At 44.8% G+C, this 1,143,602-nt stretch overlaps 64 protein-coding genes, 4 long non-coding RNA genes and 1 other non-coding gene across 178 annotated transcripts in view; 34 read left to right on the top strand and 35 right to left on the bottom strand.

The window, feature by feature from the left end:
* Positions 1-139,752, top strand: part of LOC117212306 (dachshund homolog 2) — a 143,866-nt gene extending 4,114 nt beyond the window's left edge. The window contains exons 2-12 of one of the 7 annotated variants that reach the window (XM_033456996.1): positions 51,378-51,526; positions 62,427-62,655; positions 64,667-64,729; positions 85,543-85,619; positions 86,717-86,887; positions 89,928-90,152; positions 104,558-104,641; positions 129,440-129,586; positions 130,345-130,599; positions 136,304-136,390; positions 137,673-139,752. In XM_033456996.1, coding sequence (XP_033312887.1) covers positions 51,378-51,526; positions 62,427-62,655; positions 64,667-64,729; positions 85,543-85,619; positions 86,717-86,887; positions 89,928-90,152; positions 104,558-104,641; positions 129,440-129,586; positions 130,345-130,599; positions 136,304-136,390; positions 137,673-137,725 — 1,540 coding nt within the window. In that variant the 3' untranslated portion in view covers positions 137,726-139,752. Of the gene's footprint in view, positions 1-51,377; positions 51,527-62,426; positions 62,656-64,666; positions 64,730-85,542; positions 85,620-86,716; positions 86,888-89,927; positions 90,153-104,557; positions 104,642-129,439; positions 129,587-130,344; positions 130,673-136,303; positions 136,391-137,672 lie in introns of all 7 variants that reach the window. The other 6 variants (XM_033456997.1, XM_033457001.1, XM_033456998.1 and 3 more) reach the window with 6 other exon arrangements.
* A 55,663-nt stretch (positions 139,753-195,415) lies between these two features.
* Positions 195,416-196,665, top strand: LOC117212320 (juvenile hormone acid O-methyltransferase). The gene is made up of 5 exons (XM_033457049.1): positions 195,416-195,602; positions 195,664-195,835; positions 195,909-196,041; positions 196,114-196,261; positions 196,440-196,665. Exons 1-5 carry the CDS (start codon positions 195,416-195,418, stop codon positions 196,640-196,642), a joined length of 843 nt encoding a protein of 280 aa, XP_033312940.1. The 3' UTR covers positions 196,643-196,665.
* Positions 196,666-199,383: 2,718 nt separating this feature from the next.
* Positions 199,384-210,603, bottom strand: LOC117212317 (1-phosphatidylinositol 4,5-bisphosphate phosphodiesterase classes I and II). 4 transcript variants are annotated; one of them, XR_004488437.1, is made up of 20 exons: positions 210,493-210,567; positions 209,537-209,650; positions 209,276-209,422; positions 208,408-208,679; positions 208,207-208,291; positions 207,713-208,130; positions 207,487-207,607; positions 207,214-207,409; positions 206,820-207,144; positions 206,538-206,720; positions 206,236-206,445; positions 205,839-206,158; positions 205,459-205,773; positions 205,337-205,381; positions 205,055-205,256; positions 204,770-204,992; positions 204,379-204,694; positions 204,074-204,265; positions 203,540-203,982; positions 199,384-202,912 (listed from the first exon to the last, which is right to left on the bottom strand). XR_004488437.1 is itself a non-coding variant. In XM_033457041.1 (19 exons), exons 1-19 carry the CDS (start codon positions 210,565-210,567, stop codon positions 203,860-203,862), a joined length of 3,882 nt encoding a protein of 1,293 aa, XP_033312932.1. In that variant the 5' UTR covers positions 210,568-210,603; the 3' UTR covers positions 199,384-203,859. The 4 variants fall into 4 exon arrangements, 3 of the variants coding, with proteins under 3 accessions (XP_033312932.1, XP_033312935.1, XP_033312934.1); XM_033457041.1 differs by having other exon boundaries at positions 199,384-203,982; positions 210,493-210,603; XM_033457044.1 differs by having other exon boundaries at positions 199,384-203,982; positions 209,537-209,640; positions 210,493-210,588.
* Positions 210,604-211,274: 671 nt separating this feature from the next.
* LOC117212321 (protein cornichon homolog 4) lies at positions 211,275-212,680 on the bottom strand. Its single transcript, XM_033457050.1, has 4 exons — positions 212,324-212,680; positions 211,994-212,062; positions 211,584-211,837; positions 211,275-211,502 (listed from the first exon to the last, which is right to left on the bottom strand). The coding sequence occupies exons 1-4, from the start codon at positions 212,402-212,404 to the stop codon at positions 211,433-211,435; spliced, it is 474 nt and encodes a 157-aa protein (XP_033312941.1). The 5' UTR covers positions 212,405-212,680; the 3' UTR covers positions 211,275-211,432.
* A 333-nt stretch (positions 212,681-213,013) lies between these two features.
* LOC117212319 (intraflagellar transport protein 57 homolog) lies at positions 213,014-215,113 on the top strand. 2 transcript variants are annotated; one of them, XM_033457047.1, is made up of 7 exons: positions 213,014-213,206; positions 213,305-213,464; positions 213,541-213,822; positions 213,896-214,070; positions 214,135-214,243; positions 214,303-214,644; positions 214,713-215,113. In XM_033457047.1, exons 2-7 carry the CDS (start codon positions 213,307-213,309, stop codon positions 214,877-214,879), a joined length of 1,233 nt encoding a protein of 410 aa, XP_033312938.1. In that variant the 5' UTR covers positions 213,014-213,206; positions 213,305-213,306; the 3' UTR covers positions 214,880-215,113. The 2 variants fall into 2 exon arrangements, with proteins under 2 accessions (XP_033312938.1, XP_033312939.1); XM_033457048.1 differs by having other exon boundaries at positions 213,015-213,206; positions 213,896-214,061.
* Positions 215,114-215,827: 714 nt separating this feature from the next.
* On the top strand, positions 215,828-220,617 carry LOC117212318 (protein croquemort-like). Of its 2 annotated transcripts, none has more exons than XM_033457045.1 (9): positions 215,828-215,901; positions 217,957-218,092; positions 218,158-218,327; positions 218,403-218,544; positions 218,625-218,828; positions 218,904-219,115; positions 219,203-219,494; positions 219,572-219,645; positions 219,749-220,617. In XM_033457045.1, exons 1-9 carry the CDS (start codon positions 215,843-215,845, stop codon positions 220,020-220,022), a joined length of 1,563 nt encoding a protein of 520 aa, XP_033312936.1. In that variant the 5' UTR covers positions 215,828-215,842; the 3' UTR covers positions 220,023-220,617. The 2 variants fall into 2 exon arrangements, with proteins under 2 accessions (XP_033312936.1, XP_033312937.1); XM_033457046.1 differs by lacking the exon at positions 215,828-215,901 and adding an exon at positions 217,417-217,559 and having other exon boundaries at positions 219,749-220,166.
* A 5,061-nt stretch (positions 220,618-225,678) lies between these two features.
* LOC117212303 (orexin receptor type 2-like) lies at positions 225,679-239,755 on the top strand. Of its 3 annotated transcripts, none has more exons than XM_033456993.1 (7): positions 225,679-226,382; positions 234,958-235,105; positions 235,289-235,510; positions 236,809-236,968; positions 237,153-237,265; positions 238,167-238,449; positions 238,989-239,118. In XM_033456993.1, exons 1-6 carry the CDS (start codon positions 225,927-225,929, stop codon positions 238,313-238,315), a joined length of 1,248 nt encoding a protein of 415 aa, XP_033312884.1. In that variant the 5' UTR covers positions 225,679-225,926; the 3' UTR covers positions 238,316-238,449; positions 238,989-239,118. The 3 variants fall into 3 exon arrangements, with proteins under 3 accessions (XP_033312884.1, XP_033312885.1, XP_033312883.1); XM_033456994.1 differs by having other exon boundaries at positions 238,167-238,406; positions 238,989-239,113; XM_033456992.1 differs by lacking the exon at positions 238,167-238,449 and having other exon boundaries at positions 225,690-226,382; positions 238,989-239,755.
* Positions 227,696-227,835, top strand: LOC117212378. Its single transcript, XR_004488446.1, has one exon. It is a non-coding gene; the product is annotated as a U11 spliceosomal RNA (small nuclear RNA).
* Positions 239,756-240,002: 247 nt separating the features above from the next.
* On the bottom strand, positions 240,003-244,644 carry LOC117212301 (protein CASC3). 2 transcript variants are annotated; one of them, XM_033456988.1, is made up of 8 exons: positions 244,207-244,643; positions 243,353-243,777; positions 243,001-243,285; positions 242,511-242,920; positions 242,149-242,445; positions 241,992-242,024; positions 241,579-241,835; positions 240,003-241,486 (listed from the first exon to the last, which is right to left on the bottom strand). In XM_033456988.1, exons 1-8 carry the CDS (start codon positions 244,303-244,305, stop codon positions 240,881-240,883), a joined length of 2,412 nt encoding a protein of 803 aa, XP_033312879.1. In that variant the 5' UTR covers positions 244,306-244,643; the 3' UTR covers positions 240,003-240,880. The 2 variants fall into 2 exon arrangements, with proteins under 2 accessions (XP_033312879.1, XP_033312880.1); XM_033456989.1 differs by lacking the exon at positions 241,992-242,024 and having other exon boundaries at positions 244,207-244,644.
* Positions 244,645-244,876: 232 nt separating this feature from the next.
* LOC117212302 (endoplasmic reticulum lectin 1) lies at positions 244,877-248,559 on the top strand. Of its 2 annotated transcripts, XM_033456990.1 has the most exons (8): positions 244,880-245,168; positions 245,306-245,527; positions 245,616-245,789; positions 245,855-246,373; positions 246,808-246,861; positions 247,404-247,565; positions 247,643-247,882; positions 247,983-248,557. In XM_033456990.1, exons 2-8 carry the CDS (start codon positions 245,390-245,392, stop codon positions 248,226-248,228), a joined length of 1,533 nt encoding a protein of 510 aa, XP_033312881.1. In that variant the 5' UTR covers positions 244,880-245,168; positions 245,306-245,389; the 3' UTR covers positions 248,229-248,557. The 2 variants fall into 2 exon arrangements, with proteins under 2 accessions (XP_033312882.1, XP_033312881.1); XM_033456991.1 differs by lacking the exon at positions 246,808-246,861 and having other exon boundaries at positions 244,877-245,168; positions 247,983-248,559.
* Positions 248,362-249,746, bottom strand: LOC117212304 (mitochondrial import receptor subunit TOM40 homolog 1-like). Its single transcript, XM_033456995.1, has one exon. The coding sequence runs from the start codon at positions 249,624-249,626 to the stop codon at positions 248,658-248,660; it is 969 nt and encodes a 322-aa protein (XP_033312886.1). The 5' UTR covers positions 249,627-249,746; the 3' UTR covers positions 248,362-248,657.
* Positions 249,747-251,046: 1,300 nt separating this feature from the next.
* Positions 251,047-252,219, bottom strand: LOC117212351 (intraflagellar transport protein 43 homolog). Of its 2 annotated transcripts, none has more exons than XM_033457115.1 (6): positions 252,066-252,219; positions 251,787-251,962; positions 251,673-251,702; positions 251,569-251,609; positions 251,430-251,502; positions 251,047-251,368 (listed from the first exon to the last, which is right to left on the bottom strand). In XM_033457115.1, the coding sequence occupies exons 1-6, from the start codon at positions 252,102-252,104 to the stop codon at positions 251,146-251,148; spliced, it is 582 nt and encodes a 193-aa protein (XP_033313006.1). In that variant the 5' UTR covers positions 252,105-252,219; the 3' UTR covers positions 251,047-251,145. The 2 variants fall into 2 exon arrangements, with proteins under 2 accessions (XP_033313006.1, XP_033313005.1); XM_033457114.1 differs by having other exon boundaries at positions 251,569-251,621; positions 252,066-252,207.
* On the top strand, positions 251,583-252,730 carry LOC117212355. Its single transcript, XR_004488441.1, has 3 exons — positions 251,583-251,724; positions 251,801-252,409; positions 252,534-252,730. It is a non-coding gene; the product is annotated as an uncharacterized LOC117212355 (long non-coding RNA).
* Positions 252,430-256,801, bottom strand: LOC117212342 (isthmin-2-like). Of its 5 annotated transcripts, none has more exons than XM_033457095.1 (5): positions 256,680-256,801; positions 254,014-254,358; positions 253,486-253,930; positions 253,070-253,421; positions 252,430-252,674 (listed from the first exon to the last, which is right to left on the bottom strand). In XM_033457095.1, exons 1-5 carry the CDS (start codon positions 256,779-256,781, stop codon positions 252,575-252,577), a joined length of 1,344 nt encoding a protein of 447 aa, XP_033312986.1. In that variant the 5' UTR covers positions 256,782-256,801; the 3' UTR covers positions 252,430-252,574. The 5 variants fall into 5 exon arrangements, with proteins under 5 accessions (XP_033312986.1, XP_033312989.1, XP_033312988.1 ...); XM_033457098.1 differs by having other exon boundaries at positions 253,083-253,421; XM_033457097.1 differs by lacking the exon at positions 256,680-256,801 and adding an exon at positions 255,915-256,606.
* Positions 256,802-257,212: 411 nt separating this feature from the next.
* LOC117212354 lies at positions 257,213-265,845 on the bottom strand. The gene is made up of 12 exons (XM_033457118.1): positions 265,597-265,845; positions 264,895-264,999; positions 263,636-263,739; positions 261,771-261,984; positions 261,643-261,696; positions 261,421-261,563; positions 261,174-261,340; positions 259,400-259,604; positions 259,070-259,226; positions 258,841-258,986; positions 258,671-258,772; positions 257,213-258,593 (listed from the first exon to the last, which is right to left on the bottom strand). The coding sequence occupies exons 1-12, from the start codon at positions 265,772-265,774 to the stop codon at positions 257,631-257,633; spliced, it is 2,538 nt and encodes an 845-aa protein (XP_033313009.1). The 5' UTR covers positions 265,775-265,845; the 3' UTR covers positions 257,213-257,630.
* On the top strand, positions 260,121-269,685 carry LOC117212339 (ATPase family protein 2 homolog). 5 transcript variants are annotated; one of them, XM_033457088.1, is made up of 6 exons: positions 260,121-260,567; positions 266,991-267,187; positions 267,251-267,436; positions 267,503-268,899; positions 268,978-269,241; positions 269,313-269,642. In XM_033457088.1, the coding sequence occupies exons 2-6, from the start codon at positions 266,992-266,994 to the stop codon at positions 269,640-269,642; spliced, it is 2,373 nt and encodes a 790-aa protein (XP_033312979.1). In that variant the 5' UTR covers positions 260,121-260,567; position 266,991. The 5 variants fall into 5 exon arrangements, with proteins under 5 accessions (XP_033312979.1, XP_033312980.1, XP_033312978.1 ...); XM_033457089.1 differs by lacking the exon at positions 260,121-260,567 and adding an exon at positions 266,563-266,716 and having other exon boundaries at positions 266,991-267,145; positions 269,313-269,685; XM_033457087.1 differs by lacking the exon at positions 260,121-260,567 and adding an exon at positions 266,697-266,716 and having other exon boundaries at positions 269,313-269,685.
* A 135-nt stretch (positions 269,686-269,820) lies between these two features.
* On the top strand, positions 269,821-270,301 carry LOC117212373 (sperm mitochondrial-associated cysteine-rich protein-like). The gene is made up of 2 exons (XM_033457160.1): positions 269,821-269,876; positions 269,935-270,301. The coding sequence occupies exons 1-2, from the start codon at positions 269,821-269,823 to the stop codon at positions 270,299-270,301; spliced, it is 423 nt and encodes a 140-aa protein (XP_033313051.1).
* A 209-nt stretch (positions 270,302-270,510) lies between these two features.
* On the top strand, positions 270,511-271,063 carry LOC117212352. The gene is made up of 2 exons (XM_033457116.1): positions 270,511-270,724; positions 270,836-271,063. Exons 1-2 carry the CDS (start codon positions 270,570-270,572, stop codon positions 271,038-271,040), a joined length of 360 nt encoding a protein of 119 aa, XP_033313007.1. The 5' UTR covers positions 270,511-270,569; the 3' UTR covers positions 271,041-271,063.
* A 137-nt stretch (positions 271,064-271,200) lies between these two features.
* On the top strand, positions 271,201-273,023 carry LOC117212343. 2 transcript variants are annotated; one of them, XM_033457100.1, is made up of 5 exons: positions 271,201-271,343; positions 271,472-271,895; positions 271,969-272,139; positions 272,213-272,427; positions 272,510-273,023. In XM_033457100.1, the coding sequence occupies exons 1-5, from the start codon at positions 271,268-271,270 to the stop codon at positions 272,947-272,949; spliced, it is 1,326 nt and encodes a 441-aa protein (XP_033312991.1). In that variant the 5' UTR covers positions 271,201-271,267; the 3' UTR covers positions 272,950-273,023. The 2 variants fall into 2 exon arrangements, with proteins under 2 accessions (XP_033312991.1, XP_033312992.1); XM_033457101.1 differs by having other exon boundaries at positions 271,220-271,343; positions 271,438-271,895.
* Positions 273,024-273,103: 80 nt separating this feature from the next.
* Positions 273,104-274,515, bottom strand: LOC117212353 (trissin). The gene is made up of 3 exons (XM_033457117.1): positions 274,354-274,515; positions 274,101-274,153; positions 273,104-273,506 (listed from the first exon to the last, which is right to left on the bottom strand). The coding sequence occupies exons 2-3, from the start codon at positions 274,132-274,134 to the stop codon at positions 273,307-273,309; spliced, it is 234 nt and encodes a 77-aa protein (XP_033313008.1). The 5' UTR covers positions 274,135-274,153; positions 274,354-274,515; the 3' UTR covers positions 273,104-273,306.
* A 135-nt stretch (positions 274,516-274,650) lies between these two features.
* On the bottom strand, positions 274,651-275,922 carry LOC117212349. Its single transcript, XM_033457109.1, has 5 exons — positions 275,747-275,922; positions 275,482-275,646; positions 275,209-275,394; positions 274,843-275,133; positions 274,651-274,763 (listed from the first exon to the last, which is right to left on the bottom strand). The coding sequence occupies exons 1-5, from the start codon at positions 275,808-275,810 to the stop codon at positions 274,672-274,674; spliced, it is 798 nt and encodes a 265-aa protein (XP_033313000.1). The 5' UTR covers positions 275,811-275,922; the 3' UTR covers positions 274,651-274,671.
* Positions 275,923-276,312: 390 nt separating this feature from the next.
* On the top strand, positions 276,313-277,893 carry LOC117212348. Of its 2 annotated transcripts, none has more exons than XM_033457108.1 (4): positions 276,313-276,604; positions 276,727-277,347; positions 277,454-277,595; positions 277,718-277,893. In XM_033457108.1, the coding sequence occupies exons 1-4, from the start codon at positions 276,514-276,516 to the stop codon at positions 277,752-277,754; spliced, it is 891 nt and encodes a 296-aa protein (XP_033312999.1). In that variant the 5' UTR covers positions 276,313-276,513; the 3' UTR covers positions 277,755-277,893. The 2 variants fall into 2 exon arrangements, with proteins under 2 accessions (XP_033312999.1, XP_033312998.1); XM_033457107.1 differs by having other exon boundaries at positions 276,318-276,604; positions 277,454-277,641.
* LOC117212347 (39S ribosomal protein L4, mitochondrial) lies at positions 277,751-279,078 on the bottom strand. The gene is made up of 3 exons (XM_033457106.1): positions 278,635-279,078; positions 278,145-278,553; positions 277,751-278,074 (listed from the first exon to the last, which is right to left on the bottom strand). The coding sequence occupies exons 1-3, from the start codon at positions 279,061-279,063 to the stop codon at positions 277,929-277,931; spliced, it is 984 nt and encodes a 327-aa protein (XP_033312997.1). The 5' UTR covers positions 279,064-279,078; the 3' UTR covers positions 277,751-277,928.
* Positions 279,079-279,207: 129 nt separating this feature from the next.
* Positions 279,208-280,551, top strand: LOC117212350 (DNA replication complex GINS protein PSF1-like). Of its 3 annotated transcripts, none has more exons than XM_033457110.1 (6): positions 279,208-279,313; positions 279,393-279,457; positions 279,526-279,832; positions 279,904-280,039; positions 280,263-280,360; positions 280,425-280,551. In XM_033457110.1, the coding sequence occupies exons 1-6, from the start codon at positions 279,245-279,247 to the stop codon at positions 280,485-280,487; spliced, it is 738 nt and encodes a 245-aa protein (XP_033313001.1). In that variant the 5' UTR covers positions 279,208-279,244; the 3' UTR covers positions 280,488-280,551. The 3 variants fall into 3 exon arrangements, with proteins under 3 accessions (XP_033313001.1, XP_033313002.1, XP_033313003.1); XM_033457111.1 differs by having other exon boundaries at positions 280,445-280,474; XM_033457112.1 differs by lacking the exon at positions 280,425-280,551 and having other exon boundaries at positions 280,298-280,323.
* Positions 280,552-282,200: 1,649 nt separating this feature from the next.
* On the top strand, positions 282,201-290,276 carry LOC117212345 (NF-kappa-B inhibitor cactus). 2 transcript variants are annotated; one of them, XR_004488439.1, is made up of 4 exons: positions 282,201-283,697; positions 284,910-285,262; positions 287,709-289,416; positions 289,578-290,276. XR_004488439.1 is itself a non-coding variant. In XM_033457102.1 (3 exons), the coding sequence occupies exons 1-3, from the start codon at positions 283,246-283,248 to the stop codon at positions 288,104-288,106; spliced, it is 1,203 nt and encodes a 400-aa protein (XP_033312993.1). In that variant the 5' UTR covers positions 282,201-283,245; the 3' UTR covers positions 288,107-290,276. The 2 variants fall into 2 exon arrangements, 1 of the variants encoding a protein (XP_033312993.1); XM_033457102.1 differs by having other exon boundaries at positions 287,709-290,276.
* Positions 284,548-284,911, bottom strand: LOC117212356. Its single transcript, XR_004488442.1, has 2 exons — positions 284,762-284,911; positions 284,548-284,696 (listed from the first exon to the last, which is right to left on the bottom strand). It is a non-coding gene; the product is annotated as an uncharacterized LOC117212356 (long non-coding RNA).
* LOC117212357 lies at positions 287,151-287,711 on the bottom strand. Its single transcript, XR_004488443.1, has 2 exons — positions 287,411-287,711; positions 287,151-287,315 (listed from the first exon to the last, which is right to left on the bottom strand). It is a non-coding gene; the product is annotated as an uncharacterized LOC117212357 (long non-coding RNA).
* Positions 290,277-290,851: 575 nt separating the features above from the next.
* LOC117212341 (stress-induced-phosphoprotein 1) lies at positions 290,852-293,919 on the top strand. The gene is made up of 3 exons (XM_033457094.1): positions 290,852-291,092; positions 291,491-293,028; positions 293,113-293,919. Exons 1-3 carry the CDS (start codon positions 291,084-291,086, stop codon positions 293,183-293,185), a joined length of 1,620 nt encoding a protein of 539 aa, XP_033312985.1. The 5' UTR covers positions 290,852-291,083; the 3' UTR covers positions 293,186-293,919.
* A 547-nt stretch (positions 293,920-294,466) lies between these two features.
* Positions 294,467-318,016, top strand: LOC117212346 (guanine nucleotide-binding protein G(s) subunit alpha). 2 transcript variants are annotated; one of them, XR_004488440.1, is made up of 11 exons: positions 294,467-296,523; positions 297,446-297,521; positions 299,479-299,533; positions 300,533-300,652; positions 303,750-303,847; positions 308,861-308,915; positions 308,999-309,072; positions 309,561-309,740; positions 309,833-310,037; positions 310,113-311,817; positions 311,895-318,016. XR_004488440.1 is itself a non-coding variant. In XM_033457103.1 (10 exons), exons 1-10 carry the CDS (start codon positions 296,385-296,387, stop codon positions 310,257-310,259), a joined length of 1,149 nt encoding a protein of 382 aa, XP_033312994.1. In that variant the 5' UTR covers positions 294,467-296,384; the 3' UTR covers positions 310,260-318,016. The 2 variants fall into 2 exon arrangements, 1 of the variants encoding a protein (XP_033312994.1); XM_033457103.1 differs by having other exon boundaries at positions 310,113-318,016.
* A 156-nt stretch (positions 318,017-318,172) lies between these two features.
* LOC117212340 (ATP-dependent RNA helicase Ddx1) lies at positions 318,173-321,512 on the bottom strand. The gene is made up of 12 exons (XM_033457093.1): positions 321,388-321,512; positions 321,218-321,269; positions 320,952-321,148; positions 320,683-320,882; positions 320,135-320,602; positions 319,886-320,055; positions 319,657-319,819; positions 319,389-319,575; positions 319,017-319,310; positions 318,729-318,946; positions 318,538-318,658; positions 318,173-318,476 (listed from the first exon to the last, which is right to left on the bottom strand). The coding sequence occupies exons 1-12, from the start codon at positions 321,401-321,403 to the stop codon at positions 318,361-318,363; spliced, it is 2,202 nt and encodes a 733-aa protein (XP_033312984.1). The 5' UTR covers positions 321,404-321,512; the 3' UTR covers positions 318,173-318,360.
* Positions 321,513-321,760: 248 nt separating this feature from the next.
* Positions 321,761-344,237, top strand: LOC117212337 (histone acetyltransferase KAT7). Of its 3 annotated transcripts, none has more exons than XM_033457085.1 (13): positions 321,761-321,962; positions 322,062-322,530; positions 322,612-322,857; positions 322,941-323,204; positions 323,285-323,464; positions 324,147-324,504; positions 324,589-324,883; positions 324,955-325,199; positions 325,301-325,487; positions 336,994-337,087; positions 341,713-341,859; positions 342,026-342,132; positions 342,725-344,237. In XM_033457085.1, exons 1-13 carry the CDS (start codon positions 321,945-321,947, stop codon positions 342,845-342,847), a joined length of 2,733 nt encoding a protein of 910 aa, XP_033312976.1. In that variant the 5' UTR covers positions 321,761-321,944; the 3' UTR covers positions 342,848-344,237. The 3 variants fall into 3 exon arrangements, with proteins under 3 accessions (XP_033312976.1, XP_033312975.1, XP_033312977.1); XM_033457084.1 differs by having other exon boundaries at positions 324,135-324,504; XM_033457086.1 differs by having other exon boundaries at positions 321,762-321,962; positions 324,216-324,504.
* Positions 344,238-366,469: 22,232 nt separating this feature from the next.
* Positions 366,470-373,408, bottom strand: LOC117212325 (transportin-3). Its single transcript, XM_033457064.1, has 18 exons — positions 373,287-373,408; positions 372,895-373,122; positions 372,390-372,593; positions 372,150-372,307; positions 371,966-372,038; positions 371,778-371,909; positions 371,487-371,704; positions 371,103-371,397; positions 370,800-371,035; positions 370,562-370,701; positions 370,300-370,491; positions 369,990-370,228; positions 368,585-368,725; positions 368,313-368,524; positions 368,081-368,237; positions 367,836-368,003; positions 367,639-367,751; positions 366,470-367,570 (listed from the first exon to the last, which is right to left on the bottom strand). The coding sequence occupies exons 2-18, from the start codon at positions 373,009-373,011 to the stop codon at positions 367,510-367,512; spliced, it is 2,856 nt and encodes a 951-aa protein (XP_033312955.1). The 5' UTR covers positions 373,012-373,122; positions 373,287-373,408; the 3' UTR covers positions 366,470-367,509.
* Positions 373,409-373,561: 153 nt separating this feature from the next.
* LOC117212331 (WASH complex subunit 3) lies at positions 373,562-374,821 on the top strand. Its single transcript, XM_033457077.1, has 4 exons — positions 373,562-373,800; positions 373,898-374,062; positions 374,164-374,432; positions 374,672-374,821. Exons 1-4 carry the CDS (start codon positions 373,750-373,752, stop codon positions 374,733-374,735), a joined length of 549 nt encoding a protein of 182 aa, XP_033312968.1. The 5' UTR covers positions 373,562-373,749; the 3' UTR covers positions 374,736-374,821.
* Positions 374,813-375,869, bottom strand: LOC117212335 (60S ribosomal protein L44). The gene is made up of 4 exons (XM_033457083.1): positions 375,734-375,869; positions 375,193-375,366; positions 374,993-375,109; positions 374,813-374,910 (listed from the first exon to the last, which is right to left on the bottom strand). Exons 1-4 carry the CDS (start codon positions 375,734-375,736, stop codon positions 374,890-374,892), a joined length of 315 nt encoding a protein of 104 aa, XP_033312974.1. The 5' UTR covers positions 375,737-375,869; the 3' UTR covers positions 374,813-374,889.
* A 1,058-nt stretch (positions 375,870-376,927) lies between these two features.
* On the top strand, positions 376,928-384,622 carry LOC117212334 (acidic leucine-rich nuclear phosphoprotein 32 family member B-like). The gene is made up of 3 exons (XM_033457082.1): positions 376,928-377,341; positions 381,328-381,502; positions 381,629-384,622. The coding sequence occupies exons 1-3, from the start codon at positions 377,234-377,236 to the stop codon at positions 381,694-381,696; spliced, it is 351 nt and encodes a 116-aa protein (XP_033312973.1). The 5' UTR covers positions 376,928-377,233; the 3' UTR covers positions 381,697-384,622.
* A 337-nt stretch (positions 384,623-384,959) lies between these two features.
* Positions 384,960-393,091, bottom strand: LOC117212326 (embryonic polarity protein dorsal). Of its 4 annotated transcripts, XM_033457068.1 has the most exons (11): positions 391,854-391,905; positions 391,549-391,772; positions 391,232-391,475; positions 391,024-391,167; positions 390,746-390,936; positions 390,522-390,660; positions 388,234-388,326; positions 386,424-386,583; positions 386,081-386,334; positions 385,839-386,005; positions 384,960-385,763 (listed from the first exon to the last, which is right to left on the bottom strand). In XM_033457068.1, exons 1-11 carry the CDS (start codon positions 391,903-391,905, stop codon positions 385,611-385,613), a joined length of 1,821 nt encoding a protein of 606 aa, XP_033312959.1. In that variant the 3' UTR covers positions 384,960-385,610. The 4 variants fall into 4 exon arrangements, with proteins under 4 accessions (XP_033312959.1, XP_033312958.1, XP_033312956.1 ...); XM_033457065.1 differs by lacking the exons at positions 384,960-385,763; positions 385,839-386,005; positions 386,081-386,334; positions 386,424-386,583; positions 388,234-388,326 and adding an exon at positions 392,698-393,091 and having other exon boundaries at positions 389,062-390,660; positions 391,854-391,940; XM_033457066.1 differs by lacking the exons at positions 384,960-385,763; positions 385,839-386,005; positions 386,081-386,334; positions 386,424-386,583; positions 388,234-388,326 and adding an exon at positions 392,253-392,472 and having other exon boundaries at positions 389,062-390,660; positions 391,854-391,940.
* On the top strand, positions 392,496-397,793 carry LOC117212328. Of its 3 annotated transcripts, none has more exons than XM_033457073.1 (8): positions 392,496-392,634; positions 394,190-394,585; positions 394,651-395,071; positions 395,782-395,973; positions 396,705-396,847; positions 396,914-397,078; positions 397,147-397,307; positions 397,375-397,793. In XM_033457073.1, exons 2-7 carry the CDS (start codon positions 394,203-394,205, stop codon positions 397,295-397,297), a joined length of 1,455 nt encoding a protein of 484 aa, XP_033312964.1. In that variant the 5' UTR covers positions 392,496-392,634; positions 394,190-394,202; the 3' UTR covers positions 397,298-397,307; positions 397,375-397,793. The 3 variants fall into 3 exon arrangements, with proteins under 3 accessions (XP_033312964.1, XP_033312963.1, XP_033312965.1); XM_033457072.1 differs by lacking the exon at positions 392,496-392,634 and adding an exon at positions 393,481-393,747 and having other exon boundaries at positions 393,835-394,585; XM_033457074.1 differs by lacking the exons at positions 392,496-392,634; positions 395,782-395,973 and having other exon boundaries at positions 393,817-394,585.
* On the bottom strand, positions 397,792-414,099 carry LOC117212323 (apoptosis-resistant E3 ubiquitin protein ligase 1). Of its 3 annotated transcripts, none has more exons than XM_033457062.1 (16): positions 414,002-414,099; positions 413,629-413,822; positions 402,992-403,148; positions 402,659-402,864; positions 402,353-402,552; positions 401,971-402,208; positions 401,717-401,886; positions 401,459-401,639; positions 401,172-401,383; positions 400,823-401,089; positions 400,679-400,754; positions 400,321-400,610; positions 400,118-400,243; positions 399,863-400,051; positions 399,525-399,787; positions 397,792-399,453 (listed from the first exon to the last, which is right to left on the bottom strand). In XM_033457062.1, the coding sequence occupies exons 2-16, from the start codon at positions 413,804-413,806 to the stop codon at positions 399,351-399,353; spliced, it is 2,856 nt and encodes a 951-aa protein (XP_033312953.1). In that variant the 5' UTR covers positions 413,807-413,822; positions 414,002-414,099; the 3' UTR covers positions 397,792-399,350. The 3 variants fall into 3 exon arrangements, with proteins under 3 accessions (XP_033312953.1, XP_033312951.1, XP_033312954.1); XM_033457060.1 differs by lacking the exon at positions 414,002-414,099 and adding an exon at positions 413,882-413,907; XM_033457063.1 differs by lacking the exons at positions 413,629-413,822; positions 414,002-414,099 and adding exons at positions 405,265-405,469; positions 410,492-411,293.
* On the top strand, positions 403,379-405,093 carry LOC117212330 (leucine-rich repeat transmembrane neuronal protein 1-like). Its single transcript, XM_033457076.1, has 3 exons — positions 403,379-403,538; positions 403,730-404,205; positions 404,689-405,093. Exons 1-3 carry the CDS (start codon positions 403,448-403,450, stop codon positions 405,010-405,012), a joined length of 891 nt encoding a protein of 296 aa, XP_033312967.1. The 5' UTR covers positions 403,379-403,447; the 3' UTR covers positions 405,013-405,093.
* Positions 414,100-415,530: 1,431 nt separating the features above from the next.
* Positions 415,531-417,145, bottom strand: LOC117212336. Its single transcript, XR_004488438.1, has 2 exons — positions 416,891-417,145; positions 415,531-416,240 (listed from the first exon to the last, which is right to left on the bottom strand). It is a non-coding gene; the product is annotated as an uncharacterized LOC117212336 (long non-coding RNA).
* Positions 417,146-419,120: 1,975 nt separating this feature from the next.
* LOC117212327 (agrin) lies at positions 419,121-437,019 on the top strand. 2 transcript variants are annotated; one of them, XM_033457069.1, is made up of 9 exons: positions 419,121-419,570; positions 433,375-433,491; positions 433,793-434,102; positions 434,226-434,369; positions 434,502-434,672; positions 434,763-434,927; positions 435,117-435,239; positions 435,574-435,750; positions 435,892-437,019. In XM_033457069.1, the coding sequence occupies exons 1-9, from the start codon at positions 419,516-419,518 to the stop codon at positions 436,121-436,123; spliced, it is 1,494 nt and encodes a 497-aa protein (XP_033312960.1). In that variant the 5' UTR covers positions 419,121-419,515; the 3' UTR covers positions 436,124-437,019. The 2 variants fall into 2 exon arrangements, with proteins under 2 accessions (XP_033312960.1, XP_033312961.1); XM_033457070.1 differs by lacking the exon at positions 419,121-419,570 and adding an exon at positions 433,068-433,089.
* Positions 437,020-437,337: 318 nt separating this feature from the next.
* On the top strand, positions 437,338-474,481 carry LOC117212322 (focal adhesion kinase 1). 8 transcript variants are annotated; one of them, XM_033457055.1, is made up of 24 exons: positions 437,338-437,649; positions 457,443-458,074; positions 465,801-465,943; positions 466,123-466,298; positions 466,376-466,507; positions 466,589-466,738; positions 466,815-467,003; positions 467,085-467,165; positions 467,242-467,464; positions 467,834-467,869; positions 467,985-468,116; positions 468,206-468,388; positions 468,465-468,681; positions 468,754-468,944; positions 469,024-469,228; positions 469,333-469,412; positions 469,502-471,324; positions 471,840-471,980; positions 472,063-472,212; positions 472,280-472,379; positions 472,450-472,681; positions 472,768-473,059; positions 473,145-473,490; positions 473,571-474,481. In XM_033457055.1, the coding sequence occupies exons 2-23, from the start codon at positions 457,992-457,994 to the stop codon at positions 473,466-473,468; spliced, it is 5,283 nt and encodes a 1,760-aa protein (XP_033312946.1). In that variant the 5' UTR covers positions 437,338-437,649; positions 457,443-457,991; the 3' UTR covers positions 473,469-473,490; positions 473,571-474,481. The 8 variants fall into 8 exon arrangements, with proteins under 8 accessions (XP_033312946.1, XP_033312948.1, XP_033312945.1 ...); XM_033457054.1 differs by lacking the exon at positions 437,338-437,649 and adding an exon at positions 446,532-446,854; XM_033457056.1 differs by lacking the exon at positions 437,338-437,649 and adding an exon at positions 455,373-455,866.
* Positions 474,482-475,502: 1,021 nt separating this feature from the next.
* On the bottom strand, positions 475,503-477,553 carry LOC117212329 (sister chromatid cohesion protein DCC1). Its single transcript, XM_033457075.1, has 8 exons — positions 477,413-477,553; positions 477,122-477,298; positions 476,870-477,065; positions 476,597-476,789; positions 476,263-476,479; positions 476,067-476,176; positions 475,785-475,965; positions 475,503-475,711 (listed from the first exon to the last, which is right to left on the bottom strand). Exons 1-8 carry the CDS (start codon positions 477,430-477,432, stop codon positions 475,606-475,608), a joined length of 1,200 nt encoding a protein of 399 aa, XP_033312966.1. The 5' UTR covers positions 477,433-477,553; the 3' UTR covers positions 475,503-475,605.
* A 47-nt stretch (positions 477,554-477,600) lies between these two features.
* On the top strand, positions 477,601-479,285 carry LOC117212333 (elongin-C). 2 transcript variants are annotated; one of them, XM_033457080.1, is made up of 5 exons: positions 477,632-477,769; positions 478,209-478,269; positions 478,466-478,534; positions 478,707-478,900; positions 478,968-479,285. In XM_033457080.1, exons 2-5 carry the CDS (start codon positions 478,237-478,239, stop codon positions 479,107-479,109), a joined length of 438 nt encoding a protein of 145 aa, XP_033312971.1. In that variant the 5' UTR covers positions 477,632-477,769; positions 478,209-478,236; the 3' UTR covers positions 479,110-479,285. The 2 variants fall into 2 exon arrangements, with proteins under 2 accessions (XP_033312972.1, XP_033312971.1); XM_033457081.1 differs by lacking the exon at positions 478,466-478,534 and having other exon boundaries at positions 477,601-477,769.
* Positions 479,286-479,402: 117 nt separating this feature from the next.
* LOC117212332 (biogenesis of lysosome-related organelles complex 1 subunit 2) lies at positions 479,403-480,665 on the bottom strand. Its single transcript, XM_033457078.1, has one exon. The coding sequence runs from the start codon at positions 480,544-480,546 to the stop codon at positions 480,052-480,054; it is 495 nt and encodes a 164-aa protein (XP_033312969.1). The 5' UTR covers positions 480,547-480,665; the 3' UTR covers positions 479,403-480,051.
* A 308-nt stretch (positions 480,666-480,973) lies between these two features.
* On the bottom strand, positions 480,974-484,566 carry LOC117212366 (UDP-glucose 4-epimerase). Of its 3 annotated transcripts, none has more exons than XM_033457148.1 (7): positions 484,454-484,566; positions 482,671-482,817; positions 482,200-482,318; positions 481,840-482,130; positions 481,586-481,766; positions 481,199-481,483; positions 480,974-481,078 (listed from the first exon to the last, which is right to left on the bottom strand). In XM_033457148.1, the coding sequence occupies exons 2-7, from the start codon at positions 482,798-482,800 to the stop codon at positions 481,026-481,028; spliced, it is 1,059 nt and encodes a 352-aa protein (XP_033313039.1). In that variant the 5' UTR covers positions 482,801-482,817; positions 484,454-484,566; the 3' UTR covers positions 480,974-481,025. The 3 variants fall into 3 exon arrangements, with proteins under 3 accessions (XP_033313039.1, XP_033313037.1, XP_033313038.1); XM_033457146.1 differs by having other exon boundaries at positions 482,671-482,839; positions 484,454-484,558; XM_033457147.1 differs by lacking the exon at positions 484,454-484,566 and adding an exon at positions 483,221-483,616.
* A 476-nt stretch (positions 484,567-485,042) lies between these two features.
* On the top strand, positions 485,043-488,011 carry LOC117212365 (coiled-coil domain-containing protein 85C). 3 transcript variants are annotated; one of them, XM_033457144.1, is made up of 5 exons: positions 485,043-485,657; positions 485,730-486,430; positions 486,919-487,291; positions 487,383-487,648; positions 487,731-488,011. In XM_033457144.1, the coding sequence occupies exons 2-5, from the start codon at positions 485,870-485,872 to the stop codon at positions 487,773-487,775; spliced, it is 1,245 nt and encodes a 414-aa protein (XP_033313035.1). In that variant the 5' UTR covers positions 485,043-485,657; positions 485,730-485,869; the 3' UTR covers positions 487,776-488,011. The 3 variants fall into 3 exon arrangements, with proteins under 3 accessions (XP_033313035.1, XP_033313033.1, XP_033313036.1); XM_033457142.1 differs by having other exon boundaries at positions 485,043-485,662; XM_033457145.1 differs by having other exon boundaries at positions 485,043-485,882; positions 486,018-486,430.
* Positions 488,012-488,707: 696 nt separating this feature from the next.
* On the top strand, positions 488,708-490,811 carry LOC117212364 (potassium channel subfamily K member 13-like). The gene is made up of 5 exons (XM_033457141.1): positions 488,708-488,837; positions 488,996-489,188; positions 489,691-489,765; positions 489,836-490,238; positions 490,307-490,811. Exons 1-5 carry the CDS (start codon positions 488,709-488,711, stop codon positions 490,779-490,781), a joined length of 1,275 nt encoding a protein of 424 aa, XP_033313032.1. The 5' UTR covers position 488,708; the 3' UTR covers positions 490,782-490,811.
* A 166-nt stretch (positions 490,812-490,977) lies between these two features.
* LOC117212362 (PR domain zinc finger protein 10-like) lies at positions 490,978-496,488 on the bottom strand. The gene is made up of 12 exons (XM_033457139.1): positions 496,327-496,488; positions 495,914-496,127; positions 495,437-495,839; positions 495,020-495,352; positions 494,624-494,950; positions 494,337-494,546; positions 493,766-494,269; positions 493,417-493,681; positions 493,194-493,335; positions 492,934-493,122; positions 492,667-492,858; positions 490,978-492,591 (listed from the first exon to the last, which is right to left on the bottom strand). The coding sequence occupies exons 2-12, from the start codon at positions 496,079-496,081 to the stop codon at positions 492,316-492,318; spliced, it is 3,009 nt and encodes a 1,002-aa protein (XP_033313030.1). The 5' UTR covers positions 496,082-496,127; positions 496,327-496,488; the 3' UTR covers positions 490,978-492,315.
* On the top strand, positions 496,107-499,682 carry LOC117212372 (calponin homology domain-containing protein DDB_G0272472-like). Its single transcript, XM_033457158.1, has 6 exons — positions 496,107-496,248; positions 496,933-497,301; positions 497,370-497,568; positions 497,637-498,448; positions 498,602-498,800; positions 498,968-499,682. Exons 2-6 carry the CDS (start codon positions 497,078-497,080, stop codon positions 499,610-499,612), a joined length of 2,079 nt encoding a protein of 692 aa, XP_033313049.1. The 5' UTR covers positions 496,107-496,248; positions 496,933-497,077; the 3' UTR covers positions 499,613-499,682.
* Positions 499,683-499,779: 97 nt separating this feature from the next.
* LOC117212367 (palmitoyltransferase ZDHHC23) lies at positions 499,780-502,150 on the bottom strand. Of its 3 annotated transcripts, none has more exons than XM_033457150.1 (4): positions 502,014-502,150; positions 500,968-501,670; positions 500,709-500,885; positions 499,780-500,371 (listed from the first exon to the last, which is right to left on the bottom strand). In XM_033457150.1, the coding sequence occupies exons 2-4, from the start codon at positions 501,495-501,497 to the stop codon at positions 500,179-500,181; spliced, it is 900 nt and encodes a 299-aa protein (XP_033313041.1). In that variant the 5' UTR covers positions 501,498-501,670; positions 502,014-502,150; the 3' UTR covers positions 499,780-500,178. The 3 variants fall into 3 exon arrangements, with proteins under 3 accessions (XP_033313041.1, XP_033313040.1, XP_033313042.1); XM_033457149.1 differs by having other exon boundaries at positions 501,789-502,038; XM_033457151.1 differs by lacking the exon at positions 499,780-500,371 and adding an exon at positions 500,436-500,608 and having other exon boundaries at positions 501,789-502,038.
* On the top strand, positions 502,018-519,747 carry LOC117212359 (lysosomal-trafficking regulator). Of its 6 annotated transcripts, none has more exons than XM_033457124.1 (35): positions 502,018-502,142; positions 504,258-504,769; positions 505,030-505,268; positions 506,350-506,435; positions 507,052-509,750; positions 509,833-509,898; positions 510,173-510,327; positions 510,404-510,645; positions 510,720-510,889; positions 510,969-511,490; positions 511,704-511,808; positions 511,880-512,189; positions 512,267-512,421; positions 512,508-512,729; positions 512,821-513,017; positions 513,093-513,542; positions 513,626-513,943; positions 514,017-514,133; positions 514,201-514,401; positions 514,473-514,733; positions 514,796-515,186; positions 515,260-515,693; positions 515,772-516,007; positions 516,079-516,413; positions 516,492-516,715; positions 516,791-516,952; positions 517,017-517,261; positions 517,333-517,399; positions 517,474-517,624; positions 517,710-517,850; positions 517,922-518,139; positions 518,211-518,562; positions 518,640-518,776; positions 518,846-519,081; positions 519,154-519,747. In XM_033457124.1, exons 2-35 carry the CDS (start codon positions 504,763-504,765, stop codon positions 519,626-519,628), a joined length of 10,326 nt encoding a protein of 3,441 aa, XP_033313015.1. In that variant the 5' UTR covers positions 502,018-502,142; positions 504,258-504,762; the 3' UTR covers positions 519,629-519,747. The 6 variants fall into 6 exon arrangements, 5 of the variants coding, with proteins under 5 accessions (XP_033313015.1, XP_033313014.1, XP_033313013.1 ...); XM_033457123.1 differs by having other exon boundaries at positions 511,668-511,808; positions 517,474-517,581; positions 517,691-517,850; XM_033457122.1 differs by having other exon boundaries at positions 511,668-511,808.
* On the bottom strand, positions 519,688-521,608 carry LOC117212369 (ankyrin repeat domain-containing protein 49-like). Of its 2 annotated transcripts, XM_033457155.1 has the most exons (4): positions 521,473-521,608; positions 520,759-520,995; positions 520,524-520,684; positions 519,688-520,438 (listed from the first exon to the last, which is right to left on the bottom strand). In XM_033457155.1, the coding sequence occupies exons 2-4, from the start codon at positions 520,904-520,906 to the stop codon at positions 520,103-520,105; spliced, it is 645 nt and encodes a 214-aa protein (XP_033313046.1). In that variant the 5' UTR covers positions 520,907-520,995; positions 521,473-521,608; the 3' UTR covers positions 519,688-520,102. The 2 variants fall into 2 exon arrangements, with proteins under 2 accessions (XP_033313046.1, XP_033313045.1); XM_033457154.1 differs by lacking the exon at positions 521,473-521,608 and having other exon boundaries at positions 520,759-521,178.
* On the top strand, positions 521,112-522,451 carry LOC117212368 (radial spoke head protein 9 homolog). The gene is made up of 4 exons (XM_033457153.1): positions 521,112-521,338; positions 521,404-521,569; positions 521,654-521,942; positions 522,013-522,451. The coding sequence occupies exons 1-4, from the start codon at positions 521,112-521,114 to the stop codon at positions 522,171-522,173; spliced, it is 843 nt and encodes a 280-aa protein (XP_033313044.1). The 3' UTR covers positions 522,174-522,451.
* A 240-nt stretch (positions 522,452-522,691) lies between these two features.
* On the top strand, positions 522,692-584,268 carry LOC117212360 (A-kinase anchor protein 200-like). 11 transcript variants are annotated; one of them, XM_033457129.1, is made up of 9 exons: positions 522,695-522,818; positions 546,454-546,626; positions 553,025-553,361; positions 558,970-559,122; positions 559,379-559,495; positions 578,009-580,465; positions 581,867-582,031; positions 582,317-582,382; positions 582,468-584,268. In XM_033457129.1, the coding sequence occupies exons 3-9, from the start codon at positions 553,125-553,127 to the stop codon at positions 582,510-582,512; spliced, it is 3,240 nt and encodes a 1,079-aa protein (XP_033313020.1). In that variant the 5' UTR covers positions 522,695-522,818; positions 546,454-546,626; positions 553,025-553,124; the 3' UTR covers positions 582,513-584,268. The 11 variants fall into 11 exon arrangements, with proteins under 11 accessions (XP_033313023.1, XP_033313020.1, XP_033313021.1 ...); XM_033457130.1 differs by having other exon boundaries at positions 522,703-522,818; positions 546,550-546,626; XM_033457128.1 differs by lacking the exon at positions 522,695-522,818 and adding an exon at positions 545,297-545,788.
* Positions 559,441-561,208, bottom strand: LOC117212371. Of its 2 annotated transcripts, XR_004488445.1 has the most exons (3): positions 560,646-561,196; positions 560,233-560,570; positions 559,441-559,546 (listed from the first exon to the last, which is right to left on the bottom strand). XR_004488445.1 is itself a non-coding variant. In XM_033457157.1 (2 exons), exons 1-2 carry the CDS (start codon positions 560,886-560,888, stop codon positions 560,454-560,456), a joined length of 360 nt encoding a protein of 119 aa, XP_033313048.1. In that variant the 5' UTR covers positions 560,889-561,208; the 3' UTR covers positions 559,771-560,453. The 2 variants fall into 2 exon arrangements, 1 of the variants encoding a protein (XP_033313048.1); XM_033457157.1 differs by lacking the exon at positions 559,441-559,546 and having other exon boundaries at positions 559,771-560,570; positions 560,646-561,208.
* Positions 584,269-584,571: 303 nt separating the features above from the next.
* Positions 584,572-585,677, bottom strand: LOC117212370 (COMM domain-containing protein 8-like). Its single transcript, XM_033457156.1, has 4 exons — positions 585,285-585,677; positions 585,055-585,216; positions 584,839-584,991; positions 584,572-584,779 (listed from the first exon to the last, which is right to left on the bottom strand). Exons 1-4 carry the CDS (start codon positions 585,348-585,350, stop codon positions 584,621-584,623), a joined length of 540 nt encoding a protein of 179 aa, XP_033313047.1. The 5' UTR covers positions 585,351-585,677; the 3' UTR covers positions 584,572-584,620.
* A 380-nt stretch (positions 585,678-586,057) lies between these two features.
* LOC117212363 lies at positions 586,058-645,843 on the bottom strand. Its single transcript, XM_033457140.1, has 6 exons — positions 643,669-645,843; positions 619,836-620,145; positions 616,444-616,676; positions 588,241-588,425; positions 587,965-588,096; positions 586,058-587,894 (listed from the first exon to the last, which is right to left on the bottom strand). The coding sequence occupies exons 1-6, from the start codon at positions 645,073-645,075 to the stop codon at positions 587,750-587,752; spliced, it is 2,412 nt and encodes an 803-aa protein (XP_033313031.1). The 5' UTR covers positions 645,076-645,843; the 3' UTR covers positions 586,058-587,749.
* Positions 645,844-649,428: 3,585 nt separating this feature from the next.
* On the bottom strand, positions 649,429-662,892 carry LOC117212358 (protein FAM151B). Of its 2 annotated transcripts, none has more exons than XM_033457121.1 (5): positions 662,741-662,892; positions 653,068-653,202; positions 651,257-651,495; positions 650,881-651,020; positions 649,429-650,807 (listed from the first exon to the last, which is right to left on the bottom strand). In XM_033457121.1, exons 2-5 carry the CDS (start codon positions 653,192-653,194, stop codon positions 650,411-650,413), a joined length of 903 nt encoding a protein of 300 aa, XP_033313012.1. In that variant the 5' UTR covers positions 653,195-653,202; positions 662,741-662,892; the 3' UTR covers positions 649,429-650,410. The 2 variants fall into 2 exon arrangements, with proteins under 2 accessions (XP_033313012.1, XP_033313011.1); XM_033457120.1 differs by lacking the exon at positions 662,741-662,892 and adding an exon at positions 658,876-659,243.
* A 515-nt stretch (positions 662,893-663,407) lies between these two features.
* LOC117212316 (protein peste-like) lies at positions 663,408-673,248 on the bottom strand. Its single transcript, XM_033457040.1, has 10 exons — positions 672,863-673,248; positions 670,218-670,478; positions 669,220-669,386; positions 667,478-667,622; positions 667,200-667,406; positions 666,428-666,639; positions 665,719-666,124; positions 665,240-665,313; positions 664,872-665,097; positions 663,408-664,796 (listed from the first exon to the last, which is right to left on the bottom strand). Exons 2-10 carry the CDS (start codon positions 670,332-670,334, stop codon positions 664,626-664,628), a joined length of 1,725 nt encoding a protein of 574 aa, XP_033312931.1. The 5' UTR covers positions 670,335-670,478; positions 672,863-673,248; the 3' UTR covers positions 663,408-664,625.
* A 2,179-nt stretch (positions 673,249-675,427) lies between these two features.
* LOC117212314 (protein borderless) lies at positions 675,428-682,582 on the bottom strand. Of its 2 annotated transcripts, none has more exons than XM_033457038.1 (12): positions 681,923-682,582; positions 681,546-681,682; positions 679,593-679,821; positions 678,524-678,690; positions 678,310-678,454; positions 677,682-677,956; positions 677,254-677,388; positions 676,932-677,194; positions 676,684-676,859; positions 676,564-676,608; positions 676,310-676,489; positions 675,428-676,231 (listed from the first exon to the last, which is right to left on the bottom strand). In XM_033457038.1, the coding sequence occupies exons 1-12, from the start codon at positions 681,975-681,977 to the stop codon at positions 676,008-676,010; spliced, it is 2,031 nt and encodes a 676-aa protein (XP_033312929.1). In that variant the 5' UTR covers positions 681,978-682,582; the 3' UTR covers positions 675,428-676,007. The 2 variants fall into 2 exon arrangements, with proteins under 2 accessions (XP_033312929.1, XP_033312930.1); XM_033457039.1 differs by having other exon boundaries at positions 678,524-678,660.
* A 6,745-nt stretch (positions 682,583-689,327) lies between these two features.
* Positions 689,328-845,030, bottom strand: LOC117212313 (protein turtle-like). Of its 25 annotated transcripts, none has more exons than XM_033457034.1 (20): positions 844,512-845,030; positions 815,542-815,594; positions 750,423-750,466; positions 730,898-731,025; positions 729,572-729,739; positions 729,035-729,333; positions 723,592-723,725; positions 711,026-711,257; positions 708,462-708,785; positions 704,554-704,841; positions 704,069-704,478; positions 703,492-703,763; positions 703,041-703,213; positions 701,367-701,447; positions 699,381-699,566; positions 699,049-699,276; positions 698,710-698,803; positions 695,091-695,344; positions 692,300-692,310; positions 691,505-691,639 (listed from the first exon to the last, which is right to left on the bottom strand). In XM_033457034.1, exons 5-20 carry the CDS (start codon positions 729,718-729,720, stop codon positions 691,634-691,636), a joined length of 3,141 nt encoding a protein of 1,046 aa, XP_033312925.1. In that variant the 5' UTR covers positions 729,721-729,739; positions 730,898-731,025; positions 750,423-750,466; positions 815,542-815,594; positions 844,512-845,030; the 3' UTR covers positions 691,505-691,633. The 25 variants fall into 25 exon arrangements, 23 of the variants coding, with proteins under 23 accessions (XP_033312911.1, XP_033312904.1, XP_033312913.1 ...); XR_004488435.1 differs by lacking the exon at positions 692,300-692,310 and adding an exon at positions 694,159-694,278 and having other exon boundaries at positions 691,511-691,639; XM_033457032.1 differs by lacking the exon at positions 692,300-692,310 and having other exon boundaries at positions 691,467-691,639.
* A 15,525-nt stretch (positions 845,031-860,555) lies between these two features.
* Positions 860,556-861,638, top strand: LOC117212310 (ubiquitin-60S ribosomal protein L40). 2 transcript variants are annotated; one of them, XM_033457007.1, is made up of 3 exons: positions 860,556-860,670; positions 861,076-861,275; positions 861,357-861,638. In XM_033457007.1, exons 2-3 carry the CDS (start codon positions 861,086-861,088, stop codon positions 861,551-861,553), a joined length of 387 nt encoding a protein of 128 aa, XP_033312898.1. In that variant the 5' UTR covers positions 860,556-860,670; positions 861,076-861,085; the 3' UTR covers positions 861,554-861,638. The 2 variants fall into 2 exon arrangements, with proteins under 2 accessions (XP_033312898.1, XP_033312900.1); XM_033457009.1 differs by having other exon boundaries at positions 860,597-860,670; positions 861,073-861,275.
* LOC117212309 (polyphosphoinositide phosphatase) lies at positions 861,631-867,015 on the bottom strand. Of its 2 annotated transcripts, XM_033457005.1 has the most exons (14): positions 866,374-867,015; positions 866,076-866,301; positions 865,522-865,686; positions 864,660-865,044; positions 864,335-864,581; positions 864,064-864,259; positions 863,793-863,991; positions 863,148-863,720; positions 862,971-863,083; positions 862,649-862,889; positions 862,371-862,586; positions 862,102-862,284; positions 861,878-862,046; positions 861,631-861,809 (listed from the first exon to the last, which is right to left on the bottom strand). In XM_033457005.1, exons 1-14 carry the CDS (start codon positions 866,455-866,457, stop codon positions 861,717-861,719), a joined length of 3,090 nt encoding a protein of 1,029 aa, XP_033312896.1. In that variant the 5' UTR covers positions 866,458-867,015; the 3' UTR covers positions 861,631-861,716. The 2 variants fall into 2 exon arrangements, with proteins under 2 accessions (XP_033312896.1, XP_033312897.1); XM_033457006.1 differs by lacking the exon at positions 865,522-865,686 and having other exon boundaries at positions 866,374-867,013.
* A 180-nt stretch (positions 867,016-867,195) lies between these two features.
* LOC117212311 lies at positions 867,196-868,231 on the bottom strand. Its single transcript, XM_033457010.1, has 3 exons — positions 868,061-868,231; positions 867,528-867,671; positions 867,196-867,449 (listed from the first exon to the last, which is right to left on the bottom strand). The coding sequence occupies exons 1-3, from the start codon at positions 868,133-868,135 to the stop codon at positions 867,315-867,317; spliced, it is 354 nt and encodes a 117-aa protein (XP_033312901.1). The 5' UTR covers positions 868,136-868,231; the 3' UTR covers positions 867,196-867,314.
* A 1,292-nt stretch (positions 868,232-869,523) lies between these two features.
* On the top strand, positions 869,524-875,330 carry LOC117212376. Of its 4 annotated transcripts, none has more exons than XM_033457163.1 (4): positions 869,524-869,756; positions 869,975-870,230; positions 870,390-875,124; positions 875,195-875,330. In XM_033457163.1, exons 2-4 carry the CDS (start codon positions 870,046-870,048, stop codon positions 875,204-875,206), a joined length of 4,932 nt encoding a protein of 1,643 aa, XP_033313054.1. In that variant the 5' UTR covers positions 869,524-869,756; positions 869,975-870,045; the 3' UTR covers positions 875,207-875,330. The 4 variants fall into 4 exon arrangements, with proteins under 4 accessions (XP_033313054.1, XP_033313053.1, XP_033313056.1 ...); XM_033457162.1 differs by having other exon boundaries at positions 869,524-869,861; XM_033457165.1 differs by having other exon boundaries at positions 869,524-870,230; positions 870,390-871,567; positions 871,715-875,124.
* A 735-nt stretch (positions 875,331-876,065) lies between these two features.
* On the bottom strand, positions 876,066-908,873 carry LOC117212377 (gamma-aminobutyric acid type B receptor subunit 1). 6 transcript variants are annotated; one of them, XM_033457168.1, is made up of 19 exons: positions 908,730-908,873; positions 902,598-904,198; positions 894,710-895,027; positions 894,279-894,383; positions 893,713-893,778; positions 889,465-889,668; positions 887,543-887,767; positions 887,101-887,161; positions 883,129-883,252; positions 882,171-882,287; positions 881,954-882,092; positions 881,691-881,807; positions 881,468-881,629; positions 881,226-881,329; positions 880,553-880,846; positions 879,714-879,958; positions 878,238-878,438; positions 877,915-878,142; positions 876,066-877,758 (listed from the first exon to the last, which is right to left on the bottom strand). In XM_033457168.1, exons 2-19 carry the CDS (start codon positions 904,140-904,142, stop codon positions 877,088-877,090), a joined length of 4,926 nt encoding a protein of 1,641 aa, XP_033313059.1. In that variant the 5' UTR covers positions 904,143-904,198; positions 908,730-908,873; the 3' UTR covers positions 876,066-877,087. The 6 variants fall into 6 exon arrangements, with proteins under 6 accessions (XP_033313059.1, XP_033313057.1, XP_033313061.1 ...); XM_033457166.1 differs by having other exon boundaries at positions 907,835-908,825; XM_033457170.1 differs by having other exon boundaries at positions 881,468-881,620; positions 907,835-908,825.
* Positions 908,874-918,763: 9,890 nt separating this feature from the next.
* LOC117212307 (excitatory amino acid transporter) lies at positions 918,764-928,845 on the top strand. Of its 3 annotated transcripts, none has more exons than XR_004488433.1 (12): positions 918,764-919,156; positions 919,251-919,799; positions 921,501-921,626; positions 921,737-921,944; positions 922,615-922,657; positions 922,729-922,982; positions 923,050-923,283; positions 925,365-925,559; positions 925,648-925,782; positions 925,855-925,963; positions 926,040-926,311; positions 927,085-928,845. XR_004488433.1 is itself a non-coding variant. In XM_033457003.1 (12 exons), coding segments are annotated over exons 1-12 (2,022 nt in total). In that variant the 5' UTR covers positions 918,764-919,155; the 3' UTR covers positions 927,134-928,845. The 3 variants fall into 3 exon arrangements, 2 of the variants coding, with proteins under 2 accessions (XP_033312894.1, XP_033312895.1); XM_033457003.1 differs by having other exon boundaries at positions 926,040-926,158; XM_033457004.1 differs by having other exon boundaries at positions 926,040-926,174.
* Positions 928,846-928,934: 89 nt separating this feature from the next.
* On the bottom strand, positions 928,935-1,142,159 carry LOC117212312 (protein dachsous). Its single transcript, XM_033457011.1, has 17 exons — positions 1,140,349-1,142,159; positions 972,194-972,374; positions 967,581-968,060; positions 953,864-954,027; positions 953,349-953,753; positions 950,630-951,038; positions 947,789-948,067; positions 947,190-947,413; positions 946,224-946,890; positions 945,710-946,060; positions 942,937-943,263; positions 942,365-942,851; positions 938,658-939,603; positions 938,279-938,564; positions 934,876-935,172; positions 932,415-932,871; positions 928,935-932,341 (listed from the first exon to the last, which is right to left on the bottom strand). Exons 1-17 carry the CDS (start codon positions 1,142,041-1,142,043, stop codon positions 930,013-930,015), a joined length of 9,984 nt encoding a protein of 3,327 aa, XP_033312902.1. The 5' UTR covers positions 1,142,044-1,142,159; the 3' UTR covers positions 928,935-930,012.
* Between the last annotated feature and the right edge of the window lie 1,443 nt (positions 1,142,160-1,143,602).

The raw sequence follows: 1,143,602 nt of genomic DNA, 5'->3' as shown, positions 1-1,143,602 counted from the left end.
GGCCGGGGGTTGGGAGGGAAAGGAACGAGAGTCTGGTTGCACCGGGGGAAGAAATGCGCGAGTGGGAGGTTGAGAGGAGGAGAGATCGAAAGAATATGCGCGCGAAGGAGAAAGAGAGGACAGGGGGAGGGTCACGGGGAGAGGAAGCATCGTTATTAATATTTATTTCCTTGGCTCGTTCCTCTCAACTCCTCTTTCGTTGTTGCCGTGTGCTTATGCACAATCGCGTCTCGAGTCTAGCTGCGCGATTAAAAGAGTACGCGCTTTCGAGTTAAGCGCGCGTACATGCGTGAGCTATGCTCGCGGAACGCCTCGTATGGAAAGTAGTACGATTTCCAAATCGAAGCAGAATGGAAAGGAGGTAGACACAGCAGTACCAACGATAGGCGAACAACAAGCAGAAGCAGAGAAAAGATCGTTCGTGAAATCGTGTTTTCCCAGCGAGCAATTATTCCCTGGCTCGAGTACCAAGTTCTCGTGGTTGTTCGCGACGATCGAACCCCGATGCTTCCATTTATCTTCCGCAGAGAACTTATCCGCTCGGCGATTGTATCGAATACGGCAGCTGGCTCGGCCGCTGTGCGTTTTTTTCCTTTTTTCTTTTTCGGTTTCATAACCCACGCGCGCCCAACCAGCCCGCTAGGCAGCTTTACGTTTTTAAGGGCTTCTATTATTGTCCAGGGGCCGCTTTTGACACAGATACGCGTACATTTTGTTGCAACGACGTGGCCGCGCTCATCACGGCTTTCGTCTATCAGCGTTCTCTACCGATGTTTTTCTGTTTTCACGTTGCATCCTGCACCCGGTTACAGCACGTTTTTATCACATGCATCACTCCATTGTTGTCGACTAGAATTTCGTGCACGCGTTCGCGTTTCCCGTTAACGAAGACGCACGATTCTCCTCCTCTACCGGTTTACGTCGGACCGAAAACACGTCATTCCTTCGAAATGAAATCGATCCGATGCCTTTGCTATAAATCTCATACCGAGCTTTCCTTCGAACGCTCCCGCTACCCTCCACGAAGTCGAACCCCAGCCGAGCACCGAGACGGTAATTCTCGGTAATTAATAATCTGCAATAAGTAATAATCGAGCCAGTAATCCGCCGGCCGGTGCGCCGCGACAAGCAGCGTTCTTAATTCTAGATAATTAACGTAAAGACAAACAAGAAGGATTAACCGAACCTTCTGCGTCTTTCTTTATTTTTCTACCATTCCTCATTATCGTCTTCTTCTTCCGTCTTTCCGACAATTTCCCTCGCTTTTAATCCAACTTTTCTTCTTCTGTTTCTCTGTCTCTCTCTCTCTCTCTTTCTCTCTGCTTTCTTCGTTTTCTCCCTTGGTTTGCACTTGTTACGAGAGTTGCTTGATCTTCCAATAATTACTTAATTTTTTCTCAAGAAAGCGATCCTCCGTGAAAAGTATTCGATTTCGCCTCTCCCCGTGGAAAAATTCTCGCAAGCTGCGAACTCGGTAGCGCCGAGTACGGAATCTAATAATAAACGCGGTAGACGATGAAATCGTTGCTCGCGAACTACGTGAATTCATAGAAGACAGGCAAGAGGGGAGGGAAGGGAAAAGTAAGGAGGAAGTCGAACGAAAGCGCCTGTGGCTAGGATCGCCGATTCCTCTCCTCGTGCAGCTCGATATGGATGCAAGTCATCTCGGGGTCGGCATTGTATCGTAACGGCGCCAGGCTCCCGTTCCCTGACTCCTTGTCTTTCTTCTGTTCGTGCCACCGATTATCCACGATATTTCCATTTATCGGTTCCTACACTTTTATCCATCCAGTTGTAAGATCACGGGATCTTGGCCGACTTGCTTTTTGGAACGCCATTGATGACGCTGAACGATTCCTTATCTGAAATATGCGCGTACGATCTGGAAATTCCGCTCGTTACAAATGCGCGTGTAACATCGCTTCAAGCGAAACAATACGAATTCTTTCGTCGCATCTAAATGCAATATACGCGTCATGTGAAATATTATTACGTATCGACTTTGTGGCACTATATATAGAACGGAGTCGTTTATACATACAATAAAATAGCGACCATAGAAGAGAAATCAAAGAGATGGTAAATGGGCGTGACGCGGTATTAATTGCTGTTACGAAGGCAAGTAACGAAAGAAATGTTTCATTTAACTTAAAATAGCTTAATTAAAAATAGGTTTAATGGGAAGGGAAAAGAAAAATGAATGGCTGGAGGGCGAGAGGGAAAGAATCAGTGGAACTAGTTCGAAGGAAGCGAACGAGGAATCGCGTATCGGCTGGTGTCGAATCGAGGCGATAGCAGCAAGTTCGATGTTTGGTAATACGATGAGAATTAAATTGTCTTCAACGGACTCCAGTGGTAAATATAGAGGAATTTCAGGAGCGACACGACTATGCGTCTATACGTTTGTGAAAGCGATGTTTATAATTACACGGATGCCGGAAAGACGTAGCAAATTAATTGCATAAAACGACTGAAAGAGCCATTTCGTCTCCCTTCCGTTGGATTAAATCGTTCGCTTTAAACCGTGGACACGAGAATTCCATAAATGGAAGGTATAACTCCTGTTCTACTCTCGACTTTTTTATCGGGTCAGTGAGTTTGTTGGAACTTGGTGTTCTTAGAGCGATGCGAGTTACGCCTCCTACATAAATATGTATTTGCCATGTGCGCGTAGCCGAGCTTATATCTTGCAGCAGTGTGTGCACAGTAGGGTTGTTCAGTTCGAGTAAACAACCACGAGGCGTCTTTTTCTCGGTGAAACTAGGCAAACCTTTGGCCCCGCGACTTTTCGCTCCACCATCTTCTCTCCAACCGGGGCATAAAGGGGGTTCGAGTACCGTCCAAATCGCAACATCGACACCGACCATCTGTTTCGCGCGACCCGTTACTTTTCCACATTGTTCGCGCCAGCATAAATCATAGCGCAACACGGGCCGATGGAATATTTAGCGCCAGATCGCCGGCTTCTATCAACGTTTCCCGATGTTATCGCGATTACGTAGATCGTATCGGTGGTAGCTCGACGAAAAGTGGACGAACGTACGGGTGATCGATCGAGGGTGCGATCCTGCGGACGCCTCGATCGCAAAGGACGATGTTCGCCGAACCAGCTGGCCTGGAACGTTACGGCAGCTTGTCGGTAATGTCTCGAAGTTTCGGCGAGTGGAAGAAGAGACGAAGAGCGTAGAATTCGCAGTTAGACGGAAATCGATCGTTTTGTAGGAACTGGTGACCCACATTAAAACAGCTGACTACAGGCAGACCCTTGGGTATCTCGCTGTTTCCCCTGATCCTCCACCCTCGTCGTATCAACGAGGCCTACCCTTCTAGTCGACCCTTTCCTAAAAGACAACCTTCCACTGTCGCGACGTTCCTCTCGACATTTTTGTCGTACTTAACACTCGACCCTCTGCTTCTTCAGTGCCAAGATTTATCTAGCTTGAAACCTTCTACCTTCGTACGCTACGACTCTTCGGAGCGGAGAAAAAATAATCCAGGCAACAACGTGGCCTGCGACTGCTACTGCGTACATTTGTACGGGGGATACCTCCCCTTTGGTCGGTTTTGTAATTGCACCGATTATCTGGCGGATTGAAACGGTGCTGCGTACGAGTAGAAAAGGTGGCCGGTTGGATAAGGCGGAGCGAGGGGTGGCGTTGCTGGCCGAGACAGGAGGAAGGCTGCCAAGGGGTGGTATAGAAAGAGGGAATGGGTGTGAGTCGCAACGGTACTCGGTAATTTCGAGTGATTCGTGGACGACGTCAGCGAGCATATCGCACCCCTTTCTCGAGAGGGGTTTCGTGCGCACGGCAGGCCACTCGAACTTGTTACACACGGTAATTAAACGACGCACGAGACCTCCCTGGTAGACGTTCGTTCGGTATTTTAAGCTACTGTTACAACGAACCATACAAGAATTCCCCGTTATCGTCGACCATGAAATATATTCTCGTATAGAGGGATTCGCGCGATACTACCACCGATATCCGATCAGCCAACGAACCAGGATCCTCGTTCATCGTGAGACAGAAATTCCATTTCCAATCGAAAAACAGGAGTGAATCCGCGTATACGAGCAGAGATGCCTTCGAGACTGGAATCGAAGGGTCGAGAAATTGTCGAGAAGCAATCGGAATTTCCATAGCGCACGGCGGTTTCTCGGCCGTCTAGCTCGAAGCTACTCATTCGGAGCAACGTTCGAGCCGGTAACATCTCGACGGACAACTGTAATCTAGTAATCTGGTAGCAGGCAGAGGATAGTCGGCCCTATAATCGGCACGGTTTCGCGTAGTACGTACCGCACGCTGGGATTCGCGACTCGCGGATGGAAGGATCATGTCCGTGCGGATCAGTCCCTGCCCCTTCGGGTCTCTATCTCCATTCGTAGTCGGCGGGTTTGTTTGCCAGTTACCGAGGCGAAATCGCTACCAATCGAGGCCGTTTGCTTGGCTCGCGTGCCGTCGAGTTTGGCGTAACGTCGCGCGTCAATCAACGCTAGCCCTCTCACGGACTCCCACGAGTAACGATCCCTGTACTCGACGTCGGCCCGATCTTCCGTACATGGACGCCCGTCGTGATAGGCCCCGACATACGTACAGCTTTTGAAGGGAAGCCTCGTTTCGAGTCGACACACAGTCTGCGAGTGCAAGTCGAACTCGAAGTCGGAGTCGTAGTTAGAGTCGAAGTCGGCGTTTGCCGGCTCGTCAGACACCGTCTGGAGGAACCATCTTTACACGCGTGCGGTCAGCTCGCGTGTTGCACGCACGCCTTCGTTTCTCGTTCCGCCTCCTCTTCTTCTCTATTCTCGATGCTTTCTTCGCGCAAATCTAACTTCGTTCCATCTATGTCTGCTCGGTTTTTCGTCGCACAAATCGATCACGATTTCGATATTCGAACGCGTAAGATATCGATCGACGTTGAATCACTGCGAATCGCACGAATTTCGAGCAATCTACTTTTTCGCAAGGGGTTACGAAGCTCGCGCGGAACGGAGATCCCGACACGGCTATTCTATGATACGAGCAATCGAGATAATCGCCAGTGATGTGTAATTATATCATTGTGCCAAATTACCCGGCGGCGTTCACGGTCGTCGTTACGGTTGCGGACCCCCGAAGAACGAGACTACGAGGTGTTATTAAGTGCCGACGTTGATACATCTAGTGCCGGTTCGCAACGGCACGGGATACGTCTCGTATCGACGGCAACGTCCTTCTTTTCTTACTCGAGCCGAGAGGAAAATGCGTCTGAGAGAATCGTCCGACTATGCGAAACTTCAGTAAAACAGTATAACATCGATCTGTAATGACAAAAACCTTGTACAAAATATTCGTTCGGCATTCAAGCTAAAGAATAGCGCATTTAATAAAAAATAAAAGTTCGATGGTTGCAGTTATTGGATTATTTACCGATCGCCAGGCGTCTGTTACGAGAGGTGCGATCGGCAGTGGGCATAGACGTGTAATTACGAAGGGTTCGAGTTCTCGATGCGGTCCGCTATTTATCAACGTCGCTCATTACCGCGTCCCCGAGCTCTCTTCCGTTTAACCGAAAGAAATTGCGGCCGATCTACGTTCGAGGCCGGCCGAATTTCGCATCGCGAAATATCACGTCCAATTCGAGATTTCACAGTGCTCCGTTCCCGAGCCTGGAATTCGTCTCCATAAAAGTTTCGTACGATCGACGTTTCGAGCGAAATCTCGGTGATGTACGCGTACACGTAGGTGCGTACCGCGATCCTTGAATTATGGATGAACGGCGTTTGGTACGTAAAGAATATCGTTGTTTCGACCGCATGTATATAACAACTCGGGGACAGGTGAGAAGAAGAAAGAGAGCGATGGAATGAGAGAGATCCTTACGGCGATCGCTATCGGCTGACACGAGCCATAAAGTACATTTTAATTCGAGCGCAGTGCGATAGATAAAGCACGAACGGGCTAGGTGAACCGCGTATGTAAGCCCACGGATCGCACGTACGGACAATCAGACTTGCAAAAGCGGAACTTAATTGGCCTCTTAACCGCGCGGGACGATGATTAATTGGCGCGGAACCGGCCACGAGACTCTAGGCACGAACTCTCCTTATCCGATTCTCGCGACGACTTGGCCGAATCTTCGCGAGATAACCAGGTCGATGCGAGTCGTTGGAAACGAGCGCGAACGCCTGTTCGTAATCGTGCATTAAATCGCCGTGAACTATCCGCAGGAGAGAGCGATCAAGTAAAATACCAAGGCGCGCGACTCGTATGCTCTCTATACAGTCTCCGAGTCTCGGTCCATTCTCTGTTCTCCGTTTGCTCGAACGATTTCCACCAGGCTGTGGACAAAGGGGCAAGGCAGTGCCGTCTCGGTCGATCGTTTTCTACCACGATAATTCCTGAAAATTTCTACCTTTAGACGCGGCCGGCAAACCGAACCTTCGATACTTACGATGTTACGCGAGAAGGAAAAAGCAGTCCTCGAGCGGTTTCATCGGCGTCCTTGGCTTTATTCGTATTCGCGCCGACGATTCCTCTCCGGTCGTCCGTTGTGAAACTACCTCGTGGAAAAAAGCTCGTAACCAGACCGAACGAGAACGACGCCTTCCTTCGTCTCGAGATACTCGCTCTCTCGTTTCTCGACGTTCTTTCGCATTTTCGTCCACTGTCGCGTCGAAAAACCCTCGTTTCGGTTAATCGTCGGCTATACTAGGAGAAACCGAACAACGGAACATGAAAACAAGCGGCGGCAACGAAACGACGGAAACCACGTCGAGGGCTAAGACGACGACGGGGGCACGCGTATTCTTGCTTCCTTAGAGAGTTCGCAAACGAGCTGCCGTTAATGAGGCGATATTTCAGTTTTTGAATAACTGACCTAGCCTGGACCAGACACACGTCGAACCGGTTTCAACAAGAGTCTCAGCTCTGTCTACCAGTAGAAACATATGTCCTGGCAACCTTCTTTCCTCTTTTGCCCATTCATTTTGCGCCGCTTCTTCCCAATTTTATCGGCCAAGAGAGAACCATTTACGGTTCCTACACCCTCGTTTCCGTTTCCATCGTCGTCGTGTTCGAATATTTCACGTTCTCGATCAACGTGTCGACGTCTATCTCTCAATTAGTTGCTTCGTTGTGTCATCGGAATGGGAATCGATGGACCGGGGATGAAAGTCGCGATCCAGCGATGAAAGATGGGAGAATTGTGGGCATAAGAGGAGGAGTAGAAACGGAGAGCTGGGGATGGGGAAGAGATACAACAAGAGGATCGAATACATCGACGAATCGAAATGAAAACCAAACAAGTCCCCTCCTCCCTTGGCTCGCGTCTATTCGTTTCTCGCTAATAATTGATAGAATAAATTAAATCATTTGTCTTGGCGGGAAATTAAAAAGGTAATTTATATACGGCGAGGGTCGGGGCGTACCTGGCCGAGTCCGAGGACTGAGAGCGCGAGAGAGAATGTGGCGAGACGAGAGACAGAGAGACGGCTGCGTACACCTACACGCGCTGACTTGTTTTCTACCGAGGAATTGGACACGAAGAACGTGTGGAAACGGGTCCCAGGATGCATCGGAACATCGTGCACGGGATTACCACCGTGTGGACGACGGAAGGGACGAAACGAACGATGAACCTTTCCACGGAGGAAAGACCCGAGGATGGAAGGGATTGAGAACAGAGACGCGAGAGGGTGAGACGCGAAGAAGAAACGAAATGTACGCGCGGCGCGGTGGCTCGTTTTGTTTTTGGTCCGTCTTTCGATTTATTCCACGCTGATGAATCAGGTGTGGCGCTCGCCTTCTCCGTCTCTCTTTTACCTTCAACGTGGAGCGCGGGGTCGAGATTACTTTTGTGGGCGGGACGCTTTCTGTCAGTGCCTCCGAGGGTATATTCAGGTATAGAAACTCTTCTCGTACGTTCCACTCGGCCGTGCATACCTTCTGCTCCCGTGACTCGTTCAGGGACCCGGAGCGCACACGTTCCCTCTTTCGTTCTTCTCGGACGTTCCGCCCGTTTAAATTGGAACACGAAACGCAAACGTCTGGCGACAAGCAGCGGCGGTACGCCGTCGAGCGTCTCCGTCGTTCACGGCGCCGGCAAACCTCGATGCGCGGCTCTCCCACGTGTTTGAAATCGCGATAAATATCAGGCAGGACGATCGAAAACGATGTTTTGACAGATGAAGCGGCGCGTCGCGTGACGGGGACCCACAGCTTCTCCCGGACCACTCGTAATCGCGGCCATACTTTCGCCATGACGGGAACCGACCAGTGCCCGATCGACTTGCACCAACATCCCAGGCGCCACTAACGATATTGGCTTAACCGTTTCGTTCCTCGGATCATAACCGATAAATAACGCCGTGTTCTAGATACGCGTTCATTCCGTTCGCATCGCCCAGACGGTGAGGAACTCGGTAGCTTTGGCAACTTAACGTGAAACGAGCGAAGAATAGATGGCAAAGGAGGGAGTGACATGGAGGGAGGTCGGTCTGACGGGCTGGCTATTCTCTTGTAGTTGCTTGAGAAAACATAGAACGCACCGATGGAATCCTAGTTTCTCGAATTTCTCGGTCGTGCTTCTTTTCTTTTAAATCGAAATTGAAACGGGGAATCGAATTGGAAAACCTGGCGCTTCGATGATTCTTCGAGAAAAGGCCGCGTCCATGGTCGGTGGTTGAAACAAACAGCGGAGAGCGAGAGGAATCGGAAAGCGGAGAAGAGAAAGAAGAAACAAAGCTCGGTCTCTCGGCGGCAGCGACGGACGATTTGTTCGCGCCGCGGGAGTTCGACTTAACGAAAATAAGCGAACTTCTCACATAACTCACTGGGGACTTGGCTCCGGGGCCTGGTATACCCTCCGTCTTCGCGTTAAACGAACCAACAAACGAATACAAATAGAAATCATTAATGGTTTTGTTTCATGGGCCTAGGCTCTCCGAGAAGAGCACGATAATGATTCGTTAATGATTCCTCGGGTTTGCTGGTCTCGGATGGAAGTTCGGTTTCTCCTTGGTATGGGAACGTTCTTTTTATTCGTTCAGCCCATATCGGTGCAACGCGTTTCGATGGAACGAACGAGATTTCACGCGAGACTGGTAAACGATTCGTTGAAACAGTGGAACAGCGGGAGCGATTTAGAAAGGAAATCGACAGGTAGCCGATTCATCGTGCGGTGATTTCCACGTTTGCTCGATCGTGGCTCCGTTCGAATCTCTGAACACAATCAGTCAGAAAAAAAGGAACGTGGAAAGGGAAGAAGGTCGATATTTAACGCGTGACATCGAACGAACGTGGTCGGTTTTAGATACGGCGGGGTTTTCCCACTGGAAGGCTAAAGCGGGAAAGCGGCATCGTATCGATCAATGACACGAGCGTTTCGAACAATGCAACCCCGTTTCTCTATTACGGTCATCAGTCATTCGGTATAAATATTAAATTCGCTAAAAAACTGGTCGGCGTTGGGGTCGAAGTTGCATCGTCAGGCGAGTATACAATAGGCGGGGCCAGCTGATCGACATAGTCGATCGAAGGGTCCCGATCACGGGAGGATCTCTGCGTTCCTAGAATCGATTCCGTGCGATTCTCTGCCGGTCGCGTCGCCTCGATACGCTGGACTTCTTCGACGGCGTATGGGCGCGTATAGGCCTCTGCCGATTTCGTTCTTCCATTCAACATTGCGTCGTGGCAACAGCTTTTTTGTTTCTGTTCCATCTTAAACATCTGCCTCTCCCCATGGATCTCCCCAACGAAAAGCAGATTCTTCTGGCTGCTTCGTTCTGCGCCGCGCGTTCCTTCGCTCTTGATCGACAATGAGCGAGGAATCGTGGCTGCGTTTTTCCTTCGACGAGCAGCCGATGACCAAAGACGGGCCTCATTGTCGCCGTAACGGGCAACAAAACTAATTTCGCCAAAGAGGTCTTTGCCAAAGGGAGGTATTGTGGGTCCGGAGAAACGGCCGTTTAGCGCTCGATAATGAAGCGTATCTCGGCTCGGACAGGAAGATCGAGCACGTCCGCGCTGTGCACACCGAGCACTCTTCTCGAGTGCAGGTTCGAGGGCACTCGAGTCGGAGAATCGAACCGAGGACCAGTCGAGAAGAAACGCACCGGTCCCCTTCTATCCATGGACAATGCGTTTGATCATTGTAACGCGTCGCAATTACGTGGTCGCGAGCACGGATCAAAAGCGAAGAATTTATCGGCACTCGAGAGAGAGAGAGAGAGAGAGAGAGAGATCGCGTACTTCTTTTCGTTTCTTCTCTCACGGCCTCTACGGCTCTTTCTTTTCCCTTTGATCCTCTCTTGTACTCGGTAGAGGATGGTTCCTCCCGTGACGGAAAGGAAAACAGGAAGCCAGATGGAGGATCGAAGCGCGTTAGCGTCTAACACGTTGGCGGTAGTCGGCGAATAATCGCTTTTGCAGGTATACGCGAGCACAATGAGACTCGGCATTAATTAACGAGGAAATTAGCATTGCCGGGGTTAGCGAACGGCAGTGATTACGTTTTAATGATACTAACCATCAGTGCGGTAGTAACAGTAGCAGGCGGCAGACACCAGATAACTACGCGACTACGATTCCTCGGGTTGTTGGCTCCATGTCGAGCAACTCGGATCTATCTAACATCTACTCCTATTTTTCGCGCTCTACCTTCTTGCTTCGCTTTGCCTCTCGTCTTACCTCTACCTCTCTGAATCGTGCGATTCCTGCAATTACCACTTGCTCCTTTTTTCTTTCTTTCTTTTTACCTTTCGTTGTTTGCCTAGTTTCTTTCTTCGATGGCACAGAGAACTTGGTGAAACGTTAATATTCGTACATTAGAAATTTTCCAGGCTATTTATTACGTTGGCAAGTAGGGTCGGTCGTGTCTTTTCGAAAATTCCTTTCGTAACGTTTAGAAGATCAGGAACGTTGCGAAAGATCAGGAGGGCAGTCTGGCACGTGCGCGTCAGAAAAATGCGACACGAGAAGGCAGCGTCGAAAGGGATCGAATGGGATGAGTGGGGACGATACCGGACGAGAAAAATCACGCGCTATCAGCTGGATGGTCGAACAGAGAAATCTCGCGGTGTTCTTAATTAGCTTCCTCGGCTAAAGGGGAACGTAGTAGCGCGTCTCGCTTCGTGTTGCCTCGTGCGCTCATTAATATACGAGAACGCCAGCCGGGAATACGTTAACACCGCGTTAACGCGTACGCGGTTACACACTCGAGTCTGTTCCCGTCTACCGAAAAATCGAGCCTCTTTCTTATACTTGGAACTTTTTTGCAATTTGCATGCCGGGTAATCGTTGATCGCTCGTCAGAACTATGATTGCACGTTGTTAGGCTTTTTATTTCCTGATTTGTAACGAGCCGAATGAAATGTTGAAGGAAATTGAAGCGCCACATAATTAACGGACACGTCACTCCGGCGTGGGTATACCTAGCCATTTCAGCTAAAATAGTCGGCAATCAGTGGAGATTGCCTATTGCTTCGTCGACTATTTAATTAAACCAGGTCATGGTGACTCGCGTTTTGTCCGCGTTCCTCCTCGACTCACCGTAATTCGGCAAATAAGTACAGAACGACCTTTTCCCCCGCGTTAACCTGTCTTGTATTTCCCCGATGTGATCGATGTTGGAATTGGTAAGGCGCCGTTTTTCCTCGATATCTATCTCGATTGCTTCGATTGTCATGGCACGAGAACAAACTGAAACGATCGTAAAACGGAGAAGGAACGGCAAACAAATTAAACAATGGACGTCGTGTTCGGATCTCACGGCAGAATAGTGTCGCTGAGGACCGTTACGCATGGTGTGCTCCCGATCGAGACTCCGATCCTGTTATTTCTCTGTTTCCCTCGCGCCTTCGTACACGTACAATTCGTTCCGCGTGTTTTTCAGCCCGCGAGATAATCGTTACCCGGTAATTAGCGATTACGCTGTCCCGCTCCCGTACACTTTGTCTCGGTTAGGCCGAGTACGGCACGGTCGAAGATTTTCCGCTCAAGCCGCAAGACGGAACGCGCAAGGAGTCATGCGTAACGAATCGCATGCTGGAAACCTGTTTGTCACCGTGTCGTAGAAGGATGCGTCCGCGGAGAAGGCCGGAACCGCGTGTCACGGATACACCACGCTTCGCATACATTATGTATGAGCGTCCTCTGCCTTCTCCTCTTCCTCCTCCTCCTCTCTCTCTCTCTCTCTCTCTCTCTCTCTCCCCCTCTTTCTCTCTCTCTCTCTCTTTATTTCTGCCCCGCCTTTTACCGGTCGTTGTCTATATCGCCAGCTCGTCTGCCAGCTTACGCGTCGACCAATTTTCCATCGTCTTTCCGTGCGGACGCCTGTGTTCGATATTCCCGAAGCGGCTCGCGTACGCCCGCTTTAATCCGATAGTTGTTCCGCTCTTGTGTCCCCGGCACACGGAACTTCTCTTTTTTTTTTTACGGCTCATACCACGCTCCAGCGTACCTGAAAGATCGCGTCGCATAATCGCGCCGCGGGTGCCGTTCCGCATCCCTCTTGAACGAGAGGTGCCCAATTTCTCGCCCCCGTCGATCGCGCGACGGGTGGTAGATTCTTTGCTTCGCAACAAACGTTACCGCCACCGGCAAATGGTGGACAAAATGCACCCTAAATGTCCCATGAGCGTCTCTCATTCTCTCCCCGCTCTTCTTTTCCTCGCTCTCCACCCCTAAGGTCTCTCGCCCTGTGAAATCGCTTACGCCCCGATTATCGTGGCAAATAGAGCCAGCCTGGATTTCACGCATCCCCGAATTATTTCAGACACGTTTGCACGACTAAAAGAGACGCGTCGAGCGTCGTTGGCCTTCTCCCCTTGTTTCCCTGTTTCCCGAGGAGAGCTCGTCGCGAAAACGATACGAACCCCCTTTTACGCGTCACCCCGCCATGCCTCGCCCCGTCTCTCTACCGATTCTAATAATCACGGTGCTCACAATTTTCAGGCTCTCGAGCTTTCTCGCGAGAGTCCGCATACCGTTCTTTTCTTTGTTCGCTTCGGGAAACGAAATGGAAATGCAATAAAAAGTTGTAATCGAGCCGGGTCGCAGGCCGACGAAACGATATCCGTTTCACGGTGAAACGGGGAACGTACTAAGTCGTCGTCGCTTTCCATCGCGAATTCTCATTACTCGAACCCGAGAAACGCTTCGCTCGCTTAAAAAAGATGGAATTTAAAGCGAGTTAAGCACCGTGGAGCGACGCTCGTTTCGTTTCCTAGTTTCCCGATTTCTTCCGCGTTACGTAACACGTTTCGAATTCCAGTATACGCTCGCACATGAAACTGGTCGAGTCGAATCGGGTCCGCCGATTATTTAACGCTCTCGAATTAGAGGCTATATAGGAGAGACAGGCGTGAAATACTCGAAACGTTTGCCGCGTTTCATCGCGTCGACAATTGGAACGATAGGTTCGAAATACGTGGGGAACGCGTGATCGAACGTGGCCCGGTTCGCTCCCCGGATCGACACGTTCCTCGGCCTAGTAAGGACGTCGTTACGTTATAATGCGACGTTACACCAACGAGCTGGCGTTTTCGTCGGGTTGTAATTTATTCGAGGCCACCCTGTAATTAGCGGGTAGCCCCAGAGCGTAATATCCCCACTCTGGTCGCGTTCTCTGGATTCCATTTATCACAAATCAGCAGCTGCCTCTGCAAACTCGTGGTTCGGCCTCTGCGTGGTAACCTCTGCTCCGCATCTCCCGTTGGTATTTACGCTTCCAAGTTGGAGACCACGGGACAGGATGACGCGTTCCGTTTTCATACCCGTTTTAATATTCCCCTCGTTCGCCTAAGATAGTTTCGCGTCAACTTTTCGGTTTTGAGGTCGTGGAAAATATGTCGCCCAGACCTCTCTGCTCGACGCTGGCTGAAATCAAACGGGAGTAAATCGTCCGACGAATTCGGACGACGCTAGTCGGGCGCGCGACGATCGTCAGCGAAAGCAATCGAGCGAATGCCTCCAATTTCCTCTCCGTTCTTTTGTCCCCATTCGTTTCTCTGTTTCTCTTTTTGACGTGGTTGCAGAGGGCGCAACGCAGCAACAGGTGTCCGCGGGGACATTCGCAGAAACGCAGAGGGTGCGAGAGACGGTGGAACGGCGTAGAGGGTGAAGGCCAAAGGGTGGTTCGAGAGCAGGGCGAGAGAATTCCTCCTCTTTATTTATGAGCTTTTTTATTCGACTTGTTGAACGCCTTCCTGCTCTCTTTTTCCCTTTATCTCGCTTCATTTCCTGCTTTTCCCCGTTCTGTCTCCGTTTTATTCGCGTCCCTCGGTTCGCCTGCTAATTCCACGAAAGTCACAGCTCCGACTCAGTGTCATGGCAGGGAAAATATCCTCCTCGTCGCTGGCTCCGGACATACAAGTACTTTGTAACAGTAACCAGGGATATTTCAGGCTAGCTTCAGGTAGACGCTGCTCTAAAGAGACGTAAGGAGCGGATAGATACGATTTGGGCGTAATCCGTCAAAGAGTTCTTTCAACGTCCGTCGGAGCGATTTATCTACGATCTCCATTAAAGTTCAGTTAACGCCCTCTTGCTTCTCTTCTTTCGCCTTTTCTTTCCTTTCTTCTCCTGCTCCCGTTGCTTTTTTTCTCTCGCGCGCGACCACTCGGCCGATCTGCTTCCGCGGCATTGGAGAAACCTCTCGCACCGTCTTCAGTCAGCGATCCGAATCCGACACTGAAACGGATCTCCCCTTTCTTTTTCGGCTTTTCGGATTTGTCCGCAGCCTCCGAGACCAGACCTTTGGAGGAGAAGTGTCAATTATCTTTGCGCTTCCGTTACTTCGGTCAAAGATCAACGGATCGCGGTTCCAAGTTTCTCGACTGTTTCGTCGCGTTTCACGCAACGAAGAGCCTCATTTTCCGCGGGCGATGGACCGTTTTAACACCGACTAACCTCCGGACGCTATTCTTTTCCTCTCTTTTTCATTTTGGTCGTTTCGATCGATCCCACTACAAGTTTTTCGACACTTCGAAGCGCAGCCACTAGCGCAATTGGCGCAACGTCCGAGCGATCCTTTTCGAGATAGCAAAGAAGCGCGCGTTCGCGCATATCGTGTAATGTTACGTTCATTAAAGATGGACGAGGCTGCGTATATGTACGTAGCCGTGAGTTGGGGATACGTTTCTCACAACCCTTCGGTCTTACGTTAGACGTAAGCCCCCTCGAAAGCCCCATCGTCTCCCCTTTCTCTTCACCGCCGTACTCGTTCTGCGTCACCCTTTCTACCCGCCTACTCGGAAAGGTATCGAGTTACTCCCAACATAATTCCGTTAATTATGATTTCGTAGGACGATTTTCCCTCGCAGCTCGAACTCGCGTTCCTACGAGTTTCACGTCTGTTCCGCGAAATTCTCGTTTCACGCTGCCATGGAGATCAGGGACGGCCGATCTCGAACGTGATCGCGTCTATGGACCTTCTATGGTCGAACGTTCCATCGTCTACGTTCTTCGTAACGAAATGAACCGCCCCTTCCGTCATTCTCGTCGAAAGAACCGATTCTCGTACTCCGAAGGGTGGAACGCGAGGCACAAAGTCTGCCCGACGCGAGGTGATACCAATAAGACGGTAGGTGGTAGCAATTTAAACCTCATAAATGCAAAATCGCGCGATGATTGCATTCATAAAGGTCGGGGCGCGTAGGCAGAGGCGAACGTTTTCTCGGTCTCCTTCGCTGCTGGCATCTAGCGCGTGGAGGTAATTTACATTGATATTTATGCCGTGTCATAACTGGGGCTTCGCCGCTCGCCACGGAACGGATTGGTATCGCTAATCCCCCGTCGTGCCGGGGGGTTGTTTTAATTGAAATCTTACTCGCTACCTCGACTCGCCTCGACGATTCGCGTCGGGGATAAGAAGGGAAGGACGCATGTTGCTCGTATTCGCGGTACACCAAGGGGTTAACGAGGGAACGTTACACGTGTCTCGGGGTTCTTCGCGGTACTTCTTTAGCTGAAATATCCGTGAACTTACGAAACATCCCATTTCGTCCGTTAATGGAAATCAAAGAAAGGGGACAAATCTTATTGTCGCGGTGTCGAGAGGAATCCCTCGGGTGGCGCTAAGAATCGACGTACGATGAATCTCGGATAGGTGTACGCAGGCGCGTACATACGTAATTCACGATGCTCCCGGCTAATATTATTCTGCTTGGGGTTGCTCCGGCCCGCTGCGCGTTTTTCGGAACGACGAAAGTTGCGTAATTTCGCGAGATCGTCGCGCGAGCCGAAATGTCAACCGCGAGACCACTAAAACGAGAGAAACTTTTAATTTGTTCATTTCGCCGGGCTCAAAGGGTCGGCGAATGAGGCTTATTAAAATTTATACGAGCCCTCAGCCTCTTTCTGCCACCTTATCTCATTCCCCTTTCTCTTCGTCCTTTTCTACCCTTTCTCGCCGGTACGGAACAACGCGAGATTTTTTTTTCCTTTTACGATACCACCGTTAAACGTTTTCATTTCGCTTGTTAGGCTGTACGAGCGTACGAAACCAACCGTAACATCGGAGAATCCGAGCTTTACCTTCAAGAAACATTTTGATTGTTAATCCACTGTCTCCGTGGATATTACACGGCAAGAGAAAAAAGATTGCGAAGGGGAAGTACAAGACCGCGGTTTGTTCTCGAAACGAGAGGCGTTCGCCCTTTAATCCTTGAGACAATAGCCAGACGGGCAACAAGAAAGAGAGAGAGCAAGCTTTTCCCTTGGCAAAGGGTTGCAAGTTCGCTTCGACCCCCGAGGTCCGCCTCATCCGTCGTTCTCTTCTTTCTCTCCCGCCACTCTTCCCGGGCGTGCTAATATTTTTCGAAGGGTTGAAATCTAATTTTTTTCAACCCCCGACAAAATTCTCGGCCGCGGTTCACGTTCGTTTTCCTCCTGCTTGATGCGCCGTCTCGTCTTACCCCGTTCCGCACCAGCAGGGAAGATGAGTCGACGAAGGAGGGAGTAGCTTCGCTCCCAATAGACATAATAAAAACGCCATCTGAAATATGCATCCCTTAATAAAACTGTCCAATTAGGCGAAAATGGAATTAAGTATTTAGGGGGTGTCGGAGAAGACTTTTCCGCTGGGTTCTCAGGTGCTCCCGGAAACCCTTTTACGAAAAGATTAGGTTCTTAGACCTTCCCTTTGACCGCTTGACGAAGAAACGAACCGTCGGAGAGGGTTGGGAGGAGAGTCGGAGAATGGTGGGCAAGAAAAAGAAGGAAAGAAGAAGGTCGACTAACCGAAAGGAGCAAGGAGGAGGACGCGGTGGAAGGAGATCGCGCCAGGTTCGCCGTCGGACGAGACTTGAATTATTTATGGAAATGAAATTCTTTCGTCGCTTTTCCTCGTGGTTCTGTCCACGACTTCGATTTATCGTCGCAGTTTCCTTCGCTTTATTCGCTGCAGGTACGTCGACTAATTTGTCCGGTGATGCGGCGGTGTTCGCGGTGAGACGCTTCGCAACTGCGAAACGACCGGGTTCCGGCCGACTTTCGGGAAGGATCTCGAGGTTGATCGTACGTCCGGGATTCGGCGTGTATTCGTTTCGATCCATCTGCGAAAGCGAGAGCCGCGCGAAAGTACAAGGGGCAAGATCGATGGAGTGGCGGGTCCGAGGGCTCGTGGCAGGGACAGCTTGGTCATTTATAAAATTAAATCCCTCGAATATTTCAGTCGTACAAATCCCTGGGCTGGCAACGGCGGAAGGGCTGGCAGTCAGGCAATCGTAAAAATTCCACGAGGTCTGGACGCATTGGAAATCCGCGTAATTAACCGAAGGAATTCCAGGGTATACGCCGGGGGGTCGATTAAAAACGCGAGCAACGCCTACAATGAAACGGGAGGGAAGTTCTTTCTCGCTCGTGCCGCCACGTGTACTTCCTCCGTGCGCCCCACTCTTTCCTCGGCTTCTTCATTTTTTTCGCGTTTCCACCTTTCGTTCAAATGGTTCCGCAACGATGCGCGTTCCCCGATGCTGGATCCCCGATTGGAAAATATTTTCAATCCCGGTTTGTAGTCGAGTGGTCGATCGACCAAAATCCTGCCTAACGTTTCCCTCGTTTCTCCGCGCTTTGCCTTCGTTTCATTGCGATCGTGTCGGATCGTTGCGATCGACACGGTCCTGCTGCCGCGATTTTCCAGCCCAATAGTCGAAGTTTACTAGTATACGTAGACTGGAAGGACACGTTTGTAATATATACGACAGAACACGATTTCGATGGAACGTTGCCCATTAATTTCAGGCTATAGGATAGTTCTGGAGGTGAGCGTAATTAATACTAATCATTGGCATACCGTCTGCGTGTCCGTGGAACCGCGAAGAAAACGCACCAGCGACGAAGAAGAGCAACGACGCGACGAAGGAAAGAGGGTTCGGAAACGGTGTTGTGTCCGTGGCGTGGCGTGGCGAGAACGAATCTAACGTCGTTGCCGGGTAAATTTATACGACTAATACACGGGACTCGGGGGTCTTAATATCCAACGGGCGTACGATGAAAGCAGGCGAGTTTAAAAAGTGCAATATCACGGAATACATAAATGCGAGATGAGGCGATTTGAATGAAAACCAAATAAATTTCGCCAGCGACTCGTTCTCTGCCCGTCCGTGTATCCAATTTCGCTTTCGCGCTGGTTTTATTTATTTTATCCCGGCCGTCACGCGTCTTCTTTTTCCACCAAGATTTCCTCCGTCTTAATTGCCGCGTACAAGCGCGCTAACCCATATCTCCGCGAGCTGAGCTAGCGGACTTCGATAGCGGCCACGAGCCGGAAACGAAACGACGTTCCGATCCTCGCGGCGGAGGTCGTTAACGCGATTCTTCCTCTCTTCTTTTTCTTCTTCTTTCCCCTTTTCTGTCTTTCTCTGCAGCGCGAGTCATCTCCATGTGCTGGCCGCGTACGCCAGACGTGTGCGCGGACCGAGGCTGACGTCTCAAAGGTAGGAAAGAGGGAGGAGGGCCAGAGAGCATTTCGTTGGATTCGCAAGATTCCGAGTTACGTTCGTCGAACCCCTCTGGGATCGCGCGAGCGTGCTACTTTCGATGGATGCTCACTCGATACGACGAGATACGAGTATTGCGGGGATCGAGATAAAAGAACCGAGTGGGTAGAACGTGACGAGACAATGGATCACCGGTCCACTAGCCATAATACAATCGCATCAGCATCTAGCCGTATTGTTTGCCTTGCTTTGATATCAGCCCGGAGCTCTCGATTCCTTTCCCGACGCTCGTGCTCTCCTTCTTTCTCCTCGACGCCTCTCCCTCCTTCCTTCGTTCGATTGTCGACAGCCGACAGCTAAGAGAGCCGATATCCGACAGCTAGACTTCGTTCCCGTTCCTCTTTCGCGTTCTCACCTACTCTAGTCCCCGCGATACTCTTTCAATCGACGCGACGTTGGGACGTTTTCGAAATTTCACCCTGGCCTTGTTCGCGCCCTCGGTTCGTCAGCGATTTTTTTTCCTCCGATTCGATCACACGACCGAGAAGGCGGGAGAAACGAACAGCGAGCAGCGAGCAGATAGCGATAATAACGGAACAGAGGTGTCGCGGCGGAAATTCGCAAGAAAGAAGCGCAACGAAATGGAAAGGGAGAAGCAGTTAGTTAACTCGAGTTCTCGCCGAGTTCGTATAGATAATAAACCATGATAAATTCGTAACGTAACCGTGCAAGTATCCGCGATGTGGGCGGGCCGGCTTCGGGACTGCCGCGGAAGGAGTACGGACCGTGGTTCGATTTAAAAAGACTGTCTATCGTAAATAGTCTTAGTCGCATTTACCTTCGATTCGCGTATACTTTCGTTTTTCTTCCACCGACGGGAAGCGAGTCGATGAAGGTCAATCTCTCGAGACACTCGATACTCGCCAGAACGAGTTTATCGAACCCATTTGTGCGAGACAAGGATCGGTGATCGATATCGCGCACTCCATTTTTCATATTTCATCGGACGATCGATCGATCGATTCGGCGGCGAATTTGATTTGCCCTGGAGCGACCAAATTTTCAAGAAAATTAGGGGAGTTGGAAGAGATCAAACGACCGAAGAAAGGTTCGTTTCTCACGGTAGGCTGCTTCCTATCGCGGTTACCTTGCGACTTCGCGATCGACTCTCTTTCTCCTTCTCTGCCCGTCTCTCTACGTACGTTCCACTCCCTTTGGATCGAAAAGGAACAGCTCCGTCAGAGATTAAACGATAGAATTCCGTGGCTCCCTTCCAGCGACGTTTTCGCGAGATCGCTGGTGGCTCTCGACAAATTAGTACAATTAGAATCCCTCAAAGAAAATTGATAAATTCCTTCGGAACAATTTCTCGACTCATTTCACCCGGTGCACCCTTCGACGTTCCACGGATATCCTCCGTATCGTCGAAGTTACTCGCGCGAAAACTTCTCTTCGTCGAGCCAGCTGCGCCGAACGAAGGTCGATCTCGAGTAGGAAGAAGTTGTGTTCTATCCTGTGTTTTCGTATTTACGTACACGAAATCTGAATTCTCGGGAACCACGCGACGCAGAACGCGTCGAACGTTCGGGTGATTAATAAGAAACGATGCGACTATTAATTTGATTTACGATCTGGCCTGGGTCTGGAGTGGCGAGAGGAAAGGCTTTAATTTGTTGCTCGCCAGACAGAAGTCAGTCGTGTTCCACGCTTGACACGCCGCGTTTCGAGGCTACGTCGCGTCGCGTCGACGCTTCGCTTTGTTTTGTTTCGTTTCGTTGGCCAGTTCCTTTCCACCAGTATTGCGAGCGTGTATTCTTTCAAATCCATGTTACCACGGACATCGGTGCTAGTATCTGCGACGCACGACCGCGTTCTCGATAGGCGTACACGGCTGTCTATTCACGATATTCTATTCGTGCAGCCGTCGAAGATTCAAGGTAAGAGAAGGAAACGCATTCTCCCGTCATATTTTCGTCGATCCTTTGAATAAAAGCGTCAGATTCCTCTTAATTACAAGTACGATTGTACTCTTCTGGTTGCATACGAGTCGGGAAACAAAGGTCTTTGTTCCACCCAGCGAGAAAGTTTCTTTATCGCGGTATCGCGATTTACACGGCTCGACGAGTATCACGGCGAAGCATTCGGTAGCAAATTCGCGAGTTTCTCGATAATCGATGGGAGCAGCCTGAAAAAACCGTGCCTCGTTTCCTCCACTCGTCTACGAAGAATGTATATGTATCCACCGGTGAAGATTCGCAGGTTCGCACCCGCGGGATTCACGGCGATTAATTGTAATACCGTTTCCGAGAGCGTGCGAAGTAACGAGTTCTTTGCCTACCGTGCGAATGCACCGTAATGCAGCAGACTCTTATCCAAACGAGATCGTCGGCCACGAGAGCGGGGGAAATGGGAATTAAAAGAAACATCCGACGCACAATCGTCCTCGTTTGCGAGTGTGCACGCATTCGTATCTCTTTTCTCGCGGAATACGACGGAGAACGCCACTCCTTAAAACTAGTCTCGTTAACACCGTAGTAAATCGTCTGCATTCGTAGAAAAGTTTCGGGGCGTTTCTTTCAATGAGCGACCGTTTTCTCGGCGGCGTGGGAACGTCTTTGCGAAACTGGTCCAAATTGCCAGGCAAACGAAGGAAAGCCTGCCACGCGTTCTGCCCTCGGCCCCTTCGGGAACCCTACTCTCCTTCTGTCGGGTTTCTCCCGTTGCTCCTCCACACTTCCGTGGCTTTCTTCGCTCCGCTTTTACCCCTTTCTCTCTCTCTCTCTTTCTCTCTCCCTCCCTCTCTCGGTCGCTCGCGCGCGCTCTCTCTCCTTCTTCTTCGCTCTGACTCGTCTCGCTGTTCGCCCAACCTCGCTTCCGCGAGCCACCAGCAAGCATTAAGAGCTCCTAGATTTATTTATAACTACATTTACGCGCATGCCACGCTCGCGCAACCCTTTCGAGCACTGCGAATTATTACGTTTATGCGAACGGGATAGGGAGGCCCGCCCTCGTATTCTCAACTCGTTTCCCCTTCCCCTTGTAAAGAACTCATCGAAGAAGCCCGTCGAGAATAACTCTGACGAACTTTCTGCATTTCCTCGACGTTCTCTTTTTCGACTCCGCTTATCGCCTTACTCGTGGTTTCTCGTCGAATCGTATATCGAACGGGTTCGTTCACATACGGGCAAATAGCAAAGGAAAAACGCGTTCCCCGCTGGCGCTGTTCTCTCAAAGCGTGGTCGCGTTTTAACGCTCGAACACCGAGCGGTGGTTACCGGTACAAGGCGAACGCCGTGTGTACGCTGTCTCGCGGAGCGGATGAACGTTAAACAACGTTACCTTTACCGCGTCACGTATATTTGCTCGAATAAACTTTCCACTTGACAAACTGTGGCTCACCGTTGATATATACGTACGCGTACGTGCGTTCCTCGTTCGTGGAATCAGCCTGCCCTCGGCTGCGTCTCGCGCACCCACGGCATACCATCCTTTCGTCGAGAATTATTCGGGCTTTACGTCAAGCCTTACGACGTCCCTCGAGCTAAGGAATCTAATTTGAGCGATGTACGACTATACCAGCGCGATACGAACCTAACGCACCTTCCTAAGCTCTTTCTCTCCCTCGTATCCCACCTTTCTCCTCCTCTTTCGGGATGTGCATGCTTGTATCTCGAATGTCGTGCGAGGTATTTCGGTCGAAGACATCGTTTTCACGAAACTTGATTAAGGGAATGGACGGGGGTGTTTGTGAATTGCGTTTAATATCGCGAACAATACCATTTTGGCTTTGTGAATCGTACCATGTTCTCTGCAATATGCGATCTTATTTCTTCGATGATCTTTCTAATACCAATTTCGTATGGGTTAAATAGAAAATATTTTACAATTGATTTTCATCGAATATCGCGTATTCCAAGCTATGCACACACTTCGAAGCACCGCGATTTCCAATCGAGAATCGAATATTCTGCGTACAAGGAAACGTCAGAGGGAATTCCGTATCGCGAAAACTAGCAAAGATTCGCGTACTTCGGTCGACGCTCGTGAACAGCGGAAGGTAGCGGCGCTCTTCTCGCAAGACGGCTGAATCGAATTTGCAAACTTGCAGATTGGATTCCAACTTGCCTATTATAGGGTGCGTCTGTTCCGGTTAAAAGCAGGGGGCAAGGGAATTAATGTCGATACGCCAAGGAAGGCCGGAGGATTACTCCAAAGGCCCGTATCTCATTGTCTTAGATGTTGCTCCCTGCTCTCTAACCTTCGCTCTACTATCTCCACCCCCGGGAACTCCCCTTCCATATCGCTGTTCCAGCTTCGCTTTACGTCCCGTTACAGCCACGTTTCTCGTCCATCGTCATAGTTGGACGAGTTTGGTTTCGATCTCGGAAACGAAGCTTCGAAACATTACCACGTCAGCGGTATTAATTCCTTCCCTGTGCTTGCTTCCAGCTCGATTGCCTGTTTTACAAGCGACATATTATACTACTAGGGCGAGATTTTATTCCAACGAATCGTAACGAAATCGCCGCTATTCAAACATCCTCCGACCATTGTCGACGATTCGATTACGACGATCGTATTCGCGGGACACGCGCTCGGTCTCCTCTCTTAGCAGAATAGAATTCCACCCTTGCAAGAGATCGCGGAAACTTTGCCTTTCCCGGCTCTTTTTCTCCTCTGTTTCGAGTGCTCTCGGGGCTGATGCGCTTGCAAGCGTAGCCACCGTCTGGATGCTCCTTCCCGGTCGAGCGTCTCTCTCTTCGAGGCTCGGCAACTTTGTAATGCATTTTATTTATTCACAAAGGCAAATACTCATTTACCGTAGCGGCACGGGTAAATGTCCGCGAGAGCGAAGCACAGTGGCGCGGTCGTCCCCTTTTTCCAGCTTTCCGGCTATGTTCCTCGTGCGACTGGTGCGTACAACCCGGAAAGAGAGACGGCCACCCTCTTGCCCGTCGTCGCCACAGCGTCATTAGCTTTCGTCGCCACTTCACCCTTGGCCGCGGCAGAGTCGCGGCGCCTCCGGAGTTCCAGCTGGTGAACTTTGAAGAGCGCAACGCCACGCGAGATCCCTTTGATGGAGTTTCTGTAAATGGAGCGGCGACGAGATCGGTTCGCGAAACCCAAGGGTGAGCTGGAGTCCCGACTCACCCTCTCCGACCCTTCTTCCCCTCGTCGACTTTGAAACGCCACGGAACCTTTCAAAACCGCGGGCATTTTTAATTTCCGAGGATTACCGTGGAGGATAGAGAAGCAGCGGCGATTCCAGCCGTGTGTCCACTGGATGGTTCTCGTCCTTTCTTCCTAGTCTATTTGCGACTCGACTTTTCTGCCTCTCAATACTCCTACGCTCCCTCCCCACTGACTTCTCATCTCTCCGCCAAATTTCTTTCTTTCGGGACAGTCCGTGCATCGCGTTTGACAAGAACGGACAAGGGTATGCGTTTCGCTGAGAACCAAAACCATCGTGTTTAACTAATAGACCTTTCGACGAATAGATAGATCAGTGGCAGTTGAGAGACACTGGCGTGGTCTCGGCGGTAGCCTTTCATCGGGTCTTCGTTAGGCCGTGGTAAATGTATTATGACTTCTGATTGAGTGCCGCCACAGCGTTACGCGCGTCGGTATGGGCTCGCACATGCTCCATCTCGTCCATGGGGGCGTACGAGCGATACCATTTGCGCGCCACCGTCGAAACGGACTGTGTACTCTCTGCAACGAGAAAGTATTCGTTCTCTCTTTTGACAGGAATCGTCGCGCGATACGATTCCGTGAGCGCTTTTCGTGGCTAGTCTGGCGTACTGCGATCGATCGTAAATGAAATAAAGCGGAAGCGTAGGTGGCCGAGCTTTTGCGGCTGGATTCACCACGGAAAGGGAAACCGTTCGGCTTGGGGATAGCCGAATTTTTCTCGACGGCGCGGAAATCGTGGTTTTGCGATATTTTTTGGTCGGGAAATCCGCCAGCGTGGAAGGGGGGGCAATCGTAGTGGCGAAATTCATGGAGGGGGAGAGTATCATTGACACACGCTATACGAACGTATATAATAATTAATGGTGCTCTCGCGTAGGTGTGGGAGCGGCATATGCCGGCATCGAGAGAGAGAACGCGACGTATATCTGCACGGGCAAAGATGCGTAATTGCGTTACCCATCGAATTCAGTTATACCGGCATGGCGAGTCTGATGCATAAAATGACGGGGCCAAATTCAGTTATAGTTCGCTTCACAAAGCGAATACGGTCGCGTCGTTAATATCGCGCCGTTCTGAACCAGTGTGATATCGTTACGACGGAATTTCCGTCATCGACGACCGGGACAGGGAGCGGAAAAGTCATTAAGAGAAACATCGCGTGCCAACGCATTCGGTTCCTTCCGACCGCCAGGGCGGTAGCGTAGATGGAACGTCGCGGAGGCTCCGTGGAAATCGCTCGCTGAGAACAAGTTGCTCCGGTCTCCGGCATCCCTCGAGCAGATACGTCTCGAGGTGATTTTTTTCTTGGCTCGCTGGAATACGGCTTCCTTTTTTTTCGTTCATATCCAAGTTATAGAGGATAGAGAGAGCGAGCGAAGAACGAGCAGGCAGGGAGACGTAGGAGAGAGCGTGGTAACGGCGGGAGGGTGAGACACAGGTCGAGAGAGAGAGAGAGAGAGAGAGAGAGAGAGAAGGATCGATTCGCTTTTACTCTTATTTTTCCCGGAGCTCGCGACTTAATTAATCGCATAACACCGGGCCTAATGAAATCAGAACTCCCACCCCATCTCCGAGTCTATTCTCGCCCCCTCGTTGGCCGCCATAGCTGCCGCGCTACCAGCGAAAAAACGGAAATATTTGCCGGGAATACTTTTCCGCCTCCTCCACTTCTTGCCGCTTATTTTAGCCATCGGCGAGCCTCGAGGGTTCGCGATGCTTCCGAGAAACTGCCGCGCGCCACGCCGCTTCGAAAATCGATCCTTCGTTTCCAGGAATATTTCCCTTCGACGACCGGGAAACGAACTTCCATCACCCGATCGTCGAAGATGGTCTACTGCTGCTGCAGATTCGTCTCGCGTTCGATCGCGGTTCCGCGATGGAACTTAATCACGGAGGCAACCCTTGGTTTTCGGATCGCGAGAGATCCACGTAGAAGTCGAGGAATGCCGGGTACTCGCTGAAGCGTGCACGAGGAGCGAAAGCAGCAGCGGCAGCCAGGATGTCTCGAGTTCCTTCGGGAATCGAGGGGGTTCCCGATTCGTTTGCCGATTGCCTCGCTGCTTCGCGGCTTCTCCATATCGAGGGCAAAGTAATTTCTTCGACGAGAAAGTCCGGATTGCTGAGCGGGATACTTGCCTTCCCCCTCCACCTCTTTCCCTCTCTTTCCCTCTCTTTCTCTCTCGAGGATTAATTAAAATCTCGAGCGTGCCGCCGATTAATCAACGCTGCTCGATGCGCCGAACAGCTTCGTAACAGCGATTAATAATGTATACCACACCGCGTGGCTTGCTCGTGCGAAAGATCGATTTCTTCTCCTGGAGCTCTTTGTCGCTGAAACCGTCGTTCCTTCTGCCGATCGATTCTAAACTTGCCGCGAACATATCATAGAAACGTTTACGCGACAAACACGTGGAAAAGAAATACGACGACGAACGCCACGACTTTGGAATCGATCGATCTACCAGTCCCATCAGTGCGCGTCCGTGTCGTTCCCAATGAAACCGCCTAATCACGAAATTCATTAAGGGCTCGAGACGATCGGGAGCCGGTTAGGAAAGGCGAGGTTGCCGATTGGCTGTTCGTAATTCGGAACGACACGGTTTCCGACCACCTGACCGATTCACACGACGCGTTTAACACTCGGTATTCATTTAACACCTACCGACTGCCTATTCTACTCGTGGTTCCCGCGTAAAATAATAAATGTGCCGGCAGCAGGCGTCGGTGAAACGTACCGATAGCCTTCGGGAACTATCGAACCGGTGCAGCGTTGCACCGTGCGATCTATGTCTCCGACCCTTCCTGGATTTAGGGCTTTACCCAACTCGCGACCTTCGGCTAGGATACGATCCTCGTGGCTATTTCCGATCGATCGATCCGCCTACCGTATCGCTGACGATTCACGATCGGTTTGTACCCAGAGATCCTACGGGCTCGACGGATTTGAACGCTTCGATTCACAAAGATGAAATGGTCGCGTGCGGAAATAGAAGCGCGGTAAAGTGAACGCTTTATCGATCGAGCGATTCGGCCAGTGGCACATTGCATTACCGATGGTCATTACATCGGCGATAATTCGACTTATCTGCAGATTTGTTAACGCGATATATCCCGTGCATAGTTGTGGCTGGTTACAGGTGTCGCGGAAGATCGACAACAGGTGATAGGGGCTGTATTGCGATGCAACTGCGAGCAAAAGCTATATATCTTGTCGTAAATATATTCTGACTCGTTTCTCGTGTTCGCCGGTTTCAAACTCGGTCGATTAGCGACCGATAAAACACGCTTTCAAGTGTTTGCATTCGTCCTGGTCGAGCCACGTCGATTGATTTCAGTCGAATAATAACCGACGATAAGGAGCCCCCTCGTTACCCGTTCTACCAGGTCCGTTGTTCACACCTGGACGTTCGCATTGACTTTTTTCGCCGATTGCTCGAAACAGCGTTCTTGCAACAGTGACAATATTGCGTTTGCCGCTTATATCTAGCTCATTATTAATTTCGCTGAACGCCACAGGCTCGCGATTGCCGGCAAAATTGCCCGTTGTAATGCCCCTATTATTTATTGAAAATGGTACGTCGCTTGGGCGAATGAGTTGGAAATGGAGGAGGGTAGGAAATTTGTTTGGTCGAATCTATCTAAAAACTGTATCCGAGTGAATGAGGTAATCTATAGAATTTCAAAGTTCTATCGTGTAATGGGAGAATCGCGTGAGCTAGTACTTAATAATTCTTTAAAAAACTTTGCAAATGAACAGAGGAGTAGGAAATACTTGATGAATTCCATTCAAGTTTTTCTCTCCTATTTTCTGCATTACTTCGAGGTACACGTATGTCTTTCAAAACACTTTCAGATAATTTATCGTCGCTATTCGTTGATAGTTGCTAGAGTTTTGATATTTGGCTCTTCTAAAAAAATTCTTCCTAATAAATGGAACTCTCTATCTCCTGTTTTCCATCTCCTGCATCATTTCATAATCTATATACATGTTTGACATCAAACAAATAACACGCTTTTGTGCTCTTTCGGGACTATCTGTGACCTTGATGCGTAGCACAATTACCGTCCACTGTTCCTTTAACGATCGCTATTTGCATGTTGTTGCAACAGCGAATAAGGTTCTAGGCTTTGTCCTTAGATTTAGTAAACAGTCGAAGAATCCTTACGCTCTCCTAAAGCTTTACGCGTCTCATTGGTGTTGCCCTGCCTGGAATATGTCACGATTATCTGGTAGTAGTAAGGTAGTTAACAAATTTGGTAATCTTTTAGAGAGAGTCCAACATCGTTCCTTGAGAACCCTTGCCTACGATACTGGCTGTCCTGTTGCAAATGATCGTCATAGATCATGTCTTATCTCTCAATTATGACTACTTTTAGTACAAAACCTTTAGAGCAGCGATGGACTATTATCACAATATTATAAATAACAAAATCAATAGCTGACGTTCATTAGGCTGGTCAACTTTAACATCCCGCTCTATCAGACACGTGCCCTTACTTTATTTGCCTGGTTTTAAGTCAAGATGCGGTCACACTGATACGTTTGCCAGAATATCTAGCACGCGAATAAGTAACGGATCAAGTAAACTTATTCTCGGATTCTCTGCTGTAATAAGAAAAACTCATCGAATATAGTATAAACTTATGTAGGTATATGCTCTTAAATTATACCTATATGTCGATGTTCGTAACGAGGCTTAGTATTATTCTCGCCTCAACACCAATGTTATTTCGTATTGTGTGTGTGTGAATTCATCGTTTTCGTCATCTGTTCTTTCCTAGCATCATCGATCGATCATTTTGATCGTTTAGTCATAGAAAGAAGGAGCGAACTCGGTTCGAAGTCCTTGCGGAGCGAAACGATGTGAATCAAAGACGAGAATGGGACTTAAGGACGCGCGGGTTCTAATAGTCGTCTATTTAAAAGTGTCTACATGCGCTCGTTCGTCGTGCACGCGTCCCGACTATGCGCGCGAGTGCGTACGTGCGTGTCTGGCCGTTAAGGCTGGTTGACTCCTGCTTCTCCGTTCGCACCGAACTCGCGCGCACCGGGAATGACATTTCGCCGCTCGTTGCATGCGCACGCTTTCGCGTAATCGCACCTGCCTTACCCGCTTTTCTTCGGTTTCAAGCGTGCTCGATGCCACGCGGCGTTCCTCCTCCTCGCTCGGCCTCACCGTGCAAGGTCAACGCTGCTACAAAGCAGGGCCGGAAGGACGCTCGGAGGACGAGACGTTCACGAGGAGAGCGAGGTCGGGAAATCAATAACTCGCGAACTTCGATACTCGGTGGAACTTGTTAATTTATAAGAGACACGCGTTTCAATTAAAATACATTATACAGAGATTGATATTTCGAACTCCCTGCGGTCCTGCGGAATGAGGACTACTTATTTCTTTCTTTGTCTCGAGAGCAACGGTCTCTTTCTACGCAAGCTTGTTTCGTCGACTGGTTAACTCGTATAGACATTTCATTTTGCAATGCATCACTGGTTTGGTATAAGTTAAGTCGACATTCGAGCGTGTAGATTTTATTTAAGGAACACCTTCGGCATTTGACGAGGGCACCATAGGAACGATCGAACCGCGAGTAATTTCGTCACTTAACAACCCAGGAAATACATTCGATCGGTCTATTTTCATCGCGCGCCGCCAGAGTATTACGAGGGCGCGTTAATCCGGTATTCTGACAGGACTCGCGCGGCCGCGGACGCGGAGCCTTTTCCAATCCCGACACACTGATTGTTCGGATTCAATGCGCAGTGGCATTTGGCAGTTGGCAGTTCAGGAGGTGGGCAGACCGGTGGAATAAGCTGTCAGAGTGTTGCACACCCGATGAAAACTCTCTGCCAGCGAGAAAACGCTCCGCCGATTCCCTCTCTCGATTCTACCCTCGACTCTTTCTCCCTCGCATTCGCTGTCTCGGGACTCGTGCTTTCTCCTTTCCTCTTCGTTCGTCCCCACCACGCTGCTCATTGCTTGTTCGTCGCTTTTTTTTTGTTTTATTTTCATCTGGATTCGTTTTGACGCACTTTTATTGGGTGACACGTCAGCGGTAGAGGGAATAATAAGCGCGAGTTCGACGAGAACACGGCTGTCAGGTGCGACACGCGGCAAGGCAATTTTTCATCGAGCCCTCAAACTCCAAGATCTTCGGTGCGAATACACGTGAATGCGACGCCGCGCCGCGCCGCGCCGCGCCACCTAATATGTACGTGATCTCGAAGCGACGCCACGGTTCTCGAATATCCTGTAAATAGGACGGAGCCGGTCTAACGTAGCTACCCATGTAACGAGCTTCCACTTTTCCCATGGTGGAGAAAGAAAAGCAATCGAGCCTAGGATTATCGGGCTAACGGTCAGAGGAGACACAGGGACGGGGGGTCGTCAGACACACGAGCTACCGGAGAAGTTTAATTACCGCACTTGAGTAAAGTAATTACAATCAGACACCCTTGTACGGGGTCGAAGCAGCGCGCGGGCTTGGCGCGGGTGGATAGCAACGCGCGAGAGGAAAGAGGAGTCGAGTGCCAAGGGAACCGGGATTCGTGGTCTATGATTAGCCAGAGGTGACCAACGGAAACGAGCAACGCCGCGTCCGTTCTCTGTTGTACGGTAACGCGGACACTATCCAAGAGGAGGGCTCTTTCGATTAATTACCTGTCGTCGCGTTAGTTAACTCGAGATTCATCGAGAGCCCCGCGCGAAGAACCCGATAGTTAAGCGGAATTCGGAGAAGGGACGCGATTACATAGCGTTACGCTGTAACGTTGTTACCAAGGCTTGCGGCCATGTCCCGACCGATACTCGGGTCGATCGATAACGATTCACGCTCTCAACGAAAGCGGCAACGCGAAACTGCCGCCGAGTCGAGAATCACGGAGCTTCTTCGTGCACGTTTCTCAGAATTTCAACGTAGACGAGCAACGTACATCTACCGCTTGTTCCGGGTCTACATAGCGTCTTAGTTTATATAAGAAAATACAATAACGTTGCGTTGTACAAACGATATTACTAAAATAAGCGACGAAGGAAAGTGGCGGGAAAAGATAGAACGGGACGATGCGTTAATTACGCCAATTTCGATCGTGGCAACCGCGAATTTTCGCAATTACCGGCGTTCCGCCGACACCCAGCAGCCGGCTTCGTTCGGAACGAGTCCCGTCGGAAATCATAAAAAATGAAACTAATGGATGCGCTGGCTTTTTGTTGCGGCTTTCCGCGTCGCGCGTTCCCTCAAGTACCCAGGCGTAATTATTATCGTGGCCCGGCGTTCGGCACGAGCGCGAACACGACCGCAGATCGGATAGATACAGCGTTCCTCCTGCCCGTCCTCCTCCCAACCCCATTCTACCCCACCTTCCGCACCCTTTATCTCTCTTTTTCGCTCCACGCTTTTACGTCTTTTTTCCCCTCGCTCTCGTCCTTCCCGTTGGACGCGAGACTGCGCGCACACTTTCGCTTTTATTACCAAGTAGCCGGAGTATTCGCAGTCCGCAATTCCAAGGGGTATATCGCTCGTCGTAAACGACGCAGCCAACGCTGCTGGCTATTCCACGCCGAGGAAACTTTGCAAAGACCCGGGACTTTATCGCGGACGCCCGGTGTCGTCGTTTATAGGACTAATTGCGCGCGCGATTTTCCGCGATCAGCCACATTTTCTGTGTCCTTTCAACGAAATCTCGAAGATAGTTTCGCGTTATGGTACTTGACACTGACGATTCGATCGATCGACGCCGCGGTACAGCGTGGCAATAAAGTCGTCGGCGTTATATTATTATTAGCGTAAAACGACTCGGCTTACAGGTAATTTAAATCCCATCGAGAAATAAAGGCTCGCCACGTACGTAGGTACGTATGTACGTACGATCAGATTACCGAGCGAAGCGAGGCTGTATTTGCATAAGTCAGCTTGTCAGTCAGACTGCGTGGCAACTGCACGACCCTCTTGCCCTCTCTTGCCCCCGAAACAACCCCGTGCGCCAGCCGCGCTCCGCGTGGACAGGAAACCGCTCGAACACGCTCCGTTGTGCTTTCCAACGAATCCCTCGAATTTATTCGCTTTCTGCTCGCCTGTAAGGCTAATCGAAATCTCGGTGAATAAACAACGTTACAATCGGAGGAACATGCGCCAGAAGATTTCCAAAACAGCTCGTTACTCATCGCGAAGATATAATTTCATTGATATATCGAACGCGTCAATTCCGACAAATTATCTCGAAATACATCGGACAGATATCGAAGGGCCAATTTATTCGTCTGAACGAAGAGAGTGACGAGTCTGGCGTACTAGAAGAGAAGAGGGGTAGAGAAGTCCGTGAAAACGAGAGGCAAGCACGGTCGATTAATCATACTTTCGTAGGAATTACCCTTGTATATGCGGCGGCGTCCGCGAGGTCGAAGGGCAGTTTCGGTTCCCTTTCCCCTCCGTGTGAGTCGGCCGATCCTCAGCTTGCCCCCGTGTAACTCTTATAGTCGAGCCTTGGTTCTCGTACACGCGAACACGCTCTCGCCAGACATGTGAATTACGTAAGGGGGCCCGCGAACGTGTACAGTCCGGAGATTACGATATTCTCCGATTGGAGTGGCTTGACACGAGTTCAAGAGGCACCGCTGACGGCAGGCACGCACGCATGCACGCACCTGAGCCCGCGCGATTCTACTCGCCTCGCGGCTATCTGACTTCGCGCCGTACCGCGTTCTCCTTTACTCTCTCACCTCGCCGACGTCCAGCCGTAGCTATGCTCCAGTCACGCGGTTGCTCGCAGGTTAAACTTGGTTCCAAGGTTTCCGTGGTTTAGTAGAAAAGAACGAGTCGATCGGGAATAGTTGCAGTTTCTGCTTTTCGTCTATTTTAGACATTGTTCCAATCAGAATCTTAGTCACGTATACTTAACGTTTGATTGATACACGGAGCGCGCGACTAAGAGCGAGGACGACGAAGGAAGAAAGTCCGGCGTTGCGAACCGGAATCGTCGAGGCCGTTTCTGCGGTAAACGTTTCCTCGTTCCCGCCGGTTTCCACACTGTTTGAACACGAAATGGACAACATATGTAACAGCCGTGTGCGCGGCTGACCGATCGCCACAGGGGCTTCTCTCTCCCTCTCTCACCCTCTCTCGCCCTCCCCCTTTCTCTCGATGGAGAGAAAATAAAACGCGGCCGAGAAGGGACGTGGAGATGTTTGCCGAGCCATCCGCGTGATTGCACGCTCGACGAGCTTCGATCGACTCTCTGCCTTCTCCTCGCGCTGGCTCGATTCGTTCCATTCTTTCCTCTCGATTTCCCTTCCTCGTCTCTTGTTCCTATCCGACCTGGCCGCGGTGCAACGTTCGAGGAAGCTTCTCGCGAATGGAATTCGTGCAGTTCAACGAAGAAGAGACTCGATCAACGACAGCGGTTTTGCGGTCAAAACCTCGGAATCGCTCTAGTGTACACGAGCGAATGGTTTTACGCGGTCCTCGGCCGTCCTTCGAACGATCGAAGCTTCGCGTACACAGTTTCGTTTCTCGGAGTAAATTCCGGCTCGCCCTAAATTTCAAGCTTTATCCAAGTCGGGCAGTTACGCCAAGTGGTCGGTGATTCGATGGCGGAAACGGTACGAATATAGGTATAGCGTGACGGTGGAAAAAGGATGCGAGGAGATTGAGAAAGGGAGAAACGAGCAGACACCCATGGTAGGGTGAGTGAAGACGAAGGGTGCGCGAAATCCGGCAAAGCTACCCCGAGATACGACACCAATAACAAAAATCATAAACACTCGGACCGTTGATTAAGTCCTTCCGCGAGGATCTTCGAAGCTCTTTCCTCCGTCGAGATGAGGATCGTATCGTAGCGAGGCCAGCGGCGGACCATCTTCCCGGCTTCATTTCGCGTAATACTCCCGGGACACGAGTGGCATGGGTATATAGGAACGGTTGTCGAGTCTCGCGCGTATCGCCGTGCGAACGTCCATCGCGGCTTTACGTCGCTTCGATTGCCTGTCTGTAATTCCAGCGTTACGAGCTCGATCGCGTTAATACACCTACTCTTCTTTCTCTTATCTCCTGTATCTCGCGCCCGCACACCATTTCCTACGCTTGTTGCCGGTGGACGAGCGACGAGTCGAGTCAGGCGTATAGCCGTCTAGTCGGTATCGATCCGTGAACAAGCTAGCGATGAGAGAGCGAGCTTTCGAAATCTTGCTTAGTCCGGCCGCAAGTCCCTCGGCGATTCTCTCGGCGAGCGAGTGACGATGGTGTACGAGTCTCCCGGGGCCAGGCTACACGCCAGAAACACTCGAGCTTCTGTCGAGAGGGAGACTCTTCGGAGTAGGTAGGCTACAACGCGGAAACAACGGAGTACATTGTCGCGTGTACCGGCCTGTGCGTAACAACGACGCGCTGCCAAGAGGACTCTCGTCCAGGCTTTTCCGTATTCGGTTCTCATGTCGCGGCGGCTTTGCCGACCGTGACGAGATAGATAGGACGGGGACGATGGACAAACTTGGAAATATTTGCGACAGGGAGCTGTCTCTTTCTTCGTTGATAGTGTGTGTGTGTTGTAGGTTCGTCGAGTTAGGCCGCAGCTCGAGCTACGATACACTGCGGCCGAGCGCAACGACGCGTTCCGCTGGCCGAGCCTCGTAGACGCGTATATGCGAACGCACGCGCATAACGAATGCAACGTACGGTACCGCGTGTCGAGGATAATTACATCGGTCGAAAGAATGATACGGAATTGCGCGGCGCCCCGATCCCACCGGCCAGATAACCACCGCGATGAATTTGTTACCGTGGAAAAATGCTGAGCCATGGCATCTTGTTTTTTTTTCGTACAAAGAGTTCGCGCTTCTGTATCGCGTGAAATCGTTCTCATACGCGGTAGCCGGAGAGAGGAACAAAGAGAGCGGGGCTTGATAGCTTTCCGCTTTGAAGCTTCTGTCTCTCGCTAGCTAGGTTATTCAAACGCAAGTTCTGCGTGAACACGTCCCTGGCCCCGAGAAGTCTGGCCCCTCTGTAAAGGATATTCTTATCGCGAAGGGCCTGCATCATTTTCGAACGAGTGACAGCCTCGAATCTCCAGACTGGGGGCTCGAGTGGCGCCGACCTCTTTCGACCAGAAGTCCTCTCGTTGCGCTGTCTTTCGAGGACGAAAAGCAGATACCAAGGGAACCGGCGGTCGGTTTCGGAATGGTTCTACGACTGCGAGGCGGCATAGATAGAAAATAACTTTTACTTCTCCCTTCTTTTCTTTCTAATTCATCGAAAGTCTAGACGCCGTCTTATTTTGAAACGGCGTGGCCGCCACTCGAGATCGATCGGTACGAGCTGAAACGCGATTTGGAATCGGGAGCCTGTGAGAAGGCGAGCGATATTCCATTTTTAAAAGCGGCACGATGGCTTTTCCGGTAGACGGAGCAACGGGGCCCGCCGCGCGTCTCTGCTTGCTACTCGTTTGCATAGCCATCGCCGCGAATAATAAATAACAAGCGAAGCAGGATAAAAATAAAGAGAGAAATAAAGGCAGGCAGAGGGAAAAGCGGAGGGAAAGAGAGGATCCTTGTTGAGTGTATGCGTGCGATTTAACCGCGTGTGAGTGTGCCAGACTACAAAGCCATCTCACAATGGTGGGAGCACCGTGCGATATCCCGACTGTGTTTCCGTTCAAATAGACCTCCGCGTGGCTCGAGTTGGTTCTCAAGGCGCAGGTGTCAACCCTGCCGTGTTTCCGGACCAGATTTGTGCCATTCCTTTCGAGAACGAATGTCAGCTAGCACAGGTAGGTGGGGCAGGTGCGTCCGTTTCCTCGAAACTTCTTCGCGAAACAGATAAAAGGCTGGTTCTCCAGAAAGACACGATAAAGGAATCGTTCGATTCCGACGATCGAGATATTCGCGTGTTATGAAACTTGTTCGTTGATTAAATCGTAGGTAATTGTGGAAGTAACCGCGGAGCGTAAGAGGACCATAATGGACCACCAGGAACGCAATCGAAAAAAAAAGAGAAAGAAAAAATATAGATAACCGACGGTGGGGTGTTCACGTGAAGAGGAGCTCACGTAATTCTGGAAATTGAGTGAAGGACCTGGATTCTGGAAACGCACGGGAAAAAAATGGAAGAAGAACATCCTCTTCTATGCTCGTCCTTGCGACCGCTGTTCCTCGAGGAAGCGGTAGTTCTCGAGAAGCCACGATTCCCCTGCTCGACTCGAGTGGTTGGATCCGAGGTATATACATACGAGTAGCAGGCAGAGAGCACAGTGTCAATACTATCCTCCGGAGAGCGAGTTAACACCGTGGCTTTTAACCTTCCCTGAAGTGAGTCCGGCTCGATTGCCGATCTAGCTTTTACGATTCATAACTCAAATATAGCTAGGCGAGCGAAGAGAGGAATCGAGGAGAGGAAGGATCGCCCAGACCCCGAGTATAAACCGTTTATTTATATGTTCTACATAATGTTCGTTCGTTCGTTCGCCACCCTACGGAATTTATTTATTACGGCTGTTCGGTAGCGATGGGCTCGAGCGATCTCAAATGTGATCAACACGGTACGGGTCGTTTAACGTCGCCGAAATACTTTGCTGTTGGCCTTCTATGTCCGCTAAAATTAGAAATTTTACAGTACGCACGAAAGGCGAAAGACGGTCAGGTACATCACGAGGAACGACAATTTGCGCGATGGACAGGAGAGGAACTGATCGATCGGACTAAGCATTGTCCTCGGGACGAGCAACTCGAACGAGGACGTCGAGGTGATTGGGAACGAGGCGCGCGCGGGTTCGCTAGGTAGCATTACGCAATGAAATCTAGTTGTCCAGCCAATGGATCCGCATCCTCTGCCGGAGCAGAGCGCAGATTCACGCATCGAAGCTGGTTGCTAGCGTGATTCGACCTAACCACTCTAACGTCTGTCACCGACGGCTAACCGTCTCCTCTCTGTTAACGACGTCCACTTAACGCTAATAATTATTTTCATTGGGGGCCTCGTGTACACGGGACTCCCCCATCCTACGGGGCCAACTTCCTGTATGAACGGATATAAAAATAGAGCTCGTACCGCTCGGACATTCTGTAACCGGGCAGACACTTCAAACGATTTGTTTTGCCGAGCGCTGGTACGCTTTTGTCTTCGAGATCAGCGTCGATCTCGAGGAATTCATCGCGCTAACGTTGATCAACCGTGTTACGATCACGGTTAATCGTGGAAAGGCAGTAGACGCGCGAGTGGATTTCTTCGAATTCGTGGAAATGGCACGAAACGATGACGCGGCGTAGACGAAGCTGGACGTGGGGGAGGAAAAGAGAAGGCGAGATAGGATCGTAAATTATTTAGTAGCTCGGGCCAAGGTGTCGACGCTCGTCGCCTCGATTGGTCCACGCTGCCCAATCCGGGAGAAAATTAAATAACAACAAAACGATAAAAGACAATTGTTTCTAAGTTTTATGACCCTGGTTCTCGCGGCCTCTCCGACAGCTCGACGAGACGAAGGGCGTTTTATTGCCGCTCGGGGTCTTTCGGTCCAGGCACCGGCCACCCCTGATCCATGGTCACTTTATTTAGGAGGAAAACGATGGGGTGACTTGGCTAGGCTTTTCCCCCCCTTTTTTTTTGTCGTTTTTCTTCACACGCGCGTCGGTTGCGCGCTGGCTATCACGATTCAACGATCGACGAAATCGACGTCACGATGGCGATCCGCAAGAAATCTCGATTACCAGATGCATAAAAGTTTTAGAAAGATATACGCGAACGATCGATCTTTCGTTCGATGAAAAACGACAGAGCGAAACGAAAGAAGCGGGGGGACCAGTTTTTCGCCTCTTCCCCTCGCTTCGTTTTTCCACGTTTTTTCCTACATGCTGGTTCGTGTGCGAGCACGGAATACGCGGCCGAGTCTCTCTATCATCGCAGCCGTGGCAATAAGAGAGGGCTTACGGTTCTCGCCATATATTGCGGCCACATTTTTATTTTGACACTAATAGCCACGTGGTATCGACCGCGAGCATGACTTGAGTCCGTCCGATCGTGCTAATCCCGACTCGATATTGCCCGTATAAATCCCCGAGACTCGCAGGACGTACACACATACACACACGTACTCGCTTCACCTTGGTGAAGAAGAAGGGCCCAGGGGGAGGCGGCAGAAAAGAGATCGCGGGTCCAATACGAAGTGGCGCCTAATGCTATCCTGATTTATCGATCCAACCACGCTACCATCGCGCGCTTCTCGAGCTGAGAGGCGAGGAAGAGTTGGAATTAGAAGAACCTGTTCCACAAATCAACGCCCTTTCTTCTTCCCTCGTCCCATTGTTTCTTTTCTTCCGAGCTATCCTCGCGCGTGCTGCTCCCTTTTGCGCTCGACCACGACGACGACGACGACGACCGGTCGGGCCTTCTTTTCCATTCCATTTCCGATCGTAAGTCTTACGGACGACTGATAACTATAATATCGCTTCATAAACTATCTTACGTCACACGTTTAACCATCGTTCTCGTTTTTCTGTTGCAGGTATGTATCGGATTGGATTCGACGGTGTTCTCAGTCGGAAGGCGACGTTTCGAGAACGCATGGTTCTCGTCCTCCTCCACTACACGGAGACCGGCAAACGTTTGTCAGTCACGCGATTGCACGGCAAGTGGTTTTCTCGAATTCCACGTTTCGATGCTTCCGTACGATCGTTTGATTTTGTAACGAACATCGAATTGAACAAGAGGGCAGACTCGATATCGTTGAGTGCATCGCGAGTTCGAAAAGTTGAAACGATACACAACGAACAGAGAAACGGGAGAACGTCCGGCGGGAGAAATAGATAGATTGGCTAGGAACGATCGATTGGACGCGAAAGTAAAGCGCGTCCCTCGCATCCAATCATCGAAATTATTTCATAAGATGAAAGCCGGGTCTCAGATTGCTCGTGTACGAGGGACAAACGGTAGAGAATCGAAGACAAGTAGAGTGGAACGGAAGGAGACGGAGTTTACTGCTTCATAACTCGAGCCGAGCACGGACAATCGTCCGTTGTGATTTCGGTTGCTATTTTGACTGCTCCGATCGTGGTGGGTGGCCCACCGACAACAGAACACTACCAGAAATATGCTACCTCGTAAACGAACGACCCTGCGTCGTGGCCGCGTTGCTAGCACGCGGTGTCTTTCTTCTCTTCGGTGTTTCCCCGTGTCCCTGCGTGCCAACGTTCCACGCGATTTCGACGAAATGGATCCTATGGTTGTCCTATCGTGGCACGAGTGCTTCCTCCAGGAAAAATCGTCGTCCGTATACATGTATACACGGAGCGTTGTCTCGATTAGTTTCGTAGCCTGTGCGCTACGTCGATCGATGGACACGTTCCCCGGAGAATACCACACTTTTCTCCCTCCGGCTCCGTAATAAATTTGTTCGAAGCAGTCTCGAAATCGTTGCGTAATAGCTATCGATCTTTCGTGCGGCGAATGTCGTTGTCACCGGACACTGGACAGGGTTGCCTTTTGTCTCGACAGCAATCAGACCGATGGACGAAGAAGCTCGTGCCACGAAAGAATGCCGGTCCCTTAACTAGCGAATACTTTCTGCTCGATACAAGAGTGCTATGCTAAGCGAACGCCGATTTTGCTTCGTTAACTGACCGTTGATATCCCTATAGTTTCTTAAAATTAAATGCAATCAACGTGCATGGATCGTGTTAGGATAACTTTGTTTTAATTTTCCGCGAACATTGCTTAAGTCGATTTAACGGATGGGGGAAACATTTTGCATGAAGAATATCGAGACTATAATTCTCGTAACTATGTGAGACGCCCTTTATCGTCGACCCACGCGACGCCAATCCGAAATGGACGAACTGCTGGTCAGCACGGAGGTTCAACCTCGCTTGTCAATTTTCCAACGTAACGTGTGCGCGTTTAAGCGCGTTAAGTCGTAGCGGCGGGGCAACGACGCGACGCTGGGATCCGCGCGTACACCACGCGCCGTTAAATCATCGGTTAACGCTCGCGCGTAATGCCGCCGCGAGAACCAGTGACACGCCTCGACCATAAAGGGCGACCCACGACCTGGACCAACAGCCTGCTAACGCCTCGCGATCACCAGCTTCGCGAGAATCCATTTTTACAACGATTCAGACGTTCATTTCGCTTCCTCTGATCGATGGAAGCGGTTAAAGAAATACGTTCTTAAAGGGTGTGTTTTTAAAAGGATCTTTCAAAGAATTCGATCGCTAAGGGTTAAGAAGTCAAGAAGCGAAACGAGAGTAGGCTCGTAGCGTGACATATTTGTATATCGTATCGCGAAAGAAACTTTGGTTCTCTCTCGAGAAAGTCAAGAAAGTCCTCTCGCGCGACGACGTTAAGCGAAATTGCACGCTGGAGACGCTGTGCCGGAGGAACGGCCTGCAGCGTTCGAGTTTGCTCGCGTCTAGATAGCTGATACGTGGCCGGAGGTGGAACGCGGGGGCTCGTAAAATGTGGAAAGAAGCAGGAAAAGGGTGTGTCGCGAGCTACTCGACGAACGTGGGAAGGGGTACCAAGTTCGACCGATACCCGGAGGAGGAAGCGGGAAATAATATTAACATAAGCTTTATCTAAATGTTAATACGAGGCGTTCGTAACGTCGAGCGTCACGCACGGAATTCCCAGAGTGTCGCGAGAGAATAGGACCGCGTCGTTGACTGTTCCTCGCTTTCTCTCTCTCTCTCTCTCTCTCTCAGCCCTCTTCACCCCATGGTTGTTCGTTTGTCGTTGGCCAGGGGATGGTTGGTGCCGCGGGCTCGAAAACGAACGCTTAAAAATGTAATAGCGAGGAGCCCCAGAATCGTCGGACGCGAAAACGACGACGCCGAGCCTCTTTATTTTCTCCATTATTCAAATATAAATGTAAATGTTGATACAAACGGATAGGTAAATGGAAAGAGAGAATTCAATTGTTCGACACTGAACACGCCGACAGCAGGGAGGCGCTCGACACGAAATTAGTTTATAAGGAAGCGAGCGGCGAGACGGGGGTAAAAAATATACGGTCAAAGAGAAAGAGGGATAGAGAGGTAGAGAGGGGTGGGGGCAGAGCGGAGGGAAAGAGGAAGGCGGGCAGACAGAGGGAACGGACGGGAGGTCGACGGGGATGCCGTCGTCGAGGTCCTCGCGAGAGGATTCCCCCGGGCGCCACTCCGGTCCTCTCGGCTATTCGAATTTCCGTTTTTTCCAGCGTTTATAACGCGACCGAGTATAATCGTTCATCGCGCTAGTTGGTCGGAACGGTGGTAGGAGAGTAATGTCCATCGGCGTCTGTTTCGTCGCGTCGGGAAAAAACTGGATGGAGAGTGATGGATATTTCTATTCATTCGCCGTCGTATCTGTACAGTCCCCGTGCTAATTGAGGAACGACGGTTAAAACAACAGGGTTTACAGGACGAGATAGGGTGTGTATCGGAAGAAAACAAGGCGCAATGCTATCGGTAGCTCGTCGACGCATTCCACGAGATTCTTGGCAGGAAAGAGGGTCCTGGTAATATCATCGGGTGTACACGGGGTTCTCCTGTTTCCCCCGACGTACATTGTTCTCGCCCCTCGACCCGGCATTGTGCCACGACGGTAGCGTAGTTCGTGGAACAGACCGAGTCGGGGTTGCAGTGATGCAGGGTGCATATGCGCTGATAGCTCGTAATGCCATCTCTAATTCCATGCAAGAGCCGATTTGATTTTGGTATTAAGATAAAGCGAGTCTCTTTTGCTCACTGCCGCCCCATCGCTGTCCCTCTGCCTCCGCCGACTCATTCCGGCTCCCCCGATTTACTCTCCGTTTCTATACCGACGATCACTTTCGGAACTCGAAATAATACGGGGGATGAATCCGAAACTTGAAACGCGATATCGATGGCTGCAATAACCACGTTACCGCTTAACCCCATCGGGACTAGAGAGAGTGCCGTTTCGCGATACACGCGCGTTTCGATACGAGCCAAAGATAAACGCGACCCGACTCGTCGCTCTAGCACTCGACGAAAGGAAACAAACAAACGCTCCAAGGACCGTCAGGCGGGGTTTCGTCGACGATGAGGGAATAAAGATGGATCGAGGGTATCAACAAAGGGAGAACATGGAAGATAGCGCGAAATCTTGCCGAGCGATCGAAGAAAAAGAACAAGCGTACAAGTCGGTGTTTCGTCGTGTGGAACGGCGATCGTGTCGACGACTCGTCTCGAACGATGACGAAGTGTTCGGCTAATCCTGTTCGATCGCGTGCCATAAGAGGGCGCGAAAATCCTCCGTGCGATCGCGTTTCGAACGACCCTCTCTTCCGCTTGGTCTGCGCCGGACGCAGCGCTGCTCCTCGCGCGATCAACCGCGAACGAATCTCGCGCGCAACAACCTGTCCGATTCTTTCGTTGATCGAACGCCTCTGCGTCCTCGCGACTGAACCCGATCTCGCCCTGTGTTTCGTTGCCGCATCGCGACGAGACTGCTCGATCGTTGCGATCTTTTCAGAAACCGTCCGACTTTACCGTGAATTCTAGGGATCCTTGTCCGATCAGTTCGTAGAGGATTGGAGGAGGAAGGGAATAAGAAAACGCCGGATTCTTAGAGGTCGCGTCGACATCGTTATTGGCGATGTGGTAGCCCGGGTGTGCCGGCGTGGCCGCGACCGCAGAGGTATCGGAGTGCGGCATGGCACGGGTCAACCGCAAACCGACAACGTCCACGCGCTCTCTCAGTCCTCTCTCTTGGTCGTCCGCGTTCTGCGGCTCCTTCGATAGAGGCCCGAGGCCGCACACCCTCACGCACACGATGCCCTCGACACGATGCGCCCGATGCACGCGCGTACTTACTTGCCGCTGCTCGCGGCTGTCTGACCCGAGTACCCTACTGTACTACTCGATAATTAGGGAATCTCGCGAATCAAAGGATACCCGAGTAAGACGAGGCACGTGCATAGCTTGGTAATTCGGTTTCGGTGGCGAGTTGTGAACACGGATCTATAGGAACGGGGCTGAACCGGTTTACGTAGGCCGAAATTCGTTGACCAGCACGGCGTTCAGGGCGGAAACGGGCGCGGCAGGTGCAACCCAGTAATTGCAAACGTTTGATATTTAATTATAATTTAACCGTGCGGCGCGGTGCGACGGGGTCTGTCCTCGGCGAATAACCCTCGTCGCAGCGTCGGTTCGATGGGATCTCCAGATCCTCTTGGAAACAAAATAATTCCCTAATTATTCTTGCCGCGGCTGGGCCACCGCGCAGCGTTCGCGTTGAGTTACGGCCTCGGCTTAATTACGTTATTAATTAGTCCTTGTCGCGGAACGACAACGGTGTGTCCAAAGTTTCCTCGTTCTTCGTCGCGGCTTGTCTCTCGACCCGATTTCGATACGAAGAAATAAGAAGACACGACAATCGACTTTCTCGATCGTTCATGACGACATCCGGCGCATGCGGCAAACTCCTTTTTCCTTTCCTTTTTTTAACCGCTCGACAAGACGATCGCGAACAAAGTGATTCCCGAGACGAGTGTCCGTGACAAAACTCTCACGGGAGAGGCCTCGAGTCGTATGTCGGCGTGAGTTTATGTATCGCGCGCGGGGATATCCCGAGCGAGCTGCTGTCCTGCTTATTATTTCGATCTGGACATGGTTTCGTTCGGACGCGTTAGGACTGCAGCGCGCTCGTAAAAGCCGCACTAGCCGCTCCGGACAGCCGAGAGTAAAAGAAACCGTTCGCGAGAGATACGCACGGCTGCTTTGTTATTTATTCCGTCGTAAGTCGTAAACGGGCCCGGGTGCGGATTTATCGTAGAAATATTAAAATGAGAGACACTGCTTTCGGCGTTTTCTCGGACACAGTCGGAGCCCTGTTGTTCGCCTTCATCGACAAAAAATTGACCACCGCCGACGCTTTACGAGTTGACGTATTTTATTCGAACCAAGCGGCGGTTAAGATTCCTTGTCTTTTGCTAGCTTTTGCCAAAGGAGATAGAAACGATAGATAGGAGATAGAGACGAACGCGTCAACGCCGAAACGTCCGTCTTTGGTTGGAAGAAATTCGCGAGAACGTCGTCGACTTGAAGTTTCGCGATCGAGCGCGTTCAGAATGTTACAATCCTCTCTCCCTCTTCTTGTTGGATAATCCGCGGTCCAAATTGGCAGGATTACTCGTTGCGAAGACTGGGCCACGTCCTCGAGATTGCCGGGATTACGCGGCTGTAACGCACGTCGAGCGTGCTCTGCGTTTCGCCTGCCACGCGCAAATACAGGTATTATCGGGTATTACAGCGAGTACGTATCGCGTGCGTGAAGGAATGTCGCGCCGTCTCGGCAGGATCTTTGTCACGCCATCTGAGAACCGTCTTTCGTTCGGCGCCACCGAGATCCGTCCCAGGTGAAACCCGTTAAAGCTCGTGCCTGCCGTTCATTCGTATTTATCTAACTCCTAAAACGAGAAGATCGCGAGTTGGTATTTGATTGGTATCGCGTGCTCGAGCTAGAGCAGAACGCCACCGGTAATAAACTCGCTCGGTACCTTTACGAGGGTCCCGAAATTGAAACTGGCGCACGAGCCAAGCGCGAACAGCTTCGGAAAAAATATTGCCCATCCTGGACAAGCCCTCGAGACATCTGCCTCGCGCGCTTACACGCTTCGTATTCGGATTAATCGCGCATCTGCACGGTCGAGTTCTCCTCGCCTTTGTCTTTCCGTTCGTCGATCCGATGAGACGATAATCATCGAGCAGTCGGACAAGGTTGCCGGAAGTCTGAGTCTCTTGGCGCGAGTCAGGTGTCGCGACGATTTCGGTAATTTTCTTAGCACCCCCGGTGCGACGCCTCCGACGAACTAGCAAGCTAATAAGCGGCCTACCTAGCCTCGCAACATAAATAAACGAGCCAAGCTGAAATCGTAATGTTCCCCAACGCGGCGTGGCATCGAAATTAAAATTAGCCTGGAAGATGGGTCGGCAGGGCGTGAAGGAGGAACCGGAAGGAGGAACGAGGAGAATGATCGCGAACAAGGGGGAGCAACAGAGAGGTCCGCCCCCGAGACGAATATTATGCAAAGCCGCGAGCAATAAAAATAACGTATTGCGACCGAGAGAAGCATAAGTTTTAATCCAATATTACTAAGATAAGTCTACCGAAGCCCACCCTCAGGTCGGAAGAGAAAGATTTCTTTTGTGTGTAACGCACCCCAACTTTACATCGTGGTTATTAGAAAATGCTCTCTCTCGATGCTGGCTCATCGCGTGAGGGGAGTTTTTCTTTCTCCTATCTCTCTCTCCTCCTCTTAATAGCCGCTCGTAAAGATCGCGGGATACGCGCTGTTACTCGGGAAATTTGCTCGGGCGCCACAGCGAGAAAAACTTTTTGAAATTTTTTCGCGTTGTTCGTTCGATGAAAGTCGATTCGGAGGAAACAACCGCGATGCGTGTTTGTCTACGGCACCTTTCTCTTCCCTTACTTTCCTACAAATTGCTAACATTTTTCAAACGGGTTCGTACGCTTTCTCGACCGGTGTTCGATGCCACCGCGTTCCTACGATTTCCTCCTACTATTTCCTTCTCGGGAAAACGCGACGAATACCGGGGAACGAACGTCAGTGCAAAGTTATGATCCATGGCGGCGCTTTGACATTCTTATTACTCTATTTCACGCAACTTTCTCGATGGACTGTATTACTCCCGTTCGACCCGGCCCGAGGAAGGAAGCACTAAACCGGCTGATGCTTTGTTTCTCGCTCGAGGAACGAGAACGAGCGTGAAAAGGAATAATATCTAGGGTGGTTGTGAGATACAGAGAGCGAGTGTGAGAGCGAGGGGACGTGCGGTGAAGAGAGAGGGAAACGGCCGCGCGCATCCAGACCCTCGCACGTTCTTTTCCACTCCGGGCGCGAAATCGGACAAATCCAATCTGACTGACGGGATTGCCGCGATCTATGGAGGAAGGGAGAATGAAGCGCGGGGTTCGTCCCGGCGGAAAGGAAATAATAGAGAGAAAGAGAGAAACTCTCGCGTCGGGCTCTGGTTGTGTCGACTCGACGCCCGTACGAGCCCTCGTAAAAATTTATAATTTGGAAAATACCATTCGCCGTTCTCGGATTTCAGCCAGGCAATCGAGTTTATAAAGCGAGAAATCGAAGGAACCCGGTCGATCTCGAAGCAGAGACGAAAAAAGAAAAAAAAAAAAGAGAAAATCGAGGGAAGGGGCGTCGACGACGTCGACGATAACGTCGAAAGACTTTTGACGAAAATTGAAGTCGTTGTTATGACGGGAATTGCCCGCGACGACGCTTTACGAGAGGGACGCACCCGTCGACGCTCGCAACTTTTCGAAAAAGATTCGGGGGATGAGAATCACGCTTTGTGTGCCCGCGCTTGTATACCCGCGTATGTGTGCGTACATGCGTCGTGAGGGAGAGAGACGCAGGAGAAAGAGGAGGAACGGTCGGACGATTACGGTCGCCAATGGCCAGAAAACCAGGGAAACGCGTAAAGGCGAAACTGACAATTAGAAGCCGAGCCACGAACGCTCGTATTATTCGTTATATCGTTTTACGACTTCGCGTTCGCTGCAAGCCGCGCCGCGTTAAGCGGTTTATAGTTTTTTTAATTGCCGAAGGGTGTTCCGTGTTACAAGTATGTAGAATCTCTCGCGACCATACAAGAAATCTGGATTATTCCGCTGGCTTGGCGACGTTCACATATATAAATCGGCTACGGATGCGTCGGACATTGGATCAAATTAGCGCGTGTAACGACGCCGTTGATGCTACTCGTGCGAGCAATCGTAAAAGCCTCGTTACAGTCGTAGACGTAATATATTTTGTTTCGACCATGAAATCTTTCCCACACGATTCGGTGTCAGGCCTAAGCCCGTTATAACGGCGTTGCTTAAAATTCTTCGAGTAGGCATTGTCCGGTAGGGGAAGTACTTGATATCGAAGCAGCGTGCGGGGCGATTGATGCAGATGTTGCGGGTATCAGTTAAACGCACGTCCGCGTAACGAGAGCTCATCTAGGGACATCCTTTAGTGGTTCGCAGAAAGACAATAGGAGAAACGTGAGTAACGCTGTACACAACGCGCACGCTCTGCGCTGACTGTGGAACACAGAAACCATGTAAAAAGATCTCACGGCAAAGAATGCAGCGTTTAAAGTATGGTACGAGTCGCTAGCACGGTTCGTTCTCGTTTCTCCTCGGCTGTGGCCTCAGGTTCCCGCGTTTTCGGGGAGAGTGTTTGAACGGCGCAGAACGGTAGCAGGATGCGATAACGCTCGAGCATCGTAATTCAAAGATAGCGCGTTGTTTAACAAGCAACAGTGGCTCCTTTGTCGAGTCGAGCGGTGCTGAGATCGGTGAAACGACCTGGCCTACGAATTCCACGCTACGATACAGCGAACGCGAGGAAAATCCGGAAGTGAAATAGCCGGGGCGGGAATGGAAGGGGGTAGAGGGGGAGTAGGAGGGAGAGAGGGGAAGAGGGTGGAAGGGAGGAGGAGGGAGCGAGAGCCGGTGGCCGTTTGGCCTGGAATCGTGTTCCGGTCGCGGTCGAGGCTCGATCCTCGCGAGCTTAACCCACATGCGACCGCGTGTATACACGCGTCGACAACTGCTGGCTGCAGCGCAACATCAGAGACCGTTTAATCCCGGAATGCCGAATACGAGAGAGCAGATCGTCGGCCCCGAGCGATAGATTTGGCCAGTATGCGAAAACGGGGTTGCAACCCTCCGCTCGAGAGTGCACCCTATCCCTCGCCGGGCCATTAATAATATACCCATATTGGACACAATTCACCTTGAAATTAACCGGCAGCCGATTGGTAAGCCCGAGCAAATTGACTTCGAAATTGACAATTTATAGTCGCTCGATTCCGGCCTCGCCTCTCCTCCTGCTCCTGCTGCTGCTCCTCCTCCTCCTTCCTTGTTTGTAATTCTCTCTCGTTTCTAGCACATCTTATTTTCCTTTCTCGCGAAGATCGATCGTGATAGCCGCCAGGGATGACGTACTCTCGAATTTCAACCATTACGAGTGATCGAGAGTCGTGTCGATGATTCGACGAGTCGCGGCAATTTACTCTCGTTTTTTCCTTTTCCTCTTGCGAGACGCCAGATGGATAAGTTTGTAACGAATGCGAAACGAATTTCGAACACACGTTTATCGGCGAGATCGAGAAACACGAAAGGCGAGAGTCTAGCTTTGCCTCTGTGATCCAAGGGACCAGGTCGTTCGATCCTTAAACGGCCCATCACGTAAGAATGGGTTGCAACTGTTCCTCGCGGATTGGGATTGGCTTTCTTTGTATATCTCCGTGCTTTTTCAGCCTCGTCGGATTCTTTTCTGTGCGTTCTCGTTTCTCGTCTCACCGAACGGTCGAACGAGGAGCCGCTTTTGCGGTGCAGCGATCATTAAGGCGGGGAATGATCGGATCAAAGCATAGCACCTGGCGCGATCATCGCGAATCCCACACGCGATACACGACCGGACGCGAATCGAGCGCAACGCGAACGTAACTTCTATCTAATCGATCGATCTGGATCGATTATCTGGCAGGTTCCAGAGGAGGATCGAGGAGGATCCCGAAGTAAGTCGTAGGTGTATTTATTTCGATCAGTAACCGATATAGTGCATTGCAAGTATACGCATAAGAACTCTTAAGAATCAGACACGTTACTTGTTCAGGATGCTTACGTGCCTATTCAGCTGCCGAATCGCCCAACGATAAAGATAGATTCCGTCAATTTCATCTACCGACAAGTACCGATAATCTTACAGTAGCCGTTCCACTCTGCTGGCCGTTGATTAGAATTTCCACGAATTCAAATTAACCGGAGAGTGGTTCTTGACGCAATCGCTACGACGATTATGCATCTCGAGGAATTTCTACGTTTCCAGTAGTTTTTATCGCGTGTGAGGCAGTTGAATGCTTGCTTGCAGTCTGTCAGCGATCTCTATCTAGATTTTTCAACCGCACGCAGGAAAAAGTTGGCGCCAAGAGGCGTGATCAATGCGTTAAGGTATCCTGCGCTTCGTATCCCGATAGGGGAATTAATTCCGCCGAGCCGAAACGAAATCTAGTAGCTACGGGGCTCCGTGGTTGTCGCAATAAGGCCGATTACTATCGATCCCCTTTTCTTCCTCGATCTCTTAGCCAACGATAGGTCACGATCACCTTATCCCTGCGAAATCATGCAACATCGGTTTCGCAAACACCTTTCCTCGATATCCGGTCGATTGTTTCAGACGAACCGTTTCTTCGATGTCCTCTACTTTCATCGTACGATCACACCTGGCTTCTTATCAAGGCGTATTTAATTAATTGCGTGTTTATTAAATCAGCCGAATTTGGGCCACGTATATCGAATCTTTTACAGATAAATCAGAGTCGTTACGCGAAGAAAGGACGGAACACGATTGCCCGTTCATTGCGACGCGACATTTTTCTTATTTCGCCGGTAGATTCGTACGCAAACAAGTACGCATTATACGGGTCTAAGCGTTCGAGAGTGCGTTCTTGTTTTCGGTGTAACCCGAAGCTAAGCGGTTTAAGAGATCAACGCCGTATAAACCGGCCGTCTGAGAATCGTCTGGAGATCTCGTGCGTGAGAGCTGGCAGAGAGACAGAGAGGGGCCAAACGGCGAGAAGAAGAGAGCACGATAAACGAGAACGAACTACGAAGAATGGAGAACGAAAGAGGACGAGTCGGAGAGTGGGAGGGCGCCAGGGAGGCGAAGAACGAAGATCGAGAGATCGAGTGCCTCTGGAGGAAGAGAGCGGAAAAAACACCCCGTAGGAGCGATAGAGGAGGGGGTGCAGAGTCGAACGCAGAACGAGGACGAGGAAGACCGTGGGCAACGCGAAGAGGTAAAGCGAGAGGGCAGGCAGAAAGACGGGATGAAAAATTAGATTTACAAATCTGTCCTGACTACTATGAGATTGCTCGCTTACCAAGCAGAGATTCTCAACCCGGCCGGGCTTTTCGTAGCGTCTCTGTCACCGGGTATAAATATCGAGAGGACTGGTCCTCTTCCTCCTCCGCCGTGCTTCAATTTTCGTTCCTTCTCTTTGCTTCATTTTCGTCGCCACGTTGCTACCCGTCCTCCACTTGTCAACGACGCGACGCTCTCGTCGAACGAAATCGTTTACGCTCCGCTGCCAATGGCTGCATCCTACAAAGGGTGCCGTCGGCCCAGCAAGTTTATCGGTTAAATTTGAAACGGATTCCGAAATGAAACTGACGCGAGTCGTCCGTACGAACAAAGTCGGTCGGAGTCGCGGTTGAGTACCACTGGAAGAATATAGCCGCTATATCGGGAACGGAGGAAAGGATCCTGCCACGGTAACAACGAGTCGCAGTCTCAGTCTCAGACCCGGCGAAAGCAAAAGCTCGAATCACGCGTGTACGCGTATGTACACTTTGCGCGGCATGTGTCCGTGGCTGGTGTGTATATGGAAGCGCCTCTCCGGCGCCTGCCGCCTATGAAAAATGAACGTTTCTGCCAGCCGCGGTATCTACTCCGAACCATCCTGTGAGATCGTTCCGCGTCAGATACTTTTGCGCGCAATTCGCGACACGCTGCTTGCGGCTAGTCGCTTCTATTCTTCCCGACCGTCGCCGATTTTCCGATCGTTGGCGAGAATCGGTGTATATAGGTGCGGAATATTCCCGCGACCCCTCTTTGAAACCGCGTCCAAGGAGAATAATCGAGTCTTCGAGACACGATAAGTTACGCAAATGCAGGCTGTTTGGCCCGTTCCATCGCCTCTCGCGCACCTTTATCTTCCCCTCTGCTAGATTTATCGCGGCAACGTCACTACGTATTAGCCGCTGGTATCTCGTGACTCGTAGCCACGCTCGCTCGCGACCACGCGCGGCCCCGCACAGATCGCGAGAAGGTGAACTTCATTCGGCTGCAGTCGGCCGAGAACCAGTTCTCGAAACGTGGCAGCATTCTAGATACAGTCTAATCGACACTTGTAGCGACCAGAGCTTGGTCATCGAGTTTCATTCGAGCGTTTCCTCTCTTCCTTCGAGATCGATGAATCTCGAGATCGGAGCCGGGGGACCGGCCGAAGAGTCATCGTTTCGCGAGAAAAGACGCTCATTTTGTTCGCATGAAAAGCGTTCGCGTTATTTCTTCGTACTAATATTCGTCATATTCATGATCCAGTATCGGATATATTATACTGGAAACGTCTTTTCTCGTGACGTAATCGAACAACTTACGACGAGAGTCGTAAGCTCGACGATCGGGGTAAGACATTACCTCGATGACAGGTGTCTCTAACCACAGTAACTCTCTACCACTGTACAGCTCCAGGCCAGGAAGACCACCGAAGAGAGCTTCCGTCGGTCTGAGTCTCGCAGCCAGCCACCTGGCCGCCGCGACCGGTCACCACCCCCAGCATTCTCTCAAGAAGCACCGAATGGACAACGGCGATTACTACGAGAACGGGCATTTGGGTAAGTCTCGTTACACTTCCTTTTGTTCAAACAGCCGCTCGTAAGCGTCACCGACGCTCGATCGATAGGCCCGCTCGACGGCTGCTTACGATTCTGGTTACGACCGTGCGAACGACTTTTTAGCCATTCGAGGCCTGTCCCGTGTCTCGGGTCTTCGAGACGTTCGTATTTCACGCCGCGTGTCGTGTCCTTTCTCTCGATAACGCCACGTTTTATGGAGACGCCGCGGATTTAGCGACAACATTGTGCCACGATGTTGTCGGCTGGCTAGTCGTCCATTCGAACGTTGTTCAACGACCGTGAACAACGAGACGCGTTGAAAGGCCGCGAATGATCGAAGAGGAAACTTTTACAACGTGAAAAATGCGCATTTTTTGGATTAATCGAGTACGTTAGTGCGCGAGAGTCATATCGAAGATGACATCGTCGCAACGATCAACGTCGAAAGCGCGGAGAAAAGGGACGAAATCGTGGAATAGGTAAAGCGATACAATCGCGTAGATACGTAGCCCTGGTACCAGGGGCACGCACTTGATTACTGCCATCCGTATACGCGCCGGGCCACGGTGACCCTACCGATCAATTAATTAGGGGAATCAAACACACTTGGAGTGAGCAAATTAACTGCAACTGCACCGTCGTGTTGCGGCCTGTGGTGGCGGTTGCCGATGTCGATATTGCATCGATGTACTCGTACCTTCAACAGCTTCTCCTCGCCGTTCCTAAATCTTCTTATTGTTTAGATGCATCACCTCTCCGCCCGATCCTTGTCCTCTGCCTTTTCCACGATAATGGCAAAAGGTTGTAGCGCATGACGCTAATTAACGTTCTTAAATTATCGTAACGTTTCGCAAGAGCGGTTATTCGGTCTTCGAAAGCGGTAAACTCTAGGCAAAGTCGGATCGTAAAATCGCGTCGAGCCGCGTTCGGAAATTGGTTAAGCAAATAATCGCGAATACGCCGGCCGTTCAATTTTACGGGCAAATACGTTTGACGGTGCAACGTTAATGAATTAATGCCACGCGGACGAGCGCAAGCACGAACGCAGTTGCAGAACTGTACGATCGCAGCCGGGGTAAACGTTGAAACGGCGAGCAATTAATTACGAGCCCGCGGTAATTGTATAATTGTTTTACGATTGGATCCCCTTTCTGGGTACGATTGATCGCCGCAGCTGCCGCGACCCGTTTCCTTTTAACTTTGTCGCCGCGCTCGTACCAAGGATGCGGCCCCCGCTTCGGACCGACACAACGTCGGACGATTCGCTTGTTACACAGCAGCCTCGTAAAATGGGAATCGTAAACATCCGTGTGCCGCGTATTCGTCGCGAGTCTTTAATCTCCGCGTGTTGTAAAAAGTTACGTAGTTTTTCTGCCGTTCAAGGAACTTCGATCCTTTCATTCCTGAATGTTCCAATCAACCACGGTTCGTTTTTTTTCCTTGTAGAAACGCGGGTAAAAAGCGCCAGGAACGTAGATACAGTTACATGATATAGTAAAAGTTACAAAAGTGTACGCGTTTAATCGTCGAACAAATGGAAAGTTATCGGAGACGCGATCGCACACCCAGAAGCACGCGTTCGTGCGACTTTTGAGCCGAGGATTATCTTCCGCGAACCATCCCTTATAATATCAATTTACCGCGAGAGGAGCGAGGATCCAGCGTGACGGGCTCTACGGTATCGGCGCTCCTTCGGCTCATCGGGAAGAACGAAGGCCGCGAGTAAAGCTGAAAAAACAAAGAGACGAGAAGAGGAGAGAGCGTAAAAAAAGGTGGAAGCAAAGAGTATGGAGAAGAACGCAGGAAGAGAGAGTGCGAGGCGAAAGCAACACGTACCGGGAGAGCGGCGTGGCTCGCGTACAGCGGATTTTTTTCAATTTGGACCGGTAGGCGAGCGCCACTTGCCATAACGCAATTAATAAACTCAACGAGCGAGATCCGATCCCGATAGCGGCGGCGTAACATCCATTCGGGACGTAGCGGGCACAATGGCCGGCACAATGGCCGTGTATACGTGCACCCAACGCTCGGTACAGCCAGGACGGCCGATACGCATCTATGTTGTCTCTACAAAATTAAAACCCATGAGAAAAATAAATAGCCGGAAGGGAAGAGCAGGGTAGGAAGCGAGGAGTTCGAGATGCAGAGAGAGAGAGAGGGAGGGAGGGAGAGAGAGAGATGGGAAGAGAAAGAGAGCAAAGCGGTAACGCGAGCGGGGGTTGCTTGGCTTAGGTTAACGACGTGTGCGCGCCGTGTGTGCAGGAGAGAGCCTCTCTTTCTCCCTTCGGATGGATGGGAAGCCGCGTAGCTCGCGCCTTCTGGCCGGATTCGCGGCTTACGGTAGCTCGCTCTCTCCATTTGCCACGATCGTTTTTCGATGAAACTATTCCCGGAGCTGGAACTATTAGGCTAGGCTGCGTAATAAACTAATGACTATCGGCTAACGTCGAGCCGTTCGTGTGCGTTTCTGCCCTCGGTAATTATTTAATGCATCGATTACCGAAATAGCATTAATCAAATTGGCCGGCCGCTATTTATATTATATGACCTAATGCACGGCGAATCGTATATTAATGCGCAAACTAAGTAAATTATCCAAGCATCCGCGTTTACGCGGGGAACGTGAATTTCCCTTCTTCCACCTCGAGAGACCCTGAGTGATTCTGGTCGCGTGTATGCGAACGACCGGCACGGATCGGCGTTGCGCGGATCGACCGATTTCAGAGCGGGAATATATCGGTGGCACTTGGAAGCGGCGAATCGTCGATAGTCGGTGGCGAAACACCGCGAGCAGACGAGTCGCGAATGGGTGCGAATCGGTGGAGGCGAGGGCGAACAGAGAGGAAGAGCGGTGGGTGTCCGGGCGGATACAAGAGAGGGGCGACGCCGAGTGGGTGGCGGGGTTGGTTCGGCCGGTCGCGGCTGCAACGACGCTGTACTGGCGAGCGAATGCTCATAAAAGCATTGATTAACTGTTGCCGGTCGTAGGTCAGCCAACGCGGCTGGCTCGTGTACCAATAAAACCCGGTTAATAGGGGGTCGACGTCGCTTCGATATCGCGCCATCGACCGTTCTATTCCGTTCCATTCCGTTCGCAGGTCTCCTTTCGCAGCGACGATTTTCACACTCCGAAAATCGAGCCCAGTCGAAGGTTAGTCTCGGAAAGCCACGAATTTGCGGTCGAAATACCGAGTCGGATCGCGTATCGGCGCAAAGTAATTAACGAGTCAGAGCAAGGGAATCTCTGGCGGAAAGGCGGACGATGGCTAGCGTCGCCTGATCAGAGGTTCTCGCCGGGCAACGATTCGGCTTTAAAGATACAAATGGTCGGGGGTGGATGTTGCCGTACCAGCGACGAGAACCACTGGCTTAGGTGGAATTTTCAGGCTGCGGTTAGAAATTACGCGCGGGGCAGAGGGTCGTGGCTACGAGGGACGCGAAACCGAAGCCAAAACCGAGCGGTCCGGAGATTCGACACGAAAGTGAAATAATCCTCGCGATTAAAGCGATAATAACGCTCCGCGAGATTATTACACGGTCCGAGTTTCAACGATACGAGGGGAGACGCGATACGATATTTTCGTTTCACAGGCCGTTATGATTTTCTGCCCCCGCGATATTTTATGCCGTGTATTTTCTCGTCCATCGAGGACGATTATTCTCGCGCGAAGCGGAGGTGAGATTCGGGACGGAGACAAGGACGAAATGGTGGGAGAAGCGAGTTCCGCGCGAGACAGAGTAACAAAACGCCGGTGAATTAAACCCGTTCGTTGCTGCAACATCGTTCTGCGTGGCACGACGCCGTAAATCAGTCGGGCCAGGAATTTTCGCGTTTCGCTGGTTTTTGCCTCGTAACGAAACACTTGCATGCTCCAGCCAAATGAAGACGTTAAGCGGCGACGCAGGAGAAAAAGTAGGCACGGCCTCGCTGCAGGGAGTTCGCCGGATGAACCGTGTTTGCTTTAACGCTCGGAATGTGGAACGAACCCGGTCATGTTCTGTCTTTGCGACTTGAAAAACTCGAAATTGTCGTGCGACCGAGCGGTACCATTCTCTCCCCCTTTTATATTCGACTGCGTTATGGGTCGTGCAATTGCGATAACCCGCCAGTTGCTCGTGCGTAAAAGATCGTCGCATTCGACCCTCGCTGCGAACAAGCTGACGCGCATCCTACACTGTCGCGCCATAAATCGCTCGCGAGACAACGTGGCCGGTTTTAGTACGACTTAATTACCGTGCTCCACGCGTCGTTTAATCGGCCGTTTCATCTCGCGGAGGCCGCGCGTCGCCCGATTCAGCGTGAATCGAACGAGTTTCGGTACGTATGTATATACGTTCGCGTGCCACGGTAGTCAACGGACGAACAAAGTCCGGAGAAGGTGGATTCACGCGGGTTGCGACTGTCCTACGAGCGTACGCGGGCTTTTTAGGAGAGTGATGGCAATTTCCTGCGGTTAAAACCGAGGCTAATTGCTTCAAAAATCTGTACTAATTTGCCGGCCATTCCGGCACGGCGATTCGGGGGAGGGGGGGGCGGCAGGTTGGCTGGTTGGCCGTCGGTGTTCGCCCGGCACCGGGGTGATGGTGGTAGTCAACAATTTACTCGTTAGCGGCCGGCGAGTGCCGCGCCGCTCAATTAACTCGCGAATCAACGAGCGGGCCGCTTTGTCCTCGAGCGAACGAGCATAGCGCGCGCTCTAGCTCGCTCGTTCGTGTATTTTTATAATTTGCGCGGCCCTCGTGACCAACAAACCGGCGGAAATGCGTGAAACAACGGGCTAGGCCAACTGTGGGGGGTGGAGAAAAAAAAAACAGCCACGCACACGTATGCGCGAGCATATACACGCGCGCGCATCTACAAACGAGCGGAGGGAGAACAACGCGAAAAAAAGCGCGGGGGAAATGAAAACCGACACCACGGATCGTGGCTTGTTTTCTGCCGGCGGAACCTCCCCCTCGACACGGGGTAAATGTCTACTTTCGAGGGCGGTCGACCGGGCCGGTTGCTCGTTTACACGGGCACATGTCAAAGGTCCTGGTTACGCGTGTACCCACGCAAACGAGCCGCGGTTTTTTGCCGCGCTATTTATTTTCTTTTCATTTCCGTTCTCGTTCGGGCTGAAAGCGCTGGTAACGAGCGTTAGCGCCACTCGTTCGACTACAACCGGGACACGGCTGCCTTTAAATCGCTCAACACTCGATATTCGTGAGGCGCATGCAACACGCACAAACCTAACTCTGCTTACGATACAAACTTCGAAACGCTTAACCGCGTGGAGAAATCGAAGCGTACGAGGAAGGAGGACTGACAGAGACAGAGACAGACAGAGAGAGAGAGAGAGAGAGAGAGAGAAAGAGAGGGAGAAAGAGAGAGAGAGAGAGAGGGATTGTAATGCCGAACTGTGGCAAAACTCGGAGTAGAACGATCTGGATTCAAGCGGAAACGCTTAGGGTCGTACGAAATCGACGTTGCGCTTCTAGTTCGGGATCGTGGATAATACAAATCCCGGTAGGCATTGCGCGATAAAGGAAACCGGTATCGAGCGCCGCCTCCGTCTCTTTCGCTCTCTTCCCACTCTTTTTTCCACGAACCTCTCTTTCTCTCTCTGCCTCAACGCCTCTCTTCGTCGCTCTACAACTCTCGATTCGCTCGATCCCCGGCACTACAGGCAACTGGGCAGGTTTACCTTCAGCGAGTGCACAAAAGTGCCCCGATCCAGCTTCTGGGCCCAGCCAGTCGGAAGATATTAATAACAAAATATGATATAATGGGAGCATCCCCGGCGAAATACAATACAATGTTTATGCAGAGGATTAACCGATGTTACGAGCACGTGAAAAAGTATCGACCGGCGAGCAGCGAGAGAGATACGGGGCCGTTGGTCCGAGCGGACTATTGCAACGCTGTCCAAGTTCACGGGCCGAGCCAACGGGCAGATGTGCCTCCGAGAACGCACGGGTCCCGGGCTCGATCCTTGGTTTTGATTACCCCGCGGGAAAGATTTACCTTCCAGATTAGCTCCGGCATCGATTTTTCGAAGACCCGATTGCCAAACGTAAACGGTTCGCTTCTCGCTCTCCTTTTTGACGCGTCCACGATCCATTTCGTTCGCTTCAGAAATAACAACTGCGTTGATCGATTCGAATGCGTTCGTTGGAATTACAGTTTATCGCAGAGTTCAGCGACTGGTAAATGAAGTTGATCGATTTCGCAAGAGCTTCGAGCAACTGCGGCAAAAGATGTAAGCGTTACGGGAATCATATGGATATGGAACAGCGTTTCGCAACAAAGTCGCAACGTGGAAGATTTTAGAGAATATCGGCGCCACTGTTCGTGACCGGGACGAAAGGGATTCCCAAAAAGGTCTGAAAAAGGAGTCCACCGGCGGCGAATCGGGCGCGATAAAACCAAAGGTTTCGTGCGTATCATCATCATTTCCGAAATAAAATATGCGTCCCTCTTTCTTCGGGTGGAGTTGCGTGCCGAAGCCGTGGTCGCGCGGTGAAATCCAAAATCCGCGCCGGCGGCTATGCGATCGCGTATGCCTGCTCGGAATAGATAATTTCGCGAACGATGCAGCCCGCGCGATCGTATCTAATTTTATAAATTCGCGGTACCTCGACTGGTTGGTGAAGACAACGCGGGATATAGAGAATCTAGCGCTGAACCGAACCTGTCGAAGAATAGCTGGCAGGAAATGAAAAACGGAGATGGCGTTTGCGACAGCGTCGAAGCGGATCACGATGACGTTGCCGAAGAGGCAACGACGGGCGACGAAGCAAGAAGAGCGCGCGAAAGGAGTAAAAAAGGCGGGTGGTGGAGGTGGTGGAGGAGCAGCGGGAACGAAGATGCGAGACAACCGACTACAAACCACGAGGAGTGTAAATAATACTAAGGCTGATTGTGGGCGTGGCTGACAGAACTCTAAAAACCTTCGACTATATATCAAAAGGTTTACTGCCCTCGGATGATGCTCGTATCCGAGGAGACCCTGGAAGAACAAATACTGGACTGCTCTTTCGCGAGGAGACGCGTGGTAGGCAGCCAGTCGAAAAAGGCCCAGGAACGAAAGGGACGAGAGATAGGGTTAGGGTCGGGAAGGAAGCTGGACGTCCGACTAGCCGGATCTTATCGTCGTTAGGACGCTTCGCGAGAATGATCAAACGTATCTTATGCCTCTTCATCCTTCTTTCGTTACTCGTAAGGTAGCTTACGTCTCAATATCGCAAAATATCTTCCGTCCTATCTTCCCGGTCGTCCAGTGTTTTCGTTTCAATACCAACCCCTCTACTTTGCTACCGATCAACGGAAAGGCGATCGATGCGTCCCGATGACATCGTGAAAACGTCCCGCGAAGGAACGAAATATCAGCGGAACGGTGTTCGCGGCTGTCTCGTGCGAGGCAGCGAGCTACGTCTCAATACGGGCAAGCGATTAAGAAGAATGGGTGTGGTGAAAGAGGAAAGCGAGGAAAGAAGAGCAGGGAAGGAAGGAGGAGCGAGGAGGAGGTATACATAGTCATGGCATCCACTCTCTCCTCGGTTGTTTCCAGACTGGACGCAGGGAGCTACCTCGATGGCTGCCCGCCTGCCTGCCTGTCTGCCTGCCTGTGCTCGCCTGCTCGCCTGTTCGCCTGGCTGGCTGGCTGCTTGCCTGCCCGCTTGCCTGCTAGCCCGGCTTCGAGTCTCTCGATTACTTGAAAAACCGGATTCCTCCTGCGCGAAACTGTGTTTCCCGTCTCGTGTTTATGTAGCAATACACGTCGATGGAACAATGTTGGATGGGATGCACGTGCATGCAGCGGGCTAACGGGGTAAGCGCGTACGCGAGAATCCAGCTCCCGATCGGGATCACGAATCGATGACACTGTCGGAGAATGCCCGAGGAATGGGTGACGGTCCGGTGGCACGCTGTTCAAGGAACAAAAGATGCGCGGCACAGCGAAGAAGAGGCGAAGAAGACGCGGAGAAGATGCGAGGAAGAAGCGAAGGAGGGATGGTGTGGAAAGTACTTAAAGGGCCACGATGTCATCGGCCGTAGCCGGAGGGTCGGTGTTCGAGGGTTAAATCCAAGGGTTTTGAGGGAGTCGGTGTCGAGGGTAAACATATACATACCTAAGCGCAAATAACGCGCGTTGTCGGAGTTCGTGGCCGAGCATCGAGATATGAAGACAGGGAGAAAGGGAGTCGGTGGATTTCTTCGTCGTTTGGTAGGAACAATGGCGGTAAGCAGAGGATCCGCGGACAAAGGGCAAATTTTCCGAATAATTTCACGATGCCTCGTCTCGGTGGTCATTCGAGCAGAGGGAGAGCGGACGGTTTTTTGGCCCGTACGACTACTGTTGGCCGAAGAAAGGAAAAGTACAAAGGAAAATGAAAGTTGAAACTATGCACTGGAAGACAGAGATGGTCATAGGGTGTATCGATGGCGTCGAACGTTTCTTTGATTGTAGTAGGTTCGCGGTCGAAAACACCGGCGTACTCGGTAAATTTTCGTTAAGCCTAGCGGAAGATCGAGACGATAGCGATGGGAGGAAAGACTGGCCGTGATCGCGACGCATAACAAATTCCACCTGTGCAGACGGCTCGCCTTCCATTCATCTGTCCATCGCGGAGGGCCGCGCTGGAAGAAGGAACAGACGTGACGAGGTCGCGGTGAAGAGGGATACCAGGCACTCGTTTAGCTCGGCAATTTATTCTCGCGTTTTGTAATTAACACCAGAAAAGAAGTAGCGCAGTCGTCCTTCTCTTACGGGCACGAGACGCGCGGCACGAGGGTGGTGGTGACTACCACCTCCCGCAGTCCTCCCTTTGCCTTCGCCTCCTTCTTTCTCTGGCCGCCACGCCGAGTCCGACTGCTGATTTCGCATCTTCGCCTCCGCCTCCGCGCCGAGAGCGTTACACATGCAAAGAAAACACGCGTATCGTTATTAAGCGGCGTGGAAGTCAAAGTCCGCTCTCTCGGTGGATCTCTCGGTTCGTGGATGAGAAACGCCGTGTGTGGATGAAAGGAGCAAAGAGGGAGGATAAAGGGTAATGAGAGAAAAAGCGAGATCCGCAGATACGGAGGAGAATACGGTCGAAGGAGAAAGAAAGGAAGAAAGCGAAGGAAGGACAAGAGGGAGAGAATGCGCACGGTCAGAAAGGCCAAGGGAGTACCAGGGAGAAGTTGAACGAAGAGGAAGACACAGGGAGGACGGTGAAGAAAGGGAGACGAAAAGGTGGAGGATGATGGAGGCCTCTCCTCCGCATGCCACTGCAGTCAGGCCAGACAGAAAGCGGTCTGTATAATTATGGGTTGTCACCTCATCAGCCACGAGAGGGGCAAAGAGGTGCCGGTATACGTCCGCGCGCGGACCCAGGGGTGGGAAGTTAGAGGAGCGCGGTCTTTAGCTCAAATTGTGTTTTATCGTCCCTCGCGTTTCGCTTCGGCCGGTCGTCGCGACGATCGCGATCAAGTTGGCCGATTCCTTTTTTCTTCTTCGCTGCCAAGGAAAGGGAAGATTTTCGGAAATTCGTTTGCTCTTCGACCACGCGGAGGAACGCTGGTATCCTGAGTATCCTTCGTCGAAAGGATACGCCAGGTTTCGGTAAGGTCGGACGAAACGTCTTCATCGGTCGTCGCGTTACAACGCCGAACGTACCGCGACCGACAAATAGCCGTTGTCGGGGTTATAAAATCGGGGAACGTGCGTTTTAAGTATCTTCGGTGATCGGAACGTGCCACGGCGTTCTTACTCCCTCCAACCGTTCCCTTCGTTCACGACCCTTCAGCCCCTCTCTGCCGCGCGCATCCCCTCGCCAGCCAGCCCCCGACCCTTTTTCTCTCTCCTCCCTCTCGTTCTCCCTTTCGATCGTTCTCTCGCTTTCTGCCCGCTCATATCCACGCAGCTACCTCTCCGTCTTTCTTATCCCGTGACGTCGCTCGGTTTCTTTCGCTCTCTATTGGTACACACGTAGCAATCTACGAGAGAGCGCGTACACACGGAGGAGGGAAAATAAAAAGAAGGGTACTGCGCGAGAAGGTACTGAGGCTAAGTGGAGAGTTTAGAGGGATTTCATTAAATCATATGGATTGGGGATAATGTATGTTATTGAGCGGAGCGTTCAAATCGCGCTCTATAAGTTGTAATAAGTCCAATTTTAGGGCCGGTCATGGGCCGGGTCCCACAGTGGTTGTCAAACGATCCGTGGCGTTGTTTCGCTGGCAGTCGCGAACCGGCCGGCCGTTCGCGGGATCGACAGTCACTGTCTAGCGAACCCGCCACTTACTCGTCAAACGGCCAGCCGGTCCGCCGAAATCACTGCCATTTAGATAATTTGTAATGAATAGGCACCGCTCATTTTCTACCCCTTCCACCGAGGTCACCTCCTTCTCCCCTTTCTGCCTGGCCGCCGCTCCGTCTCCTTCTTTCCCTCTCGGTTTCGCCTTGCGTTGCACCGTATACCTCGCTGTTGTGCCCTCCTTCCGCCTCCCCCTTCTCCACCGGCCATCACGATCTCGGTCTCGCAATAGCATCATCTTCGACGTCATCTTTGCACGACTGGAATCCCGAAAGTGGGCCTCTCGATAATCGTCGGGTCTCGAATGTTCGTACAAAGTCGCCGTTGCTTCACGCCCCGTGAATCGACCGGCTCTATCAACGGCAGAAATTTGCTCACGATACGTTACGATGTGGTTGACGCGATCGTCCCCTAAGCGAGATCGTGACGCGTGCCGGTTGACGAAGATATACGGTCCGTTTGGAAATCCTGAAACGCATCCCCTAGATCCTTTGGCAAATATACACACGGTATTTGCGGGAATATCGGCGGACATCACCCGTCCCTTGTTTCGTATGCTCCTCTCCTGCCACCTATAGTCCTCTGACTAACGGGGTTTGCTCGCTTCTTCTTCCAGACGTGCCGAGGATGGAAAAGTCGCCGCTGCTGGCGAACGGCTACAATCACCCACCCACGCATCTCAGTCACATGCAATTCATGCAACTGGGTGGACATCCAGGTGCAGGACACACCGCCATTCTGTCGCCGGCTAGTCTGCCGCATCACCTGCAGGCACAGGCTCAGGCGCGCGCCGAGCAGGGCCTCAAAGTCAACCCCAACATGTCGAACATGGAGGCGCTCGCGAGGTAAGCCTTTATAAGACGTATCCTTAAAATCCGTGGGGTCCAAATTGTGGGACCATACGGTCGAACGGTTCAACGCGTCTGGGAACGAAGATACAGAGACGATGGTACCAAGTTAGAAAAATGATCGAAAACGAAGTACATAGCTGGGATCTCGTACGAAGCGATAGGCTACTTTTTCGGAGGTTCGACAAGCGTTCGTACGGATCGGCGCGTTCATCTTGTCTCGGTGTAGTTGTAACGAAGGGCCAGCGAGGCCAAAAGAATACAACTTTAAGAGGATTTGAAGAGACGGCGAAGCCGTGGAAATCCGAGGGGTCTCGACACTGCTTGATCTTTCCTTCCCTCTTTCACCTCCTCCGTCTCTCGGTGGCGAAGTCCGTTTCCTTGGGTGCGTCGCGTTCCTTCTAGGTCGTTTACTCGGCTCGCGTTACGCTCGCGACCTCAACCGAGTCACCCTTCTATCATTCCCGCCTAACCTAACTCGATCTCGTCGTACCCGTCGATGACCAACGGTTGTAGCCAAAATTTCGCCAGTTCATGTGGAATTCCATAAACTCGTTCGTTGCGTCGTATTTCGTTCAGGAGCACGAGGTCGACCGGTTGCCCTGATCGAGGAGAGGGAACCGGTAAATCCTCGAGGCGTTGCGGTCTCGAGACGTATATCACGGATTACGCGTGCCCGTTTAGTCGTTCTCGCGCGGGAGCCACGGATAGGGAGAAACGAAGGCGCGTTGAGACGCAGTCTATCGAAGGAAGATCTTCCTTGCAGAGGGAGCGTAGTCTCTGAGCTAATCTAAGCATTTGTTAACGTGTTTCTAATAGATGCGGCTGGTGGTGTTCCCTGTTCTCTGGTCTTCTCACGAAACCCCGTCCCAGCCAGTTTTGAGGATACGGAGACTCGCCTTAATTTTCGATTACACCCGCCAGCCGTAATTAGCTTCGTCCTATTCGCCATTAGTCGGTCGGTTCAGTCTGCTTCTTCGTCTTTCATCCGGGTTCCTTGGTTAGATTCACGGTGACTCGAGATGTACTTTCAGCCCGATAGAACGAAAAGGTTCGAAGCGTGGAAGGAAAGGAATCGCGTGGATTCGTCTTGAGTGGAGGGGCGGCCAGTGTCGGCTAGAGTAAAGCGTGTCCTTCCGACGCTACGCGCCTACGTGTATAATGACGCGACGAAGGCGGCGCCGCACGTTTCGCATTATGATTTCAGCGCTTTGCTTTTAATTAAAATGCAAATCTATCGTGGCAGAAGAGCGAGAGAGATCGGGAGGTAAGACGGATTACGTCTGGGGGCGGCACGACAAACACCGGAATATGATTAATTCAACGCAACCCCATCCTGGCGTACCGCGCCGTCAGCGCACCGTTGCCCTCTATCGCCACCCTCTAATTCAGCCCCGAGCCCTTCCTGCTCGCCACGACGACCTACTCGACCGGTTTACGCGAGCCCTAGGCCGCCTTCTGCGACGGCAACTTACTTCCGACTCAGACGACCGCGCCACGGTTTCCACGTCTTTCCTTCAACAGTTCGATCTTACTTTGCCACCGGTTCGTTCTTCGATTTCCTTCTCTTTTTCTTCGCTCAGTTCCGCCGGGATCCTCGGCGATCCTTGAAAGTATTTTCAGTGGTCGATACACCGGGTAAATTAGGAGAACCTCGGGACCGAGTTCTAGGGACGATGCGACGTCTTTTTTAATCAACGACTTCAAAGCGTCTTCGTTTCGAGCGTAGGACAGGCACGATCGAATCAAAGGACAAACGAAAGACGAGACGGCACAAGGAGGACTCTTAATCAACTCCGCGGATCCACTTTCCTCGAGGATATCCCGTGGCAAGCTTATAATTAACCGATTCGTTTATCAACTCGCGCCCCTTCGTTTCCCCATCGTTCGTGAAACGCCGGTGACGCGCGTTTCCACGTTATTTTTCTTTCTCGCGACGCTTCGGTCTTTCTCCTGTTTTGCGTTCCACCGTCGTATCTCAAGTGTCGCTTTTTTTTGTGATCCACAGGTCCGGAACGGTTTGGGAAAACTGCCGAGCTGCCTACGAAGATATTGTCAAACATCTCGAAAGGTAGGAGAATTTTGAATCCGCACCTAAAAAAAAGAGAGAAAAAAAGAAACAGAAAAGTAAAGAATGAAAGAAAGAGGATAAAAAACGTGGACAATGTATGGAAGACTCGATTACGTTTCGCGCCATGGGTAATTCGGCCAGTCATCCGTGTCTCGATACCCTGCGTCGGTTTCGCAACGAGTCGAGAAAAATGAGCCGCGAGACGCGGGAAACGTAGGCCGGTGCAACACGCGACCGTTTCGCGTCCGATAAATCAGCATTACCGTCGGCATCGAGTTTCCGGTCGCGCGACAGGTTGAGTCCAGGCGTGACGCTGTAATGCCCGCATGATTTGTACGGTGCGAGCGTCCGCACCCTCCTTCCCACCGTCCTCAAATCCATCCGCCGGCAGCCCGGTCCCGTCACCGATACGACACCAACGTCGACCACCGGCGACCACCCTCGGTATCCGCCACACCGCACCGCGCGCATCGACCATCGCGCGCCATCAGCCACCGTCATCCGCCACCGAGGTTTCCCCGTGATCCTAACCACTTGTCACTTCACGGCACGCAGATCATCGTCGCGACGTGCCCGTCCATCATTCGGGGATTAAATCATTCGACTGGCTGTGCGAAATACTTGCGCGTCCCGCGTCGCCCAACAGCCTCGTTCCTTTTACACCACCGAGGGAGCTTTAGCCGCGTGAAAGCGGCTCTCTCCCGTTCCGCGGGTTACAAACTGAAACTTTCATCCCCTGCGTGTGGTGGTTGGCTGCCTTCGCGAGACACCCAAGTTCCTTTGTCTGTTTGCTGGTCTACTATGTCGTCGGCTGATCCAGGCGGAGAGAAAGGAAGGCAGGAGAAGGAAGGTGCGAACTCCAGGGTCGAACTGTTAATACGGGGGTGAAAATCGACACTTGACCGGCCAAAACGTAATTTCCAATTCAAAGGCAATGACCATTGGCTCGCTTCTCTCCGCGGCTCCCTTTGCACCCCTCGGCCCCTCGCACGCGTCACCTCCGCGATCAAACCCCTCTCGCTTTTCCCTCTTTTGCTGTTTCTCTATCCAGCCAGCCGTCTCGTTCTATTTGCTTTAGCGGCTCCCGGTCCAGTCGACTTCGTCAACCGGACAAACGCGTATTGTGATTTCAGCCTTTGACTGCTAGCCGTTCGATGGATATCGTAGGGGGTGGCAAATGGTCGCGGACCCGTGCGGAGCGATACAGAACGGTACGGAGGGAGGAGGAGGAGGAGGAGGAGGAGGATGAGGTAGAAGAGGGTGGCGCAGAGGACGGGAAATAGGGGGTCGAATTGGCGGGTACGGAGACTGGAAGGGACGGACGAGCGAGCACCGTGAATATTCATGCCGAGAACCCTAGACGAATTCGGACTTGTTGCGACTGACACTGATGTAAACCTTTGTTTATCCTGCGTGCACCATACCCTCGGCCGTATCCCTTCCGAGCATGGCTGGCTACGCACTCCGATCGCCTCGTCTCGCCTCCACCCCCGATGCCAACCGAGTATTTAACTGAGAGTTAAATTCTGATTAATCGTCGGTACCGGGGTTATTAATTGTTTGTCCTTTTGATTTTACAAGCACACGGAGCTCACGCCTACCGAAATCTGGTACTCCCTGTCGGATTCCCTCTCGTCTTCTCCATCTCTCTTTTGCCTTTGTTTCCAAGTTACCGTAGTTTCTCTCTTTCCGTCTTCTTTTCCACCGCACCCTGTTTCCATTTTAATCTCGATGATTTGTTGTCGCTAATCCGGCCGAGGCCCGTGACATCGGAAACCCGAATTCCGCCACTGAAGTTGGCCAGCTCGTTTGTCTTTCCGCCAGTTCGAGCAATTAAATCTCATAAGCCAGAAATCGCAGCCCTCGAAAAAGTCGGATAGCTCTCGCAGATCCGCTGGTTTTTCCAGTCTCCGTTACGGACGATGTTTCGTGCCTTCGAAACGTTAAAACTTGGAGAGGGTGAGAACGGAACCAAATGGAATCGCGGAAACGAGCGAAACGACGGATCCATTCACCCCGCTGCGAACTCTGTCCGTAAACTAAGTAATATTAATGGTCCGGCCGATGGCAGAAGGCGCGGTATCAATGCGCTAATGTCGGCTTCCTGCCTTTAAAACTACCTCGTCATTCCGGGATAATTCTCGCGTATTGTCGTTCGCCATCCAGCTACGCCGGTTTTGCCCGCTTCCTTATCGTCGACCCGCCCGGCCAAACTTACCTCTGATATTCTCTGCCTCCTTCGGTCTTTCTCCTCTTTCGGCGAATTCGCCAACGACGCCCTCGGAGATGTCATTAATTACGACGACGACAACGACGACAACGTCGACGAGCTTCTATCGTCGGGGACATCTGCTGGAAAATAATATTCATAAAGTTGAGCCCCGTCGTTACGAGCGTCGTTTTCGATCCATCTTCGCGCGTATTTCACTCCTACCTCCTATCACGAGAAACTTGGAATCCTATTCGATTATTCCTACCTCTCCATGATTGAGAAAAAATGTAGCGAAGAACGATTCGAGAGGAAAACACGAATGTTCTACATACTGAGAGACGTTATTAATGACTAGACTGCGGATGTTTGTGCACTTGTGAGATCTTTAATTATGCAAGAATGTATAGAACGCACATAATACGCAAGAACGTACAAATATTCAAAGTATTTGGAGCATGAAACAAATTCCTTTAGTTGTATTCGTAGGAATCTGAATTTGCATAAGTATCCGCAGTCTAATAACGAATAAGGTAGCAATTTCTTTCCATTGTAATATTAGATTGTCCGAAAAGTGTCTATCTTTTACAGGCACGTCTTTTACAACGACGCATCTTTATACAAACATGAAACCTAATCTGTCGAACGTTGTGATCTTCAATTTGATAGAACAAAGTGGATCATACGTAATTCTATAAAATAATATAAAACGGAATATGTTGTGCATCCATTATTTTCTTATAAAACGAGAGAAACGTTTCGGACGACCTAATATGTCTAATCTCAGGGTAAAGAGAAACTTTGCGCGAAAACGCGTCGACATCTCCGCTTTAAGTCGAAGAGGATCGCGTTCCCTTTGCCGTCCTTCCCGTGATGCACCCCTCGTTCGCGAAATGCGACGACGCAAAGGGGGCAAGAGAGGATTAAAAAGAAGCGTGAAGAACTCTCGAGTGCCAGGCTTCCCTCCCGAACCGTGGCGCAGTGGACCGTTTCGCGAGAGCGGAGCGGCGCGACGAAACGGTTAATTCGATTCGACGATCGTTCGCCGCGATAGCGAGCTCGGAGCCGACAACTATCAAGCGGCGCGTTAATTGCGTTCAAACGAACTGTCAGCGCGTCGACACGCACGCGCGCGCATCTGAGCGGCGTCCCGCGTGCAAATACGCGCATTATGATTAATACCGTCACAAGCGGCTCTAGGCGTCGGCTTGTCAGCGGCTTGCAATCAGGGGATAGGCTAATTACGCTCTCTCTCTCTCGTCCGAACGTTCACCTTCCTTCGTTCCCTCTCGAGATCCTCCTTTTTTGGCTACGTAGCTTTCGATTCGACCGAATGCTACGACGAAATTAATAATAACGGGTTAGCCGTCGATCGCTCCGAGTATTAGTTACGGCGTTTCTTTTGTCTTTCATCTCCACTGGTATCAACGCGATCGTTAAACCTATCTTCTCCGTGTTCGCGAATGTTTCCACGGCTCGTCTCCGCAGGCAGTCCAATAATAGCACCCACGTGATTTACAGATCCAGTTTAGCGTGGGTGGGGATCCAACAAATCGAATCGGTTACTCGTTCGCGTGTTCGAGGAATGTCGGATCTCTTTCACGTTCGCGTGATAGTCCCGCGAGGTAAAAGAGGACGATCGTCTACAGTCTAGGCGGATAATCGTATGTGGAACGCGACAGCCGGCTCGACAAGCGCGTCGATTCGTTCCTCGAATCGGCCGCTCGTGCCAAACATCCTGACCCGAAAATGGACCCTTCTAACGACCCTCTTACGAAACGATACGGCCACGATCTCGGCGGTCGGCTCTTGGCTCTGGTCCGGTGTCCGACCACCGAATAAATTGGTCCTTGCCTGTCGCGCGCCGATCCGGATGAATCATTCTCTCGGGTATATCTGTTCTCCTCTGTCTCCCGCGACGAAAGGGGACGTCGAGGTGGATCGAAAGAAGGACGACAACGGGCGAGGAGACCTCGTAAAGTCTCTCGACTCATAAAGCTCGCACGGGCGAGAACGCGACTCGTCGACTCGCGACAGGGTGCCGTCTGCAGATCGCAGAAAAGAGTCGTCACCTCGTGAACGAGCGTCTTTGAGACATTCATTTTATTAACTCGACAACGAATTACTTACGGCCGGCGGCGCGGCTCCACCGGGCGCAATTTCATCAGAAGCCGCGATAATTATCGTTTGAACGATAATTAATGCCGCGCCATTAACGACGTCGCGCTCTTTATGCTCGCCTCGAAATTTTCGCTGCCGTATTTTTAGGAGCGACGTCGCTCCCCGACCGTTTCCGGGTCATTTACTCCGCGAACCACCCCCTTTGCCAGGATTATTTCGATAGCCGTCGTCGAGTCGACGGAAGATAACGAGGAAGAAGGCGGTCGACCATATCGACTTGCAGGGGGCGTGAACTTCGTCGCGATGACTCCTAGAAGCGACGCGTTACATATTAGGCCGCCGTGCGGTAACGAGCGTAGCCGAGTAAACTTTGGCTGCGACGAAACGCGATGATTAATTAAAAACATAATTAGTCGCGACGACCGGGATCCACCCACAGCCCGCCAATGTACCGTGAAATTGTCAACCATCTTGTTTCCCTTTCCTGCTTTTCGCTTCGTTCGGTCGTCGTCGTCCGATCTTTTTCTGGCCCCGGCGATCTCGTTAAAGGCGGGCCCGTTCGCTCATTTTCTCGGGTCTTCGTTCGGGAACGCGCGCGATCTTCGTGGAAGTATCGAACGTCGTGACTAACGAGCTGCTCGCGAGTCTCTTCGTCTAATTTGTCTCATCGATCGGAGACCGAGTCGCCTCGTTACGTCCGCTTCGACGTCATTTTTTCGTGTATTTTTTCGCGCATTACGATGAACACGACATGGCTCGTCGTAGACAAAGAGCAGGCCGAAAGCGCAGAGCGAAAGGCAGCGTTGATTCGGGGGAATACCGATTCTAATGATAAAATATCTTTCCTCCCACGTTCGCTCCCTTCTTTGTCCTTATTTCCGCGCGATTCTCGTGTACCTTCGCGACGACCAAGATATATTGTTATTAAATGGTCTCCCTTCGGCTGTGCGCGCACGCTAGTATATTACGTCGCGGGGCTTCTCCGTTGCCTTCACACACGCACGCACAACAGACAGCCCGCACGCAGTGCTTAGCCTTCCGCGTGTGGAACTGCTCTCTTATTTACGGTCGACTGGCATGCGAGTTTGCCACCAACTTCCGCTCAAAATTCGTCGCGAGAGAGAGACAGAGAGAGGGAGAGAGAGAGAGAGATCGGAAAATCGAAAACCCCGAGGCGAAAGGGCTAGTGGCTCTTGAAAGTTGGAAGTTGGGAAGAAGTAAGCGAACCACAGGGAAAGAGTTGCTCGATGGGTGGGGGAAGCGAGGAGAAAAGGCGGTGGGGAGGTTAATTGAAAAGCAGTGGAAGGGTGTCATTAAATAAACCGCGGACGAACGTTCCTGCGGTTCCGCGGCACTACCGTTCGCAGGCACGGTTTCGCCGCCACTTTTGGTAATGAACTAATATTTGCAGTGTGCGTTCGGACGGCGGTTTCCACGCGTATACGCGGCTAGTGGCTTACCTTTTGCCTTGTCCAGACGCGCAGTAGCGCGCGGTGCGCGCGTCGAAGGGTGCGCTTGCCCTGGCAAGGTTAGCCTTGGACAAATACGCGACCCTCGCGGTGATAGCCATGTACCAGCGGGGTTTTAAAGGTTAGGGAACGATCGAAAATTCAATCATGTCGCGGCAAGGAAGCTTCTACGCTGCGGACGATTATTCGTAACGGTCGTTGGACGCATCGACGAATCGGCTACCAAATTCGATAATACTCGGACGAGGAACGACGAGGAAAAGAGGCGCGGAAACGTCGGTGACAAACGAGCCGAAAACGGTCACTCGAGGAGGGTAATCGTTTCCCAATTGAAATCCAATAGCAAACGACATACAGGCGGTGGCCCTCGTCCCTCGAGAAGGACCGAACGTCCATTGCTGTGTGCGTCCATTGATCATCGGTCTAAACTGTTTCTGACGCGAATTATGCGGAAGTAGGTGGAAAAAGTGTGGGCTGGCGAAAACAATCGCGAGTCAGCCGCTCGGTCCGTGATCGTCGGTGGCGCGAACACTCGTGGAATTTTCAAGAATTTAAATAATATCCTTTTATATTATCGAGGATGCGCTGAAAGTAGCAGCGGGCAGGGTCGTAGGTTTTCGCGGCGGCTATCATAAATCCAGCGGTTGCGCTGCCAGCGGAGAGAGAGAAAATCTACAATTCTAAAGCTTTCCATAAAACACTCGACAAAACGCTTCGCCCGCGGTTTTCGAGTGGCTACCGGGTCCCTTCTCCATCACCTCCCTCTCCACTTTTCCCGCGTCTTCCCTGCCGCGTCGGCCGCCTGCCTCCGCGCCGCCGCGAATCTGTTGAAATATGTAAAACCGTGTAACCTCTTCAATTTACATAGGAACGCGTGGGCGCGCTGTTCCCCCGGATGAAAAGTGGCCGATCCTCCTCTTATTAATTGATCGCCCGAAATCCGCCGATCCACTTTCTACCCCTCCGTGAAAAACCCTTCCGTTCACCCTTCTTCCACCGACCAGTTTCGTGGTTTTCCGATTTTCTCCCGGCTAGACAAAGAGGAAGAGAAACACGACTGCTATTTGGTCGTACGGCCACGAGGAATTTCATGGGTGGACAAAAACAGCAGCAAGACTAAAAGGGGAACCGTGACGAACGATGCGGCGGCGGGGAAACGTTGTCTCACGTGATAGACGTCCATCATCGCGCACGACGAAAGCCTTAACGTCGCGGACGCGACACGTAAATACACGTGTGTATCGCCGTTGATACAACGATCATTTTTTTCTTCTGGCCGTCGACGATAATCGCAGTCGCTCGCTTCGTTTTCCTTCCACCTTCGCCTCTTTCCATACCGTCTACGGTTCTCTTTCTCTTTTTCTCCAGCCGGTTTCTATATAGGTTTCTCTGGTGGCGCGTTCTCTCGCCGCTATCCGTGATCCAGGGCGACGGCACGCCGCTGCCACTGGTATTTCGAAACTCGCTGAACAAACAAGCGCCGATAAAAGTACCGCGGTATATAGTACATCTGGAAGTAGGGACCATCAGTCACGGCGCATCTGCGAACCACTTTCCTTCCCTCCCCCCGCCGCCACCTCCACCGCCGCCGCCACTGACTCCTCCGCCCGCTCGTTTTCCCTCGCGCTCCGACGACCCCTCCGGGAGTGCAGCGGGTGTCCCGAACTTCTCCTATCCACCCACCGCGCCGCTAAAAACCATTTGTCATCGGCCGCGTAAATATGTTCTCGAGCGAAACGTGCGTTCGACTTTTTTCTCTCGCCCACGGTGTTACGCTCCGCTCACGGAAATTCGAGTCCACGCCAAACGATGATGGTCGATCGCGACGCGACCATCCATTTCCTGAACGCCTCCTACCTTTTTCCATCGAAAGGCGACCGGAATCGCTCGCGTTTCCATACGTTTCTTTGATCGTGCAAGGATTTATAGACTCGTGTCGCAACAACTATCCGACTATTCCGATCTTTGCTTCATTGGCTGAAGTAGAATGTTCCAATGGCGTGTATATTTTCGCAAGCTTCCGCAACCAAATGAACCCGCGCGATAGTTCGCTGGCATTGTACCAGAATCTCTAGTATCGTTTAACGCGAAACCGAGTAAATAAGCAAGCACGTAGGAGATCGACGCCGGAATGGCAAGTAACGAGCTACGGCTACGCGGGCAAAGTTTATCTTTATTTCGGCGAGCTCCGCGTCTTCGCCAGGGGAGTAGCTTAAAAAGTTGGTCTAATAAAACCCCGGCCCATTTGTCAAGGGGTGTTGTAGTCGGTTCCCGGAGGCTGTTGCGAAATGTATGTAAAACACATCTCGGTCGGCTTGCGGAGTCGTAACACGAAGCGCGGGCGTCTCTGATGGGCCGACATCTAAAATAATAAAAGTTGCCTCCGTCATTTGTCAACGGTTCCTCTAAGGAGCGACTACTTCCAACGCCACCTCGTAATTTCGCGATGTCGCAGCTGCTACCCCCACCCTTGTATCCCTTGCTTTTTCCACCCCGGAGATGTTACGCGATTCCCGACCTTAATTTTCCTGACACCCGTCACACGGCCGCTTCTTTTCCCCGAGAGCGCGATTTATTCCAAACTCTACGCGGCCAATGTGTAAATTCCAATCTTCTTCCACTTGTTTCATGTTTGACCTTAATATATTCGACACGCGTATATACTTTGAGAAAACAATTCTCAATGACCGAGTAATTTCTGCGATCGTAATTTCTATTTCGAGAAGTCGATGGTCCCGACAATTGTGGAATATTCCAGGCTGCGTCACCGATCTCGCGCGAGTTAAGATGCAACGATGTTCAGCGTAGATTGAAAAATATTTCTTTTCAATTTGGAACATCGGTTGAACTTTGAGAGGATGCAAACAGTCGGCTGTGCTGCTAGACGGTTAGACAAGCCGCGTTCCGCTGAAAGTTTAATTAAAAGCGAGCGTGTGGGAGCGGCGCGGCTCGAAGGGAAATAAACCGATACTATACTGACCGGTTGTATGGTGGCGCTCGGAGGTGACGCGAAACGAGGCTTCCCGGTTCTTTATGCGAGCCCGCTTTAATCCTTGGACGAAGGAAGACGCGTCTTAAAGTGAAATAATAAATAAAATAATACGTCCGGGGCGTCGATGTCGGCTCGCGGTCTCGGCAATAATCTACGGCAACGAATGTGCCAGACGACTTTTATGAAACGTGGGCCCCTTCTCCTTCAGCCCTTTTACGCGGTTGAAAAATAAAATCCTAACCCTTTCCCGGCGTTCACCGAGCGAGAAATAGGGGGCGCGCGAGAGACGAAACGGAGGCGGCGGGATAAAACCTTAAATACGACCGCTGAACACCGGGGGCCTACAATAAAATTCTCGTAAACCATTCGCTCGAATAATACACCTGCTTTGACCATTACTTGACCGAGCCAGCTCTCCGCCTGTTTCGGTGCAACCTTTTCCCGCGATTTTCTCCTGTGATTTACAGTTCGTACGAACCGTATTTCCAACTCGTCCATGAATTTAATTGGAAAAAGTTGATCGTTCGATCATCATCGTTTCTACCATCGAATTATCAGGTTGCCAGGCAAACGAGTGATTTTCTATGCCTTTTCGACGAGTTTGAAACGAGAAATTTCGTTTTCTCGATAGGAACGACGTTCGCGCACTGAAAGAATGATCGAGCACCCGGTGCTCGGGATAAGCGGTCCCGGTTGCTTCGTTCCTCCAGTTTATTTTTCAAGTAACCCTTCACATTGCGCTAATGTATTTCTTTGAAACCGCTATTCACCGCGTCGACGTTTCAATCCGGTCCATTCAACGTCCTCCAGCCGTTTCCCGGCTGAAACACTCACCCGATCGATCTAACTACCGCCGTCTATCGTGAATTTTCACACGACTTAATCCGCATGCTTTCACCCCCCCCCCCCTCGGTGACTCGTACTTTTCTGCTCGCTGTTTCTTTTCCTTCCTCTCACGCTCCGTCTCCGCTTCCTGCCGTCGTCTTGCCACATGCTATCGATCGAAATTGTAACCAGGGAAAACTCGATCGACCAGGTGATGCGTGTGTATACACGATCGTCGTCGTCGAGAGGAAGAGGAAGGACGAGGAAAGGCACGAGGAGACGCGTGTCGCGCGGCGACAAGGGGTTAGCGCATTCCAACTCGATTCGATGGCTAACAGGTCGCCGACAAAGGGAAACAGGCGTTTCGAGGGGGTGGTGGGCCCCGTTTGAACCCCCAGGATCGCTAAATATTTCATTTCGTATCCCTCGAAACGTTTAATCTCGGGTCAGGTGCGCGCACGTTCGCGATCGCGTTGCACGCGCGTTTGTGCGCCGTCGATGACAACCATCCGGCGGATGCGCGAGCTATCTCTCTCTCTCTCTCTCTCTCTTCTCTCCACTATCTTCTCTAGCGATGCTTCGAGCGATCGGATCGATCCTCATCCCCTTCGTGCAGCGTTCAAATCTCTCGTTTGATTTCTTGGAACTTTCGTTCTTTCTGTTTTTCCGGAAAGGTTCGCGCGCGGAAAAATGTAGGCGCCGGCAGTCAGCTGGAAAATCATTCCATAACCGAGAGATGTTCGATAAATGGCAGGCGTAAAACCGTGCCATCGGTTATATCGCTTAGGTATAGCTTTGTGCCTCAGCTCGAGGATCGGAAACTTTCATTATCGGACTGTTCGCCAGCTTTCACCCTCCCCGTTACCCATCTTCGTTTACATTTATGATTTAATATGATCGTCCATTGTTGGGTCCCCTTTGATTCCGCCCGCTCCTTTCCCCTCGCCCTCGACAAATATCTCTTTCTCTCGGTTCCCGTTACGTGTGTAATTCGAACGCCGACCTCTTTACCCGCTTTTCTCTTTTGTCGTTTCCTTCGTGCTATTGGGATCCGCAACAAGCACCCTATCTCGGGAAATCGAGAGTCTGGATGGCGGCAAAGAACCGAACGACACGCGGGGGAGAAAAAAATCCCAATTTTCTGGAATCGCGGCTTCGGCGACGCTTCCGAGAGCCGAGCTTCTCCTACCCGCGGGGGAACAAACGTGCAGGTTCACCTGGAATATCGGCGACACGGAAACGCAAACCCGAGACGAAACGATAGATAGGTAGAAAGATAGATAGAGAGAGAGGGAGAGGGGGGAGAGAGAGGGGCCGAGAGAGAGAGAGAGAGAGAGAGGACAAAGGACGACGCGCGCGGAATATTAAATTCGCGCAGAATTCGAGCAACTTTTCAACGAAGCATTATGGGTCGGCTATCTGGATGATGTAGCACCGAACTTGGGAAGACTCGACCGAGTGAAACCCCGACTCTTCTGCCGTTCCACCTTCCCCATGCTCGTTTTCGTCGTTTCTTCGCTCGCACGCGCGTCTTTCCTCCCTTCTTCTCCATCCGTTTTTCTCTTCCTCCGCCCGTTGTCTCTCGTTCCATCTTTTTTCCCCTTTCCCAGCGGTCGCTTTCCCTCTCTAGGCGTAGCTTCCAGGGTAGCAATCTTTTATTATTAGCGCAGGCTTTACCAGACAATGAAACGAAAGGAACGGAATATGATATTGTAGTACAGAGGCTCGGCGGAAAGGGAAGCTATTGTCGGTCTCTTTGAATTTTAAAGTCAACGATCGATACGGCTCGGGGGATGCGCCTTTAGCCATATAAACCGCTCCGCTCGCCCCCACAACCCTAGCCCAGCCCTCTTTTCTCCGCGGTACGTTCGCCCCTTGCGGTCCCTTCCATCCTGTTCTCGCGACTCTCGCTCCCCCTCCCCCCTCCACAGCCCCTGTATCACGTTTGTTTCGAATCGCCAAACGAACTCCGGTTTCGATTCGAAACGAACCATCGTCGGGAGACACGTGGGTTGATACGTGTAGCCTCTGACTTCTCGCCTCTGGTTCCCGCGAGCGAAGGATCAGCAGCCCCGAGCGGAATCGGAATCGGAGGGCCGTCAGCGAAATTGTCGTCGGTAATGATAAATTGCGCCCCCGGCCCCGACGAAACAGCCCGTCCGCACGAGTGCCGACCGACCGTGCGGGAATCAAATTGCAATTTGTTATTTGTAATTCCGAGTGTCGTTTAATATACTCTCCCGCGTTCCTGGCCACCCTTTCAGACACACTGGGACGAAGGGGTTAGAAATTAAGCGGAGCTTGATGAGAAAGCGTAAAGGTGAATACGCGTCTCACCACCTTTTGCCGCGACGCACTTCTCGTCGCCACGAATCTGCCGCGTAATTAAGCGCGACAACCTTTATTTTTACGCCAACGTGTAATTGTTTCCCGTAGCGTCTCGAGCAGCTATTTGCTTCGGTTCCGGTCCGATTCGTTCCGGTATCGTGCTTCACTTTTCTCATTACCGTCTCGACAGGCGATTTAGACGTAAGTAGTATTTACGTTGGCCGATTTATTACAGTGATCGATCTCATGTACATCTCGAACCGACCGATCGTAACCACGAAGATTTATCTAATCGCGATGGAAAGAACGAAGCAGTAAGCAGAGATAGGGGGCATAGAGGGATGCGGTGGCTGAGTAGGCAAATATTCGATTTTGTCTATTCAATTTTCCAGAAAAATAGTGCGTCGTTTCCCTCGCGTGTTCTTCTTCAGCCTCATCCCCCGATCCAGGCATTATCGACGCGAGGTAGCGACAGAAGGAGGCGATGGCTGGCTGAACGAAAGAAAGGAATAAGTTCGATCAGTCAGAGGGTGGCAGTTACCGTTTCGGTTATGGTTTTCGGAAGCGTCGTCGAATCCAATTCTTGCGCAAACCAGATAAGCGGCCTTTTACGCGTGTATTTTCGCACACGCGTCGCGCGGCCAGAAATAGGGGTGCGCGTTTCGTTCTATCGCGGACAAGCAGATTTCCACGCGACAGATATCGGTCTCTTTTTGTCGATAAACGATCGCCCCGCGTGCCCCGTTATTTTCTTCTTCTTCCATCGTTTTTCATCCTTCTCTCCCGAAGTAACTCCCATTCGCCAGAATATTCTGGCATATCTGTGCTCTTTGGCTTAAGGCTTCGAAGCGATCCTACGTATCCTTCCGTGTGTACACCCCCGATCGTTCTTTATTTTTCTCGTTCGGCATATTTTTCTTCGATCTACTTCGCAGGCTGGCTCAGGGCGGCAAAGGGGACGATGGGTCGAGGGTGTACGAAAGGGGATTCGTCAGTTTATTTGCGTATTGCCTAGCGGCTGAGCATCGAGCCGTTCACGGAGCGGAGAACTCGAACGCTACGCTTATCGCCACCGAACCTTGCGTTAAATCTCCATCCCTCGAACCTTTTCTTCTCTGCGAAGATCGACCAGAGTTTCTCCGTTCGAGTGAAACGTTCATTAGATATCACACGCTATCAGATATCAAACGAGAGATGGTAGAGCGTAACTCTAACACTTAGAATTTGCGACATTACGTTCGGAAACACCGTCGAAGTTAATATAATTTCGCTTTAGAAAATAAGAGGAGAAAGAAAACGAGAGTATATAAAATAGACGAGGGGATGGATTTGGGATAAAAACACGCGAACGATTCGGTGCCGCACCCCCGGTGGAAATCGGTCCATTCGAAACCGCGATAAGCCATGTCGCGTTCTTTCTCCACTTCCTCCTTTCTCGTTGTAGGGACGGAGATTCGTGGGCTGAGCTCCCAGAGCGACCATCGATGGCCCTTAATCGAGCGATCCGCCGCCAAAGTGATTTTTATTTTCCACGAATCTTGATTTATACGGGAAGGCTTTTCGCCTCGACCCTGTGCGACACAACGGAAGAGTGGGCTGGCTGAAAAGGGAGAGAAAGAGAGATCGAAGACTGCAGTTTCACGCGCATACGCCGCCGTGCGGTTGCCTTCACGAGGGGTTACCCTACGCGTTATCTCTCCGTTACGCGTTGGCAGGCATATGGCTGGTCGGCTGCAGGGGGCGCAGAGGCGGCAAGCGACCGGGGGACCGGCTCATAATTTTCAGATTTATGTACAAATGTTTCTGGCGAAGCGGCCGAGCGGTCGCTTCCTTCTTCCTCTCTCTCTCTCTTTCTCGTGGGGAAGATATCTATCGTAAAGTTTCGCGGAATTGAAAAATGCTTTCGAGGCTTTCTCGCCTCCGAGTACACAGCCGAAGGGGCGAATGTCAGCCGACGACGGGGATGACGTATCGTCCACGAACGCGATCCACACAGCCGCCTATCTTTCCGGAATAAATGATTCCTCTCGCTAACACGCGTCTGTTTCTCCACGCTCCCCCAACTGCGACGGATTTATCTTGGGATTTCGCGACATTGACCTCGTTTGTAACTTTCGGAAAGCAGACCTCTGGTACAATTAAATTCCGTGTCATATTTTACTGTAGCTCGATCGAAATTGAAACGTAGATTAAGAAACACCGAGAGAATCGTGTTTTAGAAGAGCGAGCAAGGATTAAGGGTTAAAGAAGCATCAAAAGCGAACCACTCGCGCTATTTCTATTCGAGTCCCTTCTAAAATCGTGGCCACATGTTACGCCACACGCTACGCGTCTAACCTTGAGCTAACGAGCGGAGGGGCCGAGGCGAGTGGTGGTAGAAAAAGAGTCGCAAGAAGGAGATCATTCCCATTCGCAGTCAGCCATCCGACCAGCCCGACCAGTCGGTCCAAGTGGCGTGGAACGAGAATAAAAAGCGCTTAGAGCCGTATAAACAAACAATTATTCGTCGCAGCCAGTCGTTCGCACCTCGTTCCCCGACTCACGAGTCTGTCGGACAAACTCCAACAGGCATCGAGCGTGAAGTCATCGAGATTGTGAGTTCCTCCAGGCGACTGACAGCTTCTCTGTCCATCATGCAGTTTACTTTCTTCTCGCTTTTCGATTTTCACACTAAACCACGTGGTTCCTTTTTCGTAACGTGGTAGTGAATCGCTCGTCAGGCTCGCGTTTGCGAGGCGCTCCAAGGATCGAGTCGGGGCAGTCGTTCGTCTAAACGGTCGGTTATCTAGCCGGTCGATCGGCATTGTCTTCCCTCGGCAGCCCCGGAAGCCATTCGGAAGCGAAATAGAGTAGGAGAGAGAGAGAGAGAGGGAGAGAGAGAGAGAAAGACGGGGTTTCGAAGCGAGTGATCGCTGCGCGGTGCGGACCAGAGCACGATCGAGCAGAAGCGAGAGGCTGAGGAAACAATTTAGCTCGATCAACGTTTCTAGCCGGAATCTCAGGCGTCGTCGTCTAATTAAACCGCTGTCCTGCGCGGATATAAAGTCGGAGGTTATCACCGGCGCGCGGTATCTGATCCCCGGCCCCGGCTTAATCCGACTGTATTTCCAGCCGGAGCGTTTTAAGCGGCCGTCCAATACACACGCAGCCATGGACTCGCGTGTACGTATTTACGCGGACACGGGTGAGTATATGAAACGAATAGAAACTCGGGTAGTCTCATTTCCTGTCTGCGGGGGTCCCGCAGGGGATACATAATTAGCTGGTTCGCCCGTTCGTCGGAACGCCGACAAGACGGGGAAATGTAAGAAGACCTTTCGTCGAAGAGCGCTCGCCTTTTCCTCCTGCCCGAACACGCCGTTGCTCGTGTCGCTTATCGATTGCTCTCGGAAATTATCGTAAAACGGAAGCAAAAACCAGAGGGCGGCAAAGGCGAAGGAGGGGATGGTTGGCGACCGTCGAGCGTCTCGCGCATTGTTTATCGAATTTTCACCGGACGTCCCTCGAAATTGAAATTATTTTTCAAGGAGAGCGCGCGTAAATCCAGGCGTCGACACGGTTCGGTTCGTTTTCTTCCCTCCCGTAATTCCCCGGGCTGACAGCACCTCTCTCTCTCTCTCTCTCTCGCTCTCCCTTTGCTTCGTCGGTTAGGCCAGTTTGGCTTAGGATGAACTCGACCGCGAGAGTATTAAAGCCAGCTACAAGAAGACGTACAACGAGAAATTAATCTCAATCGTCGCTGGGCCTCGGCCCCGTCATTTATCACGACTCGTTACCGGGAACGAGCGGCCGGAATCCACGGATTGATATGAAGTTAGCAACGGTAGTCTGCGCCCGATTGTGTCGTGACTGCCGCTGAGATCTATTAGTCAAGCGGGGCCGAGTGGCGAAACGGAAAATGGAAGAAGAAACCTGCTGGCTGGAAGCGGAGCAGCGTGCGCCCCCCTGAGCATCCGACTCGAACAGACACGGAGAGAAAGCGAGAGAAACGTGTAGAGAGAAGGAAGAGCGAAATAGAAAGGGAAGGGAGGTGAAGGGGAATTGGAAACGGAGATAAAAGAGGCTGGAGCGTAAGGTCGATTTAGTGGGGGCGCCATGGGTGGGCTTTGTCGCGGCGAGGATTCGCGCACGGTATCGTTGTCATAAGTATGTACCCGGAAAGATCTTGTCCCGATGACAATGAACTGGCGTAAACGTCGCAATTAACGCGCTACCGACTGGGAAAGCTCCCTTTTTGTCGACGCAACGTGTCCCGCCCGACTTCATTCACTTTCGAAGGGCGCAGATCAAATCTGCATAAGTATGAGACTTGCCGTTTAACGAGTTTCCAAGGAGCGGATCCAGGCTCGTTTTTAATCGTAGCTGTGTCGAACATGTTAATTCGCTCGAGTCGACGAATACAGATAGAGATATCGGATGAGCGGGAAAAAAAGACTTTCATGTTTCGAAGGTTTATCTTTAGCACGATACAATCTTTCACTTCAATTCGAAACAAACGAGAATTTCAATTTTCAAACGTTAACGAATGTCGCAAGGGCGCGATTTTGTGACTCGCCGCGAGCCGGACGCCTTATTCGCCGCCAGCGATTTGATCGATGAGCAGAAGAAAAGCTGGAATCTTAGGAATTCGGTGATTGAATCAGTCTGAAGGCCCCCCGAATCCGAGTGGTCGCGCGCGGTTTGATAAATGCTGTCCGTCTGCCGATACGTCGGATAATATTTGCGAGCAGATCCGGTAGAAATCGAAAGGCAGGGGCGACTGGATCGAGTGTAATTCGATTCCTTCCCGGCCCTTTATACCGTTCGTCCGGAGAAGCAACGTTCTGACACTCGTCCCACAACTCGACCGATGCCTTCTCTCCATCTTCGAGCCAATCTCTGCCTTCGTCCCTCGTCACCGACCTCTATCTTGAATTATATTTCTCATATTTTCTCCTTCCACTATCTCCGGGGCCTGTAGCCACGTGAAAATACAAGAAAAAACGCGTTCCTGGAACGATTCTTTCTTCCTTCGCCAAAGAAAGTGCCATTGATTGTGAGGCGAAATTCGCGATATCCTTTCGGTAACACGATCGGCCAGCGACCTGGTTCCTTGGTAATTACCGAGCTAACACGAGGAAGGAGGAAAGGACGTAGAGAACCGAGATGAAATAAGGAATATCCTCGAAGGATGAAGGCTCGCCTTCGCAACACTCGTTACGAGAACGAACCCCTTTCGCCTCGGATGTCACGCCAGCGAGGGTGGCGTTTTCGAGATCGCGTACTTTGGATCTCGTTACCAAAATCCCCTCTTCTTCCTTGTTTATTATTTCGACTCGTGGAATTTTCAGAGACGAGTTTCGCGACAAACGACGAACGTTGAAGTAGAGGAGCCCGAGGCAACCGCCAGCATGGTTCATCCCCTTTCGGGCTACGATCGACGAGGCTGTAACACAATCGCGCCTCGGATTCCAGAGACGTAATTAAAATTACGACGGCATGGGTCAATCGTCGCGCGTTCCACTCGCAACGACGAAAAGCGAGCCGCTGGCGGAAAGGAACGAGAGGACGGGCGAATATCGACGTTCGCGTGCATCGTTTATCGAAAAAGCCGTGGCAGCAGGGTCGCCAGCATACTTTCGCCAATTAGCCTGGCTCTTTGTCCTCTTAAAATTACAACTGTTCGCTGTCATTATCGGAACGCGCGTCACGCGTACACGATGCTTTTGATTTTTCGCCAAAGTAACAAAACGCGGACAAACAGCCCGACCGCGCGTTCAACGATTCCCGGCGAACGAGCCGAAAAAGCGTTGATTAAAAACGCCACCGGAATGCATGGAACACCGTTTTCAATCGCGGCAATGTGTACGAGCACCGGTGTCGCGAAAATGGTACGTCGAAATCGCGAACCAGCTCGATTCCAACATAACGATCCCGAATCGCAGGTCGCTTTCTTCGCGTTCGAAATACGCCTCTTAATGAACTCCAGCTGGGCAGGCAGCCCGTTCCTCGGCATTGGGGCAGGAATCCCCGCGGAGTTCGTCATTACCGAATCAAAATTAAAGGCAAAGATCTGGAGAAGGGTATCGTTCGTTCAGCTTATTAGTCGCATACGTACTGTACCACGCTAATGGATACGACGGGGATTGATACGGTTCAATCATCGGTAGAGGATATGGATGCGTCTAAAATAGCTGCTTCCGAAGCGAGGGGAGAGCTCGTATCGCCTTTGTAGCTCGTCTTCTCTATTATAGACCGAAGAGCTTTCGATCGATTTATCCGTTCCGTGTTTCAATAAGATTTACAATCTTCTGCCACAAAGTCTCATTGTCTGTGAATCTCGTAGGATCTCGTTAAAATTCACACTCGTACTCGATCTAACTGACACGATAGCAACGCCAACAAAAACATCTCGGATCATCTCGCGAGGTACGAAGACGCGGCGCAACTCTTCGCTTTCTGCGAAGTTCATGGAACACGAAATTCAATAGGGCTGAAGCTATTGGTCCCGAGGAAAGGAAGACAGCGTTCGCTAATTATTCGCGACTAGAAGCAGAGATTGGCCGCGCTCCGAAAGCCGTAGGCGCGCCTAATGAAATCCATGATCTATTAAGGTGGCTGTGAGAGCGTCTAGGTGTCTACTCATGCGAAGCTAGATAAACGCGCGGCTAAACGCACATTTGCGTGCGTAAACGCGCATACAAACGCTCCATGGCCGGAACGTGAAGACGCCGAGGCGACTGACGATGTACCTGCAATATTCGACTAATTAGAAATTTAATAACCCCGCTGCTCGGCTGTTGCAGCTTACGACGACGTCCCGGCAAATCAACTTCACCCTCTCTCCCACTCTCTCTCTCTCTCTCTCCCCTCCCACCCTTAATTTCAATGTTTTTTCTTTTCTTCGCCAACTCGTTCCTTTCCCTCGACCCTTTTCTCTCGACCGTAGTCGCTCGAACAAGGCTCCGCTATTCTTGTTCCCATCTGAATTTGCCGGACCGACGAGTAAACGGGGGCCAGGTCCAAACGGAGGCGGACCGAGATATCCATCGGTCGTCTTAATCGACTCGTATTACCAATTAAAATTTAATTATCCCCGAAATTAAGTCGTTACGATATCGAAGGCGCGCGAGCGCGATCCGTCTATAATTCTGACGTTACTGTCGGCGATGATAGCGAAGGGATGATGGCTGGTTCTTGCGTGCTTCGCAACTCGTATCTCGTCGGGAAATCGACTTCTCCGCAAAATTTCGAAGTCTCGCAAAATTGGTCGTCGAACGAACCGCGACGGGCGCGCCGTCGAGCGACGAGGTACCGCCGCGTATTTCGTAGTCGTCTTCTCGAAAGCATCTCCCGTGGAAAGGGAAACGATGGCTCGTCGACGGAAGAAGAAGAAAAGAGAAGGGAGAAAAAAGAAGGATATGGAGGGAGAACGAGGGGAGAAGGTGGGGATCCTCTCCTTCATTCCGCTTAACGCGGCCGTAACTTATCGCTCGTAGACGCACGGTATTTCTCTCCGGCTCTTTGAAAGCATTTTCTCATTAAAAAATTAAGGTTCGAGGGGTCGTGGAGGGAGGCGGCGGTCGGGGAACTGAGCGGGAGGATGTCGGGGGTGGATGGAGGTCTCGCGGGTTCGCGCGCGGAGCGGCAGCCGCCAGTGAAGAGGGCGGTTTGCTGCGGGGGACGGTCGGTGGTGGGTCGGTAAGTGCTCTGCGGCTCCCAGATGCGCCCAATATTATGTTTAATGATATTAACTTCTTACTTAATGGTCCGCGGTTCGATTCGAGGTGCGAAGAGACGCCCTCGGACCGCGCGGCCTACCCCGACCCATAAAAAGAACTATACCCGGGAGAATAATTTGCAAGACGAGGAAAGGAACGTCGGGATTCGGAGGAGGGGTAACGAAGAGGTGCGGCAGGAGGATCTAATCGTCCGGAAAACACCAATTTTCGACTACTTCGCGTGGCTCTTGGAAAATAAATTCGTAAATACACCCTCGATCTACACCCTTGGAAATAATTTCTTTCGGCGACCCGTTACCGCCCTCCCTTCTGTCGTCGCTGTCTCCGAGGACTCGCCTCCGTCTCGAGGTTCGGGGACGAAAGAAAATTTCGTTTGAAAATGTGCGCGCGGAGTGTTAAAGAGCGTATGGCCGGTTAATGTCAGTCACGGCATCCGGCCGCGAATCTTAACGATTCTCTCCCTACATACCGCGCGGCTCGATCCACGAGGGTCGAACAATATAGAACCAAGATTAAAAGATTCGCGGTACCGAGGCGTAAAGACCGGCTGGTGTAGCTTAACGAGCCTGGCGCTCGTAAAGACGAAAAAAACATTCGAGGAAACTGAAAAAAAGAAAATAAAAGAGGGACACTTGGCACGGAAGTTTCGCGAGGCAGGAGTAACATCATCGCCCGCGTTAGTGACGCGATCGTTTCGCCATAGATTCGACAAGACGATTCGCTTTTGAATCGACGACGTAATACGAGAAACTCTCGACTCATCGGTCACGGCGTCCAAACGAAACGTGGAAAGAGGATACGCGCGGTTCGTTCTCCGTTACTACCTGCCACTCGGGCTCTGATGGAAATAAAAGGTCGGAGGGAAGCCGGTTTTACGCGAGAGCGTGCGATCCCTCGAGGCGATGTGCGACAGCTCCGCATAGAAAAAAAAGAAGCGAATCGATTAACAGCGATAATCGGATGGAACGCGCGGCCGACAGAGAGACCGGCACTTATCTTCCTACGCGGTCGATTCCAACCAAGACTAGAATAATTATTTAATTAATGGCCAGCGCACAGGCCGAGAGTCCACCTCCGCTTTGGCCGATTCGTCGTCATCCGCCGGAATCGATACTAAAACTTTTCCCTGTCTGTTTTGTTGTTTGCAGGCTCCGCGAGGAAAGAGGAGACGCCGAGAGAGCACTCGCGTTGGACCAAAAACCCAGGGATCTGAGCTCGCACAATGGTAAGATAAATACGCGCACGCTCGTTTACCGTAATTATAGTAATCGGCCGATAATACGGCGAATAACGCCGAGTCGTATTATGGGCCGAGCACCATTACGCGGACGATGAATCCTCCTTCTCCTGGCGACCGGCGATCCTCGTGATTCGAGGCCGTCGTTCCTTCGCCGTTCCGTCCAGTGGAGGAGGATGCTTTTGTACTTTCCTCTTCGATAAACAGCTTCGAATCGAACGTTTCTCTCGTGGAACGAAACGTTCGCGCGATTTCCACTTTGACTATGACGCGTACGAGATTCTTCTAATGGCAGAGAGCCTCGAAACGGAACATCCCTCGGCAACGGGGGTACTGGCCATCGCTCGAGGCCAGGACACGAGTTAACCGAGCGTGTCCGGATCGCGGAGGACCAGTCCCTTTTTCGATTTCTTTATTTCTCATCGCTGGCCCGGTCGAGCGTTTAGGCGGCCTGGAGAGATTAAGTCCGATATCGGGTTACGGGGCACCTCTCGGCTCCGCCTTTCTTCTGATTCTCCGTAATATTTTAATCCGTTCGATCGGACCTTTTATCCTGATGGCGAGTGTGCGCGGCCCTAGGCCCGGCCAGCGACAAACTGGACGTTTCGAGTTCGAATCCGATCGTGTTCAACCCGCGGACCCCACGGAACCTGCGGGCCTCGTTTCTTCGGGGATTTCGACGCGGACGTCGATCGTGCTTAATCGAGCGCGGCCTACCGCTGGCCGCGATCCTCGCCTCGAATCGAGACTTATTCGCTCGTCGACGAACCACACGGTTGTTCCACGATGCAGCCACGGTCGAACTACGAGCTGGCCCCGAGCGATGCGTCATTCAGCTTGGCGTCGCTGGCCAAACAGTATCTATCCACGTCAGGATTAAAATGCCGGGATATCAAATACAAGGGGAGCGGGTCAACCGTGGAAATTGGACGGTCTGTTTCTTCTCGTATAAGCGGAGGCAAATAATATCCATCAATCATTGTCGATCGAAGCATTCTATTCTTCGAAGAATCGTATAAGCGCCTACGAGATCGTTATCCAACGCGTAGACAGACGATAGATTCACGGAACGATCGTGTTAACAGGTTCCTCGAATGGTCACAGTCCCGTGCTGAACCTGTCGAAGACGGCGGGAAGCGGAAGCGTGGGCGAGCACTCCGGAAGCGAGGCAGAGGCGTCGCACCGTTCGCAAGACGACGAGGAGGAGGACGACAATCTGTCCGAGGACCTGGACGACGACAACGAGAAGGACGAAGGTGAGAGAGCGTGGCGTGGTCGAATTCGTCTCGTGGAAAATGCCGCGCGACCAACCGATCTCCTAAGCGTCGATCGATACGTCGACCAAGCCGATCGGTCGATCAATTAAAGCCAGGTAGAGCGTGACGGTGAATTTGACGTGTGCCGAAAGTCGAAACGATGTTGCCCGTTCCGCGCGGCACGCATACGTAAAATAATTATATCGAATGGACCGGACAGACCGCGTTTAAAGATGAGTTCCCTGGGACGACTGGTAGGTCAGACCCTCTCATCGATCATCTCGGGCCCGCCGCGGAACGACGTTCTCTGGGATTCGTCTTTCATCCGGCGTTCCGAACGAACCGAGGTCTCTCCTCAGCGGTTGTCAAAACTTGTCAGCCGTGCACGATGAAATTTTCACCGAGAGGCGTTTGGAATTTTACGCGCTGCACGTGTCTCGACTGCCACCTTTTTTCCTCCGTCTGTTTCCTTTGCCCTTTCTGCTTGTCATGCGTTCACGTCGAATCAGATTGCACTAGAGAGATGCATCTCGCGAAATTTTTCTTTTAGACGATAGTTGTATTTCTTGCAAGTCATTTACGAGCGTGATCAATGGCGAATAATTAAGCCTTCTGGATTGAATTATTATCTTCGTTCTATGGTTTGAAAACTCACCGGATCTCGATATTACGGGAAAGAAATTTGAAAAAGTTTTAAGAAAAAATTGTACGGTTCCTTTACGATTCGAAGCTCTCCGAAAAACTGATATAAACGAGATTCACACTGGAACAGCATGAAAGAAGCACCACTGGTGGAGGGGCCCGTTGGTCGTTAGACTCGCATCTTCGGTATTTAGTTTCATTTTAATAATGAAAGATGGGTCCAGATAAAAATCTCGGTCCGTAGCTCGCGGTGCTATCTCGACTGTCCCGGCGCTTCGATGCACCGAAGCGTCATAATCGCGATGATTTCTAATCGATTTGCCGATTGTCTGCACGCCACGCGTTAATTGGATATTCCAATTAGAGCCCGCGAGTCTTCACCTCGGTTGACACAAACGGCAAAGAACGTCTTTCTTCCTTCCAATCTCTCGTCGTACCACCAATAAAAATACTACTGAGAAAAACTGGTAATAAAAAAGGGAATCGTGGAATCTTCCGCCCCCACCCACTCCGACAGGATATACATATGTCAAATTCCGAAAGAATATAAAACTAGCGGGACGCGATTAAAAGCGAGGCCAAGGACCCGGACCCAGAGACGAGAAACAGTAAATGTTCGGTTAGGCGGGTGGATTAGAGGGGAAAGGCTACAGAGTTGAATTAGCGGGCCCCTAAATTTCAGGAAAGACACGAGTTAGACGTATAAATTCTGGTGGTCGTGTACCGGAGGGGGCAGAAATCCGTGTCTCGCAGCGTGTCGTATACATCGGCTACATCCTACCTATGGTGCTCGCGGTGATCGAAGTAGAACCCCATCGAACGTCCGTGGGAGTGTACACGCCCGTGGAATGCAGTTCTGATTTAATGAGACGCGCCGCTATCTCGCTCTCGTTCCTGGAATCCGATCTACCGCGATTCGTTCGTTTCTTGCCCGACTTCCTGGAGATTTCGTCCGATTCCTTTTAACCCCTTCTTCCCGGCGAGATTCTCGCTAAGCGAGAAGAGCTCGCGAGTGCCGCGAGTCTCGCGAAATTTCTCGTCCTCCTCGCGTCGCGTCGGGCAATTCGATGGGGAAGACGTTGGCCCTTGGCCTTCGACGCAGATAATTGTAATGGGTTTCGAGAGAAGGAGACCGGAGCGCGGCGATGGAGCGACCATCGAGAAGAAATCGAGAGGAAAAAGGGTGAAGGAAGAAAGAAGGAGGGGGTGGAGGAGTGCGACGAAGGAGTGGAAGGTTTGTGCTATCAAAAGGTGCCGGCGGATCGGCACCGAAGGCAGCCGCGCGAGCATTAAATCGGCCAATGGCAATAAGTAACCGAATGCCGTGGCGTTGTAGGTGCGCGCTGATAATTAAAAGACGATACAATAAAGCACGTATCATTGGCCATAAAGCAGCCGGGGCTAAAGCCCACGGTGTGGGCCGTTGGAGCGCGCGGACCGGTCACTTAAGCTCGGAAGAACCCACGCAGACGTCTTGTCTCGCCACTCTCCGGACCTCTTCGGCAATAACCATAAGGCATCCTTTATTCCGGCGATCCCCGAGCCCCGGATCCTTCCACGGTGTCCAGAGCCACGGTTCCTTTCGTTCCAACGACGAAAACCATGCTTCCAGGCTAATCGTCGATAGAGAGAGAATAACGAGGCTACTCCCGCCTCTTAGCCGGAGAACGACGAGTCGCGATCTCGAGTAGAAAGCAGAAAAAGAGTAGCAGAAAGAAAGAAGTGCGTTCGAGCAGGAACTTTATTCCAGGGACCGCGCGTCCTTCGTGGAATCTCGAGAGTTTTCCATCGAAATTCCCTTACCCGCGGCGCGATACCGGAGGATAAATCGCGCGGCTGGAAACGAACGACAATTCGGTGTGTTCGTCCTGGTTCCCCCACGGTGCCGTACACATCGGATCGGCTAATCGGTCGGCCAAGTGCCGTTTTAATTCGCGAATTTAATTCGTCCGCGATGACGTTAAATCAGAGACGTGGCGAAGGGTAACAAGTAGTCGTCGCGGGATTACGGCTTTGGAACACGCACGCGTTGTAAGTCTCCTCGAGAGAGCGGCCGGCGCGAGACCTCCCTCGAACGTTGTTCCACGATCCTTCGGCGAAATTTATCGGCGACGCGTCTCGTATACGCGCGCTCACGCCGAACAAAAAGTCGCGAAGAGACGGGCTAATAGGCGAGTTCTCGTTGCCGCTCGTTCGCGTGTCCGATTATTATATGCGCATTTCCTCTACACTGATCGCGTTTTCTACGTTCTTCGCAGCGGATCGGCTCGTAAACGATCGAGGGCGATTTAAGTGCTTTGAAAGCGCGATGCAAGTGCTTGGTAAGAAAATCCTATGCGAATCGGCACAATGTTGATCGAATCGAAGAATCTTACACGTATGTGGGTAATTTTTTCAGATCTGTCGGACGTGCCGGAGAACCTGCCGCTTCCCGCGCCGGGATCCGAGAGTCCTCAGGCTCTGAATTATTCCCAGATCGCCTCCGCGGCGGTGGCCGTTTCACAGGGAGGCCAGGATCCCTCGGTCTCGAGTACGGAGACCCTGCTCAGGAATATCCAGGGCCTGCTCAAGGTCGCGGCCGACAACGCGAGGCAGCAGGAGAGGCAAATCAACTACGAGAAAGGTCAGTGGCATGGCTTTCTTAACGCGTCTCTAGCCGAGGCCGCAATTTCATTATCTGCCAGCTCTCGCGAAGCCGCATTAAGAGACATTAGTCTCTTCACCGACCCTTCCAGCCCATTTTCCTTTCTTTCTTCCTCCCCTCCTTTCTTCCCTTCTTTGCCCATCGCTCACTCCTTCTACTTCTGTTGACTCCTCTACTTCTGTAATTTGTTCGGCGTTCGACTGTCACGGCACAGTATCGCCCGTGACATCCGGCGCTGAAACTCCACGAGATGGATCCGAACACCAGCTTCGCGGTGTCGACGACTAATTTCAGGGTAATAACGCGTTACTCTCGCCAGCCATTAAGGTTTAAGGATCCACGGAAAGAGTAGCAATTTAGGCGCCGTTCGAGTGCTGTAATTTCGCCTAGCTCTGTCTCGAGTATGTCGTTACCGTTTGGTTCTCGTACCATTTCCGATGGAACGTGTTATTTTAAGGTAATCCGAATACCTGCTTATCGCAATTTTTATTGAAAACCTCGCCGAGAATTTAGTCGCCGTTTAGCGTTTGTATATCTCGTGGAAAAAATCTCCAATCTTCGCAAAGACGATCTATCTCGAACGCGAAATAAGGCTGACTCGCAAAAATCAGTCCGCGTAAAGAAACGTTTACTCGTTGAGATATCGTCGTTGTATCCGTGGCGGATAAGCGACGCGTGTCTTAAGTAGATAACGGCCGAACCGAGGTAACGCGATTAACAAGGCCCTGCGAACCGTGGACTCGCGTCGTGTACCTCGCCTTCGTTCTCATTAAGCGCGTGATAGATCGACTCGTGTTATTATTATTAGCGTCCGACATGCAGCGTCTTGAGACCTGGAAACATCCGAGGAAGAGGTGTAAAGAGAAGAGAGAGATCACACGATCGGATGAAGACGACGAAGTGTTTAAGTCACTCGTCGACGACGAGCGTTTCTGTGAAGATCGTCCGGCACTTTGTTAAAGATCGATCGATCGATCGATCGATCGGACTTTCTTCTCCAGGCGGCATAATCGCGTGCCTAAGAGGATTCGTGTTTCGACGTCCCGGCGGCGATGCTCGCCATTTGCTAATCGCAATCAAAGACGCGTAATCGTTGTACGATCGCCATAGAATAAGAAGGAAAGTGGAACATCCTGTCGAACGAGTTCTTTGTACGCGAGTATTCTATATACTACGAGTACGTAGCGTAAGAAAATTCTAATAGAAATACACGGTGGTGTCGAACGCGTAGTATAATCCTTTCTTGGCCCAGTTCTCGAGGACCACGTGTTCGCTCGCATTCTCGACTCTGCGTCGACCTCTTCCTCGCCGAAGCAAGGACACGCGACTCTTAATATATTCCAGCCGAAACGTAAAGCCGGCCTTTAATTGCCCATTAACGGCGGTATAAAGTGTCGTTTCCACGGTCGTCGAGTAACGCGTGTTCACAGCGCTTAACGACGTCGAAGCCGGACGCGGCGAGTCCCGGACCGCGCTCTCGTACCCTACGTTTTTCCTCGCAGCGAAGAAGAAAAGTGGCATTCTTTCGGGTACGGTAGGTTCCCTGAGCGCGGTATCTCTCAGCGGCGATCGCCACGAGGAGACCGTCCTTTGTTTCGCGACCGGTCCAGCGGCCGATTAAGCCGGGAGTTTAACGCGAGAGGACGTTCCGCGTCTCGAAGCCGACGCGTGTCCAGCGACGAGTTCATCTTCCATGCCGCGCGACGTCCAAGTCGGCTTAGCGCGGATTCCTCGTGTCCACGAATGTTCGCCGAGAGACGAGCAGCAAACGAAGGGGCGAACGTAGAGGAGCTTTCGTTCGCGAGTCGATCAAGTCGATAAAGAATCGAGGAGAGAAAGAAGAAGATCGCTGGATAAAAGGACCGACTCGAGACGCGGATACGCGTCAAGAGAATGAAGACGAGATCGTAGGAGGAAGAGAGGAGGGCATGAATTGAGAGCAGATCGACGAAAATGCGTAGCCTGGAGGACGAGGGCCAAGAAGAGGGTGTAAGAGGGCCGATTTAATACTCGAACGAGCCAGCAGCTCGTTTTACACCAGATGGTTTTACATACGGCCGCTATCGTGTTACCGAGCTTCTCCGTATGGCTGCATTGGCCGCTTCGACCGGGTCCCCTAATACGCGCGGACGCGCAAACACGAGCGAAATCCTCGGAGCGGCGCAGTGATCGACGCTCTCCTTTGGAGAACCGGACTCGATCTTGCGTTTCTTTGGAGAACGAGCACGGAACGACCAGGGAAACCGAGCGGATTTTCGAGAAGGAACGCGGGGTGGTATCCTAAACTTCGTTAAGTCCACCACGAACGCACGAGTAGGTTCCCTCGATGAAAAAGGAAAGATTAATGTAAAAGTGGCTGAAAGATAGAAAGAGAGAACTCACGGTCTCGTTCGGTCGGTAAGTTACACGATGCACGGGAGAACAATATGAGCTCGCCGGATGCTGGCGAGCAACGTAGGTGCTCGCTATCTTCGATGCTCACCGAGATAAGGGTACGAGGGGAAGCCACGGCGGGAGCGCAAAGATTGTGCGCGCCTCTTCTTCGTGTCCACCGCACGGGTCCGCACACACAAAGGTATACGTGGACGTGCACGTGGATAAAGAAAGGAGAGAGAGTCCGTGGCGGGCCGGTTGCTTAAGGCCCGCCGAGAGAGCGGAATAGAAAGAGGGGATTGAGTTGTAGCCGCGAGTGGAGGATCTTATGTAGATTCCTTGTAGATCGTGCACCCGATTCGATCGCGATCGGCTACCCGGTACCGGGTTAATTAAAATTGTACGGGCCGGACGTCTTTCTTTCTCGCTGCCTCTCCTTTCTGCCTCGCGTTCGCGGCCTTTCCATCCTCTCTCCCCTGTTCTCTCCTCCTTTGTGTCTCTCCCCGTGCCACCGTCTTCTTTGCTCACTGCCTCCCTGTTCTCCAGTGTCGCGTCGCCTCCCCTCGCCCCCGACCGCCTTTTCATCTTCCTTTTTCCTTGGCCGTTTCGTTCGAACCAGCACGCTGGCTGCACCGGCCGGCGGCGCATCCTACCTACCGTAAGCTCCTTCGATTTTTGGCCGCCGCCTGGGAGGCTGCTTACGTGAAATCCTATTACCGCGAGCCACGCCGCGCGACAGCGCAACGACTCTCTCTGTCTATCGTCTTCTTATTTTGCTTTTGCTTCTTTTCCCTCTCATGACCTCTGTGCACGAGCCTGGTGCAAGCGGACCAGGATGCAAAGAATCTGTGTACCGAGCTACATTCTTGTAATAAAGGATGTGTTTTAATGCTGCTTCTGGCGTTACGTTGACGTTACGAATAATAATACGTACGTTACGATAGATCGTACACTTAGAAGTGGTCAGGTTAGTTCGCTGCTACCCTAAATTCGAATACGCTGGTCGAGACCGAGATCGACAATTTGTACTATATCTTCCAGCGTGGTCGCGGTCTAAACACAGATGTAATGCCGCAGGAGGGTGAACTGGACCCGAGCACGGGATACCCGAAAAACGTGTAGGACTGCGAGCTATCGAGTCCCGTACCACTGGTCCCGTTCCTTTACCTACTATAAATAGGGAAAGAGAGAAGGGGACGCGAACAGGGAACAGCAAAACGAAGAAGAGCTGGAAGGAATTACGATTCCGTTGGTTTCCTTAGCTCTTGTTCTATCGTCCCGTTCCCCGTTCGATTCGTTGCTCCCATTCGCGAGAGCCGAATCGGCGCAGTCCCGAGCATCATTAAACGTCCGCAACCACTTGCAGGCTACCTTAAAGATCGTTTCAGGGTCGAAGGTCGCGGGACTGCGAGCGCGCGAACAACCGGCCGCGTCGATTATTATGCTTATTAAGGTGGAAAGTAATAAATTACAGCTGGCTAATAGCGGGTATCGTGAGAAGCGACGGGAGATGGGGGGAGGAAACGGTCGAAGAAGCTTCTCGATCCCCGTGTACCGTTCAGATCGATTCGTCGAGGAACTTCTTCGGCCACTGAAAATAAAACCGATCGGCCGTTGTCTGTTGGTCGGTGTCTGGACCGCGCGACCAGTCGCCGGGGGAGGACGTTTCCAAGGCAATAAAGCTGTTCCATTCTTAATTAAATCCGAGACCACGCGAACGAGCTAATTAAAGCAAACATCCGACGCGATAAAGTTCGAACGTTGGCCCGAGGTCTCGAACGACATCCTGGAATAGGGAGAATCAACGAATCGTAAAAAGAGCTAGTTGACAAGTTTAACCACTCTTGTTTCACGTAGGTTTCCGATACGCTTTTCCTGCTAGTATCGGTGTCTAATTTGAAGCCTGGCAGGCGAACGAGATGGGAAAAGGCAGAAAACCGTTGCTGGTATCGATCTGCGGCGATGCCTACACGGCCACGGAAATATCCGTGCTCTTGGGGGCAGAAAAGCGAGGGGTGGGCAGCCGATTGCTTCGCGAACGACGTATACACAGAAACGAGTGGGAAAAAAACGAGCGTGCCATCGATACACGTGTGCGTACATAGTTTGCGCGATAATGGCCGCTCCGCCAGCCGATAGAGAGATAGCGTTGCTTTGGCTCGCGCGCGCGACCCAAGGGGGCGGAGGGTCGTTCGCTGCCAGGGCTAAACGTAAATCAATCAGACTGCGTTCAAACGAGAAGCAACTGGTCGAAGGTCTCGAATGTTTGCAACGAAAGGTACGACTGCACGTTGCTTGCGTGTGCCATGCTGATTTATCGCGAAATCAATGTGACTGTGAAGGAAAATGTACAAGGTAAATTGAATGCATATTTCGCGTCGTATAGAAACAAACGACTAAAAGTACTGTAGTTGCCATAAAAAATGGTTGGATAAACTTCAGGATATGCATATCGTAATAATTTTTCTTCGCTCGCTTCTGAGAAACAAAGGCGAAATAGCGTACATGCCTCTTCGTCGTGGAAGTACCAAATCGCAGCAGCGGTCTCGATAATGTGTCCCGGTATCGAACTCGAGGAATTTTCATAACGAGCAGCAGCAGCAGCAACAGCAGCAAGCCGGCTGGAAGAAAAAGGGCGCCTTTAATGGGACACGTTGGCGCCCGGGTCAGGGTGGCCCCGTTGTTACTCGTTAATTCGAGCCGCGACCGAGAGAGCACGCACACCAGCGATCCGGTGGCCAGGTCCGGCTATTCTCGCGCGAATCCGTGGAAAGCGCAAACGAGCGTGATCCCGAGGTATGCGCTTCGTGCCGAGGAACCGACGAAGAGCTCCACCCTTTTGTCCTTCTCCCTCCACCGTGGTTCCCTACCAAACCGGGCAGAAAAGTAGGAATAAAAACGCGAAACAATACGATGTCGCAGCAGCGTGGTCGTTGTCGGTTCCCACCTCGAGCTCCGGAGGTTCGCCTGGTCTGGAGAACGCGGCCGATTGTCAATTAGAGAAACCACAAGGGCTCGGTTTTAGCATAAGCCACCGGCCAAAAGGGGCTAGGATAAGGTGGGCTATAGACGCACGCATCGTGAGCGCGTTTCTTTCCTCGACTTTCTTCTCCTTTCGGGGGCAAGGCATCGGTGCATCGATAAAAAGAGACAATAAGATACGGAGAATCGGAAGAAAAAAGGATGCTGGTGAACGGTGCGAGCGAAACAAGGGGGAAAGAATTTAAGAGAGAGGGTCCGCTGGTGTTAAGGAAGCTAATAAATTATCCTTAACGCGGCGACAACTGGTTGATTATATATTTAACAATAAAAGGAGTCACGAACTTGAGATAGAGTCCAGCTCGCTGGCCTCGTAGAATACGTCGAACGTTGATTCGGACTGATTCGATATTTGGTATCGATCTGGAGAACCTTCACAGATTACAAAATCTAGAACTTTCTAAAGAACATACGCTATACCGATTGTAATGGACGACGTTGTTCAAACGCAAACGAACGAGGATGAATCGACAGAGAGATATCCGAAGGCGTATGTATCATTTCCTAGAAAAAGCCTCGACAAGAGTAGGAGGAAAACTACGGTACGCGACGATAAACCGTGGTGCGCACGTCGCTTAAATCTTGGATTTAACGATCCCTGGGCATCGATCCTGCCGCTCGATCGTCACCGATCGTTGTCGCTTTGGAATTAAGCGACAAAACGGACATTGGCGACTAACGATCCCGCGCGCGATTTCCCGGCTGGAGAGGAGGTGAGACACTCGCATCCAGCACGATTATAAAAGCGGAAATTTACGAGCCTCTCGAAGCCCACGGGAGGAGATCTCGCGGATTCTTTTCCGTCTCTATCTCTTCTCACAGACTCTGTCCGGGACTTTGTTGCGTCGCAGATTTTATCGTCGCCGCCGTTTTAAGTGTCTCCCGTGAGACTTTGTTGCCGAGGTCTTTCCTCTCGCGACCTTCGGCCGATTACCGATCGCCGGCTCGATCGTTCGTCCGTCTTCTTTACGCGTACCTGCAGTACCGGATTGTACGCTTCACTCGATGTTAAACACGATATTTTTACGGTTAGAGGAAGACCCAAGCGGTAATTTTGAATTAGAAGATGTTTGAAAATGAAACCTTATAAATAACTGTTAATTTGACGGTTGATGATTGGAATTGAAAGTCGAATTCAATTTTGATCGGATTTCTCATCGAACGCGTCAGAGCGAGGCGAACGAAGCGACAGAAACAAAGGAGAGAAACGGCCTCACTCGAAAGAAAGGTGGAAAGAAACTTGACCTACCGCAGTTTTAACTACCGTTCAATTATACAGTTTGCTTTCGGTTGGGTCGTCGCACGGGTCGAATAAAGCGTGTAATTTACCGGCAATAAAAGAGCAGTGGTAACGGCCACGCGAGAGAGTTGGTCGCGACGCGCATGAACGAAAGAGGGAGAAGTCGCGTCGTTAACGACGCCGTTTACTGCCGCGAGCAACGAATATTTTGTTGCGTCTCTCTGGTCCGCCAACGTGGAATCGACGACGGCACGCGGCTTCGTGGCTCTCTCGCGGAGCCTTCTCTCCTTTTCCCTCTCCTCGCGACTCCCCTTGACTCATGACCGGGCCCATCCGCGACAAAGAGGAAAAGGAGGAACGAACGAGTCGGTACGCGACAGAATCCCGTTCCGAAAGTGTCATCGTGCCCCGGCGAGAGATTCTCGCCAACGGCGTAAAAGCACCGCGATAATTGGCCCTTAAAGCACGCCCCTCGCGGCTTAATGCATATAATCGCGCGCATTATGCGCCTGCGACTCCATCCTCTCGACCCGCGAGACGAGTCTGGCTAATTTTCTCGCGTGACGTAACCGCCCGATTAGACCGTAGAGGAGGCGCGAACCTGCGCGTTGGGTAAATAAGGAAAGCGTGACGACAAGAGTTGTCGTTTCTTTCGTTCTCCAAGAATCGCCGCGAGACGCGAACATCGCGGTGGGCAGGTGTTCCAGGTGTCTTCCACCGTACTCCTAAACCCTGAGGCGACAACGCAATCCCACTTGCATATATATACGTACGTCGTGTTCAGCGATTGTCACGATCGAGAAGATAACGTCGATAATACGTAATCGATGATGTCCAGTACTTGCTTACTCGCGTTTTATTTACGACTACATATATAGCGAGTAAAAGTTTCAAAGAAAACGATGAACATTTATCGATATCGGGATTTGTCTGCGCGATGCGACGGCGGTAGTTGAAGACATAAAATCGGCAGGCGGTTATTAGCGCAACGCGATAACGACGGGATGGTGAACGTACGACAAGATGAAGATACCGAGTTACGTCGCATTCGTTAGAGCGATTCTTAATTACGGTTGTCTCGAGTGACATACAGGACGGAGAAAGAGAGGCAGCTGGCTCGGTAGCGCGATTTTACAACTCGTGCTGTTTCCGGTGCACGCGATACGCTTTGCCTTCGCATAAATTGCCGGCTATGGAGCACCGGGTACAGTGTCGCGAGTCGACAAGCCTCTAGGAATCGCGAGACAGCGGATACCAATTCTTCTACCTGTGGGATCGACACAGAGAACGATGGTACCGAGCAGAGGGATAAGAAACGGAAGAAGAAGGATCGACCGTTAAGAAGCTAGCCACAGGTCGGCAGAGGTTATTCGATAAATGCCGCGGGATTCTCGGCCGGTGAACGTTTTACGATCGGCAACCATTAATGTCTCGTGCTGTGCACGGGCGGTCTAGCATGCACGCACGTACAGTCGGACAGACACTCGTAATAACGATAAAGATCCAGCGGCACGTCGCGTCAGTCTCGCTAGAACGAGGGGAAAAAGGGGGGCTCCGCGGTGGATTACGTATGCGGTTCGGTTCAACGACTGAGCGAGATCGATTCGTGCTCGTGACCGGCAAAATTTGGCGACCGTTGGATACCGAAGCAAAAACCTTTCGCGATGTTACATGATTCGTCCTTAGATTCGTTGACGATTTTGCTTGAAAGACCTTTTCGCCTCTTTCGATTACGAAGAGATTGATTTCGCACATGTATTTCAACAATGACACGAGTGAAACAGCTGTTCAAGGCAATTATGTACCAAACACATAATCTTGGCGAACAGAATGGAACCGAAGAGACAGCGATCGCATATGATTTTTGTAATTATTCGTTCTTAGTCGATGAAATTTCCATTTCATTTTTATCTTCCAACGAAGAACCGAATTATTTCGATTCGTGACACTTTTGAAACACACGTGCGATTTGATTTCCTGTGTTCTTCGAAATTGAAATCCGTTCACGGGGGAAAAGTAAAGACCGACGAAGATGGAAAAAGTCGAAGGCCGCGATATCGTAGCAGCGGCGGTTTCTAAGCGACGGCTGTGCAATAACTCGGCAAGATATACCGGAGAGTCTGTTCCCGAAGGAAGGAAGGATTATCTTGAAACGCGAAAACGCTCTTCGCCGTATCTCCGGCCGAGTTCGTGCGACGAACACGGCCACCGTAGTCCCGCGTCCTCGATTGCCGACCAAGATATCGAAACTATTCACCTACGATCGACCGCGACTTAGGACCGCGTTCCTTCTGCCCTGGTATCCTCGTTCGATTGTCTTGGTGGTTATCAGGCTGAGAAAAGGACAGGGAACGTGGCTAGATTAGAGATTCCTTCGGAATTGACTGGCTCGTTGTTGGCGCGAAAAGTATTAGTTAAGGAAACGAGGAGAGTTCGCTTTTGCTTCGGATCGATAATAGGAACACGATCGTATGTTTACGTGGGTCATTGTGTACTCTAAAACGACGATGCTCGCGAATGTTTGATACCATAATTATACCAACAGAAAGGGGAGTTGCCTTGGAATGGGAAAGCATCGGGAAGAACACATGCAACAATATTTGCTATGACTGGAAGATAAGTCATTTCGATCGATCGCGCAAACTGTACCTATGGCGCCACGAATACTGTCACATCTGTAAACTCGCCGATACAATTACGCGTTACTCCCGTTGTTATTCCTTCACTTAAGTTACGGCTAGAATGGATACGTATTCGCACGAAGTGGCGTTTTAACGGAACATCCGAAGATCGAAATGCATATAAGAATCTAGAGATACGTATTTGATTGCCTTGACGTATCGAGTTTGTCGAAACACGCTTCCACTGTAACTAGATGATCCTGCTACCACGTAGCAGCAGTTACAAGTTGGATATTTGGCGAATCTTTGTAGAACATTTTCGAAGTTCGAATAGATTACAAACGTAAAAAAGAAAAGATTGTCGGAATTTGAGAATGTCGAGAGCGCCGATCAACGATGGAGAAGAAGTTGGATAATCCGTTGAACACGGCTTTTCGGCGAAGAAACCCGACTCCCGGCGCAAACGGCAGTAGTTTTAGTGCGCGAGCACGACTAGCTGCGATTTAATCCTATTTTCGTTAGATCCGTTAATGGTTAATGGGAGGCAAAGTGGTCAGCGGCCGGAACAAGGCCTAAGTCCGTCTTAAATCCTGTAGGAGGGAAACCCTTGTAGCCCTTAGCCGAGGATCGTAATCCGTGCAGGATAACTATTGGCCTCTCGTCGTCTTACGATCTAGCAAAGTCGCGAAACGCCTCGCGTTACCCTCCTATTCTATCTTGATCGATCCGAGGATCGTGGTTCCGCGATTCGATAATAACGGGGTAACTTTTTAACTTCATCGTCGCGGTGGGAGTCTCGGGGAAGAACGTGTTTCCGCTCGTGAACGTCACAGACAATTGAAGTGCCGCGCGGAGACGTTATGCCCGCGGGAAAGGACAAACTTGCGAATATATACGGCAGAACGATCGTTACGCGTTTATAATATGCAAGGGTGGAAACAATAATATCGGTGTTTCGGCAGGGCCTTCTTTCCAGGAGGGGAGACCATTGCGCGTGCAAATAAAGCAAATCGCGGGATTAATCGACATTCGAGTTAAGAAATTTGTGAAATTCGGAAACGACGAAAATCCGATTTCTCCGTGTAATAATCGAGAAAGATATCTTCTCCGAAGAAAGAACAAGAACGCGTTCGCGGAGTTTTCGGAAAATTGGGCAGAAAGGGAATAAGAGAATACCAGAGTCGAGCTTCCGATCCTCGGATTTGCAAATTAGCAAAACAATCTACAGGTTTAATCTACGATTCCCAACGGCGGCTTATTATCATCAGGTCCGTGATCCGTCGAAATGAAATTCGTAAACGCCTGTCAATCTCGCACTGGTGATAGCAGAAGAAGACGAAGATGAGCGGCGGTTAGGCGAATCCGCGAGACGATCAAGTACGTTGCGTGGGCGTAGGCGTAGGTCGAAGGCGGCGATATATCGATGGACGCGTGTCGGAGGGCGGCAGGGCGTAACACGAAAGCTACATTATACTATTCAAACGATTGCAGGGCACGGCGCACGGCTAAGTTGACATTGTTGTTTCTGAGGGTGGCCTGAGGCCCTGCGAATATCTTAGCGTCGTGCAGAAGCTATACCGTGCGTACACGTCGTCGTACAAGCCCTCGGGGGATGTGAACGCTACACCACCACCGCCACCGCCACCGCCGCCTCCCGTCTTCCCGCCAACCATATACTAATCAATAACCATGAATCGCTCCGGGAACAGTGGCATGCACGTTCCGTTGCACCGTTATTGTTGCCGAGCCAGAGTGCTCGAGCTACCGTGAATATTATTATCGCCGATGATCCTTCGTCTAAACTCGATTTCGCGAAGCGATAGTCCGCGGTGATACTCGCCCCTCCGACGATTCGTCCGGGTCTTAACGAGGCGAGTCGCGCGACAGCTGCGCCGACTCGCGGCTCGAAACATCGCCGACTCGAATCTGAAACGATCCACGATAACGAAACTCATTCGAGCCTCTTCGAGACACCCTGAACGATCGCAGATAGCGAGAAGGAAAACCGATATGGAAGGAGAGAAGGTGAACGGTTTGGCGAAGGCAGAGTTTCGATCGGCGAGGTACGACGAAGGCAAGCAAGACCGCATTCGTCCGTTCGAGTAACAAGCAGCGCGTAATTCACAGTTTATGGAACGACTCGCGATTAGGGAACGTCTAATTGACGCGGGAACGACGACTGAGAAGCGCACCCCTCTTGCAAAGGGCGACTTTTCTTACGTGGCAGTTGTTCATCGCGGCCAACGTTAATCCCTGAAATTTTAATGGCCACGAGTTCGCGGTCGAATTTCAATAAGCTCGAACCCCATGCCGCGTACCCTCCGCGCCGCCTTCGAGGAATTGATTTTCCTGACTTCCGACTTGATCGCGATTCTCTCTAAAATGTATACATATATATATGTCGGAGATGAAAGGAAAACCGGAGCCTTCCCTTTGCAATTTTGAGGAAGCCTTCTAATGCTTTAGCCTAGATTTTATCATAACTGTAATTAAGCAATTGTCATTTGTAATTGTTTGATATTTGTGAAAGCGAAAGTGGGTTCGAGGTGACAACTGGTCGCCGAACGTAGCCACGGTCACGGGATAAACGTTTTGCCTGACGAAGGTGTGGGTCGGTTGTATTGTTCTCCCTAGAAATCACATAGAATTGTACTTTAGAGATGTCGATATAATGGGACACACGTTGTATTAGGAATCAATCTCCAGACAGAAACTGCCTAGCAACGGCGTTTGGATCTTTCTCGATGTTTCCAAAGAGTATACAACAAACTTTTGACAGAAATTGCCTAGCAACAACGATTGGAACCTTCTCGATGCCTCCAGCGAGCATATAACAAACAAATGCAGTCGTATAGCGAAAAAGATTTTCATCAGATAATCATTCGTGTGATCGCCTTGGAAAGTGATACATCGAGCAATTTACCGAGTGTCTCAGCAATCGTATTTTTGCGTTTAAAATTATTCTACGCATAGTAAAGAGTTATCCCGTTGACCGTGGATTCGTTTGAACCCCGGAACATTGTTAATAGCGTTAATTAAATTCATTATTCGTAAAACCTATCAATCGTTAATCTCATTATTCGTTAAATTTATTATTCGTAAGACATATTATTCGTTCCTCTTATTGTTCGTTAAACTTATTATTCTTTAATCTAATTATTAGTTAAACTTATCGTTTGTTAATCTTATCATTTATTAAACTCATTATTCATAATATTTTGTAAAATCTTGTTTATTCGCGTAAATATATTCTCTGTTTCGTAAAACAATGGCTAATTCAAACGAAGAATCATTACGCGCCTTAAATCCTAATGATAACCCGACATATACATAGGATCGAAAAGTTATACTTAAAAAGGGATGGTGAAAGGGGCAGAGAGGCAACGAGAGTAGAAACAGGGTGATCGTTAAACCGAGTCGATTCGAATCGGGCCGAGGCGGCAGGGTTGACGTTCGCATCAGCTACGATCTCTAATAAAGTTCAATTATCTCCGGAAACGTTAGGTACTGAGGAAAAGGTAGACGAGGCAGAGAGGAGCATAGAGGTTCGGGGGTGTAAGGGGGGGGGAGGAAAGAGAAGAGAGTCGAACGAGACCCTAACGTCGGGACGAGAGAAAGAGAAACCGGGAGAGATGATAATCTAAACGATCGCAAAGTGGGCTGCAGAAACGCGCCGAAATTGGCAATAACAGGGTGGAAAGGGGTGGGGCGAGGGGTGGTGGACAGGCGGGAGCACGGCAGGAAGGGGCAGCCGCGTAACGTATACACATAGCGGCGGGGCTCCGGCGCGAACTTCCTATTCTGGTTAGCATTCAAATTGAATCTTCGTGGCGGCCGGTCGTGAAGAGTTACCGCCGTTAATGGACCTCGCAAACGCTCTCAAATTGCCGGCAGACTGCTGAGACGCGCGCCCCTACCTAATCTACCGGCTTGATTCTCCGCGTGGCTCGTCACCCTGCCCCCGTGCATCTCCGCGGATATCGCGCGATTCTGCCCTTTTCGATGCCGTTGCCGGACCGATTCGCTTTTCGCAAGTTATGTTTCCAACAAAATCCTCCTTACAGTATTTATATGTTACATATTCCAACGCGATATCTTTTCCGGTATTCGCTTCGCTTCGTATAGGACGGTACAAAGGAGAAGAGGAATTACAACGATATTGAAGTTGGAATAATCGGGTATATTTCACGAGGGATGGAACGTAGATTAGCTTCCCCCGAGCGGATTAGGTCGTTTCACCCAGTCGTTACCATATCGAGCAGGTTTTATTGCGTTCGAAGAATCGCGAGAAAAACGACCCTGCGAAATGTCCGCAAATTGGTAGTGATCTAACGAGCGGCTTATCGGTCGATGAGCCGCGAGACGCGTTACGAACTGCGCGGCTCATTGGCTACCAACGTAATTCGAGAAGCAGACAACCAGAAAGAGGGTGGCTCGTTTTTTCCCCTCTCCTGCTTTCTTTTCTTCCGTTAAACCGAATTAGCCCGCTTGATTTAGACCCTGGGAACGTTTCACCGGCTAAAAACCGACTTCTTTCCTTTTCATCGATACCTGACTCGCTCTCCCAGGGGCTTCGAGCCCGATCTACTCGCTTCCAGAATGTCGATAATCCAACGTCAGGCACGTTTCTTCAACCACTTCGCAGCGTTTCGTAAACCGAATCAAGAATCAAGGGGGCTCGCAGTCAGAAATGCGAATTTCCGTACGACGACGATCCTACCACCCTCTTGCCGAGATTCGAAATGGCTAATTTAGCGTGGCGAGTCCCAAGGGTGACGGGGGTTGTTCGCAAAGACGGAGAAAGGGCGAACGTCTTAGAGACAAGCTAGGATGAACGCGGTCGGTATCGTCGAGCGTCTCGATGTAATTCTATTAAAGGTAACTACGCGAGCTCTGGTCCGGTCGTCGTCTGTTGGATTTAATCACGAACCCGCCAGACCGTACGATATTCTGCCGCGCTATCTTTTGGCTAAAGCAACGACGAAGAAGGTCGTCGGCGAATAACTCGACTCGATCTTTAACTTCCAGAATAATTCCAAATACAAGATCATTTCGATCCCGAAAGTCGAACGACGACCGAAATGAAATATTTTCTCTTTTTCTGATTACAGCCGAACTGAAGATGGACGTTCTTCGAGAAAGGGAGGTTAAAGACAGCCTCGAGCGACAGCTCCAGGACGAGCAAAAGGTTCGAGGTGAGTATCCAATCTCCTAACGTTTGCTTCGAACGATGACTAGACATCGTGTCAGTTTACTGGCCATATCGTCACGCAAAATTCCATCGACCGCGTCTACGGATGCCTGTCCCTGACTAAACGGATACTCTTTACGACGAATCTAGCGGCCACGTAAACGAGCTTTTCGTGCATAGTACGCCCGCGACGTACGATCATCCGCGAGAAGAGGAGGTTTCAGAGGGCGTTCCCGCGTCGAGCCGTTTAACTCCGCGATAAATCAAAGCAGCCACGCAGAGACACGCCGCTATAAAGCGTTCGCTACGCTCGTAGGTCCCAGCGTATCCTATTATTCCAGTCTCGAAGGACTCTCGCTCCAGCCTGCTGCAGACTCACGACTACTCTTGGCCGTGCTTCTCCTCCTTCGGACCAGCCTTCGTCCCGGCTGTTTCGCGACTTTAATGGAACGAAGGGTGGAAACAGGGTCGGAGGTAGGAAGGAAGGAAACGTGGAAGGACCGCGGCAAAGGCCGTGATCGCTCGACCAAGTTTGTATCGAATGTCAGTCGGTAATAGAATAGTCGTCTCGCGTTTACGGGCTCCGCTTCTCTTTGACCACCTACTCGATCCTGCACCGACACCCACTCTCCCCTTTGTCCGTCCGTGCCTTCTTCCTCTCTCCTTTCTTCGGCTCGCGTGGAAAAAGCGAGCACCAGGAGCGATCTGTGCATTGTGTCGCGCCTGCCGGATCGAGATCTCGCCCGAGAGATTCGAGACTTCTGTTACGTGGAGCGACTGAGTCGCGAGTCGCCGCGTGGTCGATGAATCACTCGACAAATTCTTTTTGCTTGCAAACGTCGGCCGCGTGACTCGATCGTCTATTTGAGAAGTAAGACACACGTAACGAGACTGCAGGAAAGCATCGTTCACGAGTGAAAGCGTTTCGATGCCAGCGAATCGATTCGCTGCTGGACGAAGGAAAGAGGGAGATGGTGGAACGTTAGCGGCAGAAGGGTGGCAGGTAAATTCAATATCGCGGATTTTCCTGGCAAAAGATGTCGGCGTCCCGGCTGACGCGAGCACAATGCGAGACGCGATAAATATGTAAAAGTCGAGAAGACCGACAGGAATATCCGCGTGCTTCGGGGCGGACGCGCGCACGATCGCTATATTGCGCTTCGTACCAAAAAGAGTGGCTCTCCGGGGGCAGGGAGAAGCGGCGCGCGCGTTTTCGTTCGCGTCGATCATCCACTCGCTCGATCGAGCCGATATTTTATTTTTTCCCTTTCGTTTCTTTTGGTACGTCGATTCGGCTGGCATCAGAGGCGGCCGTCGACGCCGACGTCGACGTCGTCGTCGTGGTATAGCCGTGGACGCGTTTCGGTCGATTCGCAGGAAAAACGAGTTGCAGGGGCCGGGCCCTCGCGGTAACACGAGCCTCTGACAACAGCAGTCCATTAGTCAACCAGCTCAGTGTCAATACATGAATATGACAGCCGGTCTCACGGAATAGCCCATCTATCCCTTGGCTCAACCCCGACGCCACCCATAATGTCAAGCAAGTTCTATGATATCGCAAATATAGGAAATAGTCCACCGTCCCCCCCCCCTCCCCAAACCAGTATAGAAACCTTTATCTTTCTGTGCAAAACTTTTGCTTTCGCCTCTCTGCTCCTCTCTCGTCTCCCTCCTTTGGTTCCTCTCACCCATCGACGCGATGATCGATGCTGCTACGAATTCCGTGTTTCTCGTCCGTTCGCCACTTTCGTTCGCCTCTCTCGTATTTTCGAGAATTCTTAAAGGCGGCGGCCAGCGTAAGACGATACTTAATTTGCGCGAGGCCTCCTGTGGTTCCGGTCGGATGATCGATCATCGGAGAATATTGACGCAACCGTTCGCTAAGACCATCGTCTTTCATTCGGCTAATGACCGGCGCGCAAATGAAAAGCATCGCGAACTGCTTTCTTCCTATAATACCCCAGCCTATTACCCTTCATAGGGAGTATAATCATACAAACGATCCCGTATCGACGACCAACGAAACAGAAGAAACATTGACATTGGCTTGCTTCTCCGAAGGAAAGATACTCACGTTTCTCCACGTCACGGATAGGTTGGTTCGTCACGTTACCCGGAAGTCGGTGGCAAGCCTGATGTCTTTATCAATTTGATGGCGTATCGCGTTATTCGTGCCTGCAAAGGCAATTTGCGCAATAAGGAGGGAATCGGAGGGTAGACAGGGGATGGAAGGGGGCGCGGCGTTATTAGCCCGTTTAAAGCCCCGCTTGGCATTTCGGTAAAGGTTGAAATCTCCGACCCCCCGCGGACCGACAGGCCGTATTATCTTAGCAGGGGTTGCAAGGAGACGGTACCTTCTCGTTGTTCTTCCGCGCCGGTCGAGGGATTTGTAATGGGACACGCGTTGCTCTCGTCGAACAATGAGATGACCTTTGCACGGGCCGATACACCGAACAATCCGCCGCTGCCACGTCTTCCCTACAAACGAGAAAGAATCTTTACGTGGTTACTTCCTCGTTCGAGTTCTCTTCGAAACGCACGCTTTGTTTGGAAAAGGTTGAAAAAGCGACGTTTGTTTGTCCACGCCGCGTGTGCACGAGGAAAAGGAGGTTTTTTTCCCGCGGAAGGAACGCGAACAACGTTTCCCACGTTGTCTTCAGAATTTACGTGAACCGGATTTCAAAAGTCGTTAATCGCGCTCGCGGTTTTTCGACGACCACGACGACGATGCTACGCCGTCATCGAGGGAATAGAAGAGCAAGATCGAGCCAAAGGCTGCGATTGGTGGACGGCGGCTAGGATAACAAATAGAACGCGGAACAAGAGCGACGCTGTTCTGGATTGGATCCGCGGCCGGAAATTCTGGCCGACGTCACGCGTCAACCAACAGAACGACGACCTACGCGCGTTTTCTCCGGAGCAAAAAGCCCTCGACGCGCGTAAACCTCCGTAAACCCGTGGGTCGCCTTGGGAGCCGACAGCTGCCTTTGCCACGGCTTTACGAGAACTTGCGGCCTTCCTGTAATTAACCGAACCTTTTGTCGCCGAAGAGAAACAGCCCTTTCGCGCGGCCTGCGCTCTTCTTCCTCTTCCGCGTCCTTTCGGTTTCGTTCGTTTAGCGCGAGTCTCTCGCATCGTTCGTACACCATCGTCGTTCTTCCCCGAGACAGCGAAAGGAAAAGAACCAAAAGAAAAAAAAAAGATGATCGACGGGAAGAGGAATGACAACCGGGTGAAAGAGAATAATCGTTTCGCAGCTACCCCGATGCAACGACGCCTCGTTTCGACACGGCACGGTGGCGACAAACAGAATTGAAACTGTACAATCAACCGGACGAGATTTATACGCGCGACACTCCTCGTCCCTTGAATTAGCCCGCCTGTAATGCCTGGATCGGGTGTCGGTGTAATTGGGACCCAAGGGACTTTGCCGCGTTTCAACCCCAGTTCGACCAGCGTCACGCTATCCTCGAGTTTACGCAGCTATATATTTACCATCGCGGGTAATACGGATTTTAAAACTCGAACGACGCTGCGGCGATTCAAACTCGAACAAGTCCCGTTGGTATATGTCAAAGTTGAAGCTGAAATAAGCCTAAATCGAATAGCTCGGATCGACGGAGGAATGATAACCGTTCATTAGTTGCACGTTCACGGTTGACGATCCCCTCAAAGATTTCTGACGCGATGCTCGTCAACGATACACCGGCATCCTATAATTACTCGTATTAGATTCATCCCCTGGATCAATAGTCCGTGACTAACATATCCACCCAAGTATCTGTCGCGACGCAAAGCAACCCGCTGCTGTGTCATCTTCGAACGAGCTTCGAAGAGCTAATTCTCAAAAGAGCTTGCAACCACGACAACGACGTCGATGACGACGAGGAGGACAATAACAACAACAACAACAACACCGGCAACGGGTATGGACATCGATGACGTCGGTGCTCCCGTGCGTAACGATAGCTGATTTGCTTTGAAGTGAACGTTTACACACACCGAACGCCGGAACCCTCCCCGGCATTGTTACTGCTCTCGAGGCAACCGGTGGACGGGGGAATGCGTGCAACAACGTTGTCCTCCCTTGTGTCTCCGTCTGACCATCCACGCAGTCGACGTCCTTCTGCTCCTCGACGACGATGCTACTGCGTGGAAACGTGTCGATTACCACCCTTCCTCTGGCTTCGCCTGGCCTACGAATCCTTTGCTCGACCATTCTGATTCATTGAATCCCGCAACCGGAAACCCGGCGTGATCGTTGCGCCAGAACAAAGTCACCGCGGTGGACAAACATTAGGAGACTCGCTATGACAGAGACGATGGGGCGAATATCTTCTGCCCGGAAATATTCGTAGTCGCGTAGTTAGCGTTTCTACGGTTTATGATGGAAATCGGATGCGTGTTGGAAGTAAACGAAAGACATGTGTTAATATAGGGTTACGTCACCATGTCGGTTTAGAGAACGTATATACAACAACTCGGTCTAATTTAAACATAAGTAAAAAGAAGATCGGCTATGCAAACGGTTTACACGAGCACACGAATTTGGAAGTTTTTACTCGAGACGAACTAGTTCGTTCGAACGAACCGTCGAGATCGAGTCCGGATTCCTCCTTCTTCTCTGGTACCAACTTTGTCGATGACTCATCACGGCCGAGGAAAATCGTCGACTAGAACGATCGACGCGAAGGAAGGAGACCGTCATCGACTTAACGATCTCCGCGAGTCTTCGCCCAGTAATGGCTGGCGAATTCGTTCCGAATAATGACAGGAACAGAAGCGAATCTAATGCGGTGTGACAAAGAATCGAACGGGAGAAAGGGCGGGAAGAGAGGTAGAGCGAGGGGGACGAGGTTCCACCTCGATCAGCGCTGCGAGGAGAGAGCAGATCGGGCAAAGGGTTCGACCGGTGAGAGCGGCTTACCCCCTTTGTGGCAGTTTAGCGTTTCATGTCGTATTCCGACTCATTGGAAATTGAGGAATACAGAAGAGGCGCAAAAGGGATACGGCTTTGAGATAAAAAGAACGTCGGTTGGCGACGCTGACACCGGCGACTACTCTGTCACGCTTTCGCCACCGCCCCGCGAAAATAAACTCTTCTTTCCCCTTCGTGGCGGGGATGCGAGAGCGCCACGACAAAGGTGTCGCCACCGAACAGCAGCCCTTTTTGGCCTCTGGACCGTCCCCGTACCAGGGCACCGTGCACGGCTTCGATTTTTCCGCGAATTTTTTGCCGGTCTCTGCTTTGTGCTTCGGGGAAAAGAGCCGAGAGTAGAGCAGAGCAAAGTCGCCGTCGCGGGGCTGAGATTCGAACGTTCTTTGGAGCGGAGCTGGATAGTGCCAAGAATATCGTGTGCTCGGAAGGGAAAGAGTCGATAGAAAGGGGATTAAAAATCTTGGAAAAGTCGGGGTACGCGCGATAAAACCTGGTTCGATGGGTCGATCGGAGGTAAAGCGACGTGGACGTTGGCGGCGGCGGTCGTTCGCCGTTGGAAGCCGATACGTGGGCTAGTATATCCCCAGAAGGTAGCTATATCGGCGAAGAGCCGATGCTGGTGGCTACAAGGGGGTAGGTGCCGCGGTCACTTTGTGAACTAACCTGGCTTTGCCCGCTGTTTAATTAAGTCTCGCCGAGACTACTCGTCCTCGTCCCCGTTCTCACTCTCTCTCTCTCTCTCTTCCTCTCCGCCTTCGTCGCACCCTTTGTCCTTCTCGCTTCGTCCCTGTCCGTTTCTCTGGCTCTCCGGCTGGCACCGGCACGAACCCCCGCTTGATTTCGCTCTGCCGGTGTGGCCCTTCAATGGCCGAGGGCCAGCTGTCTCTCTTGCTTTTGCGCCATCCATCGGCCCGTGTCGTGAATATGACACTCTGCCTACCCCTCCCCTCCCGGTCGCTTTCTCTGTCGGACAGCGAGAAAAAATTAAATCACAGCCACTGTTACGACGCGACCAAAGGGTAACCGAAGCTGTCGAGGGTCTACGCTCGCTCCTTCAACCCTTTCTACCAAGCGCGAGAACAAAGCTGACCGAAGGGCCAGAGAAAACCACCAGCCCCTTCTCCTCTTCAAATAGGTCCCAGACTCGTTTCCTTTCGGCGGCGACATTTTCCGCGAACGATCGATGCCACGGAGTCTCTCGACACAAACGCGGCAACTTTGTCACGAGAATCGTTCGTAGATTCCAAGTAAATAGAATCGCCCAGAGCTTCTACAGATCGTAGATCCCAATGGACCAGCTCAACTTGCTGGCCACTGCTCTCCGGATCTCCTTTACCGGAGTATTTTTTCCCTCGACGGTTGCTTTCACCCCACGGAGCCCCGAAGGCACGCGTATGAATTCGCTCGCGCGTAACAGTGAGCTTCCGTAATATAATTGTTAATGCGCTGATAAACGCCTCGGGCTGCGGCGTTTACGCGTCGTACGCGCCGATACGCGCCGCGTCCATGCCGGCCAACCCCTTACGTAAAAATAGATCGGCTGTTACCTTAACGCAAGTGGCCGCTTTCAGCCGAGGAACCAGCAGAGATTCGCGAGATACGGCCGCGAAAAGATCGATTCCTCCCAAGTATTAAATTCGAAATCTCGGAGAAGTACGGGGAAAGAATAATCGGTACGAGGAGATTGATCCACGAATCAGCGGACAAGAGGAAATTGCGTAATCGCCATTATGCGATAGCACTTTGGCGGCGGGTGAGTCGCGAAAAGAGAAGGAACGAGAGTCGAGGACAATAGCGGAGGATTAAATACGGACACGCGGCTCGAAGAAAAGTTAGCGTCGATGAAAGCCCGGCATAGCCAGAGGGGTGAATTTCTCGGCTACCTGGCCAAGCGTGCAACCGGTTGCTCGCAATATTCTCGGCAAGCGGGTGGAATATTCCACGAGACGGCGAGAGAAAGGGAGAGGAAAGAAATAAAACGCGACAGCTTATTTACGCAGCCGAGCAGGCACGAGCGATTCCACCGGGAAATAGGCGGTGGTTCTGCTCCGCTGTCTAGTTACATCTTGCTGTCAGGGCGGAGCGTAAGCACGTCTTTCCACGATTTATTACCGGAGAAATTCGCACGATTATCGTAAACGTTGCTTGCTCAAAGAACACGCTGACGCGATCGTGTATTCTAAAAACCGCGTGAAAAAAAAAGAGGAGGAGAACGAATTCTCGAGTAGAGAGTTCGCGTGTAACGTTTAAGCAATCGCGCGAAACTTTGTATCTGCTGAGTGTTCTAAAAAGACAGTTTCGTTGAGATGCCAGTTGGAGAGGCCGTAACGTAAAAAGACCGGCCATTATCGCGGTGAACGAAAGGCGCGAAACAGAGTCGTTCGATGCACGAAACGGTATTTCGAGCATTGGCATCGTTCGAACGCGCGAATATTCGAAATAGCCGAAGGCTCGGCAACCGGAAGGAGGGTGGAGACGAGAAACGAAAGAGAGTACCGTGGTGTACCGACCTAATCGTATTTCGTAATAACGTCGAGAGCGGGTATGTTCGCGTACGCTCGCTCGCGCGTCGGCCTACCCCGTGATAAATAAGGAGCGTAAGAAATACCATTAGGGAGGCTGGTGTTTCGCTCTACCTAGGAGAGCACGCGTACATGCTTAACCCTTCGGCTGGTTTGTGTACGAGTCGTGCAGGCACAGAGACGACGACGCGAGAAATTTTGTTGCTGCGGAATTTAGATGAAATTGCGCGAATTACTTGAGCGCTCGGCGCGCGCGTGTGTGCATACGTGGTCGGCTTCCTCGTCTTTCTCTTCCTGTTCCTCTTCCTCTCCCTCTTCTTCCTTCGCCAGTCCGCGCGAACGCAAACTCGGATCGTTTCCGTTACGCGCGGAGAGACGCTTGCGAAAATTCTGCGCGTACCGAAGCATAGCCATCCTCGCGAGCAGACCGTCGTGGAACGCGTGCAGCTTTGTACCTCGTGAGCTGCCGATCCTTTAAGGTAAACCATCGTGCTGGATCGTTCGATAAGAGCGAAAAGAATCCCTGATTCTTTCCATTCGAAAATTCCAAATTTTCTTATATCTCTTTGCGCGTAATTTGTATTTGCAGTCGATTCAGGATCGATGCGACTGCCCTCGCTGAAACGTAACATAATCTGGAACAGAAACGAGTTTTCCTCGGTTAACCGCTCTGTATTTAAACCTCGAATCACGCGAAATTCTCGCGGAAGGCGTAAATAAATAAATGTCCATACGTAACTGGTAACCCGTTATTAGGGCCGGTGTCACCCTACTCCGGGCAAACCCGACACCCCGAGCACCTCTGTCTCTTTCCCTTCCCCGTTGGTCACGGCTCGTCTCCCCCTAACTCTGCCAAGCTTCTCTCATTCGTATCGCGGTGTATGGTAAACCAGCGTGACGTCAATGCGGAGGTTCGCTAAACCGAATTCCGCGGCGTGACCATTTTTGTGCACGACGGTGCGGTCGATGTTGCGGCATTCGCGAATCTCCTTCGTCTCTCCGATGAAAATATTCAACCGGCTACAGTCGCCGGTTAGCGCCATCCTCCTCGATGTACGCAAGAAATTCGTATATCGCGAGGTATTTCGCGTGTGGTGCGGCAAATTTGGGATTCGAGCGACGAAATAATTCCCCGTTTCCTGTTATATGAAAGAAGGAGAGAACGGAAAGAGGACGGCTGGCTGTTAGCTCTGGTTGGTCCGGAGGATGCGGATTCGATATCGTAGCGGTGCGGGCCGCTCGTATGAAAGACGACGAATCCGCAACCCTCGTAATACGAGTCGTCGTAAAGTAGCATTCCCGTGTAAGTCCTTCTGTCGGCCGGTCGGCTACCATCTACGGCTTTCTATTATGCATGCGTCCCTTATTGGCAGTAAACGTGCTCACCCTCCTTTCGAACCACCCCAACCCACTGCACCCGTTCTGTTCCGCTTCGTCCGGAATTACGGCCGTAAGCATATTTCTAATTATAACGTCGCGAGGAAAGGCCTCACGGACAGACGGAGAATCTCATAAATTATGGAGGAACGAAGCGATTTGGCGGGACAGGGAGAAACGCAGAGGAGGGTAGAGACAGAGAAAGCCAGTAGCTCCCGGCAAGACACGCGTTTCCTTCACAGCGGAGTACGCAAAAGTTCCCGCGCGTAACGCCAGCGGAAAGATCGGTGGAGGAGAAAGAGAGAGAAAATGGAAGTGCGGGGTTGAGTCGTCAGGCGGTAACGCGGGGCATGTTGGCGTTTACATTTTGATTCGTCGTAACGGGGATTAACGGGCGGCGCAAATACGTTCATCATCGACCGCGTGAAGCGTCCGCGTTTACGCGGTTACACGCATACCGCGCGTATGCAGGCGTATATGGAGTGCGCGCGATCCGCTCTCTCGCGAGCCCATTCGCCGCCACCAATTTGGCATCGAGAATGGTCCATAGTCATTAATGGGTCGTACGCGTTAACGATTATGTTTCGGCTGTAATCATTGGACCGATTGTTCCGATCGTCGCGCTAATAAAGCGTGATGGCCTGGTCCGGTGTACCGTCCGGACATCGATGACGATGACGATCACGTTAGCGATGGCGCTCGCCCGTAATTGCTCGATCGCCGTGCCCTGTAACTTTTCCAGTCATCGAATGGCGCTACGCGCGATTACTCCAAATTGCGCGACGATCATTCGTTTAACGCAAAAACACGTTTTAGTATCCGATGACTCCTACTCGGTGAAACGACCGGTGAATGCGAGTTAAAGCGTTACGTACGAACGTAGCGTTGGAACGAACAATTCGAAAAGGTCTCAGGGGCGAAGCGTTTAATCCGGAAAATTCGATCAGCGTTTGATGCAAGACGATGGGAGCGAGGGAAACGTTGTTGATTTGGAACGCGTTGCGGTGCAGATCCGCCGATTAGCAGACACTGGCGCTCCGGCATCTCGTTTTCTGCGGAACGTTGGAAGGTCGACGAGGGGCTGAAGACGGTGGGTGAAAGCGGCCGAGGACGGAGGCCGAGACGCGGAGCTAAGACGTTCGCGGTTTCGCGCGAGGGGCCGCATAGGTCCTTCGGCGTAATTACGTTAACCGCAACCGCCAAAAGCCGATACCGCTCTGCCAGGGACTCGGAAAATGCCGTAATCCGTTGCCAACCTACCTCTTCATCCACCCTTGTGAAGGAACGACCAGCTTCCGGCTGCTGGATACGCGCGTTACCTATTCGGCGATGAGCGGCGCAACCTCGAGATCTCGTGGTTCTCTCATTCTACGGCACAAATCGGTCTCGACGAAGGTCGAGGGAAAGCAGGAAGGGAAGGAAGAGAGTACTAATACGGGAGAGAAGGTTGGAAGGCGATCGAGCGGCGGGACGAAGGCCGAAGCCTCGCCGGAAACACATCTACGCGCTCGATGAATTAGTAATACTGGAGGTCTTAGAGCCGAAGGGACTTGTAAGCTGTAATTGCATTAATCGCGGTGATATTTTGGGCTCAGGTGTCTTCACGCCCGATACGGCTCGTTAATAGCCGCCATTATCGTTCTAGCCGCTTGTCGCGGACGAACTACCATCTCACCGTGCCCCGAAACTCCACTCGTCTCCAAGTTTCCAGAGTGGCAGGGTCTAGCTTTGACGTTTATCGGATCAGACGACGACAGACGCGTCGATGCCAACATTTTCCTTTTGGCACGAAACGAATTGCTTTATAGAAAAGGAAAGAGCGACTCTACGATTTCGATTACCCTCGACTCGTTTGCACGAACATCACGATCGTAGCGAACGATTTGACGATAGGGTTCGCGATGATTACGAGAAGTCTGAGTAGGACACGCGCCCAACATAGGCAAGTGTCGTTAAAGAACTGTCGACAGCCATCAGGAGAAAGGGATACACGCAGAAAAGAACGGAGCAGCAAAGAGCGATGCAGAGCGGGAGGGAGGAGGGGATGGGTTAGGACGAAACATTAATCTCTCGCGGTGGCAATATCGGGCCGATGATATTCGAGGCACGAGTATTATAGAGGAGCCGATGTCATTAGTCGGCCGCGTGTGCGTGTGTGGCCAGGGTAGCGGAGAGCGGCGCTAAGCGGACACCCTTGCACCCTGTCTAGCGTGTGGCGTCCCCCAATGCTTTCTCTTTCTCCTCCTCCTCCTCCTCCTCCTCTCTCTCTCTCTCTTCCTCTCTCTCTCTCTCTCTCTCTCTCTCTCTTCGCTGCTGTCTCCGGCTCGACGCGCGCGGTTCTGCGCCGCGCGGCTCTGTGTCCGACGGTAGTATCGATATGCAGGACCGTGATAATCGATTGCCGCATTCCTCGAGATGGAGCGACGCTGCGCGCTTTGAATACGCCAGAGGGCCCTGATCGTGCACGATGCATACGAACGTTCATCCCTTGCCGCCTCTCTATCTCTCTCGATCCCTCTATACATTCACCCTACCTCTTTGTTTCCCTTTCCCTCGCGATAGCACGCACTTATGGATATGCATGTATGGATGAAGAGGCGTACCGGCACGCATACGCGAGCAGATTCACGCGTACATTCGGTCTTCTGGATATTGCTTTTTCGTCGCTTCGCCGAATTCGTTATCAGCCCGCGCGGCTAACGAACGCACGGAATGTCTGTGTTCTTCGGTCGACTCGCAGACGCCTCGGGTCGAACGCTGAAAGGCTCGGAGGCTCCTAGGGAAAAAAAGCTAACGATTAGACCGTGCGCGGAGAAGTTTCTACAGATCGTGTAGAACACGGGTCGAACGTGGTTGGCGATCGGTAGCGAGTAGAGCGGCCATCGGTTGCGAGCGTAGTCGCTGCGGAGGTGCAGAAAGGGCCCTGAACGTTGGAGCTCGCGCCATCTACCCTTCCCGTCACCCCTGGCGCGGCTCGGTTATTGTTCACGTTAATTGATGCGTTATGTTTGATGCCGTTGTGATAGCCATTGTACGCGGGGTGTCCACTGATAACTGAGTTACCGACTGCGGCGGCCAGAGTGCACTCAAACCTAATTATCTCGGCCCAACTGCGACTGCCGCATTGCGTTGCCGGCGAAATCGTGCGCCACATGGCTCGCCGATACACATATCGTTCGTTCAACCAGTCCGACGAAATCCCCGCGTTTTCTCGTTCTTCTTCCTGTTCCAAAATCAGATTACACCGAAGGGAAATGTTTCGTTAATATTTTCTACCGTTCACTCGAGCCACGAAGGCCAGCTAGAGTTTGGAGAAGAGAAGGCAGTGGTCCGGGAACGACGAAGAGCCAAGCGAGCGGATGACTCTTTTGTACCGGAAGTTAAACTACAAAGAGTATAAAAGAGGAAAGGTTGACGCGAAAGGATGGAATGAGTGTGGTAAGGGATGGGAAAGGAGAGAGAAAGAGCGAAGGCGTTCGCCCGGAACAAAGAACAAAGCCTCTTTCGTGGCGGTGGCCCGCGGCGCGATTAGACCGGCCTTCCAATTAACCGGTCGAAGGTGCTTTCGGGTGCAACCCTGTCGTAAACTCGACTTGTTTACGCGCCGATTGCGAAGCGAGCCGCGGCGAACGGAAGCTCGCCACGATAAATTCCAAAAATCAATTCCGTTGCCGAACGAACCGAGGCTTTTTCGGCTTGCGCCACCGAAGACGAGGTCGTTGTCGCGCAGAAACACGGCTCTCCACTGGCGTCATACGGTGTTCGAATGTGGAAAAAATGAATGGCGTGGATGGTCTCCCGTTCGGTGGTCGCGGCACCGAGTCGACCAAGAGGAGAAAGCGCTCGTCGCTGGCTCTGCTTTTTTTTCGGCGGTCCTCCCTTTTGGACGAAGAATTCCCATCCGGCGCGGTTCTTTATTGTCCGGCGAAATTTACGGTCGACACCGAGTCGCGGATCCTTCGCAATAATTCGATCGCCGCGACGCCACGACGTCCCGCGTAGCCGCTTAAAATTATTTGCCAACCAAGGTGAACGCGACCGAGAATGCCCCCGCCCCGCTATTATAAACGTCGTATTTGAAAACGTATTTGAAAATTCCTCAAATTTTATAGCTACGGTAAATCGAACGATACGATCCTCCTTCGTTATAATAACCTTCGATTCCTTCCCGAGGGATACTCGCGAGCGAAGGAGCGCGCTCTCTTGACCGAGGGTCGCCGCAGAACCTTTCGACCAAAGCGACCGGCTATTTCCGCGACCATCGTCTCTTCTCTCTCTCTCTCTCTCTCACTCTCTCTCTCTCTCTTTCTCTCTCCTACATCTTCCGCGATTCTTCCCCCTGCCATTCTCGACTCTGCCGCTCGCGTCGCGTCGTTCCGTCTCCTCCGGCTTTCCGTCGTGGCTTCGACCCCCACGGTGTCCGCACACATATCGCAGAAAATTACATTTTGTCGGTTGTAAAGGGAGCGTCGTAAAAATCGTAACGCCGGCGACGCTGACTGCGCCGCTGCACGCCGAGCGAAATTGCACCGGCCCTCCGCTTATCTGTTGCCCATCAACATTGCTCCACGCTTGATAGACCCTTTGTAAAACGTCATTCTACGGGCTTTTATGCGCTCGCTCCTAGCCAAGCCTGACCACGCTCCATGGATCCTCGTTTTCGCCATTCCTTCGTGCTTTTCCTTTCAACAAATTCCTCTCCTTACCCATCGAATTCTATTATTCAATTTTCCTTCGACTACCAGTCCCTTACCCGGTAAGAAGCTACTGGCCGGACCAACGAACGGCGTTTATCGCGAAACAAGACGTCTCGATGGAAATTCCCTCGATAGCTTCCTCGTGTCTTCCCGATCAAAGAATCCAACTGGAGGTGGAGCTGACCATACGGGCGAGAACACCTCGTTGTCCCGGCGCGTCTGTGTCGCCGGTACCGCAAAGCCCCGTAATTAAACTCGGTGAGCGTCTTAGATGCAAAACGTACTTAGTAAGCGGAGCTTACTCGGTCTCCCCCTCTCACGGACGGTCTCTTCCGGGGCTCCTGCACGGCTCCGGGATCCTAACAGAGCTTTGCGAGAGAACCAAGGGGTTCTCTGGACCGTCCAGCGAGAAAGGTAGTCGGAGAGGGTTGGGACGAGCCTGACGCCAAACTATCTTTCTCTCCCTTTCCTCTCCACTGCGCGGGCGTTGATGGGTTTTCCAATCCCCAAAGTAGAAGCTGGCACGTTCCGACGGCCAGCTTCGACTCGAAACTATGGATCTAGTTTCCACGAGGGCAAAGCAGCTCTTCGAGAAACCGGACAAGAGGGAGACGAACGGATGCCTTGCAAACACAAACTCCGACTCGCTTTACTAAGATTCGCGAATACGAGGAATCGCGTTGGGCAAGAACTGCTCCGACCGATCAAAGCGCTTGGGAAATTCGCCGAACGATATAATCGTTAGAAGACTATGTGCAACGATATTGGTGGACGCGAATAGGAAACGGCAGGCAGTTAGTCTAACAAGGATTTAGAAGAGCAACTGCCGCTTCCTCGAAGCTCTGCCAACTAATGCACACATATATCACGGAATAAAGCGACCGGTTTTCGTCGAACCGCCTGGAGTCCCTGCCCTCTGTGCGTGTTTCTCGTAGGCATTTTCGGTATTGATACGTGGCCCGATGCCATGGATCGTTCGGTCGCGATCGAGCAACCCCTCGGCTGTCCAACGTAATAAAGTAATGGCCAGCACCTTCTTTCCATTCTTGACGCGGCCGCAAATACAGCGATCTCGTGTCGAAACGGTGTCCGTAATGAGAAAGAGTTGAGAAAAAAGGCAGGTTCATCGAGGTGGAAGAACGAGGAAGGAACAAGGTCGTTCCGAATCGATCTCTCGAACGTGTCTTGGTCGTGGAGAAGCGGAATTAAAGGGGTCGCCGGTTCGGTAATTGTCGGCAAATATTAATAACCGCGACGGGGGCGACAGCTCGCGCGAATTCAACGAGAGAGCGAGCGAGGCAGAACAAGAGGCAGACGGAGAGAAAGCCGAGCCAAGCTTCGGGCGGCGACTTCGCGAGGGTGAACCCACCGAACCGGTTATACTCGAGAGCAAATACATAATGCCTGGATGATTTTCCGACGACGAGGGAGGAGCCGGGCGTGATTGAAATTCGTCGACTGGCTTTGACGCAATTACCGCATCTCCGTTCTTCTATCCGCGCCGTCACGGCAACGCGTCGCGAGCTTGTTCCTCGTAATTTCGCGGTAAAAGGCCAAACTTCCTTGCACCTACGTAATCAGAACGACTTAAGGAACGTAAGATAACTCTTGGGTGATTTTACACGAACTTATATATAGAGAAGTCTAGCGAGGTAGTCTCGATCGAAAATGGATCGCAGAAAAATCAGTCCGGATACCTGACTGAAGGTGAAAGGGGGTTGCGGACGGTCAAGTTTCTCGAAAAAGTTTCAGGGAATTCGTTGCGAAAGGAAGCCCCGAAGGTGCGCGCCATAAGAAGCCCTTGTTCTCGATATCCTTCGAGAAACGCGGCCCGGACTTATTCATCGGCGATCGTTCCCATACCGTTCACGATTACGTTAGTCCGCGCATAATCGTTCGGTCCTAGTCATATCCGGCTCGGAGTGTTCGCGGTGCTTCGCACGTATTACGTGACCGATCGTTTCGTCAACGTTTTCTCCGGCTTTCTACGAATACGCTGCTCCGAACCGTAGCTACGCTCCCTTCCAGAGGATCGGATTGGTCGACTTGGTTGAGTCGAGAAGACGTCGCGGATCTAGGAATCTGAGAAACCTCTCGCAGGCCTCCGCGAAACACGGATTAGTCCTTCAGTGGTAGAACCTGTACGCGTAAACAATGTGCCCGGCTGTTGAATGTAGCAATCCTATATCCAGGACGATGGAACGCGACCGTTCCAGCGCGAGTACGGGCGTGTACACGCGAAGCCGGGCCTTCTCTCGGTCGATAGCGTTAGCCACGCGTGTAACGCGACACCGTATATCTGCTGGTAGATTGGAGACGACGATCGCCGTCCAGGGAGGTCGGCTGTCTTCCACCTGCCATAATTCCATAGAGTCTCCTACTTCTCGTCCCTTTTCCCTTTTGCCCTCTTGAATTACTAAACGCGTCATCGATCGACAAAGACGCCAGAGACGGAGCGACGTGAGCGCGATGAAGGTACCTGGTTCAAAAAGAGACGGCTGATTAAAGCGAAAGAGGAGAGGGGTACGTCAAAGGTGTCGAGAGAGAAAGAGAGAGACGGAAATTTCTTCGTTTGGAGAAAGCAACGAAGTAGCGAATCGGAGAAAAAGGTAATCGCGGCGAACTCGGACGGCAATCTCGATGAAAACGCAGGGGACGCGTGACGCTAGTGAAGAGCGGCGGGGGACACGGCTAGGGTCGAAATTCCCTTTGCTGGATGTTTAATGCGGCAATCTAGGGGCGTGATAAAGTGCCAAACGAATGCCGAAAGGGAATCGCGAAACGGCGGCGTGCACGGTGAGTGGCTGGACCGCCCAGCACAATGCTGGCACAAGCCATTACATTGTATAAACACGGCCGAGAGTCGGTCGGTAGAGTTTTGCGGCGGAGAGAAGAGCCACTTGAACGGAACTGAAACGAAAGGAAAAGAAAAGCGACCGCGGCTGTGGTCTCCGATTGAAACGCATCCACCCTTCCGGTACTTCTGTGTCGTTCCTTGCCCTCTCTTTTCTCTGCGCGCGCCACTCAATCTGTTCCCTGCTTTTCTCCTTTTTCCATTCCAGCCGGCGAGAACGCCGCAAACATTCCCTTTGCGGGTGCCGCCTCAAAGAACAACTCGAATGGATCTCGTTTTCCGCGTGCCGTGCGTCCCGACATTCTACGATACGGCTCTGAATCAGCCTCCCCCGCGGTTAGCCGCTGTCGCGCGGAAAAACAACGTCTTCGATCGGAGGAGGATCGCGGTGACCGCTCCGCCGTGCTGCGCCGCGACGTTCCACTTGCCTCCAGTTACCAACGGGTTATCCCTGCCACTCTGTCTAAGGCGTCTCTCGACCTGCAGCTCTTATTCTGGTCGCACCACTGAAACAAACTCTACTCTCGACTAGATCGTAATTACGATCAAATTGCGCGGGAACTTCCAGTCGAATCCTTAGGAGTCTGTTATGCAGCTTCGAGATACCATCGTAATATAACCTACTCCGTTTTGTGCATTCGCAATCCGACTATTACCGTCAATTCCTCGGCTCTTTCGCCGAAGCAGTTTAAGGCGCCACTTCGCGAGTAAAGCAGCCGTTCCGATAGGCCGAACGAGTTCGTTTTTAAAGACGCCAGGCGTAACGGTGCGTTCCTTTCGGATTTCGCCAGCTTTCATCGCGTCGTTAAATATTGCAAGAGCTCGTCGTAAGCTGCTGGTGCCTCGACTCCGCCGCACCCATCCACCGTCCCTTTCTTCTGTATGCCGTTTTGTCGACGGAAAAGAAGAATAACGTTCTTTGCATACTCGGATTAAAAGGCAAACAGTCCTTTGCGTTTGAAGGGGCGAGACTGGGGGTGGCGGCGGGAGGATTCATGCACGTTTGAAAGGAAATTTATGGGAATTAATATCGGTTCCCCCGAGCGGTACGGAGACGGAAGCAGCCTAGAGGTAACTCGATTCTAGATGTCTCGGGGACTCGCGGAATGCGACATGTACGGGAGGGAACTTTAAGAATTTAATTCGTACACTGCCGCGTGGAGATGGTCGTTTTTTTTTTTTTTTTTTTCTTGTTCCGCTTTCGTGGGAGTTAGAAAAGTTTCTCCGTTTCTTTATCCTCGGTACGCTCCACCGAGAAGGGAAGATATACTCATTGTCGCCTTCGTGACGACGATGTCGCCATCGAGGAGAAATCTATCAGAAAATCCGTGTCGTTACGGAGCAACCTGGGTAAGACGTGCTGACACGTCCGGCATGGTCCGCGTGGCAAACGAAAACGAGGTGAAAACGGTCGTATAACGACAAAAAATCACCATTAAGCTGCCGTATGTTTCCCAGGGGATGCTTCCTCGACTCTTCGTGACGCAAAGGGATGGCATTAAACGCGATAAGCTAAAACATTTCTCGCTGTAGTGCGCTGCGGGAACTCGATGCCAGTCCCCTGATCGGTGTTTTGGATATTCGGGGAAAAATGAAACGTCATCGAGCAATCTGTGGACGCGTGGATCGCGTATCGATAGGGGAGGCGAAAAAACAGCGGGGATTCGTTCGCGGGGGACGCTATGAGCTGCCGGCAGAAAAAAGCGGAACAATGCTCTGCTTTTAGTAGAGAAAACATCGCGCGCTTTCTTCGCCGTATGAATATTTAACGAAATTCTTCTACATCGAGGTCCAGATGGTACCGAGTTTGAAACACCGGTTTCTTCTCTGCGAGATACGAGGTTTATAGGGGGTAATAATATCGGGCAGGGCAAGGGTGGCGCTTACGCGACTGCAAATCCAAATTATCCGGTTCGATGCGAGGTCTACGCGCGAAAAAGGTCAAAATAGTTTCACCCCGAGAGAGCCGTCCGGCAAAGAGCGAGCAGGCGCACACGGATGAAGAATACCGGCCGATCGAGAGAACCATTTAAAAAAATAACCCGGCATTAGAAAGGCTCTGATCTTATTTTATCGGTTCGGCCCGCGATTACCACGATAACCATCTAGCTAACGTTTTTCGGACTCTGCATCGCCACCACCGCCTTTGCCATCGGCACTCGTTCGCATTATATTTAACGCGATTCGTTCCGTTTCGTAGATCCTCTATCCTACCTTTTCTCTTTCTCTTCTTATTCGACTTTTATTTTCCGACCAACGAAGCCGAGACAGTTTCCCCGAGTTCGAGTTTCCACGCGAAAACGGACGCCGCGAATTCGCGTCAACGTCCGTTCGAGCAGAAGAGAATGTCTGCGCTTCTTTCGTTCCCTCGATTCGTCGTTAGAGATCCGTAGACGGCGTATCGCGTCGAATGGGTGGCGCACACGAGCGTCAACGTCGATGGAACACATAATCCTGATATCTGTCGGTTTTCGGGCAATAAAACACGCGTCCCATAGCGCCGAAGCCCCCGAAAACTGCCGCTGCTCGCTACCGATAAAGCAACGACTCGCAGATACGGATCCCCCGGCGTCCCATTCGACTCGAGAAACTTCTGTCGATCGTATTATTTTTTTGCCTTTCTTTGGTGGATTCCTTTCTGTCTTTCTTGCGCTATAGCAGCCTGATTGGCGCGTAATTGCCAGTCCTTGGACGTAACGAGCTTCGAGGTCAATCGGCTCCCGTTAACCGACGAACGTGCGCGCGAAATGCGTTATCACGGCGCAGCCCTATCATCCCGCTCCATCGACGATCATACTTACCGATAATATAATATAAATCGGGCTAAATTAATGTATGCCGGTCGTAACCCGACAGCGATTGCTACCTTTAAAACAATTATCCGGGAATAGACGTGTTACCAACGACGCGACGCGATCCTCCCCTTTCGAATCCACCGAACTGGATCGACTCCTCCTTCTTCTCCAGATTCGCGTCTTTTTCTTCGTTTTCGCGTCGATCGATTCGTCAGGGACGAACACATCGAGCGTACGCTCGGTTTTTTCGATCTCTCTCTTCGATCTCGCCAAAGGGTTCGAGTCGAAGGTAAAGAAGTCGAGCAAAACGCTACTACGGCTATTACGTTTCCGCGCGCTGGACCGAGTAACCAGATCGGTCGGTTTCGAATGACCCACGCTCACCCGCGAAGTAAACATTTTCATATTGGTAGCGTAATTCAAGCGCCGCACTGGTCGCAAGTTTCGTCTCTTCCGGTACGCTTCCACCATGTCCGACCACACCTGAACGCTTAGACGAAACGTGGACGAAAACGTTGAAGAAGCGAAGCTAGGAGGAAGTTCCGTATTTGTTTCTGCGGTCGTTGGAGTTTCTTCCGCCTGTTGGCCTGAATCTCGTTCGAAACACGATCGTTGCCCCGGCAGGCAGTTTCGCGAGGCGTGTTTCGTTTTCGTTCGCGTTACGCTAGTCTAGCCTCTCGATTTCTTTCCTTCAACGCGAATCTAAAGCTCGTCTGTCCGATAAACAGAATCGCCGAGCCCGACGATAACGTATACAACGGATGTTAATAGGATAAATTAGTTTGTCCTATGAAAACAAGCGGCGAGACGAAACAGACGCTACTCGAGCGAATGGTCGCGAGAATATTTCGTGGCCCGGAAAACCGAAGGGACGAGCACGAAAGAGGATTTTCCCTGGTATACCTCGCCGCCGGATACCGGCTATCCCGATATCGGATAAAAGAATAATACGTAAAAGCGAAAAGCTTTCGACTTTACGACGTTCCGTGGCATGGAAACCAGTCCAAGGGTAGCTACCCTTCGCAGGCAAGGGAGCCGAACGCGTTTGACCCTCTCGGGGATGTTACCACTGGCAAACTGGATTCCGATGACCGATCTCCATTTCCATATGGGTCATGGAGTAGAGAGGAGGGTGGCGAAAAGTTGTCGCCGCAAAATTGATATTTGAACGAGAAGCGACCCTAGCTGGCGCGTAAGAGAGAAGGGTGAGAAGGCACGATTGTCACGGTGAATCTCTGGCAGTCGTCCCGAAGAATCGATCCTCCGCGCTTCGTGAGGCGACAAAAAACGGCCTCTCCCCTCGTGAAACGTGAGCGTACGTGCATGCGTGGAGAAAAGAAACGAGCGTTGAGAGAGGAGCAGAGAACCGGAAGACATCGGTTCGCGGTTTCGTCGATTAGCCCGAAGGACGGACTCGGTCGAGCATCGGTTCCAGCCGTCCGAAATTAGCATTCGCACAGGATACACGGTCTAACTACTATCGACGTTCGTTGGACTATAATCGTCCGCGGCGAGCGGCGTGGCTCGAGCGTAATGTTATTCAACGGACGGCTTTTGTATGGATATCGAGAGAGCCGTAGAGCACAGATGCTGTCCGTCGGAGGAGATCGAACTGCTGCTGCGTCTCGAGTAGGTGCGTAAGAACCCCTTTAAACACCGGGTAACGGCTGTTTCGACCGCTCCTCGGCCCTCGAGGACGTATTCGGGCAAGATTACGCGCGCTCATCCACACGCCGCAGTTCATCCGCCTTCATGAATCGTAATTACGCATTAAGTGTACGCGGCCAGCTTCCACGACCCTAATCTTGGCTCCTCGTTATCCCTTTCCGAGGATAGATCTCGTTCAACGTTCCACCTTAAGAGTCGTTGCAGCTTCTCGAATACCAGACGATTGGATTTCGCGGAGAGACTGGCACGAGGCGAATCAAAATGTATAGGGAAAGATACAGCGGAATCGCGAATCGACCAAAGAGCGGTACAGAGGGAAAGCAGAGATCGTTTGGGCAGGGTATTATTAATTTTTCCTAAGCAGATCCCGGTCATCGACGAAGAAGGCCGCGGGCTAGGAAGGAGCGAGCGCTGCAGGTGCCGGGAATGGTCAATATAACCTCAAAATGTAAATCATATTGCTATTCCCGGAGGGACTGTTCTCTCGTTCCGGCAGGAAAACGTGTATTAAACGCGAGCCGGGTAAGACGACCGGGCCTGTATATTAGTTTCTGCGGGTTTCCCTATTGGATTTGCCCCGTCGCGTTTCCCCTGATTGTTTACGCGGCCGGCCGCTAATTCCCGGAGATAGGCGACGACTTCGAAACAGCCCGAAGCGATACCTAGCGCAAAATCTCTCGACGTTGCCGACACAACGTGGCCGTTCTTTGTCGTTTTCCGTCCAGTTTCTCGCACGTACGTTTCACCCGCGTTCTCTCTCATCGAGATCTGCACGATTCCGGTCGTGACAGCAGCCAGATCGATATCGGCCCACGAGATCTCGGTCCAGCGTTAAACGTAGGCGGACGCGACGAGAGAGTTCGCGAGTCTTCGACGTGGGTAGTCCGCGCGGACAGCGGCCAGAAAATTTCTGATCGAACGCACAGCGGTAGCTGATGCATTTTGACGTATCTAAAGAGAGAGAGAGAGAGAGAGAGAAAGCCCGCTTTCCCTTCTCCCTCTTCCCGTTTCTCGTTCCTTTTTTCTCTCCCTACTTTTCTTCTCCGGTGCATTATCTAATGGAGCATTCTCCCCCCACTCGCGGTATCCCTCGACCCGGTACCTCGATCGCGCAACCCCTGTGCCCTGTGAACGAATCTGGAGATAATTCCCTGCGCGGGCTTCCCGATCGACGGGCGACTCATCGGTGTTCGGCGTATCCAGGCGATATCCGTTCGGTCGAATAGCCGTGCTCTACTCCCGGCTCTGATTTCATAACCATGACCGCGGATTTCTTTTTCTCGGACGCGCGATCGACGGCGTCGCTTGCCAATCGCTGTAACAGGCAATACCGGAGAGATCGACCTTCGCGCAATTTGCAGCTGTATCGCGTAGAAACGCAGCGTGACTTATCGATATCGATCGAAGGAGAAATAAGGGTCGTGGAGACGATAGTAAGTCTCGCTTACCCTTCCAAAACGCAAAATGCCGCGAACAGGAACAACGAAGAAGGAATGCTCGCGTAGCGATTCTTCGCTTCGCGCTAAGCTGTTACACGGCTGTTGCGCTGGAACCGAGGCGGAACAAAGTCGCAACGAAGACCGTAGGAGAGACAGTTCGCGGGAAGGCCATCCACCGCCGTCACCGAACAACTATTGACTCGCAACGATCGGTACCGTGTGCAACGTACAGCGTGGACGTCAAAATTGCTGGACGATCGTGGACGAACCACTTCTCGCAAGACCAGAACCAACGAACACCTTCCTGCTTGTGCCTCGCTCACGATCGTCGAAGCGGTTCTCGATCGCGGAGTGGGACGCGCGCGGAGGAAAAGTCGCGACGCGAGAAACTCGGGCGGCTTTCGGAATCGTAGGTGGAAGTCGGGCCAGGGCAGCCCTGGTTCGGGGCAATTCTTTGCCGGGCTCGCGTGTATCCTTAGTATGCAACGTATGCAGTCGGTTGTTACCGAAGGAGTGGTTTGCCGAGCGGCCAATGGCGAGTGCTCGAGCTAATTCTAGGGTGCCGCAGCCGCGCCATCTTTGCATCATAATGCTGCGCCCCCCGCTTCTCCCTCGTACCCCACAGGCCGCTCCTACCACCGGAGAGAAGTCTGTCCCCTTCCCACCTTGTCCCACCCCACCCACCCGCCACCGGCGTACTTTGCTTCGTGTCCCTCCTCGCCCTCGCCAACCCTCTCCTCCGCCTCCCTTCTCGGCCTCCTCCTTTTCCTTCTCCACCTCCTCCTCCTCCTCCTCCTCCTCCTCCTCCTCTCCGCACCCTCACGCGAGCTTTCTCCTTACCCTGCTATCGTTGCACACCTATTCGACAGCGAGGAGAAGACAGCATCTGGACGGGAACTTGGCGAGACGAAGAAACGGAGCACGCGAGAGAGAGTATCGAGGAGGGACGAGAAAGGAAAAAAGAGAGAGGAACGCCGCAACGTCTCGAAACCGCGTCGTTCCTCGAAAGTCGGCGAGAGCAAGATCGTAACGGAGAAAGACAAAGGTGTGCGCGCGGGGAAAGGGGACACAGGTATACCGGCATCGTGATCAGGTAGAGGGGGCAAAGGGGTTGTCTGCGCCTTGTCTGCTGGGAATCAATCATGTATCAGTGACGCTCAACCGGTGTCCACCTGCCGATCGCGTGGAAAATATCGGTGAATCGGGTCCGATCGTAATTGTCGAGACCGTCTTCCCGTTTCGGCTGCTCCTTTAACCTTAGTTCGGAGCTTTCTAATTTTACGCGCGTCATCCTGGTTATACAGGAAACGGCGTGCGAACGAAACGATACTCCGACGGTGTGTAAACTATCTTTTACAATTTCCACGACGCCTCCTCGTCTAATAGCACCCTTCGGCGTGGGTCGGACAAAAATGACGATGCACTTGCGCGTCCGTGGCCGAGTCGCACTCGTTTCCTCGGTGACGAGATTAATTGGACGCTAACTGCCGACTTCCACGTTAAACACAGGGTAGTCCCAGGAAAGGGAGCTCTCGCGTTGTTTCCCTGCGTTCCGCGAAATCCGGCCACCGTAGAAGCGGCAACGCCGTCGATGTCGATCTGAACGATGATCGCGCGATCGAGGCGTCGACAACAAAGCCCAGGTTCGCGAGAGATCGGGGCCCGAAAGTGCCGGGAGCGGGTGATCCCGAGCAAGACACAATGGCCGGACGCGGCGGTTCGCAATAATGGAAAATAATTAAAGCGGACAAGAGGAGGAGGGACGGTTCAAACGCGCCGACCCGAGAGCCTCAGCCGATCGCTCGATCGGCTTGTCTGCAAGAACGCGTCTGACCATGTCGAATGTTCTTCCTGCGCGCCTCCGCTTTCGCCAGAATTCTACAATCCGAGAATCGAACGGATTTCTTATCGGCTCGGGATAGTTTCGAAGATAGCGAAAATACACGAGAGAAAGCGATCGCCAGCCTAATCGGTGTAGCGAGTCGCTGCAAAGCGTAGTACGCGATACAGTCGAGCAACCGGAGGGCCACGTTCTATCGAGATAAAGTAATCAAGAAACACGGCCGAGCTGACAGCTGCGAGGCAGTCGCGAAAAAAAATTGTTCCCGTTTGCAAATGGTGAGAGGCGTCGAGAAGGGGAACCGGTTTAACCGGGCACCCAATTCGTAGATCGATCGATAACTAGATCGAACGATCGATCGACGTCGATCCTCGGTTAGACATCGTTGACAGGCGCGCACGGTAGCCGACGGGACGATCAGACCCCCGCTTAGACGCGTGTTCGAGGTCCGAAGCCCCCTGTGCTGGCCGTGAAACCCCCCGCGGTACAATGATACGCCGAGATAATTTCGTTGGACTTTGACCGCGCCGGGGTTCCACCACCTGGGGAACCGTGAACACCGCCTACCGTTAAGTCGTTTTGACAGGTGTCCGTCGAAGTCGTTCGGAAGAGTCGCACGCGACATCCCCGGTAGAAATTATGCTAAAGGCTTTCGATGTTTCTGCTTTCAGTGATGTACCAGAAGCGGCTAAAGAAAGAACGAAGGGCAAGGAAACGCCTACAGGAACAACTGGAACTGGAGATCAAGAGGCGCACGCAGCTCGAGGAGGCGTTGAAAGCAACGGGGGCTTCTTCCGAGCAAGTCAGAGCGATTACCGGTAAGTATCAGTTTCGAGTGAAAATGGAGCGGGAAAAGAGGCGAGTTCGCGCGCGCTTGCTCAAGGATTATCGTGATACCAGAGAAAGAAAGAAAGAAAGGGAAGAGCACGAAGACGTAGTAGAAACGGGAGAGTTTCCATCGAGTTCTGTTAACTGTTTCCCGGACGATTTCTCTCGCAGAGCCTTCGGGCTACCGGTGATCTCGGAATAAATTAATTAATTCGCCGAGGCAAAGCAAACAGCCTGACACCCGACAGAATACGATTCCTTACTTATCCCCTGCCGGCGGGAAGATCCTTGCCCCCTTCCCGTTTCAAACACGGCAGTCCCGATGCTCGCCTCTTTCTCGATTCTCCGGTTAAACTGTTAAACGATAAACGGCATGATTCTTCGGTGGTAGGGGTTCGGAGGCAGCGAGAGGCACACCGCGGTGGCACCCTTCTTCCTGTCACTAGCAAAACTCGAGCACGAGCTTGAAACCCTTTAAGTGAAATCTCTTATTCCGATATACAACGCGGGTCAGGAATCCCGTTCGCGTCGCAACAACGTTGCTACTCCCGCTGCCGCCACTGATTAACCCTGTCAAAAGCAGAGAGTAGCGATACTAATTTCGAACAGAGCACGCGAATTCGCCGCTTCGAGACGGCTGTTGGAGGGATCGTTACCTGCTCTCGTAGCAGGACAAACTATTACGAACACCGTGACGGAGCAAAACGCTCGGCCAATTTGATTTTGTTCCTTTTTTTGTGTGGTTTAGAAAACGTGACGGTGGAGGCTCGTACGAGTTCAGAGCCGCCGGAAGCTAGTCCGGTGCACTCGCAGTCACAGCAGCAACCTTCGCAGCAACAGTCATCCCAGCAACCCCTTCAGCAACAGCAACAGGCCCAACAGTACAGGGAGGCCCAGGTACCGCGTCCCTCCCAACAACCCTCTACCCCTGAGAAACCGGCATGGGGATACGGTTTGGACCTGATCGGCAGCCAAGCCTCCGCCTTCTGGCAAAACTACCAAGGTCAGTTTGTTGCACCATCCTGTGACTAACCATCTAACTCTCGAGAAGTACAACAACGTCGAGACGCTGAGTGATACGATAACTTTCTGCCTCTTTGTACCGAGTCAATCTGCGCACACGGACGACAGAAAATAAGCTGGCGGACTAACAATGGCGATCGAGCGAAATTTAAGAAAAGCGGCGAGCCTCGCGGGCATCCGTTTCATAGCTACGAGAAGAGGGAGCGGCGCGACTGCGATGAAAAGAGGGCGAGGACCCGTGGCAAGCCGCTAATTCGGATAATCGCATTCCCGTATTAGGATCCACTCAATTTTTCTGATCTTCCGGCCGGGTGACTTCGATTCTCGATTACCCAAACAAAAAAGTGGAAGCCTCGGTTTTTCGGTGGGAGGGGGAAGAGGCTGCGGATATCGTAGCGAATGGAAAGAAAGGAGAGAAGAAGGAAACAACGGAGGGCAAAGAGACGCGCGTCGCGCCGGTATCGCGCAAAGTAAATTATTCGAAAGATCTGGGGAGAGGGAGAGAGAGAGAGAGAAAGAGAGAACGACAGAGATAGAGAACAATCACGCCGGGGGCAATAACAACCCCGTACACGGGATGAGGGTAGACGAGTCGGGGGCGGGCGACGGGGGGCCAGAGTCGGTTCCGACGAGGAAACACGAGGTATTTGAATAGGGTCCCACAGCCACCCGGGCATCATGATGCGGAATCCATTTGCAATAAACAACGGAGATTTAGATGGGGCGGCGGGGGAGAGGGACCGCCGGGTCGAGCAACAAGGAGGAACATAGGTCGACGTAACGTTGTCGTCTGAGGTGGATACTTACGCCACTGAGGGGACTTCGGGGCCGCCTTGTCTTCGAGTCATGCATTCTATACGAACAGCGCCTCTCATTCTCCTCGGAGCGCGGGAAACGCGTCGAGGAATCGCCCGACGAACGACAAACGGCTATAGACATATCGAGTTTCGAACAAGTAGAAAGGAATGGTAATTAGCAATATCGGTGCATCGATCGTTTTAAACTCTCGATGCTGCTCCTTCCTTGCCAATACTTTCAAAAGGACAGATAGTGTGAGAACGAGCTTGAAAGTATGGAGGCGCGGATCGAACGAGAAGCAGAGAAAAGCCGGTCGCAGTTGAAGCGAATCGCAGTAGCGTTTAATAAGCTCGCAACGACCCACTTTTGCCTGTGCGGTAAGCATCCGTGGACGATGGTCGCGCTCACGGTAGCGGAATACACGTATGAGTGCCACTGAGTGTAATGCAGAGTTTATGCACATCTCTGGCAAGTAAGGAAGGAGCCGTAATTTCCCCGGCGGCCACCGTGGCTCTCGGTGGCGTTACCTGTCTTCCCTCTCCTTTCTTCCTTCGCTCGCTCTCCCTTCGTTTCCCTTAAACCCTCTACCTTTCTCTCTCATCCCCTTCCGTTCTGTGTGTCTACTTCTCCCTTTCGCTCGCTTTGTCCCTTGTACTCCCGCTCCTTTCTCCTCTCTCGCGTCCCGTTTCCCCCCTCGAGTACGTATATACGTGTACGCGCACAAGCGCACACGACGATTCCTTCGCGTCCATCATCCAGCATCCACCACCCGACGAGTACGACCGAGCACTCTGCCACGCTTTAATATTCAGACTATATGCAATAATTTCGCAGCAACCATAACGTCTCCCCTACTCCGCGTGTCGGCCGCTGTCTGGCGACAGACCGTACATGCCGCACCTCGTCTTCGCGTTCCTCTCCACCTTCCTCCTCTGTCGTTTATTTCCTCTCCTGTCTACACCGTCCGTCCGTCCTTTTTCCGATCTCCGAATCCACCTACTCAACCGCGACAATGCTGCGTCGTCCTATGATCAACCGTACGTCGTAATCGTTCGTAATCGACAGATTGGGAAATAGATGTCCTGGTTAAACGCTCGTGTTGGAAGCGTGCCCGTTCGCGTCGCGCCGGTCCACCGAGAAATATGCGTGCACGAGTATCCGCGGTGAATCTGTTACAGCGCGGAAACTCCGAACCGTAAAGCCGGAACGAACCAAGCAACGATACAATATACCGCGATTGGTCGTAGGTTGTAAGTTGGTCGACGCATCTGGACGGGAAATCTTGTTTCTTGACGTCGCATGTGCGGGAGGCGAGAAAATAGTACACGACACGCGGCCTGGTTCCAGCCGGAAAACGCCGTGATGAGATATTCTGCCATGGTGTTCCTCGCTCGATCCGGGTGCTGGTCGACGATCCTATGTACACACCTGTACGCGGCGCACACGTGCGTGTACCATTAGACGAAAGACAATAACCCCGCGAGAGTGATAAACCGTGACGCGTGTATACGAGCAATATAGAAGCGAAAGGAAGCTAACGCGTCGACACGGGAAGCCTGAAAATGGTAGGGGGCTTGAAAGCGTCCCTCGCCGCGAATATATCCACAAGACACGACGTGGTTTTCCGGCGAACAAGCCAGGACTAGAGAAATCGGGAGGGTAAACTGGAAGGGGAACGAAGCATCGCTCCTGTGTATGCTTGGCGCTAGTTTGCGCGAGGGTAACTAGATGTTAGCGGATGCTGTCGAGAATATCGTCGGTCTCTCCTCTTCCTTTCCACGTGACGATTACGAGACGCGATTCAGTTCGAGCGACTTTTTTCCCATCTTGCTCGCTCCTTCTCGACCTCGTTCAACCATACGCTTGAATTTATCGCCGAGAAACGGTCGCACACCCTCTCGAAAGGACGGAAGGAGCGCGACTCTCGTCGGAAATCGCGAACGGTGGATTAAATTCGCTTCTGTCGCGCAGCCGAGCGAGAGATTCGTGGAGACAGGAGGTGAACAGGAGGTCGCAGTTCGTTCGGAAAAGCGTCAGGATAGTGGTGGTGTTTCTATTGGAAATCGAGGCGGACGCGAGCATCGTGGCTCGAGCATTCCTCTTCGTTCTCGCCATCTTCGCTTTTTGTTCCGCTCGTATCGCCGCTTTTTGTGTCTCCGCGCTTCTCCATGCACCTCCTTGATTCATACAATTTCACGGTCGGCTTGGTACTCGAGCGCCTATCTCCACGCATCCTCCGTCTCCGAGCTCTCCTCGCCCTCACCCACCGCCTTCCCTCGGCCCCCGTGCCAGCGCCCCTGTTCCTCCCTCGTTCACCGTCCGTCTTCTGTTTTACATAAAGATCAGAGCATTAAAAACGCGGCGCTACACGAAATCAACCCCGTGGCCGTCCCGCCGCCGCCTTCGCCTTTTCGTTCTTTCCTTCGAGTCCTTCTTGCATCGTGCCTCCCCTTTTCCCACCTCCTCCTTCTCTTCCTACTCCTACTCCTCTTCTCGTATATCGGCGGTCTTTTTCTCCTCGACTTTGCTAACTCTCGACTCGAGCCTTCTGCACGAGAAAGAGAAAGAGAAAAAGAGAGGAAGAGAGAGAGAGAAAGAGAGAGAGAGAGAGAGAGAGAGATCGACAGCATTCGAGCAATTACCGCGGCCGGGACACGATCCTCTGGCGGAGTCGCTCCGTTGGATGCTCGCGCGAGAAGATCGTCGAACCCGCTACGACGTTTGTTTTTCAGCGCACGAGGTCACGAAGCGTTCGCCGCCTCGGAAATTACTTATTACACGCCGGTGTAATAACCTGGGATTCTTCGATGCCTCTACGGATACGTTTGCCCGCTCCCGATCGAGACATTCCATCTGTATGTTGCGCGATTAAACTTTTCTTCATGCGGGCCCGTAACGTTCGCCCCATGTAAAACCAAAATTATCCAGAAAGAGAGAGAGAGAGAGAGAGAGAGCGAGAGAGGAGTTTGACGGTTGGTCGATTCCGAGGGGCGAACCACGATCAAAAGAAGGAACCTCGAAACGAAAGACGCGTGGACGTGGAATTCGAGCGTTCGCCGACTAAAAGACTGATCGATCCAAGCACCGGCGTTTCCAATGACGTTGCCACGTCGTCCGGCACGATACCTCGATTTTTCGAGGAACGGTCGAGCATATATATATACCGTGTATTCCTTTTTTCCTCCCTTCCCGAGCCACCGCATCGCTACCGCCGCCTTCCACTTCTTTTCTTCGTCTCCTCTCTCCAGAGACGAGTTGGCCTTCTCCTGCGATGCATTGTGCGCCAGTTAATTACGTGCGGATAAACGCAGAGTCATACCGGATACAGTTCGAGAGGTTCTTCTTTCACCGATCTCGCTCGGAGGCCCTCTCCGCCGCAGTCGACAGCCGAAAAAATCGGCGGCCGGGACGAGGGTACAATACCAACCGTTTAGAGGTGAGAAAGAGGGGTAGCAGACTCGTTCGGTACGGCTTGAAATTGTTTTCATTGTTCCCGCGATTTGTCAGGGTGTGTAATACGGTAGCAAAACTATTAGTCGCCTGATATCCACGGATGTACGTGAGGCTCCAAGTGCACCGATGCGTTTCGCGGCTACGATCTGTCTCGATCGAATCGACCCGTTCCTCGACGACCGTCTCTCTTCTCCTCGGGGCAAGAAAAACTCTGTCGAACAACGAACTTATCCCCGGCCTACGGTATCGTCCTGCGACGTTCAGGACGAGAGAGGCGCGCAAACGACACAACGCGACACCCTTCGCAATCACAGCCAACCCGGCCGTATCTTGAGCAGTTAAATTGTCATTTGGATATCAAAGGGACGAGAAACACCCCGCGCGCGGATAAGGGCGCCAGAGGTAATTTGGCTCAGTGGAACGCAAACACTCGCGCTCGGCTCCGCAGTCCCGTCGAATATAACGGCTCTGACGAACGCACGAATTCACACCCACCTACCACGAAACAGCCCTCAGCTATTGTTGCACAAAGCATAATAGAATCTCGGCCCCGACGTCTCTAGCCCGCGCGGTCGCGCGACTCGTGCTACGCGGTACATCGCCACGGCTCCGACTTCTCTCCACTCTTCGTCCGTGTGCCAGGCCGCGCCTGTTAACTCGGATTTAATAGCCTCCCAATTCGATTTTACCATTGCCCAAGGAGGCACCATTTCACGCTTGCCGATTATATTCGCATCCCCTTCCTTCTCTCGCGATTAATCCTTTCTATCGACGGATAAATCTCTCGCTCGGGGCTGTTTGACGACCTACGTTAGAAATCTCATCGGAATGCTCTACTTTTGTTCGCATTTGTCGTCGAGCTTTCTTTCCAATTCACGATTTCACCGGCACGCAGGATTTTCAATTTTCAGCAAGAGAGGGACACGAGTCGTAGCACGCTCTCCTTCTTCCGATCCACGGGCAGGGATACGATCGTGAGGCTGGTCGAAGGGACGTTACGTCGTCCCGTGGACGCTTAACGAAGTAGACCGAAACGAAGAGTCCGCCGGCGGTTAATTCGGCGCGATATCATTAAAGGGACATTTTCCAGTTTTCACCCTAATCCTTGCGGAATTCAGTGAGCAAACCTGCGGCCCTTTCACGCCTGCCTTCGTCCGTTATCCCTGTCCCGTCCCTTTTCCTTTCCCCTTTCTCGCAGTTCGCGCTCGCTGGTTTTCCACTAATTACCGCTCCGTTTCATCCTTCGCGCCGCGTTTCGGTTTACGCCTCGACGAAATCGACGCCAAGACATGCATTTGGTGGCAACCGTGTCGTCCCTCTGGCCCTTCCTCGACGCTTTATCAAATACGTAATCGCTCAACCGAATTGTTCCCAAGATCCGCGACATGACAGAGATAACCAACGAATTTTTTGTGTTTTCTTCCCTGTCGCAGAGTCTCTGGTGCAGGAACTCGAGCTGGAGAGAAAATCGCGGCAGCATCAGGCGGCCGAGAGAGACCAAGTGAAGTCTCCTCTTCAAGGTGGGTTCAACGACGCTTCCACGCCATTGAATCTCGAGCAAACACGGGCACCGGTGACTTAGTACAAGAGACGTCGGCGTCAAGATCGACCGGTAAAAGTTACGCGGAGCCATCGCGACTAGCCGCCTCCGGACACGAAGGGAGGCGAAGAAAATTCGACGTTCGACCGGAACGTAACTTGATTCGTGGCCGGATCAGCGAGCAGGAATTTCTTGCGACAAGAAACAAAGTTCCGGATCTTTAATTAGAAAGTCTCGGGGATGGCAGTCGCGTTTCGACGGGGTTGTTTCTTGCTGCGGCGTCACCGGCACACGCCACTGCCGGATTCGAAACTTGCCGTCGCCTCTTGCTTCGCGGAAACTTGTCGAAAGTTCCAGGCTCCGCGACAAAAACCGTCTAACCGATGGCGCGCGATTTCGACGCTCTTTCTTCGTGCCTTTCTCTCTCTCTCTCTCTCTCTTTCTCTCTCTTTTCGTCTCTGTTTCTCTCGGTTTCGAAGACCCCCAACGTGACGCTGCACGTAAATAATCGTTTTTCTGCCCGCGAACCAAAGTCCACCACGGCTTGGCAGCCGCTTAACGAGTGGTCCGCTTAATTGGCCGCGGCTTCGTAAAGTCAACTCTTCATCGGCGGAATGATCGTTCTCCGTTTACGCTTTTCTCTCTTTTCGAAATTAACCGCGCCGCCGAATGTTTTCGGGGATCGTGGAGCGCCGAAACCGTGACAAGGTCCGTCCGTGCAATTTGCGTATCCTCTTTCTCGAGTGTAACGCAGCGATGTTAGGGATAGCGTAGGAGGAAGGTAACACACGGGTGGAGAAACGAAGTAAATCGAGTCCGGTGGACTATTAAAGCGCGTGGTGATTTTCAATCATAAGCGACAGTTCGATAAAAAGTCGAGCGGCGGCTCGATCACAAAGGCGCCCTAAGGGCCGATGAGTCGACCCGTCTCGTATTTACGAACGCGCCCGATAGGACCCATCCTCGGTCTCTCTTTCTCCCGAATATCCGCGTCTCGTCCCTTTCGCGTTCATCTACGTCTCAAGAGGCAAGGATAATTAGTGAGCGGCGCCGCTTCCAGCTGAACGATCATCGAATCATTCGCTCGGTCTTCTCTCTTATTCTCAAATCGGTCGATCGCTTCATCCGCCGAACCGCGTGTACTCGATCGACGATAGGAGCACGGGGGACAAGAAGCACGTTTGCGTTATCAGGCTACGCGATTCTTCTCTCAAGCGACACACACCAGGACACCGAACTCTTGACCGCCGCTTCTGTTTCAGAATCCCGAACGGGTTACTACAAGAACTCGGTTTTGTTCACGAGTGCGACCTAGAAGAGGCTGGAGGAAAGCAGAAGAGGGGCGGAGCGTGTACCAGCGAGCAGCCAAAACGAGTGATCGCGATCGATCGAGGCAAGGAGCAAGAGAAACGAGGGAAACGGCGTCGAAAGTGGCGCGTACCGAGCCATCGGACTCGTGCACAGACTCTTCGTCGTAGTTTCGTGTGATTCGCGCGGCTGAGGCGACTGAATCGGCCGGCCATGCAAAGTGATATCGATCGCCAACGGACGAGATCACGTAGCTTCGAACACACGGAGAAGAGAGTGCGCGTCCAACTGCGCGAGTTTAACGCTCGTGCGAACCAAGCTTACTCGCTCGTCGATCGAGCGTGGCACAGATGACAAAGAACGTTAAACCCGAAACGTCGATCGAATCCACGATGAATGCTTGTTGTCGGTCGCCCCCTCGGGGCAGGGACTGCTTTCGGATGTAGCGACAGTCGCAATCGACGACGAGCAAGGATGGAAACACATATCAATGAAACGACAGTAATGGTTATTCGTTTTCCAATGTTTCTGGAACGCGAAAACGCAGCCATTTTAATCGAATCACGCGGTGGTTTCCGGCGAGAAACGACACGCGAATGTATACCACGTCCAAGGATATACCGATTTACCCAGGGACAATCGAAACCGCGCGTGACTTTCGTATTTCGCGGAGAACACGGCCGAAAGTAAGCGAAATGATGATGAGACAAGCACGAACTTGCAAGGAAATTTATCGAGAGAAAAATAAAGAGACGGAAGATATTTCTAAAGACTGCTTGAGAGTGCGTGCGCGCGTGCATGCGTTCCTAGAGGTACCTATCTCCTAATTACAGATCGACTTCAATTAGTTAATCGTGTTAAGCTGTACGAACGATCGGGCGCACCGCCTCGGTTTCGAGTATTATTATCATTATTATTAATATTATTTCCCCGACGACGGTGTACCATGAGAAGCCCGATCGTTGACGGGCGTGGGAAGAAAAAGAAAAGCGCGCGCGTCTCGAGATTCGTCGGCTCGTCGCTTAGCCATCGATCGGAAATTCTTGTACGGCCAACTGCATTTCCGATCTTCTTTCGAACAGCATAATATCGTGCAACAAAGCACAGTTCGCGCGTGGTACCGTAATACCGGACACAAAAGCCGAGAAGCTTCGCGACGAGCCGCGACTCGATTACTCTGTATCATATAGAGCGTGAGAAGCTGTGCGAATGTGAGTGTGATATCGATAGACAGTTAAGTGGACGGAGACTGTGAGAGAACGTGATACACAGATCGACGAGAATTTAAGATGGTGACGAGAACGAAACTGAATTAGCGCTAGAACGATAGAATACGCTTCGATCGAGATTAGCAGAGTGAGGAGAGTACTAAGTGCGCGTGCGAGAGAGAGAGAGAGAGAGAGAGAGAGCGGAATAAAAAGAAAGGGGAGAAACAACGGATAAATTCTCCCATGCGTTTTAAATCGTAACACCTTATTTATATAAATAAACTTAGTTACTACCGTCGACAAGTAAGGCTAATGCATATTGCGTGTGTCCTTCGTTTGCGTTGATCGGCCGCAGCTCGGCGAAATATTTCCGGTGAAACACGTTGGACGCGACCAAGAGGGAGATAGAGGGCGCCCGAGCCGAACCGCGACGAATATTTCCCCGAGGCCGATCCCCGTATTTAAGATCCATGTACAAAGTCTTTTGCCCGTAAGGTTCTTGTGTTGTAAAGTTCACATAATCATAGTGTCTAGATCGTACGTACCGGCTAAAGCCCGTTAAGACGATGCTACACGTAGTGAAACGAGAATTTAACCACCGATAGCTCATCTGTATTTGCCATCGCCACTACCAATCGAACGGGGTCAATCTCGCGATCGAGAATCGCCGGCACGAGACAGAGAGCAGTCGACTGACTCGACTCGAGTGCAATCGCGAATCCGGCGTACGATTCGCGAGGACGAGCTCCGATCGATCGGTTCGCGACTATGAAGAACGAATCGAACTTGGATTCCACTGACACAGGCGAATAATCGATTATGGTGGGAAAAGGAAACGGGTACCGGCGATTCTCGATCGACGAGTCGGGTAAATTCGCGTTAACGCGATTGAAGAAAAAAAATTCCGCAGGAAACGGGGTGGGTAAACGGGGCGGGTTGCGTACAGGGGAAAGAAACTCGTGGGTCGGGGGGGGGTCGGGTGGGGAAAACCAGTATCGCCACACTACTGATTAACGATGACGACGAGCGGTGACGATTTCGCGATCGGACTTATACAATCTAGTATCGAGGCAAAAAAGTGTATTCATTGTAATTCAGCATTATTACCTATAAATAAATAGTTGTTATTGTAAAGTCTTTGTGTGTATCTCTCGTTAACCAATTCCTGTCGCCGTCCTGATCCCCTTGACCGCGCTGAGAAACACGGTGAGAGGAAAAAGGACGAAAAGGAGGCAGAAAAGAAGGAAGAACGAAGCACCGAACGAGCCCACGGTAAGTGATCGTTCGCGCGATGGAAAAGTGGAGAAGGGTAGTGGACGGAGAGAAGGAGGCAAGGCGTTCGCGTTACAATTACCGGATTCCAGGCGATAGATTCGTTGGGTGTCGGCGAAGGAACGCGTGGTCTCGCCGCCTTCAGATTAAAGGCTGCACCTGGAGGTCGCAGCGTGCGACGATGTATTCTTATCAATTTTCAAGCACCCTAACGACTCGAGGCACGCGACGGGTGCCCATTGGTCGAACCATGCTCCACCCTTTCGACAGGGAATATATTTTAATAATAAATAACGACGATCCTGCTTGCGATTCCGTGGTCTGCCAGGGTCGAGTCGTAGTCACTTAATTAAATCGCCGCGCGAACGTCTTAATAGGCAGTGGCCACGATTCGGCTCGATCTATGCACGCGCCTGGCCTAACGCGTAGTCACGTAACCCGTAGCTCGATCGAAGCTCGATCACGCGCCTCCTGTCGGACGGCTCTTTTCTTCTGGATCGCGATCAAAAATTTCATCGACAGACGCTGTTTCATCGATGCAGCGACGAAACGAGAAACGAAGACTCCACTATTAAGCAGGAAAAGAAGGAATCACGCGTTTCCATGCAAATTAAGCGTCTCTCTTTTTGTGAGCGTTGCGTTCGGAAGGCGAGGACCTGCTGCGTGCCGCGTTTCGGGTGCCCTTTCTTTTTCCTGTCATCCCCCTCCGGCTTTTCACCCCACGCTCGGTCCGTTTCGCGTTTCAGAATCATAAAGATAACCGAATTGCTCTGACTCGACTTTTATTCCAAGGACATATTGCCCGACAATCATTCCGGCATTTGCATAATTATCGAATAAAACGAGAGAGAAGAAGCACGAACGCGGAGCCCTCGAGGCACTTCTAATACTCTGGGCCGCGAGTACGACTAATTTCATGCTCTCGACTTTTTCCTCGGCTGCGAGGGTCGTTTGCCACTCGCCCCACACCCCTGCCGCTCCTCCGTCTTCGTCTCGATTTTTCTCTTTTCTTTTCTCGTTGACGTTCGTCAGAACGCTTCCTCTCCGCTCGATCTCCGTTTCCGCGTCTCGCCGCACGCGCGTTCCCAGCCGAGACGAGACCCTCGTTCGTCGCGGCCGATTAGCTTAATTCGGCCCCGGAACGACCAAATTCCTCCTAATTAGAATCGCAACGACCGCCGTTCATGCCGCTCTCTTTACGATCCGCGTTCCGTCCTTCGATCTCCTTCTCACGAAAGAAACGACTTCTCTCGAAATTAGCCAAGAAAATTCCCTTTTCCTCGCTTCGTATCAATCCCCTAGCTTCTCTCCTCATTCGGACCAAACATATTCTTACCGATGCTAAATTGTCTGTCGCTGTTACGTAACGATCGATGAAGTCTAACGAACTTCGTAGCTTCGTCTTCGTACATCGGCAGAGATTTTCCAAAACAAGGAGAATGGAAGGATCCCTAAGGGCGTTTGCTCGAGGACCTGCCCTTTCGTCGACATGTCACCGCGGTTAACGAGAACAGTCGAGCCGAGCAAAACAAGCGATTTTTAACGGGAAGAAAGGGTCCCCATCGCCTCTCGAATTATGCTAAACGATTTTACTCCGAACTGCGGCGCAGACGGGACTGTTCCCGCGAGCCAACGGAGACACGCCACAAAAGCGGCCACAGAATCCCGCAATGGAAACTTTCGTCGCAACGAAGAAACGCCACGTCGAGTAACAGCCGCGAAAAATTTGCAATTATAATTGACGCGCGGCCTCGGAAACCGCGCCTGCGCCTTTTTCCAACACGCGCCAGTTCGAACGACCGCCGACGCCACTTTTGCTCGCGCAAATTCCGCGCGATTTAACGACCGAATTCTCCGCGCGGACTAGAAACGCCGACAAAAAATCTAACAAACTCGCCGAGGGAAAGGCGGCGTGGTTAGAAAATCAACGCCGCTATTCCGCGGCCCGTTTTCTCTACGTTCTTAGATCTTCAAACTCGCGTGCTAAAGAGAAATAATTACAAATACATGAAAGATTCTCGGAAGCTTAACGGCGAGGAAAGTGGAGTATTCGAATCGTTTTCAAAATGAAAAGTCGCGATGGAAGGTCGTTTAGCAACTACCTCGTTATCTCTGAATTCGAGTGCAAACGAGCGGAAGGGAATCGTTCGTTTTTCCCTATTTCGGTCACGGTTCGACTCGATACGCACGGCGAGAGAGAAGGACGGACAAGGAAGGAAGAAACCACCGAGGAAGGAAACGGGAGAGGGAGAGAGAGAGTGAGAGAGAGAGAGAGAGGGTTTGGAGAATGGAACGAAAGAGGGAGAGGAACGGAAAACGAGAGAAGGAGGCCCGCGGTCGGTTCGGGGCCCCGGGGACGCATAATTACACCCTTGCGCATGGAGAGTCGGCGAAGAGAAGTCGGAGGAGAGAGGCGAAGCTCAACACTTTCCAGAGCGCCCCGTCGTCGTGGTCCGCAGACACCGCGAGGACCAGACACGAGGAATTTCGTAGTTTGATTTACAGCTGCTCGGATCCCGAGTGTTCGTCTATCGGGTCCACGGCACCGTTTTGATTGCGCTTCCCTCTAATAGAGGGTAAACGGCTGGCCCGTTCATGAATTTGTATTAGAGAATCGGTTCCAGGAGTCGAGTCGACTCGTCGTTCGCCAAAAACGATCTCCCCCTCCTCTCGTTTCACTCCAGAAAGAGAGTTTCCCCGTTCCACCGTCGTTTTCGGTCGGGGCTCTGCACGGCCAATTGGCCAGAGAGACCTTGGCCAAAGAATTCCGAGATCGCTGCCCCGTTTTCGAAAGGGCGCCTTTAATCGCGATCCGTTTGTTCGAAAATCGAGGCGATACTCGCAAGGAGAACGCGATTAGGAGACGCGTGGTGCTCTGAAAGGCGAGCCTGCAAGAAGGATTAATTTTCTCGGCGTTCTACGCATTGGAAACACATAAGACGGTTCCCCCGGGGCTGCCGTATCGCTAATCTGTTTAAATAACGAAACATCCCTCGAGGGTGGACGGGGGACGAAAGGAGGCCGCTGAAAGTGGGAAGCTGCGCTGCCGAAGGGATGGGTAAACGAAAATCAATGCATCCGACACCGAACGAACAACGTCCCTTCGTCTACTTAATGAAATGTACAGAACGACGAAGCTTCCTCCGAGTCTCAAGCGTCGTCGTTCCATCCTACGCTCCAGGGGGAGTTCTCTCTCCGTTTTCAGCTGTCGAACGCGAGTCTTCGTTCAGTGAGGCTCTTCAAATTTCCCTCGCGCTCTTCGGCTACTTTTCACCCAGCGACTCGGTTAGCTGGGAATTAATTTTCGCAAATCGCCGAATGGTTGATTCCTTCTATTTCCCCTCTCGCGACGAGCGAGCAAAATGTCGCGACTAACTCGCCCAGTCGTTACTCTCGCTCTCGATGCTCTTTCACGCGGGTCATTACGTGACTCGTAAACGCGGTCCAGAACGGCGAAGAAAAGAAGGAGCCGGTGGATGACCGCGAGGTACTCGAAACTTCGAAAATTCGTTCCGACTGCGCATCAAGATTTCGTTGCGCCGAATGAATTTCTTCTTGGGTGAACAGAAGCAGGGCCGAGCCGGACCCCGCGGTTCCGTAAGGGAAAATTTAATAACGAAGCGACGACTCGACTCGCTTGGAGCGCGCGGTCGCGTTATCGCCGCGGAATATCAAAACGCTTGGCCGGGAGCTGCGCCGAGCGTAATTTCGGCGGACGGCAGTGCGCGCCGATACTTATCGTCGGTAATCCGAGTAGTACGAAGGGATGGAAAAAAGACGAGAGAGACCATCACCGGAGGGAGAAGATCGTGACCGAATAAAGGAGGCGCAGCATACCGGGGACCGATACCTCCGATGCAACAGTTGGAAACTCCACTTCGTTTCCACGTTTGAGGTTCCTGCTTTCAGGGAAATTTACCGTTTGGCGCCAGACAACGACCGAATCGAAAGATGTAGCTGCATCGCGCGAGGGAAGAATTCGTTTCGAGTCGACCAAGTGGAAAGACGAAGAAAGCCGAATCGTATGTACGTTCGAGGAGGAGCTAGGAGAAGGTAGATTCTCACGGAAGAGATTTTTCCGTCTGTACCGATTAAACACTGGCTGACCACATCCGGCGATCGTTACGAAGCGAGATGTAACGCGCCGGTCTGGCTCTCGCTGCTGATCACGCGGTATTCTTGCGTGTAACTCTCTCGAAACACGAGCCGAGCAAGTAGAAGAAGAAGCACAAGAAAGTACGCGCGCCTTGTCAAGGCCTTCAGGGCGCCACAACTGGAAAAAACGATCGACACCTCGGCGAATAGTTGGCCGACGTTTAAGTCCTCGATCGCGGCTACAGGAGAAAGAAGAGGAGGAAAAGAAGACGAGACAGAGCGCACCGGACGCTCTTATCCATGAGAGTACACGCGTTATTGGTAAACGAGGAAACTATAATCGTTAGTTACCTCGTGCTTTCCACGATCGTGGCGCGCCGCTTTATCTTTTGGGAAATCCGTACTCGCGAATTTCGACGAAATGGGTTCTGAATGAGAAAACCGCGTGTCGAAACGCGGGAAAAAGAAAAGGTGGAAGAAGTCGCGATCCGGCGAACAGGAGGGAAAATAGATCGAGAGATCGAACGAATGAAGACAAATGGCGTCGCGCTGCGGAAGATCGGAACACGACGGTAGGTAGTTCGTTGCTTCCTTTGATCTCTCCGTAATTGAAAACACAGTTCATTCACACCATTAACGCAACGAGCATTACACTACAATTAAGACGTCAGACGAGTCTCACGATCCGGCACTGACTTTGTAGGCTAGATTAGATCGCCACGGTACATTTACGTGCGCACCCGGTTACGTTTCTCTCTGTACTTAATTATTTTTTTTTCAGGAATTAATTCCATTTAGCGAGGAATATTCAAAAAAGCGTTGAAATAATAATAGACGGGTATATACGGCCGCGGGCTGTGCGGCCGCAATTGCGACACGGCTCGGTGCGCTTGATCTTTTCCTGTTTTTCAATAAAACTGGAAATCACGCTGGCTTCTTTCGCCGAAGCATCAAGGTTACTACGACTCATTAATGTTACATTTATTACCGTGTTGCTGGCAGTTGAGTCTAATTAACTATTCGCGGGGCCTTCTTTCCCGTCTTCGTTAACCGCTTTCAAAGAGCAAAACCATCGCAAGGATCGCGAACACGCCTCGATACGAGAAGAAAACTTCTCTCTCATCCTGAACTTTGCGAGGAGCACGCGTGCCAGACCCGCGAAGTTCGTCGATCGACCGACGAGTAAAGATACGACGACGCGCGACCAATGGGTCGGGTCGATCAGGCCGTACGGCCGACTCTATAGGACGAACCGCGAGAGAACATTGATAAAGGGAAAAGTACATACAGGTCAAATCGATGAAGGATGTCGTTTGTTGACCGCTTGGTCAGTCTTCTGAACGAATGGCCGAGCTACGGGGGGGAGGAGGGAAGTCCAGGTGATCTACGAGAGTTATACGGTAATGGAATAACCACAGGGACGACGAGTAATTGTAAGAATTAACTAATAACACGGCAGCGAAGTAGGGTCGTGCGAACAGCCCGTATCCTGGCCCGTAACCTGTCATTCCTCGATCCCTCCTCCGCCATCGAGGGATCTATCAATTACTTGGCCTAAGTGGATCCTAGATCGGACAATAGAATTGGCCCTGCCGTCCGGATTTTCTACGTCGTCCGTAGACCACGTCGATCTCGGCCGTCCGCCGAGATTTGCATGCGCAATTAAAATCTCAAAGCACGACGATACGAGGTAGACTCGTAGAAGACTTCCCGGGAATTAATAATTTTCGCGAAATCGTCGAACCGTGTCTTCTTCTCTTCCTTCTTTTTCCTTCTTTTCGCGGTTACTTTCACGGACGAGAATAGAAACGCGAGAGAGGACACGAGGAGGAGTATCGGAAATGGCCAAAGCAGACGGTATCGATTGCATCGATCTACCCATGAAACGATCGTGCGTCGCGCGACGTCACGTATAACCGGTAAAAATGACGTTCTCCTGTCGACCGGTGTTTCCTACCGTTACATTTTTAAGCCGACAATTCAAACCCCTTCTTGGCGGGGTGCGCACCATGTGTCATTTAATTTCCGCAATAACGCTTTTGTTTCCGATTAAAAAACGGCGCGAGCTACGAGCCGATGAGAATGCGGACTATCGCGTATAGAGACGCACGAGTGAAATTCAGAGAGAGAGAATGGGTGGCGAGTGGCGTGAGGTTCGTGGGGTGGCTGGCGAGAAGGAAAGAGAGAGAAAAACGAGCGGTAACCCGTTGGTCCGCGAGCACGGCATTGTTTCGCGCGTACACGAGCCCTGTCGCGGCTAAATGCCGTGAAATTGTCATCCTACAGTCACAAAGGGAATTCACTCTCGCAGCCGGTGAAATATAAACGCGTTTTTCCAACCGCCCGCTTTTCCAGCCCGATTGTTATTTGGGCTGAATCGTTGTTTTCCATCGGCGTGCCGTTCCATGGCGTTCGCTTCTGCGATTTTACTACTTTTCCCTCTACTTCAACGCCTCCGGTTCTCGCGTGTGCATCACACGCAACGAATATTACGCGCGTTTCCCCGCGTTCCTATCGACAGATTCGCGCGCTCGCGAGCACGATGAAACTTTAACGAGAATCGAGAACACGGTCCAACTTATTGCGGAGCGGATGTACACGCGCGCGTACTCGCGCTATATAAACGCAATTTTCCATCGGCGATCGCGTTTTATCGTTTCCCGTTCTCTTTTCCTTTGCTTCTCTCCGCGCATATTTTTCCCCTTTTTCTCTTCCTTTTTCCATATTTTTTCTTGCCCCTATCCTTTTTTATTCACCGTGCAGGGGAATCGGATTCAGGCCAGGACCGGATTTCGGTCCGAACTAACGCGAAAATTACTTTCCATCTCGCCAGCCACGAAGAATTCATCGGCACGAACATCGGCCCGGCTTTCGACCAATAGTTCCTCGAAGCGAATTAAAAGATTATCCTTCGGTCGCGGACAAACGTTTTAAATTGCTTCTTTATTTCTGCAGCAATGCACGCGAACCTTTCAATCTCGATTCGAGTCGAGAGTGCACGATCGATTAGGGAATTTCGAAGCCCGAGACGACGTGTCCCTCGGGACCGTTTAGACTCCACCTCCCGGACCCATTTCCCCCAACTCGGAAATTCAACCGTGCGTGATCCGATGGAGTACCTTTCTGCCTTTCTCCCTTTCTCCCTTTCTCTCAACCTCCCGTCTCTCCCTTCCGTCTTGCCTGTAGTTCACGTAATATTGGAAAATAATGCACCGGTGTATATGGCGTGCGGGTCAGCCACGGCTTAAGAAAACTCCAGAGCCGAGCGCGTGACTCGTAGTTTATCCAACGTCGTTCGTTTCCATTTGGAAACGCTCTGCTCGACAAACACCTACGTGTATACGCGAACTAGTGGTTCGTGCCGGTCGCCCAACGTTCCAACGTCCACGAAAACACGAACCTATCGATTTCCGTCGAATTTCTGACATCGAAAAGATACGAGAGGAGAAAAATGTAGTAGGAAAAGGAGACGAAAGAAGGGAAGCGACTCGATGAAAAATTGTCCCCTTCGCGACGCTAACCCGATGACGAGCGATACGTCAGCAACATCAGCGAGTCTACACGCGCGTCAAGACGATATATCGCGGCGTGTATATGCACGAACGATGAAAACCCGAAGGCAATTAAAGGAGGAGCTAACAAGCTGGAATCACTATCGTTTCCTCTGCATCTACCCGCAGAAAGGATCCACCGTCGCGTAATAAGGTACGCGATACATTCAACGTCCGCCATTGCGTATCTTAAGTGCATACTTAGGCGGTGTAATGCGTGTACTGTATGACCGACAATTAGGTCTCCTCCTTTGAGCAGCACGTTTTCAAGGCCGATTTCTTCGTGCCGCGAAAGATCGCCGTCGCCACAGCCAACGATCAACGATCCACGAACAACAGGAAACACACCGATCGATCGTCGATACGCACCGGCAGCCTCTTCGATCGTGGTTCAACGCTACCGGACGACAATTCGAATAAATCGGAGGTCGTCGTGGCAATTGGAATGTTCGGTGGATAGGAGCGATCTCGACTCTCGACTGCCAGCTAGTTACCTGACGAGAAAAACTTTTATCTGGCATCTTTCCCACTGGCGTCGTTAGCGCCTTCTCTCTGTCTGCTTGGCATCGAAGACCCGGCGAGCCGGTCGTAACCCGCGGACACGGAAAAATTTACAACCTTCGCGGTGTATATACGAGAGAAAACGATAGAAAGAGAAAGAGAGAGAGAGAGAGAGAGAGAGGCGCACCCGAGGAAGCAGCAGTTGCTGCAGTTTCGAGATGAAACAACAGCCTTACGACGACTCGCGTCGTACCATGCTGCGCGAATGGACCCAGCGATTCCTCTTTTGGATTCACCAGGCTACCGACTCGATTTCGTCGTTCGGTATTCATGGCCAAGTACGTTTCGCGGTACACGATGAACTACGAGGCAAAGGAAGAAAGCTGGAGACTGGAGAAATCGAGCGCAGAAAGGAAATGAAGGAGGAAAGGAGGAGTAGAAATCGATCGAATCCGAGGGTGAAGGAGAAGAGGAACGATCAACGAGGCGCTGGGCAGCTGTCGACAGATTAAGATAACCCTGAAGTTAAGTGAACACGGGGTGTGTCTGGACTGTGGATTTAAGGTGATTAAAGGCACCTGATATCGAGAATTATTATACCATATATTTCATAGTAGCGAAGCCATATTCTCACTGCTGCATACATTTCAGGGCTACGCGAAATAGTTAGCATTAAGGGTAGAGCTAGCTGTCCGCGTCCTCGCGTTAGAAAGTCTCCGCGGGCAACCCCGAAAACGCGACGCGTTCTGCCCTCGATCCAGTATGCTAATACCAAGAGTTCGATTCTGCTGCATCAGCGACGCGACCGGTCTGCACGATTCCACCGGCGAAACTGGCGGAAACGATTTCTCGCGTGGAAAGCTAAGGTTCGAAAAGAGGTTTGCGAACGTTTTGAACTAGCGGCGTTGTAAGAGCGATCGTTAATTGGGTGAGATCGCATCGAACGATGCATCGAGAATACGCCGAAGGTTTTTGTCACGAGGCACCTTCCTCTTCTCCTGGAACGACGTCGTTGTCGTCGTGGTCTATGGGGGGCATATACGGGCAGCTTGGCGAGGACGGTCGAGCTCATGGAAGGAACGTGACTCTGAGACGAAGGAATTGGTGAACCCGTGATCCCCACTCGATCAGATGATCCCGGACGACTTCGTGACTTCGTATTTGCTCAGCCATTTCCAGCCCGAGCTCTATCCGTTCCACCATCGATACATCCCTTCCAGGATACATAATTATATTATAATAAACTGTAACGATACGATGGTTGCCTTGTTGCCCTTCTGGCTGCTCGTTCGATCCCCTTGACTCCGCCTGGACGTTCTCCGGTGTGCTTCTTCTCTGCTCTCTTGATGCGAACCCCGTCGCCAGGGAAGACGAACGTTGCGCGCAGGAAAGGTCGATGAAGGAAAAAGAACGGGAAAAAAAGGAAAAGGAGAAAGAAAGAAGAGAGGCAAAGACGAAGGGAAAGGGAGAAAGAGGGGACGAGGCATGGACACTGGCGCGAAAGCAAGAGGCCAGAAGGAAGGAGGCACGGAGAGAAGAGACGCTAATTCTTCCTAGAGGTAGGCCGCGTGCGGGAACAAGAGAGAAAGAGGGACCGCCGTGTCAGAGGGTCGAGTTTATCACTGTCATCTCTTGACGCCGGAGCTATGCCGTCTTAATAGGTTTAATGCCCGTCGTTGTAGGCCCAGGGCCTGACTCTCGATCCCTCTAACCACTCACGCGTACGCGCACTTTCAGCTTCATACTCCTGACATCCTTTTGCCCCGTTAGTCGTCCGCAAACGCAAGTGGATTCTCGACAAATTTCGCGCGATCAACAACTTGCTGTGGTAAACGTTCTTGTGGTTGAAACGCTCGCGTGCCCCAATAACATTCGCGAATTTTTAATAAACGATGAGAGTGAAATAAAAGAAAGAGAGAGGCTAATGAGGTAAGAAGCAGTCCGGGAGCCGTTGACAAAACGGATTACCCTAAGACGACGACGTCGAGGAACAACTCGTAAAGAAGAAGGAGAACGGGCGTCGAAGAATGAAATGGCCCGGGATTCGAGGCGCTGTCCAAACAACCCTTTTCCTTAATCATTTAAGTGATTCGGTAAGCACTCGCCTAGCGTCGAATCGTTGGTAACTCTTGTGTAAACTCAACCCTTTCTTGCACCACCGTTTCACAGTCCCTTCGTCCGATAATGATAATACCCGTCCGCTTCGACTACCGGGGTGAATAAAGCTTCACCGTTTCGCGTCCGATCGACCCTCCGCGTCGAGCAAAAGCTCCTCAACTTCGTGATTCTGTCCGAGCAATATCGTTACTCGTCGAAAACACGAGCTTCCTCGCCAAGAATATTTTCTTGTCGCCGATTTATTTCGTTCGACGCTCCATATCGATCAAGCTCTGTACTTTGTGTACCGGTGACTCGACGTTCGATCAAACTTTTACGAGGACAAGCAGGCGAATTTTATTCCGGCTCGCCGCTACGATATATTCCACAATGAAATCGGTGCAGTGGGGCATAGTTCACGAGGCGCTGGAATCCGAGGCGACAGGTTGACGTCGAATTCGATTAATTTTCCGGTCATTATTTTTTACGACTTCTTATCGCCGGATCAGCCCTCGTCCGTGAAGCGTAGGCGGTTCTTTCTCGAGGGACGACCAGAGGACGGTCGTCGTAGGATTTTCCTTTGGTTCGAGGCTTATTCCACGTGGTGCGATTATCGGGACCGTGCTCTACATAAACGTCTCCACGGATCGGCTGGCCTCCTAAAGATGCCAGGGGGATAAGACGAAATCGCGACCGAATATGGAATTTATTTTAAGCCAATCAAAGAAGAGGAAGAAGAAGCGGTAGAGTAGTAGTGGAAGGAGAAAAAGAAGAAGAAGGAAAAAAGGAAGGAGCAGGGAAAAACTCGTGTGCGAACGCGTGAGACGATGCGTTAAGAAGTAGAAGAAAGGTACGGATCGAGGTGTTGGCGATATTAAGTACGAAAGATTCTTTGGCGTTTCGGTGGACCGAGCGCGGGCACGGTGCGGTGCGCAGAAAAGTCAAGGAGCGAGCGGCCGTAATTTATACCGGTAACACAGTCATTATCGAGGGTAATAAGCGGCCGAGAGATCGGCCGGTGGAAATTGAAATTTCGCGAGGCCGAACGACGCATCGGTGCATCGGTCGCGGCGCGTCGTCGGCCGATAATCACGATAATAGTTAATTACAAGAACGTGGTAATTCCGCGTAAATTACACAGCCAAATAAACCGCGCGGTGGTAAGCGGGTCTCGCGCGCGAGTAAGCGAGCGGTTGTCTGTGAAAAGGCGGTGTACGTACACGCGAGAAGAGAAAGGAAAAGGAACGAAGAGGAAAGGAATGGAAAGGAAAGGAAAGGAAAGGAAAGGAAAGGAAAGGTGGGCTTAACGAGGTGTATCTCTACGGTCGTGATAATCGTAAATCTTGGCAGCGCGACACCGACGAACGCAGAATGAATTCTCGTTCGCGGAGTCGTCTTCTCGGTTTGGTTTGACGGTAAGTCGGGTCTCTTTGGCAAGTTGCACGGGCACAGGGAGGAGCTCCGGAGTCGAGCTGGGCGGAGCCTGCGAACCACAAAACAGCCGTCGACTCACTTCGCGGCTCTCTGGCTACTATTAATTATTTATGCTGCGAGTGTTGCGCCGCTACCAACCCCGGTACGACGAACCTGCACGTTGCACCGTCCAAGGAACCCGGTGCACCATGCCGCTCTGCTACCATCGCCTATATATCGTTATATACCTGGTACCGATCCGGGACCGACCAAACCGAGCCAATCCTATCGAGAGCCACAATCGATTCGCCGGGAATAATAATTATGATTGGATTCCCCGTGGTTCTGGGGGCAGGACTCGTTGCTTTTTTCCCTCTTTCTTCCCTTCTCTACTGCCTCCCTTTCCTCGCAGAACTCCGCTTGCCCTTCGCTCAATCGAACCTTCGAGTCTTTGCTCGTTCTGGCCATCTTTGCGTCCTTTCCCCGTCTAATACCGAACGATCGAGGCACACGATTCCATCGAAAGTTCCAGGATAGTTGCGTTTTCACTGGCCGGAGAATCGATGGCAGAGTACAGATGGAAAGTCTCGAGCGGACCTTTGAAGCAACCTCTGGTAGCGCGATCTTTGCCAAGACAAAAGGAGAAACGCAAGTTGCCGTGCTCGTCGCCGAATCCTCGTAGGAAAGTTTTCGAAAATTCGCGACACGTTCGAGCTCGCGGGAACTCTACGAAGGAAAAAAGAAAGGACAGGAAGAAAGAGTCCGGGAAGAGAGGGAGCGCGGGCGAGAGAGAGCAAAAGGAAATAAAGGAGCGTCGGCGAAGCATTTTTCTTTGGACCGTGGAGCAGCCACCGTGTGATTACCCAGGACGAGGGGCATATATGAGTAATTTGTATTCAGCCCGATCATCCGTATCGAAATTCGAATCTACTTAGTTCTGAGAAGCCATGGTACCTCGGCCATCCTCCAGGTTCGATCTCTTCTCCCCTCTCCGTCTTTCGATCGGTTTCTCGCTCTTTCTCTCCCGCGGCTCTCGATCCACTATTCCACCCTCTCGGGTTCCCTCCCGACTACAGCTTAATATAATATTATTCCCGGTTTAGTTTAATGGTGCTGGGCGATTATTACGCGGCCAGAGTCCGACCAACTGCTTCTTCGGCCCCGGGTACTCGGTCTCTCCCTCCATCGTTCTTTTTCTTGCTCTCCCGCTCCGGCTTCGAGTCTTCTTCGCTTTCGCGGCATTCCGAGTGTCAGTGTGCGTGTGCATACACAGGACACAGACGCTCCTGCATAGGTACGCCGCCGCCCTGACGGGGGCTCGGAGTGATCCTTCGGACAAAAAGCCCCAAAACAAAACGCCATTATGATTAGTCTGGAGGATGGGTGGTCCAAATACCGCGGCTTGCATTCTTGCACCGAGAGATCGATATACTTTCCGAAAGCGGCCCTCTTCTTTGCCGAGTTTCTTTCTTCGTGCAGCTTACGACGATCGGGTCGTCGGTGCGATGGTTCGCGAGACGCTTTCCAAACGATTCCGAAGCGAAGAACCGACCAAGCACCACGAATCGAAAGACGGCGAATTTAATAAGGGTTTCGAGAGCGGCACTCGCTCGATGGAACGTGCCGGCGCGCTTATGAGACCGCGTTTCAAACTCGTTATACCGCGTAAGAGTCATTAAGAGTCGAATAATTACTCGTATCGTTCCTGACTTGATAGATCGTTCGATCGTGGCCGGGATGACCCACGGGCGAAGCGTAAGGCGAGAAACGCTCTCCGCGAAGGAGATTCCGGAGAGCGCGATCGTGCGAACCGCCTCTAATGGCGTACACGCGTAGGATCGTAATTGCTCGCGAGCAAAAGCGTCCTGCGGGTTTACGCGTCCGCTCGACTGGCATCGATCAAGTCGACAGAGAAATCGCCGGATCGCTAGGCGTACACACGAACCGCGGTTGACGAGAGGAGGAGAGATGCAAAGCATCAAGCCTAGGGTAGGACTCTGAACGTATGGCCTAGGGACGCGACGAGCTGTTCCGGCGCGATGCGTCCAACGCTTTTCCCTCTCGGTCTGATCGAGTCGCCGAGGGGTGAACGACGCGATTCGATGACCCGCCCGATTCCATCCATGACCGAATGACAAGCCGCGAGGCGACAAATCGTCCGTGGCTCCGTAATTTACGGGGAGAGATCGATTAAATGGTGGCAAGAAGTCGAGTAATGCATGCGGTCTGGCGTCCGCGGCGGTGCAGCGGGTGGGGCTGTGCGGATATTAATGAAGATATTCAAATGAGACAAAAATGAGGGGGAACTGGCCTTTGTCGGGCGCAAGGTTCGACCGGTGACTCGGCCTATGTAGATTACCCTTCGTCTCCTCCTCCTCCTCCTCCTTCTTCTTCTTCTTCTTCTTCTCCTTCTCCTTCTGCTTCTCAAACTCTTCGTTCTGGATCCGCCTCGACCTCCTTCTCCTTCCTCTCTTCACCGACCGATTTCGAGCGCTCCTGCAGCTCGTAAGTTCCCTCTTTCTTCAAAAGCTGTACGAGGTACCGGTAAGTAGGTAATCGCGAGTTACGAGGTCGGTACGTACCTACGTTTCCAACGTGGAAATTGATCTGACACGATATGCGCGACGATGGAGGATAGTGACGACTGGTTGGTTGGACGAGTCGGGTGGTGAACGTTTGCTTCTTTTAATTGATAACGCGAGTCGAGTCGAGTAGTCCGCAAAGTGGATTAGCGGGACACGGAAAAACGCAAATTGGGAGAATGTCGTTAGGTAGGAGGAGAGCTCGGCGGAGGCAGCTCGGCGCGAACCCGATCTGTCATTAGCGGGTTGCTTAATTCACTTGTTTCTTCAGTTTCCACTCGGATGAAATTAGAGCCGCGGCAAGGAGGCAAGACAGACCAGCCAGGCGAACAGACAGCCAGCCAACCCAGCCAGCCCAGTGGATGTCATTAAGAGCCTTTTAAATCGCCCTTAAGACCCGCCGGGCCATTAGAGGATCGCGGGAGGAAAGGGCAACCCTTGTACGTATCTTTTTTCCCTTCCGCGGCACCGACGATGACGGCGCGAACGATGGCATCGTCGTGTCGCTACCGTGGCGTCGACGTCTCGCCAAGAACCACGCGGTTCCCCGTTAACGGCATTTCCTTCTCGACAATACTCGGCTTAGGGCTCTCCACTTCGCTCTAGAAGGTATCTACTTTACGCTTTATCCAGTTAGTCGCAACTAATATCGTTACCCGTCTTCGAGCTCGCTTTTCCGGCTCTACTGCGCGAAACGAGTCGCTTCCGTCGTAGCTTTCGTCTCGTACGCGTCCTACGACTTCTATTCAGGCCACGAAATTGGGTATCAGCCACGGTGATGTTTCACCGTGATACGGATCGTTCAGGCTCCGTTTGAATCATAGACGCACGAGGGAGATGATCTCTCCTCGGTCGGCTACCGTTTTCGAAAACGAACCGGCGGAATTCACTTCGGTGGCGCCACACGCTATTAAGGCGTAAGGTGATAGCCCCGTTTCGTTCTTTCTTCCGTTTGTTCCATCTCGCCTTTTCTCCCTTTCCTCTTGCCCTGCTGCCTCTGCTCCTCGTATTCATCTTCCAGTTATACGGGACAAACAATAAGAACGATCGACCTCCTCCTTCGACTCCTCTTCGTCTCAGTTTTAATTGATATTTCGTCGGTGGTGAGGCCCATTGTTTCCTTCGTTTCCATTATCGACACCTTTGTGCTCCGCCGATACGAAACGTCATTTTCGCAGACACTCCCCATCCGTATGGTCGGCGATCTTATTTGTCGAGTCATTACCGAAAGATATACCTGCTCCAAAGAGAGCACCGGCCACGTCGGTGATTACCGCGAACTAGTCGATCAAAGAAACAAAAGAGAACCGTCGAGATGCAGACCGCACGGCAGATGGACTTTCCTAACCTAGCCCAACAATCGGAGCGATATTCGAAAACAGAACGTTTGCACGCGGCGATAAGTTCCATGGAAATTCCACCAGCGTGTTTTTCTGACGAAGGAACGTTACGGCGACGATGAGATCACGGTGCTGTAAAACTCGTGGCCCCTGGAAAATCAGGAAGACGAGAAAAGGGTACGCGCACGGAGTTCGGATAGGCCGGTGGTGATTAGCGCCTAAGTAAATACGCGGGATTCGCGATAACGCGAGCCAGTTGCGAGAGGTTAAGCAGCGATATAGCCGATAACCCTATCTGGCGGAGTACGGTAAATCATAACCTTAGGTTATGGTTAGCGAACTCGGTATTTACCGTCCACGGTTGCAGCGTAAAAAATTGCACCGAAACCGGCACTCTCCGTCGGGAACAATATTTTTAGCCGGCGACACTCGACTGTTCCACCATGTTTTCCCACGATAATTTCACCCAGCCTGGAAAGGTGGTAATGGAACGTCGAGTGTCGGCACAGACGGAAATACCAAGGCGTGTTCCACCTCGAACCCGTCTTTTTTTATCGGGGATATCGATTCGTAGGTGAAAATCCCCTCGGTGCGTATAACCGGTTCGATTTATTCGTCGTAGAGCGTGCATAACATCGCGCGTTACACGCACAGACGTACGGATGGACGGACAGGACGGAGAAGTTTCCACATCGCATAAGATTGCGCCCGAGGGCCGGTTGTGTCTCGCGTGGAAGCGTTCCCTGGCCGACATCTGGAGGGCACCGACGACAAACCGAGTCGCCATTAGTCACAAGAAGAAGGAACGGTGGCCCGCAATTACCGCGAGCATTAATCTACCCGGTGTGCTGATTATTAAGGCGACGACAATAAGAGTAAAGCCGAATTAAACGCGAGGACCGCGCGGTCGGCCGGTCGTTTGCTCGCTCGCGCCTCTGCATATCGCCGCGGGAACTCTCCAGTTAATTGTTGCACTCTATATGCTAAACGCGGTGGCCGCGTGTGCGATATCGCGAGCGAGTCTCGAGCGAGTTATGGCACGGTCGCCGCCTCCGTCATGCGAAACATCGAATCGCTTATCTGCTCTCCCGAGCACCGGCCACCGGGCATCGGCCATCGTTCCACCGAACCGGCAACTGGCTACTCGCCGAATTAATTAATCCCTCGAATTTCGTTTCGTCGAGAATGGGCACCTCTTCTCTCGCAACGACTGCTGCTTCCGTCTGTCTGGACATCGAGCACGCCCCGCACGAAATTAAGATCGCGAACTACCCTCTAGCTACGAAGTGACGCGATACTCGAGCCACGTGATTCGCATTGTATCGCACCGTGTTTTCGATTATCCCGTCTTGATATAATATGCGACTCACGATTGGGATATACTCGTAGATCAAGCGGTCGATCCATTTTTATTAAAAAACTGAATCGACGCGATGATCGTTTTGGCGGACAGATGCTTGTAACCGTTGTGATAAACTCTTGTATTTTGTGTACATGTTTACCATCTCTCGTACAAGACACGCATTGACGTATCCCTCGAACGATTTTCATCGGACCTATAGCTCGATCCTCGGACTCTTTTCTTTGCAACTCGTCAGCTCAATGCAACGATCTAGAAAATAACCTTAATTCAAATAAAACGCAACACGGGAAACTCGTCTGATCGGAATGGATATCTATGCCGAGTGGTTCGTGCGGCGGTGTGCATGCGAGAACGCGAAGGTTGCCTCGAGTGTCAGCAGGCAAGGAAACTAAATTCCATTTGGCGTCACTCAATATTCCGTCGAAACGAAGAGCCACGCCACGCTACGACACACCACCACGGTCTTTTGTTTCACGATGCGGGCAGCACAGGTGGCACTGCCAGCACAACCCGGGAGGTAGATGCTTACGCAACAAAGAGATCCACCACGGGAGCAATAACGTTCGGGGACGGTCCCCCGCGATCGTTACTCCCCATAAGGGTAGTATCGTGTATCGCATTGTTCGATCGATAAATCATCCTGCGACGAAATCGAGATTTTCTTATGCCCCCTTCTTTCCTTTCTAGAACGGATTTCTTCGGCAGAACGTTTGTCCCTGACGAGTCGGGCTCGTCGCGAAGGAAAGAAACGAGAGAGTACTCCTCCGTTAAACGTGATTACACGGTTGCGGCAACCAATAATTTCTTATTCCGATAAGGAAGTACGATCGAACGAATCGCGATTAAAGCACCGGCGAGTTCGCGAGCCAAACGTCGCGTCGTCTTCGTTGCGAATAATTCAACGGAGAATCTTCGAAGGCATCGCACCTGCGCCGAGAATCCGATCTTTTTATATCCTCTGATACGCATCCCCGACCCTTTCTTCTAGTTTTTTTTTCCTTTATGCTCCCATACAGGCGAGCACTTCCCGTTCCTTAGCTGGTTCCGAGAGACGAGGAACGCGTTCGCGAGGGATCGTATGCGAGAGTTTAAGCGGAAACGTAAACGCGTGCTGGTGGCACAGTATCGCGTGTAACGCGATATCGGCCGAGTCGGAGATCCTCTTTAGCGGACTAAAGCCACGAACGCTGAGAACGATGGAGATTGGTAAACGCGAAATCGCGGTGGCACGCACCAACGTAACCCAATAGCGCACGTGCGTGCACCGTATGGGAGCCGCTCGAATTAACCGCTTTTAGATCGGTTTACGTTAAACATCGCACCAAAGTAATCGGCTCGACCCCGCCGCCGGACCGAGAGCAACGCAACAGCCGCAAAAAATACCGAGGCGAGGTCTCCGTGTGGTGAACGATGAAACGGAGCGCGCTTACCTTTGCCCGCAGCCAGGACCGAGCGCGCGACCGAGAGAGAATCGAAGAAACGGGAGAACTAGTTGGTCGGTGGCGCGAGAGGCTGACAACGACGAGGGGTAACGAACCACGAGCAACGAAAAAAACGATATTCTCGTTACTAACTTAATCAACGCGGTCCACGATGTAATCGGAGCAACAAAAGAGACAACAGAGCGAGAGTGGGAGCGAGAGAGAAAGAGAGGGTATCGAGCGAAGAACAGAGGGATAGAGGGTGGGTGGTATGGCACGGTGGCGATGGCGACGACGTCGAAGAGCGGGGACAGCGGGAACGGCGAGGATGACGAGGCAACGATAATTGCGATCGGAGCCGATCGGTGAAATCCTAATATAACGGCACGGAAATGCATCGAATATAAGCGCGGCTAGGTAAGCCGTAAGCCACTAGTTCTGACGGAGAACGACGGAGAAGGGAGAGCAAATCAGCGAGGCAGGGGTGACGGCGAAGCGGTCGCGGGGTGACGGGTCGAGAGGAAGAGGCGACTGGGGGGGCGGAGGACCGGGTGAGTCAAGGGGGCCGGGGGATAGTGGGGGCATGGGGAGCGGGACGCGGCCGAGCAGGTATAACCTATTGTAATCAATATTAATTACTCCAGACAATGGAATCTCATTGGACTCGATCGTTCAAGCGGGTTCGCAACGAGATGGCTGCGGGGAAGCGACGATAGGGAGGAGACGGCGGGCGGGAGGGTGTCCAGGTTATGTTTGGCTCTAACGGAGGGCGGTAATGTAACGCGCGCTTACCGCGAGTGTGAGCGCGCAATACGTACGTGATTCTCGAGAGCGAGCCTGCTCTATGTTGCAGCATAATCTATTGTTGTTGACGTTATGCGTTGTGCACGCGCAACCCGCCGCCGCTGCTAGCCTACCTCCGCAACAGCAGCCTTCGCGTCGCTCTCTGCCTCTGTTACCGCTCTGCCTCGATGGCTTCACCGCCATCCAACAGCTCTACCACCCCGTGTCCCTCTTCTCCTAGCCGGGGACACCCTCGACCACGACTCTATCCCACTTTCTCCTCCGCCTTTTACCCTTTCCCTTTCTCTCTACCCTTCCCTCCCTCCTCCCTCATTCGTTCTCTTTCGCTCTCTCTAGCCCACCACGCTCGGGCAATGGACGCTCGAGAAACGACAACAACGAGCACGCTGACAACGCCAACGACAATGCCATCCGATGCGAACCATCCTCCTCTGCTGCGCCGCTCTACCGATCCAAACTCGACGGCCAACCGCCAACGCACACCAACACTTATCTTCCCGTTACGCGAGCCTACCTTCCGACTACAGCCTCGTCATTACCGCGATGCGTTGTCGCTAGAAATTAGATATTATATAGGCGACCGCGTATCGTATTCCTGGCGCGCACCCTCGCACCGGACAACCGTCTATTCTACCGATAATCGAGCAGAAAAATCACCGTGTTTTCTCCCGCTGTGGAGCAGAAAGAACGCAAAGTCGTCTCTCGATCGGCAAGTACGATGGAAAAAAAAAGCAGAAAGATAGGTCGCCGCGCGAACGAATCTATTACGTGATTGGCGCGATAACGGAGCACGATTACCGGGAGGTTCGCGAGAATCGAGGAAAGTCACGATAACGCGGGTGCAAACGGGATAATCGTTAATTATCAGGCATTAATTAATTAACCGGAGGGTTGTTCGGAACTCGAACATTCGATGCCTTCCGTAGTTCGGGTCGGTGCGTTGCGAGGAGTACGAAAGTGGCAGGCACGTCGCAACGACGACGATCGCTTTTTGCGTACACCGGCTACCGGTTGAACGAGCGACGCGGGTGGAAATTACTTCCCAGAAGGGATCGGTTTCGCGTGTCCACCGCTCATCAGCTCGCGGTGCGTGTTACAACGTTATTTCTGCCACGCTCTGCCACCGTTAGGAACCTCGAGGGTTTCCGTTATTCCGAGGTGGTGTTTTCCGCCAAAGATTCGTCCAATCGACCGGTGATCGAATCAGAATCTCGGGTCTGCTGGTCGTATCTTTGCGATCAGAAAAGTACTGCACGGGCTTGTAAATATTCGTTCTAAGTATGCAGATGAAATTAATTCGCAATAACACCCTTCGAAATATCGATCGTTTAGAGGGGAATCGATTAATCGTAGTTTCCGAAACGCAGAAAAACCAAGGAACGAGAGGAACGTAGCCGGCCCAGACTGGTCACGTAACGGTAGACTCAGTTATTTTCTGCTCGTAGGTGTTTGCAAAGTAGAGCCCACCGGTTCGAGTTCTGGCGAGGTGCTTGAGACTCGTGCAACCCCCTGCCGGCCGGGCTCGAAGGAAAGGCTTTCCTTGTAGCCGGACACCTTCCGGCGCGGTATCGTTTCCGTTTTGAAAGCGAGTTTTCAGCACGTATTATACCGCGTCATATACTGCGGACACGTGGCAATTACCGTGTGGCGATAATCACGAAGAGGTCGTTGAAAAACCGGTAACCGAGGTGGTATCGTCGATGCGGCTCATTAGGCCTCGCTGATCGTAAGAGGGAGCGAGAAAACGAGCAAGCAGGAAAGGGATGAAAAAAGAAAAGGAAACGGTTCCTTCGACTTAATTTTTACATAGGTCGCGCACCAAAACTGCAACGTTATCACCGAAATCGTGCCAAATCGGCAATTCAAGGGGTACGGCCGAATCGAAGCGCGTAATAAGCTGTTTTGTCTTGACTTCAATTCGTGTTCGGCTATTCGGGCGAATCAAATCCCAGTTTTCAAGAAATAACGATAATTCTGTAATTTAATGGATATGCTTGTTCGCGCCTGCGAATGAACTCTTCATAAAATAATCGTAATTTCGGTTCGATCCGCGACGGAGATAGACCAGCGAAAGAGCTGATCGCTTGTGTCCGGGCAAAGTGGCAGGTGCCAAAGGCTTTCGATTATTCCGGCTTTGATCGGAGGAGGAGAGTTACGTGTAATGGGGTTTCGCTACCTCCACGGTTGCCATATGCCCTCCGCCTAATTTTTACGGTGTCGATCGGCTCTCCCGGTGTAAGAGAGAGTAGAAGGGACAAAGAGAGAGCGCGTACGCGTATATACCTCGGGCGACTTCGCTCGAATTTATAGGTTTTCAGCGCTATTCTCTGCGAACCTCTCCACCTCAGGAAATTTCAAGAGCCGCCAAATTTGCGTTGAAATCCATACCCTCGGATAGTTTATTATCGCTTCGCAACGATCGTCCGCCAAACGACTGCCTTAACTCGACCGTCTATGGGCAGGGAGACGCGAAACAAGAAAAAGACCGCGACGAAAGCGAGCCAAAGAGAAAGAGTTTATCGACCAGCCTACGTTTTCTACGCGCCTCCATCTTTTAGGAGGTACTCTGCCGCGTGCCACAAGGGGTAACACGTCCTCTTACATACTTTCTGTTACGTACGAACATCGATAGATGGAGAATATAAATCGATAAAATCGATTAGTAGCTCGTAAATCGATTCCTAGCATTTCGCATAAGATAGGCTGCCAAAATGAAAAATCGACCAACGAACGTCACTTTCTCACCGAGAAACTAACGTCATAAGCTAACCCCATACTATAATAAATCAGAGGTATCGAGTTCCTTCGAGAATCACACAGGGGATTACTGGAAGGGAAGGCGACTTTTCGTCGGAACACGGAAACGGCACACACCACCGAACGCAACGAATCGACACCAGCCGCTTCTTCCTAATTGGCTAACTACAGGATCTGATTTCGGATGTAATCGCATTTGCCCCCGACATGCCATCGGATCGTTTTGCCGTGCGAGTTCTCGCACTTAATTTCCCCGCGCTCTGCCACCGCGTTCGCCAACCAATTTCTCGCACCTCTCGCCTTTCACCCTCCCTCCCGTAGCACGCGCGCGCAACCTTTCGTTCAACTACCCGCATTTTCATAGATTGCAATCTTTACGAAGGGAAAGACGCGTTATACTACACGGAGCCCGTAATTAAAAGAAATTGTCGTAGCTCGGCGACAACCGGCAAGAACGTTCGAACCGACCGATCAGGTAATTCGTTCGCCCGGAAAAAAGAAACAGGAAAGGAACGAAACGACGAGATAGCGGACGACCGCGCGAAACGAAATTCAACGGACGAATAGATCGAAATCGTGAGAGTCGCCACGATTCTCTCCGTGCAGACGTGCATGCGAAGACAAACGCGTCTCACCCCCTTTATCGCGCGTAGCTGACGTAGGAGAGAGTCCGTGAGCCCTCGATAGCATCGGGCATCGTTGCTCGTGCGCACGGCGAGATTCGACCGCGACAAGACTTTCCCGGCGTGTCTGAAAACTATTAGAGAAGATACGAGTTGTTAATGCACTTATCGCCGGGCGAGATAACGCGGCGGGCTTGTCGGCGAAGAGAGAAAGGGAGGAAAGATAGGCAGGCGCAGACGATGTGCAAGCAAGCGCGCTGCTAATCCTTCGGTCTCGTGCTAATTCCAATCGATACCTGGACGAATATCGAATTAACCAGCGACGATAGCGTGACGATGAGTTCTTGCGAATCGGAGCAAACGGAAATCCGTGTTCGTCGAACGTCGAGGAAGGTTTTCTCGTAACCGGTTTCGCAAATTTCCGCTGGCGACACCTCTCGGGTTTCCGCAGCCCTGCTCGTCGCAATAACGAACGATTCACCCTGTTGGCTCGTTGTCGATCTTTGTGAAAGCATCAGATAGCATAGGATAGATAGATCGACCACAACGCCAGTTTCCTAGTGATCTATGGGATCGAACCGTCGGATCGAATCCAGCCGTGGATCACGGATTTCAGTGTGTACGCAGAGGCAACGGGTTTCGCTCGTCGCCAACAAGCCTTCCGGGCTTGGACGACGGGGCAATAATTAGAAAATCGTCCCGCCACCGAATAACCGGACCCTGCCCCTTGTCGAGCTACACGAGCGACACGATGCGCGCATCTACGCGCACGCCCGTGACGAGAAGAGGCATATTTTTGCAGGCTTGTTAATCCACGAAAATACTCTGGCCCGATTAATCGCTCCCTCGTTTCATGGCGAAGCTAACTAACCGCGTGTCTGTGAGAGTAAAAACGAATTTCTGACGTGTCGATGCACTATGATCGATTCTATGTCAAATACGATCTTCTTTTCCTCGCTTCTTTTTCTCGTGTCTCTCGTTGAAAAAGACAATGGGGATGAATCGTAGGTTTTTGCCGGTGTTGCCACAAAACGCGAATGGAGAACGAGAACAGGGACGGTTGAGGATTAGACAAATTCTGAGCTCGAGCTCGTTGATAATAAGGTTCGGTTTTGATTAGCACGGAGACTGTTTAACGGTTTGATACCTCGCCGGTAATCGAATCCGGACCTAATCTCTCAAGTTATAACCAGATTATTGCCTCCTCCATGCACTTGCTCTGCAACGTTCTCTACGCTCCGTTCCGTACTGTCGGCTCGTACCGTCACTCGCCACCTACCCACCCTCCTTCATCCCTGGATTCACGGTTCCGAGCGTCTTACGTGCCTTTTAGACGAACCTAAGCTATATCTGGCTACACTTGCTAAGAATCTCCAGCTCAACGATTCGAGAGCCGTTGGTCAGCAACTTGTACCGATCGGATAACGTGATCGAACAATGATCAAAGAACGATTATTTCGAAATTACGTACAGAATTCAAACGAAAGGACGAAGAAGACGAAGAAGGAGACGATGGTCGATTAGTCGGATGAAATATGAAAAGGGCAGGCAAATAAGTGAGAGGATCGAATTGGGGGAGGTGGACCGATCGCGCGTTCAACGTTCGCGCAGCAAGATCGGCGATGCTCTTTCATCGAAGGCGCAACGTCTCGCAGGCATTACCAGCCGCGTCGTCCAATTTATATGGCTGCCATCTTGGATCGATAGTAGTCGTACAACGTTACGCGTTATACACGCGGATCGTTGCAGGTAGTCGTGTTAGGTTACAGTTTTAAACGCGGCCAAATTACACGTTTGTGCTTGCGCGCGGGGGCACGTTTAAAATATTCCAGCGTCGGATGGCGCGGGAAAGGGCAAAATAAATGTTACGGCATTACGATGGACAACGTGCACTCGCTCACCTATACCTCTCGGCCCCTTAAGAAGACTACCACCACACAACCAACGCCGCTACCACCTCGTAGCGATACCACCTTGCCCCCGATCCCTGTTGCCCCCCTCTCCACCCTTTACGCTCGCCTTTTCTCTCTCTTTTTTATCCCTTGCCCCGATTCATCACTCTCTTTCCTACGTTCTTCTTCGTTCTCGCGCATTCGTCGTCGTTGTCGTGATCGTCGTCGTTGTCATCGTCGTCGTCGTAGTGGTTGTCGTCTATCTTCGCTCTTTCGATTTTCTACACTCGGTAGCCACGCGGCGTGTACACACGGCAGCGTGCGCGTACAGTTTGGTTCACGGATTTGCACGTATACGCGTCCGGCCATTGGTATCTATATATCGGCAACGACGTCGTTCGCCACCGGACAAGGAGAGGAAGGGCGCGGAAAAAAAGCAAAACCGCGAAAGGAAGGAGAAAGAGACGCGAGAATGCCGGCAGAAAGAAGAGGAGGATGTGGAGAAGCAGAGGAAGAGCAATAGCTGCGGCACAACACGAATACGAGGAGGTGGTGCTGAAGAAGGAGGATGAGAAGGAGGAGGAGGAGGAGGAGGAGGAGGAACAGGAGGAAGAAGAGAAGGAAAAAAATAAGTGGAAAAAGTAGCGAGCTTGATTGGTGGAAATGAATTCAAAATGGCCGAGCCTCGAACCCTGGTAAAATGGCGTCGCAACTTTAATAGCCAGCTATTGCGCGGAAATTTGACGTATCTATTTGTAGTATTCGTACGCGGCACTTCCACGGCTAGCCAGCGCTGTGCTCCACCGATCCACGGAAAGTGGATCGAATCCCTCGGTAGCTGGTATCGATAAATCATCCTCGGGCTAAAGTACAGCAACAACTGCTCGTAATTAGCTGCTCGTATTTTACGAGCAAAGTTCCTCTCTGTTGATATGGCTACTCGGTACACGGATACCGAGCAATCGGCTCGAAATTCATCGCGGCTAGATCGAATCGGCCGAACTGACGAACGTGCAAGGAGATGCTCGAGAGTCTCGACACGCTCGAATCCGCGATGCGAAAGGGTGCAGCTCGAGCAGAAAGCGAGTTTTGTAAAACAAAGACGAAAGGGAGTCAACCCTCTTCGCCCTCGAGGCAGATTCTTTTACCTTCTCTCGATCTCCCACCGGCAGGGGGGACCCACTATCAAACCATTCTCTCCTTCTCTCTCTCCCCTCTCTCCCTCTCTCTCTCTCTCTCGCTTTTTACCTTTTGCTCGTCGCGTCTCCTCTCTTTGTCCTTCAAGAGATCGGCCACGATTCGTTCTCTTTTCTCTTCTTTTTTCCTCCACCCGCCCTTTCTCTTCGTTTCGTTCGAGCCAGCACGGATTCTTAATCGGGACCATTATCTCCGTGCGATCATCATCCCGAAAACTAATTCGTATTTTTTACTACGAAACCGAAAACTCATAAATCAAAGCTCGCTGCTCTCTCTCGCCAGTGCTTTTGGTTCCTTTAAGAGTTGCGCGGTCCCGGCCGGCTTGTAGACAATGGACGCGCGTCCATTTAAGGGATTCGAATGGACGCAATTTTCTATGGGAGTTTGTAATTATGGGTAGTTTGTTGGCGCAGTCCAGGGCCTAGCACCACTCTGCTCTCTTTTTGTCCGTGTGACCATAAAAATTCTCGAATTAAATTGAAAACCAGACGCGAAATTCACCCTCGACGCGCGGCCGCTCCTCCAAGACCCTCGACGATACTCGGACGATATACCTCGACGATACCTCGACGGATAACCGCGATGTTTCTACCACGACCGACCCCGTCGACGTTTAGGAATTTCGCCGGATTAAGCGACGTTCAAGCGTTTTGCGTAACGATGATTGTAAATCTGTCGAAATTCGCGGACATTGTTTTCACTGTTACCGATTTTAATGAAATAATGAAAAAAAACTTCCAGGGAGCGGATACGATACTCGGCGTAATTGACAAAAATGCCCGTGTAGCTCACGGCCTCGTGTCCATATATTCGCGTTACAGACGCGAAGAGTCATAGAGATACCCGGTATTTAATTTCAAGCCATGTTTGACGTGCTTGGAAAATAATCTTCATCGTATATGTGATGTCAGCGGCTCTTTCAATCTCAGCGAACGAGAGTTTTTTCGCGAAACAAAACAGCGAGGTCTACGAGGACCAAAAAAAAAAAGGAAGGAAGAAAAAAGGACAGATCCTTTGTATCCCTCCCGTTAGGATTTAAGAAACACGGAAACCCCTTCGCTCTCGGCGCAGTAGCGACAGTTTTTAATTATCGCCAAAGTAGCGAATAATCGATAGTAACCCTGCGGCGTTATCACGGTGCACGCCTTTGTCCTGGTAATAACTGAAGCAAATGTAATTATCCGAGCAGGGAAACGGGCGAGAATCAGAGACGAAGACTCGTTTAAAAAGCACCGCGAGGAGTCTTACTCTCTTGTACTCGGCTTATTTTTGACGCGGTTTGCGCAACTCACGACGCGAATCACGACATTTCTGGAAGTAGTACCATCGATACGCGTGTCAATTATTGCGTAGCGTGACGATTACGCGTGGACGGCGTGCGATGGATTCGATCCGACAACGTTTATTTATATACCGTGAAGTCCGCGAAAGTAATCAGACCCTAGGTCTGGTTCAAACTACGCGAACAACGTCTGTTAAGATTTATACCTTGTAATGAGAAATCATTAGCCGCGAGGTGTATTAGATAATTTCGGTAATTGGCAAAAATTGGCCAGTCGTCGTGAAGGATTCGCGAGAACCGAATGGTCGTAACAGGGTCCGGAGAGCTCGGGCTCGACCTATACCGAGTTAAGAGAAGAGAATAGCCCGAGGCGCGCCGATTTTACCGGGCCCTGCTCTTGATTGCTTAGAAAAAAGATATTCAAAATTAAACGAGAGCGGGAGTAGAATCCATCGAGGCCGTTTCACGATATTAAAATACAATGGAAATGTGCTGTGCGATTCTACGGAATCGCCGACTCGTTCTCTCGATTAATCGAGAATCTGCACGAACCGACCCTTGCCGACGACCGACCATCGACCTATTTTTTTATCGTCCAAAGTATATACCGAGCAGGGAAAAATACCAAGGCCTGACGCGTTACAGGCAACAATTATAGATCGATGGACCACTCGGAGTCGTAGGGATTGGACAGATATTAAAAAAAAAGGAACGAAAAAAAAAAGGAATCGAAGACAGATACGGATACGACGAGAAAGATGGGCACCCTCGTGCAAACCGAACAACATGTGCAGCCGGCTACGTTCCCTGGGGTCCGAGCACGGTATAAAAATCAATCACAACGAATGACGGCCAGCCTAAGCGAAAAAACAGAGAGTGCAACGTAAAAAGAAGGAAGGTTGAAAGCTACGTTCGAGACGCGGCCGATCGTTTCCTCTCTTTCCTGTACCAGTGACACGAAACAATCTGTTCTCCCTGATATATTAGTTCTTTCCCAAAAAGAATGGAGAGAAGTCGACAAAGAAAGAAAAAAGGAAAAATCAATAAGATCGAAAGTAATAAAAGAATTAGAGGGATATTCGAGGGGAACGGAATGAAATCGGTGAAATCAAGGTAACGCTATCGAGAGGCAACGTTCGAAATTAAAGCCATGGTTCAACGTATCTCGCCAAGAATCTGCATATCATACTAGGCGTTCCCAATCAACTAATTAACAAAAAACCATAGAACGAGCCATTAATCATCGTCGAGCCACTCGGAATACGGGCGCGTACGATGTATCAGATTGGCGAACCCTTTCGGATCCGCGCAATCGCCAAAGACGAAGAACCCTCGGTACCACTAATTTCCGAGTGACCCCACAGCCCTCTTCGCTTAATATCGATTATCCAGAGATATCGAGTTTCGCACGCTGACGTATAAATTGCAAAGCGCGAAAACGGGGCCACGAAACTTCCTCTCGTACTCTGCACCGCCGATGCTACCTGGGGATCGAGAACGATCATAGTCTCCTTCTAACTTTCGTTTTTGAAATCTCGTTTCTCTTTGTTCGCTCCGGTTCATATATGCGAGTGCATGGATGCCAAGCGGTCGTTGGATTAAAACAAAGTATGTTGGATTCTCGCGACAACCGCATGTGCCAGAATAAATCTCTTGTTTCGAGATGTCTGCCGCATGCCGGTGCATAAGTTTCGCGGCAAATTGCACTCTGTCGAACGGTACAACGGTACTTGTCGACCGCAGTGAGCACACGGACGAGTACTTCGCCTCGGAGTAGTACTCTCTTTCTCTTCCTCTTTCCTTCGTCGACCCTCGACCTCTTCCTTCGACTCGTCACAATTTTCCATTCTCCCCGACCCAACCGTCGCTCCCATTTCCGCTCGTATTCCAACTTCGGCCATAGTTACATATACATATATATACGCATCGTCGAGACCGTCCACCCACTCGCGGCGCCGAATCGTCGCGCTGCATCGCAATTATTCCGATGCAGACAGAGTTCAAAGAGGTTAATTCCAGGACTAATGTATTCACCCCTTTTTACCCCGAACCCCGGAGATTTCGTATGTATTGGCAATTTCGCATTTATACACCGCCTTCCATCCAATGAATAAATTCGCCTCTCGCTTTCGTTTCGCGCCGCATTCCTCGCCTTTCTTATTCCCATTCTCCTTTCGCGATTCGACCGCCTTATCCTCCTCGAACAATTTTGACGTCAAGACTCTGCGAGCTTCGACTCCTTGAGCTCTTAATTACTTCGTGCGGTGAAAGAAAAAACGACAAAGTGAAAAGAAAGCAACGTAAGCGGACGAAAGAGAAACGAGAGAACGAGGCTCGAGGAAAGAGAAGGAAGGGGAGGATGTGTATCAATCAGAGCAGTGTCTTGCCCACGCAACGCTCTTCTCCCCGGAAACATCCCCCGATAACCCTCGAGCAGGACTCTCACGCTCCTTGTCAACCGCCCTCCCATCCGATTCGGATACGGCCTTGCTAGAGGCTGAGCGAGGGACGCGGCAGTGTGAGCCGTGAAGGGGGTAGGGTAGGTACGTGCCATTTATCACCGCAGGGGAAAAAGTGCGCGTCATCGGCCGTACCAAAATCCGGATGACTTCGTGAGACGCCTGTCAACAATATCGTTCCCTTCCGCCAGCACGAGAACAGAAAGGATCCGCGCGCGCAAAACGCGTCAACGGTTCGTTTCGTTCTCGTCGCGCGTCTACGTGCTCTTAAATTCGCCAGCTGCCAACGTTTCCACCCGTTTCGATTAAACGATCATACCGGTAGTACGAAGGAAGAAATCGAAGAACCGAGAGATTAAAATTAAGACGTCGAGTAGGGGTTGGGTTTTAAGGCCGATCGAATTGCCAAAGTCAAGTTGATGGGGTGGCAGGAGGGAGGGGGATTACCGGGGAGACCCGCTTTTCCTTCGTTCGCCGTGGACAAATAGTTCGGAAGCTGTTGGAAGAAGCTCCACGGTATCTACAACCAGATTTCAACCTGTCGAAACTCCACCCGAGAAACTTAGTCAATCTGCTGTTGCTAACTCATCCCGCGTTACCGCCCCCTCCCTCAACCCCTAAAGCCTTGCAACGAACTTGCCAGTCGATATCTCGAAGGTAGCAGATCGTATTTCGACCCTCTCCCCCTTCCACAGCTCTTCTCTTGTCAAAGGAATGACTTGAGGAACAAAGGGTGGGGGGAGGAGGAGGGGATTCGTTCTACGGGAGGTGTGGGCATTCCAGTTTCCTGTGAAGCGCCAAAACGACGGACGCGGGGAAGAATTTAAAAAAAAACGGGAGTAAGCTTCGAATTTTTGGCGATGGCGATGCTCGGTAGAGATTCTAGTTTCTGTAAATCATGGGATTGCACAACGGGGAGAGAGGATGCATCTCGGAGATGCGAACTTCTGATGGCGAAGTAGCAGGGAGTCGAGTAGTGGGCGATGCGACGAAAGGCGTAGGGGGGAAGAAGAGGGAGAGTGTTGGCATACCAGGGTATACCCAAGCTGGCATAGTTCGTAAGAGACGCATTTTTCTCGGGCGTAACCCCACGGCACTCGAGCTGAAGGGTCGTTGGTAGGGACAAGAGAGTAGTAGCTGCTCGCGGCGGGCTAGAGGACTCCGTGCGAACCCCTCCGGGAGGACAGAATGCCTTCCGGGACTCAAAGACATTCTCGTCTTGCAGACTGTGAAGTTTCAACCATCCTCGATGACGGAGCTACGAAGGAATCTCTGACCACACGATATCCCCGGGGCACGTTTGCTCGACTTAACGTCCCACGCATCAGCATCGTACTCGAAACCGACCGAGCAGCGGAGAAAGGATACGGAGAGAAGGATAGGCGGTTTCAGCATCGTCTCCGGTTCTCCCGGTTCTCGCGTCGTTCCTCCTCGTCTCGCGTATCGTCTCGCGTCGCGGCTTGACCCGTCGTCGTGCGATCCCACCGAAAAGTCTTCGGGCGAACGTTTTATTGGGTGGACAGGAGGGGAGAGAGAGATGAGATCGTTGGTTACGGCGCAAGGAGCAACAAAACCTTGCGTATGCCGGTTGCGAACGAGATGCTCGCCAGTTTCGCTGGTTTAATAATTGATTTGCATAATTACGTATGTGCATATTTATGAATTTAAAGCGTAGCCGCGGTACATCGCGCGGACCTGATACGTTTTACTGGTAATAGTAATAAGTTTCTACCGGACTTGCCGCCATCCATGACGCTCTGCCTGTACATCGTTTATCGATCGGATAACGTATTAACGGCGTATCGAAATATAAAACCCGCGCGCGATTCGTCGACGACTCGAAACATTCGCCGAACCCGGCGAGTAACTCTTGCCCACGGACTCGATCGTACACGACCAAAGTTGTCTCGCGTGGCTAACTTCGAACCTACCTCGTCCCTCTCGATTTACGAACCGAAACTACCGCTCTGCACGCTCCGTCGTTCATCCACACGAACCTCTGCAAGTTGACGACGAACTCGTTCGTTCGGTTATTTCGAGAAAATCCTGTCTCACGAATCCCTTCGTGTCGCGTAGACGTCGTTCCGAGCGTATCGGCTATTTCCCGTGGAAGGAACCGCGAGCACGAGAGAGGAGCAAATCAATGGTAAGTATAGAAGCGCGAGATAACGGAGGGAAGAAAATGGAAGGTGGAAGGGAGAGAGAGAGAGAGAGAAAGAGGAGCCGTAAAGGCGAAGTTATGGGTTTTCACGAGATTCGCTCGCCTCCGCCCCTAATAATGGATAAAACGATCATAAATTCGACGAGGGAGGGGAAGCTTTTCGGCCTCTTAGGAAATATTAATTAAAATGTAATTGTTCCGTACGAAGAGCCGGGAAAGGGTTACGCCTTCCCCGTCCCATCCCCGTCCCTTTTAGATCTTACATCGCGAGGAACCTCTTTGTTTTCGCATTCGATAACTCACTGGCGCGCGCGCTCGCTCCTTTTATCCTATCCCCGCAGCCCCGCAGCTAAATTCTCCTTGAACACTCTTTAAACGCGAATATAATTCTTCCGAGGGACTGTAATTTATTCGCGCGAGGTTCACAACTCGATCTCCCAATTACGAAAGCTGGATCGCGGCAGGAATACCAACCTGTCAGATATTACCGTCGCACCGCGAGAACGAGAAAACCGCTACCGTGCGAGCTTAACACGCGGTCTCGTCGTCGCGTTCGACGGGTTTGACGATCGAGCGGCCGACGATCGAGACGCGAACCGTTGCCGAAAACAAAAATTTTTGGCACATCGGTTCGGCGTTTCTAGCGGCTGGGTTTTCGGGCGAGGCGGACTCGTCCGGCTCTCTGAAGTCCGTCGGGTCGAGGTGGACATCAAAGAGAGAACAAACAAACGGGGCGGTAAGGGTCCTACGATGCGATGCAATTCGGACACGGGACACAAAGTGATGACGTCACCAACCGGCCAGAAGCCCTGTCGTTGTCGGCCATTGTGTGTTCAGTCGCTGGTTTACAAGTTCATTGCACACTACCACTTTATACGGCAACGTTACAGCCTCCGAGTCGGCAGCTTGCTCCAATCTCCCTTCTCCTCCTCCTCCTCCACCTCTTCCTCCTCTTCCTACACCCCCTCCCGTTCTCGCCCCCTCTCGCAGCGCGTTAAATTCTGACGATCGGGACGCGATTTAACGTCCATTGATTTCCGGTTACAGCTTCCGGTTACGCGATCGAAAACGAGAAATTTTCCGTCCACGAGTTCCAGAGTCGAAGCTGAAGTGCCAAAAACAACGAGCTCCGTGCACGAACGCCATTTTGAAAGTTAAGTCGTTGGTTCGGTCGGAAGTCTAGCACGGTGCACCGCAGCTGCCACGGAACTCATATCCGACGATCGATCTCGATGCGTGCACCACTCGCCATTTTGAAGGGGTTCGTTCCTCGTCGCCATTTTTTCTCTTTACGCATGGATATCGGTCTATGTCACGAATAGTCGCGAGCCAAACCAGCGTTTGATCGCTAGGAAGATCATGCTCCGACCGCGAATACCAGTCACCCGCGTATGCGGTTGCTTCCGAAACGACCCATGGCGTTACGTCTTGATCAGCGACCCATCGAATTCTGCTCTGCGTCTTTACCCGTAACCAGTTCCCGGATGACTTCTCCAATGTCGAAGAGGTGAAAGACGACTTCAAACAGTTGGAAGCGGCTCGGCAGGCGTTCCAGGACATCGTTGCGAGCACACAACACGAGGAGTAAGAGAATCGGAGGATGAAACGGGGGCGAAAGGGCAGAGACGGCGGCAAAGAGGAAACGGGCAGAGGAGGAGGGAAAGCGACGGCGAAGAGGGAGAGAGGATGGACAACGTCGAGCCGAGCGTACCACCCAATTACACTGCAGTTCAAACACATGCAAATCCGGAGAATAAGCTTTATTTGTTGTGCAAATTAGCCGCATATTGGCGCACCGAACGAACGGTTTTGTTACCACGAGAATGAGAGGCCGAAAGTGAGGGGGGTAGGCGGGGGTGCAACAGAGGGAGAGACAGCAGGAGCGAGACAGAGTACCATGGGTCAATTGCTTATTTTGAGTTGGGCCGGTGTGCCCACCGGCCTGTAAATATCACACTCCCAGCAACCACCCGCGTCCCCTCTCAAACCCACCTCAACCCACCCTCCGGTGCAAGCGATATCGCGTGACGAAACCATCGAAAAATATTGATAACGATAACGGTGACTAATTTTCGTTCCCAAATTACTCCGTTCCGAAGGGAGAATCGAAAGGAAGTGATTTATGGAAAAAGCGAACCAAGCATACGTATATGTACATACGTCAGAGAGGCGCGACACGCGCGTCCTGATCACTACGATGTAGCAACCGATGAAAGACAAAAGCATGCCGATGAAATTCTAGCCGACTCTCCTCGAGCCGTGGACCAAGACCCTTCCTTCCGCCGTGCACTCTGCCCCGGCTCACCCCCCTCGCCGACCAGCCGAACAATCGATCCCATAAAAATGCATACGAGTGGTTGCTCATCGAATAATCCAGAGAAGAAGGTAAAAGACTAAGGGCGAACTCGGTTAGCCCTCACAGACCAGGAATTGGATTGTAATCGAAATCAATAAATAGACTCTTCCGCCTCCGAAGAGAACAGCCTCGAGGCGGTGTTCCCGTCGTGACGAACGAGCCAGTCTCGAGGGTTCGATCTATTCTCCGTAAGAGGAGGAAACCAGGACAAGAATGAGCAACTTCGCGATAGCCCCTGACCCACGGCTATCCTTCACGGACATCGAACTCGCGCATCCCGCGGGATCTCTTAGTCAAGACGCGAGCAACCTCTTCCCGCTTGTGTATCGAGAGATGACGCGGCTATTTCGGCCGCGTTGCTAACATTCGTCTTAAGGAGACGCTATTCACCGAGCGATGCCGCTTTATCGCGCATCCCGAGAAATCGGCGAGTTCAAAAACTCGTTTACGTGGTCTTTGGCTCCACGACAGGATCGGCGTTGACGGAAAACGTTGTCTATGCTGCGTAATCGATCATAAGAAACAGTCTGTATAGAAAAATACAGAGGCGCAATTACACTGTTATTCTGCTGCAGAACGAGTCGATTCTAAGGTTCCCGAATAATTATTTCGCAAATGGCAATTAAAAAAGGAACGGTAAGCGGAGGGAGCTCAGCGCGGGACCGCGACCGTGTGTACGTTTCAAGGTCGTCTCGTAATTATGATCGCATCTGTCCATTGAGCATCCCAAATTATACGCTACAAATCTTAAGAATTTGTGCCGAAGTCTCTCGACCGGTAATTGATACCCGATTGGCAAAATGACTAAATTAAGAAGCCTACTCCAGATTGTATCTGTCCAACGTAAAGTATAATAATTCGAGGAGTACACAGGCTTTTGCAATCGGACGATCACCGTATCCGAAGTACGAGTATTTTCACAGCAAATTCCGGTAGCAACGAAGCTGTGCGGGTAGACCAAGGAATCTCGGCGGTCACCAAGAGTTGCCCGTACGAGTTGGCGAAAAATGTCGAGAGTCACCGTTCGAATTACAATCCTCCCAGCTTTTGTCCTTTATCGTTTCGGCGTATCTACTCGATACACGGTAGAAAATCAAAATAGAGTCACGATCCCGTCGCGTTTTAACGATTCCCGGTCGTTTATCCAGTGACTTGCAAGCTATTGTTAACCCCGCTCCACCTCCTATCCCGCTGTCGACTCTTTGTCTCTCTCTCCCACCGGAATCCCCGGCTCTCTGTCGTTCACCCTCCCTCGTTTCTCTTCGGTCGCTTCCTCGAGCACCGACGCGCGGCCACCCTCAGCTTCGCGTTTTTTAAATCCGCACCGATTTCGCCCGTACCCGCTTGAATTTGAATCGACGCTGCAAAATCGTGGAGTCACCAAACGTTCATATGTTAGCCTGCTGCCACACGGAGCAACGAAGAGCTTCGCGTTCTCGCTCTTTCTCTGTCGTATTAACCACCCGGCAAACCGTTCGACGCAAGAACGCGCGAGCCGCGAGACCGAGCAGATTTTCCGAGCCACTTCTCAAGACAAGACGTTCCAATCGCTCTCGCGCGTTACGTTCCTCCCCCTTATTCCGTCAACTATGCCCCTCTCTGGTCGTTTAATGAAAGCGATTTGCTTACAAAGTCGAGTCGAATGTATTTGTAAATAACGATTGCTCGATCGACCGAAAGCTGACGAAAGTAATTGACGATGTTGTAAAATATAATGCAAATCAAAACCTGTCTAATGGAAGTGAGGACACGTATCGCATATTAACACGATACGCGTTTGACCGAATTCTCGGGTCAACAAAAGCGTGGAAGAACGTGAAAAACATAAACATAGAAGTTCCAAGGTCACAAGATTCCAAGATTTTAGACATCGTTATCCTTTATAGTTATAGTAACTGTTTTAGTCGCCTCTGTACAAATACTAATCATTCTTTCAAACGTGCTGTTTACTCTGCTATATGTAACAAAGGTTACCAGTGATGATCCGTTTATATGAAATCAATAAATATCATAAATGATAATTATTATTCCCGGAACTTGGAAACAGAGTAAAGTTTGAGAGGCACCAAAGTATTTAACCGGCTGTACGAAAGAAAATTTCACTGTACAGTCTTAGTTCACGGATCCGAGTCGACAAAGTGGAATCGAAGTTCCAAGGACATCGGAGGTTCGCCCAACGCGTTTCCCGACCGTCGAATTTCCCTCGAATCCTGGACGTCAGGGTATCACGACGAAAAGAGGGCAGTGAGTCGAGCGTCGCGGCGACACGTTCGCTTCAATCAATATGCAAATACGACTGACACTAATTATACGGAAGCTCTGCGTCCTCTTTGATGTCGCTTGGATGACTGCACCACTCGTCGTCTCTCTACGGCCGACAAGAGAGAGTCGAGTAGGCGAGTCCTTGGTCGTTTCGTGGTTCTATCAGGACCGGGGAAAGTGAACTCGTAACGAGTTACTCCCGTCGAGGAATAAATCAACGCGCATCAAGTTCGCTTTCGTTACATTCACCGGCAGAATCCGGCTAATCGATGCACCGTCCCCGAATTAGCCGCCAGCGGCGATGTTGTCTCGAGCACGCCAATTAGGATGCACTCGATTAAAAGTTTCGAAAATTCTCGACGACATTAACCTCGAAGAGAGAGGGAGAGCTCGTTAAAACTTCCGAGTACCGATAACGCGACGCGTGTGCCGATGCTCAAGATTTCGTCCTGTCGTTCAACTTCGTTTTTCCAATCGTTTCGTCCAGATTAACGTCAAATCATCGGCTAGATACGATTTTCACGACGATAAACGAGGAAACCGGGAATGCCTGTTTACCGCGTCGTCAATGGCGATGGCGAATAAATATAGTCGAGGCCATAATACGGTAGTGGAGCGCGTTAGATGTGTATCGGTTAGGTAGCTAGGTACACTCGGCGATGCGTCAACGCGCGAAATAATGCCGCTTTATATGCATACGTGATTTGACGCGTAAAGCCATGATTTTTCCTACGGGGGTTCCCTTCCCCATGTGGCCGCACATGGGCGAACTGGCTCGAGAGCAAAGAAGAAAGCAAAAAAAAAAGCAGAGAGTAGAGAAAAGAGAAGATGGCGAGAAAGGCAGAAGGGAGAACTAAAGAGAAAGGAAATAAAGGTGGCAAGGGGTTAGAAGAATGGAGGGCAAGAATAGTGGTTGGTGGGTGCGTTACTACTTTACGGTTATTACACCGAAGGGCTAAAGCGTTCCGCGAAAGCTACAATTCTTCGAGTCGGCCCGAGTATCTAATCGTATCGCTTGGCAAAGAATAAAAAGTTCGCAGCAACCAAGATCGACGTCCGACGTTGGGAAAAAAGTATAATTCTCTTGGTCCGTGATCCGACCAGTAATACGCTTATCGCGATGGAATCTGCGAGCGGCGTGCTAGTCGATGCCCGAGCTACACCTACAGAATCGGAAGTTCGTAAATCAACGCGGTTCGGTAACCACCGCGACATCGGCTGTCCGTGTATTTGCATAATCTCTATAACCATAAAATAATGGATTAAATGAGACGGGAATTCGCGATCGTTTGATAAATGCGATTCTCGAAATATGTACAACGATGGTACAGGAAGCGATGGTGGACGGGGGCGGGTGGGGAGATGGAAGAAGTCGTTAGGAAGTGTCCAAACACTTTCCGAGGAAGTTCTCCAAACTCGGCGAAACACGGACCCACGTCAAGGCATCGGGGTCGTCGGGACCCGGGACCTTAATCTTGCCAGCCTTAGACAAGGAAACGCGCGTATACGGAGTATACGGGAACGGGCGCACGTGCAAGGAACTCCTAGAACGACAGACCGCCCCTAACTCCGGCCGCCGCCTCCTCCTTATCTCGGGAGGCCGAGTTTCCTCGGACAGTTTACCGGCGCTAATGAGCTGGCAAGATAATTAGCATTATGTTAATGTGTGACGCGCGGTGGTGCCGCCGCTAGCCTCCTTCCAACCTAGAACTAGCTACCGGTGTAACCTAACCTGAGCTTCGTGCCGAGAAAGCCTCCGGTTCATCCCCTTTTCTCCGCTCACAACCTTCCGTCCGTTATACCTGCCATCCACCTACGAATTTCCATCCCGTGTTTCGATTATCTCTCGCACGAGTTTCGTATCGTACGGTCACTCGACCATATCCTTCCACGATCTCGCGCATCGTTGACAAAAGTTTCACCGTTGAAGTCGAAGGATTCGAACCCCTTCCGAGGAACCTCTAATTCCATTTGGTAAATCGTAAAATCGTTTGCGCGAGAGAACCCTCGTTCGTATTCCGGAACCACTCGGTTCCCCCGCTGAAGTCGCAGCGAGCATTAAAAACGAGAAACTAAGTGTCCTCTCCGAGGACTCTCGCCGGTATCTAAAGTAAACGTACGGGATCTCTGGAATCGCGGGAGACCAGCGTACGTGCACGCACGACTTCGCGAAAGTTAATATCCAAAGGGTGGTCATTCAGGGTTATATTTGCAAACCGATAGGATCGGGGAGATAGGATTGTGCGTTGGTCCGTGTCTCGTCCTGCGCACTTGTATATTCGCGATAACGCCGTCCGTTCTCTCCCACCTCCGCTTCAACCCTCTCTCTTTCTGCCCTTCTCTCTCTTACTATAGTCCAGTTTACCCGATGTATATTTCACGCGACTACTTGCCGCGTTTCGATCTTTATTCGACTTTTCAAAGATCTGGCCGCGAGTGCTCCTAGATCTTCGGACAGATAACGGGCGAAACAAAGCAACCCAGACTGCCTTTCCCTTTCGGATTTGATTTTTTTCTTTTGCGTGCGCCCTTCGTTCATAAATTACAACTGCGCCGCGATAAGAGGACTCGATCTCTCCGCGAGTGCTTCCGTAACGGTGAAAGAACGTCCGAGCGTTATCGCGTTCTTTGGAGAAGATTCGTAGAAAAACGCGAGTAATCGAAAGAGATGTTTCTAAATAAAAATCGAAATCAACGAGATATCAATAGGTTCGCGACGGTCATCGATCCGTCTACGGTTTGGCAAACGGGAAGCGAAGCGGACACACCTACACACGTTCGATCCTCCGCCGTCCTAACTAGCCCGGGCTAATTAATTAATCATGCGCCTCCTTCCGCGCTCAAGTCGGGCTGCTTATCCGGAAGCCTCGCCGAGCTAAGTTTACCGTCAAGTTGCGTATCTTCGGTATTGTCGGCAACGGTTTGGTCGAGGTGTCGAATGTCTCGTACAGACGCTGCTCCGTCCTTCCTTCCGTCCTTCCTTCCCTCTACCCTTTAACCCCATCCTGCTTCAACACCCTCGACCTCCTCGACTCAGCTCGCTCCACCCTTTTCGTCTTTGCCTACTAGTTCTCCGTACCTCGACTTGCCTCTCATTATCTTGATTAATTGACCGATGGACTCTCGCGCTTTCCTTATCCCGCTTGCTCTTCCTTCACCGCGTTTCTTCTCTTTAACGCCTCTTTCTCTTACCCCTTTTTCTTACGGCCATCTATCGTCCGACTCTCAACCATACTCTTGTCATCTACCGTGTTTTCGCCAGGCAATTATAACGCCAAGTTCTAAGACGCTGCGCTTTTTCCTCGTTAACTACACACACGCGCGCACGTGAAGGAGTCCGCCACGAAAACATCTTCCTCGTCATCGTGAAGAAGAAGCGGCGCTTAACCTCGGATCGGTTAAGATTTCGTGCGAAAAAATTGATCGACCGAGCGAAGCCGCCTGCGATAACTACTTGCCCGCCACGGGGTCGTTATTTTATTATGAACGTCCTCGCGAGAACGATAGACAAAAGCGCGGGAAAACTTGCAGCAGCCCTTCCTTCCTCTCGCTGCTTCGGATCGCTTCTTTCTAGGGATGATTCAACCTCGGCGCCACCACTTGAAGCTCAACAAAGAGGCAAGCAAGTATCGGACGAGTCTTAATTTAAAGTTAAAATTAATTTCTCGCAGCTTGGCTGGCTGCCGCGCTCTCCGTACACTCACGCTGCTACTTCGTATTTTGGCGACCGTAATCACCAACATCTTTAGCTTTCCAATAACTTTTGCTTTGTCACGTTTCGTAGAGGAAGTACAACGATTCGAAGGATCGAACGGAGGAATTGATTAGCGCCGAAACGGGACTGATTAAAAGGAATCCCTGATTAGTCGAGACGAGTCGTCTAAAAAATATTTACAGGCGGAATCCGAGGCTACAGGGGGCGAGGAGGCAGCGTCGACGGTTAAATTAAGAGAGTCAAAGGAACTCGACATAATTAAATCGCGATAATGATGCAAAGAATATCGTCGGGCTTTTGCTTGGTGCGCGCGCGCCGCGCCAGCAAACCCTTCGACCAACCGCTCGCCTCGACTTTGGTTCGCTGATTATTTTGTCGAGCGCTTTGATATTCAAGAAACAAGCCGCCCCCGCGAGCTTCCCGTAATTATCGGCCGTCTTTAAGACGTCTTTTGGGTTGCCGGCTACGCGAACGGAACGCCGCGATTTCTTTCAACTCCCGACCTCGAATCTTACACGAACTCGCCCACTATTTAGGCCCAAGGGAAATCGTTCATCTTTCGCGCTTTGTACCATCTAATGAATTTAATCCCCTTCGCTTACGTTTCCGAATTCGTTCATTTCGCTATTTCGTTGCTCCAACGGCGGCGAGATTTGCCTTGAAAGAACACGATGCTTATCGTACAAGCAGTCGACCACTGCGTCAGTGGAAACCACACCCGAAAAGCGAGAAGAGAGAGAAGGGATGTTCGTGGAGGTCGATCGAGTCGATCAAACAAGCGAAAAACGATTTCCATTCGATTTGCCGAAGAAGTTAGGCGCTAAATGTCCGTACGTAAGGGACGTAACCGAGCTGAGTGAACGCGAGGGCGCAACAGAAAGAGGGGGCAGAGAGAGAGAGAGAGAGAGAAAACGCACAAAAGCCCATGCATACAAATGGTATGCTAACAAGATACATTTGTCTATGGTGGTGTGTGGCCCGGCGTTAGTAGCTGCGCTCAATGTTGTCGTGCAAGGTAACGGTGTTAGTGTGGAACCACCCCCGCCAGTGACGTGCCCCTGTACTCTAGCCCGGAACCTTTCTTCCTCGTAAGCAGATTTATAGATCGATTATAGACTTCGCTTATGATTGGAACCATTTGCATGATGTAGGTATATACAGTCGGCAGCCTCTTTCTTCTACGACCGCCCTTCGCCCATTTTACTATGCATTTCTCCGTTTCACCCCGCTGTCAGGTTTCTTTTTCTCTCTCATTCATCCGCTCCGCGACCATCATGAATCATCCGCGCCAACTGCTCTCTTATGGTTTCATGCGATAAACGTTTGATGCGCGGTGAGCGATGCGTGTAACGCGGTTCTTTGCATATTCCATGCTTCTCGGCCGAGCTCACGGTATTTGACAACGTGCCACCCCTTTCGATATACCCTTATTCTCTCCCTCTCTTTCCCACTCTCCTCTGCTATCCGGAGATTCTTTTAAGAACATCGGGAGAAATAGAACGAAATTCCAACGAACGTTAAATAATCAAAACAAAGAGAAATTTGTAAGTTTTCGTTAGACTCGTCGAATATAGGATATCGAGTCTTTGTCGAAGGATTAATCGATCGATTCTAAATCCTACGAATGCTAAACAGAATCCGATAGATGAGAAAGTCAGAAGGACTGACACTCGAGAGGGTGCTCCGCTCGAGGAAAGACAAACCCAGTATCCAAGTTACCCTCGTTCGCACTCGTGATTGATTAACTTCTTTTTTTTTCCTGAAGAGAACGAGGACGAGAAACGTAATTATAATTTTTATTCATTACCGAGAGCTGGGGATCGTTTCGTTTGATTCCCCATTTAGAGTCACTCGCTTGCGGTCTCGAGATACGATTCTTTTCAACGCACGGACCTTCACCGTCGCTGGGTAATCAATATTCATTTACATCGCGGAGAGCGCTCTCAGGGATTAACCGTCTACGAGACACGCTAATCAGCGATATCGCGTGTCCTTTCCTCCGAGATCGATCCCTTTTGAGAACAGACGCGGCCGATCAAACTCGCGACGATTCACTCTTCCTCGCGATAATTAAAATGTAATTTGTATTCCAGCGACAATTGATATTCCAATAAGATTATTCGATTTCAACATTTATAGCTAATCGATACGAGAGTCTTGCCTCGTCTCTATATACCATTGTCATTAACGTAATCACCGATGAACGATTAAAAATGTTAAAAACCACGTCGGACCGGTCTCGTCCCGTTCTCCAATCTTTCCATCTCAGCGCACCTCGATCGCCATTCAACCACCAACAGCCAACCTCTCGCGTTACTTTCTTCCCGCCTATTTTTCTTTCTCATCCTCTTATCTCCCTGCTCGACTCCTTAGCCCGTCGCGAGATTCATTTATCTTGTAATTAGTTCCTAGTCTTTGTGATCGCTAGCATGGGAACACGCCACGGAAAGAAAGCGAAAAAACGAAAAGACAAAACGACGCGAGGGATCTGTGGAGAGAGAGCAAGCGAACCGGAAGCAAAGAGAATCGAATGGTGGTTCGTTTGACCGACAGCTCGCGCCCGTGCCAAACGGTTCGTCGAGGACGATGATTCCACTCGACGCGAGCAATAACTTTAAACCGAATCGAACCCCCGAGACATCCGGGAGTGGCTTATTTGCATACCGACCTGAAAATCCCGCACCCTCTGTCATTCCAAGTCACCCACTCGACATAAGGTGGCCTCGTGCCGTTCTTTCCTTCCCGATTTTCTCCCCCCCCCCCCCAAGCCCCTCTCATCCCACTTCACCGCTCACCCACACGCGCGTATCGCATAAAAATACAAACCCTCACCCCGCTGCCTCGCTTGTTCGCGATCGTTTAGCACTTTGGCGTAATTTTTTTCCACCCCCGGTATTTGCATAGCTACGCCGTCCCCTCGAAGACAATCTACCGATAAAAATCGATGCCGCCTAATCGAACGAAAACACTCGACGCTCGTTATTTGTCGATTCGAACATGACTTTTCTCCGTTCTCGATTCTTGCAAATGCGGACGAGTCGGTCGGTTGTCGAAAACGATAACGGATTTTGATTCACGAGAGATTCGTTGGGATAGCGGTTGCGCCTATTAATTCTTGAACGTGGAAAGTTCGGCTAACAACGCAATTATAACATAGGAAAGAAGACTACTACGTGTAAAGAATTTCAAACATTCCGAATCATAGATGTTGTATCGTATCATCCATTGAATAAGAAGGATAAACATTTACGCGAATAAATTTGCAAGACTCTGTCGGTATGTACTAAATTACAAATCCGCAATCGTCGAAGAAATTTCTAAATCGTCTAGCGTTAAATATCAATGTATCATTTAGTTAGTACATATGCGTCAATTACGTTATAAATATAGGTTAATTAATTTTCGCTATAGTTGCCTCGAGTTCGCCTCGCTTTTATATTTATTGCTATAACAAAGCCCACGAAATTCCAAATTCATGTACACTACGGCGAGTATAAGTACATATCCGTAAAATAGCTATCTTCCAAGGCACGCAATGATACTGCGAACAAGGCCGTCTCTCGCGGATTGAAAAATGACCTTGACAAATGAAGGAAAGATAAAATCGAAATACTGTCGGACGTTTCACTAGGAATACAACGTGAATCGAACGGCGCTATTTCTCGTTAATGGGGTGAGATCGCGAAAATGTATCCTCCCGGAAGAGAGTGCGTGCAAAGGAACGCCGTGAGTACCTGTAAGTCAACGTAATGCGAGACTTCCATACCTCCACCATAGCGAAGTATAAGAGGCGTCTAACGCGAGGAGGTTCGCCACTATCGATGACCTATCCTCGAGCTTCCGTGGTTTACTGCTACCATTACTTCATGGATAATACCCCGGAATAAAAATCTTTATAACCTTACTCTGCTCTCTCTCCGTTTCATTGCAACAGCGTGGCGTCCATCTTCAATGTGCTTGTTCCAGATTGGATATTGTCTCATCTACGACACTTCCACGCTTCTACGCTTCGATACGGTGTCCCGGGAAGATTCACTGACACCCGTAATTGCTAATCAACACCTAAAAGCAGTACCGAGTCTCACCGATACGCTCCTCGCTTAACGTATATTAGTTTGGGCTAAAATTTCAAGGTTAACGACGAACGAGTTTATATATTTTCATGAACGACACGAACCGCGTGTCGAAGGGACTAATATGGTGCCACCAGGCACTAATATGGTGAACGTCGCTGGCATTACTTAACAACTCGTCGCGATTACATCTAATTAGACGACAAAGGTGCAACAAAACTAACACCATGCAAATTCGAGCGACCTACACATCGAATAAATTACGAACAATGGCACGCCGCGGATTAACGCTCGCAACTATCCTCGAGTCCTTTCGAAGAAACAACGCTCAATATTTACAAAGTTGTTAAATATATTCGACTGTTGGAATGTTGACAAACAGTTTGCGGGTCGCGCGGTTGAAAATTGTTCACTAGCGGTCGCTCATATACCGCCATCTGTGGGCACGTCGGGCGAAACACAATGCAGCAGAGTTACCCAGCTGGTAGAGAAACTCGTGAACGGCGCGCAACATGCACGCGAAATTACTAAAACTTTAGGAGACAGTAAATTAAACGGAATTCCGGCTGCACCGTCGACATCGCGTCGACAAGGTTGTTCACGAAAAACCGATCGACATTGTTTCCCGTCGCGTATAAAGCGCATTCCTATCGCTCGCGTATCCCATAAAGAGTAGAGCCACGAAAATCTATCGCTCGAAACGAACATCTCGTTTACGTGTATTTCCCTTTTCCACGTCGATTTTTATTTAATCACATTGAGATCTTACTGGCAACAGGGGGGGGAAGGGGAGCGTTCAAAGATAAGGAAAGGCTAGTGTTAAGTAGCAACCAAGAGATAAAACCTTTTCTCCTGAGAATCGATTCAAGAGTATGAAGAATGAAAAGAAAGGAGATCCGTAGAGTAAGAGCTGGTCGTCTGGCCACATTTACCCCTGTATGCGGTAGCTCATTCACGCTTGCACACGCTCTTTTGAAAAAATAAAGCGAAGTAGACCGAGTTCGCGCCCGCGTTGACTTTGTTTACTCCGTGGAAAACGGTAGTAGAACCGCGGGCAGCTAGGGCTGGCGACGGTTCGTGCTCTCGACGAATATGGAAAGGGTGAAGAGGACGGGAAGAAAAATGACGAACCCGCTGGAGGATGAAGAGAAAGAGACCGCGAGAAGAGTACGGCGGAGGTGTGCTAGCCAAGACTTCGACGAACGTGTGGAGATAGCGGAGGGTGTTGAGGATATTGGAGTGTGAGAAGGGGGCGGAAGGCGGGTGGTGGCGGTCGGTGGTGCAAAGGCAGACGCCTTCCCTGGTTTCATTAACCCCACGCATTCATAATCTCGAGTGTGTTGGACGTGCGAATATAGATTGAGATGGGAATGAGACCGTTTTGTCTGGCGAATACTTGAGGCGCGAAGCGTCAGGAGAACGCCGCTCAAAGGGGTGAATTTGAAAGAGGAACTCGCTTGCCGCGCTCTGTTTGGCGGGTAAATAGGCAGTCGATTGGTCCCCCGAAGACGACTGACTCTTTCCGTGTCTCGAGTAGCGAACCTCGACCCACCAGAGGATCGTACTCGACGCTTATCCGGTGATCTAAGCGAATTTTCCAGATCGGATATGCGCCTAATCTACGGGAGGACGAATCACCGAGTGCCCTCGAACGATAGATCCAAGGATAACGCCGTCGTTCGTTGCTTCTCTCTCCTCCATCGACTAACCCTACTAGCCAATTTACCATCTCGAGTTTTCGTATGATCAGCTATTGGCCAATTGAAACAGCATCGAAATATCAGAAAGAGACGACATTCTTTAATGATAGATTTCTGAGTTTCAAATGATGAATTTCATCGATCCATTCGTTTATCTATGCTGTCGATTTTTCAATGACTTACCTTTTCTTGAAGACGTTAGTTACAATTGCTATTGGCCTCGAAAGTTGGTTTTACCTCGCAAAAACAAGGAATCAAATGATAAAAGAGGATAACAGGATGTAGAGGGAAATAGTTAAGGGCAGGTAATTACGGAAGAATATGGTTAACGACAAAATCAAAAAGAAGTAACATGTACGGGAATGAAGCAGAAGAGGAACACGATGAAACAGCAGAACGGCCGTGAACTCGTATCTAAAATTCTCGTTGGGAAGGGAAAAACTAGACGAACTATAACTGGAGAAGAGAAGAGAAGAGAAGAGAAGCAAAGAGAAGAGATGACGGTTAGAAAGGGAATGAGTGGAAAGGGGTAGCGCGGGTGGGTGTCGGCAGGTGGGCAGGAGGGTGAGTCGAAGAGACGGTAGAGGAAGAACGTAGGGTAGGGGGAGTGAGCGAGCGAATGCACGAGTAAGAGAGGGACTGGCTTGGGGTGTGCTGTATGTAGCCGGGTCGATTCAGCCCCGGGCACTCGACTCCAAGCTACCTCTATCTGCTGTATTCCCTCTATTCTCTCTCTCCCCGCAAGCATCGCCACGGTGTTACCTACCGATCGTACCTCCCTCGCGCTCTTTCCCTCAGCCTCGCTTCGCTACCTCCTACACCACCCCCTCCTCCTCCTCCGTATCCGCCGCCTCGGCCGCCTCTGCCTCCTCCAGCCGTCCACCCTGCTGCGGTTCTGCCACTAGGTCTCGATACAACTTCCCCAACGACTACTACTCGCGTGTTCCTCCTATCGGTGCTACCAGTTCTGCACAAGTGCCAGGAGAGTCGAGGAACTCGGGGAGTTGGGGAGTTCGGGGATACCGGTGGAATGAGTTAAGAATTCACTTTCCGAAACCTGTCACGTCGGAAGCGCAAATTTCCCGCTTGTCCTCGAGAAACGCGACTAAGGACCTCTAGCTTCGTGCTTCCATATTTTTGATATGCAATTACGCGACCTTGAGCTTTCACCCCCCCCCACCCACCCACCCTGCCACCATACTCCACGTTTGATGATACATAGTAGCTTCATTCCGGACGACTTACGAAAAGACGAAAGCAAATCGCGTTACTTTTCTTCTGAGAGAACAGCGTATCGTGTCCGAGACGAAGGGGGACCAAACTAGAAATCTCGTCGGCTGTATAATGTCGAGCGTGGTAAATCGAGCCGATGACGAGCGGAGATTAAACGGGACGAATAATCGGTGCCTTTGAAGCTCTTTTATGAAACGAAGAGCCAAAAAGAGGCCTGGTACCCCCGAAGGCCATCGAGTTCGCTCGGAGGCATCGACACCGTCGAATCCATAAGTAGTCCTCGATGGATCCTCGACCCCTTGGCTGGAGGGTCGAAGTTCCTTGGTTGTATTTCGCAAAACGGAAATGGCAAGCAATGGCAGCGAAAGCAGTCAGGCGGGACCAAAGTCGAAGCCGGGGCGCCTAGGAAACAAGAGAATCGTTGGTACAGTAGGGGCGGTTCTCCAAGCGGGTCCGTTCAGGGGTGGCCGAAGTACTCGGTTATTTGTACGCAGACGTAAGCCACCTGGCCTTTCGCGCATTGGTTTCTACGTCTGTGCCGTTTGTCTGTACGTCTGATGACGTCAGTTACGAGGCTCCACCCAAGGTGGTGGTGGATATGTCGGGGTACTCGTTGCCTACCTCCGCTTCCGCCAGGGTGGCAGAACGAAGAGGGGGTGGTAGCCGTGTCGGTAGTGGTGGCGATGGCGGTGGTGGAGAGAACGGTAGAAGCTAGATTCTGGAAAGGCGCTTGCGCGAAACCGCTGGATCGTTTATTTGTATCTGTCATTGCCAGCTAAGGGGAAGAGGAGGGAGAGACCACTTTCAAGATCCCCTTCCTTTTATTCCTCTTATTCCGCTTCTCCGTCTTTTCCGCCGTCTCCCTTGGTTCGCCGCGACGCCATCGTGCCACCGAGTGGCCGTGTCTACCGGCAAACTAATTTATTTCTACGTATTACCATTTTTGTTTACCATATCCGTACTGTATTCCTGCGTCTGGTATCCTGATCGACTGACTACTCGATTGCCCGTCCAACGAAGGTACATACTACTTGACGACGAAAATCTACGGTCCGACCAACCGACCTTTCTGTTTTCTACCGAGACGACGTTTTTTATTTTTGATAGTCGATAAAACCAAGCTGCTTCTCGTGGAAAGCTCACGGGGAGAAGTTCTTTTCTCGGGCTTTGCTGTTAAGTGGTGCCGAACAGAAAACTCCCCGGCAGCCAGCCGACCGATCCTGTGGTCTAGACTAAAGGGTTTTAACCCACGCTTGCCCTCGCGCCTCGCTTCTTTCTCCGCCGTTAGTTAGAGGAACGTCGAGGCGAGAAAGATTAAAGGAAAAAAGGAGGAAAGAAAAAGAGTGAAAAACAAAAAGGGGATCGGTCTCGATAGACGAGCAGAGAAAGAGGGAGAGAGAGAGGCAGGAGCATCGATGGGTGGAAAGTGTGCTCCGAAGTTCGTGTCCCGGGCTTCGGAAGAAAAATACCGGCGGGAACCGCGTAATTTGAAATTCGATTAAGCTGAATTGGCTTTACGGAATATGCGGGTAAATAGCGCGAAAGAATGAAAGGACGTTTGACGCTTTAGCAGAGGCGAGCTCGGAGCTGGAACGCGGCTCATGCGCTTGTGCTCACGCTCGCGCTCACGGTCGCGATTTTATAAAGACGTTTCAACGAAGATTACCGGTATACGGGGCGAAAAATCAACCGGCACTCAACGGCATGGTACTCGTTTCCCCGGCGACACCAAGAGCGCTTTGATGAAACCAATTAGCTCGTTTTTAACGACACGCCGTACGAGCCCTCCGGTTATAGGAGCGCGAGTAAAATGTCAACCCCAAACTGCTCTCGATTCCCATGGCTGGAGGCGCGTACAGGTGTTACGGTAACCTTGACTTATAAAAATAAACGGCTCACGCGATTAACCGTAACGAACGCTTTAATCGCGCCGCTGCTATTCCCGCCGCTTCTAAAATCCACGAGAAACGTTGTCGCGTACCATCACCGAATGACGTCATTTCAGATACAACAGCTTACATGTGGAATAAACGAATTAGCTGGAAGGGGTCGTTAATTTAAAAAAAAAAAAGGAAGCTCGTATAAAGCCTGATCAGATACGTCTTTGCCAATGCAAAGTCCTCCAAATTTCTTAATCCTCATAATACGATAGTAATTTCCAAAACCACGACATTCGTCGCCAAAGGATATGAAAAAGAAGAAGAAGGAGAAGGAGAAGGGAGGAAGAAGAAAGCAAGAAATTAAAGAAAGGAGAAACAACGCAAGAGAAGAGTGCAGTAAACAGCAGGAGAAGATAGTGCCGCGACCAAGAGGGATGGAACGGATAAAGTAGTGGAGAGGGTAGTGGAAGGCAGATTGTAGGGTGGAGGGAAAAGAGCGGAGGTAAGCAGAGGGAGGAGAGTTTAAGTGCTACCGAGTGTCTACCTCCTTGTGGGATCGAAGCCAGGACTCACTCCGGGTCTCTATCTGTGTCTCTTTCTCGGATCGAAGCAAGGCGGCCCTCGCCCTCTCTTCGTCCTCGTCCTCATCCTCATCTTCGTCCACATCGCCATTTCCCTCCCCCGCCATCCTCTGCCGCCTGTCCCCGTCTTCGTTTTCCTCCCAGTTCCCTCTCGACCTCTTCACAGCGCACAGACGTCCGTACACATTCACGTGCACACGGACAAAGACTCCGAGAGGGAGAAACTCCCTCTTTCCCTCGCAAATACAGAGATAGTCCAACGGGAATGGAAGAGGGAACGCAAGAGGAAAGGAGATGCACTGGAAAGGAAATCTCGCTCGTTCCTTTGCCCGTCTCTGTCGGTTTCGTAGGAAGCGGCAGCCTCTCCTGCTTTCTCCGTTCCTCCGTTCCTCTCTCTGGCTGTTTCATTCGGTGTATAGGTAGAGCGTGGGGCGTAACCAACCCCTCTAGAATCCGCATCGCGGCACCGACAGTCGGCATTCGTCGTGCCATTGGCCCCGACGACACTCGGAAACCCAATGGAAAGCGCAAATACGATGCCGACTTCCGGTCCATGAAACGAATTCGGGAAACTCCCGATCGCGCAGGGCCGTTCCTGGTTTCGCCTGCTCATCTCCACGCGCTTTATATCCACCCCCGTTGCATGGAAAACGAGTCTCCTCTCTTTCTCTCTTTCTACCGTCTCTCTTCCATTACTCCCGCAGCCTCTTTTGCCACACCTGTTCGCAGTCACATCCGAATGCTGGAAACTCGACGATTGGTCGCGGGACTGTCGCCTCGGTCTCATTGGGCGATCTCAGTTTTCCTTCTTCCACTAGAAAGGAAAACGTTCTTTCACGATTGCCTGCCTTCTCTCGCGACGAGTCGCGAACATCCGCGGGAAAGGTGGAGCGTCAACGCACTGGCATTTGTGTCCGTTTTCGAGGTGCGCCGCTACGGAAGGAGGCAATGGAGTTCGCCAAAGTAGTATGGCCGTGATATAATTCGGACGGAACGCGAGAAACCTTTCGTTTGAGAGGAGAGCCTATAACTACGAAACATTAGGGCTCGGTTTAACGGTCGGCCGTGATCCAGTAGAACTGCCATAGGGTCGGTGGCCATTAATAGCAACTCGTAAAAGCCATAAATTTCGTCGAACTCCTAGAAAATCCATTTCGAAGAATTTCTAGTTTTGGTTGTTTCTAATGGAATAACTTGCTTGAAAAAGACTGATAGTCGAGGGTAGTTCCGCGGTCATTGGTACCGCGGACGATTTTTTAACGCGAAAATAGGTAGACCGAAAGATGTCGGAGGTGTTGAATGCGATTGCGTTCTCTATCGATCCTGAAACACAGTCTTCTTAAAGAGATGTAGCACTATCTTCGTGCGAAATACAAAGCTGTGTACGGCAACACGGATCGGTCTTTAAAGACAAGAAACAAGCACTGGTATTTTTATTCCCGACCGCGATATCTGCCCTGCTCGTTACGAACCGAAAGATAATCTTACATCGATGATACTCCGAAGTAGAAGCCCGGTATCATGGCACGTCTCACTCTGCGTTTTTCCGACCCCTTCTCGCTTTAACGTCGCGAGTTTTCATGAAACTTTCTCTCGAGAACTTTACTTTCCGTAGAAAAGCTGCCGGCTAAGAGGACCGGCTCTTTTACGCAAAGGAAAATTCGTGGATAAAGAGCCGCACGAGGTGGCGACAGAAATAATGTCAGAGCATAATTCTTTCGCAGTTCTTCCGTTCGTTCGGATGCTCGCGAATTCTTGCGAAGAGACACGGGGCCGCGAGACGAGCCACGGTATTGGATAATACCAGGGGCAGCCGGCTTCTGCGAGAGAACCATCCATTTAAAATGTCTCCCTTAAATCTCCAACACCACCGGCAACCACTACCATCACCGCTCTGCCGCCGCTGCCACCGCCACCATCTCCGTCTCCACCTCCACCGCCACCGGCGCTACCGACTTTCAGTAGTCGCCTCCAAGCTCACCCAACCTCCGGTGCCGAGGGCCTCCCTTGCACAGCCACCGGTTTCTTCCACCCCTCACTTTTATATCCACCTAAATCCATCCATTTTAAATGACGGATATTTTCTCCGAGCGACTGTATGGATTTTCATACTTTCCTCCGAAGAAGAGAAGGCGTGCATAGAACACGCGCTCACCGTTTGTCCGTTAATATTTTCGCACACGGCGAAGGGATGCTACTCCGACCCTTTTAACCGAAACCAACCTTTTCGTTTCGGCGCTTGAAACTTTGACATCCAGTTACTCGTACACCCATTCTTCTACTTTCTGAAAATATTCTCTTATTCCTGCCGTTGTCGCTTCTTGTCTCGCAATGCATAGGTCTTTTGTTATCGCGTGGCAACGATTCGACGCCGATAATCGAGGTAAAATTTCGAAGGAGAGGTGTCCACGAAGAATCGAGAGGTCTGGGTCGTGAACAATACGCTACCGTTTATGGTTAGATCTCTGAACAATAGTAAAGTCATGGAAGAAGAGAGGTCACTTGTGTCACGCGCAAATGTAAGCGTCGAATTTGCGTAGAGAAGTTGCGGGGGCAGAAGACGTTATAGATATCGAGCGACATGTATTATTGATGCGAAGATGCCATCGAGTAGCTTGTTTCCTTTTCTTCTTGTTTCTTCTCTTTTCTTCCATTCTACCAGCGAAGGAAACCTAAACAATGCGGCATCCAATGTATTACAGATTCGGTACGAACGAAAGTTCATCGTGTCGAATACGATTCTATCGGTGGTTCGTGTTTGCAAAATTAGCAGAGACGAGAAGCTGGTTCGCAGCACGGATAGCAAAGGTCAGCGTGTAACCCGCAATAATTACAAGTCTGGTACATTATGCACGGTCGGCCGAATGCGGAAGGAACGTCAGGTCTCCGGCGTCGAGGCTTCGAGAACCGAGTATATGTATACTAGAAGGGGACGCCGCCTTCTTCCATTAATCTCGCGGCAATCGAAATTAGCATAATTGACGGAGCGGAGAATAGCGGCCTGTTCGACTCTGAAACGCCATCTCGTATAATCTCTCCATATATCTCACTCAGTGTTTTCCGATAAAGCACGCATCCGCGAAAGGACCATCGACCTGACAATCGTCCACGCCATCAAGAACCCAATCCGAAAAGTCACGGAGTATCGTTTGAAATTGATTCGAAAGTTTCTTATAAGGTTCGCCGAATTATTCCCATGTTTCTGTCAAGTCTTAAACGCAACGATGCTGTTTTTAATTGTAAAAATTAAACGCAAAATAGAAATGTACTTTGACTTAAAAATTCTACTTTTTCCGGATGTGCCTCTCGCGTTCCCTGTCTCTTTCTCTCTGCCTATTCACGAGCGCTCATCTTCTCGAGCAAGACGTATCGACACGGATTTTTTTCCGCGTCAGTCATTTATCAAAGCCCTTCGTTCTCTCCGCCGTCTCCTTCATTCGATACACGCGAACCTAGAGACGAGGATTTAGGCAAAGAGACGAGACGAACGCGGGAAGAGAAGGATACGGAAAAAAAGAGCAACGTTTTTCCTTCTTCGTCCTTCCTCCTATTCGTTCTCCGAAAGGAAAAACGTTGCTTTCGTGGAAGATGAGAAAATCCTCGAATCTTGTGTAACGGAGTAGTAGTAGTACGGTACCGATAGAACACTTTGAAAGAAAAGGTGAGAGAGGTCGCGAGCAAGAGGCGGTCTCTATCTATCATTGCCTCGCGGGTTTCGCATCCATCTTCCTTTTCCACCACGATCCGCCTTGTTCTACTCCCCTCGAGCCTCTCGCGCATCTTCTTCCGCCATACTGCGCCATTATTCTCTCCCTTTTCCGTCTCTCTGTCTGCCTATCCGTCGATCCTTCTATTCCAACGTGGTTTTATCTCGAGCAACGTTCGAGTCGAGTAAAATCTCGAAGAACCGACGATTCTCTCGGTTGAATTCTTACTCCACAACTGCAAAGCTCGCATAGTCTCCGGAAGGTAGATACGCGTCATGAGCTTTTGTTGGCGCTTAACGAAATAAAGGTGGCTACATATTGCGTTAGTTTGTGCGTTATGTGGAGACAAAAGGAAATTCGAGGATAGGGAAACAACCGCAGAGGTCGCAACAAAGCGGGTCAAACGGTTTTTATACCGTGGCGTCAAGTTGACATCTGTTCCCAAAATCTGACTGCTATAGTCCTATTGTACGACTGAAATTATTCCAGTTAACCTGTTTAACGAAGAAACGCCCTTCGCCCTACGTATATAGGCCTGAGCTACGGTTATATTTAGGGTTCACGCGTATGCAAATACCAGGCTACAGCGTCCGAGAATGCAAATCCATGGCAAACGAAAGATAAGCGCTGAATCCCTGTGATCGATCGGAAGAAACGTCGCTCCAGTTTAATTTATTAATTACGCTCCGTGGAGAGAAAGGGCGCAGGATCGCAGCAGCCGGACTATAAAAATAACGACGACATGCGCGCGATAAATACAGCATGCCGTAGCGAAACAAGAATACACGCTGAGAACCATCATCTGTATAACGAGGGCGGCTTTTAATCGAGCGAAAAATACAATGTTTGCGCTGCGAATAGACCTCCATGCTAGGTTCAATTTCCTAACGACACCTTTCGCTAGGTGGGAATGGTGGTCAGAAAACAGTATATCCGAGAAATGCAGCGATTTTAACGTAAACTTTAAATTCAGAAAAATCTACACCATCCTTTATCAATAAATTTTACAATATTCCTATCTAAAAATATTCATAAACCGATCTCTGTTCGTCGTATAATGTATCTGCCAGATGGATCGAGACTTCTTTCCGGTTAATGATCCCTGTTACGAAGTTAAAACGGCTACAAAACGGCAGTGCAACCAGGCCTACCTGGCAATCGGGCAAAATATTATTTGTACGAACGAATGCAGCCGAACTAGAATGCATATCAAACTGCAGTTCAAGTTTAGCCATTCGTGAATGTTCGGTAAAAATCGGACGGTACCGAATCTACACGGCCCATAAACCGGCCGCGACTACTTTCCCCCTTTCGTCTTAGCACCACCTCATCCCTCGTACGAAGTAGGTCCAGACCTATCCTATCAAATTTCGATGTTCTAAACGCACGGTGGACCTTCCGCTATACATTTCGTTATCGATGTCATGGGCACGGTGTAACTAATATACGCGAGTCCAACAGTTCCGATTCCATCTTCTTTCGATCGTACAAAGTCGATAATCGACAAATATTCATACGCGAGGATCAGGTTGGCGAAATATTGACGACGTTCAAGGAGTTTAAGGAGCTGACGCTTAAGTAGAATCACACTGGGTACGACCGTCGTAGTCGAAGATCCGGGAAAGACGCGCGATCACGATAGATCTACGGCACAAAGGATGGAATAAGAAATAACAGATCTTCAAAATTATTAAACGGACAAGCAGCCGATTCTAAAACATTCCAGACGTAATCATAGAAGAGGTCATTCAACTTTCAAACGTGACCATCTTCCACGCGTGACAAGAAAGGAAAAAAGAAAAAGTGAAGGCAGTGACGGAAGCAAAGAAAAAAAGAGGAGGAAAATAATAAAGTAAGAATATGGGAGAAGTATGTTTGTATGGCAGGAAGGTTATTTGTACGACTCACCGAATATAAATACCAAAGTTGGGTCGAAAAGTCACCAGTAGAAGATCTGACGGTGTATTGAGTCAATACATATTTTTCTTCCCCACCCCCGGAACACCGAAGCCATTGTCACCGATCGACATAAATCTTGAAAATTTCACGAATTGTCGCGGTCGCTCGAAGATCCATAACCGCGAGACACGTAGGAATCGTTCGACCGTTCGCTTCGAACTAAGTTTCGTTAGAAATTCATACATCGTTAGAAAGATAAACAGTCGAATAGAGATGAACATGGTAGAAGAATACGTGAACGCGAGCAAGTCTCAGTACCGCGACGCGTTCGACATTATCGAGGAATTCAAGAAAGAGATGTCCGAGATGAGGGGGAAGTGCATCGACATCGGTTGCGGACCAGGGGACGTTACGAAGAAGCTGATCCTACCTAAGTTGTCACTGGAAGCGGAGCTAGTAGGTAAAGGAACAAGAACAAAAGGATGGTTGAAGTATGGTCCAGACATTGTAAATGTTTGCAGGGGCGGACATATCGAAGGCGATGACCGATTACGCAAGGCAGAAGTACCAGGGCGAGAAACGCTTATCGTTCTTGCAATTGGACATCGAAACCTTGGCTTTACCTAACGAGGAATTAGCCCAATATAGCAACGTACTCTCCTTTTATTGCCTCCATTGGTGTCACAACTCTTGGTACTGTTCGTCCCTAACTCTCTTACTTAATTATTCTATCGTGCAATTTAACGTTCATCGTTGTTGAATTTAGGAGAGCCTTCGACAATATTTACAAGTTACTGCGACCAGGAGGAAAAGCTCTGGTTATGTTCCTGGCTTGGAACGACGGTTTCGATGCCTACATGAGGATTCACGAGAACCCACGATACAAACCATATATGGAGGTAACGCGTCTAATAATATTTTTCCAATAATTCAAATTTTCTGAATAACTCAGCCAATCGCTCTCGCTTTAGGACGCAAATCGCTTCGTGCCATTTTTCCATCGGTGCAAAGATTCCCGAGCGGCATTAAGGAAGATGCTGGAGGACGTAGGCTTCGAGATTCTACACTGTAGCAGGAGAGAAAAAAGCTTCGTTTACCAGAACATGCAAATATTAAAACGTACAGAATCGTAGTGTATTGGTCAAGTATCGTAACTATATAATTAAATCGCGTTTCCTAGCTGGCGATAATAAAAGGAGCAAAGGAGCTTGAATATCTGGGATCAAGAGCAAAGTAACGGAAATATAGGTTGAAAAGGAGGTTACACGTTGTAAAAGCGGATCGATCATTGTTGCAGGTCATATGATTGCGGTTAATCCCTTCATCTCGCGGATCCCTGATCACCTCAAAGAGGAGTTCGAGAATGTGGTAGTGCGCGAAGTAGCGAGCCAGAAGATCCTATTCCCGAACAAAAACGACAACGGTCAACAAGAATATAGTATTTTGGATAGATATCACATTCTTGTGGCGTATGTAAAGAAGCCTTCCGACACATGCTGAAAAATTCATTAGGAATTTTGTTTTGATCACAGGGATGAGAGTTTATCATTGTATCCGTCGTTATTAATAAAACAGGTAAAATGGCATTATTGATTTTGTAATTTCATTGATTCTGTGACTGTCGTCGACGACAATGGTAGTAGAACAAGGGAACATCAAAAGGAGAAGCGAGTCAAGACACAAGTAACAACACGTATTGTTTCTATCACGCTAATCTTTATTGTACGCTATATTCTTTGATTTTACAATACGGTACAGCCATTTATAGAATATCGTTAAAATTCATATATCGTCATACGGATATAAGTGGGTTTGTTATTATTTTTGTTTTTTTTTTTTTTTTGTTTTACAGTGCTTACGATATCCATACAGGGAATAACAATTTTACTAACACTTCTTCCTAAAAAATACACCCAAGTTTATAAGTCAGTTGACATCGATTGTTTCGGTATTACGACGCTTCCTCCAAGTCCGAACAAATTTAATCACCATACTAGAAACAAGAAGAATATCGATGTGGCGTAAATCGCCAGGATTTCGTTTCACGCGATTCGGCAAAGAGTTCAACTCGTCACGTGGATGTTCTACTCGTTTACTCGAGAGAACAACGGTCGCGGATCACTCGACGAGAACGGTACCGAAACTCTATATGGAAACAACTCGAGATTGACTATCACGGACTGAAACTGACCGTCGTGAATCAGAGATCGATGTCGGTTAAAAGTTTCAACGTGCAGCATGTCTACGAAGTTGTCTCTATCGCGTTTACATCTATAACACGGACCTATGCTTAAGCGAGAAACAATGTAAATGCGTCGAAATCGAAAAATATCCCAAAATATAGGAAAACAGTCCAAAGGGGGAACGATAACCGATAAGCCGCGATGGCGATAACACGCGACTCGACAGAAAGGTGGAAGTAGTATACATATATGTAAAAAACGATTCAAAAAAGTCTTATCGTTACGGAAGATCTGGTGTGAATTTTTCACCGCGACGAAAGGGTTGATCGTCGCGTGAACAACTAGCGGAAACGGAGGGCCAGTTTGAGGAGTACGCGACAAGTGTCGAATGAAGCTTTCGACAAACCCATAGATCGCGGGGACACGTCGATATCGTGGCAAATCAACCAGAGAATAGAACACAGACAACGGTATAAGGAAACAAAAAGAATGAAACACGTCCGTGCGACACGTAGCTCGCGTTCCGCGGATTGAAAGAGATGTGCGTTGCAACGAGATTCTACGGCATCGCGGCTAACCATCGATTACAAATAGTTTTCGACTCGCGGATCGATACTGTTCAATCTTGCTTAACATACCTATCGAGTCTACGTTTATAGGATATTACGCGTAGTATTAAAGGAAATTAAGCACGCATTTAGTTGAGTCTATAAACATCGTAGAATTTAAGCCTGATCGCTTATCGTTATTTCAACCGTAAAGGGAACATAGTACGACGAATACTGAAGTATACGAGACGAAGGCGCGCGAATAAATCAAAGTCGATGCCCAGAATCGACGCGGCTCTAGTGGTTTTCGTATTTGCGATTGATTATCGAATAATCGAATGCTTTCGTATTCAAAGATCTTAGAAATGAGATTCTACGTTGAAATGGAAAATCGAACCGAAAACGCCGACCCAAAACTTCTTCTCGAAACTCCCACCTTTTTCCGGAAGTTAGGGAGGCGAAATTATTGTCTGTAACAGCTGCGTGTTTGTACGCGTAACACGCGTACCACGAAAAAGTAACTTTTTGCAGAAAATTAAATTACCGCGTTAAATCAATTGGCGCGCGGCGACGGTATAAAGTAGTTTAAAATATGTATCAGGACAAGATCTTGAGAACGTTACAACGAATAATTCTCCCCTGGCCGGTCTAATGTGGAAGCGACTCGTAATTTACGGTTAATAGGTACGCACGGTTTTGTACGGGCAATTAACAATAACCAGGGACGAGACGAGGGAGCCGAGTGGTAGCTCGTGGACGCGACCAAACGGCGAAACCCTTCATTTTCTCGGTGTGTTGCGTGACGGCCGACGAAAGAAATCGACCGTACCCGTTGCGGCGTGGAAGTAACCCCGAGAGAAAACAAACTACGCGCGACACACGACCTGTCGTTCTAATTTGCGGAAGAAAAACGCGGTTATATTACGCGTCTCCACATCGCAAACGGATCGAGCGTTACTAATCGTCCGTAAATATTCCGCGACGATCGATACCACTGTTTCTTACGCGATACATAGGGAACAATAAATTTAGCTCAAATAGCTTTCCAAAGGATACCGATTAATGAGAAGAAAATATCGCCGAACCAACCAGCCTGTTTCAAAGAAAGAAAGACACAAACGCTTATGATACGATGCCGTGGAAATTACGTTGCTTCGTGTCCCCGCATCGAACTATGGAGAGTCGCTTAAAGTGGAAGGCAAGAATAATCATGACGATACATGTTCGACAAGGCTAAAGAACTACATGTATAACAATAAGAACACTCTGCTCGATAATCGAGAAACAATGCGAGAAAAACAACTATTTAGAAGATCGCAAGAAGAACGAACCAGTCGATAGAATGAAAAATCACACCGAACATCGAAGAACATTCGAAGCATCGAAGAATTGACAGACTTGACGATCGGAAAACAACGGCTTGTTTGCAGAGCTTGGCATTTGAATGCGATAAGAAAGCGTGTCCCGTTCTCGCGTGCTTGTTTCTCTGCTCGCTTTTTATCGCGCTTCGCGGTTCTGTAGAATAAGCTCACGGAAAACGTTGGACCGATAGACGAATCGAGTCAGGTACGAAGAATCGTTGTTTCACAAGAGATCCTTGTTATACGGGAGCCGGATAATTGTACGGTATCATAGAAAAAGATTGCGCGAGGTGGAAATTGTAACGCGAGACCATATAATAAACACGATCGAATTTTGGTTGACGCTTGTTCGCGCGAGACACTCTCCTGGGCACACGTGATTAACGAAACTCCTGGAAGAAAAGACTAAACGTCCTTTCAAAAATCTCACGCATGGTATTTCAAAAAGAACGTGAACGACATTCCAAACCGTCATGATCGTCGATAGGCCGTTTCAAAATTCCTTACAACATACAATCGCAATGTGTACGTACAATCTGTACACCCTTTGTCGCGTCTCTTTTAATCGATACGCCGATAAAATGTGCGCGCAATTCGCACGAATCGCCGCCGTTCGATCAGCCGCGATCGTTCGTTCCGTCGGGAAAACATATTTCAATTTTGGCAAGCTTCGCGATACGACAGCTGATACGATATAGCGAGTGTCCCGATTTGTCTTCGTATGGATTACGCGACGATGTATCGTATACAAGTAACACAAAACTAGCCTCGCATTAACTTTATATGAACAACGACTATACTAGTACTGCCACCTTTTCGCTACTCTACTATTAACAACATCAACAGCAACAACACATAATATATCAACATGAATATAATATCTGTCCTCGTAGCCTAGTTCTTTCTTATACTTATACATTAGGTACGTGTGTAATATACATAATATACGAGCGCGTATACGCTGGCACAGATAGCAAATACATTCAGACGACCTGTCTCTCGAAGACGTTCTAATGGCGCTCGCGTACGCATTATGCATATTACAGGAATATAGGAAAAGGACGAAACGATGATCGTCCCGATTGAATTGTGCGATATCTTTAAGATATAGCGCGCGGAGAAAAAAAAACATTCAAAGGAAATGCATTGCGCGAGCCGAACCTGACTCGATTTTCTCGGAGGACTTTTGCACACCGGCTCGCGAGACCAAAATGTTTGCGGCAAAACTATAGATACGAACAATCGAAACGTATTCGACGCGGTTCGATATCGCCGCAACACACGTAACCTGGTTAATCGAGGAACTGATTCTCTTCGCAGTTCGATTATTCGTAAAACGTTCCGCTCTTGTCTATACAAGCGTTTGGAGAAATTTACGCCCACGCATCGCCGCGATACCTGTACGGTTCTTGGAAATCTATCGAACATTGTGCTTTGCATCGAATCGTGAAAATCTTCTGGTACCCCAACTTCCTTCCTCACCCCGTTGAACCCGTTTGGTATCGCAAGGATCAGCGATGCGAGAGGCGTGCATCGTTGCGACTAAACGATCAGAAAGACATCGACACACGTATAATGTGTATACGAACATTACATATATATGTATACATATTATAATATATATATAAACTTCCGATAATCTTGTACGACTTAGCATAATATACTATTGATTTCTCTCGCGTTAGAACGCTACAGGTAGTCCAATGACTACCGCTACTTAAATTATACCCGCTTACATTTACATTATCTCATCTTTTAATAGATTATCACTGATTTCCTCTCGACTTAAATATTCTCACCAATCGAGTCCACCGCAACGTATAACATTTTTCTTTTCCTTCTCCTCTTGTGGAAGATGGTAACTCGTTGAGAAATGCAATCACGATAAATCGACATAAACTTAAGGAAATGGTAACTCGACGTGTACGACCGTTTCATCCGGATGGAAATCTACAGCTACGTTTAAGCGGACACGCTAAACTACCTAACGCTAAACTGATCTCTTTCTGCCGGATACGCAACATACGATAATACCCATCTTATAATAACAAAAATACAGTGTTTTGCACATGAATTAAACAGCCAGTTACTATAACATTGCTAGAGGTTTAGGATACCTTCTCACTATGTTTCTCATAGGACTTGCAATTTTCGCTATCGTCAGTATCTTTCCGTTATCGAGCGCATATTCTACTTCAGTCGACCAACTAAACCGTACGAGTCGCTCGCATACCTACTACCAGAAAAATTCTATGCCTCGAGAAAACAGTGTATACCCAATTCATACATCGTTGGTTGCATTGACTCATTGTAAAATCGTCCAAATTATAAATACGATAAAAGAAAATTTCATAAAAATTGTTGCGTCAAATGATCTTTAGAAAAACGAAGTAACCCTAAAGATATAAATTTACACAAAACTAACATGTACAATTGGAGCGTAGAACTGCGCAACACGGAGAACGTTGACTCCCTTTTCGCGATATCTCGCAAAAATGGTCAAAATGAAACGAGCCTAAACACTAACAAGTTACGCAAACGTTCATTGTGCAGATTGAAATTTTCGCAAGACACACGAAACTTTGTACATCGTAATATAAAAGAGGCCCCGTTAAATAAATAAATCGACGGTGGCAAAATAATCAAGAACAGACAATAGTTTACCAACGATTCAGGATCAAGTTCAGTCTCCAAATCGAAGGGATTGATCCGCTCGTAACCCGTCGGCGCAACATAAACGACGACAGTATTATAATTGCAAAGGTACTCCTTTCCTTTCTATTCGCATTGATCACGATTACGCTTTGTTTGTGCACGTGAATGTATACGAATGTTTGTGTGCGTGCGTGTATGTGTGTGTGTATATATATACACACATGTTGCATATTATAAGATGTAATGGTATATCGGTCATGAGCACGAATCATCAATAAAACGACATTTTGTAAAAGCTCGCGATTCTCGATACTTCCGACGTACCGAAATGACGATTACCAAATAAATTAATGCGATGGATCACACGAAAAAGATTTACAATGCATAGGTGTGTGGCGTTTAACCCCAAATTTGTAATAACTGTTAAGAATATACATATATATGTACATATGTATGCACATATGTATGTATGTATAATATACATATATATATTAAGATATATGTGTATATATATATATATAATACGTATGTGTAATATCGAATTACTTAAATTATCGTATAATTAGAAACAACAAGGACAATGTTACAGCGTAACATTTTTGATTGTCTTCCTAAAAGAGGCTCGCCCCAATCGTTTCGCTCCGGCCTCAAAATGGCTGCAGCATGAAATCGCGCGGTACAAAAACGCTAGAAACGTTTCCATTAATATTTAGTTTCTTTTTTCTTCTTTGTTTTTTTTTTGTTTTTTCTAGATTTGCTTTCTTTATACAATACGGTCTCTTTATCATTCACAATACGGACTATTCAAAAAATGTCTTTATACGGAGTACTTTCAGTCAAAAATATATCAAATCACGCACACGCCCATCCGAATCGTAAACTTTATCGCGTTCCTTACCTCTAGGCCAAAGAGATTTCACTCTCACTAACGTACTTCCTTTATCGTCGCATTTTGAATTCGGCAAAGTCCGACCAACACACCGATCAGTAATGTTTTTTCGTATTATAAACAACCCGAGTATCCTGGAACGCGATTTAACATCGACTTGTTAATTAAATAACATCTTATACATATAATAACAAGTTAAATAGTAGCACTTAGAAATATTATTCTTATTTAGAATCGTGTACCTCTCTCACATAGTCATACTCTTCGCTCTTACCTTCCGAAATTTCATTGGCTTTTAAAATGGAACAAAATCTCGGCACTGACAACGATGATCTTTTATGTAAAGAGAATAGTGCGTTTAATACTATGCGTAAGTAACATCGAATAAAAAAAGAAAACAAAAGAAAAGAAAAGATAAACTTCCTATCCTTGCGAACGCAATGGTCAATGCTACTTTCCGTGTTGAGATCAAAATGGCGTTCCCGCATGCGCAGAGAATCAATCGATTAAACAATCGATCGATATATATTACTAATCTTTCAAAGAACTTTGAGTAAATAGAAAATAGTCTTAACGCGTTATTCAACGCCGAACCTTTCATAATAACTCATATGCGACGAGATTCACGTGTTTGAATGCATTTATCCGTAGCAATCAGTTAAAATGTTGCTTATCAGATCATTAAATCTTTTCAAAAGACATTCCTCGTACGTAAGACGTTTATAAAATGCTTTGTGGACAAAACATTATATAACAATTACCTTCTAATCTGATGGCGTTCTGCTCATCGAAATCATATATCACCTTATAAATGCTGCACGTTTTGCAAAGGAGATTTTTGGAAGTAAATAAAATTATTTTAGCAAAATACAGGTAACTGCGTAGACTTCACGAATTTTCTATCATTACACCGCCGCTGCGATCCCTTTTTGTTTGGGATGCGCAACGCACAATCTGTTACTATCAACTTCCCAAATAGATACACGCTTTCAGCAAAAGCAGTTTACTGCCATGAATTTGAGAATATTCCAACCATGTCATTACGAGACATCGATATTAAATTATCGATCATTTTAGTCAATCAATACGTATTCCCACTAAGAGATTCCGGCATACTAGTTCCGCCGGATGGCGACAAAGGTAGCTCCCCACTCTCGAATTTACTACATCGACTGCTGTACTCTGCCATTAGAGATGCTTTGATCTGAATATAAGGAAACATACATCTTATATCGTTACCATCATATTACACAAATTGATAATCCTAAACTAAACACAATGTCATAAATTTGTACCTTTGTCCTTTCTGCTTCTAGCCTTTGTCGAACTTGTTCGTGCTGTCGTTCCAGCTCTGCCTTCTTTTTCTCATAAATTTTCGTTAACCGTGTACATTCATTCACGCCCTTTTCAACCGTGGACTTTGCAACTTCCCTCTTCATACGATCTAGCTCGGCTTTATCTTTATGTACTTTTGCTAGCTGTTTCACCTACGATTAAATACAAACGGCTGCTACAATATCTGATACGTAATTTAGGAAATACATTTTATGCATTATATTTTATATATCATATATATTATAGGACAATATAAGAAACACACTTCTCCATGCCTCGTGGCTTGAAGCTTTCTCATAACATCGGCGGTTTCTCGTTCCAAAAGTACTCTCAATGTTTTTAATTGGTTAGATTGAGAGGTTTTCATTACTTTCTCTACTGTTGAAAACAAGCTTTCATAATACTTTTCTTGAAGTTCTCGTTCTTGTTGCACATGAGCTTTGCATACAGCCAGCAAACGTTCGCTCTGACTTCTGGGAAGTCCCTTTGGAGCTCCACCATTTCCTTCGCGATTTTCTATGTCTGGGCATTCTGATGTTTCTGCTAAAGCTAACGTGCTCAACCCTACTTCGCTTGAAAAACTATAAAAAAATATAAAAATATATAATCATGTTTATACATGAACGGGGTTGCTTGAATAAAAATCATTAACTCACATATTCCTACTCGACAACCGTTTCACTAATTTATGGCTGACATAAAATTTCGATTTGTGCTTTTCACCATCAATAGATCCTTTTTGCGTTTGCATCCTTAATTTTTCTTTCTCATGCTTTTTCCGTAATGATTCGAGTTTTTTCTCAAGCTCCATTTTTTTCTCTCGGACGAGTTTGTTCTCCATTAATTTTTCTAATGATTCAGCCACTATTTCATCATTCACTGTATCATAAAACAATTGTTTATATCTTCTAAATAGAACGTGATCGGTAATCGATACTTACTGCCGCTGACATTGACTGGACTTTTATTTGTAGAAGCATCAACGGCTTGAACCGTAGGTGTCGACGTTCCATGCTCATTATCTTGTGAATCAGACGTGTTTATACCAGCAACAGATGGTCTACCATGAACATTCGTCGATGTCGGAGTAAGTGTTGGTAATTCACCGACAGATTGTAATCTTTTTGTCTTGACGATTTCCTCCTAAAACAAAACATTAGAACGGACATAATAATAAATTGATTTATATATATTGATCGAAATTTTTTGACCGACGAACTTACAGTTGGTTTAGAAGAAGTTGCTCCTTCACCAACTTTAGGCTTATCCTAGAAAATGTTAGTATGCATTTGTTAGTATATTAGTAAATTAGTAATAAATAAATTCTTAACGTTTCAAACCTTACATCAATTTCCTCCGGATCTTCTGCACAATCTGTAAGAACTGATAATTGCTTTTCCCTTTTTTCTGTTTCACTCTGATATTTAATTGGATTTGCCAAAGCTTCGGCAAGCTCACTCAGCCCATCTGGTACGTAATCCTTCACAATTACGTGTAAAAATAAATTTGCTAATGGTAATGGTTGACCACATTCTGTTCTAAGAGCAACATGTCGGTAGCCCGGACATAACCCAACCACAGGTAATACTCTGTGACCAATTAAACGACCTGATTCCTCGTACGCAGCTATTCTAATTGAAGCAAGTTCAGGCAGGACAACCTAATAAACAGATAAATCAAATCTTGTATTTATAACATCAGTTACATAGAAATATTAATTTTTACCTTTTTAAATATGAAAGGTTCCTCGTCGTACACAGGGTTAATTCCATTGTTTGGAACAATTTTCGTACGAAATCTCTTTCTCACTGTGTCTGCTGGTAAACCATACATATCTACTTCCACGTAAGTACCCACTCTTTTGTCTGTTAAGAACTGAGCCGATATTACGTGTATATGAACTGTTCCCGCTATAATACCATCTACAGTTGATTCCGCGAAAGGATCCAATCGTTGATCTTTTCGTCTCATAAATTCTGGCTTCAGAAGATACCCGCAACGTTGATTATATTCGAAAATTCCCAAGTTTAATTGCATAGCAAGATCTAACACACGAAATAGTGCAAATTAGTCTACACGCAATCCGTGATTAATATTAAGTTTATTCAAAATACAAACATACCAAGTGTCTGATAATTTAATGCGACCAGTTGACAACCCGCATTCCAAAACACTTGAGGCATAAAATTACTAGAGTCGAAACGCGTGCCTGCCGGGTACACTCTAGATAGTTGATGTTTATTATAATTTACAAACTCTAATGGTCTTTCTTTTAAAAGCGTCGTAGCTTGTTTTTCGTCGAATGATGACATCTCGTACATACGATTTTTCTCTGTGAATATTGATCAAATAATGGAATCATAATATCAAATATAAAAAAGTTAATTTAATAATTGTTACTGTAATACACACATATGAACGTACTTTCAGCCGATTCGAAACTGTTGAAATGAACAGGTTGCACATAATTAACTAAAGCTGAAATTTCCGCTCCAGCTTCCGTTTCTTTCGCGCTAGATGCTACTTTGTCAGGTGCAGGCACTTTATCACATTTAATGTCCTCCACATTTGATTCATCCTCTTCTGTGCTTGATTCCTCTTCTTCATCTAAAAAACAAAAAAGGAAAGAAAAATGTAATTTTTTCTATGTTTTATAATAGTTAAAGTTATGATTTTACAACTATAATTTTTTTAATGAATACTAACCTTCATCATCCTGAGTGCTATCCTTACTACTTTGCCTCTGCTGCAGCATAGGGGGATGTGAAATGTCTCCATTTCCAATTTGCTGATCTTTGTCGGTCGTTTCAACTTGAGGAACAATATCTGGTGACGTACCATTCTCTCCCTCCGCTACTTGATTCGTTACTCCGTTATCTTCGTTTTCTTGAGTTCCTTCTTCAGATTCTGTTATTGGTGTCGGTTCCTTCTTCTTATGCTCCTTTTTCTTATGATGATGTTTCTTTTTGTTCTTGATTATAATCTTACGTTTTAATAAAGATGGAGGTGGTAACTCTTGTCCTGGTTCCAACTAAATAATACACATTACAAAACTGAGATTAGAGATAAAATGTTATGACTGTAAATATACTAAAAATACCTTATGAGATTCAAGAGGTGCGTCTAGCAGCATTTCTCCAAATAATTCTCTACAATACTGAGCTATTTTAGCTTGCTGTCTTGGATTACAATGATTTTCAAAGCTAAGAATAACAGGATATTCTGATGTTTTGAAAGCACTTTCAGCAATTGCTTCAATTACATCTCGTGCACTTATTTCAGGTACAAATGTATATCTACAAAATATTTCTAAAGGAGCGTTTCATACTTAATTTCAAATACAATAAATTATCTTGCTATAAAATAAAAATACCCATGCACAATGACAGGTTCATCAAATTTTCCGTTCCAAAAGTCCAATTCTACACATCTACAACCAGCAAGCAGACACTGACGATATATTTCAACGGAACTTTTTCCGGTAAGTTGATGTCCTAAAAATATTAAAAAAAATATAAGAACTAATATATTTAAATCGATATTTAAGGCGTTATTCAAAGCCTGATCGATTATGAATAAAAGTAACAAACGTGACGTACCTGTTAAGTATGTATTGTGACTAGAATTTATAAAGTAATGCGCAAGCGGCTGGTCCATATCGTCCGATAATTCAAGTTTCGACAAAGCTACGATTGGGTTATCTTCGCTCATTAAATACCTCAAAAATCCATCGAAACTTAGTTGACCCCGGTTGGCATTACATTTATTTGGTTCATATTGACTTATAATGTCCTTTGCTCTCGCCTCATTTGCATAAGGATACAATATCTCGTTTAAACGCGGATCTCTTTGAGTTTTATTCAAAAAATCAACAAATTGGGTGATGGACATTAGCCTACGCTTATTATTGCCTACGATGCGTTCAAAAACTTTTTCAACATCCGATCGTTGAGTAAGAGATTTATAAAAGTTGAAAAAATCTTCAAATTGAAATTTTTGTAATGATATTACGTCATTCTAAGAACAAACGGAATACAATTTTTAATGTCAGGGAAACCATATTCATATTAAATGTATAAAATATTATACTCACTTTCCCAGATGGAAAACCGGAAATATCAAGCGCTTTCTCGACGCGTTTACGATCTTCTTTGTTTTGCGTAAACATTCTTATTATGCTGAAATAACAATATATAAAATATATATATATGTATCTTATAACATTTATACGTATTATATATTTATTATATGTACTATATATCAAATTTAATACACATGTGAAAATTGTGCTCACTTCTTTACAGGAATCTTTTCTGACTTATCAGCTCCAAGTGTAAGTTTAGTGTGTGCTTTTTGTAAAAACATAGTTGTGCTGATATTTAATAGAGATAAATTATACGCGAGCTGAAAAATTTGCTCTGTCCAATGTTGTGCAACTTCTGCTCGTGTTGTACAGAAGTTAATAAAATTCATATTGACAAAGTCAGATCCATAGCAAATTGTTACTGTCTTTTCCTCTAAAGAATCTTGAGAACCCATTGTCACAAGATGCTTTAATTTGGCATCCTGAAAATCATTTGCTTGTCTAAGCATGTTGATAAAATACATATCTAAGATTTCAATGCAATGGTCCTAACAAGATTTATTCTGATGGAATTAGCTTATGCACATTATAATAATAATAGCAGTTTCCATTACAATAAGCTACTAACATTAACTGAAACTACGAACAATATCACTTTAGAAAATGTTTATTGATTTATAGGAAAATGAAACAGATAAGAACGGCTCTGTTTCCTATATAACTAAGAATATGTCCATTGTGTACAAAGATAGGTGTGACTGAAAAAAATGAACTACATTGAGGACATAAAGTAGGTAACATTCTATTTATAGATTTGTCAATAATTATCATGTGGTGGTGCTGTGCGTCATTAGCAACCACGCAAAAACATGATATAATTATAGAAAGTCAAGACAGCTTCATTTCCAAATATTTATACCTAATGCATACTAATATATAGATCTAATGAAACATTTAACTAATTTTACTCTTGTCCGTTACGTAATCAACCATAAATTGACTTATCTAAATTAAAGGATAAGGAACTAAAATACATAAATTACCAAAGAAAAAGAATAAAGAAAGAACAATGTAATACCTTCGGTACTTTTGCGTGTTTCCCAGTTCTTGTATCTCTTATTACAGCAATATCCAACATATCCATCTCATTATGTTGATCCACCCAATGCAAATAGAATCCAAACTTGTCTACCTTCAATGTTACTGGAGTTACTATACCAGAATCCTATATAAAAATATAAATAAAATTAATATCATACATATAATAACATAGCTTGAATATTACAATTTAATTATACAATCTACAATATTGTACTATGATTTGTTTTGCAACTCATACCTCATCCCATTTGATGAATTTTTCTCCGTCTTGTAGTTGTTGAGACACCTCAATCGGTCTAAATTGCAAGACACTACCTGTTGTTTTGTTACCCGCCATCCTGCCTGAAGGATACTGCGAGTAGTTTGGTATAGAAGCAATATTACTTCTTAGCACATATGCATTAATAAAGGAGCAAGCGATGCAGGCTAATTATGCCAGTAGCAATGATAACAAGCACAAAGACCTTGATAACCACAATGACAATGACGATGATGTCAATGGCTGTAACCAAAATGTTGATGACAGCGGTAATACAGAAAAAAACGATGAGAACGATGACGGCGTCGACAACAATAATGGCACCAGCGACGAGAACGACGATGACGGCAACAACGGCGGCAACGACGATGATGACTGCGACGATGACGACGACGACGACGACGATGACGACGATGACGACGACGACGACGACGACGACGACGACGACGACGACAACGACGACGACGGCGACGACGACGACGACGACAACGACAACGATGACGACGGCGACGGCGACGGCGACGACGACGGCGAGGGTGACGGTGAGGGCGACGTAAGCCTCATCGAGAATTTCTTATGCATTAGACGCACCTCGTGAACCACCTTATCTTGACAGGTGCCGTTGTCTGATCATCTGTAATGAAAGATGAAATCGTATTTTGACAATGACGCCGTCGCCGTCGTCTCAAAATTCTGGCGGGTACCGTCTTATGAATATCGATAACAGATACGTGGAGATTTTGGTCAACATCGACGTCAGTCTCGATTGATTAAACGTTTTGAAGAAACAACAAATCACGAGAATGTGAAATCACTGTCTAGTACCACGATGGAAATGAAAAGAATAATTTAATACATATGCCCCGCAATAAAAGGAACTTCCAATTGATGTGCACCGAGAAAGTTTTTATACTTCTGAGCACTCGCGCACTCACTTGGTCCAGAAGAACATTCTTCCGCGCGTCGTACCGAAGGTGTTCCGAGCAAGTCCAAGCACCGCCACCCGTCATCCGTCACCCGTTACCCTCGTCGCCAGGAGGCGCTCAGTTTCACAAACCACCAGATTAACGAGGACGCACTACACGTGCGCCTATCGCGCTTAAATTGATTTTAATGCAAACCGTACTACTTATAGTTTTTCTAACGCTATTATGATCTTGCTATTTCCACGTTCTTTTACTTTTAATTATAAAATTATTATATACTGTCTACAATCGTGACCTTCTCCTTTCTATATCGTATATGTATATGTTTTGTTCGAACGCAATTCAAAGATTTCGGCAAACTATGATACTAATTCTGGTCTTAGCTAAAAATAAGCATATGCCCTCCACATAGAAAAAGAACTAATCAGCTGCACCGAGTTCATTAAATCGATCTAATCTTATACCGCAACCAGTAAAGCCGATTCAATTTGATTTAACGAGCCAATGGATAAACAAATTATTCAGTATTTTACAACATTTTAATAGAAGTAGAATATTTACATTATTAATTAGAATTTCTTAATCGTTTTTTCTTTCCAATATATGTAACGTTACGGTTAAGCAAATTTAATGTTTTTTGTATTAACAATTACAAAATTAAAGTGTTTTGTCCGCATTTGATATATATATATATGTATAAAATATAGATATAATTACAATTAAATTGTTACTGTTAGTTCCTATAAAATTATGGAAGTTTTATATTCAAGGAATTTCAATTGTTAAAGATATAATATAAATGATGGGTAAATGTAATGAGGTACAGGGTTTTTATATATGTTAACAAAATTTCATTTGGTATTTATAGCATAGAAATAAATAAATAGTCAAATATGACTGAAATAAAGAACAAAGAAGATGTATAAAAGTTTAAATATTATCATCGCTCTCAATTCGTATGTAACAATCCTTCATCATTTCTGTTAATTGGATCTCCTTTTAATAATGCAATGATCATGCTGAAACATATAAGTTAAAAATAGTAATAAGTAGTAATTTAATTTTAGTAATAATTAATGAAATATCCAAAATGTATATACCAGTAAAGATAAATAAAAAAGAAAATTAGGTAATATCCAAGATGGATCATACAGTCTCTTGCATGCCTTTTTAATTGTCCACGATTATGGATTTCTGTAGGATCATAAACTCCCATATTACCACTAGGTACTCCAAAGTATTCATAGAGTAACCATAGTGTCATAGGCAAGTTCACTAAGCACAATATTAATTGTCCATGTGTTAAGAGTAAAAATTCTAAGACTGAATGTGCTACAAGCTTTGGTACCACCCACTGTAAGATATAATTACAATTTAATTAGTACATTAATAATTAATTAAATAAACAATAATTAATCAGAACAATAAGTAAATAATAATTATAATTTAGAATAAGTTTTATTATATTTAAATTAATTAATAATTGTAACAAAAGTGTATGTATAATTACCTTGTTTAACTTTGAACAACACTGTTGAGCATTCAAATAATCACATTCTAAATCTGATAGAGTTATGACCTATATATACTTTTAAGATAAGGAACCTCATTGTGCGTCTTTTACTAATAAAAGACATAAATTACCTTAAAAACGTCGAAAATTAGATATGGCGCCATTAGATTTACTGCAATATCATTAAAAAAAATTTACCACAAAAATCCCTAGACATATTTTCAATAAATTATATATAGAATTTAATAGTCGAATTATAAAGTTAAATACATAATAAAATATAAACACTGCAATTTTTCGTCAAATTATAAAATATAAAAAGGATACAAAATATACCAAAAGGAAAAGTACTGAACCGGTATCGATTAAAGCAAGTACAAACAACAACGGCTCAGATATTAGACCCATTCTAATGATCTATTAGTTCAAACAAATAGATATTAGATAACATTAGGATCGAATCTGATGATTCATGAGTGTCTTTCTTCGAGATAAAACCACTTAAAATGCTTCCCACGTGCAAAGTTCAATAAACCTAAGAGAAAACTGAAGTGACCGATTGTCAAAATCGACAAAATGAACAACTCACAGTGTTGCCAACTATCGAGAATGTTTTCTAAGTTACAAAATAGTAAAATAATAGTCGTTTCAAACTAATATCCCTAGTTGTCGATAGCAATGAAATGGAATTTTCTACACCAGAGAGGAAGTTCTATACTAAATACTCACATTTTATACCACAGATAAGATATAGCATAGATCTAATAACTCAAACATTTCGTCTCACTGGACTGAAATACCGACTTAGGATAAGATCGGAAATATCGGAGATATCGTTGAGATTCCTATAATATTTGGCGATATATTTAGAAATTGTATTCAATTTAATCAGCAAAGCCAATAGGGAAACATATATAAAAATTACCATTTTCATATTTTTATTACTTTAATAATTATATACTGATATTATATGCGAAAATTGTAAAAGAGCTTTAGAGTTTTCAGTTTGCGTAATTTGTAGGTGTTCACTCTATATATTAAATCTCATCTATGTTCATGTTATCAAATTAGTCAATAGAGCATGAAACGTAAATAATTACATACGAATTATTTATTTAATAAATTAAACTGTATATTTTTTACATGTAAATATAAATATTATTTATAAATTATTTGTATGAAACTTCTAAAAAGCATTACAGAATAAGAGGTAAACCTGTCCTATTCTGTGAACAAATTTCATCTCATACAAATATTTGTTACTTGTAAAAACATATTTATAAGTATGATATAAAATAATAATTATAGGAATGTTTCGAGACACTCCAAAGATTATTATAGAAGATGGATCTTCTCCATCTGCTTCTTATATTATGTATGTTAGAATGGAAGACTTATTAGAAAAATTAAAATTGTTACATTATGATATTCAATTTTTACCAGAATTTAAAATAAAGGCCATAAATAGGTAATATTCATTGTATACAAATGTTGTAATCTTATATTATATGAATTGGTAAAAAAAATATTGATTTGAAATATAGGAATTATTTTGTAACACAAACAAATCCAGGAGAGCAATTTTATACATTCACATCATTAGCTGCATGGTTAATTAGGAAAGCAGGTGGGAATTTTAAAGCTCCGCAAGAATCAGATGATCCTAATGCTACAATAGCTATAATCTTGGACTATTTAAGAGATATTCATGTACCAATAGAATTTCCACCCAATAAGCTCAAACAAGGAAGTGGTGAACATGCCATTTATGTCTTAGATAACTTAGCAGATGAAGCATTGAAAGCACAAAAGTTTCAATGGAAGAAGTAAATTAAAATAAATATACTTAATAAAGACAATATAAGTATGATCATATATTACGCAGGTAAACATTTCTAGAGTAGAAATATCACCTGACGAACCAAGTAACGAACCAGAGATAGAAGATGATGATGCAGAATTAATTTTAGAGAAAGTAGAAGAGGAAATGATGGCTGAGTATGATGATGAGGATGAAGATATTTTACATGTTGATGATATTACAAAATTATATGGACAGAACTTTGTAAACATAGTGATAAATGTATTTATAAAATGTAGAAATCATATACTTTAACTTCTTGTAATTTTTTTTGTAGAATGAAATGCAAAAACCTGATGATATTTTAGAATCTAAAACAAACAGAGAAGAGTGGCAACTAGAATTGGAAAGAGTTTTACCTCAACTGAAAGTAACTGTAAAGACAGGTATAAAATATCCAACAAAATATTAAAGAAGTAAAATTAATGGGAAAGATCTATTTCAGATTCAAGAGACTGGAGATCACATATAGAGCAAATGAAGCAATTACGTACAAATATAGCAACAAATTTAACTGGAACCAAAAATCAACTAGATAAACTACATATTGATATATCTAATACTCTAGATAAAGTAAAAACAAGAGAGTCCTATTTAAATAGGCAACTTGAACCTAGTTTGAAGGAATATCAAATGCTTCAAGATGAATTGTCGAAAATTAAGGAACAATATCGAGATACTAGTGGAGGTGTTACAGAAAGAACAAGAATTTTTAATAAATTATCAGAAGAATTAGAGCATGTAAAGAAAGAAATGGATGAACGAGGATCAAGTATGACAGATGGAAGTAAGTAATTTCTAAGCAATTTTATAATGTTATATAAAATATGTCTTAAATATCGATATTGTTTATAGCGCCGCTTGTAAATATAAAAAAGACAATTACTAAAATGAAAAATGAAATTTCCGAAATGAATATTCGAATTGGCGTATTAGAATATAGTTTAATGTGTGCAAGAATACGTGATCGCACGCAGTTGCAAGAAGATATGAATAATCCAAATGCCACCACAATAACTTAATAGATAATATTGATTATATGAACCTTTTTTAGCAAAACTTAGCAGTATTATCTTCTTTTCATGTACTTAAACGTAAGTTATGTGCTATTTGTTTAGTTTCTCACTAATAATAATCTTTAATAAGGGTCCAATAAAGCATTTATCTCATCATAGTCATCATGTTTGTAAAATTTGTATGCACCAATGTATCATATAATATTTTTATGATAAAATCATATTAAATAAAATTGTGCAGTAGTTAAAAATACTTTTTTGTTCCTATACTTGCTTTCGAAAGATAGTTATTTATAAAGCGTAATCAAAATTCGCGGTCTCTTTTAGTATTTGATCAGTTGAATCATTCGAACTGATAAACCGGGATAAAAATGAAGGAACGTGCCAAAGATGAGCTGCTTACTACAAAACGATCCCTTTCCTTTCGGTAATCTCTCAGTTGGCGTCGGCCTTGCGAAGTGTTCGCTCGAAAACATGCGCAAGCCAGTTGTGTTATAATATTTCGTTATCATTGGATGTGATATCCCGTATACATTTTAATCAGAGTGCATTTTAAAAACGTGGCGGCCTTTGATCACTAGTAGTATCTTATAACGCTACTAGGTCTATCTTCTAATAAAATTCATTCAATAGTCGAACAGGTTTGTAAATAAAGTCATACGATTTGTTTCACATCCACCAACTTCGATCAATCAGCTTTTTACTTGCATTTGTAGTTCGTAGTAGTACACGCGTTCTAAATTTTTTTTAACGTAATTAACTGGTCATCGACGTGTATCCGCTGTACCTTGTTGCAACAAAAGCTGTTCATAATTAAAATAATAAACTAAATAGTATAAAATTGCATGCGTTATTTTACACGAATCAAAATATAATAATCGAAAATATGCATAAACGTAAAGTGTTATTAGAAAGTCATTGACTCTTCCATCTCTCCAGCAGGATGCACTTTCTTCTCAGTTTTAAATAATGCTTTACACATTTACAGTACTTATCGATCTTTCTTCAACTTTCACCGATATTTCTCCGTATGTATTTAAACAAATTTACTTGCTTTTAGTGACATTCCAACGAAACATTACTAATATCAGAGAGAAAATTTCTTCTCTACTAATATGCTTACTCTTAAATAGATTAGTTAAAGTAATCGATCAAATAGTTTCACTCATTTACTGAAGTAGAGAAAATCGCTATTTTTAGTTACTTTTTATGAATATTTAATTCGTCACAAATTTCGTATTGCTGATTAGTCTGATTATTAGATATGTAAAAATATGATGAAATCATCATGGTTCATAAGTTCGGTATAATTTATTCTCGTTATACATAATTATGCAGCATAATGTGCGTAAAGCGCTACAAGTTTTCTGAAGATAGAATAGTTAAGTTTAAATGGGTAACACTTGACTCATTAGAATATACAAATGCTACAAAAAGTAATACATCGATTTACTCGAATAATAATGTCACATAAACTCATCGATGCAAATGCGATGACGATCGCGTTTTATAGATAAATTTCACCGCCTACTTTACAATCAATTTTGAATATTAATCAATATCGAACTTTGTTCAGTACATAATAACAGATAATCTTTTAATCTAATGGAACAAATTGCTGATTTTTAATTTATTTTGATAATATAGATTACATTTTAACTGATAATTTAATAAAAAATATTTTTATTTTAGATGGATAGATCTTGTTATTTATCATTCCTTGAATGTATAATATGTAGAAAATAATAAAATACTCAGTCGGTGAAAATATTCTGTTTCGAACTTATTAATCATTGCTTTTTTCATTTCCGAGGAATCTTCAGAACTGCGTGACAGTTTCGTTAAACTTTGTATGACCGATGCAGAATTTCGATTTGCCCCTAATAGAAAACGATTAAGATAGCTGAATATATTTATGATAATTATATTTATGATAATTATATTTATAAACAAAGTTGATTATCTTTCATAATGTACGATTTAAAGGCATGATTATAATGGTATCTGAGTAAAGTACTATCAGAGTAAATTTTTTTATAACTAATTCAACATAAGAATAAAAAGTACACATAACAGATAAGATAAATAGTGCAAGGAATAATATGAATAATGGTATTATTATACTTAAAAAATAAACATATTTTTCTCTATGAATAATCATGGAACAGTAATTGTCGACATAACAGGAGGTCACGGAAGACTTTTACAAAATATTGCTAATTGAAAAAACTCATAAACAGAATTTTTAACGAGATTGATTTTCACTTTATGCTGTGTAATGATCTTATAAAAACAATTTTTAACAAAAAGAAATATTTCCGTATGTACGTTTCACTACTGCTTATGATGCCGCTGTAAATTAATAAGTGAAATCACTGGAATTTCGTAAATACAGAATTATGAAATTTTGTGCTTATAGGAAATAAAAATGTATTTATTTGCAGTACGTGGTTCTTAAACTTATAAAGGAAAGGAAACACAGTGGAACATTGAGAGATAATAAGTTTTCAAATATTAGCGCTTATATTCTGAAATACATTATGCGCAGATATTACCATATTTATTGTCTGAACAAACCATCTTTGTTTTGCATAAGTGAATTTTTCTCGCTAACTATATATTACAACAAATATATTCAAAATGTTTCTTAATGCAATCTCAGCGCTATCAGTCTTTTATATATTTGGTATTACATTTTTAATATTTATTCATTTGAAAGACACCTATAAAATGCTACCTTCATCTTGTTTTGGTTGTGTTACATACTAACCATAACATTTATTTGTGAATGTGCATACTGATTTATATTACCAAAAGTGTTTAAAATATGGATTGTATATTCAAACTTGAGCGTACAAAAAACGCCGCAAGTACAAACGTTAATAAATATTCAATATTTAATCGTAATTGTATTCTTAATACAACAGAATGTGCCCAACCAAGATTAATAGACAATTAAAAAGCATGTGACATTATAACATTATACATTATACATTATATATTAATAACCAGCATCCTTCACTATATAATCATATTTAACAATTTTGATAAAATATTTTGATAAGAAGTATTATCTTTTTCAGGCCAAAGAAACCAGATAAAATGATGACGATTCGTAAAAAACTTCTTATCATTTTTTCAATAGGTTTAGTATTAACAATTATTGGATTAACTACTGGAATTCTTTGGTTTATGATTTATTCATCGATCTTAAACACGGTAGATATAAAAAAATTGTACCTACAGCTATGATCATTAGTTAAGTTTTACATATTATTTTATAGCAATTATCTTTAACACCAACGTCTACAAGCTACAAGCTGTGGGAAATAACGCCAATTCCTATGTATCTGAAAATATACATGTTCAATTTAACTAACTATGAAGATTTCATTTCAAATAATGAATCTAAAACAAAACCAAATTTTGTGGAAATGGGTCCTTATGTATTTAGGTATTAAATTTGTGTCAAATATTATAGTTTTTATTAATTAGAAGTCAAACAACATCGTACAAATTTTATTAACAGGGAAGTTGACTATAAGGTAGAACAAAAATGGCATGACAATGATACCATAACATATCAAAGGAAAAGGGTATGGCATTTTGATAAATCTCTATCAAAAGGAGATTTAAATGATAAAGTAACTAATATAAATCCTGTAACTGCTGTATGTATCTTTTAATAGTACACTATATAGTAAGTGCTACTCTATCTTATTACAATATGTCCCTTTTCTAACATTCTCAGAGTGTCGGATATGCATTAAGACATAAAAAACCTATTCTCCGTGATATAGTAGATAGAGTAATGAAATCAGTAGGACAACAGTTAATAATTACCAAGTCTGTTAATGAATTACTTTTTGAAGGCTATGAAGATACTATGTTAAAAATAGCACAAAAAATTAATTTCACAGAAATTCCATTTACCAGATTTGCTTGGTTTTATGGGGTAAATTTCATGTTAATATTATTAAAGCAAAGACATAACTGAAGAAGCATACTTATAATATTGTCTTGTTCACAGCGAAATGGTTCTGCATCCTATGATGGAACATTCAATATGTTAACTGGTAAATCTAATTTACTCGATGTAGGAATAGTCAAAGAATGGAATTTTAATAACAGAGTAAGTTATTATCCTGGAGAATGTGGAGAAATAAGAGGAACAAATGGTGATTTGTGGCCACCATTACCTGATAATAAAACTGTATCTTTCTTTGTACCTGATATTTGCACGTAAGTTTAGTAATGAGTTTAACTTTCTATTAGGAATGCTGAAAATCAAATAAATACATACTATTTTTTGGGTAATTATGTTAATAGGAGTATGTCAGTAACATATGATAATACAACTATTCACGAAGGATTAATAGGAGCTAAATATATTAGTGACGATACAATATTTGACAATGGTTCAATAGTACCATCGCGTTCGTGTTATTGCGAAGGAGAATGCGTTCCCTCTGGAGCATTAAATATTTCATTATGCAAATGGGGTGCTCCAGCATTCATCAGTTTACCACACTTTTATTTGGCCGATCCAAGTTACAGGGAAAATATCAATGGAATGAAACCTAGTAAAGAAAAACACGAACTTTCAATATCCATAGAACCGGTAATTATCGCAAAACAATAGGTATCAATTAACAATGACCATGTCATACTATATTATACAAAGAAAAATTTTTGTAGAAAACGGGCGTTCCACTGTACGTGCATGCACAACTACAATTAAATTTGTTGATGCAACCTGACCATGAGATGTCGTAAGTTCTTATTTTATCTTTTTACTATGGAATATAAATATAATATAACAAATAATATATATGTAAGTGAAACTTAAGCATATCTATAAAATATCATTTTCAGCATGTTTAAGAATATTAAAAAAACATTTATACCAATGTTATGGTTTACTCAGGAAGCTTATCTGACAAGTAATTATGCTCATATAATTAAATTTATCATTATTTTGGAATCTCTGGGCAGCATAACTTGTTATGGTATTGCCTGTATTGGCATTTTAATTATTTCTACCGGCATTTTTTTGTACATTAAGCATGGTTTGGGTGAAGAAGAAAATCAAGTTTTATTGTCAAACAAATCTAATGAAAATGATGATATTAGTACTGTTAATGAATGATTGATTATATTTGCAAGCATATGATTAGATTATATGGAAAGATATAATCAATGTCAACGAAATAAGAAACAAAAACCATCTTCGAAATCTTAGAGTGTATAATAATTATGTATGTAGATTACAAATCTTACTGTATATCTTTTGATTGAAATTGATATAACAAAATTGAAGATAACATAAAGTTGATCGTAAACAAAATTATATTCATACAAAGTTAGTGCATTGTTCAAACTGTTTATAAATATGCTTTAAAATGTAACTATAACAGCAATCAAGTGCCTGAGTGCTTTAATGATAACAATCGTTAGAAATAGCGTAAAATACAATAGATACCTCGAATACTTAAAAGTGAGATGCATATAATAGCAAATCAATATTAATATGTTTCCTTTCGTAAGCGAGGGATAAAAATATATTCCCAATCTCTTGTATAATATTTTCTTAGTACCTATTCAAAATATGTATTATATTGTAGGTATGTATATATTTTTATCTATGAAATCTGAAGAAATAATGAGTATTAGAATCACATTCATTAAATTCAGTTTATATTAATGTTCATCATATAATTAAAGTTATAGCAATTACAATATTATTACAGCTGTGATAACTACAGTCTTGTTTTATTAGAATAAGAATTCTTAGAAAATAAAAGACATTACTTTTATACAATACATTGTTGAAAGTAAATTACATATATGTATGTATATATTTTCTTCGTATCATGCCCTTATTATCCCTTTGGTCTATCTTCTTGAGAAATCACTCGTGTAACTTCTAGATGTCACTACTGTTTAGTTTTTTAAATGAAAAAATACATTTTCTACCGTATTGCGGTCTGATAAAATTCTTGTATAAAAAAAATAGAAAAGAACGATGAAAAAATAAAATTAGCAAATTTTATTTTTTGCATCAAATAGTCTGGCTTTTACTAAACAAAATAGGTATGATGATACGGTTGAAATTGGCTGGTAAAATGACACGCCACGGCAATAGTAGTCAAACATGAGAATTGTAGAAACCTCGTAAATTCATTATTCATCAAAATTCTTGTAAAAAAAAAAAAAACTTCGGAAGGTCTTTTAAAAAGGGAACCATTCTAATTACGCTCTAAACTATTTTTACATTTAGTACCTGCAGTAATATTACTGACACAATGTATAAACTACCAAAATAGTTCTTTCTTCGTACCTAGACCACCAATTAAATATGAAAAAATATTTTGGCCGAGTACATGCAGATCTACAAAGCAGAATGTTTTATCGATCGGCTGTAAAGTGATTTCATTATTCACGTGTAAAAATAAAAGAATCCTTCGTTCGAGAATAGCCGCTTTCCGCTGTTGATTCCCTTTTTTCCACTGCCATGCAATGTACATATTATTCTTTCAAAAGATGGCGATACAGACGTAAATTTTTCAAGCGCGGTAGAAAATACGGAACGAACGAAAGGACATGAAGCAAATTAGAAAAAAGTACTGAACACCTTGGAAGTATGTAGTTTCAATTTGTCATGCACAAGCTCGCAACTCGTCGCATATTTATACAAACTGAGTATACGCTAAGCAACGATAGTTTACTTTGATCCTATCAATCATAACGCACACAACTTTTTTGTATGTCACGTGCGTAGAACGATCTAATCGTCATTGTCATTTCTCTAGCGTAGAGAAACAACGATCGATCGTTCGTATTTACGTACTCTATCTTCAAACGTATAATCGCAATAACGATGGGGCATTATTTTCAAATAAATCAGACTGTTCGATCGATACTCCTTTCGAGGAAATTAACATTCGCTGAATGTATTTTATCAAAGAGAAGAGTGCCTTTACGTTTCTCGCTTGCTGTGTAAAATTCAACAGACAAGGAAGAACCAGCACCCTGAAAACATCGTAAGACGAGCAGTCAAGGTAAACTGAAAACCTTTGCTCATTCTAGTGTTAAACGATATTAACGTTTGCTCGCGATTTATGCGAAACAGTTCATAAACATTATAGAGAACACAGAAAATGTTATAAAATGAAGAATATCTTTTAGATCTTTGAAGTATGTTAAAAACGAAAAACAGAGGTAACGAACAGATCTGAATAATGTCAGAAAAAAACACACATAGCAGAATATTTTGTAAGTTTCGCATGAACCATCAATGTCAAGATAAACGTGACAGCAAGATAGGAAAAGGCTGACTCTAAAAGGTTTATTGGGTGCAGAAATGATAAATGAGCGTGCGATCAAACGAGTTGGCGGACTAACGAGGGATTGTATAGTGCGTACACTGCCGAAACCTTTGCACCCCTAAATTTTCAGTATCACGCGGGAACACAAGGTTAATCCGAACGGTCAGTGAAAGGAATCCTCCACTGGAATGTAATACTCTCTCAAGCTACTTTTTATTTTCCCAAGGATTTCGAAGGATATTGACGCTAAGGACAGTTAACTGGCACGGGACGAACTTAGAATTTTCTATTGATCGGAGCACACATAAAATGCCGCACAAAATATTACGTTAACGCATTAACGTATTTCCTTTGTCCGTGTGGCTATCACGAGCACAGGCTATTTACGATTCAATGACTATATTTGAGCGATGTTTTATTGACTTTTATTTGACGGAGCTTATACTTCTGCATGAAATACAGTCGAATCTTTTCGAAGACCATTTCCGATCAAAGTCGTCGTAAAGTTGTATTTGGCCGTAAAATCAAGATTGCAATTTAATTTTACCTGGTAGAATTTATTGACAAAAATAGATACACACGTAACGCTGCTGCAGAGCGATTAAACAGTAGAAAAAGGATTGAAATACCCAGAAATTCCAGCACATCCAACGACTATACGTTGTTTGTTTAACGAAAAGAAAACATGAACGTTGCAAACGTTTACCACTTAACGTAACTGGAGGCAGCGATATAGGATTGCTCATTTCAGCTATACTTTTATAATTGTCTTCCTTTAATAACAGGCCACTCTGTCTTTTAATAGAAAAAAAAAAAAAACAAAAATTGGCGAAAGAGTAAGAATCACCAGGTACTCATCAGGCTCGACATGGGAAAATTTCAGGACAAAATGTGACATCGACTAGTACTAGCGCACCTACGCGCGCTCGTTAAAACGACGTACATACCTCAGTTTCGCAGAATCCGTCGTCGCGTTCACATCCCTTTCCCGAACTGGGACCTTTTCTAACAAGTCGACGTGACACACATCACGCAACATCTTCGACAAACCCTGTGATACATTCCCTTTATCAAACAGTGGTTTTACATTGTTATTAATGTAACGTAAAACTTTGAACATGCGGTGTTTTACCATCTTATGCAGACAGTTGCAAAATTCTGTGAAAATTAGTCACTCGAATACGTAGAATATTTACTACCAGAAATTTTCATTAAACAACGATGAATACTAATTTTCGTATGAAAAACAATAGTCCCATAAACGAATGCGGTGTGTAAAAGCAAGTGACTGTGATATGATTTTGAATAAAATTGCGGATATAGTGAGGATGACGCATATGTTTCAATGCCAAGTAATAAGTAAGAAATAGGCGATCGCGAATTAAAAGGAATCATAAAAATTGAATAACAAATACGCGAAGTACCGTTGCATGCGCCGCATTTAGAAGTTTACAGAAAATATTCGGGTCTTGCAAACTTCGTTGAACACCGTGAAATGAATAGTTGGTTGGACTAATATGAGAACAAAGGGAAAATTTTGATGATCGTAGAATTCTTTTTCTCTTTTTAGGCTTTCGACGAAGCTTGTGCACGCGATATTATCTGTGAACTGACTCCTTTAGTTTCGTCCGACGACTACAGAGAAAAGTAAGAACAAAGCGACAAAAGCTTTCGCGTACTCAAACGCGAAATCTCTCGGAATTTGTGCGAAATCCAATCGATTAATCTTCGGAAATTTCACTTGCCGCTTTGTCGCACCATAAACAATGCGGAAGTGACGAGCGAAAAAAAGAAACGCACCGAAGCTTCCATCGAATAAATCGAAATCCTCCACAATTGATGCAAATCCGACAGATTTATGACAATTTATATTTCCGTTGCAGAACATGTTGGAACGAAATCGGAAACATCGTGTCGAATGCCGTGTTAAAAATATTTCGAACGTCTATCATTTTTCCACAAGTCCATACTGCGATAACATTCGAATCTTGTAGAAAACAAACATAGTAATACCGTATATCCTGAGAATTTGAAATTAAAAGAAATCGATGGAAAAGTGAACCGTAATTAGTGGATTATAATAAGTGGACAATTCGCATAATTTTTGTCCCACGAACATCACAAAATTGAATTCTATTAATGCCAAACCATGAACCGCATAATAAACGGTGCTAGAATGGTTTTGACACCTTTCTGATTAATCGGCACGTTGGTTGTCATTGTCGATTCCGACACGTCAGAAAAACGTGGTAGAAAAACCCGTAAGATTAGTAGCATAATCGAGTGGTTCTTTTTCTCTCAAACGTCGTGCGTCTCGGAGGGAAATCAGAAATCCAAAAAATTCTTGTTGGAAAGTTTTCACAGCGAAGCAACGGAATTTCGAGTTTGTATGAAGAATCTGAAACGCGAATACGATGCTTTTAGCGTTTTTAACCGAAATTTATTAGCGGAGGCTAATGATTTTTCGAGCGGAACGACGATACGATCAATTAATAGACACCGTGCAATTGCGTTACGATCTCCGTACTATAAACTGCACCATGGTGTCGTAACGCCACAGTAACTTCTACTCAAGTACAATTAAAATTTCGATTAAATTATAGTTTCCGAGCGATGCTTCGTTAAACTTAACAGCAATGTTCATTTTACTTGCGGAGAACACGATCCAGAAGATTTTTTCTATTTAATCGCCGATCGATATCGTCTACCGTTTCGCGAATAGCCACGATAAATCGCTATGCTGATCGAAAATCAACATGATCGATTCGTCGTTGGCTTCTGTATTAACTTCTACGAGAAAAATTCCTTTCGCTACTTTCGAACAATTTCACCGCTATCCTGTAATTAAATTTAATCTCGAACTTTCCCTCTAGAGCTCGGTCAGACGTTAGAAGTAAAATCGAAAAAAGGAGGGAAACCGTGGGACAATACTTTCGTTCGAACGAGATAAAACGCATCCCACCGAGGTACTTCTCGGTTTTCCAATTCTTGTGGACACTGCTTTCTTTTTTTACGAAAGAGTAGGCAAAAACTTACCATGGTATCGACTCGACAGCAAATTTATTGTCTATCCGCAGACTGGAAAATCTGGTAGAAGAGGAGGAAAAGGAAAGGACCGAAGCAGGGTGAACTTAAGAATCATTTTCTATTTGTCGAGCCATTAGTCGGAAGAAATTCATTAGACAATTCAACGCTTGGGAAATCGGAACACGTGACGGCCAAAACTTTCTTTGTTAGTCCTGGTTTTCATTTTGGTGCCAAAGAAGTTTCCTACGGTAGAAACAGGGAAAGAAGAACGATCCATTCTATCTAAACCATTCTACCAAGAATCAAGTGTTCTGGTGGTTTGCGATATTAATTGCATGGAAGCAGGTGTATCTCAGTGATCAATGTTAGAAGATGACGCTGATAAAGAAATAGAACAAGGAGAGTCGTCTTTAATATCATGGAAATCGGAGACAAGTAAATGTCACTCGGCCACAACAGAGGAAACGAGGCGAATCGGATCGAAGCGACAACTTTTCCGCCGTGTATTTCTCCCTTTTCTTCATCCCTGAACGCTAAACGTTTATTGAACGAACGTCGAACTTGAGAACGTTCGAAATGGAGACTGAAAGCAGCAGTAATCTATAAAAAAGGGAGTTGTTTGCTAAACTCTCCCTAAGAGGGTTCGTGCTTTTCGATATCAATAACGTATGAGGGATCCTTAACAGAGAAAAAGAAAGATGCATCCTCTTGAGTTAGTGATCGCGGGATGGCTGGCATTGGTGATATCCACGTTGGTCGATGCCATCGATTATTTGGACGACTACTCAGCGATGGATTACACCGACGAATCGGACATCGATTACAATACCACGAATTGCACCAATAGTTATTGTATCTCAAACGAAGAGTACGTGGATCGTATGATAAATTATATATTCCCCAAGTTTTGGGACTGGGTGTTGATCGCGTCGCATAGCGTTGTTTTCGTGGTCGGCCTAGTCGGGAATGCGCTAGTTTGTATCGCGGTTTACAGGAACCATTCTATGAGAACGGTGACAAATTATTTTATTGTCAATTTAGCTGTGGCCGATTTCCTAGTTTTATTGCTTTGTCTTCCGTTCACCGTACTGTGGGACATCACCGAAACCTGGTTTCTAGGTTTGACCTTGTGCAAAGCCGTGCCATATCTCCAGGTATGACAATCACACTTCATTTATTAGATTAACATTTATCTTTCGTGCGATTTTAATTGAAAAAGTCACGAAGCAAGCCTAAAAAGAGAAGCAGCTTTTAAACATCCTAAAATGTTGCATTCACGCTTCTCGATATTTTCTTTCTGGAGAGCATCCAGGGATTAGAGATTTCGTGCACGTTCGTTGGATGCGCCAGCGAACTCTTCTCCCACGTTATCGTTCGTTACCTGCTGGATTCCTACTCGTACCACCGGTTGAACTTTTCTTCGATATTTATTTCGAGAGTGCGGAAGCTTGCAGTGAAGCTACCGTTCGAATTCGAGCCAACAAGAGATTGGAGATGTTCGAGGCAGTAAAGAGCAGCTACCTTAATTGCAAAATTGAATGTAGTTCCGATGCGATTCGATCGACGACATCACATCACATGAAAATTCGCGATCTTCTCTATTCAATAATTCATGGCATCTTCTATTCTCCGAGTTTATACGACGCATAAATTTTTTGCAACTCGCAATGTAATGGATAAAGGCTTTCTCTGCTAAACCAGACGGAGGCCTGAGTTTATAATAAATTCATAAGTCAGCCGTGTTATTCTTAATTTCATATTCTAGTCGCTTTCATATTCGTCGGACATGTTTTGTTTATGCCTAGATACCTGATTGACTCAACATTGAGACACGAAACACGGCGATGAATTAAACATGATCACTTTAATTTTCAACGAAGATTAGAGCACTTTTTTTAATTCCTCTTCAATATTGAATCGTTCGCGTCGTTAGTATATTCGTGTTGGTTTATCGACGAGTTCGGGCTAGTTTCGAATAATAGAACCCGCCTCACGAACACAAATATCTTTATTCAAGTTTTAATTAACTCAATTACAATATCCTTCTTCGCGTGGCTAATAACGAACGGTATCAACCCGGTGAAAAGCCGATATCGCATTCGCCCCTAAATTTTCCCGACTCAACGACATGATTGGGAAGCCTTAATCGTAAATCAAATTATGTACTGAAATTATGCAATTAACGTCTTATGGAATGCAACCGGAGGTAGATTCTTAAATATCTCGAACAATATCGAGGTCGAAACTATCATATTTCTTTCCGTCCATCCTGCCTTTAATTTCAATCGCAGTTTGCATGTTTGTTATCTAATTATCTGTTTCCAAATTGTGTTTCTTTGGAGGCGACGTGAATCAGCATTTTTAGTTCGTCGACGGTTCGACAGATGGCTCGATGCAAGTAGCGATTCTCGCATTTGGTATATCACTTTAAATGTAACATAAAGCCGGCACAAGTTGTCACAAGTTTAAAAAGGGTATTCGCTACTTTAATAGCGCGTCGATACGGTCAAGTGCCGTGTTGGCGGGGTATGGCCAATCAAGACATACCCAATACGTAATTTTTGTATATGCGAGGCTGTTGGCTGCCAATTTTGCACCGGCGCCTCCATCTGCTCAACCTAATAATAATTTAATAGCTGAACTTAATAGCAACTTAATATAATAATAAATAGTAATAAAGATTCTAATAATGAATCTACTGTTCAGTGTCATTAAAAGTTGTTAGAAATTGATTTGCATCATTAGTAAGGGTAATATGCAAATCGAAAATTAAAGCGAATGATGATCAATGGTTGTGATCGTGCTGTACATCACCGAACAGATTTAAACGTCACGCGTGGCTGACGGCGACCACGTTCCCGCCGCTATAACAAATTTCAGTTTGAGTTTGTATTTGATATTGTTACCGGTGTTGAAGCATAAATGATTAGACAAAAAAGTTGGGAACTATGGCATTTGCATGTAAAGGAATTAACACGTCCACAGGCAAAGCTTCAAAAATTCATTATCGTTTTAAACCTCCATCCCTCGTTCTTTCATCCAATTTTCGAAGAAGAATGACCTGTTCGGGGTCTACCATTTTTCACGCCCGATCCACGATACCGTCCGAAACTTGACATTCGGATGAGACATATTCTGGAGGTTTCGACATTGACCGCAAAAAAATTTATGTAATCGCTAACAAAAGAAATATGCTGCTTGATTGATAGCTAACCGAGGATCCGACTATTACAGCGGACACTCGTAAATTCCATCTGTTATGCAATCCACTTGCCGCTTCGTAATATTTATCTTACGCAATGTGTAACGTAACACACGAAGATGCGACGCCGCCGCATTCTTTCTCATTTTCCTCGCGTATCATCACATGTTAGCAGACCAAGTAGACACGAATGACCGTATCGTGTATCACAAAAGAATGGAAAAAAGAGAATGGCGCGCTTATAATTCAAAATGAGATACAAGCGATTTCGCATCGTGTAGCATCTGGCAACCGAGCGGAATAAACATCGTGAGGACGCGTCAGCGGAACAAACGAACTTTCTGATCGCCGTTATTTCGCTCGATAAAACGGAATACGCGAATTACACGGTGCGCAATGAATTTTACGAATTTTCGATTCGTTGCGAAGCAAACGGACACAGAAATAACATACTCGACTAGTCGAACGGGACACTGTTGCACATATCGCGTAACTCGAAATAAGTTTTGAATAATAATTAATTAATTCTGCAGAAGGTTCGAGCGTTTTACGCGATGGAATTTAATAAAATGAAATAAGCAACAGGAGAAAACGAGTTTAGCACGTTATTGCGATACTACAAAGAGGTGATAGACTACAAAGGGCGTATCTCGTATCGGGAGCCAAGACAACGTTACACAAACTTGCTTTATAGCCTATTGTTGGTGTATTGTTTCAGACTTTGGTGTTCGCTATATGGTAAGATACGCGTGAGAACGCGAGGAACGATCCATAGTTGGTCATAATTATCGTCGCTTTTGCAACAATGTTAACGACGGAGTCATACTCAGGTTTGCTAAAACGAAGCTATGGAGAAGAAAGGTTACGCTGTTGACGTCCCATTAATATTGCATTAATGGCTATGGAAACAGTGGTATTCGTGTAACGCGTCTCAAGCAACATATTTGCAAACGATACACCGTAGTGTTTCGTCCAAGGGATAATTAACGTAGAATGCACGATTTGGTTTGCAGTTTGCCACGATCGACCTGTGCGGTCAAGAGCGCGTGTAATCCTACATTTAATTAAAACTCGATCGGCCAATATTACGATAGGGCTACGCTTATATATACCGAAATACAGTTGTGTGGAAATATCGTTCGGCTCGTTTATCATAGTCCCATGCATGTGACCACGGATATCCACGCCGATGTGCAAACTTGCATCCTGCGTCTGTGCCTTCGTTAGGATGTACCAACATGCTCGCACAACCAAGGCAGCCTCAGCTGGCGACCAAATCGCGTTATCTTACAACGTGTTACTGAATACCGTTCCTACTGCACGATAACTTATTTCTGCATTCTCAACTTGTTCAAGGAATTTAACTCACTAAGCTGAATTCGTCCCGCTTTCGAAATAATAATCGCTTCTCATCTGTGTTGGACCGGATAACTTTACTTCCGTCGTGAATGTCGGTGACAACCGGCGTTCGTTGCATCTAGTTCACCGCGTAGAAATTCATCAAGGACCGAAGTAACGTTACTTTCATGAAAAACAGCCGGGAGAGGCCGTCGCGAGTAAAAACGAATCGCTAGGCGAAATTCCAGCGTGAAGAAAGAAGAGATAGCCCGACGAATGTCGGAGAGATGGAAAAAGCGGGTGAAGCACGTGCCGAGTCGCAAGCACAGCAACGTCTCTACGTGTACATGAGTACTTTTTACCGGAAGTAAACGCGAAAAGCAAAGAGACCGAGCGTAACGTAGCTAGCTATAACGAGAATACCGGGTCTCGCTGAGCCGTCACTCTGCGAATGCGTGTTTATCGTCACGCTGTTTATACATTGCATAATTTCTTCGGCTATGGATAGCAGCCAAGAACTTTTTTTGAAGAAACTAAGACACGCTTAAAGCGGATATTTCTCGACAAAACGTCCGTTTAAATGAAATATTCAACCCTGTGGGATATTCGAGCCGATACTCCGTACAACAGCCTTCTAATTACTTACGCACTGTATCCGATGACAAAGACACCAGCTAGAAACCGGTGCTGTGGAATTAATCGTTTGTATAATCGTACCTCGCTGCTCCCTTTAATCAAGATTAAAATAAAGGTTTCCGCCGTAGAAGTAAGTAGCAAATAGCAGAACGACTGCAATAGGCTTGTAATATTGGTCAGCCCTCTTCGAACGAGAATTAAACCCCTCTTGTGTTACGAGCGCATTTCCTCGATAACGTAAAGTCTCCGTTATTCTGTATTCCCCAACTTGTTACCAGGTTCTATCGTATCTAAGATGTAAATATATGTTGTACAATTGCCGAAAGCCGACTTAAGTTGTATATTTTTTTCTTTTATTCGAGAGAAACATATTACCGTACCAAATGGCAATTTCCTATAGCGGTGGTAATTTGTCAGGAGATTCGTATATTTGCATTTCAGATAAGATCGCGGCTGGCTCGTGTAGAATGTTTAACGATTCCTGGCTTCTGACTACGCATACACGAGAACATAGCTGTTATACATAACGTAGACGTCAGCGATCTTCAGAAAGGAACGATTACATTCGCCAAAACGAAGGAATAAGTAACGAGCGTCGTTTCGCTTTTTTCAACGTTTGAGATTCCGCGGTGGTTCCACGGGGAAAAGAAGCTCTGCTCGTTTGGAATATTATCACGTACACCGACATTACGGGATAGGATTACAATAAAGAAAAGAAAAATTTTGTGAGTTGTCACATTACATAGAAAACCCGTAATGCTAAATATCTACTTTCAGAATAGTACAGTTGCGAGCAGTAGCAAACGATATAATTCCTCGTTACGACGATTAACTTTATCTATCGCGAGATTTGAATTCTTGCCAATGCCGTAAGACATAGAAGTTACAGTTATGTACAGTGCGCGACGTGTTTTCGTCGTGCAGTTTAAGAAATCTTTGAAATACTTCGGACATATGGAGTTTCCATATCTTTCTGAAAGTGAAGGAAGTCATAGTGAAGTAGGTCTGGTCATGGCCAGACCGTTGAATCGTAATCGCGCACGCAACTCTTGCCTTACGACAAACCAACGTTGGCACGAAGTTTAGAGTTCACGAGACGGACGTATGTGTTCCCAAGATACTTTACTTTTTCAACGTAGCAAAACGTTACCTGGCGTGACACGAAGTGAATTTCCCGTGGGTTTTTCGATACACCCGGCGAACGTAACGCAAAGTAATCCCAAGGGTCGTTCAAAAATATGTATCAGCAGCATCGGCACCTCATTGATTATTTAACTCTGAAGAAATGTAAGGATACATATTGCCGCTAGGTCCGTGCGTCATTTGGGAGTTTGAAACTTGAAAGACACGAAGGAGCTAATGATACAAAATTTGCGTGCCTTCGGGGTCGTTACGGCGACCAAGGGACTATTCGTAGCAGACGAGTCGTATGAGTCAGGTGATATTTCACTAGGGAACAGCTCTTTCTCGTGACCGAATCGATAACGTGAATTTTTCAGAACGTTACCCTAATATCTCCCTTTGTGATGCTTTGGCTTGAGGTTTCCACCAATAAAACTATAATTCCTCTGATTGAAAAGGTCGAAGATTCTTCGCGTGTGTGCCATTGATTGTACCTGTTGACCTTCCCAAAAAGTCAAGCATATACATATGTAAACAAACAAGTTAGAATAATAAAATTCTTCAATAAAAATTTCTTAGGGCGCGTAATAAATGTATTCTCGGTGATATACACAGTTTGGTTAGAAAGTGGCACGAGAATGACACGATTCGTGTTACTAGTTGATGATCAAAAAAAAAAAAAAAAGGAAACGATAAAGAGCTTGCACCGATACTCTCTCGTCTGGAAAAGCGATTTCGACGTTGATCCGTCAGTTATCATCGTCAAGCTAGCACTCGTTAATCGAGGCAGCTGGTGTTGGTTCAATCGCTCTGGTGACCGAAGGGCAAAGCCCCAAGTGGTATTGTCGTGATATCGGTAGTACGTTAGGCACGCACTGGCGTAACGAATGCAGTTGTGAGTGTGACCGGCAGATAGCCGAGATTTAATTAAAACGCGCTCTACGATCGCCTACGGTGACAAACAATTGTGAAATCGTCTCGCATTAGGTGGGGGTTGAAAAAACAATGGGTTCTGTTCAGGCTGACGAGCAACCTATCCGTTACCCCTCAGGACCAAGCGGAATTATTCGATTCGCGTTTGTATATATCCTTTCCGTCAAACATCTCACCTCTTTTCTTTTCCTTCCACGCCTATCTAACTTTTTCCATGTTATACTTTTACAGATCGATTAGAGAATTCTGTCTTGTTTAACTACTTATACCGTGAAATTCACCTTAATTACTTTTATGTGCACTTAGAAATTTCCTGCCTAAACGCGACGAATAAATTGGGATATCTCGCCTGGCGCAGGCCTCTCTGTTAATTGCGTGGAAACTATGCCGGATAGAATAACGACAAGCGAAAGCGTCCGGAACAATTTGCTCTATGTGTTAAACGTAACCGCTCTTTGCTTCTGCTATTCTAATGCCGATCGATTTACCCTACAGCTCGAATATCTCCTTGCCGGGATCCTTGACCGACTCTAATTATTACAACTGCAGTAAGGAACGATCGATCTTGTACCCAATATAAATACCCACGCATCGTATTTCTGAAAGAAAGTCGATCTTTAATCTCCATTTGTATATCACAAAGTAACGAGTTCTGCCCGAATTGCAAACGACAAAAATCACGTACAACTATTTCAATTATTCTACGAGCATCGTATATCACAGGGAAAACGGATAGTCACTTGGGATTAGTAGGATTTGTGTCCTTCGTCGGAAACAGTTTCAATTTCAAATGTCCCCTACCGACGACAAAACGGAGTTTCCTTTATCACATTGCTATAAATATACGAGAAAGACGAGCTTGAACTAATATCGATAATTGAGGTTGTCTGATAAATAATTTTGCAAGAAATCGGTCGCCGCACCTAGAAATCGAATCAAGGGTATTCGCTGCTTTTCTTACCAAGAAACAAATGAAAGAAACGACAAATTACTCGTGTTGAGATAGCTACGATTCCCTTTGGTAATTCCGCTGTATCAAAGCCGTATTTCCAAGTCGCGGCTAACGATGTTCGGGATTTTTCAATTGCTTAATCTTCTCCTATCACCATTGAAATTAAAGTATGCCCGGAGCTCGGAGCATCGTTATCTTCGAGTAAGATTCTAAGTACTCCGATTTATCTTCCACTCGCGCGCATAGATTCCATGATAGAAATGAAACGACTACATTTACATAGAAACTCTTCATTAAACAGATAGAACGTGGAAAGTACGTATCAATGTAAAAATGAATAACATCTACACGTTTCTTCTTGATCTTCGCAGGAGAAATTTAGTCGGATTATAATCGTAAATTGCTACTTGCCACAAAAAGGGGATGAAAAGTTACGACCACGCTGCAACAGTACGAAAGCTATGAGCGGTGGCCTAATCGGTGAAAGTCTAATGTCTGGAAAAGTAGGAACCTGTCGAGAGCACCTGAAGCTAGATGTTTGAACCTGCTACTGACCAATTCGACGATCAATTCGAATATACCCGACGTTGCCGCGTAGAAACTTCGCAACTAGCTCTTTGACGATAATTCGGAAATTCAATCGACAGCAAGCACTCGCAGTCGGACCTCTAAACGCATTAGCATAACGTATGGAAAGACGTCACACGGGAAATGCCCGATAAACAGAACGTGAATGTGCATATGTCGTTTCTCGGTAAACGTCGGAAAGGGTTTCACGGCTGAAATGCTTTATTTTAAATGCGATTTGCTTAACGATTTGTTAGTTTTTAATCAGTGCCGACTTTCGGTCAATTTTTCACTTGGTCGTCAAATGTATCAAACACGCTACCAATGGTATTTGGGAAAAGAAATTTAGGTCGAACTGACCAGTGCGATTCATTTTATTAATTCCACGAGTTGTTCGCGAACAAAAAGAAAAACAACTCGAAGCTGAGGTACGAAGCCAATAAATTTTCCGGCAGGAAAAAGCTGGGGCGCACCAACGGAGCCAGCAGTTTTATCATTTTCCGAGGAGCAAAACTCCTACCAAGTCCTCGGCCGTATTTTCTAACCGTTCGTTTTATATTCATAACATGTCAATACGAATAAATCATGTTACCGGGTAAAAAGCCAAAATGTAAGATATGTCAATGTCTATAATAACATGATCTATTATGATTCTATAACATGAACGAGTATTTATATTCGTATTCCCGTGTATACCAAAGAATGTCAACTACCTGTAAATAGTTCTAACTGTATCGTCGATCGATCTCTGATGCAACACGTAAGTTCTATAGCGAACGGAAGTTATGGAAATTTCATGAATGAACAAATTAAAATTCATAATGAACGCGGTTAATTTCTTTCTTCTAAATAACGCTGGATGATACTCGAAAGAGCAAGGAATGAACTCTTGAGCTCTTGTTTTTACAGCATTTATCTCTACCGACGATCATATAAATATTTGAAAAATAAATCTGCTTCTGCTTGGTCTTTGTTGCAGACAGTGTCCGTGACCGTGAGCATATTGACCCTAACTTTTATATCGATAGATCGATGGTACGCTATATGCTTTCCTCTGAGATTTAAGTCTACCACTGGACGAGCAAAAAGTGCGATCATCGGAATTTGGGCGATAGCCCTTCTATTTGGTAGTTAAATATTAATTTAATATCTTTCCTTAAATAGCAATTCAGTGAAACAAGCATATAATTCATGTTTAGAGTACGCTTTTATGGAATAGTTTATTCGAAAATTAAGGCACTCGACATATTATATTTAGTTACTGACAAACTATGAGAAAAACTATGCATCAACGCTCAACTTTTGTACAGATATTCCAGATCTCGTGGTGTTGCATACCGTCCCACCTACGCACATCAAAATAAAGACCGTTTTATTCACGCAATGCGACATATCCTGGAGTCAAAGGAGCCAGGTCGCCTTTACTATCGTCAAACTAATTTTCCTTTATACCGGACCTTTGATCTTCATGAGCGTAGCCTATTGGCAGATTGTAAAAGTCCTTTGGAGGAGCAACATTCCAGGACATAATTGTAAGCAAACGATCGATCTACGTTTCCTTTGTATTTTTTATTCTACAAAGAAAATTATACGTAATCGATGACCGCGCGTTTATACGCGTAACGGAGCTATTATAAAATATTTCTAGAACATGCTCGTACAGGTCATTGTACGTTTCTCTTCGTTAGTCAACAACATTTCGTTATCATTAATTATACTATTACTAGTTTGTGTCATATTTAGACACATTCCAGTAGATGCATTGGAATTATTTAGTTTACAATCTCTATTTGTTTTGTTTACATCAGAAAAATAATCTCTATTTGATAATAATGTCGACTTTCCTTTACAGCAATTTTTCATTTCATTCGTTACTTCAGCTATATATATGTAAAGTTTACAATTGCTCTCCATTATGTCATTTCTCTTTCGATTTAAAAAATTATTGAAAGCTTCAGAATGAGCATATACAGGATCCAACTGTTCATAACGTCTTTTTAATTTATTAACAATCTTTTTCATATCATCAGAACGATCTTTCTGTAAACATAAACTAATAAACATAGAGAATATATCCTGTTCCATGGAAGAAATAGTTTTCTTCTCCTTTACAACCAACTGTGGTTTCAATAATATTTTATTTTCCTCTTTTCCTTTTTCTGTTTCTTCCTCCTCCTTCGCATTACATGCTTTAACATTAGCTTCTTGAGAATTAACTTGAGAATTTTTGTCAATACAAGAACTATCAACATTTTCTATTTCAGATGCTTTTCTTTTACGTCTTTTCACTGCTTCATTGTCACACAAGGAAGCTTCTACTCTTATAGTAGTTATTAAGAAGTTAGAATGACTGATAACTGACCTTTGTGTGTCATCAGTTTTATTCTGAAACAATAACATTTTGAACTCTAAATGTCTTTCAACATGTTCATAACTTATTAAGCATAGATACATCACATTATAATTGCTAAGAATTTACAGTTGACATAATTATATATATTTTAATGTAAGAAGATATACGAACCTGTCTTGCATCTTCATCATCATCTGATGAGATACAAATAATGTCATTCTTCTTACTTCTCCTTACTCCTACAGGATATTCGTATCATCACGATCATCTTTTCTTATCGACAGTATCATTAGTATTCAACGTTCGAAATTCCAAACTGCGAATAACTGCGAATGTATTTAACGCGACATTTAACCTTTTCGTGGACGTTTATTTTACAGTTAAACGTTTAAGCTGTGTCCAATCAGTAATATCACGGTCGTAGCAAAAACTAACCGATAACTCTACGACATAAGTAATAATACCAAGCATTTGCAGTACCGTCACGAGCATCCCAGATGAGCCAGATCCCATCGACCGGTGGCGGAAATCCGGAAGTGCAGCTGAGATCTCGACGAAAGGCGGCAAAAATGTTAGTCACGGTGGTCATCACATTTGCGATTTGCTATTTCCCTGTGCACTTACTCTCCGTTTTAAGGTATCTTCCACTAATCGATATGTTACACAAGTTCAATTTACCCTAATGTCCGACATAACGTAATGTAACAAACAAAAACACTCAAATACTTCGGTTATGGACGAACACGTGTGTTACAACAGTTGGGATGGAAACGACATTATTGTTCAAAGCAAATTGATGTCCGTATTATTTAACGTTTCAGGTATACCACCACATTACCATCCAATAAATGGATAAACGCCATCAGCTTAATCGCGCATGGCCTATGCTATTTCAATAGTGCAGTTAATCCTCTGATCTACAACTTCATGAGCGGTAAACGACTTTTGACTTTCATTAATTTTAAACAAACAATAGTTTATCGATCGTGCTTCAATTGCGCGTGTCAGATAATTTTATTGGACAATTGGATTATTTTTTCGCGATTTGGTCGACCAACAGCTTATACTGCTTCTAAATTTTATCGCCGCATACTGTCAGGTGACTTTCTATGGATTTTATGGATTGCACGGTGCTACTTCTTGTGTTAATGGAATAAGGTGATTCGTTCCTATGTGTGAATAGAATATTTAAGATAATTGACTTTTGGTAAAATTCTTCCTTTCCTCCCTTCTCTTCTGCTGTCTCTCGCTTCCTTTTCTTTTCACCCTTCTAATGATTCTGAAGTGATTTCTAGATATATGTACGACTATGTATAGATTCAAAATGAATCACCCTATTCATTACGAAATCTATCTTCTTAATTCATTACGAAATTCAAAACTTATCGGAGAGCTCTCCTCACGGCTGTTATTAACATGCACCTCCCCAGATATTTCTATCTCGTTTACTTAAAGAACTTGGTAATTAAATGAAGCGATGTTTCACTGTTTAACTGATAACGACTTTGGTGTTTCTAACTTTCAGTTTGCATTTTAAAATGTACAAGAGTTCGAAAAGAACAATGGCACGATTCTTTTACAGAGTTGATCGTTATATTATGCCACTTGATTCAACAAAGTTTTGCTGTAACTTCTTTTCAAAATGCTTTTCGGGCAGCAAAGGTGTACATATCGTTTAAATACATTTCCAAATTTCGAAAGATACTTTAGTTCGTAAGAAAAAGACTACACATACCTGTATTTCCACTTTAATAATTCCGACTCGTAATGAAACCGGAAATAGAAACGATGGCAACGGTGAAAGCAAAAGGAGATATTCAGCGTATGGTTTGCAGGTAAGTTCCGGCAGGAGTTTGGTCGTACATTCCGAGAATGCACGCCTTTGAACCCCACGAACGATCGCAGGCCAAACCAGCAACCCAGCTACGCTTACATGGCAAACGAATGTCGATCTGCATCGCAAAGTCGTCGTGAACAATTCTGACATGCGGAAATACGAGTCTCTTGGGTGAAAAAAGTCCCTAATACAGTCTTGGAAGGAACTCAGGCCGAAAACGAATTTGTCCAGGATCGATGTAGTCTTGGGTTTTGTCCTCCGCAATCTCAATTACGCTTAGGGTGAGCTGTATTATATTCCACAGTTATTGGCCACCTTACAAAACCAATTTCTCTTTTACCGATAATCTTTATTAACCTTTTCGTTTTAATTTAACCACTTCACTGTACACATAACCGACGATACAAGAGAAGTAAACTTTAAAATCTAGTTTCGAGAATCGGAATTTTTCATTAGAAATAAACAATCGATCGATGATCACTTAATTGTCTTAAGATGCAGACGTAGAAGGCGTTTTGATAGGCATATCTGAGACTTAAATGATCTATTAAGAATTAAAAAGTATGCTTAAAATAAAGGTCGATAACGAAATATTATATGGCTTACCCTTTTCGTTAAAGTTATAATGAAAATTGAAGTCAAACGACAATAATGATGTTAATCTTAATTATAGTATTATACCTCGATTTAAGCTTTACAACGATCCATTCTTTCAAAGTAATACAAACTTAAAACAACGCAAATTATCTAGTTTGTATATAATGTACCTGTAAAATATTACAGAAAGTATTCAACAATTAATCAAGGACTTTTATTACAGGGAAATTTCGGAAGGCGTTTAGGCGTACATTTCGCTGTGCTCGAGAGAATGGTTCTCGAATACAGCGTGGATATCTTGCGAGCACATCTAATTTTCCTCGAATAAAATCTCGGACCACGACGATACGAACGACGTTTAAGAATAACAATAACCTTCAACGAAATACCGAAATTATACCTCTCAGTGCTATAACCACTATTCAGCAGAATGAAAAACACGATTGATTGGATGCATATACACCAATAATATGACTATCAGATGCGCAGTAAGATTCACAAGTAATTTATTTACATGTAATTTGAATTTTAATACTAATGTAGAGTATAAAATATTACATAAATATAACAAAAACACTATGTTCCACTCGGTAGTATTTTAAATAATAAAAAATACTTGTGAAAACGATTATATTTAATTCCCAAATTCATAAAAATTGGTAGACACTATAAGTTCCATTGAAAAATGGAATCATCTGATATAACGAAACATTGAATATTGTTGAATTAATATGTAAAATGTACTTACAATATTAAAAATTACCACATAGAAGCTCGATGTTTATTCTCGCAGAGCGTAAACTATAACATAGGCACATATGAATTTGTAAATCATTCTTCATAATAGAATGATTGTATTTAGAACTATTATATTGTATGTAATCTTCAGACGATACGTAAAGTTCGCTGACAAAATTGTATGTAAAAACTTTAATAAGATATAAATAATATATACTATCGCTATGTCATAAATATATGATGTAAATCTTATATTCTGTACAATTCTACTAGCACTTCATATAGTCTTGACCGAATTTATCTTCAGTCCACAAAAATTACATTTTTACCGCATATGAGAATCATTTAACTGAAAGATCAATCCCACTGTTTATATGATGTCAACACTGTTAATGAAACTTTTATACAAGTTAAAATTAATTGATAGGATCCGTACAATTAAAGTTTATGCAAAACTTAATAAGTTAAAAAGAGGAAAATAAATTTAGTCATTTATGGAAAAAACTTCTTATCAATATATTATCTTTCCATTCCACCTTGCCAGTAACAAAGCATATCTTCATAAGCGTATTTAAAAAAAAAAGAATAATCGCGGTTTGGACTTCTCATAGCTATTACGAAAAGCCGATTAACATTTATTAACGACAAATTTAATAGTTAGTATTACCTTTGACTTAACTAGACTTTAAGATACAGTAAATTATGTAACGATTATTTCTTTACGATGCAGATTAAAGATTTCTTTTGTTCTAGTGTAATATAAGTAAAATTAAAGCATTAAGTAGTGGTTCTTTATCTAATAAATGTACTTAATTCATCCACCGTTTACTTGAATCGCAGTACAAATTTGTTTATACACGAAAAACAATACATACTGAGGTTACTGACCTGACTATATCCTATTTACAATAGCCGTTGGTATTAAAAAGATATATCGATTTATTAGTCATTTTACCAGCTGATGCTGCATGCGTTAATACTCGATATACAATAATAAGTTTAACACTAGTTGCCTCTACTAATAATTAATTATTAGTAGACTTCGTATATGAAAGGAGTTTAACAATATAGAAGGGTGACGTTTAATGACAGCAGCAGATCGATGGAATTCGTAGTGAAACATTGATACAAATGTTACCTACGAAATATACAACAATATGCTGAAATTAGATAGTCATTCAAAATATATTTTAGACACGCACACATCCAATTCCTAAAGTATCTCACAAATAATTTGTGAAAATCATTTTCCTATACAAATTGCATGGTAACGTCAATAAAATTACACAGTATCTTTATGATATATGTGTACTCATACTCACGAAATGTCACAATTATGTCTTTCGCAAGGAACGTTACACGCTGTACGATGTTTTTTCAAGCTACTGCTTCTTCAACAACTGTACTTTCAGTCGTTGTATTTTCTACTTTGTTTGAATCATTTTCAGCCTTTTCAATGACTGGTTCCATAGCTTTAAGCGAAATAATATTTTCCTCCTTCATAGTGACTTTTGATGAATCATTAGCACTTATATCGTCTAATTGATTGGCAGTAGTATCTCCCAAATTCAGTGGTGTTCCGATATCAAGAATTTTAATATCTTTTTCGGTATTCTCAACCACAGGATTCGCTATTGCACTCGAACCGTCGATTTTCTCTGTTTCTTGAATTTCTGCTTGTTCAATTTCTGTATTATCGAACTGTTCTGGCACAGTCTTCTGATCACTTTCTATTGAGTTAATTTTAACTTCTTGTTCAGTCTGTTGTGTATTACCAAGTTGATTTGTTTGTTGTGGCTGTGTGGTTTTACCTCTTCCTCGACTGGTCTGATGTTGATTCTCTGGTGGTGGAAGAATTGGAATAGCTGCTTTTGGTCGTCTCATTGGAGCTGATTGTTGTTGTTGCTGTTGCTGCTGCGCTGGGCTATAGTAAGTACAACCTTGCGGTTGAAACAATTCTTGTGGAGGTGGAGGACGTTGTGGCTATAAAATATCAAATAAAAAATATATGTGATAATTTTTAGATAATGTAACTTAAAAAAAAGAATAAAAGATTTTGTAGTAGAAAAATGTACCTGTACTGGTGAACTATAACCTTGATAACCTTGGAAATTTGGTTGAAATGCTGGTCCATTTGGACCAGGAACGTAATTAATTATACTAGGTGGAGCAGTTTGTGGAGAAATAAACTGAGGTGGTGGTACTAAAAATGGTGGTGGAGCATAACTGGCAGGTTGACCATTAGGTGGTATAGGAATTACAGGCTGACCAGTCATAGGTGCAGTTGCAGTAGCAACAGATGTGGTTTGCTCAAAATGTCCTTGTGGATATCCTATAAAATTGAAATATATGCTATGAGCATTCATTTAAGTGCGTAAATATAATAAAAAATAACACGCAAATATGCAGACATAAACAATTATGTTTAATTAACAAAAAAAAACAAATAAATAAAAAATTATACACACATAGTAACCTACATTCTTACCTTGTGAATCTAAAACACCTCTTGAATTTCCAGCTAAATACATATACATACAAGTTAAATATTAATACAGGATATTTGATGTACCATATCTATATTATTCACTCACCAACATATTTTATAGATAATAACATTTCTGAGTGAATTTGTATCTTATTACCTTGAGGAGGAAAATATCCATGTTGACCATGCTGGCCATGTTGATTGTGTTGATTGTGTTGATTGTGTTGATTGTGTTGTCCATGTTGCCCATGTTGTGGTGGATAATTTTGTGGTCCTGGATTATCCGAAACAGTAGATCGCTGTCGCAAACTTGAATAACGTTTTGGCCTATTAGCAGAACCATCTTGCTGCTGAATTGATTGTTGTTGTTGTTGCTGTTGTGGTTGTTGTTGCTGCATTCTTGGAGGTACCGTTCCTGATCTCTGCTGATTTGAGGACTGTCCATAGAAGCTTTCTAAAAGAACATCAAGAAACAAATTAGTATGAAGATGCAATATTACACATGATTCAAATACTCACTATTATGTCTTCCACTTTGATGATATTGAGTACCATCAGTAACGCTAATGTGTTTCATGTCATGAGTAATTTGCTGCTCATCATCATTCTGTATATTATTTCTCTTATTCTCAGTCGTAATCAATCCGGTTCCGCGTCCCTTTGGTTTGATTTCAACTGTTCTATTGGTGACCATATTGTTATTAGCATTTGTTCTGAATCCTCGTCCACGTGTTCTACTCGCTGCCAAGCTTACAGACTCTTGAACGTTCCTCTTGTTATTATCTCTTGAAGATATCTTTGTATTAATCAATTTATCTGCATCACCACCAGCTCCACTATTTCCATTACTGCTCTGAATGTGAGACGAATGTTTAGTATCCTTCTTCCAGGCTGGATTTGTAGGTTCATTAGGAGCCTTATTTTCATTCCTGTATATCAAAATATTGAAATAAATTTTATTAAATATATCTAAGTAAAAGAATCTAATGGTTTAAAAAATATTACATACGTATGAGTATTAGACGTATTGCTAGATTTTGATTTCAGACTATCACCTTGAGCTTGTAGAGGTGGAAAATTTTGTACTTTATTCTGTGACTTATTCTTACTACTGTACCAAGCTGATGAAATTACTGGTTCTTCTACATGTGTGGAAGCATTCTTATTTGTTCCTAAAGCAGGAAAATCTTCTCCACTTCTATTGAACTTTCTATTTTTATTTGAAACATTACTTCCAGGCTTTCCATATGCATCTTCATCTTCCCAATTACGCGTATATTTGTTAGGACCACGGCTAAAAAATATAAAGCACATGATATGGAATGTTACAAACACTCTAATATTTTCAGAGATGTACTTACCCATATCTTCTTCTTCTTCTAGCTCTAGGTGGACCTTCTTCATTTCTTATGTCATAGCCATAAACAGCTATTAATTCTTCATGGCTCTTTGGTGCCTGTTCTTCATCATTATATCGATCATGATCCCATCTATCTTCTTTATCTTTCCATACTTTTTTTTCTTTGGTTTCTCTCTCATTTTGTGACTCAACTGCACTATCTGTTACTTCATCAATGGTTCTATCATCATGTTCATAAAATGTTCCCCTTTTAGGGATATATTGTGGGTTACGTCTGTCTTCATCATCATCCAGCTTTTTCTGCGGTTTTTCTTCTTCTTGCCCATCTCCACTTTCTCGCAATGCACCATCTTGAGATTCAGCATCAGAATCAGAAGGATAGATATCACATTCTGAATCCTGATGACCATCAGTTTGCTCGCTGCTCTATAGAAAAAGTTTATAAAGAAACTACAGGAAAATAAAAATGGGATTATAATAAATTAGGTAATGTCAATGTTAAAAAATTATTATTGGAAGTTTCTCAGATATTATGAAAGTACATTTTATTTTGATAATACAAAATAATTTTATTTGGATTCTGATATGCACCGAAATTGAGAAATTCGCCGCAAAACCACTTGCCGGTACATCGAACACAAAGGAAAGTCTCCCTAGTTACGATTATATTCAAAAGTATTACAGCAGTCTACTTAATCCACTTAATCGGATCTTCCACCGAACTTTCAATCCAGTTCAATAAAAAGCAAAAAAATTCGATAAACGACAGGAGCTCAGAAATCGTGAAAGGATGGTAAAACTATTTGTTTAAAATCTTCGAAATGTTTAATCGAAAACACCTTTGTAGCAGCTAACCTGGGTTTCTTTCGTTGCGTTTAATTCTTCACAAGAGTCCGAGAGGTCATCAGAACCACAAGACTGATTAGATTTTCGTCGTCGTCTTGTATCCGACATGTTATTTCAGTTGGAAGTACACGTTTTCGAATTATCACAGATTTTCGTCTATAAAATGTGAATAAATGGTCAACGCCAAATGACTTTTAAGGTCGAACTAGTTTATGCCTCTTTCTACTTCGATTAGTTTCCGATCTCGATTCTCGGTCATGAATCACAGGTTAAACGTATCAGTATTGAGAAGGCACACCAAACTCTTGAAATTTTAACAATAGAAACGATTTCGTCGAGTCGTCAGATTACTCAGTAGCAATGGCGGTTCTATAAACTTTCGAACAAGAGATCCCTTCTCCTGGTCTGTGCCAAATCGCTAGTAATTTGAATAAGAAGTATTTTACTAGACCCACTTGTATGGCGTCAGAGTTTCTCTCTCTCTCTCTCTCTCTCTCTCTCTTTCTAAATTAATTAATCTGTTGAAAAAGAAATTATCCAATTTACATATAGAATCCATAAAATAGAATTTAATTGATTGCCGCGGGAATTCGAATTTTTATGCGTTGTAAACGCCATCTGCAAACTGTTTGATTGGCTATTGCTATGTGTTCATACGTGAGTTGTACTCGATTTTTTCTAGATAGGTGTATACAGATGTTTTCTCAAACTTTGAGCTTCGAATCTAATATAAGTTCTATTACGGATTTATGAAACAAATTCTACTTGAAATAAAGAAATCATTATAAGCAATTATATATTTTTAAGCATACTCCTTTATGTATACTCATTGTATTTTATGAAACTAGATAGAATTGAATAGAAATATGACCACGTATACAGTTCACGTGGTATAAAATTACTGGAATTTGGACATAATTATAAGTGGTGTCAACTTCTCAAGAAAATTATTTCAACAAGAACAGTGAAACGTTTGTTTTTCATAAAAAATAGAATTTAAATTATTAAAAATTAAACGTACAAATATATTATATTTTTGCCTAATGAAATCGGACAAATACTTTTTAACCATCAAAGAGTGATATAAACTAATTTTTCTGTTTTGCAGATATATTGCTGTTATCATAAACCCGAAGATATCTTACATACACTTCGATTAAAAATATGATGAAATAATTGCAATTTTATAAAAATGTGGAAATACTGTAATGTCTATATTATTATAGTATTGTGTACTATAATTATAGTATATGGACACGATTTCAGAAGTTTCGACGATACGGTTCTTTTTAAAATTAATTGGCCGGGCAAAGCTAGCTCGGATTTACTAGTAAGTATTATTAGAATTGAAACGTAAATCAATATCTATTAAATATTTTGTTATGTCTATATTACATCATATTTATTATACCTAATAGGAATCTAGAACAAATGTAGAACCTTATATTATAACAACTGCAAATAAGGAGCAATATCAATGCTTAATAGTTGATAATTCAGAACAAGAGCAAGGTTATAATGAACCGTACAATGGACCAAATCCAATAGAAATTTTATCAGCATTATTTAAACAAAATACTTGTTCTTATAGAGTATGCATTATAAATGCCATAAATGTATCATGTATGAGTTTAACATAAATAAGTATCTTTTATAGGTTGAATCTTATTGGTCATATGAATTATGCCATGGACGATATGCACGTCAATATCATGAAGATAGAGATGGGAAGAAAGTGAAGACACAAGAATATTATTTGGGTACTTTTGATAAGTTGCAAGAGTTAAAGCTTTTAGCTGAGTATGCAGAAAGAGAAAATATTAGGAAAGCAGATATACCAGTTAAAAAAGTTGATGGAATCAATATGCCATATATTGAAGTTGAAATGGCTGATGGTACAGTTTGTGACTTAACTAATAAGCCACGAAAGATAAAAGTTCTTTATGTTTGTTATCAGCATGGAAAACACGAGCTGTTTTCGTTAGAAGAGCCTTCTAGCTGTGAATATGAAGTTATAGTTCTTTCACCTTGGCTATGTAATCATCCTGATTACAAGCCCCAAGCTACAGGGGAAAATGAAATTAACTGTCATCCAGTTGAAAATGCACCAAAGAAGCCAAGATCTCTTGTTGCAATGGAGATGGAAAGTCTGAAACTTCGATATCAAAAAGTAACGGTAAATCCATTTGACATTCTGTGTATTCAGTTATTTATTTTTGACTATGCCTGTGTCGTATGTATATATTGTTATTTAAAATAAAATATATTTACTTATATATTTTCTGTGTATGATAGTGATAATTTTTGATATTGATTTATGTGAAACACATGCAAAATATTTTCAAATAACAGTAGATTTTAAATAAATTCCATTATGCTATGCACTTTGTCAGTATAAAATATTATATTTTACCTAATCTTAGAAAACTGCATTGATCATAATTATATATCTTATTTATCTATCTGAAACACTCCAATTTTACTAAATTTCAAGATTTTTTAAGTAATTTTGGCTTATACTCTTAAGTCATAAATAATCTTTTTAGTGTTAAACAATTTTCGTTTGCATTATTTGTTATCTATACATTGAATTAATTATTTGTTGCACAGGATGACAAGCTGCAGGAAGTCTATGCAATCTTCCATGTAGATAAGGAGGGCCAGGTCAGAATATTTTGTATTTTTGGGATCAGGCCAAAGTGCTTGGTGGTTCTTGTCATTTGTCGCCATTAATTTGTATCTCATTCTGTCCCTTCCTTTTCTACATACAATTATTCCCTTTAAATCTACGTTTTTTTTCCAAAAGAATGTTACAATAACATTATGAATACTATTTATGCACCGTTGTGTCTTTAGCATCACAAAATCTATTGCTTTACTTGTACACAGCCATTTTTATTATATTTACACATTGCTTTTAAGTAAATACCAATAATCACATCACAAAACACTATATAATGTATATATTTTCAGAATAGATATAAAATGTTATAATATTAAAATGTTGTAAAGTCACGATTTAACTGTAAATAACGTCGATCTTTTATCTATTAATATCATAAATTAAAAGAAGGAATGATGTGTAACACATGTTTCGTGTTTTTAACAAATTCATACAATTGATATTAATTGATACTCATTCTCGTTATGATGTTCGCTATGTGTGTATATTAATTGAAGATTTAATTGACTTGCATTTATTTCAGGATGGTGAAGCACGTGTTAGAGTTGAAATACATCCTGTCGGTGTTACCGATAAACATAATAATATCGAAGAGTCCATAAATTCGTTAGCAGATCAAGGTATTAGTCCTGCGGAAGCGAGTCCCGTAAAAAACTTTCTAAGCGGAAAGAATTGCTTACACGGGGTAGGTATTGCACTTCTACATTCTGACCGTATTCTGTAATTATATTTTACTCAATAATACATAATTGATGAAAATAGGGCAATGGATGGTGGAAGTATGAATTTTGTTATGGACGCTCTGTAGTTCAATATCATATAGAACGCGATGGTAAAAAGACCATAGTAAATCTCGGTAAATTCGATAAGCAAAAGCATTTGGACTGGATTGCTGCACATCCACATAAAAGACCAAAGTCTCCAGAATTGCGGAAACAGCTTTCCCATTTTTATAGCGATGGTACTATTTGCGATAAAACTGGGAATCCAAGACAAACAGAAGTATTATATATATATATATATACAAACATTTTATAGAGTAGATTTATTTATTCTTATACGAAAGAGTTTATATAGCTACCACAATTTTTGTAATTTCCAGGTGAAATTAAAATGTGTTGAAAGTCATACCGCCAGTCCATCGAGTGTTTCTCTTTTTCTAGTCGAACCGAAAACATGTGAGTACGTTTTAGGTGTGGAATCGCCATTGATCTGTGATATTTTAGAATACGCCGATGAAAATGGACTTCTCAGTGAAAAATTTGATGTGAATTTTGACAAATTAAAAACAACCGCTTTTCACGAATACGACGATTTGGATGAGAGGATAGCAAACGGAGATGATTAGAATGATATTCAATTAATAGATATTAAACAAAATTGTTAAATAAAATTTTTAATGATAAAAATAACAGTTTCGATGTATCAGGCACATTGCATTTAGTTTCACTAAATTAGATAAAAAGATTGTAGGCTTTTTTTACTCAGTGTATATCAATATATAGGTCTTATGCTTCAAAGTTTTCGGATATTTTATAATACATATATAAACATAACAATTATTTAATACATATAATGCTGTTAAAACGTTATCGCGAACTATTAAGTCACAGAGATTGTAACGTTCACAAAATGTTTTTCACTCTGTAAGATTTCGAAAGGAATAATTACAATTCTCTCCTACGTTAATTTCTATACCATTGAATTATTTCCTACCATTCTTATAAATGATCTAAGAAAAAAGGATAGAATGACAAGCCACATTATATGTTGATTATCATTGTCCAATATTGAGACCAACACCCACTCGAAATTGCTGCTTCTTGTGGTTTAAAAGTATACTAGTAACCAGCGAAGATTCTGGAATTGGGTATAGTTTCTTCTCAAACACGCCACCGACTGTAGTCTCAGAATTCACGATACCTCGAAAGACAAGATCCGCGTATGGCACGTTTACTTGGTAAACTATAGTAGCGATTGACTGATGAGTCCTCGTGTTTGTTTCTAACTCGACCCCGAGTTCCAGTTGCGAGCTAGATTTGCGGTGATAACAAAGATGAAGGCCCGCTTCACCTATCGTTCCGGATAATGTTGCAAGTCCTGTACTATGTCTAAAAGCCAGACACATGACTGTCTGTTGACCTCCTGGAACTTTCGAGCCACGAAGACATGCAATTTCGGCTCCTAACGCAATTCTCGATGTGATCGATTGTAAAAAGTGTATTACCATTGTTGCTTGCTTCTTTTTAAATTTTGGGTTGGCTAAGGTCACCGCTACAGTAAAATCGTTCGACCGATATTCTAAGCTGGAACTGAACGCTTTCCATTTTTCATTGGCAATTTGCGCTGATAATTTAAATCTAAATCTACATGCAAGGGTATGCACAAAAGACGCGGACAAATTTGCAGTTGGTGTAATATCTCCCACGATTACGGGATATCTTTCTTTTAAACTGACTACTTTTGTACCAACATACTTTGCACCAAATTTGTATCCAGACGGTGTAACGGAACTAAGAGTTATCGTATGGGTCACGTTAAAATGGTCACTAAGTATTTTATTGATGACGAGCCGCGCACCATCAAAGTTCTGCGGGTAAAGATCTTTAACTTTCTTGTGTATATCTTCGAAACTTCCTGGATTTCCTGGTACTCTGTCTTGCGGTTCCACGCACGGTATACAGTCTTCATGGGTTACTACGCTTGGTTCTTCTTGTTTTTTCCTTGAAGCATGTACTGTACCCATTCTAATACATTAGGCTCTTTTAGAGTACAGTCAACAAATTTTCTTCGAACGCTTCTTAATTTTATACTTGATGACAACATACGAATAAAATTAATCCTAATGCAAACGGGTTATCATATGACCTCTGCCAATTTCAAACTCAAAAAGATCGATATATTTTTTGCGATATATATCGATATATCAATTCGATAAATTTGATTGGTTTGTCAAGCTAATGTGTATATCGACTGTAGGCGTTCGATACATCGATTCATATTCGTATGACGACGCGATTCTAGTATGTAATTTTATTTCCAGATGGCTTTTATCTCGAACATCCATATGCGGTATCAATGTTAATAATAATATAAGAATTGCTTTAATTAACTTTTGTTAATGTAATTTTACTTTAAATATTATATTCTATTACAATATCAATTACGACTTGATGTACAAATATTTCCTCTTGTAATTTAATAATATATAATATACTACAATACGGTCTGCTTTCTCGCTAGTGATCAGATTATGTTCAGTTCGTATATATAGAGGAACCAAAGCCTTGTTTGCGGAAGTGCGTGTGCTAGTGATGGCACAACTGAACATTGATCGCTAACGTTAGAAATAAGCAGATCTGCTCAGTGGGTGTTGTCACGTGGTCGCTTCAAGTAGCTTGTGTCGGCTCCCGATTGCGCGTGTAGGTTCGTGGTGCGTTTTTTATAATTCACCTCGGATTTGCACGCCTGCACGGTTGAGTCTTTCACGTCGCTCCTCGAACTACCGCGATTTCCAAATTGGGGGGCAATCGAATAGGTCAGACGAGGTTAAATAAATTTATCGCTTCCATATACAGGCACTGCAGGATAAGCAGTATGCCATGTTTTTTTTCTTTCGTTGCTTTCATTTTTTTGTTATAAATTTTACAAAACATACAAACTGATTTCATACGGATAAAAATAAAAGGAGGAAGATAATGTTTTTGCATGTTTTTTAGCTTTATTTATACGATAAAACAGTGATAAGTGTTACGAATTCTCAACTAAGTGGTGATCAGTCAGGTGCAACTGATCGGTTGATATCGCAAACCTTGAATGAGATTAACGTTCAACGAGGAGGTAAATTAAAGATGCCAAGTATGTAGTATGTTTAGGTTATGTATTTGCAAGTTAAGATACAGAATACGGTATACTGTAACACGAAGAGTGTGACGCTTTGATGAAGACTGTTGTAAGATTCTGTTAATACTGTTTCCAGAAGCTTCGTTTGATCCTTATATACTAACTTTCCGTCCCCGGTTTTCCATGGTTTAATTGTGTACACTCACTGGCGCATATCTTCTAGTATTGCTGCTTGATACAAGATGTTTACTTTAGACCTGATCCATCGGGCATTTATGTGTTTATTAACCTTTTAATGAGGTCCGCATCGTAAAGTTTATAACTTGGGAGATAGGAAATTCGGACTTTCCCAAAGAAGGCAGAGGTGCTGTCCAAGTCATAAACAGACGGCTACTCCAAATCCCGAACAATAAGTATAAAATCTAAGTAACAAGATTTTTTCGCGTTTCGCTATTTACTTCAGATGCAACCTGAGTGAAAAGAAGATTCCAATTCCATACTTCATCCGGCTCTTTTGTTAGATTTTCATTGTATAATTTCTCTGCTAGAAGAGAAAGATTAACGCCATTTAGAGACATGAATGCGGCATTTTTTACCAAATCCGTATCAAGTTCTTTATACGCAGCGACTCTGTTCACGTTCACCCTACGGAATACCGAATTGAAAGTAACTGAATTTTTGCAACAAACTTCACAATGATACCTACGTTGGTGTATTTACTAAATCGGACAAAGTATTATCCTCCTGAATTTCATCCAAATCCGGTATAACAGGAATATCTAGAAAGTATAACCCTGTTAACAGCAGAACTTTTACATTTTAAACGATTTCAAATTAATTTTCACCGTCAATCACGTCGTCCTTCTCCGTCCCCCGAGAGCGTTCCCTAAGAAACAGTCTATCAGCGACTACGGATGCCCGATTCTTTAACTTTATTCGTTATACTCACTGTTCGATGATGCTCGACGATCCACGTATCCTAAAGTCATAACCAAAAGAGGGTAAGTGAAAACTACATGAAACATTTCTCGCTGAAACCACAGATTACCGCAAGACAACTTACTTCCCGCTTTTCAGTTCGTCACCCCATCCTGTTTTTCTGGTACGTGGGGGCGCTACAGGTGGTTGCGCCGATTTCACAGAGGATGACGATACAGGGCTTTCCAAAAGATCATCGTCTAGTTTCGAATCTTCTTGTACGATGTTATGCGTCGATCTCCTACCAAGACGAGGCAAAAGCTGAAAATCAATATTTTTCTTTTAACTTAACCGCTCTGTTGTTACCAGCAATCGAATACAAGAAATGTGTACAATGGACAAGGGTGAATATTTAAAAACTTACTTTTTTCGAGGTAATTTCTAAATCCGCGGCCCAATCCATAATTGTTCATTGACTTTGAATATTAAGCTTAACTTATTATTAGAGGCAAATAAAACCCGTGTTTGCGAGCAGTAACCATAACAACTGAACGGCCTGCTGACTCGAGCGGTGAATCGACTTTGTTCGTTCCTGCATTCGCCTTGCTCCCCTCTTTCGTTCGGGAAGTAGCGCGAGAAACGTGACTGGAAACGCGCCAGTGGAACGGTCAAAACCGGTTCCAAGTACCCTTTGATTAGAGCGCGTCTTTTTAAACGACATATTAAAAGGATACTGTTTAGAAATAAGCTCAAATCGTAATACGAAAGGTAAAATTAACAACGCTACGTTGTATTCACTATATTCACTATACGTGTATTTCACTATAGATACATTCTTTACGCGCATTAAAGCAACTCAACGGAAATACAATCTCATTGGAACTTGTTTCAGGTATCTTGTATCATAGATATTGCATCCTAAAGGATAGCAGTTTAATAATGCTTGGTGTCATCGATTTGTCGTTGATATTCCTCGTCATCAGGATTCGCCTCACACGCGTTGTCATTGTTTGGTGGTCTTACTCCGTTGTATCTATAATTTCAATCATATTGTAAGTTGCACAAATAAAAAGTACAGTATTATCTTAACACTTTGAGGACCGGCTGCTCTGACAACCATATAGCTTGAATTTCCGCATGTTTTTGGAGCAATTGAAAAGAACTTTCCGGCAAGCAATATTATATCTAATATATTGACAACGGTTTCGTATTATTCAAACATGTAATGTAAAAGTGCATATATAGCATCCACTTATAGCATCCATTGCTTTTTTTACTGTTTTATTTCACAGTAGTTAATATTTTTATAGGATACCGCATGAAGTATGAAAGACGGGAATTCGCGTCTCCGGTCCCCAATCGTTGGAAAATGAAAAATGCGAATTCGCCGAGCGTTAATCGTAGATAATATGCTTGTAAGTGAAAGACCTGGAAAAGTCACCCTTGCAAAGCCTCCAAGGCAACACGTCAATTCTCTCGTGCAGTATAGGCGATATCTCAGGACTGACAAAGTATGGAGTACCAGCACCGGAACCACGGGTCAAGAGCTTCCTCTGATGGTCATAGCAACAGTGTTGAGCTGCGGCGCTTCCGCTTCCTTGCGTCAAAAACGAGCGCACGCAGTAAGTGGCTCCAGGTTTATAGACATCGAGTCTTTGAGAGCTACCACTAACGTCTCTCCACCTGAAATACTTCATTCGCTTCTGATCCCAAATTTTGTCTTCGTAAAAGATATTGTTCGGGTATAGGCACGGACAGGCGGGTAACGACGCTAGACCACCTGTAACGGCGAGTTCGAGAAACCAGGCACCGTGTTTACAACACTATGAATGTCGAGTTCATACCTAAGAAGATTTGCTCGAGCTTATCCTTGCTGTCTAGCCACTTCTGACAAGGATCTTCGTTCGTGCCGTTCACAAAATCCAGCTCCTTGAAAATTTTCTGTCCGTCCGCTGCACTAACGTTTCGCAGATTTTGAAATAATTTGCTCACGATAACGCTTAGGCTATCATGGAACATAACTTGATCGTCGATGGCCGGGTAAGTGGAGGAAGAATTCATTTCGTCCGTGTAATCTATATTCTCGAAGAATTCATCATTTTTGGTTCGATCTTTTTTTTCGAAAGATTGGTTTTGACTTTCTAACTGAATTTCAGTAGAAATAGATCGTTCGTTAAGATCGTTTCTCTCTGTCATGATAAAACTTTTTTCCGCTGAATCGATTCTACCTTTCTCCTCGTCGATATCGGTTACATCGTAATCCTCCCCTTTGGTTCTATTGTACGATTCCTGCGTGCCGGGAAAAAAATGTAATCCAGTTTATTTTTACTTCCCTCGAAGATCTACGCAACTCCAATATTACAAATCATTACCTGCACACCATCGTTGCGTGATTCTTCGTCGACCTCTATAAGCGTGTTGTTTTCATCAGGATCTTCTTTTGTCTCTTTAGATGTTTGGTCTATTGGCGCCGTGCCATTGTCCCACAGAAAAGACAGCCTGATCGCAGATGTGTTTCGAAGACACGTCGATCGATTCCTACAGCGACGTCGCTTCCGATGTTTCGCGTGTCTCGTAGGAATCGTCTCTTCTTCGAGCTGCTCGTTTCGTTTGCTTCGAATCAACTGACCGTTCATCCAAGATGGGTGAAATAGACCCGAAATCGGTTTTTGATACACGGCGACTTCCAAATCTCCAGTGATTTCATGATCATCAATCTATGAGAAGAAAAGGAGCAAATTTATCGATTATTCGCGGGAAAAGAAACGTCTAAACAGCCGATCTAGCGCAATTCAAATAGAGTGGATTCGAGGTACAGGGGTTATTTGAACGTTCCTGACAGAGGAGGGTAACGGTGGTCGGCACAACATCAAAAGAAGCCGTGTTTGGCTCGTCGATGAGATACGAGGCTCTCGCATGGAAAAGGGACACGGCAATACACGCTGGAACGAAACGGAGCGAAATGGAATACTCTCGCCGATCCGTGAGACACAAAACATTTCTACTTCTTGGAAGCGTTCGTTGTGAGACCGTTTCCCATTCAATGGCGTAGCAGCCAATCGGCGTGTGGATAAAATATCAGTTTCCCGCGTTTTCGTTCACCGCGAAAATCACTCGATAAAAAAATGAATCTGTCCTCTCGTTAACGAAAGTATGATTCAAATAGGTATTTATAATAATATTCGCGTGAAACTTAATGCGCTAATATGTTACTTACTTGACGACTGCCCGTGTGCACGATCGAAACAATTAACGTCAATTGGAGAACGAGAATGCAGTATACAAAGGCCGAGACTGTCATGTTCGTCATCAACGATTCCTCATAATGTCTTCTCGACGAATATTTAATTGTAGAAAATTACTTTTGTTTTTGTTTTGTTTTGTTCAGCGCGCATCCAATATACCCAGCGAAGGTTTCCACGAAATTGATGTATTCGTGGGACGTTTCATCCCTCTCTATTTGATTCTTGAATGACTTATAGGCAGACAATGTAACGACGTTATTGTCGGTCTGTTTGTTTACAAACGTTCAGGAGCGATAGAAAACGATCGGTGGATTGATCGACCATCGCGTCTGCACTAGATGAAGCGTCACGCAAGTAAAGACTATAGGTAAGTAAAAAAGAGATATGTAAACGCGTGAACGAAAACGGGAGAAAAGCGATGAAAAAACGACAAAGAACAGGCGACGGAAAGGAAGAAACACAGCATACACGAGGCACGAGGCGCGCACCGTTCAAAGGCCTACCACTATATGTATAGTTGTGAACTCGTGAAGTTCTGTCCCACTATAATGGCCAAGCAGTGGTAGTGGAGAGGCTGGAGAGGTAGCGCTCCGGATGACAGAACACTACGTCATTGTACAGGCCGTGGTACAGTTCACGGCTTAGGGTTTCTTACTTAGCGGCAGTTCCCGCCCTATCGCTTTTTCTTTTCTTTTTACACCGGTTCCGTTTTACCTCGTTTTCTCCTCTCCATTTCCCTCGCTTGTTCTACGTTGCTCTAGCCTCCCCTCTTTACACCGATACTCTTCCAATCTCCAAGCATCATTAACCCTTTCAGCAACTACTAAGTAATTACCATGCGGTTCGTGTCTTTTGCCAGAGACCTGGTACTTATGTAAAAGCAGGGCAAATAAGTGGGTAAGATTCTGCTCGACTGTCACGAACATGGATGACACGTATTACGATATCAAGGATCTAAATACAGTGTTGGAATGCAATGGAACGCGTTTTGGCTATTTTTAGGCGGGCGAATTCGAAAATACACCCACCATGGATTAAATATAACTGGAGATGCACGCACACGGAATGCAGTACGATGGCACGCGAACGATCGGTCGCTCGCAAATATGTAAATTCCCGCATCACGTCGAAAGCGCTGCTTCTTTTCATCGTCGATCAGCTTATTTATCGTTTCAGTATTTTCGTTTGAATATCTCTATTTCTTCTTTGATTCTTGCCATGACAAACTATCGCGTGTGGAACCGGAGGCAGTTAGAAAGGAGTTGGAAGAGAAACCTAAAATTATTCCTCGGACAAATTGGTCAACTCGGTGGGAGGCGTGGGTGGAAATTTATGCGCGTGCAACGATTTCAAAGGGAACTAACAAGAAAGCAGGAAGACAGGTAGAGAGGATGGTAGCCGGCAATCGAGATCGCCTAATAGCCTAATCGTCCATAATTTCATCCGATTCTTCACTGTTTGTTTCACGCAGCGTTCCACGTGGATTCTGCCTGTCCTAGAAAGCGCAGAGATACGTACATATATTATATTCTAAACCGATCCGCGATTGCATCGTGGATTCCAAAGGGGTCGTTAAACTAATCTGTTTACGTTCCTGGCCATGCTATGAATTCCAGCGACGAAATAAAATGGGAACCGCATCGTTACGAATGAAGAGAGAAAGAAAAAGCGAAAGGCCGTATCGTAAAAGTATCAACGACAGAAATTCGGAACCGTACAGGAACTGCCATTAGCGCGAGATTTCTCGATGGGTCGACATGCAACCCGATTTCGATTCAACATCGTTTACTTACTCGTAGATCGTTGAGCGCCACCGATACCGGATTGCAAAAGAAGGTAAAAGGGGCAACGTTTAACACCGGTAGCGCTGACATTCCACGACTGTTTTTCTGCATCCAGTGGCGCCAAAGTCATCGTCTCGAGCACTGTTACCGTCACGTTTATTTTATTGGCCCGCTCATAAAATTTACGCCTCGATTTCGTCGCTCAGCCAACGAAACTTCTTCTTCTAAGAAAATTGCTTCGTTATGTCCGAGCCGCTCGATTTGATTCGCTCGCTCGTCCGTTCGACCGGCTTCGTTTATTTGGGGGAGGGATGACACGCGATTTATTAAAATAAGTAATTTCAAATGTATCACGATGGAAGCAATACATACCATCCTTCCAAATATAGAACCTACGGTTCGTAGAGCGAATCTCGTTCGATCGTGATAGTGTGAGAAGGAGCGAGTTACATATTAAGCGTAAAGACGGCTCGATAGCTTAAATACTCGTTTTATTTGTCATAATTAAAATATAAATAACTCTAACTCATTTTACGACACAGTAGTATATACAATGATCGAGACGATAAATTCCCTACGTGTGGTTATAATAATAATTTAATGAAGATATAGGCTATGATATAGACACATTCTAATCATTGATACGCTTAGTTCTACGCGAATTTAGGAATGTTCTTATGTACAATGTTGGGACGTCAATTAAACGGCGATCTTCAGACGAATCTTTAGGAATGACTCTCGTGCTAATGCGTAAAAATCATTTTTACCTGATTCAGATATTCTGCCACTCTTACATTCGCTCTCTTTCTTTCTCTCTTTCTCGCGCGCACTCCCACTTTTTCTTTCTCTTTCCTCACATACATATTCACGCATTCTTCTTCTTTTCAATACCATTAACACATACTTTGACGCTTCGGCTGCTTCTTCCTTCACAAGGGGAATAAAAAAACCATGAGATCCTTAACGACATCCACAACGATCCGCTATCATGTCTTGATAAACTTTCAGGACCACGTTTTCATTGTCATCAAAGAATAGAATGGTTGTGCCCAATAGTTTCGTGGGTACGCAGCAAGGTCTCTCAACCCCCTTCACCAGTCCCATTTTGTGAACGATTCCCTGAATAGTCGCGTGATTTGTCGGCTGTTGATCTTGACTCAATGGCGATTCGCAGATGCCTTTGCAATGATAGGCGGAATAACCGAGCGGAGCGATGATAGAGGAGGAAAGACCGATTTCTTTAAAGTCGACGTAGAGCTCGTGCCTCGTACATTCGGTGACATTTTGTCGAACGGAAGCGTGACTTTTAATTGACCGTTTCTCACGGAAATTTTCATTCGACAAAGACATTGGCCTTTGACGAACTCTTTCTCCCATTCTTTCGCGGCGTATCGCTCGTTGATATATGTCCATCGAGGTCAAGCCGTGCGAATAAACGTTTTTCTTTAATTTTCTTGAAGAGGAAATGGTTTCCCTTCGACGTCGTTTGGGCGTCTCTTCTGCAAAATCTCGGGTTACCCGAGCAGTCTGTGTCACTATATCGTGTTCTCCTATTTGCGTTCTCTTCTGCCTTTGAAAGTATTCGGATTTATTCTCGTTTTCCCATCGAGTCTCTTCCGGTTGACCTTTTCCTCGATCGCGTTTCTCGGCGTTCTTTTCACCGTACTCGTTCTTCAAATCGTTCTTCTCGTCTTCGTCCTCGTAGGATGTTTCTTCGCTCTCGTTGTTGCCACGTTCGCCTCGGTGTCCTTTCCCGTCGTCATCAAAGAGTACCAAGATCGGTTGTTTGCTATGATGGTACTCGTTTCGCCGGGAAAACTCTACAGTCACTTGATCCTCGAACAAAGTGGAAGCCGTTACCAAGAGACCAAGATTTGGTTCTCCAGTTAACCAGGCAAGAACCGCTTGTTTTACATTGAATATCTGATGAAAAATGTCGAATGCTTAGTACAGCGAGAAAATATAGTATTTTCTAAAAATTCCATTATCTTGAAACTTGCCTGCCAACCGGACGCGTGTGCCCCGACGTATCTAACGTTCAACAGCCTGTGAAGATCGGGCACGTCTAAACTTTTCTCATCCAAGACTTGATATACTCTTATCTAAAGGAAGATATATTCGTTATCCGAATCCTTAAAAAGTCGACAAATTGCGATTGACGTATACTTACCAAATAATAGGGTGAAGCTAAAGTGGATGGATGCATAATTTTCAAAGGTGTTCTCTTCCGATAAAGATGAAGCTCTGCCTCCAAAACAGATTCGTCCATCTCTAAACCCGTGATGTTGAAGAAGTAGAATCGCGATAAGGTGGTATCTGCGTAAAAGTTTTTGTTTTAGTGAAAATTTCGATCGCAGACGAAACGATGACCTACGCTATGGAAGTGGTTAGAGGTTTACCTCTTTCGATGAAGCTGCGGACAACCTTGGCATTGTATGGATTTTTGCCACGCGTGACACCACTGGGATCTGCTACGTTATTATACAGTTCCACCATAAATTGCGGTGGCACCTTGCGACGTCCTGTTTTCTCGCTGTGACTCCGGATACCAAGAACCTGTAACGATTTCATCGACTGGTTAACGCGGTCGTTCGAAACACGCGACTTCCGTAAATGGGATTTACTTAGTCGTTTCACTCATATTTTTGACCCTTCGAAAACAAAAGTTCTGTTTTCACCAAGTCTCACACAAACAGCAAGGCATACGACACAATTATCTGGAGACGGACCTGTTGTAGTTTTTCTAGAGCCTCGTCCCGACGAGCATCGTGCTCGCTTCCTTCGTTTAAGTCATCCAAAGACCAGGAGTTGACAAGTTCTTCCTCGTTGGGATTATCATCTTCGGAGAAGCGATTCGGGTGTGCGTGTACGTTGAAAGTACACGATAGGAAGAGTATCGCCAAAAGAAAAAACCGAACGTCACTCGATATCATTCTCGTATATGGATCGTTGGTCAGAATGGAGAACAGGTCCGAAAGTGGGCTCGAAACACACGACGACGACGACGACTACTACCAACGATGCTGATCTCTCCGGGTTCGTTTGAAGAATCGAAAGCTCGATGACAGTGTGTAACATCGACCGAATCTACGTTAAGTCAGTGACAAACGCTTCTTAGCGGAGGAAGGAGCGGACACCTTCTCTGCTAGCGGACAGGAGGTTTGCCGAACCGAACGGAACGCTAAGTAGCATATGGGAGGTCTTGGCTGCGAGGAGTCACCTTTATGCTATGCCGGGAGTTGCCTCCCCCGCGTTGCTCCCCGCAGCGACATCGGCTTCTCTCACGGGACACCGACGCGACGCTACGCGACTCGACGCGACTCAACACGACTCGAAAATGTGACTTTTCTTTTCCCCCATTTGCTTCTTATTAACCCATCCTAGATCATCTTCGATCAAGCTGGACCATCGAGTGCGCATTCCGTTTCTTTTAGCTGTCGAGAAGTTATTGCTTTTTGAAATTTTTTACGCTTGAAACATTTGTATTTTTAGGTAAGAAATTTTGCGTTTCTCTGGAAACAAAATAGTTGTGCGATTAAAAAATAGATACGAGGAAAGGACAAAAACCGATAAAGGTCGATTATACACGATAGCATTGCGAAGCGTACGAAACCCACCAGGAACGAGATGATGACATCGCGGGGCTATTAAAAAAAGCTCACGCTTCCTAAATTCCGTAGATTCGTGAGTGGCGAGTCATGTGGCCACGCAGCGATATTTAGATGTCGCGAATAATCGGTTGTTTTCCTACGAGGACGATGACGGATCTCGCGAGGGTGTCAGCGTGTATTTTCGCCTCCGCGTTCGAACATCGAGCACCGGCTTCGACCTCGTTCTTTTTGTTGCATTATTCGTATGTGAGCGCAAGACGAAACGGGAACGAGCTAGGGAATAGTCGTAAGTACAAAGTTGGCTAGTGCCAGTTGGCGTGTCTTTCGTAGAAATGCGCGTCAAATTCGCGAAAGCAACTTGCTGAACGTCTTATTGCGTCTTGCCAAATGTAATCCCGCTTTTATCATCTTACGTCGTAAGACGAATTAACGATACCAATAGCTGGAACTAATTCTAAACTTGTCAGACGTTTCTCAAAGAATTGACTCGATTACCGTGAAACTTGCAGAATCATTTAATATGACGATAGACAACGGCGAACGAATCGGATGGAACACGACGAGCGTGGACTAGTTTTAGGTAGCCAGTTGACGTTTTCTAGAAAGTCATTGTACGTTTATTTATCATACCAATACACGGTGCATGTAGGAACATCGAAATGGTACTTTGTATTTACGCGACGCATAAAGTAGCTTGAATGTTTCTACAAGTCTGTTCCATTGGCCCGTTGGATCGAACAGACTTCTCTCGGTCCTCTCTATTTTATTCAGACACAGGCACATTGGGTAATTTGAATAATTTCTCTCTTCGATCCACGACGTGTCCTGAAATAAACGAAAAACCACACCGATGTATGTTTAATTGTATTTGCATCGTCGATGATTAACCTGCATCCCCGAATACCTGTATTCGTGAACTTTGAATCTGGCGGGTGTACAAGTATGTTGCTTCGAGTACAGACCCGCCAAGCATCTCGATGGCTCTTTTTTGTCTCTCAAAAGACACATTTCCGTCTCGTTCCCTGGACACGTCCCAACGCATTGTCCGACATTAATTTGCTATTTGCACAAATACAAAGTCAACGATAAATTATAATACGATCATAGTGGTATCTGAGATCGCGTGGTAGAAAATTTACCCGAACGACTGGCCTAACATCCGTCGTGTTTGTACCATCCTTAATTTCCACTTCGCTGAAATCTAAAACGGTCTCCATGTGGTCCATTTTGTGGCATGTTCCAGCGCAGCCACATTTCTCAATCACTTGGTACACTTCGTCCCCTAAAATGTAACGTAATAAGTACACCTATTCTCGAGTGAAATTACGTTATCTACTACGAACGTAGGAAATTTGACGTACCATTCGGTCCTTTGATGCTAACCGTACTGTTCCTCACCGGTTTGCATCCAAGATCTTTCAAAAGACACATCGACGATTATCGATAACGATTACGGGCGAATGGTATCGAACGAAAGAAAATGATATACCTTTAGCACAGTGACCCATACATACTCCGACATCGATCACGGCTTGGTGAGGAGTGCCAGAATGTACGAGATGCGTGAAGGATTCTCGCCTACAGGACGAATCAGGCGTGCATTCGCAAGCTTCTGTGACTTCGATCACACGAACACCTTGAATCGTTGACACCCTCTCCAATTTTGCCGCCCTTGGACGACAATGCGATTCCGGGAAACATCTCTGAAAGAACAAAATGTGCAAATGAGTTACGTTGAACATGAGCGAAACGGAAACTCGGATATTTTAATCGGATCGGATGAAATGTTGCCGCTGGTAAGGAAGAAGAACACGCTTCTAGAATGGTTGGTCATGTATCACACGGGGGAACATTTTATCGATACAGATGTTGAATGAGCAAAGCGAGCACGCGACTTCACAGAATTCGTACTTTATTCCGTCGTACGTTTGCCAAGCGAGAAAGTATCGATGGTGTCCACGAAGGAATTTATAATATTCGCGCGCCTCGTTATCTCTCGTTCGGACGTTTTCTTTAGTACTCGAGTTCTTTCGCGACACGCGGGCCATTTAATTATTCTCGCTGCGGGATAACATCGACCGTTATCTTTGTTCGTGCAAAGGCATCGGTGCCTCTACCCATTTTCTTCTCTCGTTTGTACCCCCGGTGATATTTCTGGCTAAGAATATTTTCTAATAAATTCTGTTCTCAGGTACATCCATCCTCAAGATCCCAGGAACACGATTCGGGATTTAGTAGCTGGCCAAGCTGGCGCCGGAGCGGTGACCCGGCTCGATGCGACCTTCCAAGGACGCAAAACACATCCTCTTCTTTCTGCATATCGCGTGCAACATTTCTTCTTCTCAAGCCTGTTTCTCTCCTGCAGCGTGGGTGCTGCAAGATCGTAAACCACCGATCGGGTTGCATCACGTGACGAAAATAGCTTTCTCCCCAAGAAGGGTCGTTCTCGAATTATTCGCGAATTATTACGACACGTTCGTTTACCATGCTAATTAGAGTCCACTGCCGTTTTAACACTGTCGGACTCGAGGCAACAGTTGCGATTCGTATGGAAACGAAGTAGAAACACGCGATGATCGTTTAGTCGCGATACGATTGTCGATGAATTTTGGAGAATAGAATGTGTAAGGTATGTACATATGTATAAAAGGTGTATGATGATCATCGACGAAGATACGCGGTTCTCGATACAGTGTGGGGTGCACACGCCGTAAAAGTCGCGTAGATCGTACGATCGCGCGGTGCTGGCGTGGCCGCATTCCAGCTGGCGGATTGGTCGATCCCATGCGTCATAAATCTACATGATGTTCCTGCCTTTTTCGCCCTTCGTATAGCCCTTGGCATACGTAACCTGCCGTGGCAACGTATATCGCGATATTTTTTTTTTTTATTTGCGAATTCGGTCTTTTCGCTTCGTCCTTTCTTTTTTCTTCGACACACCGCTCGACTACCCGAACAGAATTCCACGACGTCCGATCTCGGTTTTTCGAACTTAGATCGGTTCCTTCGCTATATACGCGTTCCTGACTTTTCAAAGATGTCGCGAGTTCGCCAATCCTTTCCTTCTCTTTTTAATCGTAAAATAAGCGTGACCATGACGTTGAATTTTAAAGGATTCCGGGTCGAGGAATTCGACAGTTTCACGACCGGTTCGATAAACTCCGCAATGGCGACGCGTTTTTTGTCGCAAACCCGTTGCGCCAAGGCAGGGATCACCTAAAAAGATTTTTGTACCAGGTGCATCCTGCGGCTGTGCATGAGTCATCGATTACATACATCCATGTACCTCTGTAACCCTGCATTCTTTTCTGAACCGAAACTCTGATAAGTAAAACTGTATGAAAAAATATTTACCTGTACAGTGGGCCGACTCGCATCTCCTGGATCATCCAACACGTGTCGTGGACACAGTTTACGACAGTGGCCTGCATCAATTTGGATAATTTCGCCCGATATTCCTGAGAAAATAAAAATCAAAGATACTGTCGAAAAAGGGGATTAGCCTTAGCAATAAAGTGTGGCCAGGGAGGTTCAATGAAATTTCAGTAGACCGGTAGGATGATGTTGTTGACTGCGTGCCGTGGAGTTCGCTCGCGAAAAATAAGACGCGAGTAAATCCGATGGCGCCGCTCTGTAATGCTCGCGATCATCGTACAAAATTTACGACTTGTATCACATTAAACAAGTTGACAAGATATAAGAAGAAGGTAGAACCGTCTATAGTGTAACCGTGCTATTTTTGGCGCGAACGCGTGGGACACGGAATGCGCTGATTCTTCGGTGATTCACATTACCGTGAACCTTCGGCTACTTCACTGCCACCTTTCCGTGTTTGTTCCTATAAATGGTATTATTTCCAGATCTACTTGAAATACCAGACTACCGCGTGAACGCCCGATCAATCAGTCGAATAATCGTTGCCGGTCTGGTCTTTTCAGGTAATCGAAGGTAGAAAGATGGTGCGTCGTTGGACATAGCGATGATTTAAGCGTCAGCCGAGGATACCAGACATCAACAAAATCATTTAATTGTCAATTGATGGCGTCTCGAAGGGTGGTTGTTCCTTCGATCGTTTCGCGGAACCGGCCGCTTCGGCGAAACCTTAATTATTCGTCCGTGAGGGGCATTAACATTCCACGAATCACAGACTCGTTCCTTTGATCGCCTCCGATCTACAAGCGGCAATTGATCTCTCTGTGACAAAATCAAGTAATGAGATCGAATCGCGATCGGTTCGACGATTCCCGCGCTATTTTAATGCGATAGCTCGCAATGATAAATCGGTCAAATCTTTTGATCATGGGCACACGACAACACCGTCACCGGATGCTTCATCCTCTCGATCGGCGTCAATTGATTGAACACCCGATATTAATTTACCGGATCGGATCTAGCGACAAGGCCACCAGCATTTACCACTCATGAATATGGGGCGGCAAGAGTGAAACGAGGGAACGTAACTTACATTTAGCCGGTTGCTAAAATTACGCAACTTCTCGCCGAATCTCTTTTCAACGTTATACCGCTCCGCAATCTTCTGTGCATCTCTGTCCGTATGCTCCGTCCTGACATTAGCCAGAATTTAATACATACTTTTTCTTAAATTCGCTTACCGTATCCAACATCGATCATTTTCTCATGTCTGGCGCAGCATACATGTTGTCGAACCTCTTCCCTGTGTGTCCTACCTTCGTTGCCTTCATTCTGGTCACCGATGGCTGAAACAGAAACAACCCCGATATGCAGATATCAAACAGAATCATGCTTCTTCGAAAACGTTACTATTTTGTATGCTAACAAACGTAACTTGTAAGAGTCGGTTGAAATATAAAAGCATTGAATACATCGCGGAAAACTTGATAAAAAGAGAAAGGAGCAGAGAGGAGGAATCAGAATGAAAAAGTGCGATGCGGTGCCTACCTAATCGTAAATTGGCGAGGCAAACTAACGTGAAGCCACCGAATACGGCCCACTGACCCCTCGTGATTTGTATTCGCATCGGTACGAATAACGATGGACGTAAATCGGTCGAATAAGATTTACCGAGACGGGATGGCGAGATTCGGAAACGAGTTTGTGTATCGAGGATGCACGAGTTGTTTGCCGTTTGAAAAATGCGTACAGAATTTAATGATATTCTCTAGACGTAGGTGTGAACGCCGCGTGGACGAAATTGTGCTAATTTGTCACAGTGGTTGTTATCTCATTACTCTATATATACCCGCGCGCGGATGACTAGAAGATTCGTGGTACACGGAATACTCTTGGACTCGCACGCACACGACATGCAAAGCGGTAGTCCAGAGAGGACGCACCGTGCGATCGATCACGATCGGTTGTTGCCCACGCAGGTTGCGATCTGCGAGAAGACTGGCCGTCTGGAAGCCACTGGATCTCGCTCAGACGGAGAGGCGTCCGGCTGACAGGCGGATCTCTATTAATCTCGTTTGGTACGGGAACGTCGGCCCGCTTCGTGACGGCTGGCCCGTCCATCCATCGGTCTTTTGCCTCTTGCCTGCCACGAACCCTGATGCGCCTGATGCTGCTGATTTTATGCTCCACCGAACCTGATTCATCTCGTCTGCATCTGAACCTCTACATTCCACACGACCAATTTCCCTCTATCAATAAAAGTTTCATCGGCAAATTTTCAAACGAACATACAATTTGCAGAATAACATTAATAAAATGGATTACCTGTTTTATAAAACGCAATCAATTTTAAATTATTCGGTAATGTAACGGTTAGATTGAACCAATAAGCCATAAGCCTCCTCAGCTCCCCCAAACCTGTGATCGCGATATCCCATCCCTGTCTTATCTCTTATATTCATCCACGAGAATTTTACGAGCTCGATATATTGGGACGATGATATTCGAAACTAAAAAAGGAGAGGAAGCTAAGAGAAGGAAGAATCGTACATCCTTTACCCCGCATATTTTTTTACCATAGGATAGAATTTATTACATTCGATAGAAGAATAAATTTTTACTGATCATGTTTGAAGGTCCTCGTGAACACTTTGTGCAATTTTTTCGAAATTTCTTGTTATTATTTGTCGATTACTAACTTTATCCTTAAGATTACACTATACCAGCTCCTTTAAGTAGGATATTTTTATTTATTTACGGGTTAATTCATGGAATTAAAAAGTATGACCTAACTTTATTTAGCTGCGCTGAAAAAATAATTAAAATCTCTAATGTTAAAGTAATATCTTTCCACTTATAAATGAAATGAATATTTTACATTATATATATCGGAATAATGTCTGTGACGTCATTCAAAATGAATATGTTGTTCGTGTATCATCATTGAATACTTTATTTGTTAACCATTGCTATCATCCACTTATTAGAATTTATGTATATGTATATAGTCTAGGTGTTGCATGCCGAGCAAGGACATGTTATCATGGCGGACGGCATTTCTCTGTAAATATTTCTATGGATTTTTATATTTTTATATTGATTTTGATACTAAAAATTGCAGGTTGAGAATAATCGTGTAAATTTGTACGCATTTTACAAAAACTGCTTTTACTGCATTTGATACAAAGCATTTGTATGTGATTTAGAGGTTATGTTCTCCCACCTGAATACTTATTTAGTACTTTCAATAAAACATGTTTCAAAAGGCTTTGTCAAAAGATAGTAGAGTGGAAACGTTTTATGAATTATGTCCAGCCAATTATTTCTATCGTTTCAGAATGATACCAAAAGGAAAAGAAAGTGGGAGGAAAAGTCTTTCTCCTTGGATGACATGTGAAACATGTCAGAGCATCTTGACACTAAAGGATCTAGAAGTACATAACACTAATTGTCCACCTAATCTTGTAACATGGAATCATAATTTCATTTACGGTGGTATATTGTATAGTACCGTAGAAACATATAATCTATCAGGTATATATGCTCTTATATTTACTATTGTTTGAACTACTTTTATATAAGTGTTTCTTTGCATAGAACAGCCAAAAAATATTCATGTAAGAGCATTGGATGATATGGTATTTATATCACAATCTGCTTTGCAATTATGTGAAATTGCAATAGGGGATTGTGTTCTTGTAATTGCTGGAGAAAGTAAAGTTGTTAAAACTGCTTGGCCAACTAAGGATAAAAGTTTAACAAGTGTTTCGTTAACAAAACATGGTAAAATCTTTTATTGAATCTTCCAAAATCTATATAAAAATTTTTCTACCCATACATTTTTTACAGCAATAGAATTAAATAACCTCCGAGGTTATGTTAAAATCGAAAAATTAAATTCTTCTGTCGATATTGCCAAGGAATTTGTAATCTGTAGTGTTGGGAAACATATATTGCCAGAAGCAACCATGGAACTTAACATAATACTTAAGAATCATAATGAGCAAAAAGTATTTACTATAGGTAATAAATTCAGTGTGCCTTTTTATGGCAAGAAATTAATTTATAAGATTGTCAAAGTTATATCAGATGACTGTGAAAATGTTAAATTATCTGAACGGTTTAAACAATTGAGCATAACAGATGAAACACGTAATACCAAATTGTATAAAGCACTGTACAACACAAAATGGACGATTTTAAATGAAGAGCAAGAAAAAAAAAAAGAAGAAAATAAAAAATCTAAATTTAAAATACAAGATATTGGAGGATATGATAACGTAATAGAAGATATCAAAGATGTTCTTGATATTGGTCTTGGTCTGTACCAAAGTATTGGAAACTTTTACATTAGTAAAGGAATATTATTATATGGCACCTCTGGTGTTGGCAAATCTGCTATCGCCAATGCCTTGATATCGCAATATGATGTTAATTCTACCACTATTTACAGTTCAGATATTTATAGCAAATCTTCAGGCGAAACAGAAAAAAAATTGCAAGATATTTTCACGGAAGCTAAAGATAAAGCTCCAAGCATTATTCTAATAGAAGAAATTGATAGTTTATGCCCTAAAAGGAGTACTTCAAGTACAGATCATGAAAGAAGAATACTTTCACAATTGACTGCACTCTTTGATGGAATACAAAATGCAAATGATAATGTAGTAATACTTGCCACAACTTCGAAATTGGATCTTGTAGATAATTCTCTTAGAAGACCTGGTAGAATAGACAAAGAATTCGAAATTCATGTACCTACTACCAATATGCGCGCAGAAATATTTAAAAAAATGTTATCAAAAATACCGAACACTTTATCCTTAGAAGATATACAAAATATCGCTTTTGTTACTCATGGATTTGTCGGCGCCGATTTATATGGTTTATGTTCCCAAGCAGTTCTGAATGCTGTAAAATGTCAACAGAAAACTAACACTGATCTTTCGTTAAAAGTAACGATATCAAACTTTGAACATGCTTTAACTGTCACAAAGCCGTCAGCTATGAAAGAAGTTTTAATAGAAGTACCGAACATCCAATGGTCGGATATAGGAGGTCAAAAAGACCTAAAATTAAAATTAAAACAAGCTGTTGAGTGGCCACTGCGCCATCCCGAAGTGTTTCTCAGGATGGGTATAACTCCACCTAAAGGTGTTTTAATGTTTGGTCCACCAGGTTGTTCTAAAACAATGATTGCAAAAGCTCTTGCAACAGAAAGTAAAGTAAATTTTTTAAACATAAAGGTTAGGCATACTAAAGTTCAATTTAAAACTTTTCCAATCAAAAAAAAAAAAAAGAGATAAAAAATACAATGTTTTCAGGGACCAGAATTATTCTCAAAGTGGGTCGGTGAATCCGAAAAAGCCGTAAGAGAGATATTTCGAAAAGCAAGACAAGTATCACCTTCAATAGTATTTATTGATGAAATTGATGCACTAGGAAGTGAAAGAGGTTCTTCGTCAAGCGCCGGAAGCAACGTGCAAGAGCGAGTTCTAGCACAATTATTAACAGAACTGGATGGAGTTACTGCGTTAGGCAGCGTTACTTTAGTGGCAGCAACTAACCGACCCGATAAAATTGATAAAGTTAGTTACATTTTAGAAAACAGCTATATTTATCAAAGATGTTTATTAATTAAAATGTTGCTTTTTCACAGGCACTTCTTCGTCCTGGTCGTTTAGATAGGATAATATACGTGGCATTACCTGATTATGAAGCCAGACAAGAGATTTTCGATATAAAATTAAGAAATATGCCAATCGCCGAAGATGTACATATTCAAGATCTAGTTGATCTTACAGAAGGATATTCTGGAGCAGAAATCCAAGCAATTTGTCACGAAGCTGCTATGAAAGCACTTGAAGAAGATTTAAATGCTACTATAATCACTAAAGAGCATTTTAAAGCAGCATTGGCTATAATTACTCCACGAACACCAGCGTCGTTAATAAATTTATATAATGAATATATGAATAAAATACATTAACTATAAACAATTTACTTTCACGTAATAATTGAATTTGTCTATATTTACAAAGATTATTAATCGTCTATCAACACCTTTCTATTATTTTAATACCAAACTTCAGACTTTTATTTTAATAAGATTAATAAAATTTGTAGTCGTGTAATTGCAAATTACATTGCCGAGTCAAATGTCGGTAATGACAAAATGTGAACGACCTTATGGGAAAAACGATTTAAAACAGATGATCGAAAGGTATGATCGAAAGGGTGAAGCATTTTATCATTTGATGAATGCTTAAATATTGTTTTAGTTGCGGTTGCTGTCCACCAATGGATCCACAATGCCCACCTTGTTCTATATCGTACCCGCCTCAACCTGTTTGCTGCTATGCGTGTCCTACTCCACCATGCAAATTGGAATCAAAACCTAATTGTTGTCCACCTATGCCAGTCACCTGCATGCCATGTCCGCCTCGACCTTCACTCTTACCTTGCGTCCCACGCCCTTTCGTTTGTCCACCCTGCACAGGTCACCCGTGTATTACCTGTGCACCTATACCTAAACCAGTCCCAGCTCCTTATGAAGCCGGTCCTGTTTTCAGGGCACCTGTTATTACTGGTGGATTATTTTACGTTGGAACAATCAGGTGTTATCCGTGTTTATCATATGCTTGTTGAACCATATCTCGCCTATTTTACACCCCAATCCCAATCGGTCCTTCGAATATAATTACCTCACGAATAAAGTATTTATTGTTCAGTGTTAATGATGTTTGATCTGAACTTTGTATTGTATATAAATATTAGTATACATTTCATATATAAATAAATATAAAACAAATGTTATTATAACAATATTCAGCCCCTTCGCTCAAGATAATCGCGGTATTCAATTAGTTTTTAGAATTAATAAATCTTTACTAATTTTTAAATTTACAAGTGATTTATGATGGATAAAAAAATATGTGATCTCTGTCCACTAGATCATTTTAATAGAATCGGTTGCATAGTAACGACATGTAACTGGCCTTTATTAAATATTGTTCAACAAAGAACTAATCAACCATATTTACGAAAATTAGAACCAATAAAAGGTGTCAGGTAGGAATTTAATAGCAATTTATTGAATCTGAACATAATAGAGATTTCATACATAATGTAATGCATTCATTACTTGCGCCTTTATTAATGTATTTTAATTGTGTATTGGAGATTTAAACAACCTGCAAATTCGCCACAACGTCACGGGTCATGGACAAATTTAATGTACCGTCCTATTGTGCAAGGAGGTTTCAGATATCGTGGTGTATATAAATTACTTCCTCTTGATCTTCCACCAAGTTCTCCTGTATTGTCTCGACCTGCCCCTGTTCCACCTACAGATTTTCGAGGAATAACAGTATATTGTTGTCGATAGCATTGGCTACATGTGTATACATGTATTCGCACGAATATATATTACATTTATGTAAATTTGAGCGTATATGCTTCATTTCAATTTATACACTATAAATTATAAGGCATTAATAAAAATAAATAAAATGTATTAGCGCGTTCTTTGTATTACATGAGTAAGAAGTGAGGTTATGTTCTTATTTTATAATTAGTACTAAAAATCAATTATATTTAAAATAATTAATCAGCATGGAAGCAATATGGAATCGCATGCAATTAGAACGTCCTCCCAATGCAACTTGTCGTATCGAACGTCATAAATTTGGTAAGTTTAATTCTGCTTGTAAATAAAACAATAAAAAATGTTGTGATATAAATTTTTTATACGAAAGGCGAATAATCTTCCATTTAATAAATAAGTACATGATATTTTTTTATTTTTGTCACTATTAGATGCATCTGCATTTCTATTAACACTGGACAAAATTATAAAAGATATAACTTCTCAAGAATTATTGCACAAAGAAGCAGCAATTTTAAGCAGATTAATTTATCGTATGAAAAGAAAATTTCGAAATGACAAAGGTGTCAAATCAATGTCTAAAATAAATAAAGTTTTGCTCAAATATTTGTCATTATCGCTTGAAAAGGAATATGAAAATTTGAAGAGCTACGTTGGAATAGATGAAAAATATATTACATTATCTAGTAAACAAATGGTAGAATATGTTTTGGTTAAAACACAAGGTTTTGCAAAACTTATATTACGTTTGGAACAGGTCTCTAAACATGCTGCATATTTTCTTAAATGTAGAATAAATTTAGGTCATGCCTGGTCTACTGCTATCATTGCATTTGCTGTCGTTAGTAGAATATGGTATGTTATTTTTGTATTACATAGTGTAAATTTATAAACTATAGCTATGGAGTATTGGTATATTTTGCTACAGGATTTTGTCAAGGTATCTAGTTAAGAAAGCATGTACATGGTATAATGACTTATACCAATACCTATACTCTTTTGAATTTGTTGGATTACCTTGGCTACCCAAAGACTACGAACTTACAAATGATTTAAAATCATGGCTATCAGTACCATGGATAGATAACCCTATCTCAAGGCATGTAAAAGAAAATAAATATAATAAATTATTATATAAAACTGTTATAGTTAAAAAATTTGTATTTATATAGCATTCCCAGCAATTACGGATTAAAGAATACAATGTTTAAATTAATTACCCCACGTGAATATGATTCAGATGAAGATCTAGATTGTGATATACAAGATTACAACAAAGAAACAAAATCTGAAAATACATTTTCATGGGTTGAAAATAAAAATGCTATACATGTTTCAGTTCCAAGTGAGATAAAAAATGGTGTCTCTAATGATGATGATGCAGGAGGTATAAAAGCAAATTTACGAATCATATAATAAAAAGAAATATTATTTATATATAATATATTTATAAAATTTATTTCTTGTAGAAATTGTAGATCGTCATACTTTTAATTTAAAATATATTCAAAATACATCAATAGCTGATAGAAAGGAACATAAAATATTCACAAAAATCGGAGAAACAAAAGAAAATACGGCATATATTAAGGGCAGTAATCGAGAATCTTATTTCGATGATGTAAGAGACGAATTTGTAACCAAAAAGAAGAAGAAAAATTCCGAAAAAAATTTAATGGTAAAAAATACCTCAAAAGGATTAATTACTTTCGATGCTGTGAATAATATATCAGATTTAATGATACTTCTAAACAAAGAATCGTATCCTGGTTTGGATAAATTAAAATGGAATATGATTAGAAATAAAAGCAAAAGATTATTAGACAAGTTGGAAATTTGTTCTGATGGAAGTAAGCAGTCAATTCCATTAAAAAAAATAATGAAACGTATAAAAAATTGGATTGCTTAAATACAGTGTATGTGAATATATGTAAATATCGAATGTAAAAATAATATAAAAATAAATATTATATTTTTTATGAAGGGAGTTTTTCATTATCTTTTATTTTCCTAACATGCTTTAAAAATGGTCTAAAAAAAAAATAAAAAATAATAACGGTGTATTTAAAGTGTTCGATATATTTAATTTATTGCACTTGATAACGTAAGAAAATTATGGTACATTAAATATTCTTATTTAGAACAACGGCATTGCAAAATAAAAATATTTATAACAATAATTAAAGTAATTATCCCTGAGTACATAACGTTTTTCTTGTTTCGATGAAGCATACCGGCATAGAAGTACAAAATATATGACAAATAATCAGTACATGTCGATATTCGGATACAACCAATTCGTATACAACTGTGGTCTCATCCTCCATTTTAATCCAAGATCAAATTGTCTTTTCTTCATATTGTTGAAGCAACAAGCACGAAATTGTCGTGTTCCACATTTCTCGGCGCATTCTCTGCCACACTGTTCGCAAGATAAAGTTTCTCCAAAGACCCATAATGCGCATACTATATTGCAAAAAATATGTTTTTCTTATTTATATTTATATATACATTTTATTTTATTCTAACTAAAAGAATTTGCCGAAAACCGAGTTAGCAATATTTAAAGCACTATTAAAAAATTATTTGTTTAAAAAAGTATAAAGGAACGTATTTGATGCATTTATGTATGTTACGAAAAAGGTGTACGATCATCAATGAATGTTAAGCAAGTAATTACAAGTTATTGCATCTATATAGGGCATAAGCTAATGCATATTTCGACTAGAGTTCCTTCTTCTTCTTCTTCTCCTTTTTTCCGGTTTACATTATATAAAGAAAAAATATTAAAAAAATTGACTGTACTTATGTTTTATCTTCTTTAATGAGAAGTACAGCAATAAATGCAATAACATCGTAACAACTGCTTTAAGTGGTGCGCTGTATAATGACGTTATCAGCTTCAAGTGGAAATTATATTATAATCTCTAATCCGATTTATTTTAAATCTGTTTTAGGATATTCGAGCAAAGTAACTATTTCATCAATTTCAGAATACTTCCACTTATAATAAATATTAAAAAAATACATTTTCTATTATGAGAAGTAAATATGACTTACCTATGAAAAATAGTGCCACATAAGTGCAGTTCATTTTCTGGTTCGATAATTCACTGTCAAATAAAATAATAACTGTAGTTATTATATCGTCTATCATGTTATACACTTTCTGTTAAATTCAAATAAAAAAGAATTATAAAAAAAATGATAGAACAGTACACGTATAACACTGCAAATTTATGTCGAATCAATTTTTCTTATCTAAATTTAAACAACACGACTTGAAATGCCAATTTTGAAGATGCCAACTTACGAATCCTTTGTGGATGAGCGCTGAACGGCAAGTGATAATCTTTCCGAGGACCGCTGGTTGAAGATATATCTCCCCACCAACTCCTGTTTCCGCCTTAATCCTTAACGCACACGCAATTGCATTTTCTGTCTTGACATGATATTTAGAGAGATTTCTGATTTGAAATTTTGCTATAATAAGAATTCGCTTTGTACGAATATAGATCTATCAGAACTAATTACTTTATAATCCTAAAAAGATTGTGAAGAATTTGGTAATAACATAAATACATCAAGTTTCATACATAGAAGTCTTAAGCTCTTTGTCTTATACATTTATTTACTTTAATAATATGTAAACTATGTAGATGATGAGGATAACGTCACCAATTTTATAGCTTGACGCGTTACTAATCTGTGATAACATTTGAACTGAAAATAGAAAAAGGTAGTTAGATGCATATGTCCATTTTCTTTTTAGTTTATATGCCTATATTGGAACGAATCGAACTAGGATAATAAACGATTCTTTCTCTGCGTTTATAATCCGTGTGTGGTATAGAAATTTCACACTCTAATAGCAATGGTTCCAAAGGATTTTTTACGATTGCACTGCGTGTTGCAAAAAGGATGTTTTTATATTTTATTGCTTCTACAGTTTTATCATAATAATTATTGACTTCAGTTCCTTCTATGTAAATTTTTAGTATCGGTCGCGGCTGTGCTCCGTTTGCTACGCATGTTAGATTCAAATGACTTTTATTGAAAGAAGAAACATGAATGGACAGATTAGTTTCTGGCACTGTAATACAATATTAAGTAATAGTGTTATATGTCACATAAATTATTCGATTATTATTTACAATCACAGAGTTACCATAAATAATCATTTTTGTTCCTTTCGTGTCCTCTTCCTGAAAGGTGCTAATCATACAAGTATACTCTCCGCTCATTTCGATCATGGCCATTTTCAAATGTATTATAGATTGTGAATTAGAATGTCTTAAATTTTGTTCAGGATATTCAGCAAATCCATCTATCACTCCTATATCCTGAGGTGGCACTATAGTTGGGTTACAATAAAAAGAAAAAACATCATATATCGAACAGGGTCGCTCGGCTCAAAAAGTTCAATTATGTTTAGTATTACTTGGCGGTATCCATTGATAGATTTGGTCTTTGTTATGGTACCATTTTATTACAAGACCGTTCTCGTCTTTAGTGACATTGTAAATGCAGGAAAGATCGATTGGTCCAGTTCCATTACGCACTACGTGCGGAACGTTCAATGTGTAAATTTTTGAGGCGCATATATCTGGGAAGCAATCATAGTCATAATTGTTCTAATACACTTCGAATCTATTAATCATAGTGAAAAATAACTTTTAATGCATACGATTAAAGGAGAGGATTACCTGTAAAGCGGCTTTTTACCACTGCTGTGGCAAGCAGAAAAACGATATATGCTACCGACGACATTTTCTACGAAGATTAGTTTTCAGACTGATGAACAATTAAACATGCTCCGTTAATCTTAAATCAAGCGCAGGTGAAAGGTTCTGCGCAGTTACCGATTATATTGTTTATAGAATAAATATCTTTGGAATATTTTGTAGCGAAAGAAACAAATTTATATGTAAGAGAAACGCTTGATCATGTTATTTATTTCTTTCAATATTTACAATGATTAATATTTATCATTCTTTTTCTTATAAATTTGTTTGATTTCCTGATCTACCATAGTACACTCCAGCCACTCTTTAAATTTCTCCGGACGCTCCTCTTAGTTTATACTTCTCCCAAGAGATGGCGATTGAAATTCTGTTAAATTTCAATTGGAAGCCTCTAGCGCTTCTATAGAGTGCTCACTCACTTAGGATTTTGTGCTTATAAAATATTGTATGTAAATAATGACAGTGTGTTAAAAAATTAAATACATGAATTTTGTATTTCTCAATGAAAACATTAAAACGTTTAAATAGTAAAATGATTTTTCAATATTTTGAGTCAGTCTATCTTAAATAAACATTCGTATGACCCTCTAAACGATTATAGATAATATATGGTGAGTGAAATCACCGACTTCAACGTTTCTATTATTTGAATAGCGAGTATGAAAACAAACAGTCACAATTTTTATTGCTAACGTTTATTGTTAAAAATCAATATTATTTTATCAATTATGAATGATGACCCAAGAGAAGTACTTGTTCTTCTTAATTCTTTGGGCTTTGTTGGAATTACAGCACAACAACTTAAAGCATTTATGAAAGGTAATATTATTGATATCTTTTTTTTGTATTTTATAATAGTTAATATTTAAATATTTTATGCACATTGTAACTAGCATTGTTGCATACTGATTCTAATTCATATTCCTTTTTCTTGGTACAAGATTTAAAGTTGTATAGGAAAATAAAAGATCGTGAAAGACAGCAAAAAAGGGAAGAAATTAAGAGAAAAATAATAGATAAGCAAAAAAATATGATTCAAGAAATTCTTACAGAACAAAAGACAGAGTTTCATTCAGTTGAAAATACTATATCCACTAATTCTTCTAATTCTTATTTTGATGACACCATTGTAAAGGTAATAGTGACAAAGTTATCAAGTGACAAAGAAAATGAAAATCCTACAAATTTTGAAGAAAACTATACAAATGTAGGTCACAAAGTGAATATTATACAGTCAAAATCCAAATCCATGAGAACAGAAGATCATTGCAATGTTAAATCTATTGTTATGCCATGTAATAATATAGAGGTAGATAATAAATCTTGTTTAAAAAGTAAAAATAAATATGAGGGGTGTTTGAAAAAAGATTTCCATATAGAAACACAAAGTACAACAAAAATACAAGATGATAAAATACAGATTCAAGAAAAATCAACACCTTTGCAATCAGTACGTCCTATGAGTGCACCAAACATTTTAGACCATCAGCAAGGATATATTGGAAGCAGCCACACAAAAAGTACATCATCTACAAAAAATACTCATTCTGGAACAAAATCATGTAAGCTTCTAACATGTATCATATTGTAAATATGAACATAAATATAACATAAATACAATTAAATTACAACATATAAATACAATTTTACTTTTTTATTTCAATATAGTTATTAGACCATGGAGATTGCAACCAGACATCCAAAAAAGTAAAAATGTTAAAAAGACAGATCCAGTTTTACTTTATCAAAAATATCAACAGGAATGGAAACAAATGTCTTTTCCTGGGGAAGCTAAACATGCAAGCATAAGGTGGGCCATTCGTGAAAAAATGTTAGGTGAAGATCCTCATCCAGCAGTAAGGGTCTTTATTTTTATATAATTATAATTCGGTATTATATTTTTCTTAATATCATTGACATTTGTCCTTGCAGCCTCTTCCTAAAAAGTCAACTAGTATGCCAACATTAAGAAAGAAGTGACCTTTATTCAACTAGGGATGAAAATTTTGTTTTGATATAAATAAGCTTAAAACTGATATTGATAATAATATTGAATTGTTATAAGAAATTAATGACAGTTACAGAAAATAAATGCAATTTGAAAAGAAGTAGATTGATATTTCATGCTTTTATTTTTTAATTTCTATTGCTGACTAAGTCTAAACTTTGCCATTAATTTATGATAATCTGGCCTATGTAAATGGTACAATATTTTGTCTTCAATTAAACGTGCAGCTCTTTCAGTAAGAATTAAAGTATTATGTTTTAACATACTGTAGACATTCAGGCCTGGAAAATAAATTTATAATGAAGGTGATATAAATTAAATAACATCAAAATCTATTAATATATAACTTACCATATACAGGCATTAAATTTACATGCTTTATTGTGTCAGTTGCTTCTGAGATGTTTTCAGGCATAATATCATCAGTATCAACAAACAACACAGAAGGTCCCCAATGTCGCTCTTCTATTAGTTGTTCAATATATGATGGTTTATTGGATGGAATTTCCAAATCCTTAACAATATACAAATCATCTTGAGCTAATTTAACAGACAATGTAGATGTAAGTCCAGCAACTCGGGTATAAAAGGGAAGCATGTAAAAATGAGTTGTAGGAGATCTAGGTCCATGTACTACACCACCACCTCTCCATAATGGGGAACGTATACTTGAATGACGGGAACGACCTGATCCCTTTTGTGGCCATGGTTTCTTGCCACCACCTCTTACTTCTGAACGTACTTTTGTATGTGCATAACACTAAAATGAAAAATTAATTTACCCATCTTGTCATTCTTGATTTAAGACTAATAGGGGTAATTAATGAGATGTAATAATTACCACAAAGCGATACATTCTTTGCCAGCGTATGTTTTCATGAATTATATCTATCCTAGGAGATGCTCCATAAATGTCGGGATGTAGAAAAACAAGTCCTAACTTTTGTCTTTCAACGGTATCCAAATTTTCTAGCCATACCTCGCGCGGTCTTTGGTAAAAATAATTTTCATCTTCATAACTTCTTTTGGAAATGATTGGATGGATTTTTTCCGTGATAGCCTTTGTACAATATGTTACTTGTTGCGAATATGCTTGTAACTTTGTGATAACATTTCTAAGCGATAACATTTCAATAAAAGAGTTTTTTGTTATTGCATCTAAACACAGTTTATTATTATAAAAATAACCTAAATGTTTTCGATAATGTTTAATTTGACGTGAGATGTCGCTAGACTCAAAGATTTTGTAGATGTCACTACCATTTAACATGAATGGCTTAGTTTATGTAGGAACTGGTCATTTTTAAATGTAGTCATTATTAGAGTCAGTCGGTAGTACTGTACTCAACAGCTGATGTTCAAAAAATTTGGTACTTATTATTATCAGTAGTATATATATTTTTATAGTAGTATATAGTAGTTATATATATTTTTAACTATATTTTTAAAATATGTATGGAAGAAAAGGCTTTAAGCTTATTTCAGAACTAGATTTATATTCTGATATATTACCATTCAATGTAGGTTGTATGATAAAATAATGTTATGATGATATTAGAGATAATTAAGTAATGATCTAAAAAAATGATTTATTTATAGGAGGTACTTGTTAAAGAAGTTTTACAGGAGATGCAATGTCTCTATGATGCAAATGTAGCAGATAGGTTTGTATAAGGTATAACAATGTAAAAATTAAAACGTAGAAAAAGCTTATTATTGAATAAACTTTCAGCAATGCCATTAGGAATGATGATAATATGGCATTATTGCCATCAGTACAGTTGAGACATACAGCATTAAAAAGAAATAAAAGATGTGTCTTAGCATACATATATAACAGAATGAGAAAACTAAGAGAATTACGATGGGAATTAGGGAGCATTCTACCACCAGAAATAAATTCCAATTTATTAAATGCTGAAATTCAATGGTTTCAGTCATATAATAAGTCTTTAGCTAAATACATGAGATCTTTAGGAGAAGACCATGGGTTTAATCTAACAACAAATATGGTACCTCCAAAAACTCCTTATGTAGAGGTATATATAAAATAGATACTCAAACTCTGTTCTAATAACAGCTAAATGTACAAAATGAAATATTATTTCAGGTCAAATGCGTAGAGGATTTTGGAAGATTGGAATTAGATGATGGCCAAGTTATTTTGCTAAAAAAAAATACATATCATTTGCTACCAAGATCTGTTTGTGAACCATTGATACGACAAGGAATTCTTGAACATAAGAGTACATGATATTATTATTTTTATATTCTGTTAAAATAAAAATTATATTCATAAAAAAAATACTTTGTTTATCAGACCCAAATTTTATTGAAATATATATATTTATGAAGTATTTAAAACACTTAAATCTTAATTTTATATAGAAGAAAGTGCATGATTTATTTTTATTCAAAATTGCGTTTAAAAAATTTATGAGCCCGTATATTCATGTTTACTTTCATTAGGAATTTCCCGTGTAAACTTAAATTCCGTACAACAGCGCGCAGTTGATTCAAACAGTTGGAAGCTTGTCTGCATGCGCTGCATTGCGCCTTGTGCTCAAGTACGTTACTTTGTTTGTCTCTATCATAAGATTTAATCTATTTTTAACCTAATCTTATACATAGAATAATATATGTAACTACGGATTCTTCCCTATTGACAAAAGACGATGCAAGCAATTCATTTGAAATCGATCAAGTCTACTAACGTGATCTTCATTTGTTGCACTTGCGACTTGACATCTTCAAACGGGTAAGTGATCACTTAAGAAATATATAGTCACTTTTTCCGATAAATTATTTGTATTTTGTTTAAACCTGCTTATAATTTTTATTCGAAAATAATTTAAATATCTGACAAGCAGATTATTGTATAAATAATACTTTTCAATATAACATATAAAAAATTTACAGAGCTGATTCGTAAAAGATATAATATGTTTTATTTTTATTTCTATCGTAACAAGGATACAATAAAATGACCTAATACTTTATCCGCTTCAACTTTGAGTCATCGTATTTCTTTAGACTTTGAACACTTAAAACATCATTAATATGTTTAACCTTGTAGAATACAAGTAATTAAGTGATGCTATTGTTCTTTAAAAAACTTGTTTACCATTGAGGACTTTCCTAGACTTTATAGATGAAAATAAAATCGACATCAGAAAACAAATCGTGTGAACGCACTTGATACATATACAATGTACAAAAAGTGAATTCAAAGTGCGATAGCTAAGTTATTGATAATGAATGGTGTATCTATCGATGAATTTTTCAGATGAATTCGTGAACAATGCAGATATAATGTGTATGTATACGTACTGAGCTTATCACAGTTAGGTTTTTCCCAGATAGCTTTCGCACCGAATTCTCATTCATCGTTACTATAAAAAAGTTTGGTCACATCTTTTTTCACACAAGGTCAGTGACAAATTTTTATCAATAAATCACACATTATCAGGTCGATAAGGAAAAATTTATATAATTGCACAAACAGAAATAGTATTCATGAAAAATACTCTATTCATTATTAACCAACGATTACATAAAATTATATAATTCGTTGTCATTGGTCTACAGGTTAAGTCTATCATTTACAAATGCTTTAACAACCTTCATCAATCCACAGTGGCCTTTCACTCTCATTTATGTAGTACATTAATAGTAGCTATTGTTTCCGAAATAAGAAAGTACATATTATGACAGCAGTCTGGGATTATCGGTGTACTAGCGATTTGTGTAACGGACGATAAAAAATACGATTTCCCTTTGTTTTAAGGTCGAGTGTTAGTAACCATCTTTGGGGAAAACCGTATTTAAACTCCCATGAATAGGACCGAGATTCACTTTTAAAGCGCATCGTACCAACGTGTTTTCTAGCTATATTACTTTGTAATCCGTAGTATTTGAAATTATTTGTAAACATCGGTAAATCTTCTAAGTCGGAAATACCGATGGAATTTCCAGCGAGTGTGCATCATATGGATTGACAATTCAAAAAGAAAGTAGAACGGTGAAATCTGCATGTTCCTACAGAAACATATACATATACGTTTGACATGCTCGTTCACAATAACTTAACGCTTTCCCGTCACTCCTTAAGTACTTAATAAAATTTGGTTTGAATTTATCGATAATTCAAATGCGAAATAAAGATTTAAGCCATAGTTCATTAGATTCTTCATTCTCAGTTAGCAAACGGATACCTGTCTTTCTACTTCGTAAAAATTAATAAAGGTAAAGAAACGAATGTCAAGTAGATAAATTACGACCAGGTAAATGACTGTAAAAAGAGAAAATGCGCGTTCGTATGCAATGTTACACGATGTCGAAAAATTTGTTCTGCGCCCGATCAGATACTGTAGTAAACTTTAGCATTGAATCTGCTTTTCTTTTAGATCGTTTTGTACATTACATGAAAAGTAATTTCATAAATAATAATTGATAATTTATTTAGAAATACTCCTATGATATATGTTCGGATATATCGGAAGATAAAGATTTGCTTAATGGAATGAAATAATCCATCAAACTACTTCCGTGTAAAATTGCGAAATTATTTGCGGTAAATAAGGTGGGATTTCTTTTATGGAGTTTCCGACTCCGCTTTCTTTTTCTAAACTGGTTATCTAAAGAATGCCAAGTTAAATTGAGTACACAGTGTATACGCGTAGCTGGCCCTGCCAGAGGATGATGGGTTTTCCCACCCCTACCTTTCCCCTTTGAGAGCTCACAAACCGCTGATACCGCCAGAGGTTCCACTGTGTGAAGCGGCCATCGTGGAAGTTACTCAGCGCGTCACCTAACGTTACACGATTAGTTGGTTTCCAGACAGCGCGTTGAGTGGAGTTTCGATACAATTACAAATTTGCACGGTTATCAAGTATATATTATTTTGTTTTCTTTCTCTACAGTTCTCCGTCAGAAACATAAACTTTTATTCAACAGACCTAACCTTTCCTTTGAAACCGTCTTCCTCACTAATACGTGAAATTTTCTGATGAACGCGAAATTATCGTGGAACGACGTGCACTAGCCACCGTTATTTACGAACACACAGTCAAAACGAGAATGCGACGACAACGAGAAACCGAATACACGTAAAGAAGCCAGCTGTTCGAGGCGAACGACAATCGAATGATTGCTCGAATAAACGGAGCAGTGGCGTCGCTTGCGAACGAACGAAACAGAGACGAATGTATTCTTGTTCAGAGAAGGAAGGACAATCGAACGAAATCGTAATAGTCGATTAAAGCATCCGCACGGAAAGCTACATAAATTCGCCGTGTCAAGATTTTAGAGAAGTATACATAGTGGTGTATACACAGTGCGTCGCTCTGTGTGTCTGTGTATATGTGTATACAAGTCGCATGATAGTTTTCCTTCAGGCAAAGCGGGAAATAAGTAGATTTTCGGCCGCGGATTGAATATTGATATCGAAAAGATGTGGCATTCGCCGAGAACGACACCGATGGAGAACAATGTTCCAGAAAACGAACAACAACAAAAGTGCGAAGATCAACGTAATTCGAGCCACGCCGATTCCGGATTTCTCTCCAGTGGCAATCTCCAGATCAGTTCGGAGCTGTGCGACTACGAATTGAATGCTGCAACAACCGCACCCGTCGCCCCGGAACCAATGAGAGCAGATAGCGGCGTGGATCTTGGCTTAAGCGAAAGCTTGAGCCAGCTTACATTGAAACAAGTTACATTAAATCCTCTGGCAAGCGGCAAGGTTCAGGTTGAACCTACCGTCGAATTGACTCCGGTAATCTCCGAGAAACTCGAGCAAGAAGATGCTTCAACGTTGCGACACGATCTACCTCAATCTCTTGACAAACCGCTCAATAAGGAACCTTGGCAGCTCTACTATACTCAGGACGACGATGGTGACACGTAAGTAATCTAGATATTATGTATTTCTCCTTTTCAAAACAAGTTTGACCTAGTTTTAACAATATATAAATTCCGATTAAGTTGGCACGTGTCGTGTCATGTGCGTCACAAGTAGAATCGTAAGACGTCATGTTTCTGAAATTTCTGATATGACTAACGAGATCGTTAGCGAGCAAAATAAAGTGATAGTTAATTTCACGTATATATATGCAGATCGGCGCATGCTCCGTTTCGAAGCAACCTGTAGCCCGCGTTACTTTCAAGAGTTTTAAGTGACATTATTGTTTTCGAGCGTATCGGTCGATGTTACAATAATAATAACGTATTCCGTTCAATGGATGTTTTTCATTGTATGATGAAACAATGACTTGATTTACATATAACCTGTTTCCTTGTATCGATTAACACGTAGGAAGTGTTGTTTTATATAATACACGTAATACATATGTATAGTCCCATAAAGAAAGCATCGTAGATGTTAAGAATTTTAAACAAAACAAATAAAAAAGATAATTGTACCATCGTTCCGTTTAAATGATATGACAAATGGTATTTTAAGATAAATGCCTTTATCAAGTACAGCTGTTGTTTTTCTGATCATACGAGAAATATGTTAATCGAAGCAAATATTGTTACGCGTCATCGTATGCACGTAGATCGGCCGATCGTCTCATGCGCTTTTCGCAAGGCGAAGCACATTGATCAATTAAATTATTGCAATCGCGAGATACACGTCCAAGAGATCCTTTCAAATTGTGATACGTCAAGGAGAGTACAGGGCGACAGGGGACGATAGCACCAATGCCTTTCAGGGATAACTTCCGGGGAACTTCAAACAATTATATACAAATTTTTTTTTTACGCCATTTTCCTCTCTTCGTATTATAATGTGTAATACGAGTTATACAATTAGAAAATTCTATCAAAACGTTGCACGCGTCGTCATTGAATGACGAAACATTGACCTTTGCACAGAGAAAATAAACTGTGAAACAAACTCTGAAATGAGGAAAAGAAATTATAGTGGCGCTTCGAGGTCGAAGCCTACTCGCGTAAATACGTACATTATCTCCACCAATGACCGATGTAATATCGCGATTACCCATTGCAGAGCGAAAAATTGCAACACATTCTTTTTCATCTTTATGCAAACGTCTTTCCTTAAAGCCATTAGTAATCATTTATTTTTTTCTCTCTCTCTCTCTCACACAGGCTACTTCATATGGCCATAGTGCAAGGCTTTCTGGAAGCTGCGTTCAGCTTGATAAGAATGGCGCCACATGCCTGCCTTTTAAATATCCTGAACGATGACTGCCAGTCGCCCCTGCATCTGGCCGTATTGACACGACAACCGAGGATTGTTAGGCGGCTTATTTTGGCAGGTGCAAACCCGACATTGAGGAACTTTAGCGGAAACACAGCCCTTCATTTGGCGTGTGCTACCGGGGATCTTGCCTCCGCGAAAGCCCTTACCGATCCGTTAACACTTGTTGAAAGGAATTACCTACGCCAAGCAAAGGAAATACCTGCCCTGCCACAAAACCTAGAACAGAGGAATTACGATGGTAACTAGTAAATTCATATCCTTCATTTTTTCATATTCTCCATTTCACTTTGCTTACTCAAACATTTCTCAATGAATTAACATTTGTTTGTTTATTCTGCTTAAATCTCATCAGCGACAACATTTTATGAATAAATGAATAGAATAGCAACACAAAGTAGTTTTAGTACATTCGTTAAATCCTTGAACATTTGACGATGATGTATGACACAAAAAACACCGAGGATAAAGCCTGTTCTTATTAATGGACAATAAAAACCCATGGAATAAAGACCCATAATAAAAAGACCCCAATAAAGACCCATGGAATAAGATGTTTTGTCAAGGAGGCAGGAAACGCGCGTGACACGGGTTTAGTATCGCTCGCGGAAAGGACAAACGAAGCATCTCGGAAAATCCTAACAACTTTTACCGCATGAAACAACAGTCATTGGCATCGCACGCGCGCGCGCCGCACACGGGGAACAATTCTGTAACCACGATTATGCGCGGGTTTCCCATGATTTCATCGAGAATCGAGAATGATCCGTTATTCCGTTTATTTCGTTCGGAAATTCCATGAAGTTAAGTATAATCCCATTATTGACGATTCATGATATTTTTGAGAAAAGTGATCAATGCCACTCGTCACTTTCAAACAGATAATATTTTTCGAGACATTTCCAAGTAACAATCGCGTTATTCGTAATTCCAAAGTAGCTTCCTTTTCAGTGACTATTCAAACGAGAATTCGAGCCACAGCTAAATGTGCTACGGATGCTTCGAAGAAAAGTTTAGTCAGAAATCTTTTCCACTATGCCTTTTGTATCCGTTGTCTATGCATCTTTCACAGACTCCAGTGTAATTACATTTACAAGATTTCCTTTTGCTATGCTAATTTGATATATCCGTGGTTTTACGTTAAATATTTCAAATTGCGATGCCTGAATAATCGAACGTTGAACGTTAGCTCTTTTACAAAGCTCCGGAATTCCCACATAACGTCATCCATATACTCCATTCTAGGCTTATAAAATGGATGTACACATGGAATGGCAAGCTGTTGGCGTAACGGCTGATTTTGGACCATGACGAAATAAATTAAGCTACGCTTTTGCTATGGATTTTTGATCTAATCGCAAGCTCGCGTGTCTGTTACTTGATTCTTACGTTGCGTCGTACGTACATACCGGTGACGTACGACGTGCTTTACGTCTTATCGATTTGTCAAGAAAAACGTAAACATTCGCGTGTGTAATTTTATCGAAGCGAACGAAAAAGCACATGCTCGAATAACTAGGCTTAAATTAGAAAGACATACGGCCTTTCGTGATACGTATGATTCAATAGTGGAGCAGAAACGTTAGGGGTTCAAGTGTAGTCGCGGTGATTCGGTCGATGAGACGCGCCTAGAGAATTTCACGGATGAAGCAATTAGGTAGGGGAAGAAGAAAGTGAGGAGAAAAGAGTGTTGCGGTATTAAGCTCGGAATACACGCGACGGAATTTTGGCGCGTCGTCTGTGCGTGCGTGCACGCGCGTTACATCACGCGCGGCGCGCGATGAGACAGAAAGCTCGAAGCAGATGTTTTTGATATTTAAAAATACCTGCGCGACTATTTGCGTGTCGTGATATTCTTGCCTCGGTTCGACTCGATTCGACTTGGGAAACCCCACAATGGCGTGGAAATCGGTGGACACGTATATGCTTTCACCCTTGAACGTTTTCGTCGGAGAGAACGAAACGAGGAAGGAAAAAGAAATTTAACGATTCTTTCGTTGCTCTTGATTCTCTATTTTTAGGGAATAAAAACTGAAGAAATATCCGATGAAAATTTAATCTCCTTGCTTAAGAGGATCATCCATAATAAAGAGCAAATCGATAATTGCCAATACAATATCGTTTAAGTGTATCGAGAAATTTCGAAATACATAAATAATCTATTTCTTTATGTACTTCTAACGCAATTGCGTTTCGCGCATCGTGCATCGATACGTCTCGATAAGAATAGAAACATAAATATTTGCGCGGTAGAGATCAGCTCTCTGAAGCTCCCTGTTGCGAGGCGAGTTCAGCTGCAACAAAATTAGTAATTATATTCCGCCAATGTACATGCTGCCGATGGTAACAAGGGAGGTTAATTTTAGCAGTTACTTTGATCGGTACGAACCTAGTTTGGACCGCGGGACGCCAGCCAAACCTCCGACGACAATGATTCACCACGTCTTCCTAGTTCTATCTATATCTTGTAGAAGCATGTGACTCGGTCGCATCGTTATGAAAAGTACGCGTTTCCACCCTCGTTAAAGACGCACGAACGTGTATTGACATAAATGATCTTTTTTTAATCGTAGAACAATGCCTCAAACAAAGTATTCATTCATACGTTATCATACGTTAATAATTCATGTATAAATCATATGTTAATCGTTCAATATTTTATGTAGATGTTATACTTTGCGTTTCAGGAGAAATGTGTTTGCACATAGCCGCCTCATCGGGTCAAGTAGAGTTGGTACGGCTTCTGCTACGCCTCGGAGCGGATCTTGAAGCCAGAGAAGCATTGGCGGGGAGAACAGCTCTTCACCTCGCTGTGGAGAATGGGTGTCGGTCAGTGATCGCGTTCCTCCTTCAGGAGTGCAAGCCTTGCTTGGATACGCAAACCTACGCAGGGCTCACTGCATATCAGGTAGCTCTGTGCTACGATATTCAACTCGCAAGGGAATTAGTAAGACTGGGCGCAACACCGGAACCGCTTCCAGAGTCAGATTCCGACAACAATGATGAAGACGAAAGCTCTGCAGCTAATAATTATTTACCCGCGATCGTGCGACTTCGACAAAACGTGGTCGGTGTCAAAGTATAGAAATATTTACCGATACGTTGATCAGATCAACAATTCGGCTTGTTGTACGATGGATTATTTAATTGATTATAATATCATCGAGAAATCATTACCGACGATGTCTTGACAAATGGTCGTGACGATGCATCACGATACGGGTACATAGGGTAGACAGAGATAGTTTGAACTCCGACAAGTGCAAGTATTAATCACATCAAATCGAATATGTTTTATTTGCTTAAAGCTAATTAGCAAAATCAATGTGAAACGTATTGTAAAGACGATGAAAACGAAAGAATACACGAGGTAACGAAGGACGAGCAAATACATAAATATGTCTAATGCTAATGTCTAGTGCTTCAGTAAGAAGCAACTACTATACTTCGGTAACGAGAGAAACGATAAAGTTCGAAACAAATAGAATCGTTGCAATATAGATAATCGACTGCAAAGGATTTACATTTACGCTTAGGAGATCATAGGATCTCGTCCTGTAAATATAGAAGAAAGTATCAGACTTTTTTATTCGAATAGTGTGAGAATGTAGCAGTGACATCCGTACGTTTGGAAGCGACTTAAAATAAGAATCTACGCTGATATAAAAAAGTAGAAAAAGTAATATGTAACAGAACACTCGTAATTTCATTGCTCATTTTAAGGTGTACATACACATAATTTATATTAGATAAAGAGACCGAAATAACACTTATAAATAGGACTATTTATCAAAGAACGTATCAAAGCTCTACTGAGCTTTATTTCGCCAGAATACTTCGGTATTTTACTGTGAATGTTTAACGTGTATTAATTTCCTCGTTCCCCCTCTCCCTATTGTTGTATATAGTCAAGTTTTGTTAGTATCGTAAATATGTTGTTTTTACGGTATCAGCAGTAAAAGAAGGATAACATTAACGTTGTTACATAACGATGATAATTATTTTTTAGTAATAAAAAGTCTTAGAAAATGTATCATAGATTTTAGAATTTCTTTTGCCGATAAATACGAATAGCGAATGATTGTTAACAAGCATTAGCAAACATATAAGATTCGATTTTGATTATTAGGCAATAAATACAAAAAATACAATATGAAAGCTCAAAGAAGGATGAAATGTTATAGCTAATTTTGCAAAAGCCGGCGTAAAAATATGGAGCAAAGACCGGCTGTTGGTTATTTCGAGTTCGTAATGTGTAATGGTCTAGGCATTCTAAGAAGTCTGGAGACTTATTCCTTTTTGGGGGAGTTCGGTCTGCGAAGTGCACAGGTTCCGGGATATATTTGGCTCTTGGAAAAGAAAGGATTCTACTAATCGTCTACTAATTTTTTGGCTGTAAGTAGTAATTCATTTATATTATGTTCTATTTACATTAAAAATATAATAATCTGAATCTTCTATCTTTACAAAGTATGTATGTATTATGTTCCTTGTAATGTAACAAAAAATATTCTGAATTCTATGATAAAATATCCGAGTGCGAAATATAATTCTAGAGATAATTTTACGGTTATCGAACTGCTTACGAACGAAAAAATGCAACACGACAAATATCTGGGATTCCCCAGTTACTCCAGTTTGCTGATGGAAATACCAGGTTCTGTGGCAACGAAAGTAATGTCAGATCAAGCAACCTTGGACACTAAACATTTTACCACACAAAGTTGTTCGTACTAATCGTACTTAAAATGCACCTACGTTCGTGAATCATTATAATATATGCACATATATGTCCTTTTTTATTTAATACGCTTCCATGTTCGGATTCTACGATTAACTTGTATCGTAAATCTGAGCGTCCTTAGACTGTAATATTGGAACCATTTTTTAGTGAAATGTATATAATACATTTGTAATGTAATGTATGTAGTATCGGGCCTAAGAAACATCGAGTTAACTATAGACAATGTCGCGAGAGCCGAGGCGCTGTCGGCTCCATCAATTATCGGTCCTTCAAATAAATAGTTTCGCCGAAAAGGCCTACGTGACCCTGGCTACGAGCGTCCGCGGAACACGTGTGCGGTGGGCCTAGCAAAAGACAAAGAATGCTACAACGGCCAGAGAGTCAGTTGAGAAGCAGAGTGTGAGTTGAGCGGACACAAAGTGTGAATCGACGTGCGACGATATTATAGTCGGTCCTTTTGTTATTGAATATCGCTTATTAAACTAGAATAAACTCTATTTATATTCCTTTTGTTATTGAATATCACTTATTAAACTACACTAAACTTTGAATTTACCATCATTACTTGTCCTTACTCTAAGAATCCATACGTTACTACATGTATATACAAGTTCATACATAAAAATTATAATAATAAGCCATACGAAACATGAATTAAAGGCCAAAATTCTGTTAAAGAAAATCTAAATATCTAATTTAGAGACGTAGTTACAATTATGATTGTTTGTGTTTGAGTACATACACATATATATGTATTTATTTAACATATTTTCAAAGATTAAATTATAAATTAGGAAGAAATGTAAATACAGTAATAATGGTTATAGTAATAAAATATGATGAAATATAAATGAAGATATAATATTATGTAATTACACATAGAATATACATATGTGTATAGAGAGATCGCGATAGTAAGACATAATCATATATAAAATGTAATGTACCAACAGTCGACAAAATGTTAATAAATATAATTTATATATGTATACATTGCGAAGCAGAAAATACTTTACAAACGAATATAGTATAATTTGGATTAAATGTGAAACTAGGTTGGCAATCAAGTTGCATATAAAAGAAGGACAGAATGTTTTTCGAAGGTACTAGAAAATTCTAGAATATAATCACAAGAAGGCATTGCGTATAACTAGTTTCTCGACAATTGAGAAGAGGCGCTAGTTGTCCATTTCTGGAGCTTTCTGAAAATCTGCGCCGGCTCGAGTGTACTTCACGAGTCATCACGTATCTTCGTGAGCATAAAAGAACGAGTTCCGAAAAATAGAACGAAAGTATTACTGTTCTAAAGTCAAGCGTTATGGACCAGGTAAACATTCTTGCCACGTTGATTACTATCACGCATTCCTTAAGGTTAAAAAGTTGCTAATTTGAAAGGCACTGTATTTATCCATGATGCTGTTAATTGAACACGCTTTGTTTTAAGAATTGTCTTATTCCTTGCTTGTCGCGCTATTTTCTCGTACATTCTATTAGATTACTACAAAAGATATCAATTCTTGTTTCTTTTTATTTAATTTTTTGTTTTGATATGATCGTTTATATACAAAATTGAACATTTTTTATGCTCGTTAAATAAACGATATTTTTCGCTTCCAAGTTAACATTGTTATAACTCTCTAGAAAGGACGTTTCGATCTTTTGTTACTGCTTGTTTCCTTGAGATTCCAATTTAATGATACCAAATTATTAAATTTAAATTTGCAGGCATATGTACTAAAACAGAAAGGTAATGCTGCTTTACAACAAGGAAGATATGAAGCGGCTATTAAACATTATACAGAAGCAATTGCCTTAGATGAAAATAATCATGTTTTATATAGTAATAGATCTGCAGCACATGCTAAAGCAGGAATGTACTACCAAGCTGTGGAAGATGCTGAGAAAACTATAAGTTTAAAGCCTGACTGGGGAAAAGGATATTCACGTATGGGCACTGCATTGGCTTATTTAGGTAAATTAGATGCATCTATCAAAGCATATGAAACTGGCCTGCAACATGACCCTGACAATGCCCAACTACAAAGTGGTTTGGCTGATGTGAAAGCTCAACAATTAATGCTGTCAAATCCCTTCGATAAACCAGATGTATTTGAGAAGCTTGCAAACGATCCCAGAACCAAAGGCCTTTTATCAGATCCAGAATATTTAAAAATTCTAGATACTCTCAAAAATAATTCAGGGTCTGCTGTTGAGATGGTAACAGACAAACGGGTACTTCTGACTCTTGGTGTATTAATGAATTTGGATGTTGGCATAGAAATAGAAACTAACTCATCTCAGCAATCAGAACCTCCGAAACCTAAACAAGAATCGCCTAAGCCTCAGAAGAAAGAAGAAGAAGATTGTGATACACCTCAGAAGCTTGCACAGCGTGAAAAGCAATTAGGCAATGATGCTTACAAACAAAAGAAGTTTGAACCAGCTCTTCAACACTATAACAAAGCAGTCGAATTAGATCCTACAGAAATTATTTACTTACTAAACATAGCAGCAGTATATTTTGAACAAAAAGAGTATGATAAATGTATCGCTCAATGTGAAAAGGCCATTGAAGTTGGAAGAGAAAATAGAGCAGACTTCAAGTTAATAGCTAAAGCATTCACTAGAATTGGACATGCATACAAAAAGATGGAAAATTGGAAACAAGCTAAAGTGTATTATGAGAAATCTATGTCAGAACATAGAACACCCGAAATTAAAACTCTTCTTTCGGATATTGATAAAATCATCAAAGAGGAGGAAAGAAAAGCATATATTGACCCAGTAAAAGCAGAAGAAGAAAAGGAATTTGGAAATGAAAAATACAAAGAGGGTGATTATCCAACAGCTATAAAACATTACTCAGAGGCTATCAAAAGAAATCCAGATGACCCAAAATATTATAGCAACAGAGCTGCCTGTTATACGAAATTAGCAGCGTTCGATCTTGGGTTGAAGGATTGCGAGAAATGTGTTGAAATTGATCCCAAGTTTATCAAAGGATGGATAAGGAAAGGGAAGATATTACAGGGAATGCAACAACAAGGAAAAGCACTTACTGCTTACCAAAAAGCATTGGAATTAGATCCTTCGAATAGCGAGGCATTAGAAGGATATCGCTCATGTGCCGTTTCTGTTAGTTCCAATCCCGAGGAAGTAAGGAAGAGAGCAATGGCAGACCCAGAAGTCCAAAGTATATTACGGGATCCTGCGATGAGACTTATATTAGAGCAGATGCAAAGCGATCCTAGAGCTTTACAAGAGTAAGTATAATCAATCCATTAGATTTATTATATTAGAACAATTTTTTTCATTTTATATTAATATTATAATTTTTCTATTTATAGCCACCTGAAAAATAAAGACGTAGCAGCAAAATTGCAAAAACTTTTGGAGTCGGGTCTCATAGCTATTCACTGAAGATGAAAACATCCGCATTTGTGCATAGCCATGTGCGACATTTTACCGTCGTCCTTTGATATCGAGGAAACAACGCTGTTCATTATATTTTTGTGTATTAGAAATATGTTATTTAATCAAGCAGGTCGCTTAGTGGCGTATGCATTGAATATCTGTGTTCTGAAAAAGCCATTTTAAAGCATACATTTCGTTGCAAGATATTTTTGAGCGAATACAGTGGCCTTCAGCTCATAGACCATTTTTGAGTTGTAAATCTTGTTACAATAGCTGATGCTTTACTATGTCTTACAGAGTGTAACTATGAAAATTGATTTCTTACATAATTATAAGTTTTTACATCTTTTGCATAAAGTTACACTTTCACTCGTAAATCATTAATCTCATCAACCTCAAGTACGCAATATTTTAAATTTGTTACATGTGGTCTAAGTTAAAGGAAATTATTAAACCTAATTAAACTTAATTAGTGTCAATAAAACATTTCCATGCGTTGAACATGTATTTAGATAACATGTATCTATTCCATAAACCAATACAGTTTTGGTCTAAAGTACTAATACTGTAGCGATGATGGAGAATAATAATAGCTATAATTACAACTAATTATAATAATACTTGTATGATTTATTTAGAGTCAAATTCAGTACAATATAAAAGTAAGATAAACAATGTAATTTCAGAATCTGTTTATTACAATATCTTTTGCATCAAAATATACAGAGACTTTCCATATGCATATTTTAATAAAATCTTGTGTTCACATTAAGTTTGCTAAATTTCAACAGAAAACATTCATAAGTCGTAGATGTTTATTATTGTCTATACACCATTTTCTTACGCTCTAGTTTTTAAACGTTAAAAAATTATTTTCTATTGGTAACTATTGTATTGTTAATTGTATGTTGGCAGTAACGTCGGCAATGTTGGTAATAATTTAAATACCGAATAAGAGAGGAACTAATTACAACTGAAATAAATATCGCTAGATTAAAAAGAAATTTTTTATTACATTTATATTCAAACGTTTACGTTTCGGTATTAACTCAATGAGAAAAATAGCATGTCTATTTTAATGGTTACGGTGCCTGATGCGTCGCTATATTTGTCTATTTATTTGGTATGAATATTTATACATACATGCACACACATATGGATTGATCACAGCGCAACCTATCATATCTATGGAACGTATGGTTGAACGCGAAACTACAGCGAAACGTGTATGTGTTACGAACATATCGCATACATAACGATTTAGTTTCAATAGATGGCACAGATAGCGCTACGGTCAATGCATTAACACTTCACACGACAGATTGTTGGCAGTGAATCTACTGAAAAATTCTAGACAAGAGATCGAACGTGTGACGGTGTGTGCAATTAGAGAAGATTTTTCCAGGATAAAAAAGAAGATCGTGGAACCGTGGGCAGGGTACTTAGAAGTCAGGATACGAACCTGATCCATCTTAAGCGCGGTGAGCCGCCGCGCTGGTGGGCCTAGCAGACGACATGTTGGCTACAGGGAGTACTTCGTGTCGGATGTTTTGGTCACGAATTTCCTCGGGGATTGTTGAGTGAGGAGAGTGAGCGAACGCAGTGAAAGCGAGGTGGAAAGAGAGTAAGACCACTCGAGGGTGTGTGCGAGAGAGGGCACACGGTTGGATTCCTCGAGTGGTGGTTGTGCTGTGGTGGTCGACAAGAAGTCCGCGGAGAGGGGTAGAGGCTAACGAGAAGTCGAGGAGGGGGAACCCGGACGAGCCCTCGAAAAATTGAGGAGTCAACGAAACGAAAATCAGAGAAGGAAGAAAAGGTTGGATCGATTCTCGGTACGGGATCTCCTTGTGGATGAAAATCTGGAAGAACGGTGTAGAAAATCGCAGGGCAGAGAAGTAGGAGAAAAAAATTCGTGAGAACGTAAAAAGAAACGGTGGAAACTGCTCCAGTGAAATCATCCTCTTTATCTATGGGAGCTGTCGATTCCACGACTTTGTTCGATTTGCTCGAATAACGAGGTAGCAGCGTACCGGAGCCGATCTATTTTAACTTTTCGTTGTTCTGTCCGAAGGGTAGGGGCTGCGTAGTGAGGCGAGGCGAGGTCGAGCTGTCGTATGTCGTATACACGCGTCCGAGTCCCTTCCTCCTGAAACGATTTCGCGTGTCTCGTGTTCGCGGGCCATCACAGGAGGCGCATCGGACAGTGCACGTCAACCTATTATCCCAGTCCCGGTTTTGCTCCCACTCTCAAGCGCTGATCGTGCCTCGTGCTTACTCCCTCTATCACAACCTGCCGCGAGTGTCTCGCGGCCGGTTTTCGTCAGTGTTCCAACCGAAGATTCGGAAGTGATTTGATTCCTCTTATATCGTCGGTATTTTTTCATCGAATCTGCAACCAATTTAATCGTGCTCGGTATTGCACGATTCGCCTATATTCTTCTGAGTGGATCAATTTCTTATCGGGCCAGGTGTCACGACCCCGTAAACCCGTCGTCGTTTCAACACGACCGATTGCTGGTAGAAACTCCGGCATTCGGCGATCATTCCGATCCTATCTTTTCTGTATATTCGTACTTAAAATACGCACAAGAAGTCGATCGTCGTTCGAAACCAGCGTGTTGGACCAGCAGCACTGTCGTCAATCGTGTGTAGCTATGGTTTCGCGGGTAGTGCGAGATAGTGAAAGAGAAGCCGTGAAGTGAATCGAGTGTGAGTGCAACGGAGAGAAGACATCAAGAGATATACATACGCGTAGTTGTTGCTAGTGTACAAAACGGAGATAGTAAACGCACGACAGAGGCAGAAAAGGAGAAAGACCAGCGCACGAGAGAGGGAGTGCTACTCGAGGAAGAGGGAAGGACGAAACTCGAGTGTGGAGAAGCGCGATACGGTGATAGATAAGTATCGAGTGACAGACACGGCCGGAACGAAGGAACGAACTTGCAGTAGGTATATAGGTACTTGGAAAGGGAGTGAATCTGTAGGAACTGCGGTGCCAGAGGGTATACTTATCGAACGTCACATTTACGCGAGATAAACAACACGCGCCGACGGTAGAGCCGTTGCGCGAGTCTATTCTCCCTCGTTCGAGAGTAACATAGTGGCGAGATACCGTCTTTCTCTAAGCCGAGAACAACAGAGAACTACAGAAGTGGAAGGGAAGAGCGAAGAGGGTGAGCCGCGCGTGTCTCTCTCGTGGTGTGTCATGGGGTGTTTCGGCAGCCAGAGCAGTAAGGCCAGCCAGGATGACAGTAAGAACCAGAAAAGGCGCTCGGATGCCATTACCAGGCAATTGCAAAAGGACAAGCAAGTTTATCGAGCTACCCATAGGCTCCTTCTGCTTGGTAAGTCAACTTGTTAAACTTTCCCTTTTTTTAGGACCTTCCATCACTACTTTGACGACCTTTTATTCCGTGGATATCTTCGGTTATCACATGTTTCTAATTAAATCTCTCTGTAGTTAAATCTCAGTACGTTTCGTTAAAGATGTGTTTCCTTTTTTATCTATTCTTTTTTAAATACGGTATATAGTCTATATCTATGTACACGTGTCAGAAACGGAGAAAATTTCCGCTAGAATACCAGTTGAATCGGCTTCGATCACCAATTTTGGACAAAAAGCGAATCCGGTCAGAGGATAGGCCGAACATTATCGCGATGTTCAGCAGCGCGTAATTCAATTTTATCGATTATCGTATGAGCCGGCACCCACGAATATCCAGCGGCTGGCTGGCTCATGTTGTACCCTTTTCGTGTCGCTCTCTTCGTCTCCTTCTTCTCCTTCTCCCGAACCGGAGTCTTTTTCACATAGTCGGCCGATGTGGGTGTGCGCGTGCGCCCTCACACATGTATGCACACCATCTACTTATTGCGATACTTAACCCAACACCTAGCCATTACCTTCCTATTCTTCGTTTATGTAGGTCGTCGTTCTAATTCGACGTGTGGACGTGTGTTGTGTGTTGCGTATAGTTGACTCGTAGCTGTAGGTTACGAAGCAACAGCTGTTACTGTATTGTTCCCCTGCCGTCTGCAATTACGATCCTATTCCTGTTTTCCAAAAAAAGATACGATAATATGCCGCGTCTTGCGCGTTCGTCGAATAGCTTTTCAAACGATCGTTCAAAAAATCACTATCGATCTTTAAATATATATGTTTAAACCACTGCTTCTTAATCGTTTCCTCTTTTAAACTTGAACGATGTTTTTTTTTTTCATAAAAGAAAAAGGAGAAACAGAGAAATTGTTTCTTTTGTTATGTTCTAGGAGCGGGAGAATCGGGGAAGAGCACCATCGTCAAACAGATGAGGATATTGCACACGGATGGTGGCTTCAGCGAAGCGTAAGTTTCGTTGCTCCGTTACAGCGTTACTACTTTTAAGCCAATCCAACATTCGATACTATTCGCACAGCACGGTAATGTCACCGGTACATAATCTTGGGTCCTTTATTTTTTCCCATTAATACGCACTCGTGAATGATTCAACCTACGGTTAATTCGGTCCATCGCGTGATTACAATATCAACACGTGGTTCAAGCAAATTATTCCTCGCATATTCTAACTTTCTTTTCCTCTGTTTGCTTCAGCTTTTTTCTTCGCGATGTTATCGTTGTAATCATTTCAAAAACGCAGTTCTTCCGTAAATCGTTCAACAAATACGCGCCTTTCGTTCACTTTCGATACTTTTCCTTTCTTCTTCTTCGGTCGATCCGTTTTCGTATCCAGCTACCGTTTGCTAGGAATCAAGCAAACGGATTAAAAATACAGTCGCGAAACGGTGCAAACTAGATAGAAACAAGTCGTTATCGTAAAAAGAATGTCGGTACACCTATATACGTGAAAAATCAGGAGCAACTAGATAGGATGAAAACGATGTGCAAACAAACGGGCTCGGCCCGGTTCGTGTGTGTCGTAAATTCTGTCTGCCTCCGGCGCTGATAACGGACCCGAACGCACGCCTTATTACTACTTTCGCGGTGATTTTTTTTCATCCGTTTTTTTCTCTTCTTTATTTTCTTGCTTACTCATTCTTCTTATCTGTCTTCTTCTTGTTTCTTTTTCTTTTTATCGACGATATCGGGATTGATACATTGTTCGGAGTTGTTTCCACATGAATCGCGAAAAGTTGTTTCTATCGTCGAATTTAACGGACTCTTTTTTGCTAGCGACGCGATTCTAAGAAGCATTGCGTGTTCGACGCGCTCGTTGCAGATTTCGCTTGTTTACTATGGAAACATACCGTATAACCTTGCGTATTTTTAGTATTTTTTCCTTCTTCCTTTTTCTTTTCTACCCTCTGAAGCTTTTTTACACGTGTACGAATTAACATCGTTCTCGATTATCTTCCTCGCCCGCGTTTGTATATGCTTGATAGGAGCCCATGAAATGCACAGACACCTCGATCGGCTGCAATTAAGTAAATAGGGTTATGTAAATATATTTACATTTGCAGTAGCAGCTTTTGGAACAGTGAGACTTTTAACGTATAATCCTACTAAACGGCAAAATCGTTGGAGTAGGTAGTCGTTCGATTATTTTTAGCGTTGTATTCGAATATCGCGTGTAACAGCGCGGAGCCTTTTAATCCGCGGTCACATACGTCTGAAACGTGGAGAACCGAAGGATCACCAGGATAAGGGAAATCAGAAACACGATGAAAAGTAGGGAAGCAGACGAAAAGACGAATTTCTAAGTATCATGTGAACAAGACGCGAAATTGCGGCGGCGATATACATGGTACACAGCATTGTGCGTAAAGAACTTGAACGGAATAACAACACTATAAAAATGGGAACCTGTATTAGATCGCGACTGTCGTCATCTTATAATGTACGTATGTGATACATGTACACATGTACGCGAGAGTCTTAAACGACTGAACTTTGCTCGAGTGACGATAGGAGCCTGGCACAGGTATCCCACATGAAAATTCGATGCTGCTGTCCCATAGTTGTGACGGCGAGGAGTCGGTCGCATCGATCGCCGGTATTAGATTCACGAAATTTCCAGTGTGTCTCCAAATCGACGAAATCGTTATACTAAAACTGGCGCGATGCCGTGCGATCTAAAATTACCGAATGACTCGGGTGCCATTAATAATGAAAATACGCGCGTATACGTGGTAAATATTGCTCGAGCCTAACTTGTTTCGATATTTCTTTATATAATCATGATCGAGTCATTGGTTTCTTTTTTTACGCACGGCATTAAGAGTATTCAGCGATGTACACAACGATGCATCAATATCGAGATCGAAGGATCAAACATATCGTTTGTTTCTCACGCTGTTCTGTGCAGGGAAAAGCGGCAAAAAATCGACGACATCAAAAGGAACATCAGAGACGCGATATTGGTAAGAATCCCTTTTCGATATTTGTTTATGCAATACCTTTTCAAACCTGGCGCGATACCCGCTACTCGACCGAGATTTTTTCCTTCATGCGTCGCGTTTTATTTTTATTTCGCTGTGCGGATTTTATAATCAACGGACTACTATCCTTCGGGATAAATGGTGAAACGCGGAGCAGAACATAAAGTAGCTTACGTTGTATTGTTCTTCTGTTTCTCTAAGACGATTGGTCTCGGCAATGGTTTGTTACAGCCTTATTAAAATATCGTTCGGTGGCACTATTATGCACACATGTGTCTTGGCTAACGATAACTATACAACACGTTTCCCTCTCCGAAAATACCCTTTCGGAGTAATATTCGTGAAACGCGTCGAATAACGCGGCGTATTCTGGGAATCTAGTGATTTATAGCTAAATCGATACGAAGCGTTGGTGTTTTCTACAACGGCAGTATTACGGTATTGCCGAAGAAAATGTCTCGGGCCATGAAATCAAACAACTTTTTAATTTACGTTTCAACAGAGATAAAAACCTTATTCCGTAATATCTATCGAAATGGCGGTAAACGCGTCCGTTTTGACGGGCGTCTCGTCATTAACGTTACGTGATGCGCCCGTAAATTCGCGACGGTTTAACGCCGTGCTGAGGAGAGCAGCGCGCTGTCATCAATTTGTCGTTCGAGGCCGTGTTTAGATACGCGTATCGTCTGTAACCTTGCAATCGCTTCCGTATGTCGGGTGAATGTAATAGACAAGCTGCCCCGTGGCACTTAAGGATTATGAATGACATATTATCTGCGCATGTAACGATAGATACGGCCGGGATGGAAATTTCGCATACACATCGCAATCCCGCGAAGAATGCACTTTCTTTTCCGTTCGCGATGAACGTTGTCGTTAGCGTAATCGTCGTGGAATTACGTGCATACGTATGCTATACGATACATCGATGCACGTGGACAGCGTGGCTTCCGTTTTTTCATTCGATGCGTTCCTTTTCAGACGATAACCAGCGCGATGAGCACGCTAACGCCACCCGTTGCTTTGGAAGATCCGGCGAATCAGAGCAAAGTCGACTATATCCTGGAGGTCTCGTCTGCCACGGACTTCGATTATCCCCCGGTGAGTCACAGCCAACCTATTTGTTCCGCGTGCCGTGTGTACCTTCTTAATGTAATACGATGAAAAATACGCTCCAGTTTTGTACGAGCGGTTCGCTTTCGTCTTTTCGTTGAATGAAAGGCCGGTGTCTCGGGCAGACGAGGAACTTTACTATACAGCGCAATGTAAACGACTTATGAGGTCTTAAAGCATTGGAAGCATGAACAGTAAAACGACCATGCTAACCAATTACAATGGATTGTCCTTTTCTCAGGGCAAGCGTGATACTCTTGCGGTACCGAAAGTTTCTTGTAGCTTACGATACACGTTGGTAGCATTTCTTCGCGTGAGAGCCACTGCGTGGTATGATCGGTGTTTACAATGTTTACACAGCCATCGCATATGTGGTGTGCTATACAATGCTCTGGCTATGATGTGCTGCGCCATTCCCCGCCTCGTGTACAAAATGCGCTCGTAGATCTTTGTGTCGATCGACTACCGTGCGCCTTCGATTATCTGGTGCTCACCATCAGTCACGACGATAGTGATCGACTTTTAATAAGAATTTTCAAGAGTAATGTTCCTTGATCTCCCTGTAAAATTTCCCGTGCTGTCAAAACGAAAGAAATTCGAATGTATATTCTTAGAATCGCGACTTGATTTTCGTCCAGGATAAGTATCCGATTTTATTTTATGAAACACATCGATTGACTGTTTCCGCGCGTGACAAATATATTTCGCGGTATACGATGGCAAGCGGTAGAATTAAATTTTATTACCGTGATGATTTTAATCAAGGAGAGCATTATTTCGAGGACACCAGACGTGCGTTTATAAGCGGCAGACGTACGACAAGAATGTTCTGGTATGGATCGCGTAATTTCACAAGCCGCGCGTACAATGAATCGTATAGTGAAACTAGATAGGGGAAAACAGGGGAGGGTGTACCATTAAAATATTACGACACGAGCGAGCGCGGTACACGTTATTTAACCCGTTTAGTCATTTTGTATTCAGGCCAGCAATTCTGCCGCGCCTCTTTGGAACGTGCGCTGAAGTTACTAGCACGATTTATCCCTTAAAGATTTTCCGATTTGTTGTTCCTCTGTATGATGTCCGCGCTATGTCGAATTTGTCGAATTCGCCCTGTGTAACTTGGATCGATGACACGGAGAATTTATCAACGTGCATTTTCTCGACGAGCCGGCAAGGTCCTCCAAGGCAGACGAGGAAACATCGGACAATATTTTCGGTGATTCCTCTCGATCGATTTTCCTGTGACTAATGTACCCGATTATCGTTTCCGGATACATTTAAATAGGAAGCGTGGTAGGTATAGGAAAACATAATTCGCACCATGCAAGGCTAGATCGAAAAGACGATGAAAAAGATTTTAGGGGTCGAGGAGGCATTGACATCTTCTGCAACCAGCTGACTGGACTCACTCACGGATCGGCGTTGTCGAAACTTCTGTCAGTTCGAGGAGAATAATGATTTTTTGCGTGCCAAGAGGATCAGACCGAGATTTCGAGAACTACGAAACTCCCGAACGCTCCGAACTGGCGAAACGACGTAGCGCATCTCGAAATAAAGTCGTCGCGACAAAATAATCCATGTGTTTTGCGTCATTCACTGGCAGTTGTTGGTACGTGGGTACATGTGTACGTATGTACTTTTACGTATCTCTGGCCCTGGTTGTACAGGCGCAAATTGTCGTATTTTCTTCTTCGCTACACGCGATTCGACACCATAACCATCGAGAACGATGCATCCGAATTAATCGAATTAAGCCATTTGTTATCGGCAGAGTTTCGAGCTCCCACGTGACACTACGTCCCGTTCTCTCGTTGGGAATTCTGTCGGATTTTTTCTCGACAGAGTGTTTCATCGAAATACCTTAACCGGATGGATGGAGTACACCTAAGAGTACGGTAAAGATAGTCATCCGGCCGTCGGATAAGGTGAAGGGTTTGGATTTGAATTTCCACCGCGAGGATACATTAAACAGTGAAAGATATGTTTATGCGTGCGAATAAACATGTCTTTGTATTAAGAGGAAGTTACCGGGCAGAGGCTACCTTTTATTTTGTTCCGCGGCTACGTTCGATGAGCCGCGTCCAATTTGTCACTGTCGTTTCGCTTTTCGCATATCTAGGCGTCGTTTGTTGAGAGTACGGAAGTTTATTTCGAGTCGAATTCTACACCGAATTTGACCGCAACTCTATCACCGGGCGCATCTGTGCGGCTAATTCCTGTTATACGGAAATACGTCTAAATAAACGTTGAAATGTTTGTTACATACTGCGGGAAAGGCTAACACCTATCTAAAATTGTCTCTGTAGAATGTTTGTCTTTTTTGGTTCGAAGTACTTTTAGAAAAAAGACAGGAAAATCGAAAATATCGGAGTTTGTGTAGCGACTTGGAGGTTGAGAAAGTTGGATCGGTCTGCTTTGAGATCCGAAACATCTTTCAAAATATAAAATTTAGCGATTCGAAGAAGTTCTCGAAAGGCTTTCAACGTGGTGACTTTCCGCTTTGATGCGAGAAGCGCATAAGTTTACAATTTATTGGTCGCTTCTCTTGACAAATTAACGTTTGCCCGTATCTCGGTTCTTTCGAAATTGAATCCTATTCCTTTCGAAAATTATCGTAATTGTCGGTTGCTTTATTTTCTATCCGACAACGCTTCGGCAATAGATGCTATTCGAATATTTATCTTGACTTAGATACCTGATCGATATCCATTTTTATATAGGAGCGGATAATACGGCGACAAAGCCGGCGACAGAATTAAAAATGAAAATATTTTTGTCGATAACGGACGTGCTCCGTGGCTGCCAGTTTTGCATAAGTTACGCTCCGAATCGTCTTTTTCACTGGTCCAACTGTGACGCGGCATATTCTGTTGTCACGATAGTGGCCGGGTTCGAGCCAAATTTTCCATTTCGTCAGAGTCGCACGTTTTTTAGATAATTAATGAGACACGATAGAAGCGGCCGCCAAACTGTGAACTTATTTACAAATCTCCCACGGATGCGCCGTCAAATAATTATTTATTTTTTAATGTTATTTTTTAATGTTGTAATACGTTAACCGAATTACAATTCATGTTTGCAGGAGTTCTACGATATTGTCGAAACCCTTTGGAAGGACCGGGGCGTTCAACAGAGTTTCGAGAGGAGTAATGAGTATCAACTAATTGACTGCGCCAAATAGTAAGTTATCCTTTGTTTGTACGATCGTTAAAACAAATTTAATGCTACACTGAAGTGCAAAATTAAATACTAGATTGTACATTAGGGCATTAAAATAGAATACTTTTCGGGAAATGAATCAGTTTGACTTTCGAATGGATCGTATAGTATAGTATAGTATACTATATATACTATAGTATATAGTATATATACTATAGTATACTATAGTATATACGGTAAGACAGATCGTGAAGTGTCCAATGATAAAAATAAGAGAGCAGAGTTATTGGCCAGGTTCGTAGCGTCAAATAGCTCGTGTGCTCGAGTCGCGACACACGGTTATTCTAATTCGCCCCGGTACTGATATCATGATTACGATAAGAAGTACGTATGATAAGGTTTATACGATGATAATGAGACCGCGAATCGCGTCGGATTTGCCCGCGGATTCGTCCGCTATCCTTTCAACTATTCCGCGCGTGCCAGACGAGTATAACCTGAAACGAGAACTCGTGGTTCCGTGAAAAAGTGTAACGATTCGCCTATGTATTCGTACCTGTATTTCTGGCTGTGTGAGTATATTTGTATTTGTTATCGTATCTGACTTGTAAATAGTCTGCAACGCGGTTGGATAAATTTCGGAAGCGTTCTCATGACCGCGATACATATGGTATATCCGTGTATATTCATGGGCCTGTGACACCGATTTAATGCCAATGGAGACAATGCCTTAACGAGGTAATCGCTTTAATAGGGGCCACTCGTTTATCTAGGGGTTCTCGATGAATTGGCCCAACCTCGAACTTTTTTCACGCTGTTCACTGACACGGGAGCTGTTTAGGTACATACCGGTCGAACATGCTGTGCTTGCTTTTGTTCCACTCTCTCTTCTTCTCTCTTCTTCTCTCTCCCTCTCTCGCACTCCGAACGATATTTTTAACACTGCACACATAAGATATTTGTTTTTCCTTGTGCGTTCCACCTGTACGGAGTTCGATAGAGTTTGTCTAAAGATGGTAGCCAAGTTCAAACTGTTCTTTAAAAGCTTGATGCAACATTTGCGAATTTGTTGCCATAAATCTGTAATAAGATAAAGTTTGAAAGGCGACGCCTTCGTCGAAAGTGCGTTTGACAAATTCATATTTACCGATTGAACGGTTAATAACAAGTAGATAATTGGATGAAACTGGAAACGGAGTGTCATGAAGATCGTGACGCCGTGTATTTACAAAGATATATTACTTTCGGCATTCTCCTTTTGAACGTCACGTAACTTGGAGGGAATAACCGCCGATCCGATATATAAATGAGCGAAAAACTGGTCCGCTGCGAACCGTCCCGGTCCAGCAGATCACTTTAAACTGTATCCCTTTGAAAATTACATAGGTGAGGCACAGGTTGTTGCACTGAATCGTGAGCAAAGAGGCGTGAATCTCGAATGTAAACGCGAAACTTATCCACTAAACTAACAAACCCGAACATGTGACTTCGTTTGCTGTTTATCATTTCGTCAAATACTTTAATTAGGCAGAACACATTTTTTATTTGGCTGCAGCCTCATTGGATCTCTCTTCGTCTCCGCATGTATAATTACCATGAATATCCTTGTCGTTATTATCGTCATCGTTGCACTGTCAATAGTAGGAGAAATTAAAGCGTTTATCGTTCAATTGATACCCCCGTGAGACACGAAACGAGAATACTTCGGAATACGTTCACGATCGACGTGATTTAGCAACGTGCCAAATAGTGTCTCGCATTTCACGGCGAGATCGCATCAAGATCACGGCGATAGTTTTCGTTTCGGTTAAAAATATATTAAACCTGGTTACATTTCGGTTACTGCACCTCGTTGGCCGACGTTTGTGTGAATTTTTTTAACACCTCTCCCCCTCCCCCCCCCATCCTTTCGTTTTACAGAAACGTTCGTTTTCTTTCGTTTCTCTCCTTTTCATCTTTTCCTTGATTCTCTCTTGTCCTCTTGTGTATCGAAATAGAAAGAAAGAGAAAGAAATCTCTGGGTAAAAATAGCGTATCGTATTTTTAGGAAGCACTGGTCGAGAGATGTATAACGGAGAGATTCTTGTGGACCCCGCGACGCTAGATTGTTGTAATTTCAGACGCCTGTTTGCTAAACATTAGATAAGTCTCTCATTCTTGATTCGTGATCGAGGGAACAGATTTCGAGTTACACAAAAATTGGTAGAAATTAATGGGTCAATTCTTTCTTCCCTTCTGAAAGGCAAAGAAATTTAAAGTGAAACTGTCTCGAATACTTGTATCGAAGATGAAAGGAATATGGACCAACGGCAAGCTTCCTAAAATATCATCGAATTGGAGTTGGTGCACAGCGAATAAATATTTGTGCGACGTGAATAAGAGATCGCTATGCGCCAACGCCTGATTATCGATTGTTGGTTCAGTCACAGCCATTTCCGGGTTGAACAACTGTCAGATTTCATGCAATAAAATTCGCAGGTGAAGCGTGTCGCAACATTATCGCGATTCAGATTCCGCCCGTATCTCCCTTGGAGCCCATCGAATTGCGCTGAGAATTTAATTCGTCGCGATATCGTTTTCAGTATCGAATTTTTGTTTCGGATTAAAAATAAAAAAAAGAACTAAAAAAAGAGTAAGGGAGAGGGAGAAGGAAAAAATGCAGGAGAAAGAAAAAAGAAGAGGAAAAAGAGAAAACGAGCGCTGTACACGGGGAGAATCGAGTAACGTGTCAATTACACGATGGGATACCTCGGCACACCTTAAAAAAGGAAACACGTGTCTCTATATATAGACGCTGGTCTATATGCTGGGATCACTGATGTTGCCACACATAGTTCATGAATGTTTAGGTCGATAACAATCTTCTTCCGTGCCATCGTCATGTTAGATAAAAACCAGTATTTTTTATCCTCGTTAATAACTTTCGATGCCACTGCCTAAATATAGATCGCGAAAAAATCAATGAGATCGTTTCAGAAAGTCTTCGGCGCTTCTGCTGAAGTTGCCGAGATTTTTTTCTGCAAAATCTTTTCTGTAAATCGAGCGATACGTCGAAACTTTTCCGTTATATCGAAGCAAGAAGGAGCGATTGTTAGGTTCTTTAAATATTTGCAATTCGAATCAACCGATCGTTTAAGATGAAACAGAATGTTAGAAAGCGTCGAAATCAATGTAAAAAGTACGTAAAGGATGCTCAACGCGGATTCGATCTGGTCTACTTCATTTCGTTACTTATGCAACGAGCCGAGCATTGTTTTGTAGTTAGTCTGACCTCGTTCAAAATTCGCGAACCATTTATCTTCTTAAAGTGTTTCTTATTCTTTTCATCATCCTGCGCATTGTCGTTTATACAGGACGGTTGGTTGAAAAGTAAACCCCGGGAAAACTAGAAATTCCTAATTCTCTTGTATGTTATATTTTCGATAAAAATGAAATATTTTAGCGATCGGTGGTTCTGGATAATCTAACGCTGGGATCGTGATGCAGCAGGAGTGTCACGCTTGTCATATCGTTAGAAATAATATTGTTATAAAGTTGACTTCAAGGTCGGTGAAGTTACACCGCCACGGTAACCAGAAAATCGTTCTGCTGTAACCAGTGGGTCACGACCTCCTTCCTCTTTCGATTCTCAGGAGGTCGATAACCTTATTTCTGTACGAGCGCGCCAATTTCATGACCTACCTTTCTCACGAGCCTACACACGAGCCACGTAGACCTTTATCCCAGGGGCTTCTCTTCAGCTTTTCTGTGCAACTACTTGCCGAAAATCAATTTCTCCGGTTTCTGGTTCCTCGAATTTACTCGAGGAGCTAAATTCTGGTTACTCACGTCTGTCGAGGTCAATGAACGCTGGATTAATTGCTGTTGCATCTCGTGATTCATTTTATCCTACCTTCCTGCCTTTGTACCTATGAAAATCCCTTTCAGTCCTTTGTATTATTTGTTTATGACGAAACGATATCCCGTAGATATACATGTAGTAGAATCGACAATTTTGCAATTCTTTATATCTATGTTATCTTAGTAATGTTATCTCTTTCAAGTTTCGGAATATTTCCAATGAAAAAGGTGTCGTTGTCTGTACGGCTATTTAATATCCGGGCCGGAGAGCAGTGCAAGTGTCTGTCAGTAAATATATTATCACCGTCAACCGACTGTAGAAGGTTGTATGGTGGTGTCAAAGCGAAGACCCACCCCTGTAGGGTGCATCTCGCGCATACAACATACACCTGTACAGGGAGCTGGTATACATACGCGAAGCTAAGTCTGTACGTACGATTGATGGCGAGCAGCGGTGGCAGTGACCCATGACCCGGATTGGAAACTGGGTGCTAGAGAGGCATAGTCGGCGAGGCCGAGAGGGCGAGAGTTGGGGTTAGGATAGGACACTACCGAGAATCGATTTTCCCCCTTCGTGCGCTCTATCCACCCTAGACACTAGCCGGGGAGGGTCTTTCAAGAGAAACGGTGACAGCAGCATGAAAAAAAGGAGAGAATTCTCTTCGTTCGGTGCTCTCTCACCCTGCTCCAGCGTTCCACCCTTTTCCTACAGCTACTTCCGTTTTCCATCTTGTGTGTTATCGCGCCACTTTCGATACATAAGATTCTGCAGTTTCCATCTGGACGGAAAGTTCATGAACGAAAATTATTCTGCACTCACCAAATGCCCAAAAGAAACACTTACGAGTATCTTTTGTTTTTTTCCTTTGGTTTAAGGTAAAGCATTGATTCGGTTTTCCGGATGGCATCGATTATAAACGTTTTCATGAACACCTGACAATTGACAATTGTTCGAAATTTTTAACGATGCTAGGCTAAACCATAATCACGCGAAGCAACTCTCACGGTAACAATGCTGTTAACTAGCTGTGTTTATTATCGGCGATGATCAGCATCGGTGGGAAATACTTGCACATTGATCAAGGCGTAGCTCGTTATAGCGCTGTCAAATCGATTACATTGTGAAAATTTACATTTAGGACTATGAAGACTGTAGGAGATGTGTGTAATCGTTTCTTCCGTTCTCTGTTTCAGTTTTCTAGATAAGGTAGCCATCGTTAAGCAACCGGATTACACACCCACAGAACAGGTAATCGTCGATACAAGGTTTTAACGCGAAACCGAAAATGTACAGATTTGATTCGAATGATAAATTTGGTCGATCTGTTGCAGGACATCCTCAGGTGTCGAGTCCTTACGTCCGGTATCTTCGAAACGCGGTTTCAAGTCGACAAAGTAAACTTTCAGTAAGTCCTAAGCGATAGCTACTCGCTTTACTCCAGTGTCGTCTAACTATATATAGACAACGTATTACAGTAACATCGGTCGACGGTAAATATAACGTAAAGCAGCGACGCGCACCTCATCCCGGCGTGTATATTACAGCTATAGACTTACGTGCTATACGTGCAGCGGAATCGGTTAGCCGCGTTAACGCCTCCGCAACTTTATAATATTTTCCCTTTTTGCCTTGGTTCCCATTATCCCCCCGCCCTCCCGTTAGATCCTGTGTTTCGCATTAACTCTACGGAGGAACATCCAGTCTTTATCGGTCCCTTACGGAATTTCATCCCGATAGAGTTAAATTTGCGGATCAATTCTAATTTCAACTTTTTTTTTAGCCGTAGATGGTGTTACGTAAAATGTAAAGTATAGTACACGAACACGATCCTTTGCATGCATTTCGTCCATAAAAGCGTTGTAATGTGTAGCATCAATGATTGCTTGTTTGTAGTATGTTCGACGTTGGTGGTCAACGCGACGAGAGGAGAAAGTGGATACAGTGCTTTAACGATGTAACGGCAATCATATTTGTAACAGCATGTAGTAGTTATAACATGGTACTCAGGGAGGATCCAACAAAGTTAAGACTCAGAGAGAGTTTGGACCTCTTCAAAAGCATTTGGAACAATCGGTACGAATCGGTTTAATTGCTTGGATGTATTCACCGTACGATAAGATGTACGTTCGAAATGTTCGTTACATGTCCGTTCTTTCCTTTTCTAGGTGGCTTCGCACAATTTCCGTAATCTTATTTTTAAATAAACAAGATCTATTAGCGGAAAAAGTAAAAGCAGGAAAGCACAAATTAGAAGATTATTTTCCAGAATTTGCGCGATATCAGACACCGGCTGAACCTGGGGTAGTGCCAGATCCTTCGGAACCTCCTGACGTTATGAGGGCCAAGTACTTCATTAGAGACGAATTTCTTGTAAGTACATCGTGTTAGATATTTGAGCACAACTTTGTTAGGCGAACAATAAATTTTCCATCGGACTGTTTGCAGCGTATAAGCACAGCCAGCGGAGACGGTAAGCACTATTGTTATCCGCACTTTACATGCGCCGTCGATACTGAGAACATCAAGAGAGTATTTAACGATTGTCGGGACATCATTCAACGGATGCACTTGCGCCAGTACGAGCTCTTGTGACTTCGTTCCTGCCGACATATCCTGTCATGTATTCGTATAAAAATTACGGTAGTGCTCCACCCTGAGCTAACTCGAGTCAAACCAGTCGTACCGTGGGCGATCTGAATGGTATCGCGATGTACGATGATATACATTGGTGCGTGGAACTCTTCTTCGCGTATCTGAAGCCGTTTAATTATTCAGAAAGTAACGTGTCGAAGACTCCGCGTGTACGCATACATGATTGATGGCTGCGAGTCGATCGTTCTTCTTCGACAAAATTCAAGGAGAAAAGTTGATACGCAGCGGTTGGGGGTTACCTAAAAAAAAATCTGTCTCGCAATGGAGAGAATAGTTCTCTTTTTGCACAGAATCGCTTATTATGTCATTGGTGTACAAGCAAATTATGCCCCTGCGCATTCTACTTTAACGATCGTTTCGACATAAAAAAGAGAAATATCTCGGGCATTTCGATCACTCGACTCCTTTTTTAAGTTTCGTCGAGAGTGTGCTGAACGTCGTGATTAGGGGGAGGAGAATAATATTTGTTGCTAGAAAAACATGTGCAATTTTAACTATTACCTCGTTAATTTTATTCTTATTACGCATCAATTCGTTGATAAGAGGAGTGGGAGAAAGAAAGAGAGCGATTGAAAGAGAGCGAATGTTCTAACGTGGGTCATTGTTATAGATTAACACGACGGCGATCGTGTAACGACTCTTTCGTCCGGCACACTCGTCGCGTTATTATCTCGTTCAGATTTAGTATTAAGAATGTTTCCTAAGACTTAGGTAATTTCACCGATAAAAATCCTTATCGTTGAACGTTTCTTTACTCATTTTTCGAATCTCTATTTTTCCCTTGCCCCTTAAAACAATTTAATTATATGATATAACCGTGTTTATTGGTAAACTAATTTTTTCGAATTTCCGAATCTCGACTTTTAATCGCATTGGCCCGACCCGTAGGAGTCTCAGCCGCACCTTTTTACAAGAAGAGTATTTTGTGAGATTTTACAGTATTTCGAAGAGCGTTTTAATTATATAACTATGTATCAAATATGTACAGGGTGACCGTCCACGGATTCATGTTTTTATGTGCGTTTCCTATAAATCGAGATTCCTCACTGATATCGTTTTTACTGATTTCCATTGAACTACTTTAATTCGTGTACTTAGGCACATATATTATCATTGTAGCTAGTATCTACATATAAATCCTAAACGTACGCAAGACAAATGTGCCACGTGGGAAATTCATTTTACACGTACACTTCTGACTATAGCGTTAGGCTCCAACATTACAACAATCAAAGTACGTCAATGTGAACGTTATTACATACGGAGGTATAATATGTTGCTTATTTATTCGACTTCGTAACGTAAAGTCCCGCGTCCCGTTTTCGAGTAAATGCTTTATGTCCCGAGAGTATGCAATGGTAACATGTACAAATTTCGATCGATTCATCCAAATGATCAGTTATCATCGGAACTTCTTAGGGTAAAGTTTCCTGAACCAAAGTGCGATGTGCGAATTTCTTATCTCAAGTATCTTTACTATTTGGACACCCTGTATATGGTAAGTCTCCTATTGTTTTCTTTCGAATCTTAATCGTATCTTTCCTTTCACATATTTTTTTCTCAATTTCATACCAGATCCAGAGGACGAGAGGAGTTTGTACGCGTGTGCAAACTGCTTTGGAACTACGCGCATTGCGGCTATATCTCGCACGTGCGTACACACGTGCATTCTACTGCTATAAATATATAAAGTGATGAATTGATACACGTATTAGTAACAGAAAGAAAAAGATAGAAAATTCTTCGTGGCAGCACGTTCACTCGCATACATACACCCTCGTACCCCTAGATTAAGTGCGGGTTACTGATCTGTGTAACATCTACTTTTATAATAGGTAACGAGAGTTTTTTTTATCGTCAAATTAAACTGAATAAAATAGGGATACGAATAAGCCACGTTCCGGTTTATGTAACACAACGTAAATATATTGGGGCATCCGGTCTTACTATCCTTATTATCGTCTTGTTTTAAACGTTTTTCTAATAAATTTGATCATGTTCACTCTTATTTCTTCCTTTTCTTTCATTACGATCGATCACTTCTTTGTGAAGCAGAAGAGATGAAAAGAAAATTGTTCATAGAACGTTTCTCGGAAGGAAGACAAACTCTGGCAGTTTGATTGATATTTCCCTTTTTTATTTTTTATATGACTACTCGGTCTTGCGACGTTTTCTCTTTTTTGAAACTTTACGACAATGGATCATTCTTCTTTTCGTGTCCTTTGGAAACTGTTCTTATCCAGCAGTATGGATAATCTGATTATTTTTAATCCATTAGATAGTGTTCTATCCGATCATGTTTAAATGTTGTGGCTATCGAAACGATGAGGATAGAAATTCCGGACATTGCATAACGGTTACTCCGCACATGCTGACAAGCCCACACCCTCATAAATGTATTCTCATGTAATATCAATATATGGGCCCGTGTGCATACATATATATGTATACCTATCGTACTAATACATAACTGACAAGCCATAGTTTGTAACGGTATTTATAACTTTACGAAGTGTTATTTTTACTGTAAAACTTGATGACAGATGTAAGAGTGAAAGTAAGGATGTTAGGGAGTGAGAGACAGCGAGCCTGCGAATATACATATATAATATTACCTGTCAATGAAACTTCCGTGAAACTTTAATGTTCATCCAGCACAAAGAAATATGAAACATCATTTTGTGTATGTCAGTGTACGAACGAGTAACGAGTATTGCGTAATTAATATTGTTGCGAGCATTCTTACGCGTTTTATTTTTTCGTTACGATTTTATTTTCTTTCCCTTTTCTTTCGAATGGAGAATCGCGTTCGTCCTAATTTTGAATGCTTTATTCAACGGTATTGAACAACAGAAAAAAAGGGAAAGAAAAAATGCGATATGATTGACCATAACGAAGGGAAAAGAAAAAAACAAATCACATGCAAAAATGTATTGAAGAAGTATTGGTAGATTGATTGTCCGTTTTCGTCGGTCGCGATACAATAAAAAAACACAACAAAAGTAAAAGATAATATATATACTTGCTACTTGAATGTAAACAAAATTTGTAAGTGTAATGATGATCGACTATTGTATGCGCGTATGCAAGCGAGAAACAAACGGATACCGAATTAATAATTAACTAATAAATTTTACGTGGCCACGATTATACCGATATAGATATACATATATACATTATATATACTTACATATATATATTATATATATTGTATACATACGCCGATCGCACAAGTTCTTTTCTTTTATTGTACGTACAATATACCAGGCATGCGAATATGTACATGTAAAAATAAGCGGTGCAAGTAATTATTATTTGTAAATACAATAATGACAGGTTCGTACGGATGGGAAGCAATGACGCATCGATAGCAGTTCGTCGAAACTAACTTGAAATTGTGCGTTTGATTAATGGATATATACTATTCGGTGTAGTGTTCATTATTGGAGAACATCTTGTGTTTATTGATCGCTTAACCACGTATAGAAATGTGTTTGCATTTAAATATTTTGACAATGATTGCGTCTATTTTTATTTTTATTTTTTTTTTTCCTTTTTGGAACGTAACGAAGAATTGTCGAAGCTTCTTTTTTTTTTGTTTTCGTCAATGCTGAAACAGAGTCAAAGGGCCCAGTCGTGTTTTGTACGAAACGGACCACTCCCTATTTCTTCTTTCCTCGCGATCCCCGTCGTGCAAATGCAAGTCGTCGATAAAACACGATGCAGCACGTCGTCCACGAAGCGCATTATCCGCTTGCATTTCGCAATACTCTTTGTGGACCACGTTGCTAAGAGAGCATTGCCTTAAAAAGCGAAAGTCAAAGTAGATGGAATGGGCATAGTTGGAATCGTCGTAACGAGAGATAGAGATACAAGATCTGATGAAGCAACGTTAATAGTGATTACCGTCGATAAATAATTAAATGTTCCAGTTAAATTCGATTCGTGGATACGATTGCATCATCCAGATCTTTTAACTGCCTCGGAAAGAACGAATTACCGAGAAAAAAAAATTGACATCCTGATTTTCAATTCGTTACACCTTTCTAACGAAGTCATGGAACGTTTGCTCGTAGATAAATACGTGTTTTATGCTATCATGGTCGCGTTTATGTTAAGGATACAGAGTCATTTATTGTGATCGTCTTATCGTTAAACTGTTATTCGATAAAAAATTGTCTCTACACGGGCAGATTTTATTGAAACGGAAAATGTAGTTATAGTACTATTATCATTATTCTTATTACCATTTATTATTGTTATTATTATTATTATTATATTATCATCGCTATCATCGTCATCGTTTCATTGTCATTATCATCGTCACTCTCATTATTGTCGTCATTATTATTGTAATTAACGATTACTGCTGTAATCATTGTTAAAAAAAAAAAGCTATCTTCGGAAGAAATTAGATTCATCTATCCAATCTAGAATAATGTATTTATTTAAACTGACCACGATCAGTGCAGATGGAAAAGTGAACATTGTAACGCTGTGTTTGAATTGTGGTTGTCTTTCCAATAATAGATATATTCGTCTTTCATACATCGTAGTTATTTCTGTTTGAAAAGGGAAACTTCGATCTTTCGTTATTAAAAGAAAGAAAGAAAGAAAGGAAGAACGAACGAAAATCTAGAGAAATGTCGTACCTTTACGACGGACATTTGTCAAAGCTCCGATCATAGTCCCGTGCATAATTCTAATACGATTTAGTAAGAAACGAAGTTTTCAGAAGTCTTAATGCAAGGCGAAGGTCGTCTTAATGCAACGTGAACGACGTATACATCTGCGTATATGCATAGAGACTGGATAATCGTTCTCAAAGTTGTCGGAATTAGTAAATCGATGACGCATGCACGAATGCATGGAAAGTCAATAAGTTCAATCGTTTGAGATTACAATAATCGTTCAAATAAATAACAATGCATGTTCTACATATGCAGAGATGCGAAGATATTATTTTTATTTCTCGTTAAATTATTTTCACCGAGAAAAACATAGAGGGCCAGGAGAGATGGAAACGTCTCTCGCTCGAATACGCGTACCAATCTGCCTTAATTGATTCGAAACAAAGATACGTACGTTGTTATTTCCTTCGGTTTTTTACTTTTCGATATCTTTCATAGTAAAGTAAAATTAATTGCTTACGTCGAATAATTATGACTTGCCTCGGAAAGTTCTTTGAATATTTTCGCTAATCGTTTTGATGTATGTAACGAACACGTTCGTGATTAGCAAGCATTTTATTAGTAGAATGAACGTGTAAACGTAATACGGTCTCACCGTGAAAGTATCACGAAATATCAAGAGCGGTTCCCTGTAAATTCCCCAAATGACGACATAATCTTTCCAATACCACCACTTTACCCTCCCATCCAGTCATTCGAATTTACGAATAGGCAATAAAAAAATGTTCCACTGTCTTTTATCTAAAATATCTTGTCAGCCGTTATAAGTCATGGTTGCAAATGGTCCCTGATCGTGAATCGTGCCTGATGTAACGCTTATTTCAATTGTTTTGTTGATTCTTCATATTTGATGGGAAATCCAGATTGCTTTAATAGTACTCTTAGGATGATCAAAGTAATCTTATATTGGGAAATCGTGCGTTCTTTTGTAATTTTTCGTTGATGAGATTGCCGGGTCACGATGCAACATAAAGCCACTTTGATTCGAAGACTTATTGAATGAAATTGTGAAAGACAAGAAAAGGAGCTGTGTGTGCCTCGAGCACAGCAATTATCCTATTCGTTAAACAATAAACAAACACACGAGAAGAGTTATGGGCTCTTGCCACATACTCTGTCAGAGTAATTTATATAAAAATATAGCTACATGTATAATGATCGATCGTTGGTGTTGTTCGAAGTCTTTTTTCTAGTTTTTATCGCATTGTTCGCTAGAATCCAAAACGTTCAAGAATCACGAGCATTCGTTTGATACGAGGATAATATCGTTTTATAAAATTACGGAATTTATATCCGAATAAATAAAAATGAACGGTGATCGAAGTGAGATGTTGTAACTTGGAAGCTGGCGAACATTCTATTGGATATTACAGTTATTTGAAAACTGATTGAAAATTATGTAAAAAGAGAAGGGAATATATCTTGGCGATCTTAGGGATGCAAAGAAAGAATAACGGATCACTTAATTGTTCGTGTGTAAATGTATTCATGTAATAAGGTATGAGAACTGAGAAACTAAGAAAGAGAGAGGGTGAAAAGAGTTTTACCAACTCGTCGATAAGTACGTCCACCCTCCCTTCTAAATAAAAAAAAACCGGGTTTCCTCCCTGATTCTTAATGACTTCGTTGTTGCGTGTATCTTAGAAGTATGTTTAGCTGAAGACTTAAGAAAGAAACTATTGATGCAGACGCAAAGCTAAAAGCGAAAGCAGGAATCATCGGACAGTAATATTTGAATAAGCACTAATTATATACGAGTGAATGAATAATAACGCGTATACAGAAAAAAATATACACATACACAGAAAAATATGGAATAAAAAATACGTGTGATGTAAATGAGTAATAACACAAGAAATTCGTTAGGAAACCAAATTAAATGTTGCCCGCCCCATGATTTTTCTTGGTATTAAAATGCTGTGTCCGCATGAGAACCAGCACGGAGAATTTCTTTTTTAAATCCTAGACTAACGAGTATCTATGATATAACTGCGTAATAAAAGGGCAAAGAAAGGAGATACATAAGCCGACGAACATTGCGTACAATCCAATCAAATGAAAAGATATGGTTGCTATATAAAATATGTGAACAAGTATTGATCGCCTGAGTCGTTTAGTTGTCGAAGCTATTTAAGTAAAAATCGTGGGGTGGACATGTAGTATATACAATAAACTGATATATATATATATATATATATATATAAATATATAAATAAGTATATGTATATATTTATGTCATATAAATATATATGTATATTATATAAGTATAATTCATGTTGAGTTAATGCGATCGAATAATTCCGCGTGTGTGATAGCCAGTGTGCATTAAAAAAAGGGAAGAATGATCCGTACGACTGTAAATGTGTTTTTAAATTACAAGAAGATACAAAAAATATTTCATTCTCATTCTGTGATGACTGTCTGAATATGAAGGGAAAAAAGAAATGTTTTCATGGATCTATGCTGATTAATCAATTAAATTATTATAGTGAATAAAAAGTTCGGCTCGTGTTGTATTAATTGTGCAAAAGGAATAAAAAGAAACCATCTGCAAGTGTGAAGATACATGCGTCTCGTTCGCTCGTGTGAATAACATAAACGTGTTATGTCCGTGTAACGTGTGTTAACACGTAAATCATATACACTATTTAAGAAAGAAAGGGAGAACACGTACGCTATATCTGAATGCAGAAAGCAAACAGTATGATTTGTATACTGTATAACTTTAGTCGTTTATTATTGATTTCGAGAAATGTGTATAAATTATTATGTGTAATTAAACAAAGATCATTTAGTAAATTCTAAGAGTATATAATATATACATATATACTATACAAAACTGAATCACAACATGCGCGCGTTTGCGCACGTGCCATATACAAAACACAAAAAACATACAAAGAGATATTGTGAAAATTACAAAACTAACAACACTGCAAGGCCACTGTATAATACATTTGTGTAACTAAAATAGTGATGGTACAATTATGAAAATTATAAAAATACAATAAACACTTACCGTATGTCTTATATACACATATACTATCTAAGTGCTATTTAAGTGCTATTATGTCTTTAGAAATGATATATCAAGAATACTTCATTAATATATTAATAATATATATTAATAATTAATTATGAAGTAAATGTCGAGACACATTGTTACGAGAACTAAGATGTTATATTACTTGTAACAAATTTATATATTACATTTAGAAGTACACTACGTTTATAAATATTAAGAGACTATTCAAACACTGGTATAACATATTGAAATATAATATTCAAAGATAGAGAAGCTTAGTGAACGTAGATTCTCATATGATTACGTATTAGCATTTAAAAGTATTTTAGCTCGTTTTTACCATATGCCTCTTCAAATATAAAAGTTGTGTTTTTGATTCCAAAGAAGATAATTCGTTCACGTAGGGCGCCATTTGCTGTACATGATTTTGGTAATTTGAACCTAAAAAATTATAAATATTCGATATAATTCACATTACAACACGAACACAAAATTTACATACCCATGGCTGCTTTCTTTTCTCCGTATACAACTTTCCCATCGAAATCATTTAATGGAACCTTTATATCTGCATCGACTTGTTGAATCGTGACATTTAAATGATCCTCAATTTCAGCCAAGTACTGAAAAAATGACGTTAGCAATATCGAATGTCAAAAAAAGCTAAGTATGTCACGTTGTATCAAATCTTACGTTTGGTTCGTTGTACCAAATGCAACAACCACCCTTATCAGTAAGATTAGTATTGGAACAGTTCCTTCCACGAGAAGGACACCATTCGCCGTGATACCATACTTTTTCAGGAACTTTACTAACTAATGAAATTGCTAGACCCATTCGTTCAGCTCTACCGACTCTACCTATGCGATGTACGTAGTTGGATTTTTCATCAGGTAGGGTCATATTAATCACTAGAAAAAAATTATATAAGCAAATCACAATTATAAACGAATTTGTTAAAAGTTAGTGAAGATTACGTACTAAAAGGTAATCCCGAAATATCTAAACCTCTAGCTGCGACATCGGTACAAATCAAGAACTTTACTTCCTGCCTTTTGAACTTCTCTAAATTAGATTTGCGTTCCGCAGGTTTTCTATCACCGTGGAGACATACGCATAAAAATTGGTTTCTATCAGATTGTTTCAAATATCGTTCCAAGTTATCGCAGTCTAATTTAGTTCTACAGAAAATTATAGCTCTGTCCATGTTGTGTTCTTTAATGGCACGAATACAGTATTCACCTTTTAGTATTTTCACAGCCTCTGAGAGTGTCTCTATGAAAAACATTTAATCACATAATTAAAGATAGAGGAATTTCAAAATTATACGAGTTTAATTAACTTAAAACATACCAGGATTGTTATTTCCAGGTCTTATGTTATCCCTGCTATGAATACCGTCAGTTTCTATATGTTTCCTTAAGTTGTGCCAAGATTTATCTTTCTGTGGATCGATTATTACAACAACATGGTGTACTGTTTCGGGAACTGCATCTTCACCTTTTAAGTCTACCCACGTTGGAAAGTGCATCAAACGTTCCTATGCGAAGTAAATTTATTTCTTATATATATTTTTTACAAAATATTGCATAAAAATACGAATGGCATTATAAATACCTACCGCCATTTTTTTAACTTCAAATGCATGCAGTGTGGCAGAACAAACGATCATTTGTAATCTTTTCCCATCTGATGTAATTTTTGGTATCTGTCTGTGCAAACGATCGATTAATTCCGTGTAGCCTTGCTTCAATAAACCATCGGCTTCATCCAAAATGAAAAACCTAAAAGATCTATACTATAACAACCATTATCTTGATAAATCTAGCATAAAACGCATTGCTAAGTACCTGCAATGTGTTAAGGACAAGTAGCCGCCTTGTATTAAATCTTCTAAACGACCTGGTGTTCCAACTACTATATCCACACCGGAATTTAATGTAGCAATTTGTTCTTTTACGCTAACTCCTCCAATAACTAACAATTCTCTAATGACTGGATCTTTCAAATGTTTTTTAAACTATATAGAGATATCATTTTATGTATTAAATATTTTAAGCAAAAAAGTATTTTGGGATTAATCATTACTGATATCTTACTTTTTGAATTTGATTATATGTTTGTTCAGCAAGTTCTCTCGAAGGTTCCATGATTATAGCTTGAGGGGCATTGCATTTAGGCTTGCCATTTTCCTTATGAGTTTGGCTACTGTTTATAGGATTCTCATTTATAACTTCCTTAGGAGCTGAAGCAACAGCTATATAATCATTTGGAGGGGGATACTTAAATGGCTGTGCTCCAAAATTGAATGACATTTCTGCATTTTTCAATACTACAGCTGGGTAAAAAGTCTGTGATTTTTGTTGTGCATTCAGAGTAAATGCTGGACCCAGATCCACACCATTCAATGTGAAGCTAATCTCTCCCTTTGATAAATTCAGAAGACATCCAACAACATCATGCATTCCAAAAGCCTTTCCATAATTGTCAAATTGTTTTGCATTTGATTTTTTGCCAGTACCACCATATCCAAAACCAAATTTATCTGTTCCTAAATCCAGTGAAGCCTATATCACAAATGCAGTAATATTTATAACTATTTGACAACATCATTTTTGAAAAGCTAACAAAAATTCATGAGAATTACTTGAGACGTAGACCAGCCTACACGACATAATCCTTCATCAGTTACTATAGCTTCAAAGAAGTATTTGTCTTTCCCTAGAATTCCTTTGTTTGCTCTACAGCCATGCCATTCTTTCTGTTCACGACTCTGACATCGTAAGCCATCCGGAGTCACAGCTAATGCTTTACCTCTGTCAAATAAACTTAATGACCAATGTGAAGCTGTAAATAATTATAACAACATTAAATAAAAGAACGAACATGTTATAATGAATATGAAAAGGAACGTACAATGTTGCAGATGTCCACTATTGCTCGAGGTCTTGCCTGTTTTACCAGACTCTAGATCCTTGAAAGTTTCCCAGACAATTTGCAAAACTGGTAGACAAAAGGCACCAGTTTTCCCACTGCCAGTTTCTGCAGCCATTAACACATCTCCACCACCCAAAATTAGTGGAACTGCCTCAGCTTGAACATCAGTTGGCAATCTGTGTAAAGGTATTTGATGGTATTTAATATTTCTTTTCATACGCATGATATAATTTTATTTTACTTACGTCCACTCCATTTCGTCAACTGCTTTCGCGATTTCGGGTAAAACACCCATTTCTAAAATAAAAAGTTGTTCATATATAAAACATTTTGACAATTTCATAAGCAACATCTATAATTATGATTTTTCTTATATAATTATAACGCTAGGAATATGCCTAATAGGCATATTTACCTTCGAATGCCGTCATTGTTATAATTTCAGCTTATATCTTTTTTGGATCTAATTTAAAAACGCAAAATCAAAGAACGTACACCGGTACTCTTCTATGTCATGAAGAGATCCATTTGGATTTTGGAATATTCGATGAAAGTGCCATCTATACTATACATCTTACGATCTTACAAACTACTCATTTTTTCATTTTCTTAAAATTTAAAGAATAATTTGAGATATTTAAATCTCAACATTCAATATAAGTTATTTCTGCAATGACTTGCAAATCAGCTAAAACATTGTATACAAAGAGAAAGGGAAGGACAAAACAGTACTATCATTTTCAAACTAGCCCTAAGATCATATTACTTGTGCGCAGGACTGTAATATGTGATATGTGTTAGTATGTTATGAGTTTGTTATGTGTAAGTCAAAATATAAAATGGAAGGTTTGTTGCTTTGATCAAGTTTATTGTAAATAATTCTTCCGTACATGTCTGGGAGGTGTACAGATATTATTGCAGAAATGATGTTAAATACCGTTTGTTGCTTATTTAAGAGATAGCACTATAGAAATGACTCCAAAATGGAAGGTATATACATATTGTACAGGTTATACAATCACTTTGACTTCATAGTTTATATTACATACAAATCTGAATTAATGTATGTGTTATTATTATTAATGATAGGCCACTAGTTCAGAATCCACCTCAACAACAAGTTCTGGTTCTTCATCCAGTAGTTCTTCAAGTTCAGGCAGTGAATCTAGTTCATCCGATTCAGAAAATTCTAGCAGTTCTGCTAATAGTCAAAAAGCATCTGATACAGAAAGGACAAAGAGGAAAACAACACTTCCTCCTAATAGGCATGGCAAGTCCAAAACTGACACAGTTACTGCTCCATCTATAGAAAATAAAAACAAAGAAAGGATACCACCAAAGAATAGACCTGTAGTGTATTCTTCGGAATCAGAAGAATCGCCAAGCAAAGTAAAAACAACAGCAAAGAGAAAACTACCAGCCAAACCAAAAGCAACTGCTACAGTAGCACCTGTTGTTAAACAACAGAGACCACCTGCTAAATCAATAGCTACTACAAGTCAACAAAAAAATGTACCAAATTCTAAATCAGTTGCTAACAAGCCAAGCAAGCCTTGCAGTAAGAATATATATATTTAAAATCATTTATTTAAAGCAACTATAGTTTCGTTCAATAATTAATAATGTACTTTCTCGACAGCCTCTACAAGTACTAATGGGAAAGTTCCTGATAAATCCACAAAAACAATTTCAGAACCTGTACAAAAGAAATTGAAAAAGAAAAGCATATTCAGCCCTGAAAACAGTAGTGAAAGTGACAGTGGTATTCCAACAAAAGCTAATTCAGCTAAGCCTATAAATAGTACTGCAAAATATCCAAAAAATCAGCAATCTAAATCAAAACCAAATGACGCAAAACAGAAAACAGTTGCTCCAAATAGACCTAGTACGTAAATGTGACATCATTTCATAACATATACAATCATTAATATCATTAATAATTTCAAATTAATTATTTTATTGTGTTAGGTTTATTAACCAAGGCTGCACAATCACAAAAGTCAGATAGTTCCGCGAGTTCAAAAAGTTGTTCTGCAGGTTCAGGCTCATCAGGCTCGACAGATAGCAGCACTGACTCTGAATCGTCAGAAAGCGTTGCAAGCCCACAGCCACAAGTGAAGAAAAAAGATACTCAGCCAAGTACAACAGTAGGTGCTGCCACAAATGTTCCACCAAAGCGACCATCAGCAACAGTTGCTCCTGTAAAACCACAAAAGTGTACGAAACGACAAGGTAATTAACAGTTGGTGTTATTAACTCTGATCATTTTTTATAAGTAAACAGAATGTGTTTTTTATTTTGCTTCCTTATAGGTACAATAAAAAGCGAAGATGAAGCCGATGCGTCCGCTAGTGAAAAGGAGATGGATGAACATGGAGAAACGGGTGCGACGAAAGCAACAAGTAAAAGCAAACGGAAGCTTCAGACTCGGAAAGGTAGCAAGTTTCTTCATCTTCAAACAAAAGCGGCCAGCGACTCGGAATCTGATACAGGTACGAATATATTTTGTATATGTATTTTGTATAATAAGCTATCGAATGTGATATTTCATTACTAAGCTTATGTTTCCTTCCTATCTCTTTACGTGTTATGTTTTCATTTAAAGAATTGATACTTTTTAAATACTTTCTAACATGTTTTACATTGTTACAAGTATAATTAGTTGCATATCCTGAGTATGTATTAGTTTTGGTTTGTTTTTTCCTGTATCGATTTGTACTGGACAACGTTGCTTTAGAACTTAGATTAATTAACCGTTTTCGTATTTTCTCTCTTCACAAGTTCAGTTCCTCCTACCGATCTTTTATAGCAACCTTATTGCGAATTTCAATATGTATAGGTAGATTGTTACTGTAGTACCACCGTTCTCTCGTAGTAAATATTTCTAGATACATTTCGATTAGTTAATTGAATAAAGTCAGAATTCTTAGCATGAGTATCTTGAAAAGAGGCGGGTAGAGAATTTTCTGCAGGCGGTGGATTTAGGACTCTATGCTGCCTCCTTAACACAAAAATGCAGTATTTGCGGTTCTGGATGGATGGATTGGACATATATGTGGGTCGTAGGAATCCTCTGGTCGATGGGACAAACATTTCGTATACAAAAAAGCATGTCCAAGGTGTCCTAAGATGCAGATACAGTCTTTTTGCTTACGGCGGCAGTATGGTTCTCAGGTACGGAAACGGTAGCGTGTAAACGTATCCTGCAAATTCCCCTGATCCGGTGTGATTTATCGAGAGTAGCTGAGAGCAAGAGGAGTACCAGCAAATCACCTGTAAAACGTGCCGGCCCTAGTACCGCTGCCAGGCACTCGTCCGGGTCCAACAGAATATCACAGAATAGTAGTACGTCGAACGCTATTAGCGGAAGATCTGGACAAGGCAATTATGGTCGTACACGCGTAAATAAGGAGAGAGAATGTCCCCTAGTGCCAACATGCGATTCTCGGGGTCATCTTTCCGGAAAGCTCGATTCGCATTTCACTTTAGAAGCATGTCCTTTGTACCATAACACTACGCCACAAGCTTGCGTGTAAGTGAGATTTAATTGGGATATAATAAACATACCCTACCGGTGCATTAGAAAGTAAGCAGTCTTTTTCTGTTTTCTTTGCAGAGAATTTTATAAAGATAGAAAAAAAAGAGAAGAAGAGAGGAAAAAGGCCGTAGCATGTTTGGCGAAAAAGTCTCCGAAAGGTTTACACCAAACAACAGAACAGCGCAATTATCAGCTGAAAGTGCGGGAAATGAGAAACAAGTGGAAGGGAAACACTGGCGATGGAAATGAAAGCGATAGCAGTTGCGAACTTCAAGGAAACGAGAAAGATCGTCAACCACGTTTAACGAATTTAACACCAGAATACGATTTAAAATTGTTTATGGAAGCGCAAGCAATCGCTAGTGAAAAAATTGTAAGTTGGAAAGTACTACTTTCTAATTCTACTTTTTACACATACGAATTATACAATGTTTTTTCTTATAGGAGAAAGAATTGAAAGAATTAGATTACGATGGCGAAGGCAGAAATGGTGGCGGCACGCGAGTCATCGAGATGGGAAAATGGGAGATGGAGGTATGGTACCAAAGTCCATATCCGGAGGAGTTTAGTCGCGCTCCAAAACTTTATTTATGTGAATACTGCTTGCGATACGCAAAAAGTCGTCAAGTTCTAAGGAGGCACCGAGAGAAATGTTTATGGAGACATCCGCCCGGTCATGAAGTGTACAGGTTAGTAAATAAGTATAACTAATGCAGGCGTTGTACATTAAATTTATATATTTTCTCTTGTCTCCTTTTTATATATTCTGTGTTTCATTCCCTGTACACAGAAAGGACAAGATAGGTGTGTGGGAGGTTGACGGGAAACGCTACAAGCAGTACTGTCAAAATCTCTGCTTGTTGGCAAAATTTTTCTTGGACCACAAGACTCTGTACTACGATGTCGAACCTTTCCTCTTCTATGTGATGACTATTGGTGATTCTGAAGGTTGTCACACTGTCGGTTACTTCAGCAAGGTGAGTTTTTTATTTCATGTGATTAAATAAAAATAAAGCGATGTAAAAAGAAAGGACTCTTGACGATAACAAAAATTTTTTAACATTCACGGTAAACAACCAACCCAATAACATCTTTCGACGTGGATTTTAATTAACATTTGCACAATACGTGTTAAATTATAAAGTAAGTTGTAAGAGAACGAATGATGCAAGCGTCTTCTTGTTGTGAAACACTGGACAAATATTTTCATAAATCATTTATCAGGTTAAGATACTATTTTCCAATACGAATTGTGCAAACGACGGGTTACTAAATTCAAACGAGAGACGTTGCGATGTAGCGAAAGCGAAGAATGCCAATGAACCGTGCATTTGTTGATTGTATTCGATGCTGTTAAAAAATAAAATCAAGCGAGGTATAAAAGAAAAGTTCTCGGGGCGTTTCTTATTAGCACGGATCTCGTAGCGACAAGTTACCAACGGCGATATTAATGCCGAGCACGTGCTTGTACGTGCGCGACTGTGCATGAACGATGGTGTCTGTTGTTTTTACTTGTGTCTGTTAGCACTTGCGTAAATGGTGCCCACGTTTACGTGGTAGGCGTCTCTATCGTACGACCATCATGGTTGATATTAAAATCGTTTAGCCTATTACAATGTGACATTTTATCTCGTCTTTGTACTCTTCTTTTGATCAGTGGTACACCAAAATACGACGTATCGACCTTTTCTTTCCTATCCATTATTACGTCTCGTCGCAGGCATTAAAACCGTTCGGGAAAAGGGAACTTTTGATACATTTTAAAGTAGACGTCATTGATTAAGGAGACATAACTTAAGAATCGCAACTCCAAAGCGAATAAGATATCCGCAATGATCGTAAAAATTGATATTCAAGAGGAGAAGATTACTTTTGTTTTTATTTTGTGGTTTACTAGGCCCGTAATGGTATTCACGTAGCCTGTAGGGATTATACGAACGAGGGTGTGTATTGCGAAGAGGGTGTCTCGTATCCGTGACCCCTCTTTACCCGAGCACTCCTGGTCTGGTTGGCCAGGATGTCGGTGGGAGAGCGCCGTGCGCTACGCACGCCTATTTACTGCGGAACAGCATCGCCGGAGTCGAAATCTTTACCGACGTTCAATGACCTCTGACCCTGGCAAGACGCGCCAATCTACACCTTCCCACTCCTTTTCACTAAGGGAGGAAGGGTGACGAAAATTTCCTCCAGCCCCACGCAAACGTTTACGCCTGTCTCTTTCGTTCTTCTCGCCTCTGCAAAATTCTCATCCTTCTATCAGAGGATACCCCGACCTTTTTTTGGTACTTGGCGTATTTTCCACGTCGACATTTGTTCGCCCGTCTTCTTAGAAAATTTCGAACGAGCTTTATTTTCCTTCGCTAAACTCGTTCTTCCTACGTAACTCGATATTGTTCCTGAAATACTTGCAGTGCATTCATCTCCTCAGCCAGGTTCTTGAAATTCCAGGGACACTGAACGTTCATCGTCCCTCGAATCGTTGTTCTCTAGCTAGCTGCGACAGTCTCACGAAAATCGGATAATTCTATAATTTCGATATCGATCGTTCCGCTCGAATTACAACAGACGAGCCGAAAACGTGTTCTTACAGGACAACAGATTGCGTTACACACCTTACAAAAGGGCGTACTCCGTGGCTCTCCGCTTCCTGCATCCGTAACAGCGGTGGCGGCGACGACGCCGGCACAGCAGCAGTAGCAGTAACGCGGAGTCAAAATCTTTATAGACGTTCAATGACCCCGACCCTGGCCAGACGGTCGTAGGATGATGGTGGCGGTGGTGGTGGTGGTGGCGGCGACGTACAGAGAGAGGGATGACGGGGGTGGGTGGCTCTGGCGTACGTACGCTATGCGCTTACGACGTGCAGTACCAGGTGGATGGTTTATACGAGTGGGGGATGCCGAGGGCGGTGGTGGTAGCTGCTGCAAGGGGGATGATGGTTGCAGAGGACGATGGAGAAGGGATGGTAGGGCAGCAAGGGGAGAGAGGGCGTCGCCTGGCATCGGGTCGTCAACCTTTCTGCGGCACTGCGACGTCGGGGTCGTTATTATTTCCTCCTCCTCTTCCACCACCTTCTCCTCCTCCTCGTCCGACACTTCCTACTCCCGTTGCTGCTACCTCTCTCTTACGTCTTTCTATGCTCTCGCCGCGTCGTCCTTCTCTCTGCACCAGCGCCATTTCTTCTTTCCTTCTCTTGCTTCTCATCTCATTTCTTCATGGTACCTGAAACCTCCGAAATTTTCAACTTCTTTTCCAAGTTTTCTCTTACATCGTCTCCATTCCACGACATCTTCGCTATCACGAACTTCGCCGTTGCCCCTCTGTTAAATCTCTTTGTTATCTATTCGCTCGATGTCTCGTCGTTTCCGCATTTTCAAATTCGCCAACTAATATTTGCCTGGACAAATTGAATTTTGCCTGCCCTCCTGGCTCTCCCTTTCGAGCAATCGTTTCGCGACCGCTCGGTCGAGACAGATGACTCGAATTGTCTTTCGAACAATTCGTGGAGAAGAAGGAAAGGAGAGTCTCGTTCGCGGAATCTATTGATCGAACGAACTGTCCGGTAGTACGCTAGGATATTTCTTCTTCGTATCTTGCGGTTCTCCCCTTGGTTGACCTCGAATAATCCGGACATTGGCCTTGAGACTGGAGGCCATTGACCCGAGCTAGACAGCCGTTGACCTTGAGTAATCCGTACATTGACCCGGCGCAGCGAACTAACTCGGGGAAATCTAGACGTTGACCTTGGGCGATGCTAGCTGCGACCTTGAATGATTCGCCCCACGTTTCGTCGAACGAGCTGCGTGGCAATGTGCACGCGGTGAACACGTTGAGAGGCGAGAAATCCGGTGGAAGTTTTCGCGCGAAAGTGAGGGGGGCAAAACGAACGAGCGAGCGGCGTTGCACCTACTGAATTTATAAATTTCGTTATTAACCACGCCATACACGCCTCCCTTTGGTACATTAACGCGCCACTCGGTGTGCTCATCCTGCGTGTGACGTAGAATTTTTATCAATTCCGAAGCAGCCGAGCAGAAATTAAAAGGGGGTCGATTCGAGGCGTGAACATTTACAGCTTCCGGCCGTGATTACTGAGACATGAAAAGAAGCTTCTCCGGCGAATTTCGAGAAACCCCTGCCTCTTTCTCGTTCGTCGCTCTGCGTCTCAACCTTCTCTCAACCCCTAGCTTCCTTTCGTGCCACCTTGAGCACCTACTCGTCCTCGAAGGTTAAAGGAAAATATTGAAAACGATAAAGCAAGAAAGGAAGAAACGAGCTTCGAAACGGTTAAGTATCGCAATAGGAGTTGTAACGTTGTACTTATTACGTAGGAAAAGGACCATGTCCAACGTTCGTACGCAGATCCGGTGATCTAAGCGAGAGCGCATTGAATTAAACGTGTCTGTGACGGACGTAATACGTTTATGACGCTTATAATCGTTTTTTACGACACGGACAATAATGACGTTCGTAATCGTAATGCAATACAGTTTATATATTCGCGAGGCCCGTATTCCTTTAGATCCCCGAAAAAGGAGAAACGCGTGTCACGTGAAATCCAGACGGAACCGGTTTTCGGGGCCATCGGGTCCAAGATACGCACAACGGGGCCCTGTCCTGCTCCTGAAATCCTTGTATATACCTTCCACTGTCCGAGGATCCAGCAGGCTGTTCTAGTAAAACGAGATTTTCGATAGCCTTCGTGCTCGATTCCGCCGATCATCCTCCACATATCGAATTATAGACGATGCGTGTAATCGAGAGGATCCCTTCGTTATACTTGAATGTACATACTTGAACGCGTTCTCCGTACTACGATTTTCTAGCAGAAAAATCCCCAAAAGATGTACACTGTCCGATCCTTTCGTTTCCACAGTCGAAAATCGTTCGCGACCTTTCGAAGGAACAAAGTAAAAATTAACCTATCGAGTACGAAGGTGAAAAAAGTTTAAGACGACAGGAACTCGATACTTTTGCTCGAAAAGCAAGCTCCTCCAATTAATGCGTCAATGAAGACGTATCTACTTCCAATATCCCCGGCCAGACATCGTCTCGGAGCAAGAAGGTTCGAGTCTCGGAGGCAAGGAAAGAATACACACAGGCTGAGCGTATGCGGCGTGTTCCGAGCAAACGAGACGACGGCATATCCTCTTACGTAGGTATTCCAGACAGGATCCCGCGTGAACGAAGAAAAAAAAGAACGACGAGGAACACGACACGCATGTCGAACACCGGCACCTACACACCACAATACACTCATCCTTTGCTGCTGCCATGATACGGATGAAAGAGCGTCTCTCGATGGGGACAACGCAGAGTGTCTTAAAAGCGAGAATAAATCTGTGAGACGCAACATGGTGTATTCTAATCACGTTACTCTATCGAATTCGACAAATAGACACGGAGAATGTTCGATCGAAATGCTGGCGTTAGTACCGCAGTGTGGTGTAAGTAAAGAACGATGATAATTCCTGCCTTCTGTAAGAAAAGTTCTGAAAGCTTTGCGAAGTTACGGTAGTAAAACACTGTGGAAAAGGCGTTGAGAATCGGTAGACGGTGTATCCGTGAAGTCGCGACGATCCACGGCTACTCAGGACTCGTTTGCCTAACTTCCGGTGGTGCGCCAGTTAGCCCGTCACGAACCGTTCCACTGTATATGTCCTGAATAATGCATACAGAAATGGAGCGAGTGGGTACCTTCTAGAAACGAACGAGCGAATGAGAGAGAGAGAGAGGAAGGAAAGAGGCAGAAGAAACGAAAAGGAAAGAGGTAAAAGGGAATACGCGGCGTAGAGAAAAGGATTAAGAGGGAGGTACCTATCTCCGAGCTTGCAAAAAGAGAGACAGATTTGCAGGTCGAAGAACGACGTTGGGCCGATGCTTGCAACGCAATAAATAGACAGGATCTGACAGCGTTTATATCTCCGAAAGAGCAAAGGATCCGGCAAAAGCGTGTGCACAAAAACGAATGAAAGCGAAGAGAGAATGCGGAGGATCGTGAAACGAGAGGAGCAAAAAAAGAAAAGAAAACATTTATATGAATCGTTGGGGAGGAAGAAAGAAGAAAGTCATGGAGGAATTTAAACGGACGAGGATGTTGTTCTGAAAATTGTTGCGTTTTGTCTCCTTCTAAGTGGTTCTTTCGTTTCGACAATGAGACAACCGTACATGGGATGGGTGTATCTCGAATACGCGACTGTACAATGGTTTTAAGAAGTACGTTTGTGACGAGACCATGCCGACTAGAATCAAAACGATTTTTATCGTATCAACCGTTAACGCGGCGGGGAAATTTAGCGAGGCGAACGCTTCTACCCTTTCGAGGAACGAGGATGAGGGCTGGTTGTACATAATATGTAAATAGTTGGAGCCCGAGGCATTTATACCCAAACGATGTATAAAGAAGGAAAGGATCAGACAGAGCGGTAACTGAAGAGGCGGGGAACGCAAGAGCGGAGGATGGAGGCTAAATATAAACGCCGGAGGATCGCTTTGAATGGCGGAAAAATTTGATTTCGCAGATAAATGTATTTGTTATGGAGTCGCTGGAAGAGAATTATAAAACGCGTCGCCTATGAGGTACAAAAAACGGACGGGTAAACGCGAGGAAGGAAGAGACGACTGGACGACATATAGGGAAGATAAACGAACCGAAAGACGAAAGTAGAAAGCGGCGAAAGGACAAGTCGTCGAGGAAAGAAAGGAGCAGAGGCGAAGATAAAGGAGACAAGGAGGAAAGCGGCTGGAAGGAAGGTGGTCAAAGAATCGGTCAATTTTCCTTAAAAATATCCTACAGGCGTGGTGCGAGGCGGTAAAGGGAACGAGAGAGTGGAAGGGGAGAGGTGGTGGCGCGCGAAAGGGACTGCAGGAAAGCAGAAAAGGAAAGGGATGACGTAGGGTAACATGGGAGTACGAGGACGAGTAGTAGTAGAGGTCGTCGATACGATACGCGGCGGCCTCTTGGAGAAGAGGTTGGGGTAGGCTCGCCCAACCCTCCACCTCCATCCACCTCGGTCGGACTTCCCCTCGACCTCTCCTCTTTCCTCCCTGCAAAACCTCACCCCGACCGGGGTCGATCGATGCCAGACAGTCCTGTTCACACGACCAAATCCCGCCGAATACACATCGTCCCTAGAAGTTGGGGTAGGGTAGAGCTCTAGCTCTAGTCCTCCTCTTCCTTCACATTCTCCTTCTCTTCTTTCATCTCCTACATCTCCTTGCGTTCGCTATGTCGTCGCTACGAGTTTTGCTTGCGCTTCTCCTTCGTGCTGTTCCTCCTTACCCTCCGCCCCTTTAATTCTCTTTTCGCGCGTACTCGACCACGATGTCATTATCCACGTCGTGTCTCATGACAGAGAGCCGCAAGTGTGTCCTCGTGGTTTCCAGTTTCCCGTACCATCTTTTGCACGTCACCTTTTCTGTTTCTTTCTATCATTTGGTTGCGAACGCATTAAAAAAAAATCCACGTGGCTAAGCTACCTACTGATGTTTCCCGAGCTGAGTACGGTCAGTACTCGTGTCGCGACATCAAACGCGACATCGTCGTCGCCCTATGCCGATTCCACCAGGCCCGACAGGTTCTTCGGATGTTACTGCTCGTTTTCCTTTTAGACCTTGACCTTTGTTCTCGGCCAACCGTCCTCGACGATCGCATCTCTACGCAGTTTCGTTTTACATCGCTGCAAAAATACTCGCGGGCGAACGAACAGAGAATCGAGTTATACGCACACTGCTCGATCTCGCGTTTTTCAACGGCGTCCGAGATTAGCGAGCACTAATCTAATGACAAAAATACATTTCTCGAGGGGGAAGCCCATATTCCGATCGTGTCTAACTACGTCTCTGACGTGCACATCGTCCCTGTAGCATCCGTTTGCGCATGGGTGGAATTAAACAACGTATACGTCGACAGCGTTCCACTCGTCCACGGAATTAATAGACATCGCCGCGGCATTGATCAGATATCGGCACAAGAGCTTTCCTTTTCTCAATACCGTAGGATCGTATAAAAGCTCATTGTTCCAGCCGCAGAAATGGCCATTTCGAAATTCTTTACCGTCCCAGGCAGCGTAGCGCTGCGTCTTCGTTTTACGATCAACGAGCCATCACGAACAGCTATGTCGAAGAAACTTCCAATCTATAGTCTTCGATACAGTTATGTTCGCATTGACATTGTACCAAAGAGTGGTCGTATGAACACGGAAACCAAGAAATGTTTCGATACTCTTGACCGTGTCAACAAACTCCACTCTAGTTACTAGAGTCCGAGGAAAGTTTCGACTTTTCCTCGGATGTACAAAAGACTTTCGGCTGTTCGTTGGCCGAACGAAGGTCCGTTGGATTAATTTACCGTTGAACGGTATATGTATACGCAGGAAATGTACAAGGGGTCCCGAGCGAACAAGCGAACGGACGAACGCGCTTTGGGTTCGGGCCAAAAGGAAAGCGGTGTTCGCTCGAAAGGAGCGAGGGGAGCGAAAGGACGGAGATAATTAATAAGTCCGCAAAATTTTTCGCACAGGGGACGATGGACCAGCGGAAACCTATCGGAGAGTCGTGACAATTTCTCTTTGGATTCAGAGGAACGATGGTGTGCTTGGGTTAAACCGTAGAACCGTTAAACCCTCTGCTTTTTCGAATACATACCTGCCATTGATATTGAATTTACAATGTCCCAAGGGACAACCCTCATCAGATACGTTCGACCGAGAACTCTCTAGCTTCTGAATAGGTGGTCCATCTTTTTGTTCCCTTTTTACTTTATTTCTGTCCATAACTGGCCGTAAATCCCAGTTGTCATCGGTACAATCGCGAACGAACAAAGACGCGTTTGGACGTTAACGAAATTTCTCCTAGCAGCTAGTTCGTGAACATTTTCGTAGATTGCCCTGTAGCGAATATTTTCTGCCCCATTAGAGGCAAACTCGTACGTGAAAGCAGTCAATTTCTCGCGTTCCGATCTCGCCGAGTACACGGAACTTCGCGTACACCCCGTATGTCGAGAGGAACGCTTTGTTCGGTATAAAGAAAGTGGAGGAGGAAACTCGGTGCATCTAAATATAGAAGTGACCGTCGCGAAGAACTGTATAACCTTTAAGCAACGTTCACACCATACGCCGACCATGTACCATCGAGAAATTCATCGAGCAATCGAAAACGGAGTAACTTGGCTGCTAAACGATCAATGAGAAAATTAACCTTGCTTTTGTCCCTGTTACGCTAACTTCTAGTAACCTCATTATCGTATCTAATCGATAAACTCTCTTTGAATTCCATGTCCTGATCGCCGCAAGTGCGAACAGCTCTCTGTCGCGACAAATCCGCCGGGAGAAAGGAAAAGAGAGGATTATTAGCTAGATCTCGTTACCCTGCCACGTAGACGTTCGTTCACCTACGCGTATATATCACTTGCGCAGCAACGTCCCGCCTATGCGACGTGTTTATAAGTGGTCGGGGATCGAGGTGAGACAGAACGAACAGCCGGTCGATCGGTCGCGTTCCGATGCCTCTGTCGTTGCGCGTTCTTACTTCATGACGCGACGATACGCAGAAAAGAGTACTGACCGGTCGAAAGACTTTTAGATCGACGTTAGACAACTGCTTTCTACGACCGTGGTCACGGTCGATAACGACCGCTGTAGAGATCGTTGGATAGAAAACTACGACGCGACGCGTTCCTTATCATCGGCCGCGAGTCGAGTCGCGTCGCTTTGTTCACGGGACTCGCGATCGTCCGGTAAACAACCAAAGGAGAATTCCAGGAGGAAAAGAAGCGGAAGAAACAGCGCAAAAATTCGATCGAGAATCATCGCTGCGAGGCGTAATCGCAACACGATACGGAAAAATGTATAGCGTTCGACCCGTCTTCTCGTTCGACGTCTGTAATTTATGGAAGTAATCGCACGCTTTTAGCTACTACGATTATGCACCGACGAGCGCGTTCGTCTGTAGGGCATCGGATATTTCCAATACGAAAGTAGCTTTTTGTTGGCTATCTCGACCTAGAGACATTCGTATCGAAGAATGGAAGGACGATTGGTTGTCCGGATGGTCAGAGTCACCGGTGGCAATTAATACGCGCCACCTTGTCGCGTTGCGTGGATGAAAAGAGACGGGAGGAGACCGAGTATCGATTCTCCGGTCCGCTATATCTATAAAAGAAGCTGTACCGAATTCATCTTGGCGTAGACTCGAATCGAGCGTCGTGCTTTTGGAATGTCAGGCTCGAAAAGAGGCTCGCGATCCAAGCGTCTGACTCATGGAGTCGAACGTTAATCGATCGACCGCGATTTTCCTCTCCTTAAGCAGAAAGACTCGAAGGGACACGGCTCGTTTCGCGACGACGTGACTCGAGCCGGCGTGGCCGATCGATTTCGTCGAATCGTTTCGTCGTCGGTAGTAGCCTTCTCTCCGGGGGACGAGCAGACAGAAACGAAAAAAGAGGAAAAAAGGAGGAAAAGCGATGTGTAAGGGGCTTTCTTACGTGGAACTCGTACAGTGGGGACTCGGAGACGTCCCTGAGTGGAGCAGAGACTACTGGCCCAAGGACGTCGCGGGGCCCAGATTCTACCCTTCTCCTCTCCTTCTCGCCAGCTCGCGTTCGTCTCTCCTTTTTCTCTGTGTCCCTCTCCAATGCTCTCAGATGCCACGAACACGTTTCTCCGGATCTCTTCGTCTTTCTAAAAATTCATCCGAGTTGCGTATCGCGGCTCTGGCGTATTTCGTCTTTGGCTTTTAGCAATTGGATCGACTGACTAGTCCATCGAGATGGCTGTCTACGACACACTCGTACATAGGGCCCACACCTTCCATCTCTTTTCTGCGCTTTCACCCCTCCCTCCACCAGAATCTCTTTCTACCCTGTATATGGCTCTCCTTTCTCATCCTACGACCAACACAGACACACAGCCAGGTACTGTACATAGACGTGTCCGTACAAGCATGGGCGAGTCTTCTCGAGTTGTGTCCTTCGAACCGTTGCTGCCCCACTCGGCAGTTAGCAACAGCACGGCTGCCACAGCCGGAAATACCGGGTGTTCGAGTCGTACTGGGCCCACTGCTGCCCGACGAAATGGGACCAAGGGGCGTGCAATGATTAACAACGGCGGACTCTATGCGCTATGCTCCCAAAAGTATCAACCGGTGGAACCGCGAAACTCGGCGAACTTTCCTTCGAGCCAACTACGCGATCTTCGAAGGTAGCCCACTTTTCCATTCGAAATCTTTGTCCGTCGTGGTTGGTGATAAACGAATCTTATCGTAAAAACGCGGCCGATAATCCAGCTTCCGAGATTAAACGAAACCGCCTGTTTTTTTAACGCGAAGAATCAAAGGAGATCTTCCTTTCTTCTGTATTGCGACGAACGGTCGTTACCTAGCCGAACTGGTATCCCACGATACGATTGTCACCTCCATTTCTTTTCCTATATTCCTTTTTTACTTTCCATCGAATGCATGCCACCTCTCCGCACGCACCTCGATATGTACCACACCGATTTGCTCAGTGGGAAACGTTGCGAGAGCTAAAAGATCGATGGCAATCGAAACAATCGAAATTCGTGCATAGAACCTTGGTCACGTGTCACCATACTACGATTTCCTTACTTCGAGTTCATCGTGGACACTCCCATGAATTTAGTATAGATGTAATTTCACGCGAAATTTATCTAATCTGCCGTTGGCAGCGATACACGTAGAATGCATACTATCCGTAGGTGTACGCCCACTCTGGTGTCACGGTAAAAATACGTTCTCGAAAAATGGACGTGCTCATTCGCAAGGCAACCGAGGTCTATATTTAAAACGAGATATTTCCATCATCCCGTTTTCACCCGTTTCTCCGATCGACCATTCCTTGCGAAAAGCCAAATTCGACCGTACAGAGACGGAGAAGGACCGTTTAATAAAACACATTACGATTTCCTCGAACGAGGCGTCGCGTCGTCCAAAATATCGTTAACCCATTGTGTTTTTCGCGTGACGAAGGTCGCGACGCGACGCATTTTCGTCGCGTTAACGTCATAATAGCCGCTGATTGTGTCTACTGCACACGCAGTCGCCTGGGCGGAGCGTGTCGTGCGTGCTAACGACCGTGCTACTAGAGAAAATATTATTTCACTTTTCCACGTAAACACGCCTGTCTCTCGACCTTTGAAATGCAGCCCCGATAGTCAGAGTGGCTTCATTCCGTACGTCATCGGGATAATGAAGAAAAAATCGTTTCTTTCGGTCTTTGACGTCTCTCCGCGATGCCGCCTCGTTTTTCATTCTCCTCGCGTTGTCAAATAAATGATTTGGGAGTGGTCCAAGTACGATGTACGACTAACGATAAAATAATCGAATCCAATTTCCAAACAGAGTAATACGTATAACGAATGTCGAAATAACAAAGAATTTATCAATAATTTCGGACACGTACATATGTGTACGAAAGAGATTGCCAGTAAGAACGGATACATAAGATTTTCTCTCGTTATGTTTCAGGAAAAGAATTCTTTTCTCAACTACAACGTGTCCTGCATTCTGACGCTGCCGCCTTATCAACGTCAGGGATACGGCCGACTGCTGATCGACTTCAGTAAGTATACTCGTACGAGTTTTTACAGCGTTCAGACCGCTCAACCTTGGCGAGTCCAAGGAGACAGAGTATGACGACATCCTTCCGAATGAAATCGAAAGGATAGCCGAATTAGGAACCGGAGTTTATAGGAACGCCTCCGCGGTTTCCGTGGCATGATTTCTCTTCGACTCTTGCGGTCTCTGCGATTGAAAGGCCTCGTCTGGCACGCGCTACCGAAATACCTCGATGCCCGACAAACGACGGTCTCCATGGTTTCCTGTCATTAAAGAACCGCAGCCATCCAAAGGTGGCGCCTAAGTCCAAATCGCCAAAAGCTTTAAAGAGCGACTGCTTCTCATGAAATGCGTCGTTCGTCGTTCAGTTATCGTAAATGGATAGACAACGCGTATGCCCATCTTGTTTTGTTTAATCTGTACGTAACGATTGTACGACCGTACCGATACACGCGACACGAAGATTCCTCGCAAGACGCAAGAAAGAGAAAAGAAACTAAGACGCGCGTACGCGATCGATTCGTGTGTCTCGGTTGTTCGCCGCGTTTCAATTCAACGATCCGGATATAAAGAACGGAAAGGTCCGTTTGCCCGTATTGTCCCCTATTTACGCGTCTGGGAAGCTCGCAAGAGAGACAGAGAGGCTGATGCGAAAAGGAGGAAAAAAGGAAAGAGAAGAAAAGAGAACAAGAAAGAAAGAAAGGAGGGGGAAAAAGTACAACGGCGGTGAGTTACGAGCATCTCCGTTGGCGTAAAGTCGCTCGACTCGAAAACCCTCTTCCGGCGTCCGCGGCGGGCCCGCGTGTACACCGCGAAGCGTAGCGTTGATAATTAAACGTGGGCTTTTTGCCGTGACGTCATTTTCATTGATGCCGACGAGTCGGGGCAGAAGTATGGGTCGCGCTCGTAGGGGTAGCACGTCAGACTCAGGGAGAAGGGAGGACGGGGCTAGAGAGCGAGAGAAGGAGTGAAAGAGAAAGAGGTGGCTGGGCTTGTGGGTCGACGTACTATGCGTCGGACGAGAGTCGTTGGAATCGTAGTTGGGGGTTTTAGCCCTGGCAGCTTTTCCACAGGGGATGCCGCGCGTCGCGGCGCGAGAGACGTTACTTGGACTCTCTCTCTCTCTCTCTCTCTGGTGGTGGCAGAGGTGATGGTGGTGGTGGTGGTGTGTCGATGCTGCCGGTACTAGAAGTGGCGGCGCGATGGTAGTGGTGGTAAAATGGTAGCACGGTGGTGGGAAGGATCTCGCGGTGGTAGTGGTGACGGATAATGGAGAGCGTAGGTTGGAGTGGAATGGTTAGCGGAAAGTGCGACGCCCGGCGTCTCGCCGCATCGATCGACCCCCACAAACCCTGTACAGTTGGCCGCTGCCGCGCTGTACCTGCTGGTGGCTTATACACACGAGCACCGCCGTACCGGCGCGCGTACACGCACACAGTCGCGAACGGGATTCGTCTGGCGCGCGCGGGGTGTGTCTGATGCATCTTGTTCCATGGAGAAATTTCTAGCAAAAATTCGATAGAGACGGTTTCCCTGGAAATTCGCTAGCTACCTGCTGAAACGCGCTGTGTTCTTGTCCTCTAGCTACCTCTTGTTCTCTCGTATTGCGCGTGGGATCGGAGTTACGGGCGGACCACGTGCTCGCATAACTCGTGGCTGCTACCTCCGCATCGAAGGAGACGTATGTTACGCATGAATCGCGATACCCGTTCGTCGATACAACGCGGCATCCAGGTTCGATCAAATAATACCGATAACTGACACTTTAACAAGTGCCAACGAATTGTCCGGTCAGACACACCCTCGGCATCCTTCTCGGACTTGAGAAAAGAGAAGAAAGAGGAAAGGAGGCAAGCAGCGAGATAGCACGGGCCGGCCCTACGATGATTTCCACCTGGTTCGATTGGAAACGGCATAGGGCTCGCGATCGTATGACCTCCGGTGACCTCGCCCCACGGAAGCCTCGTAGGGCGGAGGATTGGCAGGGCTACCGACGCCCTTTTCCTCCTCGTAGGGCAGCCAACACGCAGTGGAGAGGTATGAGAGTCCACGAAGCTTTCCCCTACCGAGCTGCTGTCACGCCGATCCATCCACCCTCCCCTGCTGCTGCTACCGCTGCTAGTGCCGCTTCCTCTTCGACCCTCGCCTCCTCGTTATTCTCTCGTCCTTCCAGTCAGCGTTGCCTTTCTTCTTGCTCGATTTTCTACCACCACCTATACCACCGCCAGCATCCAGCGTTCCGCGCCGATCCCAAAACTCTGCAAACTGAACGAACGCGTAATGAATGCGCCGCTACCTTCCCGGAGCTATCCCTGTGCCACCGAGAAACAGAGAACGCACCGTGGTAGTAGAATCGGGACGCGAAGAACGAGGAAGAGAGAGACAGAAGCGCGCGATTCCAGAGAATCGAAGAGGAGGTGGAAAAGAATTGGGAGAGGGTGGCGGTGACTGCGGAGATAGAGGGTAGACCGTCCGTCCTATCTTTGTCCATGGAAGGTAGCGCGCGGGGTCCAGCAGCCTGGAGGAGGAGGAGAAGGATGGTCGTTGAACCCCTCAGCCTCCAGGACATCCTGGAATAATCCCGGCACAGGACCGGTCCTCGTGAGCTGCTCGGATACTCTGTAAAAATCGCCTCGCCTCCCTTTTGCCGTACTACTCTCCCAACACCTGGCAGTATGTTCTCTTTCTCTCCAACCCTTCCTTACTCTTTCGTACCTTTGCTACGCCGCTTTTTCTCCTTCTTTTTCTTTCGCCTGTAATCGCGAGACACTGTTATCGCGTTGACCTCGATTATTCGGATAATGAGAATTCCGCGGTTATTTCGGGAACGTTGCTGAGCTCGTTGGAGATGTTTCCGCGAGGATTTCGCCTGACCACTGCTGGTCATTGAACTTTACGGTTTCCGCATGTTCTGGAAACCGACATCGACGTGTCTGAGAAGCGGAAGAGCCGTCGTTATCTCGAACGTAAAAGAGAACTATAGTCGATCGGAGTTTGCCCATTCCGTGCATAAAAGCATCGAAACTTTCTCGTTCGACGTCGTGCTTGTACTCCGATCGACTTTTATTTTTGGAAAAATACCAACAAAAGTTCCAGAAATCTGTGCCGTACCTATATTTCCTGGCATTTAACGTACGTCGTGCTGCGAACGATTCGAGGACATAGCCCCTTTCGAAACGCGTTTTCGAGTGCACATGCACGTTCGTTACAAAAGTTCTCTCTGCTAGACTGTATTGAAATAGCCGCTGGAATATTCTCGGATCAATGGTTTCGCGTGTCTTTTTAGAAATAACGGCATACCGATGCGAAATCAATACAGGCCGCGCGTGTCTGCTTCTTACAAAATATAACGGATGACCCATAAACGAAGAAATCTCTTTAGTCCCGCATCGCCGATGCAATTTATTTAATTAGTTAATTAGTTCACGCGTGAGGAATGAGAAACCTTAAACGGCGGCTCGTGTCGCGATTCGTTCAGCCGTTTTGTCTTTCTCGTGCGCCGAAAGTACCATCGACGGACATGGTCTAATTGCAATAGCCAAGAGAAGGAAGAGCAGCGCGAGATTTCACGAACATTCGAAATCGATTCGAGAACCCTCTCTTCCGACTGTTCTTTCTGACGATTTTTCGCGGATAGGTACCTACACCGTCGTAGGATACATCGGACACAAACGAGGCGTGACGAACATTCAACCAGACTCCTGAAGCAGCCGGACATCGCCAGTGCCGTATACTCCGACAAGTTCCCAGAGTTTTCTCCATTTAGAAACGCTAGGAATTTTAATCGCCGCACTTATTATCGCGCCAATCGTCTTTTTTCTCTTGTCCTTACAAACTAGTTTTATAAATAGATTCGTGACATTTACTATGAGTTAGCCTCGACGGAAATAGCATATCCTAGACCAAGTTGAAATGATTTTCGATACGGCCCTGGCGCCGCGGCATTTCATCCTTCGTCGGTCACTGACACCAGAAATGGCTTATAGTGGTGGCGTCGATTCAGGATGGAGACGTATATTATGTGTGTGCACGTGAACGCGCGCATGGTCTCTGTACCTATGCGGCTTCGACGGCCACCGGTATCTCGTGCAATTGGAATTTCATAGTCCGTCTAGTGGTCCGTGCACAAGGGCGTAATGTAGTGGCCAAGTAACGAGAGAATATTACGGAGGAAATGATAACAAGTCTCTAGAAGTTGTTACTTCATCCTTCGTACAAATTCGGGAAAATTCTACCATAAACTTCGCGGAATATTGATTAACGATCGAATCGGAGGGTTCGTAATAGAAGAGGAAGGCACTTTCTAGTCGATTTTTATCCTTTTTCAAATGAGAAAGGAGATGCTTTTAACGAGAACTATGTAAATTTTTATTCCGCAATAAGTCATGGAACATGGATAGTTCTGTATAATATCCGTTACACATAGACCCTGAAATGTACGTAGCTCCTTAAAAAGTCAAAAAATTTGACGTGGGTCGTTTTTGTTAAAACATTTGAGATCGATCACCGCGTTTCACCAGCCGTTTATTGATCTCTCTCCCCCCCGCGATATCTCATCGATCACGCGCGAACAAATTCCTGCCAAACAAATCGAACAAAAACGAAACGTTATGTCTATGTTTTGCGCAGGTTACTTATTGACCAGGGTGGAGAAAAAGATTGGCTCGCCCGAAAAACCTCTGTCGGATCTGGGCTTGATCTCGTATCGTAGTTACTGGAAGGACGTTTTGCTGCAGTACCTCTGCAATTTCGGGGGCAAGGAACTCTCTGTTAAAGGTAACACAATACCGGGCGCGGAGCACACGCCTTGCACGCTTTTAACTGATTTTACAAGACGCGTTATTTTAAGAGCGCCGATACAGAGAAGGAGATCGTGCGTTGTCCGAGACATTCGAATCTCTCGACGCTATCCATTCGCCCCGTTTTGCATATTGTTTTTCAGATATCAGCAAGGAGATGGCTATTGACTCGTACGACATCGTCAGCACCCTGCAAGCTCTCGGCATGATGAAGTACTGGAAGGGAAAGCATATCATTCTGAAGAAACAGGTAAGCCGTTCATTGTTATTCTAATTTGCCTCGAGACTCCTAACAGAGAGAGGATTTCCCCCGTGCAAGGATAGTTTGTCTTACGTCTGCCCGTTTCCCTCGAGTCAGCTTCAGCGTGTCATCGAATCTCATGATTCGTAGAGGCCAGCTCTTGAAGCAGATATTCGTTACGAAATCATCGGCTAACGTGACTTCGTTGTTCCAAACTTATACGCTCGTAAATTACGTTAAACAGTTTCCGCGGGGGGGAATCAACCTCGCAGAACTCGCCATGCAACGGAGAAACGGTATTGCGCATGGTTCCGCAACGGTCCTTCCTTTTCTTCGCATTCGATTTCTCTCACCCTTCATGGTCGAGGTAAAATACTAATAGACTTCGAAATCAAAGTACCAATGGTCAAAGAGCGATATCGCAATTGAAGCGGCGGTCGATAGTCAAAGGGTCAAAAGTGTATACCGTTTCTCCGTACGATTGGTCGAGGTGTTCCGCTAAAAAGGAACGATTTCCAAGTGAGGAGGTCGAGTTGTCGTGTCACAGGAAACGAATAGAAAAGCGAGGCGAACCAGTGGAGAACCGTTGAAATAATTTCAGGACGTGATCGACGACTATAAGGAGAGGGTGAAGAGACGGGGGCCCGTCTACAAAGAGATCGATCCAGAGTGTCTGAAATGGAATCCCTTCCAGCCTCCCAAGACGCCCTCCGCCTCGAACTAAGGCTTGCAGCAGGAGCCGGGAATGACGCCGACGCCGACGACGGGCTTCCCCTTCTCTGTCTCTTTCCGCTTCTCTCACACGCTGGTTCATCGGTGTCGACCAAGGGCGGTGGTCGATCTCTTTCTTCTCTCGATCGTCTCCTTCGTTTTTCCCTCTTCCCTACTCACTGGCAACCTCTGTCCTTCTTTTTCGCTTTCTCGACCGTTCTCGTTGCCTTTCGCGAGACTCGACCAAGTCATGAGCCACGTCGCGTGGATTTTATGCTCACGACCGTACGGTAAAACCCGTGAAAATCCTTCGAGAAATTCTTTCTCCGGCGCAGCCTTCCAACACCTCCGCGTGACACCGAGGTCAACGAGTGAACAGTATTTTCGTGGCGACATTTGATTACCTGAACATCGAGCTTCCCGACCCGTTCAACTTGCCGATCGTGTTCCGATTATTTATTCGGTAACGACACAGCAGCAGAGGTAGAATCGCCGCCCATCGACGAAATCAAGTTTTCGTAATCAAGAACCAACGAGCATACAATCGTTAACGTCGTTCGTCGATTTCTCACGAGCAATAATCCGCGGTTCGATTATCACCGTTCGTACAACGTGCAACCAAAGCGTCACACATGGCAAAGCATTTCCACGATTTTCGGTAGAATGCGGTGGAAATACACCGCGGCGTGCTTATAGCCGGTTCAGGTGAGAGAGATACATTATTGATCGTGCTAGCGAACTGTGTGCGTGGCGAGCTGCAAAACAACGAGTTTCGAGCGTAGTGCGAGAGGTCCGACGTGCTCGGTTGGGCCCGATAGGCTACGTGAAAATAAATCCGAAAACTATCAAGCCAAGATTGAACAAAATCGTTATAAACGAAGCGTTCCTACGATCGCGATATGTCGATCGACGAATGATCGTTTGAAAGCCTCTCTTTTTCTTTCGAATGCCACGATTTTACGGACGATCGCTGATTCTACGAACGTTTACAGACTGTTCACGCAATAGCGAATGTAACATGTAAGGAAATACTGTAAGAGGATAGGTGTTGAATATCGAACTGGATGAATGTTACTCACATACGCGCATACACACGTACGATTAATGGAACGAGAATTCTTTGTTCGTATTTTTAATTCGTTTTATTCGTTCGAAAGAATTCGATACAAGTATTCGGGTTGAGAGACACTGTGCGCTTATCGTTACAACGGAAGAACGTTTCTGTCACGCATAAGTTTTTTCTGCGGATACTGTAGAATCTTTTGCAACGATCTTCCAATTATCGATGGCTCCCTTCGTTGACCAAGAGCCGGCTACTAGCAATCTGTAAATTAAACGTGTTTCATAATTGTGTATGTTATAAGATGTACAATACTATTTATAAAAATACAATTTTTATCGACTGAACCAATGCAGTGTGTATACGATTTCAATGTATATATATATATATATATCCTCATATGCAACCAACACAGTGAATCCAAAACTTTTATGACGCTGTTACAGAAAAACAAGCGATTCTGACAACGATAGAACTTTGCTCAACTCCCGTGTCTGCGGCGTGCTGATTTCTCGCGAGCAGTTGCGATATGTGATTTCATGGAATCGACGAGGACGTCGAATCACACGCGTCTGATTCCACGCCTCGTTGCCGGTGTAAATTATTTACGTCATTAATCGTACAATTTGTTTTTCACGACTATTACGTAAGAATGCGTATATATCTTATAACAAAAATTTGAAGAGGTTCTTTGCGTGTGAAAATTTTTGTCCTTTGGCAAACGATGAAAGTGGAAACATATATAATACGTAGTGCTCTGGAGACGCGTACAGAACTCGTCGTCATTAGCTTTCTTGAAAGTTTCGAACGCAATTTGAATTCCATCCTCGAATATCTTTTTATTTTAAGCAGATCGATCCAGGGCTATCCGATCGATCGAATATGCATTATGTAAATTCAACGTATTAATAATTCGGGAGAATTTACGCGGAAACAACGTTTCTTTTTGTTCTTGAATAAGTGAAATTGATCATCTTGTCAGACTCGTTGTATCATAGCTTCAAGTACCAAATGATTGGAATGTAAAGCAAGAGATCGTAAAATTAAGTACGAGCGACAGTTCATAACTTGCCTTTAATAAGCCGGAAATACGGTATAAAACTCTTTTATGGACAGGAGTCTTTATATAACTTGTCGGTATATCTTTTTAAAGCTCGTTGATACAGTTTTGCACGGTCTATTGACTCTTAATACCGCTTTAATTTATTTCGTACGTGTAGACGTGTCTTTCACGGACACCAGTTATATATTCACTGACCGAGTATTGCGCCGCGCTGATTCAATGCCTTATCTCTCTGTCCAAGTTTTAACCTTTTCGGCGATAAAAATGAAAGTTGGGCGTGCTCCGCATACAAAATATACAGAATCGCGATATGCGGCAACTTATTCGTCACGTAATGTACATATATTGGTCTAACGGTCGTAACAACTCGAAGCATCGAAAGGAGTTAATTATGACACGTTTACGAGCTTTCCATGATTTCTATATCGTTCAAGGTATATAGCACTTATTAAGAACAATATTTCTTATATCGACTTGTACGATTTTTATATGTATGTTTGTCTTTACAAAGATAAGGTTGCAAGTGTGCACTAAATGTGTGCGTAGGAGAGGGGATGTCAATATGGCCACCATACTTCGACGCTCGATATAAAGTTCTTTGTATTACTCGACATGCAGGTGGAATAGTAGAAACTTCTGTTGCATCAGGTTTTTCGAAGTCATGCTGGAAACGTTATATCAATATTATCTATACGATCTGTAAACAACGTATTGTTACAAAAATTTGTCCAAGTCCATCGACATAGGAAGCTGTAGAAAAAACTTGGCTACCCTAACGGTTATATCGAGGATAAACTGAAACGCGAAGACTGCAATTGATCCAAGTAAGTTTTGTCGGGCACACGCATTGCAGATTTCGTGACTGGAAGTTTACTGACCGAAATAAAAGAATGTAATCCGCCGCAAATAGCCACTTTCCGACGCTTTGGGGCTTCTATTGGAACCGTGCAAAGAGGTGAATAATTGTGTTACTTCGGTTCCTCTTTCTCGTTCTATCTCGTCTCTCGTTTCTTTCGCTCGGTACGCGCCACGCGACCCCACGTAACGTCATTATCCCATTAGTCCGCGACATTACGAGGCTACGGTTCCTCTCCTTTGCTCGTCGAGAGAGAAACGATACTCTGCGCTATAACAACGTTTCAGCCCGTCCACCTAACAATAGGGCGCCGGTTAATTTTATTTACCGATTGAACGAAGATCGCGTTCAAAATTAAATCGCGTTCATTAATCACGTTACGCGATACTGTAACGTATCAGCGATAACGATTGCGTCCTCCAACGGGCCTCGATTCTCGGGAAAAAGAAAACGATTCGATTACTCGATCGCGTTCCTGGTAATCGTCGCGCGAGTCGTAACCATCGTAATCAGTGCTTTACAACGGTGTTACGATTGCCTTTGTAACCCAATGCGATCGATGAACGTTAACTAATAAGGGCAATGTTTATCGTTCGATTTCAAATTGAATTTTCAGTTTCAAATTGAATTGAATTAAATTTTTAAAGTTAACCGAAAATTTCAAGGTCCAATTAGATCGCTGTCCTCCTCGATTCTAAATACGAAGAGCAAAACGTAATGGTGAATCGTACTTTGTATACTTAAGATGTCGGATTTTTCTGCGATGATGAAATAAGGTAGCAGGGCACAGTCATATGAATTGCGCTCCAACAGGTGCCGGGTATCGAGTTCACCAGAGCACCTGATGAAGTACAATTAACATGCAGCCTCCACAGTTCTTCCCACCTCCCTTTCGTTTCTTTCATCTTCTTTTTTCTTTGCTGCCTTCTTCATTTTCTCTCCTCAGACTTCGCTGTACCTGAATATCGCAGCGAAAAAAGCGTCGATCCGGTTTCGCCGCAGCGCGCGCTACTTCAGGTACCTGACTGACTCGAAATTGGCACAGCCTGAAGTACCCGAGTAACGCGCGTTGCGAGCGACACGTAGTCGCATTTCCTCTGGCTCTGAACCATCCTGTTGGATATATTGCACGACCGTAGCGCCACGTCGTGATGGTGTGTTCTGCATTTTGAACTAAAGGCTGGAGCGCATGAAAGAAACGTTAACGAGTGTTCGATCGGTATGGAAAGTCTGAAAGAAATAAGTGGAGAAGCAGTAAGGTATACGGGTGTTATGATTTACGAGGTGGTTCGTTATTGTTCGTTCAACAAAATGGTAATGTATAAACGTTAGAGGGTATTTCGTTTTGTTCGCAAACAGCAGGTAGTCGTAAAAAGTTCCTTTGATTCGAAAGACCGATAATAAATTCTTTTCCCAAGCACTGATTCACATTCACCGAAAGCGACAAAATAGCGTAAAAGATCGACAGCGACAAAATAGCGTAAAAGATCGACAGCAAATCGAAATCCCGAGAACCTTTATATACAGGTATACAGGATTTGTCGAGAAAAGGAAACCGGACGGGCAGATGCACCATTGTAACAAGTAGGTAGATCTCGGAAATTTTTTCTACATGACGTGACGTGACCTGAAAGGTGCATCGAGATATCTCCTTGGGTTTCACTCCGAGCTAGCTCACTCCGAGTTGAATACATTCTTGAAATACCGTCCGAACAGACCGATGAAAGATATGCATCTGAGAAAACGGTTAGGAAAAGTTTGAGAACGATACAAGTTACCTGGATATACATATTTACTTTTACAAGGAAGATAAGGATTCCACAACATCAATGAAATTACATTTGCAAGTTTTCCATTGTGCGTGCAGGTTCTCAACTGAATCTAGCGTATATTTATCCATATATTCGTAATCTATATATCCATAAAGGTTAGAATTCGGTCGACATTAGATTTCCAATGAGAGCTATTGTAGTTGACATGGCCGTTACGCATTGGCACGTCATTACTTCACGTTACTTGTCATTACATATGCTATTCCAGTTAACCTGTCCCGTAAATAAACCGTCTAACAATAGTAACGTTGGAAATACCCCTACCTCTCATGGAAAAAGAGAAAAACGTTTCAACGATACATATAAAGAAACGATTAAAGTCCAGATACTCGGGGCAGAACTTTAATTATTCGCTGTTCATTACGTATTGACGCTCGATCACTCTGATTTCTCTTCTTGCGGCCGTTGCACAACGTTACACACTTTTACATCCGCGTACCGTGCTAGGTTCTGCGTCTCCAATATGAATTATATCTCAACTACGATCTTCCACTACGACGACCGGCGATTCAACCTTGTCACGTAAATGCCACCGCCTAGTAACACTATATTCGATGCTTGAACTCACATCACCTGCCACGGCGAAACATCTCTTGCAAGTCAATACTCGGTAACGATCGATAAATTCACGAAGACTCGAAGCAGCCGATAAAACGGAGACGCCCAAATCGATAATTTGCACAAATTTTACCACTTTTCAAACAAATTCGTAATACGCGACACGTTCCAACGTATCTTCATAAAGCGAAACTGTCGGTTCAAGCACCAGATCAGCGGATTCTCTCTTCACCGTTCGAAAGTCTGTTTCGCGAATAAAAAAAAAAAAAAAGAATGCAAAGGAACGAAAAATGCGAAGTAAGTCGAAAGCCAATTTGACGAGTAAGTGTCACGAAATGTAGACGATAAGCCATTCCGAATCGGACGAACGGTAATATTCGTGGAGCAGCAGTTCGTTCGCAGTGGCCGACGCATCGTGACATTGAAACTCCTACACTCGTTGGTGGAGGTAAAGGAAAGTCTCCCCTCTCGCTCCATCTCGGATCCTCTTTCCTGTTCTTCGTCGACGAGTGACGATAATAGGCCGGGAAACGTCGACGATCGCGGGGCAAGGAGTGAGGGGTGAGGACTTCGATGAATCAAAGCGAAGGAGCCAGACAGAGGGTGGGAGGGAAGAAAGAAGAGAACCGCGACAGCGTTGGATCGAGATAAGGGGAAAGGATCGAATGGATTGCGGAGTGCATGGAGGGGATGGAAGAGGGCAAGGTTGCAGACGCCGGCAACCAAGAAGGCAACCACGTTTGCCTCACTACACACAATAAGACGCGCAAATGTTCCTCTTTTTCTCTAGAAATTCTCTTCAAACTACTTTCCTTTATCTCACTATTTATCATATGACTAATATATGACACGACACGGACAATGATAAGTATCTTATGACCGATAGCAACGCTTTGCTTTAACGAGAAAGATAAAAACGTTTGTAATGGCCCAGAAGTAAATGAAATCTGTTGGCATCTACACGAATAAACTGCATTACCAACTTCTACATTCAGCACATTTTGTTCCGTTTGACCTCTCGTTCTCCCAACCGCCAAATACCTTGCCCTCCAGCGTTGCTAACGTATGCTTTTCCGAAGTTCTCACCGATAGTCAACATCAACTTAACACAATCGTATAAAATGTAAATGTGTTCGCTTTGTGCTTTACATGTAACCAGAGAGTTCCTACAAGAAGTCGCACACGCATTCCACCGGTAGACTCCCGTCTAATCCAGACTTCAGCTAAGCGACAACTTCAAATAATAACGTTGCCGTGATGTTTTCGATTAGTATAGGTAGTACAAGAAAGTCGATGCTGCTCCGAGGTACTCGATATAAATTGCGGTATTATTCCGCACGATAGGTTATTTCAAAGATAGTCATCGGACCTTTGATTACCGATATAGTCACGAACATTCTGCGCATAATTAGTATATTGCACCACCTGCATGTGTTGGACACGCAAATTTTTCTGAAGAATTTCTCAAGTCAGCGAATTTCTCCGGAACGAAAGGACACGCTATAATCCATCCCTTTCAACCACACCAAAATACCACTGGTTGTCGTTTGAATGCCTCGTTATTCGATAGAGAATGCATCGATCCATTGTTAGCCAATTGAATGGCATTTCTGCAATCCCCGATTCGTGTCTCGGCTTCATCGATGCCAACAACGCCACCGCGCCGCCACTCCTTCCAACATTGTTACCGTATAACGTATACGCCACCGATAATCTCGAGTACCCAAACACGTTGTCGAATCTCCAGACTAGTGAATTCATATTTCGTGTCGCACAATTATTTCCCGTCGATCAAAGTACGGAACCGGTTGCAGTCTGTTCACGATAACCAGTACGATAGCCTCATTACGACATTCAATATCGATATCGAATCTTATACGTTTACCTATACGTTTATGGAGCGTTCCTCTATATATCGAACGCTTCCGGTGAAATTTAACGCACGTAACGCGTGAAGTCGAATTCCGATGACTGATAAAGCAAACTATTCGTGTTCGACGCGATCTTTACCGGAAATCTAGCGACAGAATCACGTAGATCTAAACAACGATTCTTCTACTCCACCCTATAGCATGTCTCCGTGCCACGTAACGACCGTTAAGAAACTTCCGCTGTAAATCCGGTGGATGAGTCAAGATTCCATAGAAGAGACCAGCTCACAGGCGATGATACGCATCCGAGAAAGCCGATGCACTCGCCCAACAGAGGCGGTCGCCGAGAATCGTGACTCATCTAATGGCAATGCGACTGTTTTCGCGAATCGTACTTTCTTACGTGTCTCGTTTGCCTGTTGCGCGTTTACCAATCAGCTCGTGTTTAGAGAAAACGTTGCGTAGCTCTTCGAATAAGCTGCTTCGATTTTGGACAACGTTTGCTGATGTAACTCGAGACTGGAACAGTGGGAAATTCCATTATCCGAGTCGCCTTGCTCTTTATCAACTTCCGTTGGCACTTTAGAGGAAAAAAGCGACTGTATCGATTTTAAACCTTGCCGTTACAACCGTTTATATTTTCGAAGTTTCTTTGTAATAGAACTTCGATAATATTTTTCCCGAAGAATTCCTAACAGAAATGAAATAATATTCCTTTGGGTTTCCACCGGAGGTGATAAATGACTCTAAAACGTTTAATGCCACATTCTAAGTCATGTGCAAAGTCGAATAGGCAGTAGGCAGTTATCGCATTTAATTTTGAATTTAACCGAATACAAAGTTCTCGTAGGGTAGAAGGGTTAACAGGAAACCAAGCATATCTAGTGGCTCGAGTTTCTTCCTTCTAGAATTTAGATAACCGTAACGTGAATTTGCAATGAAAAGTTTGCACGAGAAGCAGGACGAACTTTACATCGAATCCTAATTCCAAATCAATACCGACGTCTGACGTGACAGAGAAAAGGTTCCATTTGCCTTTCAAAAAAAAAACCAACGTATTTAAAGTTAGAACAAGATTCTGATAAGATATTTGCATATTATCCCCTCGAGATTTGAGCAGAGCTTATCAACGACGGCGAAACGAGGCTGATGAAAAGAATTTACTATCTCTTTATTAGCGACTTCCATTGAATATCGTCGGGCAACATTAGATAAAATCAATCGGAGAATCTTACATGTTCCAATACGATTGTATTTTAATAATTCAGACGGGAATTCGGAGAAATGCTATAGGTGATATATTGGTACTATTCCAATGGGAGGAACGCAGATGTATGTTTCAGAACGTAGAAAAGGAGAGAGAAAAAATGTTGGCAGAAAGTTAAAAATAGCCGTTCTCTCCTGGTGCTTCTTTCCGTGCACACGTCGTCCTCCGTGTTTCACTCGAGCTTCTTCCAGCCTACGGGCTATCCCCTCAAATATGGCAGAGACACATGGCGAGTCAGCGATTATTACTATTTCTTTTAAGCCATTTTCTGTAAAGTGGAGTATAAGTCGGAAGTAAAATGAAGACGGCGCAGGGTGGATGCCACGTAGCGACGTTAAATTTTTAAACGTCAAATGAAGAGAAGCAACGTTTAACGAGAGAGTGGTCTCGAGTAGTTTTATCGTTCTGCTGTCTTTGTCTGTTCCCTCTTCGGTCCCACGAGAACCTCCGCGCGTCAAGCCGCATTCTTTGAGAATTACACCCGATGAAAAATTAGCAAGCCACGGTGGCAAGAGCAGTAGCAGCATTAAACAGAGGAAACGTGCTTCTTGCTTCAGCGTTCATGCGTCAAAAACTCGAGGATCGAACGATCCCACGATAAACGAGTCCGTACTTACATCGAGAACAGTATCGAAATCGACGATTGTGCACACCCAAAGACGAGAACGATTCCTTCACTATGAACACTGTAGCCCGATCTGTCGCACAGTAGGGAGGCGAACAGGGCATTCACCAAGCGAACCGTGTCTCTAATTACATTCGAACCAATGTACGAAATCGGTTAATTTCGAGACGATGAGTCAGCCAACATAAAGAAGTAGACGAAGAGAAGACGATTCACCCAAGAAAGAATCCACTGTGGCGCGATGGCTCCGAATCCACACTTACACCGACGACGAAGAGAGGACAGACGTATACACAGAAGCGCGCGCGGGCGAAAGATACAACACATAGGCAGAGAATTTACGCGACAGCGAGAAGTGAGGGGTCTCGTCTGCCCTTGAAAGTTTTCGTCTACGTGCCTGACCCTCTTTACCCGACACTGAACTGATCTGTCCTTGACGGTCGGAATGGTTCAACGATAGCCAGCAGGAGCAAAGAGCGAACGACAGAGAAGACCTTAAACTAAACCTGCTCCCTCCCCCAGGATGGTGGGGTCCTTAACGAAGCACAAGATGGATATGGAGGGGCGCAATCGAGACTAGTCGGCGCCACTGGACCATCCTGTACGGATGGACGCCCATAGCCGATTGTTCTCCGATCTTACGAATTTCAAGGACGTCTACACGAACCGGCTACAAGAAAAAGAAGATCCAGGAATCCTCTTTCCTTTCTTTCTTTTACTCTAAACTAATCTATCTTCCCGTTTCTACTTCTTTCTTTCTTACAACACGATGGTTGACGTCATCAAGTTCGCATACCATTTCCGCTCGTTTCGTCCAGACGGAGTCTACGCGCCTATTGAAACCGCAGAAAAATATTCGAGACGACGCCGGCGAATCGCTTATCTTGTTTTCGACGATTTTCGTCTAATCTTCGAGTGAGAAATTCTTTTACGTACTAAAATAAGGCATGCAAAATGTTGAACCTATCTCCGTTTTTAACTTCGATCTGAGATCGGCAAATTATTCCGATCTATAAAACCTAACCTTATCGCAATAACATTCTAATTAGATGTTCCTTGGAAACTCGTTTCATCTACGTGTATCCTGATCGCGTTGGTTACGGTCAGCTTCTCTGTAGGTGGGGAGCGTATTCCAAGTACACGACACGCATGTACGAGAAAGAATGTAATTCGAACAAAGAAATGCGTTTTATTCTGGTCGTGCTGTATATCGTTGTCTCGCATTCTTAGGAAAGTTACGCATCTGGACGAGCTTGATACCAGTAGAGTCGCTCAATTGGCTCCCGCAACGTCTATTTGAATAACTTCTGACGCGATGGGGACACGAGAGGATTGACCGCGTAATCGTTTAAATACCGAAATCGTATAACCGTTAAAAAGAACACAAAAGAAGCGAAAGATAATGTTAAAATGTTATTGCAAAAATTGCGCGACTTTCCCCGTAGTCTTTCAACTTTATTCGAATAAAACGGAGTAGTAAATAGTCTCACAGAGGAACGTGCTCCGGTTCCGGTTAAAATACTTTGCTTCGATAACGAGAATTCGCGACAGTACGGTGCGAAGGCAATTGGAAAATCCTGAGATCAGCAATCTTGCCGAAACCACGAATCGGTAGACCGCGAACGTCGAAAGCAGCTGCAGCACACTGGCCAGAAAAGAGTCATACACACATACACACACGAGATTGAGAGAAGGAGAGGTAAATGAACAGGCAGAAAGGTTCACTACGAACTGGAAGATTTCCCGACGACTACGGCTCGGTGTCCAGTAATATATGGAACGTGGTAGAGGAGACAGTGAGGAACGATGTGTATCCACATCAGTACAGAAAGAAAGCGTGTATATGAATATACACAAAAGCAGATGTATGAACAGACAGACGGACAGAACGACCGACAGACAGAGATGGCAATGTTCGGGAAACGAGCGAGTAGAGGGGGTGCAGACAGGGGCGGGGCACATCGCGGAGGGCCCCGCGCTCGAGGGAAGGAGGTAGGAGGTAGGACGGAGAAGGGTGCCTAGCAACAGGCCTGCCGGCAGCCGGGCAGAGCAGCGTGATTAAATAAAACCAGCGTCGGGCACGGCGACCCACCAGGCGTTGACATCAGCGCGCACATGTACGAGAGGCCTTTTCGAGTACTCGTTAAAGATAGAGAGAGAAACTCACTCACGAGTCTCTCTACGCACCGACACATCGATTACAGGCATCGTTGGTGTTGAGTATATACCACGAGGCTGTCCCGGTACCGAACGCACGCCTTCGAACCGGCGAATTCCCTCGGCCCACATGACTGACTCGCCGGCTGTCGGCCGCCGGCTGCCGCCTGCCTGCTTCCCTGCCTGCCTTCCTTCACCGGCTGCTGCTCCGTCTCCAGCTTTCGGTTCGCCAACACCAATATGAGCCACAACTTTCTTCGTTTTTCCTTCGCTTTTCTTTCGTGACACATTCACCGAAATTCCAATCCCGATCTCTCTCGTTCGGGAAAATAAAATTGCCAACGAGTTATACGAAAAGTCATTTATGGAGGTGCGAGACACGAAGTGACACCAGCATGATAAAATAATCTTTTTCAATGCTCCGCCAGCCTGAAGTTGCCGAACGTAAAAGAGATAAATGAGAGGATTCAAAGAGTTATTTAAAGTTTGACTTTGATAATGACGCAACTGAGTCGCATGATTGGTGCGAACGTCGAATCAAATGATGTTCCTAATATGGAAATCGTCGAATCGTGTGATCTATAAATATCGGCAAAATATTGATTTTCCAATGAAAAAAATAATATGTACACAGTACTTGTCGGCTCTTTTATTTGAGTAGTAGCGAAGCGTCAAAGTTACGGAATTACGTGCCTAAGATGTTTTGACAAAAGTCTAACTTATTCGGCTGTTCAATCTTACAAAACTTCGCATTTTATCGTGGTGAATACCCTTAAATGTGTCAATTAATTAACCACTGTAACAAAGTTATGCCACATACCAAAAACATCGTTTGCTTTCGTTTCGAACTCGAACAACCAGTGTTCCTACATTTTTCGCTTTCGTCGTTTATTTCTGTTTAAACGTTACTAGCTTAAGAGATATCGTCAAGAAGATAACCGGAGACAAACATTAAAAAATTCGATGCAGACATATAAATGTATCAACTTATACGGTTTGCAAAAAAAAAAAAACGTATCAATATGCTACTCAGTACATATTGACACTTGCTGCAACGAAGAGATATTGTTGATTATTCCGATCTTTTAGCTACAACTATCGTTATTTTTACAATTCGAAAAATTGAAATTTTCACATTCAGGAAAAGTAGTGATTATACGTATAAAAAAAGTGTATTATAGAGTTCGTTGATTTAAGAAATTATCAAGATAAATTACAAAGTTCTTAATAACGGAAAATAGAGCTCAATTAATAAATAATAATGAAACAGAGCTCGTGTTACCAGAAAGTATCTTAATGTTTTTCGGAAATTGCGTACAAGCGGTTAAGAAAGTTCGGGACGTTCGAATATTTTCCCGTCACACATAAATTTTAATACATTATATTTTCAGACTTCTCAGACATTGATATACTTTAACAGGTACATTTAACGTATTGGTTTACCGAGAACTGAATTCGTATCCACCACCAACGATTAAAGATCTTTCGCATGCACAAAAACATACGTTAATATAGACAAAAGCATAAAGCTTTGACTGAAAAAAGAAGTTAAAATAATATAGGCGAAAAACTGGTTTGTATCTCATATTTTTATCTTAAGTGTCTTGCTTTTCTGCTAAATTTAAAGTAGTTACGTAAAATCAATACAACATTCGTGCTGTATGTTAGAACGAAGAACACGAGTGGTTCAAGTTTTCAACGAATAGCAAAGGGGAGTAGTGTTAAGAGGAAACGACCGTTAAGTGGTATGGCGAATAATCATGCAGTAAAATAGTTCTTTGTACGCGTTACTATCGGACAGTCCTCTTTCTGTATTTTACTTTTTCTTTTTTTACAACATTATATCAAATCACATGTTTTTAATTCTAAATAAAGAAAAAAAAAAGAAAAAGAAAGATTCCCGGTCGCACCATATTTCTTCTCTAGCTTTACCGATGCAACGGAATTCTAAATCTTACAGATTAAAGAAAAATCAAAAAAACATGGAGAAAACAAATTAAAAGAACAAGCTTACAGTTTGAACACGGATTAATGTAACGCGATTAATTCTAAAAATAGACGACCTATCGTGTACACGAAGGAAAAAAGAAAGACATAATGATTCAGTTTCGAACATACTAGAAAGTCAAGGATGCTTTGAAAAACATATGATCGAAACATGTACGTTTAATCGTTGAAGTTGGCTCCTTAAATAGTTAGCCGGTTCATGTTAACGGTTTTCGTGACGCTTGAGCGGTATACTATCGCGGGAGTTAGTTGGTATCAAAGAGCCACGAAGATCGCAAGCTCGTAACAATGAAATGAGTAAAGCGAAAACAAGCGAACAATTTACCTGACTGATGTGCACGTGTTTGTCTCTTCCGGTGAACAGCGAAAAACGAGGTTAGCCGACAGGGTAATCGGCTGTGCACCACTATTACGTGACGTTTCCTCGTTTCTTTTCGCCACATCGATCGCCATTTCTTCTATCGAATTCCGGTCGACATCACCAAAAAAAAAACTGTTGAAACACTGTTGTCCCTCGAGGTCTCGAAATCGAAAGATCGCTTTCGGAATTCGGAGTAAACCAGCATAAAAGCCGGCACGCGTGACAGGCGCGACTGCAAATTATTTTCGACGCGACTTTTACCCCCGGTACTAAAAGATCCGTTTCTCGTCATTTCTTTTTTTTTGTGATTATCATTGCTTTTTCCTTTCTCTTTACTTCTTTTCAAAGTACATATTACACCATCTGCGGAAATCATAACGAACAACTTTCCACGAAAATTCCCATCGAATTGATCTTCCGGCACGTAAACGTATGACAACCGACCATCTTCGTATTTTTTTCAATCTTTCTCTAACGTTCATACTATTTCAATTAAAATGAAAGTAGTAGAAGAAGGAAAAGAAGAAGAATAGAACCGAAAGGGAGCACGTTTCTGGCAACAGAATCAAAATCATCGGGAATCAGTGGGGATCAACTTGCGAAATTCCGAATTACAGACTTATACAAAGATACCGACGTCTTTCAAGCTCTCACTCTCTATCTCACGCAACACGCTCTCTATCTCGTTCATGGCCGGTGGAAATGGCCGCGTTTTAACACGTCACCAAACACTCGACAATTCGCTCGCATACCGACATACGTGGCAACGAATGATACGCACTTACGGATTCATGGTTGGGTAGACTTTCGAAGAAGATGCTCATCAATCGTATGAAACACGTTACGAAGGGAAACTGATAGACTGGTTATTTGGAGAATAAACGAGACAAAAGAAAAAAGGAACCGTACGTGTAGAAAGGAGAATACGAAAATTGAGAAAAAGTACGCGGAATAATAGACGGACGACAAATAGAGAGAAACAACTAGCGAGGACAGAATCGGTGGACGGTGATGCAGAAGAATCTCCGATTGGAGAGCGAACGCAGAACGATGTGCGAAAATACCTCTTTCACGAACAGCCGGCGACGAACTGGCCGATTGGCCGTTGCACGGGGCGCAAAACTGCCGGTCTCGCAGCGCGCCGCTACTACCCGTCCTGCACGATGTAGACCCCACTAGGCGGCCCGATCCTAGACGAGTGCGCACGAGGCCGATCGGAGCTAGCCGAATTCGACCGGAAGCCCACCGTACCGAGAACCGCCGAAGCGCGTCGAACCTTTGTACTTTCCGCCCATCTCATCGGGAATTCCTGTCGGAATCGCCACGGTCGATCCTTTATCCGTGCGTGCAACTCACAGCCCAGCCTTTACGAATGTCTAAGTGTCGCGGGACCACCGACCCACGGGATCTATCAACATTTAGCGTTTCAGCTTCTCTTCCGAAATCGTGGAACATCCTTGTACGCCGAAACTAACTGCCACTTCCCTACAGTCCGCTACCGCATTTCAAATAATTTTGAATGTACCAGTTTGGACGAAAACTGCAATCTTTCGATTGATTTTTGTGAAGTTAAACGTCAGATCTCTAATAATATATTTATCTAATAATATATTTTCGCCGTTCATCACGTTAAAAGTAATCTTGAAAATCGAACACTTTAAAGCGACACATCGTATCGCTCGAATTTCCTTTCCACGTGAATAGGAAGACGTAGGAAATGTTTCTATTTGTTGGCAAAACTATCGATCAAGGAAATTGTTGCAGCGGAACGCGCACACTCGAGGGCTTCGTTTCGTCACGACACTAATGCCTCGATATTCCGAAGACTCTGCAGTATACGTGTACGGATATATGCACATAGTCTTTAGACGTATTATTACGCGATCTTGTGCAATTGGAAGCGCCCGGCGCCAGCCTCTTTCTTGCCTCATAGAAATTGCAATGCTCGCAAAGTAATATCACCGTATCATCGTTTCGATATTACTTCACCCTTTCTATATCTCGGGGAAGATTGCGCGTCCAATTATCAGAGAGCTTTTAAAGTGTTCCGAGATCGAAGGTAAATGGAAATGTATGCGATGGATGGGCGAATAATATAAAACTCCCTTCGACACAAAGAGAAGAGGAGAGAGGGAGGGGATAGGAGCGGCTCTTTAAAGAGTCGCGAGAAATCAAAACGTTTTCATTGAATATCAATTAATAAATCGACCAATCGACCTGACGGAATTTTTAGTTTACAACACGAACCGGTTTCGTACAAAGGAACTCTTTTGTCTCGTTATGCAGCACGCGACGATCGAGACCTTAAAAGCCTTATATTTATCCGTGCAACTGAATTCATTTAGCGATAAAACTTTACGACCACGCGTTTACAGCTGTCCACTCAGAAACATCGAGTGAGTACAAAAGTATAGGATACCAGAGATCCACTTTCAGAGAATTTCAAAGGAAATCGATAATCTAGGATGTGATTGTGGACAGAGAATGGTCGCGAATATAAATGCAACGGCGGTGGAAGGAAGATTAATCTCGCGTTGATTTTAAAGCTGTTGATAATTAAACGTGAACAAAATTATCACAATTATGAGATGCCATGATATTTTCGTTAGGAAAGATAGAAGTTGCATGGTTCTGTTAGCACAGCTGCTAGCAAGTAAAAGTATTGGCAAAGAAAGTTCCGACGAATTTCGAGGTATTCTTCGAATAAGATGTAAAAAGCACTAGCAGTTAAAATCGCGAAAACCATGAAAAATCTTTACCGTTAGTTCGAACGTGTCTAAACTCTCGTTCTCGCAGGAGTGAGAAGAAAATGAAAAAGCTAGCGAGGTCTGGCAGGATTGCATGTAATTTCATTTGGATCCGGTGGACGTCGCAATTTGAGAAACCAGGTGGTATCGTTTGATGTGCATGGACTGCGGCAGTAGAATTGCAGAGATGGCTGGTGATGGAGGACGAACCAGTGGGGTGTCGAGGGGAGGGGGCGAGGATGACTGGAGGCAGATAGGCGACAAGGGGATGGGCCTGCAGTGGGGACGGACGGAAAGAGAAGTATCGAGAGGAAGCGAGAAAGGGATAAAGGGATAACGAGGAGGAAGAAAGAAAGGGAATCGAGAGAAACACACGCAGGCTAGATGGAGAGAACGATCATTTCCCGTGGAAGGGGAACGTGGGAGAGAAGGAGGGAGGGAGAGACTGGGTCCTTCACCCGACGAACGAACCGAACGAATAGCTCGTCGCGGGTGCTGCTGCTTGCGTTTTGCTTGCCGCTGGACTGCTTGGCTGCCAGTCTACTTCGAACGATTATTATCGTACTGATCTGGCACAATGCATGAAACATTACATGCAACGTTCGTACTGCCGTTATCCAGCTTTCGACACCGTGCATGCACTATCGCCATCGCGAATCAACCACTGCGTTCTCGCTCGTGAAACTTTCAAGCTCGGCTTCTCCTTAACACCTGTGTCGTCTTTCGGAGAAGAACCATATCCTCCGACCGAGGTGTCAGTTAGTAATTACTAGACAGGTCGCCATAATATACCGGTAAGAGAGTATCGTGTGAATACTCTGCAGAGATCAGATATTCATACGACTCCTCTGGAGCTCGATAACATTCTACGTTCGTTAGGTGTCAGACAGCCAGATGGAAATACGAATAATTGTCGCCGGACGAGAGACGCGATACGAGAACGAGAGACAGGTTCTATATTCTGAGAAACGATCGGACTCCTCAAAGATTAACGACTTATACAAACATGTCGGTACACGCGTCCATATTCGTGAACGATAGGTCTTACAACGTGCTTATAGAACCCGGCGAGGGTAAAGCTGTCGCGAAAAAGATACCGAACGTTTTCTATGGACGATTCTCGTGCGAGCAATACCGTCACCGAGCCCGGCTCTACGTGTACTATCGCTGTCTTGCCCTCTTAAGGACGGCATTCGTTAAACCACAAGGATACATCTCATCGTGGAACGGTCTGTGTACACCGAGCGTATCTAGAAATATTTTGTTCGACCATTCTACCGACGACTTATATAGGAAAAGGTAGCATATTTATGCGTACCTATATCCCCACGATGAATGCAATCTTCTAGAATTTTAACAAGAGGAAGTGTCAGTGAAACGTCCATTAACTTTGTATGTCGACGACTAGGAATGATATCGGAAAAGCCGTAAAAAACCAAGCAAACGCGTTCATTGTTATGCTAGCCCGATTCAACGCTTTATTCATCGATGATTCACCATCGCAGTAATGAAATCAACTATCTCCGACACAGGCCGAAGACATCTGGATACGGCCCGGTTGAAATAACGCACAAACCCAAATGTCCCTTTCGATCGTTAGCTATTACCCTATCACTCTGCCGAAACAATGACGAGTCGAATGGAAATTGCATATCGACGGCTGATCAAACGTAGTCCACATCTACTTCCCCCGTGCGGAACACAAACGCGAACGAGGCCCCATTGCTCTTTGATCGCGCTTCTAGGTCGATTTTCCAGTAAATAGGTTCAAAAGGAACTCGGTCCAATCTCGTTGATTGCTTAATGGCAAATCAAAGCTGATTTGTACATTAGGCAATTATTTAACCTGGAAACTACCAATCTATTACCAGATGCAGTAAGTACGTACATATCTATATCCGTCAATTATTTTATCTATCCTTCTACTTTACGTTTCTCCAAAAATTTTGCTGCACAAGTTACCCATTACCTTTTACGAAATAAGCTAAAATTCAACGCAAGTAAGTAATTTGGTAAGAAAAAGCCCAAATGGGATTCGAAATTTCGTAAAGCGGCCTCTGTCGCGAATCCTATTTCTTCTAAATTGCCATTGTTTCATCCTATGGAATTTCTTTTCAGATCCTTTTCTCTATTTCGGAGCAACGTACCGCGAGAAAGACGTGCAAAACGTTCCCCTACTCTTCTCTGTTTTTCCTTCTTCATTATTCTTGATTCTCTCCGTGCTTTATCTCGATTCCTCCTAGCGCCCTCCGCCTGCTATCTCTGTCGAGCCACAGTAAATTCGCATCGGCCATCAGCCGGTGCCAATAACGTACCAAAGCAGATGGAAGATGTGGTGAGGGTTTGGTGGTTAGCCCGACGCTGGTGGGGGTAAGGGATACTTACTGTCTGCAGGGCCGTGTTCATCAATCAACGCACCCTACTCCTACATATGATCGCGTTTATACTAAAATGTTATCATCGATATCGTGCTAAGATTTCATCTACTGTGTATTTCAATAGTATCTAGATAATGAAGCAATACTCTCGACGTCAGATAAAATGATATCACGATACAACGGCGAATCATTGAAAACCCGACAAAAACATAATTGAAGTTTACCTCGATAATCGGTCACATCTCGCATCAATGATTTGGAACAAATTCGACAGTCGCGAAGCTACAGCGCAACGTTTGTATTAATGATATGAAAACTTTCATTCCGATAAAATGAACTTCGAAGGAAAGTATCGGTCGAGGTGTGCTTTTTTCACCATTTAAGCGGATAATTCAAAGTCAAGTGCACACACTTGTCTCTCCGGGAGTTAATTTGTCGTGCGTTTGAGCGCGATCATCGTGCCGCCATGCCTTTGAGCCGCTCCTCCGTGTCGCACAGTGAAACGTCGTTGCACGCGTTCGTGTATTATGCTTTTTTTTCTTCTCTTCTCGTCTGTGCAACTTTGTCTATATGCGACTGCTACGCATGCACGTTCCCGCGAACATAGCACTAAATCGAACTAGCTGACCGTACTAAAAACATACGTGAGAAATATATTTCCCTGACGGCGGGGTGGTTAATCTTTGGGTGTTGAACCGAGATTTTGGTATAGTAATTGGACGTTTCTTGTAACTGTCTAGTTATAGGAAAAATTACTAAAATAAAATGGCAAAATTCTTTTGTTGGAAAGTGGGGCAGTTCGAAAGAAGTGGGAAAAAAGCGATCGAGGAAGCAGCATGTTAATTTTAACGAGTCCAGAGACGTTTGGAATTTGTAATTACATTCTGTAAAGTTGAAAGAAATTCTCTACTAGTTATTCGTTGCTTCCCTGCCACGAAATTTCTTCACGCGTTTAAAAAAATTATTTAAAAGGTTATATTGGGGAAAGGTAGCGAAGAAAAAAAAATATATATATATAAACGAGCGAAATTTAGATTCCAGCTGAACTCTAAAGTAAAAAAGAATCTACTACGGTTCTCATTCTCTACCGAGACGTTTAACTCGATACTTTTTATTATTCTTCTCCTACAGACATCATCCTTATGCATAAAGCCTTCTACCAGTCACCGTTCGCATTTCCACTCACGATTCACTGTTAGTGTTATTTAATTAAGGAAAATACAATACAAAGACCTCTTTCATCTCCGCTAGAACCACTAATACAAGGATAATTATTTCTTTGAGAAATTACGCTACTAATACTGACTAAAGGAATTAATTTTTTATAATACTTCAGTCAGAATGGAGGCTGAATAGCTTCTATTTCTTTTATTCGTCGCAAAAATGCTACAACATACTTAGATAGACATATACACGAGACGATAGAAAGCGACATTATCTTATTAACATTACTTTTTTCAAGCCCGAGTGCAACGTGAAACGATCGTCACAATGCTCGTTCTTTGGAACGACCCTGACAAAGTCTGACTAGATGGCCAGACAACCGCGAGACAAGCTTAACCATTTCATGAATACTCTGACGACTCTATACGTTTCTTGCCACGACTTAGTCATTTCCGATACCGGCGAACGGGGAAATCCGTGCATGTTCCTAAATTATCGTTCTATATGCAAACAGAGATGCGTATATTTCCTATAACGAGTCGAATATTTCGTGTGAACATTTATTTTATACGATATTTTAAAAATGAAAAATTATTACATAGGCACAAACAATGTACAATGGGTGCTCCGTTCTTTTCTCCTCGCTCGTTGTGGCTTAGAATATTCAGAGTTTACGTTCAAGGACGATAAGATATGACTTGAATGACAAGATTTTGCTAGAATGAACATTTTCATTACAGAGAGCCACAAATTTTGTACGATAAGCCCTGCCCCTGCCCGGTTTACTCCACCGCAAAACGACTATGCGAATTGCGCAAGCGTAATGCAGTCCGTAGTTTAGGCGTCAGCGATAGACAAGTAGGTAGGCAGTAAACCTGCAGCGAGGTACAAAGAGAGCAAGAAGGTAGAAAAGAGAAATTCTCGTAACGCGCGTTCTTGGAACAACGGATGAAGGAAAGTGCAGAAAGAAATAAATAAAGAAAAAGGATAGGGAAAAAATGATGAGAGAAGGTTAGAATAAGAAGGAGCGAGAGAAATGGAAAAAGAAGAAAAGAAAGCAGAAGGAAAAAAGAGAGCATTGGTAATGCAGTGATACGCAGCGGCAGCAGTGGCGCCAAAAATGCAATGCGGTGCGCCAGAACGACGGCGTCGGCGTCGGGCGTGGCGGATAACTGACCTCGACTCGTCTAGCCCGGACGCCCCTGACGCCGCACCGTTTCCCACCAATTTTACCCCGATCCCTCTGTTGCACCTTCGTGCCATTGCTCCCCCACTATCGCGACGTAGAATACCACCACTACGCACCACCCGTTTGAAACTTTTTCTCTCTACTCTCCACTTTCTACTCTACTCTACTATATACACATTTACCCTTTTCTCATTCCATCCCCTTTCTTTTTTTTTGTGGTAGAGCTTTCGTTCTTCTCGTCCTACGGTCAAATGGTCGCGTTACCCCTCCAGCAACGACCTTACTCCCTCTACACCTGTTTTACACCCGGTGACCCCCACCCTTTCATTTCTCTCGTACTATCTCTGTTCGATTCTTCTCTCCTCTACGTTCGCGTCTACTCTTCTCGTCTCGTCGCGGCCTTCCGCGCCCCTGGAAGATCGGCAGACAGCAGTCTGACTGTCTGGTTGCCCAGCAACGCGCCGTTGCCCGTCGCCGTCGATGAGAGATGGTGAATTTAGCGATAGTTTCGTGCTGCATCTTGCATGAGCAAATGTTAGTATCATAGGCCGGTAGGGAAAAAGTTGGATAACATCATTATCACCACAATAGGTAGAATCTAGGTACTTTGCAATGAATCGCGAATCAATTTTCCTCTGTTGAGATCATTTAATGAACTGTTTTCATCAATATTTTAACGATGGATATATTTGGGAAGATTATAATACAATGCGATTAATGTTGTGAAAATTCTTGTATCCTAGTTTCCTTGTATCGTCTAGTATTTTTCCTTAATGTCAGCGATTTGTATGTTGAACGGTAGCTAGTAAAGGTAAAAGAGTTCATTCGAGTCCTTCCTTTGTAGTGAAGTATTTGTTGAAACAAGCAAACGTTACTGGGAGAATAATCCAAGAAAGAGACATAACGGTTCACATTATTGTTTTAGTCTAGAAGTAAATTATGGTTTTTACAAATCTATTTTGTAGGAGAAAAAGGAATTATGATATACGCAAAAGAAGATTTTGAAACTCTATTGCGAGAAACATATACAGTTAGGAAGGCGTCGAACCAGTTCGTTGGTATAATGACCTGCACTCGTAACTTTTGCATTCTTTCTTTGTCTTCTTCTAGCTGACGAGAAATTGTGTTGACCGAATCAACGCTGGGTAAAGTAGTCACAATATATCGTATCAGAGAAAGTCGTGAATGGTAGCACGGTAACATGGAACACGATATTGGTTAACAATACGCCTTGGTATGTGTATGCATATAGAGGTATTCATCAGTCAATGATTGAGCAAGTTAAAGCCCTTCTATTGATACATGGTACATGTGGGTGCTAGTGGCCGTTGTACATCGGCGCTTATAATGAAACAGTACGCTGTAAATGACATTTCTACGATGTGATAAAGCTAAGCTTGCCGTGATTATTATATTTATCGTTTTCTCGAAAGTTACCTTTCTACGTTTAAAAGATACAAGATTTAAAGAATCCATACTATAGTATCGCAGCGCATTCTTAAAACAACGGTCCACTGTATTTTTTCTTTACATTTGTTTGCAAAGTGACTTCCAGTCTTTAAAATCAAAATCAATCAAGAACGACATTCAAAATTCTAATGCAGATAGCAAAGATTTATCTACTGTACAACTAGTTTATTCGACAACAACATTCCTTTGTTAGAAACCAATTCTTCAGCTAATAAGGTTCGATTGTGTGTGACTCATAACGCAACTGAGTGACTCAGACCCCGAGACTGTTAGCAATATTTCGAGAAGACGTGGCATCCGAACCTGAATCATAAGAATATCGCTAGAACCATCGAATACCTGTATCTAGTACCGGACATACACCCGATATCTATATTATCTTTTTATAGCGTAAAATCTATATTAAATAACATATCAACTCATTCAATAAAAAATTAAATTTCAAAACTTGACATTCGTCGATACTTATTTAATTATTAAGATGTTTATCTAGGTATTATATTTATTTTGTGTCAGAATTATTCATCAGAGGTTGCAACAGTTATTTGTGTAACGTTAATAGTCATTGGTCAAACTGATCGTGAATCATTTCAATACTTGTTTTATTACATAGACTTTATTATTATTTTAGTTACGCGTGATTTTAAAATATAAAAAAGAATTTTGATCGGTATGTATTAAAAATTCGTTATCATAAAGTAAAATAATTGCATAAATACTAAAAATAATGCTCATCATTAAAATATTCTTACAGTTTAATTATTTCCATCTTACATCGTAATTGATTTTCTTATTAATATCAATGCTTATTTTCATTAATTTATCTGTACATTAACAATTTATAAGAAGTGAATTATTTGTAATGTTATGTAATAATTATGTAAATTATTTGTACAAGGTAACCATTGTGTAAAATGTATATAGTTTTTATTTATGTTTTCATTGTACGAGTTGCACCATTACGTGCCACTTTGTTTCAAAACACGTGATTAGAATTATATTTCAAGACAAATTGATAGAAACATTAACATGATTTAGAACTATTGAACACTTTACTTTCAAATGTCTGTTCATACAATGAGAATGCAGGATACAAATTTGTTTCCCAATAATCATTATCACATAACAGATCTCATTAGACGTGATCTACATATATATAAAATTATATTTCGCGAAACATGTGAAAAAGATACAGAAATGTGAATAAGTTGTATCATGTAAAATTCGTACATATGTTTCATTCCTTGTAACATGTATGCACAAGATGATTTACATTGTAATATTAGTGATCTATTCTTAAATACTTTAACATGTTATTTAGATGTTTACTAAAATTCCTTTTGCAAAGTCTGTTGCTTGCTCTCCATATTATTATAGTCATATAAAGAAAAGTCGTGAAGCATTAAAAACATAATTGTAAAATATATTTTAAAGAGTGTCAAATCGAATACCATATCTTTTATATTTTGTATGTAATGTAATAGCATTCCATTATGGGATTGTTCGTGTAAATAAAACGGAAAGCAAAAATATATAATCACTCTGATTTTTTAATGTTTACTACCTGCACTTTATCTACAAAGTATGCATAATGTTATTTCAAATAGTTGACTAGATACATACCTAATATAATAGGTAATCCGGATATTCTTTCTGATGGTTATCATATATTCGAAGATTATAGGAAACAAATGCAATAAAACTATATTAATAGCAACATAAATAATTGATAAATGAGCAGTGTGTAAAATTCTATATTTAATACATTTTTTATGGCAAAAATATGTATGTTAAAAAAAGTTATTAAATACAATGTTTGTGTGCAAAATTAAGAAACACATATTACAAGATGGTTGGCTTATATTTATCCATTTTACATACTTTGTGAAGGAATGTGTAGATAGTAAACAAATACAAAGTATTTAAAAATTTGCTAATACATTTTTACAGCACAGACTTACCATTTCACAATAATTATTTTTCTTTAATACCTTCAAATGGAGGGTCCTGGAAGATCTTTGCTGTTTACAATTTTGTTATCTTTAGTCTTAATTTTTACATTAAAATGTATCAGCGATACAAACGTGCAAAATTGCGTAAGGCATGAGTTATCGATTTTGGTGTTTCCGCTCTGAAAGAAAATTTATGTGAAATTCCTGTACTTCAAATACAAACATAGTTAAAAATTATTTGCTATACCTTACAACCGTATTATGAAATTCAAACAGCTGCTCAGGTTGTGCTGTAGGAGAACCACCTGCATTTTGTGATGGCATAGTCTTAATGGCTTCTTCTAACCATTTGGATAGTAGCTAAAGAACAAATAAAATTTTAATTGTAAAGGAACATAGTGAATCAACTAGTAGGCAGAAATTACTAAGAATTAGTGTTCTTACTTGTCTATTAGTTTCAGAAAGTTCATGAAAAACATCTGCTACATCAGGTAACATGTAGGACGATAATGAAAGCACTGTTGCATGAAGAAGCCTTATGACTAAAGTTTGTCCTTTTTCTTTTAATATGCGTTGTACTAATTCCTGTCGCATTGTATAATCCGTCTGATTCTTGGATAAAAAATAAAAATATCAATAAAAGTTTATTATTATTAAGTTATAAAATATCAAGTTTCATTATAAGTTACCTCATTGTTGCGACCACAGTGCAAAAGATCATAAAAAAATTTCATTACTGAAACAGTTGCATCCCTATGGTCTAAGCTACAGGCCATTAAGGCACAGTCAATTATACTCTCTATAACGACCGAGCACAGGAAAGGTATTGGAGCTCTTTGAAGAAACCTACCATTAAAAATAAAGATATTTTTACATTTGAAAAATGAATATATTATTGTGTTATTAATAAAAAGTATATACCTGGCACATAATCTAAACAGATCATCTACTGTATCAGGGTGATGTTTTATTCCATCTTGTTGTTGGAGGATATTGAAAGTAGGTCCAATAAATGCTTCCAACATTTTCAATAAACCAGGGACACATTCCGAATCTATGGCGTATTCGTCAACTAATATTGAACCAAGATATAAAAAGCAGCTATGTTGATGAGCTGCGTACAATTGCACAATCTAAAATTCCCAAAATCATTAATAGAGTTTTATAATCTAGAATTTATTTGCTACAGATACCTGTTTTACAAGTGGCTCAAGAAGATGGGCAGAATCTGTTCCTACACAACGAACAGCAAATCTTAAACAGCGGCAACATCTCTCCATTACTTTTGCATCATGTTGATATGTTGTACATACATTTGATAATACAGGCCACATCTATATATAAAGATGAAATTGATATAAAGAGAGATTGTCTTAAGAGAGTCATATATGTCGGGTTTACATTAGAATTAGGGTTAGGGGCGTAAAGCGAATCTTCGTTTGGACTACACGTCGTCGTTATGCAATAGAGAAGACATTGGCTAGTGCAAATACGATTACCATAGAACCGGACAAGTAACCGTGGTAATTAGATACTCGAGAGACTAATGACAATGATCCTAGGTTCAATAACGAATCCGCAATAACGCACTCGCAAAAAATCTAAGTCGGATTCTGTGTTAATATTCGCTGACCGTAAGGAGTTAATCCTTTTTTGTCGATGAGACCGCAAGAGAGAATGACTTTCCGTCCCGGTGATACCCCAGAGGAAAACTATGACGGGGTGTGTCTAAGGACACGAGATCATCGGATTCGTCGGGGACATCCTACGTTCGGAAAGTAAGGGAAATTGACGTTGCTGCTAATTGGCCAATCTCCATATCGGTAGTTAGAAAAGGATGCTAGCTGCCCTTGAGGGAGGGTTGCTAGTGGGAGACGTCGTTCGTGGAAAAATAGGTCTCTCCTGTCTTCCCGTAACTGGGACAAAGACTGTGTATCTGTTGAAGGATTTTAGGTAACTAGATATTAGTGTTTATGACGGTCCTCAGGCTAGCCGATCACGTACTGTGGAGACGCGTCGACATCTGGTAAACATCCTGCCCGGAGAATAGGATCTGCGTGTGGCAAGCTACGGGACAGAAACCGTTGGAATGTTTACTGCCACGTGCCGCTACAAATCTTTCTTTTAAGGAGAGCTACAGGATTACTCAATGCCTTTGTTAGATGGAGAGTTCGTCCCGTTGACCGCGGCTACGTTCGGCGACTAATTGTCGCCTCGAGCCCAAGCTCATTGTCACAAGTCTCAAACAAATACAATTGGTTAGAATGACGGCAAATCGTTTAGTTACAACTGTAGATTTTAATTACAACGTTTTTATGGATTTTCCCGAGGTTTCAGAGGAAAGGCACCGGTGTCCTCTTATCTCCGACACGGCCATCCTGACTATCACACGTCCTCGGGTGTAGTTAAAATATTGGGTATTCCTAACATTAAATTTGGTACAATCAACATTAGTTACAACTTAATTAAATGTCAAATAAACCAAGGGTCCAGTTCGACAACAGGATTTTGCTCGAGGTTTCGGAGGGAAGGCACCGGTGTCCTCTTATCTCCGACATATATTATTATGTAAATCATATTGTAAATCATAAAACGTACTTCGGTAACAGCATTTTGACAAGGGTGAGGTTTAGGATAACTAAAAAAGTCCAGATCAGTATGCCTAAATATAGTGGCTAATCTGTCTAGCCATACCACAGGGTCAGTCTTTGTTCCTACTTCAATTGGAATTCTACGTTCCATAATTTCACATAAAGGTCTAGCTTGAAACCAACATAATTCTTTCATGGCCTGTCTAAGATGATCATGCCTCAAATTTGACATGGTTAATGCCACTCCTGTTTTCAAACAATAAATGTTACATTATATCGTATTATAATTTTGTTGTATAAATAAATTTTTATCTTACCCTTAAGTAAACCAATGGCAGCATCGTTGCTGATAGCAAAGCTGTCAAGAGAACCTGCTATTTGCAACAATCCTGGAAAGTGTAAAGCCATGTCTGATGGACAAGCAGTACATATACTTAATAATGCACCACAAGCTGCACTTCCCAAACCTTTTTGACTTAGGCAAGTCAAAAGAAAATTTAAAACAGGTTCTACAATATTAGTTTCAAATTATGAAATAAACGGAATAAGACAAAAATTATAATTATCTATAAACATTACCTAAGAACTCTGGATGACTTTCTATCCACTCACAAAGTTCTCCTAATAAAAGTATACTTGTATGACGAACAGCTATATGAGTATTTTCTGGTAAATTTAAAATAGCCTCTACTACTTTCGGCACTACATCATTTTCTTTTCTGTAAGTGAATATTATAATAAATGTCAAATTATAATAATCTTATTCAGTAAAAGAATAATTTCATCGTATATACGAATTTTTATGTTAAAAACTTACGGCAAAATATTTTTTGCGACTGCTTGCATTACAAATAAAGCAGCTTCGGTCGAATCCCATGTAGGTACATGATTAGGTTGACCCTGTGGTCCTGGTCCACCCGTCAGGGACGAAAACATTTGCCGGAAACAGTGACTGCTTCCAACTACAAATACAACGTCTTTTATCAGATCTGAAACACGATTTCTGAAATCTGCAAATTCTTCTCCACCAGCTCCCTCTTCCACCAGACCCAACTGTTAAAAGGAATTACATATAGAATATCTTCAAAAAAAGATACTTTTGAATATTATATTTACTTACATGATCTGGTTCCATTTGACAATGCCTGCATAATGCTCCGATTAATCTTTCAATATGAGGACGGAACACTGCATATAGGTCTTCACTATTTTTTTGGTAGAGAATTGTATCGGATAAACGGTACCATAGATTGAAAGTTATCTGCGCCACTTCATAATCGTGATGTCCAACACACACTAAGACAAGGTCAAGAATTTTGATAGCATAATGTTGCTTTCCTCCTACACTGCCATTTGCCATGGTTTCCAAAAAAGTTTCCGCTAATTCCGTAAAAATCCGACAATAATTTATCGATCTACATAATTAATACAATGATTATGTAAATACTTAAAGTAACCTTCAGTTCCATTATATCTCTAATTATATAAAAGAAATAAAATTTACTTGTCCATATCTTCATGTGCAACAGACAAATGATATGCTTGTTCTAAAGACATTACACTGGTAAAAAGAAATAGCTGTAACTGTTGCAGCTGTATATTAGATTCACTATTATTGTCCCGATTGCTATTACTATCTTCTTCCAAAACTTGGAGAATTACACATATACAATCTGCAGCTGCTTCATGTAATTGAGATCCAGTCATATGATTTCCAAGTATCTAAACAATGAGGTATAATTCTGCATTTGAAATTCATCTAAAGTTATTGCTTTCTATTTCTGAGAAAACATACCTGAAGAGTATATATAATTACATCACTTGTAGGTACAAGTGGTATAGCATGTACTGCAATCCAGCTTGTAAAACATCTAAGAATTGTAACATGAATTTGTACATTCTCTCCACCATTTTTGAGACACATTTTCTGGAAATACAACAAGAATTACTTACAATAGAAAAATACATCTTCAATCTACTTACCAAAAATTCAGTAACTGTATCTGCACTTGCATTAAGTTCAAGTAATATATGCTGTCTGCGATTGGCTCCTAATCTGTACAATGTAATACAAATTTAAAAAAAATTATTTTCAAATATAAGCAAGAATATGAAAGATTGTTTATAAATAGATTGTACTCTAGATTTTCTTTCCATCTTTATATACCTAAGAGATCTTGAATTTACTTCTTCTGGTAATACTGTCATTACTTCAAGTAATGGCCATAAACTAGCAGTTGATCCACCAAATCTATTAATTAAATCGACAACTGGTTTTTGCCAAGAAGACATTTGCAATGCAAGGTCTGCCAGTGCTAGACACAACTATAATAATGATCTTTTCTATTATGATCACATATAAAAAGGTACACATATAATTGATATGTTAGAAAAAATATATATAAACCTGTGTAACAATAGCAGAATTGGTATGTTCATTAATTTGTGATATGTGATTCATTAAAGAATCTCTCAAAGAAACATGAGCTTCTGCAGGTAATTCTTGGAAACATAGCTGTATTTTAGTACGCATTGTCTGAGCAGCAAAATAACAAGATTGAACATCTCGCTTTTGCTGCAACATTTCATCCGCTATCTTCCATGCAAATACCTAAAAAAGTCATATATAATATAAAACATAATAACTGTCACAACTTTCTTCTTATTTTTTATATCTTTTTTATTGCATGAAAATTACATGCAGTAACGTTAAAAAATTATAATGTAGAATTCGAGTCTTTTAACATAAGGTTAGAAATTGTTTGATCTGTCCATATTTTTCAATGAGAGTTTTATACATTTGCATCGTACTATTATCAATAACTGTATAGTTCGCATAGGAAGATGTACACGCATATAAGAACAAAACAGTATATATTGATTACAAAAATGATTGCTAACAAGTAACTTACTGATTTTTGTAATTCGTCCAACCATTGAGATGTTTTTCCTGGCCCCGAAGGATTTGAGTTATTATATAAAGAATATACAGCCTGGTAAACTGTTTCCAGGTCAGGCGGAGACTCCATTCTTCAAAAAATATTTATTTTCCCGGTAATATTCATACAGTTAATCCCTACTGACAACAGATCACTCGCGTTTGGTACCGCGTTACATCCAACCCAATCTCCAAATCCAACCTGTACAACCACAAAAAAGTTCTTGTTCACACCATCAGCGCATATTCTGTTTTATCGACTTACAGCAAATAATATTTTCTATCAAAATCTGATTGAATCAATTATTGAAAATATCTACAATTAGAAAAATAGTTACTAATAAAAAAATATCTTCTTTCTGGTACCTTATATGTGATTTCGGTTATATGATCAGCTTATAGGTTGCAATTAAAATTACGTTGACTTTGACTGTTATACTTCTATCAATTAAAATTCAACTATGAGATCGTTATACGTATATCAATTGTTTGTATGAGATATATAGGCATAAAGTGAAAGATACTAACACATAATAAAGTAATGACTGAATTTTGATCATATCCTGTTTGAATTATTTTTACTTGTATTTATAACTTATGAATTTTCAAATAGTTTGTAATGTAATACACTTTAAATACCCCGCCTCTTGTACGTTATCCGCAGAGTATTTCACTAGAGGAGATGTATTCTGCTACATCTGAAAGATTTCGATTTTTAGTGAACATATCCTTTCGCGAGTCCTACATGATCCATGGGAGCAATGCGTTAAAAGTTCATGACGTTTGACAGTTAGACAACAAACACAAGAAATAACATCTGAAACGTACAATGAATGATTACAAAATACCAATAATCGAGCCAACTATCGATTGTACAAAGGTGCAGACATTGGATTTCAGCATTTTTTCTTTTCTGCTGCTTATTTATAATAACAGACAATTTTACACCTTTTTATACGTCATATTTTTATTGCCAGGTTCCACCAATTAATCAAAAAAGGACAATTTCTTTCATTAATCATTTCATTGTGCATACTGTAACATTTCTTAACAAATTTACTCTATCATGCGAAGAAAGATTATTGGAATTTGAATACAAGTTACAGAGGATAGAGGCTTCGCTAGAAATTTTAGAGTCTTGGGTATGTGATTATTAATTATTTTGAGTAACTTATACAAGTGAATTTATTTAAGAAGATTATTTATTATTTATAATTTTTGATAATTTATTTATGTTTTACAGTTATCATCTGTTCCAGTCTTGGAACAAGATCAAAGTACAAAAAGTGTTATAAAAAATAAAGATAGTAAAGAAGAGGAAGAAAGTACACCTAAAATAGATGAACCTGATAATGGTAAAGCAGATGAGCCTGAAGATACACAGGCTGAAAAGCAACCAGTGAACAAAGACCCACGCTATGAAAAATACTTAAAGATGGTACACTTTGGCGTGCCAAAAGAAGCTGTCAAATTAAAGATGGAACAAGAAGGATTGGATTCATCTATTTTAGAGTAAGTTGTACTTAAAATGTCTTAAAATTTTAATAACTGAAATTCAAATTTATAATAAAATATAATAGTAAAAATTAACCAATGTATATTTTGAAATATGAAAAAATGAATAGAAATAATATGGGATAATAATTCCTTCTGCAATGAAACATTTTCTAATTTTAACTTGTTTTGTGCATTATTTTTGATATTGTACCTTTATTGAAATCATTAACACCATTATTGTCTTACATTAACAGTGATTCCCAGCAAACAGCTTCTAAAGTGAAATCTACAGATAATGGTAAGAATAAAGGAGATTAAATACTTAACTATATTCATCTGTTGAACACGTGAAATATTTTTACGTTATAAAACATAGTTAATAAAATAAACAACTATACAAATTCCAGAAGATTTATTTCATTTCTTATTAAATACACATAGAAAGTTAACATACATAACTTCATACATAATCCTAGAATTGAATCATTTGTCCCTGGAAAAAGCACATTATTGAATCAGTTAATATATACATATATCATAAAATATTTTGGAAGAATTACATACAATATACTTACCTTTCTTTTCTTATCACCTCCTAATTCAAAATGTTTACATCTTTTAAGAGGGATTTGTTTCCTATATTTGCACTCTGTACATTCCATTCTTAAGACAATCTTTTTGGTAGTTTTTGCCTACATAAAAAACGTGAAATTAGCATAAAATTTTAACTGTATTATTAGAATTAAGATCAAATCAATATTTTAAAAATATATACCTTCTTCCTGAATATAGGTTTTGTCTGTCCACCAAAACCTTGTTGTTTACGATCATAACGTCTTCTACCTTGTGATGCATGACGTTCTTTACTTTTTTTATACTGTGTCACTTTGTGAGGTTTATGCACTTTGCACTTCTTACAGAAAGTGCGTCTTTGCTTCGGTACATTTACCTAAAATCATTGAAATAGGCACCATGCTATTCATTTATTTCCAGATATACAACTAAAATGATAGGACTTAAATTAACCCTTCATTTCTTTTAACTTCAAATTATTTTTTTTTTTTTTATTAATTTTTATTAATATCGATTAATTTTCTATTCATTTCTAAAAACAATAATAAAATGTCACTTTTAGAGGTTATGTTAATACTATTACAGTTGTTACTTCTGTCTAAAAAAAACCATAGAATATTTATACTAATTTTTCACAAATATAATATACGTCGTAAAATTTAGCGTTAAAAGTAATATTACAATAAGATTATGATTGAATTCATGGATAAATTATGAATATATCCAATTGAAAGTTTACGTACCATCTTGAATGTTTAGAAAGAAAAGGAAATGTATCTTTGCCGGAAATGACATACATATGCTTGCGCATGCGCAAATATTGTACACTATACAAAATCGAAAATTTATTGTCCTTGTTTAATTAAAGGATATAAGTATTAATGTAGTGTTTAACGTGATATTATTTTACAAAATTTCTTCCAAGCAAAATCATAGTAAAAACAAATATAACTCTTTTAATTCTTTCCAAGACAAAATTTCGATTGCATATTGGATATACGCCATTAATAGCCGGCATCAAAATTGGTTTAATATATAAGACGCTCAATCAATAACAGCAATTATGTTATAATATTTCTTTCGCTGTTATTCTTTATAATCAATTTATTTATTTTTCACGACTTATTATCTATTATAGTAAAGTAAAATTTCTTCTACATATTCAGGGATTATCGAGATTAAAAAATATTGCTTAACGTATAAAAGAAAAAAACATGATGTTGATGTATAATGTTCTGTTTATCATGTAATTTCTTACACAAATGGATAGTAATTCTCTAAATAATTAATTAAATTGACTTGTAATGGTCATTGGATTCATTTTTGTTCTAGTTTAATATGAAAAAGTTCGTACATATTTAACATATTTGTAAGATATCTTTCACAAATAAAAATCTTAGAAATGAAATAACAATTCATTGTCGAATTTTCAGTGACAGGTGTGCGTCTGCATCATTCAAAAAGCTTGGCTCTTTTATCTATAGGATAATTCCCGCCATGATCTTTAGAATATATTACTTGCAATATACAGTTTAAAGTAATAATTTTCAAAGTATACAGAAATAATTATTCGCTTCATCTAAAATTTTGGTTTTTCTTTATATATATTTCGATTTCTTTACAAAGGAAATGTTGGAAAAGATCTAAATGTTTCGTACACCAAAGGTTATTTGAATCGAGCGACATAGCCTCGAACCAGACGGTAAACTCAGGCCACGAACTCTCGAACCCCTCGTCCTCCGCAGGATTTAATTTTATTTATACGTCAGGTGGATGGATTACGTGGAAAACTTTTATAAGAAATAATAAAAGATTATGTAGTGTTATAACCTTTCCAATTAGGTGCAGTGGCACGTCGCGAAAGGATATTATGATTTCAACCAATCAGGCATTTATCGAGTTTCAAACCCGCGCCATCTTCATTTTTGAACAAAGCCAGGTTGGATATGCTAGAAGCGAGCTGAGACCGGGTAGTAGTCCGCTTTGCGCTATTCGCGCCACAGTCGTCAGTACACGACACTCTCCACTCCTGACTGGTTGTTCTCTGTCTCACCGTCCTTTCCCCTCTTTTTCCCCTCCTCTGCCCCTTGGGTTTTCGCCTGACGACGCTGCTCTCTCGGGCATTTCGCCGGAAACCGACGCCGCGCGAGGACACGGAGTTTTGTTACGTGTACACATTTCTCTATCTTTTTCATCACTTGTAACGCCGACACGCAGGCATCTTGCTCAACGCACGATTCACCATGAGTAGCAAGGAAAATAACGAGGTCGCTGTTGAGAAGGTGACTGAGAACGACAAGGCTTCCGGAGACGCGAAGTGTGAGATCAAAGGAATGAAGAGGCCAGCGGAGGTGAGTTGTTGCGCTTTTCCCACTTCATTTTTTAAGTACCGCTTTCTCGACCTTTTTCACGATTGTACGTAAGCATACACGTACACACGAAAGCACGTACACGCCGGCTTACACCATGCTTCCGCGCCACGCTGCTTGATCACGGCATTGTCTACCATTTCGGTGTCGTATTTATATAAGCCTATGAAAGTTCGTGAACATTCTTCCGATCTGATTTTTCTCCTTACACATTTTACGTAAATATCTGTGTCTTATAACGTGGGATAATAAATTTCTATTTTACTCGCGATATCGTTATATTTTCGTGGATAAACGACGGGTGGGCGGGCAGTCGAGTGGCCGTTTCAACCGACTGATGGCATGGAAGAGAAGATAGGATGCCGGCCGGCATTTTCATTAGACTTCATATTTTTACGATGTTAAAAAACATTCGTTTCTGTGTATACTTCGGAGTGGAAAAATGACTACGTAATTGCGATGTTTTCTTGATGTAATCTGAGGGACGCCATCGTATTTCGCGTGGCTACCACGAGCACGATGGTTTGGTTGATCACCCCTGTTGTTACAATGTCGTCTATAATTACCGATCTAGCTAATATCAGATTCAATATTGTCTTTCGCCTGTATTTTGTTAATGTGAATGCGAAATTCGGGCGGGATATCTGAACTACTAGCGCCATGTGCTCATTTCGATTATGTTTTCGTGTTATGCACTCTCAGAGCTTTCCATAAGTATCCAAGGTTTTGTAAATTTCGTTGAAACTATGGTTCATATTACTTGGCATTCTTTCCACAAGATGGACGCCATTTTTATCTAGAATATCAGTGTTATAGCTAGGAAAAGTGAGCATCCCGCGCATTTTTCCGACCGCCGTTGCTGCCGCCACCACTACCGCTGTCGGTTTCCATTATGGCGCCCGAAACCAAGCCCGCGTTCATTGTGCTCTCTCGCTTGCTCGTTCCATCTTCTTCCTTCCTCTTCTCTCATTCTCTCTTTTTCGCGCGCGCGCTTATTCTCTCACTCTCTATGTCGTAATTGATCGATAATTCGTTGTAAGAGGGTTAATCGTGTCTGACGGACGATCGATAGACTAACACATATCTGTTTCAGGTCGACGTGTTGCTCTGAAATTGTTTACCGATCTGCGTGCATAAACACCGCGCTGAAGGCTTCCTTTCTCGCTTTGCTTCCCTCTCTCCCCTTCTGCCCGCGACTCTGTCGGCGTTCGGTTCTCTCTTTCCATCGAAAACCCCACGCGCACAGCCAGCAGAGCAACGCCATGTATTATATACCCATGTCTCTCCTGCCTCCCTGTTCTTTCGTAGCATACCGCGTAGTGTTACGAACCTTCGAGAAAACATCGTTGTAATTTTTCATCTTAAATCGGACCGTCACTCGGCGCCGTGATAGGAACTGCTTATTTTTTCCTTGATATTACATTGTACGAGTACTATTATAAAAATTGTAAGGTGAAATTCATGGTCGAAAATGCCGGTTATCCACACTTTCGGCCGCTATTGTAGAAAGTCGTGGCGGTGTCTTCGCGCAGCGGCAATAGTATGTCACGTGGAAATCACACCGTACTTGTTCGGAATAAATTCAAATATTCCCATTAGTATTGTACTTGATGACATCCTTTTAATTAAAATATAAAAACCGTTAACAGTATTTATTTAAATCTTTTTTGTATTTTATTTCAGTTTTATCTAATCATTAGTTAGATAGTTTCATAAATGAAATTTATTTTCATTTATGATTGATGCCTTGATGTAAGTAATTACGTGATCACTACGATGAATATTACTCGGGACTCGCAGATTCTATGATGCAAGCGCATATAGATAGTAAAGAACATGGAAGTGAAGAAAAAGGCGGGAATTTCGAATAAGGTTCGGATATCGATATATTTATTGAATGAGTAAAACGTTAATGTATTTTTCGCGAAAAACAATATTGTTCTTTCTATATTTCATTAATTTCTGCGTAATATTTTTGATATACTTATATTTAACCTTTAATTTAATAGTACTATTATTATACAAAATGCGATAAGTGCCTACTTCTTATCTCACTAAATTAGTATCCCATGATTGCATTAGTATTCTCATTTAATGATTCTTAATTTATTTACTTCACATCTATTTAATTTTATTTCGTCTTGGCAAGCGAAAATGCTTCTGGTAGCTCAATATGATCAAATTAATACGTGTTATAGAAGAATTATATAACGATTATTCATGGCATGGCTTACCCGACAGGCGAGAGAAATGAAATGAGTCTATATGATAGGTTATGAACGTTGGGTTATCTGTAAGACCTCGTGATTAGTAATAAGTTGATAGGTAATCGTGTATGCGGGATAATAAACAAAATAGTCATTTCGTGACTACTGGCGTCTGTACGTCACTGTCGCTTATTGTTTATTGTAAACCACATCGTAGCGTCATGAATGTAATAGCAGTAGCAAGTAGTTGCCAACAGATTCTAGTTAAAAAAAACACTTTAAATCTGTCATAACACTTAACTGCCCGAACAACAATGGTTTTTATGAATTACAGGATTTTTTTTCGTCATTTGATCGTACGTGTAGAATTTTGTATACGTGCTATTTACATTTCACCATATCATCTTAAGCAATATTGTAAAAATATCGTTTATTCTTGTTAGTAAAATTAATAACCATTAATATTTATACGTTGTGCTTAGTATTCAAGTTTGTGAAATGAGATATTACATTTCATTTGATAAAAGCATTTGATAATATGAGACGATTACCTTGAGACTGTCCATTCGCGATGATACTACAATTTTAGATGTACGATGACGAGGAGAACAGTGGAATTTATATACTTCAACATATATTCAGTTTTTTTACAATATATAAACATGATATATGAATTATATATATATACATATTTTTTGTTTGAAAATCAGAGCGACTCTTAGTTCCATGCACGATATCCAGGCACGCTGCTTCGTATTTCTCCTCTCCCCTCTTTTCCTTTTCGTGTGCTTTACGCAGCACGAACACATCCCCTTCTACAAACATGTATCGTAGTCGTCTGCCAATCCCTACGTTTCTCCCACCATCTAGTCTTAGTCGATTCGACCCTTTGATTGGATGATGCAGTTCTGTGAGTTTTCTATGCCCTCTTTCCTCGTACCGCCGATAGACACGGCGCGTGTATGCTATTACGACAGACAATCCACCCTGGTCACGAGTAATGCTGTATGAACACAAGTTAAGGTACCGGCATTTCAAGGATCGTGTGAAGCACACACTTCACAAAACATTATCGTTTTATTTTTGTTTGTCCGGTTTTAGAATTCGATATGAACCTCTTATAATGACTTACGTTTCTTAGCTGTACATAAATGTAATTTTGATAAGATTGAGCTTTAGAGTAGGCTTTCATTTCAAATATGTACTAAAAATCAAATGTACAAATTATGCAACAAAGGATTGTCACATCAACGAATTAAGTTAGGACAGATTTTTTTGAATATATACTTCTATATTTATCGCTATCTTTTTTTTAATTACGCCTACTGGGTTATCAAGTTTCATATTTAGCGATAGTTAACATCGATTTTAACTTAAAAATTTTCCAAGGTTTTTAAACTCTTTTTTTGTTAATTGTTTCTTGTCTTTGCTGTTTTCTTTCTCATCAAAGAACTCGCTGTTTTTTGTACCTTCCTGTTTCGCCATATTTTAACGGAAAATCCCCTCCACTTTTCATTTCCTTATGGTTCTTGGCGGGAAGGGAGCCTTCATCCGTTTCCCCCTCTCCTTTATCTTTCGGTCGCTGTTAGGATTCTCTTTATCTCTGTAATTCTTCTACTTCTTTCTAGAATGTATGAATTTTGAACGTATGGCAATGTAGTTGAAATGAGAGAATTATTTTTAACGTCGTTTCAATTGAAAACCTCGAAATAGAAATATTCGTTGGAAGCTCAAACATATAATCGTTGTTTTATGTTTTAGGAAAAAAATGATGAAACGAAGAAACAGAAGAAAGAAGAAAATGGTGATGGAGAGGTAGAAGAAGAAGAGATAGAAGAGGAAGTCGAAGAGGAAGAAGAAGTCGACGGAGATGGCGAAGAAGATGATGAAGACGATGATATACCGGAAGGAGAAGAAGATTTAGAAGAGGGTGAAGGTAAATTGAGAAATTTTCCACTATTTCACGAAACATTATTAATGACATATAAATCTGTATGCGTCAAGGAAATTGATATTCATGATTGGGTAAAGATGTAGTATATTTGAATCCCTTTGTTTATAGACGAAGAGGAAGATGACGCAGAAGGTGAATTAGAAGGAGAAGTAGAAGACGAAGAGGAAGACGCATAATGAAAAAGGAGAGAAGAGTATGTAAGTAAGAAAGGAGGTAGGCACATGGCACCGTCGTCGATCTTCGGCAGTCTTCTCAGCAAACACTTACTCTCATATTGAGTGGTTGGTAGCAATGTTGAATACCCATCGTGCCCAAACCCTATTGCCTCCCGACCTACGAGTAAAAATTGCCACCTCACCGGAGTTGTGGTGGGCTGACACACATTAGAAGCAGCCGCAGTTCTACTGTCTTGGCTCTTCGCAATTCTACTGTCTTGGCTCTTCGCAATTCTGGTCGTGTAGCCATCAACAAATGCTATTAGGTAGTTTGAATTAAAACCGTATATTCGTCATTGAGGAGCTTGTACATGTCGATTCCATTTAATACCTAAGTGCTTCATGCACAGCCGTACGTTTGGTATATCGTGTATGTTCCCAAGACAGATTTATCGTTTTATTCAAACCACCTATTAACTGGTATTTGCCGTCATCTGGCTTTCTTCGCGGGACAATTTTATAACGGAAACTTATTTAAGATATAAAAAGCTCTATTGTATTTAAATAGTGTAAAATGAACATTTGTGAGTGATTTTTTTATATTTGAGATCAAATTTATGTTTGTAGTTCGACGAATGTCTCTCACCTTGTGCGCGTGATTGATTTTCCTTTTCAACCTATATGTGTATTTGCAATGACTTTGCAAGAGCGCGAGCGGTTAAAAAGAGATAAATAAATAAAATAGATAAAATGATGCGTAAAGAAACAAAAATAGCAAATAAATAAATAAATGCATAAAGCCAGAAGGACATCTCTCGACATTCGTTGTATATTAAGAAAAATGAAAAAGATTTTGATAGTCTTTGAAATCTCTGTTTCGTGCTCCTGTTCGATCTGAGAGAAAAATTAAGGTTAATATAACGCTCGCGCTAGGTAGTGTGGATGAGTACTGTGTGACTTTAACATTGCATAATAATTATACATAATATGTATAAAGTTATGGAGTAAGAAACATTTTATTATTAACGATAATATTATGTAACGTAATATAACGTGGAGGGGAGGAAGGATTGTTATGAATTAGACTTGGAGTATATAGAGTAGGGAGAGAATTTTTATTTTACAAAGCATTGCAGAATAATGTTTTATTTTTTCAAAGTAAATATTCAATTTGTTTAATACATACGTTTCCTATATTTACTTAATAATTTTAAAACGAAGTCACGTAGCGCATTTCAAAAATCGTCAAAGTTGTAACGCAAAAGTTATCCCGAGGGTACAATATTAACTACAACACTCTCCCTATTCGACTGCACTCATTTGATCGTAATTTATTCGTATTTTATGTACTGTGGTTTTATCTTGACTTCATTGTCATGGACTACTCGAGCAATGATTCGTTGACTGTCGCAGAACGGGTGACAGTATTCTCATTATGGTGGTCGCCTGTGCACACGGTGATCAATGTCTTATTAATGACATACCCATAGAATTATTAAAGGTGTCAAATAATTTTTAATATATGAGTTATAGTACTATTCACTGGTTACCAACAATTGAAATATAGATGCTCTTTGTGCTAGAGTCGGTGGATCTTTGCAAATGAAATGGTCCATGTCACCACTTATTTCGGGAGACTGGTAGATAAGAAATGGGTGAAGAGACATTGCGGTTACGATACCATTGTACCATAGCTGCATAATAAATAAAGGTAACGATAATTTGAATGCGAGACGATGTCCCACGTTTTAATGTACAAATATTTTCGAATGAGATAGTTAAATAAAACGCAGTTAGATCAGAGAAAATGATTCGTTCTCGTAAGTAGTAATGGGTTTAACTTCCAAAAACAAATAACAGTAATAGCAGTATTAAAAAAATGAAAAAAAAAAAACTGCTATTCGTGGACTGAATTCTGCTACATAGAAACTGAGGAGATGGAGTGGTCTGTGTACACATGTTTATATGATAAACTCAATTTATTCGACGTTACACTGAAAAAAATAAAATTCGAGTACACACCATAAATACGATGTGTAAAACATAACAATTTATTGTATTGTTTACAGGCCATGTCATCTCCAGAACTCTGTTACTGTACTGTTTTATACACAATCTGCTGATGTATTTACACGTGTTCACTTCAAGATAGTATTTTGACGATTATGTTGACAAAGAACTATCTTGAAGTGCAGGTGCCCGAGCAAAAATGAGTACTTTAGCGTTCATAGTATACAACACATACACTATAAGCATAGGTCCATTTAATTTTATTAATACAATACCAAGCCCCGTTTGCAACATGTTCAAAAGATATGAGGATAGACTTGCGTTCTGTACTTTGAGCTGGAGATCACAGAACTTTTCTATCCTCTAGTACTGCACGCGACTCTGGAAATTATTTACTGGTGCTAACGGGTCTTAAATCAATCAGGCTGAACGCCTAAATACCGTTACATCCCTACATTTGTTAGGTAAGGATTAAGCGAAAGAAAAAAAGAAATTAAGAATCCTAATGAATCTGGTAATGAAACATGTCACAATTAAATGAAATCCTAGGCTAAGAATTTGGTTTGTGTGTTCATAAGTCTTGTTCAAACTACTTTTGTACAGGATACCATCGCATCATCACTTTCGACGTAAACAGTAACCGATACCACAGACTATATTTCTGCCCATTCCATCAGAACTTTCATTGTATTTTTAAGTAAATACATTTTGGAAAACAACAGATGTTTTTTTATTCTTCACGTGTTTGTGAAGGAACGCGTCTTTCCCTATTTATTACTTAATATTTAATCGACAGCTCACTTTTTCAAAGTTAATTTAGACTAAGATTGTTTTTACATACCTTCTATATATGTACATACAAATTAAGAATTATATGTGGCTATGCTGTGTAAATAGTCAAAAGTAATTTACAATAAAACATGTACGTAGTGTGTGATACACAGGATAAAAATTATTAAACTCCAATATCTATGTTTATTTACACGTATAATTGTATGTAAAATTATAATGTATTCTTAGATGTAATTGTATATATAGTAAACATATGTACTTAAGTATAATGTTATTTATATCTGATATATACACATTGTTTATTTATAAAATAATTCCTGTAATAATGATTTTAAGGTAATGATACATCGGATACCGGGAAATTAAGACACCATAAATATTATATGTATAAAATCTACGGCAGAATGTAACCGTAGTTATATAATACTAAAATTTAAGGCAAAAGAGTTTAAATATAAATCAACGTACCTGGACGGAACATGTATTATTGAAAATTTTTTAATTGGATATACATTAGGAGCAGAGCAATACGTTCTGATATTACTCCTAATACAAAATATATATATTTACAAATTTGTAGTAAACATAAATGTGTAAAGAATAAAAATCAAACATTTGTATAAGCGTACGAGATATAACAGAAATTAATGTTTGTGGATATTTATTTTAACTAAATAATTTGTACGAATATTGCATGCAGATTGTCTTACAATATATTATTATTACAATAATACACTGTATTTTCTTCTATGAAAACTATGAGTTTTATTTTATACAATAATTCATATTCAGACACTTTGCATGCACATCAAAACATACAGATTTCAATATACTTTGATCACAGTCACAGCATTTTGTATATCACTTAATCGATAAATATTCCATTCAAGATATTGGAAACAGCGATTTTTAAAAATTATATAAAAATATCAACAGTATTTAAAGCTGATTATCGATTGAAGAAGTATTTTACAAGATTGTACAGCAATGTACTGCGATATAATCACAACCAATTAAATATTAATTACATGATACATGTATTCATGCAAAGAAATTTTTGTTTAGAGAATAATGTTTATATAACGTTTTTTACAATGTTATCAATATCAATATCAATAAAATATTCAGCTGTTTCAGTCGTTAACTTCCCGCGTTGGTTTATACATATTATTTAAAGTGCACAGTTCCTGAATAGTGTTATTAGTAATTCTTGTAAAACTATCGGTCATGTTATTACTTTCTTCGATGTTGCTTGATCCTGTGTTTATCTCTTTGTTCGTTTCCGGCTGGATTTAATAAGAGATTAATTTCTCATTCATTTGATACTATCACATGATAAGCAAATTTGTAATATACAATACCTTGGTAGAATCTGAAATGGATAATCCACTGGATAAATTTTCAGAAAGAGCGGTATCAAAAGCGGCGAGTTCTGCCGAATCAAGTTGATTAAAACTTAAATCAAAACTGTACTGTCGACTGTCCATGTCTAAAACACTTGTAACATCTGCCCCTCCCACTCCACCTGCTATATAAATTATTATTTCAAAATAATGGTACAATAATGGATTGATGTAATAATGTGTGCAAATACTTATACTACCAGCATTGTCCAACGATTGAAATTCTTCGTGATAGTTTGATGTAACTCTGCTTAACACTAATTGTTCTTGCGGGTGTATTTGTAATATGTCATGTACATATGGAAATTGTTGTTGTGCATACGTTCCGGTTGATGGTTGTTGTACGATATGACTGCTTGTTGATTGATATTGCGGTGATGGTTGTGATTGGATAAGTGCTGAGTTGTATGGACTGTACTCCATCGGCGATGCACGACCTGGCGATACTTGTGGCCTGTATAACGTATTGAAATTTTTTCAGATCCATTGTTCTATACACTATCTTATTTTTTAAGCAATAGTTACATAAAAACTTTGAATTACCTTAACGTTTGCATACTAGATTGCGGTTGTGGAGAAGTGGTTCCCATAGAATATAACGGAAAGGATCCTCCACTTCCGACTGAGCCTCCGTACGGAGATATTTTTTCTGATTTGACAATGTTAAAATTGTATTGGATCGGTTGATTTAACGCTGCAGCATCTACAATTGCGATACAACAAATAAATATCTACTAATAGAAGAACAATTAAAGCAATACAAGTTCGTTATTTTGTTACTTACTACAAATGAACAACATTTGTCTTATAAATTTGTTAGATTCAGTACAATTTATATTATGTTAATTTTGGAATACGATATTTTAAAATAATATGATCGAATTTATTCAGAAGAAAAATGCACATTATGATTAAAAAGCACATAATTATAAAAATGTAAAAGTAAAAATGATCAAGCTACATTTAAAAAGCGAAATTTTTAAGTGAAGGGAAAGGATCAGTTATAAAGAAGATGCATGCAATTTTATATATTTTCACTCCAAACGTCACTCTATAAAAATTGAGTGTCTTGTATTGTAATAAAAAATACAGTCAATATTGATTAGCAAATATCAACAAACGAAACTAATATTATCATATCGTACCTGAAAAATTTGTTTATATAAATATCATTCTTTTAATCTGAAATTGATTGGGAGCAGAATAAAAACACGTCATTTTCATTATTAAGTGATGTATATATGTGTATATATAGATTGATATATTCTGTATATATAAATCATACATTTTTTATATAGATATAGCCTTTTTCTTTCTCAAAGCAGTTTATAAAAATCTCTATTGCCATACAAATATTGCACATAATTTCTATTCTTATCATTATATTGCTGAGTATTTAAGTACAATATTTTTATACGAGAGCAGAATACTTGCATATTATTCAAGTTGTACAGCCCGTTTTCATAATATGTTGCGTTATCGCTAACAATGTAAGTATTTTTGTCATCGCATTAATGGATATAAAAATAGTATCCATTCGCGTAATCATCATTAATAATTACAAAAATACAACTTTCTTTTTAAATGTACAAAGTCACTGCCCTCCAATCATTCAAGTACAAATTCCAAACGTTTATATAAAATACGTTCTTAAAAAAGTATAAAACAAGATTCTTCATCAGTGCGTGAAAATATATATAGATATATATATATATGTATATATATGAGTATAGTATTTCTTACGATGAGGATTCGAATCCATGAAAATACATATATCACTCTGCACAGCGGAAACTTTTCATAATTCTTTTAAGTCAATCTTTTGTAATTTTAGGCACTATTGTACAAAATTTGACGAGTAAAATATGTCATCATAAATATAAGATTCTTAAATTTGAATGTTTCCAGTGTGCAAAGAGATTGGATTAATCGTACAGTTAGTATGACATGATTTAAGGGCGCTGAAACATAGATATTCTGACAAATGTAAATTCGCGATTTGTAAAAATACAGTAAACATGTTCCAATTGTACAAGTTAGATCAAATTTTTGGAACTTTCAACAAATTTTCTATATTCATTGCAACAATCATTACAACAAATCGGGCTAATAACCCCATTCAGAAAATGCACAACGTATTGATTGCTGGCATCACTGAGATAGCTTGCCTTCGTTTCTTGCATACAGTATGAGATAAATGTAAATATGAAAATTAGTTCCAAAGAAGTAAAACGCGTAAATGTATTACAATGTATTCTAAACAATTTTGAAGATTCGACGACGCCAATGACATTATTCAAACCCATTCCCATCAAAGCTGTAGAATTGAAGACAATTTGATAAAAATACTCACGCTTCTCAGCTTCTGTCTGTACATGCCTCAAAACTAGCGCATTTGGGCTGTTATTAAATTTTTGTCGTTTTCGCCTTAACGAACCAGGATCATCTATAAATGATTGTACATTAACCACGTGATTTACAAACATTATTATATCAATTTTTTCTGAAGGCAAAAGGGCTTACGAGCTTCACTTCAAAATTCCCTACCACTGAAAACATTACATCTGCACAATTGATTAAATCTTTGGTACAAAATAACTATGAGTTACAAACAAATAAAATGATTTTCATATTATTATTATAAATTAAGTACTTATTCTAAAACTAGAAACAAAGTGGTACTTATAACCTTGGGACGCTATAAAAAAAACTTAACAACTTGTCATAAATAGTAAAAAGCAATGCGCAAGATTTAAAATATAAGTAGCAACACTGTAAAATTTGACTAGAAAAAACGCTAACCCTTCGACAATAAACAACGAGTATCAGCTGAGTTTATACTTCAGCTACTTTCTAGGATGCATATAAAGGGTTATAGAAACAAAGTAACAATTTGTACCCTGACTAGAACAGTATTGAATTTGTTTCAGAACGTTTTAATCAAGATAGCACAACACAGATTTATCATATATCCTCTTTTCCTAATAAATTTGAAATATATAAAATGCATCTCTCTCTTAAGCACACAAGCACATTCAAGTTACAAGAATTTAAGTTTTGCAACTGCAATCAGCTTCATTTAATTACAATGCTTTTCGCTTCTAAAAATGTATTACTGGAGAAAAATGTCACTCTCAAATGGTAGTAGACTAGAAACAACACTATTAAACATTCAAGCAAATTACGTTTCTTTTTTTTCAGAATAAATTTTTCCTCCTTCTACTGGGCTATAATAGAAGGACATTTCATCAAATTCTGACACAGTTGCATGTGGTGCCATAGCAGTATACAATGCATAATGTTCAGCTTCTGTTAATTCAATTCCATATGGTGGTGTTTCGTCGCCTTCCAATTTAAGCGATTTAACGCTATTAGTACTTATTGCACTAGGTCTTGAAATTTGTAATTGTGGGCTAGTTGGAGTATTGTTTGTTGTCAAATATGAAACATTTCCTGTAGAACTCAAAGGCTGACTATTTTCTTTAGATACATTCGAAATTGAGTCTTTATCTTTCTTTGCTTTCTTTGCGAACAATTTTGAAAATAGTCCTTGTTTTGAATTCTTAGTTAAAGTAGCAGGTAGAGAAGGTAAAGTTTTGTTTGGTGCTTCAACGAATGACTCAGATGTCATATGAGAGGATATAGGACGAGGTAGAAGAGGCATAGAAGGCATTTTGCGGATTCGTTTCGGCGGTAAAGGCGGTAATCTCTCTTCCGTTTCCTGCGTTCCATCTCTCTTCGTAGTTACTGGAGGAGAAGGACAAGATTGATTAACATCTGCTTTTGGTATACATACGTCCTCATACTTCCTCTCGTTTGGTAAATCAATAAATTCAATAGGATTTTTCATAGCCATTTGTAAGCTGGTATAAGTTTGATTATCGCAAACGTCAATATCCATAGATTGATCCGTTGTATTCTGTTCAATGGCTGCTTGCACTAACTTTGTATGTGTATCTGCATATATTTGATCTAATTCAGCTACTTGTGTCAATAATTCATTGAAGGACTTATTGCAATCCTCTGTTGTTTCTGTTTTAAAATCTGTTTCATTATCTTTCTCCTTGAGACACATTTGACCCTTTTGCACCCATTTTCCCACTTCCGAATAGTCGAACCAATCGGAATTATTTTTGGATATATCTGCATTTTGCTTAAATACAGACGTGTTTTCAGCGGTACTATCGGATTTAGTACGAGTTAAAGTTCCCGAATTGTCATCATTCATTTCTTTGTCTATATATCTATTATCAATTTTGTACATTCTATTTATTTGTTCATTTTCTCTAGTTTGTTTCTCTTCATTTATTGGGATTTCGTTATTTTGATAATCTATAATAGTGCTTTTAATATGACTTACATTTTGTGAGATATTTTGATTCATTTCTATATTTCCATTACAAGAATCTAATGTATTTTTTACGTTATATAAATCATTTAAAGCGCGTAACGCAGAAATTTTGTTACTCGATTTTTTTACATTGAAATCATCATTATTATTATACTCATCGACATTACGCGGAAATTTAGGGGTAACGTTTGAAAATAATGCCGATTCAGTGGCTAAGATTTTACTAAATGTACTATAATCTGTTTTCTTCCTGGCAAATGCTTTCCGTAAAGACCAGAAAGCAGGCCTACCTGCACCGAGAGGTAACATCTGAAAAGGTAATGGTTCGCTCGTCGCACCATCCGATGGTCTTTTGAGTTGAATGCATATTTGCACCGGTTGCTCCACTTGCTGCATGCGATATGTGGGTGTTTTGAATGCAATTGCTGTCTGTTAACATATAAATCAAATTTAAATTAAGTGAAGATGTATAATATATACAACATTCTACACAAACATTAAACATCGTACATACTTGCTTATGTACGTGAACGGGCTGAAAATCACCAAATCCTTCCCAAATCACTTGTCCCTCCTTCTCCTCGAAAAATCTAACTTGTATGTCTTCCTTTGCAACCTTCTCGCATAATAAAATCATTTCCATACCACCAGCGACCGACGCATTAGAGTGACTGAGCTTGCATATCACAAGATCTGACATTGCTTCTGAAATATTTAATTATTTAAAACAAAATTAAACAATTAATTTTCCTTTGAAACTGAATATAACGTATAATTGTAACTTAAACATACTTTTATCAAATATAGGGTCAGATACAACTGGTGGTAATGGCACATTGAATTTTCCTTTTTGTCCTCCTTCTAAGAAAACTTGAAAGCACAATCTCACTGCATTTAGATCAATACTAGTAGGTTGTCTTTTGTGTTCGAAGCCAGCTATTAGAAAATGAAACATAATTTGTTTTATGTCAAACACATTTACATAAATCTACCAGCTTACTTCGAAAGGGGTCTACACGAATTTCCTCTCTTATTTTAAGTGCCTCTTCGATATCCTTTTTCTTAACACATTGAATGCCAAGATTTGCAAATGTGACTGTCATATTTTCTGACGAGACTTCTACTGTACATACACCACGTTTACATGCTTCCTTTCCAACAAGATTATGAGGATGAGGTCTGTGTGGTTGATCTTTTGTTACACACGATACTACAACTACAGCTCGACCTTTATATCCAACTATCTGTAATAAGTATTATTTATTGTCATATCATACAAATTCCAAATATATTCTATATTTTGCTCTTACTACTTACTCTTATACTAGGAAATGTTTTGTTTTCTGGTGTACTGTTTACTCCTGGTATACTACCAGCCGATCTGCCTTCACATTCATAGCGAAAACGTAAAGCTTTACTTGCTGGCTGTTCTATTATTTCAACATATGGCAATAACCTCCCAGTGTCCATTTCCACTGGGAATTGATCCTCCTTTCCACTACATTCCACAAATCCAGGATCGGTAGTTTGGATGACTTCAACTGTACCAAGAATCTTAGGTATAGTTTGAAACATTTAATATGAAAATTATATAAACATATAATAAAATTTTCAACACTTACTGACATCACTTATATTTATATTTCCATCACTCATATCATGGAATTGTTCCATGCCTCTTACTGTTTAATGCATCGAATATTAGCCATCTGAAAAATAAATTCTGTTTCAACATACATTGTCATTTTGTATGAAATAGTACCTCTACATTGTATTTCATTGTTGTTAAAAGAATCTATTTAACAATTTTGTTGAAATAACAATGATTATGAAACAATAAACAAGTCATAAAAATTTTCTTTACTGCTTGATGTGTGTTTTGAACGTTTTGTCAAAGGAGGAAAAGTAACCACATGAACCAACACTTCACAGAAATTTCGCAGCATAGAGCAAAAAAAAATTTCGCGCGCGTTTCATTAAAATAAGAATGAGATGACAAGTGCCTGAAGAACGATAAATACCTAGGAGAAAATAAAACGATAGCGTAGAGGAGGAGGTGGATTGCCAGATCGATTTATTCGATGTAAAGAAAATCGAACGTTCAAAAGCGTGGATCGCGCATCTTGGCGGAAAATATATATTTATGTCGCAATGTAGGCGGTGATTGACGCAGAATATGTTACGCGTAATTTTTTATTAGTATCAGCGAGAAAAATAAGCGCAAGTTAATGATCATGGATAGAAGTTTTGTGTTAAACTTCTAGCCAGCGGAACGACAGCTGTTCACAGGTATAGTTCCAAAGGCACTGCACACAAGTGTCCCAAGTCCCAAGGGAAGAGAAACGAGAGTAGAGGGCAAGGAGGGATGCTACGCTGATCCAATCATTATTTTGGGAAGCCTAGGTTCGTACAAGCCGTGCAGCTATAATTAAACTATCGTAGGACAATGTGACGAGAAAGACTTGCCTGCAGTTTGATCAACATAGTAAAGCACTTTCGAATCTGAAAGCACGCGCACTGTTTTGAATAATTCTCTTATCAAGAAAAATTTGCGTCTCTGGGGTTTCTTTGATAAAACGCACACTGAATGCACACCGCTGCAGTAATTTGAAAACGCGATTTAATGTTTAGATCAGCGATTAAATTCCTTTACTCGAGAAGCACTGCTGCGCACACCATTTGCACGCAACATAAAAGCGTGCATGGCCGTGACTAGAAACGAGACTTAACGCGGAACAACATTTCGTTCGGACTTTGTATCAGTACTGACATGCTCGTTGCTTTCAATGGTAGGAGCAGAGCAATGTACGCTTCGTGGATACGCGCAAGTACGCGTACTCTGATGCTCCTATACTCACGGCCCACAGCTAACACTCGAAACGAGAGAACGCGTGTCGGCATGTATAATATGGCATGTAACTACGCTTCGTAGTTACTTCCTCGAAATCCATATATCGATGACGTCGAACACTTTAACACTTTATTCTTGATGTTCTGTTAATGTTCTTCACATTATGTTTCATACAGGTTTCACTTCTTTTTCTCGTATTAAACTCGTAGATTGATGATTATTAACAGTTCAATCATTAGATAGAGTGTTTTTTGGTACGAACGTGATAATATTGGACTGAAAATAAATTTATGTTTGTGGTTCATCGGATTTATCCTGTAGTAAATTAAAATTCAGGAACGTAGATAGGTTGCTAGTGCCTAGGTGCTTAGTGCCCAATGACTCATGCAGACACGTCACATAATTCTACTTTATCATGTGAAATTGTAGAGCGTTAGGTAATGAATTTATTTGAAGTTATATAAAATATTAGTTATTTGAGCTATTGAAAAATGTAATAATTATTACGAACAAGTATCGTATCGCGTTTTACAATGTCGTTTATATTCTAAAAATCATGATTTTTCTTCGATCCTAATTGGTATCGTTTAGGATTATTTTTACAAATTATTTATTAAATCGTAGTACTATGTTAATTTAAGCTTTTACCACTTTTTGCGAATAAAGTGAGTTGTTTATAGTTTGCAATTATATTGTAAATCAGATCTATACATTACATAAGTCTTAATCGCTCCTTACATTCATCGTCTTAGGTGTACTCGATTATGCAATCCTACGAAGTACTATATCCAAGGTATGAAATTGTGTGACAATTTATATACTGTGAAACACAAAATTAAAGAAAAATTGTTAATATATAAAATTGAAAATTATAAAAATATAAAATTGAAGAGGAAAGCATATTATTTTGGGGAGAATTGTAAGAAAAACAATCTTTTACTTTATCAAAAATATTACATATATATGTATGTAAACGTGTTACACATACATAGATATATGTACACATATACGCATTGCTATCGAGAGCGATGATGCTTTTCTGTCGCATTACTCTCGTTTATTACGTCTCCATGACAAGTATAAACAGCGTTGATAGTTTTTGTAGAGAGTTTATTCGTGAATGAGGAAAGTGATGCCAGAAATTGCGATCACTCCGAAAAGCTTATCTTCCCTGAGTGCTTCAACGAGTTCCAGGGAAGAGTCAAACCAATTTTTTACTAAGAAAAGGCTGACAAGATGCACGCAACATAAATTTCTAACGTACTCGCAACTTCCTGTAAGATGTCAGAGACCCAGTCGGTACTATCGTCCTCCGAGGACATTTTTCAGATTGGCTAGCTTTGCAACTATTAATCGAACAACTGCAATTAACACGACGAAAAGTTGTCCGGATAATTCAACATGCTCGATATTCCATGCTGTTGATACCTCACACTGCAAAAAGAGTTTATCCATGATCGATTTTTCATCTTTAATAATGGAGGCTGAAAATAGCGATCTTAGGTAAAGTTTATAGAGAATTTATAACGATTTAAACATAATCGAATAATAATTGTTTTGTACTTTAGATCAGACAGTAGATCAGACAGTAGCTTCATAGAAAAGCTTGAAGAAAATGATAAAATTAAGGACACCATTAGCAACGAAATGGGAATCAGCGTTGGTATCAGGAAGTGGATGGACGGGTTCACGACTTCAAAATCGGAGGAAGCGTGTTGTCAGTTCTTTCAAAACCCAAAGAAAGCAGCGAATTTGGTGTGTCATGTACTTATGTTAAATGCTTGGAGACGTAGACGCAGCGAAGTTCAATATCTACATGGCACGATCGACGACTTGAGCCAACAGATCGAACACCTGCATCTACAAATCGTTGTTCTGCGTCGATTGCTCGACACGGAGAATATCCGTGTCAGTAAACTGACCAGCAACGTTCATCGTGCCAAGATCCAATTTGACGAAACGTCGAAGGAAAAGAATACGTTGAAATTGGTAATCTTTATAGCATTTATTTAAAGATAAGATTCAATAATTATGTTTTACTTAATTAATTAAAGAATAGAGGGAAAAGGAAATACATATTCTCGTATTCCTAACATAAAGCAGTAATGTCGTGCGCGGGTGAGGAATAAGAGCTATACATGCTCAACATCTTGTGGACGATGAACATGAGAGTTCAATGACGTGTATCTAACTAGAGGGATGACGCTAGCATAAGAGCTCGCGACACGAGTTTTGGCACAGGCAATAATATAGTTACCAAGACGTTGGCATTTTTGGCCTTCGATACTCAAGAATATCTTCTAAATAAGTTTAATAGCTGCACTTGTTATGCATTTCTCTGTTAACAAAATCTTTCTACTTTTTATCTTCTCGAAACCTGAGTATATTCTTGAAAAACGATATGGCTAACTATTCTAAAGACTTTTTATAATGGTTGCATATTTATACATAAACGAGAACTTATTTTATCAGATGTAATGGCAATGTGCGTTGTAGCGAGCCATTAATTACTATATGTACACTATACAGGCAAGCGAGAAGTTGGCATCGGTCCAGCAGCTAATTGTGAAGCGAAAGAAGAAACTGTATCGCGGCGACACAAACATAGATGAAACTGGTTCTAGATACTTTCGGGGATTTACGAAGATCAACTTAGCACCGAACCTGCTTTTACGAACTAGGTTACCGTTCTTTTGCAGGAAAAAGTAAAAATGGAAAACGAGATTAAGCGTTTGACCGAGCTTTGCGAGGAGAGGCTAGTCGCAGCGGAAAATGTACAAAACGAGCTACTCACCGCACAAAATCACCTTCATGCGCTCGACATGCAGATGTCGAAGGATCGAGAAAAACTGTTGAAGTTACGGGAAGATAAAAGAATACTTCTGGAAAAGGCTAGATTTCTAAACAGTTTTCTGTTATAGTCTATAGGCAAGATTTAATAATAAAGAGTAGCGTTTGCCGCGAGCTTGCATACCATACCACTGTAAAAATTGATTTCGCTCGATGACTCATTGTTACGTTCGCGGGAGAGGAGTCCGCAAAGAGGGTGAAGTCTCGGTTCAATGCGGATTTTTACTCTTTTCTATGAACGAATGAGTCATCCGTTCACCCTTTCAAACTCAGAGAACGAACATTTAAAACTGTTACAGGATTAATTATCTACAATTTTTAAGAAAGTTCGCGTATCTTGAAAACTTCTTATTTTTTCCTACAAGAATTAAACTCTGAAAAAAATCTTTTCTTTGTTTCGTTTGCGTGAAAGTATTTTAATATGTATAGATCAAGGGCGCTAATAAGAAACTGATGTACTTGTTAGATAGGTCAACGCACGAAAGGATATATGTACTTCGTCGTTGAGTCATACCTTTTCTGCTTCATTGGTGACTCAATATCGCGTAATACTCCTTTCGTACTAAGAAAAGGGATCGATATTACTTGACCTAATAATTCCCACTCGGCTTGCGATCGAAATAAAAATTCGTGACATTGTTGTTTTATGTAAAATAGCTATGTTTCGTGTTTTATCTTGATAGTTTCATAACAGAAAATGCTTACTTACCGATTGATTTCTATAGCGTTTGTTTGTTGAATATGTGTTAGAAAAATATAATGATTCTTTTAGGTGACGGCCAGCGAAACGTTAGCAACGGAACGAGGAATGAGAGCAGACAAAGCTGAATCATGCATGGAGGATTTACAATTGAAACTCGCTACGCAGACTGCTCTGGTTGAATCTTCGCAGGAACAGATAGAACGATATTCAAAGTAAATTCAGTGGATGTGAGCCTCGTTAATTTGCACGTTATTTTAATATAAATTCTGCGTCTGTAGAGAGTTAAAAGTTAAAGAAGATGAGAAAATCAAGTTGTTAAAACGTTTAAAATCAAGCGAAGATATGGGGAGAAATTTAAGCTTGCGAACAATTTCTTTGGAAGCTCAACTAGTTGATGGAGGGGTAGCCCTGGAACACATGCAGGAAGCATACAATTCACAATTGTAAATATTTTTACTGATTGCTCATGAGCGGAAAACATTAGCTTTAAATTGATCTGTGATTATTTTAGAACGGAACTGCGTGAATTGAAAGAACGTTTAATGCGCCAATCCCAAGAAGGGGGTTGGAGTAGTAGAATGTTGCAAATAGCTGGTAGTGTTGTACGAGCGCCGAGGGTTATACTACGAACTTTATTATCGGGTCCAGTGTTAGCTTCTTAAAGATAGCTTGGTAAGTCAGTCATCAACTTACCTGCTAATTACAAGAATGTAACGATTGTTTGTTATTGAAATTTTAGTTGCTCTTGCTCACGCGTGATTGCGCCATGTTTCGAGTTTCATGTTGGAACGAAGAGTTTAAAAAGAGGAATTTCGAGGATGATGATGATGATTGTTTGATAAGGGAATGGAGAAAGGGAAGATTTTATGTTTGAGTTGAGGGAGAAGAGTTATGTGGTCGCGAGGAAATCAAAGGGACAGAGAACAGCGTCAAACTGATAGTAAATTCTCGGATATTTTAATTACCAAAATTATTTTTTTTTATTTATATATTTTTTTTACTCTCTATACTTTCTGATGTTACGGACTTTATATACATACGTAAGCATTTAAAATCAAAACGGGACGTAACACTTTAAAATATTTAACGATTCTATGTACAATATTGGAAACTATCCTACTAAGTTAAGGATGGACAAATAAATCTAGATATCATGTAGTTTTTTTTATCTATATTTTACACCTTTTTTTCATGTAACATGATAAAGCGATAAAAATGAAATACCGTCAGAATCGCTCAGTTTGTTATGGAAAAGTGATTTCTTGTTATGAAACATCAACAAATACATTTGATAACTGATAAACATGCATATAAATGTATGCACAGCATATAATCGTAATTCATCATATTTTACATAACATTTATATATACCATTTTAACGTAGACGAAATAAATGTACATAGTAGAGCGATGCTAACGGTATATTATTTTTTTCAAAAAACACATTACAATAGATCATAAAATCTAAATAACCACGTACGAGTGACACAAATACGACGTGTCTGATCACATATCTCATTATTGCGTACATAAGTACAAGATAAAATTGATCTTCGTTTTGTTCGATAACAATATCGTTTCTGCGGTATACTTCTTTTAGGCTTCAGCCAGCACAGTATAGATCCTTTCTCATTTGAGGTTTTCGTACACGGTAAGCGAAGACACGGCAAAAATTTCAGTGGAAGATTCGTTCTTGTTATCACAAAATCACTTTATATTTGAGTACGTTGTGTTAGGTGTAATTTTATGTAATCTTCTCGCTAGTCGATCTAAAACATTTTTTTTATTGCATATATTAATTGCGACAACAAATAACGATGTCCTACAATTTTGAGACTGGATTCGGTCGTACTCGTCGATTTACCACCTTAAAATACCTTTTAATGCGATATGAAAACGAAGAAAAGCTCAGTATGTTTATTTGCAATTGAAGACATTTCATGTAAGCTATATGCTATAGTTAACAAAATTACAGACGATATTGCATCTACAAAGAAATCTAAAGATTACTCACTGATTTTGGTTGCAAGTAGTAGGTAAGAACTTAACTTACTTCTATAAGTAATAACTTACGAAATTCATTCATCGAAACATTGTTTCCTTATTTATTTCGTGTGCTTAGTGCGATATTCGAAGTAAAAAAGAAGAGAAAAATACTGATTAGGTGAATAGTTTAATAAACCTGACAACGACCTTCTCAAGCTTTACAATGCACATGCTAACTTTGACTAATTCGGTAACTATAAAAGAATGTTTTATTGCGTATCGATTAAATTGTGGAATTAAATATATCAAATCTGATGGCTTGAGGAACGTGTACGTACCTATTTTTATGAGTAATAAAATTTACAATATTTTAAACTACAACAAATCTTGATACAATAAATTGAGCAAGATGTTCCTGTAAGATTGCTCTTTGCATCATCTCTTTATAAAAACGTTACCACAAGCCAGTAAGAATATTAATATCGTCGTTTATGTTTGGAAAATATATCTGATTGTTCTTGATAGTCACTTGATAGAACACAAAAAGAATATGTTCAAAAATCCTATCCCTCTGTTTACGTATCAAAATGTGTAGTAAATGTAATTTTTTTTAATCTTGTAAAAAAAGCAGACATTTTAAAGTAAAACTATGTTAATAATACGAAAAATAAGAAGTTAAATAAATAGCACAATCATATAAGACTAGAACTTAATTGACACTTAGTCAGTTTAAATCATGCCAAAACCTTCAGTACCTTCACTAATCGCTAATAATAAAGCTCGTTCAAAGTGATCGTAACATTCGTAACCCGGTAAGCAGAGCTGATTGAAGCTGTAACAATATTTAAATAATTATTACGCTTTGAAAGCTACTACCCTCAGTCAGAATACTGAGTTACGTACCAAGTATGTGCTGTAGGTAAGTTAGCAAAAGTTGGTGCTGCTGTAATTTGAAATCGTGGACTCAGTTGTTGAAATCCACCGGGTGGTAATTGCGAACAACCTGTAGTAAATTGTAATAATCGGGCCATCTCTTCCTGTGTAAAGTTGCTAACTGCAGTCCAAAACCAATCAAGAACTCGAAGAAATTCTGAAGAACTCCCATTAGCTATATGGTGCGCACGTAGATCTGCCACGCTGTACTCACCAGTTCCACATAACAATAACTGTAATAAATATAGATATAAGGAAAATATTGATTGGAGAATATTTAAGGATAAGAAAAAAATATATTTACATACTTCGAGTTCGTTCTCGTCAAAAATTCCCAAAAGGTTATCGGGAATGAGTTCGTTCAAACCCCTTAGAAAATGTTCCACTTCGTTCCGTATGGAACTAGCAAGTCTATGTTGGGCGAGTGCGTCCAAATAACGCAGTTTAGTTCCATTCGTTACACGAATTTTACCACCTCCAGGTATTAACTCAGCTACCTATAATAAATATATTTGGCGTAAACGATACAAGTAACTATAATATAAAATACGTTATGACCTTACTTTTAATAATTGACCATCTTTATCATATTCTTCTTCAACAAAATAAAGTTCCATTTCCTCAACATCATTTTCAAGAATATATTTTATCTTGCTGAGATATAAGTCTGGATCATCTTGCTCGAAATACTATACAGAAGATAAAAGCATAAATAGATTAGTACAGTTCTATTTTGATACAACACATTAATAATAAGTAATTCTACCTTATAATGTACACTGAGGCCTATGATTTGTGCAAGAAATGATCTTGTGAATCTTGCACGTACTAACTGCCGATAGGAACCGCCAAGAGCGGATTCATATAGGCATTTGCCAACGATTCGTCCTGCAAATTCGTAATGTTTTAACTTGAGATGTGAAGGCCGTTTACTGTTAGGATGAACTAGTGCCTGTTGTGATTCTCCGAAGGATGCAAATAAACCATTTCCTGAATCGAATAGTGCCGCACAAATTAATTCAAACCATTCTCTTCGGACACCACCCCAATCAACCCCTGGAACAAAATACTAAATATTATCTTTTTCCAAATGAATACAATATATTTTTCTAGATAAAACATACCTTGTTCGCCTTGGAAATTGATTTCAAAATTTCTACACCAGTCATTCACAGAAAATCCTTTGGTAGCTTTCATGGACTTAAAGGAAAAACTCATGCTAAATTTGAGCAGAATACAGATAATATTAATTAATAATTGACACTTACCGATTCTAGCAATTTATCTCGTTGAACTTTCATCGAAAGCTTCTCGTGATAATGTTTTTGATGATGTTTCCGAACTTCGTGGTAAAAGAAATCTTGTTTATCAGCAAAAGTTTCACTTCCTCCAATGTTCTTCAACAGAAACAACGTGAATGTAGCGGCTATTATATCTCTATATAGAGAAATTAATTCAACGGGTGGCTGACATCCATCATCGATAGAAAAAGAATCGTAACCTTCGTATTGATTATTCGAACAATCAAAATGGAACTGAAAAATATAGTTTTAAATTATTGCACGCGTTCAATTTACAAAAAAATCGATGTTCCCGCAATTAGACAAATTCACTTACTTTAGTAGATGGACAAAGCCTGAATGTAACAAGCCTTTTCGGGATAATCCTTAGTAAGTATTCTTTAATAGTAAGTTGCTTAGGCGAAATGAAACAGACAACTTTTTTTGGTTTTGAGAATTTCTCGCCTTGCATGCCCAACAATTTAGCGGCATAGCAAATATTGGGGTCCTTCGAAGCCACGTTATTGTGTACCATTCTAGCAACTTCACCTGCGCTAACGAATATAAATTCTATAAAAATAAAACTTCACTAACAGTATAATATTAAAAAAGTATCTTTCGTACTCTCGAGTACAATGATGTCGAAATCGCCATTGTGTAGTTGTAGTCCGCCTAAACTGACTGTTGCATGATAACAGCTACCCTTTGGAAAACTGACTTTTAAGCGAATCCTTTGATTCGGAGAGTCGTATTCAAGTTGTACACTACAATCCGCAATAGCCGATTTATCTACTGAATTACCAATCTGTAATTAAAAAAATAGCAAATAAAGTCAATCGCAATAACGTAAGTATCGCTTGATTATAATGGCATCCCACTTACCTGAGAAATGTTAACTTGGTAACCTTCCGTGGGTTTATCACCGGGTCCAAATATGCACAGATTATCATATTCGTCTCGAGGTTCTATTGTCATAGAGTGTGCAACTCCCGCTGTACAAACGACTGTCGAACTTTGTCGTACAAAGATTGTCTTATTTGGATCTGGAGGACCTAAAGGATTAAGTGTGATTTTATAATTGTTTATAGTCCTACTTCTCAGAAGTACCGTTTAATATGTTTATCATGCGAACATACCGGGAAGAAAATTTTTAAGAAACGGGCTGCCGTGAACGTGACACGGTCCAATAAGTACGGCTATTCGATATTGTCCAGCATGGCGAACAGTAAACTTCACAACTGCAGTATTAGCAGCTAAGGGGTCGGTACCCCCCAACTCTATAAGGGTAGCTATCCTGCGTGTACCTTCTGTGACTTCAACGATCAGATTGTCTTTGTCACAAATAGGATAAGGTTGACCGTTGCGTTGATAAAACTATAAAGTACAGTTTGAAAGAGAAATGCCATCGTTTCAACAGGAACAATAAAATAACCAAATAATAGTAATAAGAAAGTAACTTCTACCCTGTGCCGTTTGTCACTTTTTCTAAATACGCATTTAGAAAGTTCTATTAGGTACCTTCACTATAAATGTCATAGTTCCTCCTACGAGCTGTGGCTCATCCCATGCAAAGTGAACTCGGCAATTGCTCGGTAATAAATATTTTCCAGTCACATATTGCAGCAAGGAGTGCTTTGCCTCTGGTGCTAGAGCTGGTTGTGTCATAGCAGCCAAGGTCACTAACCCTGCTACTGACACAGAAACTACCAACATTCCACCTGTTAAATATAAAAGAAAGAAAGTTATGCCTCGAGCTTCTCCTCCAGCACGTTCCTGTGTTATGCAATCGAACGAAATTTGCGGAAAATAACAAAGAAATTGTACCCCATGTCCAAGCGTCCTGATGTTGACTATTCTTCACTACGGCGCTCCATAGATCAGCCTTGAGGGTTTCTAAATCTTCCTTTGAAGTAGGCAGCGTCTGTCTGGCCTGGATCCATCGCGGTAGATCCTTGCCAAGGGCTGCCCGTGCAGCATTATCCTCCACCCAATATACATCCTCTAGGGACATCACTTCCATCTGCATTAGCCTGACGAAAGGAAAACAGATTTATTTTGACTTTTTGCTCGAGGAAAATTGCAATGCAACTAACAGTTCTGATTATTTCTGAGGAAAGCCATGGAACCATTAAAGCTCCTGGTTAAAATTCTGCTCACTTCTGGTAATGGCTATGCAAGCCATGGTCTGTCAACCACTGGCGTAAAACGAGCCTTTGTTGCAGTAAACGTGCGGCGCGTTGTAATCGTTCTTCGTCTTGCGCCGGCAGTTCTGGTAACGCGTACACCTCGCCACAGCTCGCAAGGGATGAAATGCCTGTAACATTCGAAAAGCTTTTCTTTCTCCTTTGACACCGACGTTTCGCAAAAAGGGGAAAAAAGGAACTCATTACATCTAATTAATTCGGAGAACACGCTATCAGACGAGAACAAAGATAGCTTTTCTAATTAGAGACTCATAGGAATTTAGCGATAGTACCCGGTATCTATCGTAGAGAAGGACAGGAAACAAAACCTGATAATTCGAGACTGGACGACGAGTCGATTCCTTCGCCTGTCCGTTCTCAGTACGTCGTTGTCAGTCGTAAAACCACCGAATTGTGTAAGCCACTTAAAATGCGCTGTACGTCGTTCTCCGTTATTCTACTGTGCATTCTCAAGTGTGGGTTTGTGCTTGCGATATGCACTGTGAGCAAGCACGAAGGAGGTGAGACAAAATCTTTCGCTATAATTAGGTTCGATTTTCGATTGTCCCGATGGTGAATCGGGGAAACAAGTAAACGGGACACGAGTAAATTTCTATCTTCCTCGCCGATGCAATTTCTATTCGAGGAAAAGATAGAGAAACAAAAATCTCTTGATATCGATAAATTGTTAAATGTATATTTCGTTACGCAGGATCAGCCCATCGTTTGCAATGCTTTAACGTTACTCTGCAAACGATTTTGGAACAAACGACGAACGTATCCTCTCTATTGGTCTTTGACTCAAATTTCCGATACATCACAGAACGAGCTTTTATCAAATACGCCAAACATTTGCTGTTCTTGAACATCTACAATTGTCACGTATACGACATTCACGCTGATGCGTTCGACAGCCTAGCTAGTTTGAGGAAACTCAGTCTACCTAGCAATAATATCACAGAAGTGAAAGAGGCGTGGTTTAAGGATCTGGTATACTTGGAACAATTAGACCTGTCGTTCAATCGAATCGAGAAAATCGCGCCAGCAATCTTTAGCAGAATACCATTACTCAAACGATTCGATATCAGAGAGAATCGCATAACTTGCTTGGATCCTTCAGCATTTCCGGGTGGTATCGACAAAATTTATTTCCACGGAAACCCCCTGGCTCTCTCATGTCGAGGAGAGGTAAGACGCGCCATTGAAGTAGCTCGCGTTTAACCGTTTGAGTCTCAGGAGTCTTTGAAAAAACAGGGTCGAAAAATCCACGAACAGCGCGATAGCGCTTGTCTTGTTCGATTGCGAAGAGAAACAAGCGGCGCAACAGCGCTCGTCATATTTGTTATTTTATGAAATAAATCTATATTATTATATATGCGTACTATTAGTTTATAAATATTGCAAGTTCGATAAAAATTTTTGTTCAAAAAAATATTTGTTCAATAAAAATGATTGAGAAGATAACAATGAAATACAAAATACCGTCAATCGTCCATAGCGTTCAAATGTACTGGCACTTTTCGACACAAAATCTAAACAGTGCGATCGCGCTGCTTGAGACTCAAACGGTTCAGAAATTTAAGAATTTCATTCGTTATTCAGCGGTTACAGACTGCAGTGTCGTGAACTGAATGTTGCGATTCGCTTTATGTATCGATTTGGAAATTACAGCTAACTCTGTGGATGCGGGATCACGGGGTGAACTACAAGACCGAACAGAGTAAGAAGGAAGAGTGGTTGGATAAGCTTCTTTGGCTCTGCGCCATGGACGATGCGAGCGTGGTCAAATCAGAAGACTCGATGAAAGAATGCGTTATCCTAAATTTATTCAATCAGCTTCGTACAGGTCTGAGTACCGCGCAATCGTATCCCTTGCCCGTGGACTGTCCTGTTGAGAGCAATTTTTTGATGGCCTGTTTAGACACGGGGGCCACTAATGGAAAAGTAATCAAGAATTTGCTCCTCTATATCCATAAAACCATGTCATATCGTTAAAGAGAAATTGCACGATTGTATAACCGATCAAGTTAAATTGTAATGTCTCGTGTTAAGAGCTTGTTTACGAATAAAAATCGATGATAGTTAAAAAATAAGAATTGTGCAACGTTAAAAAGTTTCGATGTTAACACAAAGAGAAACGTATCGGTCAACTCGAGCCTTCGTTCGTACGGAAGGAATACTAATTTCGTGGCGATTAACCAGAAAGTGCGGAATTAAAGGTGATTTTCGACGAGAGGTTTTACTTACCGGAAGATGCGCTACCGCTGGGTCGTAGCGACATGCCGATGGACGATATCTCATCGGCAAAGAAATCTTTGTCGCGTTGTCCATCTCGGCAGCCTCGATTTTTGTCCGGCATAATTCCTCCACGGTGTTCCTGGCTCGTCGACTTTTACCGACTACGAAGCATTCTTTTGTTCACCGTCGCATCGCTCGCTCGTCACGAGGTCATCTTCTCGAAACATTATTATACCAGCGTTTTATCATCATAACCTTACTCGATTTCACGATGGAAATTTTAATAATTCGCGAAAGTTGCGCGATTCGAGATCTATTTGAAAGGAGATATCTAGTCCTGTCTCTCGTGTAAAGCGCGCAATAAATCTATACCGATGCATTATGGCACGAACAATGAAACGCTCTGTCTTTTGTTTCCGATTCATCACTGGAGCGTACAATGTGATTGAATGATGAACAGTCACTAACAATTGCGCGGCATGTGACGGTTTTGTCAAGCAGAGGATTAAAATTTCGTCGAGTATACAAGCGCGTAGCTGTATTTTTACAACTAAAGTCATTGCACGTAGAAAGACAGGAATAATAGGGCGTTTGTAGCAAGAGATGAACGTTGGAAACGCATCAATCGCTTTACGCGCTAACGATACGCAATTAGTTTCAATTACTAGTCGGGTGAAAGCTAACAGGGATGTTTCGTGAAAGGTAGAGAACACAAAGAGGAAAAATAACAGAATGTGGGAATATTTGCTTGCCAAGACGCAATGGAATGATAAGGGAGAGCTCGCTGTGCTTCCGCGGCCTACGCTCTCCAGCGTATGGTAGTCATAAATACTTAAAAGGGGACACGATAATTCGGCTTAGCACCGCTTTCCTGTTAACTCCGACGGACCAACTTTGGGAGGATTTCGTCTCGCCAAGTTTAAGGATTAAGCTTATCCGGTCGTGTGAGGAACAAACGAAACAGCAAGGAGGAGGAAGAGCAAAACTCCGCGAGATATTTCGATGTAGAGTGTACACTTTTGTCGGTGTTGACCCAGATCTGGCCAACTCGATTCGGATAAAGAGATTGATAGCAATTTCCGGGAATTTTTCGGTGTCTCTCTGTGCTTTTAGACCAGTCGATTAACGATGCCAATTAAACGATGCCGGATCGATAGGTCAGCAGCAGTCGCAATTTAATCAACGACAACGAAACGTTACTATGAATTAAACGGTCCCGAAACCGGGTCAAGAGTCCATTCGAGGTCAAACCGGGGTTATCGTACCCGTGTTTTCCGCGCTCATCTCGTTTCTCTTGCACAATTTATCGGCCAACGTGCACCTCGGCAATTGCCACCGATAAAAAACGATACGAAAGGACGAAACGTACGACTGCAGTTCAAGGTATAATCGTTATTTGCGATTGTGAAATAAATCGGTCAAAATGGTACGCGACTATCCATTTCTTACGTCTGTTTCTTTCTTCGTTCGTTCGATGTTCGCTCTCTTCGATCTTCGAGTCTCGTCGAATCGAATCGGATCACGATCTTTGTCCGGAATACAGCTGGTTGTTCGGCGTGCAACGATTGAACAGCCGATAACACCGGGCTTCGAGATCACATCGGTTATCGGAGAATGAGCAACAAAGACGCGTCAATCTCCGTGTTCGATACAAATGAAACTGTGACAGTCGTCAAGATTCGAAACGCGATGTTTTCATCGGTTCTCTCCTCATTTTCTCTTTCGAACAAAGAGAAAGAAAGAAAAAAGAAGAGAAAGAAACTTACAGACCGTTTCATCCGCAGAGTGTTATAGGACTTGGAGGGATAAGTGTTCCATTAGCGAGTCCATCAAAGCCCTGGAGCAGTAACATTTTAAAAGGTAAAAGAAGGATGTGGTACTTTGGACGTTTTTCACATCTTTACGTCTTCCTTTTATTTTCTTCTTTTCCGTCTTTTTTCGTGGCTTGTGGTCGAGGCGGGATATACACGCGGCAGAATAAAAAGAAAAGAATGCAACGCGATACAATGAAAGAATCAACCGCGTAGCACCCGGCAAGCTCGCATCGACTCTTGACCTTTTCGAACGGATATCCTTCACTGGCATTACTTCGTGCTAACGATCCTTTCGGTACTAAGAGGGGTGGCAGCAGGGGAGGATTGAAGTAAAAGGTGGTGGTGGTGGGCAGGGAAAACCAGGGCATATGTATGTCATATATTCTCATGATTATGCACGAGAGGGTTGCCGGTATTATGAAGGTAGGACAGATCGATTCCAACATTTGTTATTTTACACTAACCGCGGGCACGATATAGACGGTCCTCTGGAATTATAATATTTTGTTTCCATCTGCTTAATTTACGAGTTTCTCCTCCTCCTGTTTCAGCGATACGCGATACCCTGGGAATATCCGAGCACTAGGGGCACCGAACGAACTTGGTGACACAGTTTCACCACCATGGCGTGTATATACCTTGGTTTGGTACCGCGTTAATAGAATTCCTACACTAGCGTGCGTAACAATAGCGCGATTAGATTCCGCTTGTAATCGCGGTTCTCTTTCCGTTCCCTTTTTCTCAAACGTACGGAACCTGGTCCGGGCAGTAAATTTTGTTGCAAAGAACTTTTTCGCGAACCCACAGGGATTAGCCCTGTACAGAAGTCGAATGAAACGATGCGAAAACGTGAATATTCTGCCGCGAGAACGGACGATTGTTTGCCGGATTAATTACAATCTTGTCGACTACTAGAGGCAGTCGTGCATATACTTGAACATCTTTTTTGCAATGGCACAGTTAATACATTGTTTTCTCCTGTTCGAATAACATTTTCGTTTTCTTATTTATCTATTGCTTTCTATTGCGGGCAAAAATTAGCTACGAAGAATCGATTTTATGATGGAAAAAGTGTATGACTCGCGGGAAATCTTGACGATTCACGGTTGAAATGGATACAGTTAGATCGAAGATGGCACACATACGAGCGTTATTTTCTTTCATCTTTAACGGATTCATTAATCTGTTTCGTTCGACTTTCCAAGCGAGATAATCGTGGATTTCATTAGCGCGTTTCCGACGTAAGATTCGATATTTTGTAAATTAAAAGAAGTAAATAAAAATGTATAGAAAGGAAATCTTCGAGATAAAATAGAGGAAGAATTGGATGATTCGATCGGGCGGTCGCGAGCTGCGATTAAATTATTCGTGTTACGGTAAAACGTAATTGATATCTGGAATTTACTGGGCGGCGCGGCAGACGAAGATAACGTCGTTAAATTCGCGCTAGTTTATTGCACGGTTGATTTGTATTTACATAATCCTCGAAAGCGAGAAGTAATGCTCCTCTCATAGAGTTTTTCCATAAAGTATACTTTGTAATATACACTATGTGCTAATAAAAATATGAATTTTTAATAAAAACGTGTAACTCTTTCCAATCTATGTATTTAAAGAAAAAGAGAAAAACATAAATACGAAAAAAATGTTTGCAGTCGATTTACGCGAGTTTTCATCGATCGTTTATACGTTTCATCAAATCTCCATCTCTAACCCGTATTTCATTTGCGATACTTTGTAGTATGCAATCAAGTAGCAGGATGGTTTCTCATTGTTTAAGTCTTGTATTAGCCCCTCGGGTCGGTTTCCCGCGCTATTTCATCTACTTTTTTCTGTCTCTTCGTACACACGTGATTATACAGCTAAAAATTTCGACAGACGTTTAAAACGTAAAACACGGCTACGTCGTTGGTTTCTCGATCCTTCGTTTCACATTACGCATTCTGTTCGTTGAATGACAATTAATTTTTAACGTGGTCGATAAAACGTGTCGGGGGTCAACTCGGTCTTCAGAATATTCTTGTCCGGAATTTTTTCCGCGTAGGAACGTTCAAAGGTTAAGGTCAAGCAAGAGAATCGATACTTTTCTCATCGGCCGACGTTCGTTCATGAAACGTAGATACTTACATACAATAACGGCATCGATTTCGCACGATCAATGTCCCTGTCTCGCTACATCGACACGCGTTTCCGCTAATCCTGCCAGCGCGTTGCCATCGATGAAACGCAGACAATTTGTCAATCGACAGGATTCTTTTGTTTTATACGAGCGTGGATTTAACTCGCAGCGAATACGAATTCTCCTATCGTATATTCGCGAAAGAATGATTTATGCTACGGACATCCGAAATTTTCATTCCGTTTCATTACTTTCGAACAATGCGGATGCGGAAAATGGTCCATGATAAATTACTCTGTGGGCAATGAGAAGAATCGCGCGCTGGGAGGTCGTTTCTCGATGTCGGATCTATCGATTCTACCGGATTCTACAATGGATGATCAACGATTTTACTGTTGAAACATTCTTTTTAATATCGCAGCTTCTTTCCCCTACCCGTATAAAGAACTGTGCCACGTACGACAAAAAGGAAGGAAACTTATAGGAAAAGTTGAGAATTCAATTTCGCTTACCACTATTTCGTTTGAATCTGAGAAATTCAATGGAAAGTATCGACGTCGACATCGAGCCGATAAAACGCATTACCGGGTAACTTCTTCCTGGCTTTGAGGCTCGTGGGGAAACTAGCGTTCAAAGTGTCGCAATGCAGGACGTGTTTGCTATGCTCTAGGCGATCTGTGACTTTCGAGATGTCCGGGCGGAGTGTCGACGTGGTGTGCAACATGCAGGATTGCAAGTGACGTAAATGGCTTTTGTGATGGAATCGTCTTGTGATCTTTCGTGGCTTCAAGTAGCAAAATTTTTAAGTGGTTCGTAACACCTACGTGATCAGCCCAGACAGTTTCGAAATTCAAACAGAACCGAGAAAGCATGAATAGCTCCTCTCAAGACGAACCCTCGAACCGTGTTGCTTTCCTCTCGAGAAACTTTGCCAGTATCTTCCAACTTGCCGCGAAATGCAACAACCTTTGCTTTAAGAAATTTACGGTAAGGAAATTTTGCTTGAGATTTTAGTGTGTTTAATGAAGGAGAAATGATTAGTTAACTCGTGAAAGTATAGTATTAGCATCGAATAATACACACATAAACATTTAATAGTGCAAATACAAGTGCAGAATTAATGAGAAATGAGAGCTGATGTTTTTTATTGTGCGAAAATAATTGATTAAGCAACGATTCAAACACTCATACATAACATCGATGCATAGTAACAATCGTGACATAAAATAAAAATGCGATGAAACGCCGCGATTGTATTCGACCGTGAAACGAATGTTATCGGAGTGATAAGGAGTGCACTTACGGATTCGAATCGACTTTCTGTCTCGTCTTTCTGGCTTGAAGACTGTTTTCCCGCCGGATCGTGGCAACTTCGATCGGGAAATTCGCAACGAAAGATCGCGGTGCCAGCAGAAAGGCGGAAGCGGTATGTGCGGCTGGTTCAGCTTCGGAATACAGTTCTCGAGCGCTAAAAAAACCTACCCCTTCGCAACAGGAGTGTCGTTTTCACACTTGTTTACGATATTAATTACGAACTCGCTACTTGTTGTCTACAAGGTTGAGAAGAGTCGTGGGAGGAGGGTCAAGCGTCACGACGAAGTATGTAGTAGCCTTCGAAAGATATCGAAAGGTGGCCTAGCGGAGGTCTAAGGTGTTGGTTTCATGTACGTCTCGAAGTCGGAGTACACATGGAAGCGCGAATAATAGAGGGAGGACGAAAGAAGGGTGGGGGTAAAGGAACGGCTAAGGTGGCCGGGGAGTGATAAACGCGAGGGTTTCTACGACCGACTCGACGCGTCTACTAAGGATCAAGCGGGCCTGTGTGTCAAAGGCTCGATGATCGCGCGAACATCCGAGGCTCGTTTACGATTTCACCGTTCACAATGGCTCCGTTTGTACGGTGGTTCATACGTCCGCGCCCCTTGGCAACGCGCATAATGCTCACGTCGTTTGCTTCTCGATAAAACGAATCCGCGAAAATTTGCGAAGGGGCTGCAGCGACTTTTGGTGGAGCAAGTATTTCGATACCCGACAAGCAAGAGCGACGCGACTCGGCGATCCGCTCGCTCGGACTCACGCTAGACGACTGCATGCGAGACGATTACGCGGCTAGAGCCACCCTCTGCCACCCATTTGGTACTCCCACCAGGTCCCGACCACGCCACAAGGACCACGTCAAGCAAGCCGATCGTCTTCCCGTGCTTCGCGTCTTTCCGTTCTTGCAGAAGCGCGAGTCGCACGCCGACGACCTTACTCCTACTTTTCCACTGGCATCACCATACCACCCCGTCCCCAAATTATCTCCATTTTATGAGAATCACGATCATCTTTCGATCTCACGATCTCGAATGTTTCGAGGATCTTACTTTTATGAAACATGCACTGAGGGAAAATCGGAAATCAATGAAGGCGATACACGGAAGGAGTTGATTCTATTGTAAGCTTCATCGTATGGTTAGAAGTATAGGATGCAACGACCCGTTGTCTTGAAATTGGACCAATTATGCCGGCTTTATACCTTTAAAAAAAATGCTCATAAAAGCCGAATCGTTCGACTCGAGTTTGTCATTGGACCTAACACTGCATGTCCTGAATTTTTCCGATAATTGCAATCCACTTATCGACCAACCGTAAAGTAGTGCTCTTGTTTGTATTGGACTCCCTCGACAACCAGTTACATTTAACCTCGAACGATCCACGATCGATAAGGAGTCCGAATAGGGTGAAGTAATTATTGGAGGCAGCTACTTGCTGACTGAACGAAATCGTACCTCTATTCTCGACAAGCCAATCTTGCTTTCTGCCGTGTCGACGGAACTTGATATTTAGAGTTCTTTTAAAGGACCTCTCTCATCCTTTCGCGGTAGTTTAAAACGACCGAATCAGCATGTTAATTCATATAAAAGACCATATATAGCTCTTAAATTTGTGTATGTTAAATAATGCAAATTTTACATCGAATCGACGGAAAAATGTCATCGTTCTGCTTGAACCGGTTATTTGGATGGCGGTACAGTTTCGTTTAGGCTGAAGCGCTTGGCTCATCCGTGATATTTATTATTTAAATACACGGGTACTTGGCTATTAGAGTTTCGTAATACCAGTCAGTCAATGTATTAAGTCGTTCGAAAAGTTTCTTTCGTTTTATAAGGAAATAATGGACGCACAACCTTTTCTTTTTTATATTTTTTATCGAATTACGTATGATCCATTTTGTTCTATCAAAATAAAGATCACAACGTTCGACAGAATAGATTTCATGTTTGTATAAAGATGGATCGTTGTAAGAGACGTATCTGTAAAAGAAAGACACTTTTCGGACAACCTAATACTATGCTTCCGAATCAGTAGTAATGTACAGTGATGGACAAGCCGTGAAAAAGTAAAGGTAGCCATGTATACACAGACATTTACTTTCGAAAGGGGCGAGAGGAGAAACAGCATCCCCACCCTGCTGACCCAAGCGCGTAGTGATATTATCGCAGCTGCGAACTTCGTAACTATTTGTTTGTCCCACCAATAGAGGTACAAAAGCCTAGCCTCGAAGGAATGTTCGCGCAAGCGCTTATATCCTTGGCATCAACCTGGGCTACGATGATAAAAGTTTGGATATTAACGTAGATTCATCAGCTTGCATCGCTACAGCTTTCGAATTTGATAAAAAGAACGTGGGGAGGAACAGGTTAAGATGAAAGTTGAATTCGAATTTTACACATGCCAATGTTTCATATTGGCCGATATATATAAATATATATATATTCTTTTTTGTTAATAACATTTTATTTAAGAAACTTTCTCATTCCCCATAATGGACGTTTATGAATCTTTCGGTAGACTACATAGTTGGAAAAGAATATTCCTAATTAATTATTCGTTGACCGTGCGTAACATTAAAGTTTACGTTACTCTCTGAGATGGTAATGGTTCTGAACCATAACGGTTGGTAAACTAATTAATAATGTTTGCACGAGCGAAGGCTCTCTAAGTTCATATTGTCGTACGATTAGTGCACTTCGAAAGACTGATTTAATTTATGAGCAGTCGATAGTATATAGCTGGAGCTTATTCTTGTAAAAGAAATTGACTACATGCCAAACGATGAATTTCGACGAGAATGAACCTACTGTTTCAGGGGAACGTACACATGCGTAGTCGGAATGATCATTCTAGAGATTTGTCAAAGGAATAAACGATGATGTATTATAACTTCATCGATTACAATGTTCGACAATTTTAATTTGATTTCTTTTAAACCCATAAGCATATCTTTTAATCCAAGATATTTCTTAAAATTACTTACGTTCTTCATCGTAATGATTGTTTACGAACTAAAAAATGCTTTTGTTTATGAATCATCCAATGAATGTCAGTTATCACGTAATACGTAATATGAAAGTAAGAGAGTAGTGAAACTGGAAAAGTGGTTAATCGAATCCTGACCTTTGTTTTTGAAGAGAGGCCGATACTGTTTCAATCCAATTTCGGCAAGCCATTGGTCTGCTTCGGTGAGATCCCCGTTGTTTCCATTTCCGGTGGCAAGCATCAGAAGTTTGCCAAGGGACAAGACCATAGTAAGAGCCAGGAATACCCCTGATAATACAGTTGACCATCGTGCCATTTCCTGATGAGTGCATCTTTAAATCGAACATTGATATATTATATTGATATTCCGCGTGTACACATACATATATACGTTACAAACATATAGTTGTTACAGGTAAAGTGTCTGAATTGAGGTTATGTCACTGCGATGTTTGTAAACAAATCTATGCGGAGGAATGTACCTAGCGCTACTTTAAATTAATCGGCTTACCACATTTTCATAGAGCTGATAATCGGTATATGAGACGATTGACAAAACCGTGACTACGTCTAAGTTTTACTGTCTATGAACTTATATAGCTGAGCAGAATGAGAATAACTGTAGATGGAGTGACAGCTGAAGTGGACAACACTATATCCTAGGGACTTCGTGCGCCGGTCTTTCTTTTAATGAACAGCCTGAAAATCAATTTTAAAGTACACTTCCTTAACGTTAGTCAATACACAAGTTCTGAAATACTGATTGTTCAAACAAAAAGAAAAACAGAAATTTCGTTGTGTTCTCACATTGATTAATGCAGGCCAGATGTGACATCATAGACGAATATATATATATATCATTGATTAAGAACAGTACAATACTGAATCGATAACGTTGTGTGTGATACAAAAATGGTACAGGGGACGATGATTCTCTAAACGTGCGACATAAAAAAATATTGCATATCACGTCTATACTATATCTCGTCTGTGGTCATGTGCATTCTGTACTTAGTCAATGGTATAGGTATCTAACTTACCCATTGTTGGAGATTATGAATAGCAATACTGTGATCTTTGTTGCTTGACGCAAAAGTTGACATACACACTTACATATGTATTTGGTACGTGACATGGCATATGTATTTATTTACATATATATGTACATCTATCGGACGATTAGAACTGAAAATGATTTCCAAGTGAAATTTTTTGGCTTTTGGCAGATACGGATTACATCAAACAGAGGGAGAAACATGTTTGATGTATTTGAAAAATATATAAAGTGCGTTGTATTTCACATTCTTAACCAATAATTTCGCATGCGGTAATATTAAACACGGTTATTTGTATATTATTTAGATAAAATACGGAATTCGATGTTATAGATGTGATTAACATACTATAAACTTGTTTGACAAGTATTTCCATAGGAGTCATATATTGTTAAGCGTTCTGCGTGATTAATAGTAATGATTTAATAATCGCTTCTAGTGGAGTATTACATTCCACGCCTTGTTGGAAATTAATTAATGGCGGTGGCAGACGGAAAACAGAGATTACCTACCTAGTGGGCGGGGATTTAAATTAGACGAAAATTATTATTAGAAATAACGTAAAATGTACTGGTAAGTTATTAAGCAATTTATCAAAATGTGACAGATAATTAAAGAAATATCGTTACGAAGGAGAAAGATCGTTACATTGTACGAAGAAGTAATTATGTAATTCAGTTTTATGTAACGATACACGTTTTTAATGCTTCTATGCGCGTCAAGCTTTCATAAAGTACTCATTTCAGTCACGATAACTATAAGATTGCACGCGTGTAGCCATTTAATCAGTATATCCGATTACGAATACCATTACATATACATTTTAGATCTTAGCGAACTAGTTGATCATAGGTATATTTACCAACATCCAATCTTACGACGTGGTTTGCGAATCGCGTTAATACATTTTCAGAGCTACATAAATGTCTATTTTATGTCTATTTTTTCTATACGTGACATTTCTTGGACACGAAGTATGAGATGCTTACATAAGCACTAGAATTTTGTTGTCTTCGAGTTGACAGTTTAGTTTCACATGGAAGGTGTTAATTACATTATTCCCGCTTATCCACTTAGTCACTCCGACCAAATGGAATCTCAACAGGTTCTGAGAGGAACGTTAGGGAAAGCATTTGTCCTATAAAGGCTAATACGATAATCAGTCGGGACTTTTTTTTTTATCTATAAAGAAATCAATATATGAGTAATGCGGAAGATAATGATCACTTACAACACTAATGCTCTTGTCTGCTACCAGGTAGATTATTAGATAGAAAGGTGAGAGGTCCCCATAATGATTTAGCGAATGGCCGAGCAACGACGCAGTCTCGGTGCAAGTGCGTCGTTTTACCTTGTCCAATTGCATACTTTATGAGTTGCCCTGTATGGTCATGGACATGGGACACCATACTACACCGCTATACTTTGCTTTGACAGCGGCGAAATGTTTATTTAATACATGGAAATCCCCGATTCCTCGGTTCACTAGCAACACACGACTGTTTCAGTCTCTTTGGCCCGACCTACAAATCCTTTCATTTTTTTCATGCTTTCCTCAATGCTTGTACATTCTTGACCACGCGAACATTTTTCCTTTCGAATAGAACACGTATGAAGTATATTTGCTCCTGATGTTTGTGCGCAATTACTGTCATTGCATATGGTTAGGTTTACATAGCATTTGCGTAGAACGACCTAAATAAACATTTATTCGATTTTTAAATCGTACGTTTCGAAATGCGAGACGCATGCAGCAATATAATGAACATAAAGATATTCATTTTAAATAAGATATTGAATTTTGATTTAGATGTTTTCGAAGTGAAGTATTCAAAATCGCTGAAGCTTTTATGACAAACCAAAATTTATAGTTTCACTATAATCGATTGAGTTCTAATATATCACGGTTTAACGATGCGAGGACCAAGGATATAACAATGTTATAACGTGTGTCTTGTACTAGTTCAGTGTGTATACGAGTATACTATAAAATTTGACCTAAATACTTTCTAGGAGTAAAAATAAAGCGGGCAATCCAGAAGCTGACAAAAAGTATGCTTTAAATGCTTTTCAACGCATTTATATATATATAAATATATATATATTGTATATACATATATTTGTATATATTGTATATATATATAAGTATATGTGAATATTCCTTGGCAATTTACAAGGTTGGATATATTGTACAACACTCAAGCTTATGATCAGCGGAATCACTGCACATTATAAACGTGTTTAATTATCATTTAACGTCTTAACGTTTTGACGTGATACGATGAGGATAATGAATGCTAATCACGACGTGGCGAGGATATTAATTAATCGTTATAACGGTGTACAGGTCGGCCGAGATAATGTTACAATAATTTACGATGCTGTGTCCAAACCGATATCACAGGAGCTGGAGCACATGATTGGAATAAAGTGGATCACCTTCGTGCGGCTGACCTAACTTGTTCCTGGCGTCAAATTATCCTGTTGTCGGATTGGTATTGAGTCCTCGGCTGTAGAACTCTTTGATCTTCCGCAGCTTATCGAACCGTGTCGAAAGGAAATACGCGAGGAAATGTAGGCATTAAATCGAAACACGAATCGTTTATACAATTACAGAACAATGGGAGCAGCCTACACACACATTAATAACTTAATCTGTCGAAGTGTATACGTCATTCCGATGGATCGTATACGTGCAGCTGCTTATCAACCTATTTTCATTTTCTATTAAGCAACGCGAAGTTAACTTGCTGTTTATTCATGTACATGGATATGTACATACATTTATTCATGTGTACATGGACACTCTCTGAAAGAAAAAATCTTTAAATTGACCTCGGGCTTATTCTCGTCGTACTTTCTCCATGATCTTGGAATATTCACCGCGGGCTAAAATCGCAGAACTATAGCAATGATATTGCTCGTGCAAGTGAACAAAGTAGGTGCAAAGTTCTATAATGATATCACGACGACGAGGCAAGAAGGTCGTTGCTCGATCGTGTTTTGTCGTTTTAGGCCGCCGTGAAACACATGCAAAAACATGCGAGTCGTTACACGTAGACAGTCCACTGGCCCGGTTGATCGACGGACTAGAGTGAGAATACATGATTCCCGTAATCGAAACTAAAGATCGTTGCGAAGGAACGCTTTATCGATACAAGAAGGTACAAATAAATTTTGCTTAGACATTTTTCGGCTAGTTGCATACTTTATGTCTGGGAACCTAAGTACAGGTACGATTGTGTTAGGCGAGGCTACCGCGTTAAACGTGCAAGTGGGTTAATGGTGAAGTCCACACGAGAGAGAAGAGACCGATATACTATATGTACATGCGTACATTTTACAGTCTGACAGATACTCTGACAGTTGATGTTGATGAACGATCCCTCCCGGCCTTCGGGCAGCTAGCATCGATGGAGAGGTTCAGCTGCAGCTGCAACTTGCACCACTGGAGAGCGAACGGCCCCGCTATACATTTCGCCTCTCTTCCCTTGGGCCACTGCCACACTTTCGTGTATAACAACCGGTGTATTTGCTTTTTAGTTCTCCTTCGAACATTAGATGTTCGAAACTGGAGCACCGAGAGTTTTCGTCGAATCTAAGAAAGTATACAAATCGAGACGAATAAAATTGTCTTACTAGACGCTATTACATGCGATGTAGGTAGAAGTTATGTTACGGTAGTATTATGTCTCGATCGTTTCACCGCTGTGAAATGCAGATAAATAATGCTTCCCAATAAGATGTAAGCGTACAGTATTTGGGAATTGTGTTCAAACGCCCATGAGAAAGTCCACTAGCCAATTTCGCTTCTTAACTTTGAGTAATCTATTTATGTTTTTATACATGTATCGCGCGTTACCCGCGAAATCTCACTTAATTAATCACTATAGACGCGGAACACGATAGAGAACGCGAGCATAAAATGTTTCTCTCATCGTGGTGAATGCAATTCTTGTGCACCTGCACGTGAAATTAGTGGTTAGAATGTAAGTAGGAAAGGAGATTAATGTCGCTGTCGGTAACAAGAAAATTCCCCATAATCGTTCGATTAGAAAGTGCACCCGCTAAAATGTAAATGAACAACTGCATTGCCAGAATGGCGTCTTCATCGGCAAGCCGAGAATATTCTATACTTTTAATCATCTAACTTTCTCAGTCAGGTGCCACGCTAAATTTCCAGCCGTTTCCTCTGATTCAGTCTTTTATTCTCGATAGGTTGATTTCGAAAAAAGAATTTGTTTTCCTACTATCTCGCGGTATAATATCTCTATAACTACTCTCCTTGTTCCAGATTCGTATCCGTGACCGAATATAAAACCATGCTTTGATACTGATGGTCTGTGGCGAATAAGGGTGAACGAGCACATCCGACGTCAGAAAGGTAGAGGGCCGTTCCTTGCAGATGAAGAAGAAGAAGTAGAAGAAGAAGACTAAGATATCTGATAGTGGAGGAGGAAGAGTTGGCCTAGAAACGGCGGTTCTCCGATCTCCGATCTGTTGGCGGATTTTCAGGCTTCTTCCCGTCGTTCCACCTCGTCCAGTTACCCCTCCTCCGTTTGACTGGCCGTCGTCGACGATGATGGTAATGGTAAATGGCCCATGGAGAGGCTCTCCAGTCCGCGCCTCCACTGGAAACGGGAGCACGCCACGTGAAAGTAGGAAGGGGAGGCTATAGCCGGAGCGACGTCGCTTCGTGCGCTTCAGTCGTTCGTGGACCTCGAAGGACGATAGAGGTCGAAGAGGGCACTTCCTCCTCTCCTTCCTCACGGCGCCACCACCATCACCTTCTCTACCATCTTTCCGCGCCTTCGGCCTTATCCTTCTTAACCGGTGGCGAGAGCACGAACGTCGTCTACGCACAATAAGATAATCGTTCGCAGCCGTCCGCCTACTAAAATTGACTTATAACGACGTCGTTGATACACGACCGTGGCAAACGTCCGAACGGATCGTCAACAGTACGAAGGATGCATCGTCACATCTCCCTTCTCGTTGGGATCATCTTGCTGTGTTGCCTCCAAGGTCGGTATCGCTTTTAACCTCTGCACTAGAATCGACCGATCGTGTTTCACTCTGGTGAAAGTCGCAACAGGTCAACCTGTCTTTACGTTCAGACATTCCTCTCTCTGTCCTCTGCTTTCCTTTTTTCTCTCTTCGTCTATGTTCGTCGTTATGTTCCCTCTCATTTTTTGTTCACCATAAAGCTGTTTCAGTGATTACGGTATTCTAGCCGAGAAATTGATCGATAATTCGTTCCCGTCTACTGCGAGTTGTTTTAACGGTTTCACGGTTGACTAATTGAGAAATTAATGAACTCCACACGATACACGAACAGACGGGTCCATTCATTATTCCATGTAAAGCAGTCAGCCGTCCGATGGAGAGTAAAAGCATGCCCGGCAGTTCCTATTGGATGCATAATTGTGATCGATATTACGTTAAAATAATTCGTCTAAAGAAATATTAGTACCAGGAGATCCGGTTACACGTGAATTTGAATTCTTAATTTCCGTTTTCGTTCTCCAATGTATTTCCTCTGCGTTCGACTTTTAGCTCATATCTGTCCCGACAGGTAGATAGTCGAACGTGTTGCGTTTGAATGGGAATTGATCTTATTAAATTGGGTCAGTTCAGCAGGAACGGCAAAATTCAAGCTTGCAAACAGCGTCGCGGCGTCAATGTGTTTCTTTTTAAAGAGTGGTACTCGTGTTCCTATATCGACATTTAAAGCCTATCTCTTTTTCTCTTTTTCTCGGCAAATAGCTTTGGTCAGAACACCCATTGAATTCTTGGCAGGAGGGAGCCAGTATCTCTCTATGGCCAAGTGCGATGCTCTTTCAACCGGAGGAAAAAAAGAACCATTGGTTTTTCGTTTTAATCTCCAGCACGCTCGCAGCCTCGTGCACGAGTCAACTCACAGGGCCGAGTTCCTTCCTCTTCCTTTCTCACTGATTTTATGTATACACTCCACGGTTGTCGAGCGTGTACCAGCGTTACTAAACTAGTGTAATTAATTGTAGCATTTTATATCTTGCTTTATCGACGACTAAGTCATCCACGTCTATTTAGTGATTTTAGTCTATCGAGTGATTTTTAATTAATTTACTAAAAGAAATAGCAGGAGCCGGGTATCTCTGCCAAAATAATATTCCCATGGGATCTTATGGATGGGAATATCATACATTTTTACGCGAAAAACCTTCATCGAATAGTCTCGCTTTATCTTTAATCTCTATTATGTTGTCTTTTAAGTACGAGAATGCATATTCATTGCCATTAGGAGTAGGCTAATTTTATTACGTACCTTACGGTTAGTCTGCTGCGAATACGTAAAGGGTTCTGTAGAGACCAGGTCGAGTGTTCGACCAGGCACATGTAACTCGTAAAACGACGTTAGCCGGGCGGACTCGTCTAATTAAGTATGCTAATCGTCTAAAAATCTCGCTCGTATCAGCGACCCTGAAAATTTTACGGAACGAAGCATAAGGAAAGAAGTTGTCTCTTATAGCCCTCCTTGCGGCTTAACTTGTACAAATTACGAGACTGCATCCGATTAACGATAATACCATTTACATTTGTCGCTTGTAATAATAACAATAAGAAATAGGTAGTGCGAAGAATCCAGCAGCGCCAACGTTATGTAGTTTCACTAGCTCATTAACTCGTTCAGCATGGTATTCTAATAAATATCATTAAGTTTTTAACGAGATTGCGTGTTAAAAGAAATTACAGGTGGGGCAATTGATTCGAGCATTTAGACGTTTATCATTTCTTTTCCAATGTCCCGTAGAACTTCCCTTCCAAAATTTAATCACGGTTGTAATTTCATGGCTTTAATATGTAGTAGATACTGTATGATGGCCTGTAGCAGGTAAATGGAGCCCGTTGCGTGAGCAAACATACGTAAGGGAAAATGAGCCGAAGTGTAATAACAGATGTCAAAAGAATAACAGGATTTATGCCCTTTTTTGCGAAACAGAAGGCATCGCCACAGAAATGCCCTTTTTTGAGATTTTTACCCTGCCATTAAGGCATAAGAAATACGATAGTAATCTGCGGTTCTCAAAAGAAGATTTCGTGTATTTCAAGTTTCTTCTTTGTCTCTTGAAATTTCGTTTCGGATACGTTTTTCCTCCTCGAAATCTCGTTTCCTCTCGTCATTTCTTTTACGTTCAACGAGAAGAGATATTTCTCTCGATGTCAGACCGTGTCTAAGGAATCTTTCCCCCTGTGATCGAATATCGCAGTAAACAATATAAATTCCTCGGTGAGTGGTCCAGGAAGGAGACGTACGAGCAAATTTGTTCGACTCGATATCCAAGGAAGGATGCATGCTTTGAAGTTGTAGTAAACGTTTTATTATTACAAATCGTGAAACGTTTAGCCGATTGGTTTGCATTGAAAATAGTTTGAAAGCGTCTGAATAGCCGCGAGACGTTTCAATAAAAGATGATCCCTAAAAGCGTTACGGTTTCGGTTCATTGACTTTTCAACGTGTTCAAATCCTCGTGACCCGGTTCCTCGTTATCCGTCCCTCGGGAAACTGTCGAGCTACAGATTAAATTTTCATTCGTATATAGTTTTCGCAAATGAAATTACTTGGACACAGAAAGAAAAGGATAGTAAAAAAAAAAAAGTGATGTTCACTGGCTTGTATTCTGTTGGTCCATCGTTCCATCGACTATGAAACGTGTTTTCACGCTTGGAAGGGTTTCGCGTTTACCCGAAGGGAAAAAGGGCATGCCGCTTCTCCAGTCAATTTCATATTTATTAATACGAGGATTAACAACCACCTGATGATCATGAATAAGCAAAGATGAGTCGGGTATGAGAAACATTATTCGTCAAATAGTAACGGTTGCATATTCGGCTTGATCTAATTCGATCGTTTAAATCGTTGATAATTAATTCATCGCACGAATAGCGCTGAATAATTACGATCAATTACCATGCTAGGTTTGAACGTGACTGTCAGAAAAGCGGAAAACATTGCGCGCGTGCTAATTAACGTTGTTCTGTAATTATATGTATAACGAACGATTACCGATTCAAACATCCTGTTCAGCGGTATCCAAAGGAAACTCAATTACCTTTGCACGCATTGAAATCGTTTGTAATTAAAAGAAAAAAAGATAAGAAACGAGCTCAAAGAAAAAGTGTACAAACTCTGTAAAGAAATGGATCATCTCACGGTCGGTGATGACCACGCCTACGCTTCGTACGAAACACCAAGTTTTTATGTTACGCGTCCTTCGACTTGAACAGTAATTTCTTTCTTTGAAGATCGGCCAGCCTCTTACCGTTATTCGAAAATGCTTAGAAAATATTTGTACGGCCTGGTTCTGTGACACCAAAACTGGGCAATGGCTGCATTTCACGTCGTTAGACAGAGATCTTATGCTACACCTCCAATTTTGACCAATTTCTCTCTTCTTTCTTTCACATTGTAAATAATTCCGATAGAACACACCGTAAAATCGTCGAGCTTAAAATATCTCTGAACGAATTATCGTGATACAAGGGTAGGAACTTAAATTCACGAAAAATTCTTGTCGCGTAATAGCTTATAGTTGTAACTGTGGTTCAAAAGTCGAACAGACTGCTAAGTAAACGGTGCTGGAGAGATGCGTAAGTACGATTTTATGCTAAGTGGAAAGTCGTCCGGGCGCAGGTTGTGTACCATCGGTTGGAAGCACGCAGCGGAGATACTATCGAAACAGTTTCCTCGTCGTATGTGGACGGTATTTGCACACCGTGCAGCTCCTAAGAAACGTAAATTATTCATTAAACCCGCGAACGAAACGTAGTCACGTTCTCGTTTGTCTAGCGTCAATTTTTCGTCTTAGTGCTGGTTGAGAGTCAGTAAGGAATCTCCTTCTTTCGGTTTTCATTCAGGATGTTCTCCCCGATGCCACAGTGAAACGTGTATTAAAACACTTTCGCGGCGGCGGATCGCACCTTTCACTAGAAATTAGATTAAACGGCGCAACTACTTCCACGTATCTCTTTCAAGAGCATGTGTTTTTCTTTTTCACCTACATTGAGCACGTACGCGCTATTTCGTTCGTACAATGAGGTCCCGTGCCGCGTTTAATGGAACGTATCGGGGAATCTAGTACATCTAGCGTTTGAATTAGATTGGTACCAGCAGGCCACGCTATTCTTTTCATTCGACTTTTGTGTATCGTGCTTATCTTTCATCATCATCATGACTGCTGCGATATTTATTCAGAGCTTTCATCCGTTCTCTACTTTTTACTAATCGCGTTACAGGTAAATTAATTGAATAAGAGAAAGGTGTTGGTCTGTGCCAGGCGTATAGCGTGCCAAGATAAAAATAATGAAAGAAAGAGGTGCAGTAGATCATTGGATAAAACGAAAGCATAAATATCGTTCTACTTTGGACATGAATTAGCATTATGGCAAAGAATGCATACGTGATTTCACGACAATAGTACTTAGTTGTTCGTGATTAAACGCGATCGTTTATACCGACAATTACCGTCTACCTACTATCGTCACAGAGTTTGAGATTTCATTTGGATTTGACAGTTTGAACGTTAATTGATCGCGGAAAACGGCAAACGATACGCGAGTGGACGATGCCATTCCGCCACTGCCCGCTGTTTCGCGTTATTGCATCGTCAATCATCTTTATGAAATCGTTACGATAGATCACTATCTGCCGAACAGATTCTACTGTCGGTTCGAGCTGTTCGGTGAAAAATGGGAAGTCATCGTTTTAATCGTCGGTTCGGCGAATGAACCCTCGGATGGTTTTGCTCTTGTTCTCGAGTCTAGCTTGTTCTTCTCGTGATTAGATTCTCGCGGGGATGTAGGAGGTCGTTAAGGATCGTACGACGATCGATCAAAGTTGAATAGAGCTTGCGAGTCAACCTTGAACGTCTCTGGAGCGCAATCTGACCCTTGATTCCGCGGTATTGCGCTCCGTTCGATCGATAAACCAAACCAGTCAGTTGTCCTTTCGGGAACGACACCGTTACCGTAGCTCGATTCATCCGCCGATGCTTGACTTACTTCGCTGACCTGAAGACCCAGTGAACGTGTACTCGTGAATTTCAAACTCGTGTGTCGTTCATTCCCAATTCTTCATCCTCGACGGTCTAGTTGGCTGTTCATGTTACAACATTCCGAGACGGAATTGGCTTGTTGTCTAGCGTCAAACGCATTCCTTGACTTTAGCATTGAAATTCTTGGTTCGATTAAGGAAACTGGTCTGATCATTACGGCTGACATTAGAAGAAAAAGAGAGAGAGAGGGTAGATTAAGGTTGGCGTTAAGGATTAGCATAGCGTTCCTTCACGATCTTCTGCTAGTTTACAACTGATCTGAACAACGTGGACGAGAGCTGTATCAAGTTGTAAGCCGAAGCAATGGTAACCGGTAATGATATGCGCATAAAAGATTTCGTGTATACTTGCGGGAAAGTACTCGCTGAATGTGCGGTATTTACGCCCATGCGGCAACGAAATGCTCGTCACGTTCTTTCGATGTCAGCTGACTTCGAACGAATGTCCGCGTTAAAACGTGAAGATTCCTTGAGCTATCGGACCTTTTATTAGTGTCTTTCCGCGCGATGGCGAACGGTCGAGCTTGTTCACCGACGTCAACAATCGATTTGTAGTCGAGGAAGATACAACGAAGAAGGATCGAACGAAAAATACGATTGGACGAACGAGAAATACGAGGATACCGTCATAGTAAAGAAGATTATGGTAGTTGCAATTGGACAGGCGCAGAAATAAGATCCCCGTTTAACTTCCTCATACCGACTTCTCCTTTATTCTTCCACATATTTTCATCATCTAGCCGTAAAACGCAGGATTTAATATTTCGATACGGCTGCAGCGAGACAGGATAGTTTTTCAGGCTGCCAATGTCCTCCAAGGAATCTGTTACAGGGATCGTATTAACGCGTTTCATTTGGCAATACCGTAACCGCACATTAACCATAACGAGAAGGCAAAGAGAAACAAGAACTCGTTAAAGCTTATCTATTTATTTTCAATACTATTGGAACATGTCTATCTATAGCTGTCGGTTTCACGCTCTACTTTTCTGGTTTCCACGTATCTAATGATTTCTCCGGATTTATTAGCAAAAAAGCAGCGGAGCTATGACATGTTTCCTCATTTACGCGGCAAGAAATCACGCAAATGAGAAAGCCACGAGTGAGGAATGGAAAACAGAGACAATCCTGATTCCGGCCGATTATCGATCGCGTTCACTCGGTTGTTCCGCCAATAATAGTGCTGAGATCGTCCGTAGTCATTTTCACGATCGAGGGTTGTGAAACCCTGGCCTAGACTTAAGTAGGTATGGAGGTAAGGTCGAGGTCACTTTCATGATTCCTTCCTGTGGATGAACCACACGGGGATCGGTGTAAATTAATGGGCGCATGGTAGGTTAAAAGCTTTCGCTTCACTTGTAAGTATCAATGGAGCATCAACATCCGTGACGATTATTCCTGTCGGTCGATTAATTTTTCTCATTCAACCAATTTAGGTCCCAGTTAAGCCATATTCAACCGGTTGCATTAAATCACATTCTACTCTTCTAGTAAAAGAGAAAATGAATAGCAGTTTAGATTTGTAGCACGATTTTCGATTTAGCTATGATTCAAGAGTAAATGGAATCGGGGTCGCTTTCGATGTGCATCTTACGCGGTAAAACAGTTGTTAGCTCGTTCAACGAACACTGATTCAACCTCTCCGAGCTATCAATAGTATACTGCTAATTAAGGGTCGAGGTCGTTCTCGTTAAACGTAAAACGTTTATACCGCAATGAAACTCCTGGCTGATAGGCTGATTCTCCTAGACGTGTTTACATTCTATCGGTTAGATTACAAACAGATGCAAGATACAAGATTAGTAAATCGATATTGAAACTGCCAGATAATGGCCTTAGTGTTCGAAAATTTTCTATCCTCCAAAAAAAGACGAATAAGGCAGTGACCATATTTCTCAGATTTTTATCGATCCTATCCGCGGTAGAGCTATTAGGCCTAAGAGGGCGCGTAAAAGTGAAATTTTCTTATCTAAAACCGTGCTCCCTGAATATACTACAATATCATTGATCATTCTGTCGATACTTTTAACGAAACCCACGTAGTTAATTCATAATATCCGGAAGGGAAGATTTTTCGAACTCCAAAAAGTCGAATGATTGGCTCGTGCGTCGTAGCTGAGAGGAAAGTCTACCTTCGTCGATAATTACCCTTTCTCTGAGATGCAGTGATGCGTTTCTTCTTAATCATTCGATATTCCGTCCTTCTTACCTCGTTTTACTCTAATTACTTTTAATATGCAATATCCTTAAACGCGAACGCGCAAGTACGCTTACCGTACACTTCTCACGCGGTCCCGTTCCCCTCTGGCACCCGCTATTCAATGAAAACTCTGCCAACCACCAGGCCCAAGAAAATCTCAAATTACATACGAAGGTTTATGCTTGCGACCACCAGATGAAACATCCTTATGGGATTTCAAAGGCTTTTACTACCTGCACGCGGATATTCAGCTAAAATGATGCACACTTTTAGACGTCGTAACTCATGTTCCCCGTGGCGCGAAATCGATCGTACGAATTGTCGGTAATGCATTCGCCACGTACGCCACGGAATTCCCATTCCGTGGAGATTTTATAGCGACAACTTTGACGAACCCGTAAAAGAACCGGCCTGGAATTCTTTATTCTCAGCAGGATAACGTTATGCACGAATCGCGCGTCTTCCTATTCCCGTTATCCAAATCTACGTGAAAAACGTAGACTCGTGTATATAAGTGTGTATCTCCGGCTGATGAAGACAGAGTCGAAAAAGTACAATTGGCTCGCGGCATGATCTTGTTCCTTACTGTTTCTTGATAGTTGGAATTTGACGAATAATCATCGTGCTCCACGTGTATATGTTCATTTATGCCTATGCAAAAGTATCATTCGCATTAGCGGTTTAGTCACGGTGCGGTGACGGTCCACTCGAATGTTATTCATTCACGGTTCAGAGCATCGACTAACATTTAAAGGATTCGTGGCAGCGAGCAGCAATTCCACGGTAACCGAGGTGTTAATACGAACTCGAGTTTAGCTGGCAACACATGTCAGACGAGGGTATTGGAATCCGACGAGTATCCATTTATATCATCGTTTTTATTTTATTGTGACGGCCGATAACGCGTACAAGTCTTGAGGACATCATACCGGTAGTCTGTAATGGTACTCGACGACACGAGCATCGAGGTGCAATTTCTGAAAAGATAAAACCGAACACGAAAATGATGTTCGATCCAGCACGCAATGCGCGGAAGAGAAAGGTAGGAAATCGCAGCACGCGACGGAACAGACGATTGAAATTTCAGCCGATCGCTGATCGAATCGTGGCAGGCACCATCGCAATTTTCCGTTCCGTATCGAACAGAGAAGTATGCGTACGCTTTGGAATTTTCACACCGTGCGAGAAGAGCGGAGCGCGACGAAAAAGCGCGCGGGCGATCGTGAAAAAAAAAGTGGACATGTTCGCGGAGTAGGTTGGACCGTATATACACAGCAACATGTACGATCGATCGAAGGTTCCTCCGATGTAACGGATCGGCGTGAGCGAACGGTCGCGAGTGCACACGCGTTCACGTGCACGCTCGTGGGAGATCGAGCCGATCTGGGAGGTAGTTTTTCGCCCCAGTACTCCACTTACCACTCGCCACTTAAACCGAACACGACGATTTATGGAACGCAACTCGTTTGTCGTGTTCCTTCATGAACAGCGACACACATACTACCGTTTTTGCCGGTTGCTAGGGCCACGCGCTTCCTGCATTCTCTTCATCGGGATGCCCCGCATTAACGTATTTTGATAACACCGTATCGTTTGATTTTTTGCTCTGTCACTTTTTACGTCACTCCAGACGATCGATGAATGAAACGCTTTACTTTATTGTGATTGGCACGGCTACTTTATTACTATTACTATTTCCAACATGGTTTGCCGATCGTTTAAATTGCAAACGTCCTACGATTTCTAACGCCGAAGGTAATAACGACGAGGATCTGAACAACACGGTTCAAGATTCAATTCCAGACCGCAAAATACACCTCTACCCTAGCGTTTGAAAATATCCTACGTTTTAATTAATCGTTTGCGGTCTCTTTCGAAATACAAGTGCTTCGTAAATACAGTTATAGCAGAAGCTATATCGCCTAAACCGGTACTCCCTGATTAGCATTTATGAGCATTGTTTCGGCAAAAATCTAGCCACGAGGATCGTAGCCACCGTCTTCCCCGTAACAGACGTAGCCGTGATGCGTCGAGCCACCAACCACACGCGAAACCTGTTTTGATTAGCAGCTGTCAGCTAACTCATAATTAGCCGTTTCTCTGCTTGAAATATTTGGCGTGATACTGTGCATGTCTGTAATTCCGAGTATCTAAAACCAAACTGGCGGATGAAATTATTTCATAATTTTAATGCGAAATACCTGTTCGATTTATCGAGGAATTATACCGTGAAGCGAAGCTTGATTCGTCTTTATCGGTATCTTCGAACAGTCGCTCAAACAGGCGATAAATCATCCGATTGCGACAACGCGACTTCGTCTTTTCCCGCGAATCGCGTTCGAACTGCTTCTTTACAACGTTATCGGAACAATGGCGTTGCTAGGCTGGAAACAAGATTGTTTCACTGCAATACGGAAGTACGCGACGATACAGACCGTCGTTAACGTCAGATTTTTTCGACACGGAAACACGGTCGATCAAAGATAAAGTATGGAACAATGATACCGGTTGTCGCGATACTTCGCAAACCTTTGCCGTGATAGTTCTGACAATATCCTCGTTCTTGATGCAACGTCTAACGTCCTAATAATTTCACCATTTCCGATCTCGATTTCGGAACAATCGACACAAGCAATGGGCCGCGGTTTAATCATGTCGACTCGTGTGCTCCATAACAGAAATAGAAGCTGGTTAATGCAATGCAGCGCGGATGTGTTACGAGACAATTCTAAGAGGCAGACGAGATCGTTTCACGGTGATAAAGAGGGCCGGTTACGTCGAGAAGATCGACCGAAGGTATACCGAAGGAGGTTGCACGAGAAACGAGCTGTGAGCTGAGCCTGGAATCACGGAACACGAACGACCTTACCGTGATTGTGACGCTATCGACTGAGAATGATTTACACGGTCGTTTCTTTCGTCCTAGCCGAGATACTGTCCTGCGCACGCGATCATACGCATACAGATCTCACGGGCAAGATCCCTGTTAGAATTAATGGATTACTATTCATGCCTGTCCCATCGTTACCGGGTGCTACTTCGTATGTACCGAAACGATCGTAAGATACCGATTTATTGGAATTTAATAGTCTTATCGATCATTGCCGCTTAACAGGTATAGGTTTGAAAATGATTCGACGATAGATTGAAAGGATTCTGTATAGTTCTGCATAGAAGGACCATCAGTTATTCGAGTTTAAGGGAGAAAAGCGAGAAATCGCGCACGCTCAACTTAGAGAATTAATCGGTCACGAGCACCCACCACAATTTGTCAGGCGCTTGAATGTGTCGTTTGCTAAAATTCGTAGAAACATCGTTCCCAGTATTCGCCGACTATTTATCAACAGGCTGTATATGGCTATAATAACATGGTGGCCGTTATAACATTAATTAGATCGAACGCGAGTTGATTGGTTCGCGTAGATTTTGTGGGACGTTCGTTCCTCGTTTTCGCTCCGTCGCGGTCGCGGCATCGTCGTACGTACATTCTTCCTCGCGCTCCTTCGAATATATCTTGTTCCCAAGCGGAAGATGAGTTTCCATACGGTTTGATTTACGCGTAGTAACCTACCTCGGACTTAATTGACATCTGCGACGTAAGCTTCGCGAGAAGCGTTCACATTTGTAAACGAATCATGGCCCGTTTAATTATCTAAGCTAGAATCGAAAGGTCTGTCATGCAACACAGTCGTCCGAGTGCGCTTCCAACCGCAACGTCCATCCAGTTCATCTAACCTACCGTTTTTCTGGCCGTGTCTCCAGGAGTAGCGACTAGGAAACAAGAACAAAAGCCGCAGTCCCGTACATTGTTCGTTTTATTTATGAGCCACAGCTTATTCGTATCAAATCGTTCCGGTTCGTTAAACAGATCCTTATTTCTCTGTTATCGATCTTCGAGAGCGGGATGCGAGCTGGCCGTGTTCCTCTCCCGGCTTCTCGTTTCGTGGACAAAAATCCAAGGAGCAGCATCCACCCGGTCGGCATGCATCCTTGCCGTGGTTCACCGACCCGCATATTTCTCCCTCCCCCTCCCCTCCCGCTCTTTCCCTGTCACACTCTTTCCTTCCTTTCCCCCTCACAGTCTCTCTTTTCCCCTCGATCCTTTCTCCTTTCCTTCGTCTCTTTCCGTTGCTCTCATTCCCTCTCGTTGGAGCAAGTGGCGGGCATCCACTGTACACCATACTCCGCATGCATGCACGCGCTAGCTCGTGCGACCCGTACATCTTCCACAGGGATATAATTCGATCTGCATTGTTCACCAATCGCCCCCTGACCAGACTGGTCGCTCCTCTATTGGCATAATTGATTCACTTAATCGCGTTCGTGGGAGTGACGGACACCTCCTTCAGCCGCCCATCAACGCCGCTAATCACACGTCCATTTGACCAACCGACGTCCGCTTCAAGGAAGAATCTCATTCTCTTCTTCTCCTTTGCTCTTTCGTCTGCTCTCTTTCGACTACTTCGGTCGTTTTCTTTCTTCGTCTTCACGCTCACGTTCTTCCCGTTCTTCCACTTGACGAGCTTTTGTGCCCTCTTCTGCTTGTTATCGTACGCACGAGGATTATAATAGTTTTTCTCGTAATCTACGTTTTCTTGCCTCCGTTCCTCCGACATGGGCTTTTCTCTTTCTCGCGCGCGGCTCCGTTAATCAATGCCGACAATTTTATGCGACGCGATTCGGATCCATAAAATCTATGGCATCCGGCAGTCTGGCTTCTCCTTTGAAATCTTTAGCGATCCACGTTGCCAACCCGTATCTCGTATGGTTCAAGGGGCTCTAAAATGTTCTATACTTCAGGAGAGATCGTGCACACCTTTCTCTCTCTCTCTCTCTTTATCTTAACGGAAATTCAATTTAGACATCTTCGCGGCGCGTAGGTACGCGTATCGCAACCGAGCTATATTAACCGATATCGTTCGATCGATAAATCGTAATCGTCGTAATTATGGAGAGCATACGCTCATAAAACTCGCATCATGCTTATCTCTGGCCGTATTCGGTTATTAACGTGCTTTGGCTCCCCGCGAAGCAGGAAGGAGTGTAACTCGATTATTACACGGAAAAAGGGTATAATATCGGCGATGTTCGCGGCGTCTTTGTGAGATACGGTGGCCGAGAACAGGAAGAACCACGGTCCCCTATATTACAATGCATATCGGCACTATCTCGTTCACTTTGTGAATTCGAGCGCAGATTCTCGGATTCAGCAAGCTACGAATTACCGTGGCAGGCGAACGGGATATCGGGCCGTTCGCCCTGATCGCGCGCGATTCCAGCAAATTGTATCCCGAGGAGAGTCTAACTCGATCGTTACGCGAAAGGAGCCGTCCTAGCCATTGCGATCCCTCCAAAAAAATCTTTACGAGCTCGAACGGATCCAGTCCGTCGTTCTTTCTCTGGCGTGGCGCACAGCGGTACGAAGCGTATGCGCGCGCGATGCGTGACCGCGATCGTAGATAAATTATCGAGTTGCGAGAACAGAGAACGAATCGTCCATTAAGCTCGTATTGTTCACTTGACATTCCGGTAACGACTAGAACGTACCGGTCTTGCAGAGATCTCTTAGGATCGTATGTATTTTTGCACTCTCGTACGTGGCAGCGTTTTCCGTGCACATTGCATATATTATCTCGGGCTAGAGAGAAGCAACCAGGCGAACTTTATATCTCAAAAAGTTATTCCGTGCGTCTGCCGATTAGTCACGTGACCGAGCTGCGTTTAAATTATTCTCTGGTTACGTTTAGCTGTCCGCTTTATCGGCATCGATGTAACTGCTCCTCGCGTCTTCTCCTCCTGTCGGTTATCTTTAACTGTACACCTCGATTTTATAATTTGTTACATATTATGCGAGCCGGTGTAGAACGACCGCAGTAAATCCCGTGTGCTGTTGACCCGGCGATCACTGGACCGAAACCAAGCCAGCGGACCCGGTGCAGTAGAGATATCTGCGCGGAGGGTCAGCAGGAAGCAATTAAAGTTTCGACAGAATCTCTGGGTTTAACGTTACCATTACACGTGGTTGCCACAAAAAAAGATTAGAGGACGATCCAGAAGGATCGAGAGACGAGCGCGGTCTATTCGCTTCTTCCTTTCCGGTTTGCTCGATTATTTTTAACTCGACCTTTCACGCTCCGGGATGAACACGATCCACGCGCAGATCCGCAGAACGCGGTTTTTTGATGCGATGCATCGTCGGTGCAGAAACGATCTAGGCTCCAATTACCAACGTTTCCTTTGATTCTTCGCAGGTATTTATCTTCTGCCAGTCACTTTCTTTCTTGGGCTTGCGCGTTCACCTTTCCATTGTAATTATGCCATTATGGCTAACGCTTACCGCTGGTTTAATAAAGAAGACCTTATACGTCTTGATGGCTCGCTATAAACCCAAGTAACAGTAAATGGCATTTCGTTTTACGATACCGTGTTGTACTTGGTCGCGAAAGGAGTAGCTGCGCTTGTTACTTTCTTTTCCCGAGAGATTGATCAAATGCTAACGAGGTCTTTCACAGTCTCTTGTACTAATTTCTGCGCAGATTTCGTGACCGGCGCCTGTCCCCGAATATGTCCGCCAAGCGGTGAACCAGTCTGCGGTAGCGACGGAGTGATCTACGCGTCCCAGTGTGAAATGCGGAAGAAGATGTGTGGAAAAGGTAAGGGGCCCCTTTTAACTGCGTAATAATTATGATTAGAAGATGCGTACGTGCGGTGAGGCATCGTCAGCGATTATCCAGTTGGTTTACAACGTCCGTCGAAGGGATGCATCGTCGACCAGCATCGAGACACTTGGTTCGTTCCCTCGTTTCGCGTGCTGAACGACCTTAAATCCTACTCCCCGGATGCCATTAACGATAATCTGTTAAGAGTAAACGCGGTACATTTCGCGCATCCGATGCAACCGATCGGTTGCGCGGCTGGGGACCGGTAATTATCGGTACTTTACAAATTGCATAGGCGTGACCGTGGCCACGGAGAAGATCGCTTGTCTAAGATCGTCCGGTAGCAAGTGCGAGCATCGTTGCCCCGGCGATCAGGATCCGGTATGTGGCACCGACGGCCGCACGTATCTCAACAAGTGCATGCTCAGAGTCGAAATCTGTCGAGTCGGCATCGAGCTGTCCCACTTGGGCCCCTGCAACAACATCTCCGCACACAGGGAGAACTGCCCGGTCTCCTGTGACTTTGCACCACTCGACGGTCCGATCTGTGGAAGCGATGGCAATGTCTACAAGTCTACATGCCAAATGAAGCTGCTCACCTGTGGGTACGTGCTTTTGTATAGGTGTCGGAACGACGCTCGACTTTGTTCTGGTTATTGCTGAATAGAATACGCACAACATTCCATGATTTTGTTCGATTGAGTGGTTACATTGTTACCCGACCATAGGCAAGGCGTAGTACGTACGAACAAGAAGCACTGTCAAACCACGAGACATTGTCGTGAATCGTGTTGGCGCGGTGCCAAGCCAGCCTGTGGTAGCGATGGAATCCTCTACTCGAATACCTGTAAAATGCGAGCAAAGAACTGCGGGTAAGGAGCACATCCTTGAAAAAGTCCTCGATCGGAGGCAGGCGCGCGCGACTTCTCGCCACGCTGTGAATGACTAGCGAACTTGTTCGCTTTTTATACGTCACCAGACTCACCACCATATCAATCGTTTAGCAAACACGTGTTCGAAGTGCCGATGTCGTACTGCGTGTCGCTGGAACGGACGTCCGGTGGCCAATCGAACGCCTGTCCTTTGGATTGCAAAAGCGAGCCGGAAGTTCCGACCTGCGGATCAGATGGAAGCATATACAAGAACGAATGTGAAATGCAAATGCTTAATTGCGGGTTAGTTTCTCTTACGTGAATTCCAAATATTCTCATTGTTCATTTATAATTTCGCCGTTTAATTTTGATGATTGTTGTTTTATTTCGTAGACAAGCAAGAAGAAAAGTGACAGTGGTAGACTTTGAGAAGTGTCGAGCTCGTTTGACCAAGTGCATGAAACAGCAGCAAAGATGCGGGAACGAGGTGGATCCAGTTTGCGGAAGCGACGCCAACACATATCCGAATCAATGCCACTTGAACGTGGCGGTTTGCTTGTAAGTTGGCATTCCAGAGATATACTATTCGAATGCGTATTCGAAGAGAATTGAATGGATAAACGACGTGTGATTAACATAACGAGAAGCAGTTACTGCTAAAGTTTCGCATTACGCGCATTAGTTACATCAGTCATTAGTAATGACTCGATCAGTTGTTCGATTCCTGACGTTACCGTTGCTTTTTAGAAAGGGTATTCAATTGGCTCACGTCGGAGAGTGCACGACCTTGAAAGAGACCGAACAGTGCCCCGAAGATTGCAGCGAGGTACCTGAGGAACCAGTTTGTGGAAGCGACGGCAACGTTTACCGGTGATTAAGAACGTTATTTGGATTCCCGGACGTTCGGGGCTGAGAGTTTTAGGGACGTGTGAATCACGAATCGCCGCTAGTTACGAAGAATAGACATTCGTCTTAACCATGGTCATTCGCATTGAAAAATTCATTATTTCGATAGATCTTTTTCTTTCCTTTTCAGCCATCGTTATTAAGCTTTTTGTTTACGCCATTGATAAACATTTTCAACAACAGTTATCAGTTAGATCAAGCAATTATTTCTTAGAACTCTCGCGGCACTCGACGTCCCTAATTCCTCAGAGAAATCTATGTATACAAATGCGTCATACGTGTATTCATATGCGTTCAGATCCCTTTGCCATCTGCAGCGTGAGACATGCGGTCAGAGGGTAGTTCAAGTTCCAGCACAGCATTGTCGCACTACTGCGCTCTGCAACCAGATCTGTAGTGGAGAGCGGCAGTTTGTTTGTGGTTCCGACAACAAGCTTTATCGTAACGAATGCGAAATGAAGAGGGACAATTGCGGGTAAGTGTTTAGTAATTGTATTTGAAATTATACCTCGTCCTTGAAATTCGACAATCGCTTGAATAACTCGATTTTGGATAGCTATGAAATTGTCTTGAAACCGACGACGATCTATTTTTTTTCATATACAACCTTCTTCAGGAAACACGTGTACGTGGTGCCCATGAAGAGGTGCGTGCAAGGTTTCTTGTTCCGTGGCTGCCAAAAGATCTGTCCACCTTACTACGATCCTGTTTGCGGCACCGACGGCATGACCTACAGCAATGAATGTTTTTTGGAAATTGAAAACTGCCGCAGTCGAAGCATAGTTACAAAGAAATACCATGGAGTGTGCGGGCAACCGACTGAAGAACCTAAGAATTATTTGTATTAACCTGATCAAATTCTATCTTCATGAAAATGTGTTTTTAAAAAAGTATTTTTTCAAAAACTGTCGATTTCAAGACGACTCGTAAATTATTATAAGAAATGATCGAATCATATTCTTTCAAGTAGGAGCACGATCTTCTCGTAAGGTACTGTTATAACGACCGAACGATTTAATCGAAAGAAAGTATCGATTTTTGCACTTCGATCGTATATTTTTACAATTTTTTCGTCTTGAAGTCAAATTCGACAAATTTCTTGAATATTTACGGAATTTTGATACGAGATGTCCGCTTTCGGGACATCTCGTCGAAAATATTTCGAGAAACGAGTATCCCGTTAATCGTATACCTAACTCGACTTATGATAATGGACAAGATTCTTATTATCAATTCCGTAATCGATCATATCGAGACTAGTAAATCCATTCAAATGAATTCTCGTATTCGTCATTCTCGATTTTCGATCGCTAATCATCCGATCGATTGGACCAAGACTGCAGTTTATAGCCAACAGCCACTATTCGCGGTACGTGCTTGGCATTTTTATCGATCATACATGAACGCTAACGACCACGTTGATTACCAAGTATCTATATTTATTTCGCATTCTTTCTGTTCTTGGATTGAAAACGATATAATGTGGCATTCTTGCGTGATACGATATTACGAATTTCGTGCTAGATCGATCGTTCGTTTGTGTAACCCTTTCGCATCTTCGCATATTTCTCGCCGGTAAACTCATGTCTTATTTATTGTAGTATTATTATTGATTATCGTATCATCTTTGCATCATTCTGTTTATCGCTACTGCTACCGTAACACGAATAGTTCCAAAACGTATTCTTATTCTAATTGTAAGAAAGTATTTAGCTACATTATATGTATATCTCTCTCTTTTTGACATGTGATGTTCATACTATAATTATTCTTCTCATCGTACCTTTTTATTTATTATCAAACATGCGACAATCCTTTTTGTATCGATACTAACATACATGCTTCAGATGTCAATAATAAACTATATACGTATATTTTAAGGTAAAAATTGATTCAATTATTGAACATTGTTTATTATCGTCTTGAATCTCGAAATTACGCCTGTAAACAAAAACAGCAGTAGATACTACCGTTTTGAACCAAATATTGTATATGAATGCTGGTAGATAGCGCTAGTATTCACAATGAATGTAGGCGCTGCAAGATGGCAGTAATGTACGCTGATATTGACAGGTGCCGAGGGAGCATGGCAGCCAGTGTTTACGACAACTGATCGCGACCGATCGAATTTCTGGTGACCCGGGTGTTTCGCGTATTGTTTACGAACTCTCCTTTGACACAGTGTCTTCGTTATTCTTGGATTATACACCCAGCGTCTGTTTATTTTTTATTAAAATATTCAAGTGTGAAATTGATTCAGTTAGTGAAACGTGTATTCCAATCTCGAAAGTTTGGGATCAGGTGGTGGATTTGTCGTGGATACAGGAGGGCTTTCGAAGCAGATCACTGCAATATTACGAGATTCGTCGTTATCGTAAGTACAAATAACTGTTCTTTGTTCTATTCTCAAACTAACGATCGAAAGAAACGTGGAAAAATGTGGTCCTAGTTTTTAAATAACGCATAATAAAATTTAATAAGCGAACGACAGAAGAGGCCATCTTTGAGGCCTCCCTGTGTGTTAGTTACGCCGGCGAAAGAGGATCGCGATTACACGAATCGTGTTACATAAAATGCTGCTGTTGGTTCGTTGGATGACACATAGGATGCCTTAGATAATCGTTACGCGACAGGAAGGGCTTCCTACTTCCTGACATTCTGCTAGATGTTTTCTACGTAGGTCGCGTATCACAGATCTATTGAAACGAAAATGTTCATCGTAATCTATTCGGTACATTTGGGACCGTCCTCAATTTATTTTAAATTCTGACTTTTCGGTACTACCAACAAACTTTCACTCGAACGCTTAACGGTTTAACTATATGCCGATATCTTAGGTGTAAATGAAATCGGAGACTGGACATTGGAACAATTTTTTTCGATACAGGAAATTTCATTTCTACCTACGATCTTTGCTCGTGTATTTTGTTTTCTGCTTTCCAAAGAAGGAAAATAATTGTATTCTTCTTAAGATAATGGATTGCCTAAACGCAAGGGACAGACGAACATCGTCCCCTCAACTCTTTCACTTTCCATAATAGAAAATTACAAAACAAGGTGATAAAGTTTAACTCGACGATAAAAGAATAATGATCTAATACAAATATTACAATAATATATTATAATAGTATTGTACCAGCGAGTAACGTGTTGTAACGCATGTACGTACAAGGACACCTATTGGTCTTACTAGATTTCAGATATATATATAAAAGCCACATGTAAGAAAAAAGATTATTATATGAATCTATTACATAGATATTATATAACTTTAAAACATCTGTTATCACTGTTATTGCGAAGCAACATAAAACACGCTTCTCCTAAAAAAACTTAAAAACAATCAGAAGATGAACGAAACCATATTATGCAAGCAGTGTTACGAATATGAACTACCAATTTGCTCTTATAGTATATCTCTTATAGTAATATCGTAGAATAAATCAAACGTGGGCAACGTGGCACGTGTAAGTATTTATGAAAAATGAATGATTAAAACGTGATTGAATCGAACGTGTCGCGACAGATCGTTCACTCGGTCAAAAAGGGGAATAACGTATCAAAACTGTAACTTCCATTACAGTTAATTACATTAGTTTTTATTCTCCCCCCTTTGAACCTCATTCCACTGTATAAAATTATGAGCTTGCAGACAGAGATTTGGAAATGACGTAACTATAAACGGGTCGGTGATCGCGAGCCAGATCTTTCCAGGTGTGTTTACTTCAGCCACCTTTAGTTATCTTATCATTATTCGTGACGTTAATGATGCGACCACTGCTATCGTTTCTCCTCGAAACATCGTAACTAGTCTGAGAATTGTTCGTAGAGAATTCCAGCAGTTAGTGAAAGAACAGTCGGCGCACATAATTAAATTTATCGATCGCTCTCGGCAGGCTCGCCACGGCGGCTCTTCTTGAAAACGTGTTTGCGAATTCGCGACGCTCTCTCGCGCGCCGCGTCGTTTTTTCTCGTCACCTTCTCCTTTTTGCGTGCATCTGTGCTCGACAACCCTGGCAAGAAGAGGCGTATACCAATGCAACTGGCATTCCTCGTCTTCCTACCGACGCGAGAACACAGGGAATAAAAAAAAGGGAACGTAACGTCTATCGATGTGGCTGGCGACGAAATTACATAATCGGTACACGATAACTCATTACGGCAGATTAATCTTAACAGCAGCAAGGTCACGATGTACCAACGATATTTCGGTTCGGTTGTCCGGTTTACTATCTCTGCGTTACGCAATTCATGTCCAAGCAAATTCTGATACATCAACGGTTCACCACGCTAGTGTTGCTGATTCGTCTCAGATTCGTGGACGAAAGAAAAAGAAGAGGCAATGCGGCAGCTTCGTTGGATGTCGGTGTATAAAAAATTGCTCGGTTCTCTCTATTTAAACCCATCTAGGGTCGACTGCCTGCGCGCACGACGGACAAAGAAACACCAATGCAATCGTCCTCGACCAATCGTAGCGGCACCTTGTCTCGTTCCTCCCTATTAAATGAATTTCCTAGCAAGTTGACCTGCAGATTGCTCTCGCGCTCCCAATTGCCGCATACCGTCATCGTTGCCCGGTATATACGTACGTTCTGTGATTCGTTTGAATTTCCCGCGCAAACATTATTACGCTGAAATTCCTATGATGCGCCCTATATTACGTACGCATTACATTTACCGCAAAAAGATTTAAGCAATTAGCAAGAATGCTAACAACTGTATTTCCATAGATGAAACGTTGTTCAGTTTACGATTAAAGCATAGGCTATAGAGACACCGGTGTTACGTTGCAATAAGGATACTACGTACTTCGTTGCGCTTTGATATCAGTCGATCGTATAACAGAGAGCGGAGGAAGAATTCGATCCGTTTCACCGATCGGGAACGCGTAATGTCGCATAATTATGTGCAATTACACGAGCAAAATGAAACGAGCGGAGGCGCTGGAAGCGATCGACATTTTATTATATAGCTGCATACATACATACGTATCGAAAATTGAGATATCGATAAGTTGGAGAGGGAAACGTTATAAGCAAGTTTCGAATTTCGGGGAAGCCGCTGCGCGAGCATACGAAGGAAGACAATCGTGGATTCTCGCGTGCGTTTCTATTAAATTAATTATATAGCAGCTCGGCCGGCTCGAAATGATCTATTGTGTTTTAATGGTCATGTCACACGCTCCAACCTTGAACGCGTAAGTCGAGGGAATCGACCTCGAACCGGATCTCGGATCCTCTTTTTTTTTTCATTTTTTTTCCTTTCAGGAAGGGTAATATGGAATTAAATAGGGGTAGTGGGGTCTCGCTTGTCACGCTGTAAGTCCTATTCTGTGCCTATAAATGAACCGAAATGCACCGTCTGCGAGCATTCAACCGGTACACAAGGCAGATAAATTTCTCTTCGAGTAGCGCATTGTGTCGCAATAAAAATTCTTTTGACAGTTGTTTAAAGAAAGACAAAAATAATGGGAAGCGTGTTTTATCGAGCGCAATTTTCATCGTGACCTGATGTCTTCCTCCTGCTGTCGACTAACCACGAAAAATATTTCGTAGAATGTTGCGCGTTCAGCGAATTTTTCTTGCGCGATAGTCCATCGATCCTTCCTCTTATATGTTTTCGGCTGATTGTCGAAGTTAATGGCGCATGCTCTGCGAAACTTAGAGCACACGTAATCGAAACTACGTATTTCCCTTGTTTCGCGCTTCCCACCACCGCGCTTTCCGCTCAGATCAAACCGAACTTGCTTCTGCATCGGGTAACCTTAACTATCTATCCTTCGATTGACGTCAAATATTAAATTTCGAGTTTGCAGAATTCTCGTACCTACGCTTGGGCTTAACCTCAAAATTCCATTTCGTTGTCTCGCGTCCGCTTTCAAATGAAACCCGATTTCTCGATCGATTTCGTCACCCTCGGATAGAAACGACATATCCCGTGTTATCGTAGTACTACCAGGTAGTATTCCATACCATAGTGATATTCCGGGAGATTTTTCTTATCGACGACAGCATTACGGAGGAGTCGTCGTACAAACTGGAAACACGGGACTACGCCTACGTACATAGATCGCTTCGAGTGGTTCTCATTCACTTCCGGTCACGGGATTCTATCCTTAATTAATCGACGTTACGATCATCGAGAATGATGAACGCTTGAATACAAGGTGGCCTGGTCGATTTTCCTCCGGTTCGAGCCACCGCGCCGCGTCGCATCGACTTTTTCTTCCCTCTGTTTCGTTCCTGATTTCAGCCAGACGATAAGAGCTCGTTCACGAATGTGCCGTTATCTTAACGTCGCGCAGGAGCGCACGGGATGCTTTATTTTCATGGGCGAAACCGGAAGCTTCGGGGTGCACGGCTACCATTGTCATGAGCCACTGTTTATCCTTCGCGATACGTCCTTATCTTATCCGCTAGTCCTTTACCTTTGCTGTTGAGAGAGATAAGGTTGTTGTCCGTCTTAAATTCTCTCATCTTTTTTACTGTTTTAATACGATAAATCTTCGCTGTTAATTACGACCTTTTGCTAGCTGTAATCGTTTCATTTATAATACTGGTTATATTGTAACGTTTACAACTACAGTAACTAGCGTGATACGTTACGAAGCGAATTTATTTTACCGTTTATCAGTGTTTATCGAAGTAAATGCTAATCTTTTATATATTTCAAACATGGGTGTCGCGCGAATGTAAGGAATAGGAGATTAAACGAGTACATTTGTTAACAAGTCGTAAGAGTCATAGCTTGGAGTGGTTACTAGAATAAAGATGATCAGAAACACACGAACGACAACCGCGAAACGCACGAGCTTCCGGTGGAAATAATTTGCTGCGCAGTAGTCGACGGTGTCTTAACCGGATTACCAAGATGATATCAGTAATTTTACCACGGTAATTAACGCTGCTTCCCGATAGAAGTACAAGGATTCGCGCCGCGTTTCTCTTTTCCGGTAGAATCCGTGAGATAGAAGAGCAATTAATTACCGATCTCGTTAATCAACGTACTCTTAATCTTCACGATCTACCTACTGATATACTAATCGACTGTAATGTAGCTACCGACCGATCCTGCTATCGCTGTGACGATTATCTTCTTTTTTTTCTTCTTCTTTCTTTTTCCCTAATTTCCTGCCTTTTCGATGAGTTCTCTACTACTAGAGTAACTAAGTTTCGTCAAGAAATTCGTTCCTTTCTTCTACTTTTTTCTTATATCGAATGGCGCGATATTTTCTTTTATCGACACACAAAATTCTTCGCCCTCGTATTTTCTAGGATCGGCATCTCGACACTGGCGCTACTTTTATACCTTTAGAACTTTGGCTCCAATTCTTTCGTGAAAAGACGGAAAAACGAAAACGAGGAGAGTCCTACGACTATTCAGACGTTCGATTTATTTACCATCTTGCAGTCTTCTCTACCGAAGAGTTGCTTACTTCCTACTTCCTACTTCTTCTCATACCCTTGTGACCGCGTTTTTCCGACTTTTCCTCGTTGCTAGATCCTCTTTGCTACGTGCTGCGAAGCTTCGCAAATAATTATGACGAATAACTGCCAGGAACTACTCTCTGTATCAAGGAATTACGAAAGAACGTACGATTGAATTTGTTCGGCATAAAATCGGCAACGAGAGCCGGCATTTTCGAAAGTTTGCTTATCGAAGCAGTTTAAACGAGCATTAGAGAACCGTGATTCGTTTTGGCCATCCAGCGTGATCCAGTTACCAGGCAATTACTGTACTTTCGTTAGTAAAGTTTTCCTTGGTGCGAGCGGTGCAAAGCAGCCAGACAGACGTTTGCACGGTGCTTTTCTTCTTCGCTGTTCGTATACATAGGCCCGTGTGTCTACGTGCAGCCTATTAGCCATTGTAAGCAGACACACGAGGAACGACGAACTCGCTTGACCTTATCCACGGAGTTCAACGTTTTCCATATTATCAGGAACATCCTTTTCAGAATGTCTAGGCCGCAAATTGGCGTAAAGTACTGGCCGCGTGAAACGTTGCCTCCGTTTCGTCTTCTCGTTTCTCTTTTCTTCTGTTCGTGGCGTTGTTGTCACCGTTGCACGCGTTTATCGTGGGAGGTAGTTTATACACGGTGACTCAACCATTGAGCAGCGTCACTATTGTGCGATCCACGAAAGAAAAACCGCCGCTGATACGCCCATTGTTCGGAATTAAGAATTCTCGGCCGGCTAATAGCCGATTGGTATAGCGATAAACGGGCACTCTGGTTGCGTCCTATTCGTCCACGGACACGCGAGATCACGGTTTGAGGTTGAACTTTAATGAATTTCAATTGATTCGTCTTCTCTCGTTTAGGAGAGCACACCGTCGTGGCTGCGTTAAGCACCGCGACGTGGATAGAGTTTATGATATGGACGTGACTTCAACGCTATTTTTTTTCTCAGATCTATCATTTCTATGCAGTTTTAGTCCGGTATTTACGATACCTCGCGTTTATGACCGGGATAAGTCAAGATTCCAATCACAAACTTCGGAGATATTCGGTTTCCTGTTTTTTACTGGTAAGTGCCGCGGACTGATGCGAATATCCAATATATATGTATAACTACTCGTAAAAATATTTGGATATCAGCCATAGGAGACTTTTATATATGTACTGTATGTGACACAAAACATTTCGGGTCTCGTTACGACGATAACGAAATTTCAAAATGTTTCGTAAAAATTTTTACGAATGTCGACATATTTGCGTGGATTACTGTATATTATTCTAAAAATCAAATCGTGAAATATCTGTAGTCTTTCCTAAAAAATTATACCTATACCTATATTGCACCTTGCAAAAATGCTTTACACCTTCATCGGCTAACGATATTGTTGATTACTAGTCCTTTGATCGTCTCCGGTACTTGCCAGAGGTTTTTGCGATCGGAAACTGGTGCGAGCTAGTGTAGAAGGGAATGCATAAATATTAATCACCCGCTCCCACGGGAGAAAATGGAGCGTTAACGAGGCTGTTTGCCGACAGACGACAGATATTTCCATTGCTGATCGTTCGGACAGCGAGGCAAGACCTGCACGTTGTCGTAAGTTTCGCAGCTGTGTCGACACGCGGTTCAAACACAGCCGAGTTTCCATGCGATACGCAACAGCAGGGGAGAAATGGCAGCAGAAGAAGAAAAGCGATGCACGCGGTATCATGCTGCGTTTCTTTCCTTGCCCTTTGTTTCTTCGTCATTGGTAGGCGCACGAGTGTGGTCCCATCCTCGACCAATTGACTCCGTGCAAACACTTCTTTTCTCTTCCCGTTTTATATGCCACTTTTCTATTGTCTTCTCTATTGCTCTAATTTTCAAAGGAGCAAAGCTACCCGACTCGTTTCACCGTGTACAAATTGCACGAGTCTAGCCCCGTGAATTTTTTTCGTTCAATCCTTGCCAGAGAAAGCTCTTTCTCGAATGTTCATTTGACCTTAAAAGCTCAATCTGCGTGGGAAGTATGCAAAAATATTTTTCGATGGAAAGAATAACGTGTCACGTTTTTTCCACAGTTGTCTCCTCTCACGTGATAGTTTGCCTGTATTTTGGATCACTCTTTTCGTCGCCGAGCGCGATCCATTTACAAAGTGTGCTTTCGCAGACACGCGATATACGATTTTTGTTTCGTAAATTTTGTAAATTTTGTTTTCTCGTGTGACATTTTCCTCGAATTACTTAGCTTCGTTTCAAATCGCTCGCATTCACCAACGATTTGGTGATCTGTCGCTATCTAGCTCGTTCTGTGCTTGTCGTTTCTCTGCTTCTTTGCCATATTAGAAAGGATATTCCATCGTTCGAATCGATTTGTTCGCGCCGAAGATTATCTGGTATGTGGACTAGACGATGCGGGTATATTGAGATCTCGAAATTTAAGGCACCGTAAAAAGTACGAACGATCCAAACCTCACGTCTGTCTTTTCTCGCCCTGAAGCTTTGTTCGTAAAGAGAAGTGGAATTCCTAGGTGAATTTAATATCCAGCGAACCGAAGAGCAGACATGACTGCTTGACGTTAGCTAGCCGCTCGTAAAGGAGCCCCTTTCGAGTTTCGCATGACAATGGCCGTGTCATTCGAACCAACCAACCGAACCTGGACCCTTCCCCTATTTACATCTAGCTATCGCAGTTTGCGTGTTTTTGAGTTGGAACTTCGAAAAAGAACGCGTTAAAAAACGCGTTACTTTACAAACCATGACTGGTAGGACGACGATTCCATCAGGGATAATCCTGCTGCTTGTAAATGAAATTTATCCGTGAATTTCAATTTCGCGTGAGCTCTCCGGTTTGGGCAAACATCAAATATTTACGGATCCCATACTTACGATCCGAAGCCCGATCGATATTAATTTACTCGCAGCGGAACGGAAGAAGGTTGCCGCGACGAAAAAGCCGATGAATTTACTAGCCGTTCGAAACGACACTTCCTGGCGCCACGGCTCTTTGATTTTATCTCGTTTCTCAATTTCCATTATCCAAATGACATCATCGAAAATCAGTGGAAATGACGATTAAATTCGTAATACGAGTATATTTCAACGACCCGAGTCAGCTTCCTACGATCTCTCGATAATCGAATAATACAGCGCTACAGCGGTTCGTTATTACTCATCGAAGGTATCGAGGCATGTCTGAAGCAGGCTGCCCCACGTGCTCGACGTGCATCGGCGAGGTTGTCGCGCGGCAACACCTGTCGCGTATCGCCCCGACCATGCCACGCAGCTACCCCCGCGATATTCAAGGCCCGAGCGGCGTTCACGCACACTTTCTTCGTTTCATGGATGAGCAAATAATCAAGCGGCCGTAAGGTAAAAAGGTGAACGCGCGAAGATTCCCGTATGCTCGCACGCTCGTCGCATGTGCAAAGGAAAGAGAACGATCGCGACGGCGAGGATCGGTAATGAAGAAAGAAAGAGAGAGAGGCACGAAGTGCGTGAACGAGAGAGCAACGAAAGCGTAGCCGGCGAAGAAAGAACGAATGGAGAGAGTAAGAAGAGTAGAGAAACGGTGAGAGCGACGAGGACGAAGGGTCCGTTGCGCGTCAGTGCAAGGGAACGGTAGAGTTAACTGGTGCGAGGGAGCAGCGGCCTGAGAGAGAGAGAGGGAGGGAGGGAGAGAGAAAGAGAGAGAAACAGAGAGGGAGGAGCAACCAGATGGAGAGGGATAGAGAGCGAAGTGCGTGAGCGAGAAGTGCGTGTGTGAGAGACACGGTAGCTTCTCATAGAGAAGAGACAGTCGCTGGTTCGCTGCAAAGCTGCTTACATCGAAGAGGCGAAAGAAACGAGGCCCACACCCTTCGTCTTTCGTCTTTCGTCGCGTTCCGTCTCGCGTTTTTTTCCTCTAGACGTCGCTGTTCGATCTTCCGCTTCGCGCCATTCAACGAAACGTCATCGAGTTATCAGTCGACCGATGCCAGTGATAGACGTCGATCGGCTGCCGCGATCTCGCGTCGGAACGTGTCATCGATTACGCGCAACGTTTCGCGGGGGTAACTTCGATAACAGAGTGGTCACTAGTGTCTCCGGTTTAACCAATGAGATTGCTAGCATCGATCGCGCGCGAATCGATCGGGATCATCCAAGGTAAACGATACGAGTGATCATGCCTGATAGAAACGTTTTAATTAGAGGTTTCGTGTCGATCGTGGGCGATCGAGGGATTTTGGTGGAGATGTGCAACAGAATTTCCAACGGGGTCGAAAGAGCCGATAAAGTATCGAGCGAAGTGCAATTAGAAGATAGACCGAAATAATTGGAGCGAAATACATCGAAATGGTCTTGATTGAGGAACGCGCCTAACTAGCGTGGCGGGAAGAAACCGTTGAAAATTAATAGTGTTATGGTTAGCAACGTACGCGTAGTCCACCAGCTTGGTCGGAGCCAGAGGTTCGTGATTGGTGCAACCGGCTTCCATGACTCGTTCCGAAAATAATCGTTGTATTTTTACCGTCTCTTTATGCCCATTTTGGGGCCGCTAGAAGCCGCACAAAGTGGCGTTAATTCCGTGTGAAGTAATACGGACGTTGTCACGCTTTCGTCATTGTAACGAGAAGCGATAATTTCTTCTTCGGTATATAAAACTCGTCATCGTTGTCATGCTTCTAGCAATGCTTACTTACGTGTCTTACGTAAAGTTAGAGAATATTTTTATTTACATCGACAAACATCGGAGGTTCGATTGCCGTGCCATTATCTCGGCAAAGGGTTGGCAGTTTTCCACGATATCCGTGGCCTACTCGCGGCTCTCGCGCAGTCTGTCGTCTGATTTTCGATAAACGGCGCTTCCTCGTAGTCTTATCGGAGCTTTCTGTCACGGCAAACTTTCGCTAGTGCGACATCCAACCGTTTGCTCGCGTTTCACCCGAGCACAATACGCGCCTCATCGACGTACGTTATACGTATACACGTTGGTCAACTGAAAACCTCTTCACGACACACAAGCTTGTCCTCGATGTCGTCGTTGTTGTTCGCCATTCTCCGTCGGCTTTTCACGCGACGAAACAATCGGGAAAACACAAGTTCGAAGACCTCGATCGCGTACAATTGGTTCTTCCATGGATTTACACCTACGATTTCTTCGACGATTTTGATTTCTCAGTTTCGACCGACATTCATAGACTGTACGTAAGCGTCTAACGGGAATGCTGGGCACGGTCCGATGACGAGATCAGTCGATCGATTCGGCTTCGACCGAACGAAACGGTTGCCAGCCTAGCGTCTGACGTTCGTTTCATTCGCCGCTTCGTTTCCTCCCAACTGTCACGTGGATTGAACGAAACAGAAAGAAGAAATAGGACACGGGCGACGAAAATGTCTCAAAATTCAGGAATCCTTCTGGCGTGTACAATTCTTTCATATCGACTTTTAGATCGATGCCACTATGCCTTTGCTCATCCGTCTCTCGGAAGAATGATTCACAGAACGCGTCAGGTAAAATGCCACGCAATCCGAATAGAGAAAGTTTCTATCCCACGGCGAGAAACACATAGACTGTAATGCGATCAACGATTTCGTGTATTTTTGTTTTTTAAAATCGAGCCAATGTCTCCTCCGAACCTAGTTGCATCAACGTACCGATTATTGACATTTCCTCGATGACTAAAGTCCCGACGTCTATGGTCGAACAAGGAACAAGGTTCGAGATATCCGACTCGTCACTTCGCCCCTTTATCGAATCTGAAACAATATCAAACTATCACCCCTCGTTTCATTCTGTTTCTACGCTCTGTTACTTTCCATCACCCGTCTTAACGTCGAATCACCCGCGTTTGTTTTACGACTCGTTCATGCTCGTTACCGTTTAAAACGATACTTTATAACGTACATTCGATTCATACGATCATTTGCAATTTTGTTGGCACCAGGAAGCGCAAACCGGCCAAGATTTTGGCCAACGAGTCGTTTTTTATTGACGAGCGTGACCGATCCGCTGATCGCTGGTGCAGGTAAATGAATCCACACTCTCACGATTCGCGTCCGCCCCTTTAGCCTGTCCATCGACCCTAACTAGCTATTTATATACACGAGCGTCTTGTTTCTGTGCTGGTTGCTTCTGCGTATCTATGTCGACGAGATACACGCGGTGTACGCGCGTGTTCACGCGCCGACTAGTTCGCTCGCCAGCTCGCTCGTCTCTGCTCGCTCGCGACCGTGCGCGACCAGTTATAAGCGGCAAGGGTATCGATACGTGCTCGTGCTGGAATACAAATACGCGAATCGTATACGAACGCGCGATCTTTGTTTTATTGCACCGTGCGCCAGTGCCAAGATCGAGATTTATACTCCGACTGCGCGTGTTCCTACGTCATTGAAGTTTATTAGAGCTTTGGTTCCAGCTAGAACGAAACTCGTTCTTTTTTCATCGGTAAATATAAGCCGCGTAATTTCAGACTCGTTAAAAGTTAGACTGCCTCGTTTTAAAAGAGATTCGCAATTCTTTCGAACGAAACGTAACCCGGTGGTAAGTAGAGCGAGGGCCACCCGCCTACGTACTTACGTCTAATTTGCAATTATCGCATAGCCAATTCGAGGCTGCCGCGCGTATTTTCAAGACGAATCAGTCTCGCGTCTTTCCAAAAAGGGCGAGTCGTTTTAATGCCGAGCGCGCATAACGCGCGATTGTTTTCTTCCAAAGAAGTCGCGCCTTAGGTTGCGTTTCACAGGATCCCTTCGAAAGGCAGACGAAGAACCGTGCGGTTTCCTGTGACGCGTCGCGATGGTAATGCTTAGGGCCGGCCACGCCTCTCTTCTATGCTCGCGTTTTGCTATTCCCTTTCCCAAGGTTCTAAATCCGTAGCAAAAAGGAGCAATCGTGAACGGTAGAATAACGGCAACGTTTCGAGCGAACTCGCCACGATGAGCGTGGAATCGCTGGCGATTAACGAGCCGAAAAAAAAATTCCGCGGAAACTCTTTGTTTCTCGTGGTAGAGGTAGCGTGTCCGACTCGACGATTCCGCTCGAGTTCGCAGCTACGAAGAGGGGTAGACTCGGCTAAATCTGTAGCAGAAGCGAACATGCTTCAGCTTGGTTTTCAGAGAAGTCCTCGTGATTCGACCAAGATCGTTTAGACTCGCGATGACTGTTTCCGTGGACGACGATAGCGATATTACGCATATCCCTATTCTCTGCTCCCGTATTTGTTACGTGTCTATTTTCGTTTCTGTCTTTTTTCTTTTATTTTTTTTTATCGCAACCCTTTTCTTGCCACGTGTCGTTGAAAATTGCTTACGGAACACGCTTACGAAGAAAGAACAATCGTCCGATGTTCCATCCGTTGAATCACCTGTCAATAACCGTCGAAAAAGGAAAAGGAGTAAGCACAAGACGCGTACCGCCATGTTGGACCACCGTCGTCACTCGCCGAATATGCTCAGCGCATAATTATGAGGGCGCAGCTGCGAGATGGCACGTATACATTTTTCAAAACCACCGCTATACACCTTCGACACGCGAGTCTGTCTGTATTCCTCGCATATATCCACTCGGACGCGTCCGTGTCCGTCACGCCGGGGACCGGAAGTGCCGCGATAGGCCATACACGGTATCGTTTATGGCCACTGAGTATCAGCCTCCGATCAGACGTATTCGTAACGGTCGTTCGACTTTTTCGCATTCCTAACCATTTTGCCATCGCTAAAACAAACAAGAATTGATAATACAATTTTACGTCGGGTTCCGAAGATATTTGTATCGAAAAACCTGTTCGCATCCTGTTCAATCTAAAGGAAAAAAATTATCTCGGAACCTTGAACGGTACAAGAGGTAATTAGGTGCTCCGCTTCCGACGGATGATCCTGTCTCGCGGTAATCCTCTTACCTTCACCCGCTTGACGCTCGATCCGTTAATTGTAGGCCGACGTAACGCGTTGCGATTGAACGCCGCATAAAGGTGGATTTATATTATCCTCTCCGGCACGGCACGGTTACGGCACGGTTCTGTTCCAATAAACATTTTTATGTTATGCGAAAAATAAGATAGGGCTGTTCGTATAAGCGTGGACATAGCGTTAACGGAACGCCACCGGCACGATAGAATTTTGAAACATGGGCTTTAAACGAGACCGTTCACGCTATCCGCCACCGTACGGTACGTAATGTTGCCGTTGCGTGATGATCCGCGCCGTATAATAAGCATAAATCCACCTAAATTCGGTAGTCCACGTCGCTCAATCGAGCGGAACGACGGGAAGGATAGAATAGGACTTGTGGAAACCGCGTGTGAAAGTAGCGATGCGTGGAGCCGGTGTTGCTTGTTTCCCAACGGGACGAAACGCATCCGAACGCTCGATGGCCATTGTTCGGCTATCGTGCGCGCGCCTAGTTCGATGAACTTGGAGATACTTTTGTCCGTGGATCGTAACGCGCCGCGAATCTATCGGCGTTTTATTTACTCTTCGGTTGGTTTTGTTCTGTGAAGCGGTGGCGGGAACAACGGACCGCTTCTGCTCTTACGCGATACACGAGCCGCATTTATCATCTGTGCTATCGAGCCGTGCGAAAAAGGAGAGAGCCTCGTCGATATGAATTAACTCGTTGATTCACGAGAACGCGAGCAATTTCATAATTTTCAGCGTTTCCCTTCTCGTAAATTGTCGCTATTGCGTACCGTATCTATCGGCCACGGGAAAATTCATAGTCGCTACCTCCTCTAAAACTCGAACATATCGAGCAGAAACGAGGGAATTAATGAACCGTGAGCTCGATTCGAACACACGTCCATGGAAATGCGTTGGCCAATTAGCGATTTATAGTGAGAACCACGTGAATTTTCCCAAGACCAGCGATACCCTCGTTGCGTAGATTCGAATCGCACAATCTTTGCGGTGCTTCTCATATCCATTAAAAAAAAAAAATCAGTTCCGCGATAATTACGACAAGCTTCGTTCCACGAAAAGAATTGGAGCCACGATTATCTTGTTTTTATAATCGTAACTTACGTCAAACGATAGACGATATCGTGGCGGATAGAGCCGGTCGCGTGCAATGTCAGTCGGGACCGAAATATTCCGCGTAGCCCACGTCCACGCAACTGTAATCTGTTTGTCCCGATGCGTAATAATAAAACGAACGAGCCGGCAGGAAAGACAGGGACGATAAGTAAATGATAAGGGATGGCAGGGAAGGAATCGTTGCTCGTTGTCGGTCGCGGACCGGATGACGCGTATATGCGCGACACACCGTGTGTGCCTCCTGCCGCCATATCGGTGCATGGCGCGACGGTTCGAAGTTCAAGGCCGTGTCGTGCATCCAGTCATGTAATTACCGCTGAAACTCTCTCGTGGAAAAATGCGCCTCCGAAGAAACGGGGCTCGACGGGATCGAGGAACATGCAATGCCTAAAATCATGAAACCTTATCATGGTGACGCGGCGTTTCGGAGAAGCTTCTCACGCGAAAGTCGTTTCTCCGCGTTGCCTTGCGGAATACTTTAATCTCTCGTCAGTGCTCGCGGCAGCTGTCAGCGACGATGCCTCTGGACTAGCCACGGATCGATAATTCAACGTTCTCACGAGGCCAATCCAAAAAGAAGAAAACGAATGGAATGGACTGGACGGCCAAGAGAGGGGTTGAAGAGGGATCGGAGAGGGATGCATGAAAAACAGTATGCTCTCCCGTCGCACACTAATTTGCATCGGAGATACATATACATACACAGCGCGGCGGGAGAATCTCCCTTTTTCGACAGGGCAGTCGCGTATCAACAAGGGTATCTAACGATGAACAAGGGGCGAGACTCGTCCAGACTGGGGCGATAATGCTCTCGAACGTGTCGTCCTCGAGCTTCCGCTTCACCCGTTTTGGACAAAATTAAATATTTTATCTCGCCGACGAAATCGTGCCTCTCTCGCTTTCTCGATGAATTTTCGAGAGAAGGTTCTCCATTAAACCACGGAGCCAACTGGAGAATTTTCCCATTTTCATCGAGAAGGAAAAAGGCGGAGAGAAATTGTCGAAGAGAAATAATGGAAGAGAGAGGAAAGGGGGAATCGATCGCGGTATAGCCGACGTCATTTTTCTCCGTGGTATTATTCCGAATCGAAGTTGTCGTACAGGATGCAAGCGCGTCAAGATTACGTACGTGCCAGGAATTCTGGGATATTGACGGTATCGAAACCTACGAATTCTTCCTGTCGTCTCTGTTGTTCGTCTATTCGCCGCCGGCTTTATACAGGAGAGACTTTAATTTCCCGGGAATCGACAGGGCATACTATCGTCGTCGTTTCAAACAAGAGAAAAACCATAGATAGCGATTGCTTTCCCTGGTGCGAGTTTATCGCGTCCTAGAACGCATCTCCAACACGCAATTTCTGTTCTCGTTTCTCGGCCGATTACTCCAAATACTTCCTATCTCGCGTCTATCTTAGCTCGCGAGCGTCTGTGTTCGATGATAACACGCCAATCGACAGATAAATCGAATTAGGCTCATAGGAGAACAGGGTATACGTACCTATTGGTATCGTGGCTTCTCCATTTCGTCTTAATTGTCTTGTTGGAACTCGTCGATATCGAGGCTCTGACACAAACCGTTATTTCGACGGAATATTACGTCGACGATGAAGAACCAAATCGTTCCTAATTTCCAGAGTTACCGAAGAACCGAGGTTGGCGAAAGTTTCGCCGTTATAACTTTCGAAACAAAAAGTCAATCCAGCCGAAGCCTGAGACCGGTTCCCAACCCTTCGTCGAAAGTAACAATTATCGGAGCTCGCAAGCTCTTTTGGTTATTTAAAACGACTAGCGGAAGAGGATGGCGTAATTGCTTCGCTATCGTGGCTCGCAAAAGGCGGACGACAGTATTTGCGAAACAGAGTCGCGAAAGTCGACTTGATTTCGTCCATAACTTCGTTGTCTACCTTCCCCTGTATGCCGTATTAATCTCGTGTGACGGGCAAATCCCGTTGCGAAGATAATTAAATTGTCTACGAAAAGGATTAATTAAACCTTGACATTTCGTCTGTCCGCGCGATAATCTTATACCCCATCGGATCGTTAAATCCTGCCCAGGCAGTCCTGACGACGTAACTCGCGTTACTATAAACGTATCGATCCGACTGGATGTCGTAACAGGTTGTGAGCAGCACGTGGTCGAATATAATATCGTTGAAAGACACAACTTGCTAAGGTATTGCTGTTGCGAATATTCTTCCGATATTCGTGGTCGCATCGCCGGCGTTTCTAACGATATTCAATCAGATCAATATGTACGAATCGTGGTTTCAGTCACTCGAACGTCCCGATATACAGGCATACAACGTGCCAGCCAGACACACAGGTACGCGCAAATTTTCAAGAGGTTGCGGATAGGTCTCTGACCTAGGCGAGCTGCAACGCGCACACTTCGGTCACAGTGAATATTCCATTCGTAGTCACAGGAAGTAGCGTGAGAGTTATATATGCGCATAGGCTCGAACGGGGTTGCGGCTATTCCGGCTAGCGGCTCTCGAGGGTTGTTCAGCTATCAGGGACGTACCTCTCCGGCCACTCGATGCATCGTAGTTTCGCATTATCGCGCGACCCGTCTCTCGTGAAAATAACCACGTGAATTAACTCGTCGCTGTGCGCGAAACGAACGGCTCTGACGGTAAATTGTTTTCTCAGTCCGTTCGTACACGTACGTATATAGCTGTAGCGTACAGCTTGGACAGGCTTAATATTTTCCAGGTTTAAAGGATTATTTCGGAAATAGAATGAACGCGTTTACAGGCAGTCTGAGAAAGCTCTTGTTTTCGAACTTGCGAAATGTTAGGCTAGTCTGACGATAACACTCGACAACGTAGGTTTCAAGGACGCGCGAACATTGTATGAGAGTAATCGAGTTAATTTCGTCGATTATGCTTCTCCGTGGGGTCGGCCGATGTTGCGGTTATTCCAGTGCTCGACTCTCCGGGGGATGCCGAGCTTGTCCTTCGCTCAGGGACGCATCCTTACGCGAAACCCCGAGTTTCCACAGCGTGTCGAAGCGCAGCTATTACGAAATCACCGCCGAAATTAATTTGAACGGTTCGATAACAAGTATGAAACTAATTTGGCAAATGGCACGTAATCTTTGCTCGTTCAGATACAAACGAACTTGCGGCTACCGCATTGGCAAACGTTCGAAACGCTGGCAGACGTTGCCGGATACTTCGCCAGCGAGTTCGCGGCTACCTCTATCCAACGCATCGCGCGGAATCCTACCGCTCGAAACTGCCAAGGAGAAAACACTCGCAATCTTCGAACTAGTCCATTTCCAGCCCTTTCCAATTTTCCAAACCTTTTGATACTTACCCCTGGAAGCTGTCGCAATCCTGAAAAATGCGAACAACTGTCTTTCGTTTCGATGCAAATAGTTGCGTGTACCGTGACAAACGGTCTACGGGTAATAAAAAGAATGAGAGAGAACAGTAATATGGAGGACAGGGGAGAGGAGAACTCGCAGGATCGGACGCAAACGTTCGCCCCTGAATCGTGTGTGTCGGGGGTTGCGAGCCGTGTCAGGATCGAGGGTAGGCGGCCGACGAACCAAGGGAGGCCGATAGATAGGGATGAAGGGAGAAAGGCTCGGTGGGTGAGCCGTACCGGGGGAAGGACGCCGGGCGTCGCGGCGCAGGCTGCCGCACCCAGCAAAGCGCTTGCTCCCCTTGAACCGGCAAAACGTATACCTGACGCAACCGAGGAGACGACGAGCGCGCGTCGTTCTCGCGATACGCTGTTGCTAGGCGCTCGTTTTCGAGCAACGATTCCGCTCCGGGAATTCACCCCGCTGTCCACCGAAGCCGTCCATTCGCCTGTGTTTCGCGGATTCCCAACACCGAGCCAAGGTCACGACACGTTTGCGTATCGCGTTCCACGAAACTTGCCAATCTGAAACCCGGTGCTATCCGCGCTACTTGCCCTTTGCGTCCTGCGCGTCCTGCGCGTCCTGCGCGTCCTTTGGAAGCGTGCTACGAGCCGGTGTTCCCTCTTTGCGTCCTGTGTTCGCTTGCGCGGCTTCTACGTCTTCCTGTGAAGTTCTCCACTTTTATACGTGACATCGATATGTGAATTCAAGTGAAGTTTCGAAGAGCGATAAGGGAAGACGAGGTGGTTCGAGGGATGAGATAGGAACCGATGAAGGTAACCAAAAACTGGCTGGGAAGGAAAGTTGTACGAAGTGTGCGGTACTCGGGTTTGTCATGTCAGGAGTTGGAAAGAATCGCGATACATATATCGGCACGTATGCGACAGGAAGTAGCCGAAGGTGAAGTACGAACCAGTGGGTGGGTGACGAAGAGAGGAGGAAGATTTCGAAGCGCCGTGTCAAGGTTGCACGACCTTGATTCGGTCAGCGACACGAGCTTGGCTACGTTTCGCAAAATCGAGCGCACGCTGGATTCGTGCGCTGAGCACGCGTGTATCGTCACTAGCCGCTTCGAATTTTCACAGAAGTGTCCTCGTTCTTTCGATTCGACGATGCTTTTTCTCAACTCGAATTTCTTCGCGCATAAACCGCCAGTATATTAATCGCTTATTCCAAGTATCGAAGCATCAAATCTTATAGCATCGTTAAGAGGTAACTATAGGGACAAAGTCTTAAAGTTCCTCGAAAGTTCTCCGGGTTGTGAATCGTATAATTTTAGAAACGGTTTTATTTCTCCAGTCCAGGAGAACGTCTAGTTAACCGAATCGACGCGAATGTAACTTTATATCGCTTTTCTCCTGCGATACTTTTTTAAGCCGGAAAATGCTCTCGAGAATATTTATGAACTATTACGATGCCGTCTCTGATAAAACACGTTTCGTTCCCTCAGACCATTTGGTTTCCCTACGTTTAAACGTGGATTAATCGAATAGTCGTTCGATCCTGCGGGACCCCTCTGAATTTCATTAACACGACCACTCTCTTATCTCTAAATACGCATATGCATCGAAGCGAAAGAAAGCCGATTTTCGCCGACGTAGACGGAGCGTTTAGCATCGCGAAAATGTTCGCGGAGCTTGCAGGCTAATTACTGTACCAACGGGAATAACACTGCGGTAGTCGGCCCTGCGGAGACTGCAGACAGACGTGGGTGGTGTCCATCTTGAAATAGATTGCATGCCTTACCGGGAGTCGTGCGAGCTTTTTCACGAATTAAATCTCTCTCATCCATTCGCCATAAACTACATTCCAACATAGATATTCGTTTCTCGAAAGTACTCGAGTCAAACTCGTTGCAAGAGAATTCCTCTGTTGCCAGGGTATTTTTCGAATGCGATGAAAGTTTGAATTCGCTCCAGGAAATACTGTTCCCGTATTTTCGTGGAACGATTAGTCGATATCTCGACTGAATAGTTTCATGTTTATGTCCGGTTCTGGCGGAATTTACGTGACGGGACTGGAAGGTCTGTGGCCAGGATTAGGCGGTGCCCCTGCCTTTGGGATAGGTTAGGTTCGTCCTCATAGACGTATGCGAGTGCACGCGAGATCTCTATCGGTTTTGGAAGTTGCTCGCAAATCGCGTAACAAGAGTTTCCGACGCTTGGAAAGATGAAGCAACGGCTTAGATAAGAACACCCGTATCTTCCCGCCACGCTCCGCGATAGAGGACATTAAACTGGCTTTTCCACTTTCCCGTGCGGTACTGGAAAGAACTGGGGGAGGAGTTCGTTTGAAAGCGATTATCTTGCATAAAGATAGTTGTTTTAAAATTACGTTGATGGTTGTTCACAGTCATTAAGCAACAATAGAAACCGTCGTTCAACGGAGATCAAAATTGAAATCCATCGAAGCCGTGGAATATAGAATCGCGAGTTCGGTAGATCCAGTAGCTAGCTCGTTAATCGAAGAGGAGGACGGGATAAAATTTCCAGTGCATCTCCGGTGTGTTTCCGACGACGATATCGATTCGAAAGTGGCGGTGCAGCAAATGCACCGGAAAGAGAAGAAACATCACCGGTAAACGAAGAAGTTGCATCGAGTGTACCACTGAATTCCGCCGCTTCGTGCACGACGCTCCAAATCCTACCGACACCGGAACCGACCGCTTTCTTTCGAAAATTCGTTCTTTCCTTGCTTCAGAGAACTCTTTCGATAAAATCGTGGATGTCGCTGCTATAGCGAGACAACAGTGGAAACAAAAAAATCGCGTCTTCCGTCCTGAAGATTTATTTCACGCCTATACGTTCTCGAAGTGTTCTATTCCTCACCGTGCCGATGAAAACAGTGACTAGTGGTGGGTGATGATCAGTGACCCACCGTTTCGAATGAAGTGGTTTTAGGATGATGGTGGAGCGTGTCGAGGACCATCTCTTCATGTATCGACGTCCCGTTTACCGAGTCTTCCAGTACCTCGAAACCACCGAGTAAGTATCACGACCAAAAAGCATTTCTCCGCGATTTCACGCCGATCGTGTTTATACTTGTATCGCGTTATCGAACGCGGTCGTTTCGAGCGGCTTTGTTTCGACGGGACGCGGAAAGATCCGCAACGACGACGAGACAAAGATGAAATAAATTACGCGTTTCACCGACCATGGGAGCGAATCGAATCTCGATAATATGCGATCTCGGAGAGGTTTTGGAAAGTTTGCCCAGGGGGTTCGAGATGGTTCCGGTTCCTTAGACGCTGGGTATCCAGCTGTTAGTATCTTCAGAACCACGGAACAGGCGTTTAAACAAAGGGGTTAGTTCGTTTGAAGAGCAGCCAATGGCAATTTCCATGCATAAAGCCTTTGCAAGTCCCTCTTCCAATTCGTGAATGGAGGGAAACGCCGCGAGGGAGATTCGAGTGGGAGTAAAAGGAGGAGGAAGAAGAGGAACGCAGATGGTTTCGCGCGAAAACACCTTCTTTTTTCGTAGACTGTGTTACGTCGATACCAACGGGTTACCATGGCGAAATTGCCATCATCGACCACAGCCCTCTCGGTAACCGTTTCTAATTGATGCTATTAAATGAACTTCAATATCGCCGGTGCGTAGCTACTGTCCTTTCCTTATACTTGCAAACTTTCGAAATTTTTCAAGATTAAATTTTATCTGCGTCCTCGACAAAAGAATCGTTACGGTATCTCCGTTTCTCTTTCGTTCGACGATAATCGCTTTGCATTGTACGTTGTAAAGTTTTATCGCGACCACAATTCCATCTAAAAAGCTCCATGGTCCGTCAAATTACAGCAAAAGATTTACCTCGCCGAATAGCTGGAAAGAAGTCACGTGACGTGGAAAATGAGGAAGCTTTGGTCAGGATGCCAGCCAGAACTCGCTGGTCAGACCTTACCTAAAAAGTTTCGGGAGACGTCTGCGACGCTTTTCTCAAGTGGTTCGCTACTATAATACTTGCATCTATGTAATTAGTTCCGAGACGCGTCAGCTCGCCGCGAGAGCTACATAAACAGTGATATCCTCCGTAAGAGTAATTCCCTCGCTTCATCCGAGTAATCGAAATTTCGGAATAATCGAAAAGTGAAGCGAATTCGATGCTATCTTAAGCAAGAACGATACGAATTTTAACATAGATTCGAAATCAAGGACGCAATGTATGGGATAAATCTCGTTCGAGTCTTAATAAGCGATCTTTGTTACACAAATAGGATAGTTCTGAACACTTTTCCACGGTACGAACCAGTTTCATTGTTCGAAAGCTGTTGGGAAATCGAGTCCGCCTTTCCATTCGAAGTTCAACGAGCTTTTAATCCACGAGAGTCGTCATTTTAGAATTTAGATGGACCACCATCGTTCGTTCGATGTTTGACTGGCCTAGCAGGTTCTACGAGCAGCGAATTTTCGAGAAGTCGACCTTCGATTTTACGTTTCGTAAGCTGACCGCGTCGTCTCGGATAGCGTGAAATCAACCTCGAATTAATCGCCGACGTCCCATGAGTATTCTTGTATTTAACATATAGTATAACCGTGTCGAGATTGTCGGGAAAAAGGACATCGAATTTGGCCCCAATGAAGCGTATCTTCTTAATATCCTGTTAAAAAATAATCAACTCGAGCACGAAGGTAACTCGAAGCACCTGGTGTTGCTCTTTCAGGTTAAGTATCGCTTGTTCAGATTCGCAAAAAGTGGATAACCACCGCGATCTTTCATGAGAAGTTCCGCTCAATTCCCTCTGCTTGACATTCTGTGATTTCCGATGGTTTGGAGTTTGCCCTTTACTACCCCCTTGGTGAAATTCGTGCCGTGAACGACGTCCATCCTGTGGTCAATTAGTGGTCACTTTCTCGAAAATCGTATCGATTACCTCGCTGCTGTTTTCGTTTTTGGAGGTTTCCTTCCGGTTCCAGCTATTTTCTTGAACGATGTCTATCCATGTTAGTGGTAAATAATCTATCGCATCAAAGATTTCTCTCCGGCAATACTTCCCTCAAATATATCTGCCTTACTCTGAAGAAATTGAAACTTGGAACAATTTCCTACGTCCGAAGAAGTAACTCTATAACGTTCTTCGTGAATTCTTTAGCTGGAAGAAAATTCAGTTTACCAAGAAAAATAAACGCAAATATTGCAACGAATAAATTGGAAAGAGAAATAACTTAAAAGTGGCAAACGTGTCAGAAAAAAGAGAGAAAAAGGAGAAGGAAGATGGAGTTGAACTACAAAGTTATCGATGTGAAAATGTGCCACGATGTTCGCGAACTATCTATGTGTATGTATGTGTAGGGTCGTGTCGAAGTCGCAATGCGGATGCACCTCGTATTCCATCTCCTTGATTACACACCGTTGTCATGCATTGGGGCGATCGATCCAGCTAAGCTAGATCACCGACGATGCTATATGCGTGTTAAATCCTATGAGTTACACCATGAATGTATCTGAATTTCAGACCATAGAGAATACAACGTTCTTCCTTTTCTATAAAATAACTCTGTGAGTTCGCGACTGCTCGTAAAAATATAAATTCTCGTAAAGTTGGTGGCTCTATCGGAACGGTCGAATATACCCTGTGGATGATTTATTCCTGCGGACTATTGTTTAACTTCTATCCTTCGCTTAAATGCCATTAAACACCGCCAGCTCGTTGTCCCGTGGAGAACCTTTCACACCGCAACTCGATCGCGTTGCGAGGCTTGTATTTTCTTCGCCCGGTATTGTCGATGCTTTGCATTCCTTGTCCTGGGCCCGGTTTCCGCGTTTTCTTTGTAGCCTAGTTACCGTGATTACAACCTGTCATCATTTTCTCTCTCATCCCTATAGAATACGTACGTATCTCCGAGAAACGAAGCTAGTTTATACAAGATCCGCATTTCTCTTTCATTCCGATGAAAACGATTCGCTTTGAAGCTCACGCAAGGGGGATCAAATACACCCCTTAACCTTAAAAATCGACTAAACGGAAATAGAAAGCAAGAAGAGGAGAAGCGATCGCGTTGGAAGTTTCATGGAGGTGAAATATCGAGCAATCGGCGTCTCCAGGCAGTCTGTTGGCGCGATCGTGCACCGACTTGGAACAGCCGATCGCCCTGTTTATTTGCGCCATAGGAATTGCGCTAGCGACGCGATTTTTCATAGACGTCCCACGCGTTAGAGCCAGTGAAACACGGACACAGAAGAGAAGGAACGGCTCAATAGGGAAAGAGAGGAGAAGAGAGAGAACGGCAGGTTGTCCGTTCGACTCGTCGATCAGTTTCTATCCGACGTCGAGGTAGCGCGTACGCGATTCGTGGCAAAGAAACGCGAACGTATCGAGGGTGTGTCGAGCTGGCAGGGTGAATCGCGTCTCCGGTGTTTCGAGGCGCGAGGAAAAAAAACAAGGACGAGTCGAGTTTCATTTCCGTGGTAAAAAATTCTCCACGTTCTATTTTCGTATTGAAAATCGTATGCTACTCGGCACACCCGTGTTCCCCATCGGGGCAGGAAAACTCGCGAAAACGATCGGGGACTCGGGACGTTGAACCAGCCAGCGCAAAATTAAAATCGTACGCAATGCCTGTTCCTCGTCTTTCCCCTTATACCATGGCTATATTTCGAGACACGGCGACCGCGCAGCCTGCCCCAGCCAGATGTAATTCAATTTCGTAAAACGAGACCCATGCGATCGTTCCGACACAGTTCCCTCGCGTCTCGATTCGCTAGCATCGATCACGAGGATCAAATGAACACCGTACGAATCAAACGATCCACGCGCTTAAGAATCGAGTTACCACCGTACGAGCAAAAGTAGATGGGCAACGGATGACAAAAGACTATGACGAGACAACCGGATCGAGCGGAGTTCGCTAAGATATCGATAAAGCGATCTACGATTCGATCGAAGAATTTTCAACGGCGACTACTCAAGTGCTCGCTATTCGATGACGCGTCCAACCAACTGATTGTCAGTCGACGAACATTCCGCGGTATTGCCTCGGCGGATAAGTAGATTTTCCTGGATTCGTTCGATGAGTTGTACGTGATTTCGTACGAGATCGTCGAACACTCCGGAAGGATAATGCTGGAGCTGGTGGAACGCAAGGCCAACGGAATCTCGTGGCCGAGCTGCCGCGGCCAAAACTTGGAATCATTGGGCAAAGATCCCAAGGGGATTTTTTTTCTCCGCCGAGACAGAGCATGTCCTCGGGAGAAACGATGGAGAAGAGAGAACGGGGGTTTGCTATGCTCCCTGGGGCAATTGAGATGCAACGACTCCTACACACCTGACACCGTTGGCACGTGGAAATTTCACAGGGTGTCTCGTCCGAGGTAAACCTCAGAAAGCGCGAAAGAAGGGAGACCGAGGAAATAGAAACGTCTGCAGGAAGAAGCGGAGAAGGAGAATTTGCATCATCGAGAGTCTTGCTTGTTCCATCCTCGCTGTTCTTACGCAATTAAGATTCCTTCGTGCAAACAGAGATCCCGTAAATCGTTCGACTTCCGCGAAACAAGCCAGCGACGATTTATTACTCGCGCTTGTATTTTTCCGTGGCGACGAGTATGTTTCGCGGCTTGTAACGAGCGATAGAGGCACGCGAGCCTCGTTACGGCTGTGACGATGCAAAAGCGCAATAGAGAAAGTAATAGTGAAAGGTAAAGTGCGTGGGCGATAGTCGCAGGTGCGTGGTGGTCCTGCTCGTGCCGAGTCGAGCCGCTCTGTTGTCGGGTCAGGGACGCACTTCTCGTATCCTCTCTCTTTCTCTCTTTTCCTTGCTCTTTTCTCCTTCTTTTTATACCAGCGAGACTACCCTCCGCGACGAAAAACTCTCTTAGTAGCCGCTGTCGTCGCGTGCTCCCGATTTCTCGCTGCGATACGTCGCCCTAGAAACAGAAAAGTCTTTCGAACGATAGCAGCCGTGTAATCGGTACGATCTCATTCACCGATCTCGCTGAATTATCGATCGTAGCAGCTCATCTTCCACACTAACGAAAAGAGAAAGTAACGCGCCGCTATTTTTCTCCATGCGAATCAAGTTTCGAATCCAATCAGCTATTTCGGCTGCTTGATATTCAGCGACAAACAAGTAATAAGTTGAGCTCGGTGTTTGCGCTTTGTAATTAGCGGGCCGGAAGCTATTTAATATTATCCGCGCAATTGAATTAATTCGGCCGATTTAGCGAGCCGCGAAAACGCTGAGCAATGAATATTCATCGTGGGGACAGAAAACTGGCCGCCAACCTTTTCGCTCGTCCCTCGCCCTTCCATCTTATATCTCGACTTTCTGTAGAAAGATTCCTCCGGCCGATACCACGGCGGCATTTAACAATTACGCTGGTTGCGCAACTCCTTCGTTCGTCGTTATGTTGCTCCAAAGTGCCACGTGAATTAAAAGGCCGATCGACTTACCGTGTACCGGCTTACTCGTGTCGATAATCGTTCGCGGATCATGGGCTTGAGTTTATACGAGGTACGTAACCGCGTCGTGAATCGGTGTAATGTTGCGCGAATAATTAATTCGTGCTTTGCTGGCCGACAAACGGTTGTTTCATCCGCTGTGCGCTGTTAACGAAGCATTCGCCGTATTTTACCGTATTTTATTCCTTTCGGTAGAGTTTACCGTTACGTTTGGATCATTTAATTTATGACAATTTAAACTAGCGGCGAGTGTACTTCTCGCGTAGAAAAACGATTATTAAATGCTTCCAGCCCATAGGTAAGTTATCCCACCTTTTTAGAGTAAGCTCGCGTTCCTGGGTAGAACAACCTGGTTCTGATTCGACGCGATCCTTTCCACGATCCAGTACACCAAACGAATAGCTGGTGGTTCTCGGCGTAAATGCTTCGTCCCTGACCGACGGCATTCCTTAGGCGGACGACGCTCGTAATATACATTTGCATTAATAGCAGCGATGCAAACACAAGGCTCGGCTGGAACTGCTCAACGACGCTTTCGTGCGTCAGCTTTTTCATGAATTTAGCGTGAGACCTGTCGTTTTACACACGCGTGAAAAGTTGCGTCACCGATGTTGCGGGTTCTTCGAGGAACGCGAAAAGTCAATACAAAGATGAAACTTGTTTCAATGATTGCGTGTAGAGGTGGCTGAAGAACGTGTCCGGAAGCTGCAAATACTTTCAACCGAGCGTAGTAAAGTACCTGCGGACGTGCGATCCTCTTACCATTGCATTCGCAAAGATTCTTCCATCTTCTAGCGCGTTGCTTTCAACTACTCGTCAAATAGCCTCGTAACTAGCCTCGGAACGATAATCACGTGAAATCATTTTAATAACACGTCGCAACGAACGTCTATCTCCGATCATCGATTCTCGTGAAATCTCACAAATCTCAGCGGGAATTCGAAGTTCTTTCAGAACATGTTCACCGTGAGCAAGCGCGTTAAGCTGCTCGGTCCGTTTGAAAAGAGTCGCCGGAACTCCGGTTTCAGAATCGAGATGGGGAACTTCCGTGAATACCTGCTCTCTCCCACGGATGCACGCGTTCCGAGCAGCCTGAATCGGTAACTATGTAAGTGCAACGCGCAGGCAAATGTGTCAGAAGGCCGCGTCCATAAGGGGTAGGTATGAAACGCGGACGGTTGAATGGGGATGCGGTTGCGTACAAACACGTGCAGCCCCGTTTCTCAAAAGCCTTCCAACATCGTTCACGCTACGCGAATTTTTTATCGTAACCGACGCTCAGCTAAATCTAGCCGCGCTATCGTCTTTGACCCCGTACAGCAAGAGGGTTAACTCTGCAACTCTTTTGTATGGAAAACATTTCAGAAAAGTCCCTCGCCCTTCTGTTACCGAGTCGCGATTCAGAAGGTTTCTTTCCATGTATTTTAGAAAATATCCTCTTTCGTCCGCAGCAATGTAATACGCTGTTTCATTGGAATATCTATTCGCGATAGCCAGCAAACAGCAAATCGGTCTTCAGTCAAATCGAAGACGAACAGTCGAGATATTTTATTGGGCTATCTCGCATGACGTCATCGATGCAATCTTCTTCTGGAAAAATGTCGGTATTCGTCAACCATAGATACGTAAAAGTTATCGTGAAAATTTTAATCCGTGTGATAAGGCGTCAAAATGTCTGGTCGTCTTCGTTAATAGTCATTGCCTGGTGAAACACGTCTTCGTCAGAGTGCAAATCTAGTAGATAGAATGGTGATTAGTGATTGTATCGCGTTGTTCTTTTGTAACATCGAAAAATACCGAGCAAACTTCGACAGCGCGCAAGGAACGGCTGAGCACAATCGCCTGATGAACAATCACGATTACTCGATCATTCGCATGAGAAATCTTTGTCCGTAAGCATCCAGAAACATATATACCACGGTGTAACGTTATCACGAACTCTTGATTAAAGCAGGGATTTTAATAACGAGAAAAAACAGGAAAGAAGATTGTGGTAATTTAAAAACTTGTCGTAATTGAACGTGCCAACAGGGAGTTACCGTGTACGATATCTAGAGTACAAGTTTCTTTGCTTGTCGCGAAATATCCACGTTTCGTCGACAACGAAATTCGCTTCGAAGAAGAGTTTCAGAAGAAATTCTTCCCTCTATGGTCCGATGAATAATTAATCTTCTCGATGCAAAGCTTGCACGTTAGTTACCTAGTGCGAGTCGAGGTTTTATGAGATAATGCATAATTGACGCGGTCGTTCCCGCGTCGTCGACTAAGCCGACTTCTTTACCAACCCCTTTTTATTCTTCTTTTTTTTTTCATACAGCCATGAGGGGATGAGCACTGGCGTAGGAGATGGAGCTGGAGGCGGCGGTGGCGTGCAGGGAAGCGGCGGCGGAAGAAACACGCCGCCCCATGGATCGCCCACCCCCATGGACAAGGCGACTCTAAAAGTCCATCTGCCTAACGGTAAGTTTCTACCTAAATCTTGAACAAAGTCCTACTCGAATTAATTAGGAGAATGCTTCGATGAAACTGATTAAATATCGGGAAAAGAAGGGAGCGTTGTTTTTCCGTAAAAAGGATTCGAGATTGGATTTGAGTGGTAAACCAACTGTTGTTCGTAGTGAAAGTCGTCTGATTTTCAGGTGGTTTCAACGTTGTTAAGTTCGGTGATGCGATCGATGTGAGGGGCATCATCTCTTTAGTAACTAGTCGATTGTCAGTTGGAATTAGACACTATAGAAACCTTTACGCCATGAGACTGCATCACCCTGGATCGGGGGAGAGTTACTGGTTGCATCAAGACACAACCATGTATCAGGTATTTTGACATCTTCCGTTCCGAAACAAGTTTTCTTATTAGAAACAGTGGGATTAAGACTCGTTTGTTATTACCAGGTTCAAGAAAAGTACGAGAAAAAACATCCTCACTGCGAGTGGAGATACGAACTGAGGGTACGATACTTGCCACAAAACCTGAATGATCTATATGAAAAGGATAAAGTGACCTTCTACTATTACTACGATCAGGTATCTTCAAGAATCAACCGAGCTGCACCAGCTCCATCGATTTTATAATAGTTGAACAGAATTTAATTGCTTATCCCGTAGGTTCGAAACGATTATCTCTGCGCAAACCACGCAGCTCTTGATCAGGATGTGGCGGTACAACTATGTTGTCTTGAGATTCGCTACTTCTTCAAAGACATGCCACAGGTCGCGCTCGACAAGAAGAGCAATCTCGAGTACCTAGAGAGAGAGGTAAGCGCATTGTTCCTACGAAAGTTGATTGGTTTGTTTGAGGGTTTGCTGTAAAAGCGTCGCGTTTGGTTCGCAGGTCGGTCTACACAAGTTCTTACCGCGGTCCGTGTTGAATGGAATGAAACCAAAGGCACTACGCAAGTTAATACAGCAGCATTTCAAAAAAGTTGCAGCATTGTCTGAGCTGGAATGCATGTTCAAGTTCTTCGATCTCTTGCGCGCGCATTACAGATTCGATCAGGAAAGATTTATATGCGCTTTGGGGGTGAGTTTGTCGAATTGCCGTAGCTCTGTCTACTTGTAGTTATCATAGTCTAAAACTGTCTTGTATCGTTCTGCACTGCAGTCCAGCTGGTCTATACCTGTAGAACTAGTTATTGGACCAGATTTAGGCATCTCTTACATGGCTCACAGAGGAGGAACGGTGGTAAATATCTGATTAACACACTAGGTTTTATAAAAAATGTTACAATGTTTTGTTGGTAATATTAAATCTTTCATAGCCAATGAGAATGGCAGAGTTCTCTCAAATACAATCTATTCAAACGCTAGTATCGGACTGTAAAGAACATGCAAAAGCGTGTATTAAATTAAGAGTAGCTGGAGCAGCAGAAACGCTTAGTATAACTTGCTCGAGTCTAGATCAAGCGGAAAGTCTTGCGGATTTAATCGATGGGTACTGTAGGCTAATTACTGGAAGCAATACCTCGTTATGGAACAGAAAAGGTATGGTAATATTTGACTAAAATTTTTTAAGCAGCCGTAAAAACTGGCATGCTCCAAAAAAATTGTTATCATTTGCCATTGAAATTTTTATTCTTTATTTCTTTATCTTAATATTTATCCTCTTAGCGTGTTGACATCTTAAAACTAACAATCTCGATGTTGAGGCAATGAACATTTCCTTTAATTTTTATCGGTATTCGTGATAGTGTTCGAAGAACTATAGAAATTTAGTTTATTTATAAACGTCACAGAACGTTTAGTTTCATTGTATTTTTATAATGAAATCATGTATTATACCCCAAATATCTCGCACGAATCCCTTTTACGTTACATAAAAGATACTAAGTTATAATCGTTTACACTTCCAAGCTGCATCGTGGAAAAACTATCCCTGTCCATGCAAAGGTTTGTAGTTTTGAATGATCCCGAGCTGTAGTTTACTGTCTCGTTTAGGGTACTTGCATGAGAACCACGATTGATTTATTCACGATTATTGATTATATCCTCGACTTCAAAATAGATGCTCATCCACCAAAGTACAGACAAGAGGGATCCAATAGTCCGGAGAAAAACGTAAGCAAAACGGGAACTATTTTATCAGAGGACTACGCAGAAATCGTGGACGAAGAAGGAGACTATTCAACGCCAGCTAGTGAGTGTAATTTTAAAAAGACAAGCCTATCATACTACCTACCTTTTACACCCAAAGGAATATTAAACTTTGATTGTTAATAATTTTAGCTAGAGATTATGAGATAGTCAGGAATCAAGTGGAATTAGGTGAAATCATTGGAGAGGGCCAATTTGGCAATGTACATAAAGGTTCTTATAAAGGGCGGGACAATCAAGTAATACCTGTAGCAGTTAAAACCTGTAAAGTCGATGCAGATCTTGCAACTTCGGAAAAATTTCTCGAAGAAGCCTGTAAAAAAATTTCTTCTTAATTTATCAATAGAGTAGAAGCTGCGGCTGTGTGATTAATACTTGTATAAAATTTCAGATATAATGCAACAATTCGAACATCCTCATATCATAAGACTAATAGGAGTATGTTCCGAAGCGCCGATTTGGTTGGTGATGGAATTGGCCAAATTAGGGGAGATGCGAGCTTATCTACAATCGAACAAACACCGTTTGGACCTCGCCACTCTTCTACTTTACACGTTTCAATTGAGCACTGCCTTATCGTATCTTGAGAGCAAGAAATTTGTACACAGGTAATTATAGAAAAAATTTGTGATTCAAGAACAATTTTGTCCATCACTGTAAATATTTATTAATTTTTATAGAGATATCGCTGCAAGAAATGTACTAGTCTCTGCACACAATTCCGTAAAATTAGCAGACTTTGGTCTTAGTAGATGGGTGGAAGATCAAAGTTATTATACAGCGAGTAGATGTAAGTTACCTATTAAATGGATGGCACCGGAGAGTATTAATTTTCGAAGATTTACAACGTCGTCTGACGTTTGGATGTTTGGTAGGTGTTTTAAGATAAAAACTGATATTCTTTTCCATACTTGATAGTAATGTAAAATATTTTCTTTTTGCTTCTTCAGGTGTATGCATGTGGGAAATTTTAATGTTAGGTGTAAAACCGTTCCAAGGTGTAAAAAATAACGAAGTGATTCGTAAATTAGAGAACGGAGAAAGACTTGCGTTACCGAATCATTGTCCTCCGCGATTATATTCTTTGATGTCTCAGTGCTGGAGTTATGAACCCAGTAAACGTCCGACGTTTAAAGAAATCAGAGAAACGTTACAGTACGTACATTTACTTAATAAATTTAATTTAATTTAATCTTGGTTACCTTTGCTTGATTTCGTTGTCGATAGTTTGTGTTAAATTAAAAATTACGATATTGTAGTGAAATTTTATTGGAAGAAAAACATCAGCAACAGGAAACGATGAGACGAGAGAACAGAAGAGTGCAAGCTATGTCTTGGGGTACGTAAAAAGAAAATAAAGAATAAATTACATTCGATGCAGTCGAGATACTTTGGTGAGCACGGAGCAGATAATTTTTCGTCATTTAGGTGCAGACGATGTACCACCACCTAAACCTTCGAGGCAACCGCAAAACACAACAGATCAATCTCAGCTAACCGCTGCAGCGCCGGTTTCGACATATATCGTGGCGCAAAGCCCCGAGGTTCTTGCACAACTTCTCAAGGATAATCAAACTAGGGGGGTATGTCCCTCCGTCTACACAACACCCGCTTCGCCTTTCAATACCTTAGCCGTACAATTTCAAGACGAAGAGCAAGTCTTAACTACCGCCTTAGTTTCAGATCTACCCTTTTTCGATTCAGCCACCTCAGAACCTTCTGCCTCTCACGATACTCATTCAGGAGATTCCACTTTGTCCGACACTAATTTAGATTCCCTTGATTCCTCGGACACTCCTCTCATGTCGAGCCTTAATATTTCAGACGCGACACAAGCTCAGTCACCTGCTGCCAATAGAAAGCAGCAGAAGGTTAAAGAGATGCAAAATTTGTACGCGGTTAGTTCAAAAGTCGTCGGTAGCATTACTGGAGATTTGTATTCTCCCGTACAAAAATTCATAACGTCCAGTGCTATTCCTGCTACAACTAACGTAGCAACTTGTGGCGAAATATACGGGCCTGTCGCTAATTTCACGCAAAGTTCTGCCATCGTTGGTAATCTTAGTCAGAGCCCCAGCGTAGGTGGTAATTTTGGTGAAAATCCTGGAAACTTTGGGCCTAGTAGTTTAAATAGTATCGTAGGATTAAACAATCAAAATCACTCGTCAAATTTTGGCCAATTTTCTGCTAATAACACGAATCAAACATTCGGTGTTGCTCAACCGGTAAGCCAAAATTCTAGTTGTATACAAAATCCTGTCACTACCGTCGCGTATCCTCGTGTATCGATCGTTAGTTCGACCAGTGCTGCTGTTCCTGGGTCAAATACGGAATGTTTATACGGACCGGTACTGAAATTTCGAGCGCAAAACATTCAGAATCAAAATGTCTCTGATTTGAAACCCATAAATGTATCGGTTGGATCTGCCATACCAAATTCGAGAAGCAATTTAGCACACACTTCGGCTCCAGGACAAAATCTACAAGCACAGCCGATACACGCCCAGAATTATCAGCATCAGCAAATCTATTCGAACATTAGCCATCCAGGAACGCAACCAATGTACATGTCACAGTCGCAGAACGTGCAAAACATCCAAAAACAAAATCCCATTCATCAACCCGTTTCTTACATCCCAACACAACATACGAATCAGCAAAATCAAGCGACAGGTGCTAACCCAATTTACACGGCACAAACGGCTTCAGTTACGGTGGTGCAAGCTCAGAAGATTCAGGGCCCCGTATACGTACAACAAATTCAAGCTGGGATTGCGAGTCACGTACCGAACGCTCAAGCAATGAACATGAATCAGCAATTGTCTTTTGAAATAGCACAAAGTCATCCCGTTCAAATGCATTTCGCCACATCAGGTGGCTCAGTTCAACCCACTAGCCAGCAACACATGCATCCAAGCGCATCTAACGTTGTAATGGGACAACAATCGACTTCTGTTATCGCTACGCAGCATGCCCCGACACAATGCAACGTATCAAATCTGTCAGCAACCATGGCGAACGCAACACAGTATTTGCCACAACCAGTGATGCAGGCGGGAATCATAAGATCAAGCACTCCTCAGATAGCAACTGGTGTTGCAAAAATTACTACATTCGTAAACCAAAAACAAGACGAACAACTGACAAGCTCGACAGATGGTACACTCTCTGGATCACTGATATCTTCCGCTGTCAGTGATAGCACAATGTCATCGAGCAGCTCGATGACAGAGGAGGCACAGCAAGATCAGGTTTGGCAAAGCCTCCTAGGAATGACAATCGCATCCTCTATCTGCAACAGCATATTGTTTTTATTTATGATTCGAAATTCTTGCAGCACCATACTTCTGTTGCAAATCAAATGTATATACAATACATACATACATACATACATACATACGTATATATTATATTGCTTCTGGTATAATGCAGATGCGCTCACATGCTCGTTTAAATTCACACAATGGCCCTTTTCTTTCGTTTATACACAACTAGACGATATTTTTTGTTTATAACCGAAATGAATTTTATTTTGCAGTTTTGGTAGGCTAATCTTTTTGCATGAAGAATGGAGATAATATTGTCACTATAACAATCTGAGCTGCATGAAATGAGTATGATTGCACTACTATTGTTCTGAAATTGGTTTTGCATCGAGAATTATGCATCTCTTTAATTTTACTATGTACATATGTTTATGAAACTGTGCATTATCTCAACGATTTGGAGCGAATTGATGAAAATAAATTGAATCGTTTTCTTTCAGAGAACCATACAATCACAGTTCGATAACATTACAGAAAATTTCAACAGTGGAATTGACGATGAACAAAAATTATTAGAACAACGACTTTTGGAACAACAACGCCAGTCGGAAGAAGATAGTCGTTGGTTGGCAAGGGAAGAGGTGCGATTTATTACTTGCATTTTTCATATTTATGATGCATTATTTATTTGCTCATTTTACTATTATTTATTTCCATATTTAGAAACGTCTGTCCATTGCGACAAGTGGAGACGAAAGCGCGAGTCCACCAATTCCCCGTTCAGTTACGCAATCACCAAATCATGAACAACATAGTGCTAATACCGGTTCTATAGGTTCCGATAAAAGTACCGAAAAAGTAATTGTGGTGAAGGTAATTTTTTTAATGCTTAAATAATTTTTAAATGTAAAGAAAGTTACAAAGAATGCCTATTTTGTAGAAAATGGAACCAACACCAACTGCTGATCTAGATAGAACGAACGATAAGGTATATGATTGTACCACCAGTGTAGTTCGTGCTGTGATGTCTTTATCTCAAGGTATGAATTATTATGTAAGATACCGAGGTATCTATGACGTTTTAAATAATATTTTACCTCACAAACTTAGGTGTCCAACAAAGCAAAGCTGACCAATATTTGGAATTAGTACGTAAAGTGGGTATCGAATTGAGGGCCTTACTTTTATCTGTAGATGTTCTTATGGACATATTACCTACATCTGCTCATCGAGAAGTAGAAATGGCGCATAAAGTTCTTAGTAAGGATATGGCAGAACTTGTAACTGCCATGAAGCATGCTCAGAAATACAGTGCTACTACTTTGGATGCAGAATACCGAAAGTAAATGTTTCGATTAATACTTATTGGTATATCTCCATGCATAACAGATGAATGAAAATATTAAGAAATATTTAATGTAATTTCAGAGGAATGCTATCAGCAGCACATATTTTAGCAATGGACGCAAAAAATCTTTTAGATGTAATCGATTCAATACGCATTCGATATCCATACGTAGAAGGCCAAATTTGCCAAAAGCAAAATCATATTAGTACTTCACAAGAATCAATGCCAGAAAGTCGTATTCGTTCCAGTCAATCTGGAGAACATTTCTTAAGGAGAAGTCAGTCGAGTGAACGTCAAGGTACAACATTCAGACAGAGTCAAAGCGGTGATCTTCTACATAGAATGGGACAATCCGTTGATCGTTCGTTGCAGGTAAACTGTACTTTAAACTTAATTTTATATGACGATTAAATAACGTCAGTAGAACAATATTCTAAAAATACAATTTTGCGTTTAGGGTAGCCAAACTGATGTTAGCAGTAGTTCTAGTTTAGAAAGAAGGCATCATATCGTCACTAACAGTCTCGAACGTAATTCAACAACAAGGAGACAAATGACCACAAATAGCTTAGAAAGAAAAAGACCATCGTTATCTTGTAATATCAGCCCTATGAATAATTCGGTTAATCTGCCACCAATGGTACCAGTTACCTGTAATTTAGTCCAAACAGTTGGACCTGTCATTCATCCAAGTCAAACAGTTACAACAGGTATTAATCAACAGTCAGTGTTTGCACCTAATAATAAAACGACAAATGAAAGTGCAACAACTGATAGCTAACAACGAGGTGCCTTGTATTAAGGTAAATTCAAATTATTCATTACATTCACATGAAATTTCTTCTACTCGTTACTTTACTGCATTTATATTTGTTAATTTCAGGAAAACTTCGAGAGAATAATTATATGTACATAGACTACATCGTACAAGTTACCCATTTACATCTCACGCATAATTCAGCAGCAGGAGATTTAGTATTTATGCTTTTTATAGCTCTTTTTAACATTTAACAAACTTTGTCTAAACGTACTTATAGATAGGACAGTATTCGTTAGATGTAGTCATAGAATTATTACTAAAAGATGTAAGTCACAGCTATAAAGAAATCACTCCAAAGCTTTAGAATTATTGTTGATTTGTTATTATATGACAACCACGTATATAGGGTGACGCAAAAGGCACCCTCGAATTTAAAGTTCAAGCGTTATAAGTGTACGTAACTTTTATCGATACAAAATCAATATTTACATGAGGAGTTATTTAAATTTTGTTACATATACTTTAACATTATAGAAAATTAACTATAACAGGCTTGCTATTACAATATCATGATGTATACGATCCATCACTTTGGAGATTGTCTCATTGCATCACCCTGTAAGTAGTTGAATAATTCTATATATATTTATAAAAATATATTTAAGCGAATAGTTCGAAGTATTCTGCAAAAAACGAATTTCTCATAGGATACAATTTTGCGAAGTTGTTTTTATGAATTTATAATTTAATAGTATGTTTCCTGCTAAGAGGAGTGATTATAATTGTAAAAAAATGGGACTGAATGTTATTTCTATTAGGTAATTATTTAGCAATTCATACCAATTTGTGAAATTTATATAAAATGTTTTATAAAAAATGAATCATTCTTCAGCGGCAAGTCAGTTCCTATAAAATATTTATAAAAATTTCATCTTTGCATAAGAATAGTATTGATAACTCGTCAACACAGTGCGCTTGTAAGAACACACACAGTGCATTTATGACTCTATTAAATATTCCATAAATATGAAGTATTCCATTTTTATACATTTATTACCTTTTATGTTCCTGGGAAAATTTAGTTTCATATTAAATTAATATTATTATCCATGATGATTGACTGATTTTTATATTATTCATTATTTTACAACAACCACAATTTTTTAATACTAATGTGCCAAGGTGTGTTTATATAATATAAACAAATTTTGCTATTAACGCAATAAAAATGTACAGTAATATTTTAATGTATCATCCCAGGAATTTAATATTCATGATTACGACGTTTGACACTGCTATTGCATCGAGAGTATAGGGTACTTTTTTTCTAGAATTGCATTAAGTAGGTATATGTAAATAGATATCCAAAATTTATATCATTTAACAATAATGTTAATAATTAAGAGTATTATTTTTAGTGACTTTTATGTTTCATGAATGTTTAACTGCATATTTTATGCATATTTTGAACATTTGTTACAGTTTAGTTACATATTTATCAGAATTCCACTGAAAAATAGATACATCTTGTGGTGTATGTTTATACTGTCTTCGATATTATAATACTATATAAAGTATACCTTTTGTTCTATAATTCCTCTATATGATATGTAATTATCGCAAGAATGTCATGACGAATATCACAATATATAATGATATAATAAAATTATAAGATTTTTAGGACGAACTTATTCTTTATGAACACACAATTGACTCTTATAACTTCGACTGAGTTTTATATTTTTAATTTCTTTTTGGTAAATTTATTTAGTTACTTCTATGTATAAGCTAACATGAAAATAAAAGCTTAATTTATTTTAGCATTATAGCTAAAATTCTTCTATAGTTACATTATACAAGATTTCGAAAACTGTAACGAAATAATAAATACATGAACTATTTATAATTGTTAGTGCTGATAATTGTTCTTAAAGATGTAGTTGCAATTCTTTAAGAAGGGAAACAAGAAAAAATAGATACTGGAACGAAAATATTCTACCATCATTGATCCTGTTACTGTTATAGGTGATAAAGACTAAGAATAAACACAGTATGTAATATTTAAAAACTATTTATAAAATTGTGTAAATGTAACTATGTATTATGACCACAAACAGAATAATAAACAACAAGAATGATTTCAGCAGTATAAGTAATTTCAGTTACCATATTTTGAACTATAATACTTAATACCATTAATAATTGAATATCTAGCATACTTAGTTAGAAGAGCATTAACATTCATTTTATGCGTTGTTAAATTTCTGAAAAAAAAAATAAAATAATTTCTACTTTTAAAAAGATTGTATTTTACAAATGCAATTAATTTTTACTTACGTTATATAGGGTGTTATTTCTTGAACTGTCCACTTCTTTTTTGCTTTAAAAAGTTTATTAAATCTTTCATCAATATCTATTGGCAAATCAGTTTCTGGGAAAGATATTATTTCTTTTTCCATTAAATTATTCCACTTAATAAGTGCAATTCCATATAGATATTCTTCTTTTGGTTCTATTTCTACATACAAAGAAATATAATATCAATTATAAGTAACATATTTTTTTATGTATAAGTAACATATGTAAATTGCAATTCTTTTTATAAAAATTTGTATTTACTTTCTGGGGTACCAATATTCCATGATTTCATGAATTGTTTGTATTCAGTTACTGGAGAAGCAACAAACAGTACTTTTGCTAAAGTTTTGCAACATTTTTCTTCATTATATCTATAATATTGTTACTTATTATAACTAGTTAAAATTATAAAATACATTATGTATATTAGAAAGATTTCTGTATAAGTTGTCTATACTTATATAATGGTGTTCCATCCTTCCTTAATTTTTCACTTATTTCTGTATATTTTGTAAACAAAGTATTAAAAACTGGTTTGTAAATAAATTCTTTCAAAAATTCATATGTAATTTCTTTGTCTACTTCATCTATTTCCCAACTATTTTCCTCAAAAAGATCTAACATAAGTGTTAAACTTCGGACCTCAAATTCAAATGATATAAGACGGAAATAACCTTGAGACCAAGAAACAAGAAATAATATAATTATTTAATATTAATATTAGTATAGTTAATTAATATCGTTACTTAATATCAAGTATGTGATAATAATTTTTATAAAAAATATACTACCATCAATATTGGTTATTAAATAATTATTTAAAGCTTGGATTAGTTCAGCTTCACTGGCTTGTATTTCGTTTTTTAATCTATGCCAATCATATAAAAGTTCGTGAGATATCGATGATTCATACTCTATTCCTTTAAAAGATGTGGGCTCAAGAATATTAAGTAATTTTTCCAATTTAGGTCTACACTCCTTTACCTTCGATATTTTATACATATATTCACATATAGAAAAATTTATACTTTCTTACTGTATTGATTTACATCAACCTTACATACCTCATAGTATGTATGAAAAATCCCACAAATATTATAAGCTTTTATTATTCGGTTTGTATCCACATTTGTCTGTTGAGATAAATTTAATTTTGGTACTAACAAATAAGAATTAGATGTTTCTGCCTCACTAATATCATATGTTCGATCTTTTGTGCATAATACCACAGAATCTTCTTCAGTACCCTGGAACGTTAAACTAGAATGTTGCATAAATTATTAGTAAAATACATATAAATTTAAATGATTGTATACCTGTCCCCAGTGTTTACTGTTTCTATTAAATTTTCATCAAGTTCTAAGAGTTTGATGTGTTCTTGCATATTATGTTCTTTTGCAGAATATAAAATTTGTGTTACATTTAGCAGATCAGACTCATTAATAACAGCTAATTTTAAACTTTCTTGTACTTCTTCCATTGTTCTTGAATAGCTATAGAAATAAAAATCAAAATACATCAGACAAAAGATTAATTTAATATTTTATTACATTTATACATGTATAAGATAGTATGAAAACATAATAATAAATAAAATTTTAAGTTACCTAGCTTTTACAGTTTCCATCGTATGAAATTTAGAAAGGTTAGAATGAAGTTACGAGTTATCGAAAGAGATAAATTGTTCTTTTTAAACTATAGTATTCACATTAATAAATTATATAAAAGTAAGGTTTCATATTAAAACAATATATTTTATTGGTTTTTACGCGCCAATTTTTCTTCGTCCAATCGTAGAATAAATAAAACTGAAGATTGAAGATACAGAAGTAGTTTAGAATCTCTGGTTTCGATTTATCGAGAACTATATATCACCAACGGCCATATTAATTGCCATTGCGTTTATTAAGAAACTTTGTTGTGATCAAAAAGTCTGAATTTGTACAATTTTCTTTTTCATCGAGGTATGTACGATTAATTGTTCTGAAGTGAAATGCGATGATAAATCTTTTCGTCCCGAAAATATAATTGTGAATGTAATGTATGGCCTGAATACTATAACAATGACTTATTTTTTATTTTATATTTGATTCCTTTTTGATGCCAGTTTTTTAATGTACTCTTGATAATATATTCTTTATGTTACTGGTTCATCATATTGAGCTTGAAATGAAATATTATGCTACAATAATCAATTCAATTTTATTCTTTGTATAAACTGATGCAGCAAAAACCTTAATCAATCTAAATAAATATATGTTTTATAGATTATAACAAATTACATTCCGTTGTAAACGAAGATAGATATCAATTTAAAAGAAAATGTTTTGAAGTATATATTCTATTTTTTATGAAAGTATCTAATTAATTATTTGATATTAGCTAATCATTTTCTGTTCTTAGGAAGATAAACATCTTATAAAATACAAACATGTCAAATGATGTGAACACCCAAGTTGATAAGGTATGTTTTATTCAAAATATTATGCATGCCAAATTTTTTCATGACAGTTGGGATATGTGAAGTGTATTTGAAAGAAACGTATGTGCTGTTACAATTGGGCTGCTATCATAACTGCTAGATTAATTCTTCTAATTGGAAAACAGGAAATTTGTGGTAAACAATTTGTTGATTAATGCTAATTTTTCTTTGGATCAAGCCCAATGAGGAAGAAAATATCGATAAAGCAGAGGAAGAAGAAGGCACTTCATCTATTGATCTGCATGCGGTACCTATTTCTGCAAATTAAAATTTTGCTGCTTAATGATCTTTTTGTGTTTTTTATATTCCTTGCCTTTTGTTACTAACAGTAGGGTAGTTGTACGGTAGTTAAAATACTAACTACGTCATATAAATATGAATATACAGCATAATGTGCAAGTAATGGGATAAACTTTTAGCAAGAAAGTGGACTTGTATATGGAGGTTGTGAAGGACCAAATGCAATGTATGTAAAACTTGTCAGCAGTGATGGACATGAATTTATTGTTAAACGTGAACATGCTTTAACTAGTGGAACAATAAAAGCTATGCTAAGTGGCCCTGGACAATTCGCAGAAAATGAAGCTAATGAAGTAAACTTTCGAGAAATTCCGTAAGTATTTTTTAATTCTGCTTTTAATAAAACTTAATTATATTCTTAATTAAACTTCTGTTTACAGATCTCATGTATTGCAAAAAGTTTGCATGTATTTTACTTACAAAGTACGCTATACAAATAGTAGCACAGAAATACCAGAATTCCCTATTGCACCTGAAATTGCATTAGAATTATTGATGGCTGGAAATTTTCTAGATTGTTAAATGTCACAAATAATGTCAATAACAAGTAATTCAGCTCTGAGGCATAACAAAATTGTTGATTATAATTTCGATTTTAAAGAAAATTCAATATTGTAACACATTTTTAGAAGAGACTCGTACTTTATATTTCACAGCATGGTTATTATTTTAGCAATAAATAATTTTAATTGATTAAATGATTTAATTGACATAAACATAAACAACATAAATTTTAAAAATTAACACATTCAATATTAATATTTAAAGTAAAATAGGAATTTCGATTAGTAAATGATATAAATATGCTGCATGTATTACTTGATTATGCTTTCCATATATTTCAGTAATACATTCAATTATTATCTAAACAAAATTTGTATTGGAAAATGATGTGCTGTTGTAATATTAAATATACATCCATGCCTGTCTGATATACAATTATAAGAACAGATTTATATTATCTACAATTCGAGCAAATTTCAATCAGTAGATTGTATGCTAATGGAGATTCTTATTTTTGAAAGCATTATGTATTGATATATTGTAGTTATATTTTTTGTTACATATAAGAATATTTATTTTTTGCTTCTATTTATGTTACAAATTACTTTATATTTATTATTTTTTAGCAACTTCTATAATTGGGTCTTATATTTTTCATATAGAAAATAATACATAGATTCATAGGTAGAATACAATATAATTAGAAATATATTATGTGATATAATGTAAGAAAAAGAACACACAACACATTTTTACAAATCTTCATAAAGAAATGTATGTGTGTGAGACTGTATTCTAGTATAGTTAATTACAAAAATAAAAATTAATGGTTGTTTTTTCTTATTTCTTACTTTTATCATAACAGAAAATATAATCTTAATTCTATTAATATATTTCTTATTTGGACAATAAATAATACAATATTCGAATTTAAATGTTTTAGCTTAATCTATTACAGTTCTACTTGCTTTTTGTATCTTTTTCAATGTCCTTAAATTTTGCTTCTAATCGTTTCGAATATGCTGCCAATTTATATGCAGCTTGTTCTAGTTTAGTTACACTATCATCAATTTCATTGATGTTATCTAAAATTGGTTGCAATTTTTTATATTTCTCGTTTAAAGAATCCAAAGATTGAGCTACACTAGACGATATTGTTTTTAGTTCGGTATATTTCGCAATAGTTTCTTTGTTTAATCGTTCTAGTAAACGATAGTCAGCATGAGTGGAAGTAAGTTCCTCTTGTAAATATTCACCAGTTTTTTGAAACATCGTATTAGCTAAACGACTAAGATTTGGATCATGCGGATCCAATGCTTCGAAGCTACTTGTGCTTGTCGAAAGCGTAGTTCCTCGTTTTGGCGATCCGCATCTTGAGTTGTGATCTGCTGAATTTTCCATAAAAGATTGTTCAATTTGAACGTCTTCTTTTACCGAATCTTTGACGGATGTCATTGTCACAATAAATAATTATTTTTCTAACAAAGAATGGTATGTATATAACCTCTCTTACGCCAAAAAGACGTATAATTCCCCAACGTAAGTCAGTTATAGAGAATTAGCTATTGCATTGCGCTACCTATCATCTTCTAATCAAAACATTACTGTCGGTAATATAGTAATTGCACTTGTCGATTACCAATAAATCGTTTATTTTGATAATGTATGTATTTCAGGAATATTTTAACATTTCAATACATATTATTTTATTAATAGGCGATCATTTTACAATTATGGGAATATATGTATATTCTATGGCACAATAATTTATGTTTATATAAATAATTTTTATACCACATTTACTTTTGACTTTGGTTTAGACTTTGGTAATCAGGCACCACCATGGCTTATGTTTAAAGTAATTGGATATGTAAATGAAATGTTCTACTTAAAATATTTAATATCTTTCATAACAGATATTCCAACAATTATTATTAGCATTTATAACCATCTGGATTATTTTGTTGCCACTTCCACGTATCTAAACCTATAATAATAATAATAGTAATAATAATAATAATAGTACATTAAAGTAATTAATTATAAAATATTTATTAATTACTGCATAAGCAGTTGTTTTTAATGCATTAGTGAAACAATAACTTACACATATCATCTATGTTTTTAGTAGCTTGCCAATTTAGTTCTTTGTTTGCTAAACTAGCATCTGCATAACTAGCAGATATATCTCCAGTTCTGCGTTCAACTATCTTATATGGTATTTTTTGTCCTGATGCTTTTTCAAATGCTCGTATGACTTCTAATACAGAATACCCTTTTCCAGTACCTAAATTAAATACTTTAAATCCAGTAGAGTTACGAATTTTTTGGTAAATCATTGCTTTTACATGACCTACAGCTAAATCTGTAATGTGAATATAATCTCGTACACCTACAAATTAATTATTAATTACCATAAATGGTTTTAACATGTATAAAATAGTTACCTATGCGAAATAAATATTATATAAATATTTTGTACTTTACTACGTACCTGTTCCATCATGAGTATCATAGTCATTGCCGTAAACATATAAAAATTCCCTTTTGCCTACAGATACTTGAGCAATGTATGGCATTAAATTATTTGGCACTCCATTAGGATCTTCTCCAATTTGTCCAGAAGAATGAGCTCCAACTGGATTAAAATATCTTAAAGATATAACAGACCATTCCTGAAAACTTTTAATAATGAATATATAATTGTATTTTAATTGAAAAAACCAAAGACGTAGACAAATTTGACACCTTATCTGAAGTACACAAATCTTTCAAAACTTCTTCAACCATATATTTTGTTTTTCCATAAGGATTGGTACAATCACCAGTTTTCATATTCTCAACTAATGGTAACTTTTCAGGGATACCATAAACTGTAGCACTACTTGAATAAATAAAACGCTTTACATTGAAGTCTCTCATAACGCTTAATAAGTTTAGTGTCCCACAAACATTTGTCTTATAATATTCTAATGGCTTTTCGCAAGATTCACCCACTGCTTTTAATGCAGCAAAATGTATGACAGAATGAAACTCATGCTAAAATAAAATTATTTTAATTATTCACTTTTATGATCCATTTATATTTGATAATATTGATAATCATACCTTCTTAAATACATCCTTTAATTCATTCCAATTGGTTACATCACATTGAATAAATGTAACTGTTTTATTTGTTAATTTTTCAACTCTTAGTAGACATTCTGGTTTTATATTATCATTACCTATGTACAAAAATCGCAAATATGTATTATATACCATTATATTAAATCATCTTTATTAAAATCTAGTTAAAAAAAACAGAAATGTACATTACTAATATTAATTATATAGTTATAAATATACAAAAAATATTATACATCCTATACTTGTTATTATCATTACATCTTATACTATGTTATATGTACATTATCATTAACTCCTTCAAATACTATTAATAAATTATATTACTCAATTAATAATTTGACAAATCATTATTTCCATATTAACTAATACTATAAAACATTACTTATTGTTTCATAGCAATAGTTTATAAGAAATAATCATTATTCTTTAACTTGATTCATTATTTCTCACCTTTATAAGCATTACTAAAGTTGTCTATAACCACCACCTCAAAATTTGCTTGCAATAGTTCCAATACTGTGTGAGAACCAATGTACCCAGCACCCCCTGTTACCAATACATTCCAGGATTTGTTTGCCATAGTGTCACTCTGCTTTTCTGTTATTTTTAATGCATTATTCTACAATTATAGTGCTCCTAATATATTAGAATAAATCTATCATTCACACATATAGAACCAAATATATGTTAATGGGATTAGATATAAAACAACAATATTGATTCACTAACTAGTCATTTTTAAACAGTTTATCATTAATTCATCTTCAATTTATTCATAATCAAGATGTGACATTAGATACGAAAATCTATATCTATTCCATATCATATATTAAATCTGTTTCCAGCTTACACAATTTATCTGAAATATTTATCCAAAAATACGGTATATACAAATATATACAATTCATATAAGCAAAAAAGAACTTTAGCGTGATATTTTATATGCGCAAAAATTACATATTTCTATGTAATTTATACCATAAAAAAAATAGCGTCATACCTTACTTCGTGACACGTAAGCAATTAACCTCACTTCCCAATCTCAGAGTGTCTAAGTTTAAAGTAATATAAGCACGGTAAGGAAATGTTTTGTTTGCTAAAGCTGGCTAAAGTTATGTAATAGTAGATCATTGTGAACCTTTGTTAGTGTTTATAAGGTATTAAATATTAGTTCATATTTAACATTCCTAACATCGACCAGGAACCAACAGATTTAATTCTGAGATGCGTCAATTTCTTTGGTAAATTGTTATTTAATATATACTACAATTTTAATATTCAGTTCTGTCATACGCACAAAGTGTTGACATTTTACGGTATCTACAATGCCTTTATCACTGATTCAATAATCAGAGTTATAACGTGTATTATAAGTATTTTGTTTAGGAACAGCAGAAGTCAGCAAAGATCTTATAATGAATTCAACGAAAAGAATAAATAATACATAATTATAATCTATTTTAGGAAAATTTCACTGTAAAATATGTAAAACCTATTACTGCGTTGCGAGTATTGTATAATTCTTAGTTCAATAATCCAAAGATCACTATTTAGAAGAAGGATAATTACGCGAAAAATAATTTCCTCAATCTGACTCTATCATCATCCCATATACTGTTTGTTTATTTTATAAACAAAATGTACATAATTGTAAATGTATAGACACGATTAAATTTTAAATAAAGAAATTAATTGATAGTTTCACCAGGTTTTTCCATGTTTGTTCAAAATCTAAACTGAAAAGTCTGATTCCTGAGATGAATTACTTTCAATTGTTTTCCTGAAACTAATCGAAAATAATCGAAAAATGAATTTTTTTCGATTCAATTAATTTATGCAAACACATCAAGAACTACTCGTTAGCACACATGGACATACATAAGAAAACATACTACTGACCATCCGTAGACGCTCACGGACATGCACATAGTTTACGAAAAAGCATCCCCCATAACAGCGAGGACTTTACGAATTTGTGAGCACACGAAGTGGAATTTATTGTTAATATATTGTTAAAATATATATTCGATAATATGTATCTTGCTGACAGTGTAATTTATGTTCTATGACGAATACAAAAAGACTGTAGCTAGCATCAGAATGGCTTCTTGTTTATTATGTCTTTAATTATAATTTGTTTAATATTAACATATATGTATATGTATACAGGCAATTGTATACGTTAAATTATCATAGAATTTGAGTAAGTAATCGAAAATTATCTTTTACTTACATTCTTCTTATAATGGAAGAATCTCATTTTAAAATGAAGGGATGAATCAAGGCTTTGAGAAATCTCTGCACCGAACAGATCCTCATACATTTTAAGATGCTGTTCTAAGTACTTCCCACGAGTAAAACGTGCTGTTAACTCCCCCCTTCAAGAAAGAAGTTGGTCCAATCAGCGATTGCCTCCACGTTCCCGCGCCTAAACCTTAAAGCCTTGGCGTCGTCCGCAATCATTTCTTAAATCGCAGGTCTGCGATCGTAGCCATATTGTTGGTACGCGATTTTCGCTCAAGATTATTAACATTGATCTCTGGTATCGGTAAACAAGATAAAGTGCCGCTATTTAATAAGATTGTGTGGTTTAACTCAAATACACTTCCGCAAACTGGCATTTATGAAAAATAATTGAATAGAGATATGAGTAGCGTAACATTGGGCGATTGAATTATTATATTCTTTTCCGGATATTAGAAACCATCGAGTATATGTAAAAGAAGGAAAGAAAGAGAGAGAGGTAGTTGCAACAACACGTAGCAACCTAAATCAATTAACAATCCAGAGAGATGTGTAAGAAAGTTTATTTCTGTCGTTGTACAGTGCCACAGTTCTGTGGCCACGGACGACAAGGTTTCACTGGAATGCCCCACTCGATGTTACGGCACTGCGCCTTGTGAAATGCGGCGGCCCCGCAGCGAGAAAAACGGGGGCCCGGCTGAGCGCATTAGCTCTCGGGAGTGCAATATCGCTAGTATGCTCAGGATTTCGTAACGAAAATAAGTGTCCATGCGGCCAATATTTATCCTAGTCTTTCGCAAAACTATGCTTCCGTGCTTTAATCCGATTGTTAACAGCTGGAACGTGAGTATACCACGCGATCGTTCGGAGTTACAGCGTAAACCGAGGACGTCGACTCTTTAATACCGAGACGAAGCCAAGGTTGTCCGCGAACACGAATACGGGATTCGTTCGATGTGTTCAGATAATTTAACTCTAAAGATCTTGTCAGGATTGTTCGAATTCTCGTAATTACAATTTCATTAAAAGTGGTAGAGTATGTTGCACTGAACGATATACAAGACACCGCGGAGGACAAGGCGTGTAAAATATTGGATAAAAGGGACGTTTAGAGAAATTTATAAGGTGACAGTGATACGAAGAGAAATCTTAGCAAGAGAAAGAAAAGGAAAAGGGGAGAAGTTTGATAGACGGTAAGGTAAGACTCGCGGAGGTAAGACACATATCGCGTGGGCCACCTCTTAAGTAGTATATCCGATCTGAAGAGAGAGCAGGAGAGCAAGAGAAAGAGAGACCGTACGGCGACCCAGATTTTAGCGGGTCGAACGAGGCAGGTCGACACGAAGAAGTCACGGTGGACTTTCTGAAATGGGACACAGCGCAGCCTGGAGCTAAATTAGCCGCGATGTCCAATAAGAGTAAGTCCCAGCCGCAGCAGCAGCAGCATCCTTCGCACGTGATCAAGTCGACAGTGGAGCAAGTGCCACCGCGATATCAGCCACCACCGCAGCCAACCAGCGGTATCCTCAAGAATCATCCTCATTTTGGTACAGGCCCTTCTGTGCCAACCTCGGTGTCTACCACTGGTCAAGGTCCCGTCGCGACCTTGAATCATCATCAACCCGTCCAATCACGACCTGTGCCGCAACAGAAGGATGTGCAGAGTAAATATTCACCGAGGATAGAGCATCGACATCATCCTCAAGGCGGAAACACTTTGACTGCATCCGTCCCTAAAACACAGCCTCATACCTACCTTCAGGCCAAGGTCGGCCAAGGTCAGTACCTGCCACCTAACGGTCAATATCCCACGGTAAACACTGCACAGACACCGCCGCTTAGACAAAGGATCACCGACGACGAGTTTCTAAGGCTCGGTCCTGTGGAGATGCTCAAATTTGTTCGGAAGACCGAGAGCGATATCGCAAGGCTCGCCGCCGAGCAGAATCGACAGATACAAAGCTTGGTGAGTTTCACTAGTTTCTCACCTGTTTTTTAATCAAATAGATTTAATCTTACGTAGTATAATAAGCGAAAGTTTGTACGTCATACAGAGGAAGAATAAACGAGAGGAAGAGTAAAAGTAATAATTGTAACCTTCTTTTCTACTAACATCACGATATCTCTGTTTTATTATTTCGTTTCGCGAAAAAGATACGATCACCGATTTTAAGCACATCACACGGAAGTTCTTGAGGTTCTTTTAGGTCACACACGGGTCGGGTCCACCATCGTAATTTGAACCAGTCACGCACATATGATTCCAGCCGCAAACAATCTCCACTATGATCGAATTCTTCTTCGTTAAAAAATTATCACTCAAGAATAAATGCATATTTTAGAAACTTCGAATTGTTCATAAAATTTATTTTTACCCTATACCTAATTCGGTAGGATTTCAATTTATGACAAAAATGCGTGCGAATATCGGTGACTCACGCATTCCTATTTCAGCTTAGCGAGCTTCGGGCACTGAAAGAAGCAAACCAAAGATTAAGCGATGATAATCAAGAGCTGCGAGATCTTTGTTGCTTTCTGGACGATGATCGACAGAAGGGTCGAAAGTTAGCGAGGGAATGGCAAAGATTCGGAAGATATACGGCGAGTGTTATGCGTCAGGAAGTATCCGCTTATCAGAATAAATTGCGTCAATTGGACAACAAACAGCAAGAGTTAATCAAAGATAATTTAGAGCTAAAGGAACTTTGCCTTTATTTGGATGAAGAGAGAGGAGGTGGTCAAAGAGATGATGGAGATGGTTCAAGTTCAAGTACGAATGCCGAAGAAACCGCGCCCCCGAGACCAAGGCATGCATCTACGTTTAATGGTACAGTTATCACGTTTGTTACGTTGATTCTTAACAGAAGATATACTTTTATGCGAATAATTTTGATCAGTTTTTCAAATTTGTATTGCAGACCAAACTATGCAGTACGTAAGGAGTTTAGAACAACGGGTAAAGCAGCTTGAAGAAGATAAGAGTCTTTTACAAGCAAGAGCGCAGGGTTGGGAAGTACCACCTGGTGAAACCTGGGAAAGTCAAAACAGCCCAGGCGAAAATCCTCACATAGGAGGTCGACCAGAAGCAGTGGTACGAGCTCTTCAGGTTCTCGAAGTTAGAGAACAACTAGAACGAGAAGGCGGTCACGACGGGGAAAAGGCCTTGGTTAGAGAAATGTGCAATGTAAGTTGGTATTTGGACATAAGGTTCCATTTCGGGAGAAACTAAAAATTAACTGTGTTATATTAATGTGTGTTCTACGTAGGTTGTTTGGCGGAAATTGGAAGAAGGTCCACAAACGAGGCATTGATAATCGTACTGTAAGCGCGATTAATTAAACTATAGTGTAGCCGTTGCGAAATCTGTTAAGTCAGATATCGTATTTAATAGTATTATAGTGTTTAATGCGAATGTTATGAATTTTACGTATGTACCTACAACTATTTCGATGTAAGGATCAATGTGCCTAGTTTACAGTATTTATATGAACATTGTAGAGTCGTTAGGTTGCCAACATAAATTAACAAACTTTATTTTTATTATAAATTTACAATGATTTATTTTTTCCTATCCCAAAAATCCCATCCTTTAAAAACTAGTAAACGGCTGGTCTGTAACACATAGTGTTATTAAAAAAAATGGATAACACGACATAAATGTTGCGTATTTAAGGTCGCAGTTCAAAGAATTACGGAGACCACGAAATAATCATGTACAAAGTTTACGCTACATCCTTATGCGCAAGAAACCCATTTGTAGAGTGACTTGGTTTCTATCTTTAGTCAAAGAATCTTCCTTTCATAGGATTTTTTCACTAGCGATATATGCTACTGCCTTATATTTTCCGCAACATAGTTTTATAAATCATGTAGCCCTGCAATTTTACAATGCAAAATTACGTAACATACAATATTGTACATCTTTCAAATAATACGACCAAACTTTTGCAACATGTCATCCGAATAAAATTTTGATATGCCAAATGCTAACACTATGTTAAAGCAAATACAGGTAATTAAAAAAATAAATACAAAGAAGTAATCGAATTAAAAATATACCTTGAAGAATCATAAAATTCTGAGTCGCGATAGATTTTAAATGATGTATCTTGATAATGTTCGTTGACAATGCATCTGCGGATTTTCGTAGATGTTCGTCGCTGAGTTTGCGCCAACCCAGATGAAAGGCAAAAGTGGGGATTGCAACCAGTCTCTTGTATCTGGAGAGATGAGAATTGTCGGTGATGTGTCTCCCCGGTGGCCTCGGAGAGGACAACGCAAGATTCATCCTTCATTTCGCCGCTCTGACACTGTACATGTTAGCTGGCGCTGCAATCTTTCAACAACTAGAAGCTGATCTTGAAGTGCAACAGGTATGAAACCATTTTTTACCTTTTGGTTGTTCTTTTTTATCTACATTTTAAATTGCCTTTTTAGTCTAGATTGCTGTGTTCTATTACTATTTTTCAATTTAAATAAATATCGAAGTAAAAGTTAATACTTGTATGTTAAACTTCTGCTCACTATATAGACTGCAGAATTTTGGCGCGTTTATCATAGTTTTCGAAAGTATCATTTGCAAGGTAGTCCAATTGCTCTCCAAAGACTAGATGAGTTATTATACGCATATGGAAACGCTTCATTCTCCGGTGTCATCAACAAGAGCCGACGATGGGATTTTCTTGGCAGCTTTCACTTCGTGGGTACCATAGTTTCTACAATTGGTAAGAAATATATCATGACCTATTTGGAACTCTAAACATTTCATCTTATAGTGTAACTGAACCGTAATAATAGGTCAGTGGAACGCCGGGCACATATGCTGGTCTTTATCTCAGTTATACTTTTCTTCCATTTGTATTCTTTTTCGAAAGACTGTAGACACGAGTGTATCAGTAATTACGAAATAATTTACCATATTCGCCCTATATATTTTGTTTGCACGTTTGATCATTTTCCGATTATTCACTTAAAAGTCAATTTATTGACGACTGTATTATCGCGTCATAACTTGGTCATAAAAGCATTGAATAAAGGGGTAAGGGTCGTCGTCCGCAGCACACATAAGAATGTGCCGGTGAATTCCAGAATGTTAATATCTTGCGACCTAGTCTTGCAGTTATCCTCTCCAGTATTGTGTAATCGGTACTTTGTATTACGTTTGTATATGTTCATTTCAGTTTCGAAATAAATTGTGGATGTTATTATTATTAATTTGTTTTTCAGGATATGGAAATACCACACCGCAAACGAGAGCGGGTAAGGTAGTTGCTGTTCTGTATGGCTTTCTTGGTTGTTCCGGTAATACAATAGTTTAACCATTAAAGATAAACGTTTAATCATTTTTCTCATTATCTTTTTTATAACACAGGTGGAATTTTATTCTTCAACTTGTTTCTTGAAAGGATCATCACTTTCCTTGCTTGGATTTTGAGAGTGATACATATCCATCGTTTAAAAAGGCATATTCGGAAAAATTCATCAATATCTCGACGTTCGTTCGGATCGTCCAAAAATGAAAAATCTTTACCAGACATACTTGAAGATGATGACGATCATTTAGATGTCGATGAATGGAAACCAAGCGTATATTGGGTTATGCTATTTTTATTATTAGTGTGTTGTATGATAGCTTGCTGCGCTGCGGCGGTTTACGTTCAGTTCGAACATTGGGAATACTTCGACGCTCTCTACTTTTGTTTCGTTAGTTTTGCAACTATTGGTTTCGGAGACTTCGTTAGTACACAAAACTCGTATTATCCTTACATTCATTGGTACGTCCCACGAAATCTTCAATAATAATATACACTGCAGTATTGATACATAATTTCTTCGTACACAGGTATCGTTTCATTAACTTTATATTTTTGCTGATCGGTTGCTGTTGCACATACTCCCTATTGAACGTGACATCGATTATAATAAAACAAGGATTAAATTGCATCATACAAAAAATACAATGCAGAAATCAGGAAATGGCCGCATCACATTTGCCAAAGAGGAAATATTCCTTGTCTACGATTTATTTTTCAAAAAGAAGAGGAACGAGGATAGCAGCAAGAGATTCGTTTAAATCAGATTACTTGGAAACTCCAAGAAGAATGTCTGGAGAACTGATTTCTATGCAAGATTTTTTCTCAGCGAACAAGGTTTCTTTGGCGGTAATGCAAAAAGAATTGTATGAAATGGCTCAATCACAAAAAGGGGCTAGTGTGGGTACGATCGCATCTAATGCCGTTGTTCTTAAGTCCGATGCAGTTGGCCCTCTGGCCATCGTTACCGAGAAGTTTAAAAACAAAATGTCAAGAAAGAAGTAAAACGATTTCAAACTATGAAAAGAAATAAATTTATTGGGTATTTTTTTTGCTAACTGTTAATATGAACTCACTTGATGTCTCACAGTATTAACTAGTAATACAATAGTTTTAAATAAAGAGAAAAATATAGGATATTCTTGTAGCATGTCGAGTAAAGAATTATAGGATCCGATTTTGCGGTACAATAAATCGTACATAGATCAGTCATCGGGTAACTTTATTTAAGTCACGTTACAATACAGTTCTCCATGTACTCAACAACATTAACAAACATGCATTCTTTTGTCTTTGTTTTTCCATAATATTTATCATATTATGCACATATAATGCATGTAAAACAAATTTTTAATTCTCTTGCCAATTTATGATATATGAAATTACATTTAGAAAATTATGGTTTGGAATGCTAATAGTATTTCACTGTTATAATTTGATAAACTAGCAAAGTGCATATGGATAATTTGCAACGCTATCAATTTTACATGCATCATAAAATCACAAAGACAAAAGTTTTCTTGTCTAGGTAACTATTAATACCTTCAATTTCAATCAGATATTTCAATTCGATGAGTATGATGGATGCAAAAATTGTCACACTAAACTTCCTTAGTGAAACTAGTAATTCTGAAAGGTTCGCGCGAAAAAGAAATCCGATTAATCGAAAATCTAGACTGGAAACACAGATATCTTTTTCTAAACGAGAATCGGTAGTAATTATGACAGAATGTTATAAATTACGAGAAAGAGTAAAAGTGATCGGGCGATTCTTTACAGACTACAACATTTTGTGTAATCTACAGACAATTGTTTTATCATCAAAGTCAGATGTAACATGTAGACACTACGATCAGGTCTATAAAAAAAAATCACATAGTATAGACGAGATTACACTGATCTAAGATTCATCGAATTTTCCAAATTTCAGCTGCGTTTAAATTTCACTTTAAACTTGAAGCTCAAATTCGATCACTCTAACATCCATAATTGAATCACATCGAATTGAAGCTTTTTCGAAATTTTAAAAGAAACTACTAGAGTTAATGTCAGTGATGTACCGACAATAAGAGGACTCGTTCTACCTGTTTGTGCTCTGTACTCATAATACCTTGAGCAAAGACCTCAATAACTAACATGTTTCCCATTGTGTTTAAGTCTTAAGTCTCCATGTTTGTGTTTCCCATTGTGTGTTAACATTTAAATCTTCCTCCATGTTTTCGCCCTGGAGCTCAAAGTATTCGTAAAATAGTGCGTGCTCCGTTTCAACAAATTTATTCAAAATTACGACCGAATTACGGTCACGACATCATTGTCAACCATACAATCAACAAAATAGCGTTCAGTGTTTCGCACCAACGCTAGCCAAGCTGTGCTCCAAATACTTTCCAGCGGAGAATCAATTAATCCTCCTGGGCATCAATGCCCTTATTTGGCAACAGCAGCAAAAAACACAGTGTTTCTTTACTGTGCACAAACTCATGAGATTCATATCTCATTAAATTGACAAAACCTCTCATTGAGGTTGCCACAGATCTTTTCAGCGTATGTCACGCATACGAACAAATTGTTGCCCAACTATCTCTAATCCATTGCCTATTAGATCAACATCATCAGATATTTTGATTATTCTTGGTTTAAAAAAATCTGAATTTGTTTCACACGTCTGAATATAATCGGACAATACAAAGTGATCTTCAATAAGTACTGGGGGCTGATTTTGATTCTGTGGCTGTCGATTACGTGAACGCGGTACTTGATCAGCCGGTTCCATTAAATTTGGGTGTTTCTTTCGTTGATGTTGTAAAAGTTTTGCCTTATAAAAATAAATAAATTTCTTAAAAAGATTTTTAATTTGTTATAAGTAAAACTACAGATTTTTACAACTTACTTTACTAGCATATTGTTTATGACACCATTGACAACTCTGTGGTGTAGTAGTAATGCTACCGACAGTTTGACTAAATGTTGGATTCGGTAAATCGGAGCAATCCGACTCCTTTTGTCGGTTGCTCGGCGGTAAAGCAGCTCCTGGATGATTTTTCATGATATGTGCTTTACGTTTACTGCTGCTTTTATAGACCTGTAAAGCAAAGAAATATAAAAATCATATGAAATAAATAGCTCAATTTATTTTGTCAATGAATAAAGTGCATACCTTATCGCAATATTGACAATAATAATCTCTCGTTTGGCGTAAAATTGGTAAGTTTAACTCTGGTACAGATTCTGGCGCAACATCTGGATGTCTTTTTGCCAAATGATTTACAAGCATTCCTCTTCGTTTAAAACCCACCAAACATTGGTGACATTTATAAATGAAACGATTGTAATCATTAGGGTTTACCTGGTAACAATATAAATTATACTAGTAAATATCGTTCTTATTAGATAATTCTTAGAGTAAGTAAAAAATACCTTTGGAACAAATTTTTTAGTTTGTGTAACTTGCGACATTTGTTCTTCAGTGGCTGTCTGTGAATTATGTAATTTAGTCATATGTTCTTTTAATTTGTCTTTTCTCTTAAATTGTTTACCACAATTTGCACAGTGAAATTCTCTACAAAAAGAAAAAGAAATTCCATGTTATAATACACATTACCTGATTTTGTGTATCTTGTAAGTATAAATCTTACTATACCTATGATCGGAATGTTTTAGCAGATGCATCTGTAATTTATCTACTGTAGCAAATCGTTTTGCACAAATTTGACATTTGTGTTTTCTTTCACAATGATGTGCTCTAATATGTTTACGAATAACCGAATATTTGATAAATATTCTTTGACAGTAAGGACAGCTAAATGTGCCATCTTCATTTTTATGAGTTTCAATATGATCTTTTAATGTTATGCTTTGATTAAATAGTTGTCTGCACATTGGACACTCAAATACTTGTTTATTTTCTGAATAACAAAAAAAGAACGATATAAGCAACTTGAGAAACTCTTTCCCAAATAAAATTAAAATTATTTAATACAGTAATTCACCTCTATGTGTTTTCAAGTGACAAGAGAGTGCCGAATTATTCATGAATCTTTTGAAGCAAATATTACATGGCAGTGGTTTTTGGTCTTCAGCACCATGCACTAAGCAGTGCTGCTGTAAACGTACTTTTGTCGCAAAACGTTTATAGCACATCGAACATTTATATGTAGACAAAGAAGTCAATATTTTTGCTTTTTGCAAAGATAATCTCCCATGTTGTGAAATGTGATTGATCAATTCTTTTTGTTTTTGAAATTGCAGTCCACATTGCGGACAAACTGTAGATTGAATTTTAGTTTTTATTTTATCAGAACCATGAACAAGAGAGTGTAAGTTAAGCAAAAGTGATTTTCGAAAAATTAAACCACAAACAGAACATTTCCATTCCTTAGAATTATTTTGTCTTGAATTTTCTTTCTCTTTCAAATTTCTTCCGCGAAATACTTTCATACGCCGGGAATTATTATCATCTAGCCGTGACCAACTAGATATTTGATTTTTGTGCTCTGTAATCGAGAATTGCATAAATATAAATATAAACATAAACTGAAATATTTTATAAACCTTATATACCTTTATCATCCTTCGTTTCCTGTGTAGATTTGAGTGGTATTAAATTTCTACGTATTGCATAGTCAGTACTAGGACCAGCTTTTAATTCTTCCTTCGGTAAAATACTTCTTGTAGTCAAAAATACTATTCCATCACGTTGTTGACAAATTACCAAATTTTGATCTTTATATGTTAATGCAGGTCTAACAAAGCGCATCCAATTTGAAGCATCTGCATTGATAATAAAATATTTTAAATTAGATATTTTTATCTTATTAAATATTATTTCTTAAATTATTAATACCTACTTTCATTTGAAACATCTACTTTTAAAAATTCTTTATTTTCAGTTTCATAGAGCAATGGCAATTCATCTCTAAATGGTGTACCATCATAAGGATATAAGACACCTTCTATAGGTCCAAATTGAGTACGTTTTTGTATATAACGTTTTGCAAACACACCATAATCTGATCCACCTGATATAATTTCAGAATTGGATAATTTGTTTATAGAAAGGTATGATCCTGGCAGTGTTGCTATAGCACGAGATGGTACTGGTTGATCTGCTATTGTACATACATTATGTGAAGTGCAATTATCACCGGTACACACATCATCACATTCATCGCAACCTATAAAAAATATAAACTTAGTTTATCAGCAGATTACTAATTAAATGAAGGAACAATAAAATTATATACATAAACTTTTTTTATCATTTATACGACGTTTCGAACGTCTCATATTCTTTTTTTCACAATCTTTTTTTTCTTCAGTAGGTATTAAAATTTCATTAATTTCCCGTTCATTAGATGCAGCTGAAGAATCTGCATTATTTTCTTTATTTGAATTTTCTGCATTTGATGAAAGATGTGTAGAATCATCTATATCAAGGTTTTGTGTTTTAAATGAATTTATAACATTCATTTGGTCATCTTGCATAACAAGAAAATCTCTACTTAATGTAAAATCTGTACTTGGCATTCCTGTTAGCATTAATGGAGCTGTTGCTGATTCTAGCCCGGAATTCGTTTCTATAAATATGTTTTATGCATATAATACATCATAATGTTAAAAAAATCATACTTTTTTTAGGAACAATATTTTATAAAATTTACCTTGCATAAGAATCAACTCACTGCCAACACTAGACACTAGTTGTTCCTCATTTTCATTAGCAACATAGTCAGTAGAACTATCTGACTGCTGTACACTTTGTGTATCAATTGGATGCGTTAATTGAGAAACATAATTAACATTTGTTCTTTCATTTGATTCAGTTGAGGATATTAAAGGAGAAGAAGAATCTTGTAATACAACAACAGAATTATGAAACGGAGATGGTGGAAGTTGCACAGGAGTAGGTGAATATCTAGCAGCTGAACTCATATTGGGGTCAAGAGGACTAACACGATGTTCAAAATCTGAAAGTGGAGACGATGGTCTAGGAGAGAAGGAAACTTGTTCATATGTTGGAAATAAACGGGAATATTCCCGTGATGGATCTTCCACATATTCCACCTAATAACAAAATAATTTCAGATATCACACATGATAAATCATCTATGAAAGCATACTTTTGTAAATTTACTTACAGTTAAAAATAACAGTTTATTATTATTCATCTTTTTTTGTTGTTCGCACATTGGTGAAGAGAAAGAATGATCTGTAGACCAATTTACTAAATTGTTAGACACTTTATCGATATTATTTATCTCAAAGGAATTAGTAGGGGCCCCCTCAGGAGGGCCCCTTGGATCCATTTTATTTCTCCTTGTGTATCAAAAATGTTACAACATCTGTAACCTGCTAAAAATATGCTTTGAATCTACAAGAAGCTCTATTGTTAAAGGATTAAAAAAATTAAACACATTCGTTCTCTCTAATCATATAATGATTACATTTGTAGGATTTTGGGATCACTGGAAAGGTATGATAATGTCTGCGATAGAGAAAAAGTAAGGATATAATGCTTGAGCTTTTGGATTTTGTAAAACAGAAGACTTACCATCTTTAATGTATAAGTTTTCGAAGTCGATGCACTTTTTGCCTTGTGAATTGTGATGCACCTGCTGCAGTTCGCTGGTTCGTCAACAATCGACATTATCATTTTCATAATGCTGATTGAGAACCACTGAAATGGCGGGAAATTTTCGAATTGACAGATAAAATTAACAATGCATAACTTTAAAAATAATATATTTAAAATAATGGTTTCAATAATTCCAAAATAATTTTATTTGATGTTTAGAGCTTAAATAGGAATTAACATCAAAACTTAAATTGCCCATTATATAATATGTCCATCTATTTTATTAGAACTATTTTATTAGAACTTTTTAAATAAATATAATTTATAAAACATAAATAATTAACTTATTTGTATTCATTATGTTGTGTTATACTGATATATTAAAGTACACTTTGTAAAAGTAATGCTAACATTGATTGATTCTCCACTGATCTATTAATAACATACATTTAACTAAAAATGATTTTATACATTGAAAGATTTCCAACAATATAGAAAATAACCATATAAGGATATTACATAAATCTTTTTTTAGCAATGTAAGGTGAAGTCGTTTCATCGTCCAACAACGTTTATTTCTAGCCCTTACTTTATGAATGGGGATGTAGACTACACGCGCATGTATAGGAGATACTTTCATAACTCCCTTAACAACGAAACAACAACGTAACAAAAGCCTAGAATGACTTTTTAGAACTGTTTGCCGCAAACATCGCTTATTTTACTTATGTATGATATAGTTAACATGGTACATATGAACGAAGTGACGAATCTAATTGATCGGATGATGAAAGTGAGCATTTTTCATCCATCAGAAAAACTTCGAATGTTGAAAGATGAAGAAAAAACGTTTCTCGATCCAAATTTAATAATGAATGCGAGACACCGCATACTGCGAGAGGACTTGTCTGCTTCATCCGTGAATGACTCCGTTTTGGCGGAAACTAGAAAGTATAATGTAGTTAAAAATAATGAAGATAAAAAATTATGAAAATTTGTTTCAAAATATTACTTCGCAGATTATTAATGCAAGAAGAAACGAAACAATTATATATGAAGAAACAAAAACGATTTTTTGAAAGAGAACTGAAAAAATTTGAGATGGAAATAAGTAAATCTCGACCTAAATTCTCGAAACCCTACACATGTACGAAGAGAAATTTTATATCGTCGGACGATGAAGATTTTTGGAGGACAACTAGGAAATTAAGGAATAAGGTCAGTATGAATTTCAAGTAATCGTAAAGTAATTATATTTTGTCAGAAGTATAACAAATTCTTCATAGATAACAGTAGAAGAGCAAAAAAATCAAATCAATAGCAATCGTAATGAAAATATATACATAGATCCTATTTGTAAAAATAGTACAATAATGGAAAGCGACGATATTTTGTTAAAACTCGAAAATGAAGAAAGTCAGAAGGAAGCGGATTGCGAAGTGCAATGTATTGGAAGCATAAAAGTAACGATTACAGATAAAACTAATTCTGAAATAGAAACGCAACGTTTATATCTTCTAAGGAAATACTTCGATATTTTAAAACAAAATGCTATAGAAAAGCAACGTTTCCGTGACATTAAAGTGAAAATTCAGCAGAATATAGTATTAAAAATAATGAGAAAGTACTTCTATATTTGGAAAGCCTGTGCAAAAGATGCAACAAATTGCATTCAGAAGCAAACAGAAGAAAAAGAAGTTTCCGAAGAACAAAAGATCGAAATGTTCATAAATACAATCATAAAGCATCAGAAAGAAGTAATAAAAAAGAATCAAAAACCAAGAATTGGAAATGAAAACTTAATGGTGAAAGAATCCAACAATGCAAATATGAAGAAGAAAAGTACTTATAGTAAACGTATAATTGTCGAGCCACCAGCACAATGCCGATTAAATGCTCAGAAACAGATAATAGAAAAGCAAAAAGCTAAATTAGCCGAACAGAGCAAGATAATCGAAGAATTAAAACTGAAACAGATGCAAGAGGCGATATTGATAGCAAATAGGGAGACAATGGACATAGCAAAAAAAACCCTCACTAATTGTGGGCAAAGTACGAGAAGAACATTGATTCAGTTAATGCAACAAAATGGTTACAGGTAATACTAAATTTTTGGTAACTTTCTATATATATAATCTATATATAATTTATATATATAATTAATATATTAATCATAAATAATATGTATTATTATTATCATATATATATATATAAAGAGATTTATAATAAATTATATACATCTTCTTAAAAGAGACGAAATTTTAACGGTAACTCGACACCCACCGGAACCACCAAAATTTTTATTGAAAATGGAAGCGCGAGCAGAGGCTAGACGGAAAAGAGTAAAATTGGCTGAAGAGATACGAAGACAAAAACTCGAAGAACAAAAACGAAAAGAAGAAGCCGCTAGAATGGAGGAGGAACAGAAAAAGAGAAGATTACAACAGGAGGTCAGATTATACAAGAGATCAAAGTATATTAATGTCATATTAAGTGTCATAAACACTAATTTCACCTCGCAGTCTTTGTTATCTTTTTAAAAATACAACTATTTATATCGATATAGGTTTCTTTAAATATAGATAGCATGATGAATTTTTTGTTCATTCATTGATAGGCTTTGGCAGAGGCAAGAAGATTACGAAAAGAGCAAGAACAAAATCGACGGCGGGAAATAGAAAAATTGCAAAGATTAAACAGTATAGCGGATGAATTCTATCGAAAGTATCTTCTACGACATTACATAGTGAAACCATTCGTAATGCTTATCAAAGAATTACGGATTAATACCAAAAAAGCAGAGGATTATTATAGGACAAAATTAACAAAGAAAATTTTCGCGATATGGAAAAAGGAAGTAGAAATACAATACGAAACAAAAACTGAAATTGTCGAATCATCTTATCGCACAACTTTAATGTCAAGGATATTTAAAGAATGGAAACAGGAAGCGAAAGAATTAAACTTGAAATATCAAGTTGCAGTAGATTTCTATGATATGAAACTTCTAGATAAATACTTTAACTTGTGGCGAGTAACAACACTTGAACTTAAAGCAAAATCTGAAGAGAAAACAAAGTTAGTTATCAAAATTTATGAAAATAAGTTAAAAGTCAAGTATTTCGGCATATGGAAGAGATATCTCGTGATTGCTATAGATATTGAAAAAAGTGAAAAAAGGAAAAATAAATTACGACAGTTGGTGCAAGAAGTAATTCCTGATTTTGATCCTATACAGAGAAATGTAGCATTGGAGGATTAAAGTTCATCTATGACATTAAAATTAGAGCATAAAAATTACATCATAGTCATATACCCAGGTTTATATAACACAAACGACTGTTATTCATTTTGCATTATTTTGTATAGGAAAAATGTAAATATTTATCATAGCTAATTTATGTTTAAACCTTAGATGTACTAAACATAATTGAGTAATATATTTTATTGTGCTAATTAGTACAATGGCCATTTTATCACAGTTATAATAAATATATAAGTGATGTGCGCAATAATAGAATAAAAATAGTTAAAACTATAACTGAGTTCAGCGCTCTTACATCATGATATGTTTTTATTAAATTTAATATTATGAGCAATAGCTTAAGAGTATTAAGTACATACCTTGTTATCATAAAGAAAGAACAAGGATAAGTATTAAAGTATATTAAAATGCATTGTGAAATAAATATCAAAGTGTGTGTTTTCACATATTGCTATGCCTGCTGTTTGGCCTCAATTGTTTCAATTTTTCTAATATCTTTTACATAGTACAAAGTATCACCTTCCATACAAAGTAAGTCTAATAGTTTAGTCTACATTTAATATCTAAGTTTTGCAACAAAATAACCGAGATACATTTTTTAACATTCCATGGTCATATGGACTTCCAGCTTCCAGAAGACGTCGTTCATTCGATGTTGTACCAAGGTAAATTAACCAAAGATGATATATTAAATAACAAACTACCACTATCCCAACAAGCAAGCTGTAGAGTGCAGAGATGAAGCAAAGGGCAATGCTGGAACAATATGTACATTATTATATTTAGATTGGGTACCCAAAGCAAACATTTGCATGTCATGTTATCTATAACTCTTATATTCTTAGAAAGCAAATAAGAGATATTACAATATTTATGACGTTAACACAAGTCTCAACAATTATCAATATCTTGTGATTATTATAGTTTGCATTGTAAATCCTTGGTATCTTTCCAGTTTAGCTTTCAGACTGAGTAATGGAAAGTGTTGTATTTCTGCAGAGTATAATTTTATACTCTGGATATCATTAATTTCAAAATTGTATATTCTCTACAAATTGATGTTAATATGAAATATTTTTTGATCAATACATACTCTAATTGATGATATACGTCGCTGCAATCATCTGGTAAAAGAACAGTACCAATAAGTATAAATGGATGACATACACTAGTCATAGTCAAATTAGAACCGTAAATAAAAGCTATAGCTGAGAAGAATAAACATCCCAAGTACCATCTTAAATTACTTGAACCTATACAACAATCCAACCTAAAATATAAAATATATATCTTAAATATATCTGTATTATTACGTAAGATAAAATCTATTTTTATCATAAAGAGAGTTGTACCATTTACAATGATATTCTCTATTAAGGATGCATGTCTGACACATTCGACAATGATGCGCTTTAGGAGGTGTTCTTCTTCTACATGTAATACAAAGTTCTCCACTTCCTTCGCCAAGCTCTAAACCCTGAGTTAAACTACCTTCTTGAGTTGCAGAATCTGCATTTAATCTAGTCATGTAGCCGCACCATATACCACCCACAACACACATTATAAATACTAGATTCTCTTCTAGCAAAATTTCTAGTAATGGTACAACACTAATTTCAAAGATCAGCATCAACATAACTACACTGGTAATTGTCCACATTAAAAAAAATTTGGTACGTAGAAGAAATCTGAGGAAGTTGTGATGCAAGTAATACACCAATATTGGTGTTGCAACAAATATAATTATAGTACATAACACTGTTTGCGCGGCTATTACTGCCAATGTTGGGACTGCAAATATTGGTATCATTGCATCGACTGAAATTTGCTTAGCACCAGCTCTCCAACCACAGGGATTCCGTAGCCTTTCCCACATAGTCATTTTTTATCAATAATTATACACCAAAGCAATAAGTTTCCACTTGCATGGAGGATTAATGGAAGAATACCAAAATAAAGGTTAGAAATGCTTTACGGAACGTTGTTCCTTGATGAATATAACATTTCAAACTGACATTTGTTGAAAATATCGCGCGTAAGCACGGGCGGCAGCACCTTTTAAAATAATAGATATAATTAAATCACTAATTATAAAAATTTTCAATTCTTCAACTATCTACTCAAATGAAATTTTCCTTTAACAAGGAACCATTGTTTCTATACGAATCAATACTTTTCTTTTGACCAAAATTTTCTTATCAAATAAACGGTAGATCATTTTACTTAAGAACAAAATCAATTGATACAGTAAAATATTTTCTAAATCTCGTATTTTATTTCGCTACTACGTATTGTTATTTTTCGAAAAATATTGCGAAGAATGACACTTCTGACACTATTTTGAAAATGGCGCAAAAATCACAGGAAGAGTAAGTATAGTAGTGTTCATTTCCAGTACCCAGTGGCATTTGCCGTATGTAATGTGTACTTTATGCAAGAACAATGGTGTCAATATTGTATTCCAATAATTCAAAACTGTGACTAATCGTTCAAAAATTCTTTCACGGATTCCATTCACTCAACTCAGGTAACAAATACACCATAGATAATTGAAACAACCATTGATGCTTTTCTCAAAAGCATTGCCAGTATTGCTATTGTCACTTCGCCACCTTGTTTTACGTGTTCGTCATTCTCCTACCTGACATTTGCTGTAATTCGTTGCGCATGAAACTGCAAACGTGAAGCGCATGGCGGGAATATGACGCAAGTTGAAAATAAAGCCAACTTCAATGGGAAAAAATTGTCAGAAAAAATTAGAATATCTTAAATTATCAACATTTTATAAAAACATCGAAGGTCAACTCTTATCTCGGTTTAGTACTTGTTATTTGGTATTTAACACTCTCGTTGAGATTATAGAAAAAGTCATACAGTTATAAAAATCGTTAAATGGAAAATATACAAAATTAGCGAAAGTAAGTACGACTTCCTAGTGAAATGAAATTCTTTAATCATGAAGAAATGTAATCATCGTCGAAGAGGATGATTTGAAAAATAGTTTCTTAATCAAGAGAAATATAAAAGTCAAGGCCAGGATAAAAAACTTAATCTATGTTGGTAAGGCAAAACGTAACATTAATGAGGTTACTGCCGAAACGGGCGCTCAGATGAATGCTATCATACATTACCGTTAGTGATTAAGTTAGTTGATCAATGCTTTACCAAATTTATTTTATCGATTCATGATTACACAACGACTCACCTTTGAAAATTTGTAATCACTTTGAAAAAATAACACACCTTATTGTAACCTAATACCACAACCTTATCTGTTATACTAAATATCACATTATAACAAATGTATTCCACTGACACACGCGGTACAAATATCGATTGGTTTTTCGCGAAGAAGAAGACTCAGACGAACATTATTATCGCACTGTCGAGGCGAAGCTAATTAAAGAACAGTGGGGTAGAACGCTATTAAGATAATCATACGGCACAATAAAGAATCGTCTATACAAGTCAAAGATTGATCAATTACGGCTGCATGGTTGCTGCCTACTGGAACTGTTTTCAATTCATTGCACGTGTTCGAATTGTTTTATCAAATTATCATTGTTTACCAGACTCTCCTCTCGCGGCTTTTAGCACTAGGTGGGAAGGAAACATGGTACAATTCGATAATTATAATACTGTAAAATCATTCGATGCCGCTAACGTACATATTTCAATGTATATATTTATGCATATGTAGTACATGTAATTTCAATAAGATAATAGTGTTAATTTCGTAATATGCAATATTACGAAGTCCTGCGAATCGGAATATTATACAATATCTACAATAGAATCTAGAGCATTATTTATATTTCTTACGTTTCTTAATTAGAGAGATAACATACATATATGTTAGTCAACAAATTCAAGGTTTACCATTATGTCCTACTTGTATAGACTTGTACAGAGGTAACTGGTTGAATTCGAATAACCGAGATGAATACGTTATTTATTTCGTGTTTTTTACCTGTCTCTTAGGATTACGTTTTTCGTCGGAGAAAGAAGCCGATTGTTGGCCTCTTTAACCTGCGGAAGGCTCGTCTCTAGCCTGTCCCTTCCTTATATCGCATACTGGACAGTTCGTACGTGGATCTCGATTTGAAGACTTATCAAAATCAGACGGCAAAGCAGCCTTGTAGTAGCTCGTTAATGTGTCGCAAATTTGCGACTTCGGTCAAAATATTTAACCACATGCGGTTCGATTTTATATATTTCGTTCAAGTAAGATAATGAGATCCTGGCAAAATTGGTGAATACTTGAATATTTTAACAGAAAAAAAGAAAGGAGGGAAGAAAAAAGAAAGAATTCAATATAAGCGAAAGTAACTGCATAGAATTGTATAGCTGCATCTATCGAATGAAGTACGTGATCTAGTATTGTGTACGACGCGATTACATTTGGGGCACTGTTTACGTGTTGTTTCGAATTGTCCTCTGTCTATTTATATTATCGATTGAAAGTAAAGTTTCGAGAACGTAAGATCAATGACCATCACGTTTACTCCTAGTAAAATTATAATAAAAGGAATAGGTCATATTTACTTGACCGGAACGAGTGTAGATCAGTCGATGAGGTCATGAACCTTGGTGGTGGTAAACTCGGTGGTGGTCTAACGTATGTTTCCGATCATTTGCTTAGGTCGAAGATACATTAAACAGCAATCGGGGGTATTGACAGTCTCGTTTCCGCTGGATCGATTGATTGGTGGGAACTTGGGGGATTCCACGATGGGAATTGGAGAAACGAGTCGGAGAAAAGATAAGTAGATGCATTCTCGAGCTTCGTTCAGCTACTTTGGTACAGTCGTTCTTCGAGGTATAAGAACGAATCGTGTTATGGTCGAGACCAAGCGATAAGGAGGTAACGTCGTGTGACTCCAAAGTAAATCGGTTGATAAGAAGTGGCCGATGATCGTAGACCCGGGTTCTTGTACTGTTGTGTTAACAACTGGCGATGAATTGTGTCACCATGTTCCAGTGCTATTGGTAGCGGTGATGTTGGTTGTGGTGTTGGTGGTAACGGCGACGTGCAGCGATCTATGAATCCGGGGTTACTGCTCTCTCGTAGGCCGTACTTCGTGGGTTGAGAAGCTTTCAGGCTTCCCGTGGAAGGCTAGGAACTGGTCTGTCGTGGACTCGTGGGGATGTTATGTAAGCTGTACTTGATCGACATAAACGCATACAAAGACCGTATACACAGACGCATGTATGCGAGGAGCAACCTCAACTCCCAACGCAATACGTGCTGTAAGCGCGAGGTGTTTGAAACCGCGGAGATCCAGCGAGAGGATATTTGTTCAGTGACGAGAGTAGCAACGCGCTAGACGCAGCGATTCAATCAAATGCGTGCAGATTTTAAGCGAACGTCGAAACGTATAAGGCATAAACGTATAGACATCTCGATATTTCAGGTGATCGGGTTGCGTGTCCTAGCAGTGATCCTCGAAGATTACCCGAGGACACCTTTTATCCATGGTTCAGCTTCGACGAGCTTTTGAGCTATGAGGAGGATACCCGGTTGAGGACAGAAGACAGGGAGGAAGACGACGAAAAGGAGTTCGAAGAACGTCTAGTAATGTCTTCGGTTTCGACTAACAAACTGCAGATTTTGTGGGATCATTTCATTCATGCAGAACCGCAGAGCTATGAGGTACACGATCCCTGCATCTAAGAATTTCTATCCACCACGATTTCTTCCTTATCCCTTTTTTTCACTTCGCCAAAGTTATAAAGACGAGGATTCAAATTTGATAGATCAATTGGCACATCGAAGAGCAGAGGAGACTCTAACTAGCCAGATTAACTTGCAACAATATCAATTTTATCTTCACGTAACTATATCCTTTCTCTTTGGAATATTCTATCTAAACGGTAAAAACTTAGTCAGTGATCATTTTTATTTAAATGTACTTACCTCATCTTGTTATTCCTTACCACGTTTCACTAAGCGAGATTTCGTAATCATCGTCAATCATGGCTAAACAGTACCTTATGTTGGTCTCAAGATGACTTACAAGTCACGCGTAACTTATATGCTTGTCGATATTTTTTCGCGTGTATCGGAATAACAAGTGATCCTCTGTCCCATGTAACGTTAACACTATCGATTTCTTCCCATGTACTTAGAAAGTTGAAGCAACTACAGAAAATTTGCATCAGACAATTCATATCAGTAAAATTCATGAATTGATAATCGCTTGCCTCTGACAAAAAATACGATGATGAATGTTTGTTTAAATACAAACTCGAAATAACATAATATGCATTCTTGCCAATTATGCCATTTGGTAGCAGAGCTATCGAATTGTATAAGACAAAATTAAGATATTTGTGTAATTTCAATCCTTATATTCTTATATTTTGGTCTCTGTTTCTATCGAGCCGATTATTTTATCAGGCATACCGCGGCACGTGCAATAATCATTTTGCATTTCGAAAATTAAAGAAAGCAATATCTTTGTTTTCTTTTTTACAGAATTTAGTACTTTATATTTACTATTTTTTCGTGATATTTGTATCTCTGTCGTAATATTTTTCTTATTGTTCGATCAAATCTAGAAGGTATAGTGTTGCTAAAAGAGAGTTAATTATTTATATTTATTTAGACTATAGTAATTAGCATTTAACATCGGACTTTTGATAATCTTTTGTTTTAATTTTTTTATTGTGATTCAATGGCTTATTCTATAGTTAATAAATTAAATTATGAATTGCGCGTTTTTTCTGTTTAGAAATCACAGTGGTTGGATATATTCCTCGCGGAATTTCTTGCCCAAATAAACGAAGGACGAGATGTGAAAGATGCTCTATCGTTTTGGTAAGATTACATGTCACTTAATTAAATTTCTTATAACTGCTTAATTTTATCGTACGGTAATAGTCGAAATAACAAATACCTTTCTCTAAAAATATTCACGTTGTAGGAGAATTAATGTAAAATTAATTTATTATTAAATTATTTTTTATTTATTGAAACGCAATGAAGAAGTAACAATATAGATTTTTATAACGACACAGTGGTCGGCCACAATCTGAAAATATGATCTCATGTCTGTGGTTTTGATTAACGTAACTTTTTACGTTTGTACGTCTCACCTTTATTCCGTTAGCGCGTGATCACTTTCTAGCGTTCACACATTCTTTGCAAGAATTACCTTCGATCAATACCTTTGCCAGTATTTCGTCAAAATAAAAATTACACCTTACTAGAATTTAACAAATTTATTAATCACAAGTGTCACTTAATGCCCTGCACACGATTGTTTTTTCGTTACCGAAATTTTACTTGATTTCACTTTCAAAACTTCCCTCGGAGATATCGCGTCTCTCATTGAAAATAAGATTGCATACCTGTATGAACGTTTCCACGATAACCCGTATCCGATGGATAAGATAGAAATATAAAATACCCAATATGAAAATATCCATTCCAGTTCGGTCGGCGGTGGTGGTGTATCTACCCTTATAGCCTGCGAGCTGCTCTCTGATGTTCATGAACTTTGCGCAACGAGAATCGACGGGGACGAACTTGTTAGACTGAGGAAGTATTTGGCTCAGGATCGTGGTTGGCGTTGTTTGGCTGTTCTACAATTACTTGGTGTTCGTGGACTTTCTTGTGGGCGAGAATTGGTTGCTCTACTTATAGCTTTGTATCCAATTGTCCTACAAGAGGAAACGAGTAATAAAGCCAATTCTGTTTCATTGAACGAATCCACGTATTCTTCGATAGATGGTACCACACGTAATCCTTATGTAAAATTTTACTGCAACGACGACACCGTCGACGCGGTAGATATCGTGTCGCATGTAAAACACAAAAGGACGAAATTTAACCGATACGATGTTTTCTACGAGGGCAATGTATCGTCAAGAAGGAGAACAAGTCGTAAACATAGTATCGGTACCAAGGTGCCGGTCCATTGCAAGCAAAAATCATTTGGAACGTCCGAAGCGCGTCGCAACACACCGGAAAGCGCGAGCAGCGAATCCGAATTGCTGACAGATGGTATGGATCAGGCACGATCACTCACGCTCAAGATCCGCCTGAATCCTATGGATTTCGAGTATTTCACTTCAGTTGTCAGAAGCGACGAGGAACAGAAATGGCAAGCAGCACTTTATGAGCTTCCTATCCGACCGGCAAAGAAAACACCGAGAGATTACATAGATGAGCGGATCAAGGATGTTCTAGATGCTAGAATTAGTAATTTTGAGACGAGTCTTTTGATTATTCAATTGCTTCAAGGACTACGAGATTACGATACTCCAGCCGAACAAACACCGGCTGTACAAGTTCTAAAATTTGCCTTGGATACGTTATGGTCCCTACAATTCAGTATAGACGGTGTTAGCTTGACTGGCACTGAATGTGCTACGTTGAAAGCTGCGGCTGCTAGGCTTATGCTTACAGCATTGGAACGCGTATTACGAGCAAATGAACCAACCACCGCTGTTATTCACAATGGTTTATTGCCTATGACTTTAAGATTACTCGAGGATGCTTGTAGCAAGCCTGTAAATGTTTTTTCACCGGAGGAAGGTTCCCTTTTGCAAGAGTTCATTTTTGCCACCATTTACGGAATAATAGCATTTCTTTATTGTTTGCTGCACCAACAAGGTAGCGCAGTAGAAAAATTGTCAGACTTTTTAGAACTGTTTCAATTATTTACGGAGAGCCAGGATGGAAAGCTGGTGGAGCGAACAATTTTTGCGATTGTTGACCTGCCGAGCATTGATCCGGCGAGGTCAGTAATCCGTGCCAAAAAGATCATTGATATGATAGGTGCGCTAACGAGTGGCTTGAAGTCCGTTCGACGTGATATTTCGCACGTAGCTCATTGCAACAGAACAAAACACAAATCCTGTATCAATGACGTTCAAATCCATCACCATTCGGATGTATTTGGTGCGCCTTATACTCAGCCGATCGTTGGCGCCGTTATGAAAGAAGCATGTTGCATTTCGTCTCTTCTTATGATACTCACTAATCTTCTCAAGCATTCTCATCCCTTCGTCAGCGAGTTGCAAGTCAGATTGATCAAAGTTTTTACAACGGCAGGAACGTGTTGTTGTTTTCCACCCAGAATACTCATGACTAGTATCATCACTCTTTTAAAGAAACGAGAACCGATAATTTATATCCCAGCCGTGACATTCCTAGAGCGTATCTTTTTTAAAGAACTCGGTGCTTATTCGGAATCAGAAGTATGTACCACCTGTGACAGACCTACAACATATTCTTGGGATTTTCTGGAAATGTATGCAGATTTATTGACGCCGGATGATTCAAAATTATGCTATATTGTAATGGCTCATCTTCTAAAAATTGGGCCTTCTTCTAAATTACAGATTAGACGGGAATTGCTTCTAAACATTTTTTATCCAACCTTTTTGAAAGCCAAAATCTATTATACAGCTAACAAAGGAAATACTATCGCAAAATTTCTAATTCAATCTTGCCTCTCTGCGATATCTTATTTGATAGTAAACATGCAAATATATGAAGGATTCAATGAGATTAATGGGTTGGAAAAAGTATTGACTTTGTTACCAGACACAACTTTCACGAGAAATGTCTACGCTCTCCTAGAAGTCGCCATCATTGTCGAGATCTGGAAGACGACTTACGTGGAATCCGATCTCTTAGATACGGAGAAATCTGCCCTTAAATCTTTGTTCGATTCCCTTGAAAAGGAAACGAATGAATTATTGGATATTTTAGACAATTCGGCGAATACTTTTGTCGATGAGAAATACGTAGAACAAGTAGCAAACCAAATTCCTCGCGTGGAATTAGACGATCAGAATGTTGAAGGAACAAGTATTATCATAGAAAGTGATAGCTTGCAGGAACAAAGTGACGTGAAGGAATCGATCAATACAACTTCATGCCTTTTAAAAATATGGGATAATTCTGAGATTAATAATGCATCATGCTCGGAAATTGACAACGAAACAGATACAAGTAAGAAAATAAATCTGTATCAGGCTAGTGTCGCGTGGAGGACCGCAGCTGGAGTAACGCTTTACAGTCCAAAATTTCGAACTCAACTGTCGCTACATCCCGTGTCACAAAAATCTTCGCAGCTTCTTATAACGCTGGCTACACATATCTCTACAGATAGCATCACAGGTATATTCTAAAAAAACAAAGAACGGATTGTACCATATATAAAAATATCTGGATTTACATTTACATACTTGTCTCCTTTTAGACACCAATAAATCAGCGCATAGACTCTTTGAGGCTTTGCTAACGTGCTGTCTAACATCCCCGTTGTGTAAGTATACTTTTATATAATGAATGTGAATCATAGGTATTCCAAGTATGCTTCCGTTCCACATGCTCTTTCGCCGTGTGCAGCTGCAGATTAAAATCCCAATAAGCTATGTGAATTTATTAGCCGTAAAAGCAGTTCACATAATACTTGACACCAGCAAACATCTCGACCTATCTACTGTTCGTTAAATCTCTCTTTCATCGCGTAGTATTTTATCGTATGTGCATGTTTTATATTGTCCATAAAGTAATATATGAAACAACGTATGATACAGGTGATTGTGACATAATTATGGAATTAGGAAGAGCGCTGATGGACGTAGGAATTAAATTGGGTCGTGGATTAGCTGTCATCGTGGAAATTTTATTAAAAGTTTCTATGTTAAAACCAGCTCAAGAAGAAACTATACCGCAGTGTACTCGTCCTAGGGTAACTTTCATACTATTTCATTTATTCTAAATTGGACTGATTCATTTAGTTATCTGGGTACCATTTTTCGTTGCAGTTACCGATTATGACATTGGACACGATACCAGATTATGCCGCCGATGATAGTAGCACGGGTGAATATGTTACAGCTGATGATGGTTACGAAGCAGACGTAGAAGTACCAGCACAAAGCTTACATAGTAATTCCGTAAAAAGAAGTAATTCCTTAGGACCGGTAGTTGAGCCCAGAGGTCATGCAAATGCACATCCGGCATTATGCCTATTGGCAGTAGATTTATTAATTCATTTCAGTAAACAGTAAGTATTTGACTGTACGAAATATGGAAACTATACATGTGATAACAATATTATAAATGATATTTCTTTCGCAGAGGTTTGGATGCTGAGAAAGCATGTATTATAACCACTGGCTTAAGAAAAGTTGCAGTCACATGCAGAGAAAGTGCTTCGAGTAGTGCCGCACTTGCAAGTTCAGGTGTAATCACAAAGATGTTAAATGGCTTCAGGGATATATTTACTAATAAAGATATCCAATATCAAGGTATTTTTAATATATAAACTATTTTATAGTATATAACATACCGATCCTGTTTACAACATTACATAATAAAATATTATAGATCTACAACATGCTGTGCTAGAAGTATTTACTTTGCTAGCGACACAATCGATTTCGCCCTCAGAACTAGTCATGTACTTGTCTTTGTTCAAAGTTGATGAACCACCTCTACGATCGTTGTTGGAACCGCTTTTCCATCTAGGTTTAGCTGCACGTCCACAACCAAATTTTATCATATCTTTTCCTGTACCTTCTGATACGAAAATATTATCGAAAACTCAATCGGAGGAAGTATATAAGAACTTGGAAAAGGTTGAAAATCTTGTAAATAATTTCCGAAAAAAACATTTTACATCGGGTATATGCAGTCCATGGTCTGTGCATGCAACGTGTCTACCAATTGGTCCAGAACTGGCTTGGCCAGTTTGGTTGCATGGTTGTTCCGCCTCTATGTGGTTGAGAGTTGAAAGAGGATTACCCGTTAGTAGCAAGGGAACAATGATTAATACTTCACCATTACTCGATTCAGATGATGAGAGTTTGTCCGATTGGGGTATTCTGTCCGACAATTGGAGTCGTGAAGGTTGGTAAAGTGGTTTACTAAGAACTAACAAATAAATAAATAAATATATATATATATGATCAATTTAATACTTTCTTCTAAGATTTTTGCCACAAGTCCATCATCTAACTTTATCAAATGTAGCAATATATTTATTATTTTGTATTCAATGCATGCTCTACACATTATCGTGGAAAGACCAATCGATGTCTGATCTTTTCTTGGGTACATCAGTCGTAGCAGGTTCGTCATCTCCACCTACACCAACATCGATTATTCATTTGATGTCTATCGGATTTGAGACTCTGGTGCTTGAAACGTGGTTGGATCTTAAATCAGGTAAACTATTTTAAATAGACTTTTAACTTTTAGTATGATTAGTGTATTTTATTCCTTTTATTATATTTCAGATAAATTAATTTTACGATTAACTCGGCCAGACGACAAAATGAATAGAACAGTTTCGGAAACATCTGTAATTGGTATGCTTTCTTCTGGTCGGTGGCATCATTTAGCATTGAATTTCAAAGACACAGTTTTAAATAAACGCAGTGCGGTGGTTAAAGTCGTGCTTTGGGTAGATGGGTGGAGAGAAATCAATGCACAATTGCCATTTGATGGACTGCTAGTGAGGAAACCTGGCACCACGTGTGTTCTATTAGGACAAATTGGATCCAGCACTATCGGTGCTTGGTATCTTGGAAATTTAATGGTATTCAGGTGTGCATCTTATGAGACATTTAACTACTAATTAATAATTATATCATGTGTATGCAATGTTAAAAATTAATTTATAGATGTCCAGTATTTACGAAGGAGAGAGCATTATACCTAGCAAGTCTTGGCCCTAATTATACTAATCTTGCGGAATGTACTTTAAACATAGAGAATCCAGATTTTACGCAACTAATTGCATCTGGCGCTTTAGATGGTGTACGAGAAATACGATTTGGTGAGTACCATAACAAAGACATAACATAAAAGAGAGGGAGAAAGAGAGAACGAGCGAATAGCCAATTATATTTTTATCTAATATAGAGGGAGGAAAATTTGATACAAGTCGAAGGAAATCATATGGCGGAACGTACTTAAGACACGCTATTGAAACTAAAGTATCTGAGACCAAAATCGATTGGGATACAGTTATGGATGCTACAAATTCGCAATTGGCTGAATTGCAAGATAATCTGCTTCTTAGTTATGAAGCTCAAAATCCCAATATTGTTCATTTATATCCTCAGGCTATTGCAAATCCAGCTGGTAGGTTTATTACTTCGTAAATTTATATTTGTTAATTAATGCTTGATAATCATTAATTCCTCTTGCATAAATATTACATGCTTATTTTTAGCTGTGGTAAGAAATCTATTTCCGGGTCAACCAGGTTTTAGAGTTGTTTTCGCACCGGAACATAGAGTTTCACAGCAACCACCTTTATCTGTGACTCCGATACTTTCTGCTCGATTAGAATGCCAACAGTATAGAGGTCTTGTACCCGCTGCCATTTTAGTGGGTGGTGTACCTATATTTTTATATTTGTTCGCAAGAGTAAGCATAATTAAACAGAAATATTTGATGCTATCAGTTATGACTACTTATGGTCATCATTAAATGAATTTACAGGTAGTCGAATTAAATTCTAACGAAGAGGAGCAAGCATTAGCTCTTTCAATAGTTCTGCAGCTAATACGGAATGACTCTGAACTTTTAAATCAGTACCGATCAGAAGATGGAACATCTTTAATCCTATGCATTTTAGAATCACCTCGATGTCACACAGGTAGACACATTCTGAAAGCAATGTTAGATGCAGCTTGTGATAGTTCGATCCTAATAAAAGATATCGGCAGCGGTAATCATTTAGTCTCACAAAATTGCGAAGCTGTGATTACGGATCCAGATTTAATCAAAGGTGCATTGACCGCATGGAAAACATGGGCAAAATATGATACATTAAATTTGCTATTGCAAGCATTGTTATTATTATTAAGAGATCAACATTCACAGCGTGAGTTCAACGCAACTCAATTAAACAGAGTCGGAATTGTTGATACCATTTTAACACTATGCAAAGTAATTTAATACTTTTTGTAAATACTGTATTTTATAATAAATATACTAAAGAATTCATAAAAATATCTCATTGTTTATTATAGGAGCATTTTATGTATGATGAGTTTGGTGCTGTACTTGATTCTTCAACAGGAACTGCAGTAGTTGAATTGATTAGGGCACTTATGGGAGCACCTCCAGAATTTGCTCATATAGTAGCTATTACTGACTACCTAGTTCTGGTTCATCAAGCATCTGAAACTTATATTACACACTCAAGACACAATATATATTTTTTGTTACCACCGATTGGAGAAAAAAGAGTTGTAAAAATTGCCGCTACAGTAACTTCCAACTCTTCAGATGAATCCATAGAAACTATTGAAAATAGTAAATTGGATAAAGGCTTAACAAATACACAGGTTCGTATTTGTTATTAAATAGGTTGTAAAATAAGTAATAAAAGATAAAATTCGATTGACATTACTTTTTTAGATTCAGAGAAATAGAATGCCTAAAAGAAAAGAACGCCGAAATGGTCCTCCTCAAGATACCAGTGCTGGAGAGGATTCAGGAATCGCAGCTAGTGATGGGTCCAACCCTCTTAGTAACGTAAGTATGTAATTAAGTCTGCTGTTTATTAATTATAATCTACTGCAAACTCTGATTTTTTACATAGGAAAAACAATCTACGTGGATGGACGAAAGGAAAGCTTGTCAAGGTTTAGTTTGTGAAGGACTTTTATTACTCCTCCGAGATGCAGTTAGGGTTTTACCTGATAGCCAAGTTGGTTCGGTTTTGAAACACGTTTTAAGAGCTGAACTTTTACTTGTACTGGCTAATAATCCAGATACTAGAGTTCGTACAGCACTAGCTAAGGTATGATAGGATGTAAAAAGGAAGTAAGTTCTATTTTCATTCAAGTATTATAATAACTGGTTAACTTATAGGTCGTACAAATATATCTACAACGTGCTAGTGATGAGGAGGTCAACAAATTTATAAAGCAAAAATATTTTATACATTTAGCAAATCAAATAGCATTATATCCTGGAAGTGAATCATTGGTAGTTGCTTTAGAAAATTTAGCTTTACGAGGCCCAACTCTGGCTGCAATGCCTCCATTAATGGCTGTAATAGCAAAAGCAGCAGCTACTGAATCAAATGTAGTTAAACCAATCGTATCATTTATGACTGACATAATTGCAAAGGTACGATATCGTAGTTCGGTCTCATTTATTAAACAAAATTAATTAACAAAATTTACTTTCAGAATCCTACTGCTTTGAGAATGCTTTTGGAACAAGGTTTGATTGAATCATTAGTTCAAGCATTAGTAGGAAGTGCTCATAAAAGTGGTTCTACATCTCTTCATCGAGATATTCATGTACTTTTTGTGGCCATTGCTACAAAACTTTTGGAATCTCCAGGAAATCATCAAATGCAAGCTGTCCTAGACTTGCATTTGATATTAAATCATATGGAATTGAAAGAAAAATCTCACTGCATTAAAAATAGAACATGTATATCAGTTGTAAGAGATGCACAGGTAGCACTTTTTGATGGAGAACTCGACGTGCTTATAGCGAAAGTCTCAAATCAATCGAGTTTCCGATTACGTAGTACAGCATCGTATCTAGCCTCAGCTTCCCATATAACTTCAGGTAGTACTTGTATTACAAATAATGAAAAGATAAAATTTCAGTTTCTTCACTTTATCAGTATTATATTTTTTAGTTTTTACAACGTCCAGTGAACAGAGTGACCATGGTTCTCGATCATCTAGCTATACGAGTTTACATACACCTTCCATTGCAACCTTACGCGAACCAGGCAAAGGAGAATTGCTTGAACGGTTTCGCATTGTTCTCAGCCGTGCTGTTGAATTTATAACAGCAGCTGATGATTCACCTTCTAGCAACGAGTTACAATTAACTAAAAGATTGTTTTCAATACTTTTACATGGTTTTTGTAATCCACTACAAAGGAAAAATCATTGGAGCAGCGGATGGTCAACCAGACACGCTTTAAGAAAATATACGGCCAAATTAATGGTGTGGTTACTTGGACCACATCAAAGTAATAATACGAGGATTTTTGCTGTTAGATCACTAATGGAAGAGCCGAAAGCTCGTGAAATTCTGTCCTCTCTTTTGGAAGTTCATCCACAAGTGAGTCTATCGATTAATCCATATTTATCTGTTCTCTATTTTCTTATATGTATGTTTCAATGCATTTACATATATCAGGTAGAACAAAAGTTCGCTGTCTTCTTTTGGGATCTCTTACAAAGACGAGATGAGATGCCTAGTGCTGATGCAAGGATATGTATAGAATTGAAAGAAGCTTTGAGTATATGGGATTTAGCAAAAGGAATAGAACAAGCTAGTCCTGGGATATGGAATGAAGAATTAGCATTGCTAAGGCGAGAATTGATGAGAGATCGAGATATATGGATCGACAACAATCTTCCTGCAATTCAAAGGTAAGTAAAATTAAATAGAGTGTTATATTTTTTATTCCTTTATTTTGCAAAATATTTTTCTCGTTTATTAGAATTACCAACAGATTTGATGTACTTGCTAAACAACTAACAGAAAGTGCAATGGCTATAACGCGTACTGTCGTGGAAGAACAAAATCGAGAACGTAAAGTATTAATGGAAAGACTGAAACATTCAAGAGCGATGGAAGCTCAAGCAATTGCTAAATGGAGAGATTTAGCAAGACGTCTAACGCATGAAAGAGCCCCTTGGCATTTTCCAAACAGTTATCCAAGAAATTGGGAATTAGATCCTACGGAGGGTCCTGCTAGAGTTAGAATACGATTGCAGCGGTGTCATTTAAACATTGATCGAAGATTTTTTATGACCGAATATCAAGATAGGCTAGGTTTGATCGCTATTATTCTATTAATTATTTCCATTCAATTTGTTTGTATTTACATAGATTTCATTTTTTGGCGTACAGATGCAGTAAAAAACGAAGCCCCTTTATCTTATTTATTTACGAATAATCGACAAGATGCAAATGCTACAGCATTAATCGAGCGACTGCATACTAGTGAAAGAATACGTAAAATGTCTCAAGCCAAAGTAGTTACTCCTAGAGCTGAATTATCTGGTGAAGTTCTTATTGGTGAAACATGTCTTTATTTTGTTCCTGATAATCCTGATGTTCTACTGCACACAGATGTACGATTCTGTTAATCCTTTTATTATTCTATGAATTCATTATTATACATTTAATTGGATACATAATAATTACAGATAGCTTTAGGTGGCTTGGATTTAGCTATGGTGGGTGGAACAGCTTGGCGCCTTGAAGATATTCGAGAATTGCATCGAAGAAGGTATCAGTTACAGGAAAGGGCTATTGAAATATTCCTCATTACAGGAAGAACTTACTTATTAGCATTTAATTCTTCAAAGGTACATATATCTTATCTTAAAAATAAATACTATGTAATTCTTCATAATGATATTTAACTTACAGGAAAGAGATGAATTTGGAACGGAATTATCTGCTTGCAATTTACCGAGACGAATACCTGGTGATGATTTAAGCGAAGCTATCTCGTTGTGGCGAAGTGGGGCATTAACAAATTGGGAATATATTACTTGTCTAAATAAATTAGCCGGTCGATCATATAATGATTTAATGCAGTATCCTGTATTCCCATTTGTATTAGCTGATTATACAAGTGAAAAAATTGATTTAAGTAATCCAAAGATTTATCGGTAAGTATAATAAGTATAATACGTAAAAGTATGATGAGGGAAATATTTACGAAAAAACAATTTTTTTTTAGAAATTTCAAACGCCCTATGGCTGTGCAGGATAAAAAGAATGAACAACACTATATAAATAATTACAACGTAAGTGGTTTAATTATGTTTATAGAAAAATATAAAAGAATATTGTTTATAATATTATTTACCGTTTTATATAGTATCTCAAACAAGCTTTATCGGAAGGTTTAAACTTAATAGCGTTAAATCAAGAACCATTCCATTACGGATCGCATTATAGTAATTCTGGAACAGTTCTCCACTTTCTAGTAAGATTACCACCATTTACTAGTATGTTTCTATGCTATCAAGGTAAATTAAAGTTGCTTTTTAGATGTATGTATACATTACTGTTGAGATTTAATTTTCATAATTCAGTTTATTTCTATTTTTGAAGACGATAATTTTGATATTCCCGATCGAACATTTCATGCACTGGCTACTACATGGAGATTAACTAGTTGCGATTCAACAACAGATGTGAAAGAATTAATTCCCGAGTTTTTCTATTTGCCTGAATTTTTGTTGAATTCCGAAGGTAATATAGATAATTATGGCTCAAAAAATGATATGTAAGTTAATTAATATTCAAAACAAACTTTGTTAAAGGATTTAATTTTGGAGTTCGACAAAATGGTAACCGGGTTGGAGATGTTGAATTACCGAAATGGTGTGGAGGTGATGCACGACTTTTTATTCTTGCTCATAGAGCAGCATTAGAAGCAGATCTTGTTAGAGAAGTTCTCCCTTATTGGATCGATCTGGTATTCGGATTTAGGCAAACTGGTAGACCAGCAGTAGAAGCTATAAATGTTTTCCATCCTGCCGTATGTTGATACCAACATTCATGCAATCATATTTAAAAGTGTAATTTAAATTTATGAATTTATTTTTTTAGACCTACTATGGATTTAATGTTGAACAAATAGCAGACCCTTTAGAACGTCAAGCTTGGGAAACGATGGTTCGAACGTATGGCCAAACACCAGCGCAATTATTTACGGTTGCGCATCCTTTACTGATTCAAAATCTTGCAAATACAATAGTTCATAGTTCATTACCACAAGTTATTGATGGTGTAGATGGCATAAAATGGGGAAACTATGTTGGTGCTCCTGGAAATGAACCAGTTTTATGTTGGAAACATAAACATAAAGCACCATTAGCATCTTTAGTTCCTTTAATGACTGGTGATGTTTTTGGATTACCTAGCTATACTACTTTATTACTCGTTTATACAAAAGAGAAGGGTACATATCATTAATTTCATGTACAACATTTCAATAGTCACATTTGCAGAACTAGATTGTATAATGTTTCTTTCTAGGCACAAGTATGTTAAGTGGAGCATTTGTATCAGGAGCTGCTTTAGTATCATGGAATGGCACAGATGGGATTGTAAGACTAAAATATAAAAAAGAGCAACCACCAAGGCCATTAATTAGATCTTCGGGTCTTGACCCAGTAAATAGATACATTACTATTTTCTGGTACTTTTTTGAATTGCAAATTACATAACATAATTTTTTTTAGATTACAATCTTGGGATCAGCTCCAGATTGTGGACAACTATGGATAGGTCATTTATCTGGTAAAATTACGGTGCATACATACGCAGTTGTAATAAGTAAAATTGACTTCACTTTAACACCAGCATCTGTACTGTTAGCTCATAGAAGTAGAATAACAACAGTGTTTCTATCACGGGCATTTAGCATTGCTGTTTCAGGTGACTCGAGTGGTGTTATTGTTATTTGGGATTTAAATAGGTAAGTATTCTAATAAATAAATAGATAAAAACATTCATATAGCATCTAAACTTATTTGTTATCCTTTTGTAGTTTAACATACATAAGATCCATATTCTGTGAACAGAACTATCCTATTCGTTTACTATCGATTAGCGAAACTCTCGGAGATATAGCAGCTACTTATGAAATTCCTAGTGAAAATACATCTACCAGTCAATCCGAATTGAAAGTATTTACTATCAATGCAAGGGCAGTTGGATCTATTTTATCAAGAAGAAGAATAACAGCTCTTTGCTATAGCAACGCACCAGAAGGAGTTTCTGTAAATGTTATTGCAACAGGATTAGACAATGGTGTAATAAGGCTATGGAGTAGTTGGGATTTAAGATTAGTCAGAGAAATTATAAATGGTATAAAAGGATGCGGAGCAGTAATTGCGATAGCATGGGCTTTAGACCAACATCACTTATATGCTGTAACCGAAGATTTCACTATTCTCATATGGGAAGGATCAAAACGTTTAAGCAATGGTACTCCAAAATTTGTAAATTTAACGTCACTCTAATGTAAATAAAACTAAAATGTATTTTAAGTGCATAGACAACATGTAAATGTTAAATATTGTTCAACATATGTTTTCATTTTATTAAGTATTTTATAAAATAAAAAGGATGTTTTTTACAATTATGACACTAGTGTCACATTCGTAATAATTTTGTATTGTAATTAGAATCACATCAAACTCCTAACATATCACACAATCATTATATTTGTAGTTAGTAGATAAAAATCCAACTGTTGAAGTATTATTTTCCTAAAGTTTTCAATACAATAACTTTCATGATCTAATAACATATCAACATTTATGCTTTTATATTCTGTTATAGTACAGTAAATACAGACTTATTAACATATTTATAAATGTACTGATAGTATATTAATGATATGCTTACAACTTCTAATTTCATAAATTTGTTTCATTCATAATATTGTAACATGTGTATATAAACATATCTAATAAACATATCAAGCAATAGATTCAAATAACATTTAAGCAATCTTCAATAATTTCAAACATTGGGTAATACTTCCCTGTTCTTTTTGCAATCTGTTCAGCTGTATCTCCGCTTGAATTTACCAATCTTGGATTTATATCTGGATGCAATAAAAGAAGTTGCAAAGCAGGAGAATTATGAGAACTTGCAGATACTAAATGCAAAGGAGTTTGATCTCCTTTACTTCTGGCATTTATATCTGCTCCATTTGCAATTAATACCATTGCACATTCAACGTTATTCCAGCAACATGCAGAATGTAATGGTTGCCATTCATCCATAGTTTTAGCATCTATCTTTGCACCTGCTTGAAGTAAATACTACGAACAAGATAAAACAGTGATGCACTTATTTACGAACACTTTTGTCAAAGAATAAATTACGTTCAAAATGTAATATTCATACTTCTACAATTGCTACGTGATTGCCATAACATGCTCTATGCAATGGAGTGTAACCATCTTTGTCTGTACATTCTAACAATAGCGGGTTTTCCATTAATAATTTTTGCACTTTATCCAGCTCGCCATTCTCCGCTGCAGTCAGAATTTCTTTTGCATCAGGTTCTATAAAACATATATACATGTTACAAAATTGATGGTGAAAAATTGTAATACACAATTCCAAATCATCAGCTAACCTTTTGCATTACGTTCAGCCTCTACTCCATCATCGTCATCTTCCCATGCACTAACTTGCATACGTTCACTTCGTGGTTGACTTAACATTCGATCACGGATTGCTTCCAAATCCGTCAATTGATCACTTTCCTCGCCGGATGATGACATTTTTCTTTCATTTCAGATCAAATAAACAAGATTATGTGAAACGTTCTTATCATATATTATACGGATCCATCTACTGGAGTATGAAGACACTGCTTATACATAAATTAAATTCGATAAGTTTTTCAGATGCGAAAATCATCTCATTTTTTCGATTGTTTTTAAAATGTTTTAAGACTAATTTATGATTTCGGTACGATAAAACGAAATGGAATGTCTAAAACTTTTAGAAACTCTAGATATCTTTGGTTACGCTGGCATATGCGTGGGAACAGAAAACTCACAGCTATTACAAAATTCTCTCATAATATTGCAACAAGAAAATCATTTTCAAAAGTGTTATTATTGGGGTAAAATCTATGGGGTTCGAAATGATTATCATATTGCGTTTGGTTTTGAAAAAGATTGCTTGAACGATCAAGTATATTACTACAGGTAAGCTAACATATCAAAACGATTCTTTAATAGAGCATTTCAAAAAGATAGAATATCTGAATTAGTACGGATGGCTTAAATTGGTTATTACTACCGAAAGCAAATAAATGTGCACGATTCTTGACACCTCTTACAATTAATAAGTTCGAAGGGGATCCTTCTATAGCCACCAACGTTTATAATGTTAATCCTCCGTTCCCGCCAAACGAAGATCCCAAAAAGTATTACGACGTAAGTCAAAAACAGTTGGAAAGATTAATTTTTGAAATTAATAAGAGAAGAATGTTTAAAAATCAATAATTCTTGATATGTTAGGGCCCTATACCAAAAGAACTGAAAGAGGAAGACAGATTGGCAGCTACGATAGAGATAATTAGAGAAGATGCCATCATAATTCCTCGTGGTGCATGGTTTAAGTGTCCCAATGGGAACGTAATTGAAAATTTAAGTTTCGAAGGACTCAGTGTTACAGATGCTTCGTATTTAAAATCGTATTTGCACGCTCGTTCCCCACAACAAAAATGGAATACCAATTTACTTACGAGACCTGATTATAATTACGCAATAGATTTTTTAGATACAATTGATATGGATGTGCCATCAGGTACTTGATTAGAAAAATTTTAATAATAATTTTAGAAAGTTATTTTTTTCTTCCTAATATATTTTATTAGGATGTTGGAATCTACAGTTTTTACATGGCAAACAATCAGTGATTTTACATAGTCTCTTTTGGCCTGGAATGACGTTTTATCATAAATTACATAGTCCACATTATGGATTTCTTTACTTTGGACATGGGAAAAAGAATATGGATATTGTCTTTATGTTGTAACTATAGTAATAAAAAGTCAATAAATTCAAATTCATGCTTTTCCTAAAATCTATTCAATCTTATTCAACTAATGAGATTCGTTCGATTCCTTTTTGTTTTCTATGACAACCAAATACATATCTGCAATCACTACATTCGATATCAATTTTTTTTACACGTAATTTACGGTATGTTATAATATTTTATTCGTTAAGTTTACAAGTAACAGCAGTACTAAGAATGACTTCAATCGGGGAAATAATTCTTAATAAAAATGTCCAACATTTCAAATTGTAACGCGTAAGTCTCGTTAACATAAGGTTATGAACGTTTTCATGGTTAAATTACGTTAAAGTAAAAAATGAGTGTGTTAAATTTACACAGTTTTACGATTCTAAGTTTCCTAAATAAATCGTCGCCTGTTTTTTTAAATGAATAATTAATTACTCCTTTTCATGCGAATAAGAATTAACCGCCGCCTTTGAGAACAGGCTTTGTGGATAAGCTAGTCGACTTCTCGCCACGTAAGATGGCAGTAGTATCTCGCTCGTGGTTGGAGAATTTGAACGCACAAGCGCAGTGACCGGCATACTCGAGTGAAGTGTTGTTGCAAGTGCTTGGGATCCGTATTCCGACAAATTTCTTCAGGATATTTCGCTGCTAACGGTAAGTGAAAACATTTCTACAATTTCTGGCGTGTCTTATTTGCCGATAAATAAGTTTTTGCCCGTTGAGTCGCTTTACTTTGACCTTGAATCAAAAGTTTGGTACACGGCGTGACGCCGGGTGACGCCGGTTCGATGAAAACGTATTTCGTAGCACGTGGATTGTAGTGTTCTCTGAAAGAACGTATCAGAGTTTATTCTATCGAGTTTTAAAACATCGTACATCTATATCTTTGTGAATTTTTGACTTTCGGCATCGGCGCGATTTCAGAACGCGGTATAAAATGTTTTCTCGTTGACAGGCTGCGTCAAGTTCCTGTCTTTTGCACGAATTACGCGACATTTGATGTTACCGAAATTTCCGAATTCGTTTAGTTATTGCAGACCGATAGAACAAATACAAACCGACATGTCCGACTAATATTAAATGCCCAAGATGGATATTAACTGAAATAGATATTCACGTTACTATGTTATGCATCCCCTCAACTTTCTTGCCGTGGCTTGCTCTTGCTCGTTCGACGACATTACGATATCGTACACATTTCTCTCGTAAACTCGTACGAAACATGTATCGTGTCAAAACAAAAGATTTTACAGAACGCGACACTGCGTCATAGGCTCAAACTCGTCTGTTATTTTATTATATATTATAGTTAATATTTGTATTGTTCTTTAGCATTCTTAATACATATGTACAATCTACGACAGGAAGATGCTCGATTCAAGGTTAGGTAGGTCAACGAAAAGAGAGTTACAGGCCTGTCGTTGAACGAAAAGATAGAACATTTTTCCTCGAGCCAGCTAAACATCATTGAATTAAATTCACATCAGTAAGATCGTGATATATGCTGTGTCTCGAAATATCTAAACGTTCCCCGCCCCCTTTCGTGATCCCACCCTATACAGTGTTAATAAGAACCAGTGCGTCCATTTCCTTTTTCACCGGTACATACGTCGAATTATTCGCGGAGCAGGAGATTCGCTCTAGATAACGGCATAGTAAGTTAAAAGGCCGGTAGTGTTTATACGAATGCGATAGACTGTAAAGTGGACGGTGCAACATCGCGATGGTCGCTAGATGGAAAGTCTCTGTTATCAATCGTTGGGTCTCGACTTGTTAGACGATTTTCGATTCGGTCTCTACGGTTTTGAAAGTATCCGCCTTCAATGACCGATGGGTGCGTGCTCGTGCGATCGCGCGTGTGTTCTCTCCCCTTGATATGATACGGAGATTTATCTTTGCGCGACAAAGAAATCAATGACGGAGCCGATAAACTCTCTCCGCCCGTTGCGCTCCTACGAACTCCTCTGGCTCTCTTTTATCTGATTCATATGCACGGCTGTACATGTGCAATCGTGTAGTCAATTCTGAGCACGGACCGCGAGTTCCGGTTCCTATTCGAGTGGTATCCTCTCTATCCCCTGGCGTATACCTTCTTTTTCCTCGGCGACGACTTTCGTGTCGGCGAGCTGGGGTACTCCTCGACTACGGAATCGTACGACGAGGAAAAAACCCGAAATAACGATAAAGCTATCAAATTATGATACAATGTGAATTCTCTGCCTTCTTATTTGTCTTATGGCTATATTCGTTAAACTTGACTATTTATATTTAACACACAATGGCTATGACTATCGTATATTATATTACGTTGCTCGATTTATTCTTTCATGAAGTGAAATAAAGTTTCAAATGAAAACAGATATTCGGTTAGAATATAATTTTTACTTGTTGCTGATTTAACTATAATCAGTCATGAGTGTGTGACTTGGTATACGGGCACGGGTTAAATACCATTCTGATTACGCATTAAACGATGGTCCGATTAAACGGTAGTATTTCCTTCGTCCGTGGTAATTGGGTACGTACATTCTTCTTTAACTGGGAACGATCGCGATCAGAGAAACGCAGCGCAGACGATGAAATAAAATTTCATATTCCGGAGCGGTCAAGCATGAATAGTCGCGATTTTCTCGTCACTTTACGACGAACGAGAGTCGGTTCGGAGATTATGGTTTTACGTGGAACGGGAAGCTGGCTCGCGTCGAATTCTTGCGATTGTTGCTCGCAGCGAGTTCGGTCTTTGTTCGATTGGACGTATAGAGCGCCGGTTATCGACCCGGTTTCGATACGGTTTGTCGCTCCTTTTTAATAATTCAGCGCGATCGAGGCGAAATCTCGCTTAACGGGATTTAGAGTAAACCGTAAAAAAGCTCGTGGAAACGTCACGGCATTGACTTTCTTTGTTCCGCTAGCGTAAACCTCGGTTTCCAGTCTTACGTTTCGAGAGTCGCGAGAGAGGCGTAGCGAGGACTGCGTAGCGAAATATGTAATCAGAAGAAAAGAAAACGGTGACCAGGAAAAGTCGGACTCATCGTACACGAGTAATTTGTTACACGGCCGGTAAATTTGCTAAAAGTTAACGCTATTCGGTAGAACGGTGTAATTAAGTATCAGATACGTGTCAAACACAGCTCTCGAATGACTCATTAACGTTCAAGTTAACTGAGTCGCCTTCTTTTATACCGGTTGTACGGCCGTATTATTGATCACGAAACGATCGTATCTCGAGCAGTAATTCTCAACCATTGTTACGCGATAAACACTATTCAATTCTAGTTTCTTTTGTTTCGCGTTATCGTTGATAGTAGTTACCGCAATCTCTACAACTTGATGATTGTTTCCCTTTCTTCGATCTTATTAAATAACCAGTCGTTTGTCGTGTCTCGTTATCGTCTTTCGAACGAAACTGTTTCGAATCGTTGGAACAGCGGTTCGATTTTGGCGCGATTACGCGATACAGGTATTCCAATTTCCTGCAAAACGGTGCACGAGAGACAGTGGTTCTCACGGAGCTCGATTGCGGCAATTAGGTCGAATGGAAAGCGTGATGAAGGGCCATAAATGCGTGAGAACCGTCCGTTTAAGGCGCGAGAACTGGTTCTGAGTTGATCGCGGGCATCTTCTTCCCAAGGCCCTCTTCTCGATATTAAACACGGCGGAGATGTTACGAGCTCCTTCGACTGCCTGAAATTAAACGTCGGGGACAAGGAGCCCCGAGGACTGCCTTTTCTCGAACCTCCCTTCGTCCATTTCAATCCTCCACCACCATCACCTCCTCCTCCTACTTCTCGAAAGCCCCCCCTCTACCCATTCTCCGTTCACCTTCTTTTTCTTCATTTGCTTTGTTTCTTCGTCGTCTTCTTCCTCTTCTCCTTCTTCGGCTGCCTACCTGGCGAACGTTACGAAACGTTTCGATCGTTTTAGATTCGAGTTGGAATTTCAACGTGCAAGAAAAAAGAAAAGGAAGAGATTCAACCATGCGCGATGAGCAGCGACTGAACTCGCGAAACAATCGCCTAACTATTTTTCGACTCTATTCGACTTCTCGCTCCATTTGTCTTTTGTCTACGATTCTCGTTTCCCCCCGCCTCGTCCAGATTGCTCGACGAAATTGCTCGAAATTCTTTTGTTCGATGAACGATTCAGACCGGTATTTTAGTTTAATAGTGCATTCTCGAAACGACACTTCGCCTACGTATCAAGAACTTGTCGAACGGGCACGAGGCATCGACGATCTTCTAGAGGCAGAACGAAAAGGTAGAGAGGGCGGCGTGTATCGGTTGGGCATCACGTGCACCCGGAGTGATTCTCTTCCAAGCCATGGCTCCGTTGTCAAGTGGACAATATCTTCTCATGTTTCAACAATGTTACCGTTGCCGAACAAAACGACGCGCTCCGATGTTTCTTCTTGCGTGTCTCCATCGTGTTCGCCAACATACTGTGCTTCCATGGCTGTCGAGATATCGCGTTATAATAATTTATTGCGTCATTCGCATCAACAAAAATTTAGCGTTCAAAATTGACGCTTGCTAAAAGAATATAAAATTATTCCTCGAAGAATTTTCTTACTTCTGTCCTTTCTAAAAAGGGTATTATTACAAAATAATTTTCCCTCCGTCTATCGTAAAATTGTAAATCGGGTGTCAGACGCTTTCGAGAAATCGATCGATTCCCCAAACTGCTACATTTCATTTAGTCGACGATGCGATAAGTGCTCGTTTGCTGGGTCCTTTAATCGTCCTTGTCGTTCGGTAGCCAGCGTCGAGTAGATTGGATCATGGCAAAGCCTTAATGGAAAAAGAGGGTTGACGAGAAGAGCATTGATTTAGCGTTAAGAAGCTGATATCCCTGCCCTAACGCGCGATACAGCCGTCGCTTGTTGTTATCTAACACTTACGGTCGTAATACTTTTGCCTTTCTCATAGATTGTTCGATAGATAGACAGATACATAGAGTGATTGACGATTTTCATCATGTTCACGTTCGATTCGATGACCTATCGTCGATGCGTGATATTTCGAGACAAGCGTTACTTCTGGAAAACTCGAAACAATCTTCTCACGAACACGACAGCCAGGATGACATTGTACGATTCTTTGCTTGTCAACGATGTTTCGCCGTGACGTTCTTCACTGTAAGACGATTCCTCCTCCGATTGTTGGCCCGATGGTTGAGGAGAAAGAGCTGTCCTTTCGATGCTCGTCCACGATGATTTCCGTTAGGAGAAACATTTTCCATGGAGATTTTCGGTTCGATTGGACACATGGATTAACACCGGGCGTACACTTCCATGTGCGTCATGAGCGCGCTTTTATTCTTTGCAAAGCAGGGAAAGCAAGGGATAGATGGATGACTGTATAGTATACACGAGGGCTTCCAATGGCTGTAGGAGCAACAGAGCGAGAGAGAGCGGGGAAGGAGGGAGTATGGGGGTTATGGGGGCACGTTCACACAAAACGGCCACCATAGACCCTGGCAGCTGTTCGCCATCCGTGCCCTACTCTCTACGTTGTTCTCTCCCCCGCATTCTTAGTTCGGCTTAGCCTCGCCCTTTCTCTCCCTTCTCTCTCCCTTCTCTCGCCCTCGATGCTGAACGTACAAAAGCTTCCTAGCTTCCGTACCGTCACTTCGGTCCTTCTGCTTTTTTTCCCCTGTGCCCTCGCTTTGTCTCCTCTCGAGAATTTAGAGTCAGAATTCGTTTCCGACCATCATCTCCTCCTCTCCATCACTCCTCCACAGCTCCCGCCACTTCAAAATCGTACGTCACATGCAATTGCGATTCTGTCCCTTTACGCGGATCGCACGTGTTACGTCTATCTTTACCTGTGTGTAAAGATTGTGATTTGTCAGCAGAAGTAACTGGAGACCGAAGATCAGAGCAGAAACGACTCGACGACACGTTCTGAAAGGATGGTCACGTTTATTGCATAATCCGAACACGTGGTCGAAACATGTCGACGCTGGTCGTATTTGCCTTGCCGAACATAAATCTTGTTCGGATGCCTAGCCTTGACGAGGTAGATCCACAACAGCCACAGCATGCTTCATGCCTTCCTGTTACGTATCTCAGGGATTCCGATGATCGACGGAATCGTTTCACCGGAGCGTCCTCCTTCGAGTAAACAGCAATGGAACGTGGTACATCGTATTGGTATAGCATAATAGCAGGATAGAGCGTTTCTTTTTATATCGACTTTTTTGTCTAGTCAAGTCCACGGAGAAACGAGAGTGGATGCGCGCATCACCCTTTCTCTTGCTTCTGTATGCAGCTTCCATTCTGGTTTTGTGAACCGTAATACACGAAATATCTCAACGAACGCAAAGCGAACTTCGCGTTTCTTGTGAGCGTGGTATTGTCGTTGACTGTGGTGGTGGTGGTCGTCGTGTTAGCCGGGTAATATCACTGTTTGCTCGAACGATAGACGGGCAGAAGAGGCCACCGCGCCGAGAGCGGGTGTGCGAGCGCGTCTTTGTGTACGCGACGCTTGAAAAGCCGCCTTGAAGAGCCAACACAGTAGCTACATAATGGATTAAGCCACGTCCTCGTTGACGAGCCACGAACCGACAGGAAAATCCGTGATAATGTGGTTACGAGAACCATTCTCCCTCTGGTTCTCGCCTCCTCTTTTCATTTCGACGTATCAGCCAACGACCATGGAACCACCGAGAAAAAAAGATTACCAGATCACCGTGCGTTAAGGAAAAGGTTGGCCAAATGTCCGTATTCTTAAGCTCTCGTTGTATCTCGCTCTGGACGTCCTATTTTCAACGATTCCGCGAGTATTTGGCGTTCCGATAATGGAACCGGTATGGACCGAGTTAAAATTTGTTTATTATCGTGCGTATGAAATTCTTTGGAATCGTGGGAAAAGAAGGATGTCGTGGTAAAAATATTTACGCGGCCGAAAATATCGCGATTGCGGCTTATCCGTTGGAATCGCTGCGAAGGTGGAGCACTCTCCGTGCAGCGATCCCATCGAGAACAAAGAGAACGCGGCCGTTGATTCGTGCAATTGTTCGTTTTAATTCCAAGTTCTAAAAACGGTGGAAGTGATAGCGGCAATTGGCAGCGTCCCGCGGAATCGCGCGCCGCTTTCGCCGAACCGACAATGCCATAACTACGACGAGTCTCCGATCCGGTCCCTTTTTGCTTCTAATTAATTACAGTTAATTACGTTAATTGGTCCAACTAATGCGATCGCACCGTTCTACGGCGTCGCATTCCTCGTCTTACGTCGTTACTCGTTATGGCTCGTGCCTCATGCAGATAGATGTTTTCTGCATTCGTTCCGCGTATTATCGTTAACATGGTAGTATTTGTATTGTAACGCTGACTAGGACGATGTATCGTATTCCAATGATGGCGATCGAGGGGTTGCGATGGCCTTGCATTCGCGTACGTTTCGTTCCGAGGCGGCGTGCTATGCCATTAGGCAGGAAAATGTAGTTACAGCTTCGAATTTCATGGATTGAAGTAGTGGGGTCGATAGTAAAGCGACCGTTATTCGTAGGCGAAGCACCGTTGTCCCAGCGAAACCCTTATTTGTTTTCCATGGATGCACCGAAACGACACGTGTTTCTGTATTATTCGGTCGCGCTAGGGTTCGGAATGGGCCATGGGCCGGGCCGGATGGACTCTCGACCGCCTAAAGTATCCAAAAACGGGAACGAATCGTCGGACTGATGGCCTAAAATCAATGGCTATCTAATAATTGAAGAATTGAATAATGGCAGAGCGTAGCCGCGTAAATATCGAATCTCAGTATCGCATCGTGTCTGCCTTGCTCGCGTCGTGACTAACGCTACCTCGAGCACGTTATAAATCATTTCGCGTTCGGTCTCGTTCGATTATTTTCCTCCTCGATCTCGCTTCCCTTCCACTTTCTTTCTCCACACCGCGATATCGTCGTCCGCTTCTCTTTTTTCCAGCGACCGCGATTTTTCAGATGCGTCCGTTCCACTCGATTCGCGTGATTAATTTACTTAAGAGGAACTTTTTGCGGCCTACGCGAGAGCGACTGCGCTCCGTCGATTGTCCTGCAAAATTAATCTGTCTCGTAATAAACGAGTCTGTAAAAATCGACTCTCGTACATCAGTTACGAAATTCGAATATCGATACTCAGGATCGTCGAAACACTTCCTTCGTTAAGCGATCGATGCACACACGCTGTACGCAGCTGTACAAACATATACGGCTGAATTCGGTAGCCGTTCGTGTTCGATGGCCGCACGCGTCCAATCTATGTATTTGAATTTTCCGACAGGTTTCCGAACACGCGACGACACTGAATTTACGTTTAATCATATCGTGTCGGAATTACGCGCTAACGAACCGGCGCGTTAATCGGTTCTGAGTCACTCGAAACACCCACGGTAATCTAGCCGCGTTATTTCCGCGCGACCGTGGGATGTCGTTACTTTTTTTCCAACGTTCTCGCGAGTGAATAAACGGCTGGCTGGTTAAACGTGAGTACAATGGCACGATTATGGCGCGATGTCTTCGTCCTTTGTGGCCGCTTTAACTCGATCAAGTCGCCTCGTGGAACACGTTAAGATTAGACTGTACGAGCGCAGCCGCGTTGCCGGTACTCGTTTCTCTTTCAGGGTAGCACGCCACCCTAAAATAGTTTCCGTGCACGGAGGGCGTGTTCAAGGTGAAGGTTAAAGTTCCGTTCGTCGTGAGAGAGTGACGCGCTGACAGATTGAAGCCTCGCCGAGGGTGTTCCAGTCGAATCGCGTACGATCGATGCGACCAGCGCTGTTGCTTCCTCTCTCCAGCCGTTCGTTTCGATCGTTCGTGTCTCGCGTAAAAGGACCCTTACGAGTCTTCCGCGTCCAACGAACGTTCGCAATTTTATGCATCTATCGTTGCTATCTATTATTAAGGGAATAGATAAAAGTGGAGTTTCTCACAGTCGTGGCAGAGCGTTACGCCGGAGGAGCAAAAGTAGGCCTCGAGGGTAAAGCGCTTCAAGCTTGACAAATTTTTAATGAAACGTTACGCGAAGAGCGGTGCCTCGGTCCCGTTGGGATATGGAACCGCACGTAGGAGCGTGCAAAACGCACGTTGTGTATCACCGTTTCTCGGAGTCGAGTTAAAACGAGACCTTAAAATAGTACTAGCGTGTAGCATGGTGTGCAGTCGGTGTTCGAGGTTAAGGTTAAGGCTGTATCGCACGCGGTGCCGCGTGACTACAAGGGCAACGCGAAGACGTACGAGCACCACTCGAGAGAAACGATTCGAGTTGTATTTAACCCTGTGGTGCTGTGCCTTTTACCGTGACACGACGCCGCGTGCCTCCTCCCTCGTAACCGACTCGACCGACATCCTCGAAAAGTATCGCAGCCGCACCAGCTTTTTTACACTTTGCACCGTTTGCTCTGCGTTCGACTCTGCACGATACACGAGGAAGAAAAATCAGAGTCGTAAAGCTCGCGATGGAGAAATTCGAGCATATCGGGAATATAAAAAGCACGGAGAGATAAAAAGGCGGCGATAAAAATTGGTTGACACTCCCCCGAGGTCTGCGGGCGGATTTCCATTTCACGGCAGCTACGTTCGACTAGCTTCTGAAGCGAGATGGAAGGCTAAATGGGACCGAGCTGATATATATTCAGGTTCCGGTTTCGCCATGCTCGGTTGAGTACAGGGTTCAGGGGAGACACGCCTAATGTGTATCCTCTGTGCTTGTAAACGCGCAACATTTAAAACTTGTGCTGGCCGAGAGCTTTTTATTTTTTCCCCTCCTCGTTAGTCTCGTATTTTGCGCCACGGTGTTTCGCAACTCCGACCACCATAACTCGCAAGTGGAGCATACGGTATTTCGCACAAGACTCGCGAACGTTCGTTTACCGATACGTTCAACTCGGATCCAAGCTCGTTCCGCTTTTCCTCGAACTTCGCCGTCCTTCTATTTTTTAGCGAGCGCCACGTTCGTTTATCTAGCTGGAACGAGAGGCACAACGAGGATTCTCGTTCCGGAGCAACCTGGGGACACGATTTCGTTATCTTCTCCGATAGACCTACATTGAATTTTATCGCGAATTTTATTCGTTCGATACTCGTTTCGTTCACGTCCCGTGGTTGACTCGTTCGAAGGATATACAGACACGGCGCGTATCGTCGTTCACCAGCGTTAGAGAACGTGAGACGTGTTTTTCTCGGTTGAGTAATTCCTTTACGGAGATACGGTGTAATGGAGTGTTTCTTTGGCCTCCATGACCTACGTCGTTAAGATACATGGTGGAGATGGAAAATCTAGAATGGACAGGGCATCGCGAAATCTGCGCGTCTTCAAACTGGTAACGTGAAACGATTCGTTCACGATTCGTAGGGACATGGAGCATTCCTGACATTAACGAGATCGCCGTGCGTCACCCGATACCGTTAGGCGACCACCGAAAAATTCGCGATGATCGGGCATATTTTGTTTCCAACTTTGGCCGAAACTGGGTGGGTAGGTTCGCGCGGTCGAATTCTGCTTGAAAAACCAACGTCGTCGCAGCGGATACAGTAACGCGTGGATTTGCAAATGCCAAGCACGCGGAGCGCAATTGTATTTCTATTTGGTTGACGGAGAGTCGAATGGATTATCGCAGCAGCTCGTTCCGCCGTGGCGACTGCCTCTATAGTACGCCACTATTCGAGTGAGTCATACGGACGACCGATAATCTGTGTCGGTGTTTGTGTGTAGCGAGCGCGTGAATAGAACGGCTAGCAAATAGAGGAAAAAGGGACGGGGCTGAGCGACCGAGAGAGCAGATATCGTACCGTTTTCTATATCGAGGATCGAGGGAGAGGAAACTTCAACGAAAGGATCGAACCAGACGTTGGCTGTAGTGGAGCGGTTGGCGAGAAAACGGTAAACTGCTTCACGGGACCTGGTGAACGTTGTACGTATTCTGTATATCGAGTAGACGAGATACAGCCGTTTCTCCGTGGACCTCTGAACATAACATCGTTGATGAAATTGCATCGATCTGTCCTAACACGAAAATGTACGCGCGTTCATCTTCGTTACCTACTCGCTTCAATTCGTACCAATCTACTCCAATCCGCTTTGAACGTTTTCAACCTCCTTCCGATCACCTTCGACCCGCTTCAGTTGGCATCGCCAACGCGCGTATAGTATAATTTAACGAAAACAGATCGTGTTCCTTTTATGCAATAACTAGGAAGCAACGATCGGTATCTCGGAGTACGCGAGCTGCGTAATTTTCTCCGACTGCACTTTGCCAGATTAAACTCGTTGCATCGCACTCCTAATGAATTTTAGACGACGAGAAATAAGTGGCAGGTGAAAATCTAGCTGAAAAGTCGAACGACGTCGAAAAGCACGTATTTTCCACAAGGCCGAAGACGGTGGATACCGTTCGATATCGGCCGTGATACGTTTCAACGCAGTTACTCGATTTCGAAAGAAGTTGCCGATGCCTATCGTGACCCAGTTGAAGCGTGGGCACACGGCATCGCGGAATACGTCCCTGCGATGCTCCAAGGATGGAGAAAGAGAGACGAAAGGACGAGCAGAGGTCCTGGTAATTAAGGCGTTTCGACAAACGTACATCGCGGAAACCGGTTATCCCGGCATCGGCGCGTTTCACTCGTGTATACCTGCTGGAGGTTGCTTGCAAGGTTGCTCGAACCGCTGGCCCTGACGGTCCTTTGAGCCACAAATATGCGTAATCTTGCGTATAGGTAGGAAGAGCCGAGTCTTCTTTCGCGTTCGGCTTTGCTTTCGAAATCCCTCGCTTCCTGGTCTTATCCGACCTACAAATTCACGTTCGCGCGACTCCCTCTGCCTTTTAACGAATTTATTCGCCGCCTCTAACGAGCCTATGTTTCTTTTTTATCTCTTGAATAGGAATTTACGTTGAAATGTGGAATGGCAGAGAATTCAGCGAACCAAGTCGTTGGCGTAGACCGTAGACGAATGATGTCGTTTAAGACAGGGCTTCCCTGGAATATATCCAGCAGCACGCGGTTTTCAAGCACCGCGGAGTAAATCCTCGAGAAAAATCTCGTCTCGTCCAGCGAGCAGGAAGTATCGAATTAACGCGTGATCTCGTCTCTGTAACACCGTACGAGCGGCTTAACCTCTAAAACCAACGCTTCAACCGCTTCTCCTCTCTTTTCGTCTCTCTCGCTCTCTTCCTCTTGCGGTTATACTTTTAGCAGCGCTATGGTTTACGATTTATGCTTATTCTGCTCTAGTGGTTTGCTAATTTGGAACAGACCAACGCGTTTGGTTCCTGTACCCTAGGTCAGTTATTCTCGGTACTCGTCTAATTCGTCGAGATCAATTCGACGCGAGTTTCGTTCACGAAAGCGGTATGTCGTCGTGATCGAAAGAGATCCTGGGCGCAATCGTTACTGAGAATCATTATCGAGTATTAATTATTAGTTATAGCGTTGATTATTAGAATTTCACCGAACATTTAAAGCTGACGTCGTACTTATAAAGCAAAAAGCTAATTAGCAAAGTTGGAACAGAAGTTTTAGTTGACGGGTGAGATCAGACGGTGTCCAACTCAGCTTTCGCGGAGCAGCACCACGAGCGTGGTTGAGTTCGCATGACTAGGAAGTCTTTTTCTCCAAGTTGTTGTTCGTTCCGAGAACTTCCCAGCCAGAGATTAGGTAATCACGGATGAATTGGTATCCGAACTCGGCGTGTAATTCAAAGCGTAATCTTGTTTCGAGCTTTGTTCGTCCGTAATACATAGTTGGGAGACGTCTCGTAGAAAGACGGATGTCTCGGAGAATTGCAGTCTCCCTCGCTTCGACTATTGCCGTAACTAAGAAAGCGGATCAAACGCGAGAAATTGTAATTTAACACGGTGATGTATCCCCGCTCCTTTTTAAAGTATGTAATATGGTAGAAATGTCATTCCAACGGAGATAGAATGGCTTAAAGATCGAAACGCAGGGAACTCGATAGATTTCAGTGTCGTGTACATACGTCTTTCGAACATCGTGGGAGACTGCGTAATATTCAACGAGTGGAGGAACGATCTCTCCCTTTTAAAAGACGTGATCCAGCGACGAGCGGAGATCATCTTTGCAGATTAAGCCAAAAGAGGATCGTGAGTGTCGAGTATCGTCTCGTAAAGGTCTCGTGGATTTTTATGTCGGAGCCAGCTCTCTATGCTCGCTGCTACGAGCGTACGTTAGACACGCGTTACGAAGCGAAATATTTCAAAATCTTTCTCGTCCCGGTGGTGAGTCGAGGCAACTTTAACAACCTGATCGGTAAAATGCATAAAACAACCAGCGAACGGCTGCTGTTCTCGACCGTGGCACGTTGACCACCTTTGTGGTAACGTTATACCGAAGCCAAAGAATACCGGAACAGTGGAGGGATGTCGAACCGAAACTTCTGCCAACGAAGATTTTGCGATCGATCCGCTCTTTCTTTCCCTGGTTCGTTCCAAAAACGAGTTCAAAGTTTACCGAGTACGTACTATTTACAGCCGCTTATCGAAACCCTTGAGCTCGAGTACTGGATAGTGGGAAACTTTGCTTAGTCTCGCATTATCATCTTCAAACATACAAACACTTTCGTATATATTTACATTTTAAGTAGAAGCGACAGGGATGAACGATCGTAGAAATCCCCGCGGAGAGAGATCTCGATGACATTGGATTTCGTTCGTGGATATCCGTTGATCTTTGAATTTCGTTTGGAACGCGTTCGCGACATGCTCGCAGTCGAACTTTTGCCTTCGATGTTTGAGACAGATAAACGAGAGGGACAGAATCGATAAAGTGACTGGCCCGAGTTCGCAGGGTTTTCTAAAGTTCCATGCTATCCGCTCTAGTAGAAACAATAAGGAATCGCGTTAACGATGATAGCACGCGTACGGCGACCTTGTCTAATTTTTTCGTCTCCACCCTCTCCCGTGTCCCCTTTCTCTTGGTGTCTCGTACACCGAGAATGTATGTTCGGTTTCCACCACGATATAAGGATTATAAATAACGCCATTGGGGAAAGCGTTTGTCCTTGGATATCATACGAGAATCGTGTACGTATGTACCGGCGCAAACGTCGGGAGGGGGAGGTCCCTCTTCTATACAAAGTTGATTGTCCGGCCTTGAATCTGCGGCCAGATGTGCTACGAGCGCCCTGTCTCTCGTACACGCGCGTACCTCCAGCCTGTATTCTCGTCCAGATTCGTCCCAAAAACCTGTTGTGCTGGTATCCGAAAATCTCGATCGCTTTGACAAACGAGACGAGACGAGACGAAATTGGACAGAGGAAAATGCAACAGCCACGGAGAATTTTTCACTCTGAAAGATATTTGATCGATAAATGAAAACGTTTGAGAGAATAGCGTCGTCGGTACTATATTAGTTAATTCAGGAATGGAGTCACCGTTGGTAAGAGACATTCATGGTCTCTCTAGATTTTGGTTCTTTAATGAGTCAGCCGGTGATTGTTTCACGAAACCGAGGCGGCCCAACCCAGTGTCCTTCGCCATTCCTGCCAGTATCTCCCCTAAATACGCTGTCTCCTGGCCGTGTCCCTCTGCATAGGGATAAGCTTCGAGCCATGGGGTTGGTTGTGTCGGCTTAGAATATTGCGGGGGTGGCTAACGGTGGAGAGAACCCCATGAATCATCCGACGTACAATCAATACGAAAGCACCGACCCTCCTAGCGCTCCGTCGCGACGCCGAAGCGATGGAAACACGTAGTTCGCCACGTATCAGCTTGCCACAGGGTGCTGGACGTCCTCATGCTGCCACGGCGAAAAGCGGCCAAAGGATAACCCTCGCGGCGAATCTTCGCCTTTCCGTCTATGCGAATTTTCGACTTTCCCTCGGGCGATCGTTGTATCGATCGCACCGATGCAATCTAACATGATACGTAGTTGCTGGTCGTGCGGTCGACAATTGCCTAACGTATGGTATTTTTCCTGGAGAATGGCTCGCGGCAGCGTTAGCGATAACTTTGGCGTCGTTCAACCGCCATTCGTCGCCGGCCCCTCATAAGAATTTATGAAATGCTTTGGAAAACAAGGAATCGGAGCCAAGTCATTTAGTTACCCGAAGACTTGGATAGCTGATGGCCGATACTAGAGGTTTTAGATTAGGAAATTAGTCATTGAACCGTGACAAAATCCAGCGAAAGAATGCTTTAGTTTTCTGATCCACGATTAGATAAAGGGTACAAAGTCACGTTATCAACGCTGCAAAGTTTCAAGCCTTATACACATGTATCGGTGAAAGTAGCGTATATTGGAATTTCGTCGGATATGACCGAAAGATTTCGAGGCATCCGCGCCACGGATAAACGATTTTGCTAGAAGAGAACGAAAGACCGCACGGTCTGGTCCGCGGCCGAGTCGTTTATTGCACTTCGAGCCATCCTGCCAGATAAAGTAAACCGCTCGAATCTCCACCATTTTTATTATCCCGCGTGGTTTCAAAACGCGTTCGAGGAGTCGTTCGACTATGTCGTTTAACTTGTGTTATTGAATTCGAAACGAGCGAGCACGTCGACCGTCGAGCGGAATTATTTTTCTTGGCAAGAAATCGCAGGTGCGCGTCGCCTTCTTACTTTAAACGAATCACCGTGTTGAAACGGTGGAATTTCCGATATTCCCTCTTCCCTTTGTAACCGCGTGTTTTCAATTGAGAATTCACCACAGCCGACCAATCTGCTTTTTTCCTTCTCGCGGATTCCAATCTAGTTTTTGCGATCCGTCTCATCGATATTCCAGGCTAGATTTTAACGAGTTTGTTTTCCTCGCGGTAAATGCTCGTTTCCGTTTGTCCCGTTCATGTACGCTTGCCTACGACGAAATACGAATCACGGTACCATCGGTCTTCGCCGCTAGAACTCGTACGATGCTACTAATTGCTTGAAGAATGGCATAGAATGAATTAAACGACCCGACAAAATGCGGCCATTCAGTTTCACTTACGGTCAAGATGCGTGGCGTTGCTCGTTTCTTCTGTGGCACGACGCCACGTTTTACAATATTCACATATTCTTCCGTTCGATACGTACGAAACGAGTGATCGATCCCTCGAACCGTTCCCTTTTTCATCGCCAGTCGCGTCGTGCCTAAAACAATGAACACTTTCGGTTATTTAAAAACGCACACGCATCTGTCTAACTTTTTTGACGCATTCGTTCGTACGCGTTTCACGCTGAAAAACACGGCGCACCGCTTTAAATTAAAATGGACGTTATTTAAATGGACGACTTTACATCTGTCTCTTGCGCACCACCTGGTAGACCATTTAAATCAATGACGCCTAACATTCGACGATACTTAAAATCTTTGGATACTAAAAAAAATTATCTCCTCTTTTTGTGGATCTTTTTTTCATTGTTAAAATTCTTAGAGCGTAATTTACGCACGCAGGCGACGCCGCGACGCCGGCTCCTGGAATTAATTGCACGCGATAAGAGAGTTATGTTGGCTTTTCCAAATGCTTTTCTTCCACGCGAATCAACCCTTAATATAATTGACGCGTCGACTGTGTCGGGCTCGTGCTTGTTTTCAAAAGCCGAGTCACGACTTTTGATCACCTTTATCCTCTGTAATTAGAGACACGACGTTTCCTCCTCTTTAAAAACGTACAAAGCTCGTTAAAATTTGAAGCCACAGTTTTAGAAATGGTACTTCCGAGTATATTAACTTCCTCTACTATACCAACTTCCGAGGTACTAACGTGCAATTCGCTTTGTCTATGGGATCTCGTCGTTGTCGTCGAGTTTCGTTAGATCAGCGAAATGCTCGTGGTAGGATGGAAACGTTTCCTCGAATGTAGCGACTTGGTTCCTGGTTTCGACGTAAACTTTTATATCGGGGTGGGTCTAGGTACGAGCTTCGCCACCTTCTCGTTCGCAAATCGTTTGAATCGTCGTAGACGCGAGTACGTGAGTGGACTCGAGTCTTGCACGTAACTGGTACACCCTATATAAGATCGTAGTCACGTTCCACGTGTACGAGTCTCGTGGTGCTCGCGTGGTGCGTGCCCTTATGAATGAAATCAACATCGAGAACCGTTTCGTGACGCTTAATTAGAACTTAATTGCTGCGAGACTGGTGATTTACCGCCTTGCTGAAACAACGACGACGGCTCTACCCGTCGGCCACAATGAACGACGTATCATTAGCCTTTTAGGCGAAGTCGTGGCTTGAAAATTACGTTCGGCCGTGTTACACACGTGGATAGGTGATTACTGCGCCAGCCAGACAAAGTCCGTTGTTGCTCGAATTCATCGAGGAAGTAAAGGTGTTTCGGACTTTAATTATGCGTGCGCTGCGTGCATTCCATCGTACACTTGCACGTGCTTCGCATTTCAGATGGAGAGAGTTGGATCGAGCGCGTAAAGAATTTACGGAGCAATTGTGGCACGGCAAACAATCGCCCTCGTTTCTCCTCGAGAGTAAAATCTGCAACGATTAATGTACTTAGAACACAGTGATCGTGCCCGGAATCGCGTACGAGAGACGTTGCGGGGTCCGATGCGAGGACGATCTCTAGGAGACGAAATGGTCATGCATATTCGCTGAAAAATTCATCGACTATGCGTCGTCGTTCGTGATGCGAATGCGCCAAAGAAGGACGTTTAAAAATTTACTTTCGCTCGACGTGGCTGACGAACGCGGGAGTGCACCGACGACGAATCAAGCCTGCATCGTCGAAGGTCGAACTCTCGATTGGGGATGACAGATAGGTTGGCGGCACACGGTGACGACGATACTTTGCACGTGCGAGGAAGGAGATATCGATGGTCGGTTTCGAGAGGACAAAAGTTTCGACGGGAAGCGAACGTGCGTTTCCCGGGATGGTATGTGCGCGCACGAGTTGGCTCGCGTATTTGTACGAGCGCATTCCGCGTGTACGTGCACCGGTTTTCGTTGAGCAGCGACGACGTGTGCTCGATCCACGTCCGTCTCGATACGGAGTTGTAGGTTTTCGCGTGTACATGCCGAGGCGCACGATCCTGAAAATAATTTCGGGCGCCAGCCGTCCAGAGTTCCGACGGATGCGAGGGATTCGTGCGAGTGATGAACTTTTATTCGGAAGTGGAGGTTTAACCGTATTAAAATGGCAGGTCAGAGCCGGGCTCGGCACTCGATGTCTACATGATTCGTGAGTGCGTGGACCGTGTGTTTAAGGTCGCCGGAACCGGCGTCGAATAATATAATATTTAGCGGTCGTTGGTGCTTTGAAGTCACGAATGTCCTCCGCTCGGACTGATTCGTAATTTATGACCCGATTCAATGGAACGATTCTGGATCGTCCGTGATTGGGATATGAGTAATTACGTCGTTGATTTCCTTTCTGATCGAATCAGCTCGTCAGGCCCTGCATGTTCGCGCGTCCTTCGATTATGCGATGCAAAGAAAAATTCGTTGGCGGAGAGAGCACACAGTACGCGGCGATAGGTTTGTGCCGGGGATAATTTTTCTTACACACACGGTGTTGGTGCGTCGCTTTGAACGCGATTAAGTAACGCGATAAAGTAGTCCGAATAAATAACATCGTGTTCGATTCACCGTGGCGCGAGTAAATATTTGTGCCTGAAATGGCCAATGGAGAGCTTGCAGAAAATGCTCGGTGAATTTCTAACGTCTTTACACGACGCACACATGATTTGTCTTTATCTACGTGATATCTTGACAGAGTGTGTACGTTAGATCGAAACTCGTGTATAACGATATGTATCGCGTTCTAACGGTTTGTTCAGTTATCGTTTTTCGAAAACGTGCAGTGTGTGTACCTACCTTGTTTAACTTCTCGTGATCGCGTCGCACACGAAATCGTTTGGAGGGGAATGGTCGCGCAAAGGCTGGCAAAAAGTAATTTCGTCCGTGAAGAATCGCGGATAAAAGAAAGCAGGAGATGCACTCTTGGATCGGCCACCTACGTTGACGCTGACGAACCAACGCGTGTCGAGCCAATCGGCCAGTGTCAAGCGAATCCGCGGCGAAAAGCTTTCTAAATCTAACAGTGACGACGAAGAACGGATGCGCGATAGAGCTTGCTGGCATCGAATCAGCGACAGGCAACGCGGCCTTGTGCTCAATTGCATTTTCGTCGAATTACAATTCGCGTGATATTTCATCTGGTCGTTGACCTCGCGCGGCATCGAAATGCGTGGGCGTTCATTCATTGGCCAAGAAAGCTTGGACGTGTCCGAAGTATGTACCTGTGCCATTTGGCATCGTGTCATAGATACACGTCGTACATCTTCATTAATTGGCGCCTCGAATAGCACGTGTCTACGCAACCGACTACATACCTTTTACACTCGATTCACTCGAGCCACCGTCGACGCGTTTTAATTGTTTCATTTCGAGCTTCGTTGAACTCGTTCGTCGGAAGGTTGAACGCATCGACACGATCGCGTAATGCTTCGATTAACAGCTAAACTAAATCTTCTATCCGAGTAATCTTATCCTCGGAATTGTCAGATTGTCGCGATTAATCGAAGTGAGATCGAAACAGTTCGTGACTCGACGTAAGTATATATATGTACGTCAAAGCTCGATAGACGATCGGATTTTCAAGTATGTATGTACGTCAGTACGCGACATTCTTCGAGTAGTACGTTCACACAAACGTTGTCGTAGTCAGCGACTAAGGTGGAGCTTCCGTTTCCGGCAATGAACGTGCCGTATAGGAGAATCAACACCGTCTATTACACGCTATATTCGTACGCAGCTCCCGGAGTCGCCTTTTTCCGCTGGAAGGCAGCGTATTCCTTCGCTCGTCGAACGTTCACTATACATTTCGGACGTTTCGTCGCGCGCTGCTTTCACCGAAATATTCTTGGAATATCTACGCACGATTTGCAGCCCCCATGTTAATCAAGTGCTTTCTTTTTCCAATTTTTTTCCCCGTGTCTAAAAGATTTATCTTTTTCGTAAAAGTTTTAGAAATGAACTATGTTCTCTATGTTCAGGGAGGAACGAATTACGAGAACGTTTACTCCACGACCATTAGCTGCTACTTTATTAATTTAAGAGGTATAATAGCGGTCCCAGTCAAGACACAAAGGCTAACGTTCCTCGTGCATTTCGGTCGGAAATGCGCCGCGGCCTACTCTTCCTTTTTTCCTTTCTTCTTGGCTGCTTCCGTTTAGGAGATCGTGTAGGAGAAAGCTCCCACACAAAGAGGTCGTTAATAAGTGAAGAATATCGTTGGTTCGAAGTTCGTACTTTCGGTATACGTTGCCGCGAAGGAAACGACCGTGTTCTCCGAAGCAGCGCAATTCTTCGTAAGCACTATAATCGATAGAGCGTACGCGCAATCTCGCGTACACGTAGACACGCGGCATTATCGTCGCGTATCATGGAAATCGCTTCTCCGTTCGCCATATGCTCGCCGGTGTACCGTTGTCGAGTCTCCTTAGAGAGAGCCGGTTTTCATTTCCTGCCGCCACGAAAGAATGGCTAGCATCCGTCGATAGCCACTCTCTCCGCCTCTTTTTGCATACTCTCGATGCCGGGTGTCGTTATTTTATTTTTCCGCGCATTCTCGAAGACCCGAGAGCTCGCAGAGACGCATCCGCCGTGCCGGCCAAGAGTTTCTCGTCGCGGCGAATTAACGCGTGTCGAGCGACGTTGTTAACATCGCCACGGAGAATCAGTTAGGAGCGCGCCTTCGCGTTCAACGATTTTCAGAGCGCAAACGTTGCGGTAATAGCTCGCCGGAGTTAAAAGGAGCGAAGAAATGAAAAGGAACTGACGATGAAAGATTCGCTGCTCTTTACTTAACGGGCGTACTAGCCGTTTAAGCACGGTGACCATTCATGGAGAAAACGATCGCCTTGGGAACAGGCCCGGAGATCAAAGAAATCTCGTGACGACGTTCAACCGACCACGGGCACATTGTTCGTCGATAAGGATATCATTCTGGAAACTGTGATTCGTCATTGTCGCGTCTCTAATTGGGTTAATGTGTTTCGTAGCGAGGTCTCTCTTCGGCTTGGAAGCAATGCCAATTAACAGCGGCGGTGATGTCGTGACAGATCGTTGCGTTCTTTATTCGTTCGATGAGACGAACGGGCCAATGTTGAGAAGAGAAAAAGAAAGGTAATTCATCCGATCGAGGAGATAATAAACGCTAAGTAGAGTATTCGGACAAGTGGGATTATTCGGGTCGTGTCGTTAATCGAATTTATTATTCGGCGATGACATCGTCGGTACCACTGGGTTGTTCGATTAACGAAAAGCGTAGGATCGGCCGATACCGGAAGATAGATTTTAATTATTTGTTGGCGTGCCCCGCGCACGTCAGATTGCGCTCTAATAGGAAGCTGCATTCGGGCAACCGTGCGCGCTCCTAAAATCGATTTCCATTAATTCGAGGAAAGCCATTATATTCCGGTCTGAGAATATATGTATAGCCGAATATCTCCGCGCTACCCGTTATGTCATTCGGAGTGGTTTCAACGCGAATACCTTCCGCGCGATATTACCTTGTCTATAGCGTGATCGCTTCTGCCTATTAACTCGCGGCAACAGCAGCAACGCTCCGATCGGACCGGCATCGTTACGAGCAATTCGTAGCGTTACGGTTTCCTCGTTTCGAGTGAGTAACCTCGCGGTCGGTTCTAGAACCGTTCGACAAATTACGTATATCTTTTCTCGTTCCTTATCGCGCGTTTTGCCACCATCTCTGTCGTGGATCGTTGCTCGAATATTTCGGCCCCGTATTTATCGGCAGCTCGAGGTCGAAAGGATCGAAATGGACAATTAGGTTCTCCTTTGTGGAAAAGAAAGCGTTTATCCGGTTATTGTTTGACGTGTACAAAAGTGTCCTCGACACGGAATGCTCGGTTGCATCGAGTCAATGAGCGTATACAGTAGTATGCACACTGAAGAATTCGATACCTAGAGCCCGGAGGACTGGTCATCGATAACCGATATCCGCTGAACGAAACACGGAGGCATAGATTGTCGCGAATTGAGACGGATCGGGGCTTACGCATACCGCGCAGGGATTAGCTTTTCTTCGGACCGTGGTCGGTTTCGCGTAGCTGGCACGTCGCGGCGTACGGGGAAATCGATAAATATCCGCGTGATTTCAAAGTTCGCCAGACGGTATGGGTGGTCGCGTCGTTCGGAAATCGATGCGACGACATAGCTGCGTCGAGGAACCGCGGGGGGCAGGGATTTTACGTGCTCGTTGTGGAAAAGCGACGGGTCGCGACGCATCGAAGTCTCTGAAGGACCAGAGAGAGAGAGTTGAACGTTTGGTCTGCCGGTGTCTAGTCGGAATTCCTAAATTCCGGACGCGGCGAATTGTTATCTAACTTGTTGGGCTCGGGTCGAGAGTGGTCGATGTCGGTGTCGAGAGCGTTCCTCTGGTGCCGCTTTTCGCATTAGTCACTGCGACGACAGGCGAAAGGCGGCTTCGTAGTCGTAGTCGTAGTTGTAGGCGAGAGCAACGGCAGCAGGTATACGCGTATTTTGTTTCGCTCGAACGACCACCGTAGTTGTCTATAAACAACCAACGATTTCCAGGTAGAATGCGCTACAATCGCTGGAGATTATGAGACAGCGGCACCTCTACGGATAATCTTACGACTTACGACTCTAATTGCTTTGGGGGAAAAAAGAAAAAAAAGGAAGACGATAAGAAGGATCGTGTGGTATAGTATACTGTGAGCGACGTGCCATTCGTTTAATCGTACGAATTCGCGATTCTTCGGTTGTCGCTTGACTTTCGCGAATCGATTTCCTCCCACTTGTTAAATTCGGTCGAAACGCGTTACGGTAGGTCGTTCACCGAGTACCACTGCCCATATCCAAACACCTCAGTCCGCGTATCTGGTCGTTAGAAAAGCTCCGTCGAAAAAAGTTCATATATCGCGATTGAACGACGTCGATTAGCGAGCGATCGAGAATCGGTGAATTTTCGGGGGAGTACTTTGGCTACGGGGGAAAAAGTTGACCCTGAAAATGTGTAAATTCTATTGTGGAGCGAAACGTTGGCCGTGGTTGGAGATAGGGAGCCCTCCGTAACAGGACCCCGCCCTGGAGTCGAACCCCCCATACCCCGATGTTCTTAGCGAGCTCGAGGCAGGGCTGCCACCATCCGAACCGAGTCCCGGGGTGCCGGGCTCAGCCGATACGTTCCTGCCTCCCGTCTATCCCGGAGCTCATTCTTTCTCTAACCGTCGAGCAGTGCGGAGCGCAGTAAAACGAAGCGGCGCTCGGTTGTTCGAGAGTGAACGTATACGCTAACGCGGACTCGAGTAGCAAACGCGAACATAACGAGCTGAGCACGCGCGTTCGCGCGGATCAAAAGTACTCGCGACGAAGAATCGAAGAAGAAAGAGATCGTTACACGCGGTGTTCGTTGGGCGATTTTTACCAGTTTGTGCGCGTTGGTCGAGCCCTCCCCACGCACGACTTCCTCGGGACAAAGAGAGAGAGGAGGTACGCGAACGCAGCCGAAACTCCGTTCGGCGGGAACAAAGGAACGGCGGTACCGAGACGAATCGTCGACGAGAGATCGGAGCAGAGAGAGGAAACGTGAAACGATCGATCGTTAGCTGCGGCTCCACGTAGTCCGGGGGTTCGCGATTATCGTCCTGTGCCCTGTGCCTGCAGATTGGTCGTCCTCGTCACGCTTCTATCGTACCTGGGGTGAGTTTCGCATCGCGATTAAGCCTGTCTATCGTGTTCATCGACGACTTCTTCGCCGTTCGAATCGTTGGAAAGGTGAAACCGGTGTTGTATCGTTGTTGGTCCGATGATACGTGCATAATACCGGCTTGTGGTTTAGAAGTTGAAGTGTTGCACGCGCACGAGCTACGAGAAAACGTCGGGAGAGATTTTCGAAGCAGAAGAGCACGAAAGAGAAGGAAAAGGAAAGGACAGGATAAAGGAAAAGGGGGAAGGAAGAAAGAAAGAGTGAAGGCGCGCGCGCGCGCGCATACACACGTACACGCACACGTACGCACACGTTTGAGGGAGAGAGAAAAAGAAGGAAAGAGCGAGCTACTAGCGAGCGAGAGCGAACGAGCGAGCAATACGTTGGTGACAGAAAGACGGTCGGACGGACAGACGGACCGACAGACGGACGCCGCTTCCCCTCCGCTTCTCGGCAGTCGGTCGCGCGTTACCGAGCCAAGTGGATGAGTTCGCGAACGCGCTCCTGCTAAAAGCTTCTGCTTGCTGTTTGTGCCTGACCGTAGGCGACTTCGGTGTTCCGTTTCCCTTTGCTTCTACCGAGCAAGCATTTCCTCGTGTGTCTCTGCCATCGTGCTCGGCTACTTCTCTTCACCTCTCGTACTCTCGTGTCTGTCTAGACGCCACGCATCGTGCTACACGCCCGCCACCGTCACTGCCGCCGCCACCTCGCCTCTACCTCTCGGAATAATATATCCAGTGTGTTTCTTGTGCAGAGTACTGGCGAGGGACGCTCCTTCACGAGAAAAGTTTCGCCTCGTCGCGCCACTTACGTCGCCCTCGACTACCGGAGGTGAGTACCAACCACCCCGAGTGCTCGTCGTTTCCTCGCCTTCGTTGGTTATATGCCGGGCCGTGCGCGCCCCATACACTAAACATTTTGTCTCTCCGCGTGTACGCAATACGTGCCGCCGCACCGGTCTTCTATTTAACATGCCCACCGTTCTTTCTGCCTTTTCCGTTCGTCGACTCCATATGCTCCGATCGGTCGGCCGTCGCATCGGTCGTCATGTTTCTTTCGCTTAGTGTCTGTCAAGAAACGAGAAATATAAGATCGCGCGTCGAGCGGGATTTCGAGTGTGTGTACCCCCGCGCCATTTTGAAAATGGGCAGCATCAATCGATATAGCGAGCGCCGTGCGGAGCCGGCTTTCAATTTCAGTCGCTCCAACGGTTTCGCTTCCAGTTCTCGACGCATGCATCGCGATGTTTCTCCTGCGTCGCATCGATCGGCGTTTAGCGATCGGTCGGAAAAGCCGCACATTCGTATTCGTATTGAAGAATCGTTGGGAGCAGCGGCCGGTTACGCCATCTTGATTCCTTCTCCCACCACTTGGCCGGTATTAACCCCCGAACGATCGACCATACGCACGATTTCGAGACTACCAGTGACCTTTCCCTCTGGGCACGATCCATTGGAATCTCGCGATCGACCTGGCCTCGTGGTATTCCGTTTTCTGTCCCGCTTCTACGTTTGTTCGGTCAGTGGGGGACTTTTGTCAGTCCCTGGGCAGGACCCATAGAAATTGGAATTTTTTCAAAAGGCAGGCCTCGTGTCCCTTGAGAGAATCGACACGGACAGAATGCTTCGTCCGCTCTCGCAGATTTAGCGTTTGCTGTTACCATGGTAAAGGAGAAGGAGAAGGATAGAAAGGAGATACGTTCTTGGCAAGCCGGGTGCCTTAAACAGAGGCGACGTGTCTGTCTACCTACAGTATTTCTCCCCTTCTCTCTCTCTCTCTCTCTCTGTCTCTCTCTCTCTCTCTCTCTTTCTGCTTTGTGCTGATTTTGCATAGCAGGCCTCTACCTGCCATGCATTTAAAACGCAGTCAAGGCTTCCACGGAAGCGATTGTTGTTGCTCGGGGAATGGCAGCCGGTGGAGAAAGGCCGAGAAAATGCTGATCCGACTAGCAGACCAGTCGCTCCTCCATACTCCGTGGTCCGTTGTTTCCCTTCGGGTTCCATGATCTCGTCATATTCGTCCCATAGGTAATTCATTAGATTTAGATTTAGGCGATTGGCGTATATCGGCCAATGCTCGGCTTTGTGGATGTTTTGCGATTTGCCACGTATTATTGTCCCTCCGTGTCCCCTGCGCTGCCTTTTTCTCTGCTTGCATCGCTATGATCGACGACAACCAGTTTCAGCAGTGGCGAGTCCACGCCATCCATGCGATAACGGGTCGTTAACTTGCCTCTACATCTGCCTTTCTCTCGTTTACAAGAACGAAGAAAAGAGCTGTTCCGACTGCTTAGGCAGACGCGCAACGCCACGTCGGAGTGCTTTTGAAACGCTCTTTACAACTCGACCGGTTTTCGACCGAAAACTCTCCGCTTCTCTTCCTTTTCGTCTCTGATATTTTTTCTCCATCTGTTTCCATTGTTCCTGTCGAAAATGTTGATCGATGGGTCGAAGCGGTACCGAAACTGTAGCGTGCTTCGAACCGAAAGCGTCCTATCTTTCTTTTTCGACTGTACCGCGTCAGTTTTTTCATACGTCAGGAAAGTTTACTCGCGTTATCCTCTCGGCATTCTTATCCTTGCGTTCCCTATCTCTCGGTGTTTACACGAGATTTTTGGATTCAGCTTCCAGGGACTTTCACCCTTGTCGGGCCAGGGCCGCTTGGTGTTTACACGAGCGAAGGGTGCACACGCGGCGTGCGCCCCGATCAAAAATAGATCCACGTACTACTCCGGATATGTGTGTATTTTTAAGCCCACTCCAGCCGGGTGTACCCCGTGTCCTGGCCTGCCCCACCTTTGCCTCCATCCCGCGCGTACATAGGCTGAGCTTTCCTGTTTGCCCTTTACGACGATCACGGCGATTTTCATCGGCTGCAGTTCCCGTACGCACGCACGTGCGCCGCGCCAGATCCGTTCACGCATGCGGGACACGCGCCTGAATACGGGACGACGACGTCGCTTCATTCTCTCGGCACACTCGTAATTCTCAATTTCGAGAACAGTGGCCCGAGCAGATGTGCTTTTTTCGACGACAAATTATTCACCTAACATCCCCGCGTCACGAGTATTAGGCGTGTTCGCCTTGTGAAAATAATGGACGATTGATTGGGTGTACGCTGTTTATGCGGCGTTGCCCCCGGCCCGTTACTCCGTGGGAATCAAGCCTGCATCGTGCTCTCGCACGCACGTACTCTCGTGCGACAAGGGAAAAGGAATTTCCCTTTTTCTCTTTTTTTTCTTTTTTCTTTCTTTTTTTCGTTGGACTGATATGCGTTTTTTTTGCCGTTAATGACTCAACGGATGTGATCGTGTGTTGGTCGAGTACCACGTTCGACAAGTTTGTAAAACTCGCGCGCGAGCCTTCGATGCAGTGTCCTTGATTTAATACAGCACGTTGCGTTAATCGGGACGATCGCGGGATCGTTGTACGATCGCGTTTACAAACGTGTTTCATGTTCTAACGCGGATATCTTAACGACCCGTGAAATGTGAAAGTGCGTTTGATCAGCGATTAACCGGACGCTCGTGGAACAATTTTCTGAGTCACTATGTAAATACGCTGAAAATGTTATCGTTATCGTTTCTCGAGAATTCGGCGTTCCCAGCGTTTCGTCGAATCGTGTAGATACAGTTTGGAACGTGCGCTTGTTTTGTAACAGCGATCGAAAGCGAGGACACTACGGCGACAGTAATATCGTTGAAATAGCATAAACGTCGTAGACATTGTCTCATTAGCATCGTTCCAAAGTGTATATATACCGTTGGAATTTAGTTTCCCATACGTTGACCAACGCGGTCTTGGCGTGACATCGTCGTTCAGGCCTTAATAGTTCGACGGCAGTGACCTCTGAATGTGCCTATTAATCTATTGAGCGGATCTGCAGAAAGAAATCTCAGTACGTGTTTTATTTTTTACTATTCGCTCGCAATGAATCGATAATTAATTCGGAGGTTGACATCGAAATCGATATTCTCTTTCTCTCTCTCTTCCCCGCTCTCGGTCGAAATCTACGGGTGACGCAACAGAAAAGTACGTTTGCATGGAACTTGGTATTTTGCAAATAAAAATACATTACAAATGGCGTGTGATAGATAGGATATCGCGTTTTATTAAGTGTCGGATCGTTTCATGATTCAGAGATATGACACGATTCCCTTGGCTGTTTTGCCTTGTTTCCAGAAAAACAATACTTACCGTAGTGAGTCGTTGAACCGGTATTTGAAGCGTGAATCGATGAAATAAGTGGTTTCGATGGCGGCCGACTTCCTTTCGCGTTCCTACTATCTGCTTGGCTCTACTACGTTTTACGCATCGTGACTGGTACACCTTCAGTATTCTTTTCGTTTCGCTGGACGAAATATCTCGCAACGCGATGTCGTTCATGATACGCGTTGGATGAGATATCTTGTCGTGTTGTGTTGTTTACATAAGACTGGGCGAAATATCTAGCGACGCAATATCGTTCATGCGATGCTTTGAACGAAATATCTCGCGTTTTAATGTTTACGGCTGAATGTCGTTTATCGGTCATCGTAATGTAACATTATATACAATACCTTGCTTTGAATTATCTCATACTACAGAAAAATAAGATCACTTGTTTACAGAAACAGAACATTTCCTTCGTTTAACATTTCTAGTCCATTTCACATTCACAAACGCAGTGTCTTACGAATTGAATTTTATGCTAGTCGTTGGACGAGACATTTCGCGTTCTAATGAAAATATATGCGAGATATCTTGTCCAAGGCGTCACATAAACGACACTGTACGGTGAGATATTTTGTGTTCCGATGCGAAGCGGTTAGGGATCGTTACAGCTGTGCCGTGGAATAATATGCCAAGAAAAGACAGATACGTAGGGTGATTTTTTGGCTGTCATCGAATGAAACGGAGAACGGGCACTAGGTGTTATCTGACGATGCAGTTTGCAACCGGCGATATACTAAATATAGGAACGTCAGCGAGAGATAAATCGTAGTAGGTACGAGAGTGAGTTATGAGAGGAAAGGCTATTTTTCCTGTGGGATGATTCCATGCTTCCCACGAGCATACGATAGTTCGACACGTGTTTTGACCTCTGCAACGCTCCACTTTCGATGTACTTTAGCCACACTAAATCTATTTTTTACCGACATACCATCGTGGGTGCCCCGTAGTTGCATATGCTCGCTACACTCGGTAGAGATGAAACAACATAAATATTTGTCGAGTTTCTTCCTGCTGTCTAATGTATGATCGAGACTAATTAAGCGCTTCCTTTTTCTCGGAACGGTTTCCTTGCTTGTTGATATTTCGTAACAGAAATTCTCGGAGCGGCGAGGAAAGTCGTCGAAAATTCTTTTATTCGTGGGACCGAATTTCCTTTGAAAAAGACCAAGTAACGTTCGCCTCGATAACCGCTTGTCGTAATTCCATGGATTCATGGAATTATTAATATGAATTCCACGGATGAAGCGGAACTTTTAATAGTATTTTCTTCGATCCAGCGAACCTGTGCTTTGTACGCTGCGTACTCCAATTTGTTCGGAAAATTCGGTATCGATGAGTGTGAGAGTGTTTCGACAGTTTACAGGGATCTCTATTGTGAATCATTATTTCGTTACGTGAAGATAACGGCGATGGTAAAAACTTCTTCGCTACATAAACTCGAAGTTATTGATAGGTATAGACGATAGATAATTCAAATTGAAAAACACTGTCGATATCCTGCCTTTCTTCCAGGAATTTTTTCCGTCTCTGTTTTGAGTAGCCTCGTCGATATCGGACCATCACCCGGTACATGAAAGATGACTAGCTTCTAACGCATTAGCGCAAGCGTGGTCGGTCCGTGGAACGCAACTGGAAAGTGCAATGTACCGCGAATAGGCTACCACAGACAAATGCTATTATTGAATGACAACGATACGCGCGCAGTTCGAGCCGTGTTACCTTTGCTTTAGTAAAACTTGAATTATCGTTTATCATTAGCGACGCGCGATCGATCGTTTTACCTTCCCGGATTTGAAATCGCTCGGTGGCGTTGCTTACCATGAAGTGTTTGTCGATAGTCACGGAGTTACCGTTAGAAACGTTGCGTTGCATTACGTTTTTAACGAAAAATCATCAGCATATGTTTCGATGCTAAAGATTCGAAACGAACCTCGAATTTATCCGTTTGTCGAGATCTCGATCATTTTTCATCTTGGTCTGTCTGGGTACAATGGATAAACCGGTGGTCGGGTAGTCGTGGCCGCAGATGCGTTACGCATCGTAGCTGCGAGGCGGGCAGCGGTGCGTAGCCACGCCACGTGCTCTTTAAACGCGTCTTACACACGAATGCGCCTGGTCTCGTGTTCGACTTCGCCTCGGCGTGCTAGTTTTTCGCGCTCCTTGCTCGAACACAACGGATCGCTTCCTCTTTTACCGTGAGAGAAGCTTCGAATCGACCTCGGAACCGTTAACCAACGTTCCTGTCTTTTTAACGGCTCGCAGCCTATTTTCTAGCAGGATAATTAGAGAGATCTGCTCGTTCGGAGAGCCTCTTGCTTCGCGCTTTTTGTCCTTTCTATCCGACGAAGCGATTTCCTTTCGATACCACAACTCAAAAATTATCATATCAGAAACTAACAAACGGATGAAGAGATTTCGTTGAATTCTTTAACGCAATTACCTTCGACGTTTCATTCGCGAGGAATTTCTTTCTCTCGCGAAGCGTATCGCGTTGTTGTACGCTCTTTCTCTTTTTCCTCTTTGTCTTTCGTGCAACGGGTTCATATATTATTCATTATCGCTGGTATGCCTTGTGGTTTCTTTCACGAGCCGTGTATGGCAACGAAAAAGCTTTGCACGAAGGTTGCGCTATCGAAGTCGGTCTTGGACGCGAGGATTCGAGTTGCACCTGCAACGCGAATCGACAAGTCTGCTTGTACGAAAATCACAACGATATATCGAGTATGACATTATCCGCATTTCGATACGATACCGGTGAGTCGCGCTCGCTTATCTCTCGATTCCAGGAAACCAATATGTCGTCATGCTCCCAATTAAGAAATTACTCTGCTGCGAGAAAGAGATAAACTTGATCTAATGTTATACGAACGTTACTTTCGTTGTACTTTGGTGATATTCAAATGCGAAGGGCCGCGCATCGATAAACTGCATCGTGTTCCCTCAAATCAGTGATCGCTAACCCATACACGAATTATCGCGCTTGATGCTTCGCTCACTTTCGCCGCTTGATTGCAGGTTAGTTTTATTCGACGCACGACACCTGATCACAGCATCCGGAAAGCGCGAACGAGAGACAGGTGAGCCAGAAGGGGATAGAGAGGCAAAAAGAGGAAAGATGGGTGCGAGACAGAGCAGAAGGTCCGTGGACATAACGACGACTCCGAAGAAGGAGGGTTTGCCCGCCGAAGGAGGTGTCGGTGATGCCGCTGCACCTGGCGATGGCAAGCTGGAAAGGATCGAAGAGACCGACACGAAGCCTACCACCAATGGAATAGCGCCGCACACGGACGTGGCCGAGGATAAAGACAAGGATAAGGACGATGCAACGGAAAAGGATAAGGATAAAGAGAAGGTGAGATACGTCGGAAACATCGATGCTTTATTTTTTACTTATCGAGTAGAATCGAAAATTGTTATTCGCCGTAGACGTGCGGGTACAGTGGAGAAACAGTGCGAACATGTATATTTAGAGAAACGTTTCTTTACGACCAACGTACATATTTGTTCTCGATGACACACAGCGCTGGCTTGTAGAACGTTCTTCTACAACACGTTTCCTCGAACTCGTTGAAACTTTTTGACCGTTGAAACGCGTTAATGAATCAGCAAGAAACCGTACGGCGCGTAATCGCGAATATACATTTCATTCGATTTTTTTTCTAGAACACAATGTACAACTTGGTTATTAAATTCGATTGATTCACCGACTATGACGCGACTTCTTATTCGACAAGCGGAAGCACCGCGTTGCGTCTGTTGTCGTCGATATGGCGTTCTATGTAACGTTGGACGAACGACACGTATACTATACACGCCCCGTTACGCACGTGCGTCTTACGTGTGTACATCGCTCGCAGCGTTTTCGTGCTATTCCGAGATCGGCCTAGGAGATACGCCGGGCGTTCGACTCGCTCGAGAACTCATCGTTGTAGGCAAAAATTCATAAAGTTCGTCTTACTCCGAAACGAGCTGGTGTTCTAGTAAAAAATTTTAAAACGGTCGGATGTCGCACCAACGATCCGTCACGTTCCATTCGGCAGGTCGATGAATCGGTGTTATTTTTCCCGAGCGTCGATCCATCTCCATATCAAGGAAATCTGAAAAGCATAACGCGGAGACTGTCAACGGTAAACATACTGTATCGAAAGTTTGAACTGTCACTCTCGTCGAATCGCATAAGCGTCTCGCAGTGTATATCGCGAAATGCTCCCAGCTAGACGAAACCTGATATTTCCTCGATTGAGTAACCCCGGCAGCTGTCATGCACTAGATACGGTAACGCGCGTGAAAGAGGGGCAGAGAGAAAGAGAGAGAAAGACCGTTCTTCTGCCTCTTGCTTTCATTTCCGTTTAATAGCAGGTCCTTTCCCATTTCCTTCTCCATCTGACCGACGACACGAGGGATTTAAAAAGGCTTATCGGTCGTCTCCAATTTTTCCTGCTTCTTGGCGTCGCGATTCTATTATCTCCACCACAAAACTCGACGTCGCGACGTGCTGTCCGCGTGTATTGATCGCTGTACATTTCTAGACCGAGTAGTATAAAGCTCGTCCGAGAAAGCCGTGCATTTAATTTCCTGGAAAAGTGTGTTTTTACACGCAGAGTACGCCCATTGTGCCACTTAACGAAAGCAGGATAGCGATCTTTCCAGAGGTGTGTAACGGTTCGCCTAGATAAACGCTAGAAACAGGAGTAAATCGGACCGTTGATTTTATTCGACGCGAGAACGAAAGTGTTCTCTCCTACTGTTAGTGGAACGTATATACGAGGATCCCGGTTCGAAATCTTTTGATACAGCCTCGGTAAACGTAATGCTCGGTGTCGGTATCGATTTCTCGATCTCGCTTTCACGCACAAACTCACGGAAACCGCGCTAATTCGCCATAAGCGTGTTATCGAGGCCGCAACAGGTTCACGATCGGGTGTATTGCGATCGCCATGCCGCGCCGGATGCACGTAGAGATAGCGGGATGTCGACGCAACGCTCGGCTTACCGAGATTACGTAGTCGTCGCTCCAGATAGATTCGCGGAAACACCGGAGAGTTGGCTAAATTTTCGCGTAGAAAAAATATCGAAATACCGTTTCGTCTAGGCCGAATGGTGTTGACACGGTAGCACCGGAGCACAGAGGTGCACGCGTACCGGTAACGCGTTCTCGCGACTAACTGTAACCGCGTCTGTCCGCGTAAACGTTCTTACCGGTGCATACCTAACTGTCCTAGACGAATAAATCTTTCGTCCTGTCGTTGGTTTGCGCGCCTCTACCCACCTTTTCGCTAAACCTACCCACCGCTATTAAAATACAAGGCGCGCATCCGCTCGTCCAGGCATCTCTCTGCAATCTTGCAAAATCTCTGAGCCAGGTGCGCGTACGGCAGTGAGACGCTGCTCGAGAGAATTCGCTCGCATCGAGCACCTGCCGTTGATACGTTTGCCTCAACGACGTCTACCACATTCAGCCAGCGTGCTTGCTGATCTTTTATTTTTCGTCAACGAGGATCTACGACGCGCCGCGCCGGCCGGTGTTTCGCGAATAATTTAAGATATATCTGCGGTCTGACTACGCGAGTCAATCTGATAGGAAGATCGGACCTTACTTTCGTAACCTTGTCCATGTAATTTAACAACATGTGCTTACAACAACACTTACACGCGCAGAAACTGACTCTCATTTCCGTGGGATTAACGGGTTTTAATTAAAAATACAATTTCGGCCTGCCACCGTTCTTTTTTCTATTTTTCGATCAAACTTTTTATCGGTCGTCGAAAGAGTTCTCGCGGTCGGTCGCGATGCTTGCGAACGTGTGTACGTTGCCGAGTAACCTGAATTCCTTGCGATAGTTTTATTTCGTCGGACAGGCCACTGTTGGTCGGGAACACGCGATGTTTTAAACGGCGCTTATGTAGCGTAAACCATCTCGAGAAAAGCGCTTTCTGAGTGAATCATCGCGCGCTACGCTTCCCCTCTCCAGAAGTCCAAAACCAACTCGGTTTATTAATTAATACGAGACGCGACTCATCTGTTTGTCGCCGCTAATTAAAACTGCGTGCCGCTTGAATTCCATCGGATGTTTTGCGGACAAGCTACTACGTGTCGACAATAAAGGTCGCTGGAAGATTTCGCGTCGAGAAAATCAATTTGCCCCGAGGAACGGGGGACGAGACCGCGTACGATTTTTTACGCATTCCCTGGGCGAGTTAAAGACGCGACACCTGATCTTTTCGTGAGCCTTGCCAATTCAGGGTGAGACCTAAACCGAAGGTGAATTTAATCGCGCATTTTCGAACGCGTTTGCATTGTATATTAGCTGCCGAGGAAACGAAACGGGGTCCGTCTGCCGCTTTGAGAGAATCGAACCGATCACGGAAGGTTCGCGATTACCTGCACGAAATTCGTAGATCCGGTGTCCTTGTCCAGTCACGTTTCTCGTGTGAATCGTTGCGAATTCCTCTGCCGAGATTCGCGTCGTCGTAACGTCGATATTTTGCAATATTTCGCGATCACCGGTTCGTTTCGAGATTCGTTCGAATCGAAAGCGACCGCGTGATATTTTAGTACCTGAGCTGATTCAACCGCGTGGAATTCGTCGTAGAAACTGCACCTGCATCGAACCTCGTTGTTCGCGGTGTCCTCGAACCGATGATTTCTTTGTATGCCAATACCGTTCGATCGAAAAACGCGAATTTTTGCATCGAGCGCAAGGTCTAGCTCGTCGTGTACCTCTTTGAATATCAACTCGTAGATAAATCACTGGCGCGCGTTTCCATGAATATTTAAATCGTGGTTGCGCGCTAGAAAAAACTATGAAGTCGAGTACGTGCGTTTAATTTCATTGGGAACGAACGCGAGCCAACCAACAGACGCGTTTCTCCTCTTTGCGACGTATGACCTCGCAATCGTGGGTTAATCGAGGATGTCAGATAAGCGAAATCAAAATTGACGGGGAGATGGAGGGAGGGGGAGGCGAGAGCCAACGAACGAACGAACGATCTTTGAAACTTTTCATAATTTATCTTGGCGTGCACGATCGTACGAATGCGAGCGCGTTGTTAATGAAAGATCTCGAAGGATAGGGACTCTGTAGATGAGGATCGTTGGCGCATATAAAGTCTTCGAACTTGTATGCGTAATGCCACTGCACGAGGAACGCGTGCCTACGCCATGCACATTGCTGCCTCTGCCTCTTCGCTTCTGCCACGTAGCCTACAGACCGTCTTCTTTCCTTTCTCCTCGGTATCAGTCACGATAGCGCGATATCCAAGACGCGCGCGTCTTCTTGTCTGGCTGGCAAGAACAAAAATAGCCGGATATTTACATAATACAATCGAGGCAAACGACAACGCATCCGTATATAGACGATTCTTTCGATTTTCCTCCGATCGTCCAAGATCTTGAACGGTATTTCGTAGCTCGGTCGCGTTGTGGTTGAATAATGATTGGATCGCCGGTTCGATTAGCGGTGTTCAATGTAATATACTCGATGAGTTAACTCGTTCGTAGTATATGAAACACGCTACCAAGTGGAATTGTTCCCGAGGATTTGCATCGATAATAGAGCGAGCTAATGTTTACGCCATCGAAGGCGGTCAGGATCCGCCGCGGCCTTCAAGGAGCGTGGTAAACAATGCTTCGTTCGTCGTATTTCATTGTACCAGAAACGCTCAGGAATGTAGGAAATAATGATTCATAAAATAGAATAATTCAGTATCGCGTACAAAGTATACGTGCTCCGATCGTTATTTACGGGAAACCGAGCGATCAGTGTCGAGTATTGTTCTTCGATTAAACGCGTACACGAACATTACGCCTCTTATTTCTCTTTATCGTTGATCTTAACTCGTGGCTATGCCCCGAACTATAGTCAGGATTCCATAATCTCTGCAAGAAGTCCGCGTTTCACTTTACGATTCTTCGGTTGGAGAACCACTGATCGTTCTCTGTAATCTGAGATTTTCGCGGTTTCATCCTGTACGTCGTCCGACAGCCGCAGCTGTCTCATTCTGATAAGTCTCGCAACTGTTGCTGCGAGAGCGCGTTCTCGCTTTTTTTTTCTTTGCTCCGGTCCTCTCGATCGGTTCACCGCTACCATTTTCTTGCTGTTCTTCTCGCACGCGCAAACACAAATCGTTTTCTTCGATCGCCGATCGTTCGATAGCTCCCGGCATCGCTTTGGAGAACACGGTGTAGTAAAATTCGCCCTACGCGATGATGTAATCGGGCGGCTGCGGTTCGCGTAAGCGTGGCGAATGACGAAATTCCATGCGCGAGAACAACGCCTCTCGCTAATTTTTATGGATTTACCGCGAAGTCGTATTTTTCCACGCCATACCTGGTAATTTTTCGCTGACTTGCTCTTTGTTTACTTAGATTTAAAATGCGCGTGCGCGCGCTCCTCTTTTCGCATTTGTCTTTGTATATCTCTTTTTTTATTCGACGAAAGAACTTCGATTTATGAATAATAAAAGCAATTCACGCGGCACGAAACGACTTGCTCGAGTATCGTATCGCCTGTGAAAGAAAAATACGGTCTTCCCTTCGAGATCTTGCTTGCTGTTGAATTTACGACGATCCGTGTTATGTACAATATATTCGAAGTAAAGCGAATCGACGCGATTGGCGATCGAGTCGCCTACGGTCTCTGTAATTCTTTTACAAGAATCTGCAACGCCGGTGCACCTGCTGTCACGTGCTCCAAATCCTCACCACACACCGATCGATATCGATGCAGATTTTACTGGTTTTACGAGCACCCAAGCACAAATTTTGTCACGGGGATTGTGTTAATATGCGATTGGCTGGATGGAGCCGTGTCGGCGACAGGCTACTTGCGTTCACTTTCGAATCCCTGCGAGTTGCTCCTTTGGATTCGACTATTTAAAGGACCACAACATTTCGTACCTTCAGATGATATCTTTCGAGTCGATTTTCAACAAGTCTTTCCTTTTCCTCGTTGTTTCAGCAGGAAGAAGTAAAGGCCGAGGAAACGAAGCAAGAGCCGGCTGGAGAATCTCCCGCGGAAACGGCGGAGGTCACAACACCAACAGAAGGCACTCCAGCTAGTCCCAACACTGTCACCTCTCCAGACAACAAGGAAACCAAAAAGAAGGAAAAGGTGAGGTCGATTGTCTTAGAATATGTAATAATCCGTGGTGGTATACGGAAGACGAAACTCCATTTATTACACGGTAAAGTATATATATAAAGGAAGACTAGCTTCGAAGAGTCAGATAGATTGATTCGTCGACGATACATCGCGTGCGTGTATCGCCCGAACAGATTCTATTGTGTACGCAGCTTAGAAGAATAAGACACGTAGTTGCGCGTAATGAGTTCTTTGATCATTATCGATACCGTTTCCTCGTTCATAGATGAAGAAAAAGTGGTCCTTCAGGTCGATCAGCTTCAGTAAGAAGGACAAGAACAAGCCTGCCCGTGAAGAAGCGCCCAAGAATGGAGACATCACCAAGGAGGAGCCTCTTGCAGAGGTGAGTGAAGAATCTTACCTTATCGGATCTTTGTACGCTTTTCTTGCGTCCCTGTAGAATCGAGGCGACGACGTAAACGCGCTGAATCGCAACCACTATCGGAATCGATAATATAACAGAGATAACAGAATTATTAATTACGTTACCTCGTATTTAAAAAAAAAAAGGCGCATTCTGGAAGTGTTATTCAGATCGAAATTTGTCTTTGCGATTGATAGCTATCATCATGGTAGCGAGGTTCGAATAAACATAGAGCACGATATTATTGACGACGCGTGTATGTATAATCTGTTCGGCGGAAACAAAGCAACGGAAATTTAACTGTTGCTTCTAGCAGTATCTGGTCGATTCAGAACACACGTTGCAAAATACCTGGAGGTGAAACAATAAAATTTAGCCTGGCTCTGACCGATCGATCGATCGATTAGTCGACCGATTCCAGGCGTAGAAAGGAAGTCAGAAACGTCGGTGAAACTAGCGTAACGCAGGACACTGCTCGCTCGAGCGTGATTTGTGCTCTCTTCGATTTCAAGCAATCGGCATGTAGTGGTATAATCGAGAACGACCACGCGATAACCGTCACGGATCGAAAACTCGGCCGGTGTTTAATTGGCCTCGAGACGTCTAATAAATCTCGAACCTTTCGTGATTATCAAAGATTTATTTTACAAAAAATGATAAACGAATAGTGGAACGATCAGCGTTAACAAAGTCAATTATAATACTCAGCCACGTACCGATTTTACTGCTTGGATATTTATAGCTCGGTTCCCCCGGTCGACGACTATCGAAAACCTTCTGTTAATTGTATTATCTAAGTGCTTCTTCGTTAACTTAAAGCGTCGACTTCTATGACGCGGCAAAATCCCTTTATCCTTCGCTTTATCGTCGATCGAGATCTACGTTGCAGCACGGATAACATGACGTACACTCGATAAGTAATCGAGTACGGTTCTGTTTAAACAACGTCTGAGATTTCCAGCAGCGATTCTAAAAACGAAACGCGTGCAAAATGTCTGTTCGACAAAATGCTCTTGGTTTCGCCATCGTCCGTTATAAATCCATCGTAAAATATCTGTAATAAGATTATCTATCTAAAGTATCTATAATAAGTAGCGAGATTGACCTATCTCCTTTTTCTCGGTCGTACCTCAGGTCGTCGAGCTGGCCACGCGTAGGCGAACCGTAACCTCGAGATCGTCAGGGCTAATCTCCTCGTTTCTTTACCACCTTCTTCATCTTCTGGCTGTTCTCTGTCTTTCGTGTTGCTGCTCGCAGACTCTTTTTCTTTTTTTGCAACCTCGCCACACGGTGGAAAGAGTGGGAAGAGTGAGCAGCCGTGACTCATCCCTCTTGTTCGTCGTTGCTCGCGAGTTTCGTGATAGGCTGCCATGGAAAACCGGCTTCGAAGTCACTGAATTATCCTCCTTGCTTCTCTGTTTCGTTCTACCTTGTGTCTCGTTGTCCCCTCTTGTGTCCTTCCAGAACACGTAATCGTCCTCGTCGCCTCCACTGTCGCGGCCCTGATGCGAGAAAATAAGTCGTTCATAGCGTTCTCTGCTGGCTTACGTTGGTAAAATCGACTTGACCGGATCGAAGAATGGTCGACTGGTCGTAAACGACAGCAAGGTTTCCGATTGGAAATTTTGTATTCGATTAGGAAGTATCGATACACGGTACCAGATAGCCGGCAGATAAACGTTATAAATGCGCTCGTTGACGTACGTTACGTTACTATTTATCAGACCATTTTGTAGACGTCTTTCGGAGGATGATGGATGCTCTCGTATCGACTTTGTTAGACGTTGCCATACACGTGTCCCGGTTCACCAAGAAGAAAGATACACACGGGGAAGAAACGGCTTGGCGATATCGTCGTGTTCTCGTCTTCGAGGCTGGAGGCAGCGGCGGCGTCTCTCTCTCTCTCTCTCTCTTTCGGTGTATATCGCGAGGGCCGCGTTCAACCGCGACTTTCACTCCCTTCGAACAGAGAGCCGGCATTCCGAGTCATTAAGGAATTACAAGTGGTGGTGTGTAGCGCAATATGCCTCGTAATAGCGAGATGTCATTGCACAGCGCGTTATGACACCACCACGAACAACGACTTACTGCTCTCCGCCTTGTTATCCCGTATTTCATGCGGACCAGTTCCACGTAACTTCTTCGTGGTATTCTGATCTTTGCGTTTCTATGGATTCCGTTAAAACGTTGGATCGTTGGGGCGTTACACGCGTTATCACGACTGGTTGCCTCCGAGAGTACATATTCGTTACGTGGAAGACGGGTCGATCGGAGTTAACGGCTGACCTCTTCACCGGTGTATGACCGAGCACGTGCATCGTCGCCGCTTGAATTTGCGTGTGCGGATTTTTTACAGACGAGCACGACTACACGCGGTGTAGTCTGGCGTGGCATACGGTTCCATACCACGGAATGGGAGTGGTGGGCTTGTATTCTCCGAACAACCGTCCTATGGGACGTCAAATTACTCGCGTACGTCCTCTTTAGTCGCGCTCAATTTTTGTTCGCACATTTTGTGCCTTTATATTTGTGTAATTAAAAATTCCTGAGCTCGGTTTTCGCAGCTGAAGAAACTGGTAATTATAACGAGCAGCCTTGTTTCTGCATCGACCCGATTTCCTACGGGAAATGAGACATATCTGTCAGAGAAATCGGTAACGGGGCTGGACGGGACTGGTCGACGATCGTCTATGCTTGTCGTTCATTGTACTCGCTAGTAACGCGGTTCAATGGCCCAAACTTCCCGGATACGCTTACCTCCACTGTGTATTATTTGTCGCGAAAATAGTTTCGGTTTAATGACTTTGTTTGCATTGCAACGTAGATACTTAAGTATTGAGACTCATAGTTAGAAAGGTTGTCGACTAATGCTCGATAAGTCGCCTGTTAAAGATAAACGGTTGTCGTGCGGATGATCAGATTTGCGTCTGTTGGTTCTGCGAGGCAAAGTTGACAAACAATGCTCGAGGTAAAATAACTCTGAATCCGGCGTTTTTCTTACACTCGATCGTTCTCTCCATTTTATATTAAGATTAAACGTCAGCACGGCAAATTGTATAGCGAAGGATTCGTTTGTTCGCAAGAAGCTTGTTAAACTATGGCTCGTGTACTCCTCGCTATCTCTATTCCTGTTGCAATGTCACACCGTGATAAAGGCACAGGTCTGCCTTAAAAATAACGAACACGCTTATTTATTATTCGTCCGGAGACGTAATTTGCGAGACGACATAAATTCGCGTAATCGGCTCTCCGGTATCGTAGATATTCCGATCTTAGTACTGACTGTGTTCGCTTCTTCGCGAACGTTTTATGCGATCGTAAACAAGTTGGTAACGCCAAGGCCCCACGTGTAGGAGGGAACGGTAGATCAGAGGGTAAGTAGCGTTTCAATTACCGCAGAACCGTTCCCGTGTCTCTTATTTTTCTGTGCGTATATTTGAAACTGTTTTATCATCCATATCAGCTCCTTGCCGAATCTTATCTGCCGCGTACGCTTCCGGTCCCAAATATATCGTAAATACGATCTTATCGCGATTTATGATAGTCCCGGTTATATTACGATATTCTAAATCGAAGTATCCTATAACGACGCTGATTGATGCGACAACACTCAGAGTACCATAGAGTAGAGTAGTAGAGTACACGCTTTAGTACTTTTTAGCAACAGTACTGAACGAAGAATGGCGTATACAAACTGCAAGGTGGTCGACGATCGATTTTCCACGTTATGCGTTGTCCATTCGGATTTATGGGCGACCACCTCCGCCGATTTTCACGGAATTTAAATCCATTCCTAGGTCTTCGATTCCCGCAGAATATCCTAGGATTCCAAGAACGAGGCGAATGTACAAAAGTCGAGAACACAATAGCTTTAGATAGGTGGGGTAAAATCGAATTATGGCGTAGCCGATACAACTGAACTATACACGATCTAGAGGATAGGGAGAGATTCAGAGATATACGATCGAATAGAAAATCTGCTCGATGTCTGAAGAAGTGGCGAGGGAGGCGAGAAGTGTTTCCCGTGGATGATGCGAAGATCGAGATTGGCGAAGGACCGCGAAGAGAGCCAAGAGGATCGCGCTCGAGAGTCTTTCTGTCTGTCTCTCGTGTTCCCGGTTTCGCACCTACGCGAACGTCACATTGTTTCCAAGCATGCACCCTCGCGCAAAGCGCAGCAGGAGAGAAGACTACTATAGGAAAGGAAGGGGTGTGGTCGCGCCCGTGACTCTCGTCCTTTGTCCTTTTACCCTCTTTCTCTTCCTCCCTCTGCTGCGAATTTACTCGTTCACCAGCACGGAGAACGTTCATATATCCCGTGGCTTTTATCGTAAAGAGTTGGAAAGTCTGCAGGAAGAGGTAAAAGGGCAAGAGAAGAGGGAGGGGGTGTGTAGTTGGCACGCGCGGAGTGATATTAATTAACACGACACGATAGGCGAGAGGAGGGTAACTGGGTGGTCGACCGCTGGTGGGTGTAACGGGTCTGAATACAGGAGGTGGTCTGGCCGTGACGGAGGCGCGGCGGCAGCACGGCGACGGCACGGCGGCGGTAGCTTCGCTTCGCGTGACTCAAACCTTGGAAAAAAGAGAAACACCTGTATGCAGGGGTTAAGGACAGTCTACGAAGTAGAAAGAGAAAGTTTGGCAAGCCACGCGTGTCGAGCCAAGGGGCGAGACAAATTTTCACCGTTTCTTTTGTTCTATCCGTTTCACGGCCACGAATACGCTGGATTTTACTATGTCGTCACGGTACCGTGTCATCGTCGAAAAAGCACGGATCTGCGTAGATACGAAAAGAAGCACGACATTGATCGTTCGACGAGAAACGAAATTCGAATACGCGCGAGTATCGCGAATGGATTATTTGGACAGGATCGTTGGGAGATTGGACAAGAAAGGAGACGATTTGTTTGAAGTAAAGAGCTCAGTCGTAACGTGTCGGGATGGTACAAATTTATGTGACAAGTGACGAGATACAGCCGGGCTTCGTGGTCTTAAAATATGTCACAGATGCAGTTGCACATGCAACGGTACATGCATGGTGCAGTTCCGTCGATGTGCCGAGAATACGGCGCGCGCAACAGTGGCTAAAGATCGGGCGGACGGTTAAAAACCGGTTTCATTCGCCGCGGAAGGCGTCTCGGTAGTTTCTACAGGCTTCGATTTCATTCCTAATGGGCCCGATGAAATTCATCCCACGACCATTCGGTGCTCGCTTGCGTATCTTTCTGTACAATTGTGTGCACCGTTCGCCGTAATTTTTATCGTATCTCCTGCCGCTGTAAATTTTCCTCGACGATTCAACGAATGCTCCTCGAAATTGTCATTGTCTTGGAAATGGAGTACGCGTCTGCCGTAAAACAGCGGGGGTAAACGCCGTCGTGACAAGTTGGCTAACTTTATTAATTAACGGTGAGAAAATCGGTGGGAAAAACATTAATCGAGCGATTCCGCGCGAATCGAACAAGCGAATGGCCACGAACGCTCTGTAATATCGTTGCAAAGTTAATTGGCCGTATAAAGTCCGTGTCAAAAGATTCGCAAGAAACTCGATGCCGATCGTCGCGGCGGTGTGTTCCGCTCAATTCCTCACCGAATCAATGCAATTTTACCGGGGGAGAAAAACAAATTCTCTCGACGTTGAACGTTTCGCAAGTCCTCGAGTCTCTGCAGAAAGCAGTCCTAATCGCAGCCTGCGCGTAAGCAAATCGCCAATTAAGCCGGCAGATCGTTAATAAGACCGTGCTAAATTTCCCGAGAGACAGATGGAGAGAGAAGAAGATAGCAGCAAACGAAAACGAGGTACAGTAGAAACGAGCGGAGCGAAATTCCGTTGAGCGAAAGCTCACGACGAATGCGACGAATCCCTTGCTCTTGTTCGACGATGCGTTTCGTCGGATGACGTGGGAATTCGGCAGGTGTCTCTTCCCTTCCCCTGTGAAAATCGAATATCTGTCTTCGGTTGGCGCGCGTCCCTCGAAAAGCCACTTTCATTCGCCACGATGAAAGCCTCGCGGCTGTCGTCTCTTTTTTTGCCTCGTCCGTCTTGTCCCATCTTCTTCGGTCAACTCGGTCTCTTCCTATCCTGTTCCTCGTTCCGGCAATGGGAAACCGAGGGAGAAAGAGAAAACGAGACAGAGGACGTTCGCTCCTAGTGCCAATCGCATTTTGTCTCGCGACATGCGTTCGTCCGCTAGCGCTAGCTCGAGCACAATGCGACAGGTGGAACGCGAATAAAAAGCACGAAACCTGCGACTACTCGTAGAGAAAAGAAGACAAGACCGTGCGCGTGGCTGTATTTCGCGAGCTTCCTTTCGAGGTTCGATGACCGTCGGTGCAAATACTCGGTCGGTCGCGAATCGATACGCCACGTCGAGGACTTTTCCATTCTCCGATTGAAAAGTATCGAGGGCAAATACCTTCGGCTGCCACGACCGACAGCCGTAGTCGACTGCCTCGTTTCGAACGCTTCACTTGTCTGAGAAAATTGAAAAGGAAAGTCGCTGTTTGCCGCTCGAGTTCTAACGGAACTTTTAATCTTCTTACCTATGGATTACGCGAATCGACTTTCCTCTTCGGCACGAACGGAAGTCATGAGAACAGGAGCAACGAAACGGTTTCGTCATTTCCTCATTGTACTCGAGTAGCACGCTCCGAGCGAATAAACCGATGATTTCGTGCTTGCACGTGCACGAGTCACCATCAAATTTCAAGGGCCGTCTAACGAGTCGCAAAAGGTGGGAAGTTAACGAGCCAAGGAACTTCTTAACGATCGTCTTTCGATCGTAACGGACCTGTCTGTCGTCCCCGATTTAAATTCAGTTGAAACCTGTAGCCAGAAAGATGGAGAGCAGGTTCTCTTTATCGTTACGACTACAAAGCAGTCTACGAACGAGTTTGAAGGGTTAGTTTCCGTCTCTCCCATCGTTCACGCTCGGATCAAATCCCCATAGATTTCCTGGTCTGAACCTTGGGAAACGACGGCGCCTGCTTATGTGCCGGTGCATTCGTGTAGTTAAATGTCAGGATGTGTGATCTCCTCGAGAGAAAGGAAACGTCTCCAGCGTCTTCTCGTCTACTCCGGCTTCTCGTTGTTTCAACCTAAACGGGACACTGTCTCGCACGATTAAACGGCATAAATTGAATCTCAGCACGATACTCGACTCTATGTATTTAGGTTGATCGTGTTCAACGGACCTCTGCTGTTCTTGTCTGTCTCGCGTGATGTCTTACTTCGCTGACAGGGAAACGGAAAACAATGCGCAATTACAAACTAATCAACCTCAGAGCCGACCATTGGCAAGTGGCCAAAACTGTTGAACGTTCTCCTCTTGAATATATCTAGCTAGTAGCATCGGGAAGCTGTTTGGCTTAAACGGATTACTCGAAGCGGCAGTCGCTGTCGCTGAACCGTTTTTTTCCATTCTTCGTTTCGTCAATATCGATTCGTAGATTTTTCCGTTTGCGGATTGACGAACCTCTTGCGCCGAGTCGCTTTTGGTTAGATAAGGAAATAAACAAATAGAACTCACAAAAGTGGCGATGTAAAATTTGATCTCTTTTCTTCGATAAATCTGATTCTACGGTGCGTCCCAAAGGCCCGTGATATGCTGCAGGTGGTTCGGATATTGTGCCGTATGCAATATATTCGGCATCGTTTAATCGATGAGGAAGGGGGGTTGTCCCAATATAGTGACGTTCTTCGCCTGTAATCTCGAGGTAAGTCTCACAAATATTGGCACTCACAGTTTTCTTCTTGTCTGTGAAGTGCCGTGATCGATAACGATATCGGTGACTCGCCGTGGAAAATTTCTTGGAGAGTCAACTTGGATAATTCGGTACTCCTCGAAGTGGCGAAGAAACGAGCTTTACTTATTAACCGATAAACCGACGCGTTAACGAATAGATGACGCCCGGTAATTTTGAAGGAAGCAATATGCGTCGAATTTTTCATGATTCTTTCCTCTTACTACCCGGCTTTCTTATGATTGAACTCAACCCATTTTGTTCTTCTGCTACGAAATGGAGCTCTTCCTTCCTGAAAGGTCATAATGCAAAAGAAACGATTGAAGGCAGCTGACGGAGCAAGCAGAAGCTTGCTACTCCGCCGAAGGTAATCAAGTACTTCCCCCGGCAAGAAACTAAAAAAAGTGGCGAGACTAGCGCGTGGCACGTTGCACCGTATAGGCCGGAAAACTCATATTTTTATGAAAGAGGTTGGATATTTTACCCTCTCGTCCACTTCAATTTACCCGGTAATACGCCGCGAAAGGGATGAAACGAGGAAATAAACGCAGTACGCTCGTGCACACCGGCAGAAAATTAATTTCCTAAATGCGGTAGAGTTGTTCCGCGATCACCGATACGCCAGTTCCATATTCGAATTACGTACCCTCTCTCTTTTTCTATCACACCGTGTCACCGTTGCTGGTTCGAGTTGCCAAAGTGTGTCGGTTGAAAGACCTCCGGCGCACAGATCTCAACCTCGTTATCACTTGACGTCATCGAGATGCCATTGTATTAAAAATACGAGCGGCAAATACGACCTTTCGTCGTTGGCTTTCCGCTTCTTTATTTATAAGTCTCGATATCAGACCTGACACACTTTGCATTCGAACATGTTAAAATGCGAATCGAGAGACAGCGATAAAAATGAATCTAAATATATCGAACAAGAGCAAGCGTCGTCGCTGTGCGAGAAAAAAGAATCCGCAAAATCGTTAGCTCCCCCCAAGATTCATCGCATTTCTTCTGCTCTTCCAATTGATTCTCCCTTTCGACAATAAGCGAGACCACTCCGATAGTCGAAGCGGAGCAAGGACGCAGCGACTTGTTGCCACGGATCTGTCGGAAGGATCGAAAGTTATGGCTCACAGACGATTCACGGTTTTTCACGTGGACCAAGTTCGTCTGAATTTGCAGAATTAGCGTCGTGTTGCCGCGGTCAAATCCGCGGATCGATCCGGCGTAAATCGCGATCGGAAATTCTGAATCGCGTGGAATTTGTACGAGTTGCCGGTGGCCCGGTGTTCCTCTCCGCCCCTTCGGATTTGGGCGTCGTCATCGTCGTCGTCTAGTATCGAGCGTCCCGACGCCGGGACGCGCGGAGCTGTTGCCATGCCGACCGACGGGGCTACCAGGGCTTTTCGCATTCAGCAGGCTTGCCGGCAAAAGACTCGTGCCGCTCTCGCACACGAACAAGAAACTTTCGCCGCGTCCGGATAATTGCCACTTTAATTAGAATTAATTATACCTTATTGAAATTTTGTCTGTTCCACCCGTATCCACGTTCGTCACGCTTTCCGTCATTTTTGGCAGAACACCAAAGCACGAAAATGTTAAACGCATTTTACCATTTTAATATCCAAGTCCGTTTATTCCGTTACTCTGTACGGAATAAAGATTTTGTAACATCTTGTAAAATTGGAAGAGGCGGAAGCGAAGTGGGTAGTCGGATTTTCGGAAAGCTCTCGATATAAACGGCTAAGACGGGTCGGATTTTGGAACGATCAGAGAAAGCCCGAACGAAAGCGCGTGTTTTATTGATAGCTGAATTCCAGATCCTCGAAGGAGAAAATCGAATAAGCGCCAGGATAAAGGGAAGGAAGTGGTTGCCTTGCCAACTTCCATTCCCCTGCTATACTATAAAGTACAGTCGAACGTTTCGTTCAAACACTAGTCGTATTTCGTCCGTTTGAAAATTAATCGAAACGTATTTATTTAAACGACAACGCGTACGCGCGATAATTTGGTGCGCGAGGTATAAATGATTTCAGTGTTTACTATTCGTCGATCGTGTGTCATTAATCGCGAGAGACGAACGGATAGATCATTTTATTTTGTTAAAAAGTCTGCTTCTTAATTAAGATCGGCTGTAGCAAATAGCATCGCGTGATTTCCCAAGTGAAATTTCTCGTCTGCGGTCGTTGGTAGCCGGGTCTTGAAACCACAGGATGCGACCGTACATTTTGCGACGAGAAGACACCCAATAACGAGTTTTTCCATCCATTATCTTTGCACCCTTTTTATTTCCATCGCGGCTAGCTTTTTTCGCTTCCGACCCGCGAGTGCAGTCTCCTTCGCTTTGTGTAGGAAATAATTTCTCAGCCATCGATGATTCGAGTAAGCGATAATTCTGTGGAGTATCGTCTCGCCTTTAGAGATCATCGGTGATTCTTATTCTCGAGATCGTAGGAAATTAAATTTATCGCGAATTAATGCAGTGAAGCTGCATCGTTAATGTCTTTTACTCAGCGAAACATACGAATGTCTTCTAACGAAACTGCAATAGTCATGGTCCTCGTGCTTGCTTGTCCATACCGATGTTGTTTAAGTTTTTCAATTTTCGTTTCATGCTCAAATAATTTCGAAGAGACTGCGATCAGCGTCGAGCGAAATTTCTAACAGGAAAGCCCCTTACTGATATGCGAAATATTCCAAATGTGTTCGCATACCAAAGCAACGGAAGAAAGGGGATTTCCGCGAATTCGCGGTCGTAAATCATTCGCCTGCGATGGAATTCTTGCGTGTTCTCTGGCGAAGCTGACACCTGTCTGAAACGACAATAGTCCATCGTGATCGCAAGATAAACGCGTTTTCACCTTCATCCCGTTCAGGTTTCATCGTTGATCGATGCAATCGCGAAAACAGCTTACAAGGCAACGTAAGTACACGCGATCTTTGTCGGTCATGTGAAGGAAAAATAATCCGTTTAGCGCGTAGTCGACACGATCAAGTCGCAGATCGAATTCTCGATTGCGTGTTAATTTATGTTCGCGCAATTGGGTTAACGAAAGGCATATACTTCCTCTTCTTCGGTTGGATCGAACCAGCTATGCAACGCTCTCGGGAGAAGTCGAGCCATGAATAGGTGTTTAAATATTTATCGGAGATCGAGTAGTTTACCGTAGTTACCGTATCATCGAGAGATTCGTCAACCGCGTAGCAACGGTTTTCAATTATGCACGACCCATGACATTTCCGGGAAGCTGGTCGTAACTGAGATTCCATGCGTTACGTCCTTAGACCGATACGATCTACCGTCCGTTTCCATCGATCGATCGTTTCCCTCTCGATCGAGCACCCTCTGGGTGTTTCGAGATAGAACAGTTTTGTGTGGTTTGTCTTCGACGTTATACTACAGTAACTAGTATGAAATCAATGCGCAATACAAAACGAAAAAAGTTGCTTTTGTACGATCGATGATTATCATTGGTCACTCCCCATGCCAGTTTATTTTCTGGCTTTCGTGCGGTTGAATCCGCGTACACGAATGATAAAATCGATATCCACCTCTCTCTACGTAGCATCCTGGTCGTGTTGCGCTTCGCGACCCTCTTCAAAGGGTGAAGAGAGCGTACGAGAGCTCGTGCGTGCTTCTCAGAGCGTGCGTTGAGGCCGTCGCTGTCTCGATCGCGTTGACGTCGTTCTGTTCCTGTTGCACGAAACAACGGGGCTTCCCTCCAGGAACCGAAGCGAACCAACGCTTTTAAAACGATACCGTTGTTTTGACGGGATTCGCGTAAACTCGCCGTGCCACACTTGTTTGCCGCTCCTTACGGCTCTTGGTACATGCACGCGATTCTCTTTACGAGCAACGAATATTTTTCGCGCCTTCTCGAGCAGCGCCACTCGTCGGTTGAATGCCAATAGCTCTCGTGAGACGCTTCTCGTTGTTTCCTGGTCTTTTCCAATAGTGATAAACTTTGATTTATAAATCGCGAAATTTTAACACCATCGGCCGGCGTGCGATGATGAACAGAGTTGGAGCGTAGTAACGAGAATGTAAGAGAAATACGGAAAATGTCGATTTCGAACGCCGATAATAGTGATTTATAGGCTGATACCGTTCATGGAATCGACATATTTGTCGCCTAGTGTCGTTGCATTTCCCTTGAACGAAATTTATCGCCTTGTTGCGTCCTACCCTTGACAAAAATGATCGTGGACGATTCGTTACAATATCAAAGCGAAACAGCTTTGAAGACCGTCACGTTTCGTTATTTTGTCGGAGTTGTAACGTTGAAAATGCATAAAAGTAAGCGTTCTTTGGCCGTTTCGAAAAAAGAGATCTCGGAAGAGTCGGTATAGTCAGCACCGATATTTTTCATCGTTAACGTCAATTAATACGTTGGTCGTAAACGAGAACTCAGTTTCCACCCTTGGCGAAAGAACGTCTCCATCTGTGTTCGGTCGAAGCTTCTCGTCGAGAACTCTCGGTTGGTAACCTACCTCCTTTCTTGCCTGCTACAAGAATAATTCTACGCTGGCTTCACGGCCGATGCTGCCACCAACGATCAGCTTTAGAACCTTCCCTTATCGAAAACGATTCCGGCTTTCTCTGCTCGATATAATACGCGAAGACTTCGAAAATCGCTATCGGAGATTATGTACGCGTTGAAATTAAAAGTTATCGCTACCTTAATCTTATCGAATCTGTTATTGCATCGCGATCTAGATCCAATTGATAGGATTCGCAGTATACAATCGCGTAAAAAATATCGCGTTTTAAAGAAAAATGCGTTGAAGCGATGAGCATAATCGGATGAATAGCGCCGGGGCTAATTCGAGCTCGAAAATCCAATTGACTCACACCATGACGAACGCGGCCTAAAGGTCATACATGCAGCATTAGAAATTTGGAACCGACTCAAAAATTCTCGCCGCTATTCACGCTGAATAACCCCTCGTACTCACCGTACGGTGTCGTGGTATCCCTTCTGTCTTGTTAACACCGGCCTTTCCCGTCTCCATTTGCTTCCCTTTTCCCTTCTCTCGCTCCTGTTCCGCTCCTCTCTCGGCTCCTTTCTCTTTCGATCATCTAAGAATAGAAATGCGCGGTGGTTTTGCGGCGTGAATTTTTGTTTCTTCTCAGACTCGTGCTGATTTCTCGTCACGCGTTCTCATCTAACGAATCAAACTGGAATCTTTCGCCTCTTCGTTACTCGCCTGCGTTTTCTTTGCTTGCTCGCACATGCAGCGTGCCACCGTCTCTTTATTCCCTTGCCTTTTCTTTGCTTCTTTCGCCTAGGTAAAACGCTACAGAAGAGACTCGCCGAAGGTACAGAGCGTCACAGCCTCCCTGTCCATAATCCGCGCAATTTTTCCTCTTTCACTCTTTTTCCTTCTCTTCCTCTTCCTCTCGTCAGCTTTCTTCGTTTCTGGTGTATACAGTTCGTGCATCTCTTTCTCTTCCTGGTTTCGCCGTCCTCGCGTAGGTGGTGCATGACGGGTTTCCACTCCCTCTCCTGCTTCATTGTAACTCTTCCGCTCCCACTCCTTCTTTCTCTCTGTCAAGAGGGCTTATACGTACACTCTTATAAAACGTGGGTCAACTTTCCTCTTGTCCTCTTTGCAGGAATTTTCGTGATTATCTCTCAACTGGCGTAAAGTCGGTTTTCTTCGCCGCTCTGCCTTTTCAAATCACCACGTTCCAGATCGCGAACTACCGTGACACGCGAGTCTCATCGCCGAAGGGCGGTCGATTTAAAAAAAAAAAATAGGCTTTATTTCGCCCGTGGCGAACACTTTTGATAGGAATTCGTTTTGCTCGTTTGGATTTAGTAAATTAGACGCCGGTTACTTGTGCTCTTCCTATGCTTTTCCTTAGCCCGGCTAGATATGTCCCTCTTCTCTCCCCGGGTGTCCACGTGTGTATCAGTAACACTCCTCTCTTCTCTCTCCGAGACGTGGGACGATCCTCTGTTGGACTCTATATAAACCAGCGGGAACTCGCAGGCTGGCCCGAGTAGTTCGCCAACGGCGAACAGTTGGTACGGATCTTTCTCTCTGATCGTTCGTCGCTGATCGTGCGTGCGCGTGCGTGTGTCACGCAGAGGTATCTTCGACGTTGCTTCACGAATTTTCCGGATGACCAAGATCGCGTTCGACTAATTTTTCAAGTAGTAGAGGTAGAACATCGCAAATTGTTGTAAGCTGTGCGAAAAAGCATGACCAACAGTGAGTCACTTCACGCATTCACAGATTGAGACGTAGTCGGCATTGTCTGCCATGTTGCTTGCATCGAGTGCACGCATTTTTTTCTGGAGTATCAGTTGCGTCTCTGGCAATTCATATCTACTAATAGACGAGTGTAAAGTTGCGTGGAAATTAAAGCGTTTTGGGTAGCTTTCTATATATACAGACCGAAATAGTTGAATATTTATCGCGTTTAATTAAAACAAAATTAAACTTAACGCAATTTCTATCGAAGTTTCGACACGCGTCTTGGTCGTTCGCGAGAATTTCGATCGTGGATTCGTTACTACCTACGCAATACTTTTTCAAGGACTGGTTTCCCGGAAAGTGCTGGAAATTTTGCAAGGATGGAGTCTATCACGAAGGCGGGGCGAAGTGTGGGCAGTGGTGTATATCGGGTGGCAGGTGCTTTCGCTCGAGGAGCCAGAAGAGTTTTGTCTTACGTTCCACTTTTGGGCGTCGCTGCGGTCCCAACGGAAGTCGAGGAGGCCGAACCTTCCGCGGTACGACACGGAAAGCGTTTGCGTTTCTTCGCGTATCTATTCAACCCTCGTCGAGCTTTGATTTTGTCGTATAAAGAGAAAGAAATGGCAATAGCCAGCAGGAACTAGCCCATCGAACATTTCCTTCGATCTCGGGCTACTTCCGGTTGCGCGATACCGAAACAGAACGAGTGCGTTTCCGGTGCAGATTAACCGTTCCCAGATGGCTTCGTTCGCAGGGATTAATGGTTGTCATATCCGTTCGAAGTCCGTGGTTAATTTCGCATTGTTCGCCGGGTTATCGGCCGAAGAGAGGAACGAGTGGCGGAGGACTCGTTTCACCTGAATACTTAATATTTTATTTATGTCTGCCGCGTCGCGTCGCGCCGCGGTAGGCTCTCGTTGGTCGATACTCTTTTTACGTAATAGTCCATTGTTCAATGCGTTGGAACATGCAGCGGAAAGAAAGGTAAATCGACACCGATAAACGGTGTGGCGGCGACGTCGCGCCGGGCTGTCGGTACGCGCTATGCAAAAATAGTCATCCGCGAGAGAGGCTCGAGTCGAACGCGGTGAAAGCTTGCAAAATGTTTTCTCGGCTCACGAAGCTCAAGAAGAACGCCCAACGTCGACCAACGCCTCGAACGAAAATAGCGTGAAAAGATCATACTCGGCGAGACTTTCGTTTACCTCTCGCATTCCACGTGGGTGAACGCGTTTTAAGGTTTCGCGTATCGAATTATAGCCGTGCTCGAGCGAAATGAACGTGATACGCGCTGGGTTAATCCACGCAGAACCGTTGGGCGAATAGATGAAAATTAATATTGGTCGAATTAGTCTGTGTTCGACGCGAAATTTAATCGCGTTGCCGGTGTGACACAAATTCAATTTACGACCGATCGCTGATCAAAGCCGGTCCCTGAATCGTTTTCGCGATTCATCATTCGTTAATAGCTAGTCAACTTTATCGAACTTTCGACCGAGCCGGAAAGTTGCGTTCATGAAAATTCGATCGCTCGGCCCGTTTCGTTCCATGGACGCCGGACGGGAATAGACCAGAAAGCCGCGCCATTTGGAAGCGTGACACACGCAAGACGTGTTTGCTAGAAGGCCGTTTACACGCTGCTTTAGGCTTTTCGTGACTTTCGTGCAAGATCGATATTTCTGTTATCAACGATCGTCCGCATCGTAGGTTTCTCTTAGCGTAAATCGTATCTCCCGCTCGATGTTTACGTTTCGCTCGAATACTTAAAAATCAGAAATTCTGGTCGTGACCTAGCGTAAGTACGCAAATTAGTAAGGCCTTGTCTTAATATTTAGCTCTTTCTTATCTTAATAATTAGGTCTTCGTGTGTAGCCTTGTTGATTTGCCTCGATGCGGATATTAAACGCATCTTTCCTCTCGGGCTCCGTTTACATGCCAAGACCGATATTACTGTCGGATACGCTCCGGTGAACCGGATAAATACTGCTGTCGTAATTCAATTCTAGGGAAGGTCGGTAAATAGCAAAAAAAAAGGAAGAAAATAAAATAAAAGAAAAGAAAGAAGAGGAAAAAGACGGAGGAATGAAACGCGTTTGCCTACTACGAGCGGACGAGAGAGAACGTTACACGATATACGCATTTAGCTCGGGACAATGAGTAATCAGCGATAGAGAAACGGCAGAGTGTTTCGCGAGAAAACGATGCATCACCAATCTTTTTAGGAACGCGTTGTTCATCCTTTAATGTCTGAGTCTTGCTGCTCGTGTTCATAACAGACCGTTTCCGCCGCGTTAACGACACGTTCCTTCGTTACATTTTCATTAATTTTTTCTTTTCGCACGCAAAAAGGAGTCAAACTGCTCGTGGAAAGGAAAAGCGTACATTCGTCGAATGGGAAGGAAGTAATTAGTCGTTACAGCGTAAACAGATACACGCTATAGCCGTGCGATATCGCGTTTACATCCATGTGCGCCGGGTTCATATCGTTCAGGAATGAAAAGCTGCATATCTGATCGCTATCGTCCCATAAATTTATGCGCTCGCCAGATCTCCGTAACGTGGACCAACCGACAGTTGTTGCACGAGGGTAGCACGTGTCCGTGTCACGCGTCACCCTAGGTAATATTTTTTGCGGAACAGGAAATTGATTCTAGTATAGGTTCTAATGTGACCCGCGTACCAGCTGTTATACAGCTGATATCGAGGTAGGATAATTCGCACGGATCAACGAGCACAATGTCTGGCGTACATACGTTTACGACTCGAAGTGTAGTAGAAGAGCGAGGCTTCTTAGTAGAAACTTGTAGTCGAAGCTTATCCTAATTTTTATCGTAACTCGATTACGACGAATATTAATTTTGTACGATATTAGGTTTACATATTGCGATATTTTAGTCGATATTTACCCCGCGATCGAGATATACCGGTTGCGTCATTTTCTGGAGAACTCGCTGGGTTTTCTTAGTTGAGATTTCATTGGGTACTCTTGGAGAGGATTCAAACAAAGTGTCGAAATCTGCAACCTTCGCGTAAATATATTTTTAGAGTAGGTAACGAGAACATTGTGCGTAGATTTTCCTTTACCTCCGTCTGCGTTCGCGGACTTTGATTGCTTGCTCTAACGCTCGTCTTTCGTTATAGAGTTATTGCGACTGTTTATAACCTACTCGTGATCAAAGTTGGTCGACAGCCAATGATGCATCGGCAGAGACACGCGAGTTTTGGTACCGTTTGCCCGATCGATTTCGCCGCGAGAAGAAACCGAAGGTAATCGGAAGTTTATTACCGCGGTGTCCCTTTCTACCGTTGACCCACAGGACGGACAATGGCCTGAAGAAAGATCTTGGCCAACGGCCAAACTTCTGCTTGTCCTTTTGTTACTTAGTTTCCCCTGAAGTTTAGCCAAATTTGTAACGCGAATTCGCGAGTGCTTTGACTTTTCGATTCGTCAGTCGTTCACCGCGAGGTCGAGAGACTCTGACAGGTAAACGTCCGTTTCTTCGTCTTTAGCTAGAGGCGAAATATTCCGAGATAGTACGGAAGAATGTAGAGAGCATCGTTTCACGTGGAAAATTTCTTTACTTGAAAAAATTGTGTACACAGTGCTGGCGAAACACGGGAATCGGAACCGTCTGAGAAAAAACACTCCGCTTTAGAAAGCCCTCGTGTAGAACCCTTCAGGGGCTGTAATTCTTTAAGCGAGAGGCTTACCCTTTACGAAAAAGCATGGGAGGAACGGCGAGAAGGGGTTTCACTTAACCAGCCGATCGATACGAGGTCTGCAGACGATAAAGCACGCGTTGCGTTCCGCACGTCCGGTTTCTGTTTCCCTCTTCGGTTTCAAGAATTGATTTCGTTCTACTCATATTTTTTCTATTTGCGTCAAGCCGCGAGGATGGCTGAAATCGAGGTCTACGTACTTCTTAGTTGAACGAATATCGAAGAACGAATAACACCTATTGGCCTCGAGTAACAGTGTCTTCTTTCTTTGGAATTCGGAGGACACGTTCTACGAGCGACAACTCGACTCGGATGCCAGATACGCGTTTTAGAAGCAACAGTGGAGCACGTTATTAATAAAATCAGAATCAATTACGTCTCGCTCGTAACGAGCGCTCGCTGACACAGTGACACGATTGGCTACCCCTGAAAGGATGACGTTCGTACCTCGGCACCCTATGGTTCGCTCATTTTTGTACCCCTGTGCGCGTCCCTTATGGGAACATCCACCCTTCTGTGAACTTCTCTTGTCTACGAGTCGCTAGGTTGTTCACCCTTCTTTCTATTCGAATTGCTTAGAGAGCATACCCCAGCCTCGAGAGCACGGGCGACAACTGTTAAGTTGGTCACCCTCCACAATGAATAAAAAAAAGAAAGAAAAAAAAAAATAATATCGCGCTTCGATGAACCGGCATTCTTTTTCCAACACAATATCGTATAGCCCGCCGTGAAGATTGCGTTGATCAACGCGCTTGAAATTGTTCACTTTTCACTCGATGTATCGTTTTCTTTTTTTTTATATAAACGATTTCTACGAAAATGTTGCAGGGTGGTGAAGAAGCGGAAAGTGGATCAGCCACGGCAGGTAGTCCGGTTGAAGAAAAATCAGCAGTAAGTAGTCCAACAGCGGAGAACGAAGCCGCCCCTGTAGCAGCGGCACCAGCACCGTCGACCGAGGCGAAGGAAGAAAGCCCAGCATCGGCCGCTAGTAGCCCTACCGAGGAAAAGACAGAGGAACCCACTCCCTCTGCCCCAACTCTTGTCCCTGTCGAGGAAAAGAAAGAGGAGGTCGAAAAAGTGGAGGCCGAGAAAAAAGTAGTCGAGGTCAGTCCAGCCGGTGGTCAGTTCATAGCGGACCCGGTAGAAGTCTCCGTATTCCGAGTCCAGACAGTCGCTACGCCGTCTATCATTGAGAGGAAAACCAGTGAGGATATTCCTTCCTTGCCTCCGTCCAGTCCACCACCAACCCCCATAGATACGTCGCCTTTGCAGCAGGCTCAGCAGGCCGCGGCGACCGCGACCGCGCTAGCGGAGGCCCTTAAGCTGCCTGCCGAGGCTGCTGACAAGGATATAATTACACCACCAGCCTTATCTTCCCTCTGCCCAGAACGTAACGACCCGTCAACACCAGCCGCGGAATCTCTCGATGCGACTCCCCAGATGCGACCGCCCATTTCTTCTGTCGACGAACCCCCAACAAAATCGACTCTTATCCCTGAGAGCGTAGAAGCTCTGCCGCTGATAGATACAGACGCGCCTAATCCTCCGGACGATGTTACCAAGAATTTAGAGTCGCTTAGCGCCGGTGACGCCAATAAGACTACCGAGGTCGACGCTCTCCCGTCTCTCGAGAATGATGCAAAAAGTCTTCATAGCGTTCCAGTTAACGAACTGAAACAATCATCATCTGAGAGCGATGTCAACCAAAAATGTGTAAGGGAGACAACTCCCCTTACCGAGGGGAGCGACGTCGAAAAGTCTTGCGAGCTCGAAGTCGATGGAAATGTCGCGAATCCTTCGCAAAAGATACAGGTCGAACAACCTTCGCAGTTATCGGATAGAGTTAGCAATCTCGACGGCGGCGAGTTGATCGAAAACGAAACGTCGCAAGTAGTTCTAGAGAACGTAGTGAAGGAGGAGTTCGTTGCACGCGAGAAAGAAAAGGTACCGGAATCGGTTAATATAAAGGAACGTGTCGAAGAACCAGTCGAAGAGATTATCGAGCCGAACGAAGTTGTTCAAGAAGATATCGAGCGAGTGGAAGAAGCCGCCGTTATCGATCCACCAGTTTTGACCGTTGATGCGATCGTGGAATCCGAAGAAGGTCCCGTTCCGATTTCCGAAGAAATCTTAGTAGAGGCAAAGCCAGCGGTTGTCATTCCGGAGGACGAGGATGTGACGAAAACGCCCGTCGAAGAAGTAGCGAATAATTCGAAGGTAGATATCGAGTCGGTCCAAGTCATTCCGGAAGCGGACGACAAATTGGAAACGGAAACGGAACCCGACGTTGCCGTACCTACGGAAGAAATTCTCATTTCCGAAGTACCGGAAGAATCGAAAGATCCATTTGTTTCTAACGAAGCGGTGATCGATCCTGTTACGCCTATTACCGATTCCACGATCGAGAACGTTATCGACAAAGTGATAGACACACCCGAGATGATTAGGAACGAGGAGGAATCGATGCCTATGCCGCCTCCACCTTTGTCAGAATCACCCGTGCCTAGTCCTCAGGAAAAATTTGATTTAGAAACCGTAAACGTGGCGGACAATTCGAACACAGTGCCTTCCCCCGTTGTTCACACAGAGTCTCAGATTTTAGACGTAGAACACGCACAAGAAGTGGACGGATCTCCTCTTTCACTGCCGGAACAGACGAACGAATGTTCTAGCGCGGATATTCTCGTTCCCCAGGCAGATGACGCGTCGTTGAAAACGTCAGACAGTCTGCCGCCCTGTCCTGTTAGCGAGAAAACCACGTATCTCGCGAACGAAACTCAAGCGAATCTCTCTTCGTCCAGGCTGGAAGACGTTCCTGGTCTCACGGACAATTTTCCCACAGCCCTTGAGGATACGACCCAACAGTTAGATTCCTTCAAATATCCCTTACCGCCGGAAGAGCTCTCTTGTCCGCTCAATGTGTCCGAAACGAATAGCGAGCTTCCAATTCCCGACGAGAACGCGTCCAGTTTAAGAAACCCGACAGAGACACTACCGATACCGCCTAGAAGCCCCAGTCCTTTGTCCAATGTCAGTATCACGTCTGGCCTAACAACATCCACAAAAGACTCCTCACAAACACTGTTGTACGACGACCAGAGCAATCGAGAGTTCAAGATGGAATCGGTGTCGATAAGCCTCAATTCGTACAATGAGTCCGACATTGAATTAAAGGAGAGGTTAGCAGAGTCTCTGGCGGAGACTGAGAAGCAGGAAGAGAGCTCGGTTTCGTGTCAGTTGTCAAACAACGCCACGTCGTCGACTACTATCCAGGAGATCCATCAGGTGACTAACATGTAACACAACCTCCTGGCATGAATTCAGGCAGCCAAATACCTTTGGTGACGCCTCGTTCCAAGTATCTCGTCGTACGGTCCGCACAAACCAATCGTCTCTGTGAATATAGTCTGAAAATATCGACTTTCTCCCGTTTTCCCCATGTTCCCGATGCTCTGTCCAGTGCTCTGTCGCCCGACACATATCGCGTTTTGTACCTTCGTTCAAACCTCCACACATCGAATCCCAGATAATCGACCATCATCCTCGGTATCTCAATTTCTCACCTTCGCTTTACGACGTTCTCTCGACGAAGGGTAATCGAATGAGACCGAGACTGGCACATCGACGTCTGTGGGTTTTTGCACGAATTTCATCTAAACGATCGACAGAATCCTTGTCTCGGCGTATCTCCATGCACGATATGGAATAGAAAATCTAAACAGAATCGATTGTGTCGCAAAACACATTCTTCCCTCATGGTATATGTCCTTTCTCTCTCTCTCTCTTTCTCTTTTTTCTTTCTTTTTCTCTCTTTCTCTCTCTCACTCTCTTTTTTCTTCTGTCTCTGGTCCTTAACACACGATCCAGCGTTTTTTTTTTTTTAAAGAAAGGGTCTCGTCGAATGCATCCTTCGTTCTGTCGAACGTGATTAACAACACGTCTACTCTGTTGCTGACAACTCCTATGACGCTTCCACCACCAACCATTACCAGAACAACCGTTACTGCCATCACCTGTGTTGTTTGCCTCTTGGTTTTCTTGACAATATTAACACGACTTGTTATTCGAATCGAGGCGCTAAAGTAGAGCATTTGTAGCTCGACACATAGATAAACGAGCAAGAAACATTCGCTGCACTAGTCGAGTCCAGTTTCCGTAGAAAATTTCTTTTTCGTCGGAACGCTGTCACTAATATAACATAGCCGCTCGACTTAGACGAATTTCTAGCGTGAATCTCATTGATAGACGTAAACATTAAACTAATTGTATACACGTAAATAGCTGAGGTTTTTAGAACTTAATTATGGCATAGAACTTATTTATTAGACATCGATACTATCATATGCTCTTTCCGTAATTGCATCTGTTTTGTCGTTAGCATCTTGTATTGCGCATGCAGAGTTTTCTTATTCGAGGGTTTATCAGCAGGGTTTCCAATTCTTTGCGCTGTTCGAAAAGCATGAGGAGCGATTCTGTCCCGCCACATGGTGGTCGTCCTTATGGTAGTCATGTCGAGTATCTATTTACTTGTCTATGGGAAAATAATCCTTATCGTTCGTTTCTCAAGTGGCTCGACAGAATCGACCTTTACGTCTTTTATCCTCGTAGCATGTTGGGATTTGGACTTGTTGCGGACGTCCAACTTCTCCGATCGAATCCTTTAACAAGGAGATATATACATTACAGAGCACTCCCGAACCCGAGGCCCCAGTAGAAAATAACGTGGCTCATGACAGTACGACAGAAAGTTCAGCCGACGCTATCAAGGTTACACCAGCCGTCCCAAGCGAGGTACCCGCTTCTCCACCATCTGCCCCAGCCATTACCGAGGATGTCGCATCGGTAGCTAAGGTAATATCGTGTCAACCCGATTTTGTACTCTATACGCTCCTATCTTTAGTAAACGTTGTAAATACGCAATATATGATGATCGCCAACAGATCGTTCGCGCGGGTTAGCGCGAACGATTCCGAGACCATTAACGCAGTTTAATGTCCAAAGAAGAATAAAGTGCGAGGGGCCATCTGATTAGCATCTTAATATAGTTTAATTCTTTACTTGTAAGATATCGACGTAGTTCGACGATACAACTATTAATAGTTATCTCATTTTCTTTTTTCTTTTTTTTTGTTAAAGGCTATCGAAGAGATGGACATAAGCGATAAGGCTGTTGCGGCAGCAACCATCGAGTGTAATACGAACGTAAGTAGAGTATACAAGTTCTTTTTGTCGACAAATGCTTGTATGCACATTCTTATCGAACGTGTAATTTATTTGCTGTTTACAGGAAATTATCGCGGAAGCACATTACCAAAACAACATAAACGAATAAACACCACTAACCGAATTGTATTTTGGGAAGAAGAAAGTTCTTTTCTCTCGTTAAAACCAAAAAAGTATATTATATAGATATGTATATTTGGACCATTCCTGCAACTAAACAGAAAATAACGTTCTTTCGTTACGAGCAACAAAAAAATGGATGTGACCGCGACATCGCGAGAACATATAGACTTTATAGTAGGCCTATTAATAATTATTAGATGGCATTTGACGGCAGGGCGAAAGAGAAAGTTCACGAAACGTGAACGGTTGTATCATCCAAGAGAACGGGGTTACGAGGATGAGCCAGATAAAAAAAAAGAAAAAGAAAGAAAAAAAAAATGATTCCGAAAATGTGTAGTGCCGTTCGCGGATGGTATATCGAAGCAGATAATTCTTACTGTTCTTTTTCGACACGACTGAAATATTTTCAACCGTGGGCCCTGCTTATTTGTAACATCGTAACAAGTGGCCCTGCTGTGTAAAAAATTTAGAACCTGTCATTGTTGCTATACATAAATCGTATTATGTGACCATCGCGCGGCGGACAAGCGATAAAAACGAACATTCGAATTAAAAAAAAAAGTAAATAATGGTAACAAAAACTTCGTTTGTCGCGAATTCCAAAAAAATACTCATCGAGGCGCGACCCCTCGTAACTACATATGTATTGCTATATCGAGAGAGTATAAAGAACAAGAAAGCTGTAATAAAAAAAAAAGAAAAAAAAAGAAAAAACAAGGGAAGATCAGAGACTGACAGAACAAGGTGTGCGTGTGTGTTCGAATGTGTGAGAGAGCGTGAGAGCTAGAAAGAAGAAAATGAGAGAATGAATATCGAGTGTCAAGGAAAGAAACAAGGAAAATAGGAAAGAATAATTTGGGATATGTCTCTTCGCCAGAGTGTGAACAGAAAAGGAAGAGAGATAGGATGGACGAAAGCAGAGCGAGAAGAAAAAAGTTATTAAAAGATATGTCAAAGCGCACGAGTAATGAAACACTCGCATCGCGATTTTAAGGACAGTCGATTATTTTGCTCGTATTTCTTTCGCGGTCCTTGTTTTTCTTTATAATTGTACAATCGAGAAGTTTTATGTTGTAACGAGGAACTGCACACTTCTACGTATGACTTTGGTACGCGCGAGCACTCGATACAATTACACACATGTAAGGACATTACACGCCAATGCGTACATACGTATAATTCAACACACGAGATAAGGAAAACATACAGTACGTCGAGACAGTGTAAGTGATATATAATCTAGACATAGAGAAAGCGTTTGTGTAAATTCGGCGTTTGTCCTTCGGAATGCTACTTCTCCATACGAGAATACTTACGAGGAAGCCTATTCGTAATTTTATAATAATCACTAAAATATCGCCTAATTACAATTACGAAACATGCACAATTACCATTCAAAACGGATTCGTTTCTACGGATCTTCAGGAGTAAATAATTACCTATGACAGCTTTTTTTATTAAGACCGTAGCGTAGATCGTAAAGTTAAACGAAAAGCGCATATATGTAAATGCTCCAAAATCTCAGAATACATGTAAGTGTTAATGGAGCGAGCGTTCATTGTGCCCGCGACCGGCATTGATTTTTAAACGATACATAATGAGTAAGGAGAAAGAGGTAAAATTAAAAGTTGTATAGTAAACCTTTCATTAAATATATTGTCCGTAATGATCTTTACAACGAAATTTTTTCGAGGCAAGTTTTGGCGACGAGAGCGAACTTTTTATTTAAAAAAGGAAAAAAATAAAAAAAAAAATCCTTGAACCCGACTGATCTGTGCATTCGAATTATCAATCGTTAACGCTGAGGCACCATCGACGCAAGCCTCCTCGTTTATTTATTTTGAGCGTCGAAACTACAAAATTGTAAATGAGATTTTTGAGTCGATAGTGCCTCGGACACAGACCAACAGTCTTCAGTATCTTCGATGAGCAGTTATAATAGTAATTAAACTATTCTACATTTATCTATAACCTATAATAAACTGTGGAACAAGTGTAAAACCACGTGTACTTATTTGATCTTGGAAATTTACTGCGATTATACATTGAGTGTAACAAATCCTTTTATTATTGATTAATTTGTTTACATCTGAGTTATTGCACTATATTTTCCATGGTATTTATAAACGTGTCCAATTCATCTTTGCTTAATTCCAAATCTAGAATACGTTTTGAGTCCTTACTTTCAAGAATGAGGTCTAACTGAAGAAGGGGCTCTCTTAAAGAAGCTAATTTGCTAGACCCCATTACAAGCTGTAAGAATAATGCAATTAATAGCAATATACCTTGAACAATTTTTTTTATTAATTTACCTTTAATCTCCAGTCAAAGTCAATTACTGTGTCGTGCTTTTCTTTAGAGTATTCCATCAACAACGCATCTGTTAATTGTTGTCTTCTCACTTTCAAACATGATAATATATTTTGTTGAATTTGCTCAGGTAATTCGTGGTACTCTTGTGGCATCTAAAGGGAATTATATTTACTAATATGAAAGTTTTATTTGTTTCATGAGAATATTAAACATACCTTTTCTTCTGTTAAATATAACGAAGCTGGATTTCTCAGGAGCATAGATATTAATTTATATGTTTCTTCGTATTCTTCTTTACTCCAATCCATGCTATTTACGAACTTATGATAGGTTGGACCTGGTCTGCCACATATTTCATCCACGCAAGCGTGCAACAACTAAATTATACGGATTAATTTTTCAACAAATAAATAATTTCTTACTCTGTTGATCATTGTATACTTACTTCCTTCAAAACGTGAATTTTGTCCTCACCAAAGAGGTTAAGGTACAACGTTTGAGCAGTCTCCATAATTTGCAAGTTTCGTAGAACTTTCTGTGTATTTCGAATTATAAATAACAAAATTTAGTAAATTTTGGCACGTTTGTTTGTGCATTTATTTTACATGACAATAGTCGTACATTGCAGTTTCATTTACATTACACATGACAGATAAACTTAAACATCATTCACAAAAATAGTTACAAATAAATTTATCGTATATAAATGAGAAATTTCATATTTCATTCATATATTATTAAAGTTGATACTTCTAATATTTCACGGTCCGAAACGTACGAAAACTCATTGACAACTGACAAATTCGTTTTATCGCCACCTGTGACTGGCAACGATTATTTTAAGCGAAAAGTATATATATATTTCTATATGTATGTAGAAAGGAATAGTGGTATTGTAATAAGTCTAAGATTTATTAACATAAAAAATGAAATGTAAAATGAGTAATAATACGTATAACAATTTCTTACAACATATGTATATGTTTAGAATATTAATGCCATATCTCGGGAGAAAAACTGTATTTACTAACGTGACTACTAGATGGCGATAGTGTAACCTTTAGAAGCTTGTCGCGCCATTTTTTATATAAAATATAATTCGACTGTTCCGCGCACGCGGGTGTATATTTGAAACGTTATTAAAGTGTTCCTAGTAATTAAGATGAATATAGTGCCATCGAATATCGATCCGGATAAGATGAAACTCCACGAAATTTGCTTAAAGTTAAATTGAAATTTTATTGAAATGATACTCATGAATTTCTTTATACAACTGTACTGCTTAATTTGTTGCCTACGTCTATATATGTATATTGCCTAGAAGTGGTAGCGAGTACAATAGTAAGCTGAATGTCGAATGACGTTCTGTACATATTCGCGATTATTAACGATAGAATATTCGACACAAAAAGATCGAAAAAGACGGTCTTGATTCATCGTGTACATTCGACCACAGATCAAGCGTAAAAGATTAAATAGTCAATAGCGCAACTGAATGCCATCTGTATGAATACGTTTTCGTCATATTTCAGATTCGTATTCAGATCGTAGTTCATAATGGACGCGCATAAAAGTTTCAGGAGTGAAATTGAGTGCAAGTGAAATGGTAATCTACACCCGATTGTACATGATGTTTCCATGGCCACGTAAATGCTAGATCGGCTATGAAATCGATTTCACGATCAAGTCGGCTACTACGTACGTACATATTATAATAATGCATATAAAAGCGTACAAAACACGTTTAGGGGGTGCGATACGAAATGTTCACAGCTCGAATAACACATCGAGTCAATCGTACTTTGCTCCTTTTCTTCTCGTATACTTCGAAGGTCCGTCGTTTGTATAGGTTAACGATGATCCTGCGGTGGATCCATCGAGAAAATATTCGTTGTATGCTCGTACCATTCGTTTTTTGTTGCTGTCGTATCGACTTGCTCTTTTATAAAATACATATAGACATAATGGAACAAGGATGCCACGTTATGGCACGAATTCTAAATGTCCTCGGCGGGAACATAAGAACAACGAGTACATTGACGGACTCATGTTAGGTCTCTGCGCAGTTACTTCTCGCGTTCACCGTTTCTTCGCTTTGGTATACAACCATCGATATTCTCTACATAGCCGATCGACTGTTTGTTAGTCTATCGCTTAGTCTAATGAACTTTCAAAGAGAATCGTCTGGTACAGAATAGGGACAGGATCTCGGACTAGGCTCGTGGTCCTATGACAATCAAGTCTTTTGTCACCAATCGTAAAACTGGCGCTGCTAGCGCTATTGGCTATAAGGAGCAATCGCGTCTCTCTCTCTCTCTCTCTTTCTCTCTCTCTCTCTCTCTCATCAGATCTACTAAATTTCAGCCACAGCTGAACAAATCGGTTATTTGAAATTTACAAAATCAAAGTATTCGTGCCCCTCGATCTTTGAACAGTGTCTGGATCAAGATTCGAGTATAACGAACTATATTGTAAACCGATTACACAAGAAGCTTTTCTATTTTTACTAATATCCAAACTTTGCTGTTCGAGAAGAATCAAAGGGCGATTAATATCGGATCGTATATGATACGAATAATCACGGTCGACTATAGTAGCGCTTCGTTATGTGTCTAATCACTGTACGCAATCACCGATTCGAACTTTTCTCCATTTGTAACGATAGAAAAAAAGGACAAAATATAGTGACAAGGTTGACGGCGAAAATAGCAGGGTACGTTTATATATAACTGCTTGGAGGGCTACATATGTATACATATATCGAGTCTTACGCAAAGGTACTCGGAAAAGATGGCACCGTTCGTTTCATGTACGTCGCGCGCGTTCCACGCACTTTTGACTTGTTCGTTCTTCTTCTTCCTCCTCGGTTTCTTCTTCATTAACACTTGCTCTCTTTTCTCTCCTGCTTCTCTAGCTTCTGTATCGGTGGTTAAAGTTCGTGTGATAATTGGCAATCGCATCGAATTTGTCTTGTTTCCGAGGACACTTGCCTCGTCGCCCCATGTATTCACCAAACTCGCAGATTGGCATCGCGCACTCCTCATTTTGAATGCATCTGTAATTCGACGTAATGAACTCGTATACTCTCGTTATTACGAGAAAAGTAGCTGAAAAACGTTACTCACAATCTATCGCGAAGAGAGAAGAATCCTTTTCCTCGCTTGATCTTGATGCAGTTCTGGTCAGTTTCGAAGCAGGTGCACTGGCAGACGCCTTCGGGCGTCATCCTCGGTGTGAATTCCGAAGGACACCGGCACCTAATCAATGGGAAATTACAAATCAGTCGTTGGTGGAGCCAATAACAGCCGATATCGAAATAGCGAAGGGTGGAGAAAAGCATATGAACTGGTATAATAGCGATCGATGCAGGTATATGTACATAGATGTAAGAGGGAACTCACGGTTTTCTCGGCTGTGCCCTTCTCATGTTCTGAGGTTGCGGGGACGACTGATGATGCCTGTAGACTCTCTGTTCGGAGGGTTTCTCGTTGCTCGTGTCGTATTCGGTTCTCTCTCGACACTCGCATTCCGTGTGGTTGTAGAACGATAGCTTTTCCACTACGCTGCTGCCGCCCACGTTCGTCGTCTGCAAGAAAAACCAGGAACGGATCGTTATTATTCCGCGTTCTCCAATAACACGACGACGACGATTCGAAAAGAAAATCTCGGCTCGCTTGGAAAAGCAACGCGAGGGCGGTTGGTATCGCTTCGCTTTTAATTGAGTTTAATTAACCTTAGTCGGTTGGTTGGCTGATTGGTCTAAAGTGGAACCGTTCGCTGGCCAATGGTTAAATCAACGGAAAGGGGTTATCCGTATCGCGGGGCCACACGTAGCAACTCTTCCAATCGACACTAATTACCCTCGGTTACTATTTTTACGAGCAACGATATCCAGCCTCGTGCCTCGAACGATTCCACGGAACCGGGACACAAATTCGAACGAAATACATAATACATGTGGAAAGAGCCTTTTGAAATCGGGACCGTGGAAAAGCTAGTGTTTCGTTCGGTGTTAATTGCCGACCACCGGGCGATGCGGCCGGAATTTGCCAGTAGCTGATAAGTCTACTCTCGCATTTTAATCGTCCGCCTAGCGTTCTTCATCCTGGTATCGGGAACGTTGGATAGAAAGCTCGTAAATCGCGGAGGAAACGAAACAGTTGGTTTTCCATGAGAATACAGATTAGAGTGCCTGCGTTTCAGAACGCACCTGGCTCGAAAGGAACGCAACGTGACCGCGTCACGAGTCGAGTTTTAATCGAGCGTGTTTATAATTGCTGGCAAGGATCGCGGATCGAGGACCGATTGCTCGTACGCGTAATTGATCGTGTTAAGTGGGTCGTAGGATCGTGGCCGGGATCGATGACAATAGGCTAGCGGAACAAAATGCCGCGATCCCGTGTCCAAGGGTACCGGCGATCGGTCTCGATCTGCCGAGGTCTTATCGATGGGATTCCGCGGGTAGGCGCGGTGATCACGACGTTGCTTCAACGTCAATCAGTGCAACGTCGTGGGGATCAAAGGTCGAGAGAGAAGCATCGACAGACTGAGCCGTAATACCGATCGCTTATGCAATCGCTAATTGCGGGGAAGTTCAGAATCGCTCGTGACATCTTGTTGCTTAAGTCTCGTTCAGCCTCTTTCGTTCGTTCCGTGTGTCTCTATTACGCGTTACGTGGGCAAAGAAATATCACCGACACGATTGCTAACGAGAATGAAACGCATTTTATAATCGAACGCGTAAACCACTGAGATTTAACGACCAGAGAGGCGAATAAATACTTGAGACTCTGATCGAGGATATATGAAAGTCAACAGGTTGCTAATACGGTGGAACGAGAAGGTTCGCTTTATCGAATGTTAATATTATTCGCGGCTGGTGTACTTGGAAAGCAATCGCGGGATCTAGAATGAAGGAGCTCGAGGAAACTGAACCGATTGTCTTTGATAGAACGTATAAACGGGCGAACGTAATGGTAACGCGGGACGTTTCCATGGGATGAATAATAAAGAAACGCACGTACGGAGGACAAATTGCTTCGGTCGGTTCCTTTCCCGTTGACAAAACGCGAAGATCTTGCCGGGGTCTCTGTAATACGAACTGTGCTCGTAGGCTGTCTTCTTTCCTCTCCGACGTACTCTGTCAAGACGCTACGCCAGGATTGAGATTCGCGATCGTCTCTGACGAATAGCCTGGCCGAGAAATCGTGGTCATAAATTTTGCGCTACAGTGGCGTACCTAGCCTCTTATCCTATCTTGCAGGGTTCGAATTCGAATAACGCCGAAACACGATCTATCGATAGAATTTCGGTTTTAGCGATTTCCGAATACCTGGTGTCCGGTTCTTTTGTCGAAATTCGACGAAATCGTGCTGGGCGCATTCTTCTCCTACAAAACCCGCGTAGGGCAAAAATTTCGTAAGGTCACAATGGGTCGACGCCATTGTCATGCCGTTTTATCTTCTGGGCAGCGGCCATGGTGGCCTCCGTAGCGCTTTCTCGCGACGCATACATCCGTTTCGAATTTTTATATATTTTTTGCATGATTCTCTGACGAAAAATCGAGCGTGAATAATGTACTTCCGGCCGTGGCCCAGTGGGTCGGCCGCCTTCGCAAAGGGAGCCGAACAATGTCCCATGGGGTGAGACGGGACACCGAACGTGCACGCCCATACAACGTATAAAGTCAACTCGAATCTGTCCCCGATGGCAATCGAGTTCGTGTTCGACCTTTTGCTTCGCGCGACCCTTTTGCTCGTGAACGTATGCACGTCTCCATTACGAATTTTCCCTTTCGAACGGCCCGATTCGAGGATTCCCGATAACATCTCGCCGACCATGTTGCTCGAATTTGAAGGTTAGGAAACCAACATGGAAGGAAGATGGACGCGTGGGAGGAGAAACAAGTCGTTCAGGAGGATTCCTTCACGACTTTTTTCTCTTCGAATTCCCCAACGGCGCGTTTTCACGCGGAGATAGAAATTCGAACGATGTCACGATCGTAGGAGACGGTGTAGAATTCTCGACGAACGACAAACAGAACGATCGACACGGACGAATAGAGGGAAAGGTAGAAGAACGCGAGAGACAATCGCGGGGCTCCCTTCTGCAGGGAGACGCATACGTATCCTGAAATTTAATTTGTTCGTGCGTTATTTTCCTTCGGTAGGATCGAGCAGCTGACCGACCGCCTCATTAACATTCATCGTATCTCGCTCGGGGCACCTACTCGTGAATGAAACACGGCAGAAGCGGGCACGAAATCACGTGCACACGAGCCTCAGGATCGGTGAACCGTGTCGCTCGCGTCTTCCATTTCGTGCTCCACCCCGTGTTTCCTGCAATTTTCGGGATACGGGCACGCGTTCCGTGACTCGAGTCGCGATCCATCGCGACTCATCGCGACTCACGAATGAGACATCGAGCCGCGTCTCCGTTGCGAAACGTCCGATTGTATTCCGATGCATTTGTCGGCCGACCATTCCCGAGAGGTTGTACCAACTTACGGTACAAGACGCGGTAATTGCCTCTGGAAACTCTTCGCTGTCGCTGACTAACTATCCTAAGATTTTACCACCACTGGCGAATGCTTTACGAGCAAGTCTTGCCAGGAGAATGTAAACCACGAAAGCTTCCTTTCGGCTCGTTCCACCGCCGAGAAGAACTTTCTCGGCAGAAGATACTCTCTCGACTCAACTCTCCAGGTATCTATCGCCTCCTTAGCGAAAATATTTCGTGGGTGGTCGGTCGGTCGATCCGCCGATATTGCTCGGAGATTTGATAAACGTCGTGTGTTTTTCTTCGTCGAGTGGTACGGCACGGCGTAGCCTGTGTTTTCGCATGCAAATGTCACTTTCCGTTCCTCATCGAAGAAGAATATTCATCACGAACTCGGCGAGCTTCAATTCTAGAGCATTCAAAGATCATGGAATATTTCTTATTTTCGTAGTCGCTACTTTTACGTCTGTCAACATCACCGTCCTAAGGGGCCAGGGTACTTCGCTGCTCCATTGAACTATACTCTCGGCGAGAGTTGAGCGTGGGTTGATGAACGTTTTGGCAGACTGCCCGAAAGAAACGTCTCCGCCTCTGTGTTTCGAGCGTTTGTGTACCTTTCGCGATACTCGATACCTTTGAATACCACATCTTGACTGCAGATTTTTACGGTGGGTCTTATCGGACAGTATCGATATTTTATCGTTGCACAACGTTAACATTGGACGTTCTTTGCGTCGCGTCATTGATAACCAGCGTATGATTCGCAGAACCTTTACCAACCATAAATAATTGTTGGGTATGGCGATACGGAGAGGGATAAGAGACGTTCTTCAATGACCGAAGAATACACACATACTCTTCTTTGAACGCATCTACTCGACTATTTTCGCCGCGTGCTTTCAACGTTTATGGCATCTATCGATCGGGGAGGCGCACAGTTTTATCCGTGCGAATTCGCGAGCGCGAAAGTCCCGGAAGTTCTAGCTTCTTCCTAGGAATGCAATTAATGCACGTGCACCGTGCAACATTATCTAAGGCCGACCAGGCTGCATCGTGAACAGCTTTTCTCCGTGTTCCGTGATTCAACGAATTCCGAATTAATCGACCTGTTCGAAAAACAAAGAGTATACGCCTTCTTCGGATCGATAATTAATTCCTGGCATACATAGGTCGTTAAAGACGAGTCGCCTCGTCATCGCTCCCACGCTGCCGGTAAGTCGGACGATCGGATGATAAACCACGGATATCTTCTATGCGTGTTTCAAAATCGTTTCTATCTAATCGCTTCGAGTCGCTATCGATCGATTAAGAAATGAAAATATTCGTTGAGAGAATCGTACGAGACGTCGACTGCCTTTAATATCCTCCTATTGCTGCGAGTTCCAGTCGTATATAGAGGTTTATTGTCTCCGAAATATACATGCATACCTATCGCGCTATTTATACCGTAGGTACCTTTATTGTAAATAACCAGCGATTACCTCGTGTGCCGCTTAAGCCGACGTTGCTCATAAAGCCTTTCAACTTTAACTACCTTTTCTCGGTAATATAAATTGGCGACCCTCGAGGACTCTATTACAGTTCGCTCGTAGCATTGGCTGGACGCAAGCAACGGCGCGGCGCGTTCGATGGGAATGAAGACGTTGCACAGGGGATTTTGATCGGGTCGAGATCTATTCGTTAGCGCAAACCGTACGAGCCGTGGCTCGGATCGTTTTACACGCACGATCGGACCGTGCGGTCTGGCATGCGAATTTACCGCCACGACGCTGCTTTTCGCCGTATTAGCCAAGTCCGTAAACTACTCCGAGTTATATATATCGTTTGCCGATAGCATTGGTAATTTAAATGGAATATCCGCGGCGATCGTTCTTCCCCGTGTAACACACAACACCTGGACGAATCACGGTCACGCGCGATGAAATTGCCGTCCGCGATTTATCGCTGCTACTGCGTTCAACAACCGAATGAGAGACATAGTAAATGTTGCAAAGTGGGCGGTTTGGAAAATTCTTTACTCTTCTCTTCTCACAAATATCGCAAACGATTTCCGAAGAGAAGAAATTCGATACGCGTCGCCGATCGTCTTAGTTTTCCAGTTCGTCGTCGCGACGTCCCGATCTAGGTAACCTCGCGAAAACCAAGGTCTTTCGCTTGTAAATCGCGGCGATAAACCCGGCAGCTCGCATGCACCAGTTTTTCACGGGCACGTGCGTAAGCGTTAAGAACGATTTGCATGCGATTATCGGTGGGCGTTCCCGTACCCAATCGAGATCCCTATCGCGCCCGCGCTACGTTAAACCCGCGCAAGACGATTACACGGGAATTAATGAACGAACTCGTCGTTGACTCGGCCGTACCGTTGATCGTGTCGAAGGTAGTTGCAGATTTTGCGTAATCAAGATGTTTCTTTGCACCTTTGGCGCATCAAAGTTCTTGAATGTAGCGATCGACAAAGTTGATTGCGCGCAACGAGGATGCATACTGTTCGCTCGATTTTTTTTTAAATCGCTCGTATCGATCTATCGATGTTGCATCATTGTCGAAATATCTAACAACTGATTTTCCAAAGCGAAGATTTCTTGACGGACGGTACCTTGTTGCAGCGTCTCAATTTGTTCTTCCGATGACAGATCGCGCGTAATTTTAGTTGTTCCCGATAAGGCTGCATAAATCAACCTCTTCTCGAGTGGCAGGCACCGTCCAACCTGTTCCGAACCAGTTGCAGATTCAGATCGCTCGAGGCGACATCGGCTCGCGATAACCATTAACCGATATTGTCAATGAGATCGTTTTGCCTCCGTGGCTGTATATTTCAACGTGTTTTCAGTGAAAGCGTTTCGGCCATTCGACCGTGTAGCTTTCTTCGTAAATCCCGATCGAAAGCTCGGGCAAGACGTTGCACCGAGTACGTAATTACGATTCTCGCAATCGTTCCCCGTCCAATATTTTTGAGTCCTCCCGTCGTAAATCAACGGGGTTACAAGATATCGGATCGCAATCGTGTTAGCCGATACGCGAGTTTCGCGGCTCGAGCTGCCACGGCATTTGCATACGCATGTTGACGACCAACGTCAACGTCGAAAGGCCAGCCGATCTAGCGGCGGTTCTTGCAGCTGCACACGCGTTCCAACGAAATTTTTTAGGTCAGGTGAAACTCTTTCGCATACTTGAGTTGTTCGCGAATAGTTACGAATAAAACTAGGGGGTTAGCTTTGTCGTGAAACGTTTCACACACGTAGGCGTGCCGTTTGCAACGAACGAGATGCACGATATCGGGGATATCGATTAATGATCCTTACTTCTAGCGTCGTGCGACGGATAACGATCAATTCGAGTCGTACCGGTTCATGTAATTCCATGGCACGGATTAATTAACGTTATATCGGCAACCGGTTCGCCGCTTATCCTATGGTGGCATACGCGCCAAAGGATTCTCCGGTTTTTGTTACATCGGACGATAGCGCCTGCGAGATTCGTCGACGTTTCTGAAAATGCGCGTTCCGCAGATCGTGGGTGACGATACTCGCGGCGATCAGAGCCCACCGGAGTAGTCAAAGTACCTTACTTAGCGTGTACGAGGCACTCGAGTAAAATACGACTCGTTACAACACGTAGTATCATAGGCCTTAAAGAGTTCCTGAGTGGTCTGAGTGATTCGTATAGTCTGGAGTAGCCGGAAAAGTAGGATTAACCACGGCACTCGTAGACCTTTTAAACGAGCAGCATTCGAAGGCAATTTGTAGAGCGGCTCGAACAACTCGGTTCTACATTTCCATGAGCATCGCATGCTTCGTTTATCCGCATCGTGATCGCATCAGTATCGTGTACACGCGCGGTTAACATGGTAAGAAGCGAAGCGGACGAACATTTCACCGTTTTTGTGCGATCACGGTCATGGAATGCCGGCTAGCGATGCACGCCGCGACGTATCGACGTATATATTCGCGCACGTGTAACATCACCGCGTTACAACCAGACTTAGAAATTAGCAACCCTTCCCTCCCAATTGGTATCGAAGCGCCGATTCGGTCCCTTGTTCTTCGAGGCAACCAGTTTTCGCGTTTATCCAGCAAAATCGTGTCGCAAGGAGAACGAGGAAGAAAGGAGAAGGGAGATCTCCGCCGAGATATCCTTCGTCATGGTGAATGGAAATCTTTTTCTAAACTCGACTCGGAAATTTAGATGCCTCCTCTCCGTGAATGAGCCTAAACGACCGCATCGCGTGTTCCTTAAATGCTTCTCAAATACGAAACACGGTGCTTTCGTATACTTACGATATTTGGAAATACGATCGAGACAACGTTAACCTCTTTTAATAATACTACTTTTTAATAATACTACCTTAATGCTTCGTAATCGGTCAGGATAAAAATCAGGAAAGGTGTCCCGCAACTCTGCCGTTTTTCTCATCCATCGAGAGTCAGACGGAAAGCGATAACTTTTGGATTAAGGAATCTCGATTTGAAAGTCAATCGGTGTGTCCGTCGTGGGACCAGTTTTTGCGAACGGTGGGGGAAGGACGAAAGGGAGGAAGAACGGCGGGGAGAGGTCGAAACCGCGGGAAGCCGATCGTAAACGTTCCTACTCGTCGCGATCGATCTTTCGCGTGTCCACGACAATTTGTCGGCAACGCGAGGACGAGGGATGCTTTCGCGAAAACCAAATCCAGTCGATCGAACGTTTTTTTACGCGGAGCTTAGGATGTCTGAAGCCCCCCCGAGATTATTTCGCTAGTTCCTCGGCTCGCCTGTGATATTTATTCATTATCATGTTTTCTCTTCGATGCGTTCCTCTACCGATAACGAGAACTTCGGGGAAGTAGAATCTGCCTCGCGAAAGCAGTGTAGGATCATAAACCAGGCGACGCTATGTTATATGTAATATTTATTTGTAATTAACGGCAAACAAAATCCATTTGTACCCGTAGTTACAGACTACAGAGTATTCCAGGAAACAGAGTTAGAATAAAAAAACAACAATACTAGATAGCTAGTGATATATTAGGTTGTCCCAAAAGTTTCCTTTGTTTTATAAGGAAATAATAAATGCACAACATTTTCTGTTTTATATTATTTTATTGAATTATATATTATATATAGGACAACCTAATAGATACATGAAAAAGAAAAAGTAGGAAATAGTAAGATGAAAACAACTGCATGCAAGCTGGTAGTTCGAAAGGACTTGAAGATTTACAAAAAGAAGTTGATGCTACTACGAAACTGGTTAGCAATTACATATAACCGGTTTAAACAATTGTATTTGCCGTAAAGAGTTCAATGGGATTCAGGTTTAAAGAGAGTAGAATTTCTAAGGAGACGCGTAGGAATGTGGACATTTGGTTCGTGTAGAATATTAGGAGAGATGATCAACTTGTCTATAGCTTTATAATATAAATAATAGATCTGTTATGGGACAACGATGTTCAAAGGTCAATAACACCAGACGCAATTGAATAGTTTCGTAATTTTGACAATAACGAGGCATAGGTGAATCTTCCTATTATTGTCAGTTTGACGTTGTCGTTCGTAAACTCGACAGCGTGTATTAATAAAAGCGCATTAAGTAGTGTCAAGCGGTATTCCATAGAGATGCTGCGTAAAACAACCAAAATATTTCGATGAATTACGTTAAATCCGGTATCTATTTGCCGCGTTTTCGCATATGGTTTCACCGTCGCGTATCAAATTTTGATACGAAGATACGCGACAGAACCGACCGTTCATTTGTCGATTTTTTCTCGTCACGTCAAAGAAACGATGAAGCAGTTTGGACGAAGAGCGTTTCATTGTTCCGTTGCTCGTTTATTTTCGCCGTGAGGAAATCAAGATCGCATTTGTCGCGTCTCGTTAAGTCGCATTCTCCGTTTTCATACGAATCCATAGCGATAAAACGAGTAGAAATCGCACGTGATACGTACGCAACAAATAGATGCTGGATTTCAGATACCGCTGAGCAAACGATTCGCTGCGGACGTCATGCGGATTGAATTGATCACGCTCCATGCAAATCGGTCTCCTTAAGAACGGGTCGAACTCGTACGATGAAAATACAGATCAGCGGGAAAACGATTTGCTTGTGCGAGAGACGATGAAAGCTAGTTGTCGGCCACTTTTCTACACGGGGTACAAAGCGACGAGCCAATACGTTCAGACACGTTTCACACGTTTATTCTTTGTTCGGCGGTTAGTTTCGTGGCAACGCGAACGAGGAATAATTTAAATGCGTTAACGATTGGTTCAAGACTTGAAATAGTTGCTTACTACGTACGTATAAAATTTAATCGTAAATTAATAAATATCGAAGAATTAAAAAGGAATACAATGGACGAAGACCAGGCCAGGATTGCTAAGAAATAGAATCGCAGTTAGAATATAGTCGCCGGTGTAAATATGCAAAGTATATACGAACAGAGACACTGATATCTCGCAGATCGAATTCGCGATAGGCAGAGAATGATACCGGAAGAGAGGACGGCGCGACGCGACGAGACGATAAATCAGTCGAAAAGCAGGGTACAAGTTCCCGGAGATAAGAAAAGGGAAGGCGGAGGAGAAACGGAGCGGATCGTTGGGACGATTTGCCACGCGACGAGGTTTCGGAACGCAACAGAACGAAGTAAATCGAACTCGATCGAGATTTCGCTGGTCGTGCAGCGAGCGAGGTCGGCTCGGGGCCGAGATCGTAGCGCGCGGGGCCGCCGGAGCAGGCCATCGAGGAGGATCTAATTACAGGGCTCCGCTTCCTGCCGTAATTAATCGCTACGACTCGGAAGATTTATGTTCCGCTCGCGAACGATCGTCTTCCTTCGTTTCCCCGGTCGCCGACCACTGTTTGTCTTTCGATCGGCTTAAAAATCCATGCTCCATCGTTCGCGACAACGTTCGATTTCACCCTCGGAATAACATCGTTTTACCATTGAACGCGCGATCACTCGAATTACCCGCAATTACCCGCAGCGATGTTAATTAAGGACGATTTTCCCCGTTCCGCCAGCTGGATCCATTCGAACGTAACCCGTATAATAATCGACGATCTGAGCTCGTTCTACGATAAATTTAGGTAGATACTAGACCTTTTTATCGATGAGCGAGACGCGAAAGTCGGTCGAACGTTTCTGGAGTATCTCGCAAAGCGATAGAAAGCGAGTGTATTCCGCACGAACGATCGAAATAGAGTCGGAAGGAGGAAAGTTGGAGCAGCGATGGAAGATTCTTCGAGCTTGCGCAGACTGCTGCGCTCGAACCGGCTGGTAACAAGGCGTTAATATTAGCGGCGCTGGAATCCCGGCGAAGAGGGTGATCGCTCCAACTGCCAGAAGAACAATGAATTTCCGGTTAGCTTTGTACGTCCGAGTAGCGACAATGTCCTCATTGTCCCGCGTGGCCTGCATAAAGATGCGCTCCTTGGCCACGGTTCTCTTTACCTTTGCTTTCGAGTCACTTCGTCCTGGGATTTCGCCCGAACCGTGAAACGTGAATTCATCGGGAACAAGCGACCGAACCGTCGGAACGATGGATGTTTTGCGAAACTATCCCGCAGCGCACGGCGTGTGACGCGATCCGTCCGACGGATCAAAAATGATCCGGATTTCGGTGGCGCTCTGTTTGGCCGCCGTCGAGTACGCGTTCGTCGGGCGAAAAGGAAAAATGGCCAGAGCATTCGCTAATGGAAACGTTCCTGCGTCTATTCTTGCATCGATTGTTTCACAATCGTCTTCGCGTTACGATAGCGTTGAGTTATTGCTTGCGCGGCCTATCGCGCGTGCACTGGACCACTTCTTCGCCGATTGGTAAATCTCGATTCCCAATTAGGGATCTCTAGATCGTTAATCTTCGTGATCTTGTTACGAATTGAAAAGCAACTCGTATCGCGAAACTGAAAGGTGCTGCACGCGATAACGACGAACGCGACTTGTGTGAAACGCGACTGTCGTTAAACGCGTAAAGCCATCAGCCGCATAAACTATTCGCGAACTCTCGAGGCAGTAGCTCGTTCGATAGGGCCTTTGTGCGATTATTTATATCCCAAATAACATCAGACGGCAATAGTCCAACTTGTCTCGGTCTTGGAAAGAGTAACGAGCAAGCGTTTCGTAATGCGCGATTATGAAAATGTAAGAGGTTATTAGTATCACTAGAATAATGGATTGATATCCGTTGGACAAGGGAATCGGGAAGAAAATAGATTAGTTTTTCATTTTGGGCAAAATAGATCGGTTTCGTGCAGAAGGCAATTGGTATCGCATCGGGGTAGTCTCGATGGCGACTCGGCCCTCCGGCAATTCGTGTTCACTTTCTGGACATTCGAAGGTTACTTAGAAACTCGGCTGCGAGGTAGTTACCCATCCTAATGTACTATTTTCCGACGTCGGATCTTTGCACTCGGCGTCCCACCGCGCGAGGAACTTTAACGTCGCCTCAAGCTGACTCACAGAATATCTTCGGACCTCGACGAATACATTTGGAAGCACCAGCGAAATCGAGGAAAGCAGTTTCGGCGCGGATTTCGCTGCTGCATATATTCTCGTCACGATAATCGCTTCGAGCGTCGATTACCTACCCAGTGAATCGGCTCTTTCTCTTTACAACTTTTCTTTCCTCGTAATGGACCGCGTGAGATCGCTCTGTAGCGTAATTTCGCACTCTGTGGTCCGATAGTCGAAGAAAAATGTCATTTTACGGAATTGCCACCCGTAACTTTATCCCTCGATTCGTTCTCGTTATTCGTATGAACTGAGCGGTAAGTGTTTTCGTGTCGCAAACGTATTTTCGTGCCACGAAAACACCGTAACAAGATGACAAGGTCAGCCTCTTAAATGGAATGTCGTGTCTTTTTATCAGTCGCTGATAACAACTTGCTATGCGGGTTCAACAAGCTGCGTTACCAGGTGCCTCGAAATTTCCTCTGAATTTTCAAAAACGTACACGAATCGCGTTCGCTCTGTATTTTATGTTACGTTAAATCCAATCTTGCAGTGCGGTGATAGCTTTCAGAATTTATCGTCTCGGATCGCTATCGTACATTTCAACGAATGATTCTGCACTCTCGTATTCCCGCGTTTATCGTAACCCACGCAACGATCTTCTGTCTTTCTCTATCGACGAATCGTTCGACCGGTCCGTCTAGAATACGAGGAAACCCCTAGCCACGCGGAAAATCGCTTTTAAGGGGCGCGTGCTTGTAATTTCCGCGTTTAGAAGGTCGTTCCGATTAAGTTCGCGTTCTACCGGTAAATAGATCGAATCGAAGATACCTCTCGATTGGAATCGATATGTTTTGAGACCTCCGCTTCTAATACGTGAAATACGAACGTCAGCGTTGGCCACCGTCAGAAACGTCTCGAGCGCAGGGTTCACGGCCATCGTGCGACGATGATAAATCGTGCGTGAGAACCGGACGCTTACCTGCTCTTCTCGGGCCATCTTCTTGTTCGCTCAGCCCAGTCCCCCTTCGTCGAGCGATCAGTTCGCGCAACTCGGCGGCAAGTCGCTTAACGAACAGAGCAGGTGAGCGCGAGAGTTAAGTGGCATAAGTGAAAACATATGAATGACGCGGGAAACGAGGCGCAGGGGAAAGGCTCTAATGGGAATCCTCGATAAGCCGGCGCGAAGAAAATGGCATTCTCTTTTCGCGATCGTGTTCGTTCACCGCGAAAGATTCGAGCAGTCTTCCCCGCATCGAGATACGTACGGGGATAAGGAAGAGTTTAAGGCGACGCAACTGCGAATCACCAGCCGGTTTACACGTGTCGCGCGATGGAAAGGATAAGCGGCATTCTAAATTCCGTGGGACGCGACGAAATTCAGCCTCTCCAGGGAGGAACGCCGTTCATTTGCGGGACATAAAGGTGGCCGGCCTTGACGGAGCGTAACTGAGCAGCCACGGAGAAGGAGGATGAGAAAGAAGAGAGGAGAAGGAAAGAGAAGAGAAGAGAAGAGAAGAAAAACGCCGGTCTCGAGTCGATATGGGCTCGGCTTGGAAGGGAGATTATACGAAAGGGACCAAAAGGGGCGTCGGTGCGCGTTTCTTCCCGTACGCACGTGTCCTGTGGCGTCATTATCGCCCACGCGTGCTAACTGTACGCGCAATTGAATCTCCCTTGGTTCTCCGCGCCTTCCGCGCGCGCGCTATCCTCTCGACGACAGGGATCACGTTCGCCCACGACCTCTTCCCTTCGCGTCCTTTCTAGCCGATCTCTCTTTGCGGACGTTCAGAAGAAAAGGATAGTCGAGCGACCGTGAGTTGTAATTAAAACGCAATTAGCCTCGCAGACGTAACGAAAGCTTTTATAAACGATTCGCTCGCATCCACGGCACATCGAACGCTGCGGGCAATCACCGTTTACCGTACTGTACGTGGTTCGGAGTTTGAAAATTCCTGTGACAAACCGTAGCTATTTTCTCTCGGTCGTTAATTTCCAACAGAGGATGCGCGACCGATGCTGACGAGATCGCAATCTCTGCGCTAATCCATTGATCGAGTATCGTTGATCTAGCCGTGACGTATCGGAACGCAACTAGGGAAAACTATACGTAGTCGGAATTTAAGATATCGATCGACGAGGAACTGAGATAAACCTCGACCGTCTTTCGCGACGAATGACTCTTTTAAAAATGCACACTTTCCAAATACATTCCTTTAGATCGATGCATGGATCGCGTCAATTTCACCGTGCGTCGCATCTTCCGGCTGCATTCTTGTCGGTGTAGATTGAAAAATTATTGACAGAGTTGGAGGCTGATCACGGAGCCGGCAAGATGATATGAATCGCGGCTCGCGGCGGGGGTCGCGACAGGCATGTCGCGGCTTGGTTATCTCGATATTTATACGATTGAGAAAACGTTTCTCTTCGGCTGACGCGTATCGATCGGAAACAAAGCGCGATCCGTCCGGTGGAAAAACGCGTACGAGGCCAGACATACGTCCACACATATACACACGTGCGTTTCCCAGCTCTTGCAGGGGATCGTGGGTGTGGAGAAAAGGCGTGGGTGCCTCTGCCATTATGTACCTGACATCGTGACGAGCTCGCGTGAGTCTTGAGGAATCGGTAGTTGCTTGGAAACCAACGGCGAAGAGTTGAGCCGGCATTTAGAATAAAAGCAACCTGCCGTTCACGAGTCCGCCTCCGTTGCAGCATATTTTCCGAGACGTCGTTGAAGAAAGTTTGCTTTTGAAAACGCACGGTGCGTGATCGCGCAATCGCCTACCGGGCTTTCAAAACTCGGATACGTCGAATATCGAGCAGGTACATATAACTTCGACGTCCTACGCTAGGGACGCAACCTCGTTATCTTTCGTGCTTCCGGACAGCCATTGTCGTCTCGTGTAGACTCACGGCCATAATTCTCGTCTTTCTCCACGATGGACTTTGCGTTTCCCAACGGTATCGTAGCGACGAGATTCACGAACGATTTACACGAAGGGCAACAATGATCGGTTGAAGTTTTATTAATCCACGCGAAGATTTATCAAAATTCTCTTGCTTCTTCTTCCCACGTGTTCGAGTTCACGCTCTCCAACACGATCTATCCGATCGACAATTTCCTAGTCTCGTATTCATCGATCGAGTTTCGTCAAGTTCGTTCGATCAAAGGCTATTCATCCTCGCTGTCCGCTATACCCGTGGCGCCAAGGAAGACCTTCCATCACAATGGTCCTTGTTTCAATCGGAAACTCGAAGATCGATTTCGATGGAAGTAGATTCCTGTAGCCGTAACCATTCTACAAATTACCCGATGAATGGCTCTCATTTTCGCGCCTCTTTGTCCTGCTCGACGTTCGCCGACAGCTCGTTCTCGGTACCATGGCGCTTAACGCATCGACCCATTGTCGTTGTTCGGCACAGTCATTCCGTCAAATTGTTCTCGTCCTTGTGGATCTTGCTGCCGATTCCAGCGCTACTCCGCATCCAGATAAGGCGCCCGGCATCTCGAACTGTGGTCATCGCCGCTTTTACCCAGTTCCTCGTGGTTGTTTAACGCGCTCCGTAAATTAACGAAGTTACGCCGATTATTTGCCTTCTCTCAAGATAATCTTAATTACATCGAGGCGTACGTTTCCTTATCGCTTCCCCTCTAACAACGAGATCTCGCGCGATGGTTAACTGCTATCGTAGGCGTTGGAACGGGGCTTTTTCTTCTTGAAACTGAATCGACTCAACCATAGACTGGAATACCGAATCGTTGCCACACCGTGTAACAAATCTGTCTCGACCTCTGAGTCGAGTTTAATCGAAAACATCATTTGTCGTGACGTAAGACGTCTGACGAGGCGAGACTCTCTCGATGGCTTCCAAACTGTCCGCTGAAAAAGAGTCACGAATCGGAGTCGTGTTTTTCGTAGAGAATTCCGGTGAGATCGGTGCGAGGACGCGAGAATCGTTCCACGATTCTCCACGGGGCCGGTAGTCGATTTATAATCGTCGCCACAGCTCGTGCATCTCTTTTCTTTTTTTCCCTTTTTCTCTCATGCTCGTCGATGGTTCTTCGTGACCGTTGTGAATGATTGTCGGAGAAAGCACCGTCAACTCATGGCAACCGAGAATCTCGATGGTTGCGTTCTTGAGGTCTGCGGAATTTTAATGCCTCCGAGTTTATGTAACGCGAACATTCCGCATCGATTAGTCCGTTATTCGCCGGCTCGGTTAATTTTTCACAAAGGTATATCGCTCAATGGAAGTCACAGGAAGATGCGTGAGCATACCTTGACCCACTCTGTCCCATAAAAAAGTACATCGAGCGAGATATATCCCTGTTAACCGTTTTAATTTATCGATCGAAGGCAGGTCGAATTGCAGAAACAGCGCATGCATTATGCATCGAAACGGGACGGTATTGTAGCGAATCAATTAAAGAGATCATTTAGTTCACGCGTTCGACTTTGCCCTCGACGCAAAGAAATCCTCCCCGCTACCTGGGTGCTCGAGTCCTTGCAAACCAACCCTAATGCATAATGCAACGCGAACACTCACAGAACGGAATAAACCGGAACGACGAGACGGTGCGACCGACCCGACGACGAACATTGTAAGAGCACGTTTTCGATGGACGAGCGATCGTAATCCGCGACCTAACGTATTTCGGATGTAACCTGTGTCGTAGGAAAGGAACGTTGCAAAGGGTCGTGGGGCAACCGGAAAGCAATTTACGACTTAGAAACAGGTGGTCGCGTCCAGTCTCGTTGGAAACGACAAGAACGTGATTCGAACTCGTTTCGAAAGAATTACGTCGTTCGATAAACTTCCAGTGGGGATCGTAAACGGACGCAAAGATTGAAAAGACGCTGGTGGAGAAAAAGCTAGAAGGCTGAGGGTTAGGTTGGGGTTAGGGTGTATTCACAGGCGTGGACTTTGATACGGATGCAAATGTTATATCACAGTCGTAAACGAATAATCTTTACAGTGAAGCTTGCTATAAATTAGTCGACATTCTGCCACGGCTCGTCTAAATCACGTCGTGTTCCGCGTTACGAAAGTGGCTACCGTAGCGTACGTAGGTTTGGTGGAAGATTTTGTGCACTTTGTCGCGGTCTCTGGACGATTTACTCCTTTTGCCAACTCGGATAATTGAGTTGGCTCGTCCAAGCGCCCTTCCTGGCAAAGACTATCGAGATTTTCGTTCGGTAGCAACGCTCCGAAGCGAAACACTAATTGCCAGCCAATGTTATGGCGGAAGTTTAACCCTTTAATACTTTAATAAGAATGGTAATAATACTGTGCTGAACTCGTAAATTTACGGATCCTGCGTACAGTGTAAATCAATTAATCGAAAAGTTTATTCAGCACCGAGCTTGTCCAGGAACATGGTATTCAGCAGTGAAAGGGTCAGTGATAAGGGCCAAGGGAATGATCGGATACTGCGGATAAGTAAGGAACGAAAATGTTATAGAAATTCACGAGGTTGTGTCGAAGAGGTAAATTAATACCATAAACGGGATAAAACGATAAATGAGATTTTTAATTGGACGGTGTCGAAAGACAAGGGAAAAAAGAAGGTTAAAAGGCAGAAGGAAGCACGAGACATGGGTCGAAACGGAATCGATGGAGGGGAGAAAGGAGGAAAAGAGATTGCGGACGCGTGCAGTCGGTTCGGGCGAACACACGCACGGCATTAACTTCCATACCTGAATTGCACCTTGTCTGAGTTTCGCTGTGCTAACTCTTTTACGAAAAAGAACTTCCGCGAGTTTGTTAACGACCGGATCAGGTCCGATTAAGAAAGGTCCCAGTGCGAAACAAGGTTCGTTTCCGCGAGGCAATTAGGCGAAACGAGATATTCTAGTCGTGGAACCGATAGGTGCACCGAACAACCGTCCAATTAGTTGAACGCGAGCAAATATTAGCCGGCACCGGGTATGGTGAAATTAGAATTCCCTGGCGGCGTATCTCGTTGCCCACCCTGTCCGTTCAATTGAATAATTATGACAGGCTGTCGGATGCCTTGGTCAGGGAGTAATTGCCTATCCGGGATCTAGTTTCTCGGACGTTGGCATCGCGCAACACGTTCGTGATTATACCAAGCTGTTTAGCGACGGGAAAACGCAGAAATCGTGGCTCGAGATTCTCGAACCGGAGAAACGTCGACGAAAAGGTTGAGGAAGGCGAAATGAAATCATCACGAACGGACTAGTCTCCCGTAGAAAAGGCGTTAAATCGAAACGACCGCTTTCTTCTCGTTCAGGGCCATGTGCAATTCCAGCAGTTGTGTACAGAAGCTGGCTGATCCTGCCTTAAGACTGTCGTGCACGCGATGTTACGCGAATCGTTGCAACGAAAGTCGCACGTTTTGCGGTTTTCGTCTGTGGTTTCTCGTGTGGCCGAGCTTGTTGGCATTGCAATGCTCGCGCTTCCCGTTAGTCCAAAGTCGGTGCTCGTTACCGATCCGGTAGAAACGGGGGTTAATCGACATTATCGAACCCTTTCTTGTTCATGAACTGCTCGTCCCGCATGCTAGATCTCTCTTCTTAATTCAAACGAAAGGCGTCGCTCTCGGTTCTGGTTCGAAGATCGTTGATCAATGGCAGAGCGCAAAGATCGACGAAAACCGCGTCGAGTCGTTGGAAACTCGTTAAATCGTTTCGTGACGCGTTCCGTGATTGGTAACGGCGAGAATTATCATTCTAATAGGCGGTTAAAGACAAGGGGGGTCGTGTCGCGCACGTACGAGTGGAAAAGCTTGCAGGTTCAGACCACGAAGCGCTGCCCGCTCGTACACGTCCGACACAACACGAGCCTGCGCTGCTGCGTTGCTGTGTCAGGTTGAATATTGTGCGGCTATATTGTGCAGGTATATGTACAACGAGAGGAAGACTCGCGGAACGCGCGTATAATGCAGTCACCCATGGTAACTTAACTCGAGGAATAATCAAGCCTTAACGAACGTTCACTGTCCGTGGTACGCGTAACAAGGGGTTAGCCAAGGTTACTCCTCGATCGATCGACTGTTAGATGCCACGTGGAAACGCGCGTTAAGTTCGACGTTTGTGCAGCTTTCGTCGATTTCGTCGACGCTCGTAAACTGGAATTTGCGAATCTTTAACTCTGTTTCTGCAGCCTGTTGAACGTAGCTATAGAACGAAGAAATTTGGTTTACGATCTGGTCGTAATCGCTCCCAGCAAGTACAATCATGCTAGGCGCAAAATTTATTCGAACGTTTCGCAATATCGATTTCACGGGTTCTCTCCTTCTCGAAAATAAAGCGAAAAGACTGCAACGACGAAAATTCCGCGAGGTACCGAGCTTCGCAAACGATTCCTCCGAATATAACCGAAATGAAGCTGGCAGCCGTGCCTTTTTCTGTTTGGAACACGTCGAACAGCTAGGGAGAAGAATAAACGATGACGAACGACGTTGGGGATTGCTTTAAAACGTAGGAAAATTTATCGTCTTGTGCCGCTCTTATATTATTACTCTCGCGTCTTCTGGCTCCACGAAGACAGCGCGCAGCTCGGCCAAAGCTTCCTTCTCTCGCTTTCTCATTGTATGCAGATACATTCGGGTCTAGGAACTCTATCTTCCAAGTCCTGGCGCACCTACTCCGTTTCTCTATTTCGTACAACGCGAATATTTTAGTTTTTGGGTCGAGCAAACGTAATGCCTATTTCTCAACCAGTTCAACGTGGCCCAGAGTATCGAGTCGTAACCGCAAAGCAAAATCCTGCACGAGGAATGACTGTCCGGCCTCCTCGCGAAATACATTCCTTCTATCCTCTAATGATGATCTTCCTCCGAGACTTATGACTGTCCATCGACGCACGGTAAGTCATGGAATTCAACCGAGGAACAGGGTTAAGAAGGAATAGTCGTTTCGTGCATGTATTTCATGTTTCTCGTCCCGTCTGCTGGTCACAGAAACGCATTCATTATGGTTTATTCATAAAACGTTGCTCGCGTACAAAGTCGTTCCGGTGGTAACGTAACCTCGATAAATTTGCACACGTTCCCTACAAGAATTTCTACTCGAACGCAGTTGATCCACGATTGTCGTTGTTCGCGATTCAACTATTTGCCCTATTGCGCGACTCGTGGCTCTGTTCGTCCGCGAAAGAGCAGGACTACGCAGGATTAATATGGTTTCCGCGAGTTCCCATTTGGGAGCGAACGATATTGAGAACCACTGCGTGGCAAGGATGTGACGGTATAAATTACGAGCTACACGAGTACCTACAGTGGATGTTCAATCTGTGCAGGTGGTCGAGCTAGCAGTCGGATGTCCAAGACGGGATGTACGCGGAAAGATTACAAGAGACAATCAGCCGGTTTTTCTCAAGGTTTGATAACGAGACACCTAGCTGATGCAGATGCCACGACGTCGGTAAGTGCAACGTAAAAGTTGAAGGTGCCTACCGAGGCGGTTTTTTGAACTTTGACGATAAGCTATCGCGACTCGCCGAGATAGGAGTTTCTTCTTTCGTTTCACTAGAGAGATTAATCGAGATCGCGTCGTCGTTTTTCTGTCCAATGACGAAGCGTCTTTACGATCGTCCGTTTTATCGGCGTTTGCGTTAATCGACATTAGCTCGGAGGAGAATGTACTGGAATCGTTCGCTAGTCTCTTTGTGCTTAGGCGGTATTAAAATTTTCTCTCTGCGAGTACTTTACATCCCGCGATACGAGTATCTAATTACTTTTTGCATCGGATTCACAGGAGGATCTCGTAGGAGATAAACGTCAGACAGAAGCACGCTTTCGCTCGCCGTGAGATATTACTCGTAAAGTTTCCTAACGGAAACTGCAGGAAAACTGTCTTTCAATCCTCTGGAACGTCCGGCAAAAATTCATTCTATTTCCGAGCGAAGAAGAGATCGATCGACAGGTAAAGAAAGAAACGCGTAAGATAGCGGATTTTGCGATTCTTTATTCGAGAAACGGCGATTGGCCGACGATGTAGCGGACGTGGCACTAGCTGCAAATAAATTGCATCGCCCAGCGGTCTTATGCTAATTTGCTTGGCACGAGTGTCTATTACGAAAGGTAGCGCGAAGAAAAAAAGGGAAAGACGGCGCAGGATGGTGTGCGCGCGCGCGACTTGAACGTAGAAAACAACCGGCAACTCCTGCTGACCGGTTGTCGCTTGAAGTTTCACGCGATCGCTACCAAACGCTTATTAACTCGATGGCTGTAATAGCGTGTAATATTATATAACTTCCAACGAACGAAGAACAGACGAATCTGCCCGCAGGAGATTTATTTCTAAACTATGCCCTGTAAATCACGTTTCTCGAACAGTTCAAAAGATGTAATCTTATCCGGTCGTGTGACTTACCGAGCAGCATCCTGTTACCGCCTTTTCTGCAACTAGTAGCCTTCTCTCGATAATACGCACCCGCGATCGACCCGCGCCGTTCCCAACGACTATTATACGTATACACGGTGTCGAATTCGACCGTCGTTAATTATCAACTTCTCCAGCCTTCCGAGCGACAACACTCTGACGAGATCGTCTGAGGCTCTCCAGCAGAAGCGGTAAGCGTAACTAGACTCGTATGTTACCTGGGACTATCATCGAACATGTCGCGCCATTTTCCACGCGTCGAGACAATGGATTACAAAACAGTCGAGACACCGTTTTACGTTACCCGATCATCGGGAATTATTTATCGGTTTAACTGGGATATTCGTTTCGAGCAACGTCGAACGTTTTCGCTTGCCGGTCGATTATCGAATTAACGCACCGAGTATCATTGATTGAAAGTTGTCAAAGGTAGATCGTAAACGGGAAATTTCATTGACTGGCGTAAAAGGAGCGTATCTGATTGGAGCGAAGCCATCGGACTCGTTTGTGAAATGTGGGATCGACGATGATGCGGTAAACGTTCTCCGCGAGAATGTACGTGGTCGTGAACGAGCACGCACCGAACACCGGGACTACGATGCATCGCACTCGTATCTACCGACATTCGAACAAAAATAGAAATAACACGGTGCTTAGCATGTGAGGGTATGTCTGGTGTGTACGAGGCGGGACTATCGATAGCTGACAGCTGACCCCATGGGGTCAGCGCGAGTAGGCGAGTCTCCACGGACCAGCGGAAAAGGAAGTCGTGACTGCGATCCTCCCTTTTGTCAGCTTGGCCCTACGATTGATTTTTAACGAGTATTTTACTGTTCGTAGCATCTTCCATCTGTTTTCTTTTTCGTGGCAAATGCAACCGATGCTATACGAATTCGGTTGCTATTGAATCTTGGTTTAAATCTTCCGAGTTAAAGTATCGACGATAACGAGCGATTCTTCTAGTCTCTTTCTTTCCTGTTGTACAAACACGGAAATTATCGGACAGTCGGTGTGGACCGAACGAAACACCGATTGCCCGCACGACATGCGTCGAGACGTCGTTTATTTCCCGTGGTTTAAACGGTTTAACCCAGGACACTCGCGTAAGAGGCTTAAGGAGGCGATAAGGAGGTCCGATGGGACGGCATTTCTTCGCTGCCACCTGTCAGGAACTCGGTTCCGTCAGGTCAGGTGTAATTCCGAAATAAGAGCCACGTCGGCGTCCCATTAAAATGACGGGCATGTCTGTGGCGATGCGAGTCTCCATTCACGACGTCGGACAGGCATCGTTAATCTTGCGTGGGGTCCCCTTTTACCCAGAAACAACGAGGTGGCCGTTGATTCTGGTAGCGAGCAGCCTGGCAACTCCGGGGAACCATTAAAAATGATAACTAGTCTCAGCCCTTCCGATTGGCATCTCCTACGCATTTCGTTGAATCTTGGTCTTCTCTCGTCTCGGAAACAAGTTCTCCGAGGGTTAATAGCTGTATATCCTTTCTCGTATCTTGCTCAGGGAGACGAAAGTCCATTTTACTGAGTTGCGCCTTCACGCAGATTTCCATGGAAAGAAATTCGTTTTCGTTTTAACGCTCGCAGCGTTTCCATCTCGCTCATCGCACTCGTCCAGCTTTTATTCGCCTCCACGTGCATTTCCGACGGCTGACCAAACGCCAAGAGCGAAAGCAGGTTTGCCATCGTTGTTTCGAGATTGACTAAAACAATATCCAGCAAGGTAATTCGTTTTCGTGGAGGGCATCCATTGGCCGTTATAGTAGCCGGCTTCGAGCCCAGCGACACAGCTACTCAAATTTCGCTTTGTCAAATTTTCTTCGATCGTTCGCTACTTTGCCCAACCGAAATGGTTAACTGCGATTCCGTTTCGCGGTTAACGATTTCGCCGAGCGTGCAATTATCGCGACGTCGTTGCGTCTTTCGTTCACGCCCGTTCCTATGTATTGCGAGGCAAAAATTTGTCGAAACGTTTTATGGCCGATTACGCGACGGTGAATATCGCCACTTTAGTATCTTAAGGGAGAAAGGCCTGTGCCACAGCCGCCGCCCCGAATTACGACCCGAGACTATGGCAGCGGCTTTAAAGCTTTCGCGATAACTAATGGCACTAGAACATAAATAGTGACCCGATAGAAACGATTCTGGTCACCCTAGACACTTTGAAGAACCTCGTAACTGCTCGTACCTGTATGGTTTTACTTTGAATTATCGGGGGACTTTGTTAACGCATTCCATGTCCTGTGCACCATCGATGATAGCACGTGGAGATAGTACGAGCAGGTTTCTAGTCGCACGGTTTTAGAGAATTCTACAAGTTTCGTGTAAACTCGAACATAACTAAACAAATGGAAAAGCAATTATACGAAAACGTAAGGTAAACAATTTAAGCGGTAGTACAAATAAACCAACTGAAAATATGAGGGAAAGAGACTAAAGCGAAGTCAAATAAATCGCAAAGAGTTAACGACGTTTTCCAACTTTCCTTCAATGTCGTTTCTATATTTGTCGACTATACACAGCTTACACTTGTATTGGATAAGAAGTAACGAATTATGTTGAACTTCTCATCGAAACAACGCCATAGATCTTTCCTTCGATTTCGTCGCGGTTTCGAATGATTTTCTCGTGCAAACTGATGCAAGGCATTAGTCATCGCAGAATCGAATAAACAAGAGACACGCGATATTTTCTCTCGGGATTGCGATGTGATTCGCGGAGAAATCGAATTAGAAAATCGACGACCTTCCCTCACCAGCTACGACGATTCCGTCATACATCAACCGAGACAAACACCGGTGCGTTATCCTCGCTTCGAGTCGCCAGTTTCTGCGTAAAAATCGCAATCGCCGTTGATGCAAATGCAAGGGAACGAGGTGACTGAGCCGTATCGAAAAGTGGTACGGTAATGCATATCCGGTCGTGTTGGAAATAATCGTCGCGTTGGAAATACACGATACGGTTGCGCGATGCATCGCCCGTAGCGTTTACCCGATCAAACGATCGCGTTTAATCGGTAGGATCGTAAATCGTCGCAGGCTACCGACGAAGATGGGTGATAGTATGGCGCTGGATCTGCTATAACAGTACCTGGCAAGCGAGAAAACTTGGCATAAAGTGAAATTCGAAACGTTTCGGAGAAACATCGACGATAGGATGCCGTTGGTACCTACGGGTTCGTGATGTTCGCGTCTCTTGTTTCATCTAGGATTTGATGGTAATTCGTGGAACACCGTGGGCTGTAATATACTGCATCTTTCGAATGGGCACCGTACGCACGGCGTTTTTAGAAGGTCTTAACGATCGACAGACGTTAACCCAGTTACTTTTCCGGGGGCACGAGCCGGGACCTAGGGTGAGATTATAAATCAGCGTATTTCGGTATCACGGAAGCCACGCTGGCTGACTATTAATAAACCCTAAGGTTCGTGTCGCACTTAGTTGCGGATCTGCATACATCATGAACGATGTAGAATCTCGGCAGCAACAAGGAACTTGCACATCCGCGTCCGAAGCAAATTTGATACTTAGCCAATTTCGGTCTGGCTGTGAAAGTGACTCATTCGCGGGAGGACAAGCTCAGTGATAAAGTCGTGACCCGTAGGTTCGACGGACGGATGGAGTAAACGCGTCTTCCTCGGCAGGTGTCAACGCAAGGGGTTGCTCGTGATAATTATAGATGTTAACTGGAGCACGCCGTCTCGTCGGGCACTCGCTGCAAAGAGCTGTCAGCTTGGCAAAGGTTTTTTACTTCGCGAACTCTCTCGCATATTTTTTCGCTGACCGTAACACCGCTCATTCGTAGCCGAAGCAGCTTTCGTCGATCCCGATCGATCTTTGTCGCGTCTCGTTGCGTTTTTCTTTCTCGTCTACGACTGCCGCGTTCGCTCCGTAATTGATATAACGGTTTAGCAGCATTGTGCGAGCAATGTTACGACCGAGGGTAGGATTGCTCGCATTCTACAGCACAGTATCGAGCCATGACACAACGAAAAAAAACCCAATGTATCTCATTAAATTTATGGGCTTCTCTCCCAGCGGAGATCCCTAGTGGCCCTGGCCCTGTACATTTATCACAATCGGTTGTTGCCGCTGATTGGCCATACTTTCCGCGTGGGTGTACAACCAAACGATATATCGAATGATCTCTGCCGAGATAAAGTACGCTTTAGAAAGTATACAGCAGTTCTTCGACGTGCAATTAACGTTTCCGCGTTTTATGAAATACCTCTCGCGATCCAACGAACACGCGATCGATCGTTCCAATCCTATTTAGCGGTTCGACGTCTAATCGAGAGATTTTTTGTTTCCTCCTTGTCTCGATGAGCGCTTCTCTGTTCTTTCCCGTGCAGACTCTCGCCTTGAGGAGTTAAACGGTCGACGATCCCCGTAGTCGTGTGAGAGTGGTCGGTCGCGATTCGCGCGAACCACTCCAAGATTATGACTTATGAAACGTCCTTTATGACGTGGCTGAGTTCAAGTCTTCGCAAGACATCTGTTCCGTCTTTGCGGACAGAAATATGCAGTTCGTGCGATCGTAAAGCACGAAATTCGAGCGCGACGATATCACGAGCGAGACTATTCGAACCACCCCGGAGCATCGAGCGTTAATTCGTGAGGATCCGACAATACGATGTCGCGTATTTACACGGCCCGCTATCGATTCCGACAATAGTCGACGAGAACTTATGCTAATGTTGCTTGGCGAAGCTCGAATGGTAATCGCTGCGAAATGCAAATTATACCCGCGGTGTTATTGCACCTTTGCATTGGCAATTACATGGCCCGCTTATTGCAATTTATATCGAGATGATTTTTATTTTCAACGCCATGCAGTCTCGAGAACGTCATACGGCAGGTTTTAACAATCTGCGCGCACATACCGTTCTTCGTTCGAATCTTCCGGTCTCATCGCAGAATATAGGAAAAAATATATTAAAAATGTAGTAAAGATAAAAAACGTGATTCCTGAACGTTGAATTGGTACGGAAAGTAACTCGACAGAGAAACGATACGAATAACTTGGTTGAAAGATGTTTCGCTGGGTCGCCTAGGAATGTAGTTCAATCTAATCCACGACGCGTGGATTGCAGTCCAGTAGGGATGCGATAGATCTATCACGATTAATTGATTCATTAAGATCGCTAGTGAAGTTTAATGACTTGCCGAGCCCTCGTCACTGAAAATCTATAGCTACGCTGTTTCGCGTCTAGGGAACGCTCCCGTTTTCGAGCATCGTTCGTATTCGTTTAAACCAAACGAAACACTCAGCTTGCAAACTTTCGGTAATAACGACTCGAAAGTCTTCTATTCTTATATATAAACGTTTTCTATTTTCTATATTCCACGAAACTTTACTTCGGAATGACTCACGAAATAACGCTATTAATTTAGGATTTTGCACTTTGATAGACTGAGAACGACTTAGAAAAGAGTCGAACCACACTTTCTACCGAGCGCAAAAACCCTAGCGATTGCTTTTCAAACGCGTTACGCTCGATTTGTTGTCTTTAATAACCGTTTGTCTGTTACATTTTTGCGGCTCGTTCAAATATTTGCAGTTAACCTCCATGCGTATTTCTTTGTTCAAGCTTTGCGTAATTTATTGCAAACATCAGCGAGACGTCCTCGGTTGCGATATTATCGGCGACAAACCGCGTTCGATGAGACATTGTTAGCACCTAATTGACCCAGTCGCTAGATTATTCCTCGTCGACGGAACTGAGTCATCTCTGTTTTCCAACCATCTACGGTAAATACGCATACAATTTTTAAGTTACGTGTTCATTACTTCGACATAATGCAACGGTCACACGTAGAAGCACAGCATGTTGGTCTAAAATTTCAAAATTTCAACACGAGGCGCGATCTATCAGTCGTATATGCGGAATTTGATTATATCAAGCTGGATTGAAAACGAGGAAGAGAAAGGGGCGTATCGATCAAGCTGTCTGTAATGGCGGGATAAAACAGTGCTACAAAAGTATCGGGTTGCACGAAGTGCACCTTTAAACCTAACCTGCATCCGCGATCAATTGCACAATCCTGACTACCGGTTCGCAAAATGAAGTTTTATGGATGGAAAACGATTGTTTTGTCGGCGAACCTTTTCCTTTGCAATTTCGAATTTCCAGCAATTTCGAATCCGGTAGATCGATTCGGTCAGAAGGTCGAAACGAGTTTCGCGTTTGTGTGAACAAGCGCGCGCAATTGCGAGCAGACCTTAAGCCCGCGCATCGACGACAATCCAGCGTAATATACAGGTAGGAGAACCGATAATTTAGTCGGGGATCAAATTTCGTGCATAAATATAGTGTTGCATGATTAGCACGACACGATGCATCGCGATGGACCACCGTGAGAGGAGACGCGTGTCGTCCGTTCAATTACGGCCATACTGATTTTAAAAGGGTGCGTCGATCCTCATAAGCGGTTCGTAGTATCGATTGGAGAACGCATCGCGTGCTTGGTGGATTGAATCAGGCATCGACCCGGAAGACCTGCTTTTAGCATCGATTAGCGATGCTCGTCGAAATACAAATTGACGAATAGTTGCAATAGAATTGTTGGCGTTTGCGGTTGCAAGGAACGCTAGCGTAACGAACACCTCGATAAATTCTGACGCTCGATCGTACGCGGTCGCGTAGCTAACCGGAGATAAGGAAAAATAATTCCACCGACATTCCAACGAACGCACGGACTATGTATACCCGTTTTCCGTGACACTAATGGGCAGGCATGAAAGCCGAGAAATTTACGTGACCAATTTTTTTTCTAGTTCATACTAGATAAGCATGTTTTGTCTAGTCATCGAATTCGCGGTTCACCGATAACGTCGCTGTTCATTAACCGTCGTGTACGCAATGAGCCAGAAAACTCTCGCGCGCCTCCGTCGGGCAAAGTTTCAAATCGTTGGCGATTTGCGTTTTGATATCGGCGATAGCGTGCCCTATAAATTACGTCGGAATACCGCGACTCTTTGACTTCTTGCTAATAAATTCTCCGTAATACACTTTACACGATTAATGGTACTTTCTCCTCGGTGATAAAGTCTTCCTTGTTGCTTCGTGGCATCCATCGTTCTGCGCCGTGCAATGTATCTACTTACATCTGCCTTTCTCTGTCTTTCTCTCTATCCGTTTCTCCCTCTCTCACGCTCGATTTATCTATCGTGTAACGAGCCTACGGTCGCGGGTTAGTTTGTCGTTCGATCGAGAAGCATGTTCTACTCGACTGCAGCGTGAATTTGCATGACGCGTCGTCGTGGCAAATGGTCGCGCGGGATTCGTATCGGGACAAAAGGAAGATTTACTTACATAGAAGGAGAGCTCGACGCGGTGCGAGAGCTTAGGCACGCAGGTGAGCGCTTCCGATCTGCAACATCCGGTGTCGTCTGAGCACCTGTGCAAGATGGCGCAGTGTGGAATGTAGGTGGTCGACGGGCTTGGGTAAACGTCACGAACCGGAATCACCCTCGGTCGTGGCCATCGGCAGCTGCCCTCTCGCGATACCTTCATCGCGTGTTGAAGAGCCTCTCGGATTTCCGCCGCTGAAACACAGTTCGTCAATTCGCTATACCGACCTTGCTTGCCAAGACAAATCGAGGAAAGCTTAGCCTTGAAAAAGAAATTGCCTTCTATTCTCTTGGTAGACGCGCTAGACGCGCGAGATGTCGCGTGACAGCTCGCCTCGGCATTTCAAAACGAATCTGTAAGGCAGGTGACATAAGTCATGCGAGCTTTCTATTGATTCAGCGCGCAGATACCTAATCGCTTTCTACGCGTTTCACGGAGCGTCGATAATTATGCCGCAGCTATCGCTCGCTGCAATTTGTATGGACGACTACGGGAGAAACTACATTGTACCTAGAAATCAATAAATCCTAGTTCAAACAGCCGCGACTCGAGGTGCCAGGAAGAATCCGCGGAGGTTAAGGCGCGTTCCTACGATCGTGCCTCGATATTAAGATATAAACGCGCGCTAATCGCCGCATAAATAAAGACAGTGTTGCTGCAACGCCTGCACTGACGGCTATGCACTCGGTGTCGCGGTTACGTATCCGTGGGGCACGAGATTCATGAGTCTGGTCACGACAAAGCGGAGTATTTTTAGCAAAACGTCGTAACAAAGTTTTCTCGACGGCGTCTCGACGATTGTAAATTGGAGGTTTATGGTCTGCCCGGGAGCCAGACTCGCCGGATCTCGTCGATGGGGTTAATCGGGCCAAGTTCGGAGCAACTCGATTCCAGCGAGACATCGCGGAACCGTTGTGTATAATCGAAAACTATTGCGGCTGATCGGTGAACCCGGAGATGATCGGGAATTCCACTCGACGTTCGTTAAACTATCGTTTGTCAACGATCGTATCCACGAATGACGTACAAACGTCGGTCTTTGGATGACTGTGACTAAGAACGATGCCTCTGAGCCACGCGCGGATATAAAACCAGGGTTATGCGGTTCGCGAAATTACGAGCACTCCAAGCCGCGCTTCGAAGAAGCAGCTCTCGATCTCTTAACGAGAGAGCGCCGTTCGTTTATTCGAGGAACCGCGTCCTCCAGTTGCCTGGTTTGTTTCGGCCGATGAAATCGTGTTGTCGCGGTGTGAGAACCGCGAAAGAAAAGAGGCTGATTCAAGACAACGAGGGAACGATGACGAAACGATTACGGTAGTCCTTTGAGATGTCGTGAGGTCTTGAGTTACGCCATCAGACAGTAACATCGATAGACATCAAGGACATTGCGCATCTTTCTCGTCATTTCGCTGTATCTTTACTGCCAGCTATACTTATTCAACATTCTTTCTTCGTGTTAGACAGACCGAGGAATGCAACATCTGTAACGATTAGTACCGATTATTAAACGCGATGATTATTTCTTGAAATTGATAATAACTGCTGTGTCATATCTACGTATGTATCGTATCAAAAAGTAGTAAACCGAGGATTAAAATTACGAAGAACCACCCGACCGATAATAACGGGTGTTCTTCGAGGTTAAACATCGCTCATCGGAGTTCACGAAAAAAGATAGGTTGCTGTCGGTATATTTCACGAAAGGTCCTACTTAATTTCTGCCGCACGACTTCCTACGATAGCCGAGGGATCTCGTCTGCGCCCTGTCCCATCTTGACCGAGCATGTATCGCGGATGGTATCCATCTTGCGGTCAGTGTCGTCTAATGACCGCTTTCTCCAAAATTGTTGCTACCATAGCTTTGTGGAAATTACTTGCGGGGAATCTTAGCTGTAAAGAGCAAGCTAAGGATATCGGAAGAGAAATTGCGAACAGCGACAAAGGCAGCGAGGGAAAACGAAAATGGCAATTTGACTGGAGAGGAAAGAGCAGGAAAATTGCAACTAGTAATACAAACATAATGATATTCGTCGCGAGCGATATACATACGTACGAGCGGAATGACGACGCGTGGCGCGGAAGTGTAAATAAAACGACTCGAGGGAGAAGTTTCGGAAATGTCTCCTGGCGGAGATTATTTTCTTTGGTTTAATCTTCGTCGGCGATCTGGCTTTATGCTAATTTCGAACGTAGGCGTTATTCTCGCCACGGCTGCACTGACACGAGATTATATCGGCGCGTTTACAATAGAGGCACGACCGTCAGGGAAGCTAAAGTATGCTCGCTCGTCGAACATCCTGTATTCAAACGTATTCTGGAATGTATTATAAGAGAAAGGGATTAGATCTGATTGTCCTTGATTTTTCCGCCAGCCAGATTGATTCTCTTTCGCGCGACCGCTCCGTTTCAAACGAGGTTGTCTTAGTCCGAATTATCGTGGCCTTGATTTGTCGCGGCGAATACGATCGTTGCAAAAAGTTACATTTAATTCGCAATGCGATGCTGCCCTGCAACAGAACTTACCGAGAACGAGCAACAATGAGGATCGAGCAAGCATTGGTAGACGGCGTGTCTGAAGCGCGGTAAATTGATTCGAGCGGCTCGATATGAATTAACAGGTAATAGCAGAGGGGTCAGGGGGGGAGTATACAACCCGTGTAATACGCCAGAGAACCCGAACGAAGGGCGGTTGAAGTTGCTGCAATCACGGTGGTTACGGCGCAGTCGTCATCATTAATTTGCATATTGATAGGTTGCCGTTACGATCGAGCGTTGCTTCGCGTGATAGAAACCGTCGATCGAGAAGGAAGGGCCACTTGCAAAAGATTGCTCGAGAAGCTAAACCGTCTTTAAGAGAACAAACGAAAACGTAAAGTTTCTAATAAGCGCGCGGAAGGTAAATACGCGATGCAAAAAGATTAGTCTTGTCGTCTCGGTTTATTCGACGATGACGATATTTACGTACGTTTCCTGTACATCGCACTGTATTTATTAATTTTTAGTCGTCGGCCGTAATTAACGAGAAAGTCATTCGCTTTTTGTCTGATATTTATGTTGGAGAAATAATTGGTAGCGAGGTTGAAGTATCGTGTTGACGAGATATATAGCTACGAGACCACCATCGTCGATTTAATAACGATTAATAACGATACAGCTATAAGAGAAAGAGAGCAGACAGGTGCAGTTTGGAGGGCGCCCTGCAAATATTTGCATAAATCGACAGGATGGAATTTCGATTACGGCACGGCTATCGAGACAAGGTTTTTCTCTACGCGATCAGAATTCTCTGTATGTCTTTTTTTTTCCATTCAGCCATCGAAGCATGTACGTCGCATAGATCGAAGCCAACTTACTCTTCCCATTCTTATTGTATTGCTGCATGTTGCTTCTGGTTTCTTTGACGCTCTCTCGAGTACCCAGAGACTGCCACTTGTGAACGCTGTGCGCCGACATCGACGGGTAGTCACTTTTCGATTGGTAGCCGTTGTACTGCGCCCCTGTCCCACCCTCATACGTTCTCGGATCCCGGTAATCGTAATTCTGGGTAACCACAGGCTTTGGTGTAGTGGTAGTGGTAGTCGTGGTGGTCGTGGTGGTGGTGGTCGTCGTTGACGAGGTGGTCGTGGCCGGAGTTTCGTCTTCGTCCTCGTCCTCGGCGTAGTCCTGAACGAAGAAAGAAATCTTGATGAATTTTTAGCTGAAATATTCGTGATGAAATACTATCTAAGATTCGCTGGCGCGATAGCTCGTGCTAGCGGTGAAGAAATCCAAAAAAATTAATCGCAGTTTCGTGATCGTTTTCTGAATCGTGGGTGGGCCAACACTCCCCTGCAGCTGGTCCGCGAGATTTTTGCCCGGCGATAAGGTTAATAAGCGAATTTGCATCTCATCGCGACGCGCCATTCGCCGCACGAACGAAAACTGTCCGGAAGGAGAACAGAGGTCTACTTAATCGCAGTTTGCAACATCTGGATGCTTTGATCTCGAGCCGCTTAATAGAAACAATCCCTGCGATCGCGCGCGTGTGCACGTACAATCCGGGCAGAATTTCTCCGTGGATGCTTGGTTTACCGTCGACACTTCGCGTGGCTGCCAGCTGCGAGCTGCGAGCCTCTCGTCGATGAACACTCGAAACTCGTGGTAGTCTGCCGTTTCTTTTTCGCGTGCCTTTCGTTTTATGCCACACTCGAGATCCCATTCAAACGCGCTTTTTTAGGGCCGTGCCGCCAGCTCCGGCACCGATTACGCTGCAACAAAAACACGCATCCCGTCGATATACCAGATCTTCGCGAGACTTTTTTCCACGATTAAACCCGAGTTACGCGAAATTTCACGCCCGAATCTCGAACCCGTCCTACGTTGTTATCTTATTATCGTTCCTACCGTATCGGACATTGTCCTTTAAATCTCTACTACGTGTAGAGGTAACGGGTAATTGAATAGAAACGGTCCCGAGGCAAAGAAACGACCGTCTGTTTTCACTTATCCCTTGGCGAGCGGGTTCGATCTGATAGCGGTGGCTGGAGGTCGCGGGACTAAAAATCGAAATAATTTATCAGTAACCGGACAAAAGGCGGCTGGAATTAACTTGTCCGACACCCAACGTGCTCACAATGTGTCCAATTACTCGAAAACCGATGTATCGTTCGTTATGCAACAATGGTTATCGTCGCGTTCCTTTGATCGTGTGTATCTGCTAGTAGTGCGGATACACGCGTAATTCACTTTAAAGAATGTTTTACGAACGATGAGAAAAGATTGATTTCCTCGGGCAGCTCGTTTCGAAACGGTGAATAATGACGTTGTTATCGCAATTACAAACGCGACTCCTGTCTGTTCGCGTCGCGACATTTATTCGCGTACGATCTCTCTTGGTTGTGCGTTTCTCATCGTCGAACGTTACTTTATGAAAGAAATCCATTTACGTTGGGAAAAAACCTTGGCCGCTTCGATCGGTATAACGATATTTTGTTCGCAAGCATCTCAAAGCTCCCTTGCCGTATGAACAAGATTAAATATACGAGTCTTCCCTTCTCTTTGATCTCGTATCGCAAGAAGCGGATTAGGTCGCTAATAAATTCGGTCGATGCACTATCGTTAACGATTTCAAAGGATTCAGGGTCGGAAAGAGGTCGGCTTTGGGCCAAATTTAAAGTCCATCGACATCGCGCTTTCTGAATTTCGCTTTTCTATCTCTCGCCCACCGGTTCCCGCGAAACCTTTCAAGATCTATAAATCGAAAAGTTTTTCGTGTTCGACGGTGTCCGCGGTTTTCTCTTCTCGTCGAACTTTGTTATGTACACAGATGAGTAAATGCGAGTACTATCGCGTGCGCCTGCGATTAGATATCAGTCGGTGTCGGAGAATAATAATTAAATTCAATGGTGAGCGGTAGCGATAAACGACGGTAAAAAGGAGAATCAATTTCGGAGAATTGAACGTCCGCGTTTTACGATGGCGCGTCGTGGCCGAGTGTCAAGGGTCACCGAATGCGCAAGCGGGTCCTGATCTTCGCACGACCATCGTTGCGAGTCACAGATCGTGAAAATTCACGATAAAAATTCCGAGGCTGTCGATACGCTGTTTATTCCGTATTAACCGGTTAGCTGCGCTACAGGATTTCGCCACTCATCGTCGAAACAGTTGGCAACGCGTTGCCAACGCCGATAACACCGTCCCGTTTTACCATTATAAACTAGACCATACGCGTTTTTCTTTCAAACGAATGCCATTTCTCAAGGGGCCCGCCGATGATTAATCGATTACGAGTTACGGAACCGACGATCTACGCGCGTATCGCGTGTACGTTTTCGACGATTTATCGTTAGTCGGCTTCTAAAATTCCGACGATTGATTTACGCGGGCGAACATCGCGATCGAAACGTTCACGACGGGCAAACGACCGATTTAATGGAAAATTCTTTCGGGCCGATGGAAACGGTGCAGAGATCACGAAGAGAGATCAAGTTGGTTTATATGCACGCCAGCTGGCTACAGGAACGAGCACAGTCGTTAAGTGCATTATCGTGCATTGTCTTCGCGCCGCTATAAAATATTAGTCGCGTGTATCCCTTATAAAAAGATCACGGTGTGTTGGCACGACTTTCAGAAAAACAGCGCAGACGATTACATCGCGCGAGTACAAGATTCGATCTCCGGTGTCCACGAGAGCTGTTCGATTTGTTCGCGTTTCGTGGGTGAAGCGGAGGGCACGTAAAACGAATCGACCGGTGTCGTATGGTTATTAGTATCGGCGCTACCCGTTACTTGTTCGAAGGAGAGTTGTGCAACGGCCACCGGAAACACGCGTAAGTGTCTACTGAAAAATTTACAATGCCATAGAGCGTATTTATCCTGCGAAGATCGTACAACCGACTATGTTGGCAGTAAAGAGCTCGGTTTCGAACAACGGAACAACGCAATTTGTATTGCTTGCCGAACAGTAAATGCGGTTACAAATTGGCTCGGAGCAAAAGGTCTTCGAGGTGTAAACGAGAGAGAAAAGAAATATTTTAAACGCCCTTAAACGTAGCTTACGCGGCACGGCAAACGTTAAGAACCATTGCTGCGGTACGGCTGCACCTCCTGTTATTAAATATCGGGTCCAGGCATCGTACCACCGCTGGACCACCCAATAATCCTAGTCTGGTGGGTCCGCTTAGAGCTGCCGTAATTAATGGAAGAAGCCAGTCATTTACATTATGGAAATCTCGGTTACATATTTTTGTGGTAAGAGCGTCGTTCACGAGGGCCGGTGTTCTTGCAAAAACGAACAGGAAGTCTGCCTTTATCCATCAACGGCCATTCTAATTTTGCTTGATATTCGCTTTTGCCAAGATGTCGTCTTTTACCGACCGTTTACGCCCGATATCGAATCACTCTTGGCAAAGATGTCTCGATTTATATCCGAGGTTGACGTCAATGGTTAATCGAAATTGGAACCTGGGGCGAACCAAGGACGGCCAGCAGACCAGTCGTTAATAAAGTTTTTTAACGCATCCGCCACGCCGCGCCGGTGGAAATAATATTCGCAGATCGATTTTCGTAGTAACGAGCGTAAAGCCGAGCGAACCTTCCCGTCAGTCTTTCCGGCGGTATTTTTAACTACGAAGAGACGGATAGAGAGAAATGGAGAAAGAAAGAGAGAAAAATAGCAGGAAAAAATGTAGAAAGGTACCAAAGCGGTGGATGCGAAGGCACGGGCAACTCGGTGTGTGATCCTCATACAAATCGCAGGTTCATCGTTCCAAGAAAGGGATCGCCTGGCTGCCAGGCTGTCTGCCACCGCGAGTCGTTGGCATTGAACATGGGAGACCATAAACCGACTACGATCGTCATTGATAATGCGTTGCCGTAACTTCTAGGAATGGATTCGCGCCCATTGCAACTAATCGATATGAATGACAATTGCTCGAGACACCAATGGGCACCTTAATTGTCGGATGATACTCGCAGCAGTTGGATTCGTCCGTGCGAACGCGTTATCGAACCACCAAATGGGCGTAAACCGTCTATTGAACTAGAGAATCAATGTTTTAAGATTTTCTCAGTTTCCTCGCACGACGAAGCGTTCACAATTATTTCCGAATATGTTACCAGATCTTATTAATCGTCGATATTATCGTTGCTTGTTAACGATAATCGATTTGTAATAGGCAACGAAAGATCAAACGACTGATTGTTCCTCATTCCGCGCGTCATATGTCTAATAGCCCGTCATAGTGGAATCATTAGTGGAACATTTTTGTCGGCGAGTCGACGAGCGTCGTTATCACGACTAGATCGGTATTCATCGCAGCCTCTACAAGCTGTCTTATCGTACTCGGGACAAGTGATTTATCGATGTTCTGGGTATCCGTAACGAACGGTCGTTTCCATACCATCGAAATACTGTTTGGTTGTGACGTGTTTTTTAACTGCTTTCAAATCCCCCGACAAATATTTGGACGTTCTTTCTTGGTAATTTTATTTCGCGCGCATTAATTATGATAACAGCCGACAGATCGGAACGGAAACGTTCAACTGTGTTCGAAAACTCCTTGAATATTTTTACCGAGCGCGTCAACAAAAATCCGAGTTCTTACTAAAGCAAAATTTTGGCTTGGTTCCAAACACGTGAAAGCGCTCGCGATGCGGCTGGTGGTCTTGCAAAAAGATGCGTCTTGAGATCAAACTTTGAACAGTCGTTTCTTCACGGTTTTACTTGGCAAAAGCGACCAGCGATATCTTCGACGATCGATCGACGGAAATACCACTCTTTTGGCACGAACAATTTTCGGCAGTGATCGCAACACAAACATTTGGTTATGATTTAGTTGACAAGCGACGCACGTGCTCCAGAATGGGAAGATTATACGAGCGACGTCTGGTTGCGTTCCAATTAGCGCGGGGAGAAGATGGTCGCGCGTTAGCTTATCTCTCGATGTTGAAGCATGACCCTGAAGATGAAAATTAGGCACGATCAACGACGAGGAAAAAAATTCATGACGTAACGCGGTGACTCGGCGCGTTACCGACAATTGTTCCACCATTTAGAATTTGATATTCAAATGGCGATATTCGAACGGAAACACGTCCCCCGAACGCAACCTTCTTGCCACGACCTATTTGAATATCTCCGTGAAAACAATATTTTCGAAGTCGATCGATTGCTTCGCTCGCTTCGGTTTGGGCGTCTCGATTCGTTCGAGCGACGATCGACACGATTATGAAATTTATCAGGCACTGGCCTGGTGCGGCATTTTGCACAGCTGTCCGAGCGATGCGTTCCGCGCGACAACTGTGAAATTAGTAGGACGCGTCGAATGTATAATGGCGATGCATCGGTTTCGTCGCGTGAAACTCGATTCTTCGTGTACGTGCCTCTCGCCGGATGTGCTTGTCAAACGGCTTTTTTCCATCAGCCGCTTCCTAGCAGCCAGGACATATTTTTTCTTTCATTCTGCGTGCCACGAGGCGACGGTACGCGGAATTTTAATTGCAAAAGATGAATCAGAAAGGATGGTTTGCAGCTCTCCACGGCAATCGGTCGATTCGAGCGTTAGTCACAGGCTCGCAACCGCGCGATTCATAGATAATTTATGATCGATGTCTACCCGTTCTCCATTTCTCTTTCTCTCCTTTTCGCTCTTTCTTCTCCTTTACGGGCGATTCGTGTGACCAACCCGCGAACCAACTAGCGAGTGCACGTAACCGATCAACCCGAACCACTTTCGATCGTTCGTTCCGTGATTTTCGTCTTTCACGTTCGACTGTCTCCTGCAAATGTTTCGCATCGATTAATCGTTGAAACGAGATTAGCATCGTACCTAATATTCATTTACATTGCATGTAAACGTCGTATAAACGATTGTCACTGGCAGTTTAGTCGGCGATCTACAGTTCCCAGGTCCGGATTCCAAAATAAACTCCACCCTTTGACTGGAAATGTTTTGCGTTATTAGGGAACTTGTTGCTCTTGGAAATATTTCGAGAGACCTTTCTTGACAAAGACGTATTCGGTGTACCACGAAGGGTTCGGTCAACGTCCCAGAGCTGACGAAATACGCTCATAGATCTCGGAGACGGAACCGGGATGCCAAATTCCACGGGGTCTCCGACCGCGGCTTCTCCTTCGGTCTATCTCTTTCGTGCTTCTGCGATCGCTCTCGCGATTAACGCGGATAATAGGAACAATGAAAATGGAAAACCGCCGAGGCTGAAAGTTCAAGCATCCTCGGCGGGGAACAGATCGAACGAATGAATCAAGTAGCGTGCCCTTTGACATCGTTCATTTGCGCTAACCAATGAGATCATCTGGAAGTTCTCCGACGCACAGTTGCTGACCGTTAATAGGGAGAAGGTGCAACGCCTGTATGACATCATCTCGTATTCACGCCTTACAGAACGCGGTATCCAGCCGTCGACACTCCTTAGAAAGTCTTCAAGATAAATAAATGCTTGGAAATTTATTTTTCCGTGCTCCTCTGACAGCCATTACGATAAATCTATTGCAGGACCGTCATGTGTATCGGGGAATAGATCTTTCCGAGGACAATGGTCGTGTCGGACGCTGCAAATTACCAGATCGAAGAACGCCACGCGATTGCTTTCGTGTCTGCGATCATCCATAAGTATTTGCATATCAATGATAATCGTTTCGAAAATCCGATCCTTAGATAGAAACGACGTGACGGGTCGAACAGATCTAACGATCTAAGCCCTAAGTAAACGATCGAGCCGTGAGCTGATCCAGCTAATCTAGATCGCCATCGTGCCAATGGCGGCTACTGAACCGTGCAGTATTTCAATGACGCGTCAACACACGCCACGTAACGCACGGGTGCAAGTGGCGATACCGAGGACCATCGACAATTCGCCTTGTCCATGTTTAATTAACTGAACGCGTTCGCATTCCGGGGCGTGGAGCTCCGAGCCATTTTGTCTCGCGCAAAGCTTTATTCAGCCAGGAAGCATTTTGTCTTTCACGTTCGTTCGAAACGGTTACAACTTCGCGCCTTGATCTTTTCAAAATGCTTCGTTAAACTATGCTCTTAGCAGCCAATGCGGCTTGCATAATATTGATACGAGGAACTAAAGGAACGTCATCGCTTGTGAGAAACATGTTTTTGTCAAGTTCGAGGGCGTACTCGAGAGAGTTTTGTCCCTGCTGTCTCTATTGCTTCTTGCGAGGTTGAATATTATTAAATCTTCTGAATTGCTTGAAAGGATCGTTTGCTACTGAACAGCACGATGTATTTCCGAGGTCACGAAGAAAAAACGTATCCCGATATACAGGTACGAGAGAGCTGAATGAACGCCAGGGAATAGCGTAGTATTTTTGTTGCTGGCTCGCATTGAGTTTCTCGTACCGGACGAAGAGACAAGTCGCGAGAGACGAGGGTCAGAGGAGAGGTGGATCCGTTCATACAAGGTGGTTTTCATTGAAAGAACTCGTTCCTCGGGCCAAATAGGGTCAGTCCATTCATCCTGTCGCGGAACGATCGGACGCGGAACACCTATTAGCGGTAACGGGAAATCATCGCGGTAAAATTCACGTTAATAACGAGATTAGAGAAGAGTCTGTGACTGCGATTTCTAACGAGTTGCGAGTTTACGATTTCATTAGTGCGCTGTAAAAATCAACACGCGCTCGATCGTCTTAACGAACGGACCAGCGATCGGAGCGTGTTTGTTTGACACAGAAGACACTAGGAGAGAAAGTCAGAGCAAAAATACGTCTCGCGTAATCTCGTTTGCCACTTCGCATCGCTTTGCCGCTCTAAGGATCATTTCGTTAAAGCGAATACACTCATGATCTTGATCGCGATAAATTACGATTTGTTCCACAATTGTATTTTAAGTGATGACGATCGAGCGCGTCGATGCAACCTGCCATAATAAGTCTCACGCGTACAAAACAAACTTGCAATTTCGAGAAAACGTAGTTACAATATGTAAGAGAAGTCGATGATAATATCGTCGTTACTGTTTCTGATTAACAATGTATCGTATATGCAAAGAGAGCCGGTGCGTTTTGAACGTTCCGCGTCTCCCGATTAATATTCATTTCGAGTTGACGCGGCTCACGCTCGACACAGATGCAACGTGTAGGCTGCGTTCCGAGACTGCTTCGACGAATTCGACGATCGCGAGGAGGACGCATAACTGATCGTTCGATGAGCGCGCGCTTTCGAGTCGATAGCGTGCATTTTCAAGCGGGTCAACTATTTTTATCCCACTGCTCCACGACATCATCTCTCGGCCGTTATCCATTGCACGCAGGCCAGTGCGATTCACAACGGATATTCGCCGCCTTTCCTCGCGTAATTTCGCGTATAAACCGCGGGCGCGGGACGCGGGACGTGCGAGCGGAGACGGGTGCAGCCGCGACGATGCGCCATAAGCGTCGTTAATGCATTCGAAAAACTTCCATCGTTGATCTCGATCGTCGTCGTGCCAGTGGTGTAAATTATTCATCGATCGCGTAACGGGAAGAAACTCGCACGACCGTGGTGTCCTTTTCTTCAAGGTGGTGCAGCCGTGTCCGTCAGAAAACCGGGCGAACTCGCGCGGTGCACGCGACGCGCGTATGATTTATCGAGCGAGGATCGTTACTTCGTTTCCTCCTTCGCGGCCACATAGTCTCGGAACAATTGATGAAGGAAGCAATACGACGCGCCTTAAATCAGCGGAGCCGTTAATCCTAATCGTCAGCTCGAGCACGACCATTTAGAGAAACTGTTGCAATTAGTACCACGATCGGGTCTTTATCGAATGCTTCGCGGTTATCTATCGATTCCGCCGGGAATTACAGTTGCCTGGCTAGCAATTTTCCGCGCCCCTCGCGCCACCGGAACGAGCAATTAGCGAGATGTAATCGCGATCTGTTCCATCGATGCCACGCTTGTATTCGATCGTCCAAGTCGCCAAAGCTCCGACTTGACCCGTGATTCCTCTTCCTTTTCGAGAATTTTTATCGGCTACCTTGTACTTGCGCCGATTAATAGAGCCGACGATCCTCGATAAGAAAATAAGGTCGGGACGCGATCGCCGAGTGGCGTGTAGCATGTGAGACTTTCGCTCCTCCGCTCAGCAACGATCTCATTGCCGTGGTGTGCTATTGTTCGGGAAAAAAGGTACAAGATCTCCCCTAGACGCGTGCAATTGTAAAACAATGCCGCGCGATGCATAACTAATACCGAGGACCCGTTATTCGCGTGAACTTCTGCTGGATTCCCCGCGGAGAAACTCGCGCTTGGTAGACCAGTTTCAAGCGGTCGTATCGGTGCGTGTACGCGGCATCTCTGGTAGATGCGCGGACAACGCGGCAACGCATTAAACAGCGGAACACGTTTGCTCCGACATGATCTTGAACGATGTTAACGTGGCAGCACGTGTGCCGGCAGCGGTACGCGGATATAGCTGCACGCACTACGATGCGAGTGATCTATCGAAATTTAATGGATAGGGCGATAGTTCGTTCTTGTTTAACCGAAACAATGCAACGATGACGTTTGTCGATCGATAGGAATGTCGATCAAACGATCCAATTGACCGGTCATACGAACGTAATTTATACGATGGCTATGAGATAAATATCGGCAGACAGTGGTATAATAACACTGGCTGCCTCTCGATCTTTATCTATGACGGTAAACGCAAAATCGTTGATCCACGCACTGGCTGAACGCATTGTCGCAACACGGGGATATCAGCGAGCAGGTGTCCAACTCCACAATTTATACCGCAGGGGCGTGAGAAGATAATTAAGATAATCGAAGCCGAAGGCGCATTGTTCCGCGATCCCGGCTCTTCGAAGCTGAGTTACACGCTGCGTTTCGTTCCACGCACCTTTCCCCACGCGTATTTTATGGCGGCCGTAATTGCCGGTTTCTTCTCGATCTCCTGACGACACTTACATGGCTATGGGCGACGATTAACGTCGTCGGACCTTCTCGACCTCTCCTCCAAATGTCACTGGCATCGGGTTGCGTCTAATTACGCACAAAGATCGCTTTGTCCCTTCGAATCGGCACTTGCTTCCTTGTGTATTTGTAAGTCGAAAAAACTCTTTTTACGACCCAACGGGCCATCGTTCGATTCTGGAAAGTCTTCGACTTTCGACGACCCGTTTCTTCCGCATTTCTTTCGTCGGTTACGAAAGAACTTGCAATTGGCGATTGATCGTGCTAGAACTGAGTCGAACTGCGTGCATTATCGGATTTGAATTTTATCGGTTTTCTCGTCAAATCGTTCGGTCACCGTTTATTTATAGATAGGTCAACGGCGATTTTAATCGAAGTCTGAATACAACCAGCGATCCTTCCAGTCTAACAGCTCAATGAGTACCGGCCTAAACCCGATCCGGCGGATAAAAGCTACTCCTTTTCAGCGGTTCGGAAATATCCCGTGACTAATCGCGCGCGCGCGAAGCCATGACGCAACAAAAGGTGGCTTCAGAACGTAAGTAGACACGAAAAATTTCTGCCCGCCAAGAAGGCTCTTTTATCAAGGATTCGCTGCCGCGCGTACCAATTGGCTCGGGCGCGGGCTTTCAATGCCTCGGAACGTTCCTCCACGACGCAGCTCCGTAAAAGCAACTTCTACGAGTTTAAGTATCTTCGGAATACATTCAACGATGCGACGTGCATAAGTTATGCACTTGCCTCGATAAGAACCGAGATTCTTCCCGGAGAACGCGATGTGCGTGACAAAATCGGAGTACGAAGATCCGAAGGTGGAGAGCGGGGATTTCCTGTGGAAGAGTAGCGGAGAATAGCGCGGTCGCTCGTGATAGGGTGCGTATAGTAGCCGAAATAGCAACAGCGGCTGAAGATAGACGACTGTCGTGGTATCTAGTTGGCAAATGTTAGTAAACTGAGTTGGAGAGCCCGTGACACAGGAGGGTCGTTGCACTTCCCCAATGGTTTCAGCTCATTCGCAGCACATCGTTTCGCGTTCCGCTATGATAATCGTCGATGCGGGAACACGGGATTATTCTCCGATGCAATTATCTTCGTTGCGTGCACGATTATTGCACTGTGAAGGCAGAAACCTCTGACACTTTGCTGTATTTGTTTGTTTGCGAGACGCGCTTCGGAATAAAGAAGAAACGAGAGAAAGCATCCGTTTGCAGTACGTTCAAAGCGTATAGAGAAAAGAAGTTGTGCATTATCATGGTGCGAGCTACGAAGCGAATTCTCCGTTAATGCAGAGAAGAAAAGCCTAGGATAAGGATGAAGCTTAACCGCGTAATACAATGAAGCAATTAAGTTGGCCATCGGTGTTGGAACAGCGGTACGGGAACGAGGCTGTCAGCTTCTAAGGCTTCCATGGCATGCAAATCGAGGCAAAACAACGTGACACGGCAACGCGCGGGACGTCGGATCGAATTAGAGAGTCTATGGGTGAAATTGATGAAACGCTCCGCCGTCCGTTTTTGCGACAAGCACCGCCGATGCGATATTTGCCTGACGTTTATTCTCGACGTATCTCGTGATGCATCGGAGAACGGCCAGACGTTTGCCATTGCGTTACTGAAATTCCTCGTGCGTTCGCCTCGCTTGTGAATCAGTCGGAACGATGACATCAATGGGAATCAACGAATTCGCGTCATTAATATTCGTGCGAGCATACGCGCTTCGAAGAAACGAGCGCGAAAGCGGTACGAAACTGTTGCTTCGAGCGAATACCAACATTCAACGGCTGGAGGAGGGCTCACGCGGAAATGAATGTTGCATTATGTTCTCCGGTGTCGCTACATTCGCAATGAAATCATCGAAGAAACCTGTTCGAACATCCAGCTACCTGTATCCTCGCCCTAACGCCTTCTCGAGAAACCTCGGGGATACTACACTGACATAGGATCACAAAGGAACTAATTACCGCGCAAGAGACGCTGTCCCGGTATATCGGGCACTGTTTAAAGAGGAAGCTCGACGTTCCGCGTGAAAAAGACACGTGCAACGCGAGAGAAAGAACAAACGGAATGAAACGTTATTACCACGCCTGTATCGTGTCTCGCCACTTTGAGGTCGACGCATAATAACGAACCGACGCGTCGCAGTTGCCATAATAATTCTCACAAACGCTTCACTCAGGTTATAAATTGGCCTGTGTCGTTTCCGCCTTAACGCGGACGTGACTAAATCGCCGAATCTACGAGAAAGTTAGTTTTGTGGCAAAGAACTGTCCATTGCATTGATCGTTCGCGTCGATAATAATAGAGTGAAAACCTCGTTCCCAGAAGTACGTGACGTTTGAGGGAGATCGTGAGGGCATTAACGAGCGCGAATGCACGCGCGTGCGATAAATTCGACCGCGATCAGCATCCGCGGAACAAACATTCGCTAGGGATAAAGTTCGTTGACTTTTCCGGTGAAAATCTCGCCATGCCGACCAGCCACCCACTTCCTGCCAACATCGCTAGGAAGCGGCTGCATTATTTGAAACTCGCCGTTTCCTTCGCTGAGTGAAAATAAACCGGATTCCATCGGAAATCACGCAAAGACCCGATGCCGGCTGGTTGCGACAGGAACGCGACAGGATCGCGATAGAGAATTGTCTATTCAAGGATCGTTATTAGCATAACTGTTAATTCGTTGATGACGTTGCCGCGTTACGCAACATCGTTTCTCAGCCAGTTCGTTTCTCTGGCGTCGAATAGTCGATCAACGTTTATTTGTCCTCGATTCTCTTCTTTTCGATCTATGGCTTGCCACGCGTCCGCCAAACATCGAAGATGGCTCGCAATTAACGCAGCTGGTGCGTGTCGAATGGACAAAAGGATGCACGATTGGCAATCGCATAATTTAATCATCGATCGTCACGTGCTTTCTCTCGAATTCGATGTTAATTAACTCGTTAATTAGTCTTCGCGTACATACAAATTGCGCATGCCGATTCGGTCGTGATATCCAATTAGCCACGTGCCTCGGTCTCCGACGGGGTTCGCTAGACGACTATTTATAATTGCAAACGTCCCTTAGGACTCGTGAGAGTGAAATTATCTCGACAATTTGTATTTCCATAAATTACCAAAAAAGGATTGAGAGACAACACGACACGCGTATCGTATTTTCCTAATATCTTGCCATTTTCGTTGTACAATCGATCGAACTTTTTGATCGAACGTTTCAAGACGAGAATCACGTTTCTTTATGGCTAATTTTCGCGTGTCGACTTCGCCGAGTTGTCAGTCGATCGTGCGATATTCTTATTTCTCCAAACGGTTAATCGATGCGACCGCCTGTGGATAGAGCGTAATTTGTAATGGGAACGTGAAGATGGAACTGTCTAGGTGGTTCCATGTCAAATGTCAAAGGTAAAATTCCATCGACCGACTCGGACTGCCAATCTAGCGAACACCACACACGACCGAGTATTAATTTTAGCGCGGCGCTCGCACATTGACTATTCGCGAGTCTCTCGGTTGCATATTTATGGAGGCTAGAGGCGCGTAGGAAGAACGAGATATTCGCGAGAATGGAGTACGGCTGATTGTCGCGTAACGAGCGAATTTAAATCTTTCGGGGTGCGAGGTGTATCGGGTTTCATACGCTATTCTGTAGTTGCATTTAATTGAGTGTAATAATGCTCGGAGACGGTGCGATTGTCGCATGTAGTTCCAGCTAATTTATTCGCGCGAATGATTCATCGAGTCGCCGCTTACCTTTCGATCATCGCGTTGCGATTACAAAAAAGTACGCTTATTAAAATTTCCTTTGATTCGCCAAAGAACTTTCTTCTTTCGTTTATTTCTGTCACAAGTTTCAGGTGTCGTTATTCGTGACCAAGGTAAAATTAACTGGCGAAACGACCCGTTGATTTATGGACCGAAGTTGCGAACGTTTACGATCCCCTTAGCGAATTAACGCGAATGGTTGGGACTTAAGTAGAGGTACACATGGGTGCTGCGACAGATCTCGATCGGGAATTTTTTTTCGATCCAAAACTTTTACGGATGATTCAAGTAACCAATGGTAAACGTACCGGCTACGATCACCTCGATTAACATTAGTTTTGCAACGTTTACCGTTAGCTAATATCCCTGACGCTTGTATTTTTCCTTCCCGACGACTTTAGACGTTTATGCCGCCACGCGAGAAGTCAATCTTTCGTTACGAAACTGTTTTATTACCCGCGTTTGTACTCGCACGGGATAGCCACCGATGAATGATGCATCGGTAGGTTTTTCACGGATACCAGAATCGTTAAATCTCTGAGAAGCGACTGAATTGTCGATTGCGATTTGTGTCAGGGGACGCGCAACTAATTAGACGCTTTGACTATCGACTATGCAATTAAATAAGCCATTACATCAACGATAGATACGCGATAGCTCGTCGCTCTTCAACTGGCGCTTGTATATGAAATATAAATGAATTATTATGAATTATTTATGAGATGGGCATCGCATTTGCGACCTTTAATTGTAATCGATAAGAAAAAAACGGGAATTGGCTGCCTGTCGCTAATAGATAAAATCGAGTTAGTCGCAATGCAGAATGATTACGATTGAGGATCGAGTCGGCGGTGTTTCATTAGTCGCGACGAATGATTATCTCGAGCGATCGAGTGTCCGTATAACAGACGAGTGGAAAAAATGGAGACAATCATGAGTGAAGCAGCCTTCTCTAAACGCAATCGCATTTGTGCCCATTGACGCAAAGCTCCTCTTGAAATTATCGGATCATGCGTAGCGGCGCGAGATAAAGCCGCATCTTAAGCTTAAGTCATCGAGCCGTTGCATAAATATTGGGCGTGAGTGCCAACACATAAGTACAAGTATCGTAAAGTAGCGTCAAGGTATACGATGAGCAAACAGACGGCAGAACATCTATGTAAACATGTCGGGCCACTGGGTAAAAGAAGCACGTGTTTTCTGGAAGCCGCATTCTGGCGTACTCGGTCGCCTCGCTGGCTCTCGAACGCTCGCCGAGAAAACATAGAAAGGGTAAACTTTATACTCTTGGCGCGAGTTAACATCGGCACGTCATTGCGTCATCAATTGCACCACGATGACACGCATGGTGATTGCCCAAATAACTCGTTCGACTTCGTACTTTGAGCCTCGGCTTTCGGTGCTTGTCGCTTCTTCACTGATTTTCTCGAAACGAGGCGAAGGGAATGGCTCACCATGGCCGATCCTCGAACGTAAAATTCGGTCCCGTTCGATTCGCCAGCGACTCTCGTAAATATCAACCGATATCAATGATCCTTGTAACAATTGATTAAAATAACAAACAACTCTTGAAGAAGTTGATCGTGCACGATTTGTTTATCAGTGGAGACGCCAATGAGAAAATTCCATGGGAATCGATGCGTGCAGGAGCAACTATCGTTGTTTACGTGCATTTTAACCATTATGAAAATTGTTTTACCTCCGATTGCTATTACACGTGTATCGTTTAACATCGTTTGCATAATTTTCCTTGATTAATACTTCGAGTACATGTTTCCATCGGTAACTGCCTCGCGTTTTCTAGCAGTACTTCCTTTTGCCGATGGCGCCGCGTCCGGCTCGTTTACGCAAATCCAGCGGTAACGTTTAATTATATCCTGCAAGCGGAAATCAAACGCGTCGGATTCTTATTTATCCAGCATAATCGGAGCGTTGAAATACTAATTCGCGCTAACGCATACCGCTTATTACAATTGATTTTTTGTCAACCTATTTCACTGTTTTTATAAAGTCAACGTTCTTGTTCGCAACATTGTGCGTTCGACGACGCGGCTGTTGCGTTCGCTCAAACGGTTATGTCTCGCAATTACAGAAAGGTCGCTATTGCCGCGATATCTGGTAATCTCGGGCGTGCAGGTTCCCTCTGTGACGTTACGCGATTTTCCGCGATATCTGTCTGCCGCCAATCGCTCGTAGGAACGTTCACCTATCGATATCTGGCCGTTGTACGATATCATAATTATCGAATGTACGCATTTATATATCGTAATTAGCGACAGGCGCAGTTAATCAGGCCGCGCAAATTGCGCGAATTACATCGAGTCGCGACCACTTCACGAGTCGCGCGATATAAATTGGCTTATATATCGCGCTGTACAGGATAATTACCGCCGAGACGATCGGTCAATCGAATAAATCACACTTACGTTGGCGGCAAAGCGGACCCCGTCTGTCTCGCTTTTCGCGTGCCCCAGATTCCTCCGTGCTATCGTAACTTCCTTCGAAAAGCTGGCCAATTTCTTAGATCATGCGTTGCTTTCCTCTTGACTCGTTTACTTCCTGAATCGATGGTAATGCGCTAAAAGGGTAAAAAACCCAGCCAACCAAGCGGACGCTATTAACGCTTGTTAAGCAGCGTTGACAATTTAGGAGCGCTAAATCTCACTGTCACTGTTCTTTGAATCGATGGCGACAGTGAAGCTATGCCGCGGTAACGAGGGCCAATGAAAATGGCCCTTCCGTCGTAAATTCGGAGGGCACCCACGTCGCGGTGTTACAGCGGCCAAGACGCCATGGTAGGTCGTCTCGGGAATGCCGCTTCATCAGAAAAATCGAAAAGTAAAATGTCTCTTTGAACGAGCGCGGTTGAATTCCACGCCGAATATCGCAAGTTACACAGTCTGCATAAAAATATCGATGTGACGTTGGTCGTCGAACGATGGGCGTAGGTAGCATCTCGAAGAATTTCGAACGGCAACCAGAACGAAACGGAGGAATGTGTGTACAGGCGAGCGAATTAGGAAGGCGAATCGAACGATTAATTTTACGGGAACAACCGAACCAGACGTTTCTCGCGGTTCTGCCTCGAGCATAAAGCTCCTTTATGGCAAACACACGAGGGGGGGCGACCACCCAAGATTATACGAGATCGTTCACGGCCAGAGAGTCAGCGCGCTGCACGCATCGCCACTTTCATTCTCCGAATTTCATGAATACACTACAGTGGCATGCGAGAGTTTTCTTCCGAGGATTAGATGAATCTAGAATACGATCGTGGAAACATGTACGCGTTGCATAAATTATACGCACGTAATATACGCACCGAAAGTTTGTCACGGGCTCGTGATTTAGCAACTTGACTGCATATTACGAAGAGACCGCGATTAGGCCGCCGTACTCTACGATCCTCACGGGATTTCGGAGTATTGTCATTCCACGGGTATTTTGTCTCGTAAACAGGCATTTTCAGAGTTAATTCTTCGACCGAGGAGCCGGTGGCTACTTCGGTGCTTCGTGAATGGAACGTGATCGCCATAGAAATTCCCGAACAGCGCAGAAACGAGCCGGTTTAACGTTCGTTTAACGTTCTTCTTCGAAAAGATTCTTAATTCCAACGGATTCTCTTAATCCGTCTGGAGAATAGGACGTCACGTGAAATCGAGCGTCATAATCTGCCCCTCGACCGAAAAACGGCTGCATGTTTTTCACGAACCCTCGATTTTCTTGGAAGGACGCGGCTTTGCAAGATCGCTGCATAAGATCTGACGGAAAATTATGCTCGAACGATACCGAGAAAGTGCAGACTACGTGGCGCCCAGGCTTGTGCGTACGGGAACCTTAATGGTTCGGCGAGCGATGATAACAGCAACCCCATTAAGGTTCCGTTAAGGTAAACAAGCGTTCTTTCTTTCTTATAACCACTTTAGATGGTCGATCCGTGACTCGAGCTAGGGCTTTTTATAATGACTTCATCCCTGTATAGGCGGAAATCTCGAAGGTGGTAACGTATTATTTAACCGATCGTGTTCCTTTCGCGTGTATCTCGTGCCAAACGAAATTACTTCGAAGCTGTTTCCACTGGAGATTTAATGGAAATCTCCGACAAGCCGATCGCCTCCAGCCTTCGGAATGGATCGATAGTGTAAACAATATTAACGTCCACGGATGGACCATCCTAATTATTATCGAGACCGGGGACTAGGAATATAAGTTACAAGACATCCAGTGAAATTGAATTTCTACGTAGCAAGAGATTGTTAACCGATTGCGTTTAGGCTGAGCCACCTGTATGCTCGTTTTTGTATAGAATTAGATATAGGCGCGGATACTACGAGTTTGGCTCGCGAGGACAGCAGCGGCATATTCTTGGATTTTATCGGCGCATCAGCACTAGAATACGCGATGTTGGAAATACTCCAAGTGGACACGAGAATGACCTGAATTCGATAATAGTACTCGACAGCTGTATGACCCGGTCGTGGTTAATTTCAGATCGATGTTATCAGACCCCATGGAACCAACGACCGATTCATTGCAGAAGATGCGGTACACAATATCCATGGCTAATAATGTAATCGAAGTCCGTCTGACCTGGAACGCTGCCCAATTCTTCGATGATACATTCGCGGTTTGACGCACCTCGAAATTTGAATATCGCCCGCTCGTCGCGTTTACCAAATGGCATATCAATTCTGGCGAATTAATCGAGCCCCTCGAGGTAGAATATTGATGCGTAAATTAGTTTTGCATGACAAAAGTAGCAGAGGTTTAGTCACCTCGCATTGTATTACGAATGAGATGTTAAATAACTGGAGGCTTACGTGCACTCGATTTTGGAAACTATCCAATCCTCGATATACAAATCCTTACATATTCGGCGGTACATACAGCATCTGCTCTGAGACAATTCTCGTTGCAGACGAGCTTCCAGGAATCAATTAGCCTATGCATGTTCGAGTCGGTCGAGAGGCTAGTATTCTGTAATTCAAACCGAACTTGCTGGCGAAATTCGTGAGTCACCGATTTAGCGAGGTCCGGCAGTTTCACGCAACACGCGAAACCCAGATTCCGCGATGTATTTATTTTATGACACAGCGTCATTTGACGAGGCAATATAATTTGACAACCGCTGGAAGTTGACGCATCGCATCGTTTTTAATTCCACTCTCGTCAAATACGACGATTGCTATTTGTCATATTTTCGCGGATTTCCTCGTTTTGAACGACGATTCGAAGCCAAGCCAGCCGGTAATAAGATCGATGATACGAAAGATGCGATAAAATCGATCATTCCAGAATAGGCCCTTTGGATTCGAACCTGATATTCGTCACTCGCTTTCACGTAGACTGGACTCGCGCTATCGTGCACGATCGCGATCGATGCCATTCTGGCTGAAGAGTATTCCATAAAAAATTCCTCTGAAAGCGATCTCATCTTCTTCTGCTGAATCCTCATGGATTTCCACGTTAAGTTAAACTTAAATAATATTATTAAGGCTGATCGCGAGTCAGTGGAACCTCGAGAAACTCGTGCAAAGATTGGGTCGATCGAGGTTGGCCTACAATTCGTCGGAATTGGGTCCATTTTCGTTGATTCATTAAGTGGATGCATGCGGCTTCTTTCTGTGGTTAGGCAGCGATGTATATGAATCATCGTTCTTCCCAAGCAAGAATCGCACTGCATCCTTCATGGCCAGTGAAATTACATAAATAGACTCATTACTAATGTTAATCTTTGCCGCGAAAAAGTCAACTCTTTCTCTACTTCCTATACTTTCAGGCGTAGTTTTCTTTCTATTCTCTCGAGACAACTAATTTTCCTCTTGCAGTAATCAGTGTATACGTATATAGATTACAGGACTTTCAGCCCGTAGACACAAATATGATAATAATCGCCTGGCAGATTAATGATTCGCGAAATCGTTTTGTGCATCATCGACGTTTGTTACACTTCTTGACGCGTGGCCTCCCTTATCAGTCTGACTGACTGCGATGACTTCATTACCATTTAAAACTCGCCCGAGATACATAGAGTGAGTGAGTGAGTGAGAGAGAGAGAGAGAGAGGCGAAATTGTTTCTTCAAGATCGAAGAACGGAATCATTTGCGCGCCGCGTTCCGAGATATCGACGTCGTTTCTTTGCAGGGTCATTCCCTTTCCCGGTCGACGAACACGGTTGGTTTACGAAGGGTTGTAACTTCGGATGGTGGCACTTTCTCCTGTAAGAATTTCGCGACAGTAAGCTACGAAATTTATGCACGGCCTAACGAGCTTCCGTGGTAACTCTTTACGGTCGACTTATGGATGTTGCCTACCTGGTCAGGTGGCAAAGTCATTTCTTAATGCACCACCATGAGGCTGCGTTTCGGCGAAGTGCCGAGGAATCTGTCTGCCAGCAAACAGCCAGCCAGCCAGTCATCTGCGGACAACGAAAGCGGGAAAAAAAAGAGTCGCTTTCTCGGAGTGCAATCTGCATTTTACGTAAACATCGTTTCTACGAAGTCTATCGGATGTTTACCGATACGCCGGTCATCACCAATTATACCCTTTTTAGCTTCGCAAAAATCATGAACGACGCAACGCGAGTTACTCTCGTATCACAAATCGTACGATATATTGTATAATAAATCGCCTCGCATCGACACACGGAATGCGTTTCTCGAAACTATGACAAGTGAAAACGAACTAACTCGGAAGCAAGCGAGCTAGATCGCCGTTTCTCGCTTTATCCGCTCTCGACACCTTCGCTCGTCCAACGTTACCAAGTTTAGCGTGTACGAGCGATCTCACGCGGGTGTTGGAGCATGTTTCTTCTAACCAGTTACCAACGACCTACGATTATCATAAAACTTTATGCACGACCATATAGCTCATAGGGAACGGTATAAATCGTCGTAGAGACGATTGTTTATAGCAAGGATGTTACAACTACCGTTAACCGTTCGAAAATTGCACAAATCAGCGTACTGTCGCGTAACGATGATTTCATTAGCCGAGAATATTTTCCTCGTCGAAAGGTAGGTCGTGTCGGGTCAAATGCCGACACGAGCATCGTGATCTGAAAATATAACAGCTGAGAAACTAACAGCTATGTATATTGAGAGTTGTGATTATAGAATCAACGATTAATTCATTATAGTCGCACGCTCGCTGATTCCTCGCCGTTTTCTTTGTTCGAGAACTGCCGTTCCTGAACTCGTTTACCCTTGACTCGTAACATAATAAAATTGCCCGCCATTTCACGTCATAGCGTCATGATTCTCAGTGAGAAACGCACGGAAAAGTTTCGATTTTTCGCACAGAGTCACGGTTATTCACGCTACGACTAATCGCTTATTCGTTCGGTTTATTTCGGTTACGGTGAAAATTTCGCATCGTGCAATGGTCTCCCTTTAATAACGCACGATCGAAGGAGAGATTCGCGGCAGAAACCACGAGAAGTAAGTGCACGTAGAATTGCTCAATTACCCGACGCAGTAATTCCACTTCGACCAGCATGTAGAAGTAAATCGCCGATGGAACGTGGCGGGTTTACCTTTGTAAATTGGCACAAAAAGACCGAACCACGCGATCGCGGCGACAGCCGACTCGATTTCTTTTTCTCCTTCGTTTTCTTTACAGCGCAAGAGATCGACTACCGTAGAATTAAGGTGTCCTCCCGCGGTGAATCAGTGGTTCGACTCGAAGCGTACTTTCGACCGGAGTCCTATTTTTCTTTTAAACGAATCCCTCTAATTGGAACTACCAACGGTTCTTCCAAATTCTTTCTCTCTTTCGCCTCTATCGTTATCTGTTTCGCAGACATACCGACGAATTCACCTCCCTACACCGTCTTTTCGATGTTATCTTTCTGCTTCGTAGATACCGCTGTCACATTTTCATTAATCGCGCGCCTATTCGAACGAATTACAAGAGCAAACAAAAAAGCTTTACACTTTGTATTAACACGTGGCGATCTCGTAGAATCATAGTCGAGAACTTCACGATGTATAACAGCTGTGTGTCCTCGATTAATGCATTTGGCGATCCCTGCGAAGATTTGGCCATCTAGATTCGCGGTTCCCGCGAACCAGACAGAGTAGCCTTTTTGTTCGAAGCTGGTTGTTTTTCAGCTGACTGACATTCTCACTGACTTCGCTCATCTCCAAAATTTACGCTCGTTAATCAACGCTCTGAACGGAATTTTAATCTTTCACGCTCGTCCCCTTCGCGGAACTATTTTCGATCAATTTTCTCCTTGTACTCTCTGTATCTCGTACTGTAGCCGACGTGCTTTTATCTGACGCATAGACGATGTAACTTTCGTCAGACGTAAGGTTTTTTTATTCTTCGACGATTACTTGCGAAGGATGTTAAGGAAAAATGTTGTATTCGAGCGTTCGCAAACGGCTGACCCACTTCGCGTTAGCTAACCATGGAACTATCGCTCTCGTCAAGATAACTGTCTTCAAGGATCGCAGGTTCAAGCAAAATTCATTATTATATACGGATATTCTTATCAGCGTTTCGTGGTTTTCTAGAAAATCTCGAGCTGCGAAAGATACAGAAAGAAACGAGACGATTTATTAGTGTTTGACATATCCTTTTAGCGATTTTTTGTTAGAGCGATGCCGGCGAAAGAATCCTCTCCGTTGATTAACACCCAGCGCGTGGAGCAGGTCGGTGACTCAGGTTCGACAAAAAGGGAACTGCGGTATCGTTGACCGAACTCGCGGTATCGATTTCGCACAAGACTCCGGCAATAAAGAGTGGCGCCCAGCAGCCGTGGTATCTCCGAGGTCATACCTGCGGACGCCAGGTCGAGAATTTTGACGCGGATAAAAGTGGTTTGCGGTCGGTTACCGCCCGTACTGCCAAGGTCGATCTAATCTTGGCTCTCATAGGTCAGAGGAACTGCATTTCATCTCGGCACGTCTCTTAATAACGAGTCAGCCAGCGAGGAAAGTGCAACGAATTCAAAATAGTTCTGGGAAGCGGACTGTACGTCGGAGGACTCGAACGAAAACCACTCGAGCTCCGAGTAGTAAGGGTGGAAAGCGTCATCGATGAGAGGCCGAACCGAAATAGAGGTATCTGGCACCTATTCGAGCTGCCTCGTGAGCTTTATTGCCAAGGACGAGTCGCGAAAGGATATTTCAAGGCGAATCATCGTAATCTTCTGCACCGATGCGCTTTGTGAAAGTCGATCGACGAGTCACTGGCGTGGAACGGAGACCGTTAAACGATCTGCCATGTTTCGGTGCCTAGAGGGGAAAAGAAGAGGACGCGCCTTCCACCTTGTCTGCTTTCCTCCTTCCTTTCGATTTTCGAGACGTTTGTAAAAGAAAATAAAACCGAGCGTGACGCTCACTGGAAGCCGGTGGCGCGAACAGAGGCTGCGATCCGAGAGGCAGAGCATCGATAAGGATTCTCTCGCGTGCAACGGTGAGCGCGCGCGATCGTGCTCCGTAAAATCGAGCCACGATCTTAATCTTCGTCGACAAGGTCGATACCGAGGAACCCGAGGAGACTTTACGACTTCCAGTTCCGTCGGCATGGAAAGATCTTGCGAACTCGCTTCAGGAATTTCTCGAAGGTTGATGCAAACTGAACGCGAATCGTACTGCTTTGAATCATCGATTCGCGAATTTCACCGTTCCCCCTTCTCCGTTTGCTAAAGATTCACAGCCACGCGCGATGGTAATCAAGGTCGAGCACGAGGTAAACTTGATCCGACGATCGGGAAATATTTTATCCCATATAATCAGATGGACGAGACAACGTTCGTAAATTTTTCTATCCGACAACAGTAATTCCCCGTCCACATAGCATTTAGTGTATCATCGATGTCGATTACTCGCTAATCCCGACACGGCTCGCCTACCGATTCGCGTTCTCTTCGTTCAATTCGACGTTCGTACTAAACGTTAGATTCTTGCGAATCCAATTGCTTTCGCGTCTATCGCAGACCAAACGAGATCATCCTCTCGTTCGTTTTTAAAACACAGAAAAGGAGAGATTTACGAAAGCTTCTCGGGACTAACCGTATTAGTAACGTCTGCCTGCATGTCCGTGTCTTCCTCGACTCCAACCTTGATGAGATCCTCCTCCTTCTCGTTGTCCGAAGTATTCAGATACTCGTCGTAATCCTGCTCGAGACTCTTGGTCTTCGGCTGAGTATCGTCGATCTTCGAGCCGGCTTTGTTCGCTGGCTGATCGAAGCTCTTCGTCACGAGGCTGCTGGCGTTCTTCGACGATTTACGCTCGACCAACGAACTCGACAGTTTGCCGGGTAAATTCTCGTCGAACTTCCTCGGAGACCGATGACCAGAGGCGGAGTTAACGTAGGGAAGGCCGGCGATCTTTCCACGATCGCGATCCAGCGGCCTGGTGAGATTTTTCGGCTCGTGTCTGAAATTCCCGAAGCCGTCGCTTTTCGCGTATCTGTCCATCTCGATGTTTCTGTAGTCTCTCTTGACCGTGAGTCTGGGAGTCGTCGGATCATCGGACGTCAACCTTCTGATGATGTCGTCGTAAGTTTTCAGCGGCGGTTTCTTCTCGCTTCTATAGAAATCGTTGTCCAGCTCGTCTTCGTCCAGATCCTCATCCTCCATCTCCTTCGAGGCGTCGTCTTCGTCGTTCTCCGCGTCGTCGAATTCGTCCACGGGATATTCGTAATCCTCGAAGCTGTCGATCCTCCTCCTGTCGGTCTTGGAGTGGGGGGGCTTGGACTCGCTGAAGTTCGATCTCCTCCAATCGTCCAATCTCCTCGATGGTTCCGAGTCATCGGAGCGATGTCTCTTCCTACCGTCGAGGCGCCAGTCGTGTCTAAAGATACCGACCCTGTGTTTCCTCCCGTTTTTCCACCAAGGACGATGCCCGTCGGGGCTGTTTTCATTGTACGCCCGCGGTTTCTCGTAATCGAACCCGTCGTCAGCCGAATCGTAGTCCCAGGCGCGATTCCTCGGATAATCGAGCCTGTGGTGGGTCCTCTCGGATCTCATTCTGTAGCTTCGACCGGCGTATCGAGGAGAACCTCTGCGTTTCTGTTCGTCCTCCTCGTACCAGCCGATTCCGCGATAACCGCCTCGATGATACCTAGTCGGGTAACGCGGTTCGAACATCCGGCTGTGAACGGCAATCCTCGAGGTCCGGGGATAGGATCTCTCGTAATAGGGGCGAACATCGTAATCATCGTCCTCCTCGTCCTCTTGATCCTCTCGGTCGACCAACGAACCATCCTCGTAGTCGAGTTCCTGCGACCAAGGCGATGATCGTCTGTCGGCCAGGTCATGACGATTTCTCCTCCCATTGAATGACTCGTGTCTGTGCCTGTGTCTGTGCTTGTCGTCGTTAGCAGTGTTTTCGTGGGGACGATGCCTAGCCTCGATCGCGAACAGACCGTATGCCATCAGAAGGATCACGAGTAACAGCCTCCTGTCGCGCGTCATTTCGTCTTCGGAACCGTATTCCTCGGAGCACCTTACATTATCCTAGCGACACGCGATCCTCGCGATTCTCACGATCGCGATTCCGAGCTTGGTCTGTTCGTCGCTGGAAAACCACACGGTTCGTTTGATTCAACGATGCATCGCGATCAAAGCGCAGTGGCACTTCGTCTCACTGAGATCCGCGACCGACCGGTGTCCCGATCGAGACATTAATGATCGGCCGTGTTTCGCTGGCAATGGCAGCGCGGATAGATCGCCAAAGGCGGTTATTAGTGTCCGAGCTTCGAGAATCAACGTAACGGTGATGGGATCACAGTCGAACCACGTGGTACAAATCGCGCGTGACCCGATGAAACAGGGAATATCGAAACGTCTCGTACGACGCTTGCTTTTGGCCACGTTCCAGTTCGTTCGATTCCCCAACAATGTCTTGCTAATGGAAAACCTTCTACGATTCTCGACGCAACGATCCTGCTCACGTCTCACGCCTTCTTGCTTCGAATATCGTCTCCGCGTCCATCGCGCGTTTGCTATCTTTCCTGTCACTCGTTCGCAACAATTCGATCCGGCTACTCGACCCTCTAAACGCCCGATTCGATTTCGATGTACGATCGAATCGACGTGACTACCGTTTTCCTCACTTTCCTCGAAAACGATCGAAACGCGCGCGCGTCCTCGCCGCCGATACCGGCACACTGCTCGCTCGAGTCCAGCTACACGGAGATTACACTGAATCGTATCGCGGACCGAATGTCGCGGGCGACTGAGGCCAGCCTCTCTGGTCGACGGCTTGAGAGATCGCGGAACGCAGTGCGCATGCGTGCGGGCGATATTCGTCTCCCTCTCCCGCCCCCTCCGTCACCCTCGGCCGCCGACTTTTCTGCGTCCCCTTCGTCCCTTACCTGTGTGCTCTTGTGTGCCACCGCAACAACCGTGCACACGTTGTTTCACGGACTGCCAGTGGACGCGGTATACCTTGGATCTGGTACGTTCGATCGATGACTACGCTCCGAAAATTTCACACCGAACCGACACCACTGAAAACTTTCGCTTTTCTTCGTCAAGTTTCGCGTCGTTCTCGTTTGCGCATTATTGCTGCCGTTTCAGTTTCTCTTCCACCACGTGGACGCACCATCTCCACTTGGCCACGTCTTACACGATCAACGCGGCGACGGGATTTACCCTAAAGCGATACCCTCTATATCGATTATTAGTTATTTATCTATGCGGCGTAGGCTATGCCAGCGTGCATCCATATCGTCGAGAATTAAAGACCGATGAATCGTCCTTGCGTATCCTCGGACGAACGGGACGTTGCGTCGACTCGCGAAATCGGAACTCGATCCAACCCTACCGCGTCAGTATACGCGTTTACATCTACGCGTATCGTCGCACGTGTCTTCCTTTATCTGGCCGCATGGAGCCATGGCAATCGATACACGTGTTTCTGTCACTGTTCCCAACCGATTCGTGTAGCGTCCCGATTTTACGATCGTCCGGAGAGATCGACACCAACGACTGGCCACCCTTTTCGTTTCCCATTCACTTTCGCGTCGCCATTCAGAGATTCCAAGAGGATTCGGAGTCCGGCGGTGCCTCGAAATCCGGTCGAAAGGCTGGGGCGAGAACGAGAAGTCGATAGAATCGCGATGCCTGGCTTACTACAACCGGTACAACGAGGACTGGTTTTTCGTCGCGTACGGAGGTCGTCTGACGTTTTTTATCGCGCCTTTTAAGCCGGCCGCTATACGCACCACAATAAATAAACACGGTAGCCCTTTTGGACGGCTTCCGCTCCGATTCGATCCTCGATAATGTTCCAGTACGCGACCTATCGCCGAGATGCATCGTTCCTGTGCGTCATCGGTCCTTTCCCATACGAGCCAGAAAATGAAAAAAGGAAGCTACGCATCCTCTCGAACGATGCCAGTCGGGTCGTATCCAATGGCATTCTTCTCGTTAAAGTATCATATCCGTCAGTTATCGACACGTCGCGCCGCGTCTTCAACTTCCAATTCGACCTTTCCCTCACGATGTCTTTTTGTCGCGTGTCCGTGCTCCGTCGTTCGAAGCGTTTTATCTCTCCTCGAGCTCGTTGCCTCGTTCACAGACGAGATATATCGTATGTATAAGAGGTACAGTCAGACTGCACGACATTGGAGCAAATTGTATGTGAAAATGCAGGAGCCGCTTAATCGTTTCACTTTTGCGGCATCGCGTTACCGATATTAATTCGTTGCCATTTGTCAGAATCACGCATACGGTGGAGCGGTGTTGCGTCGCTGCAAAAACGACGATTAAATTTCATCCTAGTCGGAGATTTCGAGCGGTGGCCGTACGGAACGCGTGCAATCAGCCTGCCAGATAAATGATCCGAGGTCCCAGGTGAGAGGGGCGAGTAGACGAATAAATGACGCTCCGACTTCGACTCTGTAAGACACGCCCGTGGAATGCAGTCGTTTGGACGCGGCGTACCGAGAAAATTTAAGAGCCGCGACTCGACGCTTGTGTCGCTAACAAATTCCCCTGAACTCGGTATGCATTTTTCGCGCCGGTATTAGCGATTACTTGAAGTGGCAAGCCGTCAACGGCAGACGTCACAGAACCGCTTCGAGCTCGCGCAATCAAATCTGATCCTGCTGTCTTTCTATTTCTGAACTCAACCAGGTCGGAACGGCCGCGACAAAAGACGCAAGCCGCTTTAGAGAACGTTCGCTTCCGCGGAATACCATCAAAATTTTCGTGGGCACGAAGCGAAATTAGTCACGCGGATTTAACCACGGCTCTCGTGCCAACAGGCCGCTCTGAATGCATCGATTTGTTCTACAATGGAGAGCGCGTATCGTACACGAAACTTGTTCGACGTCCGACGTTGCTCCTCCGGTGGAAAAACTCGCTGATTTAGAATCGAAGTAATATTTGTCGGAATTGTCGTCCACGGGTCTTTGGTCTTACGCGATCATCGTTCGTTTATTGCGTCTTTAACGATAATTGAGAACAGGAAACGACTTAGATTACACAAACCTACGAGAAAACCGAGCAGAGATCGGCGTGTAGCGCAGCCGGGACACGCCGCTTTCGATCTAAAAAGTTTTGCCCAGGTTCAGGAGGTTATCTCGGCAGATTATGCTTGTAGGTCACATTGTTACTCTCTGGAATGGTAGTTCGCAACGCTAGTTCTCTGTGTCAAACGCGTCTGACTGTTTTTCTCTTTGAATTCGTTACGAGTTATGTAACGTTTCACGCTTTGGGAAATTACGCTGGCGAATGATCGGCCTGGAAGTCTAAACCAGGGGGCAGCTCGCGAAGCGTGCAAATCGCATTTTCGTTGGCGATTCACGAACGCATCCGTGGTGAATCTCGTTTCGTACGGACTGTGTGTACCTGCAGATCGTGAACGCGAAGAACAGTCAAAGAACGGGACGAGAAGGAGAACGTGTGGCAGACTCTGATCGCGATAAATGGAATTCCTTACCTCCATTTCCGAAGACCCCTCTCGATGGGGTGACCCTTGACATCTCGCAACCCAACTACGCCTCCTACGCCACTCCTCTCCTTCTCGTTTTCTTTCACCACGTTACCTTGGCACCGAACGTTGCCACGAAAAAATCCCGCTCGGAATTCGAATGCGTCGATATCATAGACGTTCGCGCCACGTCCATAGACAATGAAATTCCTCCGTTATTATTTATCGTTGTGCCGACACGCGATCTGATGTTAACGAACGATCGGCTAAACGAAGCTGCGGTTCGATCGCCAACTCACTTACGAGAACGAATCGGAAATAATCGAAAGGTAAACAGAGGAGATTAAACGAGGGACTAGACTCTACGACTTGCATCGTTCGTGTCAAATGGTAGGGTAAACAGAAGTCCGAGGAATGTTCGGTCGGTAACGGGCTCTCCGTCTGTTTGACCAGTGATACTTTCAATTTAATATATAATTAAGCGCTTGACGCAACAACTAATTTCATGGATCTCGAGACGTAAAAAGTCGTTCGTAATATCTCTCGACTCGATTTTAAACGATTTCTACTAGTCGCATGAATCTGTTCCACCAAAAAACATTCCGCAGCTGCATAATTTCGATTTCTATGGGTTGATTCCTATCGCATCGATGGAGAATAAGCCGAACATAGTGGGTTGTAAATGTAGCGCCGTATTCCATGACACGCGTCGCGTGAGCAATCATCGATTTACGGGATTACGAACGGACCACACGCTTTGGAAACTGGCTCCTAGTTTCCGTCGCCTCTCGGCAGATGGACACAAAGAGCGCTTAGCGTTCGAAATTATCTAGCAAGATTCGGAAAAGATGCAGGAGTTTATAAGAAAATTCGATGGAAAAAGTCGATAAATTTTGCAGATGATTTTATTGTTTCGTTATCAAACGCGGTGCACCGACACCGTATTACGCATTCACAATCCTTTGGTTTACAGATGTACACGTTACAGCTTACGTAAACTCTAATACCGTATTTGTTTTATATTTTGTTCTGCATCCTTGATCTGCACCTATGTCTGAGATATGTTAAAGGCAGGTACAGGAGATACGTCGGTGAACACTAAAGAGGTACGATATAACACACTACGAGTAAGTTTCGCGCATTTGACGCGGTATTTTAGAAAAGAAAAGCGTGTCTCCAAGGTGTAAATGGTGCAAATATGCTGTGATAAGTGCGCCAGGTGATAGAACTTGTTACTTATCACGGCACTTCGTTCGCATCGAAATCAACAGGATGAATCCGAAAGATCTTCGTTAAATCTTTTACTAGATCAATTTCATTTAAGTTACATACTAACAAAGTCGAGCGTAAAATTCAACTATCGAAACGTCTTTCTGGTATGTTATATCTTACTCTATCTTACAGGTTTACTTGAAGAATCGAAATACGTCGCATTCTATCATAGAATCTACAAAAAACGTGCCAATATGACAAAAAGAAATAGCCATGTTTGAAAAACGAATAAAGAAAAGAGCACGATGCCCAAGTATTGTAAAGCGAGGGTATTTCGTCACGGCCAACAGGAATATCGTATTCCTAAGAAAGCTCCCTTAAAATACTTAGAAAAAACGTTTGCGAATAAGCTTACGCGCTAAAAAGTACAAGTTCACGACCGAGACTCTAACGAGAACATTCGACCGTTACATATCGAAACTGCTTTTTGATTTAAATTCTGACGATCTTCGATCGCAATTCGATTTCGTTCCGTCAGTCTCGCGCTTCTTTCCTTCGTCAAAGAGAATTCCATGGCGATGGAAGAAGACGCGAGACTCTTCCATCACTGAATCCCCTCGAGTGCATGCGAAACGCGACGAGAATTATTCAAACTGCTCACAATATCGACGATAGAAGACCAGTCAGAAGACTAACCGCGAGCGTGACCGAAGCGACCATAACGCTCGATGCTCCTGACAAATGAAGCTTATTCATCAAGTCTTGCGGTACGTCGACGTACACCTTTTTCACACCGATATCTCGTATTAGCGTTGACAACGTCTCCGCATCGACCTTGTCACCCTCGCTCGACCAAACGGTTAGGGTTACGTTACTCGCGAAGGAGCTATTCTCCATCAGCGACTTGATCACTTTCGTACTGTTCGCGGCTAGACCAGCTCTTACAGGATAAGTTATCGGCTGAGTAACCTTCTGTTCTTTCAAGATGTTGATCATATCTTGGATTTGTTGCTCCGTGTATTGACCTTCGGTGACGTTGTCATTGACGCCGTACCTGAAACACGAATCGATGAAGTTTCGAAATATTACGAACTTTTATATTCGTAGACGGTGACTATCGTTCTTACCTGGTGGTCCAGCCGACCGACAGCGTGTACTCTGGAAACGCCATGGCTTGACTTACGAAGGCTTTTGCGGTGACCGGTGTGGTGCTTGCGTTCACTGGTCCAGGGAGTATATCCGCGTTAAGAAATACGGGGAATTTAGTCTGAAAACAAAGAAAAGCTGAGCGATTAAGACGAAAGCAGAGCAGATATTGGTAACGGAAGGCTAGACGCTTAGGATTCTCGATCGTGAGGAACGCGTGGCCATCGGTAATCGAGGCAAAAATAACCCTCCAGTTCTGGAATGTATCGTTTGACAGAAGCGATCGGTGAAACGAAGCACGAAGGACTTTGTAAAGATGCACGAGTCGATCTATAAATACGCAAACGGGATACGTACGTTATTGCGGACTTTCTCCAAGATAGGTATGCTCGCGTTGAAGGCATTGATGCTCTTGAAGTCCAGCTTGATGCCCTTGGTAACGTTCTTCTTGATCACGGTGTTGAGGAAATCGTCTAACGACAAGTTGCTCTTAGTCGCCGGCGGATGTGCCATTATCGGTATCAGTTGTGTGCTATTATCGCTCGTACCGTTCAGTGTGCCCAACGTAACGTCGGCCTCCAGCATCTTGACGTTGGCTTTAAACAGGAGAGCCAAGTTTATAAAAGTACATATGTACATCGGTACGAGTGAAAAAGAGAAAGAGAACGAGGAAGGGCAAAGAGGGAGCAAGGAGGGAGGCAGCAGTGGTACATCTGGGAAGCGCGAACAGCAATTGCGCCGCGAAACGAGAAAGAGAAGGAGGGTGAGAGGGAGATACCGCGGTAGTGAGAAAGAGATGAAAAATCGGCTGGTTTCAGTACTCGCAGACACGTGCAACGAATATCGATCGATGCCCAAAGAGGCTGCGAACCAACAGATTTCAAATTCCTACGCCAGTGCTAAGTACGGCTTTTTAGATTCTTCGCGCTCGTGGAGGCTCTGAAAAAGCACTTGGGATCTTCGCACCTTCCTCCCATTCGCCTATTCGATCACGTACGAGTGTTTCGTTCGTAGAAACGCGCGACCGACTTCCGGTTGATTCTAGAAGGAGATGCACGCAGCCACCTTGACACATATTTCTGCAGGCCCGGTCGCGATCGTATATGTCACGGGTTCCTTCATACTTTTCCTGGATATCGTTTCATTGATCGAGACATGATTGCGACGACAGCGACGCACCTAGCGAAGCATCGCGGAGAAATCGCCGAACGATGTAAAACGACAAAGAGGAACAGGTTCGGCTTTCGTTCGTTCCGCTTTTGTCGCGGACGACGCGATCAATTACGGAATGGGAGGATCAAGGTCGTACGTATCCGGAGACTGACCTTCCTCTACTCTACGACCATTCGAACGTCGTTGCTGACGTCCGAGTCTCATTGAGATTCAACGAGGGTGACTGGTTTGTTTCTCGAAAATCTTTCGCCGACGTGACCACGAAGGTGATACCATCTTCCTGAATATTAATTAATACGAATTTTAAAACATCCGGTATCACGCCGGAGCGTGTTTGAAATATTTGGTTAAACGACCTTCGACCTCGTATGTTGAAACCGCCCGAAGCGTTTAATCCCGATAATTGGTATTAAGCTCGCGCGATTTGACCGGTGCAAACATATCTCACGTGGCTGATGGGGTTACAAGCGTGTCCACCGTACGATATCACGATATGGAAAATGTGTCGATGCCATATTTCGAAAAGATTCGTTAACTAATAAGGCGTAACAGGCGATCGCGAATCTTCCGGGAAATGAATTTCTAATCAAGCTCTCATTATTACCGCGTTCTTTGAAATCTGACTCGTCGTATACATGCGATGCGATTAATTTCTCACGGGGCACCTCGTTTAAAGAAAATGATTATTATCGGCGGAACATTGGAAATTCAAACCTGAACGTTAAACGCGGTTTAAGTTTCTCGGTTTCTTGTTAACCACGCGCGATGCAAGTATCGTCCGGCGCGATATTCGCGTGGCATTAAAGACGACGGACTGTGATAGTTTGGAGTGCCGTGTTTCGATATCGCGGATCTGGAATATTTTCGCAAAGCTCGTCGACGCAAAAGGGATCGAACAAATTCTATTTCGATCATTAACGTGGTCTCAACTATTTCGCCAACGAGATCTCGAAGAGATTGCCAAGCAGACCACTTCAATTACGCGATCGACGTACCTGATACAAGTGCGTTGTCGAGTTTCTCCTTGCTGTTGACGGCATGCTCCCAGACGATCTTGGTGAGATTACCCTCGATGTCTGGAAAGAAAGTGGCTACGTCTACAGAGACGTTGCTGGCGGACATGGCAGCCTCTGAAACAAGCAAACGTCGCGTCTAGTTAAAGAGGTGAACGGGTCTCGACCTTCCGCATTAATATTCTCCAGGCCTCTCGACCTTTGACCCAATATTCGGTGGGGTCGTTTCATAATTGAGCGGACTGCGAATTCCTCGTGAACCAGCAGAGGGTAGGAAGATCCGGAGAGTTTTCGGGGGAGGGGCTGGATGACGGAGAATTTCGCCCTACTTTGCACATTGTGTCCCGAGAGATCGATAATCTTATTCATTCGTTACCGTCGTTACCTTCTCCGCTATTGTAGAAGATCGTTTGCGCAACTACCAGCAAAAACAAAAAGAAGAAGCACGCAGCATCGTTGAATTTTCCTGTCCGATCTTTCCTGTCACCGGTCTTTTCTTTCACTCCTTTTCCATAATTGTTTGTTCGTTTCGCTTTCCTAGAAACATCGTGCAAAGGGAGCAACAAAGATTCGAAAGAAGCATCGTTCGTGAAAATACGGGGATACTTGGCAAATTTTGCTCGAACAAATCGATACGCGACGAACTCCCGATACAACAGTTCCAACTGACCCGTTTCCGGTTCAGCAGATCTGTGCAGGGATGGTTGTACGCGTTGGTCGATCGACTACCCAGCCGCAAGGGAGAACCGTGCTCTTTTTAACACGTATGAAACGGGGAGTAGAGATCGGAGCTACTGAAAATGGCCAGGTTATTCGATGATATTGCGAAACGCATATAGGGAAAGAAAGGTAAGCGTAATATTTATTTTAAGAAAAATTTATCGACTTTGCCGAGAATTTCTTCGTAGCGCTATTTTCAGAGATCGAGCTAGGTCTATATTCGTGCGTTGCGCTTTGCGCGTGAAAAGTATCACCGTAACAGTGTGGCATTCGTGTGTAAGAAATAACCAGCGGAGAAAAGAAGAATATCCGATCGATCGGTCTTTTATTCAAGTTATAAATAATGCAGAGAGCCCACGGTCGCGCAATTATGCGAATATACGTTGAAAGAAGAAGGACAATCGTAACGAGTAATACATATACAGTTTAAATTCGCCTATCTCGTCTTCTGCATCCACGAGTCTGTTTGCACGGAATCGCCCTGGAACGTATTCTCGCCGCGACGTTTCCGACTTCCGGCTAAATTCACATTCAGTTTCCGACTCACCGATTCCGTACAGAGAAGGATATGTCTGGGAATCGGTGGTCGAACAGCTTTACCAAGAAGAACGCAACACCGGCCCATTCTTTTCCCTCTAGAATGGCCGGCTGTTCTTTGAACCGGCAGTTAGCACACGCCTAGAGTTCGAAGCGAGATTGACCTCGAATGAGCACGAGTTACACCAACGACGCACTAATTGGCTGAACAATCGATCGTTTGTCTTCTAGAAGTACGATGGTTCCTGATAATGCTTCATCCTGACGCATTCGTTTCCGATCATCGTATCTTCCTCCTTAAATAAAGGGAATTCATATCTTTCTGATTCGATCGTTCTGTACTTTGAATTACGGTTACATAAACCTCTCATAAGTTTCGACACGTTTAAAGTGGTATATCTCACCTTGTGTATATTAATCCTTAGCAAATAAAGGACGGGGCTTTTATCGCGGATGAGTTATCGACCAACCGTTATCGCGATTTGCGAATATATTTTTCAGTTTCAACAGACACGAACGATTACGCTCTTCTTTCGCCTAAGACTCGGGAAAGTTTTCGTTTCGTTTAGCGAGAGGCATAGATGTACCAGCCGTTCTTGCTTGGTCCCCTTAAGTGAAAGCTGTTTTTACGCGGTAGACTCGGACCGGATAGTTGGCACAGCCCTCGGCTACTTTCCACAAGCTTAGAGTGGAGTTTTGCAGGCGCACGGATTTCCGGCGGAATTTACCGCGATACAGGCTGGTATCGAATTTAGTCCGCTGAGCCGGTCGAACGACTCTGTGACTTATAGGTGAATCGTAATCGAGCTAGCTGGAATCCGACTTTCATTCGCAGTTAAACTGTCGGAAATTCCAATTTCCACGTTAAGCGCCGATCGGATTTCAGCGAAAATCAAGGCCTCGATCGTTTGCCATAGCTAGTCTCCACACGTTTCCCTCGTTTCCGTATGGTTATAGGGGATATCGCTCATATCACGGATGTGTTTGCCATGTAGGGTCGCATACTGTAGATAGTATAGGTAAACATATAAGCTACTTTAAATATCGACTGTGCCTAAACGTGACGCGCGGATTATTCGATAGACGTGCGATGAAACGTCATCGATGCAGGGTTAAACTTTCAAACTAATCTGTAGAATTTTCCAAGCAGTCATAATGTCGATCCGATGAAAAATCTTCGTAGGAAGTTACGCCGACATTGACGCGTCGTAAAACCCGAACCAAGCTTTAAAGAGACGTCTGTTACCCTGCCGATGACAAAGTAGTCTTGATACGATAATAACGCGATAGATTATACCGTGATCTATTTTCTACGATGCGATACCATACAAGATTGTTGGTATCGCGTGATACGCGATCGGACAGGGAAAATTAGAAATGTCACGCCCTGTCCATTTCAAGCCCGATTCTATCACGAATTCGTGACGCAATCGAGAATTTCTGTCTCTTGATAAGACGCGCGATGTTTAATTCGATTCCTCCTGCGCGTACGCTTCTATAAGCCGATAACAACAAGTCGGTTCAACGTTGTATCAGCCGTATTCCGAAACTTGGCCGAGTTTCCAGGATTCTCCATCGAATAATCCTTGTCCATGTAATCGATACGCACGTACGTCATACGAGCTGTTCGAGCGATACGAGAATATAAGCATCAAAAGGTAAATCGTTTGCGCGAAATATCCACTCGCCAATGCCATATACGAAATCTTCGTCCAATATTTTTCACCGATTGAACCAGGGCTTTCGTTCGACTGCGACAGATTCGAGAGATTTCCTTCTATGCCCAAACGACGTTCTTTTTTCGCACAATAAAATCTTTGCCGAATAATCCATACGTCGTGTACCAACGAGGATCGAAAGGTCGGTTGAAAATTCATTGCACGATCAAACTCAGGTCGAACACGTCTGGCGATCGCGTAACATAACGAGATTAAGCACGGTATCTTTTCGTGAGCAAATATCTTGCGTATACGCTCGTTTCTTTTCATATACCTAAGTATCTACGTTTGATATTCGTTGAAGAATTACGATCGACACGGTACAAGGTTCAAGAGAACTCGTTCGTACGAAACGTTCGAAATCATTTTGTTCACGTTCCATTGCGAAACTGTTCTCGATGTGATCAAGATTTCGTTGTAATCTCCGAATCTACAAAGGATGACGTTATATCACATATTTTTTTCACGTTCTTATCTACCTATCGGCATTTATCCGAAAATGACTAAACCTATGTTCGAAACGACACGGCGGATCTAATCGCTTGATATCTCGTTACTGGCTCTAATCACGCGATGACAGTTTCATTATGATCAAACAATTTTACACCTTATTTTATTTATTGTGCCGAAATTAGAACACGGCTCTCAAGACTGATAATACCATCGAGAAATAGACGGTATGAGTCACCTTCCTCGACTTGTACGTAGATAAGAATGCACTTACCAAGCGCCTCCAGCTACCTCGGTAAACACGTTATACGCCTTACGTAAACGAATTCGGGTTCCGACGTATCGCGACACGATGTCGCTGTTTGCGATTCCCATTACAATTAACAGCTTGGAAATAAAAGGCTACGAAGAAACTCGAATCGATCTGATCGATTTTTTCCTCTTCATTTACCTTGCACCATCTTTCATTGCCTGTGTCTTTCGTCGTTCTATTCGTTATTTCTAGTACGTTACCTGGCTATCGTCCAGTTCGCGTAGACAACTTTCTCCCAGTGTGTACCTAGTTTTTGCAAATTTCTGCTCTAAGATGGAAACAGATACGATGGAATACGATGTTTTCGTGATAGAGAGAGAAAAGATCGTTTGACATGGTGACATTCAATTTTCAAGAACCTAACCCCATGTTTCCCGCAAGGAACGCACTATGTCACGCGGCTTCTTCCTCTGTATTTCTCCCGTAGAAGTCTCTAATAACATTTACGGCAAACGATACGCGGTCAAGCCGACGCGCTCTGTAACATGTTTATAAATGACAGTCGCTCGTTAATTAGTCCGCTAACGGGTGCTCCTTGTTTATCGTTGTTAAATAGAAAATCTCGCGTATTGATTGTCGGCCGAGTCGATTAGCCTAATTAGGACTATTAATACGTTGCTAATGGGGCACGGTCATGCGAAGATTAATTTTTCTCCGCTAATTGTTTGCGTGTCTCTTTCGGTCGCTTCTACGCCCCTATGTTTAATTATCCTGGGAATTCCGTAGACGCGCCCCTTTGTGTTCGCGTGAATGTGTTCCAACGTCATTTCAATTTCTTAATATACTCGAGAATTATAACGATGCATTTAATGAAATCGCCGAGTTACGAGCTACGAAAATTTGACGCGTGGCACGTAACATTTTGCAAAAAAGAAGGCCTGTTCTTTCGTGCGTTCAAGAGCTGCGGTCGTCGACCAGAGATATGGTCGAAACGATCACAGAAATCTTTCTCCGATAATTTCCTTTCTTCCTTTTTCCTCGACTAAGCCGCAAACGATACCGATTGTTACTACAAGAACGATAACTGGTTAACGTACAATGCGCGCCATAATTTCAAGGAAAGCAAATGCTTACAGCGTTTCATCTTGTGAGCCTCAAGATCTCGAATTCACGAGAAGGAATCAATCGACTCGAAACGGCTATTTTCTGACAGCGCGTGCACAACGATGGGCAAAAAGAGCTCTAAAAACAGCTTATTTACGTACTATTTTTGCGCGGCACGTTGGTTCGCATATTCAACGGAGCAACGGTAATCTATTTTTAAGAGTGCTCCGCGATACAAAGAACTCCGGTGCACGGTTAAAATGCGCTGGAAAATGCCAACACATCGGAGGAAAGCGAAGCAGAAACGAACGAAGATCAAAAGCATGAGGAAAGTAGCTGAAGAAGAAGGTTTACGAGTATCAGAGAGAAATAGAGAGAGAGGGGGAGGGAGGGAGAAGGAAGAGAGAGAAAACCGGGTTACGCCCAGCGTATATGTTTGCATTTCGAAATTAATCGCGTTTCTCCTCCGGCCTGTATGCCACGATAGAGTGAGATATAAACGCTGAGCTTTAAGAATCAATTGATCAATCTCGTTGTTCACCGACCGTGCGAAATCGGCTGCTATTCTCACGCGACCGTTGCCAATAATTGATCGGCTCTGGTTCTCCTTTTGAAACACTAAGAATCGTCGGGATTTAAAGGGTTGCTTTCGGATAAAATCGATAGCGAGCAAAGACGAATTTCTACTCTCATCCGACAATCCCAATCCGCGAAACAAACGGAAGTACGTGCCCTTTAATTTCTCTGCGTCATTGTTTCGAGTTACGATCAGCTTACTGTGAACCGCCGAATGAACCAAGTGCTGGATTAATTGCACCAATTTGCGACACACTTGGAAAACCCTCGAACTCCAATATATTTTTCTTCGATTCTCGTGACGAGTTTGATCGCGATCGAGGTTACGGTTTATGACAGCGTTTCTATGACACCGTAGGAGCTTCGAGAACAATTTCGCGCGCGATTAATCGCGACTTATCGTCAAGCCAGAGAGAAAGGTGTAGGACTTACGGATCAATGCCAGGAACAGGAGACTGGTCGCCGTGGTCGTGATACTCTTCATGGTCCCTCACGGTGAACACTGTACACGTTTTGAGAAAAAGAGAAGCGAGATGATAGACGCGCGAACAGCGTGCGCTCGAACGACGAACAGGCGGGCTACTTCGGAAAAGAAAGAGGGAGAGGGCAGAACCGGCGTGGCTCTGGTTGCTCAACGACACCCGGTCAACTCGGCAGCCTCGAAACGACTGACTGTCGTCCCGTTGCGTCGATCGATTCTCGAAATCCAACCGTACACAATACGGAGCCGCGTGCACGGAGCTGCCGTCGCGCCGCACCGCGTCACTACGCTCCACTCCGCTCCGTTCCGCTTCGCGCCGGCTCTCCTGGCCATATTTCGCGATGTACAGGACAGAACCCCATAGCACACACACGTGTCCGGCATCTCACGGTCCCAGACAGTCGGTGAAACGTGGGGTGAATAACAGACCGTGGCAAGGGGCAGCAGGTACAAGGGGAAAGGGTTGCACTCCTCGTTCTTTCTCCTTTTCGATGCGTGAAAAGGGACAGGAGCGTGGATCGAATTAGAAGCCGCTTCACAGAAAGAAAGGATTCGCAACGCGGTCGTTGTTTAGCGCATCGCGCGTTTGTTGCTCCTTTCCGGTATGAGATACGGATCTCCAATAAATTAAATTTTCGGATTTCCGTGCCTGAGAAAATTTTCACGGCTTTCGTTTCGGTTCGTCGACGTCGCATCGTATCGTAGATAATGAATTTCGTTAATCGTTTATAGTTGCAAATATAACATCCGATAATAGTGTTTAGCGTAGATGCATGAGTTTAGCAATATATTGTGAGCTCGTTTTTTTTTCAGTGTGTAGGTCTTCACGTCGTTAAAAATGGGAGATTCGTGACGCTGTTAGCTTTACAACCCGTTCGTTAACGACAATAGTTTTCGAGGTAAAATTCAAACGGTCCCATTAATTCTACTCTTGTTTTCGACTGTTCGTAGCGCGAGGTACCAACGCAGAAGAAAAACGGAGCAAAAAGGAGGGCAGACATTCATCGAGAGATAAGGTAAAGCTTACGAAACCAGGTGGCACGTTATCAGAAAATTGTTCGAATAAAGCATATAATTGATAACCGGATCGATAGCCGTCGGCTTCACCACGTTAGGTAACCGAAGCATCTGTACAAACGATGTATATTTTTGCGAATCGCAGCGCAGGCTTCGGCTTGTAACGCGGAAGCGAAATTTTATTTGACCGCGACGCGATACATCTACTTCGGAATAATGCTACTCTTGCCGCGTTCCAGATTCGAATAATCGATAATCCCCGATTAATTGTTCGTCCTGTCGGAAGGTTCGTTTTTCGGCTTGGACGATCACGTTCACCTCGAAACTTCGATGCACCGGGTCAAAGCGAAGCGGTTGCAAAGACGCGCGCATCTCGTTGGTGAAACGGTATCGCTTAGGTTCTTATCGCAAAAGTTTGCTTCGGGATATCGAGTGTTTTCGTCGTATTCCGATCGCGATTTCAGCGAAGAGAAACTGCGATGCCAACTGTTTTTTATTTGTTTCATTCGCACGTAGTATGTAAATTGGACACATTTGTTTCTAAAGCGATTGCTCAATCTCGCGTATTGTTGATCGCCGGTGCACGAAAGGATCCGAGCCTGTCATTAGCATTTTAAAACGCAGCCGTCCAGAAATTGTAGCTTGACGAAAAATTTGTTACTCCACGCGACATGTGTTCGGCACACGAGCCCTAAACGAAGCATAAACCCGACGACAGGGGTCGTTTCTCAGATCGGTCGAGGGTCGGAGGCTCGAAACATCTGTCGAGGGTTCGCGATTCCAGGGTAACCGTACTAGCGTCAATTTCGCAGAACGTTTCGCCTCGATTTCGCCACAATCCTTGCGCAGCTTAGAGGAAATTTACGAAACGACGAGTCATTGATACGGTTGGCGATTCTTCATTACCGTAGAGACAGGCGCGTTAACAAATTTACACGCCAGTCGAGTTGTGACGCTATCCACGGAAAATAACCGACTCTTATCTTGCTAGTTGGGTGATGAACGCGAGTTGAAAGACCGAACGTTCGATGGGTTCGATCGTATGTTCCGTGAGCATTTTCGATACACCGATCATGCGTCGTGAAAGATCAATCGTCCGAAAATACGGCAATAGTCGCGTATAAATATTCCATGAAGTTTTGAATAGATAGATTTTTCACGACACGACGAACACCTCAGGCGACACCGATGCCAATTTGTCGAAATACCATGATCGATCAGTTCCCTGTCTGCCAATATTTGTAAGGGATAGTCGCTTAACGGTTACAGAAAGAAGAACGGAAGCAAGAAAAAGAAAGGAAACATGAAAATATCGAGAAAAAGAGCGTAATTATCCGTGGTGAAGAGGTCAATCTCGTTAATAGGTTAATTCCTTGTGCGACCGTCACGCGATTTTTGCGAGAAGGACGCGACATTTATTTAATCGTGGTAATGGCGATCTGTTTGACACTTCCGAAAGTTCCGCGGCACGAAAGGAGTGGAACTGCGAGCGTGGCTGGACGAAATAACCGACTAAAACTCTTGGGAAATTTCTTCTCCCTTGTTGCTTCTCCCCATTTGCCAGAGGAATGATACGCGTTATCCCGTAAAATCTACAGTGTCATCAAGGAAAGCAAGAAGGAGGGGAGAAAGAGGGAGAAGGACGAAACCATGACCCGGTAAAGAGATCATGAATGTTTAATTTCATAAGTTCCCATGTGTCGTAATATGCGGGAAGCTTTTCGAACGATATTTTTCCAGGACAGGAGACGCTATCACGAGCCTCGCAAACACTAGGTATGAACAGGCTCGTGGTGACGTCTACGAATCGGCCATAACTCCCAGACTTGTCCTTGACTCGTTCCACGAGCGGGGAGATGCGGATCGCGCGAGCGAGGAAATGGAAATGCATCGGCGCATTCCAAATTTTCCAGGTCGACGCTGCTCGTTCATGGGCGCGCGTGTGTACGTGTGTGGATGCGCCAACACTCGCGCGCACCCTATACTCAGGGCCGATGCTTCAGATACAATAGAAAAATGGGAGTTTCCCCGAGACAATGTGGAATACTCTGCTTTGTAGCGCGAATCGAAGGTTCCCCTCGGTTCTCTCTTCTCTCTCCCATCCCTCGCTAAGCCATTCGTCTCTCTCTTTCTGCGTCTGTCTCGAATACTCATAAATATCCTCTTTAAAGTCCTCCACGGAATTGAAACGGACCGGCAGACGTGACAATTAGCCGTTCCGGTGTCTGCATATGTATTCGTCGGTTCTTTCCACCAAGGAGGAACATTCCACCGCTATGCCATAACAAGGAAATCAAAGACAGACAGAGACGGCGCAGGAGTTCGCGACTCGAGCACAGGAGCGCCCCTAATTGTGGATCGAAGTAGAGTCGTCTCGCGAGCGAAGATTCCAGCGAAAGAAGCGTTTGGATGAAAAGACGGGTGAACGATGCTTCGTCGGCTATTGATTTTCAGCCGCTACCGCAAACGCGAGGAAAACAGTGTCGCAAGAACTGCCCGATGTAATTAATTTCTTAATGGCAGTGGCACTTTATTTTCATTCGATTAATCCGTAGTCGTTGCGTCTTACGTGACTCGCGTGGTTTGCTATTCGGGATTAACGATCATGTGGTTATTCACTTTTAATTTGCACGTTTGTGTTTCATTGGCGCGCGCTGAATCATTTATTTTGTCATTTTATCGAATCGTATGATTATTCTCTGGCTGCGCGATACTACGCTGCGCGATACTACGCTGCGCGTCGTAAAACGCAATGTCGTCCCTTCTATCGCGTGTATCGTGTATCTATGAATCGCCTACCGTGTTGCGTTCCTATCCTCGCTGGCTCTCGTACGCTGCTGAACCATCCACTCGATAAGCCTGGTTCGATGGGATTTCGAAAACTCCTTGACGACGGTTCGAAATCGACATTGATCGCATGATCGAGCTACTGAAAGGCCAGATGTTACATATCGCTGTTGTCAACGAAGAACGTTATATAATGGTCGAAATCGATATGGAACGATGCACCTTTTACCAGCAGCTGGAAAGCAAGGCTGGTGAAAGAGAATCGCCAGCCTCTCGGTCTTTGGAGCAGCTCGAGAAATATTTCTCGCTATCAACATAATGACTTTTCTGTAGTAAGCAATGGATCTTTTCAAATTTATCACGATGAATAATAAACGTGCGCGAACATGGCTCGTAGCTATCGCGTTATCTTTTATCTAATCGCAGGCAAACATGGCAGTTTCAATACATACATAGAAGGGAATAAAAAATTCAGTTATTGCCTTTATACATTTAGAAGAGGACATGAGCGTGTTGTTCGCTGTTATCAACGAACGATGAGTCTGCGCGCTTGATTACTCATCGATGATAAAGAAGTTAGCACGACGTGTGTCGCAGATGCTCTTGTTTCCTTCCAAAAAGAGCAAAAGGTTTTGTACATGATCTTTGGGAAAATGAACGCAACGTTCAGATAATTACATATGGTAGTAAAAGTATCGAGTTTTTATTAAAATACAATACAAAATCTGAAACGGCCAGGAGCTTTGTCGTGTGTGTCATAATTACAGGATAGAATTACAACTAGACGATAATTGCACTTGATCGAAACGCGTTAATTTATGCTTCGTAAAATGTATCATACTTGTTCGGCATAAATCATTGGCGCCCGTGGCAATCTTAAAAACAAGTAATAAACAAATAGAAAACTTAACGCCTTTCTCCACGAGTTTGGCACAAGAATAGCATTCGGAACAACAGGAACATCGGTATTGGCGATAAAATTATTATTTATCGTACGCTAATCAACGTATGTTAGGTTGACCTCAGACTACACTAATATACCTATATATATATATATATTGTCAATATTTCACGGTTCTCAACTAAAAGGATGAAATATATTGTCCGTACAATATTGTTAATTCACGAACACCTCTTTCGTTGAAAATCCTGAAATATCGACGATATTATCGATTGTCTGAGAGCACCTTTAAACGACGGCCGCAAAAGTTGGCACCTATTACCCTATTAACGTGACTCGCCGTCCCTATTCGTTTACTTATATTCATAAGCATGAACGATGCTTGTAATTCGGTAATTGCTTGGTTCTGTCGACGTATCGAACCATTCGTGTTACGAAGACCGAACTAATCGTATCTATTGTTATTTCATTCGAGTTCCATTAATAAAGGTTAATTAAAACATCGTTCATGACCTCTCCGCTTTTATCAGTCTTACGTTTGATGTTTGTTGAATAACATAAAGGTATGGAATGTATCGTTGGATTGATCTAGCTGTCCTTTTTTTTAACCATTAAACTGAGGTACAAACGTGCAACCTTTTGGTCTAAATAATAGAAAATCAGAAGGTTCCTTAGCTGAGAGTGATATGTACGAAAATATTTCGAAGACTCGTGGACTCGAAACGTAACTCATACTACGCCATAGAAGATCTCTATTTCCTATAACGCATAAACCATTCCATAGGAACTCGATCCATTTTGTCTAAAATCCTAAATGTTTGAATGCAGTTGAAACGTAAATTCGCGCGATTGACACGGCGTTGCGTTCAAATACTTTGACACTTTGTCGTAGCAGGAGAATCCTCCGATCGTTAGTCGCATCGACGCCACCCGTCGAACACATTTAATCCTAGTCGATCGACTAGATCCATTGCTAAACGTTTTCTTTCCTCTCCTTTATTTTTGGTTCTGAAGCTTCGGCTGTAGATCCGTGTTGAAGCATTCGATCGAATTAAAGTATAATTTACGATCGTTTCTGACGTGTACGTCGTCACCACCGTTGCTCTTATCCAAATAAATCAGTTCTGATTTGTCCGCTGAGGCCGATGCTGTCTCTAGTTTGGAATTCTGTAAACATCATCACGATTCTTACTGCTTTAAAAGTCGCGAACGATTTGAATTCGATGTTTAATAGTAGGTTACCTTGTCGCCAGCCACCGAGTTTGCGCGTTGCTTGTTCAAGAGGTATAATATCGTGATCGTGAAGACTATAAGGGATCCCACGAGCACCATAATCGCGCCAGCGTATATGAATATATTTGGCAGAGATAGGAGCTTTTTTAGCTCGTCGACGAACTTGTCAGTGGCCTCGACTTCCAACGCGAACCACATCACTGGGAAATAAATGGTCGGTACGGATCTGAAAAGCCTAAATAGAAGTCTATCATGAACGTCTGTCGTCTTGTTAGATCCATTTTTGTTGTTTATTTCGCTCGTTCTTCGGCCTAAACGTTAGCGGCATGAGAATCGAATATTCGCTCTGATTGTTTAATTATTGGAAACGTACTTACGATACAGAATATAACGGTTCTAGCAGCACGTTGATCTGCAACTTAGCAGATACTTTCAAAGGAATGCCGGTTTTCTGAAAAAATCCATTTGATTATTTGCAATTGATTCGCGCAGATTGGAGACGTGTTATTCCATTATTTCGAATCTTTCGATACGCGATTGCCGTGACAGTTCCGATCTAATGATAAAGAGCAATCGATTGTAAATAGGTGATCTAATAACAATAACGATGATTGCTACGTCGTGGACGATAAACGACGATAATGACGAAGTATGTCCGATATCGACGTGTCGCGTGGCATCGCATGTAAGGAACTCGTATCGAGGTCGTTGCAGATGTTGCAATGCTCTCTCCGAGGTCGAGTACGTGAACAGAATTTAGTCGATGGGAACATGCAAGGAAATAAAGTAGGAAATAGTACGGTAGTGGGGAAATTCTAAAAACTCGAAGATGGTTGAGCTCGTTGAACGTATTTACCGGCTCGAGCGTGATGAAGAAGTCATGTTCCTCATCGGGATTAAGTCCGGTGACTTGTTCTTTGAGACTAGGATCGGCTCTGTTGAAATGAGGTAAGCTGGCAAACACAGGAGCGCCATAACGACAGGCGCTTACGTTCAGTAGACCAGCGGGAGTGCATTTTCCGTTGCAAAAACAGTTTCCTATGTTTACTACGTCTGGGTCTTCTTCCGGGGCATTTGTGGCCTCTGCCGAGTGTTCGGCCTCGAAAAAGTCCTCGGTCGTGGTAGTTTGCTCGAAATATTTGGCCTGGTCGTGAGGATAGCGTCGTCTCGTATTGTTTCCCAACGTCTTCTCGCTGAGATCGTATCGGTAGCCCTCCAGACCCATGTGATCGGTTGTCTGCGAGTACTCGAACGTCAACGGCCTGCGAAGAACGGAAAAGGAATCGATCGTGATCCGATTCGGAGTCGTAAGGGATGCGACTATCGTCACGTTTGCTCGGAAGCGAACAACGGCGAACCTATTGACTCCACCTACGAAGAAGCTGTCGCGTAAACGGCATTACCGGATGATCCAATTTACGTGTCTCGAAGGTTAACGAGGGAACTTGTGAATGAAAATTGTCTAAGGTTCAGCGACGCTTAATTTGCCGCGAACAGACGAGAGTAATTAGCGAGCAGGAGCGCGCGCCACGCGATTCTTTTCTTTGACGGGCGCCGCAACTGACCTGCATAGGTCACCGCTGAACATGACAATCTCATCTTTCTGTCGATACGGCGACCAGAATTCTCCAGCGCTTCCTTCCACCACGTTGCACGGGCTTTTAAAGAATCTAGTCGTGTCTTTGTAGTTCCATTTCCTCAGGATTCCAAAGTCGTTGATGTTTTGGGCCCCTGTGTCCATATTGAAGTGGCCATCGAACATCGTGGAGCCGTTTCTCTGAAAGCGTAACGTGATGGATATTATTAGATATTCGTACCGATATCTTGAAAGATCGAAATCTGTCGTCGTTAATCGAAACACAGGTGGCGTTTGATAACGCAACGATAGATAATTCTAAATTGTTTTCTATGATCAAGTAGCCATACAAACGAAAATTCGTCGCGACGATTTTATTGCTGAACGGCCTTTATCGAGTGGCGTGCACTCTTCAGGATTTACGACGCAGGGAAAAAGGGAGGAAGAAAAGTCGCTTTGGCGCGTAGGTGGGATTAGTTCGCCGTAAATGTTGCATGCGTGACGTAACAAATTAATACATAATACGCCTCCCATTGCTTTTCATTCGTCATTTAGCGACCTACACGTGACCTGTTCTATTCAGTACCAATTTAAGTCGCGCTGCGAATAATTTATCGTCGGCTGCAATGCCGTTGCTACAACAGCGCAAATCGCATCTTCGACCTTCTGCGCGTCCTCGACACGATTAAATAAACAATTTTAGCTATAATTTCTACTTTGAGATGGTTGGTTTTCCTCCAATTATTTACTCTCCAACGTACCATGTAGAACCATCCGAACTTGTCAAAGGGTGGAACATCCTCTCCCATTCCGGCTGCCATTTTTCCAAGCTCAATGAGCGTGTCGTCGTAACCTTTGAATAGCAGCTGATCCACTGTCTTCGTAGTATGCACGTCCAACGACGACAACATCAGCGACAGGGTGGCTTGCAGCGCTCCATCCCAGTATCGTACTTTGTGTTTCGCTGACTGAAAGAGAAGCATGAACGATGGATGTTTACGGTATCTAACGTAGTTTTTTACCAAAAAGGTTTACTCACGATCGCGACGGTGTTCAGTTGTGTGATGCGGTCGGTCAAGGAACCATTGGTAAGCTCCGGTACGAAGTACCACCATCGTCGGTTGAAGTAGCTGACAGTGTGGTTCTCAGGGTGAAACACCACGTTTGCTTTTTGCCTGATCTCCCTGAAATTTCGATGTTCCAGTATGAATCACGGGAACGGGAATTATTTTCGCAAAGGAAGCAATACGCACGTGAAATCGTAACGAATCACGCGCCTATTACTTCTTATCTGTGATGGGTATAATTTTCTCTGCTGCTTTTTATAATCGAGTTACATCACGACAGTTAGTTGCAAATTGTCGAGCAAGTTTCAATAAAAAGTGTTCGTTCTTCCGAGAGCGCTCAATTTGGAATCGTTTGAACGCGTTACAAGTTTCCATAACGCTATTTGCTTATCGTCCGAAGCGGAAATAAATAATAACAAAGCAGGATAAATAATAACGTGTTGCCCTAGCATTATCCGGTGCACGGAAATCAGGCGGGTAAATGGCAATAGTTAGGCGCGTGTTGCTCCAAGTGGTGGTGGCTGCCAAGCGATCTTCAATTAAGCGATACGTTCGTGATTAGAGAGCCGTGATTTGGTGCTTTAGCCTACATATGCTTGCACATTTCGTTGATTAGATTTGACGCGACAATTGCTGCCCGCTAAGTGTATGAACTCGCGGATGCACCTTGCAGCGGGTCTAATCTTCGCTTATTGCTAGCAGCGCAATCTTTGTTATGTAATCGTCTCGAGATTAGGGCGAAATCAACGACAAGCAAGGAGAAGCTCACGCGTCGACCTTTTCGATGACTTCGTTGCAATCAAATCGGCCAATTACTTCCGTCTCGCGATCGACCAACTAAAATGCCAATCTGCGCCAGAATCAAATCGCTTCCACATCTTGTTGCATGTTTCTAAATATAGTTTTGACTGAGTTATACTTGCGCTTGCATTCCACAGGCCGAGATCTGGCACTTTAACGCATACTCCGACTCATTTCATTTGCTACTCATTTTTATTCGATGAGAATTTCCGAATTGATGAAAACCCGATTGCCAAAGGTTGCACGAACCACGTATCGTCACGCCCTGGTTCGCGTTCGTTCACGTACCATCGGGAAAAAGCAATTAAACGAGCAATTGTTTTGTGTAACATTTAGATCTTCCTACGCTAGCTTGGTGACCCGTCGACCGGTCGAGTTTTCACCGTTCATTAAGATGTCAATACCGCGAGGTTAAATAGTATGCTCGTTTTTTATCTTGATTAGGTCGCCGATTAAGAGTGCCCTCGTGGAAGGTGACTTCGAGCCTCCTTCTCGCGTTCGACGTATCGACGTGGGATTTCTATTCGATATGAGCGCAAATTCAGCCAATTTGCGTCATCGATACATCTAGATGAACTTGTAATTTTCGTGATTATAAGTACTGTGTTTAGTATCAGTTTGTATTGAGTGGCAATTCAATGTTACGCAACAGTTTCCGCTTTGATCACACCGTCGTTTTTTTTTTTTCTAACGATTCTTCGATTTCCGTGACAGCACGAAACAAGCCTGATATTTAATTGATGCTGAAAAGAGAATACCGTGTCCCGTTGACGACGTCATGTTCCTGTTATTACTGCATCGAGGTTTTCGTTATTATCAGTACAAATGCTGCGTTAACTCGAAATTTGTCGTTTCCTCGACGCCTCCGCGAAGATCGTTAAATCGAAAGCTTTATGTATTCGACGAATCATACCGAAATACGTAAGGACCAACTTCTTCGAGGTTCGGCTTCTTTCCAGGTGTCTTCAATTCCTCTGGATTAGTCCAATTGAAAAACCGAATTTTGAAATACATGGGCGGCAAGCTACTCGTGTCGTTCCATACTTCGAACGCTTTGGAACTTGGCGTCAGCGGCATTTCCTGGTAACAGAATTAACTTTTATCGTAGCAGTATCATTACGTATAGTATCAAAGCTCATTACATCCACTCAGCTATGAAATCGGTTAAATCGCTATGAAATCAGTCATTTGCTCGTAAACGAAGCATGCGTCCCACAAAAGTGTAATATGATCGTAAATAGGTCTGCAACCGAATCGTACACTATGCACGTTCCTTCGCAACGAAAAATTATACGTCTAGTGTAACTCTAAAGAGATATGTCAATTCAGTGAACAATCAACCACTTTTCCAATCGTGTTGGGAACAACGACGAGACACAAGTGAGACTATCGACTAGCCTGTTTCATCCCGACCGCGGTCGTCGAGAAAATCTCGGCTATTAGACAACTTTGTTCGTTCCGTTTTGTGCAGATTGTCTATGACGAAAGCTTTCGACAAACAGAGAGCCTCTGTGCCGACAATCAGGCATATAAACGATATAGAAATAAAATCGCGTCAGTTAAACGAATCGCGAGATAACCCAGAATCGCGAGGCTATCCGACCAATTCTCGCGCAGGAAGAATAAAGCGTTCCGACTATATTTTACGTTAGTCTCTGATGAAAATAAACAGTTTCCCAAACTATCTCGGCAATAACGACGGAGAAACGTATAGTCACGTTGTTGTAGCGTGTGGTAATCATAAAAGCACCAAGACGCACTTCATTTGTTTAAACGATTCAGATCGATATACTTTATCGCGAAAAACGAACGAAATTGCGTCACTGTCTGCACGATTATGCAAATTAGATGCGAAACGTGTATGTAAATTAAAATGCTCGGTTCGACGAGCAATGATCCATTGATACCCACCTTTTGCAGAATGTAATGAAAAATTGCTGACGAGGAGGAATAGAGGACCGTGCCAGAAACGATCAGCAGGACGCCGAAAAGACCAAGGCCAAGAGATTTGCTAGTCCAAGGCCTCATGATGACGGAAGCTTGTGTACGCGGAAAATCGTTTCTTGACTTCTCAGCATGTGTGCCTCCAACGGCCGCGGTCAATGTGTTCGCCGATTAGACCTACACCCGGTCACTCTTCCGGCTGTTATGTGTTTTTCTACGTCGCGAAGCCTGAAACAAGATAAAACCTATCTAATCAGGCAGTCACCGAACCACTTTTTCCACGCTCTCTTTCGTCTTGTTGTCTAACCATACATACATCACGTATATACGTTTGCCATCTACGTCCTACGTGACATGTTTCTCATTTGGGCCATAGAAACGATGACTTTGCCACTTTGTAAATTGCGAGAGAACGTGATTGTCTGGGTCGTAAAGCCAGTAAGAGTAATGTAAACGGTTGCTCGAACGTTTAGCTCTCGGGTTTTGGTTAGGTTTGGGTTCTGGTATCTAAATTATAGTATGGAAGAAGGTCATAAGATGCATTACCCTACCGTAATTTGTCTTTTTCGACGATCCGAATGGCAAAGTTTATCGGTGAATAACGCTCGAAAACGTTTTAGTTCGTGCTCCTCCTTTTTTCTGTTAAGAAAATGAAAGAAGCAACTCGCCAATAATATTGTGTCGTATAAATTGCAGAGTTTCGTGGAACGATTTGGGTAGACCTCTTGTTTTACATCATCACGTGTCGTTCGTTTTTTATTCCCTTTTGGCTCATCTTTGACCTACTTTGCTTTATTAATTTGTTGGGCGCTCGAACTTGTCCACACGATGATTTCATCGTAACAAACGTAACATATAATCCGCCTTTGACTGTTCTGATATTAAACAGTATGATGTAATCCAGGTTTAATGAATTTATGTAACTCAGAAAAAAATACGGAACGAATGATCGATCGCGCTAATCGCGAAGAAAACGCATCGGAGATTTTGTTTGAAGAGTCGCGTATTCCCGTTCACGTGTTTACATACTTGATCTATGCAAATGATTATTCAGATATTGTCGATAGTAAAATAAAAACATCGGCTTTTTCGAAAACGAAGAGGTGGAAAATATATATGTCACGACAACGTTTGAATAGTCGACGAGATTCTGAAACGTGATCCTAAAAGTTGTAACTCGTACCACGATACATACACAGCGATTCGGCGTGAAAACATGCAATTGACAGCTTCGCTGATACTGCGTTTTCTCCAGATAATTTTATTATCCGAATGCATGCGTCTTTTGTGAAATAAAATGTTACGAGACAATCGCAATAATAAATCGTTCCCGAGCGTTGCAATTAACTTCAAGTATCTTTTTTTGTCGATAATCTTTGTACAGAATTCGTGAAAAATCAAGCGAGTAAAAATTACGTGCCAGGTTTCAATATATTACAGATTTTTATGATATGCTTGGCCATGACCCACGTGATCCCATGAATTTTGTGTCATACAGCTACGTTTACTCTTAGATTAGCCGGATGCTTTTACATTGCCGTTTTTAATTGTGTCAACGTTATCACCTTAGCGTTACTTGTAAAAAATTGGGAAAAAGGGGTCACATTTGCATTCATATAAGAAACGAATTTGTAGCAAATGCACGTATATTTTTCGTCATGAGATGATTTATTTACGGTCGCATGACAGCGCGTACTCGAAATCATATCCGCGAGCGGTTTCGCGAGGCTGGAAAATTTTATAAAATCTCGAACTTAAACACGAGGATTGGGCGTAACAAATAGAGGGACGATAGCGGAGGTTTAGTCGCACGTTTTGTCGCGTATCCGCTCGTATCCGTCCATATCGTATTGATGTAGGAGCACGAGTAATGGGAGGTTATTTATCGGTTCACCGTCCCGTGGTGTCCACCGCGTTGTTCCGACAAAAGACGCGAACGAGTGTGTTCTTATCGTTGGAAGCGCCAATGGACTGCCACCGTCTCCTCTTCGTTCATCGATATCTCCTGACCTTTAATTCCTTCCCGACCGAATTTCTTTTTCGCGCATCGACGTCCATCAACGTGCAGTATCGCGCGCATTGCTTTATAGATCAAAAATAACATAGAAGTAGCAATGGGATCATTGATTTTTCTGCCTCTTTTCGAGCAAGGGTCTCGCGGATTATGAATGAAGCGGCCTCGACAACTATCACGGTTACGACGATCGTTGCAATCGCGGATTTTCATTGTACGTGTTCGACGTTCCACGTATGTTTGTTGTTCGTCAACCAGTAGGTAATGTTTCCTTTAGAGATAAATATTTATATTAGACGGATATCACGGTACACGTGTAAACCGATTAAATTTAAACCAACTATTCTCTATCCTCTCAAAAAACGATTCACATTATTTTAGCTAGGACGATCGTTCACGGACGCGAATGAACGAAAAATAAGCCTAACGCGACGCAAAGCCTAATCGGAACATCTTGTGAGAATGTTAATATGGAACTGTGCTTTGCCACGCAACATTGCTCTTTGAGACTCCGAAAGATGAGTAATCTTCCCACAAACACCGACTACTATATCTCCAAACGTGAATAAAACGTGGCGATGATATGCGATTGACTTACTTGTTTCACGTAGTCCACAGTGTACGTTCGATTACTTTCACTGTCCACGATCTAGACGAAGACTTCTTCAGTCAAGAAATGACGATAACTTTAACGAGATTATAGACCAAGCTCAATCACCTCGACTCTAACGTGTGATACTGTATACAGCACGGTTGTTACTGCCGCGTCCGATGAATCAACAGGCTGCATATAATGTGACTATTGGCCGCATCCCCTCCACTTAGGGAGACTTCCCTCCTTTGCTCACCAATTCGGACCCTCGTCATCCCGCCTTACTCCTTCGAAACCTCTTGAAGAATTTTCTCCCTCTTAAAAGCGACGTCGAATCGCTCGCTCGTATATACTAGGGACAAGGTCTATTATCCTATGATCGAGCAGTAGTTTGGCTTCTCTCCAAACCGCGTCGCAGGCCCACGAAACCAATCCAATGGTGGTTTCGTCGTCAACTAATTATAACACGTGCTTGCGCTATCATTACACGTATCACGTGTTGCGAATGAAGCGCGTTTGCGATAAAAGGAAGTAATTCGTAAAAGTCGCGGATATGGAGTACGAGTGCTCGCCGGTAATTGCCCTCTCCGTTTTTCGCTGCTCAAAACGGATTAACGTACAAAATCGATTTTCGAAACGAACGCCATTCTTTCCACACGAACGTTTCAATTTTCGATGCAGACGCAATTCAATCAATTAGTCGGACTCGTTTGTCCTGGACAGTTGAATAATATGAAGGCAACTTACTTTTGCAGGAAAGTTCAGATGCTCAATGCGTCGAAGCTGATTTGGGCTAACAGGATGATCTTGACCTCACGTGATTGACCAATGCCTTACGTGGCTGTTATGCAATGGTCCTTTTATTGAATATTTTATCGAAATACGTTTTGTCAACCATACGCAACATTTTCCTCGTTGTCACGCAGATTGATAACGCGTGAGCAACTCGAATTGATATGCCGAAGCATATTTGAGAAACACGGTGCATGAAAAACGTGGTGAAGATTTATTTACCATGGGCGTTGAAGCATAGTCGACGCTGCTGATATCTTATCTTCCGATGCAGTTGTGTGAAAAGGGAAACAATCTTCGAACAAGACACACGACTTATTTTACATCGTTAAATCTTAACGACCGACACCAATCGAATTCTCGCCGTGGTACATGTTCGAAAGAAAAACGAACGAATCGCGATCTACCATGATACCGAGATCAACTCGGTTGACTATACGTAAGTACGTAAGTGTTTCGAACGACACTCGACCTAAAACTGGAGCCGAGCGTGTCAAAGGAGGCAAGGGGCTACGTTCGCGACAGGTAGTAAGCCACAGAAGTGCCTGATCGCCCCGTCTAACCCCTCCGCCTGTCTGATCCGGTTCAAAGCAGCTGATCTCTTCATTGCCAAGCGGATCCGTCTGCATCGTTTGCGAAGAGTAGCCATAAGAACGCGGCTTCTGTCTGTTAATTAACCCGGCAATTTCGTTGCGATTAATTCCGACCATGCCTCGAGCGTTCACCCGTTCCTTTGCCTGTGGAACACACTGTTCGTCTGAAACCTTCGTTTAATCATTACCGTGTACGCCCACGAATCGCCCGAACTAGCGCAGTACGCGCACTAAAACAGACATTCACTGAGGCTCGACTGCGTCGAAATCGATCACAGTGTACCTGTTTTAGCGATCAAATAAAATTGGATATCTATTAGATGGTCGGTCGTCGTTCATTACGATAAACGATTATGGATCGTTATCGAATGAGTGGACGTAATGACACGTATTGATCTTTCGGGATTAGAGATCTCGAGTGTATTCACGTGTGTCTACAACTTTTACAGATAGAAACTTTTAATTTTACTTTCGACTTCCAATCTCAAGCGCTAGACTTGTTTGGAGTAGATAAGTATAGGAATTTTTCAACTGTTCAAATTCACCCGATATCTCGAGAACTACAGAGTAAAAAGAGGCGGGCAAAAGTGTTCTTTTTGGATACATAATTCATAGGGATAAGAACGGTCGAGGTTCCCAGAGACTTGTGTTTGTACATCCGTTCTCGAATAATCTCTACGGTTCCATTTCGTGACGGGTTAAAACGACTTTTAAAACTTCCTTTTTCGAGATCATCATCCGTATACCGTTACGCAACGAAATCTTATCTAAGGATTATTTGTATCGTAACGGAACTTCAATTTGTAGTAGATATTTTATCAAGTCATTCGGATTAGACGTAATGCAGATCGCAATCAGATAATCTCGACACTTTTTCACCAATACAGCCGCATTTACACGGAATCTAAACAGAGTATCACGACATTAGGGTTCCAGTATCGCTTCTCACTGAAACACTATCTTCCACTGGATCATCGACTATCGTTCAGCTGCTTACGAAACCCGCCAAGATCCTGCAGTCTCAAGAACAACCTCCGCATTTCGTGTCCCTGACCGTGTGAAGACAAAAATATGCAGTTAGCGTAAGCCGATTGTCAGCCATGTCCAAACAATTTCGAACAGTGCTTGTCCTGTATCATGGATTATACAAACAGTGTGATAGTCGCGAAGGAATATGTCAGAGGCATGGTGCATAGTAATCGACACAATTTATTTACAATACAAAAACGTTTCGGATGTATACATACGTAAATATAGTCCTAGCCGAATCATTTAACCCGGTAGACTGGGACACGTTGGATGCTTTTGACGGGTTAAGAACCCATACGTTCCTCGAGGCCTGGTGGCCAAATAACGGCCAAATGCCGTATCTAATCCTTAATAAACGTGCACTTATCTAATAAAGCTTTTAAACGATACATAATGTAACACGATGCAATGCAAGAACACTCGTAGTAGTAACTTATACGTAAACGCAGTAAATCAAACCGTCCCACATACGAAACTCTTCAACATCGAATGATTGCCGCCTCGATCTTACACCTCCCTTACATCTACGCGATCGATAATATATTACATAGAAACGATTACAATTTCGCGAGTCGACGAGCGATTCACTTGGAAAAACGAAATTCATCGTACTGTATCAACTATCGATATCGCTACGTTAGGGAAGTTCGTTTCTGCGCCCGCGCGTTGACTTTCGATCCTCTGCCGAAAGCTTTCCACTTGAAACGCGCTTAAGGTCATTCCACAATGGGCATCCCTTACTTCTCGTTCGATGACTGACAGAAACGTTTCTTTGCCCACCATATGGCAGCCAGGGCTGCTGCCAAAAATCCGATGCCCGCCACTATTCCCATGGAAATCGCCCTGTTCCTACGGTATGCTGGAACTTCGAGACTGACGCGCTCGCTTGTGGCCACGTCGTCCGACATCGACATTGCGGCCACCTCGAACGTATAATAGCTCTCCTCTTCTAAGGTTTTAACTGCAACGATTGTCCGAAATATTAAATATAACGCGACAAATTGAAAGTGCTGTTTAACAAACGAAGGTCAACAATTACCTAGGTAGTAAGTGTCGGTCGTTTCTGCTCTTCCGTATAGTTGCTCGGACGGGCCTCGGAACCACCTAACAGCGTATAGTCTCACTTGCTCTTTCCCGTAGGCAGGGGGTTCCCAGGTGACTAAATAACCCTGCACTGTGGCCTGTACTCTGACGTTGATCGGCGGACCCATTCGGTCGTCTTTTAAATAAAGAATGTTTCGATAAGATCGCAAAGTGTAGAAAGGTAAAAAGCGTAGACTTAAGTATGCCTACCTGGTGGACTACGATATTCCGATGCCGAATTCTCGTCTATCGAACCTGAAATTTATTTGTCCGATATCAATCTGTACGTCTCGCGTACAATAGTATCGCATTGTATGGAATGGTACGTACTTGGCTGTGTGAAAATACGCAACGTTTTACTAAACATCCCGTCTCCGTGTTTGTCCTGGCTAAGCACCATGAATTCATACTCGCGTCCGGGATTTAGATTGTTGACGGTGGCCTCGGTGATTTTCCTAGACACGATCTTCATCGTTCTCCATTCCGTGGTATCTGTTGGTCTATACCTGTTAGCGAGAATAAGTAGTTGTGTAACGTTGTAAACGATATCACACCGATACTTTGAAAGTTTTGCTTACCAAACTGAATACTCCATCTTGGGCCTCACGTACCCTGGCACCCAAGTCAGCGTGACCGCGTTATTGCTGCTGTTGGCACTTAGATTGTACGGTGCTCTCGGAGGAACGTTCAATACCATCAATTCCGTGTCCGCAACAACGGTTGCAGCTTCGTTGCTAGCCGCGCATTGATACAGTCCTCTATCCTGTTCTTGAATCCTATCGATCGTCAAATTGCCACCGATCACGATGGTTCTGTTTCCTGGTGGTACTGGCGAACCATCCTGTTGCAGAAATCGAGATTAGTTGAGAAGGAAAATGGAAGGTCATCGATGAAACGTACCTTGTACCAAACGATCGACGGTCGATGGGATTGATCTCCATCCCTAGCGTCGCAGGGTATCTCCAAACTCTCTCCCAATTTCCTTATGTACAAGTGTTGTGGGGTCACTGTAAACACCGGCGGCCTTTGCACCACCTATCAAACGACATTTCCGAATTAGGAGCGAGAATTATCAAGGGCGAGCCGTTTGAGCCGGCAATTGTGTCCCTCTAAAAGTTGACAATTGGAAAATAAAGGAACGATTAACACTGGTCTGCCAACGATCAATGGTCTCAATGATGACATTGCCTTGTTCTCTTTTCTTCTATGCTACTTTCGGGGTCAACGATTTTCAGACCGGCTTCGTGAAAAGCTTTGCGTTTCATTCAATTGCAATTATGTTACAATTGTACATATGTAATGAAAAAAAAAAAAGGGGAAATACTCGCCACGGTGATCGAGGGGCTCGGCCCGTCGGTGCCCAGTTCGTTGTACGGTGTACAAGTGTAACTTCCGGAATGAGTTTCGTCCACTTTGCTGAAGTACAGAGAACCGTTTCTCCTGTAGAAGACGCCTTGAACGTTGTAAGGATCGAAAAGAAATCCATCCTTCTCCCAACGCAGGTTCGTTAGGTGTGGATTTGCCCTAAAATGACAGTCCAGGAGGGCTGGTTTTCCATACGGGAGATAGACTTCCCGGGGAGCGTATATAACCTTCGCCTTGTCTGAAACGTCAAACTATACTTCGTTAACGGAGCACAGGTCAGAGTCACGGGTCCCATAATAAAGCAGGGAATGTCGAACAAAATTCTGGTGCGAGCCACGCTCGTTACACTTTCGCCCGCAGAGATCTTGATTACCGCGCAGTTATCGTCGGTTGTTCTCGTCGGTAATTCCCATTATTCCGCTCATGTTATTATTTCATTTCCTGGGCGAAAGTGTGCGATCATGGCCTCGTGCGGTATTCCACCCTCTGATATCGCTACGTGTGCAATTGCAGGCGCATTTGTGTCGCTCGATTCTATAGATCTCGAGGTCTAATTCGTTGGCACAGAAGGGATCGTCTGAGAATACTTGCATTGTACGTTGAGGAAGGCCGAGGCGCTCTGCTGGTCTCCAGTTTCACCGGTCACCATGCAGGTGTACTCCCCAAGGTCACCCATGGCAGGCGCGTTGATGGTCAGCGTTCCATTCTCGGCGATGGACGCTCTCCTTCTAAGATCCTGTTATAAATCGGTCGAAAATCAACTGCGGACACCCTGTGTTACACCACGATCGACAAAAAATGTTACCTCGATTGCTGTAATTTCCACGCCCTCGCGGAACCAGTTTACGACCGACTTCTCTCCTTTGGCGACGCAATCGAAACTAACGGACTCACCCTCCATTACCGTCTTGTTGACAGGCGGGACCGCCAGCAAAGTCTCGCCTGGAACAGACGTCGGAAACGGCGACGCACCTGGGTTGAACGATTTAACGAGTCTGCCCAGTTTCAGGTTAGTAAGCATCAGCGGGATTACATCGTTTCGTTTGGTTTTAGTCTGCCAGCAATAGGCGGGATTAATCCTTCGAATCGGTTAATTCGCTTTAATCGCAGTGATTGCAACGTGTTAATCGATCTAGTGCACATTCGTAATGGTTAATCGACGCGCTTGCCACCGTGAATCGTGTGCACAATAACGTAAGTGTTATTTCGATTCGGTGCGTGACAGAGGCATTATGTTCTTTCAGTGGCGAACCGCGGAAACGCTTTCTCGCTACGCCACCGTTTTCCGTTCCTTTATTTTCTGTTTCTTTTTCTGTTTTTTTTTTTTTTTTTCTAGGAAAGGGCGCGCCACTGCGTGCAAAACCACGTATCCGCGTATGGTCTATCGAGGGCCACTTAATTTCGCGATTGGTTCTACTGCGATCAACTGCGCTGCGAATGCGCACGATGACTCAATTCCTTATTAACGTTCAACAGAACTCTAGCGGTAAAAAGCAGAATTCCGTCTGAGTTAACGAGTGAATCATCTTGCGCTACGAAGCGGGATGAGTTGAAACGAAACTTCGTATATTCCGTCTCCCGATACTTGGACTGAAATAATTTTTTTGGAATCCGAACGAGGCTTAAAAAACTAGAATGACGTATGAAAAATGAAATTAGGTGTAAACGTTTACTTCCTCGTTGCCGGAAATCCAGGACGGTTTCACGGTCACGAGCCTCTGCTTCGTCCAGCGCGGCATTAGCGTTGGTTGTCCAGCGTGACCCAATTTAGTGCTCAGGGTTAGTCAGTCGGCGTTTAACTGCGTTAATTCCCTTCACCACTTGGTGTTATCGAATTAGCCGATTAACGGATGCAAGAAAGTGCGCGACCTTACCATCTATGGCGAGGTGGAACCACGTTCCATTGTTCCTGGAGTTAGGCGTTCTGTTCGGGAAGATCACCCGACACTCGTACCATCCTTGATCGCTCTCACGAATATTCGTGAGATTAATGCTGCCCTGTCCATATCCGCGGTTCACGGCATCTTCTAAAAGATGAACGCGACCCTCGTAGCCCAGTCCCACAGACGGATATCCGTTGTACCATGAAAAGATCGTTCGACCCTGGAACGATCACAGATTGCTCGGTATTAAAATTCTCTTCCGGTATCAGAGGATGATTCGTGTCGACGATGCGTCCCTAACAGCTTCCTCTCCCATCGCCATGTACGCGACCAATAGTCACGGTTCTCCGTACGATTGTTCATCGTCGGTGTGAACAATTTCTCTTCCTGCGTGTAATCGCTAACGGACGAAACGTAACAACGCTGCAGACGTGACTTAAACCTAATTTATCGATCTATTTTGACTTCCGACGTGCGATTACGTTCGCGAGGCCAGCCAGTAGACAATCAATTTCATAACCGTGGCTCGATCGCGTTAACGTTAGAAGGACTGGAAAAGAAGTGCAACACGAGACGACGGAAGTCGCGTTACGAAGTCAGAGATTTACGTGATCCTTGAAAGAAGAAACGGTCGGCGGCTCGTAAAAATGAAAAACGCTGGAACTTAGGGAACGCTGGCGGTCAAAACGAGGCTGGTGAAAAGGCCGCTAATCGTCCCTAATCGTCTGACAATGCGTTAGCAGTGACCCACTGGTTGGACCCCTCGTGTCGCGGACTCGCCGTGACTAAATATAATGCAACCTTACGTCCCGTACTCCAATTACTACGTTCGACAGACAGAGAGGGACCGAACACCTGTTTTGCATACGCATCGACGCAGGGACCAATCAGGTTAAGTTCCACTTGATTTCATGCGGTAGCCATGTGCGACGCTCAATCTGTTTCCGGCGTGCGGCTGCACGCGTTTCCAATGGAACATCCGCGAAAGAACGACGCCTCTTCGCCGTTAACAGGAAATCAACACGATCAATCGATGTCGCTTTAAGGATTTCGTTTAGCTCGCTTCGTTCGTATTTTACATTAGGTAACAGTCAACCGACACGATTTCTCGTGAAGTTTTGGAAATTTCCTATTTAGATCCATGACGACGAGAGTTAACGAAAAGATCGGACATGTATAAACAAAAAAACAAACGCCTATGACTCTGGCATTCTTGCTACAGAATGGAAGTTAAGAAAGTTTGTCGATCGAGAGGATTTACACACGATGGAAAGATTGCAACACAAAATTGTACAACTGCAACCGCATTAACATCGTATCCGCGGAATATTGCGCGATGCCTCGAAATCGAGACTCGGAGTCACGAAAAACTATATCGGGCTTCCCACACAGATCGAATGCATTTCTTGAAGAAACCGAATCACCTACTCGACCTCGAGCCAACACTTTTCTACGTGGTTGAACGTAAGCGCAGACTGTTCTCTGGTAGACGTAATCTCGATTGGACGGATTAATCGATGTAGATCTCGTTTTTTCTACCTTGCATCGAGTTAGAATCATCGGATCAGGCCTCAATGACGAAACATAAATTAACCTCCATGTTTCTATTATTTTGATTAAATTACACGAAGACCAGGAGTCATTATAACGGGAGTATAAGTTATCTCCTTGAGATGAGCTATCAATTTCCTTGAAGGATCAAGAACGATACCGAGCGATACCGGTATCGATGCGTTTGGACGAGTCCAAGTTTCATCTTCCCCTGGTAACCACAAACCACGTAACCGATAAACAAGTCGAGATTTTCGCATCTTGAGAGGAATAATATTGTTTATCGAAGTTGAGCAATATCGTTTCTGTCCTTGTTGTTCGTATCTCATACGGCGAGATGAAACCTACTAGATGAAATCGACGATACTTTGAAATCAATGTTGTCGCACTTACGTCACGATTCCATTGAAGAATGTAGGGAATCGGAGTCTCGTGTGGAAAGTCCAAATCGCAATTAAACACCTCGTACTCTCCAACTCCTGCGTTCAGATAATTCGGCTCGTTCTCTTCCTCCAGTATCAAGCCGAATGCTGAAAATAATAGAGACGCGAATCAGCAAATGATAAGCGAGTGAACAGTCGGCGCGGTTGGCGAGAACATCGCGTGATAAATAACAATATAGGATCGAGTCAATTTTCGCAAATTGGTTAATTTTCTGGTGTATTACGCGCGACCGTCAAGCGAGTCCCAATTAAATCGACGCAAAGTTCGATATCAACGAGCCTCGAATGTTGAGAAGAAAAAGATTCCCGTTGGGACGTGCGACTCACCTTGGTAGCAGAGGAAGATGGCCAGCAGCTGGTGAATGCCAATCGCTCTGGACATTTTCTTCGGTTATCCAAGATCGCTGTTACGATGAATTCTCACCGTTTTCGTAGCTGCCTTCCGGCGATAGTACGCGGACGCAATGTCAGAAGCAAGTTACACCTCGCGCCCGACGATGACGTCGTTCGAAACACGGCAGCAAAATACATCTGTCATCACTGACACTCATTAAACATCGACCACCACCTGCGACGGTTAAATGACACGCGACACTTTCGCGATCGAACTTCTGGCTCGATCAACGTCAACACATCCACCGCCTCCCTTCTACTTCTCTCTTCCTACTCTTTGCCTTGTCCTTGAGATGTTCAGCACTGTGTTTTTCTACCAAACATCCGTACTTCTCGATCCGTCGATCGAGTCACTCGAAATCGAGCCTCTAGCGTTTTTATCCCGACGCGTTCTCCGTACGATCTGGTTGCAGCGGTTTTAACGTTGACGTCTTTTATTGAAAGCCACGAGATCGAGTGGTACCGAGAGATCGATGCGGCCTGCCGAGCTGGTCCACCGTGGAACGTTCGCTCACCGAATGCTTCGGTGGTTGTGGTGATAACCAAGTAATCGCTCCGCCTCGCTCAATCCAAGCGGATACGACGCCGAACAGAAGCGGTAACGAGCTGTGCAATTGGGAAGGGGTAATGCTACTAGCGTCCAGAGAAGGGAGATCCGCGGGGTACCAGACGATTCTACGTTCGCGGTTTCTAGTTGTACGGGCTTCTCTAGCGCCGCGCCGTTCCTATTAACCGGCACACCCACCACGCGAACGGGGGGCGCGCCAGAAAAATGATTAATCCGTTCCGTGGGAGAAGCCGAGAGTCAGGTGCAATCGGTGGATGATTTTATGGGAACAAGGGATGGCCTCGTATCATCGTCTCTCATCTACGCACATTATCTATCTATCGTTTGTTATCTAGGATCCTTCAAATTTTGCACCCAGTTAATTCTCTCTTATCGTACTCTGTAGTCTGTACTCGCGAAGTACGCCCTGTTCTTTCATCGCCTGGCGGGAGAGTTTGTCCATTCAATCTGGCACGAATCCCGTTCTTTCAGTGTCACACTTTCTTATCTGAAGCTGGATCGAGTGTAGTTAAGAGGCCCAAACGGAGATTAAAGGTTCGTCAAACCTGATCTTGCATAGAAATGAACGACCATTTATAGAGACATCCGATTCAGCCTGCGAATGGTTCTAAATTTAGGAACGCTTTGACGTTTCGTAGGAACGTAGTTGCGTTAAGAGAACGTAAGTAGCAGAAGGTTAGCGCGATAGGTGTAGCTGGTTGTCGCAGAGATCTCTTTTATTTATCCGCCTACACAGCGTAATTACGTCTCGCGGTGCTCTCGTAACGAAGACGCCGACTTCCGGCAACGGATATTTACTATCGCGTCACGTTCGTCGAGTTCACGGGTCCGTTTTTCGGTGTAAAATTCACCATCTCCGACAGTAATTCTCTCGCTCGATTAAAGCCATTGGCTTGGTAATCGGTGCGTCTCTGGTTTCCACCGATTATGGGACCTTTGTCTTTGCTTTATTGTTTTCCGCTGCGGATTAGATTTACCGATTAAATTCGCTACAAGGGCGGATCGAGCGATAATTTCGCAAAGAGAGACGACGCGATCGAAGGAATGGGAAAGCAAAGAAAGCTAATAATTGAAACGAGGATGTTCCTGTGAGAGATGGGTCGAATCGAATCTCGATCGAGTCATTGCAGCGATACGACGACGACAACGACGACGAAGCTGCACACCGGTACAGTCGCGCGCCATTTGCGTGGGTGACCTCAGATTACGTCACATCCGTCCCTTGCCGCATTAGTAGACTGCCCACAGCCTTGTCACGCTGTTGAGATAATGGATCCATTCGCATGGATCACGATCCAGGATTGGACGTGCCCGGGACACTGGAAATAAATGCGTCCATAATGATACGGACCGAATTATTTCATCGACGAGCCATAGAAGGGAGCAACTTGTTCCTGGTCCACCTGCCATGCGACCAATGAATCTTCGGAAATCGAAAATGGGAGTTGCACATCGACCGTCTCGCGTTTAGGTCACTTCGCAGCTAAACCGTCTCCGCCGCAGCTGTCTCGCGGCATAATCATGCGGTATTTAATTCTTTTTCTTCGAATAGACCATCGAAAAGCCTCGTGAACGCATTTAGCCGATGTAGACGCGTCGAGTTGGAATGTTAGCGCGACGAAGCGCTCCAGTTTTTCGCCCGCTACGTTATCGAGGGAAATCATGGAAATTACAGTAATTCCCGGTAATCAGTACCGTAGACGCGTTGCGCAAATGTTCCTTCTGCGCGCGTTTAATGGCCGGTCATACGCGCGGTCTTCATAAATTACAGACAAAGACCGAGATTTCGCGTTTCTTCGCTCAGCCTACAAAAATACGTACCTACAGCATTCTCGGTTGAACGATTGGACGTTGCCCTCGTTACGCCGAATTGGCAATGATCTTATTGCCTTGGCCAGTGGTTCCGTTTCATCAGTTTCCTGGAAATCCTCCGATCGTCCAAGAAAACGGAGCGACGCGGTAATTTGGTCGACGACGATTCAATTGCGTTTTGAGACGAGCGATGGCGATCGTTCGACGTGATCGATTTGACGGACCTCTCGAAGTATTTCGCGACGACACGCGGCCGCCGCGATGGTCGTTGCGCTCTTTTAGCAATGAAAGTATCACGAGAGGCAGATTTCTAAAATAACGTTTGTATTTATTAAATTTGAACGTTATAAACTATGGTATATTGCATATATTATATTATATACGATACTAACGTAATATATTATATTAATACACGATAATATAATATATTATACACTATCGATATAGGTATAGTATTCCGTTTTAAAAAGCCGGGCAACGTGTTAGTACGTGTGTGACGGAATGGGAACTAGTATCCCCGTTCCGTTTCGGTTCCTACAAACGTATCAATAAATCGAACTTTACTCGATAGACCTCGTGCAGACGAGTGCATCGTATAGTTTCTATATGCATTTATTTGTGTACGCGTTTAGAGTTGCAATCGGATCGGTGCGCTCATACGTATCGCGCATACTTCTAGAAGGGATTGGAGTGAACGTAGAGATATCCCACAACACAGACTCTCTTCTTTTTTCCTTTCAAATGTCGCTTTATTTTTCACTTTTATTTGATAATAAATTGTCTACAATTTGTCCTAGGTTAGTACGTCTTGGAGTTTTCGTGGGGGGAGGTTCGCGAGAAAGCATAGGTCAATCAATAAAACGGTGGAAAATGGAGGTGAAAGCGAGCACTCGCGAAGGTGACTAACGAAAACGCGCCTCTCGTTCGTTTCTATTCGTTCTCATTTCTCTCCTTTTCTTTTATTTACTTCTTTCATTTTGTTGCTCGGTTGGAAGTCGCGCGTGCAACAAGAAAACGGACGATATATATAAGCGAACGTAGCGAAGACAGACGATACAGAAGAACGTTACGATAAGAAGATTATATTCGATGCACGCGCGCGGATGCATATCCGGCGATTGAAGAACGCTGCCACGAACGGAAATCAAAGGGTGACTTTTTGTAAAACGAAAAAAAAAAAAAAACAACGGGTATGGTTGAACGAACGGTTGGACGTTGCCCTAGAAATCGTCGGTGTGCTCGATGCCGATAGACTTTGAACACTCGAAAACTCTCGTCGTACCTGGAACTGCGACGATCGTTTATTTTGAAAAACGGATCGCTTGCTATCGGCGCAGCGTCGCTAGGACGCCGTCCCTTCTACGTTCGTCTCTTTCTTTCTCTCTCTTGATCATTAAATTTTGTTCACGATTCGTTGCGGTTTTTATCGATCGAAGGAAAACTCGCGTCGATTATTCGAAAGAATGCGGAATACCGTGATGGAAATGAGAAGATCGTAATACCGGTGAAAAATAGTACCCGAGAGCCATTGTATAATAGTAGCGCGACGCTGACGCTGTAAACTCTAAACGTACGCGATCGTAGAGACCTCGAGTCTCTTTGGCCATTTTGCTAGCCTGCCGTCTACGCGCGCGATTCGACGGCTCGACTTTCCGAAATATTTTACGATTTTACGTTATCGCAACGCAGAGAAACATAGTACGTAGTATGAAAGTAAATACACGCGATCGTTTTGAACGTAGTTGCTAACCGATCGATCCAATCTCGCGCGATCTCTAGCTCGACCGCGACGAATACCTTTCTGTTAGCTGCTGCACGTGGTGGATTCGCAAACGTTCTGCTCCGAGGGATGAAAATTTCACTCGCGACTCTGAAAAATATGCTATGCCAGATGGCTTTCAGGTACGTAAAGAGCGAATACCTAAATTAATTTCATTCACATCCGGCGGTAAGTTCATACTCGCTCGAACTCTAAATAAATAACGCGACTAAGATAAATCGCAAACGAAAAGAAAGCCATGACGATGACTCGAGGTAGACGGAGAGCAAGAAATGGAAATACGTAGATATGAGAAGTAGAAAAGTGAAAGGAGATAGGGAAGTAGAAAGATGAATACGATGAAGATGCAGAAGAGGAAGAAGATGAGGACAGCGGTTCTTTTTTTCAGGAACAAAAAGAACAAACGCAAAACGAAGCTATCGATAATGAATGTTGATGACGAACGTTACACGAACGAATTCACGATTCAACCATATTATTCATTTAACACGCGATCGCGCCAAACCATTAATCCTTTCTCCCGTTCTATGTCGTATCCTTTGTCTCGTTCTCTATATACATGCACACGTACATATATATTCCTTGCTAAATCTCAGACTCTTTTAGACGATATTCGTGGCATTGCCACCTATTGTTGCCGCACGATTACACTGAAATTTTAGCGGCGGCACCTCCGTTCGTCGAAGGCACCCCGTCTCGTTCTCTCGTCTTTTCGATTTATCGCGATCGTCGACACTCTGCGCGTATTCTTGAGATCGTTGTATCTAACTATGATATATCTACACGTTACTTATATGTCTATATCGATTGGTTGGTTTTTCTCTTCTTTCGCTCGCCGTATTTTCTCTTTGCTCGACCGTTTAAACAGGCAAAGGGCCACACGGGTAAAGGAAGATCGGTTAAAACGTCGACCCACGGTCCGATCCTCTCCCTGTGCCTAGACATTTGCTCTTTCGGCTTTCTACGCGGTACCGCGTCATCTCGCCGAGTTCGACTCTTCGATCTGCGAAAGGAACAACGGATGATTTAAATCGATCATGGCCATTCGACGTACAAAAAGATTACCGATTGATTGCTCGGTTCCTTTCGTTCGGCTGAGAGTGCGTCCTCGTTATCGATCACCGGTACCGCGTGCACAGTGCGCCACTCTTTGCTACCAGGGAACCATACGGCTTGATCGGGACACGCCTCTAACATCCGATTTTATTATGATACAACAGCAACGATAGTTCAAAAATCGCGGCGTGGCCCGATCATGCATGCTCCTCGAGCTTCTCCTCGCTGTCGCTTCGATCCCGAGTAATAGTAATTAATTTAACGAATTAATCGTCGCTGCGTTCGTCGTTCTCGTTGATTAATACGCTACACGCTACGTCGTTTACGATGTACAATATCAATTAATTATCAAATTATTAATTCAATCATTAGAATTACTTTAGAATATTGGTACTCTTTAGCGTCACCTCCGTTCTTTCTTTGTTTCCATCTTATACGCTTCTCTTGTTCGTTTATTCCGCACTCTTTCTTTCCTTCTCTTTCTCACGCACGCTCATACACTCAAACAGATACACTCTTCTCTTCTATCCCGCACTCTATCGCATAATGTAGCACTCATCTCACGCCGCACTCATTCAGTTACATCTTAACGGAGATTATACAGAGCGTCCTGCCTCGACAGCGTCCGCGTCGTCGTTTGCACTTGTCGGCTATATGGCTTTTCGTCGAAGTATAGTTGAATCGTGAGTAGAGCCCTTGCTATTATATTTATATAATATAAGTATTTATAACACGCACGTATAAATAAATGTTTTGTACTATAAAAAAAAGTAAAATGCTGAGACGTCGAGGGGAAATCGCGCGGCGCCGCGGCCCGAGAGTATTCGATTGCTCCGCAGTCGCAGCTGTTGCTTTGCTCTGTGTTCGCACGTAGTGTGCAGTTGAACGGAAAGTAATCAAGAAAATTTAACAAGAGGGGAGGTAGAAACCAAAGAAGAGGAAACAGAAGTTAGAAGCGGCTTTCGATTAAATCGAAGTAACACGTTATAATTATCGTGTAAAGTATCGCGGGTGAATACGTTAACATCTTTCTCATTCGTTTAGGTCGCGTTCTACTCGATCGAAGTTAGCCCGTATTTGCATCCTCGAACACTCTGTGGGCCGTCCACGAGCTTCGTCCTCGACTCGAGATGATTTAATACAATGCGTTTGGTGAGAATTAGGTAGGTCTCGAAGAACGCTTTTCGTGTGTGCACGTGTGCCGCGTGTCTGGTATCATTCGTACAACACTCGCTCGTTCGTCATTCGCTCGTCCTCTCTCTCTTCGTGTACGCGCACGCGTGTGTGTGTGTGTGTGTGTATGTGTATTTGCACGTGCACGCGTGTATGTGCGAATGTGTCGCCAGTGTGTCTTGTACTGTCGATAAGAGTGTGTACGCGTGTGTAATTCTTTTGTCTCTAATGCACGGATCACGGCATCCAACGGCGATGCTTCCACGCGAGTGCACGATTCGCGATCTCCTTTCGTATGTATATTGGTTTGTCAGTCACAGGAGCTCTTGCCGCGAACGCATTCCCGTTGGAAGGAACGGACAGAGGGGAAATAGTCGTCGGTCCCATTGTCGTCGTTCGCTGGCAGTTCGTGAAGGAATAGCCTTCGCATGGCAAAAGTTCATGCCGAAAGTCTCGACCCGAGCAAAATGGGCTCGCGACGAGGGTGGGCGAGAGAAAAAGGCGGCGAGCAGTTCTCGATGTTTCGGAATGCGTGCACGCGCGTGTTCGCAAACTCCGTGGCCGTCAAGACCGTGGCTAGATTCAAAGAACGTTACTTATTCTCGTTTACTTTACTTAAGAAAAATTATTGTGCCGATAATATGTTGGGTCGCTAGCGAAACCCTAAACAGGCAGTGCAGTACGAGTGAGTCCTTAAGCAATTTCCAGGCAAGCTTCGGCCTAATATCACTTTTCGAGTCCATTGCTCATCGATATAATTAACTTTTTAATTTATTTTTTTTTCTTAGATTCTCGTGTGTATGTGTGTGTTTGTATGTGTGTTTGTGTGTGTGTGTATGTATGTATGTATGTATGTATGTATGTATGTAATACGTGTGTGGTAATTCTTCGATTATCTTACTTGTGTGTTTTCTTATCTTCTTTTTTTAGTTGCATCGCATTCGCTTTCATTTTTTTTGCTTCATTTTTTTTTTGTTTTTCTTTAATTATTACTTACAGTGTACGATTAAAGTTACTCTTACGTGTCGTTTTAAAAGATATACGGAGCACGGTGTAGTTTCTTTGGAGTATCATGCCGTCTCTCGTCTTATCGGTATTTCTCTTCCCCTGAAATCCGATTTCACGTTCCGTGCCAATCGTTTCGCTTAATTCCTCGGGCGGGAACATTTAGTTATCGGTTCGAACGGAATCGGTTCTCTACCGAGTTGTTCTCGGCCTAACGTCCTCCGGCTTCTTGCTCGCACTTCCATTCGCTAAGAAACTCATCCGCCTGATTTTCTCTTTACTCGATAATATTAGTAACGCTAAAAATCGCGGTCGTCCGAATTGGACGTAGGCGTCGTTAGTACACGCGGGATATGACCAATAACGATCGTCGAACTCGAATCGTCCCCGCCTGCTCGAACCGTCTTTCGTCTTCCGTCGCTGGATCCTCTGGAACGTCGTCGATCCTCCTTGTGACATTCCTTGACTGTCGGACGAGAGAAGGGGGTACGAGAACTCGTCTCGTACGTCGCGTTTTTCCTTAAATCAGCAACGATCGGACTCGGACGATGTGTAACTTCTTAACGTACAGTTCTACTACGTTAGTTGTTCGCATTGGTGAAATTTATGTATCCTGAGCTGACGTTTGTAACAGCCTTTTTTTTTGTAGAGATGGTTGCCCAGCTGGTAGAATTGACTTGAAGTTGCCTACATTTGAATCGCGTACGATGATCCTCGTTGTGCTTTAACAGTTGGTCTCCGATGATAATCACGGCGACGTCCGCTTGGAATCGCGTTTGCATAACTTTCGTCACAGCCGGGATTTGCTGGGATTCGTCCGCTTCATCGCTCGCCCGCGGCCTTCGAGATTGTTCTTCCGTTCTTTTCTCTTCCGATGTTCTCGAGATGTCTTGATTTGCGAATTTGCTTCGTTCGCAGAGCGTTCCGTCTCTCGTTACGCGTTCTTCTCGTTTCCGATTGACCACAAAAGAGACGAAGAAGCAACGAATCGGAGCAGATATCCGATGATGGAACTATATGGAAATCCAAGGAATGCAGCTTAGTTACTAGTGAACAGTGCCGTCAACAGGCGCTTTCGAGATGCGCGCTCTGTCTTCTCCTCGCTTGCCGCTGTCGAAACTGATGGAACTCGGCCTTCATCGCTTGCACTCTAGCCTCGATGTTGTCCCTGCTGTACCTCGGCGTCTGATGATGAATCGTATGCACCTGGTGAATGTGTGGCACGTGAATAGTGTGAATCTGATGCACCGGTGGCCTCTCTTCCCTGGTCGGGGTGGAGGCGGATGTAGGGGTCGGCGTACACGAGACAGGATCGAACTCGTAATGTCCATCGACGCTGCCAGCGTCCACGGCATTTTGGATGTGCGTGTGCTCCACTTTCGCTTGATCCTGAAGCTCCAACCATCGGCCAACCAGGGGTGGCGGCGGTGGTCTGTAAGGCGGTGGTCTCCACTCAGCCACTGTACTACCGCTCCTCGAGCTCTGATTCTGTTGCGAGGTGTTTTTACTGCCGAAGCCCGAGCTGCTAGACCTACTCTCCGGCGATGTCTCCAAGTCTGGGGACGCTGCCAGCTCCGGGGCAGACCTCGCGTGTCTCGCGTGTCGAGGAGGCAGCCTCGCTCTCGATCTACCAGCAGATTGAGGCGGCGAAGAGGTCGCCAACGGTTGAACGGGTACGAACCTCCTAGACTCGGCGTGGATCGCCTTCAACGAGGGAAGCTCCTGGCTGTATCGCTGGTGCACGCTACGAAGCTGAAGATAATCGGGCGGCGTCGGAAAGGAACGTTCTCCGGACGATGGTTGCCTGACAGAACTGAGATCGCTGAAGTATAAAGGCGTCCAGGGGACTTGCGGCCCGCTCGGTGAACTGGCCAAGAATCTGGGTGACGAGATCGTGCAGATTGCTGGCGCTATTCTAGCCAACGAGTTCACCGTTCCGTGATGATGAATAGACGGCGGTAACCCTCCGATGGAGACGCCGCTACCATCGGACCTGAGGCTGAGTTGACTGGTGCCGACGAGCGGTCGCCGCCAGGACGATTTGAGTCGCTGCTTCGGCAGGAATCCACCGTCGTCGCTGCTCGAAGCGTCCAGGATGCTGTTGTTCGCCGAGCTGAGGACCGAGTCTGCTACCACGAAGCGGCCGTCGGCCGCGCGTGAGATTTTACCCAGCGGTCGGCCGCGGCACGAGTCCGGTGTATCCGGGTTCAGAATCTCCCGCAGGAGATTTAGACCTGGTACTCGGCTTTTTCTAGGTCTACGGGTAGGACAGAACGAGCGTTAGAGAGTTCGCAATGGTGGCCGTTAACTATGGCGACGCGATCAACCCCGTCGAAGGAATTCCGAAGCGCTATGTGCTCATCGAGACGAAATTTCGATCGTTAGAAAACAAGGAACGCTCTTTTAGTCTGGACAAGCTCGACTCGGTTCTATCCCTGACAAATAAGAAGCATGGCGGGCGCAAGAGTATTCTCTGTCGAATATTGAAACAGTTTGAATATCGATCGACTTCCTTCGACGATGTTAAACGATCGTCATACACAGCGATAAACGTGCAACAACGACGTAAAAAATACGCAACGTTAACACGAACAAAAAGGAAAGAAGGAGCTAGGAAAACAAAACAACGTAAAGGCAGACGTACAAGTTAAACGTACAAGATAATTATTGAGAATTAATTACGTATACGTATAATAACGAATAATGGATGCAGGCGGGAAAGGCATGCGCATGCGCATTCCGGTGCACGAGTGGTCGGGCGTGATGTGGATCGTGGGCAGGTGGGCGTTGCCAGTGAGTGGATTTTTCTTTTTTTTCTTTTCTTTTTCAATATTTTTTTTTTTTAGATTTCATTGCCCAATTTTTTTTTTTTTTTAGTGATAGCAATCGTGGATTTAGGTGCTCCGAAACTCGTCACCTTTTCTCCTCCTTCGGGTCCGGCAGCAAGGAAAGATGGGGGAGAGAGAATGTTGTAACACAACGATTACATTCACAAAAAACAATATCATGGCGATAATGATAAGAAATATAACTCTAAATAATCGAACGTTACTTCTAGGCGGTGATATTAGGGAGCAAATAGATAACGCGTTTTCCTGTCGGGATCGCGTCTCACGTTCTTCCAAAACTCGTTGCGTTTCGTCGTGCGTTCACAACGGAATAGACACAAAGAAGGCGAAACAAAATCGTAAATCACACACGATAAATAGGTGTCGGATGACTGCGTCCGCGAAAAGAAGAGAACGGAAAATAGAAGGAATACTCGGGGTAACACGGAAAATTACCAAGTAAAGAGAATGTACAACAGATCATTGCGCAACGATACAAATATATAAAACGGATCGATGGTAGAGGAAGAGGGGATTTAAGCATAATCAGACAAAAATGTTCATCGATCGTAGGGGAAAGAGCAAAGTTTCGTACAATGACGAATAATCGTGTAAAAACGACCAACAATGAATAATACAATGAAAAATCGTGTCTAAATGCAGTTGAGGGTAGAGCCGCAGTGAAAGCGGCTTACCTATGTTTCTTTGCTTATGTCCGTGTGTGATCGAGTGTGATCGCGTCTTTTTACGGCTCGTCTAAAATCGATAGACTGGAAACAACAAAAGAATACAAGAAGTTTCGGTTAAAATTTCGATCGATGGGAAGCACCCTGATTACTATCGCAACGGTTCCATTGCATTTCTTTTGTCTTTGTTACTTTTGCATCTCTTTTTATCGTCATGCTCGGTGAAGCGTGACATGCTACGTGAGTGGAAAGAGTTGAAAAAGCAAACGGGCGGACCCCGCGAAGCCTCCCGTTTGCTCAAGTTATTTCGTGTAATCGAGATCGTAACGTGAAGAGGAGAAAGAGAGAGAGAGAGAGAGAGAGAGAGAAGGGGTTAAAGGTGAGAGTGAATGCCGCGAACCGAATCCGGCGAATAGAGGGAGGTCGTCGTTGCGTTTCGTTCGCCGCACCGAAACCGTACCCGAAATGTCCGGGTGTTAACCGGGGTCGGTCCGCGACACTTTTAAAAAATGAAGCAAGCTATCGATCGAATCTTTAATAAGAATTATCTCAGTTCGGTGCATCTACGAATACAGAAATGTTGCGCGAAATCCATGACGTTTCAATATATACGAGCAAAAAAGTAGTCACAGCGATCTCGATGGTTTCGGGGTCCGTTTCGATACGAATTGTTACGTCGTGATTACATACAATCGTCATTTAACCGGTTAATCTTGCTAAACCATCGACTCGCTCGTATCTTAATTATCGTCTATCGATTGAGCGAGTGGCACAATGAGAGACGACAGACAAAAATCAAGTGAACAAGTCGGGTGAACGTGAGTGATCGTGAGTCAAGTGAGCAAAGTAGATGACAGAAAGGAGTGAATAAACGTATCAGTGAGAAAGAAGGACAGCGACAGTTATGAGTGAAGTATCATTGCGACTGGCAGTTAAGAAAAAAAAAATGAAAGGTGAACGAACAAGTTGATCTATGATGTACGGTGATCACTGTAGAGGCGAGATCGAGAATGAACATCGACAAATGCAAAAGTCGACGTACATGATATATTGAAAGAGTTTCAATCTACGTAAAATGACAAGGACTAGCTTCGTTTGCCAACCTCAATCAATTGCGAAAAAGAAGCTATGTGTCTTGATTAAGTAGCACGTTATGTTTAAGCGATTATTCATCGTTTTCAGCTACTAGAATCTACCGTCTTTCTCGTCTCGTATCTATGTACTCCCTAAGTCCGCCCAACGAAGGTATTTAGGGTACTGACTGGATGTTACTAGTGTGACTCCTAGCTGTATTGCCTGTATTGCTGATCTCATCTACAGTCATGACAATCATCCTAAGTAGTAGATAGTAGTAGATGGTAGTAGTGGTAGATTAGTAGGTCCTAGCAGGTAACATTGCAGAGCTGTAGTCTCGCATAGTAGGTAGTAGTAGTAGTAGCAGTAGTAGTAGCGGTAATAGTACAGTAGGTAGGTTGTAATAGTAGTAGTAGTAGTAGTGATAGTACTGGTAACGGACAAGTCCCAGCGGCAAGTGGCGTTTGCTCGCTCGATCGATCAACGACGAACCACGAGTATCGATCGAATCGTTTGACCGATCGACATATCGTTTGGCAATTAGGTGTTTCAGATACACACAAACACATACATGTATGTCGTCGGCGAGTTCTTATTTTCGTGGTCTCGGGAGCAACCGTTGTCTCGGGTACGTAGTAGTAGTAGTTGAGCGATGGTAGTAGCCGTACTATAGTAGTAGCAGTAGTAGTAGCAGTAGTAGTAGCAGTAGTAGTAGCAGTAGTAGTAGTAGCAGTAGTAGTAGTAGTAGAAGTAGTAGTAACAGTAGCAGTAGTAGTAGTAGTAGTAGTAGTAGTAGTAGTAGTAGTAGTAGCAGCAGCAGCAGTAGTAGTAGTACTAGTAGAAGTAGTAGTAGTACAATAGTAACAGTAGCGGTAGCAGTTGCAGTAGTAGTACTAGTAGAAGTAGTAGTAACAGTAGCAGTAGCAGTAGTAGTAGTAGTAGTAGTAATGGTAGTAGTAGTTGTAGTAGTGATAGTAGTAATAGTAATAGTAGTAGTAGTAGTAGTAGCAGTACTAGTAGTAGTAGTAGTAATAGTAGTAGTAGTAGTAGTAGCAGTATTAGTAGTAGCAGTGGTAGTACTTGGTTTATTTTCAGTGTGGCTAGCGGAGGTTAGGCTTACTGTTCCGCCTCTCTATGATAAACACGCTCTCGTAATCTCGATTATCGAGGTGGAGTGCGTGATGGTCACGATCACGGTTCGGGGGGGCCTGCTCGTGGACCGGCTCCGAGGTGGCAGTGGCGGGGGTGGTTACTTGCGTAGGAAGTGGTGGTTGATGAAGAGGTTGTGGTGGTGGTGGTGGTAGTTGCGGATTCAACGGGCTGCAACGGGTCAGCGTCGAGACTGACTCGCCGCACGCGTTTAGATTTGTCGACCTATGGAAAACACAGAGAGAGAGGAGGACAAGAGACGCCCACGTTTTCATTTATAGCTCTTCTTCATATTCTTTTCCTTTCTTTCTTTCTTTCTTTCATTTACTCTCTTTTCTCTTTCATCGTTTGCCTTTCTAGCCGCGTTTCCTCGTCATACATCTTTCGTACTATCGCGATTGCCGTTCGTACGAGAAACGAGAGAAAGAGGGAAAGAAAGCGATTAATTCCAAACCCGCTGGAGATGTCTTTGTGCCGAAGTTACACTCGTTCTAGTTTTTTCTCTCACATCCGTCGCAGCACATGACGCGACGCAGCTACGACTATCGACAGATTTTATCAAAGACTACTCCGAGCTCTTTCTCTCCGTAACCCTCTCGATCTCCGGCAAAATTTCTCTAGCTCGCGTGTTGGCTCTCTTCTGATCCTTGCTCTGATCGTGATCCTCGAACGTCGATCGTCGAGGTTCTATCAGCTCCGTATTCGTACCTCGTATGCGTGCTTTCTCCATCGATTTCGATAATCTACCGCCCGCAACTACTTTTATCTCCGAGTGTACACGTTAACACAACCAACGATATTCGAAAGGTATACACATCTACGGCTACGAATACGGAGCTGGAAACGATAATCTTGGCAGTGGCTGAACCGTCCAGCCCGTTCTGGATATACGTGTAGGTATAATCGTGCATTATTTGCTCGCTTCGTGAAAACCCCCGGGAGACGCGCGGTAGATACGTTCGTGTTTGCACGAGGGAGACTCAGTCGCGCCCGTGTAAATCGAGAAAAGGGCTTATCACGAGACCGACCAGCGAACAGACTAAAAGCTGTCCGAGAAGTATTCGTCGATTCCATTTTTCGTTACGATGAAGTCTCCATCGGTCGATTCGATTACCGTGACGTACAGTAGAAGCACGTAGATAATGCCAATGAATTAGCATTGCCGCGAGCAGAGTAATCGCGGATACTTTCGTGATATTTTATCACGTCAGATTACATCGACTATTCGAATCAATGTTAATGCCGCGACTGATCGCGTACATGAATTTAAGATTACTCGCGTAAACATCGAAAAGGCATTAATTAGATGAATACTTTGCGTAATCGCGAGCACGCTACGTTTTTACGATCGTTGGAAAAGATGCTCTCGCGATAAGCCCACAAGTAATTCGAATGGAACGATTGGTCGTGCCAGCGATTCAGAAAAAAGAGTCGTAAAATAAGCCATGAACGAGGAAAAGGCGAGGGAAAGATCGACGTGAATGAAAATGAAGGAAACGCAGGTGAATGATTTATCCGCAAAAATTTCTAAGAGTCAACGGAAGTGAACGAACGAAAAATAGAGGGGGAGGGGTTGGGAGTTGGAGTTGGGTCTGGTGGTGAATCGTGGGGAAGGAAGAAAAAAAAAAAGAAAACGGACGTCGAACGACAAACGAAATGGCTCGTCGCGGGAAACAAAGGCGACATACGATCCAGAATAGGCATCACTGCAGTCGTATTGTGGACTTTTGGATGCCACGATGGAAATCATAATAGTCGGCTGAGTACCCGTTACTACACGTGCAGTCCGCTTGGCGTGATTTCAAAGCTGAACACCTTATCATTGGTTATCGAGGCCGATTTTCATACGTACGTACGGTTAGTCGGGAAATGCGATGACGTCGGCGAACGTGCTCTTTCGCGATCGTACGTTTCCGTGCGATCATTTTCTCTCTCGAGAACTATTCTCTCTGGTGTCGTTCATTGAACGACCCGCTCTCTGTTTTGCTTTTGTGCTTGTTACGTGGCAACAGAAGCTGCACGCTGACGCGACGGAAGGCGAGCGCGAGGCTCGAGCGAACAGCGTCCGATCCGATCCCGGATCGACTCCTCTCTTTCCTTTTCTTTTTCTTTTATCGGCACGTGTTCCGAGATACCACATCGAGGGAGAAGAAAAAAGATTGGCCAGTCTTTCGGCTGGCGAAAAGTTGGATCGACCGAGGTGCGTATCGATCGCGGTCAGAAAAGGGAAAATTCGGATAGGATCTTTATTCTCGTGTCTCGCGTTTCGGTCGCGTGCCGTGCCCTAACTTCTCCCCCCTATTCGAGGATGAAATTATAAAATAAGGAGGGAAGAATTTGGACCATGTCCGTATTACCCAACACGAGTCGAATATGTAACTTGACGAAATCGAGTTATTTCGGTGGAAAACCGAGATCGAAACAATTCGGATCCAGGGACCAGGTCGAATGCAAAAGTATCGCTCGATTGTTCGCTCGTGCCCAAAGACCGCAATGCACACGCAAAGGCGGACGCCAATATACATATGTAGGTGCGTTGATCGTTTCTCCAACCTCGTCCAAAATACCTCTGCTGCTGCGGTTTAGTCTGCCGGTTTTTCATCGCCATGCGATGCATCTAACAAAAGTACGCGGCTCGCGTTCTATTATGTATTGCGCAAGATCAAAAGAGGGTTTTCATTTATTCTATCCTCGACTTTACTTTCCTTTGTATTATATTCTCGTGTATTTTACGTTTGTTTGTCCCATTATTTCTTTATTTTGCAACGACAAGTGGATGTGACTGCTGTTTTCGTAAAAGTGGATCGAGACGGCGAAAGGAGAGAACGAGTAGATTCTCTCCTACGTCTCTCTCCCGACTTACAAGTTACTCAGAGATATGTTATTAAAGAGAGTCTCGTTCGTGCAATAATGCTTACTTGCCTTTCACACGTCACTCGTGTATCATAAAAGATGGTCATCGAAACTCTATCGTTTGAATTTTAAACGCAAACAAGATTGTCACACGAACGACACGTCTATCATGTAAATATATATATATATATATTTTTTTTTTGATATATATATATATATGTTTGTGTGTATATATGTATATATATACATGGAAATATATATACATATATATACACATATATGTTTATCCGTGATAATAAAAATGTATATGCATAATATCAGGTATATATAGCTCGAATATTTTGTTTGCTATTAATTACTCGTGAGAGGTTTCTTAAATGCTTGCGGTGCTTCGGTCGCCTAATGCTCGTAAGAAGGGGTGGAGTGGACTTAATTGCTAGCTCTGGCTAAACCTAAGTGATGGATGTATATATCTCTTCAAGGTCGTAGCTGCACCGGCTTCACGGTCCTCCCTTTGTTCGGGCAGGGCGTACCTTTCGTTTTCACAATTATCCAAGCGTTCTGTTGATCGCGGAACGACGCTGAAACGAACCGTACACTCGAGTGCAGATACGATCTCTTCAGTCTACGTCCTCGATTCGTAATTAATCTTCGGGGGATCCCCCATCGGGGGATCGAAAATTTAGATAAAGTCGGAACCTGTGGGGAAGACAGAACTTTCGGAGACAGACACTCACTTTTTCAAAGGCACTGTTCCCTGGGGCCCTTGCCCTGCGCCGTTCCTGGCGTCGGTAACCCGGCAGGCCACCATACTATACGCTGAAAGCAGTTCTACAATGTTACAAGATTATGTTAAATGAGTAAGTGTTCAGGGTTCACAGGTGCTTGCCCAGCCCTGCGTTACCAGGCCGTTCTCGTCTCCTTTTCGAGTTAAAGGGAAAACCACGAATCCCAAGCGAATGTCAAGGAATAAATTGCTAGAAAGGAGACGAGACGACCTCGAGCCCAGGTGCAGGTAAGACTCGAAGGAATAAGTCAAATGACCGATTAACTCGCTCTGCGCGACCCAGCCCTACCTTTCTCCTGTTTTCGTCTTTTCCGTTTATTGCAAATCTTCACCGCGCATATGCTGAGGATGATCGCAACGATGAAGAAAAGTATACCGCCAACGACGCCCGCGGTGATCGCCTTGTGCTTCACTCGAGCCGGCACCGGGAATTTCACCTGCTCGCTGGCGCCGTAATTGGTCGCCGAGTTGGCGAACACTTGGAAATAATAGGTTCTACCACCGACCAGATTCTTCACTGTACTCGCAGTCAGAATCGTCGTGATACAAGAAAACATAAAAAAAAAACTTCGTTTAACCATCGTTGTTGTTTATTTGAGACAAAGTGAAAGAAGAACGTACCCAAATAGCTGGTTTCTTCGGGTCGTATCTGTCCCTTGTTGAGCGTTTTCCAGGGTCCGTCCGTCTTATACTTGATGGTGTAGTATTGAATGAGATGATTACGTTCCACAGGGGCTTCCCAGGATATCAGGAAACCGTTACTGACCTCCGTCACCGTGAGATTTTTGGGAGGACCTGGCTTTGGTCCTGACGATTTATATGGAATTAGTAGGGACGACAAAGAAACATTTTACATAAAGAATAAAGTGGGATATGTCCGGTGTTATACTCGACGACCATACTGTATGCGTAATTCCCTTCTCAAGGATTTCCATCGGGCGTTTATTCGCATTCCAGCGCGTAACTCTATGGTTACAGGGGAAACAGCGACGGAATTGGGATTACAGCCGCTAATAAGGCTAACGAATGAATGCCGGAAGTAATTAGGTCGTAACATTATATACATATGTAAGTAGTGACGAAAGCAGATGAGCTCACGCGTCTCCGATTCCTTCGAGACGTTTCATCAACATCGTCTATCCCGCGGCATCGTAATGCATTAACGTTACCGTTTGTCAAGATTTATTTGTCGTCGTCTCGGTGTTTAGTCGAGAGGAATTTAAAAAAAGACAAGCAAAAAAACAAGTAAACTTGATAAAAGGAGAGACTAATAAAAAAAACACGCGCGCGTACGTAGTTCTGCGTTGCCGATGAAATTCCCTGGCAATATTCGTAATTATTTGCATCCGTTAAACAGTATCACGGCACAATGCGATAAATTTTCACGATGGAAAAATATACGTGACTGAAGCGGCCGATATTTCTGCGATCGTTTCTGCGGTATTTACAATGTACCTATTTGTTAACTTCATTTCCGCGGTCGTGCACGCTGCGCCGAATAAATTGTCGACCACACAGCCGGCAACGTGTGCATTAGGAAATGTGCAAACGGAAAACAGACGCACACAAGGACACGTGCCCGCACCTCCCACACCTTGCTTCACCCCCTTTAACCGTGCAGGCACAAAAATATAAATGGGTTCTCGATGAAGGCGCCGCGCTGTGGCGTCCGGGAATACCGTGAATAACTGGAACGCGGTTATTGTATTCGCGAAAAGCTTTTTACCAATGTAACGGCCACGAGTGGCTGCAATTAATTCGCGCCGGTCGAATGAAAATTTCTCCCCGCAAAGGCGACCCTTGCGTTTTTGTTCGACCGTACTCGTTTCGATCGTCGCGCCGTGCGCGCTCGATGCGACCGAGTTCCACTCGAAACCAAACTCTCCGCTTCTCGATACCAGCCGCCAACCCTTCACCCCTCCTTTCCCTTTACTTTAGTACGTCCGTTTCTATTGAATTCGAGCACATTATCTCGTCGAATAATTTGGGGGAAAAAGTTCGTTTGTCGGATAGCGAGCGAAGCACGCGAAACAACGACGAGAATCGAGTCTCCGTCGACTGAAAGACGAAAAAATTCAGTGGGCCGAAACAGGTCCGTGTTTCGCTCCGAAAATAAACGTAATTCCGGCCGCGAGACGAAATCAGGCCGGACGACGAAAACGACCCAACAAAAAGCTAACAAACAGGCAGAACAATCGAAACGAGAACCAACTTGGTGGTCGACCGCGTGTCCCCTGTTAACGAGATTACGCGTTTCTCGACGCTTTCGGCTTTTATTGACATTTTACGTTGCTCGCGCGCTGTCGACAAAATTTACGCCAAGCCTGTACAGCATCGTGAATGACAATTGATTTCGATGCAAAGGCTCCGCTTTCCCTTCTTCTCGTGTTTATTGTCCCCTTCTGATCACGTTACGGTATTTAGACGTTTGGATACGGGGCAAGGATAAACGAGGAGAGATAGTCGATAGAAAACACAACTGGGAAAAGGCTAAAATAAATTTCATATTGAGCGCGACTGAAAGTGTTTATAAATCAATTACAACACGAAGAAAACTGTACGAATACACGCGGTAGAGTAAATAAATTAAAGAAAAGAAATTGATACCTTTCGGGCGCATGATTGGCGGGAACACTGGGTTGCCGGTAGAATCGGTCGGTAATATGAGAGTATTATGATCTAAGATGTCTGAAACGAGAGCAAAGAAAACGGCAATCGTGAGAAATCAGGTGGGAGTCGAAAGACAAGTGGATCCGGTGGTCCGGGGTGACTGGTCGTGCCTTAATAATAGGTCGCAGAGAACAGGATCGGTGCGGAGGAGATCCTCGCGAATCCGATCCACCGGAATTCTCGTTAAGCTGGCTGTAATCGTGTTACTCGAGGCGGGCTAACGAGTTTCGAGACCGTTGATGCGTAGACAGCGACGAATGGGGAATGGAAAGGGGCAAAAATTGAAGCGCGGGGAAAGAAAGATGCGGGTGAAGGGAAAGGGAAAGAGAAAGGAAAAGAGAAAGGGAAAGGGACAGAGAAAGGGAAAGGGAAAGGGAAAGGTACGTTGGACGTACCTGGGGTTCTCGTGGCACCACTGTACGAGAGAAAATTCGGATGGTTGTTCGTGGCTCGTTCCCGGTTATTAGCGGAAATTTCTGATTCCGACACGTTATTAATATGGTAATGCAGGAAAAATGGACGAATCGGGTCACGTTTTACGATCTCACGGGATTACGAATTGCATACGGATGTATGAAACAAAAATTTACTAGATATAGAAGTTAATGAATGTGAATGCGTATATGTGTGTGTATGGTAGAAGCGAATGCACGAAACGAAGCAAGTTGAAGATCGGCGGCGTCGCCCTTGTCTTTGCAACGACAACCGGATAAAAATCTGCACAAGCTCGTGTAGGAAAAATCAAGGTACAGTATGTACAAATGGGAGGCAATGACCCGACAGATTCGAGGGAAGGAAATAAAAGAGGAAACAGAATGAACGGCTCGATGGGTTTTCCGATACGATAAGTCGCGACGGAAGTCTTCGTTCCCTTCCTCTTTGCCTCTTCTTTTAGGTGAGGTGAGTTTTAACGTTAACTTTGAAATTCTCGCGCAGAATCGTTATTTCCAGCAACGAAGCTTCATAAACATCGGTCACGGAGAAGAGAGGGAAGCTTTCTTCCGCGCAAGGCATCTTTACGAAATCGTTCAACCGAGATTCTTTGTTAGCTCGTTTCGAAGCTCGTCCGTTTTCAGAGAGAACGAGCGAGCGAGCGAGTGAGCGAGAAGGAGCAGGAGAAAGCCCAGAATCGGACGGTTTTATGGTCGATCGCGTTCAAATACAAAATCGTCCCTTTGATTTCGGGGCTACAGCTTTCGCGATAGCGTCGAGTTGTTTCGGTGCTTGCCGCAGCCTCTACTCACGGAAACGACTTTTCCAACACCGATTACTAGTTGTACGAACAGCTACGATTGAAACGACGATCTTACCGCTTTCGTCCGTGGGTGGAGCATGACCGGCGCTCGATGATGGAGTCGCTGAGTGCGTCAGTGCCACGTCTTCGAGAGTGAAGCGATTGAAAAAAGAAGGAAAAGAAGAATTGCATAGGATGCGATTTGTTAGTCGTGTTAACATGAACAAAGACCGTTAATTGCAGCGATAGCGATATTCGTTCGAAAGTCGACTGTCGCGAAACAGAGAGTTCCGGATTGTAACGAACGATTATCGCGAGAGATCATACGGCACCTTGTATCACCGATCCGATTATACCAAAAGTTCAAAGATCGTTACCAAGTGTCCTGATGGTAATGAGTTTGCTCAGCATCCCATCGCCCAGAGCGTTCTTCCCAATCACTTGGAATTCGTACAGCGTACCTGGCGTTAGGCTGTTGATCGTTACCGTCGTGCTTCCAGACGGAGTTACTGGAATTGTTTTCCATTCCGACGTACCAGATTCTCTGTACCTGCGTTAAACGGAAACCAAAGCTTCCTATAAACTCAGTCCAAAACGTACATACTTAGTTCGACATTCGAAACAACGTACTCGTTTACGAGTTTGCTCTCGGAATGCCATTCTAACCGATATTACCGGCGCCACGTACCATGGTCACATTACGTTCCAGGTGAACATACTCGGAAATACTATTCCAAAACCGTTTGTACTTAGAAGCTACTTGAAACGCTATCAACAGTTTCCGGTCGACACGAGAATTCGAGTAAACAGCCGGAGTATCAAACTCACCAGATAGTATAATCCTGTTTGTAATCAGGTCCTCCAGAGTATCCCGGCAGCCAAGTCAACGAGACCGCGAACTCGGTCGCAGTCCCGGATACGTTGTACGGTGCGTGGGGTTGCGTGCCTTCAACGATCAACTGCGTGGAGGCTGATATGGTTGCCACCTCGTTCGACGCGACGCATTGGTAGAAGCCAAAGTCCGCGCGTCGAAGGCTCTCGATTGTTAAATTGCCACCGACGATTTTGGCCCTGTTGCGTTGAATAGACGCGCCATCCCTCTGCGCAATGAAAATCACGATGCAACTCGAGCCGAGCGTTAAACGACCAACGAGTTGGAGATGCCGCGAAATTGAAACGTGGTATCGATATCTCGACAACTCGTTGACCGATCAGACTTTTATTCCGCCGCGCGAGCGGGGTACTACATCAATGACAAACCAAAACGCTGCCGAAAAGTCTAGGATATACAAGGATTCCCAGTATCCGGTTAATATTCGCCGATTATGTTTCCGCTCGAGCGAATGGAACCTACGCGACTTTATTCTACAATACGTCGAGTACTCTTTTCGTATGCGATGCATACCCTGTGCCACTGTATCGTGGGCTTCTGCGTGCCCTCGGCTTCCTGAGCGTCGCAGTGCATTTCCACCGTTTCGCCAACCTTCTTCTGATAGATGGGTTCTGGTTCGAGAGTGAAGACGGGTGGATTTCGCACGAGGACCTCCATCGGCCCAGAACTTCCCTGTGTGCCCTGCGCATTGTAAGGCGTACAGGTGTATCGACCTTGATGATTCTCATTGACTCGTGTAAAGAGCAGGGAGCCATTGTTCATCACGACGATATCCTTCGTTTGATAAGGCTCGAGCAATCGTTTGTCCTTTGTCCACGTGACGTACTGAAGGGTAGGATTGGCTTTTATGTAACATTGGACCACACCAGCCAGTCGAAACGGCAGGTATTGCACCGTGGGAGTGAACGTGACCTTCGCTGGATCTGAAACGCCGTGTATTTAGCTGTAAAAGTCTTTCGATAGCAATTTTCGTTCGCGAAACATCGCCGATAACTCACATTCTACGTTGAGGTAAGCGCTGGCGCTTTGCGGGTCGCCGATGCCGTTTGTCACCTCGCACAGATACTGACCAGAGTCGTCGGCGCTAACGGGATTGATCACGAGACTGCCGTCCGGTTTGATCGATACTCTGGTGTCCAACGCCGAGAGTTCCGTTACCGGAGCTCCCTCGCGGAACCAACGTACAGTAACGTTGCCGGGCAGAGCTTTCGCCTCGCAGGAAAACTGAACTTTTTCGCCCTCCAGCTTGGTCTGGTTCGTTGGTGGCACGGTGATCACCGCTCCGCCTGCAAATCGCAAAGAATAACGTTAGAATGAATTCGCAATCGACGCAAATCGATGTGAAACGAGGCTTAGTCTACGCGATCGAAAAAAAGCCAGCGGATTGATAGCGCTCGTCAGAGACGATACCGATTTCTGGCACGCTAGCAGCTTGTCAACGTCAGTCTGTCTGACTGATGCCGGAAATGCGGCGGCCAACCAATATCCTGACCGAAACGACGAGCCCGTCGCAGGAGCTTTTAACTTGGCCTGGCGCGGAAGCGTATCACGAAACGAGATTTCATCGTTCGGCTGCTCGTGTCAATTGAGACCGCGCGAAAACCAGTTCACTAGACGACGTCGATAAGTAAACAAATGGAAAGAGCGATAGATATTCTCCATTTAGCGAGCCCGATGAATAGACGGCTCTATAATGGACGGGATTGTTATTTTAGAAACGTCGTTTCGCGCCAGAGGAAGAACTACGCCCCGAAACTGCGGATCGATTCGAACGAGAGACTCGTTCCGACCGGTGAAACGATCAACAAAGTTTTCGTTCCGCGGAATTCTCTTGCGTATTTAGAGCGGACGAGCTCGAATCGGTGACGAGTTCCGAACGGAAGTTACGCGGAGAAAAAGAAAAACAGAAAGAAAAGGGGCCCGCGTTTGAGCCAATACGCCGCGCCGCTTCAAAACTGACTGCCTTCTCTTTGGACGACTTTTCGCTTTGAGTGTTGGCAAAAAGACTGAACGGGACGCATTATATTTTCCTTGATATCCAAAAGATCGTCTCCTACGAGCATGCACGTAGAATTTTAAAACTTGCGAGACTTTCGAGACAGAGGAACGCATTCTCGGTCGCGCGGCTGAATATTTCCACGCATAATGGGAAGAAATCGATCCTGCGTGACAAAAGTCCTTCCAACTTTTCTTGGTATTCACTGGTACTTTCTGGAATCCGATCTATCTTCACTGGGCGGGAATTAAGCTGGCTGCCATTCTGGCTGCCATTCGTTCGTAGGAACAACCACTTTCTCAAAGGAAGGAGTCGCGCGCTACGAGTTCCCGAATAGATTTCCGCTGTTTCCGTTTCCACCTTCTGCACCGGCGAAACGCGCCAAGTTCATTGACGAAAATTAATCGTTATTCGATCGGAATCCGCTAATCGCGGGGTTCGTCGACCGCTGTGCCCCGAAACAATGAAACGGTCGAATCAACGCGGGATACGTAGGAAACCGCAAGCGCGAGCATAAAACGGTAGCGGAGCATGCCGCGGATTCCGCTATGTTGAAAACACACCAAGTTAACTTGGCGGACAAAGCGACGGAGGATCCTTACAAACGGGACGATGAAATTCAACGATGGAGTTCAGACGCGTGCGCCTCGCGGATGACAACGCGATGAATTTAGAAGCAGCCGCTCGATAAATATTCACAAGTCGGATTTAAAACTTTTCGCCCGCGAGAGCAATGAATCTGAGAATAGAGCGCATCACCGACGCTCGCTCGGAAACTTGAAAGCAATCGATACGTCGGTTTAAGACGAACAAAGCCTCCCAATCTTCGCTTTTATTACGAGCCGAGATTACAAAAGGCAGATGTCGCGACAGCGTTCGTGTTTTCGGCGATTCCAAGGGGGAAAAGAGTCGCTCGTCCGAGGGACACGATCCACGACCGAGAAGAAACGTCTCCGCGATAGAGATGAATTTCGGAGTAGGAAGCTCGGTAAATATTCAAAGAGCAGATTCAAAAGTTTCACGCTACCGCGGCACCGGGCGGAGCAAGTTGGGTTGAGCTCGGCAGCTCGAGGATCCTCCGCATTAATGGCGCAGTCTATTGGCGGTGTTTTATACGAGGAAGATGAGAGTCGTCTACTTTGCACTCACGGCTCGCGGCCGCTCGTTCGTGACCGCGCGCCCAGATTCCAGCGAGATTTATTAATGTGAAACTTTTGGTGGGCTTTTGCCGAGTCCTCCGAGTCTGCGTTCGCGACTGACACGGGTTTTTTACATATCCGTGTCGAATTAAGAGAGACTATCGAAAAATTTCGTCGAATGCATAAAAGTTGGCATTCGTCGAAATGATGACGCGAATTCGGTATGGCAAACCGATTACCTTCCTCTAAAATAGAGCGGAGAAGGGTAGTACCGACATGGCGCGTCGATCATGAAAATCGTCGGTCCATGTATTAAATCGGCCGGTCGTTAACTGGAGGAAAACCACGGAGGGGAAAGACGTCGGCGCGATGATGAAGACGAATGTTCACGCGGCCTCGTAACGAAGCTTACAAATCTGCGGCACCGGTGGCAAACGAGGCCAGGGGCTGAGGGGAGAAAAAGAGACGGTACGCGGAGTGCTCGAGACAAATCGCCTTTTAACTCGGGCCGCTGCGAAGAACATCCTAATTGGCTTTGACTACCACAACCGCACCGTCCGGGACCGACCTCCTAACGCGAATTTTATCGCGCGCACTCAGCGATCGATATCGCATCGACGCATCGGTTTACGATCTGCCTGGAAACGTAATGGATGCACCGGTCTGTCAGATATTTCCAATGCTGCTGGCTGTGGAATGTCCGCACCGACCAATCGTTATTATCCTTCCCGTGGGTTCCATCGAAAGCGCCTTTCAAACTCGCGAGAGATAAGAGCAGTGCGTTTCTTTTCTCCTCGTTGCAATAATACTTAGGCGATACCTAGAATTCCAGTTAATTAAAATATCCGTGCCGAAGGGAGCGTAGAAAGTTGAAACGGCTCGTTCGGTCAATTTTACGAGCATTCCGAAGAGATTCGGGAATTAAAAACGACGTAAAAGTTACGTCGTTACCCAGAACGGCCAACCGATCCCATCGGGGACGATTCCCCCGAACGAGACTTTAAGAACTTCCATAAAATCGCGAAAAAAAAACGCGACCGATATCCGCCGGAACTTGGTCTTACGAGTCCGAACGGTACGGATGGATCTTTCCATCGATCAACAGACATCGATCGCGCGCCTCCTCCGCGCGAATCCAGCGACAAAAACCGAACTGGTTGCATCGAGGCATTTTCTGACGACGCGGTTATCGGAATTTCATTATCGGTGCTCGATCGATTACCGTCTACCGAAAATACCCCGATAACTTCTAATAACAAGCCGCTCCGATAATTATCGTACCGATCCGACGTATATTAATTATTGGCACGTGCTAAATTCTTCCCCGCCCCTCATACCAGGGTTATAAAGTTCGCTGAATTTACCGTAAAACCGCAAGACAATTCGTTGCCTGCGGATGGCAAGAAGAGGAAATCTTGATAGGATCGCTAATGAATAACGAAGGATTCCGTTTTTGGGAAGTTTGACGAATGACCAAACTTTGCGACGCCGCGAAGATCAGAGCGTACTCGCAAAGGAAAATGGTGCACGCGGTTATTGCTGGGAAGTAGCGCGTTTAGATTAACAAGTTTCTAAAACTTAGCGTCGATTTACGAGAATTTTTATGGCAATGGCGCGTCACACCTTGTAGAAACGACGCCGAACGGAAGGCGTCGACCTTTGCTGCTGTGTCTGATGATATCGGAGTGTCTGACGAGGAAGTAACCGCTGACGTAGGAATATACACGTGTTCCGCTACACACACTCGTACTAGATCTGTTGTTTTACTCACCAGCGATTATAACGCGGGCTGTGTGACTGATTTGACCCTCCCCATTTCGCGCGATGCACGTGTAATCCCCGATGTCCTCGTTCTTGATCGTCGAGATTCTGAGCTCAGTGCCGTCGTTGAATATTCCGATGGTGGTCGACGGCTCGACTGGGTTCGCGTCCTTGTACCAGAGAATCTCCGGTGTCGGCGTACCCTCCGCTTGGCAGTTCAATATTATCGCGTCGCCCACGTTCACGTAGATCATCTCCTCTGGCGTGATGCTAAATTTTGGTGGCGCTACGAAAACGAACCAATCGTTTTTATCCTCCCGTGATACTCTTGGAACTGTAAGCAGATCGCGAGCGGAAAAGGTCGAACGTGACTGTTCGCGGTATCGAAAGTAGATCGGACCAGAATATGGTCAGACTAGCGGGCCGGCTGATTGCGATTCGTTTTTATCGATCGTCGAGTCGAAAGATGGAAACGCTAAAATAGAGTAACACCGATGGGGTCGTCGAACGTGTTAGAATTGTTGGGAAGAAATCGCGACAACTACCACGCGATGGTGCATTACTCGAAGGAAACGGCATTAAGGGAACAATCAAACCCTCGAATCGCGCGGACGTTTAGAAAACGCTTCCGCGCCGCACTTCCAACGTTTTTATCTTCGATGAGTTTCCATCCAGGGGGAATCATGACGGCCCTTCAACAACTTCGACGACCGCCGTAGCACAAAGGAACGTCCATTTTCGCCGCGTAAAGCGCGCTCTTCCTCGTGTATTTGATAGAACGGAAACGGTCGGGGCTGGACAAGGACGAAAGAGGAAAGAGAGCAAGCAATCGGTTACCGAGAGAATTCGTCAAGATAGATGACAGGAACATTTATTGGAATATAGTCGAAGCGTCAAACAACTCTCCCCCCCTCTCTCTCTCTTTTTCTCATTCTTCTTGATCGTTTTAATAAGTTTGATCGTACTTTGTCGTAAATTGCGATCCTATCGTCTTCGGTACGATCGTCTCCGTTCTATTGTTTGTTCTCGGCATCGTTAAATGAGCGATACCTGGCCATAGAATCGTACGCACGTTGATCGTATTCGGAAAGATATATCGCGACAAATACCATAAGCAGAAAAACGGAAATGGAAGATATGAACAAGGCCGAAAGCGAGAACGCTGGGAGGAAGAAAGGAGAAACAGTTTACGAGTGTGACGCGAGTAAACGACCGGCCAGAGACAATTTCAAAAGTACAAAGAGAGATTCTGAGCGCTTTCGCTGGCCGAGTGGTTCTCCTCTTTTTGATGCCGCTGGCAAATCCTTAGTTGTCGCAATCGCTGACGTTGTCGACATCTTCCTCGCAGTTGTCGTTGCTGTTGTTGACGACGACGATGACGCGGTCGAGTGTGGCCGTGGGCTCGACGTATATGCAGAAACCGAGAGGCGAAACAGCGAAGAAAAGCTCGTTGGAGGAAACGGCGCAGCAGCGATGAGAACATAGACGCGGAGGTGTGACGATACAGATAGAGAAAAGAAAGAGAGTAGTACGTATCGTTTCTTAAAACATCTAAATACTTTCCTTCCTCGCGGCCGTTCGTCATAGTTTATGGGCAAACAAAACGCGGCAATAGATTTTTCTTTCTCTTGGCTAGCATTTTTCCTCTTTTTTCGTTCCTATCGCCTGGTTCGATGACTCCATCGCGACGTCGTCGTCGACACACTGACGTAACGCGTAAAACTTTATCGCGTCGCTCGACGAAAGAATTGAATTGAATTCCCAAGAAACGACGATGCTCTCTCTCCCTTTTTTCTCCATCCTTCTTATTCCCCCTGTTTCGTTTCTCTTATCAACGACTCTCTCTCTCTCTCTCTTTCTCTCTCTCTCCCGCATGCGCATCTTCGTTTTATTCGCGACAGGGGGAGATCAGAATCGACAGCGTTCGTCATTCGAAGATATAAAAGTTCGCGGATCGTTGGAAACCGGGCCAGGAATAAGATTCGTCCCTGGACTCGTTCAACTTTTCCTTCGTTAGACACTTTCTCTGACAAAAACACGGTACTCATCGCGGTCATAAAATCTTGTTAAGCACGAGATAATATTAATGAGACTGCTTCGAGGTAAAATCGATGCAAAACTTGGCCAACTCGGATCCGACGCGAATGTAATTTTCGACTTAAATTGCATTCGCGACAGCTCGTTCGAGACACGAACTTCTATTATCGCAGTTAAGTCCTTTTTAATCGATATTGTAACGTCGCGTAATCGCGTTTTTTGACCCAGTAACTTTTCTTAAGTAGAATTTCCTGGCCGATCAACTACGGTCAAGCGTAAAACGTGAACGCCAGCTTTTGAGATACAGTAGACCGCCCAGATACTCCGACGTCAGCTGACAGATGGGGAATCGCGCGATTAGGTTGATCGTTCGCGTGGAATCTTCGGAATCGATACATCGAACAGCGATGCTGAGTTCGCCGATATCCAAGCACGTTATCGAATAGTAGGTGTAATGTACCGGCTTTCGACGAGACGATCGGTTAACGAAGAAAAGCGATAGCGTAACATGATCGTTCTCAAATGAAAAGTACTCACCGTGGACATCCAGGTGGAACCAGGTACCGTTCTTGTGACTGTTAGGCGACCTGTTGAGGAAGACGACCTTGCACTCGTACCATCCTTGATCGCTCTCGCGGATGTCAGTCAAGTTGAGGCTCGCCACGCCATACGGTGAATTCGGCGAAACTCTCGAGACTCGACCTTCGTAACCTTCGCCACTGTGGGTCGGATACGACTCGTACCATATGTATATTGGTATCTCCTGCCCCTTGCACCAACACCAACACGCAACATAAACGAAGGATCGCCATGAACACGTACATACTGGTGCGAGACTCGCTTCGGTATATGCTGGACGCTTCGTTTTCGATTTCGCGAAGCTCGTCGTCCCTGCCATTTCGTGTTGGGTATCGACGTTCTTCGGTTCATCGACAGTTCCACGAACATGATTGGCGAATAAATCAGTAGAAAGCATAGTAGAAAATGGAACCCGCGAGACGCATAAGCGACGCGTTATTATTAAAAAAAGGCGAAAAATTCGAATCTGCTCGCACCAGCTGCCGGCTAATGAAATGACAAATGACGAAAGACAGAGGATGCAGCGTGTGTGAAGAGCGGAAACGATCTACGGCCGCGATTGGTCGCCGAGTCGCCGAGTCGGCGAGCTCTCTCCGCGCGAACGACTGAACGTAACGAGCATGGCCTCTTCCTTCCCTCTAATTCAACGCACCGGAAGATCCTCTTAAATTTTCATGCTCGTTACGTTCGCCCGGCCGAGGACGGCACGACAACTGTCATTTTCCATGCAAGCCTCTATGGCAAACAAAGGAATTCGTTGTGCGCCAATGAAAAAGTAATCCACAAGGCATAGACTGTGCGTGGATAGAGAGAAGGCGCTGCTGGAAAATGACTGGTGACACGAAACTTTTATGGGATCCGTGGGATACGTGCCATGCAAAGTCGAGATACCCGTCGATCCTAGATTATTCCTCGAGGATCGCATGTTTTTAAAACGATAGATCGCGAGCCAGCTGTCGTTTTCGATGGGTCACCGAATGACTTCGCTATCGAGGATCGGCGGTTTGTCTCGATCTATAGTAAAGTACAGTCTGACACACAAAAAGGGAGGCATGCGACTAAACGGATCTATATATCGGTGAAGAACCGGTAAAGAACGATCGGTCTCGATCAATTCCGTGTTTCTCGTGGAAACGAGAAAAATATAATCGGCTGATATTTCAACCGGTCAGTTACGTGGCCATTCATTAAAATTGCGGTCTGCGAAGCCAGATGATGCCAAAGAATCGTGGTGAAGCGCGTGTATTAAAACGAGCAGCGGCATTGTGCGTACTAACGTGTTAACTGCTACCTGTGCAACGACTTACGCACCGTTTCGTTGCTAATAATTAAATTACACGTTGTAGAACGTATTTGCATTTTCGAAGCACGATCAAAGGCCGACGCGGCGGACCACTGAATCAGCGGCACTCGGTAAACGCTTCCTCGTTCGATCGTTCTCGTTTCGAAAGACTGCCGCGTGCTGTTACTGCTCGTCTATTGGTTGCTCGATCGAGCCGATATCGATACTTATCGGAATCGAGCGACGAGGAAGGAGTCGAGAGACAGAAATCGGTCGCTGAAACGGTGGACTACTCGTGTCTGGCACGGAACTAGGCTATTCTACTGCCGCGCGTTTAGCACTGCGCGATTCTCGGAAAAAAAGGGAACAGAGAAAATAAGGTGGAAGAGAGGAAACGAAGAAGAAAAAGAGGAAGACGAAGACGAAGAATAAAAAACGTGACAAATGTGGAGTGACGATCGTATGTTGGCCATTGACTGCCCCAGTTGATGGTTTCTATTTCGAGCTGGCCTACTTGCGACGGCGAACGACGTCGCGTCGTAGTCGTCGTGCTTGGAAGCTCAAACCACAGTGATTTCAATATTATTCTACTTCGAGCCACGGAACTCGTTCGATATTGCGATTTCGTGGTAAGTTGTCGCGTTTGCTTCGCCGTTCTATACGTATAGTCTTGAACAAACGATGAACAAATGCGTTGCCGTGTCCCAAAATTTCGAACGAGAAAAACAATTGGTTCTTTTTCCAGGCTAAAAACTCTCTTGTTCCGATTCGCTTCGCCCCGTGTCCCGAACGCGAAACAAATTTAACGCCATCGAGTTCCTCGTATATCTGCTCATGTGCATGCTGTTCGTGCACCTAGTCGCAAGCAACGATTTCATTTTCTTTGTGAATCGGATAGACCGATGAATAAACGTAGAGATAGACCTAGATTTGGATTTAACCGAAAAACTGAAAGAGGGCAGAAAAGATGCCAAGAGAAGTGCGCGTAACCGAAATAAATTACGGATCTAAATGGCATACAGAGGAGTGGGCCAAACTACCTACTTTTTCGACGTTTTCTAACGGCGCTTGTTTGTTTTTTTTTTTTTTTTCTTTATTTACGAGGCATAAGAAAAAGGCCGAGAAAGAAGCATTCGCGAGGAAAAGCACGTTCCCTAGATGGAAGGTACGATTTCGTCAGTAGTTACGAGACGGAGCGGAATAAGTCGTGGCGTTTTGCACGAACACTCCGCGATTACAGCTACGCGCTCCGCTCATGTAGGTCAGGTGTCTTTCTTTTATTTTCCCAGTTTGGCTTCTCTCATCTCGTATCGTTCTAGACGCCTATCAGCGGTCGCGAATATCTGCGAGATTAATCTCGGTGCTGTTCGCTATTTCGTTACAAGTGCATCGTATATTTTCGAAGTAAGCGGTCTAAAGTTTGGTTCCTCTTGCCCCAACAATCCACGAACCATTTACCTACAAACTACTTTAGAAATTTCAGAAATCATCCTCTTTTCGGAAAGTCACCGAGGAACGATCTAATTTCTAACTGATTTCTTCTTAAAATATGAATCACGATAATCACTGCTTGTCTTTTAAGGAAAAATCTTCGAGTTTTTGCACCCATTATTATTCTCTCCACCAGAGATAGAGAGCGAGCCGAACATCTGCATTTGCACGCGGTGCGTATTCCGGTGATTTTGATAACTCATTGTCAGACGTACCACAACTATTTCCTCTCACCATGACTGTGTCTGTTTCGCGAATTCTGATATTTATGAAGCTTGTCGGTTTCTCCGGAGATTGAGCTAAATCCCTCGCCAACCGAACTAGTGAAATGTTAACGAGGCGTGTGGGAGTTCCAGAACGGAATCCTTCCGTTCAACGTTTGTTCGCGGACCTGCCAACGAACTTGGCGCAAATTTAAACGTAAATTGTTCACGCGGGGATGGACCGGTTCGTTAATATCGGGCGGCCAATTTGCAAAAGCAACTTCGTCACCGCGAAAGAACGGTTTGGCACGTCCGCAATTCACGGTGTTCCCAACTTTCGACCGGCTCGCAATTTGCTTCAACGCTTTGTTTCGACGCTCTGGCGTTCGGAACTTTCTTCTTAAACGTTGGAACGTCTTACGCTCGAAATGGAAATGCGATAACACGGCGTGTGATAGCGTGAATTCTTTGAGAAAACCTCGGTCGTGATCGTTATAGTTTTTGCGCGAGAAAATGAGAAGAAAGGATAACTAAACGCTTTCGTCGTTGCATCGCGAAACTCTTCTTTGACAGGATGCACCCAGTGCTTCGTGATATTGATATAATTTTGATCTTGATTACTCTCGATGATCTTTCAGCGATCTTGACCGTCAATGACACAACCCCAATGACTCCTCGCCATTTCCAAAGCTGTCTACGCTTCTATGCTATGACCTCGATGATTCGTCTTTCATAGAATGTGCACTAGAAACACAAATGCTTTTTCCTCGCTGAAGAAATAGACAAAGTAATTGGCAGGTAACCTTGGAACACTTTTCTTTTACTCATTTGAACACATTTTCGTGGCTAAGTCGACGACCGGCTCGAAAGTTTTGTCAAAGAATAACTTTCTCCTATCGGGAATCTTTGTGTTTTAAAACGTCTGCGCCAAGTTCCGTTTAATGAAAAGCTCGTGGCTATAATTCGAAAAGTTCGCGAGGCTACCTTTGTCTCGTTGGTTCAGGAGAAAACATCGACGCTGGTGGTCATGAAAAGTTCCATTTTCTGTCCGGTATCGTTTATGAATCCTGGTATCGTTCCTGGGACTCGTTTTAGTTCGCGAGAAGTGCTCTACGATCCAATGAAACGCAGGAATTTCAAATTTCCAAACTTGTTAGGTTCGCCCGCAAACTTGGTCGATGCTCCTCCACGGAAAACTTATTGCGGAGATATCGTGTTCACAGAGGACAATTCACTCCAACACTCCGGCTGAACTAATACGACGAGAGAAGTATCTCGAATGCGGTACAAGTCGAATCGGTGTAATCAAACGACGACGCCCCTGTAGTCGAGTTTCCTCCTCGATTTCATTACTGCTTGTGTTCGACACGGCTTTCCTAATCGCGAACCAAATTCAAACTCCGATGCATTCTATCGGTACTATGTTCTCCGTTCGAGAATGATCTCGCGCGGTTAGCTTGCGTCGAAGTCGAAGAAATTACTGATACGACGCGAAAATAAATAGCGACGCTTTCGTCAGCGTATTGATTAATTCTACGGCCTCTACAAACGTAGTCATCTTTGACAAATCTTGATATGTATTTTATATATTATTACATATATATATATATATATTTATTTATTTATTTAAAGAGAGAAAGGAGAATCTGCCCGATTTGGCTAACTTCTTCCCATGACAAGAAGTCGCAGTTTAGAAGGATAAACTATTCATTACATATTTGAGTCGAAACACGACCCACGGCATTTCCGTGTCCGCCTCGGAAGCGAGAAAATTATCTTGACAGAATGAACTGTGTGAACGCGTTTGGCGAGTATTTGCGTTCAGCCGACGGATTCCTTTCTGGCATTTATGTTAAGCGAGAATACTGCTATGAACGCGAGCACCCGTCGAGAGCGCTCTCGCATTCCGGCTGTGTATCCAGAAATGCGACCTCGCGCGATTCCGTTCCCGCTGCCTTTTTAGAGCGATAATAAGGTTTCGTTGGATGCCGCGTACGCCGTCCTGGATTGTTTAATTCGACGTCGAAAGCCGTAGCGCGAGCGAGCTTCGTTTACGAGCAAGTGGCTCTTGGGTCGGCTGCGTTTCTAGAAAATAAATTAAGAGGAATATACCACGAGTAGGTACTGATTTCTTCGAGTATGTTGCTTTGTTTGTCGCATATTCGTTCCGCCATAGCTGTTGAAAATCGACTTTTCAGGCGTGTCGGTATCTTGCTGTTCCATGACGAAGGAGAAAAGTTTACCCCCGATCGCCATATACATCGAACAAGTTACGTCAAAGTCACTTCTGGACTAGGTTTCGCTAATTATCTCGTTAGGCGGTTCATGTCGACGGTGGCATTAATAACAACAATGCCAGAAAAAGGAAGACGAAGCCACCAATTAGCGAAAATAACGAGGCGCTGAGCCCCGAACATGTGACGAATGAGGAAGACAGAAATATACGACAGGTAGAAGGATAGCGCAGCCTGGAATTTGCACGTGGAATCGAGCGTCCAAGAGGGGGGTAACCCTGACACAGTTAAGTAGTTCAACCTGGCCTCCGTGCGCTCTGCATTATGCATACAGACCTCCTAACCTCGTAGGGTAACACACCACTGCACTGCTTGGGACAACGATTTCGGGTCAGGTGAGCACCCTATACGACGCCGTTTCGTTTCGTTCTCGTATACATGAGCGGGCTTCTCCGGCAGGAAGAAAATGACCCTAAGAACACGGAAATCGTTCGAGGATCGGTCGTATAAAAACGATAACGATCGAACGCTGTTGGCCGGAAATAAGGGGACGCGGCATACGGCACGATGATATCGAGTTGCACGGATATCCGGGTAGAAAGGTAGTTGCACGAATGGAGAAGAGGACCACATCGTCCTGCAATCCTACACGCGTGGAAGATAGGAAAGAGATGAGGAATGACTCGGGATAGCAGTGTCGGGCGTCAAGCGCAACCCCCGCTCAACGCAAGAACCGGCCGTGGGTTGGTTTATGTAATGTAAAGCTGGCCACGCGGGGGTGGTTTATGTAATGTAAAGCTGGCCACGCGGAGGTGGTCTACGCTGTCCTATTTTTAAACCAACTACGGGTTAACCGGCTAACGTTCAATCGATAACGCGGGAGCAGCGTTTCTCAAACCGCCGCATCGACCACTGTAAACTTCCCAGAAGCTCCGTAGAGGACACGCGGCAAAAATTTATCTTTCACCCATGCTGATCGATTTTTACTCGAACGGCGGCGGCTATCGCGAGTTACACGCTTTCGTCGTTGGTCGTTAAACGGCAAAATTACGAACTCGTAATTTGCTACACCGTGTCGATAGCGCTGCGAGCGACGAACATTTCCTCGCGAATTCGTCGGATTACGAAGAAAATTTAAATCGCACAGTGACGAACTATACGCGAGCCACTCTCCCAGGCGTTAGACTACTTTCGACAACTTTCCGACAAAGCCTTTACGGTATCGTCTTATCGCGGACTCATCGTTCTTTCATCGAATGAAAATTAATTCCACCTTAAACTCCCATAACAAGATTTTCACCTTATATCAGCCAAAAGACTCGTTCGGGCTTCGACCAAATTTACATTTCGTGTAAGCGGACCGTTCATACCAGAGCTAATTTGCATACTAACGAGCACACCCTTCTTTTCCCAGATCGGAAGTTGCGGTTTGAAAAGGCGTTCCGAAACGCGTTTCCTTGCCCGAAATTTTCTTCGTTAATTGCAAATTATCCGAGACTCGTGACGGCCGCATAGCGCTGCGGTATATTCGGAGCGTAAAATTGCTTCTTCACCGTACAAATTGTAATCGCGAGGCCAATACACCGCGGCTTTCTCTTGTTTCCTTTTCCGTTCTCTGGTAATATGGTTTTTAAATGCAACGGTGGGTCTCGCAGAATATCGCGTGGCCTCGCGAAATAAAACTGGCTCCTTCTGCCGCCACTCACGACGGGCATCTTCCAAGAAAACCTAATTACTAACTCGCGCTCGAAACAACGAGTCCTACTCGCCTAGAAATAGTCGGAGCCAGCAGTGGGATTTGAATTTTCTTCTTGTTTACGCTGCCGGGCAGATAATTAACCTGGCAGTATAGTGGAAGGGAGAGGGGGGGATGGATGTGACGAAGTCGGAGGTCCCGAGTTTTTATTTCGTCGCGAACAGGCAGGACCAGGAACGTTGTCGAGCGGGAGGAGAAAAATATTCGGTCGGACCTTGGTTGGGAAACCTGCCAGGTTGTGGGCAAGTTTCGCAAACTTCGGAGTGGGTGTTCCTCGAGAGACCGTCGGAGAAGCAAGGGCCAGGAGTCAGGTTTCCTGTGGGAGTGAATGTCTTCCCGAGTGGAAATGTCGGAGAAATTGAATTGCAAGGAGACTCTATTCCTCTTTTTCTTGCCGGGACGCATACACGTACACGTTCCCCTTACCCGCGTTACCCTGGTTTCCCGTTTTTCTTTTCAGACCTCTTTCCCTTCTTTTTCCCCTCCTTCCTTTCTTTGCCCATTCGCGTAGTTCACTCCTGCCTCCATTTGTTTCATTAGATTACGCTACACCCCACGTCGCGTCGAGTCGCGGCTGAAACGTCCACCCTCCTCTCTACCGTCCGTCAACTGGCCTGCACGTCTCTGGTCACCCTCCGATTCGCTCTCCGTCTCGTCTCTAGACCTCTGTTGGGAATAGAGAAGTGCCGCAAACAGCAAGAGAAAGCTCGCCTGGTTACCATCGCTCCGCTGCACCCGTCCCTTTAGCATTAACACGTTTCTTCGCAAGCGTTTATTTTTTAGCAACTGCCGTGACGCGCGCCAAAAGTCTCCCTTCTACTTTTCCGACAGTTCCTCCTCGAGTCTCACGTTTTTTCCATAATTGGTGTACCGTCGTGCGTTCGATGATATGTTATAATACAACATGTTAACGCGATTTCGTAGCTTGAAGGGCATCCGAAGCGAGCGTAAAGACTATTTCACGGCACTCGAGTATTTCGTTCGATTGACGTTTTACAAGAGCGCTCGAAATGAAAGCCAGATCTTCGACTTGACGCGTCCGAGAGGTCTTGGAAGACTATCTAGAAACAGTCTCGATGGGAGGCCGAGTGTCTGCCTGCTCGTTGTATTCTATTAGACGGAATGAGAATATCGTTTAGATAAACGCGATGCAATTGAACGGCACATTGCCACGGCTTCTCGTTACTTGGCATCGATCCAGGATATTCGATAATTGTTCCCGTGTCTGGACTTACGCTCGCCCACACCATCTTGCCTCACCAGACGCTTAGAAACAGGGGGAAAAAAGGGAAATGCACGTAGAGGAACACGGCGCTCTCGTATAAAAGCCTGATGCGGGTTTCCTCTTCTATCCGCTTACGCAGAACCCGGCAAAGCCGACAAAGTGCAAATAAAACGCGCTTCCATGTTCCGTCTCTGCTGGTACATGCATGGTTCGTGGTTGCAAACAAAGAAAGAATAAACCGGAATACTGAAACGAGCCGCATCAGGGCTGCATCCGAGTTTCGAAGCTCAAAATCATTTTTCCGTGGATACGATTCGCGGATGCCGGTCCAAACGATCGACTCTCCAATTATCTCGGTGTATCTCCTTTTTGTTTCGAAATAAGCATCCCTGTCAACGATAGGATCCAACGTTCTGGCTCTGACAAAGTTCAATGCGCTTCCGTGCGCGTGTCGTTCGTTTTCCGCGGCGATTGGAAAAGCGCACGCATCGAATGACAAGAGACGAGGCTAGACGTATGAGTGGGGCGGAAAGTGTGGAGGAAGCGCGTGAAAAGCGATCGCTGAGGCCGCCGCACGGGCGGGAAAAAAGTCGGACGGGAAGAGAAATTAGTTGTCAGTCGCAGTGGCACTAGGTGAATCGAGGGGCAAGGCAGAAGCGGATACGGTAAAGTCCCCGCCACCCCGTCACCCTCCGCGTGATTTATGCACGCATAAAAAAGAAAACGGGCTGCTCCTCTTCCACCTCTTCCCACTGGGGTAGTAGAATCGCCTGGAAATGGAAATGGAAATAGCCATGGTGCATCGTTCCGACGCTCGACATCTCCAGCTCGCTTTCAAATCCGTTTTGCGGCAAAAAAATCCTCGCCAAGACTCGACTCTACCACCTTGATTCTCGTTTATTCTGACCTACACCTGCCTCGTAATTAAGTCAGCGACTTGACTGCGAATCGGCCAACTCCTCGGGACTCTTCGTCCGTCGCCTATCTTTCGTTCAAATCGAATATGACGTATTTATATCATCCTGCTCGTTAAATCGATGAACGAAGGGCGGATTGTCGCCGGCAAACGTCTCTATCGAGTAAAGGGTAGTTTATTAGGAGGGTCACGGAGGAAAACAGGCAGTTCGATGATAAGCAGAGAACGACGTCATTGTGACTAGGATCAACTTATATCGATTCAATCCCAGAGCGGAACTGCGACCACATGGCAAGTCCGTATGCGCTTAGTTGCCGATAGTCGATTGTCGGAAGAAAAGGCCGCCGCGGCGCGAAATAGCGCCACATAGCACGATACAGTGGGGCGCGACGCGCGGAAACGGATGCGATTGTCATTGCGGCAATCATCGTATTGTCACGCGGAATCGATCGTTCGATTAATTAATTGCACGACGATGGACACGCAGGTTTGTCGAGTCAATATTGAATTCACGATTAATGCGTTTCAGTTGACCAGTGGAGCCGGTAATCGTCCCGAAATCCGGTGTCACTCGGCGGTGAACGCGCGACTCACTCGCTTCGCGTTTTGTTTACCGACAAAAACTTTCCACCAGTCGATTACCGCGTCTCCGGGTAATCCTAGACCCAGCTTTTGTTTCGTCTAAACGTTGACGCGAGCGAACGCGATCACAGGGGAACAAAGTCTGTTGGGTTTTTAAGTCGGGAAATTATCCAGGTTCGTTTGTTTCCCGTATTTCATGGCCGTGGGAGAGGATTAAAGAGCAACGACACAAAGGAAGGCAACGCGACATACGTCCGCACGTGACTCTGGGATTAGTCCCGCGGAAACTACGGCATGCAGGGTGCGACTGGTTCGTAAAGACGAGATAATGCATCGCAGGCACAGCTACAATCTTTTAATGCTACACCGACGATACAAGGCCATTCGTCTTGTGGCATGTTAAATACGAGGTCATGCTCGCGTACGGGCCTCGGCCTGCCCGACAGAAATCGCCGGCTTTCCCGAGGGAACGGAGACTCTCCCTTCACTTTTCCCTCGCTTTTCACACCGATTAGAAAAAATCGACGTGTCCAACGAGCGCCAGCGAATCCCTGCGAGCCGATCGAGCGCGTTCCCCGTTCATGCAAAAGCACCAGATGTTAGAGAGACAGAGACGTGATTTTCTGATTTCCCGCCTCCGACAGGAAGTGAAAGCGCATTACCCCGTATTATTGTCTGCCGATTGACAAGCTCGACGGGGCTCGTAAAAGATTCGACGTCCTCGTAAAACATTCAACGTCATTTCAATGTTACATACCAGAGATCGCTGTTGCACAGTTTCCAAAAGCGTGATTCGAAGGACGTCGAGCGAACCAAACGGAAGGAAACGAGCAATGAATACGATGCAAGTTTCAAGCTCGTCAATCGAGGGGACCGTAATGCGGAAACGCTGTTTCGAGCTAGACTTTGATAGACAGTCAGAAACGTGACTCACAGATTGGACAGATTATCGTAGCAGCCCAAAGAGGAAGGCAAAAGATTCATAGATGGCTTATGATCGAGCCGTTGGACAGGTGGTAGGATCACAAGATATCGGGGATAGGGCGAACGCGAGACGAGGAACGAGACTTTCTCTTTCCCTCTCAAAACGGTGCAACGAACTCTCCATGATAAAAGGGGAGTCGCGCAACGGCGTGGCGCGGCGCCGCGGCGGCTCGGCCGCGAAAACGGGCGACGCTACGTCGATCGTTGTGATGACGCGCGACTTAATAAAAAATTAATTGGTCGCCGCTCGTCTGGTCGACGAGTCGGTGTTCACATTGGAAACTAGCGCCAACTATATCGATCGACGGCGGCAGATCGGGAGGGAAAACCGTCAATTTAGAATCCGCGATAATTAACCGACCACGATGCTGCGGATGAAACCAACTCGCTGTTCGACGGTGGTGACATGCAAACAAAGGACACGCAAAGTGTCGCGCGTTCTTTTCAGGACCGCTACGCGACGCGATGCCGCGACGCCAAGCGAACGTCATGGTCGCGTTACGATGATTCGCGTGAGATGCGTGTGAATGAAAGAGAGACGGTTGTAGAGATTTGCGCGAATGATTCCAACTATAGTCGGCTACTGGGTCGTTGCCTGAGAGAACGTGTGATCGGATGACTGTGTTGTTGATCGACGTAGAAAACGTGCTCTGCCCTCTCCAGTCCGGATCAGATACATACGTATATACCAAGTAATACAGTATCGTGGCAACAAAATATACAATAACGATATATCGATAATACGTAACGTTAGTTTAAACTACACGAACGGAAAGCCAATGGCGTATTCCGCTCCAGCTGGGAACGAGAGGCGTGTCCCGTTCGCCGCCGATTCCAACCAAAACGAAAAAACGTAAGCACGTAAGCCAACAAATCATCGAATAAACAATTCAAAGTATCGTCGACAATCATCGCAATATGCTTTAAGAAACGTAATGTGTGCTCACGGGGCCCCGCTTCCTGTTACCGATCCTGTCTCTGGTATCGCTGCATTTTTCACCGAGCTTTCCGCAATAAACTGCTGCGATGCCGCCCACGCGAACGCATAAAACCCCCAAAGTAACGGGTCGCTTTAACGATCGAATATCGCCTAGCATGGTCGTTTCGATCCTCTACCGACCTCCATAAATTGCTCGTGCGGATTTCAGAATCGAACGATGCGGGTCGCGCGCACCTGGATACCTTCGTTGCTTATCGCGTCCGAGGGAAAGCTGCGCTTTCCAAATGGTACACAAAACGGTATCGTAGCGAACGGTATTGGCTCGTGCCGCGTCTACGATACGATACGACCGTGTTTATTTCCGCTGCGCACCGATACCAACGTGTCGCACTCGTCCATTTGGATTTGTGGGCACAAAAACAAACGCGAAAAACCCGCGAATCGGTTTCCAACGTGAAAAAGAATCGGAAGGTACGTTGCTTGGTACCCAGTTCAGGTGTCGAAAAAATTGAAATGGTTCGCGGAGAGGTGATCATGAAGAGATATACAACGATATACGGAACGGCCGGTGACCGCATCTGTCGCTTGCAAAGAAAGCGATAAAAAAAGATTCGGTCGCGTAGCTTGCTCGAGAGCGCTATTCATCCGTGCATCCGTGTATCATGCTCCAATTCCTAATTACACAACGTTCGACCAGCGAATTAAGAAGAAATCCGTGATTCGGTGATCCAATCGAACCGCGACGATTTTATCGAATTTTCAGCCCGGTACGCGATCAGAAAGTTTGTCGAAAGACGGCGCAGTGATACGATCGCCGATACCAGAACGCAGGTTGCTGGTAAGGTGTCGAGCGGGGCCCACGTACTTAACTCACGGATATAGAGAGCAGAGGTTGTCGTCCGATATCGTACCGTATCGCCTACCTTCTTCTCCCATTGGAGAACGTAGGGCACTGGGTGCTCACCGGGGAACTCTACGTGACAGTTGAAGACAACGCTCTCCCCCAGGATTGCCGTAATGTGCACCGCGTCCTGGTGGCAGAGACCTGAAACACAACATTTCAAACATCTTTACTCGCCGCTCCCTCGAATCGCCGCCAACTTTCTCCACAAAGAAACTCGTCCGAGCGCCGTCGCGTACTCGTCACATTCCGCCGTGGTATTTCTGCGAAAACTTGCCAACTCCGTCGCGTCTCTACGACGACCGATAGATGTTTCGCAAGTCTGCCGGCTGACTTTCTCGCCCCCTTAACTTTTCCGCCGAGTTACAGGTCGCGCAGTCGACCAACTTCGTGATTTACCGAGGCAACTTCCGCGTTCGTATTTTCGCGACCCTTCCTTCCTTTTAAGTCCCCTTGCTATTATGCGAGCAAAAGCGTAACCATACGTTCCAAAGAAACAATTGAACGAACGAGCAAGCGCGTCGCGGTTTCCGCTCAGCAGAAATGGATTCTCGCAACGACGACGTCACGCGAGAGTCAGCTAACTTTAAGGACCCTTCGGAAATTTGCGTGAAAGAGTTCAGAGATGGTTACGAAAAATTGGTATCGAACAGTCACGACAGTGACACAGTTCCATTTGAACAACGGATCCGACTTTACTACGAATTCTGTTTGAATCATACCGCGTACGAATGCGATCCGTATGTCGCATCTGCAGATATGCGTGACAAGGCTCTCTGCAATATTTTTTCCGCGGTTACTAAGTAAACGAACGCTCGAGAAGTTTCGTGTAGTAGTGCTGTGCGATCCACGTACGAATCACTGTAATTATTTCTCTCGTACCTCGTTAACGAAGCGTCTAAGAATCCTACATCAGCCAGACGTTGATACATTTTTACTGAAATCTGCTGATATTCCAATCGGGAAGAACAAAGACAGATGCTACCAGCACCCTTCTCCCTCTTTTCTCCTGGAACCTATAACCCTCCCGTTCTCTCTCGTTTTTCCTTCGAAATACACAAATTCCTAGCGCTCTGAGAAATATAAGCGACTTGGCGTACGTGTCTCGGACCGTAAAAAAAATCGAGCTTGGAGTTTACTCGAAGCTCGAAAGAGTGCTGACCGCGATAAGCAGAAACGGCGATGCCATTAGCATAGCTAATAACGGCTTGTCAAAGTTATTGATATCGTACGAAACAAGCGAAACGTTCACCTCGTATCTGGCTCGGGACAATCCTCTTATATCAAGTCCCGTACTCATTGCGCATAATAATACGAACCGAGGAACGCCCAACAAACATTTGTGTCCCATTACTGTGATTACCAAGTTCCAGCTGGGAGTGGCCCGCTCTCCGAAGCAACTGTTTTTATTGTCGGCAATCGTTCAATTTTCCACCGTACACATACGTAGTACACCTCTTTTGCAAAAACAGTTTGACTTGTCCCGCGGTGTAGACGCGATGCTAACGCCTTTCCGCGGCTCACAACGAAATGGAAACGAAGCTGTATCGATCAAAACGGAATAAAATCTAAATCTTTATGCGGGGAAATAGGATGGAGAAAGACAAAGAAGGTAAAACGAAGACCGTGTTAGACTAGGGTGTAGCCGCTTTTTGCCCGATCCTTTTTTCACCGGCAAGCCACCGTTCATCCGGGGAAAAAGCGGAAAAATCCGAAGAACCGCGTACGTGGCGTAGATAACAGCGCCGAGGGCGTTCGAAGCGGGAGTCCGCCCAAAAAACTAAATGAGAATTTCCGAAGAGAGGCCGCAGCAGTGTGAAAGCGATGTGAAAATTGTCTTCGTTCGCGGAACAATGGCTTACGAGCCTGTAGAACCTCTCTTGGACGCGTGCGTCTTCGTGTCGGGGGATGAGAAATTACTACGAGGAAGAAAGGAACTCGCCGAGCAGGACCGGTCTGATCCTTCCCGATTTCCCAGCCATGGTAAACCGCGTATTACTCCATCTTTTTCCGTAAACGGTTAAAGATCTGTCCACCTACAGTATTCTCTCTTTATCCTTATAGAATGTTTGACCAACGATAGGAAGTAAAAGTTGGAAAAGGGAACGCGAGGAAAAACGGCGGATAAACGGAGCAAACAAAGCGCAAAAAGAGAACAGAGTCGAAGATTAGTTTCCAAAGCGGTGGATGGAGCGCCCTCGTCTTCGACGCCGTCGAGTGCGCGACTTTGATCGCCACTCGAGCTTTCTTTCCATCCTCGTTCTGTCTATTGTCCAGATTACTGGCACGTTGGCGTTGTTCGTGGATACATCACAGACGCGTTACAGCGGTATACATACGCGTAGGTACGTATAGGACACGGGAGAACATCGTTTCTTTGACAAAGTCCCTTCGTCTTCGTGTTCTTTCTCTCACGCGCTGTCTGTTTGTCCGTCCGCTTGTACTGTTCTACTGCTTGCCCTACAAAGGACCCCACACGCTCGGTCTTTCTACGAGCGAAAACGTCGATCGTTGATGAACCGCGAGAAAGAGAGAAGTCTGAAGCGAAAATGTTCGTGGCAACCTCGGCCAAATGGCATCGCCTATTTTCATGATCCTTTTTTTCTCCTACTTTCGACAGCGTTTTACGGTTTGCCAGCTTTAGGTCCATCGAATATCACGGAACCACTCCTTCCATGCTCTTGGATGACACACGATTGAATACGCAAAGGCACGCGTAACGAGATACGGTACTGGTTTTATCGCTCTACGGCAACTCCAAGGAGAAATCGAAGATGCGAGGAAGCTTGTAAGGAGCTTCTCATCTTCGTCTTCAAATTTTCAGTTAGCGACGAACCGTGAAATTAAGGAAGCACTCGATCGGCGTATCGTGTGCAAGGTGCAAATGGTTAAGCTTAAGCTCCATTCACACACGAGAACGCGACAGCCTTCGCGGCCGGGATGACACGGACGAAACAATTAACCAAGGGCTAACGAGCATTCTCCCGTCTCTGCCAACTTTCGCCTCGAATATAGGTTTTAATTATTTAGCGTAATTGGATGCCCCTTGGTTAAATATATATTCAGTAACTGAGTGAACGACCTCGGGTTCGAGCTCCGTGTGGTTTATCAGCCGGCAAGTCGACGCGAGATCGTCGAGCGGAGCGGAGTGGCCGAAGAGCGCTACGAAAATGCGTTCGACTCGGTGCTATGTCGCAAACACCAGACAAGTTTTTTCACTCGGCTCGACCGATCGACCAGTTCGCGTAGCTTCGCTACGTGTCGTTTGCCGTGTGGAACGGGCTTTAGCAAAGGGCAACGTACCCTCGAAGAAGGGACAACGTCATTTACAACTCGTTTCATCGCTTGCCATCTGGGCTGCTTTGAAGACAGCTACGAGGAAGAAACCGTAATCGTTGGCCGTCAACATGCGCGGATGCCTCAAGTACGCGTAATTTATGGTTACTATGTGCCGTTCTTCGAACTCCATCAGTTTCAGTAATCTTGGAGAGCAACTTAATCGTACCCGAATGCGTCCGCGGATGATACTTACTCCACTTTGTTCGAAATCAACGACAATGATCCGGAAGAAATAATCGGAAGATGCTAGGCAAGGGCGGTGACTGGCACCACGAACTCCCTTTGATCGCGGGAACCTATCGGCGGAACTAAGCTCGTTTGCGTACGTAGGGAGTCTTCTTAAACGGCGAGGATGGCCTTTTCAAGCAAATTACATGCCCCAGTGAGCCCATTCGTCCGGCGGAATCAATTTAAAAACTGGCTGGGAGCGGCGGAGAAGTTGAAGGGGCACTTTGCGAGCGGCTAAGTTGCGAGACGAAGGTCGAAATGTCCGGCGGAAAATAATTGGGGAATAAATAAATGACGGACATTAACTCGGAAAGTTGCTAGGCGAAACGAAAACGATGGCCGTCTCCGAAGCCGTGCAAGTGGCGATCACAATGGGCGTCTTTGTTCGTCCTCCACGACTTACCCAACTTTCTGTATTAAACAACTTTTCCGCTAATTTTCCTCACGATTCCCTTTTCCCCGTCTCTCCCTGATGCCGTTCTTTCTTTTCATCTTGCTCATTCGCTGCCAATTTTCGTGATAGCTTTCCTTCTCGTACGAACGAGAATCTTGCTAAACCTCGGTTCTGTAGCGACGTGGAGATATCGGCCCCCTCCGGAGAAAAAACGCTTTTTCGATTCATCGAGAAGAGGCAGTAATAAAGAGAGTTTTAATCGCATCGATTCACGATGTTTTTCAGTTCCGTATACGCGTCATTAGCAGGATACATCGTGCTCGCGTTGAACAAGCTTTCCAGAAGGAGAGACGGAGTTTTAATGAAATTGTTTTCGCCGATGAAACTAACGAGCGTGGAAAGCAAATTAAAAAAAGGGAAAACATCCTTTGGAACGAGCAGGCATTGACGTCACTTTATTCATCCCGTTGTGGTAAATCAGTTAAATACGCCGCGGCTTTTCATGCTTCCACGTAACAGTCGTAAATAAACGCGGTTACGCGAAAAATAGGCTTTCGCTCAATCGTTTTCTCTCGTTCCGCCCGTTTCGTGGAATGCTCTTTCCAATCGTTAAGCAACATCGTCGCGAATTTTTGTCACATTTGTCCGATCGATCTACGAACCGTTCGTTCGCGTTAACAAAAGGATTTTTCGTAAAATATTTAGTCGCCGCGAATGATTATTCCATCAGCAAGGAAAAACGATTCCTCTCTCCTCGTGACGTTCGAGAACATTTATTTCATCCGCGAAGACAGCTTCTTTGAAATTGCAATGGTCGCGATGTACGTCGCTCGCGGTGACAAACAACCCTGGGTTTGACGGGAAAATATAGAACGACGACATGACAGTTCGGAGAAACGTCGAAGACAATTGCACCAGTAGAAAGAATAAAAAGAGGGAAAAAGATCGGCTCTTCGGCAAAAACAGCCGAATATAACGTTCGTGTCTACGAACAATCCGAGAAATCAATCGGTTCGGCGTTCGACAGAATCTCTAGACTCGATAGCGAAACGCATGAGCGAACAACCGAATGCACGCGTAATTGTACGCTATGGCGCAGATATGTATTACCAATTACGAGAGGTATCTCGACGGAAACTCTCTGCTCGATCTCAATCGACGTCATTACGGGTCTGGCCCATGCGCATCCAACCACGCCACGCTGAATTCAAGATCGATCGGTCGATCGTACTTGAGAGTCGATGGAAAGCTATTACCGTGACCCTGTAGGCTTGTTCTGATTACCGAGCTTCGCTAATTAATGTACAACTCGAGAAACCGGTAAACGGTAATGAAACAAACGCGTCCTCGACAGTTCGAGCGGCAACCACGAACGATTGTGCCGTCTCCGATCCCCTCGCGCGACGATTTATCCGACAATCGCGATTTTCTCTTCACAGAAAAAAAAAAAAAAAGAAAGAGAGGAAAGAAATGAAATCTTCGCGAAACGTACCTGGCGTGACGAAAAGCACGATACCGAGGAGCAGGGTCCTCGTTGCCACATCCGCGATCCATCGGATATCCCTGCGACACCATCGAAACCGATGCCTTTTCCCATTGACTCCTTCCTCCTTTTCAGCTGTGTTGATAGGTCTTGCGACGGAGAGCCGTAGCTTTCCGATTACGCCCGATCCGCCGTTCGAGCACCTCGAACCTTTCTCTTGTTCATTCCCCTCGTTCGCCTGTCGTCTGCACGGCCGGGAACCCGTACACGTGGGTTGACCGGAAGCGAGAGCCGCTTGCAAGTCAACTCTACCGGAAAAACGAATTTATCCCGCGTTAGAACGATTTCGCTGCTCGCTATATGTTCTCGAGATCGATTCGAGCGAACTCGACCGCTCCAGAACGGAATTAGAAATTCTTCCGGTCGAATGTTCCTTTACGAATGATCTGATACTTCGCCCTGCCTGGTTATCGCTTTTGCGCGTTAGAAGTATCGCAGAAAAATAAATAGAAAATTAGGCTGGCAAAGAAAATTGGCAGGCTTTACCTTTCTTCCTGGTCACGGGTGCTCCCCTCGGATGCTTGGGAGCCATCGTGTCTTAAGGAACGAGGTCTTTGGGGACAAGCGCTTCCTGAAAACCGGGACTCGAGCCTTCGCCGGAGGTCCGTGGCTTGTAGCCCTCCTCCGCCCCCCATACCCCCGCTCCCATAGTATCTGTAAATTATAAACGAACGTGTAAGCAAGGTTAGGTAGCGTGAGATTCGACAGGAGAGCTACCGTAAATAATTAAGGAAATAGGCCAATGCATCGAGCGCAATGAGAAATTATTCAGCTTTACGCGCCTTTTTCCGGAATCTACTCGCGTTACGACCTCTCCGAGTATCTCGGCGTTGCTTCTGTTGCTGTGCTCTACGCTCCGTACAAACGCGTGATTTCACCGATGCGCGAGTTAATAGGTCGCTGAAAGCGCTGTTTTATCGAGCCGAGTATCTACAATGCTTATGCGGCGTGCCTAAAATTTCCCGCAACCTTATCCTCTGGAGACATCGTAACGATAGGAGATCGAATCGGACTGTACGCACAAGCACCGATAATTAATGATAGCAAGAAGTAAAACGATATCACGGCGTTTGCGTTTCAATTAAATCCAACGATAAATTATGCCGACGATCTAATCGCGTATTCGAATATAATTATACGTTTGCCACATCTGGTAATCAATGCGGCCAATAAATAGCAAAGGGCGTTTCTCTTGTTATCGAATCGCGATATTTTCAATTTGCACCGAACGAGCTACTTAATTCCGGAACGCGTAACACGAACCGCGATAACCGCATGTCTCGGTCAGCTTTTTTTTTTACCTCATTTATCGAGCGATGTAGTCACGAAAACGGCATAATGCCGTGAAATAATGCCTTAATCGATTCGCCAGTCGTTTGATCCACGATTCCTATCGCGCAACTCGATTATTCTGCCGAGAACCAACTCGAGCCAGCCGATAAGGGTTCGATTACTCGACTCAACCGCGAAGTGATTTCTTTCTTCACGTCGATTCTTTCGTTCGTTCGCGTTTGCTCGTGATCGCGATGATCGGCCTCCGCGCTGTTTAACCTCCACGAGGAAACGAGGCGTGCTGCGCCTCTGAGTCAAAGCAAATTCGTTGCCGCGCACCAAACCAGAGATATCGGACGTTCGACGAGGTTTTCGATGCGATCCGGCCGTTCGCACCACGATTTTCACGATCATTTGTTTCCTATCGCGAACAGAGAAACGGGACTAATTCTAAAAGCAATGTAATCCAACTATTCCACGGCTACGACCGATCGTTGTTCGACCGATATTTGAAAAGAATCGATGAAGCGAGGCACTTACCCCTGCCGTTCCGCCACCACTACCGCTGCCCGGATTGACCGCTCCCGGCGCCAATTTTCACCAACCTCGCCACTTCTTCAGCCGCCGCGACAGCCACCTTAGCCCCCACAGCGTGCCGCTATCATCACCTGTAAACCAGCGGCTCGTTAACATTCGGCTAAAGTACACGCGTCACGTATTCGAAAAGGGTGTCTGTCGCTCATGTTCGTTCCCTCGGCTTACGCATACGTCGTTACTATCGTGTACGAACATATTCTTCCGAAGGCTAGTTGGAATTCCGAGCAGAATCGAATCGATTAGCGAAATACGTGCTTGTATGTGAAGACCGATCTGATCGATTTATGCTCGCTTCCTGGGAGAGAATCGATCCGGGGCTTCGAACAGAAACTTTGGACAGAGGGATAATAATTATGTCGCTTTGAGCAGCCGCGTGGACTGCGATGATCAAACGACCAGCATCGTGTTTCGGCAAACGACAAATATTTTCCCAAGAGGTCGATCATTTGATAGTAATCGCGTTCGGTGCTTAATTACGATTTCTTGGCTTGGACGATCTTAGGAATCACGATCTACTCGTGATTAAGAGTGATCGGATACGATTCGGAAGAGAAATTAGAACGTGCTCGGATTAATAATCGAATTCTCGGGATATCGCCGTATTCGTATGGCTGTTCCGTGATTTCACCGCGAAACGGTCTTGTTGCTCGAGATTCCGGAGCTACCGGGTCGCAATAAAAACCGATTCTCGGATTCGGAGAGATCAGCCTTTTGTACGCGCGTCATTCGCGTGCGTTCGTAAAAGAGAGTACGGCTCGCCACCGTTTACGATTATTGGCCTTTAACGCCGATATTATTCCACATTGAGTCTTGCGTTTTACTGCCGCAAGGTGAACTACATTTGACGTACGACGATCTGTTCACGACGCTTCCGTGGCGATCGGCAATGAAGCGCGCCATAACGTGAATTCAGTATGTTACGCGAAAGAGCCGACTGGTTGGAAAACCGTCAGCACCTTCGACCAGGATTACACGCTGCTAATGGAAGACGCACGGGGAGTAAAGGGACGCGTAGGGTGAAACGAGGCAGGGGGAAGAGAGTAGAAGAAGAGAAGGAGGAGGGTTAGTCGAACAATGGTACATGTCGTCCGTGCAATTCCCTCCTACCGAACGACCCACGACACCACCTGTCATAACTCGTCTTCGTGTTCCACGGTTATTAGCGCTGAGCCGGTGGGATTGACCAATATCTGCTACCCCTGTAATCCCTTGTTCCTTTCCATTCCCGACCTATCGCCGACGCACGCACCCGGATGAACCGAACGGGGAGAATGGTAACCACGACCAAATGAAATCTCCCGGATTTATCGAACATGCTATTTTTGCCGCGATTTTTTCCGGATTGTTACGTCGCGTAACACTCTACCTAGCCCAGGCCACACACCGCGAGCAAGATGGCAACCAGATGTCTTCGGATACTCACTGCGTACCCTCAATAGTCTCAAGTATCTTCCATAAATCTCAGGAATTTCCTAGTCGAGGTCCTTCAAACCAAACAAACGTCTGTTTCCGAAGCATTTCTAAAGACCTTTGTCTACTACGGCTTGACAAGGGAAAGTTAGTTTTTCTCACGTATGATGCAACTTTCCTCCCACTAACCACTTTCTCTCGAGGGCGGTTAAGACCCTTCGTTTAACCAATTAACAACGAAGATTACTTCCCTCACTCTCTTAGCCAAAATCGTCACCAACAAATCCGATGGTCCCGTGCGCTAGACACACCCATCCTTAGCTTTCCTCCGCCACAGCATCGTCTCCGAACATCACTGATTTTACATCCTTCGAACAGTCAACATCCTTCGACCGGGTTTACACCCGAAGATCAGTCAGTCTCAATCAAGCATCTCGTCAAGCAGTCAACAATTCGAATACAGTGAGTCGACAAATCCATCAGTATACGCAATAATCCGTCTAGAGACTCAGGTCGCACTCATTCGTAGTCATCTCATAGCAAATATTCATTTTGTGTTACACCGAAGTTGTTGATTTGTGAAAATATATAATAACCTGTTAGCAGCAGCGTTATCTTTCATTTAATCTTATTATCCCATATAATTCTTATTATCCCAAAAGAAATAAGGGATCGAACGATTCGCGGCGTTGATTAGCAAATCGTAACGGGAATTTACGACTCCCGTTGGCGCGCTTCTTCGAGATCGTGTCTCCCCGCGAACGTGCGAAAACACGGATTTCCGCGATATCCTTCATGCCTGGACGTCTTTAACCTTCCCTTGTATAACAAAGACTTTGCCACGATGGATAGAAAATCTTTCCTTTCTCCGAATTAAGTTTCTAGCGATCTACGCGATGCGCGAATCGTACGATTCACTCCCTTCGCGTCGAGTATTTTTGCGTGACACTCGACTACGCCCGACCTACCTATTCGTCGTCTAATTGGCTCTTGTTGCTGATTCCTACACGACGTAATTTTTCGATTTTGACCACGTTCGGTGAGGTAATTACGATGAATTACCGATGGAACCGACAGCCGACCATATCCCAAAGAGAAGACGACATGCGGCTATGGAAGGATTATTTCGCCAGCAAATTTCTCGACGATCTTTTTTCCGTTTATTAGTGACAACGGCGGCAATCAAGTGCGCGCTATTTATTGCGAACAATTGCCGACGTTCGAGTTTCCCTTGACGGCGGGATCGCTTTACGAGCTTTCCAATCAATTACGGAGGAAAGTAAGTTTATTACTTGTCCGCTTCGCCGAAATTGCCGAAAGTTCGTGGTCAATTTCACCTCTGTGATCCGACAGTCTCTGGCCCTCCGAGCTCGTACCGCGATAAACTTTATCCACTGGCCGTCTGATACACGAGAAAATTAATTAGCGTGTCGGTACAAGCGTCGAGCCCGATGCAAATCTCGAGTTGCTACAGAGAGGAGTCCACCGCAATTTCGGAGCAACCGAAGCAAGACAATTCGAATTAGGCATCACGGACGATGAATGTATCTTCTATTCCGTTCGCATTCTTGTTATTATTAACGCGAGGATTCGAGAGCGAGGTAAACCGTTTCGTCAGTTACGCGGCAAAGGGAAAAACTAATATGCAAATATTTTCAACGCACCGAAACATCGAATCGAAGTAAAAAAAAAAGGTCAAATCGGTAAGCGTTCACGGGTAATTTGACAATGCGGCAACAAACGCGGTTACCCGATTCGATTGCAACTGGCAGCTACAGCTGATTCGATCAATTGTGAAAATTCGGCTGTGCTTTTTGTATTCTCGTATCACGTAACTAGTGGCGATTGCTATTCAAAATAGAAATTGCAGGGCCACCGGTGTATAAAGTTGTCTCCGTCATATCGATCCAATTACGGTCGCTCGTTCGCGTTCGCTTGGCTTCCACATAAAATTTCCGCCGCGTCGAAATTCCCCGGCGATACGACTCACGCCCTTTCCCCTTCTTAATCTGCCCGTCTCGATTCTATCGCGTACTCTACCAAACGAACCCTATCGCTGTTTAGCTTCGCCTTCCAAAAATTGAAATATTCGCGGAGACTTTATCGATCGTAACTTTCGACTAGGCGCACTCATCTCGTGCCAACCATTTTACTTCGGCCGAAATAATTTTTCATAAGAAGATCGAGTAAACGCATTTAGCAGCTTTCGAACGTGTAGATTCGAGCAGAGTAGACTGATCATTCGCAGTCGACGCTGTTTGAAAGGTGTAGCAACGATGAAAGATGGTTGCACGGTTCCTCGACGCTGTCGCGTTACTTTCAAAATATCACGTCCGCGTGTCACTTAACCGTGTCATTTGGCATCCGGTCTTGCCCGTGCAGCTTCCTGCGCGCATTGTCAGCGCGGATCTCGTCGCAAATGCATGTTCGCGTCAACGCTGACCCCGAAGCCCTTTCAGCGACGTACACAAGAGCACCGCGCGTCTATTCGTCACGAAATCCGTTCGCGTGTCCTTGCGGCACGATGATGAACACGTTAATTATTACCGTCAAGGTTCCCTCGCCAAACTGCAGTGGCGGCCGATGGCAATAGAATTCCAGGCTAAAAGGGAACGAACCCGAGGTCAGTCGATGACGTTTCACCAACAAAATTGAAACAGGCCTGTGAAAAGGATCGTCGAATGGCCCTCGCGAACGCTTCGCAATCGCAATGTTTGCTCTTTCTCGTCGAGAAGCCTCTGCCCGTGCTCTGTTCCCTGGCGACCGCCCGCCAATCTTTTTTTCCCTCAATCACCAGCTTTCAAAACGAAATAGAAGTTGCGAGCGCTCGTCAAAAGGGCTGAACTAATCGAAAATGATCGCGGACAAGTATGGAATACTTCGCGGATAGGAATATCACGATATTGCATATGGCTTTCTTCGCTAAATCGGGAAGAACTCGGTTAGAACGAGCCAACAAAGAAGAAACTTAGAATTCGTAATCACTCTGTACCAAACGAGCATCGAACAATGAAAATAATGTCCAAGGGCTTAATTATGCAATGTCGATTAAATCTGCTGTTTCGTCCAATTGATCCAATTATATCGTCGGTCATACCGGATGAAATTCTCGTAACAATGCATTAAAACGAGCCCTTCTCCGGCGAACATTTTTAGCTCCTCGTGGCTTTTATCGGCTGAATCCTCGACGGAATATCGTAGCCGTCAGATTTCAAGGAAAGTTAAGAGTCCACGATGATCTTCTTTATAGGCAGAATTATCCGGAAGCGATAAAATGGACTTCCGTCGTCTCGAATACGTCTTTTAACCGTCTCGAAAAAAAAGCGGAATCTGTGAAATGAAATCGATTAAAACAGTCAATGGACAAACCAGGACAGCTACGAGGTTGCACGGTTTCACAAGTTCGCCTCGCGATACCTCGGCCGTTCATTAATCGTTTTCGCCGGAACTACCTCGACGTCGTCATTCAGGCTGGTTCTCTCTTGCCATCCCTCGTTCCACGGTTCGTTTTACAGGCCAACTTCCGTGTAGCCTACAGGAGAATCATAGGTTGTATCTTCGACGCGGTTACAACCCGTCAAAGTTACCGGCCACGAGATTTTCACCCTTGTAAGTTTGCGAGGGACGTTGCGGGGAACGAGTGCTTGCAGCGAGTATGCAACTCTTACCAGGATTCCCCGTGTCGGCGAGCACCCAACCTAACCCGGCGATTCGGCGGTGATTACATCCGGGATAAGAACCGAGATGTACGGACGAGAAAAGATAAAGGGATAGAGGAGCGTGGATGTGACTTCGTCGAGGGAAATGAAGAAAAGGGGTGAAGTGCCGAAGGGATGAAGACCACGCGAGGGAGAATGAGAAAAGAGAGAGAAAAGGGGAGGAGGCACGAGAGACGAGCGTAAAAGAGGATTCGATCATGAACAATATGTGATACGATAGAAATGGGTTTTAAAGTGGAGAGTGTTTAAGTTGCGCCCTTCTCAGGGGAAATCTCGGAATATCGACTGCGCTGCAATGTTAAACATGCTAGACCCTCGGAGACACCTTCGTGCGACGCGAAGGACCAATTGCCGATCAAAGGTTTCAGCGATTTTCCTCTGGTTTCGCCCATGCTTTGAGTGGTAGTTGAAAGAGAACGAGAAAAATGGTGTTTCGATTGGAAAAGAGGAAAAAATATATCCACTTTACGCAAACCAAAGTCCAAACTGTCTTTGAAGAGACTCGACAGAACTCGAGAAGTCGAACGAAATTAGGAATTCATGTAGGTACTCCGAACGGATGTTGATAAATTTGTTCTCGTTTGTTTCTACAGGACAAAGGATCGATTCGGCGAGAACCGGTAATTTGTCGGAAACTACTCGAGGATTAATCCACGTTGACAGTTTGACTTACCGAATCAACAAAACAGTGAATTCTATGCAAATTCTACTCTCTTAGTCGAAAGAGACATCGACGGTAGCGGCGAGTGAAATCGGTATTAATTCCATCGTAGTCGATGGACGAGTTTATTTAGTCCTCGCCTTCGTAGTCTGCGGCGGAATTTCCGAGGAATCCGTCAGGGCGTTCGTTCAACGACGAAACGAATAAACTCTTCCTCGAAGCGCTATTGTCACCGCGAGCTGACCTACATACATCCACATTCTTTCACGTTCGTTCCGTCCAGAATCTTCGCGTATCGTTTACTTTCGAAACGAGCAAAAACTATGGAAAACTACGACGTTATAATAATCGCCTCGATTCATAAACTCAAAGTTATCGTTGCATTGCAATCACTGTAATGACGTTAAATGTATAACGTCAAATACGTATTCTCCGATTATCACTCGTACGCGGCCTAAAGCCTAAGATTTCACGTCCCGACACGCTAGAGGACAATTTCTCTTTACTTATGTCGATCGTTCGTCGAATCAAAGAAGGAGAGTGGCTGATTTAGCGGTCCTTTGAAATTATGTGCGCTGATTTGTGACGAAATTAGCACGATACACGCGATCACGTCGCTTGGGGCTTGTTGGCTCTACGATTCCTAACCGATAGCATCGCGAAACGAGGTACTTCAGACGAATAAACCTACCACCGGCCAAACCGGCACCCTATCGGAAAAACGACTCGTTTCGAGCTCGCGTGATTTCTTGCCGCACCAGACGACTCCGCGACAGTGCGCGTCGTGAAATTTCAACTAGCAAAACCAGAGGGAAGATCCGACGAATAATTCTTGGATGCTTTCGACCCCAGTGGATCGTGCAGAAGATCGTGACCGATTCTCGCCGTTCGTACAATTACATGATAAACGGGAAAATATTATTCGGACTAGCAACAATTCGTAGTGGTGCAAATTCGCAATGAAAATTTACTTTTCCAACAACGAAGTTGCGGTACATAATGGAAAGCAGCACAGCAGACCGTCTACGTTCCCGTAATGGCGATTTATGTGAACAAAAAGAAAAGCGGGCAGTGACGATTTTAGCGTGGCCCGACGAGGAATAAAATCGCGAGAACGCGAGTACTAACGTTTTTTCTTCTAACACCGAGCGGAACGACGAGTTTAATTACAGTGGAGCGAAGTGTTTGCGCGACGTACAGTCGTTATTCTCAGTACAGCTCGCGACTGGTCGCGATACATTTATGGAAAGGTTCCGACGATATTTGCGGTACACCATAGCGGCGTAAAGCTCAAAGCATTTAGCGTGCTAGCGGCGATTCGTAGCACTGCGCAACAACCGCGAGCCCCGCAAAACGCGTCGCCAGCACCAGCTGCGACAGCATCGTCACCTAGTCGACCGCAAAACTGCCAGCGGAATACCAAAATGCGACTGGCGAGTACGCTCACCAGGCATCCGTGAAATGATACCCGGCACGAGCTCGAACACGCCGAAATAACTGAAACTTTTGCGGCGGTGCCGGCGTGGCGATGGATTCCAAGGATTCTACCGCGTTTAGGGTTCGGCTACCTTCTTCGAGCGCCGATACGAAAGCTCGCGCACGCCTCGTATACCGCCCTTCCGCGATTTCCTGCCCGGTATTCCCTGCGATTCCTTCCTCGGCCTGCAGTTCCTCTGGTTCGTTCAATTCGTCGGTTCCCGGCCGATCGGAACGACGCGTCGAATGTTTGCCGGCTAAGCGAGAGAGAAAATCCTCTCCACAGAGATATCCTTGCGAGCTTCGCGGTTTTGGCTCCGAGTTTCCTGTATATTCGATTCTCGATGTAATAACGTTAAAGCTCTCGGTATATGCACTCACTCGACATACGAAAGGAGTTCGACCGCCTCTTCCACCGTTATGAAAGATCGTAAAACTTTCCATACGATGAAACGGGAGAAACAAACAAGAAGCACGGCGCATTTCCTCCCGCTCTTTTAATTCCTTCTCCCGGGGGCGGAGCAACAGCCGGCCGTTCACCCGGGAAAGAAAAATTTCAATTACCCGCACCCCCGAGTTTCTTACTTCTAGTTTCCGTGTGCCGGATGGTACCTATAGGTTTCGTCGTAAAACGGTCGCAGCCCGGCCAGCCGTCCGCCGAGAATGTAGAACAAATCCAAAGTTGTCTCATCAACTTTTCACTGGCCGCATACCGTTCCTGGAAGCTCGTTCAGTTATTCATTCGTGCGCTGGCAAAACGACTTGGCCACCAGGTCGTAAGGTCGGCGATCGATGCGTCCAACATGCGCTTTGTTTTCCGCATGCTACGAGCAACCGGAACGCGTTTCTTTTGTCGATATCCAACTCGATTATCGAAATTCGCCGATCGTTTAGATGGTCCATGCGAAATTACGGTGCCGCAATGCGAATCACGTTGGCGAGCATTTATGGAAGTTGTCGGGGCCGGTGACGTAATCCAAAAAGAGTTAATTATCCTCCGCTATTAACACGCTCTAACAATACGCTTAAATCGTGGGGCAAATAAAGTACTGTACACGGGCTGCTCGTAATTTCGCGCTTAATTAACGTTCTTCCCTCTGGCACGTATCTACACCGACCTCCTTCTTGTCGATCCATCTTTCCCGAGGTGCGAACCTCGGGCCAATGATTTCGAGGTTAACGCGGCAACGGGGATGCGTTAAGCGAGTCGCAATTTGGACGGACCATTCGAAAGCGTCGAATGAGCGAGACGAAGAAAAGAGGAAACAGGGGTTCAGAGGTGGAGGAGCTGGCTGATCTTTCTTCTTTTCTTTTGGACGCGTTAAGCAGTGAAGGAAGGCAGTGGGGCCACGAAGAAAAAAGCGAGACATTCGGCTCGTTCGGGGACATTCGACCGGGGAAATACCTGGAAGGAAGAAGACGTCGCACGAAGTCGAATCTTTATCGACTCGGTCAGCTACCCGCAGCTGCAATTGAATCAAATGTACCATAGGGAAGTGCACTTAACCGTCCCTCTTGTCTCTTTTCTTCTCATCTCTCTTTCGACCGTGCTGCCACCGGCAGTCACTGACGCCGAACCGGCTTCTCGGAGGCGGCGCGCCAATAAGCTCATTCCCGGACCAACAGCGCCGAAAGGGAAATTGCTGTCACGAGAATTTACTCTGTCCACCGTATTTTTCCCCGAGAGAAACCAATATCGCCACGGTTCGACTTCCACTGGGTCAGCCGATCATTCCCTCTGCCATACCATCGGGCTTTCAAATCGAACGCATTTTCGGTTCGTGATCCGAGAGTACTTTGATTTACTGGATCTATGAAATTTTCCTCGTTCGCGATGTTCCCTGTGGGTCGTACTTCGTACATCAAACGTCAAAGGTTTGCAAAGTTTGAGTCCCAAGCAGCGTGATCGCGGTGTTTAGATTTTGTGTCGAAAAGTCTCAGTACATCTGAACGCTACGGACGACTGACGGTATTTTGTATTTCATTGTTATTTTGTCAATAATTTTTATTGAACAAAACTTGAAATATTTATAAACTAATAGTACGCATATATAACAATATAAACGTATTTCATAAAATAACAAATATGACGGGCGCTATTGCGCCGTTTGTTTCTCTTTGCAATCGATTAGGACAAGCGCTATCGCGAAGTTCTGGATTTCTCGACCCTATTTTTTCAAAGACCTCTGAGACTCAAACGGTTAACAATAACATCGCGTGATTCTATTAACTTCGATAGAAATGGTCGAATTGAAATTTCGTGCAAGGTACGGAGTAACTTGATGGTTTCTTCGCCGGTCCAGTGCGAAACAACGTAAGCACTACGAAGATATCTGACGCGTAGGTTCGCCACGATTCCTCGTGAATTATTGCCCCGTCTCGGCGGTATGCGGATTATCAAGTAGAAAAGTTCTCGCGAACATCGTAAATTCCGGTAGCACCGTAGGGCGTATTTTATCAGACGTTTGCCGGGGCATTGCACTGACTCGAATCCGATTTACCTAACCAAGTTTTAACATCACGTCAACGAATAAATAACGGATGATAAGACAGTTCTCCCACATTATGATATCTAGACGTTGAGCGCGTTCGCTACATCCGCTCTCAACCTCGTGGATTTGGGGACCGCTGACGTATCGAAAGTCTCCTTTAGCGATAACTCACGACGACGCGACGCTGCGCGTACAAACTCAAACACAGGCACACGCCCGCATACACGTAGCCCTGTAACAAGCGTAAGCCACGGAAACAAGGATGGTCGTGCTTAAGCGGCGTCTACGAGCTGCCTAAAGCACGTGGTGCAAACTTAACCGAACACGAAGTTTCAAACAAGTCCGCTTGTACAATACGGAAGCTGGTCGTTCTAACCAGACGGAGACACGGCTAGGCGTCGCAAAGAAAGAGAAAGGAAACTGCTGATGATGGCGGCGATGCCATCGAGAAAGCCTGCTCCACCGTTATCGGGTTAAAGAAAGGCGCGATACAAGGTAACGTAATCGTCGGAGGCTAAGAAGCTCCGAGCGGTGAAGAAGAGTCGACGACAAGGGTGTGTCTCAGCTACGATGGATATGCGAACGCGTTTAAATTCCGCTTAAAAGTCCATTAAGACCGAATTAGGCGGCCTGCGTCTACCACTTCCGAGATCATCTCGTGATCCAGCCTGTACGAAATCGCCGCCGTAACTTTTGTATAATGCTACCAAGGGAGATTTGTCGCTCGCGTCGCGTACAGCTATGTGAGGTAGAGAACATCGAGGTCAGTTTAGCCGTGACAAAAAAAAAAAAAATTCAGCGCAGAATATACCGGGGCCCGGGAAAAAATCAATACAAACTATATTCATTTGGGTATTAAAATGTTTGTAGAACCGGACAAAAGAAAAATTGACTGGACAAGGTTGACGTCGGCGGTGATAAACAGCTACTGCACTGGCATTCGAGTGCTCGCGTCCATTGCATGATACCGTCATTGTGCTTAGTTCATTTACGAGGATAAATCAATCGCGAGGATGTTTCTGCTTGGAAATCAACGCGATCCATGTTCGTGTTTGAATGTTTGGTTCTCGCATCGAAAAGTTCGCTGGAAGGTGCTATCGAGGAAACATCACAGCACGAAGTCCCCTTAATTTTCAAAGCGCAGATGATACAAAGAGGCTGGATAGTTGGATCGATGCATCCTTTGAAAAGTTGGTTGGAGGAATCCGTCGCGAGAACGCGACTGCAGACCGCTCGAGTTTAATTGCGTTTCACACAGAAACACGGTTAACTGGATGACCGGGTTTAATTACATCGTTCGCGGCTCCAAAGTGTAAATGCAATAGATGCCGGCACGCGCGCGGTTACAACGCGCAATTGAAGGTTTTATGAAAATCGATTTTCCATAAAGCGACGCGTTCACGTGCTACGTTAATCCGGATAAATTTGCGCACCATGGGCCAATAACGTTGCACGCGTACGACGCGTTCCAAGGCTCGTCCCGAGTTCTTTGGTTCTTGAGTGGTTTTCGCATGTTCGACAGGGTTTATGAGCGAAGAGTTACAAACAACCGCGGCGGTTAACAAAAATGGAACAATCAACGAGATGGTATCGTGGAAAACGTGGAGGACACAGGGTTTTCGATTTCTTTGTTCGATTCATAATTACAGCGGATGTTCCTTTAACTGAGACCCAATAGCATAAATTAAATCTTACTCGGCGCGAACGTAATCTAGTTACCACCCGTGTACTTCTCTTTTTTTGTTATAATTAAAACAATAAACTAACGTATAACTTATACCGTTTCTAGAATACGCGATGCGTAACGTCATCAATTCGTCCACGCCTGTCGTCCGCCACTTGCCGTTCTCGACATATTCATACCGACATCAGCCCCGATGTTCGTCTCTGCGGAGAATCCACGTTCGTCGATAACGTTCGATTATCAACGTTTCGTTAGAATAACAACTTGTTTTAAGAGGGTCGAATTTTATCTCGTACGCCTTTATTTTACTGTTAGCTTGATCGAATAAGCCACGGGAATACCGGATTTCCGAATATATCTGTGTTTCCACTCCTTCCATTTGGATGTTTCCGTTCGATCGATCTATTCGAATCCAGGTAGCTGCACGTTGGCGTGCACGTAGCTGGATGGAGGCCGAGGTGGCACGTTACCTGCTCGTGGTCCGAAAAAAGACCTTCAACTTTCGACCTACGGAACCAAGAGGAAAAGGCATCGCGTGCTCGAGGAATCAGCACGATCTCGGGCCAGAATTTCGATCGGGTCTTGCGTCGCCACTCGAAGGACAGATATTGTCTTGGCCCTTGTCAGTGTGTCAGATTGGGTAGAAAAAATCGCGAAGGAACCGCTGAATAAATTAACCGTTACGTGACGAGCGGATCGTGTCCGAGACCGGTATTTAATTTTTAAGCAATCTCCTCAAAGATGAGGTCATGGACGTTTTATAGATTTCGTTCGACTGGAAAAAGGAGTTTTCTTCCTTCTACTCGAAACAAAGAAATCAAACGACCGTTCGTGCTCGTACTACGAGTGCGAGATCAAGGAATTAATAATAGGAGCAGCAGAAACTGTCTAGGAACGGTGGAACGACGAAATCGGAAAAATACGAAAGTAGGGAGTACGGCGTGGTGGATTTGCATGATTGGTCAATCAATACCCTTCTGCTGTTGATAGCCGTGCTACTAGATAAAAACCATTCGACAACAATGACGATGCATTTATTCAAGAGTAACGATTAAATTTCATTCCCGCGGTCCTGAGTTGAGCGCAAACGTTCGTCGATACGACGAATCGATTCCTGAAGGAAGCTGGACGAAAACACGATGATACTCGCTCCACTTTCCCGTTTAGCCGTTCGATCAACTCGCGTAATAAGTTTCACCGGTTGTATAGGCAGGGGTGGACGCAGGATTCGAAACGAAACACAATTCCGCAGCGACAGCAGTTTTTAGTCGATTCGAGGCGCCAGGGAATTCCGGCCAGGCGTATCGGGTCAAGAGAGATTAAACGAGAATTTGGTCGGCAGAAACGCGCGAGATACACGGCCCTCTGTTGTAAGCGCTACACCGCGAACGACGATGCCGTTTCCCGTTCGAAAAACCCCATCCCCTCAACTCCGTTAACGTTGCAATTGCAGCGGCCGTGTACAGCACACGAGTACCCCCTTGAAAAACGACCATGCCAGTGTCGTTCCCGGGAAATAGTTTGCGTTTTATACGACCGAGCGAAAAAGTTACGCTGTCGCGCACCGGTTTTCCGTTAAGGCGGCGTTTTTCTCCGAATGTCGACGTGCAATTTCGCTCCACGGGAAAATAGCCGGCCACGAGAAGGGTAACGATTTCGATTCGCGGTCAAAATTAACCGAAGCCTGCTGGCTGATATTCGAACCGCGCGGTGCCATCGCAGCGAATAGTTGCGTCGACTCCAGCAGTTTCAGCAATTTTATTCGCTTCACCTGGCTAGCTCGCTAACAAAATGCAATTTAATTCTCCTTGATTGTATCGCCAGTCATACCAAGAATCCTCGTATGCGTGCCTGTGCCAATTTACTATCGGCGCGGCGTGTCAGCGAGAAAAATTGAAGTGCACGTTTAAGTCGCGCTTTATCGTAACGTCGCGTTCCGTCGTTATCGTACTTAACCAAACCGTGCTTCGACGCTGAGTTTATATCTAGTATACCGAATTATTGTTTCGAGTAACGAGCGCAACGAATTGCGGGGAATGTTCGGTACGTTGAATTAACCAGGAAAATTTAGTTACTCGAAATATTAGCGAGCAAACGGTTAGAGTGGCTACTACATAAAACCGGGCAGCAAGCCTGATTGCGTTGAATTCATCTCTCGTATATAATGAAATCCGAAAGGTTAATTACGTTGATATAAGTTACAAAACGAGGAAATAATTAATTCGTCGGGTTACCGATAACCCGAAAATAATTCTCGCGACTACGCTTATAAATTTAACCGTGTTAAAAGGAGATATTAAATCAAAACACGTTAAAAGGAGATGCTAATTCGAAAACGAATAGCCGTGGCTGAGTACTACTCACGCAGACCGACCCTATTAGCAAATGCAATTCGACCGATTGCCGGTACCACGCGTACTCTATTAAAACGGGAACCAACCTCGCATTAATCCCGCCGATGTTTCTCTATTTTTCACCGTTCACGAGGATCGTGGCAACGATACGGTGATCGATCGACACCTTGCGGCTATGGAAATGACGATTCGACGCGGTGAATCGATTCGGGCACAGGTGCATAAGCGACGTAGAGACGTTTCGACGTGTAACGCGACACAAGGCTCGATAATTCTCGAACCAAGAGCCGTAGGCCATGTGTAACAACCTCATAAGTTAGTCGCGGGAGGAAAAATCGCCGGTACGCACAAATTACCGCAAATTGATAGTTAGCGAGGTTGTAAGTTATATTCGATCAGCTCGAAGAGAGAGGTTTGCCAGTGGTTGGCTGCATCCAACGGACCGTAAACGTGCTCTTCGTGCATTTCCTGGCTCGGATACATCAAAGGAGTAATGAAATCAAGCATGCCGCCAGGTATTCTAGAAGATCGATTTCTGACTCGATCGATCGAATTTCGTTCCGACGTTCCGAGATACATTCGCGATTCACAGAGAATATTATCTTCTTTCATCGCGTTCTGCCCTTTTTCCACGGTCCGACAAAACTTCTAATTGCGAATTTATTAACGACTATCGATGGCTGATGGAAAAAGCGACCTCCATCGCAACGTGCGTTTCGTCAATTACGAAAAACTCTTCCTCGGTATTACTTTGCGACAACTTTTTCGTTCGAAAAAAACAACTCGACTTTTTCAATCGAAAATAGATACTGCGATATTTTACGCCGTAAACGACGAAGCAATCGATAATCGATGTGCCGATCAATCGCAGGCAAGCGTTTAGCGGTAAACAGGCTGACAATGTTCGTGCAATCAAGGAATAAAGAAGATTGGTCGGAATCAAACATGAGTCAGAGTCGCACAATTTCTCAAACGCTAGATCGTCGTAGTCGTGAGTCTGAGCGCGATATCTGAAGGACGATTAATTCTGCTGAAAGCGAGATCGGTGCGGTACCGTTTTCGTGGAGATGGCAGCTGGATGGGGTCATGTTGCTCGGAAAACCGCGAGATCCACTAGCGGTTCGATGTAATCGCGTTTAAAATAATTGCGCGCCTAGAATTCGATCGATCGGGACGGGCAGGGGGTGGATCCAGGTGTGAGGCGTAGTTCCAAGTTCGTGGCACGAAAACGCCAGCCCGCGGCATATCCTTGCACTGCCCTTAACCCGCCCTTCGCGCCGCGGCCTCAGCAAACCTAACCTGCGCAGCCGCGTTGCAACTTGCATCCAGCATGGAGCGAGGCCATGTGCGCTATTAAATCCATCGAGAAGAAGAAACGATGGGTCGACGGCGGACGTTGTGGCAGCGAAAACGACGAGGCGATACACCACAGCAGGAAATAGGGTTGACGGCGAAACGGACCAACAACCTTGAAACAACCATTCACATCGATGCCGGGAGAATTAACGTTTTCGATCCGAGAGCTTTCTCTCGATCACGCGGTTAGCTTTTATGCACCCATCGGATCCTCGCGACAAAATCCCAATGCTAAGAGACAAAAGGAAAAAAGAAAAAGGATACGAGGGAAGGAGGAAAAGAATCGTGTAGCAAACGTGAAAGCTTACCACGAACCCGATAAGTCTGTATCCTGAGTTTCTTCTCTCGCCGGGGTGTGGTTCCTTGGCGTACGGGTGGGGCCAGGATCACCCCACGGGATTAAGGATTTTGGACTTGGCTGGATTCAGGAAGCTCGTGCCTGTCTCTGTACGCGTCTCTTCGAGTATACGTCGGGGGTTGGCGTATGTATGTGTCGGAGGGACACAGCCGCGCGCGTGGTTGTTTCTAGGTGTACGCTGCTATAGAGGTTAACGGCTAAGGCGGGGACGCGTGTGGGAGAGCGCGTTCCTTTCTGGCATCGACGTGGCTGTGTAAACGCACATTCGCGTCAGAGAAGTTGCGATGGATCAAAGGGAAAGAGGACGGAGAAAACGCGTGCAGGTTTTTGACCGTACGTGCGTGTCGTGCAAGCGAGTACGCGTGTCCCTAGAACGAGACCTCGTAGGTAGTGCACGGTACTTGCGCACGTGTGTTTCTACGGGATGATCGTTGTGTATGTGCGTAGAAGGACGATTTTCTAGGTGGTCGTGCGTCGATTCGCAAACCAGTCGGAGAACGGTGTCCGGGGATCATAAGGCGAAACGGGTTTTAAGGTTCTTTTGGATGAAACGGAATAGGGCGAGGGGGTCGGTCTAGACGAACTCCTGCCTTCGCTAGGACATTGTTACTCTCGGTAGATTGTTTCGTCACTGAGAGATTCGACCGATGGTAACGCGATCCATTCGCGGCAGCCACCTCCGCCTATTTTCCACGTTCTTGACGGCCTGGTCAGGACCCGTCAAGGTCCTCACCAGAATGTATCCTTTGCCTCTTCCGCTCCTTCTTTCCACCGTTCGTTTCGTCTGTCCTTCTTTTACGGTCCGTTCTTAGTCACGTGATGCATCGCGCCGCGACATCGTACGTGCTACCACCCAATGAACTGATCGTGTCACGAATTCGCGTGCACCATCGATTCACCTCACGGTTCACGAACTTTGGTCGATCTTCGACGACATTCGCTCCTTTCGTCAGTCGCGAAACTCGACCGCACCGTGTTCGCGCCGGCTTAGCGACGAATAGGACACCGCCAGATCTCCGACCTTCGATTCAGAGATTCGAGGTCGATACGAGGCGTTCTCACGATAGACACAGACTAAAAAATTGTTTCCCTCTCGCTTCGACACCGACACTGATAACTCGACGCTAACGTCGTACTTGACTTGCACACCGTTCGCAGCACAGTTCGCGAACCGTTGGCCGAGTTAGCGCACTCTGTTTCCTCGCCTCGTGTTGTTCTTCCAAGAATCTCTTGGTTTCGTCTGACGGAAAAAAGATCGCGGCGTTGCTGTTCCTTCCGATAAGGCCGCGAAGTCACGACTGCGACACAACGTTCGTGCAACGAATCGGTCGCGGCGGATAATCGCGCGCGCCTCCGAACATCAAGGCGATGCGTTTCAAAAGCAGCCGATAGTTCTGGAGCGGGCAAATCGTTCGACACTCGCGGAGCACGTTCGCGCGCGCCACGATTCCGATAAAATTCAGTAGAAAAATCGCGAAGAGCGCGTCACACACCGCGAGGGAGTAGTTGAAGGTACCGCTTGGCTGGCGGTGGTGCGCGGCGCCATGACAGTGTTCGCTCCTCTACTACCGCCCCCACCAAACAACCCCCACTGTCGGCGCACTCTCTCAACCCCTCTTCTCCCAGCGAACCCCTTCGGAACCCCTCGGCACCCCGCCGACCCGACTTTTGCCTCCTCCGCAGCTACGGATCCGTTCCATTCGCCCCGCTGTGCCTCGTCTTTCACCCTCTCCGACACCCCCTGACGTCCCTTGCCGCGATTCGCAATGCCTCGGCCCCACCAACGCAATATTGATCGGGCGGAAGGGCGGCATCCAAGCTCGTAACGACTTTCAGAGGTGCCCTGGCCACGTCCCTCGTGTCATCCGCCTCTCTTTTTTTCTGTCCATCTTCTCTTCTTTTCACCCTCGTTCATCCTTGATTTCTTTCTTCATTCACCATCGTAAGAGATTTCTCGCGTCTGCCTCTCGCAAAACAAATTGTTTCGGAAGGATGTTTATCCGTTTTTCGTCGACTAACAGCCGATCTGTCACTTCAGTAATAGATTTCTTTCCACGGATCGCACGTGGGGCGTCGCGTGTACTCCATACGACCAGACGGTCGACCGCTGCTTCACCAAAATCTACTCCATCGGTTCGCGGCGAGCATCCGCGTTCGTTTGTCCGCGAGTCGCTCGATTATTTTTCTTGGTCAAACACATAGCAGCGGTTTGCGCTGCTGCTCCCATTATAATTTAATTGAATCCCTTCGCACGTTTGCGACGCCCGAACTGTCGATGCTTCGAACAATCAAATATTTAAGCGAGTTCTTCGTTTGCGTTCAGTGTTCAGGACGCGGATTCATCGAGTTAGGGCGAAATTTAAAGCCAAGTGACGCGTGAAATTTAATAAAGTACACGCAAGTTCCTGCACGGCAGTGAACGATGATGCGTATTTCGCGGCGAGAATCACGCGTCAATTTCATCGTTTGTTCGGTGGCGACCAACGGTTTTGCGCAAACTATCGCAGCTATCTTAGAATTAACATGCATTGATGCACGTATGCACGCTGGCACGATGTAGACATTAACAATTCAAGCATATGACTTTTCGCCGGATCAAAGAGACTGCTGAAATTTCACGATTCACCGTACTGGAAACGACCGCCGTCTGTCTCTTCGATCACCTTCCAAGTGCCTAGTCGCCTCTCGCGGAAACTTTTTCGCATCCCGACATTCGCTGCTACCGAGCGCGCGATCATCGACGTCCTCCGCTGGAATTGTCTCGAACCAGCTTGAAGAATGGAAAAGTTTTCGGGACGTCGGGAATATTTTGCGCCTTGTTGCTTTTCGCTATCTGCCTGACTTTTGATTGTTTCTCACCGATGCCCGAGAATAGCGCGAGAAGCGCGAATCACAGTTGGCGATTATTCCAAGGCTCTGCAGCTTCCCCGATACTTAAACTTTGAATAAAAATATACTGAATCCGAGCGTGCTGCCAACAACTTGACGGAGGATAATTTTAATTCGGTGTGAATGCGACACGACGAAACGAGACGAGAAGAGACGAGACGAGACGAGCCGAGCCATGGCCGATAAAAATACGGAAGAGCGTGGGTCGCGTTATAGATAATAAGGAGATAGAACGCAGGCTTGGTTCGTAAAGCTTTCGACACCTGATCTCCCTTTCTAGGTAGACACAATGCGAACCACTCGCATGGAGCCGTTCAACCCTCTAGATCCGCGTAAGCTAACCTTTTGTCTGGATCGCGATGAAACGAGTGCTTCGCAGCCCCCTAAATAACGTTGAACGTGCGTGGCTTGCATTCGTATTCAGTGTTCGGGAGGCGTTTCTTTGTAACACGAATACGTATTGCTGATTTATCTCGAGCGAAAGATAACGGGATGTACATTACCGCGCGTGGCTGGAGAAAGCGGAGACTCGTAATAAAAGAGCCGAGAAACAAAGAGAACCGAGTACGAATAAGCGCGTGTCGAATGTTAATTCCGGATGCAAGATTTTTCGTTTCGATCTATTATCCAATTGGACGGGCCACGATTCAGCATCTGTCGAACGCACGGATCCTTCGCAATCCCTAAATAACGAGCGAATGCATTGTTTCGAGTGGTATCTGACGGTGCGCAGAGAAGTCCCGTAAAGAAAAAAAAAAACGTTGTGTTCATGCATATGCAAGCAACTTAAATTTATGCGACCCTTCGTCCCGTATCTTTATTCAGCTTCTGACTGTATCCTCTTTTCCGTTGCGGGGAAAGAAAGGCGGAAAACATAAACGAACCGCGACGTAACGAGTGCAAAATACGAGACCTCGATAAAAGAACGGCCAGGGAACGAACGTCCGAGCCGAAAATCCTGGCCGAGTTTACGGAAATATTATTCCGCTTTCGTCGAGCTACTCGCAAACTAGCTTCGCGTGTGATTTTGCAGCTCAATGGCGGTGTACTGTTATTAGGAGAAACTTACCCCGCGAGTGCGCTCGCCCTGGATCCACAGAGACGCCTTGGGATCTGAAACAAAAAGAAACAGCGGTTAGTTTCGGGGATACGATAGCCGAACTGCTGGCAGAACTTTTGCAATTTACAGCCTGGAAAATTCCCGTAAGAGCGATCGCGTGACCAAAAGGAGGCAGTACGAGGTCGTCGGAAACAACTAGGCGACCAAGGGGAGGTGGACGCGGGGATGTTACACGCCCTTCGACGTCAACGAGAAAACAGAGTTGAAAACCTGGCGACATGTAAAAGGGAAAACCGAAACTGTGGCGCCAAAGTATCTCGATTCTCCGGAGACTTCGGAAATTCTATTGTAACCGGGTTTAATCGGCGAATGACGTGGAGCGCCTGCACAACCATATTCTGCTACGATCGCAAGGAGATGATAAGAGTCGGCCAGCAGACCATCGACCGATCTCTAATCGACGTCGCGAAATAAATACGAGAAGATTTGCAATTTCGCGCAGCGATTTCGACTTCGATTGTGATCCTGGAAAACTTTCCCAGTCCTGCAAACAAACAAACGTTTGTTCGGCCTAGGAATCGAACGTCGTGGTCGCTTCGTTCTACACGCGATTCCCTAGATCTGACTTTCAAACGTCAGAATTCTTACGTAACGCGTCACGAATTAAAAAACGTACGTACGTCCCTCGATATCTTCTCCATGGCGAGTCTCGTAAAAAATGAAATAAAGTACTGGGAAAACGATTATTTTTAGAAAATTGTGCCCCAAAAAGAAGCGAGTTCTTTTTAATTGCGTCGAAATGGTTGTTCGCGGAGGTTACTCGCGCTGTTACTCGCGTTGCCATAAATTATCCGCTCGAATTCGTCCACTGCGTTTCCTAGGAAATTGGATTGGCTGACATTAATGCGATGTTCGCGGCTCAGCCACCCGGTAGTTCCGTCGCAGAGATGCGTTTCCGGCAAGGACTACCAGCCATAAATTGCTAAATACCCGCACTTAAAACGAACCAACCAGCGGACGCGTAGCTAACTGGATATGCGTCGATGCTTTTCTCCGGAATTTGCGCAGAATATCACGAACCGTGACTATTGGCCGCTTGCTAAAAATTTAAGTACTAGGTATGTCGCGATCGCGAACCATAGGATAAAATAGATCGTATAAATAAAGATCTATTTACGTCAAAAGACGCAGGTTATATATCTGTACACACACACATATATATATATATATTCGCGCGGATCGATAGTTTTGCACAGTTTAATATACATAGATGTCGTGTCGGTATTTTCTGCTGATGCGAGTAAGACGAAGCGAGAAGACGATAGGAGAGCGGAGAGAAAAAGAGAGTCCTCGACCTCTTAGAAACGAACGCGGCAAACCGCGGCGCTCTATCGTGCACCGAGTAAATACGACTCCGTCGATATCCGCCAATAAAATACGACGCTGTTATAAATCTACATAAAGTTGAAATGATTGAGAACCGGACGGTAACGCGGTACAGATCGACCGCTGTATTAAACTTTGGACACGATACTTTCTCCAATCGGCATTGCTCGAACATTAACCGCGTATCCTTCGTAATTTAACGAAAACAAAATCTTCCGCCTCTTTCCCGATGAGACGCAAAATCGAGTTCGGTTAAAGGTAAACAGATTTCTGACGATTTTCGGCATCGAGATCTACGAATCTGATTTTCGACTTCTGATCTACGAGAACACGTTGACAGTAATACTCGTTTACTTCACGTCGATTACTCGCCCTTACCCTATTCGTCGCCGTAGAAGAAGGCGCGAAATAAAGAGAACGGAAGGGGTCTTGTTCGACTATTAACTCCCTCCCTCTTTTCGTATCTTTTACGGAAGGACACGGCACGTCGAAATTGGCCCTAAAGTTGTTCAGTTGGAAACACGAGTAGCGCAAAGGGTATACTCGAGAGCTGGGAGCATAAGATCAGTTCGCGGCACAATCCGGAAAACTGTGACTCGAAATCTAATCGTCCGCTCATTCCCCCCGCGAGAAGTGTCTCCGAGGAGCAACGATTCCAGTGAGTGCACTCGTTCTCGAGAAGCGTGAAACGACTGCAAACGTGACGCCGGAAGATCTAGTCCGGTCGTGCTTCAATTTAATTGTTCTCGCTTCACTCGAGGAAGCTAGTACAATTCCCGGTTGTTCTAGTTTTCTTTCTCTTTTGTGAACCTGCGGAATATCACACTTGAGATAAACGCGTGGAATTTATTTGTTAGAGGCAACTATCAATGAACGCCGTGAAGTCCGAAAACCCGCGAAAGAACCTTGAACGACTCGAAGGACGCGCGCTCCATGGCGGATCGTCTGGACTGCAAAGCGGTGACAAACAAGTTCGATCGCAATGTTTCTAAAGAGCATCCGCTTGACCGCTTCTAGGTTCCACAAGATCAATAGTAAAAGTCGCAAGGCAAACCGAGGTTCAGGATCGAAGGAAAGCGTGTCCGGATCGTGGGGGTTCTTTACCTTGGTCTAAAGATAGAACAGTGGATGGTTGATGGTCGGTAGGAAGCAGTTGACTCTAATTTTACTCGGAGTCTGCAAGTGAACGCGAACGAGAGGTCAGCGAGACATCGGTAACCCGATAGGCTGGCTGATCGGACAGCAGCTCTAATTTTAGATAAATCCATCCGTCAGCCGATATTAGTTGGCTCATACGTGTGCCAGTAAACGCACGTCGTGTATGTCGAATACACGTCGCTCACCTAATAATGCACGCGAAAGTGCACGCGTATGTGCAGCTGACCCCAACCGACCGACAACACAGCGGTTCTCTCGCGCGTACATCTACCACGCCTGTATGTGTTGGCCCGTGTACGAGCATCGAGTTGCACGCCAGTAAATCGATGTCTCTCTGGACGGTACCAGACCGGTACCGACCGTCCAAGGCTAGCTACCATATCCAAAGGCGTACGTACAGTCTATGGATTTCGGGCAACGACTTCGACACCGACTTGTTTTCCCTCGAGTCGCTATCCAGTTTTCTAATGGTGATCTATCGTTTCTTAGACTTTTACTCCTTTGTTCGTGACAACGATCGTTCCCGATCGGTCTACGAGCCGGCTAAATAATCGGCAGATAGACACACTTTAGATTCGAATCGAGGAGGTTGAAAGTTTGAGGAAAAACTTTCCAAAGATATCGGCCAAGCATCCGATGGAAAAACAAACGAACAACTCGACTCTGCTCGATCGCAAATAGAAATATGCAAATCTTGAGGTAACCTTGTTCACTTTCCTCCGCGCGTTCGAGGGTAACCTACGAATGCTGGGGGAATCAGTCGACTGGAAAGGGGGAAACTGCTTGCCAAAATATTGTCTCGGTTCTTGCCCGTAGGAAGAATACCGAGGAGATTATCCACCACGAAATGTATACGCGAACCGCGACAAGAACGCTCCGTACAAAGCTTTCAGATCGCAGAGGAGCGAATCCAAGACTTCGCGATCGAAGAACCAGCTAAATCTAAATTCAACCCAAGCGCGCCGCGCCACGCCGTACTGTATTTCCGATGATTTTGTCTACTCGATTCGTCGTTTGCCGTGCACTGTTTTTACGGCGACGACGTTCGACCTTCTTTCCTTCGAATTTCGTGAATCCTCGCGGTCAACCACTGGTCTAAAAACGAATCGAAGGTTAGAAATGTTAGTGCGCTATCGTAGGTGGGTGGATCGACGCGCACATAACGTGGGTGGATCAAGAGTAAGTGAATCGAAGGTCGAACGCTGGAAAAATTATTCCAGAGCGGAAGGAAGCTCGATAACGAAGACGAAGTACAGCGAGCCGCGTGAGAGGGAAAAGGAGGTCGCGGCTGCTGGCTTGAATGAACGTTTCATTTCGATGCTTGACATGGCCGGAAATGGGAAATGGAGCTCGAGGCCAACGAGACTAGTGAAATGCAAATGAATGGCTGCTTCCACTGGCAACACCCTCGTACCTTGCCGTTCGTAGGGCTGAAACCGAGGCGATCTTGTGGCAAACGCGCGTCTCGCTGCTCGATCCATGTGCTACTGAGAAAAGTACGACTATCACGCAGCCTCGACGCGCAGCTCGGTGAAATAACCATGAAACTGCGCCACGGGATTGCTACGCGACCCGACACGTCGCACAAGTCCGCATGCCACCGAATAATATGCGCAAATTAATAAATATCTATACCACCTAATTTCGTGCAGTGGCCTCCAAGATATAGCGCAATCGTAAAATCCGTACGACGTTGCAGCTTTTACATCGATGGGAGCCGGATACGATAAGAATCTGTACATTTAGGCGAGGTCGCATGAAGCACGCCCTATTCTTGGTTTGGCCTTTATCAAAGGGAGTAGAGGGTCACGGCAACCGAGAATTTCACGACGCGTGATATGTGTGCAAGTATTTGCACGACGCTTAAACGATCTATCAGAGCTGCAGTTGATACTACGTCGATCATTTTTAACGACAGCCGCACGTTCAGCGCGTGACGATCTATGAGACGAAGCGAGAAACGATTTGGTGGGTCGAAGTTTTCATGACTGCCGGTCGAATTTCGTCGGCTCGATGTCCGGCAAAGGACTCTCCGAATTCCGTAAGACCGGAAATTTAATTTCAAAGTCCACCACAAAGAACCACCGGTTAACGAAGTTAACGAATTCGACGAAAGACGTCCACTTTTACCGGTTTCCTTTTTTTCTTTCGTTCTCTTTGCGTTCGTCGCCCGAGTGTTCGATCAATGACGCGACAGCGCGATTGGCCGACTCCTCGAACTCACAGCGAGTCTCGGATCCGAACGTCGACTACTTTGTACTCCTTACTTGCGTACCAGTAATGCTAATGTCATTTGTCATTGTCTTTGAGACCATCTTTTTATCGATTATCTTCTCCACATCGGTGTCTTTGATTTTTTGTCGATACGGCGAAAAATGCAGATTTCCTTCTCCCTCGTAAAATCGTACCGCGGCTTTTCGACTTACACGATTCGCACGATTAATCGCCGTTCAGAACACCTACACCGATCCCATACAATCCACTTTCCAGCCGATTAACGCGTAGCCAGGATAACGAGCTTTATTAACCAATCTAATGAAATCCAAAGTTGTTGAGCATGGGTTGGGAAAGTCTGGAACAGACTCGTAACTGGGAGGCGCCGGACATAGTCAGACACGATACGCGCGTCTCTCTCGGAGTTGGCTGCAATTCGATTCGGAAGGGCTTCGTCGGTGATCCATGCTTCACGGAGATCGAGTTAGAGACGGCTTCGCCAAACAGAAGAAGAGGACGAGAGGCAGAGAAAAGGAAAGAGGAAGAGTAGAGTGGGTAAGCGGCAGAACTACCAACTAGCTCGACCACGAGTTTCCCTCTAACTCCCAGAAATTCCACGGTATTAATTTATCTTCGTGCCTTTAGTTTCCTGTGTTACCGTGCCTTCTTCCATCTATCAATGTGTCTAGCGTATGATGTGCGTTCTAAGTACTTCATCCCTCGTCCGTACGGACCCAGGTACCAATAAAGGCGGCTACACGACCTATTTCGAGCTCGATGCTCGCGTTTCTTGCAACGTAGTCAGCTCCCTCTACCGCTAATCGTTCCTAGTTTCGATCTTCTGCGATATATCGGATCACGAATACCGGGAAGTTCACGCGTTCGCGTTAAAAGTTCGCTTTCTTCGACTCGGTAATTTTACCACGCATCTTGAGCACGTCGAGCGAGAACTCGACGACACAACTGTCAACTTACGTATCGTGATACCGCACTTCTCGCAGCCGCGAGTCCCTGCGCTTCTCTTTATGTTCTTCTCGTTAACGTTCCATCTCATAAGTTACAGCTTTTCATCTAGACCAACGTCGGCAGTAAATATTCCTTTGCAACCAATTTCCATTTGCGAGTGCAGTCTGCTCATCTTTCTCCGCACTGCCGCCACGAGCCACGTCGCCGACGCGTCGTTCGCCGCTTTTCTTTTCTCTGAGTAAACCCGTCGCGCGCTTTTCCTTCTCCCGCAACCGACTCAGCGGGGTGAAAGTGAGAATTAAAAGGGTTCCAAGGATTCCGTGCTTTTACCCGACCGCGGAAGAACCGAGTGTTTATTCGGGAAACGCGTCACGAACGACCACTGGATAATGCACGCAACCTGACGTTCACGTTAATTGCGGCATTCTGCCACGCGATTTTTAGAGAAAACAATTTGAGAAGCGGGGGGGGGGGGGAAATCAATCGATAGCCTGCGTCGAGAAAGCGGCGCGAAATTTTCCCAACCAACTGGCTTGCCATTTTTCTCTCGAAGCCTGCCGGCTATCTCTTTCCGAGCGCAATTTTTCAACCGGTCAAAGAATTATTCCCTTGTTTCGATTCGGTGCTGTCTATTTGCGTTTCTTCTACGTCTGCCGCATAAGTTACGACTCACCGTCTCGCGCGATAAATACATCATTTCGACCCCGACCTCTCTCATCTAGCCAATTTCTGCTTGCGAGTCTTCGTTGCACTGCTACCGTTGCGCGAGATTTACGCCAGACTGCCGCTACTCTTGAATTACAAGAACCCAGTTGACTTTTTACGACCTGCTCTTTCGTTACCTGTTAATTCGTTGCTTCAGTCGAACGATAACACGAAATTAGTTGTATTTTGTGGTGTTCTCGAAACCGCACTTTGTCTGGAAAATCTTCCCAGTTGAAAGAAGAAAATGATGAGAATACAGAAACATCGGAAAGGAACATGGTTAATAAGGTTGCGTTTACAAACGTTGTTCAGCTCTTCCTCTCTTGAAGCGTTACTGGATTCAGCGACACAATGACGTTGATTGTACCGGCTAGATTAACCGACCGAAGCTGAGGCACCAGTTGGAACGTCAAACGCAGGGGTGTCGCGGAATGAGGCGAGTCGATGGAGGGATGCACGGATGATTCAAAAGAAGGCTTACTGAAAGCTCGTACGGTGTCTTTGAAAAACGTCGAGTGAATCTCTCGAGCGAAGGCATGTGGATATTTGCGGGTGAATGGTTCGTTCGCGACGCTCGTGCTTTACGATAATTTGCTCGTGCGCGATAATTTTAACAAGTTCTGTTTCACGGCAAATACTTTAATCCTTTCTTGTGAAAAATAGAATAGCGAATGTGTATACGGCACCTCTCGACAGGAACGAGCCGAGAAAAATTTCCATGCAAATGTACCCTTTTACCGAGCAGCGGAATGGTAAATGAATACTGAATGAAAAAACGCGAAGTGTGACCCGACTACCCTCTCTTTCTTGTGCCCAACGTAGCGCCATCTACACGCTGAAATTTCTTAGCGACGTGACGCGTTTGAATTATTTTCGTCTCTCTTTTACTACACTCGCTAGTTTCCTTTCGAGGAAAGCGCGCCACGCACAAATATTCTCTCTCTCGATCGAACGGAACGTCTATCGACGATTGTCGAGACGCGCGGTTCGATCGAATGTCGCCATTCAACGAGAAATCGCTTCGAAGAAAAAGTTGTCGGAAAATTTGACGACTCCAGTTTGGCATATCGATACGCGACGTACGTACCTATCTACCGCCGCCGGAAAAAGAGGAAAAAGACGTTCCACCCCGACGATAAAGGCGATTTATTCGCGAGTAAAGTTTCGTTCGTCGGAATCATAAGGAAACCACTCCGCTTCTCGAGATTTCCTTCCCCCGCTTGCAACAATTTTTTCCCTCGTTTGATATCGCGGAACGGATAATCTCTTGACAGAGTCTCGACGATTCGAAACACGCTCGGAGATCAGTATCGACGATATCGTTGTGCATAAAGGGGAAGATGTAGCGCGGAGTCAAGGCAAAATAACAGGTAAGTAAGAGAAAACCGAAATGCGGGAGACTCGATGTTAGAGCATGTTGACGGAGTTGCTTCAAGGAGTCAAAGAGGCGCGAGAAGAAAGAGGAAAGGAATCAACCTATCGGTAATTTGTGTACGTTCGTTACCCTTTTGCGTGCTTTACCAAATTTTCGCGTAGCAGGTAATCGATAATAAAAGAGGTGGGAAGGAAGAAAGAGAAGAAGAGAGAGCAAAGGAAGGATTCCGGCATATCGGGAAAGTTTACAGAAACGCGTTTGTGCAGGAAACACGAATTTTCTCCGTCAGAAGGGGCCTGCCCACCTTCTCTCTTAATTAACGGGCCAGCCCGTACATTGGTTTCGCGGTTCGGGGGCAGGTCGAAACACCTCTAGCCCGTGTTGCCTCTTCGACTTTCGTCCCAAACGGCTCCACCTTCGTTTCGCGTATTCGTTGGTAAGTGCTTTTTCGAAACAGGCGGAAGCGCGAAAGCGTCGGTAAACAAGTGGCAAAGGCGTTCTGCGCTGTAACCACCACGGGAAACGCCGCTTTTTCGAGTATTTTGGCCGTGTAAGTCGGCTTCTTTTATTTCCACGCTGCCCCGCCTTTGTTGCACCAGGTTCTCGTGGAATCGCCTTGGAAATTCATCGAAACGAAAGCAGCTCTGACTCGGCACGGCTTGGCCGGGCGGCGTCTCGCGCTTGAAAACGCGTCGATTCAACCGTTTGTTTGCACAGCCGATGAAAAGTTTTGATTATCGGTGGCGAAGGGGCATGCGAGGCACCGAGGATGATCGTAACGCGTGAAATGGTCCATTCACCGTAGAGTACGTCGCCGGAGAATTATCTCGACGTTATTAACGCATCAAGTATGAATCGTGATATGTAGCGTAGCTGGAGCTGTAACGAGGGCGACGTTATTATCCATCCCCGGTGCGGAATAATAAATGTCCGGAAATTTTAAACCGGCACGTTTCCACGCGATCACCGCGGAAGAGGAACGGAGTTCGGAGTTTCCAATTTTCCAGAGTCGCGGGCGAACGTACCTAAGTTTAATTCGTCAGACTCGCGTGCTCGCTCGCCGAGAGGAGACTAATCCTGCGAGGCGGCGGAATTCAATGCGCAAACTTGCTCGTCGTCCCGGTTTATTTCTGGTTTCGCGTGCCTCGCGAAACATCGAGCGAGTCGATACAATGCCCGGCCGCACAATCGCGCCTTTGATGTAATTTCCACTTCTTCGCCGGCGGAAAGACGCGTCTCTCCCAAGAATGAGTGGCTCGAACGCGTCGCGAGGCGGTTTCATTGTTGTCTGCTCGGTGTTTCCGGACGCAGGGATGCGAGAGGCACGTAGGAAATTACGTTGCACGTCAGAACGCGGTCTCGAGTTGCCGAGTGCGACTGATTTCATGGACGATCGGCGAACAGGAGTCTGAGGAAGTCGCGCAGGGGAACGCGGCTCACGAGATTCGCGGAACCGAGTAAAAACGATTGTTAGTCTGAATCGTCTCCAACACGCGGGGGTGGTTCGCGCTCGAAACGTGGCTTTCCATCTACGAACGTAATTATTCTTTCAAACTTGCTTTCTGCTTCGCGACACCCTTTCTTCGACCGTCCTCCTCTCGATTGTCATTTATGGTGACACTAACGGTTCCGACGAAATGGCACGCACTTTAATCCCGCGATCGAGGTTATCAAGGGCCTAGCGAGTCGAAACTTCCTTTCGTTTGTGCTTGTAATTCGAAGGAGAACCACCCCTCTGAATTACATACTGTCGGAACGGCACGAGATGGCAGAGCAATCTTTAAACAAGCCTCGTAAAACACTGATGACCCGGTCTCTCGGCACGGGTCATAAAGCTCGTAAAGCTGCGTCCTGATGTATAACGGAGAATAGGGGTTGTATGGGCGGCGCGGCGCGGCGCGGAGCGACCAAGCAAACAAGGATTTGCACGGGGATAGTTTATCGGTTACTCGTAGTGATTCCGGGGGGATGGACGGCTAGAGGAAACAATAGTTGCGTCACGCTCGTTGTTGTTGGAAAAGCTCGTGAAATCGTATCAAGAACATCTGGCGCCCAAATGCTATCAAACTTAAAGAAGATAGAAAATATCGAGATAGAGAGATAACCGTTATCGAAAGTGTTTCGAAGACCGAAGGCCAAAGGAAATAATAGTCAAAATATGGAAGCAACCACCGCAGGCGATTTTTATTTTTCGATGAAGAATTTGCGTTGCTAACCGATCGAAAAAATTGTTCAGGTTCACTGATGGAGGAACGAGTGGATGAATTTCTAATAGAAAAATATATCGAAATAAGTATAGGTATAGTGTATGCTGATCCAGATTCTCACTCTCATAGTGTTACAATACAATAGGAAGAAGATATGATAGGGAGCATGTTCATACATTTATAACAAAGGACATTACCAAAAAGTTAACCTTGGTGTGCAGCTCTAGTTGAAGGCTACAAGAAACAGCAATAGAAATCTACTTACAAAATTTATATTCTACTAAAACAAAATTTATATTCAAGGGCACAATAACATGGACCTCTCCTTATTTTGAGTATTTTTCACTAAATTCTATTCTTTTCGTAACAGCGATCTCCAGGTCACGGATATACGAAAGCAAAGATGTAGAGTTTTTGTTGAAGTAATTGCCTCAACAAAAATGATCACAAGGAACGTGTGAAATACGTTGTACTACCGCGAGAAGAAAGAATCGAGGTGGCGGACAATGGCAAACAAGGGAAATGGAGTCATCGTGTAAAGTTTTCTTGGAATCATTGGAATTTCGATGGAAGCGAAACTTTGTCCAACATTTGAAAGTCAGATTTTATCGCGATCCAACGTCTAGCTAGCCGAAGGTTTCGTGCGCCAAGAAATAAAGTTTGAAGGTTCGCCGAGTGAAAACGGGACGATAAAGCGTCACTGAACGCGCGCGTCATGGAGAACTTAACTTCAAAATCGCAAGCGACAGCAGAGATCCATCGCGAGAAATCGCTTCCGAATCTTCCAAAAGTGTTCAATCGTGTCAGAACCTGACAACTATTTTTCATTATTGATGGAATAAATACACCGAAAAAAACTACTCGTACGATAACCTGGATAGCATCGACAAATTATCCAGCTTCCCCGTGAATCGATTTATCGACAAGATTCAAAAGGCAGTAATCCAACCTATCTCCGACGATCATCGCCGATGGCAAATTCAGGATGCAATATTTACAAGTTTAAACTGTCGGACTCGTGTAGTTTGTCGTACTACGATAGCGGTTCGAGCGTCTTTCGTTGAACGACCGTCGTTTAATCTCAGTCGTTCTTGAACTGGAAAATAAAAGGATGGCGAAGGAACTTATCGTCGCTTTCGCTTCAAAGTTTTCCCACTCGCTATACCATCTCTATCTCTTCTCGGCTTTTAGCGAAGGATAACAACGTTGGCACATCCAAGTTCGTCCAAAGGTACGAACGTGGAAGGTGTACTTCGCATTTGTAGAATGCTCAATTCAGCAGCATCCGCCGCTTCGAAAAACGAGAAAAATACCCATTCCATAGCGAGATCTTTATCGCGGAAAGATTTCTCGAAACCAGCTGCGAAATATTCCTTCGTTTTGCTTCCCGCTGTCATAATCGCAATAATCTCGCTATAAAAGTTCTGCCCTCTCTCACCATGACTGGGTGTTATAATAGTTACTTTACGCGAATACGAGATATTTTTCTCCTCGAAATACGTTTCAGAGTCTCGACTAATTTAATATACTATGTAGGGGAAAAAATATTTAGTCTTCATTTATTTAGATCGAGTTTACTGAGATTCGAATTCGAATCCTTTGCTTTCACAATTAAGTTACGCAGGGCATCGACACTTCAAATATTTCCTTCCAAACTCCTAAAATCTCAAGATAACCGCTGCAAGCTACAATTAATAAATATCGTTTATTTGTTAATATCAATAGGATAAAGCCTCTGTTACAATAAGTATATAATTACATAAGTATAAAATAAAATAAAATTATACGTAGCGAAACAAGAACAGAAAAGATTAATTCGTACGAGATTAAGCAAACGATTTTAGGAAATACATACAGCGATGTGAGCAAAGTACCCAAAAGTGGTTAGAGAGTCACAGAAAAGATTAAATTTTTTACACAAATTGCTGGCATTTACAATTAGACGATTAAGGCAGTTAGATTGGTCATAAAGTAGGTTTCAGGTGTAAAGAGGACACGAATTCGTAGACGAACTGCACTACGAACGCTAGGTTTGTAAGGAATGTATACGGTGCAGATGAGTAAGTTGACAAGCTTATTATATATACGGTGTATAAACGTTAGATCGAGGCTATGGTACTGTCCAAGTGGTGGTAGGGGGTTATTAATGGGGTCATTACCCCCAGACGCAATTAATAGAATAAAATTATGATTATGGCTATAAATAGACGTAGATGAATCTGTCGCGTAGAAAGATAATCGGAGAAATTTATTTTGAACGCTTTCAATTAACGCACATCTGTAACGATATGGTATACGGGGTCAAGGCGTAAATATCAGAAAAGAATAATTCCGCGCGGGGCGATCCGGAGTGGCGCGGCATTGCTCGATGCATCGTTGCATTAATAATTAATCGAATAGCACGTTCGTGTGCAAATTCGGGACGTTATCCGACGTCAACGGGAATTATTGATAACGCTGACGCCATCGGTTCTCCGGCTGTCGCTTATTTTGGCCGCTCACGCGATCTTCCACGTCCTATGGTTCTCTGCGTTGATGCGTTTCCAAATCGAGCCAATCGAACAATTCTCTCGTTCGATCGATAAGTCGCGCGTTTCGACCAACTCTCCACACCAAATCGTTTTTAATTAATCCATGGAAAACAGTCGAGCAAGCCGATCTAAATCGCCCGAAGCATCCCTGTGAAGCGATAAATATCAAAGCTGCCTTTCCTGTCGTATACTTGAGCAAATGAGCACGCGTAACCGGTGACGCCAAGATCTCGGTGATATATACCTACCAAGCAGAATTATTAATAGCGTAAGCAGGATCAATCTCACTCACAGTTATCCAAACCAGCCGGTCGATCTTCGATACACCTGCCGCGTTCCATATCGCACGGCTGATGCGTTTTCGATGCGTTTCGTCGATGGGAAGCCGACGAGATATCGAAGATACGTCCGAATAACCGAGTTGCTACGCGTGCCGCGAAACGCGCGCGCACGGAGATAATGCGAACGATACCTCCAAGTAAATCGAGTTTCGACTGCCTCTGGGAGTCGATCGACAAATTCCCCACGTGCCGTTCCCATCGCATTCCCATTAAAACAATCTCGTTGCCCTGTGTCCAATACCAAATAATATTAAATTATAGACGGTTATTACGTACGGGACGATGTGACCAACCCAATTAATAACCTATGTACTTATGGCCCGCAAACTCTGTTAATATTCCATTCGTTAAATTCGATTACGCGTTACTTCTAGTTTCAACCGTTACCTCCCTCAACTTCCAAAAAAATATTGTCGTAGCGCGAAGAAGTATCGAGTTTCTGGCGCAACTTGTTTGAGAATCGGTATCGTCACCCCCGCGTTATCGCTGAAACCTATAGGTAGTCGTATTCACACTAATTACGAGTTTCCCAATTTTTCAGCTACGAACTTTCCATATATTACATCGATAAAATGAAAAAATATATATATATGTACGTATAACAGAAGCGTAAAATGTAGGTATACCGGTATCGAGGAGTTTCGAAGAGAGTCAGCTAGTTTCTCGGCCGGATAGCAATCGACCGTAGGCACACACGAGCTCACGTACCTCCTAGATTACATTCTAGCGAAGGTAAGCGTAGCCTGGTAACGGTAGTATCTTTCAACCTGCTGGCCCCTTCGCGTACATTTAATCCGATATTGTATTAACTTCGGCATACTGTGGCTCTGGGTGTGTACCGTACGGTGAATTCGAGAGCCGCGTGCATGCGCGCGATACTGCCGTGTCGTGCGAGATGGTGCGAAAAGGCCGGCGACCTTTATCGTCCGTTTCCATCGCGGAATTCGTTATCGAACGCAGCTCGAACCTACATTCTCGCGAGAGTCACGCCAGCACCGGCCGGGCCGCGTTTATTAATTGATAAGCCGACGAATTTCCTACGCGCGGATAACCCGGTCAGTCGATAAAACGGAACGCGCCATTTCCACAAGTCCCCCTATCCTGTTTCGAAACTCACAAGTTCCCTCAAGAATGGCACCAGCTCCGTAATTTATCGCGGTCAAACGGATCGTGCGGGTTTGTTCCAACTTCGAAGTTCAAGTTTGTCTGGTGCTAGTGAGCTTAAGCCGGGTATTTACTTTCTCCAATCAAATTTCCCAATGGATTATAAAGCCATCGAATCCAATCTTCCGGCAGCCACACTAGGCACGTGTAAATTACAAAGTGAACTGTCGCATTCCAAATAGTCCTTAATCGTCAGCCTATCGGAGACAATCGAAGCAGCGCCAATTCGAGTGATCGAATCAGCCGGTCGATCCGACCAGTGAAACCATCTTGACAGAGGCATCTATCGCGATGCCGTGGCAACGGAATGGAGCAGTTTCGAAACGCTGTTCGCGACAAGGACGAGAGACACATGTACGATTATAAGAAAATAGCACTCGACATTTCGCGAAAGTTGTATTATTTTAAGAAGGAAACTACTCGAGAAGAGAGCTCTTCTGAGAAACTTTTCTGTTTCTTCTCATCCCTGGTTTCCGTCCGTATCATTGCTCCTTCCTGTAATTAGATAACTTTTGATCTCGTTGTCTGAGCACCGGGTAATACGAACAAACGTTTGTCGCTCGCAATTCCGAGTCCGAACATTCCCCCGAAAACGAACAGAACGGAATTTAACCGTCAACGATTTTTAACGGTGGGTAAATCGTAAATCGCGTATGAACACGTTGCACTTTCTTCTACGCTGTCTCGCGTTTGAACGGTACATTACCAATCCGTGGTTTTAATTAATTTACACGTCGCGTGTACGTGACTGGACGACGTTCTCGCGAGATTCAAACGCCGTCAGCGATTTTCGTGCGTGCATCGCATTCACGCGATTGATTCGACCACGCGTTGGGAATCTCGTGTCTGCGGAGACAACAGAGCCACGAAAGCTAGACAATCACAGGATAATTTCGAAATCTACGTGTTAACACGACGTGAATTTCGCGGTCTGATTTAAACGTCCCAGTTCGCGTTTTCGCATAACGAAGACATTTTTTACTGATCGAGATCGAACATTCTTAGCGACGTATCAGGCTATCGAATGAATAGGAATTAAAGCGGTATACAGTTTGAAAAGGAGGGGAAGAGTTCGGGCGGATGTTAACCAATCGAGTTATATAACGTCGAAACAGCACTCGGTGTATCGAGTTCGCCTGACACTCGGTCGTCGGGCTTTCCGCCCAAGCCGGAGCCGGTGCCCGCAGAGTCAGCGGAAAAATTCAATTTTTAATTAATACCGATACAGCTACTTCTACCAGCGAAGGGTTGGTGGTCCGTGCGATTTCGTTGTTCCGTAATTACGTAACGTCCGGCGCGAAATTGCACCGCGCCAATGCAGTCCGCGTCGTTACACGCGACACGAATAGTTAACGTTTCAGCTGCTGTATTCCATTTTCCGTTTCCTCTTTGGCTCCCAGGTGTGTTTGCGTTCTACAAAACTGACGCGGCGCCTTGCCTTCATATTCTTCCGGAGTATTACCGGAGGAAAAATCTAGGCCGAGGAACGGGGCCACCAGTTAAAGAATGCTAATTCGGTGTGTCGCGTCATCACGTCGCGGTCCAGTCAAAAACCGTTTCAAAGCGTTATATCGCGCCACTTCGATTTGTGTCAATCACCTGTGAGATTCAAAGCCGTTCGCTACTTCACGGGTCGACTTCTCCGTGAAATGTCGTCGACAGAGCGACGTTCGGACGATAGAATCAAACCAAGAATCCATCTAATCGAGCACGCGGCGGAAGAAAGAAGGCACGAGAAGGATCGGTGCCGATGCAGTTGAAAAATGTCCCCGAGAACGGCGACGACTATGACTAGTCTGATTCAGGATTTTGCCAGGAACCTTCTCGGACTGGACGTAATTAATAAGGCTTGGACGCGTCGTCAGCTGCACCCGCAATTTTTCATCTCCTGCTCGGATACCGATTCTGCCGCAGCCACCAGCCTAGCAGACCGAAATGATGGAAGAGGCGTCGATGTTCTTGTTGTCGAATAAGAAGAAGAGAGTGGGAATGCCGCTAAGATAATTCATTAGCCACGCGAGGCATTGTTGTGATTCATTATCGGCGCCCGGTGACTAGCTTTAACCTCTTGGTAATTTATTAAAAGCGAAAGAGAATTGTATGATTAACGAGGACGCGCGTCTCTATGCTGCAAGCTTACGGACGTAATCCTCTACGAGAATTTATTTGGAAATTATCGCCTAAACATCTCCGCGCGATTAACCGTCAACTCTAACCGTCGGCGAACGCTCGGCATCTCGCGATACTTGAAACTTTTCTTCTTAGAAACGCGCGTCGTTTTACCGCCAACGGATCCATCTGCTCCGGCCGTTCCTCCTTGACGTTAATCGATCACGTGTACCGCACGCCACGGAGTTCTAGCCGCAAGATCGACGGAGGAAAATGTCAAGACTAAACAGCGACGAGGACTGTTAAGGTCCCCGATACGGTCCAGCATCCCATGACTACACGCTCCGTCGCGTCTCTCTAGCGGTCGATACTGATACTCGTCATCTAGTATCTTCCACCATGCTCCTCTTTCTCTTACTCTCGTTCTCCTTCTCGTTCCTGTCTCTTTATAGTCGCCCCTTCTTCGGACTGCTCACTCTCGGCGAGACTCTGCGTGTTACGTCAATGGCAGCAGACCGACCTCAAACCATCCAGCTTACCCGGCGTCATCGCGATGTCTTCCTCCCTGATCGTTGTAGCTGTCGCGATGCCGGTGACGTCACGCTGTCCTACTCTTCGCTCGGTTAAATTCATATCGTCGTGCAGGCACATAATAACACATCGATTATCAATGATCGACGTCATCCGCGACTTTTCTCGCTCAGTTACTCATAGCCGTCGTTACCGTGTTTTTCCTTTTAAACGCGACAGAGATACCGGACAGAGAGCGCGTCGACCGATTCCTTTTCAAAAGTTTTTCGGCCGCGTCGCGGCGCCGATGAAAGTTGTCGCGGAAAGCGCGCGCAAAGTAGCCCCGCCACATTTGCATAATAATAAAACGCTAACGATTGGCCGAAGAAAGAATGACCATAATGAGTCGGTTGAAAATCCACGCGGCGCTAACAGACCGTCGCGAGCAGCATTAACATTCCACTTTCAAAGTTCTTGCGAGTAAAAAGGCAGGCGCAAGTTAGGCAACGTCGAAGCAAAGATAACGAGGACGTTTAACATGCAAATACCGAATAGAGAACGGGGGTAAAACACGGCTGTAGTTGGGTGCTACGGGTCAAACAATTACGTGGCAAGGCGCGGCTGCGGCCCGGAGGATCACGGCCACGAACCGCGTCCACGACAAAAACCGGTATGTTACGATGTAGGTCGATCCTCGGTGCTTTCTTGTCGATCCTGGAACCCAGACTGTCTGCGTGCCACACGCTCGGCAAGTAATCCCTCTACGATACCAGAGGACGATCGCGAACGCACGACAGAACTGAAAGGACTGAAGTCGTTGACAAAAAAAAAAAAAAAAGAAAAACAAAACGAGCGTGGCGCAGGATGTTGTTATCGTCACGCGTGGTCGAATCGCACCTGATAATCGTTTCATAGTTCAGTCGTCACGTTCCACCAAAAGTTTCTCTATGATTTTTCGCTGCCATTCAAAGACGATTCGGAAATATCGCAGGCCTATAAACGGACCGATTTATCTGGGGTGGAGCAAAAGCGTTCCACAAGGGCAAAAGAAGAACAGAGGGATGGCGTTACGTATTAGGTATGAAACTGGTTAGCTGGTTGACGTAACTGGAGACAACAAAGAGTAAAGAGTCGCGTGGCAGAGCAATGAATTTCCGGCTTAAGGCGCTCGAACGATAGAAGATGAATAGAGGCGACCAGGAGAAGGGTAAACGGACGAACAAGATAGAGTGCGACTCGTCTAAGCCGAATGCAGCGGTGGATGATCCTCCGGTACGCGTCAAGCCCGCCGAAGCGGAACAAAGCGCGATCCCAATGAGCTGACTTGGCAATTCCTCGCTCGAGTCTAGCCGAAACTAGCTCGCTAATATTACCCTGCATTCTGTGCACCGAAGCATCCAGGCTTTACAGGCGCGGATGGCCACTTGACCCGCTCTCTAGCCGGCCGGGTCAGGCACCGTTATTGATTCCAAAAAAGAAAGAGAAGAAAAAATGAGAGACGAAAGCGGCGGGACGCGGTGAAGGGGCTGCAGCGGGAACACGACGAAACATCGAGCGGAAGAAAATCGGAGAAAAACGAGCGTTCTCAGGAAAAACATGGCTCGAGGCAGAAACCGGAACAGAGAAAGCCGACACAGGTAATCAAGATGAACGTGTTATTGTTTTAAAGCACCTGGAAGAGGTGCATTCGTAGTAGAAAAATACACAAGAAATGGCAAGACACGGGTCGAAGGAGGCAAGAAAAGAAAGCGCTCTAAGGCAGTTCGCGTCACCCTTTGAAACATCTCGCACGATATCGTATCGTAAAATATTGAACAAGACGATAACGAACGTATCGAATGAAGAATAACGATATTATAATAATTGAACTATGCACCGGACTCTGATCGAAGCCCTTGCTTTATCGTAAATTTTAATTCTGACTGATTCCTAACTTCAACTCTTGACTCGCTCGGTTGCAAATTCCCCGTGTATCAGCGTCGTTTCCATGCGTATACGCCATTGAAACATGGACGACGTATGTCGATTAAATCGATCATATAAATTTCGAAACGAGCAACGTCTTATCCCTTTCAACGCGCGACGCAATTTACTCTTTAAAATAAGCTGGACGCGCTTTGAAGGAAATCGTTTTATTCTATCGTGACACATTCAATTTACCTAGTACTTAGGGACTTTTATTTCCAATAAGCGCACGGATCCGCACTCTCCTTTGCGCGACTCGAGGTCAAACGAATCAAAGGTTTCCTCCGGTTAAACAGAGAAGCTGGAGAAACCAAGCGGAGAGGAAGTTTGCCCGATTATTGTGTCCGGAACCAGCACGAAATATTTGGCCGTCGAAAAGTCGTCGTTAACTTGACGCGACGGTGCAGTCAGGAAAACGAAATGACGACGGTATGTTGTAAAAGATGCCGTTTGTTCCATGAATGACGAAATTTGTCCGAAGGAACAAAGGAAGGAAACATAATCGAAGAACACTGCGTCAAAGCACGATGCGTATATGCTTAATAAGAGAGTAAAAAAAAAGGATAGAGAGAAAAAAGCAAAGGAGAAGTGCGACAGAAGATAAATGGTAGACTATAGAAACGAGGAAGGTAAGATAGCGGAGGAGGAGAAGTTAAGCAACTTGACCCGATTTGTAAAATGTTTCACCTGGATGAGATTGTCCCCACTCCGGTGGTCCGCACCCTCTTGACGTCACAGATGCACTCGGTGACGTCACGCCGCAACGTCACTGCACCGGCAGTTGGCCCGGGTACGGGGTCGTTGCCAGGAACATAGCGTGCTCGGGGCATCGATGACGCGCAAGTCACTTCCGTTGCACGCGCAAGGTATTAGCCGTGTGCAATTAATTAGCAGTTCAGTACAGAGACACGACGATACATTGATTACGTTTTCGATGTATTTGCCGGTGCGAGCGTCCCTCGGTGCGCGATCAATATAAAATCCTCGCGTTATACGTACTTCGGCTCGGTGCACCGCCAATGTTTTCGGTGTAACTGGGTGCACGCGTACTTGCTGTATCGCGTAGAATAAAACAAAGCCTCGCTGCCCTGCGCTGAGTCGTGTCGGTCTCTTTCGGCAGAATATTCTAATAATTTCCACGAAACTCCAACCGCCAAGTAACAGGAAAGTTGCAGCGATTGTTCTTGTGATCGTCATCGATCATCTAATATATCCGATATATCCTGTTACAGCTCATCCTGACACCAACTTCCGTAACGAGTTCATACGCCCTGCGCGATCGATAGATCTAACATTTGTGCTAGCGGTACGTGCAGACATTTACGTCTAATAATCGATATCAACACCTGCGGCATTACCACTGACCACCACTGCTTCGTTCGACGCTTTTCAGACTCTGAATCTCTTCGGACGATTCAAATCGATGGACGTCTTTCGTTCCTGTCCTACCTATCCTTCTTTTCGACTTCCAATGTTACTTTTCCGATCGGTCGATTTCTTTTCCCGTCTGGTACGTGTTTTGTCGCTCGTTGCGAAACGATTTTAGCGCGGGGCTCAGTTTCGAGCTAGCCATCGCCGCTTTATGAGTGGCCTCGTTATCGAAATGCGATAATTTGTTTAGCCGACCGCGAAATCGCTCTTCCCGTCCTTCGACCTGACTCCACCCTCTTCCTCGTCACGGCTGCACACGGTTCCTGTCAGCCGTTCGGCACCGGGCTGTCGTGCGCCTGACAGCACTGACACTTTGGCATCATTACGATGTAAATGAACGTGAAGTGTCAATACTGGCCGGCCTCGGTTGACCTGTTCATTATTTTCCGTGGTCAAGCATCGCTCGACGCCCAGGTACTGGTGTACTGGCCAAAAATATCATCGAGTTGGTTCGTGTGATATCGAATTGTCCGCGGTCAACGATGTATCGTGGTTTTCCATCTACTTCCGACCGTATCTTTTCCACTTATCTCTTTACCCAATACTTTGGATTGTAAACTAATTTCCACAGCGGTAGTTCGCGTATTCGAGAAACCTTGAACAGTGGGCTAAGGATTAAACTGGCTGGAGGCAATTTTTTTAGAGATTCTATACGCAGTCCGAATATTTCCGACAGCTTCACCAGACATCACGAATCAATGGGGGAATCGATAGTTATCGTTTAGGTAGATGAAAGGTGTCACCGGTCGTAGACGCGTATTGAATGTTTCGCAGGATAAAATGGATAAAGGGTTGATACACTGTCGCACCTTTTATAAATACCGACTCATCGATCTCGCGGTAAACAACGGAGATACGATACGTTTACATGGAAATAAAAATAAGCAGAGATCTTAAAATTGGATTAGCTTCGACGAATTTATTATTTAGCAACGATATCGTGTGATAGAGGGAAACTGGACGATAAAGCATTGCAGAGAGTGGACGTGTACGTTTGAAAATCGAATATAGGCCGTACCGTGTGCGACACTGCTAACGCGCCTGTACGTGACAGAAGCGCTTACAGATATTATCCGACGCTATGTAAACGGATAACATATTCGCGATAGATGTGAGATAGAGAAGTATTGTTTATCGTCGTCGGAAGTGTTCGCAATGGAGCCCCGTAGCCACGTACATTTTTGCACAGCAGAATTATTGTTTCCACTCACTGGCACGATAACCATGCATCGAGAACCAGACGTCAGAATGTCGGCGCAATTTGTTGCCATCGGCGATGAGTTAATTTGTGGCAATTTTTCGTTCGTATAACGCAATACCAGGAAAGATCCCGCCAACACAACACCAATCGAATTAACGTATCACGTTTTAGTTGCAACTTTTGCACTACGTCTCCACGACAGCTATCTGATTTGCGTATTCCAAATGTCTGGCTATTTCGAGAGGCGACGCGTCTCCTTGTTAAGCGAAGTTTTCCCTTGAAACTCTAATAAGAAAGTTTATTTAGTAGATTATATAATTCGACGTGGTTCTCTATTCTCCGTCATTTCACCCAATCGCTCAGAAAATTCAAACTCGAGACGCGATAGGTTTGTCGCGTGGCTAGACGCAGCTCTAGATTAATTTAGCAAAGAGGATAAATGGGTGATCGAAGACAACACTATGCAGGTTCTTGCGTTCGACCACCACGCGAATAGCTGCAATAATGACCATTATCGTGCACGGCACGTGGTTATTTCGCATGTTCCTTTATCTTGCTGTGCCGTACGATGAGTATCCGCTTGTCGGTTTACCTCGTGGAATCGCGAGCACCGGAATCGTCTCTATCGATGTCGACGGATACAATGCGCCGCAGTGCTGTTGGCGTTTTCTCGCGCCGATCATGAACGACAACGCTAATCTTCATGAGCAATTTGCACGTGAGCTGTTTATCGAAAGGCGCAAATTACTCGTAATTTATCGTGTTAACGCCAACATCGGTTACAATTATGGCTCGGGCTGTTTGATTCTCGCAGCTATGGGAAACACGGTATGCCTTGCTAGATGACACCGATGGAATATCGGGTGACATACATCGAAGAATTTGTTGAGAATTGTGGATCTTAATCGCCGAAATAAAAGTATAGGAAAACTTAGATTACACTTAGAATTGATATCAAGATAGTTTCAGATTTATTTAGTATGTGATTTACAAGATCTACGATATACATTTGCACGCGTCTCATTTTTCTTCTTTCTTTGTCTCATCATCTCCTATACCACACTACTAACGAAACAGTTGCGTTCACCTGTTTTACGAGACGCTGTGCACGCACATATTTCCACACACTCATTATCACATACGTGTGTCACTACTACGCGGCTAATCTAGTATAGCATATAAAATTACTCGTATCTCGATAGAATTCTCCTCTGTACAATTTTTCAAAAGAGGATAACTCGTTGTATCCGGTCCCGGATCGAATTGGATTTTAATCAACAATTATATAAGTCGGTATTTATAAGCCCATTAAAATGGTAGCCAGCGGTTAGTACGAAACAGGATGTTCGAAATTCCGCGGAAGCGCAAAGAGGATTCGGTGTGAAAAATATGAAAGTGCCATTCCCGCACGAGAAGAGTCGGTTTATCTGGCCGACGTTAACTTTTTAATAGAACAATTTGTTGTTGCGGCAGCTCTGGAAAATGTTGCCACATAAACTTCGTTATTTTAGTTACGTTTGCTCGTTCATGTGCAGATCCACGTGGCGCATGCAAATGTTATCGTGGCGTCGATCCGACGTTGAGCATCAATTCCGACGGTGCATGCAGGTGACGCGACGATTTCCCCGCCCCGTAAGCGCGGATTTTTCCGGGATCCAAGCGATTTACGGTCTCTTACTAAAATATCCGGCGATTCTACCTTCGCATCGAACGCCCCTACACCTCTAACTTATGGCGCTATTCGTACTCAGCGTACATCTGCGAGATCGCAATTATTACGACACCTTCGACGATCTCTCCGACCCGGGCGATTATCGACTACAAATTGTCCGAACAGTGACAGGCGTGAAAAGCGATCAGAGACAGATTCGATGCGAAATTCGCGGAATATTTTAACCCAAGATATTTTCGACATGTACTCGACATGTACGAATCGACTCGGCACGGAGCATTCTCGAACCGACCAAAACCCATAAATTCGGTTAATTCTAAATCATTGGGGCGTTCGTGTTTCTGAAATTGTTACCACCAAAAACCAACGCGCAAATGTATTTCCTGAGAAGGAATAGAGAAATCTTTCGCGCTTTAAATGCAGGGTGCGACGATCAACTCTGCTTCCCATTCACGTTTACGATAAATTTTCGAAATCCGATATACGCATACATGGCGTATCGGCGGAAAATTGCCGAGGCACCGGTAAAGAAAGAATGCGATAAATACGTTAGTTCTGTTCATTTCGACTCGATGGTGGCGCCGTAAAACAGCCGCGAAAGAGGCTGTTAGAACGATGAAATTAAGAGAAACAGCCATTAAATTGTGAAAATGGCCAGGATTCGGTGGAATCGTGGCAACTACATCGATGAGTCGCGTGTTTTTCAGCCTCGACCCCGTGTATCCAAGTAAAAGTAGAGTGGCAAGAATCGACTTGCGGATGTTCGGCGCCACCCAAAAATCTTGTCTACGAATTAACTCAATAACGCGATATTTCTTCCTTTCTTCTCTTCTTCTTTCATTTTTTCGACGGAAGGTAACCGTAACGGATTTTATTAGTTACGAAATCCAGAAAATTATCCTTCGGTCGCAGTGGGAAGGACAGAGATCAGATTTTCATGGAAAATTGGAAAGATAAGACGGCACGTCCGGAGAAACGCATTTGTTTGTCGGCGGGGGCTTGGACCGGGGCCGTGACCGGGGTCGATGTCACGCGTGCAAGGAATTACGCTCAAAACGCGGACGGTCGTGTCCACCGTGGAAATCTATTACGCGAAAACGTATCGGTCTCTGCTGACTCGTAAAATATGCCTCGTCTTCTCGTGACAATGAAAATCATAAACTGTGTTTTTTAACGATTGGATGTTATTTCTTTTCTGGTAACGACGATAACAACCAGGTACCAATACGGAACTTCAAATGGATTATTTTAATCGAGAGTAGTTGAAACCGACACCGATACCAGCTTTATTCGCTGCTCGCTATTAACTTTAATTAATCATCGTCATCGTTGCACGGCCGTAAATCGATCTGTTCGGCGCGCAACAAGCTCGAACGTGGATACTTTTGCAAGAGCGCTTGATCGCGAAATAAAGTGTATTATACTGGTAAACCGTCGTTTTTGTCGTTGTTACCCTCGACCCACCGCTCGCCATGAACAATGCTCATCTCGTTCGTTAATCGATCGATCGTTCCATATGTTATCGCTTTATCTCTTTGCCGACTGATAGCACGCCTTTGCGCGAAACACGCGATAGCATTAGACTGACTCGACGCCTTAATTGCTCGCGCGTGCCTTCCAGTTTTCATCCAACGTTTCCTTTACCAACACGTGTCGAAATTCGTCGAGACGTCGATTATGCGTCGTTCACAGTGAAAGCCTTGCAGTATCCGATTTCGCGTTGAAACGTTATGCAAAATAGAAAACCGAGGGAAGGAAGTGAAATGAAACGCGTGGTCGGAGCTTAAAATTCCCACACGCATCCGCCGATATTTCTTTTATTTGGCTGGCTCGGCGATGTGACCGACATCGACTCGTTTGACAGACATCGGCCATTACTTTTGACACAGGCTGTACGCGCATAGCATGTCCTCGCTTCTAACCCCCTGTACCATACCGCGGTGATGCCCGTTCAACGGGGCAAGGGGAAGAGGGCAAACCCGCGGGACGTGATTTATTCGTGCTTTCAGGGATCCTTTAAAAGGACCTTTTGCTCTTCCCTTGCGAAAATGTATCAACCCAGTTTCCCTCGTGATCATTTTTTTATTATACCATTCCAGCATTCCTCTTGCTACGATGGCAACGACGGTTGGTTCCCGTTGCAAAAACTTACGGAAGAAATCACATACGACGTGGAAGAAAGTTTTCGATCTTGGCGTAAAGAATGACGTGGCGCGGAAAAAGACGCTGTGACAGGCTACTAGGAAAAATGAAAGGCACTCGAAACGTAATTTTCCTCTTCCGTATCTCTGTCGACCACCGTATCGAGCCACGCGATGCGGTGCAATAGCGAACCTAAACATCGTCGGCGGTGAAAAGATTCCTCCCTTGCCCTCCTGTTCCTTTTTTCGTTTCTATCCCACCGATTGTTTTCGTCTTGCGTTTTTAAGCCTACGTCGTTAGCCTCGTTCTATATTTCGTGACTTGGCGATCGCCGTTTGCGTCTCTTGCATCAGTGGCTTGCTTTTCTACGGATAATCTACGCCAGGGACGTAAGCTAATCAACGCACGTATGTACGTCGCGTTGTTTCATTAAATATACATCGGTGCGAGACTTTAATCGCGAGCTTGAAAACACCGCGCTGGAGAGCGGCCATCCCTTTTTTGGCTGCCGCGCGACGACGACGTAACGACGGAAAAAGAATAAGTCTGGCGAACAGGAAAAATACGTTTGTCGAAAATCGAGTGACACGCGGATAAAGTGCGAGGAAAAAGGGGGAGAAGCCGGTCCACCGTTCGATAAATGATGTTCGAGAGCGTTCCGCGGCAAATAATTGTACGCAAGCGTACAAAGGAGAGAATTATCGGATTAAAGCGACGTTTAAATTGAAGCTTCGTACGTGGTAAAACGCACAACGAAGAATAATCCGCGTGACGTCAATAGTGGATGGAGAAGGAAGGGGGACGGGTAAAGCACGCGGAAAATAAAAATACACCTGGAACGAATTTCTCCGGGAAAGGTTGAAAAGTGTACGGGCCGTTGTTAAGCGGACTGCTCACAATGGAATCCCGGCCGCGACCTGCTACTTTTTTCCACTCCCCGCTGAATAACTCGTGCGGAGAAAATGCGGCAGCGAGTAATTAAAAATGTAAATGGGCGCAATTATGCCAGCAAAGACGTACCCAAAAGCGGCATCAAAGTTTGGCGCGAAGAAGGTCGCGGTATGCTAAGATTCGAAGTCGTCCAACGATAGATTTCGTTAAAGCGGCTATAATATCGATCGATAGTTGGTGCAACTTGATGTATCAGTAATCGTCGTCCTTGATAAAACTCTCTCTCTCTCTCTCTTTCTCGCAAGATCGCGTACGTACCGCGATTTCCAGTTGCAAGACAGAACAGGAGCCAGTTCGACGATGAACATTCACGTGTTCGAACAACTCGGGAGAATTGCGGTAGCGATAGAACGATCAAAGTGTGCGAGTCCCTACGACCCTCAATGCGCTCGAATCGTAATGCTACCAGCGAGGAGGCCAACAAAATTCCAGGGAATTAAGCCGAAACGGTCGCCTCGTTTTACCGCGCTTCGTCCAAATTGGAAGACCCACGATATTAAATTCGAGTTAACCGATTCGCTGCAGTAACTCGCTGGCTACGCCAGCTCGCTGGAACTGAAACCACTCGCCTAACTCTATAAATATCGATTTCCTCGGAAACGATGCAACCCTCGCGCTTTGGCATCATGTAACCGACCGCTCTTGATTTTTTAAACGACTTCGAGGTGATGGCATGGCGTTTTCCTTCTAACGGGACTCGAACCACAGCTTTTGATAAACGACGCAAACAACGTCGTTAAGAATTTAATCCTGTGCTTCGGCAAATGCGTGCTGTGTCACAAATCGAGTTTTTAATAAATTCCACCGGCGATGAAAAGACAACAGAAATATCAGGCTGGTAGAGTGCTTTTCGTTTATCAGACGCACGTTTGTTGAAGTATTTTGCCGAACTAGTTGCTCGTTATAATGGATGCCGTAATCGAACTCGTTAACACGCCATTGAAACAAATAACCCGCCAATTATTTTCTCCTGTTATCACGCTTATTTACGCTGTATTCACGCTACTACTGAAATAACAGCAATACGTTAGTCGTCATTGGACAAAGAATCGGCTCGCGGCCAATTTTGAGACTCGATTCCGGCATGAAATTAAAAAATCCATTGTCCTCTGGGTAACTGACACGTATACGTTTCGCAACAATTGCTTTCCTCGTGCGGAAATTAGCGTGCCAACAGTATCAATTTTCGTCGCACCAACCAACCATTGTTGTCGGACAAACAATTAATGTCATTGTCGCTCGTTTGCTGAAACATTTCCGTCAAATGTCGCACGTTCGCGACGATAATCAGCGAACAAAACGCGAAACTGATCCGATCGGTCTCCTCGACCGTGAGGTCGATCGTTGGAATCGCGCGCGATCCGAAACTAAACAAACAATAGATACAGCTTACAATTCTCCGAGACTTTGGAAATCGATCGGGACGATGGTCGTCTCGCGCAATAAAACGATCAAACAACGCGAAGAAGGGAAACAAGAAGAAAAAAGAGCCATCGTTGTCGCGACAGATTGTCCGGCACGTTTGACGAATGGATTTCAAGGTATCTTTCCGCGATGTCGGTTGGCGCCATCGAGTTGCATCCGGCGCTGAAGTGGTATATTTTTCACAGAGTGATAAATATGCAAGAGAAACTCGAAGCTGGCGAGCCACCTGACCCGTCAACTCACCTTTGCGCTACCTTAACCGGTTCTCGGCTCCCTCGGTCGCCATTTGTTATTTATTATTTGTTTCGCTGCGAAACGCCAGCCATTCGATCGTATTCACATTTTTCACGAGTCATTACGGAACCAAGGGGAACGAGCACATCGTTTACGTGCTTGGAGGACTCAATTTTTTCGGAAGCGCAACCACTAACCGCTCAAGGATACGACGACCATTAAGAGCTCCACCTTTTCTTTAATTTCCGCTTGGAATAAAAATCAAGTGTGTTCTCCCACGAGAATCAACCGTGAAACAGAGTGTCAAGGATTTTTCCCTTCTGTCATTCGGGAAATTTTAATCGCTCGTTTTAAGCACTCGCTAAGAAAAATCGCAGCTCGTACTTCATGCTAATTGACGAGGACAAGCGGTTCGATAAATTAAAGAGATGCGGAGTCGCGACGAATACGGTCCAAATGGAAAATGATATAATCACTAATGTATCGGTATCATTGGGGGTTACGTCGATGCGTCAATAGGTCGGCTATGAAGAGGTTACTTGAATATGCACGATCACGCTTGTGGTACGAAAACCCTAATTAATTTAGAAGTAACTTTTGACCAAAGTTTATCTTCGCCGTGCTTTTTCCACGCGAAACGTTCAACAAACTCACCTCATCACGGAAGCTATCGCTTCACGGTTTTCTCGACACTTTACTTCCGCAATAAAGTAGGAGTACTCGAATTATCGTCGGAAGTACCTTCCTTTTTTTATCGAAAAACCCACGTAACTGATGCTTTCGACGTCAGTAGAAAGCGAAAAAAGTTGGCGAAAGACGTGAAAAAATGTCGTGCCTCGAACTAATCGGACAGAGGCCGCAATGTCGTGTCCCTTAATCGATCTTGTACATCTGGTCGATAATTCATCGTTTGTTTGCTTACGATGGAATCGATAATAACCGTACAATTTAAGGAGAAGGATGAGTTTGGATCAGTAGCCGCATTACCAATCGACCTTCTCGCCGCTCTTTAGGATTCGAGTCCGGTAATTGCCGTGGCGATTACCAAGAATTACGACGATAATTACCGTCATTATGCGGCGCAGTAATTTTGGTAATTACCGCGGTAAATCGTAAGCTCCGATTGCAAGCTCTCTGCTGGCCAATCTGTAGACCGAGGCTAGATAACTCTTAAGACACGTAACTAACAGCCTGATACGAGATTCGCGTGGAACCCTGTTGCCTTTATTTACGGTAAACCGATGGTTTCCCAAAAGACGAGCTCCCGCTACCCCCGATGCGGAAGTTTCCATTTTCTCGAGCTCACGAACCTCCCCGCTACCGCGAACCTGTTGAAATTTATACGAAAGCTAATTACCAACGATTTTATGCGCCAAATTCTCGACTGCAACGATCTAGAGCGGAGACGCGATTAGCCTTTTCCAATTGTTCTTACCGTTTGAGCGGGCGAGTTATTTAATCGACTGCGAAAATAGCAGGTGCGGCTTAAGTGCAGCCAACGACGTACAGTCCAAAGTAACGAGACTCCTGTTTCTCGATGAAACTTTGCATCTGACCATTTCAGTGCTAAGTGCATCGCGCACCCGAGTCCAACTTAAAATCAAGGGGCCAATCGTGGTAAATTCCTACTGGCGCACCGGTAACATTTCCAGTATCGCGATCAAACGAAAGCCGGGTAAATCGATGCACCGAGCAGAGCTCAACTATCGCCAGCGAACTGGAAGCTGTAATCGCGTTTCAATTTCACTATTCTCTCAAACTATCAAGTACCCCTCGATCTCTTGAAATCTTATCGAAATCGATCCTCTGCAAAGAATAGAAATATCGTCATTTTTACTTTGTCTCGTGCTAATTAATTCGAGAATTTTCGGTCACAAATAGCCAGCCTGCTGCAATTTAGAAATTCGCACGGTTTTGTCGCGACAAAGGTTCGGCGACGACGACGACGATAGATACGGGATCAGAATCGAGAAAGGCGTACCTTTCATTGGGATTGTGATTCGCCGCGTGTAGCTGCCGCCGAACAACACCGGCAATCAGACTTGTCAGGCTGTGCGCAATGCCGGCGCTCATTTCACAGTAATGAGGTTCGGGAAAACGAACAAAAGGAAATAATAGAAACATCCGCGTGGTAGGTGATCGGCGAAGCGATGGTTTTCGGTTGACCGGTCGCCGAAAGAGGACACGTCGCAATTTTCAGAGATGGAAATGTCGAATCTCGGATAAAATGTGTGAGCTGAGGCGATCAGCGACATCTGGAACCGCAAAAAGGATTCGAAATCCGAACTATGACTGACAACACGCGGGAAATGATAAAATGCGACGCGAGCATCGATCAATAGAAATTTACGAGTGGCGATGTCGCCTAAATAAATGAACGTGGCGCGGGACGGAAGGACAAGGCAGCGAGAGAACGCGGTAGAAATTAAAGAGGAAAGTAGGAATCGAGGAATGCGTTCATCCAGGAACACCGGGGCGGAAATGAAAAGCAACCGGAGGCATCGAGGGCGCGAAGTGGAGCAGCGATGTCAATGATTCGGAAACGATCGATGAAATGACAGTTTTCAGCGCGTCGCGTCGCCTCGCGTCGCAGCCATGCAGTGATTGCGCATGGTGCGACTCGCGTCCATCAACTTGACAAACGTCACGTTCGATGCAAATGGCCGAGGCTGGCCTCGCTTGCCTGCATCTGGCCCAATGCTAAGCCGCCTAATTCACGCTCAACTTGCCCATTTTTTATCAGCTTCGTCGTAACGTTATCGACTAGGCTGCGTAAGGCCGCTTAGCCGAAATGTTTTCTCGGATGTAGTAACACCGTATGTACAGCTGTTGCGTTACAAACGATTACCGACGTATCGCGTCTGCTTGTCTCGTTCTGCCACGCCAAATGTCACGGACGATTCCTGAATTTATGTAGGAAGCACCGTCCAAACTTTCTATATACTTTCCACCTTTTAACAGTCGTCGTCGTCGTTAACCTTCCACGCCTATTCCATCAGTCCTCTGTACGCGGATGGTTCGCTTCAGCGACCAATGCGATCGACCGAACATTTCGTCAGTATTTTTATCTTTGATGCGTTTTCCTCGACCCGCGGTCCGACTGCATTTAAGCAAAAAACGAAGAGGAAAGATTCGTGTTCTTCAGTTGATCTCGCTCGCTGTCAAAAGATCGTTCGTGAAAATTCGGATAAGTTATGAAAGTTTTATGACGCGCTAGCAAAGAAGACACAGGAGGGTGGGCTTCAGGGTTGATCGGCCGATGGTCACGGTCGCGCAATTTTTACGTTTCATTACGCGAAGAGAGTTGGCCTGTTCGATTGACGTCCCCAAAGAGGCCGACTTCTCTCGAATATCGCGGGTCTAGAATATATTTGGGAATAAAAAAAAAAAGGCAATGGCAGAATAGAACGTTTTCATGGCTCGAAGGTACGCGATATAACTAAATCTTCCAATGCCGTGATTTCGATTGTTGCAATGTGTGCGGATTCGTCGCTTCATCGCACCGACCCGGCTCATAACACGACCTGCAAAAATATTTTCAAAGTCGCTTCCCGTGACTGTGAGTGTGGTTGTGACTGTGAATGCGGTTACTAAAAGCTCGTTCGGATTTCGAACTGTTCGTGAAACATGTGTTGTAATTCAGCCGATGATATCGGGATCGCGACGCACTCATTCGTAAGAGTAACGTTGGAAACGAATTTGGACGGTTTCGCTTTCAAAGCGAAGGCGGGTTAATCCGGCCGAATTCGAACTCGCAAGTTGCACCGAGACGATAAATCAGAGCTCGCTTAATAATGAAATTCAATGCGCTTGCTCCGGTGTCGAGCAAGTTTTATCAAAAACGTCTATTTATCTTTCTTACGAAACAGTTTGAGAACCGTTCGCTCATAAACGGTACCGGTCGGAGAGAGATTCTCGTCTCGGCCCTGTTGGCCATGCTTCCTCCACCAGTAGAACTGGGTCGCCGAGATTGATGGTTTTTCTTTTATCCTTAAGATCTCCAAATAGAACGTGGTGAAGCGGGGGCACAGAGAGGGCATTCATAAATTTCGTAAACACGCCATCCAGGTGAATGCCGTCATCTCCGCGTCACGGAATTTTAAATCGTGAGTCCCGCCCCTTCGCAGTCTCTCGGCCCTGTATACTTACGCCATAATTTCCGGCAGTCGAAGAAGGGCCGCGACGAAACCACGGCCACGGGAAATAAGGGATGCGGTGGCGCGCCTGCATGAAATCGAATCGAGAAAAGGAAATCGGGTCGAACAAGGTGACCTGCCGGAATCAAAAACTCTCCAAGACGTCCTCGTTGTTCGATAACCGACAGAGGCCGCACGGAATACGCGAAAGTTAAAGTGCCGTAAAAGCGATTCGATTTGCACAATTGTCCAGCGATTCTACTCTTTCATCAAACTCTGCTCTGCTACCTGCAGCCGGTATTTTCTCCGTCTTCGACTTTGTCACCGCTCTGTTTCGCGTTCTTGTAATTTTCCGTCGTTTCATCGGCGCGAAACAAAATTTGATGGAACCGAGGATTTCGAAGGAAAGGACGACACGATGAATAGCCGAATGGACGAAAAGTGGAAGTCCAAATATAGAAAAAAAAAAACGGAATACAGGAACAAACAGAATCAAACAGGCGGGAAAGGCGAAAATTGACACGAGAATCATCAAACGAATTTCGCTTTTAAATTTCGCCCCGTGCAATTAGCTTGGCTTGAAAACGGAGAATCCAGAGGACAGAGTTTGCCAAGTTTAAATCGGATTCATCGAATGTCTATAAATACGTTTCGATCACGATGATCAAACGCGCGATTCTGATACGCCTGATTCGTCGCCAATGCTCTTGTTCGATCGTTTCAGAACGATCGTGGCATCGAGAACGAGGTTCGACCTCAAAGCGTTGCAACGAGCAAATTAGAGGCCGGTGAGCCGATACCAGAGTCGAATAACGCTGCGCTCCATCAGCGTGTTTCGTGACACGCGAAATTCGTACAAATTTTTACCGTTATCCTTAATGTTTCGCCTTCCAGTTTCAAACATTCCGTTTCTTTTTTTTCGCGGCGTAATTTATCGATCAAATTTCGATCGGTTAAACCCTCGTCGTCCCTCGTTCCTGTAAATCGCAAGATACACTAGCTTTTATAGCGTTTAAAGTAACCGGGAGGCTCGCGGTGACAGAGCCACTCGACCCCCGAGTTCCTTTTGGTATTGCCACTCGAGGAACCCCGAGCGAGGCTTGCTTCCACGTATGCGTCGTATTTAATCCGCGTTTTACGCCTCGCTGGCTCTGAGCGTGATTCAATTACGAAACGAGGCTGGGTAGACCCACTGTCGAGTCATGTACACACTAACGTCGATCCACCTTGTTCGTCGCTCCTCCTCCACTGTTGCTACCACCACTACTATCCTTCCTCTTGCAGAAGTTGCCAACCTCCGGAATACGAGAATTATCCCCACAGACGTAGAAACGCGTTCCTACGAGGTGATCGTAACACTTCTGACTACAAACGGAAAAGGAATAACAGAGAGTGGTACCGGGAGTGCATGCACGAATTTTCGCCCCTGCTGCTGCCACAACGCTCAGTAATAATTTGACAATGCCGTGGCATGGGAATTAATTTCCGCCAAACGTTCACCGGCATGGCAGCGAGCTTGACGCGATGACGTTACTGCGCGGATCATCACGAGTCGCGTCGTGCTGAACACGCTGCGCTCAAAGACAGATCCAAAGGTGTTCGATTACTTTTAGAACTCGTTGCGAAAGATAGAGACACGAGCGCGAGTAAGAGCGTTTGAAATTTCTCTAATGAACGTGGTTATTTCGAGCGTTTCATTCTCTTTCTATCTTTCTGCTGGCGAGAAACAGCCTCGTAACGGGAACAAGTAACAAGGATAATGTTTACTCAAAGATACAGTGAAGTCGCGGTGCGAAGCAGATGTGGGTAGCTCGGCGCGTTGAGTGCATCAACGTAGGAAGCACGTTTGTTACATTACCAATTCTCTGCAAGAGGCCGTCTGCATGAAATGTAGCGGCTAATGGGTCGAGTGTGTTTGCGAAGTGTCCAAGTATAAACGCAGGTGCAGCGTGTAGCCGAGTACGACGCGCGTGCTAATTTTAAGGTGTATTTGTGTACTCGTTGCAGAAAGCGCGCGAGTTATGTGTCAGTAGTCGAGTCCCTTGATACTCGTAAGAAAGAACGTTGCTTTCGATATCTTTCCCTTCTTTTTCCTTCCTTCCTGAAGGAGCTTTAAAGTAACTATTAGATTTTAGAATGTTCGTCGAAAGTTTAGAGTGGCTTCACCAGCTCTTTTCTGCGATATATGTATATACATATGTCGGGTTTACATTAGAATTAGGATTAGGGGCATGAAACGAATCTCCAGTTGGATTACACATTGTCGTTATGCAATAGAGAAGGCATTGACTAGTGCAAATACGATTATCATAGAACTGGACAAGTAACCGTGGTAATTAGATAGCCGAGAAACTAATGACAATGATCCTAGGTTCAATAACGAATCCGCGGTCGATGGGACGATAGATGAACGTGCTCAGAAAGTCTAAGTCGGACGCGTAATATCCACTGATCGTAAGGTGTTACTCTATTCGTCGATGGAGTCGCAAGAAGGAATGAATTTCCATGTCAATGATGCCACAGAGGAAAACTATATGGGGTGTGTCTAAAGGCGCGAGATCCTCCGATTCGTTGAGAAAAGCCTTCGTTCAGAAAGTAAGGGAAATTGACGTTGCTGCTAATTGGTCAATCTCCATATCGGTGGGTAGAAAAAGATGCTAGCCGCCCTCGAGGGAAAGTTGCTAGTGGGAGACGTCGTTCGTTGAAAAATAGGTCTCCTCTATCTTCTCGTAGTTGGGACAAAGACTGTTTGCTTGAAGGAAAGGAAGTTAGCTAAATCTTAAGATTTATAACGAGCCCTCAGGCTAGCTAAACATGTACTGCGGAGACGCATCGACATCTGGCAATCATCTTACTCGAAGAATAGGGTCTGCGTGTGGCGATCTACGGAACAGAGACCGTTGGAATGTTTACTGTCGAGCGTTACAACTATTTCCTTTTTAAGGAGAGCTATAGAATTACTCCATGCCTTTGTTAGATAAAGCGTTCATCCCGTGACCGCGGCTACGTTCGGCGACTGGCTGTCGCCTCGAGCCCAAGCTCATTATCACAGATCTCGAACAATACAATCAGATACGAATGACGACAATTGTTTAATTACGCCTATGGTAGAATCTAGATTACGGTGTTAAGGAATTTTCCCGAAGTTCCAAAGGGAAGACTCCGATGTTCTTTCATCTCCGACACATATGTATGTAGCTCCTTCGTAACGTAACGTAACGACGGCGATTTTATAATCCAACGACTTATAAAAGAACTACAAACATATTCGTTTCATGATCGCGTAAATTATTAACATTTTTGGCCGTTGGTGTTACACGCGGAAAATTCGGAAGCGCGAGAAGCTCTGTCCATGAAGTCAGCGTAAGAATTTCCTCTCTTCAGGCCGTGAACAAAGTTGACCCAGACAGAGGAGGAAAGAGAGGAAGTGTGGAATACTCGTGGGGATAAAAGGTCGCGAGGGTGAATTCCTTCGCGACGGTGGAAGGGAATAGGCTGGCAGTATGGAATTACGAAGTTTAAGATAAAATGGATTCGCGGAATCTGAAATAGAAAATTCCCTGGCTAATACCACCACGAAATTCTCATTCTCTTCGTATGACCTTCGCCATTTAGGGACTGGGTTTTCTTCGTACTCGAGCCTTGAAGGAGCGTCTTCCTTGCCACGCCATAGACAAAAATCGAACGTGAATAAAATCTGGCGAGTTCGAACCGTTTCGTTTCCTAGTTCGTTTGTTCCCTTCTACTTTGTTCTATCGGCAGTACTAATTCCGAAATCCTACGCTTTCGAGATTTTTGATCCCACAGGTCGGCCAAAAAGTGATGAATTTAATTAAATCGTATTAATTCTTCCGTTCCTTTGTCTTCTTTCACTGACCATACACACTGGGATATAGCACTCAAAATACGAGACCGAGGCTCGTGAAAGACGGCGCACCAAGAGCAAGGGTTAAAAGCCAGGGAGAGGAAAACAATGAACAGGCTGAAAGAAAAGCGGAACGACTGGGTTTAAAAAGAAGAGGTAGAGCAAGAAACTGAAAACACCAGGAAACGATCGGAGGGCACAAAATTTAACCGACGTTCACATAAATTAATAATATACATTCAACGGCGGGGCGGGCGAAGCTGACGTCACCAGCAGCCGCAGTACACAGACAACGTTTCAAGTACAGTAGATAGCAGACATCGGGAGAAGGGAGTTAGCTGAATTATATCGATAACCACTAACACACCTACTTTTTCTAGTCACGTGTACAAACTCCGTGTGCCCATTGCATTGGTCCGCTTTCCGCTAATCGGATTTTTGCTTCGAAGAATAAAAAAGAAAAACCATGGTCGAGCGAAAGTTTAGGTTAGAACAGTGGTTGTCGATGTAACGGATTGTGTTTAAACCCTTCGAATTTCTACGGAAAACATGCAATTCGATAATACAAGCGATCTATCGGGTTGTCGATATCACCTAATAACAAAATCCGCAATCACTTAGTTGCCAACCCAATGTAATTCGACGACGAATATCGATCGTTGTTTCTCGTCTATTTCGATCGATGACTTCGGAAACTTTTAAGAACGGATCGGTAATCGATCGTATCCGTCTAGACGCTGTTGAAGTGCCACAGCCACTGAATACATTCACGACTGCGTTGACCTGCCGATCGATGACTGTTTCAAGAGGGTGAAAAGAAATTTGCCGGTACCGGTGAACAGTTCACGTTTCACTTTATTTGTTACAAATATTATGACTAACGCTGCACTCGATACGAAACGTATAATGCTTATTAATTGACTGTTTACAAACTATATACACGTAATATCAAAATTGCAAGGGCAACGCGCAGACTGAACTTCGAAGTTATGTTGCATCAAGACGCAGGGCGCAAATAGAACTTTTATCGCAACTATTTATTTATCGCAAGGACTTGGATACATCTTCTCTTTGTTAAAGCACAGCTGCGTGTAACGCCGACCACGGGTATTTTGCAACCGATGGAAGCTTCAAATTCGGCAGTATTTAAAGCGCGGCACTATTTACATTTAGCGGCGGATACCACAACTGTAACCGTATAAATCTATCCGCAATTTCGATATCACGATATCGCTGCGATCGTTACCGAACGGACCGTTCTTATTACACGACATACGGATCGTTGATATCTAATTTTAATAGCGTTTATAAGGGGTCAAGTCAACGGTTCGGAGAAAATTGAAAATTTATGGCGCCGGTACTATGAAATGAAAGCGTGTAAGTGGAAAAATCGAAAAAAGGTTCTAAGCGAATAATTGATAGTCGTATAAAATGTAATCGTTATTGCGCGAGAAAAACGTTCGTAAGCATCGAAGAGATACGAGAACATTGAAATGTATCGACCAGTGACTTTTACCGCTGGCTTCTGTTCGGAAGTACGTGGCGATCTCCGATTACGCCGTGTTTGACGATTGACGGATATAGACTACTTCCAAGCGTTTGACTACTGACTATGCTCATAACGTGCTTAAGCTATCACGCGTTCTTTTATCCTTTCGCCGCTTCCCTTCGTCAGACATCATTTCAATCCATAGGCTACGCCTATGAATCTACAGAAGCGTTCTCAAGACTCTTTTTCATTGTTCAAATCCCGGAAACGCTGAATCTGTTGGTGGAGTTGGCGACAAATTGTGTGGCAATGCGATTTTCATAGCGGTGTTTCAGACCAACGTGAATATAGGTTTTATAATAAGCCAATAATTTGGCTGGTCCATAGGGAAAACGAGGCTTTTAAGGGTTCCATCTAGGGGTAAAGAGGCAAGAAAGCACGGACGATTCATGGGCTCGAACGAGGGATGAAAGGATATAAACGCATTACAGAATAACGAGCTACTACCTCCGAGAATATCTTTTTCGTAGAATCTGGAATTGATTAAACGGGACACGAAAATCGAAAGTTGATTATCGTGGTCTGTTTTTCGACTCGTTCTTCCGAAATTAACTACAAGCTGCACGCACATCGGATAGGAAACACGCGACTATGCTTTGCACGGGTTACATCGATCTTGTTATTCAACGTGTTTCCGCGTTAGCATAGCAGACGTCCGGTCTGGTACGTACGTAAATTAACCGGAAATCTCTACCGAGCTAATTATCGATGCAAACTCGTCGCGAGCTTGTCTCGCCTCGACCTCTGATAATATATCTATAGTTGTGGTTTGCACTGATCAGATCGCAATCTCATCACACCTCCTATCAATAGTACACTTGTCAGCGCCGCTTTCATTAACGTATCGGGAGACGCTCGAAACGATAAGATGTGCTGCACTCGATAAGAAACTGGATTGACAATCATCGGCGAAAGAAACGCGCATGTTACTTTGGCGATCGCGTCGAATTCGTCGAAACGAGTTATTCATTCGACACAAGACAAGGTTGTTTTATCAATATTTAAAACTACAGGAAGCGGAGAAAGCGGAGAAACTCAGAGACCAAAACACGCAACAAACAAAATTCAATTCAATTTCTTGGCTCAAAGCGTCAATTAACGGAGATCAATCGACTAGATTTTACGAAGATTCCTCGCGGATTAGAAAATACTTCACGGAATTCTGGTTCGCTACAAAGGGAAGGTTAACATTGCAACGAGAGGAACTCGAATAATTTCGAGGAAGCATCTTTCTTCGTTGCGTTCAAAGGAGCTGCTTCTTCTATATTCATAGAAGTGCACTTTGTTTCATTAAAGCACATGCAGTAGGTACATGTATCTACGCGCCCGCGGAACCGGCGCGAGAAAAAAATGTTTGCCTTAATTTCATATTATTTTGTGTCGCATCTTGGACCCCGACTTGGCTTTTGCGCGCTTTAGTATATTAATGTCAGAGCAAGTATAAACTATCCTCACTGTGATTCTGCACCTAGTGATATTACCTTCCGTTTTCTTCGTTTCTTCGCGTACGGTTCGGTCACCTCTCTCATTTCCCTCAATCAACGTCTCAATCGTATCGCACGGAAAAAGAAACCACTAACTATTCGACAGAAATGTAAGGAATACATCAAAATTAGACGATGGGATTCAGGCAAAATGTTTTCCAAGTACGTGCAGAAAAAAACTGCTCTTCGCTCGGCAATATTAAAGATCTATACGAAGAATAATCCAAGTGTCTTATAGCCAAGGCATGACGGAAGAGCTCTCTACGTTCCTGCGACCCTATCCCGGTTATTATCTATCGATATCATCCCTGTTTGGTCCCCTCTGCGAGTATTCCTGCTACCTCGTTTATCGCGCAAATATCTGAAGATAATAATCACTTGCCCGTTTCCCTATACAGCTGGAAATAAAGGTTGATCGGAGAGTATGCTATTTAAAAGTTCCCCAATCTTGAATTTAACAATGATGCACAGCCGAACCTACACGCTCCATCACCGATTAGCTTTTAATACATTTTCAAATTCGGTTGGTCAAAACCCACCCACCGAATCAATCCCGTACTACAATGCACCTTTCACTGTTTCCTGATTACACACGGTGGAATCAATTTGCGATTACAACTTTTGATCTCCCTCCGTTAACACGTTTTAGCAACGAACACGAACAAACAAGGACAAGGCGCCACGGTACGAGCGTTCATCGCGTTCATTCTACGATAATATGAAGGGTGGTAACAGTTGACACAATGTCGACGTAGCACCAACTCCCATTAGGTGTCGCTAATCATTCCGCTAATCCATCTCTCAACCTCGTTCCAACAACCTCCAACCCCTTCCGATCCATCCGAGCCGCCCCAATCTCTAACACCCGAACCGGTTTAAAGATAACAAATGTCGGGCGTTTAGGGACCGCGATTACGACGGACCATTCGTTTTGTGCGTCAAACCGGACAGTCACAGCCCGAGCAAACTTAGAATCGGCCCTCCCCTCTAAAACCTACCGGCCATTTCATCTCTCGTCCTTTCATTCGAATCTCGTTAATTATATAATGCTATGTATTATGTATAATGTTTGTGTAATGTGTAAATAATGTGTAAATTATACATAGTGTCGCTATATAAATACGTATCCAGCCTATCGTTCGTGTAACAACATCAAGACGACCAACATATCCTCAGGTTTGTTTCTAATTTGCGATCCTATATCTAATGTTTTCGCATCGGTAAAGATACCTTTATGGACTGTGTATCGTTGAAGCATATGCGAAACGATTTTCGATATTAGTCGAATGCACCTGTACTAGTATGCTACCAAACCTGAGGACACGCATTCGCGCCATGATGCGAACGGAGTTTCACGAGTAACTCACAGAGTTACAGTCGCAATCAAGTTCACACCCGTATCTATGACCGAGGCGAGCTGCGCTTGGAAGAGCCGTTACGTTCGAGCCTTCACCGACGGATTAACCCGCTTGTAATCTTCCTCCTTCACGTTGTTACGGACTTTGGCTCATTCTGCCGCTCCATCCTTCAGTCAATGAATACGATGCCTCCACCATACGGCCTCATCCAGACCGACTCTCTTCAACGTTCATGATACCAGGCCATTGTTTCCAACGACCCTGCAGTATCCTATACTGAACGAAGTACAAATGTCTAATTAAACGAGGCAAACTAATTTTACGTCCTGACGAAAAAGGAACAACGCACGACCCTCTCGAGTGCTTTTAATAACTGTTCTGTTACCTGGCCGCGATAATTCCTCGAAATTGCGAAACTGCGAACGGTTTAATAAAAAGAGGTTAAGAGATTAATAAAAAGAGCTCTCCGAGCGATTCGTAACACGTCCAAGTTACGCGTGAATATTCCCACGAATTGCCGGGCGAAACAAGGAGCAGAACATATCGGGTAGTTCGTGTCGGGACAAGGAGAGACGGGAAGTAAAAGAGGAAGAAATCGGGAAGCGGTACAATTTTGCCCCTGTTTCGTATAATTTCATTATGAACAAGATCGCATTCGTTTTAATGTTGAACGCGTAATTCGAAGCGGATTTAGCCGGATGTGCTCACTCGTCCGTTTATTCGCAGACTGACTGGCACTCGGTGCACAAAGTACCACGTGATCCGTCCCTCCAACAGCGCTCGGTGTCCTCTCGCACACCGATGCAACTCCACCCCCGTGGCTGAAGCGTTCTCTTGGAGCGAAGAGCACGGACAACGGCTTGCACACTCGACATCCATTTCCCTCCCTAGGCTGCTACCACTCGGTCCTCTCTCACCCCACGAGCCACAACCAATCCTCGCAGCCGGAGTGTTACCGGATTACAATGTTTGCCGGCGACTGTGCAAACACCGTGTGGTTCCTCCTGTGTACGCACATCCACTTTCACGTGGACGCGAACCAGTGCTCCTCGTTCCACACGTACGCGGCCTGTGATAACACAGTGTCGACCAGGCGACATAAATAGAGGCAAACGAGCGACCGCGCCCGCGTTACCGACACGCATACACGCGCACGCACACACGCGCGTGCAAACACACACGCACACACAAACACACTGTTCTGCTCCGGAATCACCAGGTGAAAGAAAAATGTCCACGATTTCGCTTGGACAACCGTGAAACGCAGAAAATTTTCCAACCTATATACACACACATATGTACAGGGAAGCTCGTATACTTTCCGTTCGATGCGTATTCTTTCCTCTATTTCCTCTATGCCGAGCTTTTGTTTTCATGGTGATGTGCACAGAGCAACGGGCAAACAAGTACGGTTCTATGCGTGAATACTAAAGAAGTCGCTCGATGTTTGTGGCTTTACTCTCCTCTTTGCCCTGACTTTCCGCGACGCGACGCGACGTCGTACACGCTCGACGAGGATTAAATCGAACGCGATGCTTCTTTTCAGATGTTTGCTCGACTGATAGCGATGCTTTGGGATTATACGCTCGAGGAGATATGGGAAGAGGATTCGCGTGTCGCGAGCAGTTCGCGAGAAATCATCTCGCAGTTGCGTCACGTAGAAAGCGAAAAACCGCGTAACATCGAGCCGCGTGAACAGGAGGAGCTATTTTTCTTCGCTCGACGACACAATCCTCGGCGGTAGACACATTTTGGAAAAAAAATGAGATGCGACGATATCTGTCGGAGAATCGGTTCGTTGGAGGAAAAGGGAGACCATCGTATGAACATTTACCGCGTAAATCGTAGTGCGTACCAAACGTTAACGTACTCGTCAACCGGCGAAACGATAAGCAGATCACGCGTGAGCAACAACATCATGTGTGTCGATATCATGTGCAGTTGAGAAAGAAGAGGAAACGCCGGTGGAAACGTCGGGACGAAGGAGCCCTTTGGAGCGCAAACCTGCCAGTCGGAACTTGACAAAAGTTCAGACACTTGCTAATGAGTGGTATACACTTCGTCGATGCACGTACACCTTCCCTACTCTCGATCTCCACAACTACTCGGTGGTTTGCCGCTTCCGCCTGGTCTACGTGTCTCGTGCAACCGGTTGGCCGACTCGCCAAACGCAAGAGCAACGACCTCTCAGCCGCACCTGCAGCTCATCCATCGAAATTTTCTGCACCTCCCGCAAAAGAGAATATCTCTTTTTGGATACATTCGTTCGTAAAAACGATCCCTTTCGAAGGAACGTGACTACGTATCGAACGATATACCCGTTCATCGAATAATAACAATACGAGTCTTGTTCGCTCTGTTACAATACCAAAGCTGCTTGATCGATGATGACGGTAAGATGTCGATGTAGGAACGAAGTTTCGATTATAGGAAAATGAAATGTGCTGCTCATGAGATTGTGTGGCGGCACTCAACAGCAAATACCACCACTCGACACTAACTAGTGTCGGACGACGGCAGCGCAGTGGTTGGCGTCTTAGGTTACGAACCGTCTTAGGTACCGGAGTCCGATTTTTCTTCCACGCATCTAAATTGGAAGAAAAATAGCAGTACCCCAGCAAGGACATCTACAGCCAGCACTACAAGTATCACGGACAACACTATACCACCTCACTTGTATTGGAATGACAACATCGATGATCCCTCAAGTGCATCGAGAATATTGTAGGGAGAAGCCCGCTCGAATAGCGAGGACGAGTGGAACAAGGATGCAAATTACTTTGAGTCAATGCACGGATCGCCTAACGAAGACCTCCTCCGGTGAACATTCCGGATCGAATCTACGAGCAGCGCGGTAAGCCTTTCAAAGGCTACGATTCCTGGATTACGAATATCCGATTAAATTACGGCTGGCCTGGTCGAGAGTCCAAGGCGTGAAATATCGATCGCTTTGCTTTGGGCGCGCTTTTTGAATTTCCGTCCGTCCGATTCCTTTCAAGAGATAGGCCACGGTGGCCTCAAAATTTGCCACGAGCGATCGTTTTATCGCACGAACGATGAAATGAAACGTAATTGTAATTAGATAACGTAAATTGCACCGATAGGATCTCGGCTTTCCACTTACCGTGCTAACCCGAGTTACTTTCGAGATAACAGAAGCGATTTCATCGTACAAAAGATCATAATTGTAAAGGCGATGTAACTCGGGCAACAAAGCTACGAAAGCAAGGCGAAACATTGACTCTAATAGGGGGGGAGTAACGGAAAGCAAGCTCGTTTGCTCCAAGTTTTCTTTTTTCGCGTTCACGAAGGAATAATTCGCACAATCGGATGAAGCGGTTCGCCCCTTGCAAAGAAGCGGAGAGAAAAACCAGGGAATCTTTGCTTCTCTTCGCTTCTCCTTCTGGATTTACGTGTCTACCGGTACGTGCTGTGGGAGCTTCACTCTTAAAAAAGGAAATGAACGCACCCATCTCTGAATCACTCCCGGTGAAGTTTCATTTTATGTATCGTCTTTGAAACCGCGCAATTTTCCCAACTATACATCCGAGGCTGTGTTTCAACCGTTACATAGAAGTGCATTTCAACCCTGCGTCAAAACGTATAACATCTTTGAAGTACGTGTTTCGCCAAGCTTCGCTGCCCGTATCGTCGTTCTTATAACGACCTATGCCCTCTACTGCTCCCACGTCGAGACAACTCTCACACTTCCATTCCCATCAAGAAATTCAGACCGGCCTGAACTAGCAAGAACATCGAGACATCGGTTAAACACACCAAACACCTATGAATGCCGACTAATACCAGTTTATTTACATGTGGGCGATTTTAACGATTTCCAACCTATTGGTTCTCTTACATCGAAAACGGTCCGCCTCTTTGCGATCCGCTTAAAGGATCTCATTGCGAACCGTATCGATCGACGCCACCCGGTCGTGGTTTCTTACGTTTCAGCAAGGATTCTACAAAACATTTTCTCCAACGCTCTTACTAGAAAGATTGCAACTTACAAACCATCAACGATCGAAGGAGGAAGGTGAAACCATCGAATTCGACATGGTCGAACAGATATTTCCACCAATTTTCATGGTAGCTGCCACCGTGATGTTTTGTAACGAGTCGAAAGCTCAAAGGAACAATTAATTTTGAAGAATTAATTTTCGAGACAATTTCCTCGATTAAGAGCAATGGCGGAGGCACTTTTATCAAGACCAGACAAACGGAACGCTCCAAGTTCAGATCTCTTCCTTCGTCCTTGGCACGAGCCCTCGAGGAATTTGAGAGGCAATCCCATTTGCGTCCTATCATTGCTCCCTTCTCTTATTCCCTTCGCGCTCTCCAGCCAGCATTAACGGTTCTCCTCTCTTTCTCGCGCCACTCTTCTCTCTTTCTTTTTACGCCTTATCTTCCACTCTTTTTACCAGGGTAAACACAAGACGGTGATACCAACGGATGGTTTCATCGGGCTCTTTGAGAGGCCAACCTCGGTTCGCGTCATTTTCTTGGCAATCTGTTGAAGCGAATCATAACGCGCATGCCTCCTTAGCCTCGACCTACGACGAGAACCAAAGATGTAGGCAAAGACCAACACGTACACGAGGATGAAGACGAAAGCGACTCGGAGGATGAAAAAACGCGAGCACAGTTGATGCTTTGAAGTCAGCGCTTCCGTGATCGTCTAAGAAACCAGTATCTATCTATCTTGTACTTTCTCTTAACCAGGCACCGTGTCACGATACGGTCTTTTATGTCGGAGGAACGAAGGACGTAATGCTGATGAACTGGATAGGGGGAACCGAATATCTCGTTTATTTTCACCGTTCCTTCGCACGGATCTCTAATCCAGCTTTTTCAAAAATACAAGCGCATACACGATTCGTATCCAGATATTATACACCGTATTTTCCCGTATTATTTTTCCGTATGAATTTATGTTCCGCCTAATGAGGAAAGGTACCGCGAGACTGGAAAGATATTTAAATCGGCGCTATATTCGTATTCTTTTTAACTACACATCCCCAGTAACGTTTTTCATAGCGGATGAAGCTCTGTAAATATACGATTAAAACTTTATCGAAAGTGACTTGAATTTGCCGTATAAGTATACACGGAAAAGTACGATATACGATGCTTTTGCGAAACCATTCGAATTATACGTCCGGAGTAAATGGAAACGAAAGCGTGCAAGAAATAAAATTTCTCGTAATTGCTAAATCTCTCTCCCGTTAAAGATCTCGAGACGTTACGTTAAACCTTCAAATGTGCCACCAACTGAATCGTTTCTCTAAGCTACAATAGTCACTGACAATACGAAGCCCTGGCAGAAATTGTATATAAAGTTGGGGCATCTGAGCGCATAAGCTACGGTCTACGCTAAACTTTCCCGTCTGGCTAGAGATGGTATAATACCACTGGAATCTTATCTCGCTGGTATAACGCTCCCATTAATTATATGCTTGCATTACGTTACGAGAATAATTGTCTCTTTTTTCTTTTCTTGATCCGCTTGCTTTCCTTGCGTCGCAAAATCGCGATGCAAGGACAAAGAAATTCCCTAATGAGTTGAAAATTACTTGTTCGTTTAAAGTCTTTTAGCCACGCGTGCGTTATGCTCGATTTTCGTAGCGCCAAATTTTTTACGCTGATTAGTCGGCCTTGTCAGGAAATCGACCGGCATAACCAAACGTGAAATGACGGAAGAAATAAATTAACGTTAACAGGGTTTTAAAGAGAACGCTTAGACGCTTGAATATTTTCGACTCGATATTGTTCTCGGCGATGGAGTCGTTACTCTCGAGCGTACTTTCGACGGCTAGCCATAAGCGTAAGAGGCTGCATCACGAACCTCCCCACGAGAGCATAACGCTTGTAATAATTATGATATTCCGTCATGGAGTGCTTTTGATCCCCTCAGGCTAGCCCCCTCCGCTCGCACCTATGTGCGCTTACCTTCACTAAGGCCCCCCGCGCTCTCTCGGCCCCCGGGGGGTTGGGGCGCGGCCGTGTTTGCTCTATCGACCGCCGACGATCCACGAACATAACCGAACGTGCCCGAATGCCATCGAGGAACGGCACACCACACCGGTTATCTCAACGTCGCGTGCCACCTTTCTTCTCTTCTCCTTTTTCCTTTTCTTCTTATCTCTTCTCTTCTCTTCCTTACCCTCCCACTCTTTCCCCTTCTCTTATCTACTCTTCTCTTCTCTTCTCTTCTCTTCTCTTCCCTTCCCTTCCCTTCCCTTCCCTTTCTTTCTCTTCTCTTCTCTTCTTTTCTTTTCTCTTTCTTTTTTTTTGGGGAGGGGGAGGGACGCCATGTATAGATACTACGAGTATAGATAGGTATTATTGCTTGCATCCGCTACTTTGGGCTGTTCTTCTTCTTTCTTCCATTTCTTCAAGCTCGTGCTTGCGTACTTCGCGCTTCTCTCTCCTCGTTGAATTCTCGCCAGCAACGAGCAGAATCCAAAGGTAAGGAAAGGTAGAAGCTGCTCGACTTTTCGGAAGCTATCCACGGAAGGGAGACTAGAAAAGATATAGAGAGGAATTGAAGCTTCTTGTGAAAGTCGATCCTTTGGGATCCTAATTTTTTCGCGTGGAAAGTCGACCTCTCGTCGGCGAAAACTCGGCCCCGGTAAAACGATACTTTTGTTTTTACTTGGCGATTGCTTCTCGATGAAATTTCATCGAGCAAGATATATTTTGAGAAAAAGCAAAGTTTCGTGTCCTATAATTCCGACGATTCGAGATTTCTGATTCGCGCAAAAACGATTTTGATCGACGGAGCATTTCAATTTGATGGAAAACTCTTTATATATGTACGCGGCGCGTAATCTCCATCGGCTGGCTCGGTCTCGCTATTTCTTTTCTTTTTTTTATTTTCGTGACAATGAACCGATGAACGGTCGCGTTAAGTTAATAACACTGCTGCAGTTACGACTTAATTAAGCAACGACAAAGATTTCGGTCGGCTCCAGCCGGCGTACGCGTATAGCTGCTACTCGCGATTAGTCATGCGTATCGCGATGTAATTAACTGAATGCGGCCTGCCGTGCTGTTGCATAATCAACAAGTTCACGTTTTTTCCGCTCCACTCGCGCGGATGAATACTAATTACGGTCGTTTTGTTAAAGGAATCGATGATTCAGTAACACCATTCGCGATTAATCTCATTTTCGATATATCGTTCGTCCCTCGAATTGTTCAAAAAGCTCAGGGAAAAGTTCGGTTTCTGATTCGACAGTTTCGCGGTCGCATTGTCGCTCACTTCATCGAATCGCGTCTTGGAAGAGAATCGAAGATCGACAGGGACGCTGAAGTTCTACACTGCGAGTTGCGAAAGGTTAGCGTAACTTTTAGTAGCGTAACTACCGACGGACGCGTCGTATCATCGAGCTTGCAGCGAGTCAATTCGGGAATTGCATAGTCGAGCGAAAAATGTGCAAAGGGAAACTCAGGGGAAGTTGACAAGATGGGAAGAAGAAGGAGAGATTCTAAATCAGATTCTTTATTTTTGTTAACAGTTTCAATCTTGGGACGGAAGAGATATCGCACCTATTACCGGTATTCTTTGTGAGGAAATTCTGGTTAATGTTAGTCTAGTTACTGTACCCGATTTATTACTGCATTTATAGATACTGTCGCGTCGTTATTTCTGAAATTGTTATCTTTAAAGGATTAAATTCTCTGGTTACTAGCACTGCCTTTAGAAAGATATTGTCAAATGGGATGATTATTTGAGTCCCACCACAGAGCCGGATAGACTTCATTCACGGAAACAGTTGGGACCACCAGAAACCTCCATAGTGGTCAGGTAGTCGCCAGACACGATTTTAGAGGAAGTGATCAATAGCGACCACTAACTGACCACAGGATCGACGTCATCTACGCCAGGTACTTGGCTAATGGGTGGTAGTTGATAGCATAAGCCAGTATCCTAATATATTTTCAAAATTCGAGAACGTAGGTCTTTTGGTGAAAATTTAGAATCTGAATCTAATTCCTCTTATCTTTTTTACTTTTCTTTCCTCTCATTTACTTTCCCTCTTTTCTTTTAAGTAATAAATCCGTAAAAATATTTTAAGCAAATTAACAAAACCCCGAAAAGGCAAGACCCCGATCACTTAGATACCAAGTCAATTTCTTTTTCAATTTGGGACACAGCTAAAAGAGAGATGGAAGATCGCCTCTACTCGGCAAACTTTTGAGATTCGCTCGTTTCTACACATTATAACAATGGTTGGGTGGTGGGGTCTAAATTATTAGAGGCACTCTTTTAGAAAGTTGAGAGAAAATGATCCTTTTTGTAGATCCCGTCAGAGAAAAATTTCCCTTTTAAGCGTTTATGAAGAGCTTGCTGTTCATAAATATCCTCGGTTGAATATGTTAACGGCTTAGACGCTTCTAAAGCTGAAGACGGTTTTCCTCGCGTATAAAGTGGATAAAAATAGCGGTCGCTAGTTCGTTCCGTTGATAACGGCTCGTTTCTTCTAGCATTTTCTCCGGCAGCTTGTGTTTCTTCCGGATTCAACGCCATGCGAAACAGAAGGCAAATACTTTGCGTAATATCCTCGTTTCTTCGTGTGACGAAGGATTCTTTAATGTTTCTGTGCCAGAGCGCGAAAGAATCGAACCTCATTCCAAACCATTCCGCGTGATCAAATATCTCCTTCCACTCCCTCTGATCGATAGGTTAAATTCAAGATCGCGTGAGAGAGGCTATTATAAGTGGGTACTTCAGCTCACTTGTCGTAGTAGATGGGTACCAGACGCCGATCACCGACGATCATTCTTGTTGAACGAGGAGCAATCCACCTCTTAGAATACCAAGAACCTCGACGCCGCGTCGGAGATCATCTCGAGTCTGTAACGAAACGCGATCAGATCCAATAGGAAATCGTGACTGTTCGACCCATTCTAATCTCATACAATATACCGACAAATATTTGTCCCCTTGTTTTGGTTGGAAACTGTGCTGATGTCACGGATGACTCCCTTCCAGTCTTACGTTAACTCCAGTTTCCATCGCGTACACTTAATTTTGTTTCTTTTATCTACTTCGGTTTTCGTAGGATGCTTTTATCACCAGCAGAGTCCCACGAGACTCGTTTTGCAATCATTGCCGATAGCGAGGTTCGATCGACGAACCTAGCGCATCCACCTGGACTTTCGAATTCGATTTCAGCCGAACTCTACTCTGTAATTTGCTCGAGAAAATAAAGAAAAACAATCGCGTCGGTTCCCTAAGGGGCAACGGTGCAAAGTGCCGGTGAAAATTGATCATTTCGAAGGACTGGAAGGCGAAGGAGTTCGCGTAGGAAGGGAAGCTACGTTCGACGATCGAGCAGTCGGTCATCCGGACAGCACGCGACGAGTAGAGAGTTTGTGAGGAAACGAAGGCGCCACGCTCTCAGGAAAGTTCCATCTCATCAGCCATTAAACAAAGCAGCAGCAGACACAAAGGAGCGTCTGCATTGTTGAGAGGGTAGCTGGCAACGGCTCAAGAGAGAATCAACCCCCTGTCGAGTAACGTCGAGAGGTGTTTCTGATTAATCTCCACGACCCCCACGCTACCCCCTTCTCCTTTCGGCTCGTGTCTCTTTCTCGTATATCTTTCAAAAATGCAAAACGTTCGGGGCGGCAAGGGCGAAAGCCCGTTCCTTTTACCCGTAAGACTACCCTCCTGTGGATAAATAACTATGCCGGAATATCTAACTCAAAGGGATGGAATCAATGCCAACGAGGGCCACCGCGATAACCTTTAGCCGAGATTGTCTCAGGAATTTTAATGGCGCTCCTAATAACGCCAATGCAAATCAAAATCTCGGTGGCAAATGGTTCGGACTGTCGCGTTCGTGTCAAATAGCCAAACGAAACCTTGAACCGTCTTCATTTCTTCTCGTTTCCTTTCGTACGTGCGCACCACCAAAGGCGAATCTACCGAACGAACCAAAGTTTTCTAATATTGGGAAACGAAGGTCTGAAAAGCGGCACGAAAGTCTATACAGTGTACCTTTAATATCCGTTATTGCTTCGTTTTTTCCCGCAATCGAGAACCGAAGGCTGATCCACCACGAAACGAGGTACAGGTAGCCAGGATACTTTACTCGATAGAAAGGCGAATTCGATCGAAAAGCTATCTGCTTACTCGACGCGGAAAGTCCAGATACTGAAGCAAGTTAACGGAAGACTTCCATCCATTGTTTGATCGATGTCGTTCGTTTCAACGACATTGGATGGTCGTCGCTGTTTGCCTGGCGCTCGAGCTGATTAGAATATCATATTCGGTGGCATGTAACGATTGTCATAGCACGAGATTTCGTGCAAAATCGGAGAACTAGATGCCACTCGGCGTTGATAGTAATTGTCGCGCATCGCTGCAATTCGAGAAGGATAACTCTCGAAAAAGAAACACCACGATACAACGTGTAATAAGAGAGATTTGCGTATGTGTCGCGAGCTCACAAGTGCAAGCGACTGATACATACATCTATGTATATCCTAAACTTGTAACGTTTATTCGGATTCCATAGAATCGGTCTATCCGACTGGTCAAACTTCCAGCTGCGCTTTCACGCGTTATTAATCGCCGAGACTACTCGTAATTCATCGCTCGCCCTCTTTACCTTCCCTTTCTTTCCTTTCTCTCCCACCCATTCGTCGTCGCCCGTATTTTTGTACGGCGTCGCGGGTCGTCGTGTTTCAGCGTACATTTTCATCGTTACGTTTTTGCTTTCGACGTTCTGATTGAAAAACGTTTCAAAAACGAGAGATTGCTCTGCTCATCGCGCCATTCGTCAAGGCAGCATAAAAACGCGTAAGGAAGGGGTGAAGCGCGATTTTAAATACCGAGCTAACCATCGCGAAGGCCGCGAACAGGCTATGTCCATGACGTTCGAGAAAGGTCAGGGATGAAAATATAAAATAGTACGAGAAGTCACAATACACTTCTTTTTCTAAAGATAATTTTCTAGGGCTCGCGTGAGTGCGATGCAGGGATTGCTGTTAAAAAATTAGTGTTTTCTGTTCCTCTCGCTAAACGGTACAAGACGAGTGCGAGCGAGCCAAAAGCACGTCGAGGCGGAACGCGCGGCATCGATCACGATAAGCGCGTAGACCGATCGTGTGATTCGTGGTTCGCTTCGACATCCGGACACCCGGTAATTCCTGACACAGAACGTACACGGCGAATCACGCGATTCCAAGCAAATCCGATGCCGTTTACACGCCAGCCACGGAATACCAAACTGCTATATATATATATACGCGAAAGAAAGGAAGTTGCATCGGTATCGAGGCAGTGGTTCTAACGACCAAGCGAGATAGGAGAAAACGCCGATCTCTCGAGAGATTTTAATGACCGGGCCGCCAAATTCCATAAAGCGACTTGGTATCGGATTATATCGCAGCTATACAGCTTTCATGATCGTGTTCAAATTTTAATGTCGCGTTTCGCGTAACGCACTATAGCACACGAGAGCGCCTACTACGAGCTTCGCCTATCGTGCAGTCTTGCTGCCGGGCTTTACGATATCGCAAAACGCCCCCGGATCCGTTTTAAGTGCGATGGACGTCGTAAGCTTTACGATCGCCCTACAGCCGACGGCCCACTTTCGCGATATTACAAATCGTTCCGATTTTCTTCTCCGAGTAGCAACCTAGTGACGTTCTTTCCCACCAAAATCGTTACTTCTTTGCGAACGAAATATTCTCCGAATGCGACAATCTTTCCCGTAGAAAACAAATTTTCCATCTAAAGGAACTATGCCATCGTCAGTTTTTTCCTCTTTTTCTTCTTCTTTTTTCTACTTTTTTTTTTGAAGAGGAGAAGAAGGAGCATAGTTCTGAACGCTATTTTCCTTTCATATTACCACAATAGCTAACCCGACCGAAATATCGATTTTACTTTGTATTACCGGCGGCGAAACAGCCATCGCAATATTTTCCATATCTACAATGTCGTGCCGTGCAGCGACGCAAAAGCAAGTACTACATAGATCAGGCAAATTCGATCTCGATTCTCCTAGAAATCGGATCGTAACGCGAATCGCTACGTGGGAAACCGTTACTTTCAGACGTACCTTGCAATTAGTCGGTTGGCAAATAGGTGCAACGTATAGCCGTCGCATCCCTCACGCCTTCCACTTAGCTGCAAGTTTAAATGTAACGTAACTTCGGAATACCGACTGCTGATCAGGTAATTAATCCCTGCGACTTGTTCTTAAACAGAGTTTAAACGTTTACCGAAATTCGCGCCATTTAATCGCGGAACGTGCGATTAGTCAACTAACAACGATCGTTTCGTCGAAACCGGAGAACGATCGAGAAAGAATAGGAGTTATCTGCTTAGGTGGTGAAACTTCTATAATCGTGATACTGGAGTTACTTAAAATAAATCTTTACGAACAATACGTATTATATCGGCAAATTCTGGTAGGTATTATTATTCCGTAACGAGCTCTGAAACGAGCTATTTTCACCGAGCCATCGCTCTGTCTATATGGCGGAAACAATCCCTTCTACAAAAGGAAGCTTGAAAACCACAGCGAGCCACCTTATATGCAAATTCAACAGCACCGATCATACTATGCTGTATAAAGTAGCCTGTAGGGAAAATGATCTAGACCAGTGTTGAATAGATAAGTGTGGGAGATATTCCTCTTTCATCGAGAATTCATTTATCGTGGTGAGCGTTTCATAAAATTAACTCGATTCGATGGCTCTTATTTTAATTCTAGCGACTAGAACGTAATCCATGCATGCGATACGTGTCAAAAAGATGCTGATTTCGGTGGAATATCGTGCCGAGGAGGAGAAGATGAAACGTTGGAGAAATTGGTCGCGCGATATTCGAGCTCCGACTATTCGGACAAAAGAGTTTTATTCGCCATTGAAAAAAGTGCGGTAACCGATTCGCAAAAGGTAGAAATATGTGCCGATCAAGTCACAGGAATCCCATCTAGGATTAATAATCGGATATCGTCGATATAGGGAAACAAGCCTCAGGCGTTTTGGAAAAAATTTCCAGCCATATATTCGGGGTGTCTAAATTAACCGACGTCGATCAAGCTGAACGGTCGAGATAACAGGCTGGCAGAGTCGATTTCATAGCATTGGTGGCACTGGTCGAAGTAGAAAAGTTAAATTAAATTCTATGCGCCTCCCATTTCAATTCGTTTCGGCTCCACCGTCACATGTGCAATAGACGAGTCAAGCGTAACGTACACTTATGGCGGTCGTTTTCATAATCCTGCTCCCAGAGGCCTACTATAGCTTTTTACGATAATGGCTCGACTATAAAATTTTCCACAGGCGTTAGTCACTTCCTGAAACATTCTCAAGGCAGAACGCGGTTACGGATAAACGATCGACCGATTACTTTTCAGCTCGTTTACCTTTGACCTATATTCGCTAACTACCTCTTCGATCGACACGGATCCCGCGATCGATTCCGAAAGTCTCGAATAAAAATGCAGTGCGTTTCGCGTACTGCGTTTACCGGTATTCGACAGAGTCGAATACAATGGAAAAATGCATCGCTGAACGTAAATGAAACAGAAATTCGACGGTGATTCTTTAGCCCAGTCGCAGTTTACACGCGTCGATGAAACTGGAAAAAGTTCTGCCAGGCATTTCCATAATCCGGTTTCATCCCCGTTGCCGTCACATTTTTACGACCGTGGCCAGCATAAAATCCCGCCCATGGAGATCTTGTTCGCTTTGCGAAACAAGAAGGGGAGAAGGTGCGAAGAGCTGTCATACGATAACTTGGAACGCGCAGGGGTCATACCAGTGGTAAAGGTCGCGCGGACATTATCCCCGGTCTGCCCTTGTAGCAAGAATAAAGGGACACGAAAGATGTATGGGAAAGAATGAGGGTCAGCTAGAAAAAACATTGTAGGAGAGACAGCAGTGACCAAGTGGAGAAAAGACGAGAAAAACGTGAACTACGAATTGCTGGGAGAAGAATGAGAAAATGCGAAAAAAGGGAGAAAGATGAAATTAATGAGACGTAGGAAAGGAGGAACCGATGGTATACAGGATGTTTCTTGATACATGAAATGTACTATGATTATAAGGTGTGCTATTCGGTACACGTTTCGAGGACATCCAACGAAATATCTCAGACTCGGAGTTTTATCGCGATACCGTGTAGCTTCCAACGGAATGTATGCTATAGCGACGACAGTTCGGTACATAATCTTAAGCGCCGATCGCTTAACGACAGCGCCAGTGAAGCAAGCGAACTACGATGAATACGTCGCGTCGACAACGGAACTGTCAAAAACATTTTGACGTAACTTTTCTTCGAATTCTTTTATTCGACGTTTCCGTCGCAACTCAGGGCAAACTTGCAAAAAAGTTTGACACATTCGACAAAATTTTCATTGAAATTTTTATCGAGATCGCTATAAAGAAGACGTTTCGCTATCGCTAGGAGAAATCAGCAAAATGGCCGGTCGAGGAAAGGTAGTTCAAAGACTTTCCAGACGACGTCGAGGACGTCGTTTCCCTGTCCACCACGGGTCTGACCTCTTCAGGGGCGGTTGAATAATAGAGGAGAACCATCGCAACTCGAGGTCGGCCAACCTGTATCCTCGCACCCTCCTTCGAGTGCCGCTAGTCTGGGATAGTTGTGAATAACGATGCCCGAGGGAAAAGCAACCCCTTGTTGGTATCCTCGTGTTAGCTAGCGCAGACCCTCTCATGATCCGACACTTCCTCTCCCACACCGCCATACTCCCATCGAAACTGATGTACAGTTCACCTTGCTTTCTATCAGCTACACTTTTCCCTTCCGTATTCCAATGCCCGGAAAATATTCTCGCCTCGATAACATCTCGAGAAGGGGTATTTATTGGAATCCACCTTTTATTTCTACACTTCCGTTTTCCATTTCGATATCGCGAGAATTCGCTTCAGTAAGGGCGAAAGGGTTGGAACCAGGAAATCGAGCGCGAACAACTTTTATCCGAGTCCGGAACAAGTTTGAAAGGAAACGATTGCCTCCTACTGTTTATCGCACTGCTAATATTTTTTGATACGTGTCCACTTTGTTCCTTGCGTTTTCGTTCATGGTGCAATCATAAAATATTCCGTAACATAAGCTCTAGACTGTCGAAGTCTACGATATAACTTGTTTATCGATCCGAAAAGACGAGGCACTGTCGACGCAGTGTGTGGCGCACCGTAACCAATGAGATGCAACTAGTTAATTTGTGAAGATTTGTCGGTAATATAAGCAAAGCCAGAAACAGTGGACCTAGTCGAGTTCAAGCCACCCAGTAACGGAGCTAACCCGATGTGAATATTCCTCTCAGAAATTGGAAATGATAACATCGCATTGAAAATGTTAATCTGGGCAATAGAATCATCGATCATTGACCGTGTTCGCTTTTTTTTTTCTCCGCGGATATTGCCTCCAACGAATAACATCTACATGTCCCTTACGCGTTCGCGTAATATCCAAAGTTTAATTACTGGGGTAGTGGTGCTGCTTTATTAGCGGGTCTAACGATAACACTGTTCACAACGCTAAACGAGCACGATAAAACAATACTACAACATATATAGATAGATAGAAGGAAGAGAGGTGCAAAGCCAAGAGCAGGGCAGCCAGTCGGGTGTCTGACACTACATATTTGCTCGAGAAGACAAAAGGAACTGGTTGCTCGGAAATGGTGCCGAACTATAGAAGTGGATGAGCAAGAAGAGTAAGAGGGTGGAAAACTTAACAATACCCTCAGGCCGATGTGGCACGCAGAGGAGGACTAGAGAGATTGAAAGGGAAAATGCCGAGAGAAGGAAAGGACCAAGTGCCACTAAAAGTGTCATCCCTCATTCTCGCTACGATTTAGTCGCTTGTAAAACCAGGCAGAGGCCTTCGTGCATACGGGTTCCTTCGAAAGCAGGGTGAAGGGGTAGGTGCACATCTGTATGTATAGGTACGCGCGAAACGAACAAAGTATCGCGCTACTAGCCATTTTCTTCCGCAACACCTCCAACTTTCGCGGGCACTCGGCCAACCTGCCATTTCTTCGCGAGTTCCGAATCCTCTCTCGACACCTACAAAATTATCGCAGCTCGCTGCCCGTTTTGCAATTCCCAAAGGATTCGTGGAAATGCAGAAAGGATACTTATTTTCCTAGGGAAGTACTGGCGAACGGAGACCGAGTGGCTTTACGAAAATCCACTGGAGACATTTCAAAGTGCTTTATGGTTATTCGTCGCATACATATTCCCTCTCGTTCGCTACTTCGCGAGCGAATTTTTGGATACTTTTAATGGATCTCTCTCCCTCTCTTTCTCTCTCTCTCTCTTCCTGAATATATATTTTCTTCCCCTTCGATAACTATCAAGAAAACCATGGGTTACTCGGAAAATCGACACTTCCTGGAATCCTTTTATCAAGACAGAAGAACTATCGTTCGAGACGAGTATCTGTAGAGGACTTGTATAGAGGGTGTTTGATTTATTAAATATTATTGCTTGTTGTTGAACCGTCGAATATATTTAAAATAATAAATTAGTATACAGGCTATATTCGCTGAGACGCTCGTACAGCGTATAAGTTGTAAAATAGCATCACTAGTGGCTCGTTAATTAGATCGCTGATAATTCGTTGATAACTGGTTGATAGCTGATCGACAACTGACTGTAACTCCGTTAATAACTGATTCGTCCGCGATCGCGTCCGTTTATTTATACTGGTCGAGGGAGAGTCGGAAAATTCAAATTTGTCTTTGATCGACGGTTGCACGTAGCGGCGACATTGTTTTGCCCGGAGTTTATTTATCGTTACGTTTCGTGCGTCAAGGCGGTGTCAATGTCCCAAGGCAAAATAACAACATGAGTTGAATTGTCCCCTAACTCATGTGCCGTTACATATCTAAAAATTGTGAGATTTTGTAGAATTTGTCCGATTTGTGAAACTTCTGGTAGCGATCGAAGGGGAAGCTCGTACCAGGTGCTACTGGTATTCACTGCCACGAAACCGCAAACGGTAAAGAAGGTAACAACCAAAGATCGCGATTACCTCGAGAGAGCGCAAACGCGAAAAAAGCGCACAGCCTCGTTGCGGTAATTAAGTAAGAAATTGTAGTTCCTTGGAAACATAACTACACTGTGTGCTTTCAATTATCGCTTTCGTAGCAAAAAATGACCACGGACCGCAACTTTCGGGACTTGCGACCACGTTACACCCAAAAAGAGCGAATTGTCTTTCTCAACACGTATAATCGTGTTCCAATATTAACGATACGCTCTAAGCATTCCAACACCAAACGGAATATAAAGTAAACCGTATCGCGTGGTGCTTTGATGCATTTGCGGCTTCACGCATAATAACTTTCACATGGACAAAAAGAAGAAACGATGAATGACGAGCGGCGAATAAACGTGGACAAAGCAATACCTAACTAATAGACAGTAAAAGAACTATTTTATCTAGTGTTCTCGTAAAATAAACAGGTACACAAAAACGCGATCTAACAAGTAGATCGTGGAAACTCGTCTCTTTCGTGAATACGATCTTCGATACAACGCCATTGCTCGGTCAATGTTGCTCTCGTCGGGCTTCGTACAACTACGAGATCACGCTACCACGAAGTACATAAACTTTGCATATTGTATGTACAACGCGGGAAACTTGCGACGCACTTAGAAAACTCTGAGGGACTTGGTTCGAGAACCACTTCGATTTCATTCTTCCGATTATGCCGTTATATGCATTAAGCGTACAAAAATTGAATACATTCAGGATTTGCATAGACTTCTATCCCTCTCCTATTACCATAATTTGTAAAAGTCAAATTATAATTTCATTCCAACTTTTAATGCAGTTTTTTGCATTTGTTAAACTTGGTCTCTTCGAGATCAACGAAATATCTAACTTTCGCGTGGCGTCGTGTTGCAGAATTACAAAAGAATCGCGACAGAAACTTTTATCGTACTAACGCGTCACCTTGTACTCGTCCTCCGCTTATATCACTACTTCGTTATCTAACCATGCTATTATTCGGCAATTACCATTTGGGAACTAGCGCGAGTAAATTTCGATCCGCAATCGATGAAAATCCATTCTTAAAGGGATCGCCGTGCATGGACTTTTTTCCTTTCTCGAATTGCTACGTCGAAGATCGTAAGGAGCAATGGGAACAACGACGAGAGTGAGAGTCAGCCTTTAGAAAGTACTTACTCGCGATAACAAAGGAAAAAAGTGGGCGGTATAATAGTGATTTCCATCAGGGGACGTTTAAACTACCGAGCAAGGATGTCTGCTCTTCCAACGGCAACAACAGAAACGAGACACCCTCTGCGAAAGAGAGGGGGTGACTGCAGGATCCACAGGGAAAGCAGACGATGAGCAACAGAAGGGTGGAAGGATATTTCCAACGGTCGACTTATTCAAATGAGCCGATAGATTGAGCCACGAAGGTGCCATTTGTTTCTTTCTTCGAGTGGTCTCGCTCGTATTCCCCTGCTGCGACTTCCCCGTCCGAACTAAAAATGATGTTACGGTAGCTGGCGCAGGATCCAACGATCTTCAAATCGTTGTTCCACGTATTTTAGCAAAAAACACAAAAATGGTTCGTACATTTTGTTTCAGTCGCTTAAATCGCGTTCATCGGGCACAATGTATGCATTACGTGGTGCGTTCGAGCCGGAAAATGATCGTAATTCGAAGAACGTGCCGTGACAAAAAATTAGCGTTTAATCAGATTTATTTGAGCCAGTATTCTTTTTTTATGATAAACAGGGATAAGTCTCTAAATAGTAATCGATACAGAGAAAAACGGTGGAGCTGTCGGTAGCGTTAACGAGGTTGTACAGGTCACGCGGTTCAAAACAAGTTCGAAAGGAAAGGAAGAAAGTAAAAGGTTGCAGCGGACTAAAGGAGCATACCCTCCGATTTTCCACGTCATTTGTTCGCATCCGACACGATAGGAAATTTTCTCGGGTTCGGTTGTGATACGAGACGAGGGGGAAAATCACTCGACCAGAGTGGAATCGGCGCGTCCGCAATAATGCTGCTGAATGTTACGTATACACATACTCCTCTTTCTCTCTCTCTCTCTCTCTCTCTCTATCTATCTATCTATCTATCTCTATCTCTATCTCTATCTATCTATCTATCTACGCCTTACGGCGTCCGTTTCGCACGTCTTATTTCCTCTTTCTCTATCAACCTCTTTCCTCTATCAACCTCTCTTCTCCCATATCGCGCGATAATTTCAATGCCTCTATTCGTTTCTTCTCTCTTTATTCTTGTTCCGCGTGTCGAACGTTCACCGCGAACATAGAAATCAACGCGGAAACACAGTTGTCTCCAATTCTTATCCCCCCTATTGTTTGTTTCTTGCCCAGTAGCCTCAGTAATGACTTGCGATGGAAATTGCCGTTGTCGATGCAAAGACATCACCAGATAACGAGCTGTTTGTACCCAACGATCTAGAAAATTTTAATCACCTGCTCATCGAACAACGAACAAATTGTTGGGATTAAAATCCCCAGCAAGGACAAGCCAATTCCTGCAAAGTTTACTGCAAGGCTCGTTGTCTCCATTCTTCTGGCTCATCTATTCACAGAACGAATGAATTGCTTTGACAGAGAGAAGAAAGAATAGGAAAGCACGTAGAAAACCCCGTAGAAAATGGATCAACAACGATGGAGCACCGAACGAGAGACCTTCTGATACGGTTTCCGATCCCTGAGAAACCACATCCTCGATAATATAATAAGACACCGTTGCACTCTTTCTCGTGAAATATATACGAAATTTTCTCCAGCCTTGTTCCTCCGTTAAAAAAAGTAAGGGAAGGAAATAGCTCGAGACACTGCGTTACTACGAAGAAGCCATGCTTCTATGCCGGAAGCGGTCAGCCGCTATCTAAACACACACATGTTTCAGTCGCGCATCTGGAACCCGCCAGTGTGTCTACCTGGTATACAAGTAACTTTAGACCAGCCGTAAAGAAGGCTAAAAAACGAGACTAAGTTCTCTCACTGACCGTGAAGAAAAAATCTTCTGTTTGCGGCAAACCTCGAACACGCGAATTCATCCCTCTACCGCGTCGGATTCTCTTTTATTCGAAAATATTCCTTTTCTTTTATTGTACTTACTTTGAAGCGGTATTAGAGCAAAATATATATACATAAAAGTAATTACAGCTAACGTATTACTTCGATAGATATCAAGACTGAAACGCGAAATCGATAAAGGTTCAAAAGCTTCACGACCTTTACAGCGCAACCCAGATCCTTGTACTAGAATAGAAACGCGCGATTGATTTCATTATTTGCTCGAACTACTGAATCAGTCTCGTCTTTCCTTCGTGGAAAACCTGGCCTCCTTTTGTCTCGATCGTTTAGTCGTATTTAATGAGAAATCCCAGCTATTCTACGATCGGGGTCGAGCGTTCCATCCCTTACATGAAAACCTGCCAAAGAACATGCTTCCACAGCCTCCCGATAAAGTTTCAACCTTATAGCCCGGCTCAGAACCGGGTAAACTTTTCCTCTGGAACAAGAAATTGACCCAGGAGTGCCACATACATGTGAAGGAATTACATACGTACTGAAGAAATGAAAAATTACTTACCAATCGTTGACCGAATTGCTAGGGAAATAATGTCCGACATGATCAAACGCATTCTTGCAAAGCGACGAATGAAAATCTGTTCTGTGGCGAATTAATCGAAGAGGCTAATGATTTCGAGCTCAATAACATCCGATCGGGAGAGATAGACGGGTAAAGAAAAGTGAAACAGAAATGACAGCAGATTTACGTCGAGACAGCCATTCACCTCCAACCTACTTCGCGTCACCTTCCTCGCCCACTGCACGCTTCCTTCTCAACTCCGCTAAGAAGTCGCTTTCTGGCCCGTAAAAGTGAATGCATAAAAGTGCACGTCATGAATGTATAAAACAAGGGATAAACCTATCATGGAATATTTTTGCTTACGCCTTTCCTCGTGACCATTTGCATAGGAAACACATTGGATTATTCTGCCTCTCTCGCTCCCTCCGCTTTCTATTTCTCACTTTCGTCTCCTTTAGACGCAGTGAAGCGACACGATACCTTTGCTCGTGTATGTATCGAATTTCGCGCGCATATCGACGTCCTTACCTACGTCGATCCTACGCCACCAATGGTTCCATCCAGTAGTCGAAACAATTCTATCCGTGAAGGCTGCATATGCGACGCTCCTTTGACAATTTACTCGACATCCGATTCGCGAAACTTATTGGTACTCTCGTTTCTCCACGCTCCGGGGTGTTTCATCGAGTTGGAAATCGTCTGGGGAGTCGTTTTAAGCGCGACGTGCACTTAGCTTCGGATAAGTGCAATTTTCTGCCATTTCTTTTGACTTAACCTTACTCTTGCTCCGGTCCAAGTGTGGCGCAACATACTTAGCAACGACATTATATCGCGAGAAGATTCATTTCTTAAAGGAACACCGCTTTGTACCTTATCGATCGAATGGGTTCCAGCTTCGAGACAAATTTCCACGTAATGGTATGCTTTGCCTTTACTTTTGTCTTTCAATTTCTGGTAATTTCTAATTCCAAGGATCTTTCATCTGTACCAACAACCGCGGTTTAAACGCTCGGCGTTCATACTGTTCTTCCGTTTTAACGACAGCGAATACTTTCTAGTCACGCGAACCTCTATAATTGCGCGATATTATATACATAATTGATCGATCTTTTCTAAAACGATGTATTTTCTAAGCAAGATCTCAGTTTTTCAGCGAGGAGAACTTGGCTCGAACGCGGCGGTGCTGTAAAACGGCAAACGAGACGCTTCAAGGGCTGGGTGCACTTAGCTCTAAAAGAGCTCCATTCCGCACCCTTTCCTGCATCATCCCCCAGTCGGTACAAGCGTACCCGTATCCCTTACGCAGAAATGTAATATGTGCATACACCAGACGTGCCACGAATAACGCGAGATTTTCCACATGCGGGTCTTCGCAAAAATATCCTCACGAATGGGCATTACTTGTTACTTCACGCTATATCAATTGCTGCTCTTGACTTTTTCGTGAATTTCGAAAATTAGATACTGAAAGCACCATCTTGCTTTTCAACGTATCGATGTCTCACAATTTGTCGGTCGGGGAGGGGGGAGGGGGACAAAGTTCCAATACCTCACGTAAAACAACTCGAAAATATACAATCGAAGAAACGACGAGAATGGATTTAAATTTCACTCATCTTTCTTACATTTTCCCTATTCATTTTCGCTAGGTTTCCTTTCTTCGAGCACTAACCGGAATATTGGCAGCAGTGGAATAAACTAAACGATAAGATTTCGCCATCGCGAACGACTTAACAGAAGCTCGTTGCTGCCAACTCCGAGAGAGCTGCTCTCGACGACGTCAGCCCGAGGATTGTAAAATATTAACAAACGAGAGAGAGAACAGAAGTTGGCTTTTGTATTTTATATATACCGTGGTTTTCGTGTACTACATAAAGTTCGCTTTATCTACAACGGTCGCGTACTTGTGCGTAGCGAAGCGACGTAGGAAAGGATCGAGATGTAAACTCGGAAGGTTCGTCGATGGGAATGGAAGTAACGTTGCTGGAGTAGTGGTTTAACTGTTCGCTCGGGGAAGTGAATATAAAGATATTCCGCTGAATATAACGTACGATCGCTGAGCGAGTCGTTAAATTAAATCCAAGCCATCCAGAGAATTTTAGCTTCGTATCGCGACCTCGCGAATTCCAGTGGAACGTCGAAAACGCTTTACGCCAGTAATATAAACGGTATTATTAACACGCGCCAGGCCACTGTTATCGACCTATAAGTTTACAATTAGAGCTGCTTAAATTCGCGAAAGTTTTCGACATGCGGAAGCCAAGCATTCTTCCGCCTTTCCGCGATAGAAATACCGAGAGAGAATAGCACTCTCGCGACTGAGAACACATGTTTCCGCGTGCATCGGGTTCTCGACAGAAGTAGCTACTGTACGGCATGCGAGAAACGACAACGAAGTTGAAAAAAGGCCGATGGAAAGAGAGACGAATCATCATCGAGCATCGCGCGGAAGAGCGTCAAGTTGCGTGACGAATTTTCGAGATGAATCGGGTCGACGATATCATGGTAGATCGCGGATCTGTCGCGAATGAATTTCACGAATGTCACGGGAGAAATCGAAAGAGTCGGAAAAATCAGCGTGTAAAACGATCAAGGCCATCATCATCCTACCGTCGCACACATCAGCCAGGTATAGGCGTTACCGAGCTTTCCTCGCGTCTCCTTCTTGGGATCAACCGATCGTTCTACACCTTCCACGTATATTCGACACAATATAGTTCTACTTTAATATATCACCCGTATTATCGACTGCTGCGGAACGCGACAAAGAAAGAACGCCGGGAGAAAAATCGAGGTGCGCTGGAACGAACAGAAGTGACGGGGAATGCAACGATGAACCGAAATCGACAAAGACTTCGGCAAAGACCCGTTTCGCGATAAAGAAATGGAAGGAAAGCAATATCGATGAACCTTCCATCTTCAGGATTTCCCTTGCTTCGGTGAATGCTAAAAAGACAAGGCAATAACGTGCGGATGAATATGAGTTGCTGCAAATTCTGGCGTGTAAATCCATGCGCTCTGAGGGTACCAGAAGATAACAACTTTTGTTAGAAAGATTTTTTGTTGTTTTGTCGTAGAAACCCTATGATAAATAATAAAATTGTGCATACATAACGTGCTGGCTGCAGCGGACTTTAATGGTGGTACCATAATGCCGTGACGATAGTGGAGAATGAACAAGCTATATCGACAATTCAATACACCTGCTTGCTCGAAACACAGAATACCGTTCCTCTAGCTAACTCGTTAAAATTCGTTTAAATTTGTGTTCAGTCCTTTGCAAGATTCGCCTATTCTACTGAACAGAAGCCGAGAGTCCCAGAAAAAAGTAAAATAATTTGACATGATTTGAAAGCGTGAAACGCAAAAGTACAACGAAATGGCAAAAACAGCTAAACGCAGTTACAGGAATAGTCGAGCATGATTTTAACGCTAAATTTACTCGATGCTGATATCGTGCAGTACTTCATCTACATCTAAATGGGCCTATTCTTCTTTTCATCTGGAGAGCGTGTCTATTTACGCCAAAAGAAGATCCTGGCAATGCAAGCTTGATTTCAATTAAACTCGCCAACTCTACCGAGATTTTTTCGCCTGCCGCATCTCTGCTGCTTGTATTCATCATGACGGTAGGCAACTTGTTCGTATGCGAATAGTACGATGCAGTAAAAATATGTTTCTCTCGTTTCTTTTTTATCCTAGATGTTGGCGAACGAGGTAGGAGAATAAGAACCAAAGAAAACGAATAAACGCATCGCGATCACGTTAGAGGTAAATTTTGTCAGTGACGAGTACATATATGTGAGATACAACATAATTCTAAAGTAAGGTTGAACCTTTGTTTGTGCAGAATGTTAAATTCTTTGGAAAAAGATAAGGGATCTAAATGACGAAAGAAGCGGTATGTATCAAAGTGGACGACAAAACCTCGATGTAGGTAGGTTCCTTTGGTTCGATACATCCCTTACTCTCAACTGAGACGAGTTTTTCCATCGCAATGGGGAGGTGGTACGGAGACGTAAAAGCAAGCAAGTGAATAGTTGAAAATTACAGTGAACTCGTCCGTGAGAAGGAATGCTAACTTCTCCGTTCTCCGTATCCTCTTCTTCTCCGCTTCCTTTTCTTCGTGTTTTTTTTTTCTCCTCGTAAAGAATCTTCCAATCACCGTGACAGATACGACCGACTTTGATAACACATTCGAATACGAGAGTGCACTTTCAACCAGAAGTACGTCAAATTCTTCCGCGTCAATTATGCCACAACGAAATTATCCATGTGCACACATGCTTATACATTAGAAAAACATACGCACGGTTAACTTTAAGTAGAAAACTTTTTGTGTTGCCGTGGATATTGCGGTAATTCGACAGACACTGATTATTCCAAATTTTTTACAAACACGTGATTTATATTTTTCAATCGTAATCGTAATGTATAGAAGAAGGAAACTTACTGATTCGCGTAGCTCCGACTCGTCGACGAATCTCTCTGCTAGCGGTTTGAAATCTGAAACACAAAAGAAGTCTGCATTATTTTAGACGTACTACATATAAGTATGTAGTATCGGGAAGAAGGGCCTAAGAAACGTCGAGCTAACTATAGACAATGTCGCGAGAGTCGAGGCGTTGTAGGCTCCATCAATGCGTTATCGGTCCTTCAAATAAATAGTTTCGCCGAAAAGGCCTACGTGACCCTGGCTACGAGAGTCCGCGGAGCACGTGTGCGGTGGGCCTAGCAAAAGACAAAAGAATGCTACAACGACCAGAGAGTTAGTTGAGAAGCAGAGTGTGAGTTGAGCGGACACAGAGTGTGAATCGACGTGCGACGATATTATAATCGGTCCTTTTGTTCTTGAATATCGCTTATTTAAACTACACTAAACTCTATTTATATTCCTTTTGTCATTGAATATTGCTTATTAAAATACATTAAACTTTAAATCTACCATCATTACTTGTCCTTACTCTAAGAATTCATCGGTTACTACAAGTATATGTTGTAAATATTAATTGGTATATATTTATTAATATCGCGAAGAAAAACCGAGAAACCTTTCGTTTCATCCAGTCGCAATTGAAACATTGTCCATTGTCTGCAATAATCGTAGCAACGTCCTTTAAGTTTCTTCTCGAGCATCTAACTGATTAAAACTCGCGCTTTTAGTCCGAGTTTCCTGCACAACCTCAAGATACGCTTGGCCTTTTGAGGACAGAGTACATTACCCAGGAATAATTTTACATTTCAAACGTTCGCAAAGATGCGCGAATAATTAGAAAGGAAACTTGATATTCGAGGAAAAGAGGAAAGAAAGAACGACACAGAAGAAACCGACTCGAGATGATTTTATCGCTTTAACCCGTGCAAAACAGATGATTAGTCGACTTGCATGCAAAAAGAACATTATGTCTTGTTGTTAAGTAATTCTTTTTTTTTCATACATAAAGCCGTTTGAAGCTTTTTAGTAACCACGAGACAGAAAACGCGCAATTTCGCGGCAGAGATTCTTGTGAAAACGATCGATATATTCAGATACTATTAAATTTGTTAAATTGTCTTAGAGCATTTAAATATTTATCGAAATGATGAATCATCGAGAATTCCACGAGAATCATGAAAAGAATCGCCCATTTCAACGATTATGATTTTAGTTCACCAGAGAAAGGTATGTATACTGGGTGGTTGGTAACTGATGGTACAAGCGGAAAGGGGGTGATTCTGCGCGAAAAAAGAAGTCGAAAATATACAATAAAAATTTTTCGTTTGAGGCTTTTTTTTTGGAGAAAATCGACTTTGAATTTTGAACGGATCTCACTGTAGACTTTTAAAAAAATTAAAAAAAAATAAAAAAATAAAATTTTTATTCTACATTTTCGACTTCTTTTTTCACGTAGAATCATCCCTTTTCCGCTTGTACCACCAGTTACCAACCACCCTGTATATAGCAAGTTTTGTTTCCATATGATAAAAAGACACGCATGCAAAAAAAAGCATAAAACGTTATTAATATGAAGGATACATTAAGAACGGCGAAGAATATGTAACGTATCTGCTTTTGTTTGTTGTTCATTGCTACTGGCTCTCCATAGTTTATCTCTCTTGTTAAAACCTTTTAAACACCGTTTTTCGATTTGATATTTCTCTCGCAAAATTTGTCCAGGAAAAAATATGTTATTTTAATCGTTCTTTTCTTAATACGCGCTCTATCCGAGACTTTTCCTCTAAATTATGACTGTTCGGTAATAATCGCATGCTAGTCAGAAATAACAGTGGAATAAACTGGGAGGAAAGGGAAGTAAGCACAAGTGTTTCACATGGCCTGACGATTAACTACGTAAAATGATGATATCTTGTAGCGCATTGCGTGCTCCAGAATATTAATTCCCCTACTTGAAAAGAACATCGCCCATTTAAAACAGCCCGGGAATTCGACGCAACGAAAATTATATTTGAACGAATGTTGCAGAGTGCTTGACTATGATTAGTCACGAAGCGCACATATAATTCATATTGCTCATTCATTATGGATTTTAATACTGGTCGTGTCAAGAGCATGTCATAAATTAAAGCCTGTGAGATGACAGTTCACCGAAACGAATGAACCCAGGAATGCCACGTGAACGGACAGAATCAGAGATCGGAATTTTTTCCCGATCAATCTCTCAATTCTCGGCCGAACAAGAATCGATAGACCCTGCGGACACAAGGCAATCAACAGCACCTCTCACGCGACCCTTTGTTCGCGCGTACACTCGCACACTTGCACGCGTGAACGCGTGCAACATTAGAATGCATAATTTGCAGCGCGCACAACCTTTCGAATATCCGATTAGGCACCACCGCAATCTTTTTTATTCAAAATTATGGATTTCATCTTCCGTCCATAGTAAAACTTTGCACGGCCAAAGGATGAAAGACGGACGTGAGCGAACGACATGGTCGAATAGAATAAAGATGCAAATACCGAAAGCACCACGATGAATAGAATTTCGTTAGTGTTCGAAGCAGCCGGAAATTCCAAGTTATGCGGCAGCAAGAGTCCCACAACGAACCCCGAAATGGTGGCTTTATAACCCACGCGTGTTCACGTACTGTAACGTTCGCACACTTACGAACGCGTATCCAACGAGAGCATGCGAGGAAGGGCCATTAAGAGGTGGCACTACCTAGTTTTCCTGTCGTTTCTTCGTGATACCGCCGTCTGGCAAATGTATTACCCCCTCCCTTTAATTACACGCGTTACGTACGCTCGTTAATTAGGCTGCGCTCGAGAATCAGAAAACCGGCTGAGGGTTGCACGCAAGTCATCGCGAATAGTAAATGCTTGTGCCACGCGATATTTTTGCCAAATGAGACTTTCGTGATTTCGGTAGATACGTTATATCGTCACGTTTCTTACGTTGCTCGCAATATTCTTCATAATTTTCCGTGTAAATGCCAACCAGATAACACAGGAGCGTCTCGTTATGTTCTTTTACAGTTCTCCACGGCTCGATCATGAATAAATACATACGGATTCTTGTGCGCCAAGATAGCACTTTCTCGGCTTCCATACTCGAACGACAATGTATCGTAAAATGGTCAACAAATTTATTACATACTACTAGGAATAAAAGGAACAAAGAAGAACAGAAATAGGATGGTTAGTGAAGAATCAGATTTTCGGTCATTTTTATTCCACAGAGTACCCGTTAGTACGCAATCTCTATTACAGCTGTGATACATAATGACTACGTTCTTGGTCGATTTCATTAGAAACGGATCAAAGGTACTTCATGATCTGTAAAGTGTTAAGGAAAACTGTGGCAAATCTATGAAATGTACAGCATAAACGAATTCTAAGAAGATTCTGTGAAACATCCGTATAAAAACGAGAATATTAATAACTTCACAGGCGAGTCGCGATAAATCTCGGATAAAGAAGCTAGAACTTTATCGTGAAGATCGTAAGCGAGGAAACGCTCGGATTTCAGCGTATATCATAACCCGGACCGAGAAAAAACTTTACCACCCATTGCTAGGAAATATAGCGCCCCATGATACAACGAGAAATCCTGTGGTGAGCAGCATGGCGGTCTCACTCGTCCATATAACTACTTGTTATAGCATGCAAGCAACCGTGATAAAATACAGAGAGGATCGTTAAAATGTTTCCCTGTATACCCACAAGAGAATATACTTGTTACCTTTCCTCAAGAACAGTACAAAAAATTGTCCCAAGTCGAACGATATACTCGTAGAGAGAATCGTTCTGTGTCGTAATATTCACGATAAGTCGCACGAAATAATGTACGCGAGAGATCGAATCGCTAACGTAATTCAAAGGAATCGACTGGTTGGCTTTGATCGTGGAACTCACGAGTCAGAATAACGCGTGTGCTCGTACTGTGGCAAGCGTTTATCCGCTTTCTCTCTCCGTGAACTTGAAATCGAATTACACGCGTTCACGCACACGAGCAATTCGCTCTTACGCAATTCCCCGTAATTCCAGACACACGAGTACAGTCCGCGGACCGATAGCAGAACCAAGACCGTGAAATCCACAGTACCTACTCTACGACACGTCAACGACCACCTTGCAGTCTTATTGTCTTCGTTGAGAATACAACGCAGTCGCGGTACGCTGCCATTCGCCAACTTTATTCGCCACAATATCCAAACGACGATTTCCACGGTGCCACTTCGTGCGAATAATTTGCATACACGACGCGATGGTGAAAACAGAATCGTTCTTCTCTTTCTTCTCGATTACGTGAATAAGAAGTCTCTATGTAAATAAAACGCCGCAAACTCCGATAAAAATCGTAACGGAGTTCAATTTACTCGATCTCCTCGATAATATCGGTCTTGACTCGATTAGTTTATCGACGTGCAGGCTCTAATTAATGAATTGCCTACCACGTTCCCAAGCACGAACGAAATCGAATGAAAAGCATCGGAAGAAGTGAGGGAAATGGATGAAACAGATCAAATTTAAATAATCGCTCGAGATCTTCCTTGAACCTTCGCCATTAATATGCAGCGATAATCCATTTGAATTGGAAAATATCTTCCAGATAAAATGATAGAACATCGTCCTTCAAATTTCATCCTCTAACGCAAGTTAAAGTTGTCGCGATAAATTTGTACGTTTTCTTGCGATTTATGTTATTCGTTTCTCTCGAAATTATAGCACTCAAGGAATACACGAGGTAGTTAATTCTTCCCACTAACGTAGGAAGTCATTTGCGTCGTTAGTTTAGAAAACATCGTTCTAGGCAGTTTTACATTTTACTGGTGCCGAATTCATTATCGCATTAATTTTAAAAGCCGTCGAAACGATCTCTCGCCTCGCGTATAACAAAACCACCGTCGTTACCCCGACCATCAAGCTGAAATGACCGATGGCGTTTACGCGGCAGTAGCCTATTCTTTCTTACGCAAGGTTTGAACCCTTTATTCTAAGCGAAATAATACCCTTCTCGTCCATGAGCCGACGTGTCGACGTGTCAGTTACGTAATTGCGCCAAACACACGCGCCAGTGGATTCGCTAATTACGAATAGCTGAATGAAACGAAGAAAGAGACCGGTGGCAGAAAATAGAGGCCGGGGATGAAAGATTCACCGTACTGTACGTATATCTTGTTTAGGTTGCGTACAATATACGTCACGCAATTCCCACCACTATGGCATGACATCGCGGTATCATGAATTCTCACACCCAGTAGGAGTGCGTTCACTCCGTGCTCGATGAGTCGTCGACCATCTCTTTTCTTCTGACAAGTATCCCTTGGACATTTTTATCGGCTTACGAACCGCTCGTTAAAAAAAGAAAAATGTATAGGACATGAAATTGCAATCATCGAAAGAGGATTCGGTGAGACCGACTGCCTTTCGTGGATTAACAGATTTTTTAGTAACAATTTCATCAAACCAGATAAACAACAATGCAGATTTGCGGTAATGTACGGGCGATCGCGCTTGGTCTTCGATAGAGACAAGTGATAGTAACGCCGTGTTTCACGATGCATTAACTGCAGCTGTCGCGGCACGTCTGCACAGGACGGACTAGGACCGAGCTATTACATTATGCACATGTGGGTCACATAAATACATCGATCTCATTGGTCGCCGATAGCAATTGGACCGATCCATCCGATCAACGTCAGTGGCAATGGTACAGAGAACGTTTCAGATGCCATGCTCTTGGAAGATGTTCAACCTCTTGGTATTCCACGACAAAGAGCTTTGTTACTTACACGAGTTCGATTCTAATACATCCATCCAATTCTATCAATACCTAACCCAAATCTTTCCAACGAAATTACTCGACAAACCTTTAAAGAACATTTCTGTAATCGTATAGTTGATTTCATTGTACTAAATATGAAAGGAGCTTCATTTTAGAACGAAAACCTTAATAAGACTTGGTTTGTCGTGCTGCTGACTGCTCATTAGCCGATTAAAAAGGCGTATTCTGACACGAAAAAAGAACGGGTAGCTTCCAGTGGTTCCGATAAAACTGACTCACGTCGAATTACCTCATTAACGATGTAATTGATAAAGAGTAAAGACATCTGTACTTAGTTTAATGAAGGGATTATCCATTCATGTCGCGTATATTCACTTTGACGCTTTACCATGCGCAAACGACATTATTGTTTAAAGGAACTGTTTAAGACGGAACAAAGAAAAAGGGGCAGGATATGATACATCAGCTTACCCTAAGTTTTGTCTTTCTTTACTTCTTTCCGCCGAAAGTTATACGTACGGGAAAAAAGTAGTAATATGCGTTGCTGAAGGGTGTCACAGTCGTTAAACTTAGCGCCGAGTCAAACCGTGGGAAAGAAAGGAGAAAGAAAATGATACGTGCGCAGTCACTTGTAAGTTCAGTGGCAAAGGTAGAAACTAAGGTTAGAGGCAGGAATAACCCAAGACTTCTATCAAAGTGGATGGGGTCGAAGTTAGTAACTAAACGAGTTTCTCGCTAACAAACCCACTGGCGCGAAACAATGTCGCTGACAGTCGAGGTTTACGAGGGAATTATTGGAGAAGCTGCGTTAATATTGTTCAAAAGTTTGCGCTACGTGATACAACGATAGGAAATATAGGAGAATCGAGTGGAGAGAAAATGGTTATCCAATAAATTTGAACGATAAACTTCACATCTCCGTGGTTACTAAGGAAATTACTACGGAAAAGTAACCAAAGTATTGAAACGAAAGAGCAAGTTTAGAAATTTAATTGACCCGATCGTTTAACGACGATTTGGAAACGAGCGCGTAATCTACGATAAAATCCTTCCGGCTAGATCGAGTTTCCCGTAAACAAAAGCAACGCTTTATCGAATGTAATGAAAAATAATAGTTACCCAACGATATCACAATCGCTATTAACATATGAAAATGGGGCATTTATGAGGCCGCTTATTATCATAAACGTGCATAATAGGAAAATAACAGGTCGAAATAACATTTCTCCCAAGATAAAGAAATACGTAGCGCATAAAGCTCGCGCCCTGAATTCACTTTTCATTCATCTCACTCGGTAAATAACCGCTAATGAGATGTTGGAGAATAAGGCAGCGCTATTCAAGACCTTTATTAAATCAAGTAGCAAAAGGTAGCGAGATCGTTTGATTTAATCAATGGGCGTATTATAACATAACTGTGTTATCAGCTTTGAATTTCGTAAATTAACGACAAACTTAATCTTCCAATTTGTCGAGTTTCGATAACGGTCGGAATAACGTCGTGAAATTTAACATTCTTTCCGCAAAATGTAAAAAAGACATGGTGACCGTTTCTTCGGCTTATCTCGAAGGAGGCGAAGCAAGGCGAGACAAGGCAAAGCAAAAAGAGAGGAGTTGCCAACGGTCGAAGAAAGGTTGGGAGATAGGAGGAAGGTAGCGAACACTCGACAACTTGTGGATCGTTTCATTATCTTGGAGTGGTACTCGCGCGCAACTTCTAAAGTTTGCCGCGCGGATTCGGGCCATCCGGCAGAGCAGAATAATCATATTACCCATGCCGTGGAGCCTTTGGCAGCCACCCTCTTGACACGATCCTGGCTAGGTACCACGAATCTTAACGCGAGATTCCTATTCGCCACCTCAGATATCATCGGTGTAAATAGCTGCTTGTTTAAGGGGGCTATGTTGTTGTCTGCTTTGAATACAGCCTGCGTATTATGCCGTTGACGTTTACCATTGCATATCTTATCTTGCCTATCTTACTGTTCCGTTTCGCGTAATTTGCATTGCGAGGCAATGCTGTCTGTTTTAATTGAACGAGGAGAATAACTTTGACAAAAGTTACGAAGACGGATGCAAAGTCACGGCGAACCGCGTCAAACGATGCTTAGCCGTATTTTCTGTCTATCAAATTAGTCGGATCGAAACTTTCGACCTCGAAAATATTCAGAAGTAAGAGACACTCTTCTCTATTCGAAATTCTATGCAAAAGCAAAGGTAAATTTGTTGTGCGCTTCAAGACTGGCTATATTGTAATATAGTAATGGATTCGCCGATATTGACTTTCCAAGTATGTACATATTTAGTTCTTGGAAGGAAGAATCAAAAGTCTTCGGGATATATAAGATCAACGTTTGCTTTTCCGGCAAATACATTTCCTACTATCGACGCATATTTTAATCTTAAAATAAGACTCTGGGATAGTAAATTGAATAGTAGGAGTTAGTCGCGTACATACTTTAACTCAGGTTCGGACCTGAAAGAAACACGTTCTTTTTCGCTCTTCGTTTACTGTTACCATCAATTACACTCCCGCAAAGTTCCATTCGTCTCGAAAATAAGCTCTATCGAGGGCGAAAGAAAGATCGAGAAAATACCACGAAAAGAGGAGGGAAGAGAAATTATCCGACTCGAGATTCTTCTCGGTGAAGGAACAGCGAACAAGTTGAGGAAAAGAAAAAAAGGAAAGGGACTAAAATGTAGAGAGGAGGAGCGCGGTTATACGTAATTAAATTTGCAACTGTTAATCGAATTCGAACGGATCGATACCAACTGAACGGCAGAAACGTCGCGAAAGAGTGAAGTGTAGAGGGTGATGCGAGAGGAACGACTTGGGAAGCGAGCAATGCATTGATCAATAAAATCGGACAAACAAACCGGCTAGGCGAGAGGAAATGGTGGTTAAAACTTCCAATTGGAAATGACCCTGACAATGACCAAGAGGCACGAACCAAAGGGGAGGAGAGCAAGAAAAGGAGGTAACCCTTTCTCTTCAATCCTATAATGATGCTCTTCCTGTACCTCCTATTGGTCCAATCGGTGCGTCGCCCAAATCGTCAGTAAAAGTCACACGATCGTCAGAAGGCGTTGCAACGTAGCAACGACACGATCTTGTTTCGACGCACGGTTTTTGTTTGCGATCTTTGTCCTGCTCTTTCCAATTCGTTTACGGCCGAAAGGCCGGAAATTCGAATGATTATCACGCTTGGGGAACAAGAGGGTGGACCGAAATAAAGGCTGCATTCAGAATGGCGTCATCGCGACCAGCGTCCTTCTCGTACGCAATTTAGGTACCATTTCGTAAGTTAATCGCTTCATCAAGCGGTGACTCGAGCCATCGCGGATCATTGAGGACAATGTACGTATGCAAATACATTTGCGAGATTGATGACAGTCGAAAGACATATATCACGGGTTATGCTCGTAATCAATTGACCTTATAACAAGAATGATCTATATAAACTGTCACGATCGGTGTATTGTCAGCTAGAACGTTATCATCGTTTTATCGATAGTTTCAACGTCATCATAGCTTCTTCGGTGTGGAACGATGCAAAACTTTCGCCTCTATAAATCTGTCCTGTCCGTAAACACATCGATGAATCTATTGCCATTTTGTAGAGAGATCGTCTCGAACGATTCTACCTATAAATCTGCACTCGTGAAATGCCATACAACCCAATACTACCAAACTGCGAGAGAACTTGGACTTCTGTTCTAGGTGAAAGTAATTTTCGACATTGTATTTACATGCAAACAAACGGAAGTGGGCAAAGAAATTACTTAAAGTAGCCATCAGGTAAAAGATACTCATATCTAGTTTAGTTATCTAATTTACCTGTCAGCTCTTACCCATTTACCTTTCCCAACATTTACCAAAATTAATGCGAATCTACCATATTGAATCTGTATCTAACTGTTGAGGTTATTCGGTGTGTAAACAGAGAAAACACGTGGATAAATTGTAAGGTAGAAAATATATTTGAATAGAAGTGTAATAAGTAAAAAATACAATTTGAGCTGGTCCAGATCCGCACGCTAGCTGTGTTACCTAATAACTGAAAACCCCGAAGCCAACGTCGCCTGTCTACTGTTTATGGCCTGACTTCGTCGCAGTCTTTTGTCTACGCGCTGTCGATGGCTTCAGTGCTTGAGAAAACTAAAAAGGCCAGATGTAGAGTTTTCTTAAAAGTGGTAACCACTTCAACACTAACTAATACCTACTATAATTTGAGTCTTACGGCGGTAAGAATGAAACAACAAGCCTACACCGAATCAACGATAACGAATGACTCGCAGATTTGGCGTTACCCGTTTTGCATAGATACATACGTTGCAATATATGCGGAAGATGATACATAGCTATGAATATATGCGCATGAACAAATTAACAAATATCGGTTTATCAACTTCTCTATCGATGTCAATCCTTCGTTGTGGCACAATAGTATAGACGGTAACAGACCAAGTCGAAAACTAACCGTACGCAAAACAGAAGATGAAATCAAATCGGAGGAACTGAATTTAGTTACTGTACACGAAAGTAAAGAAACAGTGTTTCAACAGTGTATCGCGTAGTCTGTCAAGGTGCTTTTATAACTCGCCATCACGGTATATGAGTAAACTTAATTAAAATTGGCTGGCAGGATCGATCGTTAGCTAGAATGCTTGACATCGCATCCCCGGGCACAGAAACCGCAATCGACGCAGCCACGCGGCCCTATGATTATCTACACACGATGTTGCGAGCCAACGGGCTCGCGTCGTCTATCGTGCATGAACGTCGTGTACGAAGTCACGAGGAATGCGTCTAAAAGGAGTGGACATTGGGAAAAATAGAGAAAAATAATAGAGATTGCGCGCATCGAAAATTGAGAATCGCGAACGACCAATTATTATCGGTTCCTGGTCTACTCCGTATGTGCCCTGTCTGGACCTACGGAATCCAACTATGGGGAACAGCAAGTAACTCCAACATTGAAATACTTCAACGCTTCCAATCGAGGACGCTAAGATCCTTAATTGGTACACCTTGGTATGTTACCAACGAAACAATATCGCGACCTCAAGATACCCACAGTCAAAGAGGAAATAGCAAAATATAGCGACAGATATAGCAAAAGTATCAACAAACACCGAAACCCCCTAATCACTGGACTACTTGATATGTCAGGCCAGATCCGCAGGCTGAAGAGACACTACCCGCTAGACCTAAACGATAGATTCAATTAGTTATTTAAATTAAGTAATATTTACTTATTTATAATACTTACTTACAAATTATACTTATCTATAATAAGTATTAACTTATTATAAATAATTAGCCATGTTACTGCGCCACGCCAAAAAATTACTGAAAATTCTCAACGCGAGAATTGATTGTAATTTTAATAAATATTAAAAAAAAACTCCGTATGTGCATTGCAGTTTAGTCAAAACCACCTTTTTGCCGCCAGCTCGTTTTTTTTCGCTTTTGCTTTTTGTGCGACCAGGTACCGGCCACCGCTTGGTTACACCTACGATCGTTCGGCTGCGTTCGAATTAGTATAGAATCCCATGCGCGGTGCACTTAATTACACCGTTAACGTCGTTTAATTATCGATAGTGCTTATGTCGAAGCACAGTTTCGACATAAACAAATATCTAGAATAGCTTCCAAAGCACTACGGATTGACGAGATATCGTACCTTAAAGGATCCGTTTCAACTAATTTGCGTTTGTTCTAAACGATTTACCGACAATTGGAATACTCTCGAAATAGCTTAGACAAATACACGATTCTGTCGGTATTATCGGCAACTGTCGATTCCAAGCGAATGCAATAAAGTCTAACGATGGATTCGCCTTCGAACGATGGCTTTTCCTGTTCACCGAACCCTCGTACTTTTTCCCTTTAACGATCACGCGATGAGTCGTTGAATGTCGACTGTCCAGGCTGCCGTTCACGAGTTTAGTAGTATCGGAGAAAGAATGCGCGGTCTCCTTCACAGACAATCGGAGACGATTTTACGCTCGATCGTCGATCCTTCCTACTTGATATCTTTTATGAGACAGAGCCAAACGGTCAAGCGAAAAAGGAAGACCCTGCTGTTGAAAACGCACCTAACGAACAGCACCGAATGAATCGAAAACGTCATGCGGCCTTGTTCGGCATCGATGCGACCGCACGCTTGTAAAAGAGCTCCGAAAACATCGTGTCATGGGAACGACCGCCTCGGTATTACAGTCGTTCTTTGGTAGCTTTATTCGAGAAAGGAATCTCCAATAACTGGTCTCCGTTCGATCGTACTCGAGTGCACAAATCGCAAGAAAGTTATGACTCTGTGGAGCAAAAGATAAGCATTGATGAACGATACTTGGACACTTAAACATGATTTCGATTCGAATTCTGTAATGACATCGAGAAGATTGCGAAGCTAGGGGGGCATCGGGCCTACTTCCAAATCGCGTTTAAAAAGGTCGGTGATCAATGTACAATCCAAGCCACAAACGAACTAGATATGTATTTGCGCTATATTAATTGCAGTTGTTGATGCCGATGCTTCGGTTAATAGGTATTTTCAGACTGATTGTTGGTAATTCCACAGGCATTCCGTTAATTAAAATATGAAGTGACAGCTAGGTCGACATTTATAAATTTAGCTAGGATAGCTAAATAATAGCCCTATCGTGATCCCTCAAGCATTGTGATTGGAGTAAGCGTCCCGCAACTGTTTGCTAATTCGTCGTATTCCATCTCGTGGAAACCGATCGAGCCTTGCCGGGAAATATTAACTGCTTTCGTAATTTTCCGATAGATTGTGCGCTACCATGCCGCATCGCGTCACTCTCTGTACCGCGGCGTTCCATGTACCCCGGAAATTCTCTTTAAAACGCTGATTGCTACGTCCTCTGACCAAGTCGCGCAAATGGCTAACAAACGCTGCTTCCATTGATGCGATAACCTCAACTGCTTTAATAACTATCGACATAACGTAACAGAGAGAATGTCGGCCCAACGTTTGTACCAGTAAAAAGGTGAAAAGGTAATAACGTCTAATATACGATAGGTTCTTGATCCATCACTCCACATATGTTGATCCGCGACCTTATGGCATAAATCTGATATTCCTTTGGGCGTGAAATTTATTGATAGCTTGGTTTAGCTTTGCGTTCCCATCGCCTCGCATATACGTAAAACGTATAAACGTAGTTACAAACTTTTATGTTACGCGTATTAAATTATAAGGGGAGAACTTTGTCTAATGCACAACAACCACACACGAAGGATAATATTCCAGAACCAATTTGGAAACATCCTTCGTATCGACAACTGGACACGTTTAGATGGCATATTAAGCGAATCTAGCCAACATAGTAAGAATTATTTATACATCGCAGCCTATGCGTGTATTTCAATAAACTCCGTTGGGAATGTCTGTTGGAAATTCCTGGTATAAATTGGGAGGTAACGGGTAGTGACAGAGAATGGAGAAGAAGATAGATTAGAAAATGGGAGAAACAAGAGACAACGAACGCGATTAGAGACACTGTTCTAATACATCGACGAATTGGTTTGCCGTTGTAATCGAAGCCAAAGATTGCTATGTACATGTACGCGGACAATACCGGGAAAGGAGTTAAAGACGAATGACAGGATGGCTTCCCTTTATTCCTGATCCCGGAGAACACGGAACCGCAGCTTCGATCGGCCATTACTTAGAACTCGATTTATTGCCAGCGAATAACGCGCTGGCGCTGCTCACAGCTGTGTTACGGATAATGCAGGTACAGGTGCAGCAAGAGGATGGCTTCCAGGACACACGAATTTATAACGGCTGGCTTGTGTACGCGTCCGACCTTGCTCGGATCGTCGCGTCGTTGGGAAACGAGACCGTGCTTTCCCGGTATTTTCTTTTTTCTCTCTCCTCACATCCTATCACACGGTTCGTTGCCTGTCCGCCACGAAAATCCCTCTAGGGAAAGATTTACAGACTCGTAAATCGTTCCCGATCTGCTCGGAAATGATGTTCGATCTCGTTCCGAGAAAGAGACAAAGACAGCTCGGATTATATATCGACAAGCCGAACAAAGTCTATTTCATATTCCAGTCAGAATCGTGTGATTCCTAATGAAATAATTTTCCTGCGATACACGCATAAGCACGCGGAACAATTCTTGCGGAAGAATTTCTTTCGGGAAAACGTTTTAAACGTTGCCCCGGTTCGAGTAGGCAGGCGACTCGGTTGACTTAGTAACAATAAAAAACGAGATTCATTTCTACGGCCGTATATTCGTCGAGGAAGGACCTACGTTCACGACATTCCCATGTGCAAGGATTTACGGAGAAACTGGCTTTTCAAAGAATAATCCGCAGGATGCGGAGAAAACTTCAAAATTGGTCTTCAAAGTACGGGAACTGGGACCGTGATAAATCGGTCGAAAAGGATATTTGCCGAGGTTCCTGCAAATACCGAATCCTACCTTTGTTGGTCTCACGAGGGTCATAAGTTTCGGTAGCCCAATATCTTTTCAGCTGTTACGACACCTATAATGGTAGTCATTATGCGCGTGGAATACGTAAAACATCGATAAATCAAAAAACAATATGACAAACACGTTCCAAGAAAACGGACAAATCTTCATCCAAGGATCGAATTCGGCCAATTTGCGAAGCCAACACATTTAATCGATATCTCTTTTTCGATTAACTCGAGGAATATCACATACCATCGTCTATAGATACAACTCATTTACACAAACGTACGAGTGTACGGAATCGTAACAGAGACTTAAGGTTACGCACGACATGCGCCCGCAACGTCCAGCAACCAAGTATGTATGTAGAGTACCTCTAGGTATTCGTGGCACTGCTCTTCGAACACTGGTTCACCTTGGATGTGTCTCGACTCCGACTCGCCTCGCATACGACTCGTCGCGGTCAGTTTGATAATCTTACGAAAAGAGGATAATTTGATCAGGTATTACTTATGAAAAAATTGCCTAATAGCTAGGTGTCAATTGATTCTATTCAATCTTGAGATGAAAACAAAGATATTCTACGCTGATAGCTCGTTCAAGAGTATTCTTCTCTACGCAGAGACATTAAGTTACACCACTATTCGATCGACCACGCTACAATGACTGTCCGTTTTCCCAACCTTAACGGGATGCTGGTGCGAAACATTTAGAATCTAGTACGTGAAATCCTCGATGACAAGCCAATTCTCGCTTGTCACAGAGCAAAAAAACGCAATAAATAGGAGAAGGCAGAAGGTTAGACCACACACGATAAAAGCACAAAGAATCGCTGCCAAAACGCGTAACACAATCTATGAAATCTCTATCTATCGACCGTTAACCACCAACAATTGCGTTCTAGTAAGAAAAGACGTGTGCGCTGTTCAGGAAAAACCTTGTCAAATGTTTAGATTATAAAGTATGTCTTCAGAAGAAATCTTAATTTCGCTTTTAATAGGGTGGTCTGCTATTTCGGTTAGGGGCAATATTTAAAGTCAAGAGAAAGAAAGAAAAATAGGCGAAACATCGTGTTGCTCGCAACACCGTGCAATACCGTACAATTGATTCATTAACTACATTCACAGCATCCACACAATGTTTAAGCGACGGTCTTTGCAAAGGCATTCAAGCGTGAAGACAGCTTCCTTCCTTCCGGTCCAAACTCTGCAACCGGGTTCAGCAATTCTACAAAGTTAGTTTCGACTGCTCTGACCACGAGTGCCCATCACAGTCGCGTTCGAATGTTCCTTTAACACCAGGGTTACGACTGCTGCTGTTACAACGTGGAGTTAGCCGACCGCAATCGTTACAGGTAATAATATGGCATCTACAAGCCAGGTAGATGTAGTTTTGCCCGGTGGATACTACTTCCAAGTTTGCACGATTTTTAAAAACCGGTTCCCGTCAGAAATTCCGAAACGATCCTTCTTGAGGGGACACTCAGACTCGAAGGTGCCTACCTCTTGTTCTTGCGAAACGTTCTAACTGTGTTTTACGATTCGACGAGTTTCGATGAAATTTCCGTATTCATCCACGCGTCAAAATTACGTTCCAATCTTATTATTTTAATTGTATCAATACAAACGCAGCGATACGTTTTCATTTGACAATTATTATTGAAAATGAAGACCTCCCTGTTCTTTCATTCACAAATCGTTGAGTCGTTTAAGTAACTGTCTTTCGATAGAATTGCAATTGATATAAATAACTTTGCGATACAATGTACAACGTAGTTCTACTTACAAACACTACTTGAAAGTGTACACAGTTTTTAAGAAATTGGTTTTATGGAAACAACTTGAAACAACCCCGGCCATGATAACGTTCCGGTGTTAAAGTACGTTTCTTTTGTACTCACGAAACTCTATAAAAACTTTTAGCCATTTCAAGAAGTTAGTTTTGAGTACTGCGCAAACCACCATCTCACACGGACCTTGCATACCTACGCATTATTCTAGCTTGAAAGTTCCGACTTACGTACAACGACAGTACTTGATCCACGTATCACGTATACGACCAGGGTGTGTTAGAAAAATGTTTAAACTTGAAGAAGACGTAAAGATCGACCGTGTAACGATATCATAATGCAATGATAAAGTTAACGAGTAACAGACGACCATCCATTTAACGATATTATGGGTGAAATTCTCGTCAAGAATAATCCTTCAACTGGTAGGAGGTCGCAACCGCGCCCTGAGGAAGCGAGCTGATCATTCGGGAAAGTGAACAAACCACGTTCCATCCCTACCACCATCGCGGAACCAAGGTTCTCCCTTTGCTTCATGCCCATCTGCGTGGTTCTGATCCTACCATCCGTGGCCCACGATTCCTCCAATCCGCCCAACATCTTCTCTCGGCTCAGCCGCGTCTTTTTCTTCGTCTGCCATTCACTCGCTTCATCGACCAACAACGTTTCTTAGTCTAGTATGATCATGTCCGATGTCTCTTTCGTTTTTTCATCCTGTTTCCGCCTTTTCCGCTGCGCTAATAACTACTTAGACGAGAGAAATTCCACAAGAAAGTCACGGAGAAAAATCGGGTCGTGAATATGGGAACAGTTTAGGCGAAACCAGTGCTGTCGAGTATCGACCAGACCGGTATCCAGCCTGTGAGTAATCCTACAGGCGTGCTCCTATGTTTACAAACACGGGCAAGTTGAAGGAACCATGAATGACCAATGCATGGAAACGCTTTGATTCAACGTACTAATCAACCTCCTTGCCTTGAGTCGTGTTTCGTAATGCGAGATTGCGATATACCGATCTAGTTTTCCGCGTTCCAGCGCGTTTATCTACGTGACTATCGATGATCGCCTATACGCGACTAAATTTTACTATTTGAAACACTGTTCAACGATAACAGTTACCAATGCCATTCGATACTTCTTCGTACGAATGTATTCTTGTTCCTATCGCGTACGCGTCACGGCTAAAGGTATTTTCAGCCATGGAAAACACAATTTCATTAAACTTCTTCGTGAAGAGATAACGTTTGACGAGCGCGATCTGCCCGAGGCATGCATTTAATCCCGAGCACAAAGCTCACCCGTCGTATAATTAAAATGTTTCATTCAGCTACATAATTACTATCGAACACCAAAGATAGTGCCGCGTTGGTTCGGTACAACGAATTCAAGAGTAGCCGGAAAATACTCAACGTTCGTACACTCTCGCGGCAAAATTCCAGCAAAATATCCAACTTTGATACTGAGTGGAAGAGAAGACGAGGGGAACGATAGAAAGAAGGTAACCGAGGACGAGAATAAGAGTGAGCAGGAGAGAAGAGGAGAAAAGGGAGAGGGTACAAGAGTAGCAGATGGAGAAAGGGAATAGAGCTCGTTTCGTCCGTTCCTCTCGTATAGTTGGAACGAACTTACTTTGATCCGTTGATCTCGAGATTAACAGATGCCCCAAGGGTTGAGGGCAAGGTGGCGGTAGAGGAGAAGCATGTAACACACGCGGATAGCTTCTACTCAAAGTCGCTTCTTGAAATAATTTCGATTTAGATCTGACGATGCCACGTCACCATATGTTTCCGTCAAACTCTGTGCTATTGCGCTCGAATCGAAACTCTCTTCGTGAAGGTCTAACGGTAAACATGGTCGGACGTCAAGGAGAAAAGACCGTAAATGGAAAATTCATTTTTGCTCGGCGAACATTCACGAACGCGAATTGTATTTCGTAGAAAAGTATTTAAATACATGGTGTAGTCACGGAACATCAGAGTCATCGATCAATAATACTAGCTCGTATTCTACGTATTCTTGCGTGGACGATACGAATTCGCTTTAATCCGATGATCTCGAGATTAACGGATGCCCCAAGGGTCACTAGTAAATTCCTGTATCAGGAACGCCAAAGAGCAAGGAATGCAATACGGCAAAGACTACGATGTTGATCGTCAGCCCGAAGTTTCCTTGGAAAATGAGGGAAATGTCAACGTACTCGCACGATCTCGAACGAATACCAATTGGAAACGCCGATCGTCCGCCAGGTCGCTAATTAATTGGAAGCACGTTGAAGTATTTCATCGATCTTCGAGATACAAGTCACTTGTCTCATTATTCGAATATCTAACACCTAAAATGGAATCTTTTCCTCTAAAATTATGGATAGCATCGTCCCGTAGGATTCTAATCGGTTGAACGATCTCGAAGAATTTGATTCAGGTAAAACCACATCCTCGGTGTTTAAAGTAGCGGTTGCTGCCCTACAGGTATTTGACACTTGGTCGGGAAGATACAAACGATACGCACGAAAACGAAGACTCCTTGTGGGAAAATCAACCTTTTGAACAAAGTCGAGAAAGAAGGAGTACCACGATGCGAAGATAACGTTCTTCACTTACAGAACACGCGGAACTTGAACTCATTTCTGACGTTGAAAATTCACTTTAATTTACACATAATATAGAGAATGTAATATGAAAAAATAATTACCTGTTGGCGCAATTCAGGCTGAGAAATTAATTTATCAATTATTGTGAGAGCAGAACCGATTGTGTCATCTTTGAAATTTATAAATATTAGATAATCGTAACAGGTGCGTTATAATTTATAATTAGATAGATATTTTCCCAAAAGCTTCAAAGCGAATACACTGCGCTAAATCACGCGTTTACGTCGATGCAAACGCTCGAAGTAATAAGAAAAGAGAAGTAAAGCGGGTTGCGTAGTTGCCATGGAACGCATTTTTCGAATAGTGAAAAGTTGAGATGCAGAAAAGTTTTTAGCAGTTGAAACTCCGAATCTCCGACCCACAAATTGCTATCCATTCAGGATTATTTGAAATTCGAAGAAACTTTTGCCTCAAGTGGTTTTCTTCCTTGAGTGTCGCAAGCGACTTCAATCAAGTCGAGTCTTTCCGATTCGTTTCTCATGCTATTCGTATTCTCTTTCTCCTTTCTTTCTCCTCTCTTCCGATTTTGTCTCGGCATGTAACATATTCATCGAACATATTCATCTACTGGCCCTCATCTTCCTCCATTGACACGTTCGACCAAATCACGAACGCTTATTACACTGTTTTGCTGCTTGCATTTTTCCCTCCGTCGCGTTTCAACGAGAACGTAACAGGATATCTTCAAACCGGTACTCCGAGCACACGAATCGCACGTGAATAAGGACCAATGACGACGTGATCGTATTGAATTCCATAAAATTAGTAGAAGTCAGAGTGCATACCCTGAATGCCTGCAATTGCGGAAAAATGTCTAGTCACGTTTGCACGCGTGTCGAACGGAATATACTCTTCATCTTGCTTCAGGCGAAATAAGAAACTTGAATTAAAGGTATTTCATGTCTGGAGATACGCGACTACCGACGTATAACCGATACGTTTGTAAAGATACTAGACTCGATTTCAAGATTCTATTCATGCTCACATAGAACGGTACACTTTGTATCGCGACACGGATTGTAAACTAAGTGTTACTGTATTACGAGGTTTCAATTGACATCTGCCTTAGATAGTAATATCGATATTTGGTTCCGTGACGACGAACTACATGCCACGTATATATGTACATATATAGCATAATATCAACCAACGATACATCTAACATTTGCTTATAATCTGTTCCTTCGAGCACGCAAGGAAGTCCGAAAGCAGCTGTAATCTTATTAGCCGAGTAAAATGATTTGCATTTCGTATCATGAATTACCAGAATCGATCAAGTGCTGGCAAAAGTGTATCTTTCTTCTCAGATTTTACGAGCCTCGGCTCATTTTTTATTGCGCGGTAAACCTGCTGCATCTTTTCGATCTACGACGATAGCTCATTTTTTTCCCACGAATCATCGTCAGTATCCAGAACGCGTAGTTACACGCTGCTATGCTACATCATTCTTTAACACCATTTAACTGCCGTTTAAACGTTTTCTTTTTTTTTTTCCTTTTTTGTTTCTTAACGTCGTTGTTTCTTACGTGTCGTTCTTGGATTTTCCATACCGAAGATTACCTTAGATTTTCAATTCGTGTTTATATCTTCTTGCTTCTTCTACTCGCATATTTGAGTAAACCATCCATGAATAATATATTCCCATCGAACGGAACATCGTGTCCTTACATACCATTCTCCAATCCCACATCTAACTTTAACTATCAATTCTGTGCTTTGAGCTACCTTCCTTAAAAAAGAATTCTGTTACACAACGAAACAAATTAAAATTAATATCGCTAATGCTATGGAACAAAACTGCGTAATATTTGTAACCTTCAACGATTTGTAACTCATTTACGCGAACGAAGAGTTTAATTTGGTTGAGCTATTAACCGCAATACAATCTTGTTGAAATAACGAGAGTGAGAGAGAGGGGAGGGGAGGAGGGAAAGAAGCAACTCGCCCAAAAATACAAATCTATACACAGTATATTGTCGACAAATCCATACTGTTGGCTTGATAAAATATCCCGATTCATCACTGAACGCAATTGGTTTGTCGAATATACGAAAATTATGCGTTCCGTACGATAAAACAAGCTCAATCAAAACGATGATAATCACCGATTACAATGCACTAATTACCCTACATCCTGACGGTATCAATGAAACCTTGATTACGATACATTATATCATATGCAACTAATAATGTCGTTTTAAAGTCTAACATGCAATTCACACGATGAATACGATGACGATAATAATTGGTGGTTAATATACGTACATTTGGATTTTTCGGCAGTGGTGCGGTAAGTGCATCGAATTACATTAGCAATATACAGGGTGGTTGGTAACTGGTGGTACAAGCGGAAAGAGGTCGATTTTACGCGAAAAAAGAAGTCGAAAATATAGAATAAAAATTTTTCGTTTGGCTTTGTTTTCGAGAAAATCTACTTTCAATTCTCGCTCGGTACGCGTGCACTTTATCACGTTTCGTTATAATGGATCTCACTGTAGATCGTTGTCTCGATGGAAAAATTAAAAAAAAAAGAAATGAAAAAAATCGTTATTCTATATTTTCGACTTCTTGTTTCGCATAGAATCACCCCCTTTCCGCTTGTACCACCAGTTACCAACCACCCTGTATATTAGCAAAGTTGATTAGACAGTTTGCGATTCTCCCTTCGCTATTCACACACAGTAAAGGATCCGTTGTTGTAGTCAGCGGTGCTATGTAACACGAACGGAGTTAGGGTACAGACTGTAAAGGCCCGAGAGTCGACTTTGGAGAAAACCCGCGTGAAAAAGAAACCGAGAGAAGATCGAAAAAGGACAATGGATGATAAAGGAAAGCATAGAATAGAAAATCGCAAGTTAGAGAAAGGGGAGGAAAGGGAAAGACAAGGGGAAGAAGAAGGAGATGAAAAAGACTCGAAAGATTTCTGTTATTTGACGTAATGATCCTTATGGAATGCGACGAACGCAGCCGGGAGAATATTTTCTTGCCAAGGCAATCTTACCTGCCTCCACTTCACCCTGTCTCTCAAAACACTCCTTGCCTTATTTTCTTCCTCTTCCGGATCCTGTCATCGATCTAAAAAGAATCCAACAAAATACCATCTTCGAAGCAGTTTCCTTTAAATCTCTACGCTAATTTCAGAAACAATAGAACGTTCAGTTATCCAGCGGATATTAGAATTTCACGAATGAATGCTACTTGCTGATTAAAAATACCGAACAAATTTTTAAATGACACGGACGTTTGGATCGAGAGAAAGAAAAACTTTAAAGGGATTATATTTGGAACATATATGTAGATGCAAGAGGTAAGCATAAACTGTTAAAATATCCCTCAATCGAAAAGAGTGCCGTCGTCGAGTTTCCTAGTAAAGAAAATACACTGCCACGTACTTTCCAATATTGCCTGAGAAAAATACTTCACCTAACCAAATTACTCACCACCAAAACCTACCATCGTTTTCCGATAAATGCGGAGGAACCCTCGCATCGAAAGTCTACCGCGTAAAAAGAGAGAAACAGGAAGAAACAGACATTGGCTTCTTTTAATCGAGAAAAGTGCTGCACAAGATAATTTATGAAAAAAGAGAAGAGAAAAGATATTTTAAATTTCTGCAATTGCGAAAAATAATGGTTAACGTAGCGTTTGATTGTAAATATACGTAACGTCGGAAACTATTATTTTTTACGCGTTATATCGCACGATTCATCATGAGGAAAACTCTTGTAACTAAAAATTGTAATCACGCTCTGCAGTGTGTGATTAATTCATCGGAGCAATTTCACACAGTATATACAGGTAAATTGTATTCATGAAATACCATCACGTCGGCATAACATAACGTTGAAAAGATCCTTTGGGAATCTCTTCTGAGAAACTCTATTATCATGTACGTATATGCCTAAACGAAACGTAAAAGATTAACAGAAATAAACGATCGCGATATGCATGCTACCTTTTGCAATGAAAACATAAGATCGCTGGCCGACGAGAGCAAGCAGCTCCTTCACGAAACGGTAGCAGTGGGGCACCGGAAAAGTTTTGACAGGAATTATCGATGAGTTTCCACAAAGTAGAAAAATCAAACGAAAGGGTTAAGACCTGTCGTTTTTCCCAAGGCTCGGCCAATCACGTAAAGTGCTTACCTATCTGCGTGCTTACTTTACCTATGTATACTTTTACTCGCGCGAATATTACGCATATACACGATCGCACGATCTCGCGCACAAACTGTGCATGTGCATACGGTACACACGCACGTGTACTCCTGCAAATATTTACGTGCGTGATACGTACAATATAAGCGGGTAGGCAGGTATCTCGATCCGAACCTCCATTATCGAACGAAAGAGACTCGTGAAGAGAGAACAAGCGAAAGTAGAAGAGAAGGCTGAAAACCACCCTCCACACCGACTATCCGGCCTTCGGCGAAGAATCAATGCGACCACCTCCCTATACCCTGCATCACCACCCACGCTTTCCTTCCTTCTTCTCTTTGTTACTATCTCTCACTGCCTCGTATCACAAAGAATAAAATACGATATAAAAAAGAGGCTGTGGTCCGTACGATTTACACATCGACCAAGTTCCATTCTTAATTTAAGAATCCAATTTGCATTGTGAATGGTCAAGCGAACGACCTACAATCGAAATATCGCTAAGTATCGGAATATATCGGTGATCGTCAAAAGAAATAAGAAGAAACTAAACCAAACTGTAAAGAAGATTTTTTACCGAAAAGTTGTATGTACAGGGGATATTTGTAAGCCAGTAGAGCGAGCAAGAAGAGAACTTTCCCGTTCGAAAGAAATACGTTATAAGATTTGCACAACTTTCTTGTAAACGCGATTATTCAAATTTCAGGTTTTACGGTCTTTTGGAAGGCTATACCGATAACACTCGCGGCGACACGACAGGAAACGACGTAAGCTCGAAAAATCGCGGATAATCATATCCTGTGGTAGCGCGGAAACCGATGGTTGGAAAGCGACAGAAAACGATTGGAAGACTCTATTGAGTCGCGCGCAAACCGAATGATATTTTGACCTCGAAAAAGGGGCACAGGGAAGAATCCAAAATCAGACGACGCGATGGGAGCGAGCAAGTGGAAGGGCTTACGTGACTGCAATGTGCAAAATTGTCCTTGGAAGGAAATATCAGATCGACAGTCGTGCATTATCCACGACACAGTGGAGCATATGCAAATTACTAGTTCCAAAGGCAACCGGAGAATTTTCGGTAGCAAACCTCACTCCAATAATATACGACGAAATCTAAACGAGGAGAGAAGAGTATAGATATACCTGATGTACCAACGTGTTCTTCGTCAGAGACAAAGCAAAATACATGTAACAAGAGCGAGAAATGCAAACATTCAACGAAGACTCTCCTTTGAAGAATCTACGATCATCCAATCATCGATCAATGCAACCGTATAAAGAATACAGAACAACAGTCCATCGAAAAGGACAAACGTTGTGAAATATGAAATGACGCTGAAAATAACGAGAGAATATCTCGGATTTCTTGAGCCGTTTCCTTCGAGGACTTGTCCACCATCCACGAGCAAGATTCCTGCTTGTGACAGTACACCTTTTCCTCTTCTTTCTCTCCTTCCCTGTATGTTTCTCCCAGAGGACAAGTCATCGATATCCCATTGATATGTAAATTCCGAGTTTCCATCCAATGAGCGAGCAACATCCTCTAAAACCTTCCCCTTTGCGTCCTTCGTTTTTTCTCCATTTTCCATAACGCAAAGAATGCTACTTCGTCGCGAGACTAAGATTATTACGATGTTATTACAGTCGGAAGACGTTGGATATATCTTCCGAAGTGAAGCGGAATTCCATGTAAATGGAAGTCATTCCATAGCGGCGCTTAACTCTCGTACAGGTATAATGCCATTAGTTACAAATGAGATAAACACATCCTTGAACGAAAAGCTCAAGATCATGCGAACGTTGTTAGAAGAAACTATGCGTCTTTTAACTATGAACGCTGTTTAACAAAGACCAGAAAATGGCATGTGTAGATTGGTTGAATGAAAATTCTCATACGATAATCGAAGATAAATAGCGTTGTTCGGCAATGGAACGAAGAACGAACGGATTTATTCCCGGAAACAAGACCCAAGGCCTTTTCAATTTAGAGCAAAGTCGTTAAATCGAGCAGGTGCGCGAAGAGAAAGGGGGTCGCAAGACGGACAGCTCTTTCACCTGTCGCACTGTTTTCGAGTAACGAACGCTCAACCCTCGCCAATTTCCATGTTCCTACCCTTCGCGTCAAGGTAAGGCAAATGCTGGGCCTTCTAGTACAATGAGTTACCAGCCTGTTCTGACCACAAATACGCTGAATATGCATGAAGCCCTTGTCTCTACTATCGGTACGTACGTCCTCGAATTAGGTTTCCCGCAAGTTCTTCGAGTCCTGTTCGCGCTGATGCTCCAGCCACTCCAGGAGCTCTCTAGTCACCTCTCGTAACCTTCTCGAGGGCTATGCTTCGTTGAACCTCCGCCGCGCTTTTCTGCACACGCGTACCCCTTTGGCTATTCTAAACTCGAGAGCTTCTTTGACCGCGAATCGATAAATCGGAATCGAAACTTCGAACTCTGTGAATAAGAACGACGTTCCACGAAGGAAAGAAACAGGTCAGAGCGAACAAAGAGACGCTCGTGTATACAAAACGAAATGCTTCTTAACGATGTGAAGAGCGTTAAATATAAAACGGAGAGCGGAGACGGTCCTTTACCTTTGTTTTTTAAATAATTTAAATTTTAAATTTGTAGAGGATATAACGGTTGCTCGACTCTCTCCATTTGCAATCAAAGGTCCGTGGAAAAATATAAACTCCCCTTGCTTTCTCACGTATTATGCACAAACACGCGAGTTATCGCGGCATTTCACGGATACGATTACAATCCTGAAATACGCGCGAAGATAATGCGCCAACAGAGTTCTCACGTGTAATAAGATATAATCTGAGTTTCCTGTTGCACAACAAAAAGGAACTTTAACGAATTCCACTTTTCCGGCCGCCTACCTCAGGAAAATAACTCTCTTTTCGTTCTTTTCCTCTAATAATGTGTTTTTCCGTACTGTTATTTTGTTGCCACGACGAATAATAAACCTTAGAGAAGAACACAGACAATTCTACGCTTTTAATTGTTTGCCATTACGGAGTCAGGAATTAAAGTGGATCTTCCAACTGCTCAAACTGTTCCGGAAGGAAGAAAAAAATTATACGAAATGAAATTCGTTGCTCGATTCTCTTTTAAACGATTTGCACTCTCTTCCCGAAGCTTCGCAATTTAATTCTTCGTCACACTTCTTTAAAAAGTCACGAGGCACAAGCGGACGACTACGACGATGAAATATACATAAACATACATATGTATATATATTATACACATATATACCTACGTGCACACGAAGGGAACAAAACTGAGATACGATCGAGCACGAGAAGAAAAGATTTTCGTCTTCTCGCGTGCGAATTCCGTTTCACGATGGCGTGCACCGTTTTTAAAAAGAAAGAAGCAAAAACGAAAAATATTTCACTTCCCGCAGTTGCTTTTATTTTCAACGTCACGCGCCGTCTTTCCCTTACCCGCAAACAATGCATTTATCGACAATCGAAAGAATTTTCGTCTCGTTAAAAAATAATTTTCTCTTTCTCTCTTTCTCTCGCACATACACACGCACGTACGCACGCGCGCGTATTCTCGCATCCAAATCTTTAAAAGTTGATCGCGCTCAATGTATATGTACATATTTATAGGAAATACCGGTCTCGCTCGATACCGACTCGCGGCCCTTTGCATTCGAAACAAATACATGTACACGTGTGCAGGATCCGCGAACGTAAAACCAATATCGGCGCGGTGTGGTTATCTACATATTGCAGATATAGCAATATTCTATAAATAATCTGTACAACTGAGATGGGGAACATGGCAGAGAGTTGAAACTATTCACCGTCCTACGTGAAAAAGATCTGCCTACTTTTTCATCCACAAATTTCATCTTTTCGTAAAGCGCGAAGGATAAAATTATTGTAACATATTGGTGTGTACGCAAGGCAAATGTAAATAAAATACAAGCATTTCCAGCCATCTGTATTTTAAGATATAAAAACTTTTGTGAATTAAACGAGATACGTGTTTGTATGGTATTATTATTTTTTATAAGCCCACTTTCGTCAGGGTCATCTAACTACGATGAGTTGTAATATTAACAGCGTTAAAATTCCCAAATTCAAATCCTTGTTTAGTAAGAAAACTTAAAAGTTATTACATGCACTTGCGTAAATATGTATGTATAGGACCGTAGTAGAAAAATATAAACGACGAAGAGAGACAAAGGAATTTCTCGTCGACGCTATCAAGAAATAGAAAGAGAATTCACAAGTTACCAGTCCATCTCCTTACTGTAATGTATCGGTGTGACTTATTTTTCGACATGCACGACAAACATCCCCGAAATTCAGAAAATTCCTGTATTCTCGCGCCACAGACGCCTGCATGTTTTAAATCTGAAAACAAAACAATCTCGAGAAAACGGTTTCAAGCCTCGTTGTAGTACGAGCTAAGGTCGAAAACAAGGTTTGATGAACTGGCAGGAAACGGGCAGATAGATTCTACAAGTTTAAGTTCCGTATCTCGATGAAATCAACAGATCAACCGTATCGGCGTAATCAATCGATCGTAACGTTTCTTACAAAGCTTCTTTTCGAGCAATTCGTTAATCTAATTGTCACCATACGACGATTATCACCCGTGCCGGAGGCTTAATGATCGAATAAAGTTCGATTGTGAATCGTGGTAGCCGCGAAAAACCAAATATTGACATACCATATTGAATTAGACGACGACGATGGTTTTTCGGAGATGGAGGAGAAAGCCGTTCGATGATGTGTTAGCTTATCGGGAATCCAGCGTAAAAAATTACATGGATTCGAACGACACATGATATTCGAGAAACGAAAACTCATCTTCGAGATTGGCTTGCGAAATGCAGCATTCAAGGACGGTTCGCGGAAAAATATATATAACTGTAAGCGTATCGACGACAAGGATAACGTGGTTACGGCTAGAAAATATATTATTATCTGTACAGGTACGCGTTGTATCTACCTACCAGATATGTACATATTTAATGCTTCGAATTATTAACAAATGCGATAACGTTGGACGGCTCAACCGCAAAACATAGCAGTGGCAAGCAGACAGAATAAAGCAGAAGTTATAAAATAATTATCCTGCTCGCAATATTTTTTCGAGCGAAAGATTAAATGGCATCAGAAAGCAAGAAGAAGCATAAAGTCATCGATATTGACCTATCAAAGTAGCAGCGGCAAACGTCATCAGTGCTGAATAATGTCGATTTAATGTCGAATAATGCCGTCGTCGTCGTTATTCCGGAACTGGCAGGAAACAGTGGCTGTTTCAATCAACTCAGCCTTGGCAAATTTCCTGCGAATAGTTGCAATTTGCAATTAAGATATAGGCGCATCGCAACGATAGCTTTCCCCCTAATAGACATTATCATCGACGGCCGCTACCACGCCATAATAACTGCGCATAATGCGTCACAAATTAATGATTCAGAGAACGATGATTGAGCGATTGAAGACGTGCGAACGAATAGAAACATATTAATTAAAAGTAATCTTTCTTACATCCTTTACCGGGAATCGATAGCGGTTAACATCGACGATAGCGATTGTACGCATCCGTCCTGGTCCGTATCGTTTCGTTTTGCATCGTCGTGTCACGAGGCATGACAAATGTCAACGCGGAAGCGTTGACGTTGAGAAACGTCTCGAGTGAAATGCTTTCGAGGTCGGTAAATATTTACGACTTCTGTGAGTACAGATTCTACATCGAATGGTAAGCTTGCAGTTCCTTGATTTTTGACAAATGTACTTATATTTGCTTCTTGGTAAATAACCGCCGTGTACAAAGACACGACAATATCCGGTACCAGATGTCGGAAACCTCTTAATGTTTGATCTTGCATATACGTTCGTCAAATTTTCATATCAACACGATGATGCTATTTGCAAAAACATTAACACAGCGGATGTGGCGCAGTTTCCCCGTTCACGGTCGCGTAATACGAAACTCGTCAAGAGGTTAGATTTCTAATTTTGTCCCGGTAGCATGTTAAACCAGTGTGGAATAAACAAAACATTGCTGTACGTAATATGAGAAATGCGACGCAGAAGCCGAATAACAAACGAAGAAAAGATAATAAATGACGCTATTAGAACGGCAATAGATAAAAGAAGAAACGCTTACCAAAAAAGATGAACACCGTGGAGAAGGAACGATCTGCCGTAGAGCCGATCTCGCAGGATGTAGAAGAAAAATCCTCAAAAAAGCAACAAAAGGGGCACTGGATAAACAAGAGCTCGCGGAACACAAAAGGTTCAGTCACAATAAAAGCACGTAACGACACCCGGCGGCGGTCGAAAGATTCGTAGAGTCGCACCGCTCGACTTGACTGCAGGAAAAAAACAACGGTGTCGCGAACTTGACGCGCAATCTCTGGCGCGACGCTTAACGACACTAATATATGAAGGGAGAAAGAAGGAAACGGAACTGAAAACGACTCGATCACCGTGTTCACGCAACGGAATCTGTTCGCAGACAGCAAGGGAGGTCAACACGAGAGGAAAGAAGAAACGAGAGAAAGAGGAACGGACGGCGAAAAGTAATGTGGGCACGCGGTCTGCGGACGAGTTTCGGAGCTTCGAAAGTAACAACACGTAAACGGAGCAGTTTCCCGTACGAGGCTCTGCCGGGTACTGGGGGTTCGAGCCGGGCTATCGAACGCACCTCCGCGCGTCGACCAATAGGCGCCATCACCGCGTTCCACTCAGCCAATCAACGATAGCAACACCGGCACCGTCTACACACGCCGGGTCCGAACCGCCGTAATCAAAATCTTTAGGTGACATTGCTTTCATTATATTTATATATTAATCCCTAAATTATTTTTCTTTTCATGTTAATACATTTACTGCTTATGGTACTGCTTATCGATCGATTCTAATGTATCGAATAAACACGAATAGATCTTCGGTAATGACACAATCATTAACTGTGACTTTACGGTCGAAAGCAAAGAATTTTTAGCCTAAAATCGATTGGTGTCATTTTAAAAAGAATTCTTGACGAAGAAGCTATATGAATTATTGCTCGCTCCTCTTCTTTTCCTTATCATGATTAACTGTCTGTTTTTGAAAACGCCTATTTAACACCGAACTATACTCTGCAAAATTGCGATGGAACGAGAAATACAATAACGGTACGTGCAACGTATGCAGCTACGATACGATCCCTTGGGCAATAACCGAGATGGGATTGCTCTAACGCATATTAACGCTTCTAATTTATGCGAGTCCATCGACCGTGCGAGATCGCTCAAACCCTGCTCACTATTCAACCATAGTATCGCGGTTGGCCACTCCGTGCAAACTGCCAAGCGTGTCACTGTGAACGCGTTGATCAATGACTATAAAGGCGTAGAGAGAGCCCTTATATGTAAAAACCTTAACTTAACTCAGATTTTCATCGATATAAACTAAATAATTGTTCGTTAATTGGTACAATTTGAAACTTTCGATGGCGTCTCTTCCGTAGCTCGTCGTAACTTACGAATCATTTCATTTGCTCAAACGATAATCGTGCTTTCGAATAAATCTTGACACGACAAAACAACAATCTATTAACAACGTCCCCTTAATTATACTTACATAATAACACTTCTCAGAATATCAATCAAATTAACAGTATAGTGTCAAAACGAGTTGTATCAAACAGATATACTATTAATTAATTAATATCTCAGTTCTCTACACAATTAACACTAATAAGTGGAAGTGGCACTCCTTTTAATTGCGTGCAATAGGCTCACAATATATAGATAGAATCACAATGATTGCAAACTAAAAAACTTTGTCAAATTAACGACGTATTTCATAATTACTTTTATAAAATTAGCTCGACCTTTAATTGTAAAAGCTGGATGTGAAACGCGAACAACCATCACTCCAAAGAACCGAACGAAGTAACATAGACATAGACTGCCATTCGGAGAAAGCAATTAATTTTCATGAAACGTTTAATCCATGGGCAACAGTGTAAGCATAGTGCAACCTTTCACCAACAAAGATATTATGCTTTAATTAGACAAAAGAGTTTCATTCCTCGATCTAATTTCCATGGAATAACTCTAACGACTATTCCCTCCTGAATAATCGTTTATGGAACTTTTCACACTTTGCTGGATTACCATACTATCGTGCAATAAGAACCGAGCTATAGCTTCTCGAGCACCACTTTACCTCGTGGATACTACCATTTTTCTTGGCAAACGATCATAAACGTATCTTAGTAATCATGATAATTACTAAAATCGTAACCCATCACGCTACACACTCGCCGTCGTAGCTACCATTCGTGGTAGCGTAGAACTGAAATTTATAACATATAATACGATACTGATGTAAAAGCGAGGATAAATTTAGTATTTTAACACGAAATATCAAGAGTACTATTCCTTTGCAAATCGGAGTCAGTTCAAACGTAAAGAGAAAATGAACTAAAATGACGCATGCATTTTCAGGAACAAAGATGTTCCGGTAATCCATAATCATTTCTTCGACAACCGCTAACAATGATCGTGTGCTAGGCCAGTTAATAAATAACTCTTTCGTCCTTCTTAGGTCCGTTAAATCTTCAATCTGCTCAAAAATGACAGCTGCCTTATTTGATTCTTTCATTGCCTAAAGTGATTCGTCTTCGTTATTATCTGCATCAGCGTGCATCCTGATGAAGATACACTATAGTAATGAAATTACCCAAGACTAAATATAATGTAACTAATGACTAAATATAATGACTAAATATAAATTCTATTCGAATTTTCACATTGTTTTTCGAATACCAGAGAAGCTACTCGAACGTTTCTCAGAAACTGCTACTATAACTAGAGCTTTATCCCTTCGGACATTGAAATACTGTCTATCCGCTGATTAATCCAGCTCCTTTAGTCTCTTCAATCTGTGGCTTACCTGTGAGTACCGCTTGAATCGACAAGTCTTTGAAATACTATCTGCGATCATTATAAATTCAAATAGTTATCAGACCAGCCAGTGCATTGCACTTCTCTATCGAAACGAACTCTTCTAATTAGAATGACGGAAATGTCGATATCCGAGAGCTAATCGTATGCAATGTCCGTCGAAGCATTATATTCATTTCGTTGTAGTGTAACTCATATGATCTACGAACTTTATAATCAATCCATCATTGAACTGAAATTGTTTGAAACACATCCCATTTGTACGATAGGATTTTGCATAGAAGATCGTCGTAGAAAGGTTGACAGATATTGTTTATAAGACATCGTAGGATAGTATCGCGTAGCACAGAATTTCCCCGTGTTCGATACCTGACATTAATCATCAGGATCCTATCAATTTATGATAGGGGAAAATATTTGGAACCATTTCTCTGAATCGGTGTTCCCAACTCGGTTGACAGTAACACTGAGAATCAACGAACGCGCCACGCCTTCGTTTCATTCACCCTCCAACTGAGCGCACCAGGTCCAAGACTGGGCATTAGCAACGATGGTTATGAACTCGTCACTGTAAAAGGACGAAAAGTCCCCAATTTAAAAATACAAACGGACAGCATTTTTATCCATCACGCGTGATTAATCTCTTTCGCGTTAAAACCGATTTTGATCGGCCAACTGTCCCGAATTTTTGCAATACAGGTATAGATAATACACTGTGCGTAACACAATAAACCACGGGCAGGGAAATGGGGAAAAAATGATACAGGAACAATCTATGTGATTCGGTTGAATGAATCGCACTGCAAATTCACGAAACCGGACCATCATACGTACCAAATTAACTGTCCTGTCGAGCTTGGCCGCGATTCAAATTGAATTGACTATCGTTATGCATTGGAAGGGTACTGGACGTCGGTGAACGGCTGGCGATGGTGACCGTGGTGGCAGGAGTAATGGTGGTGGAGACGATTCATTCGATTTCCAGTTCGATCGGCTTCAAGAGCCGGAGGCGTGACTGAAAAACGTACCATGGCCGGTAATTACGGTTCCGTTTCTACAATTATATATCCGGGAAACGTCCACTGTATTTCCAGAAATTCATATGGATTCGAATATAAATAAGCAAAGGAGAAGCAAACGTTCGTTCTCGATAGTCGTCAATATCATAGACTGCTTATTTATACTCTTCTAAAGAACCCTTAAAGGAAAAGGAACGATACCCTTTCAAAGATATTAGAATCTTATCAAACAGTCGCGCCTATTTTGTCATTTCGGATCTAAATATCTCAAGATGTTAAATGGATTCAAGGTATGAAATTCGGAATTTTATCGTTATGCGTCTATATGACGGTTCACAGAGCAGACGGCATTTTGAACTTTGCCGCAACGGCAATTCATCGCTTACGTGTATCTGCACCTTCACAGCCGCGGATCGTGGCTTCGATCGTAGGTAAACTAGAAACTAGATTACGAATCCCACGGATAGTTAGCCGTACTAATAGACACACGGGCCAAATTACCCGTTCTCTCAGAATTTGGGTATAAAGGTACGTAAACACACATAGCATCGTAGTAAAATAGAACGCTGGACTAAAGACCGGTCCAGAACAATCTAGGACTTACAGAACTCAGGATATTCCTTACTTCTCTCTTCAAATGAAATCGTACGTCATATAGCTTTCAAAAGTGAAAATTGAATTCTCATTGAAATGAACAAGTAATCAAACGTTAACGTTTTTGGGACGGTATCAGGTCTCCCTTCTGTTGGGTATATCGGCACCTAGCGTTAGCATTTATATAGTATAAATGTAAATCGGTAATCGAAATGAACCGAAATCATCGTGGAATCGAAAGCATGCCAATCACAAAATGAAATCAAAATACGGGAAGTAGTTGTTCCTGCAACCAGATATTCCATCATATCGGACACTGTATTTTATTTAAGATAAGCTATCGAGTTGGCCCCGTTCGTACATTTAAAAACACCAAACTTTATTGAGCTGACCCGCCAAAAAATTTGTTGCATCGACCGCGCAATAATGACGTACGTGACCCGGCGTATCTCTGCAGCCAGATGCACAACGCTTGCGGCGTTATTGTTGTTACGCAAACACTGGAACTCCGGGTGCCACGGATGTGTTTATCGTTGGATTAATGATTCCATTGGCCAAATCTTTCTGCTTTCAGGTACAATGACCAAGAATGCTTACCATATCAAATTTTGTCCCGACTCGCTACTATAACCCAAAACGCATCTTGCCGATTCACAGACCCGTGTTACCGCTATTGTTCGGATCAACATTTTCAACCCAAATTTTGTACCATCGATTTCAGAGGAAGCACCTTCACAACAATAAGCGAATTTACGAATTGGAACGAAATAAAAAAACGTAGCTTAAGCGTTAGAAAGGAAAACTTAATCTTGCTGGTAACACAAACAACGCTATGGTACAGAGAACGATGAAACGTTGAAATTACGTTCATACAATTTGTCGTGTTGTTTGTTTTACTTCATTAGTTCGTTTCGTCGAGTGTTCTTGAAACTCTAATTACCAAAAGCATAAACGAGACATTTAGCACTAGAACGTGCAAGTGAATCTACATTCGGCACATGCCGAGCACCTGACTTACCACATATTATTTATGGGAAGATAGAGAAACAACGTATACGTAGGACACTTGGTGCATCGTTTACTTTGGAGGAATAAGCAAATAAACAGTATTCCAACCAACGCCTGCTTTAACAATCTGGAAACACGTGCGCTGAACAGCTCTACTTGCTCGATATTACTATCAGTTGATTTTACCGAAGAGACACAAACGTAAGTTTTACGGGCAACTTGAAACGTTTAAATTAATTGCATCAAACAACATTAATCTAAGGGGTGGATAAGGTGCAAAACTAGCGACCATTTATCGTAAGTTGTTTCTATCCATCTATCGTAATAATTTCAGTCGGGGGTCATTCCTGAAACACGAACTTAATCTAGATCCTGCTTCCTTTGAGGCCACGAAACGTGTATGTACATGCCTCGAGGAAACGAGGAAGGTGGAACTGTAGAAATCCTCTTGGGAGGCTGTCAGAGACTCCAGGACTGAAGCAACGCAGAGATTCCTGGCTGCAGTAATGCAATTTGGTAGTTGTGCAGCTGTAACGAGGAGACCATAGCCGTGTTACGCGCGCTTGATGCGCTGCTCCTATCCACCCTATAGCGGTCGTTATATAGCCAGTCGTATGGTCGTACTGCTGGTCGGTTCGTCGGTCCATATGTCGTATTTGTACTACAAATCCCCTAACCTCAAATCCCTCGTCTGCAACGCGCACTAGCCCCTAATCATAATCATACTGACGTTCGCCGCCTTTCGCCTCTGCATTCTCTTATTTCTGTCGGTCTAGTAATACGACAAAATGCTTGATTAGCACCCACACCTGTCTACATCATAGACCGACTCAATACCGTCGTATGATACCATATATAGTACGTTTTGTGTACACGCAGATACCATACGAATACCATATTATAATCTACATCACTCTTAAGTCCATAAATTCGTTTTATGAACAGTTGGTCGTCGATACGTTTTTACACAAAAATACACAGCATCATTGTGATGCTCTTTATTAAACTTTTATAAAGTTTAACAACGTGCCTATTATTGACGAACCATAATTCGAATCATCCGACAAACGGGGCATATCATGGTTAGTAGCATGGGCAAGAGAACTCGTAAACCGTAATCGAAGCAGCGAAATAGGACCCATAAATACAAATCAAGGCTACACGTTACATCTCGATCTTGCATACACGTTCAACTAAGCGAAACTTTGAACTGTGACCAATGCTCTGTGTCGACAGTTCAGTTCAGTGAAAGCAATACACTATGCAACGAAGACAGCGGAATGATCGATGGGATTGGTAAGATGTTCGCTACTCGTCGTTCTAACAATGGTAAAGTGTCCAACAATTTCTTTTTGCCGCGAACATTACCGCTTCATTCGGGCCTTACTCGAGCCTTTTTTGTAACTTTGCTATTCAGAGAAATACGGCACGAATGTGTACAACAGTTGAAAAGTTTCAGCCTAGCGTGAACATCAAATGCAATAGAGATACCAGCGCGAGAACTATACAACAGAATGTAATACTACAATACGACGCATTATAAACTTCCAGCATCATCTAGCTTTACATTAACAATGAAATGTTAGCTATATTATCGTGAATTTGATTTCTCCGCAATCAGGTGGCGGCGCGCATGTCCAACGTGGCACCGTATACAAGTTGGCATTAACAAGAGAATAAATTATCCCATTCGGCACGAACCTTTCATAACTCAGTGGAAAATTAGCATAAGATCAATATTGCTTTTTCACCGCGCCACTGACGGAACATCACCCTTCGGTTCCACGTACCCGCTAACGAGACTGACGCATTCGTGCAATCGTATCATCGAATTTCAGAAAATATTCCGATCGATCGCAGCAAATTTAATTCGATGACGCAATTTCTGCGTTATCATTTCTCACGTAGCTAACCCAAACTCGGTAACCTTTACGAAGCAGCCCTCTATTTTACGTAATTCCCCTGACGACGACGTTGACCGAATAAAAATACTCCCTAGTGACGGCATTATAGTTATGAACGGTTAGCTTCACCGACCAATATATCGGTTAGTATAAAAATAAAAAATTCTCCGGCCTGTTGCAAAGAGAAAGGAGTGCAGTGACGTTTCCAGGTTCACGTAAGAGTCTACTACGTAATCGAGGATGCTTACATGAACGCTGCGTACTCTGTCGTGTATTCACGTTACCAATAGGAATCGAGGTGATATGAAACGGGAAGAATGACGTAAAGAGTAAGAAGGTAAGAGCAAGAGGAGGAAGCAGAAATATATCTGTAAGAACGGAATGAAAGAAAGAGGAAGATGGTGCGCGTAAGTACGTATTTTGTAGTAGACTGTGGTCCACGTGACCGGTTGTGCTCTGAGAGTGGAAAGCCGAGGTCAATGCTTTCCGTCCAAGGCCAAAGGACCGGCAGAGCCAAGACTCGAGTGGGTACTCGGATACGAAGAGTACACAGCATCCAACGTTGAAAGCAAGCAGCACGCAAGAAGGAGAGACCACCGATCTCGGCCCTTTGCCTTTACCTTTTACAACCTGCTTCTTTTCTCCTTCGCTCCCGAGTTCTCGAGGTTAAACGAGGTTCTCGCTCTCACCACGGGAATCTTTCGTACGTGCCGCGTTATATGGACGCGAATGCCGTTCTTGCGATTCGAAGCAATTGGACTCACAACCTTTAATCGTCAGCCAACCAATCGAGAAAACGTGGAAAAACCACTTGCACCGAATCCCTTGGTATTGATGCCTTTATCTCGCTCCGTCGAAATCAAAGACGAATATAACACTGCTAGAGATAGTGAAAGGCCGGTTTAACAACCAAGTTGTTTGCGGTAATGGAGCAACGGAGAATCGCTCGTTTCTTCTTCTTCCGCCAACTTGCGCACGAAATGGTCAACTATGTGTTTCGTAGGTGCGCATCACATGCGCGCTATTTGCCGGAATAAATTCCTTACTCGGACGAGTAGCAGCGATGCGCTGTGAAAAAGCTATGCGAGAAAACTACGAAATCCTCATAAACTCGTTCTTCGACTATCGACAATCGACGATGCTATTTTCAGATAATTTTTATTCTAAATTTCTAAGTAGATAAAAAAGCAGTCATAAACTGGTAACGGATTTACTAAAAGTACGAGCTCAGTTTCTGGTAATTTTGTCGGCAAGAAAGACACGCGGCAAGGAATAAACAAGGTGTACATCGTCGAAATTGCCCGAGGCTACGCAGCTATATAAAACGATGCTTTGAAAAGTTTGCCATCAATTCAACGCCGCATGATTTGGCGCGTCGTCGTACACTTTTCTTAAACGTTTCATGTGAGTAACATAAATTTATACGATAGGCCAAGTTTCCTAAGTTGAACTTATTCGCTTTTACTCTGAATTACCAGCTAAATGATTCCTCCAGAAAAGTATGCTGGAACAGGATTGGCGATCATTGGTACAGTTTTCGCAATTGTCCATATCATATCACTATTATAAACGAGAAAAATGTACTAGGTCCACGTATTCCACATTTCGAGAGGACACGTTCTATAGTCGCAATCGCATTGTGAGCTGTAGTAAAATGCACACATAGCTAGCGCAAAATTTGGTCCACGAGCACCGTCAAGTGATCTGTCCCATAAATTCTCGAACACGTTGCCTGATTGAATATCCGATCAGGGGGCACAAGTGGCGCAGTTAGGAATGTATGTTAGAAACTCGTTTAATGCTAGCCCTCGGGACTGAAATTCTGCGGTAGTGACAGTGGTAGTAGCGGCGGTGGCTGCTGCCGGTGCAGTCGGTTTCCAGGCACGCAAACTCGCACCAACTGATCCGCCATTCTGCCGCTCGTACCGTTGCACCAACCGTACAGTTAACTTACAATTAGTTTACAGTTTATAATCGAGTTTAAAGAACGAATCAAGATTAAGAGTCGACTGTTTTGCTTCATGACTTACATCGCATTCGTACAAATCTTTCGTTAACTCGCTCCTACCGCCTTTACAGTCTCAGTAATATCAATAAGAGAATGAGAACTTCGGGAATAGATATGTGCCAAATAACAGCGAACAAGATGTTTTGAAATAAACTCGAGGGATCCTCTTCCTAATCGAAAACAAGCGCCATCCGCTAAAGTGTCACGTTCAATGATAGAAAAGGATGTAACGCAATCTGTGTAAGTGTACGAGTTACAAGAATACAGATCGTCAAAATCTATGAAATTCGTTTAATCGCCTTCGCGTGAAGATACTGCCCACATAAATCGAATCCACAAATTTGAAACCAAACGTTCTTGATCATTTTTAACTTTGCCAATATTTTCTTTAAGAAAACCTAAAAAGCTAATTGTAACGTCTTGTACCACCTAATTTTCAAAGTATGTACATATCGCGTAAGATAGGTACGATACTCATATATATATACATCTCTTTTTTTGACATGTAGATAAAGGGAAACAATAAAATGAGAAAGTTGTTTGAAGCAGAAAGTTCCAAGCAAAAGGGAACACGATATGCGTATAGATCAATTTTTCTATGTCAAAACGTCCACACACGGTGCACGCTATATTTCCTGTACTCGTATGCGTTGCATTACGTCAACTGACCCAATTTGGAGAGTGCTTGAACGTAGACAATGTTCATGTTGGGTGACGCCTAATAAGGTATGAAGAGGCGTACTCCGGACACGACATAGAACACGCAGGCACATACCTGTCTGCACATGCTTGCGAGGAAGCAGTGTGCTGAGTGCTAGCCAAGCTGCAACTACAACTGTTCTCTTCCACCGATTCCTGATCCTAGTGTCGACGACGTCGTCGCCGTCTTCGCCGTCGTGAATAGCCCGGGTACACATGCATATTCAGACTGGGCGACCAGTCGCCGAGTAAATTAGACTATTTGGCCCGCTCCATTATTGAAGGAAACCTGTGGAACGGAGCGGCTGCAGCTTGTAATACGCCACCGCAGCGTTCGCAACTTCGCGACTCCATGACATTCACCAACTTCCAGCGAATGCGGGAGACAGAGAGAAAGATTAGGGTAAGAGAGAGAAAAACGATAGACGAAAGAGAAAAGCCGAGTACAGAAAGGAAGCTGATGTAGGAGACAAAGAAGAAAAGACCTGGATTTACACTTCGGCATGAGACATCAGACGAGTAAATTTGTTGCGTGTTCCGATGTTAAAGTACATATTTGCTTGCAACTTTCAAATAAAAGAAGTTTCCTACTTTGAAAATACAAGAAGAAGCTATATTTCAGTTAGAAAAATTACATTTTTGTAAAGTATTTGATTTTCAGAAAATGTTTTATTATGCTGAAGACTAAGAACTATTTATTATTAGCGTTTTTCTTTTTATTTTTCTTCGGTCGCGAAAAGAAGATCAATCAGAGAATCGTAATCGTCTTATTTGAAGATTTTCCTCGTAACTCGTTGCAACATAATATCATTAGTTGGTTCGTTTCAATAATAACGATCCTATGAGTGAAACGACAGATCACCGTGCGAATGATGAAATAACGCAAGTCAGTCTCCACGGTTTCGAACCGAAGCGCGCGCGCGACCACCGACTTCCGCTCTGATTTTACGAATCAAAGGAAAAAGGAACCGTTAACCGTTTTATTTGACTTGAACCGATTTCAAATAGTAAATCCGCCATACACTATGGCGGAACATTAATTGCAGACCACTGTAATATCACAAATAGGATATCTATAAAATAGACCTATCACTTACTGAATTTTCTCATCGCAGGATTTGGAGTTTGAAATCTTGCGAGCTCTCTTATCATTTTACGATATTCTCGGTTACTAGCTCACCCATTCTAGATTAAATCCGTAATCTGTTTATTACAAAGATAGAAATCTAAGTGGTTAATAAATGATCTGGTGCCGCGTTTTGTAATTCCTATAAGGAAGACTATTTCCGACAGATTGTGATTTAAGATTATAAGAATTTCGCGTCACGCAGATATCACAAAGCATTGATAAAGCTACGTTATACGTACATACATGTTTCATTCCGTGTCATTTTTCACACGTGAGACATTAAAAACTTTAAATATCGAGTATTCATAGTCTGGATAGATTGGTAAAATATGGATTATATGTATACATACATATGTATCTTCTTTTTATTCTGTTCGCTACCCATCACGTTATTCGAAGAAGTTTCTTATTCAGGGAGTCTCGACGAAAAGCAAGGTAACTCCTTTAAACTCTTGCGTTAAATAAAGTCGAGGGACGTTTAATTTACATATATTTACTCTCCCTATTCCCCTTTTTCCTTTCGGTGGTTCCAAGAGGCGCGATGTCCTTTTCTCGGTGCAGTCTAATCCACGTATTCTCTTTCGTTCGTCGTCCCTTCCCACTGTCTCTGTCTAACCCGAAAACTCGCTGACCTAATTTCCACGAAACTGCATTGCGTGTCCTACCTGCACTGTTGCACCTACTGCATTCGAAACTATACGTTCTCCTTACCCCTCGATGTCCTTCGTACAGATATACCTACATGATGCACACCGCCAATCCCCTCACTTTCCCCTCACTTTCCTAATATGTCCATTCTATGCAGGGAAAAAGAGACGCTATTCGGTGCATCGCACTTAGCTCCCATATTCGTAAACGCATCGGTTATGAAGGGACCTTTATCTGACCAATAGCTGCACGACCGGCATATTGCATGATATAACGAAAGAAAAAAGGTAGAAATAAAAAGAATCGGACATCGATTTAGGCAGATGAGAATCAGCGGGTCGCAGAATCGCTTGAACGAGCAAACTGCGAAGAATGGAAGGACGAGGGACACGAGGGAGAGCAGGGAATTTTGATGGAAAAGTTTTATCTCGGATCGCAATGGCATTTCATACTCATTTTGTGGTCCCTTTATCGTAGCTGTCGATGTACGAAAACGCTAAAGTTATTACCAGGAGGGAAGAATTACATTTTGGTCTGTAAGCAAGCAAATATAAATTTTGCGGAACCGTCGATAAAATTCTGAAAGTTCGTCAGTTTCTTATCGAACAAGTTTGCTTACAAATTTTACGATACGGAAATTTTTGTTATCCCGGGGATACTTGTACGAACACTCTTCAATGATTATACATGAAATATAACCTTATAGATCTATTATATTATCTACATACGAATGACATTTGTACGTATATACATATATATCGTTCAATTTCCAACGAAAAATAAATAGGTCTTTAGTTGCTGATAAACAACAATTTATAAAATTTCAACGTCGAACAGACATAGCATAATAAATTACACGAAAACCTGAGGGCTTGATCAAGGCACGAGATAAAAGAGGATAGACTCGTTCATTCATCAATGAACTCTAATTACGGCTAAGAAGCACAACGACGATTAAACGTGGTTTCGGGCCACGTTCGTAACAACTTTTAATTGCACTTCTCCAATTCTCTCTGAACGAAAGGTGGCGACTGCTGGTGGAACAGCAGTGTAGGAAGAGACCGAGTAGAAGACCAAAAGAAATAAAAGATAAGAGAGTACAAAAGGTTGTGGAGAAACGTTAGGGCTCGGCGTCGACGGAAATCGATAATTCGATCTTCGATCCAGAAATCAGGTTTGCGCGTTCTTCGGTAAAAGCGTGTACGAGTCGAGGTCAAAGTGTCATGAAAGCTTAACCGTAGTTGAACGAGTTCACTTTAGAGTTAGACTTCAATTTTAGCCCGTATATCGTGGCCCCTGCAGTTTAATGATCTTACTGACTCGGACAGGCTTTTCCACTATTAGTTCGTTCACTGATAAATTCATCTGCTTATGTGTCTCAGGCAAAGACACCGATAAGAGGTCTCATTGATCCGATGGATACCTCGTATCAGACATTACACAGTATACAATGGAATTGAGGTGAACGATCGAGTTAGCACTAAATAAAATGCCAGAATGTCGTGCTAATAGCGAAAGTTCTACAGCAAGAACTACAAGAAAATATTTAGAAGATAATTACAAGGGTAATTGAAAAGGGAAACTAGGTAAACCGGCCAGCAATGATTACAAAAAACGCAAATGCTTTATTTGGTAGAAGAGCAACCCAGTCTGGCGAACCTGAACATGAGCATAGCTTGCTTGCCGCGGGTGATACCTGCTCTTCATCCATGTCATCGTTATTAACTGTTCTAACGAATACACGATTTTGCCATAGGGAATTCACTAACGAACCAGCGGGATAGAAATACATTTTCGATATATAAAGTATACGGAAATATTATGTTTAATCGGTCCTTGTTCGCAATTTCCAGAAATGATACATGGACCGAAGCTGTATTTAATTCATACATTTAAGGATAAGAGTATGGCATGCAGCGTATGTAAATGGAAATCGCGTCAGAACATGGAATACAGATATCCATTAATGGACAAGTGGCCGAACGTCATAGCAGCAATAGTAGTCACAACTGCATTGGACATCCGTTGTTTTTCGGAGGGAAAAGTAAACACTAGAGTAAAGTAGTATCGACCGATAGTTTCGTAAATAAAGACCAATTGCGACTGTTAGGGACACAATACGATTTGATCATACCAGAATTCCCGTAAATTTATACTGTTTCGATGTCGAAATTATTCTGTCTACATTCTAGTAGATCCGCTATAAAATAGTCGCTAAATGACTGTTCGCTCACGGTGATTGCGTCTAGAAACGGAAAATATTCTCTATTGTTCTCTATTATTAAGCAAAATCTATATTCGCCCGTAAAAACTTGTACAATGATATCAACGTAATACCTATTTGTAGAGAAAAGTTTTTTATTTTATTCGTTATTTCCGACACTATCGTACTTGCATGATCAAAGTTTAACATCTGTTGAACAATTATGCAAATTGATCAATCAAATTTCAGTGTTAGGTATTCATTTGCAAACGATCGAAACAAAGAGAGAAAGCAATACTGTCATAAATTAATTTCCCACCTGCTACATCAAAAAATGGTTTTTCGTGCATAACATTACCATTAAAGCATGCTTACTCATTAACAACAATTTATATCAACTATGCAATAATCATTGTAACTATCGAGAATTTCACCATTGTAGATTTCTATTAATATTTACTTTATTCTCATACATCATTAAAACGTAGTAATTCGCATTCCCAACCATAGTCAGTCCATCTAAACCCAAATCTAGTTACTGTTCAATTTTCACAATAGCCTTGAGACTATGGTTAACTTCATTGAAGTTCAACAACTCGAAATAACTTTCGACAACACAGTTGATCAATGCAACGAATTGAGATGTGTTTTCTGGCGTATAGGAAACAGCCAGTGGAATTTATAATGAGGAAACTTTGATAACAAACTTCGATGGAGATTTACAACTCCTCTATAATGTTATACAAAAACCGAAGCTACTCGATGAAGCAATCTCAGAACGGATTACAAGAACAACCTTGTTGTTTACTCCATTTCACCTGTAAGGCGAATACATTGTATCACGGGGAATCATGTACATACATATACATGAGTACATACATATATCGAACATCCAAAGCTGTATTGTGGATTACGAGTTCGATATGCATTCTAATTGGCGAGATGCATCTCATTTTAAGTTACAAAATGTTGTGTTTAGTGAATTAATTGTAAATGCCTTTGCGTTAACGATTTCACAGCCTATCTACTACTGTCACAAAATTAATGATACATTTTACATACTTTCTTTACTTTCCACTGCATTTCTCTTTATCTACATTCTTACATATAACGCATTGATCCATGACGTTCATAATGTAAAGAGATTCTCGTTCAGTAAATGCAAAAGCATTCAAGCCGGCAAAATATCATAAAGCGTCTTATATTTCTTCAAAGTATCGTAAAAGTCATTCGAGTTTATGAGATCCATTCACGAAGAACATATCTGTAAGAAATTATAAACATACCTGCGAAATTCTACAAATTGTACAAACTCTATGGTAAGCTACAGATTCTAATGAAAGTTTCTAAGAAATAACCATTCTATTTGAAAATATGTAAAATCTTAGATAATTCCTAGCTTTAAAGGCCGCTGTAAAACACTTTTAATTGTGGGGCCTTTCGGCCGGTAAACATCTAGGTCAAAGTATAAAGTTTAAGGGTTACTACTGAAATTTGCATATAGCCATGGCCTAAGGCATGGAATGAAACCTTCGTCTTCTGAAGGAAGTAGTACGTACATCGGATATAACATGCGCACGCGTATCATACATGTTTGTAATGCAACGTAGACACATATATGCATCTACATTTTTACAATTATAAAATACAAATATATTATCAGAAGATATACAAATATAATTCAAAGTTATAAACCATTAACTAAAGAGTTTGTTAAAGAAAATAATATTACATAATATTTAACGTTCAATACATTCAAATAAGATTAAGATAAATATGGATTGTAATAAGAATAACGATAATATTCAGGAAGTGGTGTTTTTTTACAAAAATGACTGTATCAAGGTTTTCAAGTTGTACAATACGTTGAAAATGAATCGTCTTAACTATTAATATTCATTAACAATACTCACAATAGGCTGAAAACAATTTCTTTCAAATATGCAGCAACGACGTAAATTTTCAATAATTACACACTTTGTATGCAAATTAAACACAATAAATATTCTTGCAAATACTTTTCTTTGAAATAATAGTATTATTCGCCACGAGAGGGCTAGTATACCTACATAATTGATTTTCATGTGGACGGAAGTTACAGTGCTGCCATCGTAAAGTCCTTTTAGGTTGTCTTCAGCAAGCACGCGTTTCTAACGGTAAGAATTCAATATTGTTTAAAATTTTTATGCTTTAAAATGTTCTTACGAAGTTGTAAATTGATTTTAAATTGAATTAGTAAATAGTTAATAAAAAAATTACATATATAATGAAACAATTAAACAAAAGGGTTTCAAAAACAATTGCAACGCGTTACGTTGCTAGAATACACGTTTATAAACGAAATGTCTATTGTGAAATTTTCTAGTCACTTTTACATATTTTAGTGAACTTAATAATAAAAAAAATAGTAGATAACAAAGAGAAATTAGGAACGTAGAAAATTAATTGTCGAACTCAACCATTTTGCCGAGTAAATATTGTATACTTTTGTAACGTCCCTGTTTTACATTATGATCTTTTATTACATATACGGTTTCAATCTTTTTTATACTAAAAAATAGATACACCAAGATGCAGATATTTGTGAAAACTTTGACTGGTAAAACCATCACCCTTGAAGTAGAAGCATCAGATACTATTGAAAATGTAAAAGCTAAAATCCAGGATAAAGAAGGAATTCCACCTGATCAGCAACGTCTTATTTTTGCTGGAAAGCAATTGGAAGATGGACGTACTCTGTCAGATTATAATATTCAAAAAGGTATCTTGTAACATCATTAAAGAAGTTCCAATACTTTATATATTTTATAGCCCATAATAATAGTTTTTATGTTTTGAATAGAATCTACCTTGCATCTTGTTCTTCGACTTCGTGGTGGTGTCATCGAACCTACTTTGCGTATTCTTGCACAGAAATACAATTGTGATAAAATGATTTGTAGAAAATGTTATGCCCGTCTTCATCCACGTGCAACCAACTGTCGTAAGAAAAAGTGTGGCCACACAAATAATATTCGACCAAAAAAGAAGCTGAAGTAGACTACATATAATGTTTGCTCATTTTGCGAATATATGTATTTCTAAAAGATGGTGTGAATAAAACGTACATAAAGAAGTAACCAGATTTTGTTAACACTTTATTATATATTAATTTCTATAGATGTATATAAAAACATAAAACAAACTTTAACACATAATAGATTCAATTTGAATATATTAGTCTTTTTGGTAGCTGTTGTTTCACATAATTTTCATACAAGATAATATCATTGGTGCTTGGCACAGAACCACCTACCTAAATAATATATATATAATTTTAATACGATAAAAAAGATTTATATCCTAATGACAATATATATTTACCTCAGCTCTTTTAACATATTGCTCATATATACTAATGCTAGACTTCTTTACCACTGGTACTTGAACTACATTAGTTGTCACTTCAGGGAATGACACTTGTTGAGATAATTTTAAACGCAGTTTCGTGTAATCCGAGGAATATGTCGCATTGCGTCCAATTAATGCAAATCTATTAAAAATATATATAAAAAAAGTATCCTTTAATATGTATAGAAGCAATTTACCTTTTATATAATATGACATCATTCCTTTTAGGATATTGAGGTTGAGTACCATACACTTCTCTCATAGACGGAAATAATAATTCAAAAGATGTGAATTCTGAACTTTCTTTTGACATTACGAATTGAGAATCATTAGTATGTTGATGATTCTCATATTCGTCGGAACTTGAATCATCGCTAGAGCTATGGAATATTACACATAAAAATTAAGATTCAAAAAATTACATTTGCTTCAATTTTTTCCTTGCTCTATTAATGACTTGTACTACCTTGCACTCGATGTTGTGCTACTGGTACTACTTTGCCCAGTCATTGAAGGATTCTTCATATTTAAATTTTTATTACCAGTTTCTTCCCTTCTTCTACCTGGTCGTATTCGTACTGCAAATGGACTAAAACTGGTTGTAAAATGCGGCATGAAATCTCTAACAGAATGACTAATTTTATACGCGTAAACTTCGGAAAGTAAAGACAGTTCGTATGGCCTATAAAAAATATATATAAATGAACCACAATATTATATTCACATTATGAAATGTTTCAATACCTATGGTAATCGTAATAAACATCAATCATTTCCTCAGTTGAATTTTGAACTTGTATTATTTCTGAACATGTTTTTGTTATTTCATTTAATGCATATGGTAGACATTTTAATACAGTAGTATCCCACCACTGCGTTAAAGCTTTTGTTCTGCGGGAGTAATGACAAGCGGGTTTGTGATGAAGATAGTAATCTGTTAGAAGTTCCCAAATAGGAGGCTTTCCTTCTTCAGGTATAAATAAACCTGTAAAAAATATTTAGATATAAATTTTATTTACTATTCTGATCTGCCTCTAATATTACTTAATCTCATATTTATATTTACCTAAAAATAAATTAATTGTATGTTGTTTTTCTTGATCGCTAAATGTGTTACTATAATATCTACTGAGAGTTTGCATAATATCATTACCCTGACTTGTCCATGGTGCAGTTTTTCTAAATCATAAAATAAAAATCTCTCATCATAATTGAAAATATATACAATATTATGCAATTTTACCTGTAAGTTTTTATTCTATGCACCAACTGAGAGCCACCATATTGTAATGCTAATGTATCGCCGTGATCCTCATATAATTCTTCTAACATTCTTACACAATCAGAGTCAAATTCTAATTTAGGAGATTCTAATACTCCTAAAGCACACAATTGGAATCCCAAAGCACATTTTCCTATCGCAAATTGTGCTGTGTTCGTACGATCTAAACAATCAACACAATTTGTTCTAATAATACCAGTTTGTAATGTACCCCTTTTACCAAAGCATTGTCTTACTTTGTTTTCTATATAATGTAATTCATTATACTTATTTTCTCTGGTAAATTTAAAATCGGTACTACAGCTGACAGATAGATTATCTTCAATGGAAATATTTGTATAATTTTGAACGCCATATGTATTGAATGAAGAAATCGTGTTTGAATTTGTTTTATGAGATTTTTTATTGCAATTAGATTGAGGAGAAAATAAATTCCTTTGACTGTAATATGGATTTTGTGATTGAAAAATACCAGTTTTCAAAACTGCATTATGTGCTATATTTGCCAATCGTGCCATAACATTAAACTTTTTTCTGAAAAAAAAAATGATTAAAAATTATATCTAATACTTTTGCATACTAGAACATAAAATCATGCAGTTGTACCTTTTGTTCATTCGAGCCATGTCAAACCTTATGTATTGAATATGATGTTCTGGAGATAGAAATTGGTTTAAATATTTAACAGCCATGTATAATTCTTCACTCAATGTACTTTCATGTTTCTTTTTTTCACGTTTTTTAACAAGATTGAGAATTATAATTGGAGAACCATATCTTCTTAAAAGCTGATTAAAATGTGCACCTGGGTTTTTTTTAATAATTAAATGTTGATTGTATCATATATAAATATAACGATACCATTTAACTTCCATACCTGCTGTTTCTACATAAGGATCAGCCAAATCACAAGTGATAGTAGGTTTAGGAACCATTTTACTAACATCCTGACTCCAATGTCCAGGAACAGATCCACGCATTTGTACAAAAGAACTAAAACGGCCCTTACTTAAAGAACTCACTCCAGAATCATGTACAATTTGTTCTGTTTCTACTTCATTTGCAACATCTCCCTGAAGTAATAAAATTACCTTTTAGTGATATACAGTTACAATAGCGCAACATAAATATTATTTAATTGTACATACATCAAAATTTGCTCCACGTTTTAAAAACCTGGTACCTGCATACTTATTACTCCTTCTAGCTATAATAGTTATATACATAGATCTTCCAAAAATACTAACATTTGATTGACCAATAAAACCATGTGTAACATATAAAATCCAGTCACGATGCAAGTCCTTTTCTACTGGTTTCAATAAATGCGAATTCCACACAAATCGACGGTGCGGATTACTTCGCACACCATAATCGATATATTTTTCTGTACCACTAAAAATATTACCAATTATTCAAGTTTTATTGAGTGTTTAATTTTCAAAAACTTATTAGTTGATTATTATAACAAACCTATTATTCCAATAATTTTTTTTAGATGCCCAAATATTGAAAAAGTCTTCTGCATCTTCAGTATCACTATTCCCTGCTTGATTTGAATCCGAGTTATTTGTATTAAAAATATCAGGTTTGATATGTTTTGGTGGAGTCATATTATTTTGTAAAGTATGTGTTAGGTCATAAGAATAACTGAAGTAGAAATTACTACTAAGATCTATGCTTTGAAACATCTTCACATATCTTTGTTCATCAGGATGAAAAACACGAATAGTATCATTTGGAATATAAATCATTGAAGTGTCTTCTATTTTGTATATTGTATGATGCCCAATTACAGCCACTCTACGTCGTTTAGTAACAAGAATTATATAGTATCCTTCTAAGAAACGTACAAAACCTAATAGAATAATTTTTAACCATTAATTATTTTATTAGTATAAATCAATTTTACATTTTATTTATTACATATCTAATATATTGTGCATATAACATGGTTAACTTTCTAACTGCAAGTAAAATAGCATGCAAATATAATTTTGTGTGATATCATGCTAAAAACATACATGTGCTGCAATATCTTACACACAGAGTATTTATATTGGTACAATAAGTATTTAATATCATTTCTTATTGCATACGATTTTATTTTTGAGTTTTAAATTTTCAAATTAATAGTTTATTGTAAAGTTACCATACAGAATGACCATTATCGCATTTAAGCTACATTTGCATCTTATTATATTACATATGTATCACTTACTATAAAGTTGATATTTGTGTGTATATGTGCATGTGTATTAAATTTTCTTTGTTAAGATTGTTATTCTGTTTCAAATGTATGATGTTTCACTGAATATGAAAGATTGGTCCTTACCAAGAAGACCAAAAGCTGGTACTAGTCGAGGGAAAGTTTCTCTCTGCCACATTGTTTTCCAGGTGAATTTAGTTTGAGTTGGTTTGTGCAATGGTTTCTGACATTCTTGGTGTTCAGATTCTTCTGATACACCATTGTCAGATGTAGATTCTTTGTGAATGTTGCCTTTGTTAGCAAGCAAATACATAATATATGGAAACTAAGTCTTATATAATATTTTAGCAATAGTTTTACTCCAATATTACTATGTATATTTATGTTATTTTGCGTCTAGTATTAAAATGCAATAAACATGCATGCCAAGAATTAAATCATGCAAAATTATAAAGCTTAAGCTATGTCTCTGACACGTACGCTGCTCTTACATATTACATACAATGTAACTATGTATTAATAAAAAACAAAGAATTGATATATAAAATTATATTCTTATTCTTTCTATACAATTATGAGTCATATATAATTATTACAAAATATGAAAAATTTCTTTATTGTAAAGGCATATGTACTGATAATTTATGTGAGTAACTAATAAAGAAATTAATATTGCTTACCAACAATTCCAAAAGCCGAAACAATTTTGGCAACTCCTCCAATATTACTTCTTTGCCCAGTACGTGTACGATTACCCATGTCTATCATATTTACAAGGTCCTTTATTTCATCTTGAGTATATTCTCTTTTATCATCTACAACAACTAATTCTTTCGGTTCCATACGGTCTATTTTTAATACACGGAAACGTGTTAAAGTATTATTTGAACCCATTAAATAAAATCTCTGGAACGTAAATTATATGTATTCAAGAATATTTAAATAATTTATTGCTTATAACATAAAGTAAGATCTTACAGATTTTGTTTCATAAAGGGCAATTTTTTGTATTGAAGAAATAATAGGATGAAATACTACAGTTGAAATAATCTTTTCATCCATTGCAGATAAATGTTAATTTACAAATATTTAGAATGTCTTTTTCCAATACTAGTAGCTTTCTTACAAATTCTTTGTGTATCATTTAAGTTGACGTTTAATACTATCACAGACAAAATAAAAGATAGACCTATCACTTAGTAGATTTTTCTGTCTTACGTCTCGAGTGCTTTAGAGCTCTTTTACCACATAGGTGTCATTTCCAACATTGTCGATATAGTATGGAATACTATCATTTTCGGCGATTAAATTGATACAATTCCTACGTTCGCCGTAACAACCAAAAAGCAATTTCAGAACATGAGATGCAAATTCCATATATCAAGTCTATCCTATATTTAATCAATGTCAAGATCTCAGTACCTCGTCTATAATAAGCATGTAATAAGAGTATGCTGAATCGGAAACTTCGAATTGATGTTTAAATTGTATATGAACTTGCCTTTAAAGTTCACGAAACAAATGACACAAAAATGCATTAAGCATTAGGTCCATCCTATACTTTTTGTATTTGTGGTATAGGTTAGGATATTTTATATTCGCAGATAAAATATAGAATTCTATGTAGGTACATTACTATACATTATGTACATTATATACATACATATATGTAATTCATATATATTTGCATACAACACAGTTTGGTATATATTATACATGTGTAGTATAATATTCTCACTATACACAAACGAAAACCTAACTATGAAAAGGAGTGTGACGGCAGAATAAAATAAATGTATATTTAATCATTTATTTATAATAATGAGTTCAAAATATTACTTGAAGTTATAATTTATTTTTTACAACAAATATCATTCCTAAGTATATCTATACTAAAGCATTTTAATTTCCTATATGCATTAAAATTTCTTTCTGAGCTCTAATAAGTAGTACATATTAGCGACAAAACAAATTGCAGAAACTGCAGAAAGTCCTGCAACAATCATGTTATCCGATCTACCTCGTAGAAGGTATGTAGGTTTTGTTAAGTCAGCCTGTAAAATGTATATTTATTATATTTCTCTTTCTAATGTAATTTTATTATCGACAGATATATATGTATTTATATTTACCTGCCATTCCTGTTGGAGCTTCTTTAATTTTGCAGGTACTGTAGAATAATTCTGTTTGCCAGATAACGAAGTAGATACTGGCTTAGTTTTGACAGAATCAAACATCATTTTTATTGGTTCTACTTTTTCTAATGGTCTTGGGGACTACGACACAAGTATTAATTTTATATATTATTATGCAATCAATGAAATTGATACAAATAATATTATGTTTAGGATATTAAATTTAAATATACAATTTTTTTTATATTATAGTTTTTTAATTTCTTGGATATTACACCTATATTCTATTGATATTATGTAGTTATATAAAGATGCAAAGCTTCATTCCTTACTTATCTAACATTTCTAGCATATGATAGGGAATATCATTTAACAATAAATAACTGAATGTAAAGTTTTAAAAATTTTTTATAATTATCATATTAAAAACAAAGTAAATCATACTTCATTGAAACAAAGTAGCAAAAATGATAAGAAGATGTTGGAAAATATAAGAATCTTTGACTTAATTTTTGTCGTTAATTACTTACTAATGGATAAAGAGCTTGTAATTGTGTCGAATGTTTTAAACGACCAGTAAATGCATTGAATTGATGGAACGACATTTTATCTATTTGCGTAACATACCTGCCTTTCTGATGGCACTTCTTCTTAGTGAGTTTGGTGCTCTCTGGAGAGGGAAAAGCAAGTACTTATTTATCACACGTAACGTACATAGTGATATATGTATAAGTTGGTAGAATGCAAACTAGGTATTTCATTATAAATTAGTCGAAAATTTTCTTATCAAATATTATTAAATAAGTTACACATATTAATTTATTTTTAACTATATAATCCGACAGCATAGCCTAATAGAATTATAAAATAGCAGTTATTTATAATAGTTTAAAGATAATATTATTATGACTAAAATATATTATTATATATGTACATTTTATCACATTTTTTAATTTAGGAGTTATATATATTTATTATGTTTTACTCTTTCTTACAAAAATTAAATATATTTTTATTCCATTCTGTAAGATACTAGGATCCAAAACTACAGCTAGCGCTCTCTGTAGACCATTATCAATGGCTAGGGTATCTAAATAAAAAATATACGTATATGTATATAATGTATGTAACATTTGCTTTAAAAAAGGGTACAAATTTTTGAAATTCTTTTGAGATATAATCACATTGTAATTACAACTGCTTTGTAATATCCACTTAATGAGAACATAAAATATAAGGAATTATTAATGAACTTTTCAAGTATATAAGTACAGAATATCTTGTAAGTTTAATGTATATTATTTGTTGTTTAGTATTACTTAACTGGTGTGTGTTTAAAACAGAAAAAGATAATATTCTACAATTATAAATATTGTAAACAGAATTAAGAGAGAATAAGTATTAAGAATATGTGTATTAACTAATCATATTATTTCATTCAAGTAAAAACTTATGTGAAAATATGTAAACAGATATAAGCTAATTTTATGTTTCAAATATATAAAATATATTTACTAATAAAACTAGTATTAATCAATTATATGTTATGTTTTGCAATAATCTTAAAATGAAATCGTACTTACCAAATATTAAAAAATGTAGTGTTTAAGATACGTATTCAGTCTAAGACACAGTTTTAATAAAACATAGTGTAGTTTTAAATGTTATTTTCATATACTGTAAAATGATACTCATTGCTTTATTTGTATAAACTCAATAATTTTTATGTATATTTCCAGAATCTTCAAAGGTGCTTGGATACAACTTTTCACTATGGCATAAGAGTCCACAATTGTATTCAATATCCATATCCCTTTTTACTGGTGATAATTATATAAAATAATATGCATACATTAATAGCATTGAAAATATCCTAAGAATTAGAACTTAAAATAATTTACAAAAATAATAAATGTAAAACATTTGGTAATTCTCTCTCTCTCTCTCTATATATATATATATATATATCTCGAGAGAGAGAAAAAATATGTATATGTATGTATATATTGGAGGATATGTATGTAGGTACATACAATAGTTGTGCATTTGTTAATATTACTTCAACCATTTGCCGCAACGGCAGCTCGGTGTATTCTGTTTTACCGACGAGCTGGAAACAGCAAAACATATCATGGCTGAATATGGCGGTTTACTGATGAACAATTCTTTAAGTTTTGTTAATACATTGTATGATATGAAAAAGATATATGACAGGCGTAATTAATGGTGAGATTTGGTGACAAGATTGTGAATAAATTTTGTATAATGTTCTTTAAGTCTGTAGTGCCATATTATATTCATTGTATGTCATAAAAAAATATATGATAATTGGTATAGTATTATACTTTATTAGTAGAAATAACAGCATTTCACTGATTTTTAACACGTTGCTATAAATAATTGTTTATTACAATAGTTCATATCTATATTTATGAACTTTCAAGTATCAATTTGGTGCTTATGGATCCTGTGTTTAAGATACTCTAAATATTGTGACATATAATAATAAAATCTCATGCCAAAACTAAGAAGGAATAGAAGGACTGAAACTAGGTGGGGTGACAAATATTATACAGCAGTGAAAAATGCTGTTTTTATAACAGAGACACAACCTTATGAGCCAATATTACCATCCTTTCCTTTGGAGAAGTATGTTCCAGAATGTGAGAATCTATATATGTGTACACAATGCAAAGACTGGTAAGTTCACATATACACACATACTAATATATTTTAAGTATCTTTTTTACATATTTTGTATATTAACTGCAGCATTATAAAGCATTATATATAGTATATGTAAGGATTAGTTTTTAAATAGAAATACATGTAATATATGGAAATTTTATTTTTTGTTAGCTTCTATTTTCGAAGCAGTTTGGAAGACCATATTGCAAGGAAAAGTTGGATATTGGGATATTGGTGTCATCATTGTTTTGTAACTGCTTGTAAACATAACTCTGTAAAAGGTATATTGTGTTCCACATGTTTACAATTGGATCATGAGAAACGCTTATATTTACGAAGTAGAGGTTTACGTAACAATCAAAAATTTGGGGCAATAAGAATCTTTTACAATCAATGTCAATTTTTTGCACATTTGAAAGCTCATAATGTAGATTTGGTAAATATAGGTGACTTAATGTTAATGCCTTTACCAACAAATATCATCGACTGGAATCCTGAAGTAGATTTAACATGCGAAGCACTCATGGAACATACATTTATAATAAAAGTTCATATAATGGATTGGTTGAAAAATAAAACTATTGATAACAATTGGTGGCAATTGACAGAAGATGCCAATAATCCAGTTACTATTATTCTTAAAGGTTATAATGGTCGATTCCATTTTAAGCCATTAGAAATATCAATAGAGGAGCAGATTTCTATTTTGAATTCTGCTCATTCTACACCTAACAATGGCAAGAAATTTTCTGATATTAATATTCCTGAGTCAGTAGAAAGTGTTGATAAAGGAACAAGTCCATCTTCAACAGATACCAGGGTTTCCATCTCTGATGAAAGTATGATTGAAAATGAAGACAGTCCTTGTACAGTAAATGACATTACTTTTGTGAATTGTGGGTTCTCAAAATTTCTTGAATCTGAGTTTCCAGATAATAATAAGGAAAGGAAAGGAAACACAACAGTTTCTGTAAAATCAGTGCAAGATTCGTGCACTCCAAAACGTCCAAATGTAATTAATAAGTTCAAACGAAATAAAGTAAGACATTTAAACTCCATTTCATCCAATATGGTTATGTCATGTGGTAATACAATGATAGCGTCTAAACGTGATATCAAAGATTTATCAAAGTGTCCTACCAATAAACAATTATGGAAGAATTTAACACATAAATCTAGTAACAATTTATCAGTCAAGACAGTTACAGAAGGCAATATCGTAAAAGAAAAATCTGATAGAAAAGAAAATAAAACACTTCGCAATAATTTATTAAAAATAGCACCAGTGTCCAAGGTTCAATCTGATGTATCTTGCACAGCAAAGGTGGATACATACAAAAATAAGTTAGGTAAATTGAAACAAAATCTATATACATTGACCATTGATTCTGGTCAAAAGGATGTTAGATTTCAAAGTACGAAACATGTTGATATTAATACAATTATTAATCAGCTACCACCTCACATGATCAATAACAAAAAGATTGTTTTTATAGGACACGCCTCTGATAATGCACCTGGCGATAATAACAAAGAATCATCTTCCGAAGGAGTAATTCGCTTAATACCTGTTGGGACTGAAAAATTATCGAAAATGAAAATAAATGTAGGAAATAAAAATCTTTCTCAAGCCGGTAAAGAAACTAACAGAAATAGTTCGAAAAACCAAACCGAGCCCTTTAAAAATAAATTACGACCTATTCCCGGTAGGGTTATATATCAAAACGGACGGAAATATATTATTAAGCAATCATCAGGTCTTACTAAAAATTTAAAAACCCCATCCAATGCTGTGGTACCAGTGAAAAATGTACAAGGAACAGTGCAATCAAAATCTACAAATATTCCACCATTAGTGTTCTACAATATTCCACCATTGATACCCTTAGATTCCACTGAAATAGAAAATATATCGAATCAGGAAAAAACGAACTCATTTCATAATGATGTTTCCCCTTTAACACCTTCACCATCCCCGTCGGAATTATCGAATAGTTCTAGCTGCGATATTCAGTCGAAACAGACTTCTTTGTCAGCAAAGGGTTCTCAGAAAGTTGATGTACCTTATTTGAATACTGAACATAAAGACATTGGTATTGATGTACAAAATATGAACAATTCATTTGAAAGTTTAACATTTCATAAAGGAGAAGACCAAAATTTGTATCTCGATGTAAAGTTTCTTAATCAAAAGCCAATTTATTCTATTGTTGATACATCTACGATGATAACAAAATGTAGAGAAGAAATGCTAAATGAATTTTTTCATCTTTCTTATTTCGAATTGAAGAAACGATACGATCATTTACAAGAAATTGGTGAAGAAATATCAAGAGTAATGAATTTCGTAACTGATAATGTGATCAAAGAAAACTTAAAAGCAGTTCATATTTTGCAGACTGTGCTGAAACATTGTATTGATAAATGCATTGAGAAATCTGATGACACAGAGGAGAAAGATGCACTGTTATATGAATGGGAATCCGAATATGAGAAAACAGATGAAAAACCTGTTTGTAAGGCATGTAATAAAATTAAAAAACCCAAGTACTATATTCCAGGATTTTCAAAGCCTGCGAAAAACGATATATATTGTTCTTGCTATAAGCATATGTGCCACAAATGTCATACGTATCAAGGTAATTCGACGCGTTTCGTAGCTCATCAAACATTTCACGACAAGGAGAGACCGTATTTGTGCCCTGATTGTTATCGTAAATTTACATCATATAGATCGTTAGAAGTCCATACATGGACTACCTGTTTCCACACGTTAAAAAGGCGTGTTCTCGGTTGCAAAATTTGTGAAATAGATGGTTTTCAAGATATGGAATCTGTCGCAAAACATTTCGCAATTATGCACAGTCATAATAAGGTAGTTTGTGATAAATGTTACATCGTTTTACCATCATATTCCGAATATAGAAAACATCATAAAGATAAACATTCGGATGCAAATGACCATCAACCCATAAGGCTTGTACTATGTAAACTTGGGCGGTGCATTGTACGTTGCGAAGATTACATGTTACACATGGAAAAACATATAGTCGTTCAAAGATTAATATGGTTCACATGTCCATTTTGTACGTTTATTCATGTAGAGGCGAAACGAATTATGTCTCATTTGCAAAGTGAACATGAAACACGTTTAGAGGAACTTACAAGTTCCGAGACATTATGGAATACTTCTCAAGTGGAAACCACAGCAAATTTATTGAAAAATAGTTTACAGCAAAATAAATTCACAAATGCAGACACAGAGTCTTGCGAAGATGGAACTGTTATACCTAAGATTATAAATACTAGAACTATTCCGTCTGAGGTATTTGAACATGGAGCTCAGGGGACGGATGATAACATAATAAATTATGAAACACCACTATGTTCTAAAGTTGTTAATGCTAATTCAGAATCTTCTCCAAAATTGAGTGGAATCATACCGAAGATACTCGACGTTAGGTCAATGGCTGACCTAACGTCGGATATTTCTGAATGCGACAAGATTGAAGCAACTTCGAAATTTATCGATACGACAACAAGTAAGATTATAAATGCTAGAAATATTACGTCTGAGGTATTTGAACGTGAAGCTCAGAGGACGGATGATAACACAATAAATAAAGAAACCGAACAAAACAAAGCTCACCAAGGTCAGGAGATCAAAACTGAACTCGAACATGTCATTGATTGCGTATGCGATACCAAAACGATTCAACTAAGTCCCGGCCCAATGAAAGTTGAATCTCCTCAACAAGATCACCTGTCAGGAGTGAAAAACGACCAGAGTACATATGACACATTATGCGAAAAAGCAAAAATTCAATTAGATGAAACAAAACAAGAAGCAAGGGATGTTTTGAACAAAACACAGAGTCAAAAACAACCGGAGGCTGTAACACATGAATTAATTTTGAAACCTCCTCCGCTTGTTAGAATTCCTCAACACGTGCTTGAGTTGAATCGATCTAAGAAAGCTGGGCAGATAGCGAAAGGAGGAAAAATGGCAGTACTTTCACGCGATCAAGAAGTTAATCGCTATTTTCCTCGACGAATTGCTCTAATCAATCCAACTAATTCAAATGAGATCCTAAACTTTCCGTGTCCTTTATGCAGGGAATTAATAAATACATCCAAGTCAGTTATAAGTAATCATTTTCAGGGTAAACATTTGCAAGATTGTAAGCTATCAGCAGTTGCCATAAACTTACTACGAATGTCACCAGAATTCATTAATGGTGGTTACAAGGAATTATTAGATAACAAAAAGCGCAAGTCCGAAAGTACTATATCGAGTTCAAAAAGAAGACGACGATGGAATCCAAAAAAATATAATACCGATGGGAAAAACGTAAATTTTACAGGACTTGGGTTATGTGTAACACAAGAAACAGCCGAAGATAGCGAGGGTAATTTCAGGTGTAAGAAATGTGATCAGCGATGCTCGAATATGACAAATTTGAGAGAGCATATCGCGTGCAATCATAGAATCAAAGGCCGATACTTAGTATGTCTGGAATGTGGAGACAATTTTGTGGTAGTACCTAGTTTACAAATGCATCTGAAAGCATTTCACGGGATAGAGGATCCCATAACTTATATGGCACAAAATACTTCCTACGCTCCTGATAATGTGGATGATCTCGAGGCTGAAGGAAAGTCTATCGAAGCAAATCAATGTCATGTTTGTATGGCGGTTTTTGAAGATAAGGCGGCGGTAGATAAACATCTTCGAGTCCATGGCATGGCGTTCTTAAATCGTAAAAGGATAGAAGCGCAAAATGCTTTGAAAATTCCAGAGAAAAAGAGCAAAATGGAGGAAGAAAAATGTACACCAATCAAAGCAAGTCCAAAAGAACTTGTTCGAAAGGATAAACCAGCAGAAACTATACTGGAAAAAATCACTGTAAGTTTACATGGAACCTATTTCATCTTTTAATTATTAATATATTAACCTTGATCGTTTGTCATTTCAGGCAACTATATAGCTGATGGAGGCACGACTTTTCGAAACAAAATCGATCGGAAAGTAGTACATATGTAGTAATTTCTAGGTTTAAATATGATCCTGAATCTGTGATTTTAACGTTTTATTTAATCAATGGAAAAACGTTTATTCGTATTCTAAATGAAATATTAGAAAAAAACTTGTTAATTATTTTATAGTATCGAAAAAACATTATTCAATGCTTTACTTTGAATATCGGAACGGATTTTGATTAATATTAAGATCAATACACATTGGAATTTAATATAAATTTCCTAATTTATGTTTTTCTATGTTTTATTTTATGTTTTTTATGGAATATGTACGTTCAAGATCTTTTTAATTTTACAATTATAAATTGCATAGCTCTGTTAGATGATAATATTTGTGTATACTCCATACACATACATCCATATATTGTAAAGCGAACGCAATGTGTTAAGTTTCTTAAATGTCTTGGAATGCAATACCATTGTAAATATATGCAAATATTTATAGACAAATATTGCTTGTATAATTTATTTTATCAGAATTTTTTTCTTTATGTGTATTCAAATAATTATTCTCTCTATTATATGTACTGGTAAAACTTGTTCTCTTAATCTTATACGAATCAGCCTAACTTCTATCGTACATAATTATATCCATTACATCATTCGTATGTATGAAATCTGCAGTTGCAATTACGGCGTAATGTAAATAATTGCTCTGTTAACAAAAATATATAATTTTTTCTACTCTACTAATTCATGTGCATCGTTATATCCAAAAATAGATAAATAATAAAATATTCTGATTTACTTTCAAAGGAGATCACTACTTATTCTTAATAGAATGGAAATAATGTTATTTGCAATAAATAGGTAGAATATATATGTATGTCTTTATTACACCATTTTTAATTGCACCGACAAAGATTATTGCTTAGTATTAAGTTAATAATTCAGTGATTGACACATACGAGATACTCGAGGTACGAAACGTGGGAAATATTCCCACTTGTTTTCTTTTTATCTATATGTATATATATTTATTTATATAATATGTACTCTTTACGCGTATTAATGTTAAAATATCAGTACATCACACTTGAAGATTTACAGAAGAAACCAATATTTTTGTTTTTATGATTCTGTATTACGAAGAGATATTTTTCTGTTACATCGAGTGCAGGTACTTCAGGAAGGGTTGGGTTCTGAACACTTTGACGTTGGACCTGTAAGAGTATTTTCAGCATGCCCTCTACGACTTTACATAATTTGAGTCGTCTAGTTTTACGAAACGATAATGAAGCAATTAAAATACAATCAGAATTATTATATTTATTATTGAACTCATCGATAAATATTATGAACTTCCAACAATTAAACATCGATTAGACAACGAAGAAGAGATTATTATTATACTTTGGTCCCTCCATAAAGTGATAATTCATAAAGTCGATCAGCTGTATACTTTTACGGGCCCCATAGTTTTATCTTTGGCACAATTACTAAGGAACACACACGATAAATTTAAACAGTGATTGGTTCTCTTGACCCTCGCACTAAATTTTTGTGCAATCAATTTGAGCTTGATTTTTCATGAATACGAATACTGAAGATTGTCGCGTATACAATTGCATTTTTATAATGTTTTATTTTTTAATCGAAGAATAAAATAAATATAATTAAAAATATAAAAAGAAGGAGCCAGCGGTATTTTCAAGTGTCGTGTTCTTCGGAAATTTGCCGATGATCCTTCATCTTTTATCAATCATAAACAGTAGCGAGAGTAGATTTTTCTCTCTCGATTAAGAACATATGTGTCAGGAGACAATTAGTACAGGAAGGAAGAATATTGCAACAGGAAATCGTTTTTTTCCGCAACTTATTGTTTTAATCTACGAGGCAGTTGATTTTCCATTTTCGTACGATGCTTTCATATGACTATCCATCTCTGCAGGGATATTCAAATTGGTCGCGCGAGTTGTTGGACTTGAGGGTCGAGAACACTCTGATTTCTGAATAAAGTTTGTACTTGTATCTAGTTGGGCAGATTCGGAACTGGATTCTTTTCTAGAAGAAGATATACCATATGTGGCACTCGATGTCCTAGTGTTTGTTGGTGACGAAGACGATGAGGATATGGATCGGGTGATTTTCAGCTCCGAGTCGGCAGGACTAACGTTACCCTGCGTATCATTTTCTTCGAAGAGCTTTTTTAAATTGTTGCCGAGCTTTGCGTCATCAGAATTTACATTCGATTCCGCCATAATGGTTAAGGTTAATGATTCTGATGTTTTCTTGCCTCGAGCAGTGTTTCCCAGTTCACTTAATGGAATTCCGAATTCACGAGTGGCCCATACATCGCAGCTAGGGCTACACGATGAGCCACGAGGGAGTTGAGAGACCTTAGTTTTTCTCGCGTCTTCCATGGAATGCCATCGGTGAGATCTCGAGATCGAGGATCCTGGGGCAATCGTATTTAAACTGTTTGTCGGCACTATCCGATGTGGAAATCGCGGAGATCCCCGAATTTTTTCTCGTGACGATGTTTGGCTGGTACTCGCTTCTAGAAGAAGAGCGGTTCAAAATACGTACGTTACAATAGATTTACATATATTTCATTGCGATTCGTTGATATCTCGTACTCGCTGTATTTGGAATGAAACGATATAAGTACTCGATGAAATAATTCACCATAAAGAAATAGTTCGGGCGTACTTACTGGGTGGTAGACTAAAATTGACTCTGGGCTCGCTATACTCTTTACGATGTAGCCCCAGGCTTAACCTGCGATCTTCTTCGCTAGTAATACTAATTATTGGTCCTGAGCCACATCGAGGATGAGGCGAACGACTGCCTTGGGCATTAACTTGACACGTAGATGCTGCTTTCGTGCCTGGTACCAAACCGGCAATGTAGCCCATGTGAACCCGTAGTGCCGATGCTACTCCTATGAGATTTTGACATGATTAACCGTTTCCACTATTACACTATATATTACACTATATTCCATTATTAGTTTTTAACTTTTTTTATACAATTTACCAGTAAACGAGGCAGTCGAAGTTTTCCTGCTGGTAGGACGACTGCCGAAAAGACTGAAGAGTCGCTGAAAAACACCCAAACGATTTGGTCCTTCCGTCTCTCTTCGTCGGTGAAGTTTGTAAATATCTGCAAGACTTCTTCGTGTGCCGTCCGGTTCCAAATCCGGTTGGCTGCTAAACGCTACAGTACCGCGGCGTATTCCTAATTTACAGAAAAATCAAGTCTATACGTGCCCAATCGCCAATCGTGTTGCATTAATAATAGATATTAATATTTACTGACATTCGAGCCAATAAGGCGAATTGAAGCACACAGTACGAAAGCGGAAGCAGGTGCTAAGATATCGTAGAAGAGGAAGGAGGAGAACCGCTCGCGTTTTTCGTGAGAACGCAATGTTCCCGAATTCTCTAAATAAAATTCTCTTCGTGTTTACATGTGTGTAATAGATTGTCTTTCAATATCGAATGTCATCACGGGGTAATGTTCGATCGACAAGCTTTATGGTATTTACGAATTAAACAAAAGCATAAACGGGGATCCTGCTTTAAATATTTGCAGATTCATTCGGTTGACCGCCAAATTTTATCATCGATTCTATTCGATTGGATGTCATTGCATTCCGAAACATTGGATCAAACGTGCAATTTAGCGTGCAGAATGGGGCGTATGCACGTACATACACCTGTCAGAGACTTGTCCAAACTTGTCAAGCGGTTTGGGACTTAGAGCTCGGGGAAATACGAGTGCAGTCTGGTACCTCGAATGGCAATTAATATGTCAGAAATGTATGAATTATGTCCTCAGGCTAGTAATACAGACCAATGCAATAACAGGCTGACAATCAAGCTGGTTGGTTTTGTATTAACTGTTTCATGTGCAGTTTTAAGTAGCAGCTAATTTTATTTAATAGCTGTATCAAATCGACAGAGTAACAAAACTTTAAATTACCGCAGCATGATGAACGCTGTACGCTATTAACAAACGCGCAAGAAACATTGTTCGGCAATACAGTTTTCATGCAGTTTTCCTCGAAAAATAACATAACCGTCTTTAAACATTAGGCAAGTCAGCAAATTGGGGAATGTTTTCTTGTATCGCAATACGAATCGGAACACTTTTGAAACATTTGATTTCCCTATTCTAATTTCCTCTTTCAACTTTCAACAAGTTTTTTAAATACTGATACAAGCACGTAAACGTCAGAAACGTTCAGATAACTGCGTGCAATAAACGGAATTCGGTCACCTTTCTCGAACATCTGAATGATGGAAGGACGACGAAACGAGAAGAACATTAATTATGTATCGTTCCTTCTTTCTCTCCTTGATAAAACAGTTTATTCATTGTGCAAATTTAAACAGGGACGATTTCGTTTGGCGAAGGGTAACGAATCGTGAAACGATCTTCGATTATATATTCGTCACGAATTTATTTGCACAACGAATCTTGCATCACGTGGAGAAGAATCTTACTCACCGGACGAATCAGCGGACGGCCAGCTAGCCCTAGGGATGACCGGTGGGAGGACGCTGAGCAATAACAAAGGTAGACCACCCCCGATGCTGGGATTGCGTTGTGGAATCGATGCGCTCGACGAAGCGTGCGATGGTTCAACCGGTTCCTGTGCCAATTGTTTCTCCAATCTGGCCAATTCCAGTTCCAGCTGTGCCATTTCACGACGATACACGCGATTCTGTACTTCCACGCGGTATTGAAGTTCGCTGTTGCACCATGAAATATAATTTTTGTTAAATTCGTTAAAAAGCAGTTGCATACCATAGTGTCGTAACTAGGCTTGCGAATATCACATACTAATTCGCGTACTATTTTCAATAGATCGGTAACATCCAACGAATTTTTATCGAGAATTTTAAACGTTGATGGTAATGCGATCTCGTCCTCTTCTCTAACTCGATATCGAATAAATTCTCAATGGAAAATTCAATAAACTTTTTTTAGCAGGCACCGTTCGAAAGAAAATTCAGTGAAAGTCGGTAGTTGAATAAAATATGATGAACGATGTCTGTGACCTGGTTTAAAACGAATCGTACCTTGGTACCGTTAGGAATAACGCGAAGAGTTCAGCCACCGAGCACCGATAAAAAGATATCGTCTCGAGTTAGATCCGTCCAAACGATTAGTTACCAAGCGAAAGAAACCTTTATTGTCACCGTATCCAGCGCCATTGTGCTTACCCTCTTTCTTCGCTCTTGTTTTCTTCTGATTTTCCATTTGCTTTCGACCCCCTTTTTCTTATCTGCGAAGTAGTCATTGGCGCGACGCGGCGTATCGCGACAACAGTAGCTGTTACTTACGTTCTATCATCGGTCACGAATCTCCTTGTATTGCATTCGATCTTCAGGCCGAGACTCTGGACAACAGGGTCGGCCCTTTCGCCAGCCAAGATGTTTGTTAACTGCGGGAGAAACAGCAACGCCAGCGTTGCGGTCGTTGAAGCCAAGATTAAAGCGGTAATCGTAACGAAGGCCAAGGTTGCGCGATCGGACATCAAATTTGCCAGCACTACCACAATCCCCGAAGTGATCACCACGAAATAAACACTCATGCCGATGTATTGCGAGTCGTTTAAAGCAGGTATTTTCACGTGTCTGGAATTATGCATGATATAGAAAAGTACAAAGTAAGAAATAATTAACATAGATGTATAAGTATAAATACAGAATTAAATTGTTGATCAAAATTACATTAACTCTATAATGAATAAATCGATACTTCCATTACTATATTCTCGACTTGGCCTTGGAACGTTTTAATATCAACAGCTCAATGCTAAAACTCCGACAAAAAGAGGAAACATCTTTGCTAATGAACGCACTAATGGCATCCCTCATTAAACTCCAATTCGACTTTGCTTCTCCAATTGGAAGTTCCATGTGGACAGATTTCCCCGAGCGATTGTTTTAATGAATTCTTACTTACAAAAACTATTCCGTATATAAAATTTGCAGGTTAACTCAATATTTTTACCTCGTTTCCCAAGCCATGTATACACCGACGATTAGCAATAGACCTTTATATATGTAAAGTGCGCCCAACCAGCTGTTCGTGTGTTGAGAACGGCACACCTCTACCTGTATCGAAAACCAACGATGTAAATTAATTGATTATCGCTGGTTAAAGGGAACTTCATCCATATCTTAATGAGCCTCTCTACCAAAGTTGCAAAGGTAAGGGTGAAATTGTTTTCGACGTCGTTTCGATTTCGATACCTGAGGTTGATAGACTACGCTTCTGTCCTGTGGGCTAATTTCCAGAGTTAGATTTCGGAGATGACGTTGCATGGGGTCAAAAGTTACCCACAAGGTTACCACGAGGCCGTCTATCAGTAGCAGAACGCAGATCAAGCTTATAAGCTGAGTATCCTGAAGTAACTGTAGGTAGTAGAATTATACTGCGCGTTAAATGTCAACCGTACTTTCAATCATATCGTACCTTGTTCTTGACAACGCCGCTTCTGCTTCTAGTGAAGATCCGATGAACGCGATAGGTCTTGGTAAACATCGATCCGAATGCCAAGGAAAAGCCAGCAGACAACAAATATACTCTTGCCTGAAAAACCGTGTGACATATCGTACGAAATACAAAGTGTAACGTTGCATGGAAATAGTTCGATCTGTATATATAGATATACGCGATGCAACATAATTTCACCTACCAAACTAACGACTGTTCGCAAATAGAAAATTAATGCTCACTGTGCACACTGTAGGATAGTAGTCGTTGCTATCCGGTAGCGTGGCGTGATCCAAGCCCAGAAGTATGACCGCACCGTAGACTAAACCACAGCCGACGGCAGCCATATTATTCAGTCTAGGACTCGAGAGCTTTATGCTCCTGCCAGTCATAAGAAACGGAACACTTTACATTTTCTATACGATCAATGCGAAACGATGGAAACATCGTAAAACTTACTTGTGTTTACGAAAATGTAAATTGAACGCCAAGAAAGCGAACGCTAAAGTGACACCAACGCTAGCGAGACAAGTAACTGCTAGAAAAGCTGCAGGTGCTACTGTTACCACTCTCAACCTGGTCGTAAGAAAAATAAGCCATTTGTTATTATTAGAATGTTCTCGAATAGTAATAGACTCATAACGAGGACTGTAGCGAATCTCACGAATAACGAGAATAACCGCGAATGCTAAGTTTTTCAACTTCATAATCCTTTAAGGCTTGGTGTCTTTCGAAAGTAGACCACGTCGTATTTCACGATATTTCCCAGAACATATGATTTATGAAACATTTCCGTCGGGGAACGATAATCAAATTTTACTAACCCGACGAGAAAGCGTGAATCCGAATATATAGTTATCCTTCATGTCGTATACTTATACGTTGTATCGTAAGTTGTAATCCCATTTGGCAAGGGAGATCTTTACAGCTATTTTATGTGAATTGCTTATGTGATTGAATTTTACATGCAACCGTCCTTAACGCGATTGAATTCTCGGTTGCTGAACCTGTCGATTTCACGTTTATCGCGCAAATAATAGCTTATTAGCATACAGAAACGATAACATGGATTGTAAATAATTATATGGCTAGAAATGGCATATTTGACATCGTTGCTCTCATTTATCAACAGCGATTTGAAATGTATCCATTAGCGTTCAATGATTTATTTATCATTATCTGTATAATTAAATACGTAAGGAGAGGGTATGGTTTTATTATTGTACGTCTGATTGTATATGTAATTTTCAATTAACGATGCGTCGATATTCGAATTCGCGGTAGATGTTCAACTAGTGGGTAACTGAAAGACAAAACACTAATTGATATATGTAATTGCTCGGATCTTTTGTGGTAGTCAGATTTCAATGTTCGCAGAGAACGAGCGAATGATAAAACCAGATAGAACAGTACATACCGGAAAACCCTTCGAGCCACGGGGGGACGTCCATCCGGCCATTTTGTCATTGCGCATCCTGAGCAATTCATTATTAGCTTTCCATCTTCTGGACTGAAGATCGCTATTCTTCTGAAATCGTTGCCTGTAAATGGAAAACTATAAGAGATCTCCTGCTTTAGTATAAACGAGTGACTCTCGACGAATTGAATAATCGGTCAAGAAGTAACCGGATAGGATAAATCGAAACAAGATTTTAATTCCCATGTTCCCCCACTTCGTTTTGTATGCGTTTCCTTTCGAGCAAACAAATTAAATTGCTTGGGATTTTAATCTAAGAAGAAACGCGGCTTCTAATTATTTCGACTTCGCGTTTCTACCTAAATATTTGTTTCGTGTCACAGATTTGACGAATCCAGAGCTTACGACATAAGGATAACAAGTTTCGTGACGTACAAGGAATTGAATTATCGAGAAGAAAGCCCGCTAAAGTTGGAAGTTTAATTTCTATCCTTTATTCCTCTCACATCTATCCGGAAACCCATCCGTCCTCCTACAAAATACCCTTTTCCAGCCGTGATTCACTTGTGCGACACGGCCGATAAAATCGAAAATACACCGAGTTCTAAAGACCCCGAGTACACCGAGACTATAGAATTCCTATTTGTATTGGTATAAGCATGACTAAGCGAGGAGCTTCCCAAGGATTAGGACTGAGTTTACTTTTTCGGACATGTTACGGAACAACGCTTCAAAATAGATTCGATTTTATTTCCGAAATCGGATTTTAGCTTGTCTTGCGTAAACTCTTTGGGAAGTGCAGACAGCAGATATGGCTGATCGCTCGGATTAGAAATGTTCTATCAAGCTGTTGTCTTCGTACATTTTACAGGCCGGACGCTATTGGGATTTTTTCTCATCAGCTTAATGACAGTAGCCAGATACACAAAATAATACTTATTTTGTTCCATTTTCGTTTTCCGCATACCAAAGCACTGTTATTTTCGAGGACTGAAGATAAAGACAGTCTGCCAATCGTTTTTTAAGCAGCGCATTCACGGATACTGCCTATGTGTATCTGTTTCGTGAAGTTTAAGCCTACATGCTCGATGCTTTTTCACCTTGACAGGTATTCGAGTTTCTTCTGCACATTAAATTACTTACCTCCTAAATTGCACGTAAACTCGTACTACAAAGTTTTTCACGCGCCGAATTTGCAAATTCGTCCTCGCAGCTTCTTAGGAACTTATCTTATAATAATATAGTGGTTGACGTAATATAACAAAGTCGCATAATCGGTCTGACATCGAAGTTTACATATTCGTAGCATAGCTGCGATATTGCTACTTTAGCTGATCAAACATTTTCAATTTCATTGGTTATAATTCTAGGAGATAATGAAGAAGAAAAAATTGTACAGTTTTGACAGTATATCATCGTCTAAAATAGAATATTCGTCTAATTATCATATTATTTGGCTTTAAACAAGACAGATGGATCTAATCCCGATTAACGTCGAAAGTTAGAAAACATTGCCTTCGGCTGTTGCGGTGCGCAAAAAGAAGAAGCAAATAACAGACGACCGATCCTTTTTTTCTATTCCCTGTCTTCGTGATTATGCTTGGAAGTTAAATATGCGGTCCGCGCCGATGTGACTATACCCGCTACAGGATTTGATGGATTACAGCCGTAGGATCTCGAGTGTCGACTGGTTGGATGAATGAAACACTGTGGGAGAGGTAAACTGGAATAAAAAAAAAATGTACAGAATAATGGTAACAGAAATCGCGGAGGCAAAGGAGGAAGCAGTTGATGGTATCCAACTTGTCCGAACTAGCGAAGCTTCTTTGTAAACGCCGCTACCTATCGCTGACGGAAATTCGTGCCAGTTCGTTGACTTTATCAGAAATCGATGCTTGAAGCGTGGTTCAGAAAAAGGAGCTTCTTCTTCGAAGTTCGGGCAAGGTTAGCGAGCAGACAACTAGCCGTTGTATCGTAAATAATCGTTCAACTATATGAACTGCGTAAAAGAGTTTGGAAAATCAGTCGATTCTGGTAAATCCCTGGATCTCTGGAAATCCGTACAGGGAATTTGCCAACTTTTGCTTCTTTTAGAAACGTCTTACCGAAAGACATAAATTCTTTCATTGTCAGCATCCGAGATTAACCGATTTCGTACAGTACGTATACAGTTGCCAGCGGAAAGATCATGAGAAATTTTGTAAATTCAAGGTACCAAAATAGGTAACGCGAATCAACTTTTACGAAGATGTTTGATATACATATATCATGAAGGAGGCCGGAGAAATAGCACAATTCGGAGATTTTTAGTCTTATCGCTGGATACACCTATAAGTAAAGTAAAAAGTAGGAAAGTAGATAGGAGATAGAAAGGAGGATAGAGAGGATAGTAGGAAAGAGGGAGAAACGTTTCTTATCAGGGCTTTTAAAAGATTGTTCAACCGTCTTCCAACGAGATATTTGTAAAACAAGAGGTAGAAGAACGAAAAAGTGAGAGAGAGAGAGAGAGAGAGAGAAAGAGAAAAAAAGAGAGAGAGGCGGAAGAGAAGAAAGAGCGAAGAAGTAATGAATCTTGGTCTCAGTTTCACGGCACTTATAAAGGTGTAGACAATTTGTAGCAGATTGATTTTCGATCACGTTAAAAAAGCGATATTCCATTAATGCGTAAAATACGTGGAATAACTCTGGAAAAAGTCCAATTAAATACCGTCCATTAGTCATCAATTGAACGAATTGAAATTGAAACGGGAGAAGTGATTCTGATGTAAGAACGCGAGTGTCGTTAACACGAACGGCGCATCGAGGTCATACGGCTCGAAAGAAGGCTTAATTTCACAAAGACCTGCACGTCCGTACGTTCGCGAGGATGGCGTTTCGAGGCCACTCAAACAGTGCGCTTGCGTCGTTATTCGGAAGAATTCAGTCCGTGATTCTTGAAATGTATGGAGGGAGACCGACTTCCGACAATTTACACGAGTGACATTTGTCGAGATAAAATTTGCTGGAAAAAGTTTAACACGATATATTTATTGGTCGTGTTTGGTGTTGCGGAGACGCGAAGTTACCTCTTGGTCGGAATGACGATTAATACGAATTCGAAGTAATACATTCCGGCCTTTCTTGTTTTCTATCTCTGGTTTTTCTCCTTTCTCACGCACGCTCCCTTTCGCTGCCGATTCCTGAGGGTCCTCTCTCATTAATTATTCATCGGCTTCTTACCGACATCCGGCGGATAGAATGGCAAACATCCTTGCTCGTGTTCGCACGAAGCTCACGCCGATCTCGTTTCGTGCTTTAGATCGTGGATCCGAGTAGCCGCAGTCTTTGCCGTGTCGGCCACGCGAAAAGCTCCATGAGCGTGACACTGAGATGTCCTTATGGCTCTTTCAAATTTAGTTCCCACGCTAGCTTTTTCCAAATTCATCTACGCGCAACCTTCGTGGCTATTACGAAATCCCAATCGATTATCGCTCGATACGTCATTTTATGTGCATGACACATTGATATCTTTTCACGCAAGCAATTTTTTATTTTTATACTTCAAATAACACGCGAACAGGTCATCACGCACGTGAATTCTCCGTAAATATAATCGACAGATTCGTGTGTTGTGTGAACGTTCATTTGATAAGAAATTGACGTAAACAGGAGCAGCGAGAAACAGTGTATCGCAATGCCTAACAATTCGGGCGATCGTACGTAACGCGTTTAACGGAGGAATGCATTAGGACGAAACCGCTATCGTACCGACTGAAATCATATCGCTGACGGAACATTCAACAATGGGAAGTGTCAGTTAACTGAGATGCGAGAACGCACGCGGTATACTGCGCCGTTAGGTGCGCACAATTGTCAGCAATTTCCAGCCCTGTTTCCTGATTTGCCCTATTACACGTCCGTCTTTATTCGTGTATCATTACATTCGATATAATTACGAGTAAATCGTATTTGTATGGTATAAAGTTTACTCACCGTATATCTGAGAGAACGCTGTGATACCCACTCGATCGGCTCCATCGAACGATACCGGTCCCTAGAACGAACGATGACTAAACTATTCGTTTCGATCGACATGGAAAACCTCTATTAACAATTTCGTCCGCCGATAAGTTCATTATCACGATAGTCATCGTGTTTTTTTAATAAATACGTTTCTTCTTCTCCTCGATACGAGTCGTTCATGAAAATTCCCAAAGATATCGTTCTATCGCTTTTGTGAATTATCGATGCGAAAGTTTGAATGCTGGAATTTGGACGATGAAAGCAGAATGCTAGATGATTTTAGTTTCACGAATGTACGCGTATAATCATTTGCACACAGGCCGAATCAAATGCTTAAATACTCGAAGAATAGATGACTTCATGAATTCTCATGCATTCTTTTTTTACCGGTCGAGTAGTATTTCATACTCACCGAAACTCCGTTAAAACGTAAAAGTTTCAGTTGTTCCAATAGTCGCAACGCAATGTCCTTTCTAGCATGCGTATATTGGACTACGCTAATGTTGTCCTTATTTAAGATGTTTTCGGTCTTTTCCAAAGCAAGTGCCATAGCCCAGACGGCGTCGTAGGTCTGTCCTTCGAACTTCGAGTCTGTCGCGCTTCTTTTTCTCAATTCCAACGTGAAATTGTTACTCGTCTGTGCAGAAAATACCGTTGCTGTATTACGGCTAATCGGGTAATATAATTCGAGTTAATGCACATATTTAGAACAGAACTACCATTCTTATCTATTTTTATCGAGTGTACTAATAGTTAAAACGAAGCTCGCGTAATCCTTTGAAAATATACGGTAGCTTTTTGTTGTAGTGACTCTAGCGAAGGTTATACAAAAAGAAAAGTTGTAGTTTCAGTATTCCATAATAGCGTCTTTAAAAACAAATTTCTTTCTTATTAACTTATTTGGGAACACTGCGCCATGGAAGTAAGGAAATTGCTGTAAGGGGTAACATTTTCGAATATTATTCCCGAGACAATGAATAGCACTTTTTCTAAAATAACGAGAGTACTTTGGTCGATTCGACAGTTTCAGTGAAAAATCTATTCTCTTTCATCCGATAGTGTAAAAACGCGTCTTTCACGCAGATAGTAAATATTAACGAATTAATCGGTACAGTTCGATGTAACCAAAAACAGGAGAATCGAGTAGTCGCTAGTATTTGTCGTAGAGATCAAAATTCGTTATGTTAATATAACGTTGAGTGCAGATTCGAAATGCCGATATAGCAAAACAAATGTATTACTAATTTCATTTTCCGTTCTTGAACGTTACGGACGAGTTTGAGAGAAATTCTATTTCCCTCGTTTATCATATTTTTAGCTAAATCGATTAAACGTGCATGTTCCGGTGAGAAACAAATGGATCACGAAAACTATTTACGCGAATTTCGGCTCAACAGAGAAATGTAATATATATGTATGTGGCTTCTCAAAGTCAGAATTCAGATCTTTGTGGCAAAGGTTGTCTCTTGTACGATAAAACATTCTGTTCTATTCTCGTATTGTTTCGTTCCTCAGAATATGCAAATCGGACAACCGACATACGTTGCAACGCGTCTTCGTTTTTGACTCTGATATCGTGAAAACTCACGGGACGGTGAATTTCTAGTTTTCCACGTGCGCGCGTAAATATTCAGTATAGTTGAATGCACTCGGAATTATTCATGATGCTGTTTGAAAAAGTATAAAGCAAACCGTTTCGTAACAACTGCGAGTCACCGAGGGTTGGATCTGGATGAGTTTCGGCGGTGTGACAGTACCGGAGAAGAGTTGGGTATGTCGAAGAAACGTAACCAATTCCGGAGCACGTTCCGTTCGAATTTCGTCGGGATCAGGTTCTTCCCTCGTGAAATGTAATTAGCAACATGTGAGTTCGTCATTAGCTCGATTGCTCGAACGTGGAAAGTTCGATACGAGGAAGCTGCTGGCCATTATCACACTCTTTCAACCATACCATTTCACCGACGTCTCTCTCTAATGGACGCGAAAACAGGTCTGCGTGTGTTATACAGCTATGCCAGCTATAACGAGCATGTACATGCCAAGACTACACGCTACTCCGTTAACGCTTTTAATTCTCGACAACGACGTTGCGTATATTATTAAGTATTTCGTCAAACATCGACCGAGACTTAATTAATGGAAGAAACTTTGGTCCAGTGGCGGTTCGAGTAATTGCTGCAATCTATAGAAAATATCGAGAGACTACAAAAGATTTTCTACTGCAGAAGGGCTATTCTATGTTCTATGTTCGAAGGATTTTCAAGAAATGCTCCGTTTTCCAGTTTAGTATGGAACTTTTCTGACAAATGTGTCGGTAACTGGTAAAGTACTTACCAGACCCGACGAACTTATTTCGTTTTCTAAGGCAGCGCCATGACTCTCGACGATGATCAAACCATTCTGAGTTTGAGACAGCTGCGAGGGCGTACATTCTTCTGGTTCCGAGTGCAACGAATTAGCCATCCTCTTCGACAAGTCGATCGTATCACCTGGCAGAATCCATGCGTAGTCTCCTCCGTGCATACCCAACTTCCAAGCCTGGCAGAACAAGTAAAGAAAAAGTAAAAAAGATAGAGTGGTTAATAGGGGAAGCGACTAACGGAGTTACGGAATATTTAGCGAAAATGTTCATCTGGCTGCTGAGAGCCGCTGGTTTACGGAGCTAGATAAGACGAGCTTTAGACCTGGCTCTTAGTGGACGTTTCGTGCTCTTATGTTTCCTCGAATATATGGGTTACTTGGATAACTCTTTTATTTTTAAAAAGGAGCGGATGAACTCGTTACGGAGCGAGACGTTTTACAGTTCTGCAGTTTTACACAATTCTCTCTCGTGTCGTATGTACCTCGAAATTAACGCGGCGTCACATTCTCCGCACAATGCGATACATTCGACTTCGAGGATCGACCATCAAATGCACTCTCGTCAAGGAAAAGAAAGTGATTGTAGAGAATTTCCGAGAATGCAAATCGCATCCAGAGGATCGAACAGACGTGTTGACCTACTATGAATATTTACTATGATCTCATCAGACGACGGACAATCAGAGTAATGAGAAATGACTCCAAGATGGGGATCGTTCTCAGACCCTTCGAGATGTCTTTATAAAATACACCCCATTTTTCGCATTGTCCATTCGCTTTTCTTCCCACTCTACTTTCGTTTATTTATTCTCGCATGCCGATTTATTTCATCTAACGCGTAACATATTTTTGGCTATATATATATATATATACTACTAATAGAATGTATTTTAGTAACGTCATTTGTCAGTTAGGATGATATGAAACGGACATCGTTACGGTATTTTGTCTCGAATGATGTATCGTCCCTTTGACGTTACACAGTTTTTATATGCTACTAGTAAAAACTTTTAACGCGGATCCCCATAATCAATTTCCCTTCCGTTTTCAAACAGCAAATTTCCTACTCAATCAGCGAGTTTCACGTGACCGAAAGATGTCATTGCGTTGACTCGGAAGAGACGGCTGGATATGCATTCGTATGCAGCGTTCTTATCCTTTCCGGCGTGGCTCGACTCTTCTAAAGCTTTCAAGTCCGGAAGAAGAGATCGCCGGCCGGTTATCGGGAAATCATCGTCGGTCGTATTTACGCCTCATTGTCTTTCGTCGCTTTGCACAGAGACAAAGTTAAAAAACTGGGACACTTTTGAATGGCGCGCCCTAGTCGTCCAAAGATGCAGGCTGTTCTGTGAATTCGCAACTGTTGTCATGCTGAGGCATCCGGTGAAAATGAGAAATGTGCCTGGAATACGTAGACATAATATTGTTCTCAGTAGTAAAGAAAGGGCGAGCGAAGTATTTACCGCTCGAACACGCGATTTCACGTAAATCAGGACTTAATGTTTCTTCTCGCTCGGAACTATCACCGACGTTAAAACCGATAATACAGAGATATAAATTGTACCTCTACGCTCTATGTGGATGTATTGAAACGAATGCCACGAACTATTTGCAGTTCGAATTATAAAAGGCGAAGATCTCGGATTATTTTCAGCTGCTTTCGACAAAAATTCGTAATTATTTTTTAAGAAATTAGTCGTAATTAGAGAACAGCCGATTGGTTTAGCGATAAATTTTGTTCAGATGCGTCACGAAACAAAGGATGCACCCGCTGTTTATAAACGACACCGTCCGAGGCTACGAGATTCCGTGTAGGCGTTATCTGTATTTTCGGTTGATTTATAGGAGAAACGTTTCCGCGTTCCATGTTTCGTTGTACGCGCAAAGAAAAGGAAAAACCTTGCCTCTGAATACATATCGACGTAATAAACGGCTGATCCTGACCTGTGAATATTAAACATCGGAAAAGTAACGAACTACACAATCGTTTGAATGGAGAAGATGTGGATATCGTCGATCTAGCGCTTGCGAACATCTACGCACGCGTTATTGCCTGCCGGCCGTAGTTACTTTCTGATTGGCAATAATATAGTCGGTCAAGATGTCAGAGGCGCGCTCCGATGAAAAATCGTTTTCACAAGAAGCACGATTGCTCAGCTGCTTTGGTAAATTTAATCTTTTTCCTCTAATAAACTCCTATGTATCTTTCGGGTATGCGAAACAAAGGAAAAAGATCGAAAGCAACTGTAAATCAGAAATTTGCATTTTTATGTAAATATTTCCCGCAGCTATTTCCATACTACTTCTGACGTTCGAGGAAATAAAAAAGTCCTATATAAGATATACCTACTCGCGATTCGATAGGACGTTTCCAGTTTGGAGGATTTAAGAGATACAATTTAAACGATACCGAATCAAAAGAGAATGCGAATTAATTGGAATCTTAGAGATAGATAGTAATCAGGAGAACACCGTTTCCTATACTCCACCAACGTAACTTCATTTTGACATGTAGGCGAGACACAGGCGAAGATTAGAGGCGCAGAAACCTGATGTTTACACTTCCGACGTTGGAAGCACGAAGATCACCCAAATCCTCATCCTTTCTGTTCCGTGATTAATTTTGCAGTGATAGTTTCACGAGTCACCTCAATCAAGTGAATACGTCATGTAAATGCAATTTTCTACCATTTTCTTTAAAGATTATCTCCTATATCGTCGAGAATATCGATTACTTTGAGTTAAGTCGGCGACTTGCGATCGAATTTACATGGTTATCGGTATGAAGACCGATTAGACAATAAAAAATTATCTGATAAACAAGCTGACGAGCAGTTCTTGGAAAGTACTGGTCTTGAAACACAAAGCCATTGACATGATAATAGTGATGAGGGAAAGAGAGAAGGACAACGAGAGAGAGAGAGAGAGAGAGAGAGAAAGAGCGTCCTACTTCAACACAATGTTCATTATTCGCGTAGCAGGGACACAGGCTATGACCATGTGTTTGCATTTCATCGATTTTCGCCTGAAAATCGAGGCGTAAAGTCCTCCGCGATAGACAAATTTCAATTTATCGTGTAGAATAGAATTGAGTTCGTGAAGTTCGTGTATGTCGCGTGGAACCTTTCGTGTACGTTGAAATTCGAAAATAATCTTTTTCGCGTATTATAATGTCACGGTGGTAACACCAAAAAGAGCAATTCTCATAGAGATAGCGATTTTATGAGCGTCTGTAAAAATTCGTAATTGAACTGTCGTCGATATGCGTTTGAACGCTCGTAAATTCGCGACACATTTAGCGTGTAACGCGAAGCGTTTTATTTCCGCGTATTTTGAAGAGAATTGTCGGTGTACTGGATTACCGGAGAGTGATAATAAAAAAAAGGACAGGCGAATCTTGACGCAGCGTCTTGATAAGTTCTGCGTTCGAAAGCAAAGCTAACTCAAGTCCATCTTTTTCATGATTGAGTTATGTATACCATCTTATTTTTCCTCGTCGCTTCCTTCCGTTCCTTTTTTCTTTTTTGTTCCGCCTTCCTTTTATTTTAGATCCCTTTGTATATGTAAATAAGAGCAGTTTGTAAATGTATATCAATAATCTGCCATATTGTAATTACGAAATTAATATACTTTTAAACAATAAATCTGTACGCACCATTGTTTTTCTGTTCTGATGTGACATAACGGGAAAGGACGTGAATCAGTGTGGCTTTCAGATACAGAAATATTTTTCATTTTTAGCATAATCCTTCCACGAGTCATTTCCCTGCATGTGACATCTACGTATAATGACCTTTCGTGAAACGATAAGATTGCGAACGTGACGTTTCCGTCCTTGAACCGATTTTAATCGTCAAAATTTGAAATGATGAAGTACACGGTCTAGGGTTCCATACTTCTTTTTTTAGTACTGTTCATTAAAAGACTAAAACTTCAAGTGAATTCCAGGTCAAATTTACATAAAGCTATCGCATATAATGGATACGGTGATTTTTGTTATTGCGTATTGTTTTGCAAAATCAACACGACGTAAAACTATCCCATGTTTCGGTACTTAAAACTTTTCATCCTAAAAGTAACTCGACTTTGGTCACCGTTATTTTTCCGCGCTAGAAGCACGCAATTGCCAGAAACATATTCTACCATTATACGATAAAGGAGTTTGACAACGAGGCGAAACGAACTTGCATCCATGAGTTTTAATTTCTGTGGAAGGTTTACCTCGCAGAAAACGCGTGGCGCCAGTTGTGGTGAAAAACTCCCGATGATGATTCGTGTGTCCAACTCCTGTAATCGAATAAAATTGCATTTCAACAAGGAGGATTATTCTCTTCCGCGCTCGTCTCAAGCACCGCATCTTTCATGCAACTTTATCGTATTAGGGCGGACAAGCAATTAGTTATGAAGTGTGATTAAAGACGCACGGAGCATCGCGGTTAATCGAATTATTCGCCTTGCTCGACACGGCCTGATACGCTCTAATGTACGATAAATAGTTTTTCGGAGAATTTTGCCGTGCATTGTAGCGTCTGATATTAATTTTGAAACGGTCAACTGTTAAACGCTCACATTGAAATTCTACGCTTTTTAACAGATTTAAAATTGCTTGCATATCATTCTAAAAGGTAAAGTAAATGTGGAAAGATTTCTAACGCAAAGATAGAGCTACAATGATGGCGACTAAACGTAACTATACATCATAACTGTATACCACGTCGGGCAGCCACGAATCTCTAGCATATTCAGTGAAAAAAATTCAATGAGGCTTAAGTCTAGGCGTGCCTTACTTTTAAAGTTTGCAGCTGTTCCTTGTAATCGTTTTCTGCGAAGGTGATAGTAGCGGTGCACGTAATATTCGCTTGCTCCAGTTCCGTGACTAGATCGTTCACAGCCTGAAACGAAAAAGCGATACTGCAACGTCCTCGCAGCAAAGGAGGTAAATGTTAAAGTTGTACATTGCTTGTATCATTTAGAGACAATTGTAGTAGATTTTTCTTATTAAACTCGTATTTCATCATAAGTAAACCCTTTATTTTAACGTGCTTTGTCGAAGGGACTAAAGTTTAATAGCTAGTTTACACACTGTTCGTCACATGGGAATTTTGAGTGGCGCAATGGCAATCTATTAAACTAAACACATAGGTACTCGAGAAGCTGGAACGGCGTGTATCTTTGATTAAACTTCCTTGTTGAATGCTACATCGACTCATGTGCTTACCAGAGAATACATGTCACCAGTTTGCGAGAGAGCGGTAACAGTGTCCCACCCAAAATGTTTGATGAGTGCTATCCTGGCAGAGTTGTGACTTGAATCCGGCGCTACGGTTCGTAGGAAAAGCGGAAATTCGGTGGAATCCGAGAGGGCAGGTGCGGTGGATCCAAAGGAGACTTGTATCACGTTCCAGTAAGGTACGATTTTGGCTAATGTTTCCGTGACCTCGGAGCAGGCAGTGCCCAGTAACAACGGTATTAGATCGTTCTTCCTTGCCGAATAGAGAGCATGGAAGAATCTATCAACCGCCACACCGGAGTCGCACTAAAAACGTAAAAAAAGGGACATCAGTACGATATTACAACGCGCCTGTTATAAATTCAACGCGTTGTGTAATTCGTTTGATATTTCGATATTTTGATAAACCGGTGCATTTATTCCGCTATGGTATCGCAAAACAAATACGAAATTATGATTTATGAAAGGCGTCAATGACGTGACGTCGTGAAACAAACCCGTTTGTGAAATCGGTGGAGAAAGAAAGACGTGTTTCGCATAGAAAGTAAGCAATTATGAGGCGCCATGTAACGAGAGGCAAGAAAAAGAAGAAAAGGATCGCAAACACTTTGGCTAGATTGATGTACATGTGCGTGTATACGTCCGTAAGGAAGGTGAGGTGAGAGAAGACGGACCGGTGAGCCTTAACGAGCAATTATTCAACGCGAGAGGGTGACTAGGGCGGACTCGAAAGCTCGCATACAGTTGAAGAGTCTGCCTCATACCGTGCAATCCGGCGAGATACCGAGATGGAAGAAAATACAGAATTTTCGAGATGAGCTTCGATTCCGAGTTCAACTTCTCGTACGTTGTTGTATTTTTATTCGATTTCGAAACGTTGCGGTACGTCTTAGACGGATAAGGCGAGACGGTTTTCTTCGAGAAAATAGAAATTTGGTTAACAACTGTGGAGAAAAGTGGCATTCGCCTTGTTGCTACCGACGTATTTACATAAGGAACTTCTCGTGAGGCTTAACTTTATTATATTTAAGCCCCGGTACGAATTTAAGTTGTATTTGCTATTTGCAAATCTTTTGCGTTTAAATGAACGTGATACATATAAACGTAGAAGTGCGGATTTTATTAAAATCGTGTATATTTCTTGTAAATACTGTTACAAAGAATGTTTCAAAGGAAGCAGACAAGGAGATTAAAATTACAGATTCCATGCCACCACGTTTCGAGGTGCAACTTTCCTCGAGGAATTTACAAAGGAGTTCAAACATCGTGGCACAGGTCACAAGCTCGTGTGCCTCTACCTTGATCCGATATACATATAAACGCTAGAACGCCGTGAAAGTTTCGCAATGAAAGGCCGACCGCGCAACGATGCGTTTAATAGGACTGAATTAAATGGTTCACATTTTTAACCTAAAATCGACTGTATTGATCGTTGATCGATATGATTGGAATCTCGGACATTCTCTTTTAATTTTCTTATTGCAATCAACGGGAACGTGACTAGACTTTTGCGGAATTCACGACCATAGGGAATTCATAGAATCATTTCTTCATATACGATCAACAAATTTCAAAAGTTCCTTAGCAATCTGGAAGGAAAGAATAACTCGATTAAAGCTAGCTATAATTTTACGCCGGACGAATTCCAACGTTATCACGTATTTTTATGTTTGATCACGTGATGTGGTTTTGTTTTAGACAATCATTGCATTTAGAATCCAAACGTTGATCTATGGAAATGGTGACGGAGAAAATTACGCCAGATCTCGATATCTTTTTATTAGAAAGTTTATTAGAAAGTTTATGATGTGATCAAGATCATCAAAGATCAAGATCTGTACAAAGAATTCAAAGGATTTTGTCGATTGCTGAAACGCATTTAACATCCGTTGATCGGATGTCATACCTCTATACGAAACAAGCGACCTATTTCATTATTATACTGAAGGAGAAAATTTAATAACTGCAAAAAATGTGGCAGCAATGTATCGAGCAATATCCAGGGAGAAAAATGACGCGTGATTCGTTTTCACCGAATGTCTTCGCGAAAAAGAGAGTTGTAAGTCGGCCAAATGAAAGAGTAAGCTCGAGGAATCTTCCATGACGTAGAGCTTATTTAACAAAGAACAGCTACTGCTATCTGTTTCCTGTCGGTGAAACGTTGACACAAAACAGATAGTATTGCTCGCTGAAGGGAAGAAACGCCAGCAATATCGAACGATGAAAAGTATGATACACCTACAAAGTTTCCTCGGCTGTCAAAGCATTGCTGCAAAGAAATTAGCATTACGTGTTTAAGAATTTTGCAACTTTAAGTATTATATGTGGTATATGGGATTATACTATTTTAGACGACTTTATATAAGTTCCGTGTATAATCGGGAGAATTTGAACTCGGCTCATAATCGGACGTAACTATTTATGTCGAACTCTATTCCGTTAGTGGTTTCTGACAGACGACAACCGTGTATGCCTTAAAGCATCTGGTTGTAGAAAGTTTGTGAGAAACCTTGCTGCATTGTACCTTCGATAAACTATCATTATCAAATTAAGGGTGAAAGGAGCATCGAAGTGACGTTAAATGAAGATAGATTCTACAGCTTGCTCGACTTGTCGCGTGCAAACTTTAACAAAATATTTCTTTACACACCGGATTAATCTAAAAGCTGTCTCGTACACGAAGCGAAAATAAGGTCCGTTTTAACTCCGCTGCCGCGGCGATATATCAATTTAGAGTCGACGCGGTTGCAAGCACTCTGTTTTCTGAAAAGAGGAAAATTTTTAAGTTCCATGACAGCTCGAGCGCTCGGCCTGATCTGCCGCCTGTCTTTATTGAATTTTCAGAGATTTTGCCTCGCAGTGATACGGATTTACGATGCAGCATGTAAACGTTTTACAAGCTTTGACAGCGTAATCTTGAATGAACTAAGTTCATACTAAGGTTAACGTTTCTGTGTTCTAGCATACAACTTTGTTTCGCTGCAGCATTATATTACGGAGTGATACAACTTCGTGTCCACAAGCTTAAGTGATACTGCAACTCCAAATATCATGAAACTGTATCCTTCGGTACTCACGTTTTCTCTCACTTTTTAAGCTTCTCGCGCTGGATTTGATTAAATTAATATTTTAAACGTTGCGTCGTCTTATGCAATTAATGGAAGGTATAAAGGGAGATGTCGTTAAGTTTTTATTAAATATTCATTCGGCGATAGCTTAGTGCAAAAAAGTGTCGTTTTTCATTTTCTAAAATATTATCTTAGCGGCGTATTTCATTATAAATTTACCGATATGCTTTTTTTCTAACAGGAAATCGAACACTTTAGTCAATCTGTTTTCTGTCGATAATTCCTATACCAATTTCGAATGATCATTTCGCACGATAAGAAAATATTATTTCACGTGCCGAATGATTTTATCACCTACATTTTATTTCAATAAAAATACGAGTTTTTGATATTTTCATAAAGCGTTCAATGCTGCAACTCCATTTTTTAATCGCGCATTTCATTAAACTCATTTGCCTTGTTTTGAAACTAAATTCTCGTTTGGAAACCGCTTTGGCTACGTTTTCGCTGAAAACTTTTAGGTACACTGCAATATCCATGTATATTAGATTTGCCCGACAGAAATTACCTATGGAATCTGTAAATTTTTATCGATATCTACTCGTGTGACGCGTTTGATTTTGCTCGATTAACTATCCGTGACGAGCCAATTACCGTGTACGTGGTTAATCATCGCGTATTCACGTAATTGCTGAATCGTTCCCGTTCATTGTTCGCTATTAGTCCTTCTCGAAAAATTGAACAACCAGTCGATGGTTAAAATTGGACGATAGGCAAAGTTTTTCACCTAGACCATCGTGAAAAAATATCTACCTTTTATGATTACGCGATATACCATAAAATATCTTTCATTTGTCACTATCGTGGCTGATCGCGCAATCAATAGACTGTATGAATAGGAAACGACGGCAGATAAAAGTATCGGATCTATCGCAATCTTAGCAATACGTTCGACGAGGAAAGGGAGTGGTGGAAGATGATGGAGTACAGGAATGACGGGTATATATGGTCTGTGAATTTTTTAGGAGCTGGCTCAATGAATATATCCACATCCATAGTGCTGATCTCTATTTTCGTGGCTATTTCTCAAACGTTGCTGTTCTTTTCTTCCGTGATTGTTCTGGTCCAATAACACTGCTACGCGAGTAGACGTAGGAAAATTTTCTTACAAGGGTCGAACAGAGGAATACATCCTACTCGTAAGGCGCCACTTTTATCACACTTTTATTTAATCCTACCTTATTTATTATCATCGTAGTTTAGACGTGATATTACTTTCATGATACAGTTTTTCCCAACGTCGTTTTTTACCAACACGCATTATGCGAATATGTCCTGCCATTGGGAAATTCAAATGTTTCGTATTCGAGATAAAGGTCTAATCGATGATTATAATCGAGCTGTGTGATTATAAAAATGTGCAATGAAGAAACGACAAGCCCCGAAGATGAAGACGTTTCAAGCACTTCCAATAACGATCGAATTATTAGTTGACAAGTGGTTGTCCGATTATTGACTTTCCTCTTTCACTTGGACGTATAACGGAGATCCCCTCAAATTCGCTGCAGGTTCTTCGAGATAGCTACCTTTATCGCCTCAAGTCACCCTTCTAACAACTGATCTTTTAATCGGACCCTATTTTTCCCTACATACATCGTAGTCTGTGTCCTTTTGAGGAATAGAATTGTGGTGAACGAAGCATGAAACGAAAATACGAATTCTATCGGACTTTCTCTTACGTCGATAAAGAGAAAAAAATCGGTCTTGGAGACGTTTCGTAAGACGATGCTTTTTGTTTGGAGCTTAATGGCGCTTAAGCTTGTTACGGTTAGTATATTGCTTCTTCATTAAGAGGCAGGAAGAAGTTCAGGTATTAAGATTGTCCACGGCATAAATTTGAAAATTTATTCCAAATGAAACTTTTTATTTTCGACGAACTTGCGAGTATATATAATAGCCAGATCGATTCGAAGAGCAGTGAAAGAGAATACAAAACGAATTGAAAAAGGAGGAAAAGGGAAAGAGAAAAAGAATTAAGAATAAAAGTACAGATAGGTCAATCGAGATAATAGCGTTCCTTTAATTGTCTTATACTTCACCAATTGATGCAAAACCTGTATAGAAACGATTCTTTTTTTATTTTACGCCTTTTTAATTATAATCGATTTTCTTTAGTTTTTCCAATTGGTTGTGGGGCAATGTCGATAATTGTAGTTCGATATATGTGGTTTCGCTTCGGAATCGCGTATATGATCGATTTAACCTCCCAGTGTTTTCCTATTCATTTATATTTATAGCAGGCCGACCATGAGATATATAGTTGAAGATTATTTAATAAACTAGTACTAGAATACAAATAACTTAATGGATCGAACATATCCATAATTTACGTCCTCCAACACAGTTTCAAAAATCTTCGATGGTAGGTAGTACAGATTTTGGAAGAGAATATGCACAGTAGCCGCATAAAGCTGTCCTATCTTTCAGGATATGAACTAGAATAAATGATAGAAGATAGGTTCTATCGAGGCGCACTCAATCAATATGCGTGTTTGTACTTTGAATAAATACAAAAGTGCTTTCGTTGAACACGCATTTGAGTCTACGCTACGTTAACTCGCTTTCCGAGATTTCAAAAAGCCTTTAGTTGGTTCGACAGCAAAAAAGTTGCTGTCGATAAATTTCAAAGTGGGGCCATAGGTTTTCAAAAGTCTCTACTTCGTTTTTGTATTTTCTTTTTTCACAGGTTAGTTCAACAATGCTGATAACGATATACGGAATTATAATTTGATAATTAATTCGAAATAGAAGAAGCGCGACTCGACCCCAAAATCTTGAAGAAGCTACGTATTATCTTATTTATTAACATAGTTATATAAATTTTATATGAACAGCCAACACTGTTTCCGGATAATTACCATGAAATAAAGCCTTAGTTGGTTTTGGCGTTGCATTCGATGTCGGAACAAAAATCTTATTTTCTATCCTATGAAAGGACAACTCCTATTTTACGCGACACCGATGCTAGTTCGCGCCACGGAAAATCGGAAAACAGACGAGGACAAACTATCATTGTGTTACGACGTATACAAATTTTCATAAAACGCATACAAATTAGAATTTTCAAGGATCAACACGGGAATATTCCGTTGATAACCATTTGTTTAATGCAAATTAGAAAGGACAGAGTGAAAGAGAAGAACAGAAAGGAAACGTGGAGAATAGTATGCAGAAAAAATGTAGATCTTTTCGAATCCTTGATGAAGAGGACCACCCTTCGAGTACTTTACCGGTGTGGGATTGGTTAAATTACAAATGGCCTACGGCCATTCCTTGTTCTAAATCCCATTTTCATCGAGGTTCTCGTATTCGTACGCACACAGCAAACAGAGAGAACGTAAAACGGTCTGACGACGCACTCCGATGAATGCACACGGTGAATTCAGCAAAGACACATAAAAGCTATGTAATGCTCCGAACTCGTATGTAACGAGACTTTGTCTCACAGAGAAAATGGTGAGCCACGAACGTCGAAGTTGCAAAATGATCGGTATTTTGTTTGTACCATATAAAGTAATATAAACTGATTTATAAAAGAAAGACACTTAATTTGGTTTATATGAAAGTTCATAGGTAAGGTATCACTCTCTATATGTTAAGGTGATTCTTTCCATCTTCTCCATCGCACTTTCCGATTGCTTAGTCGTGAAATATTCCCTCGCACAATATACCACGAAAGTTACATACTTGAACGCAATAAAAGCACAAGTGACGTTGCGTGAATCATGCTGTTTTAATTTTTTATTTCGTTTCGTTTCATTCTGTTTCGTTTCGTTGATTCACTTTCCGTAAAGGTGCGCGTTTAAACGATCGGTAGTGTTTATACGAAGACGATATAGCACATAAACGGAAATTATTGCGGAAAGTAACAGTTTAATACAGCGGTTTTTCCCGTACAAAGACTAATACAACTACACAAGTGTGCATTGCCCCGATTAAACAAAGTCTAGCGATTTAATTGCGCACCACAAAGTTACATATTTTTTCAACGAAGCGTCAACGATCCCTGTTACACGGCGGTTATCGGGAACGCGTAGCAGCGCCTACGGAAAATGTCAGTTGATATAAACGGGGGAAACAAAACTTGGTATTGTGGAAAACAGTTTGACAGTTGTTGCGCGTAGTCTGGTTAAAAAATAATAAAAGCCAGGGTTGCTATTTCGCGGTTTAACTTCAGTTTAATACGACTTCTCGTTACGTCATGGAATTTCCCTTTGCTCGAACCACAGTTTCGCTGGCTGGCCGCAGAAACAGACTAGAACCGAAATTTTAAACATACAGAATTTGCAAATTAATGCGGATCTAATTTGGAAGTGAAATTTTGATCCACATAGCGTTCAACATTTCGATAAGTTTGTTGAAAACATTTTGTCGCGGGAAAGGCGCGAAATTATTAGGACCGTGAGCGCTTTGAGATTCAACAGCATGGAACACATGTTCGTGTGTGCACATAACATTATTTCTTTGGAAGAAAAATTGTTACGCTACATCGAGATAGTCGAAAGCGTCGTCTTTTCGATGACCGATTCATTTTTCACGCGACAATCGTGATACGCGCGTATTCTTTGGAGAATCAACGGCGATGAATATAAATAACGAAACTTTCTTAGCAAGTAAAGTATTTCGTGCTGTCGCCATATTTTACCCACGATTTTTCCATCATAAAGCAAAGGCTGTGAATACATAAAGCGTAGCTGGTTGAACTCTTGGAAAATATATCCGATAGAATAGAAATGTTTTGTTTTTACCTTGGTATCGTTGTGAATAAGACGCAGACGAAACTTGGATAAGACATTCAATTCGTTGACCCGTTCAACGGCTAATCTGGCTGCTTGTAACTCGCTAGTTCCTTCCGGTCTAGGTTCAGAACCTCGTGTCATCTCGAATAAACCTAGGATAGTTATGTTTATCTTTTCGGACGATTTCACATTCGGCACTGTAACACTGGATTCTTCAATTTCTTCTGTGTCTTGGTCGATACGCGACTCGTTCATCGAATACTTATCACTAGGCGATGTCAACATTGGAGAAGACGTTGAGGACGGGGAGACGTGCTTTTCTTCTGGGAAAGACTTTCCGCTGGCTATATTGGAGGATCGTCGACCAGACGATGCGCCGGGCAGCCAGCGATCATCCGTGATGTCGTCGGCTTTCTCGTGCTCGTCGATGGCCACCTCCTGTCTTCGTTCCTCCTCTGTATTCTCATCGACTTTACGATGTCGGTGAAGGACGTCTCTGCCGGGACTTTTTGGTAGATCCGGTGGCATGGTCGACGGATATGACGCGATTGTGGTTTCGGGAATATCCATTTTAGGCGGACCAAAGTGCCTTCTATCAAACTTTTCGACTTGAGCTGCTATAGGCGGCTTGTACGTGACTTTTATAGGAAATTTTTGCGAGCCCTCGAAACCCGTAAAAGGGTCCTCGCTGCTCTCATTCGAAGTCGGTGACAGATTGCCATTTACTTTCATCGAATGAACTGGATTCTCGGTCCCATTGTTTCTTTTCGCTTCGGAATTATCCGCGACTTTATCAGACCTATTTCTTCTGGTAGATCTCGAGTCGTCGTTCTCCGTGAATTCCTCGCCGTATTCTTCGCAATCGTGAAACGATTCTTCCAAACCGAGAAGATTCATTCTCATTTTCCTCTCCAATTTATGCTTCCGGTCAAAGTTCCTTTTCATTCTCAGCTCAATATGTTTTTCATCGCGATAACTTACACCGTTCATCAAAGTCGTACCACCGATTTGGTCGTCGATATTGGCTAGTAGTATATCATTTTCCCGTCGAAACTTCCGCTTCTGGTGCCGCCTGCGAGACTCGCCGTAGTAACCGTTCACAATATCAGCCGTGACCGTAGCGAATCGCGAGTCGTCGCGCAAATACGCACGATTATCTTTACCGAATGATGCGACGAACTTATTCGTCACGTGGTTAACTCGTTTTAATGCACTCGTTCGTCTTCGTGAGATTCGATCGACGTGAATTTCTGTCCCGTCGGGTTCATCCGATGAGTCGGAAATTTCGTACTCGTTCAAGCCATGCTGTATCAACTCCCGAGGATCGTCGGGAACTCTTCGAGAATACTTTCTACCCGCGGTGTCGACGAGGTAAGGAAACGATGTAAGATCATGACTTTGAGACCTCGCTTTTTCATTGCACGGCAGAACGCTACGAACAGAGGCGAGACCGAGAAGGAGAAGGATTAGGTTGCAAGAAAGGTGAAAGGTCTCAGAGGATGAGAATGGCAGGAGGAGACGAGAGAAATCGCGGCGCGTATGGACGCGCGTCATAATCAGTCGCCGTCGCTGTTTCGACGACTCAGGGCGCTTTGTCGGCTTGTCCTCATCTGAAAATTAACATACACGTACTTTATTCTCAATGCGGAATAATATAATTAATATTCTCGTAAATATGTATATGTCGCTTTAAACCGTCTTTGAAACCGTGCAGAAAATTTCCAGTTTAGTCGGTTTGTCTGTTAACAAAGATTTTTCGCATACATTATATGTGCACGTGTATGTATATATCAGTCCAGGTCGATCGTGTGATCGTGTGAACTTGGTAAGGGGCAATTAGCATTGCAAAAAGGGAGGAATAATGTTGTAGCGGTTATTCTGTCTCTTAATCGAATTTATAGGGACGGGAGATATCGTTTGCCATTTCTGTCTATTGTTTCTCCTTTATTACGATTAATAAATTCCAGCAAATCTATTCGCCGCACAAAACTGCCAACATCTGTCAACTTCAGCTACAATAAATATACTTTTATCGAGAAGTATCGTACCAAACGCTGTTTCTGCTTCACGGATAGAAAATCTGTGTGCCCAGTCTGCTTAACGTAATGTCGCAGAAACGGGAACACGTATACACACACAATTGCACAGGCTATGTTAATGAGCTCTAGTACCCTTTTATGGTTGCGTTAGAGAAGCTTCTGACCTTCTTTGAATGAGCTAAGTACGCGTAAACGATGATAGCGATTAAACAATGGGATTTAGTTTATTCGCTTCCCTTCGCGTTACGTAAAACTGTACTTACGAGCGAACAAAGATTCCCTCTAGAAGTTTTAACGTAATTGACTTTCTATAGCGAGTAACGGCCGCCATTGTTACGCACTCCAATGTGACTTTTTAAACTGCGATACTGATGCAGCTTTATTGCATGCTATTTTCAGTGTTTTTTTTTTTTTTTTATTATACATGAAAATGTCAATTGAATTTCAAATTTCTATGCATAGATATACGTACATATCACGTTTGTACAAGGTAGATTATAGGCACGTGTAAGCATCGAAATCAGTATCAGTATCTTCTAACTCTAATCGCATCCTGACGTGCGCGGAAATGTTGAGAAAATGGAGCGGTTACACAATAACGTTTCTAAATTCGATATTTCAACTCTTTTCTTTTTTGAAAGAAAAAGCGTTAAAAATTCACTAGAGCTTTCGTTTAATCGCGTCTTTTTCAAGTATCTTCGTCGCGTTAAATCCGTATCCTCGGCAATAGAATGTAAATGAATCTCGCGACTTAGCCTAACTATCGAGCCTAGTAAATATGTAGTGTTTCCCGAATATCGACAGGTTTATCGAATCGACTGCAAGGCAGCATTTTCTACAGGTCGGTTTCATATAATCCCGCCTACCCTCAGTTTATTTCGGGCTGTTCGAATCGAGCAAAGAACGGAACCAACATAACCTGTGACACCTTCGATAGGCAGTCAGTTGTCAGAAGAGTGGAGATTCCGAAGTCTGAAGCAGAGGTGGTGGGCCTCTCGACCCCCTGACCTACCACACCACACCACACCACGTGAACTCGAGCTTCTTTATGCTTGGTCTGTTTCCTTGCGAAGAACAGATGAAAGAAAGAAAACGTAAATGTAGACTAATGGTAGCGTTATATTGGTAAGTAGAGGGCAACTGAGAAGCAAATAAAGAGATGACATTCGTGTACATGTAGAGAGAGTTGCGTAACGTTTCCAACTGTTATCGATATATTACTCGCTGTCCATTAAATTGTTCGTTACAGCATGGAATACAGCCTCCAAAGTCTTTCTCCCTGAATAGCTATATTACGACATTAAGAAGGCGCTATAATAATCGTTAGATGGGTGAGGTAATTTGTTTATGACTGAAGGCGCAAATACGAGATCAGTTCTTTTGCTAATGGTGCGAGGATTCCTGCTAGGATGAACCGAAGCGGTAAAGAAAAATGTTTTAAAAAGTCAATCAGTTATGCAACCTTCCTTGCCTTCTTTAAGATTTGTGGCAGAAATAAGTTCGTAGCAAAAGATGCACGCTTTTGATGGATCGTACGAGCCATATGATTGCTTTTGCGTATCTGGAAACAGAATATGCCATTCCCTCGGGGTATCGGAACAGGGATTACTACTCTCGAATTCAATACTACGTTCATCTCGTTCATGTTCGATACACGTTTACGGCAGTTTCGCGAGATCTGTTCGTTTGCGGCGGATGTTCCGGGATCGTCACCGCGTTGGCGACGTCTAAGCACAAAAATTCGTAGGAATAATCTATGTACAGTAGAAACTGCGGAGCGATGATTTAAAAATGTAATTTGATGATGAATCGTTGTTTGAGGACGGGAATTACGAAAAATCGAGAAACCGGCGTATTCCATAGAATGGTTTCTCTTAATTGTTAAATTATCCTGAGATAAACGCATCTATTCTTCTCGCAAATACCAAACGCGAGATACCATACATTTCGAATAATGAGGTTAGGAAAACTTGAAATGAAAAAACGAAAGAGAATCCCGAAGAAAAAGGCAAGCAGACTTTCTACTGCTAAAGCAGAAAAAAGTTCATTAATTTTGACCAAAGTTTTCATGCCGTAGCAATTTCTTGTTTCTAAAACGGCAAACGAAAATTATGATCTATAACATCAAAGCGTGGACATTTCTACAATTTCCACGCTATGGAAAGTCGACAAACATAATTGCGTGTAAATTATTATCGTATAGCAGCTCTCTAATCTCTCGGTTACAAATTCATGAAGTGGCCCCGATATGAAGGTATATCCAGGGTGACAAAGCTGCATTAAAGCATGGAATTTCACTTTCATTAAAGAATTTCAATTTAGTAAGTCTCATTATTTTTTAAACTCGTTAACGCAACCCATCGCGAAACTGAGTCACAGAGTGACGAAGTGCGCCTTCGTTTGAACGCGAAATTGCACAACGGAGTAGGAAAGTTTCGACGATAATGTACGTTATCGTGAAATTTAAATGACCGAAATAACAAACGAATTTGTTAACAGTCGTTACCCGTACTTAAAAATTTTGATGTACTTGTTCATAGCGGATACGAGGAAAGCACTATGTTTGCGAGTCACATGCAACTTAATCAATTGCATTTATTAGAATTAATGGGGAGACACGGAGGTTCGTTGCGGCCTTAAAAGCTTCGTTTGGGCGAGTTTGCTGCTTGGTCCGTTTACTTATTTACGGAACTTTCATGTACACTTTTACACAATTGTTCCACCATCGTTAGAGTCTGGTTGAAACAGCGACAACAAATTATTTTTCATTATCGAAGAAGATAATGTAGATTTTGGAAGTGGCGTAAAACCAGAGATTAGGGGCCGCGTAAAGTTTCTAAAGTTGCACGGAGTATCAAAGAGCCTTTCTGACCTTTATAAATACTTTTTCCGTAAAAGTACGTAGCAGTAAACCGTAAAGTTAGAATATTTTCTTAAGCAGATAAGCGAAACAATGCCGTAAATGGGGGAACTTTCAACGTAGTTTTCACAAATGGTTTGGTACTTTTGATATTCAGCAGGAACAATTTTTTTTATAACACCGGTATTCTCCCTTTTTTAGGCAAATTTAATATCGTGAAAATTTAGTCTGTAATCGAGATATTAACTACGGGTTTCCTATACTCGTAAAAAAAATTGCTGAAAGTTGGGACGAGAGGCTTTTACGATATTTATGTCGGATAAAAGGGATCAAGAAGTACGAATTACCGTAAAATCACGTAATATTGCTTCAAACGTCGCATTTTTCTTGGAAATGAATTTGAAGAAATCGTCCACATCGATTTTCTTCGAATATCTTTGCGTAGGCGTTTCTTTCCTTTCTTTTGAACTTTATAACACTCGAACCAATCTGTTTGAATTTTCTTCGATAAACGTGTCACTTTTAAGATAATACTTGCGATAACTAATAATTGTTATACAGTTTTTGTACAGGCAGTTGTCGCCGTTTGCTTCCTTTCCACCAAGTCTTTACTCGAACCGTGACCCGTAAATTGATTCTTTCATCGACATTGTTTTGTATCCTTTATCCTTCGAAAATACCTGCACTTCTCCCGAACCATCAAACAAGTTCCCATTAGAAAGATATCTCCATTAGTCTCTTTTTTTCACCCTGTTTGCTTCTGTCATAGAGTTTTTTCTTTCATCGCAGAAGTGTACTTTGTAAATACGTTTTGCGCGTTTATTCACTGTGCGTTCTCGCGTTGCACTGTGAACCAACGATAGCTCACGATGACATTTTGTTCACGGGTAACGAGCGCCGTATAATCTGGTTACTCGCTTGCTCCGGGATATATCCGAGCATTCGGTCTTTGTGTTATTTACTTATGATCTATTACGTTTGTACGACGAAGCTGCAAACGACGACGAACTCTCTATTATAAAAAAGAAACAGTGGGTTGGAGAAATACGAGGGCGTACGGACAACCAGTTGCAAGCGTAACACAAGTCATTCGTATCTTCTGTCTCTTGCTTTTGTCTGCGCTGTTTTTCGAAAATAGCCGTATCAGATGTCTTCTTGAAATTTGGTGGAAGAAAAGTGAAAGTGGAATGAATGCGAAAGATACAGGACAGAATGGCGTGCAGAAGCGTATTAGAACCTAACCGTAGGCAATCCGTAGCGACGATGAGCGCAGAAGGTGTCGCGTCGGAGCAACCGCGTCGCGTGCTGGCGGTTCGCGCACTGTTGGCTCCGTGGAATTCTGCGAGCCTCGTCTCCTACAGGAGTTCTCGTGACAGCCTGTCCTGGTAATGCGCAGACGCTCGTTTCTCTTGCATTTTCCCTCGAATGGAGAGATATACTTCGTTCATCAAACGACTATTTACTCGTTGATTTCTTTCGAATTTCACTTTGCGATTCAGCCGTCTCAATGAATCCTTATTGTTTCCTTTCGTTCAAAGACCATTCTATATATTTTCCTTGAGAAATGTAATTTATGAAAAGCAACGGTTACCGCAGCAGCAGCAGTATTAGTTGCAAAGGAACACCAGGGATTCGAAACATTCTTCGCAAAGTGAAATCCTTCGCCTCTAACTTATTTTTCGCCGACGTTTTCAAACTTCTCTCGGACTTGCAGGAAGAAGTTTGTGCGAGAATACTTCAACGTCACTATATGCTTCGATCGGTATAGTCACCTCAAAGGCTTTCCCTCTTAATTTTAAGGCCCTTGTAGACATTGAAACATGTTGCGATGCATATATCGACACTTAGGTTTTATGATGCATGTTACAATGTATGTATTTCGGTGTCGGCGAATCGACATCAGAAGCAACGCACGATCGATGCATTAGTATAGGTGCAGGAATCAGAATCCCGTCTTAGTCGGTGAGCAAGGCCCGACTAGAACGCAGGTTTCAACGGGTAAAAGAGCGACATCGATACCGAATATAATCTATAATAGACTTTTATCATTATATTTTATTTTTCAATCCTCGGGTGAACTTCATCCAATGAATATTAAAAACGCAACTAATTTCTACAATCACTAGATTCATTTACTCATTTCATCATTCATTTTCCTAATTAATCATCGCTGTACACATTTCTTTATAGTTTTTAAGTTTTTATTTTTTGTAGTCAATATACCTCCTGTTATTGATAATAATACTGGAGTTGGAAAATAATCAAAGATTTTGAATCGCGCGTTTCAACGTTCGCATCACACCAACGCTGAGAAGAATCGGTAATGTGGAGGTAAACTGAAACTGGTTTATATAGGTTTCACGTAACCCGCATATATGCATGGTAACACGTTTCAATGTATACAGGGATCTTTATAGCGAAAAGTTACATTCACGTTCAATTTGATCAACAAATCATCCGACGATTTATCGTTTTGGAAACATCGTTTGGTCTAAACGAACTTACGATTATTTCAGTCGAGCGTAAAACTATGGTTGTGTTTGTTAACGAGCCATGCGGCCAAATTACCAGGCGCAAAGTAACGCGAACTAGGAAGTTTCGAAATATCTATTCGATAATGTTTTTAGTAGGCAAATCAGTGTATATCCATATGCAAATGAGGGAGCATTGATTGCTTCGAGGGAAAGTAGCTTAAATAAATTACGTTGTTCGAAAGCGCGGACATAATTTCCAGTTGTCTCTCTGGCAATCGAACATGCAAATATGCGACAGACTTACCGAAGCATGTAACCATATTAGGAGCCAGTTATCAATGCTCCCTAACAACCTTTACCAGTTTCAATTGGTCATTTATTTTATGGTCGACTTAAAATAATTTTGTCGATGACTACGCGTTACGCGAGTCCCAACTTGAAATTTCGTCTCAAGTACGTGACGTTGCTCTTCAAACATCTTCGATGTACTGTTTTGCTCGAAAAGAAAAATAGTCTCGAACGTGTGAAATTTACTTTTCATCTTATAGATGAGTATCATCGAGTACAACGTCTTGGTAAATTTTCATTCCCACGTTTGGATTATCATTCTATAAATGCGAGATTTTTAATCTATCTCCCGATTGACAAATTAAAGCTTATTTCGGAAGGAGACCATGATGTACTAATTCTTGTCACAGATTTAATTCCATCGTATCTCAAAACGCTTGATTACGCGAGATCTTAAAGAATATGGTGGCAAAACATGGATTTTAATAAATTATATGGAGTTTCACCGATAGCGGCACGTACGAGCGAGAACCCTCGTGAAATTTTATGCAAATCGGTTCCGATCAAGTTATTCTATTATAAGGGAGCTACTTCACCAAGAGTTGATCTTTCAAGGTCTTGTTCCATGTTATAGGCAGTTGATCGAACGAACTCGTCCGTTTTATTTTCGTGGATTGTGAGGAGCGATTGCTTTGGGTTCACCGGAGAATGAATCGAATACAAGACAGGATGTTGGACCACCGGAGAGAGCGGTTTTGTAGTCGGTGTCGGCGAAGAATTTGCTGCTGCAATTTGTTTTGCCGTTTTATGCACATCATCTATCCATGAGAAAGACGCTCGATTCTCGCTGTTATTTAATTACCAAGAGATTAACAATGAGTACTGTCCGTACGAAACATTGCCGCGTGATTCGCACGTTCGTTTAGCTTCCTTTGCCCAACCACATAAAAGAGCGGCCCCCGCTAACTTCACGGATATGGCTCGTTAGTTTCTTAGAAGAGCAGAACGAGACGAACACAGACAAACTATGTTGGTGAAATCTATGGCGAAATGGATTCTATTCAGAGTGAGAGCGAAGTAGTGATATCGCACGAAACCCGTTCCTTCTTTTGCTTTAACCTCTTAGGTGAGGTTGAATTTTATGCGAGGTTGTTCCTCTGTAGGGCAGAGTTTGACGCGAATTACACGTAAACGATACAGCACTGCAATGTGTGTCGGATAATGCTGTTCTCTACGCAAGCACATTGGAATGTAGTTTTTGATAATTAAATTATAATTTCTCTCAAAGATATGATGCATACATTTCAACTTCAATAATTTACTTTAATAATTAATAATACAATTGAGTGTGATATATTTTAAAGCACCCTACGACACACAGGGCCACGTCACAATTTTCACACCCATAGCGTGATAGTGTTTTTCAAATTGCTCTTCGTTTTCTATTTTGAAGTTTTTTATTTTGACATTTTCAGCTTGAATATTTTACAAAATTATAAGGCTACGGATCGGCATGTTAAAAGGAGCACGTAATAATGGTATATTTTTTTTAACGAAAAGCAACAATTGATATCTGACGCTGGCATATCAAAAACAAAGACTATATATTCTGCCTGTATATTGTTAACACTGTTATAAAACGTTACGAAGACAAGAAAAGTGTCAAACAAGACAAATGAGAAAGATTATTTGGTTGAAACGGTGAGCGAATGAGTTAGTAGAATGAGCCACTATAATGGCGCATCGTAATGTAAGATGACATCCGCGAAAGCCACTATAGTGGCGCATCGTACCTACGAGGTTAAATCCCTTTAAGCCCAGTACAAACGTATGACTTTTGTCGGTGTGATCTCACTGAGATCATATGTTTGTTTTCGTTGTTTTTAACTGGGAAAAAAGGAAGGATATACGATCGTAGCGAGACAACAATGACAAAAGCCATACGTGCGCATCGGGCCCAAGATCGGTGCGAGTCCTTATATCCAATATGTTTTGCACATTTTCCTAATACGTGACGCGAATCTAGCATTTTCGTTGCATAGTGAGAAATACAATAAATTTTTCTATTTTGCCTTGTTATAATGCTGGTCAGAATACTAAAATCGATTCTATTCGTAGGAAGTTTAAATATGAAATGCTATCGCGGAGAAAAATATTTCTCTTGGTTATATAGTTCTACATTTCAAATTTCCAATGACGCTGACACAATTGAATTTATCTACTGATAAAAATTCTACGATGGCGAGCTCCGTTGCAGGAAAGTCAGTACGCTTTATTAGACGATGTCGGCTGTCCTTGCTATGATCCCATGACAGAGTCAGTCTAGTCACACAATGTTTATTCGTCTTGTTGCGAGCAGCGTTGTGAAGAAAACTCAGCTGTTGGTTTTGTCTGCCATGGCAACTCTCTGGGATACAGATCAGCTTATCCGTTGAATTTTAAGATATTTCTTACATTTATTCCAAAGTAACAGAATCGCAATTTCTCGTCATTTATTTCACACACTTTGTTAGATGCTGCGAACTGTCATTTCAATGCGATGCTATTTAACAAAACTGGACAGAATCGATCAGTAAAAAAATGGGGGAGAGTATAATGAAAGGGAAAAGATAAAATACGATCCTTCCTCCTCCGAAAATGAAGCATCAATTAATGTAAAGACGGTATTAATAAATTTTCCTTCTTAAAACATATAATTAATTGGAAGCGTTGTAAGCGTCGTTGTAATTAATAAAGTTCATGTTTTCCGCCCCTCGTTGAAATTTCATGCATAGGTAGAGTATTATTGTACACAGATAGAATATTTGATACGTAGATAAAGAAGACAAATATTTGGATTGTGAATAGATAATAGAAAATCGATAGTAACAGGAACTAGGAACGACTAGGGAGAGCTATTGCGGAAATGCTGAATCGAATTACTTACAAGTTCCAAAGTGATTTCTGAACAGTTTGTAGGTGTAAGCTACAGTATTGCAAACCGTGTCGCACTGACCTTTCGGACATTCGACATATGTAGCTATGAAGGGAAAGCACATGCGAAGCAGCATCGATCCAGTGTCAACTTTCTTCGATTTCGATTCGGTCGTGTTCCATTCCATCGCCTTTTCACCTCGACTTTTCTTTTATCTCCATTATTTTATTTTTGTGTAGAATTACTCAGAACTTCCGGATAGAAGTAAAGCGGAAGGAACGAGTAATCTTAATGAAAGCAGCTAAGGAAAATTATACTTGTTCCACTGCGGAATGTCAACAGCAGCTTACGAGATTGAATATTGTTTTTGTCTGGTAAAAAAAAAAAAAAAATAAATCATGGCGACAAAATGTTGTTACGAAGAGGGAATACTCTGCTTTCAATTAAGTCCCTTTCTAGCGTAAATCTCGTTTGCCCGACGAGGAAATTCTCGTTGGACTCATTTGCGACGACGATCGCGCTGAAGCAACATTCCGGAAAGAGACCCTCCAAGGTTGCGCTTCGAAATGCAGACACGAGTGATCGAGAATCGACCAAGATGAAAGTGCTCTTTGTATGTGTTCAGCTTTTCAGAAACTCTTTGTACCACTTATCCATAAAAGGTACATAAAATCAATGATACATACGTGCGACCTACAACGTGCACGAAATTTCGCCATCTTTAAGTGCTGAGTGTGTTTCGTAATGGGTAGTGGGAAGATACGACAAAAAATTTTAGCGTATACAAATCTAGTGTATATGTACGTATAAATATTCCTACAACGCTGCAACGATCCTCTCCGTGCATGACTTCGTGCCAACTTCGCTATAACGAGGAGGCCACAATACATTGTACATTTATGGATTACCTGCTATTTTTTGTTTCCGGAAAACTCAGTTTTTTCGGTGCGCAATCAAGCCTAAATGGCACACATTCATCATCCTCATTCGCTGTCCAATGTACTTTTGTGCTGTTTTGAAAAAGGAAATACTCGTTCGTTTCCTAATATTCTTTCGTTCCAGTAATTTCGAACGGATATTTTCTTATTAAGCGTTATTTGATTAAAGATACATTGACATTGAATGAACTTTGCAATTAATATTTCATTAGAAAATGTAGTTTCAGATTCATATGATAATTTCAAGTATCTTTCCTTTACCGCGCGCATCGTTCCAACAGTTGTGGAAATCAAATCAACGAGAAGATGAATTCTTTTAAGGTAGCACAGCGACAGATCAAAGCCGATCCCATTTTCCAATTTCTCGAGACACGTTTGATTCTCTTTATGTTTGAAGCCTGATAGAAGCGACCCACAACCGAGTTAAAAAATCGTAGCGTGTGATCGGAGTCTTTGAAATCTGATATGAATAAGATTGATATGATAAGATTTAGGTGGATTTCGTTTTAATTATTTTACGACGCATTTCGGTTTTGGAACAGATATTTCCGTAGCGCACCTTTTATGGAATTTCTCAAAATAGAACGGATAACCAAGGCACCAGTCAGTGAAATTTACGAATAATTCACTCGATTGGCCCACCTGCTATGTAAACACGATGGTTTCGCGTGAAACACTTCTTGTTTTACTTTGGTTTCAGACTTTACGTATCAGTACCTACATTTTCCATGAAAACCCCGTCTATATTTATTTCGAATAGAAGCCATCTTTCTGGCGGGATGAAATTGTTCTTGATTATTCCATGCTGCTATCTGGTTCTAAATTATGTCCTTCTGCTTCGTAACAGGCTGACCTTTCAGATCTTCTCAGTATTATCGATTCACATGAACTTTTGAAACAACTAGTATGATCGAGGATCAGATATATAGAAACAGGCAATTCCCAACGCGAAAAACTTGAAATTGCGTCGTGTATTCCGAGTAAAAATTCTTACTACGTCTAGTACTTGGGCAGCTTTATCGGTTGCATTCGCACGTAATTGATTCAATCGTATGAAAAAATGTGATACGACAAGAGGATGCTGAAACGCATACAATGTACAATAGAAAAGCATCGAAACTGGCCGATCAATTTTTGAACGTTTCATCTATTCCGAAAGTAATCTCTCGCGTGGTCACGTACTTGCGAATATTATACTTGTTGATCGCGTTCTTTGCTCCGATTTAATCGGGGACGGGGGTGTAAATTTATTGCCTATCAAACATAGCGTGAATATAGAGCCTGCTAGATGTAGATAGCGGCAGATAGTGGCGTACATGGTTTGCTTACGCCTAACACCGAAACAGTATTGTAGCGACAAGAATACTTCCTCTGAAGCAACCTAAGGATTTCTGATAACGAAAACCATCCTCGGAAAATGTATTTGTTTTGTTCTCTTTTTCGTTCAATTCTTCGGACAATAGAGATTCAGAAATTGAACGATCGCTTTAATTTATTCCATTTGCGAGTTAATCTGCACCGATAGATATCGATAGAAATTTTAAGTTTAATCATACACTGCCGGGATCACGAGAGAAGAAATGTGATTAAGGGAAGGAAAACTAAAGCAGAAATTTAATGCCACAACAAAGTGATCTATGATCCATATTCGCTAATTTGTCTGATTACAGATACGTGCCTTTTCACAACTTTGTTTTCATATTAAGTTCTGCAAGATTTCAAACTGCTATCCATCGCTTACACAAGTCACATTAGAAAGTTTTTAATGGATTCGATCGATCTTCGCATTTCGTCAGCGAACTCCATGAACAAGTAAAAAAAAGTTTGACGGGAGAAGAAAATTGAGACAAGTTGTACCGTAAGTGAGTTTGGTGGATTTAATTAGACCTTACTTTATTTTAAGGAATGACTCGAACAATTTATTATAGTTCCGAGAGCCTTACATTTAACCAACTTGCCGGCGATTGAACGAAAAATTGAGAGAGTGGAAAACATCGGCTTCTTCTACTAAGTTACGAACAATTATGGCTGACAAATTTAATTACGGAAAATTTACGTTCTTTAAGGGGAGGATAGATTTCAAAGTCTCGAGGAAAGTTTGCGGAGTTGCTGAGTTCTCCGAGACAAACGATCCGATGACCCACCAAACGTTAAGACCCACGCGTCTGAAAAAGAAAAAAAGGAAAATAGGTGAAGAACAGAACGAAGGGCACGACTGGATGACAGTCCTACCGTATGGTTAGCCCGATGTCATAAAAGAAAAGGAAAGAGAATGAAAGCTACCTGGAGTTACAAGAAAGAACGGACACTCGAGCTTTGGCTGACGTCGCTTTACGTGCCGACATAATGGCCCTTGTCTTCACCACAGTTCCGAGTTCTATTCAAGCTTAAAGCGTCTCACTCACCTCTGTGCAACAGCGACGCGATTCTTAAATCTACTTAACAAACCTAGTTTCTTTTCCACCCTTTTATTTTCCATCCCCTTTCCATTTGCTTCTCGCGTATCTTCTCGATTTCCATTGTGCTCGAGTTTTCCATTCTTCGATTCGTCCTCGACGCGAGTCACTAAGAATAAACGCAACACAGGATTCTCTGCTTTCCCTGACTCTGGAATCCGATCGAATCTATTCATTCAGATACACGCACGAGGGATATAGCCTAAGGAAGATTAATGATTGAGAATAGACGGTACGCGTTCAAGTATTCGCGCCTAAATCGCCTTTGTTCTCCTAACTACCCTGTTTGTGCTCGTTAAACCGATTTGTTAGTCCGCCCGTAAACAATAGGGAACCGCGTTATGGTTACGACAATATGATGCAAATATGAAACTACAACGTCATTGTTGGTCGATTATCGAATCTGACCGCGTGTTAAATGTACGGTGTTAGATGAAATTAAATTTACATGCTATACATATAAATTAGATCGGGTTACGACTCTTAAAACGTTAATCTGACATCCTGAATCGATCGAACGTATGTTTCTTCGTTGTAGGAAGCGGCTAAGATTGATAATCCATATTTCACGTAATATCCAATCAGAGCCTCATACCCTCGAGCGGTTTCTGTTAAAGCTTCATTAAGGGAGCCTTTCGACTTTCGTTCAATTTTAATCCGCTTACGAGCACACGTAGGGAGAATCGTACGTACGCGATCACTGAAACGTGACGGCAATTGGATTCCAAGACTTTACTTGTTCGTTCCTTATTTTCCATACATCTCATTGGCTTGCTATACAAATTGAATCTGTTCAGCGTTCGATCCCAGTTTCCTCTGTAATGAGATTCTTGGATCGGTAACGAATCGCAAGACTGTTTTCAATATGAGACTATAGACGATATTCTTCTCGGAGGATGTCGTCGGCAGCGCGAAAAATGCAAACAGCCACGCACGAATGCGTCTCGCTGACAAAGAGGAAGATACGGAATCGGTGGTTGTACATGTTCGGGAAACTCGATAAATAGAAAAACTTATACCGATGCTGTTCTCGACAGTATTACAGTTCCCTCCATAGATTATTTACGAGAGGGGTGAGTCGGGATCCCGGCACCTTGCTATCGGAATGATCTCAAACGAGAAGTTCCTTTCCATTATTCAAGAACGGTGACCCGCTCCTTCGCAACGCAACGACCGAATTTTTCTTGGGATAATTCCACGCATTTCGAATAACCTTTGTCATACGAATACGACAGAAATATCGATACTTATTTACCAGTAGCTCGCATATAGGCATTTGATCGAGAAAAGGTCAAAGAAACTTCCGTTTAGCTATAACAATGCGAATATTTTTATAATAATATTATATCCCAATGCAGTTTTATTTCTGTTAAAGTCGTCTTTTTTAACGAGGATGAAACCAAATTGGCATAAATGCGCGATTTCGTTCTCGCGATTTAAGATCCGTCCCGAATTCATTGTTGTTCGGAACACGTACGAGTTCGATCGGTTCAGTCTATAGCTTACGTTTCTTCGATATCGGACAAATTATCGAAATAAAGTCTAGTGCTTCCATCTCTTGCTGTTGGTAACAATCACCTGCTCCGTTACCAGTAGTAAAAGCCATTACGGTCGGACACAAGTAGATTCACTTCGTTCCCGGTCGGACACTTATCGAGTATATTCCTAATCAATACAACGTTATATCGCTACTGCGAAATACGTAACCAGACACGATTAAAATGGAATTAAAGCGTTAGAAAATTTTTATGGGAAGAATATTTTTGTATTCGGCTGCTATCAGCTTTTTCAGTTGCAAAGAAACTTAAATCATCGAGATACTCGAATGAATATGGACATTGATTTTTCAGGACATCGAAAAATCAAAGAGCAAGCATTGTGAGAGTAGATTCGTTTCATAGGACGAAGTGCATCTATATCTGGCAGATACTCCCCTGGAGCATCAAAGCGTCATATAGTTCGTTCGTTTAGGCCATCAAAGCTTGTGCGCTTTTATTTCGACTCTTTCGTGTTATTCCTCTCTGACTATTGTCGCTTGTAATGCACAATCCAACGACAGTTCATCGGTGTCAGATATACATACCCGTTTTCAGTCGACCGACTTAGCCACCGGAGTTCGCGCAAGCGTCTTCCGGCTGAGCCCGTGGGAACGAGTAGGGGTCGCCGGGGAAAAGGGGAACCTCGGCAAATCAATACGTATATATCCTCCAGTAACCGGTCAGTTGGGGCTCATCCTTCGTGATAAACGTATCGAAGTCTAAACGACCATCAAAATTCATTCGAATACTTTATTCGCCATTTTCTTTTAATTGCCACGTTGACCGACTAATCGATCCCGCTCGTTCTACTATTAAAAAGAAAAGAGTCACGCGATTCGAGTAATCTGGTGCATGCAAACCAGCGATATCAGCCCAAGGTGCAAAGTGCTAACTCTAAAAGGTAACTGACCCTGTGCAACAACGCGAACGTTCAGGCAGAATCAACCAATTGCTCCGAGAGACCGGTGACCTCGGTAGGAAGATCGATCGCAAGCTTTCCTTTCAAGAAATTCTCTCCCTATTCAATACGGCCTGGTTATCTACCAACGATCCATAAAAGAGTAAGTCCTCCGAAGCTTAGAAAACAGAGAACAACCCATCCCAGTGTTCTTTCATCCTGAAGAACTTGTGACTTTAATCCTCTCGCACGTCAAGTGAGCGCGGATAGTAACGCGAGGCCATTGGGTTGCGTTAGCGAGGGACCGATTGATTCGTCTCAACTTGACTCGAAAGAAGTCGAGTCGAATCCCTGTACCACGATCGAGCTGCCGCGCTCTCGCAAGGCCGTCAGGCTATTGGAACGTCTGGTGGGAGCGCGTGATTGCTCGTTCCGCACGGATTTCCCGAAACACCCCCAAAACGGCAACCCGTCGTCGTTGTGGTGTTGCCGGGGCCCCGCCGTTAGCCGCGAGAGATCGCGAGAAGGGAACTTGGCAGAATCGGCGGGGCGATCGCCCAGAGGATCGGCCTCCTCGTGCGCGACCGGCTCCACCACCACCACCTACGCCGCTTACTGGCGGCCTAGTGAAATGGAGGAGAAGTCCTCGGCTCGGTTCTCCGAGTACTTGTTCGCCAAGATGGATGGCCAGGACGTGTCGGCCTCTCAGGGTCCCCGTAAGGTGACCGCCGACACCAGAAAGTTCATGCGGGAAAATCTTCTTCTCATAGTTACCCTCTCCGGCGTTCTCTTCGGCGTAATACTCGGTAAGTACGAAGAAATATCAAAATCGATCGAACATTCGGTTTACTCATCTACGACGTCGAACATCCTTACGATAATATTAATTTTATACGTTGACCTGATTCATCGCGTACGTCGGGGCGACTTCTTTTCTCTCTCGAGTCAATGAATCATCGATATGTCAACTAAATGTCAATCGGTTACACATCGAGCTTGAAACTTGAGAAAACATGCTTTCCTTATAGTATCTACTCAATGAGGTTGCAAAATTTTCATCAACTTTTTATTTATAGTAAATACGATGAAAGTTGTAAGGACGAGTTCCGAGCTACATCACGTACTCCAGATAATGACAGGGCCATGCCAAAAGCTCCTTACGCTTTCGTCCATTACGGGAAAGCGTGCCAAGGTCGAGTTCATCCGATACGAGCCGATCTTACTTTTTCTGCCGATCGATAGCAGTCGTAGATAGAAGCCCATCTCTGTTCCTTCATTTCTTCCATCCTTTTCTATCTCCCTCTTCTCCATTAGAATTTTACGCAAACGAAATGCGAGTTTTCTGTTGCGTCACGTGCGCGAACGCCATACACGTGTTAATAAATGATTATGCGCGCTACTTAACGATCGGGTCTTCGTAATCGTTGAAACTATATCTGTCAATGATGTTCCCTCGCGAGTCGAATTGCTTGCTGTAAATTAACATTGACAACGAGAAGGGATATAGACTGGATATGTCTCGCGCGCCATTAACCGAGACGATCCACGTTAGAATTAACTTTTGTTACATAAAACGCTAACGTGTTATCCTGTTAAAAGGTGACAATCATCGACGAAAGGTTTCCGTTTAAAGTCTCATCTATTTAACTAACTTATCACCTAGAAACAGGGAGGACAACCTTGAACACGAACGTACTAACCTTTCTTTAGAATTACGTCGAAAACGACTCTCTTTAAAATGACTCGATGACCGTCGACGTATTTTCATTTACGCTTCGTCATTCTTTTCGACGATTTAATTGCCACAGTGTACATCTGTGGCGATGTTAGCGAATTCGAATTTGGAAATACGCTTTTCTAATCATTCGCAATTACATTAAATGGCACGCCCAATTTCTCGCGTATCCTTTTACATTCGCATTACTACTCGTCGATAAAGTAATTCTTTCTAAAATTCGCTCGCGTTTATAGACAATCGACAGTCAGTTAGTGGCATTAAAACATAGAGATATAAAAATATGTATCGCTGTGTAAGTGGATGCGTTATAGGAATAGAAAGAGATCTCTGCATAGAGATGTCTTCCGTCCTTGTCTAATCAGGCATGCACACTGATGCTGCTCGTTGATCGGTGTTACACTTACATATTTAATATACGAATCTGCATGCATTATTAGACAAGGACACAAGTAGCCTCTTTTGCAGCGTTCTCTTGCTATTCCCATGTCGCCTTCTCAGCTCGCTCACACACTTTATTTTTATATCCCTACGCATTAAAATATTATTATTTTTAAAAAATTATTATCGCAAAGATCATATCTAGTAAATTTAAAACGATGTTATCATCCGTACATGGTCTCGTGTATTATACAGATATAACTTTTTACTGGTAAAATTTCAGAAACTGAACTTGTTTTCATTCTGCTGTGTCACTTCGTCACATTCACCTTGAATAGACTTAAGCCTTCTAGAAGCAGCTGTCATAGCAGTAATCTCGTTATTTTTTCAGGGTTCGGTTTACGACCCTTGAGCCTCGGCGATGACGCAGTTATGCTAATCAGTTATCCTGGAGAGCTCTTCATGAGGTTGTTAAAGTTAATGATCTTACCACTAGTGATTGCCAGTCTCATATCAGGTAACTACATGTAACTCGATGCGTTATGAGAAGAGCTGAGCTAATAAAAATTATATTAAAAACTGATTATGCCGAAGCAACGCTAATCGTGTAACGTCTACAACTTACAGGCTCAGCAAGTTTGAACGCAAGAATGAACGGAATGATCGCCGTCAGAACTTTGGTGTACTTTATACTCACGTCGTTACTGAACGCTGTCCTTGGTGTCGTCCTGGTTCTGCTCATTCATCCGGGTAATCCTGGAATTAGAAAATCGATGGCGACCTCGCACAGCGGGAGAGCCGTTAACATCTTGGACAGCCTTCTCGATTTGGGAAGGTAGATAGTATTCCTATCTTCTTCGTTTATGAAATAGTGTTAGTCGTTAGATATCGATCATACTTGTTATTTTTGTACTTCTGCGTCGACACGTACGCCAACACTGTCCCGGAATTTTCCTACGATAAAAGTAGAGTCCTTTACCTCGTCGCCGGAGCAACGCTTGACTCGTTCCACTGTACTCTCCGATGACAGGGGTATCGCGGTAACTTTCATCGCATGCCTTGCGTGCTATTGGATTATTCTCATTGATTCCATTGCTTGTCCGGTATAATAAAGCCAAACCACGACGACAGCGTTGTCCGGATTAAACACGGTTATCAACAATCGACTCATCGATTCGCCGAGTAAAAACCCTTTCTCCATTTTGGCTATTTACACATTCTGATAAATTATTGGAACTACATAAGCGTTCCAGCGGAAATTAAGGTCGTGTAATTTCACGACCGGTGAACTTTTCCAACAATTGGGAATGATATCAACCATGACGGGATTAAAAGTATCGATCGCATATACTTTATTTATACGTGCTAAAGAAATCCGTTTAAAGCATAGTTCAAAGCATTTGCGGTGCATGCTATCGGCTAACGAAATTATAGCGCATATCGTCGATAAACGCAGCTATCGATTAACTAGTTATGAAAATTGCGCCGTATTTCGCGTGTTACAGGAATATGTTTCCGGATAATATTTTCCAAGCAGCGTTTCAGCAGGTACGCATTTTCACCATTATTAATCGCATCTATACGTATATTCTATTCATTACACGAAATCTTTCTGGCAGGCTCACACCGTATATGTTCCAAAAACGATGCCCTTTCAAAATCTAACCGACTCGATATCTTCAGACGTTCTCGGGGACGATGAATTGATGAGAGTAACACAATACAGAAGCGGCACGAACACGTTGGGCATAGTATTCTTCTGCCTGGTGTTCGGCACGTTCTTAGGTACTCTCGGCGAGAAAGGCCAAATCGTAATCGACTTTTTCAAAGCTGTGTTCGAGGTTATCATGCGAATGGTGTCGACTGTAATGTGGTACGTATGAAGACGCTTATTCGATGGAAGGATGAGAAGCTTAAACATGAAAATCGTTTCCTCGTAGGATGACACCGGTAGGCATCACCTCGGTAATTGCCGGCAAAATACTCGGTGTCGCCGATCTGGCATTGGTGATGTCGCAGCTCGCCTGGTTCATCGTTACGATCGTGATCGGTGTGTTTTTCTATCAGTTGGTGATCATGCAGCTGATCTATTTGGCCTTCGTGAGAAAGAACCCCTTTAAATTCTACACCGGCCTCGCCCAGGGTACTCTCACCGCATTCGCCATGTCATCAACGTGAGTCGTCGATCTTCGAACTCAGCCCGACCTTCAGAGTACCCATATCGCCTACCTCACATGGCCTCGGTCGTCATCGTCATTTAGTTTTTGATTCTTTTACCCGGTTGATCGCGATTCATTACCATCGGGTCTCTTGCCAACCGAATTCGTCGTGCCTTTTATTTTTATTTTACATCGTGTCGATTACGTTTGTCGATCGTTCGAGGAAACTGCAAGGCGATCAAGACTCGAAATAACAGGTCGACGCATGCGTTTGAATCGATTGATAGAGACAATATGTTTCAGCCAGCCGAGAGGAGGCATTGCGAGGCCTTAGTCCTGTACACCTTCCCAGATTGATACTTTCCCAGCAGCGTTTCACAACGTTAGAACACAGTTACGATTCGCTTCGAAGACGTTGTCGAACGCTATCGAATCCTACTTTCCGTCATTCATTCGATTCCTCTTTGAACCTTTTATGTTTCTTTAATGTTTCCGCGCTGTTCGCGGGGAAACTCCTCATGACCAATAAGAAAGAGAGAGAGAGAGAGAGAAAGGGAGAGAGGTATGCAGTTCTGGGTGGCACTTAGGATGCAGATACTCCCGGTTAGTAGTAATTATCGACGAACTTTCGGTGAAGTTTTAATGTTTAAGCGCATCTCTGACCGAAATGATAAGCGTATCACCGAAATAATCGAATGTATTACCGAAATAATCGAATGTATTACCGAAATTTCGATGACATTGATGATATGAAATATGCAACAGAGAGTAGACTAACGAAGAAGGACAAAATCATAAACAAAAACTGTATAAGTGCACGGAAATATCCTGGTTATGTCCGTGTGTATTTAGCCGGAAATCAGCTGACTCCGTGTCACCTGGACTGATTCTTGGCGTGGAAGACTTAAAGGGCTTCCATTATCCGAATCTTCTGTCCCTCGTAAGAGGAAGGATAGAGGAAGACGAGACCGCCAAAACAGGCTTCGTGCCACATATGATATTTATTTAAGTATTTTCCAAGAAAATTTTCCAAGAGGAAAGCTGAAAAAAATATTGGTTGCTCGTGTCGAGCCCGCTCTTCCAGGTTTGCCGGCGCCGTCCATCACTGGCCAGAACACCCGAACTACGATCATTCTCTATTTCTTTAACTGTTCATTATCGCGGATCACGCGAAGCAACGATCATTTTTTCAGTTTGTCCATCAGCATTCGTCAAGTAACCAAAATTCACGTGATCCGACCCCTGTTCTCCTTTCATTTATCCACTTTCCTTCTTCAGACGTTTATTCCCCGCTCGTTCCTTTCGATGCATCGTGGGACAGAGAAGCATTCGTACATCGTGTGTAACGGTTGCAATGATTCTTAACGTGCTTCGAACCTTTTCCGTCCCATCATTGCGGCGCTCAAGATCGTAAACGCCCTGCAACGGCAATATCTAATTCAACTTGTTTTCTATGTGGATTAACTTTTTCCAGAAGAGAGCGTACACAACTGTGCGTACACTGTGCGACTGAGAGAAACAGCTCTTAGTGTATCTGAACAGAGACTGTATGAATATCATGATGATGTATTAGAACACGCGCTGCACGCGGCCTTTTGCAGGTGGTTCAGAGACCGAGGGTGGCCTTGGTAAGTAATCGATGGCCGCAACATGAAGGTACATGCGATTGTCTGTTACAGGAGTTAGCCTGATTTCGAGACACGATGGAAGAATCGTCAGTGTTCCGTTTGACGTCGACATTAACCCTGGTTGATTTTCAGTTCGTCTTACGGTCATTCTGGTTATTAGTCTCTCGAAACCTTTCTGTCCATGCCACTTGTACCACCGAACGCTCTATCAATCGACCTTGACGCGTATCTTTTCATCGAATTCCTTACTCGCTTCGTACAATTCGTGCTTTATCCATTTCATTGCATTATTCGCCGCTCGAAAGCGCACTATGTCGAGGAAGTTGTGTTAGAATTTACGAATTACGATCACACTACGCCAGAATGACCCTTCGTCCATGGACATCAGCTACGCAGCACGGAGAAATGATCTTTCTTTATCACTCGACATCTGCTTTGCCCGATCTTTTCTAACGCAGTTTTGTACAGGGCTGCTGCACTTCCGGTCACTTTTCGCCTGATGACGGATAAGCTTCGAGTCGATCCTAGAGTCACCAGATTCGTTCTGCCAATCGGCTGCAACATTAACATGGACGGGACAGCGCTGTTCGTCGCCGTAGCTAGTATCTTCATCGCGCAGATGCATGGCATGGTTTTGGGCTTCGGCGAAATTATAACGGTTATGTAAGTTTTTCCTTATTTAGTCCGTTGCTTGAACTCGTTACTTACAACGATCCCCATTTACATCAATATGGCATCGTTCTTCTCTAAGTTTAACCTCTACCGCTGCGTCCGTGTCATCGGCGTCAGTTCCAAGCGCCGCCTTGGTTCTCCTTCTGGTTGTCCTAAGCGCCATCGATGCTCCTGTTTACAATGTCTCTCTTTTATTCACCATCGATTGGTTCGTGTAAGTAACACAGCATTTTTCTTTCGATAACAAGCAATAAGTACTAAGTTCACTAACAATTTCCACATCCAGGGATCGCATTCGAACCACGAATAACATGCTGGGAGATTGTTACGCCGCTGCTGTGGTCGAGCAATTGTCGAAGAAGGAGCTGATGGCGTTGGATGCAGCAGCTTATCAAGTACGATCATTGCGAGACCGTGCGAACGCTATTTGGGGTGAAAGGAAACAAAATTAACTCGGGATATTTCTTTTAGTCGGAGACCGTTCTGCCAACGACTATCGCAAACGGATGCATTTCCGCCAACAGGGTATCCGATCCTGACACCATCGTCGTCGAAATGCAAGACGATACGAGGATAGCCGGCGTCGCCAAGTAAACAAGCTTGTTGGTAGGGCTAGGCTATCACTTTGTAAGATTGCAACGATCGCGTGCATTTTCGTTACATCCTTTATTCTGCTTTGCTACCGCAAAATCTCATGCAAATCGTTGATATTTACAAATGATTCACGGCAGGCTTTCCTCATGGTACGTACGTCTTTCCATTTTCATATTTTCTTCGATTGCTATCAAATTTTCATCGGCTCACTGTCAATAGAAGCGAAAATCAATGAATCGCGTTAGTCGTATCGATCATTGTCCGAATAACAGTAAGGAGCAAGCATAATCATGTCCGCCCACAATGTGCTTTCATGAATCGTACGCGACCCGACTCTTTTTATAACTCATTCGTAATTATTAAGCGTAACCTTCGCTATGAAAATCGAGCCGCTTTGACCTAGAAGCCGTAGATCATTGTACTCCCATAGCATCTTATAAATAATCAATCAATCGCAAATGTGGCGTACCGTGGAGTGATTCATGCGAAAAACAGAGTGAACTTTTGCACTGATGTTATTCAAATTATTGCGAAAACAACCTTGAGAGTACACAATGTGGCATAATAAATGCTGCGTGACATTGGGGAAAAGCGAATGTGAAACAGCGAAGAAAATTGCGTGAGTCGAGAATAATTCAGGCTATGCTTTTCCCTTGAGATTTCTACATAACTCTTTGGAAATAACAACCAATCTCGATGGATTTGGACTTGGATTTAAACTTCTCGGAATAAACGAATCAAATTATGAAATATCTATCCATCATCGAACATCGATCATGATTCATCGTCGACAGCTTTGACTGCATTCTTCCATGCGATCGTCATCCTCGATACACGCTAACGTTCCATCGTGCTTGTTAAAGTGCCGCTTCGAATTTGTATCAACACAGGGACATTCTTCAATTTTGTCGTTTCATTTCAGCATCAGCGTATTGCAGATACCAAGGAGCGTGACGGAAGAGACAGTTTGACCTGCGCTAACGTTCCAAAAGTTAGTTTAGCTAGCTGCGTACATATAAAATACCATCGAGTGTGATGCGTTCAACTGGGATCAAAAAACAGTACACCGGCTACGCGAATGTTATCCTTTTATCGCATCTGTTTTCTACTCTTACAGAATGTGTTCGAAGGAATTACATGATTGCGACCATAACAGATATCAAACATAAAGTCAATACGAAAGAGTGTGCTACATGATTCGCCAGTCGTTTAGTGCTATGACCGTATAGCAATAACGATAACGAAACCATTTCTAAGCTTTTGTAGTGGCTTCTTCGAGCGAGCTGAAAATCGCCAGATCACCGATTCGATTGCACTCTGGAGTATTAACGATCGCGTGAACAGCGTCGGATGTGGTGCCTTATTTTAACGGCGGCGTGTAAATGGCCGCCCGAAAGTAGTAAAAGCGCTTTTTATTTGCCAAGCGTAGGGCAGCGTTAACTCATTGCCTGGTAAATATATCCCGTGACCGATCATTGTACTGCCACAAAATCTTTTGTACAGTGTGAATTGTGCGAATCGATGAAACAATTTCACGAAACATTTAACTAATCGAGAACCTTTCTTCGTTATCAGACAATGAGTGAAACCTTGCATGGTGCCACGATGACTTTGTGACGCTTGATCGATGTTCCCTTTTACATCGGATCTTGATCGATTCTTGACAATTACGTGGAAGAATATCGAAACGTTGGTAAAGGGTTTTATGCAACATTTTGTGTAGCGTTAGAATCGTTGTGATATGAATCGATTAGCACGAGTCACGATAGTAATTACTTACAAACGTATCATACCATCGGTTAACGTTTGATAGATAGAACATCGTTAAACACTACCAATACGTAGACGAAACATTTCGAAAGAAAACGTAGATTCCTTTAGCGTTTATCCTACCGAATTTCATATTTGGACCATCGACAAACGTAGATCGGTGTATAGAAATCTTTACCGAAGATAGATCGACGATCTTAGAACCGAAGACATTTTTGTCCGAGATATTTGTCGACAAGTACCGAATCTGCGATTTTGCCTCTGTTTTCGATTAAACCTTAGGCCAATTTCTATCTCGAGTTACAGTTGCCGACTTTGTAACACATCCAAGAAGATGATTAAAAGGAAAAAAAAAACAGAAAAAAGAAAAAGAAAAGATGACATAGCGCTCGTAAACGAGAAGTTTCAAGACTGGACATGCCATTTAAATTACAATGTATTTATACCGTTATAGGAGAATTCTGCAAAGGATTCACTAATTTTAGGCACTAGAAACGTAGGTCGATACGTGTTCTCTCGTAGAGACTGTTTAATGTACAAATTAACTGGATAAATAGTGCTTCGTAGCGAGCTCTCCGTCGCTTGAAAAATATACACGGGTTCGTCGAGAAACTTGGAATAATTTTCGCAACTTCGTCGCCGTTTTCGTTTAACAATTTTGCTTTTCAGGTCTCCCGGTTGTCGAATTTGCGTCGAATCGTTTACCTTCGAGTTTTGCCGTAGCCCAACCGTTTGCGTAACATTGATTTTATTTTTCGTTCAAACTGCGTATACGAAAGCGCGCTTTGTTCGTAGTCTTATAATCTGAAAGAGCGAATAGAGAAATAATTTATCAAAATACTTCAAAGACTACATGTGAATATACTTGTAAGGCTCAACGTGTTGTATTACAAGACGCAGATTTATACAAGTCTGTCGTGTTCTTCTTTTCAAACATATTCCTTGCCTGTCTCCTTCAAATACCCACAATGAGATATATAGGGTTTGTAAACAGAAATCCGATAGATTCCTAAAAAATTCATTTATTTAAAATTCACCGTCAAGTGAATCCTGGGCTCACAGAAGAGTCTTTGTACAAAGAGTTGTTTTTTTTTATACAAAATATGACATACCTATTTCCTAATATTTTTATGTATATATATACCTGGCTGAGAAAAACGTTGTCGTCTTCCGTTACATCGAAATTCCAATTGGAAGACCAGCACAAAGTAGAAATGAAACGGGGCATGAAAAGGTATCTCCGGAGTTGCGCGAGCACGAATATCGGATCGATCAGTTCGCTCGTGTCGACGCATTTTCAATCCGTTGATATCGCCATGCTCGAGGAAACGTTCGTTCGAGCGATCGACCGATTCGTCTCGGTCTCTAACGAAATTAAGGTGACTGTACAGCCGCGCGTTTCAACGGGCATGGCACGAAGACACGGACTTCGAATCGAGACTATCGGTGCGCTATCGAGTCTATCTTTTGATTATAAGGCGTAATGGTCAATTTTTTCTTGTTTTTTCGCATGAGTATTATTTACACGATTGCTTAACGATTACGCGGCCCATTTCGGACTCCTCTATGTACAAACAAACGAGTATTATTTTAACTATCGATCGACCGACGATCGAAACGGCAAGTAACAGTCGTACATCTGTGCTTAAAAAAATATCGCGCAATCGCCTCTTTTCCGCAGGTCATACGTTCTATACGTTAGGATCGTTGCGCGAGTACGAGAATACGGGATTATCTACAAACGTTCGTTTCGATTCTACAACTAGACGCGTAAAAGAGGCGTTCGTGACTATCACGGCGGAAATAAAAAAATGTGCACTTTGGCACCTTCGAGAATCTCGTCGAAGGTCAGTCAACTTAAAGTCTCTATTTTATACACACTGCGCTCATACTGCAATCACACGAAATCGGGTATACGCTAACGACGCTTTCAACGCGATAAACTCCGATTAAAACATTCTCTAAAATATAACTCGCAATTTTCGAATCGACGCTATCGAATATACGCGATACCGGATCCAAGATATAACGGGACTAATACTAATATCTGACGCAACGCGACTATGATTTCGATATACCGTTAGATCCTTAATTCAGCGTCGGTAACTGGAATACCTCTATTGGCACTTTGACCGGACCTTTGAGTGGCAGGTGGCACCAAAGGACTGATACTAGGACTTCTGGTGGCGAGAGGAGATAAGGACGGAGAAAAACTCGGGCTAAGGGCCGCCGATGGGAAAGTGGAAGCATCGTGGCTGATCGGAGATCTTGGAAGAATGCCCCTGGCTAACGCGGGAGCCGCCAACGACCTAGGAGCAACGGAAGTGAGCAATGGCGGGGGCGGGGCTTTATGTACAGACTTGGTCTTGCCGCTGCTTCCTGAATTTCCGCTTTGAACGCTAGCAGCGTCGTCTTTCAGCCTGGCGATTTCGCTGAACACGTGAGCAAGTGGTTGATAATGAGGACCCCAATCCAGCAGATAGTCCCAATTGTACGATCCAGTCAGTTCCTCCTCGCTATGAACGATGGAACTTAGGGATCCGTTCATCGATGGACCTCCAGGAACTTCTAAACCCGACATCGGCCTTCCAGGTTCCCCGATTTTCCCATAAATCAAGGTGGCGATATCGGCTTCGGTGGCGGCCTCGTCCTCGAACAAGTGTAAGCTATCGAGAGGCAGCGCTTCAGGCGGTCTTCTCGGAGTACCAGCCGGAGGGTCGACGATGCCTAACCTGGCTAAATATTCCTGAGTATTGTGAACCGAGAGATCACTAGCCGAGTCTCCAGTCTGTTGGCCTTCGTTGATCATTCGAATCTCTTCGTCTTCTCCGTCGTCCTCGGCCGAGCCTCTGCCAGACGAGCCGGACTGGTCGCTGCCGGACAATTCCGAAGTCGCCTGTTGCTGCCCGGATTGACCAGAGGTACCATACGGTGGTATCTCATCGTACTTGGGGGGTGCAAATTGACAGGAAGCAGCGCCGCTTCCACCATTGCCGTTCCCAGAGCCTCCGTTTCCTCCTGCACCCACCCCGGCAACGCTTCTAATCGGTATAGTATCGAAGGCGCTCGGATCCACGTAGCTATTGGACGCAGTGGCATTGCTCTCACCGTTTAAACTCGGTTTCGTGCCCGGTTTCTTATGCCTTCGATTTCGAAGATGAAGATAGAGGAAAATAGCACCAAAGACGATAACCAACAAAAGCAAAGCGATTAATAAACCTAACGCCCAATCGGCTAGACCCCCAGTCGCTGCGACTGCCATGTTAGACCCAACATCGTTCGGGGTAGCCAAAGCTGTGGCGCCTCTAGCTTCGTTCACGTCGCTATCATCCGTCAAAGTGATTTCTACCACTGTCATGTTCGACAAAGAGCCCTGTCTACCGGAACTGGCACTGACCACTAACCTCGACGATTCCTCCACGTCCATATCAATGTGCACCAGCTTCTGCTTTACAATCAGCGCGCCTGTGGTGCGATTCAGTTTGAAATAAGGGTGTTGCGAGGTCAGTTGATAAACGACTCGTCCGTCGGGACCTTTGTCTCGATCTGTTGCTGTTACATGACCGATCACCGTTCCGGGGATCACCTGAGCTCCGTTTTTAATACCGAATCTGTACATTCTTTCTGTGAATTGAGGGTAAAATTCATCCCTGGATTCGATCTCCACTCGGACTCTGACGGCTGCCGTTCGGCCACCTGTATCGGTTGCTCGTAGAGTGAACGCGTATCTGTTTCGCAGCTCATAATCAAAGACAGCGCGCGTCGTCACTGTGCCGGATTTTCCATCTACAGCGAACAATTTCCAGCTATCGTCGATATCGGAAAATCCGGTTGCCGCGGCAGATACTATGGAGTAGTTCAAAGATCCAAATATACCGCGATCCAAGTCCGACGCTCGCGCGGAAAACACGATCGTCCCGATCGGTTCGTTCTCTCCGACAAATTCCAGGTATTCAGAGACTGGGAACTTGGGTGAATTGTCGTTCACGTCTTCCAGGTGAATACGAAGCCTCGTCAAAGCGCACAGAGGAGAAACTGGATCGCTGTCGCACGCCATGACCACTAGATTGTGAATGTCTGGTTCGAGATCGCAGTCCAAGGTTGCGTTTACTTGAACAGCGCCGGTGGTTTTGTCCACGCGAAACAGGCCACCGTCGTTACCGGAAGTAATTTCGTACGCTAAATTCGCAGCCACGCTGCCAGCCAGATCGTCGTCCTTGGCGCGCAACATGGCCACCGTGGTACCGCGTACTGCGTTCTCTTTGATCGATACTTGATGAAGATCCTCCAAGAAACGAGGGTAATTATCGTTCACATCTTCCACCGTAATGATTACCGTAACAGGTTCGTCTCCTACCAGCGACCCGGTTGTCATGTTTTCGTTCTTGGAGCCTAGTCGTAAAACGTATCTGAAAAATTCATAACCCTCGTTAGTGCCAAATTGGAATTCCTACGAAAACGTTAAAAATCGATCGTGCTTACTTGTCTTTCGTTTCTCTGTCGAGCGTTCTGGAGAGAATCAATTTGCCTCTGGATATTTCGAACGTTCCGCTGTCATCGCCGGCAACGATAGCGCCGTCCAAAAGGTCCACGTCGGACAATCTCATCAAAGTGGTGCCCTTCAACGTATTTTCTTTCGCAGTGACCTTGTACTCTTTGCCGGGCAAGCTGCTCTTCAAGCTGCTCAATCGCACGACGACGGAACATATGGACGAGGCCGGTGGCTTACCGTAATCTTCCGCTACGATGGCCAACTCCACCTCTTTGGGCAAAGGTCTTGGTATCGCGGTACGATTAACCGTCAGAACGCCGGTTGCGGGATGCACTGAGAAACCTTTGGTAGCTTTCAGCAGATAATATCGTACTCGACTGTTGTCCTCTGTAAGGTCGTCGTCGGTCGCGTTTACCGTCAGAATTTCTTGCAAGTCCCCTCGTCCTTCTGCAACGACAAGAAAAGAATGACGAAAGTGAGAAAGAGAGAAGAGCTATCGATCGTAGGCAACCGTACGAAGTTTCCCTATATCGAGAGTACGATAAAGCGGAATGTAGATGAAAAAAGCTAAGTATTTGCACCGACGTATTGGGAATCGATCGTCGGTCGCTTCGGGAGAGTATACTTGAAAAAGCGCGCGGGACAAAGATCGAGGGATCATGGGCGCGAGGTCAAGTACCCTCTCCACCTCTTTTTGTTGGAGGTACCACGTCCTCGAGCAGCACCACCGCCACCACCAACTAAGTTCTTTCTTTTCTTGGTAAAGGAGGAGGATAAGCCGTCCTGACATCGGGCTGAACGGAAGTATGAAATAATAACCAGTTATATAAATCGCTCGGGCGAGCCGTGGGGCCAGCAGGATGGAGCAGCTCCGCAGCTACAAAAATCATTTCGATGCGTTTCAAATCGTCGGATAACTCGGCATTAATGTGCCAAGTTGCAACCTAAAGCGAAAAAGGAAGATAAAGAAGAAAGCTGGAATGAAACAGGAGAGAGAAAGAAAGGCGGAGAGGAGGGGAGGCTGAAATAAAACTTGGTGAACGCGCACCCCCTTGGGGATGTCCGAGGTGAGGAGGTAGGACGACCTCGGAGGAAAGGGAATTTGAACCGAGAAGTGACAGGTACTCTATAATTATTGCGAGACGCGTATGACCGTGGAGTATGCGTGTTCGCATCACGATTTGCAGTGGGACGAATTCTTATTACTGGCCGAGCTTCATTAATCCCACCTTCTTTTCGGAATATATCCTGCCTTCCCCGGACAGTTTAATACGATTTTGATAATCGCCAGATTAACCCGTCTTCCTCGTTCGTTTATCACGATATAAATGATCTGCGCACGATTCCTCCCTAGTGAGAGATCGGAAAGAGTGTCAGCGAGAAAATTAAACCTTGCTCGCCTATTCTCTGGAAATCCCGCGACAAAATAGCCCTACTAGAAGCGGCGTCATCGATCAATTGCGGAGGAGAGTATTTTTTAAAACGTCACTCTTGACTTTCCCACTCTATTTACGAATCTACGCGGCGAAGCCCGAGAGGAGACGAAAAGAGAGATGCAAATTCGCGAGGCAGTCACCATCGGAGCTCCCCCCTTTCAACTCTTTCCACGTCCACCTCCTGCCAATCCAGCCTCCCCTGTCACCCCTCTGCCGCCCACCCAAATGCACCATTAGGCGCGGGCCTATGTATTTTTAATAAGTTTCGAGAGTCTTCGAAGCCGGCGATCTCGGCCGGCGGTTGCAACGAAGGCGGCTTTTCGGCTGCCTCGCAAACGGTGTCCTCGCGTTTATTTATGTGCGAGGCGTTCGCAATTCTCCTCGTCTCCCTTCTGCTTCCTCTCCATCTCCCTTCCCCTCCCCCTTCGTCCCTTCTCCATGCCGTCTTTGCCATTCCTTTTCACCCGACCCCCTTTCTCCCTCTCTATTCTCTGCTCGCTGTGTGCTCCCTTCGGCGTTCGAGTAGCTAGCTTTTCATCGATCCTCTCCTTCATCCTTCCATTCTCCTTTCCTTTTCGTCGTTTTCGATGCTCGTCCCCCCTCGTCCGGCTTCTTCCGTTCTCTTCGCTTCTCTTTTCCGCGCTTTATCTTGGCGCGGTGTCAATTCGAGTTTGGAACACGGGCAACAAGACAACGTGTGTCTACTAAAAACCAGTTTTTAAACTCACGTTTATTTCGCGCCGAGAGACTTGCCTCGGGCCGTCGTCGTCCCCCTCGACATCTTTCTCTCCCTTTCCCTCGTTTCTTCGAGCCCCTTTCGCCGCTATTCCTTCGACGGAATATCGACCGAATAGGTTGCAACTCGTAGCTATGTACAGTTCACTGCGATCTCTTCTCCTTCAACGTTCACACGAGTCTACTACCTTCGCTTCGCAGGAAACTCTCCGACCAGGTTGGTACGGTATGTGGCAAACGATTCGCGGATTCGAAGAAAACGGCCACGAAAATTACTTACCAGGCAGCGTGGCGATGTAAGCGGATTGCTGGAACCGTGGAGCGTTGTCGTTGAGATCCATGACACGAACTATCAAGTCCGTGGTCGCCTCGTGAACACCGTCGCTGGCGATAACTTGCAAGCTGTATTCCGACCGTGTTTCGGCATCCAAACGTCTTCGGAGAACGACCTTGCCTCCGTATCTATCGATACTGAAAGGACCTGGACTGGTCACGTTACCAAATCGATAGGTCAGAGCCGGGGAACTGTCCACGTCGTTCGCCGTGATGGTGGTTAAGACGGTGCCAACAGCGGTACCTAACGCAAAACATATCGCAAATGAAATTCAACTCGTTAGAATTTTACTGAAATCGGGAGGAAAATAGCGTTAAGTTCGTCGAGCGACACAGAACGTCCGCTCTTGATGAACCATTTAACTGGAACATCGAATGGCAGCCAGTTCATCGTGGTACAATGCCAGACTCCGTTGTTACTGATGAATGGCGTCGTTATACGGGCCAACCCGCTTCCCTTGATCTTTTTATTTTCGGCCAGAAGCCACTTTGTCACCGCCAGACGATCATGTGCGATACGTATACAGAGTATTATATATATATAGAGCGGTGTTGCAATCTCGGCCGAGCCAGACCGAGCTCTTCCGCGAAGTTAAAGACAGTTCGAGGGAGTCGCGTTTAAAATGCATTGAATCCTTACTTATCGGCTCTCTCTATCTCGCTGGTGCTAAGAAGAACGCTCGGCGAAGATTCGGTCTGCGGATCGTAGGCGATAATCTGCAGTTTGCCGTGAGCAAATTGTGAGAGAGATATCTCTACGAGCGGCCACTGGATATTAGAAATCGTACCACCAAACAAAAGTATCGTCGTTACTGTGAGGAACGATAACGTTTAAAATAGAATTTCGCGAAACGACAGAGACTGGACAGAGATGAAGGACGAGCAGAGCGATACACGCGACGATAAAGGAATTATTTTCCGATGAAGTGACGCGTCCGAATGACTCGGGGACTAGTTGGCACGCGGCAGCGTTCGCTCGTAAATTTCACGGGTGATCGTTAAAGTCGTGTAAATCGGTTTCGAGAGCGGCCACGGCCCTGAATGAACGCGTGGCTCGCACTGTACGAGGTCCGCGCCGCGCCATGCCGGTAGTGTTCCTCCGCCACGCCGCGCGTCATGCCACGGAAGTCGAAACAAAGATCTCTCTATCGGTGGATGTTCTCGTCCGCGTTTCCGTTTCTCTCTTCAAGCCCGCGATATTCCAAGAAACAGGCTGAGAGAGCAGGCAACCAGCACGTGGTAAAACTCGTTGCTCGCGAAATATATAAATTCACATCGGGTACTACTCGATCTCCGTAAGTTATATCGCGGTAATTCTGATTACCGGAGGTCCTCGGTATTCGCGGATTGGCTACGTAAATACGAATACGATGTCGGCGATGTGCTCCTTGTACGGAAAATGCGCTCGTCGGTGGTCTACCATTGTTTCGATTTCTCGTGTCAGTGCCACTTTCGGAACCGATACGATCGATGCTGTCGATTAAATCCTCCTTTGGATACACGTGTACGTGTGCAGCCGCGTACGTGTTCCCATCTAGCGGACGCGAAGGAAGGCCCTTCAGGAACAAAGGCGTGGGCTATCAAACATCGGCGAACCGCACCTCTCGTTTTAGGCTGAACGATAATTACATACGCCACGTTCACCGGGATAATTAAAAACAATTATCATGCGCTTCGCTAAAATATGAACGGACCCGACTACGAGATCGTTTTTTATCAGCGCGCGGTTCAATGAAGTAATCGTGTCCTCGATTTCATCGATTACTTTATGCCACGACCAAATTTTTCGCAATCGATCGCATCGCAACGGGCGTAGAGACCTTCGTCGAGGCCTCCCACGTCATTGTCGAAGGGATACGTAGTCAAATCTTTGAGGTGATAATAAGCACGTAAAAAGGCTGCCACGTTTCTGCATATTTAACACGTTACGCGATTGCGCTATTTAAATTCTATCGAATGCTGCATCCTCAATAGGGCTGCTATGTAGTAGTCTGGTTTACAGCGCGTTCAAGTTTTACGATGATACAAAGTAGATAGCGATCTCACGTTATTCCGTTCGCGTGAGAGCGCACGTTGTTTTGCGTTGAACCTTAAAAATATACAGTAAAAACCAAAAGAAAGACCGATAAGATAAGAAAAAACAACGAACAATCAAAAAGAATACAACAAAAACGTGGACGAAAGAAGAAAAGAAGAACAGGAGCAGGAGAAGGGGAAGTACTCCCATATACTAAGAGCGGAAGGATGAGAGGCACAAGAGAACGAAGTGAAGAATACGAAGCGCGTTTAAATCTCGTCGTCCGAAGACGGCAGAAAGCGCAGAGAAAAAGATATCGTACTGGACTATTAGAAAATTGTTCTACGTGTAGCTCTGATCAATTACTTTTACATATCGCCTGTTCATCTATTTTTTACAGTCTATCGCCTTCTTTCATGCCATGTTTTTTAACATTTTGATCGTTACTCCAGCGAAAAAGCAGGTCTGCTCGAAAAGGTAGCAGCGCGAAGCCTGGTGTTTACGCGTTAAACTGGAGGCCACCTTCGCTCGGTGCCGTTTCATTGAATCGTATCTGTCAATGAGGAGCAATATGAAACGAATGTGAAGGACAAACAGCGTGGAACAACAGGAAGAACGAAGACCGCGAATTATTCAAACAGGCGTTCGCAGCCTCGCCTAAGTTATGCAGATTGTTCCGAACAGTTGGACTTTAATGCCGGCATAAATCCTTTCCCACTTAACTTTATACTTTGAGAGTAGTATGCACTCCTACCTCTGGTATTCGTGTCCCTTTTTTTTCCATTGCTCTTACTTTTCCCTTTCTTTGATCCCATCTCTTTTTCTCTTTCGTACACTTGCGTTCTCGAGCGTTTCGCCTCTCACAAGATACACTCGGCTTTGCCACGCGGAAACATCTCTTTCTACTTTCGACCAACCGATCTTTCAACAAAGTCGTTTAGAACTCGAGCGAATCGATGCTAACGAATTCCACGTAAAATAGGATAGTAAACGAATATGAAAATTCGATCGTTCTTTTCGAAGAGCGCCTGGTTCTGGAGTTATTGACCAACGCCGTGTTGGTCGTGAGGGAGCTAATTGCCGGCCGCAATTAAGCCGAAATTAAGGAGGTGTACGCGTATTCGTGTTTGCCCGTAATTTGTTCGCGCACGATCGCGACCAGATGAGACAAATAATCGGTGATTAACCTTCGCCTCGACCGTACACTGAGAAGAATAAACGCCATAATTGAACTATACGACCGGCATAATTAACTCAATGACATTTATATTCTATCTTTCGCTATCCTTCTGACCTTAATATAGCGTCGTTAGTGATAATTAACGTGGCTTACCTTCGGAAACGGAGATGATACTGTGCTCTGGAAAAGTCGGTTGATTGTCGTTGATATCGATCACGCGGACGCTGAGAGCAGCCGTTCCGGTCAACTGAGGATTTCCTTGGTCCGTCGCGATTATCGTTAGTCTATATTTCTCTCGTATTTCACGATCGAGGACGATATTGGTTCGAACTATGCCGCTGTACGGTGGACTGATGGTGAACGCATTGTCCGGATTACCGTCGACGATATGATACAAGATTCTGCTGTTCATCCCTTGGTCCGCATCGCTGGCCGAAAGCTATGCAAACGAAACACGCGTATTATACGCCTCTGGCTTACAAGCTAGTGGAAACTTTAAATTATTGTTAACATATCGACGTTATATTTTTACCTTGACGACAAAGTCTCCTTTGACGTTGCCTTCCAGGACCGTTGCCGAGTACTGTGTTTGAGTGAAGATCGGTGGATTGTCGTTGACGTCGGACACTTTGACTACAACCTTCACGTATGCTTCCAAGGGATCGGGACCGCTGGTTCTAGCAGCTACAGCGAGCACATGCTGCGAACTTTCTCTAGGTTTCTCCTTGGATTGCTGTCCTTCCAGAGATCTACCCCATGAATTCGTTCGACTGTCATCGGTTTGTTCTTCCACAGGTTTCACCCTCATATCGGTCCACAATTCCGCGTCCAACCTAGAGGGATCATTCACGCGCAACAACCCGGTATCCTCGTCGATGGTGAACGTGCCAAAGTCGTTGCCCGATCCAAGGGAGTAAGAAACGTGTTGCCTTCTACCGTCCGACCGAACGGCCGAGACTTGGACCACTTCGGTGCCAGCCGCAGAATTTTCCTGAATAACAACTTCGTACGACTCGTTTTGAAATTTCAACACTGGCGCCAAGTCGGCGAGATCCCCGACTTGAAGTTCGATCAATCCTCGAGTGCTTTTCGGTGGATTTCCTTTGTCCCTGGCCAGCACCTCCAAGTGATACGTCTTGCCGTTATCCTGCGACAGAGATAACGCCGCAGTAACGGCACCTGTGCTTGGGTGTATCCTGAATTTAGGCTTCTCTTGCTCGTGCAGAAAGGAGTAGACCACTTCTCCATTGGGACCGTCGTCGGCGTCGGTCGCCACTACTCGCAGAATGTTCTTCTCTGGCTGAGTGCCGATCGACACGCGGGCACGAAAGGGATACTCGTCGAAGACAGGGGCATTATCGTTGACGTCGCTCACTCGAATCTCGACCGGGATCGTGGTACTCCTGGCGTCGTACTTGCCGCTGTCCGTAGCTACCACCACGAAGTTGTAGGAACTTTGGCGTTCGCGATCCAAGGGGCTGCGGAAAACAATCGGGCTAGAGACATTCGATGGATTGAACGAGTGGCGAAAATTCGCGATAATTATGGACAAAAGGGAAAGGAAGAATTTTTTGGCGGGACGGACAAGCCGGAAAGCTCGGTTACATTAGCGACTGGCGAAAATTACGTTCGGTTCAGAGCTCGTTTCCCCTGCGCATCAGATGCATCTTTAATTCTGATTTACCGGTCAATAGACGATTGTTCGAACCAGGAGAACGGGCCGGATTTAAGGCGGAAGGTGGCAGCGCAGCGTAGCGCGACGGCGGATAGCTTGTTTGTCTGACGGAAGCCTTAATCGTGCACAGCGATCTTGTGTAATCCACGTCCGCCATTACCATAACTCTGCGGATCCTCCATGGCGGCTCGCTGGTCGCCGTTTCGTGTCTTAAATCGCGCGAAAGCCGGGGAAGGTTGGCTGTTTTTTCGCCGTTACCACTGAGCGAATTTAGCGTCCCCGTCCTCGTGAGCTATACGCCTCGAGAAATCGCTATATCGACTTAGGGCTCCAACTCTCTCCCTCCTTTTCCGGATTTCTACGCCTCCTCAACTGAATAGTTCAGCGCGTTTTTAAACATCTTTTTCCCTTTGGCCGGCACTTTTGCCGCTATCTAGAATTTACTCGCTAGGAGGTATTGCTCTCCTGCTTCGATACATCCGTGAAACCAAACGGCGCGACGTCTTTATCGCGCATGTTAATTCTAATCTAATTATACTATCGTGGCAAATTTTTCGCTCGACCCACGGCTCGAATGCATAATTTGTTCCCATTGAAAGTAACCGTTTAACGAGTAACATTCAATTGTCGGGTATTTTTTCTAGAATCCCGGTCAGATAGCAGCGATAAAGCGAGTCAGGGGTAATTTATCGTATCGCTGGACTTTGTCTTTATTAGCCGCTTGGAAAAGTCACGCGAACCTTGCGAATTCGCGGGCCGGCAATAAGCACCGGCTGAGCTCGACAATGTCTTTGCCGCGTATACGCTGCCTGCTTCGTATGTGCACGTAATAACCTTTAACGAGCGTGGAATAATAATCGTGCGCCGGTAGCGCGCAAAATCGACGCGGTTATTTACGATTTAACCGAGCAGAGCCGAGAGTCGACTCTCGCTGCTGACCGTCGCACCGTGCGATTATACGAGCGCGGCTATTTTTATTTACACCGTCTAGATGCGAGATAATATTCTTCGAATCGCTTCTGTTTGAAAATCATCACCTCCGCTAGGATGATGTCGCATCGATGTTCACAGGATTCGTACCGCTATGGTTCGATTAATCGTCCGAGCGCAACGTTATCGATACCGAATCGTCGTTCCTATTCAAGTTAGTTATCAATCCCATCTCTTCCGGGTGGTCCTGGGAATGGACATGGGGAGAACTTTTATACACCTACTCGTAGCGAACCTCCGCGCTGCTAAACCCGCTCGGGCCGTCGAGGTAACAGCAATAGCAACAATACCAACAACAACGCGATACAACCACGCGGTTGGTGACTACCGATTGGGAAGAGGAACGAGCGCCGGCAGCAGCCGCGGAGCGAACGACGGAGAAAGAAAGTTCGTCCGAACAAGTGGTGGGAGGAAAAAGGGACGGAGAAAGAGTCGCAGACAGAGATCGCGAAAGAGTGGCCCGACCGGGATCTGGTTTTGCATATCAGGCTTTTTGCCGGCTGAAATAATGCATTGAAATGCCACATGGTGCCCCGCTGAAATGACACACGGCTGTCGCGCGGCAAAAGTACGCTTCTGCGTGCCTCCTCCCGACTACCGACACCCTTCATCCTATAGATCTCCCTATTTCTCGGTTTGCTGCTTGTTTGTCTTTCCTTTTTTCTTCCTTCCTCGTTCTTTTTCTTTTTTGCCTTCCTCTTCTTCTACTCCTCCTTCTAATTTTTGTCTCTCTTCAACGATCCTACGTACTCGTCTGCGTCTCTATCGAAAACGGAACCAGCACGGCCGGTACCATTCGATGTCGTTTCGACGAACGAACTAACAAAAATATAGAAGCTTCCGTTTCGCTGGGGATTACGCGAGTAATAACGCGGCAAGATTCGAATGGTGACGAGATCGGAGTTCGTGAGACCCTCGGTGAAATTTAATCAACAGTGTTCGACCTTGATAGAACGGAAGCTACGGAAGGACTGGAGATTTAACGACGTCTCGCGATACGAGTTTATTGCGCGCATAATCGCAAAGGGCAGAAGGGCACAGAAGAGAAGGACGGGAAGGGAGATGCGGGCGAAGAAAGGAGACAGGAGAAGGAAGAACACGTTGATCCGTGCCGACGGGTTATGCATATGGAATCAACTAATCGACCACAGTGCATCGTTCGCGAGTCGCATCGACTGACTTTATAATTCTACAAGGTTCCTAGACCTTCCACCTCCTTCCATCTCTACCAATTTCTTGTCCGATGGTTTTTTTCATTTCTGTATTTTACCCGCTCCTCCCATGCGTCTACTCCTCGTTTTATGATGACAGTACCGACGTAATATCCCACCGGCGATCCTAATCTCACCCGCAATAAAGATTGCGCAGTAATTAACGCCAGGATGAAATTAGTTTGCTGGAAGAGCTCGCGAAAGAAAGAATTCAATGTGGGAGAAGGGACAAGACGTACGTAAAGAGACTAGGACGAGATCACCAAAAGCTCAGTGAGAACATTGTTCTCGGATAAAGACTGAGTGAAAAAAAGTCTTCGTTCGGTTGTGATAGTTAAAGATAGAGGATAGTCGGTTACTCACCCAGCAGTTGTAATGACGCCCGTTAGGTTGTCAACTCTGAATAGCCAGCTCGTTTCTTCGCCGATGGCGTAGGTGATTTTTCCATTCACTCCTTGATCCGGATCCGTCGCTCTCACGGACATGACGCTAGAATCTGGTGCCACATCCTCGGAAATAGTTGCCACGTACTTGCTAGGATAATAGTTTGTCGGGTAATTGGAAGATCCATACGAGAAACCGTTGGACAAAGCGAATCCGGGATACTCGGAGCTTGGAACAGGCCCTCGAGGTCTCGATTCGGTATACTGATTCTGAACGAATGATGGAGCGTTGTCGTTCACGTCCAGCACGATTACGGTTAAGTTACATCGTGTCTCCAAGCTGGGCCGACCTTTGTCCTTGGCTGAAATCGTCAGGATGTACTTGGATACCGCTTCCCGATCTAGATTCGACATCGACAACATTCCGGTTATGGAGTCCAGGATGAACTTTGCGCCAATGTTACCACCTAAAAAGCCACCAGAACAATGAAGCTTGTATGTATGCATAGATGGACGAAGGGAAACAGTAGGTGGAACCTCGAAGCGTCTTACCTACGATACTATAATAAATTTCCCCATTTTTTCCCTCGTCGAGATCAGCCGCAGCGATCGTGTGAATCACGGAAGTCCCTTGGTTCTCGGGTACGGCGAGCGTGTAACAGGAACCTGGTCGAAATTCGGGGCTGTTGTCGTTTTCATCCATGACTAAAACTTCGAGCGTGCTAATATCCAACAATTTGCTGGACCTCGCTAAAATCGGAACGGAATAGTGGGACACTTCCTCGCGATTCAGAGGTCCACGCAGGGTCACTAGACCGTTCGGTGTAACGGAGAATTTGTCCGCGGCCAGATTGCTTGGAATACTGAAGCTGACGTTACCTGCGCAATCATATCAAAACCTTCGTCAACGTTCCAGTCGATATTTTCATCGATAGATATTCAACGCGTGGAATAAAATTAAGCTCTTTTTTTTGAAGTTACGGTCAACCGAAGCACGTTACAAGAAATTAGGACCACGCGACCGAGACTCGTTTCCTCGCAAGACCATTATCCTGTCGGATCCTTTCCGAAAATCTGAAATTATTGGTCAGTTTGCATACGTAAATGTGTGCCTTTAAAGCGAAAGCGATCGAATCCCTTGGTCGGAGATCGACACGTAGCGCGAGGCGATAAGCTTCGTAAATTCCTGAAAATATACCAAGCAAATTCGATTCGCGAAATAGCTTTGTTCTTTCGATTACCGGACACGGATCGAAACCAGGAGTGAATGGGAAATAACAAGAGAGAAGAAGGAGATAAAAAGCAAAGGATCTTAGCCCCGCAACAATTATACTCAACGCGTTACGACCGCGAAACTACGGATGCTTGCAAAATTTATACGAGAGAAAATCGAGATTTAGGCGGGCACGATCCGCGAAACGCGGTCGGATAGGAAGAATATCGTTTCAAGGAATACCTACCGGTGGTCGCGTTTGGCCGTATACAAGGAAAACAATCAAAAGTGTGTCGAGACGAAAGAATTTTACGACAAATCCGAGTACGGAATATTCCATTCGCGTGGTCATCGTTTTCACTCGAAGGAGTGACGTCTTCCGGTGGAAGCCAGAGTTTAATGCATTCGTTATTATACACAAATTCCGAAGGACGATGCGCATTAAACTACCGCGGCAATACTTTTAGCTAACATAGAACAAAGAGACGCACTAGCGATCGTTCGGTATTTCTCTCTCGTATCGTGAACGTGGCCAGAAGAGCATTTGGCCGGGTCTCGTGTGTATTCCGTATTCGTAGACGCAGCAGAACGGTAGTTACGGTGACGACACGCACACGCTCGTGCCGCACGTACGAGGGTGTCGGTGTTGGTTGGAACCGGTGATTTGCCTATGCGTACTGCGGCAAGCTGGCGGCACGATGATATACGCGGCCATTGTTTCGCCCTGTCCCCTTTCGTTCTTCCTTTTCATCCGCCCTCCCTGCTGCGATGCGGCGCGGTGGCTCGCTAGCGGTTCCGGACCCCTAACAGCAACCTCGTCCTTCGGGGTATCTCATAGGGACGCGGAACCCTTTGCAAGTTGTGCAGGGCGCGCTAATGCGCTCGTCTGATACACGGGCACCGGTCTAGATAAGCGCAAAACGAGCGATATACCATATTGTCGGTCGCACAGAATGTTTTGCTACGAGACCGAGAATATCTAGTAGATTTTCTGCGCACGCTTTTAGTGATCATTATGCTCGTGCTCTGTCTCATCTGCTTTACGGTCCGTTTTTCTATTCGAAAAGTGGCGGCCGGAACTGAAGGTGGAGAAAAGGCAACGCGGAGGACTCAAGAGGAAAGCGGAGCACCAAGGAGCGCGGTCACCTAACGCACACCGTCGAACCTCTATCTACGAGGATGAAATTTTCTCATCGGCGGAATTCTCCGAGGAGCTTTTAACGTGGCGGCAAGCAACCATATTGTGGGAGAAGAGAGAATGGTGTGAGAGAGGGGGAGAGAGAGGGAGAGTATCGCGCAGACGTAGCACGCGGATGGAACGCACTTTCGAACAGGAGGGAGCCAGACCGAGAGTCGTTTCGCTGAATTTACTATAATGTCCGGTACCAGCCAGATTCGAGGCAATTATTCGTGGTATTTTCATAGCAGAGCTTTCCTATTAGCAGGAGTGGCCATTCGCAGCGGTTATATTCCTTTCTGGCAGTCCGACATGTAGGTGGCACATAACTGCGCAAACGCTGGCGCGCGGCGACAGCCAAACTCGAAAATCCGTGGAGCAGAACGTAGAAGAAGGGATGGAAAGAGATACGAGAGAAGAGAGGGCACAAGCCGGGACAAGATAGCAGAATGTAATTTCACCTTCTGCTGGTATAGGGAGCGCTAAATTGACAGCCCCTCCTGTTCCGTCGCACTTTATGCAGCGACGCACCACCGAAACAATAAGGACGCTCGCGGAACACCTAAAAGGATAGCCGCGCGAGAGCCCCATTTTTGGTCCTCCCGTGCATCCTTGTCGTACAACGGCGGTGTGTGCGTGTACGCGAAAGAGATCGATAAGTTTCGAGGCAGCCGAGTTCAGCTTTGTCCCTTCGCATTATCCTTGCAAGCGTTAACCGAATATACACGGTTCTATCTGATCATCTTTCGCGAATGATATACGAGCATCGGCGGATATTTATCAATAAACTGACCGGTTGTAAACCCAACGCGAGTTTTATTTCGCGTATTTAATGGGAATAAAATGGAATCGAGAATCGCGATCTTGACGATCCGCGCGCTCGCGGTTCGCCGGTCCACGATAACTCTTTGAGAGAGATCGCGGTGCACGCTTACCCTGATCGGCGATGATAGGACCGGCGACGTTTAGAACCGGTGCTCCGACCTGGAGGTCTTCTGAAATTCTAGCTACGGGGTTGGCGAGCAGTAGCCGAGGAGGTCCGTTGGTCTGTCCAGAAGCCAACGTCAGAATCAGCCTGAGAGTGGACTTGCGCGGTGGGGAACCGTGATCGTTCGCCGTAATCTCCAGCTCCGTCGACCTTACCATCGGCCTCTCCAGGCTCACTATACCAGATTCGTAACCCACCGAGAATCTCGCCTCCTCGTTCGCCGATGTAATCACATACGATACACGGCCATTGTCACCTGCGTCTTTATCCACGGCGACCACTCTCACGAGCATCGCCCCTGCAACGATGCCAATTTACGATAATGCTGCTTTGTAATTGAATCGCCCGTCTCTGCGCGTTAGCGCGGCAAACTGAAGCATCTCTACGTGTTTAAGATTCGATTAAACTCACTCGTTGCTCTTGCCTGAAAGAGCTAAATCGCATAGCAGAGAGTCACTCACCTGGTAAGAGGTCCGGCGTGACCGCGACTTTGGTCGATTCCGGGGCAACGAAAACCGGGTCGTTGTCGTTCTGGTCGAGCACGATGATCCTGGCGGTCACGGTCGAGGCTAGTTGCTCGCCGGGAGGAGCGCGATCGGACGCCTTCAGGATCAGCATGTACTCGGCTCTTTCCTCCCTGTCGAGAGGCCTGGCCAAGGTTAGAGCGCCGGTCAGCGAATCGACCGCAAAACTACCTCTCGATGGAAATTCGGCCACCAGACCGTATCTAAGATCGCCGTTCAAACCGCTGTCCAAATCGATGGCCGTCAAATTGTAGATGGTAGAACCGATCACCGCCTTCTCCGAGACTCGAACGGTTATCGGATCTTGCGGCCATCGGGGTGGATTGTCGTTTGCGTCTTCGATCACGATCTTCACCGAGACGGCGATGCTCTGAGGGTTGCCGATCGACGTGGTGTCCAATGCGCGAATCTCTAGGTGGTATTCACTAACGTTTTCGCGGTCGAGAGAATGAGCGACCACCAGCTGACCGGAGCTACGATCCACATCGAATGCTGGAAACTCGCTGATGGGTGTCAGGGAATCCAAAGTGAAAGCCACGCGGCCTGCTGGACCCGCTCCCGACACCGATCCCACTGCTTGTCCGATACTGGCGTCCTCGCGTACCTAAACGAATCGAGTTACGCGATTTTTTTCCTAATTAGTAAGATCGTAAAAGCCGAAGCAATAGTTTGATTCCGATTTAAAGTGCCCCTTTAAAATTTATCCCTTTCCTCCGTAATTAACTTTTTACCGCTTTGCGAAAGAAAAGTTGTCGATGCTTGAACGCCTTCGAACGTGCGCGCGCGCCCATCCTACGAGATGCTTTATCAGCCACGATGCTCATAAATCGCGCGAAAAATCCGAATGAATCGACCAGTGAACGAAAGTTGCATAGCGGTGGCGACGAGGTCGATGATACTCACGTTAAAGGCAAGACTGCTGCTGGTGAAGGTCGGCCGGTTATCCGCCAGCGCTAAAACCTCGACTCTTAACGCGCGTATACCATGTCGCGGTGGTCGGCCTGCATCCGTCGCCTTTACGGACACCCGGTATACGTTCCGTTCCTCGTGATCGAGAACCGCCTTCGTTCTGATCATGCCGGTGATCGGATCAATGGTGAAAACGTTGTAACCATCCGAGTCTCGGTCTGTGGAGGTTAAGGTTAGTCATGAGAGTACGATAATCGACACTCGGTGAAAAACTCGCGTGATCTCGACAGTGAGAACGAATAACGTTAAAACACCATTAAGGAAATAGCAATATTACGGTTATTCAAACTCGTTAAGCATGTATCCGACTGGCTCGAAAGGGTCGAAACGACTCGTAAACGTTCTTGAGAAAATCGGATGGCAATCCTAACGAGAACGTATAAACACAACCCGTTCGAGTTCGTCTTTAAGACCGTGCATAATTGTCTTGGTAATTGGATAACTAATTTCTTCGAGCGCGCTTTCTTCCTTTTCGTGGATCGAGACGAAATCGCTTCGATTCGATCCGTGTTTCTTCGGCTGTAACGCATTACCTTTCAAAATCGTGTAGGTTACGGACGCATTTTCGCCGAGATCCGTGTCCAACGCTCTAACCCTCGCTACTTCCGTTCCCGGTGGTTGTTCCTCCCTGACGCTCACCACGTCCCCTTGCGGATCCACGATTTCGGGCGAGTTGTCGTTCACGTCCAGTACGGTAACCTTCAATGGTACCCTGGCCGCTCTGGACGGGGTTCCTTGATCTCGTGCCTCGAGGACCAGCTCGTGCACTCCTTTCGTTTCCCGATCCAGCGGCTCTTTAGTCGTGATCTCGCCTGAAAATCACGAACGATAAGATGAGTCGCGTTTTGTTGATTTTCTAAGATATCCGAGACGTTTCCCACTCGTATTTATTTCGATTCACCGCATCGACTCTTTAGATCGGTACGAGAAGATGCTCGTGATACGGAGCGAGAGACCGCTCAAATGAGATGGAAATACCGTAAATATCTTGACATAGAATTCGTGTACGTACGTGGGACGGACGATCACCGGTCGACATTGTGCGAGGAAATCGACCTTATCAATTTTCCTGGACAGGAACGATTAATTGGATAATCGCTGTTCATATGCTCGCTAAGAAACGTCCGTTCAACCCGAAATCCTCGGTCGCGCCTCGACACCGGCTATCGTATTTCGTTTCCGTCCTCCTCTCGCATATTATAATTGCAATATGGATGCGTATACAGTCGCGCGTGTAACGAGCATCGTTGTAATTACGTATCTCGCGGTACAGACGGACCGCAAAAGTTACGAAGGGTAGGGAGGCTGAAGGAAGAGAAAAAGAAGAAGAAGAGGAAGAAGGAATGGGACGAGAAGGAGGAGGCGGAGATAGAAAGAAAAAAGGAACAGAAAGAAGAAACGTAAAAAGGAGAGAGGGAATCTTCTCGAGCTGTCTTTTCGACGGGTCAGCGCATTAATGGGTAATTAAGCAAACGCCTAGCCGGCCGAGCAAAACTATTTCAAGACGTGGAAAGGAATGGGGAAAACAATTCGTATAAGGGGTCGAAGGAAGGGCTTCGGTGTTCGTAGGACACACGAGACACCCGCGTGCCTCTACGAATTCTCGACGTACCTAGTCCAGTCCGACGCGTCCACCTCGTCTACCAGCGCCGACAGAACCCCGTCGACGTCGCCGTGCTCGTCGTTTAGAAGACAAACGATCGACGGAGGAACATGCAAACGAGCCGGCATCGAGGGATACCATCGCGGAACAATAAGAAGTATATCGTAGGACGCGTGCTAATGCGTTTCTCGTGTTAACCGTGGGACCGTGCGACGAACTTCTTTGCCCCCTTCAGGAACCGGCTCTCTTTCCGTTCCCGCGCGTTTCTTCCAATATTTGGAAATCCATGCTCTTCCGAGACTGCGTTAGGGAAACTCGTTCCGCGCCGCCACGATCAATAAGAGATTTCTTAGAAGCTGTGGAACATATACCCAAACTGACCAACCGACCAACCGCTCCACGATTTCCCGCGTTTCACCGCTATTTGGTTTTCCGCTAATTTCTCGCATAACTATCGGTGACAACGCGCACAAGTCGAGTAGAACCTTCCGAAACCAAAGATTAATATACAAGTACCGCTGCGACGGAACAACTGGATACTTCCGGCAGAGAGAGGCAACGGTTATTTTTATTTCTCTGTAGCGAAGGTTCGCACTGGAATGACTGGAGAAGAGACCCTCCTCTGCAAACAGGCAGGCCGGTGCACCAACCAGCGAGACTTCTCGTGGATACGAGAGGAAGACCGACCTGGTCTCGAACCAGCATGTACACAAATACTCTCGTGTCGCATGCCAATCAAAGCACGTATGCGCGTAGCATACGAGAGGCAGCGTGCGTGCTCGTTTCGCGGTGTGTGCTGAACCCTTTCTGGTGATTCGTTACACGCCGGTAAGGTGAAAGCACCACTCTTACGGGATTATACTTTGATATCCACGAAGCAGGGGAGATGTTACAAAAACGAAATAATCGCGCCACTGTTCGTATCTCCGATATTGCGTTGTATGGTCTTCCAATTAAAGGCATTCGTATCAAAAATAAATTTACGCTCCTTCGCTTCTTTTTCTTCGACTTCGACCGCTATAAATCTTGAACGCGCGCCAAAGCCGAGAGACGCGCGTCCACCAGAACGAACGACAGAGCTTTGTGCGCACCGTGGAAGCCGATTTCATTAAGCGTTTTCGGGGACTTACGAAACCCGCGTCTGAAGATCTATCGTGTCGTTTCTGTCTGGTGCTTCTAAAGGCTTGCACAATCGTGCAGGGTATCGCTGTTTAACAATGGTACGCAACATCACCAGGACCGTTCCCGAGTTGACGTAAGAGCAACGCGTAAATTAACAGCGTCGATGGCCGAGGGCTATTTAGTAAATTAATCGCTTCTTTCTCCCTTTTCTTCACGCCTTGCTCAACGCCCGGTTCGAATTCAATTCGAATACGCTTCGTTCCTTTCTTTCCGTGCTAGAAAGCTAGAGACGTAACGCGATCGCGTAAATTCCTTTCCAACATGTGTGTCACTCTATAAAAAAGGAACATCGAGCTGTAAATGTGTTCGATATCGTACCGAACTGCGTTCGATATCATGGTATGTTAATTCTATCGGAAATTCGGACAGTATATAGAATTCGTTGATATTTTCCTGGACAGTTCTAGTCGTGTGGGATTTTTTTGTTTGAACGTTCGAGCGCTCATAACTGTATCAGCTGTATCATAGTCGGCTGACAGCTTTCGCAAACACTCGAGCGTCGACGAGAAACAAGTAAGTACGCGCACACCGGATTAATATCGGTTATGCAAACAGAGGAAAAAAGTCAGAAAGGAGAAAAAGATCTTACCTGTATCAGGATCGACGGTGAAACTGCTGTTGGCCTGGACCACCGCGTATCTGAGCAGGGCGTTTTTCCCAAGATCGGAATCAGAAGCACTCACGGATCCGACCAGCGTACCCGAGGGTAGATTCTCCAACAGGTCGAATCCGTAAAAATCCTTCTCGAATCGGGGATCGTTGTCGTTGTCGTCGAGCACCGTGACCAGCACGGAAGCGCTCGCGGTCGCGGCCGGAGAACCGTTGTCGGTCGCGAGAACCGTCAGCGCGTGCCGATCCAGGGTCTCGCGATCGAGAATCTGCGCGAGGTAAATCCAACCGGTGTTAGGACTGATCCGGAAGGCCGTTGATCCTTGAAGACGGTAACTCAGCCTCGCATTATTGCCCGTATCAAGGTCCACCGCGGTCACTTGAAGAATCTGTGTAGAGGACAGGAACAAGTTTGTTTTACGAGCGTGTTTTTAGGTAGGTCGATACAACGGAAAAACGAGTACGACAATTACGATACTTCCTCGGCCGCGCAAAGAGGGAGAAATCTGAATTTCTGCGATGTAAACGTTTCTCGAGGAGACGAAAAAAAGCCGATGAGATCGATGAAAAAGAAGGCAGCGGCGGTGAGGTGGCACGCAGGGAGAAAGAGGCGGCGAGGAGACAAGACCAGTCGATCCGGTCGTTCCGTATTAATTAAACGCACCCAAAGTCCGCGAACCCTAAATGCGTTCGAACCGGTCGATGTTTTCCAGTGCGGGAGGATCGTGAATTACGGAGGTCGGAGAAGAAGAAGAAACATAGGATCGAGGGTATATAACTTGGTATCCCGTGCACGAAGCTGGCGCACGGGCAATGATGGATGGCGAACCACAAGGAAGAAAAGGCGACGAGCGCGAAGGGCGGAGGGACGAGGACGAGGATAGAAAGGATCGGCACTCGTCTTCTCATCTGTGAAGGAAGAAGGACGAAACGGTGGCGGCGGCGGCGGCAGCAGCGGCACAGAGGGAGGAAGAGTAGAGATCGACCACCATTAGAAGGAGAACCTGACGTGGGAGCAGGCAGTAATGTGTCTAACTGTACGTTATTAGTTCGCGGCGGGTGAAGGGTTACCCTCACTGTAAGCCAAGTTACTCTTGCTAGCTGCTGCTTCCCCCTACTATCTCCCCGAGTTTCTTTCTCTGCTCGTCTCTCTCCTGGTCGCGGCTAAGATATTGTCTGGATACCACCGACAGCTCACAGATCTGTTTCGCCGATAGATACCACCGATATATACGTGTACGCCGCGCCGAGAAAAGATGGAACGAGAGATCGAGTGGCGAAGGAAGAAGGAAAGAGGAAGAGAGGAACGTGCGCGCTGTTCACCTCGTCGTCGTCGTCGTCGTCGTTTCCGTTCTATCGTACCCTCGTGTATCCGTTGTATTAAAAATGTGACGTCATTTAACGGGCCTATCTTGCGGCAACGATCTCTCGGCCATTCGTCATCGGTATCCTTGTATTCGGGATTGCGTCCACCAGTGGCTACCACCGTACCGCAAGGAATCGCGCTGTTCGTCTCTCGTTCCACCGCTAGATATCGCTACTCCAATGACGAACATGTTCTCGTGTACGCAACAGCTAATGACTCTTTCCCGATTGCTTTCTACTTCATCTTTAACCTTGTATTTAGAGCAAGACCGTCGTGGTCGCGCGTCGTGCCACGAAACGCAACGAAATAAGATGCTATCTGTCAACCACTGATCGAACAATTAGACAAACCTTTCTTCTCGAAGACGACAGAGATAACTGCGACGACCACGACATAAAACTAGTCTACCCGAAATAAATAGTCGTATCCGTGAGCATGAGGTTCGACGTCTCCATGAGAGTCAGACACCAGCAAGGAAAGATTTCACGGAATGGAGAAGAATTTCGTTCCAACTTCGTCGGTAATGGTGTTTAACCACGATAAATAATCCTTTCAAGCGGGATAATCAGCATGGGTTGTTCATAAAACGAGCAGCTGTGCGCTGCGTTTCTGTTAAGCCTATCAACGATTACCTATCAATCCCGTGTATTCCGCACTACTCCGTAAAGGGTCGCGATACACCATACCACATGCGCACAGCGTATACGTGTTAGCGCGTATGTATATATCGCGTAACAACGTACTGCGCGTTCCTATAAATAACTATCAGTTATAGTCTATCAATCCTTCCACTGAACTGGTCTATCTAGTAACCTTATAGTTCGCATCACTAATCTTTCGCGCGCTCCGGCGTTCAGCTAATTCGTTTCTGTTTTCCGCTGACAAGGTGAACTCGATGAGTCAACGTCTTCTTCTTCCACTCTATTCGCCGTATCTAATCGAAGAAGACCGAAAAATAGAGAAGGAGGAGGACAAAAGGTAGAGGAGGAGATGATCATCGATCCGAGTGGGTGTTAAGGTTCAGCATGATTGGTCTTCCCGGTTGTCCCGCCGGATGAAGTTACGCTTGGCGAAAACGAATTTGAAAAACAAAAAGAGTGCGAGGAACAAGAATGCGGAGGAACACTGGAGAAAGGTTGTTAATCCCTCTCGCTTCTCTACCGACCCAGAATTTCTCTCTCCCACTCTTCTAGTCTTTCTTCGTTCTGTACACATTTCCATGTACACTTTGCGATGCGCTCCCTCGCTCCCTTCCGCGAAAGGGGATCCTACCGCACGTCTCCTCGACAAACAAATGCCCGCGTGACGGGCGTGTAATGAAGATTTTTCTCACTTGAGAATCGAGCTTGGCGCCTTCGGGAACCTCCACATGATACTCGTTCCTCTCGAACACTGGGGGGTTGTCATTCACGTCCTGTACCTCGACGCTCAGGCTGAGATTCGCGGAGAGACCCGCACCATCCAACGCTCTTATCAGAAGACCGTGCCTTTGCTGTGTCTCGTAGTCCAATCTCCTTGCTAAATAGAGTTCTCCCGAGCGGCCGTCTATTCCAAAGAGGTCGTTGCTATTCTGGCCAAGGACGTAGCGTATAGGGTGAGACGGAACGATGTCGGGATCGGTGGCATGTGCTACGTAAAGCGCCGAATGAAGGGGATGCGATTCCGGAACGGAAATGCGGACGCTGCTCGTCGGGAACGTCGGAGCGTTGTCGTTCACATCCTCCACGTTCAATTCCACCTGTGTGACGAGAAACAATGCGACGGCGTTGCGATCAGATTGCTACCTTGGCTCGTGTATGTATCGCGATTTCTCTCGTGATTGTTTCGATTTCTATCGACGCCGGTTACCTGACAGTAGCCTGCGGAAATTCCATTGCGCGCCTCTACGCTGAGAATGTACTTGTCCCGAGTTTCTCGGTCCAGTGGAAGGCGAATCCGAATCATGCCCGTGTTGGAATCCATCATTAGATCCGGTTCTTCCTTCACCAAATAAAATCTGGTTGGCCGTTCACCTGCGAACACAGTTATTATCGTTGTTAAATGGCTACAAAGTGGCTTTTTCTTATACTTTTCTTTTAAGTAACGATCGTTTTAAGACCGAGCGTCGGAAGCTTGAATCTTTGAGAGGAGAAAGGGATGCGATGCAAACCTCGTATTAATTTTTTTTCCTCGACCTTAGCGAACGAAGAATTCGTTGGTTCGTTGGTCTGTTTCTTTTAAAAAGGAACACGAAAAGAAAGGGCGGAAATGGTGGAGGGGGAAGACTGAAAGCGCAAAAATGACGAAAAGGTATTCGGATACTATATAAGCAAGCTGCTCGTTAATTACAACTTCGGCTTGTTCTCACGTGCGCATTTTGCTCCTTTCCTTTCTTGGGGTGCAAATTGTACGAAAATCTTGGCAATCACCACTCATACGTTGTTTCTGATACGTTCGCGATTCGTTGTTTCCAACGGTATGATCGATTGATTGAATCGAATGGCAGTAATTTCGCTAAACACCGTTCTATAAAATGCATCGCGCGTATACAGTACGCCTTATTCTTTAATGACCTTACCAATAACCGTGCGCACGCATACTCGCTATCACCAGAACATTTTCTCCTTGGCTGATTTCTACGGAAGTCAATCCAAGCGAATAGAAGTAAGAAATGACCAATGATCGATCATCTTTGATGAGACGAGGAAATATATATTCTTCAACGACTCGCTGTTTATCCCAAAACCTCGAAAGAGGAGAGTTATTCAAGGAAAATTTATAACACGTACATATGAAATCAATTAATTAATAGGGAAATCAAGCGATCATTACCGCTGGCAGACGATGAACGATCGGACGGCAGAGCAGAGCATGTTTCCTGCATAACCAGTGCCGATCCCTGTCCGCCCACGGTCAATGTGCCAAGAACCGTAGGGATGTTCCGCCGCCCCGCGGTATCCCACGTGGTATTGTTCTTGCGTTAGACTTCTAGACCGTCTTCGGTTTTGCTCGCGCTATCGACGCTATTGAATACGGTCGAGCGAACCGTTATCGCTTTGTCTCGCCAGTTACCTGGCGAATATCTTCGTGACATTTAGCCGAGCTCGATCGATCGATCCCCACGATCCGATGTACTCGACGGACAGACGGTTTCCCTACCTTGACATCGAGATGCGGCTCGTATTCGTATAGCTTAGATACGACTCGAGAGTACACATAAGTTTTTTTTTTTCACGAGATGCTCGTCGATAATTGCCCCGATCGATCGATCGCACTTCAATCCAAAACGGGAGTGGTACGGGTAAGCAGGAGTCCGGTACGTCTCTTCTAGATAGGTTTCGACAAACGCCTTGGATCTACCGCGTCGCGATCGTGTCTCCCATGGAACCGATCGAGTTTTTCCTCGGCAACTGTAGGAAAAACCTGGTAGACGGAGACGCGGAGTAAGCACCGCCTCCATGGGTTTACGTGGAAGGTAGCCGCGAGGGCTTCCATTTGCACGATATCCGGTAACATCGTCTTCGTCGTCGTCGTCGTCGTCGCCGCCATCGTATCGTATCGAGACTCGACGAGTCGAGCGACATAGGTTATACGGACTCTGCCTTAAAGATGGTACTCGGACGCGTACGTGGATGGCATAATTTATGGTTCGCTATTTATACCCATTCCATTTCGCTCCCTTCCTAATAGTTCTACGTCTCCTCGATAAATACGCGAAATCCACGGGAATGGAGAACGTCGCGCTATTATCCCACGCGACCCACTCGACTAAAAAGTAAGTAAGTTGTTTCGCGTACAGTTTCGTCGTTTCAATCCGAATTCTAATAAGCGTGTTTGAGAGGTCGAGAGCTGAGACAAATGAAATTAATACACGGTTACCGGTATACGTATGCGCGTGACTATGTAATATTTCTCAGAGACACGCACACACGTTACGCTCGTAAGCAGTAAGCGGTCGTTCAATCGGCTGGCGTGCAACGAACCACACCGCAACCACGGATCGATATCGATCTGGAGAAAAAGTATACACATGTGCGCGCGAGCGCACGCCAGAACGCTCGGCCGAAACTTATGCTTACCGGCACCCGATAGCCGTGTTATTAAAATTGCTGCAAACTCGTCCTCGCGCATGTAAATGTAGCTGGCGTACGTGCATGCTCGCTTCGAAGAATACCGACGCGAATTTGCGCGCGTAAATGTAAGCAGGTTTGTACGAAATTGTGTATCGTAAAGTGTAATTGTAAAATAGCGTATGGATGAGATCAGCGCTCGTACAAATACACGACGGAGGTCGCGTATTCGGCACCGACGCTGGTAGCGGAGAGACGTACACGCACATTTATATACCGTACCTACACTCTACACCCATCGGCATTCGGTACCTGTGTTATTAAACGTCCGCGTGATCTTTTTCCATCGAGTCTCGCTGCGAGAGGAGGATCCACCGATCACGTACTACTCTCCGTATATAATTACGATTTACTTCGCATCCCAATACGGCAGAATCATCCGCGTGTCCGAAGGGATCTCCGACACGATTTCGGACCACGTCCGAACCACTCGCATAATCGCCAGTGCGTTTTAAACGGCAATATAAACAAACGCGATCGTTTCATTCGCACCCATCTATTTATCGATAATCGTTAACTTATAATTGCGAGACCAACCCCGAAGGGACAGAGCGAAAATGAACCGATAAGAAGCGTTATCGCGATTTTACGCGACTCTCGAGTTATAACCATCCTGTGCGGGATCTACGCGAAAACCAAACCTGCTGCCTTCCTTCGATTATGAAATGAATAAATTGCAATCGGAGCGTGTCCGGTGGACGCAGTCGGTGGACGGGTTTTTCACCCGCGGTGCCGAGTCGAGAGGGCTTCGTCACCCCGGTTACACAGGCGTCCCTCCGGGGTGCCCACGTGGGTGTAACGAAGACAAATCGCTCGCGTATTTGATTAATTCGCGGAGATCGCTGGTCCAGCGCGGTGCATTCGAGCTCTCGTGGCCCACGTCTGCTCCTCCTTCTTCTCCCTCTCCTCTTGCACCATCGCTTTCATCTCTACCCTCTTCTCTCGTTTTCCGTGCCTCCTTTACCTGTCTTTCCTCTGTTCGCTCCTCTTCCAGCGTTCGTCTCCGCGCTTCATGGATAGAATCGAGAGCGAGTTTTTGCAGCGATACCCGAGCCAGTCAAGAAACCCGTAACGTACTCATTACTGATTCTCGCCCTTTCGCGTCCTCTCGGCCAGTTGTTGGTGCGTTGCGTCGCGTCGCTTCGCATCGCGACGAGTTCAGCCATGCCCTCCGCGAAAGTACGTTTAACTCGACTTTTGCTTCCGGATAGGAAGGAAGGGTGGGTCGTTGACGTTACGATACAAAACGACTTTTGATCGCAGCGACCTCGACGGAAAGTCCTACGAGGTATTGCGTACGGTAATGTATGGCATTAAGGACGTGTATCTGATCGGTTTTCGTAGTTTTTAATCGTTGGAACATAGATTCGACATTAGGTTGCTTCTAATCTCTCAATCTCCGCAATCATAAAGATCCATTAGCAATGCAAATTTAATCACCGACTTAATTACTACGACTGGACATTTCGTTGTTATTACTACACCGACAATTCCATCGACAACGGCCAATACCAAACGTTTGTTTGCCGAAATTCCGCCTTTAATAGATTTTCGAGGCTGTTAACGTCGGAGTAGAGAACGCGAGGGCCTCGATAGGAATAACGCGAGGGATCCGGAGGTTCCAGTCAATGGTTAAGCGATTGTTGCACGCCGGTCAATGGTGTACGTGTGCGTACGCGTGCGTACACGTGCGCGGTATGCCCGGAGTATATCTCTGTAACACCTTGTAGTCGTGCAACACCTCGTACCAGAACGTGCCCTCTAGCGTACCGACAATGCAAGCCGGTAGAAACTCGTCGAGAGCTTTTCGATTCAGAATAATCCTGCACGTTCACCATGCTTTCCTCTCTTATTTACAATCTATCCGTGTCTTCTACGCCCCGAGTTCCGTTTACCCGGCATCCTCCCTTCTATCCGGTGCGCTCGGTTTCTCTTGCTTTCTCAGCCTGCGTTCCTACGTGGTTGATTCTTTCTCTAACTTCGGTACGCGCGCGGTACGGTAAGCGCGGCGTGTACCTCGCGACCAACGTCGTGCCACAACCCTTTTTATCCTATCCTCTGATTCTCCGTATCTCCGTCGATTCCACCGTTCACGCCTCGTCCTCTCTCAGTCGCACAAATGGAATTCGTTTCTAGTTCCTTGACTCCCGTTCCCGTGCTCCTTTTCTTGTCCCTCTCGCTCTCTGTCCGGCTTTCTTGCGCGACGATAGCTCGATCCCGCTTCTGCTCGGCTCTTTCTCACGTACAACACGAGCCGCTCGCTCTTCACTCTACTTCGCTTCTCTCGACTTGCCCGACTCTCGGTTGGAGAACGCTACGAGGACAAAAGTTGGCCCGCGACCGCGGGCGACGGTCGTAAGATCGCGGGATTACGACCATTTGTTTTTCGTCGGCCGGTACTCACCGTGGGTGACGCGCCGTCGCCACCCTTGTATAAACGAGCCGCCGTACGCCACTGGAATCGCAATAAAAACCGTCTAATTGATATCGAGCGTGGCACGGTTCGAGTAGCGTCGCATAGTTGCGCCGCATAATTGCGCCGCATTCTCATCTAGAAGAAAAGCCAGCAGGCAAACGTTAGCTCGCATTAATAAACAGCGACGTTACGGCATGCGGTCAAGAAACCTCCTACCCCTTCTCTCCATTGGATCGTCCGACCATCGCGCGTAGATCGGCAATGTGTGGCAATGCAAAAAACGATCGAGCCTACTGACGATTCTGCGTGGTCCTCACCAGCTATCTAGCTAGAGCTAGATTTTCACTCTCTTTAGCCAACTAATTTTCCCGCGGCTGTCATGCCCGTTCACGCTTGCGTTCGGCACGAAACCTAGTAACGCGTCTTTTTGCCTTTAATTCGAAACGGTGAACACTTGAAATCCCGCGATGACCGCGGGATACCTATAGTCGCGAAACTTTTTAGAATGCATCGACGAGTAACGCGAGTCTATTTATAGGCGTGGATCGCGGTTTTCTTGCGACAGTAGAAAAACCTCCGGAGCGCGTAGCAAAACGCGGGACAAGAAGCTTTCGTTTGGTTAATTAGAAACAGTGATTACCGACGGAATGCGGTGTGGGCTTCGTTCACTGTTTTAATCGGATCGCGAACGATTATACCATTTTCGTGGGGATGTTATATCTAACAGAGCACGAGTATAAGCACGGAAGATATTCTTCGCTAAGCATCACGTTTAATTGCCGGTCGATTGGTCAGAAAAGAGGGAAAAGAAGAAACGTAGACTAGGGAAAAAAAAAACGGTGTACCGAGTTTCACAAGCAGGAACATTCCGGGTTAAGAAAACTCGCGATAAATTACAGACTGACGATTCGATCACGCCGTATAAGGACGCGCAAGTTCCCTTGCCTACGCTGCTGCTACAACGCTGTATACCTCACAGAGAGTTTCTCTTATTTTGCTAATTAGCTCGTAACGGGCCATCCCACTCGAGGTCGGTCGGTGGCTCGCTGGCTGGCTGGATCGCTTGCTCGGTCGTCTTCAGGGGCGGTACCATCGTCGCGGTAGCCCTCATCCACGTAAACGAGGTCCGCACCTTTACGACCGCCGAGGAAACCTTGTAATCGCCTCCGGTGAATACTTTGTCACCTCGTTCCTTCTTTTCTCTGGAACCCGCGCGGCCAGCCGTTCACCGACCGACCAACAGATCGGCCGGCCGATCGGCCACCGAATTACCAGCTATTTCGCTCCAAATAGGATCCCCCGGCCCCGAGGTATCTCGGTTTCGCGCTTGCGATTTTCGAGGCATCCCGCGGTCCATTTCGGAATGTTTCGAGTCTGGTCGGCAGCCAATAAAAGCCCGACCGTTTGCATAAATTGGTGGATTTTTAATTGGATGAGGTAGCCTCGGTAATAGCGACGATCGAGATAGGCGGGATCGCGCTTGACACCCAAGCGAAAACGATCGAATTCGTTAATTAGGGAATGGCGCGCGATCAAATTTGAGAAATACGTTTAACCTAGCGGCGCCGATAGCTCGAAATAGAGCGAAAACGTTTGTGCCACCGTTTTAATTGACTCTCTTTCACTGGTAATCCTTTTCCGTTGAACCACGAACCGGAACACGCTCGTGCTCAAGCTCATCGTCGCCGATTCCAACGCGAGAATCATAAAACTGTCCGTGGAAACTGTCCGCTCCTCTCTCTCTCTCTCTCATTCTCCCTCTCTCTCTCTTTCTCTGTTCCCTAAGCGATGATACGTGTCTCAAATTCCAAATGGGGTAGGTCTCGTAAAACAGATTTACGAAAATCGCTGGACGAACAAACCTCGTTCGACGATAGGGACGTGCCTCCACGAATCACCGACACTCTACTCCGTCTAACGAAAAACGGCCTCGTAATTAAATAATGATGATTAGCCATGAGTCGTGGTAGCGTCGAGCGACGCGACGAATGCGATGAAGAAACGATACCGTGGTAAAGGTATGCTTCGTTGACGGGGGTCCCGCGTCTTTTTCTCTCCTTCTCTCGCCTATCTTTCCAACGTGCCATCTTCCTTCGCTCTAAGCTCCTCGGGCCTTCTCTTTAACGCATCGACACCGTCCCTTCTGCGTCGCCATCTCCCTTCCATCTTCTTACAGCTACATCGACGTGTCTTGCCATACATATATATGTGATAACGTCTCGCGTTCCGCGTTTGATGCGCGGACTACGTTCGACATTTATTCGCGGTCGATCGCGCTGCCTTCGAATTTCTAAATTATTCAACAGATCCATTTACATTCCTCCGAGGTGGGAAACGATTTTAGACTAAAGTAAACTGTCAACACGCAAATTTCGATACGACTATGTATACACGGATTCGCGAGAGTGCGCCTGTCTGGGATCTCAGTTGCACGCGGCAAGTACTTACGAGAGAGGACGGAGCGTGTTCGCGGCGCACAATAGCGCAAGAAATGCTAGCATCGAGAGACTGGTAAACAAACGAATAGAGCTCCATACACGCGTAAAACGTCTCGGTCTGCAGATGCAGCTAAATGGTTTGGCATGGCCGACGAATGTATACGAGGGGAAGAAGAAGAGAAGGTTTAGAAGCGGAGGGCGGCAAGAACGACAAGACAATGGACGGCGACAATAAGGTTGCGCAGCTTGCAACCAAACGAAAATAAAATGACGCTGGACATTAGCTACTGTTGCCTAGTAGCGTGCTATGTGCAGCACCAACTTTATACTGCCAACTATCTTTAGGTATAGATACGTTCGTTATATTCGTACGATCATTACGATTAGAAATTTTCGACAAATTGCTGGAACAGCTCGCTTCGTATCCTAAGTCTACCGGATCGAAATCGTTTACCTTTTCATCCTTCGGACCACCCCTTTCAACGATCTCATCTTGGATTATCCTGCGATAATTTCCCTCCCTGGAAACATCGAGGAGGCGAAGAGGCAAGGCAGAGGAAAAGGGGATCGAATCGGCGAAGGGTCGGAGAAAGAGCGAGAAAAAGATCTATGGATGTGCACGTGCATGTACTGAGATCGCATAGAGAGCCCACCGCTCTCTAGACCGTGAGATGGTAAACGGCGATAACGAGGCGCGAGATAAGAGTCGGGGAGGCGCATTATAGGCCCAGCGTGGCCAGAGAAGGGGAGCCGTTCTATCGCAGACCCTGTGCGTTGATCGCGCCTCGTAGCGCACCTCTATCTGGGCATCTATATGTTCGCACACACATTCGTTCAAACGACCGCGCACAGGGCCAAGCGCGAGGAAGCATTTACACATCCGACTTGTCCGCGCTTGCCGCTGCAAACCACAACCTCGGGATTTCTGCAACGCCCATCGACTTTTCACGAGCAGCTCGAGCTCGTCCCGATTCAAAACGATTCCCGTCACTCCATAACCACGCGTATGCACGATTCTTCCACCGGAGAGGATGTGCTTTTCCTGTCCCTAACCCGCCGAGTACCCGCGAACGATTTATATCGTGGATTTCCCTTGATGGGCTGGGCGAAAGAAGCATCGGAAAAGGCTTCAAAACGAGCTTGAACGTTGTGCTGTCTCGTGAGTTCAGAACTTCTGTCTATCAACTTCGAAGACAACGCTAGTTTTTCGAGGATTGAGCCAAAGCTCATCACCGCTCATATGCCTTATTTAATCGTTTGAGTCGCAAGCAGCGCGATCACGCTATTTAGATTTTGTGTCGTTTTTGTGTGCTTTTGGACTCTACGAACGACTGACGGTATTTTGTATTTCATTGTTATCTTCTCAATAATTTTTATTGAACAAAACTTGAAATATTTATAAACTAATAATGCACATATATACTAATACAGATGTATTTCATAAAAATGACAAATATGACGAGCGCTATTGCGCCGCTTGTTTCTCTTCATAATCGATTAAGACAAACTATCGCGCTGTTCGGGATTTTTCGAGTCTGTTTTTTCATAGACTCCTGGGACTCAAACGGTTGAAATCGTTTCCTCGAACAAACACTCGATCGAACTTTCCCGTAATTCGTTGAAACGAATAGACGCGTCGAAAAATGGACGTAAATACGCTCGATCAGGTCGTGAGCCAGGATACGAACGTTCGATCATTCGCAACTGAGGCACGAGCTTGTTGTTGCTCGCCCGTTCAATATCGATTTACATCTGGCAATAAACAGCCGCTGTCGAAAATGATGTAAACGGATGCCGAACTAACCGAGATTAACATATGCGATCCAAACTGCCGCCCAGCCGCCTTTCCTCTGCATCCGTATATTCTTTTCTCTTCCCTTTTGTCCTCTTTGCCCAACCACCATCTTCGCCGGCGAGGTCCTAATACGCGTCTCTTAATTCGACGCTGACCGGACGAATACCTGCGCTTGGATCATCGAGATTCGAACGAACGATCCCCGGGAATAGCTATCGTAGTCGTCCGAACATCGCTTCTTAATTAAGAGAAGTGGACGTGTTTCCATGTAAATTTGTTTTCGACGCATAAAATGTGTCCTCGAAATTGCGAAATATCGTGAATGCGAAAGTTTCGTCCGGAGCTTGGATGATTCTGTTATCCAGCTTTTCTTTCTGAATAACAGAACTAGGAAACCAAAGGCGGGAAGAAAATGAAATTCCAGGAACGGAATTACGCAAATCAGACTACGAACATTCGTCCTACCGTGGCAGAGACTCCGCTATCTTTCCATGCGGATCTCGTAGCTCGGTTTAGGTTGGGTCGGACGGTAACTCTCTTCTCGGGATGCAAAGTCGCAACGTACCGCTGCACCCCGGAGAAAAGACGATGCCTGCGCGAAATTTGCAAGTCCGGCGAAAGCACGATGCGCGGTACGGAGGAAGGGAAGATCCAAAGATCCGAGAGAAAAAGGAACGAAAGGTCCGACGAAAGAAGACGCGGAGAAAAGAGAGACAACGTATCGGCCGCTTCGCCATGCGGAATACTTCATCTCCGAGGAACGAGGAATCCTACTTTTTGCGACCTCCTCGTTTCGAACGTCGACAGATCCTTTATCTACGGCGGGTCTCGTGCCTTCACCGATACTTTTTCCTTTGGTTTCGGTCAGGCGTTCGCTACAAATTTCCTCCTCTCAGTTCGATTATCGGCGAAATTTCTCGAAAAGCGAACGATCTTTTATGAAACTTTGGTCGTAACAGCCGGATCAGTCCTCGAATTATATCTCTGTGTATCTTTATGGACACCTTTAAACGACGTCAGTGCCTGTTGATTTTTATATAGTGTCGTCGTTAAATTCGTTAAAGACTGACGATGTGCCGGTTGGATAAGATTAGAGCCGAGCCCGTGTCGTCATTTTCGAAAACTTGAAACCGCTTTTCCGAGGTCAAGAGACTTGGACAAAAACGACTGCACCGAATTTTATTCGATCTACTCCTCTTCGATTATCTCGGAACTCGAAATAACGTTACCACGATCCAGAACTAGGTATTCGAATCTCGACGATATCGTAACAATTGACGTCGTCCGTGTTTCGTCAATCGGAGAATTCGAGATGGATCGGGCCGAATCTGCGAGATGATCTACTTCGAAAGAAACGTAAAAACGCGTCGGCGAAGCGGCACTATAAATATACAGCTCATACCGATCGCAGAGAATCGATGCGATTCAGCGATAGAAAAGGAACGAAAGTACGAGACAGAACACGTCTTTGGGTTCCTTTCGACGTTTCATGTCTTGCGAATCCCGGTTTCGCCCAGTACCGTCGAAAAGAAGCACAAAAGAGGAGAAGATATGGTACTAGGAGTCCTTAAAGTAAGCAGAGCGATGATATTTAAACCGTATGCAAAGAGTGCAGTTCCGTAACAGCAACTCTGAGGAAAGGAATAAGGGAGAGGGGGGGGGGACCTGGACAATAGCGACTTGCATTCGGTTCCTCGATATCCGATTCGCGACGATTTATGCGACCTCGACAAAGACGACAACGACAACAACGACGACAACGACGACAACAACGACGACAACAACGACGACAACAACGACGACAACAACGACGACAACAACGACGACAACAACGACGACAACAACGACGACAACAACGACGACAACAACGACGACAACAACGACGACAACAACGACAACAACGACGATAGCGACGACGATGAGGACGGTCCACCTTCCCCTGCCGTTTCTCTGTCCTCTCCTCCTTCCTTTCTTCACTGTTTTGGTCTTTTTCGTGTCCTGCTCCGTCGTCTCGCACGAACCGATTCTCTCCGTTCCGCCTCCAACGCCCGACCGCCAGTCGATATGCATTCTCCTGACAAGAATTTCAAGGTACGAAAACCACGAATGACTCGATCAAAAAATACAAGAGATTACGCCACGATGAAATCCTCGAGTAATTCGATTTCGTTACCAGTACTTTCGATCAACGGATTAAATGAACCTTCTCCGCGTCCAAAGTACCTTACCAGATGGATTATGCAACTTCGTCTCAGAGCAATTCGCAATATCAACGATCGACCCGTATTTTAAAAGGAATCGCGGTCCCTAAGAATCGACCGTCTCCCGAAACGCGCTGAATTTTAAGGCAGTTTCTGCGTAATCCAACCTTGGTCGCCAAGATCACCGAACTACACTCCTGTACAAAAGCGATCGAAAAGCCGAGAAAAGTTGGGAGCGGCCGCTCGTTCCGCGGATAAGATAAGACCGGTCCGTCTCTAGTCGACGCGATCACGGGCCGATGATTCTTTGCCACGTACCATAAACTCGGCCGTAAAATGAAGCGCGTTCCTCACTTTGTCGCCTGGTTTTATGGAAGGATCGTACACGGTTGTCGGTCCGTCCGTGGCCGAACCCTGCCCAATAAGGAGTTCGTCTACGTTGCTTTTAACGGCCTCTGCTTCATCGACGATCATGCGCCCCTATAATGACCGCACTATTTTTCGTATTTCCAGAAAGAAACCACCGTCCTTATCAGAACAGGTGCTCGTAAAGTGGCAATAACGTCTTCCGAGGCTGCCTTTCGCCAGCGATCTGATAACGCGATTCGATGTTCCATAATAAATACGAAATTAATGAATTCGACGTTAAAATATTCAAACAGTCACCGTGCTATAATTGTGCAAATGCATCGATAGAGAGCGAGTATGGCGAAAAGAAAGAAACGAACTCCCGAGTATCGTTCGGAAAAACGTGCTCTGTGTCGAAACAGGTGCCGCAAAAGGACAATGAGAATCAGCCGCGAGAACATTGAAGGAAACGCGGTCGAGCTCTCTCTTACAAAATGAATCGCACCTGTGTCGACGATCGCCGCTGCGTCGGCTCGTCCGACTTTAATCTGATAATCTGATTGGCTGCCGTGTGTCAAATATTGTGGGCCCGAGTGCCAGACCTCGATCTTCCGTGCGAACAGGTTCTCGCTCGGACGCGTGGCCGATTGGGAGCTGCACTCCGAAATCACCGGATCGATCGGATCGATACAGGAACAACCGAGTCACACCTCTCGTCGAACCCGAAACCTCTTTTGTATCGCGCTTCGCGACACTCGGCTCACGCGCGATCGCATTTTCCACGTCTCTTCGCGAATGACCGTCGTTGATTCGTTGAAAAAGACGAAAGGACAGACGAAACTAGTGTCACGCGGCGTTGTCCAATACACCCATGTTGATGGTGTGCGTAATTACGATCTATTAACGATCGCGATCGCACCAAAGTAAACGCAAGGAATTCGAGAAACGAGCTGTTCACCGACGCGACCCGCCATAGGGATCGCTCGAACAGCGAAGAAGCAGAGATTTGCGACGAATCGGGTTCGTGCGTTCGCCGAGGACGGAATACCTTTCAACCTGCGATAGCGTATCCCATGTTCGGCCGGCCTCCTCGTTTCTCTGTTTCGATCGCGCGCCGAGGAATATGAACGTCGAGAAAGAGACAGCAGAACGCAAGATCGATCGAGAAACTTGGCGAAAGAAGAGATCGAAGCGGCAGAGAATGGGAGCGAAAGAGAGCAGCCAACGAAAGAAAGACAGTGAGCTACGACGTCGCGCCGGTCGACGAAGGAGGAACACATTCGAGGTTCGCGCATTGATATGCAACAGGCTGCATATGCGGGCCATGGCGGCCGAACAATACGACCACCGGTAAGGCACCATCGTGTAAACTATTCACCATTCTCGAACCTATAACGTAGCGAACCGTGCCGGTCGATACGCCACGAGACACTTTACACGGTGCATCGGTTATATGGCGCGGTGAGCGCAGGTCGTGACGCGCCGTATCTTGCATCGGATGTACCACCAGTGTGGAAACACGGATACGTACCTCTCCCGCCTTTACCTTTCCTCTCCTCCCTCACGCTCTTAACCCTTCGAGAATCGCGTCTGCACCGACCAACCCAAGCATCCGTCCGCGACCTTACCCTTATTCGCATCCTCTTCTCTTCTTCTTTCCTTCGCCCTTCCGCCTTTTCCTAGCTTCTTTCGTTTTTTTCTTTTATCCACCGGTGTTCGCTGGTCGCGAAGAAACGCGAAATTGTACGATACTTTTACTGAAGTTTGAACGAAACAGTTATCACGCTCCTGCACGATATCACTCATAATACTTCCCCGTATGATTTACATGTCGTCGGTTCCTCCGGTGGATACGAGAAAGAAGGACGCAAAGTAGTTGGCTCCGACCCTACCTGTTCTTATGCGACTCCGCTGACTATGGCTCTACATGCTTGCACGTACACCAACACGTGGGCGCTCGCTACGTCGCGTCACCGCCGTTTTCTCGTGACGCGACTATGCTAACGCAGTAACGCCGCGCGTGGAATACGTTTTCGATGTACTCGCCGCCAGCTACCGAGCAACGATCGTATATGTACCTTGCTTTCCTCAAACCCCGACCATTAAACTCGGTATGCAACGCCTTTGCGCGAACCTTCTTCGCCGGAAATCGATAATACCGCGACAACACGGGGGAAATATAAACGCTGCCGAATGATGAGCGAATGTGGGTACTCTCGGCTAAGTGGTCGCTAATGATTATGAGGTATCCAACTTACCTGACGACACAGGGGACGAAGCTCCGTCTTTCACGCCACCAACGATGCTGTTCTGAGGAACGGTCTCCTTAACGGTGATGGTGTAGCGTGGCTTCTCGCAGCTGGCGATTCTATGCCCGGGGGAGGATGTGGTGATCCGGACTTCGGCGTCGAACGTGCTCTTCAGGCCAGCCGCGTCCGTCGCCGTCACGTTCAACTGATGCAGCGGTGATCTCGAGAGTAAACTCGGTCTCGCGACTTGAAGTTCGCCGGTATTTCGATCGATGTGGAAAACACCAGCTTCGTTCCCGTTGGTGATCCGATATGCTACTTGACCGAAAAGACCCACGTCCAAGTCCGTAGCTACCAGCCTCAAAATCGGTCCCTGAATAGGACCGTCACTCTTCAGGGTGACGTTATACTTTCTGGGTTCGAAGATCGGACGGTTGTCGTTAACGTCCGTTACTTGCACCCTCACGATAGCTACGGTACTGAGGCCCCCTGCGACAGTATAAATAATCAAAATTAGACAGAACCTATCGTCCAGATAGCATAAATGGAAAGGGACAAGCATCAAAGGTTAACAGTTGGGAAGCACTGTACGTAGAACTTGTCAAGCGCAAAGACCAGAAGTACAAACCCGAGCGATTATGCTTATTTCAATCTCTGGTAAAATCCTCTTATCGAGCCAAATAATGTCGAGGTATTAGCCGGCGTAGAGAACGAATCTACGGGGACGCTTGGAGCCGGTCGACATAAATCACAACAGCGTGCCCCGTACCATTGCCTTTTTTCGGAGCCAATCAGCCTCCTACCTCCTTTCTTCCTACCTACTTCTTCTACTTACTTCGCCTCTCTTTCTTCGCTGTTTCCTTCTTTTTCTCTCGCGTACTTCGAAGTTCATTCCTTCCGTTTTTCTCTTTCGCTTCCTTCTCCGACGATCTTCGTCGCTCTCTTTCTTTTTCTCTCGCGCGCGTTATTCGGAGAAGCGTGCGTGCGCGTGTCGAGGGCCAGAGTTCTTACCCTCGGTGCAGGGCAACGCGTTCGCCGCAATATTTCAAGCGAAAGGAATTTCTCGGGGTGCTCAAATGGTCCTAGCGATGTGCCAACCGCTTCGCCGTTCCTCTACTCTGATTGTTCTGTTTTTTGAGCAATTATACGAGCGAACCGATCGATCAATAATACCGGGTGTACGCGTTCCCTGTTCGCTCCGTTAGCTGCAACTGCGTCCGTTCTGCTGTTTCGAAGTCGAAGCGGATCAAAAACAATGGAAAGAAAGTCGGTTGCGAGATGATAATTCGTTTGCCTGCTAAAGTATCGCCTCTCTCGGTATAGGAGTGATATACGATCTGACGGAAAGTAATAACGCTCCCTCGATCGCTATCCGTAAATCACGTTATTCGTCGAAGCCTAATCGCATACAGCGTTCCTCCTGCCTTTCGTCGAGTATGACCACGACCACGATTACGACAATGATTGCGACTAGGGATTAATTAATCGACGGTGGCACGAGGGCGAAAAGGCGCGAACGCGAGAACGCGGGCTCCTGGTTGGTCAAGCTGATTTAGGCGAACCCCGACGCAAGTGTTAATATTAAAGACAGTATGTAAAACGGGTAATCCGATGTTTAAACGGTTTACACCCGTAACTCATAGTAATATATGGACTCGACCGTACGGAGCTCGGAGCGCAGCGAGATTTATAGGTACGAGTGTCATTGGAGTCATGCGTCAAGGGCCAGTCCCCTCCGTTCTCTGTACTCCTCGCTCCACCATTATCCTCCCGCTCCTTCTTCTTCTTCTTCTTCTTCTTCTTCATCTTCTCCTTCTTCTCCTCCTCCTCCTCCTCCTCCCCCTTCTCCTCATTCTCCAAACCTTCCTTTCTATCCTTTTCTTGCCATCCTTTTCCATCTTTTTCCGTCCTTTTCCATTCCTTCGTTCGGAGCCGCGACGACCGAAAAGAACGACGAAGCCTTCCACCGTCTCTCGGCACCGTGGCATCTTCTGCACGACTTCGAGGTATCGAAATGCCGATCTTCGGGCCCCTGCCACTCGGCCACGCGAATTCCCTCGCCAAGAAATGTACCCCTAATTTCTCTATCGACCAACTCCCTTTCTCTTCTCTCGTCTCTCGTCTTTCGCTCTCTTCGCCTTCCACCGTTCGAAACGTTCCTTCGACATTCCATGCGAATCCGAACTTCGAAGATCGATCAAATTAACGATCGAATAAAACCGAATATCCAGAAGCGAATGGCTGCGTGTCGTCGAGAGATTCTGCTTCCTGGACATAGATCAACGACACTCTAACGCGTATTCCGATACCTCATGTCTGCTACACCGATCCTTTTAATTTTGCGCGGTCGAACGTCGACCGACGAATCCTTTTCGAGGTTCATGCGGCGGAGGATATAGTGCCTCCGAAAGATTTATGCGGCCGATGCTTGCCAGGGGTGCTCAACCGACATGCGCCAACAAAGTTGCGTAATAGTCGTCTTACGCGACGAGTAAAGAAAATTACAAAATCCGATGTGTCTTCGCGGAACTGCATGGGTCGACTATCGACTTTTTGAATCTTTCGCGCATCAAGGAGCACGAAGTTGTTCGAGCGGTCGCGGCACGAAATGCGAAAACGGGAAACATGACAAGGACGATGGCTGCCGGTGGGAGTCGAGGGGCAGAAATTTATGACGGCGGTGTCAATAAAGTCACCGCCGCGCTGGTGTTGTTCCGGCTTTCAGGAAGTTTCTGTAACCGTGGCCTCGCCTTTCTTTGCATTTCTGTTGGTTGATCGTAGGACGTGCATCAAGATGCGCAAACCATTTCGCATGTACGCCACGTAATGCACAATTTCCAGAAAGCCAGATAACATCGAGTCCGGCAACTCTTTCGTCAAGATCGCGATGCCTGGAACTCAAATCTTAAGATATTATCCAGCCGTTCGTCGTATTGTTCAGAGATGAACACACGCATCTTGTCTCGTTTTAAATAAACGGGAGAAAGAAACGAGGAAAAGAATTACTTTTAACAAAATCATAAAGATGCCTCGCGCACCGGCGTGGCCCTTGCTTTTTAAACTCCTTCTCGCGGTAGGGTCGATTTTTACGTTCATTATCCGAAGAACGTTATCCAGCAACCCCCGAGGGGCCGCGCGGCGGCGTCTACGTACGTATCTAGCCGCGGCTTGTCCTATAGGAGAACAAAGTGACTCGCACGAGGAAGTATATGTACACGCGTTACCCAACCGTTCGCGGATCTCTATCACGATTCATAGCAAGACTGCGCAAATAATAATTATCGGTGCAGCTCTGCCGTTCTCCGACACCATTAACGCAATAATGCACGGCGTTTTGATTATCATTCTTCTTATCAACAGATACTTATCCACGATTGCTTTTCTCTCTTGGACCACGGTAGTCATCGACCTGAACTCGAATGTAAATCGTCCAAATGACGAAATCGTGCCAGACTAATCGTGAGTAGCGTAAGCGATTTTTGGTATTTGTACAGATTTGAGCAATGGTCGCGCGTTCGCAGGCTAGTTCGCGCGACTAACACCTCGCTGTTAATTTCGCGCTTCTCGTAATCGCGTATCTTGAGACGCAGCATAGTCGAAGCACATTGACTTGCACTGGCTTGCCGTTGCAACGTCTCGAGTCGTCAGCAGGTGGTATAAATCACGCGAAGCTGGCTCGCGTGGTAAGTTGGGTCCCGTGGTTGGCCCGCACGCTGCTCTCCCATCATATCCGAGCGGTACTATTGTGCCGATGGTGCTTGTGAGAGTCTGGTAGCACGTCGAACAATCGTATCGATAACGAGCGACAATTATGGACGAGAGTTCTCCTGTTTGCAAAACGGTATACAGCCAGCAATAGAGCTCTCTTTGCTTCTATTCCTTCGTTCTCTCTTTCCTTTCCTTTCGTTCGCACACGATCCGTGTTCGCTTTCCTCCTTTTCTTTCATTTTTCTTTTGCTCTCTAATTTGCCTATTAATTCGACGTTTCTTGATTGCTAGCCATTCCCTCTCTATCTCTATTATCTTCTTAAACGCATCTCCTACGAATCTGAATCGCCCGAGAACCTGCTATCTGTTGTAAGGTCAATGTCGGTGTTTCAACGGATCAATGGACTTCAGTCATTGTCCTCGCTCGTAAGGATAACTTGGAAGGAAGGAGGCTGTTGAAAATGGGCACACCGTACACCGACGACATAAATCATACACCCCATTACAGGGCTGCTAGATCTTGGCACAGCGATAGCTCGCCCTTTCCTTGTTCCACCAGCGTGCAGCTCCCGTAGCTGCTTCTTTTCTTCCTGATGCCACGTTTCCACCGTGTGTCGCGCACATCGTTGCCCTCTCTTCTTCATTTTCGTTTCTGCGTTGTACCTCCTCTATGAGGTCGCGATAAGGCCGGGGAAACGCATTGTTCACGCGGTTCTTCCTTACGTACTCTTATTCTGGTCACGGAAGATTCGTTACGAAACGCCAATGCTAATAGAACGACGTATCGGATAAAAGTTACGAGACGCCTCGGCAAAGGCTGCGACAACGTGATAGAAAATACAAAGTTTGTTCCTTGTCGTAAAATAATTGTACCGCATAACTCTATGGAGAGTGGTCAGACGAGTGGTACGTACCTCTGTCCGTAGCGATGACGGGAATCTCCAGATAGGGAGCTGTTTCCCTGTCCAACGGTGTTCTGACGCAAATGTCTCCGGTATCGCTGCGTACCATCAACTGTTCGCTTTCCATTCTTCCCGCGGCTAACGTGTAATTTACCATGGCGTTCACGCCGCAATCCGGATCCGTAGCTTGTACCTGAAAAAATCAACGTATTCAAATTAATTGAATGCTGACAAACAGTTGCATCATGTCGACAAATTGTACGGTCGCAAACGTCGACAAATTCGAAGTAATACATATCGCAGTGTTTTTAAAGTGTGACATTCGAAGAAACGTCACCGAGGTGGCCCGTTTGTAATATCAAACGAGATGATTAATTTGCGAGTGGTCCGTTTGCTTTTTCTCTACTGGAAAAGTTACGGGGACACGTTACAACGACGCATGTGGAGGCGTTGACAGACGCTTGCGTGCTTCCAGCACATGTTATTTATACGGACGTGTATTGCCACCTTTTACCCTCGATGGATTACAAGTACGATGTTTCGTAATGTCCCTTACGAAAATGTACCGGTATGCGTCTCAATGCAACGTATTTTTTTCCGAACGAACGCGCCATTTTGATAGGTCAGATGAAACTATTACTTTTACAGCCAAACGGAACTATTCCATAAACCTTAAATTCATTACCGACGAGCAAAAATGCGAGTATCGCAAGTACCATGTGACCGATTACATCGAGTCGATCGACAGGTAGGTAATTGACATTGCGATCGTTTGGACGCAGGTTAACTCGTCTAGAGAGAAGAGAAAACTCGTAAATTTATCAACGTGGAACGTAATTTGCAGGATGGTAGTCGTGGTGTGTGCCAACCGTCGGGAACTCGAAGTAGAAGAAATCGAGACGCGAGTCCCGGATGGTGGTAATGAACCCTTTATCCCAGCCGGAGATGCTTTAATGACAGTTTAAAGTTTCTTCTCGCGTTCGAGGTATCGCACCGACCATCTAGCCGTGATCCGAGTGTTCCCCGGTGAAATCGTTCCGGCCATGTTCGACGAGAATGTGGAATCCCGAGATTCGATTGCGATTGCATCTCGATGATCGATTACTTCGTTACGTGCTTACGGCCGATTCGTCGCTACCGATCGTTCTTAACATTTTCAAAGGTAAATAACAACGAAAACCGTAACATCGTTCGTCGCATAGGTGTCGTAATTAGGTATCAAGACCCCATTGAAAATTCTATCCGACTGTTCACGCGTTTTCCGCGACGAACGAGCGAGGAACCGAGGAAGATGCCTACCAAGGTACATAGCTATTACAGAAAGATTCCAACGGAGAGGGAGAGAGGCGAGTTTTCATCGAGATAGACGAAGGAAGATGAAAAGGAAGCAACGAAGATCCGAGCGAAAGCAGGAGAAAGAGAGACAGTAGATAATAAAGCAGGAGTCCACGAAGAATGATTTACTGGCAGCCGGTAGAATAACTTTCCCGCCAACACTGTTGCCACCTTAAAGAGGCATTGCATGGTTTCTGCAACTCGCCGAGCGAATAACACGAGAACAACGCAAAGACTAAGAGAAAAAAAGGAGGAAAGCAAGATAAAGCTGAAAAAAGGCGACAAAGAAAATTGCTGACTCATTTTAAAGGATCTCTTCCCTAGTCAAGAATCGCCCTCCTGTCGACGCGACGTAGCAATTTGAAAAATTCAAAAGGAAAGAAAGAAAAAGTGGAACGACAAGTTTCACTTTCGTTCCAGCGATCATGCTAATGAATTATTACCGAGCATTATCAGGATAATATTACCGACTAATTCTACGCAGAACCACTTTCGCTCCTCACCATCGACTTCCTGTCGGAAATCTCGTCTCTAATGCGTCTTCGTTAATCTTTCGTATTAGTTGCCGCTTAATCTCACGTTGACGTCACCTGTTCGGTAAACAAGCAGTTACGGTTCGCGAATGATGTTATCGAAAGCATTTCTCTCCACAGAATTATTAAAGCTGGCACGTGATACGTCTGACTAGGTATCTTGTTACGACTACGATGTTCACAATTTTCTCCACTAATCTAATAACTTGCGATCGCGTACGACGATAATTTCACTTTCTATCAACAGATTGATTCCTATTCGTTCGTTTTACGCCGCACTAGTTTCGCGCCCCTCTCCCATCCTTCTTCAAACACATTTGTATAATTTTCCAATTTAGATTTGCATTTCTAAATTGCATTCTCCTGCTTCCTATTTCACGATACATATCAGGTAATCCCGACTCCGCGCGAATTATTCTTTAGTTAATGCAATCATCCTTACCGTTCCTCTTCGTCCCCGTTTCGGACTCGAAAGAAACGCAGACCGAATCAATATACTATACATTCGCTCGCGCTTTTGGCTAATTCCACGCGATGCGACGCTCGGCCAGGGAGCCGGCAGAGGGTCGAGAAAGAAGAAAGAGAGCTGTATTAAATCGCGAGCAGTTTTATCCGTTATTTCCGTGCTCGGCGAATGTATACCAGCCGATGCATTGTTCCGCTGGTTTTGTTGCGCACCGACCTTGCCGGGAATATCGATTTCAATCGGGGTGTATACGGAATACAATCCACCGTGGGTTTCCTTCGAAAAGGCCGAGCATCGTGCAGCCATAGTTCGCTGAATACCAGCGCGCACGAACGAAATACCCCGCACCCTTGCCTTGCGAGGAGAATCGAGTTCTCGTACTTTTAAAAAGTTTCTGCTGGACACAAAGGCATCCGATAAATGGAAAGGAAGGGATTCTATCGAATTTCTAATGCCGCTTCCACGTGGCGATTTGTATACAGGAAAATTCACATCGGCGTTTCACGTTTCGTTTTTTAGACAATGAGAGGAGGATTCTTGAAGTGGCAGTAGCGTCTTTTTAAAATGAAGAGAAAAAAAGTTGTGAAAGCAGACTGGACCGCCATGGTGGACAAGAGCATGGGTTGGCGGTCAGTGTGATCCCACGTTCCTCGGACCACGAGGAAGGAGCATAAGCCCTCGCTATGTGGTACGTAAGTAAGTACAAGCATCGCGACAGAGGTAGAGAACCGTCTGTACGTGCGGTGGCTGTCTACACCGGTTATAAAATACGGTGCCTCGAAAGGCTCTCAGCATGCTCGCGCTTCTACCTTCGAGAGTATGGAGTACGATTCTCTTTTGGTCTTTTCGTCCGTCTCTCCATATCTGAGTCCTTTCGTCACCTTCGTTTTCTTTCGAACAAATCGGTTCGAAACCGTTCGAATGCTGTCTGGTTCGCGAGATTTAACTGCACGACAGCGGTATGCGGAGGCGATGATGCGGTGACTGGAACCGCGACAAAAGCTCACCTGTTACAGGTACAAATTGTCCGACTGCTAAAGTTATCGCTGTAAATCGTGGATGACGCGACGAACCGCGTCTGGTATGCCGACTTTTACGTGCTGCGCGCCGGCGATGACGTTGGTTGTCTAGCGATAGATGGCCTCGCTATCGACACGATCCTCGTCGATAGGACACGACATACAAACGCGAGCATTGCCGCGTGGTTTAAAGGAATCGTAAAAACATCCAACTACACGGTCAACATTTGCATATCCGAGACAATTATCACGGAAAACTATGAAGTTTCGTTCGTACAGATTCATAAGTCTTAGCCGTTTAAGAGGGGCCTATTAAAAGGCTGCAATCGATCTTCCATGTAATTGCTAGACCGGTTTGCAACGCCCGCGATCGTGCGCTGCAGTTAAATATAGTACGTTTTAAATTCTGTTCGTGCTACGCGGGATATCTAATAAGTCCGTTTCATTTCATCGTTCCAAACGTTTTATAGTTTAATCACGGCTCTAGTTTCGCCCCGCCTCGATCGATAGATTCGACGAAGGGTTCGACGTCCCGGCGGTGAAGGGAATGGCCGCGGTTCGCGAGAATCGTCTCGAGATTCGACTAATGCGATGAAACTCGTCGGGTTAAGATGTAACCCCATCATTCGACGTTTCATCGCGAATGAAGAAAGATTCCTTAATATTGTACGAAATTCCCGTACATTAAGTTTACCGGAAGATCTCGCATTCTTCGAGGTCAACGAGGCCGCGCACACCAGGCACTCGTCGTACGTATACGTATACGCGGCGAGATCGTTGCTGCGTTACGATGCGATGATATTTCATACGATTATCCTTCGCAACGTTGAGTTACTAAATCATTCCCGGAGGCAGTAGTATCTTCCTTTGAACGCTCGTATAATCCTTCACGGCGATCCATAAAACCGAAACGAACTGGAGCGATCGCCACTAAGTATGCATCTACCACGTACGCTGTTTCGAAACGCCGAAATACGGTCTCACGGTTGCGTTCTTCGCGATATATTTCGTTTCTCGCGCAAACGTTTCGTTACCGCCTTTTCTTGGCTAATTAACTTCGTATCCACGAAATCGTGTCGAGTTGTGCGAACCGAAGTAGGTCGACCAGCCGTTTAACGTTGGCCCGGTGTTATTATCGCGACGTTGGCGAAATTCAGCAAAAGAAGCACGACATTTTTTTCCTAGCAACGAGATTCATCGAGCGAATAGAATCGCGCGGTTTCCGAATAAACTCGAAATTCCAATAGAGATAAACGCGCAATGTCCCACGCCTTTTTCCCCGTCCTTGTTTCCTACCACCAGCTTCCTGAACAGCAACAGAGAACAGTATCCGAGGGTTTTTCTCGGTTGCTCGGGTCCTAACCCCCTGCCGTCCCAGTGCTTTCCGTTGGTCGTGCGTGCGACCACGCGGACCGCCGCTTTTTGTCAACTCGTGCTCGACAGATAGAGCTGTTCGTCGAGTAAGCTGAGAAGCCATCCTCGGTATTCCCGGCTCGCCGACTCTCTGATGGACTGACAGTCGTCCACCACTGTCAAGAGTATTCCTCGCGATCCTTTCGCTCTTCCTTCCTATCTACGCGTTCTTTTTCATCTCGTGCTCCACCGCGCCGCGCCCCGCGTCCTACCTGCCGCGATCTTACGCATAGAGTATAGATTATAGATAGAGTATAGAGCGAGACTGGGTTGCGCGACGCGGATGACTGGCGCCGTGAGATCGAAACGAAGAAGAAACGGGGTACGTTGAAACTCGAATGGAAGGTCGAATTCACGAGCGACGCTCGCCACGAAAAATGCATCGAAGGAATTCCAGGAAACACTCGTTGGCTCGTTACACGCAGCGTTTTTATCTGGTGTAGGCGCATTTAAAATTCTTGTCATTTGCACATAAGAACGGCTAATTGCGCGACCACGCGGTGAGAAGGTCCTTGTGCACGCGAACTGGCCAGCTATCTACGAAGAGGCGAGAGTTCGAGGATGAACCGGAAGTTTCGTGGGTGGACGGCGAACCACGATCCTTTGTCACGCGAATTGACATGCAGAAACGATGCCCGAGTAGCCGTCACGTGAGTCACTGCGGGTGTGCGACCGCACAATTAGCTGGATGCGTATTCCGTTTGCATAAATAAATATGCGCGTGTTTGCCTCCTCTCGCAGACCCCACTCTCTCTCATCTCACTACTTCCATCCCAGTTCCATTCTCGATGCTCGTTTCTCCACCTCTTGGCATCTTTCTTTCACCTGGGTATTTCCTTCATCGAACCCTGTTCCTCTCGAGCGATGCCCGCAGCCGCTCGTAGGCCGCAAATAGTCGGCGAAAAGTCGCGAATGCCACGGAAAACGAAAGAACAAGGACAAAAATAAGGCGAAATCGAAACGAAGCAGAGTCTCTTTCGTTTTGCAAAGTCGCGTTTTCTCTGTCAAGCAATCGATCCAAACTTTTTTTTCCCAGAAGTAAAATGGCCATTTCGAGAGTCGGCCGTTATCCACGGTATTCGCGATTTCAGATGTTTGCCGCTGTATTCGATCGAATCGCGTCTCGATAACGGAACGCGGAGTATCTAGTAGCAATTACATCGCGATGCGCTTGACCGATTACCACGAAAGAAATTAAACGGCAATAGATAATCGCGGGAAATCGCGGCTGTCCCACGTTTGGTCTGAATGCACGCGTTAGGAAAAAGGCATCTATGTAATCGACGCGCAAGCAGGTACCGCGACTGGAATCGCTTTAAAACGAGCACTAGAAGAAAAAATCGGGCTTGGTGTCGGAAATATCGGAGGTCGTCTCGCGGTACGCAGTTACAGCCGGTATACACGACGTACGGTACTAAACGTCTAGAGCGGTACCGAGGCCAGTACGCCGCTTTACATACGAGCTCGCGAGAGTGCCGCCGCGGCAGAAGTGACCGTGAGGAGAAGAAACCAGAGGAGAGGAGAAGTCCGCACAATGCTACCAACCCGACGAAGTCTATAGAGCTGTCAGTCACTGTTGCCTGGAGAGTCGGTTGCGGGAGAGCCAACTCGTCCTTCTCTCCTTCGCTTTCCCTTCTCTTTCTTTCTCTTTGGACAGTGTGTGCTTTTCCCCTCTTTTTCTCGTCACCAGTCTTCCCGGGGACTCTGCCACGCGTATACGTACAACGGGTTCATACCGACGTTGATTTTCTATGGAGAGTTGGATAAGGAATATCGAAATGTCACGGATATCACTCGGCATGTATTCGCTGTCGAAGATTGCGAGGCGACGAGAGTCGCGAGTCGGTCAATCATCGAATCTCTTGCGTTTCACGCTTCGATCAAGCAGTTGGCTCGCGACTGCTGCCAAAAGGGGAGAGTTTCCTGATCGAATCGTGGAACGTTTACGCGATCGGAAGACGCGACACGAGGCGACACGACGCGATACGCGCGTTCTCCCTTTGAAGAAGCTGTAGTCGAGAAGACCATCTCTTAACCTTTGCTCTCAGGATACGTGTTTTTGCCGTGGAACAGCAAGCCGAGAGACGAGTCGAACGGGGCCCCCGGCGGGTTGGTGGCCGGTAATTGCGATGAGATATGGTGGCCACTTCTCATTAAAATAGTTTAATATATATTTGTCAAGCTATCGCCGCAACGTATGTCCCGTCATTTGTTATCGCCTCTCCGTCCACGCTTGCCTCCCTCAGAGGGTCACCGCGAAAGCAACCTTTATTTTTCGTAAATTCGGCATTCGGCTAATAGCTGCCGTTTATCTCGTTGTCACCGGTTGGAATCGTTCACAGAAACTCAGACGCGCAAGCGCGAACACGGAACGAGCCTGTTGCGCCCTCCCCTCCGTCCTTTTCCTTCGTCTCTTTTACGCGTATGCTCTAAAAATTATACGTATCGAATTTTAATGACATCAGTGATACCCGTTAATGTTCCTTTCATGGTCGGCAGCGAGAAGACTATTAGCTACGCGGCCGGTATTCCTCGATTCGCAACATTATTACGCGTGCCACTTTTCCGCTACTCAGACTTTCTTCTTGTTTCTCCCTTTATCGCTTTTACACGCTCTCATAATCATGTAGAAAGGATACTAGGGTGCAGAAGAGCTCGTTAGTAATCTGCCTTTACAATCGGCCGGTATACACATGCCGTGGGCGGATGTCGACAGTTAAATCTGCAGTTTAAACACACGGCTCGTCGTCGCGACACTGCTTACTCCAACACTTTTACGCGTATTAACCGAGTCGAGACTGGCGTACCGAGTTGCGATAATTGGAGTTTTCACATCATGAAATCGCAACGAGACCTTGGACGATCCCTGAAACCCCCGTCTCTGTCTAGAAACTGCCTTTCGTACTCCATTCGTAGGATCGTTCACCAGTTGCAGAAATATTCCGTCGCGTCGTTCTTCACTATCGATGTGTTAATTTCGAGAATGATGCGATAAAGGATCGACGCTCGTCCTCGCCAATTAGACGTCAACTTATCGACGATACCTTCCCAAATAATTCCGAGTTTTACGAGAGTCTTGAAAGCACGATTTCGAACGTATGGACAAAAAGTGGAGAATATAAATACTCGGAGACAAAGAGGAGCGAAAAACTGGCAACTCGAAGGACCAGTTTATTATTATTTGGCAACCGCCCACGCGTATCTTGTCCTTTCCTCGCGTTCCAGCCGGTTGCGCCGTTCCGTTGCCCGATCCTTGGCCTCGGATTCCGCGTTCCTCCGTTCCATCCTTTATTCATCCGCCTCCGTTGCCCGTTGCTCGATCTTCCTTGTCCACGACAGACCTTCCTCGAATACAACTCGTGGAAAAGCAACTGTCGGCCGAGCGTGCGGCGCAAACATTGGCGGGTTAAGAGAAAGGTCGTCGATTAAGATAGCTGTCTGGTGTTCGTGGCGTACCTCCTATAGTCCTTTTACTCGCTCTTCCTTTCTTCCTTCCTCTCCTTTCCTCCCGCTTTCTTCCTTCCTTTCGCGCGGCCGTCGTCGCTTCGACCGGACCGATCCGATAGAATACGATCTACGAACCAACGTCCAGTGACACTCTTGTGTTCCTCTCTTTGAGGAACCGCCCTCTCCCTCTTTTCGCACCCTCCCCTCTTTGTTGGTCGTTAAATAGACCGATGAATGATAACGATTATCATCTCGCGAATTTGCCAACGGTGCTTCCCTGTAAAACATATTAATTGTTCTCGGTATCGATGAACCTGGTCGATGCAACCGGCTGGCCGCAAAAGGGTTGGTGATTTCGAACGATCAATGCATGCTTGGATTTCCAAGCGGTCGGAGTAATTGCGCGGTGACCGTCTCGAGAGCAATCCGTGATCGTGGAAGGCCGCGCGAGTGGCTGGTAGAGTGGCTCGCAAAAGAACAGGCGGATAAACGAGATCGCAATAATCGATACACCTATCCTCGCATTAAAGGATCCCCTTGCGCCTTGTAAGCCCGTTCGCGATATTATTGATCCTGTGCACGCAATCGGCCGTATCCCATTGCGATTTAATCGATCGTACCGATTAATAATCGCATCCCTGAATAACACGGTCTTTTCTCCCTTTTCCCTTTGCGCTGCTCACCCTCTGCACCGATTCGTTGAAAAATCTCCGTCGCTGCACGATTTCTTCCACTTCTCGACCGTCTCCGCGCCAACTCGCCAAGTAACGTTCCAAGTCGAATTTATTACGGCTTCGCTCGTATGCGATGGTTCGCATAACTGACGAATAATGCGCGCATAGACAGGGTACTTTCGTTTACGGGACATGACCCATTCGCTCCTAGTGATCGCATGTTTGATCGATCGGTGTGTCTCATTGGCGAAAACAGCAAAAATTGGAATTTTTAACCGCGGTCCAGAGGTATCAGGAAAGAAGTAGCGTGGGTTCACGACTTCGCACGGTTCGCCTTCGTGGAATTGCGAGAACTTTGAAGATTAATGGGACCAAGGGGAATCCGGCTCGCGTTTTTGTTGCCCGGACTCGGATCAGTCCTGGTACAGGACAGCAGTCGACCGCGCTGCGAATCACGTTTTACCCGCACGATCGGTTGCATTTTAATAAACCAAGAACCATCTTTGTTCAGCTGCCACCGAGAGAATGGTTTACATTCTCTCCTACTAATTCGATGTCATTTTCTATAGGACCCGAAAATAAAACGTAGGGAAGGAAATAAAAAATGGAACGCGCGAGTGGGCGATGAGGTACCGCGACCGATATGGAATTTAAATACAAAAGCTGTTGAGAAACTTTAGTCGAAAGGAAATTCTGCGGGTGTACGTGTCTACTTGGGTACGCGTACGTAGAAGCGTCGTTAGAAATGACCAGGAATATCCGAGATTAATGGGAGCACGGGAAACCTGATTCGCATTTTTGTTGCCCCGGATCTCAACCGAGCAAGTCTCGGTCTTTCCGCGAGTACCGCTCTTTCCTTGCCTCTATCCTTGGCTTTAACCGTAATAAACCGAGAAACGCGTTCGAAGAACTTCTTTGGTTGGCACAAAAATCGGTAACGATCGATCCACGTTGCCTGTACGCCGCTCCCCGTTAAATTTATTCCAAGGTAGCCCTATTTTTTCCGTCTGCTGGAACAGGTCTGTGATCGTCGTTTTAAAGACGCGGACGGGTCGATACGGAATTCTTTATTGTTGCGAGAAACGAATTAATGGAAGGTGCCTCCACTTGTCTCTGTAATTAATTGATCCCGCGCATGATCGAGCAAACGTTTCTCGTAGGATGGCCAATCTCTCTGGTAAAACAGCTGAACGACCGTCATTACTCGAGAAAATGAAACCCGCGTTTCATCGGTGCATAATCTAAATGATCGGTCCATCAAACCGAGGAGTATAGCCACTGATAAGAGGTAAAACTTGTTGCATTACGTCCTCCCACGCGGTCGAATCTGTTCATGCGAGTAGCCTTCCCCGAGGACAATTATTTCCGTAATACGATACTCGCCCCGTGAGATAGTTCGATCGGTTCTCTCCTATAAAATACTTTTACCGATAATTACGGTGGATCTAACACGATCTAATAGACGCGAACACGTTCTTTCTTCGACATTGGAAACGTCAAAGAGCAAGGGAAACCGGCGATCCGATCTAAGCGTAACTTTATACAGATCATGCAAAGGATTACAACGGGCACGTGCGGAAAGAAAAGGGAAGGAAAGGGAAGAAAAGGTAAGGAAAGGAAAGAGGAGAAAAGGAAGTAAGATAGAGAGAAGCAGGTGCGTTCGATGTAAAGCAACGGCTTATCTTAATAGATTACCAAGCCATTCGACGTAATTTGCTGACTGCTATTAACAACGCGTCAGCGAATGGCGTTAGTCGTCGCGATAATATTCTCTTAATTCGGGACCATAGGCGTTAATGGCGTTAATCTTGTCGAGCAGCGAAACGCTGATTAACGGTATATGCTCGACGAGATGCGCGCATCGGATAAGCATCGCTTTCGATGGTCTTTTCACGTGATCTCGCGTTCATTCCTTGTTCCGATATCGCTACGTCGTGGCACGACTAGTCGCCACGGGTTTTTCCACCTTTGAACACTGTCCTCGCGAATACAACAAATGCCCTAACGAGCGCGGCCCCTTTCGACGTGCGCGTCTCTTTCCTCGAACAGACTCGGCCAGCGTGTCACAATGAATCAAGGCTCGCATTCGCGAGGGACGATCGAACGCGAATCTCGAGTCAGCCTTGAATGAACGAGTCGTTCGGGACGCGCGTCAATGTTGTCGCGCTCCGAAAGAATCGACGACGCGAGGCGAGTCAAAGGCAAGACGCGCACTGGCTCGTACTCGTACAGCTCTGCGAGCCTACGGTATACGTACGAATGACCGCCTCTTTGGATGCATTACGATGTATGTATTAGCATAATTATTGGTTGTTCGCTATCAGTGCCGGCGGGCTGGCGTTCACCAATTTATGATTTCATCGCCGGTCGTGCCGTGTGCCACAGCGCGGCGCCGCTAAACCAGTGCATCGAGAAACTGCAGAGACCAAGTTCGAGCACGAGCCGAGGATCGCCTATTGTTATTTCTTTTCCCCGGTCGCTGTAGATACAAACCACCTAACCTAACCGATCAACGATCGGCGAGCAGGCGAGTATGTAAGTTCTATACGGCATCCACTGTTCTTCTCTGGGGAAGAAAATCCGAATTTCTCTCTGCCGTACTGTATCGTTTTATTCACCGATGAAAACTCTTTGCCACGTTAAAGTTCGATAGAGATTTGAAAATCGTTCGATCCTTAAGGATATCTTCGCAGCTCCTGACCTCCGTTTCCTTCCCTTTCTCTCTCTCTCTCTCTCTCTCTCTCTCTTCCTCTCCCTTTCCCTCTTCCCTCTCGCTCGAGCGTTCTGCCTACTCTCTCATTCCCGCGGAGCAATCCGGTCCTTAAGTGGCAGGTGCTTAAGATTCTCTGCGATCGCGCGAGGAGAACCAGTCGTGCTGCATTTGGATCGCATTCGGATCGTCCTTTCTCTCTTTCTCGCTTCTTCATCGGTTTTGAACAACGAGCGCGCGTATGCTAAAGCGTGTTTGACCCATCGCGTTCGAGATGCGTTAGCCTCGTTGCCCGCATACAACGAATATTTCAGCAAATTACGCTTAAACGATTCGCGCGGTGACAAGATAATGATCTGCATTGGAAAAAAAATTCAATCGACTCGCGCAAACGACGTCGTTCGTGTCTAATCGCGACGGCATCTCACCGCAATTTCTCGATTGACCGAACGCACCGAAACATTATCGTGCCGAGCATCTTTTCTACCACTGAAAGCCACGGACGATGGGCCTACGGTAGAAAGAAAAACAATTTGTCACTCCGCGCCGATCCGCGGGGGGTCTCTTGCTCTTTCGTTCACCGGCCCATGTCTTCCTTTATATGCAACGCCGTTCTCGCGCGTGTCGAAACTTCCTGGCCTACGAGAGACTTTTATTCGCGACATCGACCCTCTCCTTTCACCGGACGGTCGTCCCTCGGTGAACAACGCAAGCGAACCTTTACGTACGTACGTCGAACGTTGCACATCTTACAAGTATGTATTTAGGTAAGCGACGTGTTGTTGCTTGAAATAGCGAAGAAAACAGATATATCACACAGCCTGACTGTAGCTACCGGTCGCTACAGGTGCAAGCACATCGATTACGTAAACATAGAGAGAAATAGGTAGCGAGAAAACCGGAACGTGTGAAAACGAAAGAGGCACAGGGGAAGCAGGTAGGAGATGCGTGAGCCAGCGAAAAAGGAGCAACGCGTAATATTTTTGCTGTTTCGTACTTGCATCCTCTTATTCTCTCGTTCTTTCCCTCTCTCTTTCAGCCTTCCTCGTTGCTGCCTCTCTTTTTCTCCCTAGCTGTGCAGATGTGTGTGAAATATAGGTTGATATCGCGATAAATAATGAGGTGCCCTTCGTGGTGATGCCCGGGGCTGCCGCTACTGTACTTCCACGACGCGCTCCCTCCTGCCTACCGAGCGAAACATGTACTTGGTGGTTGGATATAGTCGGGTTATGCATCGGCCCACGTAGAGCCGCAGCGCCTACGTAAGATATTGCTAGGCTGGCGCAGCGAGTTAATCTCATGGGACGACTGGTACCATGGCCGATCTACGCTGCCGCAGATCGATCTGACCTGCTCCCTTTCCTTTTACCGTGAAACGCACCTACAGATCGTCGGAAAATAGACGCGAACAACTCTTTTCCCTTCTTGCGAGTCGAAAATATCGGCCGCGACTCTTTGGGCGGACGGCAACACGGCGGGTACTCCAGCTGAAGGTACATGCGTTTTCGTTGGCTCGCGGCCGAAAGTATAATAAAATATCGGATTCGAACCTGCCTGCCCGCATTCATTATGCATACGGAATTTCTTCTTTATCTGTATCTCTTACTGTTCGCTCGACAATTTTCTCTGATCGAGTAATTTTAATACAACGTATGGCCGCATCTTATTTATACCTCCGAACAGTATGGTTAAGTCAATTTGCTCTTCCGGTTTCCCACTCTCGTTGCCTGCAGTCAAGCTCGCGTGTATCAAATTCCATGGTGCACCGGTGCCACGAATATTCCCCTCTGCCCTCTCCCCTGCCCTTATCCCTTGTTCCATTACGCCTCGGGAGTCGAATCCTTCCTGCCGATATACAAAACCGGTGCTCATTGCAGCATTCGAACGTTCAACGGACACATCAACAATTCGTGAACAGCTTTCGCACGAGCGATGGTTCCTTTCCCTTCGAACACCTGGGTTAAATGCTTTCGTTCACGGCAGACGGGGAAAAAGGATCGGGGTCGTTCGATTCGCGAGGGAATTAACGCGAACGATTTGTTTGCCGTGTTGGAACGGAACGCTTTATCTCCTGGTTGCCAAAAATCGACTGAGCAACGTATAATAGCATCGATTGAGGAAAAAAGGAGGCAACGACGAGAGATTTCAAGTATAACGCATACGGTTAGTAAGTCGGGATAACGCCGTGATGTACTATCGATGCTATTAGCGCGTCGATCACGCGGATATTTATGAAGAAATACGGGTTCGACTGGTGTGCCACGAATATCCTACCTCTTGTCCCGGTGAATGGAAAACCGTTTTCTCTGGTGAGCTGCCCGCCTGGTTAACGATCATCCGCGTAATCTTAACAGCGTTTAATTATACGTCCGCGTAAAATGATAGAAGCGGCAATCTTCTGTATGCGCATCGCGAGCGCAGCGAACCACGCGAAACGTTATATCGGATCGGACGATTCATCCGGCCGCGGTTGGCACGAAGCGGCGATGAATATCGTCTAGCGAGAACTAAAACATCGTTCGAACTTAATGACGTGGTTACAAGTGGAGAAAAAACGGTGACTAGGGTTTAAATCTGAGAATGAACTAGGAGGGAGCCGACCGATGGATAAAGGAGAATGAAGAACGCTTTTCAGCTCGACAAGCAATGATCATCATCGATGCTTTGCTTCTCTATTTATCCCTCCATAGCTTCTCTATCTGTCTCCTCCCACCGGCAAGGATGAGTGTCGGAAATTGAATTTAATCCTTCGTAGCGGTTAAGCTCCGCCAGCTGATTCGTTTCGCGCGGCGGGTCACGATTCACCGTCGCTCGTATAGTATGCGCATAATCGAGTCGCGCTTGAGTCTACGCACTCGAGCACGCACTCCGCTCGGCTAGGCTCGAAAGTCGAAGAGGGTCGAGTCGTGAGTTACACCGTCGAATCGCGCGACGTTACACGCGTGTACCAGCCTGACTCACGCAGACCGTACCTAATTACCGGCAGGCGGTCGGATGTAGACTGCACCGCACACGGTGTATCGTAATGGACCGGGACGATCTATTTGTTGGTGGGAGCACCACCGTGTCGAGAGATCGTGATCTATGTCCAGTCTCAGGGATACCTATATCTCCTACGAATCGAATATTCGTCGCCCGTTGTTCACCCCAACGAGAGAACGTGGAGTAAATCCATCGCGTGGATCTTACCAACAGTTCACGGTCCATTAGTTGTTTGTATCTTATCTTTTATACGAACGACAATTCCTGACCACACCCTGCTTCCGTTCCTGAAGCCGTACATTTATGTACTTCATCGGGAGAATCCGCAAAACCCTTGCAAACAGGAAGAGAGGCGAAATACCCTTGCGTCACGCTTGTAAACGTGAACGGGAACGGTTCGCTCGCGGAATGTCTAATCATCGGTAGGCGGCCGTACAAACGAATTGCACGCGCTTTTACGGCTAATGGAGCGGAACGATCTACTTGTTGTAGCCACTGTATCCAATACCAGATTTGCTAACTCTTATACCGTGTAGAACCGCGCAACACCCTTTTAAATTTACAACGCATCGGTTGTTGGCGCCAAACTTGATAATTGCTCGTTTAATCTTTTCGGTCAGAGATAAGATCTCCCGAAATATTTCACAGGGGTTGAACTCGCGTCGGGTAAACGACGTCGAATTGAACGAAGCTGAATCTGTCTTTCGCGAGTTGTATCGTTCGGTGCGTGGGAGTGTCACACGTATGTGTATACGCTTTGCAACGTAGTTTATTCTATCTACTGAACAAACGGAACGAAAAAGTTGACAAAGAGAGGAAAATGATTAACTTTTCAATTTTCTGTGCGAGTTCAGACGTCATGGTAAAGAGAACGAAACGAACACGAAACCAGTCGTTTTTTTCCAGTACAATTTCTACCGGTATCGCGTCTAATGCTTATTCGACTTGCCATGGGCGAATGATTAACGAACTAAGTATAAGTAGGTATCCGGCGCTTGTTATACACGCGTATCCTGCCGCTTTTTGTTTATGGCGTTTTATATGATTAAATCTGGGATTTTTCTCCCCGGAAAGAGGTGAAAATGAAGTTCGAATTTGTAGAGTGGCAATGCATAGACGGATTTATGGTTCCCGGAACGTGGCCAAGTTGTACAAGCGTAATTACGTCGAATAAAAACGTCCGTTTGGCCAGCTTACGACGGAATTTTGTTCCGCGTAATCGCTAGCATTAATCTCGGCCTAATGAATTCGGCGTGTGAACCAGGAAATATTAGACTTTTTACAAACACGTGAAACAACGTAGCGGCAGCTATCGGTATCACTCTCATCGTGGAAATTAAAATTTGTATAACATATTTTATGGTGTTCGATGTGTAATCATGTCACGCCAATAGCGTCGCTGGAATCTTATTTCATTTGGAATAGGGCAACGATTATCGACGACTGGAAAGAAGGCCTGACAAGCGCACAGGTTGAATAAGTTGCGAGCTGAACTAGTTCCACGCTAACGTCGTATTCAAAGCCTGTTGCATGCCGACGTGGACACGTTAATGCATCAGAATTTATAGCTTCGGTCGCATGTTTATCTGCTAGTTCTCTTGACACGAAAGGATTAGATTAATACGTTTTGCGCAATTCCAATTAACACACCGACGCTGTACGCGATACTTTTGCTTTTTCTCTTCCCTTTCCTTTCCGTCCTTTCTGAATCGTCGGTGAACCGTTCCTTATCCTCGCGAGTAACTTCACGCGGCAATTTTTCGAAATTGTTTTCTCGGAAGTTACGTCTATTAAGAAATCCATATTCGATTCCCAAAAGACGAACGGAACTTTTTTCAACACTGCGACGCGACGCAGAGATGAAGACGGTAACAGAAATGGTCCCTCTGCGTCCATTGCGCGTTCCAAAACCATTCATTATGATTACACCTTTCGACACCGACTTTATCCATTCGAAGTGTAGATACGGCAGATACGTGGTACGGTCGACGTGATTTATATACGATTAGAACGAGCAGTGAAAGAAATGCTAAAGACTGAAATTCCTCCGATACTCATTTATCTCGTGGCTCTTTATTCACTATGTACCACAGACCGGGCAAAGAGTAGGAAGAGAAGAAGACGTAGAGACGATCGAATGGGAACGCAGGAAGGAGAAATATGGAATCTTAATCTTAATCTCGTACGATATCCCAGACCTTCTAAACGCTAAAACACTTCCACCGAAGCGAGTAGCATTCGGAGCGTGGATGGCGTTGACCGGTTCATCTCGATTCTCCGTCTCCCTTCGTATCGTTCGTCTTATTCTCGACGAATCAGCTACTATCTTGGTCGCTTCTTGCCCGTTATTGATGCCACCATTTGTGTATCAGAGAAGCCGAGCGAAATGACTAATGTCGCTATTAGCATCGCTCGAAAACTCTACGTCTCAATGTATCTCGATCCGCGTTACAACTCCGTTCCGCTTTTTCTCCACTTTTTAGAACTGCTCCGATGCACAAATCCTTCGTTACGGCGCCCCGAACGCGTTTCCAAAATTCTGTAAGAAACGTAGACCGGTTGCGTCCAATCTGTAGAGGATCATAGCAACGTGGGATGACCTACAGAGATTATCGAAGAGAGCGCACGACTGAGCGCCGTTTTTTAATCATGTACCGACCACATCTTTCCGACGATCCCACGCCTAAGCGCGATGTACGATTAATACCTGGTGACACTCACCTGACCAACGCAGCCTGATTGATCGCGGTATCTAAGCTGCCGCTGTACCATTGAGGAGGAGAAGAATCGAGGATCACGACGCGATACGAGCATTCGTGTTCGCATCGAAATTACGAAAGGGGTTACTCGGTGTGATCGGATGCGTAAATCAGCTGCGACGGCCAAATTCGAGGAAATTTGGTCCGTGCTTCAAACCGTATAGAATTCGGATATCTATTGAAAACGAGAGTATCACCGAGATATTAGCATTTACGAGCATTTCATTACGCTAAAACGACCGATGCGAAACATCGTCGAGTTTCGGTTCGACGCAATATTACGATAAATTTAGCCGAATTAATTGCCGACCGTGCGTTTAACTAAATTCAGAAACGTATTTCGTTACCACACTGTGAGCGGCGTGGCACGGTGTAGAAAAACAAGGCCGAACGAAAGCGACGGAAGGAGGGGGAAAGATGGCTGGACCTCCGTATCGAAAGTCACACAAGAACGCAGGGGAATAAAGAGAGCAGGACAGAGAAGGCGAGAGAAAAAGTGAATAAAGAGGAGGAATCGGGAGAGGGCGAGAGTAGGAGAGAGAGGAAGAGAGATATTGCCAGGAGTTACGAACGCATTACCGCGAGGCGGCGAGGTGTCGAGCATGTTTATGCCCTGGTTCACCGGACTCCCGATAGTCCCTAATGGGCCACGACCACGCTGCCTTCCACATCGTCCCCTTTCCCTCGCCCTTCCGCCATGGAAAAGCCCTCGTCAACGTTACCCTTTGTCGTCTCTCCCTTCACCCTTCTTTCTTCTATCTATCTACATATTTTGTTCTCTCGCAGGCAAGATCGTAACCTTAATTGGAAATGCCATCGGACTTGCGTACCCCTGGAGGCCGAAACCTTAATTAAGGATTATATAAGACGACCCGAATAGTCGAGATTACAGAAGACCGTTCAACACGGGATAAAATTAACACGTCTCACCGCTCTGTTCCTCGATCTTGTCATCGAGAGAAACGCCGATCGCGAGCACAAAATTTTCCTCAGCAGACGATGCGGGTCCGCTACGAAATTACCGGTTAGAGAAGTGAGACGAGTTTAACGCCGTGGAATAATCATTTTATGCCAATGCGGGGATAATTCCTCGAGCGATTGCCACTGGACGAGATTCGTTCGCGCATTTGCATAAATAGCACCCGGTACACTGTAAGCGGATAACCACCTATCGACTACTTATTCGACTGGCCAGCCAAAGACCATCTCCCCGCGCTCGCTTCGCTCTGCCGTACTCGGCTACCGGAACACTGCAATTTTGGGTAGAAAACCGAGACAGTCCGCGGTTAGAAGATAAAGATGCGAGCGAAACAGGGCGAACACTCGAAAACAGAGTATAGTAGGCAAGAAGACTCGAAAAACGAAACGAAAAGAATAGAAAGAAGGAGGCTTTGCATGGGAGAGAAACGACGAAAGAGGCGGATAGAGAGAAAAAGAGGTAACGGTTATCGTTGGGTAAGTGCCCTCCTGTGTCGAGATAACGTCGACACCGGGGACGACAACATCATCCACACCAGCGAATCGTACAAACGTAATCCTCGGCACGTCACTAGGTAACAACCGGTAGGTAGGTAGGTAGGTTGGTAGATATGTAGGTAGGCAGGTAGGTTGGTTGGTAGATCTTTCTTTCTCCGCGTTTCATTTTATTTCCCCGTTGCATCCCATCGTCCCGTCTCGCGTACTCGTGCGTGTACGTAGTGCGTCGAAGACGAGACCGAGAACGGTGTCGTAGAGAAGATTTACTGAAAGAGAACGAAAGGGAAAAGTCAAAGATAAAGAGATACTAAACGAATTGACACGTCATTCTTCTTAAGTAGCGAGCACTTGATCGCCGACCAAAGGGAATAAGACTGGAGCTGATAGACGCCCAAAGACACGGGCATGCGACCTCTGAGAACGGAAAGGAAAAGATCCGTTCACCAACAAGGTCAATCCATTCGTCCTTGTGCTCTCTTTGCCCGCAAAGCGAAACAGACGTTTACTAGGCCTTTTCTTTTACACCCTAAATTTATTACCGAATCTATCGACGAGTATCGTTTGGGAAGGCGACTTGTTCGCCGATAAGAGATCGATTATCCGGTGAAAATCGTGATGACAAGTAACTGTCTCTTAATTCAGTCACGAGATAGTTCAGCTCGCGTACACCTGTAGGTACGTTCGGTGAAGAGAACCGAGAAGATCTCGATCCAGACTAACACGCGGTTACTCGGTTTCAAAAAGAACGAGACCGACGCGAAAGGAAACCTCTTATCTGTGTGTGTGTGTGTGTAATGATGTATGCGTGCGACCAGTCGAGCGCTAGATTTTGGAGTAATTCGGGGATAGGTGTGTGGCTTGAGAGTGTACTTTGAGAAGATCAGGACCTCGCATCCTCCACGGACTCCTATCGAACAGACCCATCGTTTTCTGTTTGCGCCGGGCCTTGTCCCGTGTCGGTCATTATCGGCCCTCATTATATTGGAACCGATCAATCACCTCACGTCCGAACCTCCGTCGACAACCTCGCGGAATCGTCGAGTATCCGGACCCACGTGAACGTTCCTGGACACGCCCGTGCCGTGAAGATACCCCTTTGGGAAACGTCCAAACGTTGCTGACTAATTACAGCCGAATCGAACGTTCGAACGTGGCTGACGGTAAACTGGACATCGTCTCGTCGTATTTCACATCCAAGGGTTTCACTGCTTTTCAACCGTTCTTCATTTAACAAAGACAAGAAATCGCGGAAATCGTTTACTCGCGACCGCCTTCGTTCCTATTGTCATGGATGGGTTGTCGTAAAACGTACTCTCGTACTTTCTCGTACATTCTGGGTCCGGGCGAAGCTGGTGTTTCTACTTTTTCCAACTCGTACACGAACACACGCAACGACCGATGCAATGATGGAATACTATGCTCCCGGTGGTTCTCGGATTCAGCGTGACTGCACGTCAGTTTATGTTAATGGGTGAAACAGCGAGGAAACGTCGTGCAGTCTGTACACTATGAGATTTATGGCTGACATTTCAGCTACGCTCGCGCTACCACGCGGAGGGGATACTAGACCATTCGTTAACGTACCGATAGTATCGATCTCGAGATTTCGTGGAATATCGATGAAAAAAGCCCGAAAAGCTCGAAAGGTCAACGAAGAGACGCGATGATTACATCTTACACCGCGTATAGCCAAGCTGAAAGAGCGCGATATGGACAAACGACCGGATAAGCGAAAGCGAGATTAAATAAAGCAAAGATTCGTTAACGAATAAACTTGAATGGACCATGTTTCACTTAAACAGTGTACGGTCGGGGTTTTTGATAGACGATCGTATTAAGAGACGACTAAAAATGTGAAAGAGGAAGAAGAAGAAAAGAGCGAAGAAGAAGAAGAAGAGGATATCGGTGTCTATTCAGCGAGACTCTAGACGAGAGCTGACGAGCAAAAGACGCGCAAGACGCACGAAGCGCCGATGTTTAACGAGTCCGGGCCTGCCCCCGATGGCCGAGCGGTTGATTAGCAATTTTAAAAGCAATAAAAACGATTCATAATTCGTCGGGAGAAAAAGCGACCGCGCTAATGAGAAACTGCCGTGCTCGTTATATCGTATATATACATTTAGGTACCTACACGACTACACGGTCCACTGCCCGCGCGTTATGAGATATCCACACTCGCGAGCCTTCGCTCTACCTGTTAGACAAGAGATTTCGCTAAAAATACTTGATCGAGGGAAGAACACATCGCGATCCGTCAGATAGTAACACGATAATGTAATCAACGAAGACGACCGACCGGCCTCGGGTGTACAGAGAAACGAACCAGCATCGATCCGCGCTTCTCGAAAAATCCGTTCGCTGCCTTCCGGGGGAACGGCCGGTTTGACAAACAAGCGTCGACCGCGTTGACGCGTTAAAGCAAACGCAAATGCAACCGCTTTGTCGACTGATCGATCGAAACGTACGGCTGCCACCGCAACAGCATCGCGTTCGACGAATCGTCGTCGCTTTCCTAAGCGTTACTTTGTCCCTGCGAGCAATCGTGACAGTGGCCGACGTGTTTTTTCTTCGACAAGAAGCTGGAAGCGTTCGATGTTGTAAGGATTAACGGCGACTTTCGCGTCGCCATGAACGTCAAAGCACACGAATGGTCGAGAAAAGGGACAGGGGGCTGCGGACCGGGGGCTGCGGAACGCCCAAAGAGGGATATCGAAAAAGAACGAAAAAGGACAAGAGAGAGGTAGGCGAAAGGAGCACGACCAGACCCCCATATCTGGATGCCCACCCTCCTTTTCTGCGCTCTGGCGTTATCTGCATAATTAGTTACTTCGAGTATATATACGCAGCGAACAGAAGCGACTCAATTCGTACTGCCCTCTCTCTTCGCCATCCTCCTTTTCTTTCCATCGTCTCCGTTCTCCGTCGTCGCTTTCAAGCGGCCACGGAAGTTACTCGAACGATATAAAGTGGCAAAAAGAAGAATCCAACGACCAGGAATCGCCACGTCACCTCTCTAAACCTCACCTCTGCCAGATACCAAACCTTGCTCCAACAATATTTTTATCCGGCTAAAGCTAAGGACCGAATAAGCAACCTCTTCTGCAGAAGGAAGAAACAACAGCTAAATGTCCATGAGCGTGTGTGTGTGTGTGTATGCTCTGTGTGATCGAGCGACCGAGAAATATTCTCGGTGAAAGTAAAAATTCCGGTGGTTTTCGTGCGAAACTTATCGGCGCAAAGGCCGAATCGATTGGGATCGTGCCAGATTTAATTGGGCCGAATCGGTCTGTCCACACGGAAAGTTAATTATTTATATATAATTGAAGGTACATAGCGCGTTGGTAGATCGCACCGATTGCATATTTCGTCATCAATAAAGTTCCTCGCAGGTAGGGCTTTCGCGGTATCGCTTCTCATCTGCGAAAACACATCCCGAGGCTCAACCACTTCTCCTCACGATCTCTCTTCTCTTCCTTTCTCTCGATTTGGACCCGTGTGCGCGCCGTCTTTGTCGGCCGCATTGCACGCGTGTACATACGACGCACCGAGCGAGTGGTCCGCAGTCGCATTAATATCGCCAGATGATGAATTATGCCCGCTGGAATTTTGATTTATTTTTATTCCTCCGCAAAACTTATACGCGCACTGAGGAGTCGAATATGTATGTAGCTTGTCGCGACTTACCACGCGTTCGTATCGCGTCAAACGATGGGACGGACGGCCGCTTCGGAACGGCTGGTAACGAATGAATGGCGTGCGCGGGTTAAAAACGCGCCGTGTCGGCGATCGAGGCCTCGTCTCGTCCGTTCTTCGACCCGACTCGATCTCCGTCTCCCATTTCCATGTTTTCGTGTCGATCGTCCTTTTTGTTCCAGCGGATAGAAAGTCGCGATTTAATTAATACGGCGGAACGTGTCGTTTGCGCGATGCGACCGTAACAGCACGAGATTTATCACGACGTGCGACGACTGTGGTATCTCCGATGAGGCATTCCATCGGATTGTTTTACCGCGAGATACTCGTTAATATTGACCGGTTCGGCGATTCCAGGTTTTCGATACAAAGACAGAGAGGGAAAGAAGCGATCGAGACGATGGACGCGACGTACACACGAACGGTACACTACACTTGTTCGTCGCAAATTTGTATTCCTCTCGGTACGGTTAACGCTGCGTAAAAGATCTTTCCGCAAAAGGTTCAGCCCGTACTGACATTTACGGTGTACGTGTACATATTCACACACGTTTAGGACCGTTTAACATTTCAACGGCATGTTCGATTCCCCTTATTTATGTTGCACACTCGAGGAGTTCTTGGCAGATTTGTTAGCTGGTATCCATTGCCATATACGCGATATTAGTAGATGCTAGATACACCGGTGGAATTGGTCAATCTCGTGGCAGCTGGATCCCGAGAGCCGGTTGCCCAAGGCGAAAAGCTTAGGCATCGTTGCGTTCCGATTGCTTCGCTCCTTTACTCTTTATTCCCCTTGCATCGGCTCTCCACCCAAAGTTCATCGTCGTCTACGAGGCATCTTTGAACTCTTGCCTTCGGCTCGCACCGTTCTATCCCACATTTTCCACGCCGCGTACAAATAACTCTCTCGGCTGATTATCCGTTGCGAAACCATATCGTTCCACGCCACGGAATTACGATCGATCCTCGTTGGAACCATCTATAATCGCAATTCGTACAACCATTTAGCATCTAGTTGCACGATGCAATTACAGCTGGACAATTCAAGAGCAAGAAAACGATTAATTCCCAACAAAGTAGTTTCGTCGTTTATCCGCGGTCGAACGCGACTGTATTTCCCGCATCGTATCGTCGTTAGCACATCTCGCGTTGAGCAAACTAAACGATAAGGTCACGTTATATGTCGTAAGAAAGAGACGAAGCACGCGAACGTCGTTGGAAGTAGTGGCGATTTGCCAACGCTAATGTCTCCTAAGAAACGAAGGAATCATCGACTATGGTGGCGAGGTATAAACACGATCGCGAAACGCGTGGTAGCATCGATCTTCTTCGTTCGAGCGAATCGCGTTATCGGCCGTCGAAGTCCGCCGACAGATTCGTCCTTAATTAAGTCGTCGTTGGTTGTAGCGGCGTCTCCGGTTCGCGACGTACCTCGGTTCCCTCTCCCGGAGGCCAAACACCTTCCTCTTTCGACAAACGAAAATGGAATCGAACCGTACCAACGACCGGGCCAAGAGCGGCCGGTCGGAGAAAAAAAGAGCGAGAGTGCTCGGAGATGGAGTCGAATCGAAAGAGAGGCAAACAGGTCGGTGCAAAAGAAACGGAAAAAAGGTTGGTGGTTCGGACGAAGAGCCACGGAGAGAGGACCTAATCAGCACGCTAATGCACCGATCCGTCATGCCGCGAAGCGGTTGCGCCAGATAAAGCTCTGTCAGCCGCTTGCATAGGCCTCGCTTCCAGGATCGTCGCGCGAGCAAGGGTCGGGATCGTCGAGATGCAGCGAGAGACCGGTACGGGAGGCGGACGATTACTTTCGCGACAGGTGCTAGACAGGAGTGTCTCGTATTGGCGCGGGCATACCGCCCCGCGTATATTGCCACGCACCACAATTTCGCCAATACGTTCTCGTTCTCGGGGTCGCTCCGCCGCGACTCCTCGTTTGCCAGAGCTTGTTAAAATACAAACGGTCGTGCGAGCGAGAATTTTAACACGGCTGGTTCCAAACCGAGAAGTCCTGTTGGCGATAACAGGTGTTGGACGACGGCGTTCCTCTCGAGCGCGACCTTTCTCGAGGAAGGAAAGGAGCATTCTTGCTGGATGTGTCAAGATTGATCACGTTGCACCGTAAATGCAATGGTAGTAGGCGGCATCCGTTAAATTATAATCGATCGCCCGATCGAGATCGAGCAGCTTTTCCACGGCACGTACATTTTCGAGAATTGCCAAGAATCGTCGATCCGGCGTCGATTCGACGATGATTTTAATAATGTCGTGTCGCAAATATCGCTCGCGGATTCGGAACGCGCTCGAGAAACAGGGCTAACCGAAAATGGATAGCCGCAACCGGTTTTCCACGGAGCGCGATAACACTGCGAGTTGAACAGATGTTTCTCGGGCTGGGCGCAGATACGAAAAGTCACTTCGTGCGCGCGACTCGCGACCTTGTTGCAACCGAAAAAAGATGTCCGAGGATAGAAAGGGAAAGAGGAGAAAACTCGACTCGACATAGCCGGATTCTCTTCTCTTTCTCGTTGATATTCCCGCGTGCGACGAGCACCGCGTAGACGTTTACACGCGTACAGGGAGCAGCCCATTTCGTGTTAACTCGTGTCCACCGGTAAAACCTCCCGTCTCTGTGCAACGCGCGCCTCGACCCCTTCAACCGTGAATCAGCGTCGTAACTCAGTGAAAGTTTTTAAGAAATCGCAGAAAATGCTTCTCAGCTCGCGGAATTATTCCTTTTCTTTTGTCTAGTAAACGACCTTTTAAACGTTTAGCGATCCTCGTTCAAACTACCGATTCGAGAACACTTTACGGCAACAATTGTCCGCGCATTTGTTCGGGCTAATTTCGCCGTATAAATTTCAATCCAACGGAGATGCTGATATCTTCAGCGCCATTAAAATCTCGTATTCGTACTCGGCTAACTATCTCGAAGATTAATGTCGGGCTTTCGCGGCGAAGACTCGCTGGCACGACGCTGTTGCAAGCGGGACTCGGCCTCTCGCAATAATCAACGAACCCCGAGATTCTTCCGAGACTCTTTGACTCTGTCTCTACGTGAGTTTTCCTAATAAAGGAGCCCATTTACCGTGCCAACAAACCCTATCAGAGGCACCTTCCTAATTAAGGAACGAACGATTCTCCGCTCTCTATCATATCGACATTCCATCCGTCATCTCTGTATTTCACGCGTGGCTTCCATTCGAATATAGCAAAAAACTGCGCTCGTATAGCTTCCAGGAAGGAAAAACCAAAGCGAACGGCCGAGAAGAAGAAAGAGATTTTGCTGTCGGTAGCGAACCGCATCAGACCAGAGTAGGATAAGACCGGCTTAGAGATTGCCGCGTTTACGGCCAATAAAGTCGGCTTCTTGTTGCCCGTTAACATGTCAGCTCCAGTTTTTCATCGACGTAACTTCTTTACTGCCTCTTTCCCTCCCTCCCAGTCGCCTGATCCTCCTGCCTTGCCTTTTCTCCTTTTCCATTCCTGGTCGGCGACGATGCAACGCGTGTCAATCGACTCCGAAAAGAACGGAGGAAGTGCGTATCGTCGTCTTCGGTCGGCAGAAACAGCGGGAAAAAATAATGCTGCTTGCAACGGTATCGTGGAACGAAGTAGACGCGAGGCCTGAGAATCGTGCATCCGGCAGAGTCGGAATTCGCTAATAATTTTAACGGCTAGCAAGAAACTAATGCGCAGGAAACGAGGTGTAAATGAAAGAAGTCGATAGAATGTAATTTTGCGGAAAACAGTGTACGCGAGTAATCCGTGGTTTTTGTCTGCTTCGAAATCACTGCGAGGTGGATCCGCGTGTACAGTGCGGGGCATACGTTGCTATCGCGTCCCAGTCGCTCATCGCGAAACGTAAACAGACGTAAGTAAAATTTGCCGAGTTAAATACGCGTCGAGAATACCTCGGACAGGAGGGAGGAGCAGGCGAGGACGTCCTCTTCGCGTTAAGCAATGATTAATCAAATCGCCGGTCGAGATAATCGATTAGGCCGGGCTCCCGTAGTTTTTGCGAAAAACGAGGGAAAAAAGGAAAGGAAGGGGGCGTACGTACTCTTCCGCATACGAGGGCAGGCATACGTGGGTGGGCGTGCACCGGCAACCGGTGTGCGTTTTGACGTTTCGACTTTACGATCCGGCAGAACCACGACAACCTGCGGAATTAAGGATGTAGATTGCTATCGTCGGCTGGTCGCGAGCAAGCACGTATACATCTCGGAGCCTTGTGAATACTCGTGAATCCTCGCTGCGACGCATCCCGAATCCCGTATTCGCGAATTCCTTCACGAAATTACGCAGGGATCGAAACGCACGATCGGCATCGAATTCGAAAGTTAATCTCCTCGATGATTTATCGCGTCGCGTCCTGTGAAATATTACATCGACTCAGTTTCTTACATCGTGGTAACAATGTTGGTAAAATTACGAGCCCGGTGTCTAATCAATCCGCGCGGTCGATGTACAAATTTCACGTGTTCGTACCTCTTGGAGTCCCGATTATCGAATATTACCTTACGCGTGCGTACACCGCACCGCACTATCCTCCATCGCGATCGGCCGCGATTCGCGTGGACAGTTTTCGTAAGACGTTCTCGTGAACGTACCCACCGACGAACAAACGCGGGTGCAATCTGAAAATTGCGATTCCACGGAGTCACCGCGGTGCTCCGAGCTATCGCCGCCATTGCCGCCGTTGCCGCTAAATTCCAATTAGCCGTACGGCTTGTGGCGTAACTGCCACTTGATTCCAACTCATTTTAGAGGCGACCGCATCGTGGTAATCGTGCGTTGCATTTCCTCCTCGCGTTTAATTACGCTTCTCCTCTTTGTTCCTGGTATATATATACCGGTTGAGTCTCACGATGCGACGCGGAGAAAGCAGATGAAGAAGGACGGGCAGACGAGTACAGGCCGAGCAGACAGAGACGAATAACCGCGTCGTATAGAGGCCACTTCTTTCTCGAGGTTAACCTCGAAACGGCAGATGCGCGACTCTCTTCGCTCGATCGTTTTAACGCGTTCTAGGCGGTAGACGCACAAGTCGCGCATCAACCATCACAAGAATTCCAGTGAATTATCGTATTCCTTTCGACGATAATCAGAGTCGTTGCTATGTATGGTGAAAACGCGTGTTCCGTTCCAACCAAATCAGTTGGCACTGTCTGAGATCAGTCGGCAGAATATAATTCCTAATCGAGCAACTGTCGACTATCCGCCGCGTAGGAGGATTACGCAATGCTCGGTTATCCGCGCAGAAAAGCGCACGGCTTTAATTAACGGTCGTTACGGTGTAGTACAGGTAAATGCAATTCCTGTAAGAATTTACAACTCGACTGTGGAACATCCGACAATGTTTCTTGCCTCTCGCGAGAAGACCGAACGTAACCACCGTGCGCGAGATCGGAGAGAGAAAGAGGAAGAACCAGGAGAACGCTACATGGCCTCGCAGGTCTATCGGGGGCTGGCTACGCACGAGGCGGGTCCCATCAGAGCGGCTTAGGTTAGTTTCGAAGTCTCATCTTACTCTCACGTGGGGCGGCGTAATGAAGCAACATGACTTGCGGTTTGCAGTGCCGTGTTCTTGCCTTATTGAAAGCAGTGTCGCTCATCCGCCCACTTTGGAATTCGTCTATGTTTCTCGTCGTTTCTCGCGTCTATAGTGGCGCAAAGTCTATCTCTAGGTTTCTTTCGACGAATCCACACGGGCCGCGATACGCGATCGTTTCTTGCCAGTTGGTAGATAGTTCGCACGGTTCGACGACGCTTGCCCTTGAACGCGAACGTTCCGCATGTTATCGACGGTGTAACGGGAGTTACGCAATACGGCAATACGAATCGCGCAGCGATCGCATTTACCGGGTGACTCGGCTGAGAACTTTCTCTCTCGGTCGAACGCTTTCTGCGAACTGGTCCTCCACCGGTGGACGCGGAGTCGCAGGCCGAATGGATGGGGTCGGCACCCAGGGCGCCATGAATTATGCAGCGGTGCCCGACATACCGGTAAATTTCGCCGTAAATCGCTTTGGAAAGTTTCTTTCGCGCCACGTGAGCGGACAAGTTATTAGATCTGTATTTGCGGAGACTATATTTTTCGGCCGAAGGTTTGGTGCCCCTTTTTATTCCAAGGTAATGCGAGAATCCCCGGATCCGACATATTTATCGTGCACGGCAATTCGCGGCAAAGCGAATATATCGTACCGAGAACGCGCCTCGTATTTCTCCACCGGCACATCGGTGATCGCAACGCATCACCGATAATTATAATTAAAGGATACGAAGACAGGCGGAATCTATTTTAAGGGCGACCGAGGCTTACGTAACCATTTAAATGGTCTGTACGTACGTTTGCCTTCGGTTTTTGCCATTCCGTTGCCTTACAGTTCTCCCCTCTATTCGGGCGAAGGTAACGACGAGCAAACGAAAAAGTTCCGCGACAAGCGCGCGGTTCCACGGGTTCTGGATTCCAGGATGTCGAGTGTCCTTGAGATTGTACGCGGAGGAACGTCGTCGGACAAGAACCTTCGATTCCATCGGTCGATCATGACTTCGAGTCGTTCCGGATTATATCTTGCTCTCCGTGACGCTGTGAGTGCACACCTTCGCGTAGGCATCTTTTTTTCTCCTCGCCTTCCACCTTCCTCCCTTACACACGCAAACGATAATTACGCTGTTCCAGTGAACGCGAGTTTTACGCGAGTTTGTATCTTTCGAAACAGGACGCGACCGCTGGAACGGAACGTTTGAACGGAACGGGTCGAAAAGGAGAAAAACGCTCGAGTAAAGTCTTAATCTCGGTTCGTCGATATTGTCGGCAGATCGTCCGAAGGCGCACCCACGCTTGCTACCAGCAGAGGCATCGGCGTACAGGTGCAAAGGCCGATTCGAATCGTTCGTCCTCGGTACCGATAGCTATTACAGCCATTAGGGACCAAATTTGAATCGGAAAGGCATTAAAGATATTTTATGGCTTCCCGTGGTGCACGCGGTATCAGCGCGCAAACGCATGCGCGTGCGCTCGTTCATTCGCTATATCGCCCGTGGCAGCACTTAATTATTACGATATAAATAATATTAACGCCCTTTCCGTCGATTTGCCGTGCACGAAATGAATCGGTTCGTTCGCGAAGCCTTTTGATTTACCAATGAAAATCGTATCGCGCGGTGTATTATTTTGTCATTGGACGTGGTGCTCCCTTTGACACGAATTCTTTACCCAGAAACCATTGACCGTCAGATAGGCAAGACTAGAGCAGACGACGGTTTCGCGTTCGGCTGGCCTTCTCTTCTTTTTTCCACATCTGTGTTTCTATTAGTGCGAGCCGCTCGAAAGAGCCTGTATAAATTAATTAGTAGATACGTCCCGATACGTGGCCTCCCACCGTACGACGTGCCGCTATCTCGTTCTCTATCGAACGTCGACCGCCGTGGGTAACGCATTACGATCTCGAGCGTGTTGCGTGTGTATTCCTTTCTCCATCGGTCTTGCTTGGCCGTTCTGGCGGTCGGCTCCCTGTCCATTCGCGCATGTACATCGGCATGTTGACCGCGTGTGCAGAGCCGTGTATATCGAGCGCGTACACGGAGGTGTCGGTAGACCAGAGCCCCCATGGCAAGGGCCACCGAAGAATACTAACGGTCCGGTGGCTGACACCGCCAACCACTGTTGCACTGACAATTGGAGCAAGGGTGTAATTGGTTCCGGGTAATAAAACACGCCGCTTCGCGAATAACCTCCGATCGTACGCGTCCACGATACTTTTCGCGGCGATCTGACGCGATTCGAATCGCTATCGGGCGGATGCGCCTGGTGGAAAGGAATCTCTCGGACGAATACGTTGCTTCGAAATATTATCGCCGGGCCTCTGTTGATCCTTGACACTAATGAACGTTACTCATCGAGCTCGAGAGGGATCGCGAATCGGAAGGTTTGCCGAATCCGGCTTACGCGAACCGGATCGCTTTTCGTCGCGACGCGTGAGGTCTGGCAACGGATCGGTACGATCGTAAAATGGTATGGACGCGACGGTTTTCTGCCCGATCTCGTTCTCGTTCTCGTTCTCGCGGCCGGTCGCTCGAAGAGTTTCCGCGGTGTAGCTGACGCGAACCAGCGATCTGCTCTGGCCGGAAATGCATTGGCCGCGAGAAGCGGCCAGCCGATGCAGAGAAAGCAAACACAAAGGAGAAGGACGAAAGAGAGAGCAAGAATCGTTGTCAGAGGAAGAGAAAGGTGGTTCAGGGCGGTCGAAACATTCCCGGCTTTGGGCGTGCATTAAATATGATATATGCTTATTGAATTTGTAAGTAAAACGGCCGACGGTAGAACTGCGGCACCTCGCGGTAGAACGGGATGCGCGCATCGAACGAAGGAACGTAGGAGCGCGAAGAAGGAGAGGAACACGGAGGAAGGAAATATCGTAGCCTCTTGTTCTGGCCAGTTGGCGCGCTTGCATCGCGCGCTCTCCTTCTTCTCTCTCTCCCGCTTTTACCCGTTTCGCTCCTTTCCACCGGTCGCGTTCTCTCCTCCTCTTCGCGCCACTCGATCGCCCGCTCACTCCACGGCCTGTGATAGCCATGGTGGTAAAGCGTGCATAATTAGGAGGAATTCAACGGGGATTACCCTCGTACGGATCCCATCCAGTCATCCTGCTGCTGCCCTTCTTTGTCGAGCAACTAATTTATTTAATCGTTTCAGCGTCGTCCACAAGGCGGCGCCTTTGCTCGCCCGTAGTCCCTAAGTTGTTTAATCGCCCAAAGAGGCTGTTTCTCTTCTCCCTGAGCCTCGTCTCTCCATCGAACATCCGCCACTGCCTCTCTTCATCGCGAATCTTTGCTCGTCGTGCTCTTACTCGTGCTCGTCAACGTCCTCGCTGTCGTTGTTTAAAATTTCGAGGACCCTGAATAGCCGGATCTCCTTTCCCCCGTTTCTGTCCACCGTGGACTCTTCTCTACGATCCTGGCGCGCAAACTCTTTGATCCTCGGCGAACGGTACCGTTAAATTCGCAACCGTTATGAGAATTACGACGTACGAGATCGACGCTTTCGACATGGATATCTGCCGACTCGAAGGAGTAATCGCGCCGCGACTACACAGGGTAAAATCGTCATCGAATATTCATTGGATTTGCTCGGACTAATTCGAAGGGCTACTAGCGCGCGCGCGCGCGCGCGCGAGCCGTGGTCCTGGAGAAGAACGAAGCGACAGGGAAAAAAGGGGCAGAGAGCTGGGAGAGAAAGAGAAACGGAAAGAAACGGAGGTGCGCGGAGGCAAGCTTGATAATCGGGCGAGCGTGCCGAGGTGGGTGCCTGGTTGTCTGTGTTTTGCCTCGTCGCGCGTACATCGAAACGGAATCCGGTTCGTGGAACAAAACCACGCATCCCCGTTGACAAATTGAGTTTCGACGAGAAGAGTACACGTTCGCGCGTATGCGCGTGTGTCGCTGTTCGACCGCCTCCGAGTTGCACAGCGCGAGAATCGATTTTTCTTGGACAACGGCTCGCGCCCCGACTCGTCGCATAGTTGCGTGTTCTCGACAAATCCGAGAACAGGGTCATCGTCGTGTCACAAATCGAATTGGAATCGGAGTGTCCATCGCGGCGCGCGATCGAGCAGTTGCGCGTGCGATGGAACTTCGACGCGTGATCGATAGACCCGAAACGTTGGCCGGCTAAAAAACAACGTCGAAAGAAGACAACCGCAGGAACCTTTTCTCTCCGTGTATCGTTTCTTGCCGCCCATCCAGCCGGACCGGGGGAAATTAATCAAAATGCACGCCACGGTAATATAGAATCCGTCAGTGCATGCGAGTCATTGATCCAACGGCGGACGACACCTTTTCGAAGAGGAGAAATGAAAAAAAGAAGACGATGCAAGGTAGGTGGAAAGAGAAACAGAAGTAGCAAAGAAAGAAGAGCAAAAAAAGAGGAGACAGAGGCGAGGAAGAAGGAGAAGGAGGAGGAGGAGGAGGAGGAAGAGGCAAGACACTAGAAGAATAAGAAGAAAAGAAATAGAGGAAGCCGTGCTCGAATCGAACGAGCATAATTTTAAGCGGAGTTCTTTCAGCTCGAAAGTTAACCGGTCTGGTATTCTCCTGCCTGAATTATCGTTGACCTCCAACACGGTCTTACAAGGCACTCTCCTCGAATACAGGGTTTCTCCGTGTGGCCCATCCCATTGCCCCCCAGCAGCAGGCCCAGGGCCAAGCGCGTTCCGACAATGTTGCACCGCATAAATTGATACCCGGGTCCAGGAGTTCCTGCGTTACCGGCGGGCATCGACATACGCATGCACCGTGTCGATGTGCCGGCGCGACGCGCCGCGGCGTTACCCAGCGGACACTGGATACTTCTCCTGTCACCGAAAACTAAAACCGAAAATGCCGCGGCAATAAAACTCAGTCCACTTTCACGTTCGTTTATCTTTCACCACTGATCTGTACTCAAAAGCGTTGTGAAACGCATTAATTATTTGTTTCCCGAATAACCCGTCCCTGTGGTCCTCGTTTCTCACGTCGTCACGACACGAACGCCCAAGATAAAAAGAGAAGGCCAAGGAAAAGAGCCGATCACGCCGTGGATCGGCCGGATTATCCGGTGTTAGAAACGAATCTAAATGCCATGGTAAATGTCGAATCGATAAGGAGAACGAAGCGCAGCGCGGCGGGTAGTGGCGGCGAGGGTGAGCCATGCTTTTCCACGACGCGCTCGATTTGCATAAGCGGGCGCCGGTTGCCGGTTACAGCGATAGGGTTGTGTCGTGTGTCACATAACGTAGGTGCACGGCCGCCAAGAGTGTATGCTCATGTACCGGTAAATTGGTGCGAGAGTGGAAGGCGCAGTCCGCGACCAATACACCGTGGTACTCGTCGTGTCCCATGCCACTAATCGATTTTACCGGGCGAAAGCGTGCCTCCGCGCTACGTCTAATTGGTAATTAAGCCTAGGTTTACGGCTCTCGAAAGCCAGGCTATCGTCACCGAGTGGCGACACGGGGGGACGCCACGAGCAACGGAGAAAAAGCGGCATACAAAGGTGGAAGAAGAGAGCGAGCCGGTCAGAAAAACGAGCAAACGGCGAGAGAATGAAAGAAGAGATTCTTCGGCGCGAGCTTCGATCAAACAGTCGATCGCGCAAAAAACAAGTGTCTCGTACGACGTTAGACTAAACTGCCGGATAATGCGAACTCGTTTAATTACGTTGTGCCGCGTCACTCGTCGCGAAAATTTCAACGAAACGCGACCACGATTCGCCGGAAGAGATACATATAACATACACCGGCCTTTCAGTCGTACCGTTCCAGCAGTTTAATCCTTGGTAGTCGAGGGAATCTTGTAATCGGATTGGCTCATCTCGTTTTCACCTGATTCATCCCGTCAAAACAGATCAGGCCGCTGACAGCGTCCTAATCGGGACAGAAAGGCGGAAGTCGCCTTCAAATCTTCGCTTTAAAGACAGTTGATAAGAAGCAAGGGACACTGACGATCGGTCAGCGATGCTTAATCGTTCCTTTCCTGTCTCTAGTCCGCTACCTAAAAACTCAGTGGCGACGGTTGCCGAAGCGACAACGTTGAAAACGCAAGAAGAAACCGAGATTCGCGTTTCAGCCTTTTTCAGAAGTGGCCGGAAAGAAAGGACGTTGGTCGTCGCGCCGAGTCTCGTCGGACTCGCGAAGCCACGAGTCATCTCGATTACACCGAACCCGTCTTTTCTCTGCCGGTTGCTCCTTCCTCGTTTTTCTCTCTCGTCCATCTCGGATCCTCCGACCAAGATGGAAGGAAAAAGGGCACCGAGAGTCCCGCTGCCCGGTATCGCTAGGACGATCGCTCCAAGAATTCCCAGAAATAATACGAAAATCTCCTCCGTGTGTTTGTTTTCTCCGGTATTCTCTCCCTTTTTCGGTGGAGAGAGCCCGAAAACGAACTCTACCACGGTGTACACCTTTATCTGGTGTACCTTTGGCTTGTCTGCTCTGTACGTATGTATACAGACGTAGCTACGTGTCTCTTCGTGGCCAGGGCACAAGACTCACCGGCGTAGTTACCCTTCTCTTCCTGACCTTCTCCTTCTTGCCTGCCGGCACGCTGATATATAGCGCGCATAAGAGATGTAGTCAGATCACGGTCCCCTTCATGACGCTGCTTCTACACCGGCGAACACGTTCTTTCCTACGATAAATCCTCGCGGAATGTAAAACCTCCGGGCCGGCGCACGCGGGCCTCGACAGAGCAGTCCCCGCCTCCGCCGGGGAACCCCGTTCCTTCTCCTTTTCATTTCGCCTATTCGCCTCTTGTGTTTCTCTCGTCCCTAGATTCCACACTGCCTCCCTCGAGTCGACCTCGTGAGAAATCGGTTACTTCGCCTCTGTCTTTTACGCGACGCGCCGATTCCTCTCGGTTCCACCGTATACAAATCCAGGCCGATTATAATTCGCGAATCTCGACGCCGACCGAAAAACGCAACGACAATGTTGCCTTCCGTCGTGGGAATCCTCGGTGTTGACATCGAACGACCGCTATTAACGCGCGGCAATCACGACAAAACAAGCTCCATTCGATTTAAATCCGCCACGGATCGGACCGGTCGATTAAACCGGTGCGACTCTCTAATCGCAAAGTTAGTCGGCAAACGGTAGAAATCCGCCTCGGTAATTAATTTATGCAGTTAGCGTCTCACGATGGTCAACCACGAAGATCTGGCGCATCGATACACCGTACCTCGAAATAATTTCCACGGTTTTTTCTTCAAATAAATTCCGCTGTGAACGCGGACAGCGTCTCTTCGTCCCGAACGAATCACGAACTTGCCAAATTAACGGAACAGCCAGTTACGTTAATTACGAGCGAAAGCCGCGAAAAACTCCGTCGCGACGGATTCAACCGACGACCCAGTGTAGTCGCGGCACAGCGAGTACGGACGCGAACACGCGTGCATCCGTATCGTTTCGGGGATCGCGAATATCGCGGTTTGAATTAACTCTCCGGCGACCGTTCTCGCTGGACGTTAATTACCGATCCCGTCAGTTTTGCGCCGATCTCCTATCGATGCACCGCTGAAACTCGTGCACCTCGATACGCTTAATTTCACCGAACCGATCGTTTTTGCGCTATTCAGGTCATCGCTCGCGCTTTGCCATATCGCAGTAGGATCGAACCAACCAACGCGACTCGAGTGTACACACCGTATCGAACCGTTTTTGCGCGTTTCAACACGCTAATTGGACGAGCCTTCCGCCGTTTGATCGGGAATTTAATTGGCACGCACGAAACCACCTTCGGCGACCCAGTCCGCGTTGTTACGTTTCAATTCTAGTCGAATCTGCGAGTAATCGTTCGAGAGGGGGGCAGGACGACGCAGGGGCTGAGGACGACATTCTTGGCTGACAAGCTCGCAGCCGCGCGTAGACCATGCATTCGTACGATTGACACACGACGAGCGAGAGGTCGTTCGTATCGATCAATTGACAGTCAAGGAACACGCGATGCTAAGAGTGCGGCTGCATGACGAAGCGTCTCGGACTGCGTCGATACTTTTCATCGGTGCCGAGCGGCACGCGGTGAATGACGATTAACGGGGATAGGCACCAGTCACAAAGAGAACACGCAGAGACGCGATTAACGAATTCCTCACCATCGAGTTCCTTTCTTCGACTCGTAGAGGTCCGACGGATCGTGCGAACGATGCCACAAGCCAATAATCGTACGCATTAGCGGTCGTCTGGTACGCGCAAGCTAAAAAGTTCTCAGCTAACACAACATCCGCTGCCTAATAACCTCTTTACGCCGAGAGAGTCAATTTATCGGAAAAATCAGCATCCGCCAGGATTGTTTCAAAAAGCGTCCGTATAAAGCGAATAAACCGGCGCGAGCGTGTTTTACCACACATGGTAGCGGTGAATGGCGCTTCGACGGCTACGAGTTTCCCTTTAACTCACTGGAGATCGTGCAAATCTGTTAATCGCGAATTAAATCTCGGACCTGAAAATCAACTCGTACGTGGTTCTCTGTGCGAAACGAAAGCGACCGGTTTGCTTCGCCGCGATGTAGCCTATTGAAATCTACGAGAATTGCAATCGAATTAGTGCGTCGCGCTTCTACCGCATAGGGGCAGGGAGGGGGCGGTTTGACAGAAGACGGAAAGGGGCAACCGTGGCGTTTGTAGAATCCGTGGCAGAACGAGAGTCGAGGAACGATCGTCGTGTTTCGTGCAAGGTCAGACCGTCTGGCAAATTTATTTCACCGGAAACGCCTTTCTACTCTTCCCGCTAACGACCGAGCGAGCCGACGAAACGAACTCCTGCGAATTCGCCTCTCGATCGCTCCGATGGAAACACGCAACGCTTACCGCGGAGAAAGGAACGAACACGCGGCAGAGCCGATCGAGAGAACTCGATCTCCGTCGTTTCAGCGATATCGTTCCATAATCCGGCACCGTAGGCGGTACACGTACACGTACGATCGAGAGCGCAAGATCCATCGGATCGCGGAACGACGAGGTGCAATGCACCTGTTCGCGCATGCGATCGTTTCGCCCCGTGGTTCTTGATCTTGCCACTTGGAAGACGCGCGCGACCGTTTTTCTTCGTCGACTCTGCGTGCCTTAATTAAATTCGTAAATGCTACGCGACGATTCTGAACCGCTCGTCGCGAAACTCGAACGATTCTGGCCACGAGATCCGCGTGAAAACGCCGCGCTCTGATCCACGTCCAGAAGTCGGCATCGCCGCGCTGCCTTCCGTCGCCGTTCCAGCGGCCGGCATTATTTATTGCGGCGCAGTGGCCACCGACGGGTTAAGATATCGCTCTCAAATTGGACGGCGTATACGGACAGCGATACCGCGCGAAATTTTTCATCCACCTCGCGTGTCCTTTTTCTTCGCTGTCGCAATGTTCTCGTCGTCGGAGACCACGAGGGTAACCGAGAACGAGAAAAGGGGCGAGTGGCGAAGCCGAGATTAATTGCCTATCGGCCGCTTGTCTCGAAAGTCCTCCGCGGTAAGGCCCAGTTTCCTACGAGGCCAGTTTGTTCCTCGCTGACAGGAATATCGCGAACGCGGATCGCTGCACCCTCGAAAGACCTACACCTAATTATAGCGAGGCCGGGAGTCTGGACGGAAGAACGACCGACGGTTTCCGATAAAAGCAGCACTCCTGGTCCTGCGCGCTTAGTCCTGCGAGCTCGGGACGAAGCGACGCTGATGACGCGTCGTCGTTTTTCTTTTTCCTCGCAGAAACGAACCGATGCCCAGTGTTTTTCATTTTTTCTTTTCTTTTCTTTCGAGCGCATTTTGCGTAAAACGTTCGATCGCAAAGTCCACCGAACGATGTCTACTCCGAGCCGCAACTGGCGCGTGTGTTCACGGCAGGTGTAGGACGCGACGATTAGAATTGAAATCGCAAAGAAACGATTGCCTCCGGTTACGGACGAGGTGGGCTTAGTAGAGCGTGTGGGTTTCGTAATAATCGCAATCACGCATCTCGGCGAAAGAACGAAAGAAGGAGCCGGTGTTTCGGTGTCCGAGCAAATTGTGCCGATTTCAGGATCGCGGCTTGCGTGGAAAGAAAGGCAATAAGAAAGAAATGGCCGGTGCGAAGGGGCGACGCGTCGATTCGATAAGTCTCGATTAAAGCGGCGTTCACGGCCCGCGGAACAATCCGCGAGTCGTAAAGCAATTTCCTGCGGCATTCAGCCACGCGCACACACACGAACGATCATTTACGAACCAGCTAATTGTTCCGCCCAGAATTACAGGCCGATTTGCCGCAAACTCGCCAGCGACACGTTAACGGTTTCCGGCGAGCGCTCCGGCCAGAATTTCATCGAGTTAGCCGCGTGAGCCTGAGTCTCCGAAATTGCTGTTTGTTTAATGGACCCATGCCATTATTCAAAGATCCGAGACTAACGAGAGGCGACCTCGTGAGACTTTTACTTCTCTACCGCCGCATGCTTTTTACCTCTCTTCACATGCTTATCTCTTTGTTTCTTTCCCCTCTACGTCGTTGCTGTTCCAGGCTCCCCTTCTTCCCGGACGTTCGTCTTAACGGAGTTGCGGCACGCATACGTCAACGTAACCGGCTTTTCTTCACCGGCCGATCTTAATCTCTCGCTCTCCTACCTCGTGCTCGTGCACACGAGACGCGATCGCGAGACCGGTAGCCGCTTGTCTTCGTTGCTTCCCTATTCATGCGAACAGTAATACTACTTAAACTACCATTATCACCGTTGCATAAAACGCGGTAAAACACCTTTGATATTTCGACGCGTTCGTTGGATCGACGTAGCGATCGTCGACAACGATTTCCATTCGGGATTCGGCCAACGGCGAGAATTTGTTTTCCGTTCTGCAGACGCGCAGATACGACGACCCGGCGTGAAAATCGCACAGCCACGAGAAAGAACACGGAGGATTGACGCGAAACGCGCTCGGTCACGCAAAACGATCCCGGTCCCGAAGAAGCGGCGGAGCCAGCCTGCAGAAAACCATGGAGGCTCGAATGTGTGTCCGCGATCGCAGCGGAGACCAGGCAAGAGCGGTCAGCCAACGGACCGCGTATACACGAAGGCCGTGAGTAATAGTAATAGCTTTTAAATTGTCCCTCGCTTTAATGGCAAATAATATCCGCGCCGTTTCGCCATCCCTTTTTTCCCGTTCGCTCCTCTTCGTCGCGACTTCGCTGTGGCACGGCCAGGCGAGCAACGGAGTTCAGGGACGTCGTCCTCGGTCCTGGATCGCGCTCCTCGTCGTCGTCGCTGCACTCCTCCGGAACGACCAGATAGGCGCGTCCGTTGCCATAAACGCGAGATTGTTCGCGGCGAAGGCACACAGTTTTTGCGAATTTCGCGGCACTGGAACTGCGCCGGACGCGACTTTTATCCGACTCGACGCGGCTGCTTGACAAAAACCCCTTAACGCACCGGTCTTTCGGTGCTCTTTGCGCGTTATAAATAACCGCGAGCGGAAAGAACCAGACCGCTTACGCTGCCTCCGAGCAGTTTGTTTGCCCCGAGGCTTTTCGCGAACGAACCGCGAGCATTCGCCGAGCTTCTGAACGCCCTATCGAGGAACATTAAGCTACCGTATCGAACACGCAAGAATCTTACGAGCCTTTCGCACGGGCTATTAACTCTTTCGACCGATACATCCACTCTCACCGAGCCACGTCCTCCTCGCTGCTCTTTCCACCGTTTTTCGAATTTCATTTCTCTATTGCCGTTCGCGTTGGAACTTGCTCCCTTTCCCGTTAAAAGACACCCGATCGTTCACCACCTAGTAGAAATACGCGTTTGCCGAGCCAGAGAAAACTCGGATAAATTCCGCGCAGTTTTTCCCTGTGATCTACGAATAAGAAACAAACGACGAACAATATAACAAAGGTTGGTGTCGCGGTACGTAGGACTGTAATTCGCAGCAAGAGGTAAGTTCGTCTCATGCGAGGCGAACATTAGGTAGTGTCCCGAGGAGGATGTCGCGGACCAGTCGTTTCTTGCTCGCCAACAGTTCGCCTGCGGCCTCGCGTAAATATTTTCTTGCGCGCATCACCGCGCGGTTATTCCCGTCGAATATGCGGAAAGTTTCAGCCGCGTTTCACGCGACTTTATAGATTGCTCCATTAGCCAGAAAATCCCGCGGATCGAATCGTCGGCGGCCGATCGAGAGGCGAATTCCGTGACGAACCGAGTCCGCGTGGGCAGCGTTCGACCGCTCGTTGTTTAACCTCGGTATTCGTTTGAGAATACGAGGAGCAGCTTGACAGGTGCGGAAACTACTTTGGTGCGAAGGCGTCTTGAAAGCGAGAGGAGAAGAAGAAAGGGCGAAAGAAAAAGGAGTGACTGACGGGACCGATAGTAGGAAGTCGGAACGAGCGGGGAAACGGAAAGAGAGGTTAGGACTCCCGCGGTGAACGATGCTAAAATATGAAGGAGACTCGGCCACGACCGCGTGGTTCGACTGAATGGCCCGGCTGTGACTCGACTCGGCGCTGCGCGGCGCGCCTTCGATCGCGGCGGCGTGACGCGTCGAAAATCGAGCCGCGAACCACGAACGAGCGGTTACGCGCGTGCGTACGTCGCCGCGTTGTCGCGCGATCACACGCACGCTTTCGGTCAAGGGGGAGCGTGTATCGGTGGGCGCATACACGCGCAACCATACGTACAAAGGGTATACTGCGCTAGCGACCGGTTCGCGGCCCCTTAATGACTCGTAATCACGGAACGCTGATGTCTCTGAGTTATGACGCGCCTTCCCCGGCAGGAACGTGCACTCACCGTAAGCCCGCCTCGACCACGAACGCGAAATTCTCTTCGAGGAGCCGGAGGAGGCCGAGAACAAGGAAGAACGCCGCTAGATCCCTTCTTACGTAACACCTACGGGGTTACCGCGGCACGCCCTGTTCTCTGGCTCCGCTCCCGTTCACACCGCCACTGCGGCGGCAGGAGTTACGAGCTTGCTCGAAATCCAGATCCTCTTCGAGACACAGTCGTTGCGCGTCACGATCCTTGCACGATCCTCTTGTCATACGCGCTACGCATCGCCCTGCCGCGAGAAGATCAACCGTTATAGCGTGTATGTTCGAGTGTCTTCCCTCCTCAACTCTTTCGAGAAACTCTGTCGACGAAATTAACGGAATCAACGGTATTCGTCTCTGTCAGAATGGCTTTAACACGCCGGACGAGCGTACCCATTTCTCCCGCGCATTCTTTTCTTGCCTCTTTTTTCATCGCTACCTCTGGCAAGCACACGGGGTGCCACCCTACGCACTCGTTCTTCTTCAGAAAGAACCCGCTAATGATTCTGCCGTTTATGAATACAGATTATTCGAGCGATGTCCGGACAACGATAAAGGATTATCGCGAGAAAGCGCCCTTTTGTACGCTGCGAGGTAAGCATACACTGACTACGCTACAAAACCAGTCCCGTCAGCCACGTCTTCCTTCGCCTAATATTCTCTAGCGTCGTCGTTCTCCTTCCCATCTTCGATGCCGTGCGATCAGACCGCCAGAAGAGCGCCAACATCTCGATAACTTCGAATTTCTCGAAGCCGGAATTTTTTCACGAAGAAGGGCAATTATTAATTCACGGTTAGCAGGAAAATCATCTAGCGATCTTGCAGTAAGAAAAATCGATCGATTTATGGGTGCGGATCGTTCGAACGAGGTCGGGTCAGTGGAGGAAGAATCGAACGACCGGTGTTTTTGCGGTCGAAAACGAGTATACGAACGGTGCAAGAAAATACGTCAAGGCCGCCTCGCATGGTCGCCGCCTTTAGCGTCTTCGGTAAATGTTATCCGTTCCGCTGCACCCTCTAGAACGCGAGAGGATACTTACGGGAACGGTAAAAACCGAGAATTCTCTTTTTTACCGGTGGCCTTAATGATCCCTGCGTTTTCCATTACAGCTGCTCGGTTTGAACGCATTCCTGCCTCGTTTCCAGAGTGAGGTACCGCCCGAACTAGACATTTGGAAACCACAATTCGCATATGAATTTCAAACGAAGCTACTTACTATCGGAAATGTCTTTCACGAGTCCACGACCCACCGTGTATAGATCGATCGAAGATCTCGTCGCAGGAAAAATCCCTCGGTTTTTCTCAACGTGCCGATCCGTTGAATCGAAACCTGCTTCGGCGATGACTGTTTAATTATTCGTCTATAATCGATTTACGGTGATCGTATACGGCTAACGATAAATAAACAACAAGACGCGGTCGACTATGTAACACCGCCAAAATCTACACGGATAGTCGGCTACAAATCGTTTCGCTGTTCTCGTTGATTAATTGCCTGTGATCCACTAGGGTGTCAGCTAGAGATACGTGCGAACCACGAACCAGCCGAGAGATGGGTACACAGACCGTTTGATAGAAAACCTGTTCCCCGTTGGCCGCGACACGATCTGGCCCCGATTCCTTTTGGTCGATTCGCTCCGTGTTCGTGATTCATCGAAAACCAAAATGGATAATATTATTGACGAGCGCGAGATGCTGGCCGTACCACGAAGGAAACGGGTGGCCGATATGTCGCGACGTTAATCACAGGCAAGCTACCCGGATTACTCGAGAAACGATGAAATTCGGAGCCGTGATCGAGAAAATAAAGTTTCAAGGTTTTCAACGATTACGCACGAACTGTCAAAATTAGCGACGTTAAATGTCAACTATCGTTAGCTATCGCGTCCGAGGGAAAACAATTTTTATTCGTTGCTTGAAAGGTCTCGTCCTATCATTTTTTACGTAACCGCGTGTGACTATCGATCAAGTTGATTTTACGCTATGAGATTTACGGAATGAGAGAAGAAGCGAAGGCCGCTGTCGGAAGAACGATATTCGATCGAGTCGGAAGAGGAAGAGAAGAAGGAAGGGTGTAAAGATGGGCGCAGCCTCCTCCACGGTGGCTATGCAGGATCCCTCTTCTCGGCAGGTTTACGACGAGCCAACGCAAACACGACACTTGGCCGCTAACTGGCCACCTAGCTACCGGTGACTAGCCTCTTCCTGCTGCTATCCCGGGCTCTCGGAATCTAACCACATTCACCATGCCACTTATACCCACGCTCCACAACCGTGACCACCGGTACATTGGAACGCGGAGCGAAATCTCCAGCTCGCATTATTTGCGATCGATCGACACCGTTTCACGATCGATAGCTGGAAAATATTCGTTTGTAATCCGTTCGTGATTTCGCAGCCGACGTCCGTTGCAACTTGGAAACGCGGAGGTCCGTTTGTGCACGCGCGCGTGGCTATTCGAGAAACGAAAAAAAAAGAAGAAAGAGGAAAGAATTGAGCCTCTAGATTATGTCGTAACCGTCTCTAAATAATATCCGCGACAGGTACCATATTTATCGAAATACCGCCGCTTGTCATCCGAAGCAGTCAGTACAATAGCGGAGTAAAGAGTAAATGATGTATTCTTCGTAAGGAATCGTAGTCGAGCAGTACATTGCGCGGGTCAGTGTCCGATATCTCATTCTCCTCGCTACACTGCACGTATACGATCTGCTATATGCGGTTTACCTCTCTCTTTGCTCTCCTTTCCCCGGAACAACCATAGCCGACTCTGTGCAATGCGAATAACAAAGAACGAAAGAAAGAAGAAGAGAAAGGATGGGAAGATTTGCAGACGCGATCGACTGTACCGCTCCGAAGGCAGAAGTGGCACCGTACGCGAATTCAGACGTTGCATTTCGATCGGTCATAGAAAAATTACTATTCGGCTTGCCGTTTTTCACGTGGCACGTATGCCGTTCTTCGAATTTGCCTTCGAATGTTGTCCTACCTACGAATGAAACGTACGCGAGAGCGTGCAGAGGCAAACGTCGTCCATCTTACCTGGAACAGAAAGAAAAACGCTGGTTAGATCGGATATCGCGTGGTTTCACCGCACGAACGTTTCAATTACGGCATGCGATAAATATCGCACGAAACGAGGCACGGCTCGCGTGAATTTCCTTGGAAAACGCGTAAATTCGCGGAAAACGTGGTCGTCGCGTCGCGTCGCGTCGCGTCGCCCCGTGATCGCGCCCAAGTGGTTAGCATCGCGCCATCTTCGCCCATCCTACATACCTACTTATGTATGTGCTTACGTATATGTGTATCGAGCAGGAACGCAGGACGCGAAACGCTTTAGATAATTCGCGGTAGTTGGTTTTACATCGAGCAAAAAGTAGACCTGAGAACTTCTGACCCGATCGTAATTATCGATAATAACAGTACCTGTTCCTTTTTTTAATTAGTATCGATTCAGGCTGTATACGATAAAACGAGTGCATGATATTCGTAACACAAAGATAATCGATCGCGGTAAATCAAGAGCAGCAATAATTAATTACAGCTGCGTCATAATTATTGCTTTCGCGAGTAATACTTTTCTTGTTGCTCGTAAACGTTACCCTCGCTGCGCGCTTTACATATTTCATCGTTATTAATAGGCCAGAGACATATACGTTGTCAGGAAACGAACGACGACAGGGATCCGTACGATGCTGGGAAAAGACACTCGTTTCTTGTTAGGATTGCTCGCAAGTTTGCTTTCGTTCAGAGCATCGATCGAAACGCGGTTTCTTTCCACAATTTTCCGCGCGGCTTGTGCCATGGCATCGCAGGCTGAATCAACGCCTTTTCGCCGCGTAATTTCACACGGCTGACCGCTGATACAGAGCGAAATACAGAAAGTCGTTTTACAGCGCGAACGCGCCCGTCAAATTTTCAACGGAAGAATGCTCGCCAATCGCTGATTAAAAACGCGCCGCCGATTTTCTCTTATCGTTGGAAGCTCGTTGCGACGCGCTTTCGTTCGGGAATTTAGTAAAAGAAAAGTGCACAAAAGAAGATGCGAAACCAGTGGCAATACGATTGAAGTTGAAACGAAAGAAAAAAAGGCGGCGGCGGCGTTGCTGCCGTTATCCGGTGTTCGATAACCTGCCTAAACGATTCCCGAGTTAGCGTCTTGTTAAACCGTAAAGGAGATAGCGTGATTCTCCGCGTGTGGTCCTACGGCTTAGCTCTCTGTGCGTCGGGCCTCGGACACCAAGCAGAAGAAAAGCTCGAAGAATAAGACACTGACGGAGGAGGAATACGACGGATGAAACGGAGTAACGAGAAGGAAGAAGAGGAGACAAAGAGAAAGAGGAGGCTCGGAGAGACACATGAATACCGGCATCTGACCCGGGACAAGCGCTGCAAGGAAGAGAGCATCTCCTCGTCCCTGCTGTCTCCTCTTTGTGCGTTATTACACATTTAACTAATTTTCCTTGTCTCGTAAAATATGAAAAGACATCGTGGTGGTCATCCGTTCAAATAAAGCGCACCTCTCCTAATGGCACCTACGTATACAGCTTGATTCGAGAATGCATTGATAATCTTCTGCGACCGACGGACAATCGTGCATCCACGACTCGTCGCTCAAATCTGACGTCGCGTTGTTTCGCGCAGCTTTAGCCGCCAACTTCATCGATTTTCCGTTTTATCTGTTTATTTGCTAACAAATTCGCATGGTTTCGTTCTACGTTTTTCTTTTTCCAAGAAATCGAACGAACGAGAAAATGAGCATGAAAGGGACGACGAGATTAACCGTGCCGGTAGAATGTATGTATCAGCCGAGACTATCTCGCGATAATCTCATTGTCGTCTTCGACCGCTACAACGTCATTAAGGATAGTGGTGGAAAGCAAATATGAGACCGCGTCTCATGTTTCACACAACCTTGCTCGACGACAGTGTTCCTTTACGCGCATCGTCTCTCTTCTACTCTCGGGCATTTAACACCGCCGACTTCTCGCCAAATTTAACGATCTCGCACCTAGAGAGTCCGATAAATTTTATTTGCCATGAAACGAAGCAAAAACTGGACGGCCTCTCGCGTTTGATCTTTACTGTGTTCCCTCGACCATCTTCCGAATAATTCGATTCCCATCGACACCTCGATGATTAATTCGACTTTTACGACGCTCCTGACAGATATTTTATGTATGTTCCTTCTCGATATCGATTCCAGGATGTTAAATAGAAATCGAAAGGGGACGGACTCGCGAAATGTGAGCAGAATGGAGAAGCTGATTTGCATACGATGACACGGAGGCAAGTTCTCACTTTCATCAGTCGTTTAAATATCCGAAATTTATCACGATAACAAGAGAAAAGCGACAACGAAAGACGAATCCCGTTCGAGTTTGCGGTCAAAAAATTAGGGAAACATTCGCGTTCGCGGCTGCTCGCTGACCTTCGCGATCCTCTTTAGCGATTCACGCCGTAGCCATAGCCAACCGTCACAGGAACAACGGCTGTTTACGGTTGAAGCGAAGAACGCGAGAACGTCGTGTCGTACCACGATTACGGAAATGCTTCGTATTTTATACGTTTGCATTGGCACGCGCCTAGGAATCCAGAATTCGCGTTCTAGAGAACCAATTACTCGTAACGGTTTGCGCTCTCGGCGCACCGTGAATCAACCGATATGCTTTCCCTCTTCGGTTCATCCGCAACATCTGCCCTTCCGAGTTTATCGCCTTTGTCTTTTTAACTCGCGCGCCGCTTCCTCTTGCTCCGCTCTGTGATTCGCTTTCGAAATCTCGGTCGCAAGGGATCGACGCGTTAAGGACGCGTAACGATGATTACTTCGAGGAATCATTTTTTTCGCGACAATCTACACACAGCCACGAGCTGATGGTAAAACGTATGTTGGTGTTTCTGTGCGCACGGAGGAAGAAACAGGAGCGGCGTCGTTCGAAATCGTAATTTTAACGATTTCAACGCGCTCTCTTACAGTACCTAGTTTACGCGTGGCCGACCAAATTACGGGGTTCCGGTGCTCGCAAGAAAGTCATTCTTTCTGGTACCGAAAACCGACCGGGTAAGAGGCGAGGTCGTTCGAAAAAAATCTACAAAATAATCGACGGCGCAACGATCGTTCGGTGAAATTGTCGCGCGAACACACGCGAAACGAAAAGATTCTAATTTCGCGTCGAGATCGAGACCCGACTCGACTGGTTCACCGGTCACGGACGGAAACGTTGGCAGACCGTGCGCTCCGCAGCGGGCTTTTTATTTGGCCGAGAGGTACCGTGCTGTTCTTGTTGCGTGCGACCGCTCGGCCACTTTGGGGCATTATAAGTTTTCCGCGGTGTAGCCCCGCTTGGTAATTTGAAAGGAATAATTGTAGCCCGCAAAAAATACGGCCGTTCGACCAACGAAACGGAGAGAGAGAAACGAGAAATGGGACGAGGTAACCGATGAAGCAACCAACGTACCGATGCCGTTTGCCAGCGTGTCATTGTCGATTGCCCTGGGCTAGATTGAGAATTCAACAGAAATATATCCCCTTCCGCCGCTTTCTATTCTGCGCATCTTCTATGGCGCATCTCTCGTTGGTATCCCGATTTCTCGATACGAACAACGTGTTTCTACGACGTTATCGACGTAATTGCACGTACCGCTTTTCCACGCGGAGAACCGAGAAGCGGACACACAGGCTCGGAGGAAACGTTCCACGGTAGCGAAACAGCCTGTCCATTTCAATGAAATACGTCTATGCATCGAACGGCAAAGGAAATAAAATCGTTTGTACGGTTGAAAGTCGCGGCGAGCGACGACAGCTCCTCGATCATCGCGAATGCGAGCAAGTTTCCTGCATATGCTTGTCAAGATTCCTTTAGATATTTATCGGCTTTAATGTGGACAAGGAACCTTCCGTTGTTGTCGCTTTCGCGAGCAGCTCGCGAATCCGGCTGTACGAAAGCCGACTAAAGTACGAGCACGAACAAGAAGCGCATCCTTGACTCGATAGTCGGTAGCTCCGGTGTGCGATCTAGCAGTGAAATATTCCGCTTGAAATATCGGCAAGTGACGCTGGGAATCGGGTCACGCGGCGCCTTTCCTCTAATCTACCGCGGCTGTTTTCCCCGATCGGCAACCGTGCGAAACGGCGACTATCGAAAATTTCCCGACGCCCCACACTCGCGCGAAAGCTTCTCGTCCATGACGAGAGCGAGCGATCTTACACGAAATGATTCAGAGTGATAGGTGGCATAGCGTGTATCGAGCGCATCCGGTTCGCCTTTTGGCTCCTCCGGCGAAGAAGAGTTCGAGTTTCTGGCCGGGAGAAACGTATAGAGTGAAACGGCGAGGAAGACGTGCCGTGCCGGCTGGCCGCGAAATACAACTTTAAAAGGACGGTAGACAAATGAGCGGAGCGTTCTACATAGATCCCTTCGAGAAGATTGGATCGAGTTTCTCGAGTCGTGAGAGAAAAGAGTAGCAACTAGAGAAGGCGGGCAAAGAGACTTGCGGCGAAAAGGAGAGAAGAGAAGAGAAGCGCGTCGTGCCACCCTCTGGTCGGCCGAAGCAGCCGCATCGCACCGCGAAACCAAACGGAACGAAACGAAACGAGAGGCAAGGGATAGAGAACGAGGGAGGGGAAACAAAAAGGACGATCTTTCTCCTCGCGAAAGCTCTGGAATATCTGCACCGGCCTATTATGCGAGAGTGATAAATCGACGGGCAAGGCCGTCGAGAATCTCGATAAGGCATATTTTCACTCTCTTTGTCAGTTTCTCTCGCGAATCGCTCGACGCCTTTCGTCTTCCTCAAACTCATCCCGAAGATCGAGGTCGTTCAAACTATCGACCATCGTCCATCCACCTTAGATTTCTTCTTGCCAAGACCTCGTTGACCGACCGGCGATTCTTAACGCTCTGCTCGCTTCTGCTGATGTTTTCACCGTGAAGGACGCTCGATGATCCCGGATATCGGCGGACGATCGTTGACATGCGCATTCCGATCGAAACTAGGGCGTTTGTCTTCACAAAGAACGCGCAACGCGTCGACTATACTTTTCGCCTTCGTATCCTTTTTCTACGAAACATCTCACGAAGAAATCCAAGTACCACGAAGATTCCTCACGGGCGATAGAAAGTCATTCGGACATCCTCGGCTTCGACGTATCGTGAGGATCTCGCGTACGAATTGCAAAAGCGGATGAACGATCGTCATAACGGAGTCCGCGAGAGGAGTCGTGGAAACGGGAAAGGTGACGAGATAAGAACTCGCGAATGGTCCCGGAATCTGCGCGATCGTGGGTCACGGTACGCGAGTAACTCGTGTAACTCGAAACGACGAACCCGGAGCTGGCCGTTAGTACGAGAGTCTCCTCTCTCGCTTCTCGCGTCTCTATGTTCTTCTCTCCGTCCCCTGTTTGCCACCAAATGTGCCGTTACGCCGTACGAAGAGCAAACGGGCAGAAGCAACAACCGAGGCAGCCGGCGAATGTAACAACGAGCCGCGTCGCCCATGCTAAACGTATTGCCGGGCTGGGTCGATTACTTAGGATTACCTTGCGCCTACGTGCAAAGGATACATCCTCTTCCCTTTCTCCTTCCGTCTCTGTTTTTTCCTCCTGCGGCTGTGACTACGCCAGCACCCTGACGACGATGACTACGACGACGACACCACGAATGGGGAAATGTTCCACGCGAAAACCAGAGAAACTGCATAGATGGTAAGAGAACGAAAACGAATGGAATGAGGAAGGAGAAACGAGAGCCCCGCGTTCCATCGTGGAATAAAAGAGAGTTGAGAAGCGTGCGAGAGGAAGACAAAGCTCAAATAGGGAACAAAGAAAGGAAAGCGACAGACTTACAAACAAATACACGAAGGGATACACGAGAGCAAGAATCTCCCTCCGTTCGAGTATATGCTGCGCAACCTTTGCGACGCTCGAGTTCCCGGGTGAATGCAAATGAGACAACCGGCGTACCGGTTAACCACCACTGCCACCGGAGAAGACGTTCGACCGTATCTATCCTTCGCTTCGGTCCCGACGACCGATCGATGACGTTTCGACGGAAGAATCTGTCACCTCCTTGCAGCACGCACAAACGTTCGCTGGTATTTGGTAAGACGAACGGTGTTTGCAAAAACAGATATAGATTAGAATTTCCTATCTTCAGGTTTCATTCGTTTCTTCTCGTCTTGAGAAGACTCCAGCTTTGCCGACGTGGTTTTTCTACGATACGTTGGATCGCAACACAACGTCTCGATATCGAGGAACGATAACGATTTTGAAACTTTGGCGCGACGAAAGACCGTGAGAATACCTGGATCCTGTACGTGAACGGTACCAACAGAGGAAAGGTCTTATACGATTCGCATAGATACAATTCACGCGGTCAAGATCGAGGAAGCAGCGTCGAAGTAGCTCGCGTATCCCTGCTGCGATGCGACGCAGCGAGCAGAAAGCTCCTCGTGGTTGCACCACCGACCACCATCGTCCCCAGGAACTTTATGGCTCATGAATGAAACATGGGCTTAGCCGTATATTCGCGAGACTACGTGTTGCAACGGTGGCTTAATGTATGCTGCGATCGCGAAAAATGGCGAACCGATAAATGGAATTAAGGCGGGGAACCGCGTCGTGGTTTTAGCGAGCTGCTTGGTATCATAACGCGAGGACGAGAAAGACTCCGAGAAATGCGCAGGATCGGGTAAAGTAAACACGACGCCAGTTACGTTCACTTGCGAATAACGATCGACGAGTAGTTCGTTTCTCTTATAAAATACTCAGAAAAGTTCGCACCGGGAGGAAATCACCGCGATAAACGAAATCGGGTTTCATCTGGAATTCGACTAAAAATATCGAAAAATTGGGTAGAGGGTTAAATACGTCGGAGACGCGCGGTCAAGACCTTTGGTCTACCCCGGTAGCGACTATCCTCCAGTGTCGTAAAGAGTACGGTCGGAACTCTCTCGCCTCGGCCCATTTAACCGCTTAATGGTGGGTCAAGCGGCAATAACGCCGCCAAATAATCATAAAAATGAGGTTGGTAGCTACGCCGAACCCCCTGCCGCGTTCATAGCGCCGCGTTAACGTCCTCCACGGCGACGACGTATCTTATGCGGTCCTTTCACAGCGGCTCGCTACGATACAGCCGCCTCGCTCGACAGTTCCTCTATATATATCACGTGCAATAAATCAACCTCGGATGTCCCGCACGCTTCTGTCAATTTTCAACCATTTTAAAAACCATTGCTGAACTACGTAACTTTAGACGTGGTAACTAATCGGGAATGCGCAGCTATCTTAATTCCATAGTTTATGGCCATGTTCTTAGGTATATATCGATCCTGACACTATGATTTCCATTTTATATAATCATTTATATTCTGTCATTAATCCAAAGTGCAAAGTGAATCCAAGAAACTTGTACATTAATGGAAATTCATCTGGCATAAATCTGAAATAAATAAATATAAACAGATGTGATATAATAATATAATATTTTCATTTCTCTATCTTCAAATTTTAAGGACAATGCGAACTATTTTCACAACTATCGTTCGCTAAACGTCGTCTATGTTTGCCACCAACGAAGTCGGAGACAAGGAGGGTGAGGAACAAAAGGAACGGTTCACCCGGGTTCAGAAACGCAAGCGTGGCCGAGATTGTGGCACGCGGTGGGCCAGGAAAATCACGCTCGACCCTCGGCCCTGACCCTTGCGCCCAAGCAGTAGCGGAGAAGCCACGTTAAAGACAAGATCACGCTGCCTACAGCGGTCTTCGCTGCCAGGACGACTAGCCTTCGAAGATCTCCATCCCCAATAAAGATTTCCTCTTTCGTCGTTGTGGTGACCGTGGTGGCACAGGAATCGGCACGAATTCCTCGACGAGAAAGGGCAATCGCGTTCGTTCTCGATCGATGTCTTGTCTCGACGTCGTACGCGTCCGTGCGCGCAACGTATAATAACCGAGGCACAGCGGTAACCAGAAGTATCGAGTATAAGGAAGGGGAAAGAAGAAGAAGAGCGACAGAGAGAGAGCGACAGAGAGAGAGAGAGAGAGGGAGAGAGAGAGAGAGAGGTAGAGGAATCCCCGAGGGCTTTACCGCTGCGCAGTGCACTCCGACGATTGGCCCGATTTAATAAGCATATCACGAAACTCTATGATTACGAAAGATCGCGAAAGCGTCCGGCGCCGTACACGGATGATCTTTATTTCCAATTGGATCCACGCTGGATCGGAAGGGCTCTCTTAATTGACGGAATGCCGAAAGGGGAAGAGGTGGGTGGGTGGGATCGGGGAGGGACCGGCCCGCATGGGAATTATTTTTAATAAGGATGCTCGTTCTCCGCGCCCTCTTTCGTCCCGACCATGCTTTATCTTTCACGCGGACGAAAATCGAGATGCTCCCCCGTCAGTACAGTGCGCGAGCGTGATTATTTTTTACAAAGATCGCCATGGTAAAATACACGGATCGACTGCGCAGATTTAGGAAGGCTATAAGCGGCCGTTTGGCCGAGACCATTCGGAAACTGTCGGTTCGCAGAAACGGAGAAATCCAGAAACGAGTTACTTTCGACCGTCGTGTTGCAACGTGTTCGTCATTCTTCCGTTGCAGAAGAACAAGACGCACTGTTCTCAAAGGGGTAGCTCTATAATCATAATTTGGCCATAATTACATTTATGACCCACTTTACCCTCGTAAATTGTCCACGAAGATCGAGGCCCTTCGTCGTCGTTATTACGCGCCTCGGATACCATGGCCGATTCTCTCAAACCGCTTTTTTTCCTTCTCTTTCCTTCTTTCTTTCCCTCGCCTCTTTCTTTCTCGCTATCTTCTTCGCTTTCTCGCATAGTCGTATTCGTCATCGTCGTCATCGACAACGACGTCTGCACCCTGTTTTCGGCCGTTCAAAGTTATTAAGACCGTGATTGGAAGCAGCGAACGGCTCGGTTCGGTGGGCGATCCAAGTTCGGCCACCTCTCGAGTAATCGAGAACCGGCGATAATCCGAATGCACGGAACGATCTCCGTCCAAAGAAGAGCGATATCCTCCCAAAAATTGAAGAGTTAGAAACTCGCTCACGGTGGTGGCATGGCATCACCCTCCCCCCTTCCCCTCTGCCTCTCGAAACTTGGGCTGCCATTTAACGCGTATACGTATACGTACACGAGTGCCATCGATCGCGAGAAAAAGAAAGCCTCACGTTTCGTGTCGCTTCTCGAAATTTCTCGATCAAGACCGAGTTAGGAATTCGAAGGATCGTGGGTTGAGCGGTCCAAGCAGATTGGCTGAAATGAAGCGGTACACCGACATCCGGTGGATCAAGGGAACGGAAATCGGCGTTGTCGAAGCGAGAGTGATCAAAATATTGTGCGAAAGAGCAACAGGGAAGAACGAGAGAGGCGAAACGAAGTATCGGATCGGTCTCGATCTGCGAGAAGGAGAATTCGTCGATCTTGCCGGAAACGGTGGGGGCTCGTTTTCGTGGAGGGCAAAAGCGGAGGTAGGAGTGGACGCATTCCTGCCGCGATGAGACGCGGTGCCATTGGCTCCTGGGACGCGGAGCGTCACACCGGTTGGCCGCCTTAATAATATGGTACGGCAGCCCAGCCAGCACCGACGACTACCACTGCCTACCTACCTACCTACCTACCTCCTGCGTTCCTCGACTTACCTACAGGAGGTTGTTGCCGCATGGTTGTTGTACTCATACCTATCGGCTACCCGCTCGTTACCTTACCCCCACGAATGCCGTCGTTCAACTCATGATTCCCGCAGCTTTGCTTTTCCTCGTTGACGGCAATCGTTCGCCTCCTCCAAAATACTCTCTCTCTTTCTCTCTCTTTCCTTCTCTCTCTCTCTCTCTCTCTCGTTTTCTCTCGCTCTCACTCTCTATCTATTTTATGCGTCCAACGTCAACTTTACTACTTGCACAAATTTCTGTTCACCCCAACGATACGATAGCATGTACTTCTATGAATCGTCCAACGACGCGCGAATGATTTATCGCGCGGGTCGATGAACTTTCGACTTTCGGTAAAAAGCGCGTGCAAAATGTTAGTCGTATCTCGCCTTTAGAAACTCGACGAGCGAAAGACGAATTCGCCCAAATTTTATAGTCCGACTTATGATTAGTCGATACACAGCCTATCATTACGCGTATTACCATCTCTAGCGCGTTTGATCGAAGGCTTCCGACACTCGAACACGAAGCAATAAGCGCGCATACATCGCCGAGCACACGTTCGGTCTGATCGAAGGCATACATAATACGGGAGCGCCGTCCGATAATTTTATACTCCGCTCCAAACTTCTCATGCACCGATTACGTCCTCTCTTCTCTCGAGGGAGGATGCAATTCCGACATCTTTCGACGTCAGATTTTTTATTTGCTGATCAACGATTGTCTGTTCGTCGCTAACCATTAACGAGAAAAACGATTCCGCGATCGCGCACGCTTTCATAGAGAGCACAGATTAATCGGAAGAAACGCGCGTCACCCGGCTACGAAAGCGTTCGCCTTCTCTTTTTCTCACCCGTAATCGACGCCTCTCTCTTAGGCCGAGAGGCTTTTTACGCGTACCATTAGCGGGTCGAACAAACTAAAAAACGTTGGATCATTATCGCTGCCCTTTCCCGATTCGTTCCTCGCGCTTCGAATCATTCGATTTCATGGCATGCATGAAAAAAATATTCGCGTAACCGCAACCTGCTTACCTCCGTTGCGGCTTGTTTCTTCGTTCAGTGGTGCATGATACAATGTACTGCGGATTATTATTCGTACGTCTTTTGCGTCGAATATTAACTCTGACTCGAATATGCTCGATTCCTCGCAACCGGTTAATCACATTACGATACGAATCTGTACAGTCTAGAGCATCGACCAACCAAAGAGCATCGTTTTCCATGGGACGCCAGTCGCTCGTAATTTCGACAACGCGGCAAACGGCGAATCGTCGCTATTAAACCGTCCATTGCGAAAGTGTGTAACCTGCCTGGTATCATATGGGTCGTACCATTAAGTAGTAATAGTAGACAAGTTATCAGCACGCTGTTACAACAATCCGATCTTTGCGTAACGAGTAGTGTCAATTTGTGGAGTCAATCAAGTTGACTTCGCAGGGGTCTGCTCGAGCTGTCAATACCGCGCCACGGAGATGCTGTTCGCGCATACAATCACGCTCTCCGATAATATCTATCGCTGCGCAAACTACCGGAACTACTGATGGAACAACGCCGTGACAAGGACGATCGCGATGGTTTCGAGATGTATTATCCACGCGTGCAGATACATCTTGCGCGTTCTGATTGCGTTAGCCTTGTTTCGCGTGTCAGCATTTATTCATTACCATGTTGATGTAAAGTTGAGAAAATGGCATGCAGCCGGATCGTTGGCAAAAGGTGCAAAGATGCAAGGGGATCGATCGTGTCGATTAAAATAGACCACCTCGGGGAATAACAAAGTCGTTGATAAAACACAAATGCCGCGAAATCCACACCAGATGATAGCAATCGGAGGAGAACCGGCTCCCGATTATACCGTCGAATCTCGTTCGAACGAGCAACAGGTACTATGATTACCATGCGGCATCGCAGTCCGATCGATCGTTGGCTTTCCAATTAGCTCGACGTAACTGCGGAACTATCATCATCGCTCATTCGCGCAAACGAAAGAGAAAGGTGTGGTTGGATCGAACGAAAACGGCGTTGTCGATGCGACGTAGTGACACGAAACGACTCGAAAACGCATGTATCCGCGCTCGATTGCCTATTATTAACGCGCTATGTAAGCGGCCACGATCGTGAACAGGTCAGATCCCCTTTCGCGTGTACAGGGAGTTATCATCCGAAGCATCATCGTCGGCTCGCGCATAGTACGCTACCAGAGGGGCTCGCGGGAGTGATTTTTGCGTGGGCAACGGCCGTTCCAATAAAATTCGAACGCCAGACAATTTTCGATTACGCGTGATCTCATTAACTTGCCCCGTAGACGTCGGCCTCTCCCACCTCCGTTTCTCCTCCTCTCTTTCGTCTTCTTATTCTCCTACTTCGCCTCACCCCGCCCATCTCTTTGCCCATCCGTTCCGTTCCGTTTTTTCCCTTGGCCGCACCTCCACGGATTTCAGCTTCACTGACGCGGCCCGCACGCTCGAGGTCGCGGGCCGATCATTATTTTAAATTCGCTCCAAATATTGTTACAAAAAGCGTATTGCATCTTGCGGTGATCGAAACGAGCGGAAAAAATCTGCCGCGTCCTCAGGCCCGACAGCCACCACGTATAGCGAGGCAAGTGGAAAGTAAGAAAAGATGGGCAAGTCGGAGTACGCTAGTAAAATGGCGGTGTACGCGAGAGATCGTAGCGTGGCTGCGGTGAGCCAGTTCCGGACTTCGGTCGGATCGTCGGTGGATATCGACGGCGAGATAAAGACGAAGGAAGAGGATAAAAGAGGAGGAGAGAGGAGAGGCCGCGGGTACGATGTAAATGCGAAAAAGGATCGACAAGCGCGTCGAGTTGGAAGAGAAGCAAGAAAACGAGGAAAGCTGATGGTGGTGGTGGTGCCGGTGGTGGTGGCGGTGATGGTGGTGGTGGTGGTGGTTGTGGTGGCGGTGGTGGTGGCGATGGTAGCGGTGATGGTGGCGTCGAGTCTCGGTAGAAGCGGGAGGTGGCTTAAAAATGAAGTAATATGGTAAAAATATGGCGGGCAATTTTCAAGAGAGACGGAGCTAAGCCTGTTACCCGGCGGTCGGCAAGACGCTGACGTAGCCGCACCCTGCAACATAGAGGGAGGGGGGGGGGGTGCGTTTGAGTGCGGCCACGTAATGTCGGTAGGCCAAGAACTTGGTAGATACGCCTCACTCGATCCGGCAGCGTAAAGATGGTCGTCCAAGATAGCGTAAAGTTAATAACGAACGGTTGGATAGACGCGGACGCGCCGCTCGAAGGACGGGAGAGATCTCGCGGCAGGACGATCAAAACCGCGGACGTTTTTTTCTTTTACGTCCGTCAGAGCCGACCGCGTAAATAAGAAATCTTGCGAGCGTGTAGAATCACGATCCGCCGGTGGATGCCACCGCGGGACGTGTTCGAGATCTCAGCGACGTAATGGCATCCCGATCTTGGCTTGTGCGCCTATCGAAGCCAACAATAATTCCGACTTCCTGCAATTTGAATAGATGGCCGCGCGCCCCGTCGAAAACGTTCGTTCCGCGTTACGATGCGCCCCGATAAAAATCTACAACTCACTTTACGCAGCGAACGAAAGCGAATAAAGAAGCAGCGTGCTTGATTAATTAACACCGCTGGTTTTTCGAGTAACAGGCGAAAATAACATGATATACGAGAACTGGCGTGTTTTAACTCGATTTCACGAGGCTACCGAGAAAGATTCTACGAGCTCTCCTTTTCCTCTCGATCCTCGCTTCGTTAATTATTCCCAAGACAGTTCTCGTGCAGGTAGAAAGACATAAATCGCGCGTTTACAGGCGGCCAATTAGGATCGCGTTTCTCAAAGTTCCGCGATACCCGTTCGGCCTGAACTCGACCTCGATTTGTCTTCTATTTGTCGGATTCGAAGGTCATCCATAGCTGGTACACCGCGAGGGCCTTGTGTACGCATCGATCGAATCGCAGAACAAGCTGGCGGGCAGCACCGTTCTCTGCGATCCGATCAGCGCACCCCCGTCGGGAAGATTCCCCGCGGAATCGCTGAAGCGTTGCGACTGCGTTGCCGAGAGTGAGCCAGATCGACTCGCTCCTCCCTGCTGTATGGCTATTCGAATAGAACGCGTACCTACTTAGCGTCGACGATGTAAATACGTAAGCGGGATTGCTTGTTGCTCGGTTTAAACGCCAACTACAACCTCCCGTCGTGGATGGCTAACGAGGCACCGGTACATCGTGTACGCATTGTACTTGTCTCCCGAGCGGAACGAATAATAGAACCTTCCGACGATTCGAACTACCATCCCGCCCCAAACAATCGAGAGCGCCCGCTGAAAACTGAAACACCTCGCCGTACTCTTTCGCTAAAAAAGGATCGAGGTATTTACCCTTTCATCGTGCAACGCAGCGTACGCGATGCGTTTTTAGCCCTTGACCCGAGAACGATTTTACACTGGCCGTACAAAGGAACACGGATCTAACGACTTTGCTGGCGCAAATGACCGATGCTGGTACATCGGCAAAATGCACCGGCAGAGTTGTCGCAGGAGCCGTGTGTCTCGCATACCGATGCAGCCATTGTGCTCGCGTCCTCGACTGACCGTGCTGATGACTGCGCGCATAGTTTCGTGTACACGTGCGCTTGCATCATCGCGCCTCACTGTCACCATCGACTTTCATCGGAGCAACGCGACGACGACGCTCCGCTCGTCCGTGGCACACGTGCCTCGCGTGCCTTTCAGACGCGTACCTTCTTTCATCGTATCGATATATAGATACGATTGCTGGCTTTTGACCGAGATGCGAATCGATGTAACCGCCGGAAGTTGAATCGAGGTCGTCATATTGTTCGATGTCCGCGCGATGCTCACTTTTCACCCGTGACCGAGTATTATCGAGATCATGAGGCAGGCTAATTCGACGAGAGACGTACACCGGCAACGGATTAATAAAGCTAGACGCGAGAAAAGGAACTCGACGAACGTTTCTATTTTATGTAATACCGGTCCGATCGATCAACGACGCCCAAGATTGATCGAGAAAGGCTGCGTGCAGGTGTTAAGACATACGCTCACCAGACGCGTGAAAGGATTGGTCTACATTCCTGCACGGCGATTGTGTACCGCGACGCTGTAACAGCGGGAACACTTGTCTACCGCGGATTCTACCGAGATCGGTTCGTCGAATACTTGGAACGCGTGTCACGGTTCGAGAATCTTTTCAACGAGTCGTTCGTACACGAACACGGATACCTTTCGACTGCCGTTACAACGAATAACTGCTCGCAGTTCGGCATACCCCTAATCGTGAGGCGAACATTCTCCAAACAAATGGCCAAGTCGCGTAATTTACGACGCGAGGATCATCGCGAGAGGAATCTCGTCTCCTGACTACAACCCTCGTAATAAACGTAATTAATCGATTCGGCATCCTCCCGTGGACGTCCGAACATTCGATCGAACGGAGGATAAATGGACGGAACACTTCGATTTTTCAAGACACACATCACCCTCTTTCGTAACAAACGATGTTTATCGTGTCGTTGATCGTTCACTGAGAATGAAATTTTAACGATCGACGTTTTCCTTCCGTTCGTTATTACGCATCTTGAAGGTAATTCTTAGAGGGCCGTACATGAGTAGATGGCGATACGGGCGTCCGGCAGTCGTCGATTTTTATCGTTGGATCGCTCGTCAGCAGCATGGCGTGGATTCGTGACGTCCGAGCAATGTTCAAGCGCCGAATTGGCAATAAAATCGAAGAAACGTTGGCTCGCGAGTGGCCGACTCGTTGCCGTTTGTCGGCCACTGTAGACGCAATAAGAGAATTTAAAAACAGCACGATGACCTCGAACATCGACACAAAAATGGTCTCGCGAGAAGGGCTCGGTGTTGTGTCTGATTACCGCTTTACAACCGCAAAGACCCTCTCTCGACCGTTCTCCTTTCCATTCGCTCGATGGATTTGGTGGCCGACCGCCGCGGACCAACCTTCCCCCGTACGATACCGTACGTGGAAAAATGCAGAAGCGGACGGGCCTGCACGACGCGAGCGCGACGTGGCGTGGAGTGGTGTGGCGTGGAGCGCCGTGGTGCGGCGTGGCATAGCGTAGCGTAGCCCGTCGAGCGAGAAAACAGAATCACGTCTGCTCGGTTCCGAGGTCAGAGGAAGAATCATCGTTGACTGCAAAATAAAGCGAGGGCTAGAAGCAAGGAGGCCGGCGCTCGGTACGCGCGCTGAGATTCAATTACGATCGATCCACTGGCTCTTCGCTCTGGACAAATACCGTCCGTGCGAGATAAGGCGGCTCGTTTCGTTCGCTTCCTGGAGCCGAGAGCTATTAGCCTCCGGATACGTTTGATTCATCGAACCGCTTTGCGACGAGACAACGCGGCCACTGCAGATTCGAAAAGGGATTCCCATGGAGCGTTCGCGGGAACGCGTGAAAAGGCATTTTACGGCGTTCACGAAACGTCGCGTAGAGCGAGGCAGACTGCGCGCACGATTGGGAAATCGTTCGAAACGTTGTTTATGCGGAGTCACGTTCTATCTTTGGACACGGAGGCACGAAAATACGGTGACGTCACGGTAACAGAATGAAATTTAGATTGGTCCGTCAGAGCCTATTAACGCTGCGTGAATAGATTCAATAAAGAGAGCGGATAAGATCGAGCACGAAATAATGAATGGAAAAGCTGGTCGGAGTCACGCTCTAAGGCCCAAGAACGAAAATCGTCATCGGCACCAAAATCACGATCGCGTGGGGATCAATCACCCACATCGATATCGGGAATGACACCCAGAAACGAGTCTATTAGGCGGTCGATAACCACCGAGGCCGCGTTCTCCGAGACGCAGCCTCTATCATCGGACCCCATCGACATTCTTTATCGACGCGATAGTAATTTATTACCTTGTATCTCGTTCCGGTGCTCGATCGGTGGACGAATGGCCCGAAAGAGTATGCCAGGATCGAGCAGCAGTTACACACCTCCGGAGATCAAAACGTTCCTCTCGATCGGTTGACATTTTTACAAGGAACGCCCTTTTCTCCGTTCCATCTCCTTCCCGAGAAATACCACGACGACCGCTCTCTTCCTTATCTGTGTACATTGGGCCGAGACGAACGTACTATGTATATTAAGTATTCGGCGATACGCGATAACGATTATATTTTTAAAGCGAAAAACCGACGACATCATCGGACACGATCGTTATTAACGTAACCGAAGAAGTTGCATTAATGATACGTAATATAGAAATACAAAAAGGTACGTTTCATCTCGATAATCATCGGCGCACGATGGAACGGCCGGAGGTCGTCACCGACAGAGGCGGGGAAGGCGAGTTAAGCCGAGCGCACCTCATCTTCGTAAATCGAGCCTTCGACGTCCCTCTTCCAGCCCCATTTCAATATCCCCGGCTTCGTAAAGGCAATCGCTGATTCACGGTGTAACGATCCAGGTGTATGAGATTTGCACCTTGCCAGGCCTCACGCATCGCGCGCCAACTAACCAACCCAAAGAATCCTTTCATTTCAGACACGCGGGGATGTGCAGTCACGAAGATTAAATGCTACCGAGAGCGCAGAAAAAACAAAACTCGAAATAGCGATGTTACCTGCTACAGGAACGGCTTCTTTCGACGAGAAAAAACGCGGCCCGAAAACGATGCGAAATTGTGTATACGCGCGATCGGCTCCAACGCCTCGATCTCGATTTATCGAACGGCACACAACCGGGGGCGTAACGTTTAATATGGAAATGAGGAAAAGAGAACGATTGAACGATACGTATTTGAAAGGTACGTTGGGAAAAGACCAACCAACCAGCACACTCCGAAACCGTCTACGGTTTATCCTCTTTTCGACTAACAATGAGTGCAGAATGCGAACAAGTTTTTTCGGGCATGGCAACCGAGATCTCAGAGTACGCAGGGACGTTCTCGACCCGTTTCCTTTGACCCGTTGCGCGCTTGTCTTTAGCTCCTTCCCAGAGGCGAAGTGCATCTTCGCTTGAGCGCCAACCGTTCAAAAAATAACGGTGCACCTCGTGTTCCAGCAAAAACTTAACGCGTGCAAGCTGATTACGAAGGAACGTCGAGCCCAGCTTCGGTGAACTCCGAGGTGTCCGCGGTATGGAGGAAGCCAGATTCCTAGTATTACGAGTTTCGCGTAAGGACTTCAAGGACGAGCAAGCAATTTCCATTTTCTTGCGGCTGGTGAAGCGAACGTAAACGGCACGGAAGATAGGAGAGGTTTCTTTCTTCCCTCGGTCTCCTGCTCGCGTCGCCGTTTAGTCGACCGCAAAATTAGCTGCGAGCTGTTCGAAAGGTCCTTGAGTAAGATAAAATAGCATCCTTTTTTGATGCAGCCTGCAGAGACAAGAACGGTTAGAGTGTCCCTCGCGGCTGAATGCTATTTGCACGGGGACGCACAACCGATTACCCTGCTCGGTCGACGCTCAACGACCCGAAGGAATCAACTGCTCGGTGGTTTCGCTTCCTTCTCGCTTCGCCGTTTCCCAGATCCTCGGAACGCCATTCCCGATCGTTCCGCCTTCTCGTCCGATTACGATACCTCAAAAACCTTTTCAAATTCTGGCGCGCGCTTCGCTGTATCTCGCGAACAACGTAGTTTCTCGTTGGAACGTCATTCCGAGAACGCCATCGGTCGAAAACCAGCGGCCAGGCGAATTCCTCCTCACTGACGACTCCTTAAACGATAGATACCCTTAAACACCGTAAGACGATGCGTTTTTTCTCGAGTTTCCGTTTTGTACCATTAATTTTTGTGCTAAATCGAGCGCCATAGTTCTACGATATAGGAGACTTCTGGGCCTGGAAGGGATCATGACGAAAACAAAATATACCATACGTGCCGGGAATGTATAGGTACCAGCGCGGCTGTGCTTGCGATGTTCGGCAAGCTGTGTGCTAGGAGGATCTGTGGAACGTCTCGAAGCGCTAACGAAGCTGCACCTTTACGTATTCGTGGCTGGCAATGATACAAGGAAGCGGAGGAGGAGGTGTTCGTGCTGTTGCTCGAAGTTAGACAGGGGGATGCGGGGAGAGGTGTAAATGTAAATCGATCGAAGCAACGTTCATTAATTAGTCGCGAAGCAGTACGTCGCGTCGTTACCGTATACTCGCGGCAACACCACAGCCTATCGGTTTCCGTTCTTCCTTACGCCACTTTATTCCCTATCTCTGCCGATCGTTCTCTTTCTGGCAACCGCATCAACGCACTGTTCTTCGGTTCTGACCTCCGCGTTCAAATTTAACCAGCAGTGTTTTTAAAAAATAGCGCATGTTTCGCTCCAGGACTCAAACAACGACTATTCGTTTTGAAAAGGCTATTGACCTATCGGCAGTACGTCGCGTGTGACGAAAGCGTCCGCCAATGAAGACGAGAGAAACACAGTCAACGACGAGACCCAAGGAGAAAACGAACGAGACTCAGAAGCTCGGGCCGAAGAGCGAAGTAAATTGCTTCGAACGCGCCACTTGCCATATACCCCAAGGTAAATTAAATAACAGAAAGAAACGCGACACTCTCGTAAAACTCGTCACAGTCTGCGTTGTTCGATCGTGCTAGCTTTTCTAAATAGTTGGTGACAGCGTGCCAACTATGCGCTAGACGTTTTCTAGACGTTTCTTTGCTCGTAACTCGCGCGGTCGAGCAGCCATCCGCGAGTACCTACTGCCGCTTACGAGGTGATTACCGAGCCTCTTGTCACGAATGAATCGACGAGAATAAATTTATTATCGACAATGCGCACCACAAGAAAGCACCACGGCCGCCTTAACGAACAGAGTATCCCGTTTCCTCCTAACTCTTTCAGCCACGAGTCGGACGAACAGAGGAGTAGTCGTTTATGACGCGAAATTATTTAACCAAGCATCGAATGGAGAGGAGACGAGACGAGAAGCGAAATCGTAGACCAGAGAGAACGACTGAGATAAAAAAATGTCTATCTAGGTACCTATTACGATTTGACTCGGCATTTATCACGCGTTGCATCCGCGGAACGCGTGAAGCCCACGAAAGGAAGCCTTACACAACGCTAAAAGCAATAATTCATCGAAGTAAGAATTCGTAAGGGTAAGGACCGGACGAGCGGTGCGTGTCCGGCGTGTACCGAATAATCAACCCAACGAGAATACTCGGCAACGCACGCACATTATACCTTTTACATGCGCCCCCTTTTTTCACCGAGCCTCGTAATCGAGTTCTCCCCCTTAACCGGAGCTCACCTAATTAAGTCACCCGCAGGGTACCTTGATTTATTTGGATCATGTAACCAAAAATCGTCGATCGGTTCGATCGGCATAGTCGGCGATACGAGTAGACCGTGTAAACTTTTTGGCGGGCGAAATCGCGGCGAAAAAGCATCGGGATGCTCGCGGTTCGTTTCCACGCAGTCGCGGCTCACCCCATACGCGATTGCCCCGCTGCTTGCCATGTATCTTTCGCGCGCAACGTAATACATGTATCGTTCTGTGCGGTGCCCTCGATAACGCTCGTCGAGCATCGACCCGTGTGGGATCCGCGGCACGCCAGGCCTCTCCGCGCTGCGCCGCCCCGAAATTCACGCACTCTAAACCACACGGGGATGATTTCTCTCCGCCCTTTCCTTCCTTTCTTCCTCCCTTTCTTCCTTCCTGCCTTTCTTTCGTCCTTTTCTTCTTCATCCGCCCTTCCCCGAAACGCACGAGCGTAGTTTCGAGCAGGAGAACGAAAGAGAGACGTGAAAGGGAGCGAGCAAATGTTCGGAAGAATGTCGGCGCGGTGCGTCGGTGCGCAATGAAAAATGTTCAAGGCCCGAAGGCGGTACGTGCCTCGGAGAAGGGCCCGCTGCGAAACGGCTCCGGATATCGATTCAATAAATGCCTCGATACCGTTGTATACGGATACGAATGTCGATCCACCACCACGAACCTCAGCGCCTTTTCTCTTGACGTCCAGACGAAAGAAAAAATAACAGGTTGGTCGTAGCGTTTGCTTCGAGAAGATCTCTGGGAACGCACGGTATTAATTGACAAAATAAATACGGTAATCGACGGGGAAGAATTCGGATTTTGGATTAATGCAGTCTGCCAACCAGATGTACCGCCTTTCAAGCTAATTCTGAAACGCTACAGACTACTCTCTTTGTGCCCTGACATTACGCGTTTTTTTTCCATTTCCTCGTTCCAACTCTCTCGAACGTAATCCCTCTTCTCTCGAAATAATTTTATCAATACGAAAGATTTTTCATCCGTTTCATTAATAATAATGATAATATCTATCCCGAGTGAAAATTCCAATACGTATAGAGACGATCGCGCCAATGCATCCTCGATCTAATATTCTTTCATTTCGAGAATGGATTCTAAAGCCAAGAGAATTTCCGTGGAAAGGGGCGTCCACGCGAGACGCTGGAATTGAATACATCTATCGGTAAGATGAATCGCCTAACGAACTTTCTACGACGTCTATCTTCCTTTCTCATACGAGGAGCAAACTCCAGCAGGAGTAAGGATATTTTAGAACGAATACCGGTGCGCGAACATAAATTAAGCAACCAGACACACACGAACGCGCGAGTCCCTGTTACTGACACCTTACGATTAGCTACGCGGCATCCACTTTCCAGGCAAAATAGTGTAGGTGGTTCTCGGGGAATCCTGCCTAGGCCGAAGCCGCAGCGGCGGAGGGATTTGGAAATCGGGAAGTTATTGCGCCATGAGTCCCCTTCTCGACCCATCTAGTCATCTTTGATTCGGCACCATGGAAAAAAGGGGTATCCGCGTTCACGATAACGGTATTGAATCAGCGTGACAGAGCATCGTTTGATAATCGGATGATTTAACGCGATAACCTTTGCGTAAATAAGGATCGGTTGACACGAAGATCGGGAAATACTCGAAACCGTGCTGAAGTATTAGAAGTCGACCGACAGAAGGATAGACACCGGATAATAATAGTCGGTGGCACCGATGATAATGACAAACGTTCTAGAAACTAATCCTGATTCGAACGACGTGTCTCGCTCGAAACTTTTTTGAATGTGATTTCGCAACGGGCGCCTTCGCTTTCTACATCGCCGTGTCAACGAATCTCGTGCACGAACGAAATTTCCGCCGAAGGGCAACACAATCGAGCAGCGTGCGATGACCGAGTTCGGTAATTAACTCCCGAATGATCGCGTTAAGGCGTGAAAATACAAAGGTCTCTCTTTCCTTTCGGAACAAACCGTACACGCTCCCCGTACAACGCACAGTGGTCCATTTCAGAATTCTATGTGGAATTCATTACAAAGGCTGATGCCTCGAATACTTTTTAAACAAAAATCGTTTTAATTAGAATTGTTATTTATGTTTACATATATTACTAATAATAGTTTAATAATATAAATAGTAATAACTTATATGTTACGTCGGGCGACACTCTACCTAGACCAGGCCACACACCGCGGGCAAGATGGCAACCAGATGTCCGCTCATCCTTACTGCGTACACTCAATAGTCTTAAGGACCCATCGTAAATCTCAGGAATTCGCTAGCTAAGGTCCTTCAGACCGTTTTTCCAAATAATTTTCTAAAGACTATTGTCTACTACGGCTCGAGAAGGGAAATTTAGTTTTTCTCACGTACGATGCTTCCTACTGGCAACTTTCTATCGAGGGCGGCTAAGACCCTTCCTAGTCCGCCAACCTTCGTTTATCCAATCAGAAGCAATGTATACTGCCCTCACTTTCCTGACCAAAAATGTCATCAACAAATCCGATGGTCCCGTGCGCTGGATACATCCATCGCTAGCTTTCCTCCGACACAGCATCGGCACTGTACTTTACTTATTCTTCAACGTTAGAATAGTCAACATGTCAGTACCGGGTTAGTGTCTTTTCCCTTATTGCTACGTCAACTATAACAAAAAACCTCTAAGAGCCTTGCTCGATTACAAACGAATATGTGCCAATGTATCGCATCTCTATACGCTAAATCTTGTCGACGATATATATCATAAGCAACGGTGTAACTTAAGTGTTAAAAATATATAGTTTATAACCCTGTTAATCTTAGTGTTATACCCTCTCAACCACCCCTGTTATCTTAACGGAAATCAGGGGATCGATCAACTCGTGGTGTCGATTATTATAATCGTAACGGGAATTTACGACTCCCGTTGACGCGTTTCTTCGCGATTGCATCTCCCTGCGATTGGTCGAAGATAAATACATTATAGATTAATAAATAATTGTTTAATACTATATATCTTAACACAATGTAATAATGTAATATTATTAAATAGTAACTCTCGATATTAAAGAATATTAATTTATTTAATTCAGTGTCTGAATTATTATTTCCATTACTATTGTTAAGAATACTGTTTTATCTTACGTTTGGCTGAAAGTATTGATCAGGACAAAAAAATATCTTTCACGTTAAGTGATATTTTTTCTCAAGAAGTATTCTCAAGTTTGAAATAACAGGATCAGGGTAAATTGTGAAGCATGCCAATGTTTGTACGTATTCTTGATGTTTTGCGGGAGAATTCTTCTCTGAATTTCTTGAATTCTTTATGGCTAGATTCCTGAACGTCTCCGGATAACTGGCCAATCGGAATTAGAAATTAAGATATTGTTGATCTACACATCAATATCCTATGAACCTTAACTGGCGTAGGATACTAATTGCAAAGATTTACGTATAATTCTGCAGTTTCATTTACATATGCTTCAAACGCTGAACTATTAATCTTTGTATAATATCTATGTATAATATTTTTTCTTCGATATTTCGGACTTGTCACCTTTTAATATCTAATTTGTAAGACATATGTAGGAAACATTCCATAAATCTTATATATTCGTGTAAAATTGATAAGTCCCAGGAGAATGATTGCTGGTTACATTCTCTTTTACGTATGTACAATGGCTCACGAAAGTATTCAAACGCTACATATATTATTAAATTATTTAATATTAATATTTTGTTGGACCACCTTTAGCAGCAGCAGTGTGTCTCAATCGACGCTCCATACTGTAAACCAATGATTTTGTAAAACTACGCTCGACGGAGTTCCATATTTCTATAAATTTATCTTTCAACACTTGCTTTGAGATTATCTGAAATTTATTTAATCTTTTCTCGATTTCAGCTCATAAATTTTCAATCGGATTTATGTATGGACTTTGCGGTGGAGTAATTAACATGTGTAGTGTGTTATATACGATCCATTCCTTCACAATTCCAGCAATATGCTTAGAATCATTATCGTATTGGAAGTCGAAATCTTCCAATAATCCTAATTTACGGGCACTTTCTTTAAGGTTATTTTTTTAAATATTTAAATACTTATATTTATCAAGTATTTCATCAATAAATATCAAATTTCCGGTATCACTGGCAATCATGCACCCCCACACCATGACCGATCCACCTCCGTGTTTCACTGTTTCATGTAAATATCGAATTTCCAATTCCGTATTTGGTTTTCTCCACACATAATTTTGACCATCCGAGCCAAAAATGTTAAACTTTGACTTTACCCCAAAAAGAATTATCTTTATTAATATAGGTTTTTGCAAAAGTCAATGTTTTTTATGATTTACCACTTTAATATATGGCTTCTTTCGCGGTGCTCTGCCATGAAAATCGTTTCGTAAGATTCGTTGACATAATTCCGGGTCAATTTCTTTATGAAACATATCAGCTACCATACTTGCGAGTTGAGGAACGGATGTAGCAGGATATTTTTTAATTTCTCCTCTCTTCCAGTCAATTTCTTTGGAACCTAATCGAACTTTGTTCACAAGTGTTCCCTCATTCTTTGACTTTTTTATGATATAATGTATTGTGGACTTACTTCTGTTCACAATTCCGGCAATTTCGTTATATGATTTGTCGTCCTCGTGTAATCGGAATTATTATTATTATTATTATTATTATTATTATTAATATTTATTATTATTATTATTATTATTATTATTATTATTATTATTATTATTATTATTATTATTAATATTTATTATTATTATTATTATTATTATTATTATTATTATTATTATTATTATTATTATTATTATTATTATTATTTCTCTTTCACACTTTTGTTTCGGACTTTTTGGTATTCATTTTAAATACTATTGTGCACACTTTTACGTTACTGTTACTGAAACGATATCCTAACATCAAGTGAACGTACCAATATTTTCATTTAGCAATGATGTTTACGTTTGGTGCAAAGGAAAATGAAAAACTATCAACAGTGTTACAGCGTTCGAATATTTTTGTGAGACACTTATCACGAATGTTTCTAATAAATGTATCATAATTCCTGTCTATATTATCGAATCGTTTTCAAATTTTACTGACGTAATCTTGAGGCTTTCCCGTCGCTATAGACACCAAATTGTTTTAACAAATTAGTTTAGTACACCTCATTTTTTTAATTGAAATTTGTAAGTGTAAGCGTTCGAATACTTTCGCAAGCCACTGTATGACTTTTGAAATATTCATATCATTCAGAGTAACATTGCATATATAGCATTTTCGGATTTTTTATTCGAAAATGCATTGCACGCTTTTCCATCAACCGTGGTGTCAAAAAATTCATATTGAATTGCCAAATCGTAATTTCTAAAAGTTGTCCCTCAGCTTTTGATTAAATTTGTCGCGTTATATCGTTGTACTCGTTGATAATATTTCGAGTAGTTTTCTTGGCGAATCGAATTTTAATAGATCTGCAATACGTCGTTGCTGATGTTCCAGAAACGAAACTATTTTATTCTGCTATTCGGAGTAGATTTAACAAAATTTTAGATAAACACAAATACCTGTATCACAAGAATTCATAATTGATGGCGTAAAAAAAATTTGCTTTGCGACAGAACATCATGTTTGAACTGGAGACGAAACCAAGGCTGACTGGTACATTGTTTCAAGAGACGAGAGCCTCGACTCTCGATTATCGATTGTTTACTTACCACTTCTCAAATGTTTTCAAACATTCGATGCACAAGGCTTGTTAAATAGATTTCAGACGACATTGAACTTGTCAATACACCTAATTTTAAGTTAATTCGTGACAACAAGATTTTCCGATTAATTCCACGTACTTGGAAGAAATAGCCACTATGTAACAATCGTAATCTCGAATGAAACGAACCTTTTTTTTCTTTTCGCCGAGATAACCAGTGTGATTCAATCTCATTCGTCTTTCGACCTTCGCGAGCACGCAGTATTAAACTACTCGAAATTTGCTGCAGACTGTCCGATTCATCTCGCGAACGTCGGAAAATGTCGCGTTCCCTCGCGCAGGAAACTGAGCGCAGAGTCGAAATTCGATGGTAAATAAGAGTAGAAAAGACACAGTTGCTTCGATAAAGACGTTGATACTCTGCGGACGAAAGAGTCATGCCGAGCCGCGCGGTTATGCGTTAAAGCTTAAAAGTGCGTCGCAAGATGAAAACCCTGACGAATCGTAATGAAAGGAGGTCCGTTGCCCCGCAGGCAGCGGCAGAAGTGTTGCGTTACAAACTGCAGCCGGTTACCGATTCGCTCACCCACATGGATCGAACCTTTCTTGCGAACAAGTTGCCTGCGAGTCGCATAACCGCCTTCCAGTGTGCTTACGCAATTACACCCTGCTTAATAAACCTCGCGCTTGTCTCGCTTCTATAGACAAATTCCATTTGTCCGTTCCACAACTACATCGGCCTGATCGCGTGACGCGTCGTTCGCGCAAATTGTTTTCTCGCCTTTGCACCGTGGTAGTACGTAGTTCCGCTGTAATCGACACGAGAAATCTCGTTACGCTCGATATTCGAATTGTCGAAACGTCGCACTTGCCGATTTTTCTTGGTTACGGAACGTCAAATCGATATCTTTCTAAGACGGCTTACCGATCGTTTCTCCATATATTTGTCGATTGTAGAAAGGCTTCACGGATATCTATTTACATATTTATTGATTTATTTTGATTAACGGATAATATTTCTTGAGAAGGTTAATACGGTAAGAAACCAGCGAATACGATATACGTAGAGCTAGGAAAGGTCGTGTAATACAGAATTACGGTTTAAAAATTGACAGGAGACAGCCAAAAAGATCGACTTGATGTGCCTGTCGAATTTGTCTGTCTGCAAATGCGGTTAATGCAATAGTTAGTAACATGAGCACGTTGATATGGAGATACGCGGAATAAACGGATAATATCTAAGATTCCTGAGTGGATCGTTAAATTGAAGTAGACCGAGGATGTCGGATCAGCCGATATGATAATTTAAGATTTTTTAAGTAAATGATAAGTCGGATATAAATCTACGTTGTTCAAGAATAGTTGTTAGAATTGTATCGTAATTATGGCAAATTTCCGGGATTGGCTTATGAATTTTATAGGAAATGAAACGCAAAAATTTATGTTGAATTCTTTCTATGGATCTTAAATGTGTTGACATGGTTAAAGTCGAATGTTGTTCGCATGATAGAACAGAGAGCTCTGAGAGCAGGAAGAGTGATTTCTTTAAAGTACTCAGCGAAGGACAAGACTGGAATACACGTTACTCCAAGACCTCGTACAGAAGTGATGTTGCTTAAACCTTCTCGCGTGTACGGCGTTCAAATCTTGTAGAGAATTTACAATACGAAATAATAATATAATTCTAATAAAAAGACGAGCGAACCTCCTGGTCGAATCCCTCGATCGAGTAACACACAAGTTGTTCGAACCGTATTTCCCTATGAAGTTTGTTACCGAACGTTCTTTGTATTTCTGTAGCTCTCGAGTCTCGAGGCCTACGATCTCTATGGTCTCCGGGTCCAGCGCGTGTAAAGATAAGCGAAGCTTATCGAGAATTTTGATTTTGCGATAAGCAAAGGTTACACACAAGTAATTTCCGCGTTCCTTTGTTCGGAAAATCGTGTCGTTACGCGTTCTAAGTTACGTTCGTCCAGATAATGGCAAGATCGCGTGTTTTCGCATCGAACGAAACAGGAACGTTACATTTTTATCAAGCTATTTAACTAATTAAGACAGTTTCTTATTTTCTGTTCATAATTTGTGTAACGTTGACGGCTCGGCGCAGCGTTACATCTTAAACAAGATCGTTTCGCTTTTCACACTGTTCCGGCTTGCCGGTAGGTACTATAAACCGAAAGATCAAAGAGTCAACGAAGGAGAAACGAAGGATCTTCTCCGAAGGAGGAACAGAAAGGGAGAAAAGGGTCGTGCGTACATACAGGAGGATGTAGGGAAAATATCCGGCCGCGAAGCGAGAGACAGAGGCCGAGAAAGGGAGAGAGGAAGGAAGAGAAGAATCCTCTCTTCGGAGGGTTTATGGTGAAGGTGAACAAAGCGGGTGGCGGTAACACGGCCCGTACGCAGAACTTCTCGTGTTTATGTGTCTACGGCTGGCTGCGAGTGACACTAATTAATGAAATAATGGCACCGGGACCAACGCACTCGCGAACCAAGGTGTCGAACGTCTCGCGGCGGGGCGTAGGCGGTTATTTACGCTCATTTGCTTTGCACGCTTTTGTCCCCTTTTGTCGTGCTGCCTACCTCTCGCCATACTACCTCGTTCCCCTCGTAACCCGTGCGACCTCCTGCTCGCCAAACAACCGACTCCTGCGACTTGATAATTCAGTCCACAGCTTCCCTTGCTCGAGTTCTAGATTCCGTCGCTGACGACGGAAAGACGAGGGACCATCCGCGATCGAAACGAAATTCTCAATCGCGCTTTTTCATCACCGCTTTTCCCAATATCCATGGCGACGAGATGCCGAAGATTCGATATGGTTGTGCTAGCACGCGGCGGGAGCGCAAATTCGGTTTTCGCGACGCGGTTATCGGGTACAACGGTAGAGTCCGTAGTAAATCCACGCCAAGTCGGTGCTGTCCTCGAGGCGACGGGCCGACGAATTTATCCAATTCCACGAGATCCCAAAGAACTTTTAATACGTCTGGGATGTATCTACTCCCTCCCTCCCGTTTCTCTTCGATGTAGCCCAGGTAACCGGATACTTTCTGTCGCGCGAAACGTCCAAGCCGATCCCGATAATTAATTGCGCGGAATCCACATCCTAGCTTCACGAATCTCTTCTTCTTCTTCGCCGTCGCCGTCGCCGTCGAGCTTCAGTCCGAACCTTGTCGGATCTTACGATACCCATGATTCACTTTGATACGCTATGGGTAAAGTCGCGCCACCTTAACGCGAGATAAACATCGTTTGCGAAATCTTTTCGAAAACTCGAGTGTTAGGTTTTTCGAATTCTTTTACGCTATACATCGGTTGGATTATAATTGTCAGACGGTGGTTAAAATCACCGTTGTGCTTTCTGAACCAATTCGCTATGCCGTACGAGTGTAAATCAAATTTGGCATCGAATGAATCACGCGAGCACCGCGATGCTCCAAAATACATCCGAAATGAAATTATGCTATAACGCAATTACTGTAAAGCCGATGGTATTCGCCGGAACCTCGGTTTAAGTGAACCGTCATAAATCGGTCGAGGCGAAATAGATTGCAGGTGCTTACGGCGCCGCGTTCCGGCAGACGCAATATATCCAATTCCATATAAATACCTCTTGGAGTGGCGCTAATTTAGTTAGCAATTCCGCGTAATTTATATTCCCCGACCTTCTACGTGTTATCCCTGCCACTGTCCTACCGACCGGCGAATTACTCGGAAAGTGGACAAACCGATCGATTATCTATAACAAATGTGATGGTAACTGTCGTTAAAATCCTTGAATTTTCATTTTGCTACGTAAATATTGCGGTTTACGGTGTTCGTTGATGTAAGATCGGTTACAGTTGGAACATGTAGACGAGTTTCAATCAGTTAGTTAGAAAACGCTTGCTTCGACCCGACAGTTCCCAAATTAGGCGATAATCACACGTCGCGAGACAGGAAGTCGACTTGATGATATTGAGACATCCGTGGACCGTTCGAGTTCATGAACGACTTCGAACGTTAGTTCGTCGTTTGCCCGTAAACGGGCAGCTTAATAGGTCACGATCATTACGAGTTCCTGGTCGGGATTGAAAACGGGTTTTTCCACATACAGGCGTGGCACGAATTTTTCCAGCCACCTAATAACCCTAATCGAGAAACGTTCGTTCGAACTTTCGCACGAATGAGCTGCGGAAGGAAGGATTCGCAGCAACGTACAGAAGAAAAAAGGTCCGTCCGTAATTATTTGCAGCTGCGAATCGCCTTCTTCGACCAAGGTCCGTCCGAGGGAGAGATTTCGCAACGCGCGTTCGTCGAACGTATGCCATTGAGTCGGCTTGGTGCGGCCGGCGGTTTCGTTCCTCGACGGTCTCCACGAACGTAACCGAAGAAAAGTTAAAGTTGCGATGCAGATAGTCGGTTAGAGACAGATCGTGGCCGCGCAAAGAGCGAGCCTGAAGGAGGGAGCAAGAGGAAGAGGACACGACTAGCGGCACGTTTGAGTATTCAAGTCGTACCGTATCATAAACTGTCCGCCCGCGGTCCCCTCCTCCTCCTCCTTCTCGTCCCCATATCTCTTTCCATAGCTATGTTACCACGTATGTAGCTACGTATGTCCGTCGGTCGGGTTGTCCCGCGGGTACACAGTCGTCCGGTACTGGCAGCAGTTTCTCCGATCCCCGGTAGCTCCGCTGAAAAGTCATCGTACCCGCTGCCTTCTCGAAGGACACTCCTGGTTTTCTCTTGGTTGTTCTCGACGAAAAAGAGCAAGTGGAAGACGGACGGTGACACGGAGCGTTTCGTACGTGTCACCGAATACGCGCTGTAACATCATAGAGTACTGAGCAGCGAGCGGCCGTTCGATAATATAAAAAATACAATCGTACGCGGAACGTGGAAACCGACGCTAAAGGATCGTTTCCGCGAACACGGCCGTTTTTCTCCGATCTTATCGTGCGAAATATTCGGGAAGATCTAGATTCCACGATTAAACGAAGGATTATCATTCGCTGTCCCTACTTTTTGTTCCGTGACCCTCGGTTTTATGTTCGAGAATCGCTCGCGTTAATGTCCTACGATTCCAGTTCTTGCACGAGTATCATTAAATTCCCACCGCTGCCAGGTAATCAACATCACGCAGCTAACGTTTTTCGCTCGCTTATAGATTTTATGCCCGCAGTCATCTGAACAATTTTTACGCAACCGCGAAAACAGAAGAGCTTCCACACGGAACACTCAGCCGACACGCGAAAACCGATGCTCTCACACGATGCTTCTATCGATCGGTAATTAAGTGCTAGCGTTTCCGTGAGACGATAATGGATTAACGTCTTCTCGTTATTACTTGCGCTTCCGTTCTACGTATCTGCCTAACCGCGTAACGCGCCCGCGTTTTACGGGTACCGCGAGAATATGATCACGTGGCTATCGTGATTCGTATTTCGCCAGGTTCTAATCGACGGATTCGTTCATAAATCGCGCGACTTGCAGGAAAGTCGAAGACCAAAAAAGAAAAAGAGGAAGGCATCGCGATATGAAAAGACAGAGACGACCGACATCTCATTAAGATGCTCTGCCACGAGAATTGCGGTACTTATCGATACGCGAACCGAAACCCGATCGTCCATGGCAGACAATGCAACCAAGAGTTTCATGCCAGGAACTTCGATTGATCTCTTGTCCCGTTTTTTTCTCCTACCCCGCTTCTCTTTTTCTCTCAGCACTGTTCTCGTCTTGCTCTTGCGACCGGGGCTCGAATCCGGTCCTCCTCGTCGAGTTCTCGTTATTCTTACCGTCCCTTCTCTCCCGCGATTGTCCTCGACCGTCGAGCGACCGCAGCACGACGAGGGCACCGACTCTAATTAACGTTGACGGTAATTAACATAAATACCAGCGCTTCCTTGCTAGGAGCTCGTCGCGGCTCTGCACTGTAACGGCGATCCTCGCTCGCGATTCCGCGCTAATCGTTTGCTCGTCCGTGTTTCTGATTTCTCCTTCCATCGGTCGTCATATCTTGCATCGTTCTCTACCGTTTTCGTGCCACGTCTTGGTTACAACTTACCTGAAACGGAAAAAGAAAGTTGGAATTAGCAACGTGGAGAAAAAATTGATCGTCGTTAGTCGGACTCGATCATCGATGGATGGATCCTACGGCGAGACGACTGTTAATGTAGCAAGTACCATCGGTAATGGTAGTCGAGGACGTTTCCCTTGGCCCATTGGCCGACCACGACGGTCGATAAGCGTGCTTTCTGCTATCTATCGCGATTGCCGGGAACGATACACAACGTCGTTATACGAAACATGCGTGCACAGAGAGAAACGAACGTAACGAGAAAATAAGAGCCGGCAATCTCGGTAACGGCACGGTAGGGCTTACCAGGTAATAAATACGACACAATACGCTGCCTGTTATAGCTGGTAACGCGACCGTTACGCGACCGCCGCGCCACGCCGGTTCTCTATTCAATAATCGATATACGTGTAAACATATTCCACGGTATCTAGATACGCACGAAATACAATTCATCGTTCGCGTGGAGAATTTATCGCGCCCTACCTCGTTTCACGGACAAATCGCCAACGTTATCGAGTTGCCCGCGAGCTTGACCGCGACAAATTTTCCAATCCCGATTACAGTCACGAGCTTTCCCTTGAAAATTAATTCCAATTACTAGTCGACCTCTACGATCGAAAGATTACTCGTTTCGCTTGCTACTCGCGAAAGGACGAGCCGCTCGATAATTTCCGTCGCCTGCTTTAAACTTTGCGACCTCTAAATAGCGGATGCGCTGGCGACGTTTCGAGAAAGATGTTTTCGAGGGGCTCGAGGTTTCCCGCGATCGAGGATAGACGAAGTGACTCCGTATCGCTAGCGTGGCAAAGGCGTGAGAAAGACGGAAAAGGACGATGATCGTGAACGTAGTCGGATGGAGAAAGAAGAGAATGCGAGCGAGCGAGCGAGCGAGCAACGAGCTACGAAGTCAGAGCGGTGGATCTGAGCGTTCGAGGCCGTCCACGTAGTGGCTCTAACACGGCTCATTAGCCTACAGCGTCGCTAATGAAAGCTCGTTACCCGGGTGCATGCATGCCGAGGAAGAAAAAGAAGAGTGGGAGGAGGTAAAGGAGGCAAGGGACGAAGAACACGGAGAAGCGCCGGGTGGGGATTCCCTCCGGTGTATTTTGCGCCCGGTGACTTAGTATTCGCAGGCCGCCCCCGCGAGTGCCATCGCCGAGGCTGCCTTTAACCGGCAGGACGCTGACGACGTGTATATACGCGCGGACTGCTCGCTCTTCGCGACGCTGGAGGGAGAAGAAACCTTATCTGGAACCGCGGATCTAAGTTGATTGGGTGTGAGGTACAAGCCACTCTCTCGCGCCCTACGTCGAAGAACCGAACAAGGCCGAGGACGCGGTAACCTTCGACCAGCTCTTTCTTCGTTCTTCGTCTTCTCCCGCGCCGGAAACCACCGCACCTCTACCATCCCCGATGTTCCCTCTGGTTCGCGTAGTCTTTTACCGCGTTGTTCGGTGTTCACGATCAACCGATGCCGAATTTATTATCTTTGCCCCGTCTCCACGTTTTTGTATGGTCGTTCGGTTAATAGCGGAGAACGCGTCGCCGTGGTAATCGTTGCGGGAAGCGGAACACCGCGCAGTAAATTCCTTCGGCGTGCTACTAGGCGAGCATGCACGGCACGAAACGTTTCCTTTGAAAATGGGTATTCGTAGGAACGGTGGGGAATGGTATAAAGAGATTCGACGGAAGCGTGTTCTCGCCGGTGGTAGAAGGGCGGAGCAAACTTGTAAAAGCTTCGTTACCCCTAACGTCGATCCCCTCGGGATGAAAGGTGCCGACTTGGTGCTGGCGGGTTGGCCGCGGATAGCTCTTTGCACCTCTGCCGCTTTATGACCGCTAAGTGTACCCAAATCCCATTCCGTGCCATAAAATTCTTAGAGGCTTGGTCGGTGGCGCGGCAGGAGGCAAAATGACCACGGGGTCCTCTATCGGCCGCGTACATTGATCGCCGCACCACCGAGCTGCCGATCGTATACGTAATACGTGTCCCCCTTGTCATCTTATTCTCCGACTCGATACCGGATAGCCCCGACGTAGTGGCGGCTATACGCAAGTACTTACGTGATACGATCGTCGTACGATCCAACGATTCGCTATAAAATTTGCGAAATAGCGGCGACACTTGTGATCGAAGGACGCGCAGGTTTTTAGTTGCGGCCGAGACCAATGTACGGGATAATCTGTAGCCGGCCGATATAGCCAGTGCAATTGCATCCACTTTATGCCGGGCAATTATTTAAAATCGACCACGATCAACGCCTCGTTAACCCACTTTTTTGCGGACATTTCCTTTGCCCGGGTTTTTTGCCGGGAATGGACAACGACAGACCCTCGACGGTTTGACGATCGAGGGAAACAAGAAAAGAACGAGCGAAGACTCGATACGAACGACAGAAAATCGCGGGAACCGCCGCCGCACAGCAACGAAACGCGAACGAAACCGGCGAAAGAGGGAGAGGGGAGGGAAAAGAGACGAAATGGCCAAGGAAGAGGATCAACCGAAGGAAAGAGCGCGGACGGATTCACGGATACGACCGCGATACATCCAACCTATAGCATCCGACGTTATTAGCCCGGCGAATCGCGCGAGCTTCTACCATATTATTACGCGCAAAATGGCTCATTATTATCATTATTATTTCATATTTTCTGCGCTTCACCGAGGCTCCGAAACCATCGAAAAGCAAAAAGTCCACGAAATTAATATAAATAAAAGCTCTGAACAGGGACGCGGTTCTTGATAGGAAGGGTCGGTGAAGAATGCCCAAAGATGCCCAAACGCGAACAGAGGACGAGGTTGAAGCAACGCGAACACACGGCCGTAGGTAGAGGAGGATGATGAGGATCACGAAAAAGCTCGGGAACGAAGGGTACGAGAGGAAGACCAAGACGAATAACACACGTATACGTAAGTAAAGAGGCGCACACAAACGCGCAGCCACCACTGCCTCTTTAGTACGTATGTATATATGTAAAGAAAAGGAGGTGAGAATTCAAAAACGTCGACCATATCGCTTGCTGGCAAGAGACGTCTCTAGCCATCGAAGAAGCAGAGAGAAAGAGACGGGGGATAACGGTGGCGGTGGCGGCGGCGGCGGCGGCGGCAGCCGATGGCGGTGGCAGTGGCAGGTAGAAGAGCGAGGGACGGCAGGTATTAACAATAATTATTGGTTCGAGCCCCTCTCCATCCGCGATCTTTCGAATCTCAAGATCACAAGTGAGATCAATTATGTCCGTCTGATTAGCTCAGGCATCCGATCGGTATACAGACACGAGTATTATATGGACGAGGCTTTCTCTCTCACTCTGGATACCACGTGTACACGACGCGTGATACAGAGTCTGCTTTTCTCCGTCTTTCGATCACCGGTGAACTCATTTCCTCTCGATACCTTCGCCGCTCCTCCGCCATCTGTCTCACGACTTACAACACGGTACAACGTGCCGACGTTGTTACACGCGCGAAACAGTCTTTTCGTGGGTAAAATCGATATCGTAAAGACTCTGACGTCTCTTTCTCGGTCGAACACTTTCTTTCCGAAGCTGGACAGACGTGACGATGATATAGCTAGAAACAGCCGTCGTAAAACGCCTACCGGTGCTGTGGTAGGCGATTCCTCGAGGCTCGCTGGCTAGCACGCGGCCACGGCACGGCGCAGAGAATTGGCGAGAACGAATTGGAACTGGACGTCGAAGAAGAAAGGAAGAAGGATGCGTCTTCTGCCGAAACTGCAAAATTTCCTCCTCGATGCGGGGCAAAGAAACGCGTAATAGGCAACGTTAAAGCATGACGACTTGATTACACCGGACGAAGACTGACGCGGAATGAGTTTAAGAAATTATCTCGTGGAAGAGGTGTATCTCTTCTGCGTTCCATCGAGTTCAGGTAATAATTTTCTCGTGAAACTTTCAAAGTGGCGTGCAAAAATTAATACGCTTGAGAAAAAAGACCGGCTCGACGTCGCATTTGCCCATGCCCGTTCCCTTTACCCTTTGCGCAATTAACCGTGCGGGATGAGGAGGTTTGCCCTACGGTCGAGAGAGGAGTCGAGAGACAGAGAGCAAAAGGGAACAGTCTCTGGGCTGTCGAAGAAACCAAGGAACTGTGTGTGCGCGCGCGCGCGCTCGCGGCTGGGTATCGAGGCGTCGATCGCTCCGCGGGATATTCGTTCGGTCCTGATACCGACCGTTTAACGCCTCGAATCGAAAGATTGGTGTATCCTCCCTCTCCCTCTTGCTCTCGCACGCCGCGGTTGTTCCTCTGCCGAGCGGTAAACAGGATCGTTGCATCTAGGGAGGACGATAACCCGAGCCAAGTTGCACGCACGATAGGTGTAGGTGCGTATCATAGACAAGAGGAGCAAAGAGAGAAAGAGAGAGAGCGCGCGGTAGGAAGGTAGTTTGCAAAGTAAAAGGTATCCACCTTACCCCATAAATTTCGTTCGGCGATAGTTTACGAGGCGGCACCGCCCCGTGTCATTATCGCGCAGAGGAGAAGCACCGGTTCGCGTGGAACACACCGCATCGATCGGACTGGTCTCTCTTTCTCTCCCTCTCTCTCTCTCTCTCTCTCTCTCGTCTCGATGTAAACCGTTTATCGAATTTTTCTAGCAAGCCCGTTCTCTCTGCGCCACGAGAGACTCGATCTGCGAGCTGAATCTTCCACGAGGCCAGTTCTTCCAGTTCTCCGACTAGACGGGCCAACTCCTCTTTCCTGTCTTGCGCGAACCCCTTCTCGCGTCTGCAAAGACGGCATCACGTGGCTCACAGTTCGCGACCATTTCTCCCGCGACTCTTAACCAATAAACGACCGTCGGGCTACCGATAAGCGGGCTTTGACCGGCAATTAACGTGCCGAAGCTCTCCGCCTCGACCACGCGCGTGGTTACTTTATGAAGTAATATACGAAGAAGAAGCCGAGTGCTGCGTAATCGAAAAGGATACGACTGCAATTTGCTGGAGAGAACCGGCGCATTTGCGCCAAAGATACTCGAATAACTTACTCGCGCTGTTTCGACGCTTCGTCCCCTTCTTGCCCATCAGAGCCGACACGCGGCTACGCTTGCCGAAGGGGTTCGAGATCGTGTCACAGTCGAAAGACGAAGACGTTATCTCGAGACCGTCGCGACGTTTCACGCAACACCGTCCTTTCATTCACGGACGCGTTGCTTCTGCCTGTTGTTGTTCAGCTTTTTACCAACAACTTGTCATCGGGTCGATTTGTCCGGCAATTCGAGTACCAGAAGAAGGAGAAAAGCAAGGAGAGGGGATCGTGAGATCGAAGAGTTGAGAGAGGAGGCGCGGAGACAGAGGGAAGCTGACAAGGTCTAGAGGCCACGAACGAGTGACTCTATCTGCACGCTAGTAGGACATATCGGATTACGTGTTTTGCATCGGTTGAGAAAACTCCGGCAAGTTGGTCCCTGGACCGGAGAGACGAGAGAACGAGACGCACGAATCTCGATTCGTGTCACGAGCCGAACAGAGAGAAACGGTTTCGTCGGTCGCGGCACAGAGAACCGACGAAGATGGAATAATTATAGACTGGCGCGAGTGGCCGAGGTGGCGAGATATCGAATTTCTGCCAGCTCCCCTGCAACGATATTTTTTCCTCCGATTGAACCTTTCTTTCGCTGTCCCTTGTCGAGAGAGCGCGCTAGAGCGCAAAGCGAGGAAAGGAAAGAGAAAACCCGAGAAGGTAGGTATCGCGCGTCAGTCGAGAGACCGTGAATCCGACGAAACGCACCTTCCTGAGGTGAGAACGATTATGCCTCTACTCCTTATTCTTTCCCCTCTGCCGCGTAACCCTTCCTGCTCGCTTTCCCTTCAGCCCCTCTCTCCCCTTCCGTTTTGTTCTTTTGTAAACCGAGGTTATCCGAAGAACCTCGCGAGGTTATCCTTTACACGAGTTCCTTCTCGACTCGCCGGAGATCGAGGTTCCTTCTCCGGGTCGCTCTGACATATTTATCTGGTTCCTCGTTCCCGCCTCTATGAGAATTTCCATCCTCCTTTTCTTCTTCTTCTCGTCGTGCCTCGGCATCGTGGATCAGCCACGGTATCACCGCGTCCGTATAATATCCGTGCACGTTGCATACACGCGTTGCATACACGATACAGTCGACCCTCTCCTTCTCCCTCTTCCTCTTCCTCTTTCTCTCTTTTGCCCCTTTTGCCCGCCAGAGAAACGGTGCCTTGAGTATATAACGTAATAGCAATTTAATCAATAAAATAAGAGGATCGCTTTGCCTGAGCGCTGCCCTCCGAGACTGCAATAATTACAACAGAGAATTATGAGCGGCTATACTTGATTGGATCTATACGCGCTTCTCCTCTTTTTCTCCTCTTCTACTCCTTCCTTTTCTAGCCAGTATCTTCTCCTCTGCCGCCCTCCCTCTCTCTTCCCTTTTACCAGGATTCACCATTCCTTTCTCTTTGCTCTCTTTTGGCCGAGGCCAAATCTCTCTACTTCTTTGTTCATTCTGTCCGGGATAAACATGGCCCGAAGTACCAGGAAGAAAATAAGAAGAACGGAACGAAACAGAAATGGAGGAAGTCATAGTCGACTTGCTGCTATTCTTTTCGATCGTACCGGCAATAAGAAAGATTCCGCGAGGAAGAAATATTCGAGAAGCGACAGTATTCCGAAACGGTACCGTCGCGAAATTCCAATAAAGTCGGCGCAAGAAGCCTTGACCCCGGACAGTAGTCGAAGATAAAGAAATACGCGCGCGTTGGTAACGCCTTCTGCAAATTAATGAATCCAAAGAACGAGGAAGAGGAACGGACACTCCTTCGCCCGTTCACGTTACCTGAGCTTTAATCAATATTCGAGTCGCGATTTTGATTATAATTACACAACATTGACGGAATTGTGATTTATTATGGGTAATTATTAGAGACCGGTTAGGTGGAGGCTTTCTTGTTTCAATTGCGGATTGGATCTAGCACAGATAGAAACGCGCGGGTACATCGAACCAATGTAAATTGGAAAATGAGGAAAATGAGGGAACGACCTAGTCCAAGCTCGCGATCGGCCGCTGTTAGCGCCACCCGGCCCCGCGACTGTATCTTTGCTGTATATTATTAATTATCGTAGCAATTGCTAATTAACGAGACGACGATGCTTTTACGACCTCGATATCAAAGGAAGTAAGTAGATGAGATTGCAAGACGAGCAAGTTTGGGGCGGAGAGGAAAGAAGACGACGCGACGACCGGTTCGATGTACTTGTATATAACTGACGCGACAGGTGGACGCACTAAACGCAACCACAAACCGCTACCAATCGATATACCGCACCCGATAGCGTAATAACGACGCGACTGATATGTCGTGACTAAGTAAACAGATAGAGTCGTTTGTCGTCTCGTAAGAGACCTCCCATCGTTAAAACGCGATGCTGCCTTTGGAGTCTGAAACTAAGTTTCCTTCTTTCCAAAAACGGTTAACGAAATTAGTTTTAATCTCCGAGATTCTATCAGGTGTGTATCGTAGAAACGTTTCGCAAACAGCGTAAGTGTGCCCCCAAGCTATTAACATACATATATTTTCAATATTTGAAGGTTCTCAACTGAAAGGACCAATATGTATTGTCAATACTGCCAATATTATACAACGATATTGTGAATCTTGAAATTAACTGTGTTCTCGATTGTCCGAGGGCAGCCCAAGATTAATCGACGGAAGAGGGTAGAGCCAACAAACGACGCGATCTCCTGGGCTATTATAGACACAACCTATCTTTTACGGTACAACTAATTGACTCGTGGTACACCGCCACGAGTTATGTCACTATGCGCTATACTTGGTTAGGACAAGCGTACATGCTCGTGGAGAAGAGGGCGTGTTGCGATAATAAACGGGTAGCGTTTCATTAGCAACCGCTAATACCGTACACGTTAGTTCAGCATAGCGTAACTATCATCGGTTGTAATACAGCGGTCGCTGATAGCGCCACGAGGAACCGACCATTAAGAATGCTCACGAGGAGAGCAACGTTCGTTAGCACAGCCAGCAACGCGATCGATGCATCGCTGACGCGACCTGCGTCACGCTACACGCTATTCGCAGCGTTCCGCGAATACTTCGATATTCGTCTCCTCGTTCGATAAATGTCCTGAGAAACAGCATCGTTTACCGTTCGCCGCGTTACATATTTACAAAAGAAGAACACGATCACTGTAGTCCCATCGATCGGTCTTTTGCACATGTATTTGTTCGGATGCTAACTCGTGTGGCGCGAACGATCGTAAAGTAAAAGCAAGACGGAAAGTAAGTACTCGACCATTACCTGCGTCGCGTGTTTATGGCGTTAAAACGATCTATAGTTCATGGAACGCGTGTAAAATCACATCACCCGCCATAGAATATGGTCGAATATGATATCTAATTCTCCAAAGGCAAGGTTTCATTCGTCATCGAAAATTATATCGTTGTTATACCGCTTTATCGTATGTCAAAAGAAAAAAGTACCACGAAAGTCGCCAAGTGAGTTTATAATCGCTGACGCGACGTTCGAAAGTCGCGCGACCACCACGACATAAAGATCTTTCGGAATGTGTTCACAAGCAATTAAACGCGAACAATCCCAACCTAATCCCAATCTAGTTTCGTGAATTCTAGTTACGTTGCTGGCTGTTCTCGTACCGCTACGCTCAAATCGGAAGAGAAACTTCGACGCACCTGTTGCAACGCAAGAAATTGCCACGCGGCTAAAATCGTTTTATCAACTGGCAGCGAATTTCTACTGGACTACTCTATTCTGTACTCCAGGTTCGCCACTGTAAGCTGCGAGTATAATGCACGGTGCAACGGATCGCGACTCGCAACCGATGCGTCTCGCATCTTAACGTTCGGTACGACACCGCGAAGCTAATACGAAGCCGCGGTTACGTTGCTCGGGTGTTGTGTCGCCACTCGCACCGTGCGAAAACATCGTTTCTTTCCGTTCGCTCTGAATCCAGCTTCTCTTTAGATACGAGCTGACCCGCGAAAGCGTTTTCATCGAACTCGGAGAGGAATAGGCAGGGACGGGCAAACGGCTAAAGGCACACGGGACGAATAAAAAAGGGATCGAGTCGCTCGAATACGATATTACGAAGATTGCACGAGAACGAAGGCGGCTCGAATGGTATAACGCGTAACAGGAGGAAGGGAAGAGATAAGAGGTCGTCGATGGAAGAAGAAGGAAATGCGTGAGATTAGAGAAGGAGGAGACGCGGCTACGGGGAAGGAAAGAGAAGAGAGACGCGAAGACTTGAAGGAAGCAGGGGACCCGAGACGGAGGGCGAGAAGGGATCAAAATTACCCGACACGAAATTCCTCGCTACCAATCAGCGTGGAGATAATTAAACGAGGGGAGGATACACGGTGCACGAGGGGAGGAAAAGAAGAAAAAAGGGAAGAAGGAAGATAGGATCGAGGGAGGGGCAGGCGTGGCCCTTCTCGAGAATGATGGAAGCACCGGTAACCGGCAGAAAACGACGATGGGCCTGTACGAAATGAGGAGGAAGACCGATGCGAGGAGAAGGAGGCGGAAAAGAAGAGATGGAGAAGAAAAGGCAGGAGGTGGAAGACGATGACGATAATGTATATAATAACACGCAACAGTGCAGTGGGGATAAGGAATAAAGGATAAGGGATAAGGAGCAACGAGACTCGAGTTGCGTAAGAAGCGCGACGACGCGCGCTCGGGGTCACAGCCTCCGCGATCGAACCTGTTTCGCTTCCTCGGAGCAACCTTTCTTCCCATTTATTCCTAGGCGGGCATACTCGCGGTCGCGAGATACGCAATCGCTCGGAGATCCGTATTTCGTTTCTCCGTGTTTTCCAGTCGACCGCGCATACACACGATCCACCGCGTAATAAAATACGAAAGATCAGAAAAAACCGTACTACGAAAACGATCTTGGATACCGATGACAATTAATCGCATTGGCGGCTATTCATCTGGAAATTAACTAATAAGTTTCGTTTCACGATGTAAAATTTTTATTTAAGAAGGAACAAAATCTCGTCTTTCGGAGCGGCGTTCTCTCTTTCGAAAGAGACAGAGAATGAGTGAGCGGAGAGAGGGGCGACAGGAGGACGGCCACGAGAAAAGAGGAAAGAAAAAGGGAACGAAGAATCGTAGCGCGGTCAGGTACAAACGGAGCTCGCAAATAGGCTATGGTTGGCCAGAAACGTTTCATGTTTCCGTCTTTGGTGTCTCACGACTCACGATCACCGGCATCGCGGCAGTCGGCCTCTGTCTTTTCTCTTTAAACATGCCTAAAAGCCCAAATATTTGAGGTTATCCCCGACGACTGCTGTAAACACGAGACGGCGTTTACGTTTCTTCGGATTCCCCTTTTTGCGGGCCGCTTAACGGTCGATCTTCCCGCGTCCTGCTCACGTCGGTTTTCGTGCGGCTACGTTCGCAAACGGACACAAACGTGACCCACGAGTCCACGAGCCGCGGTTCGTTGACACGCGAACGTCCAACGTCTCGATAAACGCCACTCCACCCTTAGAGGAAGGGGCCTCGCGTGAACTAGCGCGTCCGCAACTCTACGTCCGATTCGACGCGCACGAGACAAACCGATCAACGCGTTCGCTTTAATTGAAAACGGAAGCAAAATCGAAGAGACAAAATGGAAACGATAATTCCGCGCGACAAAAAAGGAGAAGGTTTGCGGCGTGGCGTCACAAAGAGCCGACAGAGCCGTTAATCTCGGTCTAAATCTTAACGCTCCCCTAGTCCGATGTATCCCAGCGTGCTTTCTTTCATACCCTGGCACTGTCAAGTTTACGATGAGCCAAACGAACGCGTCCCCCGTTTTACGGTACGCGTAAACAAAGGAACGCACGGATTAATCTGAAAACGGAATATTCAGGAAGGCAAGGCGAAGGGAGCGAACGCGTGGCTTTTAGAGCTACCGGAGTTTTAACACGTTTTAGTGTGTTTAGAGTGTAAATTCGAGATGCGTTCATCGGCGGAGACCGAGCCATCGGCCATTGGTCGATACGAGGTGCAGCACGGCCAAAAACATGTTTCGGTGTCTGACAAGATCCAGCTAACACCTCGTCGCTAACTGCCTCGACTGTTTTCACCTCGCGCCTACACATCGCGCCTTCCTCGTCCCTAGTCCCTCGGCCCTTTGCCTTTACCGACCAGCCTTTCTACCGCGTGTTTCGTTAATTTACGTTTACATCGTCCCACCATAAAGACGAGAGGAAATGGAATGCAGTGATCGCCGTGTCGACGTAGAAGGATTCCTCGTTGGCGAGCAGTCGAGCACTCGACAAAATAAAAGAGAGGTTTCGTATTGCGTTATCTACTATCAACGTAAAATATTGTATCAAATTCAAAAAATGAGAAAATAATAAAGAAAAGTTACGAAGAAACGGTGGAGCGCGAACCTGGCATCTCCTCCAAGCGGAGACGCCAAGGGGAAGTGCGCGAAGCAGCGTTAATCGACCAGTTCGAATTGGAGAAAAAACGAGAAACGACGTTTCGTTCAAAGCCACGAGTCGACCGTTTCTGGCAAAAGCATTTACCGTTTGGTGATTTATGCCAGTATAGCCGATACGTCGACAGCTTACGACAGCACGCGACTCTTCCTATTGCTTCACACGCTCGCCACTTGGAGTAATCTCTCGACGCCTGCCAGGTACTCGTCCGTTGTGGCTCGAATTTGTCAGTAATTACGTTAAAGCCTTTTTAACGCTTTTTACTCGAGAAAGCGAAGGGCCACGGTAGATAAACGACACCGAATTGAAATATCTCGCAACTCGGCAGCCTCCTTATCTTAGGAATTCCACGTTTCACCGGCGAGAGAGCCATTTGTACGGGACCATAGACGGCGAACGCCGTTTTAACGCCACTCTCTTTCTCTCCTCTCTCGTGCCACCGTTTCCAAGCGATCGGTCAATCTCGATCGATGTCTCTGTTGTGTCCATGGCGCGCGAGGCTAAGAGATGCCGTTGAGCGCGCGCGCGTCATCGATGCCGCGACCGAGCCACCAGCAAAAAGAGAACGTCGACGAAAACCCACCCAGAACTGCCGCGCCGGCGTGGCGTCCGATCTATCCTGCCCGTCGACATTCTCATGCCATTGACATTATCGTCCTCGTGGAAATCTCGGCGTGCCGCGCGTGCTCCTCATCTTCGCGCGTCCGCTTGTAAACGTGTCCTCGCGTTGCCACGTGATTAACGCGTAAATAGAGACAAATAAATCGCACGACGTCCCAATGGTTACCTCCTACCAATGCCTGCCGGTCAAGTATTGTCATTTTCATTGCGTAATCGATAACTCCGCGATTCCTCCTTTCGGCGTAATTGCCACTTAAACAACAGCTTCCAATTACAAAGAAAATAGAAATGGGAAGTCTGCGAAGCTCGAAATAGAGGACCGACAAAATGTAACTAGTCGATCCGGTCGTAATCGATGATCCTTAAAATCGGTATCTGCCGGTTCTTTACGGGCAGTTTGACGAAGCGAGATTCATCTTCTCCCTATCCTGGTATTCCGATCGTTCCCTGATATTTCGCCGCAAAACGTGTCAACGAGGTCTAGAAACGATTGTAAAATGCCGCGTAAAGATTCGCTGGTATTAAATGCATCGATGTTCTACAATTCAGCGTTAACCAGGACAACCCTCCATCGCGTCGTGACAATCTCTTTACGTTCGTGGTTTGCGCTCGTTTGACCTGACGCAGATCAATTTTATAATCTCTCGTTCGCGTCACCCTAGCAGTCTACCCCTTGGGTTAACTGGCGTTCCATGTTCAATCGACCCGGGTCGCGATCCCTTCTTGAGAAAACAATATAATTCCGATCGATCTGTGGGCGGTGGCCCAGACGCCACACGGGGTTGATTTCATGCGTCCCGTCGCTTCGACTACAATCGGTACAAAACTTTGTGAAAAAGATATGGATCGCGTGTGAGCCGGAACTGCTAAAAAATGACTTTGTTTGATAAGGAACAATCCCTCGAATCGTTTGTAACGAGCTTCAAAACCCCGTCGCGATACGTTTCGTTGGCACGCAAGCAGCGGTAAATCATCAATAAAATGTTACAGAGCATCGCCGCCAAGTAACCGTCCGCCGCCCGGCAATAATAATTACTCGGGCTGCGTGAGTTATTGCCGAGCGTTATTCCGATTACGCAGAGGGAATTACGTGAGAGAAAGTGGGCGAGAGAACCGCAGCCAGCGAAGCAAAGTTGCGCTTACTTAGCGTCGCGTCAGTTAGTCCCCGAATCAAAACGATCGAATCGATCCACATTATTTATGCGAGTCACGTCAACGACACATTTTCAGAAGCGTTTCAGAAGAGCCGAGTCGGGAACGAATAACCAAAGTCGGTTAAACGTAACGGGTCGAATAACCCACCGTGCTTCGTAACCAGTAAATTCGTTTTGTTCGTGGAATTAAGGTGCCTACTAGCCATACTAATCCAGTAATAAAGCCTTGCCTTTTCTTGGCGGCACGCGTCCATTCGATCGCTCTTCTCGTCACATGCTACAACAGGACCTCTCTAGGTCTATCACGAAAGAAGCTCGCTGGGCTACTCTCTCTCTAACAGCGTTGGAACGGGCCTTCGCGAAGAAAACGGACGAAAACTGCAATCCGCTGAAACGAAGGAAGACCGTGAGCGTTGGTGAGCGAGTCGCGCCAAGATATCTTCGAACGCATTATGCGTACGAATGCAAATTCCTGTTTGGTCGGCTATGAGCGAGCGAACGTTTATTTGTCACGCGGCCGCGGACATACACGGCGCGGTGTAGCCATGACCGGTATAGGACGCGCGTACCTACGCACAATACGGACGTGGCCGACGGTCGCGACACTTTAGCATTTCGATTCCTTCCGTGGCCTCGTCCGCCTCCGCCAACGACTCCTCGCGCTTCTCACTCTCGCCAGCGTTCCATCCGTTTCCCTCTCGCTCGATTTTCCATCGACCTAGAGGACCGTGTACCCTGCCACAATTATCTGCCACCGTCATCTCCCGGCTCTGTACTTTTGTCCGCGTATCGCCGCGGCCAGTCCGCGCAGGCACATGCAGCCTGTCGCTTGCACTTTTCTATTAATTATACAACTATACTCGACGCTCTTTAACGGCTGGACAGCGTGCTTGGTACCCGACCGGGAGAGAATCCATTGACCCGCATTATCGTTGTTACGGAGTTATTCGCGCGCGACACATACCGACCGCATACGTTCTATGAAAATGCAAATTCCAAGGAATTTACGGTTCGACAAAACGCGCCACGACGCACGATCGCGACGGATCTCGGAATTTACGCGTATACGCCGTTTCGCCGATAGTTCTAATTGCTTTCGATCGCCAGCGACCAGTCGCAGCCCGATGAGAAAGCGGATTCCAGATAACGAGGTTGGGCCGCGTTCTGGCTGCCGCGTAAAGATGGCTCGACGATGCGTCGCGTTGTCGCAGCTAATAACGAGCGGCCCGCGAATCATTTTTTCACCAAGGATAATCGTGTGTCTCGTTACAGAGCGTGTACGACAAAGCGTACCTCGCCGGTTACTTCGATATATCGATCAATTATGTAGCTACGGCAATTGCGCTACACGCTAACACGCTGGCATCGTTATATTGTCCGCTCGTTTATCCACTCCACTAGAGGGTATCTACCGAATCGATCGCGGTTTAATCGCGGTCGTGTCAAACGGCATAAGAAAACGCTTTTCGCGAGAATGTTCGTAAGTAGATCTGCGACGCGTGGAGCGCATCGTAGCGCGTCCCGCTCGTATTACCTGCACGCATGCAGCGAGGCGCGCGAATCGAACCTGCGTCAGCACGATTCTCCGTAGCACGGTTATTCAGCTTTCACTATATTTTGCATAATGCGCGCAGAAAAGTGGCGAGACAGTGCGCATTACAGTCGGTGAACTGGCGTGGCGCGGCATCGACGGAATTGCGGATGGTCGTCTGTATCGGTGTGTATCGGAGAATGCTTCACCGATGGCCAACGTGCCCTCACCTTCGACCGACCCTAAATAGCCAGCGATTATCGGGATGGGAAAAATACTGGAAGCGAGGAAAAAAGGAGAAGCTGGATTTCCCGTGAATCTCGGCCATTCGCGATCCTCTCGCGTACCAAAATAATACCCGTAAACGCGAACGCGGAAGTTGCCTGTTACTCTGTATGCGCGCTGCGAGCTAGTTAGGCGTGTCAATAAGCTGGTCGTTTTGCAGCGGTAGAATGAATTCGATCGCTTCGATAAACCAGTTTTATAAATCACCTAAGCAGGCTCGAATGAACGGTTTGGAAATCGTTATTATCGCGTATTCCTTGTTTGAGGTTCGTTCCCGCGATCCAACGAGACGTTTGCTTTCGCGAATCCGGCTACGACGTGCTCGTAGGCGCCGCAGGACGGGTATTAGGGACAAATAAGTAGCGGCTACCTAGACAGGATGCGTCCCCACGGAGGGTGAGTATGCAATTCATGAACGACGGTATAGAGTGGAGAGAAAGGGCGGATAAAGCAGCGCAGCGAGCCCCAGCAGAAGCGGCTGAGTAGGAGCGGGAGCCGCGAACGCAGGACCCGCCGGGCCTGATGCAAGATTAGGTGGTCCTCTCACCGACCTATCGCGAGATACCTCCCCTCCAATGGAGCAGCGTGTTACACGTGACAGTAATGGCATGTAATCCAGGAACGATATTCCCCCTAAGTCCAGCTTTAAACGGAAAATATTTCAGCGGTGTCGCTTATCGTTCGTTCGATCGATCGACGCGAACCTGTTACTTTGTACAGTTGTTGGAGCCGCGCGCGAGCCTGCTCCGTCGCGTGGTCATCCTCCGTGTTGACGATTGTGGATTGAACGGAGGACGAGCAAATTTCCGCAGAAGCGATTAGCAGCGAGAAGGACGAGGTCTGGAAGAGACGGGAGAACACGGGATAGACGAGAAGAAAAGAAACACGCAAAGTGGCGCCTACGAAACGTCGAAGCATCGACCGAAACGAAAAGCAAAGCCTGGGGGACCAAGGGGGGCAGAGCAACGAGGGGGTAAGGAAACGAGAAGGCGGAAGCCGCGCGCCCCCGGCCGACAAAATGATCAAAAGGCAAATTTCATACATTATTTTCACTTTAATGCTACCGTATCGCAATTTATGGGAGGGCCGGGATTTATGCGGGCGCGTATACGCACCACAGGGCCTAATCTGAGAGAGCCCACCGGACAGAAACGTTCCCGGGCCGAGTCCGGAACGAGTCGCAAACTCGGCGAGCGGCAGCACGCGCACTCCGGCCCGATCATAAAGAACTTTGTATTAAAACGTTGTACGTCCCGGATCGTTTATGTCAACAGCCTCTGAGTTGTGTGTGGAACGCCTCATGCTGCGATGTTAGGGTCTACGCTCGGTGCAACGCTCGCTCTGGCCCCCGGGGCAACTCGGCGGGGAGGGTGCTGCTGCATCCTTTTCCTTTACGTCCCACTTACTACATCCGTGTCGATCCGGCCATGGATCGATCGCGGTCCCCATTCAATTCATAGTCTACGGTCTACGGCTACGCGCACTTGGTCGAACCCGTTGCGAGTTGCGACTATGCCTGATCTCTTTATCCTCTACCCCTTCCCTCTCTTTGTCTCGTTTTTCCCTTTTCTTCGGCGATCAACAATCGCCGCGCCGCTCTATCGCGGGTCGCAACGACGACCACGACCACGACCACGACCACGACCACGACCACGACCACGACACGTGACAAAGAACGCCTCCGATCAGACTTCCGTTCTCGCGAAATTTTGTTGCCCCCACGAGAGCGTTCGATTCTTTTACGATTCGGCGAAAAAACGTTTAGGCCTAACAAATTATATCCTATAACGTACACTTATGCCTCGGAACGATCGATACGTCCGACGAAATTATCGAGCACGGGTTTCGCAGTGAACTCCCTAAAGTACTGGCTCGATCGTCAAACGAAAACACCTCTTGGGGAGAGACCACGGAATCGAGTTGTGGGTTCGGTCGCCAGGGTCGTTATATCGACCGATAATTAATGGTGACCGTGACGTTCGTGCGCAACTAGATGATCGAACCAGAAGAGAAAGAGAATCGAAGACGGATGGTGAAGAGGTTCGAGGGCGAAGGGGAAGGTTGGGAGCCGCGAGTCCTCGAATAATCTGCACGCTCATAATTAATTTGCACGCGAGAGTAATTAAGAAACGTCCGAAGCTCGCGATGGATCGCACCGCTACCGGATTCGTGGATTACCGTGACACGGACCGTGAAACTGGGAAATCTGCGGTTTGCGTCACGGAATCAGTACCTGCCGCCCTCTCTTCTTCGGTCGTGACACGCAGTAACGAGGTAGGAGCGTGGTCGCGCGAATATCAAGGAAATCGACCCGATGAAAAGTTAAAAATCGACAGGGCCGAGACTTTTAGTCTCGGCCGTTATAGGCAATCGATGGAGATTGACGGACAGGTATCGAGAGCCTTCCCCGCTGAGCTCTCCTCTCTCTCTTTTTCGTTTTTTTTTTTTTTTTTTACTCTACCGCCGCAGATGACGTGGAAGAAGCTGAAGAAGATGAAGAAGCAGAAGAAGAAGAGGGAAAAGAAAAGGAGATGGAAGAGGAAGGTCGTGGAAAGAGAAGGAGGAGCAGAAGCAGAAGGAGGGTGAAGAAGAAGCGGTCGGGAAGAGAGTCTTAACCGCGCGCCGTTGGAATATGGTCGCAATTACCGCGGGAGATTAATGAGCCGATGCGCTCGCGCGATGCGAGAGTCTGCTCTACGAACGGTCCTCCTTCTTCTTCTTTCCATCCTCCTCCGCCAACTTCTCATCGTCCCTGTCGAGAAAACGACTAATTCATTCTGCGAGACAGGTCACGTATCTATTCTTCTTGTTCGCGAGCGAGCGAGAAAGCTTATAATTAAACCAAGAGATTTAGTATCGACCGCTTTAATGTCGTTACGAATTCTTTTCCTCCTTTTGCTCTGTTCGGACCGTTTTATGTCTCGCGCGATGATTCAAGTTGGTCGATAAACGCGACCGAACGGCGCGTAGGTACACCGAGACCGATGAAAACCGATGGACCGATCTGGTGCCTTCAACCAACTATCTCGCTTCCGCCCCTATTTGCTTCGCAGCCGAAACGATCGCGTTCGGGCGTATTGGCCGAGCGAGGTTCGGTGTTCTCACCGCGTGCCACTCTTCGGAGACCAATTTGACAAGTTGGTAAACGAAATGCGCTGCCATCGCCGCTGCGCCGTTTTTCCATTCGAAAGATTTCCCGATAAATCGGCCAGTCAATTTCAGCTTCACGCACGCGCTTCTAATCGAAAGTATACGCACTAGGCGATGAAAAAAATAGACGCGCAATAGCTGTCGGCGATTAACCAGCGGTAACGCGATTCCCTCAGCGCGGCGTAACGAACCCTTCGTCTTAAGAAGGTCTTCTATTCCACTGACCTCTCTAATTAGCCGTCACGCAACAGGCCGATATCGCTATAGAGTTAATACGGTGCTAGGTGCGCGATCGAGATCATCCGGCAATATTAATAATCAGTCGTTAGTCACTCCCTTTCATTAGTAAGCGTACCGGACGGAGCCCGTTTTGGAAGTCAGCCTGCCAACCCGTCTAATTACCACGAGTATTCGCGCCACCTTACCACACGGCCCTCCCTCGGATCTAGCTTCGACCGTGACAAACGCACCGAAAAATCGCTCCTCTGTTATAGTCCCTTCTAGCTCGTCAAAGCCGCTCGACGCTTTTACACCCTGTCTGCCTGCCTGCTTGCCTCTCTGCCTATCTGTCTGCGTCACCAAATAAACGTAACAAACGACAACTTACGGCGTTCTCCGCGTCGCTCGGCGTCCACGCGTGGATTTTGCGATCTACCGAGTCACGCGACAGACTAAAACCCTTGGGCCGCGTCGCGTGCACGCGTGTACCAAACGTTACATCGGCAACGAACGTAAGGCGGAGCAGCGTGTCGCACCTACGCACGCGTATTGGCAAACGGCGAACTGACGGAGAGAGAAAAAATCGAGAGTAAAGCGCTATCGTATGTTAAGCAGTTCCTGGTCCAAACGACTAGCTACCGGTGACTGTGGAACACGCGCCGTTCGACGAACCAGAGGCAAGGACGAAAGAGAGAAAGAGAGTTCGGCACAACCAGTTGTCGAGGTTCGTCGTCGCCGTCTTTCTTTCTCGCGTTGCAACCTCGCCCGAAAAAAGCTATTAACCGATATCCATCTGAGGTCATTCCTTCGTTCGCGCTTACGTACACACGCGGCAGTCCCGTGTATACGGACGTTCGCGCACGCTCGAGCGTTCTCCGGCCGCAAAGCTGCGAGCCGTTTTGGACGCTATCGCGCTTAGCGGAATGGGTAATGCATCCTGCCAAAGCCCGGGGGCGCCCAATGAATTACGATATTTCATTCTCACGCCCGTGTATACGCGCGCAACTGGCTGTATTGGCAACCGAGCTAATTGCATTTAACTCATTATTGGTTCATTCGCGAAACGACCATGACTGTACGACACACGATCGCCGTTACGTCGACTGTCATCTCTTCTTTTTGCTCGTTCTCTCCCTTTCCAGTATCCGGTAGCGTCATGTTTCTCTCCTAGCCTCTCCTGCAGCCCCTTTCAATACGTCGAGACATCATCTCGCTGTCGAGATTATCGCAGTCGTCGTCTCTTCATCGTCTCTTTTCCCTTCCGTTTCTTCTTTCCTCCGCGGTCCGCAACAACTCTGACGTCCGACGCTAATGCAACTACCGATCGACCGAATCGTTTCGAAGTCCATACTCACGGACAAATCCTCCGATCGCAGAGTGTACCGCTACCGGAACAAATTCTCGACGATAACCGATCGGTCTGGGAACGAACGACTCAGCCATTTGGCAAAGTGGCGCCCCGAATGTTCGCACCTTTCGAGGAACGATCGCGAGTATTCTTCCGATCGCGAGGAGCCGTCGCGTCGTCCGAGTTCGCGGCTCCGACGGATTATTATAATTAGCTTCCTGTTGTGTATCCTTTCTCGTTCGAAGCTCCCTCTCTCGTGCTTTTAGCAGCGGTAGCGCTCAGCACTCGTTACGACCAGGTGTATGTACAAGCGTCGAGCATTACCAGCCCCCACCTTCCGTTTTAGCTCGCTCTTTTCTTTCCCTTTTCTACCTCCTCCTTTTACGTGGCTATTCTCTCCGCGTATACACCACACTCTCTAATTGATATAATCCACCGCGGCGGAGCTTTGTTATGCGGAATCCGCGGATTATACGGCTTTGCGCAATTAGTCGACCACTCGCGAGGGATGTTAATACACCGTCGTGCCATGCAGCGCCTACATTAAGCTTCCTTTTTCTTGTATTTTTCTCCGTTTCGTCTCGTTCTCTCGTAGTTTTGCACGACTACGCACCTATCTTCTCGTTCTTAGGTACAACGTTGCGGTAATCTTCGCGATATCTTAATACATGACACGCACTGTGTTGATTTTTCGCTCGCTCGCCGACCGTAGGTTAGCCAAACCTACGTTTCAGAAATTTCGCGTCGAGAAATGCGCCAGTATTCGATCGATAAGATCATAGTGGAAAATCGCGCGTGCGATATTTTCTCCGTTTCTGCGCCTGTAAAGCTGTTTCCCACGAAAGGGAAAAGAGGAGAGACAAGGCAAACCGGAATAGATGCTCAAATCCCGCGATCGACGATGCGACGCAGAGAGCTGCGACGTATCGACGTCCTTCTGCTACTCCCGGCTATGGCCGCTTCTCCGATTTCCCGTTAGACGATCGTTCGCGCGAATCTACGTTACCAGACGACGATGTAGCTACCACCGATCGCAGATACTGATCAGATGGCGCGCTCTGGTCCGAACGAGCTTGAGAACCGACCAACGGAATCGGAGTAGGCGCGCGCGCGTGCTCGTGCTCCCGACCAAGGCAGGAAGAGCGAGGGCAGGTAGAGTAGAATAAAAGAGAGGCGGCACGAACTACCGAGGCGAGAGAGCCTTTCGGAATTCGCGGCATTCGTGGTAAAGTTTCAAATCGAACCAGGCAAGAGAAAGGCCACACGGCCAATACCTACGTATCGCGCATCGCGGCCACCGAATAGACGCCATAAACGTAAATACCGGTCTTTCTCTGCGGTACGCAACGACGAGAGCGAGTCGTTAAAGGATTGCCCGGAGGTAATCGGTCTTTGCCGGGAGGACAACGAGATGTCTGGCGTACCACGAATTTCGCAGTTCGTCTATGTCCCGATACACGAAATTACACAGGGAATCTGGTGAAACGAGCTTTGGCTGGCTTTAACGACGATCGCATGGCGCCACGTAACTCGAGCTACAGTTTCCTAGAAACGACTGCCGTCTTCGTGCGAATAGAAATTTCTCGCGGGGAACAGCGATGCGCCATGCCGCGCGCATCTCCACCGACGAAAAATTTATACGCGAATAACAAAATGGCTCTTAATCGATGTTCACGAACCGTTCGATCGAGTTCATCGGATAATCGAGCGTAACTCTCGCAATCGGTGGCCAAGCCGCGAAAAAAGTACCGCGTCCGAAGACGTTTGCCGGGCACCGCAATATTCGTTTTCCGGTTTACAATAATTATATCGCAGCTGGCCGCGATAGCATGCGCTTCGTATTTTATTGCTCCTCCATCGGTTCTAGCGCTTCCATTTTTCAATCTCGCTATCTAGTCCCGGCCTCTCGTATCCACCTCTTCTCTCCCACCCCTCGGTAATTATCTCCGTTCCCTTTCTCCCGCTTTCCTACCGTCCCTGCCCCCGTTTCACTCCATCGATGCCAGCATCTCACGTACCGATCGACTCTCGGCTTATACCGTTAGTTCCGCGGCGTTCGAGAACGTCTGACTTACACGAGTGCGTGTATGGAGGTGATATTCCGCCTGACTACGCGTAAAACGCGACTACGACCGAACGTGCCAGTTGCAAGAAACGCGACAACCCCACGCGAGTCACAGATATTTCGTAAGATCGCTCCTTTGTCGCGGTGTTGTCCTTTAAGCCCGGTTGAAGAGACCATTCCTTAACTAATAGTCTTCTCTCTAAGGTCGAATTTCTCTGACGAATTGAGAACGATACCTGGAAACAACCGACAAAAGTATGTACCACGTTCAGGTCCTACGGCGATCTTCTGGAATTTGATCGTTGCGTTCTTTACAATCTTCGTCTAGCGGACGGCATAAGGGATTTGTTGCTCGGCATTTAGAGCATTCGTCTTCCGCTTCAACGACGCATCACGGCACCGCCATTGTTCGAGGCTACCGGACTAGGTACCAGGGAGAGCAGGAATCGGCTCGACTCGACCATGCGAACGCAACGTTACCAAGGTTCCGCGTAAAAGCGCGTTGCATTACGACCGACGTATGGTCAGGTGTATTTAGAGACGAACACATTCTAAATCGGACATTTCGAAAATAGTGCATAGAACTGCGGCGTTCGTGGCTGTACACGCGAACAAGACGAGCTCGAGGCGAGGTAGCGAAAGATGTAGCATAGAGTAATTTTACAGCAAATAGGTTTGCACAACGCTATATGGAGAAAAGAAAGAGAAAGGAAGATCAGAAAGAGAGAGAGAGGGAGAGAGAAAGAGGAAGAGAGGAGGAAAAGAGAGCTACGAGGCGAGATACAGCCGTAGGTCGCCTTGAGGTGAATGCACCGAACCGCGTATATAAGCGGGAAACTGCTGCTGCGGCTATTATTCTCAATTACCATCGGCTATCAGGCATGTCGCAACCACGTGGAATTTTCTGAAAATCGCACCAACCAACTTTTTCCATTCTACGAGAACGACGGTCGTTCGAATCCAATGGATTTCAAGGTTTCGGAAATGAACGATCGAGCAAATTCTACCGATGCTCTTAACCCTCCGAAACGATACAAATGACAAGATACTAATATCGTAGCGGACCTATAATAACGCGCACTATTCTTGGAACGCGACCAGTTACCCGAAAAGAGGACTAAGCACATCGTGAACCGACTCTTCTATGGAATGGGAGATCGGAGGAGCCAGCCCTGTAATTTCAGGCCCGTAATGGGCTCCAGTCTCACAATTAGACCTTCCTGCATCCTCCGTATATTTCTCTCTTTCCACGATGGTTCTCCGGCCCGTCGCAGAAGGCATTTTTCTTCCATGTCGCCGAGTTCCATCGACGAATTCGCCGCGTGCGGTGATGCCGACCGACGACGATCGACCGAGACGCGTTTGCGCGCATCTTCGAATACCGACCGTAGTGAGGTGTCCGCGTCCTTGTCCGATACGTCCTAGAAGAGACGATGACGCTGCATGACTCTACGATTCGTTCCCCATCCTCTCGAGTCTTCCCCTTTTCGCTGAAGGACCCTTCCAGCATAATTACATAGTGGTTTAGTTGTGCCGCGGCTCAGAGGAGAGCCGCTTTCGTCAAGTAAAGTAATGACTAATCGGGAACGCGACGAGCTTACCGCGCGCGCAAATAGGGACCTTTCGATGCCATTAGCCAGGTCTAGAAGCTGCGACTGTGACGCGCGACGCAGCGTTAATTACGCGCAAAGACGCGCGTATCGAAAAACAAAGAGAGCCGCATCGTCGCCCCGTGATGAGAGCATCCTGAAAACAATGAACAGAGAAGGGACTGCCCCTTCCATGAACGGAGACCAGATACCTCGAATCTAGCTTTATCTAGCCTCCACCTTGGTTCGAATATCCCGTGTTATTAGAGCCGTAATCATAGAAATTATTATCCTCTTTCCGCCGCCCTACTGACGGCCAACGCTCTCGACCTTTCTAGGTATTTCTATCGCTGTCACAGCGCGGCAGTGTGTCGCAACTAGCATACCTTTTCCAGAAGAATATTATCGCTAATTCGAGCCTGCCTCGTAATCCTCTCTCGTTAACGAGCTCTTCTCGGACGCTACGACGGACGAGTGCTGGAATTATCGGCCGATAGAAATTTGCCTTTATCCGATGCGTTCGACCGCCGTTCGACTTTCGAGTTTCCGGCGGATGTCGCGAACATTTGGACGATCGGAGTTAAGGGATTCGGTCTAGTCCGAGCGTTTCGCGTTGCGGCGTGACGAGTTCGAGATGTTGAAGTTCGAAAGATAGTCGACGGGAGAAGGAGAAACGGGGCGAAAGAGGTCTCGAGGTCGTTTCTGGGCGTGGTAGCATCCACCTTTACATCTTTGGTGTACGTATAGCTCTCTGGGCCAAGCCTCTTCTCCCTATAACCGTCTTTTCCTTCGTATCCTGCTCGTTCCGTCGGACAGCGCCGCGGTTCGTAGAGGGTTTCGGTTCTTCGGGCCATTTATTTTTTCCGACCCAGCCTCCAGGGCTGTCCAAACGGCGGCCTGACGGCCGTGGAAGGAAGAGGCCTGCCTATTGTTTTAGCCGGGTACGCTTAAATTGAAGCCTCGAGCGATCCATGGTCCCTGCCGCGAAGAAAAAACCGACGTGTCCACGTGCTTTAACTTGTAGGCGGCTGTTACGTGGCCTGCGCTTCGTGGCTCCGCTTTTTACCACATAACCAAACAAAACCAACCGAGATCGCGTCGCGCCGGATATCTACTAGTCGAATTTTTTTTCTCCTGCATCTACCGCGAACGGATATTTCACGGGCGTGCGTTACGTTGCGACAAGAGATGGTCGAGTTGCATTCGAAAAAATCGAGCGGCTCCTTCCGATAATTACTCGGGGAAGGCGGATGTCGTCGACACTGCCAAATAAATGCTGGTTGCTTCTCAAAAACCGGAGGAAAAGGCAGAACCACGAGAAAAAGGAAAAGGCAGGATTTAGCTGTCGAGAGTCGGGGGTTACAGGGTTACGAGATGCAAAAAAGGTCTCCTCCCTCTTTCGGTTCCTCGCTTCCTTCCCCCTTCCCCCGACCATCGGTCTGTCTCGTTCGCTCTCGCGTTCTGTTCTTTCGAAGTTCCGCGCGCGGCACGAGGGCCGAAGAATGGAGCAAGCAAAAAATGCGAGTACCTTCGGTTCATCTTGGCCTTTCTTCGCTCGCGAGGAGAAGGTTGGAACGAGAGAGTACGCACCTGGACAAACCATCGAAGCGAACGGGACAAAGAAACTTAACAACGAACCTCGAACGCAACGGAGACAGAGCGAACAAGGACCCAAAAAGGGGGAGGATGAACGCGCGCTGCCTTCAAGGAGCAAACAAAAACTCTAATCGAACTTTCCGAAGCTCTTCGATGCTCTTGTTGGACCTTTTATCACTCCGGCCTTAGGGTATCGTCCTCGAGAGGACGCTTATATATATATATATATATATTATATATATATAAAATACGTTATTGGTTCGCGAGTGTACGCTTTCTGCCTGTCGGTTATTAAAGAACAAGCATCCCCGGCAACGATATTTATTTACATAGGAGATCAACCTCCATGTCCTCTGGTTCTAGCCATCTGGACGGAAGAAATTATCATGGGCGAGCTTAAGTACTTACACATATCGCGTACGAGAAACGTGTACGAAAAATCGGTGGAATCACTCGCTGCGAGATCGCTTTCGACTGCAACGCGCGCAAAGTTTTTTGCACGCGAAACAACGCCAGCGTTGTGCATATTACCGTGGCGATCCTTTAAACGGTCTAAATGGCAGCGATTTAACGAGTTTCACCGGTCATTCGATTCTCGGTGCAGCGGCTCCGTAATATCCGATCGTTCCATTCGGAGCCTTATTAGTTGATAATGACGCGTGCATTTGCACCCCGAAGTAGGCAGGCGTTCTCTCGTTAAACGTTTTCTGCGAATTCCGCTACTGCAGCCGTTAGACCTTTCCAGTGCCGTGCCGCTACTTTGCGAAATACTTTACGAAATATTGACCGACCTCGCAAAGACAAATCGCGGGGAATGTTTCGTCGCGTGCCATCGTGTCGTCCTAGCCGATGTCGCGGCGGAAAAATGCTGGTGTCGTTAGCGGGTTCGTTTCTTCTCCACGGGTTCCCGAGGCACCATCGAACAGAGGCGTAGCGCGCCTCGATCCTTGCCGGTGCCGATGTTCCTTGTTTAAATATTAATTATGTATGCCTGACGGTATACTCTGACGCACACGCACTTTCCTGCATATAGATAAGTCTCAGCGTGTAGGATCGCGCAAACGCCTGTATCCTTTAGTTTCGTTCACCTGGCTCGTTCTCCGTCCGAGCACCTTTATCCGGGCAGCAAACCGTGCTAGATGTACAGGTCTGCTGAGGTTGCGCCGACGAACCGCAGGGGGTAGTTGTCTTCTTTTGCATTCCTCGATTACCATCTCCTGCGCGTACTCCTCTCGTTGCGTTCCTGTTGACCGCGTCGAAGTCGAAAGCGCTAGTTTCCAAAGCGCGATATCGCCGGCGGAATTTTCGTTAAATCGTAATATTTTCTAACAACTACGAACGACTTCCCCGACGTAAGGTTCCTAGGTCACCTCGAGTTTCCGTCGATACGCTAGCCTGAATGCCACTCTCAGCCTTATCTATACGCATCTCTCCCTCTCTCTATCTACCTCGATGATGGAACCTCTCGCGAAGGTTTATGCGCAAGAACTGGTACCGCGAGATCCATGGAAAAACACGAAACCGTTTAACGTATAAATTGCCTCCCACCGACGACGCGATGAGACGCGACGTGCAAACATCGCAATCGATATCCTTGATGAGGATCTCGCCGCCGCCGGTCGAAAATGGAACGCGCGATTCGGTAATAGGATCTGGCGAATTATCGAATCGTTCGGGGGGGGGGGGGAAGCGCGAGTGACAGTGATGGGCGCAGAATACATGGAATAGAATCGCCGCGTCGGTATTCGTGTAATGACTCGTCGAAGCTTGTGCCTCATCCACGAAGCAGAGAAGAAACTTCGGATGGTCGAGTGGCGGATGATGAACGACGAGACCGAGAAGGAAAATGCCGTCGAACAGAGACGGAGTACGTTGATTGGTTACAAGCAGAGGCTCTCACCAACAGCTGCCACCTAGACTAATACCGCCTGCTAACTGCAAGGTGTACCGCGAAGCGATTTAGACGCTCTATCTGCTCATGCATCGACTCTATCCGCTCCATGGATACCCCAGCGCGGTCGTCTCTCCATTGGCGACCCGCTGGAACGCGAGAAGCGGATTCGCAAACGTCGAATCCTGCCTGGTATAACGCGCCAACAATCTACGTACGTAACTAACTATAGCTAAGTACATACATATGTACGTTTTGGACACGCGCACGATCGTATAGAATACGCAGAATCGGTAGATGTGGTTGTTACACGGCTTTCTTCGTTCGGATGTTACGCTTTCTCGATAAAATCTCGCGGACCGAGTAACAAATGCTTCTCCCGGTGTGCTAATCGCGAACAGAGCACCGCGCGCGCGCATCGTTCCTCGAGCTCGAGTTTCAGACGAAGAAAAGCGATCGTTACATCGACCATCGAATAAATTAGCATGACTAGCTAGGTCGGAAGGTAATCTACGACACGAGGGGGCGCTAGTCTCGTCACGAAAAGAGGAGCACCGGTGCGACGGTGATGAAGCAGAAGATCAGGAGGGAGGAGAAGATGGACCGCCAGCGTGCTGACCTCCTGCTTGACCCGAGACGCCTCCGCAACGACGACCCTAACCATCGTCGTGGTGGTTACGGTCGCGATCGCAGCCCGAGAAGCCGCTCCCGGATTTATTTAATTAGTCCTCGAGGTACTACTGTGCCTCGTCAACGTGTCCGTCCAACTCTGCGATTCGCATCCTCTTCTCAACCTCCCTTTCTTCTTTTCTCCTCTCCTCGCCTCTCTTCTCCTTCGCTTCCCTCCATCCTTCTCCACTCTGTCCTCCGTTTCCTTTTCCCGTCTCGTCTCTTCTTCGCTCCGCTGCATCCGTACAGCCTTAGGTTCGCGACTCGAACGATCCGCTTCTTCCCCACCCACACGCGAACAGACGCGACGCGGCTCTCTCTCCATCTCGTTGCACGTTGCCGCGTTGCACGTACACGTATTCGTACGCGAGTGCGACCGTGCCGGTATACCGATGCTAATTAAACGAAGCACAGACCTTAGATATTTATCCCACGCTTGGCGACGATCCGCTGCCCTCCGTCGGTCCCCGATATCCTTTCTCCGACTCCCAGTCACGAGCTAGATGAATACATCTATAAATGGTGACCCAGTGAGTCGCGTAAAAGACACTCGAGATTCCTTTCTCTATTTCCAACCACCGTCTCTCTCCTTCTCTCCCGTATTCTTAGTTACGCGCGATCCTCTCGTCTAGTCACGTGTAAAGTCGCGTTATTCGCGTTATCAATGTTCTCGCCTCCATTGCGAGTATCTACGCTCGAGATGCATCTACCCACCAGCGACGCATGGTATCTCTCCTTCTCTCACCCCACCCTCTCTCTTTCTTTCTCTGTCCTTTTCCTTTCCTCCCTTTTCTTCCTTTGTCGTCTCGAGTACGGCTAATGCCAACTATGTTAAGGGTCGGACGAGAATGTTCCTCGTTACTCAGTAGCCCCTCCTCTTTACCATAATCGGGATATAAATCTCGATTACCGAGAGCACCGCACCACCAGCTTCCTCGCTCCACATATTTCGGGTAGGTACAAAGTTTTCTCTCGCGTAATGTTCAACGTTTATTTTCTTCGGGACGACATTCGACGCTAACGTTGCTCAGAATCGGGACAGAAGAATCAACGCCTACCCGATCTACCACAATTACGAATGTTTTCACGCTTGAAAACATATTGCCTCTGTCTCTCGCATCGGACTTGGCCTGTAGCGTCAATGTTCCCACAAGTACTTGCACGGTGCTGTTTAAAGGGAAAGGCATTCAAAACGGTTCTTAATCAGCGTTCAACAAGCTGGCGGAACATTGACCAATGTCGGTAGCGTTTGCCCATCCCATATCGGAGTCTAACACTTCCCGTAGTAGTAAACGATTGCACGGCGCGCAATCGATGTATTGTGTTACCATTACCATTTTAACTCGTACGGATGCAACGCGATGGTAACTCATGCTAATGTTTTCTGGCGCGCTCTGTTCCACGAGCAACCGAGTTCGTGGCCCGAGAAACGATGTTGCATTCATCAAGCCAGATGATTTGAAAAATCTCAAGGACCCTCCTTTCTTTGGGTCTTTAGCACTGTGACGTCCATGATTTATTGAGTAATATTCACCGGCGTATTGGCCAGCGAAAAAAGGCGCGTAACGTTAATCTGAATAATGAGCCTCCGGCATCAAGCGCCGACCGCCACCTTTTCATTGCTATCGATAAATAATGTCCAACCCCTCCTCGCTTTCTCTCTCTTTGCAGCGCGCTCCCTCTCTCTTCGTCTCTTTGCTCGTCTCTCTTTACCCTTTTACAACCCCTCCATCTTCGGAACCAATTTTTTGCTCGCCATTTATACCGATTCACTTAGATACAATACAAACGGAGCGATCCGATTTCGTTTGCGAATCTTTCGGACTACCTGTTTTCTTTGCTCGTTACGCGCAACGTCACCACGAAACGGCTTAGCGAATTCGACGGCTCTGTCATTTATCTTTCGTTCTTTCCCCTTTCTTTTGCTTCCGTCCCGTTCTATACCTTTTCCAATCGACGACGAAATTTCTTCCAACGGGTTTTGTATCCTATCTTACCACAATAGAATAGAACGCGAGTCTCGTTCTAATTTCGAAATAAGACGCCACTGGTGAACATGACTCGAGAGATCGTATCGGCTCGATTCCCGACTTCGATACATCGTTCGCAGGAGAAAATACAATCTCCTCGATACATACGAATTGGTTCCTTCCAATTGTTCGTCATTTGCATAACGCGTATCTGCGAATCAGTCGACACTGGAATTAGAACGACGATCGAAAACGTGGATGACGATCGACGATCTGACTTTTCGAAAATATCACTACTCGCGAGGTGCTATCTGCACCGATCTGTTCGATCGGTACAGTTGATTCTTTCGTGCATGCTTTTAGAGCAAAGGTCGTCCTCGAGGCGTTCCGGTAGTCGAGTCGATAGACTAAAAATATCCGTGACATATTTCTCGTTTCGCCACGGTTTTCGAATGGAAGTGTATCCGCATACCCCGTATCCAAACACGAATCTCCATCGATAACGGTTTCAATTTCGACCGATATTTAACTCGCTATAGAACTGGACAAATCTATGGTTCGTCGAAGCGATACGAAACGATCGAGGATCGGCGCTTCAAAGATATCCGCGTCGGGATCGACTAGAAGCAAATAGGCGGATTAGCTTCCATAGGATCGGCCGGATTCCAGAAGGCCACTAATAAATGGAAATTCGATTCGCGAGGCCTCGATAGAGCGATAAAGTCCTGCTGCTGGGTCTCGTAGCTACATGTAGCTTGGAATGGAGTTGTATCGATCGAAGAACTCCACCCTCGGGGTGGAACGGTGCGGGAGGCAAAGCAAATACACGAGCCGAAGACCGCAGTGATATCTACTTTCTCGGTAAACTCAGTGACCAACAGAGCCACGAAGAGAAGAGGAGAGGCAAAAAAAGGCGAACGAGGATAGAGCAAAGTAGGAAGAACAAAGAGGTGGACGAGGTGGAAGAAAAGGGTGAGGATGTGTGCCGCAACCGATTGTACTCCCGATGCCGCCACCTCGCCTCCCTTTCTGTCCTTTCTTTCATGACGGCAACAGAAGTAACAGCAGCAGCAGCAATGGTAGCCTGCAGAAAGGAGGGGCGCATTGTGTGTTTCCGAGAACGGTGCGCTTATCGGTGGATCTGTCGCGGTAATGAGGTATCAGCCACCAACAAATAAACGAATAAATGTAAAGAGGATGAGGTGGCGGCTGTGATGGTGACGGTAGTGGTGGTGATGGTGGTTGTGGTGGTGGTGGTGCTTGTGGTGGTGGTGGTGATGGTGGTGATGGTGGTGGGGGTGGTATTGGTGGTAGTGATGGTGATGGTGACGGTGGTGATGACGGTGGCGGTGGCGGTGGCGGAGAGGGTGGCGGAGAGGGTGGCGGTGGTGGTAGCGGCGGTGGCGGCAGCGATGGCAATGGTGGAGGTGATGGTGGTGGTAGTGGCGGCGGCGCAGAGACAAAGAGAAAGAGAAAGAGGGAGAGTAGCACAAGACGAGGGGAAGAGAAAAAGGGGAAGACCGCGAGGGGTGGAGGTGGAGGAGGCGGAGTGTCTCTTCGGCTAAACACAGCGAGAGAAGCGAGGCAACCGAGCAGCCAGCAGCTCTGGCCCTACCGATACAATGCTTCGATTAAACATTCGCTGCCTAAATAATCAGGCGCGCTTCGACCCGGCGAAAGAGAAAGAAAGAGCAACAGAATAAGACGAAGCTTCGTGGCTCTCGCGTTCTCAACGAAGAAGAAAGAGGAGGCGATTCCGGTTCGGACCGAGTGGGAATGGAACACGTTCCTCGCCGTTCCTCGTTTTCGATCCGCGCCAGATCCTCCCGCCTGCCCCTCTCCCACCAACCATACTCTTCGACTTTGCCTTACACTTCGCCGGCTCTTCTTCTCCTCCGCCTCCTCCTCTTCCTTCTCTTTTCTTCTCTCTTTCGTTCTTCGCTTTCCGCCTCTATCTTCTTTCGTATCCTCCCTCGCCACCCTTACCGTAAGTGTATATACGTATTATGCAAAGCGGGTAACCGTAGGTGGCCTAGGGAGCCGGACGCGCGCCGTGTAATTAATACCGATGCTCTCGTTCCCTCTCATTCTAGCTCTCTTCCTTTCCCTTTACTTTACCCTTTGTTTATATCTTTCCTCTCCTCTCCCTTATCTTCTTTCTTTTCATCTCGAAACCATTGGATCACAGTTGTTTGCTCCTTCCGTACATCTCAAATTTGTTATAAAGTCGCGTATCGATCTTTCTTCTGAATAATTTGATTTGTTACAGAACCTGTCAACGAGAACAAGGCTAAGGGAACTTATCCTACGAGAGAACGAAAAGCGTCCCTAATTTTCCTAGAATAGATATTCGTCTAGGGAAACGTTCGAACATAACACGGAGATTTAAATCCGTCGAGTCACCAGGATCCTCGGAGATTGAGCTATCTGTAGGTGAAAATCAAGCGGTAGCGCGTGCCTCCACTAAATAATCCGTCGCCCAAGAGCGTCGGTAGCCCTCCTGGTGAGCTTCTAACGGAACCCCGGGGACAAGCTGGAATTTTCAATGAACTGCGACCATCGACACCCACGCCTCCATGTTCTCCGCGTGCACGCCGATATTAGCAATACACACCATCGTACGGTCTGCCCGGTCGTTTCGCAGCGTCTAGATTTTCTAGATAGAACAACGAGATGCGATATTAGCAATATCACGCAGAGATCGATCGAGAAAAAAGCGCGAGGCCGAAAACCTCGTCTACCTTTTTACGAAGACGAATTTCCGTCCCAAAGAGTACGAGATTTTATCTGGCGCATCTAGTTGTCCTTTTCAAACTCACGCAAGCAGAAACACGAAGATCGTGACAGAGGAAAGGAGAAATAACTGAAAATTATTCGAGCGGAACTTGTGGCAACGTCTTTGTCGGAGTACGTGTAATCTTGTCTATCGAAAAGCACGAAGAGCGGAAAAATGTAATCTCTTATTAAACGTCGTAACACATGACCGTTTCTTCGACTAACATAATCGCGATCCTATCGATCGAAAGCAAGGCCAGTGTACTTTGGTTCGCGTTACCACTCGCCATTCGACTCGGTTAATTAACGCAATTTGTTCTCTTCCGAGGAACGACCAACCGTTCGCATTCGCCGTACCAATAGGAAATAAAACGACGGGAGAATTCCTTTCGTTTCAAGCACATGCAAGTTCCAATTTGACCTACCGATGCCAAAAACAAAGATCCGGAGAAAAACAAAGTTTGCAACGCTATTTTTTTAATCTCGCACGCACCGCCGTCACGCCCAAACGAATGTTACGACGAGTACGCGCAGAACGCACACACAGGGTAATCGTTACGGAGTAACCCATACTCTACTCCTCGATGTGCGCGATGTGCTCGAGCTTATCGAGCGCTAGTATCACCTAGGCGGTAATATTCCCCGCTTCTGAGACTACTATATTTTCCACATAATCAGATTCATGTAACTCGTCGATACCGCGTTTCTTAGAAATTTAGACGAGTTTCCGTTATCATGGTATCTCGCTGCGATCCCGTGACGATTTCTTTTAATAGGGAGGCGGAGTCACGTTAATCGTTCGCAGGATCAATCGTCTGAAAGCGGGAGTTACAGCTTTCGAGAAAATTCCTGAGAAAATCCTGAGAGTCGGCAGCGGTTCGGTTTCTCGAACCAGCAACTTGCCGAAACTCTCAACGTCAGCCATTCGAAATATAGAGATATTCCTTGATCCTACCTGTAACAGAGAAGCGGATCCGGCCGAAAAACGGCATTAGGATGCGCGGGCGTGCTCGTATCCCGTTTCAAGATGGAGATAGCCGGCGAGTCGGCCTCGTCCCGTGGCGTCGCTCCGAGGTTCTCCGAGGCTAGAAGCTTCCTCTGGCAGCGGCTCGAAGAAGGAGCCCTCTTCGCAGCCCTTGACGTGCACATTTATCACCCTCTATTGTTACACAGTCAAACATCCGGCCTCGTGGGCCACGTATGGACTATGTATATAGCCCGGCTTCCACCACCCCAAAGCAATTCTTACCGAAGAATCGAGATTCGCGACACGACGAGAGGCCTCGGACAGACATCGAAACTCGAAGAACGCGATATACGTCGCATCGTTATTTATTTAACCCGGAATTCCGGTATACGATACGTCTTGGATGAAGAACATGCAGGTCGATATCGTGTCACCGTGGGCAGAAAGCTTTTATTACGATGATCATCAGCGCAATTACTCTCGTAGTCGCTGTAATCAGGAAAATTGTTTTCCTATGCTGGATGCTCGCCCATCCTGACGGAGGAGTAAAGAGTTAGCTTTTAATAGTAATACCCGTGTTCACATAAGCACGGCATATAACGTATTCGACGAATAGTACAGCAGAGTTATCACGAGCCCGATGACTCTGTATCGTAGGTTCGAAACATCGCGATATCATTAAATCGGTAGAGATTCCAGCCATTCTGTCCTGCTGTTCCCTTATCTTCTTTCTCTTATCTTCGACGCAGTGCCTTGTTCGCACATTGTTTTTCCCATTAACCTAGTCATTACGCGTCGATGCATTGTCTCCGTTACCCTATACTTTGCACGTACTCTATGATCGAAACTTTCTACGTAAGAACAGTCCGGCCGCATCTAATTTTCCATTATGCTCCTTATCGGAGGAACTCGAGGTTTGTTTCCACGGGGAACAACGTTGATTCGGAGCGCGAGGGAACAGAACAAAACGTAACGAGATGCGATATCCAGACGACGATGATCGACACTATTTGCCACCCACGACTCGCGAAACTCAGAACGCTGACGTCGATTTCCTGCCGCCGTGGTTGTTACGTAACAAAAGCGGGTTTAGAAGATACGTTAACCTCTTTCGTCAATCGTCGGTCGACAAAACCAACGAATCTCCGCTGTTCGGCGAGGAAATTTCAACAAGTGACAGGTACAAACGAGAACGAGTCGTCGACAGTTCGAACGTTATTCCGGATCCACGCAAAGATAGTGAAGGATGTTAACGCTCGGTGAGTAGGGAACTTGGAATTTCTTCTTGGGTGGAACGCGAAGAATCGCCTTATTAGTCGTCGCGGGCAATTATGACAAAGAAACAAAGGCGAAAGGAGCGAGGGAAAGGAGAGGTGGAGGAGGAGGAGGACGATGACAGCGACGGCGACGGCGACGGCAACAGTGACAGCGTCGGTGACGGTGACGGTGACGGTGACGACGAAGGAGAAAGACAGCAGAGACAGAGGCCGAGACAGCGGCAACAAGAGTAGCGGTAGCAGCAGCAGCAGCAGCAGCAGCAGAACCAGCAGCAGCAACAACACAAGTTGCAGCGGTAGAAGAAGAGAAAGAAAAAAAGGTGCGCGACAGTCGGCGCGTCCGCCTGACTCTCCGCACGACCCGTTCGTTCCGTGGTTCTCTGTACGCGGTCGTCCTTGTCGCTCTCGCGCATCGGATGGTTCCGAAACGGACGAATAAAACGGAGGTAGGGCTCTCCGAGTGGTGAACTCGGTGGTCGAAGAAAGAACGCCGGAAGAAGAAGAAAAAGAGAAATAAAAAAGGGAGAGAAAGGTTGAGAAAAGAAAGAAAAGAAGGAGGGTGGAGGGAGCCGAACGGAGGGAGGATAGACAGAAGGCAGATGGAAAAAGGGAACGGAAGGAAGAAACGAGACAGTTGGTGAATTCGATAAACAAGGCGGGTAGAGAGAACGAAGAAGAGCCTATCCTTCGATGGCACGTTTCGTTTTCGTTCATCAGTCGTCATGGACGTTGTTGTCGTTGGTGATTCGTTAAGCGGAGCGGTTCCGGTATACGCGCGCGGGCAAACCTGGTCCCAAACACGGCTTCGATTGCCAAACCGAAAACTGTCCGAAGATCCGAGATATCGGTTATCAATTAACGGAGAAAGCACACGGTAAACCGAAACGTATCGGACTTGGTCCCTCGGTGGCCGTTGCTGCCAGTCGATAGACACAGTCGAGGGTCCAGCGGCAGGGTAATTTAGAGACTGACGTGGCTGTCCAAGCCACCGAGGGAACGAGCAACCACAGCAGATAGAGGAAAGAAGAATGAGAGAGGAGCGAAACAGTGCGCGCGCGGCAGAGGAAAAAGGGGAGCGCATAGGAGGAATGACAAGGACCTACGAAGGAAGACAGCTGAAAGGGGAAGCGGGCCCCGGCAGCGCAGACCGATCACCGAAACAAATGCAAAGCGGTCGGACTGTGGTCAGGCCACGGCGGCGCGGTGGACCGACGATCCGACGATCCGACGATTCGCGATCGAGGGCCTTCTCTTCTCTCGCTGCCCCCTGCTCGCGGAACCGCCTTAAACTATCCAACGTACCATGGAGGGGAGTGCATTTCGAAGAACCTTTGAGAACCGAAACGAACCAACTTTTCGTCCTCGTTGCTGTGCCGCCACCCGCCGCCCGTCGCCCGCCGCCGCTTCCACTGTCGCTTCTCTCTCCCAGCTCTGTGCTTTTGTCCCCCGGTCGCACGGGGTGAGACAAAGATTGCTTTCACGGGAGTAGAACGTAGGACCCTACGTATCCAATAACTCTTTCGAAAGATCCACGGCTCCGTGGTTCCCAGGATCGATCACCGCGTTTCTTGTACAGTGTCATCAGGAGCATCGGTTCTTTTTTTCTATGCAAAGGGGCCACCAATCTCTGCTATCGAGCGTTGCACGGTTGCACCGCCTTCAGAAAAGCCAGAGTCCCGAAGAGAAACGGAATAGCTAGATTCGCCTCGTGGTCGTGGATTAACAAGGCGTTTTTCACGCGAGTAAAACGCACGTAAGTAAATACTTACTTACGATTCTCTCGATTTCGGCGGAGGTGATCGTTGAACGGATGGATGTTCGACCAAGGTTTCGAGATAAATGGCTTACCTGAAAACAGAACAAAAACAAGATTAGTGAGTAAAATTAGCGAATTTACATCGCGAGAAGTCAAAGTTAGGACGAGTCATAGAGCGCGGAAACGATTGCAAACCAGAGCCAAAAACTATCGGGGAACTCGTCGATTCTCACGGTGAAGGTGAAAAAACGAGTCGAACCCTTTGGAACAGCACCAATGCTTCCCCATATTCTTCGTACGTCAAACGAAAATGTCGTCGAGTATGGATACCGTGCACGTACAACGAACGTACAAGGTACAAGGCGGTTTGATTCCGAGCAGAGTACGCAATCGGTCGCACGCACGAAACCGAGAGAGAATGCACGGAGAAGAAAGGGATTTTTTCGTTTGTCTTTTCTAGTACTCCTCTTCCGACGATGTTCTCGTATATTTGCCGGTAAAGAGGAGCCGTGCACGCATTTACGTGTTTGTGTGGTGCGTGTACGCGCGCGTGCGAGTGGTCGCAGGAGGAGGTTGATCCGTTAGTTGCGTCTGTGATGGTGATATTTACGGTCCGATAGAATCAGCCCTCGTACGACGTAGACGAGAGAACGAGAAGAAGCCTGACCGAAGGAAGAAGAGTGGTCCCCCTACCGCTGTATCGAACGAACGAGGGACCGGCTTTCGCGTTCGGTCCCCGAATCGTGTGTGTGCTCTGCGCTTTTTTTGCGGCTTCAATTTGAATTGAAAAAGGCTGTGGACACGAGGACAATAGGTTGCGCCGTCGCCGCTGCCGCTGCCGCCAGATTCTCTCAGTTACTCCTCTCTCCTTTCACCTTCTTCCAAACTCACCTCCGCTATTCTGCTCTGTCCCCTCTCTCTATCTTTCTCATTTGCTCTTTTTTCCCTCCCGCTACGAGACCATGCCGATTTTGACCACGACGTTAATAACTATAACGTCGACAACGCCGCATGAACGCATGGGCAAACACGGAAAGACGAGGGAACGGTGGTTTCTTTTTCCATCTTTCTTCGAATCGACGTGGAGTAACGACAAAGTTGAAGATGCTACGACTTCTCCATCCTTAAATACGCCCAAGCAAAGTATTATCATGTCACCGGTAAAACAATCACCCTCTCTGAGTTGTACGCCTTCCTTGTTACTCGTCTTCCCCCCAACGCCCCCAGTTACTCGGCTTCGTCCGTTTGCTTCTCTCTTTCGCTGCCTCTTTTTCTCTTCGCTCTTCTCTCCGCCGTTCTGTTCATTCTACGTCTTTCTCTTAGCCTCTCTCTATCTGGGGGCCTTTATCCGTGGCTGTGACTGCTGCTGCTGCTGCTGCTGCTGCTGCTGCTGGGATCCCCTCGTCGCTGAAAATCTCTCGTCCTCGTCTGGAACGCGACGCTTCGATGTTTTCCGTCTCGCTCCTCGACAACGTGCGCGCACAACGACCAGGACAATCGCGCCGGACCTGCTCCCTTGGACGTAGAATCAGATATTACGTATGCACGGCTTAAACCACAGAAAGCAACCTCACCCCGGGTCTCTCCTTTTCTCTTCCAGTTTCTCCTCGTTCTCGTTCGTTGTTTCGTTCCGCGCGCCCTCCGTCGGAAGGCCCCCATCCCCCTCTCTGCTCTAGCTATATTCGTACCACCCTCGCCACAGTGCCGCCGCCCGCTATTCCACTCCCACCCGTCTCTTAACCTTTGCATTTGAAGAGAACGACCTGGCTTCTGAATACCATCAAGATGCTTTCGAACAGCCGCCGACGAGTCGGTCTTTTCAACCTCACCGCGCGCAAAGTTCCTTGTCCCTCTTTCCTCCACTTCCATCCGAGAGCCAGGGCGCTATTAGCCTCGAAATTGCCGTCCGACGATCTTAATCGTGGCCCGCTCGACCAAGGACGATAAAGTCGAGCACCGTCCGCGTGCCGCGTGCTCTACGGCTCGTGTTCGATTTACGGAACGACTATCTAGCATCCGCGGTGTTACCTATCGTAGTAAACGCGGGACACTACGTTTTTCATCTTCCGCCAAGCCCTAGTTCCAAAACCGCTCCTGATTTTTCGTCTCGAATCAACCGTAGGACGTACGCTATCGTCAACGAACGCTTCGAGAACGACGTTTAAAAAGAAAGACGAACCGAGTCGGCAGGCTAGTCAGTCAGCGACTCACCCCGCCCTATTGAAAACCGTTCGGCTACGCTGCTGGCCGATTTTATTGCTAATAGCAGTCCAATGGACTCCGGAGCACCAATGTAATTTTCTTCTCTTAACGATCTTCCTTTGTCCCTCTTTGCTTCCCGCGCTGCGTACTTACGTGACTCTCTTTCTTTCTTCCTTCCCTTGCTTCTTCTCGCCTCTTACCCTAATTCGTATCTCGCGCTTTCTCTTCTCTCAATGTCACAGCTTATATTTCACGAGTGTTGCCCTTTTTCTTCCACTCTTCCTTCTCCTTCTACATCGCCTTTCTATTCTTCCCTTCCACGAAGTCGGTTCGCGTGCAAAGTCGATGTACGTTTAAGCGTAGCGCAAGACAGGGAGGGGTACGACGAAGCCAGGGGGTAAGGGGCAGAGAGCGAATTACCGATCGCGCCGCGGCGCGAAAGGAAGAGCTCGGCAGAGGGAGAGGAGCAAAAACGAATTTACGACTATCCGGCCGTTTTATCGACGCACGAGGCCCTTCGCTGTTAGCGAGACTTTCCTTCTCCTTCCAACTCTGTACTCTCCGTACTCGAGAGATCGTAACCGCGAAAACGAGTATCTCTCGTAATACACGATGAAAATATTGGAATACGTCTCTCCGATCGCTCAACATCGCACGTATGCTTCAAGCAATTGGCAGCGGCATCGCCAAGACTCGCGTACGTCCCAAAGCTACGGCTAAGGTATGCACACATACGTACACACATAGGCATCTATTTCTGTAGAATACGACGGCGATCTTAACCAAGGCGATATTAAAATTCTGTGAGACTCTCCAGAGTTTTGAAGTCGGTCGGGTCGCGCGTAAACACGCGATGCGCGTATCGCCGACGAGTAGAAAAGAATAGAAAAGAGCCACGTCTGGTAATAACGAGCCACTACGTACTTCCGGTCGCGCAGCCGCCAGGTAGAAAAAAAGAGAAGTCGGAGGATGAGATGCGAGTATCGTGTTCACAAACTCGTCGTCGCTCTCTCTTTCTCGTTGTTCGGTGTGCTCGTAAAAGAGGCACCGCATGCCCGGTACATTGTAGCGCGTACGGAATCTCGACGAGTCGCATACGAATCGCTGCGTTCCCTTCTTCATCGCGAAACCGTGGTGCATTTTTAATTTCCACTTTGTGACGATCTTCTTGTGAAAACGAAGAGAAACGTGATCGCGCGAGCATCAACGAACGCGTCGATTTGCCAGTGAAGACAATCGATTTCGACACGTTCCGATCCGCTCATGGATCGATCGGGTGTCGTTTGCCGCAGAGACCGTCAAATTCTCGCTGTCAAATTAAGACACGCTCCGTAATATGTAAATCGTCACGGCTATAAGCGACTATAAGCAATGCGCGGCAAGATCGTTAATCATATCTCGTCTCTACGGGTTCCTATTAACGTCCGGACCAAACAACGACTCGATCGGTAATCGTCCTAGGAAGCATGTAATTTATAGGTTCGTTGAAATCGTTTGACGCGTTACAAAATCGGTAGAGCGGGACGAAGGCGATTGCGGACGCGTATAATTATAATTACGAATACGTGCAATCAATCGTTTAATCGGCGGTGATACGCGAGGCGATGTACAGAGTGACCAAGGGTTTCGGCAATATTCACTTCGAGCGAAATCATGGGTGTCGATACGTAGACGTGGCGGTGGTGCAGCTGCATCCTTGAATTTCCCGATTTCGGCGAAACGCAACTCGAGCATTAAACAGGCGGAATCAGGTTCGGTGAATACAGCGGTGGAAATAATTTCGGCTGTGCAGCGAGCCGGCGAAATTGGGCTCAAAACCGGTGGTGGTAGTGGCGATCCGAGAGGATGGTGGTCGTGACGTTCGAGAACGGTATTGGTGGCGGTACGATGCGTACAACAGGCTAATGGTTGTGTGCCGGGTGAACACGCTTTTGTCGTGTAACGGACGGACGCGGACGTACGACGGACGAGCGAGCCAACGAACGGCCGAAGGAAAGAAGAAACGAACGAACCAACGTACGAACGAACAACCACGACGACACGGAACGCGAACGAAGATGGTGGTCGTGCCGGTTATACATGCGAACGAGGATCGCGTGCTTCGAGTCTGAAAACAGAAGCGACTCGCCGAGACTGACGGCGAGCCACGGTAAAAGAGCTTCGCGTTCAGAGAGGGAATATAGGCTAGAGGTAAGACGGGACGAGAGGGAATCCAGTCCAGCTGGTAGGAGTGCGCAAAGACCGTCCGATCGACCAACCGATCGAATGAAAGAAAGCACGCCTCGAGCTGCTCCTCCTAATCAACGTCTACCTATTCCAACTTCTTTTCCTCCTCGGATTCCCTCTTCCCTCTTTCCTTCTAATCTTCTGGTTTTTCTTCCAACGTCGCCCATTCGTGGAACGACGCCCGGCGTGCACAATACGATGCATTCCTCGATTTCATACGAATCCTCGTTCGAACGCTTTACTGGCGGACGTTCGAAGAAATCGAAATCCGCGGCTCAATGTCGAGCCACGAAAAGACGGTACGGTACGCGCGTCGTTCCAAGCGTGGCAAATCGGATGGAAGTTTCGCATATGCTGCGGGCGCGTTGGCCCGACAAAACGACGTGGATGCGTGCTTAAGGACAGAGCATGAACGGTTGCAACCCGACACCTGATAAATTCGATATCAACTGCCCGCCCGCGCCTGGACCCGCATTTAGGTCGGCTGGCTCCCTTTCCCTACCAACCCTTCCTTTTCCTTTCTTCCCTCCTTCCTTCTGCCCTCTCCTTCGTTGCTTCCATCGAATCCTCGATCTTTTCCCTTCCTCGCTTTCAATCGTGCTCGCTCTCTTCCTCTCGGACAACGGGGGATCGAAGGACGAAGACAAAAAGGACGGCAACGAAGAAGCAGAAGAAGAAGAAGAAGAAGCAGAAGCAGAAGGGGGAGAGAAAGAAGAAGCAGCTGAAGAAGAAGAAGAAAAAGGAAAAGAAAAAAGAAGAACGATGAATCGATCGGGAGTGAAGGTAGGACGAAGAGTGCGGAACGATCGGTCTTGCCGTCTTTATCCGACCGAATTGCGAGTCGGCCGAGTCGACGAAGGCGCGCGGGTTCCCTTTTTTACAGGCGAGTCGGCCGCGAGCAGCGCGTTTGGCTGAAATTTCACCGCTGGCCCTTCTCCCTCTTTTCGTCGATGCGAGTTACGGTCCCGAGGAAAAGAAATAATTCGACCGCGGCAATAACGACGGAAACGAGAGGGCGCGAGGAACGACTAGTCATCCGACAGTTTCTTCTCCGCCTACGTCCGATACACGCTGCCCAAAGATCCAGGCGCCAAATTCGCACCGACGACGTCGTTGTGTGCCGACAAAAAAATAAACAAAACCTTATCTGGTCGCGCTTGCGTGGAAGAACAGCCGCGCACGTCCAACCATGGACGAGTTTATCGCAAAACTTCAAATTCCCCGGAGACGCGCTGCGTACCTCGTGAATGTGAAAATACCACGGGGTGCCCCGTCGGAATCTTCGATTTTCAACCAGAAACCGCTTACATTCCTATCGCGAGATAAGAAAAGAACGAGTGAACTAAATTTAAAAGAGACGCGTCGCAAGGTAATTCGTTTCCCAATCCTCGACGCTGAAAAAGCCATTGTGCCGAAATTTGTCCAACGCATCTAGTCGAATATCAGCGATCGAAAGAGTCACCGATCGATGATCTGGATGCATCAGAGAAGTCGCGAACGCAGTTGGCCGACACGCGGGGAGAACGGAAGGTAAATGCGAAACGCGTGGAATGCAGTTCGCTTTATGTACGGTTCATCGATCGTACGCGATCGTTCGTTTCGGCGGTCGTGAATATCGCGGTGGAGAAGGACACAAGGGGAAGAAACGGATAAGGGAATCGAATACCTCGAGTTCGCGTTAATTTACTTTCGCCAATTGGAAAGAGGCAAAGTGGAGGAGGAAGAGAGAAAGAATCGGCAGACGAGAAGGAAGGCATCCTTTCGGAGTTGCGGCCGCAATGCTTTATCGAGTCTATACGATCTCCGCGGACCGGTAAAGTAAATAAAAGGGTTCGCGTCCCTCACGAACTTAACCTAAACCGCTAACCCTGCGACGAGGGGAAAAAAGGGGCACATCAACTCGTGTGGAAGGGAACGCGAGGGAAGAAGACGAAGATTCCAGTAATAAACGCGCGTGGGCGAGGATCGTCGAATTTTACAGTAATTCCCCGAGTCTTCATCCGGCAGATACCAATTTAAATTCTTTTAAGGCATTGCTTGTGTCCTGCCTCCTGCTTCGCCGCGTTAACGGCGATGGGAGTTACTTTACGAGGAAATCGATGAAACGTTTTTTCTACGCGTAGCCGCGGTCGCCTTAACGAACTTGCAATCGTCGAACGCGTTGTCGCGTGACCGTTGTTCACCGGGGTTGACCCAACGACCTCCCCATCCCTCGGTGCGTTGGAAGAGACGCGCGAGCGTAATCGATCTTTCGCGTCATCGGGAACCTTGCCCAGTCGGTAAATGTTCGGGACGCGCTAGCACCGCTGTGACTCGTGACGATATTAAATAAATAGCCTGACGGCTCGAGACACGATACGTTCGCGCCGATGAAGAAAGCACCGACGTTCCTTGGCAGAACAACCGGAACAAAGATGCAGCGAGAGACGAGGGCTGGTTACGGGAGGGAAACAGGGTGAAAGGACGAGCCGAAAGATGACCCGATCCACGGAACGCGGCGGCAAGACCAGTTGAGAAATGACAACACGACTGCCGACACATCTCCCGCGTCCTCCCTGCCCCTCGACCGATACTCCTTTCCTGCCTTCCTTATCCACTCGGCCGTTTCACCGCTGCCTTCCACCTTCACCTCACATCCTCGGGCATCCGCAACGTTACGTGCGCGAGACTCGTACACCTTATTACGAGAAGAGATGTTCTCGCAGCGAGCCACGCCACTTTCCGGATTGTTTAGCGGCGTTTACGCGTCGATTGCTGACAGCAGGATCGTATTCGAGGGTAGCGTATTATGCGTTCGTAGGCGGCCGATTCTCTAGCATTCTCTCATTTTCCCGATTTACAACTCCAGCGTCTGCTTCTCCTCTCTCTCTCTCTCTCTCTCTCTCTTCTGTTCTTTCCGCCTTCGACCATCGGTTGTACCAACGCAGGCAAAAGAAGCACTGGCTTCGCTGTGTACGCCGCGCCGAACCGCGGAACATAGAAACCGAAAGCCATGCCTCGAGAGAGCGTACGTGAGTAGACTTTCCTTTATGTCGGTACCTTCCGATGTTCGTTCGTTCGCTCGCTTTCTGTAGAAACACGGAACGCGAGATAACCGCTATTCCGCGACACCCGGATGCGAACGGCCGTGCGAGTCGCTCGCCTTTCGATCTTTTCACAGATAGAGATCTTCGATACCGGCCAGCCGTTTACATCGGGTTACGATACGACCAGCCTTAAACGGCGGCTCGCGCCTTTCGCGATACTCGCTCGTCTTCGCACCGGAAACATTCCACGAGTCTCTTCCTTTCTCGGAAAACGTCCGTTCGAATTTTCTCTACCGGACGATTTCTTCAAGGACATAGCGCTCCGAATAATTGCTAGAGTTCGTTCCTAAATCAGATCGAAGGTTAAGTAAGCTTCGATGTTTCCTCGTACGCGGCGCAGTCCAGTGTACGGCCACTTTGCGAGATCGAGGGATCAAAGGAGGACGCAGGGGAAATATTACGAACCACTCGGAAGAAACTGGATCGCTTCGAGTCTACCACGTTTCCGTTCGCGCTTGTGGTTCGCGGTCGTTTCCATCTACGAACTAAACACCTTATCGAGTTAATCGTCGCCGTAACGAAAGTCGGATACGCGTAAGGAATCGCGTTTTCACCCGGTTGAGAAGCTCTGACGCTTCGAGGTGGGTACCTGGCCGCGGAGACTCGCGAAGAACGTGAAAGAGAAGCGGGGAAAGACCGAAGAAAAGAGGATTGGATAAAGAGAAGGTGGGTCTATGCAGCCTCCTGCGAAGTAATATGCTCTCGCCGCATGAGGTCCTCCTCCTTTCCTTGCTTCGCTCATCCTTCGATCTCCGCACGAAACCCTTTTCAAAGGCTTTGGCCCCTATACGGTGCTCCAGCCTCCGCTCCGTACTCGATCGATGTTTTAATTGCCGTTAATGATTCGGAGAAATCATTCGTAAGGTGGAAACGAAGCGCGAGAGGAACACGCATCGAGATGCAGCGAGGAGCTGGTTACTGTCTTTCACTTCGTCCACAAGCTGTTTTATCCGTTATCACGTCATTCGCCGCTTCGCTTCGGTTCTACGCGCGCAATGGCCAAGTCGGTTTTGTCGAATTATGCGATCGACGAGTTGCCCTCGCACGTGGCCATGCCTATTGTCCGCTCTACGCGAAAGAACGAAAAACCGACTTCTATCGAATCGAGTGCCTGCGCGTTTTTCGGTCGTGCGGGACCCAACGAGCACGTGGTGCAGCAGAAGAACGCGGCGGGAGACTGGCTGGTTCAGAGAAGGAAGGGGAAAAGGAGACGAGGGCCGAGGGCCCAGAACGAGAAGGTGTATGAAATAGTAACTGTCAGCGTGTAGGCCAAAGTTGATGGCACATTGTCGTATTAAGCCGGGGGTAATTTGTCTGGCCTTCTTTCAACCACCCACACCCGGGAACGGCGGCCGTTCGACGACCTCTGCTGGCCTTCGATTCGACAACGCTGCGCGCACTCAGCCGCGCCTTCTCCGCGTTCTATCATCTTTCGACCGTCACGCGGTCCGATCGATCCATCGACCAACAAGCAAATGAAAATCGAAAACCGTCCTGTTTACCCACTGGTATCCACAAGGTAGACGTTCACGTCAGACTTGATTTACTATGAACAAGCTAACGCGTTAACGGGTCACTTTCCTTCCGGCTCTGCGGACGATACGAAATTCGCCAAATTTCTTTTAGGGTAGGTACCCGCGTCTCTTATAAAACCGAATCGAGGAGTTTCTTTCGAGGATGACGGGAATTCGAAAAAAAAACAAACGTCTTTCGTCTGTTTCGGTTAGCGTTCATCCTGATAGCGGTCGGCAATTTCGTCGCGATAGAGTACAGAGCGAAATCAGGGTATTTGAAGTGGATGAACAAAGACATGGAGACTACCTAGCCTCGGTGCTGCGAGAGAAAAGTGCGCGCGACTATCCGGTAAAATTACTACGATCTGTTCGGAACCACGAAAGATCGATAATAATCGCAATCGCGTGCAACGAACTTCATCGAGAAGCAACGAGGAGCACGCGTGGCGCGGCGTGGCGGAATATGCTCCGAGGGGACGGAGAAAATACGAGCGGTGCCGAACGAAGGGAAAAGGAGAAAAAGAGGAGACGCGAGCTCGCTAGCAAAGCTGACTCGCGCATCGCTTACGCTTACGCGCTCACGCACGTGAATGTATATGCAAACGCACCACATGGGGCGACGGACGGCCGACAGAGTGTTCGAGCACCGAGAAGAAAAAGAGCAGAAAAGACGGAGCCAAGTTGCGAACCGGAGGGAAAAGACTTACGAGCGAAAAGACGCTGGAAGAAGTCGAGGCGAAGGAACAGGGGTGTAGGTACCTCCGATTCTAATTACCTCGAGTTACAAGCGGACGATCGAACGATCCCCCGCGCCGTTCTTCGACGAACTTACTCTCGCTGACGCGCGCTCCAACTCGGCTCTGTGTCGTTTATAGACCACGTAGGTCGGTAATGAGCCAACTACCAGTCCATACGCTACGGTTACGATAGCGACTATACGCGATCATCTCTCCTTTTTTTCGAATCGCGAATCCAGTATCCTTTTGATATCGAAACTTTTCTACTTCTCGCGAGACTTTTGTCTCTTGTTGCTGAAATTTTACGTGACTCCAAAAGAGTCGTCCGTATAACGCGGTTGATTCATGAAGACCAGTTTACTCGCGGAAATAGCGGACATCGGCGATGAACGAGTAATGGCGTACAAGATAATCATTGACTGTCCTCTCAATCCAAACGTTTCTGTCGTTTCCGATCACCGTTTCGATAAATCGCGCGACGTTCTCTCGTCTATCCGATCGATCGTCCAGTCGGACGAACTCGATTCTCGGCCAGTCGATCGAACGGTTCGGTTTCCACTGGTTTCTATCGTTCGAATCATCGTCGATTATGCGTTCGAGCGATACGAATTACGAACCGCCTTTGGATGGAACGCGCGAATCAAATAAGATGGCAAATTACTTGACCGCGAGTGCTCGGGGTGACTCGGAGGAATCTCGAGCCTACAACGGCGAATAGGTTGGTGGACGAGCAACGTCCTTGAGACAATCCACGGATTATTCTCGGCATCTACGGTCAGTGGAGCCTGCTCTGTCTTGGCATCGCGTCTCTGTTTTCTCGCCACGATCTTCGAATCTTCGATTCCCGTTATTATGCTTTTAACACGATGCTTAACCAGCAACCAACAAGTGCTCGGCCAGGCGGTCGACGTGCATCACACGACGCACATCGGGTTCTCACCGAGCGATCCATGCGATCAATGCGACGATAGACCGTCGCTGTGACACGCCAGAGGTTTTAGAGGTTGCCACGAATGGCGCCTGTGGAACACCAATCCAAAGGCGTTGGTCGTTCTATTATTCCGTAATTACGTCTACCATGAGTTTAGTACGCGTTCCACATGCTCCGAGGCTCCCGTTCGCGAGAATCGCGGGAAACGACAAAAGCCGGCACTGGGCACGCGGCCACTCCTCGTATGTACGCGGATAACGGTGTGGCCGTGGAATTCGTACGTAATTAAACGGCTGATAGTGAATTTCAATGGCGACACGTTCCGCGTAAATTCCTTCAAGCGCCAGCATTTCGAGCATTTTTCGCGTGAATCATCGAGAGAGGAGGAAACGACGCGTCACGGTTCTACGATATTTTCGCCTGGACTGTAAACGTGAAAGCAACGATGACGATGCAATTTCGGGGACACGGGAGAGGCGTTTCGGTTTCTACGGGGGGTAAAACGCGTTATAACGCGGTTATGGCACAGCCTCGTCCCATTACACCATCGGTCGATCGCCTGACTGTAGCTCGTTCGTTCCGCGATTAGACGCTGCTGGCGTCGAACCGGCTAAGCGATATCGCTTGAGTTTGACTGTAGCCTGCGACGTGCAACGTACCACGCGTTCTTCGTCACGATGGCAGACGTGCAAAGTAGCACCGAAAGAGCAGAGAACGAAACCGCGGGCTCGTGGACGCGATGCAACGGACGACGAAAAGTAAGCTCTTTTCAATGGCGGAGCATCGTCATTCGAGCGATACGAATTCTCTGGTTCCCTCCGTTGCCCTATCACGCCCCTTTACTCTGTGTAAACTCTTCGCAGACGAAACTTTGTCCAGCTGAAAGGCTGCGAATCGGTTCGCTCGATCCGGCTCGAGGCCCGAGCACCGTTACCACTGCGAAACTATTGGCTATCTCTCGTTGCGTATCCGGCATATTGTTAAGTTAATTGAAAGAGCTGATAAAATCGCAATGTTTTTGACGTTAAGCGAGCTACGAGCCTTTAGGTGGGAGACAGAAGGAGACGAAACGGATGGAAGAGATGATGCGGAGAACAAGCGTATCTGCGAGGGAGGAACGAACAGAGACAGAGGATGGGGGAAGTAAAGAGCGCGCGGATCGAAAGAGCGAGATACAGGCAGATAGAGCGCAATGTTGAGAGTAGCACGTAGTATTCGTGCCGCTGTTGCTGAAGAGCTCCGAGGATCGCGATGCAGGACCACCCGAACCGTCGCTACTCTCGTTTTCAATCTTCGCTTATGGGTTCGAGTAGCGACGTAGCGAACTTACGGAAATTCCGTATCGCGAATAAGTAATGGGAACTCCGACTTCCAATCGAACTGCCAGCCTTTTTCGAAATTTCCAACGTTCCACGAATCATCCACCGGAATTCTTCTCGAACAGACAACATGAATTTCACGCACGCGTTTATATTCGTTATCGAACGTTGTTGTTGGATCGAATAGATTCGAACGAGTGGCATGACACGGCACATTCCTGCAAGTAGTACGCGCGATTCGATTCGATTCGAAACGAAGTGGTCTGGGTTCCCAGCGGCGCGTCAATTTTCTTGCCGCCTTTCGAAATCAATCGAACCGATCCTGGTGTCATGTCGGGGAAATCGTTTCGCTGTTTGAGAGAACATGTATCTCGTCGTTCTCGTCACCGTCGCCAGCTCGCGGCCGGGAACCTAGTCGTCGATGATGACGTTACGCTACGATTAACACGCCTCGAACGAGAATCTTTGCTCCTGCGAGTCGAAGGCGCGAAATATCGCTACGCTTCCTCGCTTCCAGAAACGGACTTCGTTAGAACGTACGAGGACATCAAGATCGCACGCGTACACAGAAAAGTAGGTTGGGCATCGATGCGATTTGCTGTCGGGTCTGTGGTATCCGAACCGTTTAACGTTTCCGCCGGGACGCGTATGAACGTGCCGTAAACGCATTCAGAAATCTCGGCGAAGTTTCATCGCTCGGTAAGCTAGCCGCGAGGAACTCATGCGAAGGAAAGAATCGAAGGACGATTAACTGGCTACGAAGTAGGAGGAGGAGGAGAAGGAGAATCGCGAAGACAGATCAAGCGGTGTCACGCGCGACGGGCTTATTTATGCATTTACGAGATTCAGGATTTAAGAGGGTTCCGCGTACGTCCAAACAGGAGGTTCCGGGGGAGTCCCGGTACCGGTCGAGCTCTTGGACACAGATAATTATCTGCAGGACCTATAGCGTACTTTATGCCGGAATGCGTCTCTTGTACGATGCAACGCAACCGATGCTCGCACGAGACTCTCGTCTGCTACCATCTACGCTGACGCTATTATTTGCCTGCCACACTGTTTACACGAGTATTTTCTGCATTTGCGTGCGAATGCTGCGCGAGTCGCTGCGTTACCAGAGATATCTACACGCCAATACTACCCCTCTTCCTTTTACGCTACTCGTATATTTCACAACCGAACCGAGCGGCATCCGACGCGCCGAGTATCTAAATCCGCTCGACAGTCTAACAACGCGAAATCCCACGGCGCTCGTAGTAATCGCGATGCCCCACTTTTGCGATCTTTTTCTCACCTTTAAGGAATCAGGTGTGTCCATCGGGGAACGCCGATCGTTCGTCGTGCATTTTCTTCGTTTGACGCGACGCCGGGAAGAAGCTGCGATAGTCTCGTCTCCACGATCTCGTGGCGCATCGTTGAATTATCGCGCATCGTCTTAGCTAGAATATCTATTCGATCGGAGGAACCTCGACAGGGACGAACTGAACCACGGAGGCGCCCTGACAGGCTGACGCAGTTAATAATTCGTCCCGTACTCGTGTAAACGACTGCTTCGTGCCCGGAAATCCAAGAAGCAAACGTTGCAAAGTTGGAAAGAAAGAGAGAAAGAAAAAAAGGGCAGCGATGTTATCTCGCGCGGAGAAGAGCTAACGGGATTTCCGAACCTTCCCTCCGACAGAAGAATCGTTTCGAAAAGTCAACCTTTTCGGGATGGCCGATCCTCCGGCGTATTCGTGAAGAAATGGCGAGCGCGCTCGCACCTCCACAAAAGTGTCCCGATTTACGAGCGATCGCATCGTACACTCGCCAGGAACTGTGTGACGTTAGCCAGAGTTAATAAAGTCCACGCTTTGGGTCCGCGCTTTTTCCTCTCTTTCTTTCATTTCCTTTTTCTTCTTAGCCTTCGCGCGTCCCTTCTACCACCCCATTTTCTCATCTACGACCATCGACCGCAACATCCTCCCCTTCTTCTTCTTCCTCGACCGCCCTGTTCTTCGCTCACGTTCGCGCTCTTCTTTCGGTTCCATCTCACCGTCTTGCCTGTCGTACCAAGACCGCAAACTCCGCCGCCAACACTGGACACCCACAAATTATTTTCTCCGCCAACTTATTGAGAAATACCATCACTCTCGTTCCTCGTCGCGCGATTTCTCGTCCCTTATTTTTGGCTTAATCTTACCGCCCATTCTCCCTCGTAACATTTCGCGGCGGCACGGTTTCAACTTGAAAGCGTTCGTTCGCGAATAACGATTATCTGCAGTTCTTGATCGCGATGCGAAATAATTCTAATTGGAAAGAAGCAGAGAATTATGCTTACTACGGCGACGGCAGAGCGAAAAGGGGAAGGCGCGTGAAAGACGATTTGTTGTCTCTGGATGCGGTCTATTTGGTGGAACGCAGGTGGCTCGACTGGTCGGTCACTCGTTCGCAGTTTCAAAGCCGGGGATCTTCGTGGATCGGCCGTTTCTCCGGGCAACAAGATCGCACGAAAGATGAATGGCGTTGGGAATCCGTCATACCGAAGATGCCCGAGGCGGCAGCCAAACGCCCGTTGCACGCAGACTCCGGGTGCAACGCGTGTCCAAAGCCCACCCCTCGCGCGAACCGTTAAGCCGAGCAAATACGCGGCATCCAGCCAACCGATTGAAAATTTGAATAATTCCTATTTACGATCGTTTCGACTCGTTCGAAAGTGAATAATCTTCGAACCGATCGCTCGGTCCCTCTCTTCATCTTTTCGATATATCCTCGACGAAGTTTCCTTCGACTCTCGGACTCGTGTCCAACGTGCGCTCTCTCTCTCTCCCCCTCTCTTTCTCTCTCTCTCTCTCTTTCTCTTGAGTTTTGGAAAGGAAAACGCGCGTCGCGTCGGTGAACGTTTCGTTTTGGTCAGAGATCGATACAAGCTCACCATTTACTATAATTATCGCGTTACACTTTCATCGCGTGAGCCGATTTATTCCGAGCAAAGTTACTCCGGAATGACGGACGATGACGAGAATCTGGAATCTTCGTGTAGCCGGCGGCGATTGAAACCAGCTCTCGGCGTGCGTATACGGTAGGAGGTTTTTACCGTCTCATATAAACGGGCTGTCTGGCTGAATAGTCGACTGGCTGCATTGGCGTAGCGCAGTGAAAAATGCGCCTTATCGATTCACACCGAAACGATCGATAGGACGCAGGTGTCGTCGCAGCGTTCGCGTCGCGTCTGTTTAACCGTAGCCGCTTCTCGGTAAATAGATACAATTCAATCGAACTGCGAAGAACCTATCGTTGGGGAAAAAAAGTGAAGGTCGATCGAGCGGCGAAAGATCGAACGGTCGGAAGAGTGTCGAGAATGTCCCATTCTGGTTAAAGCGATCCTAAAGCGATAAAAAAGGAGAAGGCCGATAGAAGAGAAAAGAGAGGCACGGTGGAGAGACAGGCGCAGCCGAAAAGCATTATTCGCCGTAGATACGGTAGCTAAATGCGAAAAGATTATTAATAACTTGATCGTCGATCGGCGGTGCGCGTATAAAATGCTGTCGATATATTTCATGCGTTTTTATCGGTGCCTCTCATCTGCTCCACTGGTAGAAAGTTGCGTGGAAGATAAGTGGTGTCGAGAATCTGGAATCTCCGTATGCCCTCAGGCCGCGAAACACTTTGCACGCGTGCAGAGAACGGTTCTTGCCGAGTGATCCTACTTGCGTGCATGCAACACTACTCTCTACCATCCAATCGGTAGCGCCTAATGAAGGATTCGACTTGCATCGCGGAAACGCGCAACTATATACCAGGGAGGACCGCCTTCGATACTCTCGACTGTACGTTCCGAAATTCCTCCGAATTCCGTTTGCGTTATTGGCGCCGTTTCGAGGATCGGCCGCAGTGGCCGCTGCACCCAAGCCACGCTGCGATCGAAAATCCGTTGGAAAGTAAGGCCATTTCCAGTTTTTTCTGCGCCGGTAATTAAGCGGAGACAGAATTACCGGTTATCAGCCACGGTGGTAAATACGCTAGCAAATGCCGTGGACAAGCGGCTGAACATAATGCACACCGGTGCATAGCTACCGGCGTGAAACAAACGCGGCGGCTCACGTTTACGCAAGGTTTTTCCTCTAATCGGTAGAATCGGATCGCTAAGCGGCCGCTAAACGGCCGGTTGCACGGTACGCTGCAACCGAATGCATCGCCACCGTTCCCTTGCTGCTTTACGACCCAGCTACTCGCTCGCACCGCTGCACCGCTCTACTCTGCTCTGCGTTCTCTGTTCTCCTATGGAACTGTTTTACCACGGCGTTGTCACGTAATTTTTGGGGTTGGTTGATGAAAATAAAAATAAAAATAGCTGAGTCGTAACACAAATATTAACTTTGTTTTAATTAAACTTTATTATGAATTCAGCAATCACACACGCTGAATTAACATAAATCACGATTCACTCCAACCACGTTATGTAAGACTTAGTTACAACGATACGTTAAGTACGCGACTGTTATAAGGGTAGAGACCGGTATATATACGTTGACTATTCTGAGGATACAGAATAAGTGAGTCTTTCTGGCGATACCATGTCTGAGGAAGGCTAGGGATGAGTGTGTCTAAGGACACGGAATTATCAGATTTGTCGATGACAATTTTGGTTAAGGAAGTGAGGGCAGTAGACACCGTCTCCGATTGGATAATAAGACGGTTGGTGGACCAGGAAGGGTTTTAGCCGCCCTCGCGAGAAAGTTGCTAACGGAACATACCAGATGTGAAGAAAACCAACTTTCTAAGCTAACACGTGGTAGACAATAAATGTAAAGGAAAATCTAAGACAGGAAATACTCCCTTGGTCCGAAGGACCTTAACTATGAAAATGCCAAGACCCCTGGTGGGTACCTAAGACTATTAAGGGTGCGCACCAAGGATGTGCAGACATCTGGGTGCCATCCTGTCCGTGGTATGTGGCCTGGTCTCTGATGTGAATTGACGTTACAGCGTCGTCGTCGAAAACGTTTGGCGATTATTCGTTCGATCACGCGAAACATGCGCATCGAAAAATGGAATGCGCTTCAAGCGCGAAGCGACCAAAAACGAGGCTGTAGCGCTAATAGTCGATAGTCCACATCGATAATAACAATAGCCACGAGTTACTGTACGAGCCACGACTGCATACCTATTGCGCCTATATCGAGTATGTTAGTGTTCGATGGGGAGAAATTTACGACGATACCAAGGAGCTATGTTTGCGAAATTTATAATCGACTTGGGCGATTCGCTCGATCCTCGACCACGCGCATCAATCTGTATCTTGTAAGGTTAGCGACGTTACGCGCAGCACGACGTAGATTCGTAAAATTTTCTTCGAGAAACACATTTGCGATCGTTTAGCGTCGATTTAGCGTCGATAGAGGAGCGCGCGCAATAAACCAACGCGAGAATTTTGTCACAAATTAACCAGGTATGTTTTATGCATCGTAAACGTCGTGCAACGAGCACGTGGTAAGCCCTTAACCGAGACTACGCGTGATAATGCGATACCATCCTGCATATTTTTCAGGTGTGCTCGAAAAACGGGCGCCTCGTAATGGTAGAATACGAGACAGATAACAATGTATTTGCGGTGGAAGCGCAAAGATTGCAACGGCTCTCTCTACGCGATTGCGAAGCTCTGAACGAAACAAGATTTCGCGTGTATGTCTCGGATGAAATGCGTGGTCGGGAGAGTTAGGAGGGTTTAGACGGAAGAAGAAGCGTGAAACAGTATCTGAAAAGCGAAGGGATGAAGCTCGGCGAGGAGGCAGACATCTCTGAGAGAAGAGCGTAGAATGCTGCCGAAGGATAGAGGAGATACGAGGCGAAGACGAAAGAGATAGAGTGGATACTACGTTACGATACCTTTGAGGAGGAGGAGAGGGAGGAGGAGGTCAAGAGAATCAAAGAAGGAAAGAGAGGAAAAAAGAGACATAGAGCAAAAGGATCCTGGGTAGAAAGACTGGAGCTAGAATGATGGTCGGCAACGAGCAGGCGCGAGATAGATGAGGATCGTTGATGGCTGAAAGATGGAAGAAAGAAAGAGGAAAGGCTAGTGGAAGGAGAAGCACGAGGGAGGAGTACGCTGGGGGTCCGAACCCTCCCGCGGCGAGAAGCTATCGGAGCTACAAGAATTTTTCACGTAATAACCTGCAACGCCTAGAGAATCGATTGATCGATTGCCTGACACACGATTTTGCCTGTAAAGAGCCTCTCCGCGATGCTTTTTCTCGGAAACGGCAGAACTCGCATTCGTGCAACGTATTCGTTCCATCGTCTCTTTCCACCGTAATTTCTCCCTCCCGCGAATCGTCGATCGCCGGTTGATCGCCGATAATTAATTGTATCTCTCCATCTTGGACGAGATCATCGTGAAACCGAGCAAATTGCCGAACTCGCGTCCGAGATACGCGTTACTCCGCGAGAATGGAGCAGCGTCGACCGTCGTCCACGACATTCTTGCGGAGAAATCCCAGCCAGTCGTTCCGAAGAACGATAAAATTGTCGGGACGATGTAAATATCCAGCGTTATGGGCAAGTAAGTGGTCCGCGCTAATGCTCGCAGATTATTAAAACGCGGCATACCGTAATCTCGAGACGCTTAGCGCCGCGCGAAAAGTAGTCACGCAGATTTTCTAGTTATTATCATCGCCACGATACTATTAGCCAATTATCGTTTCACGGGCCTCGATACGAATCTGCCAATTGGATACCGTCATGACCCACGGGTACCAACGGATAGTGTATTTTCTTATAGTTAACTCTTATAGTTACTATATAGTTACTCTTATAGTTAAATTTAGTATGTTAGTGGACGTAGCGCTCGAGGATACTTAATAGAGGAGGTGAATGTTCGATATTCCCGAGAACCGACTTAGATAGTTGATATGAATTATACTCCTCTAGCGGTGTGCTTAGACTTAGACGTTAGGCGTTAGATTTGGTACTTAGTTGTTGACTTTTCTAGCGGTGTAGAAGAAGTAATTGACTTTTCTAGCGGTGTAGAAGAAGTAGTTGACTTTTCTAGCGGTGTATAAGAAGTAGTTGACTTTTCTACCTGCGTAGAAGAAGTAAAGTACAGTGACGATGCTGTGTCGGAGGAAAGCTAGCGATGGGTGTATCCAGCGCACGGGACCATCGGATTTGTTGATGACATTTTTGGTCAGGAAAGTGAGGGCAGTATACATGGCTTCTGATTGGATAAACGAAGGTTGGTGGACTAGGAAGCGTCTTAGCCGCCCTCGACAGAAAGTTGCTAGTGGGAAGCATCGTACGTGAGAAAAACTAAATTTCCCTTCTCGAGCCGTAGTAGATAATAGCCTTTAGAAAATTATTTGGAAAAACGATATTTGTCCGGTCTGAAGGACCTTAGCTAGAAAATTCCTTAGATTTACGATGGGTCCTTAAGATTATTGAGTGTACGCAGTAAGGATGAGCGGACATCTGGTTCCCGTCTGGCCCGCGGTGTATGGCCTGGTCTAGGTAGACGGTCGCCCGACATAGCAGATAGCATTGGCATAGAAATCGCAAGAAAGACACGGAAAGTTGGTTCGCCACGAACCAACAGCCGAGCACGCGTAATAAAGCGACAGATTCGCGACAACCCGATAAAATTTCACCAAAATACCACGATTACAAATGCGTAATAAGCGTAACAAGCATGCGGCTAATAAGATTCAAAAGGAGCTGTCTATTCGTGTTCTCTCTAATAACAACGCGAGATTTTCTCGATCGAGGAAATATCGCAGGGTCATGGCACGGTATTTGCAACTCCGATTCGTCTCATTATCGATCGAGCGAACAGATTGTTCCTTCTCTTCGTCGCGATCGATCGAATTTCATCTTGAAACGAAACGAAACACAACAAAAAGAAAAATAGCTCGTATTTTAATTGGTATTTCAGGTGAATTGTGGGCGAGCGATAAAAGTTTGCGAGACCCGAGACGCATCGAATTTCGTCATTTACTCGGCGACCTCGTTGACGAATCGTTGTCGACGGCGCACCGTTGATCGATCGTTTCTCTTATCGTGGTCGAGTGGTCCCGTGGGCGAAGTTAATCTGCGGAACCAAACGCAGCCACCGATGAATCTTTCTACCCTGAATACGCGGTCGACCAATTAGTTATCGGCCGTGGCCCGTGGGTCGCCCTGGATCCCGTTAATCGATCGATTACGTCCCCTCGTGCATCCTCGTATTCGGTCCGACTATTTCTTTCGTCCTCGAAGAACGAAGACCAAGACAAACCGCGCATAGAAAACAGCACGACCGGTACGGGTAAACTGGAAGTTCTGAAATAATTGGGAGCATGCATGAGCGCGAGTATCGCGGCAACGAGACCTCGGCGAGAATAAAGTACGGCGTGGCAGATTCAATGCAGTCGCGCCTACGGACTTTTTCTGCCTAGAAGCAACGTATCTTTGTGTAAACACGAACTTGCTCTAATTAAAGCGAATCGAAGAGAAGACACGTATACAAGGGGCCGGACTCAGTTGGTTCCAGTAACGACAGAGATCGCGCCGACAGCAATAACACCATCGGCAGCAACCAGTCTCCTTCGATCGGCATCGTTGCTCTCACCTACCAACCTACCTACCAACCAACCGACCTACCTACCTACCTACCTACCTACTACCTACCTATCTACCTAGCTACCTACCTACCTACCTACCTACCTACCTACCTACCTACCTACCTACCTACCTACTACCTACCTACTACCTCCCTACCTACCTACCTACCTACCTACCTACCTACCTACCTACCTACCAACCAACCTACATGACAGACACGCTCCGTTGGCACACATTAATAAACAGCGCAATTCAACTCTGGCTCTCTTTTCCTCTCGTATCTTCTTCTCGTCTCTTTCCATCGCGTTCTCTTTCTCGTTTGCAGTCTGTCTTTTCATTCTTTCCCTCCTCCGCCCAACCTTACCGCTTATCGCTCTCTCCATCTCCTTTTACATGGTCGCTTTACCTTATCGTTATACGCGCCGTACTACACTCGCGAGTTGCGACTTGTGCTTATACAGATAGGCGTAGAGACAGAATAGATGTAAGTTCTGCTAATTGCATCAGCATACCACTTTGCCGTGTCAAACTGCACCTGCGACTATTACGTTACGCCAAGCCTCGTGCGACTTTAAGCCATACTTCGTCTGCTCTCTTTCCCGCGTCGCCTACCACCGCTTACCGCTCGCCACGCCGCACCGTCACGCTTTCCTCGAGAAACGCTCGCTTGGCAGCGCGCACGCGAAATTCGGTTTCAGTAATTTCTCTGGATCGTAAATCGCGAGCTGATCGAATTCTCTTTCTACCTGCCGAGTTTCTCCCTTTCTCCGTCTCTTTCCTGTCGTCTCCTTGTTGTACTCCTGCCGGGTACAGCTGGTCGCAATTACCGATAGGATCGCGTCGCGCTGTGCGGTGCACGTTCGTTCCATCCACGACGACAAGCACCGAGTGTATATCGTCCCAGAAATCACAGCGAATCAGGGGCCTCCAACCTTCTCCTTTCCCAGGAGTAACAGAATTCCTGTATCACCGACGTGCCGGAGAAAGCCAACCACAACACGGAGAGAATCGGATTTTTTCTTCTACGTGCTTCCCACTCGCGTGGGCGATTTACCAGACATTTTCCGTTTCATCTTCCGCTCTGCAACGGAAACGTACGAGCTTTCTTCCATTTCCCGTGTCCAGGTAGTTCTCCATTAGGTTACGTGTAAGTTACGAGCATCGTTTAAGTTTTCGAGATAGCAAGCCGCACAATTACCGATAACGTCGCATCGTATCCTTTCAACGTTACGCGTGTATACAGGCCGAAGAATCGTACGGGCAGAAGCTAGACGAAATCGTCGTTATGTCCGAAGAAAATAAAGAAAAGGAAGAAAAGAACAGAGGAAGAGGAAGGGTTTCGCTGCGGAATCCGAACGAGATCGAAAAACAAAGAATTTTTTGGAAACGATTTACCGTCCTCGGAAATGATTTGCCATCAGGGTCGAAGTAGCATTACCATGGTTCGCGGCAATTTTCTCGCTCGTTCGAACGAAGGCGAGGCCAGGTTGCGCGCGTCGAAGAATGCGACGTGTTTTAACAATGGTGTTTTCGAAACAGCGACGACGATAAATATCCTATCGAAACGCGATCACCGTCTGCGAAGGATTATTTTGCGCAAGCCTCGGCTATAAAATGTTTGTTAATGCATCGTGAAAATGGTTAGTTCCCTTTCCGTCTCCCTCTCCTGGCATGCGTTTCACTGCTCTCTCCCCGCGTTCCACACACCAACCAGAGTTATGCATCTCAGGTGCATAGGTTCTCGGTAAACCGGAATACAGATAACTACAGACTCCGCCTCGACCTCTCTCTTTTATATCTCACGCGTTTCTCTCGTGCTTTCGTCCACATCTACCATTCTTCGATGACCTACTAAAACTCGAACGGTTTTCGCTCTTAAGCGTTATCGTTTCTCGAAAAGCCCCGCTTTCGACGAACTCTAGGAAGAAACTGGTCGCGCGAAACGATTAAACCGTACAGATTGATAAACTCATCGAAACTCGAAACGGTAGGGTACGAGGTAAGAAGCAAGGTAAAACGAACGAAGGTGGAGACTCGCGTCCGACAAGCGAAGCGGCTATCGAGACAACAATGAACGAGGACACGCGACTCGTGTAGCGCGTTTGTGATCTCGTTTATAGCCGGAGTTGTAGGATTAGCTATACACCGACAGGTGCTCGATCGAGTGGTTTCGAGCTGGCGAAATACGGCGCGGCATGCTACGGTGCGCCGCGGTGTGGGGCGGTCTGGAGCACAGGTGAAGGCTATAGATAGCTGCCTACGTCGTTTCACACCATACATCGCTCGATCACGTAATGGACGGCAAGTAGTCTCCTTTTTTCATTCACGATCCTCTACGTATCGTCGGAGCATGTACTGCCAGAGTTTATCCCGGGCATAATTAAAACCGTGCAAACGACCGATCCAGAATTTTTCCACGCAAGCGTTAAACGATCTTTGCAACCAGATATAATAGACCAGCAGCAAAATTGAAACCGCTTCTTACCGAGACAGATATAAATTGCCCAGTTATACACGTTAAAAGCAACTCGAGAATTAATTACCGCGCTTATATCTTACTCTTGACCGCGTTAAAAGTCCGTGGAAATTATTGAGATCGTTTAAAATCTTTATGGCAATGTATTCGAATATAATCGTATATAGCCGGTAATCCTTAACGCATATTATTAGCTCGCGCTCGGCTTTACGTGTATATGGGCCAGTCGGTGTTAGCGAAAGGCCAATACCGAAACATAATCTTAATTATTCATACAACGAGCCAGCGAATATCATCCAGCTCTAAAGACGGCACACGATCTCCTCTCCATCTTTCCAGTCTTTCACAGCGAGCGACCTCTGTCTCTTTTCTCATTTCAATTCGTCCTTGTATCTGTCCGCACCCTTATCCTCTCGTCGTATATTTTCCGCTCCTTCTGCCGATCATGAACGCAAAACAAGCGGCGAGGAAAACAAATAGCGCAGAGATCGCGCGTTCCTCGGTTTGCTTCGAAAAGCAAGTTCCGTCGAGGCACACGCCTGCGAAAGGTACACCGTGGCGTGCATGCGTGCATAGACGAGTGCATGGGTAAACTCGAGGCTGGGTACTTCTAACGCTTGTGTCTCGCCACGGCAAATAGCGAAAATTAGCAGAGGTAAGCACACTTGGAAGGCGGACAGTCGTGACGAGCAGACAAACGCGTTTTTCAATCCGCCAACAACCACGTACACCGAAAATCATCGGTATTCGAGTTTGCGAAACTCGTTGTCGTTAACCGATCGATTCGCGCATTGCTTTGGCAGCGAAACCATCGGCAACGGAAGACGATGCGACGAAGCGGAAAGAGAATCGTACTAGAAAGGACGAAAGAAGCGAAAAATGGGATAAGTGATGAGAAAGAGAAAAGTAAGTGCATGCGACGTGCGTGTACGTATATGCATGCGTGCGTGAAACAGCCGCGGTATACCCGCACGCTCGGGTGTAACGCAGCGTGATTTATATTCGCGCCTCGGTTCGCTCTGTGAGGGCCGCATACGTTTGGATACGTCACTGGTGTGTACGCGCGCACGGTTCGACTGTGTGCCAGAAGTCTGGCGTTCTCCTCGGATCGTTCTTTCGTCCGGTGGTTGCACCGTGACGACTTGCACCCGGTCTTATCGCCACTTCCGTCATCCCCGCGCCTCCACGAGCCTCCAATTAGACGGCTCTAATTGGACGACGAACGGCCACGTCGTAATAAGAACTCGCCATCTCTCAGCTATCCCCTTCGCTCCCTCGTGCTCCTTCTGCCTCCCTTTGCCTCCCCGATCTTCCCGACCAACTCACTTCGAAACCAATGCCGAATCTTTAGCCAGATACCGGCATATGTCTTATCTTTATATTATCTTTTTGCGAGACAATACCCATATCGAAAGAGTATGTCGACTCAACGCGACTGTGCCCTAAGACGAGTTCGAACGATAGAAAACGATCCGATCGCTATTATCGAGATCAAATTTCCTCGCACCATTTCTTCGCATCGCCAGAATTTGTCGATAATGCGTCGGAGTCGTGTGTTACGCATACGCGTGCGTGTAGACGATTGTCAAATAAGTTTACGATATCTCTGTGCGTTCTTCTCGATTGGACTCGTCGGTCAGTCGCTTCTGTCTCCCTTTTCTGCCTTCCTCTTTCCTTCGACTGGTTTCACCGATCTGCCAGGTAGAAGGCAAGCAACTCGGAGACGGATCGCGTGCTCAAGAATGTCGTTGCATGTTTAGCGACTCGTCCGCAATTACCGAACGGCACGACGCAGGAGACGGTGGCGGTGGCGGAGTTGGTTTCTACAGGGATACGTACCAGTAACGACGATACCGGTCGCTCCTTCGACCAGTAGCGGACGCCCATGTCTCGCGTTAATGCGAATCTACCAACTACGGAATGCGTTCAACACGTTATCTCCGTTCGGATACGTGGCGGTTCGCATGCTACGAACGACGATCGTCTCGTTACCGATTCGTCGTTAACCGTTAACGCGAGGAGAGATCGAGGCCGTCCGAAATCTGGAAATTTTTCGAGAGGGTAAAGGATTGACGGGGCAAAGGGGCTACTTGGCTAAGAGAAGACGAATCCGGATCGTTTCGTTGGTTCGCCGAGCCCTGGGGCTCTCGGTCCGATTGCACGTTTCGAAGGACTAGGTAAAACGCAATGCTCCGAATATTTGGCAAATGACCAGTTGCTTTTCAACGAAGAAAGAAAGACACGCGGGCCCGCGATAGTTCAACTATAATGAGCGTCGGAGAAGAGAGGACGGAGAGAAAGATCGAAACGCGGGAACCTTTCAGGTAGAGAGAGGAACGCGCGATAGTACCTCGAAAAGTGGGAGGTTGGCGTCACAGGGAGTTTCAAAATGACACGATCCGCCACAAATTATACCGTCTGGGTCTGACTAGGCGAATGGTATACGCAGCTCGTTCGAATTATCGACCAAGTTTTCGGCTACACGCAGAAAGACAAAGACGTCTGAATTCCGTTGGTGCGTCGGCAGCGAGTGGCGAGTGTTCGTTTCGAAGGTAGGTTTGCGGCGAATTCGTCGTCCGGGGCAGATTCGCGATCGAAATCTGTGTCTTATTGGAATCGATAGCCCGGAGGAAGGGACGGGTGGCAACATTTCGAGTAGAAGAAGAGAATGAAAGGAGAAGAAAACGTATCTACCGAGATGGAAAGGAGAATCGCGTGCCGTTTTCAGTGGCACGAATTCTTTCGATACCGGGATTTCTGCTTTCGGAAGCGAGTCACGCGGCTGCCGGTGATTCGAAGAACAGGCTGAGACTTTGCGAGAAATCGAAATATTCATCCCCGCGGTGGAAACGGTTGGTGTACGCAATTACCGAACTGCTTTCTTACCGGTGGCCCATGCAGTAGCCCATCTTTCTCTCTCTTTCGTTCTTCCTTCGTCACTCTTTTATACTCTCAATCTCCTTCGATCCTCCCTTTCGCCCGGATTCATTTCTTTTATCTCATTGGCGTAGCCGTGATACCGTATGGCTTTCTTCCTTGCTCGTTCAGTTCCATCCCCTCCTCTCTCTCTCTCTCTCTCTCATTCAATCTCTCTCTCTCCCTCTCTCTCTTTCTCTCTTGTTGTCGGTGCAGAATGTATCGCGTACATTGCTGCGCGCCTCTTCTACTTGCCACCTTCGCCCTCTTTCTTCTCCCATTTCTTCCTCTTTCCCTCGCATCTGTGGGCAATTCGGAGCGGTGAAGCCCCAGACGAATCGCGAGAGAACACGGCATACCGCTCCTACAGTGCCCAGTCATTTTGAAAAATACCCCGGCAAAATGATTCGGCCGCTATTACGATGGCGCAGCCTCTACTTCTTTCCCTTTCCAACGTCCATCCATCTTTTTTCTTTTTCTCTCGCTCTCCGTGTTCGTTTCTCCGTCTCTCGCGTCATTCTCCGCAATCCATCCTCTTTTCTTTTCTCGAACGTTTCATCCGACCTTTTTCTTATTTTCCATCGCTCCTCCCGTTTGGGAGACGAGAGTCGATGGCGCGTCGTCGTCGTCGTTGTCGTCTTCGTTGTCGTCGTCTACTCGTCCTGTCCTTATCCGCGGTGATTGCTCGGTTCTCCAGGAGAAGAAACGGTGGTAGTGGTGATGGTGGCGACGGCGGCAGCGGTCGACGTATAGGCAAATAATTCGGCGGCGATCGGGCACGCAGGGAATTTCGTTGCTGGTAGCGATCGTAACGAGCACCGTAAGTTGCGTCGAAGAGGGATGCGTTCTTTCTTCGCGTATATGTAAGTACGTAGTGCGCGCGTCGTGTAAGCTCCCAATTAAAGTTTCGAGAAGAAGAGGCTGATACCGATCCTTCGGCCGCTATCTGTCCTTCCCTTTCGGTGGCCGCTCGTTCTCCAAACTCTCGCGCGGCTTCCCCGCCTCCCTGTTACCAGCAAGCGAGAGAACAGTGCGTTTTCGCGTGTCCTCGTCATCGCGTCTCCTCTCCTTGAGCGGAGTCGACTTCGTTGGTCCCCGGAATCTGCTTGGTCCATCTGAAGCGTACGGGGACGAGTAACCGAGCAAAGGTTCGGGTAGGGAGCCTGGTGGGTCCGGAGGTGGAGGTGGGTAGAGGAGACGTTCACCCCGGTAGAGTTGGCAGGGACAACCACCGGACAGATACAGATATGCTAATACCCGAGTCGTTTACACGTGATATATAGCTCGGCTGACGGACACACCACAAGGGGCTGGCCGCCGTCTCTTTCGCGGGCATCTCGAACGCCTTCGCCCAAGTTTCTCTACCTCCACCTCCTCCACCACCACCGCTACCGCCACCGCCGCCGCTAGAACTCTGCTCTTGCTTGCGCAGCATGCCGCTGAAATCTCAGCGGTAGCTCTACTGCCTGTCTCGGCTGCGAGTACTTTCGCGAAACCTTTCGCGAAACCGATACGCTTCCAGATCCACGATCGTTATCGAGAAACAATTCAAACGGAGACAACGATTTCGTCAAACGAGATGACAACGACGTCGATGTCTTGTCGCGATCACGAAGGGAACGCGACATAGCCGAATGGCCGAGCGCAACAAGGCATCGAACGGTGGCGAAACAACGAGCAAGCAGAAGCGCGTTTTCTAGTCGAATTTACAAGCCCCTAAAGCAATTTTTTCCGATTCATCGGAAAGAGACACGGCACGGAGCAAAGTGCAAGAACGTCGATGGCTTTCGGAACGAAGAGAAGAAAAAGAAACGTAGCGGTAGATAGGCGGATAGACAGTCGGAGAGAGAGAGGAAGGTATAATCACTACAATTACCTTGCAGCCACGGTTTCGCTTCCGAGAAAAAGAAACAGAGAAGAGGAGAAGGAAAAGAAGATGGAAAAGAAGAAGATGGTAGAGAAATGGTTTGGTGGTTGTGAACAGAAGATGGATATTACGAGGAAGAGAGAAGGAACGAGGCAAGTCCACCGCGAACAGCTCTTGTATTATAGCCAAGCGAATCGGTGCAATGATATCCGTATGCCTTTTGTTTCGTTCGTCGTTCGCTACAAAACAGCTTTACGCGTTTTCAACGATATCGACCATCTTCGTAGCTTTCGTCCTTTTTCTTTCTCGCTCCCTCCTTTTTCCTATCCGATGCTTCTTCTCTCTCTCTCTCTCTCTCCCTCTATCATTCGCGACATACGTATCCGGTCTTGCTCGTTCTTCCTTCTACTATGCTTGCCATTTTCTGCTACATTTTCATCAGCCTCTTTTACTTCGTCCTTCACCCTTCTTCCTCTTCGTCATACTTCTAAGCGACTCGGCGATACGGCAGATCGCACAGACTAATGACGAGCCTTCAGGCGAGCTTTTTCGAACTGTCTACGAACTCTTGTTCCCGGCTCCGCGCGTTCCCGGTATCTCGGAATCATAGCTATTTCAAGGTTTTCCACGTTTCTGATCTAGCGTGTGTATATCGTTCGTCTTTTCGTTTTCTTTTTATGGGCAGCAACGGAAAGGATGGCGATACATGACGATACGTGACGTGTGGATGCGCCCAGAAATAGCGCTATCTCCCGCGAAATGCAGGATAATACGAGAAAAGGTAAAGGATGGATGGTGGTTGCGAACGCGTCGATGATTCTCGAACGTAGAGTAAAATTCGTAAGATAGGAAGCTGCTATCTTACCGTTGGTGTCGAGTCGAGACAAAGTCTAAATAGGATGGAAGGACGACGCACGGAATGCGCTCTTGATCGTATCTCGCTTCCTTTCTCGATCGATGGAAAAGATCGAAACGAGGTGTTCCATGGGCCCACAACACCGGTCACGCTCGAGATAAGCTATTCCGCGACTGTCCGTCCAAGAATTCGCGTGGAGCTAAATGCGGCTTCTCTCCGATGGAACAGAGAGAATAACCGAGGAAGAAAAACGAGAACGGAGTGGCGAGAGGAAAAAGAAAGACAAGAGAAAGAACCAAGATGCCTGGGCGAACAGAACAAACTCGTAAAGCCGCTTAACGATCCATAATTTTACAACGTTCTGTAATAACCGTGCTCTCTCCACTGCTTCAACTCCTCCCTGGCCCCTGTCCCACCGCCTTCGACTTCTCTACGTATTCTCTGTTGCAGCTAGGTCTAGGTTTCGACTAGATCCCTAGACCTCGGATTCTAGGATGGTGGGTGTATTTAAGTATGTTCGTCCGTTGCTTTCAAGGGCGCGCCACTGGTCCACTCTTTCCTTTTATTTATTTTTGAACCTTGGGAATGTTCTTCAAAGGAGCCAATGGATTTTCGAGTAGCCGAAGAAATCAACGGGGTAATATCTCGAAGACAGGTTTGCGAATGCTCCTATATACGCGTATACGTAGCGTGTGTTACGCGCATTGTCGTCCCGATCAACGGGTAGAGAAACGGAACGTAAACATTTTTCAAGTAGGTACCCGCTTCAAGTATATCCCGCTCGTACAATATGCCGATACCGTGATACGACACCGGCAGAAAAAAGTGAAAGGACGGGTGAATCGCGGGACGAGAATAAACGCGCGCCGGAACGTTGGAAACGCCGCTGTCCCTCGCAACGTTGGAAAAAGAGTGGTACCGCAAAAGAACTACATCGAGTTACGTCAAGTCAAAGAACGAAACTGATAGGAGGCGCGACGTCGAATCCACGCGATAATAGAGGATACGACGTCAAAGTAGAAAGAACATCGTCATCGTCGACGTCAAAGAAGTTACAGCTACGCGAGAGTGATTATACGCGATGGCTGCACGTGTCACGTTGCATGCGATTACGCCGCCGACCAAGTCAACGAATGGAATAAAAAGTTGACGCGAAACGAGTAGGTAGATGCTGAAACGGTCAAAGAACCGCGTGATTTCCATCCAGGAAAAATTGTAAAGCATCAAACATTCGCTATCGAACATTTCCAGATAAAGAAAATCGTAAGAGGACTGTGTCGAAAAATATCGATCGCAACCTAGGATAGGCGAAGAAGAAAGCGAGTGTAAAGAAAAAAGATATCTCGAGATGTGCACGAGGAGGAAAAGAGGTAGGAAAAAATAATGGAAGAGAACGCGTATAATAGCAGGCGAGATCAAGAGGATCGAACCGTAAAGTGAGAAACAATTAAGCTTTTATAGAGTAAAGATCGTGGAGGTTGCCACAGGCTGCTCGAGTAGCTGCAAGCACCGCAGCCGTCTCCGCGCCTCCCTTTTCCCGTGTTACAACTTGTTTCATTCTTCAAGGTCGAGAGATCCGATAGCCTGGCGGATTTTTAAAGGAGAGGTGAACCCGCGTGTAAGCCGACGTCAGCCGTGTCCCTGCAAAGCGGCGTCCACGCTTCCCTTGTGAGCTGTTCGCTGTTAACAGAAGCACTGGGAGAAATCTTTCCTTCCCATCCCGGTTTTTCACCCACTTTTGACCGATTATAGACTACGCGAACGACAGAATGGCCGTGGCAAGATAGAAACGACAAAAATTTTCCGATCGCAAGGCTTGTCGATCGAAAAATAAAAATTTTTCGTTTGAGGCTTTGTTTTCGAGAAAATCGACTTTAAATTTTCGCCCGGTACACGTATAAATTGTAAATTTAAGGTATAAACTAAGAATCGTAAGAGATCTGGGGAAGAGAGAAAGAAAGAGAGAGTGTAAGGAAGAGTGTATGCCCTGGTGACGTCAAAGCTAAATGAGTAAAAGAGTGGGAGAAGGGTGCGAGGGTTGAAGGTCAGGATTTTTTGACCTGGGAAGACAGAAGTTGTGAGCTGACTGTTAAAATAAGAAATACGAAGATATTGTAGTCAGTTTTTGCATTGGGTATTGCTTGTTAAAATAAAACTAAACTTCCCTTCAAATAGAACATCCTTTCTTGTCCTTACTCTATATTATTAAGATACTACATATACAGATACTACATATAAGATACTACATATGATTCTACGCGAAAAAAGAAGTCGAAAATATAGAATAAAAATGTTTTTTTAATTTTTTTAAATTTTTCCATCGAGACAACGATTTACAGTGAGATCCGTTATAACGTACCGCACGCGTACCGAGCGAAAATTCAAACTCGATTTTCTCGAAAACAAAGCCTCAAACGAAAAATTTTTATTCTATATTTTCGACTTCTTTTTTCGCGTAGAATCACCCCCTTTCCGCTTGTACCATCAGTTACCAATCACCATGTATATATCTTGCCAAGTGTATATATATATATACACATCTATTTATCTATCTATGTATTAATATCTCTGTCTATCTCTCTGTCCTCTCGTGAACGTATACAGTTGGGCTGCTTTAAAAACGTCGCACGCATCTGCCAGTTTTTGCGAGTACGGGCTTCTCGTCGATTCCGGAGCACAACTATACATTTATTCGAGCGGCTACTACATCGCGATCCTGCTTACTTTCTCGCACGTCCTGCGAATTTACCGTCGTATCTAGTCCAAGAGCAGACGCACGTCCAAAAATCGTCTCATCTATCACCGATTTTACAGTAATCGTCGAGGTCTATTCGTCCTAAGAAGAAGATTCTGCGCGATGGCAAGATCCTATCGACCGTCATCGTAAAAACAACGAACGACACGTTCGATCGAAATGGGCGTTCGTTTCGAGGATAAAAATCACAACGACAACGACGGTAATGACCACGATAAGGGGCTGTCGTCTAGCATGATCCATCCCTCGTTCCCTCGACGTTCACCGTGCCTCCCAACCGTGGTTATTGATTTATCTGCCTTGGCCTACCAACAAATAATCTCTTGTAGCAATAATTGCTGACAATATATAGCGGCGATAGCGGCCTCTCTGGCCAGGAGAACGTGCATAACGATATTTACAGTCTGCTGGTCGCGGCCGTTGAAAGCCGTGGTGTGCGAGCACTGTGAGGGTGCACCTACGTACTCGTACCTACGTAGTCGACCGTACCTACGTACGTACGTGTAACCAGATAATATGTTCCGTAAACGTGTCCGGCGTGAGTACACGCTACGTTTGTGCATACCTGCACCACACACCAGCTGCCCCGGTTCTTTCAGAAACAGAGATCGCCTCGAACGTCGTATGTACGCACCTAGCCCGATCCCGATCGATCCATCCATCGATTCAACGACCAGCAAATCGACCACTTTCCAACGACAACGACCCTACGATTTTCTATTCTCTTTTCGATTTCCTTCCGCTACCCAACCGCAACTAACCACCTTATGCTCCACGTGAACGGTGAGATAATCGAAATGCGTCTAAAATATCAGCTTCCTTCTCGCGTGTATTCTATCTGCGTCCGTCGTCGATGTCTCATCTAGGATTAAACTAGTGCAAACTAGTTAACAGAGTAGGGACGCTAAACCGTTAACCGTGCATGTGGAGGACGGCTTTGGATATCGTGTTACTCTTGCATCCAGCCATTACGCGAATTATATAGCACGAATGCGTATAAATACGTATCCTGCACGCGTCACGCAATCACCTTCTAGAGTCGACTCAGAAGACCTCCGCCAAGCTGGATCGTTCCGCTCGCGAATCTTAAACTTGCAACTTGTTCATCGTTTGGTCGATAAAATTTACATGGAAGCTTCGGCAGGATAATGCGCGTGCAATTCGACTTGACTCGATTCGACTCGAGTCGGTTCGTCTCGCCTTGCCTCGCCTCGGCGTACGAGCCGCTACGTGACCGGAGTGAAGCATCTCTCTCGCTCGAGCCATGAATCTGCAGAGGCCGGGCTACGAGTAAAGCTAGACCCAGTCTAATCGACGCATGGTTCGACGGCGCGCAAAGTTTATACGGCTAACGATTCACCGATTTTTTATCGAGTCGCGAGAGTTCAACCAACAGCTTGATTATCCGTGCCGTTCAGTTTTTATAGAGCCGCTCCATTTACCAGCGTTGCTTCTCGTTGGCATTCCTCGTTCCAATCATGCGCAAACCTCGAACGATTTCCGAATCGTATCATTTGCTATTCGGAACGCAGGCGCGTTCAGTTTCGGCGTTCCAAGAGCCGAGAGTAAATACACGTGCCTGCGAGCGTAGCAACGAATTTAAAACATAGAACGCGTGACTAACTAACGAAACGCGGCAACGGTTACTCGTAAATGATGGAGGAATTTAGGTGGAATCGCGGAAAGCAACGCTAGTTGTTAAAGAGAACGGAGGATGCGCGCAGTGAATGCAGCATCGAAGAGCGATCGTGGGCGTGTGGCTGCGAAGCCTTGGGCCTTCGGTAATGCACGGCGTCGACGCTTTCCGAGTAATATCGAGAGCCAGTTGATTGCTAACCATAACAGTACTGGCGCCCGGTTCAGAAAATAGCGGATCGTCGGATAATACGCGTTACGCGTACCAAAGATGTTGCATTCGGATAAGAGTTTCATTTAGTCCGTAGGGTAACCATATTAGTCTCGTGGCGAGATGTTTCCCTATAGCTTCTGTTAATACGTAGAAATATTTTCGTTACTTGGATCAGTGGAAAAGGGTTACACAGTGAATCAATTTCACAGGTAACCAGCGCGTCGTCAATTAGGATCGTGCGTTCCGCCACGAATATTCTTCGAGCTTTGTTAATTTTACGACAGGGAATCCAGTCGTAAAGTATAGCTCGAGCTCGCTTCTACCGCTGACAGAGAAGGAAAAGGGGCGGCAGGTTTGAACGAACATCGATATAATTTCTGCGACTCTCGGTTCGTCGAAGGAAATGGAATAGTTCATCGTTGGAAGTCACGTTCTGTCCTTAGAATTTTCAGTTCTATTGCATTGGGAAAAATAGGTTAAAAAGGAAAAGGGGCCCGTCGACGCGTTCCTCATCCCTTTTTTCCCGACCTTTGTTGTTCTTTTTTCAGCCACCTAAGAAAGTCAAAGATGGTTCTTCGCTGCCAGACACGGTATCCCAGCATCACCGGTATTCGTGATTCCGAGGTAAAGGAACGCGCGACAAGGTTTCCAACTTAAAATTCTTCCTGCCCTCTTCGTTCTCTTTCTTTCTTTCTCTCTTACCGTTTCTTTCTCCCTTCCTCCCGTTGTATCTCTGCCATGGGTCCTTTCCAGCCTCCTCGTTACACCGAAGCATTTCGACCAGGTAATGTCGAGGAACTCCGTTTTCGTTCGTTCAAAGATCGTGTATCCGAATTTGGATTCAGTGGCAAATAATTGTTGCTAAATATATTCGATCGTAGCGAATTACGGTTGTAGAAAAGGTACGCGATTATCGCGTGACGATCGCTCTTCGAGATTTCGATAACGCGGTTACCCGTTCGTATATTGTCCAAACGCTGCTCATAGATTTGAACAGTGTCACGCGTTATTAAGAGCGACGGTTTGAGACAAGTGAGAATTAAGGAAAGCTTCGCGCTTGTACGAGTCTTCGAATTTGACACGACGCTGCACAACAACGGATTCACGGGCTAGGAAACTCGATAAATCGTAAATTCCTTCGGCTGGATAACCCTTCGTCTCGACTTTCCTAGATCTCTCTATGACTCTCTGTAGCGAACGCTTTTCAAGAAACGTCTTAACGTTCTGAAACCACCAAATAATTTCGGATTAAGCTTCTTAATACCCCTATCGATTTAAAATTATGATGAAAACGATATATATCGGTATTAAAAAGCGGTACCGCGAATAAGCACATACCAGTTCCATTAATATCAAAAACATCCCGGTAACTATCTACCGAACTATTTTCTCGAAATCCGTTTAAACGTTATTTGCTCGGCATACATCCTCGTAACTATGAAAACTGTACTATATGATAACATCATGGTACATACTTCGAGATCGGTATAACGACGATATTCGTCGCAGCGAACACGAATTCTACGAAAGAGATCGCGCGAAATAACGAAATGACTCTCGCAGCGAGAGATCAACGTCTACATTTCTCGTTTCTTTCTCCTCTCGTTATCCGATCTCCTTCCAGGCCTGTCGTACCAGTACACGTTCGTACGTAGTTACGCACACGACTACGTCGTTAGCGCGATCCGTTAAGGAGCCGGTCCATAAATTTGCGATTCGCGAAAATATCTCGGTAAACGGGCAATTAAGATATCGAGAGCGAGAGAAAAGGATAAAAGTGGAGCAACGATAGGAAGTAGGAAAGGTGGAACGCGTGAGAAAGGAACGACGCGAAGAAGCGAATGTACCAGAAGAAACCTAGAGGATAAGAGGTTGTCTTAGCGGGCAGCCACTAGCTACCAGTCACGAGAACATTGCGCGCCAGACGCTCGTCTAGCTTTAATTACGATGCCGTGTTTCAACGACTTCTCGAAATAGGGAAACGGTGCGACTTCGAGAAGCTACTACATATCGCGGATCGGCGTAAAGTTCTCTCCTCCTCTTTCCACGTGGCTATTTGAATTTATTTCTCGGTCTTCGTCTTGTACATGGTCAGGCTCGCGTGCACTGTCATCCAGTCCTGTGACCCGTTCTCTTCCTCTCTTCGTCCTCTCTTCCGCGTTGGACACTCGTTCCTTCGCTCACTTTCTCCACTTCATCGACTCTTCCCTTTCCTATCTCACCTTCCTCTTTCTTCTCTCTGTTTTATCGTGTCTCTTGTTTTGCAACGCGCGAAACAAATCGCTCTCGCGCAGTCGGGAATTCGCGACCTGCGACAACCAGCACGAAAGTAGGACGGTCGGTACCCGCGTACACACCTTGAAAATCTGCATAAAGCTTCGCCCGCCGCTCCATTTTAAAGGCTCTTTCGTCCCATGCGGCCGAACGATTAGATAGATTATCGATAATTAAGTCGCGTGCGTTATACGCAAAGGGGAGCTATAAATTTTCATTTTGCGAGCGTCCTTCAAGGACTCTCTATACACTTAAAAAAAAAAAGGCATAGAACGTGTGCGACGATCACGATCTTTGTCAACGGAGACAGGAGATATGCGCGACGTTCTCGGATCGTTCGATATGAAAGTTCGATTCTAGTTAAGATTATGCCTACCTGGGTCAAGCAATCAAGCGCGATAACACTGGATACAACGACACCTACCTCGTGCCTTGCTCTTCGATCACGAAGCGGCAACGTCCGTATCGGCCGGTGACGGTGCGAGTAAAGCAACTTTGTAGTGTCGTCGAGAAAAGAGAAAAGTTGGCCGATGGTAGAAAGATTTCCGGGAAACGCATCCTGTGTTTAGCTGCTAATGCGCTTGGCTCGGCAACAAAGTGACATCGGGCGCGTGAGATTAAAAATCGAAGAATCGAACCGGGAAGGAGAGCGACGTCAATCATGACGGATCATACAGCGACGCGGGAATCTCGCGGGGCTTTAGAATGAACCGCATCGAGTCCGTGAGATCAGACGCGAGAATCGCTGGAACGAACTTTATTTCCTTGTGACAGTGCTGGTAGGTCCGACCGGTCTGCGTCGGTGACAGACGTTAAAGTATTAGCCGATTGCGCGTATCCGATGTCCCTCCGAACCAACTTGGAGGTGGTATACAAGAACGAACAGTCGAACGGGCCAGCAGAAAGAGGAAGAGTAGAGGGAGGAGGAGGAGAAGGAGGGGAGGAGGAGGAGAAACGAAGAAAGACCGTTCCTCGAGCCACCCACCAAAAATAAAATCTTCTTTCCCACCCGTATTTTTTCTACTTCTCTCTTGCTCTGCCTCCCGTGTCCCCTCTGGCAACAAGACCCTCTTCCTCGATATCCACCCACAAAAATGCAACGACCGTCATTCCTCAACCACGTACTCGTTCATGGACGGGCCCAGAACCTCTCCGTATCGCGCAGATTCAATGATTCTTGGTCTTGAAAACTCCGCAGAGATAAGTCGAAATCGCGACGACGCTCCACAGTTTCTCGATTTCCCGTCGACCGCGTTTCGCCCGATTACAAACGTCGCTGTTACAAAATGTCGCTGCGAGCACGTGCCCCTGGATGAACGTCGAACATAGCGTGAACCTGTCGGCCGATATAAACAAGATCCGAGGGTCAGGGTAAGGATCAAGTTTACGAAATAAATACCATAAGTTATGCCGATCTGCGAAGAAAGAAACGGCCGCGACTAACAGAGACTAAATTCTACGATTTAATACGATCTGCTAAAGTGTCTCGCGACGTGACCGCGCCCGCTTTTGCACCTTCGAAAATCCCTTCGAAATGCTCGTAAGTCCGCGCTGAACCAAGGCTGGGTATATGTACATACCGAGTATTCGACTACTCCACCGATCGGTTCTCTGCGGTTCGGGCATTCTTGACCTTTCGGGTCATCCGGTGACCACCGTCTCGCTCTTCTTCCCCTAAATTATTCGAAGGTAAGTACGGGAATCTGATTCGTACACTGGCGTGCGGCGATTGGAAAATACGTAAGTACGCGAGAAACGTTCCAATGAAATATGCCACCGCTTCTTTTGTCACCGCTTCTCGACCTTTAATATCGACTCTGTTCACGGAATTACGTATACCTACCGTTTCGGGCGAAGGAATTTCTGGATCTCCGAAAGATCATAGAAGATGTCCGGAACGACAACACGGATACCGTTGGTAACAGATTCAACGCAGCAGCGGATATTCGGAGGCGTAGACGATTTTTTGTATTACGACTCTACGCTCCTCTCTCCTTTCGATCCGTTCCTCTGTTTCTCCGTTCCTCTTCTTTCCTCTCCGTTCTTCTCTGCTCTTCAGCGCCCTGGATCTTTTTTTCTCTCTTCCCGTTATACCTGGCCAAAGCCTCGGGCAGGTAACTATTGTGCGCAACAAAGCTACACTTTTCTACCCAATCCCAAGCCTAATGGATAATTAATTTTTGATAAATCGCTCGTTCGTGACTGGCGTCGACGAACGTACTAATTTGTTTTTCGATTTTTCACAAAAGCACACAAACTTTAGCCGGTCCTTTCGATCGTCCTCCTTCGTCTTTCATTCCTCCCGGTTGCGCTCTTTTTATTTAGGACGACAACCTCGAGATTCCAAGACCTTTTTCAAATTCGTCGAGGTACCAGCCTGTCAGGATGCATTAGGATAATACGACGAACGACTGCCATAAACTTGGGAACTCTGGTCGAACGGTAACTATCGTAACCCATGATTTACACAAAATCTTCTTTCCTCTCTTTTCCGCTTCGATACGTCGTCGTTGAGACTCTTAAAGCGAAATAGTGGACAGCGAGTCGGTCGACAACGACGCGAGAAACGGGTCGCATGCGCAGTGGTGAAAAATCGTACGCCAGGATACACCGTGTATCGACATTGTAAGGACATGTAGGCGAAAGAGTCGAGAGTTAAGAATTTGCTCGAAGCGCTCGCGTGGCTACCATTTCACTCGGCCGTCTCTTGGTTGCGCAGCGTGCACGCAACGCTACCGCACGCGGAAACTCGCTCGCGGAATCACTACCGTCCGATGATTATTATTGTGCAAACAAGGTACGTACACGCACGTTATTCCGATTGGCCGGTACTTTTCTGCCGAACGTGCATAATTATTCGTATTCTCCTATAATTTTTCCTCCGAGGCACGTACCCTCGACGTTCGGCGATTCGCAGTTTAGATACATGGGTAGATAGAAGCACGGAACATCGCCAACAAATTACAGTCAACGGGGACAAATACAAACGACGATCGGTTTCGTCGGCAAGCGGAGGATTTTTCAATGATCCCAATATCGGTTTTAGCCGACGGACTCAAGGCCGATGCAAGATTTAAAGCTGCAATTTTACTAGCCTATTATCGGTCAGCGGTCTCCCTGTTTGGCCTCTCTAATCTCCCCTGCCACCTTTCTTTTTTTCTCAAATTCTCTCAACGCCACTCGTGCCATCTCATCCTCTGACTTTACCCTCCCCCTTGATCGGTGTACCAACCCTCCTCTTCCTCTTACTTCCTCTTACTTTCTATCCTCTTTCCTTTGCCACGAGTGCCAGCTACGTTATTTCTTCCTCTCCTACCTTTCTACATCTCTTCTACACCTTTCCCTCGGATGCACTCGCTGTATTCGATACGCGTTAACTACATCTGCCTCTAAAAGTAAGTCTACCGCGAACTAAATATATCGCACATCACGTTCGAAACCAAGTTTCCTTTGGACGTGACACGACGTGACGCAACGTACGAAAGATACGAACGAAGGAGGAATCTATATTTTGTTGAAAATGTACGTGGGAGAAAGGGCGAGTGATAACGTTTGACGCGGATGTTTGGTAGCGCGAGAAAATCGTTGGAATTGGAAAGGCAATTCGCGGACGGCCTACGCGTACGAATTGCCTCTACAACGTTACTTTACACTACCTACTACAGAGGTACATCCCTCTCGAGTTTATTCCTCCAAGCGTTCCGGCTTATTGTTAGAGAGGCAGTAGATCCGCATTAGCGTACTCCTACCGCGGTCGAGAGGGATCCCACTCTCGTCCCCCCCATTCTTGGTCTACTGGTTCCCGTTCCTTTTCTATCCACGTAATCCGGTCCGAGGCGGTCCTCGTTGCTCCAGCAGGAAGCGCGAGAAAAGAACGACGAAGACGGGGAGAGCTCGATGGATAGAAAAAGAGAAAGGAGTTCAGAGTTCTCGCTCGCACTCGCATAGCATCACCGATGCCTGGTATAATTAATACGGGCCCCATGGAATGCCGGTCGCCTCACTCTCTTGGCCCTTATCCCCTCTTTCCTCTTCCCTCTCTCGCCTCTCATTCGTCCTCGCCGCTCATTCCGCCTTCTCCTCTTACTCATTCTCGTCTCCTCTCTTCTCTGCCCCTCGTCTCGTACGCTCCTCTCCGACCCGTACACATCCGACCAGTTTCCATGCTCTCACCTAGGTCCTAGTAGGGACCTGACAACCCCTGGCCAATGCTCGGAACCCTTCCACTTCTCCGATCTGTCTCCTCTTCTCTTCTCTTCTCCTTTTTTCTCTTCTCGTCTTTCTGGGGACCTCCGCCGAAAAACTCGAAAAGTGGAGCACGCGTAACGACGACTACGAACGCGTCGCGCCGACTACAATAACCAGAGGGGTGGGTCTCTTTTGACAGACCGACTCAAAATATTGCTGCCGTATTATCCTGCAGACCTCACAGAAGCGTAAACGTGGCTCGCTTAAAACGTAAACAGAAGCTCTGCTCCATTATATCAAATGTTACGAGAAATCCTTTCTAATTCTATGAAAATCGCCTTGACGCATCTCCTTGCGTGCTTTCGAAATTATCATCGTCGGGATATCGAGCAACGGCCGGCCAGGAAGATATCGTCTCACGACGAATCGACGTCAAATTTTGGGCGAAAGAGGAAAGAGGACAGGAGGGGAAAAAGAAATATAGAGAAACGAAGAACAGAAGTCTGGATTGGGCCAGGCGGTTCTCCTTAAAAGGCGGAGCGCCTTTTCTCTTCCCTTGACTTCGTCGTTTCGTAACCAAGCAGCGAGCGAAGGTTCGTTCTTCGTTTAACCGAGCGGCGAGTGCACTTTGCAGGTTATTACATCTACACGAAAGTTGCCCGCGCTTCGGTTCACCGGTTTCTCGGCAAAATCGTACCAGCGCCACTATTGAAAAAATCCAAGAATCTTTTCGAATCGGTTCGAGCCTCGTCTCTTTCCCAAAAACGCACCTAACCGTCCGGCCAAGCGAAAGATCAATTTGTCGCCACTTTATTTCGCTTTATTTCAAAAGTAGCGATGGGTTACTGCTATCCGCGTCGCGCATCGACTAGAAACGGACGAAGAAAGAAGCGAAGGAGATGTTCTCGTTAGTTAAAATGCATCGGTACGAAGACGCAGGAAGAACGCGACTACCTTTCACTCTTGGGAGTTTCTTTGAGCCAAGGAGCTAATAAAACCGACGTGTTCCTTTAAAGGAAACGAAATCGAAAACGTTACTCTCTTTTTCACGTTCGAAGCAGGCTTAGCTCTTCGTGTTTAGTACGAAATTCGCTTTTACATCTTTCTCCGTTTCCGTCGCTCTTCCCTTTCGATGCGCGTGCCTCTCTGACTCTGGTTCGGTATCCCGGTTTCAATGTTTATTCGTGCCTTGTTCTCGGATCGGTCGCGCCTATCCCTCGTCTCGATGTTTCGTCGGCCGAAATTCAACTTATCGCAGGTCAGTTTGGGAAGAAAGGCAGATCAGGCAAGGTAGTAAGCGAGAAAAAAGGGCAATGGCGAAGAAAAATGGGAGTCGGCTGAGGAGGCGAGAGGCGAAGAATCAGATAGAACAAATAAAAATCGACGACCTGTCGAGGTTAAATTAATTCGTCGAGTCGCAAAAGGAAAGAAGGGGCAAGGGGAGTGTCGACAGGAAAGACTATGGTCTTAGGTAATGCACACGGAGCAAAGTTACCGATAGATAGGAAACTTTGCTTCTCCACGTTCGATCGTTCGACGTACGAGCACGAAAAGAGAAAAAGATCGTTGCGATTTCTTGGAACTTTCTTTATCCGTCTTCGCACGATAAGCGAGCAAAGTTCGAGCGGCGAAAGAGTTTCGGCGGGTCACTTCGCAACCGAAGAATAATCAAGTTGCAAGCGACTGTGCGCAGGTCTTTCGAATTTCTCATGACTCACTATCAAGATCATTATTATGCGTTGCGTCGGCAAACGAACAGCAGCGCGCGATGCAAAACGAGCGTGGGTGCAAAAAGTCACAAGGGCCGCAGCGTACGTAAAATTAACTTAATTTCCTCCGATGACACGTCAAGACCTTTGCTTCTCTTTTCCAGTGTATTCCAGTTTTCGCGTCGTTCTCCTTGAAAAGCGTTGCACGCGAACAAGGACGTGCCCGATGGTTGCCTCCCAAGTTTTAATTGCTTTAATGTCAGCGACGACGACGACCACATGGCGCTTGGGTCGTTCGTTAAAGTGGATTTCACTGACCTTAAATAGCCGACATTCCTTGACACCTTCGCTTTTTGGTCCGACCAGTTGAAATAGCCAGAGCAGGTCGTAAAATTCGAAGATAATTTCCGTAGGTCTGTCGCTTTTTCCCCGAACAAAAATCTTACCTTTTTTGGCCGCAGCAGTCAAACTAAGAAAGTCAACCATTCGTACCGGAGTCAAAGAACCTTCGTAGAATCTCGGGAACGCGCGGTACGCGTCTCGGCACGAGAACCTAAGTCAGCCTGCTTCGGATGAAAGGATCAAAGCAAACAAGCATAAAATCCTTGTCTTCTAGAAAATACACTCTTGCGATTTAGATCGAGCGACACGGTATGCCAAGAGATGCACAGCGGAGCTGGCGGTGGATAAATTCGGTACCGCTGACAAATGAGTTTGGGCAAGTGCAAGTGAAATGCAGCCGCAAAAAGTTGACTCGACCGTCCGCAGTGGCACGTCGCGCCACTCCGCGCCGCGCTCCACGGAATGGAATATGGGCAGTCGACCGGCGTTCTCTCTTTTTCCGATCCACCGTGTCCTCCTCTTTCTTCGCCTCTTTCTCTTCTTCGTCTATTCGTCCATTAGATTCCCACCGCACGGTCCTCATCGACATTATTCACGGCTATGGTTTTTCGGAACGAAAAGAATGGCGCAAGCTGGGATGGATAGCTCGTAGCGCTATGGTTACCTCGCCCTCGAGACTAAAACGTTCCCGCGAACGCAGCTGCGTCTACGCCTAGGGTTCGGTTCGGTCCGAGATTCGTGCAAAACGAGAAAATCCAAGCAATTCTCTTGAATATTAACATCGCTTGAGTAACGCGACGTCTCGTTGGAGAGCGTGAAAAGATAGGAGGTGTGTAACGTAGAGAGAAAAAAGCGCAGAGACGCGATCGAGTAGCTCACGGTCACCAGAGAAAGGAGGAACGAAAGTCGAGCGTGCGAGGAGAATAAAACAATAATTCGTATAGCTCGGACCCTCGCGGGATAATTTATGTGGCTGCGGTAAAATTAACGCGATTAGGCAGAGCGTGGTAAGCGGACGGCCTGTTGAATGCAGCGTACATCCCATTCGGGATCGGCGGCTAAGACTGTATGATAAATAACACGGGGCCCATATGTTACATGCCGTGTACAAACGAAACACATGTGCGGATCGTAAAGGAGAAAATCCCGATGTCGGACGGGTTAGAGAGAAAGGGAGGAAAAGAGAAGGGGCGAGGAGGGCGATAGGGGGGCCGATGTGAGTAACGAATATCTGATAGCGAATCCTCGGCATTTCCAACGTATTCCTCGGGTCTGGAGAACGAATGCGGGCCTCTCTCGACAACGCGGGGTCCCCCGCACGTTCGCCAACCGATGTCACGGTATTCTTACCCACGCACTCGTCCCTGATCACTAGCGCTACGCTCCTGAAGCGTGCTTCGAGTATCCTCCAACGTACCCCGTCAAAAACTTTCCAATTTCTCCTCCAATCTCCTCGAAATCGCAGTCTCTCGGAGCTTAGTGTCTCTCGCCGCATCGCGTCGTTAACGCGAGAGGAAAGAATCGATCAGGGAAATTCGCGGATGCGTTTGCTTTTCCCTGTACTTTCGCTTGCTCGTTGACTTGATCGATGACGGATGATTTCTATTAACGCGAGTAACCGCAGTTCGCAGCTTCTTAGAGCCGTATGAGAAGGGAACGTAAAGGGACAAGAAGATCGAAAACGACCGCTAACTTAGTCGGTCGAGCTACCGCTGAGTATTAATAATTCATACTTCAATGTCAACACCGTTTTTAATTCTCGTATCTCCCCCCATAATTTCGGGTTAACGTTTCACTTTTATCGAGCAGCTTTTACATCGCACGGTTTTATATACCGCAAAGTATTATAACGTCAAAAGCGTGTAATCAAATTTTGAAGCCTGGCGACGTGAAAAAATGGAATCTCGTTTTTATCTCACACGGCCGAATTTTCGCCAGACGAATTCGAAGGTGCGTGCACCAGAATATTTATTTTCCCCTATCACCGGTATCGTTCGGTACGCTTTTTTTTCACGGAAGATTATCTCGGTTGTCTCGTTTTCAGCGATGTTCTTTACGGGAAAATTAACGCGTAAGTTCGGAAGCGATAAGAATTTTGAAAAAAGCCAGGTCGGAGAGGCACGAATTCGAAGAAACACGTGCCATAATGAAGTATTCCTTTCGTCAGCATTTGGTTACGGGGCGTCGGCGGCAGTACGGCGGCGGTGTTGTTCACATTGGAGGCCGTACGCGCGATGCAACGAGCGGGAAAGAGACAAGGAGAGAAAGGTGGACAGGCCGAGTGACTTTCAGTTCGGGTTACACGAGTTGGAAACGGTATGCGCGTAGCTGCTTCATTCACGCGACGCACACTCTCGCCTCTCGCATCGGCAATCGAGAATCGACGACAAGAACGCGCTCAACGACTACGAGACGGAATCGCGCGTTCGGAATCCTTTCGAAATTCCAGCGTCCCTGCAATCTTTCATCGAAGTTTTGCCAACTACGTGAAAAACGAAACGCCTTGCTACTACTGTAATTAGTATATACATGTAATAATTAGAATTACTACATATTATCGGTGGATAGTGGCATTGACCGATCTCCTATAACGGGACAAATCCACACACGGGATACGTAAATACGCTCTGACACCGTAACGATTTATGTACAGGAAGATTCTTCCGAGCGAGTAATTCCGAATTTTTCCAGGAATTTCGAAGGAAAGAAGCTGTGCAGCAGCTCTAAGGCAATCTACTTCTGACCACTCGTTTCAGAGGACTGTGTCCGAGTAACGGAGGGTCGAGTTACACCTTGACCACACAATGACTGTTGTTGGCTGTTGGTTGCTCCCCGCCACGAGAAGCGTGTGACTTAAGGCCATCGATCCGAGATATAATCGAGAAGGAGCAACGATCCTAGAGAAAGCGGCGCGTTCGCGCGGATGTTTCGGAGAAAAATATTTTAATAACAACTGACGATCCAGCCCCATTCCACGGGTTCTAGTTTCCTCGAAAGGGTTTTTTCAACATACCGAGAATACCGAATCGCGTGCCGTTACGCGCGCACACGCGACACTACTCGCGACGTATTATTGAAAACTATTTAAATAAAAATATCGTTTCGAAAGGGGTACTACCAGTTGCTTACCCGTCTTACCGGTTTACAAATACTGACGCGCGTCAAGTTTGATCGAACCGCGAATATTATGCGTGACGTATATGGTGTTCAATATATACGCACGCACGGATACATACTCAAAGGAGGTGACGTACACGCGCGGACATCGTGAACCAAGTCCGCTACAAAGTGTACATCGAGCGACAGGTGGTCCCTCGATCCCTTCTTCTCCAAAGATTTTGCCGAGCTTGTTCCTTCACCATAAAATTCCTCGTGTCGAACAAAGGGAGCAAAGGGACGGACGAAGACAAAGAGGGAAAGTACGACGCAACGACGGCAGCACGGAACTATGTCTGAAAATTGGCTGGCTAATCCTTCGATTCTCTCGAAACGGTAAACGGTATCCCGCGCGTATCAAGATAATGTTCAGACAGGCGTAACAGGAAAGCATCGAAGAATAGCGGAGAGAGATGGCTCGCGATACATGCCTAAAATCAAGGAAGCCATGGGAAGAGAGAGAATGCCGCGAACATCGCCAGTTGCATTCCGACCTCTTGCAGAAACTGTATTCACGTTGCCAATATTACGGCCGGCAGCATCCACTGTCGGATCACTTTGAAAACTTCCTGGTTCTAAGCGTTCGTTCGCCCCGCATCGGGATCATACTTTCCCGATGTTTCCGATCGGCCGAATCGAAAATCATACACTTGCTTCCAACATTTTTCGTATTTTTCATTAGATTTCAACGAACCGCAGGTATTCGGCGTTTGAGCGATGCAGCCGCGATGCGATCGTAGCTCATGACGCATATAAGCCACGCGCGCACCTTATAAATCACAAGAATGTCGTATTACGTGTAACACGCTTTCGAGCCACGTCCTTCCAATTGTAATAGCGCGCGTGCTTATTCCAAAGATACGAATGCCATTTACATTGTGCGCAACTATCGCAACTTCGCCTACGAGAAGCTAACAGATCGTGGCAGATACGAGAGTGTGCGTGTGTAGATTAAACCGATTCCCGGGAAGGTATATAAGCTAACCAACCACCTGCTGTTAGTCTGATGCCCCTCACGACGTATCTTTCTCTCCATACCACTTTCTTTTATTCTCTTTTCTACTGCACTTCCCTCCTCTTTCCGCTTCTCCTCCTCGCCGATCCATCGACTCTTCCTTCTATTCAAACGTATTACAGCATCGCGCGCGCGCGCGCGTGGTTTCTCATCCGGCGAATGGATCAGAGCTACATAGTTATGCAAGTCGAAAATTCTTTCAGGGACGCAGCAAGGTCGTTCAAACGACCCGCTCGACGATAATATCCGAATTGACCCCTTACGCAACCATATAAAATGTTTTTTATATTATGACCAAAGACCGACTCGAAAGTTATCTCACGATAAATCCCATGATTCGTAGAAAGGCGACGATCCAAAATGCGAAGGTCGAACTTCGTTATCTCGATAATGACGAGTTACGCATTTTCAATAACAGCGATAAATATCGCAATTCCATATTTTTATACTGCTTAACTGGAACGATCGCAGTAGATAGCCGGACGGTGAGAAAAGAGGAAGAAAGGGAAAAGAAAAGGAACGAACGCGACCTATGAAATAACGTAGAACGAGAGGGCAAAAGCGTTGAATTAGCTACCGCTGGGCCTACCATATTTTTCTTTCTGTTCGGCTCAGACCGCTGAACCGTTCAATTACAGAGAGCAAGAAAGAGAGAGAGAGAGAGAGATCCAAGGATGATGCAACGTAATAACGCGACGCGGCACTTCGATTTTACCGAATTAATTAGAAGCAGGTGGCTAATCGATCGTTACCTTGTTCGACATTACCAGCTTTCGTGGTAGATCGCCGGTCGATAAGAAGAGAAAGGAAAACGAGTAAGCGGAATGAAATCGGACAGACGAACGGACAGGGGAGGAACTCGTTCGATCGAGCGCACCTAAGGATGAACGCGATCGAGTGGACTGACCTCCATGATAACTTTTCGACGATATCTCTCTTTCTCCGGAGCGGAAACCTCCAATGCCTGCAGTGGCCGGGGAACGCGGAAATGCATCGGTTCGCTAAGAGTAAGCGGTCAACGGTATATAGGCGGCCGTTGATTGAACGTCCACTTAATTAAAAGTCGACCTCGCCCCTGGCATTCGTTTCATCGCCGATTAGTTGCTCGTTTTTGTTTACCGAGACAGAGAACAACCGATTATCAACGCACCCTCTCGCACCTTTCTCGCACCCTCTCTCCAACGAGCTCGTCGGACGAAACTCCCTCGGTTTTCGTCTTTTCGAGACAACGTTCGAACAGCGGCGCGGAATATCGCGACTCGAACCAAGACGCATCCTGGTGATTGATTCGCGAGCAGCAGAGATCGGCGACGACTGGCTCGACTAACATTAAGTCTGCTGCTCTTCGTTCTCCTCACTCGGAAATTTATCTGACTGTTAAATTTATTACGGCAAACCAATTACAACACACACACACACACACACATGTACACATAAATACGACTGGGACGCGCGTTACGTGATCGATAATTCACCGGTTATTCGTTATCGAGCGAATATAAATTTGCCAAGAAACGAAAAAAAACCGGCTCCCGATGTTTCTAGTTAGCCGATCCAGGACGATCGGTGTATCGTCAGGCTCGAATCGAGACTGCGAATGCTCGCACGGTATCTCGTTGATTGGTAATCGTTCTAATTAAAAGTGTACCTCCGGAGCTGCGCGTTGTCCTCGTTTGCACTTGGTTCGCCTACCCAGCGATTTGAATCGTTCAAAGTGGTCACGGTATTCTGGTTGTTCTATCGGGCTACTAACGACATAATCAGAACGCCTTAGGCGCTTATAAATTAGCCATACCGAGTTCCTGGATTACCCTTTTCATCGGCTGCAAAGCTTCTTACATCTACCGCGGGTATGATCGACAAAATCCGTTAATACATGCGCCTATATGCCGTTGTCCGCTAATACGACGCTTCGCTCCCCGCTGCTTTAATCGAATCTGCTCGAATCCAAGTGAATGGCCACGTTGCATGTACTTACACAGCGTACGATTCAACGCGTGAGAATGAACAACGAATATTTTATATCATTTTATATTATTCATACGGGAAATAAAATAAGCCGTTTGGCACATAAGATAATAAAGTAGGGAAAGGTATTAACACATATATATATATGAGATATAAGAATAAAAATAAGTTAAAGTATACGTTCCAGCGAGTGTTTCAGGCAGTTTTCAGTGTTTAAGGTTTGCCTAAATAGATCTATCTTTGCATGAAACGAGTCGATACCATCTAGCATACGATTAAAACAATTAAATTAAGTACGAGTTGTACGATGTTGATTAGTGTGGAACAAATTATTATTTCCAAAACATTCTAAAGGAGCATTAAGAGAGAACTGTCGAATGATATTAGAACGGGAAATAATGTTACTTGACTATTTTACTCAGTCGAATTTTCGAATTCAAATATTACTCTCTTTTTGCTAAGAGTCGATAGTTCAAGTTATTGAGAATTTCGCCACTCTTATGAAAGAATAACGGCATAGGTCTAACATCATGTCTGGCCGTTAGTCTAAAGAATTTCTGCTGGAATTTTTTCTACGTCATTTATGTGCGAAAAACAACAACGGCGAGATCAAATGAGACAAGCATATTTTAAAATCGGTCTGACCAGTTGACAGTATGAAGTCTAGAGTAGAGTATAGATCCGCAAAAATATTCGGAAACACTATAAATAAGATTGAAAGATTTATAATCACGGGAGATTAATACTCTTATAATGTGCCATAAATGTCAAATTAGATGTAAAGATAATGTCTGGGTCCTTAAAACTGCTTAGAGTGGATAAAGAAATAACATTTATAGCGTAGTTATATTTGTGACCATTTTTCTTACGACTATTCCAAGTATGTACGCGATACAGTGGTCACGAATGACGCGATTTTGAATAACGTCGAATTGCTGCTAGCTATTTTACGCAAGAAAGGAGGCAAATCGCGTGGTGTAGTAAACGCGAATGAGAAGATACTCGCGTACGGAAGGGAAAGGCTGGCAAATCGATCATATATTACAAGTAACAGAGACTCGATCTCGAAGTAGATACATAGTACAAACGATTCCAGGAAACGTAGTAGACACGTTACGCTATAATTATCCAGCGTGAAAGTAAATTCATAAGCCATTACGCGTACGCCGATAAAGCGAAGAATTCGCGACTCGACACCAACGTCTGGCGAGAAAATAAAAAGTTTCATGCGTATTCACTCGGTAGCCGGCAGACCGATACAGACCTGTTTTCGCATAACCAACGGCGCATTCATGCCGGACGCGAATGTGAATTAATAAACAATTAACTTGTCAGCTGCTCCTTAGACTTATAGAATCTAATAAAATGAACCGCTCGCTCCGACGTTAACACGCGGAAACGTTTGTCCGTTTTGGACAAAATGACGCGGCTACAAGAACGAACGATGTCGAAGTTCGATCGTGATATGGCGAAAAATCGATCGTCGCGTCGCTCGTATGAAATATCTACCAGATAAGTGGATACTTGGGTTACATTCAGAGAATTTCCCAGGGTTTTGGCGTGTCCGTCGCGTACGTGAACCTTTTTCGCGTCGGCTCTGTATCCGGACGTCGTTCGAAAGAATCGATAAGGCGAGTTATCGAAGATCGTATCGATGGAACGGCGTAACGACGAATTTCCGTGGAAGGGAAGCGATGATTAAAAAAGTCGGAGAAGAAGGAGGCAAGGAAGGCGGCAAGAGAGATGATTGGTGCAGAGTGAGAAGAGAGGCGCGGATCCTATCGGAAAGTAATTACCGGGCCGGTCGTGCGGTCGTAATTAATCAAATTCCGCGTAGGGATGACGCGACGAAAACGAATCGGCCTCAGGCCAGGAGAATCCATTAGCGAAACACGCGTGTCTCGTGTGTATTATTTCGCGCAGCTACACGCTCCAAGAAGCGAACCATCGAACGAACAAACGAACCAGCGTACCAACGAATCGACCAAAGAACCAACCAACCAACCAACCAACCACCAACAACCTATCGAACGCGTAGTTGCTGCTGCATTAGCCCGACATTACCTTCCACGTGACGCACGATCCTTCGATGTTGCACCTTACCCGGCTAATTGTGCGAGCCACTCTCCCGTTCAGCAGGAGAACCGTGACGGATCGGCGGGTCAATCGAGGTCGTCACTCGGCCTATCTCACCGACTGCCTCCTCCGCCGCCAATTTACGCTCTCGCTTTCCTACGAATTTTCTCAAGCCTTTTCAAACACGGAAGAATTATCAAGCGACCGCTTATCTACAGTCTCGACTCGTTAATCCTTCGTACCCTGCGACTCTGTCCACGAAACCTAGTGCCTTTTAACCGCGGCAGCTTTTCTACCTTTTCCTTCGCGATGCATTCGACTTTAAACGCGAGACGCCGATCCAACGAAGAAAATATCTAGGACAGGCATACTTGCGAGTAAAATTACGCGTTCTATCACCCATCAATGGTAAATTTAAACCAAGATCAATTAAACATCGTTTTTACCCCTGTCATGACATTCCACGTATAATTCGCTAACTTTATAGGTTAACATCGATCGACTAGCACACAAGCTAGCACGATTCTATCGCACAGAGAAAACTGTCGCCTCGTGAAAGAAACGTGTATAGCATGCATACGCACACTTTTCCAATGTTGCTGGCAGTCGCGTGAACGAGTTGTCTCTCCGTCTCCATCTCTGAACAGTGAGTCGAGCGCGTGTGCACTTTCCCGGTGCAACGGTCGCACCAAGTGCATTGGAAAGTGCGGCTCGCACGCTCGTCCCCCTCCCCTCCTTCCCCTTTTTCACGTTTGGTTACCTGGCTTATAGCTGGCACCGATCTGCCTACCGAGCGTTCGCTTTCTCTCCGGACGCCTTGATGCATATACCTACAAGTATATACGCACTTATACTCGACTTCCCTTTCGTCTCGTGCTCGTTTCTCCATCGTTTCGTTAATCGTGGAAGAAACGTGACCGACAGCCTGCGGCTTTCCGATCGAGGCCGACCGATCGATCGGATTTCTCGTTGGAACGCGGGGATCACGAAAATTCGACCGGTCGACAAATCGTAATCGCACGTGGAAAAAAGGAAAAATTTCGCAATGCAACGTTCGTGGCTCCGCGCGAAGACATTCAGAGGAGTTTTAAAAGAAAAAAATTATGATAACGATCCCCGAGTAAAGTTCAATCAGCCGTTCCTTCTACGCTCAGCAAAGTTGTATGTTCGCCGTACACGCTTTGGCATGCAGCACGAAATCCAAGGTACAGAATCGTCGTCGCCGATATCGCTCTCTGAATCGACAATCAAAAGCTGCGTGTGCAGTTATGCGCCACGAACCAACGCGTACCACCTCCATCGAGCACGATAGTTCCGAGGGAAAAACCAGTCATCGTCGGAGAAAGCAACATTTCTCGCGACTGTAAAACGCCACGCGATAGCGTCTTATTGAATCATTTTTAGCCGGTTGAACGTTACAACAGGTATCGCGCCGTATTATCGCGTCGTCCTGTAGAGACTTCGAGAAACGCGTGAAAACGCAAGTAACAGATCAGTTTGGCGAAAATCCTCGAATCGATGAAAAGTTGCGAGACGCTTACGCGATGCGCGATATCCACCGAAAGAGAGATAAGGAAGATACGTCGACGGTAAAAACAGTGGTGTCGTATCCGATAAATCGCGTGGGTAAACAACGCTGACAAGATCGCATTTGAGGAATCTGAAAACGAACAAGGCGACGATTTTACCTCTGAGCAACGTACGATGTCCTACGATCGAAAAAACACACGAGCAACTAGAGTATCAAAGGGCACGTGCATGGTACATACATACACACATACACACATACATACGTACATACGGAGAAGCCGATGCAGACTCGCGATGGGGAATTCGTCATCGTATTCATCGGTATGCGACTTGCACTTTGTAGCCGTTCTTGTTAAGCTACAAAACACCGTAAGGCAGCTCCTGCGAGAATCTGTTTGCTCGATGGAAACCGCGAGGACAAACGGTCGCGCGCGATCGTCTCGTAGCTCACCACCCACTAACAGAGGAAGAGAACGTTGAGTAATCCAGGAACATACGAGAAACTTGATAACCAACATGCTCGTTTCTCCGAGCTCGTTCCATTCGCAGCTACGAGAAAATAACTACGATTCCTCGTACGATGTCCTAGCGATCTCGTTTCCCATTGTCACACGATTACCCACGATTCCCGTTCTTCTTCCCGATCGATTCCCGATCTCGTCCTCCGCATAGATTCTCGCTCGTTACCACGCCGACGACTTTCTAACGTCCTGAAGCTACGCGATCCGCGAAGCTAACCATCGTGTTTTCATTCGGTGAGAGGTAAAGCATTTTCTCGACGACTCCGATCTCTATTATTCCAGAAACGGAGTCGAAGAATGGCATGCAGAGAAAACCTTGGTGGCACAATTACGCGCCGGTTACGCAATTTCACGAGTCGCGAGATGGAACAAAAATCGAAAGCGAAGAAAATGCGTGACGAGGGACGAACGATGGCGGAAAGATATCCAGCGTATTTGCTAGTCGCGAGTACGCGTGACGCCAGATTCGTATAGCGTAGATCAAGGGGAAACGTTCTCGTGCATGGCGTCCACGGCGCGGCGCGGCGTCGCTTCGGCCAGTGAAACGGCAATTAAAAAAGCGAGAAAAAGGAAGAAGCACGCTTATGATTGGATACAATCCTAAACGACGAGGAATAAAAGGAGCAAAAGAGAAGAACCGTGTGGTTGTTCATAGCGCGGCGAAGTAGAAGCGCTCGGAGTATAGAACCGCGATCGCAATGTAGCGCGATGCGAGAGCGAGAGCAGCCGCGCGCGGTGGCTGCACCGACCGGTGCACGCGAATGCATATACATATATCTCTGCCTCGTCGTTGCACTCGGGAATGCGGTCTATAGCGCGTAGGATCGAGAGCGGACGAGCGAGCAGAGCGCGGCCAGAGAAACAAGAAGAAAGACGACGACGTCGGACAGAGAGACGAGGAAAGAGCGAGAAGAGCCGGCGGACGAGGACGATGGAGTGCGCGGGCGCGGACGCAAACGCGAAACATTCTGAGGCGAAGAAAAGAGAAGAGAAGAGAAGTGAAAAGAAGAGAAGGAGACAGAGGAGAGCGTGCACGGCAGTCGTAAACGGCAACAATTGCTGCGGGCGTTGCCACTCGAAAGCTCGAGTGCCTAATGCCAGATGTCAGACGGTGGTTAGAGTCATTACGGTCATCACTTTGTACCGCGATACACGATGTATACCGGCTGACCGATGCACCGTCGTCGTGCGCGCATCTTTTACCTCTAGAAACGCGATCCATCCGCCGATGCAACTTGGCCATCTTCCCGATCGCCCTATCCTAACTTCCCCTTTACAGACCAGTCGTGCCGTTTCCGTTCACCCATCGATCCTCCAAGTCGCGTGGCTCTCTCTCGCCCACGAAAAATATCGAAACGCGGTACAACGGTATAATCCTGCTGACCAGTATTTCCCTTCTCGTCCGTCCTTGAAAAAAAAGGCTGGACTCAAAGTCGGACAAAAGGATCCGCGGTTTAATGATCCTCGGTTGCCAGTTAGGACGGATAATGGAAGGCTTGCAGGAAGATGAATCGGACCCGTGACCTGCCACGTAGTATAGAAAGACGGATACTCGGCCGATGGATGCGAATAGTTTCGCGCACGAACGCGCACGGTCTCTCATACGAGCGTAGCGCCTATTTACGCGCGTGCAAACGCAAGCGGAGAAAGGGCCAAGCTCGCCGAACCGATACGGTGGAATCCAACAGTTCAGAATCTTAGCGGGGCGCTAATAGTATCGAGACAATTTAAACGGAGAGAGGAGAATCGTTCCTCTCTCCGTTGGGGAAGACGAACGGAAAGGGGTGAATTGCGTGTGGGAAACGCGAATGGATTCGATTCGCGGCATCGGTGGGGTTCTTTCGAAACCCGTTTTCGAGTTACATAGGGAGAACGTACATACGCATATACATATGTATGTATGTATGTATGTATGTATGTCTGGTCTCTCCTCGCTGTTCGAACCGAGTAGAGAAACAAGACAAACATCGGATAGAGAGGAAAGGTGAAACATGCGAGGTTACGAGAAGGAACAAACGAGAGAAAAGAAGGCGAAGAACCAAAGGGGTGGAGCTGGTACGAAAGGGGATGGAGCGAAAAGAAGCGGCCGGTTCGGGTTCGAAAGACGGGTGGGAGAGGCCGACGAAAAATCTATAATTATAATAATTACAGTTGAGCGGGCAACAATTATAAATCATCATTGAACTAGGCAACGAAACACCGATAAAATATATATCGTACGAAAGTTTGGAGCAGACGTTGAGATTGGGTCGCGGTGCGTGCACGTGTATCCGGCCGCCTACCGAATACGTCCGTGTACACTGTGCAGTAGTGTACACGCGGTCTACCACCCAATTGAAAAACGTAGTAGTTTATTCCTCTCAATTTCCATCGGCATTCGGCATTTGGTGCACACCGGCACGAGCATTCACCGCTTCCCCCTCGAATGCGGATGACAATCCAATTGAAGAAAAAAGAAGGCACTAGTTTCGCTCAGTCAGATGGACAGTCGCTTGTGAGAGGGAGGAGATCGAGGGAAGGATTTTTCTCCTCTTTTTATTCCCTTTCTCTTCCCTTGTCGCCGCAATGCCGTAGCTTCCTGCCCTTCTTTATCGCTCCCATTCCTCCGTTTCTCTGTCGTTCGTGTTTCTCGTATCCACACGACCAACACGGATCATGAACGTTATGAACGACAGACGCTTCGTCGCAGCACCAACAGCGGCACCGGTAACGATTATCTCGCCGCGGTCTTGCGAATCTCGAAGCGTTGCAAATGCGATCGCCCGCGTTTATCGCGTAAAGAGTCGTCACGTTCGGTGTTTGACGCGTAAAATTTGCTGTAGAACGTAGGAGATTTCGATCGAGTGGAAAGAATGGCTCGGTTATCTGCAGCGATCCTTGGTTAGACAAACCGCAGAAGCGCGTAACAATTTCGTTATCTTAAGCGAACGAAAATATAGATATAGTATTACTGTCAACGATTACGACAAATGTAAGACGATCGTCCTTAAAAAGGGTCAACAGATAAGGCGTGCGCTCGCGTCCGTGCCCGCCCTCGACCTCTCGTGAGCGACCAAGCGCGTAATCCGTTTCGTGGCCACGGCACGTCGTCGATTCGTCTTAAATTTCAGAAATGCACGACGAGCTCGCACCTCGCGAATGCCCGATAGCCCGAGCTAGTTTGCCTGCATCGAGGGTCTAGAACGGGATCGTTTCTCGGTTGTTTGGAGCGCGCACGCGTGTTACGCCAGCTTCGAAGATCGGTAATTGCACACCGTGCAGGTATACCGATCGCGAAGACGCTCTGCTCGTAAAGCAACCTCGGTGTCGAGAGCAACTTGTTCTTGGCCTAACACCGCTTCGGGGAAGAGCATCTCGCCGCTGCCACAAAGAAAACTCTCGCAACAGGTTTCCCTGCGCAAGTGGAACGCGTCCCTGGCACGTGTGTTCTTCGAGCGTTCGCCATTGCCAGCAGCCACTACTAGCTGCTACTAGCCGCTACTAGGATCGTCGAGCAACGCGTACTTTTCCAGCTCCCTCTCGATATTCGTACAATACGCTAGCCTTTTCTCATTCATCTTCTCACGTTTCCTCGTCGTGCTGGTACGCATATTCTTTGTGTGGCTCACAGTGGCAAACGCACAATAGAACGCGCGTCGCATGCCAATAAACGTGCACGCGGGTTTATTTCGGTTCCGTGCCATCGTCCGACAGTTTGGAACCGCGAACCGTCGATCACGATAGCGCCCACGCAAGCGTGCAGCGTCGAACGAAGAACATCGATCGATCGCGTGTCGTCGAGAATATTTTCTATCCGATATACACGGTTCCCTGCTAATTGCTAGAGGGCGACGGAGAAAACCTTTCATGCGCGACGCGATTCCAATTACGAGTTTCCCAGTGTAAAGCGAATACGTGGCTCGCGGCGCGACCAGTGCCGCGCGCTGCCCTTTCGGCCGATTCGCACATTTACCAGAAACCTTTTGCAACATAGTGGCAGCTTCGCGCCGAGAAGCAACTTTACGCAAAGTCGATTTGTGCAACGATTAAACAACACACGAACCTATTGGGAATCGTGTGGCTTTCACCGATCAGAGACACGCTGTGCCATTCGACGCTATCGATTCGCGCGGTACGTTTCGCGCAGGAATTCGTCGTCGATCGGTGTCGACGCGATGACAGATCAATTATCCTGCCGAACGATCAACGGTGCATACTACGTAAGTAAATATACGGCGGTACTTACGATATCGCCGAAGGTTACGTAACGCGATGCGATTCGTGCAAACGAACGAACAAAGAGGATTGTCTTACCTTGAGAAAGCAGGAGCCAACGGGCATATCCTCCGATACGGTCGCGTTATACAGCGGCTTCTCGAAGATGGGCTCGTTGTCGTTGAGGTCATGGACGGTAACGCGCACTGTCGCGCTGCTACTTAACGGCGGACGACCCGAGTCGGTGGCGATCACTATTAAAATCGGCGCAGGGTCGGCTTCGCAGTCAACGTGAGTCCGCGTTGATATCAAACCGGACGTTTCGTCGATAACGAACCACGTGGAATTGAGAAGAGAATACTTGATGGCGGAGTTGGCACCTTCGTCGAGATCCGTGGCCGTTACCTTCAAAACCGGAGTACCCGGTTCCGAGGCCTCCAACAGATGGGCTTCGTACCTTTCCCGGCCGAATTTCGGAGCGTTGTCGTTCACGTCCGTGACGACAAGACGAAAAGTTCGAACGGCTCGCAACGGAGGTGTTCCCGCGTCGGTCGCTTCCACAGAGAGATCGTAAACGGGCTTTTCCTCACGGTCGAGCGGCCTCTCGACCACCACCAGGTATATAATGTTGTCTCTGGTAGCCAGGCCAAAGTGTCCCTCGCCGCCGGTCAACGTGACGGTAGCGTTCGAATATTCGGTCCTCGAATCCGGATCGCTGACCGATATCCTAGCGACGAATTCACCCGGCTGGGCGCTCTCGCTGATTTTCGGTGTCGCATCATCCGACAGGAAGATCACAGTAATAGCGGGTTGATTGTCGTTCACGTCGGTCACGCGAACCGAGAGAAACGCGCTCGCCTCGAGAGGCTGGGCGCCGCGATCACGAGCAACGATCACTAGCTCGTGTCGCTCCTTCGATTCGAAATCTAACGCCTTGTTCACGTAAACCATGCCAGTCTCTGGGTCGATACGAAACATCTCCTCGCGATCCGATTGTCGCCGATTAATCGAATACTCTATGCGGCCGTTGTCACCAGCATCGCTGTCTGTCGCGTTCACCGCGAGTACCGGCGTCCCGACGGTCGCATTCTCCGCAATGCTGGCGACGTACCTCGTCTGATTGAAAATCGGCGGATTGTCATTTACGTCCTGTACCGTCACGTTCACGTGTAGCCTCGAGCGAAGCGGCGGAGCGCCACCATCCAACGCCTCTATCACCAGATGATACCGAGAGCGAGCCTCGCGATCCAACGACCCGGAGTTTTGCAGATCCAAGTAGAGAACGCCATCGCGACCTCGATGTTGGGACAGCCTGAACGCATCTGCGTAATTTCCGGAGACGATCTCGTAGCGTTGCGTCGAGTATTGGCCGAGATCGGGGTCCTTGGCAGGCGGCAGGGCGCGTTTCGCGTCGCGAGGCGAATTCTCCGGAAACTCGACGTCCACGTGATCGACGGGAAAGGTCGGCGCATTGTCGTTCTCGTCGAGGACCTTCACCACCACTTGAATGTTTTGCGGCAGAGCGACCAAGCTGTAGGACGGTCTGGTTTCGCGATCCAACGGCACTTTTGTCCTTATCTCGCCCGTCGCGTGATCCACTATCAAGTCCGAATCGACCGCGGACCCGGAAACCGACACGATCAAGTACGGTGGACTGTCGGCATCGATGAAACCCACCCTGGTACCTGGTCGAGCGTTCTCCGAAACCTCCAAGTATCTTACGAGTTCGGACCGTGTGCCCGGGGCGAGAACAGTCGCTCCCAGGACGAGGAACAGTAGTAGCAGGTGCCGCATCCTGGGGCCTCCACAACCGCCACCGCCACCGCCTCCACCTTCGCCTCCGCCGTCCTTGGCTATTATCTCGATCTTTTCATTCCTAAATAATGGATCGTGAGAGGACGCGGCACCGATCGATACCTCCAAATGTTCTTCATACGGCCAGGAAATCTCTCTCTTCCTCTGTTTCTTGTCGACAGTCCGCACGCGTCTCGTACGGTCGGATGTTAAAAAACCGGCGGAAGAAAGCACGAGTACGCGATCAACCGACACATTAATCACCCACTAGCAGCACCACCACCAACCACAATCACGTTTACCCTGGTCGTTTCTCTCGTAAACACTTGCACTCCTAGGAATTACGTTCGACTGTGCGTTCGCGCCTATATCCCACAGAACCGATACAACCTGCCCGATCCTTGCCAACGAAGCCAAACGTTTCGAAGGTGATTGCGCTAGATTATAAACATGCCGTTTGTAACGACTCGCGCGATATCTCCTTGTGGAAATTCCTTCGGTAGATACGAGTTTATCCGACCCCGTTCCACCTTTATTCTTCGTCCTCTTTCCTCCTTCCTATCGCTTCCCTTCCTTTCTCTACCTCTCTCTGTAGCAGGCTGTGGTATCCGCGCTGTCCTCACCTTTGCTGGAATATCTTCGCCTCGAGATATCGTACATTCCTCGCGTTAGATCCACGTCCGATAACTCGACGATCAACACGACCGGTCGCGAACCCGGTGCGATCGTTTCGCGTCTGGAACGCCCTTCATGTCTCTCTCACTCCCTCTCTCTTTCTCTCTCTCTCTCTCTCTCTCTCTCTCTTTCTACGTTGAGCTTCTGTCGAATTTCCACCAAAAATTGACCCTTCTCGATCACGATTTGCTACGTGGATTGATTTTTATGCCAGCAGCAATCTCGTTGTTCCTCCTTGTTGTCTCATCTTCCTCGACGCGTATTCCATACGCCGATTTCCTCGTCGTCGTCTTCCTCCACTTCTGTCTTTCGGATTTGAGAAATCGTCGAACGTCGTTGCGCACGCACGTTAACGACCATGTAGAACGAGTCGGTCCAACGAACGAGCCGAGTCTCTTCCTTCTTCGTCGCCAACTTGTTACTTCTTACTTCCACCACTGCTGTGTATTCGTGGCAAAACAGCACCAGTCACGGTCCTTCCGCAAAAACTGTCACACGCCCGACACACTATAACCTATACGAGGACGACGAATCACGAATCACGAATCGCGAACCATAATCGACGTCACGCGCGACGAGAAAAAAAGATTATAAGATGCGCTAAAACGACGAGCTTGCGAATACACACGCTGGATACGACCTTCCCGTCGCGTATCGTAGGACGTTTACTCCGAACCACTCTCGTGATAGTCTCCATCTTCGCTTCGATACACCCCTCTCTCCGGTTCCTGTTTTTATGTGTTCGCGATCCGGTCGTTCGTCATCAATGTCCCCACGGCTGCGCGATCGATAAAACGCGATGCACTGGACTCGCGACGAATTTAGATGGTCTCGAGTGTGGTTTACATTCAAACGGAAAGAGCAGCGGCAAGAAGCAAACGGAG

The sequence above is a fragment of the Bombus bifarius genome, unplaced genomic scaffold (genome assembly GCF_011952205.1).
Source record: "Bombus bifarius isolate JDL3187 unplaced genomic scaffold, Bbif_JDL3187 scf7180000008288, whole genome shotgun sequence".
NCBI lineage: Eukaryota > Metazoa > Arthropoda > Insecta > Hymenoptera > Apidae > Bombus > Bombus bifarius.
Note: the sequence above shows the minus strand (reverse complement) of the source record. Positions and strands in the feature narration are given on the sequence as shown.

Excerpts from the sequence above, each read along its gene's own strand:
- LOC117212318 (XM_033457045.1), top strand. The coding sequence starts at position 215,843 with ATGCTTTACACATTTACAGTACTTATCGATCTTTCTTCAACTTTCACC. Across the intron at positions 218,328-218,402 it reads ATGGGTCCTTATGTATTTAG|GGAAGTTGACTATAAGGTAG; the intron begins GTATTAAATTTG and ends TTTTATTAACAG. Across the intron at positions 218,545-218,624 it reads ATATAAATCCTGTAACTGCT|AGTGTCGGATATGCATTAAG; the intron begins GTATGTATCTTT and ends TAACATTCTCAG.
- LOC117212325 (XM_033457064.1), bottom strand. The coding sequence starts at position 373,011 with ATGGAGTCTCCGCCTGACCTGGAAACAGTTTACCAGGCTGTATATTCT. Across the intron at positions 372,039-372,149 it reads GTAAATTCAAGATCTCTTAG|ATTAGGAGCCAATCGCAGAC; the intron begins GTATATAAAGAT and ends TACATTGTACAG. Across the intron at positions 368,525-368,584 it reads TTGAGCCACTTGTAAAACAG|ATTGTGCAATTGTACGCAGC; the intron begins GTATCTGTAGCA and ends TGGGAATTTTAG.
- LOC117212366 (XM_033457146.1), bottom strand. The coding sequence starts at position 484,543 with ATGTATGAGGATCTGTTCGGTGCAGAGATTTCTCAAAGCCTTGATTCA. Across the intron at positions 482,319-482,670 it reads CTTTAGTAATGCTTATAAAG|GTAATGATAATATAAAACCA; the intron begins GTGAGAAATAAT and ends TTTTGTACATAG. Across the intron at positions 482,131-482,199 it reads TAAAGGATGTATTTAAGAAG|CATGAGTTTCATTCTGTCAT; the intron begins GTATGATTATCA and ends ATTTTATTTTAG.
- LOC117212334 (XM_033457082.1), top strand. The coding sequence starts at position 377,234 with ATGAGTAGCAAGGAAAATAACGAGGTCGCTGTTGAGAAGGTGACTGAG. Across the intron at positions 377,342-381,327 it reads GAATGAAGAGGCCAGCGGAG|GAAAAAAATGATGAAACGAA; the intron begins GTGAGTTGTTGC and ends TTTATGTTTTAG. Across the intron at positions 381,503-381,628 it reads AGATTTAGAAGAGGGTGAAG|ACGAAGAGGAAGATGACGCA; the intron begins GTAAATTGAGAA and ends CTTTGTTTATAG.
- LOC117212352 (XM_033457116.1), top strand. The coding sequence starts at position 270,570 with ATGATGGATAAAAAAATATGTGATCTCTGTCCACTAGATCATTTTAAT. Across the intron at positions 270,725-270,835 it reads GAACCAATAAAAGGTGTCAG|ATTTAAACAACCTGCAAATT; the intron begins GTAGGAATTTAA and ends TGTGTATTGGAG.
- LOC117212362 (XM_033457139.1), bottom strand. The coding sequence starts at position 496,081 with ATGGATCCAAGGGGCCCTCCTGAGGGGGCCCCTACTAATTCCTTTGAG. Across the intron at positions 494,547-494,623 it reads AGTAGATGTTTCAAATGAAA|ATGCTTCAAATTGGATGCGC; the intron begins GTAGGTATTAAT and ends TTATCAATGCAG. Across the intron at positions 493,336-493,416 it reads CTAAAACATTCCGATCATAG|AGAATTTCACTGTGCAAATT; the intron begins GTATAGTAAGAT and ends TTCTTTTTGTAG.
- LOC117212350 (XM_033457110.1), top strand. The coding sequence starts at position 279,245 with ATGTATGGAAGAAAAGGCTTTAAGCTTATTTCAGAACTAGATTTATAT. Across the intron at positions 279,458-279,525 it reads GATGCAAATGTAGCAGATAG|CAATGCCATTAGGAATGATG; the intron begins GTTTGTATAAGG and ends ATAAACTTTCAG. Across the intron at positions 280,040-280,262 it reads AGGAATTCTTGAACATAAGA|GAATTTCCCGTGTAAACTTA; the intron begins GTACATGATATT and ends TACTTTCATTAG.
- LOC117212368 (XM_033457153.1), top strand. The coding sequence starts at position 521,112 with ATGGAATGTCTAAAACTTTTAGAAACTCTAGATATCTTTGGTTACGCT. Across the intron at positions 521,339-521,403 it reads GATCAAGTATATTACTACAG|TACGGATGGCTTAAATTGGT; the intron begins GTAAGCTAACAT and ends TATCTGAATTAG. Across the intron at positions 521,570-521,653 it reads ATCCCAAAAAGTATTACGAC|GGCCCTATACCAAAAGAACT; the intron begins GTAAGTCAAAAA and ends TTGATATGTTAG.
- LOC117212327 (XM_033457069.1), top strand. The coding sequence starts at position 419,516 with ATGCATCGTCACATCTCCCTTCTCGTTGGGATCATCTTGCTGTGTTGC. Across the intron at positions 434,103-434,225 it reads ATGAAGCTGCTCACCTGTGG|GCAAGGCGTAGTACGTACGA; the intron begins GTACGTGCTTTT and ends ACCCGACCATAG. Across the intron at positions 435,240-435,573 it reads AGCGACGGCAACGTTTACCG|ATCCCTTTGCCATCTGCAGC; the intron begins GTGATTAAGAAC and ends ATATGCGTTCAG.
- LOC117212301 (XM_033456988.1), bottom strand. The coding sequence starts at position 244,305 with ATGTCGGATACAAGACGACGACGAAAATCTAATCAGTCTTGTGGTTCT. Across the intron at positions 242,446-242,510 it reads TCAAAGTGGAAGACATAATA|AAAGCTTCTATGGACAGTCC; the intron begins GTGAGTATTTGA and ends ATGTTCTTTTAG. Across the intron at positions 241,487-241,578 it reads GTTATAGTTCACCAGTACAG|CCACAACGTCCTCCACCTCC; the intron begins GTACATTTTTCT and ends GATATTTTATAG.
- LOC117212360 (XM_033457132.1), top strand. The coding sequence starts at position 553,125 with ATGGGTGCGAGACAGAGCAGAAGGTCCGTGGACATAACGACGACTCCG. Across the intron at positions 580,466-581,866 it reads CTATCCAGGAGATCCATCAG|AGCACTCCCGAACCCGAGGC; the intron begins GTGACTAACATG and ends TATACATTACAG. Across the intron at positions 582,383-582,467 it reads CCATCGAGTGTAATACGAAC|GAAATTATCGCGGAAGCACA; the intron begins GTAAGTAGAGTA and ends TGCTGTTTACAG.
- LOC117212332 (XM_033457078.1), bottom strand. The coding sequence starts at position 480,546 with ATGACATCCGTCAAAGATTCGGTAAAAGAAGACGTTCAAATTGAACAA.
- LOC117212346 (XM_033457103.1), top strand. The coding sequence starts at position 296,385 with ATGGGGTGTTTCGGCAGCCAGAGCAGTAAGGCCAGCCAGGATGACAGT. Across the intron at positions 309,073-309,560 it reads GTCGACAAAGTAAACTTTCA|TATGTTCGACGTTGGTGGTC; the intron begins GTAAGTCCTAAG and ends GCTTGTTTGTAG. Across the intron at positions 309,741-309,832 it reads AAAAGCATTTGGAACAATCG|GTGGCTTCGCACAATTTCCG; the intron begins GTACGAATCGGT and ends TTCCTTTTCTAG.
- LOC117212331 (XM_033457077.1), top strand. The coding sequence starts at position 373,750 with ATGAATGATTACAAAATACCAATAATCGAGCCAACTATCGATTGTACA. Across the intron at positions 373,801-373,897 it reads CAACTATCGATTGTACAAAG|GTTCCACCAATTAATCAAAA; the intron begins GTGCAGACATTG and ends TTTTATTGCCAG. Across the intron at positions 374,433-374,671 it reads TTGGATTCATCTATTTTAGA|TGATTCCCAGCAAACAGCTT; the intron begins GTAAGTTGTACT and ends TTACATTAACAG.
- LOC117212302 (XM_033456990.1), top strand. The coding sequence starts at position 245,390 with ATGTGGAAATACTGTAATGTCTATATTATTATAGTATTGTGTACTATA. Across the intron at positions 247,566-247,642 it reads GAAAGAATTGCTTACACGGG|GGCAATGGATGGTGGAAGTA; the intron begins GTAGGTATTGCA and ends TGATGAAAATAG. Across the intron at positions 247,883-247,982 it reads GGAATCCAAGACAAACAGAA|GTGAAATTAAAATGTGTTGA; the intron begins GTATTATATATA and ends TGTAATTTCCAG.
- LOC117212307 (XM_033457003.1), top strand. Across the intron at positions 925,964-926,039 it reads TGGATGCAGCAGCTTATCAA|TCGGAGACCGTTCTGCCAAC; the intron begins GTACGATCATTG and ends TATTTCTTTTAG. Across the intron at positions 926,159-927,084 it reads AGGATAGCCGGCGTCGCCAA|CATCAGCGTATTGCAGATAC; the intron begins GTAAACAAGCTT and ends GTTTCATTTCAG.
- LOC117212339 (XM_033457087.1), top strand. The coding sequence starts at position 266,697 with ATGGCGGACGGCATTTCTCT. Across the intron at positions 266,717-266,990 it reads ATGGCGGACGGCATTTCTCT|AATGATACCAAAAGGAAAAG; the intron begins GTAAATATTTCT and ends CTATCGTTTCAG. Across the intron at positions 267,188-267,250 it reads AGAAACATATAATCTATCAG|AACAGCCAAAAAATATTCAT; the intron begins GTATATATGCTC and ends TTCTTTGCATAG.
- LOC117212311 (XM_033457010.1), bottom strand. The coding sequence starts at position 868,135 with ATGTCGTTCCATCAATTCAATGCATTTACTGGTCGTTTAAAACATTCG. Across the intron at positions 867,672-868,060 it reads TACAAGCTCTTTATCCATTA|TCCCCAAGACCATTAGAAAA; the intron begins GTAAGTAATTAA and ends CTTGTGTCGTAG. Across the intron at positions 867,450-867,527 it reads AGCTCCAACAGGAATGGCAG|GCTGACTTAACAAAACCTAC; the intron begins GTAAATATAAAT and ends TACATTTTACAG.
- LOC117212376 (XM_033457163.1), top strand. The coding sequence starts at position 870,046 with ATGCCAAAACTAAGAAGGAATAGAAGGACTGAAACTAGGTGGGGTGAC. Across the intron at positions 870,231-870,389 it reads TGTACACAATGCAAAGACTG|CTTCTATTTTCGAAGCAGTT; the intron begins GTAAGTTCACAT and ends ATTTTTTGTTAG.
- LOC117212316 (XM_033457040.1), bottom strand. The coding sequence starts at position 670,334 with ATGAGGCCTTGGACTAGCAAATCTCTTGGCCTTGGTCTTTTCGGCGTC. Across the intron at positions 666,125-666,427 it reads TTCAGCGGTGACCTATGCAG|GCCGTTGACGTTCGAGTACT; the intron begins GTCAGTTGCGGC and ends CGTTCTTCGCAG. Across the intron at positions 665,098-665,239 it reads GAACCGTTATATTCTGTATC|GCTTTTCAGATCCGTACCGA; the intron begins GTAAGTACGTTT and ends ACTTCTATTTAG.
- LOC117212363 (XM_033457140.1), bottom strand. The coding sequence starts at position 645,075 with ATGACGCGCGACAGGAGGCTGTTACTCGTGATCCTTCTGATGGCATAC. Across the intron at positions 616,677-619,835 it reads ATACAATAAGAATGGGAAGA|CGGCGGAAATCCGAGAGGCT; the intron begins GTAAGTTGGCTT and ends ACTGTGTTTCAG. Across the intron at positions 587,895-587,964 it reads TTCTCTCTTCGCGATAGATT|ATGCATTCAAAATGAGGAGT; the intron begins GTGAGTAACGTT and ends GTCGAATTACAG.
- LOC117212347 (XM_033457106.1), bottom strand. The coding sequence starts at position 279,063 with ATGTTAAATGGTAGTGACATCTACAAAATCTTTGAGTCTAGCGACATC. Across the intron at positions 278,554-278,634 it reads AAAGAATGTATCGCTTTGTG|TGTTATGCACATACAAAAGT; the intron begins GTAATTATTACA and ends TTTTCATTTTAG. Across the intron at positions 278,075-278,144 it reads AAATTTAATGCCTGTATATG|GCCTGAATGTCTACAGTATG; the intron begins GTAAGTTATATA and ends TTTATTTTCCAG.
- LOC117212349 (XM_033457109.1), bottom strand. The coding sequence starts at position 275,810 with ATGTCGTCGGTAGCATATATCGTTTTTCTGCTTGCCACAGCAGTGGTA. Across the intron at positions 275,134-275,208 it reads AACAAAAATGATTATTTATG|TGCCAGAAACTAATCTGTCC; the intron begins GTAACTCTGTGA and ends ATTGTATTACAG. Across the intron at positions 274,764-274,842 it reads AAGAATCGTTTATTATCCTA|TTCAAATGTTATCACAGATT; the intron begins GTTCGATTCGTT and ends TTCTATTTTCAG.
- LOC117212326 (XM_033457065.1), bottom strand. The coding sequence starts at position 391,905 with ATGGAACAATTCCATGATATGAGTGATGGAAATATAAATATAAGTGAT. Across the intron at positions 391,773-391,853 it reads TATAAATATAAGTGATGTCA|TTGAAGTCATCCAAACTACC; the intron begins GTAAGTGTTGAA and ends TTCTTGGTACAG. Across the intron at positions 391,476-391,548 it reads AAACATTTCCTAGTATAAGA|ATAGTTGGATATAAAGGTCG; the intron begins GTAAGTAGTAAG and ends TACTTATTACAG.
- LOC117212367 (XM_033457150.1), bottom strand. The coding sequence starts at position 501,497 with ATGACTATGTGGGAAAGGCTACGGAATCCCTGTGGTTGGAGAGCTGGT. Across the intron at positions 500,886-500,967 it reads AGAGAATATCATTGTAAATG|GTTGGATTGTTGTATAGGTT; the intron begins GTACAACTCTCT and ends TTTATATTTTAG. Across the intron at positions 500,372-500,708 it reads GACGTATATCATCAATTAGA|CATTGCCCTTTGCTTCATCT; the intron begins GTATGTATTGAT and ends ATATTGTTCCAG.
- LOC117212345 (XM_033457102.1), top strand. The coding sequence starts at position 283,246 with ATGTGGCATTCGCCGAGAACGACACCGATGGAGAACAATGTTCCAGAA. Across the intron at positions 283,698-284,909 it reads CAGGACGACGATGGTGACAC|GCTACTTCATATGGCCATAG; the intron begins GTAAGTAATCTA and ends TCTCTCACACAG. Across the intron at positions 285,263-287,708 it reads AGAACAGAGGAATTACGATG|GAGAAATGTGTTTGCACATA; the intron begins GTAACTAGTAAA and ends TTTGCGTTTCAG.
- LOC117212372 (XM_033457158.1), top strand. The coding sequence starts at position 497,078 with ATGTATGATATAGTTAACATGGTACATATGAACGAAGTGACGAATCTA. Across the intron at positions 497,569-497,636 it reads CTAGGAAATTAAGGAATAAG|ATAACAGTAGAAGAGCAAAA; the intron begins GTCAGTATGAAT and ends AATTCTTCATAG. Across the intron at positions 498,449-498,601 it reads ATGCAACAAAATGGTTACAG|AGACGAAATTTTAACGGTAA; the intron begins GTAATACTAAAT and ends TCTTCTTAAAAG.
- LOC117212303 (XM_033456992.1), top strand. The coding sequence starts at position 225,927 with ATGCATCCTCTTGAGTTAGTGATCGCGGGATGGCTGGCATTGGTGATA. Across the intron at positions 226,383-234,957 it reads AAGCCGTGCCATATCTCCAG|ACAGTGTCCGTGACCGTGAG; the intron begins GTATGACAATCA and ends TCTTTGTTGCAG. Across the intron at positions 235,106-235,288 it reads GGCGATAGCCCTTCTATTTG|ATATTCCAGATCTCGTGGTG; the intron begins GTAGTTAAATAT and ends ACTTTTGTACAG.
- LOC117212337 (XM_033457084.1), top strand. Across the intron at positions 322,858-322,940 it reads AGTTGCTCCAAATAGACCTA|GTTTATTAACCAAGGCTGCA; the intron begins GTACGTAAATGT and ends TTATTGTGTTAG. Across the intron at positions 323,205-323,284 it reads AAAGTGTACGAAACGACAAG|GTACAATAAAAAGCGAAGAT; the intron begins GTAATTAACAGT and ends GCTTCCTTATAG.
- LOC117212359 (XM_033457122.1), top strand. Across the intron at positions 511,809-511,879 it reads GTGGTTGGATCTTAAATCAG|ATAAATTAATTTTACGATTA; the intron begins GTAAACTATTTT and ends ATTATATTTCAG. Across the intron at positions 516,953-517,016 it reads TAGCATTTAATTCTTCAAAG|GAAAGAGATGAATTTGGAAC; the intron begins GTACATATATCT and ends TTTAACTTACAG.
- LOC117212333 (XM_033457080.1), top strand. The coding sequence starts at position 478,237 with ATGTCAAATGATGTGAACACCCAAGTTGATAAG. Across the intron at positions 478,270-478,465 it reads TGAACACCCAAGTTGATAAG|CCCAATGAGGAAGAAAATAT; the intron begins GTATGTTTTATT and ends CTTTGGATCAAG. Across the intron at positions 478,901-478,967 it reads GTAAACTTTCGAGAAATTCC|ATCTCATGTATTGCAAAAAG; the intron begins GTAAGTATTTTT and ends TTCTGTTTACAG.
- LOC117212321 (XM_033457050.1), bottom strand. The coding sequence starts at position 212,404 with ATGGGTCTAATATCTGAGCCGTTGTTGTTTGTACTTGCTTTAATCGAT. Across the intron at positions 212,063-212,323 it reads TTTTCCTTTTGGTATATTTT|GTCATAACTCTATCAGATTT; the intron begins GTATCCTTTTTA and ends AAGTATATATAG. Across the intron at positions 211,838-211,993 it reads GTTGTTCAAAGTTAAACAAG|TGGGTGGTACCAAAGCTTGT; the intron begins GTAATTATACAT and ends TATATCTTACAG.
- LOC117212322 (XM_033457052.1), top strand. The coding sequence starts at position 462,146 with ATGCTGGAGCTGGTGGAACGCAAGGCCAACGGAATCTCGTGGCCGAGC. Across the intron at positions 467,004-467,084 it reads GATTTATATGCGCTTTGGGG|TCCAGCTGGTCTATACCTGT; the intron begins GTGAGTTTGTCG and ends TCTGCACTGCAG. Across the intron at positions 472,213-472,279 it reads AAAAAGTAATTGTGGTGAAG|AAAATGGAACCAACACCAAC; the intron begins GTAATTTTTTTA and ends CCTATTTTGTAG.
- LOC117212330 (XM_033457076.1), top strand. The coding sequence starts at position 403,448 with ATGCGCTGTACGTCGTTCTCCGTTATTCTACTGTGCATTCTCAAGTGT. Across the intron at positions 403,539-403,729 it reads TGTGAGCAAGCACGAAGGAG|GATCAGCCCATCGTTTGCAA; the intron begins GTGAGACAAAAT and ends TTCGTTACGCAG. Across the intron at positions 404,206-404,688 it reads CTCTCTCATGTCGAGGAGAG|CTAACTCTGTGGATGCGGGA; the intron begins GTAAGACGCGCC and ends TGGAAATTACAG.
- LOC117212351 (XM_033457114.1), bottom strand. The coding sequence starts at position 252,104 with ATGGATTGGGCCGCGGATTTAGAAATTACCTCGAAAAAA. Across the intron at positions 251,503-251,568 it reads GAAGGACGACGTGATTGACG|ATATTCCTGTTATACCGGAT; the intron begins GTGAAAATTAAT and ends TATACTTTCTAG. Across the intron at positions 251,369-251,429 it reads GATTTAGTAAATACACCAAC|GGTGAACGTGAACAGAGTCG; the intron begins GTAGGTATCATT and ends GGTATTCCGTAG.
- LOC117212320 (XM_033457049.1), top strand. The coding sequence starts at position 195,416 with ATGAACATGGTAGAAGAATACGTGAACGCGAGCAAGTCTCAGTACCGC. Across the intron at positions 195,603-195,663 it reads ACTGGAAGCGGAGCTAGTAG|GGGCGGACATATCGAAGGCG; the intron begins GTAAAGGAACAA and ends AAATGTTTGCAG. Across the intron at positions 196,262-196,439 it reads GAACATGCAAATATTAAAAC|GTCATATGATTGCGGTTAAT; the intron begins GTACAGAATCGT and ends TCATTGTTGCAG.
- LOC117212341 (XM_033457094.1), top strand. Across the intron at positions 293,029-293,112 it reads GATCCTAGAGCTTTACAAGA|CCACCTGAAAAATAAAGACG; the intron begins GTAAGTATAATC and ends TTCTATTTATAG.
- LOC117212353 (XM_033457117.1), bottom strand. The coding sequence starts at position 274,134 with ATGAACTGCACTTATGTGGCACTATTTTTCATAG. Across the intron at positions 273,507-274,100 it reads TGTGGCACTATTTTTCATAG|TATGCGCATTATGGGTCTTT; the intron begins GTAAGTCATATT and ends TTTGCAATATAG.
- LOC117212354 (XM_033457118.1), bottom strand. The coding sequence starts at position 265,774 with ATGGACGGGCCAGCCGTCACGAAGCGGGCCGACGTTCCCGTACCAAAC. Across the intron at positions 261,564-261,642 it reads TAGCATCAAAGGACCGAATG|GGGACGAAGTGTACCAAGTG; the intron begins GTACGTCAAATT and ends GTTACATTTTAG. Across the intron at positions 259,605-261,173 it reads GAATACAGGTATTCGGGGAT|AATGATATCGAGTGACGTTC; the intron begins GCAGGTTAATCA and ends TCCATATACGAG.
- LOC117212365 (XM_033457144.1), top strand. The coding sequence starts at position 485,870 with ATGTCCAATAAGAGTAAGTCCCAGCCGCAGCAGCAGCAGCATCCTTCG. Across the intron at positions 487,292-487,382 it reads GCATGCATCTACGTTTAATG|ACCAAACTATGCAGTACGTA; the intron begins GTACAGTTATCA and ends TTTGTATTGCAG. Across the intron at positions 487,649-487,730 it reads TGGTTAGAGAAATGTGCAAT|GTTGTTTGGCGGAAATTGGA; the intron begins GTAAGTTGGTAT and ends TGTTCTACGTAG.
- LOC117212373 (XM_033457160.1), top strand. The coding sequence starts at position 269,821 with ATGACAAAATGTGAACGACCTTATGGGAAAAACGATTTAAAACAGATG. Across the intron at positions 269,877-269,934 it reads TTAAAACAGATGATCGAAAG|TTGCGGTTGCTGTCCACCAA; the intron begins GTATGATCGAAA and ends ATATTGTTTTAG.
- LOC117212323 (XM_033457060.1), bottom strand. Across the intron at positions 401,384-401,458 it reads CGACATCATTGTACTCGAGA|GTGAAGTTGCTAGAATGGTA; the intron begins GTACGAAAGATA and ends TCGTTAGCGCAG. Across the intron at positions 399,788-399,862 it reads TTGACGAGAACGAACTCGAA|TTATTGTTATGTGGAACTGG; the intron begins GTATGTAAATAT and ends TATTTATTACAG.
- LOC117212377 (XM_033457168.1), bottom strand. The coding sequence starts at position 904,142 with ATGACGCGCGTCCATACGCGCCGCGATTTCTCTCGTCTCCTCCTGCCA. Across the intron at positions 887,162-887,542 it reads TACGTTTTAACGGAGTTTCG|GGACCGGTATCGTTCGATGG; the intron begins GTGAGTATGAAA and ends CGTTCGTTCTAG. Across the intron at positions 882,093-882,170 it reads TTACATTTTCGTAAACACAA|GAGCATAAAGCTCTCGAGTC; the intron begins GTAAGTTTTACG and ends TATGACTGGCAG.
- LOC117212319 (XM_033457047.1), top strand. The coding sequence starts at position 213,307 with ATGTTTCGAGACACTCCAAAGATTATTATAGAAGATGGATCTTCTCCA. Across the intron at positions 214,244-214,302 it reads GAAAGTAACTGTAAAGACAG|ATTCAAGAGACTGGAGATCA; the intron begins GTATAAAATATC and ends GATCTATTTCAG. Across the intron at positions 214,645-214,712 it reads ATCAAGTATGACAGATGGAA|CGCCGCTTGTAAATATAAAA; the intron begins GTAAGTAATTTC and ends TATTGTTTATAG.
- LOC117212309 (XM_033457005.1), bottom strand. The coding sequence starts at position 866,457 with ATGGATGAAAAGATTATTTCAACTGTAGTATTTCATCCTATTATTTCT. Across the intron at positions 864,260-864,334 it reads AACGTGGAGCAAATTTTGAT|GGAGATGTTGCAAATGAAGT; the intron begins GTATGTACAATT and ends TTATTACTTCAG. Across the intron at positions 863,084-863,147 it reads CATAGAATAAAAACTTACAG|AAAAACTGCACCATGGACAA; the intron begins GTAAAATTGCAT and ends TTTATGATTTAG.
- LOC117212342 (XM_033457095.1), bottom strand. The coding sequence starts at position 256,781 with ATGCAGAAAAACAGTCGTGGAATGTCAGCGCTACCGGTGTTAAACGTT. Across the intron at positions 254,359-256,679 it reads TGGCGCTCAACGATCTACGA|ATTGATGATCATGAAATCAC; the intron begins GTAAGTAAACGA and ends TTCTTCTCATAG. Across the intron at positions 253,931-254,013 it reads CACGCAACGATGGTGTGCAG|GAATCGTACAATAGAACCAA; the intron begins GTAATGATTTGT and ends CCCGGCACGCAG.
- LOC117212370 (XM_033457156.1), bottom strand. The coding sequence starts at position 585,350 with ATGGAGACTGCTCAAACGTTGTACCTTAACCTCTTTGGTGAGGACAAA. Across the intron at positions 585,217-585,284 it reads AAATTCACGTTTTGAAGGAA|TTGTTGCACGCTTGCGTGGA; the intron begins GTAAGTATACAA and ends CGTATAATTTAG. Across the intron at positions 584,780-584,838 it reads ACTTTGACTGGAGATTAAAG|CTTGTAATGGGGTCTAGCAA; the intron begins GTAAATTAATAA and ends TTATTCTTACAG.
- LOC117212343 (XM_033457100.1), top strand. The coding sequence starts at position 271,268 with ATGGAAGCAATATGGAATCGCATGCAATTAGAACGTCCTCCCAATGCA. Across the intron at positions 271,344-271,471 it reads TATCGAACGTCATAAATTTG|ATGCATCTGCATTTCTATTA; the intron begins GTAAGTTTAATT and ends TGTCACTATTAG. Across the intron at positions 272,140-272,212 it reads ATAGATAACCCTATCTCAAG|CATTCCCAGCAATTACGGAT; the intron begins GCATGTAAAAGA and ends GTATTTATATAG.
- LOC117212335 (XM_033457083.1), bottom strand. Across the intron at positions 375,110-375,192 it reads AACCTATATTCAGGAAGAAG|GCAAAAACTACCAAAAAGAT; the intron begins GTATATATTTTT and ends TTTTTTATGTAG. Across the intron at positions 374,911-374,992 it reads GAGGTGATAAGAAAAGAAAG|GGACAAATGATTCAATTCTA; the intron begins GTAAGTATATTG and ends TGCTTTTTCCAG.
- LOC117212358 (XM_033457120.1), bottom strand. The coding sequence starts at position 658,927 with ATGAAGAGTATCACGACCACGGCGACCAGTCTCCTGTTCCTGGCATTG. Across the intron at positions 651,496-653,067 it reads CGACAACGCACTTGTATCAG|CCAACGTCAAGATGCTGGAG; the intron begins GTACGTCGATCG and ends TCCTGTTTAAAG. Across the intron at positions 651,021-651,256 it reads TGGAGAAAGTCCGCAATAAC|ACTAAATTCCCCGTATTTCT; the intron begins GTACGTATCCCG and ends CTTTGTTTTCAG.
- LOC117212340 (XM_033457093.1), bottom strand. Across the intron at positions 319,311-319,388 it reads ACCTGGAAATAACAATCCTG|AGACACTCTCAGAGGCTGTG; the intron begins GTATGTTTTAAG and ends TGTTTTTCATAG. Across the intron at positions 318,947-319,016 it reads TATTTCGGGATTACCTTTTA|TGATTAATATGACCCTACCT; the intron begins GTACGTAATCTT and ends ATTTTTTTCTAG.
- LOC117212314 (XM_033457038.1), bottom strand. The coding sequence starts at position 681,977 with ATGTCCAGAGCGATTGGCATTCACCAGCTGCTGGCCATCTTCCTCTGC. Across the intron at positions 677,389-677,681 it reads CGAGCCCCTCGATCACCGTG|GTGGTGCAAAGGCCGCCGGT; the intron begins GCGAGTATTTCC and ends GTCGTTTGATAG. Across the intron at positions 676,609-676,683 it reads GCGTATTTTCACACAGCCAA|GTTCGATAGACGAGAATTCG; the intron begins GTACGTACCATT and ends AATAAATTTCAG.
- LOC117212328 (XM_033457073.1), top strand. The coding sequence starts at position 394,203 with ATGAGGAAAGTGATGCCAGAAATTGCGATCACTCCGAAAAGCTTATCT. Across the intron at positions 395,072-395,781 it reads AAAAGAATACGTTGAAATTG|GAAAAAGTAAAAATGGAAAA; the intron begins GTAATCTTTATA and ends GTTCTTTTGCAG. Across the intron at positions 397,079-397,146 it reads GAAGCATACAATTCACAATT|AACGGAACTGCGTGAATTGA; the intron begins GTAAATATTTTT and ends TGATTATTTTAG.
- LOC117212348 (XM_033457107.1), top strand. The coding sequence starts at position 276,514 with ATGAATGATGACCCAAGAGAAGTACTTGTTCTTCTTAATTCTTTGGGC. Across the intron at positions 276,605-276,726 it reads ACTTAAAGCATTTATGAAAG|ATTTAAAGTTGTATAGGAAA; the intron begins GTAATATTATTG and ends TCTTGGTACAAG. Across the intron at positions 277,642-277,717 it reads GTGAAGATCCTCATCCAGCA|CCTCTTCCTAAAAAGTCAAC; the intron begins GTAAGGGTCTTT and ends TTGTCCTTGCAG.
- LOC117212329 (XM_033457075.1), bottom strand. The coding sequence starts at position 477,432 with ATGGAAACTGTAAAAGCTAG. Across the intron at positions 477,299-477,412 it reads ATGGAAACTGTAAAAGCTAG|CTATTCAAGAACAATGGAAG; the intron begins GTAACTTAAAAT and ends TTATTTCTATAG. Across the intron at positions 476,790-476,869 it reads TTTTTCATACATACTATGAG|GTAAAGGAGTGTAGACCTAA; the intron begins GTATGTAAGGTT and ends AAAATATCGAAG.
- LOC117212312 (XM_033457011.1), bottom strand. The coding sequence starts at position 1,142,043 with ATGCGGCACCTGCTACTACTGTTCCTCGTCCTGGGAGCGACTGTTCTC. Across the intron at positions 951,039-953,348 it reads GCGCCAAGCTCGATTCTCAA|ATTCTTCAAGTGACCGCGGT; the intron begins GTGAGAAAAATC and ends TCCTCTACACAG. Across the intron at positions 947,414-947,788 it reads AACCTACACGATTTTGAAAG|ACCGAGACTCGGATGGTTAC; the intron begins GTAATGCGTTAC and ends TAACCTCCACAG.
- LOC117212304 (XM_033456995.1), bottom strand. The coding sequence starts at position 249,626 with ATGGGTACAGTACATGCTTCAAGGAAAAAACAAGAAGAACCAAGCGTA.
- LOC117212310 (XM_033457007.1), top strand. The coding sequence starts at position 861,086 with ATGCAGATATTTGTGAAAACTTTGACTGGTAAAACCATCACCCTTGAA. Across the intron at positions 861,276-861,356 it reads AGATTATAATATTCAAAAAG|AATCTACCTTGCATCTTGTT; the intron begins GTATCTTGTAAC and ends TGTTTTGAATAG.
- LOC117212369 (XM_033457155.1), bottom strand. The coding sequence starts at position 520,906 with ATGTCATCATCCGGCGAGGAAAGTGATCAATTGACGGATTTGGAAGCA. Across the intron at positions 520,685-520,758 it reads GGCTGAACGTAATGCAAAAG|AACCTGATGCAAAAGAAATT; the intron begins GTTAGCTGATGA and ends TATGTTTTATAG. Across the intron at positions 520,439-520,523 it reads ATCACGTAGCAATTGTAGAA|TATTTACTTCAAGCAGGTGC; the intron begins GTATGAATATTA and ends TCTTGTTCGTAG.
- LOC117212371 (XM_033457157.1), bottom strand. The coding sequence starts at position 560,888 with ATGGCAGCCTATCACGAAACTCGCGAGCAACGACGAACAAGAGGGATG. Across the intron at positions 560,571-560,645 it reads GGCCAGCTCGACGACCTGAG|ATATTTTACGATGGATTTAT; the intron begins GTACGACCGAGA and ends ATCTTATTACAG.
- LOC117212364 (XM_033457141.1), top strand. The coding sequence starts at position 488,709 with ATGTGTCTCCCCGGTGGCCTCGGAGAGGACAACGCAAGATTCATCCTT. Across the intron at positions 488,838-488,995 it reads CTGATCTTGAAGTGCAACAG|ACTGCAGAATTTTGGCGCGT; the intron begins GTATGAAACCAT and ends CTCACTATATAG. Across the intron at positions 489,766-489,835 it reads TGGCTTTCTTGGTTGTTCCG|GTGGAATTTTATTCTTCAAC; the intron begins GTAATACAATAG and ends TTTATAACACAG.
- LOC117212313 (XM_033457013.1), bottom strand. The coding sequence starts at position 729,720 with ATGGGGGGCGGAGGAGGGCTACAAGCCACGGACCTCCGGCGAAGGCTC. Across the intron at positions 704,479-704,553 it reads CGCTTACCTCAACGTAGAAT|ATCCAGCGAAGGTCACGTTC; the intron begins GTGAGTTATCGG and ends ACGGCGTTTCAG. Across the intron at positions 701,448-703,040 it reads CATTACCATCAGGACACTTG|ACATCTTAGATCATAATACT; the intron begins GTAACGATCTTT and ends CTCTCGTTTCAG.
- LOC117212317 (XM_033457041.1), bottom strand. The coding sequence starts at position 210,567 with ATGACGGGTGGCGGTGCTTGGACTTGCTCGGAACACCTTCGGTACGAC. Across the intron at positions 206,446-206,537 it reads CAGTTTCGAATCGGCTGAAA|AGAAAAATCGTATGTACGAG; the intron begins GTACGTTCATAT and ends CAATATTCACAG. Across the intron at positions 203,983-204,073 it reads TAGAAGCAGAAAGGACAAAG|ATCAAAGCATCTCTAATGGC; the intron begins GTACAAATTTAT and ends CCTTATATTCAG.